General features: G+C 40.1%; 6 protein-coding genes, 1 long non-coding RNA gene and 3 other non-coding genes across 13 annotated transcripts in view; 3 read left to right on the top strand and 7 right to left on the bottom strand.

Moving 5' to 3' along the window:
• Nucleotides 1–37342: 37342 nt before the first annotated feature.
• LOC139696298 (coiled-coil domain-containing protein AGAP005037) lies at nucleotides 37343–243451 on the top strand. The gene is made up of 23 exons (XM_071595003.1): nucleotides 37343–37365; nucleotides 38946–39122; nucleotides 41385–41658; nucleotides 43321–43353; nucleotides 47614–47812; nucleotides 50950–51169; nucleotides 188461–188671; nucleotides 191787–192173; nucleotides 193996–194209; nucleotides 196449–196592; nucleotides 198142–198183; nucleotides 207747–207949; nucleotides 213082–213135; nucleotides 213980–214069; nucleotides 217225–217287; nucleotides 219016–219102; nucleotides 220189–220342; nucleotides 221585–221713; nucleotides 223023–223130; nucleotides 226712–226810; nucleotides 228520–228603; nucleotides 230308–230482; nucleotides 240097–243451. The coding sequence occupies exons 2-23, from the start codon at nucleotides 38961–38963 to the stop codon at nucleotides 241492–241494; spliced, it is 4530 nt and encodes a 1509-aa protein (XP_071451104.1). The 5' UTR covers nucleotides 37343–37365; nucleotides 38946–38960; the 3' UTR covers nucleotides 241495–243451.
• Nucleotides 243452–250957: 7506 nt separating this feature from the next.
• LOC139696790 (putative uncharacterized protein ENSP00000383309) lies at nucleotides 250958–258835 on the top strand. The gene is made up of 2 exons (XM_071595632.1): nucleotides 250958–251113; nucleotides 257929–258835. Exon 2 carries the CDS (start codon nucleotides 258074–258076, stop codon nucleotides 258698–258700), a length of 627 nt encoding a protein of 208 aa, XP_071451733.1. The 5' UTR covers nucleotides 250958–251113; nucleotides 257929–258073; the 3' UTR covers nucleotides 258701–258835.
• An 8796-nt stretch (nucleotides 258836–267631) lies between these two features.
• Mipp2 (Multiple inositol polyphosphate phosphatase 2) lies at nucleotides 267632–283705 on the bottom strand. 3 transcript variants are annotated; one of them, XM_071594818.1, is made up of 10 exons: nucleotides 283247–283705; nucleotides 283011–283145; nucleotides 282729–282904; nucleotides 281533–281658; nucleotides 278462–278609; nucleotides 277852–277952; nucleotides 275561–275670; nucleotides 275227–275430; nucleotides 270372–271871; nucleotides 267632–268051 (listed from the first exon to the last, which is right to left on the bottom strand). In XM_071594818.1, exons 1-9 carry the CDS (start codon nucleotides 283413–283415, stop codon nucleotides 271718–271720), a joined length of 1323 nt encoding a protein of 440 aa, XP_071450919.1. In that variant the 5' UTR covers nucleotides 283416–283705; the 3' UTR covers nucleotides 267632–268051; nucleotides 270372–271717. The 3 variants fall into 3 exon arrangements, with proteins under 3 accessions (XP_071450919.1, XP_071450920.1, XP_071450921.1); XM_071594819.1 differs by lacking the exon at nucleotides 281533–281658; XM_071594820.1 differs by lacking the exon at nucleotides 275227–275430.
• An 8246-nt stretch (nucleotides 283706–291951) lies between these two features.
• Nucleotides 291952–311269, bottom strand: LOC139696181 (polyhomeotic-like protein 2). Of its 2 annotated transcripts, none has more exons than XM_071594816.1 (16): nucleotides 311116–311269; nucleotides 310522–310647; nucleotides 310025–310118; nucleotides 309537–309679; nucleotides 308762–308989; nucleotides 306984–307200; nucleotides 306327–306490; nucleotides 305569–305811; nucleotides 303511–303683; nucleotides 302152–302948; nucleotides 301220–301510; nucleotides 298766–298963; nucleotides 297955–298099; nucleotides 296991–297147; nucleotides 293433–293738; nucleotides 291952–292451 (listed from the first exon to the last, which is right to left on the bottom strand). In XM_071594816.1, exons 1-16 carry the CDS (start codon nucleotides 311266–311268, stop codon nucleotides 292248–292250), a joined length of 3639 nt encoding a protein of 1212 aa, XP_071450917.1. In that variant the 5' UTR covers nucleotide 311269; the 3' UTR covers nucleotides 291952–292247. The 2 variants fall into 2 exon arrangements, with proteins under 2 accessions (XP_071450917.1, XP_071450916.1); XM_071594815.1 differs by having other exon boundaries at nucleotides 296991–297165.
• Nucleotides 311270–313206: 1937 nt separating this feature from the next.
• LOC139696723 (uncharacterized) lies at nucleotides 313207–750213 on the bottom strand. The gene is made up of 4 exons (XR_011702643.1): nucleotides 749631–750213; nucleotides 570988–571102; nucleotides 455224–455297; nucleotides 313207–313323 (listed from the first exon to the last, which is right to left on the bottom strand). It is a non-coding gene; the product is annotated as an uncharacterized lncRNA (long non-coding RNA).
• Nucleotides 570324–570396, bottom strand: TRNAR-UCU (transfer RNA arginine (anticodon UCU)). Its single transcript has one exon. It is a non-coding gene; the product is annotated as a tRNA-Arg (tRNA).
• Nucleotides 750214–785502: 35289 nt separating the features above from the next.
• On the top strand, nucleotides 785503–785573 carry TRNAG-GCC (transfer RNA glycine (anticodon GCC)). The gene has a single exon. It is a non-coding gene; the product is annotated as a tRNA-Gly (tRNA).
• A 114226-nt stretch (nucleotides 785574–899799) lies between these two features.
• Nucleotides 899800–935374, bottom strand: LOC139696273 (uncharacterized). The gene is made up of 11 exons (XM_071594966.1): nucleotides 926776–935374; nucleotides 925077–925189; nucleotides 912565–917289; nucleotides 911291–911597; nucleotides 910124–910484; nucleotides 909647–909970; nucleotides 907370–907665; nucleotides 906517–906622; nucleotides 905226–905338; nucleotides 904821–904922; nucleotides 899800–902338 (listed from the first exon to the last, which is right to left on the bottom strand). The coding sequence occupies exons 1-11, from the start codon at nucleotides 935369–935371 to the stop codon at nucleotides 901077–901079; spliced, it is 16305 nt and encodes a 5434-aa protein (XP_071451067.1). The 5' UTR covers nucleotides 935372–935374; the 3' UTR covers nucleotides 899800–901076.
• A 28-nt stretch (nucleotides 935375–935402) lies between these two features.
• LOC139696866 (uncharacterized) overlaps nucleotides 935403–1153433 on the bottom strand; it is a 565035-nt gene continuing 347004 nt past the window's right edge. The window contains exons 4-9 of the mRNA XM_071595746.1: nucleotides 1136472–1136573; nucleotides 1072569–1072682; nucleotides 1065682–1065770; nucleotides 1061076–1063749; nucleotides 935515–936618; nucleotides 935403–935410 (exon numbers count right to left, since the gene is read on the bottom strand). Of these exons, the coding sequence (XP_071451847.1) occupies nucleotides 935403–935410; nucleotides 935515–936618; nucleotides 1061076–1063749; nucleotides 1065682–1065770; nucleotides 1072569–1072644 (3951 nt within the window). The 5' untranslated portion in view covers nucleotides 1072645–1072682; nucleotides 1136472–1136573. The remainder of the gene's footprint in view (nucleotides 935411–935514; nucleotides 936619–1061075; nucleotides 1063750–1065681; nucleotides 1065771–1072568; nucleotides 1072683–1136471; nucleotides 1136574–1153433) is intronic.
• On the bottom strand, nucleotides 1106224–1106296 carry TRNAR-UCU (transfer RNA arginine (anticodon UCU)). Its single transcript has one exon. It is a non-coding gene; the product is annotated as a tRNA-Arg (tRNA).

The raw sequence follows: 1153433 nt of genomic DNA on the forward strand, positions 1-1153433 counted from the left end.
TTCTTTCCTTCGAGTGGTTGCTGGCCCTTTTTAAATTTCCTTTAATTAGAATGATCACTACGTATTACTTACGGTCACCATGATTGGTACGACTATCCTAACTAACTCAAGTACAGATTACTAGGTTTTTCACTCGGTGGAACATTGATAGCGATGTTTTATTACTTCCTGGAACTAAATGGAAAAATTTATATTTTGTTATAACATTAATGCAGTTACTTAAATGCGTATTTCTGGGGAAAGAATTAGAGGAAAATATTTTCTCGGATATCTGTGAATATGGCGTAGCATATTAATGAATACGTTATATGATAAATAAACCTTCGTATCGTCCGCAGTCAAACGTTAAAAGATTTTAGAAATAATGTTTAAATTCAATCAAAATTGATAAAAAGAATAACTCACAAGACATTGCTTTCATCCATTAAACTACGTTTTTATATTCTAAATCCGGAATTTTTAACTAATGCAGTTCTCAATTGCGGAGATGAAGGCACAAAGCAACATAATTGTCGTGCATTACCAAAGTGTAAGATACTGCAGTGTGATTTTGAACGTGGATGTCACTCTACAGTCTTAAGTTTTAATTAATGCAATCGCATTCAATCGGCACATACTACATCAACATCTCAGGGTAATGAAATTGATAATTATAATTTGATTAATTTAAAAATATGCAGGAGTTAACAAAAATAGATTAAATAGCATGGCTAATGCAATTCTAGTCCACTGCACTCCAAAGAACACCTTAGAAATAAACTAATAATGAGCGGTACTGACTGAACGTTTATTTTTATTTAATTATTACTTATTTCCCTTGTTACTTATTAATCCGAAAGGTATTGAATAGTTACCTGTTCACTCTGTCTTTCATTTTGAAATCGTCTTATTTATTTAAATCTTTTTTTTGTTACTGTCATTGATGCTTTATCTTTCTTTGTGTCACGCCAAATTTCTGCACCACAAGCACTCGAGTTTTTACGCTTAAGATGGATCCGTGTGAATCAGATCGTTGAACGCTACGTATTCGGTCACTATTTCGATGTCAAAAGAGTATTCTCCTTCGCCCGTATCCTCTAAGGTCCACCCGAGCAGTCGAGTTCAAATAGAGCGCATATAGACGAGGATTCGATTCGCGATGAAATTTCATTTACCTTTGTGTTCCTCTCCCGTCTCTACCATGCGATTGGTCGGGAAAGAAACCACGTTAAAAGTTAAACTGGTGATAAACGGATTTGTGACAGAAAGAGAGGGAGAGAGAGAGAGAGAGAGAGCAGGCAAGCCCCTCCTTCCCCCGAGTGCCATCGCCGACCCGAGAATCGTAGATATTTCATTCAAAAGCGCTCGTTTGTGTGTTCCACCATAGGAAATTCTCCCTAAATTACGGGGCGACAGACCAGATCTGATAGGGAGACAGGGAGGAGGAGGGAAAAAGAATCCGTGGGACTTCTTCTACAACCACGGACAGAAAAAAGAAGGGGGGATTGAATTGGATTACTTCTCGCCGCGCTGTTGGTTATGTCGACTTATGAAAGCAATCCACTTGTGACGACGTCCCGTCCCTAGTGAGACACTGGGTTGGAGTGGAGAGAGAGAAAGAGACATGGAAATAAGAGAAAGGAATTTGGGAGACAGGGACTTTTGGGACGTTTCCTGCTTCGCTGAAGGGGGAATTTCTTTCAAACCGCAAATCTAACGCTGTGCCCCGAAGGAGCTAATATTTTTTGCCATTTTTTTTCATGAAAGAATGTTATTTGGATCAGTTTTTGGTGTGTTTTAAAAACAGTTCTTGTTGTTGCTTCGTCCCATATCGGGTTATGGCTAGCATTTTGGGGAATGTGTAAGATTTGGTGTTCTACCGGCGTAATTACGGTGGGTTCTTCGCGGGTTTTCCATCGGGGGACAGGGTTTTAGTTGCTCTGTTGGCACCGGAAAACCCGCGGAGAATTAGGGAATGGGCCAAACGAGTGTATGAACCTATGTTCTAATATAGGTATTGCATCTTTTTAGGTATTCACTCCAGGGGTTTGTTTTACATATTCACGCCAGAAGGTAGTTAGTATACCTTAACTTGATTCTGATTTCAGATTTCATGCAGGAAAATTCCGAAATAATGTTTGACCTCAATGCCACTGGGCTAAATTTAAAAAATATGAGAATTGAGGATCGTGTTATGTGTTTTATTGAAGTAGAGGAAGCCTCCTTTAATGTTCACCAATTTTGTTCATTCACATCTGTAAGACCACTTGGCTGCTCTTAATAATCCTGCAAAGCATTCGCCCGCGTGATAAAAATGCAAACTGTCACGCAAAACGTCATATAAGACAAATATTTGACATGTGTGAAAGGTGTTCATGAGGTAGGGCGGTATGAATAAGCTTAAAATTGCTAAAATATGACGTGACTAATTCACCCATAGTCGATATTTATATCTTAATAAAACATCATTTCTTTGAAAATATATCTTGTTTATCTCATACATTTGCTCGTACGTATCAATTAAAATGAATGGCATTTGGAAAGTATTTCGAAATAACTTGAAAGGATCAAATTGGAAAATTGATTCCCTTTATCATGCAAGTATTCCCCTAAATTGAAACCCGCACAAAGGAATCCGACTTATTTTTATGGGGTTTCTATCATGAAGAGGTTTCAAAACTACTTCAGCTGTATTGTAATTTCTTTTTTTTGTTTATCACAATTTAACACTATTGTAGGTCTTACATAATGATATTCGCTGAAAATAATTGAATTATTGTTATTTTCGTAAAATTACAATTAGAATTTGAGCTTCACTGAACCATGGAATATGTACACTTACAGGTTACATCGGTATACAGGCACCTGTCTGTACCTGTAGATCAGTTGCAGTTTGTATAATCCTATAGTGAGTTAGGTAGTTCAATGTTTGAAATCAGTAAAAATCCTAAGAATATCCAAAATATGTCCATGGCGTATTTTAAAAAGTGAAAAAAATAACATTCTGTGCGGAGAGTTTCTCATAAAGAAGAAAAACTATGAAATTTCTGTGAAATCGGCAAACGTGTGGTGCTCTTTTTTAGAGCTAAAATATTTTTTTACCTCTCTCCACCATTCGATAACTGGGATTATTGTTGCAAAGTTTATATTCTAAGAAGAATGTTTTCTTTTTGTGAGCAACTCTTGCAGTTATGTAGGAATAGTAAATAAATTGATTTCTCTTGCTGTCTGTAAAACTGGAGGTGACGTGCTTTCAATGAGTTGATGTGGAAACCAACAAATTGCACACTAACCATTTGAGTTTTTCGTATAATCTGGACAATAACATGCATATTTTGATCATTTCATGTCTTTTTTCCTCCATTAGTCATTAGCAACTCTTTAAGAGGAGGATTTTAAACTTACTCATTCCCCTCGATAATATTCTATTTTCCAAAATATCACGTAATATTTATTTTATGTGATTGATCACAAATGATACAGACTGTGTTTTGCTAATTAGCTATTCGGTGTATCACCTTGCGAAGCTTCGTTAGAATGACCCATGAAATTTATAATAATTGGAATTTTGGAAATTGAGACTATATGAGCATAGCTCTTAAAACTCGTTAGTTTACCGAGTTCGTCAAAGGCATCGGACATTATTCATCGCACCAACTCCGGGTGAATTATTTAGAAGAGCCATTGGGGCACATTCAAATCAAGACTAAAAAATTGGTAGAATTTGAGAGCAGGGTTAATGAGGTAAAAAATGAATAGCTTTTGAATCAACAAAGGATCGTTGATCGCGTTTCCACTTTAGTCGGACACAAATCCAAAGCGTAATTTTCTAAATGAATTGTAATTTCCCTTTTGAACCTCGTTCTTTTGAAGATGAAGGAAGATGATGAACAGTTTGAGGTCTGCTTTTTTCAGGGTTCGGTTGGACCCGGTACGGCAGTAGTTACCCTCCTCACATATATGTTGTTATATATATATATATATATTGGTGTGAAAAATATTACGGATTGAAAACGAATTTAAATTTAGAACCCTAAAATGAGGTGAGTAAATACCCAATTCAAATAAAAATTGAGGAATTATGTGCAAGAGCCATGATGTATGCCATTGTGGCGCAAATTTAGTGTTTAATGACCGCATTATATCGGTTCCTAGAAAATGTTTTAACCGGATGAAAAGAACTCCAATTGCTCAAAGGTAACTCCTTTTAGTCTGAAATATTGAATTATCATTTATATATATATATATATATATATATATATATATATATATATATATATATATATATATATATATATATATAAAGCAATTATGTAACCAGAAAAATGGAACATAAGAGCCAAAAAAAGAGAACTTATCAATGTAACAGCCAACGCATGATTTTAATCGGTTACCATGGCATTCCTACAACTTACGTGAACTGTGTTAATTCAAATAGGGAGGGACTGCTAACCCTGCTGATGGAATAGGACTGTGTCTGTGTGTTCATATTTTATTATTAAAATTTGGGAATCGCGCAGGGGAAAGAAGGCACGTGCCCGTTATTTTCTGTGACTCAGTGCTAGTTTGAATGCTTGCTGGCGCGTGGACACCAAATGTTGGTATGTTGAATTGAGAGAAGGCGAGAGGTGACGCCACGCGGCCCTCCACGCCCACTGCTCCCTCCCTCGTCTCCTGGAACTCCTACGCCTCACTTGTTGAAAAATAAAAAGTGGAGCAATTGAGAAATTGGGCATTTCCCGCATCTCCAGCCACCGTCTGCTTGCATTTTCGAGTGTGTTAAGAGAGAGGGCTTTTTACTCAGCGCGTTCGTCCGTGGCAGATCCATCATCAGCGGTTAAGCGTCTGCGGAGGGTGAATGTTTTTCCTACACGGATGACTCCCATTATCCTGGAATTCCCCGCTTATCATAAGTGAAATAAATTCTGTAATCGGTCCTTACTTTCGTTATTATAGGAGTTATAAAAAAAGCTAGAATAATGTTGATGTCAGTAAATGTTGGATGCGTATGAGTGATCCGGTAATTTAAGTATGACCTAATTTTCTGGAATGTAAAAATTTCATTTTAAGTGAGACTTGGATAACATTTGACATGATGCGATGAAAGGCAATTATACTTGAATTATCATGCATGGTTTGCCGTCTTCTTGCAAGGAATGACCGTATGAAATCGTATAAATTAGTTAGACCCAACCTATGTGCGTCAAATTTATGCGCAATATTAATATAAAATTGGATTTTGATGAACCTGTGGTAGCTAGAGAAAATTGAAAATTGATTATATAATGTTCTCTCTCATCTTCCTCCAATCAGGTCCAAGTTTGAGTGCGCGTCCAGTTTATTGTAACTGGAATAGTTTGATGCGATAAATTGAGAATAATTTATACAAGATAGTTCCTCTCCTTCAATTTTTTACGATAAAATGAAATTAACATAAAAACTATTTTTATGCCAGCATTTGGAATCGATAAAAAATTGAATAAAACGCTTGTCTTTAATGATAAAAACAATTTTAAGAGAGTGAATTCATATCCGAATTGCAAACCAATATGTGTTATGTATTTTTAGTCCAACACTTCGGTGCTTCTTGCTCAGAGTACGATCTTGAAACGAGAAGAATGCATACCAAAATAGGAGTTGGGACTCTTTTGTCCCGCGGACAATCCTTGATAGTCAAAGCATAAATTTACTCTCGCCTTATAAAAATTCTTGCATCCATTTCCATGACGCTTGAATTTCCTGCCGTGGAACGTTGGGTGAGTTGCGAGGTATGGATGCGGATGAAGAAAATGGAGCTCCAATTTAGGAATGAGTAGCGACCACGCTTTCAGAGAGTTTTGCTAAAAATATGCTCATTTTGTTTTCACTCGACATTTAAGTTTTCTAGCAGTGCGCAAACGGTGGACTAACATTAATAATGATGATCTACGTTTTTTGAGGTCCTTCTCCATGAGCGTGCCATTAATTACTCTTTGGGGTTTCAAAAGAGAACTTTAAAAATATATTAACCTTAATAAATCTGCAAATGGTTATGGAATAACGTGCTCTGTTGGAGCGTTATCAAAATTTCCCTGGGTGTACTCGGCAGATTCCTTTAACAATTGACACAGCAAAGTTATTTAACCAGAAAACTAATCATAATTAAAAATAAATGTCTAAAAATGTTCTCCGTAAAACAACATGTCAATATACTTAAGTTAGTTCTGTGTAGAGGAGTGTCTATTCGTGTAATATCTGTTCCTGACATTCTTAAGGAGTATTTTGTTGAATAAAGATCTGCAAAATCAAGACTATCTGACAAAAGAGTAGCCTTCTTTCCTTGAATGATAACTCTATCGTATAAAATCACCCCTAGTCATATTAAAGCCATCAACGATGGCTTCTCACGATGCTTTCTTTATTTAAAGATATCTGATACTCGTTTTTTGATATGCTGAGAATGAAACGAGGTCTCTGGTTTATTTCTTTCACTTATATTTCATTAATAAAAAATTATTTCTATTTTTTTACTATTGGTTGAGATTTTATTCTTGACCATGCGGAAATATGTCAAGGACTTAGGTTACATGCCTTGGTCGATATCGAGTAGAATAATGACATAATTCATTCCTATACATTTTCGCGGCACATTTAAAGAAATCATAAATTTCCAAAAACGATAAGTAATCCGTACAGCTCAGGAGGTACTCCACATTACTGATGTAAATTAATAGCTGGATTTTTTTTCGGTTTCTGCAGATTTATAACGTCATTCCCTTCCACCCCGCCCTCAGGCGATTCATGAAACATGTCGCCGTGGTTGACGTGTCCACTTCAGAAGCTCTCGGAGGATCAGAGAAATTGCCTCGAGGAATCGCCATCCTTTTCAAAAATATATGCATTATATATGTGTGTGTGTGTATATATATATATATATACATATACATACATATATATATACATATATATGTTTGTATATAGGTGTTCAAGCCCCGTTCAAGGAAATATTTTTGCGGTTGTAATTTGCTTAATTCCGCCTCCACCACCTCTCCTGCATTTGTCCTTTATATGTGTTCCTATCCCTTTTCCTTATATCTATTTCCATGTGAATGAATATTTATTGGCCATATGGCGGGATTTCGTGTTTTAATATATATACATACACATTATCATTTAGGCGTGAATGCAAAAGGTATACATGATGGGATTGTTAAATGACACTATTTAATGGCGACTATTTAATGACACTGTGATATGTTTTAAGAATGACTACTGTTTGTTATATCATGTCATTGCCACCCGGCTTATCGCCTAACAGCAATGTATCCCAAATAAATAAATAAATAAACATATACAATTATATGCATACAGGTGTGTGTGTATATATATATACATTTATGTGTATATGCTTTCGTAGACGTAATACGGAAGTGCCGAATAGTACAATACATAGTAACACACAATATAGAAACACAAAAAAAGAAGAACACTCACACATTATTTCTTGATATTTCGACGGAAACACTCCGCCTTCATCTGAAGATATAGAAGTAATCTTACTCTATCTCTACTTAATCTTACTTCTATATCTTCATATGAAGACGGAGTGTTTCCATCGAAATACCAAGAAATAACGTGTGAGTGTTCTTCTTTTTTGTGTTTCTATATTGTGTGTTACTGTGTATTGTACTACATTTATGTGTGTGTGTGTGTGTGTGTGTGTGTGTATATATATATATATATATATATATATATATATATATATATATATATATATATATATATGCATATATATATGCATATATTGCTGAAAAGGAACGAAACCCATTATTGTATCTGTATGTATTTGCACTTGAGATACATTGTATATGTATATATTTCTTTCTATGCAACTCACAACAGGAAAGAGCTCCCGCGCCCAAGCCATACATTACCCCGCAAGCACGGCCGTCACACATCCCTCCCGCCTCTTGTTCTCCGGAATCTCTGCTCATGGCGACACGCATAAGCCACCCAAACCATTTTCCTCCGGCTATCACGGCAACTCCCTCCCCGCAGTCCGTCCTACCCGTCCCCCCCTGCTTCCCTTCAAGGCGCCGGGTTCCCCCAAAGCACCGAGCCAAGTTCCCTCTCATTTGCAATATTTCCAGGGTTCTTGTCAAGGGAGAGATATAGAAAGGGAAGGGAAGTTGATAGAGAGTTGGAGGGAAATGGAGGGGGGGTAATATTCTTCTTTCGATTCCGTTCCCGTCAACGCCCCTATTTTCCCTTAGCGGTCGGAAGATGAAGCTCTCGGATGTGCGAAGCGCCGCCGTGCGATATAGACATCTGCCGAGGGAGTAGTGAGTGGGGGGGGGGGGGGGACGGGGTTTTGGGAGGTAAAGATTATTTTCCTTCGCGAAACAAATAAAAGTATAGGAGGAAGACAGTGTAGAATTTTGCAGAGGGATTTGGGGAGGGAGGGGTTATACATTTTTAAAAGATAGACACGCATGTATTTTATTTTGTTTTACGGACAGCCATTGCAGCCGTGCATCTAGATTTAAAATCATTGCAATGAAAGAAAGTTTCCCGTTCCGAAGGTTTTACTGAACGAAAGTATTTTTACGGGCTGGATACTGTTCATTCTTTAGCAATGGCCCTCGAGGTAACAATGGATGGGGCTTAGGACGTCTGCTGTAATGTGACGTTAGTGTATACTGGCCATTCTTGGACTCGCGTAATTCAAAAACCTCTCATTCCGGGAAAAAAATCTCTTTCGTGGAAGTTTAAAAAAAAATATTCTCGACTCAAAGCTCTATCCTGGCGATGTCAAAAATTTTCTCTTCGAAAACTATATGGGATAAAAAAATATTCCCAATGCAGTGACGGAATATCCATCGTAATTCCTTTCAACGTTCCGAAAATGGGATTTGGTGTTGAAACTCTAATGAAAGTTAAATTTCAAAAGGAGCTTAGGGGAAATAACCTGCTTAAGATATTAAAAATTCAGAATTATGTTTGGTTGAGGGCGGATTGCTGCTAAAATGTCCGCTAATATGCGTTATCAGGTTTAATGAACTGAAATTATGAGGGAGATTATTTCGATGGATTTATTTTATCTGTTGTCATTTTTCTCTCCATGGAATTTCACAATTTTTACCTAGCTTGCACCCTATTTTGTCAATGTACATATATATGTCTAATGTCCCCATAAATCGCGAGTGTCTGGGACAATTTATGGAAAATATTTAATGTTTTTTTATGAAGTGTATGTAGTCTATCAGTCAAACTACGCCATTGATGAATACAGCGACTCTGATAAACCCCAAAGAGCATGACGCTAAATATTCTGATACCTATAATTGCTATAAATCATTCTTCAGCGCTACTTGAGGAAATGATGGAATAAGATGAAATTCAAAGTATAACCGCTACATTTGACAAAATACATTTCGAGAAGAAGATGATGAATTATTTCAGAGTAACAAGATAAACTCGTCTGGTAGTTTCTCCTGCCATGAAGAGAGCAAGTCGGAATAATGATTTTAGGGAACGCTCGATTTTATTCTTAACGCTGATACATTTGTTCTCTTTAAGTAGAAAAAATAGAAAGTCTCTTTGATACAATTAAAAATACGTTTTTTCTTCATACAATTACCAATTTACGGCAAACCCGAAGTTAAGCACTACGACATTTGTAGTTGAAAGGTCTCATGGTTATAATTCTTTTCCTTTGACGAACAATACATGAAACAAATGTTTAATCCTTGGCTTTTATTCAAATTTTTAATAAATACATTACGAAAGGATGAGTTCCTAACACCCTATTCCTGAATTCTATGTGTCAGTTTATTGGGTATGTTGTGGAAGTTGAGCAAAGAATGTCGCGTAAACCACCAGTCACCTGAAACTGTCTCACTACAGTCACCTAATACTGTCTACATACGCTAATATTGTCTCATACAGGTAGAGTAATTAGTTCGTAAATATTTCCTCCAAAATCTCTTCTTAAGTTGTAATTGTAGTTGGGGAAGCTTTATTTATAAAGAATAATTACGATAAAGAAATAAAATTTTCGGAGCTGAAGAATGGTACCTTCCAATTTGCACAATAATGTGTACTATGTGTGAAGATCAGCGGCACTTCACTACTTTGCGTAAGTAGTTGATTATAACTATTATTATTATTAATAAATTATTTAAAAAGAACATATTTTTGTGCTAGCTGCAATCATTTAAAAAATCAACACTCGCTCTCTTTTGAACTGTTGCGAGGAGTGCTGTAGTTTAATGTTCTCAATGCTACTGAAAAATTGATTGTCTGCTTACCTTCTTATAACAATCGTATTAACCGAAGAAAACAAGGAAAAACATACGAATGAGCTTGCTTGTGCGGTGATATGAATTATTTTTGGTGCCGAGCCCGTATGATAGCTTGGATAATATGTAAGCCATTCCATGGATTTAATCATGACTAAGCGAATTTGCTGAAAAGGATTTTCGGCCATATTCAATGTAAAGAGCAAGAATTTGTTTTTAATTTTTCTTATTTTCGTGGAAGTTAATCAGAGAATCTAATTAAAAACCATTATTTTTGAAAAAAAGTTAATTCAAGATTAATCTTCAAATTACCATGCTGTCGTGGAGGAACCACTGTCATTACGATAGAGACAAATTCCCAATTTTCTGCCGGTTTTGACTTTCACCATCGATTTTTCCTCCAGCTTTATCACTTCCTGAACACCCTTCGCTCTCTGGAGGAGAGTTCGTGTAAAATGATCCCGTTTTCGATACCCCACATCGTCTTCCTTTTTCGCATTATAAGCAAAAGTAAGAGGCTCCCAAGTTTCGGCGCTTCAATACAACCACGTCCAATCCCATTATACCCCACTTCAATAAAATCGCCAGAGTGGAGATGTCTCCTTGTGTATTCGAAGTTTGGGGCAAGGATGGATGGGAAGAAAATGTTTTGCTCCACTAAAGCTTTCGAGTTTGGAGTCACCGAAATTGTTTCCAGAGACTGCGTACGGTGAAGTCTCCTCAACTTCTCTCTGTCGTTTAAGTGCGAATTTTCTTTTACTCTCCAGGAGGGTCTTTTCAGAACATTCGTATTTCGCTCCTTGCCATCGACGCCGTAACAGTAGGCTTGGCTATTCTCTTAATCCATTTTGCGGTACGTATCCCACCAACTCTTGTAGAGTTTTAGGTAATCATAAAATCTATTCAGTGATTTATTTTTACTATATATTTTATTTTATATAACCTGATAACAATTTTATTAAATAAACTTAAGGTCTTCAATGTAAATATTATTCTATTATTATAATTTGGATTTGAACTCTCTTAGTAAAAAGAGACGTTTCAGGCGTGATATGGCGGAAGATCATACTTAATTAAAACTTGGCAATATTTCCCCTAAATACATATTTTGTGGAAATGTAGCCAATTTTTAATTGAACTCTCCTGATTCGTATACTATCGTTCTCACTTAATTGATCTGTAAAAGTGAAATGCCTAAGGTATTTGAAGTTAATGGTGTAAAATGGGGAGAATTGATTGAAAAATTAAGTCAGTCTCAATCAAACAGTTACTCTGGATGAGGTACTTTTTTCAGATCTTCCCTCCAGGGTCCAATCTCATTTTAGTCTTTCCTCCAGGAACAACCATATCACTTCTCTATCCCGTTGGTTTTTCTTTCAGTGCCCCCGAGGGATGAACACACGTAGAGATAAGATCGCTTGAGGCACCACCTCGGGACAATTTATTTTTATGTTTCAGCCTTCCCTCGTCCGACAGGCTTTAATTTCACCGGTCCTTCATCATTAGCACTCGACCATCTCTCGACTGCGGTGGCTTAGATCACACGACGTCCATATTCACACTTCACATCCCCGCGCCCTATGCGTTCAATTCGTTTCGAATCCTTCCTTTTCGGAATAGACGGGCGACGAAACGTTGATCATGGCGTCGGGAGACATAGTATAAAGCATTAACGCCCAGGTCCTTAACGATTCCCCTTCACGGGTGCGTAGTATTTTCCACGTATCAGACTAAGAATTTCGTGAATTTAACGCGGTTTTCATTATTTCATCCCACCTCCCTCTCTCTCTCTTCTCTCTCACACGCATACACGCCAGCTCTTCAACTCATTTTCATCCGAATAACATCCCGCGCGCATTTGAATTGCGGAGAAGATCTCGGGAATGGAACGGGAGGCGTCGTTTTTAAGTGCCAGGCCGGAAAGGGAGCCGGATGCTCCCGGAATGAAAAAGTAGGGAGCTGAGGAGAGAAAGGGGGAGAGATAAGGGGCGTGAGGATGGGGTAAGTGGTGGCAACTGAAGAAGGGGCTAAAATAACGAGAATGGGATGGGTTTGCAGGTGAGGAATAAGAAGGGATTAAATCCACAGGAAGGGAATTCTGGGCCTGGGTTGCAGACCGGATTTAAAGGGGTCGACGATTTTGAGATTGGAAATCATACATGTATCTTAATTGGATCCGTACGATACGGAAGTATCGATATCCTTGAGGAGATTGATGGAGAACTATGGGCATTTCAGTATTTATATGTTTATATCGGTGTGGGGGTGGTTGCCCAAGGGGTAGAGCGTTGGGCTACTGGCCAGGTTCCGGGTCCCACTCCTGGAGTCACCTCTGGAAAGCCTAAGTTGTGTAAATTTTAAGCTCACAGACCTTTGTGGGAACCTATATGTGACACAAGGAAAGGGATTCCCTCCGTCTTCTACCCTAATGTGAATTCAATAAGAACTCGGGTTTAGAATTAGGCGAGCCTCAGCAATCAAGCCAAATTTCAGGTTTATTACGACATTTTTTTATGTTGTTTCAATAGGGGACCCTTAGGTTACTGCTCAGAAGGACTGGGTTTGATTCCAGGTAACGCCTAACCCCTCTACCGTGATATATAAAATTCACACGCCGTACCTAAAGAGTTTTAGGGCAATGTGAGCTCTACACTCATCTATCAACCAACATTCGGGACGATTAGTGGTTTTCATTCGGTATTCAGTTAATTCTATTTATCTGATGGACTCTACTAGTGTCACGTGTATCCGCTGTGGTATCCATTAGACTATTTTGGCTTGTTTTCACAGAAGCCGAACAAACAGAGGTACGTAAGAGTCTCTTAACAAAGCGGGACTTAGCGGCGGTATTCATGGTTTTTATTGAGTAATTCCGATTTTAAATTGGGAGCTACGCACGCAGGAGTTTTACCGAAGTTTTTCGTAATCTTGGCCCTTAGTTTTGGTATTTCCATTCTGTGATTATTATTTCGTTATTTATTGTTTTGTCGATTTATGTGAAAGCCATAAATCCATACACTAGCTTTAATAATGTTGGTAGTGGTTTGTACCTTCCTGCGCTTTTATACAGATTCCTGAAAATTTGAACACGTGGTCATTTTTATATAAATAGGTCTCCCAAAGTGTAGCTGCTGTCAAAACCACACTCATCAACCCAGGGGGCGGTTTTATAGGTTAGGTTGACCCCGTGCAATGACCTTTGGCGGGATACTAAGCTTTTTTTTATTGATTTCTGTTCATTTTTTCGTGGCACGGGGGATATTTCCATTTCGACCTCCCAGAACGATTTCTGATCTGATTTCAAGGAAATTACGAAACACGATAAATTTCAGTGTAGGTTTACAGAGTTGCAGAAGAATTTTTTATCTGGGATGGTCCGTCGAACAATATAACGCTTCTTTAACACTCATTGACTTACTGCGCTGCAGTATAATATAGCGGAGATTTGAATAAAAATGAACGATTTTCGATATGAGATGCTGAAGTCAAATTGACAGAATTGGTGCATGCTTTGTCGTGAAATTTACGAAAGATGAAAAGTTTGATTGCCTTTATTTAATATATTCGTGACATGGTGGCAGACGCCAAAAGCATTTAGGTTTTGGTGATCGTATATGAAAAAATTATGTTAACAATGTGATCCAATAAATTGAGTCTCTAAGGATTGTCGCAAGTGATATGTTGGACGTCATTTTGTCCAACAAAAGAGCTGGCTGTCAATTGTTAAAATGAATAGCGGGGAATATTGATCGCTCCAAGAAGGAATTTAATAAATGTCACCTCCAGTGTCTCTTCTAAAACATATAATCATCACTTTCAGGAGCAGCAATGAAACCTACTTGTGAAGGCAAATTAATTTCGCCTTCTATTTCATTCAAGTCAGGCCTTTCATGCGCGTAGCGATTTCGCGGTCGTCCCTTTGCCGCACATAAGAATAACCGATGAAGCACCCCTATGTTAATCAAGGCATGAGTAATTCTGAATCGCTGGGATATAAAGGAAATAAAAAAAAGAAAGATTTGCGGTGGGAATTAACATCTTGGGGAGAAACAATAGGGATCCCTGATGGGGTGAGATGAGATTCCTGGGCATGATACGGAGGGAGATGGGAAAATGTGGGGGGGAGGGAAGGGGTTGCCGAAGAGATGGGGAGATAGGACGGTTCGGGGATTGTTGTTGCTTCCAGCCAATCCCCTAGGAGTCCTCTCCTTCATTGTTGGGCAAGGGGCAGGCACGCGCTCGCATAAAGGGGTTAAAAGGGAACGTCGGTAGTATTTACACTGCTAAAGGGACCTCGTTTTGACGCCCTGCCTTGTCCCCTTGGTGGCAAGGCCGGGAAATGCGAGCGCTTTGACCTTTATGTTTTTCATCTCCCGTTCCAGCTCCTTCAACCCTTTCTAATCGTGGGTCCCTCGCTATGACCCTACCGAAACTTAACCCAATCCCATCCCATCTAACTTCGTCTCTGTCTTTTCTGTTCCTAGGAACTGAGTATCTCTCGTAACTTTACCCTTTCCATCTACAGAAAAAACACATTACAATAAATAAAAAGCTTTTTATTTCGAACATTGAGTCAAGAGAGTTGCAAGGCTTAACTTGTGCAACCATGGATGAATTGAACCGTTTGTACTCATCACTTACATGACTGTATTACATCGTTCGACAAACAAAACTTTGCGTATACTAAGAACTTGACTTCCTTAGTTTTGAGTCTGTCTCAGAGAGGCGCTCTTTACCGTTCGTTAATTGCGTGATCAAATTGAATTTGGTTTTGATAAGAATTTTCTTCGCCATTTTTTTTTTCAAGTTTACGCGACTGTGAAAGGAAAATACCAGTGGCCTATTTGCCTATAATTTAAGTCTCCCTTGTTACTTATTCACTCCTTTGGTCGTAACTGCCCTGTTTTTGACAATTCATTATATTTCCCTTTGTACTTCTTGATTATTAGTCAACATGCATCATTCGGTGAATTCAAAGTGCCCACATCTCATCCTTCCAGTTACCTGCCCGTGGTGAAATGTCCACTCTGTTCTATCTTTTTGGTAATATTCGCTCCAACTCATCAACTACAATGAGAGTTTCATTTCTGTATAATGAGCGCAATATAGGCGACATGTTTTTAATCCTTTATTTCGTAATTGATGATTGAAATATATTTCGAAAAAAATTTTTAACGGTATCTTGAGTTTCGTAAAAATTGCATTTTCATTCCCCACCGATATCCATCTATGTTACGAAGCTAAATCGTTTGAACACATTGATTAAACCGAGTCATATAAAAATGTCGAAGGGACGACTCACATCGAACCTTCCATCTTTTTTGATATCATTATTGATAAATTAAATATTTAGAACGGTCTCAGTTTTCCTCAATGCGCATATTGTACTTCAATATTGTACTTCGATTAAATTATATAAATAATCCTTATTTAAAAATTTTGTCTCGTTTTACGAAAGTAATTAATCGCTTGGATTACATAAAAAATAAATTTTGAGGCCGTAGTTGCGCGATTATATGATAGTCAGTTTCCATGATGGAAACCCACAAGTCTGTTCCTCTACTGTTTCGCCAAAGTTTGGCCAGAAATGAGTGCAAAATAAAAGTTTATTTATACGTAATACGGAGCGTAGCGGCTTTAAACTGAGTTAGTTTTGCGTCAAAAGGTTCCCATGGGAGCATTGGTGATAGGTGAAACAGTTTTCAATCGTTAACTACTCAAGCGAACGGCGGCTTCTTTCTTGCGTGGCGTACATGTCCCAAGGCGTATGTCTCTCCCGGACCCAGCGCACGTTAAGGGTGCTAAACCATAAACCTCCTCCTCTCCTAGCAAGTCTTTTTTTCCGGAGCCAATCCTATCCCATCGTCCTCAATCGCACACACCCGATTCCGTAAGAGCACACACATTCTTCTTGTATGTGCCCGCTACGTATGTTTTATCGCGTTCCTCCGCTAAGTGCGCCCGCGAGAGATCCTTTTTCCCCGGTCCATTCCATACAAAGAGGGCCGAAAAGGACGTGTCCGCAATGCACGATGGCCTTTGGAGAGAAGCGGGGGGGTTGGTTTCCTTATCAGGAAAAAAAATTGAATAGGTACCACTTCCCCACTTTGCTGATCGTAGTGGAGACATCTTGAAAAGTCCTATGAAAAGGCTTCAGATGGCATAAAATGAAACGCAGGCGCTGAGGCCAGGGTAAGTAGTAGCCACTTACTACAGGTAGCCTACAGGACTTCCTAGTTGCAGGTGGCGTTATTCGCAAGGCCATATACCTTTAGTTTGGCATTGAATGAAATACTCTCAGTTGAATCCAACCCTATCGCCTATCGTGCAACATTTTCTCGATTATTTTGACAAGACGAAATTTCGAGTTGCTTATGCATTTCGTACCATAAACCGTTCTCTTAATAATTGTAAGAAAATGAGTAAAAAAACTAAACTGGTAAAATACGTATTTTCCCGATTCCAACGGAGGAAACATAGTATTCTTATTTTCTGCAAAAGTACGTACATTTTCGCAATACCGATATCCATTTCATTTTTAGTCCCAATTAAATTTTTGTATGATTAATTGAAGTTAACCCTTGTTTAAATCTTACCAATCCCAAATTCGCACGCCAGTATGTATTAGTTTATGTTTATAGCCAGTCGTTCGGTACTTTCTGACGGTCATTTTGAAGTAAAACATTGAATTATATCAGTAAGAAAAAAACGTGGTTGTTCATGAATTGTACAAAATGTTCGATCGCAAAAAAGGAAGTTTACATGAAATTAGCCATTCCTTTCCCAGACGTAAATTTGTCAAAAAAATCAGACGTAATTAGCTTTGCATTTATCAAGCAATTTTGGAACCATTCAAAGTTTGGGAAAATTTAAGCACTAAGCCATTCATTTCTCGGGGTGCCTCTTAAAGCTTAACCATGGAAAAACGGGATAGTATTTCAGTTATTCTTCATTGGGAATTTCGTATATTTAAATCGTATCTACCTCGACACTATGTTAACGTTAAATCCCCCCAGTTTAAAGAAGAGAGCAGTATAGTCGCGCTCGCCGCTGCCCAGAGTACGGGTCAGAGCGTATGTTGGCCGACCGGAGGGTTTAAATCCGGTGGTGATACCTAAGGGCAGTCGAACATTATCGGTACGACCGATTTTGTGGCTACTAGAACTTCGTAGGGAAAATTATCGCAGCGCAAGTAAAGGAGCTGCCATCACCCGCTCTTAAACTTTTAGAATTTCACCCGGGTTAGTTTGGTATTATCTAATCCCAATCAATAACAACCTTCGATTTGATTACTGGGGTAAACTTAGCTAAAAAATCAATGAATTTTCAAAAAAATAGTCTCATGTATTAGGGAAATACAGTGACTTTAACATTGATAGACGTAAAATAACTCATTCAATAGTAAAGGAGTATAAAATACCTGAAAAATTAATAGACCGTGAATCTTATTACGGTCGGCAGTTGGTAAAATCTAGCCTTTTCACTGCACCAAAAAACGTTATATGCATCAACCTCGGTTATAAGGGGGATTGTTTTATTTTTATATACTATTATGCGAAGTTTATGCTAAACAAATGAGTTATTTTTAGATAGCATGGTATAGTTTTAAATGTTCACTAAAAGTGTTCCTTTTACACCCCGGTATCTCTTTTCGCTGGCCAATATCATACAGTAAAGAGAAGGTGGCATTCTGAAGTTTGCTATTGACTTTCACGCATTGCATGACCTCCCCCGACCTTCCCTCATCAATTTTGTGTGAATCTACTTGGGCATTGGATCCCCAGCTCGCAGGACCGAGCTCTATATCACCACCCTCTTCTCCCTATTCTTCCAAACAACGAAAAGAAGACTATCTTCAATCAACCTTTATATATTACACCATTGAAAAAAACACTCATAAGTACTCAGGAAATAATTAAAAACCAAGAGTAATATTTAATTGTTAGTCAGATGAATAGTATGTCGCATTTCTATAAAGTAAAGATGGAGAGAATCAGTTATTTTAGTTAACATTTGAGCTGTACTTACAATTATTTCTCACATTCATCATGTTTCCAACGTATGCAGAATATTAATTTTCGTTTAAATCAGAGTTAATTTGCCTTTTTCATTTAAATAAGACGAATGTGTCATCCGCACGAAGCAATTTAAATCAAAGCCTTTTATTTTATGCAAACAAGAATTGCCCACTGAGATGTGTATGGTGAAAATTATTTTTTATAACTATTCAAACATACCTGGTAAAATAAGCCGTCACAATTCTAATCGAATTTAAAGTTCAAATTTGTACACGTGATGGACGTGGTGTTGGTTGAGTAATCGTTATATTGTTTATTTTTTAATAAAAATCAATTTTTCCGTCTGTTATTAATAATACTAAATCTTAATGGGCTTTCTTGGACAAACGGTAATTCTATCTGTTTCTTTTTTTAAATTATGATTAAAACTGCGAAAATCTAGTTCAAAATTTCATTTCAGATAAAATGAAATTTTCCTATGCGCTAAACTAGGGTGTTATTTTACCTTTGTTTCAATGGACTTGAAAATTTTGAATTTCTCTACAGTAAATAGTAAATCCAGTTCAGTTTCTAGTAATTTTAGATTATACAATGACATACATACGTTAGGTAAAACTACCGCTTAAGAAAGGTATTGGATGGAGACAGCCACTAAATATATCTCTTGCTTCTTCTAACAAAACAAAATCCAACTTCCTACATTGCAACAAAGTCCCTCTTTATCTCCGTATACCTTTCCTCCCTTCATTCCGCCCAACATCCCTATCCTATTCCTACCCCTTCCTCGTTTACCTAACATTCTCCCCTCAATTACAGTCTTCAACATCCCATTGCCAATCAATATGCTTTTCGTACATTTTTCCTGTCTCCTTATGATTTCTCCCAACAGTCCCTTATCCTCAATCACCATGCCCAGCATTTCCTCATTTGTTTTCATTACTGTCTACTTCACATTCTCCTTCCTTCTCCACACCCACATTTCAAAAGCCTCCAATCTACTTCTGTTATGCCACTTCAGGGACCACGTTTCTACGCCGTACGTAACTACGCTCCATATCAAAGTTTTAACAAGCCTTTTCTTAACATTCTTACTCAACGTCCTTGTTATCACCTTCCTCTCCTTGTAAAAGCTTGTTTACCTAACGCAACTCTTCTCCTTACAACCCATATAATAACAAGTCGTGCATAAATATTAAGAATAAGTTCACGAGTGCACGTGGGAGACACAGTTTTCACTCATCTTTGAAATTATAAAAAGTCATGGTTGAAGTTTTGTTCAAATTGCTATCCGCAAATTCATAAGAATACCTTGCAGATTTTATTTCAGTTTTTTTATCTATTCTAATGGAAAAATGTATTGCATTTATTTAAAAGTCGTTTATATAAAATGTGTTTATATAAAAGGCAAAGTTCGCTCACGAAGGCCGTCATTATTTTTCCTTTTTTATAGGGTATCAGCCTAATTTGTTATGCGCTAATTGTATGAATTATTGGGAAAATTAATCCCCTCGTGATAGCATTTCTGATGCAAAAATATATTGCCTGAGCATTAATGTTCATTTAAAAGGGTTCATCCATAAAGGTCGTGTTTACTTATCCTTTTCTGGAAGCAGTTTGAGTGAAAGTCATTTTGTCTCTCTCACACCCTCAAATAGTTTAAATAATGCATATTCAATAATTCACTTCATCGAATAAGACGATTCCCTAAAGTATTAGGGATGTGCAATGGAAGGTATGATCGGGAGATCAGGGTCAATTCCAAAACCATGGCCTAAGATTGTTTGTTTCAACTATCAAAATCATTTCTTCTTATCCGCATAGCAAATATGACAGCAGGATATGAAAGTGCGCAGCACATCTGGCATCCATTTTCAATTCTCCTACACCCTAATAATTCGAAGTGATTGATGCCGCTCCTCCATAATCTTTTAATGCGTGAAATGTTCGCCTTTTTCTTTCGGCATCCTTCCCTGTCCCCCTTTCCTCCCGACCCTAAGGTGGCTCCTGAAGGATTATTACATTTTCCAGATTTTCGGACGTTTTTGTCATCGACGTTTCAACCCTTCTCCCGAGGAGGACTCTCTCTCTTTGTCTATATGTGCATCGCACCTTATCCCTCATTCCATCTCCTTCCCCATCCCCTTTCTCTCCTTGTCTTCTTCTCCTATCCCCACCTCCCTTTCAGGTTCAATCTTATTCCGAACGACGCATCTCCCATTTTTATTCCTTCCTCACTCCCTCTCCTCCCCCATCTCCCTCCTCCTCCTCCACCCCCTCTCCCTTCTCCTCCACCCCCTCTCCCTCCTCCCCGTCCAACCCCCTCGGAGGAGATAGGCGGGAGTGAAAACCGAATGATGAATCGCTCCCGGAAAATGGAAAAAACGAAAACTTCCCTCTTCACTTTCAGAGAACTCGAATCGGGGTGTGGTGTGCAATGGTGTGGGTAGGGGAGGAGTGATGGGGGTAGTTTCTTTTTTAGCGGGTTCGAGGGTTAAAAAAGGGAAAGGGGTGGTTTTGAAAGTTATTTTCTCGGAAACTGCGACCGCAAGGAGGAAGGCTGAGGGCCTTGATTCACGTTACCCTATGACTCAGAATGGGCGAAATTGTTTCAATTCGGCACTTAGTACACACAAAGCCTATTCTGTTAATTGATTCCCTTTAATAGTATATCACTGTTTAAATGTTTCTCTCGTGTGTTTCCACATCATAAATAGCAACTCAGACTTGCAATTTTTAGTATTAAATTGGTTATGCAGACTTTTTTAGCATCCCACTATTGTTTGCCTTCGTTCCAATATCCTCCTAGATAGTTTTATCCATTTTATTCGTATTATCACGTATTTCTTGTTTTTGTGACAATGTTCCCCGATCCTTTTCAAGTTTTTGCGCCGTTATTTTAATTTATGCTCTTACATACGAATTTATGCTCTTACATGCTCGTATTTCATTTCTTCTCGACACCAGAATATTTTCGTATTTCTCTTCTGGTTAGTTTTCTGTTTATTGAGCAAAGTGCTAATTACTGAGACTACATATATAGCATAAAATATCATAAAATTATAAAATAAAAGTGGATTCCTCATGTTAAATCCGTGCATGGCCCGCAGCGTGTGGAGGTTCTTGGGTGGAAAAGTTCCCCCAAAATCAATCCGCGAACGGCTCCCCTCTCTTCTGTACGGAACTTTTCAGACGTTTGCGGGGAAAAAGTGCAAATTGCATCGATTCCCCGCGCAATAAAATCAATAGGCACTTATTCCTTCTTGAATTCGTTTGAAAAGTTGGAAATCGATAAATCAGTAAGTTAAAAACCTCCAAGTTGGCCTTCTTCGATTTCCCAATACGATATCTTCCTTCCCGTATTGTACGAATTTGCATTGAATTCCGGATAATATTATGATTATATTTTAAAACTTTGAGACTTTGTATTTTTTTCTATTTTAATGCTGCTGAATTGTTTGACCAACGTCTAAATAATAACTAATGTGACACAGAACCGCTCAGTTTTGCAGGCTTATATTCTTTCACACATTCTCTCACTTAAAACACCGAAGTCCGAGTAGATATGTCCTTCCGTTTCATCAAAATCACCCGTACCCTCTCCTTTCACAAAAGTCGCCACTTACCCCGTCAATTCTCTGCCTTTTCCCGTCCTCATTTCTTGTTTCAGAGTCCTCCGACTCCGCTGCCCAACTCCCACCCCCCTTCCCCCCACCGCTCTTCGACACTTCCCTCGGAAATTCTCTTTTAATATCCCTCATCCACCATTCTCCGACCAACCCTTAGCCCATCGGTCTCCTTCGCATAAATCGCGGGCAAATGTCATTTTTTTTCCCTCGCGTCTTAAAAGCTCCTCAGGGGTCCTTTATACCATCACCCCAGCATCTCCTCGGTACCGCCTCCGAGAACTCTACTTAGTGGTTTTTTTCTTTCTTCCCAGATTTCTATTTGAATATCTTATGCTAGGCTCAAAAAGTTCCCCGTGTTAATTACGCCCAGCAACGTTTGACGCTCATAATTTATTATTCATGTCACCCAGTACCCACCTACTCATCAAACAAGTTCTCGGTCTTCACCACGATTTGGGCGAAAATTCAACCCCGTGGCCAAAGCCGTGTCATTACGATCTCATTGAATATTAATCCTAAAGCGTGTTGGGGATGTGGAGTGGCTTGAGTTTTAATTTTTGTTTAGTCCTAAAATTTGAATTGGGTAGTCCATAATCCCGCGCGATTTCTTTCATTTTCGTAAAAATTACGATTGAATGTTTTACGGTATGCTGAATGTTAGATATTGCATGGATTTTCTTTGAAATAGCAGTATTCCTTTTATTTGTAGGAAAGAAATTGGTTCAGTATCTTTAATAGGATAGTTATTTACCAAACGATATCCACTAGATTTAGTCGATAAATAACGGGAATTTGAGTTGTTTGGAAAGAATTTTATTTATTCGTCTATACCAATGTTATCCCCTTCTAAATAGCCCCCATTAGATAATATACCACGTTTTGAGAGATTTTTGAGGCCGATACTTTGTGGAAATCAATTTGTAAAGCACGAAGAAAGAATCAAAGACTGCGTTTCCACAGGAAAATATGCCTTCCTTATGCCAGTGCTTTTTCCAGTCCTCGAAACACTTCTGGAACTCGTTCTTCGGTACAGCTTTTAGATCTCCCTGCGATGCGTTCTTAATCTCATCTATGCTTGTAAAACGAAAGCCCTATAAGGTTTTCTTTATTTTTTGGGAAAATAATATCACTTGGGGCTATGTCTGGCGAATATTGATGCTGGGATATCATCATTACAGTGCTGTTTTTGGCCAAAAAATCACGAACAAGCAGTGAGAAGCTGCATTATCGTGGTGGTTGCAAAAGACATGGATTGTTGCAACATAAATATGGGCGTTTTTATCGGATTCCTTCAGGCAAATAGCGTTGAACTTCTAAGGAGTACTTTTATTAATCGTTTGTCCTTGTGGCAACAACTCATAGTGCGCCGGGCGTTATGCCAAATTACAATATTCCCGTAACTTTTTTCAACTCACCTCGGTATTCGATCATTTGATAATTTGATCGGTAATTTGTCGAATTTTTTATGATATTAAAATTCATCCTGTCGATAATGTATGGCACTGTAATTAACATCCAAATTATTAGTTCCTATCTAATTGTGGTGAAGTACTATATGGCCTAATAATTTATCAAAAAGCATTCAATTGAATTTGAAGTGGTAGTTGTAATGATAATTTATGTAAGGATTTTTTTCGGAAAAATATAGAATTTGTTCATTAGAGAGAGGGATAATGGTGGGTCAAAATATATTATTATAATAAGCTTATATTTTACTCGTAGCTTGATATTTAGCAAAAACCTGACGATTGCTGAAACAATTAGAGATGGTTGTTTTAAATATTGATTGCATTCCTCTCAACCTATTTAGATCAATAGGCCTGAGCCCGAAGATCACTTTGGGCCGGTAAAACTTTTATTATTTAGAGCCGTGAATAAATAAAATTGTTGCACATAATTGTCGTAATTGTAATTTTTATACATTCACGTATGAAATACAATTTTGATCAATTCAAATTCTGAATTAAAAATAACTTTGACGGGTTGGAAAATGCTTAGCACGTTAATTTCATTGTGTAAGGGGTCTATTGTTCGGTGAATCGGATTCTGATCCCACTGACCCTTTTCATTCTATGTCACGAAAATTCTTCGCCGTAAACCATTAAATCAAATAAAATTGGTTAACTTTTTTTCTGGAACCACTAATCTTTCATGTATTCCGTGCAATTCAAGTAGTTTCTCTTGTTTGAATCAGTGGTTTGATTCCTCTTTGTTGGAGGAGTGAGCTTGGCCCTCACATGTTCTTTCCTATCTTTCAAACACATTTACCCTGCTCATGCTACCAGCCGAGATTAAAAATTCATTAAAGAACCTATACTTGTCCCTCTTTTTAACCTAATAATCTCAACGCCATGCCTAAAATCCGCCAACCTGATTTTTTTCCTAAGCATAAAGCACCGTTAAATAACCCCACGGATTTCTAATTGCTCCACAAAAATCTACGCAAAATTCAGCAAATGAGCACACTCGCGAAAAATAGTTAATAGCTTCAGAAGATGCACGCGTATTTCGCAGAGATGGGGAAACCGCCAGTGCACATTCCAATTCTAAACGCAGTGAACAATAGTAGGAATTCTCTCTAGTAATTGCTATTGAACTATTTGAGCAACGCGATTCGATTTAAACTCCATTGATTCCTTTTGTGTGTGTGTTTCCTTCGTTTCCCGGAAACACTCGCACGCAACTCCCAGTACTCATTCCAACTTCCTCTCCACCAGATCCGAGCCTTTCTTATTTACCCTTTTTCCCTTGCCCTTCCCTAGATCTACTCCCCTTTTTCTGCCCCCCCCTGCCATTTCCTTCCAGCAGCCTTCCCCTGCACTCCCCCCTTTCCTTCCGCAAATACTAATCTCGTTCTCTCTCTCCCCCCATTTTTCACCTCTCTGCCCCTTTATCCCCTTTGAACTCGTGGAGGACTCACGTTGCTGACAGAAAAAAAACTGCCGATTCCCGGAGAACTAGAGGACCTGGGCGAATATCTTCTCTCCGGTACCAGGGTTCTCTCCCCCTTATTTTTTTCCTCATCTTCTCTTATCTCCTTTCATCTCCGTTTTCGGGTCCTCTTTTTGGACTCCCCTTTGGTAATTCCTAGATTGTACCGATACTTCTCCGATAGCTGTATTTTTATTTTTTTATTTCTCTCAGTCGTATTAGTTATCTGGTGAAATTTCACCCTTTTACATCATAACATTTAATATGGTAAAGTTTTTTAAGGACAATCTAACGTTTCATTTTTGCATCAGCACCTCAAGAACGTCTAAGGGATTAGGTTTGTCGTTAATGGAAGGTAGCATCACATATTGAGATTCACTCCTCTGTATTCGTTTACTAGTCTGTGTTCGTTATGTTGAGCATAACGTAGTCGAGAGAAATCACTTTATTATATCCGCATTCCAGCAAAAATAAGAACGTTATTGCAATTGACTGCAAAAGAATTATCTAGAGCAAAACTGCTATATTAGATTTAAACAGTAACATAATTTTTACCCGAAAATCTACCAAAGTGTGAAAAAAATATCGTATGTAATATAGATAACAGGTATATGTTACGGCTGAAGTGTCCTGCGGTCCAATTAAAAAAATATTAGAATATACTAAGTATGTCATCAGAAAAATCAGTCATTCTTGAGCGAGTTAACATGGTAGATATTTGCCTAGTAAACTTGTTAACTCTCCAAGACAAATTTTTCTGTCCATTTTCATCCCAATTTGGAGCTGCGGGGCAATATTGAGTTTAATTGTATCGTAGGAAGGGTCCCGGATAAAATCTGGTTGATTATGCCCACCTGCTTCTGCTTCATATAAGCTTCCATTGCCTTTCGTTATTGTTCGTATGCAGCGTTTTTCTCGTCATTCATAACGTCGGGTTCTTATTCATACTCAATGGAGTTTTGAATTATCCCCTCAACTGAGTTAATTTTTGTTCTTACGTAGTTGATAGCGTAGCTGGTTAAGATTTTTGCTGTGCAGAATTTTACCGACTTATTTAATTTTTAAACGATAATATTTTTTTTTAACCCTTGGCCCTTGATAGTATTTTTTTTTAAATTAGTTCTTTGCCGGAAAATATTTGCTAATGTTTTTCCGTGAATTATAACCGAGATGTATGAATCCTATAAGCTCTCCGAGTGAAACTTTTTTCATCGCCCTCGTGATGCACATTTTCCAGATTTTGATAAGCCGTGCTTAATCTTATGCTGCAATTTTTTCATCAAATGATAGTCCTCCGTATTAGTTTGTGCCGCCACCTTTTCTCCGTATGAAAAACTCATTTGGTTCTCATTTTGCCGTTTTAATCTGCTTTGAGAGCTGAAAGTGCAGTGAAAAAAAATTCTCAAATTCGAAGGCGGAGATCCGGAAAATTGTAGCCATCATATGAACGAATGGAGCCACGTGATAAACGTGCTTCGCATGTCAACAGACCTTTAATTTGAATGTTTATTTCTTTTCTAACTTTTACCATGTTTAAATTAAAATTAAATCGTTATAATTTCAAATCGTTGATTCAGCATGATTTTTTTTTCCTTCGTTTATACTGAAGCTGAATAAATTTAAAAAAATAAGTCTTTATTTATCTTTATTAACTATGACAATAACCACTTAATTCAATATTTTATGGCAAATGCAGAATGGTATATTCTTTTACTGTGCTTCCACGGAAATCCTTCACCTGAAACTTCATTCACGTTGTAAGTACTGAGTCCACGTTTAATCCATGCGTAATCGTTCTTCTGATCTCAGCCGCCTCTTTTATTAAATTAGGTCACGGCTGGACTCCGTTAGATCTTTTATTGCTCAAATAGAATGAATTCCGTGCTTTTTTTGAACGGCAACTATCGTTTTTTTCACTAAATTAAACGGCCAATGTTAGGATCTTGGAAACCTCAACAATTCCGAAATTCCATTTCGTCCAACACTTCCGTCTAAGCCCCCACCCACCGCCCGTGATGGACTTAATTCTTCGACCTCCACTCCCAATCTCTCTCTTCTTCTTCTCCGCGATATCCACCCTCCGGGCTTCCCACCCTCCTCCTCTTTCTCCTCCCCCACCCACTCTCCAACCAAGTCCCTTAATCTCTTCCTGCATCTCCCCACCCCACCCCACCTCCCTTTATCTCTCCGACGAGAGAGCATTTCACTCCGAAAAAGTTTGTGAGAGTGAGAGAGTGGCGGCGCATTAGCCCTTTTATCTCGCTCAGTTCCCTGCAGTTTCCAATACTTTCAGACTCTTCCGCGTCAGAAATGAGAGGTCCATGAGTCTCAGACGTCTGCCGACTTAGTAGAAGAGGAAGGAGTTGGTAATGAGTACGAGAAATATCGAGCAGGGGCCTCACTACGTTCAATTCATTTCACGTATAATTCTGCTTTCTTTTCGCAAGGATATCGTGTCATGTGCAAATGTGATTTTTTTAGAAGATGTAGTTTTTCTTTCGTCGTGTCTCGCCCGCTTTTCCGACCAAGCGGTTCGGATGAGGTGTGTATTAGATGCCTTGGTAGCTTCAAGCATTCGTCTTTCCCAGAAGGATTTTCAATTCTAGCGTCGGATAACAAATGTTGTTTCACGGAATTTTTCTCGCTTCGAGCTAGAGTAAGGCTTTGAGGTTTAGTCATTTCTCGAATAAAAAAGATGTCTCTTCGTTGAATATTTCAATCGATATGTACTTTTTTTGTCGCTTATTAGCGTAGACTTTATCTCATTTGAAATAAATTCTTGAGTCGATCAAAACTTTGATATTTAATATTTATTTTCAGAAAAATCATAATTTTATCTATTATCTTGGAAACTTTGTGCCATCAGTCTTGTGTTGTTGCTCATGGTTGTATTGGATATATTTGACCAATGAAAAACTGTTTCATTTTCGGCATCCCGTGTGCCAACGGAAGGTTTATGAGGATAAATATGGTTGTTTTCGGTAGTTGGGATTTATGGGATTTAGGTTCTTATAAGTGTTTCCCTCGTACGACTCTCGATCATATCGATTAAAGGAGATAACGTAAACATTGGCAAGGACAGTCTAAATTTATGGGCCGCTCCCATTTAGATCAAGAAATCACATAACTTAGAAATGCAGTCTTTCTGAATGTAGAAGTCTGGGACGGAGCGTTGAATTAATTTACGACGGACAAATTATTATACGGATTAGTTATTCATAAGTTATATATATATATATATATATATATATATATATATATATATATATATATATATATATATATATATGTAAACACAAACACAGTTTTTCTTTTGGATAAGGGTTAGCATTAAAGGAAATTACCGAGATTGAAAATGGTTATTTTCATTGATTTAGGAAATAAATATTGAAAAAGTAAAGATTTTGCAGTCGTATGGATTGTTCTCGAAAGCATTTACTGGTCAGTTGTTACATACGTATTCATATTTTCCTAGTTCACGGTGACTTGTTCTTTTTTTCACGTGCCATTAGTAGAATAACTTCATTGATGATTCTTTCCATTCGTTTAATCTTCATCTTAATCATTTTACAACAATCTTCCAATTTCTATTTGGGTTTGGTTTTTATTATTGTAAGGAGTTTTTCCTTTATTTTGTAACATATAATAATAAGCAAGTTTATATGCCGTAAACCTCTCTGCAAAGATGTCATTAATTTAGAATTTGCAGGTTTAACAACAATTGGTAATTATTTTGTTTTATTAGTGAAATCAGGTATTCGCAAATTTTTATTATAGTAGTGAAATCAGGTATCTTTTTGCATATGCTTGGGAAATGTCAAGCCAATTTCGTGAAGGCATCCATTAATTCAATTTTGTATCCGATTATATTCCTAAGCCAGGTTTATGTCGGATTGGCTGGGAAATCGGCACCTCCATAAGCCAGTGGGTTATTATTAATCCTAGATAATTCTTAGATGAGGGGTGAAAATTTAAAATGGAGCTGCGGGTTATGCAATTTTCCTGGAATGCAGACGCGTGGTAGACTTTTCAAAACTAAGGCGAACTAAAGTTTATTCGCAGTGTTAAGTATCAAAAGGTTATGGCATCCACTTGCGATTTCATGATGCTTAGCAACAGTATAGTGTTGAATGTAACATGCGTAAAGTGTTAAAAAGCGTTAAATTCAATTCATGCATATTTTTAATTACCTTCGATATAATTTAAAGGAGAGAGCATTAACGGCAAAGAGATTCTGACGTCAATTCAGTGGAGCCCAGCCTTTCTTTGGTCGTCGACATCGGAAAATATACGTAGACCGAAACGACAACTCTGTTTCTCGTCAAGATTTCAATGATGTATAATAAGGGAGAGATTAAATACCTATTTCATTTTTTTGGATTTCGTTACGGAGTGGCGTGCCAAGTGATTTCATTCCTCCTCATTCCCGTTTCACATTTTCGGTCTCCGTCGAAGAAAATGGTAATGCCTCCGTCGCATCCACGCCCTTCGTGGCGGATGTCGACCAACGCCCATCACTTCACCTTCGCGCGATCATTTTCCGATGGTTTCCGCCTCTCGGATTTCTCTGGGCCGGAATGCATCCGGATGTACGTACGTACAAACGCCCTTGGTGGACGGTTTGAACTTCGGGCGATCTTTTAGCGCGAAGTGTTGCGTGCGAACTGAGGGAGGTGAGGGACAAAGAGAGAGATGGGCTTAAAGACGGCCGGGAGGACGAGAGAGGGGATGAAAAGGAGCGGAACAGAGGCGTCAGGCTGATTTGGCTTCAAAGAGGGAAGGACTGCATGTTGTGGACCGAGAGGGAGGGAGGGAGGGGAAAAAGACCTCCGCGTTAATCCCCAGGGCGTTCGTTTGGATCATCCTAGCACACTCGCACGGTCGCTAATTGAATCCTCAGTCCCCTCCCCCTTCTGACGTCGTCGCCAACCGGTGCGTCCCCTCTAAATTGGAAGGATTAGCGAGTCTTCGGCATTATCGCCAAGCCGTTTCTCCCGTCCAAAATTTCCAGCATATTCCACCATCCCTTACTTCCGGCTCTCTCGATGGGATCGAAAGAGCGGGCGGGCGTGCGGGTCGCAGATTTAGAGCACGAGTGAATCGGTCCGACTCGACATGATGTGGAGGGAGCTCTTGGCCCCAAGTTCGTTAGGGGACCTCCTCGGTCGTGAAAAACCTCGTCAGGTCACTCGCGTTGAAAGGCGACTAAAGTTTAAGAGCTTCTTAAACGAAGGATACGCCACGGACACGAATCCGAAATCTATGGGAATTGAATCAGATACGCCGGTGAGGGAAGATTACTTGTTAATCATCGTATTACCTAATCCGTTAGCCAAGACCGTCATTAAGGGTTGAAATTGCGACAGTGTCGCAAATTAATCGAGGGGAAAGGGAGAAGCATTTTTGACTCTTTCATAGACCCCATTTGATGAAAAAATAGTTAAAGTGAAAATCTTCCTTTCATATCTCCGAGGAATAGTTTTTGTGACTAAAGTACTAGCAATAAATCACTTTGAAACGCAAATCATGATTTTTTAATAGCTTTTTCTCCCAAATTTAATAGGTAAGATTGAGCAATGTTTACGTGCCATCATAATTAAAATGTCATTCGCATCACACAATTGGAAACTAGGTTATTATTAACAATTCTCAACCTGTGACGCGTTCTTTCAACTAGCATTTATAAGTCATTGTATTCAACACTTAGGAAAACTTTTAATGAAAATAATTACGTCACGATACTTATCGTCTTTCCTCGTTTCACAAAGTGGAGATTATGAAGTTTTATGCTATGTTTAAGGCCTTTTGTGGTATTTTAAATTGCCTTGCACTTGAACTACGCTGACTTTCGAGATTGTATAGGTGGTTGATGACTCAGCATTTCCGTCGCATTGCAGCGTACGCACCCAAAAGGGAAGACGCTCGAGATAAGCGTCGATCCACAAAATGCTTCCCTTGCAGACACGCTCGAAATCCGAACGCAACTTAAGATCATACAAAAAGTCTTCACTTAGAGACCCCATCGACTACTCCTACGTGTAGAGGCATTAAGGAATGGTGATCCATTTTCATTTAATTTGGCCCATTTATGAAAAAACATTCATTTTAAATGTGCATTCATTCATACAATGTTGGCATCACGCTTTAAAAAAATGAAACGGACATAAACGTGTTCACTTAATCGTATGTGTATTATGGAGCTTTGAAAAAAGTCGTTTTTTATTTCCTGCACTTCCTCATTGATTTTATACTGCATTTGGCAGCTAGCCAGTATAAATTCCTTCTTTCTCAAAGCCCTGCACACTTGAAATATGATGTAAAATGTGAAAATTTAGGACTCGGAATTTCGATACTATAGTGGGGAATTCATTAGAGGGTTTTGTTTCCTGCGAAAGATAAACATTTGCCGGTGTTGTCACTTTTAACGCGTGTTACCAGTCCACTCGGTTCCAACGGTTAGCCGAATCATCAATTCGCGTTGTTTTATCGACTCAATTGCACCGAATGTTTCAGCAAAAATGTTGAGATCAGTAATTGTTACAGACCGTTCAGCGGTGTTTTGAGTGTCTAAAGGTATGTTTCTACTGGTTTGTTACTTCCATTAGTAGTCGTTGACGTAGGATTTCATGGTCGGATGGGATTACTACGTTGGTTTTGTTTTCGTTTCTGCAATTTGGTTGATTTGAAGTTAAAATAATTTGAACCCCCCGAGCGATTACCATCAGCGGTGAATGTTTAGCTTCTTATAAACCAAATAGAACTAACTATTCGTCTCTTCATTCCAGTGGAACGACAAATGCGCCTGGAAGGTTTATGTTTAGCCTGTGCGGAGCTTAATTTTATTTCTAGCGTTATTTATGTTGAAAGTAATCCTACCGTCAAAAAGAGTCGGGGAATCGGGATATGCGAGGTTAAGTCAATAAATAATTCGCAAACAACTCTTACAAACTGTTATAATAAAACATTTCATTCGGAACGCTTGGGATATCCAATGTTAAGTTTCGAATTAGATTTCAGTGATTTTTAACCGTCCGGGCTACTGAAAAAATCATTTGGGTGGCCGAAGTTTTGAAAATGATGGAGCAGAAGTCCGAGATGTTACTCGTAGCAGCGACAGTCGAACAGAATACTTCTATGCTGCCGTCTATTAAGGACTTGTAAAGAGATGGAATAGGGTTTTGATTGTAGAGGGTCAATATGCATAAAATTTAAATGAATTTCAGCAAGTTGCTTTGATGTTTATCTCCTCTATCCAGTTGTGCAATTTATTTATTGACTAACCCTCGTATATGTTGATGTTACCTGCATGGAAGAATTACGGGAAGTGGAGACATTGCAGAAAACTCGCTAAATAATGAAGCCGCGTGATATCATGAACCGTGAAACATGAACGCTATACCTTACCATGTTCTAAAATTGAGGATGAAATCCACAAAATTTAATTTGGGAATTCATAGAATAATCAGAATAAAACTATTTATAGAATAATTAAAAACCTTTAATAATTGCCCTCTGCGGCGGCCAGACAAAATTCTTTTGAGCATGAGGAGGGAGTCGTCCGTCATTTTATGTTAAGCGGAGCAAGAGAAGGTTTAAGTATTACGTCTCACTTTTTGTCTCTATCAGTGCTCAACAGTAACGGCAAATGCTTTATAAAACCTGCAGCTAAAATAACGGCTCATTTTTGTGGATACAGACAAGAAAAGGGAAAACGTTTGTACAATGAATTGGGGAATTTCACTCTTAATAATATTTTTTCCCCTGAGCAAATCGCTCAGTACTTGTCATGCATCGTTAATTGTATAGTTTATTGAAAGTATAGTAGCATAAAATTGGTGGAAATTATCGCAAAAGAAAGTCCATAAGATCATCAAAACTCATAGGATGTGGAGGTGCAGTGAGTGATTTTTGAAACATTAAATTCGCAAATGCAAGAGGATTTATGGATATTTAAATTACCTTTATTGTCATATGGTAGTACGTGAGGAATTCTTAAACTTTTGTCGCCGGACGTTGAAATACGAATTTATTACCATCGGGATATAATAATTGAACGATAAAAAAATGTTCTAATCATAGCTTTTTAAGTAGCTAAACAACCTTGCAAATTCATACGATCATGCAAAAATATTTTGATGAACAAATCTTTTCAAAATTATTTTTTTCCAACGCATAACGTTCGTATCCGAGAGCAGTCACATGATATGCAATAATTATGTTTGCCATCAATGGTAGAAATAGTGTTGTTGCAGGGTAAACACTTTATATTAATTAAAGAAGTTAACAAAATATAAAACTAGTATTTTGACGGCATAAAATGTCATATAAACTGAAGAATTTTAAAGAGTAATGAAAATCAACTTAATTAATTATTTATTTATAATTCTAACCTTTGATTAACATTTTCTCATTCAGCTCCTAATTGCGATTTAAGATGTACGCAAATTTATTCGCGAATCCTCGACAACTTTCGCACTAAAAGAGCAGGTGTCACAGCTCGAGGGAGGACTGCCTGTTGGGTCAAAGGCTGTACCTCCAGTCGAGCTCCATTATTCTTGCAGGGTCATTTGATGTTGTAAAGGAGTGCATTAATTGGAGCACCCCCGTCAAGGCTGTAATTCTAACAGCGAACATTTACGAGCTCATTACAATTAAGCTAGGGAGTTTTCACTGCTCCGGTCCATCAAAGGATTGCATCAATAATTCACCATTAACTGCTTTCGCCCTCAAAAGCACGTGAGACGGTAGTTCTAAGGCTGTTCATCCTTCGTTTGGGGATTTTCCGCCTATCCGCATGAATATGCAAATTGTGGGTGCTAAGAAAAGCTCCGTTTCCCTTTTCCTGAGGTAGGCTCAAGAGCAGTGGGGTTCTTAGACTCGAGGTGCCGTTTTAACCGAAGAAAATAGACATTTATCTGTTTCGTTTACGACGGGAAATCGAAGAAGACAGCGGGCTTGTGGATGTCAAAACGCAGAAGAGAGTTTGAGGAATCATGGTTAAGTCTACTTAAATTTGCAACCTTGGCCTTTGGTATTAGCCGTGTGATTAAATTTGATCCAAATTTTGATGTGCGTGGTAACGTTCGGGAGGCCCGTAGCCTCAATTATTGGATGCGAAAGTGAAATACCTTTTCGCTAACGTACATGCAGCGCGATTTGACACGTCTGCTTCTCCCACCGTCTCGATATAAGTGTGTCTCAATAAAAATTCTGAGGATTTAGTAATGTATATTTCCACTTGTATTTGAAGATATAATATTATTATTGTTTTTTTAGATCATATGTTCGCGTCACTTACGTCCGTGCGCCGAGCGGTCGCGTAAGTACATTCTTTGAAGGTTCGGACACGCTGTCCGCTGTCGTACGGGAGAAAAGTGTCGTCAGCGCTCCAGTTGACGTTTTGTGTCAGAGCCTCGCTTTATAAACAGTTGATCGGTGCTTCTTCTCCGAGGAAAATCGCCGAAAAGGAGGGACGGCTGAAAAGGTATAGATTTCCTCGTCGAAGGAATTGAAATTTCCAAGTCGGAGACGGGAGTTGGAGCTTTTGTGTTCACTTTTCTCTCATTGTCCTTTCATCATAAAATGCTCTGTTAATGAAGGTTAAAAGGTTTTGCGCCGCCGCTTTTAATTCGTTTATTAGTTTATTCACTTAGGGCAATTCCGTTGACTTCATTTTCATATAGCTTCGTTCCAAATCCTTTCTCTCTGCCATTGCTTCTGCCACTTCCAACGTCTTGAAACGTTTGAAATTAGATCCAAGAGGGCGCAATCTCCGCTAGGCATAAAATGAATTTTCGCTCATTTATTAGCAAAGCGAACTCCATTCCAAAAACGTATAATTTCTTTTGATACTCCTATCTGTGGATCGTAAGACGATACGAAACTAATTTCATCGGGTCCGCCAAGCCAATTCACTAAGCATCGGTCAATTATTGTTTTTTTTGGCAGCAGAATTCGCAGCTGCGCCAGTCAATTGTTGATGATGTATATCTTGTCACATCCCATACTCCATTACGTTCTGTTTGTAATGGCTTACGACAAAAAAATTTAGTGATTTTGGTACTGTGTAAATAGATTGCGCGAAAAAACTTGCGATTGGCCGCAATCAGCCACATTCTTTTATTTTTCAACCTTTCTAAGGATTTTGCAGTAATAGGTTTCAACGCGTGCTTCCTCAATTCCTTAATTCATAGAGACATCGTTCTATATCACACTTTTGAAAGTCGTTGGGTGAAATAATTAACATACACTAAATACGCTAAAAATTATTAATCTATGTGCTTGTGAGTAATCCCTGACTCTGGTATCATTGCAGTTTCCGTATAATACAAATAGTATGACTAGAAATGAGTGTATTGTGGTCGTTTATTTGCAATACTTGAATCTAAACAAAGGTTTTTGTTACATTCATCCAAAGGATAAACTTGTGACGAAGATTGCGATCGTCATTTTGTTAATGTAGACGAAAAGGCTTACTGATTTTTGGGGTGGACACTTCTATAATTTCTTAAGAATGTCTGTTAAGGTCAATGCGAGTGGCTCCATGTTGGCATTAAGGACGCTTTTGTTCTTCCTTTCCCGTCAATCGCAGGCCGCATCCCCAATAAAACACAGCGGTCGTGCTAATTAAAGCGAAAGCTCGGACAAAAACCGACCTGATGACATTACAGCAACTCCCAGGAGTGGCCAAAATCGATCATCAACACTGCGTTAGACTTCGTTAAAAATTTGTCCATAGGTCAGTTAGATGCCACGATATACGTACTACAGTATTTGTATCGCCTGAAACCGACCCCAATCGACGTTATAGATGCGCTGCGATTAAAGTTTATGAACTTTGAAGCACAGATACCTAAGAAACGAAACCGTTGCATTTTTTTATCATGTGCCGAGTCGAGAGGGCAAAAGTGGTATTTGGATGAGAATCATCAACCGAAGCATCCCTTGGAACCCCTCCCTCGTTGCGACAAATTCCCTCTTCGGGTCTCCCGTCTGTTCTTCGCAATCCGCATATCCAGCTGCGACGGAAAGATGGCCCCCGGGAGAGTGCGGGGTGTTGAAGCAGGCAGTTGGTGGGGATTAGTATTTCGGTGCGTCGGGAGTGGTGTGGGGGGCGTGGCGGGAGGCGAGTCGGAGGGGGTCTGACGGAAAATGATAATGGACGTGCGGGGGTTTGGGGTAAGGGTACTCTCCCCGCGTTCCATTTTCAATAATGGTCGTTCCCCGCCCCCGTCGTCTTCACCTCCGCCGCCGACTCCCTATCTATTTAGCGCGATGGGTGCGCCCCGGGGAGAGGTGGCTGGCTCTGTCTGCAGCACTGCAGCATTAATTATTGAGGAGGATCAAATCGCGGCGGCAGATGCGACCCAAAAGCGGTCGTACTCTGTTTGTCCAGTGCTTGTTTGTTTGCATGCCGGGGCCCGTTTGTTACCCGGACTCGGCGTCCCTAAATCCGCACCCAATCCGGGTTGTTCCACGAGTCCTGCTCTTTTTTATGGCAAGGGTGGTGGAGGAGGATTAGGTTCTTCATCCAATTTTGGAGCCCCCCTCCCCTCTGATTTCAGTTCCTTGAAGATCGTGGGGTAAAGCGTTCGAAGCTCGTTGTTAATTGGATGGGTCTCGCTGAGTAGTCATTATTGCATGTCCAATCCTCCGACAATTTATAACATTTCGCACCGTAAACATTTGAACGAGCCCAATTGAGTTGCACTGAAGCGTACTCAACTCTTAAGTGTATCTACAAATAACACACGACCTTAAGTGTGCCTTAAACACACGGGTGCCCCTAGCCATCGAACTGAAAGAATCAGCGATGGTCACATCTGTTGCTTCGGTCTCCTGTGTACTGAACTCTTGGTAATCATCCTTAACGATGATTTTTTATGAGATGCCTCTTATATTTTAAAAATTATTACCATTTTTAACCTGCGAGTTTTACCAACCTTTTTCGTAAGTGACTCAAGGACTCAAAAAGCATTGATATGTTACAGTGTTAATTTTTTAATGATGCCTGATATTTTGTGTAATTTTACAACCGGCAAATTTGCATCTAATTTTTACGCATTCATCTGAGTATATATGAACTGTTAAACGTATTGCCATTTTACCTATAAATAACCTTATATATCTTGTGTAACCTTTTTTGGTGTCATGTGTAATTTTGAATTTTTTGTGGAAACACGTTAAACAAATTTAAAAACATGCACTTTCGAGTTTTATGTAAATTGTATTTTTCGATTTAAGTAGTCTGTTGTTTCCTTAGGATTATTACCCACTTGTATAAGCGTGAAGTATTGCCATGTATATGTTGTTGTCACATGTTTTTTTTATCCTCCAAAATAACATTCCATGAACTAACTTATCTCCTTCGACTAAAATATATATTTGTGTTTCTTTGTCTTCTCCGTCTCACCTTCTCCAAACCCTAATAAACCCTCCCTAATCCATCCGCCACCCATGAAACCTGCAACGTGTGCCGTCCCTGAAATACCATTGCTGTGCTAGATGAGCTCCAAATCGCAAAGAAGAAAGGTGAGTCACAAAGGCCGAATTATACGGATTTGTATTCGGTATTGTTACTCTTTCCTCGCATTTCCTTCCTGTAGTTCAGCTGGCACGTTTCTGTTTGGTGATGGTATTCTTTTACCCTTCCTATTACCTTTCACTCTATGAATAGTATACTTTATGACTATAGCCATAAATTTTGGTCGCGTGAATCTTTCGCTCTCGGTCTACTGAGTCAATTGGTTTGAGCGACTGCAACTTGTTATGACGGTATGGATGTCCCTATGTTTCATCTTTCACCTCCATAAAATTTCATCGTAATCAAGGGGATGTTATGATAAAGTATTTTGATCTAACGTCACCGAATTCAGGTCATAAAATTACTATCTTTGTTCGGTTAGTAGTATTTAGGGGAGGCGACTGACAGCTGAGGTCATTTGCGCCATAGGGGATAGACAGGAAAGGATGAAGGGTGGAGAGAAACCCGGCGTCGGCATTAGCCTACTCTTTGCGAAAGGTGCCAAGGGGTCCGCAGTTTAACGTCCCATCCGACGGACGGCGTACTCACTCAAAGTGCCCTCCACAAAGTTCCTCAAGTAGGGATCGAGATACCTCTGAAAAATATTCAACACCGCCGGGATTTGAACTCGAGCCCTCTGATGTGGGAAGCCAGTACGATAGCCACCGCAACAATCCCGATCCCCCTATTTGTTCGGGAAGGCTTAATTGGCAAACAGGGGTCATTATACGTAATGCGGGAATTATCAATTAGGGTTTAAGGCAACGACGTTGATGGTTGAAGTTTAATTGAAGGAATAAATTTTTGTTGCGAAAAAATCAAGCGGCATCTCTGTTTTTATTGGCGTATTTTTTAAACAGCTAAACTCCATAGACTAAAATGGGAATTTTATATTTGTTAGTTTAACTGGTAACCTGCAGATGCCTTGAAGTAAACTTTCCACCAAACTGCCTTAACTAGATACCTCTTTGAAATTCGTAGTTAATTTTCAGTTAATCTGAAATTGTTATTTTTAGGAAATATGCATTTGAATTTTCTTTTAGAAATATTTGCGTGCCATCACAATCGTCATACGCTTTAGTTTTTTATTAAATTAAAGCATAAAATAGATGTTCAATTCCAACGTTGCGAGAGGCACGTAATCCTTCTGCAATAATTGCCTAACAGACAGCCCTTTTTTTATTACGAATAATTGAATGAGTATCATTCCGGTTTCACCACTTTTATCCCGCCCGTAGCGTTGCACTCATTTGTTGAATAAATCTAACTTATGGAGTAGAACTTTTCCACCATATCACATATTGAAGTGTATTCTCATAGATGCTATTATTACTGTAGTTGTAGTATAGCACCAATCAGACACACATTAGATTTAGCGAAGTACTCAATGTCAGCATGTAAATGTCTAATTAGATGTTTTTTTATTTGATAGTCTTTTTGTTGTAGTAATTTATATATTTTTTTTATCCTGAAAATCCAATGCATTTGTATTAGTTTGATTTTAAAAGTTTTCGTTCTTTTGTGTTTTTCCTTTACCCCTTATCACTTTCACACGACGCAACACATGTAACCTGACCAACGCCTTTAGCACAACAACATCAAGATGTCGGACGCCGGAGACGCATTTCTGGCGCGCATGCGCAGAAAGGTTCCCATGACTTCCACACCAATCGCATCGAGTCCTTCACCACAACTACAATACGTTCGGCATCAGCAGAGACCACCGCACCCACCGATGAATACGTCACTTCCCGGATACGGGAAGGTACGACATAAACGGAAATGTGGTGGAACTGACCCGAATTAATGGAAGAGGAGGCTGTTAACATAAAGTCGTTTCACTACTATATCGCACTAACCTGGAGCAAGGCTACTTGGGAATGCATGATTTTCGATAATACTAATACCTCCTCGTCACTCTAAATCTCCCGATTCTTAAATCCTCTCTGACGCTATTTTTTCGTGTTCCGAAGCGTCATTCTCAATAAATCACTCTTTTTGTATTATATACGCTTTGGGCAAATCTTTATGTTCATATTTGATCTTTGTGGGACACATGCCAACATTTATCGGAAACGCAGCAAACGAGTAAATTCAGACAATGAATTAATTCTCAAACGCCCTGAATAATATTTACCCAACTTTAAATTTTGTAGAGTTTTCTTATCTGTAAGAGTATCTGATTTTCAAATGACGTTGCTTTACGTCAAAATACTCTGAATAAAATGGAATGAGGGTCGCGGTAGTCCAGTGGGTAGAGCGTTGGCCTGCTTACCAGAGGGTCCCGGGTTCGATTCCCGGGCAAGGCACTCTGGGCACCTGCAGCTCCACCCAAGCTAAAGTGATTTTTCGGGCACCAGGTTTCCTGGGAAACCATAACCGGCACGGGGAAAGGAACTGGCCCCCCTACCCTGATGTGTGAATTTTCACACGCTGTATAGGGCTTAGTACTGGGTGATCTTTACCATCACCTACTAAACCGACCTTAGGGTTGATTACTGTGTTAATGGTTTTTTTAATAATTGAATGAGGGTCCTTAGGACCGATACTGACACACAGAAAACTTTCTTTATGCATGGCAAGTGTAGTAATTTCCGTAAGTAAGCATGCTCATTGTCTATGGCTGTATATATGGCAGGTGTAGTCATTTCTTTAAGAAAGCATACCCATAATCTATTGCTTATCCTTCAGTATACCGCTTTGTAGTATCTAGAATTTTCTTAATATCTTATTTGTGATACTTGCAGTCACGCTTAAAATACAACATGGTGTCTTGGGATGAAGTTGAATTCTTTGTTCGGTACAGAGTTTGGCAACGAGCCAGAATTGTGCAATATTCCTTAAATTCTGTTTCTTGAAATGTAATATTAAACAGCCTTGAGATCATTCAAATTAAATGGAAGTGTTACCGATGATCATTTCTTTCAAATTTCACTAGCATAGGATCTCTTCCATGTTTTGTCAAAAACAATTAAGTATGTACAGAATATACTTTCTATTCCACAAATCTTATAAAAATCTACATGATATTTGTTCTAACCCAAGTGGTCCCTATATTATGTATTTGTCCTGGTTGACATCATTCTATCGATTTTTGCATGCTTATCGTTGGAGTTAGAAACTAATATGTTTGATGTTTAACGTTTGATGTTTATTTGTTCACTGTCAGTTTTCAATCAATGTCCTAGTAATAGAAAAGAGTTGAAATAGCGTACATAAACGCAGGCGACACTCAGTATTTAAACATTGGTTATAATTTATTCACCCTGCCCTCAAATTTGCAAAAAAATGTTGATTTTATAATAGTAATTAAAATGTAATGTTTTCATGAAAATAGTTTCAAAAAATCTAAAATAAAGCCTGAATATTAAGTACATTTAAATTTTGATTAAGCATGTACTTTAACTAAAATGCGTGAATTGTATTTGTCTCCCAAAGTTCTGATTTCCTGTTTGAATTCATTCGTATTCAAATTTTGAATAGAGTCCCATGTCATCATTTCATAGAAATCATCCATTTCGCATAAATATATATGGGTTAAACTTTGAATAATTTAAAGCAGTCGGTGAGTCCCTTTAGCTGTTTTAATTATTTCCCCAGCGCATTGTTAAATTCTTGTTAGTATTTCATTGGGTGATGAATTAGCCTACTTAGCAAGCTGTTGCGCTGGTTCATCAACCGTGGCTCATTAACATATGAGCAACGCTATATCTACTCGGTTGACTGCATGCCCAAGTCAACCGTCACATAAAGAATTTCGTTCTTCAAAAGGAAGCCCGGACCGACTCAAAATGAACCCGGATGATGATGGTAAATGTCCGAGTGCCGCGAATTTTTAAAAAATTCGGTCACCGATGAGCCGGGCGAGAGAATTGTACGTTTTCCAAGGCCGCACCACGTAGTTCCTCTTTAAACTATAGGGAGTCATGTCGTGCCTGCTCACTGGCTCACAGCTCGTCGGGGAAGGCGACGGTACCCTATGTCATTATGTTTTCCCTTGTGTAATCCACCGAATGTTCCTCACCAGACTCCCCTGCCAAGGGGCAGCAGCGGCGGCAGCGGTAGCTATTACCCGCCCGGCATGCCCACGACGGGTGGCGGGGGTCACGGGACCCTCGACCCGCGGAGCGTGGGCCACGGAGGCATGATGATGGGCGGAGGCGGCATGCTCTACGAGGAGGATGACCCCGGCATCATGTCGGAGGTCGAGACGGCTTCCACTGGGTTCCGAAGGGGAGGCAAGCAGAGGTCTTCCCTGCCCGTCGTCAGGACGCCGTCGAAGACGCTCGAGAGGCCGCTAGGTGAGCATCACTCGGTCTCCTCATCCATTACTTCCTACTTTCTTATGGTCACTCAATTCAAAGATTCCCGTACACTTCAGCCCGTTGAAACATGATGTGAGATCAATTCACGTTTTTTTTCTTCCTTTTCCGCGTAATTCTTTCAAACCGCCGTGATTCTTCATTGTACCATCCCGGCGTAGAGTCGCAAATTCCTTTATTTTTTGTTGATCCGTCAGAGCCCAGATAAAAGAGATCAAATGATCCCACTCAATTATTTTTTAAGGAAACACAATTTGCCAAAAAAACTTCTTGCGAAATGAAGAGTTTTCGGGAAATAGACCCATTATCAAAGTTAGAGGTTTTTTCTTTAATTTTTTTGTTTAACATTTAATATTTATGCCTAATAATCCTTCTAAGTAAATTATTATTTTAATGCTGAAGAGAAAAATTATTCTTATGAGATACAATTTAATCTATACTTCTGCTATAATATTTAAGATCTCGGTTTAATTTCCATTTTAAATTTCGCTTATGTGTTCAGTATTTGGCTGCTGGTTGATATATTAATGAAAGCATACTCGGTGACAAAATGATAATACTTTGGCCTTTTATTGGCTTAAATATTAGTCATGTTAAATGGGCTGAAGTTCATATTTTGTCTGGTGTTGTTTTGTCATAATCGAGTTAGGTGTCGATAGTATATCAATGGTGTATTGTTATAATATCGATATAATGTGTGAAACCAATCGGATTTCTTTTGCCGATGTAGTTATTACATTCATTTCGGTGTATCCCGATGTAGTTCATGGATAATTATTTTTATATCTTGCTATAGACACCAACTTTTTTGTTTTAAAAATCGATTTCACAATTCAATCGAATCGAAACTCCTCAGTCGATTCTCAATATCTATGCCATCATTTTGTGCATAAAAAGTTGCAAATTTTGTATATTTGTGGCGAAAATCGTTATTTCATTCAATTTGTTTTGATAAAATATCGATATGATGTAATGTGATTTTGAGAAATCTATTAGGGGTCCGGTATGAATTTGATCACTCTCTTGGAAGCTTGAGTCATCTCCATCGATATGGAAGTCCTTAAACATTGCTAGATTCTCATATATTCGTCTTCGAGGACAGTGTTGCCATCTTAAACTCTCGTGCTCGCACAGAAAAATAATTCGTTCGCTTACGGAGACATGAAGAATACCTATTTCGTTTCGACGTATTTTCATAATTATAATAATTTTTTTTAGAACCGCGTATTGAAAAGTGCACTGAAATATTTTTTATCACATTCTCATATATACGTGTATATGCTGATTTGACGGACTTGTGTTTCAAAAAAGAAAACTGTCAAATTTTTATGATATAAATCAGAAAATTTGTTTGCGAAATTATCGGATATGCATCGGAACCATGGATAAATCCGCTAATTGGCAACACTGCGTGACTGAACCACTTATTTTCATGACGCGACCACCTTCACTCTATCGATATTTTATCGAGATGAAACCTCTCTGCTATCGATTACGTGTCATAAATCCATTTATTGTATCATATCTCCATTTCTCGATGTGTGCTCTCGAATAATCCATTTTTTTTAATCTGTATTATATCCATGTTATATCGATACTGTTGGATTGATGTATTTTTGATATCCTGTGGCTTCAATTTAGGTGAGGGACCCTATAGAGGATCAGAACCACAACGTGAGTATGCATTTGAAGATTATACATACGTAAAAAGATATAGGCGTGAAATTCGCACTCGAACGCATTTTGAGTAATTAAATCTTAAAAAAAAAAAACTGTTCACCACTTCTAGTGAGCAGCCATGTTGCAAAGAGGTTTTCAAAAAAGCTTGAAAAAAAACATAACTGCAGACAAATGTAGCGTAGAATAACAGTAATTTTTTCTATTAGATTAAAAAAAAAACTTGTTGAAAAACCCTCTTCATAAGCTGCATCCATGTTAAGTTTAAAAAAAAAACTTCTTTAGTTCTCAAAAAATATTGTTCATGTTCACCCATTTGGTTTCTGCATTCGCTGCAATGTTGTTGCTGTCTTATTTAGTTGGCAGTTTCTTTTCCGCAAATAAAGTTTCACGTGAAGTGAACGCCTTCAAACTCACTTAACTTTCTGTACTCTTGTGTTCTATCCTTGCACTTCGTGGAAAATATCGAGCTGATCAAATTCATTTAGAACAGCGGCTCCCAATCAGTAATTTCAAGTTATCGCGAGTGTAGTACAAATATTTCAAAATTATCGAAGAGAGGTGTTATGTATGGCGAGTTCCACATGTTTGTGAAGGATGTTCCATTTTCGATGTAATTTAACCCTCTTTCAATTTATCATTTAAATCAATCCTATCAATTTTAATTTAAAGTCTGTAGTTTAAAAAAAATTAAAAAAATTAAAACTTTTCGGGTAAACTTCAGCCAATGATGGTTCTATCTTCGATGGTGAAATCGATTGTTAAACTTTTCGTAATAATAGTAATAATATATTGATGAATTTTAAATGCATGATAATTAATAATGAAATTCAATCAGTGTAAATTCATCCGGTCACAGCTTTTTCAACTAAAAACAAATATTATAACTAAATCACAATTCAATCGCAGAGCTGTTAGCAATGACCTTTTGTAGCCTTTTCTCATCTCCAACTTTTTACAAGCTACGGGTACATTTGGGTTAATTTTAGTTTTGAATAATTTCGCAGCAAATCTATAGTTATAGTAGAAAAACCTTATTTTGCACGAATCTCAAATAATTTCATCATTCTTTTCTCAATGCACCAAACATTATGCACACTTTGGCTGCCAAGAGCACATAGTTTCCAGAAATCTTCTTGTATTTCTTGACCATTAACTATGGAGCACTGTCTGCAGTTTTAATATCCTGTTATCTCAGATTTTATTTGAAAATTATCAACCTGCGGGACTTAAATTCCTGTTAAATATTCATAAGGAGGTATCCATTCTAAATGTTTCTTGCTAATATATGACGCGTTGGACAAGATTCTTTGTTCCCGGTAAGGCTTTAAAACCCTCATACGGATTCATGGCACCCTGCAGTGGTCAATTTTAGCCGTCTCAAAGAAACAAAAACTTACTTTCGGTCCGCATAATATGAAATTGTAGCACGAAAGAAAAATAATTGATCAGCAGTTGCAGGTGTGGCCCTAGGAATATAGTGCTGAAATTGCGAAAACCTCACTAATGGAAAAGAATATGATTTTTGAAAATATAGAGGGACCCGTCAACACGGCAGTCTCACGACCAATACTCGGCATAGGTTTTAAATGGTATTTGAATTGTGATAACTTTGAAAATTTGAGTTCCCTGTTTCGTAATAAATCATAATCTCAATTTAATTAAGATAAAATTGTGTTTTTGTATAGGATTTTATAATAAATTAAGTACTTCCAAGTTTTATTAGACCCAAATTATCCTTTTTCGAATGAAAACCCAAGTTGTCGGCGGCTTAGAAGTTTTTGCTAAGAATTATTTTTGGTAATTTTTTTGTCTTATAAAAACCTCCCGAGTACATGCAGGTATAAATAATACGTCAGTAAATTTTCGCTGCACGTGATTGGCTAGTTATTAAGGGATTTCAAAAATTATGTTTCGTGTCATCTAGTTCCATATAATCTAGGATTTGGTAAAACTGACAGGAAAGAGGAAAATGGCATTTCCTACGTTATTCTTAAAGATGAGTGATGTTCCCACTCAATCCCGGTAGAAACTGTTGTATCTAATTCAACTGAGCTTTCATCAGAAATAGATTCATGAGCAAGTTCATCCATGTAGAGATAGTTAGTTATTCATGAGTAATTGAACATTAAACATAAACTCATTTCCTCTATTTTCGAATTGTCCATACATTTTCCAATGCTCATACCGTCTCTGGTGATATTTTTACTTATGCCCGTAAATTGTAAATTAACTCACAAATATTTAATAAAACCGGTATTTATACTTGAACAATTTCAATGTGAAAAAATGTTTTCTTGTCACCTCTCTTATTATCCTGAAATTGACCACTCTGCGCCGCCATGGTGGTGAAAGAAATCGTGAAAGATACAAGGTCTGTAAATTAAGTAATGAGACTGATATTTTAAATAATTTTTTCATTCAAATAGAATTACAATTTTACATTGTCACCCTCGAAATAATGTCCTTCTGAAGCCACACAGCGCTGGAGACGGTTCTTCCACTCCTCATAGCAGTGTTGGAACTCCGATACTGGAATAGCCTTCAGCTGGTCGGTTTCAGCCGTTCGAATGTTTTCGACTGTCCCAAATGAGTTCCCTTGAGGTGATTTTTCAACTTCGGGAAGAGCTAACAGTCACAATGACTCAATTCAGGCGAATAAGGAGGCTGAAGAGCTACAGGAATGCTTTTACTGGCCAAAAACTACTTGTCCTTTCGGTCTTGCGAAGGTTTTTTTTGGAACCTATTTTGCCCAGATTTTTCTCACCCCCAATTCATTGGTCAAAATCTGATGAACGGTAGTGTAGGTCAAATTCAACTCTTCCCTGATCATTGCTGAACGCACAAGTTCCTGGATTCTGTCGACATTTTCGTCAGTTCTTGAATATGAAAGCCTTCCGATTCGTGGTTCATCTTCAGTCGACTCTCTTCCTTCTGAAAATAGCTGACAATACACTATCTCCGCAGGTCTGCTGAAGTTTATCAAGAGTTTCCGTTGCACTGTGCCCAAGTCTGAAGCAAAACCTGATAGCACACCATTGCTCGAAATTGATGTCACTCACTTTTAGAACACAATAGAAAAAACTTTCACAAAAAAAATCGCTACGGACAACCAAATGATTCGAGGGAGCTCAAACCCGTACTGAAGGCGGTTTACATGTTCCCCTGCCGCCCCTCCAAGCCCAGCGCTTCCAGTGTTGCCAGATCGAACGCTACAATGCCAGTCCCATAACTTAAATTACAGACCTCGTATTCTTTTGTGAGCCAGACTTTTCCGAATGACTTTTTTTATAATATGAATTCAGGTTAAATATTCGTCTGGATCTTATAAAAATGTAAAAATTCGACTTCCAGTGGTAATTGTTACAATTTAGGTACTTTATCCAATTTTCATCATGACCTATTCTGTTCTTCTTGCTTCTTTTCATCATATTTAAGTATTCAGTGTATCATCGTGCTGTTTTCACACTCGATGGAATCAGGCTTGACTACCTGGAAATACGTTTTCGAATGAAAGAAGAATGCTAGGTATTTTTCACAAAACCTTTTTACTTGGTACTCGGTAACTAGTTTCAACGCATAGATGTCATCCTTAGGTCTCTGAGAATGACGCCTATGCGTTGAAAAAATGTTTTGCGGAAAATGCATGTCACTCTTATTTCATTCGTTCTGTATTCATAAGTTATCTTTATAAACAAAGTATGAATTAATTATACGCTGTGTTAAAATTTAAATATTCTCATTAAAAAAAAGCCTCCTTTAATTCAATTGTGGCAGATAAAACCCTAATTAATCATTATTGGAAATGCGTAAAACCGTAAAATCCCGATATGCATGTTCATGTAATCCTAAACTGAGAACTAAAAGTAGTAAAGCCCAATCAATCAGAGAGGAACCTCCTTACTTAGTAATAAACGAGCACTGATTATAATTTAATAGATGAATTGCTTATAATACCTCACTGAACCCTAGAATTTGTACTTAAGGGTCTCATTTTATGTCACGCGAGAATAATGCTTCAATGTAACTTTCCTATTTAAATGAGGGACTCGGATGCCTTGAATGAGTTCTTGAGCAATGTGTAAAAAATAAAAATGTGTTTGGGAGCCGCTTTTGTATAGAAAATACTTCATTTGTGTTGTGATTTTTGAAGCACTCCTTTTTATAAGCCCTTGCATGTAACGACGCCTTCCTTTTCTCTTTCCCACTCCTGTGTCTTCCTCTCACGAACCCAATCCATCCGCCTCGCCATTATAGGCCTCGTGTTCCTGCAGTACCGAAACGAAACGAAGAGGGCGTTGTTGCCCAACGAAATCACTTCCATCGACACTGTGAAAGCCCTGTTCGTGAGGTCGTTCCCGAAGCAGTTGTCCATGGAGTATCTGGACTCCCCGCTGGTTAAGATATACATCCACGACTCGTCGAAAGACATGTTCTACGAGCTGGAAGATTTGAGGTGAGTTAATTTCCTTCCACTCAGCTGTTGATGATTTTTTTCATTTCACGCGCAAACCATGTGATTGCAATGAGATTCCCTTCAAAATTTAAAATTCCCAGAAATAACACAAGGTATAATAACTATCCGGATAAGTACTCTTGTTTCAAGTCATCTGTCAAGGTTTGTTGGTTACCACGACTCTGAAAAGTCAATATTTCTGTTAACAATCCGACAAAGATCGGACGTACACAACAAAAACTAACGACGGATGGTTGGAGATCCTATTTGTGGCCAGGGCATTGCAATATTGAGTATGGGTCAATTGCTGGGCTGTATTCCGATATAAACTGAGTTTTAATCATGAGGGGAAATAATGCTAAACTAATATGGGTGAAAGTTTTGAGCACTGTTATGGTAATGGAGTTGTTTATTAAAAGACGATTGGACATAGATGCAAACACTTGTAATTGGAACCCTAATGATATAATTGAAAATTTGTTTGTCCATAATTTTTATGTAGATAGAAAGTTTTTATTGAAATTTTTGTGAGAACTTACGGAAGAAAAGTTGTGACTTCTTTTCACCAGATTATTAAATCATTCCGGTTACAGAGGTCATTTTATAATTAAACTCTTATATTTAAATTCTGTTTTACCTTGGCTGAAAGGTCCATTGGCATTTTACCCGAAAAAATTGGTTGACTTAATTAACATGGAGAGTTTCTTTGATTTGCTAATTTAAATCGCCACAAACATGAATCTAATTATATTTTTTAAGTGGTGGAATTTCATACTTTAGCGTGTTCGTTTGAATTTTAAAATAGCCACCCATGTGTGTGCATTAGGAGTCGATGTGAGTGAATGGTTTATGAACATTGCAAATAATTTTCCTAGAACATTCTAAATAATGTTTCGAGAACATTTAAATTCTAATAATTTTTGTAACAATTAGTATAATCACAATTTTTATACTTTTTATACTTACGGACTTATAATGAATAATGAAATTGTTTAAAAACTTTTATATTCACTATGGGTGTTTTTTATTTGTGTAAATGTGGTGTAATCAGTTCTTATCTGAGTAAACCTCATGGACCTAATATTGTGTGTATTTCACAAACAATAAAATATATCTATGGAATCTGGGATATATATTGGCAATTTTTAATGAATACTTAACTATTTGTTTTACTGCCTCCCTTGTATCATTCCCCATCTCTCTCAAGAATCCCCTGATATGCCCTTAGTAAATATTTTTCAACAACTTGGGGACTAATAAGTGTCATCCTTGGAGAACGTTTTCATATATATATATATATATATATATATATATATATATATATATATATATATATATATATATATATATATATATTTATTTATTTATTTATTTATTTATTTATTTATATATATACATACACACACACACACTCACCCTTTTGTAAGAAAAAGACAGTTATCGTCATTGTTTTTAGCCCAGAGAATTTGTGGTAGCTCTTGCAAGTTATTCTGTTCCCTTCCGTTATTCCATTCTCTCATAGCTCCTTGCGCTGGCATCCTCCACCGTCATATCACAGAATTCCTCCACTTAGCATCCCTCTTTTGCTGCTGTCCATAGGATTTTTTCTTCGCACGGTCTTTAAAGTATTTTCTCATATTTTACAACGAGTATATCCATTTTATTTCTACTAATTTCCTATAGCACACATTTTAGTAACTCTAATCCTTCGTAATAAATTATATCGTCCTTTTATAAATTATATCGTGTTTATCTTTTTCGTCTATTTTCTCGAGTCGTGTTCTATTTTTTCCTTGATCTCGTTATTTACCGAATCAATTTAAAAGTTAAACGGCAAGCTTTGTAATAAGAAACCCTACCTTACTCTTTCCTTTATTTTAGCTTCCTCTCATATTTCGCCGCAGGTAATCAGTGCCGCCAACTATTTTTGTAGTGTCTTTATCAGTCTCTTGTCGTACCTCATTCCAATTTATTTTTGGAGGCGTAGATTCATATTTCAACCCTCACTTTCTAACGTTTTCAATTAAGGTTGGATCTTTTTGCCTCATCCTCCATCCTCTTCTGTATCGTTTTCCCTACAATGGTATTCAAGGATACATTTCCTTTCCAGCATAAAGATTCATCAAGTATTCTTTCCATGTAATTACTTTTCCTCCATCTTCAATGAGAATATGTCCATCGCTCTTCCAAATGAAGTTAATGTGAGATTTTTTCTCTGCCCTCTTCGAAATTATGGTGCACTGTTTTTTTAATTGTGCCACCATTTTCCTAAAGAAGTTTGAGATGCATTTTTTTTCGAAAGGTTCATTCTTCTCAGGATTTTCTCGCTCTTCGGATGATTGCTTTTCTTAATATTTTGTAGCATTTTGGACCTCCGTCGGCCATTCCTTTTTCCTACTTTCTTCTCTCTTTCATTAGGTCTATTACTTCTTCCGTGATCCGTGGTTCCTTCTCATAGTTTTCCTTCAGTCTGCAGTTTTTGTTCGCAGCTTCCAGAGATCTAGTCTTCATTTGTTGTCGTATTATATATATATATATATATATATATATATATATATATATATATATATATATATATATATACATATATGCTGTTACAATTATTTTTACTTGCAAGAATTGAGAATATCTGTTAAAGTTTTCCATAAGAAATAAACCTACGACAGCCGACTATGTAAGCCCAGAATGACTTTGAAAATTATTTTATTTTCAAAAATGTTCCTGAATTTCTATTTGTTCTTCTAAATTAATGTTAGACGCCATTATGATATCATCACAATGGAGTGGCTTTAGTTCGAGTCGTCTTTGACACTTCGGAACATGGAACACACAACATGGAGCGTGGTGGAGTACACCTTCCAGTTTCATGATCTTTCGAATTCCGCTCTCCTACCCAATGGATCAACCCTTTGCTCCTTCCTCCACCTGGCCAACACCCGAGTAGGTAAACACGCTTCCTTCCTTGGAGCTTTCGCACGGGACGGAGGCGCACTTTCTGCCGCGCCTTTCACCGCTGATCCCTCTTCTTCCTTCGGGAAGGCGAGGGAACGGGAGGCGCATTTTTGACGCAATCCCCTTACCCTCTCTCTCTCTCTATCCCTCTCACCACGTCCCCGCTCCGCCCTCCTCTCCCACAGGTCTCACCTCCGAGACATCAGGGATCGCTCCGTTCTGCGTCTCTTCGAATCGGACGTGAACGGCGGCTCTGGAGGAGGGGTCATGCCAGGAGGGATGGTCGGGGTGCCGGTGCCGGGGCCATCCCCCGCTCCCGTCCCCCTTTGGGACCAAGACCAGTCCTACTTCAGCGAGCCCGAGTTCGACTCAGAGTATCACCACCAGCACATCCACAAAACGAAGGTAAGGAGGTTCTATTTCGTCGCCACCGCAGTCGCGTTATTCTCTCGCCGAATGTCGCTCACTCGAGCAACGCGGCTTCTTTCGTTTTAGTGTACGTAGCTTATTACGTCTGCATCGCCATCTAACGTTTTGATCGTTTTCCTGTATTTATTCGCGATATCAGGTCAAAGGAATGTTCTCAAAGCCTCTTTCCACACAATCAAGGGTACTCAAATCCATCAAAGTAGTCGGTTTCATTAGAGGAAGTTCACTTAGGTTTTCCTATGTCTCGTAATTCAGCTCCCATTGTTGTGCAGAATTGTGAATCACGTTTTGGAAAGGAAGGAAATGTAATTTCAAAGGTATTCTTTTGTTTTCAACCCCCCTCGCCTTTAATATTGTTTTATCAAGAGCAGGTTTTGTTGTGATTTTATTGTAAGCCCCTCGGTGTGCATTGATTTTTGGAATAAGAGTGCTAACTTAAACAGTGCATCAGATTTACAAGGAGGGATTTTTTTTTCAGGTTTAATAATGTAACGCATTTAAGTTTTCGGTGCGCATTTAACTTCCCTTACATTTTTGTTGGCAGTTCGCATAAACGAAGGACCAAACATTATTAATTTGTGTAAAGAAATTCATAATTCTGTCGTTCTACTGCTTTGTTTTGAAGTGTGTCATTATCCTTTGACTATGAATGTTTCGTCTCTACTTTTCACTGTAGTCCGAAATAAATTTTAAACCCTCAGCTCATGTAATGATGTATCCAATTTGGTAACGATGAAATCCCCTTTAAAAGGCCTGCGGTGATATCCAACATTAAGCAGATCCGTCGGTGCACGCAGTTGAAACTTCAAGGAAAATAGATTGTCATGAAAATACGAAATAAACTCGCAGCGTGAACTGAACATGATGGTGCATACGAACACCATTATTATTCAAGAACATATATTTGAAAATTGAAAAAAAAACTTCAAAAATTACAACGCTTGCCCTCCCGTTGCTTCTTATAAAGGTACTCGAATGTCATTTTCAGAGTAGGTCACACTAGCCTTGAACAGAGAATTTTCAAATTATTTTTTTTTTAATTTTAGCTTTACAGAAAGGAACACAACAGAAGTAGTAAGGATGGAAGGGGAAGAGAGATAATTGTTGGGAGAAATGTGAAGGAGGCAAGAAATGTTGGCAATACAGAGCAATTTCATTGGCGATGGTACGATATCGTATGTTGAAGATCATGATGGAGGACAGGGGAGATAGGAGTAATAAGAGGCATGTTGAATAGAATGAAGGGAAACGGAAAATATTCTCTATTGAAGAAGGGTTTAATACGGTGTTGGGTTTCACTTAGTGTTTTGTTAGCCGAGACTAAGAAATGGAGCAGTGGTTAGTGTACGTGTCCATTCAAAACATTTCTTAAACGGTAAATACCAAATAGGAAATGTAGATTCTCTCTTCATTAGCTGAGAATTTATTCTTTCCATTTTAAAATGATCAATGTTAGTATACACGTCTTGAATAAGATTGTGGTGTTTCGTATACTTTAAGAAACTGTAACGTTTGGCTCCACTTTTTAATTGAGCAGAATTTTTCTGTTCTTAAATCTTTAACATAGAGCAAGCTACATTGGTTTGTTGTACATTTATAATTCCTCGCCTCTTCTCTAATCAGAGTGGACTTAAAGATCTTTTATTTTCACGTTGGCTATCCCGAACCATCAGCAATACACAAATTCTGGGTTTCAACAGTCCTACCTGTCAGATTGACAACAAGGTTTTAGTATAATATATTATTATTATTGAAAATACACATGTGCTGATAGACAGTGTCAGGTGGCACACAAGTCCCAAATAACCACAAAAGATAATAGATAAAATCAGACTTCAAAACACAAATCTCTTTAACAAAACAAGCGAATCCCCATCTCATTTACATCCATCAATCAGTAAGAAAAAAAGATATATTAAAAAAATTAAGCTATAACATATAATACAATACACCACACATCAATCAAATTATTAAATATATACCTTACATATTTTTATAAAAGTATACACTCTGTTAGGAAAGGGCTCGAATATTTTTGCTCAAAGTCTAGTCATATTTTCAATATCGTATGCCTGCAAATGATGTTATTTTTTGGTCTTTATCTATATCTCCATATTTATATTGATGAAAAGCTCAAATATAATTTTTAATATTTTTGAAAAAATCCTGGACACCTGCATCAGTTTTTAAACACAATAATAGGCGTATTTCTGAATATAAACGATTATACGAGGTATATGTATAAATATGGCCAAAAGAAAAAATTATTATCTAACTGTACATATTATATTGTGAAGAGGGACCTGATGTAGAGTAGGTTGCTGGATTGTGGTTTGTTAGGAGTAATAGTAATTTATTTGGTGGTCGATCCATCCATAAACCTACCTTAACCGGTAGATTACCTTATAATAATAGTTATATGCGCATCAAGCATTAGTGAACGCCATTAGGTGTTATCTTTACTACACACACACACCTCTATATATATATATACTATATATATATATATATATATATATATATATATATATATATAGATATATATATATATATATAGGTGTGTGTAGTACAGATAACACCTAATGGCGTTCACTAATGCTTGATGCGCATATATATATATATATATATATATATATATATATATATATATATATATATATATATATATATATATACATATATATACATATATATATATATATACACACACACACCCTTTTCTTGGGACGATCGTTTGCTTTCATGGAGTGACCTATGACCTAAAATGACTGACTCGTTCCGTGTTATCTTAAATATTCCTTACCCTCCAGAGTCATCGACCTTGATCGGGTAAGCATCGTGCCACGGTCAATAATGAGCAACAAAAATTGGATAAATGCTGCTTCAATCCAGATTAATCTCCCTCGCCCTTCGTCCCTCCCCGGGACCCACGAGGGAATGAGCTAAACAAACGCCGCCGCGCGACCCCGTCCCAAATTGGTAGCGGCGGACCGAACCCCCGGCACCACACCGCCGCGCGGGAAAGCGCGACTCTATCGATCCTGGACCCCCTTGGTGCGATGCCAGAGATTTATGAGGTAGACGACGTGGCTCTCAGCCAAGCGTTAGAAGTTGAGAGCGGAGGGGGGGTAAAGGGGGGGGAGTGGCGGAGGGAGCCTGTGAGGGGGTCAGGGAGGGGGAGGAGGATGGAGGGAAGTGCGCGCGGTGGAGGAGGCTGAATAAGAGACCGGAGGAGGGACGGAGTGGGGCAGGGGAAGGAAGGGAGAGGTGGCTGGTTGGATATGGAGAGAAGGGTTGGGGTAGATGCAGCATCGGGGAAGTAAGCGCGGAGGGAGGAATCCGTGGGAAAGATTTCTGAAGGCGATGGGGAACAAGGAGGAGGTGGGGCGGTCGCAAACGCAAAGAGTGCGCCCCTTTGCTCTGAGGGGGCAAATCAAACTTGACAATACACCATCGTAAAGGATTCCTAACGCCACAGATATCTCTCTCGAAGTTATTTTCAGTAACGCGCTCCGTACTCCATCCCTAGGTGAAGATTCTTCCACTCTCCCCTCGTGTTAATAATTCGATTGAAGCATTATTTTTTTTTTGGACACTCGGTATACGAACATTTCGGATACTCGCATATTTGCTATGAGTAATTTATCTCCAAAACATTATTGGATAATTTCATTAAGAATGCGTTAAGGTTGTACGCCGTACGAAAAAAAGTGTGGCTGTTGGCAAATGAAGGAATATGCACGAAAGGAATCTTGGAAGCGTAAATTCATAATTACGCGTAATCACCCCTCTATATCGGAGAGAGAATAACGTATTAACCACTCAGTAACCTACTTTAATTGTTTTCACTACATATGTCACTAGTCATAAAACAGTACAATTTTTTTTCAATGCAATAAAATGCCCAGTTGTTGCATAAGTGTTTACACAATGGTTAATGTTCTTTTTTTGAGAAAAAAACAATTAGTTATAGTGAACCATTTTCGCGAAACTTATGTGCTGTTAGTTGTTATCTCGAGGGCCGAAATCAATAGCAGAGGATTACAGCCAAATTTCCCTTAAAATATGATTTACCGGGTGAAGTCAGCATATACGCACGTAGATAGTTACAATATTTTTATTGAAGCTATATTTACACACATATATATAATATAATGTAAAGTTCATTACTGAAGCATTTTTAGCTTGCATTTAGCTGCTTTAGTCTGCGGGTTTGCGTTGAAAACTTTAAAACTCCTTCGCTGACAAATTACCTCTGTCATATGATAATCTCCCATGATATAATTTTCTCACTAAGAATTATTTAGCTCCTTTTTTCACCGTACCCTTTTTAACCTTCCACAGTCATTTATTTTTTTAAGGGTTATTTGTTATTTAAACGCGACTCTTACGGAAATAAACAGGTTATTGTTCTATAAATTCCGTTCTTTACTTGGAGTCGTACTAGATTGTAATAAAAAAAGAATCTACGGTTGAAAAGCATATTAAAACTTAGATAAGGTCTTAAAAGTTGAGGGAAGGAGATAATCCAATGCAAATAGGCGGAATTAACTTATTTCGGCTTTTCAAAAGCTTTCAATTTTGTTCTATATTTGGTATCTTGTGCAAGTTCCTACAGACTTGATATTTTTCGGAAATTGTGCCAATATTCGTTCGTCGATTAGTGAGAATCATGGCGTGGACATGAATGATTTCCTCGGCAACCACGTCTGCCGGGCGTCCTGGTCGCTCCTCATCAAAAACAGATGTTCGCCCACGTTTAAATTCGTTGAATCAATATCTAACCGTGATCATAGATGGCGAAGTGTCCCCATAAACAACATCCAACTTTGCTTTTATCTCCTCGCATTTCTTCCCATCCAAAAACAAAAAGCGAATTACCGAACGATACTGCTCTTTTTCCATCTTAGCGAAAATCACGAAACACGTCTTACTCGAATGGCTGCCAAATGCAAACTAACCTTTAAATCAGTCTGAAATTTGTTTCGCCGTCGTTTGATAGATGGGAGCACACGATGATAGCATAAACTTCCCTCAGGAACGACCTTTGTCCTCAAACACGGGTACTTGTTGAACCGCCCTCGTATATGCATCGAAGTTCACTAGTTTGGAATGAGGGATAAGAAGAATTTCGATTATCCCCTAGAGGTTAATGAAATTTAAAAATTTCATAGATGTTAAGTGTGGACAAGAGGAACTCGAAGATAAATATCATTAAAAATCCTTATATGAAAGTAGAAGATGCTACAGTATACTTTTCTTCTTCTAAGGATATTGTCTTAAAACAAATCAAATAAGATCCCTTACCGAGCGATTTATTTTATAGTCCTTGTGAGTAGATATTTTTGACGTGACAATGTGAAATCTCTAAGGTGAAGCCTAAATGGATGGTGTTTTTAATTTAGAGGACTGAATTTACTTGGTTTGGACATGATTACGTAGCAGTATTAATCAGTGCTGTGCGATGGACGGTCTGCACTCTCTTTTTTGCCATAATTTTGCAGTCAAACCAGTATTAGCATAGTAAGATAATTCCTAGCATTTTTCGTTTCATGCAATTTAACATCTCTTCTCTTGAATCAATTAAATCACCTCTACTAAACAGATCATGTGTACATAAAAAATGATTGATAAATTTTGTATGCATACGTAAGAGCACTCACTGGACATTTTTTGTTAAATATTAGACATAATTTCCATAATTTTGAAAAATATGGATTGGAAATGTTCCAAATATTTTTCTGTTCATTTACGAAAATTGTGAAAACAAGTCACTGGAATTCATATAATTTCACATTTTTATTTCGCAAGATATTACATTTTTACTGTCGCTTTATTGTCTCACGTCCTAATTTGAAGTTGGCGCGTTTATTTTAGAAATTTTCCGAACAATTGGCGAAGAAGAGTTAAGAACTTCGAAGTTTTGCATGATTCCAGTGGTTAAATTGATGTGAATATTTTCGTTTCATGACCAGGGTGCATGGCGCATTCTTGTCGGGCGGCACATAGATCGGTGATTGCCATAATTTTCCTGGTGGACAATCTATGAAATTAATCCGTATTCATTTGTCAGGCAGATAGATTTTGGTCGCTTTTGGTTCAACTCATTTTTCCCCAGTACAAAATCTACTTTTATCTTGTGTTTATAAGATCCGCAAATAGTCAGTTAGTTATCCTCTTGCTTGTAGAGAAATCAGGAAATATTTTACGAGTTTAGTCGACCGCAGCGTCACAGCAGTAGTTCTCAAGGGAAAGGTGGCGTCTCCCGTCCCATTAATTTTCCTTTCCGATCGGCTCAATAAAATCGATGACTCTCTTATTAGTGGGAAAATCTCAGACATTACTTACTCCCGGAGAAAGAAACATATATATGTGTGTGTGACTTTCCAAATCATGCCCCGAGCTGCGTCGGGGGGGAGGGGGCGGGAAGTGGGGGGAAGGGGAGGGAAGCCCCCTAGGAGAGTGAAGCTGAAAGATATTGAATCAATTTTTCATGGGGCGAAAAGTATAGGTAAACCGTCATCACCACGGAGTCGCCTAGCGGCGCAAAGGAGAAACAAATACACCCGCACCCTTCCTTCCCTTCTTGATATTAGGTTTTCCCGTGATTTATGCCCGCTCTCTCTCTCTCTCCAAATGCCTTCTTTCTTATCCCAGCTTCTTTTAACCGGAGGAATATCGCAGGGCACGTCCAGGGGGGATTCACTCTTTCACGCTCTGTTTGCCACTGAAGGCATTATTGGCGACGGTAGCCTTCAATAATCCCAAAGGGTGGAGGGAAGGCAAACGGAAGGAAATCCTTCAGATAAAAAAGTATATATATATCACCGCCTCCAAGAGAGATCGAATGGGATAGCGTCGTGAGCGCCACCTATCTGGACGATCTCCGATGACGTCACGTTAATGTCTAGGGGAAGGGATTTTCGGAGAAAAAAATGCGATTGGGCGCTCCTTCATGGGCGAGGGCTCCGTGCATTTCGAACGATTAACGAGCGATGGGCATGTGACGGATTTAGGTAAGGGTCACATCGAGTGTCCGCCACTACCGTTTGAAAGATGATGGAAATACATAGGTAGGAAGGCAGTCCTCCAATGTGCTCGATTTATGCAATCGGTGTCTGAAAGACAGCTGTAGGGCATGTTTGCCAGTAGTATGAACATTATTCGCTTCAATGAATATGAATGATCTCTCCAACAAAAACCAATCGATCAGTGCTCTTAAGCGCCATTGTCTATTACCACGAAAGCAAAATATTTTCATCTACAGCTAAACTAATAATGTTTTACGTCTATACAGAGCGTGGGTCACGTTAAGTGGGTAGAAAACGTAATCTAATCTATGCAAACAGAGTTAAAATTTCTGTGTTTTCAGTATGCTAGGGATTTACATTTGTTGCTTGGTATCCATGAAATATTTCAATGTCGAAAATCTTACTACATATGTTATGAATTGATGGTTTGAAGGAAAATGAAACGATGCAAAGACATTAAACGCCTAGAAGCATAATAATGGAGGAGCAAAATGTCTTGTTTAGTAAATGTAATTTAAGTGGTTACTAAGAAAACGGTAATGAGCCAATTTACAATGTAAAATGAAACAATAACTATGGAAATATTTACGTATGATACCATTTAGAATGTCAAAAGTTTTAGTATTATTCAATGCGTCACTGTCATATAAACTGGTTATTTATCGAAGATTACTTTTTGTTCCTGTAGCATACTTTAAAATAATCAATTACATTCAATATTTTTATCCTTCTGGTTTTTCATCACCAAATTAATTCATAAATACGCCTTGTTATTTTAAATGGTCCACTTATATAAAGTTCTAAAATAATTATTTGGATTACAAGTAGACTAAGAACGGATCTCACGCATTTAAGTAAAAATAAAATCCACTGTTTTTAATCAAAATTTTTACGACATCTCTTTAACTCATATGCATCGAAGTTGTACCTGAAATTCCCTCATGATTCAAGGATGAAAGAGCAGTACACCTAACCGTGTACTGTTACAGGGTTCGTCCGGAAAATAAGTGTACTGAGCTCAGGAAAAAAAATGTATTACACTTTTACATATCTTAAGCTAATATTCACAATATTGAAGTTTCCCCTTAAAAACCAAAATGTAAAATAATCGGGTCTATTCCAACCACCTGCACATTTTAACATTTCCAATAGTGATGAATAACGGAACTTAATTCGAAGCAAACATGTTTCGATAGCCACTTATCCATTGATGAAGCATGAAGTTAGTGATATCACGATACGTATAGTAAACGACAGTAAAAATATCGAGACATCATTAAATAAGCTCCTTCCATAAATGTTAAAGATCCGTCAAAATTCACCTTTATACTGTTTTCTATATAACCCCTGGCCGCACTTTCTATCATCCCCCAAGTCTACTCGTGCTCACTTTCACTTGCTATATATAGTATATATGTATATATATATATATATATATATATATATATATATATATATATATATATATATATATATATATATATATATATATATATAACGATTGTACGGAAAAACTCACACGAGCGGCACAGTAATGGGCTGACACAATATAACACAAATAGAATAGAATAGCAACATTTAAAAGGACACTCACACGGATAATTGTTCGAGCTTTCGGCCCTCTCAAAGGCCTTCCTCAAGAGAGACTTCCCATTAAATATATATATATATATATTAAAGTGATATTAATCAACTCGAAAAGATATAGATGTGCATAATCCGATCGTTATACCTCTATTCGTTTGAAAATTCGATGTTGGTTGAGAGTTGGAAAGGACAGATGATCAATAAAAGTTTTTTGAGTAAAATATCTTTTAGCATTTTACTTTTTTTTAATTTTTTGAGTGAAACTCTATTTCTTCATCAAGTTTTTTTTCCGTCATGATTGATAAATCAATTAGTTTTGCGTTCCTGCGTGTGTTTGATAGCATCAAAGAATTTCTTTAGGCTCGAGGGGCCGTCGAATAGATCGATCCCCCGACCCTCCCCCGAGACGTGACCGCAAGACCTTATGTTTCCTTCGGTTGACTGCCAATGGATTAATTGTCGGGTCTGGCACCAGACAGTGATAGATTTTTTTTTTCAGCCCGAGGGAGAGGCGAGAGTGCCGAGCCTGCGGTGATCCATTCCCTCCCCCGCTCTCTCCCCAACCACCCCCTCGCCGCCACTACAACGGCCGTCGTGAGGGGGGTTTGTCCGTTTCCCTTATTTTTTATAACATTCTCCGGGGCTGCCGGGGGTGAGTTTACATCGTTCCGCCGCGACCTTTTGAATCTCGGCGGCAGGTTGAGGGCCACGCAGCCCACGGCATATCTCTCGATCGATATATTTCAGTGGAAATCATTTTGCTCCTTTGCTCAAAGTCTGGAATGAGACCACGACCCCAAACATTTTACTCTCTCCGATAGCAATCCGTGTGTGTGTGTGTGTCACGTCGTTTGGTGTCTCTGAAAAGTCCCACGGGACCGTTTTTGTCGTTCGGGTCTGTGTAGAAAAAAAGATCGATATTTTCATTCTGGGCTCGTTTTGATGTTTTTGCGGTAATGCTTTCGAATGTCCATAAAAAGGTCTCGACAAATCTTTGATATATATACTCTGAGATATTTTACGAAATGAGAGCTTGGTTATTTATATATATACGTTACTCGGAATTGTTTTTCCTATTTTTCTTAATCAATTTCGGGCTGCGAAGTATTACCCCTTGTCTTCCTGTTAACATTTTGTTAAAATTAACGGATAAAACTGATTTGAAAGCTCTGTTCTTGATATATGGAAGGGCACTTAACGTTTTGAATTTCTAATCAGTTTCCTTGTCATGTAATCTCTGCTTTTATTTCAATTTCTTCAACTTTCTTGATTCTCCATCATATGGCATTTGCTTAGTTCGGGTCGTTAATGAATTTTTTTTTAATAAATGCATGTTTTGTTTTGAGTGTTCATTTCAATTCTATGCATTTACGATAAGTATAGTTCTTTGTTGACGAACACCATTCCAATTCCAGGCAAATATTGCGGAGGCGCGGTAATTTCCAGAAATCGTAGTGGTATTTGGTACTGCCTGTACGTGATTCATCAGACTTTACCCCCTTAATTCAATGGTTCAATTTGATCGTGGTGAAGCATCCACCGAAAGAGAATTATTAAAAGGTTGTGCAATGGCTGGAACTAATAGGTGCCTACTTTCGCTCAGCGTAACACTTGGCTCCAAAAGGGCCTTATTTGAGGTTTGCGGGATGTAAAGCACGTAGGATAGTAGAGATCAAAGTGAATTTGTTGGTAATGCCAGTTTTACTCGAGATCGCCCGAATTGGTAGCGTTCTTGTGCATTTAGCTATTCCCCTTGTACAACTCGAGTTGTCTTTCATGATATTTGCCACATCACCAGTTATCTTGTGTTAGGGCTTGATATATCCAGTTCGATTGTTAAATCATTTCAACGAAAAGTAATTGAGCTTGAGAAGGATGATGGGAAAAATAATTGAGTACTGAGGGTTAACAGTGAAGGAGCAAACGGAGGGCTTTGTACATATATTTTGGCAGAATTCACGTTTGTAAATACCTTCGGAAAGGTCGGCTTTGGAATTTGGTGGATATGAAAACAATTAATGCTTATCTTAGGCAGTGCAGTTGGAGGAAGTGTGTGAAAGTATGTATACTCCGCCCCCACATTATTTCATGATATTTTCATCACAATTTTAAACATGGAAATTTTTAGGGTAAGCATAAATGTTTGTTGAAAAATATGGTTTTCAAAGGAATGTTTGAAGTGGAAATATGAGAGATTGTCTTAGAAACGAATTCAATGAACTAGTAATGGACATGTATGAAAGAAGTGTGCGATGCTTGTTTGACCCTGGTGCCGGCATGGATGGAAATCGAATCACTTAAAGTAGAGTAATCTGAGATATCTATTGTTAAGATATTTGTAAATAAGATACTTGGAAGAAGTGTAATCTGAGAGTGAATTGAGGAAGTCATGGGTTAATGTCGCTGAAGAGACGCCGATGACAAGGGAAATATTACGAGGCCCTAGGGTACAATACGAGGTTAGGCTGAAAACTAATGCACACATGCTTGTAGACCACAAACAAAATCACCTTTGGAAGCACTCCTGGTGGCATGTGGAAGTAACATTCCCTCTCAACACGCATGCGCATGTTTGAGGTCAATACATTTATCCAGTGTATTTTGAGAAGCCTCGTAACATGTATGCATTTTCAAAGGTGAAAGAGGGACGCAAGGATAGTACCTATATAGTATGATCTTTATGGATATTTTACGTCACGTTAGGGCTTAGGAGTTATCGCGGCCGGTGCAGGGTGTAGTAGTGTATCGTGACGGTGCCAAACAAAAGCCCACCCCAGCCTAGGTAGTTATTGCTAATAATAACAATAATCTAAAACCAGAATTTGCTTGACCAATATTTAATTTAATTAATTAACAATTCTCATCCCTCACATATGACAGACAAGACATAATAATGCATGTGAGAGACAATCCTCAGCTGATGGAAACAATAGTAACAAGTATAGAGTTCTGGATAAATAGATTATCCAATATAGTTTTATCAGTATTATATATAAATAACTGGTAATAATAATTTGAAATAGTTTTGTTTAACTCTCACGACTATCTCAGTACACTTTCAGCCTTATCTGTAATTTTTCATCTTCGCATTAGCCTGCAAGGTGAAAATGGATAAAACGCCGCAGTGCGTAAAAATTCCACTCTCTTCCTTTTGTCGATTATAAGATTTCAGAAGAGAGAGCGTAAATTTCAATATTAGCGCAAGTGTTCCAAAATCGCTTCAACTCGAGAGGAAACACATTTGACTTCAAAGATCATGTAAAATTTTTTTTTAAACGAGAGAGTGTTTGGCTAAATATTGTTAACGTGTGTTTTCTGAAGGAAATTTGCTATCGTCCAAAGTTTGGTGTGGAAGTTGAGAGAATATCGAGTTAAGCATGTGGAACAGTTTAAAAGGTTTTTGTGTACTATCCTGTGCAGTTTATTATGCTTAACTTTTTCCGTTGATTTTTTGGCATCATATTTCGTTCGCTTTGGCGTGTAATCTGTTTTTGAAATGTCTTTTTCGATGAAAATATTTTTTTACGAGAAAACTAGTCGAAATTAGTTGGAAAAACGAATGCTGTAAAAATATGCAGATTAAAGCCACGCACTTTTAAAGTAAACAAAAAATTAGTGGAAAATGATCAAATTTTCTCATGGGTTTTCAAAATGCTTCTCGTCACCTATTTCACGTTAATAACAGCATAGTTTCTACAATTTTTCCAATTTTTTTAGTAATTTTTTTAGTCTTGAAAAGGTCTAATTCTGTCGTACGGCCCTGATAGATTCCTAACCTCATATCGAATTATATGTGGAAACTATAGGAACCTGATTTTTAGCTTGCCTTATTTAGTTAATACGTATGTTGCTTTGAAAAAATTTGGCAATATTAGTGGTGGATAAAATCTGAAGATTTTGCTCGTTTGCAACAATTTTTTTCTCTAAAGAGACACTTCAGTTATCTCAAAGCAGCAAGTATATTTTTTTACAGTTGCTCATATTTGTCTTATCCTATGGTTTACGTTTTCAAATTCTCATGTAACCCCTTTTAAATATTCGTCCTTGCTAATTTCTTAATAAGGAATTTCGTGGGTCTACTTGCTCATTCATATCCTTGGGTGAGCTTAGTGGTCTTCGTCTACGGCCTTTAAAACGACCAACCCAGTTGCCCCCGATTGCCCCAACCCCGGAGGTACTCCTTTCCGTCCCTTCCTTACCCCCTCTCCGGTCACTTACCCGAGGTTGGTTCCCCATCTAAACCACCTAACAATGGGGATCTCTCTCTCTCTCTTCTCTGTATTTCTCCCCATTCAACTCCTCTCGCTGCTACCTGCATACCTCGCTTCGCCGTTTGCTCGGGAACAGGGAAGGTTGCTAGTCATTTAACGCCGACTCACGAATGTTTGCATGACCCTCCGCTCCCATAACCCCTCCGTAGCGCACCCCTAGAGCAATGCCGTCGACTCTCTCCGCCCTCCTCCCCTTCCATCCCGTCACCCCCCCCCTGCCGTCTCCTCTCCCGACCGCTAACGCCATCCCCAGTCATCCCCCTCTTGCAGATTTATCACCCCAAACTCCGCTCCCAGACCCCTTAACCCAAAACTATGAACGTGAATGCCCCGCCATTTTAATGATCGGAATTCAGGAATGCTAATCACGCTCAAATATTATTGGTTTCATTCCCTGCCAATCGAGGGCGGCGTATGAGTCTGGGAAAGAGAGAAAGTGATTCGATTCCAATCGGATTCACGCGTCAATCGAATTCCCTTACATGAGATTACCGTGGCAACGACAGCTTAATCCTTCGTCGTAACAACACCGCACATGCACATTCCGTCAAGCGCACGTCAAGTTTCGAAGTCAGCTGAGAGGCACCTGATCGTGTGAATGATTCGTTTGATATGGTATAACAAAAATCGTGTTTAAAGGCGTAATCATCTTTTCAATTAAATGTGCACTTTTTTTAAATTATATATCTCTTGGTAAATGTTTGGACTAGCTACTTACATTGTTCGTTTAATGTGCGTAAATCTGTAAAAAAAAAATGACTTGGCTTAATTTCAAATGTTTGCTTCTTTCGGGCTGTGCTGTGTATATTCAAATGCATAATTGCTCGTTTTGTGAGCAAGTATATCGTAATTTTACGGGTCGTCGTCACCGTACCGATGAATTTACCTGCTGTTTTGCTCTTGAATAGAAGAGTCGTCTTTCCTCTCGCCCGCAGTCATTCATCAACATCAAATAAGAAATTATCCACGGAAACTGTGGCGGTGAATGGAACTCGGGAACTTTTGGCTTCGACGTCTTTGTGTGTGTACGAACATATCTCGACAGATGTTGGGGATATTAGCTAGCGAAAGACGAGAGACAGGAACTCCACCTGCTGCGGCTGTCAATCCCAGCCGGGAGAAGTGTAGTATTAGCAAAATAATAATTGCCATAAGAAAGTTCCCTAAAATCCCGTGGGAGGGAAGTAGGCATTCAGCACATTCTCAAGCCGCTGTTGGAAAACACCAGAGTTTTGTTTTTCACCTCCATTCTATTTTTTTTTTAATTTACATTGCACCCTACAAGCTACCGCCAGGGTGTGTGGCAGGGGGGTGATTACTAACTAGACTTTTTTTCACACAAAATATTTTTCCCTCCTAACGCGATCGCACAAACGTTATTCTGATCCCTTATCGTTCGTGGGAAAAATGAAATCTCAAGTCTATCTTTTTCTGCATTTAATTTTATTCACATGATCTCTCCCACCGTAGTGCGATGAGGGTAATAATACATTATCAGCATCACTGCTTAAGAGACAACCTTCCAATTTATGTAAGAGATTTAATTTGTAATTTAACCTTCGCTCCGTGAGTGATTCTCAGCTTAGTTCCTCTAATATTTTGGATACGCTGCTAAGTTTATAATAACCACGTTTTATAAATCTAGAGGAAAATATTAAGGAAGTTGACCGATAACTATGGCCGTTTGCGACATCAGGGTTAGGTGGGTAATAATTTAATAGAGGCAGGCTTTTCAGGAATTGGGGAAGAATGGCTGGGGCCGGTGCCCACGTCAGTCTGCTCTTAAACGAGAGACGCCAAGGAGTCACCCAATTTAAAGTCCAACGGGCGGTGTACTTTAAGTACTCTCTACATGATATCTAATTAGGGATGGATAGAATACGTGATTTCCACATTTTTCGGGCTGCGTCCGCGTATGTCGTTTAAATGTACAACAGTTTCGCCAGCATCCTGCTGGCGTCCTCAGGTCAAGGATGAAAAGAAGCTTGTTGTCCCGTCTTATATAGGAAAAATCCGGCGCCAATACCGGGAAATTTCTTGGCCAATCAGGGAACGTCCTCATATTTGCGCGGAATTATTCGTTTCCACGCACTGTGGAGTGGATATCCATCCTCTCTGTTAAAATTTTCTGGCCTTATAACGATTTCAATGGCCTCGTTCAAATAAATTGGTTAAAAGGCCAGAAAATTTTAACAGAGAGGATGGATATCCACTCCACAGTGCGTGGAAACGAATAATTCCGCGCAAATATGAGGACGTTCCCTGATTGGCCAAGAAATTTCCCGGTATTGGCGCCGGATTTTTCCTATATAAGACGGGACAACAAGCTTCTTTTCATCCTTGACCTGAGGACGCCAGCAGGATGCTGGCGAAACTGTTGTACATTTAAACGACATACGCGGACGCAGCCCGAAAAATGTGGAAATCACCTACTCATCGCCGCGGAAACCTTCGAACGAACATGGATAGAATACATTCAACAGATTCAGGCGAGATGCAATGGCAGTTCGTAATTATGAGGAAAAACAAATTTGCATTTTGTACCTGAAGATGGTTTTGTGAACCGAAACGCGTTGTACGTTACCGATAAACTCGTGGAAAAGTGAAAATTTGTTTTATCTCATCGGGATGGTTAGATACAACTCGTCTAATAGTTTTGATACACTACTCAGTTTGTCATATCAACGTTGTCGCAACCAAAATTTTAATAGTTCACATTTATTCCATTGCCTTATTTATAGTTTTCATTGATTTTTTGATCAGCTATATTTAAGTTATCTCATGTTTACTCACCCTCTCGATGGGCTGCAACCGTGACGTGGGGGAAGGGCTCATGTATTTTGATGAGCCATAGAGAGTAATGGACATTTCATCCATTAGAATCACCTGCGGTAGGCCGAAGGGCAGGAGGTAGGCGAAAGGTAGTCCACGCAGCATCTGTTCCTCAGTGAGGCGGCTGTAAAAGAGTCTGACCCCAGATTTCGGCTATTTAAAATGATAGTATCACGTTAAATGCACGTTGAGGAAGGCATTACGACATTCCCTCAATTATTCATCCCACACTATTATGATGGCACAAACAATGGAGTGATGTGTTGGGAGGGGATAGGTCGAGAGACATTGATTAGTGCGTTGAGTCCCTCAAAAACCTACATTGATTGATATGTTGCCATTTTTAATAATATTTCCGAAATTATTTCTTAACCTCGGCTTATTTTTCATCATAAATAGTTTTTCCTCACATGAAGTTAGACTCGCTAAAAAATCATGCTTATAATATTAAGTTCGTTGATCACACGTTGACTGGCCATAAAAAACGATCTTGCGAGAAAAAGCTCGTCAGTATCGACGTGTCTTTTTTGGGTAAAACATTTACCTATCACTAACTGTGAAAAAATGGGTCGTTAACCATTTTTTTGCCCTTCCCTTTATCCTGGGGGATAATACCTTCATCTAAATTGGCATTTCGGAGGATAATTGGGTTTGCATTAACACATGTGCGCAGTAACTTTCCTCGCCTCTATTTTCGTATTTTTGTGCAAGATAGTCCGCATTTTTTTCTTAGCTTCAAATTATATGCTAAATTAAAATTAATTTCCGTCGCAGCAGCGAAATATAATTCTTATTCGAGTATTTCGTAAGAAAATTTTCTAATAATGCCATTTCAATGTTTTTCTATTGATTTATTACCAGTTTTGCTGTGAAAGTAATCGGGAAGAGACCATGAAAGTGGAAAGAAGTACGGAGATGATATTTGATTAGTATCAGGCACAATCAGTATCAGCATTGAACCACTTTTAGGAGTATCCTCCGAGAAAGTGCGACGAAGAAAAAAAAATCCTGGAGGTTGAAATGGACGAAAGAAAATCCAAGAAAATTATTGCATGTGATGACGTAGTAGAATAACGTGTGAGGTATGCAAAGGATTTCGCTTTGCTCGCAAGGGTCTAGGAGCACCAACAGCTGATTACCCAATGCTGCGATTGTTTTATTTTGTCTCCTCTGCACTCGAGTTCCAATCCAAGCCTGCAGTCGAAAAATTCGCATTTCCACTGGAAGCGGGCGCACTAGCCATCGATTCAATACTTTTCCAAGCTGACATAATTAAAACTCTTGAACATAAGAGGTGCTTGAATTTTCGTCTACGAACGTGCTTGAATTATTGACTGTTTCGTGAAACGAGGACTATTTTGAAAATGCATATCAAATACTGCAGAACAGAAAAAAAATAGTCCTTTGTTGAATTTAAAGGTGTTTTATAAGATATGCAACGTATTCCACGAATGAAGAAAGTTCGAAATTTCGCCATAAAAGAATCACACGAGTTACGGCTTTAAGCTCACGATTAGTTTGCAGTGGTTCAAGACACTTTACCCTTTTTTTATTCGTAGGAATTTACTTCTTTTTGGTGCTTATCTATTGCTTATGGTGAAATTTTTCCTGTTTATCATTTTGTGGCTCCGCCTTTCACTCGCGTTAAAGCGTACCAGGCAAATCTCAAGTTCCCAGCAAATTTTTGGCGGCTATCTAACCACCATCGACTTTCTGCAACAGTTTAAGAACAAGAATTTTTAACCTATCTACAGAAATCAGCTTTCAATTATAGTTTTTCGTACCTCGAAGTAATAAGAGATTTCGTCCACTCCATTTTAAGTTTATCTTGAAGCCAAGCTGCCGTCAATGAGTAATGAGAGGTGTAATAAAAACATTACCGTCGAAAGCAAGGCGATGCATACTCAAAACAATTGCGATGAATGTATTCCAGTTAATTAATTAATGATAAAAGAATATATTCACTCATCCGATGCACCTGTGATTAAACAATGCTTCTTTATTAATAATTAATTCCTATTTATCAAAAATTAATATTTTCATTCAAATTATGACTCGGCAATCGTGGAGAACAACAATTATTATGAGATATCAATAGAAAAAATCAAAAGTTAATAAAAAAACAAATAATTTTCTTTCAAACCTGAGAAAGTTTTTAAAGGAGCCTTAACGACTCCTGGCGTGTTCCTGCGACCACCCGACCCCGACTGGAGCCCAACAAGCTGATATGCCGCTCATGAAATTGTAATCGTGACGCCAATATTTGAATGCTATGCATACACGCTAAGTTCGACGCTCTTTGATTTCTCGTCACAATTAGCAGAAACGATCTCCCCCACCAAACCCCTCCCATTAGTCACATTTGTCAAGCACGCAGTCGGAAAACGTAGTGATTACAAATTAAAGGAAGCGTGCTATTCCTCCATAAGTGTACCCTCGTATAATGAATGCGCTACGAGTCTTTGGCTTTGGATCTGTTCGCGGAAAACATTGATTCATGGATCGAGGAAAATGTGAGAGAAACACTGCGAAGATATGAAAACTGCTATCAGAATTTATTTCGGATCTGAAATACCTCTCCATTTTTATAAATGAACAAAATTAATTTTTTTTAATTTTGCTCTGCAAAAAAAGTTGAAAATCAGTTAAATTATTAAACTAATCGCACTGCTTTAGATACCACAATGCACCCTACAGTGGATAATGTTACATTCGGGGATGAAAAAGCAAAAGGCATTCAACTGTAAAATTCCAAGAAACTGTAGGAGATGCCGCAACAGTAACTTTTAGCGGGATCATCCCCGCTAATGTGCTTGCTAATATGATTGCTTTGATATAAAACAGTAATAATTAATAATCACTCGGAATTTTAATTAAGTGAAGCACATTTTGCAATGGAGGGAGGCATGAGCCAATGAAATAGTAATCAGTTACAGATCGAAGCCCCTCCTCCCCCTGGTGGGCTTGAGATTTGTCACTAATCTGAGATCACTAAGCGTTACGTAGTTATTGGAAAATTTGAATTCGAAAAACCAGGCTTGCAGACCCTAAGGATCGATTGTACACGTAATTATCGCGGCGATTATTATTTAATTAGGGCGTCGGATGAAATTATTCATTCTAAAATCGTTAATAGAGGTCGACCATCAAAACGGGCAAGATTCAAGGAATATTCCTTCGCACAATTCGTGACCGCGGCGCAGTCAGAGGAGAGATGGAAATACGAAAAGCACACATCCTTTTCGAACATTCCATTTCTTCTTCTTTTTCACGACCGGGGGCCCTCACGCCATTCGCCGCACGCCCCTGCGACGGCTTGCAGCGTACTTCGTGTATGTAGATGATCCGCCGCCGTCCTGACCAACCTTTATAAAACAGCCTCTGCGCCTCGCCGATTCGCGTTCAAAAACTTCGCGGATTTGGGTCAAGCACGAGCTATATCTCCCGCAGTCGAATGCCGAGTCGTGCCTTCTTCCCCACTGTTGCACGTGTCCCGTGCACGACCGTAATTCTAATCTTTCAAGCGGGCCTTTTTTTTCTCATTTTTCCTTCCTACGAATATCCTCCCCCCACTGCTCCTCAATCACCCTTCCAATCTCTCTATCTCTCACTTCTTCCCACATCCGCCCACGACGGAACCCTGGGAGACGAGAACCTTTTTTTTGGCATTTCTGTTTTTTTTACGGAAGACGTAATTCAAGGGTTCTCGATATTTTTTTTGCGCTGAAGTCTTTCTCCACCGACTTATTTTATTTTCGCCGTCGCCAGGGTACACCTTTCGCCGTTGGCCGATTCATCCATTAGTTCCAGTGGAGAGTCCCCAAGTTTTCTCTAATGATCCAGAGGAGACCTCCTTGGGGAGGGACTTGACTAAACATCGTTCAACGTCATGGTAAACATGCTTCGTCAGAGGAAATTGGCGAAGGATAATGTGTGACTGTTGCGCTTCGCTCGCCGAGATATAACATACAAATATAAATTTTTCAGTTGAATCGTTCCTCGACTCAAATTTCAATCGAGAGCGTGCTCATTTATGGATGAAATTTGCAGAAAAAAAGGATATAAACTTTCACGTAACGTTACGATTGAAGTATAATTCAATTCATAATGACTGGTTTTTTTTAAACTTTCTCCTTATTTCGTATTTTTTTCCGAAATGAGTCAGTGAAAATTCACGGAAGTTACCAAATGGACTAAATTTTATCTTTTAATAATGAGCCATAACCTAATTATTTTAAAAAAATTCAACTCATCTCGTTGAATTTCCAGTTGTCTAACATAGGTTTCCTAATTTGTTCATTCATTCTTAGTATTAGTCCACCAAATTACACCTCTATTACAATTAAAGTTGAAAATAACTTGCTCAGTATTTATTCATAAAATTTTCCATTTGAAATAAATAATTTTATTATTTTTGGAAACGTGAACTTTCCTACAACCTAACGAGTTTCCACCTCCCAATACATCTTCATCTTATACATTAGATAATATAATTCGAAAGGGACTCCACCAAATGGGGATTGCGCCGTCTAAGAAAAATTACAAGAAAATGTACTATTCAAAATATCCGTTTTTCGCATTTACGTGGATATAATCGGAACAGATGAGTTTAAGACCGCGTGTTAAGTGGGATACTCGTAAAACGAAGACATTATGCCCCGTATCGATTCCCTGTTGTGTTACGAATAATAATTAGAAATGTTAATGTTTAATAATCTCTATTTTGAAATGTTTATAAATTATTCGTTGTTTTAAATGTATGAGTTATTTATAATATCTCCCCAGTTGATACCAATGTGGTAAGCTTGCCTTTTGCGCTGACGGATATCGCTAGTGTGTGACAATAACTAAAGGGAATGAACTTTTATTATCATCTGAAAACCTCCTACCTAAAAATCTCTGTTTTACAAGTCGGATGAAAGAATTTTTCCCTCGCTTTTGTCATTATTCCTTTCCATCGACCTCGTTCGTTTGTTTACTTTGGCCTTGGTGGTGGTTTTTTTTCTGGGTTTTCTTTTATTTCGATTTAATATTACTGCGCTGTATTCATCTGCGTGTACCTTGGTAAATAAAGCGTTAGGATATTTTTCGTTTTCAACCGCAGTCATCTATTGTGGGTTTTTTTTTTTTTTGACGAGCACACATTCCTCTCACTCTGTCCTCCGCATGCACAACGGTACCGTCGACCCAGAAAACAAACGGTGGATATTCCTGTGTTTTATTTTCCTTCCAAATTTTGTCATGCCCCTGTGTCCGGGCTCACAATCGGCGATATTTTATCCCGTCTCTCTTTCTCCGGCAAGCTTTCGGAAGTTTTCCAACCTCCGCATTCAAGTAAAAATCATCGTGCTCTCCCTAAAAATATTTCTGAAAGGAGAACCTGCCCCGAAACCTCACTTTCAAAAAGAAGGTCACCATTAAAATGTGTGTCTCAATAGGTAATGCGCTGCAGGAAATTTTTTAACTCAATATTATTTCACTCTTTCAAAAAATAAAAGTAGCTTTGCCTCTTTTGTTTTGCGATCAATCCTGATATTTAGATGACTTGACGGCGAAGAGAAGTGAATTTCAGAGACTTTGATCGCAGCCGATGAATAACCTTTGCTCGCTAAATTTACGGTCAGGTATGTATGTATGTATGTGCACACGAGAAAAGTAATTACGGAATTGAGGGTTTCTTCTTTTTATGAACAGCTTCAAAAGTATTGAGCCCCAAAGCGCCACTTTTCAATCAAGAGAAACGCTTCAAATATTTTTCATGATTCGTCAAAATCTTTTGACAAATTCTATGTGCCCTTTAGTTTTGGTCGATATGGGAATCCTTTTTTTTTTTAATCCTCAGAATTTAATCGGTGAGAAAAAATTCAGATTAAAGAATTCGGATTCCGGTGGTCAGTATATGCGTTCTTCTTCTACGACCGCTTTCTGCGGTTAGATTGTTTCCGGTAACTGTGTCAAATTTTAACGAACCCTCAATAAAATAAAACTTTTGCAGTGGTATTTCGATTCCATTTGCTTCATCGACCTGCACCATTAGTCCCCCTTTGTGTTTTCTTGTCATTTGTCTCTTATTCCTCCTTTGACTCTCAAACATTTTCAATTTATATTATTATTAAAGATATAACTTAAATTTTGAAATCGTAAATAATTTCTATTTATTTTCCTCAAGGTAAGCCAAGATCTGTTCCCAATAATGCATATATTTGCTTTGTATCAGGATTAAATGGAAATGGAATTTTAAATGATGGAAACTCCTTACGGAAACCGATTCCACTTTCATTTAAAATAAATTATTGGTATCATAAATCTATAATGTTTCCATGAACTGAAATATATTGTTATTTTTCTTTTTATTGTTAGTATTAATTTTTTATGCATGTATTATAGTTATGTGTACCGAATTTTTATCGAAAATTTATTCTCTGTACGCAATCTCTAAAAATGATAGCGTTTCTCATGTTTTTATGTTGTTTTATGTTATGTAGTTAGATAATATTGGCGGCTGAACACTCAATAGGAATCATTTTAACTTAATTACTTTGAACGTCATGGCAAAATATCTTGAATTCTCTGAAAAAGGATTAGCCGTTCTTTTCGACTGAATGTAGATAAATTCTGCCGCGTTGGCTGTGGGATCGCCGGTTACTACTCCATGGAATAATTTCGAATTTCCAATCCGATTACTTAGAGTTCAATCTCTTTTCTAGCAACCCACGATCACCCTACGCAAAGTACTGTGTACAAATAGGCTTCAGAATTTTTCCAAGCCCATGTCCGTGATTGCATTTTAGGAAGCGTTCCCCCCGTCAACTCCCCTTCCATGTCTCACGATTCAGATTATCAATCATCTCCCGTGTTCCTCCCGCATTCCTTGTATAGCCGTCCTCCCTCCCTCCCATTCTATCACCTGTCAACTTTAGTCTGTGTGTGTCACTCCTGCGAATTTCTCCTGGAGTGAGCGCAGTAACATTTTTTGACGAAATGAAAGCTGTGCCAAGGGATAGTCTAGTAGGAAGGACATCATGAAGATTCCATTTTTTTTTAACTTTTTCAGAAGACTCCCTCGTTACAATGATTCATAGAAAAAAAAGTTGAAGACGCAATAGCAATAGTATTCCCAGAACTTTATTTTACTCACTTTTTCTGAATAAGATATACAGTTTTGATTTGTACATATCTTTAGTATTAATTATTTATGCATCGTCGGTTGTCTCAGCCTGTAATCAACTGACTCTTTGAGTATAGTGTTTACTTGCCAATTAGTTAAAGATATGGTACTGATATCGATGCGAAACCTGGATCTATTTAAGGAGAAACACGTTTTTAATAGTTTTGTGCTCTAAAAGTGGTTAATTTCATCAGCGATATAAATGTATCCTCACCTATTAATCAAGTATATTTTCTTTTCTTGTGCTCTCTATCAACGGTTTATTCACCGATGAGAACTTTCCTCCTTTAGTTGAAACTAAATGATTATTATTTAAACTCATATCAGGTACAACACACCCTCGTTCCAAAAACCCTCATTATTTAAAAAGTAAGTTCTTCTGTATTTTTCGTATGCGTAGTGGAGTCTCTCTAAGAATTACAAAATTTTAATGAAATTAGTATGATATGTTGTTTAAAAAATATGCTAAAATCACTTAACATGAAAGGGTTTATATGTAAACCCTTTCTTCGCTTCCTCCGTTGTAACAACCCAAAAGAAAAAATAAATGTTACTGTCTCCTCCTGGATGTGCGGGTTGGCAACGTAACTGCCAAATTACGGAACTTCGATTTCGGCTACGCTTATGGATCTTAGTTGCTTCTTATTGTTTCATATGTGCACCATGATACTAAATCGCATCATCAAAGCATAAGAGAACCTTAAATATAACTCTCCTGCTTGGATTGTTTCGAAATCGGACATTTCTCCCACATCTCCGGTCGGTAGGAAATCAAGAAAACTTCAAGTGATGGGAAGCAGGTATTTTTATATCCAAGCACAAATAATTTTCAACCATTTTTTCCCTTGGAAGAAATCTGAAAATGATGTGAAATTTTATAAAAAAAGGCACGAATTTCGAAATCGCAGTGCATCCTACCCAGTATAATACAATGCTCTGGGGAAAAAAGCTATTCATAACTAGTGTCCGGAATATACTTTTATTAAGGTCAAAAATATTCCGTTAGCGTGGGCTATGGCCTCCCTCGTCGCATCCACCACTGGCTACACTGCAGTCCCAGTGGATGTGTCCCCTGAAATGCAGTCGAAGAACGCTTAAGTCCTTCTCCGTGAGGAGTTTCACTCGCTGCCGTCGTGACATTCTGATGAAAATGCACCCAAATCCATGGCGCTGTGGCAATTAGGTCCCTGGACAGTGGCAGTAGGACTGCTTGGGATATTCCCTTCCGCCCTCATTTCTTTCCATAATCAGTTTGTTCTCTCTCTTTCTCCCACTCTCTCTCTCTCTAGCTCTCGCTCTCCTCCCCCACCCCAATCCCGCCAATTAAACCGTCCCACCCCGTCCACATCCTCGGCCGTGCATCCGAAATTCTTGAGTGACACAAAAAAAAAGAAGGGGTGGAGGGGGTTGTGGGGGGAGGGGGCCATTCGATCGAAGGGGAATCCATTGTTTTAGGGCTATTTTTTTAAAAGCGTAATGGAGTTTTCTTTCGAGGCGGCCCATCAAAATTTCACGCCCATTTCTTTTCTTTCACTTCGCTCCGCTGAATTTCGCTACTCTTTTGTCCTCCCCGTCGCTTCTCCTTTTTTTTCCAGGCTTCCTCTCCTTCCCTCCCTCCCTTTCCCCTCCCCCGCCAACCCTCCCTCCTCGTCGCCCCACTTCCTCCCGCCCCACTCTCGTTTGTTCCCTCCGCTCCTTCGCCTCCCGTCTCCATCCTCGACTCCGACCGAGCGTCGCTCGATATTCACTCATCCACTCCCGCCCACCCTCCTCCCCTTTCCCCTCCCTTCCATCACCCTCCTCCCCCTCCTCTCCTCCTCTTTCGCTCTACCAAGGAATGGGCAGTATATTTATCATATTTATATTTCGGCACATGGGCATTTTTCCATTTACTTTTTTCGATAGATGGGTCTTGTAGGGCCGAGACTGCGACTGCATCTCGAACATTTTTCGGAAAAAAAAATTCCTCTGCAGGCGTGTGTGGACTGCAGCGGAAAGCGTCGAAGTTTCTGGGACCGATAAAAATTTAGAGCGCGTAGTTTGAGTGATAAATTGAGTGATTTCACCGAGTATTATTTCAAATAAGCCCGAATTCCATCCAACGGCAACCCATATGCTCGATCGTCAACCGTCAACCCCTGATGGTCAAATCGCTTACATTCCAATGAAGAAAATTGATAGTAAACCTATGGTCAACGTTTCAAAAATTAACGAAAAAGGCCAAAGACAACAACAATCGATGATTTAGAATCACTAAAAATAATGTCATTTGTTTAGTACAAATTTAAGAAAAATAACGGTTTTCAAAACGGCCTTTGGCGGAATATAAACTGCTATTCGGACCATATTTTATTCGAAATGGGCAATAAAGTTGATTCAGAGTATTTTATGAATCAGCATTAAATATATTGGCTGGAACTTTTTCCTTAAAACTATGGGAGTCGTAATTGAGGCAATGCAGGCAACACGCCCGAGTTGATGCATTTGATCCGTGTTCAAGTACTGAAGTTACTTTTTCTTGACGTTTCGCGGAATGGTTTTCATAAACCTGTTTTTGAACGTAACCTCTCCGATTAGTAAACGAGAATGGACGGATTAACTGGTCTATCTTCTTTCTTTGCGTTCGTGTAAGTCAAGTGGCTAATTAGAAACTCTTTAAATTATGTTTCTATTATGTTTGTCATAGTGCACTTCGAGTTTTGGCTACATACGAATACTCTTCAGCGGTATGCTACGTTTTCTCGCATTTGAATCCTCCTTTACCGTCCTCAACAAGACACCGCCCATTTGAACCTATGGCGTCTCTGTGAACAGTTTTATAATTCAAATGATAGCTCGTTTTTTAATTACTGGATGCGCAAATGAACTTCTTTGTGAGTACGACATCTAGACCTCGGGATCATTTGCAACATTTTGATCCCCACTTTAAGAAAATCAATAGAATAATTGTCTGATTAGTAATGCATTTTCAAATAAAAATGATGAAACCAGTAAAGTTTGGGAGATTAATGCCTAAGTAAAGGAGATGACCTTAGGATTTTAACGCTGAAATATTCAAGGTTCAGAGGCACGAAAAGTCACAGGGAATCTAAAAATGAGGTTCAAGTAAGAATTTGTCAGATTTAAATAAGCCTTAAGGATGAACAGCGAGATGGTTTGTCGTCTTATGTAATTGGAAATAAAAGTAGGATAGCAAAATGCTTTGCTTAAGAGTGTTTTTCTATTTGGATGTGAAATGTGGCCCTGGGTGCTCCTGTGGCTCATGTAACGTAAGGAAGGAAGCTCAATGCCAACATTTTGTCAGTCCTCATGGGCAGTAAGAAGCTTCCGAGCGTTCTTTCCTACGAGTGATGTGATTTGATGCACTAGGCGTGTTTCACTCAACGAACCGTAACAGAGAGACGAGTCAACCTCGAGCTCCAAAACTTCTTGTCATCACAGATGAAAATCCGTACTCTTGGCCTGCGACTGGGATGCCATTATTTTCATTTACCCGTTTTTTTTCATTTTTCATTTCATGGGTTGTACCCAAACTTACCCCACCGCACAATCACACGGCGTCTTGCGTAGTGCTGTTTATTTGTTATATTTTTTGTCACGTTCATATTTCGCGAGAAGTACCCAAGACTTGAAATAATAAATATTTAAATAATGTATTGAAGAAATGTTTGACTTTGTTATGCTTTTAGTGACTTACTTCGTGTATGAGTTCGCTATCATCGGCAGTTGAAAGAATTGTTCATTCTTCAAGACAGCATCCAATGCCAATTTTCTTATCCCCTGCAAGTTCTTCTGACTCACATCAATCTTTGTTTGTATACTCGTAGTCATCCCCTGGTTCTCTTTCCCTTTTATTGTCCATTTAACCATATTTTCCAGCACATCCAAAGTTTCTCAAAGTGTACTCATTCCGTAATACGGACTTCGTATGGATCTTCATTTCCACAGAGTCTTCCACTTGGCCTTTTCATTTGTTGGTCTGTATACAGTTCCTCGTTTCCAATTTGTCTTTGGGTTCGTGAACTTCAGCATCCGCTCTTCTCCCCACCAAACGAGGAAGTCTACCTCTCTTCAATTTTTCCAGTAGTCCATCACTCTGATCGATAGAGTGCCCTTCACCGCACTAATATTTTGCGTACTTCTTCCTTGCCTATAGCCGCATCTTCCTTGACCACTAAAGATTCCTTGATGTCACTATCGGAGAGACAAAATTTACTTAGAAAACTAACTTTGAAGACAGATCTAGTAATGATTTTGCGCGTGATTTTGTATGATAAATTTTCCTGCGAATGTGCTTTTGGGTTTAAAGAATTTTTTTCGAAAAAAATGTCGCACGGTGTTGCTCAGCGATAACGATGTCGATCTGTTTTTAGTTTTACCATCGGGTGAATTAGGGAACAGGATGGTAAGGGGGGGAGGGGGTTATTTATATTTTCAAATATTTTTTTTCTCGCCCTCTCCGAGTTTAAATCATATTTGTACTAGTCCGGCAGCAAATCAGTCGAATTTATTTCCGACCCCACCATCGCCATATTCCATTTTCTCCTTACGGGATAAGTGCTCCTCCCGAGCGACTTATTGTTACACGATATTCATTTATCTCCCGTAAATGTGCTCACAATTGGGGCGAAAGGATATCGGAAGGGAGCAGAGACACGGATTTTATTGAAAAAGCGAGCGAAAAAGGTTTTGGGCAGTTCTCTGAAGTTTGTATTTTTTTTTTGTTTCGTTTTTTGAAGATGTCGTATCTTATTAGGGGTAGTTAAAACTTGAGTCCGACCGATTGCTGAGGTGATTTGCGTAATTAGGAATGAATGGAAAATTAGAAGGTCAGGTTTTTCGGTAATAATTTATTTTTGGGGGGTTGGAGAGAGGATGGATAGGAATCCGGCGTCGGTATTAGTTTGTTCTTAACAGTTTAAGGGCAAATTCCGCAGTTTAAAAATTTACATCCGAGGTCGTAGTATTACGATTGAAATTTGAAATGTTCTCAACACATCACCCATGTTGGGATCTAAATACCACTGAAAAATGCATTACTGTCAGTGTTCGAACCCGAGAACTCGGTGTGAGAAGGCACCAATCACCGCACCAGTACAATCAGCGGGAACGAATTTAATGGGAGTGTTGGATGTGCGAATTCTGTATACAATTTTGATCCAATCGATCCCTCCATTCCCTCTCCTCAATCTCTCTCTCCATTCCCTCTCCTCAATCGCTCTCTCCATTCCCTCTCCTCAATCGCTCTCTCCATCCTCAGTCCAAATACTTGGCATGATACAGTCTTAACGGGGTGCGTTCTGAATATCAAAGGCATGCGTGAGGGCTGAAAGCTGTCGGATTCGTTTTCCGACGCACCGAAGGCAAAAACGAGCTGGCACCCCACTGAACGCTTCCAAGCATATGGTGCTTGCGTCCGTTACAAAATAACTCCCGTGTATATATATATATATATATATATATATATATATATATATATATATATATATATATATACGTGACGGCGAAAAGCTATTCTATTTGTGTTCTCTTGCGTATATAATATACATATATATATATATATATATATATATATATATATATATATATATATATTTCCTCGTTAGCTATCGTCCATTGAGCTCTCTCAAATCCTTTGTGCATTAATTTTCCAATGCTACATCGAGTTCCGTGTCAATAAGTCAGAGCGGGAAATTAAACTTGCTGTTGATGTCGGAGACGGTCACCGTTATATTTCCGGGTAATATACTTAAGGATTATAAAGAGTAAGATATAGCTTTCACTTCATGTTTTGTGACTGGTAATTGAGCTTCCAAAATCCCAAATCTAGAATTTGTTTTGCCCCTTCCTGAAATTTGGCCCTAATGGACCATTTTGCGTTCGTTTGTTCACTTCACAATGACTTCAAGTAAATGCGCATGCCTGATGATACGAGCAATGAAGTGGGTGAAAAAAAATGAAAGAAAGTGTTCACGTGAAGGAGAATGAAATTGAGATAAAATCTGGTGATGAAATAAAATTTCACTACCCATTTTTACTGTCAAACATTCTTCAGGACAATAGTAAAAGTTTTGATTAAATTCCCCAACCATAATTGTGTTGCATTAGTAACTCACTCGGGGAAATAGATCCTTTATATTTCTTCGAAATGGGGCTGAATTCATTCAATCGTTATCATTTAAAATGTTTGCGGAAGATTATATTACCATTGACTATGTATTTTAGTTTCTCGGTCTCATTAAACAAATACCGTGATACTACGTATTTACGTGTGCAATCTACTGTTTAATCCACGCGTGTGTAGCTAAAACTCCGTGCTCATTATTCATTGACCTGTACAGTCATGTCAAAGAAGACGCTAATTTTCCTATGCTGACAGATTACAGAATTTTGTTTTAGATTATTTCAAGGAAAGCTACCATTGGAAGAACGAATAATTTCTTCTGGATACGCAATAAATCTAGGTAAAAATTGGTTTTGTGATATCAAGTTAATTCGATAGCAAAAAGCGATGAAAACGGTCGTAATCACAGACATTGGATACAATTCTTGTGTAGCAGCTATTTCCATATTAATGCCATTCCATGTCTTGAGACTATTCTTCGTTCATACCCTGCATCTTGCATCATTTATCCTGATAATCTTTATTTGTTTCTTACTTCAACGACGTCTTCCAGTGTTGTGATAACCATTAGGTCAAGGAATATATTCAATCATAATTATCCCCGTTTCTTCTCATCGCCCTCTATCGTCTCTTTTCTAATGATCTTTTCATTATTTCTTGTATTCCTCATTCAATTTTCTGGTAGACTTAAGTCCGCGTTTCCTCTTTTTATGCCATCTGCGTCACTACTAGACTACTAGATGGAGGTCCGCGTAGTGTTGTAGTACAATTACAAGGCTGCACTCCCGGAAACATTCAGGTCTAGCTGACGGTCATCGGAGAGAATTGCCTCGATCCAAACTCTAACTCGGGGACGCTGTCATTACGCGGGCGGTGCCGTTAGAGTTCTCTCACCCGGAAATGGATCGAGTGCTCTTTAGGGCTTTGCCGTAATGCGATGCATCGGATACCATGTGCGATGGACATGTGATCTCAAATTTCGAGTTCAAAGCAATGGTACGTCGTAAAAAATGACGCTTGAAAAGTTTCATTCCAAACAATGACCTCAGATTAGTAACAGTGTTCTGATCTTATAAAATGCGTTTAAATATTATTAACTCCCTTATTATGAGAGAATAAATTCACTATCATATATTTTTCTGGCCACTTAAGGTTGTATTATTATTTAAAATATTTAAGTAAGATATATATATATATAGTTACTATGTATATATATATATATAGTTATATATATATAACTATATATATATATAGTTATATATATATATATATAACTATATATATATATATATATATATATATATATATATATATATATATATATAGGCTGCAAGCATTGCTTAGTGAATTGGAAATTCAGTGCGACAGGTATGGGATGAGAATCAATATTAATAAAACAAAGGTTATGCGATTTTCTAGAAAGAAAAAGGCCAAGCTTAACATTAAAATAGGAGGGCAAAAACTAGAGCAGGTAGAACAGTTTACGTATCTCGGTAGTGTTTTGGACCAACACGGTCAAAGTAGTAGGGACGTACGGAGAAGAATTGCCCTGGGCAAAGAGGCTTTCACAAGGAGGAGGGAGTTGATGACAGGGACTTTGAGTAAGGATGTTACGAAAAGACTCGTAAAAACTTTGATATGGAGCGTAGCTATGTACCGTGCGGAAACGTGGTCATTGAAGCAGGAGGATAGACGTAGATTGGAGGCTTTTGAAATGTGGGTGTGGAGAAGAATAGAGAAGGTGAAATGGACAGAGAAGAAAACAAATGAGGAAGTACTTGGTATGGCGGGCGAAGAGAGGGGTTTGTTGGGAGCAATCCTATGGAGGCAGGAAAAGTGGATGAAGGGGGTGTTGACCGGCAGTGGGATGTTGAAGACTGTGATAGAGGGTAGAATGTTAGGCAAAAGAGGAAAGGGAAGGAACAGGATAGGGATGTTGGACGGGATGAAGGGAGGAAGGAAGTACTCAGAGATGAAGAGGGACCTGATATAGAGTAGGATGATGGATTTTGTGTTTTGTTAGGAGTAATAAAATATTTGTTTGGTAGATGTGTCAATCCAAAAACCTACCTTAACCGGTAGATTACCTTAAAAAAAAATATATATATACCCATCAATGAATAAAATAATAAAAAATATTATATTAAAATAACTCATATAACCCATCATTCAACAAGTCCCGGGACTTATCGAACGGGATATATTTTTGGGATGCGCAAAGTATAATTTGCATCGACGGCCATGAAAAGGGAAAAATCTATCAATTGCGACTATTATATTGAGTTATTGGTGCTTTTGAAGGACGAAATCGTTAAAAAAAAACGACCGCACATGAAGAATAAAATAATCATATTTCATCAAGACAACGCACCGTGCCACAAGTCAATGAAAACAATGGCCAAATTGAACGAGTTGGGCTTCAATCTGCTTCCCCACCCACCATACTCTCCAGATTTAGCCCCTAGCGACTACTGGCTGTTTGCTGATCTCAAAAAGATCCTCCAGGGAAAAAGATTTTGCTCGTATCTTGAAGGTGGGTTTTATGTATGTGTGTATATATATATATATATATATATATATATATATATATATATATATATATATATATATACATGCATATGCGATATGGATTCTGCCCACTTCACATGGTTATGTGATTGAATCAACCCTTTTGCTATACTCCATTTACGCGGGTACTTAAAATCGAGCACCGACCTGCCATGGTTTCGTGAAATCAGCCGAGCTCCTTTAAGGGTTGCCGCTTCAAAGACGTCTCGCCGGTATGGAGTCGGTAAGGGTGGGGGTCATAGTCTGCCCGGGTCGTCATGGGCTGCGGGGGAATGAAGCAGAGCAAGCCGAGCGAAATGGGGAATACGGCACTCTCTTTAACTCCTCCTTCCTGCATGCAACTCAACCCTTTTACTCTACGTACTCCTGCCGACTCTCTCCGTCTTACTAATACTCGAGGCGCACCACCGACTTAGAAGGTGCACTCGTAAACCCTCCCGCAATTCCACTCCTTTCTTCGCCTCCCCATTCTCTATTGAGCAGACTCCACTTGGAATAAAAAATACTTCGATTAAGTCTCAAGTCCTTTGAAGTTGCTTTAATGAGATTTTGCTTTAATCCTATAACGACTTCATTAATTTGAGATACGATTGATTTTTTTTCACTATACGTGAACTATACTATACTCGTATTTTCAATCCGCCCTGTTCTTTCTCGCCTTTATCTAAACCCTTACCATCGTTCATTTATCCCATTTCTTTCATAATCTTCCAATCTACAGCGTTCGATTGCAAGCGCAGGGTGAATAAAATGTGCCCTTTGATTAATAAATTAATTGGTAAACGTTAAATGATGTTCCGCCTGGTTCCTCTTGGTTCACCCACACACAGAGTATTTACGGTATATCTTTATGTTTTAACAAATGTGGAACATGATACGATTCATGCTATGTATTTTTTGTAACTTAATAATGGACGTTTTAGTTATTTCATTAATGTATTCTGTTCCGTCAAGATTCTAAAATGATTCCCCTTTAGGGAAATGTAAAACACACGGCTTTGGTCCTTTCATGACAAGTTACATTGATATACGAGCGTATACCGACGATGAGCGTTCGGGGAGACCGTCTGTCATTACAGACCAACTGGTGAGCTCAGTTGACGAATTCGTGAGGAACGATCGGCGCGTCACAATTGATGACATCTGTGAGCATTTTCCCAATGTTTCTCGAACAATTGTTCATGAAATTGTTAAACACCATCTGCATTATGCAAAAATTTGTGCAAGATGGGTCCCTCGCGTATCTCAATGAGCTGGCGGCGAAGGACTATGCAGCAGGAATACAGAAACTTGTCACACGTTATGACAAATGCCTTAATTTGCTTGGAGATTATGTTGAGAAGTAGTTTAAAGTATCCTCTTTCAAATAAAATTTTTTATGTTTGTTAATATTTACTTTTGTGTCTTTATTTCACGAACGGGTACTACTTTCCGGATGACCCTCGTACATTGCTTAGGAAACATTCAGAGGTAGTTTTATTTCGTAATAATTCTCGATCTGATTTGGGTTTTACGAATTTCCGTTTTCTTATAGTAATTCAATCTACAACTTTTGTTGATCTAGAAGTGTTTCGGATAATAATAATTGTCTATATTACGATCATTATGATGATTACAGGCATGTATTTCAAAAGCCTGTATTTGACCGTTTCAGGTAGATTTTGAATGGGCACAGTCCATGCAACTGTGCAACAATACGTTAATATGTCTCTCCTAACAAAATACAACCGGATGTCCGACACTACAGTAATTCCCTCTTGAATTCCATATACAGTACTTCCTTTATTCTGTTCAATATTCCCTTCCTCTTCTTCCCATTCATCGCTCGCTTAACACTCTCCCCTCTGTCACATTCTTCAATATCCCACTGGCAACCAATATGCTCTGCTTCCATTTTGCCTGCCTCCTTTGGTTTTCCTTCCAACTGTGTCCTCTCCTAACCAACTATTCCTAGTGCTTCCTCGTTTGTTATCCTTTCTGCCCAATTCATCTTCTCCATCCTGCTCCACGCCTTCATTTCAAAAGCCTCCAATCTATGCCCATTGTCTTGCTTCAATGACCATGTTTCCGCGCCGTACATGACTACGCTCCGTATGAAAATTTTAGCGAGATTTTTCTTAAAATTCTTACTCAATGTCCCTGTCATCAATTCTCTCCTCCTTGTGGACGCTTCTTTTTCTGACGCATTTCTTCTCCTTATGTTCCTATTACCACTGCGACCATTTTAGTATAAAACACTTCCGAGTAGTAGTAGTATTTAGGGGAGGCGACCGACAGCTAAGGTCATTTGCGCCATAGGGGATGGACAGGAAAGGATGAAGGGTGGAGAGAAACCTGGCGTCGGCATTAGCCTACTCTTTACGAAAGGCGCCAAGGGGTCCGCACTTTAACGTCCCATCCGACGGACGGCGTACTCACTCAAAGTGCCCTCCACAAAGCACCTCAAGTAGGGATCGAGATACCTCTGAAAAATATTCAACACCGCCGGGATATGAACCCGCGCCCTCAGGGTGGGAAGCCAGTACGTTAGCCCCCGCACCATCTCGATCCCCAACACTTCCGAGATAGGTAAATCGTTCCATTTGCTCTATTCTATTACATACAATTTTTATTTATCAAAGCTTTCCTCTTTCTTGAAAACTGCATGAACTTCTTTTTGTTTTAAAGGAGCTTAATCGATAAACCATTGGTATATTAATTATTCCAATGTTGGGCATATCACAATAATGTTCGAAAAAACATCTTTGCAGTTTTTCGAGGATTTGCTTCAAAGTGTATAAGGGCTTACTGAATTTGAAACAGATCACCCGATGGATTTTCGTTCAGGATATTTTACATTCGTCCTCCTCTTGTACATCGCCCTTCGCCTCTACTTCCCACCCGTGTTCCTATTCCTCATATGTTCCATAATCTTTTAATCCTCTCCACCCCATGAAAAATCTCCCTCCCCCATCAATTCCTGCGGGAATTAGTGCTGGTGGATTGTCTGGGTGAAAATTTGGTCCGAGTTGAGCAGACCATTTCTAAATCCCCCCGCCCCCTGGGTCCCTCGTATTGAATTTGCCTTCCCTCTACTTCCCACCGTTCTGAATTCCAGTTCCACTCAACCGTATTATCTTCAAATTACTTCACTGCAATCGTTAATTTTTTTTGTGATATAACTAACTTTAAATCGTTCCTGCTCTCCTAACAAATCCCTCCTAATTGCCGCGCTCACTGTACATTATTCTTCGAAAGCCAGCGGTCATTAATATCATTTTTATTTATGGTCTACCATAAAACCATACGTTCGGAGTCTAAAAATACATTTGATGAATTACATTAATTCATTTCCGGTCATAATTCTTCCAACGCTCCCTTTAATGTAAATAGAGGTCCTTTTTTCAATTAATGCGCAATATTAAGTTTCGCCAATTGGAATATTTTTCGAAATGTTATGAAAAAAATTAATTCGTTGATCAAGTCAAAGAACAGTGAAGAATCAGCGTTGATGATTATAGTAGAAGTCGTCACTACTCCCCTCGCGCCCTGTGTAAAGTCATAAATATAATGAGGTAATATTTTATGCTCTCCGGTATTATTCCACAAGGTATTTAATATTCCCAAAAAAGTTTTGAAGTTGCTTTTATTCTTAGTAATAAGTGGTAATTTGTCTTGATGTTTATTTAGAAATCGTTCAAGACATTTCTGAAGAGATCAACCATCGATTCGTCTGCAATTCATTGTAATTTCATTGCTTAAACGGCTTAATACTCAGTAGTAATGATGCAGTTATCAGCTCTGGTATCGGTTTTAAGGGAATATTGTAATACTTACATAGATCAGAACAACTACTCTTCCCTAAATCGTTAGCTGTTGAGCCTTTCTCTTTGATTTTGTAGTAAGGTTTATATTTCCACTCATCTGAATGGTCTGATTTCGCGTTGCACTCACGAGAACGATTTAGTCTCCAGTGGCAATTTTTGTAATAACGATCAACTAGTTTTAACTGTCGATTGTCCAATGTATCTCCAAAATCTGCTGGTACCATTGCCTTTAAATGTTCATGGTTACGAGAATAGTAGACCTCGATTTGAAATAGGTTCAGTTTCATCAAAGTAAATCCAATTTCCACAGAATGGTGTAAATTGTGGGCATAACGTTTTTCAAGCAGTTTTAAGTAAGCTCACATTTAAATACTTGAAGTTTAATGATATTTACGATTTTAGTTGAAAACTGGATCTTGGTTCATTTTTTATCTTGATTTGATTGAACGCCCGTTGATTCTGAAACTCAATTTCGTGACTGTCCCACACCCAGCAGCGGGAGAAAATATTTAGGTGGTATTAACCAATGTATCGAAATCCGAGATGCAATATTAAAGTGTCGAGATGAAACAGATGGCAATGAAAAGTTTATTTTCCAGAGTCTTAAGTTACTTGCTTGAAATTCTTAATAGTCTGGAAACCAAACCTGTTATAGGCTTTTACGGATAGTCGTTAGAGAAACAGGTAAACATTGAGTTAGCTTTTTCTTGAATACGGAAATTGTATGTTATTTGGTAATTTAACTTACGAGAATAATCGGAGTGTTTAAATTGGGTTAGCCTTTAGCTGTTGAGACATTTTTTTTTAATTATAATCAAAGATGTTACTTCCAGTGGGCTAGGTATGCTTATTTAAAGCAAAAACATATCTGCGGAACTTTGTTGATTAACAATCCTGAAACAGAACGCCGCGGTGAGTGGTTTTAACGGCACCGGTGCGATCTTCCCAAAACTTTTTAATTCTAATTAGAAAAATCCTTAGAAAATTTTAAATAAGAAGGAATATTTTTATTTTTTTTTAGGTCGTTATTTAAAGTTAAGCACACGCATTTTATGGCGAAGTTATTCAAACTTTTTATGGAGAATTCATTCACGAGCGTGTTAAGTTGTGAAGATTTGCGGGGAATCACTCAAATGCGATTGTTTTCTACACTTTTACAGGGGAAGGGGGGGGCCTCCGTCAAGCGTAATCCGTATAATCAGCTTGTTTTTTTACAGCCTCAAATCCTTAAGCATGGTTATTATTCCGTTGCGCGACCCGTGACGGACGACGTGAAAACCGCAGGCCGCAAACACTTCACTTGCTCATTCTTTCTTGATTGATTACGTTACGCATCAATACTTTACGCAGCGTCACCCATTCCCTCGGCTCACTCCATCAGTCTCTGATTCCGAATTTCGTCCCCTTCCGCACCCTTTCCGCCCACGGTTGCTCCTTCCGTCCTGTCCCCTTATCCAAAGGGGAACTCCAATCGTCCCATTTCCTTCGTCTTATGGTTCTCCCCTCACCCGAAACACTTTTCCCGCCACGCTGACGAAACCACGTCTCGTCCTTCTCCTCCACGCCCCCTCCCCCCTCGTCTGTCCTCTCCCGGGCGTCGCCGTCAGGGTCGCCCGGGTCCGTCTTCGTGAGCCTCGTGCGCCAGGGTAAACGCCTCTAATCCCAGCGTTGAGTACGCCTTCGACCCGCTCCCGCCGCGGTGGCGAATTAGGTTACTCCCTCCATTACGCCTTGTTGCTGGAACATAATGCATTACCTCTCTCCCAAACCCTCCTCACCTTTCCTTTATCCTCTCCTTGTCCCCCCCCCTCCGATATTTTTTAAAATTCCGATCATTTGCAATAATTGTGCAGTTTGACTGGCCACAGTGATTCACCATGGTCAAACAATGTGTAATTAGAGATCCTACTCACTCTCTAAGGTTCAATCCTTTTTTATTGGTGGGGGAAGGTAGATAAGTGAAAAAATAGCAAGTTTAAAACGGTGAGTGCTGTTAACATTAATTAAATAATTTGTATGTATATCATTCCCGTCAATTCATTAAGATATTAACATTTGAGAACCTTTTCTTGCTTATTCACAGCCCTGAAATATTTTTGTGTTCATGCAATAGTTCACCTACTTCGAATGTTTTTCAAATTTAGCCTCCCGCCCACCTCTAATTGCAGGTCTAAAATAATTAAAGTTTCCTGACGAAGTGAGGATCATTTCGTGTATGAAAAAAGGTTTTTCTCTTGTCTTTCTTTCCTTCTGATAAAGTCGAAAATCATTTTAAATGTTAAATACATCGCACCACTCTCGAGACCATATCCTGCGTGGACTGCAGTAGATAATGCTGCTCGGGAACAAGAGTTACTCCAAATCATTTGTTGGGCATGTAATTAATATTACTTTTTAGTTTTATTAGATTCAAATATATTCTCGTGATACTCCAACCCCCTCCCTTAAATAACCACTGTAGCCAACGGGAAAGTTGGTCATGATGGGTAAAATGTTACCATCAATTTCCCATTAAATTGTAGCAATTAAAAAATCACGCCACATTTATTTTAGATGCAGTTGTCCAAAGGTTTTTACCGAGATTCAGAATGCTAGCCCCTCAGGTCTGCAGTAACCCCAATCTCAAGCTGTCCTTCGTAAAAGTAACTGATTCTGATTCACTTCATCAGTGCTCAATCACCGCATCGGGACTCTTAATTTAAAGAGTTCAAATTAGTCACAAATGTGCGGATTCGCAACGTCCCTAGCTAGCATCACGCTCTCCAAACTGGTATGAATTCTATCTCCTGCCCAGGAAACGTGAGAAATGATAGCGATCTAGGATCGCTTCTCCCATCCTCTTGAACCCCATTTAATCAAATGTCCATCGGTTCCTCAATTCTCCGAATTTTAGCACAAGTCAGCGCCACCTTTGAACTTAACGGTCTCTCGCTTCCTTCCTAGCTTCCCATCCTTCCGATCTCAAACCCTGGCGGAAGGAAGCAAAGCTGGTCTGCAAAAACTGCTTGGAAATCGTTATTAATCTTTTTAGTTCAACGTAAAAATACACTTCGCTTGTTCCTCTATAGTCATTGCTCTGGTATATGACTTAATCTCTCAGGTGATCCGCTATTTTCACTCATTTTTGAGTCACGGGAAATCTCGCGTTAGCTTGACCTTATCAAAAATTTTGTCATTCGATCTTTTCCCGAGTCACCGTGGCTTCTGGAGGTGGAGTGCAATTTGTTTTCCGCAGGGGGCTCCGCTTGCTTCCTTCCGCTTGAGTTCCCGAAAACGTTAGGCTCTTTTAAAGAGCACGACCCCTTTCTGACCTCGGCTTCCTCTGCACCCGTGCATGTGTTTTGAATTCGTGTGGGGAGTCTGGGATTAACAAGTTTTGAGGCTCCCGAGTGGATTAAAGGATGAAGAGTGGGTACGTACGTTTAATGAAGGTGGTAAATGATGTTTTTAAGTGGAATTCCCGTTTGCATTCCGTTAAATTCAGGTGGGAATCGTTATATTTAATCGCAATTAATGTCATTAATTTATAGTTTATTTAACTCTTCAAATTCCGTGTCTTAAAATTAATAGTATGTCGTTTGCTGTGTCAATTTCAGATTTTAAAGTATCTTTTCCTCCGTATTTTAACCCAAATCATCATAAATTCATATTTTAAATGTTCCAAGAAACTATGGAAGATAGTGGGACAGTAACTTTTAGCGGAGTTATCTGCTAAAATTTTTGAATTGTTTTTAATTTTCAAACCAGAGCGTTCCCTAAACGCTGTCGAGATTAATTCATTTATGCCCTCGGTGAATCAATTTATATTCACAATTCTCAACGTCTGGAAAGGAAATATTGCTTTAAGCTTGGTACTTTTGAAAAATGAAACTTTTTATATTATATCAATACCACTTTTTCTTAAAATTTGTTCATAGTTTCATTAAGTTTCTCCGTAAATTCTGATGAATGGAGTGAAATTGAAGTCACCACATTCTAATTATCAAGTGTAATATTGTCGGGATATTGTACTATTGTATTGGGCATTTTATTGCGATGATTGTTATAAATCACAAGAAATCCCGATTATTCCATCACCCATTAAGTAATGTTCCATTATGAATCTTTCATAACCTACCTCAAGTTGTATTAAATTCAACATGATTTAGGTATTATAAAAAATTCAAATGCCAGCCCGAGGACTAATAAACGAAATTCTGAGTATATTAATATAATTTCCGTGCTCAGACTTCTCAGGCGGGAGTAGCGGTTGGATAGTCGGAATGGGCGGTGTTAGGAAGAGGGGTTAAACAGGGGTATCAATAATCACCCTTGCTGTTCGAAGTATATGCCGAGGGAAGAGGTGCGGAAGGGTGGCTATCAATGTAAACTAAACAAATGTTATGAGGTTCTCGAGGAAGAAGAGGACCAAGTTAAATGTTTCAAGATAATATCGTTGACTAGATCAGGTGAAATAATTTGCCTATCTCGGAAATGTTTCGGGTCAAGTATGTTTTGGTCAAAGTAGTAAGAACATAAGGAGAAGAATTCCGTCAGGAAAAGAAGCTTTTACTAGAAGGAGGTAATTGATGACTGGGACATTGAGTAAGGATGTTAAGAAAAGGCTCGTTAAAACTTTGATATGGAGCGTAGCTATGTACGGCGTGAAAACATGGTCATCGAAGCAGGACGATAGGATTAGATTGGATGCTTTCGAAATGTTGATATGAAGAAGAATGGAGAAGATGAAGTGTACAGAAAAGAAAACAAATGAAGATGTGCTAGCAATTTCGGGGAAGGCCAGATAATTGCTAAAAGAAATCCAGGGAAGTCAGTTAAGGTGGATCTAAAGTATATTGATTGGTGATGGAATTCTGAAGACTGTGATAGAGAGGGAAGGGCGTTAGATTTGAAGGAACGGTTTAGTTTGCAGCGTGGAATGACAGGTTGTCTTTTGTTCGACGAAACTAAGTGCAGCCCTTTAATTTAAATCTAGTTGGGTATATCTAGTGGCTACTCACTCAACAATATTTGCGGTATTTTCGTAAATGCATCACCTCTTTAATAGGTAGCATGGCGATTCGATTAAAATCAATATTTATGGCTGCAGGAAGTCTTCCTATGAGGAACGGCGGCATCACGCTACTAACAACAAGATAATAAACGTTATGCTACCGTATTATTTTCCGTTAATTACGATTGTTCCTTTCACTATTCAAGTCGGGTTTGCCAATTTCCAATAAAACGTTTACAGAAGCTCCATGAGAAATGTCATTCAAGGAAGGGAGAGTTTACTCTCAAAAGCAATTGCTGCTATTTAACTATGCCGTAATTAAGGAAATCTTAGCTTTTCATCAGCTCTGGTCTTTCTCTCTCTCTATTTTCGGGCGTGCTTTGAGGCGGACGAGGCCAACTAAGACACGTGATGAAAGGGTTACGGGAGGAAATTTTTATGAGAGGGGTGGAGTTCTTCGAAAGTCTCCTCTTCAGATATTAACACAAAAAAAAATTGAAGTCCAAAACTTTGAACAATGAAATTTAAAGAGCAAGCAAGTTGCCGCTAAGTCATCAGTTCTTCCTCATGGGGTGGAGAGAGGGTTTAAAAGAAAAATCTTTTCGTTCTTCCCTTATTTTTCCAACGCAGCGCCGTCTTCTTTGTCGCCGCACGATGGAGTGAAGTTATATATGCGCCACCTTGTCCTTTCAGCGGTTAATCGACAGTTTCCTCTTCCGAGGGAAGGAGGGAGAGTGAGGTGGAAAGAGGGAAAAGAAAGGGGGAATTCTCATCAAAAGGTTGACAAGAAATAAACGAGGAGATCTGGAATTCCCTCGTGAAGGAAACCTGTGGGGAACTCGGTCGGAAACGAGCAATCTTATTGGCGTATAGTTCGCGGACAGTCAGAGGAGGAGAGGATGCGTTGGGGGGGGGGGGAAGAGAGGGAAGAGGGTCGGGAAGAGAAGGATGTAAGAAGTTCCCTCTTTCACTGTGGGACGGGGGTGAGGTAAGCTTGGAGAGGAAACGTGGCGGGGGAGGAGGGGGCGATGAAACCGGTGGAGCAGAAATGGACTCTTTCAAAAACTTAAAAAAAGGGGTGTAGGAATATGAAGGAACGGGAATGAAATTGAAAACAGAAATTTCGATCGCTTTGCATCGAAGGGTCGGAGAAAATGCATCGGAAGTAATTTATCGAGAAAAAGTTGAATGATCATTTGAATTCCTAGGTAATGTTTTTTTACGCGTTGAAAGTTATGTTTTTTTGACCTCCAACGAGTGTAGCCAGCGGACATTAGCGTGCTTCTACAGAAATTGCATCCCGGTCGATGCATGATACTGACGTCGGTGGGAACCTTCGGTATTTTAATGAGTTTTCCTCTGCAAGATAGCCTTTTTTTTAATAGACTAAAGTCAAAAATATTTCCGAAATATTTCATCAGCATTCTTGGACGTCAATATGGAAGATGGAGAGTATATATTTCATAAATGGACGAGGGCGCTTGCAATTTTCTTGCATACCGAGGTATTGGCACAGATGCTCTTTCTGAGTAAAGTATCCAAAGCTTTCAATGGCATCTTAGGTTAACATCGGGCTCCTTCCTAGGAAGTTTTTTCGCCACCAATTTTCATTCATCGCGTAATATTTTGGAATAATATTAGCTAAATATGAAAAATTCATTTCGTCTCGGAAAGACTATTGATTTTCATAGATTTTCTGGATGGCTTCACGTTTCTTTCGGTCAGAAACTCAGCCGTGAACATTGGAATTGACCAGCATAGTGGTGTTAAGTATTTGAATAGGATAGTCATACGAAAAAAATATGCCAGCCCTGAAAATGTATCTGCGTACAAAATTCACCTTTCTCGATCTTTCCCATGATTAGAGGGTATTCATGGAACTTGAAAGTATGTGTTTTCGATATTTTCTTGGCGGAAGACCCATTCGGTCGCGCACTTTCTCATGTTTGACTATTCCGTACCCGTCACTAAGGCTACAATCTCTTCGCTGCGAAATATGAAAAATGAAGGCTGGCAGAGTGATATGGACGGGAAGTTCGCATCGGCTGAGCTGTCACAATCTCCAACAAATCCGGGGGATGAACTGGGGGAGAAAAAATTGGAACGGAGGCAAGAGGTTCGTCCCTTGCGTGAAGATTATTTCAATCCTCTCCAACAATCCACAGCCCGTGGTACTTCTTTCACGTCGGCCATAGCATTTTGAGGCGGCTTAGCTCAGTGCACGTGACGATATTCTAATGCCCTTGGTGCTTAATTGAGAGATGCAGAGTTTGGGTGGAATGCATCATTTCCCTGATGGATGATGATGATCATGAGATGTCATCTGGCAGATCCCTGCAGTTTAATAGTCCTGAAATAAGTATTGAAGGAACCCGTAGATGTTTCACGGGTATTTTTGGGAAAGAATAGGGCATTAAATGTCTATCTTTGGCTGAAAATGTTCAATTGAATGACTTCAACGTCATTTTTTCACATTTTGGTTCGACGTCCAACGTCATTTTAATCTAAATGCAAAGGTACCCAGTAACAAGGGATTAAAAGTGCATTAAAATGCTATTTATTCTTGTCTAAAATGAATTTTATGATTAATGACTTAAACCAAAATAAATAACACACGCACGCACACACACAAACACATACGCGCGCGCGCGCACGCACGCACACACACACACACACACACACACACACACACACACACACATATATATATATATATATATATATATATATATATATATATATATATATATATATATATATATATATATATATATATATGTGCATTATTTAAATAAAATTTAATCAATTATAATCGCTGGGAAATTTGTGTTAATTATTTTTGTAACATTTTGTCGGCCCCGGTGGCGGCGGTGTAACGTCCTCGTTTTCCAACCTAAGGGTTGCGGGCTCGATTCCCACCTGGTAGGGTTTTCCTCCACCTAAGGCTTGAGTGTTTGTAGTTGTATCCATTGATATCATATAGTCCGACGTAAATGCCGAAAAGTGCTGTTTTCGGACCATTGCTAAATATATAAATGCTTAAAAGGTGTAGTAGAGCCTGCAAGCAAGTTTCATACAGAATATGGATGATGGTCGTTTGCGATTTTTCTAAGTGTAGAAGTTATATAGGTGTGTTCAGACCATTAATTATTTCCGTGACATCGTGACAATAATGCTATTTATAATTTTATTTTTGTCATTTTCCTACGTATGCTTTGCCAAAAGTGTAATCTCTTAAAATTCTAAAACTTAAAAAAATAAATATCTTCTCCTGGTTACTATTATTTCACTTCTTTCAAGTGGTATAATCACGGTTGACGGAAGCATGCTGCTTACAAAAAGACGAAATATGAAATGCTTTAGCCATGGTTAATGATTTTCTAAATCTGCGGTTCGGTGAAGATACTCATGAAGTGGATCTTTTTTGGAATGTAAATTTGAGCTCATTATTTTCCTCTCATTGCAAGAAACACGTTTGCCTTTTAACATAAAATATCTAATGCTAATCATTAAAATTTCCGATAGCGCTATGGATTTAGTTCTGTTTCTCTTTCCAACTTGGTAATTGGAGGATAGAAATTGTCATGCTATGTCAAGATTAATTTCTTTTACTTAAGAAGAGACATGTACTTGCTCTGCCAGGAGCAGACAAGTCTCGGGAAAATAATACTTGCCTTCCTCTTGGGAAAAAACGTATTTATTCCTATAGCGATAAAAGAGTAAAAAGTCTTGAAACGTGCACAATTTAGAAGAAAGTTTAATTCATCGTTCAAAATATTTCCCGAGTGGCAAGATTTTCTTCGATTGCCAAACTACATTTCTGAATCTCCATCACTAATTGCGATAATATGAAACTACTTTCAAATTGATACACTTCCTTTTACCGTCTTAGAGTACTCTTCAATGTATTCTATTCGAACCTCTCTCTTTGAATTTTCTTTCAGTTCTCGTGACCAATCAAGGAAATTCAAACGCCATGCTGAAGTCTGAACAAAATATTCATTCCCTTGTCAAGTTTCTCTCAAATCTTTCAATATTACTATGTACTATTCTGAGTTGCAATTCGTAAAATTTGATATTCTAAATTAGAACTTTCTAAATTAAGCCTTTGATTAGATAAAAAATACACATGTAATGCTGTGATATATTTTTATGACTTAAATTTAAAGTTTTTATGCATTTTCTGATTGATTAAAGTCAATCTGTGGATTTAAGGAGACTAATATCTCAACTTTGACTGCCCTTGTATTCTTTCTTTATTAAATATTACCTTAAGTGCTTTGGAAGTAGGTTAAATGAGGTTAGGGGATTTTTAGAGCCCGAAATATTTTTCACGTGATTTCTTCTCATTCTTATCCCATCTACTGAGACTAAAATACGCAAGGCTAATGGGGAAATACAAAGACAGGATCAAAGAGGTAATGCATGTATTTATGTAATCTGCAGAGCCAACATTCTAAATAAGGATAATATTTCACCCTTATTTCGGGCATCTTTGAACTTCACGACAGCTTTAATAATGAAGGTTCCCATTACTTTTAATCATCAATGCAATCCTCGATTAGCTCACAGCAGTCTTTTCGATTGCATTGGCTATTTTTCACGTCAAGGTGTGTCACATTCCCGACGTTAATGACGAGGAGAGAAGAGAGAGGAATGATTACACTAAAAATGGTTTATTTCCCACATCTGACGGCCAACATCTGAGGCCTCTTGAGTGCTTTTGGGTCGATGTGCAGATGCAAAATTCCGATTCAAACTCCAGTTTAGATATTGCCGTCAACGCTTCAAAATTCTTGTAAAATGAAACATCTTCTACATGTGTCTGATACACACAAAAACTTTTCGTTGATTTTTCCTGAAATTTCGTATTGCCATAATTGGATTCTAACTACTAGCTAGGCTTGAGCAATCTCATTGACTATTTTAACGTCGCTGAGAGATAGCACTTCTCCCTCGCCCGCGTTTTCCATAGTTATGTGCACAAACAGTAGCATCTCCCAATATCAATTCATCAGCTTTGCAATAATTGTTTCAGTATGAATTTTACAATTTTGGTAAAATATTGGCTATACCCTATCAATAGGTAGCGCTTTATTGATCCATTGTACCATTGATCTTGTACCATTAGTCTAGATGATGCTACAGTGTAGCGAAACTAGTCCACAGGAAATATTCTATTCTCTGGAAACGCAAAAAGCATTTCATTGTTCCTTGTGTGTTACAACAGTATCCTACGATATATCGGCCTCAACTTTTTCTCAAAAACTTCATTGATCCGTAAATCAGTCTTCGTTTATAAAACGATCGCCATGACGACGACCAATTATTGCTAAGATCATTACGAAAACTAGACGCTTAACTTACTTATTTCGAGTTAACGTGGATTGGACGAAAATACTACCTTGATCAAAAATTTCCCGGAATTTATTCAGAAAATTAAAAATACAAGTTTATTCATCTAAATCTATATTGTCCCCTTCAAAGTAATCCCCATCGACTGCAACACACTTATGCCAGCGCTTGATCCAATCCTCGAAACATTTTTTATATTCGGTTTTCGGTATGTCCATCAGTGCTTCCTGCGATTTTTCCATTACTTCCTCTCGGCTGCTAAAACGCGTTCCCCGTAATGGTTTTTTAACTCGATTGAACAGAAAGAAGTCACAGGGAGCCAAATCAGGTGAATTCGGTGGCTGTTGGATGGTATTTGTTGCATTTTTCGTCAAAAAATTACGAATAATGATAGCACTGTGCGACGGTGCGTTATCATGGTGCAAAATCCACGAGTTTTCTGCCCACATTTCTGGTCTCTTTCGGCGAATTGCTTCACGCAAACGTCTCATAACGCCCAAATAATACTCTTTGTTTACTGTCTGGCCTTCTGGCAAAAATTCATGATGCACTACACCGTTGTAATCCATGAAAACCGTCAGCATTGCCTTCTTTTTTGACTGAAAACGACGTGGTTTTTTTGGTCTCGGCTCATTTGGTGAACGCCATTCACTTGCCTGATGTCTGGATTGCGTGTCGTACTCATAAACCCACGTCTCGTCTCCAGTAATGATCCTTTTGATGAATGTGGGATCGGATTCAGCCTCGCAAATCATGTCTTTTGCGACGTCAACACGGTCTCTTTTTTGCATGAAATTGAGGTCTTTTGGCACCAACTTTGCTGCTACACGACGGAAACCCAAATCATTAACCACAATGTCTTGGGCGGATCCATAGGCAATGTTCAAGTCCTCCGCTATTTCTCTGATGGTTAATTTGCGGTTATTGACCAACATTTCTTTTACTTTATCAATTTTTTCACCGACTTTCGATGTCGATGGTCTGCCACTGCGTTCATCATCTTCGATTGACTCACGACCACTTCTGAACCGCTCGTGCCACTGGTAAACGACCGTTTTTTTTAGAGAATCGTTGCCGAAACACTTTTCCAACATTTCCAACGTCCGTGCGCCACTAAATCCGTTTTTTACGCAAAATTTAATACAAGTTCGTTGTTGCAAATTTAAATCCATTTCTGCAATTGTAAAAAATCGCCAACACACACAGAGATAGATGTACTCTTGGCTACGTAACTTTTGCAAATGTCAAGTTATGACACTAAGATTTAAAGGGAATATCAACAACAGATGTACCAATTTAACAAAAAAAACAGAACTCAAATCGGAACGATGGGAGCGCCACACGGTGGTTATTCCGGGAACTTTTTGATCAAGGTAGTATGTTGTGTGTCACGGATTCCCAGTGCTTTACTTTTTTAAATTGATGGAAAATATATGAAAAATTTTCCTGCACAACGAGTCTTATATATGTGGTACTCTTCGTCTTCCATGGACCCTAGAATCTCTCATGAGTCGGCGCTTTTTTATGCATTTCAATTCCTAATTTCTCCTCCAAGAAGCAACTCAACGCGCTCCATATTTACCCGCAGTGTCGTAGCTGAGAGATTAATTAATATAAACTAATTTATCCACGGATTTTGCCGCTTTCACTTAAACTACGGGAAATTATTCCAAAATGCTGTCCCGAATGAGTGTCTCCGTCAACATTTTCTCTTCCTAACCCTTCCTTTCATCTCTCTCGTGGAAGTCACATAATTCGTTAAACCCTTATTTTTGTATGTACCCATCTCAGCACGTGAAATAATCCTATCTCTAATGTAAATTTTTTAAATCGCTCTGACCGGGAGGACGACAGTGATCAGGGTCAGAATTTTCACAACAATCGTTCCGCAAAGTGAAATGAAAGATCCCGCCATTCAATCCGGGTCGCAGCCGAGAATAAATACCCACGACAAGAACGAAAAGGGTCGGCCACTCTCTCTCTCCATCTCTTCCCATCTGTTCTCGGCTTATAGAATCCCACCCTTTGAGGGCTTTCGGAGGGCCACTCCACTCTTCGACGTGCCAGTTCTCGACCTTTTTGCCAGGGATTTCATTTTCAAGACGAAGAGGCGTTCGGAGAGGCTAGGCGTTAGCCGTGTTCATTCTCTCTTTCTCCCGTCTTGGACTCGTATATTTTACCATCTCATGCAAGGCTCCGTGGCTTCTGTACTACGAGTCGTCAAAGAGATTATGCCGGAGTGGAGAGAGCGTTTGAGTGAGGCCGGGAATATGGGGTTTAGCGTTATACTTAGGAGCGTCTCGTATCTTCGAAATTGTGGGCGCACCCTCCGAAAATTGACTGCACAAGAGGTATTGCAAAGATTACAGCGTTAGAAATGAGTTGCCTTCTAGGTGGATTAATTCATATATTATATTATGCATTATCGATAAAAGTAAAAAAAATGGCAAATACTTGAATCAGGAGCCTAGGAAGGCCATTATTTGGAGAACTGAAATTATTTGCCCTGCAATGAATACAAATCCTTCATTCTTCCTTACTTTCGAAGAGCAATCGATGATTTCTTTTACCTAGTTCCACTGTGGAAGGAAGAATTTTACACGTGGAAGGAAGAATGTGTACTTGGGGAAACAAACCACTCAATTTATCAAACGAGGACTTCGTCACTCAATATAACTTATTTATAATAGGCTGCCCTCGGGCATAAACAATGATTCTACTGTGACTGCTTTTAAACTTGAACTTAAGAAGCTGTTACTTCTCCAGAGTTGGTGTAAACACAGTGTAGGTAGATCCCTGGGGGACTAATTGTGATTATTGTAATGTAATGTCCCTTGTGTAACTTGTTCTGTATGGAGATGTTTTTTCTGTATACTCTCTTCATTCTCATTTACCTGGTTCTATGTTATGTGCTTGTCCAAAGGATCAATGAAAGTCATCATTGTAAATTAAAGAGGGAAACTTAATTTTATTAAGGATTCTTAAAGAGTTTTAAAAGACCCCAAGACCTCAAAGTCGTGACTCTTACGTAATTTTGAATCAAGTCTTTCTTAGCAAAAATATTCCCTAATCTATTTTTTAATATCGCATTCCGCATTTTATACCGCATGTGTGTTTTCATCGTTTGATAAAGAGGTTGCGGTAGTAATTTAATTGCTTCAGTTAATACCGTAATCACTCTAAGGTAATTATTTTTTAGATTATGTTAATTTCGATAGAGATCACTAAGGGCATAATTTAATTTCAAATTATCTGATTCATTAATTATCCTATTCATGTAAATTTAAGTCACAGGATTTTAATTTTATATTGGATCGAATAAATGTAAGTTATTTTGCTTTGGCACTTCAGTCGGTTTCCCATATTACTTCTGATCAAATAACTAACTCTTCTCCTCTGGCCCAAGTTTGGAATTCATTGAAAAATAATTTCTCCACAACTTTCTCCGTGATGTCAGCTTGTCGCTAAATTCCCGTTTACGGGTATTGATTTCCATGAGAAAATTCGCCTAAAATTAGTGTCAAATTATTTCATGTACGTTTAAATTATTTAAAGAATTATTCGAAACTATGTTCTTTGAGAAGAGAAATGATCAATCAATTTTGCTAACACCAGTTGCATTGTTTATCTGTAGGAATTTTACTACCGTCACTCAATGTTCAATTGTTTTTATATCTTTAGTTGTTGCATGTTTAATTATGAAGTTCTCTGGCAAATTAAATAACGTCGAAATGCCAAGAGTAGTCAACAATGCGGTGTTAAGAACCGGATTCGCCCTTCGACTTGGAATTTGTGATGGTTAAATTGTTCCAATATGTGAAATAACTCCTGTATGTTCTAATTTTATTCTTTATCATAACCTTGAGTAGTAGTAGCGTAATGTATATTCCAAATCTAAGGAGATAGTTACATATGTTTGCTTGCATCTTCTACAGCTCAAATATTAACGAAATTCCTCTGGGTGACGGAATGCCTTATTATGAATTCTGGGAGTTTGTCAATCGATCGCTAAGACACCCATAAACTCCCCCTTAACTTAATAGTGGGAAGCTCCTAACCTAGAATACATTATCGTTCCTCACATTGTTCGTATTTTGTGAGACCAAAGATACGTCGTTGACTTAAGTTCCTTGGTTTCAGGACGCCCTTCCGAGTCAAGTCTGTTTGAAAAAGAATCACTCCATTATTATTACGTTATAGGCTGAGAAAAAATTTCCTAATGTATTCTTCATGAATTCTGAATAAATTCTGTAGATATTTTTGATTTCTTTTCGATAGCACAGTGCTTTAGTCATCCTCCGTATCTTCAATCCATCTTTTTTATGTTCATTAAATTCTCAGTCACCCCAAAAAATAGTTTTCAAATTTACCTTGGCTGGATTTAAAATTGAAAATGCTCAATTTATCTCTTCATTAAAGCTATGATACAATTTGAAATCTCATCTTGGAACATTTGTCTGTAGATTCATTGTTCTCTTGTTTTTTTATCAATTTTTCATAATATGCATCCGTGCATTTATTTCCTTTTTATCTTAGTTTCGCTTGATCTCGATGTCTTTGAATGACTATTAATGCGCTGGGTGCACCCTAAAAGACACTCCCACACCTTTCTATTTCAACCAGAACGATAACACTTCGTCGTACATATTTCTTCGACTTATTTTAATATATTCATGCATGACGAGTATTGTTTCATTATCAGATCCTCCCTGTCCACTCATGCATGCAGACTAACTTCTAACGCGTGGAAAGGGAGAGAGAACTTCGGGAAAGAATCACTGTTTCGCGTAAGGGAACCAGTCGAAACGTACCAACGGAAAAGAAAGCTGATTTTTAGTTGAGTGGAGTTGAAGAAAGTCTCGAATATGGTGAAGGAAGGAAGGAAGAAGGAAAAGGGAAGAAGGTAGATGGAAGGCAGAAGGAAATAGTTCGGCGAGGTTAGATTTGGGTTTAAAAGAGAAGATGCGGGTGTAAAAAAGGGCCGCACTCACAAAAGGAGTTGAGTGGCTTTCTTACCCTTTTATACTCCTTTCTCATCCCTTGAAGAACTTCCTCGAATTTTGAGGGTTGCATGGAGGGGAGTGGTTGGAGGAATCCTTCCAATAAAGGAATTCTAAGGAGAACTCACCACCATATATATTTGCCGAGTTAGGAGAAGCGACGGATGGGAGAGGGGGGGAAAAAAATAAAATTCACCATTCGCGCCGAAAAAAATAGTCATTTTTTTTTAACTTCCCCCCTTTATATCCCGTGAATAAAATTAACTGTTATTTTTTATCGGATTCTGTGGCTGTACTCAATTCTCCTCAAGAGCCTCTTCCGTTACTGATCTCGCTTTTATTGACCCAATCTGCGTTAGGTAAAGAAGAATATTCGGTTTTTGCATTTTTTTCCAAGCTCTCTAATGTGACACTAAGGTTCTGAAATATACGTGAAAGAAAAATTGCACACCTCTCTATTGATTTTGGTGACAAGAGAGTGGAGGAGGAGGACATGCTTACAAGAACCCTGTTTGAACGCATCCGCAATCCGCATATCGTTTGAATCGGTACGAGTGGGTGCCGTATTGGGATCCACTGCTTAAGCTATTTCTCAAAAAATGAGGACAGGAAAGCTTTTGGGAAGTCGACACAGGAGTAGAGATGAACAGAACAATTGGAATAAAGGTTTCAATAATTTCGTTGGAGGGAATTTGAAATTTATGTATCCCGTCTAGCTTTTACGGCCGACGCTTTGTCTCCCCTCGTTTCCTCCAAAGACTAAACGACAAGAGTTATCGAAGTCATTCGGCGCATATTCTACCATTTTACTATCTCTAAGGCTGTACAGGAATACAAAGTTTGAGAAAAATCGTCGAAAGATAGGGGAAACCTTCCGCATTATGCCATCACTGAAGACGACAGGCTTTGATTTATAATGCCATTTGATTTAGGTGTTCTTTCAGAAAACCTCCTCCTTTTTGTGACATAACGTCTATCTATTTACGTTTATTCTTTATTATTCATGGAAAAAATCATATTTAGTTCATTCAATTCCTGTTTCATGTACATTAAAGTATGAGTTAATGTAGTAGACGTAGATTTCTATACTTTTAGATATTACACACGTGCATGGATTCCTATACCTGTCTGAAATCACGGGCCCTAAAATTAACCACTTATCACCTGCGTCGTGGCATACTATATACAACCAAGATTTCAACCCATTGGTTTTTTATCTAAAATAAACTAATCATTTACGACTTTGTCGCGGATTAAAACAAAACAAAGTGTTTAGTTTTGCTCTCACGTGGAATCAAATGCATTGACAGATTCCAAAGAAACTGCGGGAGATGCCGCAACAGTATTTTTTAACGGAGTCATCCGCTAATGTGCATTTCAATGCAACAATTTCAGAGTGTAAAAATCATTCGCTGAAATCATCATTGCTGCGGCATCTACCGCAATTTCTTTGGAATTTGTCAAAGTATAAACACCATAAGTGTTTAAAGTTGGCTTTAACCTCGTGGACTGTGGCGCGTTGCGCACGAATACGAATGCCTGTGACATTGTTTGTACGGTATTTCGTCACAACATCTTGTTCCTTTAAAAGCCTCAAAATTTCATAGTTTAATAGGACGCCTCGGTAGCTCAATTGGCTAAAGCACTCGACCGGTTATTGAGGGATCTGGGTTCGAATCCCAGTCAAGGCGAATGATTTTTACACTCTGAAATTGTTGCTTTGACAGAGTTTATTTTAGTCCTGGCACTAACTTTCACGATGTATTTGAAAGCTCCCTTGAACCTGGTTAAGAGTACATAATTATGGAGGCGAGTGAAAACGCATTACTACCAAGATTAATAAATAAAAGTGAAAGTGATTGAGGTGGACAAACATTTTGCTATGACTCGCAATGCCTTGGTTAATCAAATCACGCCATAATGCTCAAAGTGTGTTTTTAAAACTGTCCAAAAATGTGCAACGCAGTGAATACGTGCTCATACTGCATGCAGTATTCTTCACCCTTGATGGAAATGTCGTACGTACCTTTCAATAAAGGAATCCTACTACTATCGTTAGGAAACTGAATGAATTAAATGCCAGGTTTAGTTTTTCTACAGGGTTTCTGTTTAATTTTGAACTCCATTGCATCTTCGCACTGAGTTTCTTTACTCGCTTTGCGTCCTTAAAGCTTCGTATCCAAATATTTCTCCTTGAGAATTTGAGATATTTCAATTAAAAACTACTGACATTAAAAATTTTAAAAACTGATTTTAAAATATCGCTAATTTTGAATTTATATCGTTTCTATTGTCGTCCCTAGTTTTGATTACCTTTAACCTTGGATTTAATTTTCCCCGGAGTCGAGCAAGTAGCACATACTACTTCTGGATCCTCCGCCGATCTCCCCTCTTGTCTGGAGTCTTCCTCGCCACGGTAAACCGCTTCCACCATCGACCTTCTCTCGCCCCAATTCCCATTGTTCCACCATTCCCATTCTTTGTTTCTTTAGTCGATGGTCCGTCTCGAAGCGCCCACTGTACTCTGTGTTTTGGAAGAAAGGTATTACTTCCAGCGGTTTTATGTCTTTCTCCCTCTTCCCTCTCTTTTCTTAAGTGCTCCTTTTCGATCCTGTTTTGGAGCTCTTGCCTACGTTTCCACTTTTTACGGCCTTGAGCGGCGTTCCGTTGTTCCCTCAGAGCGTGGAATAGTTCTTCATTCCATTGGGATCGCAGTACGGCTTCTAAGATCGTCAGTCACAGACGTAGAGAAAATAATAAAAATCTCTCGAGTCAAATTTTTTGAACATATTTTAAGAATAAAAGCTGACTTCCAAATCTTTGCGTCGATTTTCTACGTCCTTCAGGTTATTCACCACGTGGGTCGCCACGAGTATGTGTGGAGGGGGGTGTCAGTTCATTCTATTTTATATAATTGCAGGTCAACGTGTTCCGTTTATAAATAGGTTTGGAAAATGAAAGAATTTTCTATTTGAATTGTTGGGCTGCTGAGGTCTCCTGATTCGGTTTTGAACAAAAAACCATTTTCCTTGCATATTTAAGCACTAAAACAATATAAAAATGGTGGCATGCGTTTTTTTCAAAAGGAGAGTAGCATATTATGTTTTTTTTTAAGGTTGAGCGCAAATTGTTCCAGCTATTATTTGATCTCCATGCTCACACATCAGCGCCAAATTCACATGACCGGCATTTTTTGGCCAATTACTTTAAAATGCGATAAACTTGGTGTGAGCGGGTTGCCGCATTGCACCGTAGGCTAACCGTATTGATGGTCATCGAGGGAAAATTAAATTTTCAAGGGTAAGATACGTATATATTTATATCGTTTTTCTAACCTGTAGTCTTATTCGTAAATCGTAACTACAAGAGTTCTAACACCTAGTATTCGCGTATAAGTAGCTCGTAGTCCGGAAGTTAGCTATTCTTCCAACCTCTCGGTGGAAGGCTCCTCCCCTTATCTTTTTTTTACCATAAATTCAACGGAGAAAAATATTGTGTGACTTCCAAGCACGGTCATTTATCTTCCATAAGATTTTCTTGGTAAAATTTTAAAGTCATTCTATCACCTGCTTACGTAATTTTCTCCGGTCGGAATCTTAAGAATTGTATATTCTCACTTCCTGCCTCACGCACACACGTCCTCACTCCGACTTTGATTTAGTCGTGCATACTACGTAGGTTCCTCGTTTTCCTTCTCTCTTTCTTTCTTTCTTTCTTTCTTTCTTTCTTTCTTTCTCTATCCTTGCTTCACGTGTTTCCGTATTTCTTTTTTCCCGCTCTCCTCCACCCTCACCCCCTTACACAGCAGCTCCCCACCAACGCGCCCTCCGCAGTCTCCTTCCTCGGCGCGTGACCCCTCGCCTCGCACGGGACACGTTCCGTCTCATCTCTCCCGGACCCCCACCCCCCTGGCGGACCCCTCATCCGCCGGAGCGGCGTTCAGGCACACCAAGGGTCTCGTCAAGGTTGAGAAAAAAACTGACTGGCGAGGGGGACGTAAGGGGAACAGGATTGAGACGCGGCCGGGGCGAGGAGGCGAGGAGAGATGACGGCGCGTGACGGTGGAGTAGCTGGGAGGCAGGGTGGGTGGGGTTGTATAACAATTTCTTATGCTCCGGATAAGAGATCTCTGCGGATGAAAGTGATCAAAATTTAAAGAGTGGAGATTCCAAGGTGAGGAGAATGTCGAGGGAAGACGGGAGGGAAAGAATTCTTAGGGACCTTCTAAGGGAGAAAGAGAATGAAACGAGGCGGGAGAAAATAGGAGGTAGGAATAAGATATGAGGTGGTATAAAAGTATCCCCATGCTTTAAGTGTAACGGTCCTTTTTGAGACTTGATGTACGGCGGGCACTTACTCAAAGAGTCCATTTTCATGCAGTTCCCTAGCCTGAAATATCGGCCATGATATCGACCTAATGCCTTTTATAGGAGCATGCATATCCATTGCAACTACCCGGAGGATCGTTGCAAGACCCATGGGGCGTAAGCGTCACAACTTGGGGGGGTAAGGGCACAGTGGGCTCGTCCCACCCCTAGAGCAGAATCGTAAATATTAACCAGCGAGGGGGATCGAGATGGTGCGGGGGCTAACGTACTGGCTTCCCACCCTGAGGGCGCGGGTTCAAATCCCGGCGGTGTTGAATATTTTTCAGAGGTATCTCGATCCCTAACTTGAGGTGCTTTGTGGAGGGCACTTTGAGTGAGTACGTCGTCCGTCGGATGGGACGTTAAGCCGCGGACCCCTTGGCGCCTTTCGTAAAGAGTAGGCTAATGCCGACGCCGGGTTTCTCTCCACCCTTCATCCTTTCCTGTCCTTCCCCTATGGCGCAAATGACCTTAGCTGTCGGTCGCCTCCCCTCAAAACTACTACTACTATTAACCAGCGAACCGAATTCAGGCTCCAAGGCATTAAATCGCTGCTTTTTTTAATTTTTTTCACAATTTAAGGCGGATGTTAATTTAAGAACGCCCTCAGTTTGGAAAATTTTATGAACGAAACAAATAATTTATTGAACGTTCCTATTGCGTTCCTTATTCAGAACAATTGCCTCGTCCCCTAGATTCTATCATGTTTCCAAAGAAATCATCTGTCGCTATTTTTTTAACCATGTCGCAGTCACCTTCCCTGGAATGTGCCCAGTGCTTAATTGCATCGCTTTGGACCACGGTTCAAGTAGGCCCTGTCAGGATATGTCTTTATAGACTTTTTGGGGTTTGAAGTGAAAGTTATTAGGTCTTTTGGATGAAGTTTTAGACATCTTTGACTGTGGTTCTCATTTCAGTGCGAATGAACAGTGCCAAAATATTGTCAGTTGTAACTTCAAAGTGTGTGTCACAGCCTATCGGGATACTTGATCGGGAAAATTGATGATGGACGTTATTAATGCAAAATCATCATATCCGTGTGATGATTAGTTGGAAAAGCTCATTTCAATATTTACCGTAAAGGTCACAATCTTCGCATTTGATCGACAGTTGCGCTTGTTATTAAAACCACAGGTATTGCAATTTTCCACTAGATATTATATTTCAACACTACCGGTTTCGATGTTTTCACATCATCATCAGGTGTGAGCACAAGTGCGTATCTTCTCCACATATATAGTTGCATACACGGGGTGGGGGGTTTAAGGGGGGGTAAAAGGAGGGGAAAAAAAGGGGGACAGGGGAATTCCATGAGGGGAAAGGATGAAAAGAGGGGTCAAAGAGGCGGGGAGGAACAGTGGGAATTCCATGGGGTGGGGGGTTTTTTGGGGGCAATACTGAGAATTAACAATACGACCGCCGGATTGGCACAGGTAATAAAATAAAGACATTGAGCTGTAGAGGGCCCCGCAGCAATGAAGGGCCGGAACAATCTGCCGGTGGGCCTCGCGAGTGATGTCCCGTGGCGAGGGTCGTTGCTCTGCTGGCTGGATGACGTCCTTGGGACGCCTGCGATGCGTCGGGGGATCAGTGGTGTTGTCCGTCGAGTCCATCCGGGGAATCGGAGGAACGGGGAGGGGAAAGGGGTGGTCGTTGACGGGGAGGAAGTAGGGGGGGAGCAGGAGAAGAGGAAGGTTCAAATTGGGGAAAGCTATTGGGGAAATTGATGGCTAGAAGGGGGGAATGTGAAGTGACAAACACATCATTAAGGAGGGGAATTCCTTTTTTTGTGTGTTGTATTATTTCACACTGTTCGAGTGCGTCCAACTTGCGCCCTTTCGTTTGTAGATGTAGCACTTTAAATTCGAAGTTGCAGTGATGGCCTGTTTCGATTATGTGTTTCGCGAGATTAGAGTTCGTGTTATCTGCATAAATTCGTCTTCGGTGTTCCTTGATCCGATTGTCAAAACTCCTCCCTGTTTGACCAATGTAGCTGGCCTGACACTCGCACTCAAGCATATACACCCCACTCCTTTTATTCCTGTCGATCGGGTCCTTAATCTGGCTTAAACACTTGGATAGTGTTGATGGAATATAGAATGAAATTCGGAAATTGTCCTTGGGGATGGCTTTGATTATATTGTATGAAAGATGGTTCACGAACGGAATTTTGCACCATTTCCGATCTAACGTGTTCGTGTCCAGTGTGAGTGTAGTGCAGATAGAGGTGGCTTGTTTTCTTATTTTCTTCTTAAGGAGCGTATCAATGAGGTTGGCGTTATACCCGTTGTTGACAGCAATGGTTTTTATGATGTTTACTTCACGGTCCCAGTTGTCCTGGGACATCGGGATTCTAATGAGTCTATTTATCATGGAGTGGAAACTGGCTAGCTTATGGGATATAGGGTGGCACGAATCTGATGGAATTACTTGATCTGTGTAGGTGGGCTTTCTATAGATTTTGAAGGTATGTTTTTGGTTATGTAGGCCTATGGTTAGGTCGAGGTAATTGATTTCGTCTTCCACACTTTTTTCCATAGTGAAATTAATGGCTGAGTGTAAGGAGTTTAAAAACTGATGGAACTTCGTCAACTGTCTATCGGTCCCTGTCCAGCCGCATAAAACGTCATCCACATATCTGAACCAATAGAGGACATTATCTACTAATTTATCTTTGCCATTAAATATCTTTTCTTCTAAATTGTCCATGAAAATTTCTGCAAGGAGTGGTGAGAGAGGTGATCCCATAGCTAAGCCTTCTTTTTGTCTGTAGTATTTGTTATTAAAGAGGAAATAATTTTGATCTACGCACACCTGAAGTAACTTGCGTAATTCACTGATGATATCCGGGCTGATGTTGGCCTTTGAAAGTATGTCATGAGCGTATAATATCGCCTCATGCGTGGGAACGGATGTGAACAAATTACAAACATCGAATGATACTAACTTCACAGTTGTTGGCATATTGATATTTTGGAGTTGTTCCACTAGATTGACTGAATTTTTAATCCCATATTTAGGTTTGAAATTTGACATTTGGCGGAAAATTGAGTTTAACTTAAAGGCCAGCTTGTGTGTTGGCGAATTAACACTCGACACCACTGGTCTGATTGGCACGTCTTGTTTATGTAGTTTAGGTAAGCCGTACAGTCTTGGGGGTAATGGGTTCATATTCAACAGGGAAAATTTTTCTTTATCACTGAATAGAGTTTTGCATGAAGCGATAGCGTTTTTTACCAGCCTTTGATATGATGGTGTGGGGTCTTTCAGTAAATTCTCAGAATTGGTGGAGGCAATGAAGTTTTGACACTTGCTGATGTAGTTTTCCCTATCCATAATCACTGTGGAATTACCTTTGTCGGCCTTGACGACTGCGAGTTCGCCCTCCTTAATTACTTTTTTGAGCATCTTGAGTGTCAGATCTTCTCGCACTGGACGGGGGCTGTAGAAAGGAGGCTTTTTTATGTCTGCTGAGATGATGTTGGTGATGAGTTGCTTGGTTCCAATAGGTTCACGAGACAGGGCTGTATCGCAGTCAGCCGCTAGGTTTTTGTAGCCGTTGGTTGTAGTGGGAATCACTGGGGCATATTTCAGGCCTTTGTTTAATAAAACTAAATTGGAAGGGGACAAGTCACAATTGGAAAGGTTGACAACTCGTGGGGCAAACTTATGGTCACATGATCGTAATTTTGGATTGGACTGGGTATCACTGTTCCGTAGGACTCTCGAGAGAATGTAGAGCTTTTGATTCAATACTTTTCGCTTAGCATCACAGATACTTTTTGTCAGAGATCTCACTCGGTCTTCCCACACTTGAAATTCGGCGGGATGAAGTTTTGAACACAATTCCATATGAAGAATAAACAAATAATGGCATATGGCCTCTCGTTTGCTGTACCACATTTTCACTTCTTTCTGGACCCACACTTTTTTCGCTGTTGAGATGGCGTGTTGAGCTGCTGGAGACGATGAACACGACTTGATGGACACAAATTTTGGGGTAACACCACGTTTTAGACACTGGCTATTGAAGTAAATATTGAGAGAAGCTATTCGGCACTTTATGAACAATTTGAGATATAACTTTGCCTGTAATGCCATGCTAGCGTTACGAACGAATGATGAGGTCTCAGGCGTGATATGGTGGAAGCGTAACATATTAAAACCACAGGTATTGCAATTTTCCACTAGATATTATATTTCAACACTACCGGTTTCGATGTTTTCACATCATCATCAGGTGTGAGCACAAGTGCGTATCTTCTCCACATATATAGTTGCATACACGGGGTGGGGGGTTTAAGGGGGGGAAAAAGGAGGGGAAAAAAAGGGGGACAGGGGAATTCCATGAGGGGAAAGGATGAAAAGAGGGGTCAAAGAGGCGGGGAGGAACAGTGCCTTTTATTACCTGTGCCAATCCGGCGGTCGTATTGTTAATTCTCAGTATTGCCCCCAAAAAACCCCCCACCCCATGGAATTCCCACTGTTCCTCCCCGCCTCTTTGACCCCTCTTTTCATCCTTTCCCCTCATGGAATTCCCCTGTCCCCCTTTTTTCCCCTCCTTTTACCCCCCCTTAAACCCCCCACCCCGTGTATGCAACTATATATGTGGAGAAGATACGCACTTGTGCTCACACCTGATGATGATGTGAAAACATCGAAACCGGTAGTGTTGAAATATAATATCTAGTGGAAAATTGCAATACCTGTGGTTTTAATATGTTACGCTTCCACCATATCACGCCTGAGTCCTCATCATTAGTTGCGCTTGTATTTATTGGAGTTTGTTATATTGATAACTCGTGATGGGGTGGCCTTCTTCACAGCATTCCAACCGTCCCCTTTTGCTCCTCGTATTAATTGTCTCGTTATCTTTCGCAAATTTAATATTTGGTCTCACTAATGTTCAATTTTGATACTCGTTCCATTATTTTCATATAGATTCATCTTTGGAGAAACTTTTATGTATCGTTTAGTCTGAGCGCAAATCGCTGGTAAAATATCATGAAAAATGATCGGATTTCGCCGTTGTGTACGATTTTTAGGAAACACCCTCTTGTTTACATTTGCTTGAAACAACAAGTTATTATTGCAAGCATGAAAAGAGATTGGAAAATTTGAAGCAATTGATTAACAGAAAAAATTATCTACTATAGAAAAAGTAAATAGAGAAGAATATGAGCGTAGAAAGACAAAGTTTCACGAGGAAAGCCTTTAGTGAAAGATATAGACTTTTAATTGGAATAGTCTAGACGGCGCCTAGTTGAAAGATTAATATGCTCCACGAAAATTTCGCATAACTGCTAAAATTTTGCTCAATTTCTCCTCAAGTTTTATTCGATTCCGGTAAGTTAAATTTGATTTTCCACACACACCATAACTTCATCCGAACTTTAGAGCCCTTCCCTAAGATTCTGATACTTGGTTTATTGAATTAGTCGCTAATAAATTGGTAAAAGTGTATTAAAATACGTTACGAGCGTACTTTCTCTTCGGGACTAATTAACGCCAGAGGCTTGGAGAAAAAATAAATTAATTTGAAAATTTTCCTTTTTTTTCACTTAATAAACGAGATTTCACGTCTCGAATATTATTCTAAATTACGCACAAATTACAAACTCCTAGATTTTGTCGACATGGTTTCATCTTGTAAGTGATTTTCAAGGATTTTCACAAAGTTAAGAATAAATTATTCATCCAGCAGAGTGGAAGTAATTAGTTTTACATTGGAGGAATTGTGATCGTTTTTTAGTGATTCGTAAGGGAGTATTTCCACCCTTCTCCAATTCTCTTTGCTCACTCGTTTCCTGCGAGTTTGCGCGTATTCTTCAAGCATTTCTTTCATTTAGTATGTTACTGTTGGTCATCTGACCCCCCTTTAACATAAATACCAGAGGTGTGAAGGGGGGAGGATCATGGAAAATTCACGATATCACCTTTCGTGCCCCTATAGAAAACCTTAAAAAGAATTCCTTTCTCGTGCGTCAGGTCCATAGAGGGTGAAAAGGGATTTAAGGTAAGAACAAGAGTACCGGCATAGTTGGATGGATTAAAAGAATGTGAGGGCAAAAGAGGAATCGGAAAGGAAAAACCGCTCGGGATAGGCGACCTCGGAGGCCCAGGATATCCCTTGACTTGAGTATTTCCTCTCCCATCCTCAATCAGCCTCCTTTCAGATTTTCAACCTTGAAGTGAAGTCTATTGATAGGGGCTGAATCCCGGTTCAGACCCATACGTAGAACCTCTTGTGGTATCGCATAACCAAAGGTTTATTATTAGAGAGAAATGGGAGCGGAAGGCTTCCTCCGTTCCTTTTTCCAAGCCAGCCTTTCTCTAATCTTGCCTTTGTACCCGCTAGTCGTCGCTGAATCCGGCGCACTAGGGAGATCTTACCCCGCATTTCAGCTTAATCCGAGATATTTTCTCGAATCCACGCCCAACGCCACGCTCAAGTCTTCTCCGCTTCTGTTCTCTATGTCATTCAATTTAGCCTTTCAAGTGGCTCGGATATCTCTCATTTCCAAAGGTTCGACTCATTTCCTCGCTGACTCATATCCCACTGCTACGTAGTGACTGCGCGTAAGCGAATATATCATTAGTTTACAACGTTTCGAAGTGAGTCGTGGTCTTATTTCTCTGGGAAGTCTTCAGTGAAGGCAAAACAATTTATATTTTTAAGGTTTTTTATCAGTCGTCAGAATAAGAAATTACGACCTCGTTAAGTCCATTATCGCTACAAAAATATATTTTCCTCGATAATGTAGCTATTAGGTTCGTAGGAAATAGTAATGTTGTAGAATATGAGGGCAGAAACTGAAAACTTTGAAACTGTGAAAGTCTTTTATTCACATTCATTTAAGGTAATTACTCTCTCTCGTAATTGCATAGTAATAACGAAATGGTTGTTTTTATTTCTACATAGAAGAATAAATATATCGTAGCTCTTATCATTCGAGTACTGACGATAGATTCCATTCTTCATTTCTTGGCGGTGGGAACGAATTACCATTTTCTTTCAAATATTTCTGTTAATTGTCTTTCAACAGAAAAGTCAGCGCTGAATGATTCTGAAACTATTATTTATTTTAGAGCGATATTTACCGCAAACTACAATCTTTTTGTCAACTGGCACTATTTTTTCACCCCTAAGAATTACATTTTAGCGATTATTTAATAGGGAATTCGTTCTTGTGCATGCTATTTTTGCCGATCCTAAAAGCAGGTGGAAGATTAAATGAAAACGTCTTTTATTTGTAATTTAGTTCGTCATTCTATTTATTCACCATAATTTTATTCTATAAATTGCATTAATATAATCAGGAATCACTTATCTTTTCAATTTTATTACGTCTTGATCGTACTATATTTTCTATGTGACAATGAAAATTTTGTTGAAAATTCAATTTAAACTCAGAAAAACTTAGTTTTCATGAAAAGGAAGCTTTTGGCGAATAAAGTGTAAATTAGGGTTAATATCACTTTCATAAGATGGATGGATAAATTTATGAAATAAGAGCAAAAGATTCAAAAGAATGATTACGAAGACTCTCTCCCACGTCAGCGTCGCATTTACTCCTGGAACCCATGGTTTTTTCTATTTTCATTTAACCCGTCTTCCCTAAAAACCATCCATTTTTTTCTTGCCTCCTTTTCTGAAAGAACTTGATGGAAAAAATTCTGCTCGCTCCCGCACCACGAATTAACTCGCAGGATCGGACGGGGCGGGGGTAATGGCTCCCTGACTTATTATGCAACCCAGCCATGCGCACATGTACACCGAGGCCTGAGGGTAGCCTAGCCTCATTGCCTGCGCTTCCTGCGAGCATGCTCGCTCTCTCTCTCCTAATCAAAGCACGGGAGCAGTATAGTAATTCCGATTATCGTTCCTGTCCGGAAAAAATGACTAGGAGAACAATATCTTAATTCTGAGAGGTACGAGTTAAGCAAGGGGGAATTAATGTACATTTTCTTCTCGTGATCATTGACCTAGGGAGGAGGAGGAGGAATAAGCAATATGCATGAGTATACTAATATCTCAAGGGATACTCGAGGATTGGCTACGTAATAAACAAGTCTTACAGTAGTTTTTTTTTGCGAATGCAAAACTCATCAAATCGTTAAGAAAAACTTTATTCCGCCATCTTCTTTCTGTGAGTGAAAAGTGCTTCGGAGATCCATTTTTCTGGATCATAACGACATTTCAGTGCCCGTTTGAAATGTATTTTAAGCCTAAGGTTAGGCTAAGGTACAGCCTGAAAAACTATAGGTTTAGTCTTTGCCATTTTATTCCTGTGTTTTTGAGGAACCTAAGTACCTCGTATATCCCCAGACAATATAGATGCAATTTTGCTAAGTTGTACAGTTGCTTCATTTGATCAATGGTCCGATCTAAAAGCCTTGTCGTGAGTATCTCTGTTCTAGAAAAATCCAGGTCAACTATTTTCACGATTTCTCTATGTCTATTACTCCTTTTCGATTGAGTCTTTGAATTGAAATTCGGAACTAAAAATTTAGGATTAAAGTAATTGTTGTATTTGCTGATGTCCATCGGACAATTCCGATATTGCATAAAAAGGGCATCAGGATATTCACGAGCGAATCTTATATCTTAGCACTACACTGAAAGTGTTTATTTTGGAGTAAATACGTTGGTATTTTTGGCCAAGTAAGATATTTATTTCACGAAAAAGAAAAGTTAAAATTTCGCTCTGTAATGTGATATTTCCCGTACTGAATGCTTTCTCCGTCTCTGCAGTGTGGTTACTTCGAATATCAGCAGTAATTGTCATTTCTGGGCCTCTCTCATTGTAGCATTTCTGCGGCTGCACAATGCAAAAATTTTGCTATAACTGACGGGTTCAAGGAGAGAGCTTGATAACACCATGGACAAGGAAAACATATTATTTGTCACAACTCAAAAATTATTTGTCCGAAAAACAAAAATATCGCTTTTACATGTCCAATCTTGTAAATTGGTCTGACCCTGATTCATTTGTACTTTTACTTATACATTTTTATGGTTTATTCGCAGGGAAATACATGATAAAGTATCCTGGCACCCATTTTTTTGTATCGCGTATTGAAAATATTCTATATTTAATTCAGATTAGTTTTCATATGTATTTGCCTCGCTTTAGGTACCAAGTAATAACTTTGAATTAAGTATTCGACTGAAAAACATCACTTATCCCAGGAAAAATGAATAAATGTGAAAGGTTAAGGCCTAAAACCCGAAAAGCACGCCAGGGGAGACAAAAAAATCCATGGAGAATATGAAATAAGAACTGGAACTAATTCTAAAGGGAAGGAAGTACTCGAAAACTGAATGAAAACAGTCATATAAAAGAACGCGAAAACAGATTTACATGGAGAAAAGAAAAGCCGGAGAAGGATGTGTGAATGATTAATTTAAGTTCAAAAAAACTCGGTCAAAGAAAAGGTTTGAAGCAACCTGCATTCATGAATAAACCTCATCTCAGCGGGTTCTGCAATTTTAGAATGGAAGAGAAATTAAGTTCTAAAGGAGGAGCTAGGTAAATCTTGAATCTCCTGAGAATATTCTCGCTTGGCATAGTGACTAAATACAATATTTATTAGGGACTTTAAGCCAAATGAAGTCCAGCGAAAAAATGGATTCTGTGTAGCCAGAAAATGATTCCGCTAAACTATATTTGGAGGACTGTTGAGGATTCAGGTTTTATTTGTTCACGTGAAAGCATTAACAAAACAAATAAGCGCCAGTGGCGCCTCTGTCGGAATTCAGAGAATCATGGTCATTATCCATTTATACATCATGTTTATTTTACCCCCTGCAGATAAGCGGCGCATCAACCGTAAGGAAAATAGCTAACGTAATCCAAATTATAATATGCTTATAAAATTTTGATATATTTTCTACGGCTTATACTGACTATTTCATGCATCAGTTCTCTTAAATATTATTCAAAATAAAGCGGACGACATTTCGGGTCCCCAACAATCAGTGGCTACTGACTAGATTCAATCAATATCAGCCTGTTTTTGACGAGTCAATTGATAATTAGATTAATTTTCCAAAAGCGCGTTTTTTGATGAAAAGAAATCAATATTAAAGAGTGAAGAGAGATTTTTGTAGAGATTTAGGGGATTGAAATTTAGTCGGAAAATTAAGTTCAGTTTTTTGTAACATCGTTGCTTTTATTATATGAATCGGGCTGTGCTCGAATTCCGTAGTATCCACACTCGTTGTATATCGGAGTTAGTAATGTATAAAGAGTATCGAGGGGTTTATTGATAGCAGGCAATGTACGATGGCCCATAAGCGTGAGTGACCCGCATTCTTCTATTAAATGATAGAGTACCAGGAGAATGTGAGGAAGCTCTATCCATCTTTGATCTTGCATATATGCAGTCCAGCAGTCCATTATTACTAGTTATCCCCAATTTGGGTAAAATATTGCTTTCTTTCAATGTTATTTTCATTTTTCAGTATTCCTTTCTGCCTTGCATTGTTCTTTTGATGGAAAAAATTAACTCGTGATTTTTCAAATTCTCAAGTTGGCAAATAATTTTTAGCAAGTGGAAATGAAACCGTCTCGACAGTAACGTTGTTAATACATTGCAGTATGCCTAATGAATTCAACAAGAGAACATTCGATTATTTGTTCAAGTAATCTGACATATTGTCAAGTAATTCTGTTCACAGTTTAGACAAATTTTTATTATTTTTTTGTTTTGATAATGTCATCAAAACAGCCTTTAAAGGTTTTTATTCCTTTCTATTCTTCCTTCCCGTGAAAACACTGATGCGTTCGGTTGTATAAACTCCATTTTTAGATACGTCTTGTCAATCAATAATTATACTTTAATCAAAATTGGGGAATTTTCATTTCAAAATTGCAAATGAGAAATGGTGATGTAAAAGTATGGTGCCCAGTCATTGCTCTTCAATCCTTCGTTAAATAACTTGAGGGTTCCCTTCTCGTCTTCTGTTAACTCTTTCCCTTATTTGTCTTGGTTTTTAAATATTACTCGACGTACCTTTAACCCTTATATTCTTTATTATTCATTTATACTTTGTTTAGAAATCATCGGCATGAAATTAACTTCATAAATCTTTTTAGAAGTTAGTCTCATTTTGTAAACAATCACACTGAAACATTAAAATGTTTCTCGCTAATTATATACATTACCACACACAAAATATTACTAACGGATGTCGACACACGACTGAAATTCTTCATAAGTCGAAATCAAATATGAGTTTGTAGTGGAATTTTTTCACATACACCATATTCGTTGCGTGTTCACCTAAATAACATAAAACTAGGTAAAAGTAATCAGATTCGAATACTATCAGACATTCGGTCCAACGATAATGAATTAGTTGGGTTGACAATATGTTTGTAAAAACAGTACTATTAATTATGCACGAAAAATATAACGCTACTGTTTATGAACTAAGTGCTATTTAAATGGAATCATTTTTCAAATGAGTTTCATTTCCTACGCTGTTTAAGAATGTTCTCATTTATTTAAATGCCTTCCTATTTTCATTTACCTAAAAATTCATCCGAATACTTGGGAGCTGTGGTTAATTGGAATAGAGCAATTCTAATAATCGCACTGGAAATCGGGAATTGTAGGTTAAATTGAGTCCATGTGCTTTAAAATGATTCCATTGATTAGGCTTTAATCGTAACATTGTTGGTTTAAGATATTTTTACATAAAAATTAGAAAAATCAATAATGGTAAAATATTCTGTACCCAATCTACATGTATGGAATGGATGCGGAAAATATTATGCATGTTTACTTCGATGGACTTCCAATTCCCTCCGCAGATAAAGATGAGCGATATTAGCATCCACTTTGAAATCCCAATATGATCGTTTCGGCGAATAATTGCGTCGCCTTCACATTAAAATTGCATTGAAATTGGAAAAATACTTTTATCATCCAATTCGTTCGAACTGCAGACCCTTGCACCATGCAAAAACCTCCTCAAATACGGTGTCTGTTTGAAATGTCGGTGACGCTTAAGATTGGCGAAAGTGGACTTTTGTTAATCAATTCGTACATTCGTTCTGTGCTAGCGAAAAAATAATCAATTGTCCGAGTTCACGTGTGTGAGGAACATGTTGATATGAGCGTTTTAGATGGCGCAATCAAGTTGAGATTGACAGCGTTCCAGGATGCCCCTTTGCAATCAGGAAAAAAATTATAAAATCGAAAAATAAAAACAATTCTCATGTCCCGATCATAATTCCCCGCTCTGATCCTCTTGACGGGAGAACCGTCACATCAAGGTGGAGGTGACACGCCTTTTCCTCTGTCTAATATTCCATCGTCCTCTCCCATCCCCCTCCCCTACCCGAAGTCGCAGAAACATCTCTTCTGTCCGTATGTCTGTCTGTTTTTCTCTCTCTCTCTCTACTATCTATCTCTCTCTTAAAAAAAAAAAAATATATATATATATATATATATATATATATATATACACACACACACAAACACATTCAAACACGAAATCCCGCCATATGCCGAACAAATATTCATTCGCATGGAAAGAGATATAAGGAAAAGGGATAGGAACAATAGAAAGGACGATGACAGGAGAGGTGGGGAAGGCGGAATCAGGCAAATCACAAGTGTAAAAATATTTCTTTGACCGGGACTTGAACACCGGATCTTACACTAGTGATCTGCTTGACTGCGCCTTCCCCACCTCTCCTGTGTTCGTCCTTTCTGTGTGTTCCTATCCTTTTTGCTTATGTCTATTTCCATGTGAATGTAAAAAAAAAAATATATATATATATGTTAATATATAAAAACATATATATATTTTATATATATATATATATATATATATATATATATATATATATATATATATATATATATCCATCCTTTTCTTCCCCGTGCTTCACCCCTCTCTATCGCCATCGCTGACCCGGCGCGACGCGATCCCTTCCCCGGCGAGGGCGAGCACAACACGGGCGGAGGGACAGCTCATTGCGTGTGTGCACGCGTTGTCTCCCTCTCGCTTCCATTCGGCACGCCAGGCGATCGATGTCCCCCATGTCAGTCTCTCCGGCACCCCCCACCACTAACCCCTCACACCCTCCCACGGTAAAATTCACGTGGAACCGGCCCAGACGATGACGCGACGGCGATTAATGTTTTACGCTCGCGTGCGGGGGGAGGGGGGGGCGGAGAGCAGGTCTTGGGGCTCGGAGTCCCGCGCGCGAGCCGACCGGTGTCGCAAAGCGTCGTGGGGCCCCAGGAACCCTTTTCCCCCGAGCGGCAGCGCGAGGAAGCGTGTGTTGTAGTGTAGTAGTACCTCCGTCACGACCCTTCAGATCTCGTCCCTCCCTCCCCGGGAGAGAAAGGGGACGTCCACGGGGGGTGGTGTGTGGGAGGGGGGGGGAGAAGTCTCGACGGGGATGGCGGGAGTGAGGTCGGTCGTCCCCGAGAGTAGGACGTGGAGTGTTAAAAAAAAAAGAATAATGTCAACAGCATAGCTCCCAGTCGTGACCCGGACTACTTCATTCCCTCGGACGTTTTTAAAACAAAATGTGGAGCAAAAGAAACAAAATGGGTAGCAGCGTGGAATTTCGTTCCCTCGACAAGATGCTGCGCTGTAGAGATTTTACGTTTTGCGTATGGGTGCTGCCTGAAAATCTGTTAAATCTTAGTTGTGCTTACTTGTGCGGAATATTTTTGCTCGTTTTGCAAATTCCACCGAGTCAAATATCATTGTACGTATATATTCTGCTCTTTATTTCTTATCCAACCTCATTTTTAATCTATCCGTACGAAGGGTAACAGATGCATGTATTTCATTAATGGTGCGTCAACTTGGGGAAACGTTCGCAGTTATTGATTTTGATGCTACTCTCAAAGTCCTTTTGGATTACGGTAAACTGAAGAGAAAGCTTAAGATGACTCCTTATCAAATTCCTACTCTAATTCTGGTCAAAATATAATTTAGCAATTATTTTAAAATGTCCTCTTTTATTATTATTATTATTGTTATTGGTATACTACTGGTTGAGATAGGTTTTCGATGGACACAACCTACCAAACGGTACAGCGTAAATCCACTTGTCTCGCCTAATAAAAGCAACCCAACATCCTATTCTGCAAAATTCCCCTCTTCAATACCGTATACTTCCTTCCTCCATTCACTCCCACTTCTATCTCGGTTAAAAACGTAAAATACTAAAATAAAAGCGTGATGATACTGGGCTTCAAATTTAAAAAATAGAAAGAAAAATCACGAAGATTACTCCAAAAACGTAAAATTTTCCCTAAAAAGGAATTTTATGATGAACAACTATAACTTTGGTTTCCACAGAATTTTATTTGGACACTTCCTGAGTTTCGACGTTCAACGTCATCATCAAGTCAGACTTGATCATCCAAAGTCAACGTCAGACCTGATGATGATGATGATGTTGAACGTCGAAACCCAGGTAATGTCTAAATGAAATTCTGTGGAATGACGAAGTTGTGATTATCATTATAAATTGCATCAATTCCATAAATTCACGTCTCAAGCAACCAATTACCTAAAAAGGAACTTTCTAAACGAAGAGAAAGTAAGGAAAAGTGAATAATTCAATCGCCAAAGTTAACAAAACCTTCTCTAATTGAATTAATAAAAATCAATATCGTCCAGTAATAATTAATGTATACAAAAAAACCCATACCAAAGAATGAATGTACCTTATTCCGGTATTTTGGTAATTATCTATTGTATGCATAAAAATATAAAAACTAGAAATGAATTTTCCTTTCTGTCTTAATATTAGTATGCAAAACATTATTATTTAAAGTTTATTTTAAAATATTACTGCTCTTTTGTCATAAATTTTTAGAAATCAGTTATAAGAATCATGACAGTCATTAGGCCCAAAACAAACATTCTTTGGTTTAAAAAGTTCTTTGTTGAAAATGCATATAGTAGTTATAATTAAGTGAATTGATGGTAATCACGAAATGTAAATTAATTCCTTTATGCAATAGCTTTCAATGATTATGCCAAAGTATTTTTATTAATTCAGTAAGCTGACTTTTGCTCGGAAACTATCTTGTTGTCTAAATTCACCCATAATTATTGTCTAAATTCTCAATCTTTGCAGAATTTGTTAAATGGATCTATACAAGTATTTCAAGAAATTAAATTTTGTATTGAATTAAAAACTATGTTAACACTAATATTATAATAGGAGTACACAGATATTTGTTTACCAATTAAACACTGAATTCATTCATGACTAACTAACTAATTTTCTCCTGTTTTCAGGTAAGTTCCCGCTGAGCCACCAAACTTTGTGACATCAACGAAGCGAAATATGTTTCCGGTTGATCATGTAAGCTCTGAAAATAATTTTATTGTTTCATATCCAGTGTTTACCTAATATCTATAATTTAGTGGCTCTACTTTTCTAGTACTGTAGAAATATATCAATGTCAGGAATGTAGATATATCGTATGTATAAAGGTAGCAAGTAAGATAATTACAAGCAGTTGGCTTTAGAGCACGCAAAGATGATCATCCCCATAAAATAATTGGTACGATTAATTGGAAATAGTTTTCAGAATACACCACTCATCCATTTATTTGATCTGCGCATTGTATGCATCCCAATTAAATATCATATTGAAAATATCCACTTCCGTCCATTCAATTAGGGGAAAGGGTTGAACATTATCCTCCAACGACCCGTTTACGTGTATATTACTGGTCTTCTTCTCCCTGAAGTTTTCTCACTCGAAATGCAGTCCTATTAAAATCCGGAGTAGAATTCCAGTTGATAATAAAACAGAAATGATGTCGATTAACTTATTTATATTTTTATTAAAACTACTGCAGTTGACCGTAGTGTTGTGATTTCAATAAAATCACATTCTAGTTTCCGTTTCCGGCACTCAGTCACGACTGGCTAAATTAGGTACTTTCGGGGTGCATTTCATTCTCTCTTAAATATGTGCGTGACATCAACTTTTCTCGTGTGAAAGCGACCCCATTTGCAAAGTTATACATCTCTATTCCTGCAATGATACTAATTACTTCCTCATTACGGTAGCAGATGGGCAAATGAAACGGACTCAAATTTATATTAAGTTAGCTAATTAATTAAAACTAACTTATCTTTTTAAATTGAATTGAAATTATTAAACTAAATGAGAAAAAACTTATTTTAATGAAAAGCATAACGTTAGCGCCTGCAACTAAGAACCTGTTTAAAGGATATCTCTAAAAGCGTTGAGTCAAATACAGGAAGAAATGTTATCGGTATTATTTCCATTAGAAGTGGCGTGGGAACAGGTACGCGTGCGGTTTATTTTTTTATTTACATCTTATGATTTGGTGAAAAGTCATCTGGAAGAATACAGCTCGCTCAAAGAGGCATTTACCCCAAGGCACCGTGGGAAATTTTATAATCTCATATTTATTCTGGATAATAAGTAATTTGGTGTTAATGTAATTTTTTGAATGTTATCTTTTGAAATACCTACATGAGATCATAATTTCTCGCGTATCGCACGTAATCATATATGAAGAGAGAAAAATATAATGCTTAGTTTTATAGGAGAGGCGACCGACGGCTGTGGTCATTTGCTCCATTAGCGATGGGTGGGAAAGGAAGGGTGGAAAGAAACCCGGCGTCGTAACTTGTTGAAAGGCGCCAAGGGGTCCGCAGTTTAACGTCCCATCCGACGGGCGTCGTACTCACTCAAATTGTTCTCCACAAAGCACATCAAGTAGGGATCCGGATACCACTGAAAAATATTTGTTGTCTCCAGGATTTGAACTCGGTGGTAAGCCTGTTCGTTGGCCACCGCACTATCTCGATCCCCTAATATAATGCTTGTTTGTAATATTGTTCCATTATATTACTCCTTCAAGATTAACAAAAAGTGGAATGAATGTCACACACACACACCTAATTTATATTACTAAATAATATTACGCATTAGCATACAGAATCCGACATTTATTTAAAAGTCTCTTTAGTCTTTCTAGACGGAATTTATCATAATGATCAATTGCGAGTATATTGATGGTCGTTCTTAGTCTTAATTTATCAACGACAAGTAATTCATTAAAAAATATCATAGGATTAATCTCGTGGTCATTCAGAGTTTTTGAGGTTTTACGTTACCGATTCCCTAAATTTGCCTGTCTCCAAGAACTGCCCTTGCACGGTCCATTTCGTTTGGCTCTGTGTGTGTGTGTCGTTCGGGAGCTAGTAAAGTGTGGTTCTAAAGCTAGTTAGTCTGTTTGAATCGTTCTCCTGGCCTTGGGCACCATTCAAAGAGAATGTTAAAGTGCGTCAAAACAATTGCGTTTTCTGGCTAATAAAAAATTAAGTACCTCATGATGAAAATATCAGCAGTCGTTTTTTCACAGCCTTTCCCGATCAAAGTAACCTTTTATCCTCTCTCTCCCTCTCCCTCTCTCTCTCTGTCTTCCATTTTCCCTTCATCCGGCCCATCCTTTCAACTCATTCTCTCCCAATGGAACCTAATCGCAGGCCATGCACTGGCGAAATACTGCACGCTCCATGCATTATTTCGACGCGAAGTCCATCGGGTTCATTGTCGCGACCCTCTCCTTTCCTTTCTTACTTATTTACGCAACAGACTCTTGTTTTATTTTTCTCATGGGGAAAAAAACCCTGCAGGAACGAAGGGCGCAGAGCCAATATTCGGTCAGCTTCTCTCCGGCAGAATGACGTCGAAACCCTCCCTTCCCCCCCCCCGGTACCCTCCCTAATCCTTTCCCTCGACCCACGACCAAATCCTAACCCCCTCTACCCCCCTCCCCTCACCTCCCACCCCGGAACTTCCTACTTTCCTTTCTCCCCCCCCTTGCTAAACCCCGCGAACCCTCTCGCTCCCAACCCAAAATGAACTCCATAAATGGATGGCGAAATTCGTTCCTCGCTCGCCCCACCCCCCCCCCTTTCCTCCCCCCCTCCGCCCCCCCCTCCCACCTCATTTGCATCTCCGTCCTCCTCCCATCTACCTCTCTCTCAAACCATCAGTCTGGCCTCTTTTCCTTTAATATTTCAAAAACGTCACTTACGCGTTCCGTGGCGTGGAGTTTCTCTCATATCTCCTCCACCATCGCTCGAGAGAGAGAAAGATGCGCGGGAATAAAATGAGATGGTGCCGATTTTGAAATTTATATCCCGGACAAGTTCTCCGGGAAATATTATTTTATTTTTATTGTTATGTTTTATTTTGTTTCTCTCTGGTAGGCCGTTTTGGAACGCAGTGGGGTGAAAAAAACTATAATAATGCCGCTATTGTGTAAATTTTTTTGCACACAATTTTCTTCCCTCTGCTTTAATTTAGCCAACCTCAGAAAATATTTCCATAGTGTCGAATTGGGTCGAAGTATGGCTCGAGTCCTCTCTCCCTCGGATCGTAACTTTCCTGCCCGCTTGTGTTGGTGCGAGGAAGATTTGAGCGCGGGGGAAAAAATGCATTTAAAAAAAAAAAAAATATATATATATATATATATATATATATATATATATAATGAATTTGACGGCACAAACAATATAGACACACATAAAAAGATCACTCACACGTTATTTCTTGATCATTTCGACGGAATTCTGCTCCGTCTTCATCGGAAGATGGAGAATATATATTATATACTATATATACGACTCACACATACATATAAATATATGTATGCGTGTATGTATATATGTATATATATATATATAAAATATCTTCGAAATGGAACGCTCTTCGGCGACGCACAAATATTTAAAAAACAGCTTTAGATTTTTAGAATATAGAAACACAAAGAAAGGACACTCACAATTTGTTATTTGATGTTTCGACAGCACGGCTGTCGTCTTCACGTCAAATAACAAATTGTGAGTGTCCTTTCTTTGTGTTTCTATATTCTAAAAATCTAAAGCTGTTTTTTAAATATTTATATATATATATATATATATATATATATATATATATATATATATATATATATATCCTGGGAAATTCTCCGAATGAGAGAAGCCATTGAATCAACAATTGTGGTGCTTATTGGTGTATTTTTCATTAAGGAGGAGTAATACATCATTTTGCGTCACCCTCGGGGATGATAATGGTTCCATACGTTCTGATTTACATCTTTTGTTTTCATTGACGTGGAAGCCAACTCCCTTCTGCATAAATATGTATTTGAGCTCCCAGTGTCAGGAGAAACAAGAGCAGTAACCATTTAAAGGATACGCATGTGATAATGAGTAAGTAGGTCAGCTCCTCGAAAGTTTTAATCGCTTTGATGCGAATACTTTCTGAAAACCCTTAACTATCTTCTTATATCTTGATATACGTTTTTCAAACCAAGAAAATGACTACTTACTTTTGTATGTTCATTCTTCCCATTCATATTTTCTAATGCTAATATTTATAGCCGTACTATATGCTATATGAGAGCCAACATTAAAAAATAAGGCGTGTCATTGGCAAATGGGCCTGTTCTGCTGAGGATTAGACCTTATTTATGGGTGAAAAGTTTTTTGAGATAATCTTTAGCATTAATTTCACTAATTCGACATCATTTTTACGAATTCTTCTGCTGACAGAATTTTAAAAAAAGTATCAATATCTACAATGAAAGGTAACCTCTAATTCACAATCCAATGTAAATCCTTCTTTGGCCGAAAAAGGGCTTTCTACAATTTATGTTTATTTACATAAATACTCGGGTGAGAATTGAGAAAAATGAATCTTGGTGAGCATTACCCGAATTGTAAGTAAACATCAATTCTCTTCTGAGGGCAAACCATAATCCTCCTTAGAACCATAAACTGTGTATTGCCATCCATATTCACGGGTCTATTTTGACGCCACGACGGCAAATATCTCCTCTATTGTAAGTATATGCGCACTTCAAGGGGGGAGAAGTCCTCGGTTAAGATTCATAGATACTGATGTTGTGTCCTCGAAAGACATCGCGTAGGCAAGTGGAAAATGTTTATGATGCTGAGCATGTTTTTCAGGGAGCCAAGGCAAGAGAGTCGGGGAAATGAAACGAAGATGAAGAAGGAATGAAAACAGCCGCTTTTCATTTCCTCCCCATTTGTTTTTTTCTCGGGATCCCCCCGCATAAAACCATAAAGCCTTTTCCTTTGGCGTCGCCAACCGGACAATACACATCCCTCGGAAAACTCGGATATGGGAATTCAGAAATTGCAAATTATTTTGTCAATTATTCCACCGGAGATTTTACATTAATGAACCCGAAGGCCAACGTAGTACTCTCGTGTTTTTAATGCTCTGCTCCCTCTAAAGGGAAGTTCTCACTTTAAAATTTCCGGTGTTCCTTCAGAGCAGCACTGAACTCACCCAAACTGCTGTGAGTGCAGCAACATTTTCAGAGATCTCAGAGTCACCGAAAGGAAGGTAGTTCATTCCTGTACCCTGAGTTAAATAATTTCACATGACGTATATTTTACGAGTGGTTCAGTCTAACTCTTTATGTTCATAACCTATCAATATGACCTTAGAATTTGACTACTCTGATACACGCCGATAAGCAATATTTCTGAGTCTGATCAGGCATGCCAATCTACACGTGCTCTGCATAAAGTTAAAATGAACTCTGGGCCATTAATGTAAAATAATGGGTTAATTTTCCGACTGAGAAAATCGTTTAATTAAATGATCTGGCTTTGTCCTTTTTGGTCTGCATGCTTTTATCTTTTCAATGGATCAGTCGAAGTACAGGTAAGCGTTTAAATTAGTTCCACGGGTTTATGATGCTCTGTAGACGTCTTTGAAGTGGTGATCGCTTTCGTCTTTTTTTGTTTCGTCAGCGTGTTTTGGGATTCCAGAACTATTTCCATATTATCAAAATTCTTATTCAGCGTACAAAAAAAAACGTTATGAAGATTGTTTCATTGCCCGAATAGTAATCGCATTGCATGCGCATTTTTCACACTAAAACATTTTGCCGTTCGTATGAACTAATTATATCTCTGCGGGCAATGGCTTCACTCTCCGCATTTTCGTGGAATGAGCGCACGGATAATTCTTTTTTCGACCCGACCCGAGAGGCCGTCGCGTTGCACGTTTTCCTTAAAAGATCTCGCGGCGATTCGACGCCGGGTGGGACATCGGCGGGTCCATCCCCAGTTCCTTTCACCGAAAACTTTCGCCACACCCCTCCCCCCACCACCACCACCGCCACCCCGTCTCCTCCCTTCCCGCGGCCAATAACGCGAGTTCCCTCCGCAAACAATCAACGCCTTTTTAAGGTGTACTTTCGCCTTTCCCCCCCCCCTTTCGCCTCTCTCTCTCCTCTCCTCTCCCACAAACACCCTTGTCTCTCCCTCGCCTCCTTCCTCTCAAGAGGTCCTTACAAGGGAACACACTCTCTCGACACCCGAGTCCTTCGTTCGCAAACCTCATGCGGTCTCGTTTGCTTTAGGGCACGAGGAGAAGGAGGAAAAGGGTAGAGAGAGAGGGAAAAAGAGTGGCGCGGATGTGGGAGGAGGGAAAGCGGAGCAGAGAGGGACCGATGGAGGGGAATGAGGTGGGGACGGGGTGGTGTCGAGGAAAAGACGGACTCCGCACCCCTCCCTCCCCTCCCACCCAACCTCCTCCGCCCCCCCCCCACGGCCCTCCGTCTCGAGCGCCCTTGGATGGTGGCGCCTTAGTTTCGGCTGCGGCGGAAAATGGAAACGCACGTTACAAATCTCGGGGCGTGGTCCAGGGAGAGAGGAAACGAGAGAGCTGGAGGGATGAAGAGGTTGCGGAGTGAAGGGAAGGGGGTTATATGGGAAGAGAATACGAAAAAAAGGGTAATAAGGGAGATAGAGAGGCGGGTACTGTGGAAGATTTTTTGTTGTAATTGGCTGCTGTGAGGGTAGTACGTAAGACTCACTGAAGGTCGATCTGTCTGAATTTTGTCGTATTTGATTTACACTCGGATTTTCCAACTTTGTATAGCATGATGCGTTCTTACTCTGCTCATTCTCAATTCTTGGATTTCAACACTATTTACATCGTAGAATAAACTATATATTTAACTACCCGGTTTCATTTTTTTACAAGTTCCATCGACGGGCTCTTCCGGGAAATAAACGTTTTCATGAGATTAGCATGATTACTACGGGAAATCGATAATAATTTAAAGCTGCGACGTAAATCACGAAGTTTCTCTTAAACATTTGAATACTTTTTTGATGCCGAGGAGTTTTTTTTTGATTGGTGTGATTGTAATTCACCCGCATCCTGCTTCATTAATCGCTCACTTACTAAGGATACCTCTTAATTTTGAAGGTGGTTAAATTGTTGTTATCACTCAAACGATCGAATTGTTCTAAAATACATTAACTTAATTTGGGCTATCTTTGAATCTCAATCCTATCTCAAAGGCATTATTGTAAATAGTATTTGTAAGGCTTTTTTATTTGAGCGCGTGCACACATCAACTGTTGGTTTTTTTATTGATATAATTTATCCTCACTGAATTGAATTCCTTTGATAGTCTCCTCGACGTACAGTTTGGAAAAAAAATTGCTATTTTTTTTAGATTGAAATCATTCGCATTTTCCTTTATTGAAAACCGGCGCATCAAAAAAAATCTCTCTGCAACTTCATAAACAACGCGTAATCTTCATGCTCGAGCCATACATGTCCGTTTCTGCGAAATATCATGCATACCGATCAAATTCACCGGTCATGCCATTCATAATCTGCTCTGGTATAAAGATTTAGGTAAATCAATGTGATTTTGAGTTTCAAAAACGGACAGAAAGACCAGATTTAATGTTGAAATTTGCGTCGACCGTTGCCGATTCCAATTAATCTTTCGTTAGGCATAAATTTAACTTGCGAAAAATAACTCGTACTAGAGTAGTTCTTTCGCACTCTTCACCTAAGTCAATTTTAGCCAATACAAACATACGCATAATTACTTTTTTTAGCATCAATTTACCTTGTTGAAGAAATGGAACTGAATGCATCAATGTTTAATTTTTATTTCTTCCGTCAAATTTATATTTTGATAATTGAAAATGGACAACTTCTGACCAGTAGCTCACTTAGTTATCGATTTTAATTTTCAGGCATATGAGAATTATAAGATGAAGTTACTAATACATTGAATGTAATATAAATTGTGAACTCATTGCGCGACGTTTTGTTTTCAATTGTTATCTTCGAGTGCATTTGTTTCTTCCCCCTAATACTTAACAAATAATGTATTCGTGCATTAAGGTGCATATGACAGTTATACCCGTCAAAATGTTTGACTTTTACATTACCTACACCACGTGCGTGGAGCAGAACTGTGAATTCTAAGAATTTTCTGCTGTTTCTATGCCCATTTTGTCCAAATTCCGACTGAAAATTCCATTTTGGCAGGGTTGAATATTAAACGGTTTCTGACGTTTCACTGCAGGATTGGTACAACAATTAGTGCTTCCGCTTTGAGGTTATTTTTTTCTAATTGTTTTGCTGTTCACTGAGAATATTTTTAAATGATTCAAGGTGTCGTTTTTTTCTGCTGAGGCGACTATGTTCTCAATGGGAAAATGGAAACGTTTAGCCTTTTAAATATAGGCTCAATGCGCAGTAGAAATTTTAAAAAACAACTGTATTGCGATTTCTGAAAGTATTTCTTTTGTTGATCATGATATTGTTGAGCGAATCTTTTAAATATGTAAAATTCATTTGGTTGGAAAAAATCGAATATGTTGACATTTTACCTCGCACATCGGTAGAGAGCAGATGAACTTTACGTCATCCTTATGATCAGTCTTGCGCGATACACATTGTACGGATGTAGTTTTACTTACCTCTGAGTTATCTAATCATTCGAAGTGACTTGATCCCAAATATGACTTATCCGAGTTGATGATGTACCTATACCTTTCCGCAGCCTTGATGTATTTGGGCATTTTAATCTGCGTCATTATTGCTTAATTATTATTGCTCATTTCGAATATTTGAGCTTCTGCCTCTTAACTGCTTCGGTCAAAATATTTTCATTCCCTTTAATTTTCACGTTATGCCTAGATTCCCACTTGTATTATCTGCTGTAGTATCTCTATTCTGCCTCAACTGTAATTTAATCTTGTGAGCACTGTCTTGTTTATTTCAGGCTATTACATCTGTATCTCGAAACTATTATCCATATTACCATTTTTATAGCTTTGCCGATGATTTACATGCTTTAATTGGTGCATCTTGGGGCATGCTAACTGCAATCTCTTCTGTTAAGACATTTTCATCCGGATAATATTTCTGGATGAGTGATTAATATTCACAAGTTACAACAGTTTTTGTTAAAATAGTAATGCACAAACTTATGTTGAGGTGGATGGATCCCTTTAGAATTGTTGTTCGTGTTTCCTGTTGTACAGTGGACATTGAAAAGAAACAGCGTCATGCACGATGTTTGGGCGAGTGTGAGAGAGAAGCAAATGGATTTGATGAAAACAACAAAGTTTTTAGGGGCATTTCAACCCTTCGTCCCCATGATAACGACCCCTTTAATTACGACCCCCTTTTCCGGTTTCCGACTTTATAGTCACTCCGTACCCCGGAGAGTGGGTTTATCTCGCTTGTACTGGCGTCTGCAATTTGTTTCCGTCCACTCTGTGGGCGGAAAGGCTGGGAGTGGGAAGGAAGGGGGTAAGCAAAGAAATGTATGAATAGGACGAATTCTGTCAAAGAAAAAAAAAGAATTATTTTCTCTCCGTGATTAGGGGATAAATCATTCGTTTATTGCCCAAATCAGCTCTGAATGTTTAATAAAACTATGGCTATTGGCTAATTTTTTTTTAAATACTTCAGACGCGAATCAAAATCTACATGCGTTGAAGCCGAGTCTCTTCCAAACTTCCGAGGTCAGTCTGCGTTTGTTGGTGATACTTAAGGTCAGCGATGAATCGTGTGTTTTTGGTCATTTTACGTTAATTAAGGAAGGTATATGATCTTATCACACCGTTGAGGGTTCCCAGATTTTGCCTTAAATGTTATCAGTGTTTTGCATCTAAGCAAACGACACTGACTTAACAGAGCAAAAAGTTAACCTTCCATTTTGGATTATTACCTGAATTTCCCAATGGTTATCAACCTCCCAGCCTCCTTTATTTATCCTAGTTTTGCCTGGCCTTAACTGAAAAAACGCCGAAGCCATTAGCTGCTTTAGTGTCAGCATTAAGAGGGCAAATCTATACACTTCCAGTCGGTGTGTTAAAGTAGAGACTAAAAGGCTTTTTTTATATAAATGAATTAGTCAGTTGAAATAACCGACTGGTAAATGCTGGCTATTACAACATGAGACCAGTTGACTTTCCTTAATGCTCGCTTGCGATTTCAATGATGTGTGGTAATATGCGATAAACTTCACAAAACGGCAGCGTACTCCACACAGAGGTTGATATTTACGTGGAACAATGAGTGGTTTGTTAGCTCTCCATTATCACACAGTTAGGCACGCTCGCCGACTAGTTAGACCACTCAAAGGGTGCAACCGACCGTTGATAGGAATCAGGCGCGCGCCGGCAAAGCTCTCGGTCCTGCAATCTCCGAAACAATACGACGCTCTCTGGTAGCGCAGCATCCATCCACATAGCCAGAATGAGTTACTGAGGTAGCCCACGTAGCAAATGTACCCCCTCTCAGAATTGCAAGTGTTTGCATGCGTAAGGTTCGGACGTTTCATTTCGGTGTTTCTAGTGTTTCCAAACTTCAATGCTGGCCACTAAGTACCCTACCCAGTATTGAGCGTTTTTAACGCGTTAATCATATCCGAGCGATGGAATCAATTCAAAGCACAGTGCAAACCCCGTATTATAAATCACATGATTTCATTTCAAGTATACCAGCTTATGAATCTACAGTAAATTTCTATTCGTCCCTCTTGTACTTATGGTTCAAGAGGAGATCGAGATGCTGTGGTGCCTAATGTACTGGTTTCCTACCCCGGGGGCCTGAGGTTTGAATCCCGTTGGTGGTCAGATTTGTCAGCGGTATCCCGATTCCGATTTAGGGGTCCGTGTGTGTACACTTTGAGTATACCATCCGTCGGATGGGACGTTAACTTGTGGACCCCTTGGCGCCTTTCTTTAAGAGTAGGCTAACGCTGGGTTTCTAACCACACTTCCTCCATCTCCTACAAAAACATCCTAGCCCCACTAGATACCCACCTATCCCTTGTATGATACTATTACTCAGTCTCCAATGATAGGGAATGTGAATCGAGGGGTACCTACCATATCTCAGGGGGAAAACATCCCTTTAAATGTCGCATCATCTTACATTCCTCAGTTGCTTTCAAGATGAATCGAAGAGGATCGTTTTTCCCATCTAAATTCTCACTCTATGCTCCTAGAATGTCGCGCCCCACGTTGACCTGACTCAGGTAGGGATGCGGATGGCTGGGACGGAGGAAACCGTCGGGAAAGACACGAAAGATTGGAGGAGGGAGGGGGGGGACAAGACGGGGTTTCGACAGGGGTAGAGTTGCGCGTGTGGGGGGAGGGGGGTAACGCCCCCGTTCTCTTCCCTCCCTTCCCCACTTCGTCTCCCCTCCCTGAGAGGAAATCGATCCGGTGATTAGCGTGTAAGCAGAATGGGAGGCGGATGTTTTTATCAATGCACGAGAATCGATCGCTTTGCCGGCCGCCGCAGACGCCGGGCGCCTCTCCTGCGAGGGAAGGCCAGCCTCCTCGGCGGCACCGGAGAGGAAGCGGAAGATGGGGTGGAGGGGGTGGGGGAGGGGAGGAATCGGAGAATACGGTTCTAAGTGGCAGTGGTTCAAGGATAAGGGAAAGGTTGGTCGCGAAGCCAAACGCCCTGATTGGAGTAGGATGGATGGGAAATAAAACGGCAGTGGCTTGCACTCCTGACCCTTTTCGATACCTTTACGCTGTATGTAAATCATGTGAGTTTGAGGTAACACCTGGAGAGGGCTCGTATCCCTCACGGTCCAACGACGATTAGGCTGTTCTTACTTTGCGTCGTCAAGATCTGTGAAACGAATTCTCTTTTTATTTATCCGTGATTCAACATTTATGTGAACTTTATGACGCGTTCTACAGTATGAATGATCAATTGAAATAACCCCCGTAAGAATTTTGTTATTTCTGCACGCTTTAGAATTGGATTACTTTTTCGTTTTCATTCTAAATGCATATTAAGTAGAAAAACACGAGGTTGCACTGATAAAAAAGTCGCAAACGTCAGCAAGACAAACGCAGGAGCTGCTGCGAACATTTGATTGGGAACGCTAGGAACATCCACCGTCCCTAGTGATTGCCATGTGTTCGGGTCCCTAAAAAAATCATTTGCGTGGCCAATGTTTTGAAAATGATGATGGCTTAGTCTAAAAGGTCACTCGTTGGCTGTGATAGCAAATAAAAAGACTTCTTTGCTGCCTGTTATCAAGGACTGGTAAAGAAAAAAATAAGTGTCTGGATGTACAGGGTGAAGAGAGGGAAAATAAATTTCAGGAAATAACTTTGATTATTATTTCCTCTATCAATTTTTGCGAGTTATCTATCGATTTACCCTCGTATTTTCTGCTCAGCGAGCTGTCTCACTTGCTATTCATTTTTCGGTATGTATCATTTGGCATTCATATTGTATAATTTCCACAATTCCCATTTGTGAATTCTCTTTGTTTTTATGGCATAAGTTTTAACCTGGTTTCCAGTGTTGGTCACCATCCCATTCTACTCAACGCACGGTTTTAAAACCTTCTGCTGAGGAAAAGCGGAAAAGATAAATGCCTCATCCGTCGGAAGGAATCTTTGATCATTAATTTTGTTCCCATTGTTTAAGAATGGTGAATTAAAGGGTAGAATTATGCGTTGTGAAAAGGGTATCCATTTGCTTTTTCAGCATTCCATTGTTTAGTGAAGTGTTTTTTTATACGTAGTTTCGTTTCAAATTCCCTTTCTCTTTTTCTATCCTTCCATTTGTAACTAAATGTGATTTTGGACGGTGATTTGAGAAAATTAGACTTCATGCGTAAGGTTTTTTTTTACGGATTATCTGTTTTTTTAAGTCAAATAAGGACGGATATTCTTCGGATTGGGAAAAAATATAATAATATCAACGTGCTCCAATTAAGCCTGAGTCAATAATTCACCCCGTTATAAAACGACGATAAAATTAATCGTTTTTTTCGGATTCTCACCGTCTCTTTGGGTTTGTTTTGAGTTATTTCGATGCAGTTTTTCGGTTTATTTGATAGCATATGTTCTCACTCACTTTGCTGAGACAAAATATAGAACTTGTAAAGGCAAGACCTTCCGCTACCAAAACAGAAATCACGTCAAGTTCACTGCTCAACTTTTGATGAGCTAACGATTTTTGCTCATTGATTGGCTGTATTAGGGAACACTATCGACCTTTCGTAATGTTAAATATTTTATTATGGCCTGCAGCAAGACGTTTTGTATTGGAAAACATTCCATCCCGTCAGTCAATAGGAAACTGAGTAGCCTGAAAGAGGATAGTGTCGCACGCATAAAGGGCTCACCTGTTCAATCGCGGGCATATACCTTTCGGCATCGAGTGAACATATATACAATGAGGTTTACTGTCATATAAACCTAGGAATCAGTTTTAAAATCCTGAATTTACGTGAGTGATGGGAAACCATATAGGAGTTGACGTGATGATTCTTATTTTTAACATCTAATATTTCGATCACTTTACATTAGCGCCCGGCAAAAATTCGCATATGAGTTTTAGAAAAAAATTTATTTTACCTCGTAAAATTTATCGTGAGATGATTCGCAATAAAATTTCTACGTCCCAATCCCAGCTCTCTTCAAATTATTCTGATTCACTTTGGGACAGTTTTTATTAAATTTCATAATTAATATTAAATTTTATAATTGACATTCAGGTACATCAGCATAGCTGCCATGTAAATAAGGTCCTCAACTACGAAGGTTGTCATGTTACACGTGTAACTTCGAAGGGATGAACATGCCCTACCATTTTAGTTGATCATTAATACCTCTAAAATCCAAAAAAATCAATATTTAATCCAATATTTAATAAAAAAAACTAACTTAAGATGTTAAAACAATTTTCCTCAATTATTATTCAGTCATATAAATTAGGTTTAATAATTTCACACTTATCACTAATGTTGAAGGATTTGGCTTCATTCTTTTTACGACTTTATTCTTTATTTTATATTTATTGATAATATTAATAACAAAAGGAACAGTTTTTAGTATCCTTTAACAACACATAAGTCTTCTTACATTTTCTATTTTCCATTGGTCTCTGTAATTTTTTTCCCGGAATCCACTCCAGAGTTAATTCCAAAGGCAAAACGTAAATTTCACTCACACTCACCACAGATATACTATAGAGTGCTATGCTGTACAATATGAGCAGGAAAAAAAACGAGCAATTAGTATGAAGGAATAGAAACGGAAGTAATATAAGTTTAAGTATTAGTTTTCTAGGTTTATTTGAAGGTATTATGCATAAATACGTGTATAATGTCTGTTTAATTAGGCTTTTATACGTTAGCTACGAAGATTAACTGGGAGGAAGTTTTCCGTTCTCGACCAGAGTTCACTAAAAGTCGATCTAAATGGAGGCGCTTGTTATATCAGATAATTAGCATACTTAAGCTAATGGATATTAAATGCTTGTGAATATTTTGTGCAAAAAAAGATTCCTCCACTCTGAGGGAAGATTTATAAGGGCTATTATGTAGAAACGGGGCTGTAATTGTGGCTGACTTTATAAATATATTCGTTCCGGTCTCAGTTCTGATGTTTCACTTCGGCAGTAGCTTTAGATATTGTTTGGCCCGTGCATATCGACTTCACTACAGGAATGGATTTTGCACGAGTGATTAAGCATCTAGAAAATGTTTTGAATATGTTTTGAAAAAATTTACCTCCATTATCACAAAGATAAAATTCAATTTTATCGTCCATTAGTATGATATCTAATTCATCTTTCGTGGCGCACGTTCCGTCTCTTTCAAAGAGTCATCAACCATAGAGTTCGTGAAATATGAAATAACCTTTGCATTGAAAAAAGAATGTAAACAAGTAAACAGCGTAAGGAAGTCAACAAAGGCGTTAGAAACCCGAGGGAAAAACTTGCAATCTCTCCAGCGTTAGCATAGTTGATGGTATTTGTGTGTAACTGCGTTGGAAGGTATTGAATAACTTAAGCAAGTTAGCTTTTTGATATAAACGTGAGATTTTCATCGATAGTCAACATTTAAAAAAGAGTAATTTTATGGCTCGGGAGAAATTTTTTTTTCATTTTGAATGTTTTTAGAATTTTAGAATGTTTTTTTTCATCTAAACACAGTTCTTTCAAGACTGTACTTTTCAATTGATTTTCACGTAACGTTAAATTTCTTGCTGGGAATATGTGTGCCGCATTCCAATTGCCAGCAGCATTAGGAGATTATTTCCGTACCTATGCTCACGGAGAAATTCCATGTTTTTCTTTGCGAGTAGTTTTTCACAAGAGTAACAAATGTTAATACCGCAACATTCCCTATCTCAATCAATAACATGATACCGCAATTGCTAAAGTGTTCAGTACTTCACTATTTGACTGATCATTAGACATTTTCACAATGCGTATCATTGTTCTTTAGCTTCACATTATTACCAAGAAAAAGAGTTGCGATGTATAGAACAGTGTAGGTATATACAAATTACTTTATATAGTGGTTGTAAAGGGACTTGCTTTCGTAAAATTAGTGTATACCTACCAGAAAATAATCACTAAGGATATATTTAACATGTTTAATTTTATTTAAGCATTGACCAGTCCAGTATTTATTTTCAAACTTAAAAATTTATGCAGACTTCGATCGAGTGACTAATTTCTCAAATATTCTGGCTGATTAATGGCAGTTAAGGGTGAAATGGATAGGGTTGAATTTGGGATGGTAGCTGATTGAAACCGATTTGCGGATGATCAAGCATTAATCAGCCAGGCAATCAAGTGATCGGAGCTAAGTCATTTTGGACTGCATTAAAGATCAATGCGTGAAGTATTAGTCGAAGAATAATGACAGAGGAAGGATAATAATGAAATAATTAGCGAGCAGGAAGGCTGAGTTTAAACATTAAAGTAGGCGGAGAAAAATTACCTCTAGTAGATTACGCAGGAGAGGACTTTTTTAAAAGTGTTTGAAAATGTGTGGGTATTAGAAGAATTTTTCTGACAAAAGGGCATTTGAAAAGAGGAGAAATTGATGAGAGGTATGCCAATTAAAGACGCGCAGAAAGGATTGGTAAACAATTTTGAAGCGTAGAGCCGCATGCAACCGAAGCGTGATTTTAGAGACACGAGAACATTCGTAGATAATAGGTTTCATGGGTTTTCATATTCAAATATCGATCACAAAACATTTCACTCTGGTTGGCAACGTTTTATCCGCGTTCCATTTGCATTCTGCAATAGTATTACACTCACCAGAATCAAACTATTCATCAATTAAGTAAATAAGAAGCATGATATCCTCTAGGTAACATTAGTATGGTGCCAAATGAGAAACGAAGTTATCACTCAAGTACTTGACCTATATGATAATCCTGACGCAATAGCATAAATCTGTAACATTTCTCGAAAGGGCATAAGTTTGTCTAAACTGCAAAACTGCAAAAAGTATATCCTTAGCAATGATTAATCCCAATGTTCTCTTGCTACATGATCATATGTATTACACGAAAGTCATGCTAAGCATGTGTCATCTTGGTTATACCTACCTACAAGCATTACTTTCAAAATAACGTATATTTTACTGTAATAATGTTCTGATTATAAATAAATGCTTTGAGATTGACCAAATTGGGAATTGATTATTTATAAAAAGCCACTTTTGTCCCGTGTATTCAGTAGCCGAAATGTACAAACAATCATTCATGTTGTCCGTTAGACAAATCAATGAAACCAAATTGAGGATAAATACCTTTAATAATGCAATACTTTAACCCAATTTATTCATGATAATGTATTGAGGCGGACACTTGCAATGATTGTCTGCGTTACGATGAGAGTATGTTTGACGGAATTAAAAATAAAATAAAATAAAATTATGGCGTACTGAAGACTTAATTCTCGTGATTAATATGTACATTCTAAATGTCAACTGCCTTGTGAATTACTCCTCCACTAATTCGTATCCCCTTATTTTCACTTGCTCTTGGGAATGATGAATTCGGTATGTCCAGAAAAAAACCAGTCCTTTCACTTGGGAGACCTCACTTAAACTTTCTACACACTGGGTTAGCCCTCAGCCACATGGCGCCAGCGTACAGCTTCTTGGGCGTCATCCTCCAGTCTATGATGGGAGTGACTTCCATCACTGTTGGCAATTGATCCGCCGGCCTTCCAAAAACTTCTGACGACTGATACAGTCTCGCCGCTTCAGGTTTCTGTGCGACCAACTTGGACACACGATCCTTCTCGTTCCCCCCAGTCGAAATCACCTGATTTACGTTCGAAATCGATATTGGGGGGCTCGGGTTACTGGAAATACTGATGATCTCCCCATTAACCCTCGCATTCGGCTCCTGGTGACCTCCGTTCTGAGCAAGTGGTTTCACCTGACTCACCAGCTGTCGGTTCAGCTGCTCTTGCAACGCACCCTGGGGCACTCCTAATGGGCCGAAATAGTCGTTACGGAGGCCGAAATCGAAGACTGGCACGAAAGCGTGGTGGAGAATTAGTTGTTTAGGACGGTAGAGGAAACCATTCCCGGTCAGGTGGGCCGCTTGAGGGACTAACTCGAGCTCGTGTCCCAGGCTCCTGGTCGCGCGGCGTCCGCTGGGCGCGTAAAACCTCTGAACCCCTCCGTCCTCGACCGGGGTCGTCTGAAATAGTACTCGGCGTGAGGGGTCGGCCTTGAATGAAGTGAGGAAGGAAGAAGGCGAGAGGGACGGAGGTGCGTTCCCAGCGGAGTTCTCTTCCCTCACGAAATAGGACTTCCGCGCGAGGAGGACGCCGCTGGGCATGTCGGCCACCCTTATGGGTCGGTCAGGGGAGAGGGACAGGACCTCCCTCGCCTGCGACGATAGCCTAGACTCGGACGTTTTGGGATTACTCCGGATTCGGAGGGGCGAGAGGTGAGACGTCTCCCGGCACAAACCGTCGCACGAGGTCTGGTACATGCGCGCTCCCTCTGCGTCCGCGATCTTGAGCGGTCTCGAGAAAGCCCTGGGGAGTAGCTTGAACAGGGTGGCCTCTCCTTCGAAGCCGTCTTCCTCGATGAACCCTCCACCGGGCTGACCCTGAGTCTGTCCCGTCACTGCTACCCCTCCGCGCCGTATGAATCTCCCGATGGTCTGGGTAAGAGAAAGTTAACAATGGTGTTAAATTTTTATCCTGAACAGATATGACATAAATACTTTTAGTAAACTTTAGGCAATGAAATGTTCTTCCGAGGAGATTATTCTTGTTTTGGTGGCGTAGGTGTTTTTATTTTTATAGTCTTTTGGTAATGACGTGTTTAGTATGAATGTAAATAGAAATGTTCACATAGCTTCATCCTTCTTGTAAATGCCGTCATTTTGTACATCTGTTCAAATAAGTTTTAAGATTCCACGAAAGCTAATGTGGCCAATTGTCATCCAAGACCAATCGGAGACGTGGCGAAGGAAACAAACTCTTTTTTTCGCGACAGTTTTTCGTAAATATACTTTTTCAGTATTAGTCATTTGAATAAAATTTAACTTTGCCAAATTATCGAATTTTTATCGTGCAGTTACCACTGTACATATATAGACGATAGGCCATGGTAAAATAATGCAACAATTTCAGAGTGTAAAAATCATTCCCCTTGACTCGGCGAATGATTTTTACACTCTGAAATTGTTGCATTGAAATGCACATTAGCGGATGACTTTGTTAAAAGTTACTGTTGCGGCATCTCCCGCAGTTTCTTTGGAATATGGTAAAATATATTAAGAGTATCTATCGTATTTAAAAACAAAACTTAAGTATTGAATTGAGTTTCTGAATGAATGCGTATGTGTACTCATAATCTAGAGAAAACGCTTGTATTTTCAAACCGGAGATAAATTCCATTTCAGTATTTCCCTATAAGGTGTTTTGTGAGCATGACTTAAGTGCGCATGCGTCTTTCAACACTGCGAAAAGAATTACACCAGTGATTAAGCCTAGGCTGATTCAGAAAGGCACTCACACAGTACAAATGCACTTTCTCCTCAACGGGAGTAAGTAACGGAATATGGTAATTTACGAGGTCGTAAAAAAATACAGGTTAAATTCTATGCTTAAAGAGAGTTAAAAACCTGGATTTTTTTCCACACTCATTGCACATTTCCGACCGAGGCGAACTCTTTTGATTTCTCGGGTTTTGCATTCTTGGTTTTCTATCCAATGCGCTTCTCACCTGCGGGCTGTTTCCGGCTCCAATCCTCTCTCCCTCCACGTAAACTAGCCAGTTGCCCGTCTCGCCGCTCCAAGATTGGCAGGTGTGGTACCAGCGCCGCCTTCTGAAGGGATAATTGATGCTGAAGAGGTGGACGGTCTCCCCTCTGCCTTTTCCATCAGTGCCCCCCACGGCCAGGTTGAAGTAACTGGCGCGATTCGTGTTGGACAGCCAGGAGCGTATTTCATGGGGTTGACCGTCGACTGCAAGCAAAACATCCGCGAATTTTTTTTTCAAGGGATTGCGAACAAAGTCAGCTGAAATGTTTTAGCTACGTTAACGTCAATGAACTTTTCTTTAAGGTGAATATCAGTCAAGGTCATTTATTTGGAAACTTCGATTCCATTCATTTTCCCATTTTTTTAAATTTTATTTTCCCATATTTTCTCAAAGTTCATCCATGTCAATATATCTTCCTACGAATACTTTTACTTAATGTCATTATTTAGTCCTGATGACTGTCGTTAAAACGGTTTGTAAATTTATTGTCGTTGCTAAGATGTAAGGCATCAGAAAATTTCTTGAAGCGTATGTGATTGACCAAAAATATCGTCTTATTTTTTGTGCAATATGATTCTTGTGCATATCATTTTTCGCATTCAGTTAGAATAAGTTTGCTACCATACATTTTCATGATCATTAATTTTTTCATAGCTCTGCAGATTAGTTTTCCTGATTTTTTGCCCCTTAGATTACTCATCAAAGAAGTAGGATGATCAGTAACAAATGTAATTCTTGACAAATTCATATACTGCTCAGCAAATTAAGAGTTTATAACAAGGACATGCATTATCTATTATGGAATGAAAGAATATTTTGTGTCGTGAAATCCAGATAATGAAGTACAGCAGTGGTCAGTATACTCCCTATGTTCATCGGAAACCTACGCTATCCCTGAAGAGTACTGCCAATAATAATGATTTTAGTCTGCAGACCACCTTTATTTTGTCACATTATTTGTAGGCTAAAAAATTCAGTTAACATTTCCTTTGTTTTTCAGTTGTTTAATTCAGTTTTTCATTGGCTTCAATAAATAGTTAAACGTTGAACAAGGTGGCACGGAATTTTTCAAATTGCGTAACAAATTGACTCCGGAGACTGCAACTCGAGGATAGTCTTGTAGTATATTTGTAACAACCTAATTTCTAATATAAGCGTTGATTATTTCATAAAATCTTACAAACCTAGGAAAGTTACCCCTTTCAAGCATAACACATGCTTGGTAGTTCAGACTGGTTTTGGGCGGCTTAGCAGGTCTGTTGGGTGCCAGTAAACTTTGGTTGTTTGACTACTTCTGGCGCTAAAACAGCGACTCACACGGCCAGCTAAGCTCAGCCCTCTTACCGTCTCTCGGCCTATCCCCTCTCATCACCACCCCCGCCCCAAAAACAGCCGTCCGGTACCCACCGGAAGCTGGACTCTCTCTTCCTCCTTCCTGATATTTTTACTGGATATCTCGGATCACTTTCCGCTCAGCACCAACCTCTAGTCGAACTCGCTAGTTAAAATATATTGACGAGATTGTCTTCCGAAAATTATCCTAATTTAAATTTGGAATTTAATTTTCTTTTCATCACCGAAATGAGCATATAAGAACTTCCATATCAACATGCACTTTTTTCCAGCAAGCAACTACAACGGAGTGTGACAACGTGGTATTCGGTTACCTGCTATTAGAGTAGCAGATGATCGGTTAGGCGTTGGCAGGCACTGGTTTGCGTAGGATAGACTTTGGGTATCATTATTCTTCTGTCGTAGTCACGAATTCTGCGAGAGAAAAAGGATTCCTTATATCGGACTGTAAGGCAGTCAATATCTCTCCGCCAAATATTTGTTTCTTCTGTCGCCTGTCGATGTAAAGTACTGAATCCCTCTGTATCAGCTTTAAACTCAATTTTTCTTTTGTAAATTGAAAATAAACAACTTTTACCACATAGAATTTGTTTAATCAGCGACCTAGGTTTCTTTATGGTCTAACAAAATCTAGGTTATACCATTACAAAACTTAGGTCGTAAATAAAAAAATGTCTATGTGGAAAAGCAAAGTTGTTTATTTTCAATTTCAATATGAAGATTTTCCACCAAGTCACGCCAGAAACTGTTTTATTTAATCAAATATTTTGTTTTTATTTTTTTAGTTGAAGTTTTACATGTAATCTTTGTGCTTCTAGGGGCTCCCAACTAGGATATCCGATAATAATGTAATCATTTCTCTCCGTCTCGCAATTGGCTTATTTTCTCTGTAGCCTGTTTATTTCCGAAATTAGGTCCTTATGCTTAGGGTTCCAAAGTCTTCAAATATATTTAAGATTTAGGTCTAACCAACTCGAAATAACACCTCTTCTCAACTTTTTCATGCGAGTATTACCACGTTGCTCGTTCTATGAACCTTCTTTTCCTCCATGCTACTAAGAACGCATTCCTAACCTGCTTTCCCCACGTTTAAGGCCATCAATAGTGTGATTCCCAGGTGTTTGAATTTGTTCGCCAATTTAATTTTTTACCTCCCTAGTCTGGTTGGCAAAGATTTCTTTTCCCAGAGTTCCCATTTATGGACATATTTTTTTCATATTTAACTAGAAACTCCACTTCTGACACCAGGCAAGTCTGTAGACCGCAAGAAAGATCCTCTCATCTCGTTTTATAAATTATATCTCTCGAGAGATTATCATATCAGCGAATAACCTGACGATGAGGGTTTTTTTGCTATTCACATCATCAATGTAAATTAGAAAAAGGAGGGAACCGATCATGCCTCCCCACGGAACGCCAGAGGCTACTTTCACAAAATTAGAACTCTTTCATCAGTTATTACTTTGTACTTCAGCTAACAAATAGCGAACTGGGTCCACGATTTCCTCTATTCGCGGGGGAAAGGAAAATGACGAATCTAATTTGTCATTACTTCCCAACTAATCACCGTTTTATATCAACTTATAGTGTGGCACCTGATTGGACGTTTTTTCCGAAGTTTTAAGTTAAAACAAGCATATTTGATTTTTTGGCTCTCCCAATGTCTGTCTCGTATGGATGAATAACCCAAGTTGTTTTTTCCAATTACTTTCGGTTTCAATGTTTGTTTCGGATCTGTTCTTTATATGTTCGACTTCCATTACATCACGTTTGAAAATCCTCAATTTGATGAAAGTTTGGTGCATTTGCTTTCGAGGCAAAATTTAATTTAAGGTGCAAACATTTTCGTAATCGTGCTGGAATTCCTTCCGTTCTTGGGAAATCATTATCTATGATAGACTGCAGTTATCTTGTTAATTTATAGGTATTTTTGATTGGTTTTGAGTCGTTATTTCTGTAGTCGTAATTTCAGTGTCTGTTTCAGACATTTGGCTTTGACTACACTGTCTATTAAAATTTCGCCATTTCGACCCTCGAATTTTGGTTCATTTAAGGAGGATGAATCGAGATATCAATTGTATGTCATTTTGATATAAATGCCTGCATTTGTAACCCCAAATGCAGTCTATCAAATCGATTGCAAAACTGGGTATTTTGCTAGTTTTCTTTGAAATGAACATCGAACATCTAAGATTTTGTGCATACTCTTACGGCAGTAAAGGGCTAACGCCATAAAAACTATGGATTAATGGTGCATAAATACATTTCATTCTCTCCTAATACTAATATTACTTGTGTAATTACATAAAACGGTTGTAATAGCATTTGCCTAACACCACCCATCCGTCTTCTTTTGAATGATATCAATTAATTTGTCCGGAAAACAAGCCAAAGTCGCGTAGTTTCAAAATGTGACACCTCAGTACTAGTCTAAAATAAGGTTTTAAGGACGTTTCAAATATTAATGAGGACCTTAGAGTTCTTCATACTCGAAGGTCTAACTGTATATTTATTTCATATGGGCTCAAGAGCTAGGCATGAATAGGTATTGCATCAGCTTCGTCACTCGTCGTCAATTCATGAAATAAGAGACACAATTCACAAATCATGAAATGAGAAACACATTGATTCCTATAGTCAAAATCTTCCATCTTTACTGAAGCAAGAAGAAGAGCCCAACCCTGCGATTGCGATACTTTATAGTATGAGTCAAATTTATAGAGCTATAAAAGGTCTAGAGCTGAGGGTGTTAAGGTATATTTTTTAAGATAATCATTAGAGCAGCGTTGAGTTCGTTGTAGCTTCAAATTTTTCTGACTAAGTATTTCAATTGAGTTATTTCCGCACTCTTAAATGCTGTTTAATTGAATTATTCCACGGTAAAAATTGGCGGAACACAGAAAAATTGCTGAAATCATTAGCCTGGAGAATCAACCCTGGATTCTCTAGGGTATCACTTAAACTTTACTGCGTACTCCGAAACAAAGCGAATTAGGCATCGGACTCCCTCTCTCTCTCTCAGGGAAACCAAGATCGGTTCGCCCCCCGCAAGTCTCAATCCCTCCAGTCCGCTCACGGCTTTTCCCGTTAAACCAGTGCTCGTTCACTCATGCGGTCTGTCCCGACCGAGAATCTTAGAACTATCCCTTTGCTCTCTTTCCTCCCCCCTTCCTCCCCACGTAAGCCACTTGATACGAACCGCATTCCGAATCACCTACTTCACTCTTGTTGACGTTTCGGAACAAGAATCCTCGAGAAGGGATTTGGAAGTTTTTATGGTCCTCTTTGACTGTTCGGTGCAGAAGCGTAGGAAGGCTCTGAGACCAAAAAAAAAGAGGAGGATCGAGGAATTCGACCATAAGGCCCATCACCACGCCCCACCGCTCGCCACTCGTAAAGTTTCGAGTTGAGGGGTCAAACATCATTATGCAGATTCAGTGTACTCACTCACCGGCGTAGGAGAGGATCGTGTGGTCTTTCGATAGGTTTTCCGATCTCATCCATATGCACAGCGTAAACTCTTTCAGCTCCGGAATCTCGGTCTTGTAGCGTACATACTGTCAAAGGAGCAAAAGAGAATTAAACATCGTCCTTGTGAAGTTTCAATGGATATGGGGAAATCATCTTAAAAACTATGGCGCTCAAGAATTGGAATAGATGTGGATACAATGCAATGCACAATCAAGCATGTGAAGGTGCTCCTTGCTGTGATTTATTTAAACTGAAATATTTACGTGCACGAGGTTCACTTAACCCAAATTACTTGAAAAATACGTAAACCTAATGCAAATTCCTATCAAGTCAAAAGAAGTTTTGCACATGTTGTTCCCATTTCCTGAGATTAACTTTAGTTATTTTTTTAATCAAATTTAATTTTTTATTCCCTCTCGAAAGAAGTTGAAACTCTTGCCTTTAATTTGATTTTGAATTGAATGTTTTATTGATTCAGTAATTCTTGTGTTTGTTGTGTTAGTCAAGTGCGCTTGAGTTAATGTTTTGAATTACTTTTTATCAATGTGTTTGTTAAGTTTATTCGTCTATATTTTCCATCCGGAAATTTTTGTTTTGATAGCTGGAATCCATGGAGGAAACTCTTTGGAGACCACATATCGCCCAAATGTGAATACGTTTGCCTTAGATTGTACGTCTCTGAGTATTAGAAATTATTTTCCATTCATTTATATTGTAGCCATTGAATGAGAAATGAACTCTTGTATTAGATCAATTTTAAATGGCAGATCTTGTTTTTGGTCAATTTTTAATGGCAGGCCATTTATAACTTCCGCCATATTCTCTTCCGTGCAGACAGGCTACCGTAGCACGAAAGGTTATTTTTTCTATTACTTGCATGGTAAATGAATTTTTACTGCTGTCTCATGGCCCCATTATTTTAATCCCTGGTTTTTTAACAAAGCCATTTATGCATGGAATAATTTTTTATCTCTTTGCGCCATAACAGTACATAAGGGAATAAACAACTATCACATAAAATATTTTTGATCTCACCATCAATAAATAATATTACATGTCAGTAATTATGTGAAATTATCACTCCAAAGGTTTACTATAGAACACGAGTGGAAATTCTGCCCAAGATATATGAGGCCAATATCTTTTAAAATAAATCAAGAAAAATAAGAATCTTCTGATAAAAGATAAACGGCAATCCCCTGAACAACCTTCAACGCCCGTAAAGATCTTTACATGCACCGAGTATTTGCAATGATCTGCCACGGTTTCATAACAATTTCTCTTTCCGTTGAGAATCTGCAGCTTCATCTAATGACCAACTGATAAAACATTTCAGTCCTTGTTCAAACAACATGTGTATCGCAACATCCACCAAAATGCATGTAAGTGATCAGAAGAAACGACGCTCCATGTATTTTGGTCAGAAATAGGTCACTGAGTTAGGAAGTCCTTTTAAGGAACTCCATAACTTCTTACAGAATACAACAGAAAGATAGAAAGCCAACCAACCATGTGTTAGATTGTAAATGATCAATGCCCCAACATAGTAGTTGGAGTTCAGTGAAAGTGCGAGGAAGTACCAAGTGTCATGAAGTTCCCTTTGAGACTTCATCATCCTTTTCGGACGATGTTGAGCACTCTGGCTTACCGTTTCATCTGAGACCTTGCAGTATTATCAAGGTAGACGTCCTATTATTGAAAAATTTTTCCAGGGATTTTCATATTCAATTTCGACGCCTTGCGATAACTATCTGTGTAAAAGAATAATTAATGAATCGCTTGTATGTTCAATGGTCAGCGTTAATAAAGCATGCTCTTAAGTAAACCTAAATTCCTCATTCGAAGCCCGTTCAATAGTCCTAAATTAAATGTTTTGCACTCGTGTGCGTTTAAAATCAGCAAACATTCAAATCGAAAATTTCACGAATTATTGGAGCTGTCAAAAAGATATTTTGCATTTCATCCCCTTCATGGTCCCTTATTTCCGCAAATAGTTACCTTGTCTCCCATCCATTACACCATTCCGTCGCAATTGATTCGTATTGCTTGGACTAAGTAAGAAATCCCTCACCCCAACTCACTCCCATACGCCTTATAACTCTTACTTTCTTCGAAAATGGCTCGAGGCGGTCAAGCAGGTCCCTTTCTAAGTCCTCCTTCCTGCCCACTCAACGCCCTACCTCCGGTCAGACAAAAAAGCAGCAAAACAACTGCCGGCTGACTCCCGCGCCGCTGTAATGAAAATAAAGGGAAGAGCGACGATTCTTTTTTTCACGTCCGCGTCATCCACCCACGCTCTATGTGTATTTATGCGCCCCTGTCAGAAGTAATCGTTCCTGTACTTCTCTGACTGGATCATTTGCTTCCCTGCTCTGTGTTTGTGTCTCACTCAAGCGAATAGGTTGGCGAAAGAGCTGCCGTCACTTTCCCAATCCGAACGCACTTGAGCCTTGATCCATTCCTCCTTCGCCCCTCGCATCCGAATGTAGGTCGACGTAAAAACGAGTCAGAAAAACGGTCGAGAGTTATCCTCCGGAAGTATTTTCGTTGAGATGAAAAAAAAATTATCACGCGAGGAAAGGAAACAAACAGGCTTACGTGGCAACATTAAACGCGTCCACATAGGGGATCGGGTATCCAAAAAAATATATAGGATATGATGCATCGCACATGAACTACACAACGACATTTGCGAAATCAAAATGAAAACAGTAAATATGGATGAGGTGACGAAAGAGATCCGGTGTGTGTCCGTCGGCGCCGCAATAAATACGTACATACTCTGTGCACGCATTCTCACGAGTGAGTGCCTCCTCGTGCGTCCGTTTAGCGGAGAAAGGGGACTAGCAACATAGAATCTGCACGGTTCTCCTTTTATGTTCCCCAAGCGAATCATCTAACCACGCCACGCCTAACTCGTCGAAGTAAACTTATCACCTCGAAGATTGTGAAGAGCATATAAGGCAGGTGCCCTTGGTACATGTTCGAGTGTTTTTTTAGGAAAAAGCGATTTCTATCCAAGCAGTGGATGACATCGGAGGGAAGTCTTTCTCTTCCCGTCGGACTAGGATGACTATTTTTTCTTGGGTCTAGGAAATTGTTTTATTGTGATACCTATTCCCGTTGCCTCGTCCAAATACTTCTGTAGTTAGCTGATGGATGATTTTTTTGCGTTAGAAATGCATATCCAATGGAGACTTTATCTATGAACTTCGGTATTTTTCGTTAAATAGCGCGTTTTCTACAGTTGTCCAAGGCATTAGAATCAACGGCGTTTTTAAAAAATACGCTCACAGATTCCAGGCATCCTATAATGTCTAGAATCAAGGGATGTGTTTTTAGTTCACTAGTTGATACTTGACGTGATAATTTGAGGACCGTCAGAGACCACTGGGATTTAAAGTAAAATATGCATGTATAGATGATACTATGGTTTACTAATCTCTATACTTATTTAGGGGTGGCAATTAACTAACGTTAATTGAGATTTCCGGAAATTTTATGAAAAATCTGAAAGTATGAACTTTTTTCATAAGAATCTTAACGCCAAAGGGAAACATTTTGGCCAGTTCTCTTGCGATTTCAAACGTCAGCAGTTTAACTGTACTTTTATATTTATTTTAATTTTAGCAAATGAAAGCAAATAAAATGTTGTCATGGACATATGGATAATTACAGCCGCAATATACGAGGCATGACACGAAAAGGTAATTACCTTCATTAAATGAAGAACACAATATGTATCTTTCCAATGTTCTTCATTTACGTACTAATACGAAGGTATCGTACCGAAGGTACGTACTAATACGAAGGTAATCACCTCCTTTAAAATAATTTATAACCCATCATTTGAATAATTATTATAAAATTTTCAAAGGGGCAGCTAATAATTTGGATTTAACACTTATGAATTCTTTAACAGAAGTAATATATATATTTTATTAGTATTAACGTATTCGGTGAGTTCCTTGGAGAATTTATCTTCTAATATTTTGGAACCTTAGGGTATTTCGTGCAAAAATATTTGGTTATTTGAATTCACTGTCTTTAAAAATAAATCAATGAAATATGACACACCGTGAAATAACGTTAGAGAGAAGAATAAATAAAATAGGTTTTACCTGAAAATAGAGCTCCTTTTGTGTCAGCCTCGCCTTGTAAAGCGTGCACTGGTCGTCAATCTCTTCCGACGCTTCTTCCGGCTTAACCGAGGCCGTGAACAGATTGGTCAACTCTGGGTTGAAGGCGGCTGGAAAATCCTCCGGAGAGAACACATTTTGCGTGAATTTCTGCGGATTCCAGTCAGACTGCTGGTGGAAAACGGTGTACTCGTGTGCGGCGCATGTGCCGAGCGTAACGAAGAGAAGCGGCAGGCAAATGCTGAGTATCTTCCTCTCCATCCTCTGGGTTTATCTAATCCGTCGTCGGGAGTAGTCGCCGTGCCCTAGTCGAAACACGCGGCGCGCTTCTGGTTCGTTTAGGGCCGATTGAAATTTTATGGAGTCAGGTTTTGAGGATCTGGGAGAACTCGGTCGTCCGCCAGAGGTGTATCCTGCCGACGAGCCGGAAAAAAAGAACTCCGCCCGACGTAGAGCGGGGACCTCCCGTTTTTGAGTCAGCTCTCGTGTGTTCCTCCCTTTCACCCCGATACCATGGAGAGAGAGGAGAAGTAGAGGAAGTGGGTGTGTGTGTGTGTATGCTCGCGTTGAAATCTCCCATGCGAATGATTTCCTCTCTCCACTCGTGGGCAGTAGAAATGAGTCTCGCTCGAGGAGAGAAAGGTGTTTGGGAAGAGGAGGAGGAGGGATTGAGGGGAGCAGCTTCGGGGGATCGGTTCATAGGAAACTTTTTTTTTATTATCGAGCGTCTTACCTACAGGAACGACGCACCTACCGGTTAGGGTTGTGAGGGATGGTGGGTGAAACAGGTCTGTTGCTCGACTCCCGAGCTATTTATTTCTATGGTGATTCAGATATGCGGTTTTCAACCCGTGGTGTCCGTACCCACATGGGTTCTCGAAAAAAAATTGAAGTGATCGCGAGAAAATATGCATGTTTTTACCGCGAATCGTGATTTTTTTCATACAAAAAATAAATGCAGTTTTTTGTTCCGCGTAATTATTTCAATTTTCAAATTCCAATCCTGTCTTATTTACTTTCATTTGATAACCGTGTAATTTGAATTGTAGTAATTATATCAGAGTCAAACACGTTTCTAATAGCATGGGTGAGGTTCATGGGAAAGTGCTGCTAAGGGGGGTTGGGTTTGTATGTGTAAAATGTTTGGGAACCAACGATCCAGATGAACCCCTCACTGCTATATTATCGAAAGCTTTCACGAACCATTGGCGGGATTAATGAATCTATTTGAAAATAATTGCTTCTGCAGTTCGAATTTTATGCCAAATTCCTAAAATAATCTTAGTAACGCCATTAAGATGACTGTATGAATGAGCGTATGGGCAATCAATTAAATTATGAACAATTAATTCTTTGTACGTTGATTAAATGAAACTATTCTCTTAAGCTTGTTATCCCGTAGAGAAAGAAAGTAATGTATGCATGTATTCTTAATTATGCCAATATTAAGAAGATTAATCAAAAAATCCCCGGTCATTACTCCTATTGTATACGTTACCAAGGAACATAATCTTTAGTGAGTGCCTGCAACGGATCTGATTCTTATATTTCAAGATTCACTTTTTATTATTATAGGCAAGAAATTAATGATGTATTTTCTTTCGTGTAATATGAGGAGATATGTTTCGTTTAGATTTTTTTTCGCAAGAGAAAAATAATAGTTTCCACTTTCTGATGTGCACATTAACCATTACGTGGAAGGTTTGAATAAAGCAGTCTTCCACTGAGTAATTCGTTTTCTCATTCGAGTCAGTTCGTTCTTTCATTCGAAAAGAGGTGAATTAAAATTTACTACTGTGGTTTTCATCGCTTCTTGATGGAATTTCTAGAGAAAGCTGCGAGCAAGGATGACTTTCATACAAAATTACTTTTCGCCTTCAAATACTGACTCCCACCATGCACGTCTTTCTAACTTCATTAAATACTCCCTTGCGGCAAAAAAAATGAAATAGCCGTCCCTCGGAACTAACAGATGTGTCGCTCGGTCGTCAATTTGGAATACTCCCTCTGTAGGGAGTTCACGCATCTGTCATTAGGCTGTCGGTTTTTAACTTTCACCACTTACTATAACCATTGTTTTTCCCCATCCGTTGTGACAGTGACCGCGACTTTAACAAGCCGTCATGAAAAGTAAACCTCAATGAATTCTAAGAATTTTTTAGCTTTAATTGAAACAAGTGTCCACATTGCTGCGCAAAAAACATGGTTTCTAGTTATTAAAATGTAGATGTTTCCCGACGTCTAAAATCTATGCGTTGAAGCTTTAAGGCTATTCCCGGAATGTTTCAATTTTACACGTTGTGGACAGGGGTGCCTACACCCCTCTACGTCTATGAATCAGCACCCCCCCCCCACCAATCCAGAACAACCACCAGCAAAAAATTGGACGTACTCTTGTTGCATATATTATACACATAATTACGCAAAATGTAACCTGTTCACCCGTATGCGTTGATATATTTCCAACAAATTGTCCCTAATATCTACCTATTTTAAAATTTATATAAATTATATTTAACAGTATCGCGTCAGAAATATTATTACATCAGAAACTATGATAACTATAGAGAGAGTTAATGAGGGGAATGTGATGATTATTTCCATTACCCCCCTTCAGCAAATACGGAAATGTTTTTCATCAAATATTCCTTTAGTCTAAAAATATGACTTAACTTGTTACCTTGACCCCACTTAAAATTTTAATAATTCAGTTTACGTGGTGAACCCCGCCCATTTGGTATCCTTGCCGTAGCTAGCTCTTCCGATAGCCGGGATGATCTATTCTCTCGCCTAAAAAAAACAATATTCGGTTGTATATTGTGGTAATGGTGGTGATACCTTTGCCTTAGGTTTCGCCAAAATGACATGATAAATTAGTTGAAAAAAATGATTTAGAAGATATAGTTTTTAATATTTTTCTTTGTACATGACAATTCAAGCAAAAATACAATATTAAATGCTAGCACTGCTAATATATAAGTGCTTCGTTTTCGCTCTTTCTCGTTCTGTGTATATCTTTTGATTGGATTTCATAAAAAAACATAAAATTAAAATTATTTCAATCGCTCATTTCCCATTTCTCTGTCGCTTAAAAAATGCGATTAGCTCATTGATTGAGGACAGAGCTTCCTACATTTCTACATTCTACCGTCAATTTCTCAATGGAGTATGCCTCTCCAGTTCATGATATTCGTAATTCCAGGCTATGATCGGGTGATAGAAATTTAAATCATTACGATCGTGTTAATTCAATCACATTGGAAAATTAATTCCTAATCTCTCCACCGCTTTAAGATCGCCGCACGATACCGCTCTGTTTTTAACAAATTAATGAATTTGCCGTTAATAATCTTCTACCAAACTGTGGATTCAGAACGCCCAATTTTTTTCGAAAACTCACTTGCGTTAAAAAAATTCGTATTTAATTAGGAGTTATAGAAACTCTTCGGAGCGGAGAATTGTATGCGTAAAAAAATTTAAATTTCAACAGGAGTAAATGAGCTTCTTCAATTTGTCTCTACGTTTTTCAGTGAATTCAGTGTCTAACAGTTCTCCGTTTCAAGCCAGAGACTCCAAACGTAGCGGAGTCAGAGGCTTTATAAAAGGTTAAGGTGAAAACCTCGGCGAGTTTATTTGGATTTTATACGATTTGATGTATAAGTAACTTTTAACCTCCATCGGTGCTGTTGATTTCAATATTTGGTATGATTCAATGACCCTATCCATGTACCTTATGTACTTGGATTGATTTCAACAAGATTTCCATATGAGGCTGTCAGTTTGGGATAAATTTTAACAATAATTCAGTATCATATACATGCATTGTAAAAAAAATTGAATAATTTTTTCTCTTAATGTTCTCTTTCAACTCGTAAATTATCTGGCAAGTGCGTATTTTCAATTACTGTCCTTTGCATTGTTAAAACGTGGTCTAGGTACTCGTAAAAAATTTAAAATTGAATAATTTTAAATGTACTACGTAAATTCTGAAGTAACTCTATATTTAACGTAACTAAGTACAATCAGGTCCAAATTGTCTAGTTGTATTTCTAAAATCTTAAATGGTATTATTCATCCGGCGTAATAAATTCAAACATTTTCTGACTTTTCGAGTATACGTAATTAGGATGAATGTTGAAAGTAAGATTTTACTTTTCGACTTGACTATATTGGGAAAAGTTTATTATCTAATCATTCTGCCAATATTTTACTCTCAAATTGAGGAGTTTTTATTGGTTGACAAGATATATGCACCACCAAAATGAATCTCAGTGTCCACTTTAAGAAAGTTAAACGACACGGCTGAAGGTATAATAATGATATAGCGTGAGAGGGAAACGATTTGGTCTCCTTGGGTAAACATATCTCAGTCTCAGTGTTTTAGCCAATTCACTGCAAGGAGCGTAACACATTTTGATGCTCGAAGACGATGTCTCTCTCGGCAAATATTGCGTGATTTGGAAAAGATTGTCTCGGCGTGGAGAAAGGGAGGCATCCGATGTTTCCGACCGAGTCGCGAAAATTGCCCTCCGGTGTATTCGGGCCCGCAGTCACGCTCATTACTCTGACGGGCCAACCGTGGAGCGACAGCTAACGGTGGGATTTTCTTTATTTAGAGTGCAACCATTTTTCTTTCCGTAAATACATATAGTTCTTCTCGAATTTCACTAACCTTTATCTTGGCATTTTCATCTAGTGTATACGCCTGACCTTCGAATCGTTTACCTTGCGTTAAGCGTAAGAGACTGCTTGCATGCACTGTTTTCTCACTGTGCCAATTGTTTAACCATCTATTCACAACAAAGCATAATTGGTAAATGTACCTTAAATTGGCATGTCACATGAGCGAAATGTTCCTAATTAGCTCAATTACCTCTAGAGGCAGCCGCTCTTCAACCATGAATTGAATGAGGAGTAGGTTTGCTTCAATATGCATTGAGCATGTAGTGATTATCCGTAAAATTATCTCTTTTGAATTGTTGCACTTTTTTTTAGATCTTTGAAGTGCAGTTAGCTTTCAGTAAACGTTGATATTTTGGGTATACCAAGCTAATTCATATCTGCACTCCCTTCGACAACTTAATCCGAGAAGCATTTTCAGTGCGTCACCAAGAGATTCCAATTCTGGTTTGGAAATACCGTTCAAAAATGTTTATAATGAGATATTTTTTATCCATTTCTAATTGACCTTAAGAAAATTTTGTTAAACAATAAAAATGTAGTTTCATATAATCCTATCAATTTAATTCTTTTATACGATTCCGGAAGAGAGTTCATTCATCTCGTTCACTATGTTATCCTGACGTAGGTGTAGGTAAACCAAGCTCCGCGAACAGGGCCAAGAAATACTCCATCGGCTTAAAAATACGTACTTTCGAAGAACGTACTTGCCGGGAAGTACTCACTTCTCTCAAAGAATAAATTAAAGGTAGCTCGTCTGACAAGGTGAATGTCACAATAACTTCTTCTTGCCAAATTGCCATTTTTTTCCATCTTTATTAATCGTGAAAGTTGCGCATGAAACTTCTTTTGCCAAATCGTGGAAATCCCATAGTCACGCTGACTTTGGCCTTTGTATCGTGTGTCGTCGTGTCCTGCTCAAACCGCGGTTTGTCCACAGAAGAAGGTATTGCTAATTTATAATAGAGCCCTATAATTAGAGGAAGTATTTAAGAATTTTAGGAGCTCTCATATGACGCTCAACAATCAATAATAAATTCTCCTTGCCGTTTCTTTCTCTTTGGAAATTAGATTGGCATAAATAAATGACAATAGTAAATAGCATGAGCATGCTATACATTAGTAAGTAGCATGACAATAGTAAATAACTATTTACTCCGGAAGGCAAGGTGCCTTTCTGTACTCTTGCCTTATGCAAGAGGAATTTTTCTGCGACATATTATTTTTTTTTACCTGAGTTTCGTTGGATTGGTAAAATCTTCCAAGTGGCTATCGTTTGGAGTAAGTAAATTAAATTTTTCAAGTATAAAGTCCCTACATTTTAGAGAGTTAAGTGAATTGGAATCCCACACAGATATTAATTTTTGTTTTATACAGGTGTCTGAATGAAGTAAGTGAAGAAAAAAATGAGTGATACAGGTATTTGTTTTATACCTGTATCACTCATTTTTTTTAAAGTCTTCTCGTGAACATTATTTACCCCTTAATATTCTTCGTCCACACTCGGAGCCTTTGCCGAGCTCTGGACGGCCAAGAGTGAAAATTAAAAAATGTCTCTAAATAAATAAATTAAAGAATTATTCTTCATTACGATGCCATGGAGTGGAATAGAATATTTTCCTAATCCCACTTGTTTAATCGTCTTTTTTCATTGTTACATTTTCCCCTCGAATTCCCAGCCACGCCCACGTTGACGAAGTTCGATCAAAACGTCTTGCCAGAAAGAGGGAGGATATCGCGAGTGAAGGTATCTCTTACAAGAATGGATACGGGACGAGAAGCGTGGGGGTTTCCGGCTTGCGCGGTATCCAGACCGTGCGACCGCGCTGACGAAAATCAAGTTGATGGAAGTGTCTTTAATAGGGAATCGATGGAAGTTGCTCGTACTTTCGCTTGGTGAAAAAACCATCAATTAAAATAAAGCGACTTTTATAAGTGTCCGCCGCGTCTCAAGTCAGGGTCCCACTTTTTCTTTTCTTTCATTTAGCCTCATTGTCAGAGAAAGTCGATGTGTTCTTCTACGTGCAGGAAAGAACTAATCCTATCAAGAGCAAATAAATGGGCACTTGGCACTATATAATTGCTTTGTAATTAAAATGTCGTTATATTACCTTCTGACTTTGTAATTTCATGATGATGTCCATAGGCTATGCCGTGATGGTCCATGAGAAGCCAAATATTGATAGCAACATACGGTGGTGTTTCACACGAGATATCCCAAAAAGAGCTCCAAGTTTCGAAGATCGTTTTAGCCTTAACGGTTATTTATAACGATCATATGTCTAATCCTTGACGAAACATTTGTTATGTTCTACACATTGTTTTCTTATTTCTCGAGTTTTTTTGGGACAAATTTGAGGAGAGAGGTATCAATTATATCTCAATCCAGCTTTACCCTTCATTCGGGAAAGAATTTGTGTCTTCAAGTGTATTTTTCTCCTGCAGTGGTAATTAGCAATGGTGGAGGTAATGTGGGTTACTTTAATTGAAATTTTCCGTTTGTTGATTATTTAATTACCACACGAACATCATCTAAATCTTGTCAAATGTAAGTCTGCGTAAATGTTTCTAAAATGTCCTATAAAATGCAAAAGACGTTCAAATTAAATTTGCTTTTGGAAAATATTCCGAAAATATATCTTCATTCGGGAAAAAATCTTTTGAATGAAAAAATATTTGTTTTTCTATGGAATCATTTTTTTTTTATATTCTATCTTACCTGGGTTCACTTAATTCAATAACCATAAAACTATAAACACAGTAATCAACCCGAAGGTCGGTTCGGTAGTTGATGGTAGAGTTCACCCAGTACTAAGCCCGACGGCGTGTGAAATCCACACGCAGGTAGGGGGGCCAGTTCTTTCCCTGTGCCGGTTATGGTTTCCCAGGAAGATCTGGTACCCGAAAAATCACATAGCTTCTTATTTCAACATAAAATATAAATGAATATCGATGATTGATATTTGATATCATTTTACGCTCCAAGCAAACAAATAATAAAATACTCGCTGAAGACTTCAACCTTAATTTGCCTGCCCGATGCTTTTTTATTGATTGATCTCATTTGATAATTTATTATTCTCGATAAATATCTCGTCCAAATCATCGCATTATTTAATCTATATAATTCCTTTGGCTCTATCCCTCCATTCCACTTTCTGCTCGGGTCGATTTTTTCCATGGGTGCTCACGGACGTATTTCCAGTTGCCGTTGCCAATGGAACGGTTGTTGAGCTCCTTCAGGAGAGGCCACTTTCTCCCAGCGGGAGATTCTTTTTACTCGGACTCCTTTCGTCTCCACCATATGCTCTTTCTCCCCGACAGGCCAATGTAGTCATTCATTGCGTAACAAGTAGTTTGCTAGGCGATTTTATGTGAGAAGTACACACTTTTGATTGTAACCACGGAAGTTACAGGCTTTTCTTTCCGAGATTGCTTGTTAAAAGAAAATCGCCAAAATCGCTAAATACATTTACCAGTTTCGCCTAAAATGGAATTGAGACTGAGCTTTGCTTTGTGTTTATGGAGTTGTCTCTGATTGCAACTTGTTTACTTGGAAAATGTTTTTTTCTGGTTTAACGTGTTCAAAGAGACTTTTCCACCCTTTCGATTCTTAAATATTCGGAGAAAGACGGAATACTAACTAGATTAGTCAAGACAAGAATAGCTCTCGCAAATCCATATTTGAGCCAGCTGCTGCTGTCACTGTGCGGTTAAGTATCGGCCTACCTTCAATTGATTCAACGATGCATTTCAACTTAGCAATTTTTAGACAGATATTGGAAGTGACGAATGATCAAACAAAGATCGTTGTCAAAATCGAAGACTAATTAATTTTAGAATCAAATAATTGTCATTTTAAATGTTTCCAGTGACACCCCAGATGTTGAAACTTTGCTGGAATTTTTCCTCAGATTAAAAAAGCGTTGTCTGTAAAAAAAATACATATATTAAGCGAACGAAAAATCAAAATGTAATAATATCTTATGAATTGACGAGTAGAATCCACGTCAAAATCGGAGATTGTGGCGTTGTTTCTCATATTCGTAAAGAAAATACTTTGCCACTGCCTTGAATTAAGAATTTTGTTTATTAGATTAGATATTAATAATTACTATGCCATTAGGGTACCTAATTGTTCATTTCATTATATTTTTTTCTTTCCCTCTCGCTTTCCGGCCTTTCATTTGTATATTTTTAAAGAAATAAAAATGATATAAAAACTCCTGCTGAATGTCTTCAATGGTGTGACATAACATTGTTATTGATGATACCACTACGCGTTTTATATGTTACGAGTATGTGTAATACAAGAAAGCAAATGCATGTGTCTCTAATTGAAGCGGTGATGAAAGGGCCATATGCTTATTACACCGTAAGAATCGAACACAATGGTGCATTTAACCTGGGCGGATAACGGTCTTCAATGATCGGTTAAGCAATTGGGTCATGCTGTCAAGTTATTTTTCAAGGGTCTTATCGTGTATTTTCCATCATCCACGTTTATATGGAAGGGAATAACAGTACTTTTTATGGTGTTTCAGTGTCCTTTCCTTATTACGACATGTTCCAAATTATAATATTTTCAATCATATTTTCAATAATATTTTCAATATTATTTTCAATAATATTTTTACTAATATTTTCAAAAATATTTTCAATAATATTTACGATAATACTTGTCTCTGTCACAGAAATTACCATTAATTTTGCGTTTTAATTATTTTCATAGATTTGACACGTCCTTTGCATTCAAAATTATTTTTAATGTTTCCACCATTTCTTTGCAAAAAAGATGATCACTTTTATGATCCAAAATTCTATATTTTTCGAAAATCCCATCATTTGCTTTTTTGAGGTAATTTTTTAATTGAAAACAGCATCTCTTTTCTCTAATAATGAACCGCTCGACAGCTCAAGGATTCAGGCATCACTGGGTGAAAATTCACAATCCTTCCCCCGTCAGTCCAGTACTCATATCTACATTTACATCAATACCCTGCGAGCCACCAAAAAGGTGTGTGGCAGGGGGTGCAGCACCAGGAGGATAGGGTAAGGGATGAGGGGGTTAGGGTATTTCAAATGGATGGGGAAAGGTGGGGGAACCTGCAAAAAATATATAAATATACTAGTATAACCATGCGCAGTCGCTACCTTGTAGGTTAATACTTATTATGTCGAGCCGACTCCTGAGGGATTTCGATTACAAGAATTCTGGTCTCTTATTGTTCTTGGAAAAAATGACCATTTAAACCTGTCTGTCTTGCAGTCAATCTCTCTAATCTTACATTCGTGATCCCTCCGCCCGTAATACGTTGGGGTTCGTATTAATTTATTGATGTCATCGGAAAAGGACCCATCTTTAAATGTTTTATTAAGTGTAATCTATATTATAAAAGCCGCTGTGTAAGGGAATCCCAGCCTAAATTTTCTAGCAAAGTAGTTACGCTACTGCGTTGGTCATAACAATTTTTGACAATTCTAGCCCCCATCCGCTGAACTCGATCCAATTCCGAAATCAAATTTAATCATATAACCCAATACCTTCCCTATCTCCTACCTACTATTCATTCCTACTTCTCACTTCCTCCCTCTAAATATAATATTTAATGCACTCGCAATCGCCATGTCAGCTTAATGACGATACATTTTGTCCGAACTATGGTCGGTGAATTAAATTTATGTTGTGAAATTTAAGGTAGCGGTATTTTACTCGGGGACTTAATGGTATGTTGAGGTGAAAGGTTCACCTTATGATAAGCCTTTAATGTCGTGTTTAATCACATATTCAGGGTAAAAAGAGGGCTCCACGGGGTACCTATCCCACCAACTGCCTCTGGTTTCCCTGAATGATTTTGTAGTCGGTCGGTTTGGTCGGATGGTTAACGTACCCACCTGATAACCTTAGGGTCAAGTCGAGTGCCTCAGGCATGGGCGTTTTGTATTTAGCAGAGCGCTGTTTTATGATGAACCCTCGTTGTTCGACCCCTGAGGTGACTTGATGAAAAGAGAACCCTTATTGGAATCCCAGCGGAGGCAGAACCACAAGAAGTGTCCGAAAGGAAAAATTAGACTGACTGAATTTACGCAATGCCCAAAGATTCCATCTGGGTTTTAAAGCAGGACCCAAGTCCGTTTCATCCATTAGGCTACCACACCACCGACGCCCTTAGTAAAATTCGATATACCCGAATGATTGAACTCTCTTAAATTAGTGTTTTGAAAATTTTAACGCTCACACGAGTCCAGACGTCGTCTCCGAATCGTAATTCCGCAGCTCGAAATTAATGTTATTGTATAATTCAAAAGTGCATATGCATGTTAAGACTTTCAGATGAATGGATAAAGTGATTTTACTTAATGGTGGCGAAGGAAACTCAAAAATAATCAGGCGATTTCTTATGAGCTGCGATTTAATTAACTCGCCTGGAACTGTCATCGCTTTCTAATCAATGTCTAGATGTTTTGAACGCGATTATTTGTTTATGTTTGCCAATTAGTTCCAGCCGATGAGATGGCAGAAATATAGGTCATAAGAAGTAAAAATCACTATCGTTAGTGGGTTTAATTTTATTAAAATCCAGTTCTTTCTTTATCGTTCTCAGTAGTTCTTGCTTTTAATTATTAGTCCCCAATTAGAATTTTTAAATTCACGCACCTTAAGCCAGTCAATTCCTTGGAAATCAACGCTATAAAAAACTTTTCAGGACTTCAACGATTTAAAAAACTTTTCAGACTTAAACTTGTCTTAAGTTATCGCGAATATCCCTTTGCCAGGAAAAGTAAAATGACGGAATCTCCCTTGGAAGTATTTTTCTGCAATGTTTGGCAATCATTTCTATTTAAAATCTATATGAATTTTGTTTGATTTGAATTTAAATATTATTACATTTAATTTTAATGCCCTGAACACAATTTTTAGTCGTCAATCGCATTTCTCTTTCTCGAAATTAAACACTGAGCTCTTTATTCAGTCTGAGGTAATATTAGTCTGGCGTGTAATACCGACAAAACCGAGCATTATCCGTTTACTTCTTCATCTAGATAAAATCCGCAAAGCGTAAAGATTGACATCTTGTACGACTTTCTCACCTCATGAAAGGAATGTTTCTAAGTCATTTACTGCACGTTGCTTTTGAAACCAAAGGATACTTATGAAAAGCAGAATGCGTCCAAATAAATGAACAAGTGCTATTCGAGCTGTCATCCGTCGGCAAAAGGTCCGCAGTTTTACTCAACCTGGGAGGCACTTCTCCAATAAATCGCTAATACGTTGCAACTGACGTGACGATTCTTTACGGCTGAGTGTCGATTTTTTGCTGAATGGACCGAGAAATCTTGTAACCTATCGAGCTTAATGTGCACACTAAAATATGAAAAATTAGCCTTTTATATTTCTTATGATGCTTCCCAATAGAAAATATCTGATCTATAAACCACTAAAACATGAGTTTATTGACAAATTATTATTGTAACCGGCAAAGAAACTGTTCTTTATAACGCCGGGACTCACCCCAAAATGGCTCCCAGAACACCGTCATATGTAGATGGGTGCTGTAAAAGACAAAAATTCTTTTTTTTCCATTTCTACGCTGTCTAGGATATTCAGGTGATAAGTTATTAAGATGCTGAAATAGTTTTCTCATTTTGTACTATGCTGGAGTAATATTCTCAATGATCCATCGTAGAATCACGTGACAACAGTCAGATAAAATCGTGAGCATTCACCATCATCACTGCTTTGGCATATTCTCCCTGATGTGAAACGTTTCGCTTGGAACTCTTACCGTTGAAGCATGAATGTTCTTTCGAGAACAAAACGCTTTATGATTTCTTCTCGTGAGTGCACGTTTCACGTTTGGTTTGTCCGCTTGTGTAATGATTGCGCCCAGTTTTATGGCCGTGAATGATTCGCAAAGTGCACCCAAGAAGACTAAAATATTTAATGTGATATTTCAGATGAATTACATAAATCAATCAGGCAGGCATGCTAAGTGAGACGTGAGGAAGCATGAAAGCGAGTATAATACGAGGAGAACTTTCGGAATAGGGGAAGTTGAAAGAATGGGTGTTATGGAATTATGTAGAATGATATGTGTCAAAAGAATACTGTGACTGAAATTTTTACGTTGAAACTGGTCGAGATTTTTTGCCAAAGTGTGAAATAATACCGACTGGTTTATTTTTCAGTTTTTTAAACATCATGTTGTGTGACGAATTCGTAAATAACAAAAGGAAATTTCGAAGAAAAATCTCCAACGGAAAAGCCGAGTTTCAAACGCTTGAGGAAAAATTAAGAGAGATTTTTTTGTGATGCGGGTAAGCTATCAGGGATTATAGGAAGATGTACTTAGTATGAGACCAAGGGGAAATTCTCTTAGAATGGATATGGGGAAATCGTCGGGATAAGTTTATCAGAAATCGAGTTTAAAAACTTAGTGAAGATCCCCTTTCCCGTCTTAAATGATTAGAAGAGGCTATACATACTAGAAAAAGACGGAGTTTACGAGAAAGAAAGAAGGAAATGGAATGCAAAAGCTTGGTTCCGGCTGGTTTAATATGATAAAAAGGATTGATAAGAATTTTATTCGGTTTCAGTTTGGGCACCTTCAGAATAAAGGCCGCAAGCACAAATGATAGTGCGTTTTCCTGACTCCCAATCCTTCCTTGTTCGAACCATTCATTATCAATTCTTTTCAACGCTACCAGCAGCCGACATATCGCGGCTCGAATCTCGTCCGTAGTCTAAATGCATAATGAGGCCTACGGGGCTTCAAACTGTTTCAGATCCTGACGGATTTTTAATCGCCCTCCTCTTTATCTTTCGTACTATCTCGTAAAGACAAGGATCATTTTAAAATTCTTCATCAGTCTGATTTTAAGGATTCTAGTCCCGCACTTTCACCGCCAAACGCAGAAAGTCATGTGGTAAGCCTAGCCTATAAGTCATCTCGGGCTAAAATCCCATCGGCGTAGTTTTTGTAATTTCAGTAAATAAGTCATTCATTATCCCAGTGAGGAAATGAATCAAACACTTTAAGACCAAGTACCGTGACCAAAATGCTTCACCAGTAGCAGTCTACACCAATTTATTGGTATGAAAAAGAAAAAGAAATTTTCATTATTATTATTTCAATTTTTAAATGTGTAACACTTTTATTTATTATCTTACCCTACCAGTCGATTCGAAATGCATATATCCAAAGTTGGAGATGGTGTATCTACGGGGTCTTCGGTAGTGATTGTAGTCTGCATATTTCTAAAATCTGTTTTACATACCGCTTCCAACTGCATGTACGCTGTCACGTATTACTCCGGTAGTTCACTTTGCAGTCCGGTGTGTGATCACCTCCTGCCATACACCCTAACGGTGGCTTGCAGGGTGCTAAATAAAACTAAAAACTAAAATAAGAATGATATTACTCTCCCTCATTCTGGAGACAGTTTAATGTAAGACGAAATATTTGTCTCCTAGCCTCTTAGCCTCCGGTGGCTCCAGGTCAATAAAATTTTCACTTACCTGACCCATGGGATCAAATTCAGATACGCCGATATTCCAATAAGTTTCGTTCACATGGTATTCAGTATTAGGCAATCGCGTAAAACTTGCACAAGCCATTGGGTGAAAAAATTTACCGTTCCGTGGGAAGAAAACAAATTCCATTCTGTGAGGTACAAGCCCTGGACTCTCATTTTAAGTGAGGTTGTGACATATTTTTCTCTTTATAGTCGCTAATAAGGTCCCCGTTAAGAATATCACTGACTAGATTTTTTGGAAATTTATTTATTTATTTTCTTTTTTCGTTGCAATTAGGCGATTTTTCTGGTGGCAACGGTCAAGTTTGGTCAAAGATAACTCTTACAACGAAAATTACATACATACACGCACTAGAAAAACAGATAAGAGACAAAATATTCTTACATGCAATGACACTTCCACATCACATACAAAATGCCGTCCACATCACATAGAAACAATATTTTAACAACTACAATGAAGTTAATTACTCAGTGGCTGCTTTACATTTATACTTAAAACTTCTAAAATTGGATGGAAAGGGCTCAAAAAAACCTCCAGGCAGCTGGTTCCAATCAATAATAGTTCTATTTGAAAAAGATTATTTTTTCTTATTTGTTTTTTGCGTCCTTATTTTTATTTTGAAACAACATTCGTTTTTTCCCTTAAAGTTAGGCTTTTCTATCCCTTACCATAAATCTTCCCACACTTCGTCCTTTTCTATTATTATTAGAACTATTCTATATTACTAGAACTATTCTATACATCGCGCCTGACCTACTCCTTTTCCTTCTATTTTTCAAACTCTCCAATTTCAGTGTATCTAGCATTTCTGTGACACTATCTGTTCTTTTGTCCCTTCCGAGTACATATCTTGCTGCCTTTCTTTGAACTTTTTCTTGAATCTTTTTAATATAATGATTGAGAGTGAGATGAATTCCCCTAAGTGTGAATACCATCGGAAGGTTAACTCAATCCATTTTTGTCATTTCCGATTCCATACCCACTTAACATTTAAACTTTCTCCAACACATACGGTAGCTTATCTATCCACAGGAATCAAGATTGATATTGACAGATGAAGATAGAGTTCACCCAGAACTCTAGGCTTCTTAGGAAAATAATACAGATCTGGAGTTGGTTTCATTCCTTGTGCCCGAAATCGGTTTCTCACGAACTTCAACGGACCAGAAAATCTCGCAGTTTGGATTGTTTGATGATGCGGTGGTCTTAATGGGATCACCCGGCATTTTGAACCCGGAATCCACCGTTTAGTGACTCAACGCTCTACCCACTAATCGAATGCCTCGCCGCATCAACTGCAGACACAGGAAAATGGCGTCTTCCAGCAGTCCTTTGAATGTGAACTGCCCAAGTTTTGAACGTCAGTCACACCTTTATTGACAGGAATCTCGATCCCTTTCCCTCCAATCTCCGATGACTCCTGAGATGAAATCGTAGTCCTATGTCCCCTTTGCTCCCTTACTCGTCTCCCCGCCCGATCGGTTTCATTCAGTCGTTCGATTCGCCGTCCTGGCGCCGTTTCCCCCCGCCTCTCCTCCCACGTCCTCCCGCGCGTCCCCGAAGTGCAAAGCCCGCCACGCCCACACCGGTCTCCTTCACCTTAACCTTCCGACCGGTTCCCCGCGCACCCACTCACCCACTACTCCCGCTCCATTTCACTCTCGGGGACAGTTCAACCACCCGTTCGTTCCTTCTCGCACCCCCCTTCCCAGCCCCTTGCTCCACTTGGCGATCCGAAGCGGCCGGGAGGGAACGACCCCCATCCTCCCTATCCGATACTCGCCGCGAGACGTACGCCCTCCCCTCCGCTAAACCTTTCTCCTTTCACCGTTGGTCGTCCGTCTCCTTCCTTGCTCACCTATATTTTATTTTTCTCTCTCATATTCTTTTATTTAGCCTCGAGTCCGAGTGCTCGCCCCGAAATTTTCGGATGGTGTGTGGCGGGCGATATCTTTTTTCGCTCGCACGGAACCGAAAAGGCTGTGGTAATTGAGATCGGTTCGTTTCCCGCTTGCGTTTCCGTATCGGTACACATCTGTGGTGTACGGTGAACTACACCCGGTGCAACGGTGCTGGGTTATTCTTTGCGAAGGAAGTTGGGAGTTACTCGTAACTCGTTCCTCTTGTTTTAAGCTCACGCCGACGTGGGTTTTAGGTTTCCGTGACGAATGTGGTCATCGTAAATGATTCTGGGTCACATCCTCAATGCCTTAATTGGTGTTAATTTTCAGGGATCTACTATTTTTTTCGCGTCGGTTAAAATAGATGTAGTAATAATATCGGGATTACATTCCTAGAAACTTACTTTTTTATAATTAAAACTACAATTACTCATGGAATTCATTGGTTTCCTGCATCTTCTTGCTGTTTGATGAGACCTATGGCCGTTCGGCGCGGTCTTCGCGAAGCTCGATTTAAAACTGTATTGTACTAATGTATGCATATGTAAGCATGGTCAACGGAGTACCGTAACGCCATTGTCTGCCTCACAGTAGATTCCTTAAATTAGAGGTAGACCTGGCTTCTTTCTGAAATAATTACTCCGGTTCGCTATTTTTATATATTGAGATCATAAGATTGAAGATGTTATCGTTTAAACAATTTTAATAATGATCACATTCAGACCAACCATGGCGTCCGTTGGCAGTTGTACTTAATCTAGAGCTTGATCAGCTGTTAACTTCGAGTTGCGTCGCAATTACTCTGGAAGTTTTCGCCCGAGTATTAGTGTTACGTATAACGGACAAACTTCCTGTTAATGTGCACGCTGTTGCGCATGAACAAGTTCTCAATTAATAATTTAATGACGTGAATATTTCCGTAATACCTTGGCCGTTTCTTCCTGATTTTCATGCGAGCACCTATCATGTCTTGTAAGAAAATTTTAAAGTACGACATAATTCTCTATGAAATTTCTCTCTCTTTTTCACACCTGCGCATGGCATTTCGCCATCTGCTTTGAAATCTCAATTCCAGTTGATCTCGTTAACACTGGTTCACTCGTTCCTTCGCATAGCCTTGCCAAATTCTTCTTGAGGTACTGCTTGTATTCATTAGATCTCCCGGTTGACGAGGTCCTCGCTCGACTACGACAAGTTCTCTGCAGGCACCAGTCCTAACTCAATCACCAGCTACAACGAGAATTTTTCCTGCTTAGGATATCAGGAAGAAACCTCGAAGCCGTTCCGGTATTTCTCGCTTATTTTTACAAATATTTCAATTAAACTGCATTTTATATATATTCTCCTTCCTACTCAGAGACCTTAGATCGTAGGGGGTTATGGAAAATTTAAAGAACTTTCAAACGGTTCCCAGTTTGTCGAGAAAAATGAGCAGGTTTTTCTTGCTTGATTTTTATTGCACGGCCTGAATTTCTCACGGAAAGTCATTGCCGTCAAAGCATGACAGTCATCGATCTTGAGTGGTTTCAGTCTCTTCCTGCTGTCCTCAAGGGGTGAACGTGGGCGCAAAAATTCATGAAGAAATCGAGTTTCATGCCGAGCGCCAATAGCTCATAATCGTTTCGCGAGAGCGCTGTAAGAACTTAATAAAAGTCTAAATGTGGGAAATTATAATCGTAGAGTTCCTTAGCCGTTAAATGATACTGAAAAGTGGAAAGTGAAACAGAGATTCAGGTGGTGCATGTTTCTAGGAAATTTATCGACGACGGAGTGACATTCTAATTCCCTCACTCATGCGCTCTGTGCAACACTTATTTATTTACTCTCTGAATTCAAATCTGAAAACCTTTTTCAGCTCCATGGGAATATCCTCCCCTGAAGTTGGGTTTTAACTTTACCTTAGTGCACGTATGGTCAAGAGGGTGATTCATTTGTCTATATTTTAAAGTAATCTCCATTAGATAATGTGTAACCAACACATAATAAAATAACCACTCACTTGTAAAATTATCCACGCATTAACTTTTGCATTTTTTTAAAGAACTATTTTTTTGCTAGAAAGAAATGCAGTTGTACCTTGCAGTACTTTATTGTAAAATGAAGTACTACCAAGTGAGCTCAAGAGATAAATTTATATCTGAGGAAGCTTATTCTCTCGTAAAATATGTTCCCACAAGTTCCACTGTCCTCGTTAGAAACATTTTCTTTGTGTGGAACCGCTTTCAGCTTGGCAATGGATAAAATAAGTCATACCTTTTATTCAGTTGTGTAATAAGCATTGTTGCATACAAAGGAAATTCACTTTTGACATACTTCTTCATTGTCATTCAAAGTAATTTATCTATTAAATATAGGTTGTGGGCGTTCCCTAACGACTATTATCTACAGCGTATCGCGTAACCTTTCTCTTGTTTTTCCAAAATTATTTCCTTCTTGACTGCTTTTATCTATCCTCATATTGCCTAAAGCCCTAAATCGCTTCCTTTTGCTTTCCGGCTTGATTTGTCGCAAGCCTTCAACTTCCAACTCCCTCACAGCATTTTCTCCACCCACTTTGCCTGCCTTTTTCGGATTTCCCCCAACATCTTCTTCTATTCTACCGCATATTTGAAACTAATTCGTTATTCACACTCCCTGCCCGATTTATTTTCTCCGTTCTGGTGCATATCCATAGATCAAAACCCTATGCGCTCATCATCTTGCCTCAAAGACTAGGATTCGTATCCTTTCAGCGTTACGCTCCATATTAAAGTCTGTACTATTATCTCTTTTACGTTTTTGCCCTAGCGTACCTGACGTCAATTCCCAACTTCTCGCAAATGCTTCTTTTGCTATTTTATGTCTTAATGTATTTTATTCCCAATTTTACTAATTACTCTGCCCATTTACCTCGCAAGTACATGAACTGTTAGATTTTCTCTAGCCTGTTCCCTCCTATTCACGTAATGATTAGCTTAACCTTTCTACTTTTATAGAATCTCATTACTGTCATTTTATTTCATTTTAACTTCATCCCATAATTCTCGCCCTGCCCTTAATTGTTATTAATTGATTGCAGCTATTATCTTCAACAATAAATGCAATCCCTTGGCTGTCTGGTTGACTATTGCTTGGTCATCTGCAAGTCGCACGATCACATCTCCGCCCACTTTTACTTCCTAGTATCAAAATATAAATTCGAACACTGAATCTCGTCAGGAAATGACCGCGCTGCACAGCCAGTATTCCTAAAAATATCCTTTTTTTTAGTGCCATAGATATTAATTTAGTGAAACTTAGGGCGTAAGCAAACCTGTGTATGTTCACCATGCGGCGAGGGACGTCGTGGATATTCGTGCACACAATAGGATGCTGTGTGCAACTGTCTTTCTTTGTTTCCAAATATTTCTTGATTTTTTTGAACTACCTTTAATTAAGTTAAAATAAACAAACAGTTCTCGTTAACCTGTGTCATTCAACCTCCACTTAACTATGTGCAAGTACTATGTAAGTAAACTTCAGGATGGAAATCGCTGCCGGGAAAATTTAAAAAATATATTTCTAGAAATAATTTAAAAGTGCCTCTATTCGTGTGATTATTGATTATCATTGTGTATTTATCTCGCCTGGTGTAGGTATTGACCAAATTAGTGCAAATTTTTCTTGCCAATTCTACTCGGAAATGTGACTGACAAACTTTATTTCGCTTCGCTTCCTGATGAAGCATCCTTCAGTGATGTATTCCGAAAGGTAATAGGATCACTGCTAAGCCACTGATCGATAATTGTGCTTCTCAAGGACACTCAAGAAGATAATGTCTAACCGCAAAGGAAGAAACTTTCCTTGAATAGTCCTTGAAAAATCCATGGACGTTTAGAAGAGCAAATTTCTTAAGTTTCCATTCAGCTGATGGCACCAAAATATGCCATCATAACCCGGAACTCATGTTAATACAACTCATTTTAAAGTATTGGTTGCCTTTCGTCTTCTGTTAAATCTTTTTGAATACTTCTTCGAAGCGTACATTTATTCACATCGCATTAATCTAAGGTTATGAGTCAAATTTTGACATGAATGAAAAGAAACATTTATTACTATTTGGTAATCTACCGGTTAAGGTAGGTTTTTGGATGGATATAATTACTAATTCAGTAATTTGTGACCCCTAGCTAAACACAACATCCTACTCTACATCAGGTCCCTCTTCAGCTCTGAGTACTTTCTTCCTCCCTTCATCCCGTTCAACATCCCTATCCTGTTCCTTCCCTTTCCTCGTTTGCCTAACATTCTCCCCTCTATTACAGTCTTCAACATCCCACTGCCGGTCAATACCGCCTTCATTCACTATTCCTGCCTCCATAGGATTTCTCCCAACAAACCCCTCTCTTCGCCCACCATACCAAGTACTTCCTCATTTGTTTTCTTCTCTGTCCATTTCACCTTCTCCATTCTTCTCCAAACCCAAAAGAAACATTAAGGTTTCTAATATTCTTGGGTATACATTCGATTTCACTGGTAAAATTCAAACAAATAATGATAAGGAACATTTTTTATTCACTCATTCAATACAATTCACACACAAATGAAAATTATAATGTTGTCGAAGTTAACCGTTGAGATTAGCTGCGAGTGGAACGGCTGTGCCTCGAGGCTTCCGTGGATATATCAATTCATAGGTACGTTAACACCATCTCGGTGAGCCCTTTGTTACTCTAATTGTTAACGTCTGGAAGCATTGCTCCGAAAGACGCTCACCGCAACGGGACTGAGATTTTGACCCAAAACCTGCTTCGCTCCCCGCAAACAACTGCGTCAGCAAATCTCTAGGCCACTTACAACAACATTATACTGACATCATAATAGTTATACACGCATCCATTCTAATATATTAATACAATATTTACAGTCACATGTTCAATATTTGTTAGACCATTTTTATTCATAATAATAGCTAATAGTTTATTCAACTTGTGCATTTGAGTGTTCGTTTTAATTACGTGCCATTCGAGGACGATAACTATCGAATGCAGCAGTAAAAATCTAGTTTGTGTCTTTCCGCCTCTAGATTATATCGGAAATAAATTACAAGCAACTTTTAATTTTGAGTCGCTGATTTTGTGAACAATTTTGTAGAACTCCTGGTAAATAAAAACGTTTGTCCTCGTGACCTTTAAGCGTAAAATGTACACGCCATCATTCACCAATGGTAATTATTTATCTTGTCTTTTCAACTTTCCACGTCTTAGGATAATGTCAGTACCAGAAACTAACCGTCAACCCAGGGAAAATTTATAAAAATACTGTTTCCTCCCATTCTTTTTGTGGACAGATAGTTCCATAATTTATTGTCCTGGCAAAAGGGTTATAGGCAATGAAGCAAAAGTGCGTACTCGTTAATTTTTTTTGTCATACATTCATAAGTGAATTTTATTCTTGGAGCTCTAGTTGGTTAGTATTTTTATAAATAGAGGACTCTTGTAACTCTTTGGTCATAGTATATTGCATTCCCGATACGCGCTGTCTGATGCTACTGGAGAAAGTGAAAAAAAATGCAAGCGTAATTATGTAAAATGGTCGTTAAGCTGTGACCAAAAAATTGTTTTATCGTACTAATTGTCGTTTCTGAACAATGAAAGTTAATAGACATGAGTCTTACAATATTTAGGTGTTCGCAATTGTTGTATACTGGGGCATATAATGTACGTAATCCTGATTAAGAGCAGCCCTAAAGGATTTAAACAGCCTGATAGTGAATGCTCAAAAAGATTCGTAATGACCGATGTGAGGAATAGCTATAGTAGCATCTAATTTTCAGTTCCTTTACTTTCTCTCAGCATTACATCCCCACTGCAACGTTTGGTTTTGCCTTAAGCCATTTGATTGGTGCATTTTCCTCACGGCGGAGTTCTTTTTTACAGGAACGCACATTGAAAATTTCACTTTTGACCATAGACTTGATTTCAAGTTTTCTTGAATCGCGCTGATTTCGCCATTTAAGAAAACCCTTCCAACGTTAGTTTTTCTCTCTAATGCAGTCGTTCGTGGGAATAACCTGCTTTCGGAGGAAAAGTGACGCTCCATGAAAGTATTAATCACTGTCTGAATTTTCTCGTGAAAGTTCCAATTGCGTGTTCACGAAATTTTGGTGTAAAGAGATCAAATCTTCTTCCATTTAAATTCCATTAATACATTCAACCATCTAAATAAGTGCACCGTTTTTTTTTGTTAGCCATTAAACTTCTTTCCAAAGCGTCAAAGAGAAACGATCTACTGGTTCGGCTTCCTAGCACAGACACTCCGCTTTTCACCATATTTTTTTCTGTTTTCAATACAATAATATGATAAAACAAGTCAATGTTCACACTTCATTTAACTTATCGGCCAAAGTTTCAACAAAGTTTCATTATCAGTACCTCGATAACGATATTATGTTAAAACTATGGTCGATATATTTTTTAAGTGCAAAAGTTAACTGGTTTATCAATTGTTCACATTGTAAATCTAACATTTTTCACAGTACGACGCCTCGGACATTATCCTATTTTTTTTTATGCTGCAAACCCAAAACTTTTCATTTGTACTTCCACTTTCATTGGAATTTGCACTTGAATTACTCGAAAATTATCAAAACTAAATTCAAAGTCTGTAGTCGAAGTGGGGAATCTTCGAAAAAGACTTGGGGGAAAGACATCCTGGAAAAATTGGAAGATATTTGCTATTCAGAATTAGGCAGAAAGAGTAAACAAAGTAAGTAGAATAGGGATGGCGAATAAATATTTCTGTCAAAAGAAACAACTACCATCGGCAAACAGTAGCGTCTAAGACATTAGATAGTGGTATTTTGATGGGCTTCGCAGTACGTAGACATGAGTAATCGGTACTAAAAATATATACGGAATTTACTCTTCTACGACTGCGTATGACACGAGAAGGATAGATGCAACAGAAAAAAAGGTGGGATAAGCCATGAAAGTGCAATCTTACCGAAAATCGATGGAAATGAAATAGATAAGACTGATTAACTAATGAATAAGATGGAGAGAGAAACCTGTAGAGGATGCAAGAGGATGAAGCGGGATACTAATTGAACACAGTCTGAGACATAATAGTTTACCGAATCCTATAACCGAAGGAAACTACCACGGAGGAGAATGATTGCACAGACGAAAGCCAAGGATCAGTTACCAGAAACTAGTATTGGAAGATGTCTGCGCGAAAAGCTGTGAAGGAATGAAAAGTTTTACTGGTAACTGAAAAGCTTGGTGAGCTGTTATAGCGTTCAGTACTCAAGACTGATGACACGAGATGATGATGGCACCATTTCCAGATCTCTACGGTTGGCAGATATTTCAGTGAAATTAATCATATCAAATCGTCAAAGCACTCTTAAAAATTCCCGCAAATTGGCTTCGCAGGAGACACCAGGAGGCCTCCGTACGCCCTGATGGGTGTCTTCGCCCAATCCACGAGCAAGGTGCTTTTTCCATCGGTGGCTGGCGGCGAGCCTCCACCCCGCAGTGTGCAGTGACGGTAGCTCGTCTGGTAAAGGCTCTTCCCCAAGCCGTCCCAAGGTCCGGTCACGAGGTTGAATCCGTAGAGCTCGCCTTCAAATCCATCGTCCAACCCTTGGTCGAAGTCCGTCAGCTCCTGACCGACAGCCACTTCGCCCCCGGCTGGAAGAACGGCCTTCGGGTCACCTTTCTGCACGATAAAAAGAACGAATCAATTAGCGTCACAGTGGTTCAGTTCCCCTCGCGATTTTTTCTGAGGAATCACTAAGCGGCAACAACTAACGCAGAGCCGTAAGATGAATCGAGAAGCTTTGAGCATGGGGAATATTCGGAAATATTAAGATGCGTGAGATCACAGAGGATAATGAAATATCATAGATCACCAGTAATCTCTTACACTTTCAAAGATTTTTCGGACTATTTAAAATTCACATGAAAATATGCAGATCGCAAGCTTTTACTTAATATATTAATGTAACATTTTCCCTCAAATATTAATACATTGACCGTTGTCTAGTTGTGAAGGGCTTAATGAAGGAATCTTGGAAAGGAAACGGGCGAAATTCCATGGCTCTCGGGTTTTGTTAATTTGTATTTGCAACTGGCTTATTTTTGCAAAACAATATCGATCATGGATGGTCGTATTTACAAGGTAAAGAGTCGTCCAGACCAGACGAAGAAATGTTGTCATTTTTCTTTGATCTCTTAGATTTATCTTGTACATTCTTATGAACAGTATCATATCCATGGTTAACAGACATTTAATTTTGCATTAATTAGTAAATCCGTTTTTGGCCATTTCAAGAATTTTATATTTTGTGCCAATGTCACATCCTTTAAGATAAGTGACGTTTAATTAGTAAAGCGGTCGCCTTGGTGCTAGAAATAGTCGTTACTAGGCGATATAAATGACCAAAAGTTTCTCACAAGGTGTTTGTAAGTTGTTTTTATGCTTCTATCTTATTGAAGAGCTAGAAATGATAGAGTTTAAGGTTCTTACGTTTCTCAAAAGGAAATAAAATTACATTTTCGAAACGAGGAATTGACAAGGGTTGCTTGAGATTTCCGTCACGTATCATCAAAAGAGGCAGGGTAGGATAGGTAAGAAAAAGTTTCCAAGTTGCATTCCGTTATTTCGTTTGTGAATGACCCTCTGGGTCAGGAAAGAGGTAAAGGAATGCTCAATTACGCATGCGGAACGCATACAAATTATCATAGCTCAGTAAATCTTTTGAATTCCAGTAGCTATGATCCTTTAAAGAATAAAGATGTATGTATTATTTGAAAATATATAGTTGAAATTTTAGCAAACTTCTAAATGCTGTAGATCGAAAAACGTATCGTTTATCGTTTTGGTTTTCGTCTCAAGCCTTTCTCTTAACATTTTCTCAGCACGGATGTCCAAAGGTGCCGGTTAAAACATACGACCCTGTCCCACATACATAAAGAGTGTGTAAATAAATCAGTTGTCCGTACATATAAATAATGGATTTCTAATCTAATCGTGATTTTTACCATTATCATGATAGTAAGTTCGTCGAGGAACCATTGACATACATAAAATTACCTCTGCGAGCTTACGAAATTGCTCGGAATCCTTTTTATTACTTTGATCAAATGGAAACATTTTACGAGTTTTTTAAAGTAATAAAAAGGATTCCGAGCAATCAACAGATTGAACCACTGATTTCATGAACACACAATTGCTTATTTTTTTCATAAGTTAACAAATTGAGAAAGGACATTTTGTCAATCTCGTGAATTCAGCATATTTAATGCACATGGAAAGAGCCACTTCCCCCGGTGTTCATTTTCAACCAAAGTCGGGTCTCGCTTAATGATCTTGGTAAATTATTCTAATTTTTCTGAACATATTCACGATGCCCAATTCGTGAAATCGGAAGAAAATATCCCATAGTATCCTACGACCTCATTTCGCGGAGAAAGTAAGGAAAATTCACCCGGCGGTAACATCGCCTATTCAGATCCAGGACATCTGCATTCCTCGAATGCAGGAGGTATTTTACGTCGGTAAAATTTGGAAACTGGACAGGCAATTCTTCCGTTATTTTTGCCTAAGATTTGAAAGAAAACGCAAGGAACTCACCGCGGCGTAGACCGCCTTCCCCCTGAGACCCCCGTCGAAGAAGAGCATCCACATTCCTTCGGTCGTCTCCACGCCACTAGTCCAGTGCAGACAAGTGTGGTGCCATTGGTTCACCTTCATGTCGGGAATCGGCACGCTCATCAGTGGCTCTTCCCTCACCCGGAGGTTGATGTGAGGGGCGGCGGTCACCTGGTTTACGGGCCCCGTCTTGTACTCTTCTCCCTCCACCCCGTCCGGTCCGGTGCCGGGTGGAGAGATCCATGCCCTCGCGTACCTCTCCTTCTCGTCTCCTAAGAAAATGACACACGTCGTTGGTTATCAATATCAACACTCATTGCCAGGGCTTCCTGAATCCTCAATGATTAACATTCATAGGAGAAAATACGATCGATAGTAAAATCATGGACAAAATTTTGGAATTCCAATTTGTTCAGTGTCATGCTGGACTCTGCCGGAGATGGTAGTGTCACGTGTTCGTATTCTGAGGCCCCTCTGTTGTAATTTTAACCCGGATGTGTTGTACAGAGTGTGATATTTAGCTGCATAAAAGATAAGCTTCGTAGGAGAAAGAACCTGTATCATAAATGCGAGTTAAACTTCAGTGGGGCATTCAATTAGCGGAGTTGAACTTTACACCAGACGTGGAACCAGCATAATTAGTGGCTCTGCGCACTTGTATATTTCCGAAAAGCCATTTATAGCAAACCCAGTTACGAAGTCTCAGGCTACATGATTTTTTTTTTGTTTCAATGTTTAATTATATATTCAGTGAGCATGACTTTCTCATTAAAATGAAGATGATATTTATGTGTCATGAATTAATGTTCGGAATATTCCTAAGGTTATTGACTTTGTATTGAGTGCATCTCGCGAAAAGTAATATGAGTAAAAGAGCTGTTAAAGATGTCGCTTGGATTTATGGCGTAATTCCATGTATGTAGAAAGTATAATCAAGCAGTTCATTACCTTGTTCGGTTAAAACCGTAGTAATTCAATGGTCTAGAAAAAGATAAAAGTCTTATGACAGAAGAAAATAAGGAACAAAATATTCCCAATAATCATGAGGTGAAGTAGCAAACTTCGAAAAGCTACTCTAAATTCGTCGTATCATGCATCCATGTGAGATTTATTCATAATGAATGGAACACAAAAACTTGGCTACTCCACCCAAGGCTTATTTAACGCGGCATACATTTTGGTGAAAAATTTTATTATTACCATTATGTAAACTAGAACAACTTAAGGGTCGAAACCCGGGTCGTGGTTAATAAACCTTGAGTAGCATATCCGTGTTTTTATGTCTAATGCATTAATCTAATTATGATGTTAACCTAATGAGTTACTCTAATGGGTTAATTTAATGGGTTAATCTAATGCGTTACTTCTCAAGTCATTTTCATATGATGAAGCAACAGATATATTTCTTATTTTTCCACCGGCCCAGGCTGAATGTAATTGCGATATCCTGAAGGTAGGTCTGCCAAAAACTTTTGCATGACCAGACATGATTAAATTTCTGTCGGTTGGTTTTCAGATGGGCAACTGTATTGCAAATTGAAAGAGTTTATGTTTCTTTTTTTTCAAAAATGGTATAATTGCCATGTAATTTCCTTTTCATCTCTCTAAATGAAGTCTTTACCTCCACGTTGTTGTTATAATTTCGGCTTACTGTAAACGGTATACTTACTTGAATAAGAGAAAATGGGCTGGGGATTGGTCATGTTGAGCGACTTCATCCAAAGGCAGAAGGTGAACGAGGGCAGCCTCGGCGTCTCTATTAGGTACTTGATGAACTACATCATGGGAAAGAGAACATTGTTGGCATTAATCACCTAAGTGATCTTGAAAAAGAAATCACTTTGAAAACCTCTTTCAATCTCATCCGAATAGTTATAATGGACTTAACTTATTTCTTTAGTTAAATCCATGATAAATCAAACGCGACCTTAAATTGCCTAAATTTTTCATTATCTAATTCTGTTCGTAAAATTTACTCCATGACAGAGCGGAGCGTGACTTCTATTCCTTGAGAACTGTTATTGAATGCTGTCCGACCACGGGCATGTTTTATCATATTTCCTACAAAAAATGCTGAGGGTATCAATAAAAAATCCACATTTCACGGCAAAAGTTTAATAACGCACTATCACAGCATGCCTTTGCAAATCCTCGAAATTGCGAACTACTCGTAAAGACGTTTTGATGAGTAAAATTAATAGATTTGCATGCATTTATAGTATCACGGCGTTCCCTTTCGGAATCGGCACTGCTAAGAAAAGCCTCTTTTAGGAGGCTAAATTGGATATGAAATGTGTAGAGAACAGCCAACCTTTCCTTGCGTTTTTAATATTTTCTTATTGAATACAAATCAGTCACCACCCAGCAATTATAGAATACCATACACTATCAATGATACATTTTGAAAACCCCCTCCTCGATTTACCGCTGTTTCCAATCCAAATTGCATTTGTTGTGTTACTACTGAAGTCGCTTCAATTTCAAAATAGAAGTATTATTTTATAAAATAACAACATTTCAATTTAATTGCCTAATGTAAGCTCATATTAAAATAGGTCACTTGTTTAGACATTGAAGCATTGAAGCAAATCAAAAGTTCATTATTTTCCTACGAAGGCTTTCACGACCACTCTAGATGGCTGCGTTTTCGTTTGTGTTGCAGCCGTGCCTTGACAGTTTTCTGACAACGTTTCGCCATTCATACTCTTGAAATTAGCAGGTTATTATTTTCCAGGTTCAAGTTCAAATCAAGCAAGCCATCCAGGTTACGAAATTACCATAAAAATAAAGAGCGAAAGAAAAGTTACGTGCCCGAAGGGACATGGAAATGACTTCTCCGGAAAGGGAATGAAACCAGTCTAAGGAAAGCTTTGTGAATAGATAATTAAGTTATATACATTATAATCCCGAAAATGATGATAACTTACGAGAAGGCTTTGAAGATTCCGCAAAAAAGACACTGGTTTTTGAGTAATTCATTCGCAAGATTTTTTTCAATATCCTCAGATTTCCTAATTATACTGCAAAAACACCAGAATAATCATTTACGTAGAAGTGCATATTTTCCCCAATTCACTATCATGAACATTCTTACGCATAGCTTATAAGATTCATGCGAAGCCCTTTCGAATAATTTTACATTTTGAACTATTAAGAAGAAAATTCACTGTTTTATATACGTTATTGGTTAACATGAAGTTTACCTCAAAACGCCGGTTGAGAAATAATATTACAGATGTAGAGACACTGGACACGAAAAAGGAATATGTCAAGAAGAGATTTTCGATAGCCCACATGTAGTATCTACGTATGCTCACCTGTTATTCCAGGAACCCTCACCCAAAACCGCGTGTTTCAGTCTGACCAAAAAATGTCACGTTCTTCCTCACCTGTATATAGTTCTTCTGTGTCAGGGTTATCTTGTTGAGAAGATGGTCCGAACCACCACCGGCGATGTTGTTGTTCTTCTGAGGCCTGACGTTCACCACGAGTCCGTCGTTTTTCGTCACCAATAACGTCAAAGTCACGGATAGCAGCAGGATCCGAAGCGCGCATCTGACGGCCATGTCGGCGGTGGATTTTCACGCGTGCTCACGGTTCAAAACCCCGGGATAAAATGAGCCGACTTAGAGGACGTATTGCGGAGGAAGAGAACCCTCGGGTGAGCTGACCACTCACCTGTTCCGAAAGAAATCTCAAGCGGAAGCACGCGTTCTTTTTTTTCTGCTTTTCTTTTTTTTGCCGCTTCGAAATCGGCCTTTATTCGAGCCCGGTGAGATTAGAGACTGAGAGTTCGATGGGAGTGAGGGAGGGAGGGAGGGTGGGAGAGGAGAGGACGAAGGCAACTCTCTGGGCCAAGGGAAAGCTGGGTACCTACGCTGTCTCCCTCTCACCCAGTGCCTCCACTTCCCCCCCCCTGCCCCGCCGTTCCCCCTCCCTCAGCGCCCCCGGGTGAAAGGTCTCTCTCTCTCTCTCATCGGCTGCTTCTGGGTGGACTCGAATCATTCGAGCCGCTGCGGTCGAGGGCTTCGAAACACATCGTTGCTCTTCAACAGCAGTATTTTAATCCTAGGATTGGTTTACTGCAGCCCTCCATTTTACTCCATTTAATGTTAATGCCCTCAATCCTTGATACCCTCTCTGTTTTATGTCCATCTTAATTTGTCCTATGCACATGTCTATTGGTCTTCCTCGTGGAATCTTCCCTTCTATTTTTCCTTCTATTATATTCCTAATGAATCCATTGTGACTCAATGTCTGTCCAATCCATCTATTTCTTCTTTGCCGTAGATTTCTCCATATGGTTCTATCCTCTTCTGCTCTTCTTCTATATACTTCCTCGTTCCTTACTCTGTCTGTCCACTTACGTAATCTCCAGCATTCTCCTCCAGCACCATGTTTCAAACCGGTGCTCTTAAGGAAGGTGAATTCCTCCTGGCCGCGAAGGAGCGTAAAGATCCTCCCAGAATCCCCGCAGATTTGATTGTCAAGGTCTCCCCATAAGTCTTACTTTAACGATTGATGATAGCGATTCCATGAAATTTACCCCTCAGCTGTTTACGGGTCAAATTCTCCCCACCCGGAAAATCGCTCGTAACCTAATCGGATTGAAGCTTTTGCTGAATTAATGTCGATCTTTGTATTCTCGTTTTGCATCGATAGTACGTGAGGAAACGGAATCCTTCTGTGCTGCACGCTCCTCTTGACTTTTTCTTAATACTACTCATCCTCGTACTTATTGTTTGTTGTCTATCAGCCAAATGTAATTTAAATATTGATCCGGAAAACTTAAACAAAGGCGTAGTGCCTGGTAAGGAAGTTACGCAGTTCTGTACTGTTCAAGATAAAAACCAATAGCTCGGCATTATAAATTCTTCCGTTACTTCCAACTCCGTCCACATCGCCCTTATTGCCGATTGATCTCTTCCCCCTACCTCGCTAAGTCAGCATTCTTCGATCTTCTATCGCAGTTCACATCATCCCACCACCTGTCTACTTACATCTCATTAATCCACTTTTCTTCCTCTTCAAATTTCTCCCAGCAGCCTTCTCTCTTCCCTCTTGGCTAATGTAGCACTTTTTTTCTTACACCTCGTACTATTGTAAAAATTATACATGCAGTCAGGGTCGTAGTTACTTTAATTTGATTTTGATTCGAAATGGAAATGTTCCTTATCATAATCTATATAATTTTCTCATAATTGGGATATTTTAAGAGGAAAGAGGGCGAGAAACACCGTTGAGCCGAAACAGGAAACCTTAATGACGCCGGCAAAAAACAAACTGGTACTTAAAATAATGTATTCCAATTTTTTATTTGTGATCTAGAGTTCGGAAATTGAAAAATTTTCAAGGACGAAAATATTTTCAGTCGTTAAAATATACCGAACCTGCACGAACTGACGGTATTAGCGTTTCGGTCACCGAATTTTTTGTCGTCCCAATTGCATATCTATTCTTTGTGCTGATTCTCACATACGGTGGATGCATTTTTTATGTCTGTGGTATCGGCGAGTCTTTTACTCTTGCGTAGTTATGTGAGTTGACTTTTACAACTTACTTCCACCAGCCTGGTGTTTAGGCTTCCCCAAGCCCGATTTTAAGCAGTAATGCAGCGAGAAATTCCAAAACAGGGCCTTGTTCCTGCAGTTAAAATCGCGGATATAAATCGATGCACAAATTACTAGAGAATTATAATGAGTCAGTGGTGTTACTGGTTGAACACATACCCAAACAGCATTTTACAGATCCTGCTTCAGATTCAATCCAAGACAACTGGTTTTTTCATGACTCTATCCAATTATTTGTGCTCTATTCGTGTTAAATAATCGTTAATTTCAACTCACGATTATAAGGTAGTAAATATGGTGAAAGCGTGGGTGAATATGATGTGAAATGGTCTCGGTCGTGGTGGTTCCTTAATTGCAATATTATGCAACGGTTACATCAGTTACGAACGTGAATAAATTCTTATTGACGAGTAATTTCTCATAATTATGCAGTTGGAGATAAATCAGCAGCTTGGTTAAAGCTAACCCAGTATTTCGCTGCGGTAAAACCTTTCAGTTCTAAGGGATCATAATCCTATAGGCAAATTTATTTTTGTTAATCATCCTGGAGAATTAGAAAAATTGCATGCTGTGCAATAAATTAATAGCCAAATTATCGTTATTTAACCATTATGTAAATACATGCAAAGCTGGGAGTTTTCCCTTGTTTTCTCTTGTCTTAAATTCCTGATTAGATACGTGTCTTATCGTTTCTTATCCCTAAAACTGATTTGAGCCGGTATCATTTATGCTTCATTTTGGCATTTGTAAAACTATGAATGGGTTAGTGTCATCGTTGATCACCAGGGTATTATGGTTCTGAATTGGTACGGAGTTTTTATTATGTGGAATCATGATACTACAGAAAATTTTGATCCTCGTCTTAGCCAATATCTATAATGCAACACATGCATCACAGTTCTAATCGAGTCGAGTGAAATTATGAATCACTGCATAATAAACCAATGTGAACCGCATGCGAAATGTTATCAATAGTATCCCTTACTCTGGAGTATCTTCCCATCAGGGATTTCCCTAATTAAAATATGATTCCAACAGATCCTGCCTTCTATAAAATAAAAAACACTGAAATTTCTAACTAGAGTGTCTCTTTTGGAACCCTTCTCATAAGAAAGTATGTATTGCTAATTAGATCACGATGATGGATGGCTAACAAGAAAAAAACATTTAGTCTAAGTTTCCTTTCAGCATTTTAAACTCGAGACTAATTTAGATATCATGCGGATTCAACAATTTATAACTACGATCTGCCAAAAAAGAAACTGAGCAACTTGAACCTATAGATTAAAAAAATGAGGGTGGGAGCGTGGGATTGCGACTGTTATATGGTTTTTAAGTATTTTATTCTTCGTCTCATTTAGTATAATTTATCTCCTTTGATTAAATAAAATTCGATAAAAATTACTCCATTTGTGTTGAATTGCTCTAGAAATTCACTACCAAAACTCCACTTTAATCTTTCAGTCAGCTGGTAATATCTACGTGCAAAACTAACAGCTGAATTTGTGAGAGAAAATTTCTATTAAGAAATAATTTCTAATTAGCAGTCCCCGGAAGGATAAGGGAACATCGCAAAGACTTAATTTATGAAGAGAGAAAAAAATAGATGACGTACTCTGTACGATATCTATTGATTTGAATAATTGTCATATTTTCAGAGCATAGAAATGCTCCAGATTTAAATAGGCTTGGCAACTTTCCGAGAGGAAAATTTTCTTCGCATTAACCGATAAGTGTTACCGCAGAGTAAAAGTTGTTTTTTATGATCCAGAAAGTATGCTCTAATAAAAACTTTCCTTTCTTCTTTCATTGATTTCCCAATGCACTAGTCCAGCAAGTTGAAGAGCATGAAGTTCGTCTGGAAGTAAAAAGTTGGGGAATCGGAAAGTTCCCTCTCGGATTACTGACTGGCTCGTAGATATAAGGGAAAGAGATAGGAACACGTATAAAGGACGGACACAGGAGAGATGGGGAAGGCGGAATCGATCAGATCACATGTGTAAAAATATTTCCTTGACCGGAACTTAAACCACGGGCTTTCCTACTGTCCTTCCCTCTTGTGTGCCGTCTATTTCTCCTTTGGTGGGTGAAACAGCTCCGTACAATTATATAGCAAAGAGTTGATGAAATAAAAAGAGAGAAAAGACTTCCTCGTATCTCTCCAGCCCGGGGGTGGCAATGACCGTAGGCGATTTGGTTCATTGGAATGGCAAATATTCAAGCTTTAGGTGACGTAAATAATTATCTTTGACTTCGCTTGATGGAAACCTTCGAAAGAATATGCATCTGATTAGGCCGTGATATGGTCGTTCAATAAATAGTGTGTGCCATTACTATATGATCTATTCATTAATTAAGTTGTAGTTTGGGTAAGCTGGCGAGTGGATCACATTTTTTGCGGAGTACATTTACAAGAAATGTAAAAGCTAAGTTAAGCATTACTTGAGGATTAAGCTAATTAGAGTAGTTGAATTACTTGAGCATGGGGCAGTCCATGTATTAGATTTGTCAAAAATTGTTATGACCAACACAGTAGCGTAACTACTTTGCTAGAAAATTTAGGCTGGGATTCCCTGACACAGCGGCGTTTACAATATAGATTAAACTTATTAAAAACATTTAAAGATGAGTCCATTTCCGATGACATCAAGAACATAATACGAACCCCAACGTATTACTGGCGGAGGGATCATGAATATAAGATTAGAGAGATTGACTGAAAGACAGACAGGTTTAAATGGTCATTTTTTCCGAGAACAATAAGAGACCAGAATTCTTGTAATCGAAATCCTCCAGGGGATCGAGATGGTGCGGGGGCTAGCGCACTGGCTTCCCACCCAGAGGGCCCGGGTTCAAATCCCGGCGGTGTTGAATATTTTTCAGAGGTATCTCGATCCCTCCTTGAGGTGCTTTGTGGAGGGCACTTTGAGTGAGTACGCCGTCCGTCGGATGGGACGTTAAACTGCGGACCCCTTGGCGCCTTTCGTAAAGAGTAGGCTAATGCCGACGCCGGGTTTCTCTCCACCCTTCATCCTTTCCTATCCATCCCCTATGGCGCAAATGACCTCAGCTGTCGGTCGCCTCCCCTCAAAACTACTACTACTACTCGAAATCCTCCAGGAGCCGGCTCGACATAATAAGTATTAACCTACAAGGCAGCGACTGCGTAAAGTTATACGATTATATTTATATTTTTTTGCAGGTTCCCTTTACCTTTCCCCATCCATTTAAAAAACCCTAACCCCCTCATCCCTTACCCTTTCCTCCTGGTGCTGCACCCCCTGCCACACACCTTTTTGGTGGCTTGCAGGGTATTGATGTAGATGTAGATGTATAGGGGTAGTTATTGAACGGGGTTTGGGTTTATGTGTAAACACTTTAGGAGAATTACGTAATGTAAAGAAGCATTTACCAATATGAGGGTAATGATTTCCCCCTTTCGTAAAGTCGCGAAGAAAATATTAATGAAGAAATGTTTATTGGACGAAGTGTTTGGTACTTAGTCCAGAGACGTAATAACGGCTCTTCAAAATACTTGCACTGAATCGTTATCATTTTTAACGCATAGGATAACACAATCTTCTTCACCGTTCTTCAAATTTCTTCGCTAAAGAATCCAATGTGACTCCTGCATCTAACACAAGCCATTTAAGCTAGGTCGAAAGCTTCGTGATCGCGAACTGCCAAGGAGAAAAATCGCATAATGACTAGCAATTGTGTAAAATCACAAGGAAAAACACTAGGCCGTCCCCCTGATCTCTCACGAAAGAGGACGATGGTAAAGTTTTTAAGACGTGGGTTTCAAGAAAGATGTGTGTATTCACCCCCTGCCACAAACCCTAGCGTTGGCTTGCAGGGTACCAAAATATTAGATAAAATATCACGAATGGAGACAATAAACACGTCAGGAGAGTAACGAAGTCATGTCAAACATTTCAAGAGAGTGGAGGAAGTTTCTGAAGTAAATTCCATTAGGCAGAAAAAGTTAATGACATATTGAAAAGTAGCGAGACTCGAAGGTTTTGATCAGAGGGAGAGTGTTGAAAGGCCGGGTTGTCGATGCAGGAATGGAAATAACTCGGATTGAAATCTCTTTCTAATAAGATCTCTTTCTCCTCTTCCTGCCAAGCTTGTTTTGATACAGTATATTTTTATTTTTTTAAGTTTATATATGCCCTGAAAGCCAACCCCAGGGTATGCGGTAAGGGGTGAATACACACCTGAATAATTTTACCCGAATATGACCCTACCGCGGTCGAACTATGTTATTATGCTCCCCTATCGTTCGTGGAAAAATAGCATTTGAAATCAATCCGTTCTACACTTACAGGATCTGTAATCTCTATTATTTTATTTGCATGGTCTCTCCTACCGTAGTACAATGGGGGTAATAATACATTTTCAGCATCACTGCTGAAGAGACCTCCTTCCATTCATGCAAGAGCTTCAATCAGTAATTTAACCTTCGCTCCTTTAGTGATTCCCAGCCTAGCTGCTCGAATATTTTGGATACGCTACTAATTGTATCATAACAACGTTTTACAAATCTAGCTCATCTGCTCTGCACGTGATCCAATTCGACAATTAATCCAACTTAGTGAGGATCCCTACTTGCATCATGTTCTAAATGAGGCCTAACTAACGACAGACATCATTTTTATTTGATTTTTTTCATCATATTCACCAAGTACTCTTCTGATAAATCCTATTTTTTCTTAGCTTGTCTGCATATTCCCCGAATATGTTTCACCCAGGAGAGAGAGCGTGAGTGAGGGTAACGCCTCGATATTTAATTGAGTCTACACATTCCATTTCGGTGTTCTCAATGCAGTAGGCATTCGGATGGGAATTGTTTTTTTCCAAAAATTTATGACTACGCACTTTTTTAAGTTTAATTCTAATTGCCAAGTGTCGCACCAGCGTTGTATAGCATTAAGGTCATCTGGCAAAGCTGCTGTGTCCTCAGGATCATGGATATCACGGTAAACCACTACATCGTCGGTAAATAAACTTATCTTACTAGTGAATACGGAGTATAAAGAAGACAGAAGGAAACAAGATCTAAAAAGGCCTGGTGGTTTATGTTTCATTAGTTGGTTTATGAGAGCATGGTTCTGTAGGTAATCCGTCAGCCTTGCGCCTCCTTTGGCGGTAGTCAACTGGCTTTTTCGATTAGGAAACTCCCTCATTTAGCTAAGTGCCATGCTGCATAGCGCGCATAGTGTTAATTACCGTTTACAGCCCAAACAAGAGAGCCAACGTATGCATCTGGGATATGAGTCCGTCCGGTCGAGTTTAGACTTCACACCTTCCCTATAGAGCTGGCCTAATGAAGCTTCTCCAACTCACTTTCCCTCTAATGATGAACATATAGTAACACTTTTCCGCAGATATTTATTTAAACCACGGCCGGTTTCGATGTACTACATCATCTTCAGGGGTCATCCTGAAGATGAAGTACATAGACATATGTCGTTGTTTAAATCAATATCTGTGGAAAAGTGCAAATATGTATTCATTATTATGCTCAAATTCCACCACATCGCGCCAGAAACTACGCTATGTGTTCACTCTCCTTCCTTCCTGAAGGAATTTTTTTACATTGTATCCTTTCCCTCTGATAACTCTCCAAACCTGGTCGCAACTACGCACACCTACTCCCTCATCTGGATGTACGTAATTTAGGGTCCGGCGGTAGGTGAGAGATTTAAAGCGACATGATCCAGGGTAGCGTATGTATTTTGGGTCAATGGCATTCCCCACGTGGGGGCGGCGGCATCCATGCCTACAGATGCGGCGTTTAAATAAGGAAGAGGTGAAATATTATTGTACTAATTTTATCAATGCACCACGTGCTGCAAAATGAGAAAGAAAACCGTCATTTATATCACCTACCGCTAGTAGGCATTGAGTAGGTGATTAAGGCTGATGAGGTGGCTAGTGTACTGGCCTCCCACCCGACGACGCGGGTTTGAATCCCGCGATGGCAGAACGCTTCCGAGGCATCTCAATCCCCACTTTGATGTCATATAGAGAGAGCTTAAAGTACACCGCCCGGTGGACTTTAAATTGGGTGACCCCATGGCGTCTCTCGGTAAAGAGTAGGCTAACGTGGTCATCGGTCCCGGGCATTCTTCCCCAATTCCTGAAAAGTCTACCTCTATTAAATTATTACCCACCTAATCCTGATGTCGCAAACGGCTTTAGTTATCTTTAGTTAGATATATAATTGAACACTATACCAAGATGTCCTAACGCGTGGTTCCAACCAGAATGTCATGCCCCTTGTGTAACAAATTACCAACACAGTTCGATAACATGAAAGCTACTTCCCGAAGATTCAAGTTCATAATTAAAATTATGGCTTTACTTTTACGGCGTATGTAGCACCTACTAGGGATTAGGAGTAAATGGAGTTTGATTATTATTGGAAATTTAGTAAAGGCGTGAAGAAATAATCAACAAAATATTAACGATAAATTATCGTAAACTTGTTGGACCTGAGTGGTAACTGATATAACTATGAGTGAAATAACTAATATGACTAGGGAGGAACCTTGAGGCTGACTCTGTACTGGACGGAGGTATGGTCGATAAATTTCGATTTGCTGGCGGTCCATCGCGATGGAGCAAGATATCGAACGAATTTGGTACAGAAGTGTTCACTGGCGGTCTGTATGGTTGTAGTTAGGTCTTAAAACGTGAAAGAAGCCATCAACGGTTCGTCCCCCGCCTCTCCCGAGGTCGTCCCTATATCTGGTATAGTGTACAGTACATAATGGGATATGTTCAATTATTACGACTGTCTCATGGCCTTCTATTATCTTTTCCAATGTTTGTAAAACTTAGTGAGAATGGCCAATGAGAGATCCGTATATGACAAAGGAAACGAAATTTTATATATAGTTTTGTCAAATGTTGTGATACTATGGTTTATTGTGTGAAATTTCAGTTGCGATACGACAACACTTCCTTCACACCACGTGGGGCGGATACAGTGATTATGCTATTTTGAATGGTAATTTCCGTGTACCCTACAAATGTTTTATTCTTCGACATAATTAAGTTTCGCCATATCTACAATTTAATCGTCCACCTATTCCTTGTTAGACGCCCGGCTAGGTTGTGTGTGAATAATTTTGACCGGGGAACAATTATGTTATTTTTTATGAGAAACTTCAACTGAAGAATCACTAAGGCCACTTAGTATGAGATTCCGAATGATCATTGGGGGTACATACCCACCCACACCGCGTCATTCTGACCCTGAAATTTTGGTGTGTGAGAGTGCTCCCACTTTCTTCTTAGACAAATATATGAATAATCAAATGATTTTTTGTGATAAGTTTCCAATTGGTCGCACTGTGATAATATTTAAAAAGTTTCATTGAAGAGACGAAAGACTTGTGTTAATGAGTGCAAAAGTTTTCATTGTTTCATTTTTTTTTATAATTCCACAGGGTAGCAAGAGTGGTCCTGCTGCTCCTTCCCCATACTATATGACCCACTCGTATCCTCCTGGTTCACAGCCTGGTGGTCAACCGGGTGTGGTCGTCCCACCTGGGGGTGGTCCTGTCGGAGGGCCAGCCTCTTCAGCAACTCTGCCGAGGGGTCCCTTGCTCAGAGCATATTCACCGGCAACAGAGAGGATAAAACCCATGCCCCCAGCTGGTAATTATCCACAGATTTTAATAACATATTGATGTTGTTTACAATGATATGCATAGACAATGTCCTCCCAGGGTAAGGAATGGTTAATGATCTCACTATACCTGATCTTGATGAGTTTCTTTCTTTTAATCAATCCATAATTCATCAATGTGTAAGAATTCATTATTTTACTTGGAATATAAATCATGTAGGCTTCCATGGTAATATTTAGATCCTACTCAGGAAGGACAACAGTCAATTTACATGAACAAATATATTTAAAATCCTCATAGCATGGCACTCATGCTTACCTCTCATCTTTCAAGGCAGAATGCAAATTCATAATGTTACCAGTTTCTGACTACAATTCATAAATGCCATAAAATTTTTATGTTTTAATAAATAATTAATTGCCATGCTTTGGGGATGGTCCTCTCTTTGATTGATCATTGTGATCAACACAATCAATACACCAATATAAAGGGTCACACTCTTTTGGAGCAATGTCAACAGCTAACAAGTCCAAAAGCTGGAAAAAATAACAGAAATTATATATGTGCATCATATGCAGGTGGAGTGCAGCCACAGATGTGCATATACCGATTAATAGGAGCATTATGCCTGAAAGGACTGACAGGTTGTTAGTTTGAAATATATATAACAGTGTTACCATGAATTACTCCAGCCATACCAACTAAATGACATTTTTATTATAAAATCTACTTATAATTAACAAAAACTTATGATGAAATTGCATACTATCAAATAAAATTATTATTGCAGGAAATATTTTTCATTTCCCAATGAAAAGATGTTTTTTTTGGGCTCTCAAATCTATGAAAGATAAATTTCAAACCCCTGTTATCTTTTCTATGAAAAACATTTTTACAGTGCTCTATCAATTATGTTTTAAGTTTTGATTAGCTGCAAAATGCAAGTAAATTCCTGGCATTGCCTGAAACAATAATGTTTAAATATCTTACTATTCCATATTTTAAAATTATATTTGATCTTCGAAGGCATTCAATGTAAATTTAATTTTGAACTGTTTTCCTTGGTATCCTACCAATTATGAATATTACTAAGAGACTCCTCATTCATTAAAAATTTCAAAAAGAACATTTATTGAATAAACTTTATTTGATACATTTTAAATTTGAAATCCTTTTACCCCGATTAGTTTTCTGCCTTGTTCTGCCCATTAGCAAGGTTTAAAGCACTAATATAAAACCTCAGTGAAATAAAATGTCCATAGTAGTTTTCTCATGCAGAATATTGTGGAGTTTCCTAATTATTTTTTTTAGAACCACCAAAATAAGTATATTTTTTTGTAGTACAACTATCATTAATGCTGATATTGATGGAGAGTAGTTTTAGAAATCCATTGTTACAAATTTCTCAGTTTTTAGCCCTGGTGATTACGCATGTTCGCTATTAATATTTTTAACTCTGTGGATTTAGGAAGTATTTGAGCTCCCCAGAGTTCTGTTTGAGAACTGCATCTATAAAAACCTTATTCTTCATATAAATAAAGTTTTAAACACCAATGTCTTTTCAAAAAATTGATTTCTGATTTTTACAACTGAACTTATTCAATTTGTTTTTTGTTATGCTTGTGTAACAAAACATGGCATTAGACTCTCTTAGCTTGTTTTGTATAAATTCCTTTTTTAGTGTACATGTTAATTAAGGAATGATTAATTTGGTATCTCAAATGTTTTTTGCTAAAACAGCATCCTGTTGCCAGACAGCTGAGCAATCAGTCATTCAGCATGGTTAACCAATATCTTAAGTTAATGTACATTCATGTTAGAATCTCCATACCCTTGTTTCTATCAGGTTTGTATGTACATAACCATCATTTCTATGTAGGCAAATGTATCTCGTCATATGGAAAATTTTCCAATCCTTTCCCATAGCACTTAAGTTTTGTAGCATGTTAATTTTTATAACCCGTGTTCCACAATTAAAACTAACTAATATCTTATATAAATAAACTTCTGCTGGAAATCAAATATCTTCTGTATTATCTGTGGCCTAGTCTCATTAAACTGTTAGCTATGCTAACCCTTTCATGGTTGTTTAAGGTACATAAACTCCAAGAATGTAAATGAAGGTGATAGTATATTTTTGTATATTAGCCAACTCTTATTCTGCCCCATTTCAGCTTGTGTTCATTCATCAATTCAATTACATGGTCATGAAGTACACAAAGCCTCTGCAAGTAGGTTAAGGTAATGATACAAACAGCTCTATTTATGTTTACTGAATGTTTGTGTTGAACATTATCATCTTTTCAGTGATGTAGACAACTAATGTTTATACCCTTAATATTATATAGCTAATCGTACAAAATAAAATAGTAAATCCCTTTAACTCTAATCAATTAAATATTTTTGCCATCTAATATTCAGCTGATTCCTTCCCTATTGTAACTTATTCAGTTAGAATCCCTTGAAATCCATCATTTTCAATTCAATTAATGAAGAATGGTATTTTCCATTGTTAAGTTTCAGCCAATGTATAAATTTCAAAGGATTGCATTTTACAATGATTGCTTTTCTTTGATTATAAACATTCCTATTTCACATTATCTACAATTTCAGTGCAATTTTTTTTGCACTCATCACAAATTATCCTTTAGCCATTTCTTGAACTTTTCCTTTTCAAATGTGAAAGAATTAACTCCATTTACCATTAAGATGAAATCCAGGTTACATTATCAGCTAATAAAGTATCATATTAATGCTTTTGTTCCTCTTCAATTATCATGCAATTTGAAAATGTAACATCAGCAAAATATTAACTGGCCTGGCTCAGAGTAAAAATCTTGCTGTGAGAATAATTAGTGTGCTAGCTATTTAGCTGACGGAATGAAGTAGCCAAGGCTTCACTCTATTTTTATTAAGCATAACAACTTTTCTGCAAGAACTACATATGTAAGAATCCTGGTAAAATAGCTCACTATAAAAAAAGGTGAACCCTAATGTTCCAAGTATTTGTAGTCAAAAGTAAGCAAATTTTACAAAAAGTAGTAATGCAAGGTACAATAAAGCAGGGGATGTTGACACATGGAAATATCAACAATGCCCAAGGACTCAGGGATGTCGCTTCTTGGTTGCTGCTCCGTTTTTAGGTGGAGGGGGACGGCTGCAACAACTTCAGCCTCCCCCAAAACCACAGAGATCCCACCAACAACAACAGCCCACCATGCCGTGCTCCCAGCCGCCAACGCTGCTCCTGCTACCGCCATCTGCGCAGCCGTCATTGTCGCCCCCCACCCTCGCGGTCCCCAAGTCCCGCTCCCGCTCCTTCCCCCTGGCGCCCTCGCCCACCCTCTCCATCTCCCCGTCCCTCTCGCCCACGACCCCATCGGTGAGGCTCCCCGGTTCCCACCACGAGGGGGCATTTCTAAGCCCCCATGGAGGGCGTTCCCGTCCCCCCTCAGCCCCAGGTTCCTCCTCCCCATCCCCATCTTTCATGTCCCTTCCCGATCATCGGGACGGGCCATATTCTTCGCAAGGTCAGTCGATTCATCGTAATAGCCCCCCTCTCCTCCTTCAACCTCACTCTTCCCCACCCACCACTAATTCTGCCCCACACCTTCAGATGCTCTCTGCTGACCCTCTCCCCTGTTCTCTCCCCCTTCCACCAACTGTTCTACTACTGTGCATCTATCTTTTCTTCTTCTTCTTTACCCCCTGCTCCCCCCCCCCCTCTGCTCCAAAACACTCTCTTGATACCTTTGGAACACACTTATTTCACATGATGCCCTCTTTTTTGGGACTGCCTTATTTGTTATTCTAGCCCTTTCACCTCCCCCGCCCCTCCACCCTCCCCCCCCTCTAGGTATTCACTAGAGTTTCAGCCAAGATTTTTATTCCAAAAGCCACAGTTTGGATAGATATTTTTCCATACACCCCCTTAGCTTAGCATGCCGTTTTTGAAAGCATCATGAGATATGAGTAGTGGGAGAGGAATGCTCATATTTAGATAGGTAACTTTTTCCTAGTGTTCACGTAGTAGTCACATTTTGTAGTCTTTTTAATTCACTCTGTAGTGTTCTATGTAATCTGCAATAACTTTCATGCTTCACCCTGTTTCTTCGTAAGTCTTTAAATCTTTGGAAGTTCATTAAGCTGTTGTGAACAAGAGGCCTACAGACCTGTAGAACTTTGATCAAGACAAAATCTCTTTGCAAAACTCAAATGAAAGCCCAATTGGGCAATTTCTTTTCTTATAGCTGCAGCCTTTAGTCCTGACACATTTAATATCTGAACGGTGGTAGTTGGTGTAGCAAGGATTATTCTTTGTTTACTCATTCCATCATAACAATAAGTTATTCCACATAAATTGAAAGTGCTTTGAAAATGTGTAGTGTTTTAATAGTATAAACTCACATTTCATCTAGGTAGTATTGAGGTATTCATTTTTTTTTCTTCCATCATTAGAGTATTAATGGGAATATTAGAATTATGGCAGTGTAGAAAGTATTTCTAGTATCTATTTCAGTTTTATTTTCCAATAATTGGCTGCCGTAGTTTGTGTTATTTATGCTTTATATATATTGGCATGGATCAGACGCAGGGATGTCACAGGAGTGGCTTGAAGGCTGAATTGACGCCTATGGTTCTCTATGTTGAATCATTGGCAGGGAATATTTCACATGCATTACAGCACCTGCCCTAAACTCAGAAGACTTTCCTGTCTTACAGATTTCTGCTGTAACACAGGCAAAAAACTATATCTCGCAGGAATTTAATGTGGAGATCCAGCTGCAACAATACAACCTTTAAATGGCATTCCAAGTCCATGGATAGTCTTTAAGTAATTTTCTTGACTTCTTCAATGGTTGAGCAACATATAATCATTCCTGGGCTGCCATAGCATTCATTTGGAACACCAGTTAGATGAGTGTGGATTTCAGCACTCCCAGTATGTGTTAAATCATTGAGGATTTTTTCAGATTCTGCAGCTGTTAAAAATTTAATTTTTCTCTCCATTGCCGGAGTAATTCTGTCAAATTTTTTTCTTTTTGATTGACGTTGATTTCTCTACCTATAAAGCAGAGGCTTTGTTGTTATACGGAAAGGTAAGTTCAATTCAACATTATTCTGAGGGAAATTAATTGACAGAGGAGATAAAAATTGCCCATGTGTTGAATCCTTCTATCATTCTGCAGCTTCCAATAGCCAAGAACTCTTGCTTTGCAACTCACTTGTAAGATTTGTTTGGATTTCTTTTCACATGTATCTTCAATCTAGTTTGGTAAAATCGCTGTCTTTATTGTTATCGTTGAAGCCACATTTTTTTATTAAAGATTTCATTGCTTTCTTTACATGAAGATCGGATGCATGGGGAGTCAGGGTACATGTCTTCTCCGGAAAGGGGAAGGCCATACCCACCGTACCCTTCACCTTCGCCAGCTGTGCCACCAGTTGGTCCTCCGACTGGGGGAGGTCCTCCAGGTGTGGCACCCCCATATGAAGACCCATACTTCGGGCAGTATGGAGCTACGCGATCTGGTTCTATTACACCAGTCATAGATGAGGAGGCCAGGTTAGTAGGAATCCCAAACACATGCTTGGTCCGCCCACTCTGTACCATCCCTGAAAGGAAACTCTTGTCTCGAAGATCTTAAAGCAACTGACCAATATGGACCTGAAGCTCTTTTTAATTCCCCCAATATATGTATTATATTAATAATAGTATCCCCTATCATGAATTTTGTTGTGAAGTGAGATGCTATTTTAACTCATTCAGGTCATTTTCTGCTCAGAAAATACTAAGAGGTAACTATCCTATGTTTACATTCTGTGCCTAAAAGTTTATTTTTGCATTCAAAGTAAGTCAATTTTTTTTAAACCTCATATTAAAGAGTACACTATTTGTTACTATCATTTCCATGGAATATTTAAAACCTTATCATTGGGCTCTGTCTCATCATATTCAAATAAGTATGCATATATCTAAAATATGCAATGGATTTGGTAATTATTACATAAAATATAACTGAATTTTCATCACTCATTATTTGAGGGATCATTTAAAAAGAATTGGAATGTGAGATTCAGTATCATTGTTACATATATCATAATTTGAGTGCAAAATGTTACACCCATTAACATAAGTACTTGTGTGTAGATGTTTTGATTATGAGTGAATGGCTTAAATGGCACAGGCTACTTTCCAATTCTCATAGATTCTTAATGCACAGGCTTTTAAGGCCAACTTAATCTGTAGAGTATCATTGAGTTTGCACACTAACGTAAGTGCTTTCACTTTCATAGTCTTCATTCATTTCATGAGTTATCATTGGTTATAAGAAACAAAGTGCTTCCACATCATCAGTAAGTACAAAGTTTACAACTTGTGAAGAATGAGATTGAAATTGCTTTCAATTCTGAGGTTCATTTGTTGTGAGTGTGAACTAATTGGTACGTCTTCATTTATTTCTTAATTAATGTGTCAAGGTTGGACAAAATGAGCGAGCAACATTAAGTTGAAGATAATGGCAAAAAGTTCATAACGTTATGTTTACAAAATTATGATATTGTATATTGTTAAAATGATGAAACTTTTGATTTTATTTTAATTTTTAGAAAAAAATCATTTAATGTGCATTATGTTTCAATCTCATATTTTTTTGTGTAATAGATAATAGGGTTTTTTAATTGCAAAAGACAGGTCATTAGAAAAGATTGGTTGTTAAATGTGAAAAACACGTTTATCCCAAAATATTTGACAAGTCTTCACATTTTGTACAGCCTTCACATTAACACAAGCTTACCCTGCGTCCATCCATTATTGATGAATCAATCACAGGTTTTTTTTCTCATGTATCATCTACTGAACAAGAAAATTAAAGTCTAGATTGGTTTCATAAAGGGTATCAATGGTCGTTAACCCTCCCCCATGTTGCCTAATCCATTCAACACATAATATGTAATTATATTACATCACTAAACAGTATGGTATATGTGCCATTTGTTAATTGCCAATGTACACCACTGTGCCATGAGGATGATTCTATTCACCCATGAAAATTTATGGTTATGTCGTTGAAGAAAAATTTTGTGAATTAAGTCTTTTCAGAAGTGACAAAGTAGAATAAGTAGTAGGTTCTCTCTAAAAAATTTTCCATACTCTAGATTTGAATTTCATGTAGTATTTTTTATTTTATTTCACTATTTAAAAGGAGAACAAAAGTTCCTCTGTATTTTTAACTATAAATTAAGCCAATTAAATAGAGGTTTACCATTTGTGATATAACTACAGTATAGGTTTCCTGTCATGAAAACATTCATACCAGCCATTTTGATTTTATTTGGTTACATAATTTGCAGTTATCTTTATGTAAACAGTTTGGAAGTGTTTTTGCGATTGAATTTTGTAATTGCATATGGGTAATTAGCATACATGTCATCACGATTCTTCATTTTTCCATTTCCACTTGACATTCCTTCATTCATCATTGACTGTGCTAGGTTGAGTTACCTGTCCTTTCCGGGAGTGGTAAAACAAAACAACTCTCAAACAATGCCCGAATAAATATCACAGATGAAAAGAATTTTTTTTTTCAAAAAGTCTTCTTTGGGTCATTTGAACCCCCATTTGGAGCCTTACTGGCAGGAAATCCACAATATTGTAAGGAGTTCCGTAGTTTTATTTTTTTAAGTGAGATGGAATGATTGCAAAATTTTGTTCTGTGTTGTGGTAAGGGTCATGTGTGACCCTGGTTAGCATGTATCAATAAGGGGTGGGTTTCCATGATTTTGGCGACATTGGTGGGTTCCAGTGACACGGAGATGATGGACAACTCTTACAGCCTGTATGGCGGAGTCAAGATGTCTGCTGGGAGGCCCATTGCCCCCCCTCAGTCTCGGCAATTCCCACCTACGGCCACCATGCCAGCTGCCGCAGTGCCCTACGATGCAACTCGGTAGGCTCTCTTGCCCTTCCTTCAGGGCGCCAACCCTAAGCGCTCATCCAATCTCAGCAAGTTCTTTAGATGCCATGCTTGCTCACGCTTATGATTGTGCTGTCCATGTGATCGTTGAGTTTCTCCTGCATAATCCCTGCTGCTTTATATCGTGTTAAAGAAGTTCATTCAGGCTTATCTCGGTGACAAATTCAGTGCATATATGTTGAAGATTATTTGATCGACATTTTGTTTATTTAAACAACTTTTATGTATTAGCATGGGGACGCTGATAAATGTCTTCAATGTCTGGTCTTTGTTCTCTTGAATGTGGGTTGTTGAATGCATTTTGGCATGTGTTATCTATTATATGGAAGGGAATTAACTCTGTTTGATTGTACATAGAAAATGCCTTAAGTGGAGATGAATTTTGCATGCTCTCACATCTCAGAACTATATATTTACCATAAGAATTGTTTTTATTCATTTTTAAAGTGAATGCATCTTAATTACTGATGAAATTAGTGCTTACATTACAGTTAAATAGTTGTTAGTCACTTGGTAATCATTCAAATTTATTTTCATAATTTAAAGCATGGCAAGTTTAATAAATGTTTGGTAATGTTTTGAAAATTTTGTTTATCAGAAAATCTACCTTTATAAATTACTAATTCATGTAATTTTTCTTCTCTACATGTGTTACTGTCAATTGTAAAAATTGAATATTTATCACTAGGAATTAAGTTGCACCAGTTGCTTTGAATTTTTAAAATGTGCATATGCAGTGTCGTTGCATGTACTTTTATTAATTACTTTGGAAATCCAACAAAACAGTCATTAGGATTGCCAAAAGCAGAAGAATAATATATATTAAAGTCATTGTATGCGACATATTCCAGACCAATCTGAATTTTGAAAAATATTTCTGCATTTTCAATTTTGTTAAACCTTTGTACACAAACTATTAGTTGCACTAAATGGTATTGCATTGTATTAGACTGTTAGCAGTAATAGTATGTCAGTTGTGAAGAGTCGCAATTTGAAGGAAAAGTGAAGGAAAGTTAAAGTAGCTGGATGTGTACCAATCCTTCCACCATGTGCATGAATTCATTTTAAGGCTCTTGAAATGACCTTTCTTGTGAGATAAATTTTGTCCTGCACTTTGAAAAATATCTGTTTCGTGGCCTATTGAGCATCTCATACATGAATGAATTCAGTAAATTTTTACAGTAAAAATCCACCTATAATATTTTTCTATCGCCATAATTCTCAATTTATTGTCTAGTAGTAATGAAATGTTCACATTGGTAAACCATTGTAATGTAATTAAAAAGGCTGGTTGTTTAACATGGTCCTGGACCTGACTTCTCTGAGGCAATCCAATCCAGCTATGTATTCATAATGCTGCTTTTTGGTGGTAATCTTTCAGCTGATTTGACTCTAAAAACAAAAAAGGATTATGCAGCTTTAAGTATGGAATTTTATTGAATATGTTAATGTTTATGGTGAAAATGTATTACCTCAAGGATAAATGATGCACGAGTATGACACATTTTTTGTTTTCTTTCAGCAGGTTCTTCTACTCTAAGGATAATGCAATCATGCAGAGCAAGTGGGTATTAATAACTTCGTTTTGTAGTTTAATTCTATACAATAATACCAATAATGTATTTTATTATTTCAGCAGCATTAATCAGCTTAGGAACAAGAGATAATTATTAAGACAGTATCAATACTATCGGTATAAGTTGAAATTCAACTGCTCTATTACCCTGTGCCATCATCCAGTCCTTACTTAAAAGTGATGACATCTTTCTCATAGACTAATCACTCTCATGTTTTCTGCCAATATAGTGGTATGTTGTGATCTAGAATGTTTTTTTTATATCCCCTAACTCTTCTCTTTAATAATGGTTGAGGTGGAATTTAAATACCTCAAAGGCAATAGAGTGAAATTTAAGGCACTCAGAAATTACTATTTAAAATTTTTTAAATTTCCATGTTAAGCATAATGCTAGCAGGTACATCAGTTATTTCCTGAAGCAAATCTAATAATAGAAATGAGATATGTCTGGAGAATGTATAATGTATTCAACTCCCTAAACTGTTATCTTAGATATCATTCGAAGCCACTTGACTTTTCATGTGGCAAATGAGAGCTTTTCAGTGGCATGGGTTGGACCAATCATTCATGAAAAATTTTTCTGGAGAAAATCCTCCATAGGTGCCATCATATCATCTTATCTCTCTAGGCTTGCGCCTAAAAATAAAACTCATCACATACCCATCCATTTGTTATGAATGAAAATAATTTCAATCAAAATTCATGTTAGAGCAAGGTAGTGGTGATACTACTTAAAAGGATGCATCTCTCATTGGATCCTAAGCTGATCTAAAGCAATACTCCTTCACTTTGCATGATTGCATTTTCATTTGGGTGGTTGAAGCTGCTGCGAGAAAACAGGTAACTCCAGTTCATCTCTGCTGAGACAGCTGCACCAGCAGTACAGAGAGTCTATGGCTGGAGCTCACTGCCTCAGAGAAGATGGCTCGCAACTGAGCCCACTGATACGTAAAAATATTTAATGATAAGATTCAATCAGATGTCCAACTTAAAAAGTTCATCACTTAGAGAAAATTAATTGAAAATCATGGTAATGTATATCAAATTGTTACAGATGGAATTTATTGTTAAATTGCAGATTGATTTCAATGATGAGCTTTCAAATCTCTTTCTTCAGTGTGTGCGAAACAATATATATTAACCTAAATATCATACCACAAAATTTCACATCCATGTGGTGTTAATTCCTATGTACATACTGTCCTACATACTGTGTCTGGTGAGATTACCAAACCCCTTGAACTTTATTTTGGGAAACTGTGCTGTTAGGGTGGATGGTAGATTTGACTTCTATGAAATTTCGAAATCCTATCTCCTCTAGCTTTTCCTTTCACAGGAGTTAGGTGTGCCTGCAAAGTTATGGTCGGATTAAAAGATAATTAAGGTCACTCAGTGATATTAAATGCTTAAACAGGTGCCAAAAGTTTGAGAACCATTTCCAGGCATCAGCAATTCTTGTCTATGTATACAGGTCAAGGAAATCTATTTTATAATGTTTTCAAAAGGCTTCACCATAATATTTTCCCTGTCACTCATCAGCTCGCATTCCCTCTGGTACGAAGATGCCTTTCACCATCACTTAAAGCATACATCTGTGGGCCAAGAGAGCAGAACTCATTGTAAAAATATATTCACGCACAGCTGGATAAGAAAAAATCACTCAATCAGTTAAAAATTAGTGCATGATCACTAATTAAAAATGGTCTACTTCTTATAATCAGATTATATATTTGTGCAACCTCTTCATTGTGGACTAGTATTCTGAATATTTGGACCCTTTTAATTATTTATTTATCGGCCGAATCCTAGATTTTAAAAAATCACTCTGGATCGAAAGTTGGATCATAGTGAGCATGGAAGATCATTGTACATGAGTCACAATGGATGGTGCTGCTGCCCCTGGGATTTCCTGAAGAGGGTGCTCAAACCTTTAGCACTTATTTAAAAATGTTATGTTGCTGTGCAGCCTATCATTATTTTCCTCCTAGACTCTTAAAATTACAGCAAGACCTAACTCTGTTCGAGGAAAAGATTGAGGTAATAGGGTCTTGACATTTAAAAGAAGTTAAAATTTGCCATCCAACAATGTGCTGCATTATCATTGCTATTGACAAGAAAAGCATGCATAGTATTTTTTTGTGATTGAATGGAAGGCACGCCATTCAGTTTCATTGATTTTCAGACACAGACTGTATGTAAAGTTTGAAATTGGAAATCAGCTGGTAGTGTATTTGGCTGAAAGTCAATGGATTGTGGAATGAATACAGTCTCAGTCTTGTGCTGTTTTGTCTCAAATCCTTAAATTGCAAGGAATGATATTCTGCACAGTTTGAAATACAGTTGCCTCCTCTCCCATTTAAAATGAGTAATGGTAAACCACATTAGGTGCAATTTTCACTGTGCATTAAAATGGGCATTTCATCCACTATGGGGATGATTAGGTTGTAAAGTGTGAGAACAAATGTTTCAAAAATGATGTGAATATATGAAAGGCTATTCACAGTAATCCGACGTATGTTTCAGAAAGAACAGGCTAATAAATAATCCATTTTGTATGATACATGGTTTGTATAAAAAGTATCGGGAAAAGTTTCAGAAAAGTAGATTTATTTCAGATATTGCTACAATGCCTCAAAATTCTTTGAAGTACATTCCTTGAGCGTTGACACATTTTAGCCAGTGGCTTTTTGACAACTTGAAGGCTCCCTGATCAGCGAATTCCAGAAGGTCCCAAAGGGTACGCGTGCAAGCTACTTTGACGGTACTTGGGGTCCCATGGTAGTGCCCTTAGAGGGGAGATTTCACTTTTGGGAATAGGAAATAGTCCACTGGTGCCAAGTTGGGACTGTCCAAAAAGTCTGGATCTTCTTTAATGCTTACTTTGCCAAAGGTTTTTGCAAGCAGACACTCGACTCTGCTTTTGGTTGCCCTGCAAGACCTTCAGGAAGAGTTTAGTGCAGATTTTCACATCGCCAATTTTCAGTGATAATGGTGTGCACTTTCATCTTATCAATCAATGCCCATACGACCTGCAACCATGTGCATACTCAACTGATAGTCTGAATTCAGCATTTCTTGCACATGTCAGCAAAAAGTTGTCACCGATACTTATTATACAAACCTTGTACAACATATATACAATATTCCTGGGTTTAAGCTTGGTAGGCATTTCAATATTTGGCTAAGTTTAGATGTTAACAGAAAGTCATACTTCATATATGTACATACCTGCTGCAAAATGCTTATGTTTTTAATATTTTGTGCCCAAAATTAATAAGCAAATTTGTGGTTTCTTTTGCATACTCTCCAAGGAATTAGTCACTCCCCTAAAACCACTTGCCTTTTTCTCAATGATTTTGCTTGTTTGATATGCATCCCAAGAGTTGATAAGTGTGTAAATTAGATTTAGTTATCCTTGTAACCTCTGGACAATATCTCTGAGACTGGCTTGGAAAAATCAGGTATTAATGATTATCTTTAATACATGTTTAGCAATAGTAGAAAGATTGTTTTATTTATTTGAAATGTTGAGAACTAGAGTGGATCTTCTCTAGTTGGCTTTCACATAACTTATATTTCATTTGATACTTGTATTAATTTTACATAAACTGGTCTCATAATTTATGAAAGAATTTTCTTAATATGGATTTAATACTTGGACTAGTATGAAATTTGTTTACTAAAGTGATTTTTTTTACTTTGGTTTCAATAGTCTCCAGTTTTTATTAATCAGAACATAGTTTAGTCTGGCTTTCAACCTTCAAATAAAGTTTAAAGTCAATGATTTAGTTATTCCACAATAGATGTTTGTTTAGAAGAGGTCAACAGTTTTCATTGAATTCTTTTGGGCATTTTAACAGTGTTTTGGGTAAGCATCCATAAAGTCCTTCTCTAGAGTTACTCTGATACCATTATTCTCACTATCTCATTACTTAGTCAATGAATGTGACTGCATTACTTCAGTTTACGGTGATGTTATCATCACTTTGTCCATGGTTCTTTTAAGTTGGCATTATTTACCATCATTTCTTTAGTTAATTGACAGTCAATGAAAAAAGTGAACTCATCAAACAAACTCAACAACCGCCAAATTTTCATGTAATTCTATGGTATATCAAAAGGAATACCTAACAGTAACCTCTAACTAAATTTCTCACTTCAATTCAATCAGTTATTCACAGGCTACATTTTGTGGATGTTAAAGGATACCCAAGGTTGGAGATGTATGAATGAGACCATTCAAAACTGCAAATTCTTTTCATCTTCTACCTCTTTAAGTAGGTACTATCTAACCATCAACTAACAGCGCTCTTACTTTTTACTGTTTTTTTAATGAAATTTTAAGCAAAATACTAACTATCATCATTAATGAATTCAAATTGGTCAAGGTAGTTAATATCGTGGCCAGAATTGGTTTGAGAGAGAACCAATTATATACTGTAAGGTACTCTGTGCAATGGGCATGGTGGCCTAATTTGGGGTTCAGGGACCGCATTTAGGACCCTTGCTTTAAATCTGTGAGATGCATCTCAGTATCCCCAGCTAAACATGAACTTTAATTTTATGGGCAGTGCATCTCTCCTGAGAATTGCAGGTGGGAAGAGAAAGTAATTGGTCCCATATGGTGAGTGAGAGATTCTGATTTAAGAGTTTTTCATGCCACTGGGATTAGTATGTGGTGAGCTCTACATTCACATATCAAACCAACCTTTAGGTTGATTTATGTGGGTTTATCCACCACGATAGCATGATTCAAACAAGAAAATGTCATAAATGTAAACGAATTGCGGTATGAATGAACATTTTAAAGAGAAGATACTTAAGGTTTTAATTTTTATTTTGATGAACTTTTTGCCCGGCAATTCCTTAATTAAATAAATTATTCTAATATATTGATGTTGCCTGTGAATAAATGAGTGCATATACTATAGGAGAGTTAAACTCTTACCCACTCTGTGTTTTGACTTGGTTTCTATGAATCAAAATGAAATTTTACAATGAATGTCCCCTTTGCTTAACTGTGAATAGTTTTGGTAAGTTGTTTTAAGAAACTGGGGAAACCCATTTGATTCATTGCTGAAATTGTATTTTTTTGCAAAAATGATGTTTTTTGATGATTTTGCTTCCAATTTCTTGCTGTCGATGAACATAGGTTTGAAACAGTAATTATGTTAATATGTATCTGGAATTAAGAACCTGGTTTATGCTGTTTCAGTTCATTGTATCATTTAGGAATAAATGATTCATGTTAATCAAGAATTTTCTCTGCATATATTCTGGATAAGATGTCCATTGCACACCTTAACTATTGTTACTCCAGAGAGGAATGAAAACTGATCATTAACTTCTTAAGATGTGTTTCCCATTAAATGGGTCTTATCCCATTTTATTTCCCCTTTTATCGTTTTAATGATACATCCAGAAAATAAAATAGTGTGAACTTTGTGTTAATATATCTGAGTCGTTGAAATATTCGAAAAACAGAAAGGGTATTCCTTATATATGGTTGGACACGTATCATCAGTGCAGTTATTTTCAAGTTATTCACCCTAATGCCCTCCTCAAATATTTGTGTCATTGTTAAACTCATCATCATCAAAATTCATCACTGTACATGCAGCTGGTGGTGGCTCATAGGTTTGGTATGCTCCCTTTTAATTCACCACTTCTCATATATGTTAATCAAACAGTCTTTGCAAACTGAGGGCTATGGGTTCATTTAGTTTTCATTACTACTTCCCATCATATATTTCTCTAATTTCTTTTGATATTCAAAACTGTACAGCATCGAATTCCAAAGTATCAGGCTATAACATTACAAGCCCATTTTGTAAGTTTTAATCACAAGCGAATGATTTGGAGTCAACGTACTTGATGAAAAATTTTAACAATCATATTGTTTAGAGAGTTCACTGAATCACTCTTAAGTGGCATAATTTTTTCAAAAGAAAAATGTCTGGAATGAATCAACAGAAATTATTACAATTCATTTACCTTGCACGAATTGGAAATTGTAAATGCTGTAATTAAGGTTACATTATGGGAAATTGTGAACTGATTTACTAATTAGTGATATGTACTTATAAATGCAGTTGTGTTTCAAAATTACCATTGAGAAGAATCCAAGTGAGTTTTATTTCAATTTAGCTTTTAATGTCTTTATTATGTTTAGCGATAATAAAATTTGAAATTTGAATTAGCATGCAACAGTTCAGTACGCAATACAAGCTTCCCATGTTTGCAACCAAGTAAATTTTGTAATAAAAACCACTTGGTTCATATAATAAGCACTAGCAACTTTTGGATAAACACATTAGCAGCAGTTGTTTAGCAGGGAAACAATTTAATGATAGTTTAGAAGCTGAGAGTCAGCAAGTAGTCCTCATATTTCTGAAACCTAATTTTTTTGAGAATGTTGATTTTTGTTGGCAAAAAGAGACATTTTCCATGCTTTTCTACTGTTATTTTCACTTTAATGGGGGGCCCCATTCCACCAAATGTGGGATGCTTTTTTTTTATTTGATTTTTTGCTCTCTTTATTATTTTTAAGCAGTTCTTTTTCAAAAGTTAGCTTCATATCATGTATTATATTGTACTATATCAATGAAAATGTATTGCACATTTCTGTGATTTCATCATTTTCTCACTTAAATTGCATCATTGTATTTAAATTTCAGCATGATTTTGCTTTAACTATTGGTGCATTTTGTCATTTGATAGGATAAGAATGAACAATGTGTTAAAGTACTTACCAGTACTGTCCCAAGTACACTTATTTAGGACTGAGAACTTTAAAATTTTTCAGATGTGAGACTTAATAAGAGACCAGTAGTGGTTGGAAAGTTAAATATACTTGACTATGTTAGTGATACAATACCAAACCATCATCCAGGCACACCATTGCATTAATTTCTATGCTTGCATAGCATGACTTAAAATTTTAAATATTGCATATCTAGTAACTTTGATAATGGATTATTTGAATCCATTTGCAGACATGGATTTTTTATTACTCCATTGTCTTATCGTTTGTGAGCATGATTATGAGGTGTTCCTCTCATTTAATAAAATGCTAGAAGCGTTTATTAATTAAATGAGGTGGAATATGGTACCTTATATTTTTCTATTGCCTTTCGATATATTCGTATAACTTTGCTACATGTATGGCATATCACAATTCATCAAATTTTCATGTTGCATGATTAAATTTTAGTCAGGAAAACGGAGAAAAGTGGTCAATGATTAATTTTTTTCTGTAGAATTAACATTGGTTCATACTGGTCTTTTTTTAATTTAATAACTCTATGGTGCGGTAATTATTATGGTTCACTGAGAGAGAAATTGTTGTCCCCCTCTAAACCTCAAAAAAATGGGTATTTTACTTTAAGTTAATGAATAAACTCAAGCTCTGAAATACTGCTCATACTTAACTGCATCCATTAGAATTGTAAAGCATTGTATAATTTTAGCGGTGCAAGTTAAACTGAATAATCTCATGGTTGCTGTGATTACATTCTGTAATAATATGGAGTGATAATACGTTATGGTTACAGTTTCTTTATTGATTAAATTAATTTTAGCTTGCTGCTACTTTTATACACTCCCAAAAATTTCAATTACTTAATTGACAAAGTAATTTCAACCATGCTGCCATTCATGAAGACATATTAGCAAATAATTCATCCATTTATTCCAAATGGACAATTGAAAATTGCATTAAAATGGGACCAAATCAATTTAAGCCACATTCTCACCTTGGGAAATGTCACTGGTTATGCCACAAAATTTTGATTGCTATGTATGCTTTGGCAAAGAATCCTTAGAATGACTTTTTTTCAAGTACTAAAATATTTTTACTGGGAAATATGAAGAACTCATAATAGAAATAATTGATGTTTTTAAATCACGTACACCTTGGAAACTTGATATAATGATAACTTACGGAAAATCACTAAGTTCTAATTATTATCAATGGAGATTTTATGACGACTAATTAGCTAATTCCATACAACTTTCAACATGTATAATAGAGTCCTTATTCCTTTCACCCTAATCACCTTAATAGGAGGCTTATATGTGTCCTTGGCCACAAAATATAGCATTTCATTTTATGATTGCCATGGTTAGTCCTTACTATTTTATATTTTAGTCATATGGCAATAAAATTGGGCATTTCTCATTACATCAACATTGTCATTATTTGCTCTGCTCATTATATCAAGGTTCCACAGCATATAGAGAAGAAATTTATATTCAGTGCCTTTATATGACTGCCTTGCAATGCATAAGCAGTTTGTTTGACATTTTGATAAGTTCATTATTGTAAGTCCCAATATACTTTGACATTTAATTTTGAATCCTTGACTTAGTATTTTATCACTCCAGTAAAGTATCATCTTATTTCTTCAGTACCTATAAATGTGATAGTGTTCAGTTATTTACATACAAGTATCATGATATTTCATTCTACTTGTTTCAGTTCAGGTAGGAAGTCAAGTGTAGAAACTTAAGTTTCTTCTTTCTGAGGCTTGTTAGTACATTTCCAAAATAGCTGATAACCATGTCACCTACTGTGAATAGAATGGCATTGTGTTTTAGATTACTGATATGGATGGCATCTACTCATACCACAGCATTTGAATCCCACAAGCAATAAATTGTAGCATCCGTTAGAGATAGGTGTTTGGAGAAATTTCATGTGAGGAGCACCTCTGAATATGACCCTGATTACTGTTGAAATGCATATGGAAATTTAAATTTCCAAATTAAAATGACATATCTTTAAAAATGTGTTCTTATTGTAAATGGTTCAATGAAGCTGATTTTTTTGTGCGTATCATTTCTGTTATGTTGTCGTCTTAAAGTCTAAGGAAATTATTTTTCAATACCTTTACAATATTTAAGAATTCTTCCCCCTTCACAGTGACCTTATATAAATTGACATTATGGTGTTGCTTCAAGTTGTTTGCCTTATGAAGCTCTTTGCTGGGTAGTGTGATTTTCACTCTATTTTCATCTATGCTAAGGTGCTGTTGCATGTGCTTTTGCATTGAGATATGTGGGGGAGATCTATGAAAGCACTAACAATATCGATGAATAGGTATTTTATTAATAAAAATTTCAAATTTTACTTTTTAATTGCCCACTAAAAAACAGTCCTGGCAATAATGAGAAAAAATTGCAATGGAACTGGTGATGTTGGAACTTAGTCATTTCTCTTGTTTAGTTTGCTCATAATTAAATTATTCTTCATGATTTAACCAAAAAAGTTAAATTATAATCATGTATTCAATCAAAATGAATACCACATTTTTAAATGCATTTAAAGGTTTCGTTATTTAGTCATTTTCAATTGTTTGAATATTTTCAATTTTTTATAACTATGCTAGAATCATTTGGGTTTTCACATCGGTATTCGTCAAGGTCTTGTTGTTATTCTTTATTGCCTAGGATATAAAGTTCACACATTCACATTTATTCATGTTTTTATCCAATATTAATTTATTTTCTATAGAAACTAGTGTTTGAATTCCTTTCATTAATCCTTTCAGAATACGTGTGGAGCACATGGAACGTCAGCTGGCCAATTTGACGGGACTTGTACAGAAAGCTCTCACACAGGGCCGCCCTCCACCAGGGGGATCAGGATCTATACCAGGAAGTGGTGTCCCACCAGCACAATCTGGTGTTCCAGATGGCACACCACCTGGCAACTATCTTCAGGTTCCAGCATCAAGAGATGCTTACCGAAATGGTAAAAGAAATAAAAAAACTTCAGCATACTTCTGTGCTTATGAATTATATATTTTTCCCAATCAAAATTAATGAAAAATCATTTCTCTTTCAAAATTTTCTTGAATTTCTTGCTTTGTGTTTTATTCCAAATTTCTCTGTGACATAGTAATGTTTTTGAGGTATAATTTGCTTGTAACCACCTGATCATATTCATATGTAATGTCAATCAACTAAGTACGTACAGTGAGATATATCAGGTCAGTGTTGACTGAAACTCAAATAATTATTTTAAAAATGCCTTCTTTTTTGACATTTTCAGTGATGGTACACACCAGAGAATTTGAAGGAAATGATAAAATTTCTCAGTTGAATATCTCTCTTGAAATTTCTTTAGTTTTTAGTTATTTTGTTTGAAACTCACATTTATCTGTTTGCCCCAAGAATATTATAAATATCAGATATGTACGTTATGTATTCTGTTTCAATCAGCCATCTAGTCATCTTTATATTTCCATTCACAATCTGCTGTTAATGCCTTCAATATTCTATCCTTTGTATCACATGTTGATCAGGTTTATGAACATGTGTTTTTTAAATTTAATTTTCATATGCCATCAAGAAACGTCATTTAGTAGTGAAATTCGATGTAGCTAATCACCATTGGATATCTGCCAAAAATCTCAAATATTGGCCTGGCATATTTTTTATTTTGAGAAAAAATATTTCAGTGAAAAATTCAAACCTATGTGAGAAAATGTTTTCAGTATCATAACTCTTTTCAGATCTAATTTCCAATGTTAATTTCATCAAGTTAATTCTGAAATACATACTGCTAATGTTATGTATTGCACTTGTTATGGATGATTTCTAAGTTGCAAAAACATGTCAAAAGTTAATGAGTTGAAATTGCTTTCTATAATACCCTTATATTCTTATTCTCGATCAAAGCTGATTATTGCTCAATATCATATCATCAAATGTCCATTATAACACAAATATTTTGTGCATCCCCAAGTTGCTGATGGAATTAATCAATTTATTATTTCCTTATTAATTTAGGCTGGATAATTAATTTCTTCACAGTTGGAGATTTTCTTCATATTCAATGAAAGGAATAGGATTTTTTTTCTAGTTTTGCATTTATGATATGTATTTTCCTCAATATGAGACCCATAACACTCTTTCAGTAGTTTGTAAGGGTACATTTTTTTTTTTTTTAAAGTTTGACCATTGATAATTTTTAACCATTCTTTGATTATCAGCATATTTCAGCTACACATAAGGCTCATTAATTTTATATTAAAAGGACCTTGAAATTACGAAAAAGGGTTTTCCCTCATAATTAAACAGCTTTTTACCTCCAGATCCTCAAATGTACAGAAAAAGAATGTTTGTCATAGCCCGTAGATCACTCCTATATCTTATGTAGACTATATGTCAGTGTATGTAGAGGCAGTATGCATTTATGTACTTATCACTAACCACATCTAGTCTATTCTATAGCAAGATGTCTTTTTTTGTGTGGCATAGTTCTCTCTTTTGTGGACGGTCCATTGCTGAGATGTCTTGTCCGTGCAGTCTTATTTTCTTGTGCCTCATTATTCCACATCTCGTTTCTTCATCCACTTTCCCTGTGCTTTCTTTCAGCTGACAAGTATGATAAGCACTCTAGTTCAAGCTCAGCATCCCTCCCAGGTTTGTGAATAACTCCATTCTCCTTTTCTCTTCTCCTTGTCTTCTTTTTTGTGTTGTCTAATTATTTGTTGGGGGATCATATTGCTGCATTTGTGTCAACCAAAGTATTTTGGTGGTTTTGGTACTTGATACTTGACTTTCACCATCAATAATGTTGGACATTTTAAAGCAGTAGGCAGTTATTTTCTTGCATATACATAGGTACTTCCCTGCCAATTTAATTAACTAATCCAGTAACATCTTTCTTTTCCGTAGATTGTTTTTTACATTCATGTGACAATAATTTTTATAATCTAATTTAATATTTGGTGCAGTAAAACCATCTAGTACAGTTGACTAATTGACTATTTTAACATCATCAAAATAGCTCGACAGCTTTAGGTATATCTGTTCATCTACTGGACCAATTAAAATTCTTTATTCGTAGCATTGTGTCAACTTTTCTTCCTCGTTTTCATCATCCACATCTCATGCTCATTCCTACCATCTATGCTATGAACATGGGAGTATATCAAAAGGAGCAGTCTTCTCGTGAAATCCAATTGTTACAAAGGCTTCTACTCGAGGAAAAATGTCATTTATAATACTGTAGCAGGTGTTAGAGAATAGATCCATATCTTTTCATGGGATTTGTTGCTTTCGTGGATTGTTCTTTTTGAACGTTTTGGCTTTACATGTACATTTATAGCCAAAATAATTCTTTCTTTCTTCCTTTCTTAGTAATTGAGTTTCAATCAGTGTAGTGATAAGCTTATGTTAGGAATTGTTCATTTACATTCTTTATTATCAGTGGTATATAGGGTCGATCTTTACATGGTTGTTAAATCAAATATAAGTTAAAGGACAAACATGATTAATTGGCTTTTGACTATCTATGCCTTAGTCATATCGTTAGTAAGGTTCGAATCAGTACATTCCTACTCCTATTGTATTAAATTGACTAAGTAATAGCACATGGCACTTGATATTTATTAGTTTACACCATTGTAGCTTGATTCTGACTTTTCTTGTTTAAATTTTGATGTAATTCTGTATTTCATAACTGTGGCATATCACACATAATATGCTCCTAAATTAAACCACACCTAAACAGTATGCATATTGTTGAATTTGTGCCATCAAAATGCATGTGTTTGGAAACATTTTCATCATTTCAAGTAAGATAGTGTAATTACTCTGGTAATATTTTACTGCACTATCCAAATTTACAGATAAATTCATTAATTATTACTCTATTCCAAGAATTTTTGGTTCATGATAGCTTTAAAAATTAAGTTTTTGCTTTGATGAAAACATATTAAGTTCTAGTTGTTAACGAAATTACAATCCTATTGTTTTTCATGATTTCTTTTTATTTTCCTACTGATGGTAATTATTGTTCTCTCAACCAGTGCCTTGCGGTGTATTTTCCCAAATTGCTTTAGTTGTTTCATGTATACAAACTGGTCTCCATATCTTGTTCATAGTGGAAATTGTTCACATCCATAAATCCATTTATACACCACCAGAGGCACTTGCCTTCAGGTCAGCCAATCTGCCATTCCATTTGGGCTATTTAATCAAGATTTGACAGTGTGGGCATGCAAATTCTCCATTCTGTGTTAATAAAGCAAAACTCAGTGTTTCAAATGGTAATCAAGGTAATGTCGAGAGAAACCTTAAAATGGTAGTAGAAACTTAGTCTGTGTCTTGGAAATGATTGAAAATTACTGAAGAACATATCAGGGAATAATGTCCTGACCATAGCATCATGATTTCTACATTAGTAATGATGAGATTTGAGATTCAATCCCATTCTGGAATACCTCATAGGTGGCACTAAAATATTGGAATTTCCGCTGGTGTGGTAGGATCAAAGTCTTTCATCCAAAAACAGTTTTTCCTCATCCATAGGCAATGAAATAGTTAATCCAGAAATATTATTTGGGAGTATCTTACCCATAATTTCATGCTAGCTCCATGTGGAAGATCCACTCTTCCTATGCTTGGTTATATGTCTAATCTCTGCTCAGATAGTGTGGGGTTTAATGTCTTCAATGCTTTCATTACATCTCTATCATTTTTTTATTGCAACAGTAATATAACATTATGTTTTATTTAGATTTGAAATATCAATCACATTATGCACATGCTGAGTACTTACCATATGAAAGTTTATGAATCAAGTAGCCATTCGTTCTCTATATATCATGTGACCCAAGTGAATTACTGAAATGCAATGAGAAACATGTTGCTTCAACAGTTTAGTTATTTCAATGGTTATATAAAGTCACGATACGTTTAGTCTGAGATAGGAGTGTACCCCAAAAATTCCTGTCGTATCACATTGATTTTCTCTAGAAAATTTTCATTTTTTTCAAAATCTGAGCTTAAAAATGAGCTTAAAAATGAGCGGTAAAAATTTATAAGTAGCAGCTCTTGGTCTTAAAATAATATTATAATTGTAAGTTTTTACTCAGTAGTACCCAGGAAGTATTAAGGTGGTTTTACTGTTATTATATTACACAATGATTAAAAAAAAGTCAATGGAATTTTTTTAAATATTTTGAAGATTGCAGATATATTTTTGGCATTTAATAGGTTTGATTGCCATCAATCTTTTTCATTCAGCTTAGAAAGATTTAGATATAGATTCACACAACCTGACATCTTCGTGAATATATTTAACATTTTCATAAATTTCATAAAGTATTTTTGACCACCCTCTCCCTCGTTTTTATTTAAGAGAAATTAATTTTTTTTATACTTACTTCCATTACTGTCATTCTTCATTAGCTCTGTGCTCAATAGTATTTATGTACGTACGTCTAATTATTGTGTGTGTGTGTATGTGTTAGTTTTTAATGAAATAATCAACTAATTGCTTTCTTAATGCTTCCATAACATTCACAGCATGGTGTTATCCTTTAATCTCCTACTACTGCACCACAATACAAATTAATAATTTTAATAATTGTTCTTCCATGTTTCCAGCTTCATAGTCATAGGATAATTCAGTCCTAATGTGGGTTGGAAAAGGTCAATATGTATTAGCAAGGGTACCACTTTTTGCAGCCAGAATAAGCAACTCTTAACGCATAATTATGGCATAAAGTGAGTTTGTTCAGGCAAATTTTACATATGTGCTTGAATTGAAATTCCGATTGCAGTATTAATTTTATAAAAATAATCTTATTCTCAGTACATGACTAATTATGTGTGGAATGGTGTACTGTGTTGCCACATATTATCATTTTTTTCATATTCATTGCGTACTACTTCACTTTCAACAAATGTAAGCAACAATTTTTTTTTCTGTATTCCTCATTATTCAGCAAAGTATGTTGATTTTCCTCTCTCAAAGCTTTTCCTGTAGTTAATGGTAAATAGTGTATGCCTTTGAAAAGCTTCATGCTGTTGGCAAGCTACTCTTGTTACAATGCAGTGATCTGTAATTCTTAATGCTTCTCCTTGCAGATGATACATATTTACGCAGTGACACCAAACCTCCCAAGCTAGGAAAGGGTAGAGGTAATACCTAATTTTGGATAACCCAATTAACTATAGTTTCTTACTTCATCCTGTCTCATGCTCACATTATCTAAAATATTCCAAAATATTATCATCAAATTTTAGTGTCCATATAAAATAATGCTATCTGCAGTTGGACGGTATGTCTTGAAATATTTCAATTTTTCATGATTTCTATGAATCTTAATATTTTTCCATATTAAATCTTAGTTTAATTGTGTCATTTTCATGCATGTAGATTTAATGAAATGGCCAAAATCTCTGTATATCTGTTTTATAACTCAATTGTGCTTTCTATATTTGGAATATTTTAGTTTTTTAAAAATATTTCTTGTAATGTTTGAGTTTTTCCTTTTTTTGTTTTGTCATTTATTTTACATTAGTGTTGTAATGCACGAATTTATGTTGCCTGATTTATCCTTTATCAATTATTCTGGGATGGTTGTTATTTTACGAATTTTGCATGTACTTTGTGGGCTATATTTTAGTGTTGACAGTATTTTTTTTAATTCCTGCATAGTCATAGTAAGTAGCTACAAACTATGAATATTTCCATGAAGGACTCAATTTTAATATTAATCAGACTGTGGGGGAAACAATTGATTTATTTTAAATATCAATTAAATTGTTCAGATGACCAATCATATTTCTGTTGGGTAAAAATAAAACTCTAAACTGAATTTAGAGTTGGGCTTCAAGACTCTCTTGCTTGTTATCAGTTTATTTAAGCCAGCTTTGTTTCATCCTGTTAATATCAATTTTTTGGCTTTTCTCTACCTAAGTATTTTGGTGATGGCCTTTACTAAACCATTGTATCAATGTTTTGTGTGTGTATTCCTTCCAGACAAGTCGGTCTCCTTTGAAAAATCTGTATCCTTTAGCGACGAACCTCCTGATATGAGTTCACCAAAACAGCATTCCCCACAGCACGCAGGTAAAAATAATGGTTGAAGGGTTCTTTTATGCACAAAAAAAATTACTAGAATTATTCATAGGGGCATGTGGTATTATCATTTGGAATAATTGAGATGTTGATCAAAATCAAAGAATTAATTTGACCTGGTTTATTTCCCAGTCTTTTTGAAACATTTGAACAATCCCATAATCCATTTTAAAAGTTCGAGAGGGCTCTTTATAATAAGCATTTCATGTGTGTATTTTTTCAACATTTGAATTTGTGTATGATAATGGTTTTATTAATTTAGTTTTCATGTTTATTATTTGCTGTTTTATACCCTAAATAAAAATCTATTGGAAACCTTGGAATTATCAATATTAAAATACCAATTTATGAAAATATTTGGAAATTACTTTTTTTTTAGACTACGTAATAGGTTAACTACGTGTAGTTAAGTGATTTAACTAAGCATCAGTAAAGCTAATGTCTTTTAATCTGAAGAATTAGGGAAAACAAAAGTGTTTCTATATTCAGCATAAAACGCATCATCTTAATTTTTTTATATTTTGTTGATATTTTCATGTACAGTATGCCTACTAAATGCACACTAAAAGTTTATCTTATCATTTTTTTGCAACTTATTTAGAATATATTGTCAGCTGCCAGTATTTCAAATGATATTGCAGTGCATTAATGGTAATGAAGGTCCATTATAATGTAATTTAATATTGCCTGGTATGTGACATCATTGAATTAAATAGTACAATACTTTGCCACCAAAGCTGTTGGGAGCAGTATTCCATTTCACAGCCAATGGTTCCCGATGCTGAAAATTCAAGTGCCAATATTTTTAACCCTATGCCAAATATTCAAATTCAGTTATTGCAGCCAAGAGTTGCTTTCCGTTGGGACAGGGTTTCAATCTTGTGATTTTTTTACAGTTTTTCCTATGGTAAATTTTTATGTTCGGTCATTTGCTATTTTGTGAAATTATTTTATATACTTTAACGTGTAATGATACTCATGCAGCAAAAAACTGTGCTTCTGTGAGCAACATGTTCCGACCACTTTCCCTTCCTTTCACTATAATTATGTGTGTAAGTGCAGACTGAATTAAATTTGAATAATATATTGAAAGATATGTGTTTTCCTGAACATTTCATGACTTTTCAAGTTCATTGCTTTCAAATTCTATTGAGGAAATTGAACATATAACTGATGGTCATTTATTATGCCAGATTTGTTAAGGAAAGCAGCTAATTATTCTGATTTATGCGGCAGTGCTTGCCTCTTTATAACTTAAAGAGATTGACCAACATACCCCCGGGTTTTCTTCTGATTAACACTTCAGTACTTCAAAAGTTTTTCATTAGCCCTGCTTTGGTTAGGTATCATTTAAAATATAATGAACCTTCATGTATCTCAAAGACCACCTTATAATGGGTTCTCACCATAAATTAAATATTTTGCAATTCTCCATCACATGCATTGTCTTGTCATTAAATTATCTCATCTTTGTCTCAAAATATTCCCTTAGTGTGATTTTTGCCCTTATTAAATTACCACTTTCATTCTTTACTAGGCATTAAAAATACTTTGAATCTGATGTTAGAAACTACACCGAGATGAGGTCAGAAGGTTAATTCACATTTTCAGTTATGATCATGAAATATCATTTTCAAGAAAAGCATAAGGTTTTTCAATTAGTTGAATGTAATTGCTGAAAAATCTTTTTTTTTAACTTAGTAAGTTCTTCCAAGTTGGTAACAACATGTATTTGCAGGAGTCATGTTTGCCAAGTTAGAACTTGGAATACTTGCCAAAGTCTATGTCCTCTTCCCTATTTTGATGGGCTTGGGGCTTTCCAAATTTTTGGTTAATCTATATTCCTGATATTGATAGCTTATAACTGTTATGTAGTAGGTGACAGATGTGTAATTTCTGTCATATATGAAATGCCACTGTTATAATAAGTAAGTGATGTAAATCCCACATAATACTCAATGAGACAAAAAAAATTGGAATTATTTATGAGTTATCATCACAATGTTTAAATCCCAGGGAATGGTTTTGTGGAAAGGCTCTCGTTAATATTTTCAATTAACTAACTTGATTCAGCTTATGTTTTTCCATTATTTTATTCTTTTTTTACTACATGATAAAATTAAAACCACATGCCTCCTTTCAACAAATAACTTTTGGCTTGATGGTTTCCTGTGTTTACTAATTTCTTGTTTGACTGTGCTACATTTTCATCCCTCTAATCTGCAATTTTAATTAACAAAAGCATTTTTTGTGTTCCAATGGTCAATGTTAATTTTCATTGCTTGCTACTAACATTTTTAACAGGTGAAATATTTTCTCAAAAGGAACTCTCCCAATCAAAGCATTCATGAGTGTATTATTATTTCAAGGCAAATGGTTCAGTGTAAGATGTATTTTTGTCAAGATTGTCTGTTTTTACTCAGTTACTTTTTGAGCTTTTTGTCCCTTGTGCAATGCTTGGATTTCCTTTATTGGCATACTGCCTAATTTCTTGGGGGGTTAGTAGTTATCTTACATGAATTTTTTACTGATGTTATTATCCTGGGTTAGAATTTGGCTAATAATTGATACTAGTTGTGATTCCTTTGGAACAGGATTGTGAATTTTTTTAATATCATAAATACATTTCATTTAGCAATTCAGTTAAATGTACACGTTGTGTTGTCCATAGTTTGAAAAAAGTATACATTTTGTACTCCATATTTTATGGAATATATCTCTGTAAGATGTAACTTGAAGGATACTATATGAACCTTCAAAATACCTATGCCTATTCCCATAGAGTTCCCTATATGAATTTAAATTTTGGTACCCTAAAACTATTCGCTAGAAACTATTTGTAATAATTTTCAAAATTGCTGTTTTACGTCTAGTATGTAATTCACATCAAAGTTCTACCGAACTGAAGTGGAAATATAATTTGAGGAAATATTCACGCGTAGTTGCCAGTGATAGCTGTGGCATGCTTATTAAACGATAGCATGCTTGCCTCAGTTACATTTTTTGCCCCGAATAGTAATGCTATTGCTCTTTTGCTTAGACTCATGAATTTGTGCTCATTTTTTTCAAACTGAAAAGAGATTTTCCTTGTGACATGTATTTTTTTAATATAACTAACCAGTCTTCTTCTTCTACGGCATGCACAGCGGATACTAAACCTCCTAAACCAGCAATAAAATCTTCCACTCTGCCAAGAACATCTTCGCAAGGTACTCATATGTGTTTTAGTCTTATGCCTATTGTCTATTGCAAAATCTCCTAATTAGTCTCGTTCTTCTTAAGTGGATTGTATGGTTTAGCTATTAAAATTAAGAGAGGAATCATTTGTACTATCATCTCTTTAAGTAATTAAGTGTATTCAAGGTATAGTTACATTAGTTGCAAAGTGTTGTGTCAATCAGACCTTCTTTACTAATGCATATCAGTCATAATTGCAAAATACTGAAAACAGAGTAGTTGGAACAGAATCACTACTTCACTAGGAAAATTATGATGAACTTTTAATTGTAGGCAGTAGTTGGAAGTACAGATTTTGGAATAAATACATAGGAATAACTTTAGCATGCAGAATTGAGACAAATGTTGACTGTGATTATTTACCAAATGTTGTTATTTTGATATTTTAATTCTCAAAAAACTTTATTTTTTTTAGATTCAAAAAAGGTGACAATAATTTACGAGTTATTTTCTTTTTAAATCATGATTGTAAATTTAACCTTTTTTTATTGAAGTTCCATTTGTAAATAATATTCATGAATGGAATCATCATAGACAGCCATGAAACAAGGTAAATCACTCTTGAGGCCAGTTAAAAGCTTTAATTCCCATGTAACTGTATTTCAGACTTACATTGCTAAAATAAACATTGAATCTCATTCAGGCCAATTTCATGCCAATTCTGTTACCTTATTGGGTGACTCCATAAAGCTAACCAGTAGTGTAGGTACAATTTTGGATCATTTGTTGAATATGGATTTTGTGCTGAAATTTGTTGGATTTTTCATGTTTGAATTTGAGGCTAGACTTGACCTTAGCTATCAGAACCACCGTAAAAATCATACTACTATATTCTTCTGTTGTGGGTTCCATTCATTTTCTTTTTCTGTATGAAATATGATGAGGGAAACCAATTTACCTGTAGTACATCATTTTAGTTCTTAGATGCTCCATACCATCATGCAAAAGTTTTAATTGTAGTGATCTCAAAAGCCCTGATTAAAATGCTTGCTTTAATGCATGGCTCATTCCTGCTAACATCACTCCCAAGTTATTTCAATAAATGAACCAACCTATGCATCAAATGTAACCATACCAAGTGATCTAGAAAATATATGGTAGGAAGTGAAATTATACTCCATATCATTTTGATGACAGTTAGTATGTACCTAAAGTAGAATAAAATGCTGTGGCTTCATTTTCATCCCATGATAGAATAAACATTGCAGTAATAATTTGTTGTGCCTTTTAGAATACATTTATATCCTTCTGATATGATGATTTGTTTTATTATTAATCATATTGATGCATCGTCAAGTAATAGTGATGTCTTGTTAATTTTTTGTAAAGTCGGCATGTGCCAACTTCAAAAGTGTGTATCATAAATGTATTTTATTTCCTAAAATGTTGTTCAGTTTTTATTTTGTCATTCAGCTGTCCTTTTAAAAACTCATTTACAGTGGCAATGGTCCTGTAGCAAAAGCTAATGATTTCATACAGTTTTATTATCATTATGGGATGGAAAAGCAGTTCATACCTACAATGAATTGATTTAAAATCCTTCTCAAAATTACTATCATTAATGTAGTTGTTATATTACATCATCACAATGTAGCATGCCTATATTTTTTCCTCTCATTAGTATAAGAGCAAAGGTATGCTAATATATTTTTTTCTATTGGACATTCCTTGCCGCATTTGAATAAGTAAATTATTTGCAGAAAGAGATCACCGCCATAAGCCAGCACCACCACCAAAGCCAGTATCATTATCTCCTGGACAATATGAAGGTCGACATATCTACAGAGGTAAGTTAATTTTCACCTATCTTTGCATTTTTCATTCCTTTTTTTATTTCTGTAATTCAATTTTGCAATAACCCTTCCATATTTAGTTTAGAATTACAATTTTCAGGAAACTGCCTAAAGCCTGCTCAAGTAAACTTATAATTGGGTAAATAGTGAGTGTTTTTTTGTAATAATTTTGTAAGCTATGTATGAATATGTACTTTGTAATTTCATGTGTCATTAAAGCTTGCGTCATCTTTATTAATTATTAAAGTCATACTTGAATTAATTATTAATTGAAAAATTTACCCATTTTTGCCATCAAATGTTCATTATTTCATCTTTCATGATTTGTAATAATTCCAAGTTGTACCATACCAGTAACATACTTAAGTAACTAATGATACATATATATAATTTTAAGGGAAGTAAATTTATTATAATTTTCAGTCACTGAAAACACCATGACGTTATGCAGTCATTTGTTCCTAGGAATGCATTTTGTTATAGAGCTCTAAAGTACAGCATGAAGTTTTTACCATAGAATACTTATCAGCCCAGTTATTTAGCATTTCAGGAAAAAATGGCTTCACGCAATGTTTTGGATTTTTTTTTTTTTTTTAAGGCTTGATATAATTTTTTTCAGCTACCTGTCTCTTTCGTAGTTGCTGAAATCAAAAGGGTGTCCTGAAGTTATAATTTAAGCATGTAAAGACATCTTTATTTCAGGGAGCAGTAGGATTTCATCTCTTATTAGCTGTTCACACTGGGACCCATTAATATTTTTAAAACAATCACCCAAGCACAGCTGCACAGTTAACAATTTAACATTCTTTGTGCAATTAATTTTTAATGGATGTGTTAATACTTTTAGTATAGATTTCATAATATTACTGAGTGATTTGTATCTTTAATTTGTTCTGAATACTAGATTTTGGCACTTGCTGAATGCATCAGCTACATACCACCTGTATATAAGCAAACACATAATTAAAGTTGGTCTAACACACTTTTGTCCATCGCATGCCTTAAATAATGGAATATCATGTGAGTCTAGAGTAAGTATGAGAAAAGTTTAATTAAAAAATGTATATGTTTCCCTTTCAGACCTGCATCTCACCCCTGAAATGTATAATCAACTCAGAGTGCTACAGAGGAAAGCCAAAGACCTGCGGCAAGAAGTGCGGAACTTGAGGCGAATGTCCCAAGCCCAGGCTCACTCAGTCCGAGAAACCATAAGGGACACTTTCATTAAGATCAGGTGGCTATTTGAATGATGGGAATTAAAATTGAATACAGTTAAATAAGTTAGTGATATTGGAAATAGAGGGGACGTGGTAGTCAGGTTGGTTGAGCATTGGACTGATGACTAGAGGTCGTGGATTTCATTCTGCTTCAGCTTCACCTGAGTTGTGTAATTATTTGGGTACCAGATGTTCCTTGAGAAAACAGGCGGCGCTGGGAAAGTATCTGGTCCCCATAGCTTGATATGTGAATTTCTCACATTGTTGGGCCTAGTGTTAGGTGAACTCTATCGGCACCTACCAAATGGATCTTCAGGTTGATGACTGTGTTTATGGTTTTTTCATTGAAAATAGATACTTTTATTTTTCTCTTACTTTCATATAATAGCATGAATAATTAATTATTTGGAATTTTTTACTACATTCATCTGAGACAAAAGCAGATTAGAGGAGAAATGTATTAAATTACTCATTCATTGGATTTGCATTGTTCTAAGGTTAATTTAGCCTCAAGCTTGAAATGGTGATGTAATTAGTTTTTTTGCTCATGAAAAGTTACATACTGGAGTTTTATTTATGTTTTATGTATGTTTTATTTCAACTTTGTTTATGGTTAGGGCAATATGATAACTGCTAATTTGCATCATAATGTGTATGTAAGACTAAGGATGAGGAGGGATAGGATCGCTGTCATCATCAATTCATATTTTTCCTTTAGTATTAAAATTGTGCCAATGATAGATAAAACATTTTGGTACTTTTGCAAAAGTTTTTATTTGTAAGTATGAAATCATGTACGTTCAGATTTTAAAATCTTGGTATCTCAGTTATTTGCCACATTCTAGTCATTGGCAATTAAAAATTTTCCATTAATCCCATTCTGGCGCTCCCAATAAGAGGATGGTGCAAATAACAGGGCCAATAAAATCATGTGACCCCAGTTGGATACCTCACCATTAAGTTTACAGATTTGGTGAATATCCAAAAATAGAGTTGAAGTGTGCGCTACCTAGGATGTTGCATTAAAGTATTAGTAGGTACCTAACCATAGAAAGATTCACTCTAATATTTTTCTTAGATATTACAAGGCTGAGACCTTTGCTGTTATTTTCATATTAGATAAATTTGTATTTTTTAATCAATTCTTTTATTATTATTTTAAATTAATAAACCCAAAGTTTGATTTTTTGTGAAATGCATTGTATTGTTTATCATTAAGTTTTGTGTATTTCATTTCTGTTTCTCCGCTTGAACCCTAGGGCTATGCTTCTCACGGGTGGTGAATCCTGGCTTCACCAACAACAAATTGCTGATTCTGACCGAGTAAGAGTTAACCGAGAAGAAGAGCTTTACAAGCAAGAAATGCTTCGCCTAGAAAAAGACTTAACGTAAGTTGCTTCATTACACTATCCAGTTTATTAGTGAGTGAATGTGTTCTAATTCCCCATCAAAAATTGAATGAGCTTGAGTTAAAAGTCTTTCGCCACTCCTTTCCTCTTCCTGTTTCTCCCGCCCCCCCCAATCTCTGGCCTTCCTCACCCTCTCAAGTTTATTATTGCATGGTACCACCAGTTGCTGTATCATTATTATCCTGGGTAAAAAGTGGCTAGCTGGGATCACAAATTATCAGCCATTCTCCCAAGAAGACATGGCAAATTCTTGATAAGCTCCTATCTATTATAGTTAGCCCAACACAGAGTATGTAATTTGTGGCAAGTTGCATTGCTATGCCAACTGAGCATTATTCAGTTATTTAGGCTGCATGTCAATTGTTGAAATTGCTTATCATATGCCGTAAACTTACATTAGTTGCTTAATTACATTCATTTGGGCACATCTGGTCATTACTTTGTTCATCTTACTTGAAATTTTACCTGATAGTCTCTCAATATCACATTACTTACCCCTGCTTTGATATGGAACTAAAGAAGCTAAAGAAGCCTTGCATGGATTACCAGAATAGTATTTCACATATTGGTATTTATACTCTCAGTATCATGTTCCAAGCAATTCATAAATAGTTTAACCAATTGTTAATGACAGCTAACCACTTGAACTTTGATAATAAACATTTAAATTATCCATTTGACGAAACTGCATTAGCAAAATCACTTAGGGAATCAGAATGGTCAGTGGCTAGCGTACTGGTGTAACGTACCAGAGGGCCCGGGTCCGAATCCAGGTGGCAGCAGATAATTTTCAGTGGTGTTCCGATCCCTACTTGAGGTGCTCTGTGGAGGGCACTTTGAGTGAGTGTACCATCCTTCGAATGGGATGTTAAGCTGCAGACCCCTTGGCGCCTTCGCTAAGAGTAGACTAATGTCGACGCCGGGTTTCTCTCCACCCTTCCTCTTTTCCCATCCTTCCTAATGGTGCTAATAATCTCAGCTGTCGGTCACCTCCCCTAAAACTACTACTATCAAAATCACTTCCAGTAATGCTTGTTAGCATGCACATAATAAAAGCTTTTAGTGGTACCATCGAAATTCTCAGTTCATACTACTGAATTTTTGCCTCATTAATGTAATTTAATTGGATGAAAAAGAAAAATTTCCCATGGTTCCCTGCATTCTTTAGATATAATGAAAATTGTTACCTTTTGATGTGTATAAAATGCAGTTAGTGTAATTATAAATTCACAAATTTATTTATTTTTTAACTTTATGATTCTAATTATGTATTTTTTCAATTTTATAGTGAACTTGAAAGTACAGTTGAAGAACTTAGAGGAAATGTAATTAACAGGAAGACTCGTGTGAATATGTCTGATGTGGAAAATATGGCACTCATTTTAAGCAAATCTAGGTAAGAGACTTTAGAATATTTTGTCTATTTAACCCTTTTATCAGATTGTGTCTGCAAATTTTCAGGTAAAGGCTAAGAGTGGAAGTATGTTTGTTCATATCTACTTAGTGTTTTCTCTGTGAAATCCTTGTTTTGAAAAATCAGTCCCTTCTTTCAAGGAAAGAGCCAAAATGATGAGTAGCCTCAGTATTAGTAATGATTAACTAGGGATGTGCATAGTAGGATTGATTTACAATGATTAATTGACCGCATAAAATAATTGAATGTTAGCATATCACTAATTGACTGAAGAAGACTACATTTTTCCCCTGAGGCTCAGTGATACATAGTTTTGACCTAGCCTCGGAGGCGAGGCAAAATCAAAGTTTTAAGCAATCAGTTTGTCAGTGATTGATGTCAGTTTCTATTTCATTATAGTTGAATTATGACAGCCATGGTTAATTTTAAAATGGGAGATTGAGCTACAAATTAGGTCTGTTAAGAATTTACCTTAAGTCACTTATCCACTGAGTTAAATACTTTTTCCACATGTCATGAAGTTGTAACAGGTATTCTAATATATGATAGCTATTTGAAGTTTGTATATTACAGTGAGTATAAAAGAGCTATAAGGTATTACTCATCTTTATTCAATTTTGAACATTCATATTGTATTAATTATGGAACACACCTATGTTTCTTTTCTGCACAACAATATTCACGAGTATGCAAGTTTTCTAGTTTTGAGATTCAGCATTTGAGTGAACTTGTGCATTGGAAGCCTTCAGTTTGATTGATGAATCTTTGAAGACTTGATTTTATAAATTAATATTTTAATTGAATCTCTTCAAAATTGATAATAATAAAACTATGGGACTCAGGTCCCAAAGGGTGGGTGTTGGGTCTGACAATGAGGGAAGCAAGGTCTCATCACTGTCATCATCACACAAAATCCATGCTCAGTCGAATCAACAACAACGTAAAACAAGGCCACGACATTAGAATAGCAGCCTGAAATGCAATGGTGATGCTCTGAGGTGAGGGAAGTTGGTAAACATCAAACAGTAGATATATGGAGAGATTTTAGGAGTACATATTATGGATGTGCAAGTCGACATAGAAAGATAGTTGGGATCAATCGAGCAATAGCTACTGAGTAATATTTCATGGAGAGGAAGAGAGCCACCATGAAGTATTGCTAACATTAAACAGAAAGGGGAAAGAAAAATAATAGTCATAGGGTAGGTAAATGATAGAGTATCATTATTAAAGATTAAATCAGATCCAACAAAATATGCTCTCATTGAGGTGTACATGCTGAAAAGTAATCACAGGGAGCAAGAAGTACATACTGTACAAGTATATGAATAACTTCAGGAAGTGATTGTGGGTGTTCCTTAGAGCATACAAATTAATGGTGACTGTGATTTATTTTAAAGAACAGAAGAATGAATTAATACTATCTATTCTTGAAGGTAATGAGATGTATCAAACATATTATTGGTTTTTAAAAGCACAAAGTTGGCTATTTGAGTCATTGAAAGAGATACTCAAATGTCATTATGTCCCACATGATATTTAATACTTAACTTGCACTCTGCTAATTAAAACTATTCCATCTCTGCACGAGAGATCAGGCACATTGTGGGGCACAAGAGCTCAGATGCCCACCTCACATACCTGAGAGCCGAATTACTACTGTTATGTTTATGTAGTGATGAGTTAGGTGGCTTGCACTTAATTGGGTACTTATTACCCTGGTTTGGTGCTCAAACTTCATCTTAGTTCACAATGCAGTAATTTCAGATTATGCCCCTGAGCTTCTGTGCGTTTGTGTGATGGAAGAATAAAATGTTACCCATTGATTTTCTAAAATTTAGCATATTACGATTGTCCTTCTGTACAATCTGAAGTGATAACTCATCCAAAAAATAGTAGTCAAGATGCAGTGCTGGACAAAAGGTAAAACCGAGCCGGTTGACATATCCAAGGCCACCATAAGTTACCAGTTGTTTGTTGAACATTTCCTCACTCTGTCATTTGTCTTTTCCCTCTTAGTATGCCAGTAGTTCTAAACATTTGGAGGTGTGGGTCACATAATTACTTTCAATATTATTGTGATTACACACCAGGTAATGACTTAAGTGAGTCTTATTTCCTTCTAAAGAGTACTTTAATGCATCCGCCAAGTAAATATAATTATTTATGTGGCATTAATCCAAAAACAGCTTTTTTTTGGCCTTTACATTGGACTTTTAACAATGATATATACAGCAATAGACACGAATACAAACAACCAAACCCTAGGTGAAGTATTACTCATAGGAAGGGCCAGTTTCAATTTCTGGGCACACCTCTCGGGCTCCCTCTGCTCCACCCTAGCTGTTTAATTTTTTGGTAGCCAGATCTTCCTGGAAAACCATAGCTGGCACAGGGAAAGGAATTGACTCCCCTACCCTGTTGTTTGAATTTCACATACTGTTGGGTTTATAATTGGATGAATACTACCATGACCTACCAAACTGACCTTCAGGTTGATTACTGTGATTATGGTTTATGCATATGATCTACTAACGATAAAATGTCCATGCCATTGCACAGCAGTCTTTCAGAGCCCAGACAGAGAGTCCCATTGAGCCTTAGAAGACCCTTAGGATTTAAATGGATACCAATTTTCTAAGCTTTTATTAATGTAGGAATACTGAGTGATCCAACTTGATGTCCATGAGTCCATGAGTGAGAATGTTTTACCTAGTAGTATTTCTTCCACTCAAAGGAAATCGCAACTCTTGGGAGCATGTTAGGTATCATATCTTTTAACCAATCTGGGTCATGCCTGTGAAATCAGGTGTGATTCTAGGTGCCTTTTTTAAGATCATTTAGATTAACACAGACTTTTGTCCATAAAATCAGTGTGCATAATGACAGATTTAACAATACGGATAATTCATTATTATTTTTACCTGAACACTGCTGGTAGATGCTCAGTGTTCCCCTGGGGTTCCGAGAAGACACTTCACAGCTTTCCATCATATTATCTTGGGGATGAATCACTAATATTTATTTATTTATTTAACAAAGCATCCAAAAACGGAACAAAGGCTTTTAAATTGGCTGACAGGCAATGCATATAATATACATAAAGAAAAAGAAAGGGTAAGAGCAATAAACAATAATGAAAAATTAACAAAATAAATTTCAAGGACAGCTATTGGATTGCAGGAGAGCACATATGCAAGCAGAGAGGTCTAAGTAAACATGTAGCATTTAAGGGAGGAGGTGAAAGCGGTGAGTGAGGAGGAAAGGTCCAGAGAAGGATACTGAATGGTTAGGGAATTAAATGTAGCGATGGAATAGGAAATGTTGAGAGATGGAAATTTGGCATCTGCATCAGACTCAAGTTGTGTGTTGGTCGAGGGGGAACACGAATTGAGAATAGAGGAAGAAGGTCATTGGTACGGAGAGTTCTGTTGAAGATGCTATGTAAGAATTACATATCATAAAGCAATCGATGGTGGTAGAGATGGGAAATACCAATAATATTAGGTAAATATGTGTCACCCAAATAACTGTCATAAAATGCTTTAATTTCTCTCTTGCAGTAAAACAGTTGCTGACCTTAAAGTGAGATTCCCAAATCTTCAAGATGGAATGAAGAGCATCTTATCCTCAGAAATGGAGAAAGTAGTGCGAGAAGAAAAGTGAGTAATGATTTTTACTTTATTTTTACTAATTACTTGTCTTTAGAGCTTAATGGCTCCATTCCTTTTATGGCTACAACACATAATTTGATATTTCTGCTAAATATGACATTGCTTTTGGACTGTTAAATTTAATGACTTTAAAAATGATTTTTTTCTGTTCAAACAATTTTTAGTGATAAGAGCTTGTATATTAAATGAAAAATCTCCTTCCTTATATTTTTCTCCAAGATAACAAATTTTATGATATTTTTATTTTACTTGTTCAAAAAATTGGGAAAACAAAGAGTATCCAGGGGAAATGTCAACCCTTCATTATGAGCAAATTAATTTAAAGCAAGAAAATCATAACTGCTTGACTAAGAAAATTCCAAAGAAGGGACATTTTTGTAGTTAATGCTGCAGTTTTTAAATACTAATTATTTTTTTTGAGAGCTGCCATTCCCTTTGGTAGCCTTTTTTATTCAGATAGTTTACAAAGTCTCTTTGCAATGATTTATTATGTGGAATTTTTCCTGAAGCTTATTCATTTCATTTTTCAAAATTTAGTGAAAAGTACAGTAAAGTACTTCCTGTAACACAGGGAGTGAGGAGATGGAAAAATAATGACAGCTCGAGAACTTGGGATTTGGCATTTGAATTGCCTGATTGAATAATATACTTGATGATAGATAAATTGTGTTTTAAGTAAAGGTAATAAAAATTCCAAATGTGGGTGTGATCAACCTGTTTGCAACTCCTGACCATTAATGGCTGAAATTACATTCATCAAAGTTAAAAATCTAAAATTGTCTACTTACAATACCATTTTGAATTTGATTTCAATGTTTACCTAGTCTTATTCAACACAAAGGCCCTGAAATAAAATTTTGATCCTCCCTAAAAGCTTAAAAATTATGATAAATTTCCAAGTTGAGAAGAAATTTTCTGGAAGAACAACTTTGAAAATATGGTCTAGTTTGGCAATTCTACGTGGCCATAAAAATAAATCACTTTCAATTTAACCCAACATTTTAAATAATCAAAATGTACTGAAACAGGGGTGCTGCATGACTTTAGGCCACCTAGTTGCACTATGGGTAAAACATAGTTAAAGTTATTTCAAAAAATTGAAACCGCTCTCTCACTGTTTAGCAAATTTATCTTGTTTTAATATTTGGGTTTGGGTCAATAATATTTAATACATACACTGTTAAATTTATGCAGTCTATAAATCCTTCAATAGTACCTTCCTTATTTTCCTATGGTCATAAAAGAATATGGTTGCCTTTCTGAATGATGTATTTTATTGCATTATTATCCTAAGAAATATATTTCAAGTTTTTTCTCTTGACAAGGTTTTTGATTTTTTTTTTAATTTCAGTATTTGGAATTAAAATACCATAAAAGTAAAATTCAGTGACTGAATTGTCTAAAATTGGGGACTGTGAGTTTGTATAGCACATAGGTTAATCCTTGATTTATATGCCCTCATTGTTGCAGTTTTGTTACACTTTAATTGCCAACAAGATTCCTGTCTTTAAGCTCTAGCATTTTATTATTATGATCAGAAAATATTGATACCATATCATCCTTTATTTTAAATTTTATTTATTTAGCAAAAGCATTGATAATAAATGCCTCTTTTGGCATTGAGTGAAATAATAGTATGGATAAAAATTTTTTTTGTATCTTGGTCCACATCATTAAAAGTTTTATTTCATTTTCAGATTTTTAAAAGAAGAACCAGAGCGATTAGAGAGTGCACTTCGAAGATGCAAGAAGCTCACCGGAACACTCGTTACTCTGAAAAGGTAAACTATTACTCTGAAAAGGTAATGCTATGATAAATGCATTCGATTGTGGTGGATAGCTCACAAAATAGGTGATAGGTTTTTCTGGTCAATTATTTCAATGATGAATCTACAAAAATACCAAATGATTAATCAAAATAAAACCAATATTCAAACTTCATATTTGAAGCCATAATAATTCTAAATTTTTCAGACATTGTGAGAATATTTCTCCAATTGAAACCTGGATTAGTTGCCTTAGTTTGAGGGTTATTTTTCAATTTGTGATGTTCCAGTGATCAAATTCATCATTGACTTATTTCAATTGAAATCGTCCTGACATTATTTGATTCAATTATAGCCAAATATGGCAGTGCACATCAAATTGATAGATTTTTAGAGTTAACAAATTCAATTTGCGCTGAGAATAGGAAATCCAGCTCAAAATCTTAACCCTTATGTCAAAGTTGACTCAGTACTCAGTTCTAAATACTGTTCTAAGGTTATCCGAAAGGTATTAGCGGTAGAGATGAATTCATAAACATATTGCTAAGACCAGAGGGGGGCATTTAGATGAAGCCTGCATCAAAATTGATATTCTTAAAATCCTGCATATTACAAAAGGGTACTACTACAGTAAACCCTCTTTAAGTAAGATCATTTGGGGCTGGGATTTGTCCGGATTTGGCAAAATTCAGATTCTTTGGGACTTAGCATGCATTACTTGATGGAAAATTTCTCCCTCTTGTGCACCATTGATCACAGGTGACTTCTAATGACTCCATATGACAAGTTAGACACCCACAGTATGAGGAGATCCCATTTGTATATGAAATAAACTTATAAACAATTTTCTCCTAAAATTAATTCAGTAGGAAATCATAAGTATTTTAAAAGAACAATGGAAATAAGTGGGTAATTATCTCATTTATCAAATTTATTTAATTTTTCAAGATAACTAATTGATGAAGCTTTACTCAAATAAAAGAGAGATTAACTGCAACAAAATGGCAACAGTTTTCCTTTCTAATATTCACTTGTAATAACACAACACCAGTGTTCTCTACCATACTTAAGTTACCACATTTTACCATTCATTGTCCAAATATATTCTCTTGCATTATTCGTCATTGCTGCTAAAATATTTAAGGATATTACAGCTGATATTCTATGGTGCCACAACTTAATTAGATTAACAGGATTTGAATTCCATTAGATTTCGGTTGAGCCTCTATGGATGCATGATGTTATTTGAGTTACCGGTAATAATAAAAAAGCACTTTTTTGTATATTCTTTACTAATTCTCAGAACAGTGATTTACTACTATGAACAGTATTTCATTACTTAGGGAAAGGAGTGAAATTGGAAGCAGTCTGTTATGATTACTCATTTAAACTATGTATTTATTAAATACCTTTAAGGCAGAGAGGAGTCATCATTAATCTTTTTTAGAGCTCAGTGTTGTCAATATTATCCCTTAGCAGCACTCTTAAACTTGTGGTCACATTCATCATTTGTATACAGAAGTATAGACACCCTTTCATTACTGATTTTTCATCTCGGAACCTGAGATTCATTTTGTGAACCTTGTATATTTTCTCTCAAAGCTCTTCAGTACAGGCCCATTCGTGTGATTGTTGATTGATTTATTGAAATGTCATCTTCCTGCAAGATTAAAAAATTCTATAGTCTTCTGATTGAAAATCTTGAACTCCACCATTTAGGTTGGCCTCTGTCCAGGAGCAACGGCTACCACCTGGTAACAGCTCTATAGATGCCCGCCTATCACCAACCTTAAATGATAGCCCACCTGTTCCTGGAGTGGTAAATGAACGGGGTGGTTCAGTTTCATCTTCCCTGGGAAGTCCTGTTAGTGGTTCGCCAGGTCCCAACTCAAAGGTAAGACCAGATATATAGTTCTATTGAATTGATAGCAGCATTTCCCTGTAGAATTGGTCCACAATATCCATAACCAGTGGAATATCTTGCTTCAAAATCTTGTCACAGTTCATTCCAGTAGATTCTTGATCCACTTTTAAATTATGGATTTATTTGTTGTTTTGGGATAATTGATTATCATATCAAAAATCACTTATTTTCAAGTTAATTTCCAAATTCCAATATTCATCATGGTGGCCAGCACTGTTAAACGATGGAAAAGTCTCATAGGTTTCAAATAATGGTGATATATTTTAGTATCTGTCACAAGTTCGGCGCAGGGCATTGAATTTACTCAGTCTTAGTTCTCCATTCTAGGAAGAGCTTTTAAGGGACTCTTCATCAGCTTCAACAACTTCATTACTGGAAAGGTTTTTCCTGATGTTATAACTGCATTGTGTTATTGTAGTGATGTATAATTGTGACTAATTCTCAATTTGAAGATCAGCATGTTTTTCAAACGTAAACGTTGCATCAATTCTGAAAAGTTAGCGCATCTTCTGCTGAAATGCATTTTAAATGAATATTGGAATTTTTGCAATATTATAAGTAGAGTTTTTTGCAAACATAGTTTGTTGGCTATTTTTAGGTAGAAAATAAGGGGTTTCTTTCAGATTTGGTCATGAGCACTTGAAGAAACTTTGTGAAAATTATCTAGTTCAAGAGTAGTCTTGTGTGATCATGACTTTGCTGTTTGTTGAATCTCAGTAGGATTTGCTTTATGGTAAGCCTGAGCATTTTGCATTCCAAAATAAACTCTGTATAGTCTGTGTAATTTTCCACTCAAAAATTGGCAATTTCAAGATTGTAAAGGAATTCCGTGTATTATAATTTTAACTACAATATATATCTATTTACTGTTTATTGCTGAGTGACTCATTTTCTCAGAGTAAGTTATATATCTATACAATAATACTCTTTTTCACTATAAACCTGATAAAATTTGTAATATAATTATCTTACTTGTTTGTTAATTGAATTGCAAACAATGCAATATTTGGAATCTATTTGCGAGAGGCGACTTATTAGGGAACCTTGAATCTGATGAGGAGTAGCTTATTACTATACCCAGCCAACCTCACTGTCTCTCTCTCTGTCTAACTCTCTGTACTGTCCCCTCTCCCTATCCTTCCCACTATATATCAGCAGTGTATATGGGTACCTGTGTGTTTGAATCCCCTGAGAGTCAACACACACATGTATACATATGTATCCTCTTTGTTGATCTTCAAAAACACTACACAGCACTGCCCTTGCACTGATTTGATTTTTTTATTCTCTTTTTCATGTGGTTTATTGAAGGAGGAGAGAAAGGTAGTTTTAAACTTCAGCAATATAATATATATATCTATTTTTTTGCTCTTTTTTATGATAATTATCCCATTAACCTTAAAACCCTAAACCTCTCTTCCAAATTCACCATAATCACCAAGTTAGAGCCAGTTAGATGTACTCCTACTTATGTCTGAGGTTCTTTAAAACCAATTAAAGCCTCTGTTTTACTGATTAAAACCTTATATAAAAGTTTTGCACCATTAACTGTTTTTCTATCACAGTGTCAATGAAATATCTTGGGACCCTTTATATATATATATAACCCTTGTTTTTGACTGCATAATGTTTACTTTTCAACATTCCCTCTCTTGGTCACTGTATCTTTGCAAACTTTATGTGTCTGTGTATCTTTTCACCACCACTACACTTGATAGTTTGCAATGATTTCTCTATGTTTTTTATTCATTTCATCTGTCGGCTTTCTAAGTCTTCAATTATCCCTGCACACGCACAAGCCTCATGAGCATTCCTTGCAAGATTGACCCCGTCCTGGCCCCTGTATATCAATATAGTCTCCTTATTAGCCCCCCTTGTGTTTTCTCCCTCTTCTCGTGAGATTTCTGTCATCCTTTTATAGTATTAAATGACAGAGTATGCACCACTTAAATGCCTGCCACTGGATAGTCTCGACCAGTGCTAAGATCAGTGTCTTAATCAATCTTTTAAATGTGTAATGTCATGGCTGTGATGATGTGATCTCCTACTTTTCTGAAATATCAAGTGAGTATTTTCAGAGGGCACTGGTTTTGTTTTATAAAAGCAAATATTTGTGATGAAGTCTTTAATTTTGCTTGCACCTATCTTGCCCCACATGTAGCCAATAATTCTTCTAATTCACTCTCACGCTTATTTGAGAATATCTTGCAGCTGTCTGTTTTCAAGATCTGTCAATTTCCTTCTCGATACTATATATATATACATATATAGTTAAACCAAGGGGTGGCTCCTTCTGTGCCATGGTTATGTTTTTACCCAAAGATCTGTGTTGTTGTTTGTTTATGTGGATGTTACGTATTTTCAAACTTGGGGCTGCTATTTTAAGTAAATCAGTGATTATAACTTCAATCAGAAATCTTTTTTATATTTGTCTGTTTTTCCTTGTTGTTGATGTTTCTCATTTAAAAAAATCTAGTAGCTAGGGTTTGAAACATTGTTAAAAAAAACTGTACCAATGAGTTTTTACACCTGTTGTAGAAAAGTATCTATCTCTTGCTTATCTGTCTATTGTCAAGATCTTTTTTAACTCTTCCAATTGACGTGTTTGTTTTCCCACATGAGCAAAAATTTGACATGAAACCTCCTCCCGCCCTTTTCTGTTATAGTGTAACAGACACAGCTGGAAGTGGAGCACTAACTTCAAGGAAGCCATAACCATTCACGAGTAAAAGTCATTTTAAAAGTTTTTCTGCTCGCTCTATATATATTTATATATCTATATACTTTTTTATATTTGAAATATTTTCTCTTGCTCAGCTTGAGATTTCATAAAATCCCAGTTTGGTCTTGGATATATATATATATTATATATGCTTCATATTCCCCCTTCATCCTTAAAGTAAGGTAGCATCTTCATAAGGAAATAAAAATTCTGTTCCTCATGTACAATAATGTGATCGTTGGCTTACTTAATAGCCTCTTAAAATAAGAACTTCACCCTTCCATTATTGGGATACTTTGGAACTGTAGAGATTTTCCAAATAAAAAAAAGCTGGAAAAACTAAAAAATTCCTTCGCTCTAATATATCTCTGTTTCATAGTGTGGGATCATTGGTCGAGCAATTTTACTTCCCATGCTCTTTTTTGGTTTTGCCATTGCTTCAGGGTTCAGCTGAACTCTTCGTGTTCAGAATGTTGAGAGGTTTTTCATTTTGATTTGAAACATTTCGTAGCCTTACTCTTAAGGATGGAAGATGGGAGTTTTTTCGTGTTTGGCGCATGAGTCAGAGTCACACTACGTTTTTTAATTTTTGCATTCTTTATTACTCAACTTCTTGTTTTTTTTTCCTTTTTGGTCTTCTTGAGTTGCACATGATGTGGAATTTTCGTGATGCTAGAAGGAAAGAGCAGTGTTCTTAGATGATTGCCATGAAAGCTGTTGTTGTCTTCTCAGTTCATAGTTGTGTGGGGGGAGAGGGAGGTTTTTCTGTCAGCGTGGAGGGAACAGGGAGTTGAACAAGGAGGCTGGTGGTGTGGGGAAAACCTGACTTTGTCAGGGACAATAATCTTAACCATAAATATCATCCACAAGAATTAAATTAACTTCTTAAAACGTTTTTCACTGCTGTGATAGGTATTGTCATTGAATTCCATAAATTATAATGGATGAGGCATTATTTAAATCAGTATATGTGCTCATCTGCTAAACTATTTTAACGTTGGAATAAGTACTTGAGTAGTTATGTACTTATCCTTTTTTCATGTTCCTTATGTGATCAAATGTTTTAGAGGCCATAACTCCAAAATGATCATTAACATGCTCATACTGTTGATAAAACCCTGAAACTAATATGGATATTTACAAGAAAATACAGTGCTTTAGAAATGCATTTTTATTTGTTTTGTATATAATATCACAATCATGCATTGGCTTCAAAAATCACGCAACATTTAAAAGGTCCTGATGCAGATTGTAATTTTATGATTGTAGCCCAAATGAATTTTTAAAATCTCAAATTTAGCGTTTCTGTTTTAGCTCATGCATTTGCATTCATCTGAAGAATAAGACTGATCTTAAATTATGCAATGACCTTTATCATCACAATCTGTTGTCATTAACTCCCCACAGTAAAATTGCAGAACTGCTCCCCAAATCAATAAAATCTCTGAAAAATCTTATAACAATATGCTCAAAACATTACCAATATACACAAGTATCAGCAATGCCATTTCTCCCATATCATTTTATTTGATAATCATTTTTTGCTTTTTCCAGAATCAATTTTGTTTCCTGAGAGGTTGACAATTTGAAAATTTTAATTTCCATGTTTAGGTTCTAATTTGTAGTAGATGGTTTCTGCTTGATAGAAAAATCATCAGGTGAATTTTTGGAAGATGAGTGGGTAATAAAAGACAAATATAAGTATGATGGGTGATAGTCATCACTAATCATAATCGGGAGATGTGTTTAATTTTTGTGAATATTTCAAAATTGTTTCAATGACAAGTGATTTTCTTTGATAATAAAAAAAAACCTGAAGGACATTGAATGTTGTCCTGGGAAATCCAAGTGGCATCAGCTAAATGTAGCCCAATCATTCACCAAAACCATGGAACATTGCCATTTACAGAGAGGGAGCCTGCTATCATACCTCAGGTTTATCTTAGAATATTTCTATTTTTGGCTTAAAAAATGTCCCCTTTCTTTTCTGCAGGATTTCCAATTCTTTTTAAATTCAAATTGTTGGGAAGAAATTGCATGAGATTTCACAACCAGAGCATTATTTAGAATATACATTCTCTGTATTAGCCCTGTTACCTTAGATGTGTCATGAAATACTTTTGTAGACAATTACTAGTATACATGCAAAGTAAAAAGGAAGCCAAGCAAAAATGAAGTATGAAAAAATGGGGTCACTTTTTAAAAGCTGTTAAATTTAATCTAATCTTTGATGCTGCATTCCAAAATATTACATTTGCGGAATTACTTTCATGATAAGCAAGCTTGGTTTCTGTATAATTCATTCAGTTGCACTTGTTCTGTCAGAAAATAATTAGCTGTTAAATTAATAGTTTTGAAAAAAAAATTACCACCTCTCACTCATTCAAGAATGGAAACAGAAATATTATTTGTTTTCCTTGTTCCTGTCACCGCATGCATTTTTATGGAACGTACTAGTGATCCCTCTTCAGATATCACTTGTTTTTTTTCTTCAAATAAAAATTATACGAGGCATATCTATGGAATGACATGTCATATGTATTATTCTAACTTTCAAATAGCAGCATATGAGAAAGGTATGATATGAAGGCATATGATCAAATATACCTCTGATAAAAATTTGCTTAAACACACTGAAAAAGTTTCGAGTGTAAATGATGAGGCCTTTAGGTGATTAGATATTGTTTGGTCATCACAGGTTGAAGTCATGATCACATTCTTTAACTCATATCCTATGTATTTTCACAGTGTTTTAAAAGTTATCATGTCCCAACACCAGCAACCTCCTAGAGTCCCTCTTGCCCAAAGATTTTTGAAGAGAAGACTTCCCTCTCTCCAATGCACACCATTTTATGTCCTACTCATAGTTGTGAGGATGATTGTTTAAAGGAATGGTTCCAAGGAAGGGAAATGTTACTATTCTGTGCCCCCTCTTTCCTTGGCTCGTCAAAAAAAGAAAACCTATCACAAACCTCTCATTTTTACCTTCCCATTTCCTAAAACCCCGGACCAATTGTCAATAGCCTAATAACCTTCACTTATAAAAAGTGCTTGGCCAGTGTTGTGTAGATGGATGTTTCTGTTTTAAATACATTTATAAATGAATATAAATGGATCCTTTCTTCTTTTATTATCTTTTACTTCCATTTTCCAGTCAACCCTACTCTTCCCACAACAACTGAAAACCCTCTCATCATCTAACCTCGTCACCCTTTGAGCCATGGGCATGTTCTTACAGGCCGAGCCATCACTGATAGCGTATTCTTTTCAAATTATCTCTGCCACTCTGTCTGAGGCAAATGTCCTTCATGTCCTTCATCCTCTGTATCTGTGCCTGTGTTTCCATTATTGTTTCCATTTTCGGTGTTCTGCCTGGCCCAACCTAAGTTGGGCTTCTTTCCAAATGTATTTTGCTTTTAAAATGGGGCACATTAGTTTGATATATCTTAAAAACATTTGTCCGTTTCTTCATATGTTGGCCATGGAAAAAAATTGAAGATGTTTATCATTGATGTTTCTTATTTAATGCCACCATTGAAAAAATGCTACATGTCATACTTGTAAAGCTCAGCATTTTTGTTGTTGATTGGTGGTTTAAGCATACAACTTTTCTCCAGATCGAAATGTGTTGATTGATATTTTTATTTCAGTTGTTATTTTCAAGGTTTTTTCATAGTGTTCGAATATCATTATTATTATTATTATCATCCTTAGCAGTTTGACGTTTTACAGTAATTGGAATATGTTTCCTTTTTAACTGTGATACCTTTATGTGCATGCCTTGATGTTGAAATTTGATGGCTTTATATAATTTTATCGTACCTCATTTTTCCTTTTTGTAATTGATTGGCATGGTAATTTTTTCTGCATGTTAATTTCTAGTGCATCAGCTTTCACTTTTCCTTGTCTAATATTACTAGGATTTGAGTGTAAATCACTCGCATGACTGTAGCTGAAAATACTACTCTACAAAAGATACTGCCAGTAAAAGCAAAACGAAAAGAAAATTTTATGAATAAAAGTTGATTCTTCAGTTCTGAATTAAATTAGTAAGACTTAATTGCCATAAATTTTATTTTTTTAAATCAATAATGGAAGAATTTTTTTTTTAAAATTCAAGTATTGATAAAGAACTGATCTCCAAAGAAAAAGAAACCATGCATTGATCAGAGAGACCTGTCTTAAACGTTTAAAAAAAAAAAAAAATGGGGCCACACATTAGGTTCCTAATATTTTATGGACAGTGCACAAAAAAAGGGGAAGGGGAAAAAAAATCTTTTAACATCACCCAAGGATGGCCTGTCCAAAAAAAAAAGCTTCTTTCTTCCTGTTAAAAAAGATGAAGCTAGCAGCTGCTCTTTTTGTTATCACTGTAGTTTCTGAAGGTGGGAAGGGGAGCCACAAAGCCATAGTTGTGTAAATCGGATGCAGCCACTCTGGAACGACAGTGTGGAAGGCGAGACTCACAGGTCGGTGACAAGACCACTGGGCAGCCGCTTGGCAAAATGTCCTTCCATCTTATCTCTTGCCTAGGGGCAACTCCCAAACCTGCACTCTGAGGAGAACTGAGAAGTTGAATGAATAGAAAATGACAAAATGAGACAGATAGTTCTAATTGAATTGGAGGGAGATGGGAAACATCAATCAGAATCTGAGGAGGATGTGATGAAGAATGGCTTTGGTTTACTTTATTTTGAGGAAATTTGTTACTGTTCTTCATTTTTGATGTGTTGTTTTTAATACATATAGCATGGTTATTACCATTTTTTTTCACCCTTAAACCTCCACACAAGACAATAATCACATAATTAAAAAGTATATCATGGTCATGAAAGTGACAAACATTTATTTTAAAAGGCATTCACTATTAATATAGTAGAAATTTAAATCAATTAAATAATCTGTCATTGATGTTATTGTTCAGTCTAAATTAAATGCAGTCAAATATTAATAATTATTTTCTCATTTAAATTTCACAATTTTTGAAATGTCAGATTTTTATTGAAGCTACAGTTCTTGAATTTGCTTTCAATTTTAGGAACTTATTTGCTCTAACTATTTATGGATTTTCAATTCAAAGATAAGAATCTAATTTCAAATTATATGCAAGGTAAAAATTGTTCATAGTTGTCTAAGACTTGATAAGGAATGCCTGTCATTTTTACTGAGTCAAGAGCTTTATGCTGTCAATTATTGTAATGATTGAAACAGCCAATTCATGCATGTGGGAGTGCAATGCAGATTATTTGTTGTGTGTCATATCCATTTTTGGCACTTTATTATTTAAACATTTTTATCTTCCTCAAATTGAAATTTCAGTACTTTCAGCTTTCTTTGTCACATCTTTTCTGAACTGATTTTTTTTTCCTAATTTCCTCCAATTTTGTGTCAATATTGAGGAGGACTCATTATTATCAGAGCAACCAAAGGAAGAGGATATTGTGCTCTTCCTTTCATTCCTGTTTGCAGGAAGACAAATAGCTTTCAATATTTTCCATGGCATTGGAACAGTGAATGCCAAAAAATATGTACAGTAAAGACATATAAACTCTGATCTGATGTTTTGTATATTTTTTTACGTGCTTTTCTTTGAAATTTTGTTATGATTTACTAATTTGATTGTCTCATTTGTTTTCTTATTCCTCCTCAATATTTTTCTGTTTCCTATTTTCTCTTTCTTTTTTTGTCTCACTAAAGAAAACTTTTCCCTCATTTTATTTTATAGTTAATATTTTTTGATTGCCATAATTCAAATAATTAAAAGAAAAGATTGTAAATGAAACTTGGTCATTTATTTTAAGCCCTTTAAATTTATGTAACTTTTCAAGAGACTTTTGTCAGGCTTTTCAAGATCACACGTGAGTAATAGAGCCTATAAATAATTGATGTGGTAAAATATGTGACGTTATCAAGTGCAAATTGCTGCTAACTCTGCACTGGTTTTGTTTTTTCCTATGCTTACTAGCTTTTAGTTTTTGCCTTTGCTAGAGTAGTTAAGTAATTTTGTTTTTGCAGCATTAGTTTCCAATTGATAGTCTAAATTTCATATATTTTTAATTAGTTAAAGTTACTGATCATGAAAAGGAATGCACTTGCTTCTCCTATAGTTTTAATTCCTCGAGTATTGTGATGGGTGACACCATTTTACTCTTAGTTAGATCTGCTTGCTATTTCACTTTTCATATTGATTGACACACCTCACAAATAGTGAGGATCTTGGGTCCAAAGTTAACTTGTAATATATATATCCTAATTTTATGTTTAGCAGTTGTGATGAGATGTTTTTCATGATAGTGTTAAAGTAACTTAATTTATCGTTGATGTGGCATACTGAATTCCATTTCCTTTGCAGTGTGGTGATTTGTCATTGTTTCACGAGGAAATTCATGTATATAATTTAATTAGCATGCTGTAATAAAGAGTTTGGAGAATACCAACCAAACATTCACTTTTCCTTACACATATTAGCATTTAAAAAGTGTCAATAAAAATATTGATAAATAATCCGTAAATTTATTGACCTGGCACATGCTATTGGGAAATGGATTTGCTTGAGTACTAAGAGTGGATCTGCTGAAAAAATGATGGCACACTTTAACTGAGTCCTGATGGAATGGTGTGAGTGTGTTAATAAGGAGTCTTAAATTAGCTTCTGTAAACAACTAAGCCTGTTCGGGAATGCTTGTTTACACCTCTTCTTGTCTTCCTTTTATTCCCCCATGCATGTTTATTCACTGAATTGATGTAAATAGGGACATTTCTGTCATAAAATAAGTAAATGTGGAAGGCTGTGCCAAATTTCTTTTTGGGAGATGCTTAAAGGATGATCCCCTGGGGATCGTCCCATTCTTTTCACATGCAGCCTGCCACCATTTCAACGGGCGGTGTCGTGGCGGCCAAGCCGGGAGGTGGAGGAGGAGGTGGTGGGGGGAATTCGGGGACCCAGGGGGGGCAGCGTCCGGAGAGCGCACTCGACGCTCTGCTAGATGAGCTACAAACTTTCTCTCGCCCTCCATCACGCACCGGGAGCAGGAAGGGAAGCATGGATGGAGGAGGTCAAGGGGTCGCACCTGGTTCAGTTCCCAGCAACTCCAACAACGTTACCCAGAACTCTGGCCAGGGCACCCTAAGAAGGCTTCACTCCTACCCCAGCTCCGATTCTGTGGGCTCCCCGGTAAAGACGGCACCACAAACCATGGCTCGCCTGCAGGTTGGCCACGACGGCGTTCCCGTTCCAGAGGGTGGAGGCGGAACAGGAGAAGTCCAAGGTGGTGGCACAGGTGGCAAACTCTCCCCAAAGCCCCCTGTGCCAGAAAGGAGCAGTGACCTCCTGGCACGCCGTGTACCTCCTCCACCACCACCGAGGACCTCCTCAAGGTCTCCCCTTGTTTCCCCCACTAGCCCACCCAATCACCCTGCCTTGCAGCACAGACCCCAGCCACCACTCCCCTCTCAGTCGTCCACTTCCTCCTCCACATCCTCTCACTCCTCTTCATCTGCTGCCTCGTCTTCCTCCTCATCATCCGGGCCTCCCGCAACATTGCCACGTTGCATGCCAAGGCGCAGCCTCACCCCCACAAGGAACGCCATGAGGGAACCTGTGGGGAACCCAGCAGCAGCCGCTGCAGCAGCTGTTGCCGAGGAGGAAGAGGCCCTAGCCATGGAAGAGGAGGAGAGGAAACGCAGGGTCGCCCGGAGGGAGCATCTGTCGAGCAACAGCTCGAGCAGCGAGAGCGTCAACTCTCAGGAGGGCCTTCAGCAGAGGAAGGGCAGTGGAGGGAGCGGTGGAAGCGGAGGTTCCTCAAAGGCTCGCCAAGAGGCCCTGGAGCAGAGGCACAGGGAGCTGCTGCGCAAGCAGAGGCAGCTCCAGGAGCAATATGCCAGGCTCCAGCAGCTCCAGCGTGGGGGTGCCGCTGGCCCAGGATGCCCAGGGTTCACAGGCCCTCAAGTGGGTGACCTCAAAAAGACCGGCAGTGAGAGTAATCTCCTTGCCAGAATGGGTCACCTGAGCCTCAGTGCTGCTCCAGCCACATCTGGGTCGCTGACACACCTGGCTCCCCCATCATCCAACCCAATACAGCCAGGTGAAGGAGGTAACAACCCGGGCCATCGAGAGGCAGGTGCCAACATGATCATGGTGGTAGATTCTGCAGCAACAGTTTCAACAACATCAGCAACAACAACCTCTACTGTTCCCTCTGCCACCACGGCTCAAGCCACTCCAACCTCTGGCAAGATCTATGAGACAGACATCCTGTGACGGATACTTGGGCCGTGGCAGGCCCACCTCTTCTGCAGATTGTGGCCAGCAGTTACTACTCTGTCATGGACAAGCAGTGGGAAAGGCTGTGTAGGTGAGGTGGCTGCCAGAGACTGTATATGCAGCTTATATATTGTAGTGGTTAATTCTTAGTAAAAGGAAAGATTTGAAAGAATTGAAATTAAATTAATTGCTCAATCTAGAATCCTCTTGCTCATTGATTTACTGGAGAGGGAGGTTTTTTTTGAGGTTGTCAAAGGGTGAGCAATGTTTTGATCAATAATGGAAAAATATGTTTATGCTCTAATGTTGGTAATAGGAAGTGTCCCAAGGAAGAAGTTAAAAATAAAAAAAGGGAATTTTTAGGTTATGCAGATTTTTCTCTCATGAAATGTGTGGATTTTTCACTTTTAATGATTTGTGATTGATGAAAATGATAATGAGCTGCAAACAAATCAGCCTCATTAAGGTTATGTGTAAATGAGATTTTGCCGAAATTCATGTGTTGTAAATATGTGTAAATGGCTTCCCCCCCCCCACACCCACATGAAATCCCCTCATCGTAGCAACAGGATAACCAATATGCAGCACCGCATAAATATCAGATGACATTGATTAAAGGAAAAGATTCAGACACCAAAAATATTTGGGTGGTGCCCAGAAACGTGCTTGTACTGAATTCATGTTTAAAAAATGATTGCTGTGCCAGGCACCATTTATTAAGGCATATCACATTCGAGGGGAAATAAATTAGTGCTCTTGCTTTTTTATTTAATGGTTGTTATTGTGTAAACGTTTTGTACAACACCAACCTTGTCTCTCACACACAAACACTATACAATGATTCACAAAATCCATTATAGAGAGACAGATAAGAATGTGTTTTTTATAGGGATTTAGTCGATTAAGAGGAAAATGTGTGTCAGCCACAATCAACCGTTTTCCTCTTATGATCCTCCATCATCCTCCAACACCCCCTATGTCCCCAACTAATGGCCTCCTCTACCCTGGGATTCCCTAATGCCACTTCCCACTTTTCCCATTTTTTCTGAATGTTGGTGTTTCAACCTTGTTTACTGTAGGAATAGTGAAAATGTTTAAACGAAAGGCAAAACTTTTAGACAAAAAACTTAATAAGAGAATTCACTACTGTATGCAGTATATTAACATGATTGGTTGATACATGCAACATTAAGGAAAGGAGAGAAGTGAAACACAAAATGGAACTATACCCCTCATACACATCTTCCCTGGAAAGAAAAAAATCCATGTCAATTGATAATGTGTAGATAAAGAGATATAAAGGGACAGCTGTTATGCCTCCAGGTATAATATGGTGCCTAAAATTCAGCTTTGTTTTTATGTTATTTCTTAATCGTGGATGGTGGGCGATGGTGTTCATGATATTTTCTGTAAATGTTTGCCTACGACGGTGCTGCTGGACTGATTTATATGAATATAACAAATTCACTGGCTCCCATTAAAGTTGAGAAGGCGATGGTGTTTTTACTGCTCTTTATCCTAAGATGCTGAAGAAAGCAAAAGAGTTATAGGCGTAAATAATATTTATAGTGTGGAAATTAAAAACAAATGGAAAATCAGTATGATAATTATTAATGGTTTTCAATAAATGGTGTTATTAATTCAGTGTTATCTACCACAGGTTGATTTTCAGTACGCTGTAAAATTGTGCTTTCATATATAAATATATGAAATCTTTAAAACTTTTGTCATTTACTTTTGATCCTTCTTTGAGGCAAATAACAGCCACGAAATCAATTTATTTTCAATTTTGTATGTGTAACTAGGTGAGGATCAGACTTATATGCAAGACATTTTATGAGAGGCAATGAGTTCTATCCTCTTAAGAAACTAATGTCAAAAAGTGCATGTTGTTGTAGGAAATAACATTTTACCATGTGAAACCATTAATAAAGTGATATACATGATAATTTCATCAGTTTTTGTGGAGTACTGTTTTGATACCACATCAGTGTCAGTGTGTACCTATTTACAAAATATGTATGGGAATGTGTAAAGCAACATTTTTTTACTCTTTCATGAGTAACAGAATATATCCATGAGCCCTTTGGAAACTTGAAATTGCTATACGAGCTCGTACATGATATATCTTTCAACACTGACCTTAATTTGTCAATAGTGTTCATTTTACATGCGGGATGTTTACATATGAATGCCGCATAGATAGAGCCTCAAGTAAATTCTTGGAAAGTTTTCATATCAAGTTGGTGATGAGTTATGAATGTACCAGAGTACAAGCAGACAAACCTGGAGGAGCTAAAAGAGTTGATTTGTGGGATCCTCCCATTAAATATTAAAACTTCTCTTCTCACCCCTGCTAATTTGAAGGAATGACATCTTCGCCCATAATAAGGTGTGTATTCTTGGTAGGTTAAACTGCATGCATTAGATAATGAAATAATTGAAGCATCAAAAATGCACGTGGTCAATGGCTTTCTTTCATCCATCCTCCTCCTAGCAATCAAGTGAAATGACAACTCTTACTGAGAGTCATTACAAATTATTATTATGAGTTATTTCTGGTTGTTTTACATGCACAGAGTTAAACTTAATTTCATAATTTTTGCAAACGAAGTAAACTCTCAATTAGCCATGCTTGGATTATCCAAGCCATTCTCTTCTCAGAACCTCAAAATTTTAATAAAAATACATTCATATAGAAATAATAAATAAATGCTTTGAAACTTTGACATACATTTAAAAGAATACTAGTTTGAAATATCTGGGCTTTCTTAAAAATTTTTAATTTCACAAAATCGAAAGTGTCAACTCATACTTTCCATTGCTTGAAAAAATCAAATTAATCACATGAAATGAAAAGGAGTTTCCATGTATATTTGTTCATATGATGACCATATTTTCCATATATTTTGGTTATCCATGTTTTTCAATTATTAATGCTTTATTGTACATCTATTAGTATGGATAATTGAAAGTTTTACTATATATGTGTGTTTAGATTAGGTATATAGTATATTGTATGTGAAACATTTCTTAATGACCAATTCTGCTGTACCTATGTCACAAATTAGTTGAATTGATTGAAAAAGCAATCCAAACTTTTAATTGATAAAACAGAAAAGCATTCCTAAATTCTAAAAGGCTAGGTAAAGTTATTCACAGCAAACAATAGCCCAGCACCCCTATCCTATTCCTGCCCCTTCCTCATTTGCCTAACATTCTCCCCTCTATTGCAGTCTTCAACATCCCACAGCCAATCCAATTTGCTTTGCATCCATTTTTCCTGTCTCCTTATAATTTTTCCCAACAATCCCCTCTCCTCCTTCACCATATTTAACGCTTCCTCATTTGTTGTCCTTTCTTTCTCCTTCTCCACACCCACATTTAAAAAGCCTCCAATCTATGCCTATTATCCTGCATTAACAGCCATGATTCCTTCTTGTGCATAACTATGCTCCGTATCAAAGTTTTAATGAGCCTTTTCTTAGTATCCTTACTTAATGTCCCTGTAATCAATTCTCTCCTTCTTGTGAAAGCTTTTTTGCCTCATGCAATTCTTACCCTTATGTCCCTACTACTAAGACCATTTTGGTCCAAAACCCTGCTGAGATACATAACAGTTTCACATGCTCTAGTTTATACCCTCCTATTTTAATGTTTAACTTAGCCTTCCTCTTACTGGAAAACCGCATAGTCTTTATTTTATTTACATTTATTCTCATATCTCTTGCACTGAATTTCCAGTTCACTAAGAAATGCTTTCAACCCCTTGGAGATGACTGACAAACATAAGCTTGGTCATCAGCAAACCTATCTGATTTTATGAATTCCCCACCGAATTTCATTCCAGTTCCAGTTCTTCCAATGCCTCTTCAATCAGTTTCTCCACATATACGTTGAGCAGCACAGATGATACTGGACAACCCTGCCTTACACCTCTATCTAACACTGCCCACCTGGACTACCCATTTCCCACTCGCATCTGAGCAGTCTGAGATGTGTACAGGTTGCAGATTAGTCTCCTATTCCTCCAATTTACTCCTATTTTCTGCAATACATTCATTAGTTTTTCCCAATTCACTCTATCAAACACATTTTTGAAATCTATGAAACGCGAAAATACATCCTGATTGTATTCTATATTCCTCTCTCTTAGTGAGCTCATATTCACAGTGGCATCATTTGTGCCTCTCCCTTTCCGGAACCCAAACTGATCATCTCCTAAATAATCCTTTGCCCTGCTCTTCATCCTTTTGTTGATGATCCTGAGAGCCACTTTAGCAGCGTACAAAGTCAAACTTATTGCTCTGTAGTCCTCACATGATGTAGCCTTTGCCATTTTTGGAATAGGAACTAACACTGATCTCACAAAGTCGTATGGCCAAATTCCTCTCTCATAAATGCTATGAATTTGTCCATAAAAATTCTTCCTCCCATGTATTTGTAAACCTTTAGGTAGGTCTGCAGGAATGTTGTCTACCCCCACGACCTTCTTGATTTCATTTGACTTAATTCCCTTTTGATCTCGTCATCCAGTAAGCATGGACCTAAACTATCCTCATCTACATCATATTCTCTTTCTATGGCTAACCTTGCTGGCCTAAGTTCTTTGCCATACAGTTCCTCTATATATTCCTTCAATTTCTTGGGGTATTTTCTGGTTCATTTAGTATTTTTTCCAACTTACCTCATGCTGTTAACGCAGATTTTTCCCTGCTTACTGCCTGACAGTGTTTTAACCTTCTTGTATAGCGCACCACTTTCATCCTTCCTCTGCAAACTTTCCATATCCTTGCACTGTATTGCACCACACTTCTTTTGCTCTATTGTTACCCATCTCAGTTTATTATTTAGCACTTTGTACTTCCTTCTGCCTAACTCTGTTTACATCCTTCCATTTTCTTCTCTCTATCTTTCTAATCATCTCATCCATGGTTTCCTTGTCATTTTCACATTAATGGTTCCTATAGTTTCCCTTGCAGCTTTTGATATCCCTTTTTTGATGAATTCTAATATTTCCTCAATAGTACTCCGCTCCTTTCCCTCACTCATGACATTCTCTACAGCCTGATGTTACTCCTTTGTCAATTCAGTTAATGCTTCTATATTCCATGTCCTAAAGCGCCCCTGCCTTATCTTTTCGAATTGGATGCTACATTTCATAATAACTAAGTTGTGGCCTGAGTCTGCATTTGCTCCCGGGAAGCTGTGTTAATTGATCACACTTCCTAAATCTGTGCCTAACCATAATATAATCTAACAGCTACCTTTCTGGGTTACATGGCATTTTCCATGTATACCAATGCCTTTTGTGGTGTCTAAAGCAAATGTTGGTGATGACTAACCCCTGACCCCAGCATAATTCATTTCCTTTCTCCCCATGGTCATTCCCCTTACCTAAACCATGGTTCCGCCACCACATCACCATCTCTACCTTCACCTACAGTCGCATTTTATTCCCCTTTCACTATTAAATGTTTCCCTACTGGAGACGCGATGTCATCCTCTAACTGATCGTATATCCTATTGACTTCTTCCTCCCTATGATTGCATGGTGGCATGTATACTTAACAATTACCAAGTTTTTCAGTTCTGCTTTTATCTATACTCGTAATATTTTATCTGTTGCTTGCTGTATGTAAATATGCTTTCCCTTACCGAAATAGAATGAAAGCAAGGTTTGTGCCAAAACTATCCAAAAGACTGACCCGCCACTTCCTATAAGGTTTTGGAAAATTATTACTCCTGAGCTTTTCCTCATCTTTGTATCATCATCACCAAGCCGTGAAATCTGTTTCAAGAGAGTACCAGGATGAATGAAGTAAAATACACCTTTCTTTTTAGGATCTCCTCCAGCTGCCCTTGGCCTTCCAAATTTAAATATGAAATTTTACAATTTGGCATTATCGATAAAGATTCATTTAACATCTACATATGCAAAATAACCAAATGACTTATCAGCTGCACATTGCCTCTACTCTAGACAAGACATTTACCTGAAGCGATCTAGAAAATCTTTCAGAGGAGGGCATGCTTGTTTATAATTGATTTCAAACCCATAACCATCTATCCAGTAATATTCTAAATCTTCATTGTACTCCATTACATGGAAATAATAAATATTAATGTAATACACAAACATAGCCATTATAGTTAGAACAAAAGCATCCCTCTACTTATCATCATAATCTCTGTCCCATATGAATCACAAAAACATACTGAAACTAGATCTAGAAATACAAGTCTTAAAGCTAATAAATTATATAAAAATTGTACCCCTTAATTTACAATCATTTCAAATTAATATGAGTAGACTTTATAAAGTTTGGTGCATTACGCAGAAGGTTAATCTAGATCAACCATATACTAAGAGAAAATCATGAAAAATACAGTGATCTAACCTGCAATTTTCAGAAAAATGTTGCCTTAATCTGTACCTTCATGGTGGGAGAAGCAGGACTTTGGCGAAAGGTTATAGTCTTATTACCATGGACCCTCATTCACAACCCAAGGAAGCTGCTGATGCTCAAGAAGGGGAATACAAGAGGCCAAAAACAATTACAAATAATAATAAAATATGAGAGGCCAATACTGAGTATCCAATGTTTTGGTTAATACCAATAATCCAATGTTTGGAGTGTCTTCTCCCCCTCACAAATTTGCAATAAATGAATTCATATAATGTCGAATGTATGTTCAAAATGGCAACATATTTTTTGAACAAAAAAGCATGAGTAATCTGCATTATGTTATAATTTCATTGCTCCTTTGAAAATGATTTTGTATATGAGTAAGGGTTTTTAAGCTGAAGTCTATCAGCTCATTTTAGGTTTATTATAGACACTACAGTACTCCTAATCACGTAGTAAAATGACTCCTTTAATTCCATCCAAAATTCCAATTCTTTTGTTCCTTCTTCTTCTCTTTCCCTCCATTACTGTCCATCATGGAGCGAAGGTTGAAATTTAGATTAAATCCCTTGCATAAATTTGAGGGATAACTCTCAATGATGTTGAAAATATTTTATTAGCCCCATCATACTATGGTAGGAGAGATAATATAAACAAAAATTGAGAGATTAAGTTAAGAATAGATACATAGTTTGAATAAAAAGTTTCGGAAAAACAGATTCATCACAGATGTTGCTACAATGCCTCAAAGTACATCCCTTGACAGTCGAATTTCTCACGATTCGAAAGCTCCCGGGTAGGTGGATTGGTTTTCACAAGCAGACACTCGACTCTACTCTTGATCGTCCGCCAAGACTTTCGGGACGAGTTTACCGCAGATCTTTCGCATCGCCAAATTTTCAGTGATAATTGCGTGCACTGTCACCTTATCAATGCCAATACGATCTGCGATCATGCGCATACTTAACCGACTGTCTGAATGCAGCATTTCACGGACACGTCAGGCAAAAATTCTTACCAATACTTTTTCTACAAATCTTGTAGATTTAATGTAAGAAGAAATTTATCCGACGAACGATAGGGATCAAAATAGCGTTATCCGATCACGCCAAGGGGTGAAGGCTTGCGGTTGCTTTCAAAGTACCATATAATGTTTATACAGGTAGGTAAGGAAGCCTCGTGAGTATACGAACTCCGTGGATACAATTGTCTGAAGAGGAGCATCACTGGCACGGCCAATGAAATTCCAGTTCCTGACTATCATCGCGAAGAAATCCCCCGTCAAGGACCGATTTATACAAGTATTCATGAGTAACCATATTATTGTACCCAGGAAAATGAAGTGCTTCTTTGTCTCGCAATTCCCAAATCCAATGATATATATATAATTGGATATAGGTTAATCCAAGACATGTCCAATTGGACTAAATTCCCTTTGTCTTTCTGTTGGGCAAATCGAGATATTTGGAAATTCCCTGGAAAAAGTTAATTCCGTAATAATTTATTCATATTAATTTCCATTAGTCAAGGAAATTTCTTTGATCAAACCAGAATATTTTAAGCAAAAATGTGAGCAAAATCTTAATTTAAATTTCGCTCATAGGAATACATGACCTGTGGATAAATCGGTCCTTTTCAACTTACCGTATCAACTTACCATTTTTTAGTTCACCCAAATTATTATAATGGCGCAATTGGATCGAGTTTTTACGAAGGTCATCTCCTGTTTGGTGCCGCTTGCCTGCAGAAAGTAATGCAGCTTTTCTGCCAGAGTTGTCCAGTTACCATAACAATAAATGTGCCTGGATTTCCATCATCATGTAACTTTTTATCAATTTACAAATTTGACTGATGTGATAATACAAAAATATGAAGAAATAAGTCTTAAATTGATGTATTGAATAAGATTATCCTCACTGCTTTTTCGGCTAAGCGTTCGGAGCGTTGTTTTTTGGCGAGTTAAAACGCTTACATGGACGAGGGATGCAATTGGTATATGCTTGCTGCGTAGTAATACACAGCAGTTTGAATATGACAATTGGTATGTATCAAAGAGACGGAGAAGCAGAGGTCTCCTCTTTACTCTCACCCGGCAGCGGAAGATATCATCGCATCCACATTTCATCGTATGGAGAGGATCCCACTTCGGAATGCAAACAACTACGCGGCGAGGAGGCTGATGGTTCTCAGATGCTGGTCATTCCTTCTCCCGGAAGGTAACTCAATATCTGCGGTCTAATTTTATTTAGTCTTCTGGTGAATTTTCCATTCTATTGAAGTAACGGTGATCGTAATTTTAGGCCGGGGTGGCTTATATTTAGGGAATCGCGAGCGCTTACGGGATCGTATTACGTATCCGAATTATTTCATGTTCAGAATCTCAATTGAGGCAAAAATAATTTAATTTGACCATGGATGATTTCATATTCGCCCTTGTCCGCCAAATTGTTCTTTCACGCCATTCAAATGTCCGCATATTTAATTTTACATGTCGGAGAAGGTTTGCAAGCTCTGGCAGGTATTTCTTGATTCGGGTCCTAAATATTTATGAGTTTCTTTCCTTATATTTTATGAAAATTTTAGGATTGATTTTTCGTTAAATGTTAAGTTCCTGATATGTTTTAATAATTATTACGAAAGTATTCATCGCTAACCCTGTTTCATTTGTCCAAATTTTTTTCGGCATATTTGTATGTGAAATTTTGGATTGTCTCATCTTATATTACACTCGTCTTTGTACGTTAAGCGGAAATAATTAATTTCGTAAATAATGCGTAAGATTATTGTTATTGTATATTGCGTATTTTGGAATAGAGTTTAGCTAAAATTATAATATAAAAATGTTTTTGTGCATTGACGGTCGAAATTCTTTATTTTCAGGTTAACAGTATCTTGAATGAAGCAAAACTCTTATCGCAAAAGGGTTAAGAAAATTGTTACGGCAAAGGTTTGCTGCGTGACCACCTGCGAGGGAGAACAAGTGGGAATTATCAGCAATTTCAAATTCCATATTTTACATTTCTCACCAAAATTTGAATTTCGAGGAACTGGAAAACAGAAGAGAGAAGCACACCGAATTCTTCAAATCATGAAGAGGGACGTATTGGATCAACTAAACATGAGAATCCTGTGCTCTTGTCATCAGCTGATGGGAAAGGTTAATTTCAGGAAGCCCGCGCTGCTAATGACACTTCACCTTCGAAAAGGTAGTTATAATTTCAGTATTTCCTGTTACCTTATTCTCTCTCCTCTCAACTGGGTACATTCGCGCTATATTATTAACTGCTATCTTGTGTGAACCTCTTTCGCTATCAATCAAGCCTATTGCGTGAACTTAGAGATTTTTTAAAAATGTTTTTTCTCTAGTTAGAGGAAAAATTAATCATTAAGTATAAGACGTTAGTGTAGGGAAACCAGCAAAATTCGCTGCTGCTAAGTTTCCAGGTTAGTTGTAAATACTTTCATCGGGTTTTCCCTCTGTGATTTTAATGCAAATCGTTTGTGTCATCTCAAATTTAGCTCCCCTTGTACGGGGTGAAGTGTAACGTCATAAAATTGTTCAGTAAATAATGAATAAAATTGTAAATGTATTCATCAATAAAATCAGGCGTTAATGTAAACCAGAACATATCACTTCGTATATGATCTTTTGTTGAAATGGTTTTACAAATTGATATAAATTATTTTTATAATTCAATCGTTAAATTTGATTTAAAGGAATAGCATTATTTATCCTACGTTGTTAAAATGAAACTAAAATTAAATATACTCAAAATCTGGAAAAAATGTAATATTAGCTAAATCTTTGAGGGAATTAAAATAACTTCTTAAAAATACCAAAGTTCACATTTTAAAGATAGTTTTTGCAGTACAAAGCATGTAAGATAGATGTACCTGGTTGATATGGCGAATTCTATGCCCTCACTCATCGCCTCTCTCATTTCTCTTTCCTTCACTCCTTCCCCTATACTCTCGTTCCAGTCAGTGTCTCCTCAGTTCCTCTATTCTCTCATACACTTATTCCTCATTTCCCCATCGCTGTAGTCTCTTGCTGACATATGGTACACCTGAATGACTAAAATGTTTTTGCTCTGCGTACTCTACTACCTTGATACCTATTACTGTCATAGTCCACCTTGGTAGCACAAGTCTTAATATTTTTACTTAAAATAAATCCAACTCTCTTCCTCTCCCTTTTCCCCACTGTAATAACATGTAGTCACTCCACATTGTTCTTCACCACAACCTTCCCATCTCACTTCGCTTATTCCAATAATTTCAATCTTTTTTTCCTCCACATCTTCTCAGATTTACTTTATTTATGCCTTAGAAGAGTTCTTATATTATAAGCCAAATATTTTATCAAAATTATAAATATAATTCTTGTGTGAGCCACAATTCTTCAAATTATATTCCAGTTTTTGTAGTTTAAAAGTATTAAGTATTAACCAAGCCCTTTTTTTTCAGCATTGTTTGCCTACCAATAATATTTCATATCTTTACCACTGCATATAATAAAAGCAACCCCTACACTCATTTCCATCCACCCAGCAACTGGGACTCATTTCTAATTTTTTTTCCATTCTTACATAGCCTCAACATTTAGTGGATTTGATAGCTTCAAGCCAAAAACTGTGTGCCAGACAATGAACACTGCAAAATCCTCCAGGTCGCAGACCTTTAATTATTCATGGACCCATCAAAATCCTGGATTTCTCATTCTACATCACGATACAGATTTTTTTCATATCCTTGATCCTTGTCATTTCTCTAACCCTCAATCCCTGTCTATGCCATCCTTAACAGGAGGAATTTTCATAGCTCATGGTACTCTCAACCACAACCCTCTGCTGCTTTCTGGTTGTGAATGGGTTTAGTGTTGTTAACTGTAATACAATAAAAAATTTCATAGATGTTGTATTCTTTGAAGGTTCACTAATTATTATTAGGTAATCTACTGGTTATGGTAGGTTTTGGATGGATGCAACTACCAAATAAATTGTTTCTCCTAAAAAAACATAACCCAACATCCTACTATACAACTAGCCCCTCTTCATCTATATGTACTTCCTTCCTCCCTCCATTTCGTCCAACATCCATATCCTATTCCTGCCCCTTCTTCGTTTGACTCACATTCTCCCCTCTATCAGTCTTCAACATCCTAGTGCCAATCAGTACACCCTTCATCCATTTTCCCTGCTTCCATATGATTTCTCCCAATAATCCCCTCTCCTCACTCACCATATCTGCGTAGCACTTCCTCATTTGTTTTCCTTTCGGTCTATTTCACCTTCTCCATCTTCACACCCATACTACCTTGATCAAAAATTTCCCGGAATTTATTCAGAAAATTAAAAATACAAGTTTATTCATCTAAATCTATATTGTCCCCTTCAAAGTAATCCCCATCGACTGCAACACACTTATGCCAGCGCTTGATCCAATCCTCGAAACATTTTTTATATTCGGTTTTCGGTATGTCCATCAGTGCTTCCTGCGATTTTTCCATTACTTCCTCTCGGCTGCTAAAACGCGTTCCCCGTAATGGTTTTTTAACTCGATTGAACAGAAAGAAGTCACAGGGAGCCAAATCAGGTGAATTCGGTGGCTGTTGGATGGTATTTGTTGCATTTTTCGTCAAAAAATTACGAATAATGATAGCACTGTGCGACGGTGCGTTATCATGGTGCAAAATCCACGAGTTTTCTGCCCACATTTCTGGTCTCTTTCGGCGAATTGCTTCACGCAAACGTCTCATAACGCCCAAATAATACTCTTTGTTTACTGTCTGGCCTTCTGGCAAAAATTCATGATGCACTACACCGTTGTAATCCATGAAAACCGTCAGCATTGCCTTCTTTTTTGACTGAAAACGACGTGGTTTTTTTGGTCTCGGCTCATTTGGTGAACGCCATTCACTTGCCTGATGTCTGGATTGCGTGTCGTACTCATAAACCCACGTCTCGTCTCCAGTAATGATCCTTTTGATGAATGTGGGATCGGATTCAGCCTCGCAAATCATGTCTTTTGCGACGTCAACACGGTCTCTTTTTTGCATGAAATTGAGGTCTTTTGCTGCTACACGACGGAAACCCAAATCATTAACCACAATGTCTTGGGCGGATCCATAGGCAATGTTCAAGTCCTCCGCTATTTCTCTGATGGTTAATTTGCGGTTATTGACCAACATTTCTTTTACTTTATCAATTTTTTCACCGACTTTCGATGTCGATGGTCTGCCACTGCGTTCATCATCTTCGATTGACTCACGACCACTTATGAACCGCTCGTGCCACTGGTAAACGACCGTTTTTTTAGAGAATCGTTGCCGAAACACTTTTCCAACATTTCCAACGTCCGTGCGCCACTAAATCCGTTTTTTACGCAAAATTTAATACAAGTTCGTTGTTGCAAATTTAAATCCATTTCTGCAATTGTAAAAAATCGCCAACACACACAGAGATAGATGTACTCTTGGCTACGTAACTTTTGCAAATGTCAAGTTATGACACTAAGATTTAAAGGGAATATCAACAACAGATGTACCAATTTAACAAAAAAAACAGAACTAAAATCGTAACGATGGGAGCGCCACACGGTGGTTATTCCGGGAACTTTTTGATCAAGGTAGTATTTCAAAAGCCTTCATCTATGTCTATCATCCTGCTTCAGTGATCATGTTTCTGCACCGTACATAACTACACTCCAGAGGATCATGACGGTGCGGTGGCTAATGTACTGGCTTCCCCAGTAGAGGGCTCGGGTTTGAATTCCGGCGGCAGCAGATATTTTTCAGTGGTATCCTGATCCCTACTTGAGGTACTTTGTGAAGGGCACTTTGATTGAGTATGCCGTCCATTGGATGGGATGCTGTGGACCTTTTGCTGCCTTTCATCGAGAGTAGGCTCATGCTGACACTGGGTTTCTTTTCACCCTTCATCCTTTCCTGTCCATCCCTGATGGCGCAAATGACCTCAGCTGTCAGTCGATGCCCCTAAAAACTTCTTCCCACTACGCTCAATATCAAAGTTTTTAAGTCTTTTCTTAACATCCTTACTCAAAGTCCCTGTCATCAAACCCCTCCCTGTGAAAGCCTCTTTGCCTTGTGGCATTCTTCTCCTTATGTCCCTACTACTATGACCATTTTGATCTAAAATACTTCAGAGATACATAGAATGTTCCACCTGCTCTAGTTTTTGCCCTCCTATTTCAAAGTTAAGCATAGCCTTTATACCTGAACAATGACCAAGTTTTTCCATTCTGCTTTTATCTATACAAGTAATATTCTATCTGTTGCTTGCTCTATGTTGGCTACACTTGTTTCTACCTTTTTATTCAATATTATGGGAACCCCTCGTTGGCTCTTGTCCCCTCTACTGTATATTACCGTATAACTATCACTCCAGTAATCCCTGAATTTCCATCTCACCAAACATAAATTTAAAATATCTATATTTCCTCCTTCCATGTCTTGCTTTATATTCTCTAATATTCCTGTCCTCAAAATTGTCCTAACATTCCAAATTCCTATTCTAACTTATTCAGTCTTCTTCTTCTCCATCTTCTGTCCTGCTGCTGTAGGTTTTCTTTTGCAGGGGTTTCATGAGATGATGACCCTGGAAGCCATGCCTATCCCACTGCCAGGCACGACATATGGCCGATTGGGCCAAGTTCCGTGCCAGGACTCATATTCTCTATGTTGTCCATCATATTTATCTTGGGAATAATAATTGAGATGATTTCCCATTGCCTTCCTCAACAGTTTTTTTTAACGTGACAGCATCACTCAGTGGCCACCTCCTGGGGTCAGAAGCCTTTGCTGCCACCTCACTGAGGAATAGATGCTGCGTGGACTACCTTTCGTCTGGCTCCTAACCTTTGACCAATTTGGTGTGGGTGACCCAACCAGGAGTAATTATTATTTCTCCTGCCAGCATAGCTGTAGGGGGTGCAAATCCTTCCACCACATGTAGGTTGTAGTCCATGGGAGGGGGCTCACTTATGTTATTGGTTTTCTTATTTTCGTAGGTATGAGTTATACATAAGAAATTCCTATTCAAGTGACATTTGAAGCTTCTAATTGGCCCATCATTAGCAATCAAAATAAAACTTAATTTTTTTTAAATCTAGCTTAGGACAAAGAAACATCGTTTCCCCTGCCCCATTAAATTTGTTTATATTGTAGCAGTATTACCAAATGAAATTGTCCTTATTATTCTTCAAATGTCTGGTGACTGCTGCTTTTCACTATCTAAAAATGTCAAGTTGATTCTTAGAAGACTTGTGAGGTTTTTCCTTTACCAGATTACATGTTAAACCGAAGAAAGATTAATTCATTGGATGATGGTGGATTGCTGATTTTCACTCGCTACATGCAGAGCCAGTGAACCTTTGGAAAAAAATTACCCTACTGCAGTGCTGCTGAGACCTTTGAAATTGGATTCTGAATGGAAACTTCATTTTTAAGGAGAAGAGTTTACAGCAAAAGGCCACACTTGATCTTGAATTGTGGAATTAAAAATATCTCTATTAAAGGCTGCCATGCCAACTGTACACTATTTCACCTGTTAGACTAAAAATTCATATTTAACCCTACTTCGCCAACTTGATCTCATTATCTCATAATTAATGCATCTATGATGTCACTACAACATGCTAAAGGCTACCATGTTTACTTAAAATGTCTGTAATCGTCTTAGATATGTTTGTCTAGCTCCAATTGTTAAAAAGATTTTCAATGGTGTAAGCATACTGCTGCTGCTATGCCCTTTTCAGTAGTTCCTAGTATTCAATACCACAAATAAGCTTTGAGTTAATCATTAGATTGTTATAAGTTATCTGCAAACATATTAAGATGATTAGGGAGAATTCAAAGAAGGTGCATTTAGAAAGGGTTTTTAAAAAGTAAATGGGTTATGTTTTCAAAAAAGGGTGTAAGAAGATAATTCAAAAGACGTACATAAAGATTTGGAGGGTGTTTATATGATCTCAAAAAAGGTAAATGAAAAGGATCTTCATGAAGTTATAATATAGATAGATAATCTCGAAGAAGTTTTAATGAAGATAAACTCTAAGGTGAATTTGGAAGGATTTCAAAGAAGGCATGTATGAAAGAACTTTAAAGAAGGCATATGTAAACAGGATCCCAGTACCTTCTATTTGTCCACACAGCCAACATAGTCTTATACTTGGTAATAGTTCTTATATGCTGCTTATATACTTAGTACTTAAATACTTATGCATAGTACTTATTATGTATAGTACTTATATACTTATGTATAGGACTTATATACTTAGTACATATATACTTATTTGTAGTACTTATGTACTTAGTAATAATTCAAACATCTCCCACTAAATAGAATTAAAAGCAATCCTTGCAAATATTCCCATCCACCTGACAACTTGGCCTCCTCCCCCAATTGCTTTTCTTCCCCTCCCCCCTCCCTCACCTTTTCCTCCTTCAAATCCTACACGAGCTTGAACAGATGAAGGATTTAGCAATTCCAAGAAATGATTTCCATGAATGAGTGCTACATGATTTATGAAATATGACTCATTTAATTTCTTCAAGTTTGCTCTTTTCACAGGATATCATTTTGTAATTGTCCTGTGTACAATTCCTGCATGCAATTGTGCTGAATATTTCTTCCTTACACAATCTGTCCCATCTCAATGCAAATTCCTTTTCACAAATTATTACTTCTACCAATTTTCTTTCCCAAATGTTTTTTCGCATTCTGAATATCCTTAGGGTTAGGGAGCAAGACTTTTCAATGTTTCTCTTATCACATAATTTCCTCTGTTTGCCACAGTCTGAATTCTATAATAATTGTGTTTCCTTTCGCATTTTTTTATTTTCTGCTTTATTCCTAGAGATCTACCTTGAATCCTTCATCAGATATTTGTTTGACCTCTGCCTTACATAATGCTGTATTTTTTCTGTATTCGGCCTCATATTTCTGAATGTTGTTGGGTCTCTATTTGTGTTCATTTTACTCTCTTCTGTTTTATTTCCTAGCATATTATGTAGGTATTTTCCATCGAGGCAAGGTCAAGACATCATCTATAGCGATGGTTTGCTCTCAGGCAGAGAGACTTCAACTGGCATCAATGATAGGTGTCTTCTCAAGGCATATACGAAGAGGACTTCTGTGAAGGCATATATGAAGAGGACCTCTGTGAAGGCATATATGAAGAGGACCCCTGTGAAGGCATATATGAAGAGGACCTCTGTGAAGGCATATATGAAGAGGACCACTGTGAAGGCATATATGAAGAGGACCTCTGTGAAGGCATATATGAAGAGGGCTTCTGTGAAGGCATATATGAAGAGGATCCCTGTGAAGGCATATATGAAGAGGACCACTGTGAAGGCATATATGAAGAGGACCCCTGTGAAGGCATATATGAAGAGGATCCCTGTGAAGGCATATATGAAGAGGACCACTGTGAAGGCATATATAAAGAGGACCACTATGAAGGCATTTATGAAGAGGACCCCTGTGAAGGCATATATGAAGAGGACCTCTGTGAAGGCATATATGAAGAGGGCTTTTGTGAAGGCATATATGAAGAGGATCCCTGTGAAGGCATATATGAAGAGGACCACTGTGAAGGCATATATGAAGAGGATCCCTGTGAAGGCTTATATGAAGAGGACCACTGTGAAGGCATTTATGAAGAGGACCCCTGTGAAGGCATATATGAAGAGGACCTCTGTGAAGGCACTTACAAAGAGTTATATTTTTATTGAGTTTCATTATTTAATGTTCCTTTCATGGTCAAGCTAAGGAAATGCATATGATTTGAGTAAAGATTCCACAGTTTCAAATCTCAATGTTTTATGCCATTTAAATTGAGATTATAAAAAGCATTTGTTGTAAAATTAAAGTCACAAGTATTACATATCTTTTTGGGGAAACATTTTGTGTTGTTCTTTTGAATTTTTTGAACTCTAACCTTGTCCTTTGCCCATAGTAAACCATGTTCTAAATACCAAAGCCATGTGTATTGTGGCGGCTCGACCCTTGAATTATCATCGAGCGCCATTATGAACGTGCCTTCACCGGCAAGTGTTTTGGGTTCCGGCGTTCGCCGCCAGGGCGCAACCACGCCGCCAGAGCCACTCTCGGCCTCTCTCTCGCTGACTGACCCTGGACTGTCACGCGCGCCGCCATCGTGGTCAACCAAAGGATGCTGCTTCCTAGTGAACGACTCGTTTCTGGCTTCGCCGCTGCACAGGCGAATATGTACTGTTCGATCGCCTCATCAAGGCTGTAATTTGCTGTATGCAATAAACATTGTTAATTGTTAGGAGGTTTCATCATTTCCACCGCGATTCCTCCTTCATGTATTATCCAAGCATGAGCGTTGTCTTGAAAATTCCTGTAAGATCTAAAAAGTTTCATTTGTATAATAATGACTGCGCTAATTTTATCGCACATGTGTTCCTTGCTGCCTGCAAAGTTTGTTTTCATGTCACAATTTAATTACCAATGCTCTCCAACTTTATATTTGCTTTCATAAAATGTTATGGAGGTTTTCTTTCCTGGGAGGAAAGGCTTCAGTTTCATTTAATGCAAAAGGAGTCTTGGATAAAATGCTGGTAATAATTTTTTACATTTAACGTACATGTTGGGCTAATACCTTAATGGTGCTTTGTTGAAAGCCTTATTCTTTTAAGGCACAAATCCAGTGGTGTTCAATAAAAAATACTGAACCACCTTTGCACTACCTGTTAAATAAAGCTAACTCCTTACCTTTTGTATTTCGTAATTTAATAATGTTGAGGGAACTAGCTCCATTTTGCAAATACCTGTGAATTGCATGTGTTTATGGTGGAATCTCAACAAATGCTTCCTTGAATTTATCTTTTCGGCTGTATGGTTATCATATATGCTGTATCACACATGCCTTACAATATAATGTGGGAATTGATTCCTTCAGTTGTATATATATATATACATATATATATATATATATATATTAACTTATATGATACAACTTTGTAAAATAAATAGTCAATGTGTTCTTGCAACCAATCCATTAAAGTTACCGAAGTCCAAATAATTGTTTTAATGGAACAAGTACAAATAATCTTTTCAGTTGTAGTTTGAAGAATGAATACCTAAGGCAGCACCTCTTTTATAACATAATCTACATACTATAATTGAGGTAGGGCTGGTGTGAGTGGAGTCACCATAAACCCTCATTCCTAATTATTATAATTATTTTATTGAAGTATCATTTGTTATTGCTATCATGCTGGTTATTTATTGTATTGCGTGTGTCCATTGCTGCCACTTTGATATTTCCCTGAATTTTTTATTTTAAATATATAACATCATTTGGTCCATTTAAATGGGTTGTGTGCTGTATTTTGGCTAATTGAATGATTAACAACGATATACTTGTTTGGGGGCTTTTGAGGAGCACACGATTTATTTGCATTATGTGGATGGTTGTCTTCATGGATATTTTTTACATCTTATCTACATTTCAGTATGAACGTCATTTTCCTGTTTGATTTGGTTAATACTTGTTCAGTGCAGAGGTAGAATGCACTTAAGAGCATTAAAATACATTGCAGTGTCCCTCGCCTTCCCTTAATTTCCAAATTGAACATGCATTGTTTCCTCATTCTAATCCAGGTATTAAGATATGGGCATTTGAATGTCTTTTGTCTTGCAGTTAACTCTGAGCAATCCTGAAATGGCTCTTACTCCCTCTTGCATTATTCTGTTGCAAGTGGTGATTTGCAATATCTGTTAACTGAGGTTGATGACTCTCGTGATTTAAAATAAAGTTTTTCATTTAATTTTTAAGTTTTTCATATTTAATTCAATGGCTTTCTACTTTGTTGTTTAAATGCCTTAATGTGAGAAATTCACAAAAATAAATCAATAAAATTATCATGTCCCTCCTTTAGTATGGAAAACATAGATAATATATGTAACTCACTTGAAGATGCTGCACAGTAGGCAAACTTTGATTGTGTTTGAAAGATTTTCATGAACAATTATTAGCTCTACGAAGTCAACGCCATTTCCTTTGAGTCATTTAATTTTATTACTCATATTTTCCCACTGTTCTTGCTAAATTTTGATTTCAGATGAAAATTAAATTATTTAATGATTTTCATACTTGATACTATTCTTCCTTAAAAGTGTTATGGCATATGGTGTGTAAAACATCTTCTTTAATTTGAGATGATTTTTCGTATTTGGTGCAAAAGTTGTTTTGAATTAGATAAAGTGAGAAGTGATTACTGGCAGGCATGCATGCATGCAAAACATTCAATGTTTCTTTACTGAATGTTTTAATTCTTTAACTCTAAAGCCATAGGTGCTCAATGAAATTTTCCTAACTTCTATCATAATACCAGTTGAGCATAACTACTTACCTGCTGTAAAACCTAAGTCTAGTATCTTGGAGATGAATATCAATAATGAATTATGAACTACAAGGGTTAATTGTAGGTAGACACCTAAAATAAACAATGAATTTATATGTTTGACAGTATGCTTTATGCATATTATGATCTTGCTATATAGTTTAGGACTTTCATATGTAGTCAATTGTATGATAATAATCTTTTTGATAATAATAATATAAATATCAACCATTCATACTTTTAAAAAATAATAGGAAGATTGCGTAAGTTTTTCCTAGTATATAATGAGAGATAACATACGATTTTGTATGTTCGTATTCTTGTATTTCTTATACTTTTACTAAATCCTTCACAAGTACATGAGCTTCTGAACAGCACTGCATGTATCGGTTTTTCTCAAGGTAGGTCTGAAGTGATTGGAGCTGTCAGAGCACCCTCAAACTATTTTCCATAAATGGTATGCAAAGTTCATTGCAATATAATTTGTTAATTACTGGTACAAGTGCTAGCTTTGTCATATTATATCCAATTGTTACCAATTTTGGTATTTTCTTAAAATATTTATATTTTGTCATATTTACTTTCTCCGGAATTAAATCTCCATTTTAATGTAAAATTTTCACTTTCCAAATTAATACGGCTTATTATTATTCAATCCCAAAGTGAAATTAGCTTGAAGAGATGAATGCTGCATTGTCACAGGTATTGATATAATTTCTATATTGGATGAGCCATGCTCCTCTACCATTTTGCTGGTGTCAAGTATAAAAGTATTCTCAAGTATTTTGCTGTACATTTAACTCCATTACTCTGTCCCCTTAGGACTTTCTCCCATGTTTTGGTGAACAATAATTTGCTAAGACTGTAAGTCAGTTGGATGATTCTGGACATATAAGATGGAATATAGTTAAGTGGCTATCATTCACTGATCGACTTTTACCCACATATAAAGGCTTGGTATTTGATTGGTAATGGGCTAGCTGAAAAATTCAAACAAACAAAATGAGTGTGGATATCCTTTTATGTGAAAGACCTCATTTTTTTCAGGAAGAAGTATTGGTGTAAAATATACGGTCAATGAGCGATGTATACATGTGGAGGGGATATAATAAAAACAATCTGGGATATGGGTAAGAGAAGAGATCAAGACTTCTGAGAAATCAATGGGAGAAGAATGTTCCTTGGAGACTTCCCAGATGTTAAGTGTTGATGATGATTGCTCGTGTCATTCATAAGATATTTTTTTGGATTTTGGATGTTCCTATCCTTCCCTTATTGCAGAGATCCAGAGGAGTACCCTCCATGTATCCATCCATCACCTATTCATTGTGCACTTTGCCAGAAGGAAAAGTTCACTAAACTCATCTATTAACATACCTGCTTAACCTAACTTAAATATTTTCATGTGGCAAACACTTTTCTTGCTGAAGGAAATGAGCAGGAGTTTGTATCCTTGATAGTATATTTTTGAAATTTTCTGTAAGTTCCATGCCTGTGTTGACAATTGTGCTCATCACTGGACGCATCCCTAATCAATTTCCTTGTGGAAATATTTATTATTGTGTTCATATTAAAGTATAAAAGGGTTCTAAATCAAATATGTATTCATGATTGTATAAAGTATATAGATATACAGTACCTGTTATTTCCCATACACAATTTACCTCAACATACCGTGACCCCCTAACTTTTTAATATTCTTCAAATACATGTGGTATTATTCAGTAGTTTTAATGTTATGTCTCTGCATCAGTGACAGTCTTTGTGAACAAAAGAAAATCATGAAAGTTATTCCCATTCACTGCCACTAGTTTAGACAAATTTCTCCCATGAATGACTCGGAGGATTTTAAATTTTATAAAATGGCATATGGAGGTCATTCACAGATTATAAAGGGCATTTCCTTGATGATTAACTTTTGGTAAAGGGGACATTTATGCAAAGCAGGGAACTAAAATTGTTTGCTTGTTGCATAATCACATCTGTTGGCACGTCTTCAGGCTTAATTGTCTTTAGTTTTTAAATAATTTTATCCTCTATTGTATGTAGTCTAGAGTGCAATTTGTAAATTTGTGTATATATAAATTGGTACATTAAATGGTGGGGCGTAGTTGGATAATTTGGTATTTATGTCAAACATACTATTTAATAAAATTTGTTGGGCAGCATTTGGGTCGCTAAGAAATATATCAAGCAGTTACCTCCAAAGTGGAAATAGTGGCCCAATGAAGTTTTAATATATGCCAAACTATCCCTGGATTTCTTTCAGGAATGATGGTGAACATGCAACATTTGCAATTAGTATGAGGTGATATAAAATTTGCCCCAAAACATTTGCATAAATATACATATAGCTCCATGGTATGAAGAGGAGATGTGTAAGTAAAAATTAACATCCAATGTAATGCTTAAGAAACTGTTGCTTTATTTAAATGACTAGGTTTAATTACAATATGGAAAAAACGTCATTAAATTTTCTTTGTTTAATGCACCGTACATAATATCCTTTTCCTATATTTTGGGAATTCAATATTTGGCTGAAATATGTGATCCTTAATTAAAACTACTGCTTATTTGGATATTGGCCTACTTCTGCATGATTCTTCCGAAGCAAAATAATTAGCTTTACTATGCAATCCTAAGATTAATGGCAAGGCTAATTTACAGATTATATATCGTATTTGAATTGATGCCAAACGAACCAACCTGACAATCAACTTTAAGACAATAAATAGATATAGAGATCGGAAAAAAAGATTAGTTCCAAATTCATTAAATCATCTTGCAATTGAGTGGACTTATGTCGTCTTATTTAAGTATTCCTCTTTGACATAATTATTGTAAATTACAGTGGCAACGTACAATTTTCAAATGACAAGGAAGATATGTCAAGCATATTCGAGATCCATTTCAAGAGGTTTCTAAATAAACATAAGAAAATGAAACGACGGTACTCCTAAACACAGCTGCATTCATAATAAACTTTTGATTAAAACCTAAAAATTAAATGACTACCTTAGGCTAAACCAGAGCATAAAATGAAAACGTTCTCCACAATGTAAGTTTGAAATTCTTCACGGATCGAATCCACAGTTATAATAAAAACATAATCGTAGACCAAGTACAATAATTTACGTTGGGATGCAACTTTTCGTCTCCGAAAGTAACTAAAACGACGTCAAATAACAATATCGAAGCGTAAAGCTAATTCTAGAAAAATGATTATTATAACAAGGAAATCAATCATATTGTCTCATGATTGCTCGTATTCACGTATATCAATGGTTTGAAAAATACAAATGAGAACCAAACTATTATTTGCTGCCTCATAGCGCTCTGATAAGTCGCTGAAATTTTGTCACACCCAACGTAAGAAACCTTAATTAAATGGTCAACCACCAGGAGACCTGGAATCAGTTTAATTTAAAAGCCATGCCAATAAAATGAACAAATTGCATGAAAATATATCCGAGCGGGTTTGGTGTTAAGCGCCTGGGGCGGGCGGCACAAGCAAGTTTCAAGTGCCGCGGTAGAAGGAAGTCGGAAGCAACGAGCCCGAAAAGCTGGATTTCCGGTGATTCCTACCCGGCGCGCATAACATACTAGGAGGTAACTTTGTAGAAAGTCCCTCTTGACTCTGGCTCCTGGTACCGCGGGAAAGTTCCCTCCACCCACGCCTTGGAAAGTAGCCCATTGGCCGAAGAAGCCGAGGAGGAGGAGTTGAAGGCAGAAAGAAGAGTATATCAGCCAATGAGATGATACTTCCCAGTTCCCACCCCGACGACTGGGAAAAAATTATGATTGGACTGTTTCTATGAGAAGCCTCGAGGATCCGCCTACTCCACCAACGGGCCAATAGCAACCGACGACTATCAGCTAGCGACTGGTAGAGTGGTGTGAGGAAATTTCCCCGCGGTATCAGGAGTAGGAGTCAAGTGGAACCTTCTACGAGGATACCTCCTAGCATGTTATGCGCGCCGGGTAGGAATCTTAAAATCCCGATTATTAGTCGCTATTTCCGCCTCGCTGCTTTCGATTTCACTCTCCAGCATGCATTTCTGTATTTTCCTTTATATTTATCGCCGAATCAGTTTTTATTCTTATACACTACGTAATAATTTTCATTCTTTAAAATTTAATAACAGATATTACGTATTCTCCGGTTAAATATCATGTTGGACTATAGATTATTTATTAATTTAATTGTGAAATAAGCGGTTGTTACCACACACTATCGCCAGAAATTACAATAAATGTACCATTTCAGATAATTATTACTTATATAAATATTTAGTATTCACCTATATAGACGTAAAACTTTACCTCCTAAGGAGCAATATTATTTTGTAATGTTGATTACGCTTTCACGCAAGCAAATATTCAGTAGTGCGGAATGTTTTTATGTAAGCGTATGATTGGATTAATGCATCATAAATTGGTTATGTGCAATGTTAGAACTAATATTTATTTTACAATTTGCAAATTTTTAAGGAGCGTTGTTGTGATCTAGCATAAATACAATCGGTGACCAATCAACCGAGAGCATACGCTTAAAATGCAGCTATCTGGAGATTCCTACCCGGCGCGGATAACATATTAGGAGGTATCCTCGTAGAAGGTCCCTCTTGACTCTGGCTCCTGGTACCGCGGGAAAGTTCCCCCCACCCACGCCTTGGAAAGTAGCCCATTGGCCGAAGAAGCCGAGGAGGAGGAGTTGAAGACAGAAAGAAGAGTGCATTAGCCAATGAGATGATACTTCCCAGTTCCCACCCCGACGACTGGGAAAAAATTATGATTGGACTGTTTCTATGAGAAGCCTCGAGGATCCGCCTACTCCACCAACGGGCCAATAGTAACCGACGATTGTCAGCTAGCGACTGGTAGAGTGGTGTGAGGAAATTTCCCCGCGGTACCAGGAGTAGGAGTCAAGTGGAACCTTCTACGAGGATACCTCCTAGCGTATTATGCGCGCCGGGTAGGAATCTTCGAAAATCCTGATTTTCTTCAGCCTCGTTGCTTTCCGATTTCACTCTCAAGCATGCATTTTTGCATTTTTTTCATAATAATCGCCGAATCAGTTTTCTTATACACTGCGCAGTAGTTTTCATTCTTTAAATATTAATTACAGATATGACATATTATGTACTATGTTAGAACTATAGTTTTTTACACAAGATGGTTTATTGGTTATTGTAACCCTACTGACATCTGAAACTATAGCAATTTTCGATTTTAGAAAAATATTACTCATGTAAATATTTAGGTTTCATCTCTAAGCGGTTTTGAATTTGCTTCTCAAAGTACTCTGATAGATTTGGTCATCCAACATTATATGATGCCACAACCTCAGATATCATAACACTTAACTCTCCCACCTTAAAATGAATTATCCATTTCAATGCAACAATTTCAGAGTGTAAAAATCATTCGCCTTGCCTAGGAATTATTTTTACACTCTTAAATTGTTGCATTGAAATGCATATTATAGGATGACTCCATTAAAAGTTACTTTTGCGGCATCTCCTGTAGTTTCTTAGAAGTATTATCCAGTTTCAATTGTGACCAATGCATGAAAAGTGACCTATTCCCCTGATGAATACAATTTTTCCAAAAAACAATTACTGCATGTCATGCGAGTTATTTTTGCACTACCCAAAATAGGAGTCTGCTCACGAGGAATGGCAGATTTATAAAATTTTTAAAGAGAAATCTTTCTATGCTATTCATGACTTCGGGATATTTTAAGAAAGATGTCAACAATTTCACATTGTAATGTTATTCAGTTATTCACTTTCTGAGATTTCATTCATGTCAGGAATGGCAATTTGCTTTTTGTTTGCAAAATTTGAAATTATTTTAAAACTTAGTTTAATTTTTAGAACCTCAAGTGGAATTCTCAAATAACTTTGGGAAATAATTCACGCCAAAGTTTGAAAAAGTATTTAGTACTCCCATGGCCACTACTAAATTCTTTTGTGCAGTAATTTTTGGAGTGAAATATTAATTATTCATAATTCTGTGTGACTATTAAGATTTAGAATTAAAGTATATTTTAACGGTTGATTTCAAACATTTGTAAGTATTCAATGGCTAATTGCCTTTTTGAATTTCCATTACAAATTTTGAGCTTGGGTGCTAATCCAGCTATGATTACCGATACCTACCTCTTGGTAAGAATATTTTGTGTGCAGTTTCTAGCTGCCGATGATGCTGAAATTTGAAACAGTGGATTGATGCTCACGAGTAATTATAGCAAATCTTGTAAATAAAATTTGTGCAGGGTCTTGTTTAAAAATTTTATTGGACGATGAAAGGGAACAATCCCCATTTACAAATAACAATGTGAGAAAAAATGGACTTTTGAATGGAATGAAGAATTGCTGTGCGTCTCCTGCTGTTGAACATACGATGCATTTCGGACACTTTTGGCTTCCACAGCTAGCCAGCCACTAGGCAGTGGTTCAGTCCAAATGCATAGAACAGAAGATTCAAGAATAATGTCTGATAGCACCGTCTTGTAAGACTACACAAAGCCAAGTTTCAATTCCTCCTCTTCCAGAAGTGTCAGGTGACTTGTCAGCGATGCTGGTAATGTCTATCGGATTCTGCAGAATGTATGAATTCAACAACATGCACTGAGCAGATAACTGACATGCATTGCCAAATCTGCATTCAGCATGCATTGCAGGTACAAGCAACATTCCATTGAATCAGGGCCGTCTCATCTGCTACAGTAGTGCACTGAGAACTGCAAAAAGCATAAAGAGATGAGGCATAGAAACAGATAGAACATGGACATTAATAAAAAGATGACAATATGACAATAACTATTCTCCATTTCTATATTCATTTGCAAGCGTAATATTGCTCAATGTATACAGTGTTGTTGTGGGCATAGAATTATGGCTGTGATGTTGCAAAATATGAGATAATTCATTGCTTAACGCTTGCAAATAATTATGGATATTCAATCATGAAAAAAATTACTGTAATCCAGTATTAAGGAAGGATACTCAACTAGGACCAAGGTATCCATGAAACAACTCCCTTCATTAAATTAACCAGCCGTCTAATTCTATGCACTACCTAATTCTAATACTGTTCTTATTTAAATATCCACCTTCTACTTTATGTTAATCTCTATACATTTTCATCTGGGGTATTCTACTGTTTGAGAGTCGTGGTAGTCCAGTGGTAGAGCATTGGGCTACTGACTGGAGGGCCTGAGTTTGATTCGCGGGCACCTTCAGCTCCCACCATGTAGAAATTGTGGTGCACCCCTATGGAGTGTATTTCCAATTTATGATTTTTCAGGTACCAGATCTTCCTGGGAAACCATAACTGGCACAGGGAAAGGAACTGGCCCCATGCCCGGATGTGTGAATTTCACATCCTATTGGGCTTAGTACTGGGTGAACTCTACCATCACCCACTAAACTGACCTTTAGGTTGAATACCGTGTTTATGGTTTATTATACCATTTAAGGATGTTTTGGATGGACATAGACTGAACAGCAATAAATTTCTTGGCCTCTGCTAACATACTAGTCCTCATACAACAATCAGACATCCGACACTTATAATAAACTCCTCAATTCTCATTACACCAGCCCTTTCACCATGTTAAGGTTGTAGTCCATGGGAGGGGCATTGTAATGTGTCTGGTATATTTTCAAGAAGCTGATGATAAATGAAATAATTCTAATTTAAGATAATAATTTCAACTAAACTAATAATGCTCTGTAGTGAGCACTTTGAGTGAGTAGGCCATCCGTCGCATGGGGCGTCAAACTACAGACTCTTTGGTGTCTTTCATTAAGAGCAGACACCAAGTTTCTCTTCACCCTTCCTCCTTTCCCATCCATCCCTAATGGTGCAAATGACCTTGGCTGTTGGTCGCCTACCCTAAAAACTACAACAATTGTAAAGTGACACCGAATGTAAATAAATCCATCAGGATATCTTAAATTTCTATTAGGAGTGCAGGTATCTTATACGCATAATTACGATGAAGCACGCTTTAAATATGTAACGTAATTTATCCTGACAAACTTCATGTATAAAATACACCTTTTTACCATTGTATCATCCTCCAATATCGAATTCATCAAAATCCCCATCAATATCACTTGATACATCGAGTAGTCTAATAAATTCCTGTCCCAAAATTTTATTCAATGAATGTATTTGGTAGTGAATTTCGCATGTAACAAACAGAAGTCATGGGTAAGACCTCACAATAACTTACTCCTGGTTACTAGAATAGGTCCATTAACATTAATTAATTGATGTCCGGACACAATGGTTGCCTGGCACCATATGACAATACTCTCCATAGGGGTGCACCGCAATTTCTACATGGTATTAATCGTAAATGGCACCACAAACAAGATGGCGAAGTAAGCAGTGACATGGCTTAACTCAGAGAGGCAAAGAAGTGGTCACTGTTCAGCGAGGGGAGACAAGGAGGAGGGGAGCCAGCCATGGATGATGGCAAGTCCTCAAGAGAGGGAGGGGAGGGCATGGGTGGGGCTCGCCCGAAGGGGTGGCTCTTCACATTAACATTTCTTCAAACCATTAAAATTCTGTTCTTACTCTCTAAATATCTCAAAACTTGCACCTTTAATTCAAATTTTGAGATTGTCTGGAAGGAAAGAAAGTGAGTTGATGAAGGATCCCCCACAACCAACCAGATTTTCTGTACTGGTGTGTGACCACAGATGAAACTTGGGTCCACCAGAGACAAAACAGCAGTCAAAGCATTGGAAGCATGTTGATATTCACCACCACCAAAGAAAGCAAAGGCAATACGGTAAGCTGGAAAGGTGATGGCTTCAGTTTTCTGGGATGCAAAAGAGCTTTTGTCAATAAATTATCTTCCCAATGGTCAAAAATTTACTGAAAAATACTACGCTAACCTCCTGGACCAACTGCAACAAAAGATGCACCAAAAAGGTCAGGTTTGGCGAGGAAGAAAGTCATCTTTATCAAGAAGATGCATGCCCACACAAGTGTTGTTGCTATGGAAAAAATATGCAAACTTAGGTACGAATTGGAGCCATACCCACCTTTTTCACTTGATTTGGCTCCATCAGATTTCCATCTCTTCCCCAAGCTCAAAATTTTCCACAGCGGATGGAGATTCTCTTCAAAGAAAGAACTAACAGCCAAAGTAAACTGGTATTTTGCAGGCCTGTAGGAATCTAATTTTCAAAATGGGATCATGACATTGGAACATCGCTGCACCAAGTGCGTTAGTGTACTGGGAGAGTACATCGAAAAATGAAAATGATTCACAGAGGCAAGTCATTTATTTCTCTTCTATTGTGAAAACTTATCAAATTACCCTCATATCAATTTTAAAGATATCGTGATTTACATACATATTCCATTGATGCACAGAAAATCTATGAAGTGGCCAATACCAAGGCCACCCCCCTATTCTGTCTTTTTGTAGCGAGGGAAACTCTTGGATACAGTTTTCAACACACAGAGGGTTCGTTGTTGAAGTTATTCTCAAAGTACAGCACACATATTGTGCTTAATCAAATGATAGGGAAGCCCATTCTGACTTGGAGTGTTATCCTCTTCAAAAACATTTCTCATGCCCCGTGACTTAACAGCCAATACAATTGAATTTTTTCTCATATTTAAGCCAGTGGTGAGTTGATTTGAATAAAGAAATATCCATAAATAAACAATTCCCAAGTCTACCACATACTACATCAAATTTCCATGGGATACCAAGAGGCAATCAAAATTGAGACATTCTGTTTTTTTTTCACTGAAGAAAGAGAATATACAAGGAATAATTAGCTGTTCTAACCAAATTGGAGTGAACAGTGATGCATGACCCAAGTCACATCCCATTAAAATGTGGAGATATATTCCAACAATTTACTGGATGGCCTTGATTTGTAAAAGAAATGAATGTCTTTGGCATACTGAAAATAAAACTGCCAACAACCATTAACCCAGTACCCACAACTCATTCAATAATAAGTGACAAAACAATCCAAAGCTGGTTCAGAATTTCAAGCACCCATAATAGGGCGTAATGTACATAATGACACTTTGTATTCAACTTTTCCAACGTCAAACAGGACTTCAGGTCATAATTATATTGAATAATGCAAAGTGATAACTAATAAAAAACTCTCTATGCACATGATAGCTGTTATACAACTCATAACATACAGGTACAATGACTATTCATACCTGTCATTTACAGAGTAAAAACCTTGGATTTATAATTTCAGGATGAATCACAAAAGTCTTGATTGGTTTCAAGATTAAAGCTAAATATTTACTGCTAATCACTGGCATATCATTTCTTAAACTGATGCCACAAAGATCATTTATCAAAACAATGTCACCCACCGGATACCTCCTATAGTGATGGAATTCAACTCTTTTAAAGAGTACAGGTCTTATTAAATTCACATGTGAGAATAGTATCTTGATATTTGTGGAGAACTTGGTTTAGGGGACAAGGATGCTCTTCACAGCCTGGTATAATGAAAGGGCGCTCTTGATGGTAACCACCTATTTTAAAATCATCTTGACACCTAAAAATACAAGGAAAGCATTTGAGTAAATCATGAAAACCAACAATGCATAGAAACTAAACTTGCATCCATGCACACTGGTCATTACAAGCAATTACATGCCAATTATTCTTCTACCAATCAAAAATATGGAATCATACATGCTCTTTATATAATAAATGTGAAACCCCAATAGCCGTAAACAGTTTACGGCTATTGAAGTTTCACATTTATTATATATTACTAGCCGTAAGAGCTCATTTCTATCAATATACATGCTCTTAATGAGCATTTTTGTAATTTAGCCTTTGGACGTTGATACATACATGAGTTAAAATCCAACTTTCTGGTGCACTGCCCTTATTATACGGTATTCTAGCAATGGCTATAAAATTACATCTATTCTACTCTATTTTTTTTTAAGGTAATCTGCCGGTTAAGGTAGGTTTTTGGATGGACACAACTACCAAACAAATATTTTATTACTCCTAACAAAACACAAAATCCATCATCCTACTCTATATCATCTACTCTATTATGCACATGAAAATTGCACGGATGAAATGGATAGATTGATTAGCTAAAGATGTTCTGCAAACTGTGGGAAAATAAGTAAGTACAGGGAAAAATACTAAAAAAAGAGCAAAATTACTGGACACATTTCAAGACAAAAGAGCTAACTGAAAATAGTAGAGTGCACAGGAATTGGAAGGGTCATGGAAGACCCCATTTAATATAAAAAACCATAAACACAGTAATCAACCCAAAGGTTGGTTTAGTAGGTGATGGTAGAGATCACCCAGTACTAAGCCCTTTACGGTGTGTGAAAATTCACACAACGGGGTAGGGGGGCCAGTCCTTTCCCTGTGCCGGTTATGGTTTCCCAGGAAGACCTGGTACCCGAAAAATCACTTTGGCTTGGGTGGAGCTGCAGGTGCCCAGAGTGCCTTGCCCGGGAATCGAACCCGGGACCCTCCAGTCAGCAGTCCAACACTCTACCCACTGGATTACCGCAACCCATCCATTTAATATACATTATACAAATATTGGCATACATATGTCAAAGTGAAAAAATATTATGGCATAAAGATCTTGGCAAATAAGATTTTTCCGCAATTTTTTTCATTTTGATCAAATATCATTCGAGCAAATTAGCTATATTGGATCAATTCAGGGTATAAATGTAGCATATTGACATATTTACATTCTGACATTACCGGACATATTCATGATGATCATTATGTACTTTCCAATTGAACATGGCATAATCAACTAGTAAGCCACTGAAAGTAGTCCCAAATTTGATTGAGTTTCAATCATTGACGTTTTAATGAATCAATTTTAATCACAGCTTTCTAAATGTTTAGATTAACATTTACAAATATTTTGCAAGCCAATGCCCAATTTTAAAAACTCATTTTCATAGCAAAGTGAATGAATTAAGCTCTAGCATTGACTCCAAGCCATTAGTGACAACAATCAATGAGTGGGATTTAAATAGCAAATTTTGAAGCATCAACTTGTCATATTTGTGCCTCATTTACTTATTGCATTCAAGCAATTACATCAGAATTGCCAGAGATATCTACTCATTGAATTGAAATTGGACAAAATGGAAAGTGACCGAGTGAAAACAAATCACCCCACTAAGAATTAAAAGGAAACTGCTCTTTCACTAAGTAAAATGTAACTTTGGTAATGACAAAACACTATGGAAATTGCCATCACTATGATCGGGAGCAAAAACAAAATTATTTATCCCCTCTTGTAAAAGTGATATCTACAATGATGCAAAATTCTAGAATATCTTTTTTTGCCATCAATTTAGGGCATTATCACCAGACTTTAAGCTGCATTGTAAAGTTTCAGTGGAAGTGGTAGTCGTTCATCCAGACTGATCAACCAGCATACTCACTCTTAGATAAGATACATTAGACATGTAGCCAATGACACTCCTGAAATACTGATATAATATTAATATTTATCTCTTCTATTTATAGTATCCCTTGTATAGGTATAAAATATTTTCAAAACATTTATTGCAGCCTGAAGGACAAGTGATGCCACTTCATGAATACAGGTATTAACCTTAATGAAATTGAAATGCAAGACTTAAAAAACCTTTTAAAGTTTCAATGAACATCTAATTATTACTTTTCCTAAACTCAGTCATTTTTAGGTGATGCTGTGAGCACTTCGTTAAACTTCTATGGAAGATTGATAGCAAATGTGATTTTTTTGAAATTTTAACCGGAGTTTACAAAGCTATCTTAGCCAAAAATACGTTATGGTGCATTTTGTGTAGTACATGTGGAAATATTTATTTCAATTAGAAGTATCCAAGTATTGAAAACGTATCCATTCTTATGATAATCTCATCCTTTATCATGTATTTATTCTGAGCCATCAGAAAAGTTGAAATATATTGATATACTAGGGACAGTCAAATGAAAACCAAACACCCGCCACAACACAGTCACATTGAACAATACATACCATAGTTAAGATTGATACTGCCATCGTTGTGGTTGGAGAACTGAATAGTGACAACTCACAGGCAGATGCACTCGTCGGGTTATGTCCTTGTTGGTGCTCGGACTGGTCTAGTGTGTTCATCCGTTAGGTTTTCATTTGACTACCCCTCATATGTTCTCTAAAAGGCAATTTTTAAATGAGCCTTTCCAACTTTATGAGATCCCGATGGGGATATGGAAATTATTCAGTGAGAAAGAATTTAACTACACGTAGTCAGGCATCTACAGCAAAATGTGCGACCATTCTATGAAGTGGTGTTTGGAATTACCTGGCAGTGATGATTCATACCTGAATCGAAAAACTAGGTAAGATATATCCAATTCAGTCTTACCTTTCCGACTAAATCAAGTGATGATGTTTCAACAAATACCCTTTAACTTGTTAAAAGTTAAATAAGTCATAATACTCTAATAAATATTAAATATAATAAGAATGCCCCAAAAGAATATCCACCAGTTCAACTTTTGATTTTGATAGCACTAATAAAATAAGTATTTAACCAATGTTAAATGTAATCCTAATGAGAGTTTCAGAAAAATACCCGCACATTTCATTGGGGTAAATTCCGAATTCAAATAATGTACATGCCCCTCTCTAGGATAACACTCTCACGGCTAAAACGAGGGTGATAAACATTTTCCAAGCCACCATGACTACATTCAACCACAATTGTTTGTACACTATTAGAATTGAACAAGTTTGGCAGAATTTATGAAAAGGGGTCCAGACACTCACAGATGCCATACTGGACACACTTCATCCAAAACCTAGAGCCCACAGATAAAAGCAATAGAGCCAGACATATACAGCCTCAAATAAAGTAATCAAATTAAGTACTTACCGAAATAGAATGAAAGCAAGGTTTGTGCCAAAACTGTCCAAAAGACTGACCCGCCACTTTCTATAAGCTTTTGAGAAATTATTACTCCTGAGCTTTTCCTCATCCTTGTATAAACCAAGCCGTGAAATCAGTTTCAAGAGAGTACCAGAATGAGTGAAGTAAAATACACCTTTCTTTTGAGGATCTCCTCCAGCTGCCCTCGACCTTACAAATTTAAAATGTGAAATTTTACAACTTGGCATAATTTATAAAGATCCATTTGACATCCACATATACAAAATAAGAGAGTAACTTATCAGTCGCACAACGCATTTACTCTAGACAAGACATTTACCTGAAGCGATCTAGAAGATCTTTCAGAGGTGGGCATGCTTGTTTATAATTGATTTCAAACCCATAACCATCTATCCAATAATATTCTAAATCTTCATTGTACTCCATTACCTGTAAATAATAAATATTAATGTAAAACAGGTGAACAGGCATAAAATACAGGCGCAGGTATTAATGTAATACCAGTAAACAAACAGAGCCATTATAGTTAGAATAAAAGCATCTCTGGGCCGTATCAATCATAAGAACATAATGAAACTAGATCTAGAAAAACAAGTCTTGAAGCTAAATAAATTATATACAACATTTATCTTTGATTTACACTTCATATAAAATGAATATCAATAGAATTCATCAAGTTTAGTTAAGTTATGCAGAAAATTAATCAAGATCAATTATATGCTAAGAGAAAAACATGAAAAATGGAGTGATCTCACCTGCTATTTTCAGAAAATAGGTTAACTTAATCAAAATGTACCTTCATGGTGAGAGAAGTAGGACTTTGGTACAAACTTTATCTATAACTTTATTACGATGGACCCTCATCCACAACCCATGGTTCATGCAGGGGAATACATGACAAGAGGCGAACAACAAAACAAAAGAAAAACAATTACAAGAATGAAAAAAAATGGGCGCCAATTATGTGTATCCTATGTTTAGGTTAATACTGGAGTCTCCCCTCTCCCTCACAAATTTGCAATGAATTCATACAATATTAAATACAAAAAAGGGATATCAAAAGCCGCCAATGAAACTATAGGAACCGTTAATTGGAAAAGGACAAGGAAATCATGAATCATGGATGAGATGATAAGAAAGATAGATGAGAAAAGGAAATAGATGAATGTGAACACTGAGTTAGTCAGAAGGAAGTGCAAAGAGTAACATAATAAATTGAGATGGTTAACAAATAAAGCAAAAGAAGCATGGAGGAAGGCACAGTGCGAGCATTTGGAAAGTTTGCAGAGGAGGGGAGCACTGAGGAACACTGTCAGGAAGTACGAAGGGAAAAATCTGTGTTAACAGTTAGAGATAAGTTGCATAAGTTGAACCAGAAAATCTCCAAGAGAAATGGAAGGAATATTCTGGGAGTTTCGGGGACTTCACAGTTGGGTGGTCGTGGCTTTCTCAGTTAAAGGAAGAAGAGGTGGTGGTGCCTTGGTTATGACTAAGCATTGGGTTTGGTCCGGGTTTATGGGGCGGGGAAGGCCTGGGGGGGTAGGAGCCGGATGGCTATTTAGAACCATTGGATTTGTTTACCCTCGAGGAGAGGAATGACTGTGTACAGGAGAGGTGTCAGGAGGATTTTTTGGAAGTGAAATTCGGTGGTCGAGGAAATAGAAAACAAAACAGAAAAAGTGTCGTCTTGGTTATGACGTTGCATAGGGTCTGATCATGGCATAGATGCAACTGAGTATGCTGAACCATTGGGTTTGTTTACCCTTGAGGTTAATTTTTTAGAAAGGAGAGAAGGATTCCCCATAACTATCCTTCTCTAACCACGCCATCGATTCACCTAATTATTTTCCTTTCAAATTGAATGAGTATTTCTTTGTCATCTTGAGTACGACTCATTCCTCTGACCCATATGTTACAATAGGTGTTACATTTTGAATTTTTTTTCTTCATGAGAGGTTTGATTTTAGGTGAGGTACAACAGTATTATCTACCTTCATTCCAGCTTTCTTTTGGTCAATCTCATTAGAAATATTGTTTTCATATTTTAGAATGACTCATAATTAAATGAAGTTTTTGACACCCTCAGACTCATAGTTCCCAATTATTATGTTCTGTGGTGGATGCCTCTGCTATGATGCGGTGAAATTTTTACCCATACAGTCTTATCTTTATTAACAATAAGGCCCATTTCTTTACCAATTTCTTCCATGATGTTAAGCATTTCCTCAAGGCCATTCGCATTTCACACTATCAGGGCTATATCATCTGCAATTGCTAAACCCTATATCGATTTATGAAAAATAGTTTCCCCAGTTTCAATTCCTTCATTGTTTTATGTGAAACCAAGTTGAATAATGTAGTTGAGAATGGATCCCTTTGTCTCATCCCAGAAGTCATCTTGAAGGCTCTTGGTACTCCCGACAAAGAGTTTATATTAAGATTCCTTCAGGGTCATTGTAGCCAATCTACTCATTTTTTCCGAAATACTGAAACCACTCAATGCATAGATGATCTCTCTTCTATTCGCTTTGTCAAAAGCTTGACAATATACTCTTTTTTCCTTTTATCACCTCTTACCTCGGCCAAATGAAGATTAAACTTAAAACTCACTTTGAGGTCATCTTCTGAGAAGGGTGCACACCATGGCGACCTAGACTTCTTCTCCCAAGCTGTTTCAAATCCACAGGTAACATACATAAGATGCACATCATCTGAAAAGGTTACAGTTTACAAATCAATGAGAAATCAATCCAGGGCACAATGGAAAACGTATACAGTGCATATTAGGCACATATCATAAATCTAACATTATTTTCCCCAAGTTTGGCTAAACAATTGTACAGGTTGACCTTCCTTGAAGCCTTATTAAATTAATCCCACTTTTATAACAAAACATTTATGTTTGTCATTCCTCAAAATACACAACAATGACTTGTAGACATCATGGATTTAAACGGACAGTCCTGCAATTGCAGTGAATTCCTGCTACATGATTAGCTACTGAGACACAGACAAGGAGGGTGGACTTCTCACCTTGCTAGCACAGTGCAACAAAATTTCCATTTCATTGTTTCTTCACTAGCATATGATATCTAGCAGACCTTTATTTCTAAAAGATAGTAAGAAATTAACGCATTAACATTAATTTGCCATCCCAGATGTGTAAAAAAAACTTGCCCTGTACCTTGATTATACAAATAATTTTAATTCATTTACTTACGGTATGTAATCGAGTCAAATCCTAGTTTCTTGCCAACTCTTCTGCATACTCCTTGCATTTCTGGTCCATGTTGAAATGCTCTTTTTTCAGTGAGAGAAGCAGGGTTCTTATCCACATATTTCTTCCATCGAGGACATAATTTGTAGAACTAAAAGAGAAAATACATATTAATTTAGTACTTTTCAGAAGTAGGAGCGTGGAAAGCCTGGAAAATAGTCCACATCATTCCCTAACATCAAATCTGAGTGATTTCATAACAACCTAGAAAATACAGATGTATCATTGAATTCATTCTCATGCAATGAAGCTCTCAAGAACATAATTTTGATGAGCAGTATGTGCTTCCAAGGTAGCCGAACCAAGTACATCTTATGAAACTGATCAAGTACATCTTATGAAACGAAATTCATTTTATTCCTTCAAAACATTCTAAAATTAGACCGATCAAAATGAAAGCAAATGTTTCTTAGATTTCAAAAAGCATTTGACCACATAATCTGTTACTAAAACTATAATTTTTTAAATTAATCATAAAATAGTGATAGGGTAGGCATATTTTCCCTTGAATGAACATGAAAAGAAATAACTGGTAGAATTAGTTCAAGTTTTGTGAAAAGATTTTGACCAGATTGACAGCCACCTAGTATTCTTCATTTACATTAATTAAATTCAAATGTTACAACAATTCAAACAATGTAACTGTCATGCCATTTCAATTCTAATCGATTAGAGTGGAGTCACCTTCTTGAGCTTAAACAACACAAATTTTTCACCTTTTGGGGAAAAAAATTTTAAAAAAAAACCCCACCCCCTCTACTTCAAACCTAATGATGTGGACTAATAGATTTGAGGATGAAGTATAAAATGAGACTGAAGAACCAAGGGGATGTAGATGGTGCGGGGGGCTAACGTACTGGCTTCCCACCCAGAGGACCCAGGTTCAAACCCTGGCAGTGTTGAATATTTTTCAGTGGTATCTTGATCCCTACTTGAAGGGCTTTGTGGAGGGCACTTTGAGTGAGTACACCCTCCGTCGGATGGGATGTTAAGCTGCGGACCCCTAGGTGCCTTTTGTAAAGAGTAGGCTAATGTTATGTAATGGCCGGGTTTCTCTCCACCCTTCATCCTTTCCTGTCCATCCCATATGGCGCAAATGACCTCAGCTGTCGGTCGTCTCCCCTCAAAACTACTACTACTACAACTCAAGAACCAATACCAGATTGTCACTCTAACATTGAACCTAACGCAAAGAAAATATTCAAAATGTTTTAAGAGTAAATTGATTTCATTAAATAAATCATGGGAAAATATTTTAACAAAAATTTAAGAAAATTTTCGCATTAGCGATCCCATCTTAAATAAAACTTGAGCAATTAGGTCCCAGTAAAGAAAGATTAACCTAATTCTTGAATTAAACTAATTACAATGGAAAGCCATCCAATTCATTAAAAACCATTTCCAGCAAACATACATACATACTGTAAAGCAATCAATAAGTAGGACACAAAATTTACATACACAGCGCATTCTCCTGGCAAAATATCATTACCACAACTGTAATGACAGCACAAGAGGAAGAACGCATGCAATGATACAATGACAAGTTAGAGGTAGGAAGTCTTGGACTGCCATTCAAATGAAAACAGGGACACCATATTTCAACACACATGATCATGACAGTAAAAAAAAACAATAGGCACCAAAAGTCAAACTACTCTAAAATAAAACATTACCTAATTGTCAAAAATTTCATGATCAACTTGCATATTTCCTTCAACTGGCATTGACCCAAAATCAAGCCATATGTATGAACCTGTGGCAGTATGAAAGGGTAAAAGTAACATGTAGACGACAAGATAGATTTCATTCAGCATGGTTAAATAAAAATGTACATTTTAATTACTATTTCTTTCTTAATTATTATCATTTAAATCTTTTATTTCTTATTAAGTAATTTTACTACAAAATTGAACCTCTTAATCATTTTCTCTTGTTCATACGTTCACTAAAAAATAAAAATTTCTTCCAGAATGAAAGTTGGTTCAAGAGATGGTAATTATGCTCATGGATTTTACAATTTTAGTATTTTTACAATTTTTTCATACAATTTTAGTTAAACGCTGTATTAATAATCCAAAATTAATAACAGTTTAAAAACTGCTGACAGGTCTAATATTTAAAGGATGTACATACATAACACAAGTTTGATGTTTTACATACAGTGAATAAATGGCGAGCATTAGCAATTTTTGCTTAAAGAATAACTTCCGAATAGTCCCTTAACAATTTATTTTTTCTGCATTGAATTTCATTGAGGATCTTGATTGTTTCACTGATCAATGGGTAGACTTAATCAATAAATTTTGGCATGATCCTAAAACACAGACTTCCCCAAGAGGACAGAAAAAACGTATGCATGATATTTTGGTATTTATGTAAGCAAACTTAGGTCTCCTCCAGCACCAACCACTTACACTGTGGATACATCTCACAGACTTGTGTAATCACTTAAGTTTTGACTCAATGACATGGATAATTTCCTCCACAGAATAACTTAATTACAAAACACATCATCTTAAAAGAATAAGAAGGGGAAAAAAACTCCAATGGCTATTATGGCCATTGGAGTTTTTTTCCCCTTCTTATTTAACTGAGAGGCCGTAGAGCTCATTATTTCTTGCTATCTTAAAAGAAATAAGGAAATCAAGGAAATTTAACAAAGAATGTACATTCATAACACCAAAAGTCAAAGTCACATTTTTAACCAGGTAATATTTCCAATCAACATCTTTCCAAAAACTACACATCAATCCCTTCAAGCCAAAAATCATTATCCTTCACAAACTTATACCCTATCACACAGTGAAAATATTTCACATCACAAAAATTATAACCAAGCCACAAGTTTATAGACATGTAAACCATAATCGTCAAATATTAGTAACTAGTTGGAATTAAAATTACTCATGTTTTTTTACACCTTCATTGTACAAATATTTCCTTCCAAGGATCAAGATTATACATCCACGAGTGCTCATAGTCCATCATTGAAGAAGCTGTTTTAAACTCACCCTGATGAGAGGATCTTTAGCAATAGCTTCGGGGTACCACACATGCGCTGCTTTGTAACGTCCAAATAGGCCAATGGCAAAGCTCCTGGCACTTCGTGCAGTGCGCTGTGTGGCAGTGTAACGAAACTACAGAAATAAAATGCATTCACATATGAAAAAATGTTACCATTAAACAAATTTTATCCACAACTACAAGGGAATATTCATCTATATGATAGTGTGTGATGAAGAGTGTAAGCAGATAAAGAGTAGTAGCCTTCAGTTGTTGGGTGGTCAGGGCTTGGAAGCAAGAGATCACAGGGAAGCAAGAGATCCAATGAGGCGACAATTGCATTTATTCAGAATCCAGAAGAGTTGAAGCAATGAGATTGGGAGGATTTTTCATTGTTTTCGGCGATTCATAAAACAAGCAAACCCATCAGTCAAAATTTTGAGGCTGACACCACTGGAATTTTGGTTGATCTACTAAAGCACTAAAAGAAGTCTACAAAATGGGAGGCGCAAGCAGCAATCAAAAGCAATTGGGGGTAAGAACGTAAATTATTGGATTGAATTACTAGTACCCAAGATATAGTAATACTTAACAAGTCTAATTTCAGATGTCAATGGAAAGTTTGATTGCCAAAATATTTTGCTTCTGATTGCTTCTCTAATTTTTACTTTTTGCCTCAATTAACATCTGTAAAATTAGATATGCACTAATTGAGCATTTTTAGAATAAAGCCAAAGAGAAATTATTTCAACAATGTATTAAATACTCGATTATATGAAGGTTTAAACCTTGTCTGAATGCCCTGCAGATACTCTCTTGCCTTTAGGCTTTTATTTACCCCTTTTTTTAAGTTCCATAATGGTTGCAAGATATTCAACACTATTCATGCAACTATTTTCATTTGGATCGATTAAATTTATACTTTGAAATCCTTGTGATTTGTGTTCATATATTTCGATACTTATTGTCATAATGGCTAAATGAACTTTCTTCCATTCTTCATTTAATGGTGAAAGAGGACTTATTTAGACATATTTACATCAAGTTAAAATCAATCTTTCATCTAGTTACCCATAAGATTAGTCACTGATAATACCTATAGTCCCTATACATACACCTATCTAACCATTTGCCATTTACGTTTTTTTTCCCAAAATCGACCATAAAGAATGTTTATAAGAAAAAAAGCAAAATATATCCCTACCTCATAAGATGAGTTATCATAGTTCTCTGATAGTAACGTAGGAAGTCGAGTCAACCATCTTTCAGCAAGATCCTGCATTTCATCTTCCCCTTCATGAGTTAGCTGCTTCTCATTTTCTTCTTCTACATGCGTTGACCAGTTTCCAAAATTAAAGTACTCATTTCTACACAGAGCGCCTAAAAATATACATAAACATTCATTTCTATAAGTGGCGAATTTTTGTGTTTATCATTGAATACCATAAATACACGGCTGTATTTCGCCCCGAGAATTTTTCAGTACCTTTCCCTTCTTCATAATTCCTTAAAATGGAATTCTTCAATAACGGTAAACCTTCTTTCATGGATGTAATAACTTTGGCACTCGGATAACGTGTACCATGTCGCACTATTGTCCACAACTGCACAGCTTTACAATCTGATCAAACCGATGAGTGCAAAAGAAATCATTGGTGGGGAAAATGTTTTCATAGAAGCAATAAATACAAAAGCAACTAAGATTATACTTTAATTTCATACCTGGAATGACTATAGGAGACATATCAGGATTCATTCGAATCCTATACGGTGTCTTAGCACCAAGATATGGTTTTGGATCATGGTGATCACTTGTGCAAACTCCTTTAGCGTATATACAATCAACTTTCCAAAGAGCATATATAAGTAATATGATGATTGCACACTTCATCACAAAGCAGGAAAATTGTCATTTAAACCTCGAATTCAATGTTACATGAACGCTAACTAGAGGTAATTACCGAGCTAGGTGAAAAGCATTGCCTTTTTATTCGTGGTGCAAATGGTAAGAAAATTCAAGTAATAAATATGATAATAATAAGCGAGATGTGGCCCGTAATATTAATATTTGGATACGGTCTACCTTAAAATTATTTAAACGTCTAAGGCAATGGATGAGAAGCTAAAATAAACGCAAAACTGTCAATATGTGCTCCTAGACAACCCAGTGCAACTTTTGAACTTCACTTACTTTTCGTTTGTCAAATGGAAAGATGACAAATGAATAACCATATGTATATATACACGCGACAAACCGGCATAAAAGCGCTGCCATTCAAATCGATAATTCCGCACTTTCGAAGAGATTACATTGACGGCCACTAAAATTGGGTAGGACCTACTTTTATAGAAGCAGAAGTCAGAATGCAAAATACCGATCTGGGCTGTTTACCTTCCCTTAGCAATTCTACGGAATGCCATCACGCTGTGAAGTGAATTCTGCTCTATAAAACTTTCCTTTTGGGCTCAGGTTTGAATCCTCTTAAAATACTATCATATTTCAGCAAAAATTAAAATTAAAATTGACTAAATTTTTTTTCAAAATACCATATAACCCAGACGAAGAGGGATTAACGTGGAAAAGAACTGAGTCAGGTCTCTCTACCAAAGTCCGATCCACTATTTGTTCACAAATATTTTTTTAGAAAGTCATTTTTATCTTAATTATTTTATTCGATTTATTTTTTAAGTAATCTTTAAGCTTGTATCATAAACTTCATCAATTATAATGACTCCTATGATATGTGAAATTTCCCTCAAAAACATATAATTTGTATTGCCTTACAAATTATATTCATAGGCAAACATCCATATTTCCAAATATAGATTAATAAGAAGAATGTAAGCTATCTTCGGGGAAAAAATAATATATTTCATGCGTTAAATTCTTTGTATTATCAATAAGGTATCATTACTCTACATAGCAACAGGTTGTTGCGATTTACAAAATGTCCAGATTGTAGTTACTATTTAGTCATCTTCAGGAGATAAAATATAAACCAATCGACGTATATAAACATTTCACTGGGTGTGGCAGAGATGGTAATAGCACCAATGAGTGGCCTGTGGAAGGGATATAAGAGGTGAAGGAAGGGGACAGTTGTGGGAAAGAGTTAGAAGGCGGTGTTAGTCTCATCTCATCCAATCTCCCAACTGTTGATTAAACCTCCTCCTTTGAATTTATCCCAACAATCCTTTCTCCTCCTATTATGTGCAAAGTATTTCTTCATTTGTTTACTTTTCCATCCATCCTACTTTGACCGTTCTCCTCCAGTCACAAAATTTCAAAAGCCTCCAATCTATGATTCATCTATCCTCTTGTTTCAGTGATCGCAAGTTTCATAACCATATAGAACTGCATTCAAGATTCATTTACACTTCTCACCCTCATCATTGACTGCCTCTTGGTAATAACTTCTTCGTCACACACAATGTTCTTATTACTTACCCCAGTTTCATATACCACACTTTTTAGAGGCAAACTCTTCTTTGTTCTCTAGTTTATAGCCTCCAACTTTAATATTTGAATTGACCCTATCTCTGGAAACCTCATTATGCCCTTTAATTTTCTAAAACTGGCTCATATCACACAATGTACAGTGGTTCCATAATGGGATCAGAAATGACTACAGTCCTAGGGCTGACCGGCTACTGTCTGTATTAAAATGATCTATCATTGAATATTACCCAACTTTAAATCGTTTGTGTGCACATTTATATACCATATTTCCCAGTCCATTAGACACAGTGATTTTTCATACTATAATTAACGAAAAATACTTGAATACAGAAAAGATCAAAGGAATTAATACATTAAAAATCAACAGCCATATCAATGATTATTCATCCTAGAATCCCAGAAATATTTATCATCACTGCTGCTAAATCATTTCCGCAGCTTTTTTCACTAGGGTTGTCACTTTCCTCTTCCACAATGTCATTTTCAATTCCATATAACGCATTGCTAATTTCACATTCAAAAAAAGCCATTATGAAAGTCTCACTTTTAACTTTCTGCCATGAATTTTTCAATCAATCACAAACACTAGAAATCATGTAAGGTGTATTTTTCAAGGTGATTTGATAAGTAAAAATTATTGTTGTATTATATAGAAACTTAGTTTACATATAGGTATTTCTATGTGTTTCTGTTTCCAGTGAATTGCTCATTAATGAATAGCATGGACAACAATTTACCGAATATTATGGTAATAATATTGTATTATATTTGTGTTATGTACACCGTATTGACAATAATATTGATGTTACATATGCACTATGGTTTCTTGTCAAAAAGCTGCGACTTTCTGGGAGCAAATGACAGGATTCCAACCAAGTCATGGACTCGTTGGAAATGGAATGGACTGCTTTCTTTGAATCATCGCAGAGGTCAATCAATCGCTCACTGTTAACTCCCCAAGTCCTTCGATTCTCCAAGTTGTTTCCGAGTCATGGGAAGACTCTTCTTTTGAGTCAGCAAAGAAGTCAGCCGTCCTAAGCATACCCAACTGCCAAACGTTCACTAAAGACTTGTTGATCTCATTCCTAATGACTCCAGTCATCACACTCAATTGAGTGACTCATTAAAATCAGTTTTATTGAAACAGTAATCCCATGCTTCCTGTCATTTATTACCCAGTTCTTAACATATGGGTAACAATTGAAGCAAAATAAGCATGGTGGAAGACATTGTGAATACAGGTATATGGAAATTTCGCAGAGGAAGGGTGAAATTGACGTGCAATAAAAGAAGATTAAAACACTAACAGGAAATAAGATGGGAAGGTCTGTGTTAACAGTATGAGATAAGTCGGGTAAGATAAAAGTTGAAACTAAAAGATCCAAGAGAGATGGAAGGAATATACAGAAGAACTCTAAGGTAAAGAACTTAGGCTGACAAGGTTCGACATAGAAAAGGAACATGACGTAGATGAAGATAGCTTAGGTCCAGGCATACTCAACGATGAGAAAGAAAGGGCATTAAGGGAGATGAAACTAAATAAGACTGTAGGGGTGGATAACATTCCTGGGGAACTACTGAAATGTTTATGAAAATGTGGGAGGAAGACTCTATATGGACTGATTAGTAGTATCTTTGAGGAAGGAATCTGGCCGAAAGACTTCGTGAAATCTGTGTTAGTTCCTATTCCGAAAAAGGTAAAGGCTTCATCATGTGGAGATTAAAGAACAATAAATTTGATTTCCCACACAGCTAAAGTCATTCTCAGGATCATCAACAAAAGGATAGAGAGTAGGGCATTATATTACTTAGGGGATGATCAGTTTGGGTTTAGGAAGGGGAGAGACAAGGGCATGCCTTTGCAGTAATGAGACCACTAATTGAGAGCAATATATAATAAATCATGACATTATTTGCCTGTTTTGTAGATTTTGAAAAGGTGTTTGATAGGGTGGATTGGGAAAAATTAATGAGTACGTATATTGCAGAGAATACGAATAGACTGGAGATACACGAGGCTAATCCGCAACCTGTACATGTCTCAGACAGCTCGGGTGCGAGAGGGGGTGGAGTTCTGGATGGGCAGTGTTAGAAAGGCAAGGTTGTACATTATCACCGGAGCTGTTCAATGTATATGGGGAGGACATGATTCAAGAGGCATGGGAAGAACTGAAAGTCGGTGGGGAGTTTGTAAAATCAGTTAGATTTGTTAATGATCAAACTCTAGTTCGTCAGTCCACCAAGTGGTTGCAAGCATTTCTGAGTGAATTGGAAATTCAGTGCAATAGATATGGGATGAAAATCAATGGGAGATAAAAAAAAAGAGAGAGCAAAAACTAGAGCAGGTAGAACAGTTTACATATCTTGGAAGTATTTAGGACCAAAATGGTCTTAGTAGTAGGGAGTAGGGATGTAAGGAGAAGAATTGCACTCGGAAAAGAGGCTTTCACAAGGTGAGAATTGATGACAAGGACGTTGAGTAAGGATGTTAAGAAAAGGCTTGCCAAAATTTTGATGTGGAGCATAGTTATGCATGGCACAGAAACATGGTCACTGAAGCAGGAGGATAAATGTATTTTGGAGGCTTTTGAAATGTGGGTATGGAGAAGGATTGAAAAAGTGAAATGGACCAAAAGGAAAACAAATGAGGAAGTGCTGGGTATGGAGGGCAAGGAGAGGGGATTGTTGGGAGAAATCCCAAGGATGCAGGATAAACGGATGAAGGCTGTACTGATCAGCAGTGGGGTGTTTAAGACTGTGATAGAGGGAGAATGTTAGGCAAACAAAGAAAGTCTAGGAATAGGATATGGATGTTGAATGGGATGAAGGGAGGAAGGAAGTACACAGGGATGAAGAGGGGCTTGTTGTAGAGTAGGATGTTGGGGTTTGTTTTGTTGGGAGAAATTAAATATTTATTTGGTAGTTCTGTCCATCCAAAACCTACCTTAACCGGTAGATTAGTAGTAGCTAATAAAATAAAAAAATTAACAGAAGTGCCACATCTCTGTTAGTCCGACGCATTTCAGTTTTGCAGCAACACCACATGTGAGATATAACTAAACGCACTACATTGTATATATTTACAATTTGGGAACTTTTTGGACTTTCAATGAAATATTAAAACTCTATTGCAAACAGCATAGTGACTCAAAACTGTGGTGTCATCGAAAATCATTATAAGACATCTGTTTTCTATGCCTGATGCTGGAAAATGTACTTAACAGTAGGTATTTTTCCAGCCAATCATACTACGCTTATAGGTCAAAGTTACACCCACATACCTCCACAGCCCATAAGATGTAGGCTGATTTTAGAGCAAATTTCTGAGTATAAACAGTGCATCTTTTGGGCTGGAAAATATGGTAATTACCATTTCAAAGATGTCATATTTTCAATGTTACAAATATAACAAAATTGATGCTGAATGCAATACTAATAACTCTATGCATGCTGACATTGACTTCCAGATAAATGGTGAATATTAGAAAATTATCATAAATGTGAAAATTAATAGCAACTAAAATTTATCTTTTCTCTGCAGAACGAAAGTAATTTTACTCCTACAACATTACAATATGTAATTTGAGAACTTAAGTCCGTTTTACTTTGAAATAAACTATTATTTCCCAGAATGAAAGGGTCAATTTTTTTGGCCGAATAAATTAGATTTTGTTCGGCATATTCCAAAGAAACTGCGGGAGATGCCAGAAAAATCATTTCTTTTGCTATTTTCATGTCTTGGGTAGCTAAGAAACAAAACAAATGCAGAACATTTTTGCACAAGGTAATGCCAACATGAGTGTGCGAGGTCTCTTCAAAAGTTTCCCAAACATTTTGCCCCGTGCACCTCCAGTTGGTTATTTTTTAATCCTCTTGCGTCCGCAAAAATTTCCCAAATAGTCACCTTCCAACACTTTGTTGACAACTTTTTTCAATTAGTTACAGACATTTGTGCAAAGTATAAGTGGGTGTATGTGGAGTGCAGCACAAAATAGATCCATGGAAATGAGCTCTTTGAAAGAGCAGCATTGTTTTGTAAAATTCTGTGCGAAAACTCTGCAAATCCTTCATGGAACCTTTTGATTTTGTTACCAAGGCTTATGGCAAGGATATTATGAAATGTACTGCGTGTTATGAGCGGTTTACCTGGTTCATAAAGGGACGGCAATTAATGGATGATGACGAGCGTTCAGGAAGACCATCAACACTGAATGATGACCCCAACATCGAGAAAGTGAATAATCTCGTTCGAGCCAATCAACATTCGACTGTCAAAGAACTTGCAGAAGAGTGTGGCATCTTGATTGGTTCATGCTAGGAAATCCTGACTGAGAGACTAAGGATGCATAAAGTTGCTGCCAAGCTTTGCTAGATTTTGTTCTTTAACTATATATAACGTCACTTTAGGAGCAGTGATTCAAAATTAATTGGAAACAGTATTTTGTCCATTCCTTCAGTTAAAAGGAGATATAACATAACAGTAACATAGCAAAACCACAAATTTTTGGCTCTGTTCATTTAAAATTTATTTCAGATGCCAAATAAGTAGTTGTCTCAAACTGAAATATTTTACAGCAGAATTATAATTAAAAATTGGTAAATAATTATGTAAGGTCAATAGTATAATCATGTCAATTGTATAATACTTCTACTGAAATGAAGATTCATATAATCATTGGATGGAATTAAGAAATTTCAGAACAGATATTCTAAAACTTTCTCTCCCTAACCTATGCAATTGACATGTCCTGTTTAATGAGAATGGCAATTTAAGGAAAATTAGATGCATACTCACTAAATAGGACGCGGTAGTCCAGAGGCAGAGAATTGGACCACTGACCAGAGGGCCCACTCCTATTCCCAGGCATGCCCCTTTGGGTTCTCAGCTGCACCTGACCTGTGCGATATTTCCAGTACCCAATTTCCCTGGAAACCATAGCCAGCACAGGGGAAGCAACTGACTTCCCCTACCCTGATGTGTGGATTTCACACGCCGGTAAGAGTATAAGTATTGAGTATACTCTACAATCACCTATCAAACCAATGTACAGGTTGGTTATTGTACTTATGGTTGTTTACTAGACCTCGGAGACTTGAGTTTTTATTGAGACTGCCAACCTTTTTATGGCTACATATTTAATTTTTTTTAAATTCAAGTTTGTTACTTTCGGTGATCAATTTTTGGGTAACAGGTAGAAGTAATAGGTTAGCCAAAGCATAAATATGATATAATTGAAATAAGTAAGTCCTTATTCATGAAACATTTTATTTTTAAAATAAATAATGCTTTACGCATGGAAAACTGCGAGGGGGGAAAAACTGATGAAATCCAAATACGTTATTCTCTCATTTCATAAGGAAAGTAAATTCCAATTGCAGGCTCACTCCATAATCAACTATGCAACATAGAAATTACAACTGGCTGCATTAAATTCCCATTTTGAAAATTATAACAGACATGTAACTTATACATGCCACATAATTCCATCTCTTTTAGTCCTAATAGGAACAAAAACTCAAAAAAAAACTATATAATTCCCAGAAATTAAAAAAATGGCTTACAAATACATATTCATTTAAGTTTCACATTCAATGTTGGGTATTCCACAATATCACAAAAGGCATTTATGATAATATATCAATGAGATTAATAAGAACTCCTTGACTTAAGGCTATATATGTATATCCTATCAAATAACAATACATATTACCAGATAATTGAGTTCCACTTTTCCCAAGGATATCAGCAGTCAAAAATTGTTTTGGCCAATTTACGCTGAAGATTTCAATTTTTAAATGAGAGCCTTTGCATGCAGCAGTTTGATAGTGATTTATGAAGACCATTACCAATGGAATTTCTTTCATCATGAGCTGAGAGGACTTTTTTGTTAGTGGACATAAAATTCACAGAACATATAACAATTTATAGGGATAAAAACAACTAAAACTCTACACACATGATGTATAAATATAAAAATGTAGCATTCTTATAGAAAATGCTTCTTCTGTACATGTACATGGATTTCTTAGTTTCCATCATCACACAGACAAACTGACAAACAATAACTGCATCTCCAATACTATACACTCATTAGTTAATTAGATAACAAATCCTGCAATTCAGGATAATTTCTGATAAAATGTGTTTGGCAGTGAAATGAGCTGAAATTGGAAATTCCTTTCTTCAATGCAGTAAAAAACTTTAAACACAAATAAGTTCTTCGCTCTAAGGATGTGAAGCAATTTTTTTAAAAAACTAAAATGAGAGCTATATCCATCCAGAATATATATTATGACTCATCAGTTCTTTCACTCATGAAAGCATTATCCTAAAGCATAGAAAATGTTTTGAGTCTTAATCTTACACCAGTAGGATATAAGTCGCAGAACAATGTACACGTACAAAAAAACAGTAAACAATGCTGTTTTCTTGTCAAATGGATTGTAGGTCATTGATCGCCCTTCGCAATCATACAATTCATGTATCTGTCCATTTCAAGCTTTTGCAGTGCTCTAATTATGCTAAAATTGGCAGCTCTTCGAATGACACCCAAGTAAATTAAGAAATTCCAAAATAATTTTTCTTTTACCATAAATTCACGTGGTAAAAATATGGTCAAAAATTGGCAGGGCCATTTTATCATTGCAATGCCAACATGTCATTGATGGAGAATCGATCTAGCTCCATTTGACATATATTCTCATAATGTGAATGAAAAATTTCTAATTCGATTGAAAAAATCACATTTTGAAATCGTAAAAAGTACTGCCAAAAACATAACTGATATTTTCCAAAAAAAACAGACAATATTATGTCTGCATTAGAAGCATGCTTGTGAAGTTAGTTTCAGGAATGCATTCTCCATGGCATTTCCAACATTTTTACAAAAAATTCAGATCCATACAAAAAAATGATGCTTCTAAACTTTTATCTTACTCTGCAGATGTCCACGGAAGGCCATTGCATGCTTCATCAAACTGTTCACACATCACTGACAGCTCCATTCAGACAATGCCTAATTGTTTGTCTCCCATAAAAACTATGGGAATTATACCATTGCACTCAAACATATGCCACTATCACCTCTGTGGCAAACTTGCTACTTACTTACATTCACTCCCAAGCAATTAAGGAGTCTCCTAATCAAATGAATTGACAAAATGGTCAAGCCATGAGATGGGAGGAATATTGTCCTCACCAGTAGATGGTGTCCAATCTATTTACACCCCAGCCTGGCACTCAACAGATTCCACACACAAGATTCACTTTTCCTTCATGTCACCTCTCATTGTGTCAATACGAGCACAAATTTTTAGGGCTGGCCCCAATTTCATAGACATTGCTGTCATCAAGTGATCTTCTTTCAAGAGAAGAAGAGCCTGTCCATCAATTTCTTGAATTGCGAAGTCCTCCGCATAGTCTGAGCATCCTGGCAAATTCCTGATGAACTCACACACATCAGATACCTAATTAGGGATAGAAATAACAGCACCAATAAACAGAAGGTCGAACATTTTGTGATATAAAACAAGTCTTATGATGAAATCATGATTTTTTTCCTTTTCTTCCAGCTGATTTACCTACTGGGACCCCAACAGACACATTCCGCATTCTCCCTCAGGTTTCCCACATTCACCAGGGTTATATGCCACTGGCTTCAGAGATGAAACCTTTGGATTAGTGAGTCGGTAGATTTTCCACCAGATTACCCATGTATGCTGAATGTCAATTCCAATTTTTCTATGACAAAATAATGCATGCAACAACTCTAGTAAAATAGGAATTTTATCATGATATTCCTTCGACTACAGTGAAATCTTCTAAGACTGCCTTAACCTCTAGCTCTGAAATACAGTGATTCAATACACACGTTGCCACACCACATCCTTCTGCGGTTCTTGGGAAATCAACTGAATTAACTAAAAAAGCCATTGTTCAATTTAGGAAAAAAATTAATGCGTTTATACTTCGACATGATGTGACTCGTTTTGCATGAATATGAAGAATGTTTGAATGTTAGATAACTGTTTAACAGTAATCTGATCCATTATTGAATAAATAAATTCTGTATTCTCATCAAATAAAAGAGTTTGAAGAACTATACTCCAAGGGAATAATTTTCTTTGATGAAGTCACAAAATGAAATCTCTTGAATGAGCTGCTTTACTATTTACATACATAAAAAAACATTTTCATTACTTTTTAAGCTAATATTCAAATGTAATAGCACAAGCATTTGGCAATATATTCACTTCTATTCACCTATGCCACTTAAGACATAAAACCAAAAACTACACTGAGAACATTTAAATCTGCATTGAGTGATAACCCTGTCATATGGATGCTTGCTTTCCCCTTTTCTGTCACACAAATAGGCATCTGCAACGAACTGAAACAGTGACACTGGGAAATGCACACACTCATAATTATTGACCAACATGACTCACCGTCCATTTGATAGGATTCACACGGGGCTGCGGAGGAGTGCTGGGTGTTGCATTTTGCTGTGATGGCAAGGGCCCTGTTTCGGAGGTAGCATTGTCATCTGCTGGATCACCAGTTGCAAGGCCTGAAGTACGTGCAGATGAGGACTCCTGCCCTTGGCCAACTTCCGATGGTGACATGGAAGATGATTCAGCACCTGAAGAGTCATTTGTCTCATTGTCTGTGATGTGACTATTTTCCTCTTGGGTAGTAACATTGGTAGGGCATAAGCGGCTCCCATCTGATTTAACAGGTACCTGATTACCTGACTGTAAATAAAAGATGGAAATGATTATTAGATTTATAAGAAAATAAACATTAAATGTAGCAATGATGTATAAACGAAGATAAATAGTTGCCCTAATTAGGACCTATTAGTTGACACAGGAATAATGCAAAGAAAAGAACAGAGGGACTTGCAATTTTTGATGATGTCGAGGGACATAGAAGTAGCATAATAACAAATAAGAGATGAAGAGAAAAAGTATAAAAATAAGTGACAGCTGCATGAAGTGAGGAGGAAAGCATTATTGGAAAATAGTTAATAGAGTAATATGTAAAGAAGGGTATTAAGGTGAACATTTGGTATTACTGCATAGATCAGACTATTGCAAGTGACAGAATGGTATTAGTACAGACGAAAGTAGATTCCAAAGATGTTGTCAAAACTCTTAGAGAGACCAGAAGGATAAGTAAAATAAAACACAGATCTAAAAAAGGAATAATGGAGACTAGCGAGGATTTATAAGGTACATGGGAGGGGTATTATTTCATTAGGAAGATAAAAAAATAAGATCACAAACAAAAATCAGGGAGTAAGAAATGTAGGAGAAAGTGAAAAAATAGCAGTATTACTGAAAAGTAAACTAAGATATTTAATCATATTATTTACATTAGATCAATCAGGCAATTCTCCTGGCATATCTTTTAATAATTCTCTCAATTTGGAGTTCTTGGGACCACATGCTCACTTCTGTTACTGAAAATCACTTGAGTTCACTTCCAATGTCAAAAAAAGTTTCCTCCAGGGATAAAGAATTGTCACATCTTTCACAGAGGACCAGCCCTGAGACAAGCTATAAACTGCATCCAATATTGCCAATTTCTATCAAAGGTCTATTAAACTTTCAAAGGCTTCTTTCAAAATTCCACTGCTAACATAATTTTCTTGCAAGTACCTAGCAATTGTTTTCGCAAGAGCTTGTGAGTGGTCTATGATGATCGGAACTATGAAATCACAACGATGCATAGATGAGGTATTAAGATCAGAGATATGGCCAACACGACTGAAAAATCATGAGTTGGCCACATCTCATTAACTATAATATTCATTTATTTAAACTCATATTAATTCATTTTTCACATTCTTGTAGTGATTAATTACTGATATGCCTTCCATTATGATTTGAATATTGTTTATGGCATTCATTTTACTACTCTTCTGAATTGTTTTAGTCTTTCCAGAGCATCTCATTCATGCAGACATTAATTGGTGTATTTTGGTTGCTATTGATTTTGATTTGGTATTGGCATTTGTTTTATTGCCACTTGAAAAAAAATTTTAACTATTATTTACACAAATGGGAGTCTTACAAAACAATGCATATACTACCTTGATCAAAAATTTCCCGGAATTTATTCAGAAAATTAAAAATACAAGTTTATTCATCTAAATCTATATTGTCCCCTTCAAAGTAATCCCCATCGACTGCAACACACTTATGCCAGCGCTTGATCCAATCCTCGAAACATTTTTTATATTCGGTTTTCGGTATGTCCATCAGTGCTTCCTGCGATTTTTCCATTACTTCCTCTCGGCTGCTAAAACGCGTTCCCCGTAATGGTTTTTTAACTCGATTGAACAGAAAGAAGTCACAGGGAGCCAAATCAGGTGAATTCGGTGGCTGTTGGATGGTATTTGTTGCATTTTTCGTCAAAAAATTACGAATAATGATAGCACTGTGCGACGGTGCGTTATCATGGTGCAAAATCCACGAGTTTTCTGCCCACATTTCTGGTCTCTTTCGGCGAATTGCTTCACGCAAACGTCTCATAACGCCCAAATAATACTCTTTGTTTACTGTCTGGCCTTCTGGCAAAAATTCATGATGCACTACACCGTTGTAATCCATGAAAACCGTCAGCATTGCCTTCTTTTTTGACTGAAAACGACGTGGTTTTTTTGGTCTCGGCTCATTTGGTGAACGCCATTCACTTGCCTGATGTCTGGATTGCGTGTCGTACTCATAAACCCACGTCTCGTCTCCAGTAATGATCCTTTTGATGAATGTGGGATCGGATTCAGCCTCGCAAATCATGTCTTTTGCGACGTCAACACGGTCTCTTTTTTGCATGAAATTGAGGTCTTTTGGCACCAACTTTGCTGCTACACGACGGAAACCCAAATCATTAACCACAATGTCTTGGGCGGATCCATAGGCAATGTTCAAGTCCTCCGCTATTTCTCTGATGGTTAATTTGCGGTTATTGACCAACATTTCTTTTACTTTATCAATTTTTTCACCGACTTTCGATGTCGATGGTCTGCCACTGCGTTCATCATCTTCGATTGACTCACGACCACTTCTGAACCGCTCGTGCCACTGGTAAACGACCGTTTTTTTTAGAGAATCGTTGCCGAAACACTTTTCCAACATTTCCAACGTCCGTGCGCCACTAAATCCGTTTTTTACGCAAAATTTAATACAAGTTCGTTGTTGCAAATTTAAATCCATTTCTGCAATTGTAAAAAATCGCCAACACACACAGAGATAGATGTACTCTTGGCTACGTAACTTTTGCAAATGTCAAGTTATGACACTAAGATTTAAAGGGAATATCAACAACAGATGTACCAATTTAACAAAAAAAACAGAACTCAAATCGGAACGATGGGAGCGCCACACGGTGGTTATTCCGGGAACTTTTTGATCAAGGTAGTATACCTGTAGGTAAGGGATGGATATCATAACTTAAATTATATTTATGAGATCAGTAATTGAATTGATTTAATTGCTAATGTATTTATTCAATGGACTAGACACATTTGTGGGTTTATATTTCAATTGAAAATCCCTGATTAGTTCGACCACGCAGAGATCCCATGTACATATAGTCTGTTTTCTCTTTCTCCACTTGACTGAAATATGTTCCTTTTGCTTTTTCAAATATTCTCTGCTTAAAATATGCCTTCCTTTTTGTTGCAATTTTGGTTTGGATTGAATTGGCTTACATTATGTACTGCTCACATATTATGGGGTTATATCAGTCTCCTAGAAATATATTACCTCTATAACACCAGGAAAAGAGGACTAAATGGGTAGTTGAGCTATAGTTTGAATATGTTTACCCATAGAAAAGTTCCCAGGATTGTGAAATACATTGGAAAGTAATTCACACGTTAGGTGAAACATGGATGTCATGCTAGTAATTATTGTATTTCTGAGGAATAAATTCATGAAAGATTATACGTGTAACACTAATGCCACTAGTACTATTAGATACACAATAATGGCACTCACCCATTCCTGGCCTTTAGATTTCTGCCAATCTTGCTTGACTTGGAGTTCCTTGGGGGAGACAGAATTGACACCAACAGGGACAGCATTAACTGCAGACACAGTATTGGTCCCCTTTTTGGTTGGTGATTCTTCTGGCTTGTACAGTCCCGAACGTTTGCTGCAACCAACGTTGAACCTGTCATGTTATATGTTGCCACCATTTTGTTTTCAAATGATAAGATATACACTCTCTATGTAAGGGAGTGGATTTCTGAGCATTTACTTCATTAAACTAAGCTAATGCTCCCAAATCTTATTTCTGAGATCCTAATTACTGTCGAGTAGTAATGCCACATCCACATAGTAAACAATGATTGCAATTCCACTGAATTATTTTTCTTTTGTAAAAGAGGGTTTGCTATTCAGCACAAATTTTTTTGTTCCAGCTTTCATGGAAATTTGAATTAAACTATTTAGGTTACCCAGAGAACATGTCATCATCCACATTTAATTAAAGATAAAGTACAAAAACCCATTATATAGGTGCATTTAACAGATTCAAATTTCAAAAGGGTGATCAGAAATTATATTCATATAGTAATGGCCATGAGTCATGGAAATGATAACTTGATTTGGAGAAACTTGAATGTTTAAGCACATCCATATAATATTCAGTCCAGTTAGAGAATGTTGATTAACCTACACATCAATTATTTACAAAACTATTATTAACATTATTGCTTATTAATGTAAAAGTGGAATATGCCTTATAGCTCTTTAGAAATTTAAAAAGCAAATTCTAAGCAAAAATTCAAATTTGTTTAGTAAACCTCGGAGAGATTCATTTCAGAAATAATTCACAGTGGATTTAGAGCAACATTAATACGTAAATATTAAGTTGTCTAAAATATCATATCGAAATATTTATGAAATGATTTCCACACAACTGATAAACCAAAGTGTTGATTTACATGTAAGCACTCACCTTTTGGCACAAGCTAGAGTACAAAATCTCTTTGATTTCTTAAACTTAGAGCGCAGGTCCACCTTCCCACAAAATTCACATTTGGCAAGATCAGCTGGAAGTTTAGCAGGTTGTGGAACTTGAACATCTGGCATCATCTTTTTCTCTACAAGAAACAAATCACCAGCAATTACAACCCTGTGAGCAACTGAAAAATCCACTGTTATAGACAACTCCAAAAGTTCAATTGATGAAAGAGTTTAATGAATGACAAGTAGGTTGGACTGCTGTTACAGGTTCATGGGGTGACAAATGGACACCCATAAAGCACGTCAAAAACTCAGCCCCATACTTCTCTCACCCAGATACTGTCAATCTTCATAAACTAAATTTGCTCCTTTCCCTTTATAAAATTTAATGACAAATTTTGACCATTAAATTCTAATTATTTACGTATGATGGACTGATCTATGATTAGACCGATAGAAAATGAAAATTTTATTTATTTTGTATACATGGTAATTGATCATTTATGGTAACATTACACAGCCGAGTCTCACAAACTTAGAACATTGACATTAATCCAATTATTTTTTTAGAGTTCAACAATTCCATAAAAATGTTGAAAGGTTAGAAAAATGAAGACTAATACAGTATTATGTGAATCCTCAATTTAAACATCACTACTACCACCATTTTCTAATGGTTTCTTCCCCCTTACTATTATAAATTAATTATAAATCTTTTAATTAATATGCCTAAAAAAATATCTACAAAATAATTGATAGCCACCACTTGAATGAGGCATAAAAAGGTATCAAGGAAAGCTTACTTGGCGGCTCCTCAGATTCATTTGATGCTGGTGGCACGTGTACATGGTTAGGCACATGGTGATGCTGGGAATTCTCTTTTTCCTGTGAACCTGGTTGCTGAGCCGTATGATTCTGCATTATCTGATTGTTTGCTTTCAATGACGGTTGTGCCATTTCACTTAACAATGATGAACGGTTGACAGCAAATGGCTCAGAGGCTACAAGGAAATAACATTTTATTTAAAATTTGACACTGGAAACATATGATTCTATCATGAATAACTACACACTTTAAAAAAAATTGCAAAATTTAATACCAGCTTGCATAAAAAGAGGAATTATTTAGAAAATTGGTTTTCACATGTCACGGTTCCATTTTACATTTTTTTTTGTTTCGGAGAGAAAAAATTATTTTCACTGGAAAATCATTAAGTCAGAAAATTGCATCTCCATTTATTGCATGAGCAGACAACTGACAAGAAAAAGATATCCATAGGTATTTAAAAGATTTTTGAAGAATTTAATTTAGCGAGGCTATTAAACATGATGCTCAAAATGATAATTTGAAGCATTCTTCAAAGGAGAGAATAAAAATTATGATAAAATGATAGTTACTAATAATTGAGGTGTACTAGCACATGGATAATGGTGGATCAATACATGTCAACAAAGTCTTCCACAGATACATGAATAAAGGAAAGTTAGTTAAAGAGTTAGGAAAGAGGCGGGGAACCCAAATTTTATAGGCAGAAATGATCACAAATTTAAGGTAAAATGCCAGGCACAGAGAACAAATAAAAAAAAATTTTCTTTTCTAAATAGAACAATTGTTGATTGGAACACCTTCCCTGCAAAAATATTCGAGCCCTTTCCTAACAGAGTGTATACTTTTAAGAATAGATGTAAGGCATATATGTATTAATTTGATTGATGTGTGGTGTATTGTACGAGGGTTATCCGGAAAGTAGTACCCGTTCGTGCCGCATGAAGTGCTGACGACGCGAGTAGCCGCTGGACGAGGTCAGATAGCTTCAGTGGCTTGTCTGCCTTCTCTGAGCCAAGTTGTGTGACGCTAGCATTGCCTGTGTTGTTTCTGTGATTGTTTACAATGTTTAAAAAAATTGAGAACGCCGCCAGTTGTGAAGTGAGGGCAGTGATTAAATTCCTCAATGCAAGAAACGTTCGCCCATGTGATATTCATCGCCAATTAAAGGAGGTGTATGGAGACAATGTAATGGACGAGTCGTCTGTTCGGCGGTGGTGTCGCAACTTCAACATGGGGAGGGGGAACACACACGACGATGAGCGTTCGGGGAGACCGTCTGTCATTACAGACCAACTGGTGAGCTCAGTTGACGAATTCGTGAGGAACGATCGGCGCGTCACAATTGATGACATCTGTGAGCATTTTCCCAATGTTTCTCGAACAATTGTTCATGAAATTGTTAAACACCATCTGCATTATGCAAAAATTTGTGCAAGATGGGTCCCTCGCGTATCTCAATGAGCTGGCGGCGAAGGACTATGCAGCAGGAATACAGAAACTTGTCACACGTTATGACAAATGCCTTAATTTGCTTGGAGATTATGTTGAGAAGTAGTTTAAAGTATCCTCTTTCAAATAAAATTTTTTATGTTTGTTAATATTTACTTTTGTCTTTTTATTTCACGAACGGGTACTACTTTCCGGATGACCCTCGTATTATAGGTAATAGCTTAATTTTTTTTAAATATATCTTTTTTTCTTGCTGATTAATGGTAGTAAATGGGATGGGGATTCACTTGCTTTGTTAAAGAGATTTGTGTTTTGAAGTCTGGTTTTATGTATTATCTTTTGCGATTATTTGGGACTTGTGTGCCACCTGACAATGTCTATCAGCACATGTGTATTTTTAATAATAATAATAATAAAATGTTTAAGTTTTCATGCCCAGTAACATGCATTTATGTGCCCTGATATGCACTTGCCCCAGGATAAATTACATGCATATTAACAGATACTAGGAGGGGAGCCAGGCCATTAAGAAAAGGGAATTCCCCTGAGGTGTTCTTCAAGTCAAGAATATAATATTCATTCTTTCTAATTTGTTGTGAATTTTTTAAGCATACAGTCCTTCTGATAACATCCTATATATCTCAATATTAAACGATATCTATAGTTAACTATTTAAAAATATGGGATCCAAGCATTCAGAAAACTGGTGCTATATTAAATTACTGCACTTGGGTAATATCCATTATTTTAATGAAATATTTCCTGATGGATGCGTATGATGCCTAGAAGGATACATATAATTTCCTTCTATTAACTGAGTCCATGCACCACACAAAATGCTTATATTTATTCACAATTAACACTCAATGTTAAAAATCCTTTTTAAGGATTCCATCAAAGAGATGCATTAATTTCAAAACACACACAAGTGTAAAAACTATATCTGCAATTGAGAGGATGGTTAAATAATTGAATTTACCTTCTTGGATGACAAAACCCTCGATGACATGTGTCAGTACTTGAGGCTTCACCAATGCCTTGGGTGGAGGTAACTTGTGAGATTCTCTGGATGTGCCGACAACCATCCCAGTGAGGGTCCCAGTTCCGGCATTGGGGCCATTGGTTAAACTCGAGGATCCGACAGGCATACTTTCAACCTTGCCCCCACTGCCTTCCTCTCCAGTGCTTGCACTCTCCATCGAAATGGAAGCATTGCCCACAGAAGCTTCAGCTACACCATTGGTCACCTTCTCCTTCTCACCATTCACAGCTGAATAAATGAATGAGAAGAACATATCAGCAACTTTTAAGGGATGTGTCATAAGATGAAAATCATATGTTTTGCTCTAACTGAAAACCAGTTTGTAACCTAGATGTCGCCAGTTGGACGAAAACCTGCTTGAGGCCTCTTTTTTAAAAAAAATTCATCATAATTGTTATACTCTCATTTTTGTCTCGACAATGAGAAACTGCACCAACTAGAATACCTTTATTAGAAATTTTGAGGAAATGGACATGAGTTTTAAGAGTCAATAAATAAATAGTTTGATAAGTTTTATTATAGTGTAAATGAATATCTATGTAAAAGTGTGCAATAGCTTCCTGTTATAACTGTATTTGGTGATTCTGTTTGGGAACAAGGTGGTCTATATCTCATTGATGCGTCCTGTACAACTGCCATGTATTCTCAATACTGTAATCTGTGTCTGCTGGACAAATAAATTTATTTTTACTCAAAGCATATAGTCATGTAAATCCCAAAATACATAATGGAACATAAATGAGTTTTTCTATGCGGGAAATTGTCAATAGTTACACCTACAGTTTTACAGGGACTACACTGATCAAATAATTGACCATTATGGCTAATAATTGTGCATGAAAAGAGTCATCGTTTCAAATCTTATTTACCTTCTGCATTTTGCGTTGGAGCAATCCCAGTCTCAACCACTCCTTCCATTGGTGTTATTCCTGGAGCAGGGCTTGCTTCGCCATTCCTCCTTTCTTCAGCAACCACCATCACAGAATTGCCACCATCCCCAACACTCCCTACCCCCACATCCCCCTGTGGTGAGGTCCCCGTCTCCTCTTTGGCTGGCACCTGATTGTTCACCATCCCTCCAGGTGCACCAGTAACTACAGAAAGCACTGGCCCTGCCTGCACCATGTTAGTAGAGGAAGTCACCACAGACACTGGTGGCGAAGACCCTGGGACACTTTGCATGGCTTGGTTAGGAGATGGCGCAGCTGCTACCATGGCAACCATTGATGGCATCATTTGGTGTTGCATGTTGGTGACTTGGGAAGGATGGAGTTGGTGAGAGGGCGATGACGGGGGCGCTGCAAGGGACATGCTCACTGGCATGCTTGTGACAATACCACTGGGGGTGGGAGCGCCCATGGGCCTCAAAGGCGATGCCACCGACACGCTGGGGCCATTGGCGTTCCCCGACGGGGAAGGAGGGCATCCCGCCTGCCCCATGAGCTGGGCCTGCAGGGAGGGGTGAGGGAGGAGGACTGCCGTCGGATGTCCAATTGTCATTGGAAGGGTGGGGGCGGGGGAACAAGACGTGGATGTGGAAGTGGTGGTGGAAGTGGTCGAAGCTGATGAAGAAGTGAATGTCTTTACTGCCTGGAGGGTGAGCTGTTGCCCTTTGTCTGGCAGCAGAGGAGCACCATTGGTGGGGGCACTGGTGAGAATCATTCGACTGCAACAGAGGAGATTAAATTTCAGATAATGGAGGTAGCATGTCAAATCAGTAATTTATATAAGGAAACCAGTTACATTAATCTTTTTCTGGTTTTAAGTTTATTATAGAATAATTATTCCATTAGGCACACATTTTCCCTCATGTACTGCATACATTTTTGTTTAAGGCTGCTACAATGAGCACAAATTAAAAAAGGGAGGATTGATTTCAATAGTATGTAATCCTGTGATACAAGTTTCCTTAATTCTTCTAAAAATTAATTTTTTGGGTTGACACAACTGATCTTGTAACTGGACAATTCACGAGGCAACATTTTTAACATTTTCTCATGAACCTAAACAATAACTCGTTAATTAACAACATGGTCATTATAAGCTGGTCACACCTGATGGAATATTTCCATCAACTGTGCTTATTCTACAAGAATTCCTTCAAAAAAATTTAAATAATCCATCATGAAATAACATTCAAGTTCAATGGTGAAAAAATTTATATTAAAAATATGCTTCCTAAACATGAACCTGAAACTATACTCAAATGTAAAAATAGGTTCTCTTACTTGGACACAGAAACCTGTGCGGCCACAGCAGCCAACTGCTGTTGTTGTTGGGTTTGGTGTTGCATGTTAGCTGGACTAATTGGTTGAGGTTTTGTTTGGTTGGCAGCATCAGCCTTCATACTGGGAGCAGGAGATGCCCTATTCATTGTTGGCTTTATCCGCACTTTTCCCTGCTAAAAATAAAAAAGTAATTAATTCATTGCAAATACAGAAATGCTACCATCAAAACCATAAATAATAATTAATGAAATTTTTATTCTGGGACCACTGCTATTATGAATAAATTATATTGCTGAGCAAAAAAAAACTAAAAAAAGGCATAGAATTTATAACATAACAAAATTATAATTGTAATACTTTCATTGCAGATAAGTAAGGAGATCATGAGCATGAGATTAATTATTCACTCATATTGAAAATTTTATGATTACTTCCAGTGTCATTTTAAAGTCTCTAATTCAGTTACAGAATGGCAAATGTTATCAACACACAAATACTTTGTTTTAATTTCAGGAAAATAAAAAGACAGAAAAGGCTAACTGACTGAAGTAGGGCTAAACTTGCAGCAAAATGTTTTTGAAAATTTTCCAAATGAAATAGAAATTCAAACACATGCACATGCAGAGTGATTTTAAACTACAATAATTAAAATTAACACTTTGGACATAATGATAAATTAGTCAGAAATCCATTTTCGTATTAGGACACTGGTGGCTTTCAGAAACACTGGCTTCCATTATCATTGATAAACTTTAACATTAATAACGATGATATTATATGTTATGTATATAGCACATTTATACCTCATTATTATGAAAACATGAAAACCAAGAGCAATGTCAAATTAATTCTCTTTACCTTTTCATTATATAATAATACGATTTCAAAAATAACTGCAGTTGCAGATTGCCAGTACAAAGGTCTACTGCAAGGCTTATAGTGACTGAGATGAAACATAAGGTAGATATGACTGGATTAATGGCAAACAAAATTTGGTTCACAACTATGAATTGCTTATGCACCTCATTGTGACTATTAATCAGTTATAACTTTGAAATATCATGGAAGACTATTCATCAACCCCTAAAGTGGGCTTATTGCTTAGAATTAAACATTAATTATAAATTATCGCACAAGATCAAATGCTTATTACCCTAGGAAAAATACAAACCCGTCTTCTACAGCACATTTTGGGATCTAACATAGACAAAATAGACATCATTGAACAGAAAGAAGTTTATGAACTCTGATTGGATAACGGTAATGCTACATCACTTGGGTAGACCGACAGAAAATTGAACATCAGAACCAAAAAGAAAACTTAGCCATCTACACAAACAACAAATGCAATTCTCAATTCACAAGACACATATTAACACACAAACATCACAGTGTATTCCAACCCAGGATCATACATATGGGAAAAAAGGTCCAAGGTTAGATGTGCTTGAAGAATTAGTGACAACCACTGGCAAGAAGACTCTTCTGGTTAACTAGCTATTGTACCCTTCATTCTCTCCCCTTTTAAGATTCCCATTACCCCACCCATCTCTCTTGACCACTCATAAGTCAAGCCCCCTCCAGGTGTCAATAGCTAGCTGTTCCCCCCTGGTAACTATTACCCTAACATGTTACTCCTTCCACCCTTCCCATGGAATGAACCCACACCCTCTTCCCGAGACGGCACATGCTCACTGCTTTTAAATGCATATTCACCCGAAGTAATGAGTATTCAATGAAAGTATGTTCAATGAAACTGGAAACCATCGTCATTGAAAAAAATATTAACTATGGCTGTGTTTTATTTTGTCTATACAATTGAAAATTAAACAAACTTTTCTTAGGCTTAAAAAAATTAAGTTAAACAGTTTCATATTTCACGCACAACTTTGGTTTAACTGGGAGTGTCCATCAATCACATTTGAACCTTGGACCCTCAACCCTTTGGCCAAACCCTCCACTCAGTGAGCTACTAAACCACTTAATTCGGAACCAAATCATGCAAATATATTTTAAATATAAAATAACATAAAAGTGACATACATTAGGGGGCCTTACAATTCCTTTCTGCATTTGCAACTGTCCCATTCCAAGACCACCAGGTCCACCACTGGAGCCTGTTTGGGTGGAAACAGAACTCGCTGGACGCAGTATATTTGGCAATCTTGGGGGCAATACAGTATTTGCCACCGAAGTCTTTGGTTGTATGTTTGCCTGGATTGTTGTTCCAGTACCAGCGTTCCCTGTCCCACTCGCTTCCATTCCTCCTACACGCCCCGCATTGGTGCCTACAGATGCAACCTATAAATTGTAAATGGTATTATTAGCCAGATTATTAACGAAAAATTTCCAATTAAATTTACCATATCAAAAATATCCTTTTGAAGAAAATTATATTGAGCGAAAAAAATAAAGTGAGGAGTACTATAATAAAATAAATGGTTAGCATCAACACAGATTGCCACGAGATTTTTCTTGGACACAACATGGGTGAACGTCCATATTTAATACTTTCTGAATCATTCATGAATGCGAATTTCATCATTATTTATACTTATATATATAGTCATTTTTCATTGTTAATTTTTCCACAATCTGTGAAAATAAGATAATGACGGGCAAATTCAGTGTTATTTGGGATCTTCAGGGTTAAGGCTCCAAAATTTTGCATCAATAGCTTTCATTATTTCTTCGCTTTCAGCTTCCAAATTTTCCATTACACAAAAAAATTCACCATTTAAGTTGCTTTTTCTGGCAATACTAAAAAGTGCTTTCTCTGGAAAGTATATAACCCTCTGAAAGGGTAAACAGCATACCTTCATAGCCAGTTGATGGTGTTGGTGATGGATCTGATGTGTTAGCTGAGGCTGCGCTTGTTGAGCCTGATGTTGCTGGTTGTTCCCATTCCCTTGATTTTGTGTCCCCGTGCTTGCAGCATTAGAACTAGTTTGCATTCCTGTTGGAGTACCGGTGAGATTTGCTAAAGTATGGTAAAACAAATAAGTAAAATTAAACTTCGAAAATTTTCTATCAGTCACTGAAGGATGACAACAAGTTGAAAAAATATAATAAACCAAACTAATGAATCCTGCAGCAAAAATTTACACATCCTAGAAATTGAAATGGCACCCGCTATTGCTTTAAAATGGCATCCCCCACACTTAACATGAGGTATTTCAATGCCATTCATTGATATGACCACTTCATTGATGCTGATAATTAGATATGCACACTGCTCAAAACAGATTGCACAAAAAAAGGCTAAGAAATTGTTTTGGTTTCCCTCTTTGTAGAAAGCTCAAGTGATATTCTGCACAAATGTGTGGGAATGAAGCTCCATAATTAACTCTGATACATTGTAGCTGGCAGATAAAGATTAAAATACTATCTGCCACGCTTCTCATACAAAATTCAAGATGAAGAGCAGGACAAATATTAATCATAGCAAATAGAGATATTAATATCTAACTCACGATTGTGTGTAGCCACTTGCTGTGGAGGTGGGCTTTGTATAAAGACTCCTCCCTGCGTGGCAGTGGGGCCCTGGCCTCCTTGGCCACTTGGATCATGTGGCTGTGCCCCTCTGATGAATATTGGATTCTGAGTAGTCAGGAGTGCAGCTGGTGACTGCAAGCCCCCTGAAGTGGCCCACGTAATGCCTGAAGGTAACTGCCCAAACTGCCATGGAAACTAAAGTAAACACAAATCATAAGTGTATTAGTCCACAAATTACTAATCGAGCCTATTTGAAACTTATTAAGTTCGACTCTAATGAGGAAGATTGAAGACTGAGGAAGAATATGGTATGAATAGGTTAACGATGCTTAAAAATGTCCATATCCCAAACTCTTGCTAATACTCTAGCAAATGATTCATAGTTTTCCAAATATCACATCTTCAATTGTCATCGATATATATTATAATATCCAGTTCAATAAAGCCAAAGTTCAGAAAGTTATCCACAAGGAATTTTACAAATGTATGATAATTTAAATGATGCCTAGTCCAACCCAAAATGCAAAATAATAATCTACAGTACAGAGTTGTGTAGTGGTACAGCAACTGCAAACAAGTGTACAATGCTCTGTACGCCACTCTGTTTGGTCTTCATTAGCATCAATGCTATTAAAATTAATGTGAGAGAGCCGATCAAATCCAGCACACTTCATTCAAACTATATCTTAGATGAGCCATGATCATTCACCCTAGTGCCCAAGCAACATGCCAAAGATTTATTACCACGTAATATATTAGTAAGAGAGAGAACAATTAAAATATTTCCAGTGTACAGAAAATTCTATTTCATAATGTTGTAAGTACCTAAATGAATTATAATTCGAGTTCAATTTTGGGGGTAAACAAGTTTGATTCCCTTTTTCTCCAGTAAATACAGCCTTTTTTTCTTTGCTTCTTCATTTTTGTCGATTTGTTTTCATTGTTGCTCAGGCTGGAGGCTCATTCAAGTACCAAAATGAGTGAAGCAACATCTATTGGCACTAGGCAAAGGTCAGAACATCCAACAGAATCTTAGGATTAGTTATTACTATCCTCCTTGAATCTCAATCAAACAATTAGATGCGATATATTTTTACAGTGACAGATTTGGAAAAATGCTACAGGGAGACACTTTACTGAGTAATGGCCAGGGAGACTATTAGGTATCATAACCATCAATTAAACCTTCCACTAAGCTATTATTCAATTCGAAGTTTTGTTTTTCTCTATTTCATGCAAAAAATTTTGTTCCGAGATATTCTGGTTGAGGGAATTCTTCCTCTAATATCCAGTAATGCAGAGTCACTTTTGGTGATCGTTGTTAACAGTTGAAAGATAGTTTTCCACGTTAAATTCAAACACATTACTTTTTTCCATAGTCTTTACTGCACATGTATCACCTCATGTGGTAACACTGGATCACGCTACATGATAATACTTCACTTTCCCAATAAATACAACATAATTTTTGCAAATATATTGACTAAAAACTGTGAAAAGTACAACACAGCTTTAAAATTATAGTATTGTCTGAAATCAATATAAATTTATAAAAATTTCAATAAAATCATTCTAAAATGTTGTGATTAAAAATTTGCAAAAGATTACACACATTATCATTTTATTACAAGTCATTATATTCTACTCACCTTATACATTTAAAATTCATTTGGGGTTAAAGAAAGAGAAAAGGGAGGTGCACCGGAATTATGATGCAGGAAGAAGAAATGTGATAATCTGGCAAATAATCACTCACCTGAATTGGACTTATCAACTGAGCTTGGTTGCCCAGCATGGCAGCAGTCGGAGCTTGCGTGGTGATGAGCTGGGGCTGAGAAACAACGCACTGTTGCTGCTGCTGTTGTTGCTGCTGGTTGTTGCCACCCTTCACACCACCACCAGTCCCCCCAACACCACCACCAACACCACCCCCACCCATACCGTTGGATGACACTACATTGGACTTTCCTCCACCGCCCATAATCTGAAAATGTTTAGAATGCAGAATTGGTAAATTGGTAACTTAAAACAGCAGGTTGCACCATTTTTATTCAATGGCCTTTGAAATACCATCCAAATCCATGCCCACAAAAAAGCTGTCCTGCATCCAAGCCCCTCAGAAAATTTGAGAATCCAACTTTAAGACGAGGAAGCATTTTTACATGCCTCACAAAAATATTGACACCATGGCAATGGCAATAGGGATTGATATGACTCCAACTTACTAACCAGTTAAGTCACACTAGGCATCAAGGAAGTAAATTGAAACTCTTAGTAAGGGTTGGTTGAACAATAACTAGCAGCCTATATGATATACAATATTGAAGGATTAATAGGAAGTGGAAATTCTGGGATATGATTCCATCAGTACAGGCTAATAATGATTAAGTATGATGAAATTAATGTAATGCCAAAAAAATGAGGGAAATGCTGAAAATCCCCACGAATTTTCTTAAAATCTCATACTATGCAAATGAAATTGCTATCTCAATTATATACGTATCTAATGATATACTGTGATCAAAACAAACCTTTTGCATATCTCCAGGTTTCCCCCCTTGGCCATGAGCATGCGCAGGAAGGATGTTCGGTTGACTGCTGAGGACTCCTAACTGGCTGATCACCAAAGTCTGGTTACTTGTGGTGGGAATTGTGGCATAGCCCGGGAAGGATGCTGATTTCCATGCAAAAAGCAAATTTAGTTACAATTGTAAAATTTTACAGAAATCAGAAAATGGTAAAAGGAATTAAGTACACTTGTAACACTACATAAAGCTAATTTAAAAATCTAAACAGAATGCATTAATTAATGCCAAATGCAAGCAACTATGAAATGTATATTGCACAAGAGAAAGTCATTGGTACTTCTGGTTGTTGAACCAATGACATTCTAATGCTCCTGTACTGCTTTGTGCCTCAAAAATGCAAAAATAATGATGGCACAGGAAAATTAGTTTGTATGTAAATAAGCACTAGAAAATTTTATTTTTAACTTATTAAATTTCAATTAACAGCTTACCAGCCTGGCCTGCTTGGAGCACTGACTTTCCTTGAGTTGTAATCATATGCTGAGCCAGTTGATTAGGCTGGAAAGGTTTACCAGCAGCAATTACCTGCATAAATAAAATTACAAACATAAAATATAAAATTGAAATTTGATTTCCTGACCTTTCTTGAAGCCTGTCTCTTATTCCCATTCTACCCTCAGCTGGTAGATAACTACTAACTACCCTGACAATAATTTTAAGTAATTAAACCAGACTTCTATTTTGACAAAGTATACATGAAGTACAATAAAATTCACATGACTATGAAAAAAGGAACTTATCAACTTAAAAAGTAAATCTTAAAGATTATTATTCCAGATGCTCGCATAAGGTAATTGAAATTAAGAATGCAAAAATGTAACCACTTAATAAAAGTTTATTTTCAATTTTAATAGGTTAAACTACACTATTGACAACAATTCATGAGTGCAGAACTGCTCCAAGAGGTTATAAAATTGATTGAACAAACCTGTATTGCAGGATTCATGCCGGCAGGGTGCAGGGCAATATTCCCTGGCATTAACAGCTGCCCCTGGGTGTTGTAAATTTGCTGAAGGTATGTTGGATTCTGCAGGGGCTGTTGGATTACTTGCACCTGAAAGGCATTATTTTCAAGAAATAAATATTAAACTTTCTGCAAGTCTCAAATTGAATAGCGGTTAAAAGTTTTAATGAGGGCAAATACTTGCTGTACTGGCGTAAAATAACTGGAGATGCTATGAGAGGCTTCTTCCAAAACACTTATTATGAATTAGCCAATTGCAAAAACAAATACACAGAAGCGAGAGACTAGCTCAATGGCATATCTACTCGTTAATTCTATTCTTCAATCAAGTTGAAAAAGTTGGCATGATTTAAAATTACTGATAGAGCTTAATCCACAAGTAAGATGAAAAAATTGACCTTTTACAATCATGCTTGCCCATAAATATTTGTTTCAATGGTTATGAACACCAAGTTCTGGGTCAACTTGGTGAGAGCCAACCATTTTCCTGGCACGGCACACCAAGCAACCATCATGCATAACCCACACTCATCTCCGATTTAAAAATTTCAGACTAACCCTTCCATGTCCCCACTCGCTCACTTGGTGCATCGCAGAATGTGGATGGGTAAGTGTTTGAGGAGTGGGTGCTTGGGGTGGTGCCATCTGCTGCTGCTGCTGTTGCTGTTGCATCTGCGTCTGCTGGATGGCAGCCGCAGACATGGTCGCCATGTTGGCATTTTGACCACTGCCAACATTCTGCTGTTGCTGGACGCCACCAGCATTCCCTCCTCCCGTGCCCCCTCCGGCATTACCACCACCCCCTCCCCCACTTCCTTGCTGCTGCTGCTGCATCTGTTGTGACCCAAAGGAAACATGTTAGCACTTTTGTCGGAGTGGTTGAACGCCAAAATGGCTTATAATCTCTTTATTAATGGATTCAAAAGTAAAAAAGTTCAAGGATTCATTTCTCCACAATCTCATTGGACAATGGTAAATGGTTTCTTAAGGACTAGTTCATCACATGATAAATGGTAAGACATGCCATTGACTCTTGAAATTGGCACATGGGTGACCACTCTGTCGCTGACACTTTATATGCACCTCTAATTCTCAGATATGATACGAGGCATTCACAAAATTGATCACAAAGAATCAAAGTTGGGAATCAAACAGAGAAGTGACCAATGAATACATTTACAACTTGAAAACTCGTGTGCTTATATATTAAATCTACAGTTTTTTAAATGGTCAACTTGATTTTACTGGGCTCCTCTAATAAATGAATTTTCTTCTAATCAGGCCATCAAGAGATATTCTTCAGTTTCCTTTCTTCAAAAGTAAATTTTCCTTAAAAAATCTCTCAACGGAAGCAAAAATGTAGGCCGTGAAATATGTAGTTAAATAAATTTTCTTTGAGCCTAACCCCTAATCATTTAAACATATCAATATTTAAAATCAATGTTTTCTCATTACCAAGAGATTTGGTATGAGCATTGATTGATATTCGTTTCTAGCACACAATCTACATTTCTTCTGATGCATGAAAACGGCCATAACTCTAAATTTCATCCTATGATTGTTACTGCAGGGACTGATACTTTTGTAATTATTTTTGCTTACTTTATTTAATATTTCTCTCAAGCCAATCTTCCCAAATATAAATTTATGATTTTTTTCAGGTTAAGAAATAAGTTGCTTAAAAAGTTACATCACTCATATGCACCACTTTTATTCGCTTGATACACAACATTACCTTTTCTAACCATCAATTCTAAATGAGTTTAATTAATGATAACACTATTTACATGGTATGCTCATTCCAGGGATTGCACACCCCTCTGAAGAGAATGTCAATACTAAAAACCATTTCACACGATTCAGGATTCACCCTAGATAGTTAATAATTTCCTGGCAGAGTAAATGATCCTGAATTATTATTAATAATTTTTCTACAGTATATTTCTGCGGCCAACAATAATGAAAATCACACTTTTTAGACGATCAGTGAGAAAGAGCATATGGCAGAAGTTCTCAGATTTTATGGAGGAGCAATACGCCTTTACAATAATTATTTTACTTGACAAAATACATTGTACAAAAAAGCGTATCAACTTGCGTATTGATTCACGTGTCAGCGTAACAACTAGAATTTTTAAATGATATTCCACCCAAAATAATACACGATTTTCGATGTGTTTGTTATTAAAATTAATGTGAATGTTATCAGGATGGATATCTAAAAAGAGACTAATGCAAGGCAGAATTCTTCTCTGGTCTTTCTTTCACCCTCGGGTTCTCCATCTCTGGAAACGTTTCGACAACCAGCTTAGCCAACAACTACAAGGCTTCCACGGACGAAACGGACATTGAAATGAAGTCGGGGAGAAACTGACCCGGTGGAATTTACACAGAGAATTAAGTACCACTTGAGGTTTTATGAGTAATTTATTCATTTCTTATATTCTTTCATCATGATTATCATTGTAAATCAACTATCAATTATCGAGCTTTCGATGGTATGCACGGACCATTTTTTACTGAGTCAGATGCTTAAAGGTGATAGTGTATCAGGTTCAGGGGACGTAGACCGCGAACAATAAATGATATCCATTCCACCCCGCGGGATAAAGGTATTTCTCCTTTATTTTTTCTCTCACCCACCTGCACTTGCGTTGCTTGTACCTGCTGCTGGCCTTGGGGTGACTGGGGCGGCGGTGCCGGCGCAATCGAAGTGGGAGTGGTGCTCTGGGTGCCTGCACCACCTCCGCCTCCAGATAGAGTTCCCTGATGGCACATCATTCACAGGAAGTTGCCCTGAGGGCAAAATCGGGATGATATGGGGTAAAGTTCCGATCTATGGAAATCACTCATACAGTACAATACACAAAATTTAGTACACCCAATACCGTGTTCACCTAGGGAGGATTATTAAGGGGGAAATCACTAATGTTTAATTCATTTATAAATTCCCAGAGATAAACAAAAAAATCACCAAGGATAGCAGTGAATTTCACCCAAAAAACTACAAATTGAAGGGCATTTTCAACTCATTTTGTTAGACTGATGAGGTAAAAAGCAAAGGAAGTGCAGCAAAGTCAAACTTCTACCAAAGAACATATCAATCATACTTATTTTAGATCTAAATATAATCTTTTCAGCGTAGATATTTGTGTCTCACTTTATAATACGTTTCAAAGTTCTAAGCTGAATTCCCTAAACAATCTTTAGACTTCGTAAAAAGGGGTAGGAAGAAGTTTTCATTGAGCATTGACTCATACAAAATAGCATACACTGGAATCTTTAATAGAGATTGCAAATTTATGGATGCACAATATTTCACATAATTCAACTATTTACGGATTATCAAAAACAATCCTGGGCCAACCATCTATGGATTCTTCTATTTTGAACTACATCCGACACTAGCCATCGTGGTCATGTTTCCACACATGGCTACCTTGCGAAATGTGTTTAAAGAGTGCGGTGAAGTTCTTGGCAACCGCGAAATCGAGGTATCACGAAAACTCTACCAATGCGAAAATGAGATCCAGGGTACCCGAACAAGTATCCAATTCGGGCGTGACCAACTTAACAGAGAAAATTCAATATGAGCCTATACACCCTAAGCCGTTTGGTGAAAACTCATTGAGGAGCAATCACGAAGCGAGCCGCCGAGACAACTTTGAAATAAGCCAACATACCCGTAACTCTAGCTGACCAAGATTACTTATAATGTCATAGAACTATGGTACGTACGCCCTTCCTCCTCTCCTAGCGGCCACTAACATACGAGCGCTTTCGTATCCCTTTCTCGACCCTCACTAAGCAAGTACGGACACACCCGAGTTCCCACCCTGTCCTTTTACAATTTCTCTTTTAATTATCACCGAAACCGGTGGGTTAACGACAATCACGCGGATAAACCAATGACTACGTTTCTTTATTTTAACCACGAAGCCTCCATGATTCTTTTTTTCCACTTATCGTACTGTCAGAAGGCAGGGGGGGACGGAATATCAGGCGCATTTACACACGGACAGATATGTTGCGGCGCACGTGGAATATGTAATGAAATAAAAGTCCTTCCCTTTACTCAAGGATGGTAAAAGCGCATTGCGCAAATTACGATGGACTTTTGAATCGCATCCAAAACATTATAACTATAGAATGATGCATTGAAACATTTAATGTACATTAATAAGGTTTACGTGTCGTAGTAAAAGTTTACATTAATGCGCGGCAAATTTTTTATCCAATCGTAAAAATTTTAAATTTTCTCGGACGGCGATTTCGCTCGTTTCAAATTTCCACCATTTACAAAATGCGAATGTGAGAAAAATAATAGATTTTGAAGGATGGCGTTGATTTTGGCTGAGTTACACACGGGGATAGTTTTTGCTCGATCCGAAACAGATTTTTAGGGCTACTGACGTGGAAACATCCGAGTTTAAACCCCTAAACAGGAGCATAAAATCCATCATATGACGAGTATTTTTGCACTTAAATAGTACATTATTCATGTTCGCTGCTGTTTGCTAATTAGATATCAAACAGTGTAGATACATCACATCACAGAAGCAGAACGACACATTGACGAAAGATTTGACTGACATTTTTTAAATCTTTTAGTTGATATGCAGAAATTATTTTTATTTCTTCTTTTCATGAAAGTTATGGGGTTTTCAGTGAAGCAATGTACTTAGAATATTACGAAATTTTGTGGAGTTGTCAAGGCAAGGACAGTCTCTGACCTACATTGGTCCACGTGTTCGACCTGGGAATCAGAATTCGAAGAATGTGGGGTTATGTATTATGTTCGACGATAAAAATGAAACACCTCTGAAGTAAAACATCACATCCATGCTCAATTCTGAATTCTGAGTCCCATACTCCTCCCCAAGCCCCCATGCAAGCCCACCCTATAAGTTTCCCTCCTACTGGCCGCGAGTACACTGCAATTAACATAACTGCAACGGCGTATCCCCATCATTTCCGCCAAAGTCCTCTAATTTAGGAGACATGATGAATTTCAATGCATTCACATTTCGAAAAAATATTAAAATTGATTCCAAATAAGATATCGGGTGGCGGTAGTAGTTTTACGGAGGGCGACCGAGAGCTAAGGTCACTTGCGTCGTTAGGGATGGATGGGAGAGGAAGGGGTGGAGATAAATCCGGCGTCGGCATTAGCGGCCTATTCTTGTCGAAAGGCGCCAAGGGGCCCGCAGTTTAACGTCCAATCCGACGGACGTCGTACTCACTGAAAGTGCTCTCCACAAAGCACCTAAAGTAGGGATCGGGATACCACTGACAAAATGTGTTGTGTCCAGGATTAGAACCCGGGCCCTCACAGTGGGAAGCCTTTAAGTCAGACGCTGCACCATCCCGATCCCACAAAATATCGGGGGAATGATATTTCGTGAAAACGAATACTTCCACACGGTGGGTGGAAGTGAATTTTTTTACGCCAACAATTCGTTTTGCTGTAATTTGAAGCATTACTTTTCGGCGAAATTTCCAATACGCTTAAAATGATCTGCGGTGTAACGTTAATGACAATTCCAAACATTGAAATGGTCCATCGCACACCGTTAACGTTTAACACTTAGAAGCACGAAGCAGACTCAGTTTGGCTTAGCGAGGTGAGTTTAAGACAAATAAATTTGTGTCCCACAAGGTAGAGCAGTGGAATTGCCTTGGGCATAAGAATTCCACTAATTCGCCCATGCGAGAGCAGTCACTGCTGAGCATGGTGGATAATGAGAATTGATGGGAAGCAGGTTAACTGACAATGGTCTCTCTTCGAGAAAACTACAGGGGAGGGGATAGAAGCGGGGAGGATTAGGACACGAGGGAGCAAAGAAAAGCAGAGGCGCACGGGCGATACGAGTGACACGGAGGAGAAGAAAGTCGACGGAGGGAAAAGTTGACCCGAAGTATGCCGGAAGAAAGAAAACGTGCCAGCGTCGGAGAGGAACGGGATGGCGCATGCTTCCCTACCCGCAGCTATTTCCCGAAACGGAATAAATAATTTATGGCAGCTTAAAATGAGTATTTAAATAGGAGAAAGTTGTAAATTGCCGGAGCGAATCCGAAGGCGCGATTGCGTATCTACTTGCTCGAAGTTTATCCCGCATACGCATAAATTGTCCGCCGAATATTCATTCTGCAGGCGAAAATGTTGATAAATTAAAATTGTTGTCAGCATTTCATGGTTATGAAGAACGCTGGGTGGCTTTCCGAAAGTCTTTAATTGGCCACTTACGTATTGCTCGGCTGCTAATTCATTCGTTTTTAAGAACAATTACACTTTTTTCTGTTTTACCACTGTGAGCAACTTTTGGAATGCTAAGAAGTCTAAGAAACCAATTGCAGTGAAAACAAACGGTACCCGAAATTGTAAGAAATTTATGACAAATTGACTAAGAGGCAACTTGTTACTTCCAACTCTGACAAACCCTAAAAAGAGCTACCCTTGGCTTGGAGTTTAGAGCTAGGAGTGGAATTAACTCTAGGGTTTAAATTTTGGTGGTCTCAAGCAAATAAATATTCCAGGCATGCACTACTTTCAATAATTGATTACGTTAGGCTAACTATAGCCGAGTGTGGCAACTTTAAATCAGTTATATTCGCTACGGCCTCGCCAGAGGGGTTGGGCCATTTAAACGTCACGAGTTCGACACCCGATCCGGTTAACACTGGAATTTCAGCGCGTTGGACCACGCCGCCCAATCCAATAGTGATATCGGTCATCAATCAAGTGATTACATCTTGGAAACAAGAATGTGGAAGAATAAAAAATTCCCAACCGGCCTCCTCTCCGAGGTCTTTCCAGAAGAAGAGTGAGTAAGGAAAAGGAGGGATGGTCGGTATGAAAGGAAGGTGGGAGAGTCAGCCGGGGTAGTGGTTGCGGCGTTGCCATATTTAACGACAAAATTGGGGGGAAGGTGGGGGGAGGAAAGGAAGGATATCGCGCCGCAGGGATCCTAGGGCTTGGCTTTGTTACCATATACACTAACAAGGGAGTTCTTTCGGGCTGGAAGACTGGGAAAAGGGATGAAGCGAGTAGAACTGGAGAAAAAGCAAGAAGTCTAAGGTAGGCGAACATAAGACACTAGATGGCAATGGACAAAATGTGTAAGAAATACCATTACGGGTACTATTCGGAATATGAACGGGCGTCAACTTCTGGCAGACAAATTCACGCACGTGGGAAAGAAACGTGTTTCCGTACTAATTGAAAGGGAAGACATTTCTCACTTTAATTCCACAGAACTCCATGAATTCGCTCTTTTTACCATCACATTTTTTTAAATTGTGTGGATTAACACAATCTCTCCTTGGGATTGACTATGAGACAATCTCACCCAATAATCGGTGAAAAAGTAATGTCATCAGTGTAACTCTCCCACATTCTATTCTGAATTTTTTCTTTATTTGCGATGTTTTATGAATTAAATTTAAAAAATTAATACGATAACACACTACTACTGCGGAGCCAGCCATTAGCAATTGGCCCATCGTGCAGCCACCTTATCTATCCTAGGTTTTATTTTAGTTAAATGCTGCATTGTTTGCTTCTCATCAAACAGCCAATAAAGTACAAAAGCTAATTGGTTAACAGAGGGTCTCCGCCGTGGATCTTCAACATTATCACCTACAGGTATATTCTTTCCACCATTTCGTTCGAAGGACAATTGTCTCTGAATTGACTCAATTACGACCAAAAGCATAATAAATGTTAATCTCTTTGATTTTAATTATCCAGTTTCCATTTTTTAGAAACCCACCCCCAGGGTGAAGTCTCAGCTTAACCACTGGTCCACGAGCCGCGAAGAGCAAAACAATTTATTGAATGAAAAGCGATTACCAGTACAATCCTACCTTATGTCCCCTATAAGCATACAATTTTGGACGTCGTACCTGCCATCGCGGAAATGGTTTTAAAATGAGAAAACTTTCCCGACTGACGGCAACAGTGTGGGCAGGGTTTGCTGGCTGAAATAAAAAGAGACATCACAGCGGTCGATTGGGGATCACAGAGCTAAACGTATCTACGATCATGGCTTAATAAATATCCCCGCCTTCACCAAAATCCCATTGGCGAATGAGTCAACTTTTCTAGAGGAGCCATACACACACAATGAGGAAGGAATATAGTATTTCGTCCTATGAGCCTCTTCCACAATTGTAATGGGTTCTCATAAGACTGCGATGAGAAGCGGTAAGGGACGACGACGCCCTTGGCGGAACCAAGACTTGTTTTCGTTTCACCTCTTAGACGACTCGTGTGACGAGAATTCGGAATGGAGGATATGAATCAACATCATGAAAGGACTACAGAAACAGTGCGTAGCAATTAACGCACTTGCGAGCTTGATAAGCAAAGTATATCGACTTAAGCAAATACACACACGTATGCATCCCTTTCAAATAGGGCTGTTAACCAGAACTGACACAAACCGTACGGCTTCATTTCGGGCAAATTGACCGAAAATAGAGGATTCCGTTTCGCTACACTTACCGACATGAGACGTAAAAACAGTTGCACCAATAAATAGTTTCTAACGGAAACATTACCACGGCGCCCGAGAGAATGTTTCCACGTTTGTCCGAAATTACCTTACAAAGCATTAAAGCTTCCATGATGTTATCGATGCGATAAAAATGGAAGCCAATCAGTACTCAGGTTTATGACAGCTACACGTGAATCAAAATCAACAACGGTGACAATCAGGGACGACTTAACAATGAATTCTACGTGAACAAAGGTAAAAGTAGAATCCCCGGGTGTGCCAACTAGTTCTGCTTACTGGCCTTCTCCTATCTCATCAAAGATTTAAAACAATATAAGTACCCCGCTATCCACAAAAAAATGGTGCGTGGCAGGGGGTGCAAGCATTAGTTGGAAAGGGTAAGGGAGAGGAGAGGAGTGCCAGAGAAGGGTTACGAAACGGGAAAAGAAATTCACTCAAAAACCGTGATCGTAATCGAATCATGATTATGTAAACATAATTTTTCATGGAAAACTATATAGAAAAAATACTAAACCAAAACTGAGCTCAGTTCCAATTTTTATAAAGCCCAGTATTGCACAACACAAATTTTATTCACTTTACGCGACCGATACAATGGGCCCACCAGCTTTCTTCCTGGGGAGGTAAACATTCGGTTTGTTGCAACAAAGTCAGGATAGGAAACCGTTAAAATAGGCAGCAGTACCTACTCGTAAAACCATAGAGTTTTACAAATAGACAACGAGAAAACCTATGAACGAGAATTTACTAAGAACCATAAAAATAGCAACATTTATCCCCATTATGTACGGAACCTTTAACATTTGCAGTCCTAACTTATAAACCATGAGATGCGATATCCGAGGCCACCCCCAGGTATGGATGCTTCAATCTTTTTGACGATACTCTGTTGCTGATGAACTGATATTTCACTGCATTGACAACTAACGTAATAACACCTAATTAATACACTACCTCTAGGTTGGCCTAAACGCGTTGCACCGTCATACTAAGGGTGTTGGCCATTTAATTTCCATGAATACGCGTAATGGAATGACAACATTATCAATGATGAAAGAGCCGAGACGACTTCAGTAGTGGCTGGTGACGGTGATTAAAAGGAAAAAACGACATCGTCAAACCGTTCGCCGTAATAATTAGTTCCACGGAAAATATGTTAGCGGAAAAATCATAGGCCAGAATGAGCACTTCATGTACATAATTTTCGGGAAACCATGTTGTTATTTCCACAGCACAAGGTATATCCGACGTTAAATCCGCATCGAACGATTGGAAAATTCAGAAGTACTTTTTATATAGACGCCATTTGGAGCAAACAATCCCAATAGAGTGTGGGAGGGTATGAATACTAAATAGATGTATCTAAATCTGACGTGACTGTCTGATGGCAATAAGATCCTAGCATAATGGTTGTGATGATAGTACCTGCCGGATGGATCACCTTGCCGTGATGGCGAATGCTGTGAGGAAGAGCGAGTATTTACGTGCATCCGACAATCATACGAGCCAATTTCTCATGTTGTTTTATCATGGTGGTCGTGGGAATGCAGCGAGGGTACCAAAATATGCAGATCTAATAAATTCTTTGGAGTGGTAAGTAAACCAAAATGCTATTTTCCCAAAATTGCTTTACCCTAATATGCTCTCTTCCTAAATGAGGGGCTTCCATCCTAGTTTCCCCAATTCCTGGCACATTTAATGCCTTCTTGCAATGATTTTTCACAATTATATTTATATTCCGGATACTGGGGATATATACGAGGTAACCCAGAATGATATGAACCCTCGGAATTATTCTCGATTTGGGAACAAAACTGCACCCGAGCACCTGAAAGTTCCGAGCTTCAGATTTTGGTTAATATTACGAATTGATTTTACACCCTTGATTCACTACGGTTTTCTTCGGTATTTGCAACACCTAAGTACATAACTCACACTACTTGTATGAAAACTACGAGGTTAAGTCAATAAATGACTCGCAAAAAATTGGATGAACGCAATAATAATCAAAATAACTTCCTTAAATTAATTTCATTTCCCTATATGTTCACGCTGTACATTCAGACACTTGTGCCATCTCTTTAGAAGTCCCTGATAGCCGGCAGCAAAGACGTCTTCTGTTTGCTGTCGCAGTCAATGGGCAAAACTCTAAGGCCACGCATCATCGTCATTTTCCAAACATCGTTCACCCAAGCGATTTTTTAGGGGCCCGAACACAACAGATGAAAATCACTGGTGGCTGATCACGGTGGGGGAAAATCACGGTGGATGTTCCTAGCGTTCACAATGATGCTCCAGCGTTTGCCTTGGTAACGTTTGAGTCTTATTCATTGACTTGCCCTCGGGTGAGCAACATTGCATAAGCTACGCAATAGAAACAATAAACGCAACCAAAACGGATGCTGAATAACAACGGCAGATAATGATCAAATCTGAACCGTCTTTAATCATATCTCAGACATGCATTCATGAAAAGAGTTTGAGATGACATAGATTACCATCCCTAACGATGGACACCGAATAGTTACAACGAAATAATGAGGACTTCAAGCGTTTCCCAGAAAAGCGTCAGTTCGATGATGACGCATTCATATGATAACAAATGCTCATTTACTCAAATTGCCATCCTAATTTGATGCCCCATTTGCAGGACCCATTGCATCGTCGTCAGAATATCCCCCCTCCCGCAACAAACTCCGGTCGTTTTGCTTACCTCCCCGCACGTGCGCCTTGAAGCGGTTACGTTAAACACGTGAACCGGCTCCCACTTGCAATTTCCGGCCCGTGATTACCAACCCACACCCACAAAGTTGACCTCTCATTTTAATTACATTTGGTTATTATTCTGAGAAGTAATACCAGAGCTACTGAAGCTTTGACAACCTCCCCCTCCCCCCACACACACATGAATCCACCGTTTAATAGCGCCAATGCAAACGTGTTCGAATATCGTTGCAACTTGCCCTCATTCCAAAGCGCGCATACCTCGTGGATTCAACATCCACGGTAGGTAGTTTGCATTGAGACCTGCGGACGACTCTTGGGAGCAAGGCGAGTCGTGTATGGGCATAAGCGCGAACCTACGCCCTCGGGAACTCGGGGGGTATATATTTTTTTACCCCCCACCCAGTTGTCAGGTGGGGATTAAAGAAGCAATAATGAGTAAGTAATAATGAATTCAAAAAGTTAGGGGGAAGGGTAAAAGGTCATTTCCGAAGGAAGTAAGGCATGTAGGGCTTCGGGTCAGTGCTTATGCAATGCGTTATGCGACGAATAGTAATGAAGTACAATCGCGAGACAGGAAACCCTTAAAACCTCTTTTCTTCTTAGCCACGCCTACAGCAAAGGGAGAGAGAGAGCCCTATTTGGGCTGCGACGGGTGTTTTACCAGAGCGGTCATTGGTGCCAGATGAACAAATGCGGCAGTGAAAATCAAAGAATTCGCAGGAGGTAAAAAAAAAAAAACCCGGCCGACTTTCTACAAACTGGTAGTCCCAGTTGCCTTTACCACCACACACCCCGCCTTTTATTCCTCCACTCTGAATCATTAATACGTCGAGCCCTGATGATGGAAGCCCAATGTTAATTTTTGTTTGTATCATAACCATCTGATTACGATGAGGACAGCCCCAGAATAGACTAACTTGGACCGAGAAAGAAACCGAACCCCAGACCTTATGCTTTGCGAGTGAATGATTTTTACCATTAATCTGGTCCTTCCGCAAATGATTTTAATATTTCAGCACCCTGTGAACGTCCAATTTTGAAAGAAAAAAAACGGGAGTGGATGTGCATCACCAATACATGTGGTCACCTACCTCAATAAAAATGTATACTTGAAAGTGCAACTTTTCCCGCGTGTTACATTCCCATATTATTTACCGTTTCATTTCTTAGAACATAGATTTTACAACCATCCCCCAGCCATAATCCCACTTCGGAACGCAACCGTAGTCATTTGACTTTTCAGAGCTCTTACATTCTGAGTTAATCCAGATAGATCACAAAGTAACGTTGTTTTCTAACCTAATGGCACATCAACAGAGGACATCAAGTTGAGGCAACTGTTTTATGGCAGGCATTCTTGAATGGTCCATTAAAATGGTCCTCGTTCAAAATTGTCACTCGGTGTAATGTGACGCGCGATTCGGAAAAATCAAATCAGTCATCTACAATCATATTCGGGGCTCCTTTACTCCAATGTGTGCCCACCACAAGTGGAGGCGTTGAAAGACGCGTTGCGAACATGCCTCCGAATGGGAACTACTAGGTAATCGGTACGAAGAAACTCTTCCACCGACGAAGGAGTGGAGGATTTCACGCTAATTGCCTGGGCGAGTTCCGATTCTGTCCAATGGCGACATGCCTCCATGGATAAACATTTCGCCCGATCGGCATAACACTCTTTCCAACCACGGCACGGCTCTACCTCCAAGTATCGAGCGAGTCGCTTCGTACAATCACCCGTAAGAGATTTATAAAGAGACAGGCATGAGTATCGCCAGTTTCTTTAAATAGGAAAGCATCCGAAGAAGCATTACTTCGACATCGGAGTTCACTGCCTTCTCGATTTAACATCGCTTTAGGGACTCCCGTTTAGAAAAAAAAACTCTCGGTAAGTAAAACGTTGCCATTTTCAGGACAGGGCGGCGGCGGAAACGAGGAAAAACGACTCCTAAGATTGATACGGCGAGTTAACCTGTCCAGAATCGTTACCGTTGCTACGGCAATTACCGATTTTATTTATTTAGCGACATGTGTACACTTTTTTTATATAAATTCCGATTCACGCGGAGGCAGACTATTTTTCAAACCAGAAACAACGGAAACATCACATATAAAAAAATACAATAAACGCAGTTATCAACCCGAAGGTCGGTTTGATGGGTGATGGTGAAGTTCACCCAGTACTAAGGCCAACGGTGTTTGCTGCTATTCACACATCAGGGTAGGCGGGGCATTCTAGCTGGCACGACAGTTGCCGCTTTTCCTCGGCTACGTGAAGTTCTTTCGACTTAGAGATTGATTTTTAGTATTTGTAGAACCCTGCAAGCCACCGCTAGGGTGAGTGGCAAGGAGTGAATACACAACAGACTAATTTTTACCCGAACATGACCCGACCGCGGTCGGACTATGTTATTATGATACCCTACAGTTCGTGGAAAAAATTACATCTTAAATCTTTCTGTTCTACACCTAATAACTCTAATTTAATTGCCATGATCTCTCCTACATTAGCACGATTGGGGTAATAACACATTTTCAACATCACTGCCAAAAAGACGCTCTTCCAATTTATGCAAGAGCGTAATTTAACCTTTGCTCCGTTAGTGATCCCTAGCCTAGCTCCTCTAATATTTTTGATACGCTTCTGAGTTTATCAGAACAACTTTTCTACTAAACTAGCTCCTCTAGGCCGCACGCGAACCAATTCTGCAATCAACCCAAATTCATGAGGATCCCATATTCGTACTAGCAGCATTATTCTAAACGAGGCCTAACCAGCGATAAACCCAAAGACGGAGAAATTTCCTGGCTTCGACGGGGAACGAAATAGGGGTAAAGCGGCAACGTTCGGGATACATCAGGTTGCCGGAAAACGTTCTTTAAACCCTGAAAGGCATAAATTAGAGAGATACCTTTAAGAGGACCACGTGGTGGAAGATAATCACAAGGTTTTTTTAAAGTCATTCCTTTTCATCAATTGGGGGGGGGGGGGGGGGGAGAGCTGACAAAGAGCCACTTTAATTTCCGAATTATGGATTTGAATTAAATTTATTTCACCCAGTGACCTGGTGACGTGCTGCATGAGGTCATGCGGAGATTGCCCTCTCTAGTGTAACTGACATTGCCCTTAAAATAAGAGTAATTCTACTCCTCGGGCACCGACCGAGGCAAGCTATTAATCGACACGACACTCGACCGATTCGATAGAGAAATCGAAGCCGATCCCCGGGTGCACCGCGGGGAGAGGGCACATGGCGGGAGGAGGCGGAAAACATCGACGTTTCTATGCACCGCGAACCCCACCCACCCACCCACCGCCTCATCCTTCCTCTTCTCCCCCTTTTTCGCGTCCCCTCCACACCTCGCTCCCCGACTCCTCTAAAACATTTCCTGCCAGCTAACGACGTTTATTTATTCACGGGGTGCGAATGTTTGAGTGAGGTGGCGGGAGGTCCGAGGGCGAGGGGGGGGATAGGGAGTGTGGCCGGCTCGGAGTGGGGGGACGGGGAAGCGGAGGAGGGGCGTTGGTGGCGGAGGAGGGGCGTTGGTGGCGGCGGCGGGTCGGACGGGGGTGCGGCGGGGGATGAGAGGAGACCCGGCGCGCCGGACTCCACCATCGCATGCCCGCCGTGGCCCGAGGCGCGAGAGCATTTCACAGGCTTCTAGCCGAAAATAAACCCAAACTGACTTTTCCAAGCGTTTTAATACAAATGTCCGCCGATGGTAGCATGGATGCAGTTGACATCGAGCCCTGGAACACGTCGGTGGTGTCGATCAGTTTCGCTGTCGTCATACCCAAGGGCCGACACACACTTTCAGTGAGGGCAACGGTTACTAAGGCTCCTTTCGTTATGCATTTCCCAAGCTTTTACAGGTTTTCCGGCAGAAAAGTATAACTCCTACAAATAGTACTTCAAAATTCCAAGAAACTGCGGGAGATGCCGCAACAGAAACTTTTAACAGAGTGATCCGCTAATATGCATTTCAATGCAATGATTTCAGAGTATAAAATTCATTCGCCTTGGCCTGGATACCGGTCAAGGCGAATGATTTTTACACTCTGAAAGTGCTGCATTGAAATACTTCTAACATTTCAGTGGGGTGATGTCTCGAAAAGAAATTGTGAGTGGATAAACAGTACCCGCACAGTAAAGGCATATTGTCAATAAATACTGAAGTGTATTTCATCAGGCACGAGCATGATTTATGGAAGATGTTTGTTTGAATTTTGCATGGTTTTAGGTAATGACGCGAATTCCCATAGAAAATTTCGTGATTTATGTGAAGTGATGTGGTGGGGGAAGCCAGTTTACGAGAAATTACTAATAATAGATATGCCATCGTAATTGCCAAATCATCTATAACATTTTAAAAAAAGGAAAGCATGTAAAAAATAATATAAAATCATAAGAGATATGTAAAACACTTTTCAACCGTTACCAATTTATGCTGGGTAACACAAACCCCAATGTTGCTATGACAGAAATTTATTTTAAGTCTTTTTTTATTTTTTTAAACGATTACACGAAAATCAAAACAGTAAAAATCTAGGTTACCCCCGATTTGATTAACGAAAAGTAAAATGAGGTCTTTAACATTTCGACCTTACGATGTTCGTCCTTTGTCCGAAGGTCCGCTACTTTCCACTAGGGCCACTACTAGCATTTCTGCCGTCGGGTTTGACTGCCTTCTTGCGCCCTCAGCAAAAACTTCACCAATGTTAGTCAATCGGAATGTAAGTCATCCCGCAAATTCCTTAAAGCGACAATGGTAGTTGGTTAAGCCAAGTATGATAACCAAAACATGCGAAGCTTCGGCAACTGAAACGCCTTACGAAAGGCTTCTGTTAAAAATTGCATCAAGGTCCAAGTTCCTACGGGACGGATTCATCCCCATTTCGTCAGCGTTTCCTGGCAGGGGGATTCCGAATATAATAGCAAAAATAGAAAATAGTAAGTAACTACGCGGTACAGAAAGAAATTACACTTCGAAATTGTAGATCTGTTTGCTTCCCTGCTAGCCTGTACATTGCGATACCAAAACCGGCTTCGGACACCAGTTCCGCATAAACCCCGGTTGTCCGGCGCTTGAGAAATCTGATGACAAACAAAGGATAATCGGGATTCCAGCAGTAGACGGGACTCCAGATATTTTGACACGAAAAAGTAATTTCCGCCCTACGCAATACATTAATGTATTTTCTGCTATTTCACAAAATTACCAAGAGAACAATCAAATATGCAGTTGAATTATTCTACCATATGACCTCCAGCCATGAAATCAAATATAAAATCTGAAAACTAACATCAAGTAGAAATAAAGCAATACTTAATAAAAAAAAGGCCATAATGCAACGATCAATTCAATGGCAGATGACAAGCAAAACAGTGAAGTCGAACATCCCCATACGAAAAGACAATTCCCAGGCCCAAAAGAGGAGAAACTTCATCCATGACAATATCTGTGCAAAGGATTAGAAAATGGTCATGAAGCACGATCAAATTAAAGCGGTGAAAAGCTAAATCTTCAGACCTATTTGCACCCACATCTTAGAGGAAACTCTGCCGCTATCCAACGTCAAATTATGGCTTACTTTTCGCTGCCAGCATACATACATTTTAGCGTATTCAGTGCATCTAGCCTGATGGACGTAAGGCAACGCGTTAAATGTACTTATTGATACCGGAAGCATGTAGTTTTAGAATTAGAATTTTATGTACCCTGCAAGCCACCGCTGGGGTGTGTGGCAGGGGGTGATTACACAAAGAAGAGAAGCAGAAACGAAGTTATATGGGCACATATGCTGAAAAGAAGATCCTAATTGGTTGGTCATACTTAGTTTCCTTAATAGTTACAAATATATGAGATTTAGCTTTGAATAGGGATGTATAAGAGAAATAAGTCAACTGATCTTCGGAGTGAAGTGCTGGTGACTGAATGACTGCGATTATTAATTAATAGAGTTCACGAGAATGATCCAAGCAACGAAACTATTAACGTTACTACAAACGTCATTATTAAAATATTACATTATAATTTCTGGGGCCAAACATTACGAAAATAAGATGATTTCTCTGTCGTCAGAACTGGCTGAAAAAGATATGATACAACTCATTGGTAGATTAACACTGTCTCAATTCTCTCTATTCAATTTTGGAGTTCATATGAAATCAATAACGAAACATACAGGTTCGTCATATCTTAGAAATAATGCAGATAAAGTGTATGGGAAAGAAGCTGCCACGATCAGGGAATGGCATGACACGATAAAATAAATAAATAAAGCCATTAAAAGTCAAGTAATGAGAAACTGAAGACTTATGAACAACTAAGTAATAAGTACGTAGATAATTTGGCGTGCATGAAGGCCATTTATAAAAAGGGCAGTAGGAAATAAAAGCCCACCGATAGTCAAATTTAATGATAAAATTGCCACCAAACATGTCTCCATGTTGGAGGGTTGCCATGGAATTTTATGACGACGACAATCGCAGATCGAAACGACCTAATGGCGCGGGAGTAAAAAACCAAATAGGCATAGGAAATTTAACAACAAAAGGAAATTAAATCCGGAATGACGTCGCCCACAACTCCGAGAAAACTCGAGTATTGGTCAGAATTCCTAGAATTAATTCCCAATGTGCTCTAGGGGAAAGACAACTGCTCTTAGACAACTGCTGGCGCACTACTTTATCACAACCAAAAGGTCTACTTTTCCTATTCCTGGTAAACCAATGGTTCAAATTGACCTTGTTTTTTTTCGCCTTCTGCCCATCACGCCTTAGACCCACGCCATAGGCCTTATACATACAGGTTGCTGCCGTTTGCAGGCCATTCAAACAAGCACTACATACACTCTGGGAATCTTACAGCACTATCAATAATTCATTAAATACTAACACACATAAACATATTGACTCCGTGTCCCAATATTGATAAGATAACAACATAGATAGGCGTATATAAGGGAATTCATGAATTTTTAGCCTAAACTGCTTTTACCGAGGATAAAAATGACAGGCAGTAAAACCCAAGAATTTACTCTTTCTTCTTTATGTGCGGAAATTCTTTTCCTTACATAATGTGAGTGCCGTTATATCATAATAATGTCTTCATAACGATAAATGTGACGAAATACGTTTCATTTTGCTCCTCCGTTACTCGCTGGCACATTCGAGGTCATCAGATCACAAGCACTTCAAAGCATCACATGGGAAGTTGGCAAGAATTCTCGTAAAATTGCGAGCGATGGTGGAAGTTCGATATCGAACGGCCAAAATGGTTCGAGTTCAATAGGAAATGCAATTATCTCGGCTTATATCAAGTTCAACTGTCATTCGAGGAGATATGGGGAGGTAAGAATTCACTTACGATAACCCGATGGAGAAAATTGAAGCTCGAACTGAAAAATATTGATCCGCCATTAATCTTTATTTCAGCCATTTCCACACAAAAAAATCTCCACTCACGACAGAACGTTTTAATAACATCCTCCGATGGCCACGATCAATAAAAACAATCAATTTGCGCCGGCACAATTACTTCTCCTAATGACAATTTCGATGCATTTATGCCAAGTTCACATTCATGCTGCAAAAACGTTTCGATAGGTTTCACCCACCCGAGTATTCCGCTAAATCGAATTGTGTGGGAAGGTGACGGTATCGACAGGAGAAATTTTAGTGCAATCGAGGTATCTAATTTGACGCTTTTCAGTTGTTACGTTACTTTTACCGCAGTGCCAACCAGTTCATGTTCTTACGCAGTAGAGCGGATTCTATCTAGGGCGAATCAAGAAATCTCCAAGGTGGAAGAAGGGACGAGTTTATTCATATTGGCAATGAATGCTATAGACGCTAATTATTTATAAAAGTTCCTCTATAACCTTGTTTGGCAATGCATAAATAAGCTTTTATCAAATAATGACAACCATACGCTGCTTGCATGACGTCTGAAGAGTCGCCGAGACCAGTTGCTTGGTCCGAAAAGAAGGGACCCAATGATACATTACAAACCTCCCAACACCTCCGTACAAAACCCAGCTATGAACAATTTTGCAGCAATTTAAGTATGAATTTCCACTTTAATCATCAAAATAATTCGATAACCACATTTAAACGATAATAGGCTCAATGGAATGTTATCGATTGCAAAAAATGCAACACCCTGAAGTGTCGAGATGCTCGTTCCACTCGCTTTCACTGAGAATACACGAGCTGATACTCGATTGAAAAACATTACTGCCCGCCGCAATTTTCACCTAAAAATATTTCTCATCAAAGTATACTGTGAGCGTACACGTATCAAATTCATTTGTTTACTTCAGATTTATCATTCCGAAGGAAAGGAACACGAACAAGACCTATTTGACGGCTTTCGTATCTCCCCTATGTTCAAATATGAGCCAGCGAGTCACGCAGCCTGAAAATGGTAATTCGATGAACGCTTATCTCCTTGGATTGCAAGGAGTCTGCAGAAATGTAACGGCACTGACGTCATATCTGTAATCTAATGACTGATTGATATTTCGTAGACCAAAGTGAGTGCCCCACATGGCACACGTTAGCCCACGAGACATTTATGAACATACGGGCGATATTTTACCGCACGACGGTAACGAAGTATATCACGCGGCATCTAAAAGTGAATGCGAATTCTCACGACATTAAACAAATTGATATACCACCACCTGACTTTATCCATTCGTCCATCAACATGCATAAGCGTTAGTACATGCCATTGCTAAAGTGATTTCACCGCAAGATCAACTTAAATTCATTCAAGGCATGAGCTGGGTGCATTTCTACCAAAGTCCACTACCTTCCATGAGCGACGCCGAATATTGGTTATAGTTTCGATTCCGAATATATAATTACCCTTGTTTGAAATAAGGGATGTCCTGGTCATGGATATCCATCCCATAGCCGAGTTCAAAACCCCAAGTCTAGAATATGGGTAAACCTTTTATGTCCCCCATACCCAAAGAGGAAGTAACAGTCAGGCAGTTAATTAAAAATTAGGCAAGTCTGAGAGAAGGTAGGAGAGACTCACGCAGCATTGTCTTGAGAATGAGTGGACGTCCCGTGGGAAATTTACGAACAGGAAACGCATCGGTGGAACGTTAACATTTTCCCTCGTGGGGGTTAGGGGGGGGGGGGGAGAATGAGATTCACACAATGAACACTCCTGCGATTCTACGTTGCGGCCGGTCAGGGTGCCAATCACCGGGCAATATTCGGTGGACGACCGAAGTGAGGCAATGTCTCCCACTTATGGAGTTCATTGAAGACGAGGGGATAAAGATCGACGCCTTCCCAATTTACAGCAAATACCTATTCAACCATTTTCGTCACGACAGTTAAATCCTTCGTAAAACAGGATTCTGCATATTTTTTAAGTTGCCTAGCATGTAACTTACATCGGAATTGGGTTTTGACAGCTCAGGTTCAACTTGTTAATTCTCCCACGATTGAGCCCCAAGATGTTTCAACTTTCCACATCACGGAAATGTGAGACGAGATCTATCTAAAAAGACGAATGTCCACAAGACCCATCAGGAAAAATCACAAATGATTTATTTTCGCTCATTATTTTTCTTCTGGACGCCCTCGTGGCCAAAGCCACAACCCTGAGCTCCATACGAGCCACACTTTTCGGCCTGCAGTCAAATTTCTCGAGGACCGAACCACCACGACATCTACATCTACATCTACATCTACATAATACCCCGCAAGCCGCCGCAAGGGCGTGTGGCGGGGGGTGTTAGGTCACCAACCGTAAAAACGAAAAATACCACATGCAAAAAACAACACGGAAAATTACACCCCAGCAGCGCACACACTCATGCAAAACTCCCTCCATCCAATACTCATGCAAACACATACACCGCAAAACAACAAAAAAAATGCACCCCAGGATACAGCACCAAAGCCATCCTAAAACACGCAAGCCAGGACACAACAAGCAAGAATGTGAAACATCACTACCACATGAAAATGCACCACAAAACACTCAACCCCCCAAAGAGACAGTAAAAGGAAGGGAATTCGACCCAACGTTGCAGGTAGCAGGAATTTCCCCCCGCCGGGAGGGAAGAGGGACTGAAAGGGAAACTTAAAAACAGATGAACAGAACACGAATGATGTCATGCGGAAAGACATCCTACCATACGAGCTTCTGATTTAGCAGGCGGGCACGTTAGACATCATGAGAAACTGATTCGGTCAAGAAGAAGTAAAAGTTAAAAAAAAAAATCTTTTAACGTCTACTCCGCATCTTCCTCGAGATTTTCGACTCACGCTTGGAATGCTCAGTCCGCAAAGCTTAAGCGCAGGTAGAATTTGCTGAATTAATGTGAGACAAATGCACTTGGCTTTTGATTTAGAATTAACAAGAACTAGGACGCATTTGAAGTGGGTATTGGCGGCCCACACTTAGCCTTATACAAGCGGGGTTAATCATTTAGACTGAATCGAAGACGTGACGCAGCATTACGCGGAGCCAGTAAAACAATTAAATTAAATTAAATTAAATTAAATTAACAGTTAAACAATTTTTTACAGTTAAAACATATTTTTCGCAACATCACAGACGACCCACCCTCAAATATACCTCATCATTTGACCACTTTTACAACTGATAACCCTAAGCGTCGGTGAGTGGACCAAGATTACAAAAAATTCCGAACTTTTGAAATAAATTGGGAAAAAAATACAGCGTGGCAGGTGACACGTGAAATCGCTGAAAATATTGAAATATGCATAGACGCTAGATTTTAGTTTTTTTTCCTTCTTGGGGACCTAGTCTCAACTAAAATGCATTCATCCACGTTTCAGGATCCCGGTGTTTGAGAATTTCAACGAGAACCTAAGAATTTGCAAACGATCGGCCCCGTCTTTGATGTCAACGGCGGCAATTGCCGGATCCCGAAGACAACGAGATACTTAAAAGTATATCAACAATACGGAACTGATGCTTTCAAACTGGTGCATCCTCTCCGCACCGTGTCCGGCAGATGCGAGAGTCACGTGGCGTGTCTCTCGGTACCATCCCGACCGCTCGACTCGTATGTTATACGAACAAATCCCACCCACGAGAGTATTGAAGTCCTCCCAATCCGCCCGAGCCATAAATCGCGGGACCGACAGCTCGTGAAGCGGGCAAATAGACGTTTTCTGCTCTGCGCATGAACATGCGATCTCCAACACACGCACACATACACCCTCCCCCGCTCCCGGGTACCACTATCGTGGAGAGAGGAATTCGGGTGACGGGAAACGGGGGTGGGGGTACGGAGGGAAGTGGGGGGGGGGGGGAATAGACCGGGAGGAATGAGAGACGGTGGGGTGGGAAGGGGAGAGCAAAGTACCGACGGGCAGGAAGGGCGGAGAGGAAGACGAGGACCTCGCCGAGGGTGACGACACGCTCGCAGCCCGCTCCCATTGGCCCCGGCCGCTTTGCGGAAGCATTTTCGCAGTCCTCCCCGCCCGCTTTCTCCCCCGCCCGCCTGTCCCCGGTCGTCTTCAACGCCGGCCACCCTCCTCCACATCCTACACACGGTGCTACCCGCTTAAGCCCGAATCCGTCGGGTTCTCGATTCCTTTGTCTCGAAATTAAAAAGAAAAATTCGGGAGACCTGAGTTCACGAAGAGAAAAAAATGGAGATTAAAATTTGTAACACCAAATTCTTGTGCCGCAATGCTTACTGACCAAAGCACTTATTTCGTTGCTTCCTTTCAGTACTTCTAAGGCGGCAGCCGGGAATACCTGTATGATTCGCCAGCACAAGGCTCGCGCGTAATTTATCAGCATACTTCGAATAATTGAAAACTTCGGCCCATTTTAAAGAATAAGGCCCACCCATTTAAATTTGGAAATATTTTACACGGCTGGTTTGACCCAGGAGGGAGCCTTGTATTTTCTAATCCCTCGACATCCTATCGCCAATTTACGGAGAATAATAAGAGGCATAAATAGACGTCACTTACTTCGCAGAAGTGAAGAATACATCCACCAGGAACCATATCTGAAACACTTTTGCTAACATATGCCCATGTTTATTCATATTGGAACGTGTTATGGCAACCGACATGCTTAATTCAACACTCCTCGCGCCTACAAGTGACAGGATGCATGGTTCTGGATGCCTCATATCTTGTTTTCAGACGGCAATTGTTGGAGATTTGGTTTAATGAAGTGATGCCTGGAGATATTTGATGAAGAGAGACCTCAAAACAAAGTGAGAGGTAAACTTTTTTTAATTCCCAATAATTAGACGAACAGGAATATGGACCCATTCCCCATTGACTTGGATTAGGACTTGGGGTTACCGTTGCCATACAACTCTGCACTCCTAGGCACACACAACAATTTCAAGATACTAGAAAAAGTGGCAGATTGAAGAAAGAGGAATTCAATGTCTCTCTATTGAGCAACTATAACCATTGTTATTGGTCCTCCAATGGCATTTCTGACAAACTTGCCAACGGTGCAAGGGAATCCGAAACGGTCGATCCGAATAAATGAAACTCCTTCCGTTAAAAAGCACTCGAATCAGTCCAGAAACCCTTTTATTAGGGCCATAAACCAGTATAATAGTACATTAAAATGGGGACCTTGCTCTACTTCTTAATGAACGCTGCACAGCGATTAGTTGATTAATTTTTTTCGGCTGAAATGACAAGCAAAGCAATAATTGAACGCTCTCATTCGCATGACATCTTTCCGCCGAGAAAATTTTAAGTCTTCACAAATCGTACCTTCTTATTACGTGCCGGAGTAGGCACTAGTGCAGTACGACGTTTTACAATTTGAAAAACTGTGCCGTGATAATTACGGTCGGGACGGAGAGAACTACAGAACATTTTCCAGAACCCTGAAACCACATCACAAGGTTTACAAAAAAATAATTGAATACGCCAGGCGGTATTTCAGAAAAGCTACAATTGAAATTCGGGTGATTTACAACTAAACGTACGCACATTCTATACAAGACTAAATGGAGAAAGAGGCCTGGTACGTAACAAAGCACATGAAACTACTCGTGCGTGCGTTAAAACCAACATTAAACACCGTTCGAAGCGAGATATGCCTCACTTTGACCTACGACCTTTTGGCGGAGAAAATGCGCGATGAATATGCAACAATACAAACTGAAGGGAATATAATAATACATACAAAAAACAGTGCAAAATACGCAAAAACAAAAAAATATAGTTCGTGGACAAAGGTAAAAAGTTACTAGGAATTCATCTCTCTCGCGCAGACGTAGGCAAGAGAAAATCGCATGCCAAGGGAGAAGAATAAACGTGACCTCTTGTTATACGGAATAATTTATTTTTCATCTCCATTATGTAAAACTGACTACTGCTCGGTGGCAGCGACTGTCGAGGCAGGCGGAGGCAGGTATATAGGGGGCGAAATGCCATAAAAATATCATGGATTGACGTAGGCAACAACGATTCTAGAGTTCCATTCACCAACAACCAGTGTAATCAGTCTGCTTCCTTCTTGATGGGAATTCCCAGAATATAAAACGATCCATTTTTCAGAAAAACAAGTTGCATGGGGAAATTCCTCCTCTTTGAGCTGACATCCCCACAATTGCCTTACGAAAGACTGCATGGAAAATCCGCGCATTTGTAAGAAGTTATCGGCAAAATATTATTTAATTCGATTAAAATGATACAAAACAAAATGTTACAAGACGAATAATAATAGAGAAATATTTTTTGTATTTGCAACTAAATATATACAGTACGCAACTCAATGAAACCGTAGATAAATCAATATGAAGGAAATATTTGTTTCCATAGAAATTAAGAACTATGACATGAAAGAATTTAGTTAAAAACTCGCATTTAAGAGAAAGATTACTCAAGAAAGGCTACTCCAGAACGTAGAATTAAAATTAAATTATCTTCTTCTTCGTGTCTAACAAAAATAACATGTAAAGTGTTTATAATTACCTAAACCAGCGGTACATGAACAGTTGTTTACCTCCCTACTACACCTTCAATTGATTCTAGTTTCAACAATGTGCATGAAAATTGTCGGCCAAGAATATTTATCTTTATATTTACTGAAAATTTTCAGATTCGTGGGCGGAGACAATTTGCTTCGACGTGTTATTCCAAAACTTTACACGAACAATGCTTTCTTTCCACCAAGCTTGATATCCTTTCTACTAACCTCAGACGTTCATTCCGCTCCGAATGAACCATGGTCCCGAACTAAAACTCGAAAATTTAGAAAATGACGAGAACTAAAATTAATGCTACAAAAGTATGAAAGACAACTTCGAGCTTACAGATAGGTGGTGACCTAGCACCCCCCGCCACACGCCCTTGCGGCGGCTTGCGGGGTATTATGTAGATGTAGATGTAGGTACGTAGAATATGAAAAAGGATACCTATGGAAATTAAATGTAACGATATACAACAAAACTTGCACTGGAGACGTTCTACATATGAAACGAAAAAATTCTAATACATCTGAGACCCTCAGAAAAGTGCAATCCACAAACGTCACATTGGAACAACAGTGAACTAGCACACGGATGCACAGGATTACTACCTACAGCTCGCGAAAATTCTGAATGTCGTCAGAAATAACTCCGCTTCCACCGCGGAAAGAGAATATTGAAAAAAAACTACTCCAAACATACAGTGGAGAAAATGAGTACAAATTCATTCAGCCAAAACAAAGACCATGAGAAAAAATGGCTGGAATATCCCTGATCTACATCTGCATAACACCACACAAACCGCGGAAAGGGCGTGTGGAGGAGGGTGTTAGGTCACTAGATACATGCATCCCTGATACCATTTTTCTTCTGAGGGCGTGAGTGCGCGGCGAAATTGAGTAAATATATATTAAAACCGGATGAAAACTAATATGGATATATATGGATGAACGGCTGTTGCGGTAACACCCCCCGCCACACGTCCTTGCGGCGGCTTGAAGAGTTGTAATTTTAGACCACTCGCATCTAGAATAACCAACTAGTCCTTTCCAATACATCCATCAGAAGTTACCGTGAGGTCTTGTGACTGTTTAATTATAAACTATTCTACTAGTTTCTTTCGGTTAAATGCGAACCTTTGTTGGAAACCAGGTTAACCTTACACTCTGGCTCAGTGTTGGCAATCTATCAGAACATGGAGGGGACGCTCATGGTCTCCGAAATGTCATAGGATATCTCCGCATAAAACATACAGAAGCATGGAACATATTTTCCACATTATTTTTGGCTCAACTTAGCTGCACAACCAAGTGCCAGGGAATTCCCTCTTACTAGTGAAGTGTGAACCACGAGTCAGCGCCGGCCAGCCAGCTGCCAGGCGCCGAGCTGCGAGGTGCAACAAGGGAGACTCAAGTGCTAAGCCCTCTGTCCTTAGTCACTCGGAAGAAATGTATTGCCGGGACATCAAGTTTGATAAGCGCTGCCAGAAATTACGATAAGACTCGACAAGTCGGGTTTGGTGTCTTGGGTTAGGCGGCCTGATAAGTCGTGGGACCATAAATCGCAAACGTTACTCGACAATTCCCATTAATAAAAAAAGTCCTAAGTATTATACCTAGCTATAACCCCGAAACAAAAAACCTAACGCGTGCATCTGCGTTTCCAATCGCTTAATTGCTCGGGTACTCGGGGCCAAGTGGAGTTGATTTACAGTGTCGTGCAGCGTACAATCATTCACGAATTTCACTAGGAGGCACGTAACTCATTCGAATCCACAAAATTCGCCCGCTCATTGATTCCTACTCGAGTGCCCTACAACAATTTCATTTCTAATCGGAATATGGAAAAATTATTTTTCTGCGAAACTCATACTAAATCGCATGACTCGGGGAGAATGGTCGCAATTCCGGGATGAAAATTTTGAATTTTGCCACAAAAATATCGGTCGCCAGGGGGGGGGGGAGCAGGGTTGGGTGGGGTGGGATTGGGGGGGGGGCAGCCGTGGATTACGGAAATGGTACGGTAGGGAGGAGGGGACGTAGGCTTCGTGGGGCACATGCGCACAAAGGCCTTTCGCTCGGGCTTGCATCCATCCATCCCACCGCTCTTCTATTCTGGAATACCACCCAACTCATGCCCGCATATCCCCACTCGGAAAAATATCCTCATCACACTCCGATTCCCCGTCCTCGAGATAATCCCTCCCCTCATGAAATATGGCACGGTCCCCTCCCCGGGGCACATAACCCGGGCTCCCCTCTTCTCTCTCTCTCTGCCTCCACCCCCTCGCTCTTTATCAAAACCCCTCCTCCACACCCCTGCAATTCGAATAGCCCAATCTTTTGTGCTCCGGACGCGACGGGGGGTGGGGAGGAAGGACGGGGGAACACGAGAGGCTCTAGTATACGCCCCTCGCTCGAAAAAAAATTTCTCCCTTCCACCATCCCTCTCCTCGCCTCACCCTCCATACTTCTCTCTCCAATACACACACGCACGCACACACAATAAACTCTCTCCCTCTCCTCTTTCGATGTCTCCCATCCCCTTTCCCCTCCCCCCTGGTTGATATTTCCAGTCCGTTTCCCCTCACCAAACCCGACTGAACTACGGAAAAGCGGCAACGTCGCCATACGCGTGGCAACGCTGGAAATGCTACACTAGCAAGGGAGGGGACATGGCCGACGAAAAGGGTAGAAACCTGCCTGTGGCTCGGCTTCCTTCGCCGCCGGGAAAAGGGGGGGAGAGATGGAAGCGAGATAGGATGGTGGGAGGCATTGGGGTTTCAACGGAAGGGGAGCGAGAGGAGAGGGAGTTGAAGGGATGGGACCGACGAGAATTTCGAAAGGGGGCGAAGGGAGGAGGGCTCGAACCTCTGGGCGGGTGGGGGCGAAAGGGAGAGAGGATGGAAGGGAAAGAGAATAGCTGGCTCCCCTCGAATGAATGCCAAAGGAGAGGGGAGAGTGGGAGAGAGGCACGCTGAAATTCGGAAAGTGGTTGGTTTCAGACCGCCATGACACTTCGACCGCGCCGCCATCTTGAGAGAGCATTCGGCACCACCAGGCTCCTCCCCCATTCGCCCCACCGTCGCCGTTCGCCCCCGTCGCCCGCCCCACCGCCCCGCGCCAACGCCGGCCTACCAATGCGAAAAACGCCCGCCAGATGTCGGGCATGTACACATTCGCCGCGGTAAACAACAATGCAATGAGGGGTTTCGGAGGGGAGGAGGAGCATGGACGATCTTGTGCAAACGGAAAATTAAAAAAAAAGATTTGTGAAAACCTAGGAGAGAATCTCTCCATGACAATCACGTAGTCGACGGCCAAAAAAAAAGCTACAGGGAAGATAGAAAATGCATTTGTGCAAACCTTGCTGTACATCATCTCCCTCGGGCGAAACGAAAAACTCGGCAACTTTCCAGCTCGTGATGTCAAAATCCACAGGAGGTGAAGTCGGGAGAAATTTGCACCAATTCACGTCGTATCACTTTTCCCGTCTCGACTAAAAAATTTGATCACCACCTTTTTTTTCCTTGGCTCCCGCGAAATCCGTGGAAAACTTCACTTGAAAAACTTTCCTCATTCGCGCACCGTGCACCGCGGTTTCGACACCATCGCGATCATCACCGCGGCACCACCAAAGCACACACACTCATAGCCAAGCAGTATTCCACCACCGCTGCGGGCACGCACACCGTCAGACCGGAGGACCCTCCTCTCCACTCTTCCACTACACTCCTCCCTTCGGGCTTTAACGACGGCCAGTGACTGCGCTTGTGTCTGTAAATGTGTATGTGCCTGCTTCGCCAGCTCTCTCGCGCGTAGAGGGAGGGTGGGTGGGGGGCAGAGTAGAGAGAGCGAGCGAACGAGTGAGGTAGAAGCGGGGTGAAGGGGGAGTGGTGGGAGTTAAGAGCACGCCTCCCGCGGCCCTCCCTCCTTACTCATTCCCCCCCCCCCAATCCCCCCTCTCCCCCTCTTCCAGCACACAGAAAACCTTCCTTTGCCCCGCAAATACTTCTCAAGGGGAGGAGAGTTTTAATGGTATGGGGCGAGCAGGAGGATGAGGTGGGGGAGGGGGTTGGTAGGGACGGAAAAAAAAGGCAACGCCATCTTTCTTCTGTCCTTACCCGACCCTCCCCCGACGCCCCTCTCCCTCACTTTTACTCCCTCCCCCACGTACCTCACCAGCCGAGCACATTCTATTCCACCCACCCTCTTCTCCCCGTCAATGTCTAACGCTTCGCCATTTTAACCATCCATGCGAAACTGGTTTCTATTCTTCGAAGAGCATGGGTCGCTTTGAGGGAAGGGGGAAGAGGAGTGCTTCAGGATAAGGAAAGGCATCGAAGTTTCCTCGGGGGAGGAGAGTATGTGGAAAATGGTCTTATGATGCATGTATAGGCGATATTCCGGAGAGGAAAGGCGGCGGCGATAGTCAGGACAGGGAAGGGAGAAGGACGATAGGCCGATACGTGCATAGTTAGGCCAAAAAAAGATCGGGTCGGGTGGGAGGGGATTGAAGGGAAATAGGATGTTGGGAAAAATGTGAAATTGGGGGTGGGGGGAACGAACTCGCCTGGAGGGGTTTTAGTTAGTTGGAAAAAGGGGAGGGTGTGCAGAAGGGAAGGGGGGAAGTGTAGTGTTGTAAAATGAAAGGCGGGACGAAGGGGGAGGGTTGGAAGGGAGGAGAGGGGGTTAAAAAGGAGGAGGAAGCTTTTCCGGGGAAAATGGGGTCGAATGGGACTCTGACAGCAGCGCATGTGGCGGCGACGGACGGAGTGTTAGAAACCGTTGGAAAAGGAAGATGGAGGGAGTACGAGTTGGTGGTAATGGAAGTGGCGGGGAAAGGGGAGGGGGGGACACGGTTGCGAAGGGAGGGGGTAGGCAGGGACTGAAAGAGGAGGGGAGATGGAGTGAGGAGGGCTTAAAAATAGAGAAGCAAGAGCCAAAGGCTCCTCCCAATTCTCTCCCCCCTCTATTCCCTTCGTCGCCCTCTCCCACAGAGCTTCAACCTCCTCCCTACTCTGAACTCGCCCCCAGACGCTCCCTTCTCCATACTTTTCATTTTCCCTCCCTACTCGTCTCTCTCGTTTCCCTCCCTCCAGCTTCCTCACCCCCGCTTCGCCAAACGCCGAGACAACGCAGCATGGGGACAGGAGAGGCCAGCCCGGCGGGCTAGACTACTCTCCGCCTCCTCCACAGTTGCGAACGCGGGGCATCACAAACACCTTTTTCCTCCTTCCCGTCCCGCTTCTCGGGCTTCTGTCCACATCTCCCCTCCCCTCGGAAACTTCGAAAGCCAACCAACCCCGAAAAGCAACGGACGAAACTTTCCACAACCCGCCCTGGCGTTAAATCTTGAAAACCATGTATATTCCTTCAACCGAATCCGGCTTTCAATCTCCGTTCTGTAGGATCAGCGGCCTGGCACATCGAGACAGCTCCAACCGTCTCGGTCCACCAATCGAGGAACAGTTGCTGCCGCCAGTGTCTCTCACTTGAACCTTACCTAAACATGCTGGAGCGGGCCCCTGATTGGCGAGCTCTTTGGTTTTGTTCCGCCGTAGCGGAGGGGTTCACTCCCAGACTAAACGGAATTTACACAATCGCGATCTCAACTACTCTGGCAGGAAATACTCTCATCAAAAGCGCATTGCCCTCTTGTTGATTTCTCTCAATGTTTTGAGAGAATTCCTATTTGGAATTGCCACCGTAGCCGTAGAGGGGACCATTAGAGAATGGTCTTCCATCTACACAACTACCCGCATGGATTCGTGGCGTGAGTAGTTTTCAATGTTAGCGATAAAGCCCTAAAACGACACTGTATGGAAAAATAAACGCTTCCAGTTATTCCTGAAATACGAGCTCGTATCACCTCTGGCTGACCGATGACAGGACTTGCTTAGTACTGCCCATGGGGACAGCTTCAAATACGAATTTTCTGTGATCATATTATGGGAGTATAGCTTTGCTTATCATTACCACACATGGGTGGTGTTGAGATCAGAGAGACGAGGATTGGAAGAAATGAAACTGCCGAAATAATGATTAAAATCAATGAATGGATTGAGTAGTCTGATGAAGATCATTGACGAATAAAGGTATATGGTTATTAAAGAATACTAAGAAATATATTGAAAATACGAATGGATAAAATTATGGTCTGTCGATGACGATGGTGGAATACTACATGTATATAAATACTCCGCGTTCCACCAAAAAGGTGTGTGACAGGGTTTGCAAACACAAGGTGGGTAAGTCGCAAGGGAAAGGAACGGAAAAAATAATCACCTCAATTACCCGAAAAAAAAATTAATAAAAATGCTGGCCTAAAACGAATTGGTACCCTGTAAGTCAACACTAGGGTGTGCGGCAGGAGGTGCAGCCATGAAAAATTCAAAATTTACTTTCGCTTATCTGTTAATCCCCGTAAATATCGAACAAAAGTGAAAGGGTAAAATTGCAGAGGGGCATCTATGTTTAAATACATGTATGGCTAACGTATACATTTAATGCATTGTCATCACCAACAGTAAAACGTCATAGCGTTGTTGATGACTCCGCTGGGCTGTATACATTCATATACTCGTGTGTGTATATATAAATATATATATATATACATATATTATATACATATATATATATATACACACGCACACACACGTATATATATATATATGTATACATACATGTGTATATATATCAAACACATAGAAGCTAGTCGATATTCCAATCGAGGGTTCAAAAGCTGAATCAAACCAATGCTTTAACCATTGATGATGATCATGCATTTTTTTTTCACATTGGCAGTACCTATGCGATGAATAACTCCTGAAAACAGTACGTAAAAAAAATTAAAAAATTTGTTTCCTAAACTTCATGCATTTTGAAAGTAATTGGGAGGCTACGGCAAATATCTATGATAATGATAAATTCATTGGGAATGCCCAGTGTTGGTGAAATTTCCTGAAAGTGAAATCACTGTATTTCCAGGTTCACTTGACAAGAACACCTCGGTAGCTGACTTCACTTGAGTATATTGCTGTGTCAATAACCAAATCTTAGCATATTTTTTTTTTCTCATACACAGGGATACTTGCTGGTCTTGATATAAATACTACAATCACCCATCAGTTCTCGAATTTACTACAGCATCTTAGAAAGGGCATGATATGTGCCACACAAACAGCTAATTGTGTGCCAAATGGCTTATGATTTACTCTTCTAAATGATGATATCGAGTGATTTCCCCACTGGTTCCAGCAGTAATTAACTCGGCTTCAAATCTAAATTCCTCCGCAATGGCTCGATTTACGTATTTCTATTATTACTCGCCTTATTGCCCTGTTAGTCGCTACCACGAAATTAATATTTTTGCGCTGGGCTGTACGGAAGTCTATCTCAAAGAACTAGTACAGCTTTACGAGATTACCTTTTGCTGCAAGGAGCGAGTAAAGGTCACTGTTATGCTGGAGGATTTATCTTGGGAGCCTCTTGATAGGGGTAGACAAGCAGAGAACCTGAGTTTCCCAACGACACACACAGCAATTTTTACAGCAACAAATTTATTTATTTATGTAAGCTGCAAACCACCGCTAGGGTGCGTGGCAGGGGGTGAACACACACCAGAATGATTTTACCCAAACATGACCCTAACCGCGGTCGGACAATTTTATTATGATCCCTTATCGTTCGTGGAAAAAATGAAATCTTAAATCTATCTGTTCTACACTTGATCTCTCTAATTTTATTGACATGATCTCTCCTACCGTATGGCGATGGGGCTAATAATACATTTCCAACATCGCCGCTAAAGATACGCTCTTCCAACTTATGCAAGAGCTTCAATCTGTAATTTAACCTTCCCTCCGTGAGTGATTCCCTGACTAGCTGCTATAATATTTTGGATACGATCCTAAGTTTATCATGACATCGTTTTACAAATCTAGCTCCTCGACGCTGCACGCGATCCGATTCGACAATTAATCCGACTTCGTGAGGATCCCATATACTTGGACTGCGTCCCGACGAAAAATACATAACTACCAATGGGCAAGGAATAATAACTTCTACGCGTGCGTGTCCCCCTATCCACCCATTTCAAATCAGTGTTGTCTTCATTCCCGGACAAATACGTGTTATCATTTTTGAACCTCGCCATGTCTCCCCGAAGGATAGGGAAGCGCTCCCCACACGCACACACACACATCTCCCGCTTCCACTCACTCCCACTCCCCCCTCAAAAGCAGATAGATATAAATGCCCCCCCCCATTCCCTTCCACCCGAACGCTCGCTTCTCCCTCCACACATCCCCTCCCCCCCGCCAACACTCACACCCCGCCTCCTTCGCTATTATCCACAATCTCCCGCCTCGTCACTCCAGCCCTACGAGAAGACCCCCCACCCCTTTTCCTCTTCACCCTCCCCCTCCCTCAGCGCTGCGCTCTTCCGACCCTCCTATCAGGCAATGCGATGCTCCTCCTCCTCCCCAACCCGCCCTATTCGCCCTCCCGGCGGCTAGTCCTCCTCCTCCTCCCCTCCTCCCGCTCCCTCCCTCCCACATGGCCGTTACTCACCCCCTCCCCTCCTCCCAGGATTCCCCTCCCCACCTCCGACCCGCACTCCTCATCTACCCAACGCCGTCGCCGGGTGAAACGAACGAACGAACGCGCTCGAAAAATCCTCGGCGCGGAATTTTTCCCTATAAACACGGGTGTCTTTTTTTTCACTTCGTTTTTGCTTAAAATTTAAAAAGAAAAAAAAAGGTTCTTAGACCGACTGCAATGCTTGATGCCCGTGGGGGGGGGGGAAGAGGGGGTTAGGGGTTCGGATTACGCTTTTTCGAAATTAAAATCTCGGCTCCTCGACCAGCAGCGCAGCGTCGCGCCTTTCCGGCGAACGCTCGAAGAAAATATATATACATTGTGAGTCTGAGAAATTTCAGTGTCGGCACACCGGGCCGAAATGTCGATTTCATACGGCATCCCGTTTAAAGTTGGCTGCCGTGTGCGGGCCCCGCGTAGCAATTAAAATGGTGATTCAATTCCAATCAATAGAACTAAATTTGCATTTATTCAATACTGCAGTGTCGCTTCCTCTCTTGACACTTTGATTTTGCATCCCGCGACGAAATTCACGCGAAAGTGCATTACCAAGACCTTGATGTACTCTCCTTCTGACATGGGCATTTAAAAACTCTGTACTGCCGGCAGCGTTCATTACGGCGTTCAACGCTGTCCCCTGCAAACCCAAATGTTTAAACACATCATCTCTCTCTCTCGCGCCACATAAACTATTGAGGTCATCAACTATTAATACCAAATTACGATGACATGGTAAACATGCAGATTATTTGAGGTTTAAAGTGGCCAACGATGGATAATTTATTTTTTACTTATTTATTTACCCTGAAAACCACCGCTAGGGCATGTGGCAGGGGGTGAATGCACACCAGACTAATTTTTACCCGAAAATGACCCTACCACGGTCGGACAATGTTATTATGATCTCTTATCGTTCGTCGAAAAAATTACATCCATGGTATCTCTGAACAATAAAAATAAATGGGCTGCTTTTTATTTTTTTTAACTGTATGTAAAATTCTCTAAGTCTACGGAAGAAAAAGAAGGCTTAAGTTTCGCCTCGTGATCAGAAGGCGTGCCTGTGAATATATTCAAAGTGCTATCAATTAATACTGAACAAAAAGGTAACCATGAAATATTCCCATATTTGGATTTCGACTTGAACATTTTGGAATGAGAGACACGCACAATTGTACACACAGCTGATTGGTTAGGGAAAAGATGCGTCTAATCCGAAGCCTAGTTGTTAGGAAAATATACGACGTATAAAAATAGCAACTAAAGTTCCAGTGCTCAAGGGCCCAAATATTATTAAGGCTGGTTTCGTCTGCATACGTTGTCTGCACCGGTTTTGAAACGGTAGATGCCCATTGAATTCAATACGCTCTTAGTACAATTACTCTGAATTTTCACTCACCTAATACAAATAATATTGTTCATTGCTAATTATAAAAATAATATTTGTAAATATTATTTACTTAATACCTGTAAACTATTAATACATTTTTTAAATATCCATAACATTTATTAAATATAATTATGGATATTTTTAGCAATTGGATACGTAAAATGTTTCAAAATCCTCTACGCTATCTGGCCGTCAACAACCTTGGCACAAGCGAGACGAGCTGTAGGGAAGGACAGCAATAAAACATTAGCTAGATAAAATAAAATCCTAGAATAAGCTTTAGGAGCCTTGCTATTTTCACCCCATCTCCTCTAAAACATTGTAGGTTCCATCCTAATGTATTCAATAATCTATAAAAGGTGTTTTAACTTTTTCTCGACGTCGAAAGGAGAAAAACACTTTTCCTCGAGTTAACTAGGACTGAACCAAATAATCGAATTTGTAACGAAATAATGTCACATAAATCGTTAATATACAGGCCGTTAGAGTTTCGTCAGATGCTTTAATTGAGGCCCATTCAAGTCTCCATCTGAACACCGAACTGCACAACAAAAAGAAATACGACAAAGCGTAAGGCACCTAATTGCGTGAACTAAGAGGGACATTTGAATCATAATAATTATCTAACCCGGACATAAACTGTTAATTTTATGTTTCAACCTAAGCAATGATAATTAATGAGATCGTTTTACGGATGGATTCCACAGGAGTTATCGTGTTTCCTTCTCTCGCCTCCCGATGGCGTCTGTAGCCGGCAGATGAGACGCGGGCGGTGCTCAATCAATTGGTTCTGTCCACAGAGGGGACTTATAGTATTTTCAACGGGAAATCCTCACGGTCCATTTAATGACCAAACTTCGCCCAAAAGAGGTACAGAAATTAAAAGTTCTTCGCTCCATGATGAACACTCGAAGCACAAAAGTCGTTGCGAATATTACGAATGCGAATGTGCAAACTGTTTATTTGCAAATTGATGGGGAAAAAATATTATCAGCATGGATTTTGCACCGTTGTGTAAATTGGGACAATTCATGTTGGTTGCGAAGAAGAAAAGAAGGGATATTTTTATTCCCTCCTATTTCATGCATCAAAGAACAATTTTATTCGGTGAATTAACACTTGTGCTGAGATAAGTTTTCCAACGGCATGTATATTGCACGTTTTTTCGAAGTTTTTAGGCGAATGCTTTTTTTCCCTTCCTCCCCCTTATCCTGCCTTATTCCTTACCCATCTCACCAGGTACTTTCAACCCCTGCCACACTCCTTTCCGGTGGATCTCGCGAAATACTTATGCAGATGGATAACGTGATCAAAACGGAAACCCATCGAGAATAAAAACATTTGCATTATTACAGTTAATTACGCTAATTATGTTATTTCTTGAGTAACCGGGGAGGCCTCTGTTGCAATATTATTTTCCTAGTTTTTCGACGTTAGAAGAATTAAAAGATAAGAAAGCCGTAACCTTCCGAAGTATGCTTTCCTAATCACCAATACCTGTACGTCCCTCTCCTACCATTGAGTTTCACTTCCACCTTCTCTGGTCAACTTTGGATGGATTTATTTCATTTCACTATGAAAAAAACTTCGGAGGCCAAAACAGAATATAAATTTCACTACTACTACTACAACTACAGTAGCACATTGCAAATCCGTGGTAGCTAAACTGCAAGCCAGGGAGAGCATCCCTGCTCTTATTTATAGCACTGGCGGCAGCAGCAGTTATCAGCCGAGGCCGAGTGGTGAGGTCATCATCGCCATTAGGGAAGGCGAGGGAAAGGGGGGGAAGGGGGTTTGCAGATACAAATTACCGGAGCCCGAAGGTCGAGAAAGAGCACTGGCGCCCGACTATGTGCATCTATTTCTACCACAATAGCCGCCGAACCGACGCGAGGGCGTGAGGCGGCGGGTGCTAGGGTACCAACCATGCCTGCACGTAAAAATGTGAGTTTATATCTGCATATAAAGATATACATGTTACATTAATGAGTTAGCCAAACACACCCACCACTAAATGAAGTAGTACAAATGAACTATACGTATTTGTGCATATCCGAAAAAGGCATGTTTATGAATAAGATAGACATCTACATAATACCCCGAAAGCCGCCGCAAGGGCGTGTGGCGGGGGTAGACGTGGTGGTCCAGGGGTCGGAGCGTTGAACTCTAGACTGGAGGGCCCGGGTTCTATTCCCGGGCACACCGCCGGACAGCCTCAGTTTCGCCCGAGGTGTGCGATTTTTCGGGTAGCAGAACTTCCTATGAAACCATAGGTGTCACAAGGAAAGGATCTGACCGCCCCCCCCCCTCCAAGCCTGACGTGTGAATTTCACACGTCGTTGGTCTTAGAATGAGGTGAGCCCTACCCTTACCTATTAACCGACCTTCGGATTGATTACTGTGGTTGAGTAACACATAATCTAACATTTACGATTTAATGGGGCTCGTGCCCCAGCATCCCCCACCAAAGGCCCCTTTAGGGTCACTTGCAGGTTTTAGCGCAGATTTAGGTGAAGACGAAATCAGGAGAATGAGTGAGGAGGAAGGGTGACATCTTTAGTCTACTTGTCACTTTGTTTTTACCTCCCCCCTTTAAAAAACCTAGAGCCAATCAAGTTTACGGTCTCGGCCATCTCGTTTTCCATCTTTTGCCTCATCTATTTTTTTTTAATATGCCAAGGCGCGAACGGGTTACGTAGATGTTGTAATAATCATTTCCATTACTTGAACTATTTCGCATATTTAATGGTAACCGGTAATGCTTAATTTTGACGTTGCATTCCGGGTGTGGGATCAACCCCTGCCACACACCCTCGCGGTTGATGGGTGACATGAAAAGTTCAAGTTCCAATTCAAACGATGGACTAGGTAGTCCTTTAATAGCTGCACCCCTAGTGTGGATCGAAATGACATTGATAAATCCACCAGTTGTAAAACCCCAGCCCAATTCATTGTCGTGTTTGGTTAGCCAAAGCTAAACCAAAACTCATTTATAAGATCAAGGTGTTAGAATGCTAGAGGATTGATATTAGGTTTTTCAAATTGTAACAGCTGATTGAGCTGGGTCACGTTGAAAGAATACGCATTTTTAATGACAATATAAGTTCAACAGAATGCATTAAACTAATAAATACTTTGCCACTAGCTTTTGTACCACGAGGAACAACCACTAAACCCGGTTTGCCCAGATGCGATGCTCGCCTTTTGTGTACAATGGTTCCACTTTCTCCTCCCAGAACTTAGAAGGCGTGCTTTCTCCTGCCGAAAACAGCTATTGAACAAAGCGCGACCTAAAACCGGATCGTCTTCAGTGGTACCCTAGAAATTTTCACCATACTGTTTGTCAGATGAAAACTTGCGATCATTCCATGATTTTTAATTTATTCTCATAATATCCCCTCCCCAACTTTCTTTAAGTCGGTTGAAATTAAATCGCTTTGTTTTTAAAAATAGCATTGGAAATTCTAATAATTTTGATCGAACCAAATTCCTTTAACCTTTCGGCTAAAGTCTGCCAATTACTTGGACACTGGTACTAATATATCATCTAACTGGCAGTTGGATAATAGCCAAAGGAAGAATTATTACATGATTGAATTTATTTCGTTGCTGGTTCCAGGCGGGTGAGTCCAAAAAAGACGAATAATAAGAGGAAAAAATGTACATGCAATGAAATTAAAACTTTCACGACCGAAAGCAAAAGCATTGCAGATATTTCAATTAGAAATATTTTTACTTTTAAACAAATAAATTCCACTTTTTTTTGTCTAATTCCAATTATTTCCATGAGCGCGGACTGAAATAATCGGATTAAAAATTGCGAATTTTTGGCGAATGGTTGGCCTTGTTACAATATTTTCCATAGCCCAACGTCTCTTATTAGCGAAGAGCGTAACCTTCGCTCACAATAATAAAAGGGCTCCATTTCTTAAAACTACAAATCGATTCACAGGAAGTTTTATTTTGTTCATTCAGAGCCACCTTATGACGTAAGCTCTCTATGGGCTCCTTATCACGTCTGCATTTTACAGTATAAATATCCGGTTTTGGTTGCGTACCTAATTAATTAGAGAGTGGTTTTATATGACTTTTAGCGTGAAGAAACGGGTCACAAGTGCCGATGAGCCGTACGTAATTGCAATTAATTTACACAAAATCAGCAACATCCTCGGTCCTTCGTGAAATTTCCTGCGTGCTCATTGGTCAATTAAAAACGTACGTGGCCTGGGTTAGCCCAATTCCGAGGATCACACGTTCGAGTCCCCAAACACCTTTCGGGAGCCAAATGGACGACGGCGAGTAGCTCGCGCCGTCTGCTCGAATTTATGGCACACGCCCCGGAACCGAAACAGCATCCGCACACCGCAGGCGATGAGAGAGAGAGAGCGCATTTTATGTTTCATCTCGGAGGTAGGGGAAGGAATATAATAGGGAGGGGAAGGAGGCTTTGGCACAATGCCGATGGTGCTCTCGGGGTATCGTGACACGATGTCGAAGCACGTAGCATAAGATGCACTCGTGCACACCGATGAAATAACTTCAAGGTGCGTTGCGCTATACTTTTAAAATAGATAGCGCTCGAAATGAATCTAAACCTTACTCCGCAAGCCGCTACGAGAGCGTGTGGCAGGGGGTGTTAGGTCACCAGACCTTAAAAGTAATTAATGATTGATGTGTCATATCAATTATAATTAGTTCCGCTGCGGTCTAAAATTACGCAAGAGAAAAATGATACATCATAACAGTTACAACCGAGTTTTTTAAGCCAAAAGTCATATTCACACGAATACCTACCTCCTTGGGTAGAGATCAGAATTCACACGTAGTAGAAACCCTCGAAACGCTCACGTGTAAATAAAATGCGATTATAATATTATTATTTTTAAGGAAGCACTATTATTATTTTTTATCTTATTTATGTACCCTGCAAGCCACCGTTAGGGTGAGTGGCAGGAGGTGACGTCGATATCAAAGACTTAGGACTTTTAGAAAAATACAGGACGCCTGAGTTTTCATGGATTTATTATCGCACCAAGCTATATTAATAGATTCGACCACCGGTATAATATAAAGAGAGCGCCACAGACAGATTCTAATACACACCCTTCCCTCGCTAGACACGCAATCATAACGAAATCGAATCCGAGGACCCATTTGCTTTCTTTGTTGAACTTTTTTTTCCACATTCGATTCAATTTAGTTCAGAAGTTCTTTTTGTACGTGAGCTAATTTATTTTCAAATGCACGAATGCACCAATAGTAGTAATGCATGTCTGACGGGTGCCTTACCATACTTTCCACCCCCCCCCACACCGTCTTCATCTACACAATACACTGAAAGCCACGGGGAAGGTGTGTGGCAGGGGGTGTGTCCACACCAGGCATGCACAGCACACGAACAAATAAAGTCATGCGCAGTGCATATGCACGTAATATTATATGTTTTAATCCAAATGTGATGCCAACCATTGGCATCGTACCGTACGGCGATTCTCATATTCGACAGTCTCCCTGATCCTTTGGGGAGGAAAGAGATCGATTGGCGCCGCACGTGAGTTCAGGGTGGCGTGGAGAGCACGCTTTGATCCCGCGGGGAATCGTCACGCCGACCACTTCCTCCTCATCCCTCCGGGTTGGGGTGGAGCGACCGACGCGGCGGTGGCGCTCGCCCTGCTGGTTGCCCCTACTTGCTTGTACCAGGAGGGGGGGAGGGTAAAAATATCGTTTTACTTCGATCTTCCGCCTCCCTGGAAATTGGTACACTGTCTCCCACGGAGGACGCCGCGAACCGGAACACCGGTGACGTAGGAGTTAATTGCGCAAAACACGAACATCGGGTGGCTAGGTATATCGCCATGCCACTGGGGTCCCGGGTCGTAAATTGGTTTTGCGTGGTCGGAAGGGGACGGAGAGGCGGCGGGGATGAATGGGACGCAGAGTCTGACGGCCCAGGCGCGAGCGAATAAACCCACACGCTGAACACGGCGAGCACGGTCATTTCCCGAAAATAAAAAAATAACGATCTTCGTAGCGGGTACAAGTTTAACAAAATTACGAAGATTCATAATCAAATGTGACCCATATCCCTCCGAGTGCTTTCATTTTGCTTCCTTAACCCCTTTCAATTAAGCTTTTTCATTTAACTCCGATTTCAACCAAAGCTTTTTGTCGGAATATGACAAAAAAATTATTTTGTAAACCCTTTTAACGGGGTACACGGGTATCAAGAATATTAAACTAAACAAGATCATATAAGCATTCCGAAGCGTATCTTTTGTGGTCCTGAGGATTGATCGGAGTTTTTTTACTTTATCAAAATAATGCCCGAGGTCATACGATGCCCATACGTGGATTGAGGGAGAAAACAAAACAAAAACTCAACGCACCGATTTCGAGGATTATTCACGTGCAAAATGTACGCTCTAAATATAATAATAGTACGTTCAAATTGAGATGACGACATTTCTTCATGTACTCACAAGCCCTGTTATAATCTAAATGATAGCCTATAAACCATCGGCATGGTGTGTGGCAGGGGTTGCATTCCTGCCAGTCATGAACAATACGCGAAGAGTTACAGTCACCTAACGCACACGAAAGACATTTATCGTGCACATAATTCTAAACATTCCAACGCGAACCGCCGCAAGGCCGTGTAATTGGGTGCTCGTAGTTACAAATTAATACTATTATACATTCTTATCCTATGTACATTCAAATTTCAAAATACTAACTTATATTCAAATGCAGATAAGAACTAATAATTGCGCATGTGTGACTGGTGGTGTACACCCGCCCTTGCGACAGGGATATTGTGAGATGCACATAAACTTTAAATGTTGTGCAAAGAAAAAAAATTAAATCCGTCGAATTCGTCGAGGAAGGGTCATCAATACGAGAGGAGAGATGGCAAACAAAGAAAACACCATGCTATCCCTAAAAACATGATTTATATCATATAAAATACTGATAAAAAGAATAAAACCAACATACATGGGCGGGAAAAAATAAGACCGGCACCTTTTAAAACAGGTAACAAAGTGTGGTGGTGCAATTTCGAGAATCGCAGACTAAGTGCCGGGAAAAATTGAACATGGTGTGAACGTGGGAGAAAATTAAATGTGAAAGGGTTAATCCCTGGGTCAAAAAAGCGATTGAAAAATCAGAACTTTGCCACTGCTTTCTCATTGGACGAAGAAAGTACTTCTCCCTCAGAAAAAGCATCGGAAACACCCCAGTAACATCTAATGCGAAGGTTTCAAAAAGAGGAAAAAATCCGAAGAACAACACTTGCATGAAAAAAAATATGAATGGGATTAAGTGGGATCCGGAAAATGGGTTTTTGCTTAACAGATTAGAGATTTATATGGACGGGCTTCCCGGGATTTAAGCCAATAACTAAGCAGATGAGAATCGTATGAACATTTTTTAAGATGACCACTTCTCAACAGACCGGAAAATATATTTGTTTACTTTGAAAATGTCATCAAAACGGCCAGTTGAAAGTATTCACTTGAGCCTATGAGGATGTTCGTTGATACACGAGCCAAACCAGGCAATCACGAAGGCCATAATTTCTAGGGCCTGGGCTCCTAAGTGATATAGAAGGAAGAATGTCGCAATGAAATTGAACAAAGAAGTCGCCAACTACAGCAGTAAAAACGCCACAGGGAAGTTGTGTTTCGCCGATAAGGTTAAAATCATTCAGTCGCCGACCGGACCTTAAACAATAAACAAGTGACAAATACTTCCTGGAATATGAGATTTCTCCATAAGCGACAGTGCTATGCGACGCATCAATACTTTCTTACCGGCTGACGTCGAATGCCCTGGCCTTATTACCTAGAAAAACATTCAACATAAATATTTCCATCAAAATGCGCTTACAACAGCAATACAGCACATGACTACTTCATCCATGACTAAGCAACCGGAAACGTGAGAAAAACACCAGGCCGGCAGGCTAATCTATTGGCGGAAAGACGTGATTGGTGGATTTCTGAAAATAATTGCAACGGTTGTCGTACTATTTTTTTAAACGATCATCCAGGACCTGTCGACGACCTCAGAGATAAAGGTCAAAGAGAGCATACAGTGAAGAACTGTGCTGCGTAATTATTTCTAAAACACAAATCAAAACAGCCTTCGAAACCTGGTGCTGGAGGAGGATGCTTAAGATCAAATGGACGGATATAATAAGAAATGAAGAAGTATACAGAAGAATAGACGAAGAGCGGACCTTATGGAACACCATTGGGAAAAGAAGAACCAGATGGATTAGCCACGCCCTAAGTTTCACTGGATTCGTGATGAATATAACAGAAGGGAAAATAGAGGGTAAAGTCCCAAGAGGAAGGGCAAGGGATTAATACATGGGACAAATAAAGTGGAAAGTATATTGCAAAAAATACCAGGAAGTAAGCCAATTAGCATCAGACAGGGTAGGGTGGAGGGCTGCAGTCAACCAATCTTAGAATTGAACGACCAATGATGAAATATCGAGTGAAGGTGGGGGAGGTAAGGAATCGGCCTGACTTTGTGGAGTACGCGAACTGTACATAAATAGCGCATGACAGCGTGCTACGAATGCACTACCACGTGCGCAACCATTGCGTCTTGCAGGCCATCGGAGAGTCGATGCTGCCGAGTTACTCCGCCTTCCTCCTTTTGAGCGCAAATGGAAGACGCCGAGCGGTCAGTCACTCGGAGGGTGAGGGCTTTCTTTGGGAGAAGGCACGGAGGTGAGGGCGGGGGGAAGGGAGGGTGTAAGGAGGACGGAAAAGGCCAAATACGGACGACCCTTTGACGGACGCGCATCCATCGAGTGCAGGGCAAACAACCCATACGGAGCACCGAGCCCTTTTCGCCCGCCGGGACCTCCCTCCCGTTTGCCCGTCCTACCCCGCAGCTGAAAACACACCCTTCGGAAGACGGCTGCCGTCCCAAATGGTGAAGCGTTTTCTTCTGCAAGGGACGGGGAGAGTTTCCAGTTTTACCGCCGACTACATCTTCGCAAAAAGTATCTCAAATTTGTGTCGTGGGTTCGAAGCACGGCAACGGACAACTGCTCATAAGCACAATAGATACATTAGAAATACTATGCCTGACCATAAACAATGAATGGATCATTTCACTTCAGTGAAGGAGTTTAAAAATTTAAAAAAATGTATGATTTATTGCTTTTTTTTAAATATATTCTTCAACATCTACGAATCAAAGACGTTGAAAATGTATTATTACCCCCATCGTACTACGGTAGGACAGATCATGCCAAAAAAATCAGATGAAGTTTAGAACAGATAGATTTAAGATGACATTTTTTTCCACGCACGATAAGGATCAGAATAACATTGTCAGACCGCGGTAGGGTCAAATTCGGGTCAAAATTAGTATGGTGTGTATTCACCCCCTGCCACACACCCCAGCGGTGGCTTGCAGGGCACTAAAACATCTAATATCTACGAAAAAAATGTATTTCCATACATAGTACCCAGAATGCACGTGTGGCAGGGGCTGTTAGGTCATCAGCCAGACTACATCTAATCCAATACTTATACGAACACATGGTGCCCCGTGATTCACTTTAAGGGCACCAGGGAGTGGGCGGCCGGACATCATTCACGAAACAAAGATATTAGCTAAAAACTCTATTGCATCATTAAAGAAACCGCGGCCCGTTTAGGGTCTCGAAATGTGAGCATTAAAACCGAAAGTGCATTCCAGTTTTTGCATCCCAGAACATGGCCGTTTGAGATAAAGACACCAAAAGACCCCCTTCCAGGTGGCATTGAATGCATTCAAAAGTAAGATTTTTTCACCAACCAATTTTCTCTTGTGTAACTCCAATTAATGGCGAAAATAAGTATCCGATCATCTGTCAAAAACTTGGGACTAATTCACAAGTAAGTAATGGCATTCATACAAAATCCACAGGAAAGAGCATGCTACTATTTGGTCACTTACCAATTAATGTATCGGTCGCTAATATTACGTCTTGCTGAATTCCAATTCTCAATATGTGAATATGGTTACAGTATAGTCACTCAACAACGTAGTTTAATATGGAATAATGAAAATTATTTCAATTAGTTTGAATGCTCTCTCATAAACCATAATTTCATGAACATTAAAGCTTTTACGAGCTTCAAACCAAATTCGGTTATTGTTATTTTTCATATTTTTGCTATTATATCCGTTCGAATCTAGGACAAAAAATATATTTTTTTTAACTGGATGCCATGTGCATGACAAGGGCACTAAACGTACCGGAAGGTTTAATTCGAGGCCATTAAAGGGAAGACATAATTAAAAGGTCAAGGCAACTCGAAGAGCGAAAACGAAATTTAATATCGGGACAAAAGGTAAGCATTGCTATGTCCGTAACTTGGTATTCCATTGATTTTTGAGTATATTAACAACTTTATTTAAAGGACCTACACTTCTAAAGTGAGCAGAAGGAAATACCATAACCTGCATAAACAAATCTCTGTCTTCTATTCCACAAGTCGTCACTGGACAATACTTAACATCAATACTTAACATCCTGGAATGGTAAATAACAAGTTCGATCATTACGGTTTGCACGCAGATTTTCCGCTACCCCGTCGACACCGGTCCGTGACCACCTACGCCGGAGCAGCCACGCCCCAGGCTCCCATGCGAACGTCATTGGTCATTGCCTGTGTGGTCCATCCCCTGGCGACAAAAAGCGAGCGAAAAACCCAAGCTCAAAACGTGGACGCATGCAAAGGGAGATACCGGCATCCTTTCCCCTCCAGCGCCAACGCACACCCCTCCTTCCCCCCTCCCCCTCTCCAGAATCCCCTCTCCCCTCAGTCCAGAACAGCTGACTGCGGGGTGCAGCTCGTATCTCTCGTGGCCTTGGCACGGAGAGGGAGAGAAGGAGGGGGAGAGAGCGAGAAAGAGGGAGGGTGGAAGAGAGAGAGATGGGGCGACGACGCCGGCTTGGAGGGGGGAAGTGCGAGAGTCGGGAGGGGAAGGGACCGGGAGGGGAGGGCGGAGGGGAAGGGAGGGGAGTAAAGTATAAAGAGAGCGTGGAAATTATGCAGTGCGGGATTCCGAAGCTTTTCGCTCGGGAAATTGAGGCCCGTGGCTGATAAAAAATATCGCCCGAACCGGTCGAAGCTTAACGTTGGGGCCAGCGAGAGGGAAGAGACATGGTTTGCACCGAGGGAGCTGTGAAAAAAAAAGAATTGGGCGTCAGTTGTGTCACAAGAGAATTTCAGCTTTGGGGACCCCATTACTTTGAAGACCAAGGAATACTCTCCGAAGCCAAAAGGAGAAGGAGCCAGAAGTAAAATATTAATATGAAATGGACGGAAGCGATGAGTTATTCGAATTTGTTTCTACGGATGACGCGGGAAGAAACGTTGATGCGGCCACGATATGAAATACCACGGGATGAAATCGCGAGGGAAATTGAAAGGGAAGACAGAATGGGAAAAGCGATAATTTGGGGAGAAAATTATCAAAAATTGATTAAAGCTGGACCTCCGAAACTATTTGAGCCCGTTCGTTATTGGGTGGAATTTTTCCGTCGTACAGGCAAATGAAAACAATGCAATTCCACGAACATGCTTTCAACACTGTGCGGTATAGCCATATCCCGATGCTGCCACACAGTGGTGGAACCATGGTCGTGAAAGTGGAAATTATAAATGAATTTGTGGAGTCGCAGCGTTTTCCTTCGTCTGCACCGTTCCAGATGGGATAAAATGTGTCCTTCGACGACTATATCTGCATTATTTCCTTCCACCAGCCACGAGTGAAATCACACACGCGAATGCTATACGTTGAACCCTTCCTCCACCCTCACTCGATCCTTCGCGACCCTTGGCAATCACAAATATTACGAACAAAAGGGATTAAGGGCTCAATCACTCAATATAACTCACATCAAGCGGAAGTTGAACCTTAAAAAACACTGAGCGTGCAAAATGATGAAACCAATTTGACAAAGAGTCTTACATGAGGAAGATGTATACATGCATGTATATATGAGCTTGTGTTCGTATGGCTGATCCCCGAACATCCCCCGCCATACACCTTTTCGGAAGTTTGCGGGGGGTTAAGCATATACGCAGATGTTTTTCACAATAAGAAATTTTCAGGATCATATAAAATAACTATTGTAACGAAATTTAAAGTATGAAAGTAAAACAATATCAAAATAATTGCATTAATTAAAAGCACAGTTCGACTAACCTCAAGCAGTGAGCCTCCGCTAATCCGATATTAGTTGGTGGTCACCATTTATAGACATGTTACATGGGAGTGTGTATTAAAAATATCTGTCGGTCCTTCAGACGAATTGATGTACAGCAAATAGAATAATTAATCACCTTGATTCAACCGCATATTATTTTTTTCGTGTTTTTCGCCAACTCGATTCGCGAACTCTTGAAAGCGCCTTTCGTTTTCAAGGGAATTAATGTCGCGAAGTCGTCAAGACGTGAAAGTCCAAGCTTTTCTTCGCACACTTTCGAACACGCGATACCGATGAAACCCAGTGAAAGTTTTACCAGCTCCACGGATGATTGCAAGGAAGCCGGGATGTCAATGGTTAATGAGAGGAGATTCGATATACTCGCGTAAAAATGGGGAAGCGATTAATCGTATGACACCGCAATTTTCTTCTGCCAGACAAAAAAATATGTCTTCAACGTCACCTCCCATAGCAAAAAAGCTGTTTGAAGCCCGACGGCGAGTCGAAGGAAGGCCAGGCGGTAAAAGCGCCGCTCATTAGCACACTTCAAAATACAAGACAAGGGCCCTCCCCGACTGTAGAAATATTCACGTCGATAGGAGATTCATATAAGGGGCATAACCGACCCAACTTCAGATTCGGAGTAGTCTACATGTGCACGTACATACTTTTACATTTATACTTACATTTGATGAATAATCCTCGTACGATTAGAGATCAAAATGCTTGTAGATACAGATACAGGCATGTACTTACGATCGCGGGCGCGAAGGGAATGATTATTACCGGTAAAGTACACATTCTTTCGATATTCCGAATGCATTTCAAATATTCCCATCTTTTTGATACTCCGCCCGCATCATGTGAATGCATCCAGTTATTGAATATTCTTTCATTTAAGTACCTTCCTTCGTGCGACTAACTTTCTTCTAGTGGACTAATGTTAAATAATACTTTCTTAAGCCGTAAAGGGTTGTTTTACACCACTGTAAAAGGAGAGGAATATTCAGAATGGGCACCCCCTTCCTGTGTAAATGCGAGCGTCTAAATATTTTGAATGTGTCCGATCACTGGCGAGGGATTAACTTTCCACGTAAATTACCAAACCAATCTCAATTTCCCCCCCCCCTTTCTTCTCTTTACAGTGGTGTAAATAACCTTTTATGGCTTAAAGAAATATCATTTAATATAATCAAGTCTAAAAAGATGCCGCAAAAAGCTCAATTTATCCTTCCAATTTACTCTAGTGCATGTTCAAACTGATATTTGTGTAGAGGTACCATGGTTGGGATTGAGCAAGCATGGCCGGTGACCTAACAACCCCCGCCACCCACCCTTGCGCCGGCTTGCGGGGGGTATTATGTAGATAAATGTAGATAAATATGCACGAAAAATTAACCCACATGCATCTTTCACTTCAGGGAACACCTACCCTAAACATACGCACTTTGCGTTAGAAACTTTAGGGTTTCCGACCATATCACATTCTAAGGTACATTTGTTGGTAATTTGACATTAAATACAAATTTGCATGCGTGTAAGTTGAAAGGGTTTTTTGGCATGAACGTATACGTCACTGCGGAAGTACGTTTGCATGAATGTGTTGATTTTCCATGCGGTTTTGTTATCTTTTGACGGGTGGTGACCTAACATCCCCCGCCACACGCCCTTGCGGCAGCTTGCGGGGTAACGTGTAGATGTAGAAATATTCCCCTCCAACATTTACGCAAGCTTAATACACTGAAACTTGAGAAACTCGTCACAGCTGTCCCTTCCAACACATTATTGTTTATTCCTCTTTGCGTCAGCATGTCCTCCGATGATATCGCTGGCATAATCACCGCGGAGTGCATCAAAGTCTCTTTCGGTGACACACGGATATGGGTGCCGCATGTTTTAGCGTCCGAGTCTCCAGCCAGAAATTTATGAGCGAAGTCTTGCTGAGATCGCAGTGGACGAGAGAGCACAGAACGTATACACTCCCGCGTTTTCTTCGCTCAGGGCTGACCGACTATCCACGAGGAACAATGGCGGAGTTGATAGGATAATATGAAATTTATGTCCGACGGGTGGAATCGTGTGCGCGAGCCAGAGATCACTCGAAATTATTAATTCCACACGTTTTCGTTTTTTTTAATGATCTGACGCTTAAATAAGGATTGAATGTGAGGAGGAGAGTGTTTTCAGTGCCCTTGGCTTTTCACCATCACGTCCCCAACAAACATCAAACTTTTGCTGAGTCAGCGTCACGTTTGCGTAAACTTCTGAATTTAGATTATGCCAGAATATTGGCATCAATCTCATTTAGGGTAATTGATAGGGTGGATCCACGCCCTGTCTATGTTAATGAAATTCCCAACTGAAAACAAACACATGAACAATCTATGAAGAGAAATGTAAGGAAAGGATATTGATAACACAACCGCGGAAATAAAGGTTTAAAAATTGTCCATGAATATGCATCCCTACAATTGAAGAGTAAATACACATTTACGGTGCAGTGAATGGAAATTTCAAAACAGGACTTGGAAAAAGAGATTTGAAAAAAAATTTCGATGAAATTTTAACGATGCAAGCGTAAAGAAATAAATAAAATAAATAAGAACAAACAAATAAGAAATGAAAACAAATAAGAAAAAATACTCTTTTTTAAAGAGAACTATTATTGATTGGGAACCAGCTGCCTGGAGGAATGTTTGAGCCCTTTCCATCCAATTTTAGAAGTTTGAAGTATAAATGTAAAGCAACCACTGGGTAATAAACTTCATTGTAGATATGAAAATACTGTTTGTATGTGATGTGGACGGCATTTTGTATGTGATGTGGAAGTTTGTTTGTATGTGTTGTGGAAGTGTCATTGTATGTAAGAATATTTTGCCCATCTGTTTTTCTAGTGCGTGTATGTATGTAATTTTCGTTGTAAGAGTTATCTTTGACCAAACTTGACCGTTGCCACCAGGAAAATCGCCTAATTGCAACGTAATGCTAAAATAATAATAATGAGGTATAGAAGGGACGTAAGAGTAGATGACTGCGTAAATGTATTTTTTGAACGATAAACTTTAAAATGTGTGATTGCGGGCAAATGTGAAATGCTCGTACAATATAATATTCCATACACATTCATCTAAAATTGTTACAATGAGAATGAGACGAGTGGCACCGGCCTTTTAGAAGAAATAGGCTGGGAGCCGCTTGAGATTCGAGGAGAAGAAACGAGACTTAAAAACTTTAAGCAAGGTTCAGAACGCAAGAGTTTAACTATGAAAAAAACGGAATAAATATGGCCCCAAACCATTTGGGTAGGTTAGACCACAAAGATAAGATAAGGGATGACTCCAGTACAGATAGGTACACACATTCGTTCTTTCCTCGAACAATAGAAGGACCGAATTTATGGTAAAAAAATCGAATTACCAGAGAGGACAAGACTAAATGCAGCGCAGACATCTGGTACATTCGTAGGTGTATGTGCTTGGGCATATTAGTCGCTAGTGCATGTATTTGCATGTGCGTTAGTTAAAATGGGTTTTGCATGAATATATACGTCTGGGTGGGGGTGAATTGGCACAACTTTGCTTCAATGCAACAATTTCAGAGGGTAAAATTCATTCACTTTGACTGGGATTGTTGCATTTGAAATTTAACTGTTGCATTTAAATGAACATTATAGGATGACTCCGTTAAACATTACTGTCGCGGCATCTCCCCCAGTTTCTTGAAATACTCGTGGTTTTATCGTTTAACGGGTGGTGACTTAACACCCCCCGCCACACGCTCTTGCGGCGGCTTGCTGGTTATTGTGCAGGGGTAAATAAATGCATGCGTCGGATAACCGAAAGAACTTTCCAATAATTTTTGAAGGTGGAACGCCGAAAAAATCGAAAGTGACCAAAAACACATGCCGAGGCGAGGCGAAATTTCGACTCAAGCATACAAACAAAAACCGTCTTAATTCCTCGGCGCTTGAATGCGATCGTGGTCTATTCCATCTCTAGCACAATCCTGGTCGGCTAAAGGAAATTTCTTTCAACTCTTATTGGAGCTGCAAAACTTAAAATCGCCCTCCTCTTCCACGACCACGCACTAACGTCGCCATGGGTCGCCCCGTCGCACCGCAAGAATGACACATTGCGTGAGAGAGCAGCAACACACGACACCGATGTCGTAATGGAGCTCTCTCCCAAGGCAGCGGCTTCGTTCGTGGCCAACTAAGCTACCCGCCAGGCGCTCGTGCTTCAAGTGGCCGAGATAAGGGAGCGTAGGGAGGGGAGACGAGGGGGACATAACGCCGAGGCGGAGAGGGGGGACAGAGAAAGGGGTAAGGATGTTGATAGAGTGGGAGAGGAGGGGAGGGACGGGAGGGAGAGAGAGGTTGTGGCTGGGGGGGTGGGGGACGTGCAATTCATCGGGGGTGTTACTGAGGGAGGGGGGAGAGAGGAGTGGGAGGAGACGGGAGAAGTGAAAGAGTGGAAATGGGGGGTTTAGGGTGGGGTGGGACCTGCTGGGGGCATTTAAAACGGGGGCAGTGACCTTGCGAAAGGCTAAGAGGAGGAGGATGAGTACGCAAGGGAAGTGGGGTGTGTTTGTACTGGAAGTGAGAGGGAGGGAGGGAGGAGGACTGGACGGCTGAGGAACTTTCGTTGGTTTATTTGTGCCCGTCATCGGGTTGGACGTCACGTGCTTCCAGAGGACGGAACCATAATAACACGGCGCGAACATTATCATCAGTCTCCTCCCACCATCCCTCCCCCCCCCTAAGAGCATGCGAGCAAGTGTGCATTGCTCTTCTTTAGACCCCGACGTTTTGACGTCCGCCCCTCCCCGTATGATACGCGCCCCCCACCACTCCACCCGGCGACGTACAAATTAATTACGACCGAACACATAATTTTCATCGAAGCCGGCCGGCAATTTCCAATTTTTATGTTTGCGCAGGAAGAATTATCGGTTATCGACATGGGAAGCCGATGCAATTACAAGCATGCAGTTAATTATCCGGCGAAAGGAATTGTAGGTTTGCGCAAGAAAAACATATCGTTGGGACTGGTCGAACATGAAACACATTCTTTGACTGCGGAATTTTTCTCGCCCCGAACGGAAACAAAGAGGGATTAAGCGAACTCGATAGAGATGCATGGTATGCGAATCGTTCAAATATTAACCAAGGTAGGAAGTCGGACGCCGAAATTAGGATTTTAATGCAATAATTAGCTGGCGGGGTGCACGCGAATTGCGAGAACCACCACAATTACAGAGATGAAGAACATGGTTGATTTTCAACACCATCCACGCCGGTCCCATAGCAATTTGAATTCATAATAATTTCTATATACCGCCTTCTCCATGTGTGATTGTGACAACGAGTGGTGATGTTAACCAACCGATTAAAAAACAACCAACCGCAGGACGTTTCGCCGAGTTACGATTGGTCATTCAGTTGTTTCTGGACGTCCCGCCGGATTTTCGATCGACATCACTAACGGGGGAGTACTTGGGACCTTTTTCGTTTCGAAAAACTTGGCATGTCAGGTCACCTGAACAGGACGTCCTCCCTCACACTCTGTCCACCTCGACAGGTGGACACCCCTTGGATACATGGAACGTCCATTAAAATACGAGCAGACTGCCCGCACCACTGTAGGCCCTCACATTTCCAGCCCGCTGCGCCCTGAGATGACGTGAGGCGCCAGGCCAATCTCGACGGCGCGTGCTCTCCATACGCATGGGTCATTAAACTACCGTGTTCCGGGATCAAGAAAGAGCCGCCCTCGATCCGAGGAGGGGCGGGGATGACCTGCGACTCCGCCCGACCTGGAATGTGGAATGGGGCTAGGGGACGGAAGGTGCAAGGAAAATACTGGTAAGGGGGAGAGGGGGATGAGGGGGACGTGCGTCCGTTTTCAATTACCCTAAACTTTTCTCCAGTTTCTCGGTAAATGTTCTGCGGAGAAATCACGAGATGATCCAAAAAGCTTACAAGACGAGACTGCGGACGAAATGGGAAGGGTATTTTTCAATATTGTAACTGATATTTCGTCAAAAAGAGCGCTTGGCATAAATTAATATTATTACAAATTTACATCTATGCATGGAAAATATAATGGAGGGGAAAATAAGAGGGGAAGAAAGGAAGAGGAAGGCCAAGAAAGAAATTTATATGTAATATAAAAAGTACTGTGAAAGTAACAGCCTACAATGAGCTGAAAAGAACGGCAATGGAGAGAGACCAATGGCTGCAACGACAAACCTCCGCCTATAGAATATAATGACGATGACATCTACATCTACATAGAATCCCGAAAGCCGCCGCAAGGGCTTGTGGCGGGGGGTGTTAGGTCACCGCTCGTAAAAGAGAATAAAATCGCATGCAAAACCCACAAATTCATGCCAATCTACCCACAAAGTCGTATATATACATGTCATGAAAAAACCTTTATAACTTACACGCATGAAAATACATAGACTATCAACTACCATAAACATGCACCAACTAATATACCTTTTGTCTATGCAACGTTTAATCCTATCCTGACTTGTAAATTAAAAGTCTTTAATTTTTCTAATTGAATTTGGTTTCTTACTATTATGGTTCCTAATTTTTCGAAGAAAGGACGAGTATTTGCATCCACCTATACTGGAATCTATCTCCCCTATCTTATCTTTGCGAACTGATATACCTAAATAGTGTGGGGCCATGATAATTCCTTATTAATTAATTATCAAGTTATAACTGCGCATACATAAGGTAAATTCGTAGTCGCATGTGCATGTTAGTTGCTAGTGTATGCAATTTGTATGGTGTGTAGGTTAAAGATTTGGGTTGGCAAGCATTGCCGTGGAGTGTTCCACACACGCATTTGGATGATCGTCAGGTTTCTGGGTACGACTACGCTTAAAGGAATGAAAGACACATTTCTTACCTGTTTTAATAATACGCATAATTTATCGTATTTTAGCAAACTCATTGAAGCATCACGCCGCATTTTTTTTAGTGTGCAGTACTCGTATATCCCAAATAAATGTGTCACGGCGATCAAATTTATAAATATATATATATATATATATATATATATATATATATATATATATATATATATATAATGTATAACACTTAGCACTAGTGGACACAGACAAAAACACAGAAACACACAAAAAAAGAGACTCACTATTTTTCGAATTTTCGGTGGTCGTTGCCACCTTTATCAAGGAGGAGAGGGAGTTCTGTCCCTCTCCTCCTTGATAAAGGTGGCAACGACCACCGAAAATTCGAAAAATAGTGAGTCTCTTTTTTTGTGTGTTTCTGTGTTTTTGTCTGTGTCCACTAGTGCTAAGTGTTATACATTATTATTCACGTCCGTTCGATTCCGCCTTCCCCACCTCTATTGTGTTCGTCCTTTATACGTGTTCCTATACCTTTTCCTTATATATGTTTCTGTATATATGAGTATATATATATATATATATATATATATATATATATATATATATATATATATATATATATATACATGTGTGTGAAAACATTTTACGTGTATGATTTTTGATTGTCTTACATTTTTTAAAAAGATATATATATATTTAAAATGTAAGACAATCAAAAATCATACACGTAAAATGTTTTCATAACATATTCCGACGAGTTATGTCATTCTTTCCAAGGAAGGGACGAGGGCGTAGTCAGCTTTGAATTCCCACATAGGGCTGCACCATAGTTGAATTTTATCTGGTCAACGGCTCGCCGGGAAAATTTCATTTCATCCTCTTCAAGTTACGACTTTCGAACACAATTGTATCATGCGTATTCATCAGTCTACCTATCTACCACAGTTCACAATGCAATAGGCCAAAAATTGCCTCCTTAGCTGACAGCACGGTATTCCCGGTCAATCATGGCCTTTGATTACTATAAGTTCAACAGATTCAGACTTGAGGTCGTGGAAGTTCATCATAATGAAATAAGGACACTTTGCACTTTTCCACAGTTTATTTAACGTACGACGCGTTTCAACTCACAGAGTCATCATCAGGTACAAGACAAACTAAATGGTAAGGAGTCCTTATTGTCTTGTACCTGATGATGACTCTGTGAGTTGAAACGCGTCGTACGTTAAATAAACTGTGGAAAAGTGCAAAGTGTCCATATTTCATTTGATTACTATGGTAATACCTACCCTCCGCCCTAGTGCAAGGAAAAATCCCCGATAAAATACGCATCAAGTCACATCTGTCTATGCCAAGCATTTTGAGAGGAATAGTCCTAAAAGAAACTTCCCGACAAATAATAAAATTATAAAGTATATCGTTAATGGGTAAACTTTTCGTTGTTAGCTGATCTGAAGGCGGATAAATAGTATCAGACAAATGCAATAATAAGAGATACTATTGAGAAATGGAGAAAAGATGGAAAGCAAAAATGGTCACGGACTTGATCGTACAACTTTTTGTCACAAGTAACGATGCATTGAAACGAAGGAGTTCCGTGCAGGCCCCTTGAAATTGTATTGGGGCGGCTCAATAGAGCGAATCTATAACACTAAAAGCAGCAAACGTGCACTTATGAGGACTGCGTCGAAGACGCACGGCAACATCACGATGAAGGAGAGAGAATGGAATATGGCAGCCTGGTGGAGGCGGATACGGGATAGGGGGAATGCTTACTTGTGGGTGGTAAGGCGGGGAGGAGAGGAAGGGAGTTACTGAGATATAAAAGAGAGCGGTCTACCCCAAGTGTTACGACAGTATGAGCGGATGCGGTCAAGGGTCAGGTGATACTGATCATAAAGGAGAAGAACGGACGGACGCATGAGCAACCGCTGGAATCGGAAGATAAGGCCGATGAAACAGAAGCTATTGTCGGAGATAAGGAGATTCAAAGACAATGAAAGAAAGGAAGCACTCGGATGACCAGACCGGTATACAGGTTAAGATGAAATGGTACGAGAACTATTTCAGATACGGAAATAACATTGACCATTCGTGCATAATCCTTTACTATATATATTGCCTACATACATTGCGTACATAATCCTATTACTATATATCTATATACTTTATATATATATCCTTTTTACTGCCTCCTTTTTCGTATACCGAAGAACTATTTTACTGCGTGAATTTAGCATTTAATTTGAACTAAATTTTCCGCCAGCATGTATATAAATTTTCAAGATTTTTCGAGTTTTTCAATGAATGTTTTCCCCTTCCTCTCCCTTATCCATTATCCTTTCCACGTGGTGCTTGCACCCCCTGCCACACCTTTTTGGTGAATCGCGGGGTATTTATGTGGATGTAGGCAGTGAATAATCATAATGATACCCCAATGAGAAGCCGAAAGGCATGTTTAAAAGCCATTCTCAAACAGTAGATTAGCTGCTAATTCCATAGCTACTTATCGATTCGGAAAGAACTGTTATCCATGATATCCTAAACAAAGTCGACAGGGATTTTTGCACTGAAGTTCTGCCATTTCAGTATAATTTTTGCGATACCCTATCCCAGAAAATACGGAGTCAGTTTAGGAGAAAGAATTTGCTAGGTTTGTAACTTAATTTTGATTCACAAATTTTGCAATTTTACCTTGACCCACACTATCTTTCCCTGAGGGCTTTGGGTGCACCTTTTACAGGCAAGCATTATAATCGTATGGGTGAACAATAAATCTAAATTTATTCCGAGTTGAAATGAAATAAGGGATGTGTTGATAGCGGATGCAGGTGGTAGGTGCAGTAATTACGCCTGTCAGGTGCTGTCACGGACGACCACTGAGCGCGTTAAAACCTGTTCCTTAAAAGCAATGCTTATGCATCAAACCACAACCCGTCTTAACACCCGGGTGTGCGAAAAACCTCTATGGATGAACCTCACGACTACTCCACCAAAACTTCCCAGGAAGAACAAGTTGATGTACTCCACCTGAGTAGTCGCGCAAAAATATAAAAAGGTTAAATCAGTGAAGAAATTTCAGAGAATTTCATCTCTGTCCTCGGAAGGAGACATTTCACGATACCTATTTATAGAAGTAATGATCGCATGAAGCTGCTAAACGAGGAGTCGTTTTCCGCATTCGTAGGAGACGTGAGTACCCGCGTAGCTTTATGATACAAACGTTTTATTCCTTCCTATTCGCAATTTTCTTTAATATTCCAAGGTGGGCAATTTACTGTCGCCACCTCTTACCAGCGGGGAGTAAGTTTGTGTAGCGTTTGCTTGCAAGTAATTTTATTGGAATATGTCAAGTCCGTGATTTTTCAGGGCTTTAAAATAGCCAAATGTATTATGACTGATCTATTTCTTCAATGCTTCAATCCTTTCTCTCTACCAAATCTATTTCAAGTTTAAACAATAGCAATGTATTTGGTTGTTTCAAGCTTTACAACCGCTCGAGCTTAACATTATACACTAAAACCACACATTCACTATGTCCCCTTCCAACCCTCTCCTTTCCACTTCCTGCATTTCCATCCTAGGGTCATGTCATTCTCACCCACTCGTTGAAGAAGTTGGCTGAGTATTACACATTATTATGAATATTCCCATCTTTTTTGTGGGCCGGTTTTTATTGTGCCATACCAAGCACTTAAAATACATACATGTAATACTCATGGATCGTCTAAATATTCATTGAATTTCATAGCATTTCCCATAAAATATAACTTAAAACCAACATCTTATCCTACTTCGAACGCGAATTTCAAAATATTTACAGTTAATTAATTATTTTAAGTCACCGACTAAAATCTTCAACAATCTTCTAAGAAAATTCAAACATCAACCAGTTTTTAAAGCTGTCCCGGGAAGGGATCCATCTCCAAATGGACGAATCTTAACAACCCCAGGCCTTAAAAAAAGAACCGGACGGAAACATCCGAGAGTATGACGAGCACTCGGCGTATCTTTTTGCTGCACCGTAGGCATGAATATAAAAGGTTCTGTCCGCTGATCTAGAAGAGTCGAGAGGACGAATGGGAACAGTGATTGGATGGAAGAGGGTCTGGCATTGATTAGGTTGAAAGGGGATAAAATGGGGAGGGGACAGGGTCTGGGGGGCAGAGCGGGGATGAGAGAAGAACAAATAAGAGGGTAGTGAGGGGGGCGGAGGACCGTTTGCGGACACCAGAGTGGACGGGGTGAAGGAGGTGGGAGGAACGGGACGGAGGCAAACAAAAGGAATGAAACGCAAGGGTCCGTGGAACCTTATCCTAACAATTCAAATCCGAATCCGGGGAAACGAACAGATTCGACGATACAGTGGTCACTTAAAACTGATTGGATGTTTTATCGCTGCATCAATACGAGAATGGGACATTGAAAAAAAGAAAAAAAAACGTTCCGATAAGAGCAGGCAGAATGAACTCATCGCAATATTTTGGCATAATGACGAGACAAATTCATCCACTTTTCATGTCTTATAAAATATTAAGACCACAGTAGACCAATGTAAATATATATCAAGTGATCTATTCTGAAGAGCAAATGATTGGTTCCCGAGGCAAATCTAGAACCGTCGAATAAAACTAAAAACTCATTTAAAAATTCCCACGCAAACAAATTTGATGGATTAAAATAACAATATAACTGATCACAAGAGTTAATTTTATGACACATTATTTCAAATTAATATTTAATTTGGAGCAACAAAAATTACAATCACGTAGAGAATTCGAAGGAATAATAAGGAAAAAAAGGCATCGACTACTAGAAAGTCACACTTATGCCGCCACTTTATAGGCATCCATTGCAAGATCCATTCTCATTTCATTAATACATTGTAAGCTGAAAAAATAACCTTGTGAATCGTATAAAAATCAAAGTATTATTCCTTTCATTCACTGTCGATAATCTAATCGAAAAATTCTACTTATATAATAATTTCACGGTGAAAAACTAAGTAACATAGTGGCCTCCTTGATTCAACGGTGCATAATTAATTTAACTCACAATTTCCATTCCTAAATTTCCTTCAAGACAAATTATTTGCGAAGTGAGATTAAAATCCGCAATCTTCATATTACCCAGCGAACAAATTTGACCTACCCCACCTCATTTAATTAGAAATTAATGCAGCTTCAATAAGTGGATAACTTCGGTATATTTTATTAAGCAGCGCATCGAAAATTATATTTATTTAGGTTGAATGCCCATACATATATATATTATTATTAGGTAATCTACCGGTTAAGGTAGGTTTTTGGATGGACACAGCTACTAAATAAATACTTTGTGATTCCTAACGAAATACAAAATCCAGCACCCTACTCTATATCAGGTCCCTCTTCATCTCTGAGTACTTTCTTCCTCCCTTCATCCCGTCCAACATCCCTATCCTGTTCCTTCCCTTTCCTCGTTTGCCTAACATTCTCCCCTCAATTACAGTCTTCAACATCCCACTGCCGGTCAATACCCCTATAATTATTAGTAATATAATTACTAATTAAATTATTTGTGACCCCTGGCAAAATCCATCATCCTAATCTATATCAGGTCCCTCTTCATCTCTGAGTACTTTCTTCCTCCCTTCATCCCGTCCAACATCCCTATCCTGTTCCTTCCCTTTCCTCGTTTGCCTAACATTCTCCCCTCAATTACAGTCTTCAACATCCCACTGCCGGTCAATACCCCCTTCATTCACTTTTCCTGCCTCCATAGGATTGCCCCCAACAAACCCCTCTTTTCGCCCACCATACCAAGTACTTCCTCATTAGTTTTCTTCTCGGTCCATTTCACCTCATCCATTCTTCTCCACACCAACATTTCAAAAGAGATATATATAATGGTTTTCATTCAATTCCGTCCAAATCAAATAAAAATTTCAACTTAGAATCATTTCGGAAAATAATTAAGCCCTATTACTTTGGTGCGCCAACCGCGGTTTCGTGGGGGACACGGGAGGCGAGTCACAATCATTAGCACACCGCCGGACTGAGGGGAGTCACCCGGAATCACGCAGCCTTTGAACCGTCATCTCCTTGACATGAGGCACTAGCACGCGTACGCGGACGCAAAGTGTCCCTGGCTGATTATTTACACGCACGGGGGAAGTGTGGGAACCTTAACAAGCAAAGAGAGTTATTCAATATGCAGGAGTCTCGATTCGACGGGATCGCGAGGGAATGAGAAAGGGGGGGAAGTCGTGGCAGGCATTTCGTTAAAAGGGAAACATTTTAAGCGGCGAGGAGGAAGAAATTGAGACAGATGATGGTGGGAAAAGATAGTAGTACTTCGAGAGAAGATGGACGGGAGATAAGGTCAGAGCAAACAAGAAGAAGAGCCGATGGCAAAGAAAGAAGGGGGCAGAGAGAGGAAGAGAGGGAGAGAGGTGAAGTGAGGCGGAGGAGGAAGGACTTGGGGAAGTAAGCCGTAGGAGGGTTGCGAAAATTAAGAGAGAGAGAAAGATGAATGTTTACTTAAGAAAGGGAATGGAAACATGAAAAGAGATTCCCCGGTCTTGTCCATCTCGGGTACCCTTTACCCTTAAGGCTACCCCATCAATGCATGGGCACATTCCCCACGAGGCGGTAGGGAGACTCTTGGTTTGCAAATGTTCTAACCTGGAGAACTTTGACTCGTGGCACAGATCCATCCACAGCCGACATCACAAGCGTCTTTCGTGATTAAATTACAATTCTTGACAAGTCGTTTCTTCAACGGACCTCCGCAACCAGGGTGGCCCCTACTGTCGAGGCCAGAACCGTGTCTCTTGTTCGCACAAAATTCTACCTAGGCTTGAGCGCCGACAATTAAATTTTTTCTGACCAATCCGTAATTCAATTGATCGCGCTAATCACTTTACGGCAGGGTAGGAGAGAAAGATAGTCGTTAGGAGAACTCCAGAAGAAGGAAGGAATGTGGAGGCACAGGGTTTTTGGGGAAAAAAAGGGAATGTTGAACGGATCAAAAGCAGGTTGACGTGGCATTGTAGAAGGGTTTATTGTAGCGAACTAAATGTTTGGTAGTCTATTTAGGTGAAACTTAGAAATATAGCGGTTGCTCGTTTGCGTCCAGCCAACACTTATCTTAAATAGTAGACTGCCAAAAAATCTCGGAACATAAACATATAAGCGAAAATACAGGCTAACTAATTTTTTCCTTCTTTTCTGGTGCTAACTTCCAGGAGCCCTCTTTGTAACTTTGGCACCCACCGCCATACCGGTGAGACCATCTGTGCGTGCGCCTCCATCTGCTCGTACATGTACCCAACGATGATCGACAAGAGGTTCGATGCAAACGAAACATTTTAAGGAATTACAATAGGGGAGAAGCAGATATTCCCCAATGCCCAAAGCAAAACCATTTGGTTCCCATACATTACATTACATAGATTAGTTTGACGGGGAACCTGCGATTTTTTCCTCCACCTTCACTTCCTTCCCACTGTCGATTGCCCTTGACGATTAGCACCTACGAACACCGCGGATTCATTTCGTCATCACCCTGTGAGAACAACCGAAGTACCGCGGAGACAGAAAAGGTACGAAGTCCGCTACGGTTAAAATGTTACATTCGCGATTTGACAACAAATTTTTATCCTCCACAATCCGAGGCTTACCTTAAAAATTTAAGCACACTTCCAAAATCCGCAGGAACTTGCATTTGATTCTTACCTGAAAAGAAAAAAAAATATATACGGTTAAAATACGACGAAACTGCTTTGGTCAAAATAATAATTTCTTGGCCCAATTAAAGGTATAATAAGAGCTACAACTATAATTAGAGCTACTAAAAATTAATGGTCACAGCAAGTAAGGAACGACCACAGAAGAAACAACGCAGGAGAGAATGCAAAACATAAAACTGTGGGAGATATTCATAAAAAAATAATATAATAAGAAATGAAAACCGAAAGAACGACACCAGGCTACTACGACATGATAATTTTCGACTGCATATCATCTCAACTGATTCAAACGAGTGAAATCAAAAGAAAATTCAACCAACCTCATGAGCATCTCAAAGTTGCGCCCAAAAAATGTCTCTGCGTGATTGATCCGCAACAGTCCATCAAATGTCAACTTGTAGCGCGTGTAGAGACATCACCAGTATTTTTATTTTTAAACAAAAAAGTCTCGTTTAAATACGAAACTCTCGGAACCAGAGAAATCCCATGAAGGTACAACGGAGAATTTTCGGCGAACACGAACACGCCCAAGGGTGTATCATGAACGAAAGGATGTCAAGGCGGAGGGAGAAGCCGAAGTGCCGTCGTGGCAGAGAAGAGAAAGCAAAGAATGATCTCGGTTCTTTCTTCTCGAACAACCCTCGAGATATGGACTCTCCTTTTGTGCAAGTGTTTCTATACTTTCGCGAACAAGGCAAGAGATCGAAATTAATAAGAAATTAACTCCTTAATTAAAGTGTGGAAAATAAAAGGAGTCTGCTCGGACTGGTGGAGGTAGGGCGAGGCAGAGAGAGAGAGATACACCTTTGGGAAATAAGACTAATGACCGACGGAGTGAAGGGAGGCGAAATAGAAGCAGGGTGGAAGGAGGAGAGCGGGGGGAGAAGGGGATGAGGGGGTGGGGGATGGCGGAGGATCCGAGAGGAATGGGCGTCTTATTTGAAAGAACCTTTTCGGAGAGAGGGTGCGGAGGGGTTGGATAGAGAAGAAGAAAATTGCAAACGGATCAAGGAAGTCAAGACACGACCGGGAAAGGAATCGAGGGTGCGTGAGGGGTGAGGGTTGGGGGGGTAGGCCGAAGAGCGAGAACTGGGAATTGGAGTAGGGATCAAAGAGGAAAGATTTATTGCTCTCATCGAAAATGGATTATTGAAAGTTGTTGCGTTTAGCATGCCTACGCGACAAGTGAGCGAGGAGGGAGATAAGGGGACGGGGAAAGAATACAGAAAAATAGGAAAGACAATATTAAGGACGACACGATTGAGACAAATGACACTTTTCGGGCAGAGTTCAAAAAATTCTCGTCGAATGTTTAGCTCATTCTGAACACAGAATGCTATATATACAGACGTGCACAAAAAAGGACAGATTTACTTTCCTTAGCTGTACCGGGATAAAATGAGATTTTTATTCCCATAGAAAAAATGCACATAAATCCATCGGCGATTAGATCATTTTCACCTGCATTAATATCCTCATTTTGTCTCTCATAGTAACAGAAACACTAACATTTATATGCAGAACCGACACTAAGGTAAAGGTTAAATGAGCAAACTCCTACGAGACTAACTAGCAAGGAGCGCCTCAACTTCAAGGTAACTTGGCCTCATGAAACGGGTTATACTATATGTATATGTACTCAAAGATAAGAGGTGTTATTCCTATTACTTACGCCACATTTGGCATTTGCGGGATTTTCCTGTGACTCCACGAGGAAAGAATTAAGTAAGAAGTTAGATAAAGTCAATCGAAGGTATGCTAGAGATGTGAAAAACACTTGCGAGACGAAAGGGGATTAGAATGGAGGAAACTAAGACGGGAAGACAACCGGTACACAAAAAACATGGCTGAAATAAGACTGAATGATGGTACGCGACTCACGAGTCACTTCTAACAGCAAGGGAATAATTAAAAGCTCGTCATAAATCGGCAGATAATACCAACAGGATAAAATAAGATTCTAGCAGTTATGGATTTGAATGTTTACACGCTAGTTCTTTCCTGTGGGCCTTTGCGAATGAAACAAAACCAAGGTCTAAACATCTCTAGGTAGGTAATCGTAAAACCTGCTGCTGTCTTGGCGTTTAAATTTATTATGCGTACCCAACATTTAACAACTAAAGGTCGGTTAGCTATCAACCCCTGCCACGTATCCTCGGGTAAGTTCGTCAAGGAACAAGGATGTTGAGTGGACCACTACCTAGAGCGCATACAATGGGGCGGGGGGAAAGGCGCCCTAGTAGGCCCTGGAAGAATAAAGCAAAAATTTTTAGTTTAGCTCGGACAGTAAAATATGTCATCTCCTCTGGATGGGGTGGAAGACGAACGAAAGTTTATTCCTAAAGAAAACAAAATCTATGACCCTCTTGATTGAATGAAGTGTTTCATGAGGAATCACACTTCTTTTTCTTTAGAGGCGTTCCGAGGGAACGAAGAACCGTTCGTGAGGACGTTTAAGGTGTGGTCCCTTCGTTTCGTTCGGTACGGTATGATGCAAGAGTGCGGTAGTGTTTTCCTTCTTCCTAATGGGCATTTTCCCCGAGATCTGATAGTTGTGCGGATGAAATAGTCTGCGAAGGGCCTCCACGAGTGTAAATTCAAAAAAAATATAAGACACACGAAATTCAAATGGTAATGTGTACTTAAGTGTCTATTAAGTATAATAATAATAATTTGCCCCACCCCACTCGATTAGAATCAGGCAATTTATTGTTTCAATTTTTTGGGGTACCTTATTTTTAAACCCCCAATACAATTTCGTTAATTTTTACAAAATACAAAATATGAGTTACATTCCCTTCCTTTCCGTCGTTCTCCCCGTTCCATCTTTTGTTGATGAATCTATCCAATATTTTCCTAATCGGTTCCTCGTGTAGATATCCCAATTTGTTGGACTTTATGCAAATATCCAAGGATATAGCTTCCAGTTCGCGTCTTTCCTCGACATACTAAATTGAGCAATAAAGAACTCTGTGTATTACCGTGTCCTTCTCCATCATGCATTCACACGTCCCCTCCTTTTTTCGCTATTTTAATGAGGTATGATCTAAACTCCCCGTGTCCTGTTAAAATTTGCGTAATTTCTTTGTAAGTTTTAAAGTTGATCTTCATTCTTCCCTTCACGCAAGGTAGTAATTGTCCGGTTGTTTTCCCCTTTTCTAATGTTTCCCATTCCCATTTCTCCAGGAAATGCGCTCTTATAACCTACCTGTTCCAGCCCCATTTCTCAGTTGGAGACAAAGTTACATCTCCTAGTCCATAAAGTATATTTATTTTTTAAATAATTTTTTGGACCCATTTGACCAATGGTTTCCTGGATCCACTTTTTATTTTTCTCCACAGTAAGTTAGGGATTCCTTTGAATCTTAGTTCCTCTTTTTTGCAAGAAAACTAGTTAACTAATAAAGACTTTTACATGCACAGTAAGTACAGTATGCTTTAGATTTTAAGTATAGGGAGATAATTAACCCCATTTTTGCAACGCCTTGAATTTCCTATCACCATGGGCGTGGGACAAGATGGGTAGGGTAAGCTGCCTCCTCAGAATTACGTGAGGTCATACAGTGAGAGTGAACGAAAAAAGATCATACGAGTCACCTTCGTTTTACATGCCAAACCAAACCTTTGCCACCTCTCGTTATTCACGGAAAGTGGAAGAAAAGCTGGAAAATACGCATAAACGTCGACTACGGGCGGTGCTTAAGGGGTAACTGAGTACTGTTTGCGGTAACAATAGCAAAGATAGCATTGGGAATGAGTAGGTCACGAAATAATATGAACTAGGCCCACCGATCATTGACAAGTGTTAGAGAAATATGCTTCGCTCGTTTGGCCATCTACAAGGAAAGGATAATTAAATTCGGAATCACCAAACAGATAAGTGAAATATGAGTGGATAGTTTGAGAAAAAGGGGAGCGCCTAGAAAATCAGGGGAGACTGCCGTTGAAGAGATCGCCAGGACAAGGAATTAGTGTTATAGGCCAAAAGAATGTCTGAAACAATGCACGAATGTCATCGAGACGAAACGAGTATGGAAGAATCAGATCTGTGTAATATTTAAAGGGAAAAGCAAGGGCGAAACTGATTGATATTAAAAATCATTTTGCAGGCACTCAGAACTTCCAAAATGGAGTGGTCAATCTTGTTTATGTATTAATCCAAATATTGGTGACGCAGCAATTAACGCGGGATGACTTTGAATGCCAATTAACTAGAGCTGAAATCTGATGAATGAATTGTAAAATCCCGAAAATAAATCTTTTTTGATTGATGATCAAAATAAGAGAAACTACAAGTTAGAGAAAGGGCAAGTTTAGACTTGTTTTCCCCGCACGCAATTCGCGACACAACATAAGCAAGGTCAGACATCCCAATTCATTCGACCGACTATGCAGATTTCGCCAATACAAAAACACTTGTGATGCTAGCCTTCGGAGATGGACATCTGACGAAACAAATTCATTTCGAATTGTATTAAATCCTAGGCTTGACGCAGTTCTCCATACAATTCTCCAAACGAGTAACTTTATTCATAGAGAACTTATTTTTCACATCTGTCAGTACTTGTTCCTCGACAGAATTCTTCCTCTTTACTTTCTCCCGTTCAGTCGACGATTGTGTCATCAGATCATCGAATCTCGTAATGCGTACAAAAATGTTATCCCTCCCTCTGTTAAGAACTTTCTTTCCACTTCTTTCTTTTGGACTTTTCGCAGAACCTCTGATTAGTTTTTATGGGACAGGCGACCGATAGCTAAGGTCATTTGCGTCATTAGGGATGGATGGGAAAGGTAAGGTGGAAGGAAACCCGGCGTCGGCATTAGGGAAGGCGCCAAGGGGTCCGCAGTTTAACTTCCCATCTGACGGACGTCGTACTCACTCTAAGTGCCCTCTACAAAGCACCTCAAGTAGGAATCGGTATACCACTCAAAAATATTTTTTTTGTTCAGAATTTTAAACCGGGCCCTCTCGGTGGGAGGCCAGTACGATAGCCACCGCACCATCTTGATCCCACCAAACTCTTCATTAATTATTGGATCCAGTCATCTGATCATTATCATTTCCCCCGTATCTTCATATTTCCGTAGCTTTCAATCTTTTCTCTACTGCTGCCATTGTCGTCCCTCCATGCCTCAATGAAATATAAAATCCCGCTCCGTATACACCTTTTAATGATGCGTTTCCTTATTTCCAGGCATGAGGAGCTAGCTGGTTCATGGAAGAGTATTCTTCTTATAGGAGACCTTCTTTGGCTGGGCTATTCTGCTCTTTCTTGCCTCTACCATCGCTAATGATTCTTCCAAAATAGCAAGATGTTTCTGATTTCTCTATCTATCCATTTCTCAATTTCATAACTGCCTTGTCCCCTGCTATTTTTCTCTCCAAGGTCATAATAAATACTAACGCTCCCATGGTAACATAGTTTTCGGCTGGTGTCCTGTGACCTTCCACCGCCAGCATTGTGACAGTCCTTTTGAGTATGACACTACAAGACCCATAGATTTAGAAAGAGAGTGACTGTAAGATGTAAGAAGGAAAACATCACTTTTGGTAGGTCCCGATCAAAAAATCATGAAAAATAAAATTAGATGGTAAAAGGTTCAGGTGAATTATGATAAATCTATATCATTATTTAAAGTCAGCTGATTCGCCGGAGGATTAGAGAGCAATTACGAAGGACTCTGGTTTCTTACTGTACCTATAATTCATATACTCATTGATATTGTGAATATGGATGCATGACTGGTGACCTAACACCCCCCGCCATCTGCCCCTGTGGCGGTTTGAGGGGTATTGTATAGATGTAGATATTTAAAAAGCTCAACCAACTATTGAGACCAACTACTAAGAGGATCCCAAGTCCGGCTTGATATGCAAGTACTGCATCTTCAACATGATACCCCGCAAACCGCCGCAAGGGCGTGTGGCGGGGGGTGTTAGGTTACCACCCGTAAAAGGGAACAACGTAGCACCTGTAAGTGATGGATTATTTACCTCATTTCAAGGGAAACAGCCCGTTATTTTAATTTCTGGGAGAGGTTTGTGGTAGATACTGGAGACAAGACCCCATTGGAGACCAAACTTTCAATAGTTGGGCAAATATCCCCAATAACCAAAAGTTGGGCAAATATCCCCAAGTAGCAAAAAGGCTCTGGGAAGATCTCCCGAATTGCACTCAAAAAGAACTCCTGTTCGGCGACAGATTCATTACCGCAGCAGATAGATGAATGTGTTAAATAAATACTATATACATGACACACTAAACATTAAAATGGGAGGGCAAAAACTAGAGCAGTTAGAACAGTTTCGTACGTACCTCGGAAGTGTTTTGGACCAACACGGTCAAAGTAGTTGGGACGTATGGAGAAGAATTGCGCTAGGCAAAGAGGCTTTCACAAGGAGGAGGGAGTTGATGACAGGGACGTTGAGTAAGGATGTTATGAAAAGACTCGTAAAAACTTTGATATGGAGCGTAGCTCTGTACGGTACGGAAACGAGGTCATTGAAACAGGAGGATAGACGTAGATTAGAGGCTTTTGAAATGTGGGTGTGGAGAAGAATGGAGAAGGTGAAATGGACAGAGAAGAAAACAAATGAGGAAGTACTTGGTATGGTGGGCGAAAAGAGGGGTTTGTTGGGAGAAATCCTATGGAGACAGGAAAAGTGGATGAAGGGGGTGTTCACCGGCAGTGGGATGTTGAAGACTGTAATTGAGGGGAGAATGTTGGGCAAACGATGAAAGGGAGGGACCAGGGAAGGGATGTTGGACGGGAAGAAGGGAGGAAGAAAGTAATCGGAGATGAAGAGGGACCTGATGTAGAGTAGGATGCTGGATTTTGTGTTTTATTAGGAGTCACAAAATGTTTTATTTATTAGCTGTGTCCATCCAAACACCTACCTTAACCAGTAGATTACCTAATAATAATAATACATGATACAATGTTCGATGAAGTTAAATGCACTAGAGAGGTAAAATATATGTTGTACAAGGCGAAAATTAAATATCTGCTCTTTCACGTAAAAGACGTGCCACGGCAAGGAAGAAAGGTTTCATCACAAGGGTTGGAAAATTCACGGATTCAACACAAAAATATGCATTGATTAAATTGCCATAAATCCCATCCGACTATATATGCCAATCGGATTCTAAGGAAATATCGATTTCAAGACGAAAATTCAAAGGAATTAAAAGGGTTGGCGTCGGAGGTGGGATTGGGAAATATTCCACGTACGTGAAAGTCGAAAAAATATTTCCTTCGTGTATGTTTTTGGGGCGACCTGGGATAGTCGAATGGAGGAGAGCCGACACATTCTCATTCGGCGGAGAGGAGAATGACGCCTCCATCATGATGAGAGAGGCCGCATGAATGAATACCCCCGGGGGAGAGAAGAAACCTTGTTACGTCCGATGTCAATAAAACGTAAACGAAGGAATGGGACGGGGGAGGGAAGGAAAAGGCGGCGGAGGAAAAGGGAAGGGAACATCTCTTTCTGCGTGGGGGGTGAAGGGGGAGAGATAGAAGAAGAAGGGGGGGGAGAGACAGGGAATGGGAAGGAGTGGGATGGAAAGCTGTATGGAGCGGAGTCGAGAAGCTCGGGAGACAGGATGGATATGAATGGGAGAAGAGAATATTTAATGTCTCGCGTGCGGGAAAATGCGGACGATGCTGTGAAAATGCTTGCGTGCCCTCCATGGGGATAGAGGCTAACGGTGGTGGTGGCTACTGGTAGCTCGAGATTTCCGCTAACTTCTGACTGCAATTTTTCCCCGACTGTTCCAGGCTATACAGAGAAAAAACATTTTAATTACGGGAATTTTCTTTAAATTTAACTTTAAAGCGCAATGAATGAATTGGTTCCAAGAATTATCTCCTCAAAATAATCTAAAAATATCTTACGCATATTTTTCCCATTTGCTGCATAAAAATCATAAGATTATTTGACCAAATTGGCTGAAGTGATTTTGGCAAAAAATCATTAACAACTGGAAATAACTGGATCACAGTCTTTCACGATTGGTCGCTTCCCTGTGTTTGCGATTTAGACAGATGGCCTAAATTTTTGTCTTACTGCTCGTAAATGCTTAGTGGTACGCTTATTTTGTCAATTGGCAGTAGGTAATAATGGTCTTATTGCAGGTGCTCATTGTTTAACATTAAATTATTATTTTTGATGTTCTACCGGTTAAGGTAGGTTTTGGGAGGACAAAGCCTATGCAATAGAGCAACAATATATTTACTTAACTCTTCTCTCAAGAGTGCAACGTGACATTCGACATTGAAATTAGCCTCTCTTCATCTCCGATTACTTCCTCCCTCCCTTCATTCCGTCCAACATCCCTATCCTATTCCGACCCCATCCTCGCGTGCCGAAATTTCGACTTTTCCCAACAATCCCCTCTCCTCCCCCACCATACCTAACACTTTCCCGTTAGTTTTCCTTTCGATCCATTTCACCTTTTCGATCCTAAAAGTGCAATATTTGACGAAAAAGAATGAAATACTTCTTTTCAGGGAATTAAAACTCTATCACAGTCTTGAATATCCAATTCTCGATCAAAATGCTCTGTATCCATCTTTCTTGCCTCCCATTTCTCCCACTAAGTACTACTTAAGCTACGCGAGAAGTCAAACTTTTTATTCCACAGTCCTCACAAATGGATGCCTTTCCTTTTTTTTGGAATAAGACATAACACTTATCTAATGAAAACTTTCAGCAAAATGATTGCTACGAATTATTCCAATAAAACTTTTACCACCAGGTTTTCCTAAACCCTTAAGTAGTGTAGTGGGACTATCATCTACCCCTACGCTCTTCTTTGATCTCATTTCCCATTTCCATTCCCCTTTCTCATTTATCCCCATCCTCCTACTATCTCGCCTTCAAATATGCCGCGATATAAGCTATCCTCATATGCGTCATACTCTCTCCCTGCGTCTAAGCTTGTTGGCCAAAAGCCTTTACCACATCGTTCTTCCATATACAGTATTACTTTACGCTCCTCCATTTCTTTCTCTCGTCTATCTTTCCAATCACCCCGTGTATAATCCATTGTTTTTATGTCCTTTCCGATTTACTTTTCCCATGGATCCGTTTAGGGCTTCCGATATTACCTTTAGGATATTTTTCTGCTATTTTACCGAGCTCCCTTTTCTCTAAACCCTTATACTCCTTTCTTATCATTCCGGTTGGTGCTTTAACATTCCATTTCCTCAACCGTCTACTATATAGGTATTCCTGTATTTTATTCTTTCGCATCTGACATTACACTTTCATTTACCTGGTCATTTCTTACCCCAAAACCGTAGTCCCCAACCTAAATACCATATTTTCTTTCACCTACCGTCATGTTCCGATTCCACATCACTATCAAATGTTCCCTTGCAGGAATACCAGCAATAATTTACTCTAGTTGTCCGCACACCCTGTCAATGAGCTTACTGAAGAAAAACGAGCATCCCACACCTGCCGAAGGAACGTCACGATAACTGTACGTAAAAACACCACTTGTCCATCTAGCGCATCTTGCTTCTCTTCCGAAGCAGATACACTTACCCGAAAGAAACTCCTGAAAGGGGGAAATTCACTTTTTTCCAGGGCCAAACTCATGTTTATTGTTGATGACGCCCATCAATTCAGAGTTCCGTTTCTCGGAAAGAAACCAACGTAAAAAAATGAACCGGTAAATCTTTTGCTGTTTGAACAAAAGTACCACAAAAACAAAAGAAACTCAATATTTTTCATTTTAAAGGAAAATTTAATGATTCTAACCGAACACGCCCATTATGGCACATGTTTTGATAGGCACTTGTAATAAACGTGTGCTTGTTTTATACGCAAATATAGATTCATATTTATACAGACACATTCATTTTTTATGCGTGAGTACTTGGTGCCCTAGCAAACTCCGCCTTACACACTTACGGAGGCTTGCGGTGTATTGTGTATGTTCCTGTGTAGTGGGCTTAACTTTTGAGTGAAACGATTACCGGAAATACTCTGTCTGCAGCAGCGGAATGGAACTTTGAACCTACATATCATACGTGCTACAAAGACCATGAAGTAGAAATCTTTTTTTGAAAATTCAGTCAATCAACAGTAAGACGTACGTGAAAATTAGATTATGACCAAGTAAAACATTTGTTCTCATGCTTTCAAACCAGATCCTTTCTCTTCTTCTGCTGAATCAGAGCCCAACATGGCCAGCCCATTTTGGATATGCGAATGAGTTTGTTCGGTGTTCATTTTCGGAGAAGTCGGAATATGTATGTATGTATGTATGTATATATATATATATATACATATATATATATATATATATATATATATATATATATATATATATATATATATATATACATATATATATATATATATATATATATATATATATGGCGCCACCACAAAACCGATGAAACCGTGGTTACTTCGCCAGCTATAATGCATCCCTCTTACAGCAGGGAACCATAGTTTTCAAAGCCAGCCAGCCATCTGCAACGCCCTTCCGCCTTCATGAGAAGCAGTAGGGAGGATAAGGAAGATGAGATTTCTTTTATGGCAGACAGGGAGGGAAAACGTGAGTGAATTCGAAATGCTGCATCCAGGGAAAAGGCAGGGCGGAGACGACTGAAGGGGGAGAGCTTGGAGATAGCATCCGTAAGGAGGAAGTGGGGGTGGAAAGTACGAGGGAGAGTGGGGAAGGAGGAGGGGGTTCCCGCAAGAGGATTGGGAGGGGGAAGCGTGGAAAGGGGTCGAGTTGCGGTGGGGTAGCCGAGTGGCGCCCTTTTGCTCCTTTTGGGGACAACAGAAGTGGGGCAGGATGGAAGATATATTACGTGACAGAAGTTCTTCGAATTATAACGGATTGCGCGTATGGTTTTTGCTGCTTAACTAGATACCACAGTGAAAATTTCGAGTACCTGCGCACAATAGATGGGGATGTAGGGATATTAGCCGTATTCAGCAGATTATATCTGAATTTCATGGTACAATTACATTGATTTCAAGATCAACTATTTGATTTTAAAATTTCCTGAACGAAAAATGGCAGGACCCTTGGCGCTAGTCGGCGAAAATAACGCGACACCTACACTAGGTTATCAGCACACTGACCAGCCTCTCTTTTTTTTCAATTGAAATACATAGAAAATTTTCAAAACTAAAGGTATGAAATAAAAAAAAGAAAATATCAAAACATAACTTTGAAACTTTGCAGTGTTTCCGTCAGTTACAAAAAAAATACATTTCGCGAAGACAATACACCAAAAACACCATTAACTTATTTTTTACCTCATCGATAAATTTAATTAACCTATAATTATTGAACTTCAAGGGGCTCAAATTTTCTCCCTAATTTTGTAAAACATACATCTAAAATACCTACGAGGTCATTAACATAAGTACTACAGAGTTCATGGAAGGGTAAAAAGGTACCGCGCGTATTGATCCATTTTTCAAAACCTTTACGGGACCAATCCGGTGAGACATAGAGACGCGGGAGCGATAGGGAATGTGTGGAAGATAGGAGAGGAACAGGGGTATTAAAAGTATTAATTGCAATTGGTAGAGGCGGGGTTTCAAAAGAATTACTTCGGGTAGAGTGCTGGACCACGCTGTTGTTGCTGCTGGACCACGCAAAAAACGATGTCAATTTATACTTCGCAAGGTAGATAACATCAACACTGACGAAATACAAAAAAGGCATACCAACTGTAAACTGGGGCGTCCAAGTCAAGATTTTGAAGAAAAAATGACAGTGATGTGAAACATTGGGAAATTGTATTTTAAATTCAATTAGTAGCATGCAACGAAGGTTTGTGCGACGATGTATGATGCTGATCTTCAGTTCCTAAGATTCTGATTGCGACGCCAGCTAAGACATTGTCCGACCAAATGGATTAACACAGGAGCAGCCTTAACGTCATCAGTTACCTCTAAATCGACAGTAATACTTATCCTATGCTACCCACTTAAATGGTGTATGGCAGGGGATGCAAGCACCAGGTGGGACGAGCAAGGGACAAAAGAGAGGAAGTTTGTTTAAAGGGTTAGGAAAAGGGGAAAAAAACGCTGACTTAAAATCCATGAAAAGGTGTGCAAATCCATGAACATAATAGCAGAAAACGTAGTTCCAAACAGTGTTAATTTCACTAATTTCAAAAGTTCTCGGGTATATGAAAAAGGAAGACAAGCAAATTAGCGGTAAGCCGACAGAACAAGGGTTCATTATGGAATATAACGAGTTTAAAATAATTTAAAGAAAGTAAAAGATCCCTTAATGCTCTACAGGAGGAATAACGGAATTAAGAACTCTACAAGACATGTCTTCTTGTTACCAACGGCTCTCCTCTTATGCGTAGGGAAGCGAACTCAGTAGTTTAATTAGGATGGCTTCATCTAGGTCCCATTGACATCATCTCCTGAGAATACACAATTATGGGACACATATAGATCCTCTAAAATTGAAACCAAAAAACAATTACGTAGCGCCTTACTGGAATTTAAACGCAAAGTACTTTGCGAGCACTTGGACACTGACCCCAAAGCTTTCTGGTCATATGTTAGGGAAGTAAATGGGAGTAAACAAACCGTGGCTTGCTTAAGGGATTGTAGCAATGTAATTCATACAGACAGCGAGGTTAAAGCTAACATCTTAAATTCATTCTTCCAAAGCGTTTTCTCGAATGATGTTGCCACCGCATATCTCCAAGAAACAATACATACTCCACCCATGGAAAAAATAACAGTGGACCAACAAGGAATTCTAAAATTACTTAATGAGATTAAACCCAACAAATCCCCGGGTCCCGAAAATATACCAGCTAGGGTGATAAAACATTTAGCTCCAAACATTGCCCCGTACCTTGAATTTATATTTAACAAATCCCTCACAGAGTGCAAAGTACCTAAGATTTGGAAAACCGCGCAAATAACGCCTATTTTTAAAAGTGGTGACAGGGAGGATCCCAGTAATTACAGACCTATATCTCTCACTTCTATCTGTTGTAAAATATTAGAGCACATAATTGTCAGTTCAATAATGAGACACCTTGACAACATTAACTTTTTAAGTGACAATCAACACGGATTCAGGAAAACCCGCTCCTGCGAAACCCAATTAGGATTATTTACACATGATTTACTTGTATCTGGTGAGAGAGGTAGGCAAGTGGATGCCATCTTCTTAGATTTTCAAAAGGCATTTGATAAGGTCCCACATGGTAAACTCATTCATAAATTAAAGGTCGCGGGTATAAACAAGGGCGCTATAAGTTGGGTTAAAGATTTTCTTTCAGAGCGGGAACAGAGGGTAGTCCTTGATGGCGCTAGTTCCGACAGCGTTCGAGTCACGTCGGGGGTACCTCAGGGAAGTGTGATCGGGCCGTTAATTTTCTTGATTTTTGTTAACGATTTGAACCGCGAAGTGAAAAGTAACATTAGGATGTTTGCGGATGACACGGTGATCTATCGGGAGATATCTGGGGATGAGGATCGTTTTATTCTAGCGCAGGATTTAGATTGCATTACTAAATGGTGTTCTAACTGGGGATTGACTCTAAATTATAATAAATGTTCAGTGGTAAATTTCTTTAAAAGATCAACGGGATTTGCTTACAAATTAGCTGGAGGTGACCTAGCAGTAGTTGATACGGTAAAATACCTAGGTGTCACATTCACTAAAGACTTAACTTGGGGGACTCACATACGTAAAGTCTGCGGTCAAGCAAATAAAAAATTGGGATTCATTAGACGCATTGTCGGCAAAAGTGACTCAAAGGTCAAGGAACGTTGTTACCACGCTCTTGTAAGGCCTCATTTAGAATACGCATGCAGCGTGTGGGACCCGAGTGAAAAAGGTCTCATTCGGGAAATTGAGAAGGTTCAACGCCGGGCAGCCCGTTTTGTAAAAAATTCCTACGATAAAACGCAAAGCGTTACCGAAATGCTCATGGATTTGGGGTGGGAATCATTAGAAGAGAGACGATTCAATGCAAGACTGAAATTATTAAATAAATTCAGATCCGCATGTTTCAGCACCGAGGTCTCGCAGATTATTCGTACTCCTACATACATTGGTCGCTTGGATCATGCATATAAAATTCGGGAAATAGATGCCAGGACTAGCCGACTCAAGGACTCCTTCTTCCCACGGACAATACGGGATAGCAACTGTAGGATTATAGATAGTAAAATTTCCACTTGCCACCCTCAGTGTCTAAAAAATAATTAGTTCTACTTAAATGCATGCTCCTCCACTAACCTTATGTGTTTTGTTATAATAACCCATTCTTTCCGCATGATATCATTCGTGTTCTGTTCATCTGTTTTTAAGTTTCCCTTTCAGTCCCTCTTCCCTCCCGGCGGGGGGAAATTCCTGCTACCTGCAACGTTGGGTCGAATTCCCTTCCTTTTACTGTCTCTTTGGGGGGTTGAGTGTTTTGTGGTGCATTTTCATGTGGTAGTGATGTTTCACATTCTTGCTTGTTGTGTCCTGGCTTGCGTGTTTTAGGATGGCTTTCGTGCTGTATCCTGGGGTGCAGTTTTTTGTTGTTTTGCGGTGTATGTGTTTGCATGAGTATTGGATGGAGGGAGTTTTGCATGAGTGTGTGCGCTGCTGGGGTGTAATTTTCTGTGTTGTTTTTTGCATGTGGTATTTTTCGTTTTTACGGTTGGTGACCTAACACCCCCCGCCACACGCCCTTGCGGCGGCTTGCGGGGTATTATGTAGATGTAGATGTAGATGTAGAATCACACTTACGACCCCGCAGCATAAGTACCTGTAGTTATCACCACGCACTTTCACCGTAATATTGTACAAATTCATTGTAACTAAACAATAAGAAAGCATTAATTATTGCTGTCGAATGTCCGGTGTTGAATCATCCATCCTCTGCCACACTCCTCGACGGTGGCTTGCAGAGTGCCACGTAGATGTAGACGTCTCTAATCAGAAGAAAATTTGACTCGTCCAAATGAATAAATAATTTTCCAAATTTAAGTCCAGAGTCGGAGTAAAATGGAAAGTAGGGCTGTTAATCAGTGGTGATGACGTAGGAGAAGATGGAGAAAAGGCATTACGTCCTCCCCGGGCATAAAATGTTGACGAAAACGTCTCCATAGGTAGCTTGATTGATTAAATTTGGAGGGGGGAATTGCGGACATTAGAATCACTCTCGACGAAGGCGTGAGAGGGGGGGGAGATGTGTTAGGGAAGCCTTTGTATGGAGAGCGGGAGTATAGAACAGGAGTAGTGTCGGGCGAGACGATTGGTTGTTGATCGGCTAGACGGGAGCATTGGGGAAGACGGGGCTGAGGGCGGGGGGGGGGGCGGAGTGGAGGAAAGGGTGCTGGGAGCGTGAAGGGTGGGGGAGGAGAAGAGGGTGAAGAGGGGATTCGAGAACAAGAGGGGGAGAGAGCTCCCTCCGCACAGACCGTCTTCAGAAACGCTCTCTCGAAGGAATTTGATGAAAGGGGTTCCTGAGATGGAAAATGGCTTAAAGGAGCGGAAAAGGAAGGTGTGGGTGGGGGGAGAGGAAGAGGGGAGGAATGAGGAGCGAGAAGAAAAGGCGATTGGATGGGAGGGGGGGTGAGGAGGGATTGGGGAGAAGTGTGGAATGAGGGTGGGAGGGGGAGGAGAGAGAGAGGGACGCGGACGGGAGGAGGCAAATGGGTGGGGAAGAACTGCCGGAAGGCTACTCCAACAATCTGCTCCGAGCTTCTTTTCCGCATTAAAAATATTTTAAAAAATGTCTTTGTCCCATCCCTGACGTTCGCTCCGCGGTAGCTCGGGTGGAAGTTATTTGTCTAGACGTTTAGGGTTTCCCTAGATACGGTGAGTCGATGAGCTAACGACTGTTTTAGGAGGACAATGGAAACGAGCGATGCATGGACCGTTTGGAAAGAATTTCAACAGTGGATCGGCTCTAAGAGCATCGGAAGGGTAAGGCGGGCATCGAATTTTAATTCCGCCGAAAACCTTTTTCAAGGAGTTTCGTCGTGGATTGAAAACAGTGGAAAAAAACGCTATGTGTTTCAAAAATATAATACACTTGATGGATGGAATTTTACAAATATTTGAAGAAAAGAGATAACTCTACGGACAATGTTTGCAAGAACTTGACTAGAGCATTGACGGATCAATAATCAATGAGGAAGTAACAACTTACATGAATGAATTGTTTATAAAATGAGCAATCTTAAAAATAAAACATAGACTATATCTACATGACATAAGATCATTCCAGCAAGCATCCTAAGGTACCATTATTTGTTAGATAATAGCATACGTATTTGCATGCGAATCGAATGAAAGGATTTTTGCATAAATGTATATACCACTGTGGGTATAATTTTGCATGTATGTGTTGATTTTGCATGTGGTTGTGTTCCTTTTTACGGGTGGCGACCTAACACCCCCTGCCATACGCCGGCCTCGGTGGCGGTGGGGTAACGTCCTTGCCTACCAACCCAAAGGACGCGGGTTCGATTCCCGCCTAGGTGGATTTCCCTCCATCTAGGGCTTTGTTGTATGTGTTTGCCTGCAATATTATGTCTGTAATGTAGGGTTAGGTGGAAGAAGGGACTATTAGTCTCAACTTCGCCCAATTAAATCGATAAATAAATAAATAAAATACGCCCTTGCGGCGGCATGCGGGGTATTATGTAGATGTAGATCGAGCGCATTTCAATACACTTTCCTCGCGCGAGGATTTTCAGGAAAACCTTTAAACACTGGTTGTACCCTAAGCGCTAAAATTACTACGGTCAAAGTTTTTATTTTGGAAGTTGTTGATGATTCATTATTTATCTATGATAGATATGTAAGTACAGGTAGATCACCACGGAAACTGTCATAGTGGAGTTTTCGGGATTCAGGATTGTTAACATTAGGTAATAACGAAACAGAAATATGTAAAGGATAAACCTGCATCTAAAAGTTGAATGCCAGTTAACTCTAACTATAAAATAAGTTAGAAAAATGTATCCAATATTTGATCCCAACCCATTATCTCGCAACAGAATTGAATTTTCGGGTATTGTACGGGAAAAAACCACGTGCTTCCGAGGTGTAATTAAACCAAAATGTTCCATGCGTACACATGAGATCCGAGCGCATAGAATTCGGACGTACGATAACCTCCACAGTAAAGATTCAAGTTCCCTAGCACGAGAATCAAAAACAACAAAACGAAAGAAAATCATCTCCGGGGATGAGCAGCAATGGAATCAATAGAGAATTTATCTTCAAACCAGTTGTATTTTTAAACCATCTACGAAACAGCTTTTATTTTACCCTTCAAGGTTTGAAAAGACTCGAGAATTGAGACCTTCGGCGGTAGGATACGAATGCTTCGGGCTGGAGTCACTCATAAAAAAGTTCTTTCGGCCAAGGTGTTTTGCTCAAACAGTTCCTGCAAGCGGAAAACTCTTAAGAACGAATGGATGGGAGTGAAATTGGCTCTTCATAAAGGCGTGGGGAAATGAGAAGGGTTCTCAAAGGGGGTTTAGGGGCACCTACCTGATGGCAGAAAGCAGCGAGGCGGAAGGGAGAAAAGGAGAGGTAAGCGTCCGAGAGGAGTCAATTGTCAACGGGCTCTACGGGGTGCGAAAGGGGCTCTCGTCCCAATCGGAGACCTTTCTCTTAGTTTTCCAGCTTTGCTATTCCTCAGGTCTTCACTTTCACCGGCGAAAAGGAGAAATTCGCAAGCCGAAGAAACCGTTAAAAATGAGTCAAGAAAGAGATTTACACGTTCACCTATACGCCCTGCGAATAGCTTTAACAATGTAATCCGCCACTACTCACCCTTGTCATTTTTGGCACTTGGCACTTGACTTTTGGCACCGTCTTTTGACGGAAGAGCGGAAGTGAAGTACAATAATCTTTACGTGCAATTGCGGAATCAGAGCGTGGGTTCAGTTCAGAACATGCGAGGTTCGGGGAGACCATTGGGTGTGTGTGCGAAATGACATTTTTTTCCCTTTGAAAAACACCAAGGTTCGTTGAGGTAGGCTCAGGACGTCGGGTTGACTCGCGCGGGTCGGTCGTGTGGTATCTGATACACTTCCTTTGAAATCGCAACGCAAAAAACACTCATCCCGAAACGTCCTCACCCCGTTTATCTTAAGAAAAGAAGTACGCACCCTTGGGCACTAGTTTCTGTAGGCTAGAAGAACATGTCGATAACCGGCACCCCCGGTAATTGGAACACAGTACAGTAATTGAAATCCGGGAAACGGCAATTTTAAAATTTCAGTGGGCAATTTGACAGGAAAAATTTATTTCTCCAAGATTCGCAATATACACACCTCTATGCTCTTGTATCCTCACAAATAAATGTTGCCTTTATTTATGATGAAACTGTTTCATGTCTTCAATTACTTTAAAAGATTTAGCCCAAGTAAATCGGGGATCGAGATAATACGGTGACGAGCGTACTGACTTACCTAGCCTACGCAGAGGGCCCGGGATCGACTCCTGGAGACGGTATATTTTTTTCAGTGGTGTCCGGACCCTTACTTGAGGCGCTTTTTGGACAGTACTTTAAGTGAGTACGCTGTCCGTCGGATGGGACGCTAAGCTCAGGACCCCTTGGCGCTTTTCGTTAAGAGTAGGCTATTACCGACGCTGGGTTTCTCTCCACCCTTCCTCCTTTCCTATCCTGTCATGCTACGGAGGTCTGTCGTGTAAATCATTTTGGTTCATTTTCATTCCCTTTTTTCGCATAAAAAATAACTACTTTATTTAGTGAATAAACCCTTGTTTTGAACTAAATCTTCCTCCAGCAAGTATGAAAATCTGCACGCTATTTGATAGTTTTTTACTGAATATTTTTCCCTTTTCCATTCCTCTCCCATTTCCTCCCTTATCACTTATCCTTCCCACCCGGTGCTTGCACCCCCTGCCACACACCTTCTTGGTGGATCGCGAGGTATTTATTTCGATCAATCCCTAATAACCTCAGCTGTCGGTCGCTTCCCCCTAAAACTATTACTACTACTCGAAGGAAATTGATAAACAACCTGGCCCTAGATGGAAGAGGAACATTCACCCAAGAGGGCATCGAACCCACAACCTCTAGATTGGCAGGTGGAAATATCTCTCCGCCACGGGTATAGACGAGGTCTTACAAACATTTAAGCCCTTTGACAATTTTCTCATTAGGAAAATGGTAGTCCTTATGTAAGGGCCAAGGGTTTTTCTATCAAGGGAGGACGGAATTCAAATGACGTCGGGAGTAACCTTATTGGGGGATGGCGGCTCCGTGTGTAATTTTCACGGTTCACCAAGCAAAAGAGGCGAGTCATAAGGGACAGGAGCGATCATGCTCGCGAGATAAAGCCCAAGTTCTCGTGTCCTTAGGGGAGCTTCTTTCTCCAGAGGGTCAACCCCCCCACACGGTATTTTCCTTCTTCCCTCCCACACCGGATCCCACCAACACCGCCCACGCACAAACACCATTCCACAAACACCATCCCAACGACCCTCCTCCACTGTTCCCACCCGCCAACCCCAACCATCTTCCCCCCCCTCCCCCAACACCCCCACTCTCCCGGTACCGTCTGCCCTTAGCCGACCACCCTCACGCTCAAGGTCCCCTGCTTCCTTACCGCCCGGCCCACTCGTCCGAGGGGCCTTCCCACCACCCTCGGCTACCCCTCTCGGAAGGGCGGAGGGATGGTCCTGATAAACGCACTCCGAGGAGCCAGCGGACTCTGATGCACGACGGCGGCGGCCCAATATCCATCTGCCGGGCGGCCTCTTCCTCCCAACTTCTTTCGCCCCGAGAGGGGTTAAGGTGTGCGATGGCGTGGGGCGATGGGCCGTGGCACGTGATCTACGGCCTTAATGCCCTCGGTGATGCGACACACACACACACACACACACTTCAACGGAGAGCGAGAGCAGCCAAAGAAAGTTCTTTTCACGTTTCTCTCTGCGACTTGAACCTGATGGTTGATCAAACGAGTTATGTACTTCATTGTTGGTACAAATACGCCACACGGCGGTGATCACAACACATGTAATCTCACATCGTCGGGAAGTATGGAGCGTTAACTCAAACAAATTAAAAGTTAAAAAAAATGTCATTGATAAAAATATTATAAATTTTTAACTCAACTGTCACGCTAACTTTCACGAGAGGATTAAATTGATGCTAGACCACTTTTCAGTCAATACGTACCATAAAAGAATTTAAACTTCCGCACAAAATATCATCATTTGATTTTTCTTAAGAAACGAATGACTACCATTCAACCGTAACAAGAGACTGTTTCTGAGGGTTAGATGATATATCCGCCCAAGGGAAGCTAATTATATTAGTATCGCCATAAAGTCTTGATTTTAAACCGAAACCTTAAGAATATGAACTTACGTTACACGTGATATACGCAGCATATTCCGATTGCTGGAAACTTCATGACGCATGTAGGTTTCAAATAATTTTATTTCTGTATGAGAGTATCTGTAATGGATTCTGTTTCATTCTGTCTTCTTGTATTCACTCCATCTCCTTCACCATGGGAAACATAAATTTGTATACAAGCCTTCTGCGCAAACATGATCTCGTACGCTGATACCTAATCGTCATGGACTATTAGTCATAATAAGTTGATTTAATTAACAAATCGAAGCAGACACAAGGTTACAGATTAAACATCGAGATGAACATCAAATTTCGGATTTGATCTCTTGCATAGATTGTTAGCAGATCTCTTTAGCTTTGCTGTTAAAATATATTATCTAGGAGATCACGGAAGTAAGATTTGAGAGATCAATTTTTTAACCTACAGATTAAAAACATCACTTTTCCCTTGAACTATAAGGAATTTGGAATACACCAAAAAACCGCGCTAGAAGGAAAAGTATTTTTATTTTTCATTTCCAATTGGTCTCGTGCCCAGTCATTGCTTCATTTAACCTTGAATTTGCTGTCCTTCTTGCTCCTAGCAGTTCATCTCGCATAGGTAGATTCACACTTGAATACCGTAGCGCATTAAAGCATGGTTAGTATTGTCTCAATCATTTGAATTATTCTACATATTTGCTGGTGAGTAGCACTTTAGAAAAACATTATTTCCGATAAAGTACGAAAAAGAATCGAATACTTCACGTTTCAACTATCTCTCAAATAATTCCCGATGTTGCATATCTGTTGCTGAGTCGCTCCCTGCCACATACCCCAGCCGTGGGTGGCATGCAGGACACCTTGCAGATGTAGAAAACGCTGAAAGGGTGAACTGATTGTGTCTACGGAGCGAATTGACGGCTAAGGAACGCCTTTACCCTGACCTCGCACTGTCAGTCAGTACAATAGAATTTGTGCTAACGGGGCTGGATAACTTTCAACGGTTGGCCTTGGTTCAGGCATTAGCCGCCAACGCCAATGGTGGAACGGGGAGACCCTAAGTGGTGGGTATATAGAACAGATAATGCCGGGTGGGACGGGGATGCAGATAAAGCGCAGATGGTGACCTCAGGTTTCGCACCAGCTTGTGCCTCCGCTTGTACCTAAGCCTTGTGCCTCCCCGCATGGTCCTCAGGAGAAGTGAAGACGCCCTTACCATTCAAGGAGACAGTTTGCATTCTAATTAACATCATGCCCTGACGCCCATTTATAGGAGGTTGCTATGAGCTGAAGAAATGTTAGGAGATCCAAAGAAGTGAGAGATGAACCTCCTCTCCTGATAACGCGTCCTGTTTATTGAGATGATGCACGCTTCAGAAATTTGTATGAAGATGCAAATCTAAGGCGAAACCGGCCGCATTTATCAAAATAAATAGCATGGGAAAAGTACCATGCCTTTCACTTTTTTGATTACGCAACGACGAAAAATTTAAGACTGATAATACAAAGTTTAAATGCAAGGAAGTTTGAACAAATATAATTTAACATATATAAATGAAATATTCGACACATAAGTATATAAGCATAACTGTACAATGCATACTTGTAAGCATACTTAAAAATTTGATCATAAAGGATTTCCACCATGCTACGCCTGAAACTCATTTTTTATTCCCTCCTTTTTCGTATAACGAAGAACTATTTTACTGGGTGAAATTAACACTTGTTTTGAATTAAGTCTTCCTCCAGCATGCATATAAATGTGCACTTTATTTGAGATTATTTATTGAACATTTTATCTCTATTCCCTTTCTCTCCCATATCATCCCTTATCCCTTAACCATCCCACCTTATGCTTGCACCCCCTGCCATTTACCTTTTGGTGAATCGTATGGTATTTATACAGATGTAATCTATCAAAAGTTTAAGTATTGGCTGAGTTGGAAGGAAAAAACGTGGTAAAGGTACTTGGGAAAAATATAACGGGAAATATAAAACAAAAGATATTAAAAAAAGTTTTTAAATTGTAAGTGATGCACCTGTTACGCCAAGTTAAGGCGCCAAAAAACATGATCCTGCTGAAATTTTCTTCCGATAAGTGTTTTCCCTCTCATGCATATAGGAAAGATTCGGAGAATCCTCTTCTCCAGTCTCCACGTGCATCACAACACCGCTCCAATTTCATATTCTGCTGAGGCAGATAGCCGCACGCAGGTCTGCCCTCTTATCTTTGGGTCTGCTTAGGCCAGCCACCCCTAAGGGGGTGCTTATTTCTTTCGCCCGAGGAGAGAGAGGAAGGAGAGGTTTGGGGGACACAGTTAACGGGAGTGGGGGGAGACCCAGAACGAAAGATTATTCGGGCGAGGAAAAAAAGAAGAGAAACAGGGTCTGAAATTACCCATAATGCGAAGTTAATGCACACACCCTGGTCAATGATAAATGGTTCTGCGCGAACGTGGAATGATTTGATCTAGAGGTTAAATGAGAGTACTTCTAAATTACGATTTCCATACCTCAAGAAAAACGGAAGGCTAAGAAAAGTTGTACCTTTTCCCATTTTATAAGAATTTTAATAAGAAATTCAAAAAAGTGCCGCACACAATCGTAACATTTTGCTCCAAATGACATCGAAAACAAATCAGCTTTGCGTAACGAGGGAAATTCATCATTTGGTAAAATGAAAGCGTAGAGAAGTACATGTATTTTGCAATGTACAAAGCGAACGGTAACTACGACCGTAGTTACCGTTCGCTTGTTACCGGCCGATCATTTTTCATTTATTTAAATTTTTAATTTGATTTCACTACGTGTGATTGGTGGACCCCTGACGCAGAGGGAAACCTCTCGTAAGCAGATAGAGTGGGAGCGCATGCGACTAGCAAGGATCAATGCTGCATAGTACATCCAAGCTAGAGAGTGCGTGATTAATTTTCATTATTATTTTTCTCATTTTTACTTTATTACGTGCGTTTGAGTGCTTGAGACTAGCAAGGATCAATGCTGTATAGTATATCCAAGCTAGAGAGTACGTGATTCATTTGCAGTCTTCCATTTCATTGTTCTAACCGTTTGCGGTATCTAATTATTTCAGTTATTCTTAGTTTTCTATCATATTTATTATTGGTTTTATTTTCAGTTATTTATTTATTTTCATATTTTTTATTGATTTACTGCTTATATCTTCTCTAATTTCCCTCACCCATCCTTTGCCCATTTATAAGAGTACGGCTGGGGTTGACACTTCCCATTATATGTATTTTGCACTTATACCGTAGTGCATGTAGCTGAAGTTCGTACTACCTCCGACATTTTGCTTTTTTATTGGTAACTTAAACTTAAGCAAAACTTAATTTTAACGTTGCCAGGCGTGGAAACACCCCCTACCACATACCCTAGAATTTGCTGGCATGGTTCGATGTAGATACAGGTCTAACGTATTCCCATCTCCAAACAATCAAAAGAGTGATACCATTCCACAGCTTATGGATTATCCATGCTGAATATATGACATATTTTCAGATTCCGCAGGACATGGACAAATTTAAAATTGTAACTTGGCGAGAGAGTAGAAGTGAGTAGTGTGGGTTGATACGGGGGACGGCGGAGATTCGATAAGGGAGAATTACGAAACGATATTCCAGTAATATACACTGAGGGAAAAGTATCGCTATCGTGTGGCAAAGGAGGAGGAGGAGTATATAGCGAGGAGGACGAGCAGTGGACATCTTTTACGAAAGGTCTCCTCGACCGCGACCCACCCCAGTCCGCCTGCCGTCCGACCGACGACCAATCCCTCCCCTCCCGAGGGCGCCGGCCGATTGATGGACCGCTTTCCACTCACAAAGGGAGGCCGAAATGTCTTCCCTTTGGACTTGTCGGCGTGACGGGCGGAGAGGGAGTGGGGGTGGGGGTTGGGGAGGAGAAAGCAGTCAGGGGGCAAGAAGGCGTGCAGGGGGAGGGGGCGAGCGGGGAAAGGAAAAAGATGAGGGAGGGAAGAGGGTAGTGTGGGTGAGTGTATTGGCAGCGGGGAACGGAATGAGAAGAGTGGGGTCGGTGAAGAGACGCGAACGGGGGGAACGGGGGCGGAGGGAGAAAGAGGATAGGAAAACAAGAGGGCGGCAGTGACTCGTGGCCATACTACCTTGATCAAAAATTTCCCGGAATTTATTCAGAAAATTAAAAATACAAGTTTATTCATCTAAATCTATATTGTCCCCTTCAAAGTAATCCCCATCGACTGCAACACACTTATGCCAGCGCTTGATCCAATCCTCGAAACATTTTTTATATTCGGTTTTCGGTATGTCCATCAGTGCTTCCTGCGATTTTTCCATTACTTCCTCTCGGCTGCTAAAACGCGTTCCCCGTAATGGTTTTTTAACTCGATTGAACAGAAAGAAGTCACAGGGAGCCAAATCAGGTGAATTCGGTGGCTGTTGGATGGTATTTGTTGCATTTTTCGTCAAAAAATTACGAATAATGATAGCACTGTGCGACGGTGCGTTATCATGGTGCAAAATCCACGAGTTTTCTGCCCACATTTCTGGTCTCTTTCGGCGAATTGCTTCACGCAAACGTCTCATAACGCCCAAATAATACTCTTTGTTTACTGTCTGGCCTTCTGGCAAAAATTCATGATGCACTACACCGTTGTAATCCATGAAAACCGTCAGCATTGCCTTCTTTTTTGACTGAAAACGACGTGGTTTTTTTGGTCTCGGCTCATTTGATGAACGCCAATCACTTGCCTGATGTCTGGATTGCGTGTCGTACTCATAAACCCACGTCTCGTCTCCAGTAATGATCCTTTTGATGAATGTGGGATCGGATTCAGCCTCGCAAATCATGTCTTTTGCGACGTCAACACGGTCTCTTTTTTGCATGAAATTGAGGTCTTTTGGCATGCTACACGACGGAAACCCAAATCATTAACCACAGTGTCTTGGGCGGATCCATAGGCAATGTTCAAGTCCTCCGCTATTTCTCTGATGGTTAATTTGCGGTTATTGACCAACATTTCTTTTACTTTATCAATTTTTTCACCGACTTTCGATGTCGATGGTCTGCCACTGCGTTCATCATCTTCGATTGACTCACGACCACTTCTGAACCGCTCGTGCCACTGGTAAACGACCGTTTTTTTTAGAGAATCGTTGCCGAAACACTTTTCCAACATTTCCAACGTCCGTGCGCCACTAAATCCGTTTTTTACGCAAAATTTAATACAAGTTCGTTGTTGCAAATTTAAATCCATTTCTGAAATTGTAAAAAATCGCCAACACACACAGAGATAGATGTACTCTTGGCTACGTAACTTTTGCAAATGTCAAGTTATGACACTAAGATTTAAAGGGAATATCAACAACAGATGTACCAATTTAACAAAAAAACAGAACTCAAATCGGAACGATGGGAGCGCCACACGGTGGTTATTCCGGGAACTTTTTGATCAAGGTAGTATATGCGTGGGAGAAAAGCGGCAACTCCTACGGTGAGCGCGCAAAATCAAACTTGTCGCGCTGAGACACGCGCGGTGACGTGTTAATATCGAACCCCAGGTACTCTATACGGTGGTCTTCGTTAGATCCTCGATAATCAGCGGATGCGAATTCCGTATTAAAATTAAACAAAAAACAATTTTTATTACTCAGTCCATTTTTGTGGAAAACGAACATTTTCCGAATACATAAATATTTTTTCACCTCAAACATCACCGTGGAGATTTGCACAGCTTATGATATATCTCCAGTGAAAAGGATGTTGGAAAGTAAAGAGCATGTTTATTCGGTTCTTTTAAAATTTTTCAAAAGCGGTTATCGCCTTTCATTTGATTCAAGGAAGATAATTGTGCGAAATTGCTTTTCTTTTAAAATATCTAAGAAAAATAACGCACTACATTTTCGATACAACTAACTTATTCAAAATAAAGAAGCATATCTTTCTTATCCGTACGAAACAACTGTTATCCTAAAATAACTTACCCCTTTAGGTTTTTTTAAATATCTTTTCTCAGGTTAACCATGCCGCCTAGTTGATGAGGTTATACCGCACGGAATTTCTTTGCAATCTGAAGCATCATACTAGTCATAATTATATCCACTTTCAATCATTTCAGTGGAGAACAAAATGGATCCGATCACAGTTCAACTAGAAGAAAGTGTCTGACAGTACCCTCTTGACTTCGATGTAGATATAAACATATCGTCTTCCCTCAGACAACCAGGAAACATAATAGAAAGAACCGAAGTCAGAGAAAAAATAGTGAAAAAGTCTAAATAAAAGCGGAGACAAGATTATATACACTACGCAGACATCTGGTGCAATCCCAGGTGCATACACTTGTGTATATTAGTTGCTTGTACATGTATTTGCATGTGTGTAATTTAAAATAAGTTTTGCATGAATTTTTTGTCTATTTTGCATGAAGTAGTATTGTTGTTTTCGGGTGGTATCCAAGCACCCTCTGCCACACTTCCTTGCAGCGTCTTGCGGAGTAATGTGTAGCCGTAGATTACATTGAGCACCTATGTAACTGCTATTTCGCAATGTAAAAGGGAATTACCAGGCATTGTTTGCTCTTGAAATTCAGTGAAAACGATTTTTTTTAATTTAACGACGATGTATTTTTTAATATTTTTTCCAAAGTCAACAGCCTCGAATATTAGCAATAAAGGAAGTGACTTGCGAAAAGACAGGTCATGGGGTTGCAGCCGACACATGCACTGCAAAGGGTGCCTAGAACCTTTGTCCTATGAAAGAAAGAAGAGAAATTCCGTAATCCCTATCAAGCAAGCAATTCAGCCCGTGGTGGAAGAGCATGATGTCCCCGCATGAAATAAAAAAACGCCAAATGGGAGGGTTTGTGGGGAAGGTTAGGGTGGGAACGGCATCGCCAGGTATTCTTCCCTCGTTTCGCCATGTACCTCTTCACTTTTTCCTCATTCCCCACACGGATATTCTCGAATGATCTGTTGGGTTGCTTTCGCAAGGGTGAGCTTCGCTAAGCGCAAAGAAGTTCCCCAGAATCCTTAACGAAAGTGGTGACCGAGATTAAAAATTATGACGACCAAATCAAATTTACTTTTTTTTATTTCAATCGTAGGAAGTGTTATTTTATTCGAAATGATTAAATGAATATTTTTAACAAATAAATACGAATATGTATCCCGGATTAAAGGTGTATATTAAGGTTGGATAATCCCTAAAACAATATACGAAAATAAATAATCATAAGTAGAGAATTATTTTTAACCAAACGAAATTAACAAGAGTGGAGAAAATTAAATGACGGATAATAAAATTAAAACAACAGTAATTATTATATACAAAGGGAGAGTGTATCTTGAAAACGTTTTCACCCACTTCTTTTCAAATCCTATTGACTTCATCCGCAAAAATTTTCAATTTCCTTGCCCTGTCACAGTGCAGTGAGCGTTTTTAAAAGAGCTGCAAGGCCTACCTGCTCACGCACGACCTTCCTTTCGAAAAACTACGGATACATATTTAACTGAACATTAATTTCAGCAGCTCCAGCTTTTCAGGCAGTACGTATATCATAGGCCATGGTGAAAAAAGGGAAGACGAGGATCCAAGTTAGGAATTGTGGGTCCTTAGTCAAATACATACCGAAGTTGCTATGGTACTTAACCGAAAATGTGGAAAGAAAAAGTTTACAGAATACAGAGAAGAATATTTTACAGAAACTCAGAGCGAAATATAGAAAGAATCAATTGCGATTAATAAAGGGAATAAATGGAACAAGGAGTAGAATAACAGAAATCGAAGTGAAAATTCCCTACCAAAAATGGAAGACGCCCAATTTCCACAACGATTGACGGAAATGCCAATCAGAAAACTGAGGCGCATAGATAACCGATCTAAGGAATTGTAGGTCGATATTAATTCAAGGAAAAAAATGTTGAATAATTAAACCTTAAACAAACATTTCTAACATCATTACCTCTTAAAAATACGATTAATAAAAACTAATTGTAGTAATAACCGGAAATGTCTTCTATTTTTCCAAGGGTGAATATTGGAACTGGAATAGTAGAATAAGAAATAATTCTACCTCTTACGTATTTCAGGGAAAGCAAACATTCTTTTCAACAACATCATCCCATTCTACTATATTTAAATGGAAGGCTGCATATTCCAGGGAGAATAATGTGTTTGTCTTCCACATCTCAGTACTGCGGCCGATACCATGAACTTCACCATCGCCTGCAGCTGTGACAGCTGATGCTGGGCCGACCCACTCGGTCTGCGATACCAGTGCCGTATGGTGAAACTGCTGCCTTCCACCATGGGTTCAGGGAAGCTTTTTAGAGGGAGTTTTTACTTATCTCATTTCGAAATACTATTCTTGTGGTTTTCCTGTTATTGTGTGGTTGCCTCGTTCCAAAAATAACGTCAAAAAATTTTTTCTAAGCCGAAAAATGTCCTCCGGTCACGTGACTCCACAGGCAGACACGTTACCTCTGGTAAGGGTTAGACCAGAATTTTAGACGAGAATTTTCTGTATGGTGTTCAATCAGGTCCGTTCTTCGTCTATTCTTCTATATTATTCTTAATTTCTTATTTTATCCGTCCATTTGATCCTAAGCATCCTCCTCCAGCACCAGGTTTCGGAGGCTTCCAATCTTTTCTGGTCTACTTTTCCGATGGTCCATGCTTCTGATCCATAGAATGCCACGCTTCATACCAATGTTTTCATGTATTGTTTCCTCGTTTGTAGTTCTATCTTCTTTCAACACAGCGGTTGTCTTTTCATCGTGAATGATCTTTTAGCTTGAGCTATTCTTCACTTGATGCCTGAAGTACTTCTTCCGTCCCATGTGATGGTACTTCCGAGATAGGTGAAGGAATCCACTGCTTCTAATTTTTCTTGTCCTTTCAGCGTGATTACTGAATTCCACCTTTCTCTTCCACATACTAGGATTTTATTCTTCGTCTTGTTTATGTTCATGTTGTATCTTTGTAGAACTTGACCCTATATTTTTAGGGACCTTAGAAGATCCTCCTGGTTTTCTGCTATCATTGCAATATCGTCGGTGAAGCGTGGCATGTTTATCTCTTCTCCATGGATCCTAATTCCGTTTAATCCGATGCCTTGTGCTTCTCTTATTGCCTCCTCCAGATACATGTTAAACAATGCAGGTGAGAGGTTGCATTCTTGTCTAACTCCTTAGTTAATTTTAGCCTCTATATGGCTGGACATATAGCACGATATGGAATGGACATTAAGGAAAACAAAAAAAGAAGTGATAGGCATGGTGTGGGAGGAGAGAGGATTGTAGGCAGAATCCCAAAGGAGGCAGGACATACTACCTTGATCAAAAAGTTCCCGGAATAACCACCGTGTGGCGCTCCCATCGTTCCGATTTGAGTTCTGTTTTTTTGTTAAATTGGTACATCTGTTGTTGATATTCCCTTTAAATCTTAGTGTCATAACTTGACATTTGCAAAAGTTACGTAGCCAAGAGTACATCTATCTCTGTGTGTGTTGGCGATTTTTTACAATTTCAGAAATGGATTTAAATTTGCAACAACGAACTTGTATTAAATTTTGCGTAAAAAACGGATTTAGTGGCGCACGGACGTTGGAAATGTTGGAAAAGTGTTTCGGCAACGATTCTCTAAAAAAAACGGTCGTTTACCAGTGGCACGAGCGGTTCAGAAGTGGTCGTGAGTCAATCGAAGATGATGAACGCAGTGGCAGACCATCGACATCGAAAGTCGGTGAAAAAATTGATAAAGTAAAAGAAATGTTGGTCAATAACCGCAAATTAACCATCAGAGAAATAGCGGAGGACTTGAACATTGCCTATGGATCCGCCCAAGACATTGTGGTTAATGATTTGGGTTTCCGTCGTGTAGCATGCCAAAAGACCTCAATTTCATGCAAAAAAGAGACCGTGTTGACGTCGCAAAAGACATGATTTGCGAGGCTGAATCCGATCCCACATTCATCAAAAGGATCATTACTGGAGACGAGACGTGGGTTTATGAGTACGACACGCAATCCAGACATCAGGCAAGTGATTGGCGTTCATCAAATGAGCCGAGACCAAAAAAACCACGTCGTTTTCAGTCAAAAAAGAAGGCAATGCTGACGGTTTTCATGGATTACAACGGTGTAGTGCATCATGAATTTTTGCCAGAAGGCCAGACAGTAAACAAAGAGTATTATTTGGGCGTTATGAGACGTTTGCGTGAAGCAATTCGCCGAAAGAGACCAGAAATGTGGGCAGAAAACTCGTGGATTTTGCACCATGATAACGCACCGTCGCACAGTGCTATCATTATTCGTAATTTTTTGACGAAAAATGCAACAAATACCATCCAACAGCCACCGAATTCACCTGATTTGGCTCCCTGTGACTTCTTTCTGTTCAATCGAGTTAAAAAACCATTACGGGGAACGCGTTTTAGCAGCCGAGAGGAAGTAATGGAAAAATCGCAGGAAGCACTGATGGACATACCGAAAACCGAATATAAAAAATGTTTCGAGGATTGGATCAAGCGCTGGCATAAGTGTGTTGCAGTCGATGGGGATTACTTTGAAGGGGACAATATAGATTTAGATGAATAAACTTGTATTTTTAATTTTCTGAATAAATTCCGGGAAATTTTTGATCAAGGTAGTATCGATGCTGAGCATTTAAATTGGCGATATGTTATTGAAGACTGTGATTAAGTTGTGAACGCTAGGCAAGCGAGGAAGGGGCAAAAATAGGATAAGGATGTTCAATGGAATGCCGGGAGGTGGAATGTATGCAAAATAAAAGAATACCTTATAGCAGTGCATGGTTTCAAATTTCGTCTCGTAAGGCGAGGCAATAAATGTATTGTTGTCAGTCTGTGCCCATACAAAACCTCCCTTGAACGGCGGAAAATCAATAAAATTCCTATGGCGCCTACGAATCTAACTACGGTTTTCTCCATTATCCACAGAAACCAAATGACATGCCACATTTTTTTCAACCGCACAATAATCTCCGAGATTTCAAATTCCGCGATTAACATCGCTTTCAAGCCGGCGAAAATTTCGAAACGAATCTGCGTGAAGCCCTAAAACCATCCAGATTACCTAAGGGGAAAACAAAGGGCAGGGAGTGGAGGAGACGGGGGGGGACAAATCGGTCCACGCGAATTTCCCATTGCGGATGCTTCAATCTCGCGGCGTGAGATTGCCCCGCTGATTCAATTGCGCGCGAATAATGACACGGGTGAGGGAGTCGAACACTCGAGGGAATGAAAAAAAAATAACCCTTGCACACGAGGAAAAGCGTTGGCTTCCGGGTCGCCAGCGGTCGTATTATTTTTTCTCTCTCTCCTCTCCCCCACCGAACCCTCCGCCCACGCACTTTCGGGGGGTTGCGCGTGCGTCTGCACCGAAGGGACGGGGAGTTTATGGGTCGGAGAAGAGAGAGATGGAGAGAGAGAGGTGAGTGGGTGAGTGGTTGTGTGGTCACTGGGGAAATGGAGAAGGGAGTAGGAGGAGGGCGCTGTTGCGATTGCAAAAGGCACAGAGAGCACAAGTCGAGCAGACGCTGGCAGTCATTCGAAAGATCTCTCCCTCTCCCTCCCTCTCATTCCGAACTCATACACCACCACTCCCACAACCAATCCCCTATCTACCCCATCTCCACCCCCCCCCCGCAACTTAGCCACTCCCCGGCGTTCATTTCAAGGGTTTCCACGGACCGATAATTGCCTTGAATTCAAATAACCAGTTAACGAGCGGACTCTCTCTCCCTTCCTCCCAGTGCCATGGGTGAGGGAGATTTTCAAAGAGCTCTATATCGCCGACGCCGCTTGCAAAGCGGCAATTCCACTTCCCTTCCTTCTCCCGCACCCCACCCTGCCGCCACCTTCCTACCCCCCCACCCTCTGGCACCAACCATGCTCCCTATCCACCTCTCCGCTTGACGTTTTAAGGAGCGAAATGGAGAGAGAGAGGTAGGGGGGGGGGTATTGAGGTGAAGGGAAGGAAGAAGAGAGAGGCGAGGGAGAGAGAGAGAGTGAGGGAGGGAGGCAATCTCACTAACGGTGGGGATTAAAATCCAAGGGATCTTGGAAACATAAGCGGAGTTGGTTGATGGGTGGAGATGTGGGGGGAGTGCGCATTGTGGAACAAAATATGGGGTGGATGGGAGGGTCGTAGACGGTGGGCAAAAGATGAAGGGAGGGAGAGGGACGTCCTTAAACATAAACGTACACACACAAGCCAAGGGAATGATGAACTACTAGATGAACCTGCATCAAAGACACAGCTCAGAAACATCTGGATGGATTTTCCCCGAGGGAATGGGACTGAAACTCCTCAATAACGCCCGATCTAAATCGCATGCAAATAAATCGCACCTCCCACGGAGCATCGTGACTTGAAAAATATCATCAAAAAATGACGCGTTGCTTATCAGTTTAGCTACGATGTGGCTAATGCCATTAAATTAAATGGTTTCAGGTCCCTATCATTTTCTTAAATTTTGATTCCAAATGAAAATTTTATCCCAGTGATTCACCGATGCTATTGAACCTGTATTTTTTAACTTTCTGATTTTTTTAAAAAAAAGAAGAAATGATGTTTTCCCTTGGGAGTTGGAAAATGATAAGCGACCACCCCTGCAAAGTATGTAGTGGGAATAAATATTAAGTGTTGCACACAAAAATAAAAAATAATATACCGCCGTGATTTAACGTGACATTTAACGTGAATAGAATCACCTTTAAACGTAACAAATCCAGAAACCCAATGAAAAACTTGATTTTACAACGATTTTTGTGATTCGTTTCGACGCCGGTAGAACCCCAGTCATTACAACAATTGGCAGAGTTAACATTCGTAACCTGCTAATACAGATTCGGAGATCAAGAGATCGCCTTTCTTTGAAGATGTTCGCGATTTTGAAACTACTATCATTGAGACTATATAGCATTTTACCCAAATAATAATAATATTCGTGTCTCTTATTGACTGCCTAATGTAATCGGAAACGGTGCATATTCCCACTTGTAGTTCACGTACATGAGAGAATAAAGTAACAACAAAATTATGTGCACATTTTCGTAATTCGTTGCCCAAGAACCTATGATCCCCTACAAATCTAGACGGGATTACTCTATATTAAATATCTAATTAGTTTAATGCGAATCGACCCAAAAGCACTTATTTAGAAGGTGGATGAAAGGAGCAAGGAGAATATTAGCAGCATAAAGGCTTACTTAAAAGCGTGTAGAGAAACTGAATCAGCCTCGCGAGGGAAGGGTGAAATAATTCCGCACAGCGAACAAGCTACCCGCGAAAAAAATGGGAGTTGGAAATTATCTCTTTATTATCATGAATTGAGAATCATGAACCAGCAGAGGTAACAAATGAGGCGAAGGAGGGAGTGGCATGAGAAAATGAAAATAATGGATGGAAGAGGGAGTAGATGACGAGGGAAAGATAAAAGGACGTCAAAGAGGGAAGGGGTTGGAGATGGATTTGGTTTCGTTTACCATTTCGATTTACTGTTTCCACGGAAACGATTTTATAATTGCGGCGGCAGTTCCGCCGCCGTAGCTAACACCAAATCTCTTTGAAAAGACGTTTTTAATTCCATTAATGAAGAAGAGCGAGGGAGTGATGGCTTTCTTACGCTTGAAGCGTTGAGAATTACGCAAGAGTCTCTTGAAAATGAGCCAGGGAACATGCGAGCATCTCTCTTCAAGTGGGAAATCTTCCATTCACGGAAGACAACAGGGTACGCGCCACATAAGAATAAATGCTTCCTCGGCGCTCTTCTCTTTTGGGGAAATAAGAATGCGAACTTGAGTTTTAGAAGAACTCATCATTCACTCGCCCCCGAGCTAATTTTGAATCTTAACTTTTATAATTCCTTACTTTTCCCAAATTAGAGTGACATGGGGAGAGGAAAGATGTGCATTCAGTACACCTTTTCTTATTGCATCCTAAGATGATATTATTTGTTAATGATAGTACATGTATTTGCATGCGTGTGGAATGAAAGGATTTTTGCATGAATGTATGAACCACTGTGAGTGTTGTTTTGCATGTATGTGTTGATTTTGCATGTGGTTTTGTTACTTTTTACGGGTGGTGACCTAAAACCCCCCGCCACACGCCCTTACGGTGACTTACGGGGTATAATGTAGATGCAGATGTAGATACACCCTTATCCATAAAAATGTCGTGAACTTTGGTGAAACAATCCATAGCGTAATGAATTCACAGTTACAACATTTACAGCAACTTTCTGGTTTTTAATGCCATTAGAATTTCCAGAACATCAGGGTCAATAAAATTACGTATATATCTCTTCATTTGAAATCTTTAAACAAAAAAGTTAAAATTACTATCCTTGTTACGGCCATTCTGAGAAGAAAAGTGCTGTTTCGCTTTAAGTAGGCCCCATTTGGAATAAACCGCAGGTATTTGGGATGCTTGGGAGAAATCGTTGATTAAAAAATTAAATGAAAGTCGGAGAAAAACCGCTCGAATCGTCATATAATTGTTACGATTAGCAGACGAGTGTGACCTTTTTAGGGGAATAAGGCTAGGAGCCACTTGAGAGGCGAAGAGAACAAGCGAGATTTGCGACCTTTAGAAGGTCCAGAACAAAGGAGTATGACACAAAGGGAATTATTATGTCCCAGCACTATTTGGGTAGGCTAGACCATAAAGATAAGATAATGGAGATGGACTTAAGTACAGAGAGATACAAATATTCGTTCTTATAATAGGAAGAAATCGAAGTCATTGTAATCATAGTAGAACACTTTTCGTCTGTGGGGGAGTGAATTAACGTGTTTTTGCTTGTTTTGCATGTAGTTCCAGTCTATTTAATGGGTGGTGTCCTAACACCTTCCACCACACGCCCTTGCGGCGGCTAGTGTGGTATTTTTGTAGATGTATTCTAAAAGCAGGTGGAATGGTATTTAGAGGAATAGTCTCAGCCATGCAAATTATTTAGCGCAAAAAAGTAAAAATGAACGAATAAAATGCTTCAAATTGCAATGGTGAAAGATGTCCCATGAAGGGCATTAATTACTAATTAGGTGAGGTTAGCCAAAATATATTTTTTAATTTTTTTCTATGAAAGTACGTTCATTCGTGGTGCCATCGAGAGATATTTATATACCTTGTATACCAAGGAGACCGCAAGTTTTCGTGATCCTGAGCTCTCTCGACGCAACAACTGGCGATTTACCTCATTTCATGGCCCAATACAGGTGTATTTCTTTTGAGGGCGTATCTTCTATTTCTTCTGTTCATTCATAAAGTCACGACGTCATACCCGATAGCCGCTGCTATATTATACTCAAGATAAATTTATCAGGAAAAAATCAATCCTGTTTTAACGTACATAGCATTGTAACGCATACCCAAACAAAGCATACTCAAAATAAGTAAGGAGATGAAAATATCGGAAAAGATATGGCAAGCTTAGAAATCAACTACGTCAGGCAAAAATCATGGTAGCAAATAAACTTAGTATTCTTTTCACACGACATTTTTTGCGTGAAAAAATACTTAGGTGTATTTATTCATTGATTATGAATCATCACAAAGAAGAGCCTCAAACCATCAAAATCATGGTAGCAGATTTTAAAAGCTCGATGAGAACACCCACTCTTAGGTGGGGAAGGCGTAGAGCTAATCCTTACCGAAGCAATTCGACGAAAGAAGACACGTCTGTTTTATTCTAGCGACAGACTGCAATTACATTACATTCCTTTCAACTTTTACAATAGGACAAGAGATATATCACTTTTCAACAACATATTCGGGACGCCGTTCTTTCCCCTCGTTTTAATATTCGTAATGTTTCGTTAATTCATAGAACGAAATGCAAAATTCTTCAATTAAACTCCAAACCCTCAAAATATATGTTTGGTTGAAAAGATGAAACGTGGTCAATTAGACATAGCTGGTCATATTTTCCACAGAATCGAAAACATTCCAATGATAAAATAAACTTCAACGGACGGCACTAGCAAGGGACTGTAACGTACTTCATCCCCTCCCCCGACCTTTAAATTGCACTGCAGAGTCTAATGAAATAAGGCTTACGGTACGCAAAGGTCGACCATCTCTTCATTTCACAAACGAGGTCCAATTCCTCCAAGGAGAGCAGGAAATTCAAAAGAGAATATTTTGACTTCGCAAAGGGAATCGAATTCGGTGCGCACGAAATCAATTCGTAACAGGCACAAGGGTTACCAAAAACATTACAGATCGAATTTCTCAGCACACGGATCATAGAGAGACGATTGACGTGATGAGACCCGTGTTTGCTCTTCTTTTCATTAAACCGAACCCAAAAATGATGTTTGTCAAATTATTTTCAAATTGGAAAGCGTACCTTCCTCCGACTGACATAATGAAGTATCAGGGAATCCAGGTAAGAGCGGCGAGGTAACGTTATTATTACGCTGGGATGGATACTCCTGCGAACCTAACCTGCGTTGGTTATGTTCCCAGGGACCCGGGAAAAGGAAGGATACTAATCGAACCCAAAAATGGGTAACGAAGGAAAATTTGACGATCGAGGGGTTGCGCCCTTCGATTTCCTCCGAGCAAGAGCAACTTGGGGAGTGAGCGGGGACTGGGGAGACAGAGATTATGAGGTAGGAAGAATTATGGTGGGGGCGGATCTAGAAAGAGTTTGAGGCTACGAGCGTATTCAGGCAATCTTGGGCCACTGACGGAGAAAATTCCGGGGTCCCGACGCCAAAAAAAAAAAGTTCCGGCAATAAAAAACAAGCCAACTTTCGTTACGGTGCTCATTTTGAACATCGTCAACATGATGGGAAGGGCCTTTCGCGTCCGCCGGCATGTGAAGTGATGGAACAGGAAAACCCACTTTGCCTCACGTACCCTGTTTACATGCCCCGGGTCTCCTGGCTCGCTCGTGCTTCCTAAACGATTACGTGAACACATGATGTATCATCGGAATGATGAGGTAGCGGGCGCAATAGCTTTCCCCGCTGAGGGACCCGGTCGTATCCCTGCCGACGACAACGGTAAGAGAACATTTCTCCCCAGTAGAAGCCAATCACACGATTGGAGCGTGTAACATCAAAATCATCAACCTGTCACGTTCCATTCACCCGCCCGCAGGCCGAATCGGCATCTACGGGCCCCGGGAATTTTTTTTATGCGCCAATATCTCGCCCTCATCACTTTATACGTGGAATTACTATTATCAAAGCACATTATTAGTGTTTACCCTTTTAAGGAAAATGAGGGGGCGGGCATCCAATTAGGGAGCTAACTCGAAATTAACAGTTTGGATATTACTCGATCCTCTATCCCATTCGGTGGGACTGCGGCGGACGGGACGACTGACGGGAGTCGGTGGGGAGGGGGGAACGATGCACGGCTTAGGGAAGGGGGTTCGGGGTGAGGTAAAGGAAGGGAGGGCGTGAAGGCGAGGGAATAGACAGCGCGGGTCGGAGAAAAGTGCGGGGAAGGTAACGAGAAAATAAACGAAATTCGAGGAGGATGGGGAAGGATGGAGGAGGGGTGGGAGGATTCTACTTCTTGGACTGAATTGTTGGCAAGGACCTGGGAGAGGGGCGACGTAAAATGAAGGAGAGGGGGTGAGAGATGAAAAGGGGAGAAGGACGGAAAGAGGCACTCCAAATTTCAAAGGGGGCGGGAGGGGGGGCTGTGGGAAAATGGGTGAGGGATGTGAAGGCTGGAAGACGGAAGGGGGATTTGAATACAAATTGTTCGCCATTGAAGAAACCATTTCGTGGACGCAGTGATTGCTATTCCGTTTTTCGCCAAAAAATTGGCACCTGATGCTTCGATTCCAAATATAATGGCCAATGATTCGACATTCTTTCCGCTGGCGCTACAATGAAAGGAATTCACTGTCAAGTGTAAGTAATATAATCTGCTTCTAGCAGTCAAATGTGTCACGCTTATGGGGTATATATTACGGCAATTATCGCACTAAACTCTAGAATGAATTTCGGAGATCGTCCACTTCTTAATATTAGTCCTTAAATCAAATATTTCGAAATATATAAAGTAATTTGAGCCTCAATCTAAATGATATCTGCACAGCAATAGTATTAAAAGTAATTTAGCAACCCAGGAGATATTCGGTAGTTTAACAAATTTCAAAGACTTAAATGGCTAAAGCTCAAGGGTCTGACGATCTTACTATTTATGGAACATCCATGTTAATGCCACAGGATTTTGCGGACAGGAAATTGCTTGAAATTCAAAGTTAAGCATCCACGTTTCTTATGCTTTAATCATAACCCTGAGAGAGAAAATATGACGCGATCACTCATTCATTATGCTAATAAATTATGCAGAAACATCAAGGTTGGAATGGCAACATCCGGAAACGCACGCATTCAAATCACCTCGAAAGTATATATTTAAAATCTGCATTATCGATATTATTCACGTGAAAACACTTGGGGAAATAACATCTTCCCATTACGCATCATGGGTTGTATTTTTTAATGACTAAACCCTTTGCTAAAACGTTATCAAGTCAGGGCGCTCTCAAAGCACAAATACCAAGAGGTATGCATTGACATTAATGAACTTATATCCCCGGTAGCCCACCTCTTCCGGTAGAAACTATTCGACCTGATCGTAGGCTACGACGTAGGCTAAAATACTAGAATCACGGGACTCCACTGATGTCCGCGGAGACACAGCTAACCGGCTCTGGTTAAGCCGAAAACACTTGCCGAGTTCCTGCACCTGCTTCATCCCTGGCGCAGGGAGGAGGGGGGTGAGGGAGAAGGAGGCTAAGGCGAGTGGAATAATAGGATCATGTCCGTCTGGAGGGCCCTAGTAGACAGATGGGAGGGCGGGGGGAGTATAGTGGCGGACGATTCCTCGGCCTCCTTAACGGCCGAGACTAGAAGAAGGGTGAATAAAGTGCGCGGGAAGGTGTGAGAGGGAGGAGATGGGTAGGCGACGAGGTCGGGTCACGCGGAGAGGATTGAAAGAGGGAGGAGCCGGATGGTAGAGTGGCGATGGGCAAAGGAGGGGCGAGCAGTGGCGATGAGGAAGGAAGGAGCGATTGAATGGCAGAGGGAAGGGACAAGGAGGAGGATAGGGATGCGGATGAGACGAGGGCCAATCGACGGTGCTCATGACGCATGACTGTTTGAGTGTTAATATCCGGTTGTGTGAAGCTTTGCCTCCCCATACCGCTCATACCGAAGTTCCCCCGACACATTTTCACCCACGGCAGAGGATGCTGAAGTACTGAAATCACCTTTGATAGCAAATTTTTACTGGCTTCACATTCAAATTTCTGCGAGAATGGCATTGATAAAATTCTTTGAGTTTCGAGGATGAACTCTTGCAATGTAAACTAAGCAGGAGGTTTTGGAGAAGTTGATTTTGCACGTGGTTGTGTTCCTTTCTACGCGTGGTGACCTAACACCCCCCGCCACACGCCCTTGCGGGGTATTATGTATATGTAGATGAATCTTGCCAACCGAGGTACCGTCCGGACACCACTTTTCGACTCCCACTTTCAAGAGTCATTCAATTTGACGGAAGATCTCCCTCGCGAACCGATACTCAAACCGTCGAGAACTACACAAAAACTTAAAATTTACACGTGGCTATTTTTAAGGAAAACTATTTACACCATTTCTTCCAATTTAAGCAAAATGACTGGACGCCAAAGCTCATCATTAACCTACATGATAATTAAAAATTAAATACGATGAGAAACCGGAGGGGAGCCTACTTAGCGAGGGCAAGTTGTTTTCGTTATTATGGAGATTTGGTGCTATTTCCACGAGAAGTTAAAATGGGAAACAACGATACCTGTAACCTACAGGTATAAGGACTTACAGTATTTTAAAAATAGCTTTAAATGATATTCTTCGGAAAATTAATAGTGAATATGGCGCCATTCTGCTTCTCGAAGATCTTTCCCATCCGATCACCAGAAAATGTTCGGAAATGCTGATCAATTAATAGATCGATCATGGTCCAAAATTGTGAATCCCTCTCTTGGATACCCCCGAGAACAACCCTCTCTCTCTCGCCCCGCCCCGCCCGGCGATCGCCTTCGCTCTCACGCTCCGCACTCTCTCACGACCTCCTCCCTCCCTCCCTCCTCCTCCCTCGCCCCTGTCCCTCCTTGCCTCACCCTCCCCCTGGGGATTAAAACTTATTCCCTCTCCGCCCTCCCTACGTCTCAGTCCTCCCCCCCTTATTTAATATACCTTCCGACTCCCAACCTCCCGTCTTTCGCACACGTACGGTCGCATACGCGCCTACGCCCACCCTTATACTCCCTCCAATTCGATTCGACTTCGTGTTATTTTGGTCCAATTTCCTTCAACTCGTGACTCGTTTCCCTCTTTCCCTGGCACGTCATCCTGCACTTATATAATCATACTCTATATTTCCTTTCCACCGCGGCCCTCTGTGTTTCCCTGCTAACAGAAATATGCAAATGAACACGCTGAGTAATTTGGCACTTGTGATGTTTATTCGCTGACGTTCTCTTCCCGAAATGGATTTTACGAGCCATTTGGCTCCTTTTTATGATTTCCTAAAGAGATGAATTTATATTCTACCGACTGAGAATTCCCAAAATTTAAAATTTATTTCCGGAGCGTTTAACCACTTCAATGCCTAGTTTGACGTAGATAAGGATGCAGGTGTGCTTATTTATTTGAAAATATATATTTATATTTTGTGCATCAGGGAATATTTCATGTTAGTCAGAGCTCAGAGTTTACGAGTATAGCAGTTTGTAGTGTCACAGTCCAACAAAAATTAACCCCACTCGGGTAGACTACTACCAATAAAAAGATATGAAATATGATGTATATATGAAAGGCTGGTGTCCTAACACCACCTCCCACTCGTCACCGCGGTGGCTTGCCATGTATCGCGTAGATGCAGATGTCGTTCTAGAGTAAATATAGAGCCGGCCACATTTGAATGACGAAGTTCGACCGGAAAGACGTTCACCCTTGTCATCCAATGTGGCGTCTATTCAAATCCTTAGTAGCTTATGCTTGTTTAATTTGACAACCATCGGCTAACATTGGATGCGCACCCAAATATATCCCTGATTAGGTAGCCCCGGGTATACCGGGGTACAGCTCGCCCCGAAAGAAGCTCACTGGAGCGTAAAATCACGCATCAAGGGTATGATGGACAGTTCCTTTCCTTCTTCCGCCCATTGTTTCCAGTCACATCGTCTCGTACTCTGGCTAAAAATCACTACACCCGAGTTTGTCTGATAGCGACTGACAGAAACGCTGCCTGCCGGTGCTCTCCGGTGAGCAGATTTGAATGTCATACGCACGAGTCACCACAACAAAATATCGTCAGAATTAAGCCATGATATATGGAAAATAGTATTTATCCTTTCTGATTCTGCAACATTATATTTTGAGGTCCCCTTTTTCGCGGAGTTCATTGCACTGTATGCAGGGTAAATTTCATTGTATATTTTTGCGCGATACATTTCCACCGCCCTCCCCATAGACAACAACCTTGACGCGGTAAAATTCCATTATGCACTCTGATGACCCCTAGAGGGTGGGAGGGAGCCATGATTAATTGCTCCTGGTAGGGTCACCCATTCCAGGTAGGTCGAAGGGTAGAAGCCAGACGGAAGGAAGTCACAATTTTAATTATTTTACCTAGATACATACCCTAACTATAAATTTAGAAAAATATTATTTTTTATTTTGCATTCCTGATGTTGTATCATCCCTGGCACACATCCCGACGGTGGCTCGCAGGTCACCATGAAGAAATAGAAATTGTCCACGCAGCATTTGTTCCGAAGTGAGGTGGCTGCAAAGACGTCTGAACCCATTGGGGCGGCCATTTGAGGGATGGTGTCACATTAAAGCCACTATTGAGGAAGGCACCAGGAAAACACCTTTATTGAATATCCCAAGATAACATGTTGGACATACGAGTAGATCTCCGCACCGTTCCTGACAACTACGGTACTCGTCCCAATCAACCGTTCCCGGCGGCGGGGGATGCAAGGCTTCATCATCACGAAATCCTTGCACGCGGGAGCGACATCAGAATCACAGAAGAGTAGCGAACTACCTAAAAGAGGGACTTGAAATGTTAGGACGATGTCGAGAAAAGGAAAATCTGAAACTATAAAACGGAGGATCCGCATCCTGAGCATGTCTCAAACAGCTCAATTGGGAGTTGTGGACGGGGAGTCGGGATGAGCAGTGTAAGGGAAAGAGGTGAGACAGGGGTGTCCAATATCACTCTGGATGAAGTGGTGAAAAAGGCATAGTAAAAACTGGAGATGGGGAGAAAAGTCGTGAGGAATTTATAAAATTAGGTTTTCAGATGATCAGGCTTTAGTTTGGTAGTCAGCTAAAGGGTTGTAAGCATTGCTGAGCTCATCAAAAGGTCAGTGCGGTAACAATGGAATGAGAATAAATGTCAGCCAAGCAAAGGTAATGCGGATATCGCGAAAGAAAAAAAGCTACGTTAAATATTAAAATTGGAAGTCATAAAATAAAGCAGCTGGGATAGCTTACCAATCTCGAATGTGTTTGGACTAGAAATGATCATAGTAGAGGGCCACAAGAGTAAAAATTCCTTTAGGCAAAGAAGCTTCTAGAAGTAGGAGGGAATATATGACAGGGTTTCTTAACATTCTTAGTAATCGATTACTAAGAATGTTAAGAAACGACTCTGATATTGAGCGTAGTTTTGGGTGGCGGGGAAACATAGTCGTTGAAGCAAGGTGATAGGCGGATGGATACTCGAGCCTTTTGGAATGTAGGTGTGGAGAAGGATGGGAAAGGTGAAATAGACAAAGAGGAGAACACACGAGATAATGGTGGCGGGCATGGTGGGGGAGGAGAGATGATTTTTGGAGAAATCCAAAGGAGGCAGGAAAGATGGATGCAGAGGATTTTGATTGGCGATGGGATGTAGAAGAGTGTGATAGAGGGGAAAATGTTGGGCAAACAAGGAAGGGGTGGACTTGGATAGACATGTTAGACGGAAGGAAGGAAGTACACAGAATTGAAGAGGGGCTTATTTCAGAATCGGATATCAGGTTGTGTTTCATAACGAGAGGCAAAGAAAATAATTGTTATACGGTTTTACAGTAAGTGTTCATTTAAAACCTACTTTAAACGGCGGAATGCCAATAATAATAATACTCGACTGAGTAAAACGATTATTAAATATATAAAATTGGCGGTCTATTACAGTTGAGACTAAGAATACAAAAACAAAATGTACAAGACGTGCCTGTCGATGGATTTACCTTATTAGGTTTTGTGTCCATCACTCAACTAAGCGATTTCAATACGTTTCGGTCTGTAGGTTAGTGACATTTTGGTCACCTCTCACATGGATAACTTAACAATAACAATCAACACGGTTTACATTAACAGACAGTAGTTTCCTCCATCAAGATCCGACACAACGTAAGAAAACGAAGCTCGACGTAACGTATATAATGTAATGTAAAACGTATTTGGATCTAGGATTATGAAAATATTTTTCTAAGAGATAAGTACTTACTACGAAGTAATAAGTTTTCCTTAAGAAGCAGATTTTTGACTGATAACTAAAAATGATTTGTATCGTACTGGAGTCCAACTAAATGACACAGTTTCAATCGTAACATGGTGGGAATCCTTCATGATGAAAGAAGACACTGCTTTTCCACGTAAATTTTTTTTTATGTAAAGATGTTACGCAGTAACGAAACCTAGGTCGAAACAAAAAAATTCTACGCGGAAAAGCAAAGCGTCTTCTTTCTTCTGGAGCCCTACATCTGGAGTCATACAGCGGGAAAAGAAAAAAAGATAATAACTTGGGATAAATCCATCTCCAATGTCATAAACGGTGCGAGAACTTCGTTCGGCGTAAAGAAAGAGAGCGAAGATACTCACTCACACCGGGCGCACAGGTGGCATGATAACCGTTATGTTGCATTAAAGGAGAAAGAAATGCAATATCAAACCGCACATAAAAGAAGACGAACACAAGTATAGGGAGAGGATGGGGGAATTACAGAGGGGGGGGCAGTGAGAGAGGTTGGGGGTGGGGAAGGCGGGAAAGGCTGGGGTTTGGGGGAGGATTAATAATGGAGACGGAGGAGGAAAGACGAGGAAATAAGGGGGTAGGGAGGAGAATGAGTATGGGGTGTGTAGCGGAGAGGGGGGAGGCAGCGATGCGGAGTGGAGGGGGGGGGGAAGATGCAGGGATGAGGGAAGGGTCGAAGAGAAAAAAAGAGGGAGAGGTGGGTCTCCCTCCCCTCCCCCTTTACCAGACCAATTCCAGCTTCCCACCCCAGCGACCCAGTCTCCCTCCCCCCCCGCTCGCCCTCCCTTTAACACGTCATGACCAATCCCTTCGCAGCCCTCATTCCAAAACGTCTCCCAACCTTCCCAGTCCCCCCCTATTCTCCCCAGTATAATACATTCCCCCTCCCAACGTTCCTCGACCACCCCCCCCAAAAACCCATCCTCTCCCCCAATCTCCCACCCCAACCACGCCTCCTTCTCCCATCAATCTTTCCTCTCTCTCCTTCCCTCCCCCCCTCAATGTTCCTCCGCCCCCTTTTACGCCCTCCTCACACTTCCACCACCATTCGGTCCTTTTCCCTCCCCCCCGTCCCAAGAATCCTTCCTCTCCCTTTCCTTCCCGCCTCCCACGCTCCCACCCTTCCAGAGTGCCTGCCCTCAGGGCCTCCTCCCAGTCGCCCCTCATTGTTACACCCCTCCCACCCAGCCAACCCACCCACCTTCGTCCCCCTCTCGATCCCGCTCCATCGGCCCTCCCGCGCCGCCGAAAGGCGAGGCCGAAGGGAGTGGCCAAGTACGGGGAGGAAGAGGGGGAGGGGTCGTTCCCAAGAGGCAGTTGAGGGGGAGGAGAAGAGAGCACCTAAAGGAGTGGGGGGTTTGCGGTGTTACGGGCTGAGTTCAAGGGTGGGGGGGGGGGGAGTGTCGGGCAAGGAAGAGAGAGAGAGGTGGGATGTAGTTATACTTTGGGATGGGAGAGGATTTCGGGAACAGAACGAGTTATGCAAAGGGAGTGAGGGGATAGGGGGAGCCAAAGGGGGCGGGCGAGATGTAAATGGGCGGTCAGGAGATAGCGGGCGGAGGGAGGGCGGGGAAGGGGGAGGGAGAGGGAGGGGGGGAGTCTTCATGTGTGGGAGGGCAGGCCGATGGCCTGTCGGGAGTGGAAGGAGCCACGGAGCGAGCCGGTATAGGTATACACCAACACTTATACCGGCGGGTGTGAGGAGAGGGAAAGAGGGGCAGCCGGAAGGGGGTTGGGGAAAGGACGAGAGAGCAGAGCAGGAGAAGGCTGCAATGGGCGAGGCAGAGGAGAGGGAGGGGAGAGAAAGGAGCAGCGGGGTTCCCGCGAGTCTTTGAAAAGACCTGTGGATGCTTATATATAGGTTCCGAGAAAGATAGCACACGTGAGCCTTACTGAGAATGATGCACGGGGTATTGGTATGATCACTTTTTTAAGTTTCTGGTGTGAAACACTAATATTTCATTAAATTTCTATGCGTCAAATTTAATTCATACACACACGTTTCCATGCATAAATAAGTGCACACGCACCGGTTGAAAAATTACCTTATATTACGACAAATATTTCTACTCATGGTAATAATTAATGTACACAATCATTCCCGACGATAAGGAATTGACAGTAGTTACTTAATGTTTTCAGTATTTTTTTCCGAAGAATAGGGTCTTTGATGGGGCAGCTTAGTCCAGTGGGTAAAACACTGGGCCCCGGTTTTATTCCGGGTGACGCCTCTGGGCATCCTAAACATCACTAAAGCTTGGAACATTTTCTGGTATCAGATCTTACTGGGGAACCACATTCGGCACGGAGGGAAAGGACCCAGCCCCCTTGAGCCAGAAGTGTGAATTTCACACGCCGTTGGGTTTAGTATTATGCGAGCTCTACCCTCACCTATCAAACCAACCCTCGGGTAGCTTGCTGTGGACGTAGCGTCTATGGGGAAATTCGATTTATGATGAAATAATTTGCATACAACCAATAATTCTCAAGGCTTTCACTCCCTTACATAATTCCTATGGTAAAGAGCGGAAGTCATGAAACTCCCATCCAGTCAAACTTGGAATATCGGGCATGTATAGGTACTAACTGTAGACGCATGGAAATGTTTCCCTTCTCAAGCCAGCCAATGAGAAGCAGCTGAAAGTGCAGGATGTCTATGGCAGAAAAAGTGAAGAGTACTGCGTATACGATATGTCTTATGTCTTTAGGACTACAATACCGATCAAGGTAAGTTTTTAATGTATCGAGGGACACTGACGCACTTTTGAACTCTAACTAACGCGGCACGATTATTACAACCACTCAATACAATTCAACATACAATTTAAATCTACTTAATTTCAAACCTCCTTCCATTCAATCCTACATGCCTAATCTTTTCTCCCATCTGCCTCGCTTCCCCTCTACCAGTCTTTACATTTTTTTATGCCACTCAATATGCGCTGCATCCACTTGCCCACCGCCTTCTTCACCCGAATTTCACCCAAAAAACCTTCTCCCATCCCTGCCCAGCACTTCTTCGATTTTTGTCCCTTCTCCTCATTTTATTTGTCCATCCTTTTCCGCATCCAAATCTCGAAAAAACCTCCAATTTACTTTTCATCCTCTTGCCCCAACGAACGAGTTCTGGAGCCACACGAAACTACGCTCCATATAAAAGAGTACGTCTAATAGGCAAAGTGGAAACTGGTAATTGATTGGCCGGAGATAAAACGCCACCAAATGATTTCCTACTTTGGGCGCAGCAAGTAGATGATGACCATGCGATGCGGGGAAAGTAGACGCGGAGGAGAGGAGGGAGAGAAGCGTGTCTCGGGGATGATGGGGTACGGTTGCTTCGTTGGGATACGCGGCGAGGGAGAAGGAGTAGCACGGTCGAAAGAAACGACCACTATTATTATGGTTTTTAGGAGGAGTCAAAAGAAGGGGATTGAGGAAAATGCAGACCGAGGCGATATAATTTCTACAAAGACGAGTTCCTTCTTTTTCCTCGAGCTTCCGCTGGCGCGGCAATTTGCGATTCAAATTTTAACCTGCGCGGTCCGATTATCTTGCTCCGTATTGCAACTTTCAAAATGAATAAAAGGGAGGTCATCATTTGCGAGGGGAGCAAAGGAAACTTACACCCGTTTATTCGCCCAAAAAATGTATTTACAAAAAAAATACATGTCAGCAGAAAATGTAGATACCTATTTCACGGTTCAAAATACGTACATACAGTATCCGAAAACGCATGTCTCATTTGGCGAAACTAGGAGCTATGACGATATCTTGTTTCAAAAGTCTCCCAACGGGGCTGTATTATCCTTGTCAAACAATATTGCTGGACTCTACTTGCTCTTAATTATTTTGCCATAAATGCAAAATATTAATACAGTAAATTCAGCTAAGATTCTCCTCCGGAATCTTCCCAAAAGGATCGGGGTTCACCCCGGTCATAGTGTCCGGAGACTCGGGCACGGAGAAGCAGACGGGGCCGAAGCAGAGATATCTGTCCCCATGCAATACGTTTGAGGACGCAAAGTGCGCGCCAGAGGACTCAGGGTGTAAGTGATTCCATCCGCTTTCTCACTACAGGCGGGGATGCACACATCTGATGTCTGAGAGACTTCAGCACCATCGAACACGCTAACGGAGACGAAATGATACGATAACAGAATACCCAAGGCTACTTCATTTCGAACAATTATTATTCGTATTCCATCTACCATGCAAGGTAGGTTTTTTGATGGACACAGACTGAACAACGGTAAATTTCTTTTCCTCATCCGAACAAAACACAACCTGACATCTGAAACTACAATAAACCCTTCTTCAGTTCCACAGACTTCCTCCGTCCCTTCAATCCGCCCAACATAATCATCTTTTTTCTACCCCTCCCTCGCCTGCCTGCATCCTCCCCTCTATCACCGTCTTCAGCATTCCATCGCAAATCAAAATACTCAGCATCCAACTTTTCCTCTCTCCTTTGAACCTCTCTCAACAACCCTCTACCCTCCACATGCATGTCTAGCATCTCTTCGTATATTTTCCTTTCCGTTCATTTCACCTTTTCCATCCTCCAAACCCACATTTCAAAAGCCTTCAATCTACGCCTATAATCTTGCTTCAACACACCGCATCTTAATATTTGGTCCGATTCTCTGATAAATCCACGTTCATTTCAAGCAGAGATGAAAATTTCGCGTCAAACATGGCACCAGCATGGTGGCATCTAACGAGGAACTCGAGCGACGATAGAGGAGAGTGATATTGGGCTTCGCCGCGCACCGCTGCCTGCTGATGGAAATGATATAGTCCCACAAGAGCTATCGCCCTCCACGATGGAATCACTACATACATCACTTTGATCATGTGTGTCACATCGATGCCATTATAAGGTCATGGACATTACCGAGACACAAATAGCCGCGTTGTGCTGGTTCGCGTAACAACACTCTTGATAACTAAATGTTAAAGGCAACCTATACATCCCGTTGGCGCCGACACGCTCTCACCGCGTGCCTTGTCATCCGCTCCGAATATAAGGCGACAGTACACGGGGAGTGTAACACCTTCATGACCCTCGAGGGGAGAAAATCTTAAGTTATTAAGAAAATCTTACGGTATTCGGAACACCGAGAACAGAAATAATGGAAATATTCAACCGTTTCATAACCCTGTTCTTTACCCTGTTTTGTCAGAAAACTATATCCATGGCGTTATCGAACGCACGGTATAATTCTCGGTTTTATTTACATCCACATCTATTGAATATCCCGCAAGCCACCCCGAGGGCGTCGGATGTTATGGCACCAACCATGCATGCACAAATATTTCGAAGTTAAGGATGTACTCGTATGCCTAATGACTCTAGATGGGATGCGAGGCTTTCTTGCCACACTGAAATTCAGCCAAATCCGACGTTTAACCACATCGTTGCCAAGGATACAAACTATCCTCAGCCTCGCGCGGGCTTCACGAAATGCAACGAGGGGTTCTGTAGGTTTTTTTCCGCACCTTAAGTCCAAATCACTCTAACACAGAGACCCTCCAAGCCCACCAGTCCACCACTACACTTCGCGGGATACGGGCGCATCCCACGCATGATTCCGACTGGAGACCTTTTAAAACAACCATAAATATTCCGTCGAAGTTTTGGACATCACCGAAGTTCCCATTTCATGCAGCCGGAACTGTAAGGCAAAGGCACAGCGAATATGTTCGTGATTAGAATCTTGTTCTGTCGCGACGGCTCAGAACTCCATATGCGTCCCGAAGTCTTAACTGTATTTGGTGGAAAGCCTCTTTCGCCGCTTTCACTTCCTGCACTCGTGGTTCGGGATCGCCAAGATATTAATACTTTGACACAAACATCGAGATGACAAACGACATGTCCATCAACGCACGAGCTTCACGTCGTCCTAAGTGACCGTAAATCTTCATTTCCTGCAGGTGGATGGATGGTCAGTCGCACGTTTGTCGCACAACGCCTGATAGCCATCGATCAATTCAAGACACGATGCCGGAGTGCACCTTCGTGTACTTCAACATGGCGATAAGTAAATCGTGAAAAATTGTGTAGTCCGCCTCAAGGCAGTCCCACTCATACCACTGATAGGTTACGCTCGCGAGTACTGGATGTGGTCTTGGCAAGCACAAATATCAGTCAGCAGGTTGTTTTTTCGCCGTGCACCACCTCGCTTTGAGTACTTCTGCATGTATCTTCCCCCTGAACAGCTGCAGTCGTTGGATAATGAGGTGATCGCTATTATTTTTGCTACGCATAATAAATGTTTTTTTTTACCAACAAACTAACCCAATTCTACATCTGCATAATAACCAGAAAGGACCTGTGGTTTCTGTGTTAGGTCACCACCCCTAAAACAGAATAAAATCGCATGCAAAACTACATCTATACGTACATAATAACCCGCAAGCCGTCACAAGGGCGTGTGGCGGGGGGTGTTAGGTCACCACCCGTAAAAGGGGACAAAAACACGAGCAAAATCAACAAATCCAAGCAAACCTATACCCACAGTGGCGTATACATTCATGCAAAAATCCTTTAAGCTTACACGCATGCAAATACATATACTATTACTAACAAATAATTGCACCTTAAGATGCAGTAAAAAATTTATCCAATAACGTACAAGCTAGAATTTGAAAAGTAAGAAAGCGAAATTCCACAACCACATGGACATGCAAAATAGAACGGTCTCAAGGACACAGATTCATGTCAATTCCCACGCACATATGAGCATAAACCATTGTAACTTAACATCGAAGACATCCGGAAAAACAAAACGACAGCAGCTCACATCTCGAGTTTGCCTTTTTATACACACAGTATTTCATTTTGATTCGATTTGCGATATGGTATCAGACATACGACTGCCATTTTTTATACTCAACTTTATTTGTGAATTGTGCATCCTGCATGAGTGGAATGCTACCTGATAGTCAGCGACTGCGTCACAATTAAGCCGGCCCTTTTTAATGGGATTCCTTGTTTTCTTAGAGTAGTCAGTGGGATGTTTACTAGCAAAATAGTATTGTTAAAGTATTTTACGGATATTACATTAATGGTGTCCGGTCGTCACCGTCCTAGTGTCCTCTAAGCGGATCACGGGGCGCAATGTGTTCGTGGAAATATTGGATTAGACGTAGTATGGAGTGGTGACCTACTCCCTGCGAAGGCTCACGGGGTGGTGTGTAGATGCAGATGCATAGTAGGAATTCAGTATTCTGTATAAAATACATTCTTGCCATTTGGCTGCAGGCTCCCCGATACAATTCGCTTTTACTCTGGGGTCCAAGAAAGCCACCCCTCCCGATTGGAAATACTAATCCTGCAACCCCACGCAATCAATAACACATCCAAGGAATTAGTTCTGGGTAAGCCGAAGGGGGCGCCGTTTGAAAAAGGAGGGCCAAGACGAGATGAATGGTTGGCATAGAAATAAATGAAGAGTGGATATCCTGGGAGTGAGGCCAAACAAATTTGGAAGGGCAGGATAATATGTCGTTGGGTATGGGGGGGATGACGTAAAAATCCTCGAAGGATAAAATAGGTTCTATAACTTGTACAGCCACTGGTGATCATGCGAGGGAAGTAAGCTGGCTTTTCCGGAACTAAGACCAGGGAAGAAATGGGAGGGGGGTGGAGGCTGTGGGAGGAATGAAGGGTGATTCACGAGGACGTACCACCTGAGTCAGGATGCGAAGAAAGTAGTTGGGAACAGGAATATTAAATTATGAATATAGTAAGAACGGATGTCACTGGATAAAAATGGAACCGAATCTTAATGATTGAGGAGAGAGAAACGGACGTATAGTTTTATACCAATGCCATAAAATCTGTCACGCCTTCAGTCAGCCACTTATTTTTACTACCGGGCATTACTCGCATTACGACTTTGTGGGGGTAAATAGAGACCCGCAATTACGAAGATGGAGCACTTAAAGCCTCGCTAATATTAATATTTGATGTCGCATGCCAGTTGTTGAATCAACCCCTGCCACACACCCTTGCAGGGGCTTACATGGTACTAAGTAGATGTACAAACCAGAGGCAAATAAAGGACAGCCGACGGACTTAAGATGCGAGAAAATTAACTCTGTCAAAAAATAAACTCATTATTAAACAAATTGAAGATCAGGAGTTCACTAATTTCAATCTATAATATCTTTCTAATGATTTTCAAAAGTGCGAAAAGATTATATTGGACCACAAACAACCTGCTGCTTATGAAAAACATTGGAGAAAGTACAGCTGAATTTGCGAAAGCAAAAATTATAGTTAAAGAATACGTTCTCCTCTTTCATTGAATTTAATTCGGAGAATAACATTATTAACTAAGTTATTGGTTAATACCAACTATGATCATGTGACTCAATTCAAATGCAACCGACTACAAGTGATATAGTATTGCATACTATGAAAACTATATGAGTACTTTATAACGGTAGCAAATTACGCAATTAATCATAATTTCAATAATCGATTCACCTAATTCATTGTAGCCAACCTTTCAATGTATCAACAGAAAACTTAGATTCGACAGTAGGTAATTCACCAAAAATAAAAACAACGCCATCAGACACTGTAATGCAGACATCAAGTCTTAAGTACCAATGAGAATTATGAAAAGGCTGCGAGAGCTAGTGGTAGCAATATTTCCAGCTTACAGATTCCACTAATGTTTATCAAACCTACCACTGTGCTTGTCACATTATACGCCAAACAATAGGTGGAGCTGAAAAGGGTATTTTGTTCAAAGCGTACAAGAACCTGGAACTGAGGAGGGAGGCGTGGCGGCCGGCGGGTGCAGGAGAAAGGGAATTAATGAGGCGGGAGAGAAAATCGACTAGAGGCAGGTGTCTTCTGGGTTTAAAAAAAATACGCCCTGGCAGGGTGCTTTAATGGTTTTCTCGGTAGATTTGTCTTGAGAGATATTGTCAAGCGGCGTCGTCGTATAGCTGTGTTTTAAAAACGATATCATTAAGTTGGTGATGTTATCAAGTAGCGAGAAGCCGCTCATGCCATGTACCCTGGCAATCGGCTAACATGGAGCGGCGTCTTCGAAGTGCCCGTCGATAGAGGCATTTTTTATCGTAAAGACGAGACAAAACTGTAACAGGTGATTTCCGAAAATAATAATTGGGCTTGCAGGCTCACTAGAAAGTACTTGATGAAACAATTGACCAAATTTAAGGGCAAATTTCATGTACTACCGATGAGTACCTACACCAATCAAAATTACATGAAAAATATTCAAAAATGAAACTGCAGTCATATTCGCCTTTGGGAAAATATTCATCAATTTTTCAGTAAATATAAAAATTGCAAGCGATTTCCCAAAATAGGCAGAGTGCCTTGGATGATGGAAAAATGCCTATGAATTTATTCTAAGACTTTCAAAATACAACTTGGAATTACGTTCGCATTCCATTCTTCTGGTTAAAATAATGGAAAACACACTAATAACTACGCACACGTTGATTGCTCAACCGGAGACCCACCTAAAAATAAATAGTTTTCAGTAGGTACCTTGTGCAAGTTTAGTACCTGAGTAGGAACTGTAGGCACGTGCAAAAAAAACCCGTCCTTCCAACACGTCTCTCGCCGCACGAAGGCTCACAGTGGACATACTCACGAGAGTAAGGGTGCCAGGACTTATTTATTTGATTCTCATCTCGGCCTAATCTATTCGAATCTCATTCCGAACGAATGGGATTGATGAAAGAGGAAGAATTGAAAAACAGCTCTTCAACACTCCCCATACCCTCAGCTCGGGGAAAAAATTAAATGCTCACGCACCGTTTGAAGAAAAGCTTCATTCGCTGGCGTCCCTTAATTAGCGAACGATAACGAAGAGTGTGTTATCTCACGCCCGGATTCGTCCCGAGCAAGATAAAACGGTATTTTAAGTCAAAGGAAAAGGGATGATAAAAGATATGGACGAGGGAATATTTTCCCCATGGGAGGAATACCCTCTGGGAAAAGGATCGTTCAAAGGACGATCTTTTCCTTACGTTAGGGTGGACGGGTAAGGGTTAACAGATAAAAAGGTCAAAGAAATATGAATGGGCAAATATATGTCTGGGTAATAAGGCAAACTGCAATATTACGATACATTACGATATTAGGGAACCCGTGTGGAAAAATTAGACCTTGGTATTTTTCAAATTTAATGCCACAATTTGACTTTGATTAAACAAGTCCTCTCAGTTCACCTGTAATTTTGCGAAACCAATGAAATTACACAGATTGAGTGAACCAGAATTTTAGTATTAGTATTTTTCAGCACACCGCAAGCAACCGCTAGGGTGTGTGGCAGGGGGTGAATGCACACCAGATTACGTTACTTGAAAAAAATATTCTCATAGTAAGAGCAGATGCAACGGAAACTTTCCAAAGCAACAAAATATATAAAAAAATGAAATAATAGTGGGACACACTGAAAAGGGATTCGGGTATGAAAAAGGCAGTTATTTTTTTGGAAAATACTCATAGGATACTCATGGAAATGGAATATATATATATATATATATATATATATATATAATGTATAAAAAATAGTGGGTCGCGGTAGTCCAGGGGTAGAGCGTTGGACAACTGACCGGAGGACCCGGGTTTGACTCCCGGGCAAGCCTCTCGGGGCACCCTGTAGCTTCACCCAAGCTATGTGATTTTTCGGATACCAGATCTTCCTGGGAAACCATAACCGGCACAGGGAAAGGAACTGCCCCCCCCCCTGATGCCATCAGCCTGACACGCCATCAGCCTTAGTACTGGGTGAACTATAAAATCTCCTACCAAACCAAACTTCGGGTTGATTACTGTGTTTATGGTTTATATACATACATATATATATTTATACACACACACACACATATATATATATACATACATATATATATATACATATATACACACACACACACATATATATATATATATATATATATATATATATATATATATATATATATATATATATATATATATATTTATATATATATATATATATATATATATATATATATATATATATAAGATCCGGTGTTCGAGTCCCGGTCAAGGAAATATTTTTACTCTTGTGATCCGTTCGATTCCGCCTTCCCCACCTCTATTGTGTTCGTCCTTTATGTGTGTTCCTATTCCTTTTCCTTATATCTGTTTCTATATAAATGAGTATTTATTCGCCGTTTGGCGAGATTTCGTGTTTGAATGTGTGTATATATATATATATATATATTTTAAATATATATATATGTATATATTTTATATATATATATATATATATATATATATATATATATATATATATTTTAAATGTATATATATATATATATATATATACTCGTATATATATTTCATTAATGGAGACAGACGGTGAGCTTACTCCCATGAGTTTTCAAAGGCACCGAACAAATTAATGTTCCTCTAAATAAGGCATTGTTAACCTACGGGGCAGCTCCTCAGGGAAGGTGCAGTGGACGACGGTTGAACTCTCTACACGCGGACATTTTTGTTATTAATGCCTCAATTTTTATAGTGAATTAATTTTTGGGGTAGGTTGATATAGGGGCCTCGAGGGAGGTGTGAGGGACAAAAAGTTAAACAACCCTTAGCCTACCAAGTTCCATTCGGGTCAAATCGAAACTGAGCACAGTGGAAAACGAGTTCAACATCATGGGAAGGAGAAATAAAATTTTTACTTCTCCATGAATACATGTATTTGAGGAGAATTCGGGAAATGATTGGAAGTCCTGGTTTCAAACAGTCGTCCACAATGAATGGATATATCAAATATTTCTTGGGCACTCATGAAAGATTCTTAGTGAATTCTCGGTGTTATTAACCCCGACAAATTTTACGCCGGCGTTTCAACTTTCGCTCCACTTGTCTCTAACTGCCAAATCATGGTAAATCGGTTTACAGCCGATATATTAGTTAATGAGGCCTGGATGAAGAAAATATGAGAACGGGCACCAAATGGGCAACGGAAAGAAAACACTGCAACTTTATTAATTCCACTTAATAAAAAAATTAAGTGGAATCAACAAAATTGCAACTCTTTCTTTCCAAAAAGGATAAGTTCCACTAAGTCAAGCCTCAAATTACCGATTTTATACCAAATGCGTACATCGATTTTATTGCAAACGGTCTAGCAATGAGCGTGCGAACGAAAATGAGGATTTGGAAAACGAAACGATTGGGAATTACGCATGGATTTTCCGAAAGGGGCTTTCAATGGGAGAAACTCTCACTTCACTTGATTCTAATCTTGACAGCGAAAGTAAAACTCATGTAATCGGGAGGTTCAAGACGGCCTAAGGAACGGGGTTTCTCGGGTATCCTCAGGACGTAGAGAAAGTAACTCAATAGAAGCCACAAAGCCGTGTGGATAGGTTAGGAATACGAGGAACGCTTTCAGAGGGTCTGAAGGCTCTCCTTGGGGAGCAACACGGGATCGAGACGGCTTGTGCCGCGCCGCGCTGGCATGGTATGTATTTTAGGGGCCGCCGGAATTGTGTGCGGTCCGAAAAGGGCGGAGAGGTGGAGTAGGTAAGGGGGCAGCCGGACCGGTTTTTTGAGACCCACTCCCGACCTCCCTCCTGCCCATTTTCACCCCTCTTCTTTACCTGCAGCCCTTTGAGGCCGGGCCCATCTTCGGGGCGGAGGGCGAAGGAAGAATACGGTGGGCGAGGAGGGAAGAAGAGGCACACACGGAAGAGGGGACGACCAAATACCACTCGGGAGCCGGGCGACTCGGCCGGCAGAGGGAAGAGAGGTGGTGGCTTCTGACATATGGTGGCGACATCTTCATTTCGGTTCCCCACTCACACACACACATATCAGCCGACTCCGTCACGATTCTTACTCGTGTGGATCCGTTCTTGTTTGAGCATTGGTTGACGGACGTCCCTGGGACTTGACCAAAAAAGGAGATGGCGAGGAACTACTTGCCAATCTAACCTTGTGACACACATCCTCCGTTTATCGTTTACACTTCATGCAGATTTTAAGTAGGACATATCCCTGTTCAGGCAACACACGTAAATTTTTGTCTAACAAAGAAAGAATCTCACGAAATTTTCGCCCAAAATGACATTCAGATCATTTTTGTGGCAAATCCCATGTTAATGATAATAAATGAACTTAATGCGACAATTTGTTTGCCAAATCATTTTTGACAGTCACAGTCAAGTTAATGATGACGCCTTACGTTATATCCTTGAAATATAGTATATTATTGTTATCCTACCGATATGGTCATTAAAGGCTACTAAATACCTTTACAAAATGGTATCTTCAAATTTTCGCCATGGTATCTACTTTCTTTGGCCATGAAGTGCATTTCACCTCAGTTCTACAAGTAATCTGGTATTACCAATACATTTCGTTTTACAATACTGTGTGGAATGAGACAACGCATACGATAATTAGTGTCGTGGCAGAAATAATTAACTATGACGTAAATATTAAACAAATCCGCATTAATTTACATAATTTAATTGTCTTGCTACCTGACACATATTTATTGTGCTAATTAAATAATTTTTCCACGGAAATATATAAGAATTAATCTAGTCTCACATACACATACTGACACCAGATTCAACATATTGAAAATATGTTCTTGAATTATGGAAGAAGGAGAATGCCGCGGAATCGAATGGGAAACGAATGAATGGCACTGCAGGTGGATTTGGATTCCGTTTGCTTGACTACTCCGGAAGTCCAGCAATCTCCTTCAGGATTTGCGATGACACCCATTCGCATATCCCACTGAGACATGAGAAAGAGCGTAATTCTTTTTGGAATCCATAGTCTCTCATTTACAGTGTGACAGGTCTCTAAGGGGATTTAGGCTGGGAACCACTTGAAATACGAAAAGAACAAGCGAGATTTAGACTTTTAGAAAGATTCAGAACAAACGAGTTTAACGATGACACTAAAGGAATTATTATGGCCTCACACTAATTTGGTAGATCAGACCACAAAGATAAAATGAAGGAGATAGTTTCCAGGACAGATAGATTCAAATACTCATTCTTTCCCAGAAGAATCAGAAATCACAATAGTAAAAAAAAACAGTCAGTTTAGAAATACTAAAAATTTTTAATTTACAAGTCGGAACAAAATTAAGCATTGCAAAGATATCAGGTACATTTGTAGGTGCATGTGTAGTATGTTAGTTGGTAGTTTGTGAGTTTACATGTATGTGGGGTGCAAGTGTTCTTGCAAGAATGTATATTAGTTTTGTTTGTGACTGAATAAATTTGTGGCTTTTGCATGCGGCTTTTTTTCTTTCTCAATTACGGGTGGTGTCCTAACACCCCCCGCCACACGCCCTTGCGGCGGCTTGCGGGGTATTATGTAGATGTAGATTTACTATATCAAACATTGCAGGGATATTAAAATGAATTCTTAGGTGCCACAGGTCGGTGCACAAGCCAACGAAGCCACGATTCAATGTCAGTATGATGTAATGGAACGAATAATTGAACAAATGTAAAATACTAACTTCGTCTTGAAAGCCTCAAAGCTATGAAAGTAATAATCTCTTATATAGCGGCAGATGTGATTCAGGACGTGTGCATAACATCGGCGCTAGACTTCAGAGGCAAAACCAGAGAGCATTTTCCACATTAGTGAGAAAAGCACCTGAATCGACCTCGTGTATGAATTAAAAACCCCGGGAAAGGGTCGTTGCAAAAAAAATCATTTGTGTATACCCCACGGTTCTTGCTCCGATCGAAACATTGTGTATAGTGTATGGGAACTTAATATTCTGTTCACGGCAGAAATGCATAGAGCGGTTCGATGAAAGTATTCCGAACTCACTTGATACTAAATCACACGATGGGACTTCAAACCACCTAAAAAAACCTAATAGCCAGAAGAGGAATACAAGGCCCGAGAGCAAAGTGGAGAGACATCGATGCCCACATCGACATAAAGTCGAGCTGCTAGACGCACAACAGCATGAAGAATTGAGGAAAGAAGAGAGATTTCTTTCCTCTTGAACCATCATCATCTCCACGCTAATTTCCTCTTATCGCCGCGGTGTAGGCGTTATAGGAAGGGGCGAAAGAATTGGAGGAGGCGGGGAGGAGGGGCGAGAGGGTTGGGTTGGCGTTTCGTCCGTCGCATTGGGATGAGAAGAGAGAGAGAGGGGGGGTAAAAGATGGGAGGGAATAAAAAAGGGCATAAACAAAAAAATGAAAAAAAAACAAGGGAAGGCATATAGGCGCAGGTGGAGTAACGGCGGGGGGCGAGAGAAGGGTGGGGGGGGTAGATGTGAAGGCTGGTTGGACGGGAGAGTGGAAACGGGGGGAGGGGGAGGAAAGAGAGAGAGAGGGGGGGGGTGACGGCGGGGGACTTGCGGAGGGGATGGGAGGGGTGAGAGCGAGGGGCGGGAGAGGGTTGGCAGCCCTGACAAGATTAGTGGCGGCGGCCAGTGAGAGAGGGGACGCCGTACGAATACCGCTCGCTGGAGATGACGATCCCGATGATCGCGCGCTGTGCACGGAGGGGGTTGGGGAGCGGAGAATGACGCGAAGGTTTCGGAGTGGCAAGTGCGTCGCGCGGGGAGGGTGGGAATGGGTGTGCGGGCGAGCCGGGGAAGAGGGGGGGAAGTGGGAGCGAGAGAGAGAGAGAGAGAGAAAGGCAGCGCACGCGCATGCGCCGTCTGAGGTGCACCAACCCAGCCGTACGAGAGATTCGGGTTACGCTTCTTTTATTTTCAAAACCATCCAGTCGACACCGCCCACATCGAATTTACCCCCTCCCACATTTCATCCCTCCCCATTCTTCCCACACACACACACGCACACACGAACACAAACCCCCCCTACCCTTTTCCCCTCGGGGACCCCCCCCCTGCCAAAACCCGGAGGACAAACCCCCTTCCCCTACTTCCCCCACCCTCCTCCCATCCCTCCCTCCACCCGCGCAATATAAAAAAAACATCCCACGGAGTGCAACGGCTCACCACCACTCATTCCCGCTCTCCCTCCGGCGCGTGACAGGGGAGTGGAGCGTGATGTGGGGGTGACGGTGGGGGAGGGATATCCGAGGGGGTGAAGAGGTTCTCCGAGAAGGGGGAGGAATGAATCAAGGGTTTGAGAGAAGGGTACAATGGGGCACACGGACGGAGAGAAGAGGAGACTGATTTTTTTTTCATTTCTCTCACCTCACCCTCGCAATTCATATTTCCCTCCACATTATAGGAGCGCGCGATTCTCAATAAACCCCCTCCCGTACACCCTTTTCGTGTGCGCAGGGGACGGAGGAGCGGTAGGGCAGCGGCCGGGAAGTTGGTTTTCCTATGAGGGGGGGGGGAGTTTTCCTGTAAATTTTTTTGTCCTCAAGATTAAATGAATTAAAAAAAAAACGCCAAACAAATAGCCCATGCTGAAAGTGAATATTCTCGCACCCGATTGACAACCTGAAGTTTATAAAATTATTTAAAGCTGAGGGTTTACGTATTCCATTTGCTCCCTCAATCCTGGAAACAAACCTTTAATTCGGAACGTCATGGTAAAGGTTACACCAGCAATTTAACAAAGTTTGCCTGTTATTTCTTGACTATTATTAATTACCTATTTCTGCGCATCTCTCGTGCTAGAAATACCTAGATATATTAGTTATTTACTAAGCGTCGCAGGAGTAATAGAACAGTGAAGTAGGTTTGAAATAATGTGCACAAATTCATCCGAGGTATCCTGCAAAGAAGTTTATCTATCTATCTACCCGCTAAAGTCCATTAATTACTATTCCTAAAAAAGCTACAGCATATTTTAACGCCTTACAGTCAATTATCTATTTTGAGGAACGCCAAGCTATGGCTCTTTAAACACTCTTCCATCACATTTAAGTTCCCGAAGCATCGCCATCAAGCTTAGGACAACTACATCTAAGTCCACTTCAATTGCTCGCTTGTATGATCTTACATGATCACGTTAAGATAAAAATCATCATGGCCTCTATTTTTTACTTAGGAGCCATTTAAATTCTGTGACTACTGATTGGAGGGCCCGGGTTCGATTCCCGGGGACATTTCTAAGGGCACCCTCAGTTCCACCCAAGCTGTGTGATTTTCCGGGTGGCAGATCTTCCTGGGAAACCATAGCGAGCACAGGGAAAGAATCTGCCCCCCTGCCTAGATGTGTGGAATTTACACGTCGTTGGGCTCAGTACTAGGCGAGATCTAACCCTCACATATCATACCTATCCTTGGGTTGATAACTGGTGGATCTGGAACCGACTGTTACCATCGCTGCCAATATTTGGTTCTCCGAGCGAAGCCAGCGAGAAAGAAAATCATATCAAGCAGTCTCGTTTGTCATTTAACAAGGAGTAATCGTGCATACATTGAACGGGGAAGGGTGCGGCAGGGGGGACAGTAGAGAGAACATGGGCGACAAATGAAAATGAGATCCAAATTTTCCATGGATTCCGTCGCGGTAAATATGAAAGAATACGGCGGGGAAGATTATCCAGAGTCAGTGAGCGTCTAGCAACGGGCGTCTTTCTGTTCTCTTTCCAAAGCAAACGTACGTTCGCTTTGGAATGTTGTCAACACAACGAGCCTCAACACCATTAATTTTCATCGCATTCCATTAAAGATGGATCCACTGCGAGAGATTCGTCACTTATCCCAACCGAAATGGGGGAACCCCTAAAGATTTCGTGGAAAGAAATAACAGCGAAACCACCTCCCACGAATATAAGCGGGAAAATATTTATTCCTCTCTCTCTCTCACTCTGCGAAAAAGTCTACTAATCAAAAAGAATATGACTTTGCTTACCATTTTGTCATCTTTCCGTGAGAATCCCAACAACGATGAAATGAAAACAACATTTACACTGGGGAATGAACAGTTTACCTAATAGTCGTGTGGATCATTGGCAATACGGATGAATTCATTTTCACTGCCTTCTAGAAATGATAAGGCCCCTATAAAAGGCATATGTACCACAGGAGCCGACCCGCAAATGACGTATTATTGAGTGAATGAATTATTTACCGAAAGGGTTCGCAATCATTCCAAAATTATGCCCACAAAATGATGGGTCAAACTATCGCATCGAAAATATCTTATAATTTGCTCACAGGGTGCGTAGATTAATAGTAACATGGTAAAAGATGAGTTAATATCCGCAAAATACTGCTTTAAAATAGGAAAAAATACTCAAAAGAACTGCAGTTAACTGCAAACAATTTCTAAAATATTTCAAGAGGATTTTTTCATTATTGATTCAACAGGAATTTTGAAATTATTACGAGAGGAGTGAAAAATACGTTTAGCTAATTTACGTGGTGAAAAGGATAGCCTCATTGAAGGATCAAGGTGGGAGACAGGGATGAATAAAGGGAATGTAGAAGGTTTTTTAGCACATAGATAATTAAAAACATCATTGACGCAAACGCACTCAACTACCGATTTCCACACAAATGGGTGGAAATTTACTTCATTTTCTATTCATCATTTAATGATAGCATAAATTCTCCCAAACATATTCTCCATGCGGTGAGAAAATTTCACATATCACTTTCCACGAGACCATGAGAGGAAATGAGCTTCGTTGGCTTTTTTAAGGGATCCGATGAAACGGAAAGACTTACGTGGATGCGAAAAGGTTCCATCGGAACGAGGTAAAACCCGAAACCACCGATGAAAAAAAAAACAAGTCTTCACGAGTAAAGCCTCGCCAAAGCCCAAGGAAAAAAGAAAACGTTTATATATATTAAGCCAACATACCAACCGGAGATTAACGCTCTCGTCGTTCCAAAACAGCGACATCCCAAATCTTTGTAAAATCCCCCGGAGCACACGTAGGCACGCGGATGACTGGTAGGCTTCCCTTACCTCCGGGACGGAATCTCGAGAGGGAAGGTTGCGGAATGAAGGTGGGAGGGTGGGAGGGAGGAAGGAAAGGGGTAAAGCGATGAGGGTCGTATGCGTACAAGGGAACTTTTTACCCAGCCCCCATCCCTTCCTTCCCCACACTGCCGTGACGACGTCGAGAGGGGACAGAAAAGGGATGGCAGGACGGGGTGGGCATTAGGAGTACGGGGAAAAAAACATTGAGAAAAAATGACACGATAGTGAAAACAAAAGCCATCCCTGGGACGATGGAAATTAAAAAAAAAGGAGCAAACGAGATCCCATTTCTCGTAGACACAATGCTGTGACCAAATGAGATAAACATAAGCAGAAGTGTCACCCCAATTTATTAACCTCTTCATCATTACCATTGACGCCAGGCGATTTGGTTAATGCATCTGTCAATTAATTTGACTTATGGTATTAATTATGGTAAGGAAGGACTGAGACAAACGCGGCTTTTTATTTCTGTAGAGTTGCCCAACCGATACTTACAAATTTTTCGACGGAACAGGTATAGTACCTCTTTGACTACTCTGTCTCTAGGCCACAGTAAACAAAAATGCAACGCTAACCGCTGTGGAAATCGAGCATCTTCACGAAATTCAGTTCTCCATAACACTGGGAGGTAATCTATGTGCGACCGCTGGTTTCTGAGAACATCCTTCCATTCCCCAGATGGGGCTTCAATGAAATTATTAAAATTGTTATTACCCAAAGCGAACACACACAAATGGACTAAGATAAAATTATAAACAAAGAACCTGGTATCATCGAAACAATGTGTAAATCAAGTTTCAAAATAAAAAACAAAGAACACGAAATTTAAACTGCCAAAGGTAACTTTTCACTCAGTCCCATTCACCTCCACAGGCTCCACTGCCCCGCCACCTCTTTCAATTCTTCCAAATGGGAAAGTGCTTGACGACGGTCAGAGAGACTGAAGCAGCTCTCCTTCCGTACCAAAAGCATTATGCATTTTTTTCTTCTCCACGATTTCCACCCTGCTGAATGAAATATCCTGAAATAGCTTTCTTTTGCATTGATTTACTGACCAATGGAAATACTCATCTCATGGCCACAGATTGATAGTGCGTATACGACATAAGTTCTAGTTTTACACTTTGCATGAAATTGTTGGTTTGCGTGACTTTGCTGGTTTTGCATGTGGTTTTATTCTCTTTTACGGATGGTGACTAGAAAATCGGCACCACACGCCATTGCGGAGGCTTGCGGGGTATTGTGTATATGTAAATGTACGTACATATAGCAGGGGTGACGAACCTATGCCCCAAATGGCACGCAGAACTGGGATGGTGCAACCGTTAATGGCACGGTGATCACTCAATGGATTGGAAAACAAATATTCATCCACATAGAAAACGATATAAGGAAAAGGGATAGGGGGAAAAATAAAAGACGAACACAGGAGAGGTGGGGAAGGCGGGATCGAGCTTATCACAAGTGCAAACATATTTCCTTGACCGGGACTTGAACCACAAATCTTTCTACTGGCCCTCCCCCGCAAATTTCAGTGTACATTACGTTTCCTCGATAGCTCAAGTGACGAGAGCATCGGCCCGGCAAGTACTTCCTTCCTCCCTTCATCCCATCCAAAATCTCTATCCCATTCCTGCCCTTTCCTCGTTTGCCTAACATTCTCCCATCTATCACAGTCTTCAACATCCCACTGCCGATCAATACGCCCTTCATCCAACTTTCCTGCCTCCTTATGATTTCTCCCAACAAACCCCCTTCTCCTCGCCCACCATACCTAGCACTTCCTCATTTGTTTTCCTTTCGGTCCATTTCTGGGAGTGGAATAAAATTCTGAGGAGTGCAATTCGGCCGCCAATTACTTCGCACACAAATTCAGGCTGGCACGCTAAGGAATGAGGCTCGACTGACACATTGTCAGTGGAAAACGAGGGTCTAGGAGAATTGTCGGAAAAGACTGAAAAATGCATTAAAAGTCCTTTGGCATCGTGTCGGGGTGAGGTATGGGATGAGGCCGAGACGCAGGAGAATATATAAAATCCCTGGTGATTTATCTGGGAAGCAAAGGCATCCCTTGGCAGCATACACACGCGCGGGCTTTGAGAATTCATTACGTCCCCGAGTTTTCGAGTCACAGCAGGACGGCTGGCTGGAGAAAAGCAGGTGGCGATATGGAAGGAGAGCGTTGAGGGACGATATCGAGGAGGCAATGGTACCGGGGAGAGGATCGGGGAGGAAAAGGCCGGAAATAGTCACGCAATACAAAGGAGGGATTTTGTGGAGCTTCCCCACCCAATTTTATTCCAACCATTTTCGTGGCGCCACACTTATCGTTTCGCCTTTGGCTAACTTATTATACTGCTAACTCAGACCAAATTCAACGAGCCCTTATAAAAGGCCTAAAAATATCACCATGGATACGAAATTTAAGAATCAGCAAACAGGCACTGCCGATTCTTCGGAATAAAAAGGGAATGGGGAGAAATCCTTTGGAGGAAATTCAGGGGACAGCCTTTAAAACGGTTTTGAGTGAATAAATTTACTGTAATTATTGAGTAATAGCTGAAGGATTTTCTAGGATACAGCTGGCAAGTAAAAAGATCAGAAAAAAATAATAACATCCACTAGAATCTTCTCATGAAATAGAACACCTACTTAAAAGCAAATGTATTTCGATAATGGAAACCATTTATTTTTGGGGTGAACGATACCGTATAAATCAACTGTATGTTCTATATAGTCATATTGGAACACAAATCTCAGTATTATAAATAACCATAAATGGAAACAAACATCACTTCAAGATTTCCATAACTTTGTCCTACACCCTCGAATATTTCACCGCAATATCATGACGTAAACCGCAAAATTCGATTTCTAAACATTAAGGCACCCATGCATTCCTTACCTCTATAGATAGATATATTATCATAACTGTGACATACATTGTCACTCAATTAGAAAACTATTTAACCAAAATTTAAAAAGAATGACTATTCTACGGAGAATCCCAACTAACATTGTCTGCCAATGCCAAATTTCTGCTTAATTTACGTGAAATAAGCGAACATGTATCACAAAAAGGTTACTGACGAGTTTTATTCGTACTAAGAGATGAGGAACACTCCATAGCTGCATAAAAATAAACTGCAAGTTTTACAAATTCACATAAATGATGCTGTACATAAATTTAATAATAAATCATAAGGGGATGGAGAAATTGTTGATAGTGACCCCTATATCCGCCATGACGAAGCCGATCAGTTTAAATCTCTTAATATCAACTATCTTCTTGTTTAAGTCCTCGTTTCTCATAAGGAAATTTAATCAAATATTAAAAGGAGACAATGAAGAATTATCATCAACGCGCAGTAACAACAGAAGCATTTATTTCTCATTCATTTAAATTTTTAAAAATCAACCACTCATGAGATTTCAATTTAATTATGAATTATTTTGCAACAATGCTCCAACAAACTCGAGTCTCCAAACAAAGTAATTTCTTTGCTTGGTAAAAAAATCCACTGTTAACATTCAGGTACGAAAGGTGGGACAGCATTTGATACGAGTACCTTAATAAAACCAACTACTACGAGCGAAGCATTATCAATTTTTTCACTGAACATAATAAACCCTAATTCAACAAAGGTTTAAATTTTTTTTTGACAAAAGAGTCGATTTCAATGCAACAAAAAAAATTGACAAAAACATTACCGCGTATGGCTTCTCTCTCTCTCTCTCTCTATTCTTTGGAAAAGAGTCGATGATAATTTCACAACTCCAGGAGATGCACAAAAAGAAAAAAGTATAAATAGTACAAGACTCAATTTTAAATCCTTTAGTCATAAACCGACCAAGGAAAACGACTCCGTGACGGCTAATAACGATAAGTCAAGGGAGAGCGAGCAGAGACAAAATCCGGAACCCTTTGAGTCCGGTCCCTTTTTACGACAAAATAAACTATTCAGATGTGACAAAATTTATTATGGTTCCCCATTCAAACACCCCTCGATTCCTCCGTGGACCATCATCCTCCTAGCCGCCCCCCCGCCCCCCATACCCATCCCCTTCTTCTTCCCCCACCCGCGAGTGGCACCCCCACCTCAACCATCTCTCGTCTTCGGGATTCCTCTTTCCTTTTCATCTCGTGCCGACAATAGACCCGCCAACCCGCTCCGCCCTCACCCCTCCCCATTCCACGGCGGCCCCTCTCGACAACACCCTCTCATCCACATACTATCCCACCCCTTCTCCTATCTTACTCTCCTATGAGGGGGGCAGCATCTGGAGGGGTGGGCGGGTAGCGGGAGGTGGAACTGATCGGGGGAATATGAGGGGAAGAGAGGGGAGGGTGAAAGGGCTTCCTCCTTACCGCAACCTCAACCAAAATAAAGACAACTTTTCACCCCACTCCGCTTCCTTTATTATCTTTCCGATTTCTTCCTTTCAGCAGCCCCCTTCCCCAATCTCCCCCCCCCCCCGGACGACCTTTCCCTTCCTCGCCCGCTCTCGTCCACGAAATGCATCACTCCCTCGGCGGTATCCCCCAAGTCCTCGGAGAGAGAGAGAGAGATCGCGAGCATCTTCTTACAGTGAGTCTGAGACTGAAAGCAGTTGGACGGGCACTTGGTTTGGAAATAAACGATGAAGTATGTACGACGAAACCTTCCAAAACTTAAACAAAGACAACGACCTCATACCTCTAATTACCGAATAACTATGGTCAATGGTTCAAAAGTGTTTCGGGCAACAGCTAAGAGCAGTCGATGAGGGGGGCAATACTCCTTGGGTCATGGGACATTAAAAGGGTTCACATCTTGTTCCACGACGATGAATAATATCCTATCACGACGGATGTGATAGTGTTTGTGTTGTACTTCTTAATGAATAACTATTTTTTTTTCACCATTTAATCTTATAAGTAAACCAATAAGTCAAGCATGAAAGTAGGACGTAGTTTAAATACAAAGTCATCGTTTTTGTCAGCATTCCTAAGCATCTAAATGTTTTGAGCCATTATAATGAAGCAAAATGTGTATGATTATTTATGTTAAAGAAAAAATTAAGTGAGGATCAATGAAGAAACGATTAATGGCCATGAAAAAAACAAACTGCGTGATCAAAATTGGCTGCGCACTCAACTCCGTGACACCTGCCAAATTAGTCCATCCATTTCATTCCGTTGTTTTGCTGGGTAAAAATTATTATAATTAAGAACATTTCAGCGAGTGGAATTCACTGTGACATAAAGTTGGAAAAAGAAAACAGAGCCAACGTGAAAGTGTTGTGAGATACCCAACAATCTTCTGGATTGAACATGAAATCGAGTGGAATGCGTGCTTAGCCTTTAACTATGGGAAATTAAGTTCATTTAATTACATCAACGCCGTTTACTTCGACTGATAAATAATTTTGCAACTAAGGTGGACTTTAAGGAATGTTAAGGTGATAACAAGCGGTTTAATGAGAACGATAAAAATGGTATGACAATTCACTTGCCATGCGGAATGAGCGATATCAGATTTTCTCGAGCGCACATTTTCATGTTTGTGATAGAAAAGAAAAGAATATTTAAACTGAACAGGGTAGATTTTTTAAAATAAGAAAGCAAACTGAATACGTGAGCGATTTGATGGAAGTGTTCATTCAGATTACTTCAGATATTTATAAGTCAGCGTTGCTCAGATAAAAAGAGAAGTTAAATTCCCCGGGAAGGTCAGGCGAGTTCCAATTAAAATGACTTCACAGGAACGAAAACACTTGACAAGTTCTTGCTGAGCACGTAGAAAGTCTCACGCTCTTGTGGTGGGTTGCGGGGGGTATTGAGTCGATGTAGAATGTCGGATTGTCGATTTGATTTGAAATTTGAGTGTTTACAACTTTACACAGTATGGGCATTACTTAGGAGATTATCCGCGCGGCGATTGAAAAAGATCCTCGAAATCTGAATTTGAAAATCGTGTTTTTTTCATTCCAGCGATCGGATTATTTTTCTTGTCTAAGCAAATATTTAATCAAGATGTTATACTTTCCACACCAATTTTATATTTTTCTACTGGTTTATTTCTCCCACCACACTTCAAATTTAATATTTTTTGATCGACTTTATTGATTGCTGTTACGTGGCATCTCGACGAGAAGGAAAATTTCAGGGTTCTGGCAGTGCACGTTCATTTTCGTACTGTTTATAAATAATTGTTGCTACCATAACCATAAACAAATTTATCAACCTGAAGGTTTGTTTGAACGGTGATGGTAGAGTTCATCCACTACCAAGCTCAATGGTGCACCCTAAATTGTGAAATTCACACGCCAGGGTAGGGGGGCCGGATCCTCTCCCTGTGCCACCTAAGGTTTCCCAGGAAGTTCTGGTACACTGAGAAAATTCACCCAGCTTGGGTGATGCTGAGGGTGCCCAGGATTCAAACCCATGCCCTAGGGTCAGTAGTCTGACGCTCTAACCCTGGACTAGTTACATTATATTTAATAAAAATAATTTCTTATACATGAAAAATTAATTTACAACATTTTACATTTTGCAAGTATACTGCATTATTCATAAAGTTCGATACAATACGGACATGCTTACGAGGAGCTATATCAGTCAGCGTATAACTATTCTATTTTATCTCTAACCTTTCCCTTTTCCCACTTTACGTAATGTATTTCACAATCTCCCCATTGCTGAAAGTGTACTAGGCACTACTGCTAGCGAAACGTGTACATCTTTTCTCTAATAATAAAATAATTACGCGTGTAGGGCAGTAAAAAAAATGAAGGCAAGTCAGTCCCCGCTTTCCTCTCCTCACCAGTATTTCGATGCCTAGCCATTCCTCTTTCCCCCACTTCTCCCTCATTTCATTCTTCCCTTTGTTTGCTCACCGTTTTTCACCGCGTTCCTTTTCCTCCTCCCTGCTTATCTCCCCCCTTTCTCTCCGCTTTCCAGCGAGCTACGGCCAAAATAAAAATAGTACCCTGTTCCGAGGTCCCTCAAAATTCGGGCAACCTTTCCACCCCCTTCTCGCCCCCGTCCCACCCGCGAGCGGTTGCGCTGGAATAAGGGAGAAAGAAAAGGCGGCGATGGTGGTGGTGGCGGGTCGGGAAGGAGGGCGAGGGCTGGGGAGAGAAGGGGGAGTTGGAGAGCTGGAGGAGGCGGAGGGAGTTTGGGGGAGGGAGGGAGGGAGAGAGGGGGAGGGGGATACGGGGGAAAGCAAAAGGGCCCCCCGGGGAGGGAGGGGATCGCCCGAGGACGGCGAAACGTGCGTGCCTCGGCTCGTATGTGCGTACGCGAGCGTGTGTACACACACGCACGAGCTGAGAGGGAAGACGAGGGGGAGGTCAGGGGGGAGGCGAGTGGTCGGTGAGAATGGAGTAGGGAAGAGGAGAAAAGGCGTTGTGTGAGCAGCGCGGCGTAAGCAATGAGGAGAGGAGTACACGCAAGAATGATAAAGCGAAAGGGGGCATTTGGCATTCGATTTGAAAATAAAACATAATACCGGATATCCTGCTTATAAAAACGGAAATGTGGTCTTCGGGATAAAATAAAACATATAATAATTAAGAGCCACCGTTATTTTTAAAAACCACGTACTTAAGCAACCTGGAAGATATGTATTGCATTTGCGCTGTTGACCACGTATTGCATGCTGTTAGGCAATTCCTCTATTCTGTTATCATACATCTACATTTGGATAAATCTGGTAAATCAAATAATACCAAATAACACAATTGAAACGTCACCAGCTACAACCTGATAATTAAGAACGAATAACATGCACTTCCCTCAGAAGGACAGAAAAAATATAATGGTTAATATGTCCACATGGAAAGTAAATAATAAAAAGATTTATTACTTCAGATAAATTGAAATATTTAAATCGTTCCTCGCAATTAGTGGTAAAGGAATAAGTTAGTAAAGCCATCAAAGAAAAAGGAGTAGAATCGATTTTCTCTGTGAGGCAATTGCTTAGGATACTCTATATCTAACTAACGTATAGGTTATGAGGATATTCGTAAAATGGCCATGATTTTTGTCAATCGGAGGGAGGCAGGACCAGTTTGGTCAATCAGAGAATATTTTGGGGTATCTAAGATCATAATACACTAGATACAACGGTAAACAACATTAAATACTGTTTTCATACTTGGTAAAAATTAACAAATTGAGAAGCTTCAGGCGTGACGTGGTGGAAGTCGAACATAATGATAACTGATCGTACCACTTTTCCACTTGATAAAATTTATTTTACGACCGGGTTTCAATATAGTACATCATTATCGGGTGATGATGATGTAATACATAGAAACCCGGTCGTAAAATAAATTGTATCAAGTGGAAAAGTGCTACGATCAGTTATAAATTATGGTAAAAATTATTTATAGTAAAATTCGCTCGAGATAACTAAGAATCAACACGAGTAAATTTAAAAAAATCCATTAAAATTTGCCATGAACGACATTTTTTGCTTATTTTTCCGTCCAGTAATGTGGAGGGATCGCATCCGGTCCAAACTATTTCGAACGCAATCAATAGTAGGACGGAGATACAGATGGTGACTTTATGTTGAGAAATTAAATCAACGAGAAATGGACAATGGCTCCATGGGGTAGGTATATAGCTTTTGAAGAGCGAGGAGAGGGAGCTCGGTAAGATAGCGGAAAAGGGAGAAGTTGGTAATATGGGAAGGGAAGAGAAAGAACACGATACAACAAGTTAAGAGTCAACAAGTAAGTTTGGAGGGCAGTGTTCTCGACAAGCCCCGAAGCAATATAGCACCGGAGAGGAGAGATAGAGGGAGGGAGAGGATGGGGACCAGGATGGAGTGGACAGAATGATGAAAAGGGGAAAGGAAGGGAAACGGGGAACGAACAATGGCTGGACGGAATATTCGGGCTTTTCCCTCCATGGCAAGGTGGTGAGAGGTGCTTTCTAGAACTGCAATTAAAGCGGCTGAATGAAATAAATTCCGATTTCAGATTTAAAAAATTCTATTGAATAAAATCATATCGACGAAGAGTAAGACTCCAAATAATTGAGAAAAGAGAGTAGGACATTATTTACTCCTTCCTAAAGCCATTAAATTTAAAAAAAATAGCCTATCGATGTGATTCTTTGACAAAATTTCCGCCATCTATACTTGTCTTTGTGTTCACTACGAAAGAGTGAAGTGTCAAAAAAACCACCAGCATCTTCGAAAGTGTGTAGAATGAGATCGAGAGATTATAAACATTAGAATATTGCAATCAATAACACTGCAGACTACCACACAACCTAGAGTGGTTTCATGGCCTTCGAAATAGTCAACTTATTCAGTTTTACTGCCTCCAAAGGGGAATACTTTGAAGGATATCTGACACTTCGGACCGTTCACTTTTCTCAATAGCCATAGAAATTAAAAATACGCAAAATAAAAAAACTTTGTAATTTGACCGAGGCAACAAGTTAATTGAATTACGTGGAGGATGGATGAAGGATGGGGGACAGAGTATTAAGGTGGTTAAAGAAACTAGTCGACTAGATATTTACCGGAATGACTTTTCTACGCGTAAAACGAAGAAGACATTTTTCGAAAATAAATACATAAAAACGACATTCCGAATGTAAGGTGGGAGATCGTAATAGTGCGGTGGCTGATGTATTCCACTGCATTCTCATGCGGAAAAATTCTATAAATATGCATATAAAATGTTACATTCCATGTAAACTAATTTATACCTACATTTATAAAAAATAATAATATTAAACATTATATTAATGAAAAATGTGAGGCGTAAATAACTTTATTCTATGTTTCTGCATCGGAGACAAGATGAGTAAGTCAAGCTATTCAAATATTTAGAAATGGAAATTCAGCTTCATTATTAAGTTTCTCATATCGTTACAATCCTCAATTAGTCATTCTCATTCAAGAGGGCGAACGACTCATTTCAAGAAATCGCTTGATGGCCTGCTGCATTAAAAAAAGAAAGATCCCTTTGGTTCGAAAAACAAGATAAACCAAAGGATAACCCTTTCGCATTGGCTTAAAAATTTTAATTCTAATTACAATCAGAAATACCGCAGAGACAGATCTCGACGAACCTTGTGTGATTGAAAGTGATACATAGTCGTAAATAGTCAGGAACGAGTGTGAAGCCGGGGGGGGGGGGGGGGGAGAGAAGTTGTACAGTGAGAAAAGGCACGGCACGATTTTAAGGACGAGGGGAGACGCGTGACCTGGTAGAGAATGGGAAACAATCCAAAAGGGGAGGGAGGGAAGGGATGATGACATCACCCCAAGTCCCCCAGCTCTCACGACCGGGCAGGCAGGGGGTTGGAAGGAGGAGTTGATGCGATGGAGGGCGTAGGAAGGGGGCGAGGCTAGGGAACTACTTAAGGAACCACTTAAAGAGATTTGGGCGAGGTAAATGTAATAAGGTGCTGGGGGATGGGAGTTGAGAGGGTTGAGGCGGTAAAATAAATCGATCGTCTGGATCGATAAAATGTTATGAACTAACATAAATCTAACAAAATGTCTAGTCTAACATAAAATGTTAGGTTAGACAACCCTTTGTGTAAACACTGTGGAAGGAGAGGCACGTCCTCATGCTTAAATAGGACAAAAATAAACGTTAATTCACATCAATACCTACTGAAGAGGGTAAAAAATAACAGAAACTTTACACTTCCGCACACTTTTAATGTCCTACGACCATGGCTTCGATGTTGCGCATCATCGAAACCATGGTCGTGAAATATTAAATCCTTTTGATGGAAATGTTAAGTTTCTGTTATTTTTTACCCTCATCATGAATGAATTCCACAAAGTAAAGCTTGAAACTGTTAACTTTATCAATACCTACTGACGAGATTTCACAGGCCAGAAAGGATGGTGGAGGAATGGATACAATTATGCAGCAAACGCAATGGTTTTGCTGACTGCTTTTATAGCCTTGGTATATAAAGTGGAAGCAAGTGTTGTACTGGCTGTATACGTACAAGAGCTCAATTTTGAAGAGAATAAACTGATGAAATGCAATGGTGTTGAGGGACCACTGTACGTACGTATGTATGTATGTGGGCCTGGGCCCTGTAAGAATTCATATCGTATAAAGAAACAAAATTTACATTCTCGACTAATATTTCCAGAAAATAAATCAACTAGCCTGTTAAAATATGAGCTCATTTTTGGGCTCATAAATTAATTTAAAAACAAATTGATTCTCGATAATAAAACTAAATAGAAATCGAAATAATACTTCAAAAAAAACATGAAATGCATAACACGGAAATAAATTAATGCGCTATTATCGGCTCTTTTCTCCCTCAGCGCAAGAAAAGAGCAAATAACTTTATTTCATATTTGAAAAAAAATCAGCTATGTGAAATATGATTAGAATCTTGTTCGCTTTTAATTAGTGGTCTTAGTCTTCGAAAAAAAACAGAGCCAGCAGATTCCACGAGTAATCGAGTGCTAATGGATATCACGGATCCGCAAACTTTGCGTTTTGAATCACGTATCCAGCGAGGGAAACAGCGTGTTTGCGGAAACCACAAAATAGAGAATGCTGATGCAAGAAATGTAGTCACCAATATTTTTCTCATTCATTTGAATGGTTTACATACATACATTTACAGATTTGAATGGGATACATATTATGTAAATATATCCACTTGCAAGTTTCCTGAATCAGTGTAACACGCTCAAGAAATGAAGGAGGGGGGGGGGGTGAACAAGGGATTGAAATGGATGACACGGGTGATTTGGGAGAGTGTTGAAGGAGAGGGATGACAGCAGAAAGGGTAGGGGAAGGGATTACCGGGAGGACGGGGTGGTTTTGCGTGAAGGGGGGCGAGCAATGACGGTCGAAAGGAAGGGGGGGTTGACCCAGTGGAGCGGGAAATCATCAGAGGTCTCTAATTAATTAGGGAATTCCTTCGACGGAATCGCCGTGATGCGTGCCGTGTTTGCATTCCTGAATGTGAAGGAGGAAGGGGGAATGCAAATCTCGGGCCCGTGGCATTTACGGAAGGTTGACGATATCATGGAATGCCCGCAAACCTCAAATTTACGTAACGCATCTGCTCACTGCATCTCCCCTATGCTTTAAGCCATTTGCCCATACATGTATGAAGGTATTTTTGATTGCGTCCTCATTTTTTCCTAGTACATTGACAGTCATCCGTTCAGTGTTATACTCACTCCTAGATTTAAAATAGAGGGCAAGGCATGACTATGATAGAGAAAATTACAGTATGCCAACGTTCCCTAAAAGTAGGACTTGAAGGTTAGCGGAGGAGTTCTGATTTACGATTAATACCGAATCACTGAATTTCATACATTATTGAAAGGAAAATATTAAAAAAAACTATTGGAAACGAATCGCGAAGTTAATGCCGAATACTAACCACTTCCGCAAAATGATGGTATAACTTGGATTAATATAATCTGCTATCAGCCAAGTTACTTTTGCCGCTCAGTCATGAAGCTGTAAATTTAAATGCCTAGAGATGAATCAATTTCACCGTGGAACATATTCGTCTTTCAACAGAGAGAAATGAAATCATAATTGGAAGATAATACTGAAAGAAAAAGAGTACAATTTTGGCTTTGACTGATCCAATCATTTACACCATCGCCATAAACATTTAGCAATGCGGCCTTTGGCAAATTGGAGGAACAAAAAAATATTCGAATCGAGATTTTATCCAACATTCAGATATAAGTACATGCATGTACTCTCGAGTGCAACACTACATGGACCATATCATGTAATTTAAGGGCTGTTTTCACGTAAGATATACGAAACAAAAGCCAATTTAATACAGCTGAAATATTAGGAACTTCCCCCGGAAAACCAAAACTTCGAAACCAACAAAAAATACTGACGGAAGTCATCTAGTCGAGCACTGCAACTGTATTCGAGCAGGCAAAGTGAGCGTGTTATATATAGAACAAATTCGTAAAATGAATAGATACGTAAAAGCTGTTTATTGGACTCCAGAATCGGAGAAGGCAAGCTGAACAGATATGACCCACCAAAACTCTTGATTTAACTCGTTCCGCAAAACATCACTCCTCTAGCCATTAGGGTCAAATAAATTAGTTTCACGGCAGCACTTCGCCACCGACGCGATCATAAACATCGAATACGAACATCTCAATCTGCATTACGTGGAGACAAATACATCATACTTAAATTAAATGGCACGAAACGGCCACCCTTAAGCCATTGATGGATCCTAGCGGCAAAAACATAGATCTTGCCGCCTTACCCGCCCGCCCACTGCCTTCTCAATTAATGCCCACCCACACCGTCCCTCCGCCACACTCCCGAATGGCGCGCGTCCGCTCCCACAGATGCAGCGAATGGAGAGCGCGCGAGCCCTGGATGCCGTCCGAGCCAATTAGTGAGTGGCGTGAGGCCATAATTACCGCGCAAAGAATCGGGAATTGGGAGAGGGAGGAAAAGTGAGTGACGGGCGATAGGGGGGGGGGGGGAGAGCGAGAGATGGGGTGCGAGGTGGGAGGGTGGTGGATCGAGCGGGACCACGGCCGTCGGAAGTTTCGAAACTACCCCACGCTCACCGCCGGGTTGGACCAAAGCGAGACGGAAACATTAAATTTTATATATATTGCATAAAAGCTACATCCACGGGCTACGTCAGTTACAGAGTGTTTATTGGAGATCACTCTTAGTTACCCCTCCGTTGGATGGGACGTTTAACTGTTGGACTCCTTGGCGCCATTAGTTATGAGTAAGGCTATTGCCGAAGCCGGGTTTCTTTCCACCCCTACTCCTTTTCCTTAAACACCCTATCCCTACCAATCCTATCCACATCTATCCCTAACGATATTAAGGACCTCAGCAGTCAGGCACCTTCTCTTAAGGACTACTCACATTACCACTAAAAGAGTGGATAACTGATCATAGCACTTTTCCACTTGATAGTAATATAATTAATAGTAATTCCACTTGATAGTATAGCAAGTGGAAAAGAGCTAGGGTCAGTTATTCTTTATTTTGGACTTCCATCACATCACATCTGAAGCTACTCAATTTTTACTACTACAAGAGCTTCACTACAGAAAACTTTCGTATATTTTCCTTACCTGACAGCTAATCGACTACAAAAAAGGACTATTTAAATATCAAAATGTGAAATACACTGGTAAGAACCACACACAACGTTCATACAATAATCTCGATTCGTTTAGATAAAAAAAATACCCCAATATTTCTAAACCTCTAAAAACTGGGTTTGCCATTTTATTTTCTATGAATGTAATTCATTTCCGATGCTTTCGTTTCGCCATTTTCGGATTGTATTTAACTTTACATTGCCTGTCACAAAAATAACGGGGGAACATTTATCATGAAATGAACGATGAAAATACACGATGGCATACACTGAGATACCACTGATCACGTTTTACCAAACGAGGATTTGAATAAACATTGATGATAGGTGGAGTGACAATCATCAATATAACCCGGCGCAAGAAAACTTTCATCGGCTGAGTTTTAAAATTTCACCGAAGCATATTTCCTCCAAAGAATATTTTCACTTATAACATTTCCCCGACACTGAAAAAACACAAAATATTTTCCAATTCCGAATGATGTCTGACCCCCTCAAAAATTCACCTGCTATCGAAAAGCGTCAAATGAAAATGAATTTCTTACTGCGCTCATTTTATAAAGTGATACCCCGAGAGGTTTGAGAACAGGAACATGTGAACAAATAAAGAAGGGAGATATAAAAGCGTTAATTAACTCCGGAAGAGTGTGCAATTAAATTAATTCAAATAGTGCTCGCGGAGATTTTGGGAGATATTTTTCGCGCACAATAATAACGGGAAAGCTGGCTCGACTAATAACGCAGGCCTAACGGAGAGGCAGGGAATTTATAGCCTTCATTGGGACAGGATAAACAGTAGTAGGCATGTGTGGCGATAGCTAAAGCTCGTGAAGTTTTTCTCAGGCTCAGGAGCACGGCATTCGTACGATGTGCCATAAATGAAAATGTTTCCCCGGAGGATATCTCGTGAGAGATTTAACCCGATGGGGAAAGAATAAGATCACCTGAGGGACTCAAAAATTGAGATTGCGCGAGAGTTGTTCGACCAACCCAGCGACTCGACAAAAGAGGGAAAGAGAGAGGAATATGGGGGAGGACAGGGGAAGGAGGAGGTTTGAATGGGACCGGGCCCAATTCCATTTTCCCATAGGCTGCGCGACGACGGCGGGTGGCCCAATTACAGTGAAGGGGGCTCGGCGGCCCCCACCGCGGGCCACCAGCCAGCCTCGCGTGTCCGCGACACACGCAAACGAAGCATGGTCGCTGAGGATAAGGGGAGTGGGGGAGGAGGAGAGGGGAAAAGAGGGAGTGCCTGCGCGCGGGGGAGTGAACGACACGAGCACGCGAGGGTAACGATGGGCGACAATGTGATTGAAACCCATCCCTCGCCCACCCCTCCCCCCTTCCACTCCGCCCGACCGTATCACTTTGATCCGGCGATACCCTAAAAAAAACCCTGTTGCCCCTGCCGTCTCGCTGACTGGAGTGACCCCCACCCTCCTACCACCGTTTCCAAAAGCTCTGGACCCAACCGAATCATTCGGACGAAATTGAAAAAAAATAAATAAATGAATAAAAAGGAGCGGGACGGACCGCAGAATGAACACTTGCGGTAAACCGCGCGGGGTTGGAATGGTGGAGGGTATAAAACGGGGGCATCACGGGGGAGGGAGCGATAGATTTGTTCGTAGGAGAATGAAACCCTATCCCTATGGAGCACACGAACCAGGGGAGAGGAAAAATGTCAAACTGAGGAGTCAATCGAAGAAAATGGGGTTGAATCCGCGATTTATTCTTCCTCTTCCCTCGCAAATTCCATTCCGACACTTCACCGTAGCGACGTGAACCTTCGCGTGACATGGGTGAAAACCAAAGTTGTCGATCCGAACGAAGGTGGAAGAAGAGGTTAACAGTTCCTTTCCCTGCGCCGCCTATGGGTTCCCACGAAGATTTGGTACCCGAAAAAAAAATACAGTTTGGGTGAATCTGTGGGTGGCCAAGGAGTCCCCAGGAATAAAACCCAAGGGTCCCTCCGGTCAGTGGTCCAAAGCTCTGAAACTGAACTACCACGCTTCCTAATGAGTAAGTCAGAATGAAAATATTTTGGCACATTGATCATAGCTCTACCCATTTCTCCTCTCCAGGGGGTAAAAAATGAACAACTTTAACTGGAGTAAAATTAGAGAAGAATGGACCTTATAGAATAGTCATTACACTATGGATGGAGAATGAATACGATAAAATGTAACAAGCTCTAAGGCACTCAAATTAAGGTTGACAAATCTTATTTAAAAGCAAAAGCTAAAGCAACGCTTCACCTCTTCTGTGATTGTTTCCTGAGGTTTTTTCCCCGATAGGTTGCTATGATGTACTATTAATAAACATCGCAGGAATGACATGATGCGACATTACGTCGTGGGAGAGGAAATGGCTAAAAATCAAAGACATTCATTTGCTAATCAACACAAAACAATAGCATAGTAGAAATTGTTAAAATTCAACTTTTGTGATACTATTATGAACCGAAATCAGAACGACACAGTTTCAGGCGTAACATGGTGGAAATCCTTCATGACGAAAGAAGACACTTTGCTTTTCCACAGAGAATTTTTCTATCTCGACCTAGATTTCATTAGAGCGTACACACGCTGAAGATATGCGCTGTAACGAAACCTAGGTCGTCATAAAAAATTTCTCTGTGGAAAACCAAAGTGTCATCTTTCGACCGAAATTAGAACGGAAACTGAAGAACGGAAGAACGTGCGAACGAGCGTAAATAATTACCTACATTTTAATATGGCAAATGTATTCGAAAAAGCATCATGATGGGAAAGTGGTCGACAAGAAATAGCGAGCGAAAAACAGAATTCTCATGAAAAAAACATTAAGACCCTTAAAAAAAAAAAAATTGTTAGACCAGGTCTTTATATCACTCGAGGAAAATTCGCTTTATGGGATTTTATCCCCAAATCCTTCTTTTATTGCCCGGCTTCACCCTCGAGTTGAAGCAGTCCCACCACGTTTTATAAATCTGGAAAGAGACTTGAGACCTATGAGACGCAAACGCTATTCCTACAAAAATTATAGGGGGCAAGGGAGGAGGGCACGAGGGGGTTGACGAGAAATCAGGAGGAGGAGAGGGAGAGATAGGGATAATGGAGGAAGGGCGGAAAATAAGGAATCTTTTGCTGCGTTACGACCACGGGGAGCCAGCTCCCTTAACACGCCCCTTGGGATAATGGAAACGCACGCCACGAGATCATTACTCTCTCTCTCTTCTGTTCTCCACCGTCCCTCCCTCTTCCTCCTCGCCCATGTAAAGAGGAGACCACAGCCACAACGCCCTCGCCGTCCTCCCAATGACGAAAACTCCTCTCACCCCCGTGCCACGCCCCTTCTGGGCTGGCCCCCGCAGGGGAACACGGAGCCATACCAACTCCGACTCACTCACTCCCTCTTTATCCCACCTCTCCCCCCCATCTCTTATCCCTCCTCGCCCCGTCGGTTCTGACACCTTCCCTAACCAACGCATAATCCATCATTGGGTCCTTCATTACCGTCTGCAATCTTTCCACTCTTTCCGTGCGTACGTGTTTGTGTGCATGTATATACACACACACTCACACATACATACTATATACAAGCAAAATTGCGTCCATGTGTATATATTTATACAAAAACAAAAGCCGGACTGCCGGACAAGCCTGGACCGACTCCAAAGAGATGCCTGGGACAGGAGAGAGAGTTTATTGTGGTTGACAGGTAGTTTAGGACTGGTAAAAGGGGATAAAAAGAAATTCTAATGCACCGTGCGTCTCTCGTCGATATTATGGTGTGGTCGCAAAAACGTATCTAAGCATGTGTGCATTTTTGTCCATTTCTTGATGCACCGGTGCAAGCATCAGTGCAACCGGTTAAGGTCCGTTAATCTCCTGTCGACCACTGATAGACGGGAAGGGGGTGGAGGTACAGGCAGAGTCTGAAGAAACTCATTAATGCTCTCTCGGAGAAATGGGAAACGTCCCCCGACGGCGAAAAAGATTCAGCCAGACGTAGGCAGATGCGGTCTACACTGAGATGAATATCATCAGAAAAATGTTCATCTTATATACAAATCCTGTGAATCGGTCAAGTTTTCCATCCCTTCCCTTATGAAGTCCCGTATTAGCACCTTTTAATCTATTTTATTCAGGAATAGTTAATTTATTTTGAAAAGACATAATACGCCACCAAAACATTTATTTAAACACGTGCGACCGATTGCACCTTACTAAGGCATCAAATGGCCTTGGATTAATTAACTCTGGAGAAGAAATTGGAGGTTCGTCTATGAGAACTGGACAGAAACTAAAATAGTGATTTGATAAAAATTCTTCTCTGATCACCTTTGGCGGTGAAAGAAAATGGATACATTTTGAGACTCTACATTGAGAGTTCGAGTAATTGTTTAGAATGAAAATTTTCTCAATAAAGGGTAGGAGGACAGTTCCAAAAAACTATTATGTACAACGTAACGCGTAAATTTTCAATCATTTACACTCTCTGCACGTTTTCATACTCTGATCTTCTTTTCCGCTTACCTAACGTTCTCCCATCAATTTCGAGGTAGCAGTGTAAAATATAGTAGTCACTTGCATACAGTTTTTATCCAGGAAATAATTTATTTCTTTTTTATTTCGCCGGCCTCGGTGGCGGCGGGGTAACGTCGCCGTCTGCCAACCCAGAGGTCACGGGTTCGACTCTTGCCAAGGTGGTCTTTCCTTCACCAATGGCTTGGGAAGGTAATTGCTAAATTGTTCTAACAATGTTCAAAGTCCAATGTAAAGATCAAAGTGCTGTTTTCGGACCAATGAAAAATAAAGAAATAATGCCCACATTGACCTCTTCATCTCTCACACCACAATGAAAACTTAGCAGTCTCCCTGTCCAACTTATCTCCTCAATTCTTCACTATTCACACATCTCAAAAGACTCTTATTTACGATCACATGCCTGCCCAATACGTTATGATAAGAGCATATCGATTAGAAATTTACTATCGAAAACATGGCCACTAACTCATCACTACACTACGATCCACAATTTAAAACTTCGATTACAGAGACTCAGAAAAAAAAACAAAAAGATGAAGAGGTTGATAAGCAATGATACATCAGTTTTTATCGCTACTACAACGCAAACTAGTTAGTTGAGCCATATTGATTGGCGAAGGAAAATCACTGATAAACAAAACCCGGGTCCGATTAGGAATATATACCAATTAAAAAAACTTAAACGGAGTTCAAGCTACTAAATTCAACCCGTACCTTCAAAATTGTGTACCTATGAATATATATTAATGCTCTAAATTGAAGAATTCAGTATATATAAAATATATGGTTGGGATATTTATCCATTCTGTTCATGCATTACGTGACTTTCTTTGGGATTAAGAAAAAGCAGACGGCAATTCACTCTGTGTTTCAATAACCAAATTATTTGCATAAACGTAAGCCAAATACATGCATGGCCTGTGCTCTTATCATAACTTCAGTGTTTTCAAAAGATTTCCTGGAAACGTCACCTTGGAGTACGAAAAGAACATGAACAGATATGTTAGTGATACGAGAAACAAGTTATTTACGTTATACGATACATATGACGCATATTATCGTAATACACATCGGCCTTCTAAAGAAACTAATCTTCGCTGGCATGTTGACCATAATTAATACGCGAAGACAAGGCATAAGATACGAAATTCAAAATGTACAAACCTGTTAACTTTTCTTTCGACCTGCAGTCCGCAGGATATAGCCGTTCGACGAAATGGGGTCAATCGACGTTCACCCTGGAAGAAAAATAGAACTTGGTTAATAACTACATCGACTTTCACCTTGAGAAAAATACTTAAATGTTATAAATGTTGAAAATTAGAAAAAAATCCAACTTAACTGTACAACTAATATAACCTACGACCAAATTTAGACCAAAATGTTTAATTTGTGAAAAAAAAGACTTGAAATTTCAATGTATCCAAAGATTTGACGCTAAAAATAATCAAGTTATTTGGGCATGCATCAAAAAACTTGTTCACAAATACTGTCATATTTTATAGATATCAATAAAAAACACCAGTGTGCCGGCATAAACATTAAAAATTAATATTTCCTGGATTAAAACTGAGACGAAAAACAAAGTGACCATATTTTACACTGCTACCTGATGAGAAGGAAATTTTCGAACGTCCTGAAAGCATACTCCCCTCATACTTTTTATCAAGGATTGCAATACATAGGGATGAAACAAGAGAGGAAAGAAAGGGAACTTATTAGAAGGATAAACACTCTCTGGATGTGTGGAAGGATGAGAGCTCTCAGAAAAAAATATCCCCACCAAAATGATTTGACGCACACTTCGGGGATACATTACTTGTCTAGGAATCTCGCCTCGACACCCACTGGGAATCAGTCCCACCCATAAGATTAATCCTTATCAGCAGCCATTATGCTCTCACTAACAGCCCCTGATAAACGTGGGCCCGCGCCAATTACAAAAAAAAACCCGCAGATCGTAATTTTCGCCCCTCTTCCTCTCCTTCCCAAACCCCCCTTCGCCCAGACGACCACCCGCCCAGTGGTCCATCACCAGCACACGCAAAATCCAATAGCTCGCATTGTAACTTCCGAATCCGTTGATTGCTTCGGCCCGGTCGCCGCAGCCGCCGCGCTAATTGATTTACGCTCCTTAAAGCAGAAATTGAGTTTTCCTCCGCACTGTTTGTTTTTCGTTAGCGGCCAAATGATAAAAGATCGTTGCCAATTAAAAATTCCTTCGGCGTCTATGGCCGGTCGGTCGCTTTTGCCACGCTATCGATTTCCATTGGCACCTGAACGGGGAGGGAGAGGTGGGTGGGTGGCGGTTGGATGGGTTGGGGCGGTTGGGGACACACGGGGAGGGGATGGATGCGAAGAGAGGAGAGAGGGAGTGGGGGGGGGGAGGGATGGAAATTGTATTATTCCGAGCAGGAGCGGTTGTTTTCGGTTGCCAACGACTGCTCCTTGAATAGGGCTTTGCATCTTCATTAAAACCCTTACATTTTTTTTTATTGTCCGACCCAAAACGACCAATTTAGACAGATGAAATTACGCCTATCATTGCTGTTCAATTTTTATCTAGTCTAAAGATAAAGTTTAGTCCAAATAAAAAAAATCGAAAAACTTTCCGATCGGAATAATTTTATCTACCCTTAGAAATTAAAGTTGTGGAAGCCTATAGGGTAGAGAGTTCAGCTCAGTACGCGAGCACGAACGTGACCGTGAAAACGTGAAATGGTCCCGCTCTGAATACCTGAATTTAACACGCCAAAGGCTTTGCAAAAGGTGAGCCCTACTTCGCCTATCCAAGTAGAGATGACTTCTACAGCAAAACATTGCCCGCTTCTATAAAGTCGGGTTAATTATTTTAGTGAAGTTAATTTTATCGTTCTCAATTGAATTCAAGAGCTTTTATATTTGAAGTAATTTACAAAATAATTAAAAACGATGATGACCAAATATACACCCTTATAGGATTCATCCACTAAGTGTATTAATTATGAGACACCTGAAAATCGTTAATTGGAAAATTCTGCCTGGCTATTTGCTTTGTATTCCGGATGGTAAAAATGAAAAACAATTCAATAAAAAAATACTTAAGAGAGGCGGTAACCGGAAGGCTATCATATTTTCGTAACCTTTGGCTACCTCATTACATGATCTGAATTTCAATTACAAATTAAATTATAAATACAAATTATATTCCCTCCACTGAATGAACTACGAAAACACTCCTTGACAACGCCGTGCGTTCAAAGACTCGCTAATTTACAGTCCCCCGTATCAAAGCAACACGTTGGATTCTGGCTCTGAACGTTAGAAAGAAATCTTAATGCCAGTAAGCCGAAGAATTCACGTGTTTTACAAAATCAATTTGTAACCAAACTGGGAAAAATAAAATTTCCTTCAGGAATTTATTAAATCTAATACTAAAAAATAGGCCACACCAAAACCACAACGAACCGAACAATTTCAGTTTCTACTTTTTCATACCTGGTGACGACAAAATTTGTCGAAATGTGCGTTGTGAATACGGAATAAAATTTCTTAAGGGAAATGTCTCTTCTTTTGACCCTATATAAATACATGTATAATTTGTTTGATCATACACGGTAACGTACTTGTATCTACAGAAGCGAGAGAAAAATTCACTTTACACCTAAACGAATCACTCAAATCGCTCTAAACCTGATGGTATAAACACGCCGATGAGATCTACTAATACTACTCTGCTCAAAATCTGGCACAAGATTTCATAGGTGAACTAATCGGAAAAAATGAGACGAGCGTTAAAACATCTACTTTGTGTATTCATCAATAAGATTCGCCCAGCGTATGACGGGGGGGGGGGGGGGCTGCTTCCTTGCGAGAAGAGAACGCCAAAATAAAAAACATTTTATCTTTGATTACACAATTAGGAGAAGTGATTTACACTACTGGAAAATATTTCGCCAGGAACAAGATGGGATCGCAAAAACGGGGGAAAAAAGGCTGAGGTCGAGAAAAACAGAAACGAGCCTTATCTTCGAAGCGCAGGGAGGGTAAGGACTAGGGATATCGAGACATGGGCGAGAGATACGATAGGGTATGAGAGAAAGGGTGAGCGGATAGAGAGGATAGGAATGAAAAATATAAACAAAAGAGGAAGATATCGGGGAGTGGAATAAGCCAACACAACCGAGAGAAGCCAGGATGACAATGAGACCGTCCCTCAGGCTTCAACTAGAAGAAACACAATAAGACCTTCACCTATCTCCTACAACATTGCCGGCCCCGGTGGCGGCGGGGTAACGTCCTCGTCTGCCATTCCAAGGGTCGCGGGTTCGATTCCCGCCTGGGTGAGTTTCGCTCCATCTAGGGCTTGGGTGTTTGTAAATGTGACCATTGTTAACGTTGTTAATAGTTCGATGTAAAGGCCAAAATGTGCTGTTTTCGGACTTATACTGAATAAATAAATAAAATAAATAACACCTGATCACAATTTAAGTGGCATATTTACATAATCGAACCCACTCTTCTACGACAGTAAAGATTGAGATATTCGAAATTTACTGGGATTATTACTGCTGATACGATCTTCGATCTATGGAGGATTTTTAAGCCGGGAGAGCAACTACTACATATACTCTGAAAGGGCAAATCAAGTAACTTGTTAATTTGCTTCTATAACACGAAAAGGATTTCGCGATTCAACGGGCGCAATTGTAAAAAAATGAGAAAAACAAGATGTCAGTACTCTTGGAAAGAGTGATATTTTTATCACACGTACTGAAAAATAGTAAAAATATATGGAGAATAAACTAAAGGGGTTTTGGATTGGCTTCCCAGGCCGAGGGTTGGGGGTTGGAATCCGGAAGGTGGCAGGATATTTCAGTCGTAGTCTCTTACTTGTACCCAATGTGGAGAGCACTTCAAGCAGGGTACCCGTCCGTCGGATTGGACGTTAAACTGTGAACACTGGATGGATGCCTTCGTTGAGGGTACGCCAATGCTATCGCGGGGTTCCCCTCCACCCTTACGCATTTTCCAAAAAACCCTGCCTCTTGCAAATTACCCATCTATCCCTAAAGACACAAATCACCTCCTCGCCTGTCGGTCGCTTACCCCAATGACTATTACTTCTACTCTGTGCTGAAAGACAGAAATAATTGCTAAGATTAAGAAAATGATTTATTATGAACTAAGAGCGTTTTTCAATAAAAATAAAATTGAAAATAACGAGTTGAATCAAAAAGGGGTTTTTTACTTAATTGTGAGAAATCACTCGCAATATAATTCAGAACAGTGGAATTGACTGATAAGTATAATCTAGGAATATTATATTAAAAAAGGAATATTAAAGACAATTAAAAATGTTATGGCGGTGCTATGCTCACGAAAAGAGCAGTTTACCTGAAGTGATAGTGACATAAGAGACGAATTAACCATGCCGATGCCAGTTGAATGACTCGTATTTGTAAAACATAGAAACTTCATTTCTTCTTTGTAGTTTCACAAAGGCAATTTAGAATCTTAATGGACCACGAACGCATACAGAAAAAAACTACGTCCTTGCTAGGAACCCACCAGGGTCGGAGCGTACAGCTCGGCAGTTACACACTCTTCATCAGCAATTATTTCCCTTCTTTATGGGAAGGGAAATTGAGGAACGATGAGGGGCTTGTGGGGAACGAAGAAGAATTTTCCGAATGGCATTAAAGCTGCCGGGAATGGGAAATGAGACAAAGAAACGCCAATGCCGTCACGAGAATTGATAAAAAAATAACAAAACGTTCATTTTCAATTAACGGCACGAAGTTGGATTCGGAAACCAGGTAGTTAAACAAGGGTAAGGAAGGAGCGAGCGGAATCGAACTCGGGGAAAGTGAGAAGAATAAAAACGTCGAATGGGGCAGTGGTGAATAGACACCACTGGGGTAAATAAGGTAGTTGTTTCTCGGACAATGGGCAAGGAGAGAGGTTCGGGGGTGGACATGGAAAGAGAAGGTGGTGTGTGAGGGAGGGGGCGGCTTGGGATTTTGCCGAGGCAGAAGTGATAAGCGGGGTGGAGGGGAGAGGTTCTGAGAAATGCGGGGGAGGGGGGCCGGAATGGGGTGTAATGTAGGGGGATGCCCACCCCCTTGTCCCATCGCAGGATTACCGCGCAGGAGATTAGGGCGAGGGAGGGGGGTTCGAGGGGTCGCACGGCCGACGGTGGGCGAGTTTGAAATTCGATCGAAAGTGAGTTTGGTGTTATTTATTTATTTTATTTTTTAAGCGCTCCTTTTTTACACCCCCCTTCACCCCGCCCGCCCCCCTTCCCCATAACAGACACACACACGCACCCTCCCCGCGTAACCACTATCACCCCATCCCACCCCCACGGTTCGTTTACCCTTTCTCTTTACACCGGCCACACACACGCACGCACCCACGCGCGCAAAAAAATAAAACGGGATTCACGAGCCTTTGAAGTCAAACCGTTTCGCCGCTGGTTCGCAGGGAGAATTGGAGAGTGGACGCGGACCGAATTTAGTTTGTTAGCGACGGCCGGAAATCGGACATGCATCGATACGCCATTCCATACGATGTTCCCCCCGCGATGGAGTGGGGTGGGTGTTCTTTATCTTCCGACGGAATTTGCACCGTAACTGTTCCGAAATTTCCCCCACCCATTATTTTATACTTTTCTTATCTAAATATATTTTGAACGAAACACCCCTCGCTTTATCATCCACGTTTCGCTCCACTCTCGTCTTTTCTTTCATCGCACCATAAATATCTTCATTTAATCGGGGAAAAATCTAGTTTAGATCTTCGTTAAACCGATATAATTGCCATATGCCTATCATGAACAATTATAAACAACAATCAATTGATCTAACTCCAATCATTTAAAACAGATTAGAACAAAAACCTTTGATCAAATCGATTTAGTTCAATACGACTCTCTCCAGGAAAAAAATCTACGCTGACAGCGTTAATCTTGAAGATTAATGTATTACAAATAAATCATTTAATACAAATAATACATGATCATGTTCCAAATAATTACACTGGAATTAGCAAATATAATCTGAAAGCTTATTACAACTTAACTATGCATTATACCCATTCATTTACGATTTCAGCATAAATTAAAATTAAACACATAAAACGAAAGTTTAAATGACGCCAGGAAATTATTTCTCCAAATGACGTAAAAGCTGGAAGAAAAACTAACAGCATGTACTACTTGAATGCATGTTTCATCGGAGCGGGACAAGTACCTCACCGATGACAAATATTGGCAGGATCGAAACTGTAACCTAGGATTATTATTTCATGGTCGTTCCCGGGATCGATTGCCAGTGGGATGTTTCACAAAGGAGCAATCTCCTCGCCTCTTTCGTCACAATTTGGCGGTAAATACTGTTTTTTTAACGCATGTAATACAACGGTAATTCATTTTACTGACGAATTGAGTTGACACAACGAACAACGTACCTAATATACATACGGACAGGAACTAACGCACTAAGCGCTATTACCATTCAAGAGTCGTTTCCAATGGAGAAGAAGATTCTTCAGAAAGAAAAGAGTACTCATTCCGGGAGCAATGTTAAGAGAAAAACCAGGAGAAAGAGTAAATAATTTAGCAGAGGAAGGAGGTGTGGAATTTACTCCGAGGCTCGGTGGAAGTAAATAAACAAGCGAGCAGACAAACAAACAAAACGAAAGACCATGCATACTGCGTGGGATATGAATGGATACGTACTGAAAACAGAAAAGATGAAGGATCACGTCTCTTTAACACGGAATGTCAATCTTTCCAACCAAATAAATTTGGTTTTATTTTACCGTCTAAGACAATTTAAAGGTTACAATAAATAAAATGGACCGAAAGTTACGTAAAAGGCCGGTCCACGATTTAATTAAATGCAAGTGATAATTGGATAACTACCAAAAGTTTAGAAACCTCGTATCAGAGGATACACTTATACGACACTTACGATATCTAACCTATACAACTTACACAAACAAATAAATCTATGAGCAACTAAGGAAAAACTTGACGCATAAAAATATTACTTTTACGAAGCAGGCACCTTTAATCCGAAGCACGCTTAATACTTTGCTTGCCTATGCCGCTTTGATCGCTAAAAAATATATTTATCCCGATAAAACCCTTCTCGAACGGACATTCTAACGGAAAGACTCGGGAAAGTAAAGGGGTATCAAGAACGCGACACACTTGGAAAACAAACGAAAGCGAAAATAGCCCGAGCGATTACAACGGAATGAAGGGAGAGGCTCACGTCACAGCGACCTTTCCAAGGAAACGATAAATTGGGAAAACCGCATCAGGTGTCAGCCAATAAGTCATCAAATTAATCGGTAATGACGCCCGGCGTTCATTTGACGCACACAAAAGCAATCGGATCTAGGGGGGGGGGGTGCCGGGAGGTTTTGAAAGGAATGGCGGTGGTTTAGGGGGGGGCGGTGGCTCAATGAGCGACTCGCCGTCACGTGACGTCGAGTGCAGGTGGGAGCCGAGATGCTTCTGACGGCTGATACGAGGAAATTGGCGGGAGCAATCAAAGGATGGCGGGGGGTGGGGAGGACATTAGCAGTGGGAGGTCGGGGAGTGGAGTGGGCGGGGCGGGAGGGTTGAGGCAATTTATATGGGGCGGGGGGGGGGGGGGGGAGAGGAGGAGTGAGGAGGGAATTTCGGGGATAGATTTGGCGGCAGCGATCCGAGCGAGAGGAGAGATCTTGGCGGGGGAAAAAAATCCCGAGGCCATCATTTAGCTCCATTTATTGAGAGCTCATGCGAGAGAGGATTTGGTTTTCGGCGTAATCGCTCGAAAACATAAACTCTCCTGTGATCACCGCCTGTAAAACCCACAATCACCCCCGGCCGATTCAAAGTGTCGATCACAAAACGACGAAATTTTCTCTCGTGTTGAAACAAACCAAGACGATTCAAGCCGAAAGGTAGAAAGGACGCGGAATTGTTCGCGGGATCAAAAGCCATCTCTGCTTTCATTTAGTTCTATTAAATTTTCGCAAAACTCATACATAAAATCGTAAATAAACTCACACTTACTTCAGCCAATAGAATTTCTATTAAAAAGGCGAATCAACGGAGATTATGGGTAGAAATATATTAACAATTTAAAAGTATTTTTAACATGAAAATTCTTTGAGTTATGATATACTGAATATATGATTGTGATGGTAGATACATGGAAATGCAGAAGTTTATCTAATGTTTACAGTACCGAGTCCGTGCACACATTTGTACGTTTGAGGACATTGGTCTTTATTAGCTCTCATTTTTCATTGTGCTATCCACTTTTCTGCAACTCTTTCGACTGAGTTACTTATGAATGATGATGCACACATGAAAATCCAACAAATCTGTTTTCGTAAGTGATTCATTTGCGCTTTATTGTCTCACCTTTTAAACGAGAACCCATCATTTACTCCTTTTCTTACCTGAAGTGATTTTAAGCACGTAGTATAAACAGACCGTTGTTATCCCATTTTTACGCTCGGTAAAAATCTCCAAATGAACATCTTCACATCTTGTAGAATACGTATTTTTTATAATATTTTTACGCCTACTTTGAATGGAATTTTAACGAAATTCCCATAGCTAACATGTCTTTAACCCTATTAGAATTGCACCTCTGGTATATGAAACGCACATAAAGAGTACTGAGAATTATATCGCCAAGTACCACACTCCAAATGATTTCCAAAATGTTAGTTATTTTTAGGTAAATGATTAATAACGGCGATGATATCATGAGACCCCGGAAAACATAATATCACAAAAACCAATAACCCTTCGCTTGCTATGGTGGATGGCTTAACTTTGTGGAATTCCTTCACGATGCATAGTAAAGGAAAACACTCGGTTAATCCACAGAAATACCCTAATTACTACAATCAGTTTCGATATAGCGTGTCATCATCTGGTCAGTATCGAAACTGGTCGCAGTAAATTTATATTTTGGAGGAATACGACAGTGTTTGTCTTTCCTGCGCATCAAACCTCGCTTAAAATCTGCGAAATTTTTGATGGGATAAGATTAGGATTATTCCTTAAATTATTAATAATCTTACAAATTTAGAATATAAAGAAAATTATTAATATTTTGGTCAACTCTTCGCCTTTAAACAAATAAAATGGCTCAAGCTTCGGGTAATTTTTCTTTGGAGCGTAACTCAGTAGAGCGACTGCATCTTGGGAGATGTAGCCTCTTGTCAGAGAGCGACGGGGGATCGCATTGGAACCGAAGGATAGGCATATACAACCTGTAGCACTTTCCCTTCTTTCCAAATGTGAGGAATTAGCTATACAGAAAATCTTACGAAATGATTATTTTCCCTCGAAATGAAAGTTTTTGAAAGCTATCAATCGTATTTCGAAAAAAAACTGACGAAGCGTTAAATATTGCATTAGCCACAATGGAAAGCCTCGAAGATCAAATTGGGACCATGATAAATGACACCAAAACGAAAAAAAATGCAATCATAATTCTGAGCGTTGATAATTATGGCGTTGATCTTTGAAAAAAATAGGCTCACTCCCAAGGAAGTACAACAAGGCCAACTGATTGATGCGGCAAAAAAACATAGGACAAACTTTGTAGATCACGTAGGATTTGATAGAAAGGTACGGAAAAATCGGTTAAACTACTTGGGCACATGATATTGGATAGCGAATATTGCACTCATTCTCTCATCGGATATCTTTGTGAGTAAGTCACCATTGGACGGCTTCTTGTCGAGAAAAGATTCATTTTCGACACCAAGGACACCCAGCAGCAGGAAGATCTAAGAGGTTAAAAATTAAAACTATAAAATGGAAAAGGAAACTAGGCTTCCAGATCTGAGTTTGGAAACGAGAAAAGAAGATTCAACTTTTGTCTAAAATTAGCGAAGAAATTAGATCGGATCGAACCACTTTTGAGATTAAATTATGCGTCATCATTATCAATGATCATAAAAGCTAATATTAGTCTCTCTACTCAATTCTCTTCATTTCATTTCAATTTTTTCTCGCTGAAGTCACATGCATCCCACGTGGAGCAGCGGGACTTATTTATCAATGTTCCCTCGGCAAATATACTAGAAATACTATTGGGCCCTAAAATGAATAATCTCTTTTTCTTTTCAATGGACTTCACAACGCCTGTACCGTCCATTTCATATCCCTCTTCTCCTAAGGTACACGTTTCCATGGCTCAGTAATCCGCACCCCGATTTGCAATTGCCCAATCTAACACAAACATAATACCCGATATGAAGATGTTAAAGAACTTAAACCACAAAATCCTTTTATCCACGATTAATGCGTCACCATGCACCAGTATCTCACTCCCCATTGATTGGTGCCTAGGGTCTAGTCCTACCAACTGGGATGGGTTGCGGTTTATTCATGTATCCTTGGTTTTGAAAACAGTAACTCCAGAATTATGAAGCCAATAATGGCCAAGTAAAATTTATTTCCATAGTTAAACATTTAGTGGGCGTGTTAGTAAAGTGATTACAGTGTTAGGCTACGGACCAGAAGGCCCGTGTTCGATTCCCGCGGTCGCACTATGAATTTCACCCAAGCTGTGTGGTTTATCGGGTATCGGATATTCCCGGGAAACCAGTGGGAACTGCCAACCGTCCCCCCTCCCTTATAACCCTCATGTGTGAACTACACACACCGTTTGGGCATAGTACTTCGGTGAGCTCTACCCTCGTCTATCAAACTGACCTTCGGGGTTGATAACAGTGGTTTTTGTTCCACATTAAATTGACGAATAATGCTATCGCGAGCCAAGTGCCATCGACTGACCTCTTCCAACTCATTTCAGCCAAATGGACTCCGGCAAAAGTAGTTCGCTATATGATTACTTCCTCTCCCACAACCCCAAGAAGGCGCCTTCCTTTCTCCATACCCCCACCTTCCCCCCCCAACCTCCTGACGCCCGAGATAGGCGAGCGTTTCCCTCCCTCGCCGAGACTCATTTGGCGAACCGCGACGATCTCACAGGTGGCACCGCAGAAGGCGAGGGAAACAAGCCGGGAAGGAGAATTTCCCGAGTGCCATAATTACGAAAGCCAAGCCCGTTCCAAAGGGCCGATGGTCGTCACCCATAAAACACCCCCCTGGAGGCGGAAAGCATTCGTTCCAAGCACTTACGTAGCACTCAGTTTCCTTACATCCACAAGCATTATTTCGCGCGCCTCAATGAACTCGCGAATGCGAAATTTTAATAGCGATCGAATGGACTTCATTACGCTCACTCTGGGCGTCATTACATTCCAGCCGGTGCACTGCCATGGTTGGCTGACGCCATCAAGCAATTATATCTCATAGCGCCGATTATTAATGAATACGGACAACTTTATTCCCGATAAAGGAAATCGAATTGCGAAGGACCCTACCACTTATATTCTACGTAGAATATAAACTCTTGACTGTTCGAAGACATAACAGGATCGGAAACATGAGATACACGTTAAATACTTTATCATAAGCATTTAGCAGGAACAGTGGGTGGTCAAAGCTCTATATGTCTTAGAAGAGAAGAAATGAATTTCGTGTGTGTATCTCCTATCGCCCGAAGCTACTCAATTTCGAAATACCTAATGTATTCCCTACGACCTATTATCTAGGGTTGAGAAGAAGTTCAAATTATAATTTACAATCCACTTCTCACCAGAGGAAACTTAAAGCACCTTTCAACTTTCAGCATTTAAACATAACAGTTTCAGGTTTAACTTTGTGGATTTCCTTCATTATGAGGGTAAAAAGAAACAACACTTCCACAATAAATTTATTGCGGAAGTGTTAAGTTTCTTTTTACCCTCATAATTTCAGTATTTAGTTTTCAGAATTTCATCCAAGTCGAATCATATTAATGTACGGGGAGTCCTCATCGGAGATATTTTTCCTTCTTAATGCTAATGGAAAAAATAATTACTAATTTCGACAAATTATTCTTTTGCTGGTGATGGAATGTCAAACTCTTGCGATAAAAGGGAGGAGAAAAATATGAATATGAGGGAGGGGGAAGGAAAAGGATAGAGCCAGTAGGACGGAATGAAGGAAAGCAGAAATTATACGGAATTGAAGAAGTAATTATTGCAGTGCGGAGGGTCAGGTTGTGTCTTGTTAGATGAGGCTAAGATATGTAGCGGTGTCCATAGAAAACCTACCTTAAAATAACAGACGACCGAATAAAAATACTGATGCATAAGAAGGCGTTAAAAAGTTGGTTTACGTATTCAAGAATATTAAGACGGTTTGAGGAACGTAATAAATTGTAGCATTGGTTCAGAAAAGCTGGACCATTTGATGAAGTTTGGAACTTCAAATCAGGAAACTATGGTCTTACGACAATCACCATTACATTTCCCTAACAATAGCAGATAACTGGGTACATTATTACAACATAAAAAGACTAAGTTGAGTTTCATACAGTGAAATAATCGGTGATTTAATGTTGAGTGGATTTACCGATGATAGATAATTCGCATTCGCGGAAAGTGGGAATAGCTTAATTGCCAAGCGACGCGCTAGATTTAAAATTAATTATCGCGGTCGATATTTTCTTATATAGATTTAAATTCACGTCATGAATTAATAAACTCGTGATAATCAACACTATGATACAGAAACGAGAGTTAATTGCTAAAAACTTTAGTTACTGGCCTTCCCGGCAACTCCAAGGAGACGTAAAGAAAACGGAGGTAAGGTTTCCGGTTTAAGGCTTAATCGCTTTGATTCGGGAATCAAGGCAATTATCTGAGCCGTGGACCCGTTAGTTAATTCTTTCATGCAGCGTGGAATTAGCTTCCTCATTCCCCCATTGCCCACCATTCCACTATACCACCCACTCCACCGACCTTTCCCTCTAAATGTGTAAGTAACCTGCCCATCCCTCGTCTCGCACGCCCATGCAACTCACTCACTTCTGACGTCTCAGACCTCATCCGGTCCACAATCACTGGCGAGTACAAGCGGAGGAGTTCGCCGCCTTCCTAATAATCACCGGGTTCGTAACCTTTGGAGCAAAACAGAACTCAGTGAAGCATGCACGTACCAATCTCGTGGGAAAGCATGAATGACATGGCACGGAAGTGAGCGGTATTGTGTGGGAGACTGACTGCGAGCAATGAGCGAGGTGCGGCGAATAGTTTGCAGAAAAAAAGTCAACTTAATGGGACACTATTGTGGCAGATAATCAAAGGAAAAAGTAACTGGTTAAGTTAAGATTTCTAAAGTAGAAAATCACGATTCCTGGGAAAATAATTTGTCCAGTTTAAAACACGTTTTTACACCCTTATCGGAGTGAAATACATGTGTACCTCGGCCCCATTCACCAGAAATATTCTCCAAAAATAATTAAAAAATGGAATCTCGTATCGTCTAGAGAAATAAAAAAATACATTAACACGCCAAAATTATTTTATAAGTCATACAGTGAAGATAATTATTACGACCACAATGTCAAATGAAGAAATAATGCCGTATTAATTAATATCTCCCGATCAAAAAAAATCTTCCTCTCCTATTTCATGAGTGACTTCATAACACAGTTAACTTGGGCCCGAAAGGCAACCCATCCGATCCAATTTTATAAAAAAAACATTCGATTCTTCAAATAATGTTATGGCTAAAAGGCAAAGATCGGAAGTGCAGTTGGCGCTCATACAAATGAGGACCTATCATTCAATGGTTAATATCATGAAGACCAAAAGGACAAACTGGATACCATTTCAGACTATTCTACTGCAAAAGGGAAGTAGAGTTTATCCAGCATATTTCTGGAATTAAATCGTGAAGTTCACGTTTATGGATCATTATTCATTAAAGAGTGCGATACATCAGTTCCGTGTCTGAAATTCAGCACGACATTGAGAGAAGAGTGTGTACCAAAAATGAGCAAAGATTTCATAATTAGGCAGACACTGATCTCTGAGCATTTACATACCCATCCCACACTCACATTTCGAACGCAAAATCTTTGAAGACGGCAGCATGCGTTGTTTATCGACTCCAGGATCACCTCATAAAGACACAGTTTTAATGGCTACGCATTATGCACGTAATTCCTGCATTGCCAAGTTTCATAGGAACTCATGGAGCTAGCAATTCCATTTAAACATACGAAAATCGAAAGACCATATACTGCGATTAAAAAATAAAACGCCTGCAAATAAACTATTACTTCTGTCACTTTATTAAATAACTACAGATACTCTCTCCCAAAACTCTTCGACCATGTAATAAGTTACATGGCGTTCGAACGAGCTATAATTATAATTATATATATATATATATATATATACTCATATATACAGAAACAGATATAAGGAAAAGGGATAGGAACACATATAAAGGACGAACACAATAGAGGTGGGGAAGGCGGAATCGAACGGATCACAAGAGTAAAAATATTTCCTCAACCGGGACTCGAACACCGGATCTTTCCACTTGCCGGGCGGATGCTCTTAACCACTTGAGCTATCGAGGATAGTCAATTTACCCTGAGATCCGTGGGTCTAATATGTCGCCAAGCGCCCCGATTCTTTCAGCCAAGAGATGGCGTCAGGGGGCAGTTTCACCCACCAAAGGAAGGCTCTTGGCTGAAAGAATCGGGGCGCTTGGCGACATATTAGACCCACGGATCTCAGGGTAAATTGACTATCCTCGATAGCTCAAGTGGTTAAGAGCATCCGCCCGGCAAGTGGAAAGATCCGGTGTTCGAGTCCCGGTTGAGGAAATATTTTTACTCTTGTGATCCGTTCGATTCCGCCTTCCCCACCTCTATTGTGTTCGTCCTTTATATGTGTTCCTATCCCTTTTCCTTATATCTGTTTCTGTATATATGAGTATTTATTCGCCGTTTGGCGGGATTTGGTGTTTGAATGTGTATTCGGCCAATGTGGCTCATCTCTTTCTTCTGGCTATGCGTGCCACGAAACGCACTGTTCCTTTCCTGTATGATGTTGTATGAATTCTAACCCACGATCCTTTCCTTTCCTTGTGTATTGTCTATTTCTCCTTTGGTGGGTGAAACTGCCCCCTGACGCCATCTCTTGGCTGAAAGAATCGGGGCGCTTGGCGACATATTAGACCCACGGATCTCAGGGTAAATTGACTATCCTCGATAGCTCAAGTGGTTAAGAGCATCCGCCCGGCAAGTGGAAAGATCCGGTGTTCGAGTCCCGGTTGAGGAAATATTTTTACTCTTGTGATCCGTTCGATTCCGCCTTCCCCACCTCTATTGTGTTCGTCCTTTATATGTGTTCCTATCCCTTTTCCTTATATCTGTTTCTGTATATATGAGTATTTATTCGCCGTTTGGCGGGATTTGGTGTTGTGTGTGTGTGTGTATATATATACGGTTTATATATATATATGGTTTATATATATATATATATATATATATATATATATATATGTATATATGTATATATATATGGTTTATATATATATATATATATATATATATATATAAACCATAAAACCATAAACACAGTAATCAACCCGAAGGTCGGTTTGGTAGGTGATGGTAGAGTTCACCTAGTACTAAGTCCAACGGACTGTGAAATCCACACATCAGGGTAGGGGGGGCCAGTTACTTTCCCTGTGCCGGTTATGGTTTCCCAGGAAGACCTGGTACCCGAAAAATCACTTAAGCTTGGGTGGGGCTGCAGGTGCCCAGAGTGCCTTGCTCGAACCCGGGACCCTCCAGTCAGCAGTCCAACGCTCTACCCGCTGGACTACCGCGACCTATATATACATCGGTAGAGCGTTGGACTACTGACCGGAGGGCCCCGGGTTCGATTCACGGGCAGGTCTCTGGGCACCTGCAGCTCCACCCAAGCTCTCTGATTTTTCGGGTACCAGATCTTCCTGGGAAACCATAACCGGCACAGGGAAAGGAACTGGCCCCCCTACCCTGATGTGTGGATTTCACAAGCCGTTGGACTTCGTACTGGGTGAACTCCACCATCACCTACCAAACCGACCTTCGGGTTGATTACTATCGGGGGGGTTTCGGAGAAACCGTTAAACGCAAAAATAAAAAATCCACCCTATGTGATTGATAGACGAAGAATGCAGCGCACTTCACGGAACGCTTGCTCGCGGACTCTATGTGCCACATTCAAAACCCAAAAATTCCGAAACCCCATGAGGAACACACATGCTGGAACATGAAAAGTGCAGACCCGACGTTTTTCCACTCCCATCGAGGGGTCGCAAATCCATGTCAAAGATTCAGCACGAGGAAAGAGTGAAAGAGAGAGAGAGATAGAGTAACAACAAGAGCGGTATGTATTCCGGAGGAGTGGAGATCCGTTTCCGAGTGCCCACTTCGTGAGTGCCACGAGCGCGAGTGGGGGTGGGGGGAGGGGGGAAGAGAGGCACGTCGGGTCTGGCGGTTTGAGGGCTCGCCCGGATGCTCTTTCGCGACGTGTTCGACATCGCTCCCAATTGCCAAAAATGACCCTTCGAGTTGAACGAGACAGAATTCTAAACTAACTGAACAGCACGACGTGTATCATTTAAAGTAAGTCTCCATTTCTTTACGCGCGAACGGCACAGGAAAAAATATATCAAACGATTCTACACGATGTGGAGAGCGTTCAAGAGGCGAAGACCCTTCAGTTTTCAAACGTTTCAATAGCATGAATCATGTTTTTAGCAGCATACTTTCAATCTCAAAAACTCAAAAATAGATTAACGTCCACGTCACCAGCACTCAAGGATCAATTATTTATGATGCCTACCTACAACTGACGTTTTATCATTAAGAGCTTAAGTGTTCTCGAATTAAGATCGCTACTGATTACTAGAGTCGTACATAAATTTGTTAGCAACGGAGTAATGAGATGAATGACGGATGAGATGAGCGTTAAAAATTTGATAAAATTTCAAAAATCTCGAAAAGCCGGCAACATTTTGCACGGTGTATACGTGTCTACGGTCTACGCGTCACCTATAATGAGATGAAATCGTCACATACGTAGAGAATTCTTACAAAAAAAAAGGATTAAGAATACTTGGAAAGCGCAAGAAGTTGCACCTTAATATGGATTACAATACAAATCTTCGGAGGCATACATTATATGAAAACTGTGGCTACTAAAATCAAGGCTAGTTTACATACATTTACATTCACAAAAATTCACGAATATCCAAGGACACTTAGTTTTATCCTTTATACAATGTAATCGGAAACTTTTTACTAGAACAACGACTACCATCCTGTAAATAGAGAAACTCTTCGAAACAATAATGATGAAAGCATGCGTCTTCATCACTTAAAACATGAATACGATAAGCATTCATTATGATTCACCCAATCATATTCTAACTTTCACTCATTCTCGCAATTCCTTCACATTCCCTTCGCAGCACGGAGTACTGGCGAATATATCTGACCGTTTGAACTAGCTCTTCGAAATCGCACTTTTCACAAGTGGAGGCTTCCATCAAGTCGGGGAATCACTCTCAATGGCCTCCTGGTGATCGGCAAAACACCGCTGGCCACTTCATGCAAGGACTTATGAAAAAAGTCTCATTTCCCGACGACGCGACCGCGCGCTACAATCGGCCTCCTTTCTCGAGAGAGACACCTCTCCCATTGACGCCGCGCGGGAATTACCTAAAATTGGCGACAGATCTAGCAGTCTCATCCCGATACGGGGGAAAAACGCGGGGTGGAGAATAATTCGGACGTGCCCGGGATCAACGGTGGTGAGGTGGACGCGGAAGGGGCGAGGGAAGTCCAGGAGAGGACAATTACACGCCGGAGGTCAATGAGGGGAGCGGGACACGAGAGGATATTGAGATAAGCAACTTAATGTTTCGTTACGTCCGAGATTTCCCTCGAGATTGATTCGTGAAACCGATTACTTTCAGAGAGTTCCATATGCATCGAGATGTTGGATTCAAATTCTTCCATAGGGATTCGAAGCCAATACTTTTATCAGGAATATATAAACGACCGAACAGCAATAACATCTTCACGCGTGAATAACACGAATCTGTTTGCATTATAATGACTCTTGAATCGCAACTATCGCCATAATGATCACAAATGCCGCCCGCCATTCACGACGTAGCTCAGTTGACTCGACAAAGAATACTCCAAGAGAGCTCAAAATGAATTTCAATGACATCGGAAGCTTATTGTTTAGGTACTCGGTTCATCCAAAAGTTTTATGATCGTATTTTTAAGTAATCTACCGGTTAAGGTAGGTTTTTGGACTGACACAACTACCAAACAAATATTTTATTACTCCTAACAAAACACAAAATCAATCATCCTACTCTATATCAGGTCCCTCTTCATCTCTGAGTACTTCCTTCCTCCCTTCATCCCGTCCAACAACCCTATCCTTTAAACCCTTCTTTAAATATGGCCTATAGCTACGAATATCTTTCACCCATACACTGTTCGAAATTGTAGGTGCTAACGTGACGTTTTAATTTAGAATTCTAGCATTCTACTCGGGTGAAATAACAAAAGATAGACTTACCATTACATGCAATATTATACATATATATATATATATATATATATATATATATATATATATATATATATATATATATATATATATTTTTTTTTAAGGTAATCTACCGGTTAAGGTAGGTTTTTCGATGGACACAACTACCAAACAAATATTTTGTGACTACTAACAAAACACAACCCTAAATTCTACTCTACACCAGGTCCCTCTTCATCTCTGAGTACTTTCTTCCGCCCTTCATCCCGTCCAACATCCCTATCCTGTTCCTTCCCTTTCCTCTTTTGCCCAACATTCTACCCTCTATCACAGTCTTCAACATCCCACTACCGGTCAACACCCCCTTCATCCACTTTTTTCTGCCTCCATAGGATTGCTCCCAACAAACCCCTCTCTTCACCCACCATCCTTCCTCATTTGTTTTCTTCTCGGTCCATTTCACCTTCTCCATTCTTCTCCACACCCACATTTCAAAAGCCTCCAGTCTACGTCTATCCTCCTGCTTCAATGACCACGTTTCCGCGCCGTACATAGCTACGCTCCATATCAAAGTTTCTACGAGTCTTTTCTTAACATCCTTACTCAAAGTCCCCGTCATCAACTCCCTCCTCCTCGTGAAAGCCTCTTTGCCTAGCGCAATTCTTCTCCTTACGTCCCTACTACTTTGACCGTGTTGGTCCAAAACACTACCGAGATACGTAAACTGTTCTACCTGCTCTAGTTTTTGCCCTCCTATTTTAATGTTAAGCTTGGCCTTTTTCTTTCTAGAAAATCGCATAACCTTTGTTTTATTAATGTTGATTCTCATCCCATACCTGTCGCACTGAATTTCCAATTCACTCAGCAATGCTTGCAGCCCCTTGGCTGACTGACAAACTAAAGCTTGGTCATCAGCAAACCTAACTGATTTTACGAATTCCCCGCCCACTTTCATTCCTACCTCTAGTTCTTCCCATGCCTCTTTGATCATTTCCTCTGCATACAGGTTGAACAGCAACGGTGATAATGGGCAACCCTGCCTTACACCCCTTCCTAACACTGCCCATCCTGACTCCCCGTTTCCCACCCTCACCTGGGCAGTCTGAGACATGTACAGATTGCGGATTAGCCTCCTTTCCCTCCAATCTATTCCTATTTTCTGCAATATACTCATTAGTTTTTCCCAATTTACTCTATCAAACGCTTTTTCGAAATCTACGAAACAGGCAAATACCTCCTGGTTGTGTTCTATATTCCTCTCGATTAATAATCTCATTACTGCAATGGCATCACGCGTACCTCTCCCCTTCCTAAACCCAAACTGATCATCCCCTAAGTAATCATTTGCCCTACTCTCTATCCTTTTGTTTATGATCCTGAGAACAACCTTGGCTGCGTGGGATATCAAACTAATTGTCCTATAGTCCTCACATGACGTGGCCTTTACCTTTTTCGGAATAGGAACTAAAACTGATCTCACAAAGTCTTCCGGCCAGATTCCCTCCTCATAAATACTACGGATCAGCCCATATAGCCTCTTCCTCCCACATTTTCCCAAGCATTTCAAAAGTTCCACGGGAATGTTATCTACCCCCACGGCCTTATTTAGTTTCATCTCCCTTAATGCCCTTTCTATCTCATTGTCTAGTATGCCTGGACCTAAGCTATCTTCCTCTACGTCATGTTCCTTTTCAATGTCTAACTTTGTTGGTCTAAGCTCTTTACTATACAGGTCTTCTACATATTCCTTCCATCTCTCTTGGATCTTTCCTGCGTCAACTATTACCTTACCGGCCTTATCTCTAACTGCTATCGTTGATCTCCCTTTCTTACTTCCCGATAAAGATTTAACTATGCTGTAAAGCGCACCGATTTCCCCCTTCCTCTGCAGACTTTCCATATTCTCGCACTGCGTCTTCCACCATGCTTCCTTTGCTTTATTTGTTGCCCGCCTCAATTTATTGTTCAATTCTTTGTACTTCATTTTGCCTAATTCTGTATTTATATTCTTCCATTTTCGCCGCTCATCCATTTTTGTAATCATCTCATCCGTGATCCATGGTTTACGAGTCCTTTTAGCGTTAACGGTTCCAATAGTGTCTTTTGCCGCTTTAGACAACCCTTTTTTGATACATTCCCATTTTTCTTCAATAGTACTTAGCTCTTTACCGTCCTCCATGATTTTCTCTACCGCCTGTTTGTATTCCTTTCTTTTCAACCCATTTAATGCTTCTACATTCCATTTTCTAACTCGCCGCCCCTGCCTTATCTTTTTAAAACGTACGCTACATTTCATAACAACTAAATTGTGGTCTGAGTCCGCATCCGCTCCCGGGAAGCTGTGGGAATTTATCACACTGTTCCTAAACCTGTGTCTAACCAGGATATAATCTAGCTGATATCTTCCCGAGTCACCTGGCATTTTCCATGTATACCTGCGTCTTTTGTGGTGTCTGAACCAAGTGTTGGTGATAACTAACCCCTGTCTCCTGCAGAACTCAACTGCTTTCTTCCCGCGGTCATTCCTCGTGCCTAAACCGTAGTCCCCCACCTCATCACCATCTCTTCCTTCGCCTACTGTCGCATTCCAATCCCCCATCACTATCAAATGTTTCCCTGCAGGAACACATGCAATCATGTCCTCTAACTGATCGTATATCCTATCGACCTCTTCTTCCTTATGGTTGCTCGGTGGCATGTATACCTGGATAATAACTAAGTTCGTCAGTTCTGCTTTTATCTCCACTAGTAGTATTCTATCCGTTACCTGCTCTATGTTGACTACGCTTCTTCCTACCTCTTCATTTAATACTATGGCGACCCCTCGTTGGCTCTCGTCCCCACCGCTGTATATTATTATGATCGTATAACTTAACGTAAATATGATAAATAACAGTACCAACCAACAGCGGTTAACACGTGGGAATCTGACCATAATACCGGGCTATAAGAGGTGCTAAAATGCTGCTGATGCCAATGATAAAGAATAAAATCACAGCACAATACGCACGTAAGATTTGATCCACCATACAATGGGTTAACAGGCGAGCGGCTGTCTAAAAGACTGGTTTAGTCTAAAGGTGTAGTGGATACAAAAAGGGATTGCCTATTCTGTACCCATAAGTCCCAAATGTAATACTCACCTATTAGGCATATATCGAACTATGGAGCATTTTTAACTTGATTAATGAAGTTACTTCCGTATATAATCGATGTCCTTCGAAGAATAAATTCTCAATTTCGATATGAAAATGACAAAATCGACCATTCTCGGCTCATTCATTCTCCATGGAGGAAAACGGAGGATGGCACATGTGGGTCTGCCCGTGTTTTTCTGATCGGGGTTTTTGGCGTGGACTTTTAGAGGGGGAGCCGGGCGAGGGGGTGAGTAAGAGGGGATCGGACCATCATCCCTCTCTCTACCAGTACCGGTCCCAGAGGGATCGGTGGTAGCGAAGCGCATGCACGGGGGGAAAGAGAAAATTCGTTATTCTTTTATTCGGCACTCCCGAGCGAGTCTCGTATTTGCGGGAGAGATTGACTCGTGTACGTCAGGGAGGTGGTTCCGAGAAGTGAGGGCGAGGCACGATTTTGCATTACGCGAAATAAAATTGCGGCATGGTTTATTTATTTATTTTTATCATCCCCGAACCCTTATTTACTCGCCTCGTGTGGCAAGAGTAATTACAGGAAGAGATCGCATAGATGAATTACGCATATCGACGCGGTGCCAGGAAAATAAATAAAAAACACAAGTCTCAACTCCGTGAGGAACGGAATTATAATTATGTCATGCCGTTGGTAAGCGAAGTAACAGCACACGCACATAGGGGGGAATTCATATAGTGGGCAAATGGAAGCGACATAAATTTACTTAACGAACAGCGCTCAGGATATACGCTGTGATGAAAAGGAAATATTTCTATCGTGCATAAATGTACCAATTTGCATGATTTCATCAGTACCATAAGAGACTACATACGGGTCATCGTTATATCGGGCATCGTCACGGGTTATCGCTACTGTTATGCAAGTGAAACGAACTAAGAAACATAATGAGAAGTCACTGAAAAAAGTAGCACAAATAACTATTATCCTTTCCCCAGATAGCACAAAAATATGACAGGTGTGATAAAAAATAAATGCCAAGTCTGAAAGCAAAGTTTTTTACAAAAAGGACCATAATCTCACGCGAATTCTTTTAATGAATTTCATTCCTGAGAGAGCGAACATTCACCAGCACGATAAAAACATCCAATCATTGCCCATTATCATTTTCAATACTTCCCATTCTTCGACTATCTCAAATTTATGCTAAATCGAAGAAAAAATAGGCATGACCTCCATCAAATGAATACATATAAAAACGTAACGATACCTCATTATAAATAAAACTGTGTAGCCAAAAAAATTATTTTAATTTTTTATTATTTTTCAGGTATCACCCTACGGCATGAACTTCCATAAAATGTAATATCAATTCAGAGAACATTGCAGATGGAATATTCATATATTTCCATCAATATTCGAATTTGGGAGAACATGTGACTTCCGATCGATGCCAAGGCTATTAACAGAGTGTTATTCCTTCGGGATATGAAACGGACATGAAATTTTTATCATGGTGGAATGGGGGAATAAAAAGCTAGATTGAGTGGCTTATATTTAAGTCCCTACCGGAGGAGAGAAAACAAAGAATGGGCTTCAGGTACTAGATCATAGCAATATCTAGGTTTCTAAAACTTGTTCAAAGATAATCAGAACATAATTTTTCATTTTTTTACTCTCGGGGACTTCATTTATAAAGCACGTATAGCAGAGCATATAAAAAATTGCCCACCGTCCTATCTTAAGCGCAGAATTGCTCTATTCCTTTCTCATTTCTTCCATTTTCCCATCACGACGTCCTTTTCCTCACTTTCTCGGGGTACCTTTTCTTCATAATCTCACAAAACTTCAATCTCCCAATCCAATTTTCCCTGCCTGCGAACCAAACAACTTGCATTCCTTTTCTACCATATCCTTCAATCCTGTCATTCGGAATCAGGTAACAAACATTTTGTAAACCCACATTTTATTAGATTACAATTCTTCCAACAGCTATAGTATTTACACACCAGGCTGTAGAGGGAGGGGGATAAATTGAGATCGCCCTCACCAAATTTCCCTGTTTACATTAAACTTAGGCACGCTTAGAATGCATATTCTATACATCCCCTCTTCACTTCTAAATATTATTTTTTCGCGGATTCCGAACCGGAAAAATTCCAATGAGTTGATTCCGGTATTCCATGACTTTTTCATTTTTCTTGATCTACGTAATCCTACCTTATTTCTTTCATATTTTTCCACATCAATAACTCAAATTCCTAAAAATCCACAGCCATTCACCACCCTCAAGGAACAAGATTCAAATTTAGATAAGCCAATTGGGTCACGCACACGTAAATAACTGAACGGAGGGTAACAATTCCTCCACTCGTGAATATTAATCATGATAATAAATAGAACAGTCGACCGCGGCGGCGGTGAAATAATCCGACTGCCTATTAACAGAGAAGTCGAGGGTTCGAATCCCACCTAAGGTTTTTTGGGTATTGGTGATTGTACCTCTCCTTATTTCATGTTTATAGTGCGATTTAAAAGGCCACTCGTTTAATTCATTCGTTAGTGTTAAAAAAATAAATACAAATCAGAGATCAAGACACCTCGGGACACGCAACGGATAAAGATAGTAGGAGACCGAGGGGCAAGGGGGCGGAGGGGTAAGAAGAGAACGGTGAACACTTGGGGAGGCAGGGTATGGAGATCTCGGAGGGGAAACGGGGGGAAGTGAAGGGGTATGGGGCGTGTCGCAAGGAACGGTCAAGCTAAAACCCTTCCACTCTCGGAGGAGTCCTCCCCCCTAGCGAAGGGTGTAGGTCAGGGAGAGGAGGGGGAGATGTGTGTGGACGCGGGGAGGGGGAGGCGGGAGGGTTGCTGCCGCGGTGGTGGCGGGAGAGAAAAGGGGGCCGGAAGGAAGGATCCCACTCGCAACACTCTACAGGGGCACACGCCGCCGCTCGCGCATCCCCTACGCCTCCAATAAGAGGGCTCAAGACATCCTCCGCACCCCTCCCTCCCCACCACCGCCGACGTCGACACCACCACCACCTCCGCCAGCCTCTCTTCCACCGCCGACGCCGCGCGGGGTGGGGGCGGGGGGAAATGACTGTGTGCACGGGCGGAAGGGGAGAGGAAGGGGTCGGAAGGTGGGTAGGAGGAGGAGGCTGCTCGGGAAAGAACGTTGGCGAGGGACGGGGGGGGCGAGCGTGGGTGGGGGCCGCGCAGGTCCTCTCCCGCCGCCAATCCAGCCACTTCTCTCCCCCACTCAATTCCCCCGGCTCGACCCCCACCTCGCCCCAACCTTTCCCCCCCTCATCCCGGACCGCCCTTCCCCACGTGCGCGTTTTCCTTTCTCTAGGAACTCCGGTCTTCCGATCGCGGGGAGAGGGAGAGCTCTCCCGTTCGGCGGCGGGGGCGGAGGGGTGGAGGACCGGAGAAAGAGGGGGAGACGGAGGCGGCAAGAGGGAAGGACGCACCGGGGGAAGGAAGACGGCGAACTGCGGTGGTGGGATTGGAATCGAGTGAGGGAAAGAGAGAGAGAGAGGGCACCCTTTCTCTTCCATCTCCCCCACCCCAATGTCCATCCCCCCTCGTTTCCATGGCAACGGGGAGACGCCGCTCCCGACCGCCCCCCACCCTCCCCGCCGCCTCCTTTTGTCTCCGGCCGGCTCTTTTTAACAATCGGGTGCGGGAGAACGGAGCGGCACCCCAGGGAGAGAGAGAGAGGGTGAGCGAGTGGATACGGAGCGAACGGGAGACTTGGAGCGGCCGGGGATGTCTGTGGGAAAAAGGGAACGGGACAGGGTATGAAAGGGGTTGGGCACAAAAAAATGGGCACCTACCCTTCGGGACTTTGGGCAGTCGAGGTTTGCAGTGACGTAACCGAATAGGACGTGGGAACCTATTGTCGCAACGTCGCCGTCATGGGACAATTACAATTTAATTCCATTTCTTTTTAAAAATCTCCAAGTAACTTCCGCCTTTATCTCGGCGACGTCATCACCTTCTTTATCCCCAACGGTTTTCATTTCTAGTATTCGTTATGGAAGTTCTCTCAATCGGTTCTCCTGTGTGGTCAAATTAACTCAAAAGTCTCACGTGATTTTCTCAACGCCCTAATTGGTCCTACATGGTACCTGGTCCCCCGTCTTTGTCACCCGTAAACCTTTCCCCTTTTGGTTACCAATATGTTGACTGGTTTGCGGTTACTGCGTTTTCCATTGAGTCCTATTTTCTGCAAGTCTCTTCATCTCCACGCATGAGCCACAACACACAACTTCCAAGATCTCAGCTTGATACAAATATTTCGCCGCCTTCCTCAACTATCTTTCCCATTTATTTTTCCCGTAAACTCCGCTGTGTTATAATTCACCAAAGATTCATTTTCCCTCTTTCATCACGCGCTTCTCACGAAAGATTTTTTTACGATTTCATCCATCCCTTTAAGGGAGTACATCTATTTATACTGTATCCTCCGCAAATTGATCCAGTGATTTACGGAATTGGGTATTTCAACGATATTTTTTAAATACAGATATAATCACGTTTGAACTGGCTCAAGGTTACGGCAACTCCCCTGGACATAGCTTAAAAACTAAAAAAATTGCCTACACCGTGATTATGCCGTAATTGGTTTCGAAACATGTACCTGTAGCCACCTTGAGTCTCGTACAATGGTGCCAAACGAAACCTCTTGGATTTTGCTGGCGCTCCCCAGGAGACACGTTGAGATTGTAGTGGAGAAAGGAGGTGCCCGGTATCAGTAAATTGCTAATGTTAATGACTAAATTGGAAGCCTAATTAATTTTTGGTGGGGTTAGAGCTCTTAAGATTAATCACTCTCACAGGAGGTGTGAATGTAAAAAAAGGAGTCCATCTTAATTCGACGAAAGTAGAGGAAGCGTTGAGGTTTAATTAGTGCCACTTAAACCCCGTTGATCGCACATCTGCAGGCGTTGTACACCGGAATCCTCAAGGAAAGCTGGTGATAAATACCGCGATAAGGTTTTCTTATGCTCTACGCACGTAGACTACTCGTGCCATCCGAGCATTTTGGCTTTGCACGATCGTACGTTTTTGACTAAAAAATTTAATTACCCGTAACGTGTACCTATTTTCGCTTGAACATGAAAAGAAGAAAAACAACAGGAAGGCTCCCAGCTGCATAGCAGTTGCTCCAAATGGGCCTTGAAGAAAAATGAAAACCACATGAAGGAAACGGAAAATTATTATTTTAATCCCAACAGAAAAAGTCCGCCAAAAATGAATGTAGTCGTGTTCGATAATAGCAATAAGAAGAAAGACTGAAAAGGGTGTAAAATTCAGATTAAAATGAACAAGAGGATGATGATATCGTAGAAATGGGCGGCATGTTTGCAAAAGAGGCGAGACAGATGAAATGATTCGAAGGCGTGTGCGATCACAGATGGGTAAGTACATAAAAAAATATTTGCTTCCGGGAGATCCCTCCTCAATTTGTGGGGATATAAAATGCGGGCATGCCAAGACAAGCTAACATTTAGACCACAAGCGGCGGGCATGTGAAAACTGAGAAGTAATTTGGATTGAAAATAACATACATGAGGTGAGGTATGACTGACTCGTGAATAGATGTGGATCAGTTCCCCAATAATAGACAAGTATGAAAGAAGTGAGATACGCTACGCTGGTCCATTGGTTATGTTTATATTCGAATCTCCAGGAAGATTTATGAGAGAAGAGTAAATGGTTTGAGAGGGGCATTGGTAGTCCGAGTAAAGTCATAAGGAAAAGTAATGTGCGTAATTTTATTTCTGACTTTTCATTTCATCAAGTTTAAATGGTTACTTTTTTATCTCCGAACTGAATTAATATCCAATTTCCCAGTGGTTACTAAACAAGTCAAGTCCGACTTGGCTAGGCTCTTTTCCCAAGCTGAAAGTGTCATCAAAGATTCCCTCCGACTCATCACTACGCATGAAGCTGGAAGCTCCCCCGTTCGTGTTATCGCTGCAGTTATCTCGTCCGAGTGTTTGGACCTGAGCTGAGGAAACCTGCTCAAGGACCAAATCGTCGTGGGTGTCCCGCATTGGTGCTGTGAAGGTTAAAGGCTGTTGACGGATGCTCCGAGGGTCCAATCCTGGCTCCAGGAGAGCCATTACTGTATACAGAAGAGGCTCTTATGAAGCCTTCGAGTGACTCCAGAAAACTCCTGGACGCCGCTGCATCTCGGACTTACGTAGTTATGAAAGGAAGTTTGAAGCAGAGAAAGGAAAATTTTATGGTCCAACAAGCATGAATAGATAGGGAACCCGTTTCCTCGACCATACAAATCAAATTATCTACTTTTCATTGCAGTTTTATTATACTGAGTGAGGATTCCAGTAATTAAAACCACATCATATCTCCCATAAACCACAGATCCATTTATAGCGATATTCTACGTCGCATAGTCGACTGATCTAAGAATACGAAAAAAGAACTCGTAGGCTTGAAAATGGGCGCTGAAAGTCGTGTCAAATTTATTGAATTACACGCACGAGTATTATAAGAGGCAAACCACCGGGACGAGTTGTACAAGAGTGTTGAAAACTACGATATATACATCCCTATGGTCTTCAGAAACACTTTTTTTCACATTACAAACATTATATTACCTCAATTATTTCCTTCTTCAGCTCCTCGAATATTTTTCCCTCTCGTTCCGCCCAAAATGCTTCGTCTCTTCCTTCCTCATCTCCGCATGCCTCAGATTCCCCCACCAGACCTCAAAAACAACCTCCTACCTTTCAAAAATCTCCTCCGTCCGCATTTTCCACCTTCCTTGAATTCCCACAAATTCCCTCGCCTTCCATCACCCCATCACACTCTACCCTACGTCTCCCTCTTCCCCAGTTTATTCTTTTCCCTTTCCTCCACGCAAATCTAAAAAAAACCAAAATCTCCACAAAACGCATGCATGCGTGGATATTGCATTCCATGCATGCAATGCGTCCAGTTTAACAGTTTTTACGGTTTGTTGTGTGGACGATATAGTATGATGAACATGTGAGCTCGAGAAAAAGACGGAAATATATACCATATTCTGAAATCGAGAAGAGTTTAAACGCTTCCAAACGAGAGATTACTCACTACGAAATATACTACACACTCCTTGAAAGTATCCGAGAAAACGAACTACGATATATTATTATATCGCACGCCATTTCTCTCCGCAGTCCTCGCTGGGGAGTAATTGGGACTCGGAAATGGGAGCACTCACTTGCACATTTGCACTCTAGTCCAATAAAAAACGAAGTTCCTAGAGTGTATCCTACAATATATCATTTCTCCTCCACGGAAAAAAAGACGACTGAAAACCAGCAACCTTCCAAGCGGCCTCGCCCTTTATCATATCGTCAGGTTGCCAACATAGTGGCTGGAAAATCCTCGAGCTCAGACCTCGCATAAATAAAACAAGAAATCCGAGGCTTCCGGTGCTGGAACATAATATCCCTTCGCTTCCATTTACAGTGCCACTCTATGAAAAGTTGACGTGGAAATGGGAGGGAACCAGGGGGGCGGTTTCACTGCGTGGTGGGATTGACGCTGGCGGGATGGAGTGGGTGTCGCGTAGGCTGAAAGTCGAGATGGGATTGCGCGTATTATATTTTAGGCTTTGGCGGGGGGATGAAGGGAAGTATACGCTTGGGAAGATGGAAGGGAGGGACGTTGAGAGAGGTATAATGGGGGAGGGATTGCAGCAGGAGGGGCCTAGGTGGAAGAGGCGTGAATTCTAAGGGTACAATGCAGAAGATGACGGATGGGATCATTGCTTATTTGCTATATTGCAGAAGAAATAACCCACTTTAATTGGGATATTAAACCTTAAATTCGTACTCCATTCATGCAGTTGTTCACGGATAGGGTCAACGCGTGTATTCATCGCGAAAAAATGTCGTATTTCTATGTACATGAAAACCGCTAACTTGTTGAGGTAAAATAGATTAAGCAAATAATTTTTTACATCAACGCTACGTCACAACATAAAAGGCGTAAAGCAAATTAATAAAATATAAACATTTTTCAGATCGTTTCAAAAAATTTTATCTATTATTATCTAGAGTGAATAAACTTTATTTCGCTGGAAAATCGTTCTAGAATATCAACAATCAGTATTCGGGTCCAAGTGTTCACGATATTCTTAGAAAGGTAGTTCAATGCTCAAGCAAGTAAGTAGAGCGACAAAAATCATTGAAACAGGAAATGAAACGAACCATAATCCACTATAACGATTCCATCAGTATTCCGCAGTTGGGTTTTACCTACCAGTAGAAATATTCATCATGTAACTCACTAAGTATAGTATATATATATATATATATATATATATATATATATACATACACGTATATATATATATGTGTGTGTATATATATATATATATATGTGTGTGTATATATATATATATATATATATACATATATATATATATATATATATATATACATATATATATATATATATATATATATATATATATATATATATATATATATATATATATATATATATATATATACACACACATTCAAACACGAAATACCGCCAAACGGCGAATAATTACTCATATATACAGAAACAGATATAAGGAAAAGGGATAGGAACATATATAAAGGACGAACACAATAATATATATATATATATATATATATATATATATATATATATACTTATATATATATATATTAGACTTACTTGAGTTGGAAGATGAATATTTCTACTGGTATATATATATATACATTTTTTTTAAGGTAATCTACCGGTTAAGGTAGGTTTTTGGATGGACCCAACTAACTACCAAACAAATATTTTATTACTCCTAACGAAACACAAAATCCATCACTCTATATCAGGTCCCTCTTCATCTCTGAGTACTTTCTTCCTCCCTTCATCCCGTCCAACATCCCTATCCTGTTCCTTCCCTTTCCTCTTTTGCCCAACATTCTACCCAATATATATATATATATATATATATATATATATATATATATATATATATATATATATATTTATATATGTATGTATATTTATATATATAAGCGTATATATACTGCTATAAAAATATATTTATTTATTTATTTGACTTGAAGGAAAGTCAAGTGAAAAAAAAATTAGCTCGGCATAAATATTTCACGGGCAAGTTTGGCATCCGCTTAACCTTGAGGAATTGTCTGGGACATAAAGGGAGGAAATTAGTGCAATAAATGGCATAAAAACGTCGCATAACTTTTACAACGGCAGGCGTAACGAAGAAAGTTTTGATTTGACGCGAACAAAGTCCGATTTTCAGCTGGCACAAACGGACAAAAGTTCAACGAATGGAGAAAGTTGGAAGGACCGCCGGCGGGGTGAGGGGGGGAAGGGGGAGCGTTGGCGCAAGGGCGTGGGGTGACAAGGAATGGAGCAGGCGGAGAATCCCCGTGTGAGCTCGAGAAGCCAAAAAACCTACAAAATTTGATAAAAAAAGTTTTATGGCGAATATTGCCATTTTTGTCCCTCTTTCAAGGATGAAAACTCACGTACAAACGAAGTGAAGTAATAAAAAAGTTGCACGATGCAACGTGGAAATCTAAACATAAAATATTATGACGGCAGGCGAAGGAAGTGAAGGGTGACGGGAGCGAGTTGTTTGCCATATCAACGACGGGGAGATGCGAGCCATGTGGGGTGAAGCAAAATAAAGGACGGATCCGATTTCATGAATATTTTGCAAGATAAGGTAATGAATTGTTATCAAAAAAATGACATTGAGATCATACGCTGTCATATACGTGTTTACGTAAAATTATTTACCTTGAGATCACTTATCTAACTCCTTACTATAGAATACTTCACTATTATATCCGAAATAAAAAAATCAATGGAACTACACCTTCACACGAAAAGGCTATGGAAACCACTTAAGTTTAAAATGCCAAGGCACAATTATTATTCTTACTATAGGTAATCTAGCAGTAAAGGTACGTTTTGCATGGACCCAAATAATTTCTCTTGTCCAAACCAAAAATATTTTCAACCAAATCATTCTCTTGTATCTCCAAGCAAAACACAATCCAACATCCTGCTCTACAACAATCCCCTCTTTATCTCTGTATACTTCCTTCCTCCCTTCTTCCCATCCAACATTCCTATTCTATTCCAACCCCTTCCTCGTTTGCCTAATATTCTCCCCTCTATCACACAACATCCCACTGCCAATTAATATTCTTTACATCCATTTTTCCTGTCTCCTTATGGATTCTCCCACCAATACCTAACACTTCCTCGTTTGTTTTCCTTTCTGTTCACTTCACCTTCTCAACACCAAAATTTCAAAAAACTCTAACCTACGCGTAATCTACATCCATAATAATGCTGATAAAAAAATAGGAATCTATAAAAAGGGGGTGAAGCAAAAAATTAGAAAATTGCGCCCAAGGAGTTTAGCAAACAATGCAACAGAGGATATAAATACTTCCTCAAATTTACCTCATTGATAAGTTAAAAAATAAAAATACCTATGGTACCGCAATCCTCTGTCAAATAAAATATAAATAAAATACAGAAATATTTATAACATTTTCACAGTTATTAAATATATGAACGTCCGATAAAAATTATACTACCAAAGGAATTAGTCAACTGACAGGCACTAACCAGTACGCATGTCAAAACTATTACAGTAGAATTTTAATGTCAGTTCAAATTTAAAGTTTTGAATGTAGTACGAGTAGGTTCAAGGACAACTGTTACGGAAGCAACATGGAAAAAACAGCTGTTTGCCGATTAAAACCTTATTCCGATGAATATTCCGGTGAATGAGAAGGGATTTACGTAACATACCTGAGCTCGGTCGTGAGTCCTTTCTTTGAAATGCTTACAAGAGAAAATTTGTTTAATTTTAATGAAAAATGTGCTCATTTTTTTTAAATGCCCTACGGACAGTGAAACCTAAAACTTATTAAACCGACTGGTATTTTGAAAAAAATTAAGGGAGTAAAGTGGGGCTCGAAAGAACGACAGCGAACGTGTGCGGAGCCCAACAAGTCGTTTATAATGTTTTGGGCTGCATGGGAGAGGGGGAGGGAGAGAGAGGGAGAGGGGTGGAGGGGAGACAAAGATGGTAATGGATCCACGCACGTAGAGGGATGAACGCAGCACCTGATCCCGGTGGGCACACAGGTTTCGGGAGGGGGGACAGGGGGCAGGGGGAGTGCGGCCCCCACCGCTTCTTCCTTGCATGGGGAACACTCTCCTTGTTCGAAAAGATTGGTGGGAGGGGGGGAGGAGAGTGCTGCAAGTGGATGGCTTCCGCTTTGGTGGGGCGACGACGGGAGTGGAAGCGACGAGAGGGGGTAGTCATTGTACATCCGGTTCCTTTTCGGTGGGTGGAAGGGGTTTTTGGGATCACGGGGGACAACGCAGCAGAAATGGTCTTGGCGATGAGATTTGAAACGAATACACACGTGCCCAGGAGAACCTACAGCCATACAATCACAATCTCGGCGGGCGATGTAATATTTAGTACTCTCGATGCAAACCAAAATTCGAATTAACGAAATCAAACGAAACGAAAGCTCTCAGCGAAACTCTCAACGATGGGAATTCAGGCAACGAACTTGGCCAGAACCAGACTCCATATAAAAGTCACTCCACTCCTACTCCTTTTCAACAAATTACAATGAATTCTATTAATACCATGTTGTACGATGGTTAATTGAACTATTCTTCGTCTTGTTTGATTAATCTCACTATTTCGTTCGCGCGTAAAGTTTCCACTACTTCAAAATATTCCTGTGGAACTACTTTCCATACGCTGTTTCTCATAACTTCCTAATCGACTCTGTAGAACCTTGATGCATTACTTAAAAAACGATTAACCGTTTACTCTGTGGATTGCACGAGAAATTCGTGATTGCCGTTTGTTCTCCCGTATCGGAATAATATAATATTTATGCATTCCTAAATAAAACTTTTTTTAAACTCAATTCAATCCCATTACAAACCCTTTCGATGGATTTCTGCCCAGCACGTATATTTTTGAGGGGATAACAAGAGAGAGAGTGAATTTAACGGCTGATTAATTTAATATGTATATTAATGTAAAATAATGATAATATTGTAATATATTGTATATATTACTCTGTTCAATAAATGCGTGAGCTGGGGCCATAGAAATTTCATTTTGCAAAACTTAGCCTACATCGATTTTGTCCCCTTCTAAGTACTCTCCATTCGTTGCTATGCACTTATTCCAGCTTCTTTTCCACTGTTTAAAGCACCCTTGAAAGTCCTCGGCAGTAAGGCTTTTTAGTTTTCTCGTCGTTACCTGCTTTATTGCAACCACATCTTCCCAGTGACATCCCCTCATCCCATTTTTGCATTTTGGGAATAGGAAAAAGTCGCTAGGGGCGAGATCTGGCGAATAAGGAGGATGATCAAGAATGGTGATTGAATTTTTCATAAAATATTTGACAACAAATAAACATTCAAATTAAAATAAAAACTGATCAATGTGATGAGAAATTAAGGAAATGAATCAAAATATTTAAGAGAAAACAAACATAAACAATTGATCATTCACGACTACCTTCATCCAATCTCCAAAGTCATCAACATGAGAATAAGAATGAAACATCAAAACGGTTAACTACCTGAACATTTACCCTTGGAAAGCGAAAAACCAACAGAAGAATGAGGCCTAAAACGACACTGTCTCAGCACCCAGCCCATTCCAGAAGCCCGTCGAAAATCTGATGCTTTCAGTGAGTTTCTGCCTTTCAGGGATTCTAGTAGCTCCTCATTCTCCCTGGGGAGGTGATTGTTCTCTCAACAGAAGAAGGCGCTTTGCAAAATTTCCCTGAAGAGGGAGGAGAGTAATGGAAGTGATGGAAGAAGGGAGGCTCCGGGTGCAGGGGGAGGGAAGGGTGGCGGCGAATAGCGCACGGGGAAAGCGTCGAAACAAAGATAAGGCCATCCATCGATTCGGAGCCGAGAGATGGAGAGAGCGAGAAAGAAAGAGCGAGATGGTGATGGGCATTGTGTCGAAACGACGGAGACGCGTAAAGGTAGGGGAGGATTTTTAAGCAAGAGGATGATGCAGATGATGTGCCTTGGGAATACGAGAATATTATCTAGTTGGAAAATACCCTTTTCCTTTACCACAATGACCGTATTCTTTGGCAATGCAATTAAACCGTAAGAATGTGAGGGTTGTCAACTAGATGAAAAAAACAAGTCCTCTTTTCACCTTAGGCAGGAATCGGTGTTTCAATTTTTACCACAAATATGACATTGTATCACTCCGGAACATTTGCTTCAGGACAGATGTAAACCAAAACAATTCGAGACACTTGAATTTTATGAATACAATTTATTTGTAAGGGCGGAGGAGTATATTTTACTGGAATTCTCAATCCACAAGATTAGAAAAAAATGAACTCTTCCATCTCACGTAAAATTATTTTATTAAAATTAAAAATTATCATCAGTAGTAGTTTAGTAACATACTGTAGAGTTTTATTATTAGTATTTTAGTATTTATATTCAGTATTTATATTTAGTAGTATTTTTTGTAGTATTTTATTGGGGAATACTTATTTCCAGAGCTTCGAATTGATTAGGCACATATTTGCTCTTAAAGAAAAGAGGGTGAGCTTATATAGTCGATCTAAAATATAGCAAACGATGGAATGGAAAGGATACTGGTTGTATCAGAAGACTAGCAAGTAAGGAGAAAGTCAGATGCAAGGCAAGAGTGCGAGCACATTCGATGAAGAGGGGAAAAAAGTGAAAAAGAGAGATAGTGGGGGTATCATGATGACAAAAGCGGTGATTTGGTAAACATGAGTGCGAATAGGCATTTTGACTTTGAAATATGGTAAAAATTTGGAGGACTTGTGTACATCGCTCATCTGACACTCGGAATATCATAAGGATGCGAAGAAATTTCCAGGGACTCTGCAAAATATCTCTCCCCAACGTAGATTAGTACGTAATATAGATCTACATATTAATAACAAATGCCTAATTTAATAAAATTCACAGATAACTTATTAACAGTATCCATTATTAATGCAAATATTAACACTCGGATAGGTAAGGCAAAAAAAACTTACAAATTGAGTGGGAAAAATGATACGGATTCGAATTCAAAGTTACACCGTCTAAACCGAACGCACTTTCAAGCAAATGACGGACATAAGAGAAGATATCAGAAGGAAGATTGGGAAAGTAAAAAATTCGCTAGGAGCCATCTCCTTAATTGGGAAGCGATCGGGTCGTTGCTTGTAGCTACGGCGCCCCTAGTGTCCGACGAAGGAGTCGAGATGGGAGATGGTATTAGGGTCTTATCAGAGAAGCCTTCTCCTCTTACGTGATTTCCGGTACCTACTCGATAAAAAAAAACTCGGACGAGATAAGATAAGCAGGAGCCACCAGCACCACACACGGTCGAGGGCCGTCTGGCCAGGCGACTGAAAGGGAGAGCACGCGATTTCAAATCGATCCGACGACGGGTTAACGACGAGTCTGCGAAAGGAACGGGCATGCGCACTCCGCACTCCTACGACCCTCGATCACCGTGACATCTCTCGGAGGAATGGAATTGAGCTTATTTTTTTCATCGATACTTCCCTTCCAAAAGCCATCCATTCGCACGTGCGTACGCGTCGTACTTTTTCTTTTTTTTACGCGCCAGAGCAAACAAGCGCTCTTTCCCGATTGTTCGCCGTGGCCCTTGGGATGAGGAGCGCTCGCTGCGGGAGCATCTCCTAACGCCCGCGAGTGAGATAAGGGGTTTTGAGGAGGGCGGGCGTGGTTGCGGAAACTGGCGGCGGACTGAGATTGCAAAGACTTGAAGGGATTGAGGCGTTAGGAGAGGGTTGGGACGGAGTGGGGTGCAAGTGATTATTTATTGTGAACGTCATGGCGCTACCCCCTCCCCCCACACACACACGATAAGGATTCCACATCCGACAGCGCAGAGGTCGGAAGAGGGATCGAGTCACCAGGGACTTTTAGAAGGGTACAGAACTCTCGAGTTTGCTTGCCCCACCGAGGGTATTCTTATGGCCCCATATTATATTGGTAGATTTGGTCACCGGGTTAAAATAAGAGAGGGCCCGTCTCTGACAGGTTCACCTAATCGTTCTTCCCTCCCACAATACGCTATCACAACAAAATCTAACTCGAGAACCCGGATGGATGTTCGTCACGTAAATAGCAAAATGTAATAATTTAATCAAACTAACTTAGTATTGCATCATGCATGTAGCTATGTATTTGAGTACGTTTATGTGTTTATGAGAAATGTATTATTCATGCATGAGAAAATGTACGTAATATTCATGCATGAATCATTTTTTCATTGATTAGCTGGAACCCTAAGCACCCCCCGCGATACGCCCTCGCGCCGACAATACAAGGGTACGTACTGCGTAAATGTACCTGACCAAATGGCTCTCCCAAGAATCCCCTCCTTTGACCATCTAGGATTACTACTCAGGATCGTTCGTAGAATATTTTCGTTCCGTTTCGTTTTGTCAAATACTTCGAGGAGGGGTCCGATATTCGAGACGTAATGAGTCTAGCAGTATCGTGCCATCGTTTTAATACGCGCAAAAGCCGTCGGGAAAAATCGATAGTCTCACGGGGCAGTCACGAACGGTGTACTCCAAGATGAAATTTCGATCTAGGGTGAAGAGGAAGCTATGCCACGAAGGTTTTTTTCCAATTGGAACGTCGAGGAAATTGAGGCACGGAAACGAAAAAGTGAGACGTTAGCGTAATCTCATCCATACGAGTTGTCTTTTTTTTTAAGTGATAGGCCAATCGAAAAGAGAGGACACGCGGACAAAGATTAACTACTTATCGTTGAACCAATGGTCAAAGGCATTACCAATAGATCTTGCGAAATTCAGGACCCTAAATTTCTTAAATAAAGACGCAATGGGTTTTTCATTTTGGGAAGAATAATTTTTTTTGCACAAAGGAGGCAAGGCGATGACCGACTACGCTAACCACATTAATTTATAGACCGGACTACCAGAATCAATAATTAAGAGTGGATTCGCAGAAAAATACATCTTACTTGAAGTTTCAGTTTTTCGGAAATGTTTCTCAAACATTTATTTATCCGGAGTAATATTTTGTAAGACATAAACAATGGACAATGCAGAATCTGGTGCAGCCATTTCATACTTCTTTCAGAGGATAACACTGTACTTGATCTGACATAAATACTTGAATTAAATAAACTTTGAATAGAAGAGTCCCATAGTGAATATTTCCGTTAGAAGTACTTACTGCATGCAAGGGTAACGTACGTACAACTTCATTGGACGGTTTGATGAATAAAGAAATAAGAAACTAGCATTCTCCACACGAAATTAAGTTAAAAATGACGGCGAACAGAGCTACCACGATATCCGTTGATGTTTTTATCCGGACAAAGCGCAATACAAACACTGGCGAGTTAAATTCATGCTTGGACTATGGCCTTAAGACTAAGCGGGGGAATCTGACTGAGTTACCGTACATCCTCGGACAACATTGGTGTTGTGCTTAGTTTTAAACAGGAAGATCAGTCTTAAAAAGGGGTAAAAAATTAGCCAAGACCTCGATTATTCCATAAAACCACACTTTTACTCCCTCGCCTATACAATTTATTTCATCCCCCTGAATCAATTCATTGGTGACACTTTGGACTTTATCTACACTCTCTTTCCCAGAGCAATCAGAAATCATAATAGTAAAAACCGAAGTCCCTTTAGAAATGCTAAAAACCTTACATTTGCAAGTCGGAACAAAATCAAACATTACGAAGACATCTGATATATTTGTAAGGGCATGTATAGGTTAGTTGGTAGTTTGTTTGTTTGCATGTGTGTGGGGCGTAAGTGTTCTTGCATGAATGTATGCCATGATTTTTGTGAATGTATGAATCTATGGCTTCTGCATGCGGTTTTTTTATCTTTTCTAAATTACAGGTGGTGTCCTAACACCCCGCCACACGCCCTTGCGGCGGCTTGCGGGGTATTAAGTAGATGTAGATGTACACTGCCCCCCTCCTCGTGCCGTGATCTACAGTTATTTTAAAAACATCAACGGCGATAAGCGCAACTTCAATTATGGACATTAATCACCAGAGCACACTAGGATTATAAACGAATACCCCTTTCGCAGCAAATATAGCACATATTTACATCCCACGGTTTCTGCTTCAAAATAATCCCATGCGAATCTTGCTTAGAGCCATCCAGCCGGATTTCCGTACAGACTACAGTTTCTCTTCAAAGCCAAATTACTCTCCCATTTTATCGATGGATGATTCACGAAAATGCAGGAATGCGCAATGTTATCTCGTTGCTTAAAACCATACAAAACGAAGCAATGGGGGTCAAATTAATGAGATGCAGACGTTCGGACGAAAAAAAAATGGGAGGATGTGTACGCGAAATGAAAAGGATCTCCACGGAAAACCGTCGGCAGTAACGAGCCGTTACGTATTCAAATTACCCGATCCTTTGGTTTTTCGCAACGCGCAATCCGCAACACACGTGAAGGCCCCCCTCCCCTTCTCCGCAAAACCCTCTCGCTCGCCACCGGACAGAGAAAGAAAGACGAAGTGGGAGTCTTCATTAAAATCCTCACCTCCCTCATCGCGCTTCAGAGGCTGGGGGGAATTGGGGGGGGGGGGAGAGGGGGGGGGGGACATTTCCAGGTCCGCTTCTCCAGGCTGCACATACCTACGTTCTTAACACACATTTCCCGGCGTTCCGATTCCTGGGCCCGAGCTTTTCGAATCGGACTCCCAGGCGAGTGAAATTAAATCAGGAAAGAGAAGGCGCTAGGGTTTTGGTGGCGGTGGGAAAAAATACAAACACGGCGAGGACCGAAACAGCTTTTAAGGCGCAACGAAAGGTTTCACCGCGAGAAGGGATTGAGAAGTATAGGGAGGGAGAACTCGAATGAAACAATACCCTCCCGGTCCAGGCAAGAGAAAAAAAATAACCAACGTTTTTCTTCCGCGTACCCTCCTCGCTCTGGATTTGTTTTTGGGAAATGGCACGACCCAAGAGAGACTGGTATATGCGTGTATAACGCACGCGAAAAAAATCTCATTAGCGAGAAACGACGACAAACTTTCACCCACCATCCACCCTCGGGCAACCCCCCTCCTCTCTCCTTGTACCTGCGATAATGCCCCCCCTTCCCCCTCTCACCCCCTCCCCGCGCCCACGCATCGCGTCTTCCCCTCTTTCTTCCTCCCACTCCTCTCTTCTCACATCCCACACCATCTCCGCAGGGGAGTGGGATGGACGAAAAACAGTAATTGTTCATTATCGTTCAAAACTTAATAGGTTGAAACATGTTGACGCGATGGAAACACCTTTTCCTCCCAGGACTACGGGCAAGGGATGGGGATTTATTTAGAAATATATTTTAACTCATAAAATTATCGTTAAGTTATTTACGCATTTCTATGCTACGACAAAAATCTTTTTATTTTTCAAAGACAGGTGACTTTTCATTATTTTTTTATTCAGAATTGCATGTCCTGCTGCGTATATTGCATTTATATGTATTTTAAAATTAAATTCGGATGGTATGTATATCATCGACAGTGGCTGATAAATATATGGATGATTTGTTTTCATACCATATGTATTACTTCGTGAATATGTAGATCAAAAATGCACCGGGGCACGGCGTTGAAGACCTCCCCTATAAAAAAATGATTCCTTCTAGAATACTCGGAAATTGCCCACAACGCGCTATTAATAACAATCTCTACCTACCTACCTACCTATATATATATATATATATATATATATATATATATATATATACACACACACATATATATATATATATATATATATATATATATATACATATACATACATACATACATACATACTATATATATATACATACATACATACATACATACTATATATATATATATATATATATATATATATATACACACATATTGGTAGGGGCGTATATAACTTCAGGATGACATCCATTAATAATAAAAAATGCTCTTTTTAATAGAATTAACTGTCAATCACGTTTCCATTTTACTGTGCTTTCGTTTCAACATAACTGGATGCCATTAATTATTCCTGGTAAAATTTTTTAAAGTTTATTTTTATGACCAAAAGAACATGACAACAATTCTCTTCACCGCCAAGATGCTGCATAGACGAAACAACACCACTTATTGGCTCTATACACCGTCTTCACTTCACCCCAGAATGCTCACGATTCTAGCGGATAACATCATATAATTGCGAACTCAAGCGTAGCAATTGAATCACGTTATATGTTACAACTGAGATACCAGTGCTACACTTATTGGCACGTTATACATTTAATTTTCTCAGTTAACCATAATACGTATTTACGCATTCATAGTAATTAGTACTATTACATAAATCGCATGCCCATAAACACGTCTTGAAATTTGATGGAAATTTATTTGTTATTGAATGGACATATTCAAGACACCGTGGATGTTATGAAATACTTTTATTTGTGATACCCAAGAGGACAAATACAAAAATTAAAGAAATGGCGAGCACTTGTTTGTGCATGACATTCGCAAAAACTACTTATGGGAATAGCGAACTCGGTGAAAGAACGTCCACTCCGAAGCCACATCCCATCGCGGAGATTCACCCTTCAGAGCCCTCATCACCAGCAAGCCCTCCCCCTTGTGAGAGCGATGCATGGTTTCAAAAGAGATGGCTCGCACTCGCGGCCGTCCATCTGCATCCCCCCCTTTCCCCACCCCCCTAACACCACCCTTCCGTCCACCGTCCCCGACCACCCCTATCATTGTCCCCAAGCCGCTTGAAAAGGCGTTTTATTTTCTCCCACCAAAACACACCGCGCACACAATGCATCCGTCCCCCCTCCCCCCCGTTGTGATTCCAGACGCTGAAGCCATAATGTATGTGTTTGTGTGTGGGCAAATTTCATATTTTTAATTACTCCTATTCTCAACGATTTAAGTGCCTAATAGCTCTTTCCTACTGTAATTTTCACCCCGTAATTAGTGGGGAATAATTACGGGGACCGGAGGAGGTTTAGGGGCGGGAGGGTGGGTGGGTAGGGACTGGCGGAGTGTGAGTGGGGGGCGGCGGGGTTTGTGGAGTGTGGGTGGGGGTGGGGGGCGATGCGCAAGAGGGAACAGCTGCTCCGGTGCACACAAAAAAGGCGGAGCGTTTAAAAATGGAGGAGGAGGGGGGCGAGTGGAAGGAGGGCTCTCGAAGAGGTGGGAGACGCATAGCCGCCGGCGCGGGGAGGTGATGGGACGTTTAGATTCACGAAAGGAGAAGGATGCGTGCGGGGAAGGGGGTTGGGAGATTGCGTTGGCGTCGACCGCGCGCGACGTATGCACATTATCCAATTTCGCTTTCTTATCACACGAGCTGTGGCCTAGCGGTCGGGGCGCACGGCTGTGGACGCGGAGAGGTCCCCCGAGTTCAACTCGGGACGATGGCGCCGAACCCATTTGACTTTCTGAGCACCGGGAACTTGACAGGAAGCCACGGGAGAGACGGAGAAAAGATCCGATCGCTCTTAACCTGATTGTGCCAATTTTACACTCCCCTGCTCGAGTCTGGGTATCGATAACAACTCATCAAATCGAGAAAACGCTCGCGTTGGTTTGATTTTCGCGGGGGAGAAGGGAATCGAAAAAATATCGAAGGGAATACGACTTAAATCTTTTAAATATACCTACCGATTCGATCACGGAGTTTGAGAAAGTACGTTACACTGAAAAACATGAGCGCATGACAATTTCATGCAAAAAGTACTCATGGAAATTCGATATAATAAGTAAAAAAATACGGAAGGGCAAATAACCATGCAAAAAGGGTATAAGCAGTACAAATGTCATTGACTTCAGTTTTTGTTTTCCAATCGTGCAATCGAAGAATAATAAAAATAAAATCGAAACACAAGAGTAACAAATGAAGTAGTAATTCGAAGGGTGGGAGAGGAGAAGCTTTTGGAGGACATTTATGAGAAGAAAAGGGAAACTAATTGGACACATCCTGACTCATGATAGGTTGCAGAGGCCCGTAATGGACGGAAACATCGAGGGGAAGAATTACAGTGGACGGCCCAGGATGAATTATGAGACGCAGGTGATGGGAATGTCCGTGCAATGATCTAAGGGTAATGAAGAGATTGTCAGGTAACTGGATAGTTTGGAGATACCTTCTACAATGCAATTGCACGAATTGATAACCCGTGATGATGATTTGAACTACTTCTTCTTGGAGGAAAATGAATCAATTCATTGGCCATGAAAAATGCAGAATATGCTCGGAAAAAAACATCAGCCATAATTACAGGATGCCCTCATCTTTCAAAATTCCAAGCATGCAAAATGTTTTTTTCTTCCATTAATATTGATTTTGAAATTAATAATGCAATCATTATTACCGGCAGAAATTCTTCAAATTAACTTGCCGAAGGAGAGACTTCATCGAAAATATCGAGTACGAGAAGGAACGCAGACAAATAACCGACCGCACACGATTATCAAACCGAAATATTTTCAATTTTATCGATATTCGGCAAATGCATCCCGAGGAATTTCTCCCGGAATGTACAAAAACTCAAATTTTCCTAAAATTATTTCTTTTTTATTTCTCAATCGATAGCCTCTAGAATCAGCTCTGGACGTAACTTTGATCTATGCATGTTTCTGGGAATCTGAGGGTCTAAAGGGAAATTTGGTCGAGTACAAGCTTTATGGCAAGGCCGGGGAAACGTCAAGGGCTCATCCCGGCAAAATTAATTCACTTCCCTTAATGGAAAACTCAACTTATTGACATTGGGTTTAGACAAGTCGGCGTGTATTCCTAATGCACGGAGCTCGAGCTTCACTCCTCCCTTCACATCTCGAGGCGAAGAGAGAGAGGGAGGGATGGGTGGTCGCGGCTGGCAACCGCTCGACTCCGATGGCGCGCGCGCTGCGAGGAGACGACGAATCGAACGCGGGAGGACCACGCACACTCGCCCAACCGTTGCTATACACCACTCATCTCCCCGGCCCATCATTTCGGGAGCTGAATTAAAGACCCGGGTCACATTCGAGACGGCAATTTGCGTAATTGTCCCGTAAGGCCTCCTGTCCTCCCCCCCCCCCTCACGTTCGAATCTCCTCCGCTCCCCTTGCCCACGCCTCGAACCCCTCCCCTTCCTCCCTCCTCCGACAGGCTCTGAGGAACATGGTGCCTAAACAGACGGGTAAGACATCGTCGCATCAATGCCTCAAGTACACCCATTTCTATGCGCCGAGAAAAAAATTCACCAACTTCGATAAAACCACGAGCACATACTAGAAGTACGCTACATGAACAGTTTTCTCTGTGCAAAAAAAATTACACAATTCGGCTTAGATGCATTGCGAAAAAATTTTATTTGGAAAAGAAAAACATCGGACTCGTTTCATGACTGCAGTGACGCTCATGTTTTCTAACCCATCGTTGAAATATTCCTCTAAAAGGACGAATTAGTCCAGGCAGTCCGTAACTAGAAGGCTGTTGACCGCAGGCTCCTGGTTTCAAATCGGGTTTTGCCTTTGGTCATCCCCAGTTGAACTCAATCAATGTACAATTCTGGGTACCAGAACTAGAAACTCGTCTGGGCCATACGAGAAAAAAAACTGGCACATTGAATGCTTCACTTTCACGCCGTCGGGCATGAGTTGAGGCACACACCTATTGTCGTAAATACACAACAAAAACAATAAACGGGTTGATTAGCTTGATTGAGAGATTACAGTTGCTGACATGTGCTAACTTAAATTGAGAGACTTCCCAGACTTGGAGAGTAGTAGCCTATCTTTGAAGATGAACTGCCTTCGTCCTCTCCACTTAAATCACGGTCTCGAATTTCATGCACACCGAGATTTTAAACCACAACATAAAATAAAGGCACTCCGTCATCCATTATCACCTCGTCTAATTTAACTTCACGTATTTCATCTTTCTTGATAAAAACTAATACCCTGCGTGTACTTGTCTTTATTCGCAATATTGTGTGTCACGCCACTTCGGAGAAATGGCAAGCGACTGCCATTGAAATTGAAAAGTAACAAACTTGGCTTTTCCACATCAAATTCTAAGTGGAAAAGCCAAGTTAGTATTTTTCAATTTCGATATTAAGATTTTCCACCAACTCACACCATAAACAGTTTTATTTAAGCCACTGCCATGCGCATATTATGTTAACAATTTTCTGAAAGAATCAAGTGCCTACACTTCCGAAAAGAAATCCTCAGTTGGACTAACCTCACGACTTGTACGCACCCGCTTCGGATGATGAATTCTGTTTCTGGTTGAGTAGATATTATTCCCCTTAAGCATTAATCTTGGAGGTATTCGTTTCCCTTCGTGCGGTGGCAGCTGCATAATAACTTAAAGAGGTAGAGAGATTCCTGCGCTGATAACTGTCATTGCATTCAATTCGCTCTGCATCAACTAGGTCTCAATTCACATTCACGCACTCCACCCCACATCCTAATCCGCGGATTTGAAAAGTTGTTTCTGTACGACAAACGCGGAGAACACTGTAAAATATATGAACTATATAAATTCAGCGTAATTCATTCATCACCATCTTATTGAAACTACTACGAGATACAGAAGAAAAATATTTTCCTCTAACATGAAAATTAAAAATAATGCTAATTATTTTTCAGCATCCCTTTCGTCGTATTAATTCATTATTACTATTGCCCATTACGGTAAAATGAATTGGTACAAAAAGCAGAAATAAAGTGAAATTAGCCAACAAATATTCAATTGGGCGAGTTGATTCCCTTATAAATGGAAGCAAATAGAAATAATTGATGAAAGCAGTTCCAGTTATTTTCGAACTTCTCCGATTTCCCAGAGGTCTATTATTCTCTTTCCCCATGCATATAGTTATTCCAACATTCAAGGAAAATTCGACTAGTTACCAAAGAGATGGCCATTAACCGTGATTAAACTTAACGAAGAGGACTTTATAGCTATCCTAACAATAGCTACTATGCTTGCTTCGTAAATAAAAAGAGTATGAACTCTGTTTAGATTTTAAATAAATTCAAACCGATGCAATTCCGTAGATATTCCAAAACAATTTTTCACCTCCAGAATCAGGGTAGTAAACCTTGCAGACAAAACAGCAAGACTTATTACAGTCAATTACCGTAGAACACGGCATGAATAAAATACTAGAAATGCTCGTGCAGGTTTATTAAAAAAAACTTGAAACGAATATTGGCTCAATTCACTGATAAAATGTAAAAAAATGTATCATTTCGCATTGGCTGATTACACCTCGAGTATTGAGGTCCATTGTATGTAGATAAATGTAACGAGTGAGCATAAACGGAACGCTAATTGTTAAGTTGTTGTTTTCATGGGAGGCGACCGACATTCTGGCAATCATTTGCGCCATAAGGGATGGATGGGAAAGGATGAAGACTGGAGAGAAAACCGGCGTTGGCATTAGCCTACTCTCAACGAAAGGTGCCAAGGGGTCCGCAGTTTAACGTCCCATCCGACGAACGTCGTACTCACTCAAAGTGCTCTCCACAAAGACCTCAAGTAGGGATCGGGATACCACTTTAAAATATTTGTTGTCTTGCAGGATTTGAATCCGGCCCTCTCGGTGGTAAGCCTGTACGTTAGCCACTGCAACCATCTCGATCCCCGCTAATTGTTAGCATTTGCTAAGAAATAATTAAAATAAAGGGACGCATGACTTTTAGAGAGTACCGACCTAAGATGGAAGCTGCCCGATGTGCAAGATAGCCTACCATACAAATCTCCATCGTGAGTGCGCCATTCCGACACCGAAGGAATAATTAAGCCTTTAGTTTAAATTTGAGATGAGGACAAAATGAGTGAGGTTGAAAGAAATGGATTATTGGGTCAAACGATAAAGGTTGATACCTTTTATTCGACTAAAATTCGCGACCAAATATTGACGCAAGTAGTACAAATACTCGAAAGCAATATCAAATTCCTTCCAATGCTATATTACACGATCAAGCCAACTCTTTCCCTCAATGATAGGTATTGAAATTCCCTTGACCCAAGTCTTTGTAAGATTACGAAGTACTTGAAGAATATTCGCGCTTTCATCCGGTATTTATTACCTTCAACACTAACTTTATTGCGGATATGCGTATCCGCAGGGCTTTACCGATGGGTCTTGGAAGTCACTGGCTTCAGAAACCTACGCGAGGTACCATTTATTGCCTTGCCAACAAATACTATCTAGCAAGTTGCACGTGAAGGGATGGTTAGTACAAAATTGAAGATTTTACCTCCGGGGGTTTATGCAGGTGCTTACTCGTACGTCAAAGGAGGAGAGGCGCGGTTGGAAGTTGGGCGGTCGGGGGTAGGAGAAGGGTGAATGGTACGAATGGATGTCATGCACGGCCACTCCACCACTAATCCACTTAAAGAGGGGAGGTTTCGCAAAAGGGTGGGGTTGAAGAGGCGTGGTTTAGTCTTGTATTTAAGTATTTAAGTTGCGTCTGCACGCGTATTAGGAATGCGCCTGGGTCGGGAGGCAAGAGGAATCAACGCCAGATGAGGGCAACTCGGGGGAGAGTGGGAGGACTTTGCGCGGGGAGGATTGGGGAGGGGGAAGGAACGCGACGCTTTCAGGCGAGGAGAGGTGGCTGCGGTCACGTGATTAAATTTTCCCGTGCGGCGGAGACTTACGGAATAGGGTGTGAGGCCGGGGGGGGAGGAGGAGTCTAGAGGGGCCGGGGGAGCGTGCTATTAAGCGGGGGGGGGGAGACGTGAAAGGGGATGGGGGTGGGATTAGGTGAGTGGAGGGGAAAGACGAAAGGCGCGAGAATTCGCGGAGAAGCTCTCCGGGAAGGAAGTGAGTTGGGTAGGGTGATCGTCTCGTTTCGGTAACATCCATCACGTGATTCAGTCAACTTTTTCGTCCCCCTCAGCCACGTGTTAGCTTGATTTCTGCCAATAAGGCGTTTAGCAGTTGAGTGGATAGTTATTTAGATATTATTTCAAATAAAAATGACAAAATCTATGAAACTTTAGCAATAAAAAAATGGTATCACGAATAAATGAGATAAGCTTCCAAATTTTTTGGTTGTCCTTTAGAGGCACCAGGGAAGTAATGATAATAAAGTATTGTAACTAAGTGCGTCAAAACAGGCTGTATGCCATCATAATATGAAACTATGTTTATGACAAATATAAAATACCTGATTTAAATTAAAATGAAATGCCATTCAGGGACAATATTAAGTAAATAATAAAACACTTTATGCAAATCAAGGAAGAAGAAAATTGGAGGTTACTGTGCCTCTAAGTTTTAATGAAATACCTAAAGATTTAAGAATATAACAGTCAGTAAAGGCAGTGAAAGGGAGAATAAAAGACTGGCTATGAGACAGAATGGATTAGGGCTTGGAAAAAAACGTGACAAAATATATGTACATTTATAATCTGCATACACTTTAAGCTCTCATTTTTGTTTACGTGGCACCTGCTGTCAAGACAAAACTGACTGGCTTAGCAGGACCAGATTGAGTATTCCATTTATACATTTTAATATACACTACCATTGTATATTATGAAGATCATAGGAATATTATGATATATGATAAAGATTGTCTGTAATTTTACCTTGTATTGATTGACTTAATTCTTTGTACATCATATATGATGAAGATTATTCTACATATGTAAATTAAATTTAAATAATTAAAATATTCAAAATATAAAAAAATAATATGTACAATTATCAATGAGAATGATTCGTGACACTGGATAAAATGTATGCATTATCCTCGACTTCAATGAGTCCCCGGAATGCAAAATTAAGCTCGTCTTTTCGGCAAAATTATCAGAAGCAGCAAGTTATCCAGGCTTCTTGAGATAATTCCCTGGGATGCTCCTCTTGCATCCCTATCCGAATCTCTGCAGCCTTCAACCCAAAGGTCAGCTTGATGTGTTGGGGCAGAGATTGTGGTGAACTAAGCTATTACTAGCATTCACGTGATATTCAAATATTCATGGCAGTGGGGAGTGGCGGTTTCTATTTCTGTGCCCCCTGCACTTTCACAGAAAAATCTAAGCCTAAATGCTCAAATCATACAACTTCAGTTCGGCTGAATGTGTTCAGAGGTATCACTTTGTTTTAAACCCGGGACCATACCGTTGATAGCCCAAAGTTCTACTCACCAGATACTAAGTCGTTAATCCCTAGTACGTAATATGTGGTTGCTAAGTAATCAGTGATGATCGAGTTTTTCTAAATTTTTAGATTAAAACTTTCATGTATTCTAAGACACGTCACGTATATGATGTAAATAAACGCTACAATAAATGTGGGTCAACGTGAAGATTAGCATAGCGGCACCAACCTTCCTTGCCGAGGAAATGATTTTTTCCCGGAATCCAATGTCTCAGGTACGATTTCGGACTTAGTGCTAACCAACGCCTTCGAGAAAATAAAATGCAATTTCAAATTGCTCCCTCACCCGAAAAGTAGCCAATCTCCTCGAAACAAATTTCCCCTTAGCTGTAAACTCCCTTAAACCTCTCACTGTCTCCTCCCACCTCCCCACATCTCTCCCCATCACATTACGGCTGCGTTCCACGACTCCCCTCTTCTTAAAGATGTAAATATTAAACTCCCATTTCGGTAGTCTCTCGGCTCAGCGGCAACTCCCTCTCCAGCCTTTACTGCCTGAAAACCTTCGCTCACCCGCGCTGCTCAGAAAAGACTTCCTCCCTCTGTTCTATATCCACCGTCCTCGGGAAAGAGGGATAGTATGAGGGAGGATTACCGGAATTGCCTGCCAAGCGCACTTTTCTCGCCCTTTCACTCCCAAGGAGTGTTCCGAAAAGCTTCAGGACCGCTGGGAAGGAACGAGAGTAGGAGGAAGGGTTTTCGGAGAGAGGGTTGGTCGCAAAAGTGGAAATAATAAGGAGGGGAAAAAGAGGGAAGGGAGTAAACGAGAGTGGGGGAGATGGTCTGACGTACCCCAACGTCTCCGGAAAGCAAGGGAACTTCTCTTCTAATAGTTATACCCCCCACAACTTGGAAAACTTTCGAGAATGAAACATGTAAAAAATAACTTGCCATTTTTTTTCCTCCAAAACTCTATTAAGTTTTTGCGGTGGGGAGGGCAAAGTCAATTAAAAGTGTAGCGAAGAAGCTCTCAGGAATGGTTAATTACTTGGGCACACCTGTTAGGTAGGTAACGTGGCAGCTTTCCATCTCGGATTTGCCTCCGGGGAAGATAGTATGTACTAAAAATTGAACTATTAACGAGGATTTGGTCTGCTGGCCTCACATTTTCATCTTTAACCACGGTTAAAAAGTAAACATACGATTACTGCCAAGAAAAAATATCTCGTCAAAAACCGGGTAACACAAAAACCATTTTAGGAAACATTAATCTATAAGCTCGTGGATGGATACTAGGATAGGTGAAATCGTTGAAAAAGAAAAAGCTCCACATGGATTAATCTAATGCGAAGTTACATGGAGCATCCGAGGGATGAAAGGCGAAAATACTTAAAACGCTATCGTTTAAAATAATGGAGAGAAAGCGAATTCCGCAAAATAAATAAAACAGTGTGACAACTTAGCAGAATGTATGGATGAATCACTATGGCATAAAATGAAGGCATATTTTGCAGTAACTGGGATTAAAATCCCATCATGCTCAAGATTCACGAAATAGAAAGTAGTTGAATGTTTAAAGACGCGAACTGGAAGCTATCCTTGGATATTTGCATAACGTCCAACAAATTGGGCAATACCTACATGAGGAACCGATTAGGAAAATATTGGAAAGATTTATCAACAAAAGATAAAGTAAGAACGGGGAGAGTAACGGAAAGGAATGGCATGTAACTCATATTTTGTATTTTGTAAAATTAACGAAATTGTATTGGGGGTTTAAACATAAGGCACCCCAAAAAAAACAAACTGAAATTGAAACAATAAATTGCCCGATCCTGCTCGAACGGGCCCAATTATTATTATTATTATTAAATAAACGACCTAAGGACTTATAAAAACCAAATTTCATTTGTGTAACGCCTAAAATTTAAGCCTCATAAGCCGCCATCAATGCCTTTGAATAAACACGCTTATTTTTTATTAGATTTTTAAAAAAAGGAAGGCATGACTGCTCGAGAATTGTTCGTTTCATCAGTACATATCACTAAGATCATATGATGTAAACTATTGTTTCATAGATAAAACAGTTTTTCGCGTCACTTGGTGGAAAATCTTCATATTACAATTTGAAACATGACTTTTCATGGAATTTTTTATTTACGACCTAGGTTTCGATATGGGATAACATCGTCAGGGAAAAATACTATTTATTTACGTCAGTTAAAATACAAGATATTTTTAGCTGACGATGTTATATCATAACGAAACCTAGGTCGTAAATAATAACATTTCTATGTGGAAAAACCAAGTTGTTTATTTTTCAATTTCAATATTGTTTCATAGGTGCATCCTCGGTTGTGCCAAGTCCAACGCCCAACAACTAATTTCCATTTCTTGTCCCCCTGGAGACTAAATCAGGAAGATGGGGGTTGAAATTAAAGCGAATGATGAAGATGGACAAGGGGGAGAGAGAAGGATTAGAGGGGTGTTGGGGGGCGAGGGTGAGGAATGAAATGGAACATTAAGGGTTGGGGGGGGGGGATATTGTCTAACACACTTGTATCGCCACGAAAGCGGTTTAATATTGATTGGAAGCGTCCTCGCAAGGGTAAAAATTGAAGAACATCCAATGGGAATTTTCCTCACCGATCACGAGGAGAGGAAATAAGGGACGCTGAAAATAGAATGATTCTGGAATCCTTTCAGATAATCCAGAATTCGTAATGGGGTACAGTGTTCACTCAAGCCTAAGAACGCATAGCGATTGCAACACGGCTGAATAATGAAAAAAGAGTGAAAGGACTAGGTTCGAGAAATTATTGCTCACTCATATCGCAGAAGTGTTAACCTCTTTAATCGATCTTAATACTCGTAGCAACATACAGGGGGATTATTATTATAAGTGTGATTTTCCTCCAACGGCTATTTCGAATGATGCAATAAAATAGCGCGATTTCAAAACTGAGAGGAAAAACATAAATAAAGGAAAGGTTTCTGCCAACTCTGTTCTAAAACCATGAAAATAAAGACGACAGTATTAACGGAGTCTTATGGAATATTTTCATATAATCACGTTTAAGATCAGAAAGTTTCTACCAACCAATAAAACTGTGAGAATCAGACGATTTGTACACCATTGAATAAATTAACCATAAAATTTCTAGCACCTATCCCCTGGATAATGGATCTATCTCTTACATATTAAATTTAATTAATAACCCCATAGTAATACGGTAGGAGAGATCACGTCAATAGAATTAGAGATATTCACTTCAGAGAAGAGAAATTTAAGATGGAATTTCTCCCACGAAAGATGAGAGATTAGAATAACAGTATACGACCGCGCAATTTTTCTTTTTTCATTCTAAATAGCCTGGATTGTTTTCATCACATCATCTACCTTTAGTTTCTTGTTCTTCTTTTTACTAATAACTCGCCTCGTAAGCGTAAACGAGTATCTCTCTCAAACACCGTAGTGCATGTACCTTTAGCTATTATAATTTACATTATTTGAATTAGTTTATGTGTATAAATATTGTAACTAAAAAATACGAGAAACATAATTTTTGATGCCGCATACCTGGTGTGTAATAACCCTCTGCCACACGCCCTTCAAGGGTATCATGTGAAGAAGTAGAAGAATGAGTTAGAAATCTTTCGAATATCTTAACATTAGGTAAACTTGAATCACGCGGTGCAATTTTACGAAGTGTCCGAGGGTTTTTTTCATTTCGGCAGTGGAATTCTAATCTTTGCGCCATTGAGACTCTGATTCATAATTTAATATTTTACGAAGAGATATTACCTCGCTCATTCTGTACACTATCCAGATTCATAATGCTAATCAATTTTAAACGCCCTAAGGTGTTTTGGACCAACACGGTCAAAGCAGTAGGGACGTAAGGAGAAGAATTGCGCTAGGCAAAGGGAGTTGATGGCAGGGAGTTGAGTAAGGGTGTTAAGAAAAGACTCGTAAAAACTTTGATATGGAGCGTAGCTATGTACGGCGCGGAAACGTGGTCATTGAACAGGAGGATGGACGTAGACTGGAGGCTTTTGAAATGTGGGTGTGGAGAAGAATGGAGAAGGTGATATGGACAGAGAAGAAAACAAATGAGGAAGTACTTGGTATGGTGGGCGAGGATAGGGGTTTGTAGGGAGAAATCCTATGGAGGCAGGAAAAGTGGATGAAGGGGGTATTGACCGGCAGTGGGATGTTGAAGACTGTAATTGAGGGGAGAATGTTAGGCAAACAAGGAAAGGGAAGAAACAGGATAGGGATGTTGGTCTGGATGAAGGGAGGAAGAAAGTACTCAGAGCTGAAGAGGGACCTGATGTAGAGTAGGATGTTGTGTTTTGATAGGGGTCACAAAATATTTAATTAGTAGCTGTGTCCATCAAAAAACCTACCTTAACCGGTAGATTACCTAATAATACATACTATGGTGTTATCTAATCCCTTTGAAATAGATATTTCTATACTGCAGCCTCCACAGACAGGCTTGGATACACTGATAACGGGCGCTATAAGAGAGTTAAAGATATTCTGCATAAACGTGGAAAGAGCTTTCCCTGATTTCGATAAAGAGCAGGGTTGAAACTATATTTCGGTCTCATTACGTCAAATCTGGCCATAAACTACGCGTATAATGGTGGTTAAATGTGACAAGCTTTAAAAATGGTCCTCATAAATAATGATTAACCAATTATTAAGTTCCTCATTTGAAAATAGCGGATATCAATCGTTATGCTTGGGAGCTTGTTATGAGATAACTTTCAAAACATGAGTCAGTGCCCTCGGAAGATTTGAACAGAATGAAAAGCACAGCATTCATTAAATTAAATGTCCCCGCCGAAAATCTGACGAGGAAAAAGCGCAGTAGAAACTTTCAGAATGAATGGGAAGATGTGTAATACAGTAATTGCGAGATCCGCCCTGGTGACACCGTCCTCGATGGCCTTTCAAGTCCTCTCACCTAAAGCATGGTTTATTTTTTAAAACTCTTACTTAGTGCTTTAGACTGGCTGAAAGACTTCCAGTCAGGAGAACGAATGGAAAATGAAACAAGAACAAGATAAACCTGACACTTAAAAGAGTAAAAGTTAATCATTCCGCTTATCGCAGTTTCCGATCGAAGTACTTGTCAAAGTGCCAAGCATTCCTTCTTTCTCTCTTGCTATAACTCACATATAACGGAATAATTTGCCAATTTTCTCCTGTTCAGAATAAACAAATATCATTAGCATACGCCGTTTTATGCAAAGAACTTCAGCTAATGCATTATAGGCATGGGAGTAATTTGTTTGATTTTATAAAACATTCTGAAATATAAATCTTCCGTATAATACAGATAACACTTAACGTTTTAATCGAATGGGAAATTACTTAAATTCTTCCACCAACCCAAACAACTCCGCATATAAATAAAATATTTCAAACTATAATAGTGGATAATAAACATTCATTTCACCATTAATCACCACCACCTACGCGCAAACAGTGTTAGTACCTTGGAATTTTTGAACGCGGATGTTAAGCCTCACCAATGGATAGGAAAGGGGAAGAATGATTATTATACTTAACGAATGATTAATGATATCAATAAGTTCTTGCACAACTTATTTGACACTACTAAATCCTCACATTCACATTGAATATATCATTATTCAAACCTATCGTTTCATGACATGACTTATGCTATTAACATTATAAATAGAAAATGAAATACCTGCGATCCGTTTCTCAAAGCTTACAAGTCAATTACGGGCATCTAGAAAATAGTAAACACAACGTGAATATTTCCACACCACTTCCTGTGAAATATAGACGTGTGATAACAAGTTTTTTTGGACAAATTTATCGCCACTTGAATTACCTGAATGAGCAGCCTGTAGGAGCTCGTTAAATTATCAAAACTTGGAAAAAATAGGTCTTTTAAAATCCCGAGTTCCAGAGAGTTAACGAATTTTTGAAAAAACTGCTCATCAAACACTTTACATGATTGATACCTAAGCAAACACAGTTACACGCGAAAAAAGCGAGCATTGCAAAAATTAGGACGGGTTCGACAGGGTGAGAGTGTTCGACCCTTTGAACATGTGACCGTTTCCATGAGAGAGAGAGAGAGAGAGAGGGGGCGAGAAAAAAAAATTCAACGCAACGTCCCGGTAAAACACAAAATTAAATCAACTCGCTAATTAAGAGGGCACTCAACGAAGTCGCAGGCACCCAGCCAAATACAAGACTCGCACATGAACGTACGAACGCTCATCACGGGTCCTGGCGGAATTAGGGGCGCCGACGGCGGGGTTCTTGTTAATCCCGGGGCGCACTAATGATTACGCGGGGGAGCTGGCAACATAAAAGCCACACGGGGATATTGTAGCAGCGCCTACGGAGCACAAAAGACGAGGTGGAGGTACCTCTCCTTGCTCCTCCCCCGACTGCCGCACAACAACGCCCCTCACCCCCTAACCCGCAACCGACTACAGACGAGCGACGCAACAAATTCGAGGGCTTGTTCGCAGCCCCGACCCTTCCAACCCCCCACCCCCCCTCGTCTATTCCCCTACCCGCACCCTAACACCCAAGGAAACCGCATCCCTCCAGAAAACCCAACACCTCAACGGTTCAACCGAGGAAGCGTAACTCCGGTGAGGGAAGGGATGTTGGGGCCAAAAAGAAAATCACTCGAGGAACAGGGGGGAGGGTTCTGGGAGGGGAGAAGGAAGAAGTTTAGAGAAATCAAAGTATTTCACGAGAGTGAGTGCACGACACGAATTTGCTCTTCTTCCCCAACCTCCTCCTCGACTGCGATTCCGTCAACTCTGCTTGCGACTCGCTTCAGACTCACCTCGTCGCGTTAAGGTGAGTGCTTCAGCTCACCGCGAATTTCCGACCGGGAAATCAGACCACAATCGCAAGTTCGGCCCGAGTTGTGACGAAGCCTGAGCTCACCAAAGAAAAGTGAAATGTTTTCTTCCGCGTCACATTGCCCGCGTTCTTCATCTACATCTACACAATAGATGTAGAATACCCCGCAAGGCGCCTTAAGGGTGTGCGGCGGGGAGTGTTAGATCACCACCCGTACACTAGATTAAAAACACATGCAAACAAAATCAAATCAGGTTACCTCTACTCAAATATTAGTTGGTTCATGAGCTCGACAAAACTTATTCAGACGAAGGAAAGTACTTAAATACAACAATATTTAATGACAAAATACGCACATTCAAATCATGCAGTAGAACTGTTAAAAAGATGGGTCTATTAAATAAAAGAATAACTTGCAGGAAGAAACATGCAAGATAACGACATATATATATATATATATATATATATATATATATATATATATATATATACATACACTAACAATTCTAATTATCTCCAACGAGATTGCTTTCATGTCTATTATGATCTCTAATTGTTTGAGGAAAAAACGACATTTTAAATCTATCCGTTATATAATAAATCTCCCTGATTTTACGTTGGTGATCTAATATAACATAGTAAGTGGGGGCCTGTAATATGTCCTTAACATCCTCAGATAAGTAACCCGCCTCAAATTTACGCAGTAAACATAACCTGTATTTAAGCCTACGGACAAGGTGGCTCCCATCCTAATTCTTTCAATAGTTTCGTGACACTGCTCCCTTGTTCATAACAATTTTTGACAAACCTAGCTGCTCCACGTTACACTCCATCTAGTTCCAAAATTAAGCTTACATAATGAGGATCCCATACACTTGAAGCATACTATACTTGGGGTCTAACTCACGTGAAATAACAAAACTCCTTGACTATTCCATTACAATACTCAAGTATTCTTTTTGTGAATCCTAACTTTTTCGTAATGTTGGTTCCCTGTACAGTGTAAGTTTTTTCTGGTGAGATAATTTTCCTCCAAAAATTTATCGAAACACATTTATTTAAATTTAATTCAAGCTCCCATGTCTCGCACTACTTCTGAGCATAAGTTGGCGACTGGCGGCTGATAATGCATTTCCAAAGGGATTTCAGCATTGCGAAATTTTCCGAAACACATCATTCATCAAATGCACCCTACAGTCTCAGTTTGGATTTGGTGCTGTCCCACATGGGTGATGGGCTACGGAAAAAAAGTCAAGTTGGTGAGTAAGACTTGAGGCGATGCTATTTTAACTTAATGATTTAAAAAACAAAGACGACCTAAATATTTTTGGCGTGCTTCCTCGACAGGTTTCAAGAGTAGGTACCTTTACGGGTATGTTGCTTAAAAATTCATCATCAATATTCGAGTCTTCGAATACTACTGACGCCCTGTAGTGGAAGCTAAAACTATGAAAGGAATAATTAAACTATAATCAAAATCTAGTGATTAAAAACTTCCCTAGAAGCAACCAAGTAATCGATAAAAAATTAAACCTGCCTCAATTCTACCCACCTCGTAAAGTTTCGGCAACATCAGCCAGATATTATTTCAAAAGTGCGAAGAAGATGTATCATAAATAACAACAAAAACGAAACGAAGATTTCCTAAACAGATAACATCCAGTTTCTCTCATTTTTTTCCTCTAGACACGCTTGCAGGTGAGGTGGCCTGGTAATGCCAGCAGGCCCCCGCCAACTCGAAAGGGTTGCGGATTGGAATCCTAACCACGGCAAGGACGTTGCCGCGCTCTCCGACGTGGTTATTTAAGCACGATGAAATTTACGGCATGGGCTGTCACAGAAACTAAAACAACACCAGACGCTGCTCCAGAGAAATTACCCGAGTTACGCAAACCGCTCGCGGGAGCTTTTATCTTCTGCTTGGATCGGAAGATATACCAGCACCCGTAACGACTGCGCGGCACTCCCGACGCCTACCCACTCCCCAAGCGTCGGGAAAAGAAATTCACCTCAGGACAACGGTACTTCCGATGTCCATGACCAAGTCTCCCCGGAAGCTGGATGGGGGAGGAGGAAGAACGAGTGGGGTGAAACGATTCCGGTCGGAGAGAGGGTGGGGGGAATGCGAATGAAGGGAGACGCGGAGTGACGTCCCTATGAAGGGTGCCGGGAGCTGTCTGAAAGAGAGACAATGCGGAGGGGGGGAGAGGGGAGATTTGTTCCGAGGTGGAGGTGCCGGGCGAATAAGAGGTGGGGCGGGGAGGGGGGAGGAGAGGGTGGGGCGGATGGCCAAGAACCCCGCTTGGTCTAGTGGAAGCGTGGGAGGGCAAGAGGTAATGAAAGAGGACGGAGGGAAGGGGGAAAAATTCGATGACGAGAAGAATGGAACTCCGAGATGGGCAGACAATCTCATTACAGAACGGAACGGAGACCACCCGTGTCTTCCCCATCGCATTTACTCAGCCCTGACTTGGGCATTCCTTATTTATCGACAAACGACATCGTTTCCAGGATATGAAGGCGGACCGTCCTCCACCACCTCTTCCTTCATCATTTTCCACCACCTAGCGAAGCAAATGATACCAAACAAAATTTACGAACTCAGAGCGTAAGACAAAACTCGAATATTAGGGGGTTCCCATTAATTGACATCCGAAGGGGAGGAAATAATGGATTTCCTATTATGTACTTCGTAATCTTGCTTCTGGAAAGTCAGGAAAATAAAGCCGACAGTTATTCGATCAAGTTAATTAGCTCAGTCGTGCCGATATCAACTAAATGCTGCAACTGCCTAGAGTCGCAAGCCATCGGTGTTGGAAGAGGCAGGTTGGACTATTTGATTTTTCATACAATACTACTGTGCCTGGGCATGAGCATAAAAATGTTGCATTCACCAGTTGAGAGAGCCATTCACGGGCGAGAAGTAAGGGACACGGTGGGCTTTATAAATGTATGTGTGTGTGTGTGCGTGTGTACAGGTCGGTTTGGTAGAGTTCACCCAGTACTAAGCCCTACACGACCTGTGAAATTCACACATCAGGTTGGGGGGGCTAGTTCCTTTCCCTGTACCGGTTATGGTTTCCCAGGAAGACCTGGTACCCGAAAAATCACAAAGCTTGGGTGGAGATGCAGGCGCCCAGAGTGCCCGGGAATCGAACCCGAGACCTTCCGGTCAGTAGTCCAACGCTCTACCCCATGGCCTACCGCGACCCATGTATATATGTATATATTTTTTACTACCATTACTTCTCCATCTTATATATCTATATATGTACCATTATTTCTCTATCTTCCGATAAAGACGGAGTAGAATTCCGTCGAAATTATCAAGAAATAACGTGTGAGTGTTCCTTTTTTAGGGTTTCTATATTGTTTGTTACTGCGTAATGCACTATTCGGCACTTCCGTGTTACGTCTACGAAATTATATATATATATATATATATATATATATATATATATATATATATATATATATATATATATATATATATATATAATCCGTCTTCCTCTGAAGATATAGAAGTAATGGTAGAGTAAATGGTAAAGTCATTACTTCTATATCTTCAGAGGAAGACGGATTGTTTCCGTCGAAATATCAAGAAAATGCGTGTGAGTGTTCTCTTTTTTTGTGTTTCTATATTATGTGTTACTGTGTATTGTACTATTCGGCACTTCCGTGTTACGTCTATGAAAGCATATATATATATATATATATATATATATATATATATATATATATATATATATATATATATATATATATATATATATATATATATATATATATACTTTTTATATACTTTTTATACATATACTTTATATTTCTATATATATATATACACCCACACACATATATATATACTCGGGTATATTATGTATACACATACGCCTGGGTCTGCGAGGGGAGATGTAAGGAGGGGAGCCGGTTGCTAGGAACCGTTGCTATGAGATTGTGGGGAGCAATGGATTTGGAGTTTGGGGAAGGTCATGGTGGGTTGCTGGAGAGAGAAGAGGGGTTGGCGAGTGGGGGGAGTGTGGAGGGAGAAAGGTGTGAGGGGGCTGGCGTAGGAGTCCAGGGAAGGGAGAGGGAGGGGGGAGCGCTGAGATGCTATCGGGGAGAGGGACGAAGGGAGTGATGAACGACTGGGACGGAGGCCCTTCGAAGGAATAAAACTTATCGGGAATGGCGCAAGAAGAGCCAGTTCCTTCGGTGACTGAAGGTCTACGCGATCGTCTCTTTCCACTACATTACTCCTATTTCGAGGAATCGTACACGAGGCACAGGAAAATGGCAAAAAAAGAGAGATGAATAATAAATGTAACGGAAAGGGCTGAAACCGTACGTTTAAATGCTCAACGTCAAAGGCATTCATAATCATTTTACGTAATTTTAAACAACGTTGCCGATCACTGCTAGTCAGCAGACCTCTCTCAATAAAAGTATAAGATTGGCTAATAGGGTCCAGATTCATCTACATATACAACGTAGGCCAAAAGCCCCCGCTAGGGTGTATGGCAAAGAGGGGGGTTCCACACCAGGGAACAACATCAAAATAAAATACTTGGGTACACAACAGTGATGGTATAATGTGCTTTTTCAGAAATTCCGTACGTTGCTGCATTGGTATGCAATATTTTGCTGACTATTCTGATACCGCGTGCGCGTTGTTGGATGGATTTCATGTTGCATCCTGCGGTGCAATTGTATGCTGGTTTATGGTGTATGTGTTTGCATGCGTGTGGGATGAAGGGATTTTGGCACGAGTGTGTGCGCCACTTTGGGTATAGAAGTGCATGCATGTGTTGTTTTTGCATGTGGTTTCGCTCCTTTTTACGGGTCGTGACCTAACACCCCCCGCCACACGCCTTTGCGGCGGCTTGCGGGGTATTATGTAGATGTACCTGCATCAGGCAAGAAACCCTGGGATTCCTACCGAATTAATCCGTTAGACCAGTCGGCGAACGCATGCATACTAGACATAACAGTTTCGGGTTTAACTTCGTGGAATTCCTTCATGATTTAGGGAAAAAAGAAATTTTACACTTCCATAATAAATTTTCTTGTGAGAGTGTAAAGTTTCTTTCATACCCTCAGCATGCATACCAATTCAGTAACACACTGCATTCCCGAAAAAAATTCTTAGTTTAAATAATGGAAAACATGAATGGAAAACTGTGAAAAATGAAACTCAAGATTGATATAATTTTTACAACACTACGGTACCTAAGTTTGAAAAGGTAATGGGAAAAATAAAAAAAAAGATTTTTTGCCCCCCAAAATTAGACTAAAAAACCTTTTTCTTAGTGTCGCCGTCGTCAGATATTCCCATCTCTACGCAATTGCAGGGAAATTCGATTTACATATGTCCATTATACAATTAATTTTTCTAATCTTATTTCCGTGATCTCTGCCACCACAGTGAAACATGAAACGTCCACGTCCACGAGAATGGTAGATGAAAAATAAATATATAAGACATTCCCTAATAGAAGTGCTGATTTAAATAAAGTTTTTAAAATTATATAATACTGTAAATTTAATTAATACTGTCATTCATAATGAACACGTCATTTTACAGAAGTCCAGCTAAAGATATCAGTTGATGTTTCTGCTTAACTCTTAAGTAAAATTTCTCCTAATGAACCTCTTATCTTCTATATAGGGTTTAGTTCCACACTTTGAAACTACTTAAGCGTCTACAACAGGTTTGTCAGAAATCGTTCCCGAGTTAAAGATACCGACCGATTAGATCCCGCTAAAATCACCTTTTGAGATAACTACGTTCCACGACGCAATCGAACGTTTAATTCTTATACGTTTCAGAATCGCATTTAATCCGTTGCCTAACTGCTTTTCAGAGTACGACGTAGTTTCCAGCGTTAATTTTTTGATACGATCCATGGCTTCAAAGAATACATTTTGCATACTCCACACTTCGAGGCTTCACTTCGTGGAATTGCTTGCTGTCCGTATTAAATGAGTTTGTAATTTTCCACAGACTTCAGAAGTCTGTGGAAAACTACAAACTCATTTAATATGCATAATACATTTTGTATTTATTTCCACATAAATATTTATCGAGCCATTCACAATGTTTCAATGCGTAACGTCATTATCTGAAGATGAAGCTACGCGACACTTGCGTAACGTATTTATAATAACAAACTCAAACCTAGGTTGTTATAATAAATATTTACGTGGAAATCAATATAACGTGTATTATTTGAAGTTATTTCTTTTTGGAGGACCAACCACCAGTATATAAGGCAATATTCTTATGAAGAACGAATTTCAAATGCTCGGCTATTAAGAAGGACAACGGCTGGATTACTTCGAAATTAATAATCATTCCTTCGCAAAAAAACATGATTCATAATCACGATATGAACGGCTAGCAAGAACACATTAACCACGGCCTTAGTAAGTTCTGAGCGATTGGGATAAAAGGTGTAACCTGTAGAATACTGCTTTTGAGTTCTCTGCAATTTAGTCCCGAGGAGAAAATACGAAAGAAACTGTCTGAAATGAATTTTCATAAAACTAAGGAAACGCAGATTTCTCATCCTTTATGAACTGGAAACATGAAGGTCTCCATACGAAGGATGTGACACTTTTTTTTTAAATAAACATTTGGCACACTAAAAGAAGCTCCTTCGCGAGGGACTGGAAATACGAAGGAGACTCCTCTCTGCGAAGAGATGAGCAAGTTTTGTTTTATGAATTTTGCTATTTCACGGAAAGGAAGCTTCTTCAAATGACAAGAGGAGGAAATTTTCGAGGAGGACACCACAGAACTCCAGAGGTGGAAGAATGCAAGAGTGAGCGGGCAGGAGGGAAGCGAGGAATGAAGGATATTGAGCCCCTGGTGGGAGGAGCGAATGAAGGATGGGACCAGAGGAGAGTGGCTGCTCCGACGAAGATAAAAACGCAAACAAGCGACGCGCGCGGGGCGGGGAGAGGGAGAGGTTGTGGAAGGAGTGGGAGGAGGAGATTATACGGGAGGGTCGGGGGGAAAGAGAGCGAGGGAGGTAGGGAGAGAAAAGGGGGATGAAGGGCGGGTGTGCGGTTGGGGGATAGACGCAGTGGCAGAGGCGTATGAGGGGCGGCCGACGAGGGAGGGAGAGAGAGAGAGATGGTCTCTCTTTTTTTTCACGTTATATGGGCGGGGAAGGTTGGGGGGATGGGGAAGAGGTGGGGAAAGTCGACTGTCCCTCCTCGGCATTATTTTCTCTCGAAAAAATACCGGAAACAAAATAAATTGCGGTCCTGGATGGAATCCTTAGGACGCCCTCTTTTGAGGGGCGGGAGCGCAAAGGTTTCGCGGGGAGGGGACGCGAGGAAACGGTTTGCTTTCGTGGGAGGCGGAGGTGGACCGGGAGGTCAGGACCCTTCCCTCCGCCCCAACCACTCCTCCCCCCACCTCCTGCCCGCCAGCCGTCTCCGGAATTGACGGCAAAAGGGAAGGAAGAAGAGGAATGGTCGCCGCACTAAGACGCCAGGGGAGACGAGGAAGGATCAAGGGTAGACTGATGCGCCCGGCTTGGGGATACATATTTTGACCAATGTGCCACCGGTGAGTGACACCGGGTATGAGTAAAGAGCACGCTGACACCCACGGGGGGATGCGAACTATCCCCTTCCGATATTAAAACTCTTGGGTCAAAGGTCAACGGGAACGTACTCTCAACATTCATCTAACAATTTTCTACGCGACTGTCGCTCAAGATGATCACGAATAACGTAGAAGTCAAGAGATTTCAAAACCGCACCTAAATGAATTCTTTAGCAATGGATAAATTTGCTTACACTTCATCGCAGTTATTTCCTAATCGATTTAAAACGCAGAAATAGTATTGAAGAAGTTATGCCACTTGATTAATTCCAAGGAATGAATTTGTAAATAATGAGAAACAATTAACCTCTTAGGAATCTCTTAACTTAATTGCTGTAACGCTAAGATATGCTAAAAGTTCTTGCTTCTCAAATTTTGGAAATACATTTAAGAAATTACCAATAAATTGTAAAAAAATCAAGTGAACTTGTTAAATACCCGTCAAAATTAAAATTGAAAAATAAGTAAAAACACTTCCAAAGAAACTGCGGGAGATGCCGCAACAGTAACGTTTAACGGTGTCATCCGCTAATGTAAACATTTCAATGCAACAATTGTTGCTTTGAAGTAAAATCACGTTTACTTTCTTTATAGAAATTAAATTCTGTGTCTCCTTTGGGGAACATAAATTTGTATTGAGGATTTTCCTTTGGCACAGCAGGTGTTTCTGCCCATTTAGTATAGCGTTCGGCTATAGGTCACAAGGTCTCGAGTTCAAATCCCGAGTTACACCTCATGACCCCCCATTTAATATCCAAGACATCTACGATTGTCCAGTTAAACTTCTTGGAACATTGACTGGGGGAAAGGAATTTCACTATCTCCCCTGAATGTGTAAATTACACAAACCCTAGTTGACGGTGAGCTCTACACTGGTTTAGCTAGACCGACCCCCGGATTGACTACTAGCTAGGCTAGTTTTCTCTTTATTTAAAATTTTTAATATTAATGGAAAACTATTATTTGCTAATTTACGTCATGACCAGTTTACATTCACATGTATTAGAGGCTATAAAGACCGGTTTCTCGTTAAAATTATAAGCACATGAGTAAAATCGATCTGGATCTTTATGTAGACATTTTACCAGATATGAATGAATACTTGTGAATATTATCTAATTCTTAAGTTCAACGCAAGACGCGATTGGCTCTCACGTGAAACATTTGTCTTGCTTAAGATCTTGGGAAAGCACCATTATCGCATTTCCCACTCTATTACAGGAGATGCATTTATGTTTCATTATTCGCCTGAGGCGTCCAAATGTATGAACGGAGACGAGATAAGATTGTTCTTCGATTTAAACTAGATTTTATGGGACCCTGAGCCACCATCACACTTGGGAAAAATTTGACGTAGGTAAATGGAGAAAAAAAGGCATTTGTTTTTGAGAAAGGACTTTTTTGTACTTCACCTATTCTTGCAGGATTAAGATGGGATTACTAAGGAATCGAAAACAAAATTCCCATTTGGTATGAATTTAACAATCAGACGACCAATATTGGAACTTCACCTTCATATCCATATGGAACAGAAAACAATTCGAGTCTCGCGTATAAAAAATTAAAATTGGATTGCGAAGCATAAGATAAAATTTTAAATATCGAGTTTCCCTACCAAATTCCCAAAACAAGACGTTTTTTCATCTCTCTCAACGGGGATAAAACGGCTGAAAAATACCATTCAAATGCAAATGGAAATTGAGCTCGAAATAAGTAATTAGCAATATGGGGATTGGATGATGGATAATTACAATTGCAGATGATGAATACCGCTAATGTTAATTTTTTAAATCGCACAGCAGTTCAAAACTTTCCCTCCAACGAAATTTTTTATAAACCATAATTGAGTGCTCTCAGTTTTGATTAATTGAATTTTCATCGCATTGTTAACAAACCAACACAAGTTGGGAAATGGAAATTACAAAATCTTGCCTAATAATAATAATGTGAACATTTACGAAATCTTGTTTCGAATAAAAGTGAGAGTTGATAAAAAATATTTCCACGACCTCACATGCATGGATGGCGTGGGCGATCAACTTGAGCTCAAACATTTTAAAGGCTACGCTTTGCACCTTCAATTTAAATAGTTTACCGAGGATATTTTGATTGCGTGAAGTAAAAACTGGTACTATTATTATTCTAAAAATTTTTCGATACAATGAAAATTTTCAATATTTTTTCGCAAAGCAGGATCAAACAGCAGCAACAGACAAAAACCTCATCTCGGCTTTCAAATTAAAGAGAAAACCCATTGAATAAATTTTGACAGAGGACATCCGAAAGAATATCGTAAGAACAATAATTGAAATTATTTAAATCCATGCCAACGAATTAAAAATACCCTAAATTCTCTCGACACCCAGCACTCTGAGCTAACCTCTTTGAGCAGTTTATAACACAAAAAATCCATAATACTAAATTTATATTGACCGACTATATTTTTTCCACAATTCAGTTCCATTGTTGATTCTTTGAAAGACAATCAAAGTCGACTCTCCGAGAGAAAAAAATACCAATGGAATGGCATTTATTCATTAAAACTTCGACAGCGAAGACGCGAAATAAATGGAGAATATACGACGGGCGGGTCGTGCTGGCATATTTTACGTAGCACACCAGGACAGAGACGTAGAAAGGATGGAAAATGATGGGTGTGTGAGTGGTGGTGGTGGGAGACGGAGAGAGAAGAGGAAAGATTAAAGAGTGGGATGAAAGCCAGCTCGCCCACGGACGAGAGAGGAAGGAGAGCACACGAGCGAAGATGGATGACGGAGGGGGAGAGGGGACGACGACGTGGGAATACGCGATGAGAGGAGGACGGCCCCCCTTCCGAGGACGGACCGGCTGCTTTGGGGGACGGGGAGGGGAGGGACTAAGGGAGGAGGAAGAGAAGACACTGCACACGTGAAGGGGGAGGAGAGGCACTCGGATGCACACACCCGCGAAACACAAACAGTCAGTCATCCCCTCCCCCTCCCCTGCCTCGGTCCTCCTTATCCATCTTCGCCACTCTTCGTCGTCCCTCCGCAGACGCGACGTCTCAACTCTCGTATTGTATTACTAAAGGACTGCTAAGTAGTCATCCATAAACCAAGTGACGCGAATTTAGGTCGCTACCCCCTTCCTCTTAACCCTCCGTCCTTCCAAACTGAACCACTGCAGGAGGACTCTGGCTCGCACCCCTTCGCTCTTTTTCCGCGTGACTCGCATTTATTTTTTACGATTCTCGGTAACTATACAGGGTGCGTTCCAAAAGTAATACAATTGAATTTCCCGCGCCCATCCTATAGGTCGTATTGGGACCGAACCACTTAAGTAGGTTGGGAGGACGCTAAGCTTTGCCGCGAAACCGGTCTCAGTGCTCTCCAATCTGTGGAAGCGGCAGGATGTCAGTTATTGGAAACCTCTGCGCGCCGAACGTGTCACGATAAATATGAAATCGACGATCAAGCAACGTCACGCGATTAATTGTTGCGCCAAACTGGATTTATCTCTTGAGGAGACGAACAAAATGATTCGTGAGGCTTACGGGGACTCTGCTCATTCCTACTCACAAGTTTCGAGGTGGTTAAAGGCCATAAAAGAAGGCCGGGATGAGGTTCACGACGAACAACACTCTGGGCGGCCGTCAATCAGCAAAACCGACAACAATGTGGCTCGTGCTCGACAGTTGTTGGACTCTGACCGTCGATTGATTATCAAGATGGTTGCCAATGAACTGAACTCATCGTTTACTGTTGTGTTTCGCATTGGAACTGGTTAAAAGGGTCATCAGGACGAGAAAAGACATCTCCGCTACCTGGCAACTCCATCACGAAAACGCGACTTGCCACAACGCGCTACGAGTCCGCGAGTTCCTAGCCAAATACCAGGTGCCAACGCTGCCCCAGCCTCCCTATAGTCCAGACGTCGCCCAAGCAGACTTCTTTTCGTTCCCTCGGATTAAGGCAGCCATGAAAGGAACCCGTTTTCCGTCCTTAGTAGAGATCCAATCAGCCGCGACGAAGACCTTACGAGAGGCCCCCGAAGACGCCTTCCAGGGTGCGTACCAGTCATGCCAGAGTCGCTGGAAAAAATGTGAAGCGCCCCAAGGACAGTACTTTGAAGAATTTTAAGTGTTTGTGCAAACCTGTTCAATAAATTACTTTCAAAAAATTATTGAATTACCATCGGAACGCACCCTGTAGCTTGGGAATCGAAGATTGGAAGCGTTAAATCATCATGAATCCGACGAGAACGTGTGTCCATCGTTACTCCTGCTGCATCAGACCCTTCAAGAATCATTAATAGCTCCAGTCATGCAATTTCTTTAATTTATTTTTAATTAAATATCAATGTCACATAATACATTTATAAATGAATATTTCCACAAGAAACTATTAGCCTTACTGTAAAATAAAGCTTCAAAATAAAAATTTAAAAATAATTAGTGTCCAAATTCTTTGGTTAAAATCTAAAAATTTCTTTTGCAAAAAATGTGTACCAACTAAGTATATCACTGTAAAATAAAATGCATCTTTTATTTGTAACCTGGATACTGACGGTTACTAACTGACGACCCTACCCTTTGAGAAAGCATCCAGCACAACGTTCCTTAAAGAAGCTGACACGTGGCTTCTGGATGCCCTGAGGTACCTCTATCAAATGAAGTGCGTTTTACCATCTTCATTTCTTGCTCTGCCAGGAACTCGAACTTGCGGTTCTCTTTTTACATCTCGATAAGTCACATTACGGGGGATAAGCCGACATGTATGCCCCTCGTATTCAAGAGCTGGGATTCGATGGGCCTTTGAGTTAGCAGCCGTTCGCGTTACCTACCAGATTAACCTGCATTACATGACTGGGGTAAAAACATGCAGCATAGCGATGCCTTCATTATGCTGTAAGTGGTCATTTATAAATGGTAAAATAAATGTTTTGATTTTATCATCATGCAATACCTCGAGGAAGCCGGAGAAGAATTAAAACGGTAAGAACGCAGCTAAGAGCAATGCGACCGGTTATTGCTCACGTCAATTTAATTTTCGCACCGACGGACGTTCAACTCGACGGAGACAACTTAATGGCATTCAAACACGCTAAATACTGGGTGCCCTTGTTTTTTGCAAAATTTCTCCATAGGTGAAATGTTTTGAATAACATTTTCATCTACTCCTCATCTTAGTCTGACCCCTAACACTGTCCAGCTCAGGCCATAAAGAAGTGTTTTATTATTTTCGACATAATAAGGTCCTCCTAGATTGGTTATATAGTATATGATAACTGAAATTTATTATGTTTTTAAATTTCACTTTCATTACTCCTTGACTTTATGGTGTCTCACACAGTAATTATACTCTTATTGCGGCAATGAAGCTATATACTGCCTTCACATTGCACATTCTTTGTCACGCGATTTAATTTCACTGTAATTTACCAGATATCATTTTTCAGTACAAGGAAAAGTATGAATTTATTCCCCCATTAAAACGCTAAAAAGTACAGAAAAATGAGACGTGCATGAAATGGCCCATGCCTTCAAGAAAAGTAATCTATTTATCCGGCAAAATCATGCGATTGTGCCCGTGCCGAAACGGAAAGAATTGTGGGAGTTCTCAGTAAAATGCTTTTCTATCCTGTAATTCACACGTACATCTTATGGGTCACAAATCTCATACCCTTCTAGCGTGTTGTTGCGAAACAACAAAAAGATATGACTACGCATCATATCAATGAGGGAAAGCCAATAGTATTCACTGAAAGTAACGTTTCACAGTTTTTTTCTAATATAGATCACATAATGTTGTTACGCAAAATGCGATTGCATGCTGCCTTTTATCTCTGCCCACGGGTGGACCACTGAGGAAAGAAATACAACTAGGTCTTTCCAAGAGTAGTAGGAATGAGTCGATTGAAAAACTTTATTACCAGAATTGATACATTCACTCTAAAATTTTCGAAGTACGATTAGCACCTTTGTGCGTCCACACACAGCTGCCCGTGGGTATTTAACGCCTCGTACGCCTTCTGGAAGACGGCGCCTGGAATGCTGCTGGCATCCCTCGTCACGACCTAAAGTAACACTTCCACCGAGCCGTGGTGACGGCCTTTCAGCACGCATTTGTGGCCGTGGAAAAGGAAGAAGTCTGGTGGGGCAACGCCAGGGCTGTAGGGTGGCTGACGTATGGTCGAGAACCTCTTGGCTGATCCGCGAGCGAGTTTCCTTTTGCTTGTCCGAGAGCACTTGCGGCACCAACTTCTCACACACCTTTCTCATGCCCATGTTCCCCCTCACAAGTCGATGCACATCACTTTTAGGGATACCAAGTTCATCAGAAACCATGCGAGCACTTAATCTACGATTCTTGTCCAACAAAGCCTCCACTCTTCTAAGATTTTCGTCACTCTTTGAGGTCGAAGGGCGTCCTGAACGTTCGGTGTCGTCAACATCTTCTCTACCCTCCCGAAACAACTTGTGCCACTAAAAAACACCCGACCTATCCATTATGCTATCACCATTAGCTAGCTGCCTTGAGTATGCCATGAATCTCTTTCCCGGTTTTAACCGGTTTCACGCAAAATCTGATGGCGTAGCGCTGTTCCAATAAACGATTCATGACGGAGCGTAACGTGGTCACGTTATTGAGGTTTCACAAACGACCGATCCTCACTCCGCTAAGGCTAGGAGCCCGACTGCCACCGGCCTCCAGCCTTTTCCGAGACTCCCCTCTCTCGAACCCAAGCAGAGAAACCGCCGCCCGTCCATCCGTTAATTCGGAAAAAAGTCACACTACTTTTGGGACAGACCTTATATTTCACCAAATAGCTTTTTAGCTAGGGTCACCTGCAGCCCAATGACAGCTGCCCAATTCACCTACGTAAATACAAGATGACGGTTACGTTTAATAAGCCCGCGAACACGACTTTTTTTAATACCCACATTATGAAATATTTAGGCAAGGGAAATTACTCTCCAGTCTTTCCGTCTCGGTTGATCCTCGCCTCTTTCAGCCTTCCCCTTCCGTTCAACATTCCTCCTCCTCCGCCTCTTTCTCCCATCTCTTCACCCTTCCCCGCACACCCCCTTCCTGCACTTCGCACGGACACTGAGGGGGCAGGGGCAGGAAGCGCGCCAGCGAATGGAAATGGGGGAGGTGAAAAAATAAATATTTCGCATTTCAACTCCAAGGGCGAGTTATGAAAAATGGAAGAGTTTAGCATTCGACCCACCCACTTCAGATCTCGGTGGGCCCCCAGTTTAAACGGACGCCGGACGGAGAACGCAAAATAGTGGAAGTACATAGATGGTGGGATAGAAAACACGAGAGGATGGTGACAAATATTCAGCGTACATAGAAAAACATGAGGGGGGTTACCTCAAGATGACGTGGTTACTCAATCGATATACGAAGGATAATTCGACTATCTAGGCACAAATAACCGTCAGTGGTCTCAGTTCTATCAACAGTTAACAGCGTTAGTGGGCGATAGAACTTACTCCGTTAAAAATAAAGTTGGGCTAAAAATATGGTGACAAAAAGCAGAAATGTTATTAATAGGTACTCTACCGTTTAAGTTAGGTATTAGATGGACACAGATTGCACACTCCTATATTCCTTAGCCTCGACAAAGAAGACGCAACAAACCACGCTCCATTGAACTGTTTTCAATTCCGCCTACATTCTACCTTCCTCATTCCGTCCAACACGCCCATCCTTTTCCTACCCCTACCTTGATTGCCTAACGTTCTCCCCTCTATCACAGTCTTCAGCATTCCATCGCCAATTAAAATGCTCTGCATTCACCTTTCCTGCCTTCTTTGGATTTCTCCCAACAACCATCTCTCTTCCCCACTAGTGACTAGTACTTCTTTGGTTTTCCTTACCGTCCATTTCACCACATTTTCCATCGTTATCCACACCAGCATCTCAAAAGTCTCTACGCCTATCTTCCTACTTCAGTGATCAGGATTTCGAGCCATACAAAACAGGGCGCCATAATAATTATTTCGGAGTCTTTTCTTGATCTCCTTACCCTCAACGCCCCTGTCATAATTCCCTACTCTTCGTGAAAGATTCTTTGCCTTTGGAAATTCTTATTTATTTATTCAGTATAAGTCCGAAAACAGCACATTTTGGCCTTTACATCGAACTATTAACAACGATAATAATGTCACATTTACAAACACCCAAGCCCTAGATAGAGGGAAACTCACCCAGGCGGGAATCGAACCCGCGACCCTTGGAATTGCAGACGAGGACGTTACCCCGCCGCCACCGGGATCGGCAATATTATTCTTATTCTTATATTCCTATTACTTTGGAAATTGAGGTCCGAAAAAATTCTGAGATACGTAAACTGTATCACCTGCACTAGCTTCAGCTAGACTAGACCTACTTCAACTAGAGCTAGCCCTCCTATTTTAACATTTCACTGTTTTCCTCTTTCTCGAACAACTTTCACCTTTGCTTTGTTCACACTGATGCTCATCTCATATCCATCACGATGATTTTCTAATGCGCTCAGCAATGATTGTAATCCCTTAACTAACTGGCTAGCTTAACAAAGAAACTGCGTGAGATGCCGCAACAGTAACTTTTAACGGAGTCATCCGCTAATGTGCATTTCAATGCAACAATTTCAGAGTAACAAAATCATTCGCCTTGACTGGGATTCGAACCCAGATCCCTCAATTTCCGTCGAGTGCTTTGGCCAGTTAAGCTATTGAGGCGTCCTCTTAAAATTCAGAGTTAAAGAGGACGATAGCTTAACTGGCTAAATCACTCGACCGGATATTGAGGGATCTGGGTTCGAATCCCAGTCAAGGCGAATAATTTTTACACTCTGAAATTGTTGCATTGACATGGTTAACTTAAGTTTGACCATCCGAAAACCTAACTGACTTTATGGAGATTTGTCGTAGAACGGATAGATTCAAAATGTCGTATTTTCCTCGAACCATTAGAGATCATAATAGACATGAAAGCAATCGACTAGGAGATAATTAGAATTGGTAGCGTTTATATTTGTCGTTATCTTGCATGTTTCTTCCCCAGTTCCTCCCATGGCAATTTTACCATTTCATCCACAGATGCGTCGAAAAGCATGGTTTGAGTGCGGCAATATTAAAAAAGCATTGAAAAAAACAATAACGATGGGCGATCATGACAAGCTTTTCAATTAAGGATAAATTATTGCGCGACTCTGCGAATGTGATCTCTTTTCATTTTCCACGACGCTGAAGTTCCTTTCATCTAACAGATATCTCTAAGATGGATTTACGATTGTATAAATATCTTTCAAGTAAACTAGACAGTTGAATTAGCGGGGAAACACGATGAATCCTGGGAAATTATAATAACGGCGGGTTGAGAGGAATGTTTGTAAACGCGGGAACAAGTGATGCCCACGTACACGCATCCTACAAGGGTAGGGGGTGGAGAGATGTAATGAGCGAGAGAACAGAAAAGGAGATGCCAGGCTGGGAGACATAAAATTGTGAGTTACCCCAGTCGGAAAATAACACGACAGCGAGGATACAACAGGGCGACTGATGAGCAAATGAAGACCTACGGGCGCCATGTTCATGCGTACAAGGGATGTGTGCTCGTCTGCATGTTTTCATACGCGCCCCTGGCAATCGCGCTGCAGCCTGCAAACAAAATACGTTCGATTTCATGAATTCGAAATTCCAAGTCTCCCAAAAATTTGGTTATGCATTCACGTGATTAAATGACTTCCTCGAATTATATGAAGCGGGTGTTTACCCAAACAGCGTCATGCGTTCGCTCCTACTGTGGGGACCTATCCAAATATCTAGGTATTGTGTCAAACCTCAAATAGTAGAAAAGCTTGACGAATTAAGACGTGGGGGATGTAGAATTTTGATGCAGTGTGTCTGAACAAGGAAAACTTCTAAATTTGACAAAAAAACAGGATAGACACATAGGAAAATTACTTATTCTCGTTCTCCTGAATCTGAATTATCTTATGTTCAACTTTAAAGTTGAGACTTCGAAATTTAAACCATTGCTGGGGATTGAGTCAAAAGCAAGGGTTTGACATAATATTATGGAGGTTGGACATACGTGACAAAGTTTGAAATGGATGAGGATTGTAAGGCAAAAAATCGTGAAGTTATATTGGACATCTCAGGAAAAAAACCGTGGCACTATTTTTAATTAAACGTGAAAAGCGTTAGTAATTTCAAATATCTGATATGCTGAGCTTAAATGATGAATATATAGCCGGATATATAGTACAAATCCAGGAATACTTCATTCATCACAACCAATATTTATTGCTGAAATATTTTATGCGAAATATTTCATCAGCCGTCCTCGGAGAAGTAGTGTACAAACGTAGACCGTCGGTCGACCTGGAATGTTCGTAGGTTAACTAGCCATCAAACTCGGTTAAAGGGCATAGGGACGTATCTCGTCCCAGGAATGTACGGCGAATGTACTCGTACGTCCTGTAGTGATGTACAGCCTTGCCCAGAGTATGTTTCGTAATTGATTACTCGGTGCGATATGACTTCAGTCAGTGGAGCACATTAAAAACTCAATTACTACTATAAACTAAGATAATCATCGCACTTCATCCAGTGAATCTAATCATCTAGCTAGGAACGTCATTAAATAAATAGCGAATTTGAGTCCGCTTTCTGCAAGAATTTTGCCAAAGGCAGAACGCGACTGCGTACATAAAATACTATAACGCTCGGAACACAGCCACCGAGAGGTGGTTGTATTCCGTTTCAAGCGGTAGGATTAAAATTGTCATCTTCATTAACTAAATAACTTTTCGAGTCAATTTCACTTTTACAAGTAAATGCTATTATTGCTTTGATTTCATTTGCTTTAATTTTCAAAATATATGATGACATAAACATACAGAGGTTGGTCATAATCGGACATTTAAATGTTCGGTGTCTACGTTCGCAAATATTCCAATAGAAATTGTAATTAAAAAGAAATTCCTTCTGTGGTCACATGTGAAATTTGATATGGATTTGGCAGAAGAGAATACGGACACTGGCAATTTTAGCACGCCACCTTCGAATTGAGAATTATTTAAAAGAGCGCTGCAGGGTAGCTGAACTAAGATTCTTTAGTCAGTGCAAATGTATTTAAAAAAGTTATTGCATCTTTATGGCAAGGAGAAAGTCATGACCTTGACGTCCGCGCCATTCATAATGATTTTCATCGGTAATGTAGTAGTCCTCCATAAAATCCTCAGCTTAATCTGCATTTGCAGTCTGCATCCTCACAGATACCTGTACCGTATACCGCCGCCGTCTCGGAATAAACTCCAAAAAGCTTCCCCTTCGGTGCCACAGACCGCTGAGCCCCTGGCTCGCTTCCAAATTATTTTCAGGATTATTCTTAAAGCTTTAAAAAAAAAAATAAGGACGATGCTGCGCATAATCCGAAACCATTTATGGAATTTTAAACAATACTTTCTAAGGAATTATGAGTCATACGTCCGTGGTTTCCACATTTCTTCATGTTTCCGTCATATAAGACGTACACAGAGGCATGCCACGAGATTAAAACGGAATTTTTGCTGAGACGCAGACTAACTTTTAATCCAGCAATGCCTGTTTAGTAGTAGTTATGCAAATAACAACGCATACATATTATTACATCAGTATTTTAAGTGATTGCTAACTATTATTAATAATTTTGAGGAAGAGAGGGCGCAAATATTACGGTGCGAACAATAAACTTCAATTACGACTGGCGACATTTCGTAGCGGCCGAGTTACGGGGGAGGTGGGAACTCTTAACATCGACCTTTGCTAACTTTGCCTCCGAAGAGGTTCCCGAGGAGGGCATCGATCCCGATGGGTGAATTAATGTCCCTGCTTGAAGTGGTTGGTCCTTGCATGGAACTAATACAAGGGACTACATTCCAGAGAGACTTCCTGCGGGATACCACGAACTTATCGAACGGATCGTGTGACAAAAGCCCTGGGACCAGTCTTATAATTTAACGCTTCGCACATTGTAATTTTGAGCGAAATTCGCAAAGAGTTTCGATAGAAGACAAAAATAAAAAGAGCACTGCAAATTAATCCTAATCGAGAAAAGATAACCAGATCATTTTGGATAAACACAGTCAGAGTAGTTCTATTACTTTTAGGGACAGGTTTAAATAATTGTCACGCCATTACGAGCAACCACAATCAAAACAAAAGCTATAACTACTACTTCTTTTCATCTTGAAGTAAAGCTAACATAATTCATAAGAAGCAAGCGACGTTCCTCGGTCCCATGGAAAAAATTAGAAGATGGAGTTAACTTTTTGAATTGGTCTGACTCCAATTATAACAGGTGTTGCTTCATACTTTATGCCGTTTATTCGACTTCCATCAAAAACTAGTCTGAATTTTTAAAGTTCTTCTAAATGTTGAGAGGTAGGAGCCAGGCTTCCGAATGAAATATTAAGTAAATTTAAATTCTTACACAAGTGTTTCTCTGTGCAATAATATCGTTTGCGCATTTCATAAATCTTTACGTACATTTCCCAATAATGCAAATTGAGTCGACAATTAATTTAAGCGAATTTATGATTTTTACACTGAAACGCATTATTGTTGTTATAGAAAAAAGTATCCTGTCGTTTATGAGTATTTAAAATGTGTACGGTGAGTGTCTAAAACAATATGGAGCCGACAGGTCACGTACACGATAAGGCCTTGCTCTCTAGATCCTATGACGAGGAGCGTCTTAATATCATCAATGAAACCCGAATATCATTCGGAGATTATCCTATAGGAAAATTACGCATGTTCCTTCCAAGGGAAATGTTTCCGGAGCGGATTCCTAAGAGAGGCTCAACTTTAATCGAACGAGGGATTTTCCATTCTCCGATTTGGCAGATCCTGAGAACCTTTGAAATGAGGGCCAACGTACTTTCCTTATTGAGGAATAAGCTAATGCTGGCACAGGGTTCCCCGCATCACTCATTCAATTCTCTCATTCCAGTTGGATGGACTGCGAGAGCCTTAGGAAACCACCACAGGGCATATACTGACTGAAGAGTATGCAACGGGATCGTCTTTTTCAATTTCCTCGAAGACGGTTCTGATTTTGCGCTGAAAGCACATTTATGAAGAAATCCACTGTCGTACTTAATAAAATCCTCTCTGACCTCACGAGACTAAGAGAGCCGGATCGTCAGTCGTCACTCAAGGGTAAGTGCGCCCTTGTGGCAGATCAGAATGAACGAATCATGACCGAGTTACTCCATTTTTTTTTTCTAGACCTTTCTCCGTTCGTATCAAAACATTCATGGATGGCGTATGCCTTAATTACCCACTCACAAATGCAAGTAGGAGGGGAGCATTGGTCCTTAACTGTGAAGTATTCAGCATTAGAGCGAACTAAAAGTGAGGTCAGACGATAAGACCTTTGGAATTAATTTTTTTAATTTGGGGGGGGGGGCACATTACATCACTGCCACCAAGGAGCAATTGATGAAAACACTTTAATAAAACAGTATTTTGCCTATGAACTCAAAAAAGTTACAGATTAATTTGGTCGGGAAAACTTCTAATTCGACTCCCGGTAAAGGTACGGCGATACTCCGACGATGGGCACCTATATATATTTTTTACCGCGTTAGCTGTGCCCAAATACTCAAGACACCAAAGCACCTGAAAAAAATCTTTCGTTTCCCAAATCCCAAAAAGGTTACATTTTTCAATCCACGAAATAACGTTCCGAATCGGTAAAAATCCCGCACCGCTTCGAGCTTCCATCTTTACCGCATAATTTTTTTTTTTTAATCCCATCACCCTTCTCCCCGATCCTCCTCCTCCCTTCATCCCCTTCCGACCGACAGAACAAAAAAAACAAATTTTGCGATAAAGGAATAGAAGGGGTGCACAAGGGGGCAGTGCCTTCGTTACAGCAGTCGAATCCCGTCTGATGGCGTGACTGGAGCTCACGCTACGCCCAGGGTTAAGCTCGCCAAGGCGTGTGGACCCGTATATCGCGCCATTAATCAAAGTGGAATCACCTCCTCGCGTCACGATTACTACCTAGATTCCATTAATTGAACGGGGGAGAGGAGGAGGAGGGGAAGGCGGATCGTGGGGCTGGCGAAGAGGGGAGAAGAGCGAAATGTACACGGCGTTGTGCCCGGCGCCGCACTAAATCATTTTTCTGGTGGAAAACACTGGCCGTGTTAAAAAATTCCGCTCCCAGGTACTGGCTGAGGGTCGTTAAAGATCTTTCCGTGAAAAGCGGAGAGGAAAGAGATGGCGGGGGAGTGGGACGGGCGGGGAGGGAAGGGGGGGGGGCTGCTGCTGATGAGAAGATGGGGGAAAGGTCCTATGTCCTTCGTGTGGGAGGACTTAGAGAGAAAGGGAAGGGGAGGTGGGGGGGGGTTCAAAATGTGGCGGCAATCGAGTGGAAGGGGGGCTAACCCCGTCACACGCGGCATTGTGCGTCCTCCTGATAGGGCGGAGAGGTTTATTTTATCATTTATTTTGGGCGGGGGCATGCTACCGCGTAGCACATTAACATATTACACTGGAATTGGTCACGGACTCGAGAAGTAAAAACTGTACTGGAAACATCCGCGGAAGGAACTAGAATACTCCTCAAATGGCCTAGAAAAGTCATTAGATCAACGACATGCTCCATCACCTAACTGCCTATTGAAAGAATTTTCCCCATAAAAATGCACTTCACTCCGATATTTCTAATCTACTTTTCTTTGATGAGAGAAAGTACGGTAGTGTTAAAATTCCTCTTAAAAGCATATGGCATATCACGATTGGCCTTATTGTCGACATTTCCGAGTAAATAATCACGTGGCGGCATTATCATTCCCACGTGACGCATCACCGCGACAAAAACGTCCATTAACCCCTTATTTATCTACCGATTGGAATGCTTAACGTGCAGAACTCGAGGGCATTGTGAAAAACATGCAACAGTCATTGAATTTCCAAGTAGTACCAGCTCCTATCTTAAAGGATATTTATTTTCTGGGAATGTTGATGCAAACTTGACTCCGTTGTTATCCTTTGACATAGCACATGTACGAGTATGCTTGGGTAAGGGTAAAAACATGTAAACTAAGTGTAAATCAACAGTCAGTGCTTCAAATCCCTTTAATACGCATTGCTTCAGAATTAACGGCCTTGGATAACAACAGTTCAAAACCGTCGCATGAAAAGCGAAATATCTGTATCTTCTATCCTTATAGTCAATCTTTTTACTCACGTCATGCACTAGATTCGAGAAAATCTACATTCCTCGGCCACATGTGCAAATGGAAGTAATCGCAAAGTTAAATCTTTTATCTATCCCCATGGATACGGTCACTACTCATCACGAAAACGCCATAAAACTTTACATAATCCTAAAGATCACAAAAGGAACGCGAAACCTTCAGGCCCAACAGCCGCCATGAATAAGTATAACCTATCGCTCCCCTGTGCTGCAGGAAAAACACGCTAACCCGTAACCCAACAACAGCTCCATATACGAAATGGGCAAGAGTTTTCCTGAGCCCGTATTTTTCACGTTACTTTGCATCCCGCTTCAGTGACAACAAATGATTACGACAAACACACGCGACAGGAATGTGAAAAACATCTCGGCGTGACAATAAATCAATGGATATCCACAAAACAAATGAATGCATACGTTGCACGAGAACGGGAGGGTCACACATCAATCCGGAGATTTAGGGAGGGGGGTGAGGGGGAATGGGGATGAGAGAAAATGGGAGAGGCATGCACAGGATCGGAGGAGGGGAAGAATATCAGGAAAAGAAAGAATACAGATATTTTAGAATTGCAGAAATGGGGAGTTGAAGAATGAAAAAGAAAAGAGGCAAAAAAGATGGAATCGTGAACCGCAAGGATTATTGAAAAGATTGGATAGATCAAGGAAAACACATACTTTATTGAAATCTTGCACATATCAGAAGGAGTATTCGAGTAAATAATTGCCTAAAAATAGCAAATACTGGTTTACCTAGAAACATCAAATCAAGAACAGCTGACCAGCTAATTAAGAAACCGTGTTTGGAAGCTTTATAAAATGAAAATAGCATCAGGTTTAGAAAGCTAATTTCTTTTTTAGAAACACCCAGAATCCAGATCAGCAAGAATTATCTGAATACTTACCACATTTTTTATCTTCAGAACTTATTGCGATGTGAGATGGTTTTCGCTATAATGAAAGATAAACAAACTAAAGAATACACATACGAAGAATCACAGTTAATAACTCATAATCCAAGCGGCAACAATCAAATTTAAGCTCGAACAACCCTCGAGTCTTAAATATATATCTCCAGGCTTGATACCATCCAACCAATGACGCCTTTTCAACCCCAGATTATTAGGGGATTAACTTTGAATATGAAAACATTCTTGTAAAAAGAATGAAAATCAATTCACTTCTGTTGCATAAAAATATTTAAACTCTGCTTGCGCGGCAATCTACGTTTTTTACATGCGGAATGGTCCAATATCGCCCCTTCGATTTGCATGACTCTCCAGACATGCATTAAACAAGTGATGCAAGTAGGCATCAATTACTGGAGTTATAAATATCTGCACGCTGCAACAATTTCAGAGTGTAAAAATCATTCGCCTTGACTGGGACTCGAACCCAGATCCCTCAATATCCGGTCGACTGCTTTAGCCACTCAAGCTACCGAGGCGTCCTCTTAAACTCTGAAATTTTGGGGCTTTTAAAGGAACTAGATGTTGTGACGAAATACCGTACATGTGCATGTGACATTGTATGTACGGTATTTCGTCACAACATCTAGTTCCTTTAAAAGCCCCAAAATTTCAGAGTTTAAGAGGACGCCTCGGTAGCTTAAGTGGCTAAAGCACTCGACCCGAATGATTTTTACACTCTGAAATTGTTGCATTGAAATGCACATTAGCGGATGACTCCGTTAAAAGTTACTGTTGCGGCATCTCCCGCAGTTTCTTTGGAATCTGCACGCTGTCTCCTAATGGAATTAAGGAAGGAAATAAAAATGCTCATAGAGTGCTACACTAAATTATTCGAATTTCTTAATTAAAACAACTCCTAACTAGAGTATATGGAATTATTACGGAGAAATCTCGAAAGCTCAAGAGTAACCTCACCGACACTGGAATTGGGAACATCTGAGCATACGAAAGTCGAAATGAAAAGAATTATGGTGAGAGCAACGAGTTAATACTTCAAATGAAAATAGTGAGAGCCACAATTTAGGGTCTACTGCCAAATATAACAGTCGGCACTGGCGTCAGAAGGACCACAATATCGCTGCCACCCCAAAATGGATCACGTGCCGAACTAACGAGACGAAAGAACAGCAGCGACAGAATTAAGTCGACCGTATTTGCTGGAATCGGAGAAATATCTTACATGGGATCAAGGAATTTAGGTAAAAAAAAACTCCTGTAAAATCCTCAGTGAGAAAACTATAAAACGTGGATTAAGTATATCGAGGTGGCACCAAGGAGGTCGGTTGATTAAGGCAGGAAGAGTGGCGTGGTAGAGAGGATGAAAAGAGAACGGTGAGGTATAATGAGATAGGGGATTGTGGGGGAGAGAGACGAGAAAAGGGTAGATATGAACGGAATGGCAAAGCAGGGAAGATATTGGTGCTGGTGGGGGGGAAGCGGACGGGGATAAGTGGGCAGAGAGAGAGAGAGAGGAGGGGTAGGGGTTGGGAATGGTTGGGAACAGATTGCGATAGCGAGAGAGCCGTGGAGGAAGTGGGCGGGTGGAATGCGGAGGTGAGGGAGAGGAGGCGGGAGCTTGAGGGACGGTGGATAAAATTATAAGGGTTCCTCTAACGTACCCAACAGTTCTTCTGATCCCCACGGGAGGTCTAAGGTTAGCCTAGTCCATTTTTATAGGTTATGCTCTAGTATTCAATGATCTAATCAATTTTATATGAGCCCAAATGAGACGCACATTAGATGCATTAAGCATCATTATTTGGCACTATGTTCACTGAACGAACCAACGACGTTCATTTAGATTTTATTCGTTATTTACTTTAACTATTGGTTATTACATTACGGGGGCTGTTATTTGATAGCCCTTCATTTTACTCATCTCAATAGCGAACAAAATACCGCATTTCTATGGCGGTCAAATTAAGCTCTGACATGCGAAATGAAAAGGAAGATGATCGTTTTATCAGTGCAATCAGATGAGATATTTACATTAACTACCACCAACTATATTTCCTTCCGAAGATACAATTTTTTCGGGCATGGAATAATGCTCACGGCTAAAGATTAAAGAACTGAGACATTATTTTACATTATAAATGTACAACAGCCTACCAGATGCAGATAAAGAAATGCAAAGATGATGAACACCCTCACCAGATGTATTTAGCCTACACCGTCAATATAAATCCAGAGCGAACGAAAACTCCCATCGGAAGACAACCCTCACTACATCGCTACTTAAATTTAAGAAAAATACACCGTCCCCTTGAAATAATATAACTCGGAAAGTGTACACGATTAATGTAACATACAATAATTACATAATCGGCATAGATCCGTCTAAACTGCTGTCATTGATCCTACCGACAATCTAAGAAACACTCCGTGGAAAGAACCTCTTGCAGAATTAGAATAAGCTACAGAATCTATGACAGCTTTCTAATGTTTTCCACTACGAGTCTAGAGTAGGTTTCCAGGAGGAAAGCAATTTATTCTAGCATGCACCTCCCCCCAAGGCCTTCGTATCCTTCTCTACACGCGGATGATCGAAGAAATTGTTTTTGTACGCATTTGTATAATGGGCGGCTGTCTTACAGATCTAGAGAAGACAAGTAAGTGAGGGAGATTGAGGGGCCAATGCAAACGTCCGATTTTAGATTCAATGTTGAATAGAATTATGCACCGCGAAAAAAAAACATTTTGCCATCGCTAGAGCATGCTAGCGGCCGAGAGAACATGAGAAAAATGGCAACGTAGAACGTCAAGCGCAGAAATATCAATTCCTTGGAGAACTTTTCTTTAGAAATTAAAGATCCAAGGTGAATAAACATAAAACTCACGTTATCAAGACCATCAGAATATTTTTAATTCAGACGCTATTTGCAGTGACGCGTTCTTCTCTCGTCTCGTTCTTTTAAAAAATAAAATCCAAGAGATAGAATGCGAGAAACTCAATATTTTCGCGATTATACGCGAGAGGATTTTTTTTTATATTTCAAGGACTCCGGCGGACGCCAAGGGAGACAGACCCCTCCCCGTACACCATTAAATCCGACACGGGAGTGCGGAGGGCTAAGGGGAGGAAGGAGGGGGTGGGAGAGGGCGCGCGGAGGGGAAGATAACATTTCATCAGGACGCGGAAGCGGACCGTGTGCCCTTAACGGGGGCGGGTAGGAGAAGAAACCCTATACCCGCAACCACACGAGAAATCCCACTCTGTAAAGGAAATAGTGTTCGGAGCAAAGAGACATGGGGTTGGGAGGGAAGGGAGAGCGTTGGTGGAAGGGAGGGTAGGGTAGGAAACGGAGGAGCTGAGGCCGATACACTGACAGTGAAGCGTAACAGTGGTCCTGGGGAAGAGGTCGATATGGGAAGGAAGCGTTCGGTCGACGAGAGATTAAGGGTTGGAAGGGTGGGAGATAAGACGGTGGGTGCATCGGGGGGGTATGCCAGGGAAGGGGGGGTGTGGGGATGTGGGTAAGAGGAAACGGTAAAGTAGGGAAAGGCATGGGGAGGGGTGAAAAGGGAAGATTATGATGAAGGATGAGGATGGAGCAGGGAATGAATGAGGGAAAGAGAAACGGGGAGGACGGTGGAAGAAAGGCACGGAAGGAGAAGGAATAGACAGGAAAATGGCTTTATTCCGAGGAAATTGAGACCACCTGGATAACTTGAGGATTTCATCTGTCTATCCCTCGACTTCTCTCCGGCAACAAGGCTGAGGGTCTCCTCCCAGTTAGAATGACACCAGAATTAGCGTGGCTCTGGAGCCAAGCCATTTCGTTGAAACTATCTAGCTGAACGCAAAAGAATACTTAGGGGAATACTTAAAGAATTTTACTTAGGGGTACCGATTAATTTCCGCGGTAGTCGACTTACGTGTGGAGAGTGCAAAAACACCATAATTGTTCGCAACCAATGCATTTCCCAACTAAAATTCTATGCCACAGTATATCGAGAAATTACAATACGAAGGTAAAACGTGGACCAAACCTCTGGGTAAAGCATGTTTATATCTTATTAAATTGCAGACCAAGGCATGTGATAGAGTTTCTACAGAGTGACAGGTTGATTTAATGGATTATTCCTTATTTTTTAATTTTGGTTCCATCGCTAACTATCACTTTTTTGAATGAAATCAAGACTTTGAAAACTGATTGGCTCACTCACTGACTTTTTTGAATGAAATCAAGCCTTTGAAAACTGATTGGCTCACTCAGCCGCCAATTTCACAATCCATTTGATCAGGAACAGGGCGAATATGACAATCAGTACTTTTTAACTCACCAATTCAAACTTCCTAGACAACTGAAGACTCGAATCCGTTTTCTTTTTTTATAATTCCCAGAATGGAGATTATCTGAAGACCAAAACTGCCTCTGAAAGAAGCATGTAGTGGGAATCGCTATGCACTTTCAGCAAAAAATTGGAATTTGAAAAAAATCAGTCAAAGCATTCCTAATGAACGCAGAATCCCGTTTAAACTTTAATTTACGTAAATCACGGTTGTTCACTCAGAAAGCTATTTAATATGCCCATTCCACTCAACAATCATTTTACGACAAAAAAATTAGGCGCCCTATTTTTTATTTTAATAATTTCGTGCTAAAAGGAAGTAATTACGGGGAGCCAAGAGATTTACCCAATGGTAAATTAAACCAACTCCACATCTTATGAGAACAAATCATACCAGCTAGGGCACTATGTACATTATCGTGAATCCTTAAACATTTCAAGATTTAAAAAGCACTCATCTCATGCTCGATCGAGGCGTAATGAAATAAGCGACAGGGATAATTATGTTCCTCAAAATGCTTATAAATTCATATTTTTTTACCACCCCAGGAAAGTGTTCATTTATAACGAACGCCATAAGGAGTTTGGTTTAGAAGGATGGAGGGAGATTGCGCTGGGAAGTGACGGGTTGGACATGCGTAAGTGAAGGAAGATGAAAAGGGGGAAGAAATGGGAAGAGGGGGGGTGGGAGGAAGCGAGATGGAGGGGGTGAGGCAAGGAAACGGGACGGAGCAAAGTGATTGGGAGCCGGGGATGGAGAGCGGTAAAGGGTAGGTAGGGCGAGGGAAGGAGTGAGGATGGGTTAAAAGGAGGAGCTAAGACGGTAGAATGAGGAGAGAGGGAGGGAGAGAGAGGTGTGAAGTGGGTAGGGTGATAAACTGATCGAGGGGGAGGTGTGAAGGACCTGGGAAGGGGGTTTAGGGAGAGCTTGGAGAGGGGGGGGAAAGGAATATGACTGCCCGGGGAAGAGAGAAGGGGATAAGGAGGGAGGAGGTAAAGTCAGCGGGGTGGAAAGAGGGGATAGGCGGATCGGAGGAGTGGTGATGAGGCCCAGAGAGGAGGAGGAGCTGGTGCGGGCCTGAGGATAAAAGTGGGAGGGTGTGTTTATATGTATAGGAGGTCGGAAAGGTAGGGGGATACGAACAGTGTATATGCTAAGAAGCGGGGTGTATGGGAGGCAGAGGGGGTGGGGGGGAGGGAGGAGCGGGAGTTTCAGCAGTTGGGAGGAGGTGGATTAAGGGAGGAAGTCAATAAGAAGGAGGGGGGAAGGGAGTTGGCAGTGAAATTGCTTTCCCCTTCGATCTCCTTAAGTCCATCTCTCCCTCTTTCTGTCTCTCTCTCTCTCGAAGGCATGCGCGCATCCACGGAGGGGGGAGGAATCGAATTTCCACCCCCAGGGCCCGACCTCTCTCTCTCCCCCCACCCAACAGGGGGGGGGGAGCGGGACCCCCCCGTTCCTTTAAATCACATTTGTACGCACTTACACGGAGCGAATTCTTTAAGTCTCTCCCCCGGCTTTCGTTTTATGGGGGACTTGATACTCGGGAGGATTCGATACGCCTCCATCAACAGGGAGGGGATACACGGAAATTGTTGCAGTGCGCTGAAAGGTTTCCTTCATATATAATTCTCTGCGATCAAATTAGGTGAGATGAAAATATGCGGCGAAGACGTAGCGGTGACAATGTAGAGCTTCAAGCGCTATTCTTTCGCTAGGGAGGGAGAGAAATGTCGCAAAGTTCTTGGACGGAAACACAGCATCAAAGCTTATGGTAAACCTCTGGCAAAATATTGAGAAAACGGTGACGAGTTTCACCGAGAAAATCTTCCACGACTTCAACTTCGAATAATTTTTGCCATATTTACCTTCCAGTACTTGTATCGCCAACATGGAATTTTGAGTTTCCCGGGAAATTTCGAATTTCTGAATGCTCGAACGGAACATCCGATCACTGGAAAACGACAATCATGCAAAAGGCGTCATGCACAGGATGTTTCTGTGTACTGACGACTATTATGGTTCATCTACTTTTACACAGAATCCCGCAAGCCGCCGCAAGGGTGTGTGGCGGGGGGTGCTTGGACACCCCCGGTAAAATAGAATGCAACATTAGAAACGAACAAATGTGTACCAATTCACACCCACACAGACGAACACGTACATTCATGCAAAACCCATTTTAACTTACATGCAAATACATACACTAGCAACTAACAAACATAAGCACATTAAAAAACGAATGCCCAAGACGACCATGCAGCGCTGATCTTTTTCTCGCTTGTAATCCGACTTTTTAAATATGTTTACCATGACTTTACTATAACGATTTTGTACTATTGTGATTCCTGATGGTTTGAGGAAAGAATTAATATCTACTACCTTGATAAAAAATTTCCCGGAATTTATTCAAAGTAATCCCCATCGACTGCAACACACTTATGCCAGCGCTTGATCCAATCCTCGAAACATTTTTTATATTCGGTTTTCGGTATGTCCATCAGTGCTTCCTGCGATTTTTCCATTACTTCCTCTCGGCTGCTAAAACGCGTTCCCCGTAATGGTTTTTTAACTCGATTGAACAGAAAGAAGTCACAGGGAGCCAAATCAGGTGAATTCGGTGGCTGTTGGATGGTATTTGTTGCATTTTTCGTCAAAAAATTACGAATAATGATAGCACTGTGCGACGGTGCGTTATCATGGTGCAAAATCCACGAGTTTTCTGCCCACATTTCTGGTCTCTTTCGGCGAATTGCTTCACGCAAACGTCTCATAACGCCCAAATAATACTCTTTGTTTACTGTCTGGCCTTCTGGCAAAAATTCATGATGCACTACACCGTTGTAATCCATGAAAACCGTCAGCATTGCCTTCTTTTTTGACTGAAAACGACGTGGTTTTTTTGGTCTCGGCTCATTTGGTGAACGCCATTCACTTGCCTGATGTCTGGATTGCGTGTCGTACTCATAAACCCACGTCTCGTCTCCAGTAATGATCCTTTTGATGAATGTGGGATCGGATTCAGCCTCGCAAATCATGTCTTTTGCGACGTCAACACGGTCTCTTTTTTGCATGAAATTGAGGTCTTTTGGCATGCTACACGACGGAAACCCAAATCATTAACCACAATGTCTTGGGCGGATCCATAGGCAATGTTCAAGTCCTCCGCTATTTCTCTGATGGTTAATTTGCGGTTATTGACCAACATTTCTTTTACTTTATCAATTTTTTCACCGACTTTCGATGTCGATGGTCTGCCACTGCGTTCATCATCTTCGATTGACTCACGACCACTTCTGAACCGCTCGTGCCACTGGTAAACGACCGTTTTTTTTAGAGAATCGTTGCCGAAACACTTTTCCAACATTTCCAACGTCCGTGCGCCACTAAATCCGTTTTTTACGCAAAATTTAATACAAGTTCGTTGTTGCAAATTTAAATCCATTTCTGAAATTGTAAAAAATCGCCAACACACACAGAGATAGATGTACTCTTGGCTACGTAACTTTTGCAAATGTCAAGTTATGACACTAAGATTTAAAGGGAATATCAACAACAGATGTACCAATTTAACAAAAAAACAGAACTCAAATCGGAACGATGGGAGCGCCACACGGTGGTTATTCCGGGAAATTTTTGATCAAGGTAGTATATCTATCTGCACTAGAGTCTATCTTCCTTATCCCATCTTTGTGATCTAAACATGTTCAAATGGTGTGGGGCTATAATACGTAACACTCAAAGTACAATTTGTTAAACTCTTGCCTTCTGATCCTTGCTTAAAGTCTAAGCTTCATTCACTTGCTCTCTTCTCATCTCAGGCTGCCCTAATTCCTCGGAAAGACCCGTGAAACTCGTCCTCTCATGTAACAATTATTTTACGAATCTAGCGGATTTTCTCTGAACTTTATCTAGTTCTTTTATCAACGATTGATCCCTAGGATCCCAAGTACGTGCGGCGTATTCCAAATGAGGCATAACTAGAGTGAAATAACTCCTCAGTTTACCTGTCGCAATGCATTTCCTCGCCACCCATTTAACGAAGCAGAGTTTCTTCACGACAGGTTCGCTCGCAAAAAATGACACCTTATATCACTCGACCCTAAACTAAATCTCTCTAATCTTAATTTCATGACCTGCCGTAGTGCGATGGAGCTAGAAATACATTTTTAACATCATCGCTCAAGAGACCAGCTTTCAATTTACGTGATTTATTCGGAAAGTTAACCCTCACTCTGTTAACTATTCCCAATTAAATGAAGGAAAATAAAATTTGCAATGAGTAGCAAAAACTCTTCTCGAAAGCTCCTCGTGTTGGATTAAAAACTGATAGTTCAACACAAATATTGATGCAAGTATTTCAAAGAATAAAAATAATTCGACTTGACCAGGGTTCGAACTCGGATCCCTCGATGTCCGGTCGAGTAATTTAGCCAGTTTAAGCTATGGAGGCTCCCCAAAATTTTCAAATGAAATGAGGTTTGAATTCCGGTCAAACCATGATTTTCACACATCGTAACTCTTGCATTATAATGCGCATTAGCGAATTACTCCGTTTTAAGTAACTGTCCCTGAATCTACCCCAATTTCTTTGAACCCACATTAAAGTCTTGCATAAGGGTAGTTAGCCTGCCCACTGTAGGGTGAGTAAGTTTTCGAAAGATAATATAACGGTCCATTCCTTGATTTCACGGAAGGCGAGCCCAAGTCGGTTCAAGAGAACGAATGAGGAGGGTTTGTTCCAGGTGGGCACAAAGGGAGCAGCACAAAGCTCATATGGTGAGGGTGAGGGCTGGAAGAGACCTAGGGATGTATATCCTATTCCGCGAAATGGGCAAGTCCTCGTTTTAGGGTGCTCCTGAGGTAGACGGGATTTATAAAGAGGGGGATGCTTTTGAGCACAGGTACTGAAATTTGAATGAACGAGTCAACCACGGCCAACATTCCATACAACGGTAGAATCGGAAAATATATTTCTGGCTAAATAAACAAACCGGTGGGCTTCGAGAAAAGTTACAGGAAACATTACCACCCACTTACCCACTACCACAAAACGTGGGTAGAACGGGACGGGATAGGATTTTATCGCGTGACAGCAAAAGGTGTTCAAATTTCCAAAAGAGTTCTAATATGCTTTCCCTTCCGGAAATCAATGCAACTGATCTCGATTCGTCGTCAAATCATTCAGTTCTCTACTTAGGAAATTTTACATTAATTTAGCACCAGTTCAATTATTCTATTGAGCTTAACAAAATAACCAACAAATTCGAACGCACTACAATTATACAGAGCGGAGCGTCACTTCAGGTACAAATACCGTTTGGACTGGATGTTTCCACTTTTTAAGCTCTAGTAAAAATAAATCTCATGAATAACGATAGGTTTAAAACAATGAATTATTGAGACCGTCAGTCTTATTTCCTGCGTGCTGTTATCGAATTAACTATATTTGGTCCGGGCAGTAAAATGAATATCGATATGAATATGATTTTTGAAAGTATGTTTCATTTTTCAAATAATTTTATTAATGCGCCTTAACCATGAATTCATAATGACATGAAATGTTCAAATACAAAGATATGACGGTAAATCAGGGTAAATGTACGCAATATTTTTATTCATAGTTATTAAATTATAGTATATTTATATCATCACATTATATAATTCAAATTCTAATTCAAAATTAGGCGAGAGCGTGTTAATTTAAAAAAAAAAGTTCAAAAGGCACAAGAGAAACCTCTTCGGATTTCATTAGAAACATGCCAGGTTAAAGACAAATTATGAGAATTCGATTTTTAGTTGTTCGGCGCGGAGATTTGACCGTTGCTTGACGATAATCTTTCGAATTTTTCGCAGAGAAGACGGCCAATATTTACGAATTTTAACTCCTCCTGACTCCTGGGTAAAAGGTGCAAGTTATAGAAGTTTTTTTTTGAACCTCTAATTCTCTTAAAGTCCTCCAAAAGTCAAAAACCACTTATAGATATTACCACATTAAGGAAATTTGGGTTTAGTTTTCGTTGGACACCTTTCTGTTTAAGTACATCTAGTATGGATGCAAGAAGAATGAATGATTCTACTTGTTACTGAATGACGCTACTTGCTGGTCAGCAGATCCACGATTTTTTTTAGCCTTCCTTAATATAACTAAATATAAATAAAAAGGAAATTTGGCGCACTCAGCGGCCAACCCGGGACCTCTAGGCGAAATCGCATTAATTTTGGGAGTTCCGATACAACCAAAACATTTTCCAATAGCCACGTTATCCCATTATCTTCAGCTAATTACTCCCCAAACTTCGATTGATCAAACCGAACCGACTATTTTATTATATCGGTTAAACGGCTGAATGAAATATTTCACTCGACTGAATACACAAACTATTTTGCATCAATTACCAATTTTAACGGTTCATTCGTGAATATGCTAATGTTTAATATGGTTGTGAGCATATTAAAGGGATAGCTATGGATCAAAGCATTTCATACTTCGAATTTACTAAGATAAAATAGAACAGAAGACATTTTTCCCGTTAAATTCACTGCATTGAGGGAAAACGGAAAAAGATTAACATGCAGAGACCTTTATTCAACGGTTAGAGACCCTGAAGGTCCCTGTTTTGCGAACGGAAAGGGATGTGATATCATCACCGGCCGCCCTACAGTCCAAAAAGTGTCTTCGGACCCGAAACTCCCCGCAGAAGCTTATTATGTCCGTTTTTCTCCACCCGATTCACTTACTGATTTGTTTCCTGAAACTCATATTGGTTTGTTTTACTGCCGACTGAAGTATGATTACGTTAAAAAAAACAACTTTTGGCAAACGCTAAAATTATCACACATTTTTAATCTTAGTTACTGGCATATTTGTTTAAAAAACTCAAGTAGTCATAAAGAACAATTAAAAATGATAGATCCCGAGATCGTAATTGTAGTTGAAAACAATTCTGAGGAAATAACAGAATTAAATGCCAAGGATGAACTACTTTCTCGCCATGAATAAAACGAAGGTATATGCACGCGAAATACTTCTCACTGCAAATGCCACTGCATTAGCAATGTCCAGGAGGTCACCCTTGATTCAATACGAATATAAATTCCTCCTGCTACCCACCTCGTTCCCATAACCGTAAACAGAATGTGGGGAAAGGGGAAAGTTAAGTCCTGGAACAGGGGAGGCAACAGTTTTCTAAGTTCAAGAGGTATCATTAGACAGCGTGCGGTGGCTCTTCTGAGCTAATCGGGGGACACTTCACGATATTAATGTGTAATAACATTGCCGCGTTTTTATAGCTATAATTCCGGGAATGGTAGAGGGAGATATTCATGCATAAAGCATGAATTACCACCAGACCAAGCAGCAAACCTCATCATCTATCAGTTTTCGTTCAAGGTACGCTCCGAATATTTAACTTTCTTGCCAGAGGCTTGCGATGCTCGAAAAAAAAAGAATGAGAAAAATGAGCACAAGGAGCCAATGGGAGAGAGAGAGAGAGAAAAATACGTAAGAATGAATAGTACAAGAGCACATAAGAGAGCAAGAAATAAATGACTCGATGTCGGCCACGAAAGAGTACAGTTTTGGACTAATGGCCAAATCCTGGCGAAGGAAACATAACTTTGGCGCCTTACTTCTTATCGAGAGTGTATGCGGACTTCTATTTAAAAATAAGAGGGAATTGAGGTCCTCAACGCTTTCTCCTCTGACGTCTGGGGGGTCCGGAATTTCAAACCAGATACCTTTCCGATGGAAATTAAATTTATTAAGATAAAATACCGAACACGATGAAAGAGATCAAAAAGGAGAATCTACAAGAAAAATTCGATTCTCATGCTTCACAATTGAGTTATTGAATGAAAAGAGAAAATAAGACGGCGTACGAATAGAGCAGAGAAAAAGATATTTCGATCAGATTAATCTCTGGAGATCTCCACGAGTAGTAGTCCCGCGCGTGGATTTCTCTGTGCCAGAGGTTACTTAGCACGAACACATATTTTGAAACAAATCCGAGGGCATATTTCTTTGGGCAATTTTTTTCATGCGTATTCTCGTTTGTCACTGACTTGATTAACCCACTGCAACGTAAACCTGTAGCACGGAAGCAGGCATGTACATATAGTGATACAAGATATTAACGGCGAAGTGAAAGCCGAGGGAAGAAGTGGCGGAAGGGAGAGGAGGAGGACTTCTGGCAGCGAGGGAGAGCTAACGGCCGAGGAATGAGATAAGAAGGGGGATTCAAAGGGCTTTTTTATTCCAGAGGATCACCGGGGATGGAGGGGGGAGGGGGGAGCCGTTGCATTAAGAAGATGCTCGGGGAAAAGGGTGGTGTGCAAGCGGAAAAGGAATGCGAGGCGGAGGGGGGAGGAAGGGGGGGGAGAGGACGGGGAGCCACCCACCCCTCATCCTCTGAGGGACCATAGGCGCGGCAATATAGACCCTTAGGCCTCACTTTGTATTCATGCGCTGCATGTTTTGTATGCGAGGTACATATTATTAGATTGCCTCCCCCTTTCCTTAGACCTCCTCCCTACGCGGGGCCGCGGTGCGTGCGTGTGTGCATACGGGCGTGCGCTTTAAAGAGAGAGAGAGATGCAGGAGGCGCCTTTGTGCGGGGGGAGAGCCCTTTCAAGTCCCCGGCGGAGTCACTCGCCCGCGATGGTTTATTTGCCTTAAAGAAGCAGAGAGACTCAGGTAGGGGGAGGGAGGTACCCTCCCACGGTTTTACTCGCGGACTGCAGCGGTGGGAAATCATTTATTTATTTATTTTTCTTAGGATTGAGAAGAGTCGGAGACGCGGCGTCGCCTCGGGCCTTGGTTATTGCTTCTGTTTCCCCGCCTAACACTCATTTCACTTCAAACGATGATGATTGCTCCTTCATGCCTTCAAGTTGTTTTCTTCCAGGGAAAACGCGAGTGTTTCTCGTGGTAGACAGCGACTTGATGCAAGTCATCTCACCGAGACGATTGTCTCGTCTTGCACGGTTCGGGTGCGATCTGCTATGGAGCTGAAACGCCCGTCCTTTCGCATGCCTCTCACTTCAAGCGTGGGTTTCACTTAAAGAGGAGTCGGGAAACGAACGCCGAGCCGACGTGGAAAATGTGCGCACCCGCGCAGTTGACGAGGGATGGCGATGATTCACGGACCCGTCGGAGATTCGTCACACCCGAAATACGCAGACGAATGCGGGACCGATGGGAAGGAAGGCACGTGTGGCAGAAGGAAGGAAGCGCCACGGAATGGGTAGCACGGGGGAAAAAGGACGAGAGAGAAAGGAAATGCGTCGCAAGGAAAGTTGGATTGATTGATGTAGCGATTATTCGTATTGGCACATTGACGAAATAATGAATCCATTCAGCCTGACGGTTCAACGAACTCTTACGTAAACCACAAAACAATAGTCATGGCAATACAACAAACACAACCGGGTGTTCACAATATGAGCACGTGAGAAAGACGAGCGGTGTTTATAGAATGTGACGCTGGTGATCCCAACGGAAACGAAACAGCCGAGTCGCGTATATCTAGATTTGTGCGTCGCAGACAAAATACAATAGTAAGAGAAAAGGCATATGCTCTATGGCACGGTTGACAGAAGATAACCCCCAGATCGCCCGGTATCTATTTTAGTCATGATATTTGAAAGTTTGTTTCAAAACGGATTAGTTTAAACGTCTTGGCATGCTCAGTGGATTCTGCTTCCTCCATATAGGTGCCTTAATTTGTAGCTTCGGATTAAAATGTTAATTTATCATTTCATGAAACCGAAGTCATGAAAAATTTATGCCTTCGATGAATGGAAATGATGAAATATTTTTATACGAGAAAAGAAAAAAATGTATTCAACGATAGTGCAGAATGCAGAATTCAAGTTTAATATTGTGAGCGACGAGAGAGACATTCTTTGCCCAAGCAGATTTCTCGTATCACCTGATTTAACGAATACGTCTTCACAGCTAAATTTCCAGCAAATGCTCACGTTGGTACGCATCCACATTACTCATAATTTAACATCGTTCCAATAATAAACGTAAAAAAAATCGACAATTCGCGAATTTTTTTGATTGACAGAAAATGTATCTCATTCACAAGAATGATTAATTCCGATTACCTACATCTGATAAATCTTAATCACTCCCTGACCACCTATATTTTGGCCGGAGGTGCTTTCCATTTCTTTAAACAGAGCAAACACAGACGCTTCTATTTCTGACAGTTCTCGAAAACTAGCTGCATGTGAACTCTCCAGCGATAATGCACACCCTATTCGCGCACGACATGCACACTCGGTTCAAAACCCGCAAATATAGTTAGGGCACGTCGAAATTTAATACGAGATGGCTAACCAAAGACGAAGCATGGCATTTGTGTTTGCGGGTGGGGGGGGAGGAGAGGGAAAGAAGAGCAGGGATGAGGAGGAACCGCGTGAAGGGGGAAAGCGAAGGAGGTGGGCTCAGGTGCAAGATCCTCCTCGAAGGACGACGCGATAAGAACGTGTGGCTGCTTAAATCCGAGAGGAGGCAGTCGCACCTTAAGGCCGAAGTGACGGGGGACCGGAGAGGAGAGAAAGAGGGAGAGAGAGAGAGCGCCTCCGCTGTCAGACTGGGAGCCAATCTCACGCGGAAGGGAAAGCAAAGACGAATTCTTCCTTGGGCGGAATGCAAACACCGCAGCGCCCGAAAAAAAACACCCCACTGAGCTTTTTACTCCGGGAGTAAAACAAAATCCTTCCGCTTTGAAGGGTCTTAGAGCACGCCCGAATAACCATAATTGCTTGACGAAGCGAGCTTTCTGACACGTTTCACCTAATGCTGTGAGCAAACTTTAAACGTCATTCAACCGTAAGAAAGGCACCAAAGGAGCACATTAGGGCTCCAAATGCGTTTATCACTCCAATCTGATACATTCAGTGATGCAACACTGAAAGGAATGGAAAGTCTGCCGCGTTCTATGTTGAGTACGAAAGAGATGTCAGATACTTATCGGGCATCACTAATGTAATATAAAACTGATTTAATCTATTCAAACGACGAAAGCATTTTGGATTCACCCCTCATAAGATTCCGCATAAAATGTGTCGAGTACATTTATCGTTCCTATCAGAAAGGAAGTACAAAACACTTTCTACTAAGACGACTCAAAATTCGCAACGTCCACGTGACGTAATAATGCAAACAAAGCTAAAGGCATTGCGATCGAAAGCAGTGAATAGGTTATTTTCAGAATTTTACAAACAAACAAGCGATCGTCTCCAAGGATGAATTTCCCAGGCAAATTCCCAACCGTTAATAGGCAGCTAAACTAAATTCATATTATTTACGACACATTACTCCAACTAAAATAGGCAAAAAAATACCATGGTGATGTTTTGACCTTGAAATAGGAATGCATAATGATTCGGCCACTTGATATTAATTTAAACAAAAAAAGAAATTAGTATAGACACGCAATTAGGAACCAATGATGCTGCGATAAATTGGGCGAAGGCAACTGAGGGATGTCACCAGCGTATTGACACGAAATATCATATTTACAGCAAAAAAAAATCATTCCGTTCAATGCACGATAAATAAAATCAAAAATGATAGTTTTAGACCTGACGGAAATTGGCAGGCCTTATGTGGTTTTAGGACAACATGATATCTGAATCACTAAAATCAGTTGCACGTATTCCAAGGAAGATTCCGAAGAGTTGGAATTTAAAAATACTATCCAGATAACAGAATCCTACGGAGGTAATTTTTCTTTCGGTAGTCATCGAACAATGCTATTTGCGCCGGACACCGCGATGCTTACATCCTACCACGACGTAAGAGACATGTTTGGACTTCTTTTTGCTGAGGAATAGGAAAGGAATAAGGCGAGTGGCAAAGTGGACAGGTTGAAAGGAAATAATAGGACGGGAAAAGGACAGCGATTTCCAGGCAAAGAAAAAAACTACCAAATTCAGAAGAAAAAATGGGAAAAAGATGACAGACATAACGATAAGACTTTACGCCGGTGAGGAGACGGGCAATAAAATATAAAAGTGAGAGAGAGATAAAAAAACTAATTTCCTTCAGTAGCAGACATTCTCATGATTTTTCAAATACCAGTAGCGATACCACTTTTACTTACATTCCAAATCCGCTTATGTTTTATTTAACTATTTTATTTCTTTTATAGAGCGTTAAGCTACAGACCAGAGGGCCCAGGTTCGATTCCCGTGAACGTCTCTGGGCGCCTTCAGCTTCATCCAAGCTTCTTGAACTTTTTGGATGACAGAACGTCTTGGGAAACCATAGGCGACACAAGGAATAGAGCTGTTCCCCCTATCCTAACGCGTGAATTTCACACGCCGTTGGGCCTAGTCTTGGGTGAACTCTCACCTATCAAACCGACCTTCCGGTTAATAACCGTGTAAATTGTTTCTTATATGATTTTGGTCAGCTGCCTGAAATTAGATGTTCACTCTTAAATTTTACCAATGAAAGTACTTCCCAATCTCTTAGTTTCACTATAAATTTGGAGATGTAGAACAAGTGCACTCATTTGACAAAAATTAATTAAAAAAGGAGCTCAGAACAGTATATTATCTCTCTCTCTGCATGAGAATTACAAAGTTTTCAGTATTTTAAATTGTGTGATTCCATTCTCCGATAACTGGTAATGTCTTCGAAACGACTCCCGAGAAAGGAAGGTACACGATTGCCCAAGGGATACGGGTTTAATATTGAAGTCCTGCATTAGAATCCGACCTTATCGGAAATTTTGCGCTTAAAATTTCAGAGTCGAGGGTTACGTCATCACGAGTTACGACAAGTTTCCGACTCTTGGATAACAATCGCTCTGAGATGGAGTTTATAATTCAGGAAGACCGACATATAAGAACTATGGGAACCTATACCGCCAAAACGGACCACGCTAATCGACTTCGGAATGCCTGGAAGTAGAAAACAATGTTTTCACTACATGAACTGCGTCACATCTCCATGTTTGAGCGGATAGCCATTTCCAGAGGTTATATCCTTCAGAGATTCCCCTAGAAAATAGGAGGGAGGAACCGACGGAAAGAGAGCACGGATGTGTCAAAACGTTAGACCCACAAAGGCGCATGAATAAACAGCAACGTTCAAAAAGAAGAGGCCGAGAATGGGCTTGATTTCGGGCAGGGGAGAGGGGAAGGAGAAGTACATAGCACCTCCGTGGGCGCAACGCCGCCCAGACCCGACCACTTAACCACCTCCGTAGCGGCAATACACTGCACGGGAGGGAAAGCATTTAATGCACCGCCATAAAGAATAATAATGACATGGTGGAATGTAAAAAAAAATCCAAACGCATGAGAGTACGGAGTGCTAACTAAGCAAGGAGACGGACGCATAAAACTACCAAGGAGGGGTAACTAAAAATTCAGTTTATGGGCACAATATAGGGTACGGCGGAGTCGGTCTTCGTAGGAAAGACCATAAAGACGAAAAGCCGGAAGCTCCGCGGAGAAACAGGTAGACAAAGAAAGAAAAAGGAACGCGAGGGTGTGAGAGAGGATAGTGAGGGGGAGAAAGCCATTACTCTCGGAGAGATAAGAGGGGTCGCACAAGAAAGCCCGCGAGGAAACTGGAGAGGTGGGGGAGAGAGTAGGGGAGCAGGAGGAAGATCTCCCAGGGGAGGGCAGGGTTTCCGAGTGATGAGCAAGGGAGAAAGGAGGGGAATGGTGATGGAGACGGACGGGAAGAAATTGACCGGTCTCTCGGACGAGAGAGGGTCGAGTTCCACATGGACGTGTGTTATCAATGTGAATATGCCGGACTACAATACATCTACCCCGAAGTACCCCGCAACTCAGAGAAAATGACGTGAGGCGGGGGAGGGGGGATGATCGGGGGGGGAGGGGGGGTTCATGTAGGGCACCGGCCATGCATGCATAACCATATATACATATCACCTCATACACAAAAACACTCGCACATACTTACATACACACGTCTCTTATATACGTCATGCAATAATTTACCAAATGATCAAATGATTGCTTCTACGTAAATTTATTCGGGTGCTAGGGATCGATTTTGTTATGATTGCATATCGCGCAAGGGAAGAACGAGCACCTGACTTAGTCTTTTACGGTGCCTATACGTATATCTCTCTTATTTTATCCCTAAGGTCGAGTCCATCAATATAATATGGTGGCTATGATGATTCCCTCGGTTTTGGATGAAAACCAAGATGTCCTGTATCTTTCTAAATGCCTAAGTCTTTCCTGCTCGCTGTTGCATATCTATATCTATAATTATAAACTACCCCCCGAGACGGATTTCGATCACAAGGACGTGTGGCAAAGGGCGTTAGGTCACCAGCCACACTACACCTACACCGAGAACTGTATTCGTTTCTTCCACATTTGGTGGAGGCATATCAATCTTAATTTTAACATAATTACTTTTCGGCCATAAGAGTCATTTCGGTGGACAACAAATTTCAAAAGAAAATTTCAGCCTTGAACTGAAATTCGTCAAGAAAATAAAATTTACTCACATGGGATTCAAATTAACTAGCAAGAGCGTTAGCCAATTATGACGTGCGCGTACAACGAACGCTCTTGTGTTATTTCCCATCGGATCACCGTAAAAATCCATTTGCTAAGAGACAATAAGGATCAACAAAATGAAACGGTTAGAATAAACAAGAAGCAATTAAGTTAAACTTCCTTTCATACTTAGCAAATGAGACAGTTGGCACCGCGAAACTTTTCCCATTACGTGTATGCACTCAATGTTTGAAAGAAATTATCCTGGCATCAAATAATCCAATATTTTGCGTCACAAGGCGGTAAACAGTAAAACTCACTTCCTTACGTGTTTCGGAATAAGGAGAATAAGAGCGCCCGGAGCGTTTCCGAACCAATCAAAAGGAATTTGAAATGCAAACTACTTTTTCCTTCCGGTGAATGGAACTGTAATTAAGTTTCTTTTCAATGCATAGCATTAATTCCAAACAGAAAAATTTATATTCCTAGTGACGCAAACACGGAAAAAATACTATAAAAATGATAACATGAATCTCTTCCCTGCATATATTAGAGGTTTCCTTCAAATTAAGTGGCTACTGCGTCCGTTATTATTTTACAATAACTGAGGGACCAGGCGCTCAACTTTGGGCAATAAATCATTGCGAAGCGACCGAGAATATTGGCATTAGAACATTTTTCCGATCACGGCGGCTCGTGGGTGGACGAACCAAACATTTGAGGTCCTAATCCCGTCGGTGAGAAGCACGTTCGAACGCACACGCGTAAATATTACATAGCACAAAAGTACACAAATAATTACCAAACAAGCCCGTGCAAAAAAAATAACTAAATAAATCTGGAGGGACCAAAAAAATCAATGGACCAACACAAAAATATTACGTTTACATTTTCGATGAAAAGATTCAAGATATAACATGCAATTCGTCCGCGGATTTTGACGAAAAGAACGTCGAAAAACCCTACCGCAGCAAGGCACATAATATTATCGGCAATCTTCATCGTGGGTTTTTGGGCGATATTTTCCCGCTCATCTGGGCACGGTCAGATTTCCGAAAACCCTACCGAAAATAATCGGCCATACTTCATCCGTGGAGGACAACACGGGCAAAAAAAACTGACATCGGCCGTATATTCTGCCGATGGACGTCCTCTCTGTTCTCCTGCACCAACTACCACTGCGGAACTCGAAATGTTCTTTCTTTGGCTCACTGCAACCACCACCACGGAAGCAGCATGGCAACGAAGCGAGTAGGGATCAGAGAGGGAGGGGTGTGGCAGCGGCTCTGCTATGGGCGATCAGATCGATATTATGTGTGGTTCATCGACAGCTTACAATTTATACAGTCGCTGGCCATCGATCGTAATTACAATCATATATTTCTTTAAACTACGTTCTAGGATCCGGCGCAAGAGAAACAGATACTATGGTAATGACATGACCATTAAAATTTCACTAGAAATGGAGCAGGATTTGACATACAGGCAAAGTAGCAAAAGACTCACTCTAACAATGAAATTATCATGCAATTTGTTTAAGACTTTTATCCAGTTATGCATACGGAATTCAAGTTCCTACTGGAACGTAGTAATTCCGATCCACCCACATGCCCGATCCACACTGCATGCTTAGTTTTTACTGCACGTATACCTCCACAACTATGACCGCTTATTTTATGTCTTTAACTAAGCTATGACTCAGTCACCGAACGAAGTCATGAATCGTTTTCCCCATGTTTATCTTTGGCAAGTTATTAACTACAGTTAAACCAGTGTTTGGGAATGCGTAGAGAGGAAAATGCCGACATATTAACTCATACAAGATTCCAAAATATTCTCAAGAAGACAAACGTGACTGAATTAAAGTCATATTTAATTCATCTCCGTCGGCATTAAAGCTGCGTCATTTGCCCTCTTGATAAAAGCCGGTGTGACACAAATATTGACGACAATAATTCCATTATCGCACATAGCATAAAGTCGTTGGATGCTCAGCACAAGAGACAAAAAGCACGCGATATGATTACATGAGAGCAGCTGAAATTCCTGTTTAATACTCACTATAAAAATCACGTATACGACAACGTACGAGAGTTATTATTCATTCCTTAATAACAACGAAATGCACACGTAAAACAGGCAGTAAACATGTCTCCTAATACATACGCGAAAACCTGATATGAAAAACGCTTACAAAGAGAATTCTAAGCGATAAACGAATAACGTTCCAGTGAAACACCGGAGATCAATGAGATACACAGGCGACTCGATAAATATGGTACTGAATTTAAAAAATTAGATCCTTCGGAATAATCCTAGTAGTTTCAAGTGTACGTAACTACATGGAAGTTGTTTCTCAACGACGAGACAGATATGGTACTTTTCCACAGTTTTAATTTGAACAAATGTGACCGGTTTCACCCCTGCATGGCATCTCCTGACCTTATTAATTAGGACCTAGTTACATTTCCTCAAATAAAAACTTGGCAAAATTCCACGCCTGTCATTTCGTTGAATGCCATTTGAAAGGAAATCAAGATATTAGTTTATTGCTCAAAATTTACATCTATTTTTACTTAATCCACTAAAAAATCTCATCTCCGCCCAGGGCTACAAGATTTTCTAGTTTCACTTACTGGCAAAACTACAGGCAGCACAGGAAAAGCTAGCATTCCAGCAATACCATCTTACACCGACTATGTGATTGATTTCCTAGCAGTTCAGGACATAGGGCAAAACTCGAGCACCACCTCTGTCATACCAGCACGTGAGGCTGATGACTCTAACAAAATCGGCTAGAAACATTGCCAATGAACGACTTATTTGGTTCAAGTAATATACGATAATCTCAGAGCCCATTCCGTAACTTTTGAATAATGAATAACTGAACGTAGCACTTTTCCACTCGATACATATTTTTATTTTACGACCAGATTTCGATGTATTACATCATCATCATCAGGTCTGTATGAAACCCGGTCGTAAAATAAAAAAAAAATATCAAGTAGAAAATTACTACGATCAGTTATTCATTATGTTCGACTTCCACCACATCACGCCTGAAGCTACTCAATTTGTACGTAACTTTTGGTTAGATGCCTTCGGAAGAATAGGTGTTCACCCTTGACAATTTATTTCCATCTCATGCACTTGAATCGGTGTCTCAAATTAGCAGTGCTTAATGAGAATTGAGACGACAACGGACGACCTTCCGTCTATACTATACTAACCATAGAACCTCTATACTATAACTATAGAACAAAAATTTCCCTAATAGACACTCATGCATTCAAAGAGATGGCGTAAACGAATTTATCGGATTTCTACTCAGTATTTCCCACCATAAAACAAAGGAGTAAATTTATTGCCGATCCAAAGTCGAGCGATACGTCAAATTTCCGATACATTTAACATTCTTCCCCTTTTGTTGCGCCAAGAGCGTGCGATATTACTCCTCGTTGCGCCCTTCCACTCGCTTTGCGCGGTAATTCACCTGTTTCCCGGCTTAAGGGGGAGAATGAAGGAAGAGGAGAACGGGGAGAGAACGAGTAGATAACGGCGGCGGACGGCAAGGGAAGCCCAGGGAGGCGCTGGGGCGGCGGGTTGGGAGGGAGGGTCGGAGGGCGGAAAGGGCGGGCGGAAGTAAGAATCGCCGTTAATGGGGAGTTTGGCGGGGGAGGGATTAACGGCGCGGAGGAGGGTGAGTACTGTAACCGCAGTCTCGCTTGGTGATTCAAGCGTGAAAAGAGAATTACGCCCTCTATGAGAAGACGTAAGATGAGAAGGGATATTTTTGGGATTGTGGTTTTAACATTTAAGACGCTTTCTCTTCGCGGGAGTCTCCAGAGATGGGGAGGGAGCGGCTCCGTGCTACGTTCGAGTCGATGTGGATATAGGGAGAGGGTGAGGGAGAACGATTGGCTCGCGGAAGAGCGATGTTAAAGGAGATAAAAAGACGGGGTTGGGATGGAGGGGGGGGGGGAAGGCAGTGATGATGCCGGGACAAATGTGCCTTGCGCACCACTTAGTCCAAGAAGAGGGACAATTTATGGGGATAACAAGAGAAACAGATTAGTCTACAGTCGATTGCAATGGATTTCGCAAAACCGGCAATATCTCCTCCCGTTTAAGAATTTTAATCAGACGAATACACTACATCAGAGAAAACTCTACAACTTCAAAAAAAAACTATTAAAGAGCCGCACTTGGTTCGACCGAAAGCAATAAAAGTTTTTAATATCGAACCCAAACATTACCGAATTCTTTAAATTTCCAACTTGTGAATTAAACGAGTAGACGAGTAGGTAGATTAGGTACTAGGTAGACTAGGTTGCTGGATTCTGTTTTGTTAGGAGTCACAAAAATATTTATTTGGTAGTTGTGTGTATCCAAAAACCTACCTTAACCGGAATATTACCTAATAATCAATAATAAATTAAACGATGGGTTCCAGCCTCATTACATTTATCATTTGCGCACTTTTTACCCTTCACTTGCTTGTAATTATTTATTTTAATTGCTATACTTATCGAAATTTCAACTCAATCGACATTTAGGTTAATAGAGTGATTCAATATTTAACTTACTCCTTACCCGTTATACATATAATTATATACGTTAAATTTACCTTGGACCCTTAAGTAAAAATGTACCTTAAAGCTGACTAAACTCACTAATTCTCCTCTGCTGGAGCACAAAAGGAACGCATTCATTTATGACGACTTACTGTGGTGTGGATGCAAACAGATGTAGCATTCGAAGCCGACCGGCTCTCCCTAAGTCTATCCAGCAAAACTGTTTGCACATGGGATAACAACTTCTCCAATTATTCTAAATTTTGACATAACAATTCACCAAGCATAAAAAGCTCATAATTTAATGGCCTACGAGATACGAGTACTTTTTTAAGGACACTCCATAAAAAAGTTTTAATCAAGGACCACGCTGCATTTAATTACATACGGACGACCAATTAGGGCAACGAAAGCACCCACACACTCAACCAAACGCATGAAAAAATATTTTGCCTTAATTTGACGCCTGGGCGCCCCTTAACCAAGCGGGCATTAAAAGAACGGGCAATATTCCGACTATATGGTTGAGTAATCGGGGTAATAAAAAGAAATGATTTACGCTGAGGAGTAACCGCTCTCTTCTCGTAAACATTTCGGCGGTGGCAAAAATTCATTTCCGTTAAATAAAACGGAAATGAATTTCGCAAAACAATGATTACCATGCAGAACGAGCTGTCTTCAGCGTGCGCAATGGAATTCCATGAATGAATGAAAAGGTTTTGTCTCTCACCTCGACCGCAAAACGTAAATTCTCTTATCTCCCTCTCGGAATATTAGACTGTTCAAAAGGGGAAGACCATTGAGTGTGTATAATAATATATTGAACAAATGAGTAATTTCTTGGGGTCTATTTTATTCTAAGGGCGCTTAAAATCCAGCAAAGAAAAGGCATGGTATGATAAAACACGAGCGTCAACTATACTTTGCTCCAATTGTAATTAGGTAACCACCCCAATCATAGCCAATAGTAAGCAAAAATAATCACCCGGCAAATCTACCTTACAGAGGCATTACGACGATACTCCCACTGTCAAACGTATACGAAATATTGTAAATTATAAATTAGGTTAAAAGTAACTTAATGTTGGATCCTATTGGAAGCAAAAATTTTTCACGTAGTATTTTTCTTATTTTATTCACGTACAAATAATTGACATTATGTAAACATTGCATTATAAAACTTAGGATGTAGTCATTGGGATAATTTTGTCCATTCAAATAAAGATTATTTACACGGTTAAAAACAAAAGAGGTAATCCGATATATTTCAATTACTTTTTTAGGCCAGTATGTATTTCCACGGTGAAATATTTGTGGCATTGATTCCCATAGTGATTTTCCATTGTGAAAAATACGCAACTGATACAGGAAATGGATGCTCACATTTTGGCGTCTAATTCGCAAGGACCTATTAAATCTTGCATGCATCAAGATTTCTCGAATAAGACAACATTCTTTAACCCCAGGTCTTAATTCGAACGGTGTAAAGCTACAACCATCCATCCTTTTTGGGGAAATTTCCGGCAATGCAATAAGGAATTGGATCATAAACAAAAGGGAGTGAGAAACCCGAAGTTTTTTAATGACACATAAAGAAATTATTGCATTATGTCACTCGAAAAAAGACAGTCGAGACTAGTTGAAATTAAACATTCTTAAGTGGAAAATTGCTGGCGTGTTTCTCATCGTTATGTAACGACACCACAGCACACATCACGCCGAAACATGTGATGTGCATCGTTTACGAACGTACACCGTTGACTCACAATTCCGTTACATAAGTACATAGGAAATAGAAATGGTTCCGTACAAATACAAGTAAAACATCTGAAAGTACTGCTAAAACAAATACACTGAGATTATGTTTCGATTAGAAGCTTACCAACGGGGACCAAATTGTAACTCCAGTGGAACATTCTTCTTTCCTTCCGAAAGGCCGCTACGTAAACCAAATCCCTCAAACTTCAACGCACTGCTTTTTCCTCAGCCTCGAATTAACTGAGTCTTTATTGAAGCATCTCTCATCATGCTTTTCCCAAAAACGCGAAGATGAACATAAAACGCAATAAAAAAAACACTCATTTCCCAGGGAATTGGCCCAATCTCGAACGCTTCTGGGAGATCACTTCCCCTTCGACTCCATAATTCCTGGTTATTGAGGTAACTGTTGAAACAGGAGGGAGGCAAGCTGATCGTCAGCCTGGTAAGAGGGGATGATGACGACGGTGGTGATGAGGGGGCGTGGGAGACTGGCCAAGATTGGATGCTCGGGGCGGCGGAGGATCCTTGCCCCAGTGAAACGGAATGCGATGGGATGGGTTGCTGGGGGAAGGGGAGGCGACAGGGTGAAACTATGGTGTTAACAGCAAAGGAGAACTTAAGATAAGCCGAAAGGATACGTTCCGAGGAGGGGAAGTGGGAAGGCAAGACGTGTAAAATTTAAAACTCGAGTGCTCGCTCACGACCGCATCTTGGACTGCCACAATAAATTTTACACGAGTTTAAGTGCCTCGAAATAATTGGCGTCTGAAACTCCAGGCCCGATTGCCTACCAATTTAGTTTCGCTACGAATAGGTGACAGACTTATCAGAAACAGCATAACTCCAATATTAGTAGACAATCTGACAAATGCGGGTTTTAGATCGGCCTTAAAGAAACTACCCTCTAAAGAAGTTAACATTTCAAAGAACTGTTCAAGATAAAAAGTTACCTGAATGACATTAAATCGTTCTTTGGTATCACACATTTTCTACCTCACTTTAAGTAGTCAACAATTCTTTAGACAAATTCTTCTCCTTTCTCTGCCTCTCACGCACAACATCTTCCCCTTAATCAATCTTCAGCATCACATTGCCTTTAAATATGTCTTTCGTCCACTTTCACTGCCTTATTTGAGTTTCCCTGAACCACATTCTCTCACCACCTATCATACCCCAACAACCAAGGTTCATTCCGAAGAAACCAACGCGACTTCAAATATTCATGGTTTCTCTTTATTCTACGTATTCACTTACGAGTACGATCCCTCTCATCGACACCCACCTCTTAAGATAAATTCTTCTTTAGCTAACGCAATTGTTCTCCTAGATTCCTTACTGACATACTTATTTTAATCTTCCCAAATAAGCGCCGTATCTGCTCTGACTCATGCCTTCCTGCATTAATGTTTAACTTAGCCACGGAATTTATTGAGATTCTCATTACTTCCATTGTCTTATGATCGATTCTAACCCCATACCTCCGTACATTCTCTAATGCACTAATCAATAAATGCTGAACTAAACTATGTTAGTCTTGGTAACTGCAAATCTAAAAGACTTAATGAGATCCAAATCTACTTTCACTCTTCCCCCAGCAACGTACTCTACAGACACGTTTAAAATCACGGCCGGTAATGGATAATCATTCCTTTAACTTACTTTACGAGGCACCTCCTGGATCTTCGACAAATATACTAAGCCAAATATGGGTTTTAGATGAGTTTTCTGCTATAACAGCCCTCTAATACTTTCTGTAATACGTCCATATTCTGTACTCTGTGAAGTTCTCACTCGGATTCTCATCATTAAAATGGAGAATTAATGTTCCTGACGATGAAACAAAAATCCAGAAAACATCTTAATGTCGGTTCACGTCATTCGGAACCTAGGTGTGAAAACGTAGTGATGTGCCAACGAGCGCTTAAGATGTGATATCACACCATAAAACCAAATTTAAGTCCATCAGCAGGATCTTTCGAAGCGAAGAACAACTTTCACCTGAAGGGAAAATGTTTCATACATTTCCAACAACTCTTAACCATTTTCAATTGCCTCTTTAGTGAAATGAGAAAGAGCCAAACGAGACATACAGGGTCTGTCCCAAATAAATGTGTGTGTATGTGTATACAAAACATCGTCTTTTTCGACTTAAGGGCGGTACCCACGAAGAGTTTGGAGTTTGTGCGTCAGGGGTAGACAGTTAACAGTAAGTGTTACGTGGAAGTCCTCGAAAGACTGCTGACAAGAGTGCACCGCGTCAGGAAGATCTTTGCCAACAGGAGGCTGCACCACGACATCGTGACCGAGTCCTTGGCCAAAAACAAGGTGGCAACGCCGCCCTACAATTCCGATGTGGCACCGCCAGACTTCTTTTTCTTCCGATGAATAAAAAGGAGCTTGAAAGGCAACCATTTTGGAACGATGGATTACGTCAAAGGCCATGACGAGATGCCCGAAAGAGGTTCCCATTGTCGTCTTAAGGAATTTTACCGCGGCTGATAGAGGCGTTGGTATCGGTTTGTCGATGCGCAAGGGTGCTATTTTAAGGGTATAATTTGTACATTTATCAACAATACATTTTTTCCCAGGACTATTCTACTTATTTATACTCAGACCATGTTAGCGCCATGGATTTTACTATTTCCTACAGTATATAATCGTTGCGAAAAACCTAAAGGCAAGAGGCAGCAGTCCATGGCGAAATTAAACCTAATATTGACAAATGAATTAATAAAATTATTTTTTATGTAAATTAATTCATTAAGCAGCCGAAGATTCATTTGTTGTTCATTTGGTATTATTTGAAATTATTACCAGCATTTAACTTACTTAATACTGCAGTGAGCAGGACATAAATTGGCTAGAATTCACAAAGATGTCTGGAATGGAATTAAAATACGACTTGCACATGACGCATAAATGCTTCCTCCGATGACATCTAGCTTCATGGGATTTGGCGTGGGTTGATAGTCTATAACATGGACACATTTCCCTCGCAAAATGTGCTCGAAAGTGACTTGATACAGTTCCATGTGGCGGTAGAAAAAGGGGGAGTTTGTTGGAGCTGTCGCAGGGGGCTCGATATGTTGGGGGACGAGCGAATGGAGGAGGGTCGGAAGATTCAAGAGGGAGAGAGGGGTTGGAAAAAGTTGAGGAGAGAAAAGAAAGAATATTGGGTGTGACAGGAAAGTGCTTTTGGAGCCATTGACATGGTCGGAGGGACGGAACAAGGTTTTCTTGGAGCAAAGGAAAGGAAGGATGGTAAAAATACCCTAATAACAAACGTCTATCCCCATGGTAGGCTGTGGCTACTCAAAAGGATTTGTATCTAGACGAACAGCTAGGTATTCGTAAAGATAGTCATAGGATGTATTTTTTTCCCTGCCTGCTTTGACGATTCATAACGGCAGTAGTACAGATTTCTGAATAGTATTTATCATCGGCAACCTACCGTTCAAGACAGGTGTTATATGGAAACATACTGATCATCACTACATTTCTCAAATTCCTCAAACTAGACACACACTGACACCCCACACCACAATACACTGTTCTTCAATGCTTATCTCCCTTCATTCCACCCAACATGCATATCCGTTTGCTTCCCTTATCTCACCTGTCTAACGTTCTCTCATCTACCACAGTTTTCGAATTCCATTCTCAATTAAAATACCCTGCGTCCACCTTTCGTGCCTCCTTTTCATTTCCGATTAAAAACTTTAAAATTTTGAACATTTTGTCTTCGATGAACATCTAAATTATGTCATTATTTTATATTCGAAAACATAAAATTTCACATTCATTCCAGTGAAGACACGGGAAACTAAAGAAATAATTGCACACAATAATTTTTTTTTAATTCCGCACAGCAATTTTATTTTAGTTTTCCAACCACACGCACGAGAGTTCGAAAGGAGAAGGGCGAAAGCGTGCACTTCTTCCTGTTTAAGATTTGACTCTTATTAATTCTCTCTCCTAAATGATAGGTAGTAGCTAAGCGACTCGACTTGGGGACGCGTAGGGATTAATTTAGAAATACTTTAATCTGATTTCTCAGAAACAAACAATGCTCAGTGATAGTGCGGAGGAAAGAGCCAGCAACGAAAGAGGGGACTGACTAATCACTTCCCCCAAGTCATGTCATCCACACAAAACCGATCCCAAAGCAATAATGACGCACATAATTACAGCGTGGTCACGCAATCTTTCCTTTCCTCTTCCAAGGAATAATCGACGTTTGTAACAATGAAAAATGCATCGCAGGAGCGGCATGAAAGTTTATTTTCCCGGAAAATGAGAGAACGAACCCCTTAAAAACTTTCGTGAAATGCATTCGAACGTGCAAGCGAGTAACAACTTAGTTAAGCGCCTCAAAAAATCCCCCCTCCACACTCCCGAGTCCCCTGTCCCCCCCCCCCAAGAAACAACAAAGGGACCAAAATGAAACAACGTGACGGAGTGGAGGGAATGCGAGAAAGAAGAGGGAAAAGGGAGTGATAGGGAAAGAGAGAAAGGGAGAGAGAAGGGAGATCTTCGTGTGGAAGGACGCCGTTGGAAAAGGAGAGAAACCACCAGAAACGCCCCTTATTACTCAAGACGGCAGAATCAGTCGACTGAGCACGAGGAGCCCTGCGCAACAATGAGACGCCAAACGAGCTGTTCTATGCGGCGGGATTCCAGCGGCGTCGAATTAATGCGAAGGAAAAGACGGCGGGGGGGAGGGGAAGAAGAAGGATACAAGAGGAGAATGGGAGTGATGGGTAGGGGGGGTGGGACACACAGTAGTGGCGGGGGAGGGAAGGGTCGGGGGCGAAAAGGGAAGGAGACGAAACACGCAGGCGAAGAATTATTAAACGTCTTCAGCTCCGCCTTAGGAAGACACGAGAGACGAATGCTTTGGAGAGAGAGCAATATCGATGCGAATTTTGTCATGGGGAGTTTCCATCTCCATGGGCCCGGTCCTTCAATCACGGTAGTTGAAAGAGAGAGTTGGAGAGCAACATTGTTTTTGTGCTCGGCGCACACACAGCATCAGTGCAATTTATTCTTAATTCCGTCCAATTAAATTTTATTACTGACACTTCGTTTTGATTGTCACCAATGTTTAAAACGTAGTTGATTCTTATAATTAAGGGCAATATTAAGTATATAACAAAAACATTTCATACAAATCAAGGTAGACAAAAATTGGAGGTTACTGTAACTCTAATTTTTAATGAAATACCTATTACGGTCATTATACAGAATATTACAGCCAGTAAATGCTATGAAAGAGAGAATAAACGACTGGCTGTTAAACAGAATGGATTAGGGCTTGGAACAAAACGTGACACAATATATGTAGCTTTTAATTGCATACACTTTAAGCTTTCATTTTTGTTCATGTGGCACCTACTGTCAAGCCAGAAGTGACTGGCTTAGCAGGACCAGATTGAGTATTCTATTTATAAATTTTCAATTTATACAACCATTGCATATTGGGAAGATCATATCACTATGGTATATGACAAAGATTGTCTGTAATTTTACCTTGTATTGATTGTCTTAATTCTTTGTGCATCATATCGGATGAAGATTATACTAAAATTGTAATAAATCTTATGTTATAAAAATAAACGGAAAAAATTGTTATTTTGCCAAAGTTGGCTGAATCCCGTGGTACTCATTGGAATTGTTCCATAGTAAAATGAGCAGCGTAAGTTAGTTTCTTTCCACATGAAACACCACGTTCTAAGAGAAGATTGAGCCAAGATTTTTCATTTCTGGCTAAACCACATAGCTCTTTTAAACTGCTACAGTAGGTTCATTGTTACTGTTTTCATTCCCTTTCTTTCGAAATGCGCTTTAGATACAACCTTTTTTTTCTGTAAATGAAGAGCCAGGAGCTGGGTTCTCCTCAAAGAGGAAGAAGCTAGAGAGAGCTCTTGATTTCTCCGCGATTTTCCGGTTTTCTAACTTTTACCCATATGGATCGTCTGAATTCAAGACAATAATGGGCTCCACAGTCACAATAACGCCGGAATTAACTTGTTCGATGGCTCCTTACCACGAAAGATCTAGTAAGAATCCAGGAATTTCAAGTAAATATTTCATAGGTAATGCAACAATTCCAAAGTGTTTCCGTCTTCGAATGATTTCTACACTTCGGAATTGTTTTATTGTGTCGTAATACGCATTAGCGGATGACTCCGATAAGCGTTACTGCCGCGGCATCTACCGCAGTTTCTTTGAATTTCAGAGGTATTTTGAGGCCTATTTGCAGAGAGAACTAATAACGCTAAGAATTACTTTGAAGTGATAATGGTACTCGGGATGCATTACTCGGATCAATTGCATCTATCGGGGTGCTATTATTCAGTAATCTGTCGACCCCTGATTTCCCTATACCATTTTCACCAAGAAAACAACCCGAAGTCTAAACTAAAAGGACAGTTATCAGCAACACATGCATAAATATTTGCCATTCGGAATATTGCCATTCCTCCGATTCTTAAGAATCCGGTATCAACAAAAACTCAAGTAACCCAAGAGAGAGAAATTATCTCGGATGCAGACTAGCTCCATAAAAACTACGGCTATGAAGTAGGAACAAAAATTCAAATATAGACGTGTTATTTCTACTACAACACACGCCCACACAACGGATTGGGAAGGCATTGTGAGTAGATTAGGATGTACAGATTATTTCTGGAGCATTAAGGACACACAGCGAGCGGATTTTGAAAACATTTTCTGTCATTGATGCGCCCTCAGTTTACCCAAAAAGGATGCAAAATTCTTTCCCAATTATTCACTAATTACCATAGGATGTGTGGCAGGGTGACCCCATCCCCACCAAATCCAGAGAATTTGAAATAACGGGCAAGTTACATAATTGAAACCATTAGAGCAACTGGATTAACAACCACTTTCACAAACACTAAGGTAATCAAGTTTAAACCATTAGTACCACACTTCCGAGACCAGCTTTTCTTGTTTATTACAATGACGTACTTACACGGGAAACGACCATAAGTTAGGCCTTAACATTCTAATTACATCCATGGTGATTTCACTCCCAACTATTCTGATCACTCATCGTGCAAAAAATGACATTTCAAGCAAGTACACTGCATAAATCTACTACTCTGGTCTTATGATCGTGATCCAACTTTCCAGAGTATGATAGTGAGTCATATAATTTAAATGCTTTTAAGAAAATATAATCCCGTGACGATATAGCGAATGGATTTCACAATTAGCCAGGAGTTGCGAAATAGCAGTGCTAACAAACGGAGCAAATCTCATTGTGAGTTTTTTATCTATACTCTCATTGGCGAACCTACGCAGTTTTCTAATTTTACAAATTGACGATGTAAATGAAATGACCGATGTAGCCAGCATCAGAAGATTTATAAGAACCCGCAGGGTTGGCGGGAAAACGAATCATTATTCAAGACTCCCTCCTTTCCACTCCTCACAAAACAGCGGCATATCCTTCCTGAATCCTGCGCCACCCCGAGACGACGCGAGAAATTGTCTTCAACAGATGGTTCCGCTGGAAATCCTTCTCTCGGAATGGAATTTTCGGAAAGGGAGGATAGGGAAGGAGGGGCCGGGGTAGGGGGCGCTCCTTTACACGCGAGATTGGATGCGCTAAGCCCTTTTTCTTCTCCCACTCCGCCCTTCTTGGCTCCCTTTTCCAGAATTCATATTTTAATTTCGCCATGAAACAACTCTACCCCTCTCCACCTAAAAATGACGTCCCGCCTTACGCTTTCAGGCTCAGTTTCTCGCAACTGCTTCCATTGGGGAGGAAGAGAACGCCTCCGCTCTACGTATCTCACCGGAGAGTTCGACTCGTGATTCAATAATTGTTCATTTATTAAGGATGACGCGATCACGGAGGGGGAAATTTCTACGCACATCACCTATTTTAGGAACTATTTTGGAATTTAGAAATCACTTATATTTTGTTTAATTTTCAATCTCCCAATACCACCCCTCGTCCCTCTACGCGGGGATGATGCCTCACGCCGTCCGTTGACAACAGCGGGGTGTCACATTTTAAACCTGTGACTACGAGGGGTGGAGACCATGAGTCGCACGTCCATGAATTAATAGAACTTCCCCCTTCTTACTTTCCAGTTCTGCACGACCTGCCTCTAAATGGTCGAGGTCTATCGTATAATCGGTTGTGGTTCAATTTTATTCCCCTCCTTTCCGTATACCAAAGACCTATTTTATTGTATGAAATAAACATTTGTTTTGAACTAAGTTTTCCGCCAGCATGAATATAAATTCGCATGTTTTCTCGAGGTTTTTTAATGAATGCCTTTTCCCCTTACCTAACTGTTTAAACGCCCTTCGTCTCCCTTATCCCTTACCCATCCCACTTGGTGCTTCTACCATCTGCTACGCAGCTTTTTGGTGGATCGCGGTGGTATTTATGTAGATGTAGGAATTTTCCGGTTGAATGGAACGATGGCCTCTTCAAAGCACAAATCTATCCATCAAAAAGGCTCGCTCCTTGTTTTTTCATCCTAACCTGTGTGGACGGCTCGAGAAACGTAAGCCCTCGCACAACCTAAGCAAACTCGGAAGATCGAACGCTACTGCTGCTGCTGTAATAACGTATCTTTACATCTCGAATCACTGGCTTTGCGCATTTTAACATCTCGAATAAAAAAATAGAAAAACATACGTGACATTGAAATAATAATTAGGTGCAGAATACAAACGTATAAGATCCTGCATACCTTTTTCGCAATTCCGATTTTCAATTTTGCAACCCATAAGACCACTGCTACCTTAAATTGTTTCCGTTCGATTGATTACTATTATTATTATTATTGAAAATACACATGTGCTGATAGACAGTGTCAGGTGGCACACAAGTCCCAAGTAATCACAAAAGATAATAGATAAAATCAGTCGGTAAAACAAAAGTACACTTAAAGGAAACTTCCAAACACAATCTCTTTAACGAAACAAGAGAATCCCCATCTCATTTACATCGATCAATCAGCAAGAAAAAAAGATAAATTAAAAATATTAAGCTGTTACATATAATACAATATACTACACATCAATCAAACTATTACATATATTCCTTACATATTTTCTTAAAAGTATACACTCTGTTAGGAAAGGACTCGAATATTTTTGCAGGTAAGGTGTTCCAATCAACAATTGTTTTATTTAGAAAATAAATTTTTTTAATTCGTTCTTTGTGCCCGGCATTTTACCTTACCATTAAACGAAAATAACTGCGTTCTTTTTACATCTTCATTTACATAATACCACGCAATCCGCCGCTAGGACCTGTGTGTGGCGGGGGAGTGGTATGGCACCACGTTAAAATTCACGACCAAGAGTTCATGCGTGAAATTGAACATAGATTAACTCGTGCACAAAAACACAAATTCCTCGTGCAATAATTGACTGAATCATTTAATTCTTGTCCACAATTAGCACGTGTACACTATTCGGGTGTTTAGGTTCGATTGCTTTTATTGCGCAACTTGCGAAAGAAGAACGAATACTTAAATCTGTCGGTGACGATGTCCATCTCTTTTAGTTCACCCCAATATACGAGAATAGGCTGAAAACTAATGCACACATGCTTATAGACCACAAACCAAATGACCTTCAAGAAGCACTCCTGGTAGCATGTGGAAGAAACATTCCTCCTCAACACGCATGCGCAGGTTTAAGGTCGTTAATTTCATCCAGTGGTTTTTGAGAAGCTGAAGTAGGAAGACGTGTTCTAGTACTATGCCAGCGCGAGTTGAACAGCGTGCTGTTATCGAGTGTTTGCCTTCACCTCATCATCCGAGGTGTAATGATTACCCTTGAGGTCTCTCTTGAGTGGAGAAAAAAATAGAAATTGCAAGAAGCAAGATCGGGGGAATAAGGAGGGTTTTGTTTGTTCTCGTCTGTGAGACGGCGTGGTACCCATCGTGCACAGATTTCACGGTAATCCAATGGTTCAATAATGAAGCCGACACGTTCTTTGGATATTCCAATATGGTTTGCGATACACTTTTGAGTGATTCGCCGGTCATTTTGAATCAAACCTTCGACGAATGTGCGATGTTTATCGTCTGTGGCAGTGATGGGACGTCCGCTGCGTGTTTCATCAACAATTATGGCTTTTCAAGGCTCGCAACCACGAAATTTTACTGCCCATCGATTAGTAGTAGACCTATCAACAGTATCGCCACCATAAACAGCCTTTAAACGACGATGAATCTCAGTAGGAGTCACTTTTTCAGCAGTTAAAAATTCGATAACAGCACGCTGTTTAACTCCCGTTTGGGGTCATGATAATTTCTTTAGTATCTTAAGAATATTTCAGGTGTCCCGTACTTTTCAAAAGGCTTTAAGTTTTGCTCTCTTCGTGAGTCAAGGAGATTTCATCTAAAAAATATATACAGGAAGCTAATCCGAAACATGTAGCCCGTCAGCTAATTCGAAGGTCGTATGGTCACATCCAGTCTCAAGATCGAATGTATCTATAAGCAGATGTCTTTTACATCGCCGTGGAAAAACCTTTCCTAGTAGCCATTAAAAATTATACTCGTAACTGCAGTCGATGGTTAATGTCTCATACATAAAATAATTCACATCGTTTATGATGATTTTGACTGAATTGAGGGCAGAAAAAATTTCATCCCTTGTGGGGATCGAACCCACGACCTTTGGATTAGAAGTCCAACGCGCTATCCTCTGCGCCAAAGGGACAGCCATTTTATGAAAGATGTAAGTGCATTGTTTCTTGAGATATAAATTTTTTGAGTGCATTATCAAACTAATATGTGTGTGGAGGAAACATGACTGCGATAGTGCATGTATGGCTGGTGACACCTACTGCCGCACGCCTTTAGGAAAGCTTGTGTGCTCTTGTGTAGATGTACAATAATTCAGAACAAAAGTTTTCGCAGAGGTGAATGCCATGAGGGTCGGTTTCATGTAGCTGATGTGTATTCGCCATCAACACCGCTCGAGTTTTTCTTAACCGCTGCAGGCCAATATCACAAGAAACGATGTTTCGACGACTGCGCCTCACGATGCTCCTTGAAAAGCGTTCGAACGCCGCGAAAGAAGCAAAAGTGCGTCAATTCATCATAAGCAGCAACTAATGAAAAGCAACTGTAATTGCAATGTGCAACTTACTTGCAATTTGGAAATGCAAGGCGTGCAGGAGTACTTAAGTAACATATGCACAAGATGGGCCCAGTCCTTACACATGCTGTGCGATCAGTCTATTAAGCTTTTGAGATGAAAATGGAAGATGGAAATTCATTGCATAAAAATATCGTCAATGGCACTCACCTTGTCTTTATCCTCTTAGTAAAAGTTAAGATTTTATAAGTGAAGAAATTCCAATTTCACGCTCAACTCCATGGTCTTCAACACTGAAAAATCAGCCTTCCGATTGTCGCTGCACCTTGGAAGTAAAAAGAAAAATAAATAGTGAAACTCCTTACTCGGATCATTACAGAAATTAATAGAGTTGAATTGAATTAAAATATTTTGCAAATGCAATGATAAAGCGGGGCATTTTGGATATAATTTTTTAATAACATCCAAGGCATTATCTCCATTATTTGAATTATTTTTCGCATTTATTGGTACCTCTCAACTAAGAAAAAATCACTTTGATGCTACGTGCCTGATGCGGAATCACCCACTGCCAAACACTCTTGCTGAGTACCATTTAGATGTAGATGTATATCGAGATGGCAAAAAATATACAGCAATAAAAATGAAAGTATGGTTCATACAGTAAACCGAGAAGGAAGCTACGTTGAAATCAAACGTGAAACCTCTGTTGTTTGAACTTATTTCAATAGTTGATGATGACACAGTACGTCGAAACGGTTGACTCAACAGGCAGCTAATAAAGAAAATGAACCCTTATCTTCTACAGCGATGAGACCAAAAGGAAATTGAAGCAGTTCAGTAAAAAAGAAACAGAGAATGGCGGCCATCGTTCTCGGAATTACGGTCATTTACGGTACATACATATACTTCGTATCCAAGTTGTTAGAACTCGGTAATGCGACGGTCATTCCAGGAAAAAGGAAGGTGCCCACCACAAACAAGAAGTCCCAAACCAAAGAGGTATATAAACACAAAGGCAAACGAATCCCAACCCTGCAGAATTCTAACATTGACGCGCTAAAGAATGCAGGACTGGTTGGGATGCAATATTTCCAAGAAAGAAAGAAAACACTTAAAGAGAGGAAGTAGCACCAAGAAAAGTTAAATAAGAAATATTTTCATGTCCCGACGGTATAATCCTTCAATTTGTATAATGCAACAATAGATAATCACACACATAGAACAATCCAAACATTTATTACAGAAATCATCCATGGTAATCCAACGCTTCCTTTCGCAGCAACAACATAACATTCACTTACGTATTTTCTCAATTAATGTGATTACTACATTTACTGGCTTCCCCTAAAGCTACACCGAAGTTTATACGTATAGTAAGTCACATAAATTTTCCGGGTACCAGATCCTGGGAAACCATAACCGGCACAGGGAAAGGAACTGGCCACCCTACCTTGATGTGTGAATTTCACACGTCGTCGGGCTTAGTACTGGGTGAACTCTAACATCACCTACCGAACGGACCTTCGAGTTGATTACTGCATTTATGGTTTATACATATACATACATATATATATATATATATATATATATATATATATATATATATATATATATATATATATATATATATATATATATATATATATATATATACATATATGTATATATATATATATATATATACACACACATATATAATATGTGGGTCGCGGTAGTCCAGTGGGCGAGCGTTGGACTGCTGACCGGAGGGTCCCGGGTTCGATTCCCGACTCCGGGAATTCCGGCACTCCGGGCACCTGCAACTCTACCCAAGCTTAAGTGATTTTCGGGTACCAGGTCTTCCTGGGAAACCATTACCGGCACAGGGAAAGGAACTGGCCCCCCTACCCTGATGTGTGAATTTCACACGCCGTATGGGCTTAGTACTGGGTGATCTCTACCATCACCTACTAAACCGACCTTCCGGTTGATTACTGTGTTTATGGTTTTAATATATATATATCACAGTCTTCAACATACCACTGCCGATCAATACGCCCTTATATATATATATATATATATATATATATATATATATATATATATATATATATATATATATATATATATATATATATATAAGGGCGTATTGATATATATATATATATATATATATATATATATATAAGGGCGTATTGATCGGCAGTGGGATGTTGAAGACTGTGATAGAGGGGAGAATGCTGGGCAAACGAGGAAAGAGCAGGAACAGGATAGGGATGTTGGGCGGGATGAAGGGAGGAGGGAAGTACTCAGAGATGAAGACGGACCTGATGTAGACTAGGTTGCTGGATTTTGTTTTGTTAGGAGTCACAAAATATTTATTTGGTAGTTGTGTCCATCCAAAAACCTACATTATCCGGTAATTACCTAATAATAATTATTATATATATATATAATAATTATATATATATATTATATATATATATAATTATTATATATATATATAATTATTATATATATATATAATTATTATTAACTTGGCGCATTCGAGATTATTTCCGGCGAGAAGACTTGGAATCAGAACCACACAACACTTTTCATAAGAATATCAAAGAATCGTCTAAGCTACGAACTGCATCGAATTGGACACGTGTGTGGTGCTCAACGTTGCATCGAATGCAGAGTAAGTGAGGATTTTTAACCCTCTACTACTAGTACGTCACAGTAGACACGACCCAGGGCCAGACGGTGACGAGGGTAGTGTTCGGGAGGGCACAATGGTCATCGGGAGATGGATGAATGGCCCGCAGATGAAGGATACCGGAGTGACGATGCATCCGTGCGTGGCGCGGTGTCGGTGGAGGGCTTGGAATGAAAGGGGGATGCGGGGTGGAATGGCGTTAAGGGCGTGGGGTGGTAGGGGTCAGTCAGTTGTTACCCCACTGGTACGCAGCGTTTTTATTTGGGTGGAAGAGATGATGATGATGACGACTACGACCTGAGGGCAGGCAGGACGTCGCGCAAGTTTTGACGACGGCAGAGGGAGAGAGAGGATTGGGCGGAAAGGGAGAGACCACCGGCGGGTGTGGACGGTGAAGCGGGTGGAAATGAACAGGTGGCCAAGATTCCCAGGATCAAAACACGGCGGATGGACTCCCGACGGAGAAAAAGAGGACGGACGCTCGGGAGAGAGAGGCGAACACAACAGGGCGAAGGAAAACAGCTGGGAGGTAAAAGTGGAGGAGAAAGGTAGGAGAGGGGAAGGAGAGAATGGCGGGGGGGAGGAGGAGAAGAGGCCTCGCGAAGTCGAGGAAGGCACATAGAGGAAGGAGGGAGAGAGGGAGGGAGAGCGAGAGAGAGAGAGAGACGAGGGAGGTCGGACTCATCGCGTGAACATGACGAAGCAGGGAACGGAAACGACGAGAATCCCAAGAGGCTCTATCGTAATGGCGTTTTGATGGGTTTTGGCCTACATGACAGAAAGGTTTTACTGATTCATAGCCCATGAGTGATTGGCGGGGTCGACGGAAAACTCTAGAATGTTACGCAAGTGATCGAAAGTTTATCCTAGTGTTTTTTTGGTAACTTCAATCTTCGATAAATAGAAAAATAAAAAAAATATACGACATACAATAAAATTTAGTATAATCCAAATTAAATTAAACTCAACGGATGTTTTAGGAAAGCCAAGTTCCTTTTAAGGATTTTTCTCTCAAAAATGACATTTGGATATGTTAGCAATTATCCTTCCACGCCGCCGAAAGGGAAGAGGGTGTTGGAGCACGGACCACTTTTGCATAAAATATGTACTTATGCATAAATATGAATACATTTTTAGAAAACTACATAAACACGCGTAGGTATATTTAAAATTAACGCGTACGTGTGTTTCCTAATAAATACAGAGTAAGTAATTTCTGTAATAGAGGGGAGAATGTTAGGCAAACGAGGAAAGGGAAGGAACAGGATAGGGATGTTGGACGGGATGAAGGGAGGAAGGAAGTACTCAGAGCTGAAGAGGGACCTGATGTAGAGTAGGATGATGGATTGTGTTTTGTTAGGAGGCACATAATACTTATTTGGCTGTTGTGTCCATCAAAAAACCTACCTTAACCGGTAGATTACCTTATAATAATAATAAGTAATTTCTAAGTTTCTGTTTATCCGAAAAATACCTTCCCCCATGTACTGAATCACGCCCGACACATGAGAGTAAAATAATCATTTTCCAAAATTAGCATAAAAAATATCGAAATTCCGATTGGCAGTGATGGTAGTGTTTACGCATGACAGGAAACATATCAGCCGCACATCGGAGCAAAATAAGTCTAGAACAACAGGACTTCTCAAACCACTGTGTCAGAAGCATGGGCATTTATAATTTATCTCTCCATTGGCTTTTATCAACCGTACATTTTAAATACTGGTCATTTTGAGAAATCAACTGGAAAACAAACTTATTTTTGAATGTTCGGTTTTTTCTACCGCACCAAATTCTGGAAGATTCCACGACCCGCAACCTTCGCACCAGTCAAAATACGTTGTACTGATAACATCAGACTCGCTGCAATTGATCTGAGCACCGCATTAATCGTGGGTTACGTAGGAAGCGTATCCATGTCAAACGAAAACTGAAAAGCTCTCTACGTCGGAGTCATGCAAGGAAACGAACGAACGCTTCGCACAGACGGGGGTCGAACGGAAGAGAGAACCGGCCGACACCAATTTCCACAGGAATAGGTTCCCTGTCTGCCTGTCAGTCAATTCGCCCGCCCCTTTCCTCTCACCTCAATCCCTCCCCTGCCTACTTATCGGCCACCGGTCCCAGCGCTGCCCCCAATCACCCCCCAGTCCCTCACCTCTTTCGAGTGGGAATCCGAAATTCCGAGAAGTCAAACGCCTCCCACGCCTCAATCGACTGTGAGTTAAGGGTGAGAGCACAGCACGCCGAGGCCGAAGGAAAACAAAAACAAGTCGTCGGAGGAAAAACACGAACAGAGAGAGAGAGAACCGCGGGCGTGGTAGACAATAGAAAGTTCTACGAAATGACTCCGAAGAAGAAAGCACTTGATGCTGCAGAAAAGAATGCGAAAATTGACCGACGTCGAAATGAAAAAATTTTCACGCTACGATATCTTAGTGGCAAGGATAAATAAGAGGGAATGAAGAGGACCGAAGGAGAAACCTATTGAAAATTTTAAAATTAGTGCTATCGAAGCTAAAAATGGAATGATCATCTAGGGGTGTCCCTTACATGTGTATTGCTAGATACCCTTGGATCAGGAAAAACTCGAATTAAAATTACTTTTTTAGCGGGAAGGAAGGAGGAAGACCGAAAGAGAAACGCCTATTAAAAGTTTAAATTTTAAAATGTGACCTGTTTAAGTCGAAAATAGGGAAGATATGCCAACAATTTTGCAATCGCCAACGATGAAGATGACATCCGTTGAGATACAAATAATGTGAAAGCAAATTGCACTTTTTAGCTTAAAATGATTGGATTTGCAAAGGATTCCCAACATAATACACGGAATAAATAGAAAACAGGACATAGCTACTCCCAGTAAGGAGGCAGATATATCCTGGGTGAGATAAGAAATAATTTTATATAGCAGTACACCTTGGTTGGAACTCTTTTATCGTGAAAACCTCCTTCCTACGAAAAAACATTCTACACCAGTCATTGTGACAATAAACTGCCCTGGAAAAAATTATGCACAGAAGAATTTCGCTAGAGAATTCACCGCCCTTGATATTCATACGGAGTTTTCTTATAATTATCCTCAAGAACATAGTAAACAAACGGGATATTCAAAATTTGTCAAAATCCGGGTTGACACGAATGAATTTTTATTTGAACTAAATGAAAACCTTCATAGGTATAATATGAATGATATTTTGACTATGCGAGTCATACAGCAATGAGGCAATCCAACTCTATTCCATCGTTCTTTACTGGATATTAATTTTTTGACACTTCCGCTTTGATTTTTATAATTAAATACATTTCAAGTCATGACGAAAGTTTTCGTGTTCTGTTCATCCAACAAATTAAATCGAGGGCGCTCATGCCTATTTTCCGTTTCGAAGTGCTCATTAAAAAAATGAATAGTGTACAACTTACATAGCCACAACCATGACTATAAGAAATACCGCACTTATTTAGTACATAAAATTACGAGTTAAAATTAGTTTATACTATTAACGAAATTTCACTGATCTAATATGCGTACAATTAAGTTAAATTGAGCGCATTTTCGTATAATACATAAATTGCTTAAATTAGGGAGTTTCAAACTTCATGTGCAATAAAAAATTCTCTCTCCAAAGTATGGAAGAAGGTTAATAAGTAACCAACAAAATCTTACAAGAAGGAAGTCTTTTCAAATCCATTTAGTTCTGAGTAATGGCATATTTAATGAAAAAAACTTGAACGCGGAAGATTTATTTGGTTATTAAAGAATTTTACAAATCAAAGATATAACAGATCCCATCGATACTACGAAACGTGAAAGGAATTGGAATTTAATGCTAAAAACGAAAGAAATCCAGGGTATTATTTTTATTTTTTTTATGCGCCTCAGCCATGACACAATGTGGGAACTACGCTGAAATAAATAGCTGAAATTAAAGCTCTTCTTTCGAAGAGACTAAAATCATTACACAGGAGCATATTGTCCCAAAGGAGAATAGCGAAAATTAATACGGAGTTCGAAAATTATATCATCAAAATAATTCTGAATATCTTTCACCTCAGCCAATAATTTTTAGGTTTTCTCACTTCCATTTATTACTTCTGGCAAAAATCTATCAATTTTCGCCGTTAAGGGAAGAACACTTCTTATACCTTCGAAAAAAATCTTACTGCATCAGATTTCACGTAATTTTCCATCGCACAAATATTACGCCTCGATTAATATTCCCTTACAGAAGAATACCCATGAAGCACTTGCGAAGTTAACAACAAAATGCCTTTTAGCACATGGCTGCGAGTTGAAACGACAGAGAACACTTCCGTTGAGCTTATCCGAGAGATTACCAAGTTTTAAGATATCGTTTCCCCGTGAGCGCTTATGCAGTTTACGTCGACGTCATAAACGCAAATGTGACTTCGAGATGCCAACAAAAAACGAGGGAATAATTATGGCTAAAAATAATATTATTAAATCCGACCACCGGGATGAAATTAGAGGGAGCTATAGGCAAGTCACCGACAGGTTAAAGTACTCGATCTTCCCAAGTAGGGTACAAACTCATTACACAATCGAATCCAAGCACCCGAATATTTTAATAGCAAAACCAAAATTTAATGATTCAATCAAACATACAAAGCCTTGCATGTGTAAAGAGACAAGTTCTTGCGCATAAAAACATGACTGCATTTGAATTAAATCGAAATATGGGAAAATCGATCCATTTTCATTGAAGGTAGTTCTTATTTGTGCACGTGTGGCTGGTGGGGTATTGTTTTGTTTTACATGAATTTTTAAATGTTGATGGAATGACAAACATTTCAGTTTGTTCACAGAGACACTCTGCTTTTCAGCTTGAACTGACCTTGCGAATTAAGTACGGAGACTTCACACATCCTTTCGAGTTTATACTATCGAATCAACGTATTTACTAATTAATTAACTTCATACACTTTCGTGGATTACCGCATTTCGGATATCCAACCGCACTTTCTAAGTTTCCTTTGGATCTTTCGAGACGGGTTTACACAAAAGCTCAAAAATCTCTATATTCCCTCCACTCTCCCTCTTTTGTTTAAGTTTCAAAATTTCTTCAGTACTCCGTACACGAGGTCACAAAAACCCTTGGAAAACTTGCGCTCGTTAATGCGGGGATGACGGGCAAAGACGGGAAGGGAGAAAGAAACGGTGATAGTTATAAGAAAGAGGGGTTGAATGGGGGGAGGAGGAGGAGAAAGAGAGAGGGGGTGGAAGGAGATGGAGAGACAAAGAAAACGGCGGAAATGAGGGGATGGTGAGGTAAGACGACGTTAAGGAGGAGTAGGGGGGGGGGAGGGCAAAGGGCGGTCGGATGGGGAGAGAGACAAGAGAGGGCGGGAGGAAGGTGAGGAGGTGGCGGGCACCAGGGCCTGCGAGGCGCGGAGGCGGTTACTAGGAGACCTAGAGAGGGCGAGAGGGAGGTGAGTTGAATGGAAGGGGGACGAGTACGGAAAAGGGGGAAAGAGGGAGTTGTCAACGTAACATCCACCCCTCCACAGCACACACAGATAGACACACACACACACGCACAAGACGCGAAGGGAGGGAAGGAACTCAAACGGAGGGAAAAAAAGGAGACGTTCATTGGGATGATTGGTGGCGTGTAGGGAAAAGGGAAAGGAAAAAAAAGACGCCGGAGGGGGTGGGAGCGGGGGAATTTAAGCTGCGGGCGGCGGCGGGGGGAGAGGAAGGATGGCGGGGGAAAGGGGGTCGGAAGTGGCGAAGAGGATGTGGAAGTTGGCAAAGGCAGCGGCGATAAAGGAAGTCTTTTGAAGAAAAAAGGAAAGAGAGGATGGGGGAGAGGAGGGCGATGGAGGAGGTTTTAGCGAAGTAGGAAGGAAAGAAAACGGCGTAAATGAGGTGGCGGTGGGGGCGTGGCGGACGACGTGGGACGGGAAAGCGGATAAAAAGTGTGTGGGGAGATAAAAGGGGAGGAGGGAGAGAAACAAAAGAGGAGGTTGATGAATGGGAGGGAAGTAAGGAGAGTGTAAAGGACGGATGGACGGGAGAGAAGGTGACGACAGGAGAGAGAGAGGGCCGCTATGAGTGCTGAGGGGAGGAGACATGGATGCATGCAACGGAGTCATGAAGAATTAGGCTTGAGAGGAAGTTGAAGCGGATTCGGTGCTGGGTGCAGAGACTTAGACTCATACGCTGGCTTTGGGTGGAACCGCTTCAGAGCAATTCACAGCAGCAGTTGAGTCCTTGCCCGCGAGCCCTCGGGAAAAGTAACGCGCGACCTTTCCTCCAATAATCCAAAACCATTCTTAAAAACCGAACTAGTACACCTCTTCTACATCTACATTTACTTAATACCCCGCAAGCCGCGGAAGGGCCTGTATCTTTGAAATGCTTAATTCTGTTTCGTCTTGTAAATTCAATGTTTTTAATATTTCTAAAGTGACTTCGGTTTCTTACTATGATGATTCCTGATTGTTCGGGGAAAGAATGAGTATTTGTATCTATCTGTACTGGAATCTATCTCCCTTATTTTATCTTTGTGGTCTGATTTACCTTAGTAGTGTGGGGCTATTATAATTCCTTTAGTGTCATCGTCCAACTCGTTTGTTCTAAACCTTCCTAAAAGTCTAAGCCTAGCTCATTCATCGGCAGAACACGTCACAACTGAACGACAGATGCAAAAATAATGACATGTAAACAAATATAATGACACACTCAATGACATAAAAAAACATCCCACAGTTTCAGTTTCAAATATCAGTGAATAATATCAAGGAGTTATCAACGAGATGTCAAGTATATATCATTCTTTTGAAATATCCCGCATTTTTAGTCGCAAAAGCACACCAAATCAAATGACTATGATGAAAAAGGGTCCCAGTGCGTCCTTTTTCATGCTAGAATCGCTTAAGGCGGTGGAGACTTATCAACATAATAATCATGGATTAATGTTGCAAAAATACATATCGTTATCACAACAAACTGATATCATGTGCGCAATTATGCATGTGTTGCAATATTCTAAACCTAAGAGCACCAAACTGCCTTTGTTTCGCAGATAGTAATTAATTTGTGGGAAATACGAGATCACCCGAAATCGAATATTCTCAAAAAATTAATTTCGGCACCTCAAAACTGGTCCAAAATAAATTTAGAAAATTTTATAAAAATTGATCAAACCTCTTAAAAGTGCTTAGCAATAGAAAATCCACTTCATATCTGTTTAAGAAATATGTATCAATCGGTGTCACGTTACTTTTATGACTCGTTATTACTAAAAATAAGCTAAGGTGACACACTGATTCGTGCATTCACGATGGGAACTCCTTCAACTGGAATTTTCAAAAACAAAGAGGATATTTGCAGAGTTCCTTTCCTTCTTCCATCCTTCAACTTCTCCTTTCATAGTGTATGTTCCAACACGTCAGTCCTGACACGCTATTATTCATTAACATTTCCAGCACTCATTCGTTCAGGAAGTCAAATAATTCAAAATATCAAATATGTCATGGAATGTGCGAGGATTTATCTCTGACAAAAAATGTCACAGTTCATGTGTATATACATTCTGTACAATAACATGAAAAGAGGGCCAGAATATAATTTACGTTAAATGGTTAGTGCTTAGATGCATATTCAATACTTCTGAACTGAAGTAATCAATTAGATTTTTTAATTGGCGAGGATATCGCTGACTTCGCATTACGACGAGTAAAATGTACTGGGGGGCGCAGTCGCAGCATTCAGTGCAAGGGGGGGGGGGGGGCAGTTTAGATCCCTCCCTTAAGCCGCCTGCCGTTTCCCAGAAAGAACCATCGGCCGAAAATTCAAAGAGCTTGGATTAGGCCAGGGGTATCAGGATGCATCACCCGGATTGGAAGCTGGGACCATCCGATCGGCAGTGGAGCGGCCCTCCAATTAGTCTCCCATGTCACACCTTCCTTCTAAACATTTATGTATTGATTTTAGTTAATATTACGATACTCGCTTTGAGTAATATGCATAAAAATGAACGCACTATCACTAGCACTGACGATAACATTTTGGAAATCGGGTTGGGATCCTGGCTAAAATTACTCTTTTCCCATCACCAGCAGGAATGGATATTTTTCAATTCAGGCAGGTTAAATGACGACTTACTAGTCTCCTGTACAATTCAGTGGTATAACATAAAAATGTAGTGGTATAATATAAAAAGTGGGATACCATAAATGAATGCATTAATAAATACCTTTTCACGTTCATTTTTGCACACGGAAGTATCACACAAAAGTCAAAGCAAATTTCAACAGTGAGATTTCAAAAAGAGATATGGAAGGAAGGTCGACGAGAAAAATTTGGAAAATTTATCGGTAATTTCCTTGGCTGCTAAGCTAAAAATTACAAGTAATAAAATTGAAATTTACTGGAAATGGTGGTGGGGCATTTTTTTTTCCTACCAAGTGTTTCATTATATATTTATGTTTTCTGTTGTGAGGCTCATGCATGGTGCGTGACTTTATCTACATTGTGATTTGCATACCTGGTGTGCACCCCCTACCACACACCTTCCCGACGGCTTACAGGGTATTATGTAGACGTAGTTTAAAATTAAAGTTTACCCAATGAAAAGACGTTAGTCGGCATGCAACACTTTCCTGGGTAAAATATAACAAGATTCTCCAAGTAAGCAGAACTTTTTCAACGGAGTGGTTACAAACATATTTCCCTCAATTATGGACAAATAGAGGTTATTACATTAATTTCAATTTTAATTTTTCGAACGACCGAAGGCTTACAGGTGATATTATTTTAAACTTACCTGTAATATTAATTTAAAAAAATAAAACAAAGGGAAATGCCACAATAGAAGAAGGTAAGTTAAGTTATCGTTTCTCTCGCAAAATAAATGAATGTCCACGTGCGGGAGTAACGGGAAAAAAAATCTAGCAAATTTTCGAACGGTCGACAGACCGAAAGAAAATTTTCAAATCTTTTTCAGCGCATGTCGTCAGCAGTAAATGTCATTATAATTTCATTCAATCAACTGAACAACCCTCACACCAAAACAGCAATCCGACCAAAAGGTTACTTTTTACGGTTCAAGTCACAGCTCACCTCGGAATAACGACGAACATGACAATGAATGTAAATATAAAATGCGAACTCGCTCGGAAGAGCTTGAAAACTCAACTCCAAATGGCAGAAGAATTCCACTCCATGCCGTTAGGAAGCGGCACGAGCGCTCGGTAAAACGTAACTTTGCCTGCAAAGACTGCTTTTGCTGACAGGTAATTGCCTACACTGATCAAATTTAGGATTAAGGAAAACGCTCAAACTTCCCACCGTGGACATTTAAACCTCAAACAATTTGCGCGGCGCTAATTCGCGCGGACGCATTTGCTCCCGAAGGTCGACCAAATGGTTCTCCGGAGTAAATGCTCGGGAGGACAGGATGGCGAGAGACGCGTTGGAGAGGGAGGGATGGGGGGCGAGGAGGGGAGTTGGGAGGACTCGTGGAGGCTTTATTAACGGAGAGAGCATTACGGAGAAAGAACAAGCTGTCGCCTGGGTGTGGAAGGAGGGAGGCGGAAATTATTAAAGGAGGCGATGAGGATGAGAGAGGGAATTGGAAGCTTAAGAGGAGGAGGGGTAGGGCACAAGCACCACACCGACCGAGGGAGAAAGAGAGAGAGAGAGAGACGAGGGAGATGAGGGTAGTGTAAAGGGGGAGGGAGGGGTTTCGGATGGAAAGGGAATAAATGAGAGGAGCACAGCGGGGGTGAGCGAAACGCGGGAGGGCGAGCCGGGAGAGAGGGCGATACGATCGGAGTGACAGGAGGGGAGTGGGGTTTATAATAAAAGGGGAGGTATGGGATAGAGGGAGAGAGGAGGGAGTATTGATAGAGAAACGCGGAAAATTTGTAAAAAATGATGGCGCTTATAAGAAATGGCTGGAGCGTACAAATTAATTTCTAATATCGCTGATGAAACGGGACATCGAGCACTGAGTGCGTGCATCTTGATGGCCATCTCTGACTCCGTCGCTTCCGAAGTCCCGATCTTGAAATCGAACCGAGAGGGTGGGAAAAAATTGTAAAAAATGGCGTCGTAAAATGTATCCGAGGGAAAGAGTATTTCTTAATTGCTCGAGTCATAATTAATCGAGAGTCATTGTGCGGTGAGATTACAATACCTGAGCGGAGAGGCACACACTTTAAGTGATTTTATAAATTTCTAAAATCACATGGAAAATGATTAAGATAATGTTCCATTGGTGTCTCAATACAAAGAGTTTTGAAAGTACCATAGGAATAATTAACCCTACGACTAATGATTAGCAACCTAAAAACTCCGATGCTAATTTAAATAGCTTCCCAAACAGAAATATATCACGTGAGCATGAATGCAAAATAATACAAAAGAATCTTTTTGTACCAGCAACACAAGGACTGAGGAAAGAGTATCTTCAGGAATTATTAGGCAATCTAGCGGTTAAGGCAGGTTTTAGATGGACAAAACTATCAAATAAATATTTTCTGACTCATAGGAAAAGACAACCCAACATCCTACTCTACAAAAGGTCCCTCTTCATCTCTGTGTACTTTATCCCGCCCAACATCCCTATCCTATTCCTGCCCTTTCCTCGTTTGCCTAGCATTCTCCCCTCTTTGGGGAGATTGTTAGGCACCAATGTCTTCAACTGCCGATCAATACGCTATTCATCCATTTTTCCTGCCTCCTCAGGATTTTTCCCAACAAACCCCTCTCTTCGCCCACCATATTGTTTTCCTTTCGGTCCATTTCACCTTCTCCACACCCAGATTTCAAAAGCCTCCAATTTACTTCTATCATCCTGATTCAATGACCACGTTTCCGCACCGTAAATAACTATGCTCCATATCAAAGTTTTCACGAGTCTTTTCATAACATCCTTACCCAACGTCCCTGTCATCAACCCCCTCCTCCTTGGGAAAGCCTCTTTGCCTAGCGCAATTCTTCTCCTTACGTCCCTGCTACTTTGGCTGTGTCGGTCCAAAACACTTCCGAGATACGTAAACTCTTCTACCTGCTCTTGGTAAGCCCTCTTACTTTCCTGTTAAGCTTAGCCATTCTCTTTCTGGAAAATCGCATAACCTCGTTTTATCAATATTGATTCGAAACAATATCCAATATCTTATCCAATATCCATCGTACTGAATTTTCATCCCTGCCTTACCCATTTTCCTAACGCTGCCCAGCCGGACTCTTAGCACCTTAGCAGTCTGAGACATGAACAGGTTGCGGATTATCCTCCTATCCCTCCAATCTATTCCAATTTTCTGCAATGCATTCATTAATTCTACCCGATTCACTCCATCAAAAACCTTTTCGAAGTCTACGAAACAGCAAATACGTCCAGATTGTATTCTATATACCTCTCGATTAGTGATCTCATTACTGCAATAGCATCGAGCGTGCCTGTCCCCTCCCTAAACCCTAACCGATCATCCCCTAAGCAATCATTGCCCTACTCTCTATCCTTTTTTTGAAGATCCTGAGAACCTGAACTTATTGTTCTGTAGTCCTCGCATGATGTAGCCTTTATCTTTTTCGGAATAGGAACTAACACTGCTCTCACAAAGCCCAATGCTACGAATCAGCCCTTGTAGTCTCTTCCTCCAACAATTAATTTCCTAAGTCTTAAATAGTTCTCAGAGAATTAGTCAATGGAAAATGTTGTGCAAAGTTAGTAACATTAATTCATTTTCTAATTGCTTACAGAATAAGTTAACTTCGGATGGTTAAATTGAGGAAATAATGAGAACGTGGGTTTTGTCACAAAAATCACCGTTTTGGCTCATGCTAGAGCAGAATTATATTCCAAAAAGTATTCATTTTAAAAACCACAGGAAGCCATTATGTCATGCACCGTAAATGCTTTTGCCGGGACGAACTTAAGATATTAACGTAGCATTAATTTTCAATGTCATCAGCGTTATTAAAATTATTTGGTCCAAATCAAATTTTGCCAGACTAAGTGAAATGAACACGTTTCGCACATGCAAAAACACTGTTTCAACATGTTTAGTGGATCGCATTCTAGTCCATTAGAAATGTAAATTAATTGAACGAGATTTTCTGTGTACGTAGAAGGGGTAATCATTTTTATAGTGGACCCATTTAAATCATCCCAAAGCCCTGAGCGAAGTGCTACTGGTTGTGAAGCTTTAGATGAACAAAAGTCACATTTGCAATTCCTGCTTCACTAGTGCGTTAATTGAATAAACTCGTTTCAACAATATATATGTTGAGGATTAATTTTCATTTTCGTGTGGTTGTCGCTCACAAATACGTATAGCGACGAATGTAATTGCCACGAAATTATTTTCAATTTATATTAAAATCCCCTTGTTAGTGCCGCCGCTAAGGGTTGACTTTGGTCGTGGTTGCTCTTTATTTTTACCACTCCACCACCAATTCGTAGTGGAGTGTAGTTTATTACATTACCCTTAGTATTTTATTTCATTGTAATCAAGTGGAGATTCATATTTAAAAACATAACATTTCCCCCACAAAGACGGGTTAACAACCATTTTCTTCCAATGCATTGGATAGGCAACAACTCCTGTAGTTGCAACTAGACATGATAAGCAACCCATGATTTGCTTCTGAAGTATTGAAATCCAGTCGTATTGATTAGATGCAATAATTTCAGAGTGTAAAAATCATCCGCTTTCACCGGAAGATTTTAACACTCTGAAATTGTTGAATTGTAATGCACACTTAGCGGATGACTCCGTTAAAGGTTACTGTCGCGACATCTCCCGCAGCTTCTTGGAATTGATTACACATTAAGTTATACTTGCAAGCAAACTACCTCGTATTTCGTGATTTTTTGCAGGTAAAATTAATTTTTGGAACACATTAAAATTAAATCCACTCACGACCATCTATCGGCTACAATTTTATATTGACCGATTAGATATGTTGAGGGACAAGGGAATGTGGAAGTCCACACGGATTAAAAAAATAACAGAAAATGTCGTGATTATGATTCATGGCTGAGTACTTATGCCTCTGTGTCATCACGAAAAGAAATTTCCTTAACTACCCCCGTTCTCTTGTTCCAATTCAAAAATTTTACGAAAAAAGTTAATAAAAACTGAGTCGGGATTGTTACAGAGAACGTTTTTATAAATGTGCAAAGCACAAAAATATGAGAGCGCATGGAAAAAATGAATTTTAGGAACGCGGAGTAGGATCTGAAGTCCTTCCGGGAAGGGGTTGGCGATGGAGAAGAAATTTCGAGTGAAATGCGTGGGAGAGGAGGAGGAAAGAAGTGCGCTTATGCACGAGTGGTCACGGAGGATTCGGGCGAAAGGGTAAGGTGGCTGGGCACTCGGCTGACGACGGTTGAGTGGCGGAGTTCCCGCGTCCGGAGGCCCCGACCACAAGACGCTCCTCACCGTTAGACCAAGCAACATCCACCCTTGCACTATCACCGCACACCCCGCGTCTATGACCCACCCGGACCCCTCCCCCAACCCATGCCGCCCCCAGACCTCTCCTCCTCTCTCTATATCCCTCTCGCAAACTATCCCCAGACAGTCCCCCTCCCCCACGAAACCCCCTTCAAAAAGGGGGACCTCAAAACCCCGACGGCAAGGCCTGCAGCACGTTTCGTTCCTCCCTCCCACAATCCCTAACTCCCTCATCTCTTTCCCCACCGACCCTGAGGCCCACACACCCCTCTCACCCTCCCTTTATCCACCCCCTCCCTCCCCGTCCAAACCACTCACCCTCACCCTTTTGTTCAGGGACTGGAAAAACATTCCTACCACCACCATCCCCTCCCCCCCTCACGTGCTCAGCCACCCCGACTGCCTCCCTTCTAACATCCCCTACCCTGCCCCTCCCTCCCCCTTCCCGGTTGGAAAACCCTACCCAAAACTCTATCCCCGTCCTTGAATCCCACAGGAAGGGTGGAAGGGGGTGAGGGAGGTGTGACAGGGATCGGGGAGGATGAGGTGGAAAGGGGAGGAGGGGGAGACGTTACCCTGGTAACCCCACGCACGCCCTCATTGGCTCACCTCCCGGGTCACGTGGTACTCCATCCCTCCTCCCAACCCACTCTCCGCCATCCACCCTCCCTGCCCATACTACAGTGCGTCGAAGCAAAGGGGGATAGTTAATCTAGCGGTGGGAGGGGATCTGGGGGCGTGGGCGGGGGAGGAGAGGAGGGAAGGGTGGCAACCTAGGACGTGGGGGCGGAGGATGAGATGGGCTCAGCCGGAGCCGGGCCCCTGTGTCGCCGAGGGGGAGAAAGACTCCCGAGCATTCTCTCACCAAGAATTGGAATGCGTTTCGGTTCACGGCATGCACAAAACGAAAATGGTTTAATGTGTATATCTCGCGTCGTCATCACAAAAATGTCACGCACGCACTCAATCCTTCAGGAATCTACATGTACGCCGCGCAACCGAGAGGACGTATGGCAGGGAGTGTTGATGCACCGCTTGTATTATGGAATGGCCGATAATCGCATAGTGTTCGTAAATGTATTGGTGGATAGTAATTGAGCGATAGATCTACATGATACCAGGAGTGCGGGGTACCAGTTAGGTGTAGAATACCCCGCAAGTCGCCGAAAGGGCGTGTGGCGGGGGGTGTTCGGTCACCACCCGCAAAAAAGAATAAACTACAAACAAAATCAACATATTTATGAAACCCTAGGTCCTCGACTACGATATAACGAATTTCGACCTTCGTTTTTTTCGGACATCGCGAACTGGGCCATGGACTAAGGGTGTGTTCAAATTTATCAGATCTGGAGTCAGGAAGAAAAGTGGATATTTACGAGTACCAGCACTATTAAATTGCTACATGAACACATTTCCTAATGGATATTAAACTTGCTGCAAACCCTAAATTAAATCTAAACCGATCCCGACTTGTGCGTAAAGTTACTGCGGGACATCGGATCCAAGCAGATGGTGTTCCCCACTTTCAAGAGACGATAACGACTGTTTGCGGAACCAAAAAATCAGAATACGGATATTTTGTATTTTGCTTCGCCCATTAATCTGTCTACATCTACACAATTTCCCGCAAGCCGACGCAAGGACGTGCGGCGGGGGGGGTTTGGGCAGGGCAACTTCTGATGGATGAAGTCTTCATGAGTGATAAAATGCGTTTGCCCTTTTTAACTAAATTTTTTTTCCATATGACCAATAGTTTAGATGAAAAGCAACATTTTCAAGTCAACATTGAAAAGACTCAATTTCATGGAAACCAATCGTTGCAATAAAATATTTTGTGCGTGTTTTCTTCTCTGAGAAATTACCCCCATATATTGTATCGTATGTGGGTCGCGGTAGTCCAGGGGTAGAGCGTTGGACTATTGACCGGAGGGCCCGGGTTCGATTCCCGGGCAAGCCTCTCGGGGCACCTGCAGCTCCACCCAAGCTATGTGATTTTTCGGGCAGCAGATCTCCCTGGGAAACCCCACCATAGCTCTCCCGGCACAGGGAAAGGAACTGCCCCCGTATGTTTGGATTTCACACGCCGTCGGGCTTAGTACTGGGTGAACTCTGCCATCACCTACCGAATCGACCTTCGGGTTGATTACTGTGTTTATGGCTTATTGTATAATGCAAGCACGTAAGTGAGAGACGTCACATGTCGGCTGTCACTAGTGACCGAGCAAAAATTGATTACTTTCAAAGTTTCAAAGATTCGTAATAATCTGTAAAACATCCCTAATCCTTGAAACGAATAATGGGGAGGCAGCATTATAATGGAGAATACAAGAATGAAATACACAAAGATTTTAATAATTGACTATGTTGCAATATGTGACGCAATGAAACATTTGGACAGCCAAAAACCAATCAAGCTACAATGCTATAGATACGATTTGAGCATAAGAATTAGTATTCTGAAATGGCTAATTCCGGAGTAAGGCGCGTAATTCCACAGGGAGGCGCTGCTGAACAGAACATTGAAAAAACATTGGGTGAACGTGTGTTGTGACTAGATACCAAGGCAGAATAATAACAGAGAGCTCGAGGGGGCATACTGATAAATCCTCTCTACTTCAGTATCACCCAAACATTTTCAACAGCGTGACAACGGGGGAAATGACCACCGGTGTGGGCATATTATTACATGAAGATTAATAATCGAAGAATAATTACGTAAAGATACAAGCGAGCAACGATCTAAATCAATTAGTTTAATTGCTTTCTAGTTCTGCATGACCTGACTTAGTGTGATGACGGTCTATCGGTTTGTGGTCATCTTCTTTATCCACTCCTATTTAATATACCTGAAAACCTCTGTTAGGGGGAAAATTAAGACGTGTTCAAATATAAGTTTGACAGGTAAACATATACGTCTGCACCACTAAGCACGTCATTTTCTGGGATTTCAAGGAGATGTTTTTTTTCCATTTCGCTCCCCCTTACACACCCGGCCTCTCCCTCCTCGCGCAACCTTTTTATCGTAAGCACGTCGTTGCAAATAAATCATTACTAACACGATTGCATAATACGTATATTATTTAGTCCGTGCTGTAGGGGAGAGTGAAATCTCCCTTATAAAGGTTTTATCGTACACAAACATGTAATATATACATATATACATGGTATGTATATAATAATATATACATACATACATATGTATGGAAACTCTAGTGTACCATCCACTTTACTGCCATAAAAACCGAGAGACTTACTCATCCTCTTTTTGTGCTCTTATGTTCACTGAAATTACGGAAAATAAGTGATAGAGACCATAAAAAAATTCCCAACAATACTGATAAACAAAGAATACCTAGGCAAAACTTCAGTCAAGCTCACTTCGTGCTAGGTAGAGAAGCTTAACTTCACCGCACATGAATCTTAAGAATTCCACACACCGCAAACGACTTCCCTCGGTGAAATTACGCTAATGACTGAGCCAACAACAGGCATTTGTACTCATCGCGTTCTGTCGTAAATCAATGTCGAGAGACGCCGAGAGAAATCGTAAAATTAGCAGTATTCATCGGAAGCCTTGCAACAACTAGTACGCACGTAAATTGACATGTTTGAATATCACCTGAATTCATAAAAAAAGCTTGAGGAAAAACTGGCCAAAATGAAACTTGTAAGTCGATAAGCCTGAGCGCCAAGGGAAATTTGAGCGAGAGGAAATAAGCGTGGGAGACTTGGCCGAGGAGTCCGTGGTTCGGTCGCCAGCGGGGGAGGGGGTGCTCGGGCACCGACTGGCGGGGAAGGACGGGAGAGAATACTCCAGAGCATGCACGGTGGATGCAGGGAACCAAGAACCCAATTACACATCGATCCCTTCGTACGCTTAGTGGGGGACGCAGGGATGAAATGGGGTGGGAGAGAGGGCGGGGGAGAAGGGGGGAGTTGGATCCTTTATTTAAATGCCACTTAGGGGGGGTGGGGGTGGTAAAAGTGGGTGGATGAGAATTATCAGGGAGGAGGGATGGGGGGGAAGTACGAGGGGGTTGGAGGATTTGAGACCTGCGGGGGATGTGTCCGCTACCCTCCCTCCCTCTCTGGCGAGGTCTGGGGGGAGGAGGGAAGGGAGGGGTTGAACAGGGGTTATTGGGGATGGGAAGAAAAAAGATTAAGTAATTGGACATTGCAGACGCCATGCTGGACGGAAACTTGGAAAATGGTGCCACACAATCGGTGCCCCCCTTATTCCCCCTTCCCTCCCCCCATCTTACCCGCCAATGCACCATTGGTGCGTGGTGACCCTGCGCTACGTACGACATCGACGTGCGCTGTCCAAGTGGAGACTGGTTGGATCGGGGAAGAGGGAGGCCAGGCCGGGTTGGGGCGGGAGTTGAGGGGTTTGTGGGGAGAGTGGGGGGAGGGGACACTGGGCGGAAGGAGGGCGGAAATTAAGGACGAGTAGGGAGGAATGGTGGGGAGGGGGAGAAAGGGAAAGGGGGGAGAAATGGAATGGGAGGAGGGGGAATTTTTTTTCAAGGGTATGTCGAAGAGAAAGAGGGCGGGGGTAATGAGGATCATGGGGAGGGAAAGGGGGGGAGAACACGTAAAGAACAGGGGTGCAGCACACAGGGGCATGGTGTGCATGCAAGTGCCTACCGCCGGGGCCCAGAAGACCAGGAAACAACAAAGGACAGATTGGGGGGGGGTGGGGGGAAGAGGAATAAGGGAAGAAAGGGAAAGATAAGACCAATGAAATAACGGCGCATGAAGTAGACTCGTGGGAGGGGGGAAGGGATGGAGATTATTTATCCTAACACAATAAAAATAAATAACTACGCAAACCACGAATAAATTGTTATTTATACTATTTTGGAAACGATGAATTTCGCAACCGCCTGCGTTCGTTTTTCCACATCGGCCTTTACAATGTTCCCATTAATTAAAACGCAGAATAAGCAACTAATACTACAAATATAACTATAAATAGCACTGCTAGAGGGAATACAACAGACACTACTATCGTTATGCACACCCGACGATTCTCGCATCTCGTGCAGTTTTCCACAATTTGCTCCGCGCTCAATTATTTTCCGCTGAGCCAATTTTTAGGGAATTCGGCGATAACGAAACCCGTTTTGTCGTGAGCAATAAAACAAATAGCCCAACGGCCGTGAAAACGAGACTTAATTTCCAATAGCCTTCATCCGGAAGGGATTGGCTGACGATTAAATTTTGTTTGACAGGGGTAATCGAGCCGGGGTTTTCACCAACCCCTGCTTTTTTTACAATACCCCCACGGAAATTAATCGAAGCAAAATCGTTCATTCTCGAACAAACATTCAGCAAAATGGCCAAGATACCGAGAGTAAACCCTCAGCTCAGGATTAACAACCTTTTGAACATAAACAAAAAATGCATAAATAGCAGGGTTACTGCAGATTTTGGATTTAGGAACTTACACAACGCAAACGATTTTTCCAGGCGAAGATTTTTATTGCATAAAATTCCAGGGAAGCTACATGTCAGAATCAAATTTTGCCACTACAATTATTTTAATTAATATAACGCCATATGGCAGGCTAAAATGTAGACGTGGATTACGATGGTGGTATTCACAGCACGTAGGGCATCACACAGAATAGCCCTACAATATTTGAATATACATATTTCCAAGCAATTAACAATACAGCATACATGTTGAAGATAAAGTTGTTGATAATCATAGCTCCACAAAAATACAAGCGTGCTCTTCCGGTTAGTAATCCGTTCTAATAACAAAAAATATAGTTAAGGTAGCCTATGATATAGCAGTAATACTTATGAGTAGATGAACTTCTACTAAAAAAAGACCTGCTACTTCATCAGTAGAAAAATTAGAGACACCCTAGACAGACCACCCAGAAAATTCGCCGAAAAGTTTACGTCACGTGGTGCCCTCCCTTATTTCGTGGACAACTCCCTACCAAACGCCCCAAATATCCCCTTTAAAAAGGACATATACTTCAAAAATCAACTCCCGAATGATCTCACCAACCTGAATTTGATACGCCCAAAATTTTAATTCAGAATTAAATCTATCCTCACATTTTAAAGCCAAACATCGGGTCCATTACTGCAGTAGTCACCCCTGAATTTGAATAACTTTTTAAAATACGCAATTTTCACCGACAAAATTCCGAACTTTAAACGGAGTCATCCGCATAAACATTAAAATGCTGAAATTTCAAAGTGTTAATATCATTCGCCTTGACCAGGATTCGAACCCAGATTCCTCGATGTCCGTAGTCAGGCACCTCAGTAGCTTAACTGGTTAAAGCATTCGGCCGGGCATCGAGGGATCCGGGATCGAATCCTGGTTAAAGCGAATTTATACACTTCGAAATTTCTGCATTTTCCTACATCAAATAGAAAACCAATGTTAGACGAAACTCGATCAAACAGCGATTAATGCATGATGTACTCGTATATAGGCACGCGTCTGCACGAGTGTGTTTGCATATGAGCTAACATGTATTCAAGCGAATGTACAACAATTCTACATGTATAGATGATGCCCTACCATCCCCTGCCACACGCCCTTGCGGGTATTGTGTACAAGTAGATAATTTTTTCCCACATTCCCGACTCCCGGAAATGCACTCAAGAGGGTATTTGGCTCGAGCATCGAGGGCGGAGGGGTGGCGAGGACCCCAAACTGGCGACGGAGCTTGTCCGATATTTTTTTTGAATCACCGTGGGTCAAGGGAATCAAAGCCTGGCAGGGATTATTGGCAGCACGCGACTCTTCCAAACAATACCAAGCAAGTTCACCGAGAGAGGACGTGGATCTGGGGAGTGATGCTTCAAAGAGAATCTGCTCCTCGGGGATTCGAATCCAGGCCAGCAGAGGGGCTGCTGAACAAGCCATCCGCATTGTGAACAGAGCACAGAGTTTTAATGGACGGGGGTGGGTCAAGGAAGCATGGAGGGGAAATGGGTAAATTGGGGGAAGGAGTTGACGCAAGCCCGCTGCCAAGAGCAGAGCTGTCGGGCGGGCGTGGGGTACTACTTGGTGACTATATTCGCCTTGGCAATCCGCTTGCGGACCCTACAGGAGACTCCGTAAGTAAGACCGATTGAGGGAAAAATTGGGAATTATTACGAATAAAATAACTTATAAAAGTAAAGGATAAGGGAAGAGATGTGTAAACATACAAAAGTAATAAAAAGGATTTATCCTAAGGAATACATAACTTTAATACTGCGATCTCCCATTAAAGACCATTGCGTCTCCTTTTTATCAAATATCGTCATATACACGGAAAGAAAAACCTCGTGATATCGCCCAGGAAATGGGTTTCCAACAACTAAACTTAAACCACCTCAGCTTGATCAGGGACAGGTGGATATATACCAACTGTCCAACTAACTAATCTCAAGCGTTTGATTCAAATGATATCACACGACATCATAATTAATTATTAACCAATAAGAACTATGGAGAGGTGAATTAAATAGTCAGTACACACTCAGCTAACTATATTTTGTAACTGCGAAATGAACAATTTTTTAAATCATAGAGAACTTTCAACAATATTACCGGGGACAAAGCCGTCAAGCTTCTTTCTCACCCACGCAAGAAGAAAAACTTGGGGATGAATTCAAGAAGGGAATTCCCGGGAAAAGTTGAAGGGGTACGACACGATCAAGAGGGAGAGGGAAATGGACGAGACTGGACTGGAAGAAGGGACAGGACCACAAGTCGTACGGGGGGGGCCTTCGAATTAGGGGATAAAAAGGCGAGTAATTGGTTCAGTCTGAATGAATGCGAGGAAGACAATGGATGGGGCAAGAAATTGAGGGGAAGGTGGGATGGGATACAACAAAGACGGTTTGGATGGGGAAGGGGCAAAATGAGGAAAATAAAATAACTCCGTTTGCGAGGGAGCACAGACGACCAATTTAAACTCCACTTAATCCGAGAGTAATCGACTACTACGTGGTCAATTTAATGAGCCCCTAGAGAGTGAAATAGGCACGAACGCGATGGATACATTTGGGAAGGAAACGAAACGTAAGGAACGGGGGCTGCCGCCTTGAAGGAGCATTAAAAAGGTCGATGGAGCCTCCGGGAATGTACCTGGGGAGGGCAAAAAGAAGGGAGACGGAGACGTAATGGGGAGTGAGAAGGAGTAAGAACGAGGGTATAAAGGATAGAAAACGGTGAGGAAGGAAGGGAAGAAATGGAGAGAAGGAACGTAAATGTACGTAGGTACTATGAATCCACTTTATAAGGGCCACTTTGCGAAGAACATTACACAAGAATAAAAGACGTAGCCTCAAAAACAAATACGGCTGCGCCTTGATTAAATCTTGTTTAAAATCACAGTGAATGTAGCGAGGGAGCCAGACAACTGCGGTTTTCAAAAGTTCAAAAAATATACGACTAGAACTCGATACTTTAATTTTTTAAGTCAGATTTTAACGAGGTAAATTATGTACCGAATGTATGTCTGTAGTGATTTAATCACGAAAGGGAATTATTATCCTCTTGGCGTAGGAATTACAGGGGTGGCAGTTTTAAATTGAAATATTGTCTTCATTAAACAAAGCATGTTATATTCAAATGAATAAAAATCTCGCTCCCCTCATTTAAGATACAAAACTTGTTCCTGAAAGGAGGAGTGCACTTGTCATGCTGGAACAACTAAGCACCCAAGTTTATGCGGCCCAAAAAGGCACTTGAGCAGTACACGTATCTTGGACATGGAATCATTTTTATGAAAAAGGTTGAACAAGTCTTGAAATTTGCCCCCGCTCAGCTTCCCGAGGATCTTAAGCGTCCCGACGTGCGAGACGCGTACAACTCGTGGGAGTGCCAGGGAAAAAGAAAGATAAGAGGAAGACAATGGAGGAGAACGGTGGTAGGGAAAGAATGGGGAAAAAAGGATGAGATGAGTGCAAAACGAAACGGAAGAGGAGAGAATGTGGATGCGGGTGGAAGGAAGGAAATGAAACTTCCTGAGGATCAAGCTGGCTAGCATCGGAAGGAAACCACCGTAGAAAGTTATAACACTTGTCGAAGGAGGGAACGACTTAGGGAAAGAGGAAGAGAGACAAGGAAACAGCATTGGAGATGAGTACGCTTTTCGAGTACAGTCTGCTTGGAGGGAGTGACAGGTAGACGAACCTGTCACATCAACTATTGTTTTTCGTAATAGCTATTATGTTAAAAATGTATTTTTAACCCTAACGTAATGCGGTCGGAGAGATCCTAGCAATGAAATTGGAGAAATCAAGTGTAGAACGGATAGATTTAAGATGCAATTTTTCCCACGAAAAATAAAGGATCAGAATAACTGCATCAGACCGCGCTGGAGAATAAAAGGTATTTCCCTTTTTTCATTGTAAGTAGCCGAATATGCTTCCACTATCTTATCTAGCCTTGTCACTAACAGTCCTTTTCGTAAGCGTAGAGAAGCATATTTCACTTAGATACGGTAGTGCATGTACCTGTAGTTATCACGCTCTATATTATTTGCATTAACATTTGCGTATCAAAACTAAAATTTAAGAATGAATTAATTTTAATGTGGCATACCTGGTGTGTCATCACCTCCTGCCACACACCATAGCGGTAGCTGGCAGGGTACCCTAATGGGGACAAATAGAAAAGATCTGGACGTCTCACAGAGCGCGAAACAAAAATTTTTTTACGCAGTTGTCTGCGATGTGGAAGTAATCTGGAAAGTGATACGATTAATATATCTATCGATTCAGTAATAGTTGGATATTCACCATGATATTGCACAGATCAGCATTCATTTTTCATGTGATTTTTATATTTATTACGCGACTCAACTTCCTTTTTCCCTGAGTTAAGCACGAAAAAAATCCCACCTGATTGATTGAATCCGTTTCACCATTGGGTGTAAACAAGTTAAACATTGCGTCAAAGGCATTTCTTCCTAAGCACCAAAACCTCAGCAGTCATAAAGAAGGAAGGGATGATATTATCAAAAAAATGCAACAAAATAAACTTCCATTACTAAATAAGAGTTATGTACTTAACGATATTCCAGTCAAGTATATTTTTCTCTAGATGATGGCCAACTATTCCTTCACGGAAGGCACACAAATTACAAAAATTCCAAAATCGTATTTCAAATTCTACTCTGTCAACATCTACGTCATGCACTACAAGCCGCCAAGGAGGCGTTTGGCAGGGGATATTAGGTCACCAACTTTCATTAATCTAATAACTTACCTTGGTTATTACTTATATACAGAGCCTACATTTTTAATGATGCTTAATAAAACTAAGTAACGATTTTGATTAGAGTCCAAAACAAAACTTGATTAATGATGTCTTTTCTTTCGACGAAGCCGTGATAGCTACAACTCCGATGGACAAGATCATGAACATAATAAGATCCTTTTTAATTATGGCTTACATTTTTAATAATTTACTAATATTTTTTACCTCCTTGCCAAAGGTAACGGCTGTTTCTCTTTCATTCCCCACTTCAGTTTAATACAGGGCCTATACTTTTTGGTCACCCATAACTCGTCCTTACGCACAATCATCGTGGTGATAGCAAGTCACTATGTACATGTATCAACGATTCGCCATCACAACAAAAACGAAGATAAACTTCAAAAAACCTAGCTGCGAACCACTACCATCGAGCACATCCAATTGGTTAAATTAACCTGTTGACTTAACATCTCCTGCTACACGCCTTAGCAGCTAGCAGGGTACGGCGTAGACATAGATGTAGTTGCGGAATGATGCACACAGGGAAGAGTAACTAGCGTTGCTATTCTTATGCGTCAATGGAAAGAAAACTTAGCGCCGGGAGAAAATAACGACGGGCGAATGTAAATTCTACGACTCGCCCCTCCCCCCATCTGCCCGGGGCATGTGAGGAAACGACGCCAATCTGTCGGAATCCCAAGGGGAACTCAGGGTTAAAAGAGAAAGACAAACTGCCAGTACCATTCCCGCAGTTCGTTTTCTGATCATTCAGAGGGATAAAGTTCGCAGTCCCAGGACGTATTTCGTGGCTCTTGGTCGAGGAAAAGTCGAATGAAATTAATTCACGTCATCATATGTCGCTTCCAAGTCTCGTGGCAGCACACATAAAGATCAGAGGGGACGAAAGGGTTGGCGATGCGCGAAGAGCTAAAAGGAGGAGGGAGAGAGAGAAAGGGGAGCTGGGAAACTGACGGACGGACCGAAGGGAGGAGGAAGGAAGGATGGATAAAAGCAAAGTGGCGAGAGGGATTTGAAAACCATGAGGCGGGGGGCACTGGGGAGAATGGAGAGCGCCGCGCTAAGAGGTCGGAGAGCCGTGCGAAGCAAAACAAAAGACGAGGAGAAAGGGGGGGGTCTAAAAAGAAAGGGGAGGAGGAAAGTCAGGGTGAAGAGTTGAGTATATGCAGAGAGGGAAGGGAGGGGAGGGATTAGAAAAGAGCTGTTGTTATGTCCGTCGCTTAGCATCCATTGTCGCCGTCATCTCGCCTGCGCAAATAAAGTGGAATCCATGGCACTGCTTTGAGGAGAGAAGGGAAGGGAGGTGCTCACTCAAAGGGAGCAGGAGAGGATATAGGCAGACCCTTTAGAACAATTCATTCGTTCCTTTGGACGACTCAAATGTGTCGCCTCCGATCGCTCGGAGCTTCGCAGATACAATTTCGTTCGCTGTAATTTCAAATTCTTCGATGCCGGTTATATCCTTGCAAGGACGAGGAAAAATGTCCGAGAGAGAGAGAGTAATTCGATATACGAATGTGGGTGGGTACGCATGACAGCGAACGGAAATGGATATTTCCATTCAATGATCGATGTAAAACTATTACATACCCCAGTTAAAAAGTCGAACCCCGACCCGTGTTTCAATGAATTAGCATCACCAACACCGTCGAGTGAACTTTGTACCATGTGTGGTAAACGTTTCCCGTCCATCAATAGTTCCCACCTCCAAGTTTCGAAGGAGCAAGTATTTTTTAAATACGCGGATACATCTCCATAAATACCCCATGATCCACCAAAAAGGTGAGTGGCACGGGGGTACAAGCTCCAGGTGGGTTGGGGAGGGGATATGGGAGAATAAGGGAGAGAAAGAGAAAGGAAAGTAAAATTCACTGAGATGAGGAGGATATATTAATGCCACTGAAAAAAATCGTTTTCTTTACGTGGGATGCGAGTGGTTTTAAATTAAGACATTATACATTGTATTTAACATGACGATTTCATTTGCCCATCGAGACAAAAATAATTTTTCCGAAATAAATTTATTGTTTTAATCCATGATACGAAAACATGTGGTAACATCAAAGCAACGGGTAATTGGATGTTAACGTGAAAAGACAATATTTAAGTACATCTATGTATGCACTTTACCTCTCAGGTCGTCGCAGAAGAGTAAGGAAGGGGTGGGCAATGGGAAAAAGTAACTTCTCAACGTTTAGTAACTCGTACTCACTTTATGTGTTTCCTCCATTTCTTCGATTTATTCCCATCGAATGTGAGATACTTTTGATAAAATTAATTAAGGTGCACGTTATAGAATATTCAATACATCACTGTTCCTGATCATCCTAATTGAAGGAGAGGAAGAGACAGATACAGATGAATGCTTCTTTGAAAATTATTTAGTCTACACAACAAAATGATAAATCAAAATATACACGATAAGGTATACCTTCTTCTGTAGAAAATTCTCCTACACCGGGTAAAATGAAATAAGTTATCATGCAATTCCTCTGGAGACACATTACAACAGAAGACTCTCCAGCTAAGCTGAGTCCTGAAAATGTAGATCAGTTGAGATTGCAACGAGGAAATGAGTACTGACTAAATTTTCCTTTGATCCAGCAAGTTTTGACAACGGTTGAAATAATTACCGAATGTTCCAGCCTCTTGAATTATTCTTTATTTGAACTCTGACCTATCACCAACAAGGTAAGGAACGGCGGGAGGGGAGTCGGACATCAAATTCTCTTGAAAGCCCTCACAGCTGCTTGTTTATTTCACTCGAATAAAGAGAGGTTTATAAAAATAAGAACAAATATGTAAGAGCCATCAACACAGGGGAAAAATCGAATGAATAGGTAGGGCAGAAGAGAAGGAAGGAGCAGATATATCACAGACAAACCCAGACGTTGTTAAACGTGCCATTACGGAGGAAATTCTTGAGACGTGCTTGAGGGCGATGGGAGAGGGGAGTGGGAGAATGAGAGAGTTAGATAAAAAGATGTCGACGGTAAACTAGAAAGGGAGAGGGAGAATAAAGGGAGCACGGAATATGCTGGGGGTGCATTGTGAGAGGAGAGAGATATTGAAATTTCCAGGGTGAGGGGGAGGGAAAGGAAGGGGAGAGAACGGGAGAGTACACAGCCAGCGGTTGGAGGGAGGGAGAGGGCGGTGGGCTAAGCGCGAAGCGCAGTCCTCGTGGGCCTAAACGAGAGCGACCCTGTTATATATCTTTTGTTTACGGTTGCCAAATAGCTACCAAGGCATTTCACCCCCTTTCCTCCTTATCAACGAATATACCAGCAGGTTATGCAGAGAGAGAGAGAGAGAGAACCAGGAGGAGGAAGAGGACTGGTTAGAAGGGAGAAGAGAGGAGGTAGGAAAGGGAGGCGACGTCCTGGATGGCTTCAATGAGTAGTACCGTGGGAGGGGGCGTGGGAGAGAGTTGCGAGAGGGGGGGGAACTTTACGACCGGGGTCCAAATGGATAAGCGTCGAGGTCCTCGTCGCCGACCCTCTTCCTCTTCGCCCACCCTCTCTCCATTCTCCCTCTCCCCCCAAACACCCTCGCTCCCCCACACCCCTCTCCATCCCCAATCAGCTCTCAATTCCGAGAGGACACTCGAGAGAAATTATTACATTCTTCAATGATCCACTCACAGCGGGAGCGTGGCGTGGCAGCTCCGGAGGAGAGGAGCAATGACCCCTTGGGTCAAAAACGGGGGCAGGTGGGTTCTCTTCTGAAAAAAAAGGGGTCTCGGTGACAGCGAGGAGGGTTGCCCTCGTGATAATAAAAGTAACGACACTGCACTCGGGTACTTATTTAATCATTACGCCGAAATAAAAATACATAGGGGTACTTGGATGGGTACATTCTGATCCGGTCCGATGTATCTCAGGACATTCTTTGCGCTCGTGTGAGAGGGACTATACGGACAGAGTAATAAACCATAGCCGGATGAGGATCAAAACTCACGTCACTGCGATGGCACGAACAATGGCGTCGCTACGGGAACTTCTCGTTTCTGCGGTGACGTGAACTCAACCTCTCCATTCTTTTTCAATACTAGATTAAAGTTAAATCCGGTATTATTTTTTCCTTTCTGGATCGTAATCACACTAATCACATAGTAGAAACAATATTTTAAAGCATCACAACAATTTTTAACGAATTTTGCAGGCCTGCAGAGGCTTTTCATAACATCAGAAGTGATAATTTTCTCAACCATACCGTACTAGTAGTCTAAATGTATACAGGCCCTTTAAATGAGATTTAACGAGAAAAAGAAGGCAACATTTTCATAATATTCAATAGCTTCTTACGTATCAGCTTTCAGCATATCTTAATTTGCGATTAGCATTCACACAGTTGCTATTTGGAAGATTTGTATATTATATACTTCTTAGTTGAATGCAACACTTCCATGGACTGTTTTCGAACAAATCTACACCTTCAATAATCCGAGAACGGTAAGGGGGTGAAAAAACACCCCACAGCGGTTTGAAATCTCGCGCCAAACGAAAAGGGCTTACGTTTGCGACTCGAGACATTTACCACAATTCACGTCAATTAATGTGTCACGTGATTCCACATTAAAAAACGAAAAAAATGAGACTCCATAGGACTCTCATAGTCATAATGGGTGTGAGATACGAATTTTTGAAAATTGTCATCCCACGTTTCCAGAATAGGGCGAAAAAAAGAGCGTTAGCGTTGTAGGGCTAAATATTCAATACAGATGAATCAATGGACATATAAATGAACATAAAAATATAGAAAGGGAGTCCCTCCATGCACGAAGGAATAAAGCGAGACTGCGAACATTAGAAACATATAAGATTGTGGAGTTAACCATAAAATCAAATTCCATTTACTCAAATAACTATAATCTACATGTAAAACAATTCTTTTTGCCATCTGCAATTATTGGTATGAACGATTCACGTTTATCCAGAATTGGATAGCAAAAACGTCTGGCGTGCACACATCCCCTGGGACAGCTCCCACAGCCAGTTCCGAGGGCACGATATACATCTAGTTTCAGTTCTAATTGCCATTAATCACAGCATTTCACGATAACGGTGACAGAACCCTTTATATAAAAAGACTGCATGCGAGGTAAAATTCAGAATTAAAAGGTTTGAGTGGAAAGCCTGGAACGAAAATGCAAGAGTAGCAGGATAGTCGTCTTTACTCTTTCGACAGGAAGGGGGAGATTTAGATGCAAATGGGAAGGGCATGGGGATAGATCGGACGAACATGGGCATACAAGCATTAAGTTTCCCTCTTTCCCCGCGAGGAATTCTCCGAATACAAGTCACGTTGATCTTCATTCATCCTTGAAGGAAGAAGGGTGCAAGAGAGGAGGCGGTTAAGGAGGGAAAGAAGGGTGGTGGGCGAGGGGAGAGGGGGGAGGAGAGAGAGAGTTAGGGTTGTTGGGATACAGAGGAGCAAGAGAGGGACCGAATGGCGAGAGACCTGGGAGTTGCGAGAGAGTCAGCGGATGAAGACGGGAGTGGGTGCGGAAAGAGGATTGTGGGTGGGAGGGTGAGAAAAAAGAGAGGTTGGGGAGGAGGAAGAGAGGAACCATTCCATTCAGCAATAAAAAAAACTGCCCTCGCAAGATTCGCATCTCGGAGCGACACTTGCCGAAGTCATCTACACGTCTCCGCCTCATCCACGGGAACGCCCTCCACGACTCTTCCCCCTTCCTCCCCCCCGCAATCTCCCAACTCCTCCACATACCCTCCTTACTACTACTCATCCTACGCATCACACACAAGTCCCCGACCGACCCAAGTCCCGTTAACAACCCCGCCTCGCCCTCCCAGTCTCGACGCAATTCCGCCAAAACCCCTTTTGAGGAGCCCGCCACTACCGCCACGTCCCCCCTCCCCCTTCCAACCCCCGCCCCCGACGCACAGAATCCTTCTTCCGTCAATCCCCACCCCCTCGCCCCTCCCCCCACCACACTCTCCCCCCTGGGAATTCCACCCTCAAGTCTCTCACACGTCCGTCGGCCTTTCACGCCCAACTCACCCTTCTCCTCTTCCCGGCCCCTCTCTTTATGCGCGCATAGCTCTAGCAGCCGCTGCCACTCACCTTTCTCAGCCTCGTCAACCCCCCTTCCCGACGACGCTTTTCGCTTTTCCCTGTTCTGCAGAATTTTCTTCTTCCCTTCAAATTTCACGTCAAGTGAGGAGACGAATACGTCGGTGGGATTGTCTTTCCGACTGAGGGAATGTGTGGAGTCGAAGAAGCGCTTCCGTGTCTCTCTCTCTCTGGCCCACTCCTCCTCAGCCGAGGGAGCGAGAGGAATTTCTCCACTCGCGACCTGAAGAACTATTTCCACATTATAGAGACGTCCTATTGCCGTAAATTAAAACATGCAACAAGAGGAGTGGCCATCATACTCCAAGGGAATATTTTTAACTATTCCTACGCTACTCCAAATGTTTCAATTATTGTGGCGACACTCGGTGGTTAATCGAATTAAGCAATCTTCCTACTCGAGTCTACGACCTAGTCAAATACTGTCGCTTATAGGTCGAAAATTCAAAATGTATGATTGTAGATCAAAATACTTGACCTGCCTCCATAACATGCTCCTAAAACATGATGCTGATAGTCATTTTTCAAAGAAAAAGGTTTATTTTGAAATCGCAAAATCTCCTCGATGTCGTAGAAGCAGGGAACCAAGTATTCAAAGCCATGACGCGCAAAATGATTGCTAATCAAAAGATTTACATGGTTGGTTGGTTGGTTGAAACGAGATTCCAACTTACTTAATTCAAAATACTTCATCCAAAATTGTAATTTAAAACATGCCCTTCATTAGCGACTACATTTAATCACTGAGATAATTGATAGCTGTTGCAAATGTTCGTTTTTAAATTGCGTTTATTCAGATATTAAACATTTTCTTCAACGACGACAAAACATCCAAGCTAACACTAAAATAAAACTACACTATTTTTTTCTTTACAGCTTCAACGACACAAATACCGACAAAAATAGCAGTAGTATGGCAATCGTTCTATAATTTACCAAATTTTATGATTTTTGGATATTTTCTGATAAAGAGAAAGCGACAGCCATCTGAGGGTAGCTTTGTCATACGAAAGCATTCAAGAGTTAAGGTTCAGCAGCCTCTGACCTTATTGTAGGCAGTTCGCGAAAAATTTGAAATCAACTAATGTACGAGTGACATAAGAAATACTTCGACAAGTACTTCGTGAAATACCTCGAAAAGTATTTCGTACATAGTCAAAATTTAAATAACTTGACTAGGAACTATATTAGTTACCCTGCGAAATGTGAAGTCATGCGTAGACGAATAGCAACACTGTAATGTAAACTCGCCCCGCAATTCCCAGTGTTAAGCTTCCTTTGAGGGAATACGAAGTAAAAAAGGAGACAGACTAAAATTAATTTCAGGGAACGATCGATTTCATGGAACACTGCGCCATAGCACTTGATTTATAGAATATCCTGTACTCTCGCAATGGCAGACCGAGGATTCCTAAACAAAGCGAGTGAACTTTTATGTTTATCTACCTCACACACGCCTCCTAATGGAAGTGCACTCATTATTCCATCCGGGCACGTAACTCCCCAGGTCGCAGAATCGTTAACAACTTGATCACGTCAACAAAATTCCAGTTCCAATATTTTATCACCACAGTAAAATTTTCGAACCGGAGATGATGCATTTCATTTATCACGCGGTCGTTTTCTTCCTGCGGAATTGCGTTGTATATCTCACGTCACGTCATTGATATAGGTATATATTTACGTATATATATATATATATATATATATATGTATGAATCAAGGCATGCAACGTTTCGTGTTGCTTTTAGAATAAACCCACCGGTGCCTGCCTCCGAGGACGACGGCACGAAACGAAGACGCACTTGGCATTGCATAGACAAGGGAAAAAAGAATGTAACCATCAAGTGAATGGATTTCTCATTTCTCAAGTCATGGTACCACGTCGGAGAGGAAAATTCGAGCGAATAAATTTATGGCACTGTCGTTTTATATGCTAATGGCATTATGGGGTTGTCCACTCGGACAATTAATATTAATTTTAATCACCAATCAGGTGGACGGATGAAAATGATATTTTTCTGAGGGGAATTCATTCTAAAATCTTCGATAAAAGAGAGATTAAAGGAGAGAGGAGAGAAGAAAAGTGAAGTGAAACCTCTCTCCTTTTGTTCAAAACTCGACGACAAAATTACGACGCATCACCGTAGCGATACGACGAAATATGCATAAGACATAAGTTTGAGAGAGGAACAGGACACTGGGTATTCCTACTTGTTGGAACTTATCAAACACGACAATGCAAGGAGTCCATTAGTGCTGGATGAAAGAAAAAAACAAAACTATCATTTATTCCCATACTGGTAACAGAGGAAAACTTACGTGCATTAAAACCAGACGAAAAACCACGTATTAATATTTTTGCGCAGTTCTTAGTTTCCAAACAAATGCCCCATACGCATCGATTCCGCACGCGGCCGAGTTTTTAATCGCATGTAGCAGAACGTGACTATAACTCACTGAAAGTCAATAACAACGACCAAAGTGATTATATTTAGATTGCAAAATGTTATTTTTCTAACATTCAAAATGGCAATATTTTGGTACTGCCGGTTATGAAAAAAGAATACTTTTTTCTTCCATTTAACGTGTTTTTTAACCTTTGAGCATCTCATGCGCGGAAAAATAAGACTTGGCCTTACCTCTATAAAAATTAATATCATATAATGGGAACGCGAAACCATTTACTCAAAACCTATTGGGATTATAATACTATATTGAAAAACACATTTTTTTCCATCAGTAATCAAGTTCATCAGTATTTGATAGTTCGAGTAATGAACCATAATGAAGTGATAGCATAAAATATATTATACACACATATTGGGGAGATACTAGACATTCATTTATTTTTAGGGTACGAGAAACGGCACAAAGACTTCTTACAATAGCCGAAAGAATAACCAATAAATGAAAAATGCATAATAATTACCACAGGACGAAAAACGAGCCCCCACACGAAGAAGATAGAACCAAATTTTTATTCTCAAGTAGATGCCTCAAATTGATCAAATAAATAATGGTGTTTCACTGCCCAAAAGACGTGTTATCAATGAACCATCACATTTTTGGCACATTCGCATGATGATGTGGTCAGAAAAGACCCCATGTACTAATCTTTAATGGACATAAACTTGTGACCCAAACCATTCATTCGGAATCCATACGCACAAAGTAGATGTCAATCCACCGGAGGGGAGGCAATGAAATTTATATATATATATATATATATATATATATATATATATATATATATACATATATATATACATATATATATGTATATATCATTAGGTGATTGTATCTTTCAATTCCTACAATCGTATCTTTCAAACTCTTTTTTCAGCGCGATCGATTATGGTTTCCGGACTGACAAGCATAATGTCCTCAGCTTTCAGTATTTGAACTCAGAGCAATATCTAGAAACACTGTCCACGAGTCACATATACCGATGCACAAATATGGCTAAGGTTCAAAACAAAATTCACCTGCTACCTAACACTTAACTGAAATTATAATCCAATAGATATTTCTGTAATTATAAAAAAAAGATGATGATGTGGGCCATAAGGAATGGAAGAAGGAAAATAGAAAGAGAGCGGAGTTTGTAAACCAATCAAGATTCGAAACTGTATATCAAGAAGAAAGATATTACAACATAAGTCTTGAAAAATAATGATCCAATTATTCTTCAAGTTTTTTTCAAAAATTAACCTTTGAGGTCGATGATTGAATAACCCCCGAATATTAGAAATTCTCGACTGCAACTGAAGGCAAAAATCTTTTAACATGGAACTGATGGATGCCAGTAGGAGATAAATAAAAGCCGAGCAAAACAATGCAAGGACCTCATTCCAAAATCACTATGAAGGAGAAAATGAATGTAACATAAGAATAAATGAGCTTAATTACTGTTAAATGCTCATGCATGGTGAAAATCTCGTGAAGACTGATGTTTTGCACAAGTAATCCTGTATATCAAGTAATAATAAAAGCCAGTATCGCAATTACTACCCGTGAACTACAATCGTATATCATAATGGTATAACCTCAACAGGAAAGAATTTAACCACGTCATAAATCCTGACGAACAACCCACAACCCAGCGGGGAACATAAAAAAAATACGGATTACCGATTTGAGAGAAATGATTTTTGTGGAAAACACTCACGCAATGCCAATCAATCTTGGAAAGAGTCGTACGAATTGGAATTCAACATTTCCATTCCGAAGGGGAGGATTTCAAAAAGTTCTTGATTGATACCTCCCTCGATCGTTAAAAAAAAAAAAAAACTAGTGAGCTTGCCCCGAAACATGAAACGTTTCAGGTAACATGAAGAAATGGAGAAATTGAAACAAACATTTACGAAAATAACAGACACTTAAGAAACACAATGACGTGTGTTACTACTGAAAGAACCGTAGAAAGATAAACTGTGATAAAACATTAAATTGAAAGCTCTCCTCGTCCGAGCGCCAATCAGCCATGAAAAAATATCGTGCTAATGACATTTTTATCTCGATAAATATTATTTTCTTCATATTTCAACCCGTTCAGTTTATATTTTCCAGTTATTTCCACAACTAATTTTTATCCTAAATCGGCGCTTCCCCTGGGGTATTGGAAACGCGCAGTCCATATCAAGTGTACACGCCTTCGTAAGTTCGTCAGCGTTTCTGAAATTCACTCAAGTACTGAATTAAACATGGAATGTTTTCAAATTCCGTGGAGGGGGGGAGGCACCGCGGGAGGGGAATCCCCAGCCCCATTCGTTCCAGACAAGAGACCGCCATTCAACCGCGCAGCCGCCGCCGTACGCCCTCAACATATTGGGAGAGAGATAGAGAGGGAAAGAGAGCATGCCGTACGGGTGGTTTGAGAGCAATTGAAGCGATATCCCGGACCACGGCGGACGAGAAGTGATCTCGACGCAGATGCATAGGCGAAGGGTTGGAAGCCGTGTAACGATGGGAAGAGCCCCGGGTGAAATTCTTGATGAGGGGCGGAGGGACGTGAAAGGAAGAGGGGGTTGAGGGTGGGGAAGGGGGGGGGGGAATTTCATGCATGCATCTACCCGAACGGACTGGCAGAGGGGATTTTGTGACTGACGCGTTTGCGAACGCGATGAGAGTGAAAGACAGCAATATCGAAACGCTGAGCAATTTGATAGGCACGGCCGATCGATCAAACGGTCGGACTCCTTATTCATAATCGACGAAATAATGAGTTTTCTCCCATACGTAAAAGGAGAATAAAACAAAAATGAGGGTGGGAAAATCAACGCAAATTCCTTACGAACTTTAATAAATACGCAAAACCGAATAAATAATATCAATCGAACATCGATAAAAAATTCACTTTTAACGTTTTCATGCATTCCTAAATACATGGAATACTTTAGCATTCGTCTGGTTTATGGTATATACGAGATCATGAGGAAAGGATAATTGAATCACGAAGTCGGGTGTTAAGTTAACCATAGAGCTTCTTCAGTGTGAACGGTAGAGGCGTGGATAATAGAAGTAATTAGAAGTCAAAACAAATTAGGAACATAATTTTTTTAGCTTTAAGGCGCTTTAAACAATAGTAATGAAAATGGAAACGATGGATATATTATGATAAAAAATTATGGGATATTACGAAAGGAGTGTATTACAATCACAGGAAGTCTGCGATGAATGGGTTCATCGGCGAAATAACGACGATGAAAGAATTCTAGAAAGGGTACCAAACATTTCGACGCCCTTAAATGTGTAAAAAAGGAATACCATCGGAAATGGCAGCTGGTTGGCATTATAGCGAGTGGATACAAGATAAAAATGGAAGAGGATCATATGTGAGATTAGTTTTACTACGTGAGGTTCCTTACTAATTTTACTCTATAAATGCTAATGCAAGATAACATATCTCTTAAATGTTTTCACCCTAAATAACAATTTTACTGGATTTTAATAAATACTTACTTAATTATTTGACCATTTGGTTCATTTAATTCTCCTAAACACCTAGCGATCCACCAAAAAGGAGTGTGGCAGGGGGTGCAAACACAATGGCGAAGGCTAAGTGATAAGGGAGGATGTGGGAGAGGAGGGGAAAAAGGAAAACAATAGTCACTAAAAAATTTCAAATGACTTACAAATTTTTAAACATGCTGGAGGAACACTTAATTCAAAACAAGGGTTAATTCCTCAAATAAATTAGTCCTTCGTCATACGAAAAAATGGACTGAAGTTAAATAGTTTACATTTTAACATATTTCTTTCTTTTTATTCTTCGGCTCTTGAATTGTCTTCATTCCTTGCTCTACAGGGAGAGATTTCTCCCGGATCCTTTTTTTTAAAGTTATCTCCCATCTTGAGTGGAATCCTCCATTTCCATTTTCCTCTCTGGAATCTTCGGAGGCCATTTTGCTATTCCTAGTCCACTCAATATTCTACCCAATGCCTATAGCGCAGTTGGGTAACATCCCAATGTATAAGCCTTTACGTTCTTTCTTTCCTCTTCGGAGTCGTTGCACCGTAGTATACATATCATTATGGAGTTATCCGGATTTAGAACGCAGAAGACTCTTTCACTTTCATTTTTTCCTTATTATTTTCAAGTACATTCCACATGTCTTGTGCTTCAATTCATTTGGAAAGTTATTTTTATTCTTTCATTAAGATTTGAATGGTATTCTTTCGTCTTTTTGACTCGGGGTCGGTCCATTTCTGTTGCCATCTTTCCCATCTAATCTCATTGACGATCAACTTATTCAACTTCAATTTATCCTGGTGAAATTATCTTCACAGAAAATTCGCCTTTCCATTTCAACCAAGTCCCATATTTCGTATTTAATATACGTTACGCCCGTGATCACATTTAAGTCTTCATTTGAAACTGTTTTTATACCTTCGGGCTATGGATATTAAAGAGCTGCCTTGAATTTCGTTTCATTTTCTGCTATCATTAATTCTTTCACCTCAATTTTGCTCCCAGAAGGCAGTATGGTACTCATACTGGCTTTTTGCTGTCCTGTGGATTGTATTTAAGCTGCTAATTTTAATACTAGCACATATCACTTGAAATATCTTCAGAGAAGTTGGAGTTGTCATTATCGTTTTCGCAATAGATAGATAGAGGTCTTTATTTGGGCGAAATTGAGACCAAATGGTCCCTTCTTCCATTTCACCCACAATGTAGTGAACGCATGGGAAAAAACAAGTTTTCGTCATCAATAATACCCAATTAATTAAATTTTCTCTGCCTTTAATTATGACAGTATTAATTATCACTTTTGAGTTCTGTAATTCATATAACTATACAAAATACTTCACAAGCAGCCACAAAGGCTCGTGGAGAATAATTTTCCACTGCCTTTTCAAGTGAGACCTCTCATTTCACATTTCCGCAGAAATTTGCGACCAATACGCAGAACCAGTTGTACGAGAAAGTAACAAAAGATGTGAACTTACGAAGAGAAGAAGAGAAGGTGAGGGGAATCTGACCAATATTAACGTTGATGTGGCTACTTATTCTTGTCAGTCTTAACAAACGTTGAACATGAAACCCATATACCTTTGGGTAATTTAATCCTCAGTAAACTTTTGCAGGAAGGACGAAAGAATGAAATCGGAAAAAAATTATAGGCAATTTTATCCCATCGCAGTTCCTACACGAGAGGCGTACGGTGTGAACTTGAACTTAACGGCAAATTCTCCAAGAACGTTCTCCTCGTGAAAATCATTGGAATACGTGGAAAAGTGTGTTATGCATGGATCGATCGACCAATGCAGAACATCAATATATCACCGATAGATTATCTACTGAAGTGAAATCCAAGACGACAGATAATTAATCCTTTTATTAGCTTCGCAATTTCATGTGCCACGATTAGGCCATTTGCTTTCACATGATTTTTCCACTCTCGCAGGTACATTTTTCGTGAATACCCCTTCAACACGTGAGAAATTCGCAACTATGCTGAATTAAGCAGCACCATTAAAAGTGAAGCAAGGTTGACTCGTGGATTTTCGTATCTCCCGAGCAGAGAGCACCGAAGTACTTAATTAAATCCTGCGTCCAATTTCCGTATGAAAAGGCTGTATCATAGTGACGCTCGTACATTTCACCGCATATTCACAGGATCTCCGCACAGCGACGGAGCTTGCACATAATAAAATCAGGTGGACACGCGTGCATTGGAAGGTCCCCTACGATTTCCTCGAGGGACAATGAGGCAAAGTCAAAAATCTGACGAATAAAATTAGTGCTGAACATGAAATGTAGCTTTTTCCTCTGGTACCGCACATGGCACAGCGTGGCACTCGATGAATATTTATTGCCCATGGAGAAGGCATGAATGAAAACACAAACAAATGACGGAATGCGATTGACGAAGCGTACAGAAGCAAGCAAATATGTGAATCACTGCACTTTATGCTCGAGAGGCTAAGGATCTGAACCATCAGATATACATTCATAATATTTATTTATGCGACAATTGAACTGAATATCACGTACGAAATAACAAAAGAGTTTTAGTTAAATAGCTTTTACGTATAGATGTCCATCTCCAAATATGTTAATCGCCGAGAGAATTATACGAAAGTAGAGGTCATGAGTGGTAATACGGCGTGTGAAAACGGCAATTACCTCCTTGAGAGCTTCAGCCACTTGGAAACATTCAATGGCACAGAATGAACATACTTTCCCGAAGTGTAGAACTCATGATGGAATTAGGTATATTAAAATTTTGATTGCAGTGAAAATGCGAACCTTTCGAAGTATTTCATCAAATTATAGCTGCGAAAGAACAATTTCAGAAAGTATTTTCCAGTTGTTCATATTGCAACATGATATTCTGCATGACACAGTTAGGGTTTTCAGAAAAGAATGATTAAACACGCTACCACACAATCAGGCATGATACAGGTCAAAAATGTTACTGACAGCTCGACCATGTGTACAGAAGTATTTCACGACAAAATATCAGCGTGCACGTATCTGCAGTGATCATTATCTACATTAGATTAATTTAGTACACATTCATTGACACAAAAAATTAATAGAAACTTAATTTTTTAAGTTTAATCCCTGGTGTTGAATCACCCCATGCCATCACACACCTTAGCGGTGGATTTACAGGGTAACATGTAGTTTTAGATCGAAATTTATTTTTGCTCAATAGTTAGTTTCGAATACATATGTAAAATATTTAGACGCATGAGAAACGAACTGCTAAGAAACAAGAAGAACAGTAAAATGAGGGTTATACGTAAAAAACAATGACAGCATATCAGGAAACTTAAAATTTGAAAAATTAATAATTCCCACTTGTGCCAGAGTTTCTTCTGATCCCATACCGTTCATAGGAAAAATGACATCTGAAATCTGTCGGTTCTACGGTACGGTTCTCGTATACCCGAACTCTTATATCTTAGTTTCTTCAATCTTAGTCCACTTAAAAAATACCCAGGAAGAAAAAGCGATCATGAAGAACTACACATGTGAGGGACTCTACCCCATGACCGACCGATACATTACAAAACGGGTAATGGACATAGTACATGAAACGGAAGAAATGTGAACACATGAAGAGATTAGAGATACGGAATTCCAGTGAGGAGATGAGTCAAACCAATCCTAGGATTGATGACTGTTGATGATGATGGATCCGCGCGTGAGACGCGGACAGATTTAAAAAAAGTCCACTTCTCTCCTGAAAAAGATGAGCGTACTTGCTAAAAAAGACCCGACGAAACGGCCGCCCGCAAGAGATCAGCCCCGACTTAAGCACGGGTTCATTTATTAGTCTCAAGTTAACGTTCATTCATTACTCTCAAGTTAACAAGTACTCTCGGTAGGCTCCCAAAAAATTGAACGTGGGCCTGACTGTTCGATGCCCCCATCACCGAGCGGTAAATCACGGCAGGAGAGAGGCTTCGCAGGCATTTATTACTATTTCCCGCAGGTGTGGGTGGGCATGAGTGGGGATAAATTTTCCTCCTCCTCTCATCCCAGTTGCATGGACCCACCCGGGAGATGATTAAACTACCTTACTAACACTCAACACGTTCGATGGTCTCGAACATTTTCTCCGAATGGCCTCAAGAATGTATCTCATCATTCATCTCCGGAGGGATGGAAAACTGTTAAGGGTGAGAGAGAGAGAGACGCACTCCGTTGATGACGAAGTCTCCGCAATATCTTCTTCCATTTAAATTCCTGGAGATGGATACGCAGGAGAGAGGGAGGAAGGATGGGAGACTACGAAAAGAGAAAAATGAGGGACCAACGACGACCGCTCGCGGCCATCCGAGGGAAGACACGCGATAGTGATTCATGGGATACGAAATGCAGGAGAAGGGGAGGGGGTTGATCAACCCCCTTCGGCAGGTGGGGGAGGGGGAGGAGGAGGGAGTGCGCCAATCGAATGGAACGGCTGAAGGGCGCGAGAGAACGGTGGAAATTTTTTCGACGGGGAAAAAATTACGGAATAATCGAGGGGGGGACTGTCGATATTACGCTGACACGCATCGGCAATTCGACTTCGTTTCTAATGAATTTTAAGATAAAGCTGTCGTCCATGATTTTTCACTCATTAAGTTGACAGTTTTCGAAGAAAATGTGGAATTGCTTAAAGCTGATTTTAAAACCTTAACTTTTATCTAACATTACCTAGGTTTCCCTGAAATTGTAACGATGTTTATCTTCAATCAAACCTAAGTCTCTACATCTACACAGTACTCTCAAAAAGCTGCCCAGGAGGCGTGTGGCAGGGTCACCAGCCTTCAGTCGAGTTTTGTGAAATATGTGTTATTGATTTATGTTAACACATATATTCCACGAGATTGTTGCAATAAAAAACGAGACGTAAACTTATTTTATTGAAACTGACTGTTTATATGAAAAATAGCCTTAGTCAAGTGAATATAGTCCAATCTTTGTCTAGCCACATCGACACCTAACCCTGCATCTACAACGACGCATGGAAGGGGGTGTTACTTCACCAGCCATTAGAACAATCGGTCATTATTCACAACTGTTATGTACTCCCGGCAAGTAACAGCATGGTGGATTCAAACAACCAGATGTAAATCTAGTAGACGTATATCCATAGTAGACGTATATCCATAGTAGACGTATATACATAGTAGATGTATACCCTAACTATTCGCCAATAAGTTGTGATATTCCCACTGCCTCGCCCCTCTAGGCTACTACGCAGTCGAAGGTACGGATATCGACACAATTAGAATCATGGACAATAAAAACAGGAATTAGGAACAAACGATCGGAGGAAGAGACGACAATTAATTTCTAAATCATGAAGTAACTGAATTAAAAATCATTTCCTGTATTCCACGCACCTATCGGGATGACATTAAAAGATTAATTAATTTTAGGCGCCAGGGATGACTCATGCGGGACACTACGAATCCTTGGCCTATGCTGACGCTACTTTAGTTGGGCTACCGTAGAGCCTCCGGCTTATGGAGGGAAACGATGGCCCTCAGGGCTTCGCTTTACTCCACTGTGCGTGTGGCCATATAGCCACTGTGGATATAGTTTTGCACGACATGTGTTGTTTTTGCAAGTGGTTTTGCTCCTTTTTACGGGTGTAACCTAACACCCCCCGCCACACGCCTTTGCGGAGGCTTGCGGGGTATGATGTAGATGTAGATTCACTCTTGTAACTTCGTTCGGGGAGTCATAAAAAAACACCCGCAACGCGTAAAATTTAACAAAACAAGGGCGAACTTCGCGAAATCGAATGCCAAAATACAAATGGCACTTCGCTTGAAAAGGTGTTAGTCAGCCTACACCCTAAAAACACGAGAGAGGGAGACCGGGGCGAATGCTCGAATGAGAGGGAACGGGGGGAGGAAAAAAGATCAAAGGGATGAAGAGTGGAGTGGACGGAGGGTCCATAAATACGAGAATCATAATAGTAATAATAATGCGATACACTACGCATAAGCCGGGGAAAAGATTTGGTGAGGAGAACGAAAAGGGAGGGGCGAAGAGAGGGAAGAAGCAGAGTGAATGGGAGCGAACAACTGGGTGGAGGGGGGGTGGGAAAGACGAGAATGGGGGAAAAGTGCAGAGAAGGGAAAAGGCGGTGGGAAGAAAAGGGAGGGAGGGGGAGGGGGCTAAGACGCCAGGTGTCGCCACTTCCCACGATCTCCTTGAAGAGTGCGCCGCTTTCTTGGTTATTAATGGCCGGGGAGAGAGAGGGCTTCAGCCGAGGGGGGCTGGAGAGAGTGGGCGGGCGGTTGGCTCGAGGGGGAGGGTGGGGAGAGGCGGGATGAGGAATGGGAAGATCTGAGAAGGAGAAAGAGATGGCGGGGAGGGGGGCATGTTTCGGGGGGAGGGAGAGCTCGAAGTTCGCGAGACCCTCTCGGGTGTTGGATTCAGGGGGACGGGAGAGGGAGGGGAGGGCGCCGAGGGGAGGCTATTCGTCTCTTTGCCGACGGTACCCCGAAGGAGGGGGAGGGGGGCTGAAGAGGTTGCGTGGGTGGGTGGGTGGGCGGAGAGGGAAAGAGAGGGTTTCACGCGGGAATCGCCCCACACGTACCGGTCCCGCCGGATGCAGCGGCTGGATCCGACGACAGGCGCGGGTGGAAGTGGCACGCGCCACTCTGCAGCTAACTATACATCTTATCCAGCAAGAGTCCCCACACATGGGGGCGTGCGGCAGGGGGTGTTAGGTCACTCTCCCACCAGCCATTGCTAATTTGTGTAAATGGTGACCGACGGTGTTCCTCACAGTTTAATTCTCGGAAAGTTAAGGGGAAACTGTCGAACGTGATGATTCCCACAGTTATTGCCGCGAGTTGTGCGAGGGATTAAGGGTTCCTCAAACGAATAACAACGCAGCGCGTGACTAAAATTACACCCTCGGCGTTCAAATCACATGATTTGTGTAATCACTTGTTTTGTTCAAGTCGAGGGTGTGACATACTTACGTGCTTGCGGGGGCACCCAACCAGACCATTCAATCATGATATACGGATTTCTGTTCGTTCAAAACGATTCTCAACGAACCAAGAGACCTTTCCCTGAATTCTGCTTCAGCATCTTCACTCCTCTCTCTGCCATTTCTGTCTTCCACCATCTCTTCCTTGGCCCACCTATTAGCAGTCTTCCTCCTGGCTTATAATCCAGAATTTGTTTCGGTAGGCGAGATTCGTACATCCGTTTCACATGGCTCTCACAAATTTATTGATATTCCCATACTCCTTCATTGATGTAAATATTAAGTTCTTCTAGAATAACTTCAATTTTGATTTTATCTAATCGTGTGCATCCATTTAGTTGTCTCAAAAATCGCATCTCCTTTATAATAATCTTCTTTCATCCGTCTTTGTCATTATTACTATTACGTTTCCTTAGAACAAAGGCTGCCTTTCTTATGAAATTTACGCTCAGTTTTCTTCCTCGCTCTATTTTCCAGGATCCTTTAAGCCGTTTCACGTATAATCTGGTCATTTATGCAATTGGTTGTTAGAGTAATTTTCCTTGTTATAGCCGGATGTAATTTCCCAAAAATGCTCGGAATAATTGCTTAGTACATCGCCTGCAAAAATTAACGCGTTCAAAAAAGAAACCTTAGACAATTTTAAATCATTTCTCAACTCCTTGTTTTCATTTACTTTTTGATGCCATCAATGAATGTATATATGATATAATAAGAGAGATATATAACCATCAATGAGAGATATGTATAAAGACATGTACCAGTATGTGTACGGCTTTTATATACATGAGTAAATAAATATTTATTTGCACGTGTGTACCCATATTTGTATCCAAGTGGTACGGACTACGGGGTGTTGTGTAGATGTATATATCAGAACGTATGGGTTAAAGAAACATTGGTGGCAGGGGACATCCTGGTTCAGCTTATCAGTTCCTAATTATTTTTTTCTGAGATTGCAAAATTTATTTTGCAATTTCAGAAAATAATAGCCATAGTTTCATAATAGCTATTCAATGCTATCTTTGTATTGTTATAGGTACTTTGAATCGTCCTTCTGCAGCTGTGGGTATCCTCTTTTTATGACAGATTCGATGCAGATTGTGCAGACATAGATACACAGTCAGTAGAACCAGTCATGTCAAGGGCGTAGACTTTATCTTATGATTCTTTGTTTGGGAGCGCAATTCACGAAAGATATGAGTTGTTTTGCTCACGACAACTGTTCAATGGCGTATGCCTCCCTCTTGTGAAAACCAAAGAATGCGATCCTCCCCCCACTCTCCAAAGAATGCAATCCCAGATACGTGCCTGCGGGGAACTGCGGATAATTGCACCGCATTGTGCTCACGAGCATATAAACGATTAAAAAATTAAAATACACATGGACAAAGTAAATTAAAAGTTTCATTTTATCTTACACATTAATCTCCCTTCGTAGATTCATTTCTCGTGATTGCAATTTATATTTGTTTTCTTCTTGATTGCGAAATTATTATCCCACCGTGTTTTCCAATAAATAAGACGATGTAGGAGTTTCCTCACTAGAGTCACGTTAAGTGTAGACATTGATGAATCTATTCTGCGAAACAAACCCATTCTATCGCAAATAAAATTTCGCCGGGGAAAAATGACGCTTGCCCATGAAATGCGAGTAATAATTCAGCAAGTAATCTCCTAACCTGAAAGCACAGAACGAACGACATGACATCAACGGCAAATGGAAAAAATATGGAGAAATTGAACACGATTAGATTCTTGGGTGTACTACCTCCATTCTGAATTTACGGGCCGTGGTTTCGGATGTGGATTTTTAAACTCATTGTTTGAAACAAGGTCATAATTTAAACCTGCTGTGAAACGGCGTTCCGACGCTGACTAGTGGAAGAACTCCGGTTTTTCCACAGATTTGGGGTCCTTCCGATGCGCCTCAAAATATGGGCGGAACTGATCTGAAAGCATTTACATCAGAATGCCACTTCAAAAGAGGAAGCAGCCGCGTCCATTGAGAGTCGAGAAATTTGCTGCGGTGACGGCAGCCTGGGTTCTTTTTCTGTTGCCTACCCTCTTCCGGGGCAACCTGGAACAAGGACCTAAAGAAAACCCGTGTCCAAGGTGATAAGAGCACTAATCGCAGACAATGACATAACGGCGAACGAAGGACGTGGATGAACATGCGTAACAATGTTGTTAGTTTTTCAGTTCCATGTCCCCATAAAGGCGAACTACTCACGGGGAGTGGAACTCATGGAAAACCGTTAAGATGGGACCGAGCAAATATCCAAAGCCCCACGGCATGACTCAGCCGTCGCTCCCCGAACACCTTCTACAGCAGCTTGCGAGAAACTTAAACGAATCGCAATGAATCAAACAATGAGGATGACATAATGAGGGGAGCTACTCCAGACGCACGAAAGCAGTTGCATTACAGCACATCACGTTGATGCAAGCCTTAGGAACGTCTCTCCAAGACATACGATAATTGCGATTTCACAATCGCAATTGTTATCGCGTGCTACTTACGAAACTTCTACCAATCCCTTGGTCGGAACGGCCCTTTTTAAATTCCCAGTGTCTTTCCCGTCATCTCCATAATGAAAAGAATGGAAGCCAACCTAAAGTAGACTACCCTGCCCCGTAAATGTCTTGCTTACTGAGGTCGCCGCTTCGAAACCTGAGAGGTGTCATCATTTTCTTCGACATTGAGGACAAATAATTCGAAAATAAATTTGTAGCATGCCTATAATATATCGAGTTTGCATTGCGCCAGCCATCTTGAATCATTCCCTACCAACAACCTTAGAGGTTGCAGAGGTAGTTCTCGGGCTGGACTGCGTGAGAGACATTTTTGGCTCAACGTTTCTCTCCCGTTGCAGGGAGCCTTACAACCTTAGTGGTTGCTTATTAGGTATCATGTAGATGTATAAACTCTCAAAAAAACTAACTTTTTGTAGACTTGTTCAATTTTTCTAGCATTAGAAAAAATACGAGGATTAACAAATTACTGATCAAATTCGTGAGTTCCCTCTATGATGCCGTCCAGAGACAAATGCCGTCTACCTTTTAGGGCCTATGTTAATGCATTTCTACTGAGACGAGTGTAATTTACTCTTCATATTTTACGTGCACTTTGTGTGCCTTCATTTACTGAATTCTCATCTGTCCATCTAAAAAGTGACGCATCAAGGGAGATGGGAATATCTCCAAGTATCGAATGCCACAGACGAAATTCATGCGGACAGAACATGGATGAAATTATATTGTATGAATAAGATAGAAGACATTATGGACCGCTACACTATGGAAAACGAGAAACGGAATCTAACAGTCGACTTAACTATTAGAAAACTGACGAATTTCCGGAAAACGGGAAGATGAAGGGCATCTATCTAACCCTGAACTGTTGCCGTGGATATTAGGACGGCGGCAGCTAAATTTCGCTGAGCGAGGTATTTTTGGTTCGAACCCTATCGTTAACTTCTTTCCAAGAACATGCGCTAAAATGAACGTCCACGGATGAGGTTGTACGGCGATACGCTAACCTCTAATAATTGCCGATCTCCAAAGATACCATACTAACGAGACCCGTTCTGTAGGAAGTGTGTTCTCTCCCTCCATCTCTCTCAGCACACAGGCCCACTCTCTTTCCCCCGCATCCATCAGCAGGGAAGGCGAAGGCGTCGCTGGGTAACGCCGGGAAGATGGAAGGGAAACACAGGGAGAGAAACGGGAATGAGGGAGAGCTGTTTGGGGAGTGGGTGAGACGAGGGGAAAGAAAGTGACAAATGAAAGGAAAAACAGTCCCTCCACCCCTACCCCCTCCTCTCGAGAAGGAAGGGAGTTGGCCGAAGGCTAGGGAGAGGGCGTGGGGGTGGAGGAACTGGACAGGGCGGAAGGAGCGATGGAGGAGGTGAAGCGACGGGCAGGTTGGTTTGGGCCATGGTCAACAGTCTCCCAGATTCCAATCCTCATTCTCGACGGATTCCTAACCTTCCGAGGGAGACTCAATTAACGTGAGGGTCGTCGGGAGGGAGGAGCGGGAAGGAGCCGGGGGCTGGAGGGCCCCCATCAACTCGGGCAGTAAATTACAAAACATGGCCCTCACCTCGGAGAGCGAGAGAGAGAAGAGGAAGAGTGTAGCAGTTCGGTTACCCAGGGGGAGACGTTGAGTACGGAGGGGAGAGGTGGGAGATACGGGCGAAGGCGGTGGGACGAGCAGGAGGCGCTTGCCGAGGGAAAACGGAGGAGCCCTCTAGCGGCCTCACAATGCATTTCATTCATCCACACAACCAGCGGAGACGCTCATTTGTTAGCGGGCTGCTTTCCTTAATGGAGTGATTGTCCTCGTGGGTGATGGCAATGATGGGGGGTGGAATATTCCGGGGGTTAGAGGTCGTCCAACTGCCGGCGACCGCGAGAAAGCGGGGGGGGGGCGACAAAACTGCTTCAAAAACAACGCTTTTAATGGCATGCTTCCAGCTCCCGGTAGTTTAAACATTTGGAAATGAGTGAGGCGACGCCGGAGCGTGGCCGAAGATAAAGCCGGAGGTAGGAATGATGTAAGTTTAGCTTGGTTCTAATCGAGTGGAATGGCGCTCCAAAGAGTCTTGGGAAGACTATTACCCAGGGACGAATATTACCCACGAAGCCATCACATTAAATTATACTCCTCTGAACTGCACTGTCCCGCTAAACAGTTTGGGTTCAGATAATGCGATCTAAAATTTACATCCGCACGTATCTGAATGAAAAATCTTAATAGAACAACAAGTTTTTTTAATTCAAAGCGAAATTAACAGCAGTTTTCCGATGGGATAATTATAGCAATATCTTCGGGATCATTCAAATGTTGATTTACGTATGAGTTTAACATGGAGCTTCATTTTGTGGTATTAAAGGTAAATTATCACGTTTCTTGGCAATTAAAAACCCCCTGTGAGACAAGTCCCCCCAATTTAAACCCTCCAGCTCAGTTCCACCCCTCCGAGGCCAAAGTCACACCAAAAATTTCTCCGTGTTCCTTGAGATTGAACACCTTTCTGGAGCAATTGCACCGGCGCGCCGCTCGACAAGCAGATTCCGGCTGCCCAGCTGCATTAGCATCCAGCCATTCATTTTGAAAATTTCTAGACGACCTGCAGAAAGTAATACACCCAAAATTGAGGTGCACGGTTAATTAAAAAAAAGTAGTTTTTACAAGTTTTCATAATTTTTCATTCAATTCGACACGTAAACACGACCGGCAACCGCCAAAATCTACGGATGATTAATGAGTAGATTCAAAAGGTATCATACACATACACACATATAATTATATCTTTACATTATTTTTCATATATATTTGTGGGGGAGGTGAGTAATCAAGAAAGTGGGAGCTGATCTATTTCTTGAATCATATAAACACAATTTTTACACGTCACACACACATTTGATTGATGAATATTTCGCCGAATAGAGAAGTATGGAGGGAAAAGCCCGCGAGACCAATATACGAATATATTCTCCTTCAAGAACTCCACCCAATACCAACAACACTTTTTTGCCAAGAAAATGTTTTCTCCATTGCCTGAGAATGTCGCTCCTTAATTTTATTCCAATAGTGACATTCATTTTCATACTCTTGACAAGGCTACAATAAAATATTACACCAGATATTAAATCATTTGCAAATGAAGTACATCTACATCTACATAATACCCCGCAAGCCGCCGCAAGGGCGTGTGGCGGGGGTGTTAGGTCACCTAAGTATTGGTTTGATTCTGGATTGCTCCATTTTGTCAAGCTTGGATATCAGCCCATAAATTAACACCAATGCAATGAAATCCAGAAGGAGTGTCAGTCAGAGCAAACTTGCAGAATAACTACGATATTCTCACGTCAGATCAATTTGTTTTCATGCAATCATATTTACAAATTATCAAATACCCCAATACTTGGAACCATAAAGATAAATCTTCCTGCCAAAAATAAATTGTTTTTCCTAAATCTTAGAACTCGATGTCCTTATTATTCTTCAGCAAAAGTTGGATTCTTAAAGAGCTCGAAATAATAGGGAACACTGAGCATGGATATATGGAAAAAATGCGAAAACGAGGATGGCGGAACAGTATGTTTTTGGAGACTGAACCAGATCCATATGCCCTCGGAAGCTATAAAAATGTTAAGGTAAATTGAATTCGCATCGAAATGAAATAACCGAAAAAATTTATCCCCGCGTTCTTGGAGGGGATGGAATGAAAAAAAAGAGGCGTAGATAGAGGAGACGGCGGGGGAGACCGCTATTTTTTTAGGAGGGGGGGGAGACACGCCACTCCCTCTTCCGGCTGAATTTGAAACTGATGCAGGGTGTTGGGTTGGGGAGGGAGAGGGAAGGAAAATGCTGAGCGATCGCTCGGATATTATTCCGTCGCAGCTCATACGAGAGAAAGATGGAACGGAGGCGTAGCTGAGGGGGGAGGGTAGGGGAGGGAAGGGGGGGGGGGCGAAGGGAGAGCTTTGTCAAGTCCCCGATCGCTCACCTGCGAGAGAGAAAGAGAGGGCTCACGACGCCGATAAATGGGGTCCGACCCACCCGGCGGCGAGAGGGAGTGGGAGAGGAACGAACGCCCTCACGACTCGCAATAAGTACTCATCACCCGACAATCACCATCGATTACCCGAGGTGGGACCATCGCCGGCGCAACTTGGTATCGAAGCGTTCGCCGAAAAATCCACCCGAGTGAGCACCTAAGCGCTCAATCTGAAATATTGCTGCAATTCGGATACTCTTCTCCCGGGTTGCACTTCGAAGGAGACCTGTGCGCACAATGCGCTCATTAATTCTGATCGCGCGCTAATGACTACTTTAAGCAGCGTTTCTCGTCGGCCATGCATCATCCTAGAATACACGTCGGGTGTCCCGGACCCTTCGAAACTAAACGGGAATGAAACACACATCAGAAGAATGGCAACGTACTATGCTACTTAGATTGAAGAAAGAAAACTGCTCCTCCCCCTCCACTGGCGCCTTCGTATATAGTTTAACTGATCCCTTTTCGTTCGCGGGAAAAATGACATCTTAAATTAGTCCGCCGTACACTTGATCTCCTAATCTTGATCTAACTCGAAAGATACGTTCATATATATCATTGATGAAGTATATTTGTAACAAACTGCGTAGTTTCCGGCGTGATGCTGAGGAATTTCAACATTATAATAAACAAATGGTAGCACTTTTCCAATAGAAAAGACTACAAATCTAGTGGGAAAAGTGCAACTATGTGTTCATCATGAATAACTGATCGTAGCATTACGTTCGACGTCCACCACATCACGCCTGAATCCATCTCAATGTATTTGTTCATTATTGTGAAGATTTATCCTTCGTTCCCTGAGTGATCCCCAACTTAGTTCCTCCGATAATTAACATACGTAACTACGCTCATCATAACATTTTACAAACATAACTCCTACGCACGCGATCTAATCCGTCAAACAATCCAACTTCATGAGGATCCCATATACTGTCATCATATTCTAAATGAGGCGAAACTAGCGAAAGATAGCATTGCTCTTTAACCTTTTCGTCACATTCCCCAAATACTCTTCTAATAAATTCTAATTTTTTGTTAGCTTGCCCACAAATTCCCCATATCTGTTTTACAAAGAAAAGGCCGTGAGTGAGGGTAAATCCCAAGTATTTAATCGAGTGTACAGCTCCTATTTCGGCAGTTTTGACACAGTAGACGTTCGGGAGGGAACTCTTATTCCAGAAATTCTTCACGGCACACTTTTTTAGGTTAAAATTCAAATTGCCGTATATAGTTCCAATGCTTTATTGCATTAGAATCGCCTAGTAAAGTTCCTTCAATTTCAGGACTAAGAATATCCCCAACTGAAATGCTAGGGATATCCGTATCGTGTAATGTCATGATTTCCGCAGTGAGATAATTCCAATATTTGCACGATTTGATCTTCTTAAAAGCCATTAAAATTAAAATCGGAGTCGATTAATTTGCTCGATGTAATTAACGCATAAATGAAGTTTTCGGAATATGATTAAAACTTTTTCCTACAGCCAAAGTCACATAGTAGCGCGAACAAAGTCCACGGTTATATCATTTTGAAACCAGCAGTAGTGCTTTCCGAAATACCAGTCAATTGCGTTTGAAACTATGGGTGTCGCAATTTAGCAGTAGAGTGCGAATAGGCTTTCGCTTCGAGTGTGAAATAATCTCAGTCATTGGAAAACTTTGAGAAATATAAAATGCAAACAAAATTACTATTGCAACGCACTATTAAGGAATCGTCTATGACACTATTTCACAACACAGTATAAAAAACCTAATACGATCTTGAAGTTTATTTCATCATGAAGTTCCTGCGACTTGAATCTCGTCTCGATTGTGGTCATATCTGGAATGATAAACGTATTCGTTTATTGAATAAAAAATGTTTCATTTTATATCGCGAACATCATTGAAAATAAATGCACCAGTTACATTTTTCACTTATGTTTCCACGGAGAAAAAGTAGAGGTGGGGTGTGTGCGAATAAAAAACAATGAATGACGAATAATTTCGTCATCAGATCAAGAGTATGTAAAATTTTCGAATGAAAAACGAAAAAAAACTAGCTGAATCACGTACAGCTGTCGATAAATGAATAAACGAAATGGAATTAATGCGATAATTCCATTAACATGGAATGGCATTTTAGCTCAATCACTGAAGAATTTTTCACATCATGGTAGGGGAGTAAAAGAAAAATAAAAGCAACCATTTCAATATTATCCAGCGCTGAACTAACCGACTTGAATCTTAACAAAACGATCACAGAGAACCTAGGCATTTAACTGGCTGAGAGGGGAAACGTTAAAAAATCAACTTCATAAAGCATTACCCTGGAACAGCTTCCTTCGATTTTTTCTCGCAACATAAAAGGAAGTTGATCATGAACGAGACGATAATTCAAGAATCATAGTAGGGAAAAAAACTGGAATTGAATCATTGGAATTGGGAATTGATTTAATTTTAAATTTTCGCAGCAAAAATGGTTAGGCATTGTTTAGAATATACTGCAAGACATACGGGATCCTCATGAAGTTGAATTGATTGCCGAATTATATCACGGACAGCGTTGGGAACCTACGTTTGTAAAACGTTGCTACGATGAACTTAAATGTTTTGGAATCACACATAGAGGGAAAGTTCAATTATAAATTAATTTTCTTTAACAAATTGGAAACGTCTACTAAGGGACGACATTGAAAATGTATCGATAGCCCCATCGTACTACAGTTGGAGAGATCATGACAATAAGATTAGGGAGATCAAGCATAGAACCGACAGGTTTAAGATATAATTTTTCTCGCGAATGAGAAAGAATAACCTTAAGCGATCGCGCTGGGGGGGGGGGAGAATTTCTCGTACTTAAATGTGGGTGTGGAGAAGAATGGAGAAGGTGAAATGGACAGAGAAGAAAACAAATTAGGAAGTACTTGGTATGGTGGGCGAAGAGAGGGGGTTGTTGGGAGAAATCCTATGGAGGCAGGAAAAGTGGATGAAGGGGGTGTTGACCGGCAGTGGGATGTTGAAGACTGTAATTGAGGGGAGAATGTTAGGCAAACGAGGAAAGGGCAGGAACAGGATAGGGACGTTGGACGGGATGAAGGAAATACAAAGAGATGAAGAGGGACTCGTAGAATAGGATGATGGGTTGTTTTCTTAGGAGTAACAAAATATTTATTTGGCAGTTGTGTCCGTCCAAAACCTACCTTAACCGATAAATTACCAAATAAAAAATCCTTAAAAAAAATTAACAAGCAGTACAAGCGTCGAGAAGTACATATTTCATACTGCGATATCATAGTGCATGTATTTATAGTTACTATCTACGCTTTTTGTATTATTTCACTTATTCATTGGTAACTATCTATTTGAAAAACCTTAATCTTCCCTTTTTGAATCAACCTCTGCCACACACCCTAGCGGTGACTTGCAGGCTACCATGGAGAAGTAGTAGACACTAAAATCAGGATCTACCAATCGTGTATGACACTTGTTCGCCGTATATTTCCTGATTTGTTCATTACTTGCTTTCCACAATCGAACAGATTAAACAATCAAATATCTAATTACCTGTATTAAGATTTGCGACCAGAAAACTGCTCACTAAATGGAGACTGTTTATGATGGATCTTCATCGTTAATCATAATTAACTTGTCGACCAAAATTAAGTGGTGATTGCCGTCCTAGCTACCACTGCGGACCTGGGAAATGTTGGGGAATCGGGGCTGTACACACTCCCGAATACAACTTCGTGGTAAACAAAATTCGGCACGAAGTAGAAAAACAATCCGAAAGAAGGGATGAGAGACTGGACCCCATTTGCGAAGACCCGAGAAACAGCACGAAAGCTCAAAAGGTTCGTAAGGTTTCGCAAGTTGGGAAAACCCCAGGAAGAGCAAGGGGGGGAATGGAGAGAGAGAGAAAGAGAGTAGTAGAAGGCCCTCTGGGTGTCAAACGGCGGTCCCTGACGCGGCCTAAATCCCTGCGGATCCCATGCTCAAAGCCCTCACAATCATCCACTCGCACGCAAACACCCGGGCAACTTCCCTCTCTCCCGCAGTCCTCCTCCTACGGTCCACTGATCTCGCAAACCAACATCATCACACAAACACACAACAACCTCGCCAGTCCAGCAGTCCTTCCAGAGTGCGTCCACCTCCGAGACTACAACGTAAATTACGTCACTCGATCAAAGAGGGTCCCCTCCCTCTCCACCCAGTCGTCTTCGTCCTCAACCCCTTCGTTTGGCTGGGCGACGTTGCCAAACGTCCCACCTGTCGCCCAGACTCCTCAGCGCTATAAAATAAAGCCACCCGAGAGAAGAACAATGAAGGGAGGCTGCGAAGGGGAGGGATAAGAAGGAGAAAAGGGAGGAGGGGGAAAGAGAGTCGAGGAGGAAGGAAGGAAGACAGAGAGAGAATTCCATTCCGTGACGTTCTCTCCTCAGGCATCGGCAGACGGTATGTGATCGGATTCGGTCGACTTTATCGCTCCCAGGAAAAGTTTCGCCCCTTCCCCCTCTCGGCCCTTCCTCCCTCCCCGCTCCATCACCCATTCGAAAATCGGATCCCCACGTAACTCGATGCGGACGCGCATCGCGTAACAGGTGTTTCGGGGGAGCCGAAAGCGAAAGTTCCACGCGGATGAGACGGGTGGGGGGGGGGGGAGATGGGAAAGTCCGCGTTTCAGAAGATGCCCAGGTGATTTCCCATCGCTGGATCAAAAGTGGACGCAATCCCGTCCTTAATCCCCACAAGAAGCTCCATCGACACAATTACTCGCAAGAAATACTAGTCCATGCATATACACGCAACCTCATAAACAACTCTCGCGCACATACATCCATTTCTACATAAATACGTCGCGATCCACTGAAAATGTGTGTGGCAGGGGGTGCAGGCACCTGGATATGCAAAGCAATTGCGTAATGCACATGCCTATTTGCAATGCGCAGTTATTCCTGTGCTTGACCAATTAATCGAATTACAGTATTCTATTTAAATTAATGTTGTAGGGTTCTTGGGTTCGATTGGGTTTGTTGTATTTGCGTACCGAGCGAGGGAAGAAAGAGTAGAAGTCTGTCGGTGACAATTACCTATGTCTTATTTTATCCCGGTGGTCTAATCTACCATTATAATTTGGTGCCGTAAAAATTCCCTCGGTATTGCAAAAAAATTCAGGTGCTTCGTACTATTCTAAAAGTTAATGTCTGGCCTGCTCTATTCGTTAATCAACAAGCTCAAACTAAACCCTCCAGCATACCCGTGACGCTTATCGGAAAAATTTGTAACAAAACCTACCGGATTTTCCCAGCACCATGCCTAGCATACGCGGGTCGTATTTTCCATTGCTTTGACGAGAATACTTTCACGTGGCGTGCATTTTTATGCACGAATTTTCCTTTCGTTCCCTACACTTTAAGAAATAAGTCGCTTTTTTCAACAAGTACAATTATTCGGGTACAGAGTATCCTAGTGACCTCAGGTGGTAGAAGGAAAGGAACCATCCTTACCCTGATGCGGGTATTCCACGTTGGTCTCAGTATCAGGTGAGCTATTCCATAACCTATGTATGTAGACAAACATTCTGGTGAGACTTTTGCCGTGCGAAGTAAACTGTATATTTTGTACGGCAAATAATTTTGAAATGAATGAAAATATTTGATATTTTCGGAATTATGAAATGGCAATAAATGGCTAATGGTTAACTCAAATGCAAATGGTGAAACATCTTACTTTTTTGTTTTAATTACAAAAAAATCCCTGCTTATTACATAGCAATTGGTCGAAATGTCACAAATTTATGGAGACTCACTTAATCATATTTCCGAGCTGAAAGGAAAAAATAAGGAGTTTGTCATGCGCTCCATAATTGGAATGTTTAATGAACAATACGTATGCTGAAATAATGTCATTACTAAGGCGTCGGAATATATTTTCCAACAAGCAGAGAAGTGGCTAATGTAAGATGAAATCAGTCGTCAAAATATTTTCTTTCATCCATAAATAGAGAGCGAGAGACTGACGTCAATCAATATAGTTTCATCCACAGGCACAAACTAACCCGCAAGCCGTCGCAAGAACGCGTGGCAGGAGGTGTCAGGTCACCAGCCATTCGACTTCTACTCTACTTCCACATTCACGTGGCACCCGCGAACCACAGAAAGAGCACGTGGAAGGGGGCGGGTTTTAAGTATATTCGCTTTCATTATTTGAGAGATTATTGGCAGAGATCACTGCAATGCAGTTACTTAAAATGAGCATTGATTGGTGAGCTTTAGAATCAACAACTAGGTCACTTTGGGAAATATAATGACACTGGAAGCATATCGCTATTGAGAAGACCATAAGTGGAAGTTAAAATAAAAAAAGCACCAAGCACACTCTTTTATCCAGATCACACTAGTTTTCCTGGTGTTCAAAAAGCCACTGCCACATCTCCTCAGGGCAAAGTGCAGTATATAACGTAAATAGAGATTTGCTTTAGGTTGTTAACTATGAGATCCGACAGAACACACACAGTTACTATTGAGCATTCATGGATGATGACCAAACACGCCAACCCCTGCCACAGGTCTTGTGGGGTATTGAGTTCATGTAGATACATGTATTCTCTATCTATACACAATGCTCACCTGAATTTCTTGATAATACAGGGCAAGAAAAGCGTATGTGAGGTTTTTATTGGGATCCATGTCAACAGAATTACGGGAACAAGGAGTTTAAGTCGACTAAAGAAACTGTGGACCGCAAGAATTCACTTCTATTTTAAATGTGAGTAAGTTAAACAGGAGAGGAGACAGGGCAGCCACTGGCTCTAATTCAAATATCCATTCCCTGAATTGATTGGGCTCACCTATGGCTGGTGACCTAACACCCACCGCCACATGCGGCTTGCGGGGTGTTATGCAGATGTAGATCCTAAGATGCCCTTTGAACCCAGGCGAGAGACGCATACATTTGAATCAGGCCCCCTACGTGATGATCTAGGGAAGTCCAACCGAACACACTACACTACCGCAGAAGTGATCTCATCTCCATCCACACAATACCCCGCAAGGACGTGTGGCGAGGGGTGTTAGGATACCAAACGAAAAAAATATCATGGGCATACGATTAGAGTATTGTAGAATTAATAGGTTGAAAATAAACTTCACGCAAACGCTAACGGACAATAATGGTCACCATCGACGTCAACACGGGGAAAATGTCGTGAAACTGGCCTAGGTTTTAGCCATTATTCTGCATAATTTACTTATTGTAAGCCCTCCTGGAAGCTTGTCTCGCACGCGCAGAATACATCGGAAGGGTGACTGAGACTCGTGCTAGCTGCTACGAAAATACCCATTACATCCATCCTCCGAATTATGCATCTCAATTAGTTTATAACACTTAACTCATATATTTAAAATATACCTTGCATTCTAGGTGCGTACCCACTCTTGGCAAAACACCTTAGCGATAGATGGGAAGCAGGGTACGATGCAGACGAAATGAAGATGAAGGGATTTCTGATGATAATCTTAAACCACATGCAATTCACATTTCTGAGGGTGCCCGAGAAGGGAAGAGGGGAATAGGGAATGAGAATGACCTCGTCGAAATAAACATTACGAAACCATTAAGTTCGATAGTCCTGTAGCGATGCAATTACACTCATAAGTGAAAATATCAATGGGTATAATTACTTTTTGAAAAATACTGCGAATAGCCATTCAAAATGACGAAACTTTACTCCAAATGGTACATTAAGCAATATTTGGGTGTAGTCCTAACAACAAACGTTTCATGGAGAGCACATAGATAGAAAAGCCTAACTTTAAGGGAAAAAACGACCATAGTTTCAAAATAAAAATAAGGACGCAAAAACAAATAAGAAAAATACTCTTTTTTAAATAAAACTATTATTGATTGGAACCAGCTGCCTGGAGGTTTGTTTGAGCCTTTCCATCCACTTTTAGAAGTTTTAAGTATAAATGTAAAGCAGCCACTGGGTAATTCACTTCATTGTAGTTATTAAAATATTGTTTGTATGTGGTGTGGACGGCATTTTGTATTTGATGTGGAAGTTTGTTTGTTTGTGATGAGGAAGTGTCATTGTATGTAAGAATATTTTGTCTCTTGTCTGTTTTTCTAGTGCGTGTATGTATGTATTTTTCGTTGCAAGAGTTCGTTCGTTCGTTTTTCGTTGTATTGACCTTGACCGTTTTATTGAACTTGGCCGTTGCCACCAGGAAAATCGCCTAATTGCAACGTAATTCTTAAATAATAAAAATAATAAAATACATGGAGAATATGTGGACCCGCCTTAAAGAAACTCGGCTTCATTGAACTGGTGGAGGGGAAATTAAACGCGATAGTTATAGAGAGAGGTGTCATTTCGCTTTAGTTAGACCACATTTGGAATACGCCGCAAGTATTTGGGATTGTAGGGAGAAAGCGTTGATAAAAGTGTTATACAAAGTTCAAGGAAAATCTAATAAAATCGTCATAAATAGTTACGATAAAAAGACGAGTGTGGAAGTTCTGAGTTTAAAAATGACACAAAGGGAATTATTATGGACCCACACTATTTGGGTAGGTTAGACCACAAAGATAAGATAAGGGAGATAAGACTCCAGGACAGCTAATCTGAAATACTCTTTCTTCACCCCAGACAATGAAGAATCATAAAAGTAAGAAACCAAAGTCAAAATAGAAATTGTAAAAACATTCTAATTACAAGCTAGACAATTTTAAAGGCTGCGTAGACACCTGGTGCATTCGTATGTTATTTGCTCGCAAACGCGTGGCTATTCTGTGGCCTTGCGGTTCTCCAGGGCAGCAGAGAACTTCGAAGTTAAATGCAATACTTATTTGAGCAAGAGAGGTTTGCATTCAACTTAAGAGCTTTTAAGATTATAAGTGCATTTAACCATTTAAAAATATCGGCAGGTGATGTTTATTCTATTATATCCTGATCACGTACGACGCAATGTAATATGGAGAGTAAAGTCGACATACGTGTATTTGCATGTGTGTAAGTTAAAATGGGTTTTTGCATGAATATATACGTCTCATTGGGTGTGAATTGGCATCCTTTTATTTCCTTTGAATTTGGGTTTATTCAGGTTTACGGGTGATGTTTTAACAGCCCCCTCCACACGCCCTTTTGACGGCTTGTGGGTTATTGTGTGGATGTAGATTAAGACTGGAGTTATTAATTTTAGGAGATTTGATAACGTGAGAGAAAATGCTATGAACGAGCAGAAGGTGTCACATTGTCATTTGAAAAACCTTGTTGGCTTAAATTAGAAACGTTAAGATATTACGATAACGAGTTTAACTTTTGGAAAAGTACTAATGATTCGAGTTACACACTGACACGAAAGGAATTATCTCTTCGCCACATTTCTAGATTGGTAGGCGAATCCGTGGAGTGCGGTAGTTGGGGGAAACTTGCTGCAGAACCGATCGATATAAGGAATCATTCTTCACTCTCACAATTCGAGACCACACATAACTTACGAGAAATTGTACTTCTCGAAAGCTATTAATCAAAAACCAACAATTAATGTCTGGTGATCCAACAATCCCCTCCACACGCCCTTGCGGCGGCTTGCAGGGTATGATGTAAATGTAGATCTACTGCAGGCAATCCTTGAGGATAGATGGGCTCATTAATGTAGAAGGAAGGGTGTCCGCATGGAGACAACACATTAACGCACTACTTGACGTATAGTCCTGTACAAAAAGTGATCTGAATACGTAGATAGAACTCCGCACGGGCAGCTTAACTCTCGCGTAATATCACCTCTCTTTTTTTTACTTCGAATGGCCGTCGAACATGACATTTTCAGACTCTGTGACATATTATGCCTAGCGGCAAAAACGTATGAATGGAGTCACGTTTTCCTGGAAGATGAAATTTCGAGTTTATAGAAAAGTGCAGGGCACCTGGGATTTCTTGTGACACCGAGGGAATCATTATGTCACCAAATTATTTACATTGGTTTTTTTTTAATATTTCGACCACCTGGATAAAATAAGAGAGAAAAATACACCGTCACGGACAGATTCAAGTACTCTTTCTTCCCTCGTAAGATACGCAAACATTACAAAATTGGATCCAAAAGTCCAAAGAAATTGAATTAATTCGAACATTAGAATTTGATGAATTTATTAAATGCAACAATTGTTCCGGGAACATAGCAATTATTCTAGTAGCAATTTATGCATGCTATGTATAGGTACGGAGCTATGGAAATTTTCTAGTGAATGTTTTTTCCCTTCCTCTCGCTTCCCCATCCCAGCTGCTGATTGCACCTCCTGCCACACACCTTAATTGGTATCGCATAGTTTTTATGTAGACGTATTTGCGTGCAGTTGCATATGAGATAACATGTATTCATATATCTCCTTAAAAACACTCCCCCCGTTAGTCGTCGTAAGGACGCGTGGCAGGGGGTGATAGGCCAACAGTCACTCAGCTTCTACTCCAATAATTCAACATGCAAGTGTCACCTCACGATCCATCGAAAGGGCACGTGGAATGGGAGCCACCGGACACTATTCATGCAGCATCCGCTTAACACATTATGAATAGTACTATATACTCTCTGTAACTACGTACTCCACTCGCTGCACTCAGAGGGCATCTAGGGAAACCCATGAAAAAGGGCGGGCTCTAATTCAGTTCAGTATGTATGACCTAAATTATAATATTTCCCCTGCCACACACCTTTTTGGTGTATCGCGGGGTATTTCTATAGATGTAGAATTTTTCTGCATGTATGACTGATGCCATAACACCTTCCGCTACACGACCTTACCCCGCAGCTAGCGGGATATAGTGTGTATATATACTTACATACCCACACACACATATAAATATAAATATATATATACATACATATATATATACACACACGATATATATATATATATATATATTACTGCACATGAAAACTATGTTGTAAACCATAAGCGTTGTTCCTCACAAGGATGCTTCAAAACATGCCTGCTTGTATCGTAGCTTACTAAAAATGCCGCCACACACATTTCTTCGCCTTTTTCTGCGGCAAGCTTCAAGCACGCTTTCGATGAGAAGGCGCTCTTGAGATCACAGAACAGGTCAAGTTTGAAAAATGATTCCTTAATACACGATATTTCATTTCTCAACGCGGTGGAGGAGACAAGGGCCTGCCTCTACGACCTTACGTGGGCTACGGAACGGCCACCAGCACTCGGAGCTTTTGCCCGAGCTCTCGCCGATGCTTGGCAACAGCGCCCGTAACCCATCCCACCCTCCCCTCCCATTGAAATCCCCACCCGAAGCCCATTTCTCCTCAGGCCACCCCTCCCCAGAACCCACACCCTACCATGAGACCAACTTCACGCGGACGCCAGGGGAGATTGAGGGAGGGGCGGGTGGCGGAGGGGCGTAGGAAACAGCTGGTGGCTCCCTCGAACACACGCACGCACACACACACGTCTGAACAGACACATCCGTACCTTCTTCTACAGAGCAGGGGCCCGGTGCGGTGTATGGATATATATACATGTATATATTTAACTAACAACCTTTAAACGGAAACCATCGCATATTCATTGTCAGTTTATCATACGATTGATTTAGAGACTGGAAAAAGGTCAGGGCTGCAGGCGATTCCATGCTTCTTTTCTTGAAGCATGAGCAGTTGTTATCGTTTAGCCGCGCCAAATTTTCGACTTTCCAAGTCATATACGATGCTCTAAGAAGCTTGCGTTACAAGATAAATGAGTATTACATCCTGCGAGTCGCTTGTGCGCACACACTGGGCTTGGGGCTTACGGCGGGGAGGGGTCCTTACACCGTCCTTATAACGCATATTGAGCAGAACTTAATGCTTTCCTTACAGGGATTTCATATTACAATTATGTTAGCTTTTCCATCATTGTTTGGGGATTTAAACCTTAATCCCTTTTCCCTTCATCCTCCTTAGCCCTAACGCATCCAACCTGGTGATTGAACCCTCTGCCACACACCGTTTTGGTGGATCGAGGGGTATACGAGATGTGTAGATGTAGATGATCCGGTCGTGATTGTGGATCAAATGTACCAGAGAGGGAAAGTAGGCACGCACATGCGTACGGGTATCGTGTATCCATCCTTCATTCATAACAAGTATACTTGGGAATTGTAATGAGGTCACGGAGCTTGGTTATTTCAAGTAGGTTAGGCCCCGCCTTGAGTATGCTGCCTGTGTATGGGATCCTCGCGAGGTAGGTTTCATTTTGGAACTACTTCGAGTGCAACGTAGAGCATGTAGGTTGGTGAAAAGTTGCTATGAACAAGGTAGCAGTACTACGACACTCTTGGACGAATTAGGATGGGAGCTACCAGTTGACCGTAGATTAAAATACAGGTTAAATTTACTGCGCAAATTTGAGGCAGGTTACTTATCTGAGGATGATAAGGACATATTACAGGCCTCGACTTACTATGGTAGATCAGATCACCAATGTGAAATCAGGGAGATCGATTAAAAACGTCGTTTTTCCTCGTACCATTACAGACCAAAATAGATAGGACAGCAACCGCGTAGGAGATAATTATAATTTCTGGTGTTCGAGTTTATATTTAGTCGATATACTACATGTGGTTTCTTTAATATACCCAACTTTTTAACCAGTACTATAGCTTGATTTGAATATCCGTAATCTGTTATTGAATAATACAGCAAGTAAGGAAGGGGAGGGGTCCTGCCTCCTTTCGCCTGAGTAACTTTTTTCGAGTGCATGATCAAACTAATATTTGGGTAGAGGTGACATGATCGGGATTGCGACCTAATACCCCCCTCCCCCCAACCACACACCCTTGCGGCGGCATGCGAGGTATTATGTAGATCCGTGCCTGAGTATATTTCTCTAATTTTCAAGATATCGTTTTATTTTGATTTCCTTGCACGATAATCTTATATCTATATCGATAGATGACCGCAAATGAAATGAATATCGCGTAGAAAGAGAGAGATATAATCATCCTGGGTGAAATCGAGGGCGAAGTAAAAAACAAAGCCGTGATATTTTCAGGCAAAGGACGCAAGGACGTATGTAGGTCGAATCGCTCTATTTCATTCAACTATGCCCTTGCGCCCTTTCCTAGCTCCCCACTCGGCTTTTTCCTTTTTCCCGTTTACCGGCTTGCTTCCCGCTGCCCCACACTTCCCTTAGCATGCACGTGCCTCGGAAGCTCACCATCGACTTCCTTCGATCGTACGAGTATATAATTCTCGCATCAAGGCTTTCTTCACTCTCCATCTGCCAAATTCCCTCTGGCAGGCTTAAAACAGGATTTAAAGTTCATTGAAAATACTATTATTTACTGGGCAATTGACATCCCCGAACTGTTTTCTCTGTTATATTTTAGTACCTGCCCAAAGTACCATATCGACTTACCCGTGGCCACATCTTTCTCTACACGCTCGTTCCTATATTATTACTAACTATTAACGCTCGCTTTTCTTCTGCCTCTCTCCTCTCCTGAATTCACTTCCTGGCATAATTAGCACTGATCCTTTTTCTTTACCCTTAAAAACCTTTCCCAACAAAGATCAACCCAAATCTCTCCGGCAAGTAATTAGAACCTTCCAATACAATATTCATATGATGTGGCTATCGTTGTTCTTGTTGATGTCCGTATGCATATATATGTCTCTTACTCTACGTTTCGTTTGACGAGACTATGTTAATCGGCTTATAGCTTGTATGAGGACATACTACCTTGATCAAAAATTTCCCGGAATTTATTCAGAAAATTAAAAATACAAGTTTATTCATCTAAATCTATATTGTCCCCTTCAAAGTAATCCCCATCGACTGTAACACACTTATGCCAGCGCTTGAATCAATCCTCGAAACATTTTTTATATTCGGTTTTCGGTATGTCCATCAGTGCTTCCTGCGATTTTTCCATTACTTCCTCTCGGCTGCTAAAACGCGTTCCCCGTAATGGTTTTTTAACTCGATTGAACAGAAAGAAGTCACAGGGAGCCAAATCAGGTGAATTCGGTGGCTGTTGGATGGTATTTGTTGCATTTTTCGTCAAAAAATTACGAATAATGATAGCACTGTGCGACGGTGCGTTATCATGGTGCAAAATCCACGAGTTTTCTGCCCACATTTCTGGTCTCTTTCGGCGAATTGCTTCACGCAAATGTCTCATAACGCCCAAATAATACTCTTTGTTTACTGTCTGGCCTTCTGGCAAAAATTCATGATGCACTACACCGTTGTAATCCATGAAAACCGTCAGCATTGCCTTCTTTTTTGACTGAAAACGACGTGGTTTTTTTGGTCTCGGCTCATTTGGTGAACGCCATTCACTTGCCTGATGTCTGGATTGCGTGTCGTACTCATAAACCCACGTCTCGTCTCCAGTAATGATCCTTTTGATGAATGTGGGATCGGATTCAGCCTCGCAAATCATGTCTTTTGCGACGTCAACACGGTCTCTTTTTTGCATGAAATTGAGGTCTTTTGGCACCAACTTTGCTGCTACACGACGGAAACCCAAATCATTAACCACAATGTCTTGGGCGGATCCATAGGCAATGTTCAAGTCCTCCGCTATTTCTCTGATGGTTAATTTGCGGTTATTGACCAACATTTCTTTTACTTTATCAATTTTTTCACCGACTTTCGATGTCGATGGTCTGCCACTGCGTTCATCATCTTCGATTGACTCACGACCACTTCTGAACCGCTCGTGCCACTGGTAAACGACCGTTTTTTTTAGAGAATCGTTGCCGAAACACTTTTCCAACATTTCCAACGTCCGTGCGCCACTAAATCCGTTTTTTACGCAAAATTTAATACAAGTTCGTTGTTGCAAATTTAAATCCATTTCTGCAATTGTAAAAAATCGCCAACACACACAGAGATAGATGTACTCTTGGCTACGTAACTTTTGCAAATGTCAAGTTATGACACTAAGATTTAAAGGGAATATCAACAACAGATGTACCAATTTAACAAAAAAAACAGAACTCAAATCGGAACGATGGGAGCGCCACACGGTGGTTATTCCGGGAACTTTTTGATCAATGTAGTATAAAAAAAAATAGCATCACTGTCCATCAATGAAGCCGTGAAATATTAACGAAAGCATGCACTAGGGCATATCACACTTGATGTAAAACGGAAAAGAACTGACTTCCCCGAAATTGTCGTCAATTCAGCAAAATGGCAAGGAAAAAAGACCGGTTGATGAGGAAAATGTAACGTCTCCACTTACATCACCTGTGTCCAGGGTTCAAATGGAGGTGGAGCTATTGGAAACTCCAATCTAAATTTTAATTGACGTCATTTTCATGCAACCGAATATAACTGAAAGATGGTAATTATGAATGAGAAAGACAGTGGCTTCTACCTTGAATACAACATTTTTTCAATAAACAGGGTTTTTAATCACATGAGACTCATTCTCTCCATGTGGAAAGAAAATTACGATTTTAAGACTAGGGTTGGCAAGAAAATGTTGCGAGCCTTGGACTGATGGTATTAATTCCGTCATTCAAATAATATTTCCATAATCATATTAATTTTTAAAATTTATCTTCTGGGTGCCAAAAAATATTTCTACCTTTCTAAACACCAGGGACCACTTTTCAGCTGCACGGACATATCTTAAGCACTTGCCTATAGTCGCATTAACATTCACAAGGCATCTTCCGGCAAAATGATTGACGATGATTGATCCCCGATCGTAGAAAGAAGAAACAAAACGGGATTCCGAAATAACAAGTTGGACTGAATGTTGAATCCAAACACAATAGCACCTTACCCTCAGGTAGTTGTAAATGAGGATCAGTGGTGGGGACACGTTTTCAACTACTTCATTGTGTTCATGCATCTAATCACATGCAGGTAACATGTCGAAAAACTATAATGTTAGCGAAGAAGAATCAAGACAAATAGTTCATTTTTTTAAATTAAGGTCTGTCAACAACCAATAATAATAATACTTTTACTCATAATGGTTGCAACATGGAATCAAGCATACGTAAGTTGTAAAAAGAGACGTTTCAGGCGTGATATGGTGGAATATCATGATTAATTAAAAATAGCAATTTTCCACAAAAATAAAATTTAATGCGACCGGTTTCAATGTTATTACATCATCATCAGGTGATGATGATGTAGTAACATTGAAACCGGTCGCATTAAATTTTATTTTTGTGGAAAATAGCTATTTTTAATTAAATACGTAAGTTGTGCCATAACACCTCCCGCGACACGCCTTTGCGGGATGTTGTGCAGATGTGCATGTAAAAGAGGCAAGGAAATGCAGCCGAGACGGGGCAAGTTCATGAAAATAGCTATTAATTATTTTTTAGATCATACTATCGAAAATTTCGCATAAGGCACTGCCTCAAATTTCACTTACGCAGAAGACATTGTGAATCACGCTAATTTAAATGGTTTCTACGTAGGGACGTTGGTGTGGCTGTGGAGCAACGCGATTTATATTAAAAGTAGAGAATTGTACCTTTCCACTGAAAAAATCACTTTATTTACTGGTTTACAAGTACCTAATGCATCACCGTTAAACGATAATTTCATTATACAGATATTCCAGCAACACAAAGTATTCTTACCTCAATGTTAAATGCACAATTTCCCGCGGAGGAGCAGTCGAAACAGGGTCAATATGTTTCTGACTCCATAATTGATCGGAAAAAATGACTTTCAATGAACCAAATAGCAACAACTAACAAATAACGACAAATTAAACTATATTGCAACTTTTAAACCTTCCACCCAATATCCAAATTTATAAACTGCTACTCTTGAACATATCAACGCCTATAACTCATTCTCTTTAAAATTCCAACCGTTCGAAAATTAAAGCATGGCCTGCCTACTTGAGGTGACATTGATACACATTTCTGCATGGAAATATAAACTGAATTCAATTTAATCCATTCAATTCACGGAACAAATACATTCTTTAACAATCGGCCACGTAAATCGATGCAGGCTCATTTCGAGCCTAGCCGTTTCTTCAACACAATGAATCGGTATGTTAATGGCTAATACAGTCACTACATTAAGTCTTGAAAAACAAGCAAAAACTATTATCCCTCAACCAAATAGCTAATCAAGCTTTCTGCCCTGAAAAAAGAAATCTTCCCCAAAAGAGCGGAAATCTATCGAAATATCTCTCCCGACGTAGGGTGCAAGACTTGTAACGAAGGGACAAAAAAGGAAAAAAAGGCGATTAAAAAAAACGGGGGAAAAAACGCCATTTAAAAATAAAGAAGAGGGCAGGGCGGAAGGAAACAAAAGGAAATGGGGAAGAACTCCAAGGAATAGGGATTTAAGAATGGGGGAGACGGAGCCAGGAGTGGGTTGGCGGGGGGAATGGTGAGGGGCGGTGGGAGGGAGGAAGACGCACTGATTTAAGGGGGGGAAGGGTAGGTGGGGAGGTCGGTTACGGCGGAGGGGTGACTGTTATAAAAAGAGGGAGGGAGAGAAGACGCAAACAATGAGCGCGGAGCGGGGCCGAGGGGAAGGGAGGGGCAATCGACGGAGGAAATGGGGAGAGGAGCTTAAAGGAGATAGACAAATAGGCACGCATTTGTTATTCCGTGACCACAGACACTATCCCAGAAGAACGGGAGATAAGCCTAATTTTGTAGACCAAGGGAAAATAAACACCACGACGTGGAAGTAAATGGAAAATCGATTCCGGAATCCAGATGATCGATCATTTCATTCTTTTCCCAACTTTCTTACGCCACCATCATTAGTTCTCATCTTTGATCATCAAAGGAAGCCCGGGAAAAAATGCTTTTGATCAAATTTTGCACCATAAATATTTCAAACGCGGCCACGTTCCATTTATTTTCCATTCATAATATAGTTGTTTAACACTAAACGAATAATGATTGTAAATGAAGAAATAGGATATTGCTTTCCTTCGAAATATTCCATTTCAACATTTTTTTTGCGAATCCGAATTACTTCATTTCCATAAGTCGTGGTAAATGTCATTTGATGCTCATGAAAGCGTATATTTCAATTTCGGGCTGCACTGCAGAACAAATTACTAGAAATTTAAGGTGAAAGAAGAAACCCATTTCACTCCAAGGAAATGTATCCAATTATAAAATATTAAATGATAAAAACTTTAAATAATCACCTTATGAAAGTAGTTTATGGGTATATCTCTACTTTCCACAGTCTATGGCTAACATTTATTTTATTGCTATTAGCATATCCTATCTCGCAAACCTTACCTCTAAATTATACCATTTCAAGTGCCCACGGTTAAAAATATCGCAAACATATTGAATTTCAAGACATAAAGAACCAACGGCATGATTTTTCTTATTTAAAAACATTTCCCAATCGTAATCGTGGAAAGATATTTCAATAAATCTTATTAATCTTCGAACAGCATTTCAGCGACAACGACGTAAAAAGATTTTGAAATCAACGCGAGAGAACTTAGATTAGAAAGTGAAATTCGTATTCGAGAGAAATCTTACGCCCCGGACTCGAGAAATATTAAAACTTAAAACTGTCCCGCAATATTGCCTGATGCATGACGCGTATCAAACGAAGGGAAAATCATAATGGTTTTGAATGGGAGGAGGGTGGCCGGGAGGGGCGAGAGAGAGCCGCTGCTCTGGGAGAATATTGCGATTCGCGTCACAGAGATTTTCTGTAAGTGCTGGCTTAAATGATTGAGGCACCGGGGAGAGTATCTGAAAACTCAAAAAGGAGGCAAAAAGACGGGGCGGGGAGTGGGGAAGGGAGAGAGGAATGGTGGGAGGCGTGAGGAGGAATAGAGAGGGGGGAGAGAGGGTGCGGGCGGAAGGAGGGAGGAGACCAGACTGACTGCCAACGGGGAGGTCGGAAGCACGACGGGGTCTGGGAGTGAGAGAGAGAGAATGAGCGAGAGAGATGCGCAAACGACCCGGGGACGGAGAGAGAGAGAGAGACTTATGAGGGTCCTTGAATAAAAAGGAAGAGATCAAAGAATAATGCAAACAGGGAGAAGAATGGTTGCGAAGCAAGAGAGAGGGAGGTGGGGGGTTCGCTCAAGTCCGCTCCCATCACCGCTCCCGTCCTACTTGAAAAGAGGTGGGCGAGACTTTCCATAAACCTCGGCTTCTTCCACCCTCCCCATCTTTCTCCGCCTCTCACCCCAGGCCGCCACCCACGCCCGCCCTGACTCCCAGAGGGGCAACCGGGGTGGGCAGACGACCTGCGCGGGGGAGGCGACCACAAGAATAAGGGGGGACTGACAATAAGATGGAAGAGAGAAGAGCAAGCTAGTGGTCAGAAGCACCCATCTCAGCAGGGATATTCGCTACGTGGAGGCAAGCGGGGGCGGGGGGACACAGCGATACGATCGTGGCTGACCCGAGAGGCTTTATTTTTCGGAAAAACGTAATGCGACGAGGGAGACGCCAGATCGAAATGGTGCGATGGCGAGGGGTGGTTGGATTCCATCGGAGGCGTAAGGATTCTCCGGAAATTGTAATCCGGGTGTGCTGCACGAAGAACTCGAGTGCTAGGCATTGGCCGATCGGGTCTGATATTAGATTGTTGACCACAGCGAGAGGAAGCAAGCGCCGACGCCTAGTTCCTTCCCTAGAAAAACTACCTCTATTGTTTGTCCATATCCCATCTACTCGCCGAACTCAGTCATAGAATGGAACCGCAGAATAATGACCGCTCGATATCAGAGTCATCCGTTAAACATCACTAATAAAATCACGGATTAAAGTCATGCATTTAAAACGATTGGCAATAATGCGATATAATAGCAATTCAAGCGATAACGGCTGGTAAAATTCATCTTTGATGTTTATAACCAATAGCCCTAATCGTTCAGGAGGCCAGCAATAGGAAAAATTATCAGACATCAAACTATTCTTGGAACGATTCTATTTTACGTCGACCAGATCATTCCCGGCAGAGAATTCAACTGTTCGCTATACCCAGAGTTCGTGGGTTCGACCCAATTACATATTCTAGGTCGTGCAGTGGTTTTTTTCATTTCGGTGCACGCTGAGATGTAAACGCCAGTCAGTGACTTACAAATTTCATCATCCCTACCTATGAATACCGAAAAACTCGAAATACTGAAAAACCACAACAGTGCTACAAAGGAGAATTCACAGCTGCTTGACAGGAGAACGTAACTTCCAATTACATTGTTTAAAAAGGAAAATATTGGCACGAAAACCCTGATAATAATTTTTCGGTCATCACCGATTGCCCCCTGGTCGTAGCTAGCCGAGAATCGGTCGAATGGGGAGAAAGGGACGGAGATACGGACTGGTGCGACGGATAGAAAGTCAGGGCAGCGGAAAGTTGTCCGGATGAGGGAGGAAGGGAGGGATGGATGTGGATAAGATTGAACGAAGGGAAGAGGGAGGGAGGAGGGGGAAAGGAGTACGCCCGACGGCGGATGCGGGGTGGGAGGAGAAGGGAGTGGCGTGGAAGAAGTTAAGGGAGCGGTAGGCGTGGGGACGGGTGCCCAACAATGGGGAGACGCGACGAAGAATAATTTTCTCTCATTGTTAAGAAAATCAAGAGAGTCATTCTTCTTGCCTTTGAGGATTGCCCACGAAAAAGCATTAAGGAACTTCTTCCAGTTCTCCATCATCCCCTCCTCCCATCCCCAACTCCCCCTTTTTGGGATGAAAAGGTGATGTGAAGCACTCGCCACTAACTCATGCAAATTCACATCTAAAACATCTTTATGGTGCGCCACGTTTAAAATCTACATATCAGATCTGAAATCGTGTACATGCACACCCCTGGCTATTCATCTGCATCTATGTAATACCCTTTGAGTCGCCATGGGGGCGTATGGCATGGGGTGTTATGACTTTATTATGCGACTGCTGGCAAATGTTTATTCTCCGTATAAGTAATGGCAGATGACAACAAGGGTTTTCGATTATAAGTCTCGGGGTACTAAAAATTCCACCCGTGCTTGATTTTTGCTTTAGTTTTCTTGACAGGAAAAGGTTATAACATAGTTTAAAATTTGTTATGCATATGAAAATCATTTTGCCAATACATTAAAAGGCGCTAAATACAACAGAATTCATTGAAAAGGTATATAATAACATGTATACATCATGATCAAACGGTTTATATGTTAATTTTTCTTTCAGTATCATTTTCATGTCAGTAAGAAAAGACTCGTAAAAACTTTTATATGGAGCGTAGCTATACGGCGCGGAAACGTGGTCATTGAAGCAAGAGGATAGACGTAGACTGGAGGCTTTTGAAATGTGGGTGTGGAGAAGAATGGAGAAGGTGAAACGGACAGAGAAGAAAACAAATGAGGAATTACTCGGCATGGTGGGCGAAGAGAGGGGTTTGTTGGGAGAAATCCTATGGAGGCAGGAAAAGTGGATGAAGGGGGTATTGACTGGCAGTGGGATGTTGAAGACTGTAATTGAGGGGAGAATGTTAGGCAAACGAGGAAAGGGAAGGAAAAGAATAGGGATTTTGGACGGGATGAAGGAAGAAGGTACTCAGAGATGAAGAGGGGTCTGAGGTAGAGTAGGATACTGGATTTTGTATTATGTTAGGTATCACAAAATATTTTAACCTACCTTACCGGTAGATTACCTAATAATAAATAATAAGATGCATTAAAACCCTTGGTTCAAAACGCTTAAGGACATTTCCAGCGATTTGAACAATATTCATTATATCAACGCTATGAAGATATAAAGGTCATTAAATAGCGGACCGCTAAATGAAGAGTGATCACAATTTGCATTACTTATTTCATTTACATTGCGATCGGTATGAGATGAGAGTAAACGTAAAAAAAACTAGGTTAATGCGCTTTACGAGAAAGAGAAAGGTTAAGTGGAACATTGAAATACAGGGTTCGTCCGGAAAATAAGTGTACTGAGCTCAAGAAAAAAGATTTATTACACTTTTACATATCTAAAGCTAATATTCCTCAAAATAGGACCCTTGTGAGTCGATACACTTGTTCCAGCGGCGTTCCCATTCCTGGAACGCTCCCGCGAAGGCATCATCGGGAACCTCTCGAAGACACGTCGTCACGGCCTCTTTGACGGCGTCCAAAGTCCCGTATCGCGTTCCTTTCAAACTCCTCTTTATCTTCGGGAACAGAAAGAAGTCCGGTGGTGCCAAGTCCGGGCTGTAGGGCGGGTGCGGCAGCGTTGCCACGCCGTGCTTGGCCAAGAAGTCCGACACGACAAGCGCGGTGTGAGACGGCGCATTGTCGTGATGCAGCCGCCAGATGTTTTTGATCGCTGGCCGGACGCGGGCGACTCGTTTTCGAAGCCTATCGAGCACTTGGACGTAAAATGCAGCATTTACAGTTTGTCGTTCAGGTACAAATTCGTAGTGGACGACTCCCCTTTTGTCGAAAAAGACAATGAGCATCGCCTTGATCCGAGATTTGCTCATGCGACCTTTCTTTTGACGGGGTGATGATGGGGTGTGCCACTCCGCACTTTGTCTCTTCGACTCCGGGTCGTACTCAAAGATCCACGTCTCGTCACCCGAAACAACGTTCTCTAAAAAATGTGGATCATTTTTGCAGTGATCCGCAAGTTGTGTCGCGAATGTCACGTCGTCGACCTCTTCTCTGCCCTCCACGAACATCTTGTGCCACCGAAAGATCATGTTTCTGGACATGGCTGACTCCCCGTAAGCCTGGTTAATCATACCGACAGTTTCGGTAGACGATTTCCCAAGCTTTACCGCAAATTTGATGGAATAACGCTGCTCCAAAAACTTCGGCATCGCGTTCCGTGACGTGGGTCGAGCGTGGAGGTTCGCGTTAACAGAGCTCCTCACTACACCACAGCTCAGAGCCGACTGCCTTTTTCAGCGTCGCTTGCCAACATACCCCCCTCCAATCGAAGCCCGTCAGAGCGGTGCTGGGCGCGCCTGGAGCGGCGGGAAAAAATCAGTACTTATTTTCCGGAAGAACCCTGTAGGATGGCAAAAACTAGAGCAGGTGGGACAGTTTATCTATCTTGGACGTTTTCTGGACCACAATGCGCAAAATAGTACGTGCATAAGGAGAAGAATTGCTTTAGGCAAAGAAGCTTTCACAACGAGGGAATTGATGACAAATATGTTGAGTAAGGATGTTAAGACAAGGCTCGTTGAAACTTTGATATGGAGCATGGCTATGTGCAACGCGGAAACATGGTATTGAAGCAGGATGATCGGCGTAGATTGGAGGCTTCTGAAATATGGGAGTAGAGAAGGATAGAAAAGATTAAACGGACAGAAAGGAGAACAAACGAGGAAGTGTTGGGCAGGGTATTAGGGAGGGTAAGGGATTGTTGAGAGAAATCTAAAGGAGGTAGGAAAGGTGGATGCAGTGCGTTTTGATTGGCGATGGGATGTTGAAAACTGTGATAGAGGGGAGAATGTGGCAAGTGAGAAAGGGGTGGAAATAGGATAGGGATATTGGACGGAATGGAATAGGGAAGTAATCGGAATTGAAGAGGGGCTTACGAGGGCGGTTTAATAAGTACTCGTGTTTGACAACAAAAGGCGTTCCTGAGGGAAGTTTATGTTATCATCGTGTGCTGCCATCTATCAAACAACGGTGAAACAAATTTCTGAGTGATTTAAAGATTAGTTTGGATTTGGCAGGCATTCGAGTAAGACGTGTTTCGTGATTTCCGCAAGATGAAAAAAGAGCAGTATCGTTCGGTAATTCGGTTTTTGTTTTTGGATGGGAAGAAATGCGAGGAGATAAAAGCAAATTTGGATGCTGTTTATGGGGAGACTTCGCCATCTATGGCCACAGTTAGATATTGGTTCCACTAATTTAAACGTGGGCGAACATCTGTGTTTGATGAGGAGCGACCAGGACACCCGGCACACGTGGTTACTGAGGAAATCACTCAAAAAGTCCACGCCATGATTCTCGCTGATCGACGAACGAAAGTGCGCAAAGTAGCAGAGGCCGTGGGTGTGTCGACCGGAACGGCCATTAATATTTTACATGATAAGTTGGCAATGAAAAAACTGTCGGCCCGATGGGTGCCGCGATTGCTCACGGTGGACAACAAGCTGATCCGGCTGTCATTCGGAGTTTTCGCCGCCAACTATATGAACTACGTTATGAATTGCTGCTGCACCCTCCGTATTCACCCGATCTGGCTCCCTGCGACTTTTTCTTATTCCCTAACATGAAGAAATGGCTCGCGGGAAAAAAATTTAGCTCAAACGAGTAAGTTATCGCCGAGACAAAGGCGTATTTTGGAGAGTTCGACAAATCCTATTTTTTGGAGGGGTTAAAAAAATGGCCGGAACGTTGGGAGAAGTTTATCTTTCTAAAAGGGGACTATTTTGAAAAATGAAAAAAAGTTTTTGAAAAAATGGTTTCTTCATTTCTAACACGGGTACATATTGAACCGCCCTCGTATTGTAGTTAATAATTTAATTAATAAGTTAATAATTTAAATAACAAACATTTCGCATTTCTACTTACAACAGTTGCCGCTCACGCAATACTTGAGTAAAATCAATTAAACTTATGCCAAAAAATAACACATATTGAGATATCAGAATAAAATAAATTTAAACTTTAATATGAGGTTTTGTGAAAAAAATTTTATGATTGTTCTTTATTCAACAGCCCTCGAGGGCCTACGCTATTTCATGCCAGCCACGAGAAGGACAGGAGGAATGGAATGTTAGGAGATCAACCTATACTGGGAGACTGAAAGATCACTTGAAGTAGTATTTGAAATGTTTTTCTAGGGACAAATCGCCAAAGAAAATCATGCCACGAGTCAAGATTCAAGGAGGAACTCTGCAAGAGACGGAGTGTAATACAGAAAATGCACGCCACCAAAATTATCACGCAAACCAGAAAAGGAAGAAAAATGAAACAAAATACAAGGTAAAAGTCTTTAAATTTCCCATTCACAGAGAGAATATTTCTTTAAACTTCCCCAGTTTTGACAGCCTCGATGCCTTGAATACTTTTTTTTTAACTCTACGAAACGTGGAACAAATTTCAGGCGATCAAGCATTGTTACATATTTTTGCACGCATTTAGTACGAATGTCTCATTTAAGATCGTGAAAATCTAAATATATGTGGGAAAAAAGCTCTCAAACTCTTAAAAATTCTTTAATCAATATAATTTTTATAATTCTAAACTATTATTCGAATGGCACGACTCTCATTTCTAAAATTTCTAAATAACTTCTTCCTTTCAATAGGATTCCTTGATACACGTATTTGTATAATATTCGTAAAGATTTCAAAATTTCCAGAGTTAAAAAAATTGCGAAGTTTTCTATCTTCAGGTTTTGTCATCATCCCGCAAAAAGGGAGAGAATGGCCGGATGCTGGAGAGGATTGCTTGAGAGAAAGAGTTGAGGGAGTGTAGGCGACGCGTTATCCTCAAAATTCTCCAATTAGACAATTAATTAACCGCAGACAGGCGGGCAAAGCGCCCGGTTCCCAGTAAAAAAAAAACAGTTGGGTCGAATCTCACTACAACAAACATAATAATATTTTCGGTGTTTCGTAATCTGTAAAAAACAAAAAAATACGCTTATTGGGAAATTGCAATTGCTTCGGCGGGTAATTGGTATTACATGAAGCACTAGTAATATGAAACTTACCCTTCGAACTAACCAAAGTTCAGGTCGAGTAATTGAAAGCGAATCGGTAGAATCATAATTTGAAAACGCTAGGTAATCGTCGAAAATCATCCCGCAATACGAAGCAGGTATTATTGCTATCGCCCAGTGAAGTCGAATACTGCAATTGCAGGGGATGATCTTGATACTAATTTAATTCAGGTACTTAAATATAGAAATATTAAACAAGGTCAATCTAAAATTAACTCGATATCGAATATCATAATCAACCCGAAGGTTGGTAAGATAGGGGAGGGTAGAGCCAACCTAACACTAAGTCTGACGGCGTGTGAATTTCACAAAACAGGGCACGGGGGCCAGATCCTTTCCCGGTAACGCCAGTGGTTTCCCAGGAAGATCTGATACTCAAAATATCACCCCGCAGGTGACTTGGAGATACAATCTGAATAATTAATTAATACAAAGCGATATGTTTGAGGTTTCTTTTCAGCCCTACACTCGCTTGCTTGCCAGATGCAAGAGCAGAATAAGCCCCCGAAGCTGAAAGAAATGTGGCCTCACCAAGTTTTCAGCAATTGTAGTTACTCGAATCCCATTTCTCGCTGTCAGAAGAATGAGAAGCCTCTCAAAACCAAAGGATTTCAAATTTTCCCTCCTTTTGTAATCCACTCAAAAGGGCGAAAAATTCAGCCAAGGCGGGTTGTGACCAAAAAAGAAATGCGCACATCCCACTGAGATTTAAAATTGAAATATTCCCCGCCTCGCTCAAGTCTGATAAAATGAGTTCGCAATAAAACATATGAATTAACAAAAGAAACAGTTGGAAAGGGTTTTTTCCTATGTTGAATACGGATTCCATCCTTAACTGAGTAGGACTTGAGGTAAACACCACGCAAGAAGACTCAGAGAGCGATGAGAGGGATGTTATTTACCCTGCTATCCCGTATTCAGCTTTTTATATAAACATAAACGACGACCATTATGAACTTAAAGGGCGAATAGAAAAATATGATACCGAAATACCTTATAAGTGTATCCATTCGCCGTTAGGTGCATCAAGCTCTAAATATGGCTGTATACTCTCAAGAACATTTTGGCAAAAATTAAGTTTTTCCGTACTGCACCGTAAAACCAGAATCTTTTCTTCATTAATACATAAATGCCTTACGTGTATCTCGCTTCTTAGTCATAGAAACACGTTCATATTTATTTTCGGACTAAACAGCTTTAAACACGTCCTTTCTTCGCACAATTCGCGAAGATATCAAACTAGGGTAAATTGTTTCATGAATAAATTTTAGGCATTCTTGACACGAACATTTGAACAAGCAATGATACTCCAAAATCAAGTAATTAAAGTACTCTCTTCTAGTAACACCTGCCTCACGTCCATATGGATGTAATCATGGTAAATATTGTAAGAATTAAAAACCTCTTTGTTTTTTACAAACACAATACTATTCAAGCATGGGAAACAATTTTATTGAAAGAACTACTTCCTACCAAAAAATTAAGACGACAAAGTTGATGCACCAAAACTATTTTGTCCCGGGGCAGGTACACTTCCTTAAAACGTTGATATGGAGCGTAGCTATGCACGGCGCGGATATATGCTCATTGAAGCAGGATGATTGGCGAAGAATTTTCGCGTAGGCTTTTGAAATGCCATACGGAGAGGATTGCTGGGCTGGAAATTCTAAGGAGACGGCCAAAATAGATGTAAAGTATTTTGATCCGCAATGGGATGTTGAAGAATGTGATATGGGGGAGAATGTTAGGCAAACAAGGAAGGGAAAGGAATATGATAGGGATGTTGGATGGAATGAAGGGAGGAAGGAAGTATGCAGAGAAGAATAGGAGCTTGCTGTAGAGTAGGATGTTAAGTTGTGTTTTTTAGGAGAGACAAGCGAATTATTTGGTAGTTTGTGTCCATCGAAAACCTATTTTAACCCGTAGATTACCTAAAAAGAAGTACACTAATTAATTCTTTTAATCTGCAATTTCAAAATAACTACAGGTAAGGTATTTTAAAATCCATCCATCGAAAACCTATTTTAACCCGTAGATTACCTAAAAAGAAGTACACTAATTAATTCTTTTAATCTGCAATTTCAAAATAACTACAGGTAATGTATTTTAAAATGCATGGATAATGTACTTCAACCATACCTTCCCAATATGAACAGCTATTACGCCCTTAAGGCCGGACGGGAGTGAAAGGTTCGTTAGCAATAGCTTTAAATTAAGTTCAAGGAAGAAGACAACATTTAATATAAAATAAAATCATTGATGCTAACAAATGCACAAAAACGATTATAACTCCTCTTCACGGGCACTTAATACTTTCGTGACTCTTGCATCCTAATATTCTTTGAAACGCCACCGCTATTTATTCATTCGTCCACGAGGGAGTGAGGGAAAAAAACGGAGTTATATCCAGTTGGCGTCTATGCGTTGGACGTCCGGTGATACACATTGCTAAAGATAATTGTTAAGCGCCATCATTGAATTAAAATTCTTAGTTCGTCACCTGGTAAAATCAGCATTCGTTAACGCCACTGGCGAAGAATAAAAACGATAAAAGCTTCACCAGGGTCCACGCCTCCGCACCAATTTACTCCTCAAGGGACCCTCGAATGCCCATCCAATTTATACCCAAACTCCGCGGACTCATCTCCCCTTAATCTCCCTTAATAATCCCCACCCTACTCTCTTTGGAATCCCAATTAAAAATAGAAACTTCGGTAAGTTTTGCCGCGTTTTCCAGCATTCCGAGTGCTCCATCTCAACAACTCCAATCTCTTTAAAATGAGACGACTTGGAAGGGATGGAGAGGATGTAAAAAAAAGGTAGGGGGCTCCTCGGCCCCCATCCCTTCGGCCCACCTTCCCCGCGGCCATTCCCCGAAGCACATTCACCGCCTCTTCCTACATCACTATCGGTCCAGCCATTCCCAGGGTTCGTCCTCTTCCGCGAACCCCACATCTCCTCACCCCCTCTCTCTCCAGGGTCCCTAGCCCGAAACAAGCACCACATCCTATGCAATGCTGAAGGACAAGCATAATACCGAATACCAAAACTTACATATAAACATGTAAGACACCACACGTGATGGAATTTCAATATGTTTCCATTAGGGAAGGGGAAAATTGAAAAGATATATTCGAAGGGGGGAGGAGAAATTTGAACTATTCTTATTCGCTGAAATATTAATGAAGATTGCAATTACACGAGTACAAAGGATGCGAAAATTCGTGTCTCCACCCTCCCCAACTTTCGGCAATAACAATATTGGGGTCGAGATGGTGCGGTAGCTATCGTACTTGCTTCCCACCCAGATGGCCCGGGTTCAAATCCCGTTGGTGTTGAATATTTTTCAGTGGAATCTCGATACCTACTGCTTTCTGGAGGGGACTTTGAATGAGTAATTACTACCTCAATACTACTACTACTAGCAACAATACTCTCCTAAATACTACTACTAATAGTAACAATATATCTGCGCGCGCACATACTTACTGCGCATTAATCTATCGTAAGTATACAATTTTTCTCAAAATTGGCGTGACACGAGAATTTGAATCAGATATGAGGTTCATGGAGTTCGAACAAGGCCATGAATGCACAGCCAATCGGGCCACTGGATCGTCGTGAATGAAAGGGAGATTAAAACGCAATTTCATGCACAAAATTTATCGCTGTGGTCAATTCCGACCAAAGGACCAATGTTCCACCCACGATGCTGCAAGCGCCGAGTCTATTTTTGTGATTTATAATTATTGCTTCCGCTGGTCCTAACTGCAATGCCCAATTTGTTTCCGTGCCTTCCTGATTTGATTTAAATCTAGACGCAGGTAAACCAACGAAAAGAAAAAAAAATATCACCCCACCAAATTTTGCGTCAATTAAAAGTAATCATTGGTCCATAAAAAGCGTTCCAACAACCAATGCCACCGACCGATGAGTGCACCCGGTACTCGCACGAAGAACTTCCCCCATGCACGTCCATCTATCCGACATCACCCACGCCGTTCTCACCCTCCGTTCAATTCACGATCCCACCATCCCTCACCCTCTCCACTTCGCCTTACGCCCATCCGCCCTCGCCGTCCTTTCGGTCCCGCGCGCCTTAAAAAGGACTCCGCAATCCGCGGCGCCACCCTAAGAAACGGCGCCGGAAGACGTAGGGGAGGGGGGGAGGGAGGGGGGGTTGCGATGGGAAACGAGGTGGGAGGGAGAAAAAGGAGGAAAAAGGGCGGGAGAGAAGAAGCAATTCTGAGGCACCGAAGCGTTGAACGTCCCATGAATCACCCACCAGAGGCAGCACCGGCGGCGGGGCCGTCTTTCGGAAGCAAGGGCAGCGCACGAGTCCGGAAACGGAGGTCTTTCCTCCGCCCCCCCCTCCCCTCCTGTCACCCCGTCGTCCCATCCGTCTCTTCTTACGGTTATCACTTCCTCACGCCACTCCCACCTGAAGACGGTGGCTATTCGCGGTCCCTCCACCTAAGACCTACTCATATTTGCATTTCCAAAGTCTTGTTACGTGAACGGAGAAACTTTAGGGAGGTACTTGGATACGTACGGGTTTGTTAAGCTTTCTGGATCTGGAATATGGCTGAGTGGAGAACGTCCTGTATTTAAACAATGGTCTCTACCTTTTGACTGAAAGTTTGCCTGAATAATTCCATTATACTGTGACATAATTGAAACCTGGATTTAAAAACCCAATGGGAACGTAGTAGGGTGGCAATGAATTTTCCTCGAGAACTCTTTTATTTCGATTATTAAATTAAGGAAAAAAGTTTTTTATCTTTATTCAATGCGCCAATCGCTTCCTTTTAATCTGAAAACGCTTAACTTTGGAATTTCATCCGGATATATTCATGGAAAAAATATTCATCGCTGAACGATCCATATTATATCTCTTGGATATTTTCAACGCATTCATTGACGTCGACAGATTTCCATCACATTACACTTGGAAATCACGATTTGCAAGTCATTGAGAGTCTCACTTCACCGCGTCTGTCAATATCCCGGAGCCAACCTTTACAATTGCAACTTTGGAATTGCAGTCTAAAGTCATGAATTCCCTAGAAAACCAGATGAATGAATCACGAGAAATGTACAGGGCAGCTTTTGAGAAAGATGTTTTTATCAAGTAATAATGTACCAGATGAACATAAACGCATACAGATTTCTCTCTGTGGAGAAGTGGACTGATTTGACGTGATGCAAGAAAATATCAATCATTGATTTTCTTCCCGTTCAGAATTAATATTAAACAGAGAGAAAGCTAAGTACATGTTTAACTGAAGGGCGACATCCTTGAGGATGCGATGATTTTATTTTGTACCCTCACAAGGATATACACCCATACGTAAGTAATATAGCTACCATTCAGGAGGATTATCTTGAGCCCCCAAGTTATTTAATTGCGAAACTTCGGTTTAAAAGCTTGTCGTGAAACTGCTAAGGACAAGTGAGTCTGACAGCAGATTGGAATTTAATGAATCGCGTGACTCTGCTATTAAGTGCTGACGAAGAATGAATTTCACATAGATTCCATACCTATTGTTTTTCAGAAAACAGCATTTATATGACGTGACGAAAACTAAATTGTTGGAAATAAAATCGTGGTAAGTCGTAAATAAAATTTTCTCACTGGGTAACATTACCTTCCGCAAAATTCATCTACTTTGAACAAAGTTATTCCCTCTCACAATAGTCCATCATTACATGTTTCAACTCTTACGTCTAAGAATATTCCGAGGAGAGTTCGAGGCAATGAGAATGGTGTGATAAAAATGTACAATACTGGAATGTCATGCAAAGAATTCTTGTTATCATACTTACAAATAGAGCGGGGGGAAACACTGCAAGTCCGCGATTGTACATCGAAGTAAATTGGTTCACGGCAATCGTGAATGCGTATTTACCATTGCGGAACTCATAACTAGTAAATTTAGCAATACAAAAATCACTCATCGTTCCATTTAGTCAAAATACGTAACACTCGAAGGAACACCTAACATTTAAGTATCGATTCATTATTTTTTTACCCAAGAATAATCATAAGAATCGATTAACTGAGGGCATTTTATGGGAACTTACCACATATATCATATAAACATTCTGAATACCTGCTGCATACTACTACTTGGTTTGCTAGATATCCTTGTGCGCATATCCCACAAGCATGCTTTAATTCAATTCAGATTGGACAATAAGCACCGGTACTTTAATAAACTAATTCCGTTGCTGTCTTCGCCAGAGAAAATAGCATGGCGGTAACATCCTGTTTCCGTGACGCCCCTGAGAAACACACCGCATAAGCAATAAGAGACGGCGACGGGTTGGCCATAAAATATAAAAATTCGGCCCAAACAAAACCATTTGTTAGTTTTACCACCCTTCGCAGAGCGTTCATTTGAGATGCTTCTTCGTTCCACCTCCCCTTGGCCTTAACTTTCTTTAATCCCAGAATCCACTCCCATGAGTATCGTATATCACTCTCCCTCCTCCGCGCTAAAATAAGAACTTCCAAATAGCCATACATTAAGGGTGCAAGGGGTGGAACGGACCTTAAGGCGGTTCTACTACATACCTCCCCCTCCTTCTTTCTCTGCTCTCCTCTTTGTCGTAATCAATGAAAACTTTGACGCTCGGAGGAAGAGGAATGTTCGTAAATGCCTTCATATATTTAAGGTTTTTGGGAGAACACTAAATTGGTGGAGGGTGGGTTATTAAAATCTTAACAATAAGATGTACGTTACCACTCACCGGAATTCTTCGTCAAGGGGCGAAGCAGTTAGACAAGGGCATATCAGCATACACTCACCTAGAAGAAAAGAAAAGGGTGAGAAACAGAGCACGTACTTAACAGCCTACATGAGTACGGTCTATGTTGCAATTTTTAATTTGTGACGTAATATCGTGAAAAAACTACGAGAGGCCATTCATTATATACTCTTGACAAGCATTATCGAAATTGGTGAAAATTTGTCGACTTGAAGAAGTTCTGACCTAACTGCATACCAAACGGTTACGTGCGTATTGCCCGACTCTTAATGCCTCCCGTTTACATAATAAAGCTGTTTTTGAAAGAATTTTTCAAGCTAACAAAATCCAGAACCAAATAATTTTAAGATTACTTTCTTTCGAGAAATGTAAAGCATTAGAAATAGGTTCTACCATCATGCATTGCAAACGCACAAGAATATTTGAGATTTGATTGACTTGGAAGGGTTGAGGGATGGTGAACGCGAAAACTCTGATTCCAAATTTCTTTATTGATCAGGTAAGATTGGCATTATACATTTTGTTTATGGCATAAAATATTATTCATCACCCACCACAAGACGGAAACAACAAATTAAGCGAACACATAGAAGGTCGATACGTTATTTTCTAATATTAAAAACGAATTTACTACCTAAAGAACACAAAATAACATATGCATTAATTCAACCCTGAAATCAGATAATCACTATCCTTTATCGACGACTCACTAGAAATAATGACTGAAAAATACAAAGTCGGAAAGAATGCGACATAAATGTAATTGCAGGTGATGCTGTAATAATATTTTTTTTAATATCAAAGAATATACTGCAGTGAAAGTAATGAGTGAAGATAAAGTGAACACCCGTATGGTTACGTGTGTGATAATTTGTTAAAGAAATTCATGGTAATCAAACTGACACCAAAAGAATGAATGATTCACTTAAGTCTCCAAAATAGATTATCATAAGAAAAGATGTATAATCACCGCAGTCCACGATGCTAACATAAAGTATTATTTGGAATATTTGTTGGAGACTTAAAATTAAGCAAACATTACTTTTCGATGTTGCATACATCACCCCCTACCACGCACCCTTGCGGCGGCTTAGTGGGTACCATGTAGTGCAAAATGTAGAATATGGTGTCCGTATGCAAAATTTACTTTCGGATTTTGGAAAGCGATCTTATAGGACACTTTTCAAAATAAATTCAGAGGAAAACTTAGCCGTGTCTGGAATTCCAACCTAGTATACACCCCCCCCCCTCCCGCCGTAAGCTCAAACGAGTCAGACATCCCCTTGACGATGCTTTTCAAAATGGTTAAACGACCGTCTACAAAGCAAAATCGAACAAATAAAGTACATACATATATATATCCTCGCCCTGGCGGAAACTGCGGGACTCGCGAAAGAGAGAGATTCAAGGGAGAGGGGAGTGGGAAGGTGGGCTGGGTCGGGGGGAGGGGGGGGAGAACGTTTCCGAAACGGTTATAATCGCGCAAAGTGCACTCAGGGCCATTGTGACGCGAGCGAGACTAACGCGGCAACAATTCCCGCGGCGTGCGACGCTAAACTTTTCGGTTCGCGTCGTAAAATTGAACAGCCTTTCGCCCTTGCGTGCGACCCCAGTGGTGTGGTGTTCTGCGGTCCACCGGGGCACTCGGCCGCGCGAAAAAAGAGAAGAAAAAAAAGCTTCCCCTCGCGCAAATACGATGGTGCTCACAGACGCGAAAGAATCGGAGATTATGGCGGCCATCAGGGAGTTGTACGCTGTCCACTCAAGTGGATCACGAGTTTTCGGATCGGTACGAAACGAGAATCGCGGGATTCAAAACTGCTGCCATAACCGACCCGCCCGCCCTTTGCCCACAAAACGGTATGATGGTCACCGAGTCCCCCGAAAAATATTGATTTTTAGACACCTTTTAATCCTTAGACTCGTGTTTCAAAGGTATACTTAATACCCTGAAGTTATTTAAGACACACATAACGACCCCTATCGCGTAAAATCATAAATACCTATGCCGGTAAGGAGATGATTACTTTTATCGAAATAAAAAGTCTTTTCGATCATACGTTTTATTTCTGGTGAAAATTATGGTGATTTTTATCTAGACATGCAACTCCAAGGTCGTTTACTTCACATGCAGCGATCGCAGATGATTTTCAGAAAATGCTTTTGGGGGACGGAAAGCGTAATATTAAGGCACGGAGGCAATATAGATATACTAGATTCTTGAATGATATTTAAGGCCCTGCCGGAGCGATTACGAAACGCGTCACAGTAGCGCATACCTCTTTGAATCGTCATCTGAGCACATCAATGAGCGGACATTAACAAACCAAGTTAAATACTCAAACGAGCCCCGCTCTGAAAGCATTCAACCTACAAATATGCAACTTCTTTGAATAAATCGAAATTCCACAACAAATTACACAATATTTCCAGTGAATTAATGCTTAACTGATTGCGCAGAACGGCCAAATTGAAGGGTCATGGACCGACCGGACTTCGCTCACCCTTGAATTTATAAATAAACGCTAAACTTCATGATTTTGTTTTTTTTTCGTGCGACGTTATCCCTTGAACGGAAAAAAAATTTTTCTCGAACAACGAACGGCTTCGGTTAATGAAAAAGTCAGAAACAAGGAGACGAGAGAAGACAGATTAAGTTTTAAAATACCTAAAGCCCAAAAGAAGGAGAATAATTGGGGGAAACTGAAAATTAAGGGCAAGACAAAAGGGGATATAGGGGAGGAAGAACTAAGAGGAGAGACTAGAAAGAAATGAGACGGGAAACCTTTTTGCAGCAGCATCAGCAAAGTAAGTACGAGGGGTTTGGGATGATACCCACACTCTTAACCTCTGAAAAATATCCCGAGTCCTTTGCGAAAGGGTGGTGGCGTAGAGTGGCACTTGCAACCCCCTTCTCCCACTTCCCCTGAAGACACACCCATAAATCCCTCCACTCTTCTTTTCCCTTTTTTCTTTTCTCTTTCCCCCCCAACCCCATGATCTTTAAAAACAATCCTCATTAATCTGACTTCCAAGAATCTCCCTTTCGGGGAAAATTAAAAATATTTATCTCTTGCATCCCCCTCCCTCGCCCCAGGGGATTTTTTTTAAATTAATAAAACCGCGGCATCCTTTTCCTGCTACCGCGTTTCCGTAATAAAATGAACAAATTCAAACTGAAATCAAGAAGCGAGCAGCCCGAAACAAATAAACGATGTCTTGAAGTGAACCATCATGAATTTAAGTCTGGCACCCCTGACGAGGAATTTGACTCAAAATTTTTCACGTGGAGATATCCAGTTCAATGTGGCCGAGCAATTCTATAGTTCCATGAAGTATTTATTGATTACAACACTTATCAAAGCCACCCACAACTACAACATACGCCTACTAGGTTTAAATGATGACGTAAAGAGAACATTTAGATCTAAATCGAATGGAAACACATTAGGGAATAAACTGGATAAAATTATTATTATGGTGGACGCTATCATTCCAAGTCTTCCTTTTGTTCATTCCAAGACGATTTTCTAGTGACTACGTATATAAGACTATAGCCAAGATCTAAGGAATCGGGGGTCATTCAGGCTAGTGAAATTACCAACAATTTACAGCGCATGATGGATTCAAAACGTACTCACATTTAGTAAGGAACCTTTTGCATTTCCTTTCGAAACAGTCAAAAGCGGATTGCAACTGGGTTTTACCTTCAAATATTTTTAGCGAGATAATCTTTACCTTAGGAGTTATTTTAAATACCCTTATGATAAAGAAATTATATTAAAACGTTGCAGTTAACAAAAAGGATGGACAAATGGGCCCTTAACAGAGATATTAAACCATTACCTTCCCCCAGAAGAAACCTTTTCACACAAAATGAATGGAAAAAAATCAATTCCGAGCGCAAATAGCACGCAAACGAAAAAAAACACAGGAGCACCTAGCACACTTCTTCGGCGAAAAATAAAATAAGATGAAACTAAGGAGAACAAATCTCACGAATACCGAGAGTCCCTTCCTCTGAGAGAAATCCAAACCTCGACCCTCAAATCCCTTCCTTCCCATCGGGATTGCTCGCGATGCCTTAATTAAGGACCCCCAACACCCCCTCTCATTATTCCGCATCCGGATTTTCATCCCCAACCCGAAGACTCGACGCATTTCCACGTCTTCCAATTTCGACGACCACGTGGATGGATGGCCCCGGCCAACTCCCTCCCGTTTGATAACGCCGAATGGGGGAGATGGAAAGGGAGAGGGGTGCGATGGTATCGGGACACACATTTATCCATCCTCCCTCCACATTGGCTGTGCGTGAAAATCGTATGAGTGCGCGGAAGGAAGGAGGCCCGCGGGCCGCGATGAAACGGAAGGGACGGATTGGACGGGAAGGGGCGGGGGGGAGGGGTTGAGGAAGGAACGGAAAGGGGGTGGGTGGGAGGACGGAGTGTGGTAGTGAGGGAGCGAAAGGGTTTTGAGAAGGAACGAGGCCTGAATTTCCCCAAGGAGACGGCGGCACTCCGTCGGCTAATAAGGCCATTTGGAAGCTACATCATCCGCGATAAACCGCCCCCGTGGCTCGCTGTAAACCAGAGCACCATTCCGTCGCCCCTCTTCCCGCCCCGTGGCTTTGCCCTCCGCGCCAACTCCTCCCCATTCCTCCTCCTCCTCCCTCCGATCCATGCGATACAGAACACACCACCACATGAGGGTTGTGAAAGAGAACCTCCCACCAAGCCAGTGCGATGATGCACACCGACTTATCCGCCTATCTCAATGGGTTACGCCTTATTGACGTCCATCGTGATCTGCCATTTGCTGATGCTCTTCCTCTTCTGAGAGGACGTGGATCTTTGCGAAATTTTGTCAGGCATCCGTTTAATATCCACATTCCTTCCCAACTCTTCAGTTACACCTGCGATATGCTGGTAACGAGACTAATACAAGTTTTATATAAAATGTATCGGGAAAAGTTTCCGAAATATAATTTATTTCAGATATTGCTACAATGCCTCAAAATTTTCAAAATACATCCCTTGAGCGTGGAAGCGTTTGCCAGTGGCTTTTCCACTACTCGAAGGCCCCTTGGTGGTCGTATTCCGGAAGGTCCTTAAGCGTGTACGCGTGCAGGCTTCTTTGATGGCACTCAGGGTCCCATGGTGGTGTCCTATGAGGGAGGATTTAACTTTTGGGAAGAGGAAATAGTCTGCTGGTGCCAAGTCGGGGTCTTCTTCAACGCGTCGCAGAAGGTCTTCGCAAGCGGACACTCGCTCAACTCTGCTTTTGGTCGTCCGTCAAGACCTTCGAGCCGAGTTTAGCGCAGAACTTTCACATCGTCAAATTTTCAGTGAAATTGGTGAGCACTGTCATCTTATCAATGCCAATACGGTCATGCGCGGCACTTCACGCACCCGTTGTCGTCGGTTATTGACGTCGATAGCCGTCCAGCGCGGGGCTTGTCCTCCACGCTCTTCAAGCTTTCATACTTGAACATTAGGCAAATCATGCCCAGCGTCTTCATACCCAATTTCCCCAGTCCATTACAAAATTTGATGGCGTACTGCTGCTCAATCGTTCGCTGGATTTTGCGCTTGCACCGAGCCACTCGACAGGGATCCACTAAAAACATGATCTAGCGGGAACGAACGCTCGCAGGCGATTGGCGCGTGTTGAAACTCAGACCTCCCACCATCGACCTTGCGCAGTGCTAGCGTGCAGCGACGTACAGTCACGTCTAGAAATATTTGTTTCCGATAACTTTTATACAAATCTTTCAGTCGCAGAAGAGGTAGTAGGGAAGGAGTGTAGAGAGATCACGAGTTCCATAAACTTTTTTTTGTTGCACCGTCACTTTCTTGAAAAACTTAACCAATGGAATAATTAAATACTTTTTGATCTACGGAATCTTATATTCGATATACGTTTACTAGCATACACATCCAGTATGTTTGATCTTAACTGAAAAAGTTTCGTCACCAGTCATAGTTTAGATAGATCAAGGAAACAAATCTATGAAGAAATGTATCACCTATTACACTTAACCCAAGATTCTAGTTTTTTATGTAGAAACCAATGCAATAAAAATGTATACTGATTTTATGACATTCACTGAAGCCATAAACGTGGAGGAGGTTGTGGCGTACTTCAGGTGTTAGCGCCAACTTTGAAAACTGGTGAATATTATTTCCCTTTTCCTTTCCTCTCCCTCGGTATCATCCCACCTGGTGCTTGCACCGCCTGCCACACACCTTTTTGGTAGATCGCGGGGTATTTATGTGGATGCAGAAGACTAAGCATGGTCTCAAACCACTTGATTATATGCATGGATGAGAAATGAGGCACATTGCTCCCATGGCCAAAGCTACCATAAACCTCTTCGATATGACTACACATTGGCACGTCAAAACTCTTCTGCAAATTAATAATTCTGTCCATTCACCTTTATTCACGATCATCAATTAGTTGAGTCAATCCATTTATGGAATGGAGGGAATCTTGCATTTAATAGTGTTTTATCTTGCTCCTCATAACTAAGTTTAAAATCAACGGTTGGTATATTTTAAAAGTGGATTAAGATCGTTTGTATCTAGTAGATAAGAATAAAAGATTTAGTAATTTCGTGAAAGGTATTCCCACTCTTTTCTAAACAGAAATTATAATGGTCGAGTACTGGTGAGGGAAATTTTAAATACTGCAGAGTTAGGTTTAAATATTATTATTATAACTTTCCCAAAACATTTCGTCTTCTTATAACTATTAATGTGGATCCACAAAAATTGTAACAACCAAATGTAGAATTTCCACCCCATTCTAAATTCCGTTTTTTATAAGTAAGTGAGAAAGTTAATTCTAATTTTCCGTGTCATTCATTCAAAAACTATTACTATGTCTTTCAGTTACTATGAATGAAAATCAAAAACGGATAATGATACCCTGATTCCATTCCTCTATGAATCCTCTCGAAAAGGTTTTACCTCGACGATCTTCAAGTAATTAATTTGTTGGCAACTACACTGCAGGCTACCGAATCCAGAACATCAAATGCCTACAGTATCCAACGAGAAATTCAAGGGCCTCCAAAACCCCTTAAAACCCCTCCAGGTCCTCCGGCAGAGGCTTATCGTCATCCGGCGCGAAGCCAGCCAATCATGAAGGCCCTACAATACCTCAGGAGTTTAAAAAAACCGGGCGCAATTTTGGAGGGATGCTCGAGGGTAGAGGGGGAGTGGGAGAGGGCGACGCACACCGTAGACAGTAATGCCTTCCAATGCTATAAGGAAAACTCACCACATCTCCGCAACCCAGGAAGTCAACCCCCTAGGGTCCACCATCCTTCTCTCATCCCTTCCCCACCCTCCCTAAATACCACCCCAACCCCCAAAATTCCGACCTCCCTTTAAGCCCTTAATGCTACGGTTGGCGTCCGATGAGTCTCGTGAGATGGCGATGCCATCGCACCAGAAGCGCACTTTCTCGCAGAAAGCCGCAGGATACATACATACGAGGGATATTCATAAAGTAAGGGCCGTTTGCTTATATTTAAATATTGGCGCATCAGAACACAGTTTTACTCCTGCAACAACATCTACTGATTCATTGAGAAGCTATAGTAGTATTTATTTTTTTTTCAGAAGTCGTTTGCTTCTCTGTGCATGCGAACAACAATGTCCGCGACAGTCGTTCATCCCGCCAGCTGTTAAGTGCGTACTGTCATACGATTCTTGTATATGCAAAAGGATTGTCGGCTGCTGAAATTGATCGGGAGTTATGCCTAGTTTATGGACCTACAGTTATGAGTGAAGGAAAGGTTAGACAATGGTGCTGTGATTTTAAAAATGGACGAACAAATGTCCATGGCGAAGAGCGAAGTGGCAGGCCCAGTATTCTGACCGATGAAATTGTTTCGTAAGTGGAACAAAAACGGCGATGTGATCGTCGATTAAGGATTAATGGCCTGGCTGAACAATTTCCTAAACTAAGACGCACTCGCACATAGGTGGAGAGGGCCTCAACCATTCCCGACTACTACATCCCGTTGCGTACGCACTCGCAGGACGTCGAGCGGGTTGCCGACGGAACTGGAGGAAGCGATGGTATCAGCAGCTCAATGCATTAGATTAATAAAAATACGGACTCCCCCCGAGCCACTTCGCCGCTAAACGAGTTTATTATTCCCTCTTCTGCTGCGGTGGAATTTCCTCGCAAACTCTAGCGCCCTTGTTTGAAGCAACACGAAACAATGATTTTAATCCAAACAAAAGAACACCACAACCACACACGCATCGTATACCCAAACGGAATGCGGGACATTTGAACGAAACACGACCACTTACCATATTCTCCCACTATTCATAAACATATAAAAGCAGTTGGCATTTGGTATACTTCCAGCACGTGAATGACACATTTTCAAATGACGTACTTCGAATTAGATTCCGTGGGAAGGAGAGATAGGATAGTGAATACGCCTACTTCCGTCATTCCCTGCCGCGTTCAATGAACGTGACTGAAAAGTCGTTTAGTTCTCGCGTGAAATAACATCCAGCAGCAGATTGAAATAGAACAAAATATTCGACCCAGCTGAGATAGGTCGGTAGCCGAATAGAGCTTTTGAGTTTTCTGCACGGAAAAAAGTGTTTCCGAATACGAAAACACTTGACTCCACGAAGCCGTGGATGCGTTTGAAACTAAGGCAAAGCCAAATTGTCTTTTGAATTTCCCCTGCAACTCAAAAAGTGTGTTTGCCCTCGGTTATTAAGTCAAACCTCTTACGCTTGGCGAAAAGTGTGTGTGGGGGGGTGCCATCTCACTTTGGTCAGGGAAACACGGTGTCTCACAGTAAAACGCCGAGGGATGGGGGAGATCAAACACCATAGCCGGATCAAATTGCGGTGGTAAGCGAAGCCAGGGGTTGGAAGGTGCGGGGGGGGGAGGGGAGGGGAGAAACACGGGGAACAAAAAACGTTGGCGGTCCTCGGTAAAAAAAACCGTTATGGAAAACGATTAAACGCGTTTGAGCAACAAACTGAATACAGAAGGAAGAGGAGGAAGAAGGTGGAGGAACAGTGGGGGAGGGGGGTGAGTGACTACACGAAAAAAAATTCGCGATCCCATGATGCCACGGGGGGTTGGATGTTCGAAAAAACGAGCATAACCAGCGGCCGGAAGTTTCCGTATTTGAATATTTAAATTGGTGTGGAGTGAGGGAGAGAGAGGATCCTGAGGGGAAGCTCCGGGAGAACACTTGCCTCTTGGATGAGAACTCGAGGAAAGTATGATCAAACCCCTTCGAAGGAGGCTCCAGAGCCGAAGCGGAGGGTGGCAAGGAGACTGTGAGGGAGGGCAAGGAGGCACTTTGGGAAATTAAGCCGTAAATTTCGGTGAGGAGACTGCAGGAATGAGCGGGGAGGGGCAGCGTGGATGTAGGGTGGCCCGGCTACACCCACGCAACCCCCTCCCATCACTCCCCAAGCCCCTTCCGACGACGCCTTTCGTCGTTAGCATCGGGATCGCTTGCGGTGGGATGCTTCGAAAGGTCCTGCTCAAACGTCCGCCGCTGTTAAGGACCCCCTTACCCCCCCGAAGACAAAACTTGGCGAAACTCCGGCGGACGTCGTTAAGTCTTCTGGGCGGAATTCCTACGGAACCTCTTGGGATCCATTCTGTCAACGAACATGAGAGCCCTGGTGAGTGCATTTTGAAGAAAATTTCGACGGCGAAAGCGTCATCAATTAATAAAAATGAGCTCATTAGCGCTAGGATCCTCAAACGTAAAACGAAATATTTTTTTAAGTGTATCGACTATGAGGAAATCTATGTAGGTTTTGGTAACTCTATGAAGACATGATACATAGTCATGGGATTTTGAGGAACTTCTGTGGATACAACATTAAACTAGCACCAACAATACTTCTTCCTTCTTCCGCGCCCCATTGTTCCACACCCTCCAGAATACTTATTCTATTAGCCTCACTCCCTCGCTTGCATTATTTTATTCCTACTAAAAGCCTTCAACGTCCAAGCACTTTCCAAAATCTTACATATCCAATTTCCATGCATTATTCGAATTGAAATTGTAGACAGATTACGCTGGAGCATTTTGGCAGTCCACACTAATGGAAAAACCTTGGAATGAATGCTAGATCTCCATTATTTCAAGAGATTTATTATTTATAACACGTTCCACTAAGCTGTAGCATCGCAAGCTGTACTGCAGCCGAAAACTGTATTCTAATTCCCACAAAAACTTCCTCACTTCTCCAAAATTTTATTCGTACGTCCTCCTCTCTAACCAGCACCATTTTCTCTTTATTCCCGCACTCATCTCAGATAAAATCTACGCTAATATTTATCACTCAAACGCCAATTTTTTCAAATGCAAAGAGAAAAGTGGAAATATTGGACCCATTATGGTACATAGTAATCACTTAGCGGATAATGTCACGAGTCGACCCGAGTCTCACTCGTATTTCTCATGTCATTCAGTTGGGCACGTGCAAAACACTTCAACGACAGCTGAATGGCAAAATAAAACGGCTTACGGCGGTTTATTTTTCAATCTTTCCCCCCTATAAGACAAGAAATAAGTCTTTTCCTTGGCGTTACACGAGGCAAATAGCATCGACGATACCGGTTTTTTTGTTATTGGTGCACTTGGCTCACGGCAATAATGATAAAAGGAATTGGCTCATTTCACATATACGTTAACGGCGTGCAAATATGTGAAACGATCACATGAAAGCAATACACAGCTTTCGAATTAAACACTTTTTAATTTGTCGTACAAAAAAATTATATCTACATTTACTCCAATAATGTCAGAATATGATAATATTTCCTTCGCAATCTGGAGATCAACGCTGGCCAAGATCGCTGGTTACATATTTTCCACTTAAATTGGATCCAAGTCATCCAATTTAATCGCAAGTGTAACAGAAAATGTTTCATACCCATGAATCGGTATTTATTCAAGGTCAATGACGATAGAAAAGTACCAAGAGAAAGGTTTGAGTTGACACATTACTCGATTCATTTTCAAATGATTTAGAATAGCGATTACTTTTCAGTATTTGTCGTTAGCTTCACTTCAATCTGAGCGTTCATGTGGTAATTTGGATTATCCTGGTGCTCAGACTAATGACTGTTTTCATTACCCTCGTCATCACAGGTAATCTAACTATTAAAAGAAGGTTATGGAAGCTCCCTGCCAACTATTAGGTATTACGTATCGTGGGGGCTTACTCTTTATTACCCCATACTATTTCCATCAGTTCTCTAATACTTTCTACCTGCCTTCATGTTATTCAAGATCCTCCTCCCTTCTTTTATCTATCCCATTCACCTAACATTCTCCCTTCGAACACGTACTTCAGCAGTCTACCTCTCGACATCTCCTCCACATACTTTCTCAGTCTTCTTTGAAATTAGTTCACCCAGCAACTACCTATCTTCCGCCATCACATTTAAAACTTCTTCGGCTGCCTTCCCCTCTACCCAATTGATTTTTTTCCACTATTTTTCACGCCCATATATGTCAAAATCCTCTGAACCAGGTTCATTCTCTCGCCTGAAAGACCAAATTTCCGAGCTATACAGTGCTCTTTAAGTCTTTTCAAAACATTTCTTTACGTCTTCACTGGGCGCACCCGTCATCAATCTCATTCTTTCGAATACTGTTTTATATTTCACCCTTTCCGTTATTTTTTTCGTACATAAATACATTTTCGAGACCTAGATGCTCTTTTGATCTGAAATCTAAATACATTTTCAAAAACTAATAAAATGGAACACATCACCAACAAAATTTCCCATTGTTCGGACTCTTCGTCAGATACCATTAAAAATAGATATATCTATTGAAATATGCCGTAGACGTAATATGAATGGCGAACCCTGGGGGTTACCAGGCGAGAGTGCTGGAAACTGTGCTATTGGTGTCGGCCTATTTTTGAAAAGAGTCAAGTGAAAAGTGTCACAAAGGAATTCAACTTCGGAATCTTCTAAAATAAGAATATTCGATCCGCGGAAAAAAATCGCAGCAAGTAGCCACCCCAGTAACGTAACTTTAACTGATTATGGTCAGCTATCTTGATTATATGTTCAATTTCCTGCTATCTCAAGAACTATGGAATCATTTAAGTATTTATAACATTTATTCAAGGATTTTCGCACTGAATATGTCATGGCAACTCGGTAAAATGGGAATAAATTAGCTTAAAAGGGACTTTCTAATATTTCCTGAGCTGTTTGCCTTGGTCATTTTGCCTTTGAAAATACGTCACTCCAGAGTTAAGTCACGCTCCATTAAATAATTTCACGGACACCTAATGATGACAGATTCAAAATTAGAATCGGACAATTTCTTCCCTTGACTTCCAAAATTAATGGTGGCGATCAAAACAATGATACCCATTTGAAGTCTTTACCATACAAAAGGGCGTTAAAAAAATATTTACAAAAAAATCATGAATAGCATTTATTACTTTAGAAAATTACATGCAATCTTACTTTAGTTCGTCCATGCAGCGGACGGAAATACCTTTTCCATTCAAGTAGAAAACCGAGCTATTAATCAACGTTATTGGCATTTCATTTTAAATAGGTTTACGTATTATTTTCCATTTTCCAAGTAGTTCTCCGTATTTGAGCAATCACACAAAAAGAAAATAATTTTCGATTCTGGAGGGTCGTGACGGAAATATATAATGATGTTGCCCCTAAGTACACCATCCAAATCAAAATGAGCTCAAATTTCAAAGATCATAACCATTGTTTTTTCAGCCAATCTTCAAACGTCGCCGATTTCATTCATTCATCCGTAAGTGGGCATCAGCATGAACAAATCATAAGTAGTATTCCTCCCTTCTTTACGTCGGAAAAAATAAATGCGAAATACTCACGGAAGGGTAAAATACACGCAGAGAAGTCGGGGAATGTGCAAATTCATTCACGAAACCTGCATCTTATTTCACTCACGCAAGCGTGCGGCGTGAGGGCGTCTGCGTCAAGGCGTCGAGGTCTCTTCCACCGCACGACCCCACGCTGAAAATTCCTTATTCTGCCACCGAACTACCAAAAAGAAATTTAAAACAACACCTCCCTGCCTCTACCTCAAAAAATACTCCCCACAATCCCCACTCCTTGCGTTTAAAAAAAATAAGTCCCCTCCACGAGAAGGAAAACTTTTTCGCCCTCATAGTTACCGAATTTCGAGAAAGAGAGAGAAATATGTCTGGCCGGTGTGGAGAGGGATGGAATGGCCCACAGATGAATGGAATGGAAAAATATTTATTAAAAAATGAAAACGAAAACAAACGCTTGACCCCCTCCCCGTGTCTTTCTCCGTCGTGAATTCTTCACATATAGACATTTTGGACGCGTCGAATATGCTCCCCATCACAATGAATGTCTCCTGATTTAAAATAGCGGGAGAGGGAGGAGGGGTTTGGGGATGGAGAGTGTCGCGGAAAGACTGGGTGGGCTTATCCGAGATTGTGGCGGGTGGTGGAGAATGTGAGGAAGGGAAGAAAGGCAGAGTTGGTGTCGGCGCTCTGCCGTGCGTACGACGTCCCCCTCCCGCATGCATAATCGGCGAGGGCGGGGGAAGTCGAACTTCGGGAATTGGTTGCGGGGGCGGGTCTCACGGAGGGGAAGCGGAAGGCAGATATGGCGAAAGGACGGATTTGGAATGCGTCTGGAGAAAAAGGTGTGGTTCGACAATCTACAGAGAAGTAAGGCTGGAAAGCATTCGGATGTCAAATGAAATTCGAGTGCACCGAGACCCACTTGTCTTCCCTCGCACGGAAGAGCAGGAGATGTCACAAATGAAAATCCATTTATTTTTTAAACTAACATCGAGCTAATCTTCATCGGCTTATTGAAAATCAACTCACCAAATTCGTGAAAACCCTAGGGAAGTGGTTCGAAAAAAGGCTAATGTCTATAGAACTTCAATGTAGTATGAAAACAAAAATATTTTATGCAAAATTCGTGGTGTAAGGTAAAATGTTCAAATAAAACACGTTTAGGAATCAATCTAATGGGTAAATAATGAGAGGAGAGAATTATTTGTTGGGTTTTTAAAGCATTAAATGAATATTTTTCGTAAAAAAAATACGACCATGAGAAGTAACCAAAAGATACATCCCGACATCAAGTCATCCTTAAAATATACAGTTTTCGATTACGGTCACTTACATCGATGCATACGCAGCTTACATCGGATATTATAGTTTTTCTTTTGCTTTGCACACTTCCTTGATCATTCCGTTATCATCGTGGTTGGGAAGTTCGCATCGATTTTCTAAAACCTAGACCGTGTGAGCTAACTCATCGGAGAGTTGTAATGATGCTTTCGTCATGTGCAAACCACACCAATAAAAAATTACATGACATTTCTACAAATGTAATTACACGCTGAGGCATACACAAATAAATACCTCAGCGAGAACTGGAATGAGTGACAACTGCTATGCCTCTCGGCATATTATAAAAATAAGAGCATAGAATTATAATACTATACGAAGATAGTGAATCGTGGCGATTTTTTCCCATTCCCTCGTAGGGGTTAGAAAAATTCTTAAATTAAATATTATTAGTATTTTCCCGTTACTTCCACCTATCACATCATTTACAACAGGAATTTCCAGTTAACTAATCTCCAATATTGATTGAATTGAACTCTTACGGCTAGTTGTATTGAATACGTAAATTAAAAAAAAATCCAAAACTGTTTACGGCTGTTGGAGTTTTTTCATTTATTCAAAACAAATCTCCAGCAAACGAATTTCCAGTTAACTAATCAAATTATCGCAATTGTCTTCCCTTATTCCATTGCAATATAGGCAATTGAGCCTTCTATTTTATGCTAAAACGCTATTGACTAAAATATTTGCACTCGTACCGGCAATGCCAAATGATTGTGGACTTACCAACGCAGTTTCCTCAAACTGCTCGAAGTAGATGATAAGTAGAGATTTCATAGTGAGGATTGGGGCCTTCATAATCACCCAGCATTGCGAAACCATGAAATTAGCGGTCGGTTACTTCAAACCCAACGTTCTGGACTTCATAAACTTAGCAGACAGAAAGTTTCACACCGATCCTCTTTGAATGGGTAACACCACTTTGCGATTAATACTTATATACACGCACAAATTTGTGACAGCATATTCCATTATAATTTCTACTATCTCGACAAATAAATTTGAAGTATTTTTTGTTAGGTCAAGAGTGAACGAACAAACGTAGTTCTATGTAAAAAAACACCAACAAATCTTTCGGGTATTTTCCATGTGGTTCGCTGGCTAGTCGAGTTTGCTACTCGACAAAGTCGAACTAAAACACTCGATAAACATTGAGTAAGACCACAATAAGAAGAAAAATTAATTGTATTCTTGATTTGTCGAGCGAGATATTCAATTCGAAATACCCTCACCCAGGAGACTTCGACGGATAGGAAGTAAATTAAGCTTGGGATCGATAAGGACAATGGGAAGCGAAGAAAAGTCATCAGCAATTTCTATACTGAGCAAAACTCACAATATACTGAGCAAACTCACAATATGTTGGACCTTACCATGACGGCGGTGGTACCTAGAAGAGGGAGGGTAGGAAGCCGATATCCGATACAAGCACACAACCATGGTTTACGGACATACCACACGTATATGTGTGTTGGTGCGCATACCATACGTTTATGGTTGCATATTTATTTATATACATGTATGTAAGTTCCTGACGAGGGGCTGTGTACGGGAGGCACAGCACGCATGAAGGTTAAGAGGGGGAGGAGTTTGAATGGACGATCGTTGGATGGAGGAGGGAGGAGGATTTCGAGGGCGGCATAACAATGGAATAGCGGTTTATCTCTGAGGAGTGTGGATGTGGGGGAAGAAATAACGGCTGGGGCCCTCTACGAGGGGGATAAGGATAAAAACAAAATGCATTCAAAATGGAAGAGTCCGATATTACAGGGGGAGGGAAGGTGGCGGAAACTGCTACTCTATCACAAAGCTCGTTTACCCACGTCGCGAGTACCGGCTTCAGATCCGAACGCACTGTTTGAATGCTGACTGAAGAAATGAGCATAAACCGGTTTGAAGCACGTACAAAAAATCAAGTTTGTAGAATAATTGGATTAATTGGCGAAAAAGAATTTTCTCCCATTAATTGAGGGACATATTCTGCTGATGGAATAATTCATGGATTAATCACAACACCACACCACCATATTAACTGCGCCAACCTTGAAATAATATATATAGAATCACTGCAACTTTCGCCGATTTGCCTCTCTAACTCCACAATTTATTATCTCCTAATTATTTAATTGGAGCGGTTAAAATAAGGGCTCCTTTCAATTTCTATTTGATTTTTTTTTAATTCGAAAAAAAGCCCGAACAATATTCCACAGGAACATTTAAAAATACCTCTGGGAAACATTTCTAAAATCCATCAAAGCGAACGAAGAATACACCTCGTTAATTATCTCATTTCGTGAACATTCTCGAGGAAAGATTTAGACGACGCTCCTCTGTATCTACGTTCCGCATCTTCAGCTCAGAAGAGACATATCTTTTGCGATTGAGGATTTCACACAGCCTTAAAGCATAAACGACTGAATTCTAATTTAGAAATTTAGCAAATATTCGCGAACAAGCTCTTAACATTACCCATAGCCTCACATCGACAGTTCTTTTGGGGGATTTTGAAATGTTTCACGCCTAATTTCTGCAGAAGGACACACACATACACGTGTGTATGTACGTATGTACGAGGGTCATCCGGAAAGTAGTACCCGTTCGTGCCGCATGAAGTGCTGACGACGCGAGTAGCCGCTGGACGAGGTCAGATAGCTTCAGTGGCTTGTCTGCCTTCTCTGAGCCAAGTTGCGTGACGCTAGCATTGCCTGTGTTGTTTCTGTGATTGTTTACAATGTTTAAAAAAATTGAGAACGCCGCCAGTTGTGAAGTGAGGGCAGTGATTAAATTCCTCAATGCAAGAAACGTTCGCCCATGTGATATTCATCGCCAATTAAAGGAGGTGTATGGAGACAATGTAATGGACGAGTCGTCTGTTCGGCGGTGGTGTCGCAACTTCAACATGGGGAGGGGGAACACACACGACGATGAGCGTTCGGGGAGACCGTCTGTCATTACAGACCAACTGGTGAGCTCAGTTGACGAATTCGTGAGGAACGATCGGCGCGTCACAATTGATGACATCCGTGAGCATTTTCCCAATGTTTCTCGAACAATTGTTCATGAAATTGTTAAACACCATCTGCATTATGCAAAAATTTGTGCAAGATGGGTCCCTCGCGTATCTCAATGAGCTGGCGGCGAAGGACTATGCAGCAGGAATACAGAAACTTGTGACACGTTATGACAAATGCCTTAATTTGCTTGGAGATTATGTTGAGAAGTAGTTTAAAGTATCCTCTTTCAAATAAAATTTTTTATGTTTGTTAATATTTACTTTTGTGTCTTTATTTCACGAACGGGTACTACTTTCCCGATGACCCTCGTATATAAATATATAGTATGCAGGGAGCGGCAACATAGCTTCCTTTTTTGAAAAAAGGAAGTTATGTTGCCGAACCCTGTATATTTATGACAATATTCATATATATATATATATATATATATATATATATATATATATATATATATATATATATATATATACATATTTAAAATCTTCGAAATGGAACGCTCTTAGGCGTATATATATATATATATATATATATATATATATATACTCATTTATATAGAAACAGATATAAGGAAAAGGGATAGGAACACACACACACACACACATATATATATATATATATACACACACATATATATATATATGTGTGTATATATATATATATACACACACATATATATATATATATATATGTGTATATATATATATATAACACTTTTTGAAAGACTCACGGACGTGAATAATAATGTATAACACTTAGCACTAGTGGACACAATGCTATAGTGTATCAATCATAGCATCCCTCCCACCCTCTGATCCTCCTCTGAAACTGAAAACACTAGAGCAATCCTTCATCTGGCTTTTGGAGTCCTGGAACTGGCCAGGAATCAATATTAGGCACTAATTACCCTGTTCTAATTATATTTTCATCCCCCTTCCACCCCCATCACCTTCTACATTTTCCCCACCCTTCTAACGCTGCCCCTCCAAACCCGTCCCTTCGGAATTCCCTCCCCACCTTCCCCTTCCATCCATCGCTCCAGCCCTCGTATTCCCTTCAGTTCTGTCCCTCTCCTCCTTGATAAAGGTGGCAACGACCACCGAAAATTCGAAAAATAGTGAGTCTCTTTTTTTGTGTGTTTCTGTGTTTTTGTCTGTGTCCACTAGTGCTAAGTGTTATACATGTATATATATATATATATATATATATATATATATATATATATATATATATATGTGAAATAGAGGGGAGAGGGGAGAATATTGGGCAAACGAGGAAAGGGATGGAGCAGGATAGGGATGTTGGACGGGATGAAGAGAGGAAGAAAGTACTCGAGAGATAAAGAGGGACCTGATGTAGAGTAGGATGATGGAATTTGTGTTTTGCTAGGAGCCACAAAATATGTAGTTGGTAGCTGTGTCCATCGAAAAAACCTACCTTAACCGGTAGATTACCTAATAATAATAATATATGTGCGTGTGTCTATAAATTATTTATTTCCAAGAAAGCCTGCATTTAAAAAATTGTACACCTAACGATTGTCAAAACCGCTTAATTTTATCTTTTGAACATACTTTTTGACAGTCCACTGCAAGTTTGTTCTACCACTCTCAAGACCATTTCGGGTGTGATTGAAGAGTCGTGGAATTGATAGGAGTATGAAGCTTGAGTAGCACGGAAAATAAAACATACACAATACAACAATAAACACAAAATCCACTCTATCCTGAACTACCTCCAAAATGTGGCAAAGATTAATTCCACCACAGCTAGGCATACATAATTCATTTTAGATGTGACTAAAATACAAGAAATTAATTTTGCAGTTGATAGGTACATATAATTCAAATCATGGAGGTAACAGAGGCTGCGAACTACACTACAGTTGCGACTAGAACTCTACGCTCGGGAGATATGCTGGTAGAGTAATATACTGAAAGTAAGCACTATACTGATGCAATGCCGTAGTAAACAATAGGAGGCGAAACATTTCAAACAATTGCTATTCTTAAGTTTAAAATTATGAAGCCTAGGGCGCAGGCTATGATTCGTAATGTTCACATTCACTCCGAATGGAAATACGAAACAATGGCAAAGGGAAGGAAGGGGTGGAATGGATATGGGGCCGAATTTCGCCCTGGCAATCCCGCTGGTCATTCGGCTGGTATCCTTTAGTGTCTTCTGGAAGCCAGTTTCTAAAGGAAGGATTCTCAGCCATAAAGCACTCGAAACCCGCGGGGATTCGCCAGTGGAATTGCACGGGATTATTGCCCCGTAAGGAAAATGGGACGTAACTTCCGTTTTATTTTAACTTTTTAGGGGAAATTTCAACGACGCAACATTGCTTCAATGTAAAAGTTTCGATGGATTGATGCTGGATACTATCCGCTCCAACGATCTTGCTCCGAAATCCGCCACTAGAGAGAAATTCACCCAACTTTCGATACAAGGTATTATAAAAAAAACACGAGGGTGGACCCACCCTCCCCCTCACCCCCCCGTGAGAGACTTTTAAAAAATTCCGAAGCCCGTATGGCGCCAGGACAATGATCTTCGCTTTGTGCGTGAGTTCGGTGCAAAAAAAAAACAAGCAAGGAACGCACGAGGGGAGGAAACTGCGTAATTTTATGGAATACGTTACGGTCCAACAGCGAACGTTTTAGGGGATAAATTCCTTTCGAGAATTTTCTGCTCCGATTCGAATGAAAAACATATGAGAGCCGGTTCCATGGATAATTCACCGTAGATACCTGGAAATTCAAACAAATTCCATCGCCGTTGGAGCCAGCCAAAAATTTTACTTTTTTTGTGCTAGATGAATAATAAAATGAATATTTTTATCACTACCTACATATGGTGGTCGTTAAAGAGCATTTTTAACGTTCATCCGGAATGAGAATTACAATTTATAAACCCAAGCTATAACAACGACAAAATGAACTAAAATACTGGATCGAAAAAAAATAACTTATGAAATCAGCATTGTTTGGTTGGTTATGTCATACTTCACATTTATGCCAAGGTTAAGCATGTTTTACATCCATTCAAATCCAGTTTATCATCTCGGTCTACTATATGTAGTGAAGGAACTTCATAACCAATTTTTTACCATTGGAAATTATTTTCTGCCATGTAACACCGATTATTATCATGGCGTGATTCATTTAGTTTCTTTACATTTTACGATTTCATTAATTACGAGTATAACTTACACAGTAATAATTCTACAGCAATGGAAGAAATGGCGTCCACTGAATTGTGTGATTAAAAATTAATGTCGGACATCGCAGACGTTTAAACACACTTCACTTAATCAATAATGAGAAATCAAACGATATATACGTCTATAAAGAGTATTCTCCTGCGGAATACTTCTACCGGCACGTTTTACGATCATTTGCAAATCTGCAATAGCGTGTCATCAGCGCCCCGAAAGCGAAACGCAAATTTAAAACGCTTTGGAAAGATATTTCAGTAGGAACGGCAGTATTTTCCCACACCCTGCGGTTACGCTGAATAGGATTCAGACACATTAGGGAAAACATGAATTCAAAAACGTTTCATATTCCATCGTGGATTATATCTGCCCGGATTTAAGACAGGAATAATCAATATTTTCATTGAATTTCTATGGCAGCGTCCACCACTCTCATTGGATTTTCGTAATTACACATCGACCTTTGCCCCTAGCCATCCGCTTCTCTTATGTGCGTCATTTCTTCGGCACAATTCCTTTTTGCATACATGGGTTTTCTGCGTCGGGGCTTATATTACTACTACATTCAATTTTAGCGAATTTCCTTTCCCCGTCCCATGGTAATATTGCTTACCCAAGCCTTACATTCTCAACGTTCCATCTTTATTAACCTCCCATAAGAACCATTATTACGTCCGCTACACTTGTGGAATTTATATTAACGATCGCATAGTAATATGATCAAGAATGTGAGAAGGTTTTTCGACAAACCGGCGTATGTTGGACGTTGCTTTGTCCACGACCACCTTGCCTTCTCTCTTCCACCACCACATAATACGAACCCCAACGTATTACGGTCGGAGGGATCACGAATATAAGATTAGAGAGATTGACTGCAAGACTGACAGGTTTAAATGATCATTTTTTCCAAGAACAATAAGAGATCAGAATGCTTGTAATCGAAATCCCCCAGGAGCCGGCTCGAAATAATAAGTATTAACCTACGAGGTATGCGGCTGCGCATAGTTATACAATTATATTTATATTTTTTTTGCAGGTTCCCTTCACCTTTCCCCATCCATTTGAAAAACCCTAACCCCCTCATCTTTTACCCTTTCCTCCTGATGCTGCACCCCCTGCCACACACCTTTTTGGTGGCTCGCAAGGTATTGATGCAGATGAATAACCCCCTGTGCTTTACTGCCAGCTGTCCTAATACCGCACTGCCACCATTTTGTCCACCTCACCACTCTGCCTGCCTTTGCACACCCTATTCACTCATGAAACCCACCAGGTTTCCCTTCCTCCGGCGTCTTAAACATTTTCAACCATGGTGTCCCACATTCCTGCCCTATGATTCCCATATCCACAATTCAATATATGCTTGACTTACGTATCTCAACGTCCGCGAAAGATTTCGCACCATCCTTTCATTTTGCTTCAATAATCTCCTAAATCTCCTTTCTCTTAAAATTGATTGATCAAATCCTTTAGCGCCAATGTGCATCGCGTTAAACGCAAGGGAAACAAACGTCGACTCACAACTCAATACGCTGGTCGAATTGCACCACGGTTTTTAAACATTCACGAAATCGTTGCATCTTTGCCAAATGCAAAACAGTTGCAAAATCCTTGACTAAGATACTAATTGAAACGTTGGTATCTTACCAGCAATTTCAACACACAGGAATGAAATAAAAAAATCCAATTTTACCAACAGTTACAATTACTGAGAGAACAAAATTAATGCGATAATGACAGCTTGTCTCATGGGAGATATAAACTCCGAAGACTCAATATTTTCCAGGGAACTACGTCAAAAATGCCAAGAACCTGAGCTCAACTACGTATTTGAAACCGGTACAATAAAATCCAATTTATTTGTAAAGGAAATTATTCAAAACGTAACATTATCTCACGTGATTACAAATATAATTAATGCACGCGCTTTATCATTCATATCCTCACTGCATTTTATTTTCATCTACTATGTTGTCGCGCTCGTCAATCTTCATGCACCTAATTTAAATAAATCATCACACCGCTTCCACTGACCTCGGACTCCCCTTTCCCCATTTAATCCTTCGGGCCACACCTCCCCCCCTCCCCTGCGGGAAAGTTTCAGTGCTAAATCCATTTTATTCTGCTCAGGTATACGTGAAAATAAAAGTAAAAATGCCACGGAATACAAAAACCCCACATTTTAAGGCTACTTCAAACACTCCCGGGACCCACACACGATGTGAAAGGACTGGATTCCGAGCATGTAGGCGCTGAATATGAAATAAAATCAAACAAATTTCTGGGATAATAAAAACAAGAGAAATAATTAGCACTCGAAAAGTTTGGAGAGGTTTTCGATAATTATTTCAGGGTGTCATGCTTCGTGTGACGTGTATATTTTTCGTCGAGTGCGACGAAACAACTGTGAACGCATGGTCGACGTTTCATCGCACGCCGAGGGCGTTTGTTTTCCTTTGTGTAACCTTTGCATACTTTACCATCACGTTGCCCCTAAATACGTTAAATCATTCTCATACCTTTAAAGACCGCCTCCAATGCTTAAATTCATTTCAGTCCTTTGTACATCACCATGAGATATTCCTATCTGTGGGCTCCTGAAAAAGGACTTTTGTTTTAAGAGATTCTATCATGAAAATGAATAGTTCTGCTCATTGAGCTACGCAAAATTATCACGCTCTACTTTAAACCAGTACTCAGACGAGAAAGTTTTTCTGAGTACGATTTAACTGCGATTGGCCAGCCAAAGGGTACCTTCGCATATTTATACATTCACCTCTATCACTCGGAGACCTGACTGATGCTTCTGATCGTATTACAAGAAAGGCGTGAGGAATAAAAAATCTTGCAAACATTAAAAACATTTGCAATCGAGGGAAATAATAAATATTTTAACGACGGTATCTCACAACTACAACCCATACAACTGGTATGAAATGGACAATTAAGCTCCTTGTTCTTTGTTAAAGATTTACCCATCATCAGCTTGCAATTATCAGCATAACACCATACTCAGATACACAAACAGGATGTCATGTCACCAACATTTAGCCATGCACCGTTGTGGATAGGAAAAAGCTCAACAAAGGAATGACAGATGACAAAATAATTTTATACTACAATTATTAGGATCACCTAACCATGGTTTCGCTGAATCAAGAACTGTGCGCCGACAGTATACAAGTATACGTTGTACATACGTGTTTAAATTTACCCGCAAATTCAACATCTCTCATCTTATCCAATAGCAGTGTGAAGTTCCAGCAATCCCCACATCGTCAAGATTAAAAATGCATCCGTATTCATTTACATCAATCCAAGAGCCACCAAAATGACCTTTGGCAGGGTCACCTGAAGAAGAACTGGTACTTTTCGGCACATCCTTTTGAGGGACTCTTCTCTGAATCCCCAATCCTGCACATTTACCGAAGTGTCGAGGGATTAATATTGCTATTTACTCTCCTCGTAGTGAGGTACTGAAGGAAGCTAATGGCTAAATTTCGTATCAAAAACTGCTCACATCTCATTACAGGTATTTTCGACGAAGGTATTCTACCCGATTCTACCTTGGTTTCTTCACATCCAGCCATATACTCAATTTCTCTATTCCTAAGACTTTTGGTCTACTAGGGTTTTCTATCAACCCCTTATTCTCAACAAACATTTCAATTCACCACCAAATAATCTTTTCCTTATCTCACTCCTGACCCTTCCTAGACAAACTGGAGTCTCAATTTCCTCTCGATCCCTCCTCTCTTTCTTCCAATTTCCCAAGTTCCCCCATCCACCCTCTCCCATATCCTCCTTTCCCTCCGCAGCTTCCCCCCCCTCCTCACCTTTCCACCTCGTAGCACCCTGACCTCTCACCTCCATCCACGGCCCCTCCACATACACCCCCCCCCCTTCACCCCTCGGTCTCATTGCCAGGTTTTGGACAACTCCCAACCCGGATGTTGGTCACGCACGTAAATGGCATCTGCGGTGAATATCGACACAAATAACGCCGCCAACCAATCCTCCCAACTCCCTCCTCCGCCACTTTCAATCCCCTCCACGCCCACGGCCGGAAATCTTTCAAACCCCCTTCGTTTGTCCGAGGGGGCAGCGTTGAAATTTCCACTCGCACGGCGTTGAGGCCGGACCAAAGGGGGGTTCGGTGCGTGGTGTTCGTGCGATTCCGGCCCGAAGGGAGATGTGGGTGGGTTTTGCGGGGGGGGGTGGAGGAGGGGGAACTCTTTTCTCCCGACCGACCAACCCACGGGCATTGTTCCGCTCTCTCGGAAATGTTCGGCCATTCTGAGTGTCCGCAATTGCGTTTCGAATCTCGAGTGATTCCGGGAGGGAGGCGGGTGGGTCCATGGGGGGGCGGGGGTTTCGATACGGTTACGCTTCCCCGGAGGCTCCGACATCCCACGAGGAGGGAGAATGGATTTTTGCGGGATGGGAGGAAATAAAACGAAACGTTGATGAGTTCGAAATAAAAAAAGAGAGCTTGATTAAACAAAAAAAAATCCAAATATCGACTCTTCCTTTGTTTTTTCCCAGTTGTTAGGACCACTCGAGGAGTGATTAATTGACGGTGGAGACACGGCTAGAGTACCGACCGAGTGTCCCAATGCTCCGAAATACGATCTCCAATGGTAGTTAATTTCAACAAAGATTTTTTTGCCAATTCGCACACACAATACTTCGAACACTACGCCAAAGGGGGCACTTGATGAACACTGCAGTACTCCGCGAATACATTTACATGTCTCCAGATTATTTAGTGTGAGCAGGCGGATCCACAATCAGTCAAAGTGACGTATTCCGTAAGAGTTGCCAATTCCATGACTAGTTTACAGAAAATTTCTACAAGTTCCACACCCCAAACTAACGCTCGTATCAATCAAATAGTTAAAAATGCAAAAATGCTATTCTTTTTCGAATATGCAGAGAAATACCTGCGGGGGGGCGGGGTAGAACATTAGGAGGATTCGGCGGAGAGGAACGCACCGGGTCCAACCAAATTCTTGTTCAAACTTTGAACAATATCCATCCGCAATATAAGGGCTGCTAGTTTCCTGACTTATCCTGGCTTCATAGGAAACCGATTGGTGGCAAATGGAAAGGATACGAGCCCGCTCTATCCTGACCGTGCAGATATTAAATGCCTTAGAGCTTGGTTCGACGCGGCCTCTGCTCTCATCAATCAAAATCAACATTCGGGTTTATTTATGTGGTAGTACCGATTCTTTTGTATGCTTAGCTTAGCTTTGAACTGAGTACAAGAATTACGGGTAACACACACCTTCTAATCGGCAAGAATTTTCTGCAAGTTTTCACACACAACTGGCAGAAGCGAACGGTCTCATGGTAATCAGATAGCAGGTCGAATGCGTTGGCTAAAAAAAGTTAATTATTCAGTTAACATCACTAGATGATAACTTTCGTCTCTCAATGAAGTTTGTAATTTGGAAATCGTTTCAATTCAGTCACTAAGGCTCTTTAAGTCATCGAAAGTCATTCGTAAGTCGCCAGAACAGACCCTGAAACTCAACCCAAGACGGCTCGACATTCTTCTATATCTCGGCTCGTTGTTCTACGACCCTGAACTTCATCCTTATACCACAACCTCAAGCGTTCCTTTAACTCACTTCTTCTTTACTACCCTCAGCATCTTCCAGACCATCTTCACTAATCTTCGTTTCTTTTTTTTTTAATCACCCACTGCTACCCCCTTCTTATGCCCTCCACAAACTCCTCCGCCCTTTAAAACCACCCGCCCTCCTCGCCTGTTAATCTCCATCCTCCCCCGCATCTTTTTCTCGGGACCTTCATTTCGCATTCTACCACGGCCCTTCTAATTCCATCCCCATCTCTAAGCCCTCGCTCTATCTCTCTCTCCCTCCCTCTGTTCTCACCAACTTCGCATTCCTCTTCTCTTCCCTCTTCTCCTCCATTGTTTTCCTTTCCTCCTTCCTTCAACATCAATCCACCTCCCTCACCCACTATCTACCCTTACCACGCACGACTTACCTTCCTTCTCCCAATTCCTCCCTTCTATTATTCCCCACGTGAATTTTTGGGTCCAGTCATCTCCACTGTAACCAACGCAGGTGCGTTCGCCAATCTTTTCATTACATCACTATACTTTATGGCCGATTTTAACGATCGACTAAATAAACGATTACACACCCTCGCGTTTACCGCAGCCAAAAATAGTCTGAAAGCACGCACTCTTTTCAGGGGTCCACTTCAATCTGGGTGGACCATTATCGGCACCGCACAAATTTAACTGATATTCTTACTGACTTCCGTGTATGGGAGCTGGGTCAAAACTGATATCACTCGGAATTCCGTCCGTGATTACTTCGTAGTCCGGGCTTTCTCTTTGAAAATAATATCTTTGATGAACCCCCGTATAAATTTAACTGGGTGTCGAGGAAAGTTTGGAACAGGAACCCTTCTTCCCAACCCGTCGACGTAAATCTTGGACAAGCAGGAGTGGCGGACACGACGAGAAAAATGAGGTGGCGGCGTTCCATACTGGAGGAAAAAAAGTAAGTATACCGTCGATATCTGATCCAATGCATTAACCTGAATCGTCACTTAAATTACTTGGTCTGTAACTTCCCATTTGGGGAAAAAGAAAATTAGATTACGCTGTTCATTGTGAACATACACCAAACGTTAGAATAAGCTTGTAGCAAATAAGGTGTAATTTTAAGTTAAATCGTAAGCGTTCCATACTGCGAATGGATTCTTAACTTTTATCAACTCAGCAACTGTAAAGGCTCGTATAGTTTCCATGCACGTTGAATGCTGCCTCAGATGAGAAAGGCAAGGAAAGCCCTTTTGGGAATGTTTTCCTCACAGAGAAAGCAGTTCAACAATGATCTGAATTCATACACCTCGATCTATAGACGTAAGAGGATGCAGACGTGACTTTCTGTGGCTGCTAGAGTTTGCATGCATCTGGTCTAAAATTTTCCTTCAACATGTGCAGCCCTTGGAGGGAGGTATCGACATCTGAAAACTGCCACCATACATGGGACAGACTTTTTGGGCTTCATAAGCAGAAATGCCTTCCGTACTTTCTCCACCTTCCGCTGCAATACAATGCGATGCGGTGAGCTGCTAAGAAGGGTTGCGTTTACTGTCTTCTTTAGACGCCAATTCAAGCACATCACTTTTTGGCAAATCGGTGCCGAGCTTACGTTCCGTAAAGGGTTAAATTTGGTCAAGTACGAAAATTACTAACCCCTGAATAACACAAGAGGGGGATCGGGATGGTGGGGTGGCTAATGTGATAGATTGCCACCCGACGGTCAGGGTTTGAATCCCGGAGGTGGCACGATTTTTCAATGGTATCCCCACTTCGGTGTTATGTGGAGAGTACTTCAATGGGAGTACGCCGTCCGCCGAATGAGACGTTAATCCGTGGACCCCTTAGCACCCACCTATCGTTAATAGCAGACTAATACCGACGCCGGGTTTCTCTCCACCCTTTTTCCATTCCCTGGACATTCTACCCCTACCGAATTGCCCCCTAACCACCTAAATCTAATGACGCAAATAATCTTTGGTATATCGCCTTCGCAAAAAATAATAGTAACAACACATCAAGCAAGAAAACAGGAACAACTACTGTCTGCTGCAAGGAGAACATTTTTATAATTGACGACAGCAAGCAAATGATAACACGTACAATGCAATTGCCACTGACGGTACGGATGCAAGGGCACTTGACCTCGGGGATGCTGAAGGATAAATTGAAAACCAGCCATCGTAAATCCAATTAAAACGAAACACTGAATCTACACTCTTGGAGATACTATCGTTCACTGTACGTTTTTCTCTTGATATGTGTGCACCCCAATCTTCCATGCGTACCCAACAGATTCACCGATGACACTTGAGTCTCCAAGCGCCGAAAGTGGTACTTACGCGGCCCGCTGAGAGTATAGAAAAAACAAACAACGAGATAGAAATGTAAAATCCCGATCAATAACACCCTCCAGCGGCAAATTCACAACGCCACTCGTAGTGAATGTCCGAGAGCATAAGAGCTAAAATTCGGGTCTCATAATTGAAGGAAAAATACGCAATTTTTGTCGAAATATCACTGATGGTAATTAATACAATCTACTGTGAATTGACATATTCGCACGCATTCACTTATCATTCGTATTTCCATTTAATTACCCCTTTCCAACGACCCAGTTGAAATGGAGAGTAAAATCAAGACAGTCACTGCGTACCCAGAAGATTAAAAATTCGGGAACATACACGTCGCGGCTGTAGTTGTCTCTAGACTTCACTATTTTTCCAATATCCAGGGTCAGTATGGATCCTAGAGTCAAGTAAATCTTCTCAGGCGATTTAAGAAGTAGTTACCAAACCTATAACCAATTCTATATTCGTTTTTTTAATACTTTTTAAAGCTTTTCCTTAGTAGCATATATTTCTCGGCCATCCACTCTTCCTCTCATCCTGCGCCCCTCGTGTCCTAACCCCTTCTTCCTCATCATCTTAATTCTTTGCCACTACTTTATTTTTTTCTTTCCCTCCTTCTCAATCCTACCACGATTCTCCGTCTCGGAAAGAACCACCTCTTACCGCAACCAGTCCTTGTGTGCGTTCATCTTTATTTCATGGCCCGAAATTGTAGAAAGGCCTGCCACCTCCCACTCGGCTACCGTGGGAGAATTCCTCGGATTTTACAGAAATTTAACGCGTAACACAAGGGATTCCAGGGTCTTACGTATCAGCCAGAGAATTTGGCATAAAATCCAATAATTATAGGCAAATTAAAAATGTAAGAACGACTACCGATGATTCAATCCCTAGTTATTCCTCGTTAAAAAAGTTTGTCCCCGAGGCCCGAGAAGCAGATGACTAATTGCGTATTATTATTACGGGTTAAGGTAGGTTTTTGGATGGACACAGCTACCGAAAAATATTTTGTGACTCCTAACAACACACAATCCAAAAAACCTAGTCTACATGAGCTTCCTCTCCATCTCCGAGCACCTTCTTCCTCCCTTCATCCCGTCCAACATCCCTATCCTGTTCCTGCCCTTTCCTCGTTTGCCTAACACTCTCCCCTCTATTACAGTCTTCAACATCCCACTGCCTATCAATACGACCTTCATCCACTTTTCCTGCCTCCATAGGATTTCTCCCAACAAACCCCTCTCTTCGCCCACCATACCAAGGACTTCCTCATTTGTTTTCTTCTCTGTCCATTTCACCTTCTGCATTCTTCTCCACAGATATCGTACATTTCAAAAGCCTCCAATCTACGTTATTGCGTATATAATGTCTTATTTGATAGAATCAAATATTTTATTTTACTACGTCGTACATACATACTCGTAATGTGCTCACTAAGGTAACTTCGGAGCACCGGCATAATCAAAAAATTGTTTCAGTACACGCATTAAAACTCATATTTATTTGAAAGAACTTATGATTTTACTACAGAAAATTATCGCTGCTAACTTTGGGCTTATTTCCCATTCCAAAAATTCTATTCATGGAGATACCCACAAAAGAAATTTTTCGGGCAGGTAAAGAATAAATTTCTCGTAGCTGTAAGAGGAAACGAAAAATATTTCAACCTAAAATTGCAATGAGGCATCTTAGTATTCAGGAATATTACGATAAATTTTGCAATCCCTTACGCTCCTAGCAAATTCGCGACAAATAATATGAGAACTCGTATCGCAACATTAGAAATATGGGAACGGTACCATGCATTCGAATGGTGGATTGTCAATCCACCCATCTTAGGTTTACGGTAGCTGACTTGACAACGCAAAATTACGAGGGCGATTCAATAAGTACCCGTGTTAGAAATGAAGAAACCATTATTTCAAAAACATTTTTTTAAATTTATCATATTGTCATTTAGAAATCTAGTCAATACTTTAACTACGGTCCTGTGTAAAGGATTTCAATATATTTCATACCATGATCTAATTATTCGACAATAGTTTCACAATTTCATCTCCTTTTCGCCGCGTACGATCTGAACTAGCAAAAAACCAATTCGTAAGTATATCACTAACATCTTGAAATCTCCAGAGAGTATTCAAGATAAAGTGGAATGACAATTGAAAAATCCTAGAAAAGAGTGGGAGCCTCCTGGATGAACAAACTGAATTTATGGACTCCTAACATTAAAAAAAATACCTTCCCTTCATTTTTTAAGAGCATACGTATGGTAAATATTCCAGACACTGGTTTGTGGGTTTCCAATTTTAAAATACTTTAAAATTCTTAGACGTAAAAAATTAACACTTTCCATTACCTGCGCTAGAAGTTTCAGATATTTTCTAACATTGAAAACTATTCCTATTGTTTCAATAAAATGGAAATTAAACTTTAAAGCTTAACAATGGATATTCTTCTACACAATCTTGCTATAATTACCCAACTCTCTCACTTTCAATTTCTCACCGGGTTCCCTCTCATTTTCTCGGTTTTGCTCATTTGCCTAAAACCCCCCACCCAGAATCCTCTCGGCTAAGTTTCATCGGATTGGGGGGGGGGATGGGGGATGCGGAAAGTTTCAGCTGCAGTTACTCAGTGGGGGAGGGACGGAGATGAAAGCGACGAGTACTAATACGTGATCCATGTTCTCCCCAGTCCCTCTCCTCCCCTCCGCCCTCTCACTCCCATGAAACCCTCCACAGCCCCATATTTCTTCATCTTATTACAATTACTGCCATCGCACGTTTCAAAGGTCGAAAAAGAAAACCTCCCCCGGACGCGCTTGGGCGTGCCTTCCTTCCGAAATAGCTTTCCAAAGGCAACGCAAAGGGCTGAAAGGGCTTGGATTTCAGGTGTCGCAAAGGGTATTTCAGCAGACGGCGCCTCGACTGTCCAAAGCCTCGTTACGCGCGAGTGAAGAGGGCAAAATCTCCATGTTTTGAGCCACATATGGCAGTGAGCAGGTCCCGTTCATAAATTATGGTTAAGCCCGAACTTGAATGGAATGAGAGGAAGCCGACGATGCCATGCAAACTACGTTCGCTTGCTGAAACTTTCGGAAGAATTCAGCAAAAAAAACTATCCAGTAACCTTCTGCAAAATTACTACCTGTTTCATGATAGAGCATGTCAATGATACATAAAAAAAGTAGTACACAAATAGGGACCTAATTATCACAAAAACACAAGTCTACGAACCTTTTTGAACGGGAAAAGTTGCTATTTCTAGAGAATTGTGTTCTCTTTTAAGTATCGTACGTACAAAGATATACTCAGACATCGGTTTCTCGTCGCGCTATTGAATTCCACTCGGCTCCTTGCTCTCTCAAACTTGTTTCCAGGCTAGGTCAAGTGTAAGAAAAATATCACTATTGTTTCTTTCCGTATATATTTGCACCAAAAAGAAGAAACTGAAAATGAGGGTACAAATTGAAGCTAATTTTTTTTATAAAAAGAAATATCGCTTCAGTAACATGAGTACACCTTTAGCTAAATTTTAATTTCGTATAATCTAAAAAAAATATCATCAGCATTGGCAATGCCATCATTTTTATTGTTTACTGATAGGCACATTGCTTATTTAAGCTAAATTTGACAATGACAGTACACTTTAGCAGTAGAAAAATATCATCAAATTCGACAGCTTATTATTTTACTCGTACATATTAACTGTAATTAGCTCTGGAAGACGTTGATCAGTCTGGTATGATAAAATTTCAGTACCAAAAATCTCGGCTACTCTTACGGGGAACTCCATTTTCTTATTCATTGATTTTAATTGTAAAAGTGTTTCACTATTGACAATATATACATTAAATCACAAAAAATATCGCAATTCGTTGACTTCAATAATCTTCAACAAAGGTACCAAAGACAATTCATCTGCGGTACTCTCGTAAAAGTTACAATAAATCATTAAATTACGATGGAATACTACCAAGTTTGGAAAGAATTTGTTATAGCTAAAACTATCGTCTTGAGATTTCATTAACTCTTAATGGAATTCAGCAACCGTCTCTTGAGAGGAACTCATTTCCCATTTACCCATATAAAGACTGACAAAAGTCAACCCCTGAATGGAAGACAAAATATCGTACGGCAACGCAGATAACTGTGGGTCAATAATAATAATAATAATTTTAGGTTTCTGAAACACGGACCCAAAAGTATGCGGGACCCCATTATTTCCGCACAGGGTCATCCATCTCCCTCCTTCGAAGCGGTTTATTTTTTTCCTCCTACCTCGTCTTCATTTAATTATTCACCACCTCGGTGTAATTTCGCTGATTAAATTTTTCCCCGCCCACTTTCGGGCGCATACATTTTTCATCGGCACGCCACTCGTCTCAGCCTCCGCTGGCCGTGTCGGCGGCGAGTGGACTCCCCTCTACTTTCCCCGAGGCGCATCCAAAACAACACCACCCCCCTCCGCCCTCTCCGCCTCTATTCTTGGGGAGGATCATCCGCTAGGGATTCCTCGTCAGCTGGGACCAGGGCGCACGTCTCGCATTTTTCTCCATTTTGAGAACCGCTCTCTTCAAACAGCCACCGATGTTACTACCGCCGACTGTTCATTTCAAGCATGAAACATTTACGACACAAATACCTAATGCTTAAGTGTCAACGCTGGAGTTTAAAATAAATATTTAACTATGGCTTTATTTATTCAACCACACACACACACCATGGTCGCCCGAAATTTCATCGCCTCGCAACAGTCACACCACACGCAATCCCATTATACGTAACACTCCCGCTCACTCAATTAAAGCAATCATTCTCGAAACGATAGCTCCTAGAATCATTACAATTTGTGCTGTAAAAAAAGATGGGACACTTCCATTGGACGGGGGACCATCTACGTAAACGAATGAAACCGATTAAATAAATATAGTGGTTGAAAAAAATAGCTACTTCTGAATGACTAGTGTTGGGCTTATAACCTTACTCGGAGTACAGGACTAAAGTGACTCCATGGACCTGAATCTTAACTATTTAATTAAATACAAAAAAAAATGTTATTCCAGATTGTTATAGTGAAACAAAATAAAGAATTTAAACTAACAATTTAACTGTTTTAGGCTTAATGAGAAGACAATATCTCATAACAAAGGGAGCATCGACAAATGTAGTCACATTTAGTATATCTATTTTCAAACGCATTATTCGTGACATATAGTATATCGATTTCAGCGACGTGTCATTTTTTTAGATCAATTGCAGGAATACTGCGAATATTTCACTTATTTCGTCAAAAATTAACTAGAATCTATTGAAAACTATGGTGGGTAAAAAAAACACCAACCCGTAAGATATTAAGTACTGCATCTGCATATTATCATTAACGTGAAGGCTCGTTGTTTAAAATTCCAAAGTTATTCTGAAATCTTCCGGTTCTTCTGCCTGGAGGTGTCTTCTGGACAGGTTGGTAAAACTCGTCTGAAAAGCCAATCTACGCGACGAAATCCCGGGAGAGTTATAATGAATTATCATTCAAAATTTCAAGAGGTTCCCTAGCACCACGGGTCAAAGTCATGTCCAGTTTAAGACACTACGATCCATGTTACACTTAAGCTCAGGAAATAAATTTCAAACATAATTTCTACAAATAAATGCTAGTTAGCGACCCAAAGGCTGGTTAGTTAGACAAGAGTTTACTTACGGCACTCTTCGAAAATACACTTGCATTATACAACATTAAGTCAATAAATAACTGGCAAAAGTGAATAGAGGCAAAAATAATCACACAAACTTCCTGAAATTCATTTCACTTTTCTAGATATTCACCCTGCACATGCAAACACTTCACATCACTTTACAAGACCTTGATACCCAGCAGCAGAGAGGTCTCTTGTTTGCTGTCGCAGTCAACGAGTGACCTTTCGGACAACGGCCACCCAAACGATTTTTTCGGGGGCCCGAAGAGATGGAAATGATTGAAGGCTAAGTGGAGACTATGCGGTGGATGTTCTAAGCGTTCCCAATGAAATGTTCGTAATAGCTCCTGCACTTGTCTTGCTCACGTTTGCGACTTATTTATTGACTTCTCCTCGTACATGAAACGCGGAATCTTTTTTAATTTCAAATAACATGATAACTATGGTGTAAGTTGGCAGAACTCGAGGGAAGATCTGAATGAAATCCATGCTCCCTCCACCTTCAAACGGTGCCCATGGTAATTACACAATGATGCTCGTAATAATAAGGGCAAAAATCAAAGGAACTTGAAAATCTATCCTAGGGTATGGAATCATTAGTCTTCAAGACTTCTATGTTCCCTTATTCAAAACAAAATTCATGAATTTATCCAATGCTTTCGGCGCGAATGAAGGCTAAAGCACTGTCACCACCTGTGTAAGTAGCCGTATGCCCTAAAAGGCTTATTCGCATCCAACCAACCACCCTCTCGCGCATTTGCAAATCACTGAAACGCACTGTAAAGAGGGCTAAATTTCGTCTCCGAGTATTTATTTTATTCCTTACATTTATGCTTTATACGACTATCAACACCAATATGACTTAGATATCATTTAATGTTTGTTGTGTCATCATCATGTTATTAATTTTAAATAAGGACTGAAAGTGCTTATGGGAAAAATAGTTCTATAATGTCTCCCGATAAAATAGAATATGATTAGATGTAATACCTGCTTTGGGGACTAAAGGTTGAAAATTCAGATATTGACCAATAAAAGAGGGGAGAAATATCATTAAGCCACCTTTCAAATATTTCTTAACTATTCGTGAACTCTGAATTGGCCTTGAAGATTTGAAGTGAGAATCACGAAAGTTATCCACTGACATGAAACTTTGTTTCCCCATCTCTTTGTTCTTCAGCTGGTCAAAATTCTCCCTCTGATCAACCGTTGCACCCTCGAAATTGTTAATCCTCTAAATTTCAACCGAAACAAATGTTGTCAGTTGAGAGAACTTGACGATTAAAGCTAGGAAATGACGCATTCTTTCTGCCTTATGCTATTTCGGACATGTACCATAACGAATCATTTGAGCGTTTTCGAAAATGTTAATACAACTGTAACAGAGCTAGCAAAAACTAAGGTGGCATGTAAAATAATATATTTTTATTCTCCTTGGTTTTGTTATGAAAAAAGCGTAATTCTATTTGAAACGGCGACATACAGTCCTCCAAATATTGTCTGAAAGGAAAACATCATGTACCTCTACTAAGTTTTATACACTGCTGCGATAAAATTAACCTTTCTGAAGCATTTTGTATTTCCCATATAATTTACAGGAGATGAATATTTCTGCAAAAAAAATATAAAAAGTTCACCTCGACTCGTCAGTCTACCGAATTCTGATATAGTGCCATTATAAATCTGAGTTGGCAACGCAAGACCTAGCGTCCTTCACTCTCTCTACGTCCCACTCCCTCCCTCATAGCTCCTTAAAACCTACCCCCTTTTACCATCCCAAATCACTCGCTTCTCCCATGGATGAGTACGGTGGCAGGAGAGAGGGGGCATTAGTGCCTGGAAACATGTCGAGACGCCCTGAGAGCCCCCCCCTTCTCCCCACACCCCCCTCCGCCGTTGGCGCGCCTACGTAATGCATTTATATATCTTCCCAGGGGCGCATCTCCCTCGCTCGCTCCGAATTTCTGGATGATTAACCTCTTGAAGGGCGGCCGGCAGGATTAGCGGAGATCTGTGGGGCTAAATGAGGCGCGAAAAAGTGATGAAAAGGAATGCCGCGACGGATGCTTCCAGCAGAGCGAATACATCTTTTGAGCGCCCGGAATTGCCAAAAATCCTTCCCCGGCCCCTTTCGCTGGAGTACGCACTGACGTTGCAATTAGGATCCTCGGAAGCCAGCATTCCGGGAGGTGAATTATTCATGAGAAAACCTATTGGAACAATACATAAATCCATGCCGTGCTGATGGTTAGAGGCTGGAAAAAAAATATAATGTTATTTCACCGCACGGACAAGTCCAAGTAAATTGTCGACTGCAGTCGGGGGAGAGGGTGCGATGTTCCGCATCGTGATCATAAAATAGTCAAGACTGACTATCATTTCTCCTCTATGTTTCCTATGTACTCCTCATGTATAAATAAACATCGCCACTTTCAGGAATATTTTTTTAATCAAGTTCATTCTCAGGAGTGGATTTACATTCCAGGATGCCTATGTGAAAAACGCTAACTGATAGGATGCACTAAAATTCGAAGAATAACGGCAGTAAATCCGATCGCATAGCCATTGTTTTAGATATTTTAGTACCCTGCAAGCCACCACAAGGGTGTGTGGCTGGGGGTGAATACACACCAGCCTAATTTTGACCCGAATATGACCCCTGGCCCGGTCGGATACAATAATTCTGATCCCTTATCGTTCATGGAATATATATATATATATATATATATATATATATATTTATTTATTTATTCATTTATACTCACGAGAAGTATGTAATGTAGGTTACTCTGCATCGAGAAATAGGAAGTTACTGATAAACATCCAATATCTCAATCCAGTCGAACATACGTACTCCTCTGATACGTAATTTATTTCACACCATTTAATTAATACCTATAGACGTAGACTGGAGGCTTTTGAAATGTGGGTGTGGAGAAGAATGGAGAAGGTGAAATGGATCGAGAAGAAAAAAAACGAGGAAGTACTTGGTATGGTGGGCGAAGAGAGGGGTTTGTTGGGAGAAATCCTATGGAGGCAGGAAAAGTGGATGGACGGGGTATTGACCGGCAATGGGATGTTGAAGACTGTAACAGAGGGGAGAATGTTAGGCAAAAACCTACCTTAACCGACCTATTACCTAATAATAATAATAAATACCTGAATATCTTAGCGGTTACTATCGTATTGGAATTGATCAAACAATTCAAGGATTTTTTCTCAAATCGCATCCAAATTAAGGCCAAATCGAGTTGCATTAACTATGCTATCATTTATACTAATGACGTAATTCCTCTTCTTGAGCATGTTGCGAAACCAAGTATAGACGCCTGCCTTCTCTCCACTTTGATTTCTCAATACATGCACTCGTGCAAAATTCTTCTTCCTTGACATGTATACCTGACAACAATCTTAGCTTACAAAATAATACCTCATAATAACTTTTTAAAAAACAATGATGACAAAATTATTAAAGATTCAGTCATTTTAGTTCATTATCGCAGCAAGAAACGCAAGGATTGGTATGACACTAAGGGGTTGGCCTCGAAATAATTTATTTTTATGAATTTAATTTGAAAGGTGCATGAAATTCAATTATTAAGCCCTTCGCCATAAGCGAATGCAGAGAAGGTGGTGGTGCCTGGAAAATGGAATATTCTGGTTTTAACTTAGGCTCTCCTGTGGTATCATCCGAATTTGAACCCCGGATCCTCTAGGATCTTTAAATTTCCCATTAGGTAACCTTTGGCTGCTACCAGTGGCCACGTGATAAACGCATAAAATACGACAGTGCGATTGTTCTGAAAATTTTAGAAAAGCTCCTTGTCAGTCGAAAGCGAGTTCCACACTAATCAGGTAATAAATTAGCGTACTTGGAGTTTTCGCCTTGCTGACATTTGTGATATTTAGAATTATCCAGACTCCAAACCATATGAAATAAATATCTCCCAATTTCAGGATGGGAATTCGTGAAGGAAAACGGAAGTAAATTACAAATTTTATCTAATAAATTTAGATTGGACTCTGTGAATTCTTATAGCTGCTCGTTTTCTCTGTTAAAATAGCATTCGTGAGAGTTTAAACTCTCCAAGAGAATTAGATATCTATTCGAACTAACAAGGATTTTGCGAACACACGAAAAAGGTCTATAACGAAGACTCTTGGCAAAAAATCCATGCGTTTGACGTAAACAATCAAAAACCTTTACAAGACTAAAATGCTGTTCAAGCAGATTGTTAATTCCATCGTTTGATTCCAACTTTGAGCGAATTTACAAGGACGAGTAAAATTAATTTTATGGAGATAAAGAAGGACCTAATGTAGAGTAGGTTGCTGGATTGTGTTTTGTTGGGAGTCACAAAATATTTATTTGGTAGTTATGTCCATCCAAAACCTACCTTAACTGGTAGATTACTTAATAATAATAATTCAAGTACATCAACAGCCATTATTAGAACAACTTCACCAAACCTGAACAGAAACAGATTATTGACGATAATTTATCCGGCAGCATTGACTAAAATAAATTAGAGTCAAGCGATTCAATAATAGGAATTCAACTGCAGAGTGCATTTTTCGATTTAAAAATTACGGATCGGTAAAAAGGTAATCATGAAACAATTAACTCCGGTTTTAGATTGAGAATTCAGAGCGAATGTGTCACACTGACAAAGGCCACGGAGAGAGACCCACACAAGAGGCCTCCCACGAAAATTTCGCTTCGTCTAATTTCACGACACAAAACTCGGGTGGAAAACTTTAGCGGAGAACAAAATACATACAGACATGGAACAAAATTCATAAATAAATACCACCAACCCAAGCAAGCCAACTCACCCAAGCAAGAAAGTACGACGACCCCTTTGCCATTAACGTCGCGGTGACCGATCATTTTACCCCCGACCGCGTGAATACAGGCTTCGCCCTCCCTCAGTCCGAGGATGACGGACTCCCTGCCAACCTCCTCCCACTCGCCGCCGATTCATAGATCAATACGTACATATACACCGTACCAGTGGGCGCACTTGAAGCACTCCACTCCTTCCACCTCCCTCCTTCACAAAAAAATCCTCCCGCAGCCCTACTTCCTCTTCCTCCTGCCCCCCCCCCCTTCCATGTGTACCTACCGGCCTTCAATATCCTCCCTCTATATCCCCGCCCTTCCTCTTCGCGTACACACACACACACACACACCTTTAATGGTTGGCCCCGGGGCCAAGGGGGATGGATACGCGAGGTGAACACGAGACGGAGGCGTTGGGAAGCATTTGAAAGGAGGTGGAATGAGAGGGTAGGAGAGAGAGAGAGAGAGAGGGGGGGGGGAGAGATATTGCCACCGGATCGAACAAACGCCGCAAAACGAGGGACATAAATCATTGATAATGGCGCCATGGGGTGTATACTGGTAGCGCACTCCTCCCTTCCCTCCCTCCTCCCCGAAGCGGAAGTTTTGAGGGAAGGAGGCGGGGCCGAGAGGTGGTGGGGAGTCGGGAGGGCGACGTGAGGGACAAATGGGGTGGGGACGAAGACACGGAAAAGGACGGGGAGGAGGAGCGGACGGAAAGAAGCGGACGGACGGACGCGCAAAATGGACCTTCTTGTTGGTTGGTGGGCTGGACGGAATTGAATTCGGGGTGGAGGCGAGAGAAAAGGACCAACGTCTTGGCTTACAAGTGCGGGGGAGTTGTGGGGGGGTAGGTGGGGGATGAAGGAGTTGACCTTCCCGCGAAGAACAGCCCCCCGACCGCGTCTCGCCACGCGGCGACCCCATAACGCGGGCACCGCTGACGCTCGATCACGCCGTCCAGAAACGACGTCCGCGGATGGCGGGGGGCGAAATAAGTGGTCAAAGAAGGTCCAAAAGTTGAATTTTGATTTCACATGTCAGACAATTACATAATTTTTGTGGCTTATTTCACACAATGAACTCCGAAAAGGAACACACCAGGTTTAGCCTGAAACAGGGTTTTCATAAACAATTGTACTTATTTTAGGACGACTTTCGCACTAAATATTAAACTTTCAAAAGTGGAGGGTATTTATAAAATTGAAACTAATCCTGAGGAAGAAAAAGAACATTTCTTTTTTTTAATCTCGATCTTTTGAATTATATTGGTAGAAAGTTCATAAATATCGAACGGGAAGTGCGATTATTACGAAATTTTCTGATGGGTAATTCGACAGTACCTAAAATTTTCCTTAACTTTTCCTCGTCAACTTCTGACCGATGAATAGCCAATGCATGATAGTAAAAAGTCATCATTTCAGACGCCACAGGAGAATCCAAGTACTGCACTTGGCCGTTCTCCCCCCATAATCCATCGAATCACTGAATTATGACCCGAGCCGTCAAGTACTGTCACTAAATAGACACGGAGGGAAATTTTGAATAATTTTTCCACCAAAATTGGAAATTTTTCTCAAATTTTACGGTGCTCGAGGGGAGGGGTCTGTCAAATTTTGGGACGTCGTCCCTCTTTGAAAGGAAAGTGTGCAGGTGGGGAGAAAGCGAACCAAGTGGGGCAAGGGGTGGAAGGGGACACAAAACCCCCAAAAATCGTTCACGTTTTTCCACGGCGGTCCATACGACACATCGGGGGAGGAAGAGGATTGCTGAAAGGGGGTTGTGGGTGAAAGATGGACAGGGTGCAGCGGGATTGCGAGGATGAGGCGACGGGAAAGAGCGGAGGCGTGCTGATGCCGGGAGTCCGGGCGGGAGGTCACCTCTCTCCCAACTCGCCCCGCCCCACTCTTCTCGTGCTCCCTCTCGTGAGCTCGTGCACGTTCTGCGACATCCCGGAAAGAATGAAAGACGACGGACGTAAATGGCGAGACGTGAAGATAGACGGGATGGCGTGGGGGGGGGGCGAAAGAGAAAAGAGGGGGACAGACGTGGAAAATGTGCGCATGCGCAGACAGAGACGGCCCCGATCTTCGTTTGCCCTCCCCCTTCATCCTGAATTCTTTTTCTCCCTTCAATCCAGAAGGATGAAATGGGGAAGTACCTGTCGTAACTGCAAATGATTGACTTTCGTTACATCACGACCATTGATTCTTTCACGATTTTGCTCTCCATTTTTCATTAATCTTCAGCATGCCTTTTGGGGTGATATTCTGTAGCAATATTCTTACCTGTACTTTCTCGTAGAATATTGGATGTACAAGTACATATGAAGATATGTCAAGCATCCTTGTTTCCCATTGTAACTGTACTAATATTCACCACAGCATGTGAGTCCTCTTTTGATGAGATCTCTACAACCAACTTATGCTATTGCAAGTTAATTTTTATGTCTTTTTACTTTAAATTATCCGGAACTTTCATCTAATGGTTTTCAAATTAACTTTGCATCAACAACATTTTCTTACACTATCGTGTTCTACTCAATACCAATGAACAGCACTTTTCCACTTGTTAATTTTTTTATTGTCGACCGGGTTTCGCTGCATCGATCTACTTGAAGATGATGCGCACGAAGTACATTGAAACATTAAATTTTTTTAAACAGTAGAAAAGTATAGTTAGTAGTTTCGGGCGTAATTTTGTGGCAGGAATTTATATTTAAAGTAGAACCATGTTTGTTATCACTTTGAGTCGTGGAAAAAAGTTATTTGGCCATTAATACGTTTCAAAAGTCACCGTATCACACCTGAAACTACACACTAATTATTTGCAAAAATATAGCCAATATAAAATTTCACGATCGTGCGAACCTATAAAGGTAAAGATGAATACTTAAAACCGACAACAGTAAATCTTTTGTCCATAATAAAATATGGCACTATTAAAAAAATGAATAATATATGGATACATTTCACTATCTACTTTCTGCGAGAAAATCATTTGGGTGAAAAAGCACCTCTATAGCGCGCAATAAATTTCAGACGGCTTTGCTAACCAAAGCTGTAAATCTGTACCTAAATCTCCTTCCGTCTGCTATACGAAATGGTTACGGTAGTTTGGAGTGGCCGAGCCAATGCATTATAGACATGGAAGGTGGAGTTGCAATAGGAAGCTGGGACAATTGCGTTAGCAACGTGATCGATGGGAAAGGAAGGGAGAATTGAGGAGGGTAGCGGCAGAGGAGAAGAGGATCGGCGGGAGGGAATAAAAAGCAAAATGCTCACAGAAAAAGAAGAGATTAAGTGGATGAGAGGATGGTGGATCGACAGAGAGATTGATTGATCAACGTCTTCATCAATGTGGGCCGAGATTGAAACAACTGCACCAACCGTTCGCTTCGCCATGATTGAAGCATTTTCAGATTGAAGTCTACTCACCGGCAACTGGCAATTTCCCGTAAAACAAACTAGAACTGTCATTCATTCATCGGAGATATTTCTCGGGGTCCACATGAGTTACCAGATAAAATTCTTAGAAATAAAATAAATTAAATTACATTGAAATAAACCGGTTACTTATACAATGGAAAAAGGCTGAGTGAACATTATACGAACTTAGAAAACAAGTAAAATCGAGATTCTGGAGCAACCGAGGGTTCAAATGAGGAGTTAAAGAAAAAAAATAACAATTCAGATAAAATAATTAACGGAGGGTATGATGATAAGGGGCAAACCAATCAATAAAATGCTTTCATCCACATCTTGCCCGCAGAGCATTCAAGAGGAGTTGTGGCAGGGGGTGCTAGTTCCAGCATCCATTAGAGCAATAGATGGTTGTTAGCATTTGGTATCACATGGTCACAAATGCACATCCGAACCGTGAGAGAGAAAAATGATTCCTTAAATCGCAATGACCAACGATCAATTTTCCTGAAATCCTCGCGTTCTTGCCTGCCAATTCGGCTAAAATATTATTCACCGGGTCAGCCTCTAAGTGGAATGATTTGTATTTATCTTGTAACAGTCGTGCTTCTAAAGACCTCCAACCCGGTATATCCAATGAGAACGTGACGAGATTGTTCGTTCATAGCGATTTCTTTTCAAGATACGGAGGAAAGTTGAACCTTCCAAGAAATTGGAAACTTTTCTCTGTGTTTACATATACTACCTTGATCAAAAAGTTCCCGGAATAACCACCGTGTGGCGCTCCCATCGTTCCGATTTGAGTTCTGTTTTTTTTGTTAAATTGGTACATCTGTTGTTGATATTCCCTTTAAATCTTAGTGTCATAACTTGACATTTGCAAAAGCTACGTAGCCAAGAGTACATCTATCTCTGTGTGTGTTGGCGATTTTTTACAATTTCAGAAATGGATTTAAATTTGCAACAACGAACTTGTATTAAATTTTGCGTAAAAAACGAATTTAGTGGCGCACGGACGTTGGAAATGTTGGAAAAGTGTTTCGGCAACGATTCTCTAAAAAAAACGGTCGTTTACCAGTGGCACGAGCGGTTCAGAAGTGGTCGTGAGTCAATCGAAGATGATGAACGCAGTGGCAGACCATCGACATCGAAAGTCGGTGAAAAAATTGATAAAGTAAAAGAAATGTTGGTCAATAACCGCAAATTAACCATCAGAGAAATAGCGGAGGACTTGAACATTGCCTATGGATCCGCCCAAGACATTGTGGTTAATGATTTGGGTTTCCGTCGTGTAGCAGCCAAAAGACCTCAATTTCATGCAAAAAAGAGACCGTGTTGACGTCGCAAAAGACATGATTTGCGAGGCTGAATCCGATCCCACATTCATCAAAAGGATCATTACTGGAGACGAGACGTGGGTTTATGAGTACGACACGCAATCCAGACATCAGGCAAGTGAATGGCGTTCACCAAATGAGCCGAAACCAAAAAAACCACGTCGTTTTCAGTCAAAAAAGAAGGCAATGCTGACGGTTTTCATGGATTACAACGGTGTAGTGCATCATGAATTTTTGCCAGAAGGCCAGACAGTAAACAAAGAGTATTATTTGGGCGTTATGAGACGTTTGCGTGAAGCAAGTCGCCGAAAGAGACCAGAAATGTGGGCAGAAAACTCGTGGATTTTGCACCATGATAACGCACCGTCGCACAGTGCTATCATTATTCGTAATTTTTTGACGAAAAATGCAACAAATACCATCCAACAGCCACCGAATTCACCTGATTTGGCTCCCTGTGACTTCTTTCTGTTCAATCGAGTTAAAAAACCATTACGGGGAACGCGTTTTAGCAGCCGAGAGGACGTAATGGAAAAATCGCAGGAAGCACTGATGGACATACCGAAAACCGAATATAAAAAATGTTTCGAGGATTGGATCAAGCGCTGGCATAAGTGTGTTGCAGTCGATGGGGATTACTTTGAAGGGGACAATATAGATTTAGATGAATAAACTTGTATTTTTAATTTTCTGAATAAATTCCGGGAAATTTTTGATCAAGGTAGTATCTCCCACTCGATTCCAAAATTAGGTCCTTCTACGCAGGGTCCCTGTGTTGCATGACGATTAGTACACAAGACTCTATCTAACCAGCGTGAAATAAAACATCTCCTCAACTGTTTCCTTCGAATATTCCGTACATGTTCCTGATGGCACAGTGCCTCCCAAATACTTTTGGCATGACCCTCAATAATCATGCTGAGCCCTTGGAATCTAAAGGTGCGAGTTTGTATGGATTTCATTTTCCAGAAATGCATCACTGCCCGTTTTCTTCCGATTGGAGATCCCACTCCTGATACTAAGCACTAATATATTGCTGAGATCCCGGGAATGAACCTCATAGTTTTAAGAGCTGCAGTAATGTAATAATAGCAACAAAATGTTAATTTCGTGTCACTATCTGGCAGTCTCCCGAGATTATTCCGGATACGTCGTCTAGCTTTATTGAAAACCGAAGTTTGAAGAAATACACTTATGCAATAGATTCCTCAAAATTCTGTCTACTGGTTGGTGGGCCCTAATAGAGATGAGGAATGTATTTGAACGAACGGAAAAGTCATCTACCACTGAAGAGGCGAAAATGCATAGTGTTATAATTAGTAAGTAATTATCAATATAGTTAACTAGTTCAACATTCATTTCACATGATTTAATGATAGAATGATGATTTCGTGTTCGAAGGAAAGCTAATAATTTTGGCAGGATTGATCAATTCTTTCAGCCAAGCCAACTTCATAGAATCTAGAGAACCCTAAAATTAGTCCACGAAGTTAAAAATTTACCCAATTTTCAGGATCCCATGCACATGTCTTGTACATAGCAAGGTGTATAGAGGCATGCATATGGACTCATATACGGCCATGGGATTTTGTACATGATTTAATTTACAAGTGCATGTATAAACAAATAGTTGTGAATGCATCAATGGTGCTCCCCCACCCAAACGCCTTTGCGGCGGCTTTTGTAATAATCAAATTCATACTTCAAATTAATATACTTCTAGCTCTTGGCAGATTTCGCACTGCTCCATAAATCATGTGGATTTCATTCTACTACCTACAGTAATATTTCCATTTTAGAGAAACTCTTTTGCTCGGATTGAACTCCAGTCACGACTCACCAAAACGGCTTCAAACAATACAGTTGCAACGTTTTCTATAGGTACGCTATAATTCATCTTTTCTTCAATTATAGTCGGCAAATAAAATTACCAGTTCGAGCAAACGAATCGGTCGAGTTATTCCCGCGGGTATGACACTCGTTTCATGAAACATGCATGAGTTTCACACAATTGACATAGATGTTTTCTTTGTGATCTAGCGGGGGGGGGGGGGTTGTTTACGTCCTTCTCTTTCAATTTTTCTAGATTTTACTTATTTTTAAAGAAAAAATGGAAGTTAATAAATACAGTGAAAAACATAAGACACGCAGCTGAAATATAAACCTTCAGACAGGTAGTGGGGGTAAAAACATTCCGTGATTTGAGTCTTAAAGGAACAAATGGGCAAGAAACACACGCACGCATAGACACGGCCGTTTTGTCGAAAGGAGAAAGCATGGGAGGACGAGAGTAATATCACATTGTGAGGTGTTATCTAAACACAGATTTGTATCCGTACGAGAAGATCTTCCCCGTTAAAAAAAAGGCGAGGCCTTAGCTAGAGGAGCCTCGGAGGTGATAGAAAGAGGAGATAAGGGAAGCGATAAAAATGTGTCGGCGAGAAGGAGAATGAGTCCGGCGAGGGAAGAGGGAAAGGAAGAAAGTGCGAAGGGTTCGGGAATATGGATGCGGGGGAATAGAGGGTGGGGAGGAGAAAGAGAGAGTAAGGGCGCGTGAAAATAACCGTTTTAGCGGCGGCGAAAGAGCGGGGTCTAAAGGGGGAGGCATAGTCGTCTGGGCTGGGAGCTCCGAGGGATTGAGAGGAATGGTGGGGTCGGGACGCACACATACGATGTGACATCCTGAGGAGGTGTATGGGGGAGGAGGGGAGGCTGGTTGGCCCTGGTCGGGTCGGAGGGGGTGGGGGGGGCGAGAGAGAAAGAGAGGTTGTGTAAGTGGGGGGAGAGGGGTGGTGGTGGTGGATGGACGGTAGGCGAAAAACGACGGTGGGAGGGCTTTATCCCAGCTCCCCAGTCGTTTCCAATATCCTCCCCCATCTCTCCCGCCCTCCCCCCCCCCCGTCCCACTCTATTCGCCTCGCCGAACAACCTCCACCCCCCCCCCACCTTCCCCCAAAATGCCCCGCACCAAAAAACGAAGCCCAAAACCTTTTTAAAGGGATGGATCTCGGCATAAAACCAACACACCGTTCCGTCCCTCGCTTTTCTCAGGACCCCTCACTCTCCCCATGTCCACGTTCTCAACATTCTTTCTTCGTATGTTGACATGCCATCTGGATATGACGTATGCATCGCCAATGGGCGGTCATTTGCCTCCCCCCACCTCTCTCTCTCTCTCTCTCTCCTCCGATTGCTCCTCGTGAGGAATTTGATTTGTCACTCGGAAAAGATCACGGTCGAATGTGAATTAAACCGACAGCTCTGCCATTGGGGAAAAAATATATACCGTCGTCACCGCTGAAAGTCAATTTCTTACTTACGCAAGAATTACCAATACCAGCACTCGCATTTATCTTTCTCCTGATATTTTATTTGACATTACCCTGTTTTCGCTAATGGTGTGGACAGCTGTGTGTTCACAGGAAGACATACGGTTAGGGTAAAACAGTCGATCAAACGATAGCTTCTTAAAAATCTCCACTATTGTTACAATGTGTTAAATTTACATTACAATAAAACTAGAACGGATCCACGGTTCGGGAGTAAATCAGACGGCAACTAAACGGAGGAACCTTTCACAGATCTACGTCTACACAATACACCGCAGGCCGCCGTCAGGGTGGGGTATTGTGTAGACGTAAGGGGCCGTGGCAGGGGGCGGCAGGGCACAAGCCGCACATGAATTTGAATATATATTTTCTCATATGCAAAAACACTCGCACACACACAAATGTGTACATTCCTCACGCAATAATGAACCAAACCATCAAATGTTAGTATGTTAAGTAAATAATTCGGGTGCTTGGGTTCGATTTTATTATGATTGCGTATTGTGCGAAAGAGCGAGTTGGCCTCATATCTGTGGCAAAATTTTATTTTGGAATCGAATCCACAAATTTTATAAGGAACCATAATAAATTGCCTTGGTTTCACGAGAAAACTCAGGTGTCTTGTTCCTTCCTAAAAGATCTAAGGCCAAACACGTATAGTAACATGAATGATCCCCACAGTTCGCAGGTAGGTAATTCCTTCTTTCTTACGTATATTGATATATATCGTCCTATACGATACATAAAAATTAGAGCAAAACATCAAATCATTAATACTACTCTTAATATTTTAAACAATGTATTGTCATTCACATCGCGGTTCAATCCAGTCTAGTCAGGGCAGCTATGGATGGACAATGCTAGGCTATGCCTATTTACAGATTTACATTTTCATTAATACCCTGCGAGCCACCAAAAAGGTGTGTGGCAGGGGGTGCAGCACCAGGAGGAAAGGGTAAGGGATGAGGGGGTTAGAGTTTTTCAAATGGATGGGGAAAGGTAGGGGGAACCTTCAAAAAATATATATAAATATACTAGTATTTCTATGCGCAGTCGCTATCTTGTAGGTTAATACCTATTATGTCGAGCCGACTCCTGAGGGATTTCGATTACAAGAATTCTGGTCTCTTATTGTTCTTGGAAAAAATGACCATTTAAACCTGTCAGTCTTGCAGTCTATTTCTCTAATCTTATATTCGTGATCCCTCCGCCCGTAATACGTTGGGGTGCGTATTATGTTCTTGATGTCATCGGAAAAGGACCCATCTTTAAATGTTTTTAACAAATTTAATCTATATTGTAAACGCCGCTGTGTAAGGGAATCCCAGCCTAAATTTTCTAGCAAAGTAGTTACGCTTCTGCGTTGGTCATAACAATTTTTGACAAATCTAGCCCCCCTCCGCTGAACTAAATCTTATTCCGAAATCAAATTTAATGACAAAACAGATGACAAAACCAAGAACGTGTCACCATTAGGAGGTTATGGATTTCAGCTTGTCATTCCCCACTATTTTCTCCGCCGTAGACACATGAGAAGAGGTGCGGGTAGGGGATGCAGATAACGACACGTTCCACTTGGGAAGGGGAAAATGCTTCGGGTCCTCCGAATATTTTTGAAATATTCGAATCCGATGAAATCCTGCAGAACGTACAAGTCGATTTCCTCACACGTGACGCCATCGTTATTCTAAAATATATCGACAAGCATACCCTCTATGCCTCTCCCTCCCTTCCGTCGGAATAATCTTTATTCAGATCAAAAAACATAATGGAAATGACTCCACCCACCACCCCCCTGACTCCCCGGAAACACTCTTAGGACAAGAGGCAGGTTCGAAACGTCCACAGCTATCGCGTCGATGGTTCGCCTCACCTGGGTCGCGAAAGCTCATAGATTTAGTTCACTCGATGACGGGATAGCCGAGACGTGATCGGCGGGGCGAGGCAGATGGATGCAGGATGGCGGATGAAGAATGTAAGGGCCTGAATTGTCGAGGGTGAAGGGGGAGGATTTGGATCGCAAAGTTCCTTCTTTTTTCTTCGCTTCCGTCGGAATTTTATGATGGGAGCTGACAATCGCACCAAATTGTCTCGGCCACGCAAGGAAGATACGATCTGCCATTTCCCGGGCCCTTCCGTGCGAGCTCCACTCCTAATGGCTTATCAGGTCGTAACGTCAAGTAATAGGAATCTACGGAATTAACGCGGCTGTAGGGATTTTTGAAAATTTTACTTCGGCAATATGGCTCCACTGCCATGAAAACGACTTTTCTTTTTTTAAAAAAAGGGGCACCCATCTGCTCTTCTGATATCGTTCTCCCTTCTTTTACTGTGCTGCAGTCACTTCACACCCATTGAATGGGTGAAATTGTCATACCAATTAAATTAATTTTAAAATTAACATTACAATGTTCACCATTATTGGCTGGTTGAAATATATCAGACAATGCAATTATTCCCACAAATGATATGGGATCAGAATGTACGTCAATGTCGGTGCTAAAACAAACGTACATGCTAAGTAGCCTAGCCTGCACATTTTATTCTATTACCCCATTTTTAATCATCCCTAGCCGTACGCTTAGCGTACGTACTATCTTAAGCTTGGAAACCCTGGTTAAATTTAAGAAGGGGGAAATGCATAGGGCCCGTGCAAGCTGTTTGTAAAACTTACATCCACTTTTTAAATCATATAACTCATAAATTATAATAAACGTTTAAGAAAGAAATAATTTTAAGTTTGGATTCTCGGTGTGGAATCTGTCATACGATATAACCTACATGTACGACATTTACATGTAGATATACTCATATAACTTAGCGGTGACTTGAAGGGTGCCACGTAGATGAAATTTCTTTAGATGATTTTTTTATTTGCTTGATTTTGGATTAAATTGTTTAAGTTTTGGGAAACGAGGTAAAGTGAAACGATCACTCAGTGCACGCGTCACACATCGAAACCTAACCCAGACGGGCGAAAAATGGTATATCATAGCGGTATCGCGTATTATTAATTTTTCCCATAGTATTGAAAGAATAATACAAGAACAATAATCATTAAGGAATGATAAACTATAATAATTTACATCTGTGAGCGTACACACAAAACACATTGAAAGATAAGCTTAAACTCTTAGGGAATTGCTGGCTGGCATCAACACCGGAGAGTCTGCTTAAAGGAGATAGACTGATATGCGTACTTTGACGGAGACAAAGGAGCATTGGAAAGTTAAGGAATAGACGAGTGACCAAAACAGATGATGTCGAAGATATGGAAAGGATTGAATGTTGATTACTATCACGTCCAAAGCGTCATTCCATTCTCCATTAGGTAGAAAAAGAGAACACCCACACACTTGTTTTTCCGCTGAAGCTACAAACGATAATTTTTATGGACAAAACTGCATTATAGCGATTAACATAATAAAAATTCAACACAAATACATACGAGTCAATTAAAAGTGTTTAGTTTAACAGGATACAGTATATAATTCACGACTTTCAGCCTTAGATTATAACTACTCGTACAAACAGAAATTAGCAGTTTATAAAATATTATATTTCGTAATCGTTACTAAGGAAACATTACCTGAACGATAATCGAGAAGAATACAGATCTTCTACAGGTAAAGCATCAAGACTGGACGAATTATCACAAGGTATGGTGTCGAAGTAATGACATGGAGCGAATTTTCATTGCAATCAAGTTAAATTCAATTCCTGTTGAAGATTCTAATGAATAAATTGACTAACTTGATCGATTTTTCTTCAATTTTTTCCGTATTTCGATTTTAACAAAAGGAAAATGACAGATGAGACCCAAATACATCATCCTAATACATAATTTCATCTCCAAGATCATTGTACTTGAGCATCATAGTTTCGGGATCAAATTAAACAAGGTACGCAAATAAGTATGTGAAATGATGCAGCTGAAAATCCCCGACGAAAGCATTTCGGTCAGTTTAAATGAACTCCGTGAACGGACAGAACACTTTCCATTTGAAAGCCAATGTGCCACATTCCCACGATAGCTACGCGAAAGCATCCAGTGGGTAGCACAACTCCGAATATAATCATTTCAAATTTCGATTCACCAAGAGCAGAAGAAATTCTCCCTTCAGAACTATACATCCGTATGGCACTGACCTCCCCAGGAATGACTTTACGTAGGCCTAATAGCACAAACAGTAAGGAGCCAAGGCCTCTGGGTGAGCGATTGATGGAGATTTGAACAGCCGAGATAAGTCACCAGGAATAGCACGGCCCGAGGCAATGTCAACACGCATACGAAGTGCGTACGAAGCCATTATGGAAGCTCAAAGCGAGGACTGTTGTGGGTTCAAAGACCAACGGGGGCGATGTCTGCAAGGGGAGGCGCGGGTGGAGGTGGGAGGAGGAATGCGACGGGAAGGGCGTCGAGGAGGGAGCGGGCGGTTGCAAGGGCGGCGTGGTGGCGGCGTCCTCGCCGGTGTCTCTCCGCTGCCTGGGCTACTGCCCCATGCGCCCAGTTGGGAAGTGGAAGTGGGAGAGGAGAGGGTCGATGAACCGCCTCGCCTCCGACAGACAAAACCGCTTCCCCCCGACATAAGAGAGGGGAGACGAGGGAGTGAAGCTACGTCACTTTCCCCAGAGCCCATCACGGCCTGCGCGCCATCAATGACGGAGAAAATAGTAGAAGTCCTTCCCCCATATCTCCAGTTTTTCTTTAGCTTTTTATAGTTTCCGGAGATTTTCCAGCAGCTGAATACGGCTGTTATGTACGAGAACTGTTCAATAAAAAGTGATCATGCATTTTTTTAGTCAAAAATTTAATTCTTTGTAGCACTGATAGCTTAATGTGCAATGCATATATGTCACAAGTTTCATACGTCAGCGATAGCCGCTGCAAGTTGAAACATGCTCGGTTGGCCTACGGCAGCGATGGAGGTACCACGTGACGATGCATTGAATTTTGTTTCGCTTGAACAATTCGTCAGCTGAGGCCCATATAACAGGGTTACAGTATCTTTATGCAAGATTTCTTTTATCCCTACATTTATAAGATAGTCTATAATTTTTAAAGAGTGGACACAATCATTTGTGAAGGAAAGTGGACCCACTGAGCTCCGGTCAATTACTCATAGGGAAATAAAAACAAACACCACTGCTGCCATTGTGAGAAAAAATTATCGAACAGCGTTAAGTTATTCGGCAATCTTCTCTCACAATGTTACAATTACCACAAACAGTAACCATTAAGAGTAACCCAGAAATATGGAAATTTTCATCGGGTACCACACCATCACGTTAGTAACAGAAATATTGCACATGAAACATGCCTGTGCTCGTTAGATTCCTTGAAACCCACTGCGAAACTGTGTTTATCTCACGCAAATCAATGGGAAGTTTTCTCTTCATCCTCCCAGAAACCTAGACCTAACCTCATGTGACTTTTTCCCGCTTCCCAGCGTGAAGAAACACCTTCGTGGAAATTGTTCTTCGCCATCAGAAACGCAATCGCGGAGGCAAACATAATATCCGCAGGCAAACTGAACATGTTCCAATTTGCAACGACCACCGCTGATGCAATACTGGATTCAATGAAACTCATACCGCATATAAATTACACATCAAACTAACAATTATTACGTTTGGTATTCTACCGGTTAAGGTCGGTTTTGGATGGACACAGCCTAAAATATTGTACAAAAATACATTAAATTGCCTTTCCTAACAAAAATCACAACCTGAAATCGGTCAATTAACAAAGTTCCTCTTAAATTCCGTATACCACTTTCCTCCCTTCAAATATTGTCTTAAATTAAATGTTTAACAATATATGCGAATGAAATATTTTGCGATCGCTCTTAATTTAACAACCCTTGTGCGCTTCGGGAGAGGCAAGGTGACTACAACCCTCCCGTAAGTGACGTACGTAAATTTTTGGGGAAAAATATTCCTCAAGCCGCAAGAAGACTGCTTACTCTTCGGGAGTACCAGCAGTGCAGGGCGTTGGAAAACCCACATATGTAGGGCGTGACTCACGCTATATTAATTCTTTGAAAAAGACACACCTCAAAGAAACGAAAGGATCACTTGGTATGTTAATCGAACAAATCGCGAAGATTCATAATATGGCTTACAACACACTCCAGGTATGAATGTAATATCGAAACGCGGAAATGGCAAAATATTCGTCGTGATCAAAACTTGAACAGATTTAAATATTTTTGGTTGTATTTACATCTGCACGCGTTCGTCGTGCAAAAACTTGGTTTTAGATGTCACGGGAAAGACAGCCGTTTGATTACCTCCGAGCGGTAAAAAATACATCGTTTGTTTTAGTGCATCATCTTCGGATTAAAAAGACAAAGAGAGCCAATGAAGAGATTTCTATCAAAAGGCTCTCTTAGCTGAAAACGAGTTAAGCATTTATTTGGCACCTTACATAAAATACAATAATTAAACGTACAGGCGCATGGTATAATTTCTCATTATGAAAGTCGGTTCGTGTCAGAGAAATTGCGTGCCAATAAATATCTAAGCACAAAATAAGTTTTACCAGGAATTTTTTGCTTAATATTTTTGGTAATATCCAATAAAAAGCTCTGAAAATTCATCCTTTCCCAATATCCTTCAGTTTTGCCAATTAATATATTAAAAAAGGTAAGTATTAGAAACCGATAACCGTACGGCAGCTGTAATTAGGAATATTACAGGTAAAAATAACTTAATGGCGCAAAAATTGCACTGTACACGTGTAGCCAGCAATGCAAGTACCTAGCAAATAAAAAATGTTCGAATTTGGCAACATGAGATAATGCAAGAGAAAATCAGAAACGTGCAACGCCACCCAAATACAAGTCAACATTCAGTACATAAGATTTCTCAGACTTAAGATCAGAAAACTGATTGAGCGCCACGCTAATGCATTTGGGAACCGGAGTCTCCTAGTGATATGCGTTCCACGACTGCAAGGGTCGCGATCTTGCTGGGTACAGACAAGCGATCAATACGTGGAACTCTCATACGTGACCAACCGGTGAAGGCATCGACAGGATATTTCTTTACACACAAGCACTCAAGCTCTCACACAAAATTCCACTTGACCGTCCAAAATCCATTATTCTCATCAAAAATTTCTCAGTAATCTCTCGTGGGGAGTGAGACAGAGACAGATGTGGAGGGGGGGGGCTTTAACGATGGAATCATGAATGGCAGCCCAAGAGTGGCGAGGGAAAAGGGAATGCTAATCGATAATGGCAATACGCATGCATAAACTGAGAGGTTATTTGGACCCGGGGTCCGAGATTGGATGAGAAGGGGGAGAGGGGCGGTGTCCGGAGTCCAAGCCAGCTGATGGAAGCCGGGGGGTAGAAGAGTCCATTACTGGGAGGGTGGGCGGGACGGTATGGGAGGGAGAGGAAAAAGAGAAGGGGTTTATGGCTGAGGTGGTGGTGGGGAGGGGTGAGAGTAGGAGGAGGGCGACAATGACCTTGAATCTGGTCGAAGATGTGGACAACGTCACAATGGGAGGCCGGATAGCGCCGGAGTGGGGGAAGACGAGGAATGGGTCCGAAGTTCTCTGGAGCCTCCGATAGCAATGCCGGGAGCACACTGGCGCCACCGCTGGTCGCGCTTCCAGCCTTCCATACTTGAATAAGAACCTTAGGAGAACTCGCATAGGCCCTCTAACCAGCTCAACATCGGCCTTCCGGACTTCTTTCCATCCCTGCGTAGAAATTACACTCGCAGGGTAATATTAATAAAAAAACGAACCTCCATTTATCAACAGAGGGAATCAAACATAACACGGTTATTTTCACACGGCATATGCGGCCGTCCGTTGCGTCCACCGGGGTTCAACCAATTCACGAAACGCACAAAACCCAGAAATCAAGTCGGCCGGTTGAGGAGTGCACCACAAACTGTCGGGAATTAAAGAATGCACGCTAAGCCCAGCGATAAGGAAGTCCATTATGCGGTAATGGCTGTATTTCGTGCCTGTCTCGTCTTGAAGATTATCGGGTAGAGGGGACGAGGAAGAAGGATGGTGACGATGAACAGTGGTGCACACGAACGAAATAGCTAAGCTTGTACCGCTGTTGCCAAATTGCTTCCTTGAGTAGGATAAGCAAAGAGGGAGAGTTGAATAGACGCGACAAGACTACGCTAACCGGAGCGATGGGTTAGACACATCTCAGTTAGAGCATATTCCGGTTGCAATTTCGCACACCAGCATACACTTAATTCGCTTGAAGTAGTTATGGCACACAATTTATTCGCTAGAGGACCATGAGAATTTATTTTTTCATTTTCTCTTGACATTCTAAATGGCTGGTAATGAAACACCCCCTTCCATACATCCTATTGCAGGGTGGGTTGTACCTGCAGCAGTTTTGGAACATAACATTGAAGACGTAAACGCCTGATTTTCCGAAGACGGTGGGGGGCGCACGGCAGATGTAAGAACACCAACCTTAATTTTGTCACTCAAGAGTTAGGTTGATGTGCCAAGTTTTAATAGAAATATAATGAATCAATTGATTTCTTCGATCTCAGTTTTTGGGCTAATTACTTGCGAGAGTGTCTCACATTGCCAATGATTATTATGTCAATTGTCATTGATGGAGTCACTTCTCATTTTAGCCGGATAGACTGATCTGCCAATGCAGGGTGCGGCCCAAATAATTTTCTCAGCGTCACAAGCACTCGTAAATCGAATTTTTGTTCTCTTGGTCTTGCTCTTTCGTATTTGCATGAACTCCCACTATAGTTTCTACAGTAATCCCGATGCACGCTTTCTAACCGATGGATTTTTCCCACAAATCGTTAATTTCTAGTTTAATAGTTTTACCAAATCCTTGCTACATATTATTAACAAAGCATAGTTATGTCAAATACCACCGTGACTTTATTATTCCTTTACACTTTCCATAATCCTTCAATCAAAACTATCTTTCGTAGAGGCGCGCCATAATATGAGTATACATCTTCCGACAAGCATAACAGAATTAGTAGAAACGTATTGGAAGAAAACGTTTACCTCCTGCATTTTTACATCCGTGGTTTGAACCATGTATAATCGGCGAGTGAGATTCCTCAACATCTATTAACTATCTACGAGAGTTGTATATAGCCAACATATGATCAAGTGTATGCATTAACTAATATTTTTGCATGCATGGCTGGTGCTCTATCATCCCCCGCCACACGCCCCTGGGGTGGCTTGTGGAGTCTTGGGTAGATGTACATTTTGATGATTCTCCAGCTACGTGAAAGAAAACGAATTCAGAAATTGGAAAAGAAAAAGGAAAATTCAAATGAAATCAGCCAGAGTTTTTAAAAATTGCAACGAGAAGAGAGTTATCTTGAGGAGTATGGTGGAGGGTTTAAGGCCAGGGGTCTTCTTGATTCACGAAATAGACAGGCAAGACTTTTAGAAACGTACAGAGCACCTGATTTTTCTTAAGCAACCGAAGAAATTATAATGGTACCAAATTATATTGGTAGTATATCGGCCACCGAGATAAAATTAGATAGACAGGGGCCCAGGTTCGATTCCTGGGGACACCTCCGCACACCATCAGCTTTACCTAAGGTGAGTGATTTTTCGGGTATGAGATCTACCTGGGCGGCACAGGGAAAGGAACTAGCTCCCTCCGCCCTGGCGTTTGAACTTAACACCGAGAACTAAGCCGACTGTTCTTAGTTCTCGGTGAGCTTCACTCTCATCTATAAAACCGACCTCCAGGTATATCTATAGCTGTGGCTTGGATATATGTATTCAGGCAACTACGTATGCAAGTGCAGGAGCAACATTGAAAAAGAATGGTGGGCTAACGCAGAGCGTATATTCCTGATTCACATAATCTACACACATCAGATTCGCGTGTAAAATTTGAATTCATGAATACATATTATCATCCTATTATAAACCCTATTCGTTTAATCATTCATAGGAGAGGAAAAAACTAACATTTTACCCGGACTAAACACCCAACACATCCGGTGCCTCGCAAGATTACGTTTCATCGCGTGCGGATTTCTCGATACCGTATCCCCATTGAATTTTAAGGGTTTCCTACAAACGGCAATTTCTGCAAATTCCCAAACGGGCAACCCGGACGACGACAATATATTCTACTCCAAAGAAAAGCGCTGAATTTTCCCAAATACGGAGCAGGAATATCGATTTCTTGAGAACAAAGATCAATATTCCACTCGCTGAACTGACGCGAAGTTACTTCATGGCGTACCTAACGAAAAAAAACGGCGCTGCAAAACAATGAAAATTTGATGAAATATATGCCCCTCGCGGCAAGGACAACGCATTTCTCTTTGAATAAAGCATAAGAAATCGACGCAGGATTTCAACCGACCGATGGAAGATGCGTGGGGAACTCTCGCCGCTGTATCCCCAGTATCCCACGAATGGTTAAAATTATTCACCACGGGCACTACGGTCGTGATGAAGGCAACACGGGAGCCGTTGTGTGGCTCCCTGCGACTTTTTACGCATTCACGTCACTCCGGGTTATCTTCTGTCGGCTCGCAGATTGCCGGAAACGTGTTGCAACGAGGTAATGAATTCACATTACGTGAGATGGATGGGCCAAGACAAAAGAAGATCGTATCAAACCGAGTGGATGTTTGATTACTTCAGACGGGCAAGCAGTATGGCGTTCTGAGTGGGCCCTGACTTTCATTCAGAGGTGTCCTCCATTGAGAACTTGTATGCATATACTATTAGAAGGCAAGTCCAGTCGAGCTGTGCCATTTTTTTCGTTATCTTCCATTCACGCGAATGCTCAATTCTTCAGTTTATCTTCACTCGCTCTGGACGATTTGCTATAGAAGAATATCGTTCAGTTTCTAGTCAACTGCATCTGCACATTAGCCGGCAAGGGAGCATGGATACACTAACACTAACAAAGATACAAGACATTTTTTCTGAAATTTTCTGAAATTTACGAGGTCGGAAACTTTTCAGACCATCATCGTATGCATAGCACTTTTGTGAAAGTCTCACGGACGTGATGAATAATGAAGTTAGCACTTGTGGAAAAAGACAAAAACACAGAAAAAATGAAAATCACTAGGTTTCGAATTTTCGGTGGTCCACGCCACCTTTCTCAAGGAAGAGAAGGACCGAACTCAGTGTGCTAACTTCTATTAGCAATTATAGACAAAGCATCTCGTGCACATACATTCCCGTATAATAATTTGTGCGCTTGACTAACTCATCAACTTTTATTCGTTAACTTAATTTATTCGGGCGCTCGGGTTACACTTCAAGGTAATGATGGCTGCTGCTATGCTGTCGTAAAATGATATAAAAATGCTATTTTCATGTTATGATACTTCCATCGCCGATGGTTCATCATGATTTAAAGCAGGGAAATCAAGCAATTACGCAGCATGAACTATGCAAAGGCACGAAATGTGGTCCCTAAACGCTTGAAAAGTTAGTACACGGGTGCTGACCTTCTTAAAAAAATAATGAGAAAATACTTGAGTCCAAGTCATGATTCATGAAGGATGGAGAAATAGTGCAGCTAATCTGAACAATTCTATTGGTTATTATGGCGGACCTTCATCTTACCCTGCAAGAAGCCACGTAGAGCGCATGTCAGCGTATGTTAGACCAGGAGCGATTACAGTAATTGTTGGTCGATTTGTCAAAAATTATGATGCCTACGGTTACGATCTCGAATTGCGTGAGGGAAAAATGATTCCCTTTAGATAGGCTCGAAGTAAATGAGTTTATTCCTGAAATATAAATAACACTTTTCACCATATCAGCAGATCGAAATGTCTGCCAGATGCCTCGGTCTTACACCCTACGGATGTCTTGTAGGGTAGCACATAGATTATACCTTACGATAAACCAGTCAGGAAATTACAAAATAAAAAAAAACTCGTGTTTAAAAGCGCCAAGGATTTTTAATGAAAAACTTATTTGGATTTACCTTAAACGAACACTTCATTAAAATGTCTCACTCCTTACAATTATTCGTCAATCCACAATCAGTCTCATAGATAGTAACCCAACCACCTCCTGCCACACGCCCTCGTGGCGTCCTGCGGAATAAGGTGTATAATATGTATAAGGCGGAGTCTTAACAACTTCCGCCACAAAACCATGTAGCGATATGATACCGATAGTGACCATTAATTACCACCTTCACTGCGATGTCGGGCGATTTCCCAATCCGAGGAGTTTGAGTCGAATTAAAAACATTGGAGTGTAAAAATATTAACCACTCAGAAAGACAAACATTCGCGAAGAGAGGCTAAAATTATCGGTGGTGTTGACACATGACGTGATTAATAAACAATGTGCAAGTCTTCGAGAAATATTGAGGCTACGAGCAAAGACTCCTCGAATTGATTTCCACGGACGCACTGCACGGGCAGGGGGAGGGAGGGGAGGTGGGGGAGGGCGGAGGGTGGAGTGGAATGGCAGCGCCGGTCGCGGATAGAAGGGAGATGGCGATAGAGACGGCGACGAGGGAGAGAGAAAAAAAGCAGAAGAGAGAGAGAGAGAGAGAGGGATGGAGACAACAGACTCGAAAATACCAAGGAGGTGGAGACGCCAATGTAAATGCCGTTGTCCTAGATCAGTGCCAATGGGGCTAGAAATAAAATGGGAGGGAGAGACCGAAATTCCTTGGTTCCGCAAACCTTTTATCACCAAACAAGGTTACGGCGAGCGAGAAACGATTCAATACCGTCACGACGAGGGTCATGGCGAAGGTGAAAGTAGAAAGAAGTAGCGTATGCGTGACAGACGACCCCCGCTCTCCGACCAGAAACTTAAAACAGAAAACTAACTCGGTCCGTTTCCTATAAAAGGACTTCAAAATTGGAGCGAAGCAATAAATCAGTGTCGTGTCTCCAGAGATTATTATTTTGTGGGGATATCCCTCCTCTGAAAGTAAACCTATAACTTCTCGAAGATCGTGTAAGCAAGAGAGAGAGGCAAGCAAGCGATTCATTGCAAATTCTAACAATAAAAACCTATTTCTAGTTTTATCGGTCGACCACCTCGAACCAGTTGTTAAAATCCGAACGAAATAATTCACGAGAACAAATGTTCAAGAAACTGTAAAAGGACTAAAACACATTCTGCGGAAGAAAATAAGGTGGCGCAAGGCGGACTTCAACGGTGATCGGCGATGTCTTGCGCATGCGCACATGCGCCATCTTACAGCAACGGAAAGAAATCAACTATGCTATCGATAGTCATTGATGAATGCTTTACTTAAGCAGTAATTAATCACATTGACGTGATGCATACAATAAATATGTCCTCTTGTTAGTTAGACATTGGGACCATTTGGAGAGATAAAAAGAGAAAAAGAGTACCTAAATCACATAATTTCATGAGCATATTCATCCGCACGTGCATAGTACTTCACACGCCGCTGGCTGAAAGTGTTGCACGGATGCAGTGAAGGGTTTCTTGGAAAACATTACCATGTTTACATACGTTCAATGCGTTCTAACGAAATCAAGTACCTAGTTAGTCACCAAATTTTTTTTTTCAAACATGCAACGCGATTAATTCAAACAAAAGACTCGGTCAGGGTAATCAATGAACATGGTTTGACAAATTAGCATTGCAAATGAAAAATGCATCGTCACTTTTGATACCACTTTTTGTTTACCTCGGACGGCTGTTGATTGCCGCATGTGTACCACCAATCTCACATGCAAAACTATTATATGCTCACATGAACAGCGCAGAAAACGTGGTAAAAAACCAACGAAATGAACATCATAAGGAAGATAATGGAGAAAGAACACGAAAATACAAGATTATCCACAAATAATCGCACTCGGTACGGTCATCCTTACGGAGTTGAACAGATTCAGTAATGAGCAGTGAAGTCCCACATTGCGTTGTCTCTACCCCGTAAATAACTATGCTGGTTTCAACCTCGAGCTTACGATCAACTGAACTTCAATCAACTACGTAAATCCAATTTTTACCGCAGTAAAAGACGAAAAACAAAACCAACCCTCTCAGATATTCCCACACGTGCGTGGTGGAACCAAATATTCATTACGCGTAAAATTCAAATCATGCGTTTTAGACGTTCGATCGCGACATTTCTTGCTTTCGAGAGTGCCTCACGAGGATCGGATTCGATCAGAGGCGACATTATAATGGACGGATATTTCGAAAAAGGGTATACAGGGATAGAGGGAGAAAGAATTTCCGATGGCAAAGATCCTCGTCGAACTAACGCGTTGCAGGGCTTCGAATTCGGAAGGCGACGCTCGATAAAGCTCTGGGGAATGACTCGTCCGACTTTCTTTTTTTTTCTACCTCTCGACATCCCCTAACTCCTCCACTCCGCCCCCACTCACCCTTCTTCTCCCCGTCCTTTGGGTTACTCCTTCGTCCTATCAGCCTCCCCCCCCCCCCTACTCTTGATTTTTCAATTCAACTTTTTTATTTGAGGTTACATCGCCAGGAAGGTGGGCTGAGCGAGAGGCGTGGGATAAAACGGGCGAGGGCGGAGTGTGGGAGAAGGGGGAGGGAGGGTGAGAGAGGGAGCGGAGGAGAGTGAAAAGTTGCCTGAAAAATCGATGGCGCTAGATAGAAGCCCTGAGGTACGCTCTTCTGGTTATGAATGCGAGCCGTCGCAAACTACGAAGCATGGGTCTCGTGCAAGAGCTAAACACACTTGACGATGAGGGATGTTGAAGAAAGCGTTATTATGGGACGTCACGCATTTTCATTCCAGCAGTTTGACTCGAGGGCGGCGTCCGTGGAGTAATAAGGTACGAAGGAGAGAGATATTCGTCTTTATATAAATGAACACGAGATACATAGGCAGGGTTTAACCCCCGAATAGATGTCACTTGTATTTATTTCCGCATCGTGCCAACTTTATTCCGCAGAGCAATGAATTGGTGTCACTATGCAAAATGTGTACTTGAAATAAGAACTGGGAGAAGGATGATCACCGAAGAAAACCCGGACACCGTCTATTATGACCAAATCCTGAGACTCTACGACACACACATCACATAGAATCATCAAAAAATGCGACGAGAGCACTCATAATTCTTAACTTCCAAAAATAAAATTTTTAAACTTAACTGGTAACATACAAATTAATACGGATGTGCACAAATGAAAGTGTGCTTTTGTATGCTCAAGCATATATATCTTTATATTTACATAAGTATAAGAGAAAATTAATGCGGAAAAGGGTAGTGCACCAGCACTCTCTCACCACCAAACGGCCTCGCGGCGGCATTCGGGGAATTATATAAAAGCAGGAATGGTGTTGCTTCCCCTAAAAATTACTGGCACCAACACGTCGCCACAAATTTTCGCGCATAGCCGACCCGTGCCCCCGCCGGCCGGGTGGGTGGCGGTTGCCCGACTGCGAGGAAGACGGGGGACAAGGCGACAATGTCGGACGAGGGTGGGACCGCATTCGGGCCCTTACAAACCGACCGCGGAGGCAACACGGCACTTTTTACCGTTAGACATCCTCTCTCTCTCTCTTTTTCATCCATCCCCATGGGTGAGGGCGCACCACTATTCTTCCCACGGCACTAACTACACCACCCCGCATGCCGACGTTGCCAAACCTCCGCGGCCGCTTTCTCCCCCCGGGAAGCAAGAATTATTCTCGCAAAATCACTCGACGCCACCCTTGGGCGAGCGGCGGTTCCCTTTTCCACACACGCCTGACTAAATATAATTCATGAAAATTATGGTCCGCCTTGCATGCACATAACAAGGAAAGCAGTTAATTTCAATGACGGTCTAGAGTCGTGGTTAAATTCCACGACGAAATAACATAATGAGCGTGGGCTGGGGGAAAGTTGCGTGTCCCAGTGCTGTGAGGAGAGGCAAACAGCGAAAAGACGATTTCCATCAAAGAAAAACTTTTATATTCTAACAAAGATGAGGGGTAACCAGAACTTCACTTTATTATCCATATATTTTGTTTCATTTTTTTCAGAACAAGTTAAAATATCTTTAAAAATCAAAATTGTACCATGAAGTATTACAAACTGTCACTGATTTTTAACAATATACATGGAGCATGTTTACTGTAGAGCATTCGTTTATCAGGTTATTTGGAGGAATTAAATTTCACCAGAAATTAAAAATGAGATCCGTGTCCGAAGTTTAAACCATATCAAAGGAAAAAATGCTTTGAAGTCATGGTTCAAGTTGAATCCACATTGTATAACTAATGTATTTCCTGATGATTGAACCTTAACCGGTGAATAAAATTTTAAGATAAGAAATGAAACGATCAATGAAATAAGCAATGAAGTAGTATTAGCAGTTCAAAATATTGAAAGATTAAACAAGCCAGCGCCTGCGATAGATTCACCAACTGTAGAATAATTTAAAAATTAAGAAGTGCAACGCAGAATCTCGAAATTTCGCCACAGGATGACTCATTGATTGTATTAGTCCTTCAATGCAATTTCTCCTATACCTAGGTATCTATAATATCAATATGGAATGTCAAATGGGAACCGTGAACCATTTTTGTAAATATTTAAAATCAGAAATCTGTGTGCCCTCCAATGTTTAACTCGACCCATCACACAATACAATGCAGTTACATCATCTGATCACAATCCAAAAACAAACTCGAGTAACTAACGAGTATTTCTTGCTTTCACATTTACCAATTAAAGGTTAGGCGACAAACTGTCAACTCCTGTCCTGCATACTTTTTTTTCACATTGCGAATAGTTTGCTCGTGAGATAACCCACACTTCATTCAGACTCAGATTCCTACCACATTTCTCCGACATTATTCATTAACTTTGCCTAAAATTCAAACTAACTGCCACTCATAACAGAATTTTCAAAATCGCATTCAAAATATATAAAGGCAGCCACATCAGAAAATCGCTAAATTCAGATTGGCTATTTATACACAATTGCTATAATAACCCGTAACCGCACATTTTTTATGACACTAACACAGAAATGCGGTCTCACAGACCGAATAGCTATTATCGCTAGCATTTCACTGAATAAACACATTTCCTATTATTGCTTCATATATCCTTACAATTACTAAATGAACAGTCACATTTTATCGCGATTGGATGGAACATTTAGATGTTTGCTTGGTACATTCATTTCGAATCGCCATCGACCACGGAAGCTCAGAAGTATTTCACCAATGCTTTTCGTCCAATAAGTAGAGGATTTGACAGCGAGTGAGGATGAACTTTTCAAATACTGCAGTAATTGCACCTGCTTTTTGGACTTCTTTCTTTTGGCCCTGTCAATATAATTGTCCGATTTTAAGGCTATAAATAATGCTGTAAATCGCTTAGCACTCATTTCTGAACGAAACATATCTCTTCCAGCATCTTCCGTTTCAAAGATAAATCCTATATCCTCGTGATTAGATTCGAGTGCATTAGAGTAGAGTAAAATACCAAAAAAAATGTTTTAATCCTGTTTTGTCCATGCTATGCAAATCACTCGTTCTGACTTCATATAATTTTCTTTTTTTTTCAACAGTTGGACATAGGTCCAAATCAGGACTGGATAAAAGCTTCCGCTCGAAACCTTGCGGTGGATTTGAGACAAGGGGCTGCGATTCGACGTTCTAGCCGTTCTGCCGTAGCATTCAAAAGGAATCCAATGATAGCTGTCTTTATCATGGTTAACGCCATTGACACGATCTTTAGCCGAACGATCACCGTCCGAATCGTAACTTTCACTACACTCACTCACTAAGCCTCTGACTTCATATCAGATTGACTATCGATCACTGGGTCACTATTTTAATTTCATTCGTCGGACGAAAGAGTCTCCAATTCAAACCTTTCTCGGACCATTTTCTCCAAGCTTGGCCCATCAGCGTGGATCGCACTCATTTCCGAAGTACCAGGCAAATCGTCACCGCTCATCTGCATAGGAAAATTCTTATACCATTCAACTCGAAATATAAATATGGGCTTAAACTTTTGGAAATGAATACGGCAGCGGTGGGAAGTTATTCATTTTTTAATTTTATTTTCGTGCCTTCAACAGCATTCACACTATTGAAGCTGCTTAAATAAATATAATATAATACGCTGCGCTAAAAATCATAAAGAGCTAAACAGACTGCAAGAATTTTCGATAAAAATAAGTCCTATATTGTGTCAATAAAATAACAACTGTGAGATAAATCGCACCTTCCCTTCACTTTCGAGCTTTCCATGACGCTCACTCTGTAAGAGCCTTAGGGGTACTAAACCAAGCAGGTCACTATTGAGAACTAAGTTGGAAGGTATTTAACACTAGTGTCAGTCATATGATATTACCTATGTGATATCATTTGATACTGAATATCACTTGATATAACATATGTGACAACTGTCTTCGTCCAGCTTCGAAGCGTCTGCTACGAATAGAATATTTTTTAACAAACGAGCACCTTGGAGAGATCCAAGATTTAGAACGTTCGCTTCCAAATAACATTCGATTGATTTACATCTAGTTAAGACACGCAAATTGATTCGGCAGAATATAATACGAATGCGGCCCGAGTGTGTCCGTGTTTAAATCAAAATACTTACATAAGAAAAGAAATACGTACTGTTGGCCAAGAGGGGTCTTAAAACTGAATTATTCGGAAATCAGTCACAAAAATACTGTGATAAAGGTAATGACAGCATGAAGTAGTAGCTAATTTAGAGGTACTGAACATCGGAGGAATCCCAAGCGATGCACATATAGAAAAAAAACCTGTATAAAATGTCGTGATGGTCTGTGAGACTATATTTTTTTCATCACTGGATATTAGACAATATTCGTATTCGAAAAAACTTGTTTGTCTACCGGCCATTCCTTTCACAATTACTTCATATAAACCGACAATTACCTGATCTACAGGTTTTGTACGTATTTTTAAGACCCTAGCAACGCAGTCTAGTAGCGTAGGCCTCAAATATTTCATCTATCATTCTCTAATCCCCCAATCCAACTTCCTCCCTCCTTACCGTCACTTATAAACATATCAATTTTTTTCCGAATTGCCAACACTTTACTAGGAAACGTTAGATTTGTGACGGAACCAGTACTAACGTAAATATAATATCTGCGTGAAGTCGACATAGTTGCCGCAATTAATTACAACTGTCTGCTCGAACCGGTTCGCTTATCACCCACATGGAAGGAAAGCTGGACCCTTTTTTTTTTAAAAACTGTCGTCGAATCTTTGTTTTGTGGAAACCAGGACGCGGGGGGCAGCGAGAGAAAATTTTAGTTTCTTTTTTTCTCCCCCCCCCCCGTCGCCCTCAAGCCTTATTTTAATAATTCATTAACGGTCAGTGAGTCCCCAATTCCGCGACCGCAATCTCGTTCCCCTCACAAAACAATTGGACGAGGGAGGGAGGAAGAGGGACAGGGAACCACTCCCCCGTCTCTCACTCTCTCTATCCCATTCTCTTCGCCCTCCTTCTCCTCCCTCGATTCCCCCCAACGGTCGCATGCATAAATCGACGCGGTGTGTGAGGAATCAATGCGTGGGTATCTGGGTTAATCCCGCGGACGCGCGACAGAAAAAAAAGAGGCGGTACACAGACCCCATTTACGGGGCAATTAACTGGGGGGGGGATTGTGAAGGAGGAAGGGCCTAAAACGTACGTACGTACGTACACACACACACAAATATAATGTATTTGAAGTTAGCTCTAGCGAACAAAGACAGAAACACACAAAAAAGAAAAGAAACTCACACGTTTTCGAATTTTTGGGGGGTACAAACCACCTTTCTCAACGTAGAGAAGTGAGAGGAACAGTTCTCCGAGTTCCTTCCTTCTCTTCCTTGAGAAAGGTGGCTGGTACCACCGAAAATTCGATCGCGTGTGAGTTTCTTTTCTTTTTGTGTGTTTGAGTTTTGGTCTTTGCTCGCTAGTGCTAACATATACATCGATGATGTTGAAGCACTCGCAAGAGCAATATAACATTTGGACAGTGCAATAGAGCACAAATGAAATAGATAGCACTTAAAAGGACACTGACATTGTAGATTGTTTGAGCTTTCGGCCTTCTTCAAGGCCTTTTAAGAGCTATCTATTTTTATTGTGCCGTCCAAATGTTATATATATGTACATACATATATATTTGTGTGTGTATACTCGTATACATACAACACATATATACGTATATAAAAAGATTTCAACCTCTCCCGGGTTGAAGGACAAAGGGATGAAGGGTAGGGGTTAAAAGGGGGGAATTGAGAAGGACAATTGTTAGGCCGCGGACACGGCCGCGTCCAACAGTCTTCCCGTTTAGAAGCGAGATTTCTATTTTTACCCACACCGGGTTTCGCGCCGCAGACTGACTGGCGATTGGAGCATTTTCGTTCGGCGCACCGTCCCCTCCAGCTCAAATCCATCACCCTCCAACCAACCCAACCCCTGCGCCTCCGGGAAATTGGAAGCACACCTATCAGACCACGGATCCGATCCACGGTCGTGCGAAAAAATTCGGACGATTGGCCGATATTGCTCGATGTATCCCGTCTTCCGAGTTTTTGAATGTCCCTCAAACGATATCTCGCCGGAAAGTAATTATTTTTCGACACACAAAAGAAAAAGGTCTGACGAAAATGAGAAATCAGTCGTTATGAGAGGACCAGAGCGGTCACCGTGGAAATGAGAACGCTCGAGTTATGTCTCTCCAAAAATGTGGTGCTTACCATTTCATTGAGACACTTAAGCGATAGTTCACTTCATGAAATTTCATGCCCAAAAAAAATTCTTCCCATAATATATGTCGACAATAGCACTAAAGTGAAATATATTTGTTTAAAACTTATAAAAAATTTAAAAAAAACGATGAAATGATTACGAGAATTTGAATTTTTATTCTGGAATTTAAAAAAATACCTTGTCCTCCACTAAATGAGTACTGACCTTAATATGCAATGTTCACCCGCATTATCCCGTCCTTGTAGTCACTAGCCAATGGGGATTCCCTGGCAATCTAAAATGACTTCAATGTCTCCTGGTGGAACAAAAACAGAAAAAAATATCGGTTATTTTGGTTGCGGGCCAGTCAATTGATGTCGTGTTTTTTAATCCTGAACTCGGTAGGGCTCCAGCATAAACAAGTTCGACTTTTTTTTTGGCTTATGTTTACCTTTGAGCGTGGTTTTGACGCCTCGACTGAATGCTAATTCTCCCTTGGTTTTGTTTGGTTCATTTGGATTGGCCATAATTCGGCGAAGCTGTGCAAAGAACGGAAACAACCATGCAAAAGAAAAGCGGTGAAATGGAATTATGAAGCCAATATTTTACAAGCTGCTCACAAAGTAGGAGTAATTCATCACGAAAATATGAGTCATTAAAGGATTATCCATTTAGTTTTAGCAATTAATAAATCTGATGGAATATCCTATAAATAACAACAATGAAACAATGTTTTTTTCAAACATGAGCTATTCAAACAAATTAATAATTAATAAAAATTGGAAATTTCGCACAAAATATTTTGAGGAAAATTGCCTATTTTTATTAATTATGATATTCCACCATATCTTGCCTGAAACACTTCTTTTTATTCAGACAAAGGTAGAAATGTTTTCATATAGAGGTAAGTCTAAAGAAATTCTAACATAAAACAATAAAAGCACCCTTAGAGCGTTCATTGTGTTTTATGATATCAGCCACCAACTATGCAACGTAGTCAGATGAAATATTGAAAGAGAATTTTCATAATGAACAGTTTATAAAGGAAGAGGGCACAAAATATCACAGTTTATACTACTGGAATTAGAACTTAATTCTATGTCGTACAATATTGAATACCAATTCCCATTTCAGCAAAACAAATTGAGTGCTCTGCAGTCATGGTATGGAAACACCCCAGCGGTGGCTTCTGCTTGGTGCAATACGGACGAAACGTCACTGATTAAGGCACTCAGGCGGATGGGGAAAACGTCGCAGCGTACATTAATAAAAACAAAATGAAAATTTTGTGTTCCTGCGGAGATACTAACAATTTGTACATGATACTGAAAAATAAACTTTAATTGTCCGAATGCAAATAGTGAGCTCTTACGCAAAAAAAACTCTTCCTATTCGAACTAGTGCGCCTATCATTATGTTTTATCCACATATGACATTTTGAAATCGAATACGGAAACGCAGAAAACTCCACCGGATGGCCAATTCTATATACCATGGTACAAAATTGGTATGATATTAAGTGCATGAAAATATCAGATCACCATTTAATATGGACTTGGGCGGCACGCAAGAGTCACAGGATTATAGAGAGAGCCATAGGCCATGAAAGAAAAACGAACAAAGTGATGCCATCGGCGGGGAATAATGTACTGCTCCTAGAATTACCGACACTTATTCTTGAAAGGAAAAAAACAAAGCACGTCAGTCTCCCCGTTTTCATCTTTTTTGACAACCTGTCACGCACCGTCATCTTCAAAAGATCACATTCGACGAACCGAAAATTTTAAAGCTTCAAATTCGTAAGCTTTGTAATGGGGTGGGGGGGGGGGTGGGGGGGGAAATATTCCGAGGCTCGTATATGTCGCTTATACCAGGTCAAAGTCGTACTTCCTTTTTTCTCCCACCCGAAACTAATCCTCCCGCCGATCACATGAAAAAAAAGAATGGAGGCGCTTTTTCGATTAGGGCGCACTTTGAACCCGATCGCGGGATTACGACAAAGCGAGGACGATCCAGAGTGGGACGGGAAAGGAGCGAGGATGGCGAGGGATGCAGCAGTGAAGAGGGCGTGGGATGGATATTTGGAAGGGGAGGGAGAGGTTGAGGGGGAGATGGGTTGCAGGGGAAGAGAGGAAGTTTCGCGCATAGATTCCTCGGCTCACAAAGAGGGTTGTGCGATATTTTCCATCACTACACGTCGACGTGAAAGAAACATCGAGGTGGCGACAATTACAGCGTATTTCGAGCAATATGGTGTATGCAGTCATATCGACGATAATTATCAATCATCGAAATATCGGTCCCTTTAAATTACCCACACTATCGACCTCTTCGATCAAAAGGATAAATATCGACACGGTGTCGCCACCAGGTACAGTTATGCTAAGATTATGACTTAGGACTGACGGAAAACATATCGGACGCACTCACGGAATGCCGAAGAGGTATATTTTTCACACAATGCGTCATTCCCTCTTGAATTACTATTAAGCATACCTCGCAGTGCCATTAAATTCTGTAGCACACACCACATTAATTTCATTGCGGAAACAAGGCAAAATTCCTGCCGCGGAACAGTTAATATTATATTCTGCTTGAATAAAGAAATAGAATGGGAATACAATAAAATAAAGTTTATTCGGACAATTATGGCTAAAACTTAATCTTAAAACTAATACAACCATCACTTCCACTTTCAAGAATGAAATTATTAAAACTTTAAGAGGCGTTAATAAGGCCAACGTACAACAAGATTTGAATGCATATTGATATTTTATTTTTGTTTCACCCTCCAATTCTTACTGTTTCTGCGGATCAATTTTCATTTATTTCAATCAACTATAAACATGGAGTGTGCGTAATGGTAATGAGCAGATGAATATATTAATAACACCTCCCATTGGTTAATAACACCCCAGGCCCTCTGCCATACACTAGTGAATGTATCAATAGTTAACATTATCTTAATTATTTGAACTATTTTATGCATTTATTGGAAACGGCCGATTAAGGAAAATATGATATTTTTTATGTTCCATGTTTATTGTTGAATCGACCCCGTTGTCGACCGACCCCGGTGGTGGCGGGGTAACGTCCTCGTCTGCCATTCCAAGGGTCGCGGGTTCGATTCCCGCCTGGGTGCGTTTCCCTCCATCTAGGGCTAGGGTGTTTGTAAATGTGTCCATTGTTATCGTTGTTAATAGTTCGATGTAAAGGCCAAAATGTGCTGTTTTCGGACTTATACTGAATAAATAAATAAATAAATAAATTAAACCCTCCACGTACCACACCTGGCCTGGCTTGCAGGGTACCATGTAGATATCGATAAATGGGTGATGGAGAGGTTTCGGAGAAAATTATTACATATTGAGATGTATCGTAATATTATTGAAGAACATTTAGTGGAAGGCAAAATATTCATGAAAAGGAAATATATATATACACTCAGATTACGATCGAGAAATTATGCTTTACTTTAATTGTTATTTATCATTTACTTTTTACCTTACTTCTCCCTATCTTTTTGATACTTATTTAAAGATTTACTTTGGATAGTTCAAAGTTTTGATAGGTAAATAACACAATTGGCAAATAACACGAGTGGACGCGTACTAGGAGACTGAAATTACACGTGCTATGGAATGAATCATGAATTTACACACAAAATACAATAATTTACAGTTGGGCTCAATGATAAAAATCTATGTAAAGCGATATAAATTTGACAATAAGAAAGAAATGTTTTGCACGTGTATTTATTAATAACGTATCTTAAGCAGAACCTACTCATGAAATGGATGCGTCATAGAAAGCGCCTTCAAATAGATATCCCATAAGAAAACATTGGATCCTAGAAGATGATTCCGTGTATATTTTTTAACAGCCACTACACTACAGCATACTAATAAACTCCGCGAATCTGAAAAGACGCTATCAGTTCTTTTAGAGCTCTCATTCAATAAACCGAAACTAACATACGCCGGATATCTTAAATGCACATTATACTTGTATATTCTGCTCCTCGTATCACTATTAAAGCATTTAGTTCCACATATCGGCTGGAAACCCCCAGGCTCCATACACTAACTTAGTCCAGCCTTAAGCATGAAAATGGAATTCAACCCAATACGGGAGAAAGTTCAAATAAAACACACAGCCTGCCGAAAAATTTATTGAAATTGACAGATTTTGCACTTTCACTTCCGTCTTACACAACTGACTGAACTGCATCCCCGTTGTGAACTTTTTTTTTGGAAATCAGCAAGCGCTTTCTAGCATGCCCTGCCGCCTTACATGCGAAAGAGACACCACCGAATATAGTATAGTATTTCGCGCCCCGGAGTCCCTCCCTCCCCACGGCACTCGGCTACCCGAAGTGTACAAGGGGACAGAGCCGGAGGAAGTATTGATCGCGGCAGTCTGGAAGGGACTCGGTCCTAATGAGGGGAGGGGAAAGGGCGATCCAGTGCACATTACGTCGGCTGCCAATTACCATTTTCGGAGGGATGGATGCATGCATGCAACACTCTTGGGCGAGGGTTCGACGAAAGAAGGGGACTTGTCAGTGGTCTCCGAGGAAGTTAAGCGACGGGAATACGTATAGAGGAGGCATCCGATCACTCATCCGTATTTTAGCAGTTTAAAAGAATTCTCGGTGGATTATGAATAATATATTCGGGCAAAAGAACAAACTTTCACCTGTTTTTCAACCCATGCAGATTAACGTTGACGAACATCACTGCACTAATTAACGTTGAAGAACATCGCAGCTCTTGTTTTCCTCCACATGCGTGTTTCTTGTGAAGCAAGCATGTGCCGGAAAACAAGACATATTATCGACAGGATCTAGTACATTTTAGTTTTATAAATTCAGAAGTAAAACCTGAACATCTATTCTGAGTCACTTATCCTTGGACCAAAATACCATCCGTGACCGTGGCACGGGGGGAACATTCGACATTTAAGAGTGGGGAGGTCGATCTGCGTCACCAACACGGCATGAATGGTCCGCCGGATAAGACGATGAAATTTACTGCAACTCTTTGAGAAACAGGACTTAAGAGAAACCAATTTTTATTTTCACATCCCCTCTCACACCAAGCTCTCTTGCTGTTATGAGTGAAATCTGGCAAACTTCAAGTACATATTCTTAAAATGGCACTGCTGAGTATACGAACAGTCTCCTCTGGCAAATACGTACATGGTCAAGGATATAAGAAAATAAAATGAAGCACGTGGAGCTTATTAACATGCATTATATCGTGTACGTGCCTAGCATCAGAATACATGGAATGCAGAGGGAAGTCGCGGTACGAGTGACGTGCCAATTTCACTCATTTCCTTCCAATTACAAATACATGTGAAGAGCTTATCCAACAGCTGCTCACTGGTGATAGGAATGCGCCTCTACTAAACGTTTTAATTCCATCGCTCTTGACCCGCGATAGAACCAGCAAGGCTGAGGCCGCAGTCTGCGTGGATCGAGGGGAGAGAGAGAGGGAGACGGATACGTGTCTCTTTTAATGTGACAGCGACCGAGTGCCGTAAGTGTAAGAACTTGAAAATGCTCCACAATCTAGAACAATGATGATTGATCCTAAAATAAGTAAATTTTTAATTTTCATGAACGGATAGCATGTTTCGTGACTCAAATGGGTTTTTGACCTTGCGGTTCTAGCCATCCATTACAGCGAAACTATGCCAGTCCATTAAATCAACGTCTTCTTTTTGGACAAGAGACTAATGTCCATGTTGAATATGAACCGCTTAATTTTCAACACTTTCATTTGATGACGGCTCGACACGTTTTACTCCACTCTTATTAAGTTCTGTGCAACAAACATGCATTCGAGCAGTAAGGTGAAACGCTTCGGGCCATTGCCAAACAAAAATATGAACATTTACATTTTCGGTATGAATATCAAGATCTTCAACCAAGTCGCACCTTACTCCGTTCTAAAATACCAACGGTCTCCGATATATATATGTACCTATTAATTACGCACAAGTGATACGAGTGACGCTTTAGATTATTAAAAATTATTTATTTATTTAAAATGAAATCATTTATTTACGTCATTTTCACATGATAGAAAGGTATATATCGGATGAAAAGTGCCCTGAAATGAAAAGTCCCGGTAAGAGATTTCAAAATGTTTCCCGGAAATACTTCAACGGACCACACTTCAGATGGAGTAGTCGCTTCGAAAATCCAAAAACAAATTTTTATTCACCCTTTGGTGACATGTCCTCAGGAGAATTCATATGTTAATTGATTCCGACCGTAAAGACGTCAGAGGACCCACAAAAAATCCAACAAACTGGAAGATGGAACCTTGGACGTTGACATAGAAGGCCGGGGGCTAAACTAGTTGGGAGATCTAGCAGAAAGAAAGGAGAAAGAGGCCGATCTTACCGAGGGACAGAACGGTCATCGCGGAACAACGACGCCAAGGGTCTCTTTAGGGAGGTACGCATTACTTCTAGCCTAAAGGGAATTTTGAGCGGTAGCCGTTGGGTCTCGTTCCACGCCATTCTCCCTCGATTGACACAAATGTAAAGAGGATCCGTTGGACGTCCCTGTCACATGGTGATGGATTATGGGCACATTTAATGGGGATGGCCATAATTATCATGAAGTGCCCCTTAGGTAATCTTTTGAGCCGGACTTAAATTGACGATACTCACTCCACTGGTGCGTCCAAGAGTCGCGTTGAATTCGCAAAGCTTACGCCAAAGATGACGTTCGCGAAGAGCTTTTGAAACGAAGAATTTTTAATTAACCAACCTGAACTAAGTAACATGGTACCCCGCAGTTCACCACTAGGGCATGTTGCATGGGATGATTACACATTAGGCATACAACATAAAAAATTTAGTTTTTCTCAATATTTAGTGACAATACATTGACGTCAAGTTATTCAAATGATGTAGATGATAACAACTACAGGTACATGTACTACGGTATCAAAGTGAGATATACTTCTCTAAGCATAAGAGAGGAAATGTAAGTAACATGAAGGGAAATAAAATGAGATTATATGAAATAATGTCAAAATATTAGGCTAATTAAAATTAACAAAGAAAAAATACATTTATTCCCCCATAGAACGGTCGGATAGTGCTATTCTGATCCCTTATCGTTCGAGGGAAAATTGATATCTTAAATCTGTTCTAAACTTAAATCTCTCCAATTTTACTGACATGATCTCTCCCACCGTAGTACGGGGGAGATGGGAATACACAAAAATATGGAACGGGAGTTTGAAATCAATACTTTTTTAGTGGTCAAACGAGTCTTTCTTCCCTTTAATAAGAGGATGGGATCAGGACTGAAGAAAGAGTCGCCGTCCATGTAAACACGAGACCCCCATTTCTACAAAAAGACTGCGTTATGTTCTCCATCCAATCCTGCGCGTACGGTGAGCAGCAAAGGATCTTCGAACGCCACAAGCACACGAACGGAAAGTTTACATTAGGCTGTCTAGAATCAAAGCTCAAAGAATATTACACTGTTGCTACAGAAAACAACGTAGCGTAAACGTGCTGCTCTATGATTTCCAAAGGTAAACAAACAGACTCATATATTTCGGCTAGGTAGACTGGGGAACTAATATTACGTAAATTAATCGAACATTTCAAGGAATTGGGCCCATTTCGAATCGAAAAACCATTTCGTTTCCTTAACAATATGCAGAAACGAAAATATAGTTTTTTTTTTAAATGACTTTACAAAACAAATCAAGTCCATTCCAAATGAGTTCCATTTAGTTCGCTCAAGCTCGTCTCGTTTCCTAGTGAAGTATATCTCACGTAAAGCATGGCCCTACAGTTACCACGATATACATTTTTCTCATTATTTTATAAATATATATTGTCCCTAAAAGTTAAGAAAAAATAATTTTTTTGATAGCCTGGAGTGTAATCATCAACCCCTGCCATACAACCTATCGGTGGCTTGCAGGGAACCATGCAGATTGATAGAAGATAGAAGCTACACACATTCCTCTTCTCACTTAACTCTTATTTTAATAAGACACGGAAGACGCAGCATTATATGAAACTTACAAGAGAACACCACAAAACATGCAGACGATAAACAAAAATAAAGATGTAATTCCACAAAAAATATAAACGAGGAATCACAATTTCCCTAATACCGGTAATTTGAAACAATAGGTACATAATACTCGTTCATGGGTGAATATTTCAACACATTGTGTCACGTAATCAAATTTTGGAGCATGGATAAATTTTTTAAGATAAGTTTCGAAAGAGAAATATTTATTTTTAGTGGCCACTCGACTTGCAAATACTAATCGATGGCCAAATTCCACACCTTGGATGCCGAAGGAGACTCACTGGCATTGTCTTCGATTGAACCGCAAGATTCATGGGATTTACCGATGATAAAAAAACTCAACTAAATCTAGCAAAAATACTTTAAATCGCTCACAGGGCAAAAAAAAATATTAAGAGGAGGGAAAATTAGAAAATACCATACGTTTTTAAATGTTGGTATTGAAAATCATTTCGACACTAATAAGAACGCAGAAACAAGAGAAATAGGCAAGGGTTACAAGACAACCCTGTGCAAATTATCGAGGTAAATAAAAGATCGATGCAGATTCAAGGCTGCATCCACACAATGGCGACAACTGGGCATCTTCCTCACTTAGGTCATTCAGATCAATATCAACCTTTGCACCGTTTCACATTGCATTTGAATGCATTTTTGTCCATATTGATAAACCACTGATTCACCACTCACTAATTTCTTTTAACGTCCGGGTCAGGGATCAGTTGCTTAGAAAAAACTGATGACAATATTTCATATATTACATCTACATGGTATCCTTCAAGCAAGAGTGTGTGGTGGGGGGTGACTCCACAACAGACATGCTGCCTCTAAAATTAAATTTTTCTTGATTATTAGTCACAATATACATGATACATTATTCCAATACTGTAGATCATGGTACTTGCACTACGGTATCTAAGTGCGATACTCTTCGCATGAGAGTGGAATAATTAGTAACGAGAATGATAATTTAAGTAAAAAAAATACTTTCCCCCAAGCGTGGTCGGATACAGGTATTCTGATCTCTTATCGTTCGTGGTAAAAATGGCATTATACATCTATCTATCCCACAATTGATCTCACTTATCTTATTTTTTTACAACATCGTCAGGCGTCACCTTGTGTAACTCCTTCAAGATGTGACAGTACAAAGAAAACACTACAGATCTACAGAATAATTTCGAGACCGGTTTCAATTCATCGGTGTGGCACCTGGCACACAGACTCTTTCCAACATAATGTGTAGTAAGATCGTCACGCTTAGGAGCTACTTCACGAGCAGTTGAAATTATCGGTGGGCGAATATCCGCGAAGATTGTTTCGAGACTTTGATTGAATCGAAGCGGGGATTCTTCTGATGAGCTCCTCGCAAAGCACGACGCGCGAAATAATGAGAACGCAAAGGAGAGAGGACAGCGCACGTGGCACAGATGCGCAGGCATCGCCCAAGAAAGCGTTCGACCGCAGGGCCCTGGGATCCGCTAACAATCGAAATGTGGGGGGGGGGGGAAAAACCGCCAGCTGCTACTGACTGAACAAAGGCCAAGGGGAGGAGGGAAGGCCGCCGCCGTCTCCTGTTAGATCCCCTTTAATGGAATCGCGTCGAGTCCCCCAATTATCGAGCGGGATGTTAATTGCCGCTCGGCATCGCGCGGGGCGCCATCGCAGAGGGACGCGGAGGTACGTATTTGAGAATGGGGGAGACATGAAGGGGGTTGTGCCTTCAAATCGGGTCGAAGGGAAGATGCGATGACCTGCATTCTCAATTCTCTTTTGCATCCATTTACACCCTCAACATTCTAAAAAATCAGAACTCCTTATGATTGTTTGGCGGAATACTTTGTCACGAAAAAGAATTGGGAAATTTTAAACTTTAAAACCCGTGGACTAATCCAACTTCTTCTCTCTGTATTCGTCCAATTTAGAACATCATTTAAATTTCTAGGATGCGATGAATTGCTTCATGAACGATGCATACGTAAGTGTCCATGCATCCCTGACACGCTCCCACACACAGATTGTACATCAAAAGTAATTCCTTTTCGAGTGAGGCGTTCGCCTTAATTTTAAAATTGGCAAAGAAGTAAATTCAATTGCAACTTTCCGTTAGTGTTCACTTACCGGCGACCACGGTTTCAATTCACAAATACCACTTCCAAGTTGTTTTAATACAATATCATACTGCAAATGAGTAGATACTGAAACGACTCGCGGCTTACTCTTTTCTGAGGATGTATTGAAGCCACGTTCAATGAATTGATTTAAATTCTGTGTCATCCTTCCACAACTTAGGACCAATTGTTGAATATTAAAAAAATTATAACTAAAAGTAAATTCGAGAGAAGGCTGTGTTTCAGTGAATGTTTTATCTGTAAACTCATGCCTCAGTTATGCAGTGTAACCTATCCATAGACCGTCATTCGAGTATTTTGCAAAACAGTAATTCAGTATCAAATAATTAAATATCCGAAATGGTTAATTAATAAAGGATTTTAATGAAGTATGAAGTACTATTGGAGAAAATAGGGAACAAAACTAGTGTGTCGCTAATATTATTACATTGGATGATTTCTAACATTAACGTTTTAACACTGCATAGAATTCTTTGGATGTTAGAATCATTGGTAAGGGAAGTACCCATGTAGCCTTTTTAATTTAGATTATTAAATTTATTACGGTAGACTTCTTCACTCGTCAAACTGTTTACCCAGAGCTGATTAAACACTTAGCAAAATTAATAAGTTATAACTGTGTTAATAATGACTAGACGTATCTCTCTCTGTCTCGGCTCAGTCGACCGTTCTTCGAAAGCCAGCTGTCTCTTCTAAACACTGTATGGTCGACTACTACGAGATACATATTGATGTTGGAGGAAGCATTATAATTCAGCAACCAAGTTTTCAGCAGTGGTGAAACGATCTGAGAGTCGGAACTGTCATCGCCTATTAATTCAACGAAAGAAATGATAATACACTGAAAAATGTCAGGGCGACATACTGAACTTTCCGTTTATTTTGGTTAAGCTTTAGCGTTGGTAACCGTTTTCTTTTATACGATTTGGGTAGAATTAACCGGATGCTAAGAAAAAGTCGAACACAGGGGTCACCCAGCGACATGCCTCCATTTCTAGAAATTAATGGCACTCATCACTCTCCCTTGTTCTCGCAGGATAACACACAATGTGATCGTGAAGTGTGATAATCATGGCACTCAACATATTACCTTTTAATTCATCTTAGAGGTAATGCGACAGAATCGGAGCATTGTCAGATTAGGGGGAAATGATCGATATTTGATATTAATCATCCCTTGAGAGGTGTCAGTAATATTTCTTCGTGTACATTTAAGAGACCTGTGCGCTGAGCGTTTGTTAAATTAAGTGTATTCAACATCAAATAAGAATATTTTAAATTTTTATATATACTAAGGATTCATTCGTAGCTCGCAAACACGAGAATACATACATAAAAATAAATAAAAAACCATAAATAATATGTAAACAAAATATATGATACCCCAGAGATTTAACGCCGCGATAAATAAATGCTGTGTTGGATTTTCCTAGAACCCATTCCAAGTACGACGCTCGTATCTCCATCACATAGTAAAACCCACATCGAATAATTACGTTAACCCAACGGATATAGCTTGAAAAATCTTTTGTCATTAAAATACAGCACCCGTGCAAGTCAACACGATCCTACCATTGATTCTTGAAGAGAGCAGGCACGAAATAAAACTTTTACAAAGATTCAGGAGGCCTGAGTTATCTTGCGAAACCCAGGGTATTGTTCCAGAACAAAATTATTTTGGTGGATTTGACCACCGGGATAAAATATGAGAGAGAGAGACACCGTTACACACAGATTCAATTACTCTTCCCTCACCAGGGCAACCAAACATTTAAAAAATCGAACCCAAGAGCCCGAAAAATTTAAATTAAATAGGACACTAAAATTTTTTGAATTGCTCAAGTGCAACAATTACTGCACGTTATATATTTGCATGTATACCCCCGAGAGATGCATACAACAAATTCCAAAACATGAATGCAACGAAGTCCATGAGATACGCTTCATCGTTGCATCATCAAGGTTGAAACTTCAAGTCATGGCGCGAAGATGTTCCAAATATTTTTCAAGCTAATTTGTATCTTTGATGCATATCAGCATGCATTCCTCCTGTATAAGATAATATACCATATATTCAACAAGATGCGCGAACTATTATCCCTGCATGTATGGCTGGTGCCCTAACAACCCTGCAAAAATGCCTTTGCAGCGGCTTGCGGGGTATTATGTAGATGCATCGACGATACCATTACTAAACGCAAACAGGATTTAGTGCAAAATATAAATCATGCATAGAGAGGCCGGCTACATACAGTAAAGGGTACGAGGATTTACCCTAAGTACGAGGGCACTTGTGGCCCGGATCCAGAATATCTTGCCGACCGATAACTATAATAAAACGTCCTTATTGGGGCGAGATTGAGACTAGACAGTCTCTTCTTCCACTTAAACCCTCTAGGGAAATATGTATCAATAAATAAAAAATCATAAAAATACTATAGGAAAATACGATATAAAATATTTTTTTAAAATGATAATAAATAAACAAAATGAATGCTACAACCGGGAAAAAATTGGACAGAGCTCGAAAAGATACATACATTTGTGGGAAAAACGTAAAGATTGTGAACTGATATCTTTAACGAAAAACCCACTGTAGGTAAAAACGCCAACACAAGAAGGAGTGAAAAATCTGCGAAACTCCCGAGATATAACTAATGTACGGATACCTAATGGGAATGGATGCATGGGATAATGTATAAGTATACAACAAAAATGGATCGCAGAGGAAATAAACCTGTCAAGAGACAGGCATTGCAAGAGCAAGACAATCGAGACGCATCTGATAATTTTTTCCAAAACAATGAAAAAAAAGAAATAATAAAAAAATCTCAAAAAAAGCAATGCACCTACTCTAACATTAACCGAGAAAAAGTCGAGACTCATAACCAAGCGCCTTATTACGCTTGCCACATACCTTAATTATGAGTCCACGAAATGAATGACAGTCGTTATCTACAGGCTTCAATACGCAATACTCGATACATATTCCACAGTGATATGCTAGTTCTATAACTATTCACGCGTGCGTGCAGCTGGAAACTGAGAAAAGAATCAATGATAGGACCCCCCCCCCCCCTTGCAGTCAACAATGCAGGGAGCAAAGTGAGGCAAGCGTTGCCGATTACAATCCGCAATGCTGACATCCAAAAACCCTTTTCTCCCTCGCAGCCCTCGGGCGACAATATCCAGGGAAGAAGCAGAGGGACTTAACCCACCAAAGCAGCACCAACCCTTTTTCAAAACCCTGGAACACCTGGATGAAGATGGGGGATCCATCAGGGAAAACGATGGCCTGGAAGGCAGACCCAGGTGCCCGTGGAAGTGGGCCCAAGGGCAGGGAGGAATTGTCATAGCTCGCTGATCCCAGCGGCCTCTCTGCACTTCAAGGGATGAAATGTGAACAACGCTTTTAATGCGTAAATATCTGTATCAGAGGTCCATTGCTTTCCCTCAGCACGGCCCCGAGGAGGTTTATCGAAAGGTAGGATCCAGTCTGCATGAATACTTCCAATACTACCCCTTAATGGTGCACTGATTTTAACGATGCCTCGCGATGAATCTGCGATCCGTGTGTGAGCCAACCACATGGAACAAATCTGTGCTCTCGCTATATGCTTGCCGGAGTTCTGACATTTTCGAGATTCCGTGTTCTACAGACAATCCCGAACTTTTACAATATCGACGACATACAACGCTTGCAACCAGACGAGTGGTATCGCGTTGAACAGAAGTGAATAATCCGATAGGATAATACATATATCGATTCGATTAGGTTCCTCCGGCGTCGAAAAACCTTAGTCGGCATTTCGAGGAGTCGAATCCCATTTCTGATGTCGATTTTTTACTGGGATGACTTCCATTGATCGATTCATTGGTCCGATCTCAAACGTCGTAGACACTACAACCCTATGATGAAAATAACTAAAAACTAAGAATATAAGGGGATCGAGATGGTGCGGGTGCTAACGTACTGGCTTCCCACACAGAGGGCCCGGGTTCAAATCCCGGCGGTGTTGAATATTTTTCAGAGGTATCTCGATTCCTACTTGAGATGCTTTGTGGAGGGCACTTTGAGTGAGTACGCCGTCCGTCAGATGGGACGTTAAACTGCGGACACCTTGGCGCCTTTCGTTAAGAGTAGACTAATGCCGACGCCGGGTTTCTCTCCACCCTTCATCCTTTCCTGTCCATCCCTAATAGCGCTATTGACCTCAGCTGTCGGTCGCCTCCCCTAAATACTACAACTACTAAGAACATAAATAGGAAATCACATGTGTGATTGCAAAATCATTTATAGATTTAGAAATTTATTATGGATGATATGTACTTTTGATTGGGATTGGGGAGTGGATAGAGTGGCAAGTGCATTTCCATATCTTTTATCAAGGGTATTTTCTACCAAATAACAGATTTCAGCTACATCAACTGCATGCGACACAAAACCCATGACCTTCACGTCATTAAGCTAAACAGGGGACTAACTCAACAACTCGTCTAAAAGAAATTTTTCTGTAGCCTATATAAGTATGAGCAGTAAATCAATAATACACGGATATATATTACTGGACAGCATAAACATATATGAAGGATATAAACTACGGATTTATTTTTCAATAACACTATCGAGATAAGATTTTCAGTTGAAATATTTTCCTCACGATTCACTCGTCTTTCGAGACGAAAAAAAATAAAAACCGAACTCTCCCAAGGAGAAAGCTTATGACACAGCTCATCAGCTGTGGAAGCTGCACGAACATCGTTTCTTCAATATGCCTAATGGAAAAAAATCCATCGTTCGTACGTACACACGTACAATGAATGCCTATTCAATGCGGAGACTTGCGAGAACCGTTGTCTCATATTGGACAATGGTCGGAACCCGAACGAGAAAAAAATCTCTGGGGAAACGACCTAAATGATTTCCTCGTGAATTCTCCCGGTGTTCTCAAACGAAATCGCTGACTTGTCCGCTCTATATTACATTGAGACAAAGACAATGAGTGGGAGGGGCATAGCCAGAAGTTGTTAGAAAGAAAGTGTGGGCAAGCCAATTCGATCATATGGCCGGTATATAGGAGACCACAGCCATGCAGGTATCTCGAGGAACTAGTCTACATCTACATAAATACCCCGCGATCCACCAAAAATGTGTGTGGCAGGGGGTGCAAGCACCTGGTGGGATAGGTTAGGGATATAGGGGGTTACCTAAATCTTCTATTTGTTTTGTTCTGTTGTCCGCTGTTTGCCACTCGTCCGGAATGCAAACGGGTATTCAAGGTATGGATCGGAAGGAATATATACATAAAAAATATGAACACTAAATAAAAAATCAAATTGTTCAAAAATGAAAATGCGCGTAATAATAATGTGACCCCCTCTTAGGGTCGCCAATCTCTCTGCACGGCGCGCAAACACTCCACCATCCTCTCTCCCATTGTGCCACGGTTTCCACCCAAATTGGAATTTATTTCATAAATAAAAACGGAGTAAGTGAAGAAACTCTAGCTAGCCGTGAAGGTCCTTCTTTGTTCATTTTCACACCGACTTAAAATTGAATCTTACAAAAAGAAACAATTTTTCCTTGTTCTGTGATATTGCCATTCGTTCAGATGTCATTATTAAACGTCATTGGCATTTCCCGGTACTCAGGAATTTATTATGGAAATATGAATGCAACTGCTGACAGAAGTCTGACTCTCCTATTCTGATGAAAATAATAGCAACATAAATGAAAATCAAGGGTTCATATAAATATATATGTTTACATTTATCATCTCAGCATTTCCTGAATCCATTAAATATTCATCAGAAACGTTAAGAAAGGACTAACCAATTCAAATTTTACTTTGATGGCATGCATGGTCAACCAAAAAGCTGACAAAAAATCCAAACACCAGACCCAAATGATTACAATTAAGTTTTAGTGACCGATACTTTTACTCAAATAAATAGGTAATTTTCCCACTTCGAACGGGAGAGGGAAACCTCCAACACGACCGTACTCTTTATGAAATCTCTGTGACTTCATCCCTTCCCCTGTGGATGAATAAAATTCCAATAAACTGAATCGAAGAGGCACCAAATTGCGAGAAGTACTAACTGCCCGCGTCTGACCATATGGGTAGCAGGAAGTTAAAAGAAAATGGACTTGATGGAGATAGCTATTCACCAACGAGACCAAACAAAAAGCATTATCCTCGGCGAACCATGCCGAGTAACAATTATGCCCTTTCTAGTTAACTCCTCAACTAGTGCGTGGAATTAAATTGCACTCTCTGAGAATTAATTGCGCTGATAAGAGGGGGGGGGCGGATACACTCTTTTATTTGTGACGAGTGAATGCCGCTTTTGTGGGAATAACGGGAGTCTATCAACGGAAGTATTTGTGAAATCACTTTACTCTAACAATCACACCACTGCCGAGGGCTTCATTCCAAAAATAGATTGTACTCAGTCCCTGTGAAACCTTAATTACTCAACGACGACATCTCATACTTGACAATGATGCAGCATTAAGCAATGAGCACGACGTACGAGATGATTTTTTGTAAGCCGAGTGAGTTTACCGAATATGAATAAAGAAAGCGTTACGCACGCCTACTCCCGACTTCGATTAGCGTTCCGGGGAAATTATAAAACCTTACCTTAAAACAACAGGAATACCTATAAATTGTAATCATTTATGAAAATTTTCACAAAACCACGAGTACATAAATCACGAAGTAGGTTTTAATGAAATACCACCGTCATCAAGCAAAGCATTGAAACCCAGGTCGCGATTTATTTCTGTTGGTTTGCAATAATAATAATAAAAGTTGTTGATCAAATGCCACAAATTAAATTAACAACATTCCTCATCAGAAATTCCTATGTTATGTAGTGTCGGTTGAGGGAATCATGAAAAAACATAGTAATTGAAATACTCAACAGACAAACACGATTCGTCCATTAGCTGATCCTTTACATTGCTCAACTGAACTTGAACACGTGCCCACAAACCTTTCTTCACAACTATCAGTAAATACTTATGTAGTGCAGGCACATTTCTGAAACAATTGCGAATAACTCCATCCCCTCTCTAGGGATGAACGCGAGAGAAATATCCGAAGTACGATTGGAAAAACATAAGAAATGCTCCAACCCTCGAAACCGGAATTATCCAATAAAAGTCAAGAAGGATATGAAAAATGAGAATAATTATTAGGTTATGGCACAGGTCTAAATGCTATTCTCCACTGCGTTTTTGGCATTCCGCGTTTACTTGGCGAATTGCAGAGAGAGAGAGCAAAAGAGATGAAGGGGGAGAAAGCTGAAGATCATCGCCGACCCCGGTGGTGGCGGAGTAACGTCTGCCTGCCAACCCAGGGGTCGCCGGTTTGATTCCCGCTTACGTGGATTTCTTCCACCTTGGGCATCGTTGTTTGCAAATGTGTCTAACATCATATATGTCATCGTTAAAATTCCGATATAAGGACCAAAAAGTGCCCAACAATTCTCTTTTACTTTCGCAAGGTTACCGTATGGCGTCTCTCTAATAATACGATACACCAACTTCCCCAAATACTTACTACTACCTGGGGCTGGAAGTTGGTCACAATTTGTCCAAGAAACCACCGTGCGACTGACAAACAGAGATAAAATAAAACAATCCGTGGGAGCAGCGGTTGAATCACCTGAATTTTAAGGGAGATCGATCGAGATTAAGACAGAGGTGGGATTAAGGACGGCCAAGACGTGATTCCTTATCAGACGGTTGAGGAACCTTCAGATGCAACCGTTCAAATGCGCGAGACCTGCTCGCATCGCGATTATATTGACGCAACCACGATCGATCCAGGTCATCCTACATTTGCAAACTTCATTACCTCACGACAGATTCGTCCATAACTACAAGACGAAAGTATATTTTTACAGATATTAAAAATTACAGTTAAACCACTTGAAATTGCTCAGAATATTATTTAACTCAAACAGCGGGTAATTGGATATACTGCACAGTGTATTCCACCAAAATCACAGTTTTCAACCAGGACGTTGTGATGGGTGAGGGCAGAGGTCACCTAGCCCAACGACGGATGAAATTCAAACATCAGGAGGGGGAGCATTTTTTCCCTGGGCCATCTATGGTTTCCCAGGAAGATACATTATTCGAAAAAATCCCACAGCTTGAGTAAAGCTAAGTCTGTATAATACATAATCAATTTTACATACGACTTCTATTGCCTTTAAACTATTGACAACTATATTTGTGATTGAAATTAAAAAATCCTACCTCGAAGATGAAGTTATCCGTATCCCCGATGAAATCAATCATTTAGGTTCAAAACCTTCATTAGCAGTTCCTAAAAATCCATTATCACTAGAACGGTGTTTTGGATAACATGCATTCATGACTCAGACCCTATCGGTGGCTCGCATGAAAATATGTAGGGGAGCAATCCGATAATAATAAACTTAAAATTCGTAAGATAGATGGCCAAAGAGCACCACGGTCGTACGATGCACAAAACATCATAAAATATCGAGCGGCCTAACGACTCGCTGCCATCACTTCCGTTCCGCTGTCCGACTTCGCACACCCAACGGTCTTGGATAGACAATCGACGAGATACGTTCTGTGCTTATATTTCAAATTAAGTCCAATTTCACGAAGGCATTAAGGAGGATGGGATGACCTAAGGTACATTCATATCAGCCGCAGTATTGACAAAAAATTGTCATCGCATTCATTTGCATCATACACGGGGAGACGACAGGACGATTTTGTAAACGGACGCAGGCCAATTTTTTGGAAGAAAAGAGGACCTACAGTCGACCTATATCGACGCCTGAAACCTCCCAAACGCGTGGGGTGAAAAATGCCCATACCGTGGAACATCCAATTATTTGCGAAGTATATTAAGCACGTTCGTGACCGAAGACCCTTTCTACCTACCTCACGAGAATGACGCCAGCTTGTCAAAAGGTAGAATAATGTTAGCAGCAAGGAGTAATTTATTGGACTCATTACAGCCCGGGAAGTTACAGGAAGGAAGGAGAAAATTCCTCAATGGTAATCAATTTTACGCACTTATCTCTTCGTCGCAGCCGGAAGTCCTCAGTCATTTTCCAGGCATTGAATCGAACAGTTCCGCTGTTCCATTTTATTTCTTCCAATTATGGCTCAATAATCGGTGGGACTACCCAAAGGGGATGCAAAAATGCTTGACCTGTGCCAACCAAGAAAAGGGAAAATGCCGCTAGAGGATATGTTCTTCTTCGGATAATAATTCAACTTGACGGATTATGCTAGCATGCTTGAGTTGCGGGCATTAATTCATTACCATGACTACCTTATTTGCCGTCTTAAAAAAATAATAAAAATGTCCACCTGGGAACTGGAGTGAACTGTTTTAAGTATATGCAAGCATAACCTGTTCTTTCCTTCAAATGGATTAAAAAATTCAAGTACACGGAAGCTTAACAAAGGGAATTATATTCCCACTCGAGGAATTGATCGTGTTCATGACGACTAGCTTCTCCTAATCCAAGAACTGGGACAACAAACCACCACTCTGCAGCGAGTCGTAGTGGAAAGCATAAGACGAAAAGTTACCTATAATGACCCTTCCAAAGCAACACTACTCTTAATTTCCGAGCGCGAACATTTCAAATTTAAAAAACCGTACCGGAGTAGGCAGTTTAGGATATGAATTTTTTCTCAAGTTATGAGACTAATGTAGAACGCTATACATTCCGGGTTTAGATTTCATCGAACCCAGGGTGATACAATATGAAGGCACCCGAGTCACTGATGAGCTACCATACTTACAATTTCTCAACACCCAAGGATATTCACTACACCCTACCTTTAAGAAGCATGTCATTGAATGCATAAAAAAACAATGTATCATATTTCCATCATTTTATTAAGTACGACTAGGGTCAACGCATCGAATTTTTTTACTTCGGTGATAATGGATTTCCAAAGAGTCTGAAAACATCGAATATATATAAAATTCACCCTTCTTTTTCTCCGGTGAAATTATCTTCTTTCAACGAACTCAAACTCAAGGAAAGTTTAATCAACAACTGAAGACCAAAACGAACTTCCCTGTAAAATTGAACTGTGGTGGTAAGGGCTCTACGTCTAAAAAATCACCACGCCAAGTATATGGCATAACGGTCCGGGAATGAACAATGCTCAACGGGGTAAGTTTGGAGTTGAAAGGAAGGGGAAGGAGAGATTGGTAGGAAGAAGTGGAGGGAGCTCTTTCGAGAACTCGTGGCTAAAATCCACGGGCCCCTCAGGCTCTATAATAAAAACATACCGGGAGAAATATTTAAAAAATTTTATTTCGAAGAGAGAATATTCTACCCTCCAAAAGTCGAGTGAGGGGTACAAGGAGAGGGGGGGAGGGAAGAGGGGTCATCAATTTCATGAGGGCTGGGTGGATTCCGCATCCCCTCTTACAGAGAAGCTGACGCCGAAAAAAAAGGAGAGAAAAGAGCTGGGGGATATTTTTCGCCCTTGCATCTCGACGGCGGGCTGGCGGGCAGTACGTAACGTGGCCGGCCACCGGATTTCCGCCAGTCCACGCCCTGTCTGAAGAGTCCTCACGGCGGGTGTGGATGGATGCATTGTGCCCCAATATTCCGTTCGTCCCCCACGCGAGTGTGCGTACATGTGCGTATTATGGGGATGGGTCGGAGGAATAAAAGGGAGGGAGGGTGGGAGGGCAATGGGGGAAGAGGAGGACCGAATGTGGTGGTATTGATTCTGGGAGGGCCTCGTACGGAAACGGGAGAGAGAGAGAGGGCCGCCGAGGGAGACAGAGCGGGGCTCGCCGGCGGGAGTAGGCTTGGTGCGGCGGCGACGGGGGCGTTCACGCCGGCGCAGTGCCACCGCGGTCCCCCCTTTGCGATTGACGAAGGCCCGACGCGAAACATATAAGTTCTCGGGATGAGAAAACCGTGCGGGTTTAGACCCTTACTTCGACACCGCACTAGGGAGGTCTCCCATGGGGTGACGAAAGCTCAACCTTCGTAGAAAACATCAGAGCCACTATTCCATGAACTAACCGATGAAAATATGACCAGAAACTTGGAAGAAACTACTCGAATGGCAAGGCATAAAACCAACAAGGAAAACTCTTCATTATGCTTAAAGAACAGTTGTATACAGTTGTCAATAGCATCAACACTGATATAACCTACGATGATTCATTCAAAAACATTTCAAATATCCCATTGTTTTTTGTGGCTGATTACGGGGAGCGATCCGATGAAAAAAAACACGAGTAATTACGGACAACGCACGAGAATTAAAAGATCGCTCAACTAATGAGACCTGCCTCATGTGTGTTGACGTGATAGACGAATTAGTCCTTCGTGCATGGTATTCATAACTTATTCGAAACCATATCAAGAATAGATCTAGAAAATGGGAGGAATGCAGCATGATCAGCCTCAATGAACTGATAATACTCATAGGTAAATGCCTATTGCCACTCCAGGCAATTCCCCACATTTTAATTAACTCATTGGAGATCTCTGAGAGGGCCCGGGTTCAAATCCCGGCGGTGTTGAATATTTTGCAGTGGAATCTCGATCCCTACTTGAGGTGCTTTGCGGAGGGGACTTTCAGTGGGTACGCCGTCAGTCGGATGGGACGTTAAGCTGCGACTTTCGTTAAGAGTAGGCTAATTTCTCTCCACCCTTCATCCATTCATGTCCATCCATAATGGCGCAAATGACTATCAGCTGTCGGCCGCCTCCGATAAAAACTACTACGAAGATCTTGGATCTTCAAGCTACTGCTCAAATCCCATGAGGTACATTGTAAGTTAATAGAATAAGTTGCGTAAGATTTAATATTAAAATCATTCATTCCAATAAAATATACTGGTCGTGGGAAGTTTGGAAAACTTGGATTTCCGCACCTTACTTCCATTCAAGTAAAATTAAAACAAAAATAATTATGCCAAATCTACACAATGAAGGCCTTGTTCTGCAATTGTCTAAGCAATGGCAATGTGTCGGCAAATCAATGGACACGATTTCAGAGTCCACACAGAAATATTAATCATTTTCTAGTGGCAAGGTATAATGGGATATATCTTCTCGACTCCAATAAATAATTACAAAAACGTGTTCCTTAAAACAATCCGACAACTGATTTAGGGAAAATACAAAATTTCAACGGCAAAAAACTACTGACCCACAGCTGAATTCCATTTTATCAAACTAGTTCTAAAAGAAAAGTAATACGAACGACTTCCCTTTATTAAAACGAATTCCAGACTTGAAACCAAGGAAATTGGCCTGAATGAAAAATGCCGTACGGTCGCACAAAATGAGCAAGATTCGAACACGCAAATGCAAATTTATTAACGGCTGAAACGGTCGTTATTTTCGCCGAAGCAGCCGAAAATAATGGAAATGTACCCGCATAGACAATCATTTTTTAAGTCAGAAAGAGAGCACCTTTGAGTATACGTGTGGATCTTAAGTTTATCGTAATATCGAGAGTAGTAACGTCCGACAGAACATTCTGTAATTTTCACTAACTGAAGCCGAGTTTCTCACTGAAAGCTACCGATAGTTGGAATTCAAACTGGACGGGAATCTTGAGATCTTATTGGTGAAAACTACGCGCCGACACAACAAAAACCGGCCGGAACCAATTTTGCATCACCACAGACAGAGCACTTCCCTTATCCTCGGGAAATAGCAACAATAGAAAAGTCGCGGGAAGTAATTCCATCGGCTCGAACCATATGATGGGAATTAAATCACAGACTGCTATCACTTTCTGGATTATTTCTCATTCGAAAATTTCTATTCCTCCTAAATTATTTGGTTGGAAAATACTTTATACTCTTTGAATCAATTTAACCATATTATGCACACAACATACTGGACCTGACTGACCCGTTATGGTACCCGATCTCAAGGGGACAGAAACAAAATGCTTTGAATGCACTTCACCAAGGCATGCCCGACTGTCCAGTAGAACAACTGCGTTAAGAGAGAATGCACCCGCACTCCCTCATTCCACAAACAAAAGCTACCTCTACAGCCTCATTAGAATATAAATGGGTATTTAATGGCTGGCGGTCAAGGGTAATGGAACGGGAAAATCGAAAATTGTACGCGTTCCCGCTGCTACGTACACCGAGCAATCACCCAATGCCGTGCCTCGATCCATCAGCCGCAGTAGGGCTTATTATCTCTTTTTTGTTCAAGAATTAACACTGCACTGAAAATTTTATCTCTAACTCCACTTGGGAAACACTGCCTGCATGGTTATTATTACTTAGCCTCAATTTCTAACTCTTAAGGTTTCAGTATGCATCAACCTATGATTTTAGTATTCAAAAACCAAAAAATGTGTCCTAAACTAAAAATTGATTCATCAGATGCACTTCGTAACAAAAACGGACAAGAATTGCAGTCGGGGTTCACCAGCCTGGTCCACCACTGGAATTCTAATCTAAACTTACTCTTCTGTTTCCCTGAGATATGCTTACACATCACGCTGCACAAATAGTAATTGGAACCAGGAGAAAGGCAGTGGGGCTGATAAAATGACACGTCAAAATTTGGAGTACGGGATGAAAAAGAAACCACTAATACACGTAGAAAGAATGTTTCACTATTTAACGGTAATTTCTAACGTCCACGAAACCATGGAAGCTAATATTATAATTGACAAAACTGCATTTAGGTTATACAAACTACCATTAAACATGACGAAGATTGCCTTTTGTATTGAAATATTATATTGCCCATGATGAATGACTTGGAATTATTCATTGCCAACAAGAAGCATAATGTACATTTGAAAGAGAAATTTTAGGATTACATTGGGACGTTACCAACTGGAGTAACATGCACAATTCAAACGAAATAAATACTGATCTACGTTAATCGCAACGATAAAGGAAAAATATTTTCGTAACGGTTACCAGGAATGAATCATGGCCGCCCGCACTCGATAAATAAAAATAGCAAGCCACCAATTAGAACAAATACCTCTACATATCCTATCGCGAGAGAAATACACTTAAACATGTGGTGAAAATGGCATTCACTCTGATTATTAGCACAAGATTAACCCTAACGGATATGCAACTGGGACCCGAAAGTCTCTGCGGCGTCAAGCCTTGACCTGCCGGTGGCGGGCGATTCGTTCGCCGGCATATGATGATATCGGTCGGCCCCGAACGCCAAACCAAAGTGGGATCACTTACACACAACTCTGAGGCACCGCTATCAGAATACTATATTTCATTGCCAAATGCTGGAATATGTGCGTAACACTCACATTAAGTGCACAATATACATACAAATTATTGCACAAGAATAGCGTCCACTTATCCCATTCTTAACACTCTTAAATCTTCGTAGTTCTAAGTCTAACGTAACTTCAGAAAATTGGTGTTCGCAGAAAATTAAGTTTTCCGTTGAAATAAATACAAAGTTTTAGCACCAGAAAATCACGGCAAAAATTGAAAAAAATTTCAAGTATAGAAAGCCATCCTAGCACTTAATCTTTTAAACCACACACAAGCCCTGGTAGTGGCCTTCGGGGTATTTTACAGAAACAATGCTGAACTCATTCGTACTACGAATTGAACTCTAAAAGAGTTCCAAGTAAATAAACCACATAAACTAAATACAAGCTTCGGAAAACAAGTATTGCTTTAAACGTGTGAGGGACACTCGCGCTGGATGACATGAACCCCGGGTCATAAAACAGTTCGAAATGAAGAATACTGTTTCATTCAATTAACCCGTCCCCAGCCCAATTATATCCACCACAGAATGAGTTTCCGATTAATCCCGTGGTCATCAGAGCAACTCGATAACGTAAGCTACTAACACGGGCCCACGGAATGTTTCTCAATTCGGCGATCGCAGCTCTTACTACCGGGGGGAAACCAGCCGCGTCGGCGGCCAACAAACGTGTCCTTGGGAATTATCGTTTGAGGCCCAGTGAAAATTCAGATAACAGCTACAGATTCACTATTTGCAAGAATAATGGTAGTTCAGCAAGAAAAATCGAGATTACTCCCGTCAATGCTTGAACAAGACACATTACGGTAGAAACCGGGGGTCCGTCATTCGGACTGCAGGAAAGCATCTACACCTAACTTACGACTGCTAGTTTCCAGAAACACAGCGAAAATTCTGAGACCAAAAATTCGATGGAACCACAACACAGAAGTCCGAGAGGGGGTCCGTACTAACTTGACGGACACACTACCCACCGTTACGTTTCGACCGCGCACCATCACGCTTTCAAGAGTGGCGCAAGATAATGTGGAGACATCGGGGACACTGATCTACATCTACATAATACCCCGCAAGGGCGTGTAGCGGGGGATGACCAGTACACTCAATGAATTATGAACTTAACGAGTACCTCAGGGGAGCAAAAACAACAGAGGTGAGACAAGCCGGCCTTTCCAAACGCGGAAGTTTTTTCGTGCAAAATCCTTGAAGTTTCCTCACACGTCTAAGATCACTAAAAAAATAAGGCCTCATTCGCAGGAAGACGTAGGATAACTATTGCGACCATTCACCGGCCGCCCTCGGGCCTAATGACCCAGGTAATGCGCACTCCCGCAAGTCACCATGGAAGATTAGTGGCCCGGAGGGCTCCCAGTCGACGCGACAATGGGAGATGACGCCATTCTCTCCCTCCCCCCCCGCATCCAAAACGGAGCAAGAACTCTTCGCTGCGCGCCTTCAATGAGCACACGAACTCCCGATCAAAGGACAAGTGAGGAAAAGAACACGAGTACACATTCCAACGCGAGGCGCTCTCTTCAACCAGGCGCAGTTACGACCGGAGGAAACGGAATGACCTGGATGCGAGAGGGGGCTCAGGGCGAACAAAAGAAAACATTTGGGGAAGGAAACTTCCCCGCCGGGTCGATGGGAAGGACACACGGAGGGGAAGAGAGTTTCTAAGGGGGGGAGGGACCGGAGGGGGGGTCTCTAACGAGCCGCGGAACGTCGAAGGAATCGAAGTCGGGTCTCCGGAGAATGCGGAGGATTTTAAAGCGATGTGCCGAGACCCCCGCCTCGAGTGAGCGAGGGAAAACGCCATCATCCCGGCACATGACGGACGTCCCACCACCTGCGTCGACAACACGGGATGTAATGAATAAGCAACTGCTCGCAACATGCCCGACTCCCCCTCACAAATGGGAAGTCCGCCGACTTGGACTCGTCCGAGACAGGGATGGTTGCCCGCTTGGGGGAGTGGTGGGGGCAGCACGGATTGGGGGAGGGCGGGTTTAGGGAGGGAGGCGGCGGTATGAGGGATGTGCAGGGTCTGAGGGGTGGGGAGGGAATATGTTAGCAGGAAGCCAGAAGGGACCCCCCGACTCCCTTTCCTCCCTCCGCGCCCCTCATTCCCCCACGTCGCTAGCCCCCTCTTTCCCTCCCCCCCCAAGCAAGCCGTCCCATCTATCCACCCACCGATACATACATCGTCCTGCACCAACGCAGTGGTGGGCTATTTTCGTTCCATAAATTGCATTAAAGGAGGGGAAAAAATAAGAGATGTGCGTACTCACCTCTGTGCAAGGAATATCCGAACAGCACCTTGGCAAATGGCGATGATTTCTTCGCAAGATGTTTGAAAAAAAACCACCGGAAGGAAGGAATGAATAATACCGAAGACCTGCGATACGCGAGTTTTCAGCGGTTAGTTATCAAGCATAGGCGAATACCAAGTACTGAGCTGCCTTTGCCGATCATAACTGCGAATCGCTTAACGTTTTCAGTTCACGAACGACTCCAAACGAACAAGCCCCTTTAATACGAGGTGGGCTCACGAACCGGCGACGAGTTGGGAACGTAAAGTCGAAATGATCCCGCGCTCTTAGCAGTTCTGATCGCGATTAAAGGTCGAAGGCGTCGGACTGCTCCGAACTCTCTTGACTGAAACGACAGGAGGACTTTGACAGGTCCAAAACTGGCGTTCTCATCAGCTTGACCCCTGTCCTCGACGAAATACGTCGTGAAAACGATGATACCGACTCTTTCCTTCAATGGATTTCGCGAACCTAAAACCGATTTCCAGACACAACTCGGGAGCCTGGTACTTTAGGAAAACGAGTCTACTTCAGAGGGCGCAAAACTCTTCGGGACCCGGGATAGAAGAGGACCCCCGGTTATACCTCTACCGTATCGCAGCCTCGCAACCGACCGAGATAGAGGGAGAGAGAGAGAGAAGAGCAGTCGTAGGTGGCGTTCCCGACGGGGGGTGGGGGAAGAATGCAGGGATCGAGAGAACTGGGCGTCGCGTCGCCAGAGACCTCGAGGACACGCCCATCCACTCTCACCATTGGCCAACCGAGCCTTCCTCGCAGGCGCATCAGCTCCCACCAATCCTGTGGCCTGTCTCATGTTTCTAGACCTAGCCAACTGATGAGTGGGCGTCCCTGTGCTGAGAGGGTCTCCTTTTGTGCTCGGACGTGATAGACGGCAGAAGAGTGGCAGGAAAGAGGGTTATGCGAGGGAAGGGGGAGGGAAGGAAGGGAGGCGGAAGACCCCCGGGGTGGGGGAAGCGCCGTGGACTGATGAGAGAGGGTGTGTGCGTTGGTCGTGTGTTTGTGTGCGAGGGGTGGGGGAGGCGATATGAAAGTGGGACTTGGGGCGGAAGAGAGAGATAGGGAAAGAGAGATGGTAGGCGGCTTCCCTACCACCGCCACCAGCTACACGGGTCCCCTCCCTCTACCTCCTCCACTCCGGACGCGAAGCACTAATGGCAAAGGGGGCGGAGGTGGGGAGTGTTAACAACCACCCAGCAACGCTGGGGATTTTCCACTGCACCGCGATGATAGTTTCACCTTCCACGCGACTTGCTCGCTGGAAGGGAGAGTACGCGAATCATCGACTCTTAGAGGAGGCAATTGAAAATCGACATTCCACGAATCATAGCCATGTACACGAGCAACTCCCATTGAAAGATCGATAGAAAATCCAATAAGGACTGATCTCCCTGGAGAGACCAAATTCTCGTCGGTTGAGAAAATGTACCAAAATCGTGGACATAGCGCGTGAAGTTCTCATGTTTGCCTGGTATTGAAATTCTCAAGAGGAGGAGACCACCCTGTTTCTCAATGCAAAAAAATAAAGGTCAAAAACGTTCCGTACGGGTTACACTACGTTGTTGTTGTCGTTCATTGAAAACCACCTTTACGACATCCCTCAGCCTATTACTTTAAATACCTGCTACTTGGATCAGAGAATATAAAAATGATGTTGCCTAGTATATTTTCTACTGAGTTCGCGTTGTACTCTTATTATGATTTCATTTCACAGGGATTCCTATTGCTGAAGAGAAAGAATTTTAAGCATGAGGATACCAAAAACATTTCCCATGACAACGCCGCGTAGAAATTTTAGTGATTAGACGTTTTGAACCGACCCAGTCAGAGACATCCACCCATCATCCTCTCGCAAACATCGGCATGCCAACCATTAAAAATTCAACATCCTTCCACCTCCACAATGTTAAAACTCCACGAGAGAGAGACGCTACATGCAATGCATAAAACGAACACTTCGAGAGCACCGTATTGGCGGGGGGAAGGGGGGGAGAGAGAGTATAAAATATAGCGTCTGGCTTCGCTCGACCGGGTCCCTGTTATTATTTTTTTTCCTTCCTCCATTGGGAGCGAGGGCGTTTGAGATAGGCGTTGCTCGGATGCGGAATAGGGGACTGCCTGGCAATAGGAGAGAAGTGGGAGGGGTGTTTAAAAAAAGAGAGAGACCCGAGGCCAAGAGTGGGAGATTGGAGTGAGGCTGGCTGGCATGCGAACATGAGAGGTGGGAGGGGGAGATATGCATGGGGGGGGAGGAGGAAGTGTGGGGGAGGAGGAAGTGTGGGAGAGGAGGGTGGGTGAAACAGGGAGAGAGGTAGGCGTACAGCACGAATAAGCACAGGGTAAGGCAAGAGAGTCAGATGGATAACGGGGTACGCCAATGGAAACCCCCGCAGCCCTCCTGCTGACGAGTGAGGGAGAACAGGGGTTGGTCCACGGTCGAAAGCATTTGCAACGGTGCGCCCCATAGGCGGATCCCCGTTCCCGTCTCCACTGCAAGGGGAGGGGAGGCTCCCACGGGAGAGAGGTGGGGAGGTCGGACTGAAACAGGACGCCGTCGCTATCGAGCAGGGAAGCCGAGGAGTGGGGAGGAGTAGGGAGAGAGCTAGGGATGAAGGAGGGGTGAAGAAGGGGAGGTCTACGGAGTCGGGGGCTCTGGTACACCCCTCTTGTCCCTACCCTCCGGCAGGAACCCTCCCCTTACGTCGCTCCCACCCCCTTTCCAAGGCAAGTCCGACCGCCTACTTCATGCGCGCACGTTCACAGTCACGGCCTCGAGGAAAAAGTGACGCAATCGCTCCCGAGCGCAAATGAATTTCCTCGCCTCCGTCTCCCCTCCCACCGCCGCCAAATCCATTCCTCTCCCCCAGCCCGCCTTCCACTCTTCCCTCCCCTTTCCCCCCCAATCTCGTCCGGTGTCCATTAGCGCCCTCTTCGCCCTTCCCCCCTCGACAAACTCCCCGCCGCGTTTAATCCGTCCTCCCTCCAGTTCGCTCGATTCGATAAAATAAACAAGCTTCCTGGATTGCAGTGCGATGCGCATTTCCGAATGGCCACTTGCGCGCTGCACCGCCGGCGGCGCCCTTACGTCCACTCTCCTGCATATCTTATCACCTTCCCTCTCCACCCACGCAATTAAGCCATCCAACATACGAAAAACATGGAGCCTGTTTTATGCGGAAATTCGACGAAGGCAGCACGATGAAATGTTAACACATACACAGTCGGTCTCTCCGTGAAACCTTTAGTAATATGTGGCTTGCGATACTTGAAGAATTGATTTTGATTCTATGAGTCTTGCGTATTCGTGTATACATGATTGCTTAATGAAGCACACACAGCGCAATGAAAATCACGTAGGACCATCATCAGCCCATCACGACTCCTATTCATACTTGGAATACAATATCACGTATTTGTTCGGATTCTACTGTGAGTAATTATTTTGATAAAAATTCGACATACATTAGGTTAATTATGCCCATGAACTATCAACTCACCTCCATTTTACTACTCTCCTGTTACACTGAACGAATAAAGAGATTCTATGAAAGGATTACTAATAATTGAGGATATAATTTCTAAGAACTCAAATTGAACCTATGTATACATGGCCGGCCTATGCCAAGTGGGACCTCGAGATCCTTAATCTCCGTGATAGACCCTGAGTTGCTGACACAAAAATGATTACATATAATATAACCAGGAATAATTACTCCTTGAAGCCATGTATAAAAAAGAATAAAATATATTCCTCGCCCTCAATGCAAGAATGGCCAGTTTCGTAGATGAGCGAGGAAAGAATTCACTAGAACTCAGGCCCCCTGTTGTATTATGTGAAACTCACGCCCTGAAGTTTAGGCGTAAGGTTCCTTTTTCTGCTGCCTCCCAGAAAGTTCTCGGAATCCAGAAATCACAGTTTGAATGTAATTTGGTACCTCCAGAGCGAACGCCCGAATTTGAACGCGGAACCCCCTGGCAAGTAGCCTAGTGAACTGCCCATGCTACCACGCCAGTTGCGATGGATAGGAACTTTCCAATAGAAAGCGATGAATTTTACTTTATTTAAGGACATTGAAGGCCTAAATGACGGCAATTAAATATTAGGTGTCATGTCATGATCAGGTAGATCCCAAAAATTATGAAAAGATAAATTTTGGGGAGAAAATTTTTTCTCGATTATTCCTCATGCACAGCTAGACAAGGCGAAGTTACCATTTTTTCACATTTTTTTTAATGGATGGATTTAAAAACCAAATTTATCTCGTCTTTTTCGGAACATGTACATTAACATACGCTGTGGGCTGCGACGAGGGAGTGGGGATGGATGGGATCCTTTCTCAATAATATTCATCGACTTAAGCACCTGCCATTTAAACCCAAATGGAAGTAAGCGGGGAATAAGCTATTTGACTATTTGAACGTCCTCCCCATGATCCTTTGTCTGCCATCCAATTTCGCATCATCCACCACCATCAGACACCATCATTCGGTTAACTGAGACAGTCAGCCATTGCAGCAAGCTTCAAAGGTCAATAATACATCCGTGGACACAAAAGAAAGAATGCACTGCACGTGGTTGATACCTCAAAACAATGGCGTATTCGGGCTTATCGGGTGGAATGGAACCTCAATAGCGCGGGTTCGAGCCCTGCTTACAAGGGTGTAGTACATTATCAGCTAGTCTGGTCCCTTGGAAGTCTGGCAAGACGGGATCCTACCAGAGACTCCAGGAGAGAAGTAACGTGACGCATGGCACGATAACACAATAGTGACTTCTGGACTTATCGCCGATAACCGATTACCAAAATAGTATTTTGGATTTTGTCGATTAATTTTTAAATATATACTGGACTAATATTACTAGTAACGATAAAAGCAGAACCGACGAACTAGGTTATTATTTAGGTACACATGTCACCAAGCAATCATAAGGAGGAAGAAGTCGATAAGAAGTACGAACAGTTACAGGAGATACAGGTAATCGCGTGTGTTCCTGCAGGGAAACATTTGATAGTTGTGGGGTATTGGAACGCGACGGTAGGCGAAGGAAGAGATGGTGACGAGGTGGGGGACTACAGTTTAGGCACGAGGAATGACCGCGGGGAGAACGCAATTTGAGTTCTGCAGGAGAGGGGGTTAGCTGTCAACAATACTTGGTTTAGACACCACAAAAGGCGCAGTATACTTGGAAAATGCCAGGTGAATCAGAAAGGTATCAGCTTGATTATATTCTGTTTAGACCCAGGTACAGACAGAAACAGAGTAGAAACAGTGTGATAAATTCCCATAGCTTCCCGGGAGCGGATGCGGACTCTGACCAAAATTTAGTTGTTACGAAATTTAGCGTCCGTTTCAAAAAGATAAGGCAGGGGCGGCGGGATGGAAAATGGAATGTAGAAGCATTAAATAAATTGACAAAGAAGGAGTACCAAAAGGCGGTAGAGGAAATCATGGAGGATGTTTAAGAGCTAAGTACTATCGAAGAAAAATGGGAAAGTATCAAGAAAAGGTTATCGAAAGCCGCAAAAGACACTATTTGAACCGTTAACGCTATAAAGACAAGGAAACCATGGATCACGGATGAGATGATTACAAAGATGGATGAGCGGAGAAAATTGAAGAATGTAAACACAGGCAAAAGGAAGTACAAAAATTAGAATATTAACTTGAGACTGGTAACAAATAGAACAAAAGAACCATGGTGGAAGACGAAGTGCGAGGATACGGAAATATTACAGAGGAAAGATGGAATTCGAACGCAATAAAAGAAGGTCAAAAAACTATCAAAAAATAAGAAGGGAAGACCTATATTACCAGTTAGAGATAAGTCGGGTAAGATAATGGTTGAAACAGGAAAGATCCAAGAGACATGGAAGGCATATTTAAAAAAACTGTATGGTAAAGAACTTAGGATAACAAGGTAAGACAGAAAGAGAACATGACGCAGAGGAAGATAGCTTTGGTCCAGGCATACTCGACGATGAGATAAAAAGGGCATTAATGGAGATAAAATCAAATAAGGCCGTGGGGGTGGATAACATTCCCGTGGAACTATTGAAATGTTTAGGAAAATGTGGTAGGAGGAGACTACTATATATGGACTGATCCGTAGTATCTACAAGGAAGGAATCTGGACAGAAGACTTTCTGAGATCAGTGTTAGTTCCTATTCCGAAAAAGGTAAAGGCTACATCATGTGAGGACTACAGGACAATAAGTTTGATATCCCACGCAGCTAAAGTTGTTCTCAGGATCATAAACAAAAGGATAGTGTGTAGGGCAAATGATTACTTAGGGGATGATCAGTTTGGGTTTAGAAAGGGGAGAGGTACGCGTGATGACATTGCAGTAATGGGATTATTAATCGAGAGGAATATAGAACACAACCAGGAGGTATTTGCCTGTTTCGTAGATTTCGAAAATGCGTTTGATAGAGTGAATTGGGAAAAACTAATGAATATATTACAAAAAATAGGAATAGATTGCAGGGAAAGGAGGCTAATCCGACACCTATACATGTCTCAGACTGCTCAGGTGCGAGTGGGGAATGGGGAGTCCGGATGGGCAGTGTTAGGAAGAGGTGTAAGACAGGGTTGCCCATTATCACCGTTGCTGTTCTAAGTATATGTGGAGGGAAATGATTAAAGAGGCATGGGAAGAACTGGAGGTAGGAATGAAAGTGGGTGGGGAATTCGTAAAAATCAGTTAGGTTCAGGGTGACAGATATGTGATGAGAATCAATATTAATAAAACAAAGGTTATGCGATTTTCCAGAAAGTAAAAGGCTAAGCTAAACATTAAAATAGGAGGGCAAAAACTAGAGCAGGTAGAATAGTGTACGGCGCTGAAACGTGGTAATTGAAGCAGGAGGATAGACGTAGATTGGAGGCTTTTGAAATGTGGGTGTGGAGAAGAATGGAGAAGGTGAAATGGACAGAGAAGAAAACAAATGACGAAGTACTTGGTATGGTGGGCGAAGAGAGGGGTTTGCTGGGAAAAACCCTAAAGAGGCAGGAAAAATGGATGAAGGGCGTAATGATCGGTAATGGGATGCTGAATACTGTAATAGAGGGGAGAATGTTAGGCAGACGAGGAAATTGCAGGAACGGGATAGGGATGCTAGACGGGATAAAGGGAGGAAAGAAGTACTCAGAGATGAAGCGGGACCTGATGTAGAGTAGGTTGCTGGATTTTGTGTTTTGTTAGGAGTCACAAAATATTAATGTGGTAGTCGTGTTCATCTAAAACCTACCCTAAACGGTAGATTACTTATTAACAATAATATTGGACTAATTTTCGGTCCCTCATTCGACATCTACTAGTCAGACGTCTTTATCTTTATCTGTATCTTAGAATACACGAGTAGAAAAGCTATTCAAACAAGCCAACTAAAATGCACGTAATTTGCATCATTTTACTCGGTTTTTCGACACGAGAAATTTTTCTTCAACGGCCAGAATTCTTGTGTTGTTTCCGATTTCCATGTTGTATTTTTCACTTGATGAGTGAAATTTTCATTTGAGAATTTACCTTTTCATAAGATCATAATCATGCATGCATTAATTCTATCGGGTCGCAAAACAAGAATATTTAACGGAAATAACTATTGCAATTACTGAAGTCATCAGCGTCATTCCTACAGGACCTATTACTCGTTAATTACCCGTTTCCACATACCAAGTCTCCAGTTTGAAAGAATTTCGGTAAATGTACCCTCGTCGAGTCTGATTTAATAGGAGGCATTAGCTAACCAGAATTCACATTAAAACAATCATCTAATAGGGCAAGACATTTATTTCGAGGCCTTTTGTGGAAAAGTGTCGATCACCATCCATCAATAAGCACTAATTTGAAAGAGTGCAAAAATATGAAATTCTGAAGGACTTTGCACGGAATATTATCAATCACATTTGATGAAAACCTGGACAAAGATATAAGGTCACGCATTCATTTGAATGAATAATTCCAGAGATTCACGATTTAAATTATTTCACCAACCGTATTTAAAAAAAGGGAAGAATAATCTATACCTCATGGTAGGGGACCAATTTTAGCGACTCCTACTAACCAAATGGATGACCTAGTGCCTTGATAAGACAAGCCTATGTTGTACCAATAGAGGAGTGGGAGTGTTTTCGCGAATAACGAAAAATCCGCGACGCTTTACGTGTTCACACCATTAGGGTTCAGAGGGTGTCACCTATCGGATAATATATGCACACTTAGTGTTTAATTAACATAGCATAGCGTATAAAATGCTGAATTAAACAGCAGCAGAAACTGGTACACACAGGGTGAATTGTCTTAACACATAGTTTTACGCAAAGGTTCCAGAACAATTACTGTTCAACATAGAAAATCTGCAAAATTGTTACCTTTCACTCAAAAAATTCCGGCTTTTAGGTAAAAAAATATAGGATTAAAATTATAAAAAGTGAAGCCTAATTATCTTTTACAGGCTAGTACAGTAGACATTTCGCGTTCTTTGTCAATCACCATAATTTACGTTACTTAAGTTCAAATCTTGAATCAAAATTAGAGTAACCTAAGGTATTTTCTACCGGTCGTTAGGCAAATTGACACTGCTCCAACTCGACAATCTGTGTACTAACGAGATTTTGTACGTCGTATGTGGTCTAAGTAGCGGGCATTCATTTTTGAAAATTACACATTCCGAAGTTCAAAACAATAATGATTTACCTTAATTAGATTAACCTTAATTAGATTAACCTTAATTAGATTAACCTTAATTAGATTTACCTTAATAAATTACAATTAATTAATGCTACAATTGCCACGCAAAAAATCGCAATGTAAAATCACACTTTTTGGTGTTTCAGACTCATGTACATAACTAATCAACAGACAGGTTCGGAACTGTCTCGAAGAACATCGAAAAAATTTTTAAACTTATTATTACTTTTGTGCTTTAATAATTTTAAAAATATACATAACCATAAACACAGAAATCAATCCGAAGGTTGGTTTGGTAGGTGATGGTATAGTTCACCCAGTACTAAGCCCGACGGCGTGTGAAATCCACACATCAGGGTAGGGGGGCCAGTTCCTTTCCCTGTGCCGGTTGTGGTTTCCCAGGAAGATCTGCTTCCCTGGAGCTTTAGGTGCTCCGGGAATCGAATCCGGGCCCTCCGATCAGCATTCTAACGCTCTACCCCCTGGACTACCGCGACCCACATTTAATACAATATAAAATCGAAATATACATGAACATCTCTGCAAAAATTTACAGAAATAAAGTTAAATTGAATAACGCAGATTGATAATCAACCTTATTCTCGTATAGGGTCAAATCAAATTTAAAGCAAATTAGCATACTTATTGTATCCATCATGACCACTTACAACAATAAAGTTTTTGTTTCTAAAGTCTCGATGAGACGAAAAGGGCTGCCGAACACTAATCGAGGGGAGAATGTTGGGAAAGTGAGTTAGGAGAAGGAAAAGAACATTGGGTGGAAATAATGGAGGCAGAGAGTATTAAGAGCTAAAGTTTGAGTAATTTTAATTTTTGGCATGGGGTCTTAATATATTTTTTGTCATGGACGTTACAGCTTGCGAGTACAGTGGTGCGTAGTGCCAGGGTCCACCAAAAACCTAACCAAACCCGGACCATTACTGCTAATAATCATACCATAACATAGCAATGTGCTGGAAAATCCAAATTGCAAAACTCACAGGAATCTCTGGCATTGGAATTGGTTCTTTGAGAATTAGACTTCATTAGATAACATTGAGGTTCATCACTGAGCACATAATTAGATAGGGACTTTCTCCGTAACGAGCTATCCATTGAAATTACTATAAATTTCACTAGTATCTTTCCCGATTCATTTTCACGATAATATAAATTATGAATGAACACAATTGGTGAATTATGTAGATCGGAGACACCACAAAAATAATTTGAATTCATAAAAAACGGTGGAGATGACTGAATACTGAAATGTTAAGCAGTATCTTAGTGATTATCACACGTAAGCCTTTTGATGCAGATAATTATTACAGTACCATAACACTGGACTGGATAAAATTCTAAAAAGGCTAAAAAAGACAAAAAAAGGAGTATGTCTATTAAATAAGATTTAATAACCATGGCGGTTGGAAAAGGCCCATTTAAGCAGAGAATGAGCTAAAAATCTCTTGCCATCTTTGACTGACTCCATCCTCCGCCTGAAGATTGAAGATCACGGGGTCGTGGGAGTCCATTGGTTATTTCGCTGGGCTACCGCTTGGAGGGGCCGAGTTCGATCCCGGGTGACGTATCTGGGCACCCTCAGCTCCACTTAAGCTGTGTGATTTTTCGGATACCAAACATTCCTGGGAAACAATAGGCGGCACAGGGAAAGGGTCTGGCCCCTCCTCATTGCCCTTATGTGTGAATTTCACACTTCGTTGGGCTTAGCACTAAGTGAAGCTCTACCTCACCTATCCAACCACACCTAGGGTCGATAATTGTGGTCATGAAAAACAAAAAACCCTTCCCAAAATTATCAGCGGGCTGCCATCACTGTTATAGTCAGTTCCTTTCGCGAAAAATGAAACCTGAAACCCAAAGGAAACAATATACCTACATTTCACTGGATTTGGATTCCTCTAATTTTGTAGATAGAGGCTTGGCTGTGAGCAGTGGCAACTGACCCCATTTACGTCACCACGATTAGTAAATACTACTACGACATATACTTCAACGTAATGGTTCCCTGATGTTCAGCGAAATGCAAGTATTTAACGGTGCAAAAATCATTCACCTTGACCGGGATTCGAACCCGGATTCATCAATGTCCAGCCGAGAGCTTTAGCCAATTAAGCAACCAAGACGTCCTGTTGCGATGTGATTTTCTTTCCTCGCATAATTCTTAATTAGTAAATGGAGATGATAATGAGCGATCCCATTGGTTTGACCCCGAAGCATTGGGTTCTTAGTTTGGTGAGCGTAAGGGACCCGTGATTTCGGGGGTGATGGATTTACCAAACCGCGACTTTCCTTTGAAGTTATTCTCCCCTCCACGGACCCTATTATTCATCCAAATGTAATGGAAATCTAATGTAAATTAAATAATATTTTCCCTGAATTCAACAGTCTCCCGTAATAAGTGAGCAATACTGCGAAGATGTCAGCAAATTTAAAATTTAGCCGACATTGACTTCATTCGCTACATTAATACAAAAACTTTTCAAATAATCGTAAATGATAAGTTAGTAGCAACTCTTGCGTTGTTTGTATCGATTCCACGGAACGTTAAACTCTTGTTATGTACTACTAGAGTGGCGTTGATGGATGTTTAACAAAATATCTCTGTATTTTACCGTAATTTCACAGATGGCAATAACAAAAACAGAAAGTACTTCTGAGTTGAAATCAAGCGTTTCTTCCTTCAATAAACTTCACGAACTCTTTCTTGCTAGATGTGATGCTTTAGTGCTCCTTCTACTCGTGAAGGCCTAGCAGCTTTGGTTTACGTAAAAGAAAGTACAAAAAGTACACTAAACTGCCGACGCCAACGAACGGAGATTGGAAATTTGGAAGTTGGCATCATTCATCTTAAGTCCCTAAAATGTCGTCTATTTACTGATCTGTTCTATCAGGAATTCAAAAATTAGGTAAATCTCTACTTTTCTGGAATTCCAACAACTTAATGAGTATTTACTCATCTCCAATCTATTATTTCCCTTTCGGGAGAAAGTTTTCTTTTTCATATTATTATGATAGAAGCAAATATTTTTAATACACTTAGTTTATGTGATTTTAGAGAAGAAATTTGATTATTCATGAAAGAGAAACAGGAAAATTCTGATGAGCGATTCCCATTGATTGATAGAGAATTTGAAAAGAGAAACCAATGTCCCAAGATTCAAAACAACCCACATGCAGATCATATACATTTTTTCCGTACGGATTTCGGTGTTTTCATACCAATAGTAAATGGATTCTTTGTCAGCTAAATAAATATTTTTATCAGTTTTAATTTCATCTTCAGAAAGAAAAACAATTTCATCCCGCAAAACACTGAGTTAAGATGAATTCACGAAAGAAATCTTCAGCGGCAGATTTTTTATGTTTATTTAAAAATAAGGGCATTCCCATTAGATGTTAAAGATAAAAATAAAATTAGACTTATGACGGACCAGGCATTTCATTTAGCCACTACATGGTGAATACCATAATAGACACGACGGAAAAAGCATAAAATTTACGGCATCCTTGAGATGCAGGAGGAATTTATGGCATCTTCACCTGTAGAAAAAGAAAGCTGAAGTATTCCCCATTTTAATAACAATGGAAAAATGCATTCCGTCATTCTTTAGTATATTCATTGACTACATATTACGTACTACTAAGTGTGATGCAGTTATCATTAACTTGACGGAAAACTACACGCATTGGTCGTTTTTTCCACGAAGCCACGGTTGGAATAAATTTATTTTCCAGGAAATGAATGACCTCTTATGGAATATATTATCCTTACATCTCTCATATTTATATCTATCTATCTATACACTACATATATAGTTATTTAAATGCAAAGTGTTGAATAAGCCGTTAGTTTTATGGATTTTCTTTATCAATGTATATTTTATTTCCTCGATTAGTTTCGCTACCCAGTACACTTCATAGACACATTTCTCTTGAAGATGCTTCAGTGTAGCGATCCTATTTGAATAATAAATGTACTTTCCATGGAACGCAAACTTAATATCACCCTACTTTCCTAGAACACTGATTGATTTCAATTATCTCGGCCTCAAGTAGCCGTCAATTAATATAAGCATTTTCACAAATGAAATACGAAATTCAATTGAATGATGAGGTCAATCAAGAATATACTTGTAAGCTTTCATCTCCTTTATTTAGTAATCTCTTATCCCCTTTAAATTATTAAAATCGATTAATACGGACTTTTATAACCAGTCAAAGCACTGCAATTCCCAATCAGATTTAAGTAGTAGAAGTTGTTGTCTGAGGAGGCGCTCGATAACTAAGGCCATCTGCACATTGCAAATAGGTATTCAATTTAGAAGTACTACGATGTTCAGGGAAAAAAGGAAGGGTGTGCAGAAACCTGACGTCGACGTTAGCCTAACTTTAACGAAAGGCGCCAACGTTGAATTTCGTTCAATAGCGACGTAACAACACCGTGAATTCAGGCAGCAACTAGAGCACGGTTAGCGGCACAGTCGCCCACCGCATTGATCGATATTTTATAAATATCTTCCCACAGCATCGTTCCCCGCGCGGTCTTTTCCATGCGCACGCCGCGTGTCCCGGCATTGCTCTTACTTGAAATGGGCGCATCCGCGCATGCGCACGGCCGCCGTCTTACTTCGGGAAGTTTCCGAGCGACGGGGGACTGTGACGAGGCGTGTGATTCATCTGCAAAGCGATTGGCTGATGTCGAGTCCACGGACACGGAAAAATAAAAACCCCCTTGGGAGGGGGAGAGAAATTACAGGAATTCACGCGTCTCATCGACGCCTTGGTAAAAAGTTTTCATGACGACGAGGGCACAGGAAAAAAAAATAATTTCCAGGGAGGGCTCCCCCAAGGTCCCCCTCCCCTCCTCCCAACCCGAAACGCTGTCCGGGGCGCCCTCTCCTTCCGAACTCGCTCTCCCCCAAGCGGCGGCGCTGCATTCGCGGCGGCGGACTCGGAAGCGTGCGGGAGGTGGCTGGGCGCGAAACAGAAAGGCGGGGACTAGGAGGGGGGCGCAACATAATGGCTTCATAATGGAGGGCCGCGGGGAGTCAAAATGAGCAACGACGTCCGAAGAGCGCGCGGATTCAAGGTGTACCCACCGTGAACGACACCTCCCGCTTCACCGTAAATAGCCGATTTCTGATTACGTACCAGCTCCGGACGCGAGCCATAAGATGTGGCTTGCATCGCACTCCACCACCTGATTTTTCTCTACAGAACTTCCGTCGATGAGCTTTCTGAATTAATAATCTCCAAATCTTAATTTCTTATTTTCGTTCAACAGTCTTCTGCATCGAGTCTAAACAGAAGGAATCGCAAGGCGCAAAAAACTAATGCGGGCAGGAGTTTAAAAAGTAATTTATGGACCATCCGTCAACAGTATTCAAGTGCTCCCATTTCCTAGTCGACTGAATTGATCAAAGATCGGACAAGAAACAAAATAGAGGTATTATTAACCCGTAATAACATACATTAAATTAATACCAAAAGATTTGGCTGTCTTAAGTGACTTTTGACAATTTTATCCAATCTCATATCATATTGAATGGTGGACACAAACGTGTTTAGTTATTTATCAGCCTGCTAATATTGATACCGCCTTTCTTGTGCTTGAATTTAAGTGACTTGTATTACGCCTAAAGTGAAAAGGACGGTTTCGATGGGCGGTGGTCATTATTATTGCAGATTAACACTAGAATTTATTTAAAGAACTTGTTGAATCCAGAAGAAAAGATTAACTTGAAGCATAGAATTTGATTAGGCGAAGCGCAGCAATTATTGCATGAAGAATTAATTTGAACGAGTGGTTTTTGAGCTCATATTTACTGAAGTATATGCATGAACTAATATTTGGACATGTATGACTGTTGCCCTATCACCCCCCGCCACATGCCCTTGCGGCGGCTTGCGCTGTAATTTGTTGACTCAGATATAGGACAGGTAAACCCAGATTCCGAATATCTCTTCTTCGGTTTTCCCACGCCTGGTCTCGCTAATCTGTTTTATTTTAATTTCAACTGCACTTCAAGCTCACTCACCCACACATATCCTCCCGTTGTCTTCAAAAATATGTTATCAAGTTTTTTTTTCTTGTTTGGGTTGAGAAATTTTACGTTTGTTTCTCACATTACTCATGCGTACACTATGTTAACAATAAACTAACGCATGTTTTCAACGTCACGTACGCGATCGAGGTGATATCTCCTACATTTCTTATATATTATTAACTAAAAAATGTTCTTACAGTAATGATATTAGAATAAGATCCATTCATACATTCCCTTTTGGAAATACTTTTAGATATATATTTTTCCTGTTTACAAATTTCTTGTAATTCACAGAAAAAATTCGTCAGCCAAAATGAAAACGAGTTGTGCAGAAATACGTCTTTATGGAGAAAAATAATTAGGATTGTACAGAAAAAAGCACTTTGGACATCATTCAACTAGCATGTAAAATCACGTGTTGGTGATAAGTATAAGAACCAACTTGCCTCATATCTCTAAGCAGTAATTAGATTATAATAAACGTAAGAGAAAAAAACTTTTTTGGTATTAATAATGATGTTCAGTGGCTAAGAGGGATTGGATTAAAGAACATATTTCCATGCGACCAGTGAATAGCAGGATTGAATTTTATCAACGTATATTCTTTTCCTGTTAAAACTATTCATTCGTATTGTGATCGTTTTAAATTAAAATGGCTAATTACAGAAAAAAATTGAATATTTACACCATCACAATGCCTCATATGCCTAAAAACTATCAAAGAGTTCAATTAATTTCTTCTGGCCGGTATTCACTGTACACACGACCGCCATAAAAGCATTGAAAGAATATTAAAAAAGCAATTCTAAAAAACGATCAGGTCAATATCGGATCAATATGCTTTTATGCAGAGTCAATATTAAAATAAATAATTACACGCACACACATATGTGTATGTGTGCATATATGTGTACATGTACACACACACACACACACACACACACACACACATACATATATATATATATATATATATATATATATATATATATATATATATATATATATATATATATATATATATATATATATACACACACACACACACATACACACACGAGTATAAACCATAATCTAGGATAATAATGGACGCAGCACAGCAGAGCCCGTACCCAATGGTTAGACTCCATAATAAAATAATTTTAAAAAATATGAGAACTTCAACTTTATGAAATAGGCTAACAGCAAAAGTCCACTATTCAATCAATTACGACGTCTAATATAGAAAAACGAATTGTTAAAGAGCAAAGGTGAAAACTGGAACGTTGAAAAAGTTCGTGCTAATGAGCACGAAAATTCTATATTTCGTTCAATATAGCATTTTCCTTCAGTTAGATATATTCCATGTTGAATATACCGCAACGGTTATCAATCTGAAGGTTTTTTTTGGTACGTGAGGGTAGAGTTCACAAAATACAAATCCCAAATGCGCGTGAAATTCAGATATCAGGGTAGGGGGCCAGTTCCGGGACATTTGACCGAGACTATTTCCAGCCAATTAATCTACTTGAAATTAAGTAGAAAATAAAATAATAACGGCAATCAAAGGGTCTTGGAATCTGCGAAGAAGAGAGCAAAGATTAGAAAATGGAATTCCGAAACAAAACGAAAACGGAGCAATCATTTTAATCGATTTTTACTCCGACGATGATTAATAATATTTACCTACGAGATCTCGTATTTATTCCGCGCTTGTTATCAAAACTGATTCAGGTTCACAAGTTCAGCTTTACTTTAATTGGGTAATTATTCAACTGTCGGCTTTGGCAAGCATTCTTTATACTACGGTAAAATTTTAATGGCCAGCAAGAAACCCAATATTTCGACTTCTTGAGTTGGAAATAGGGGTAGATCGTGACGGCCGCGGAGGCTAACGGCTCATTCAAATGACTTATTTTGCACTTTATTTTACTTTATTGCACTTCTCCAACTGCAAGGAGTGATGCCAGTAAATGGATGCGAAGGACTCTGGGACAGAAAATCTCATTATATTAAAGAAAATGTAAATGAAAAAAAAAGACAAACACCGCGGCCAAGGCGTAGAAAATTCAAGTAATTTTTATCTCAACGTTAAAGATTTGAAGCTCACTCTTTCTCTAAGGCCACCACTAGCAGCTGTATATGAAAATATCTTTATAATTTTTCCACACTCTTAGTCCACTATTCAATCCCATTCTGTCACCTGGCCATGAAGGCTCTGCTAATAATGCCACATATAATGAAAAAATTCGCAAAAAGTAGTTATAGTAAAGATTTTGGACGCTATTAGTAGTTAGTTCCCAGTGGTCTGAATTAAACATTTTCTCCGCAAACCTATCCATCGTTAAATTCTTTATAACAGCATACCACATGAAGCAATTAAGAAATTGGCAGCCCCTTCACTGAACTTAGTCGAAGGTCTCCTAAACTGAGTCACTATGTGATGTGCAGAAATAATCTATAACCATATTTTATGGCCATAATAATCATCCGGTATGACTTATCTGTAAAATATAATATAATAGATGATATGTATTCACAAGTATACACTTTCAAAGAAATTATGTACGTCAACTTTATTCCCCAAATTACATTATGAGGTATGTGATCAAGATAGAATAGAATTAGCCACACCTACAGATATCCTTAAATTGTTAAATACACTCATAATCTTAAAAAACTAAATGAAACTGATTCTGGCGTGACTTGCGGGAAAACCTTCATATTGAAAATGAAAAATGAATAACTTGACTTTTCCACATGGAAATTTTTATTTACGACCTAGTTTCGTTATGGTATAACATCTTCAGGCGACTTCAACACCTGAAGATGTTACACCATAACGAAACATAGGTCGTAAATAAAATTTTCTACGTGGCAAAGCCAAGTTATTTATTTTTTATTTTCAACCTCAAAATATCTTAAGTTAAATACAAACCCCCCTTGCTCAAACAAGTATTACACTTAACTTCTAAGTTCTCTGCAGCACTGGATAACCGCATAGCCACGGAATAATAAAATTAGAGCAGTCCATAGTCCTTTATTTACATAGTCTTTCATTATGAGCTTTCTTCAAGAACATCCTCATATTATTGCTCACCGACGCCACCGACATTTTTAGAGAAATATCGAATCCAACGCGATCACTTTTTTTTAAATTACCCAGAAATCGTGAACGCCACATTAAATGGCGGATGAACCTAAATGCCAAATATTTCATAGTAAAACTCTTCTTAAAATGAACTCATGAAGAAACTGAAGCTGCAAATTTGGAGTATTCCAGTTATTCCAGTATAAGTCTAGATCAAAATAGATAACGTGTATAAAATATGACGTAGAACACTTGGGCATCGCAATGAATCCACACCAAAGTGTATAAAACGCATTTATTTGTGCAACGCAACCAATAGATTCAAGCTTCAATTTTTTCCTCGCACGATTCACAATTGAATATAATGAGTGATGCATAAACTATTGCCTTCTGCAAACTTTTCTTCATCTATATTTACAGGATTCGGCTGCTAACAACCTCTAACAAACGCACTTGCGTCTTCTCGCAAGTTAAGATGTAAATACATAAATAAAATACAAATTAATCCTTGCAAAAGGCTTTTGCCAACCATTCCAACTGCCGGAATACTTCGTATTCTAGATAACAGCACGTGTTTGTGTTCGTAAATAAATATTGCGGGCAAGGTAGACAATACATGTACCAGTATTTCAACGTAAACAATGTGAAGTATTTATTAATATGCTTCATTCATGGAATACACCATCTCAAAATTCCTGTTTACACATTGATAATTGGTAATTCGGAAAAAAAACTGAATTTACGCCGACATTCTTCCCTCACGAATATAACATTGAAAATTCGAAAAAATATTTCGCGATTGGGAAAAATATCCCGTGATTTGCAAAAAGCCAATCAAGTACGTAAGTCTAAAAAAATCCAAAGATCAGATACGAAAGATCACAGTTGAAAATTTTTATCTCTTGTTTGAAAAAAAAGCCTCTTTTAAAACCAATCTCTCATCAATGGCGTGGGTGAATCCAAAGTAACCGATGACTCATGGTTGCTCCGGGATAGTCACAAATTTAAATATGTGATCTAAAAAAATAATGTACGACTGGAAAAACTGCGAAATTGACGAATAAAAAAAACGTAACTATTCATCACATGGAATAGAATTGTCATCGGATCCTCATTGCCAAAAAATACTGTCCGGAATCAGCAATCCTAACGGGGATCAAGTCAGTGAGGTGATTCGTGCGCTGGCTTTTAACTTCGAGGTCCCGAGTACGAATCTCGACGCTGGCATATTTTGACAGTGTTTTACGATTCCTTTATTTGCTTCGATGTGAAGAACACAAATGAAGTGTGCCTTCCGTCGGATGGGACGTTAAACTGCGAAGCCCTTGGCGTCTTCCGATGAGAGTAAGCTTATGCCGACTCCCTATAACATTTCCCTATTCTCTGAATAGCCTACGTTCACAAAATAACCAATCGAAAATCATCCACCAGAAAAAAATTAACCCCCTGCCACACACCCTAGCGTTGGCATGCATGATACTAAAAAAATGCCTATCCCTAATGACGAAAATGATTCGATCTGCCGGTCGTCTACCCTAATAGTTATTAGCAAAAAAACGATAAATTAAAGAACATTTATTTCCAGAACCAAAGAAATATTCCACCCGTTTCCATGGGATGGGAATTCTGAAAAATTAGGAAGGGAAAACGTGGAGACGGACCCTCTACATATCAGAGAATATTATTCCGCCATCAAACACATCATTTTTTAACAAACGATGCCTCCTATGGATCCACTTCCTTTTCACGAGCCCGGCCCTCCACTCTTGACTAGGTGGAAAAACCACAAAGACGGAAAAAATGAGAGCTCTTCTTTTCTCTCCCCTCCCCTTCTCGATAGCGCGCTCCCAACACAGCTGTCACTCCACGCTGAAAGCGCCTCCCGCGGACACTCTCCCAACCAATTCAACGACGTGAAGTCGAGCGGGCGTTTTGCTTGCTAACACTCGGGAGACCCGTCCTCTCGATTGGCGAATCCGACGACCGAAAAAACAATGGCGCCTCGAGCCCATGTGCTCCCCGTCTCGCCTTGTTTAACTGCCGCCCCGGCGGCTGAGCCGACGTTCTCCCCACCCCACAAACAATGGAGCAACAATGGACGACGACATTGGGTATACACGGCCCCGCGCGTTGAAAATGGGGGCGAGGAAGAAGGGAGTAAAGGAGGGGGGGGATCGGGGAGGTAATGGGGAAAGGGTGTGCTTCGAGGACGACAGAGGGTTGGGAGGGGGGGGAGGGAAATCAAAAGAAACTGCGGGGGGAGATTGGAGGGTGGAACGGGAGAGGATGGCGAGGCGATAGTATAAGGGGTGGGGGTGTAGAGATGGAGTGAGTTGGCGGGAGAGGGAGAGAGAGTGGGAACGGGAATGATGGAGGGTGGCCACGCGAAAAAGACTCGGCTGAGAATCAGCAAAGGGCTCTTTTCTTCGGGTGTCAATCACGGTAAAGAATGGGAGCGATACCTAATTGAGTCGCCGCAGTGGAGAGCGCTCTTTGGAGTTAATCTGGAAGGGAGAAAAACAGGGGATGAGGGGGTTGCGACTGCCTCGATTTCACAGGAAAGCATATGCATCATTTAGTGTCGAGGGCCATTCTCGAAAAATGGAGCTGTTTTCTCAAATTCATTAGACACATTCTGAAAGAAAATCAGACAATGTCAGCATGAGGATAGCACTTAGAGAAGTACATTGCAAACCAATTGGTAAACATTTGGAAGTCGCAATCCATGACATCTTACTTCCAATTTTAACAAAGTGTTCAATTTTCACACGAGTTCAAAGAATAGTTCCCATGGGTCAACGGTAATTTTTGGGAAATTTTCAAGCTTTTCCTTCAATGGAATTAAATTAATTCGGGCAAAAAAATAATTAAAATGTAATATAATGATTATACGATAAAGCGGTCAGAAATAACTACTTATTTATGAGCTTCGTGTCTTGAGGATAACATATTCCCGCAAAGAAGTTTTTTTTGCAATTTTTTTCGCGGAAAACAGTTGTGTGCTTTGAATTATTGGCATTGCCATTAATTCCATACACAGGGTGAAGTATATGAGATATTTTTGGAATAAAATATTATCTGGTAATACAACATCACGATACGTCCCTTATTTTGTCGACGGAGCATGATTATTTGTATAATGCAATTTTGTCAATTCCATACTTAAGTGGGAAAAGAAATGAAATTAGCGATCGCTGGAATATAGTGAAATACGAGGTAAAATCTAAAACATCAAGGAATGACAAATGAATTAGTTAAGGCCATTTTAATTAATTTAAAATTGCTTAGTATAAGTAATTACCCAACACTATTTGATATATGATTATTATTTTAACAATAATTTCTGGGCTTACTACGAACACACAAAACCTATCAGCCCCTCTTAATTGTTCTGTGCATGATTAGGTGATTCCAATCATTAATGGAATACTTTATAGAAAAATTTTGTGCGAAAAATCTTTCGCCAGCTTAAAATTCATTACCTGTATTTATTAGGAATTTCCGCCGCCCAGTTATGATTCTCCGAGAGTGGCTGACTATATCCTTAAGTTTCCGAAGCAATGTGGCGCGTCGTCGACTGTCACTCATTAATTATTTTAACATGGATCATAAAATTATTTTCCCACCAGTTTGAATAACAGAGATGGAGTGAGTGTTTTGGCCAGTTTCACTTTTACAACTAAGTTTAAACACTAACCCACAAGATGCCTTAAAAGCATGTGGTGGGAGGATTAGGGTACCAGTCATACCTGCACAAATACTAGTTCATACAGGCATGCATTTATTATCACTGGCATGCCAGTACATGCATTTATTATCACTGGCATTCTCCAGATTAGGTAAGCTTTTGGCTGACCTCAAGCCATCAAACGGTACAGTGACAATTCCCTTGTCTCTCCTAACAAAATATTACCCAATATCCGACTCTACAATAAGCCCCTCTACAATTCTGAACACTTCCCCCAACATCTCTAACCTATTCCTTCCCATCCCCTGCTTGCATAACATTCACCCCTTTATCACAGTCTTCAACATCCCACCACCAATCAAAATGCTCTCCATCCATCTTTCATGCTCCTTTTTGATTTCTCCCAATAATCCTCTCTCCTCCCATACCGCGCCTAGCATTTTTTCAAATCAGGAGCGAATATCATCGATTATCACAAAATATAGATATATTTTTTAATTCTCGATTACGAAATTCAAGAATGTCATAAGTCAGAATTCATTTCATTGATCCCATTTAGATCTTCTGTTTTTATCTAACGTGCTTTTTTCAAAAAAATTTTTAAACAACCTTGAACACAAAAAATTAATGGCAGCTATATCGCTTTTGTTGTGTTTTCTTAATTTATTTCGTACTGCTATTTTTAAAGATTATTATAACCATCCTGTATTACTTATTATTATAAACACCTTGTATTAAAATTTGTATTAGGGAAACATTTTCCCGCAATAAATATATAAATTATATATGTGTAAAAAAAAAATATATATATATATATATATATATATAGCCAATTTATTATATACATATAAAAATACATACATACATACATACATATATATATATATATATATATATATATATAGTATATATATATATTCGAGCACTAGGCAGATTTTGTTATGATAGCATATCGTGCTGGGGGGAGAGGGGAGCACTTGGATCTACCCCTGCGGTGGTCTCTCTTATATTTTTTCCCAATGGTCGAAACTACCAATGTCATTTGGTGCCATAATCATTCCCTAGTGCCGCAAAAAAACTGTGGCATCCTACATCTTTCTAAAATTCATTCTCCCCGCTCTCTCCGCGAATCAAGGAGCTCCCAACATAAATACATCCAGGATACCCGCCAAAATTACTCTCTACTTGCCTTTTTTTCCAAGAAATCCATCGAATTTTCTCTGAATCTTTTCCAAATACTGAAATAATATTTTCGTTTATGGTTTGCCGTGTATTCCAAATTGTGGCTTCACTAAAGAAGACTAACAACCTCTAAATATTTTAAATCATTACTTTTTCCTATGACACGCCTAATTAAACCTAGCTGCTTTTAGACTACCCGCATATTCTTTTAATGTGTGCACCCCCATGAAATGTTCAGTGTCGATGTAACAAATGATTATTTAACCTTTTCCGAGTTGCTCTCTCAAGATGCCATCTAATTTATAATTGGTCCTGTTCAACTTTTCTGTAATACTAAAACTTCAGTGCTGTACAATATCATATATTTAATTAAAACCCAATTCTTTACCCCACTTCGATTTTCGGTCTAAATCGTTAGAGAGAAGCACGCTATCTGCTGGCATCCTTTTTACACAGTAAATCATGGCGTTGTCTGCAAATGATTTGTTGCTCCACACGTGGGAATTCAGGTCGTACATTCGGACAAAGAAAAAATGAGGTTCTATAACACTCTACTGCGACACTCCTGGAGTTATCTTACTCTATTGAACTCAACCTAACGATGACTACATTTTGTGTACAGTTGGTTAAGAGGTTCCTATTATAGTTTGTCACCATTTAATATCGCAGTTTGTGCATCAATTTCTCGTGAGGTACCTTCTCGTGTATTATTTTGAACTGTGACGCAGCATATAACTTTTCTTCGAGCCTTTTATCAACAAAAATTCTAATTGAAAAATTATCAAGAGTCACATTTCAAAAGACGATTAAAATAAATCAATTACTGCCGACGGTTCATCAGGACTTTTAACCGCGCGTTTCTCCGAGAGGCTACAGGTGGTCGCAATTGTGGATTTTGGTGCCCAGAAATATTTTAACGTTATAGCGCTCCCATATTTTGCCATTTATATGTTTTAAGTGGGTCAAGAATAGAGGACTGAATCAGGGAGAGTGTTAACAGGGGGTAAAAAAAATACTGGGCATCTGTGTTATTGTGTGCCTATCTAGGGGTGCGTTGAGGTAAGTGAAATAAAAAAAACGCTGGTTAAGGCTTGCAAAATTCGCTTTAAGGCGGTAACAAAGCAGAGTAATAAGACGAAGCGTATATTAGGCGTCAAAACATGAAAATATTTTTTACAGCAGATTGCGTCTTTAAATATCAATAAATATACATATTATATATATATATATATATATAATTCCACACTTCTGTACATATAAAACCGTCCAACAAACAACAGTACGTGCGCGTATTGTTGCACAATATAGTACTTACAGCATAACAGTTGCCACCCATACCACACCAAACGCTCTATTCCTTATTCCCTTGCCATAAGAGGACACAGAATCTGCAATCACCTCGATTACCTTGATAAATTCCTCTCAAATCTACATCATTCCCTCCTCGAACGAGGTTATCCGGAATCCCTCCTAAACGAAAGAATCCGAAGACATGCTTACACTCCAAAACCTTCCTACACCGCAAAAAGCCACCCTCTCTCAATATGCACCACATACTCCCTGCCCTAGAGTCCCTGAAATCAATTCTTAACAAACTCTACCCTAACCTCAAAAACCATAATTTCACCAACAACCTTTTTCCCACATGCTCCTCCGTTACTCTCCAACGCCCCGCCAACTTATCAGATCTCCTCAAATCAACCAATCTACTCAATAAATCCCCGCCCCGTCCCAAAGCCACTCCCATTCCCTGCAATAAACCTACATGCAAAAAATGTCCTTTTTTCAAAACCCCAACCCCATCCACCATCTCCCACCCGCCGCTTTTTAACTCTCTCCCACCAATGCCCTACTCCTCATGCACTTCCAGCAGTATAGTTTACCTTCGCAAGGGCCAACTATGGGCCTTTTATTTTGGACAAGGTACCAGACAATTTACCACACCCATAAATATTAGAATCAATAACCCCCGGGCCTCATGCAAGAATTCTTCCCTGTTGGGGATGCTCCCAATCCCAAAGCCCAACTCCGAAAAAAACTCCCTTTGATAAATGCTATATCGTAGTGTCTCAATTTTAGCATCTCTCTAACCCTCTGAGCCTCCACTAAATATCAAAACAATAGAGCTGGTGTTTATTTGGCTCCTTGATTCCTGGAATGCTCCAGGTATTAATATTAGACATTAATCACCTCAATCATCACATATTTCCATTCCCCCTCCACACCCAAAACCTTTCATTTTATTCCCAAACTTCAAAAATTACTCTCCCAACTCTTACCCCCGCAAACATTTCCCCACCTTCCCCTTCCATCCAGCGTCTCCCGCCCCTTCTGTTACAACCTTTTCCTCAGTTTCTCCCTTCTCTTCCTTGAACAAGGTGGCTTGACCACCGTATGTGTGGAGAAAATGGTCAAAGAGGCGTGGGAAGATGGAGGTAGGAATGTATACAGGAGGGGAATTTGTCAAATCAGGTAGGTTTGCTGATGACCAAGCTCTAGTTTGTCAGTCCACCAAGGGGATGCAAGCATTGCTAAGCGAATTAGAAACTCAGTGAGATAGATACGGGATGAGAATAAATATTAGCAAAACAAAGGTTATGCGATTTTATAGAAATAAAAAGGCCAAAGTTAAAATTAAAATAGAAGGGCAAAAACTACAGCAGGTAGAACAATTTACGTATCTCGGAAGTGTTTTGGAACAAAATGATCAAAGTAGTAGGGACGTAAGGAGAATAATTGCACTTAAGAAAAAGGTTTTCACAAGGAGAAAGGAGTTGATGACAGGGACGTTGAGTGAGGATGTTTAGAAAAGGCTCATGGAAACTTTGATATGGAGTGTAGTTATGTATGGCTGAGAAATATGGTCACTAAAGCGTGTGGACAAGGATGGAGAAGGTGAAATGGACGGAGATAGGTGAAATGACGGAAAGGAAAACAAATGAGGAAGTTATTGGTATGGTGGGGGAGGAGATGGGACGGTTGGGTAAAATTATAAGGGTGCAGGAAAAATGGATGAAAAGCATTTTGATCGGCAGTGGGATACTGAAGATTGTAATAGAGGGGGAATGTTAGGAAAACGAGGAATGGGTAGGAATAGGATAAGTGTTTTGGACGAAATGAAGGGAGGAAGAAAGTACACGGTGATGAAAAGAGGTTTGGGGCTTGTTCTAGAGTAGGATGTTGGGTTATGTTTTGTTAAGAGAAAAAATATTTATTTGGTAGTTGTGTCCATCCGTAATCTACCTTAACCGACTGATTACCTTTTGAAACATATATATCCAGTGGAAGTTGTTGACAAATTGTTAACAAAATCCACGATATGTTTACGAGTGAACGAGGAATCAAAGTTGTGCGATGTAAATGATGCCACAGGCATTAATAAGGCACAGGTAAATTAATTTTGAACGAAAAATTGGGTGTGAAAAAAATCTCGGCAAAATGGTTGCTGGCGCCATTGCTCTCAGTGAACAATAAACGCAATCGTGTGGTCGATTCAGAGGCTGGTTTGGTGCTTTCACGTCGCAATCCTGACGAGTTTCTGCATCCAAACATGACTGTAGATGAAAAATGGATCCACTACTATATTCCGGATACAAACGATCAGTCGAAACAGTGGATTTATAAGGGCCCTTCGGCTCCGAAGAAGGAGGAGACGGCGAAATCGGCCCCGAGCAGGTCACGGTGTTTTGGGATACACGTGGAATCCTCTGTATTGAGTACTTTCAAAAAGGACAAACTATAAATGGAGAGTATTATGCGTCGTTTTTGTACTAATTGAGCAAATAAGTGGAAAAAATTTCCTCATTTGGGAAAGAAGAAGTTATTTTCCATCTAGACAATGGATGGGCGAACAACTACGCTGTTTTGATGGCGAAAATTAAGGAATTAAATTTGTAATCATGACAAAATTCACCGTGTTCACCCGATTTAGCACCCAGTGTCTTATTTTTATTTACAAACTTGAAAAAATGGCCCGACGGAAAACACTTAACGTCGATAGAGAAGGTCATCGCGTACACAGATGCATATTTTGACAGCCTTCCGAAATCTGCACGGCTCACAAAAGACACGCTTGGAAGAGTGAATCGAGCGAATTGAAAAAATTATGTTGAATAATAAAATAATCTACCAAAATAATTTGGTTTTCTATTTTTTCTAAGGACGTATGGACCAAGGAGAGGATAGGTACAAAATGCAAAGTTCACCAAAAAAATTCCATTGATTCTTAAGCATTCAAATGTAGAAATTGTCAATTCTTCTTTGAATGAAATTAAGCTACTATACTCATTTTGGCATATTTTCATTAATTTAGCGAAATTTAGTGTATTTTTTAAAACGTCGTGAATAATTACAACCCTCTGCATCACTGATTTTTTTTCCCGAGTATAACAATTTCTTTGTAATATTATTGTTAGTTTAATTTTTTTGCAGTAGATTTGTAAAAATATATTACTGCATTTGATTCTTACGTTCCTACTACTTTTAATATTTTGATCTACAACATTTCAAAGAGATGTACCGTTCCATTTGTTTTATCTCGTCTCTCCATCCACCACCCGCACCCGAACAGTCTGAAACATGTACAGGTTGTGGATAAGTCACCTATCACATCAATGAACTCCTCATTCGCCTGTAACTCTAAGCGACTCCTATTTTCGGCAATGCGGTACATTAATTAATTCTCCCCAATCTCCTCATCCAGATGAGACAGCCAATTCCAGATTCAAATTTACGAAGAAACTCAGCGGCATGGAACAGCCCAACACGTTTTGAAAGCATGAGGATAGATTTTGTACGATTTGGAACAGATTTTCTGAAGATGACTACAGATCACAAGAAATGGATTTTCTGAAGATGATCACAGTCGCCGTAATTCAATTTTATCCTCATAATTAAATGCTAATTTAATTTCAATTTGCTTGTTTCCTTTTCTAGAGCCGCGTGTATTATTATAGCATTTTGTCATGGATAACTCTGTTGTTATTGCGGGAATATCACTTAATTAATTCTATAGTCGACAAATTACGGTGTTGTGCATGACCATACCTCACGTTCGAGTGCCTTCCAGACATTTCATGCGTACTTAATGATTGCCTCCATAACCCGTCTCCTGCAGGCAAAAATTATTCGCAAATTAAAACGATGACAATTGAAACCTCAAATAGAGGTGAATCGAAAAGCAGCGTCCCGCTAGGGAATCGAATATGAGAGCCGAAGAACAAAGGAGGTCACGTCCCCTCGTCGGGGCGTTTTCTCAGAATATGGATTGCTGAAGCAAGAAGGGTGGACGGGAAAGAGGGATCTACAAAAGGGTTTTAGGGTGAAGGCTTCACTAGGGTGGGGACCGAAGTTTTGTTTGCGGAGCGGGGATTAGCCGGATTGCACGAGCGGCCGACGTGACTTCTAATTAGGCATAATGGCCTCCGCAATGACAGAGCTTTCTACGGACCATCCACTTCTCTCTCACTCTCTGTCTCTCTCTGTCCCTCCCTCGAACCCCTCAGCTTTTGAGGTGGGAGAAGGGACTTAAGGGTGAGAAAGGAGGCTTTACGCTAGGAGTCGGTCGTGTGAGCGTCCGGACCGGAAAACAGGGGAGGGAGGAGGGGAAAGGGGGCTATGGGGGTGAGGGGAGGTGAGTCATCGGCGCAGGGTCGTGTGGGGGAGGGGGCGGAAAGGGGGGGGAGAGGCCCGGATCGGAATTGGAAGGGGTAAGGAAGGAATGGGATAAAAATGGGGGAGGGGATGGCAGATGGGACTTTCCCATTGTGGCAGCGTTCGAGCGCAGGAGATTGGTCGGAGACGCCGGTGACGTCATCCCCCGCGATTCGGAAGGAGAAAGAGAGATGCGAACTCAGAGCAGTTTCCGCGGGCGCGCAGATTTTGAAGAGTAGTATCAAATAGGTCTCGGAAGGCGGTAAATGGGAGAGAACGACGCTAGCCGATCAAGCCGAACAGGCAAACCTTGCGGGGTATTAAGCAGATGTATTCCTGTCAAAGACACGTAATTAGTGGTACATCTACAAGTACATGTACACCTTACCCAGCAAGGGCGACTCTTCTATTGCACTCAAGTGTGCCTGGACCTATGATATCCTTGTCTATGTTTTAATTTGCTACACAAATATCCCAAACATTTAAGTCCTCCAGTTAATCTTAACAAAATAAATAATTCTACCTCCATCTTTGCTATTTTGCCTTTTCCCTGCTTACTTCCTGATACGAGTATTATTTCGCCTTCCTGTACAGCGCACCCACTTCACCGTCCTCTGTAAAATCTCTTCAAACTGCGTCCTCAACAACAGTTCTTTCGCCCTATTAGTTTACTGTCTTAGTTTATAATACAACTATTTGTAAATATTACCTAATTCTGTGTTTAAATTTTTCCATTTCCTTCTCTAGTCTAACTTATGAATCATCTCAACTAAAATCCATGGTTTACTTGATATTTTCTTCCTTATCGTTTCTATAGTTTCGGTTGAGGTTTTCGATATCCCTTCTTATGAGACGTTCCCATATATCTACTTTCGTCTACTCACTCTCTCCCCTAACTTCTCTCTCGACCCAGTGGACCGAGGCCCGAAATTGCCCAAGCACATTCCTACACATGTGTGCATCATCATATCTTGGAATAAATAAGTGAGGTTGTTTCCCTTTGCTTTCCTCAATTGTGTTTTTAATGTGACACCATCACTCAATGGCCGCCCCACTGGGGTCAGACGCCTTTGCAGCCGCCTCACTGAGGAACTGACACTGTGTGGACTACCTATCCCCTGGCTCCTAACTTTCGACATATGGGTGGCCCTACTATGTGCAAATATCATTGCTCCCGCCAGCACAGCTCTAGGGGTCACCAGAACGCACACGCCCTTCCATCACCTCAAGGTTGTAATCCGTGGAGAAGGTGACTATAAAAAACGAAGGCAATATATTTTTTGTGCAATAATAATTAAAATATAATAATTAGTTGAGTTAAAACTGGCGTGCGTCTTAAATGACTGAGATTAATTGTTACGTTTATATAAAAAAATAATACGCTGTTTAATCCATGACCGAAGAGCAAATGAGGTAGTATAATAATTAAAAATTTCTCAAGTCATTAAAAAAATCAGACTTATTTTAGGCCAGTTGTAAAAAGCTCGATGGGCTTTAACAGTTGTTTTTAATAATTTCTGTTTCACTGATAGTGAAGAGAACTAGGGAATAAGAATTTCATGCATCGTTTGGTAGTGCACAATAATTCTTATTACTTTTCGCGTAATTATCCCTCTTTGATTTTAATTTGGGGGAGAAATTATGCCCTCGGAATTTTAATTAAGCTCAAATTATTTATATTTTTCTTCTAAACCCAAAGGTTTTCATGAAATGACTCATAACCCTGAGGTTTCCTCATTGGGCCCACTAATAACCTGGTGATACTGTCTTTCTTAATAGCATTTTAAAGTAATGATAAGGCTTATATTTTGTATTTTTCAAGTTTACAAAAACATTATTTTGCAAAATTACAAATTATCTTTATATTTTCATTCAAATACCGCTATTTGTTTAGACTCTGGATGGCGTATGTTATTACCCTAGGTTCATTTAACATGCTTCGAGTAATTTCAATGCTTGGAATAAATTTTATCACTAATTAATCCTTGGTTTTAACATTTGAAATGCGATGCATAAATGTATTTCAATAATTTTGCTTGAACAAAGCATGTGGGTTAATAAAATTGTAAGAAAGAAACAAAGATTCTGTCGATATTTAAAATACCACAATAAATAGAAAATCAAATAATATAATCGCAGATAATAATCATGGAGGCCAATACGAAATATGTATAATGCACATAGAAAGTTGCATTTTGCATTTCCAGAAAATTAACACATTCCTGATACCTGTGACACTGTACTCCAACATACTAAAGTATTAAAAATGATTCTAGTATAGGAGGCTTGAGCATATTTTGAAAGTTGTAACGTCTGTATAAGGAATAAGACATCACTATGGTATTATAATTCGTGAAGCGGAACCAAATACTACTCCAAGTCAATTGAAAGAGTTGTGTAATTGTGTAATTGTGTAGAACTGTGGAATTTCATTAGCAACACAAGTGATGATGCTTTTGAAAAGCTCCACAACTCAATCGTTGGATTCATTTTAATTTTAAGAAATCAAATCCCTCCCCTAAAAACTACACAATTAGCACTTTGACATTATTCATTTACTAACTACATAAAAGTTAATTAATGCAAGAAATATCGTGTCCACTAATCCAATGTTTATGCGACGTCAATAATAGACCATCAACTAATGAAGTTTCTCTCAGTACATTATATTCATTTATTTACAATAAATCAATGCTTACAACACATAATCCATTGATTTAATCTCAGGTGAACAATTCTATGTTGATGAATTTTCAGTTGAAGGGTCTAAATGGAAATGTTGGTAAAAATACAATAATTCAGGTTCCCCTTTCACCTAGCGGCCTTTCGCCTGCTCAACGAGGCGAGCAGGAAACTTGCTGAACCAATAAATAAATCACAGAGTTGATAAGTTAACTATGCCCGCCCTTCGAAATGCATGTCCAAGCGAGAGCATCGTTCGAGTCATAGCGGGAGAACGGAAGCACATCATTGGTTGCCGACCGTAAAGGGGCCACCCGATTGGCTATTCTCGCCGTTACGCGCCTCTGCTCTCCAGCGCAGTCTTTCGCCGAACACCAGCTGTCATTGCGCCAGACAAGAACCGCCCGGCTTCAGCTACGAGATAAATGGAATCAATTCCGTCACTACTTTGCTCAACCTTATGCATGAGAAGCATGCACAAATTTCTGATGAATTCACTTATAGAAATGATTTATTTCCTCACTCCTAGTCCCCAGTGATAAAATGGTAGGTCACCGCCGGACACTGTACGTTAAACGTCCAAATTGGCATTGTGGCGCTATGATGAAAAAGTGACTCAAACAAATTTTCTCTAAATTAAACTTTTGAATGTGAAACGTACGTTTCGACTCACAGAGCCACCTTCCGGTGCAAGACCAAAAATTCTCTCGTATCTGAAGATGTCTCTGTAAGTCGAAACGCGCTTCTCTAATAATAACTTTTTATTCGGTGGAAAAGTGCTATAATCATTTTTATATGATATCCATCCACCACATAGCCGTCAATTATTATAAATATAACGGTGGTCGTTTGCATTGTGTATGCGCATAGGAGGGTAATTTTTTCGTGAAAAATATTTCGCAATATCAACGGTGTAGGTTCGTTCTACTGTTTTCACCCTTTTCCTACTGTCTTTCGGTCCGCTCTTCCGGTTAATTAATGGAGATTACGTGGACAGGATAATTAAAACGTACTAGCAAAATGAAATGTAACATTTCAATTTTCAAATCAAAAGAAGTTAGTGCATTACCAACATCCACCTACGAGAGAAATGACGCTAACGTATTTTACTAGTCGTCACGATTAAAACCTCAAAACTAACAATATTATATTTAATAATTTTAAATGTTTCTTCTACAACTCCACGAAGTTTACCGCTTCAGAATTCTTTTTTTTTCAATAAAATTTTCATCAATATCTTCATTCTGCTAAACTGGAGTGTTATATTGAATGGAAAATTCACATAAAATAAAAAATTGCAACATTTCTTCTAGTAAACAATTCCCGTCATCTCAATATCTATATAATATATCGAGACCCGCTGGTTTAAAATAACACTACCCATTGTTAATTCTAAATACATTCAATATCAGCTGATGAATATTTACAAGGTTAAATATTATACAGGAATTAAGAAATTAAAATAACAAAAGATTAAAGGGGTGAGAGTCCCAAATCGCAAGTGAAAAGAAACGTTCTATAATTTTTAAGAGGAAACGAGGGTATCTTTTATTTTGTCGGTTATCATGAAAAATGAAAAAAAAAAACATTCTAAGATATTTACGACGCTAATAACCCAGCGGGAACAGATTGTACTATCGCCAGAGTAAACAATCTCAATGGTTTCATTACCACGCGACGACAAATTAAAAAAAAACCTTGCTTTCAAATTGTCGTTGTCAACGTGTTCACCAATGTCAAAGTAGTTTAAATATGTTCATGCCGACTAATAATTCATATTTAATCGTCAAACTTAAAGTTAGCTCTCAAAATACGCCAATGGAAAATGCAATATGCTGACCGTAAAATTTTAAAATTAAGCATTAACCTTGAGATTATATCAATGGGTATACACTGTCTGCACAATCTCAAGAAAACCGCAGAAGCCGTGCTTTCGATAGATCACCAATCACTTATTGCCTACTATGAGTAATTATAAAAATTGATACGTAGTTCCGCGCCCATGAAAAAAACTAAGTTCAGCACTCACGGCCTTTAACCGTCGGAGATGTCTTCAGAATCTTAAGAGTAACGTAATGAATTAAGAAAAAAACTGCCATGAAAGTTTTAATCCAACTATCACGCCCGTTTTTAAATTTTAAAAATGCTATTCATTTTTGCATAAAATATCTTCTTCGGTAATGTATGAACATTGTTGCGCGGTGAGTACCACGATTCGGATTCATTAAGCGCCAAGAGAAAGATTATGGAAACTATTGTGGTGGTGCATCTCTCTCTTGTCTCACACTAAGGGTCCCGCGTGTTAACACGGAGCCGAATTTTTCCGTGGTAATCTCCGAGTGCAAAGTTGTGAGCTATTCCTAAGGGGCCCTGCTCCCATCCAATTAAACGCTTAACTGTGCCCTCATAGAGCCTTCCGCTAAGAAAAGACTTGTCCCACCTTCAATTCACATTAAAATCTTATTCAAACCAAATATTTTCATTGTATCACACTGACTCATATATGTACACGACTATTGAGGGCCTTCCATAATAACTGTTACCCACAACACATTATGAGAAAAGGCATTAAAGGATAGTATATGTTAGTTCTCACAAAAATCAAATCTCCTTCAAACAAAATAAATGTTTGATGGAATAAGATTCGTCTCCACAGAACGCTTCACGTATCCACCAATCAAATGTAAGGTAAGGCGGCCGTTTCTCAACCTGCGTAGAGAGTTGACATGAGCACTTTTCTGAACTCATAACGCGCATGGCACATCCCCAATATTTTTGTCGTCGTACTAATAGACTCAGTTCCGGTTTTATAATTTCTCATTAAATCTGATAGTTAATTTAAACGCTATCCTTACTAGGAGATAACCGACAAAACCTATTTCATGAATAAATAAAATTGCGCATTTGTGAATATACATTTAAAACCGTAATAACATCGTCTGCCAGTTAAAGAACTGTTTAACAGTCGGCAAAACTTGGACTTTGTGTTTTTCCATCTTCAGCAGTCAGCGCAGTGAGCAATTCCATAATTTGCAAGAGCATCAGAAAAATGCGCCTACTACCTATGTCATATCCCATCTCATAATCGTGGGCTGCCAAGTTAGCAGTATGAGTAGTTATTTCTACATCTACATCTACATAATACCCCGCAAGCCGCCGCAAGGGCGTGTGGCGGGGGGTGTTAGGTCACCAACCGTAAAAAAGAAAAATTCCACATGCAAAAAAACAACACGGAAAATTACACCCACAGCAGCGCACACACTCATGCAAAAATCCCTTCATCCAATACTCATGCAAACACATATACCGCAAAACAACTAAAAAACTGCACCCCATGATGCAGCACGAAAGCCATCCTACAACACGGAAGCCAGGACACAACAAGCAAGAAATTGAAACATCACTACCACATGAAAATGCACCACGAAACACTCTACCCCCCAAGAGTCTCTAAAAGGCAGGGAATGCGACCCAACGTTGCAGGTAGCAGGAATTTGCCCCCGCGGAGAGGGACGAGGGATTGAAAGGGAAACTTAAAAACAGATGAACAGAACATGAATGAGGTCATTCGGAAAGAATGGGTTATTATAGCAAAACACATAAGGTTAGTGGAAGAGCATGCATTTAAATACAACTAATTATTTTTTAGACGCTGAGGGTGGCAAGTGGAATTTTTGCTATCTATAACCCTGCAGTTGCTATCCCGTATTGTCCGTGGGAAGAAGGAGTCCTTGAGTCGGCTAGTTCTGGCATCTATTTCCCGAATTTTATATGCATGATCCAAGCGACTAATGTATGTAGGAGTACGAATAATTTGCGAGACCTCGGTGCTGAAACATGCGGATCTAAATTTATTTAATAATTTCAATCTTGCATTGAATCGTCTCTCAGCCAATGATTCCCAACCCAAATCCATGAGCATTTCGGTGACGCTTTGCGTTTTATCGTAGGATTTTTTTACAAAACGGGCTGCCCGGCGTTGAACCTTCTCAATTTCCCGAATGAGACCTTTTTCACTCGGATCCCACACGCTGCATGCGTATTCTAAATGAGGCCTTACAAGAGCGTGGTAACAACGTTCCTTGACCTTCGAGTCACTTTTGCCGACCATGCGTCTAATGAATCCCAATTTTTTATATGCTTGACCGCAGACTTTACGTATGTGAGTCCCCCAAGTTAAGTCTTTTGTGAATGTGACACCTAGGTATTTCACCGTATCAACTACTGCTAGGTCACCTCCAGCTAATTTGTAAGCAAATCCCGTTGATCTTTTAAAGAAATTTACCACTGAACATTTATTATAATTTAGAGTCAATCCCCAGTTAGAACACCATTTAGTAATGCAATCTAAATCCTGCTCTAGAATAAAACGATCCTCATCCCCAACTATTTAAATGAGTCGGGTATCTGAAACGTTTACTGTACATTGAAAAAATCTGCATTCAATTTTTTCAAGAACTGCTCTATTCAGCGCTTTAGATAAAAAACCAAATAATTCCCTGCAAATTATTATCCTATTCCGCAACCTGCAAATTATTATGCTCTTAGTCCGCAACCGCTACCATCTTTGAAGCCTTTCCTATTCTGTTGTTTCCACCCCGAAGAAGAGTTAAATCCTAAAACGGGGTTTCCGTATTCTTGTTGTTATGTTTCAACTATATATTTTATATGCATTTATATCTTGTAAGCTTCACTTTACGGAAATAAAGACCTTTAAAAACTAAAAAAACTAAACTGCAAATTAATACGTCCGAAATGTTTTCCAAGAAGTTCAGTCTCAGGCCTTAACCTTACGTCTGCATCGGTGGTTCAGTGGTAGAATGCTCGCCTGCCACGCGGGCGGCCCGGGTTCGATTCCCGGCCGATGCAATTTTTTTTTCCGATCACGGTGGTCCGGCGGGGTAACGTTCCCACACCTAGGGTTTTAGGTGTGTATAATTGTCTTCTTAGTAATGTTTAGGTGGAAAAATACTCGTTGACTATATAGTCTCTATCTCACCACGATTGAGACGTTAAGCAAGTAAATTAAAATAGTGGGGTGGTATTATTAGTATTAGTAGTTTGTTTTGTAACTCAACTACCGCAAAGATAAAGTCGCGTCGAGATAAAGTTTCATTTGCAATCGGAAAACTAAAGTTCAAACTATCGAAAAGGATTGGATTTTAATGATCAACTGAATCACGTGTAACATGCGAACAAAATCTGAGTGACCTTAACAACTTGCTATCGCTACACAATAAAACTACTGTACCAGGGAGAATATTTTTTAATGTTGTCTAAGCGTATAACTCAAGCGTTCTTTTACTAAAAGAAACGGAAACGAATGGCTGGAAGTGTCTCACGCGAGGAAATAGAAACTTTTTCTGATCCATTTTAAACGAATACCATTTCCCTAAGGGCACAGCCAGTGCTAGGAGCTGGTGAGGTCTTTCACTTGCAAGGGTATTGCGCGATTGGCCTCCCGAGTTTTACTGCCTACGGAGTTGGAGGGAGAGGAGGGTCGAGGATCTAAGAGAGGGGGCGCCCACCCTGTCCCCCCCCCCGCCTCGACCCATTCCACTCCGTCCTCGTTTAACGGCTACCCCGCTTCCGCCCCTCAGGTGGATGGCCCGCCATTTTCTATGATTCGGTCAGTGCCACTTCGCGAAATACTAGTCTAGGACAGCAGTTAATATCGGTCTCGTAGAGCATCAACATGTCGCCCGCTCAAGTTTTTCCCAGACCCCGTATTCATCACCTTCATCAACATTTACACGATTACCCGCAGGCCGTCAGTAAGGACGTGCGGTAGGGGATGTTAGGTCACCACCCATTCACGCACAAATAGAGATACATATATATATATATATATATATATATATATATATATATACGCGCGAATACGAGTATACTCCAACAAATACGAATATAGTACATACGTAAATAAACGTAGGCCTACAAACAAGTATTCTCGCATATATGGTGTAACTTGACTATTTTGTAATGTAGCAATAGAATTTCTACCATTGAAATTTCACTTTTGAGCTCCATGTGTTTACTTATATATATATATATATATATATATATATATATATATATATATATATATATATATATATATATATATTTATATATATATATATATTTTTTTTCTGTGTAGCTATGTACGCCGCGGAAACGTGGTCATTGAAGCAGGAGGATAGACGTAGACTGGAGGCTTTTGAAATGTGGGTTTGGAGAAGAATGGAGAAGGTGAAATGGACAGAGAAGAAAACAAATGAGGAAGTACTTGGTAGGGTGGGCGAAGAGAGGGGTTTGTTGGGAGAAATCCTATGGAGGCAGGAAAAGTGGCTGAAGGGGGTATTGACCGGCAGCGGGATGTTGAAAACTGTGATAGAGGGTAGAATGTTAGGCAAACGAGGAAAGGGAAGGAACAGGATAGGGATGTTGGACGGGATGAAGAGAGGAAGAAAGTACTCAGAGCTGAAGAGGGACCTGATGTAGAGTAGGATGTTGTGTTTTGCTAGGGGTCACAAATTATTTAATTAGTAATTATGTCCATCCGAAAAAACCTACCTTAACTGGTAGATTACCTAATAATAATAATAATATATATATTTAACGAACGTCTCACGGATGTGAATAACAAATCGAACGAGGGCGCGAGATGTCGTTAGCCAGTCTTGGTATGGTTTTGAATTAAGTTTGCCACCAGCATATATATAAATTTGCACGTTTTTTCGAGGTTGTTAGTGATTCAGTTTGGTAATTTTTCCCTTCCTCTCCATTATCCCTTACCCATACCACCTGCCACACACCTTTTTGGTGAATCGCGGGGAGTTTATTTAGATGTAGCCAATACAAATATAGACCGACACATGTATGTAAAAAATGTGCACACGACGAAAAGTATGCTCACTTACAAGGACTTGTTTCACTGTAAATCACTGTGTCGTCTGCAATTTATCTAAGATTGCTGCTAAATTGGGAACTTAGGTCGCTATTTTATAATCAGAAGAATAGGGCACCTGAAACAATTCTCAGCGGTACTCCTGCTGAGTGGCTTTATATTATAGGATGCCTCCCTAGTGGATTATCCCAATGCGGTCGTTTTCGTCTAGACGAATCTACTTGTTCTGCTGATTTACCTCTCAGCTACTTTTTTAGTTTTCCCTTCTTCCTTTCATTGTTAGCGGTTTATCATTTTCTTCTTCGGTAACAGCTGTGGGTCTTTAGTGAACATCCCATTTCCTGTTGACCATGTTTTTCCCAATAATTTGAAGAAATTCTTCTTTAAGCCCTTCATGTTTTTTGGTAGAATTTAATGGAATGGTTTCTAATGCATTCGTAAATTGACGACGACGAAGATGTCTTGCCGTTTTTTAGGCGGCTTTTTTATTTCAGAGATCGCTTTATTTGGGCTTTTGCTCTGTGTCCTGTGTATTTTTTCCGTCTTTTCCTGGACTACCAATCCAGCGTCGTTTTTATTTCCCTTTTCCATTTTTTAATTGTCATTATATTCATTATTTATATATTATTTATTATTTTTTTCCTATGTGTTAGGGGTTTAACACCATGTTTGGTCTTTTGTACTTATCGTATGGACCAATTTTGTTGATTTTAGTGTATGTCATAGCTTCGTTAGAATTTCCTTTCAGTTTTTCGAAGTAATTCTTAGTTTGCCTCAGTAAAAAGTTGTGTAGTGTCTCTATGTCTATTATTTTGTATATATTTTCGTTTTTTTCCCACGGAGGGAGTCCAAGGGCCAGTCTTAGTATTTTCCTTTCAGTGGTTTTTAATTTTTCCATTTGGGATCTACTCACGAGCCCCGTCCATGCAGGTGACGCGTAGGTTAGGATTGGTCTTATAGTGGTTTTGTAGATTAATAATTTTATTTCCTGAGGGGTGGCGTTATTTCTTAGAATTTTTGCCAGTTGTGATGTTTGTATGGCCGCTTTTTGTCTTATTTCCTTAATATGGCTGTTAAAGTTTAATTTATCGTCAATGACAACTCCGAGGTATTTTATGGTGTTACTCCATTCACACGACTTGCCTTGCCGTTTTTAGGCGGCTTTGTTTATCAGAGGTCGCCTAGTTGGGCTTATGCTCTGTGTCTCAGTATATAATTCCTTTTTCTTTCTGGAGCACCACCAGCATCGTTGTTTTTGCCCTTTTTATATTTATTTAATTATTTTCCGTATTATTATTGGAGTGTGACATTATTAGGTCTCTTATATTTATCATAGGGGCCTATTTTATTTATTTTTGTGTATGTCATAGCCCTATTTGGGTTTTCTTTTAACTTATCATAGTATGTTTTACACCTTGTTAGTAAGAGATCTGAGAGTTTTTCTATGCCTGTTTTTTGGTATACATTCTCATTTTCTTCCCAGGGGGGGAGCCCAAAAGCCAGCCTCAGGGTCTTCCTTTCTGTGCTATTTAATTTGTCCATTAGGGATCTACTGAGTAGTCCCATCCACGCAGGGGCTGCGTAGGTCAATGTTGGTCTTATTATTGCCGAGTATATTAGAATTTTTATTTCCTTAGGGGTGGCGTTTTGTCGGATAATCGGTGCCAATTGCGACCTTATTGCGGCCGCTTTATCTCGTATCTGTTTGATATGTATTTTAAAGGTCAGTCTGTCATCTAAGTCCACTCCTAAATATTTGATGCTTTGACTCCATTCAATCGGTTGTTGTCCAATCCTGATACATTCACAAGATGCTTTACGTGATCCTGGGTGGACGAAAAGTATTGCTTTGGTTTTTTGGGTATTTATCTGCAATTTCCATTTTTTATACCACGATATTATCTCGTCCAATGCATCTTGTGCTCTTTCTTTTACTGAGGTCATGTTTTTCCCTTTTACCAGGATTGCGGCATCGTCAGCATAGAGGGCAGTTATACTTCGCCAGTCATTTCTGTGCTTTGGAAAGTCGGCTGTATAAATGTTGAATAGAAGAGGGCCTAGTATGGATCCTTGTGGGACACCAGCTTTGGCAGTTTTATTGTCGCTTTTTTCTTCGCCCCATTTGACTTTAAAAGTTCTTCCGTCTAGGTAAGACTTTGTCCAATTTATCATCCATTTGGGGAATTTCCAAAACTCCATCTTTTGAATTAGGCCGCCATGCCAGACCTTGTCGAAGGCCTTAGATAGGTCAAGGAAAATACCGATGGTTTTTTCTTTTTTGTTGTAAGCGTCACTTATGAAGTCTGTGACTCTGTGAATCTGTTGTTCGGTTGAATATCCCTGGCGGAATCCGAACTGTTCTTGTGGTATGACTTCCTTTAGCTCCGCGTATCTCTTGATGTGCGGTGCTACAACCCTTTCAAAGAGCTTACCCAGGCTCGAGAGGAGGGATATTGGTCTCAAGTTTTCCTCTTTTAGCGTTTTCCCCCCCTTTTTAGGGATACATTTGATCAAGGCCTCCTTCCAATCTTTCGGGTAATATCCGAGTGCGATTGACGCGTTAAAGATCCTTACCAGATACTGGGCGGCCGCTTCCGGAAGTCTTTTTATTATTTCGTTAGTGATGTTGTCCTCTCCCGGGGATTTCCCGTTTGGGAGCTTGGCTATTTCTTCAACAACATCATCCAGTGTGATAATTAGTTGCCCCTCCGGTGACCCGGCGTCGTTTTTGTTCAGTGGTTTAATTTCGGCTTTTTCGGCCCCCGGGTCGTTGGTCGTAAAAATGTTTTCATAAAATTTTGCCATATGTTTGGCCTTTTCTAGGGACGTCGTCAGGGCCTCTGTTTTTGTTTTTATACTTGGGTCACTGGTAGGGGATTTCCGTAGTTTCTTTGCTAACTTCCATACGGAGTGATTGTTTTTATTTAGTTCTGCTAGTTGCTGATTGAATTTAGCAGTCCTAGATTCCTCAATTGAAGTCCTTATTTTTTTGTTAAGATCTTTAACCCTATTTTTAAGTTCTCGGGTGCCTAGGCGATAGTATGATCTTCTAAGAGCATTTCTTTCTTTAATGAGGGTTTTTACCTCGTCGCTTAGCTTGAGGTAATCATACGGCCGTTTCTTTGCCATCGGTATTCCTTTTTTCATGCCTTCCACAATGGCATTTGTTATTTCTGCTACCATCTCGTCTATCGTCTCAGTCGTGTCTGGGCTGCGGCTCTTTTCTAGGCAGTCTACGATAGATTCCCTGAAGAGTGGCCAGTTTGCTAACCCGAGAGAGGGTCGTTTAGTCCTTTCCAGGTTTATTATCGGTTTAGTCCCAATGCTTAACAATACCGGGTAGTGGTCGCTTGTTAGGTTTTTATAATTCAAAACGTCCAAGCCATGATTCTCGCTGATCGACGAACGAAAGTGCGCGAAGTAGCAGAGGCCGTGGGTGTGTCGACCGAAACGGCAGTTAATATTTTACATGATAAGTTGGCGATGAAAAAATTGTCGGCCCGATGGGTGCCGCGATTGCTGTTTCACCACGATAACGCACCAGCACATTCATCCGGAGTTGTTGCCGCCAAACTACATGAACTACGTTATTAATTGCTGCCGCACCCCCCGTATTCACCCGACTTTTTCTCATTCCCTAACTTGAAGAAATGGCTCGCGGGAAAAAAATTCAGCTTAAACGAGGAAGTTATCGCCGAGACAGAGGCGTATTTTGGAGAGTTCGACAAATCCTATTTTTTTGAGAGGTTAAAAAATTGGCCGGAACGTTGGGAGAAGTGTATCTTTCTAAAAGGAGACTATGTTGAAAAATAAAAAAAATGTTTTTGAACAAATGGTTTCTTCATTTCTAACACGGGTACTTATTGAACCGCCCTCGTATAACATCGATTCGGGAATTCATTTCCCCGATTTCAGTGACATCAAGGAAAGAAGTCAGCTTGTGTTTCGCATGATGTGGTTTTGCTAAACCCGTGCTGGTTGCGGTGGAGTAAATTCCTCCTATCATTTAAGAATATCACGTTATTCACACGTGATCTTCTATCAAGGAGAGATAAGTTGTGAATGACAGCTTAGTAAACCTCCGCAGATACCGAAATCAGCGAAATGAGCTCTCACTCGAAGCCAAGAGTTTACACAAAATGTGTATTAAGTAGTAATTGATTGACTGTTATCGAGGACGAAGATGGCGAATCTTTAAGAAAATCTGACAAGTTCTTAAGTGAGACGATGTTAGTCAATGTGCCGAAGTCACCGTCGAAGGAATCGAATCAATTTCGTAACCCTAAACTCAACGGCCATTTTTAAATTGCAAAAACAGCATGACGATGCTTCACGAGGAATGACCGATTCATCCCGGAGGGAGGCGTGAGGGACGATATTATCTATGCATTAAGGTCAGTCCCAAATCCCATGTCCCTTCATGCCAAACATAGAAGACGACGCCATTTGGGAGTCATCTCGGAGCTTCGACAGGATGCCGTGCAGATGCTAATCGCCCACTTAACACAAAAGGCGCGCCATTCACGATAAGCACGTGCGAGGGGAGAGGGGATTGACTGCTCGCCTTGAAGGACGTCCAGCAGACAGCAGGGCCTACGCTTCCCGTGTTTGTCCAATCAAGTTACTGCATGTACTTACAAGTCGGGGTGCGGGCGGCGGTCGAGGGGGAGGGAGGGAGCGGAGGAAAGGAGAAATTTTACCTTCAGCGAGGTGGTGGAGACGGCATGAAGGGAAAGTGAAGGTGCAGGGAGACGCCTTGCCGTTTCAGGGAGATAGTCTTTGCCTAAACGGCAAAGACGATCATTTGCCGTTTAGGCAAAGACGATCATCGCTTCTCATGAGCACCAGATCGGTTATACTAATTCTACATGGTATTCTGCAATCCACCCATAGGATGGGTGGCAGGTGGTGATCAGGCACACAGTATAACAATCCAAGTTTTTCTTCGTTATTAATCACAAAAAAATATGTAAATCCACAGTTATTTACCCGAAAGTCGATTTGACAGGTGAGGGAAAGACATCGCCTAGTTCCAAAGAAACTGCGGGAGATGCCGCAACAGTAACTTTTAACGGAGTCATCCGCTAATGTGCATTTAAATGCAACAATTTCGGAGTGTAAAAATCATGATTTTTACACTCCGAAATTGTTACATCGCCTAGTATTAAGCCCGACAGCGTTTGAAATTAACACATGAGGGTACACGTCATTAACACATCACATGTGGTTTTGTTCCTTTTTACGGGTGGTGACCTAACACCCCCCGTCACACGCCCTTGCGGCGGCTTGCGGGGGTATTATGTAGATGTAGATCAGGGTAGAGGGATCAGATCCTTTCATTGTGCCGCCGGTGGTTTTCCAGGAAATTGTGGTGGCCGAAAAATCACACTGCTCGGGTGAGGCTGAGGGTGCCTTGAGAGACGTGCCCGAGAATTGAACCCGCGCCCTCCGTTTCAGCACTCCAACGCTCAATCCCTGGACTACCACACCCCTTTTACAACTACGTAATCGAGTTGTTCTATATTTTTTTTCATTCAGAGTATTTTCGCCGTTAATTTAATTTTTTCAGGCTCTTTGGTTCGATTTTGTTATGCTTGCATATTTTGCGAGGGAAGAATGAGTTCTTACGAGAACGTTGATAGACACCGTCACAAACAGAGTCAGACATACAGGTATGGCTGGTGCCCTGGCGCTCCCCGCCACATGCCCCTACGGCGGCGTGGATAGATGTAGACGTAGATAATATTACTACAAACTATGCTACCCTGCATAAAAACTTATTTCCTGAAGTATATCGTCGATGATTATTCTGATATCTTATCGTTTGTGGTAAAAAAACTACATTTAAAACCTGATATCATGTCAACACTATTACCGTGATCTCGCTAATCAAAGTACGAAGTGGAAGCGACATATTTTTAACATAATAAAAAAATCATACTGTCATTTAGATAAGAAATCTAGTCAATACTTTAACCACTGTACTGTGTAAAGGATTTCAATATATTTCATACCATGATCTAAATATTCGACAATAGTTTCACAAGTTCATCTCCTTTTCGCCGCATACGATGTGAACTAGCCAAAAAACCAATTCGTAAGTCTATCAATAACAGCTTGAAACCACCAAAGAGCAATCAAGATAAAGCTGAATGACAATTGAAAAATCCTAGAAAAGAGTGGGAGCCTCCTGGATGAACAAACGGAATTTATGGACTCCTAAAATTAAAAAAAATACCTTCCCTTCATTTTTTAAGAGCATATATATAATAAACAGTCACTTCATAAAATCATATAAAGTGTAAAGCATAATTTCCACACAGTAGTTAGGCATTATTAATAACAGCAGCGGAAAAGAGACCATCGGAATCGGTGAAAATGTGGTGTTGCCAGAGAATGATGAGCATCAAATTGACTGATGAATAGCTAAAGAAGAGAAGGTAAAGAAAGAAGTCTAATTAAAACTCTAAAAAGAAGAGGCAGCCATGTCGAATACATTTTCAAATACGATAGCCCGATGAAAGCAGTTGTCGATGGAAAAGTGAGCAAGAACTACAGATGAGGACCTCGGATGAGATACGTGGTACAGATCAATGACAGACGTCAAGGAGATTAAATAAATACCTTGACATGAATGGGTGATGATGAATGGGAAAGATGGTGAATTGATTGATTGACTACAATTTTTAAAACACAAATCGTTGACTGTCGCAATAAAAATGGAGGTAGTACCTGTACATACAATCCCAAAGCATGGCCTGTGACGCTGTCTAGTCGTCAGAATACCAGAAACATTATTAAAATGGGAAATCACATGGAACCTTATTTGAAAAAAAACATAATATTCATAAGCATCGTGACATTCATGAAGAATCTGACACTTTCCACGTCCATCTCCGTAATAATGTGGCGAGATATTCTCGTGGGTCGGTCGTGATTGGAGGGACCTGGGTTCAAATCTCGGGCGATAACTTTGTACAAAACCTTTTAAAATCTAACAACAGGCCCTGAATGTTGTACATATTAAAATAACACTCGGGGAAGATCTGTAGCCTTACTAATTAAAACCTTCGGGTAGATTACCATTATTATTAGTACAGCAATAAGACACCGGATACCTCAAGATGTACATCTCGATCGACTGGTCGATGGCCCCTTCGTTTTGGGAAACTTCATACGGGGACAATTGTAGGATATATCAAAAAATGGTAAGGATTGTAATGGATTGGGAAGTAATATTCCCTGGCCGTACTAATACTAACATTAAGTTTAAAAGGTAGAACACATATTGGAGTTCAATGTTAGATATACGGTTAATACTCTATATAAACGTCTAAATAGTACCCTGCAAGTTACCGATTGAGTGTGTGGCAGGGGGTGATTCAATAAAAGGCATGAGAAAAAATTAAGTCTTTCTTAATTTTTAGGGACAGTATTGGAAATAGGTTTTCCGCTAGCATTTACATGGATTTGTATATCTTTTTGAGATTTTTTTAACGAATACGTAACCCTTTAACCACCCTTCCTCTCCCTTAGATCTTGCCAATCCCACTTTCTGCTTGGACCCCCTACCACATACCTTTTTGGTGAATCGTGGGTTATTTATATTAATGAAAATTTATATGCATGTCAAATAATTCAAATAACGTAGAAAACGATTACTTCAGGCACATGCACTAGGGTGTCTAAGTTTGGTACGTATAACGTACTTCTCTACACATTAGAGACGAGCAATTAGTAACAAGAAGAACAATAAAATAAGTTTACCAGCAATAATGACAAAATACTAGGCTATTTACTAGAATAAACAGAAAATGCCCTATTCCCCTATTGTGATTTATCTCTACTGCCGTATTACGATGGGGCTAATACATTTTTAAGATTTGTCTGTCAATCTGTCATTTAACCTTCGCCCCGTGAATGATTCCCAGCCTAGTTCTTCCATACATTTAGATATACCAGTACATTCGTCATAAAAACATTTTACAAATCTAGATTCTCTACACTGCCCGCGATTTTATTCGCAAAACAAATGAACTTCATAAGGATCCCATATACGAGCACTATTAGCATTTATTACATGAGATCTAACTAGCGAAATATAGCAATGCAATACCTTCTCGTCACGTTTTCTCATATTTATTCTGATAAATCCTAATTTTTTCCTAGCAATCCACATGTTCCCCGAATATTTAGCCCTCGGGAGAGGTCGTGAGAAATGGTAACACCCAAGTATTTAATCGAGTTTACACTTTTCATTTCTGATGCAGCAGGGAAGTACTCCTATTCCAAAAATTCATCACAACGCACTTTTTTAAGTTTGATTAGAATTGCTGATTGTCTCACCAACGTTGCATAGCATTGAGATCATCTGTTGAAGCTATATTTTATCCTCAGGACAAGGGGAGATATCTCTATAAACCATTATGTCGTCTAAAGCATGCCTATGTTACTATGAGTTAGCCATGGAGTTTATGTCGCTAACGCAAAAAGGAATATAAGGGGTCCGACGGCACTTCCCAGGGAAGTACCCGTAATACCTTCTGCTGCATTAGAGATAACACCATCTATGACTACCCCTTCTACGCGACCAGTCAAAAAGTCTTTAATCCAGCCTAGAATATTTTAATTTATGCCACAGGTTTCTAGCTTTGTGAGTGGTTTCCTAAGAGATACTGTGTCGAAGACTTTTTTTGTCTAGAAAAACCGCTTCCTTTGGAATATTATTTCGTCCCGAACCAATCTTTCAAAAACTCCATCACACGTGATCTCATTTCGCTCGTTCCTAGAAATATCGTTCCTTGTAATTTCCATCTTGGCGTGACATGGCCATTGACGTCTTGGCGACTATCTAACTACCGCGATGTACTATCTACGTTCCGCGTTACATTTACGTGTATAAATTACCTTAAAATGAGCCTGTTGATTGCCGAGCGCGTGATGTAAAAGAAGTGCTTCCACGCATCTTCAGTATTTCGGTCTTTATTATCGTCCATGAAATTTACAAATGAACACTGTATCACGTACTTCAAGTAATTACAATCTCATTTTTAAATAAGTACAAACATTTTTCAAATAAACTTATTAAATTTAAATAAACACTTAAGAACTTAGCATTTACTGCTCTGTTTGTTCAACCAGGATTCACATTATTAGAGCGTATAAAGCGATGGAATTATCAAAGAATGGTGTAAAAAGCAGTTAGGGATAGTGGAAAAGGAAAGAATTGAGAGAGAAAACACGCGATTACATGGAAGACACGGGAAATGAATGAATAAAAACGAGCCCTTTAAATGCGATGAACCAATTTCCTTAAACAGGGTCGGTCCCAAAATTAGTAGGACTAAGTCGATTTAAATAATATTGTCGCCAGAATTGATACATCCACTCAACAGTCTCTGAAGTAGCACCGCTTGTACGTTCACAAAATGCTACCATCGGGTTCATCACGCCCCACTCCCCTTTTGGAAGGCGGCGCCCTGAATGCTGCTAATATCCCTCATCCCGGCCTGTTGCAACGCTTCCACCGATGTCCTCTTTCAGCACATATTTGAGGCAGGGCAAGATGAAGAAGGCTGAGGACGAAAATTTGGATCCTCACTCGCATGGTCGAGAAGCTCCTGGCTGATCCGCGTGCGAGTTTCCTTTTGCTCGTCAGAGAGCACTCGCGGCACCAACTTCGCACACACCTTTCTCATGCCCACGTTTCCGGTCACAAGTCAATGCATATCACTTGTAGGGATGTCAATTTCATCAGAAACCATGCGAACACTTAATCTGCGATGCCCGTCCAATAAAGTCTTCACTCTTTCAAGATTTTCGTCACTCTTGTGGTCGAGGGGCGTCCTGAACGTTCGGCGTCTTCGAAATCTTCTCTGCCTTCCCCTAACAACTTGTACCACCCAAAAACACCCGATCTACCCATGACGTTATCACCATAGGGGATTTAGGCTGGGAACCACTTGAAGTGCGGAGAGAACAAGCGAGGCTTAGACTTTTAGAAAGGTTCAGAACAAACGAGTTTAACTATGACACTGAAAGAATTATAATGGCCCCACACTACTTAGGTAGATCAGACCACAAAGATAAACTAAGGGAGATAGATTCCAGGACAGATAGGTACAAATACTCATTCTTTCCCCGAACAATCAGAAATCATAATAGTAAGAAACCGAAGTCACTTTAGAAATATTGAAAACATTGAATTTACAAGTCGGAGCAAAGTTAAACACTGCAAAGCTGTAGGTATACTTTCAGGTGCATGTGTATGTAAGATGTAGATTGAGTGTTTGCATGTGTGTGGGGGTGTAAGTGTTCATGCATGAATGTATGCCATTTTTTTTTTTGGATATATGATTTTGTGGTTATTGCATGCGGTTTTTTTTCTTTTTCTTTTCTAAATTACGGGTGGTGTCCTAACACCCCCCGCCACACGCCCTTGCGGCGGCTTGCGGGGTATTAAGTAGATGTAGATGTAGATAGGCTGCCTTGAGCATGTCATGAGTCTCTTACCCGGTTTTGCCCAATTTCAAGCAAAATTTGATGGCGTGGCGCTGTTCCAACAACCGATTCAAGACGGAGTGTGACAAGGTCACGTTGCAGAGGTTTCGCAAACGAACGATCCGCACACTGGGAGCCAACTGCCACCGGGCTACAGCCTTCCCCCAGACACCCCTCCCTTGAACCCAGTCAGAGAAACTCCGCCGGACCGTCCATCTGGGAAAAAATAAGTCCTACTATCTTTGGGACAGACCTTGTAGTTTCTATATTTAGGCCTTTTTCTGATAAGTTCGTTGCAAACAAATCAAGAATATTTTCACTCAAATTTGGTGAAGTGACAAGTTATGAATTAAATTAAACGAAATACGAGGGCAAAAGTGACTTACTAGAGTTTTTACCTTTACCATGTTTTAAAACTATTCCTATGTGCTCTAATTAATGGATAGGAGATTGAAATTATTAACTCAGGTTCATTTTATTGTAATGAGAAGCTTTTGATTTGCTTGTTACAGCTAATATTGAATTTGTTACATTCTCTTTGTGTTTGTAAAACGCGCATATATAAATTATTGTTTATTTTGGACTTATAATTAATGACTGTGTTGTTATTTATTCCTAGAGAAAAATCAACACAGTTACCACTGGATTCCAAAACTACATTATGGCTTTTCTAGCCCAATATCAGAATAACCAGGGCCTCTCTCTAAACTTTGCCCCAACCTACAGTCAAAACGATTATTTTTAACCATGGGATTGCATTTTTAGAAAAGCACCAACCATCTGGAACTCACCCTTTCCAGATACTTGAATTGGTATTTTAAGTATAAGTAAAACTCTAATAAAACATTAAAATAGTTCAACAATATCTTATTAAATAAGAGTATTTAACAAGTTTTTGAGGTTGAACTACAAGTATCAATAAAATATTAGACACTGGTAACAAATTACCGAAGGATGTTTTTGGTTTACGAGCGAAACGTAATACGACGAACTGTGTCACGTAGGTATAAACCTAACGAATTGATCAATGCAATATTCAAAGAGTAATAACATTAATTTGCTACTCGCTTTCTCTCTATTGCGCATTTTCTTGGTTAATTTTTGAATTTTGATAATATTTTTACACCAACTGAAAACGCGAAACGCTTACAAACAAAGTTCAATACGAACTTAACTCTATATAAGAAATGTATACCATTAGATGCTACATTCATTTGGAAGCGGTCCAATAAGCTTAATAAAAACGACCACGACAAATTTGCTGACTACACACGTACATGCAGAGGAAGAAAATTGGCTACAATTGGTAATAACCATAGTTGTCGTTGGAAGTAAAATTAAATCTTAAAGAAAACAACTTCAAGAGTTTTTCCGCATCGACTCGAATTCCTCTTTTACGCAGGAATCATGCAGTGAAGATATTATTTCAAGCAACTGGCTATTATACATATCATTTAAAGGACTAATTAGGTCCGCTGTTTAATTAATATGGCACCGAATGTTAATATTTAAGTTTCCCATGATCTACTAATGACCCCCTAAGGAGTCGTCTTATCCCATAGTTATTATTGGAGTAGTCGCGTTAATTTCCACAAAATCGGGAGCAATTTTCCAAAATATCTGGCATACAAAATATCTAAAACTAAATGGAAGCCAAGGATGTAGTGACTGAAATGAAATTGCTATACCGCCTACATTAACTAATTATGGCTAAATTAGGACGTGACACGCCTATTTGTCAATTTGTCACCTTCAGATTTATTCTAAGATCGAATCACCTTTGTAGAAATCTTAGATTCCCAATTTTTTTCGAATTTATATGCAATAAACTTGTCTAGTGTATAATAATACACTAGATAAGTAGATACACTTATTCATGTTCATGTGGTGGTGGAGTTTCGCATTCTTGCTTGTTGTGTCCTAGCTTGCGTGTTGTTGGATGGCTATCGTACTGCATCCTGGGGTGCAGTAGTTTGTTAGTTTATGGTATGTGTTTGCATGAGTGCTGGATGAAGGCTGTGTGGGTGTAATTTTCTATGTAGTTGTTTTCCATGTGGTATTGTTCCTTTTTACGGGTGGTGACCTAACACCCCCCGCCACACGCCCTTGCGGTGGCTTGCGGGGTATTATGTAGATGTACATGTAGTTGGGTGCCATCATGGTAGTTTCCCTTTTCTTTTCGAAAGATATAATTGTGCGTGAGGCATAATTGTTTCGCGAATTCAATTTTATGGCATCGCATTACGCGGCTATTTTTATAACCCAAGTGTATACCACACAATACCCCCCAAGCCGCCGCAGGGGCGTGTGGCTTAGGGTTTTAGGTCACCAGCCATGCATGCCCAATCCCAATCATATTACCTCTAAACAAATATTAATTTGATCATCCACCTAAAAAATATTAATCGCAAGAAAGAAAGTGCAACTCACATGCAACAATATTCAATAACAGGATACGCATATCCAAACCATGATGTAGAACTGTTAAAAAGAAGGGTCCCTTGAATAAAAAAACATGCAGGATATCGACAAATATATACTCTACTAATTCTAATTACCCCCAAACAATTGCTGTCATATCTATTTTGATCCCAATTGGTTCGAGGAAAAAACGGCATTTTAAGTCTATCCATTCTAAAATAAGTCTCCCTGATTTTACGTTGGTGATCTGATCTACCATAGTAATTCGGGATCTAAAATATGTCATAAAAACATGCAGGATATCGGCAAATATATACTCTACTAATTCTAATTACCCCCAAACAATTGCTGTCATATCTATTTTAATCCCAATTGGTTCGAGGAAAAAACGGCATTTTAAGTCTATCCATTCTAAAATAAGTCTCCCTGATTTTACGTTGGTGATCTGATCTACCATAGTAATTCGGGATCTAAAATATGTTTAACATCCTCAGAGAAGTAACCTGCCTCAAATTTACGAAGTAAATTTAACCTGTATTTAAGGTTACGTTCAACTAGTGGCTCCGCGACGATCAACGAAGTGATATAGACCGCAGCGGAAATAGATCAGGAACACTTTTAATTTCTCATACGATTCGCGATCGCATAGAAAAAGATGCCCAACAACGAAGACATCACGACCGATGAACCAAGCTGCAGACCACTAGCCTCGAACAGTATTTCATCAATTTAATGAAGGCCAATGACCCAACAACCCCTGCCACGCGCCACATGGGCCGCTTCCAGGGTACGGTGCAGAAGTTAACAAAACATTTCTACCAATCATACCGCACGAAACATTTGAAGCAAAACCTTAATAAATGCAGAAACCTTTTCCATAAGACACATAAAACATGACCACCGATATTTCGCGTCAAGTGGCGATTCTCTTGGCAACAGCGTTCCAAAAAAACCCGAACGGGTGAGCTAATGAACCACAAAAACTGAATACCTTTTCGGTATAATCTATTCTCAACGTGGTGTGATGTTTGTGCGAACATCCAAAACGAAGTGGCGGGCCAAACGAAACGAGTTGAAATTTTTACTGCACTGTACCCGGATGGCATAAATGAAGAAATTAGAAGGTCGACCTCTGCTGGGGAGGGAACAGGGCGCAACCGGCCGAGAGGAGGTATTCCGCACTAGCGCGTGAGGAGGCACGCCTGCCTCATTCGAGACGGGAGGGACTGGGATGAAGGTGGAGCTGACAAAAGGGGAAGAAGACTTATGACGAAGACCATTCCGGGGTAGGTTTTTCCCAATAGAAAAACGACGGGTTACGAGTATAGCAGGAGACGTTTTTCCCAGACGCAAACCAGTTATGGCGTGGAGGACGTTAGTGATTCCCTGATAAACACGCTAATTGGAGAATACGATAGCCTCATAGAAAGGCGACCCAATATTAATTCTGGGATACCAGTACACTTTATATTGGAGCTTCAACATATTATCGACAATTTTCGCGTTCAAAAGTGGGCAAAAGTGGACGCGTCCAAATATGCTTAGACTTATTGATACGCACGAGTATGAAAAATTACTATGACGCATAGGTTAAACTTCTTCATAGATTTCATCGTGATTTTTCATGAAAATAAGTCGTAATCGACATAAAAAGGTAAGACAAACCAATATAATATTGCGTCTGGGACACTCGCACTTATAATTATCAATACATTTTTATATTTTCTATTCCCTGAAGTCCAATGGCTTAAAACTTCAACCCGAGTCTGGCACTCGGAATTCATAACATTCACCTACTAAGTGCCCAGTATCCCATTCTCACCCAACATTTACATTCATCATTACGAAATACTTTCGAGTAAAGTAACGGTTTTTGCAATACCGAAATTCTATTTTGCGTAGATTGGTATACGTATTACATAGAAGAAATTCTCCCATCCAACCCAGAGGCATTGATAGTGTACATTTCTCGAATCGTAATCCGTCTCTATTTGAAAAAATTTTCGATACAACGAACTTAATCGCTAAATCATAAGCGCCCCATACAACGAAGTACACACATTACCGCGTATTTTGCTGCGACATTCGGTGCCTAAATAACATCAATGTGGGGGGAAAATACAGCTTCAAAATTCGCTTATATTTTAAGGATATAAATAATCACGGCTCGCCCTATCAGAAATGAACCTTAGATCGTGAATGAAGCCTAATGTGGGAGTCAGCCCGTGATATCTTTTTTTTATTTTGCAAAGATGACCGACTACCGCGCAGCAAATGAAAGGCGAACCGAGGGGGAGAAGGGGAGAGGGGGATTAGCGAACTACGGCCGGAGAAAGGAGGGGAGATGGGGTAAGGGCGGATGGGGTGAGCAGGGCGAACGGGGAGGGGGGGAGGAAAGGAGGGAAGGGGAAGCTATATGTTTGCGAGAGAGGTCGCCGTGTGGAAGTGGAAGGGGGGGGGGGGCAAGGGGGTGGGGAGAGGTTAGACAAGAAAGAGATACGGAGGGAGGGAGAGAGAGAGAGAGGCCGGCTGGCTGAAGGGAACGTGGGGGTTGAGTGCGAGTCTTTTACAGAGGGGTTTGCTGCCGCGGTTGCTGTCAGAAGGGAAGAAAGGAGAAAGAGATGGATCGACCCTTCGTAGACGTAGAACATAGGGCCGCATTGATTGATGGCTTGATTACTCCTGCCTCTTGGTCAAAGGGGAGGGTTGGTTAGTGGCTCCGCTGTGGAATGCGAAATTGTCATTTCGCTCGAAGGAAGTTTCCTCAGATTCCGTCTCTTCCTTTCCTTCGTGTTCAAAACTTCTCCTCCCAATTTTCCTATGACGAACCTGTTCAGTTCGGTGACTCACAGAACTTATTTCATTAACGCGAATCCTGCGCCAGGCGTGGAATTATTTTTAGGGCATGGCCATTGGGTCGTAGAGTTGCGCTAACAAGCAATGAGCTCGGCTCAAGATAAACAAATTCCAACGATTATTCGGACGACATAACACTTAGTTCCCGAAGTTGAGAAAGGAACTGTAGCGTAGATGCACACATGCATTTCCAATTTGCAAATGATTGTTACAGTGAATTTGAATCCCTACCAATCCACACATTTACAAATAAAACACTAATATTACATGTTGTACCACTGCGTGAAAAATGATGGCCTTTCACAATCTGGAATCAAATCAAGCAGCTTTTAATTACAAACGACCGCAAAATTGACAAAAATATTCTTAATAGTAGACTAGTATGTTGTCATTGTTTTACTTACCCTAATTTTATTGTTCTTCTTGTTGTTTACAGCTCGTCTCTAATGTACAGAGAAGTGTTGTACATTTTATTACCGGAGTGTACATAGCTTTTGTTTACATCATATGAATCATTTTACAAATTTATTGGCAACTAATAATTTCATAATATTTAACCTGGATGTTGCATGCCTGGAATGGAATCACCCTCTCCTTAGTGGTGGCTTGGCGCGTGTCAAGTGGATGTAAATTTATAATAGCGAGGAGTCTTGATGCATATTTATCTCCACCTTACACCTCAATCCGTCCAGGAGGTGTGTGGAAGGGGGAGAGTTAAGCCACTAGCCTTCAGCAACTATTTAAATGGATGTGTTCGAGGTTAGTGCTTGGCATTAGTTTTTACGTCGTTGGGCTTTGTGTTTGTTGTGATAGCGAATCGCAAGAGGAAAGAAAGAGACCCTTCACAAATTGGTGCCGCAGCCTATCTCTCTTATCTTACATCTACATCTTAACCGAATTGTCCAATTGCCGGTATAATGAGGGGCCTTAATGATTTCTTCGGTGTCATAAGTAAAATCGAGTGTCCTGTTCCTTTCTCAGAGCCTTAGTCTCGTCTTTTCCCTTCTCGTTTGGAGGGACTCACATCCTAGTTCCTCAATTAACTGCGTTACGATAGCTTTCTTATCGTAACATTTCTTCACAAACCAAGAGGTCCTCCTGAGAACCTTTTCCATCTCCTCAATCAACTCCCTTTTAGATGGGTCCCAAATGCTTAAGACGTATTCTAAGTGCAGCCCAAAGCAAGAGTTGAACTTTCATTACGGAGCTGGGCATCATAGTTTTCATGTGACACCAAAAGAATTACTATGGCAACAAATTATACTGGTAGCTTCGACCACCAGAATTAAATAAGACCGACGCCCTCAAAGACAGGTTCAAGTGTTCCTCCTTTCCTCGCAAAATAAACACTCATAACAAATTCGAACATGTTTATATTTGTACGAGTGTTTCTCCACATAAATTAATAAATACTAAAACGCACATATGAACTAAAAGTTGTGCGCATGAGACAGGTGCTCGGCCACAGGCCTCTCCGGCTGTTAGCGGTCACCGAGGAAATTATTATGAATCCAAATTAAAATGGAGCATTCTTCCGCAGAAATATAATTAGAGAGATGGACACCATCACGGACAGCAGTACTTATTCTTTCCTCACATGAAACGAACGCAAGCATACAAAATCAAATCCTAGCACTGAAATACTTTTAAGACCACAATGTAATAATAATTGTTCAATTTATTGCATAATGCACACAGGCATATATGTGTGTATTTGTATGAATATTTGTGTAAATAACACACTATATAGGGAACCAACATAACAAACGTAGAAACGGTAAAATATTTGGGTGTAACAATAACTAAAGATATGTCCTGGGGAAAAAAATTCGTGAAATTTGCGGAAAAGCAAATAAAAAATTACGATTCATAAAAATTATACTTGGTAATTGTAATGAAATGGTCCAGGAGCTTTGTTATCTAACGTTATTTAGGCCCCACCTAGAGTATGCCACTTGTATGGAATCCTCCCCAGGTAGATTTGACTTAGAAACTAGATCAAGTGCTACGTAAAACAGCTAGGTTTGTGAAAAGTTATTATGAACAAGGTAGTGTAGGCACTGTCACGACACTATTACAAGAAATAGGATGGGAGCCACTAGTTGACTGCAGGCTTAATTACGGCTTAAATTTACAGCGTAAATTTGAGGCAGGTCACTTCTCTGAGGATTTTAAAGACATATTTCCGGTCCCGACTTACTACGGTAAATCAGATCGCCAAAGTTAGATCAGGGAGATGCATAGTAGAACGGTTAGATTTAAAATTATGTTTTTCCGCGTACCATTAGAAAGCAAAATAGATATGACATCAAGTAGGAGATAATTAGAATAAGTGGAGTATTTATTTGCCGATATCCTGCATGCTATTTTTTTAAATTTAAGAGACCCATCTTTTTAAGTTTTACATAAATAATGGAGTTGTCAGAAGGTAAACCCGCAACATGCCTAGCAAACCCGAAAAAGATTAAGCGCAAAGTTTTACGTACCTTTCAAATCAAAATATTAGGCGAATATTTGGAGATACACCAAAACTATAGGAGCACAAAATGAAGTGCCCAAAACACCTGACGAGCACATGAATGACCTATATTGTCCCAGGAGGTAATAGAGAGACAGCTCCGAAATATAAAACCGAATAAGCCCCAAGTCCAGAAGAAACACCCGCTAGAATTCTGAAGGAGCATGAGGAAAACATCGCTCCTTATTTAAAAAAAACACGTAACTTCAGTAGCGCCGCATGTAAGTGTTTTAGTGCCCCCAATCTTCTTGTTATGAATTAATGACCTAAACTCCCGCGTTAGCAACAATATTAGATCATTTGCAGACGACCAGTGATGTACAGATAAATAAGGACACCAGCAGTTACGTTGCTCCTCACTGACAATTTAGACCACAGATATAGGGGTGGTGTAAAGAATGGTAGTTAGAATTAAATAACAGACAATGCAAAGCACTGAATGTTCGGAAAAAAATAAGATAAGATAAATTATATATTAGATGGACTCGAGTAAAGTCTTTCAAACCAGGTAAGTACTTGCATGTTACACGACGTAAAATTTTAATGGGGGTACACATTAGAAAATTTAATTTTAAAAATAAAAAATAAGTTAATTCACCAAATAAATTAGTTGTTTGTTTTCGAAAAGAGGGTATAAAAAAGAACCACAATCATTTATACGACAGGTCCCCACCGTAACAAGACAGGTCATGCAGAATTGAAAAGTATAAAGGGGAAATTCAACTATCACATCGACATGCGACTCATATTCTCCGCTCTTAGAGTCATAGGTAGGGAATGTGACACCCAGTGGCATACAGACACATAAGAGTGTTGTGTAGACGTAGACTTTCGAAAGACGAAAAGAGGTGTAGGGCATGAGAGCGGACATGAAACAGCATATATGACCTATTTGCCAAATCCCAAGTAACGGACATTTTAAAAGAGAGGGTATGTTGTACAAGGAAGAGCTAAGCAAGTAATCAATGGTTTCAAAGAGAAGAGAATTCAGCTCATCGCCTTTCAAAAGTGAGAGGGATATGGACTGTATATGGTCCGCGCCTATATCGGGTAGGCGCATATCTGCTTAACCTCTCATCCTTAGTCACGATCTTATTATCGGGAAGAGTCCCTGCTGTCGAACCAACTCCCCGATTAACAATTCACATTACGCTCTATCATGCAAAGAATTATGGCCATGAGAGAGTATTGGGAACTCCAGACCAATTGCGCATGAAGGGAATAATTGATCATGCCCAATCCATGGGAGGGATTCACTAATGTAACCCACGGAGAATGCATTCCCAAGCATTTTTGGTTTTATGAAAGAGTACATGCGGCTACCCCGTACGTCCAACACCAAAGGCCTGAAGCCACAGGTGTTTTCAAACTGGTGAGTGGAACGAGCGGTCTAGACCGTCGTCGCGAAGTATTAAAAAGAAATAAAGGCAATTACAAAGGTACAGACCACCCGGTTTGACTCGCGACCAATTTTTTCAGATCATTTAGGCCAAAAATAGAGATGAGTACATGAGTGACTAAGTATTTCCCCATAAGTATTACAAAAACAACTTCGAAACATAAGTAAAATTAAAAGCAAGGAAGAAATCGCCACTGGAATACAGAAAAAAACTCAATGAAGAAGACAACACCCCTCAATAACCTTTTGAAAACTCGATATATATCGTAAGGTTCACTACCTCGCGAGTGAAAACTGGCTCACATACGCCACCCTTCAAAGGTGGCGGCAAGGGAGAGTCCAAAATTACAGATCGATTTCCTTTCCCGAAAAAGATATCCTGGTTAATTTTAGCCAATGTCATTATTTGTAATGTTTTCCTCGATTAGACACATACTCTAACGCAAGCAGCACGGCTTTAGTAAAATAAGATGATATGAAACATAAGTGGGCTGGTTTATTGATGATATCTTGGAATCCGAGGGTGGAAGTACGCAGTGAGTGCTGTATTTTTAGATTTCAAGACAGCATTCGTCAAGGTTTTTTGGTCGATAATGTCATCAGCTATTTCCATGGTTGTATTATCTCCGGCGTTATTTCAGTTATTAGTTATTTCCATGGTTGTAATCTCGGGCGTATCAGTCGCAAAATTGTCCGCTATGCTGTTGCCTCATATTGGCCATTTAACTACTTCCACTTGGCTGTTAATTATTCACGAATGGTTGGTGCCCTAGCAGCCTTTGCCACGCGCATTTGTGGCAGTTTGAGGTATACACACTTGTATTTAGATGTGAGTGTATATTTGAGCACCATTATTACAAAGGAGAGTCAAGTCAAATGAAATGTAATGAAAAAGTTAAAGAGCGGTGTTATTTTGCTCTAGTTAGACCTCATTTGGAATATGCCGCAAGTATTTGGGATCCGTGGGAGAAAATTTGGCAAAAAGAATTAGATAAAGTCCAGAGAAAATCCGCTAGATTCGTTAAAAATTGTTATGATAAGAACACAAGTGTGACAGGTCTCTTAGGGGATTTAGGCTGGGAACCACTTGAAGTGCGGAGAGAACAAGCGAGGCTTAGACTTTTAGAAAGGTTCAGAACAAACGAGTTTAACTATGACACTGAAAGAATTATAATGGCCCCACACTACTTAGGTAGATCAGACCACAAAGATAAACTAAGGGAGATAGATTCCAGGACAGATAGGTACAAATACTCATTCTTTCCCCGAACAATCAGAAATCATAATAGTAAGAAACCGAAGTCACTTTAGAAATATTAAAAACGTTGAATTTACAAGTGGGAACAAAATTAAACACTATAGAGATGTAAGGTATGCTTTCAGGTGCATGTGTATGTAAGGTGTAGATTGAGTGTTTGCATGTGTGTGGGGTGTAAGTGTTCATGCATGAATTTATGCAAATTTTTTTTTTATATATGATTTTGTGGTTATTGCATGCGGTTTTTTTTTCTCTTTTTTTTCTAAATTACGGGTGGTGTCCTAACACCCCCCACCACACGCCCTTGCGGCGGCTTGCGGGGTATTAAGTAGATGTAGATGTAGAAGCCACCGCTGAATCATTATTCTCCCCTCTACTATAGTCTTAAACATCCTACTGCTGATCAATATGCTTTTCATCCATTTTTGCTGCATCCTTATGATTTCACCCAACCCTCCCATCACCTCTACCACCATGCATAGAACTTCTTCATTTGTTTTCCTTTCAGTCCATTCCACCTTCCCCATCCTTCTCCACACCCATACTTCATAAGCTTCCAATCTATGCCGATCATCCTGCTTTAGTGACCATATTTCCCAGCCGTGCATAACTACACTCCACATCAAAGTTTTTACGAGTCTTTTCTTAACATCCTTACCCAACGTCCCTGTCATCAACTCCCTCCTCCTTGTGAAAGCCTCTTTGCCCAGCGCAATTCTTCTCCTTACGTCCCTACTACTTTGAACGTAGTGATCCAAAACACTTCCGTGATACGTTAACTGTTCCACCTTGTTAATTTTTTACTCTCCAATTTTAATGGTAAGCTTCAGCCTCTCTACGAGGCTAAGCTTTATCCTCTCTCTCTCTCTCTCTCGTATTTCTAGAAAACCGGATATACGAGTCGTATATCCGGTTTACGAGTCGGATATAATCGTACATATATGTATACTCAAGTTTAAGTGTTTTCTTTTCAATAATTCGCATCCTGGTGAAATGACAGAAAAGCTTAGAAACAATCGTCAATCCTCTACATCTACATCCACGTAATACCCCGCGAGCCTTCGCAAGGGCGGTTGGCAGGGAGTGGTAGAGCATTAGCCATTAATTTAAAAATATTAGTCCATGCATACACATGAAAAATGTTAGCTCATATACGACCCTCATGCACATAAATGTCTACGATACACACATTTTCATTAAATGTTGCGCTATATGAATACATCAAAACTTAAATATTCAGGTTATTAAATTTTTTCGAGCTCTTGGTTTCGATTATTTGTCTCCAGTGTGTATGAATGATGGAGGATGAGAATAGTAGCTTCAACTCTTACAGGAAATCCTGAGAAGCTTAGTTCCGCTCACGTATTGCGCTCGTTTCAAGGCATAGCGGAAGCAGGCGTGACAAATGAAGAAGGGAGCGTTCATCACACACCGAGTTTCTAACATCTCACAAATTCAATGCCAAAAACTTAGCCATCGGGAAGTAAGTCAGAGGCCTTTTGACGAAATCGACGCATAAACTAATCTGAAAACTTAAGATGCACATCTATCCACATCTACGTGGTAGATAAATGCAACTGCCCTCAACTAATCTCCCTGATAAGGAATGTAGCAGGAATTGATCCCCCCCACCCACAATGAATGCGCTATCTGCTAAAAGTTTGCAGATAATTGCGATTTTATGTAATTTAAGCGATGGAAAGATTTCTTCGCATGCACTGCAATAATTTAATTTCAATTAGTTGTATTCACGGATCTATGGACACAAAATTAGTTTCCAGGACGTGGGTATGATGCAATGAAAGTAACAAATTCACTTTTCCACAGACACCGAACGCAGAATTGAGATTTTACTAAAGTCTACCAATTTCAGTTTATTCTGTTTTTTAGCACCCTAATATCTCGTGTATTGGGGTTTCTCTTTATAATAATAAAACGCAGTAATCAACCCGAAGGTTGGTTTGGTAGATGATGGCAGAGTTCACCCAGTACTAAGCCCAACGGCGTGTGAAATTCACACATCGGGGAAGGGGGGCCAATTCCTTTCCCTGTGCCGGTTATGGTTTCCCAGGAAGACCTGGTACTATCCGAATAATAATCACATATAGCTTGGGTGGAGCTGCAGGTGCCCAGAGTGCCTTTCCCGGGAATCGAACCTGGGCCCCTCCGGTCAGCAGTCCAACGCTCTACCCCCTGGACTACCGCGACCTACACATTTATAGTTATATTCTATTAATTTTAAGTTTGTTGTAAGAAAGTGTATTTTAGTTTAATGGAATGTGAGCAGGAGTTGGCCCGAAGTTAAATCACATTTCATCAAGAAAACACTCGTACCAGAAGTAACGAAAGGAGAAAATGACAATCGAAGATAATAAAGTACTTTTCCCGCCAGGATCGACCGTAACATTACGTTGCTGACTTGAAAAGTTATTTTTTATACCATACATTTTTTTGATTGATTGGCATACTCTTTTCCCATGTGCTGTACATATTAGATTTACATCAAAATCATGACCCAAGAGCCGTATTCAGTTAAAAGTACATATAATTTTGAATTTGATCATATTATAATTAGCACATAAATATCTCCTGCACTTACACTCATAGATGCTTATCCACATCATACAATATTGGGTACGTTCGAGTCAAGTTTAAAATTTTGCTTTTTGAACAAAGAAAATAGGAGTGGCTACGTCTGTTTTGTTGCGATTATGCATTGTGCCAGGGATTATTGGGTAGTGATATCTTTCTCACATATTTCATTCTGGTAGTCCAACCTGCCAATGTAAAACGGGGCTATAATGATTCCCAGGCGAGCGTAATGTTTTAAATACTTGATCACCGGTGTCACTCCGCCAGCAAAGGGATAAAAGTTTAAAAATAGGAAGAAACACCTAAAAATTAAGGAATACGTTTAATATGTGCAGGAAGAAGGGAATCGAAATCCACAGAGGTTCTCAGGGATTACTTATAATCTGAACCTCATGGGACGGGCATGGGAGACATCGAGAGAGAGCGATACGAGTTCAGAGAGGAAAATGAGATGTAGATGGGAGACGTAGAGGGTGACGTAGAGGGTGGACCAAGAGGAAGAGAGTGAGAGTAAGGAGAGGCACCAGACCTTTATCATAGCCTTCTTGGCCGCGAAGAGGGTGAGTGACTCACACGCTGCGGCGAAGGGGGAATAGGCTCGCCGTGCAACCACCACAGGGCAAGCGTCGAGCGAGTCTAAGGTTTTCGAAACCACTTGGCCGGCGAGGCATCGCCTCCCGCCTCCTTACATCTTCGTCAGCCCCCCCTCTGCCTTTTTCCCCATTCCGTCCTTCTCCCCTCCGTTCCCCTCACCCCCCGGCCATCTCCCGACACCACAAAGAGGAGACGGCCTTGCGTGCCTCCCTCGCAAGAGGGCACTCCCCTTAACACCCACCCCTCTTCTCTCATCCCCCCCAGAAGATCTCCTCGACCTATTCCCTCGAAGAGAGAAATCTCTCTCCCACCACGCAAGCTTGCATGAACTCCGTTGGCTCATATAACTTTTTTATTCCCCTCGCACGAGTCTATACATGCATACCTCCATCTCTCTCACTCTCTCCCTCTCACACACTCCTTACACGTCACATTCCGCGCGTCCTTACGAAGACTGCTACCCACTGCGCAACCCCCCTTACTTCCCTCCCACCAACCGCCCCCCACAAATCCGGTCTCCGAAATCAAGTGGGGGGGGGAAGAGGCTTTTTTTAACTCATCCCCCTCAGCCCCGCGAGAGATTCTCTCCTCCTGGACGCAAGTAAACAAGTATGGCTGATGCATTTTCACTTCCTTACCTCCTTCTCCCGAGTAGGTGGGAGTGGTTGACTCCGAGCGCATGAGATTGGTGAGGGGAGGAGGGGTAGGCAGGTAGGCGGGGGGGGGCTGGGTGGGAATGTGTGTTGGTAACAATGCGCAGGCACTCCGGATGGGGGTTGGGAGGAGGAGGAAAGGAGAAAGGCAGCGGGATTCTTTTTCTTCTCCGCCACCTCCATCCCCACCCAGCCCCTCCTCCGCTCCGGTCTCCTTTCGCAAGATGTGGCGAGGGAGGGGGAGAAGGTAATGGTTGGGAGAGGTCGCCTCCCAGGCAGTTGGTCGATGGGCGGGGGTAATTGTATTCTCTGCATGGATAACGCCCACTTTGCAAAGTCGCCGCGGCTCTTTGCCCCTTACCACCTCCCCTTCCTCCCATTTCTCCACCTCCTTCGGCCCACACCGCTGCGCATCTCCTGCCTCCGCTGTGCTTTCCCCCCCACACCAAGAACACACTCCTCCGCAACTGCCGCTCTTTACGCCCTGCTGAGATCACCAGAACTGTTGCCACAGGCTTTACACGCTCCTCATGGATGCGTTATTAAGTTGGCATCGGACAGCGGCATAAAATGAATCAGAGCGTCAATCTGCTATTCAATTCCCATATCGTTCTTCCGATTCCATAATCTTACACGTCTTGCAATAAAAACGTTTTATTTACAAAAACCATCCGTCACGAAATTGGTGCGAGGGGATAGACCTGGTAGTCAAAACGTTAAATTGCGTGCTTGGTTGTTCCGGCCGGCTTCTCTTTCCTAATCCAAGCATTAGGCACTCGTGTAGCAATTGATTAAATCAACATTTTGAAAAGTTTAGAAGTCTCTGGAAAAATAAAGACCTTAGGTTATTCAGGGAATAGTTGATAGTTAAATACAGACGTGGAAGCACTCAGAAACGTGCCCACTAACGGCTACCGGAACCTATGAATTTTTTAATAAATGCATACATTTTATTAAATAATAACATTAGCTCAAAATAATTACGTCCATGAGAAAATACAAGGTAGCTACCGATTAAATTAAATTTTTCTACGCGATGAACCCAGATTATAAAAGTCCAATGGCATAAAGTAAGCGATCAATTAAACCAACATTTTTGTGGCTTAATTTATTACTTACTGTTGACAACATCGGAAGTACTTGAAAACATTTTTTTTATTTTCTCTCCTGTTCAAAGATATGGAATGTCATACATGACAAGGACCTTATGGAACACCATAGAGAAAAGAAGAACCAGATGGATTGGCCACACCCTGAGGCACAATGGATTCGTGAAGAATAGTATAATAGAAGGAAAAATAGAGGGGAAAGCCCCAAGAGGAAAAAAGTCAAGGGATAAAGACATGGGGCTAATAAAAAGAAAGTACATGGGAAATCATACCAGGAAGTAAGCCAATTAGCATCAGATAGGGTAGGATGGAGGGCTGCAGTCAACCAGTCTTAGGATTGAACGACCAATGATGACGACACGACAAGGCTCCAGATATTACGTATAGAATAATATGGCATATTACTGCACGTAATATTATGCATAGTAAGACGATAGACGTTACTCCAGAGTGATGTAAAGTCAATCAAAGATGCTGACGTTTTTAACATGCTTTTGAGAATGATATTAGTCTTCATTCCTTTAAAAACCGAGGTATCTTAAGTTTTCCAGTGGGGTAGTTCTGATTTTCCCTTGCTTGCATCCACATCATGATTTTTTCAATTGAAATCATTCCCGCTAATCTCTAAGGATACAATATTAGTTTCTGGTATTTTTTTACCAGTAGCTGAAAAATTGTTGCGATGAGATTTGAAGGGGAAATTAAGCACCATCTGCATCTATAAAATAAGTACTTCGCACATCATTACTACAATGTGAACATACTAGGATTGTTAAGATGATTCAATCTTTTAATGGCTTTTCAGAAAAGAAATCTTCATTGAATTCAGGTAAGAGATCAATTTTAATTGACTTTTAACCTTGATGCATAAGTGATTTCCACCTCCTTCCTAGTAAAGATCAAGTCACAAAAATTAAGCTTTCATTACGTTATATCTTTTAACAAGTAGTCTCCTTCGACTTATTAATTCCGATTTTGGAATTGATACTACCTCCAAAAGATGTCAAACACTATCTGCTTATTTTTACATCTAAGAATGAGTCTAGGTGAGGTGTAATCAGTGAAAGAAAGAAGCAATAGTCATTTACCTTACACGGATATGATAAGAGAGAAGTAGTAGCCGATTGAAATTTTGTTCCCTCCCACAATCATCAAAACAAAGCCAAGTATTACGACAATTATAATTAATGTGATGGGCTGCTTAGTTGTGATATCGAGTTAATAGTTAAGCAGTCTTCTTCAGCGATAATGTTGAATATCATTAGAATTATCATAGCATGGCAGTAGAGAGCATGGAACTGAGATCAGGAATACGATGTAGAATCGGAATTTTTAAGATATCATTTTCCCACGAACGACGAATGAAGGATCAATAAGACAGTGAACTGTTTGGAAAGCGATATTTGTTAAAATAAATTACAATAACCAGAGCAGTGAGACAAAATGTTGAATCTCCAGGGTATATTTCGGATGAAACACTTTTCTGAAGATGGAAAGCACACTGAAAATTCAATCATATCACGGAGCACAGGACCATGCCTTCAAAACCGAAGAGATAGATTGCAAAACGGTAAAGTTTTAATGCACCGTTTTCCCGAGACCAATAAGAGACACAAACCCGCGACCCAAGTCAAGTAGGAAATAAGTATTACGATTAAGGAGGATATCCTTCAGCTATCTTTTTAATTTGACCAGCGATTGGGTTGGTGCGGTGGTTAACGTACTGGCTTCCCATCGAGACGGTCCGGGTTCAAATCCTGGAGACAACAAATATTCTTAGGGGTATCCCGATCCCTACTTGAGGTGCTTCGTGGAGAGCAGTTTGAGTGAGTACGACTTCCGTCGGAAGGGACGTTAAACTGCTGACCCCTTGGCGCCTTTCGACAAGAATAGGCTAATGCCGAAGCCGGCTCCATCCTTCCTTCCCCATCAATCCTTAATGGTGCAAATAACCTTAGCTGTCGGTCGCCTCCCATAAAACTACTACTACTACGAACGAGGGTTTACCCGTATAAAGCTACCTATTAACAACCTATCGCCTGTTCTACCAGGTGTCGACATTTCTTTTTTTCTAACATCGATGATATTGATCTCATTCTTGCTTCTAGAACGGCATTATATGCTTCAAGACACCAATAGGGTGTATGCTGGGGGGTGGTCCAACACCAGCCATACAACATAAAAATTAAGTTTCTATTAGTTCTTAGTTACAATAAATAGTTGAAATAGTTATAATAATGTAGATGATGAAGCTACAGGAACATAAACTATGGTATCAATGTCGGAAATACTTTTCTACAAATGCAAGACGAGCTACATGTACTAGTAACAAGAAGGACAATAAAATAAGGTTAGATGAAATAATGTCAACATATTAGACTACGAGGAATGAAAAATGTTTTCCACTTGTGCGGTCGTTTACAGTTACTCTGATCCCTTATCGTTCTTGGGAAAAATGACATCTTAAATCTGTCCGTTCTACACCCAAGCTATTTAATCTTAGTTTCATGATCTCTCATAGCGTACCACGACAGGGATTATAATGCATTTTCAACATACACGCTACAGAGCCCTCCTTCCAATTTATAAAAGAGATTTAATCTGTAATTCAACCTTCGCCCCGTGAATTATTCCCGACCTACTTTCCCTAATAATCTTGATTCGTTATTCAGTTTATCGTAACAACATTTTACAGATTTAGCTCCTCTACGCTGCACGCGATCCAATTCAGCAATCAATCTAACTCCATGAGGATCACATATACCAGAAGCATATTCTAAATTAGGCCTAACCAACGATAGATAAAATTGATCTTTAATGTTCTCATCACAATTTCCCGTGTTTCTAATTAACCCTTATTTTTTGGTTAATTTATTCATATATTCCCAGTGAATTGTTCACACAGGCCATGAGTAAGGGTATTGCCTAGGTATTTAATCGAGTCTAGACCCTCCATTTCGGTGTTTTTGAATCATTAGACGTTCTGGATAGCACTAATAAACTGATTTTTTACTGCAAATATGTTTTAGGGACAGCGTGCTTTTTTATTTGCATGATGTACAAGGGTACACATGTAACCGTGACGGGTACGCCGGAGGAAATATGCTGGGAGCCTTTTGATTCAAGAAGATAGCAGGAAAGACTTACGACTTTTGGAGAAGTACAGGATACTTGGGTTTACTCGCTACACCGTGTAAATTACTATCTTACCAAATAATATTGGCAGATTCGATCACCCATATCAAATAAGAGAGTTAAGGCCGTTACCCACAGGTTCAGATGTTCTTTCTTCCCTCGCACAACCCGCAATCATAACAAAATCAAACCCAAACCCTCGCATGTATTTACTTAGAAACATTTAATTATATACTTACTTCATAACACCATGATATATACATGAATGTACCTGTGTATGCGTACGAGTGCTTTTGTATATGAGCTAATATATATTCAAATGTATATATGAACAAACAGCTGTGTACTTATGACTGTTGCCATAACACACACCGTCACGGCGACTTATAGTGTATAATATTGCAGCAGATGATCTCTTTACTAATGGTGAGTGTCCCTTATCCACAAATTTGACACATGCACTCATTTTCATTACGCATATGACAAGTTTTTGCAACTGCCAGTTTTTCACGCATAGCACATGATCGCAACAATTCGTGAACCATGCATGCCTTTTTTCGATGCACTCCCTGCCACAAGTCACGCCAGTTGCTTTCAGGGTATTTTCTAAATCTACTTAATACCCCGCAAGCCGCCGCAAGGGCGTGTGACGGGGGGTGTTAGGGCACCACCAGTAATAAGAAAAAATATCGCATGCAAAAGTCACAAATTTATACAATCCACAAGCAAAACATGGCATGCATTCATGCAAAAACCCTTACTACCCACACACATGCAAACAGACAAACTACCAACTAACGTACACATGGACCTAAAAATATACATGATAGTTTTTTGTAGATGAATATTTACTAACAACGGTGCTAGGAAAGAGAAAATTTTACATCAAGTAGTTACATCGTGTATGTTCATTGTTTTGATTGGCTCGTTTCGTTCTGTTAACACACTAGCATTGATTACATTTATGTGTAAATGGAAGAGAAGGAAACGAAGTCACTCCCTTGGGAAACACTCGTCTACGACATTGGATCGTTTGACGGTGATTGAAGCGAACGGAATCTAAAGCCAACCTTTCGACGCAATCGCTTAAGAATTGTATTATTTGGCTGGAATGCCATTCCGAATAACTGACCATGTGACATTTTACAGTAAGTCTTTGAAATTCAGAAATACCGCGTCAACCTGGATATTATTTTTATCCGCAGGAAAAATATAGGATTTACTCCGGTTTTTCTTGACAAATATCGGCAACTGAGACATTCCATTATCGAACTGAGAATTCTTCCAAAGATCTTACATAAAATTAATGCCCCGGTCACCGTTTTTAAATATAATAATCTACACATATAGCATTTCAAATAGACATCTATTACAGCAAGGGCGGCGTGGCAAAGGTGATCCCGCACCAAGCACGCAAAATAAAAATTAATTTTTTATCTTTTTGATTTACCAATGGAAATGTATAATACGTCAAGTAATGGAACACAATCAATCACATCAATCACATTCAATGTTACCAAAGTTCAAAATACTTCTTTACGCATGCGAGACGAACCTCTAGCAAGAAGAACAAAAAATTAAGGCTTAGTTATGTACTAGAGATAGATAATGATCCAGGACTGAGATAATTAAATGGTATATTGAGTCCTAAGAAGAGAAGGGCATGTGATAGAAAATTCATAAACATTACAGAGATGAAAAAAGTGTAGAAGAACAGGGCAGTATGAATGACAGTGGACTTATTAGCAAAATGAAGTGAGCAACCTGCATTAACCTACAACGACATTTATTTTCTTTCAACGCTCCTAAAAGGCGATTCGACCCTCCCAAAATAACATTACTTCCGTCCACGGCAATTCAACTCCCACCGAGTAGAATTTACGCGTCAAAAATGTGCACATGTGTACACCCCCCCTGCCACACACTCTAGTGGTGGCTTACAGGTTACTAAAATATCTTTAAAAAATATCACAGTTTAGGATAAAAAGTTAAACCTAAAGTTATGAACGGGCGATATAGATAGCTATTCATTATGGGTTCCGTTTCATTTACATCTGCATGGCACCCTGCCAGGCAAGACGAGGGGCGATTCCACACCAGGGAGACAACCATTGCAGCAAAAGGTTTCCATCGAACCCAGATGCAATTGAAAAGATAACAGAGTTAATGAACAGTTACCAGAGTTTACGTATTTTTACAACTACACATTCATACGGTGGCTCGCAGGGTATCACGTAGATGTAGGCAGGAAGAGGAAGGGGAAGAGGGAATCTTGAGGGGAGTGCATTTCCGTGGAGCAACAACAGAGAAAAGCACTTGCGGTCGCCAATAAGACGGACGGATGGACTCTATGGATCTTACCCGATCCGTGGGAGAAAATTTGGCAAAAAGAATTAGATAAAGTCCAGAGAAAATCCGCTAGATTTGTTAAAAATTGTTATGATAAAAACACAAGTGTGACAGGTCTCTTAGGGGATTTAGGCTGGGAACCACTTGAAGTGCGGAGAGAACAAGCGAGGCTTAGACTTTTACAAAGGTTCAGAACAAACGAGTTTAAATATGACACTGAAGGAATTATAATGGCCCCACACTACTTAGGTAGATCAGACCACAAAGATAAACTAAGGGAGATAGATTCCAAGACAGATAGGTACAAATACTCATTCTTTCCCCGAACAATCAGTAATCATAATAGCAAGAAACCGAAGTCACTTTAGAAATATTAAAAACGTAGAATTTACAAGTCGGAACAAAATTAAACACTATAGAGATGTTAGGTATACTTTCAGGTGCATGTGTATGTTAGTTGGTAGTTTGAGTGTTTGCATGTGTGTGGGGTGTAAGTGTTCATGCATGAATGTATGCCATGTTTTTTTTTATATATGATTTTGTCGTTATTGCATGCGATTTTTTTTTATTATTTTTCTTTTCTAAATTATGGGTGGTGTCCTAGCACCCCCCGCCACACGCCCTTGCGGCGGCTTGCGGGGTATTGAGTAGATGTAGATGTAGATGTACCCTGCAAGACAGCTCGTGGGGTAGGAGGTGTTAGGTGAACAACCATTAGAGCAAATTTTGTCTGATGAATGGCATGAACGAGTGGAAATCAGGAGGCTCAGTTCGCTATCAGATGTCTCCTTCAGTAGTGGTAGAGAATTTTGCGAGGGAAAAATGATTCCTACGAGTGGTTTTGCTCGAGTGTGAGAAAACGCGGTACCCATCTTGCACACAGCTTTCTCATGTCCAAATTCGTAGTTAATATGCGCTGTACCGCACTTTTTTAAATGCCTACTATGTCTGCTAGCTCGCGCACTTTCAGTCGACGATCAACAAGGATCACCACTTTGTGGATTTCCTTCGCCGTTTCTGGAGGCCTCGTTTAAACTCTCACCCATTATTTTACTGCTGTAAACGAAGGAGCAGACTCACCCAGAGTAGAATCCAGTTCAGCTTTTATATTGGTTGGGCTGAGGCCTTTCAAATAAAAGTGTTGTATCACATAACGATGACCAATTTTCTCCATTTTCACAAATTCACTGAAAGCGTTCGCTATTGATGGCTGCCAAACAAATATTAAACATTATGGAGTCTTCAAACTTGAAAAATATGCTTTATAGATTGCGTACTTTCCATTGCAGTGATATTTTTCAAACAACTACCGCCATCTCTAGGTCAGGCCAGGTACATATGGGACCACCCTCGTATAATCGCTAGGTTTGGTGGTTAATATCCCTTCTTTTCTCACTGAGGCCTCGCCTAAAAACGGCTAGAGCTAGGATAATACCTTCTGAATCCTCATCTATACAATCCATCGTTAGTCGCCGCAGGGCCTTGCACCGGTGGTGACAGGACATCAGCTCTTTATGCATAACTTGCACATGAACATGAAAAAATATTAGCACACATAGATAAACACACGGACACTTACACACATACATGCTCCTCGGCATCATACAATATTGGGGGTGTTCGACTTAAGCTTTAAAATTAGATTTTTACATTAAAAGTATCCAGGTGATTAGGTTGTGGCGAGTCGTCGACTTTCAAAGTGGATCAAAAATAAATTTTCCCACCACCTATGCATAAAACGGAGATGAGAGAAGTGGATCGAGTCTTTGGATGAGTTTTCATCCACACCTACACAAATACCCCGCGATCCATCAAAAAGGAATGTGGCAGGGGGTGCAAGCCGGTTGGGATGGATAAGGGAGAGGAACAGAAAGGGGAAAAAAATATTCACTAAAAACAGAAAAAAAACGTGCCAATTTATCTACATCCTTTACATACTCCGTTTTCTTTCTATATCTACGTCAATGGGAGTTTTAATGGACCAACCATGAATGTACAAATATTAGTTCAAACATGGACAAAAATTCGTTTGTATTCACACATTCATGTAAACACCTATTCATCTCGCATCTGACTGGCGAGTTAGACTAAATCATCAATTTTTTTTATTCTTAAGTATATTCAAGTGCTTGAGTCGATTTTGTTAAGATATTTTCATTTTACGAGGGAAGAAAGAACCGTTGTACCCGCCAGTTCTATCCCTGTTATCTAATTTCGGTGGTGGTCGATCTACTAATATACTTAATTTTGAGCCATAATGATTTCCCTCTGGGTCAGTCTCATTGAAACTCGAATGATTTGCACTTTACTTTGCCTAAGAATTAATTAAAAATAGCAATTTTCCACAAAAATAAAATTTTATGCGACCGGTTTCAATGTTACTACATCATCATCAGGTCCTGATGATGATGTAGTAACATTGAAACCGGTCGCATTAAATTTTGTTTTTGTGGAAAATTGCTATTTTTAATTAATCATGATATTCCACCATATCACGCCTGAAACGTCTCTTTTTATTTGCCTAAGACGTTGTGTAAGTATAATTCTCGCACTTCCAGTCTCCCGACCGAAGGGCTTCCCTTATAATAATTAAGTGACTGACGCTCTCCGCGAGTTCACGACTCCTCGCGAAACGGGCGGCTTCCCCGAATGGGACGGATGGGAGCCTTGCATACCCGCCCCGCTCCCTCCTCGCTGTCCCGCCAATCCGACCACGCATGAGGCATCGCTACTCCTCCTTCCCTCTCCCCAGTCGTTGTCGAGACCTCACACACGCACACCACTCCGCCTCACAATCAGGAATCACACGCACGCACGCACCGGGGTCCAACCTCCATCCACACTCCTCGGCGCGGCACGTGGCGTCGTGAGCACCCGGGAACCATCCGGCGCACTTCACGACTGCGCAGGAGAAAGGGTTAGAGGGGAGGGGGTTGAGGAGGGGGTGGAGAGAGAGAGAGAGGGTGTCAATCAGAATGATCCCACCTCCATCCTCTCCCCCATCCTAACCTTCACCAAACCCCAAGACGACCTCGGATCGTGGACTACCCCTCTTTTCCGACAAAAAAATAAACATCACGTCACAGCGGAGCGAAGGGTGTGGGGGGTATAGCGGGAAGAAGACCGGATTTCTTACAGCCCCGTAAGTACTTAAACCACACATCGCCGAAAGAAAAAAAGAAACCTCGTTCAGAACTGTTTGTTAATAAACGATGGGATTCTTCGGAAGATCCAAAGATTATTTTTTTATGTAGCCACAAGTACTAGTAACACACACATTATCATGAATGAAAAAAACCTCATTTCGTACAGTAAAATTATACGACAGAATTATTGGAATAACTTTTTCCTACTAATTTTCCTGAACCAATGGTCATCATGAATGTGGTTCAAATATTTTCCAAATGCTTAGTGGTGCAATTTTTTCGTTGTTCACACTCAACATATCGGTAGGCATGCAGATCTCTCGTTTTGGTGGAGTTGAGAGGGCAGGAGCATAAAAAAAGCGGGACGCTAAAGACGATAAATGCAAATGCTTCGAAGCCTAACCCATGTTTGTCGATTCCCTAGCACAAAACTAGCAAAGCGTCGTCAAAATAGTTCAAGCTTGGCTCCATCAAGAGCCAGGCGCAGTAGGCATTTCAGCATTTCCATCTGGAAAAGGCCTTGGGGGTATCGTATGAGACCTTGAAAAGTGACCCTGTTCTTCAATACACCTCCCCATCATATATATATCCGCCCCAGTTGATTTTCATGCTTAATTATAAGATTAATTCGCAATAATGAGCATTTGTAGAATGTGACTTAATTTTGGCTAATGAAATTTCATGCATTAACTTGGTCGACGCAAACAGCTTTCATATTCTTGTTCAGTCATGAATTAAATAAATTAACATTACAAATTACAATTAAATAAACCAAAAGCGTACACATTCCGCGTGTTTTAAGGTAAATTTTGAAGTTTTGCGAGTGGAACATGAAAATATTTGACGAAAAATTTAATAAGAACAGAATTTTTTATATTTCTGTTGAAAACACGATTCGAAAATCAAGGCTGTTTTCCGAATATTACTGATTAAATAGATCAAATTTTATGCTGAATAGGAATCGATTCTGCAAATTTAATTGTCATAAGTTTAATACAAAGTAATTTTGCACAGGAAAAATAAATGCCAATTTCATCCATTTCATCCGTGTACCCTTGCCGATTTTCTACTACCTTTCTATTGAGGAATTCCATTTAAAAGTTTTATTAACAGATTTCAACACACTTTATTAGAAATCAGTTTTCGAAGATTATTTATATTTTATGTTTTTGAGTCTGAAATCCTTAAATTATGTTAATTGTTTTGGTACAAAATTCGAAAACTGTTTATAAATTAGAAAATCTTAAATGAATTGCGATATTAACGTTCGCTCTATTTAAATAACATTTTCGAAACTCCTACATTTTGGTAAGAACATATCTGACTTGAAAAAGGCTTCTATAATCCTTCTAATAACCTAACAAAGGATATAAATATCATTGCACAATAAAACAAGTTCAAACGCCGTGCCTCGTCTGGGAAGGAGTCGTGTTCGGTTTTTAGATTGAAATTAAAAAGATTGGCATAGGATAAGTATTGAATTTATATACAAATTATCACAAAGCCATAACCGACACACCCAATGAAAAAATAAATCCAAAACAATCTATTCTCTGAGATATTAGGATAAAAATCCAATAACTAAAAAGATAGTAAAAATAAATATACAGCATTAGGACAGAACACTTAGTCGAGCATGCTTAGTAATAAACGCGAAGGAAATTATCCAAGCTTATCTTAAAATAATACATCTTTTGAAAAATCATGAAACCTACACTGCAGATTATCTTCACATCCGATTCTTCTGGTACCACCGATGAAGATGCGTAATTACGACACTGAAGGTCCGCCAGTATACTGGCAAAATCCTAGCAATGGGTCCGTGCTTGGAGATAATCCACATCTATCTATCGTATATGGTTTACCCGTACATCCACCACCTGAGAGTGAAACAGAATTTGATGGACCATGCATCCATTTTACAGCATTCGAGATAGTTTAGAGGCTACTAGATAAGTTGTACAAATCAAGTGATCAGAATAAATGTCACAAACAGTTTTCATGTATCACATTGTCTACGGGGCAATTACTCCAAGCATCTAACATGCTATAATGCAAAGAAAATTTGATGAAATAATGGCTAAAAACATGGCTAAATTGTCAAATGAATTATAATAAAGACTCCAATGTCATCCATAACAGCCTTTTACCGTCTGCGGAAACACGGCTTACTAAAACTATCCGCTATTAAATTATCTCCTGACACTCCCCGCCATTACGAGACGAGGTGGGCAACACGTTGTTGATATTTCAAAAGAAGATAGAATGAGAGTGGAGTTTATTTGGGGGTGACATGCTAATATGAAGTCTTTTCTACCATCAAACTCTGAAAAAAAAATTGCAGCGGCCGGGAATCGAACCCGTGCCGCCCGCGTGGCAGGCGAGCTTTCTACCACTGAACCACCGATACTTACAGCCTTTAGGCAATTTAATATAGACCACTACGACTTCAGTTCCCATATATCACGATTCGAAAGCTGCATGATTTTTCGAGATCCAGATCTTCCTGGAAAATCATACATGGCACAGGAAATCATGTGCTGGCCCCCCTACCATGATGCGCGAATTTCACACGCCTTAGGGCTTAGTATTGTGTAGTGGGTGAGCTCTTCTCTCATCTATCAAATTAACCTTCGCGTCGATAATTGTTGTTGGCTGGAAAAATATGTCAATCTCATGATGAGTAGGCGAGTAAGAACATTAATTGAAAAGGTTGATAAACATGGAATCAATCGTAAGGGGAATAATCAAAGGTACCAGCCAACAGGAGACAATCATGAGAGAGAGGTAAGTGAATGAAATGGATGAAATACAGAAGACCGTGAATAGAATGCATAAAGCAAATAATGATGCATGTATGACCAATGAAGAAACCAAGTCTCATGGCGAGGTGGGTGGAAGAGATTTAGCGAGCCAACTCTTGGAATGATGACTGCTGATGATGAATACGCCAACGCTAGAAAGGCAGCACACAACTGAAACTTGGGAACTTTCAAGATTTTGTCAATGGTTGAAGGTGACGAATTTCATATTTAAAGCACGACTATGAATAATTTAAAATGTCGTGACCGACCATTGAAATTTATTACTGAAGAATTGGTTTATTTTATGAATCGAGAAAGAAGCCTCGGATTTTAGCAAACTACTTGGACGGGATGAAGGGAGGAATAAAAGTACTCAGAGATGAAGAGGGACCTGATGTAGAGTAGGATACTGGATTTTGTGTTTCGTTAGGAGCCACAAAATATTTATTTGGTAGCTGTGTCCATCCAAAAACCTACCTTAAACGGTAGATTACCTAATAATAATAATACATGATCACTGGTACTTTTATCACATAATCAGAAGTCCCAAGGATGCGGTAATATGGACCCAATTATTCGTCATTTACATCGCGGTTCTCAACGGACAACCGCATGGAATATTTGGAGCCGAAGTCTCACAGTGTTTAACTAAAACATGATATCCTAACATCGAACTCTACATTACATCCTCGTCATATCTCAAGAATCACCATGATGGTGTCTGGTAACGAGTCCACAGTCACCATCTTTTTTAGGGCATGGAGAAATAATTTAAAAATCCGTAGCGGAACTAAGATGACAATACTCAGGATTTAGCCTCAACCGAGACAATTATTTAATGAAATCAAAGCAGATACCATTCCCAATCTCAATTTGCAAATAAAATATATTAATTACATTTTTAGCATGAGATTACAAGTACAGCGACAGGAGATACATTGATAAAAATATACAGCAATTGTAATAATCTCCAAGAAGAAGCATGTGTGAAGACTCACGGTCATATTTTTTAATTTTAATTTGATAAAGTTGCTTTCCACATGCATTATTAAGGATGGGGAATGTAAGCGAACCTCTTCTACCAATGATTTGAATTTTATTTTACCCCAAAATCTTTGAGTGGCACCTGATGCTGCAGCTGAAGCTTGAAACTACGATTTTGATTTTTACGCCAGCGAGTTGCGACAAAGAGGGTTACGCATACAAGCTACCGCTAACGCAGACAGACATTCTCCTTGAATTCAATTCAATTCAATGGTTGGGAGTTGGGCAGTAATTTATTAAAAATGTGTATCTTAATCATGTTTATCCATGGAAGTGAAACATAAGCAATAAGAACAGAATAAAGAATTTGGAGACGATCGAAAAGAAGAACTGCAGGAGAATGATGCATATGATATGGACAGATCCAGTGACTTACGAGGAGGCTCTAAGAATGGTATGAGAGGAATAAAGTTTAATGAAAAATATGAAAAGCAAAAAATAATCCTAATCAGATTCATATTGAGACACGATGGCCTGTTGAAGAGAATCAATTAAGGAAAAGTGTGCTTGGGGAAGTATGCATGAAGACTCCAGAGATGAGATAATTCACATGGAACAAGTAATGACAGAAATCAAGCGAAGCAATGCGCATAAGAAGTTAATTGACTGGAGGACTGAGCAAGGAGCTATGAAAAATCAACCATAGGATGTAGTCAGTGATAGGGACTCCAATTTGGCGTCCAATTCACTGGGCACGTGTGTGAATTCCCAGATGAATTAACAGGAATAGGAGGAAGAACTTTCAATCTTAGCTTCCTAGTGAACTAATTATTTTTTACAGAGTTTGAACTTCACCCCTGCTAAAAATCTCTGAGTTGCATACAAGATTTTACTAAACATAAAACGTGGCTAATTCGATTTTTAATTTAATTTGGCACATACTTTTAAAAATAGTGTATTTAAAAGTATTGACTATACGAGTATTAATATCATCCAATCAGTGATTTAAACGCTCCAAATGAGGCGACCTAGAGAGACATTAGGAGCAGATAAGGAGATTTTTACGTCATATGAAAGAAAATCAATGATCAATGCGCACAGGGGGGATATGGCTTGGATAAAAAAACTGGCTTGAATGGATAATATAATGTCATTCTTCTTTAAAATTGGTTTTCATGAGTGAGATATTTAAAGCTTTACAGGATCATAAACATTTATATATGAGTAGTCTTACGTGGAGATATCTAGGCTTCGGATTTAATTTGTTGGGAACATAGCTTCTGATATTTATTTCCGAGTATCCAAAGAATGCAAAATAATGACCAAAACACAGTTTACACCGCTGATGAAACCTGGCGATGTTTACACCGCCGATGAAACGCTGGTGACCATCGAGCCGAAGAACCATAATACACACTAGACGTCTATACCACAATAGCGGAACTGTCCCCATGGTCGGCACTCGACAATGCATCGAATTGAATGACTGTTGCCAAATAGCTGGGAAAGGTGCACGTCAGAAACTGTAGGAGTGAAGACCATGTAGATCGCATGTTGCAGCCAAATTACGTACTCAAGGACTAGAGGAGGTGGGAACCTTAGATGTTTTTCCTGATCCGCATACGTTTCACGGGTTTTTACTCTGGCACCCTGAAATCACCCCATCTGAGGGTGTACAAGGACACCACCTGATGTAAAACCGGGATCTTCAGCATCCAAGTGGTTGCAAGGCCACCACGCCAATAAAGATGCACGCGTCTAAATAAGAGAGAGCTAAAACGCTTACGCGTTGTATGCATATGGTATTAGCCCTTCTTCAGGCATTATCGTATGCTTTAACTGCACAGTACCCATATGAAAGATGTCGGGCACAATTTATTTTAACAATAAACAATAATTCTTGATAATTACTGTAATATGAACTAAAATAAGGTACCCATGATTTTCGATCAATTTTCAAGAAAAATATTGTGAATATTGGATAATAAGAAGCAAATTTAACCACGAAAACTGATTTAAAAAATTGAAAACTGTGAAAAATACATTCCTCCGTGCAATCGTGATGCATCCGTCCTGAATAAGCTACAATTTCTAATGAGAGAGTCACTCTTCTTGAAGGCTTTCCGCTCACCAGTCCCAGGGAAGCCCGAAGACGACTCGGTAGAAAGGGAAGGGAGAGCCATCTGTTGAATCACGCAAAAATCACGTCCTTTCCGGACCTTGAAGCAAATTTCGAGTCCGCTTAGCAAACAGGCACACACACGATGATGCTTGCTCACAAAGGGGTGGACAAACGCCGGAACGCTTTGTCGAGATGCCTCCTAAGACCCCCGATATCCCGAAAGGAATTTGGAAGTCTTAATCGATCATCACGGAGGAGGGGGAGAGGAAACCCTTAACGGACAAGATTAAGGGCGAGAGAGGGGGGAGTGAAAGGAGGTGGGGTGGAAGGGCATCGAAAGGAGGGAAATGAGAGAAGCGAGAGGAAGGGAAGGGAGGATGGACGGAGGACAGAAGGAGCAATCAATGTGCCGAATGGCTGGTACATTCATGGGAGGGAGGGAGAAAGAAAAAAAAGGATGTAGAGGGAGAGAGAGAGATAGATAGATTTGGGGAGGGAAATACTACGTGCCCGGGGGGATAAATGAGACGAGAAAGGGGGAGGCATAATACTAACCCTATTGAATTGATTGGGATGCTGCATCTTCCACCCCTCGCTTAACAGCCCAGAGAGAGAGAGAGAGGTGTGGCAAGGGATCACAACGACTTTCGGAGAGAAATAGAGCACGGAAATTACGTCTCTCTCTCTCAACCTCCCTCCATCACACTTGAACTATTGCTAAAATAGTGAAGGGTTTGGAAATTATGCCTCAAAATTTGGTCCCCAGGAACGGGAACTTATATGGTTTTCATGTACATGCTCGTCCTCCGCAAAAAAAGAGCTGTTTTCATTTAGACATTCTTTAGTTCAAGAAAGACGAGTTTCAACACCTAAAACCACTGATAAAACCATGTATTTTCAGCGGAAAATTGACAGAGTTTACCATAAAATCTAAAAATGCCCACGGCGTACACGTATACTGTTAATTTTAACAGGAGCCACGGCGAGAGTCAGCAAATATACCCTCGATGAATCCTTACATGTGTGACGTCGTCCGAAAATCAATCAACAGTTACGCATATAGCTGGTGGCATGACAACCCGTATCACACGCCCTCGTGGTAGCTTAGAGGGTATGATTTATAAATTGAACACCTTTCCAAGAGTAGTCAACTTATTCAAGAGAAATCCATACATAATAGAGATATGAGCGACTTATTTCCTCGGCCACGTTCCGCATATTAAAAATATTATTTAATGTTCACAAATAAACAATGGTAGGCGTTAGAACATTGATAATTGAGAAATTATGATAACAGCATGACAGAAAATTCAGTTTTCTTAGTGCATCAGTAAACAATTATCATTGCTCTTTGAAAAACATTTATGAACAAATTTCATAGCGAATATCGTGATACACATTTTTCAAATTTTTTTTAGTTTTTTTTAAGGTGGTCATGTACAACTCTGGAGACAGAGAACATGGCTGGTCTGTAGCAGGGCGAGAAGCATGGGAAGCAAGAGACAAAACGCCTATTATACAAGAATCATTGTTACCAAGCTCACTTTTAAAAGAGCCTCATTCACCCAGCTTATTACGATCTCGTATTTTCCCCAAAATTTTGGTTTCTCCATTCGAAAACTAATATTTAGTAACAATGGGCAACAAAATACCTAACACACGAACATCCTACATTACCTCGCAAAAAGCAAGAACCATGAATAAAGAATATCGTTTGCTTTATGCTCCGGCCGGCAGTAGTCGTAAAACAAGCATCATTAATCGGATTATATGTAAATGAAAAAACTGAGCTCATTTTAGTCATTAATTATAATCCTAAGTACTCGCAGATATATCATATTGTGTTTCAGAAAAATAAATGCATGATAAAATAATTGTTTAATAAAATAATAAATAGTAGTTAAACAACAAATCAATCTGATGGTGTCGACTGTTCGACGAAACCAGGCGTTTTAAATTCCGTGTAACATACCAAGTTTTTTAAATTTTCACTAAAAGTCAATGCCATAGTATTTAATTGGATATTGTTATCTTCTCGCTTAGGACAACCAGATCGCCAAATAGTCATCGCTTCCCACTTAGCATGCTGTGTCGACGTGGTGGACCACATTTATCAGACCTCATTATATCTACGAGGGTCATCCGGAAAGTAGTACCCGTTCGTGCCGCATGAAGTGCTGACGACGCGAGTAGCCGCTGGACGAGGTCAGATAGCTTCAGTGGCTTGTCTGCCTTCTCTGAGCCAAGTTGCGTGACGCTAGCATTGCCTGTGTTGTTTCTGTGATTGTTTACAATGTTTAAAAAAATTGAGAACGCCGCCAGTTGTGAAGTGAGGGCAGTGATTAAATTCCTCAATGCAAGAAACGTTCGCCCATGTGATATTCATCGCCAATTAAAGGAGGTGTATGGAGACAATGTAATGGACGAGTCGTCTGTTCGGCGGTGGTGTCGCAACTTCAACATGGGGAGGGGGAACACACACGACGATGAGCGTTCGGAGAGACCGTCTGTCATTACAGACCAACTGGTGAGCTCAGTTGACGAATTCGTGAGGAACGATCGGCGCGTCACAATTGATGACATCTGTGAGCATTTTCCCAATGTTTCTCGAACAATTGTTCATGAAATTGTTAAACACCATCTGCATTATGCAAAAATTTGTGCAAGATGGGTCCCTCGCGTATCTCAATGAGCTGGCGGCGAAGGACTATGCAGCAGGAATACAGAAACTTGTCACACGTTATGACAAATGCCTTAATTTGCTTGGAGATTATGTTGAGAAGTAGTTTAAAGTATCCTCTTTCAAATAAAATTTTTTATGTTTGTTAATATTTACTTTTGTGTCTTTATTTCACGAACGGGTACTACTTTCCGGATGACCCTCGTACATAATACCATTTAAGTAACCAAAATGGTGTGTGGCAATGGGTTCTCCTTTCTCCACCTGTAAATGGTTGACTTGCAACGTACCACGTAGAAGAAGGTGTGCATCTACACGAGGCATACTAAGTAAGCGAAAGGTACATGAAAGACTAGTCATATAAGGTGAAAGAAAAAAATACGTGCGCCCAATTGGTGGAGAAATGACCATCATCATCAGTGGAGAGATCATGATGAAATAACAAGGAGAGCTGGGCCTCTGACCTGAGGGCCCAGTTTCGATTCTGGACGTCAACTCTGGGTACTCCAGCTTCGCCCAAGCAATTTTTTCGGGTACCAGATCTTCCGGACTAAACACAGAGGATTAGTAACTCCCCCTTTTCTAGATGTGTGAATGCCGCAATTCGTGTAGGGATTAATATAATATGAGCTCTAACCTTGTCTAACGACCCAAGTTAAGAGATGACTGTGTTTTACAACAATGGAACACTTCAAAGCTCTCCAGCCACCGCAATAAAATAATAATATCTTAGCATCAAGAATGCACCCGGTGAAGATATACATGTATAAGAGAAACTTTGACGCATCATGCGGAGATAAAAAGAAAGTGATCATGAGTACTCACGACATTTAATCAGATAAATAATAACACCCAGGTACACCCACTCGTAATTCTGCGACAAAAGACGAGATAAGTAACTTCCAGTGCATACATTTCCAAAGTGACTTGCACAAAAATAAACATTTTCACTTTAAGTTATGCCTTTCCGTTTAGAATTCCACGATTAGCTAATCTATTAATGAAATAAATGGATATCCGAAATGAAAAGGATTTGAAATATGGTAATTATTAGAGAAAATATGAAAACGTTCAATAAAACTGATATAAAAATGAAGTGAGATGCAAACTTGGGCAAAAATATTTAGCAATGCATTTCTGTTTCCTGCCATAATCTGAGTAACCACACTCGGATTGAGTGAATTTTATTGGATATTATAGTCGCAATGTGTTACTAAAACGAAATTAAACACAAATACAGTTTATAAAAGAATAAACATGTAAAAAACGAGCGTTTTTAAAACGGTCAAATGTAACTGGCACCATAACTTTGACAAACCCTCCCTAAGGGACGAAAACAGCACATTAATCTGGAAATATAGTATATTCTCCCGCGAGGTTTACTGATCTCAATGATGAAAGTAAAGAATCTGATCATCCATTAAGATCTCCACTTCAAATACGAGCAACAAAACAGAAAACGAGGATATAGCAGTCAAAACTAAATGGTGATTTAGCACATAGCCAGTCAAGCTTATTTAGCTGTACATTTCGCCACCACAGAATTTTCATATATTCCAGCTTACGAGCTTCAGGGACTAAACCGAATCACTTACGTAAATGAGGATGTTTCTAATGGCCTCAATTCTTATTAACGGAAGCAATAACTTTCTGGCACCACGGGTAGTCCTCTTTAACTATTGGGCCTGACTAGGCGAACAGGACTGTTTTTAACTAGGTCCGAGGAGGGAGAGAGAGAGAGAAATCTAGGAGGCGGGGGACCCTATTAACGGGAATAGGAAGAGACTGGAGAAAGATATTTTTTCGGTTGAGGAGTAAGAGGCGAAACGAGTTTGAATTTTTTTTCACTGCCACGTTCATGAACCCGGAACGTCAAGGAATAATGTTTCATTGTGGACAATCAGGGTTATTCTTATGGATGAAAGGAAGGAATATTCCAATTAATATTTTTACACAGCAAAAAACCGTTAATTTATGGTAAAAGTTTACGCTTTTCTATTTCGTTAAGTGACCTGTATCTAAACTTCAACGAAAAACTTCCACACACCAGCACAACTTGATAGCAGTAGTATTTAGGGCAGGCGACCGACATCTGAGGTCATTTGCGCCATAGGGTATGGACGGGAAAGGATGAAGGGTGGAAAGAAACCCGGCGTCGGCATTAGCCTACTCTTTACGAAAGACGCCAAGGGGTCCGCAGCTTAACGTCCCATCCGACGGACGGCGTACTCACTCAAAGTGCCCTCCACAAAGCACTTCGAGTAGGGATCAAGATACCACTGAAAAACATTCAACACTGCCGGGATTTGAACCCGGGCCCTCTGGGTGGCACAACTTGAATTGCCACTCTGAGTAATAACGAAGAAATAGCGTTATTTTATCATATGATGCTTTTCAGGCGTTGTATTTACATTTCCTAACCCCGACGTGATATTCTTAATAGCACGGACGCCTACTCTCACGGGAGGTGGGACCAGAGTGAAATTTTCAGGGAACAATAATTGAGAGCTCAGCGCAAAAGTTTCACGTTGTAGCCACCGTTGAAAACGAAATAGAAGTCGAAATCACAAGGAAAACCAAGAGCAAACAATAACGCAATCATTAAATTCTCATCTATTTTAATTTTACGAAATTAAAATATTCAAATTTTTCACTTTTTCTTATTTCATGCTAGCATACGATTCAAAGTCATTATCCCTAGTAAAATCTGTTGCTTTTTATCAGTTCGATAATTTTCACTGTTCAATTATACGCCCGAGTATATCCGGCCAAGAAGTAGATTAAGAAATCTTTCAGGTTTTAAATCGTATGGGAACAATAAACACTTGACAATATAAGTTTGCACACCTGAATGAAAGCAGTGAAATCGCTAATATTTTCAAACATAAATTAAAAGCATTCCGCTAAAAATAGCCTTCCTTAATCATTTCGTGAAAAAGGGTAACAATCATCATCCCGAACAGACGCGGAGTCTAACACAAGTGAACGAAAAAACAAGGAGCTGCCGGCGTGGAAGATGAAAAAACATTCCTGGAGGTCCGAATGATGGAAAAGAGACGTGATTCACTAGAAGACCCATTTCCTAGATCGGGCGTTTTTGAGTGACACAAGTTATTTCGGGAAGGTAGAGACGATGCTGAAGACGCCGAACGTTCAGGGTGCCCTTCAACCTCAAAAAGTGACGAAAATCTTGCAAGAGTGAAGGCTTTATTGGACAGGGATCGCATGTTAAGTGTTCGCATGGTTTTTGATGAACTAAAAGTGACATGCATCGAGTTGTGACCGAAAACGTGGGCGTGAGAAAGGTGTGTGCGATTTTGGTGCCGCGAGTGCTCTCTGACGAACAAAAGGAAACTCGCACGCGGATCAGCCAAGAGCTTCTCGACCAAGCGAGTGAGGATCCAAATTTTCGTCCTCAGCCTTCTTCCTCTTGTCCTGCCTCAAATACGTGCTGAAAAGGCGTCACCACGGTTCGGTGGAAGCGTTACAACTGGCCGTGACGAGGGAGCTTAGCAGCATTCCGGGCGCCTCCTTCCAGAAGGCGTTAGAGGCGTGGAAAACCCGTTGGCAGCGATGTGTGGACGCACAAGTGCTGTTACTTCGAAGACTTTTGAGTGAATGTATCAATTCTGGCACCAAAGGTTTTTAATAGTCAGTCCTACTACTTTTGGGAACGATCTTGTATTCCGAAAAGTTCGGTGGCACAACCGCCTTCTTCCGAGGAACTCCTGACAGCTCCCCTTCTTTTTTCCGTGCATCTGAGGACTTAGATAAGGCAGTGGCATGTCCCTCATCCTTTTTGAAATATATGTACAGAATGTGTTAGAGCAATGAAATAGATTCTGTTGAGTTATGGGCGTCCCCTTGAGGCATGGAACAAAAGTGTTAGGCTCCTTTATTCACTAACCCGCAAGGTGTACGTGTGATGTAGAATAATCATAACTTAAGGCGCGTGGAACAATTAAAATGTTAAATAGGGTTCTATGGAACAGAGTATCCAAGGAAATAATGACGGTAATCCTGCAAACAACAGCAGAGAACGTATTGACATATGAGGCAGAGAGTTGGGCTTGAGAGTGAATGCCAGAAAACGAAAATACAAGCTGTGGAAACGAAGGGTTTAAGAGAAGAGCCAAGACAACCAAATTAGGAAGGAAACATTCCAAATGCTGGAAAAGTATTGGGCATGAAATTATCAGTGGCACAAAGAATCCAGATCAGCCTTCCAGCGGTAAGGCCATGTTCAAATAATAGATCATGAAAGAAGGCCAAGAACTGTTAGAATGGTCACCAACGGGAAAAAGGAAACGTGGAAGGTCAAGATAAATATGGAAAGCGGAAATAGTCTTTCTGATTAAGGAATGAGGCTTTGAAAAGGGAGATTTGCAACGACCGAGAAGACTGGAAGATGGGAATAGAGGGAAAGAAATGGAAATGGGAAAGGCCCTTAAGATGCACAAAGAAGTAATGGGTTTTAAATTAAATATTTTTGTTACAATTACATTAATAATTTATTTCAAGAGCGCTAACTTCATCACATTATAAACTGAGCTACTTTGAAGGTGAGCTTTCTGTTATCTTGACATGCGCGGATATTTTAAATTTTAAATCACTCCGAAAACGAATCAGTATGTAGTACGCCATACATTAGACAATAAACCAGCGAAATACTGCTGGAGTTTGCGATAAATTTTAAGTATCTCCAAAAGATAGATCTCGTCCACAGCATGCAAATTATTCACGCTACATATTTATCTGGTTATTCTAACTGGTTACAACCCTATTAAACAAGCGCAAGATTAATTATTATTACAGCACAACCACTTTCTATAAGTCAAGCTGCCGTTTCACTTTGCCGTTTGATGGCCTCGATTGAGTTCAGATATCAAGTCTACCACATCTATGTACTTTATATCTCAGTAAAACGTCGAAATATTTTCTCCAGACTCTATATATATGTGCAACAATAAATTATCTTTTAAATAGTATATTAACCCTTTAACATATTACGATTATGTGTTAGCTTATCTTCTCTGCACAGCTAATGCTTCTTAAATATAAACCTTGAATGGTAATTACACATATGTAATTGATTATACACTTACTGCTTCGGTTTGTTCCTGGTCCTGCAGGAATTTTGAGTAGATCTTTTACCTTAGAAGTTTATAATTACTCAGATAATCAAAAGTCCATGAATTCACCAATGAAGTCACTAAGGCGGAATGGTAAGATTTTATCAAACGTGATTATGAAAGCGAAATCGCAAAACAAAAGAGTAATGGCGGATGACCCGCGTTACAATCACTCGTAAGAAATTCCCTGCGTCCTTCGGGACATCTAATGGGCCTTCAACGGGTTCTCACCATATCGCCATTATAATAAATACAATTGATATCAATTTCAATGCTAAAAGAAGTGTAAAAATTTCAGTGACAGTTAAAATAAAAATAAGGAGGCAAACCAAAGGCAAAATACTTCCACGCGATTTACAGAGCATCCGGAAATGTGCACTGAATGGAGTCCAGATTTAAGCCTAAAAAAATATTTGTTAAAGTATACCTTAAAAAAATAAGAGGCGAACCAACTTTTACTTGCGCGTTTGGAGATGTTACGATGGCAATGAGTGTTGCCGATCATATACGTAGCATCATTGGGTATCAACTTCACATCGGGGATAACTATGGGAAAACAAATATATAGCACACCCTCTAGACTAAATTATAGTATTATTTGTTGGAAAGAGAAAACATAAGAATCCTTAAACCTTTGCTACAATACTGCAGGAGAGGGGATTTACTTTGGACCACAATGGCATTAAACGGCATAAGTATTCAAATCTTTAATCAGTACTGCGGCATTGGGAAAATATCTTAATTAGGTGAAAACGATAACTAGAACTCATCAGGGAAAATAATCTGACAGGATTATAACATAAATTATTATTATTAAGTAATCTACCGGTTAAAGTAGGTTTTGGATGGACACAACTACCAAATAAATATTTTGACTCCTAAAAAAACACAATCCAGCAACATCAGGTCCCTCGTCATCTCTGAGTACCCTCTTCCTCCCTTCATCCCGTCCTACATCCCTATCCTGTTCCTTCCCTTTCCTCGTTTGCCTAACATTCTCCCCTCAATTACAGTCTTCAACATCCCGCTGCCGGTCAATACCCCCTTCAGCCACTTTTCCTACCTCCATAGGATTTCTCCCAACAAACCCCTCTCTTCGCCCACCATACCAAGTACTTCCTCATTTGTTTTCTTCTCTGTCCATTTCACCTTCTCCATTCTTCTCCACACCCACATTTCAAAAGCCTCCAGTCTACGTCTATCCTCCTGCTTCAATGACCACGTTTCCGCGTCGTACATAGCTACGCTCCATATCAAAGTTTTTACGAGTCTTTTCTTAACATCCTTACTCAATGTCCCTGTCATTAACTCCCTCCTCCTTGTGAAAGCCTCTTTGCCTAGCGCAATTCTTCTCCTTACGTCCCTACTACTTTGACCGTGTTGGTCCAAAACACTACCGAGATACGTAAACTGTTCTACCTGCTCTAGTTTTTGCCCTCTTATTTTAATGTTTAGCTTAGCCTTTTTCTTTCTGGAAAATCGCGTAACTTTTGTTTTATTAATATTGATTCTCATATGGGATAAGAATCAATAGTATAAATAATAGCATATAACGTATTATATTGCCTACCAGTTGCAATAATAAAATACCTCGAAATTGATTAAGGAAATTCACCAACGAAGTAGAAAAACGCTCAAGTCGCGAAAATAAATCATTATAAATATTATATCGTGTTCAATACCATTCGTCGAGTCCAGTAATTATTTTCACCCAGGCAAAGAAAATTTTAATACTAGCTCGAATTCAATGTTATCATTTTCATTGCTGAAATGAGTGGAATTGATTCTGACATCTATCTTAAGATTTTGGCTTAGCTGGAATAAATAATGTGTCAGTCTTTTAAGCCAAAAAATCTAAGCGGGTTAGCTTTTGCTACATATATATAAATCCTATTGCCCTTCTAAACTTATTGATTTCATTAAACCTCAATAATACTGGCCTAAAATGCTTTATAAATGCAGATTCATTTGACTTCGCCTTAAATTCAAGGTGCGTACACGAGATTACACATGTCTCTACATAAGAGTTGTTAGAGGACCGTCCGACGCCTACCTCTAGTAGGTATAATACCTTTGGCTATGATGATTGAGTACAGTTAAATATTAGTATAACTACATTTTTTTACAACATGATTTACAAGGAACATAAATGCAAGATATGACGTTATATTACAAGGGCTTTCGGTTACCTAAAGAGCCATTTCAGCAGTTGAAATACTTCTTCGCCCTCGCCAAGTAAAAGCTTTCGAATCAAATGTAATCTAAGTCTGTATAGAAGGGGATGAGATAAAACAATATTCCCTGTCAACCAATTGCCCGCGTCCTCGAACTTTCTCTTGGAGAACAATAGAATGATAAGCCCGTCCTTTAGAGCTATAGTCAACAACATTCGTAAACTTAACGGTTTCAGGCTTTACTTCGTGGAAGTTGTACATATCCAGAACATTGGAAGAAAGGACGTACTTTTCCATAGAATTTTTTATTGATAAGACGTACTCCTTCGCCCTAATAAGATATCATCGGGTACCTGAAATCAATCACCATTAAACATTCTGCGGAAAAGTGTGTTGTTTCTTCAGAATTTATTGATATCAATATTCTCGCGTCATCAGAAATAACAACGATAATGTATAGCCTCCGTGTATCTTGATTGCTAGATCATTCTTTTTAAAATAGAAATAAAACGCCAGTACTTACAGATGAAGAACTTAAAAATGACGTTGTTTATGTAGTTTTCAGTGAACCTATTATTACTCAACCATCCATCTTTCTAGTTTTACACGCTTTATTCATTCACATTCTCATTTTTAAGCCCTGCACAGAACACACGAAGACGCTATGATGCAATAAAACATGCTAATTTTAGATGTCATTTTTCCAACAAACGAGTAGGGATCAGAATAACGTTATCCGAGCGCGCAAGGGAGGAAAATTATTTTGAGTCAAGATTAGGCCGGGGTGTAATCACCCCCTGCCACACACCATAGCGGTGACCTGCAAGGTAACACGTATAGTATAGTGATATATCTCTTTATGCAATGGAAGGATCAAATCTTTACACCTAAGTTCTTCCATCACCATTGGACTTCTAGTCTCGATCTCAACTACGATCTACAGTTTAGAATGGAACCATAGTATTCCTCCTCACAAACTCGGTAAGATTATTAATAACCTGATCATCGTGTTATACCGAAGAGAATATAAATGAACCAACTTTTAAGGACACAAATATATTCATCAATAGCATCATTTCTTTTTCTTCAAAGAAGCAAAAATAGAAGTGCAAAGAAGTGTACCGACACCTATTCAGTTCAATCACTGTGGGAGGTTACTTAGTTTTTCCAGGGTAAGCGTAAGAGCAGACAAAATGCAGTGCTGAGTGTGTATGGCCAGCTAAAGAGGGACGAAGGATGAGAAATATGTGGGCAGCAAAAGAATGTGAACAGATTGCTCCGACATTAAACGTGATATAATTATGTATACTATATTGGTCTAATAATTGTGAGGGAACGAGTGGGACTGGAATCGTCAAAGTTACTTAAGAGACGAGGGAATGGACAAGGGAAAGAAAGACCTAGTATGCTATGCGTCTATTGTGCGAAAAGGATTCTCAAAGCGAGAAATATGGAACATGATACTCTAAGAACGGAGGAATACATATGAAATAAAACAATTGCGAATAAGACGATATACTTGAAATGGCAAGGGAGTTAATAAAGGAGTACGAATTTATCAGATAAAAGTGTCCTGAAAGTACATCAAATCAGGTATATGCCCTTACATGCATGTTCATGTGGTAGTGGAGTTTCGCCTTCTTACTTCTCATGTTCTGTCTTACGCGTTGTTGGATGGATTTCATCCTGCATCCTGGGGTGAATTATTTTGTTGGATGATGGTGTATGTGTTTGCATGCGTGTGGGATGAAGGGATTTTTGCATGAGCACGCCGCTGTGGGTGTAGTTTTGCACGTGGTTTTGTTCCTTTTAACGGGTGGTGTCCCAACACCCCCAGCCACACGCCCTTGCGGCGGCTTGCGGGTTAATATGCAGATTTATATGTACATACCACAAGAGAGATAGGCATGAAGGGTATAAGAGTACGTAATTTTGTCGTTTTGATCAAATGTTATCTTTAGCATTCCAAAATTACATTTGCGTCGATGGAAAAACATCGAACCGTTGACATTCGGAGTAAAGAAAAGAATTGCACGAATTTGAATAAGAACGTGCATGTATAACTTTCCTTAATTCATTTAAGCGAGAAGAGGATAGTTTAAGTATCTAATATTGGCCAATATACTACAACCAATGTAAATTCTTCTCGGGTCTTCCACCGGGTCAATGGCTCCAAAGCTGCCGACGTTTCGATTCCCGACTCGGTCATCGTCATCAGGGCTGATTGCCGTTCCGCCAAAAAGTTTCACCTGAGACTGGCACAGCTGGAAAAATCGGCCATCACCGAACACATCGTCGGCCGAGATCACGCCATCAACTGGGACGAGGCGAAATTACTTAGCCGCGCGCGTGGCTACTGGGATCGTCTGGCAAAGGAGGCCATCGAGATCCGCCTTCAAAAGAAAAATTTCAATAGGGATTCAGGTTTTCATTTGAGCAATACCTCGAAACCTATTCTGAAATGCATCAGGGAAACTAGGCAGAACGCTCGGCCAATCACGAGGCGCCCCGACAATGGTGGGTCTGGGGACCAATCAGATGACACCTGAGCCGTGGAGACGGGTAAATAAATAAATATGTTTGAAACTTTTCGGCGGAACGGCAATCAGCCCTGATGACGATGACCGAGTCGGGAATCGAAACGTCGGCAGCTATGGAGCCATTGACCCGGTGGAAGACCCGAGAAGAATTCACCCAACTAATACGCCGGGAAAGCACCAGATCTTTCATTAACCAATGTAAACATTATAGCAATGAGCTGATAAAGGTTTCAATGCTCCAAACGTTTTGTAAATCAGACAAAAAATACAAATTAATCATCGCTGGACCCCACCATGACACTTCGTGTTCAGCACAGCACAATGAATAGAGCCAGTGCTTGACAAAACACAATGCGGATAATTTGACGCTCTCCAAAGACATTAAGGACATAGGTTCTCAATTCAACTGCGTCCATCCTCATGTGAGAACGCCACATAGCAAAACTTATGCAGTGTATCATAACTTTCCCCACCTGTGTCTTTGCGGAAGAGACCGTCTAATTTTGCATGTCCATATGCAATGGTGGAATTTCGCCTTCCTACTTTTCAAATTGCAAGCATTAGCATGCTCTTCCTTAATTAACAATTAATTAATTAATTTACTCATCGCTAGAAGCACGCAAAGAATTAAAACTGCACGAGTATACTGATCCGATACAATAGATTTCTTCCGAATCACCTATCTCGGATGACGACCACAAAGGCGCTTACTCAATTCAGTTATCCACTTCGGTCGTGGTCAACATGAGTGAGTATGACACTCTTCTTAAAAGTCGACACCTTCCAAGTGAATTCCTCCATGAATCATCTTCTCAGTATAAACAAATGCCATTGTGCTTAATTAACCGCATAATTGACATTGACCAAAAATAAGTATCTATTTACCGTAAATAATGTAATAATATCTTATGTGACCGGTTCTTTAAAAGAGTTCCTTCATTGCCAGGTGGTTCCCCCCTATACGACTTGATACTACATGGATAAATCTAAAAAATAAATACTCTAGGGACTCGAAGACCGAATTCTAATCGATTCCCCGCAGAAAATGAAAATCGTCGACGCAGGGTCTTAGGGACTAATCTGATAAAATTTAAATTGCATAATGTTATAAATTTGTCTCACTTTTACGCCATAGTTGACTGAAATATACAAAGGAGTGTACTTAGAAGAACAGAGAAACTTTAGGTCTATGATCTTACATGTTCTTTGTTCCGCGGTGATGACCTCACCGAGTTCAGCTTTATAATATTTCATATATATGTATATATATATATTATTAACAGTGTGGATGCTATGGAATGACTGATATCAAGGAGTAAACAATGTAATTAGGATGCATTAATGAAGACATTGGAGAACAAGGAAGTAGACTGTAGCTGGAGAGGGGTGGACTATTTTCGCCTATGCGTTTCAGCGTACATACATAAGGAAATAGTAACAGGGGCGTGCGAGGAGCTGGGAGTAGTAATGAAAGTAAGTGGGGAACTCATCAGGACAGATCATTGCAGATTATCTACTTTAGTTAGCCAATCAGCCAAGGAGTTGCACAAATTACTGAGTGCGTTTTTGAATTAGTATCATAGTTATGGGATGAGAATACATGAAAGTAGAACGAAAGTAATGATGTTCTCAAGAAGTAAGAAGTCTAACTTAAACATTCAAGTAGCAGGTCATCAAGTAGAGGGGGTAGAGCAGTTCGTATTTTTAGGAAATGTTTTAGACGATATTGGGCAAATTTTAATCCGAAATTAAATAACCCCAGTTCCAATATTGAAGCATCACAATCAGCAGAATTATAAATCATAGAAAATAACTCTCTGATAGAATGAAGTGAAAAAGAGGCAACATTTGAAGGGGCAGGATGCAAACATTCATTTGAAAGGGTAATGTCAGGGTCATGAAGCTTTTATTATTAAATTATTTTTTATTATATTTAAACGCAAGTTATTCTATTGTGTAAGTTCAAGTTAGTTATTACAATTTTCTCGTAGCACCTTGTGCACAACGGGCAAGTTAGTGGCTCTACCGCTGAAGTAGCACGCACATCAAAAGAAGAATTTACGTAGGTAAAAAAATAGTTCGGGACCTTTAGAGTGGAGGGAAAATAAGAAAATGGCCTTAGAAGTATTATAATGTGTTTTGGACGAGGATGGTCAAAGTAGTAGGGACATAAGACGTGTTAGAATGTAAATAAACGATAAATACAAACTTTGGTATGGAATGTTGCTCTTTACACCTCGAAAACTTCGTCGTTGCGGTAGGGGAAGGAGGGTAGATCGGAGATCTTTGAGGTGTGGGCGTGGAGGAAAATGGAAAAGGGAACTGAATAAACGGAAAACAAACGAGTAAGTTCTGAACATGAAAGGGAAAGTGAGAAGGTTGGCGAAAGAAATTCGAAGGAGGCAGGAAAAATGGAACGAGGCAATAGAGGCAATGTACTCTGATAGAAGGGACAATATTAGGTTAGGGAGGTAGAGATGAAAAATGATTAGGAAATTTTAATGAATGAACTGAAGAAAAAAGTATGTGGAAATAAGAAATATCTCTTTTCAACGTTATCAATGTCGTCCCCTACAGATTAAATTTCTGGTGTGAACGTAAGATTTGCAGAAATTCCAAAATAAAGGCTCTCGACCCAAAATCTGTTAGCTCTACCAATCCAAGTGTACCGATAGCAAGATAAAATAACAAAATTAATTCAAATCTATACAGATTAAAACATCAGAAAAATCATTCTTGACCTCGTTTTGCCTTCAGCTATTTTAAAATTTCGGCTCGATGAGTGAAGTTTTTAATGGTGACTGAATAACAAACTATTTAGCTGTAGGATAAATTTTTTTCATTAAAAAAGTCGCAGACATTGAGGAGCATAAATTGTGGGATACATATTTTCAGTCCGTTTATTGCCAATTACGAAACTGGCACAACAGTAATATTTACACAACAGATTCCAAATGAAATGAGTTCTTACTTAAAGAGTTCTAGATTCAAATCGAATTTCACGGAAAAACTTTCCAGCACAACTTTTGCCTGGAAATGATTTTTTTATCATCATTGCACCAAAAATATTAATAACTAATAAAAAAAACCAATACGAATTATCGCGACTTAATGCGAATGGCACCTGGTTAGTGCTTACGGAATCCGATATGATATCAAGAAAAACCAGATGATTTAAAAATGTCGTCAATTCCCATAACCTTAAGGGTCAGCCTGGGACGAAGACGAAAGGAATTTTTCTCCAAAAACTGTAATACTCGTAATTAGAGCCAAATCGACTTACAGAACAATGAGTGCTATTATTAAATTACGAGTAGGTATGTCATAAGTGCTATTGTGGGTTTCGTCGATGGAAAAAACAGAATTCATTGAAGTAGGAGCAAAGGCATTAAACATTAAAATATCTAAAGACACGCCCAAAAGACCGAATCATTCCATTAACATAAACTTTGGATCACAAGGAAAAAATCCACTACAAATGAATGCAGAAAGGTTTTGTGAAAAACTTAGGCCAAAAAATTCTTCATCGTGGTGATTCCAAAATACAAAATATGGCTATCAAATTAAAATATTACATTATTATATTCAAAGCTTGCTAACCACGAGTGCACCGGTTTATCGACAAAATATAAGTTTATTTGAAAAATGTCCTAAATAATCTCCCTGCTTCTTTAAACAAGCGTACACTTATTATGAACCCAAACATATACTTACTTTGAATATTCTTCTGAAATGTCAATTGGAGCACGCGCTATTATGAGATCAGTACAATTCGCTACTGAGAATCGTAAATTAAGTTGGCCATTGGGCAAACATTATATGCAATATTCCAATTCTTTGCTCTGTTCTTGCACTTGGCAATAAGACACTCGTCATCCTACGCAATCTTCCATGACGGATACCACGATTCGTTCGATAAAATTGTACGTGAAAATTTCTGAATGGTAAACGGATAAGATAGGAATATCTTTAAAAAGAGATAACAAAAAATAGAGGGGGATCTATACGATAGAGGGTTACGAAAAACGAAGTTGCGGATGACAAGATAGGCAATTGGGCCCGAAGAAGGGAGATGGAAATGGAAAGAAATGGGAGTTGGAGAGAAAAATATGTCAGAGAATAAAATAATTCACCGAGATGAGATACTAATTATGCGAAGGAAACGAGGTGATGAGAGTAATGCGATGATATGGACAAATTCCAGAGTCAAAGAGAAATGGGCTTACCATGTACACAAAAAGATGAAAGAACTCAACAGAAGTAAAAGAAAAAAAAAGATACTTACCCACTATATGAGAAAAAAATGGTATATTATTATTGGACCAGAAAAGTTTAAGCAAGGTGGAGGGAATGGATAAAGGAATGGTGCACTACAGAATTAGAATATCATGCCTAGCTACGGAAAAACAGTGAATTTAGAAGATGACTTGGTTCCAGGAAAATATACAGCGGGTTAGAAGGGGAAAACGGCACTCACAATGTACATACAGGTATATTAACCCCACGAAACTAGATGAGGCATTAAGAAAAAAAAAAGAGTTTTTACGGAGTCTTATGGGTTTTTATGGGCTAAATATGAGTTAACATGAGAAAAATAGGAGTTTTAATGGGCTCATTGGAGGTATTTATTAATTGTGTGAAATTGGTCAACAATGTCATCAATAGAGTATAATAAGCAATGCGTAAGATAGATAGCATATTAAGTTTAATTTGGCTAGCGGCATATATTCTAGAGGGTTGGAAGGCCAACAATAGTTTGGAGAATAAGAAAAATTACTACCGGTATATCAGTTCAGGATGCAGGAAGGAGCGCATGTAACAAAACCATAACAGTTGAGAACCTCAATAAAAAGGGTACGTAGAATATAATAGGGATTCATTGGTCTACTCCGTAGGTTTTGAAGAAATGTTCAACAGTGTATAGTGGGAGAGGTAGAGACATATTTTAAGAGTATTTCAAGAGATTTTTATAGGAGTGGACTAGAGGGATTGACGTCTAATTGAAAAATCTTAACAGTAAGCAGATCAGACCTACGTGGCAGACGGATAGGTTTAGACGGAGGAGTAAGGTATGGTTGCCCTTGACTTATAAAAACATCCTCGAAATTTATTTTATTATTTTAAATCGCCACACCAAGAAATTGTGTATTGAGAAAAAAACTCGTTTTGTTAGAGAAAAATATCACTTCAAAAAATTTAACTGGTCAACTTTCAATCGCTGGTCCTCAACCCTATTCGTAAACAATTTAACATTTAAAATATTTTCCTAAACAGTGTCCTTTTTAACTACCTGCAAGATTAGTGACCTATTTTCGCAATTTTATCTACGACTTCATTCAGAGAAAAATACCGCAATTATCAACCTGAAGGTCGGTTTGGTAGATGGTGGTAGAGTTCACCCAGTACTATGTCCAACGGTGTGTGTTATTCACACACCAGGGTAGGCCTGGGGGCCAGTTTCTTTGGATGTGCCGCCTACGGTCTCCCATGAAGATCTGGTATTCGTAAAAGCGCACAACATGGGTGAGGATGAGGGTGCCACCAGAGGTGTCACTAGGAATTGAATCCGAAACCTCCGATCAATAGACCAATTCGCTACACGCTGGACATTCATAGTAAAAATAAAATTTTCTTCAAGTATTTACTATTCAATCCTAGCAATCCTAGCTAGCTGGTTAGGATGATGAACATAATATCCTAGTCGTACTATGAAGCAAATTTTTAACTCAACAGTGTAAGTTTCATGTTTATTTTCCAATATTTTTCACTCTGAAGAAAATTTTTTTTTCATGATCACAAATAGTTTAAAAAATGGATATGTATGACATTTTTCCTTTCCCATAAAATGTGCCAGTTTGTTTGGAAACCACGACACTGAAGCCCGAAAAACGTGCTAAGATTCACATGAGGCAGAAGGATAACGTAGGCATGTCAGTCACAAGGTTAGTCTATTGGGTAAACAGTCAACCGAAATGACCGTGGGTTTAAATCCCACAGAGGCATTGAAATTCGCAGGATCTTGAGAGGGGGGGGGTGTAATTGCTATTTCCCAAAATGGAACGCGGAAATTCATGAATTATGAACTAACTACCAAATGAATGTATGATATAGAATAAGAATAAATGGCCTTGGGAAAATAAGTTGGACAGAGAAGAAGATAAACACTGAAGTTTAAAATAAATTTTGCGAGGAAAGGAAGTTACAGGTAGAAATGCAATAAAGACAGAGATTGTGAGGGGATGAAACATTGAAAGGTAGCGGTGGTAGTTATGCTTAAAGGCCGTGATAGATGGGAGAACGTTTTGTAAGTGGGGTATAGAATTGAAAAAAGTAGGATTTCTAGGCAGCATGAAACCATGTAGACGTTTCCAAGAAATAAAGTAGGATATAATGTGCGGAAAAGAAAGAGGAAGTTCTCGCGACACGCAGAAAATAGTAGACGCTAAAGGGACCATCCAAAAATCTATCTTACTAGGTAGAACACCTCAAATGAAGGAATGAATATGGTACAAACCCTAGTATCAAAGAAGAATATAAAAACTAATCTAACTCATCCATTGGATGTATTCACAATTCACTTCGTTTAATGTCGTACGTACGAGGTACGGTGTATGACAAATGCAACGCTTGTGTATGCTAATTAAAACGCGTATTTGGAAAATGTCACGTCGAAAAAGGTGAATGGAACGTGCTCTTTCTTGATAGAGAAATAAGATCCCAATTCAAATATTTTGCCAGCATTTAGGATCATATCAATATTCCTGCACTGGAGTATTGATCAAAATATGAAGCAAAGTTGCCAAGTTCGCAGGAAATGCCGTTATAAGGATAAAGAGTTAAAAAAAATTACCAGAATTAAATAAAGGATGCGAGACTCTGCAAACTCTCAGACAAAAACCAAAAGTAAAACCTTTTAAAACACGTAGCATATCACTGCAACAAAATGTCGACATTAAATTACATAAGATTACGTAAGACGCCGTGAGAGAGTACGGCGAGGGAGGAAAGATGGAGTCAAGGCGTTTTGATTGGCGATGGGATGTTGACGACTGTCATTTAGTGGAGAACTTTGGGCAAGCGAGGGCGGGGCAGGAATAGCGTAGGCATGTTGGACGGAATGACGGGAGGAAAGAAGAGGGTTTGCCAGTAGTAGTTTTCGGGGAGGCGACCGACTGCTGAGGTCATTTGCACCATTAGAGATGGACATGAATGGGTGAAGGATGGAGAGAAACCCGGTGTCGGCATCAGCCTACACCTAACGAAATGCGCCAAGGGGTCCGCAGCTTAACGTCCCATCCGACGGACGGCGCACTCACTCAAGTGCCCGCCACAAAAAACCTCAAGTAGGGATCGGGGCACCACTGAAAAATATCTTCCACCTCCGGGAATCGAACTCGGGCCCTCTGGGTGGGAAGTCAGTACGTTAGCCATCGCACCATCCGATCTCCAGGGGTTTACCGTAGTGCCTGATTTCAGGTTGTGCCTTTTGTTAAAAGAGGAAAGTAAATAAATGTATTTTTGTACAATTGTTTAGGCTGTGTCCATCCAAAACCTACAGTAACCGGTAGAATAACAATTATTATAATCTAAGAGAAACGTTGACAGAGGAAGAATGACATGTTAATATTCTGCAGGAAGAGACGATGTTGAGGAAGCCGAGAAGAAAAAAGATAGGAAAAAACATTTTGAACAAAAGTAGGAGGAAGAAAGAAAATATTGAGAGATGAGGAAATAACGCAGAGGCGTTGAGATTAGATTGAAGTACTCAGACCTATCAAATTATCTCAATTTTTTGCACTACTGTTGATGATATGGAACAAGTCCACTGTCTTGCATGGCATTTAATATCATTCCAGTTCAATTGCTCTCGCCTGGAGTCAAATCATCCTGCACTCCGAAGTGGCTCTTCCTCTTAAAGTTGTCCGAAACGGAAAAAAAAACTTTTATTACTTATACGCCTCCCGAAAAATATATTCCATGACTTACATTTCGGCCGTAAGCAACGTTTTATGCACTCTAGTGCCATGAAGTCTCCCTAAGTTTGTCCCAAGACTAGTTATTGAGGAGGACACGCACATTCAACTATAGCTCATCTGGCAAACTCTGCCACGAGGGTGGGCGGCAGGGGATGTTAGTTCTCCAGCTATTGAAGCAATTTTTGATTGAATTGTTGTTAATTATGCTTACTACTCTTGAAGCCTCGTATTGTGCGAGGGAAAAATGAAATATCGATTGGTTATGCAATTCATTTTCCTTAACTTCTCACCGAGATCTCGCCCACCAAAAGCTTGGGCATACATTGGTCAAACATAGATATCCACGCAGAGATAAGACCGACCAAAAATCGATAATAGCAGGCATTGTAGAGATGTGATCCGGTGGATGACGAAGCTCAAAATCCGCTGTTAATGTGGAGTAGTGAGCAAATATTTACAAAACGGGTAGTCTCAAAACTAATCTAGCCTCTATATCTAGATATAACTCTACACAATACGCGGCAAGCCGCTGCAAGGGCGTGTGGCGGGGGTTGTCAGGGCACCAGCCTCACATACAGACCATCCCAGAGGCCAAGAAAATCAGATTACTGAGCTGTGAGAGAAAATTACGTGTACTTTCTTTCAAGTAATTCTGCTTCCCTGTTCTACTCTCAAGTTTTCGCTAGAAAAATTTCAATCTGGATTACCCCACTAGTTCACTGAGATGAATTACTCTAATTCAAATTAAGGGGGGCATACATATTTTTATCATCGTGGATAATAGGCGACGTTGAGGTATCAATAAAAATCAAATGGGCGAATCAACGCCGATCTTCATAACTAAAACCTGCAAGCGTCAATACTCATCTGTTTTGTACGTGCAAGTCTGGTAACAGCTACATAGTATACGAGGTATTCGTATATCTGAGGTATTATTTCTTTTAACAAAACGAATGTTTATCAATAATGCTATCGTTTCTCATTCTGACATTCTGGCGTAGATATCATAAATGGCATCATTATTACAATTGGTATGGTACAATCCTACTTGTACAGTTTTAGGTAGGTTTTGGAGGGACACATACTACACAACGGCTCATTAATAAATTTATTTGCCTCTTCTAACAAAAGAGAAACTGATACGAGACAATAAAAAAACCCTCTTTGATTCCGTATATTTCTTTCCTCCCTTCTGTCCAACATTCCCATCCCATTCCAATCATTCCCTCGCTTGCCTAACATCGCATTACCAGTCAAAACGTTCTGAATCCACATTTCCTACCTCCTTTCGATCTCTCTCAACATACAACCCCCTCGCCTCCCCCGCCGTGCTAACATAATACCTCTTCGTTTCTTTTTCTATTAGTCTATTTCTCTCTTTTTTATACTTCTCCACACTCGGCGCGTTTCCGAGCCGAAAAATACCACGCTCCATATAAAAGCCGTTTTTTATCATCCTTACGCCTGTCATTACTTCAACGAAAACAGCATTAATCTTGATTTGTTTTTTTAGATATTTGATTTCACTGTAAGCCACCGCTAGGGTGTGAGGCAGGGGGTGAATACAAATCAGACAAATTTTGACCCGCATATGACCCCTACCGCGGTCGGACAATATTATCCTGATCCCTTATCGTTCGCGGAAAAAATAACATTATATCAATCAGTTCCGCAATTTATCCCTCTAACTTTTTTGACACGATCTCTCCTACGATGTAGGTACGTAGAACGATGGAGGTAATGATTCATTTTCAACATCACTGCATCCCACTTGGAGGCGATCCCATTTACTATTAGCATATTCTAAATGAGGCCTCACCAGCGAAAGATAACATTTCTCTAAACTTTTCATCGCATTTTCCCAGTACTCTTTTAATAAATCCAAATTTTTTGTTAACTTGCCCACATATTCCTCGTGTATGTTTCATCCAGTAGAGGTTGACTGGAGGTAACGCCTTAGTATTTAATCGAGTCTACAGGTACACATTCCATTTCGGCGTTCCCGATGCAGTATGCTTTCGGGAGGGAAATGCTCTTTTTCCAAAAATTCATCACTTCACAATTTTTTAAGATAAATTCTAATTGCCAAGTGTCACACCAGCGTTTTATAGCATTAAGGTCATCTGACAAAGCTGCTGTTAACTCAGGATTACAGATATTACGGTAAACCGCTGCACAGGTAGATTTTCATCTCATACTTATTACACCGACTTTTCAATCTCTCAGAAACGCTGGCAACCCATTGCTCGATCATTCGTATACCTGATTTTATCCATTTCCCGCAGACTTTCATTCCCATCTCCAGTTCTTCCCAAGACTATTTAATCATTTCTGCCACATATACGTTGAACAGCACAGGTGATAATGGACAAACCCTGCCTTACTCCTCTTCCTAACACTACCCGTCCGACACTCTTCATCCGCCAATGGCACCAGACGAGTCTGAGACATGAACAGACTGCGGATAATTCGCCCACCTTCACCTACACCTAAATTAATCATTTGCACAGTTATCCATCCTCCTACTTATGACCCAGATAACCACTTAAAGCAGGGTGGAAATAGAATTTATTGTTCTATAGTCCTATAACTGCCTTTCCCTTTTTTTGGGATGGGATCACACGCCTATTCGAAGAAACCTTCCGGCCAAAATTTTCCTTCATAGTTTCTACGAATTAATTTATAAAAAATCTATCTTAGACATTCTCCTAAATCATGAAGCAGTTTCGTGTGAATGTCATCTAACCCCACAGCTTTATTTTATTTCAATTCCTATAATCCTCTAACTCAAATCCTACCCTAAGCAATTTCATAAGCTATCCTAAGCTATCTTCATATTCTCTTTCTATGTGTATTACTGTTTGAATTCCCTCCATCTCACGTATTGTAAACGAAAGACTGGTCGTTACAAAAAACTATGGCACACACAAGACATCAGTTTGACTTCCATTACATTATTATTATTATTATTATTAGGTAATCTACCGGTTAAGGTAGGTTTTTGGATGGACGTAATTACTAATTAAATAATTTGTGGCCCCTAGCAAAGCACAACATCCCACTCTACATCAGGTCCCTCTTCAGCTCTGAGTACTTTCTTCCTCCCTTCATCCCGTCCAACATCCCTATCCTGTTCCTTCCCTTTCCTCGTTTGCCTAACATTCTCCCCTCAATTACAGTCTTCAACATCCCACTGCCGGTCAATACCCCCTTCAGCCACTTTTCCTGCCTCCATAGGATTTCTCCCAACAAACCCCTCTCTTCGCCCACCATACCAAGTACTTCCTCGTTTGTTTTCTTCTCTGTCCATTTCACCTTCTCCATTCTTCTCCACACCCACATTTCGAAAGCCTCCAGTCTACGTCTATCCTCCTGCTTCAATGACCACGTTTCCGCGCCGTACATAGCTACGCTCCATATCAAAGTTTTTACGAGTCTTTTCTTAACATCCTTACTCAACGTCCCCGTCATCAACTCCCTCCTCCTTGTGAAAACCTCTTTGCCTAGCGCAATTCTTCTCCTTACGTCCTTACTATTTTGACCATGTTGGTCCAAAACACTACCGATATACGTAAACTATGCAAAGAAAAATGATGAGTGTCAAATTCGAGGAGACCATCACCACTTACAGTGACTGGTTGGCTAAAATACAATTAGTGTTTAAAATATGTTCCAAAATAGATACCTAAAAAATAAATATACTCTTTTTCTGGTCAACCTAGATTACACTTCTTCTAATCCCTTCTTTAAGTGGAAATTATGATATTTTAACCAGAAAATTCCAAAAGTTTAACGTTCTAATGTAATTATCATGCTTTCGAATACCGTAGAAGGGGTTAGCAAAGAATGTTTAACGCAATTGAAAACTATGGCATTGAAATGAGTGCATTTTATGGGAGAGATCTAGTTCATAATGTAGCATTCGATTAGAATTTGATTCCCAATTTCCTTTCTGTAATAATCCTCTCATGTTACCATAAACCATGCTTCTGCTTTCTCCCTTCATATTTTTATTTGTTGAGGAAATGAAGTTGGCGCATGGCCATAATGAAGTGCCGCGGATTAAAAAATAATCACGGGGATTTCTGCAATCTTGGACAAAGAGAGTTATGGACATACAATTCACCTCCGAGACCGCGGGTTGGCGGACAGGGGGGACGTACCAAGTCTCTGGCATTCAATCCTCCCAAGGATATAGGGGCGGGTGCGCGCTGCTGGAAGGGAGGTCGTCTTGCGCCCCACGGGATGATGCTTCGCGAGGGGCGCACGAGAAGTGGGGGAGAGCGGTGGATCAGCGGGGGAGTCCAGGGGCGTCAAAGAGGGATAGACGGAGTGGTGGTGGTGGGTGACGAGATCCGGGGGTGGGTGGAGGTGGAACGATCTCAAGAGTGCTTCGTTCCTTCTCTCTCTCTTTCTCCTCGCCTTTAAGCCATAGGAGGGAGGGGGCACCACTCAAGAACACTGCTTTTGAGCACGCCCCCTTCCCATAAGCCCACTCTCCTGACAACGCCACCTACGAGACTTACTCCCCCCCTACGGTCGCGGGGTCCTCCTCCCCACGGCTCCCTTTTCATAGCTCCCCCTAACCACCCCCCCCCCGCCCCCTATCCAGCACCCGCCGTTCCGTCCATGCGCCTGGACCCAGTCAACCCCTTTCGGCAGCCGCGAGGTCACGTGACCGCACAGCTTCTCCATCCCTCTCTCCCTGCCCTGCTTCTCCATCCCTCGTCATGTGCCCCTTCCCACACACGCCCCATCCCCCCTACACCCACTCGCCCTCTGACTGACTACCACCCCCGCAGGGGGGAGTCCCTTTTTTTTCGATTATGTACACCACCCTCTCTCTCTCTCTCTCCCTCCAACACACACACATCTCCCCTTTCACATCCTCCCCCCGATTCTGCTCGCCATTTCGTTCAACCAGGAATTCCAATTACGGAATTCCTCCAGGTTGGAGGAGGAGGCGGAGGGATGGATGTTCACAACGAGGAAAGACTCGAGTGTGTGTATGTGTGTATGTGTGTGTGCGTGTGTGCTGTGTGCGTAAGGGGAGGGGGGAGATGGAGAAAGAAGGGTGAGGGTGTGCGAGAATGGGATTTTACGTCTAACCCGTGCGCAAGATTCATTGCACTGTAAAACATAAATAACTTTACCCCACTTTTACTCTTTCTCTCTCGAAACCATTTTTCACCCGGCTGAATGCTGATTCCGAGAAAGAGAAGTTGAGCAGGGAGACACCACGGTGCACGGGTCGTTAAAAGCGCAGGCCTGGCAACCGACAACGTAAACAAACCATACAAACAGCACTATATAAACCAAGATCGCGTGTTCGAATCCCGCATTGAGCAAGAATGTCACGTTCACCCGTAGATCCGCTATGTGTGTAATTTCAGATTAAGCTATATAACCTACTGCTTGCGACATGAGCATCTCAATTGAATCCATTACGGACAAAATGTTCCTGCTGTGTTATGAGTAAATGAGTAATGTGAGATAGCATATACTGAAACGCGAAAAAACGTAATCCTTTTAATATTTCCTCATACGTCAGTAATGCCACAACTTGATGCTATGAGACGACACAAAACGGAGGCATGCGCGCCCTCTCTTAGAGAAAACGACGAAGTACCTGAACGAAACGAGGATTTCGAGGGGGGAGAACCCCTTCTAGCGTTAAGGATTTGGTTTATTTATTCAAAAAGCAACGCTAAAAGAAGATTCTAGCCCTGGAGACAAACTGCGCGAAAAACACATTTCACCATGAAATATAAAACTTAATGCAATTGAAATTTACTTAACAATTGACTCAATCGGCAACGGCGTAGTTAGCAAACCTTATAAAACCTCCACTCCGAAATTTTTGAGTTTCAGAATGGACTGAACTGATGTCTATTGAAAAGCATTCTAGCCCTAAACATTTCTGTTAATGGCATTAATCACATTTATTACTTTACATAAAATTATTCATACAGTTACGGATATAAATTTCAGTTTCTGAAAGCATTATCAGTTTAAATAGTTTTTAAACTAAGCTAAAGAACGACCTACGCTACCGACTGGAGAAGAAAAATGTGAATATGGACTGAGGGTGGACTAGGTCGCGGACGTGCCAAAATAACAGGGGATTGGTCCAAAGAAAGGGGGTTAATGATAAAGGCATCTTTTATTTGGGGGTGTCGTTTTTTTTCTTTTTAATCAATTTTTTTCGTTCGGCGCGAGAGAAAGAGTGAGGAGAAAAAAATAAATCCGCCTCCTCCCCTTCTACTCCCCTCTTTTCATCCCCTCCCAATTCCTCTCCTCATTTCCCATACAAACACCTCCCAGCAAACTTCGTTGAGTTTCACTCCCCTGCGCGCGCATGTGCTAAGGAAGCAGAAAGGAAGGAATACAGAAAAGGGGAGAGGCAGGAAAGGTAAAGACCGAGGAAGAAGAGAAAAGGAGCATCAGGAAAATGGGGGGAGGGAGGAAAGGATGTAGGAAGGAGGGGGAGAGAAAATGGACTAAAAGAGGGGCGAGGCACGAAAAGAGAGGAGGGTGAGGTTCCCTCTCCCCTCCCAACGTCAGGCACGGTCGGCCGTTACGTAAGGTTCCATTTCCCCCGCTGCCGGCCGGCTGTTTGTGTCGACGGGTGAAGTGACTCCAGACCCATCGCCAAACCAAGGGGGGTGAAGACGAGGGGCGACGGGAGGGGAGGAGGATATGATGAAGTGGGCACGGATGTAGGATTCATCGGCGATTTGGATAGGGAGAGGGGGAGGTTTACTAAAACTAGTCCGAAACCCATTACGAAAATCGCCCATCCTACTTTTTTGCGAATCGAGGGGCGACGGAGAAATTGGAGCAATGAAATTCTGCATTAAGTCGCTCATTGAGACTCCCAAAATAAAAAAAACCTATATCCGCAAGAGGAATGCTGTAAAATACTGTTTTTGATGAAATTCTTAATATGCGGGAAGGGTAAGTTGGACAATAATATATTGATTGGGAGGGGGACAAGTAAGAGTAGTTTTTTCTCTTCGTGTACTAGGCCATAACGTCGGACGATCACGGGCAAGATTAGTAAGAAAATAAGGACAGGAAGTACGTTTGCGAAAGAAGTATTAATAAGAAATAGAAAAACGAAGAAGATGATGTCGATTGAACTACGTAAAGCCGTGACCGAAGATTGGTATACGTAGAATGAAACGGAGCTCGGCGTTGTTGAGTTTTGATACGTAGTATTCTAGGAAGGAGAAGGAAAATAGGGGAATTTAGGGATGTGCTTTTAGAAAGGAGGAAATAAATTTGGGAGCTGGACAGCGAGGAAGATAAACGAGGGCGTGTTAGACCAGACAAGTGAAGAATGGAAGTTATTGGGCTGCGAATGGAAGAGGGCAGGGAGAAGTGGATGACAGAGATATCGAGGGGTTGTTTAAGACTGGCACGAATGTTAGATAAGTGAATTTAGAAAGAGGGAAGAACAACCATTTAGGAAAGTGCGAGGAACGCAGGAAACGCACAGAAAAGAAAAATACATGGAAAAGTGAATTCATGTTTCGAGGAAGTACCTCAGAAGTTCAACAACAGGTATGTATACTACATTCAATACATAAATATTTTACAACAGGTTCGTATGTTCCTTAACATTAGCTATCTGACGACGTCCTGGGGTTGGCTAGCGACGGGCAGATGTGTCACGAGAAGGTGTAGAGGTTACACCATAATAATGTTAAAACATTTTTAGTTTTGTGACAAAATAAAAACTTTCCTGGTTTTTCTTCAATTTACCAACCAAGTTTTACTATCAACTTTTATTTTGTACCCATATTAGAACTAACCTAATAATGAAACGAAGAAAGTAAAGAGAAGAAGAAAGATACGAAAGTGAAGAGAAGAAAGTAAACGTAAGAATGTATAATAGGAGGCGTCATTTTCAGATTTACTCATCATGTCAAGGGCTGCATTTCAGTTCACATTCTTCAACGGAAGGGAAATGCGCAAAATCTGGGTAATAAAAAATCCCTTGGCCTTTCTCGTGGCAAATACTTGCTTCGAGTTTTGCAAGAAAAATTGCGGTCTTTTGCAAGAGTTTCGAGTTTATAGTTGGGTGTGCCAACTAAAATATTATCTAAGTACGCTTTACTGAACCATAATCTTTTCCATTTACAATCTAAAATCATAATTGTGAGTAAAATGAATAAAATTAAAATTTGTATTACAACTTCCTAGAGGGGTTGCCACAAGAAAAATTAACGACCGTTCCGCAATATGAAAATCAACCCTTAAATAACGAAAAAAATGCTTCATGAACGTTCGTCCACGGTAGAGCGTGGATTTGAGAAGCCGCGGGGTTTAAAAACGAGGGCAGATATACAAGTCTATTGTGCATTTCAAAGGGGAAAAAATTAGATCGATTATAATGCATCAATTCCCTATGAAGAAGTTTTAAAGACATCTAGAATAACTCCTAAGCTAAGAAGGTGTTTCGTTCAGGATGTTAACATGCTGGACAATTCACGTGTTTGCCAGGTGTTTTAATATCCATACTACAGAAAGAAATATTCTTACTGAAGGCCTCTCTAACTAACTCAAGCTAACAGGTAATCAGGGTTTATTAAATGAGGGAAAAATGACTAGAATTTACTATAAGAGGAGTGCTCTTCTTCACTAATTAGGTCTCGCCTAGAATATGCTCAGTCATATTAAGCGGTCACGTTGATTGCATAATAAAAGCGTGTATAGCGAGGAGGGGCTAATTTTGTAAAACGATGTCATGATGAACTTAGTATCGAGAATGAATCATCAAAAGACTTATTTGGAGTGTCACTCACAGACTAAGGGGTAAATTATAGATTAAATCTCTTGCATACATTAGAAATAGGTAGGTCTCTTTTAAGATGGTGTTATCGTGTATTTGACCCAGTCCTAATGCAATAGGTGAGATGTTTCAGTAGTATTGGAGAAATAAACTGATTAATAACCGGACTTGAAATATCATGAAAGATAAGGGAATGGGATAACTGTTGACTAAGTCTAAAAGGTAATAACGTTTTGCATGAGGTGAGCATTATTCCATCTACCTCATTGTATTTTAGCAGCCAACCTGGTCTGCTTAGGGTAGCATATTAAATGGAATATGCACATGTAAACAGCTTTTGGTAAAACTTCATTCAATCGCTTGACCTCATATTTCTTCTCCGTCACCCAATAATAATTATTACGAGCATATCGTTATCATATTGTACGTCTGCTATGAAACGAATTAGTCACACCATTTCAGTGGGTTTAAAATATACATAGATGATGGAGAGGGAACTATAAACAGCAGTGTAACACGTAAGTGCTGCAGCACGTGAAAGCATTATTTTAGATCAGAGATATGGACCACTGGAAGAAGGGAGCTTCAAAACTTGCTTTTCCAAGGTGTTTCTGGGTATCTCACGAACGGGTGAAATGAGAAACAAAGAATCAAGTAAGTCAGGCAGACCGTGTGCCACAGCTTATACGACTGGGATATATAAGATAGGAAATAGAAAGAAGGCTCTAGGAGGAAAGGAAAAAATAAAAATTAAATCTGCATAAGCCATTATCGGTTTTTTTCACCGTTCTCCCACTTTGTGAGGATCCGTAATATATGAGCTCCTCCTCCCCGATCTCAAGTTCATCGGCGCCATTAAAAAAGAAACTTCTTTCTAGAAAGAAGAAAAATTCGCTTCTCGGTTGAACGAGAGCGTTCCTCTCTACGATAACCTATTCATCATTTCCTTTGCGTATTTAAATAAAAAAACTACATTAACATGAATTATAGCTATTTTTATTGGTATCAGAAAACAAATCCCAATAGGTCGTCAGAATGTAGCCAGACGCGTACCGCTAAGGTATCCGTGAGTTGCGAGTTGACTACTACCTTGATCAAAAATTTCCCGGAATTTATTCAGAAAATTAAAAATACAAGTTTATTCATCTAAATCTATATTGTCCCCTTCAAAGTAATCCCCATCGACTGCAACACACTTATGCCAGCGCTTGATCCAATCCTCGAAACATTTTTTATATTCGGTTTTCGGTATGTCCATCAGTGCTTCCTGCGATTTTTCCATTACTTCCTCTCGGCTGCTAAAACGCGTTCCCCGTAATGGTTTTTTAACTCGATTGAACAGAAAGAAGTCACAGGGAGCCAAATCAGGTGAATTCGGTGGCTGTTGGATGGTATTTGTTGCATTTTTCGTCAAAAAATTACGAATAATGATAGCACTGTGCGACGGTGCGTTATCATGGTGCAAAATCCACGAGTTTTCTGCCCACATTTCTGGTCTCTTTCGGCGAATTGCTTCACGCAAACGTCTCATAACGCCCAAATAATACTCTTTGTTTACTGTCTGGCCTTCTGGCAAAAATTCATGATGCACTACACCGTTGTAATCCATGAAAACCGTCAGCATTGCCTTCTTTTTTGACTGAAAACGACGTGGTTTTTTTGGTCTCGGCTCATTTGGTGAACGCCATTCACTTGCCTGATGTCTGGATTGCGTGTCGTACTCATAAACCCACGTCTCGTCTCCAGTAATGATCCTTTTGATGAATGTGGGATCGGATTCAGCCTCGCAAATCATGTCTTTTGCGACGTCAACACGGTCTCTTTTTTGCATGAAATTGAGGTCTTTTGGCACCAACTTTGCTGCTACACGACGGAAACCCAAATCATTAACCACAATGTCTTGGGCGGATCCATAGGCAATGTTCAAGTCCTCCGCTATTTCTCTGATGGTTAATTTGCGGTTATTGACCAACATTTCTTTTACTTTATCAATTTTTTCACCGACTTTCGATGTCGATGGTCTGCCACTGCGTTCATCATCTTCGATTGACTCACGACCACTTCTGAACCGCTCGTGCCACTGGTAAACGACCGTTTTTTTTAGAGAATCGTTGCCGAAACACTTTTCCAACATTTCCAACGTCCGTGCGCCACTAAATCCGTTTTTTACGCAAAATTTAATACAAGTTCGTTGTTGCAAATTTAAATCCATTTCTGAAATTGTAAAAAATCGCCAACACACACAGAGATAGATGTACTCTTGGCTACGTAACTTTTGCAAATGTCAAGTTATGACACTAAGATTTAAAGGGAATATCAACAACAGATGTACCAATTTAACAAAAAAAACAGAACTCAAATCGGAACGATGGGAGCGGCACACGGTGGTTATTCCGGGAACTTTTTGATCATGGTAGTATATCCACCAAACGAGATTGACGAGATTTTTTTTCTTTTACGAGATCCTCGTATTACAGAGAGCTCTTCATTCATTAAATGCGAGACTTTGTGAGAAGAGAGTAAGTTCCTTTCCGAAAGAGATAAAGGGTACATCATGTGAGGACAACAGGACAATAACTTTGATATCCCACGCAGCTAAAGTTGTTCTCAGGATCATCAAAAAAGGATAGAGAGTAGGGCAAATGATTGATTACTTAGGGCATGATCAGTTTGGGTTTAGGAAGGGGAGAGGAACACGTGATGCCTCTGCAGTAATGAGATTATTTAACGACTTCATTGGGGCTAGATTGAGACTTTATTGTCCCTTCTTCCACCTAATCCCTACATATTATATCAAAGACAATTACAAACACACAAGCCCTAGGTGGAGGAAAACCACCCTGGGCGGGAATAGAACCCGCGACCTCTTGAGTTGGCTGGCGAGCACGTCACCCCATAGCCACCGCATTATTAATCGAGAGGAATATAGAATACCACCAGGAGGTATTTGCCTGTTTCGTAGATTTCGAAAAAGCGTTTGATAGAGTGAATTGGGAAAAACTAATGAGTATTCTGCGGAAAATAGGAATAGATTGGAGGGAAAGGAGGCTAATCCGCAACCTGTACATGTCTCAGACTGCTCAGGTGCGGGTGGGAAACGGGGAGTCAGGATGGGCAGTGTTAGGAAGGGGTGTAAGGCAGGGTTGCCCATTATTACCGTTGCTGTTCAACCTGTATGCAGAGGAAATGATCAAAGAGGCATGGGAAGAACTGGAGGTAAGAAGGAAGGTGGGCGGGGAATTCGTAAAATCAGTTAGGTTTGCTGATGACCAAGCTTTAATTTGTCAGTCAGCCAAGGGGCTGCAAGCATTGCTGAGTGAATTGGAAATTCAGTGCGACAGGTATGGGATGAGAATCAATATTAATAAAACAAAGGTTATGCGATTTTCTAGAAAGAAAAAGGCCAAGCTTAACATTAAAATAGGAGGGCAAAAACTAGAGCAGGTAGAACAGTTTACGTATCTCGGTAGTGTTTTGGACCAACACGGTCAAAGTAGTAGGGACGTAAGGAGAAGAATTGCGCTAGGCAAAGAGGCTTTCACAAGGAGGAGGGAGTTAATGACAGGGACATTGAGTAAGGATGTTAAGAAAAGACTCGTAAAAACTTTGATATGGAGCGTAGCTATGTACGGCGCGGAAACGTGGTCATTGAAGCAGGAGGATGGACGTAGATTGGAGGCTTTTGAAATATGGGTGTGGAGAAGAATGGAGAAGGTGAAAAGGACAGAGAAGAAAACAAATGAGGAAGAACTTGGTATGGTGGGCGAGGACAGGGGTTTGTTGGGAGAAATCCTATGGAGGCAGGAAAAGTGGATGAAGGGGGTTTTGACCGGCAGCGGGATGTTGAAGACTGTAATTGAGGGGAGAATGTTAGGAAAACGATGAAAAGGGAAGGAACAGGATAGGGATGTTGGACGGGATGAAGGGAGGAAGGAAGTACTCAGAGCTGAAGAGGGACCTGATGTAAAGTAGCATGTTGTGTTTTGCTAGGTGTCACAAATTATTTAATTAGTAATTATGTCCATCCAAAAACCTACCTTAACCGGTAGATTACCTAATAATATATATATATATATATATATATATATATATATATATATTTATAGATAATATTCATTCTCCAACGAAAGACTGAAATATGAGCAGCAAAATGGCGAGACGCACAGATAATTACAGATAGTACTTCCCTCCTCTCTGCTGACATTGCGAAATTTGGACAGGAAGAGTGGGAAGACAGGACAGTCTGATCCCACAAAGCCTTTATTGCAATCACATGGCAATCTTCTAACTATAAAACTAAAAATATCCATTCCTACCCTTCGCTTAACTCACCTACCAGCCAATTGCGATTCAAGTCGTGGAGGGCTTAACATAAGACCTAAAAGGGTACTTAACACAAGATTTCTCCAAGAGCTCTTATATCCTTAGCTTAGCGCGCTGAACGAGAACGGGCTGTAACGAAAGAGCCTGCGTGGAATTTTCGGAACTGAGGATTATAATGAATCTTGCAACAACCCCGGAAGTAGCGGTTGCGAACGGAGAATTGGATCCGGGCAAGGGAAGAAAAGGAGTGCGAAGATAGCAGGGAGACGAGAATTGGGGGGAGCAAACGGCTGGGTGGGAATTAAGAAGTTCTCGAGGGGCGAATGGGTTGGCGCTCCATCGGCACCGGATGACCGCGGAGAAGCTGCGCCAAATTTCATTGTAAGAGAAAAAAATTTTCCAACGTTGATGTTAGACTTTTTACTTGAAATTAGTTACATGTCTAATGGTGGACTTTATTGGTGAAGTTTATTTGTTCTAATAGATCGGTATTTTTGGGGCTTTTCCACCGTTAAATGAGCCAATTATGCATGACAATTTGAACTTGCGTTAATGATTCCTGATTCCATCATTTTACGAGTGGTACTTTTACTAAATAACGGAGGGAAAATTCTCTGTGCTTAACATTTCACAACGGAGTTTCCCGAGGCAACGTATTTAAGTAGGCAAAGATGAAAAAATGACGTTTTTATATGGATCTCATGTAGAGGTATTTCCTGTTCCATTAGGAGGATAACTAATGACAATGTCTTAGGGTTCTCTGGGGTTTCTAAACATGCTCTCAACCTCTTCTGCAACCGTATACGAGTACTTTCAGATGGTCTACCGCAGATGTCACAGACCTCTTGCGCATGTGCGCCAATCCTAGGAAAACAAATTGTGATGCTATCTTCCAGATCGCTCAATTTCGTACATAGCGACTTCACAGCTATGATACAGATTGGGGCAGCAGACAATTACACGAGATATTTGTAAAACTAGTTTTCATTTTATCCATGTCACTCTTCAATAAGATATCAGTAAAATTGATACTGGAATGCAAGTTTAGTTAAAATCAGATTCATTTCGTTTATTGTTCTTCGTGATTTTAAACAATCAATTGGGAAAGAATAAAATTGAAGGCATATCTGGGGGGGGGGTTCTCTCACCCAATATTCGCCAATGAGGAAAGAAAAGAATTCAAGTAAAGCGGATAAAAGAGTCTATACACCTGTTGGCACTGTATCATGGACTCAATTGGACCAGATAATAGAGGCAAGACCTTGGAAGTTATGGATATCCATAATTAAAACAATTCTGAAATTTCCACACGTTTAAAGATCCCGAACACAGCACAAGCGCTATGCTACCCTTTGGCATAAACATGAGCAATAATACACTTAGCGACGTCGGCAGGTTTAAATGGACATCGGGAAGGAAAGGTAGGGAGAAGGAGAATGGTGATATGCGAGGGGATGGGATGGTGGTAGCAGGTAAGGGGAGCCGGACTTGGTTCCCTCATTGCAACAGAATGTTACAGGAAGGAGTACGGGAGAGACAGAGGGAATGTTCTTGGGGAGGGGGGGGACTGCTAACGAGGAGGAGGTAAAGAGGCCGGAGGGTAGACTGTCCTGCCCGCCTCCTTCTTTCCTCGGATTGCTAGTGTCGAAAGTTTCACAAACACAAACCCGCCCTCCTATTCCGGTGAATTTCGAAATTCAACTTCACTTACTGACTTAACAGTAGGATTTACTGGCGCATCGCATGCACAATAACCAATATCACTTGTCCTTTCAATAGCGTATAATTTGTTACCACTTTTCTTACGCATCTACAACACAACATTTTTGTTAAGAATGTTTTAGGGATAAATGGACTTCAGAATTTTTCATCATTACCCACAGGTCAAACGTATGCCATGACTTAGTTGGTAAGACTACGTCAGTAAAAAGAATCCATACGCGAATTAATTAATCAAAATCGCTCACTTATCAGCTAATTGTAATAACTCTCGAGCTAGTTGGTTCTCTACCGATTGCTTCATGTCTTCTTGAATTGTTTTCATTTGTAACTTCTATTACTTGTTTTCCATCATTCGTCCTGGGTCTCCCTCTAGAATCGCTGCCGTCAATGGTTCCTTCCAGTATGGTATGCATAGTACATAATATCACAAAAAATGAAGGATTAGAATTTTTATATTTTTTCCAAGCATTTCAATTAAATTTCCCTTAATCTTAACGATCGAATGTTCCGTCAAATTCTTTCCCTGTGCAATAATTTATTATTCTTCTTCTGCATCGTGCATTGCCATAGATTTCGTCACTTAATTTTATTACTCCCCTAATCTACTTCTTTTTTTACATCTTACATCTTTCCATTACATCATATCAATCTTCTTCATGGCAAAAAAAACTTCTTCCTGTTTCTATCATCTCAGACTCTCCATTGCAAAAAAACACTCCATACATAAAATTTCATGAATTGTTTTCTTGAATCTAGGGAATTGATATTTATGGTTATTACTTGTTTACTTAATTATAATTCTTCCTTATCCAAATAAAGACCTCTATCTATCTATCTATCTGGCATTGCTCCCTTCATGTTCCCTCCCTTGCTCCTTTTAGCACTGATCATTTTATTTCCCAATGAGCTAGGGACCGTTTCAATATTTTCACGGCATGTGGCATTGGCTTTTACAGATTATGATGTTGGCCAAAGCGTAGGTCAAATAATGGACCTCTCTATTGGATAAATTATTTGGCAATCAGGGGTGTGTGGCAGGGGGTGAATGCACACCAGACTAATTTTGACTAGAATATTGTAGACTACAACATCCTAAAAATTAAAATTAAAATTGAAAAATTACATTAGGCTCGTTATTCATGACAAATATAAAAGAAGTAGTACCCGTAGAATAATACATTTCGCGCAGCTGTTGAGCGAAAAGATTCGGATAGGGCGAGAATGCAGTCGAAGCCTGGGCAGGTAAGAAGCACTACAATTGAGATTTGAAAAACACCAGGGCATTAAGAAGCGGCGAAGAGTCTCGTCACAAAGAAGGGAAAGACCGACCCTTCATTCAACCTACTCCCCAGGCTGTAAACTCATGCTGATTGCAAAGTTTTCCGAGATACTTGCGAAACTCACAGGTGATTTACAGATATATTTTTCACAAAGGATCGAAACTGAAAATTTAATAACTTTTTAAGCAACTACGAACATGCAATAAGCACAGGGCGAACAAGACTCCGGTTTACATCACAATTATTAAGTTTTAGGGATAAAGGTTTACTGCAGTAATACTTGTATTCAAGTGATTAATCTGGCGTGGCTAAATGAAAAATCAAAGACGCAGCTAGAATTCAGTCGAAATGTGGTGGAAAGCCAGAGATAGCCAGTTCAATTTAACACAATTTAACTTACAACTCCTGGAAGCTCTTTGGAATCCGCCGTATTAGCTCATTGTGCACATAAAATTTTATGTATAAAGAAAATTTCAACAAAAAATAACGTACCTTAAGGGAGATTATGAAAATCTTAAACATACCTGTATAATTAATTTTTTGCATGGAACTATCGTAAAAAGAGTAATACCACAATATTTGTAAGTAAACTATTAAATAAAAAGCAATTGATTATAAATTCAACAAATCTTTTAAACCATTTCTTCTGTTTGAAAATTTTCTGGCATCTGTTTGCCATCATAAGATTACAATGCAATTCAGCTGTTGTATTTTTTTTAGTAGTTCGTAATCGCGAGTTTTGCAGAGATCAGCTGATCAATGTCACGGAAACCTATGTACAATGCAGCTATAGCGCATATTTCGCCAAATATTTCGGATAATAGCTAAAGCTTATCGTACAAAAATTTACAACATCCTTTTGCTCGACCGATTTCCCTCTCCTCATACAGGAGGATCCTGTATCTATCGTCAGTAGGGCGGATTCAGAGAGCTAAAGATAAATCCAAAATAATTGAAATTGTTACAAAAAAGAAATAACGTAAACAAGAAAATATTTTTTTACTTAGAGAATGTTGAAAAATATATTTGGAAAAATTTCATGCTAATTGTATTTTTGTTTCCGGTGATTGAGGGCTTCCGGTGCTTCAACCGCGTTGGTAGTCCAAAAAAAACTACCCAAGCGTTGGGGTACCGAGAACCTTTTATCGACACATCATGAAGCACCACGGAAGTCTACGTCAGAGCCTGTATTTTTCTATTTTCTCATCTATTTTATTTTCCTTAATTTACCTACGGAATATAATCTGTTTCTAATAAAAACTATTGGAGGAAGAATGAGGTCAAAAGTTTGTTTAGTTTCCCACTCATTCAACTGAAAAAGGCGTTCTAAACGGAGATACTTAAATAGTCAAATCTCGACAGATGACAGGAATACGAACCTCCTTTCCCAGCAATGCTTCTAAACGTCTCAATTCTACGTCAGAAACATCAAACAGATTCATTTCGTGAGAGCTTACTGCGCAAGTTTAAATTAAATCTTATTGCTTCGGCCGCAACAAGCAATGGTCCGCAATTATTTCGATAAAAGAGAAACGCGAGATAAAAAAACTGCATCCATGATTTAGTTCAGTTTGTGGAGTGATAACTATAACAATATGATAATAATATATTCTTCAGCCCTTTGCTGTCCAAAAGACCAGTTTGTATGAATTCAATAAGTTGACAATGAAATTCTGAGTTTCTCTCCTAATCAACAGCATTCATGAGTATATTCCGAAAACCTAATTCCGAAATGCAAGAATCTATGGTAATGAAAGTAATATTATTTTGGTTTTACTGGGTAACATTTTACGAGTAACATTGATGATTATTGTCTATTCAAAACTGAATACATGAATTATTTTCTCTTTTAGAAACCTTGAGTGCTTTAGGGACCAAACAAGCCAACCAAAAAAGAAACTATGAGTAGAGAGCACAGAGAGGTAGAAAGTACACGGCTTCTCAATCTAAGGAAGTCATTTCTATTAAGGAGGATGTCTGTTCTCATTTCACGTGCACCGCATTCTGAATTGTATTTTCCCGAATTTATCCCAGAGAACTGCCCATCATTACTTTTTGTTTTTATTATTCCATTAATGAAAACATTTCGATACATAGTTTGTTAGTTTGTCGTTATAAAAGAGCAGCTGAAGTTAAATATTGAGAGGAATTTTTCTATAAGTTTTCGAATTGCATAAATTCACATGGACTGTCGGTCTATAGAATTGTGCACAAATTAACCCCAAAAATTGAATACACTTGTCTATTCTTAAAACAATTATTAATTTGAGTTTTCCAAGCGTACAACATCAAAGATAATTGCCTAAAAATTCAACTATGAAACCGACTTTCTGGTTGATTACTGTGTTTACGGCTTTGTGTCCATATTTGTTCTATGACTCTCCTCTCCCAAGAAGACTTCCTCGCTTCTTAAATTAAGAAAACATAATATAACAAATAATACGTTGTACATTAAAATTTTCACATCAGACTCATACATATTATGATACCACAGCAAATTTTAAGAACTTAGTTTTATTACAGAGATAATTATATATTGCTTGTCAAAAATAACAACACCGATAAAGTTTTTCGACCTAATTTGATACAAAATCATAATAGACTCCACATAGGGCGAACGGTGAGCTATTAGTTCTCATGCAACATATACCAATCATATTGAGTTGATTTCGAGCGTAATTTGCAAGCTTTAACATTATTCCCCTTCTTAATTTCACTACGAGTTTAAAAATGGAAGTGGATTCGAACGTTTCCAAGGTCACTGTCAGTTATAGAACACCATGATGATGACGACATGGTTAGCTATTGTCAGCGGCTCTATGCCGATGCATTGGGTGCATTGGGTACAACCGAGTTGGGCGGCCAATAAAAAGGTGAGCGTTGTTTCTGAAGCGGCTGAATGGGGAGCTCGGCTGGCTCCGTAGGGGAGCTTTGAATCCAGAAACAATGAACAGCGGCAAGCGGAGTTATCCAGCAGATTATTCCGAGGGCGCCCAGCTCGGTCGAATGCACCCAATTTTTTACCATACTCCTGGCTGTTGTTACCCTCGCTGGACTAAACCTGCAGATCCTTGAACCGAAGCAGGCGAAGGTGACGACGAAAACAGCTCTACGAAAGGTACCACAACTGTTTAAGTGCAAAAATTCCATATTCAACTGCATATAACTAAATTTCTAAGCACATTATTTCAGGTTTGTTTATTGAATGCAGTATCAAGCAAGTTATCACCACTACTACTTAATTAAAAATTGGCAATATTTCCACAAAATAAAATTTATTAATGCGACCGGTTTCAATGTAACTACATCACCATCAGGTCGGTTTTCATATTTAATTAATTATGATATTCCACCATATCACGCCTAAAACGTCTATTTTTATCATTACTGCTGTTATCTACCCGAAGCTTGAAGTTTGATAGTTGAGAGTAGAGCTTCACCCAGTACAGTCTAACGCCGTGTGAAATTCACCCACAAGGGTAGTGGGGACAGACACTTCCTTTCTCAGTGCTTACCCTTGGTTTCCCGAGAATATCTGGTACCCGAAAAATCACTGCTTGGGTGGAGCTGAGGATGCCAGAGAGGCGTGCCCGGGATGAACCTGGGCCCTCAAGACAGTAGTAGTCCAACATTCTATCCCTGGACTATCGTGACTGGCCCCTCTACTCTGCTTTGTTGAATTTCACACACCATTGGGCTTAGTATTCGGTGAGCTATGCCTTCACCTATCAAACCGACCTTCGGGTTGATAACTGTCATACGTATTATTTTTTATTATTGGTAATCTGCCGGTTAAGGTAGGTTTTGGATGGGCAAAAGCTTTTAAATGGTACACCGACAATCCCATTTTCACTCCTAACAAACACAAGCCAACATCCTATTCTACAAAAAGCCCCTTTTCAGCTCCGTATATGGACTTCCTCCCTTCATTCATCTCACTCTCCCTTCACTCCCTCCCCGTCCAAAATCACTTTCCTACCTCTGCGCCTTCCTCGCTTGCCTAACGTTCTCCCCTATATCAGTCTCGAACATCTAATTACCAGTCAATACGCTCGGTATCCATCTTTCCTGCTTATTTTGGAATGCTCCCAACCATCCCCTCTCCTCCTTCACCATAACTAGCACTTCCTCGTTTATTTTCTCTTCTGCCCACTTCACCTTCTCCATAATCATATTTCAAAAGACTTCAATCTACGCCTACCATTTTGCTACGATGACCGGGTTACCGCACCGTACAAACCAAAACCAGACATTTTAAAGAAATATCTTTCACTAAACATTAAGAAATACTGAAACTTTGATGTCGCATACATTGTGAGTAATCAACCCTGCCACTAAGCCTAGTGGTGGCGGGCAGTTACCGTGCAGACAGAATCCGAGGGTGCCGAGCGGGAACCGAACCCAGGCCATCCATTCAGAAATTCATAGGTCTATCCACGCAGCTACTGCTCCCTAGAATTTAGAAATTACTTCGAAAATAATTACTGCATGTGTGTCTTAATAGCACTGAAAATTTTATCCAAAAGTTTTCTCTCCAGGACATGGGATCGTAGCCACCAACATAAAAATGTGAACTCAATGGATTGATGTGTAAATAAATTATAAGTGTTTAAAACGAACTCGAACATTATCTCGTTGGTCTTTAAACCTCATTGTAAGAAAATAAAACTTCATTCTAGAAGCATTTTACACCAATGTATTATTATTATTATTTATTATTAGGTAATCTACCGGTTAAGGTAGGTTTTTGGATGGACAAAGCTACTAAATAAAATATTTTGTGACTCCTAACAAAACAAAAAATCCAGTATCCTACTCTATATCAGGTCCCTCTTCATCTCTGAGTACTTTCTTCCTCCCTTCATCCCGTCCAACATCCATATCCTGTTCCTTCCCTTTCCTCTTTTGCCCAACATTCTCCCCTCTATAACCAATGCATTATATTAAAGTTTTTAAAATGTTTGGAACAATTCATACAATTCTAATCTTTCATCTTTTCATGCATCTCTTTTTAATTTGAATTGATCAGATCTAAAGTTAAACTTATGAAGTTTAAACGCTTCATAGTTCACTATCTCAGTGATGGACATCGAAAAAACCTCTATTGAATGCACAATGAATTCCTGATATCTGAATTTGTAAAAATATATCCTTTACCTCGTTGCTGCTATTTATATTATTTAATATAATTTTTTTGTAGTCGGGGACATTTTCGTCGGACTCAATCTTCAAATCTCCTGGGGGGCGAACATGAAAACGGGTATCACGCTGTTCTCGGGAATAAGATTTGCCTTCACTCCGGTCTTAACCCATCACCTACACGAAATTGAAACTGCCACCTTTTTTGTGAGCATTCACCCGAATTTCTCAGCAGGGGTTCCAGAGATGCATGCCCTCAGGCACCCCAATCAACAGGCGAATCGATGGCCTTTGAATCGCGCCAAGGGCAGCTGCTGTTTCCAATAATCTTCAAAGAGAACGCCTCAGGGAGTTTTTCATAAAGGATTGACAGAATGGGACCGAGAGAAAGGCAAAGGTCCACAAAAAGAGACAAGAGCATGCAGAGATCAAACATTTTAGTCATTTGAGAATATGACTGCTGTTTTTTCAGAGAAAAATACATAATGTGAGAGATGCGAAAAAAGGGGGTTATAGAAACTTTTGCTCCCACACTATCACCACTAATTTTTAGAAATTAATACGGACATAACTGCTTTGCATTTGAAAATAAACTACCCCTACTTGCTTTAAAAAACTAGTGCGGAATGTGTGGAAATCCCATTCAATAAAGTACAAAGATTGTCATTGAAACATCTATTTGAGATGCGCGAACAGCCGCTTGATTTTTAAAATTACAAGTTTATTGCTAGGAAATGAAAGTTTCCATGCAAATTGAAACATTGAATAGCCCTGTTGACAAATAACAGGATATCAAGGGTATGATTTTGGCATCCATTCATCATTGCTTCATTATTTTCAAGAAATCATTGCTTTCCTTGACTCGGAATCTGTAATTCTCCCAAATATATCTAAACATCCTTAGCAAAAGGCAATTAATAGGAGTACAGTTGTATGGGTGTGTTCAGAACTCTCCTAGCACAAAAGTGAACAGCTTAAAAAATCATACATTCAGTGTCGCCAGTTCTTTATCACGTCTGCACTTACGGTTTTTCAGCAAGCTCGGCTACTCATAAAATCAAGAAGTTTGGGCTTCGATGAAAGCCAAGCGGCATCACGCGGGATCTCAACCCGAAACCCTCTGGTCTTTAAGCCAAACGTTTTACCCTACCCGAAAGTTTTACCTATATCACCACAATAAACCCCATATATTTTTAGAGAATTAACGCAATTTCATTCTATAGGCATTAATGAATATTGTAGACGTACCTTACTGTTTTAGTGCTTCCTTTTGCGCAAATATTCTACAAATTACTGCTCCCCTGATAAATGGGAGATATTGTGTTAGAGATTAACGACCTGCCGGGTCGGCAATTTCCCTTTTGGAAAATAAAACGTAATCTTCAATCCCCGTTGTTGAGGAAATTCTCGATCATTTACAACTGAAGTAATATTTCTAGACGTTAAAGTCCAATATCTTTCCTCGCCTTTCAAGAGAACTTCGTAGTAAAACCGTGGGACGACCCACACGGTGTGTACTTTGGTTCGTTCAGATTTGGGAAAGTATAACTAAATGGTAACTAAAAGGTAAAAGTTTCGCGAAGCAGTTGGAAAAACCTTGGATTTGATACTAACAACACAAGCAAAGAAAAAAGGGTTCGGGTGTGTTGGTTCACCAAGAGAGGAAGGTGCATTCATATTTGTCAAGCATTTTAGCATCCCTCTCGACGGTGAATTTACTTAAGTAAAGGTATTTTACACGCACTTGCTAAATAAGTATCGCAATGCCTTTACACATGTAAGGGTTCTTAAGTTTGGTTTTATATTTACCTAAAAATACGAAATTGAACAATCTTCAGTTTTTATTTTTTACATCGTCAAATGCCTAAAGCTGATAACACTTTTTTTAGTGAATGCCTAGCATAACATAACACTTTTCCATCATTTACAGCACACACATTTACGATCTGTAGCAGCTTCGTCTAATTTAAAGAACAAAAAATTTTTACCGAAACAATTCGTTCGATATTGTAATTTCATGTACAAATACAAAGTTTGGCCGGATGGCATTGCGTTATAAAAATATGATCCCATAAACTCATGTATAATTATTATCAAAACAGACAAAATAAATTACATTTTCAACAAACATGTCAATATTTCGTGCAAAGAATTGTCTTACTCTGCATGGGATGTACTTATCCAAAGAATCGAGTTTTCTTACAAATTAATTTTTATGACTACTAATCCTAGAAAAGGAACTTCGTCGTGTCATTATTATGCGTTACACTATCTCCAGTATCATATCGGCAGAAGTACCTTAGTAGAAAAACGCGCGCATCAAACATGCCACTCTACGAAACAGAGAGGTGGAACATTGGAAAAGTGAACCAGTATCGAATATAAACCATTGAATCGTGGTGCTAGAGGAGGATGCTGAAGATTAAATGGACAGAAAATATGAGGAACGAAGAAATACGAGAATACCGCGAGGAACACTAAAAGACAAGGATGGAGGACAAATAAAGGACGCATAACAGAGAAGCTTATCGGGGGGGGGGGGGTGATGTAATTAACATTTAATGGATTGGAATGAAGGGCTGCATGAAACATCTCCTAGGATTGAAATATGAATAATGACGATGACTTCCCGATACTTTAATAGGTGATAATACACCAAAATATCAGCTGAATAAACAGGAAGCCAAAATTGTAAGCGAACGCCAAAGCATTTCCCGTTAGGCGCTCTTTTTTTTAAGCGCGCGGTAGATTCAAGACGAGACAAGAAAATTATCAAAAGCATAATGCTAACATGAGTACGCTCATGTTTCAACGCTCGTCTCACAAACTTGAAGTGATCAATCCCAAGCATAAGCAGAAGCGAGAGAAAAAATGATATAAAGAAAATGATGAAAACATGAGTGGGCTGGGTGGTGCAAGGCGAGGATGAGAGGGAGAGAGAAACGGTCAAGGAAGAGGGAGGATCGAGGGAGAAGGCGGTAAACAGAGGAAATGAAAAGACGCCTGGCAGGTGGTCGAGGGGTCGATTACTGGGGGAGTGGTGGAGGAATGGTGTTCGGAGACCCCTTCTCGCCCCGGACCTCTTCCGATGACTCCCTCTAGCGCTCCCTCGCATAATCCATCAATTGTCTGGCAATGAATTTCAATAATGAAGCGATAAAAGGATATGCAGCACCTAATTCAATGGTTCAAAATTGCTCCTTCCGCCCCTCAACGGATTTCCCTTGCGGCGTTTCTCGAGCTTCACTGTCAGAGAAATTATTTTTTTTGCGCAGTTTATTCAAAAGTGCTCAGCCACGTTTCTCATCGCAGGTGAAACAACTTTTGAAAATACCATCCCAGGATCCTCTTAAAATTAAGCATTACTATCCCTGCATTCTCGTATTTTTTTCGTTGTTCCGGTATCATGTTATTGAACGGTTTTAATAATGTATTACACTCATGCGATATTACTATTTTACAAGAAGCATTCGATCTAGATTTGCACCTAAGGTATTTTTATGTAAATCACAGACCTCTACGCAAAGATATCTCTCAATTGCGTATTAGTAGCCCAGCATTCAGCTGAAAGGGACCAGGAAATTCTGAGCCGCAGCTTCCCTGAAAATGCTGGAACCTAGAAATTCACCCAGCTTGAGTAGACTTGGAGGTTTTCAGATGGGTGACCCAAATTTTAACTGATGTCCCAAACATAGTAGGTTCATATAATATGAGAATATGTAATTATATATATATATATATATATATATATATATATATATATATATATATATATATATATATATATATATATGAATTTAGCACTATCGGACAAAGACAAAAACACCGAAACACACAAAAAAGAAACTCACTAGTTTTCGAAATTTCGGTGGTCCAAGCCACCTTTCCCAAGGAAGAGAAGGAACGAACTCCTTCCTTCTCTTCCTTGGTTTCCGATCAGAATCTGACACTGACGGCCGTACCGTCAAAGCGTCAAAACTACATATGCGAGTGTCATTTCTTTGTGTTTCTATGTTTTGTCTATATTATTTATTTATTTATGTATTTAAACATACCGAAGGGCGTAAAGTGCTTGACAGTTTTAAAGGAATGGTTTTGTCATTATGTGCGCCATCTTCATCAATATCATCTGTCGAAAGAAGAGCACGTACAAAATTCCATAAAGGATAAATTCAAGGGAAATTAATCGAAGGAAAGTTCCTCTTTGATGAATGACCAATACATTTTCTATCTAAAGTTATTAATTGAAAATACCATTACTTCCACAAAACTGTACAGTAAAGGCCATATAATTCAAAGAGAAATGGGAGCGAATGTAAGAATTCGAATAAGCGAATACGTAACGTGTTTAACATAGTATATTTTTCCAAAATAGTTTGAAGTTTAACGAATCATTAAAAATATGATAGCTGTAATCGCCGAAGGCACGTATTTTTCAACTAATAGAAACATAAAATACTTCGCCTGATAGTCAAATGCTCTATATTATTATACATTCCATCTAGGAAACACCAACTAAGATATTATCACGCGCCTCGTCAAGCTATTATTTCCGAAGATTTAAGTTCCATAAAAGACTTTATCCTCCTCAACATTCAATAAAATGAAATAACCTTGCGCCGAAAATTTAAATTATCATACAGCTTGAAAACCTTTTAATGGTCTCGTAAGTAACCGTCAGTTCATAACCCGAGGATATAGAGTGGTGGTGCTATCAACCCGGGGAACTTCCATCACGTTAATAAGGTTTCAGCTCGATCGACAGCAGGCGATGATTGAATCGTAATGGCTGACGACGGATTTCCCACAGCGAAATGGAGATGATTGCCTGGAGGCGGAGTAAAGACGAGAGGGAAGGGTGCAGCGGGCTAAACTGGATGAAAGGAAAGTCATCCAGTTTCCACTCATGAGTGGAAGGGGAGTGAAGACAGTGGCACTGATGATGAATGATTTTCAGGAGCCATTGTATCCGATAAAAACAAGAAAGAAAAATTGACATATTTCTTCGGCTAAATTATAGAGAAACTGATTTTTTTTAGCTTTCAAAGAAAAGAATGCTTAAAATCTCCAACATGAGATATTCGGAATCAATTCCTTTAGATATCATTTGAAAGGATATCTGCCCAGGATTAAATAAAAAGAATTAACATATTTTGAAAGAAATGTGAATTAGAGGTGGGTGGGGATAGTTTTTCAGGGGAGGATAATGAAGGCATGTATGGGGCCAGAGGAAGAGTTAGGGATAAGGTGATACGTGAAAAAGAAAAGGGCACGAGGTTGCCATCTCTTCTTTCACTAATTTACCTCACACCTCAACTCCAACTGAAAACTGTTCATTATTGTGAGGAAATAATAACGCAACTCGTAATTAAATGAATTTAGTTAATAATCTCGTATGAGGTGAAGTGCGTATCTGAAGTATGTATGTAATCCGGTTTGACATTGATAAAGCTATCAAAATGAAATATTTTCGGCCTACCCCACGAACCAAAAGAACACCAAAGATATTATTATTATTAGGTAATCTACCGGTTAAGGTAGGTTTTTGGATGGACGTAATTACTAATTAAATAATTTGTGGCCCCTAGCAAAACACAACATCCTACTCTACATCAGGTCCCTCTTCAACTCTGAGTACTTCCTTCCTCCCTTCATCCCGTCCAACATCCCTATCCTGTTCCTTCCCTTTCCTCGCTTGCCTAACATTCTCCCCTCAATCACAGTCTTCAACATCCCACTGCCGGTTAATACACCCTTCATCCACTTTTCCTGCCTCCAGAGGATTTCTCCCAACAAACCCCTCTCTTTGCCCACCCTACCAAGTACTTCCTCATTTGTTTTCTTCTCTGTCCATTTCACCTTCTCCATTCTTCTCCAAACCCACATTTCAAAAGCCTCCAGTCTACGTCTATCCTCCTGCTTCAATGACCACGTTTCCGCGCCGTACATAGCTACGCTCCATATTAAAGTTTTTAAGAGTCTTTTCTTAACATCCTTACTCAAAGTCCCTGTCATCAACTCCCTCCTCCTTGTGAAAGCCCCTTTGCCTAGCGCAATTCTTCTCCTTACGTCCCGACTACTTTTACCGTGTTGGTCCAAAACACTACCGAGATACGTAAACTGTTCTACCTGCTCTAGTTTTTGCCCTCCTATTTTAATGTTTAGCTTAGCCTTTTTCTTTCTAGAAAATCGCATAACCTTTGTTTAATTAATATTGATTCTCATCCCATACCTGTCGCACCGAATTTCCAATTCACTGAGCAATTCTCGCAACCCCTTGGCTGACTGACAAACTAAAGCTTGGTCATCAGCGAACCTAACTGATTTTACGAATTCCCCGCCGACTTTCACTCATACCTCCAGTTCTTCCCATGCCTCTTTGATTATTTCCTCTGCATACAGGTTGAACAGCAACGGTGATAATGGGCAACCCTTCCTTACACCTCTTCCTAACACTGCCCAACCGGACTCCCCGTTCCCCACCCGCACCTGAGCAGTCTGAGACATGTACAGGTTGCGGATTAGCCTCCTTTCCCTCCAATCTATTCCTATTTTCCGCAGAATACTCATTAGTTTTTCCCAATTAACTCTATCAAACGCTTTTATGAAATCTACGAAACAGGCTAATAGCTCCTGGTTGTATTCTGTATTCCTCTCGATTAACAATCTCATTACTGCAATGGCATCAGGCGTACCTCTCCCCTTCCTAAACCCAAACTGATCATCCCCTAAGTAATCATTTGCCCTACTCTCTATCCTTTTGTTTATGATCCTAAGAACAACTTTAGCCGCGTGGGATATCATATGAGAATAAACATAATTATATATGAGTTATACGGCCTACATTTATTGGCATCAATTGACAATATCTATACACAATAAATAATAGAATACGTCATTTATAGCTCCTACGAAGAATTTAGGCCAAAGAAACATCAGGCATCTATCTATCAAGATAATCAGGCAAGACCTGTGCCCTGAGGTTTGGAGAAGATTTCTTTTTCCTTATATCATAACGAGAAGATGGTATAAAATATTTAAGCAGGGGAGATTATCTATTTCAAAGGAAGATGGACCCGAACGTTCAGCGACTGCTCTCACGAACGTGAATGTTCACGCTGCTGTTTCCATTGTGAGCAAAGATCGTCCAATGACGTAGGTAGCAAGTGAAAAAAATGAAAATTTGATTGGATGCCACTTACATGCTGGCAGCAGAAATATTACTTATGAGAAATATCTGTGCGCGGTGCGTCCCGATTGTGCTTGGCTTGTCTGTGTGTACGCGGGTTTTGGTTGGACACAGGACTATACAACAGCACAACGATATCTTTCCTTGCCTATCCGAACAAAACGAAACCTGATATTCTGCATTACAAATAGCTCCTCTTCAATTCCGGGTACTTCCTCCTTCCCTCCATTCCGTCCAGCATGGCTATCCTTTTCCTTCCTCACCCTCATTTGTCTAACGTTCTCTTCTCCATCAGTCTTCAACATCTCATTGCCAATCAATATGCTCTGCATCCATCTTTCCTGCCTCCTTCGGAATTCTCCCAACCATCCCCTCTCCTCCCCGACCTTACATAGCACTTTCTATTTTGTTTTCCTTTCCGTCAATTTCGTATCTTAGTACATTCTTCTCCACACCCATACTTCAAAAGCCTCTTCTTCAATGATCATTTCATTTTTTAAGATCGAAAGAAAAATATTCCGCACCAAAAGATTTGTCCAGGACTTTACATGGAAAAAAAACTCTGAATTCTAATACGGGCCCCTTATCAAAGGATAATGACAAAGAAGTCACCAGGGATCGACGATAAACCCTTGGGACAAATAAAACAAGATCCTGGCACAGCTATACAACTTAAAATATGACATGGATATGAGAAGAGAAACTTAAAGAATAATGGAATCGCATATCCCAAATCCCAAAAAGAAAGACATATGTAAAACATTTCATGTCGTTATAGCGGCATGATATAATTATTAATAATAACTGGAACATTGTATTTTATTTACAAATTCTCACGTAGCAAGTGACAAGTTTGATAGTTCAGGGTTGGGACCACCTTCACCTAAAAAGAAACCAACATTCCAGTTAGAATATTCCATTTTCATGACTTTGTTAAGAAGATGACCGATCAGTTTATAAATCATTTGTATGCCCTTCGATTATGTATAATTTAATTACAAGTCTGTTAACTTTATGGCTTGGTTGGTTTCAATGCTGACTTTTATGAATAATTTTTTTTCGGAGGAGTGCACACACCAAAGGTCACTCGCGCACCTCAAATAAAAAAAACTTTAAAAAAATTACATCAGGCGTCACTGCCAAGCGATTTTAATTCTTCGTAATGAATTGGAAAAACTTGACCAAGAAAATAGCAATGAAAGAATCCAAGGGTCCCATTAAATCTTGAGAAATTCCGTGTAGTTTAAAAGGGTTTCATAAACTTCCTCAATTTTCGGTCGATTAAACGGGCGTTTGTTTGGCCATTCAATGAGAAGTATCAAGGCGCCTCTGGCCTCAAAAGGGGAATTTTAATGAGCTCAGTGAATAGCGAAAGGGTATTTTAATTCATATTCTTCTCTCAATCAGAGTGGAAATAATTAGTTTCGACGACGAGGGGAAGAAATTAACGATCGAAGAGTTTATTTTAAGTTCTGAAGTCCGGAGTTCGGCCAAAATAATTATAAGTCACATTGAAGAGCCAAAATTAATTTGGCAAAGGAGATATCATGATTGATTGGTTTTGGATTTGAGGCCTCTATTCTTGCCATTACATTATCCTCCCCACCCCCCCTTACTGATAATGGTCATAAGCACGATTAACCCTTAGTGGCTGAAATTAAGCTTGGCGTGGGCTGAAAAATAATATCGTAAAAACGACCATCACCACGTTTTTTAATATTCCGGAAATCCTCAACTTTTTTATTACAGTCTGCATTTTTAAATTATGTGCAGTAATGACTTGGAGATTGCATGATCACTTTTAAAAATACGCGATTATTTAGAACTTCTCAGGGTAAAGTGATCCTCGTGAAAATTATTAACCCTATTTTAGCGTTAAACTTCGCTATGAACAAAAGAATAAATTCACGCGATAACTAAAATAAAATAACTGGGACGGGAACATCAGGAAAACGAAAAACGCACAAAAAATTTAACCTTTGCACTTAAAAAATATTCATAATGCGAGATGATAAGACAAAGCAATGTAAACAGAAGAGAAAATCGCAATGACTATCTACTTCTCGCGACTATTGTAACAGTAGAAACTTTAAAATATGAAAATGATTACTGCTTCGGCGAATAGTAGCAGTATTTAGGGGAGGCGACCGACAGCTGAGGTAATTTTCGCCATAGGGGATGGACAGGAAAGGATTAAGGGTGGAGGGAAAACCCGGCGTCGGCATTTGCCTACTCTTTACGAAAGGTGCCAAGGGGTCCACAGCTTAACGTCCCATCCGACGGACGGCGTACTCACTCAAAGTGCCCTTCAAGTAGGGATCGAGATAACATTGAAAAATATTCAACACCGCCGGGATATGAACCCGGGCCCTCAGGGTGGGAGGCCAGTACGTTAGCCCACGCACCATCTCGATCCCTTTCGGCGAATAATATACATACGCAGCTACTATGATATCCTCTCTCAGTTTGCTTCCTATGTTATAAAGGGCACATACAAGATTGGACCTAGTTACTTGAAAATACCGATTGGTAGTGTTTCAATCTTAAACATGCCATTTCTCGGCCACAACGCTGCTAATTCTGTCATGCTTATTTTTTTGACACGAGCACGCTAAAACTCACTGCCAAACATCCTGTAAAAATTCCAGCTGTTGATAAAATTTAGCAATGATACAATCCATATAAAAACTAATAGTTTAAACAAATAAAAATTAATAAATGGAAAACTCAATAATCGTTAAATTAAATTACGTGGACTTGAATCCGATCACAGAAGCTTGTAATCCTCTTGCAAATGACTCCACTGTCGAACGACACTGAGTTAGTAATTGATAAGTATGCCTTGGTCATAATAGACCAACATGCGCAAGACATTAGCCTTTGAGCAAGAAAATGCGTGTCGAAGTTTCTTTCACAGTCAGCCAATTTCTCTTGAATACATTTGAAATTGTTATAGAGTAGAGAAAAAAAATCCCGGGATGACTTCCTCAAACTGACCAACGCTTTCTTCATGTCTACAAACGCGATATTTTATGGCTTGTGCAAACGTGATGTTTATGAAATATTTTTTTGCCAAATCTGTTGAATCAGGAGTTTACAACTAAAAAGAAACAAATAAGTTAATGGGTTTATTAAATTCAACATTTATGGCAAGGAAAAAGTTAAAAAATTAAAATTATTTTAGTAGTTTGCGTCCCATAGAATATTTTTTCAAATCTTTTCAAACTTTTTTGACTGTAATGTTGGGATTCCGTGAAGTATCGGCCTCAACCATCTCCAATCAGAGGAAAGCTACTGAAGCCCCATTAGACCCTTTATACCTGTATATATTTTTCGGAAGTAATAAATTTTTGAATTGAATTGCTATTGCACACTTGGATATCGATGCGACATTAGAAGATTAACACAAATTCTGCTGACGACATTAGATAAAGTGTAGAAGCTAAATATGTGGGTCTTCGAAAGTAGAGCTGAACACTTGGTCCGTCTTAAAATGGTTTCCTTGAGTTCGATATTCGTTCGAGCATATTTTTCCTCTTTCTTCCACGCAAATCCATATCCTACAGTCCACGTCCAAGGTTAACTTCGCCTTGTGATCTAATGGATAAGCCACGTGGTTTCAAAAGTAAATTTCTTGCCTTGGCAGTTATTACTATATTTCTAAGACAACATTTCTCATTTCTATCACAAACTACAAGATTCCTCGGCTTTTCAATTAATTCTTCACCCAATTTCCCTGCCTTCTTTGAACTTCTCCAAACAACCGCTTCTCTTCGCCTCGACTTTTATGTTTCATTGTCTGTTTCCTTCCCCACATCCATATCTCAATCGCCTAAAATCTACCCCCTGAATACCCTCTCTCCTCAGCAAACCATAATTCGCAACCAATTAACACTACCCTCCATTTCAAAATTTCACCTATGTATCATTTCTTTACAGCTTTAATTAACATATCCAGTGAATAATTATCTCCTCTTTGCAAACGATTCTCTATCCAAAGCAGTTATTTTTGCGACGTCCTTAAACACTGGGACATCAGCACCAACTCGTAATCCTCCACCGACAAATTTTAAATTTTCTTCTGAGAAGTTTCTTTAGAAGAAATTTAAAAATTAGTATTATTGATAAATTACAAATCTAAGTTAGAGAATCTATATGAATGGGAAACCAAATGTATGACGACCGGTATCTTTTAGGTAAACACAATACAGGAAAACGCCAGCACAGGAAGAGAAGTTCGGGAAACGCGTTAAACTTACTGACAAAGGGCTGATATGTTAAGGTTAGACAACTATATCGGTGGGAGGTAATGTTCCACGCATTAAAAAATGCGATACGTCATTTAAAAATACGGCTCGTGTGTGCTGGCAACCAAAGTGTTATTTCGGTGGAGACAGCGCGTCGCAACAGGCGGGAAGGTAGTAGACGCGGCCGAAGCAACGTTCGAGTTCCTTTTCCCGATGCTAGGAAACTGGAAGGAAGCCTGAGGGAGAAAGGAGGAGGGTAGCGATGTGGAGGTGAGCTTTCATATTTTCACTGGTTAGCTCAATCGCCGATTTTCGTGAATCGTCCCTCCCCCCCCACTGTAAGGGTCCCCTCCCCCTCACGTTCTCGAAATCCTCAGGGTTCCACCCCCTCCACATAGTCTCCCTATTCCCCTCTCACACAAGTAGCGCACCCCCACCCGCTTCGCTTTTACCCTACCCCGCCGCAAATCGATTCCCCCCTTTCTCGCCCTGCCAAAGTTCCAGCCCCACTGCCGCGTCTTCCCTCTCCCGCAACGCCCTGCCCTCCCCTTCCCTTGCCTCCCCCTGCTCTCTACCCTCTTGCATCCACCCTTAGTCTCGACCAGACCCCCTCTACCTCTCAACCATAACTCCCCCTAGGCCCTCCCAAAACATCGAAGTAATCACTGATGAGTCATCATTGAAACGGTTAAATGCCGAAGTGGGCGTTCCTGTGGCATCTATTCATTGTCCATTACCGTTTACTGCATGCATAATCGACTCTTCATAATTGGTCTCCCTCATATCAGGCACCACCTGTGCAGGGGAGGCACTTCTAGGGTCTCATTAACGCCGTGATCGTGAGAACTGACAACGGAAAACAGCTCTCCGTTCTGTCTGTACTTAATTTCAATATGGGTGCGTAGCATTAGCTAATTAACGGTTTTAATCGCACCCGTGTAATGACCTGTCTTCGAACACGATGATATTAGTTATCGGAACTCGCACTGACTAAAGAATGTGTTTTCTTATTAGATATAAAATAACTGTCTCCATATTTCTACCGTTGATAATTTCAACTCTCTTGATTTCTTCTACTCCTCCGTCATAGTAACTTCACCACAAAGCTGATCACCAACGTGGGTTATGAATTTGAAGTTAACTTGTCATTTGCCAATCACATCTTTCCTTCTCAGCGCATAGATATGACGTCATACGTCGTGGTTTTTGTGAATTCACTCTGGGCCTTCCTCTATTATTCTTACGAACAGGGTTCCTCCGATTAAGATCTTCAGTAAACTATCACATCAAAAAAGGTCCAATTGTTTTTCCCCTTTCTTGCTGCGTTTTTTTAAGGTTCTATAGTTAACGTTCCATCGAAGTATGTACTTATACATTTATTATTAAAAATGTCCATTTTCTTCTTATCGCTTCACTGATATGAGCTCACGCGATTCCAATCATTAATGAGTACGATTTGAAAGAATAAAGATGTTGGCGACACTAATAGATTCCTATTTCTTTCGGCCAATGTTCGAAGGGAAACGATTGGTGGAATAACGTTACAAGATACTGAAGAGCATTTGGTATGATCATATAAGGAGAAGGTATGGGTTCCTAGTATCCTTCAGTAAGCTAGCATATAACAACTATAAACCATAAACACAGTAATCAACCCGAAGGTCGGTTTGGTAGGTGATGGCAGAGTTCACCCAGTACTAAGCCCTATACGGCGTGTGAAATTCACACATCAGGGAAGGGGGGCCATTTCCTTTCCCTGTGCCGGTTATGGTTTCCCAGGAAGATCTGGTACCCGAAAAATCACATGGTGGAGCTTGGGTGGAGCTGCAGGTGCCCTGAGTGCCTTGCCCGGGAATCGAATCCGGGACCCTCCGGTCAGCAGTCCAACGCTCCACCCACTGGGCTACCGCGACCCTTATCTTATGTATATATATATATATATTTATTTATCTTAATATATATCTAATATATATATATATAGTTATTTATTTATTTATTCATTCATGGGTGTATTTTTAAAACAAAAGTTTTGCGTTAAAATGCACAACCTTTGAACGGAGAAGGCCTTCAGCATCGTGAAAAGTATAGGAAAATAGGCAAATTCCATTGACACACGTCATGCGGATGTCTTTATTGTATTTCGTAGGAAATGAATTAACGATATGCAAATTCACAAGAGGGAAATGATAAAATTTTGCTCATATAGGCTCAGGAACATTTTTATGAAAGTAAGTAGTGGTCCCTCTCCAGTGTATTTCCTGTGATAACAAATAAGCCAAGAGAAGATTCTAATCTCTTAGCAAGCTATTAGAAAATACATTTGATAACATTTAGAAATACACGTTGGAATTGCACGTCAGCACTTTTTTATCTTATGCAAACTGGATTTAAACTCGATGCATTCTATCATCTTCGTAACTTACTTATCATTAATCATCTATTGAAATAAACATCCTTCCCACATTTTTATTCAAAACATGGTAGACCCGGTGTCATCCTAATAAGGAATTCACATCTCAATCAAAAATTAATATTTTCGTCTAATTAACTCTCATATTTGCACATGCATGAGGGGGAAGATAAAGGCGAAACATTTTTCTTTAGGGGAACCATTAGAGGATGGAACATTTACGTATCATTTACGTGTAATGGTTCCGCAGCAAAAACTCGCGCAGTGATTAACCCAGGGCTGTGTATGAAATCGATCTAAATAACATTTTTTTTTAACTTAAAGAGTGACGCCTGACCAGTTGATAAAAGAAATTACCGCGATCGGTTCAAACCCACACAAACTTCCCGTTAATAACTTAAACATGGTTACCATATAGGAATTATTTAGATGTTTCAAGCATAAAACTAAGGGGGTTAATAAATTACACGCCGGCTTATCATTAAATTCTCGAACAAGGTTCCTGTCTGGATCGAGTACCACGGTCGGCTAACATGATTTTTTTGTGTTGAACATTTTGCATTCGTGAACTCTGATTCGTTTAGATTCGTAAAAACACTTTTTATAAATGGTTTCCGAAGAGCACTTTTGTTAAATCCTGAATAATATTATTTATTGCTTTGCCATTGCTATGGCGAATTTATCGTCTCAGAAGGGTTGTAACAATTTCAAACTTGCCCTTACAATGCGAATTAATTTGCGCGTAATTTACTCCAATGATGCTCTATAAATGCTATAAAACGCTGAATAATAATGGCATTATTACGACAATTGATGTAATGACAAGAAAATTACAACAATTTACAGATATTACGTATACATATAGGTTATATATTATGTTTCGTAAACTCTAAAGAAAAGCTCTCATTCTTTCTTTTGTACTTTGAAAAACATAATTAGAATATATTCATAGATATTTGTTGCAAATTTAACAACAAATTTCAATTTGGCTGTATGTTGCGCCGAAAGTTAGCGCTCTGCTATTAGACAGTGATTGGCTGGTAAATTATTTGGGCGAAGCCTTGGATGAGTACCAAGAATAATATTTCGGGGTTAGCATTTGTGTAATTAATTTCTTTCCTTCATGTATCATGCAATGAAGTATTTACTAGGTGTGCATATTCCGAATTATTCTAAATGGATATAGTCCATAATTACGAGTATAGATGATTTCAAATTCACCTGCTTTTCAATTTCTACTGATTCTTTCATCTTTTTCTCTTGGCTTTACGTGTTTTAATTATGTAAACTCATTGAAAATTCCCATTTGTATTCCTTGAAAGTAATATACTTATCGACTAGCGCGTGTGAATTGAACAAGAGATTTTCCCAATTGTAAAATGGTGACACACACCGTTATTTTCTGAGGTTTATCATATATTATCTTTTCCGATTCTCTACGCAGTCATTTCAACTGAAATTTAACATTGTTTTCGGAAAACGCCGTCAACAAACTCTCACGTCAAGTTGGGGAGAAAAGGTTTTCAGGGTGACGATTCGGTCATCAACTTCCAAATTTATGTATAGCCATTCCTATCTTAACGGAAGTACTGAGCACAAACTGCGTGAAATTATAAGTTAATGATTTATTTTGAGAAAACTAATTTTGTTTCAAGGTAGGCAGGCAAACTCTTTTAAGATGCCAGTTCGTACATCGAATTTTCTGCCTCGAGACAATCTGTTACGTTCCTCATGATGATTTTTGAAGCTTAATTGTGATCCGTTACTAAAATTCCATGTCATCCTGCCTTCTATTTGAGGCAAAAGAATATTTTTAATCGTATATGTTCGATCAAACGGTTAGTTTTGAAGCACATATTTTAAACAGATAAACTTAAGTACATGCTCTGGTAGTGATGAAATGTCAAGTCTTGGGGAAAGATTTCGTAAATTTCGATATTTTGACGATAAACGGGACGAGATCATGGTTCCGAATATCATTGAAGACTGCCTTATATTTAACTTCGCAATTACTTCATTTACACATTTGCCGTTAGCACTCCTACCACTCGGTATATCCTCCCGCTTGTTAATTTCGATATGCCTATTGCAAGTGCACTATACGCAGTCATCATTCTAAATGTTCCCTATTGGGGATAATGAACATTGGGAACGGAATCGAGGTAAATATCGGGGATAATAACCCGTCACGACCAGATGAATATCGCCACTATTAATTTGTTTTTAATCCGCCAAGGTCGAACGATATATCCACCTGGGAATGAGATCCATCAAGTTCCCCGTCCGCACGAAATTATTTCACCCCAGTCTACACCCAATGATTTCATCCGTCACCTCGCCTATCAAAGCAAGGCTTTGGTAGCATGTCTGGCGGTCAGGGCCTCCTGCGATTTACAGTCCGATACCGCTGCGCTCAGCGTCCAGTTCGCTGGGTCACAGGGTTGTCACATCGCTTGGGAAGCAGAGCAGTTGGATTGGGACAATTGCAGGAACCTGGTTGCCCCTGGAGGTCGTACATTTTTTTGGCGAGTAGCTGTGCTATGGATATTACACGATTTATCCAAGAGAAGACAAATTGCAAAGAGTTTAATCTTTCTTGGTTAGTACACATACAAACATTCATAAATGTAAGATTTTTTCAATGGTTATTTTTTGAAAATTTTAGCATAATTGATTTATGTGTGATTTTTCCGATGTCAATCATCAGTGAGTATGTGAAAGAACTGAAGCTGATACGCTAGACGCTTGTTTATAGGTAACTTCTGTCTCCATGAATTCGGCGGAAATTATATGCGACATTCATTTATTTACAGATCAGGTCACTTAGGAATTTTTTAAAAATTGTCTGTTATCTCCTTGTTCAAATTCGACTGACGAAAGATTTTATACTCATTAATTATGATTCTGGTGACAGCAAAATTAAATTTCATAAACGGATAAGGTTCACTTTACTAACTTGCCTAATTTCCCAGTTATTTAACCAGATGTTTCATTGAGGCAGATTAGTTACATAATTATTATTAGCGGTTTTTTTACGGGTTAGGCTTGTTTTTTTATGCATCCTAGCACTACTCTGGAATAACTCACGGAGCGAAGATTAAATTACAGACTCAATCTCTTGCATAAATTAAAAGGATGTGTCTTGAGCAGTGATGTTGAACATGTGTTATTACCCTTATCGTACTGATCTCTGAGGTGGGAGAGATCATTTCAATAAAATTAGAGAGACAGCGTAAAACAGATAAATTTTCCCTGTAGGTACACACGTGATTGTCCTCTAACTGATCGTATATCCTATCGACCTCCTCCTTTTGATTGCTTGGACAAGTATACCTGACGAGTATACCTGACGAGTATACCTGAACAATGACCAAATTCGTCGGTTCTGGCTATATTTATACTAGTAATATTCTTTCCGTTGCTTCTTCTATGTTAATTACGCTTCTTCTTACCTCTTTATTCAATATTATGGCAACCCCTCGTTGGCTCTCGTCCTCACCAGTGTATCTTATGCTATAATTATCACTCCCGTAATCCCCGCCATCCTTCCATCTCACCTCGAATTGACCTAAAATATTTATATTTCCCCTTTCCATCTCTCGCTTAACATTCTCCAATTTCCCTGTCCTCATCATTGTCCAAACATTCCACATTCCTATTCTAAATAATTTGGTATTTTCTCCTGCGTCTTCTGTCCTGCTGCTGCCGGTTTTCCCTTGCAATGGCTTCGTGGGATGACGACCACAGAAGCCTCGACTCCCCCGCTGCCGGGCACGACAAACGGCCGATTGGGCCGAGCCCCGTGGTTGCCAGGAATCAAAATCTCTGTATTGTCCATCATTTAAATCTTGGGAATGATAATTGAGGTGGTTTCCCGTTGCCTTCCTCAATAGTGTTTTTAACGTGACACCATCACTTACTGGCCGCCCCACTGGGGTCAGACGCCATTGCAGCCGCCTCACTGAGGAACAGACGCTGCGTGGACTACCTTTCGTCTGGCTCCTAATCTTCGACCTATCAGGCATGGGTGACCCTACCAGAAGCAATTATCATTGCTTCCGCCAGCACAACTCTAGGGGTCATCGGAACGCACAAGCCCTTCCAACACGTGAATGTTGTAGTCCAGGGGAGGGTTCTAATACAATGCGGTGCTTGAAATATCTCTTCCATCTGTGTGGCTGTTGTACACCTATGATCAATTTACGCATATTCGTGCTACTATCTGGTTCCCACCTCTGGATATACCATACGCTTCCCTTTAATTCCTTTTTATTTTTTTTAATGAAGCGAACAGCTTTCTTATGCATTGCTCTGCACGTGGTACCAACTTCCCAAAGTGTATTCAAGGCAATCAAAGCCAAGCAACATCTCTCTCCGTAACTTGATCATTAAGGTCTACCAGCAATGTGAAGCGAGAATGAATCTTATCGTCTTGAACCTTCCATTCCTGTTTTTTTGTAAATTAATGGATTTTCGATGTCATGGTTGATTCAAATATCACTGTTCATATTCCTTAGCATAATGAAATTTGATGACGCAGCTGGCAGTAAACAAAATTTCAGAACACCTGATCGAAATTTGATGCTCCCATCGCAATCTCTTGCGACATCAGTCAGTCTGTGATATGAGTATAACCCTTCCGAGTATTATACATGCACGATAAACAAGCTTCAGTCGCATTCTTTGGTGGGGAAGCTTTGCTTTCGTAATACTTACGGCATATATTATCCAACCCTTCATTAGAAGAATTGCTTTAGTCCAACGGAAAATGAAGCTTATCATCTACATATATGTTGGTTGCACGTCTATTATAGACCATAGACGCTAAGAAAACGATCCTGTAGCGAAAATATACTCTTGACCATCCTGCATCATTGCGTAATCATATCGATGGCTTACTATTGATATGTACAGTGATATATGGTATGCCGGAACCAACATAATAGGGAGAAACATACCAGCGTGAGGTCCGACCCCACATTTAGTCGTCTGCTCGTTTCTTTGATTGATAGGCCAAAACAACCTGCAATGGAAAAGCCATATCCCTCCGCAAGACGCGTGGCGTGCTCAAGTGTTCCGATTTTCCATTCGCATGAGTACGACCGCCTTCCTACCTTTCGCGTATCCTTGGAAAGCTAGATACTTATCAATTTCCTGCCCAGTAAGGATTCATAGTGAATTCTGAGTGGTACTTGAAATGGCGTTTTCGAAAATTCCAATCGCATGGTTTAGAACTCGTATCTCCGAAGTCCCTTGCGTAGGTTATTTTCAGCTTTTTTTACCCCTTAAACACCCTTTAAGGATCGGTCCCTTTTTAAGAACCCCCCCCACCAACATACCTAATTATAGGCGAAATAATTAATGCACCTAACATGCACCTTAAAAAGAATATACATAAGTTTGGCCAAAACGTTTTTCACAACGATTATCCACTGGTTACATTGCAATGTACTTGTTCCGAAAAAATTACAGTCATGAATAACTTGTTTTTCATTTCATTAGTATTAGAGAACATACTACAATACATAATTCTAAACTCATTTTCCAGGTTGATAAATGTATAAATAATTCTGAAGCGAGTTTCACTAGTAAGAATTCGCAAAATATTTTCTTTGGTGATCATGAATAATCAAAATTTCATTCCGTAAAAATCGCTGAAATTAATTTATTGAATCTTATGTAAGATTCTTCCAGGACCCGCACCCACAGTAAACATAATTAAATAGCCCTCCTCCCTCTCCCAAAAAGCGAACAATCCCTAACTATGCCTCCTTTAAACCTTTCACGGAACACACAATAGAAGAAAATGCGGGTCAGCGTATGACGGATAGCAGGAAAATATAATGTAAAGGTAAGAAAAAGGCGTTACTTTAATAAGGCCACATTATAAATGCGCCGCCATAATTTGGGATCCATAGGAGTGACGGGAAACGTTAAAAAAATAGGAAGATTCGGAGAAATTCAACCCGATTTGTAAAAAAATACACGAGAAGAGAGATGACAGGGATGTCGGATTGGAAACTCCTTGATTCACCAGGGGAGATAGAAAGACTAGGAAAGACCCAGGACATCCGAGTTTTTTTGCGTTCATGTGATCAAAAGGTCAAAGACACACGTTATCTGTCGTTGGCTAGGCTTTATTTAGAATATGTTGCCATTACATGGGATCCTCACGAAGGTGGATAAATTACCGAATTGGATCGCGCGCAGCGTAGAGGAGCTAGATTTATAAATCGTTTTTCTGATAAACTTAGTAGTGTATCCAAATTATTAGAGGGGCTAGGCTGGGAATCACTCAAAGAGTGAAGCTTAAATTAGAGATTGAAACTCTTTCATACATTGGAAGGAGGTCTCTTTAGCAATGATGTTGAAAATGTATTATTACCCCCATCGCACTACGGTAGGAGAGATCATGTTAATAAAATTAAAGAGATTAAGTGTAGAACAGATTTATTTAAGGAGTCATTTTTCCATGAACGATAGGGGATCATAATAACATTAGTCGACCGCAGTAGGATCATGTTCGGGTAAAATTATTCTGGTGTGAATTCACCCCTGCCACACACTGGCGGTGGTTTAAATCCTTATATATAATGCATCCTTACATAAAATGTATCCTTTCATATAATGTATTAAATTTAGCACTAGTGGACACAGACAAAAACACAGAAACACACAAAAAAGAGACTCACATTTCCGGTGGTCGCAGCCACTTTCCTCAAGGAAGAGAGGGACAGAACTGCAGGGAACACCAGGGCTGGAACGATGGATGGAAGGGGAACGTGGGAAGAGATTTTGGAAGGGAAGGGTTAGCGAAGCTATAGAAAGGGAAGGGGAAGCGATAGAAAGGGGATTTTTAGAAGGGTGGGAAAAAATGTGGAAGGTGATGGGGGGTAGAGGGGGGATGAAAATATGTTTGGATCAGGGTAATTAATGCCTAATATTAATTCCAGGTCAATTCCAGGATTCCAAGAGTCAGATGAAGGATTACTCTAATGTTTTGAGTTTCGGTGGAGGATCAGAGGGTGGGAGGGATGCTAAGATAGATACACTATAGTATTTATCAAAGGGAGTATTGTGTTCGGAGGCGTGTTTGGGGATAGGGAGCATATGAAATCCTCTTTAATCATTTCCTCTATATACAGGTTGAACAGCAACGGTGATAATGGGCAACCCTGCCTAACACATCTTCCTAACATTTCCCTTCCCGACTCCCCGTTCCCCACTCGCACCTGAGCAATATGAGACATGTACAGGTCGCGGATTAGCCTCCGGTCCCTCCAATCTATTTCTATTCTCTTCAAAATACTTTCTCCAATCTACTTCTTCTTCATGCTTGTTTTGCTTTATTTGTTGCCCGCCTCAATTTATTATTTAACTCTTTATACTTCATTTTGCTTAACTCTGTATTTAAATTCTTCCATTTTCTCCTCTCATCCATCTTCGCAATCATCTCATCCGTGATCAAAGGTTTCCTAATTCTTTTCGCGTTAACGGTTCCAATAGTGTCTTTTGCAGCTTTAGATAACCCTTTCTTGATACATTCCCATTTTTCTTCGATAGTACTTAGCTCTTTACCATCTTTCATGATTTCCTCTACAGCCTGTTGGTACTAGTATGTCTAAACCAAGTGTTGGTGATAACTAACCCCTTTCTCCTGCAGAACTCAACTGCTTTCTCCCCGCGGTCATTCCGCGTGCCTAAACCGTAGTCCCCCACCTCATCACCATCTCTTCCTTCGCCTACCGTCGCATTCCAATTCCCCATCACTATCAAATGTTTTCCTGCAGCAACACACTCGATTATGTCCTCTAACTGTTCGTTTATCCTATCGATCTCTTCTTCCATATGATTGCTCGGTGGCATGCATACAGGGTTCGTCCGGAAAATAGGTGTACTGACTCCTGGGCTGGGCGCGCCGTTCCAGGCGCGCCCAGCACCGCTCTGACGGGCTGCGATTGGAGGGGGGTATGTTGGCAAGCGACGCTGAAAAAGGTAGTCGGCTCTGAGCTGTGGTGTAGTGAGGAGCTCTGTTAACGCGAACCTCCACGCTCGACCCACGTCACGGAACGCGATGCCGAAGCAGCGTTATTCCATCAAATTTGAGGTAAAGCTTGGGAAATCGTCTACCGAAACTGTCGGTATAATTAACCAGGCTTACGGGGAGTCAGCCATGTCCAGAAACATGATCTTTCGGTGGCACAAGATGTTCGTGGAGGGCAGAGAAGAGGTCGACGACGAGTCTTCGAGAGGTTCCCGATGATGCCTTCGCGGGAGCGTTCCAGGAATGGGAACGCCGCTGGAACAAGTGTATCGACTCACAAGGGTCCTATTTTGAGGAATATTAGCTTAAGATATGTAAAAGTGTAATAAATTTTTTTTCCTGAGCTCAGTACACTTATTTTCCGGACGAACCCTGTACTTGAACAATGACCAAGGTCGTCGGTTCTGCTTTTATCTCTACTAGTAATATTCTATCCGTTGCCTGTTCCATGTTGACTACGCTTCTTCTTACCTCTTCATTTAATACTATGGCAACCCCTCGTTGGCTCTCATCCCCGCCGCTGTATATTATTCTATACTTATCACTCCAGTAATAGCCGCTATCCTTCCATCTCACCTCGCATAGACCTAAAATATTTATTTTGTTTATTCAAGGAAGGCAGCAGGCGCACTCCCGGAACGGGGTGTTAGTGACGAAAAATAAGGATATGTAGGCATAAGGAAAAGGAACAAATAAAAGACGAACACAGGAGAGGTGGGGAAGGCGGAATCGAGCAGATGACAAGCGCAAAAATATTTCCGTGACCGAGACTTGAACGCCAAATCTTTCGACTTGCCGGGCCGATACTCTTGAGCTCAATCGTAGGCGAACCAAATTCCGGAAAGTTTTGATAAGACAGTAAAATATGCAAAAATATTAAATCTTCATAGTATCATTCTTTATGTATTTTTCATCTTTCGCAAGAGAATTTAATTTGGCTTGAGTTTACTTTTTTCCCACAGTGCCGCAAAATTAATGGCAGATAAGCTTCTTTTAATAGTAAAGGTCCGCTAAAACTCCATGGAAATGGACGTTTGCTGATATTATTTTGCACAATCTCACACAAAGGGTATAAAAAAATAATATCCCTATCATTTCAACGTGCTGCCACATCAGCCAACTCATACAATTCTAAGATTCGAATCTTTCCGTCTCCTCACCACCCACAATACATTCCGCCCTCTCCTGCTTTGTTACTCAAAGGGTGAAGGCGTGCGTCCCAAAACCCCGGAGGGAGATGCAAATATCGGACAGCGGATTATTCCACTCCAATACGCCTCCATGCATTTCCAATGAGGCTATGGAAGGCGAGGGGAGAATCTGGAAGGGGATCGGCGGCCTGGAAGAAAATAGATGGAGAAACAGGAAGAAAAACGGTTCACGGTCGGATATCGATGCATAGCCTTGCACGCCTTAATAATCTATGATAATTCTGCATAACCACCAAAACTCATAAAACCGCAGTTTAAATTGAGGGCAGTTCAGTTCCAACAACTAGAATTAAACCTGGGTTCCTCAGGTCTGCAACCGAAAAATCTAACCATTATGCTAAAAGCCTTGTAAAATATTTGGACGCATGATAAATGCTACAACATTTTTATGAATGACAAACAGGTCATCTTATCTATCTTGATTGTTATATACAGGGTGCGTTTCGACAAACTAGCGCAGTAATTTTTGGGTAATTTATTGTACAGATTTGCACACCCACTTTAAATTCTTCAAAGTACTGTCCTTGGGCCTCTACACATTTTTTCCAGCGACTCGGCCATGATCGGTACGCGCCCTGGAAGGCGTCTTCTGGGACCTCTCGCAAGGTCTTCTTCAAGGCTAATTGGATCTCTTCTATGGATGAAAAACGAGTTCCTTTCAGGACTGCATAAATCCGAGGGAACAAAAATAAATCTGCTGGGGCGATGTCAGGGACTATAGGGGTGGGGCAACGTTGGCACCTGGGGTTTTACCCGGAACTCGCGGACTCGTAGCGCATTGTGGCAAACAACTTGGGCACGAGCTTTGCGCACACTTTACTCATCGCTAAATCTTCAGTAACAATGCGAAACACAACAGTAAACGACAAGTTCAGTTCATTGGCAACCATCTTGATACTCAATCGACGCTCAGAGTGCAGCAATAGTCGAACACGAGCCACATTGCTGTCGGTTATGCTGGTTGAGGGCCGCTCAGAGAGTTTGTTTGGCATGAACCTCTTCCCGGCCCTCCTTTAAGGCCTTAAACACCTCGAAACTTGTGAATAGGACAGAGCAGAGTCCCCGTAAGCCTCACCAATCATTTATTTAGTCTCCTCCAGAGAATTTTTTGTCTATCAAAAAAATTAGCAATCGCGTAATGTTGTTCGATCGTCACCTCCATTTTTTTCGTGACACGGTCGGCGCGCAGAGCTTTACAATAACTGACCTCACTTCCACAGCTTGGAAAGCACTGAGGCCGGTTTTGCAGCAAAGTTTAGGGTCCTCCCACCTACTTTAAGTGGTTCGATTTCACTCAGACAAACAGGAGCGGCGCGGGTAATTCAATTGTATTACTTTTGGAACGCACCTTGTATGTTGCTATTGTTAAAGCGAAAACGACTGGGAGAAACTGCAGCCATATCATTAACTGTTTTCTCAATGCAGAAAACAGCTCAGATACCATCAAGGAAACAAGAAAACAATCGAATTTTCGGAAGAAGCTTTGGATTGGAAACAATTTTATTCTATTTTATATATTATATTCTATTCGATGAGGACTAAAGGACAATAAGTTTGATATCCCACACAGCTAAAGTTGTTCTCAGGATCATAAACAAAAGGATAGAGAGTAGGACAAATGATTACTTAGAGGATGATCAGTTTGGGTTTAGGAAGGGGAGAGGTACGCGTGATGCCATTGCAGTAATGAGATTATTAATCGAGAGGAATATAGTATAGAACACTACCAGGAGGTATTGGCCTGTTTCGTAGATTTCGAAAAAGCGTTTGATAGAGTGAATTGGGAAAAAACTAATTAGTTATTGCAAAAAATAGGAATAGATTGGAGGGAAAGGAGGCTAATCCGCAACCTGTACATGTCTCAGCCTGCTCAGGTGTGGGTGGGAAACGGGAAGTCCGAATGGGCAGTGTTAGGAAGAGGTGTAAGGCAGGGATGCCCATTATCACCGTTGCTGTTCAACCTGTATGCAGAAGAAATGATTAAAGAGACATGGGAAGAACTCGAGGTAGGAATGAAAGTGGGCGGGGAATTCGTAAAATCAGTTAGGTTTGCTGATGACCAAGCTTTAGTTTGTCAGTCAGCCAAGGGGCTGCAAGCATTGCTTAGTGAATTGGAAATTCAGTGCGACAGGTATGGGATGAGAATCAATATTAATAAAACAAAGGTTATGCGATTTTCTAGAAAGAAAAAGGCTAAGCTAAACATTAAAATAGGAGGGCAAAAACTAGAGGAGGCATAACAGTTTACGTATCTCGGAAGTGTTTTGGGCCAACACGGTCAAAGTAGTAGGGACGTAAGGAGAAGAATTGCGCTAGGCAAAGAGGCTTTCACAAGGAGGGAGTTGATGACAGGGACGTTGAGAAAGGATATTAAGAAAAGACTCGTAAAAACTTTGATATGGAGCGTAGCTATGTACGGAGCGGAAACGTGGTCATTGAAGCAGGAGGATAGACGTAGATTGGAGGCTTTTGAAATGTGGGTGTGGAGAAGAATGGAGAAGGTGAAATGGACAGAGAAGAAAACAAACGAGGAAGTACTTGTTATGGTGGGCGAAGAGAGGGGTGTGTTGGGAGAAATCCTATGGAGGCAGGAAAAGTGGATGAAGGGGATATTGACCGGCAGTGGGATGTTGAAGAAGCTAATAGAGGGGAGAATGCTCGGCAAACGAGGAAAGGGAAGGAACAGGATAGGCATGTTGGACGAGATGAAGGGAGGATGGAAGTACTCAGAGATGAAGTAGAGTAGGATACTGGATTTTGTATTTTGTCAGGAGTCACAAAATATTTATTTAGAACCTGGATCCATCCAAAAACCTACCTTAACCGGTAGAATACCTGATAAATAAATTCTATGAAACATGAACTTATCAAATATCCTTAAAGACGTTCGTTCATATAATTGATTATTTTTAATTAAATATTTAATTACCATGATTATTAATTAATTGGTTTTATAATTTCAAAATGAGTGGCCACCCTGATAGCCTTCGGGACCCTTTTCGCTGAACAATTTAGGAAGCCTTAAGACGACGTGCACGAGTCTGGGATCAAGTCAATCGCGGTCATGTTCAAATTCGTGTTGCAAGAATCATGAAGACTTAGGTGAGGAAATGCTTTGGGGTTTGGGACCAGACATTTCTCCGCTGGAGACATTCATTCGGAGTGATCTGGGTGGGCCGACTTTTTCGCCTCAAGTCGAGGTGGGGGGGGGGGACAAAATTTGATATCCCTGATGACGAACCCAACCCGAAGTTGTCGTTGCCATTCCCGGGGATGCCTTTGGGCAAGGTTTGTAATTTATCGGGTAGCGGCTCTCCTAGGTAAACTGTCAACCTCGTGAATATTTCCTTTTCAGACTCTTTCCTTACTGTCATTCATATTTCGAGCGAAAGAGATAAATTATCTGCATACGTAAATCCTTGTTTCGATTTATGAACAATAGTTCCCCCATTTCCAATATTTACATTGCTTTATGTAAAACCAAGTTGAATAATTTAACTGAGAGTGCATCATTATCCCAGAAGTCATCTTGAAGACACTACTCTACTCCCACAATAAAATTTACATTAGGAATCCTTAAGTTTCATTTAAAACAATCTAATCAGTTTTTATGAACTGAATATACTGAAACCTCTCAATGCATGAAATAGTTCTATTCTAATCACATCAGCACAGATATTTGTTCATTTCAGTAAAATAAGGGCGAGAATTTAATATGTTACATTGAATAACGTGATGCCCTACTTACTTTTACGGCAATTTTTCACATTTCTTAAATATTGTGCGAGTAAAATCTTTTCCCTGTTCTTTTCATATTTCCAAATACTAAAAACTAGTATGTTTAACTATCAACTTAGGACTTAGCATAGATTTGTTATCAGTTCCACTGTAATTTCATCTTCCCCTGCTGCTATCTCTTTTCTTTGCTTTTCCACGCTTTTATTCACCTACCTGAAGATGGAACGAGCACTCCTGATCTAGTGTTTTTATAAGTAATAACAGTGACAGAATTTGACGGAAAATCATCTCATTGAAAAATACATCCCCCAAGTTGTCCATGGAAAAATCATACGAATAAATTAATAATGCATTTGCAGAATCCGATGTGTGCTTCGAATAGTAAACCCTTAATAAAATACGTTGACTTATGGAAACAAAGTGAGAAATATATTCGATCATCGATATAATAAAATACATACATACCCCTCTCACTGAATGATCGATGAAACCGTTCCCGGCACTTCCGGCAGGCGACTCCGTCACCGAGGTAATTCGTCAACGGTTCACGGAATATGCTATTGGTGAGCATATGGAACACAACCTAAGGCGTTGGAAATATAACCATTGGAATTGCACGACACATATTAAAACTTCAGAACTGTTTGTGAACCCGAGTAGCTTCCGTCAAATGTTTTCCTTCGGAGACAAACACTTACTTGAACTTCGCTTTTACACAAACTGCTGTTTGACAGCAATAGCACTAAATACCTGATAATCTTGAAGTAATTAGCGAATAATCAAAGAGTTGGATAATCACCACAAGCTTATTGATTTAAAAAATGCATTAAAAGCACCAAATAATAAGCAAAAAGAAACGTGCGAGTTGGAGCAGTCCATTCCAACATCCAAGTAACCGCCGAAGACTGAAGTCATGTGACATGACATGACCTTGTTAAATTTCAAAATTACTTGTTAACATTTAAAGCAATTAATAATTGGTTTTATTAATCAAATAATCAATTAATAACTTTAGATCATAAATTCTTTGCATGATTTTTGAAAAATATTTTGTATATTAAATTTATTATCGCCGTCGAGTTCAAAGTGAGTTACGAAAATCAAACTTTCTGCTATTAACATGGCTGATTATGATTGAGTTTACGCGGTGTCATTAGGACCCAACAACTTCATGCTCCCAACCAAAGTTAATCCTTGGTACAAATTATTATCCACGACCGAGCGATAATTCCAACTCCTGAGACTTTTTAAGATTATTTCGACTGTGGTAAGACAGCTCATAAATATCGTAGGTGAGAATCAATGCTGCCCTTTCCAAGTAGATCGCATATTTCTCTGAGCACGCAAGGCCTAACATCTGAGGTTGACTTCATTCTGTACCTACACCAGGGGGGTGGAAATTTACAAAATTTGAACCCCCCTCTAAGTTTGCCGTCCAAACGCAATCGTAAAAATCGTAGAGCACCATACCCCGGTGAACTGTCTATAAGTGAAAAAATATTGTCCCAAATGTATCAGACTGCTCAGTACAAGGGAAATCAAGTACTTTCAAAATGTAAAATTGCACAAGAGGTGCCTGGTGGGACAGGTAAACCATGAACCTTTTCAATGAACTCTATTTGTATTTAAAAGAATAATTAAAATATACTCTTGTGTACCATTTGTGGAAAATATTTCTACATGTTAAAAACAGTCTTTAGTATTAGCCAAGGTAAAAAATAATTTAATAGGAGCAAATTTGTTACTGCAATTAATGCTCTTCAGGTGTCTTACATTTGAAGTCTCCATACGAGTAATGTGACTGATGTTTAATACAATCCCTATAGAAAGATTTTCTTACAGAACTGTTCCTGAGAGAACATCCCGGTTCTCCTGTACCTTCCCATAGGAGATTGAATAAAACGGGTAAATGTTAAAAATGAATGAAAAGAATTATTAAAAAAGCTCATCACAACAAGCACTGTTCATCCTTAAATATTTGGAGTCAAGATTTTAAAAAAATCCAATGATGCCATGCCCTCGCACTTTTGATGAGCATCGGGACTAGTTAATATAAAAAAATGCTATTTAATTTGACACAAATTATTAATACATAGAAAGATTCAAATAGGTTTATCAATTATGCCAAATGTAATGTATATATTACCTCAAATACAACCACAGTTCATAGATGCCAAATAAATTGCGCTGTAAATATTGCAAAAAGTGTGTGACTTGAGCAGAAAGCAAAAAGATTCAACTCACTCAGGTTATGTCTGGATAATTATTTCATGAAAAAAGGAGTATTATGATCTCAGATATGCCTACACCAGTTTCACAACCATACAGGCTGAAAGGAGAAGCAATGCATTATGCATCTGCTGCAGTATGAGGTGTAATCATGGTAGTGATCAAGCAGAAGGGAGAAGTCCGATGTTGGATAGATGGATACAGTTCCAAATTGTGCAACCATCCAGCATTGGTTTTTTTACACAAAACACTCAACTGCGGAGGTCCCATGATATACCTAATAGGGTTTCTCAAGCATGAATTGGTAACAACTAATGTGATCATTAGCAAAAGATGCAAAATGCATGAAGATATCAGAACATTTCAAATTTAGAATTTCACTTGGATAAAATTTCTCAAGTTCTGGTGAAGTTGACTCTCATCGGTTGATTATGGTTGAAGGACATAATCCGAACCAATATGAGCTTCTAATTCTAGCAATTTCACAGATCTTTACATAACATTGCACTGAAATTAATTTAAATCTTACAAAATCTTGATTGTTTCTTCTATGTTTGAATAAACCATTTTCTAACTTCCTCACATGCCTTTGATTCCACCAGTGGAAGGCTTAGCTAATGCATCCATCAGAGACTGAGGTATTAGTGCTTGAATCCCATTCATGTGATATTTCGATGATGTATTTACATGCATTGTGTATTAAGTTATGAAAGGGCTTGTATCCACCAACCATAATATGTTGAATTTACTTCCTTCATTATTATGTATGTTGGACATTTCCAGTGAAAAATTGAATGAAATTGTTCCACTCACAATGTACAGCGAGTAAACAAATTCTAATATGCGAAGCGTCATTTAACTTAAAGACTATGTAATTAGGCATTTATTATGGACTGGAGGTAAATAATTATAAAATAATATTTTAGAAATACTTTGCAATGTGTATTCATGTTTACATTACATAAATGCTTGTAGTCAAGATGAAAAATACAATCAACTGTTATAATCATAGTGACCACTCTATGGATTAACTAAACTACTCCCCTATTCAAACATATCATACACATAATATGGACATTATACACACAATAGGAATATTAAAACAGTCTTCGAGTATTCAATTTTTTTTTTTACAGGTGGAGAACCAAAAATTTTTTCTATAAAATACCTTTCATTGGAAACTTAAGGAGAATTAACAAAGAATTCACTCAATGAAAGATTCAAAACGTTAACTCAAGTTTTGATTCATTTTTGTCAAAAACATACCAGCAACATATTGAATGAATCACTCCTCTTTGTGTTTTAGCGAACCCAAGACATAATGATCAGAAAGAATTCCCGCCAGTGTCATCAAGCTGGACGGCTCATGGGGATAATTCTGCTCAGACTAGCACTCAACTACATATTATATATAATATATATTTATATAAACTACTTATCATCATTTAAGATAAGATTACTTCTTTGCTGATATATTCCCAATATGGGAGCATCAATCAGATATTTTTTTGGTCAGTTTTTATTCTTTACACAAAGGCACATGTTGGCAGTAATCAAAGAATGACAAACCTGGTTAAAAAAAATCCTGTTTCATCACTTGACTAAAAAATAACCTAAGGAAAGAACCCAAGCGCAAAAGTGTTGCGTGCCCAAAGGAGGAGACAACACTTCTCACTCGGCTTTATCACTTTTGCATCCCTAAATAATCCAAACTCTTGTGTGACTCAACAGAAAACTTGGGGAGTGTTCTAATGTCCATACACACATCCTCATCGTAAGGAGACTGTTAAAGCATTCGCCCCTTCATACAAGAATATATGTGTTGCGAAAAAGTAAGCAAAGGAAAACAAACACGGGAGTGTGGATCTTTACTTTCCATTCTTTGCTAAAATATACAAGATTCCACACCCCTTTTCAGAGTTTCTCTCGGCAATTCACACAGTATTTACACCACTCACTCCAAATAATAAGTCAAAGAGACGTTTAAGGGACGCTGAGGTAACATGACATGTCCTCTTGCCCAGAGAAGCAATTCATGAGGCACATCTAGTGCGCAAGGGTCCAACTGCTTCCCGTGGAGGTAGGGAAAAGGGGACAATTGTGCACATACACTCACACAGACACACCTTCTTCACTGGCAGCCCTGTCCTACCAGTAATGGTCCCACACACAGATTGATGACTTGATGGGGTCAAAACCCCCTCAATGGTCATCAACTGGACCCACCCCCACGGAGAGCATCAAAGGCAGCCTCGGATGCTCCGAGCGACCTCCTGCTCCCTCCCGCACTCTCACCATCATCTCCACCTCCACCGCCTCGACCCCTACGCTCCTCGGCATGCTGCTTAGCTGACCTCTTTCCCCCATATGTCCTGACCGTTTCCCCTCCCGGGAAGAGTGACTTCTTCTCCTCCTCTGCACTGCCGCCCTTCCTCTTTCCCTTTCCCCCACGGCCACCTCCTTTGTCCCCCCTCTTTGGTGCGGCTTCTGATACTGCCTCGGAAGAGTGCAGAGTCTCAGTGGATCCCTCAGTACCCCCAATGTCCGACGCCCCCGAAGTCGATCCCCGGAGCCTGCGGAGAACCCTTACGGTTCCCCCAACTTCACTCTCCACATCTGAGGAGACGGCATCCTCGTCTTCCTTCACACCGCCCCCCTTGCGACTTCCCGAGGCTTTGCGTACCGATGGGCCACTGCTACCTTCTTGGCTGCCACGCTCCCCACTCCTCCCCGGGCTGCTGCCCCCACCCACACAAGCCCCACGAACTCCTTTGGTATGCTTCCAGAATGCTGTCAGCGACTTGTAGCCTTTGCCACATGCATTGCAAGAGTACTTGGCATCTGAGGATGAGGAATCAACAGAGCCTCTCTTTCCCCGTATGGAAGCAGCACTGCCAATGACACTCTTCCCATCATCCTCGGCAGCATCCTCATCTTCATCATCATCCCCACATTCACTGCCCACACGTGATGACCCATCCGCACTGCCGACCCTCGATGGTGTCTCCTCCAGATCATCGTCGTCATCCTCAAACTCATAGACATCGAAGAGGCTCTTTTCCACATCCGAAGACATACCACCTCGGCTACCACCCCTCTTCCCACGACCTCTCCTGCCGCTGCCTCGACCTCTCCCTGAGCCTTTGGAAGTGGTTGCAACTGATGGGTCATTGCTGTCTGATGTCGACGAGGTTGACTTCTTTGATAGACCTGATTTGGAGGTCATCATTCCCTTGGTGGTAGTCACCGCACCCAGCTTCAATTTCTGGGAGAGGTTGAGTTCCCTCAGCGCAGCCTCTGCTTTGGCCTTGATGTCACTTCCCAGGCCACCCCCAGAGCGGCTGCGGTACTCTTTGGTGGCATGCCTTGGGAATATCTTCTGCATGGGAAGGGCTCCCTCTAGGTGGTTTGAATTGTGCTCAAGGTTCAGGTGACGGATGACACCTTGTGGCGACTTGAAGTTGACGCCACATACTGTGTGGGAGAGTGAAAGTATGACTTGATTAGTGAACCTCACCGTAAATTAGGAAACTACTTCATCAACATTCAGTAGTTTCAGGTGTAACAATGCAGAAGTAATGTATAATCAATGAAGTGACAAAATGGCACTTTTCCATAGTTTTTTAATGGAACTAACCCAAATGGTTCCATCTTAATAAGGTATCTTCACACTTCACATATGTTCAATTAAACACCGCATATAAGTGCGATGGTTGCCACTTCTTTGAATCCTTGTAAACAATATTATTAATTAATTTCAATGCACATATATCCAATCTGTAATCAACTTGAAGAATTTTTGAGACACAAAAATAAGGATTTTCATAACTAACTAAAATATTTCCTAACTGGTCCAGGTTTCCTCATCAGACATTTCATTCTGTCCAGGATGACTGGGCAGGAAGGAAATTCAGTATTAAAAAGCTCTTTAATAGTATGTACATGTTATGTCACCAGAACTAACACTAAATTGCAAGCGCACGTGCACTGGTCCATTCTCCCTTCCTGGCATACATGTAGCTGAATACCCAATGACATGTTTGCACAGCCCTAAAGCTAACATACTTAAGTCAAAACGTGCTACGCATTGGAAAGAAAGTAAAGCGGAAAAGTACAACCTAAGTGATTTATTTCAAATCAATTTCCAAAAATTATTTTCTTACACAGAACCCAAGACTTGCACTACTACTTTCCATTTGATGTTTTTTTTAATTATTCAACCAATCAGCATTTAAAATTAATACATTTTCCTATCGAATTATAGCAAGACTTTTTTTGGGTTGAGTCATCCTATCTTCTCAATCTCCAATTAATAAACAACCTACACAACACGGCTCACTCCAAATAACCCAGAGGTTTCCAGACACTCTCCAGCTTTTCATAAGCAATACATTAGCTGTTAAAACTCAAACTGTTAATCATCACGGAGCACTGGTGATCCATTTATTTTACCCTTGTTTTTCTATCATAACAATCTTAAGGCCAAGCAAATGCTTCAAAAGAATTATAAAAAGATATGTCATGACCATTTCTTATCCCTTTTAAAACATGTAGTATTGCAAACCAATCAATGCATACCTGACATGATATTCTCAATTTATGAAATTTTACACCTTAAAACGGAAAATTTAGATCTTTCGAAATTATAACTTGAGCTCACTACCATTCTTCTGTTACTCCACATTGCACCCATCATATTAAAACAATGTATTTTTGTTGCTCATCAAAAACTATATACTGATTGAATGTATTCAAACTACCAAATTTTAATATGTTGCCCAGAAAGGCAAAGGACAGTTAGAATGACCAGGCTAAAAGAGGTTCTTCACTCTCTATTCATTCTATTCATTTCTTAACCCTAATGACTATTTTTTAACAAATTCTGGCTTTAAATTCACACTACTTGTGTCAACTATTGATGAAGACTTCTGCTAATGAAATCAGCATGTGAATATTTTTACCAATTTACCAGTTAATCAAGGCTTCTGAGATGTATATCTGATGAAGGTTCCATGCTGCTTCCAGGAATTACTGTCTCGTAGGTATCTTCAGGTCAAAGTGATCTTTTATGCAATTTGGCCACTATATATAGGAGATACTGGCTGGCCTGGAGCACTCTGATTGGCTGTTTCTTGGTGATAAGGTACAATTACCCCTTTCCATAGGGAAGTTAGGGTGTAGCCATCCTTATAGTTGAATTTCTTAGGATTTTTCAATATTACTACCACTTCTCTGATAAGCCTCTGGAAATAGTTTTTTTTCCCCTTGCCATTACTTTTGTTTGGTCAAACCTAATTAGGCATCCTGGTTCCCAAGAGCACCAAAAGGTCACGGAAAGGAAACAGTTCCAACTCTCAGCAATTGCTGCACATGTGTAGTCAGAACCAGGATATACAATTGAGTTCGACCAAACAAAAGTGCTGGCAAGGGAAAAATGCAATTTCCTGAGACTCATAAAAGAAGTGGTGGAAATAATGATGAAAAATCCAAAGAATTTCAACCATGAGTACGGCTAAACCCTGATTTTGATGTGGAAAAGGGTAATTCCACCTCACTGCCAAGAAAGAGCTAATCAGAGCGCTCCAGGTCAGCAAACGTCTCCTACATAGTGGTCAAATTGCAATGAAGATCACTTTGACCTGAAGATGCCTCCAAAGACTGGGGGGCAAAACTGTTGTCCAACAAGCCAACCTTTACGATGGTAATTCTTAGAAGTAGCATGAAACCTTATTTACAACTTAGATTTTTCAAAAAATGACCTTATAATTTTAGAATTATGTTTCAAGGACCACATTTTCACTCAAATAAAGCTAATAAATTTGTTGAAACAGAAAACAAAATGCATATTATCTAATAAATTAATTCAATTGTATAATAAAAAATACTTAATAGAGATGAAAAGTAACTCGGTAAGTAAAAATTCTCAAAAGATGTTTAAAAAGTTCTCATGGCATACCTGAGCAAAGGTAATTGCCTTTGGGATCTGGGTCCATGTATGACTCCTCTTCGCTTGACCTTGATGAAGGTGTTGGACTAGCCATTCTCAACACTGGAAAAGCTGAGAAAGGAAGTTAAACAATTAATTCAAAGTTAATGGCAAACATATCCTGGACGACCAAATTTTAATTTACACCAGAATAAAATGACTCATGGAGTATATATTAAATCCTCCGTTTAAAAACACAAATTGGAATAAATATTCATAAAATTTTATGTCCACATCCACCTCGCACACATTTCAAATGATTGAAATTATCACTTGAACATCTTGTGTCAACAAATGCATAATTGCTGATGAGCAAAAATTTGTATTTGAAATTGGAAGTATTTATGTTCTGGTAGCTAGTAGGATCTTACTAACCTTTCATTTTAACCAAAAACTTCTTCCTTATAACCATAGATTCTTCTGGTGACTCTTTTCTTAAAATAAGATGGTGATGCATTTCCGTAGTAAAGCAGTTGATACTCCATTCCCTAAAGAGACAAAAATTCATTGAAAATTATAATCTTATCCTAAAAAAATTTAAGGAATTAAGCGTTAATTCACCAAAAAGGTTTTCTGGAGCTTAGAATATTATGATGTTGACATCGTGATGGAATTGGGTAATAGAGTTTTCTATGGTATTCTCCCACAGAATAAACAAATGGCTCAGACAATTATTTCATAGGATAATTATAGAAATAAAAAAATGCATAAGCTCACGCTTCAAATGATGAAATGGTAACTATTATTTTTATAAAATTCAGTAATAAATTATTTCTTGGACTAAAACCAATCAACTTTTGGTTGGTTATCAAAACAACTACACTAAAATCCAAAATCCTTTATTTCAGCTCAAATGCAGTCCATTTAGTTAATTTCAACAGCTGAAGTTTTTCCCTTCAGCACTTCATCAAATCATAGGCAATTAAACTAATAATAACTTTGTATGGTGGCATTGTTTTCAAAATGCACTGTGGAAATATGCAATATAACCACAGGGTACATTAAATGCCAACATTAAAACATGATAATGATCACTTCTTTCATAGTTGTCAGCTATTTCATGAGGTTTTAACAGTAGAAGATGGAGTAATTGCATAAAAATTCAAAGATTTAAGCAAAAATAAAGACTAATTCATTTCATAGATAGCATGGAATATAAACAATTCCCAATTGTCCACATATTTAAAGGTAACCCAATTATGGTTTTGTTTAGTAGAGTTTTTCAGCAACATACCCCTAAGATTGACAAGCGAGATCTATAACCGAAAATTTAAAAAAAATCCTATTATTATGCCATATCCAGACTTTCTAATCTAGCAAGACTCATAACATGTACAAGATGCTGAAAATGTATTTTGCACTTTTAACTTATTTGCAATTTAAGAATTAATATCTAATGAGTAATAATTTTTATATGCAGCAATTGAATTAGGTATTTTAATAATGGCATCAATCATTTATTAATCCATTTTAACTTTCCTATTGTTACAAATCTTACACACAACCATTTACCATTTTCTTGTTGACATTAGTATTATCATAAAAAACTTGATTGTTATGAATTTCTCCACCTTACTGGGTAACGCAGAGGAAATTACGCAAGCTAATTAGAGAAAATACAGTCAAAATGAACAACACACAGTTTATCCCATAAAAAGTGACTGACCTGTGCTTTGTCTTGACATGCTTGCACAACTTCAGGAAGTTATTCATGCTCTCTCGGCATATAGGGCATTCCATCATTGAGTCAGAGTTATCGGGCAATGGTGAATCTATAAGAATCAAAGATATGCATTAAATAATAAGATAAAAACACCTGGAAGTGCTTTCTTTAAAACAAGACGCATATTAATATACGTACTGACCCAGAATTTTCAAGAAAAAACAAATGTATTCAAAAAATTTTCTATTTAATTTGTATTGATTGACCTTATAATGACAGTATAATGATTTTTATTTTCACTTATAGTCCAACTAGAACTACTGATCTTGAAGATTACTTCAAATACCAAGGAAGTCTGAGATGGAAAATGATTCAAACCACATTATTTAATGGCCATAAATATAATACTTTGAACAGTGCTAATGTCCAACAATCATAATTTACAATTACGAAAAAAACACTAAAAATATAATCTTATCATGAGGACTCCATTGATCTTGTTATATCACACACCAACACTACATTGGAATGTACTGTTATAGGCCTTTATTTTTTTTAGAACTCTCCACCCTCTTGCTTTCAAACTAAAAATAGTTCTTAATTACTGCCTAAAATTTTCATCCAACTAATGGAGCCAGTCTCCCTCGTCATTCAATTAAGGCCATTGTCTATTTTGTAGGACATAGATGCAAGTTATTCACATGGAATAAATAGGTCAATGATTCAGTGATTAAATATAATTAATCATTACGTGCCATTACTGGCTCCACGCCTATACGAAAATAGGATTTAAGATATGAAAAGACTACTTCATAGTGAATACCAAAGAACGACATGTGCCAGTGTGCTTCCTCACCTATGCCATTGTGGGCCCGTTTCAGGTGAGCTTCCAACTGAGAGTGGCGAAGGAATGTGAGTTGGCATGCAGGGCACGGATGGTGACTGTGGCGCCGTCCTGTCTCCTGAGACTCTTCTGAATCCTCCTTGACAATGGAGCCCCCATCTCCCCCCTCTTCCCTCCTACCGCGCCCCAGAAGTTCATCAAAATCAGAGCTCTCATGGGAACAACTCCTAGGTACCCTCATGTCCATGCAAGTCATGTCACGGTGAGCCCATGTTATGTGCCTGTTTCTGCTGCTTACCCTCTGGAACCTAGAAGAATAAGAAGTTGTGTGAGGAGGGGAAACATATTAATTAATAAATCTAGAGAGGAATCAGAGCTTTAATGAAAGAAAAACACACACCATTCAATTCATAGGACAGAACTATTTCAAAAGTAGGATTGCCAAATACCACTAACTCTTGTTCTTGGACATTCCAAAGCAAAAATTGGAAATATTTTACTCTTTAGTGCCATCAAGGAAAACTTGAGCATTAATTCGGTGAAGTTAATATATCAAGTTAGCATCAACAATAAATGAGTCTCCCACGACTCCATACATTTTTTATGCATGTGATGGAGACCTTGAACCATTCATTAAAGGGTTTAAGTCTTTCAAAAGTTTGAAAATTTTTCAGTAGAAAGTTGGGCATTCTGGTGTATTACCATCAACACGGTGTTTGTACAAAAATTTAAAATGCATAGTTTACTTTTAAACTTACTTGCAAATGACATTGTCTCATCCATGCAATTCATCATATCATTGTATGGAGTAGTATTATTTATTGGAAAAATATCCCAGAAGTCACCAGTTCAACAACTTTCCACAACATTTATAATACCTGAAACACTACTTAATATCCAATTTTAAAGGTAAGCTCCCTTATTTTCAGGAGTAAGATAACCTCCCATTTCTGGAGTTAATTATAGTAACAGACTTTGGTATCATAAACAAAGGTAGGCATACTGCAAAGGACTGTCTGTAAGACTATAATAATGTATCTTTGTACTTGGGAGTAACTAATGTTCATTTAGGTGCACAAACTAGTTTGGTATATGCTCCATTTTTATTTGGCCAAGGACCATAGGCCCTAGACTAAAGAAGAAGCATACATTGTATTATTTACATCACATTATAAAGAAACAAAAGATTACTTTTTTGGATCAATGTGTATGTTGTGTACCTGTTTTTTCTATAAGACCATTGAATATCTAATAGTAATTTTCTATTTTCTAGATTAAGTATTAGATGACTTGAAAGAATTGTCCAAACTTTGAAGACAATTTTGAAAGCCAGGAAATTTACCATATTCATTTATGTCATTTTTATCAACCTTTGTAAATTAGAATTTCTAAATATATCTTTGCCACTTATGGGAAGAGACCATATTTAAATACCAATGTACCACATACAGAAGTGGTAAGTCAATGGGGTCACTTTATTGGTACAGCAGGGAGTCAGATATCTCATCTATTTTACATGAAGAATTCTTTCATCCTTTTCTTTTGCCTAATTTTGCTTTTACAGCTCTCTATTTTGGATTTGCTAAATAGATGCTAAGTTTTATCTATAGAAATATTAATATCATAGTCATTGCAAATCTTCTATCTTTTGACCAGTAATCTATGCATATATTCTCTTTAATGATATCAAATTAGCTCAGAAATTGCTGACATTGCATATTTATGACAAAGGGATTATTTTACAAATTTTGTGACAGAATGACCAAATTATTAATAACGTATTTTGTCCTTAAATTCTTATCTACTGAAACTTTTTACCGATAAACTTTATGATAACCATTTCTGTGCTCGTGATTTTAGCACAGAGCCTCCTATATAATAATAGTTCAATATTTGAAGTTGGGAAGATTTCTAAATGGGCGAATCTTCAGATTCTAAGAATTTTTTTTTACTTTTATCACTATCCCATTTGCTTCTTAAGTTACTCTGATACACTTCTGACTGGTTTTGTTTTCAGCTTACCATCTTATTCCAGATAATCAACTGAGAATGCAATAATACTTCTATAAATCAATATAAAAATTGATTCAACTAAATACTCCCTTAGAAGATTTGCAAATTTATTTTGAAATACTAAATTCCTCCTATCATTCAACCCTCCACTCCACCCTTTTGCCTACAAATGTTGGACGAAATTTTCTGTCGGTCCACACAAACCTGTTAGTGGCTCTGGCACACAGGCTGTCTTCGGCAGTTTATTCAATCTTAGTTTATAGAAAATCAACTCACCTGTCTCCACAGAATGGGCAGATGTGATGGAAACTAGGCATTTCGCCTTCATCCAGCTGCCCCTCTGCTTCCTGGCCCTTGGCAGAATCCTCTCCATCAGAAGACCATTCAGAAGGATCTAAACCATCTTCCCTTCGGAACAGAGCCACCTCAGGAGAGTCAGAAGATGCAGCTGCACGGCTGTAACCTTCACTTGTCCCTTCACTGCTTGATGGTCCCCCGAAGGACTTCCTGTTGGAGCTATCTCCAGTGGACGACATCTTATTTATCGCATCCAATGACTTGCTCAAGAGGTTTAACTTGGGAAAGGTACTAAATAATGGACTGGAAATAAAAAAGATGACATTAAAAACAGCAGAAAGAACCTCCAGTCATTGGATGACTAGCAGACCATTTAAACAAAAGAACTTCAAACTAGATTCTAAGAATGTTAACGAGAAAACAACTCAGAAAGTTCACTTATGATCTAATTCTAACCTTTTGTTGGCAATAGCAGGCAACCCTGGCTTTTGAAGTGACAAGCTGGCATCAGACCTGCTGCGCATGTTTGCAAGAGCCTTGCCAAGGAGGCCTCCAAGTGCCGAGGTCATCTGGCTCTTCAAGTTCCCGTCCATCTCTGGAACGGCACCACCCTCTCCGGGCCTCCGGCGCAAATGTTGCTGAGCTATGTGATGATTGAGTGAGATGACATCTGAATACAGTTCTTTGCACACAAAGCAGGGAAGACGTCGGGAAGGAGTAGGACTGGAGGTCACACCAGCCCCAACTACCACACCTCCCACTCCTCTACCTGCTACCAGTTCTCGAAGGGTGTTGCTTGCAGCTGGGTTTGGTTTTTCTGCAGACACATTGGGGAACAATCAATTAATGAACATGCAAATTATAATATGTGTCAACAAATAAGCCTGAAAACACTTCAACCTTAAAGTTGCCCAAATATGGAATATTGTGAAGGTGAGTAAATTGTATAATAAATTTAAGACTAAATTAATAAAATAAGTGAAAATCTAGCTTAATGGAACTATAATTCAATACTTAGAAACAGAAAATAATGTCAATTTTTGCACATGATATTTTTTGTTTTTCTATCGATTTCAAACATTCACCCAAACCAAATCGAATAACCAACAGCTTGAAACACTGCCAACACCTAGCTAACATATGATTGGAAAAGTTGATTGGGTGAAGTTGCTCACCTTACTCTAATGCTATGCACTTAAATTTTTACTTCATTATTGGCTGTTGTATATAAGAAACATACATACAAAGAATTTGAAAAAGCATACAATGCAGCAAAAGAAAAAAAAACTTTCCATGGACCTGTCTTATCAAAATAAATTGGTTATAACCTTCCTAATAGGAGTTAGTTCATGAAGAACTATTTTGAGTAAACAGTGAAAAATTCTCCTGAAACAATCAAAGGACTATTGGAGATGCTTATGCTTATAGGAGATGTTTACAACGCATTATCTATTCATTAAACTCCAGACTTTTCAAAACCATTGAACCAATTTTCTCAAATTTTTTGCCTTAATTTCTGAAGAAGACTCGCATTACCATACTTTTTCACATTTCTATTTGATTTAGCACCCATTCTTTTATGAATCCATAAATTAAGACAGTTGAATAAAGTAATAGACTCACTTCCAGATGGTTGGCCATCTGTAGCTCCCTCCAAAATGTGCTGCTTGGCATCTTTCACTTTGTGCACCCACGCAACATGAGTCTCGAGGGCAGCCAGACCCAAGAAGTGCCTGTTGCACATGGGGCACACCATCTCTTTCTTCTCATACTGGGATATGAGTAAGTGGGCTGAAGCAAGGCTGGCTTGTGTTGGCAGGAGCCTCCTCCCTCCTCGCCATCCACGGTTGCTCTCACGAGGTGGTGGCACAATCTTTTTGCACTTGCTTGGTGGTGGTCCACAACGTCTCCTCTTGCCACCACGGCCATCCTGATACATGGGCGAATACAGGAAATGAAAGGAAGATTTTACAAATTAATGACAGTCTTGCCAATAGCAAATGCCTCTATTAACCAAGTTTCCAGAAATTTAAGAATTAATAGCAATCAAGGAAAGCCACGGTGTCAATAATTTTTACTCTATTCAGAAATTTTTTTTTATTCATTAAAATACCTGCATTTAATTTTTAATTGCCATTAACTTTTGGAGTGAAATCATTTTGATAAAAACAACTCATGAGTTTTATCTTTATGGACTCAAATTTATATTTAATGAAAATTTTAAGCTTTAAAAGTCATGATTCACTAAATTTGATGGCTGTTTTAAAATACCATAAATTCATGACTACCATAAATACAAGAATAAACCGTTGCATGTAATTGAAATGCATGTGGTATTCACGCTAAGAACATTAATACACAATGAAGAAGAATTTTGCAACTACCAACAGATGAAAATCAAAGAAAAGTTGAAAATTATTTTTTAGTTATCTAAAAAAAACATCTGAACCTCTCATTGAATTGGCCTGTTATTGCTGTCATCAGTTTCACAGATACTTTATTCATTCTTTATTATAATAACGTACAGATATAATATATTAATATAATTTAATACATTTTAATTACATAGTAACTTCATGAAGTTATAAAAATTCATATGCATAACACGAAGAGTTTACATATTTTCCCCATTAAATAGAACGCTTTTTAAATCAATGGTACATTATATTCAGGCCGTAGACTATATCTAACTATATCCTAATACACGAAAAATTATCTCACTTAATACTGTAGCCAGTGTAGACAGAAAAGTAACAAATTCACATAAATCACATTATGGCTGGCAAAGTGTATCAACACACCATTAAGTATACATATTAAAACCTAACTGAAGAAAAATAACCTTAGCAAATTATTGTTAGTAGAGTATGAGTGATAAATGTGAAGGAAATATTTACCGTAAAGTAACTCGCAGAATCTGCCGCAACTGGAGGCAGAGAAGCGGTCTCAGCTTCTTCAATGAGTCCATCTGCTGCAATGGTTACAGCTGCTGACTGGTTATCAAGATCAACTAGTTCTGGATTAGGAAGGGGTCCGGTCTGATCATTAGACTCAGCTGCATTGTAGGCAACATTGGCAGGAATGGCATTGTTATCATACACAAAGTCTAATGGTCCAGTCCCAAGCTGCTGGAGCATCGCCATTTCCTCATCTGTGGCTCCCATGGCAAGCTGTAGTTCTGCCAGACCTTCCCCATAGAGACCCACCCCTCCATATTCCTCTTCCGGAGCAGTGGCCCCTGGTTGAATCCGGGATGAATCAAACCCTGGGACATCTTCTCCCAGGATCCTGTTCACAGAATCCAGGATGGAACCAAGGCTGGGGTTGGGTGGGGAAGGATTGGGGGTGGAGGGGTGGGTGACGGGGGGAGGGTCCTCATAGGATGGTACACGGGGTATAGGGGAAAGGGAATGTTGCGGTTCCGTCCAGGGAATCGGATTTGGAGGCTGATAGCGCCACAGGCCTGGGGAAGGGGGTGGGTTGGGATCTACAATTGGTGCCTCCCACCCTCCGTAGGAGCCCCAGCTGTCCTGCTGCACTGGATGCATGTGTGTGTTGATGCTGGGCTGCTGTGGTGGCAACTGAGGAGGTGGAGGTGGGGGTGGTGGTGCTTGCTGCACTGGTGCCTGCTGGACCATCCCCACATTCCACTCGTACAACATGCTGTAGGTTGTGGGAGGGGGCGCAGGGGGTTGGACAAACTCCTGGGAGGGAGTTGCCGCAGGAGCGTCGGGCCAAATCCCACACTGAAGATCCTCATTGGCGTTTTTTGTGCCCTCGATAACCGTCGCGGATTCGGGCGCCGCCGCGACGGTGGCTTCCGGGGACACTTTGGTGATGCTCCCCTCAGCTTCTTGTGCTGGTGCTGGCTGGTTGTCGCCCTGTCCAGAACTTCCCCGCTCATTTGCCGTTTGACCAATGAGTGAGCCATCAGTAACGTCCTTGGTTGGAGGCTTTTTTGGTCCCTCTTGGTGGCTGGCCTCGTCTGGGGCAGCAGGCAAATTTGCACTAGTGCACTCTTCTGCAGCTGCTGGTGGTGTTGGCTGCTCCTTTACCGCAACCTCCTTTAAGGGACTCTGAGAATCCTCTTTTGGAGCAATTATGATTTCTTTACTTTTGGTTGTCAAAGATCCAGATAATTTGTCATCACTGCTCAAGTTTTCTTCCTCAGAATCATTTTCATTGATGTCAACATCTTGAGGCTTCTTTTCTGGTGACTTTTTTTCTTGGGATTTCTTGTCTGGGGACTTTTTTTCCTGAGACTTCTTTTCTGAAGTCTTTTTTTCTGGTAACTTTTTTTCCTGAGCTTTCTTCTCTGATGCCTTTTTTTCTTGCAAGTTTTTTTCCTGCAGGTTTTTTTCCTGCAGGTTTTTCTCCTGCAAGTTTTTTTCCTGCAAGTTTTTCTCCTGCAAGTTTTTTTCCTGCAAATTTTTCTCCAGCAAGTTTTTTTCCTGCCCGTTTTTTTCCGGCAGGTTTTTTTCCTGCAAGTTTTTTTCCTGCAAGTTTTTTTCCTGCAGGTTTTTCTCTTGCAAGTTTTTTTCTGGTGACTTTTTTTCTGGAAGTTTTTTCTCAGGTGACTTCTTTTCCAGCAATTTCTTCTCTGGCTTTTTTTCTTGTGATTTCTTTTCTGGCGACCTTTTTTCTGGCACCTTTTCCTTAGCACTGGTCTCATTTGTGATACTTTCATCCTCTGAAATCACTTTTTTTCCCTTCTTGTCCTGGACAGTATTTTGCTCGCCTCCTCCCGCCTCATCAATCCCTGTCTCTTCACTTTCTTCCCCACTCTTTCCTTTGGATGACACCATTTCTTTGTCATTGGATACATCGGCAATGCCACTCTTGTCCTTGGCTTCTCCATCACTCCTTTTCTTTGTACTCTTACCATCTGCCTCAACTTTTTTATCATTATCCCCTTTCCCACTTTCACTGGACTTAAGGGAACTTGCCTTCTCTGAATCTTTCCCCTCGCCAGATGCTTTGTCACTTTCCTTTCCCTCACTGATGACACCTTTCTTTCCTGAATCATGTACTTTCACTTCATTGGACCCTTCCTCCTCATTATCCCCTTTCTTATCTTCACATTTCTCACCTTCCTTAGACCCTTTTGCTGCAGCAGCATCTGCCTTTTCCTTAGCTAATTTCTGGTTCCACTTGTGCTTTTGACTCTGACCATGCTTGACAAGATTGAATGCTGAGGAATAACCCATTTCACACACATTACACCAAAAGTTTTCAACCTCCCTCTTCAGTTCCTGTTTTTTCTTCTTTTTGTGGCTCTTTTTGGTTACTTTTCCTTTGGACCCTTTGGTTCCTCTAAGTTTGCTGTCTTTTTCATCCTTTTCTTTGCCATCATCATCTTCCTCTTCTTCTTCACTGTCTTCTATTTTGGTTCCACTTTCTTTAGGCTCTGGCTCGACTTCACTTGAATCTTTCACCTTATTATCCTCAACTTCCTTTGTGACAATTGAAGGCCCTTCTGTTTTTTCCACATCCATTGATTTTTCCTCTTTGCTTGATACAGTGACTTCTTCCTCCTCTTTCTTCTTAGAAGCAGACAGTCGTCCTTTATCTTCCTTCGAAATATCTTTCTCTTTGGAATGTGAAACCTTACTCTGAGCAATAGCAGAGCCTCGCGTGACTTTTGGCTCTATCTCAGGCACAACCGCAGCTGATGTTTCTTCCACCTTAGGACTGCTTGGTCTTTCCAGAGAAGCACCCCTCCTTTTCCCCTGTCTTGGAGTCACTGGAGTTGAATCAACCTTGTCTGTAGTAGCCTTCGAGACTACTTCACTGGTGGATGCTGATGTTTTAGCAGAGTATTTCCCTCTCCTTCCTCTTTTTCCCCTGCTTTCACTCATAGAGGGATCCTCCTTCTCAGCATCATCTTCCTTGTCAATGGTAAAACCTTCTGGTTCATCAGTGGCTTTTGGTACTTCCTTTCCCTTTTTCTGATCAGCTTCCTTATCTATCTGCACAGCAATGTCTTCTTCTTCTGCCTTAACCTGTACTTCTTCCTCATCTTCCACTTCTTCCACCTTTGCTTCCTCCTTGACTGCATCCTCTTTTTCTTTCTTGTCCTCTCCTTCACTGGTCATCTCATCTTCTCCTTTGGTCCCACGAGTATTCCTCAAGCCTTTTGGAGATTTCCCTCTGGCACTCAAAGGCATACTTTTCTTTCCTCCTTTTTTCTTTGGCGTATCTACTTCACCTGCAGGCTCCTCAGTTTCCTCTTCCACCTTGCTCTTTTTGGTGACCTGTCCACTAGACGAAGTTCCTCGTGTCCTCTTCCCAGTTGTACGTAGTGTTGCATCCTCTGACTCTGGGCTCTCTTCCCTTTCCTCCATTTCTGTTGTGACTTCTTCAGCTAGTGCCTCATTAGGAGTCTCTTCAACGGGAACTTCTGGGGCTATCTGTTCAGGCTCAAGGGGAGTCACAATGTTCTCCTCGGCAGGAGCCTCTTCAACCAGTTCCACCACTTCTTCTTTCACTTCCATGACTGGTTCATCAAGAGGTTTTATGTCACTTTCCTCTTCTTTGGCACTGGCTTTGACCTCACTTTCATCAGCAACAGCAACATCTACTTCACTTGGAATGGACACTTCAATCTCTGGCTCATCTGGGAGGTTGCCCTCCTTAACTTCCTGGGCAATGACCTCCTCAACATTTTCGATGGCTTCTTCTTCTTCGGGCTCTACAGGTGTGAGGACAGGAATATCATCATCTTTGGTTGGTGGGCTTGCAACTGGTTCCTCCTTCTGAAGTTGAGGCATATCTGGTTCCTGAGGTGGTTCAGATGGTGGAGATTCAGCAGCCTCCTCAGAAGGCAGGAGAGATTCTTCTTGAGTTTCAGAATCCTTCTTCCCCTCATCCTCTTCGTCAGCCTTTGGGGGTCTTCCTAACACACTAGGGGCAGTGGCCCTTCTCACGTGAACTGGAGGGCCTCTAGGAATGCTGCTGCTGCCACATACCCTAACATGCTTTTCCATGGGTGTGGCATAAGTGAAATTCTTACCACAGTGAGGACAGGCATGCACTGGCCGTACACTACCAGATGGAGTAGGCTTAAGGCCTTCTCCCACTGGCATTATGGGCATCTGCAGACGGAATACACACTTCTTCCCATGACGCTCACAGGAGGATGCATTGTCAAACACAGCTCCACATCCTTTACAATCATAGGGTTCACCAGGTACGCTGGGTGTTGTTGAGCCAACTGGGTGCTGATTGACTGGGGAAGCACCAGGTCTCGCTCTCTTGCTCATTGCATATCTATCTCCTTCTGGACTATAGCCTTCCCCCATTGATTCACCAAACCTCCGCTTCAATGCAAAATCTGAATTGGTTGCAGAATTCCTGCTCTTTGACCCTGGTGGACGTCCACGGCCCTTCTTCACAATGCCTTGAGGACTTACGCCCCCAGCTGCGGCACTGGCTTGTGGTATGCCCATTGGAGGCATGGCCATTGATGTTGATGGAATTGCCATTCCTTCTATATTCAGGGGAGTGGGCGGCAGTGGGTTCTTCGGCGGTCTCCCTCTTTTGGCCGCAGTTGGTGGAGTGCCTTTGACTCCAAGAGGGGCCTTATATCCACTGACTCTTACAAAGTTTCCAGGGAATGACACCTAAAAGTAAATATAAAAGGGTGCACAATTAAATACAGGAAAGTGATAAAAACTTCTGGTTCATCCTTCCTGGATCTCAGGTTCTATATTTCATCCTTGTCTTCAAAATTTAATATTCATCCATTCCCAAATCCAAAACTTTTACTTTTGGCTTAAATAAAAAAAAATATATTTTTAGAAAATATATCTTAAATGATTTTTGTATTTACATGACACATAATAAATACCTATAAATAGTGAACAATACACGAAAAATAGTTGGCATATTTTATTTATCCACGTAACTATAAGAGTATAAATGAAATAAATTCAACTAATGTAAACCTTAAAACTTCACTAACAATATTTCTAATGCAGCAAAAATAAAAAGCAGTAGATTTCTGTAGAGGAATTTAACTTATTGTACTATTTAACTATTCACACAATTACTATTTCTCACTTATGCAACCATTTCCATTGTATTGTTTTCGATAAGATTCAAGGCCTTTTGAGCCATAGTCTTCAATATTTTAACTTTATTTGATCAAGCAATAAGAAATTAGATGCAATTTATTTTTCAACATGAGTCTTTAAATAACACAGAAGTATGGGAAAATTCAGAGAGTCACAAGAATTCTGGAGATATATATATATATATATATATATATATATATATATATATATATATATATATATATATACATATTTTTTTTTTTAAGTAATCTACCGGTTAAGGTAGGTTTTTGGACTGACACAACTACCAAACAAATATTTTATTACTCCTAACAAAACACAAAATCAATCATCCTACTCTATATCAGGTCCCTCTTCATCTCTGAGTACTTCCTTCCTCCCTTCATCCCGTCCAACAACCCTATCCTGTTCCTTCCCTTTCCTCTTTTGCCCAACATTCTACCCTCTATCACAGTCTTCAACATCCCACTGCCGGTCAACACCCCCTTCATCCACTTTTCCTGCCTCCATAGGATTGCTCCCAACAAACCCCTCTCTTCGCCCACCATACCAAGTACTTCCTCATTTGTTTTCTTCTCTGTCCATTTCACCTTCTCCATTCTTCTCCACACCCACATTTCAAAAGCCTCCAATCTACGTCTATCCTCCTGCTTCAATGACCACGTTTCCGCTCCGTACATAGCTACGCTCCATATCAAAGTTTTTACGAGTCTTTTCTTAACATCCTTACTCAAAGTCCCTGTCATCAACTCCCTCCTCCTTGTGAAAGCCTCTTTGCCTAGCGCAATTCTTCTCCTTACGTCCCTACTACTTTGACCGTGTTGGTCCAAAACACTACCGAGATACGTAAACTGTTCTACCTGCTCTAGCTTTTGCCCTCCTATTTTAATGTTAAGCTTGGCCTTTTTCTTTCTAGAAAATCGCATAACCTTTGTTTTATTAATATTGATTCTCATCCCATACCTGTCGCACTGAATTTCCAATTCACTAAGCAATGCTTGCAGCCCCTTGGCTGACTGACAAACTAAAGCTTGGTCATCAGCAAACCTAACTGATTTTACGACTTCCCCGCCCACTTTCATTCCTACCTCGAGTTCTTCCCATGCCTCTTTGATCATTTCTTCTGCGTACAGGTTGAACAGCAACGGTGATAATGGGCAACCCTGCCTTACACCCCTTCCTAACACTGCCCATCCTGACTCCCCGTTTCCCACCCTCACCTGGGCAGTCTGAGACATGTATATATACATATATACATATATATATATATATACATATATACATATATACATATATATATATATATATATATATATATATATATATACACATATACATACATATACACACACACACATATATATATATATATATATATATATATATATATATATATATATATATATATATATATATATATATATATATATATATATATATATACACATATACATACATATACACACACACACATATATATATATATATATATATATATATATATATATATATAGAAAAGGGATAGGAACACATATAAAGGACGAACACAATAGAGGTGGGGAAGGCGGAATCGAACGGATCACAAGAGTAAAAAAATTTCCTCAACCGGGACTCGAACACCGGATCTTTCCACTTGCCGGGCGGATGCTCTTAACCACTTGAGCTATCGAGGATAGTCAATTTACCCTGAGATCCGTGGGTCTAATATGTCGCCAAGCGCCCCGATTCTTTCAGCCAAGAGATGGCGTCAGGGGGCCGTTTCACCCACCAAAGGAGAAATAGACAATACACAAGTGGAAAGGACAGTGGGTTAGAATTCATACAACATCATACAGGAAAGGAACAGTGCGTTTCGTGGCACGCATAGCCAGAATATTTTTACTCTTGTGATCCGTTCGATTCCGCCTTCCCCACCTCTATTGTGTTCGTCCTTTATATGTGTTCCTATCCCTTTTCCTTATATCTGTTTCTGTTTATATGAGTATTCATTCGCCGTTTGGCGGGATTTCGTGTTTGAATGTATATATATATATATATATATATATATATATATATATATATATATATATATATATATATATATATATATTTACACATGTAAACTAATTAAATGTCCATGCAAAATGTGTAATATAGAAGTAGTACAACTACTTAAGAGTTTTTACTGAGATACATAAGAGAAATTACAATAGGATCACCACTAAGATGTACATTTAGCTAAAATATATTGTTTAGCGTACATATAAAAATATTACAAATAATACTATGGATGCACTGAACAAGCTCTCACTGCATTTAAGAATGTATACATGTGCCTAACAAAATATGAATGCAGGGAAAAATAACTTTGTTGAATATATAACTGCCTGATGAAGAAAATATGTATACAGCAAAATATCTAGGAGTTGGCTATAAGATCTATTAGCTAAACTGACAATAATAAGGACATAGAGTTACAGGTCCATAGTGCAATTAATTTTAGCACGAGTATTCTGGCATGATTAGTTGTTTGCCAGTCTTATAAGTTGAATTTATTTTATACTAATAATAATTTTATACATATTCCTTGAAGAGCTATCTGATTATAAGTTTCTTTAGATTTACACAACCACAAATAAGAAACGGCAATACACAGAACACTTTGAACTTAAATTCATTTACAAGGCAGTAAAATGATAGATCATTAATAGCTCTCAACTCTTCAAGGTCTATTATTCATCAATGTCCAGTACTCTTTAGTAAAAATATAGCAGAGTGGGTTGAAGCTATATCATGTGAGCAACACACAGTTCCTTTGAGTCCCACTTGCAGTGCTAGGGAATAAAAAGCTACCATTTTAAAATGATAAAAAATCCTGAATTTTAATGGCATTTTTAGCTATAACTTCTAGTCTTAAACATGATCATGTATGCTTAATGAAATATCCTACGACTTAAAGCAGTGATAACTCCAGCTCCAACTTTATGATTATCTAATCAAAGAAAAAACAGTAATGATTCACCACCGATAAACTGAACCAGAGAGAAAATTGTCTGAATATAAAATACACCCATTTTCACAGGCAAAATGTGAAAATGCTCTTATACCCTTAATTTTCTCTTTTATGCGATCTCACCATTCCCATTATCCTCATTTGATGTTCCTAGTGAAGGGTAACTCCCCTTCCTCAAGTCCATACCAATGTCTGCACATATTTTGCAAGCTCAAAGTTGGATCTCTACATTGTATGTGGAAAGACATTTTAAAAACTTATATGATTACTAACATTCACACTGACCTAACCTATGAGCTACTTCTGGGTCACATTTCAATGACCAATATTGACTGTAGCATACTGTCATTTTCATCCTCTTATTTTCTCCTGCTCTCAATTAACAAGTTCAAATGGCACTATAAATTTATTAATAAAAAATGTGGGCCTACTAGGGAGGTAAAAGCTGCAGCTAGCATCATGCAGCCATTGGGAAATGATTGGGTGATGTGAGAGGGCTCAATTCACCACTTCTCTTTCCCAACTATCAGGATACCCTGAATGAGCTCTTAAAACATTGACCACACTTGCAGTCATCTGATAAGACTACCTATTTGTTGGCTGTTTTTGGTACACGTCATTGAGAAGAACATGGGATGGTGACACAAGTCAATTCACTGAGTTCCTTGGACTATTATAATCCTTCAAATGTTCTCCTTTGCCTGTGGAGGACTGCATCTATCTATCTGCATATACATGTATAATTATTTCCTCAAAACTCTTTTCTTTTACCATCCAAGAACCTACTTTGAATTTAATCACTAAAATGCACAAATCCTGCTGCCATATAAGTTTGGTTTGAAGATAAAAATTAGCAGAGGGTGTGTCCTAGCATAATAAAAATAGCTATGAAAACAATTAAGGAATATCTTTGGTTTTGAACAAGTGCTTCTATTTCTGTCTCATCTAGACCATCATGATGAGAACAGGTGAATTGCATAAATCTTTAATAATATTGGCAGGGCATAAAATATTTCAAATACTAAATCAATATCTTGAATTATTTCAATGCAAACAATATGATGGGTCACAAGACCAAATCATGTGACAAATCTTATGGCTTAGAACTTCATTTTAGATATATTTCAACTAATCCATAACTAAAGAAACATGCAATGTCCTCTAACTATGGCCAGGTAGTGTTTAATTGATAATGGTATTCTTCCTGAGTAAACCGGATTGAAATAATGGAAGGTTTTGGCCTATTAATCATAAATTTATCACTTCATTTTGAAAATATTTCTATTCTTAATGCATCACGTATCAACTGACTATATATAAAAATATCTGACAATACACTATGAAAAAACAAAGCACATTTGTCACAATACATTTAAAATGCACCTTAACTCTGAGAAAATATTTCCCAGAAATAATTCACTATAGGAAAAATGATTGCATCAGTCAACTATTCATGAAATTGATACTCCTCATCCGCAGTTCAAAAGATTTAAAGACACATTAATAAATATTCCTGCACACTATCATACAGAAAATTTTGACATGTCCAAATGAATAAATATGCAAGCACTAGCAAGATGCTTGTGCAGAAGACTCTTACTACAAATTTACTCTCTACATCCCTTTCCCGAGTTGGACATGACAAAAAATTATAAAATTCTGTCTGGTTGAATTTCACTAAATTGTTTTTCATAATATTCATTTAAATATATAACTGTAGCTCATTACTCAACAATGCAAAGAATTAACATCTCATACATTATTCGCTAATTTTTGTAACATAAGCCTTAATTTTCTGATTTCATTATTTTTCTCTCTTTTGGGTAATTATTAATTAGGTATTGCCTTTTTAACCTAGATTAAAATACTACCTATGGAGCAGTGTATGATTTCTTTCCAAGATGATAAAACATTAATTAAGATGCATCACCAAAAAAGCCGTCCTTACACAAGAATACCTTAATTGGCATTGGTAGGCCTACTCTGACCAAGTTAGGATGAAACTGTCATGTTTAAAAATGTATGAGCTGGGAATATGCTCCAATGTAAAATTGCAGAATAAAATGTACTAACAAAGCATGGGAACATTTTTATCTTCCTTCTGGCACCTTACATGAGTTAATTGGCCTAAATGCTATCAGAACTTATTTTAAAGCTGAAAATGGGTAACTTCTTAGGTAACTCCTCAGGAAGCTTCAGCACATAGAACATAATAATAAAATATGCACACATAATACAAAAAGATTACCTATTTAGAACAGAAATTATTCTAAAATAATGAAGGATACTATATATTATAATAAATTAGCAAAAATTAAGGCAAGAAAATCAAAAGATGAAATTTAAAACACATGCATTACCAAGCATCAATTTATATGTGAATAAAAAACAAAAAAAGCAACACTTTTCATACTAAGAAGATGAAAATACTTCAAAGTCATCATCAAAATACTACCTTGAATCTTTTCCTTAAGAGGTGGTTCTGCGAAAAAGGAAAGACATTTTGCATGAAGAGTTTTCCATTTTTAATAAGAAATAGGAAATACCTATGTTAGACTCATGAACAGGAATTTTTTTTTAAATGAAGCCATTTCGTTCCATTGTATATCCCCTTTACATACATATATAAGAGCATTCTGTTGGAATCAGAGGCAATGGCAAAGTTAACTACTTCAAAGCATGATTAAATACAATGACTTAATACTACATTTACACATTACATTGAAATTTGATTAAAGAAAAAGGTAACAGTTGAAGTGTTCACACAGCTGTGCACATGAAAGGAGCAGTCGCAAGTGACGTTTTTTACAAAAATAAAATTATAACTGCATTCAAACTTTGGTAGAATTTGTTTATATATTGTTCTCCCACTCAAGTTTAATTATTACACGAACTTTTATACTTTCATAGCCTTGAAGCCAGGCTTTCTCAACTGAATGTAAGTACATACTTTCAAATTTCTCTTAATATTTGTAAAAGAATGTTCCCAGGTGTTGGAAATTTCTCAAATTCATGCTGAATTTGAGAAAACAAGGCAACATTTTTACTTGGTAAGTCCTTATTTGGACTGATTCAATTAATTTTGACACTTCTCAAACTTACCCTTCATGCTATGCTACCTATGTATTAATGTAGAAAGCTACATATACAAAATAATAGTTTTCAGGATAGTTGACATTAAGGTATCAATAGGCTTGTGCCTAAAAAATATATTTACGGGTGGGTATTTGAAATGAGCAGATAAACATATTTTATAGAATAGCGACTTAAGTTATTTTACCCCCCCATTTGGTTTTTAATTCAAACAAAATCTCAAGTGCACAACTGTTATTCATCAGGCCAAATTCTCTTTATTAAGTTCCTCCATGCATCTTGCAAGAAAATATCAGTGATGAATGATTTTACATCAAAACCAATACAATTTTATATTTATTTTGACCAACAAGTTGAACTTAAAATTAACATCTTTCATCAGAAAAATATTAAGTTAAATATTTCCCACATTAAGATCTACCTAATTCACATGATTAAAACAAAATGCAGTAAAACAAAATTTTATTCTCAGCTCCTTGCACACAAGTGCTTAAAAATCTTTTGCATATCAATTGAAAGCAATTTTTTAAGCTGTGTACACGTGGATAAGTTTTTAAACAATTATTCACAATTACTATAATGTTGGATCATACAGTTAGCAGTTCGGAAAAATAATTATTTCAAAACATATGCATTATCATCAACCTAGTTCAATACCCAAATTATTATTGTTATCAATATAAAATGTCCAAAACCTCAAATGGCATTATTATGCAGTACAACCAAGGCATTGAGATTAAGGTACTTGATATGATTTTATTCACGGCAGGTTTAACAGAGACAACAGCAGTAAATGAAAGAAGAAAGAAATCTGAGAAGTAAATTTATAATAAGAAACTTTTATGGGGGAAAAAGTCTTTGTGTAACCTGAGAACAATTGCTTAAAAAATTATTCTTCTTTTCAATCTCATTGTAGATTTTTTCAGAACTACGTTCTGGAAATGGTTAACTTGAATTTTCTTAACTGAGTTTCATCAATGACAGATTCAAATGCTAAATGACAGCATTAGCTACTCTTAACGTGTTAGAAAAACACTTTAGAGCTCTTTATCGTAGAAAAATTAAGAATAAAGCATATAAAGTCAAATGAGCAGTGTGATTTAGTGGCATGCAGTTGAGATGTTAATGTCATTATTAAAAAAAAAGATTTGATACAGAAGGGGTTAACTTTAAGAGAGGTATGCTTTCATTTCAAATATTCAGAGTATCTACCTACAAATATTTTCACTTGCAATGACAAGGAACTTACACTGTGGATGGTAGCTTGGCTTCTTGTCTTGATCTCATCTTCATTAAACTGTATCACTCTTCGTGTTGCTCTTTTGGCTGGAAGATTTGCAATCATGCGCTGAATGCTATCGCCTACAATAAATTTAAAGAACAAAAATAATTATAAAGGTAAAACTTGAGCACCCTTTTATTTCCAACTTATTGACACCTAATGTCTACGACCTTCAAGTCAGTACTTGGAATGAACTTCTTTAATAGCCTCTTTTCTTTTTCAGCATGTTTCCAAATCCAGTTTATTTGGTGGTCATCAATTAAAATATGGAATTTCAAAGAATGAAAACAGGTCGGGAAAGAATCTTTCATTTTCGAACAGTTAACGGTTTGCATAGAACTATAATAGCTAATGAGTTAAAAATCCAACAAAAAATTTATGAGTTAATATTTATATTTTTGCATGTATGCCATTGGTAATTTAAATGATGGTTCAAGCAAAATGTGTACTTTCCAAATAATTATTAGTATCGTTTTTCTTCCAGGCATGTCTGCAGATAAATAAAAAAATCTTTACAAACGGAAGGCATTTTGCTTTCATTTATACACATTTCAAGGACTTTTGATTGATGGAACCTGAAACTATTAGATTTAATTGAATTAAAAGAAGTTAAAACAGTGTATGTAGAGGATTTTTAGAATTCAATATCTACTACTACTGATTTTATATTGCAATAGAAAGGTTTCACCCTCTCCGATACGATGCTGCTAAATTAATTGTGGACAAAATTCAATCAAGCTACCAAACATTCAGCAATATGCATATCTTTTTGACAGTTACATTACACTATTAGAGGGCATTAATGAAATATATCAATAATGATGCTTTATTATTACTTTAAATGGAAAACAGTATTCAAAAATAATTTATTGCTGGAATATTAGAATCTCAATTTATTGGCCATTGGGCAATTGGGTTTGAAAATCACTTGTAATGTAAGTGAAATCGCAACGAGGTGAATCAAAGAGAGTCTTCACATCACACACTCACTCATGGCACCTCATGAGTGGCTCACATTACCGCATAATGAAAGGTTTGATTAATATTTTTTTCAACAGAATATAACATCTGATTTTAGTTCACCATTTGCTCCCACTGAAAATCAGGCATTATAGAGTGAATGCAAATCAAAATAAAAAAATATCCTTGATCAAGAAACTGATTAAATAATTAGTGTTTAACCTAGATTTGCTTTTTCATAAATTTTCATAGATATGGCATACTACATACAATTTCTATGATAAGTTACTGCACACAAACTCCTGGATTATGAAACTTAATTTAACTAAATGAAATAAGATTAGGAATAACACTGTTTGAGTAAAAAAAACAACCATCACAAAAAAGTCTAATTCTATCAATTCAGGGCTTAATGGAGTTATAATAAAATCTTTACAAAGTGACAAACTAAAATGAATGATGCAGAGTTTGTGAAAATAATCCATATTTTAATAGTTTCAAGATATTATAGAAGAAGGGTTCACACAAGGTCAAAGAAAAAAGTTTATTTCTGAATACTTGGTACTCAATGAATTTTAATTTTTCAAATAGAGGGGAAAAAACACTTGCAACAGCTCTTCGGTAAATTGACTGCAATGAAATTGAAATAACTAATGATTTACATCCAAACAAAAAGGAGTATCTCATCCTCGAAAAATGTACTTACTGTCAGTTCCACGGTGCCGTGCTCTGTGCATTTTCACTGGGCTGCTTGGTATGTTTCTCTTCATGCCTCTACGGCCTCGCTGTCTCCTACGACGGCTCCCGAAGGGCCTCCATTTACGTGAGTTGCGCCTTGAGGAAGCAGCAGGGGAGCTTCCTCCAGCCCAGGCCGCCCATGCTATATCTCCACCACACTCCAGCATGTGACTGTGCAAGTCAGGTAGCGATGGGCATACACGGGAGCACTTTGTGCACCGTGCTGATGGTGACTCCATGCCATTGTTGAGAGTCGGAGGGACAGATGGTGCTGACAAAAGAGCTCCTCTTGGCCCCAGGGGTCTTCTGCAGAGCAGATCACCAAGGAAAGATACAGCAACGTTGGCTGAACCAGGGGACAGCTTTGGTGATCCTGGTAGCACGACAGCACCATCTTCAACTTCTAAGTGGGTGCACCATACATTTGGGTGTCTAGCCAGTTTGTGGTCTTCCAATGCCCAAAGGTCACAAAATCTAGATGCACAAGCGCAGCATATGTAACTTCTCGGTCTGACCCATTCCCCACTGAGACCTGACCATTCCCCTTCCACTACCTCTTCCTCCAACTTGCTCTTCAACACCACTTCCTCTTTGTTGGCCTGGTCTCCCGATTTGTTCGTTTCCACCAGTGCCAATGTCTCAGGAAATGCTGGTCTGTGCTCTGGATCGGGCTCCACACTTGGAGCATTACTCACTTTCTTCAAGTTGTTCCTAACCACAAGCTGGGTAGATATATCCCAGTATGACATCTGCTGGAAGTCTTTTGGGAAATTGTACTTCTCCCAAGTGGGTTCCAACTTCACCTCTTCATCACCTTCATTTTCATAGCCAGCACCTTTTGTTTCATCTTTTGACTGCTTGTCAGAACTGTTCAGCTTGTTCAGTTTTCCATCAAGGTAATTAAGAAGATTTTCTCTAATATTTCCTGCAAGTCGTGTGTAAAATATAGTCTCTGGGTCATTTGCTGCTGCAGCTGCCGATGGATATGGACAAGGTGAAGGGACTGATGATGAAGAAGAGGATGGTTCTCCATCCAAAAGATCCCTGTGCCCTCTTTCTGAAGCCTGAGAGACAACTACAGGACTCTGGCTTCGACTGCTACTCTCACTGTCTCTACCACCGGCTTGACCCTTTCCTGCTGATGATGCTCCGACCTTCCGACCTACAGCTTTAGCCTGGGTTGCTCCATGTGCAAGTCTTCGATGCCTACACATATTGACAAAATTAGTAAACATTTTCTGGCATACTCCACAGGTGTATCGGAATTCTTCCTCATCTCCCTGCGATGGAGCCACTGCCTGGCTTCCTTCAGACTGCCTTGGGCTCTCAGTTGGTGCTACTGCAGCTACAGCAGCTCTGACTAACTCCGCATCTTCTTCCTCCTCTTCTTCGTCTGACTGTTCTGTGGCTTGACGACGTGACCTATGCTCTTCAGCATGCTCTTCAAGGGCCAAGAGAGTGGGAAGCCTTTCACCACACAGTGCACATGAGTGGTATAATTCTTTATGAATTGACGCCATGTGAGATCGTAAATCTTCAAGATGAGCAAATGATGGAGTCTCACCTAAGGGCATTTCTGGGGTGTCCTCTGCCGTTTCACAAAGGTAACAGGGATGAGGACCAGGTGAAGACTCATGAAGCTTACGATGTCGCCTCCTAACTGCAGCTGATGAGAACCTCTTATCACAGTAGGCACAAAGATAAACTGTAGGTGTAGGAGAAGATGGATGAGGTCTAGGTGTGGGTGTGGGTCTTGGGGCTACAGTAGGAGGCAGCACATGATGTGTTGCAGCATGCTGACGAAGAAGGCTGGGCCTGTTTGATCCACACTGATGCTCCATTAGATGAGCCTTCAACCTCCTCTTCTCATCAAAACAAACACCACAGGTGTGACAACGAAACAAGTCTCTTAAAAGCGTTCTTCTTCCACTCACTCTTTCAGGCTCACCTTCAGGAGATTTACTTGCACTCCTTGGTAATGTGGTATGCACATATGGGCGTCTCCCACTTCCTCCAGAATGGACTGCCATCCTGTCACCAACAACAATTCCACAGTTGGAAAGGTCCCTTTCTGACAGATGACAATAGTTGATGTGAGCACGGAGGTAGTGACGCTTAAGACTGAAAGCTCTTCGATACACGCCAGAGCATATATCACATGCAAACAGTTTTCCTCCAGCTCCGCCATGACCACCACCAGACATAACTACATGCGCCTCTTCAATACGAAAGTTATATTTATCAGGTGGAGGAGTTTCTGCACGACCTCCCCTTCTTCCTGGTCCAGTCCTCTGTGGAGGAGCAGGAGGTGGAGTGGATGATGGTGGAATGGGAGTGGTTGATATGGAGGGTATAGGAGTAGGCATTCTGGTATTCACCTGCTTGGATGTTGATTCATCTGGATGGTGCTGTGACATGGCAGAAGCACTTCTTGGAGGTAGATCAAGCCTTCCCCCATCAGCACCCTGGGGAATCCACTGCTCTTCCCCTGGCCGAAACCCATTTGCCCCATATAAGTTTGGAATAACAACACCCCCAGGGAGCAAGTTTGCTTCAGTAACAGTACTTCGGGACACACCAGAGGTGGGAACCTGCTCTAATGAGCTCATTGCTGAAGATGGTCTTGGAACTGGAAAACTTTGGATTGACTGATTTGTTTGGCAAGCCGCAGATGTCCGTGGAGGCATAGCGGTTGGGACAAATCCAGACATAATTGGACTTTCTCTTGGTCGCCTCTCAGTCATATGGTCCCGCGGTGGCTCACTACTGCATCTCACCACCTGTCCTACAGCTGAGTCCCTGGTGTCCCGGCTTTCCTCAGCACTACAGTGTGATATTCTACCACTGGGCGGAGTGCTCGGAGAGCCCACAGCATAATCTCTTCCAAAAATCAATGGCAGGTTAGGCACAATTATGCCACCTGGAAGGACAGCACCCCTTCCATCTGGTAAAGTTGATTGAGCCTGCTGTGCCGGTGCTTTTGGTGATGATGACCTTGACTTCACTAAATTAACGGGAAAACTTTGACGGGGTGACTGCTGAACACTGGGAGAGGAAATCACTGGAGGAGGGGTAGGTGTTGATGGTGGTTGCCTGCACATTGTCAGGTTCATTGCAGTATCACTTGGCACAGTGGTAGTAGTTGTAGGTTTAGCCAAATTCAAGGCATTATTATTATTTTTTGGCATGGTATATGACATAACACTGACATTACTAAAACTGGGAGTGCCAGGAAAACTGGTAGCTGGGTGGACAAATTGGGGTCTAAAAGAGTGAGGGGACTCCCTGCGTCCCCTGGGCAGGGGTGGACTGCTCAGGTCTTCTGGCATATGTTCGCCACTTCTTCGGTCTCTTCCAGAATGGGAAGGAGGAGACACAGACCTACTACATCGAGGTTCCACTGGCCCCCTTGGTCTTAAAGGAGGGCCAAAACCTGAATAGCCAGGAGGCCACATATGAACTGGGGGAAGCGACCTCCAGTCACTTGGTGACCAAGTTCCCAATGAGTGTCCATCCACTTTGACAGAAAGCATGTCCGCTTCCCGACTACTCCATCTTGGAGGAGGAGCATTCCTAGCTTTGCTTGACCCTTTTTTCCTTTTATCACTATCAGATTCTGGTCCTTGATCTCCTACTGGGGTTTTCCTTCCACTCAAGAAAGTATCCATTCCAGTTGCCTTACCACTTACCCTAAAATGGGCATCAGTGGGCTGTGTCCAGTGAGGTAAGCTGCTGTTTCCCACCTGCATTGCCATAGAAGACACTTGGGCCCTTGGATCCATGGTGCTGCCATCTCCTGGCCGGTTGCCAATTCCTACAAGGACCTCAAGAGAATGATTTCTGAGATTTTGTGGAGTCATAAATGCTTGCTCTAATGTGTTCGGAGGAGTGGCAGAATAGTCAGGTGTCTTTGATGGCGGTGGCATGGATGATGGTCGGCCTGGTTTTCTAGGACCAGAATCTGTTTTTTCTCTCATTGGTTTCTTTATTGCTGGTTCCATTGTGATTGTCACAGGTGGTGGAGTAGGCTTCGGTGTCGCTCGAGGAGATTCCCTCAGAAGCTCCACCTCGCCTACTTTAGCTACAAATTCCCAGCTTTCTGTGTTTCCTGATGGGAATTTACACATGAGAGAGGACACATCTGTTTGCATACACTCTGCTGTGCTCTTCATCTCCTGAGGAATTGAATCTTTCCTTTGTACTTCTGCAGACAAACTGATACTTGAAAACATTGGTGAACTATTTGGAGGCTTTCTCATTAATGATAATGGAGCAGTGTTTGATCCAACGGGCTCTCTCATTACTTCAACATCATTAACTTTAACTATATCCTTCCCTTTTTCCTCAGCCACCCTTATCACCTCTAGAAGTTTAGAAGAACTACCTGGAGCATTGATAGCCCTAATGGAAAGAGCTTCTTCAGCATAATCTACTCTCTTATTTTCAGCATCTAATTGCTTACTAAAAGGCTCTGTACTCACTTCCATACTTTTTCGCTTTACCTCAATATCAACAGTTTTTTCATTGCCCTTCGTAAACCCTTTTACAGTTTTCGGATAAGTCTTTTCTTTTGACTCTTCTACCTTGGCTATGGATTTAACTGGTGAAGACGAAGGTGGCTTAAAATTTGCACGCGTTCGAGTGGTTGGGCCCGCTGCTGATGGGGGAACTACTTGAACAGTGGATTTTTCTTTTCCAGAGTTTCTTTTCACTCTGGGAAACTTGAAACTACCACCATCTTTCTGATCTTCGAAGGATCCCCTATCAATCTCAAAATATTCTTTGTTATCCCGTTCTTTAGCAAAAGCTGCCTCTGTCCCATGTTTTTCCACAGTGGAAGGTGATGGTCTATCAACTAAATTTATTAGGCCATCACTTACCTTTCCTGCAAATTGGCTCTCTTTAGGGGAGTCAATACTTTTGGAGCTGAGGTCTATGACAGTAAAAGAATCTAAACCAACACCATCCTTTTTTGATGGCATAGTTTTTTCAGTCACAGATAATTCAGCAGCAATAATAACTTCAGGCTGTAGATTAGGTACATTTCTAGCCATTTCATTAAGAGATTGCCCCATACCAAGAGTGATATCTGACTTCCCTAGCGTAATTTCCATTCCTTGCCTATTAGATGGCTGAATTAGGTCTTTACTTGTTCCAGCATCACTACTATCTTGGATGGAGATAACTTTTGTCTTCTTATACATTCTTTGGTCATCTTTCACAATAAGATTCTTCCTTCGTGAAGCTTTGGCAACTCCCATCTCAATTAACCCCGGCATTTTCTTTGGAGATGATGATTCCTTCAAGGCTGATTCTAAAGCACCTTGCTTCTGCTGCCTCATCTGATTGGCTACGGCCAATTTTTCAGTGATACCTAAGATTGACTTTTCTCTAGAATGTTTTAGATCACCTCGTTTCTTTAACTTGCTGCTTTCTGTCACCTCAACATCATTTGATAATGTAGCTGGATATTCTGGCTTTGGTTCTCCTGTAATAGGTGAGTTAACTGTATGTAGTGAAACACCAACAATCTTCATTTTTGAGTCATGGTTAGGTTGTAAGATGCTATTATTTTCCGGTTCCTCATCCAAGGATTTTTTGTCAAATAAAGATTTATCAGGAGATTCTGTTGGATCCAACTGATCCACTTTATCTTTCACTGTTAATTTTGCCTCTTTCATTCCTTGAACTGCATTATCTTTTGCCACATTTTTTTCTGAGGATATAGTTGATACCTCATCAACTTTCTGCGATGCCAACTTTACCACTTCTACTTCCCTTACTAGAACTTTATCATCAGTGCTCAGAGCTTCTACAGTGTTAACCTTATGACCCATTTCTAACTGGTCATTAGAATTTTTGGTTGCCAAGGATTGTTGTTGAGCAACATTCAAAAGATCTGGAATAGGTTTAGTGATGGGATCATCTTTCTTTAAGCAAGATAAAGCATTTTCCGGTGACACTGATAAAGCTTTCAGCTCAATTCCATCCAATACATTTTGTTGCTCAACAATATGATCTTCAGACTTTTCTTTTATTTTTGTGTCAGTTGCACTATCAGCAGAAGAATTTGCAAGGGTAAATTTACTTGTGCTAGGTTCATCCTTCAATGAGGTATCTTTAGAATATTCTTGAGTTTTGGTTTCTTTGCGGATGGGTTCTGCTTCATTAGTAACTGGAATAACTTTATCTTTCTCTTCCACCTTGGTTGCAGTATCCTTATTTACAACGGTACTTGTTTTATTAGAAGCATCAGCATCCTCTTTTAATTTCAAGATTGAAGAATCAGGATTTATTGATTCACTTTCTTTCGTAACTTTTGATGTTTCTATCAATGGTAGTAGATCAGCTGATTCCAAGGGCAAAGAACTTTTTTCTGGGTTTCCTTTTTCCTCTTGCTTTCTCTCAGTAGATGGTGCAACTTCACATAATACTGTTTCCACAAAAGATTTTTCATTTTGTTTTGAACTCGCATCTTCCAGACTGGTTTCATTAACAGGCTTTGAAGTTTCAGTTTTTTCAGAGAAGTTCATACGAGAAAGATCCTCATTCAGTTTTTCTTGGGTGCTCGCAGTTTTATTGTCCACTTCACCAACATTTACAGATGAAGCAGGAGGCATATTATTGAGTCCACTTACTTTTACTTCAGGGCCAACTTCAACCTTTTCTCGTTGAGGCACTGAATCACTTTTTGACAGAATAACCTCCATGGAATGGGATTTTTCAATGATTTTGGTTTCAATTCCCTTAGGAGTTTCTTTGTCACCTCCACCGCTAGGTGAGCTTACTACCTCTAATTTCTCAACTTCGATTTTTGAAACACATGGAATGTCTTTTGCATCTATCTTTTCAGTTTCAGTCAATTTTTTTGCATTCTCATCAATCAAGGTGGAAGATGATACCTGACAGGTTTTTGGAAGAGAATCTGATTTTAATGGCTCAGATATTAAATCAGGTTTATCTTCTTTCACCACTGTGGTAACAAGAGGTTTGCTTTTTGTCACAGTACTGCTTTCATTTTCTGCCAATTTCTCTGAGATCTCCTTGACGTCAGGTACAGAATTGATGCTAACAACATCACTAGTACAGCCTAAGGATGATTTTTCAACTACCAATTTACTATCTGGACATTCCTTGGAAGTATCCTGAACAACACTGGTTGGCATTGTAGTAGGATGGTTATGCTTTTCTCCACCTTTTCCTTGCTCCAGCTTCAATGTACTTACATCTTTTAATTTGTACCCTTCATCTTTTGCCTGAATTGGAACTATCTGTGCAGGTACCTTTACTTTATTGTCTGCTGAAACATATATTACTTTGTCATCAGACTTGGACACATCAATACTTGGATTCACCTTGTCCAGCTTAATTGTTGCTTCACTTTTAGTAGTACTGCATTTAGCAACAATTGTATCCTGAACAACGTTAACCTTTAATGATACTTTCAAAATTTCTTTATCGGTATCATTCATGACCATTTTAGTTTCTTCACTACATTTGGTTTCTAAAGCTACATGGAATACCTGAGTTGGTTGATTAAGTGGAGTATTATCACCAGTTGGCATTACTTCTTTTACATCCTTTGCATCGCTGGTTTGCATTGATGATCCATCTGCAACATCAATTTTCCTATCATCTCGGCCAGCACCTTCAAAAGCACCAGTGTTCTTCATGGAAGGCTCCAATTTCTTCACTTCCGTTGAAGCAGATGGCAGTCTCATACTCTCATCCTTTACTGGATTCAAAAGTGGATTACCCTGAAATACTGGTCCACCAATCTCAACAACCTCACCAAACAACTCTTCTTTTTGCATTGCAGGTACACTGTCACAAGTTTTGAAATTTTTATTGGAATGCACATTACCTAAGGTAGTACTATTGTCTACTCCCCCTTCCAAGTTTTTTCTTATGGTCACTTTATTTGAGTCGACACTTTTGCTCGGAATTTCCTCTTTATTGACTGAGTCAACAGATTTTTTAGTAGTTTTCTCTAGGACACTTTTGACCATGGATGAACTGCTTGTTGAACTAACTGGCTTACTCTCCATCACAGTAGCTACCTTATCAACTTGAGTTAAAATTTTGAGATCATTACGGTCTTTGATACACACTGAATCTAAGTTGCCTCCACTACATACTGAAGAATCAGGTTCATTTTCCCTTTCAGATTTTTCCTTTACAACTTTGCCATCGGGAAGAGAAAATATTTCATTATTGTCTAAATTTTCATGCTTTGAACCCTCATCTACAATTTTTGACTTCTCATCACTAATTTGTACCTGAGATGGGGAGTTAGTTCTGTTGATGCTATTACCAGAAATAACCAAATCATTTTTATCACTTTTGGAAAGAGTTTCAAGTTCAGGCTCACAGCCTACGATTGGGCTAAAGGACTTATTCTTGCCATCAGTTTTCACAGATAAGCTTTGATTTTCTGCATCTGCTATTGATGAGGAGACTATTGGCACTGATTCAAGATTAGTCTGTTGAGATCGTTTACTTTCTTTTGTTAAATCTGGTTCCCTACTACTGTTAGTTAAAGACACATTTTCAGGCTTTTTCATTGGTTCTTTAGCAACTACCTTCTCTTCCACTTTAACAACCTGATCACCAGTGATTTCAGCTTGTACTCTATTATCCTTGTGCTTATCATTTATTTTATTCTCTTCCGAGACAGATAAGTCATTTTTATCACTCACAAGAATACCACTGTTGGATGGCTTGGTATCTTCTTTAGTTAAAATGGCAGGAGTCTCAAATGCTTTTAATTTTCCCTCACTATGACAAAGACCCTTACTTGTGGGCATACAGCTTTTAGTCACTGATTTCTGTTCTACACAGGCACTTTTCTGTACAGCTTTATCACCAGTTGCCTGAATAGCAATTTTCTCACTTTCTGCATCTTTTTTTAGTATGATGTGACTATGGCAATCAACCACTAATTTTTTTGGTTCTGCTTGCTGAACTGATTTATCATGACTTATAGAGTCTAGAGTCTTTCTTGTTTCACCTACAACAGATTCCTTATTATCCTTGCTTAACAGTTCCTTATCATTACCTTTGCAAATTACTTCTTTTACTTTATGAGAATTGAGATCAGCTTTGTGGTCAATTTCCTTCAAAACCCCTGACGAGTCTCTGCAGGATACCGTCTTTAATTGCACACTATCTTTTTCATTTTTACTAACTTTTGGGTCCATACTTTCTGATGTAACTAATGCTTTGTCAGAAGATTTCCCTACAAGAGAAACAGATATGTCCAAAGAACTCTTTTTGCTACTGTTGCTTGATTTATCTATGTTTTTCACAACTGGCAGTGGAAGGCTCACACTTTCTTGGCTGGCTTCAGATTGCAGTATGGCAATCTTCTTGCCCACTTTGTCTGAGCCGAGAGCATCACAGTCTTTTGCAGGCACTATCCCACCTTCACAAGCAGGACTAGCCTCAGAGGATGGGGCAGCACTTTCATCTTTGGGGGGCTTGGGACTAATGTTATCTAGCAGTTTTGTCACCAGTTTGTCCTCATCACTTGTCACAGGCTTATCACATTCTGCACGACTCTTAACAGTCTTTGAGCCACTGCCATTGGTACTGGTCAATACTTCTTTCACCTGCTTCTCTTCCTCCTTGGCCACTACTTCTTTACCCTCCTTCTGAGGCTGATCCCCTTCTCTGCCCTTCGCTTCATCTCCCATGACTAGGACCTTGGGCAGACTGGCAGATGGTGGAGGGATCATCAGGGAAGAATTGTTCTCCTCCCCAATGAGGGAGTCCTTTTCTGCCTCTGCCTTCTCTACAGTCATTCTCTCTCCTGAAATGAGGCAAAACAAACAATATTAATTTAAATCCTTTTAATAAATACTATTAAAATTTGCCTTTAATTTTTACAATTTCTTTCAGCAATAATCTGTAAATCAACTACTTGGACACTGATTGTATAAATGCGGCATTCCACTTTAATATCTTATGTGATAAACCCCTATGTGAAAGGCAGCATATGCTACTTGGTTATTGTACGTGCAGAATTTTTACCAGCAATGAAGAAAATGAAGTGATTGTTGTCAAGGAGGCAGTCAGTAACAGAGACTTTTTAGAGCAAGATTGTAACACCTTAAACTGAATGAATTGTTGTTGACTAACTGAATTAGAATAATATTCACAAATCACAGCACTGTACTCAGCAGCAATGGATAGCAGTCAGGGGAAAACCTTGCTAGTACGCTAGATGCCAACTGGTAGAAATTAAATCTAATAAGTAAACCAAACGTAAGCTAGGTTTCTCAATTGTATACTCAAAGGATGCAATGGGTGATGACTATTGACAAGGCCTCACTTTTGGGAACAAAATGTTCGATTGGAAACAACTGGGATTAAAAAACTGGAGTACAATCGCGGCATAAATGTTTACGTTGATTTTAAACATATTAAGCACATTGATAGCATTAAGCCAATCAAGCATTTGGCTAGAGTCTCAAGGGTGGAGACAAATTATTCTTGTTGAAATTTGCAATAACTTCATGATAAATACTGAAAAAAATGCTGCCATCTCCAGGATTTGAACCATGGCCTTTTGGGTGGGAAGCAAGTCACACAGTGACAGGATGTCACCACATCATCACAATCCCTGTAGACCATAACATGCTGCCATTTGTGAGTCTAGCATTGAGGTTGCTTGCTCACAATTTTTAATGATAAGCTAAAGCCTTCTCTTATTCAGAAACAAGATCTGCCGGTAATATTCATTTGGATCACAAATGATTAGCAGCTATAATAAGTAACCCATAAAATTAAGTCCATAAAATTTCTTCAGGTGCATTGAAAAAAAAATCACCTCAAATTTTTAAATATGGTTAGCAAGTTAAGCCTGGTAAACAAATAAGTGCATTTTTAATGTCATCTCTTCATGGCTTCATTTCAGAAGACGCATCTATGTTAAAATATAGAGTATCCATGTTGTCTTACGAACAGCATATTTCTGAAAATGTGAATCTTATTGAATCCATAATGCTAAAATGAAATTGACGGAATTTCAGACCTTAAACGGTAATAGTTACCAGAGATGGCCCCAATTAATTAATTTCTCCCAGTTTTGATCACATTTTTATGCACCTAGTATCTATACTTTAATTCATTAAAAAATTTTAGGTCCACTCAAAGATTTTATATACATGTTGTCCCACACTCATATCTCATCCGGCTACGAAGGGCTGAACCGGACGATAGGCATTTTGTTTGAAGTACACCATTTTCTTAAATGATACATACATGCATAAATATATACTATACTATACTAGTATATATATATATATATATACATATATACACATACACATATATATGTATGTGTGTGTGTATATATATATATGTGTGTGTATATATATATATATATATATATATATATATATATATATATATATATATATATATATATATATATATATATATATATATGTGTGTATGTATGTATGTATATATTTGATATGCCCGAAAACGGATTTTAAATCCTAACTCGACAATTAAATTTAAGTGTTTCAACCGAGTAAGATAAGATGAAAAAAATGTATGCGAAGGAAAACCTTATTACGATATGACAAGTCAAAGAGAGTTTCTCAAGTTCAGCTACGAAACTGCTATAAGATCATCCGGGATCCATCCGGGTTCCCCGGCATCCATAGGCTGCAAAACTGAATAGCCAACTAGAATAAAATCGCAGAAATAGCTCGTCATATGTTTTAACATCCGAAATTGAAGCGTGATACGGAAGGTCCTAAGGAGAAGAATGGCTATGTAGAATACCACGTGCGTTGATAACGTGTATCCACGGAAGGTAGGCAACCCGCAGTACGCGCTGACAGGCGGAGCTGAGGTACTGCTAAGGCGCTATGCACTTCCACAAATTCCCTTCCTAAATCACAAATTCACACATGTGGACACAAATACAGGAGTGACATAAGGAATTGTCAAAATGGTTCCCTTATCCTTATTCTGAGGAGGGACTTCGAAGCCCTTATCCGTCCATGAAGATTCAGAATCTGAACGTTGACGTCTCCTAGCAGAAGCAAGCGGAATGATGTGATGATCACTAGAACGTGAACAGGTCTTCTGAAAGTGTTGTAGAACAGCAAATACTTGGTTCCTGAGCGGTTACCCTCCAAAATCCGATCGGTGCAATTTTCTGTTCTCAGAACTTTGTTTGCGGGACAACGCAGGGAACTATGGGAAAGAACCAGAGCTGCTAAGCTGAATACGTTAATTACTTACGCCTCAGGGCTTAAACCGTGTTGGAATGCGCACCGCTCTAGCCTACAATGAACAACCCTCCGCTTCATTACAATCTTATTTTTTTTTATTCGAGTGGCTAAGCAACAGCGGTTAGTCATAGAGATTAAAGATATAACCCGAATTTTTACGACATTACTTCAAAATAACATTCTTTTGAAGGTGAATATCTTTACTGATCTATACGCTGATGCAATTATAAAACGTACGAGTTTGTACAGCAGAGAGCTATCAAAATTTATACAGAAATCCACTTAGAGTAGTGATTAATTTATAATTTTCTCTGCCGCTACTGCATTATTTCATCATATTATAAGAAAAATGAACACAGGCATACATTTCCTGTTAGAAACACAGGTGTCATACTGAAATTTTACAGGCATAGGGTATCTGAATTTGTAAGTTCAAGTATTTTCATTTTCCTTCAGTGGGTGTAAGGCTAGGGAGATTATCTACAAGATTTTTTTAAGGAAAAATAGACAGAAAGACCATTTGAAAATGATAAAGACGCATTTATGAATTCATTTGGTATTAAATCGGCTAAGTAATTTTCTGAAGGCATAAATTGAATGATTCTTTTACTTTAAGGGACAAGAATAATGATCATTATTAGGCGTTCGGATGGAAAAATAATTCCAATATTGTGTTTGCAGAAGAGGTTAAGCGATGCTATGCCACAAGAATAGGGACCGGAGGGTTAAGGAGCAGTGGGGGGGGGAGACAAAAGGTGAATTTTCGATTACCGCCTTGTACACGATAAAAAAGACGGCAGTACCACAAGCTCAAAAGAGGTCTAGGAGACGCCCGAATCAACAGGTCGCACGGCAGAGGTGGAGTGAGTGGGGAGGGTAGGGGACGGCGAGGAGTGGGGGAGGGAGGGGCAAGCTAGAGGTGTTGGAGGGGCACTGGATCGTGGAACAGAACCGAGGTATGGCAGGGAAACTTGATCACACTTAAGGGGTGACGAGGAACGTTCGAAAAATGAAGGGTCGAGAATGGAAATTGTAGAAAAAAATCATCTCTCTAAAAAGAAATGTCTTTGCGTGCGAGAGGCAAGATTCGACAGTGAAGCAAGGAAAGTGTCGGCGACTGGAGCATGCCTGCCTTCGACGCAACGCCTGTGACCAGCGGTGAAAATCGTACATCATTCATTTAAGGGAAAGGTGCAATGGACAATGGGGATTTCCTCAACCAGGAAAGAATGGGGATATATACTAAAGATACTGGATGCCAAACAAGTGAGAAACTACACAACACGTAGCAAATGTGATAACATTTTTCACATACCAAAATCAGTTTTACACCGCAAAATTATTTCTCCCGTGTTCGCCATAAGTCATTCAGTCTAGCTGTAGCTTCCGAAATTTCCCCGACCATAAATTTACCCTTATCTCGGCTCCTCTACATTTCCCGTCATGTTCTCCTTCACGAATTTCTCGTCCGGTGGTGCACTTTTTCTTTTCCCACTAGAGTTTCATTACGTCCTATCCACAATCATTTATTGGCGTACCTACATATGTTGACCGCCCATTCAATTTTAGCTCAGTAATTTCAAAAATCTTCAAATTCTACCAAGTTAGTTTCTCCAATTGCTCCCTTTTTTAATTCATCTAATAAATACCCATTGACAATGGCCGATTAAACGGAAATTAATTCTTCTGGTCGTGAGTAAGAAGTTCCTGGAACTCACCATGCGACAATTTAACGATGACCTTTCCAGAAGTGTAGTTGTGAAAAGCATAGAAATGTTTTGAATAACGTTTCATCGGACAAACTAGCCAACCCAAGTTTAAAAGACCAAGACTTGCTACTACTTACGAATACTTTCAGGACATTAAAACTCAATCTTCTTGTGGTTTGTAGCATGACAAGCAGTAAATAGTTATGAGAAAAAACACGATGGTGTTACAGTATTTTATCGAACGTCAACTCTCCTTCGGGAAAGTCATTTATATCATGTTAAGCAGTCGGACGAAACATCTTTCGACGCCTCCAAAGTACCAAATATTTCTCTCATAGATTAATCAAATTATTTAAAAGCTTTCCGATATACCAACACTATTATCTGAATCGATTTTTTACAAGCACTGGGGATTCCTGGTAGACTTATTTAGAAATAAAGTACGACTCCCTGTACACAAAACCTGGTTCCAGTAAAGAGAGACCGATCCAGGTATCAGCAATCGTTAAAGCCGAGAAAAATAGGAGATTATGAGCTGTTCATGATGGCAATGTCTCCATTGTAGTAAATTGACTCGAATTATATTCCTTATTTTACACGAGATAAGCAATAGAGCAAATACTTCCTAAAGCGACGGTTACGTATGCTTGGAAAACAGGAAAGTAAGACTCGATGATCGAACGAGACCATCCGCACCAGGCTTGGCACTGATATTTGCCTCCATTGGTCATTAAAAGCAGTAACACAAGGATCCTACAGAAAATCATATTACCCGAATCTTGCATAATAGGAATCGCGAGTGAGTAGGAACCAACACTCGTTCGAATTTTCAGAACATTTCATTGAGATAACGTAACATTTCAAGTGACGGGATAGGTAATAATGGCGCTTCTAGATTATCTCTCCCCGAAAAGTATTGCATTTATACATAACCCAATCCGAGAGTCTAGTAATCCGACATGTAGGAACAGGAACGTCTAATGCACGCTCGAAGTTGACCCAACGAGTGCTGGATTTGAAATCTTTCATTCAGTTAACACAAAAATGTCACGAAATCTAGCGTTAGCATTAGATATTCAAGAGTCTACGAAGGGATTAAATTCTCCAAAAAAACATGCTCGCGTCAGATTTAGATTCTAGGAAGGGGATTAGTTCTCCCAAAAAAACAATGACCCCCGTGGCATCAGTGGCGTCCTTGAATCGGCATTAATTCCCAAGCGATAAAGGCTCGACCATGGGTGACAAAAAGGCAAGCGGACGTATCGATGCATTGCCGATTTTACCGATCATACCCCGGCATCAACGAGCGCATTCGTGAGTGGCACGCCGGCGGCGCAAGTCTGCTCTCCACTCCTCTTCCCGCTAATGGCGTTAACGGGGCGTCAGGTAGAGGAGGAGTTGGGGAGGCCTCATCCTCCCACTTCCCCGAGCCCGACTCTTCACAACCACCCTCCCCTTCCTCCTCCCCACCCGACAGGCACGACCGAAGCTCTAGCCTCTCCCCAGGGAGAGGAGAAAGCGCCTCCTCCTCCTTCCTTCTCTTGCCCGCCCGCCCGGGTTAGTTGGTTGGAAGGTAGGTAGGTGTCTCTCCCTTCCCCACGCCTAATTCCACCTCCCCGACCGCTGCACGCCTTGCACGATAAGGAGGCCAATGGAGTCGTGACGTCACTGGAGGCGAGAAACTAAGGAGAGCGGATGAACGGTGGGGCTCCTCCTCATGAGAGCGAACGACGCGTCCGTGCACAAAAAAAGGGCCGTTCTTTCCCATTCAAACAACCCAGCGCGGCCCGCGCGGCTGCTGACGTCCAAACGCTGAGGTTTAAGTGACCGAAGAGCCGAAACCCAAAAAAACACAATGGGAACGGCAAGGGTGGTGGGGGACGATTATCTTCAATTTCCCGGTGAAGATTAAGTTTACGAAATCCACTTCAATTTCCTCCGATACATATGATTCAGAGATGGTCATCTCATTCACGACAAGCAACGATTTCACTGCTCTTTCGTATGCACGAAAGCTATCAGTTGTGACATCATCTTAAGTCAAATTCCTCTTGCTCAAAATTGGGCAGATGCAAATCGATTGGCATTTATAATGAGAACACAATGACCAAAATAAATGCAGAGAAATCAGCAAATTCATTAACTGAGCAGCAGTTAAAAGTGTTGGCTTTAACCAAATGTAGTTCAGCAAGGTCGCACTGACTACACATCGCAAGCAAGGAAGTTGGATTTTCATTTACAAGATATGGCAATGCAGAGGATGGGAAATTATACCAGTGACACGACATCTAAAGCCGTCATAAAAAATCATCAAAATATTGAACTTATCTACGCGGTTCCGTACGTTTCTCTTATTCCATAACGATCCACCCCTTTTCAGAAAATACGACATACGCGAGGATTGAGTTTAATAACAGGGAAAAAGTATACACGGGTGAAACGCACACAGGGCTACACTTCAATTTTCTAAGAGTGTTACCACATTTTCCACGTTTGAATGAGAAAAACCCTGATAGAGGTTTTATTTAAAGTTAAGTTTCTATTTTCTAGTTAAATAAGCAACAATACAACCGCGATATTTTATATTCCATGGGCAAACAAAACGAAGAAAGCACGAATATTAATAATAAAAACACAACTGAATACTAAAAATCGACGTAATAAGGGAACTGGACACTTAGGTTGTCGAGAATACTTATTAAGTAGATTACAGTAAGATTAATTACCGCTCCTTTGATTGAGAAATGTACCAGTTTTAACGAGGAATACATATATAATTAAAAGAAAAAAATTAGCATATTTACAGAAACAAATCTGAAAGCATCTCGACATTAGTATGCCTAATTCAGCAACCTCTGCAGAGAAAATTAAACCTATTCGAAGAAAATATCTCCGAATTCCCAATTGTCCGTCGCGACGCTACGATAGAATTCCTCAAAATTAGATTCGTACCTAAAATTCCCTTATGAACCGATTCATGAACTTTGTCAACGCTAGTTACGCTCTAAACTCTCTTAAGCCGCACATAAGTCAGTTTATAATCAAATAGGTGACGACAGCCAATAATAATCGCGATTCCATTCACCATTTCCACAGACATGAAAGTTTTGGTGGCATAAATATTATCCCAATATATTGTGGAAACAAAAAAGTAAAATATCGTATTTATTTAGTTAATAAGGCTAGTCACCCAACACCCCCTGCCACACACTGCCTGGGCGGCTTGCGGCGTTGATTTAGTTGTAAAAATAAAGATGTAAACGACACTAAGTCAATTTTCGAGTAGATAGTGTTACCCTGAGTGATACAGCAACATAACTACCAAAACATTAATTCTTATGATACTAACATTACTTTATCTTTTGGTGACACCGTAGCTTCTGTGTATGGGATAAATCTTGAAAACTTTTATTACCAAAATAAACAACTAAGATGATAAGAAATGGCAGAAAATTCTTGAAAAACGTTACAGGCATTCAGAGTTGAATGTTGCTGAAGTCACGGGAGATATAAGCCTATCGGGAGAATGCTTGTTCCTATTTATGTGAGTAATGGCATCTTTGTTGTCCATGAGTTCCGAGTTTGTAATGATGCCGGCAGGTACATGAGCATTCCTTTAGCATGGACGGTCAAGGGAGGAGTGGAATGTCTCCATTGACACACGTCCACGTTTATAACTTCAGCAAGGGGTAGTGGACACGGAAGACCTTTTCACAATCCCTACCTGCGTCCTTGGGGTCGGAGACAATGAGTTGCATGTCGAGGTGGTTGTGTAATTTCCCCAATTTACTTTTCAATTCTAATTTTCACATCGTTGGATAAATTTTACTGCATTATTAAGTGCATAAGAATGTTAGTTGATAGTCTATGTATTTGCATGCGTATAAGTTAAAATGTTTTTGCATGAATACATGCGCCTACTTAGGTTTGCATAAATATGTTGTTTTCGCAGGTGATTTAGTTCTCTTTTTCGGGTGGTGACCTAACACCCCCCGCCACACGCCCTAGCGGCAGCTTGCGGGGTGTTATTTATATGCAGATAGAAGACACCGAAATGAAGTCTGGGGTTGGTATGAAAATTCTACTTAACTTAGAAATATCAGCTAATTAATATTAATCAATGTAAGAATATCAGGTTCTAAAATGAGTCAAAACTGATTGGATCAAAGACTTCTTCACAGCATAAGCTTCATTTCTTTCAAAGAGAGATCCAACAGGTACCGGTATGAACGACGAAAAGCTTTCTTTCTCAAAACAATAATTATTATGTGCGAATAAATCACTATAAATTGCATATGGAATAGTGATCTCATCCTATTCATTTCAATGTTATCCGTTATACACTCACCATTTTAAAGGACGAATTTGTAACTTTGCACAATGAATATAATATCTGATGCGGGTACCAGATATTATTTTCATCGTGCAAAGTTACTTATTCATGAAATTAAAAATATAATTGGTTTTATGTCAGCCACGCGTTCAATTAATGGTCAACTATTATAAAGTAAGTACCCGGTTATTTTTTCTTTAAAACCCCGTGATCGCGGAAGCTTCTTAAACAACGTTATTTGCCTGAAGAAAGTAGCAACATTTTTCCTAGTAGTATTTTTACAATGAGAATTTTAATCTAAAAAAAGACGGGAGGAGTGGGCATGCAGCAGGACAGGAATTTAAAAGGCCAATGCCTCTTATTTTTAAGGAGAAATAAATGAAAAATTGATTACCAGAAAATCACTTTATTTCCTATGCATGGCAGGGCGTAATAATTTCCCAGTTTTATTTTTGTTTTAAATAATTGTCCTCAAACACTATCCAGTGAGCCCAAAGGATGGCCTTTTTATAATAACGCAGACTTCCCTAAGCAAAACTCCACCCCGAAAAGCAACGGGTAGTCAGGGAGTCCCAATCATCGAGTTAAAATTTAAATACATAAAATAAGCGCTGTGGCCGAATTTTTCCTTAACCGCAAGTCGCCACGTGTCAAACCGAGACCACAACTCCTCCACGGCAAGCGACACACGACTTTGTGGCACACCGGCTCAAAAGGCGGGAAAAATCCGAGGGTGTTTGTCGATGGAGGGGATGAAAGTGCGTCAGTCTCTCATTGTCCCCGCGTGTGGGGAGGAGGGGAAGACTGGGGAAGGAAGAGGTAGGGAGAGTAAGGCGAGAGAGAGGGGGGAGAGTGGTGGAGGCTGAGGGGAATGTCTCTAAAATAGCACGCACCCCACTGGGTAGTCCCGTCGAGAAGACTATATCTAGATGCGAGCCTGAGGGACGGGGGGAGGCGGGGCGCGGTAGAGGTGACTGGATCGCAGCGGCGTCGACACGGGAGGACTATGGGAGGTACGGGGTTGAGGCATTTGGGTCGCAAATTGAGCGTCTGCCTCCGTAATCGCTCCCCTAAGGGGATGAGGAGTGGTTGACCAAGGTGTCCTCGCGAAATAACGTCAAACCCGTCAACGGCGTTCCGGTCGGCGGGCAGAACTTGTTGATTGAAACAAGGAATTTACACCGTTGAGTGAGTCGGGAATTGCGTAGTTTCAGGCGTGAAGCGGTGGAATTGGAACATAATGAACTCATTACAGTACTTTTCTACTACTTAAACATTTATGACCACCCAGGTTTTGATGTACTACCTTCTCTTTCAGGTCTTTTTCGCTAGAACTGAAGATTTTATAGACTTGCCTGACCATGAAAATTTCGGCCAGAAACGGGGAAAGCGGTGAGCCCGTGACTAGTCTTTCCTTTTGCTTGTAACACACTCCGTTGAATAAAAAAGGGTTTTGGTCGGCACAAAGTTGGAAAACACACATCTCAAGAGGCGATGCGGCAGTTTAGATTTGAATTGGACAGGACTTTTTAGCACATGATTAATATCTCCGGTTTCGGAATGGAGGAAAAATGTTTTGAAAATCAACTTGACAAAAATTTGGCGTTCCGCCGTTGAGTAACCATGATGATCTGAAGGCAATTCAAATCATAAAAATACTAGTAGTACATCGAAACCTGGTCGGTAATACATTTTTATCTAGAGAAAAAGCGCTACTGTTTAGTAACTGAATTAGGAATTACCTCGATCTGCGGTAATGTTTACAATCATTGCCGGCTGGCTGATAAAGGCTAGTGCCCGAAAACCCCCGGTCAAACGCCCTTGCATGCTATTGCGTGGACGTAGATGTAAATAAAAAAGGCAATGGCCCGAATCATCGCCATAAGGACAACATGCATGTTGAGGTGAATAAAATGGCCTCGTGCGGCCCTTATGGAAATATTACAAGGAATCTCCAAGCAAACTGACAGACGACTGATATCTTATCGTAGCTTTCTATCGCGAAAAAGATATAAAAAAATAAGAATCATTGAATAGGGGAGGATAAGAACTGTCATTTCGGCTTAACCGAAGATTATCCTAATTATTACATTTAACTAAGGCTGAAAAATATTGTAACAAAAAAACTTTTTCTTATAAAATATGCATAATGCAACAAATCTTGGCAAAACCTCAAACAAAAGTAAAATTTTTCGTCTAGGGATATACCATGTATGTATGTAACAAAACAGGTGTCACCTACGTCTCTAGAGAGAGGCAAAACATCATATTTTAGCAATTAAAAATGAATGTCCTTCAACAACTAAAAGAAAAAGCCTGCTCTTCTCTAACTAAGAAGTCATAGCCACAACATCGCTTTTGATTGAAATCACTAAAATGATATTAGGCTATTGTTTTTCAAAATCAATCTTCTCTACATACGGATGAATTCGAGATACAAAACAACTCTTGAAATTCCTTTATTAATCATCCCACAAACTAGTTGAACAATTTTGATGACTAACGATTGTATGTGCGCCGTATTTTACGAGTTAAATGACGGTGACAAAAGTCTTGCAAACTTAACTCCACATATTGGGTAAGGCATGGTGCACAAAAACAACTTCAACTAAAATAATCATTAAGAAAAAAACCCGGGCGAATTAAAGAACGTTGCGGAACAGCTCTTGATAAGCAAAGTGATTTCCAACGTTCTTGAAAGGGGAAGATCCGACTGGTCGAACTCGCTTTCTGCCCCTGACCTCGATGTGTGCGCAATCTCTCAACTCGTAAGCGCTGTAGTTGCCAACATTCCCTACGCAGCAAATGCCCTTCCACGCGCAATTATTTTTTTCTCACCAGCATTTAAACGCCCGCCACTAGATTCATTCTGCGGCGGGAAACATTTTCTTCGAACGCAAGTCTGAAAAATAACTAGTGAGGTGGTATTTATTCGCCCAGCAATATATACTCAAATAATACAATATTCCCCTTCAGAATTACGAAGATAAAATTCAATAAATAACACTCCCTTGTACTTAAATCGGCGATTCCAAGTCGCTCATTTAAGAACGGTGGATACAAAAACCTAGCTCGGGTTCCTACCACTTTTCAAGCAGCAATTTGGAAGTCGTTTGGGGAGCTTGAAATTTTCAAGCAAACAGAAACCCAAACAAATATTACCAAATGGCAACATAAATAAAAGCTCGCGTGATTCCATTAAAACATACGATGTTCAGGTTTAGGATCGGAGCGCCATGACAGGCCCTCGAAAACTAACTTTCTTTAGAATATCTCCAACTTGGTGACCAGCAACCCTGACTCTTCTGAACTACTGAGGAAAAGAGGGCTCCCGATCGACAAAAATAAGCGCTCCCTCTCGCCTCACGCGAGCCAAGTTAAGGTTGGAATTAATTCATCGTGGTGATAATATAAAAGTTTCGCTGAAACGGAGAAAAATATTCCCTCTCCCCCCACCACCCGCCGTTATGGAGTCGGGTGAAAGCCGGCGAGCTACCGCGCGCGCCAGAGAAAAGAGAGAGATGTCGAGAGGAGAGTAGAACATGAGAGGAGGAGACGCATGCGCGCAACAGGTTAAGATGAGTCGAGAAACACGCAAAGCCACGCCCATCGCCGGGAGTTGGTAGGCGGGGTGAGGGAATGCTGGGCGGAGGAGGGTAGGGATGATGGGGTGGGTGGGGGGGCACGCTATCGGCGAGGGGGGGAGGGGTTTGAGAGGGCGCAGGGTGATCGGAAGGCTCTCTTCTCCGACTGAATGTAGGAGGGGACGCGGGGGAGGTTTTGGGGTTCGTCCGACGCAGAAGGGGGGTGGGGGTGGAGCCGACGGTCCGGTGACGAGAGGGGACATCGACAGCAGGACCATCAATCGCTTAGCACGCGTTTTTGAGCGCGGGCGCGCGCGCGTGTAGGTCCTGGACGTTGCGCCAAAGTCCACTCCAAATATAAATCACAGAAGAATTAGACGAACAGAATGCACAGCTATCATAATTCATTCATGGTATTCTACCTATTTAAGGTAGGTTTTGGACGGTCCCAATCGACTATTTACTTCTACGTACCACAACCACTTCCTCTTCCTTTGCCCTACACTATTCCTTTCTCAATTTCTTCCTAACATCTTCCCGCAATTCTCTTACACCCTCTACCCTTCCTACCAAACGTTCACCCTTAATTCTACTATAAATATACTGCAAAAAAACTTAAGACCTCTAAATACCATTGCGACATTTATTGACGTGATGAAAACACACACGGGTATCATTTTATCGTAATTACTGCTTACGGAAATGAAATAATTTGCTATTACTATTAAAAAATAGGAAGAACTATAAGGAAAACCTACATTTCTTATTTCTGAGTCATTTTACTAGATTGGGGATAAAAAAAATCACAGATTCGTGGACCAACTGGTGTGGCTAACGAAATTAACCAAGAAACCGCCATATTAAAAAAAATCGGGACTCAAACACCAACTTATCTGTAAATCGCGTATACTTATCTCAAATCATTCGGATTGATTGGCTCCTTTCACCGCGCATGAATCTTGAAGAGACGATAGGAAGAAATACTTTAATTTTCAGTTAGGTACGCGTTACCTGTATTGCAAATCGCTGTCTTGGAAAATGTCACATGTGTTAATTAATAAGAACTTAAGAAGGGTTAAAATTGCTCAGAATCCGATACAATTTACTCCATACCTAACTGAAAAGAACAACTATATTCGCTAACTAATTTGTCGCCGGCTGAGAGGGCATCGCATAGGTATTGGCACCTTGAGCAATTACCTGTCCACCAAGGGCCCATCATCATCAAATTCCTATGAAATTATTTATTCAGTAGAAGGATGCAAACTTGGATACGTGGTTGACTCATTTCTTTTCACGGAAGTTCACGTAAGAGATTGGAATATGATAACAGACTCCAAGGACTTAGGAACCGGCTTATCTCATAGCACACATCTCTTCAATCAACATCTGCGGATCAGAGCAGTGGCAAGAATGATTAGAAATGAACTGTAATTCAAGCGAAGTTATAACACTAAGCTATCAGTCAACAAATTTCGAAATCCATGCGAAAGTTATGCAATGCAAACGAAATGAAGGGTGAAGAATGAGCAAACTATAGCTTGCTAATTACCTCATATTTCGCGGGCTTAACCGCGGCTATTCGCCGTCGGATTTCGACGAAAACGTGAATGAATCTCCCCACAACCGTCCTGATCACGACTCATTACCGAGAGAACAAATGGACCAACGACAAGGATCCCAAAATTAGGGGATAACAAGAATTGCAACGGGAGACGCCGTGAATGTAGGCAGCCCGCCCGACAATATGCGCTGCGGGTTGCGTCGCCGGGGCGTCCAAGGCGCCGGGGACCGCATGCAGCTGAGCCAGGCGGGAGATGGAGGGCACGTCGCCGGTACGTCCGGAGGTTGCCGCCTCGGCGGGCGGAGGTAAGCCGCCAGAGAATGGAAGGGGGAGAGGGAGGGGGAGGGAGCGGGATAACGGTGAACGACGGCGGACTCCCCGCGGGAGGGTGGGCGGACGACGGACTTGTGACTCGGGGGTCGCGGAATGGATTTGAGGTCCTTCCGCCACGTATGTACGTACGGCGGCGTGTTCGGGCAATGTAATCGACATTGCCTGCAGCCGATTCGTATCCGCGCGCCGAAAGATTCCGTCGCCAACGCCACGCTCTTAAGGATTTCTTGCTTCAAATTCTGCTGGGTACAGTCGCGACTTCGCCACGCGTCGTTGAAAGTTCGACCCTTCGCGTGGATCTATATCATCCTAACTGAAATATAGTCAAAGCATAAACTCTACAGATCCTACGCTTCTAATCTTATCGCGTCTGAAAACAGTAATTTCCTGAGCTCCTGGCGGAGAAAACGTACTGAGACGAAGAAAGAGTACGAGGCTTGCCGTTTCCTGAGTAGTCGACTGGTGGGGGGGGGGGGGGTCAATCCACACTCACCCCAGCTTCCGCAAGCGAACCGAAAAAAACAATACCCCATTAAATATTCAACACAAAGACCTTCCCACAGTCCACGAGACTTCTTTTAAACGGGACTCCTGGGTATTTTGAAGTTTATTAATGTAATAATTCCATTAAAACGTGTTATAACTCGCTCTCTCATTGAAAATGAGACATGGAACGTAAAAATCGAAACGTACATTTATTATTAACTCGCAAAATCAGATCGTACACATTTCTATGCTCTTAGAACTCATAAACACCTTACACCTCTTTCGCGTCGACGAGTCCATTCAAATTTACCAAAGTGGTGCCCAGCATATTTGGGGCAGCCTGAGCCATACTGTTCAAAGTTAACGTAACGTAAGTCTACGCAGTACACATACTGATGTTTTAAGAGAAATTTCCTGAAAGGATAGCCTTAGGGTACTTCATGCACGGTACGTAAACGCGTGAGGTTCACTTTCGTGTGCGCGCGAGCTCATCACAAAAATGGTGAGCAAAATGTCGCCATGGCCACTCAATGCTTTATTACCGCAAAAGCCTGTTGAAAGGTTGGGTGAATTCCGTCGTTCAATGGAACTTAAGAGATCATTTGACAAGTTTTATGAGAGTATAAACCCTTGAATGATCTCGTTCCATTCATTACCATCTTCACGCTTTAGCGTGACATGAGAAACGATTGACACTCCTCCGACAAACGACAAATCCTCCAAATTTGAGGTTAATTCTTCATACAACGGCATACTACATACACGAGATTTACTCCCACACCCAATCGAAGAGAACGGATCCTATAATAAAACAATCACCAGTACACTTCCACACAACATCATAAAAACACGTAACATGGCTTAAGATATAAGCAACGCCGGAACACTGACTTACAATTGGATTGAAAACTTCTAACAAATGGGAGCAACGACTCCTTTGTGCAAGAATGAAACGTTTTTACCTGCTTGGGACGCGGCCACTGGGAGGTATTTTAGAATATAATATGGCGGTAGTTCTTCGTTTCCGAAATTGCACTGAGGCGTTGCGAGTGCTTTTATACATGCATTCCAGCGAGATTTATTTTTTAAAGCGGTTATTCGCAAGCCAATGGTGCTACATCAATCTATTTTCAAAATAATACAATTGTATTACTATTTACTCTGTCAACTGATATTCGCAGTATCATTATTATCTATGTGTTATTCAGCAACAAATCGCAGCTTCTTTCACTACTGTCATATCAGGTATTCAAGTATTGGGGTACGTATTTCTGTTACAACCATACCTATTGTTCTTTTTACTATGCAAAAGCACGTTAACGGTGTTATTTTATATTAGGGAAGTCACAGAAGCCAACCCATTTAATCGAAAGTATTCTCATTGCAAATCAATGATGAAATATCGTACATTCCATGTCCCAAATATTCTATCGTTCCACCAGCAAGTATTTGAGCAGTATCCTTCTGATAAGGGTTGTTTGCAATTTGCATTTATGGTCACCGCTGCAATTTCCCTTCAGAAATGAGAAGGAAATATTCTTTAGCGCGATTGCGCATGAGAAAGTAATTTCGCATTCAATTAAATTTAAGCTATCAGTAATACATCAAAATAAAAGCTGTTTAGAGTTTTGCGGAGCAAGAAAAAGTCAGCCATGAGCTTCTATAGAGACTCTATTATTCATACTAGTTACCTAGTGTCAAATCATTTCCGAGATAAAACATAATTTTTTGGAATTTTCCCCGATTTCAGAAATACCTTTCTAAACGAAAACAAGACCCAAATGGCATCCTTCTGAGACACGCCACAGATGTAAAAGCTTGGCTGCGAAAGTAACCTCGGTTTTTTTTACCACCGCCTCAGGGTTCTGGAGAATTTGAATAGAATGCTTGTTTAGAATTAAATTTTGAACAAATTGCCCTAATATAACAAAGTTTAAAAGGAATTATTGATCAGGCCAAAAATGTATTCTGGAAAATAAAGAACATGATGTATATGAACGTCTCTTATCTCTTTTAAATCATTCTAGGGTCACTGCAGCTAGTACTTAAAAAAAATGTTAGTTTGATAAATAAGGGTAAAATATATTCCTTAATTATCCGCAAAAGTGGAATTGTAAAAGGCTCATTATTCCGCTGAGCCGTACTTAAAATTTACACAGCCAAAAAACATGCGTTAAAACATGTCCGTTATCGTATAATCTTGTCCAAAAGGAAAATGAAAGCCTTCTTTATTGGCTCTACCATGACGCTGGGAGCTATAAATAGAATTAAAATTTGTTCGTTGAAGCTTGTTACGACGTATTTTGTTTCCATATTCATCCAAAAACATATCAATTGAACGAAAGGCAATAAATGGGCTGTTAAATATACTTTTACATGTATCTCGTGTTAAACTAGATACAATATTTTCCTCGTCGGAGTTTATTTAATCCCGTACAAAGACCTAAGGAATACACAGGGTGGCTATTAACCTCCTCTTCGTCCTATGTAATTAGGAACATTTTGATCAGAATGCCTACACCGCTTCTTTCTTCAAGTACACGGGATGTTTCCGAATACCGCTGAAATTTATAAAACCTTATTCTTTTTTATCAAATTATTTTCAAACTTAGAAAACTTAAAGTTTTATAAAAAACGAATAATATGACCGCGTACCCGCAAACATAAAGAGTTGAATGAACTATTACGAAAGTTGGAATGTAAATTCTTGCTGAAAATTCCTAAACGGATGAATCGTATCGAACACCTTTTCGTATGGATTTATTTCGTGACAGCCGTTACCCGAACTTCATTGAAGCGTAAGGAGTTAAACACTCCTGATGGCACCGCTATACTGATGTGAATGATTACTAGGCCACCTGAATTCAAACTTTTTCTCGCCAAAAGGGTACCGATAGTTGCCCTCAACCGTAATCATGAATCCCCGTTTGAATGCTCAATTTCTATCACCCATCCCCTCCCCAATGCCTCGGAGTACGTTTATGTTTGAATGGCTGTTTTGTTTGGGCAGTGATTGCGTAATCGAAAAAATACATTTTTTGCAGAAAAATGTCAGTAAACAAATGTTTAATTTTTTTTAAACCCTATAATTTAAGAAACATTGATATATAGAGCCAACTTCTTGCACATGCATGGCGACAATTTTGGCACACAAATGAAAATTATTTATTAAACACCATAAGATAACGGTGATACGGATAACGATAAGAGTGAATGTATCAAGTATGAAAGAGAATCATCTCGAGTGATGAGCTGTAGCTGTATCGGGAAAATTGGTTAGATTTCCCATTCACATTCGTAAAGATACTTAAAATCGTACTTCTTAACCGTATTAGTAATCATTTATTTAACCATTTCAATTAAATTAGGTTAAATAATAACATATCTTAACACTGCAAAAATAACGCTGAAGTTTGCACATGAATTCTCAGCTGCATGCGGTTAGTTGATTTACTTATACAAATGTTAAGCGTTTCGGCAGTTTATTCCTCAATTTGAAGAAATTCGCTATCCATATAATTAAATTACTAGCGTTAGAGAAATTAAACATGTTACGTACGCATACAATTTATAGGACCTCATATTCAACATTACTGTTGTAATTAAGTGATAAATTTAGCACATAAGTTGGTATTAATATAATAATGGGATGGCAGTAGATAATAATATTTATTTCAGCATACAAGAGAACTTGTTGCTAAACAGAAACTCTAATTCAATCCCAACTACATTATTACTACAGCGGATAAGGGTTCCTGCGTTGCGGTCAAGAACACAGAAGACAAAAACTGAGAAACCTTCCATCAACTGAGTGATGTTCCCTTTTATCAAGCCTCCCCGAAATATTCTTTCTTACAACTCGAAAATATCGTTCTGATTCAACGAACGCTCAATGGTCGAATTGAAGGCATGGACATGGAAATCCATTCTTTTCCCTACCTCCACTCTCCCCGATTTAACTTTCTCCCCAACTATCACTAAACAAATGACAGAGGATGGCCAACGACGGCTGAAATTAATTTGCCGGATGATATTTCCACTCATATTGATTTCCATTTTAAATTCGTTTGTCTCCTCATTTCCCTACACCCGTGACGCATATATATTTTTAAAAGAGAGACTCCGTCTAATCAAATGGATCATTCCACAAATGGTGTAACGCCATAGGAGGAGACGGGAAAGTGTGGCCCACCCCGAAGTACGGTGACGAGGAAGGAATATGGCTATTCGTAGGCGAGACTTAACTATGCATAGTTAATGGCGCTGTCTAGTTATATAAACTGGCAATGACATTAAAATTATATTATGTTACATTCATGACCATCATCAATGTAATTCAGACAGATGCAAACTTGTTTCCATTCTCTTAGATTAAGTTTCGATGGAGTCTTTGTTTTATTTGACTGGGCTTCTACGACCCGGCGATAAAAAAAACATCTTGAAGACTGCCCGAATATCAATAATTTCGCTGCGGCAAGAATTGATCACAAAATTACTAAGAAGGCGGAGGCTTGTGGGAGAAACGATCATTTTCGGACTCCCTTTTATGCGAACCTCTTATGGACAGTCCTTCAAGACGAATCTACCTCCTCACAGATGCTAAAACCATTGTTGGAGTCTGTTTCATGGTGTCTTTCTTAAATGTGTATCACCCCACACGCGAAATTCTATAACGACACACTGTAAAACCTCTATAACACCTTGAGTGGCGTTACCCTTACGAGTCAAATGAGTACTCAAAAGGCGGCCAACCCAAAGAGACGGTTCCGATTCTTTGCACTTTCTCCCTCACACAACCGGCTTTCCTCTATATACGAGCAGCTAATCCTTACCTATGTCCCAACGGCCCTGTTCCTTCAAATCTTGGTTTCCTACTCCCACAAGCGACCAAGAATTAGTTATAGTTAACATTACCTCAAGTGCTAGCAGTAGTGGTTAAATTAGGGTGCGCCGACAGCTAAGGCCATTTTACATTACTGTCATAGGGTTTGAAAATCATAAAAGCTTTAAATACATGAATACTGAACTCCATTAGACTAATAAATACTCCCGCTATATTCTACTCAACACGCCAGTTCCCTTCAGAAAGGTTAATGATTCGGGGTCGTCTCCTAAGATGAATCCCGGGTCTCCCCTTACGCTCAGCCTATCGTGTGCCCTCAAGTAGGCGTCACACTCCCTAAAGACGTGATTCACCAACAGGGAAAGGTCACATTCAGCTCAGCGGTGCTGTTGTTTCTGTTCCGTGAAGAGGTATGATTGGGTCAGAGCGCAATTCCCTATCCTCGAGCACGTGGTTGCGAACTCTTCCCTCAGACTATTCTAGACACTTCCTCCATCATTTGAAATAGTTAGCATATTTAAATGGCAACTAACACACGAGCAAAATTCAATTTCAACGCTGCATTCCTGGAGTAAAATCCCCCCCCGCCACACACCCTAGTGGTTGTCTGCAGGATACCTTGTAGATGTAATCATATCCTTTCATTCGCAACAGTTTCAAACCCCAACAGCCTGATTACATTTTTCATTTCATCTAACACCTTCCCTCTACTTAGGCAGAGCTCTCCCCTTACTCCCGGGAAACCCTAGAAACATTCAACCCTGCCGCCCATTCGCATGAACAAGCAAGGAACATATTGGAAAATTTTCTCGTGCCGAAACATTCCTAGACTCATATTCCACCAGAATAAATTCCACTCGGGTTCTTAACCAGGTCAAGGTGACTCCATTCTGGTCGACTTGGATACCGTCTCTTGGGTGGACAACTGTAATCTAGCATTCGAATTCCTTGCACATCCTCGCGGAGCACGACGGCAACTTCAGAAAACAAACATTTTAATTATTTGGTTTTGGCATGCACGAAAATGTCCTCCGGCCTAAGATAAACATTTTCTGTTCAGAAATTAAACGACATACATTTCGCCTCGATCCTAAACTTTCCAACCGAATTGTCACTATCTCATTCTCACCCGAGATGGGTTTTATATTTTCACTCCTTTGTGCAACCACTCCTCTCTCCTCATCTACCACATTAGTTTATCACCACAACGTAAACGTTATCTAAAAATCAGACACGAGTTAGCTTCTAATCCATTTATAAATTCATGAGAGCGTGAGTACACTAGCACGCCACCATGCATACTCAATCACATTACGATTGGGACCCTTAAAAGGCGCCATTTTGAGTAAAAAAATGTCAACATCCATTTACTCAACTTCAGCCATCCACTTCTCATAATTACCTTGTATCGCTACTTTTTTTCGCTTCCATTTCCACGATTCACGCGGCAACGTGAAACCTGGAAAACATTCTGCAAACGCATGGAGAAATTTTGAGTGCATTTACTGTAGGAAATTCGATCTAAATCAAATTAGTCTTTTCGCGTGATTGAACTAAAGGAATAAAATCTCAATTAAACAAGTTTATTCGTTTTAACCCTCCCAAAGCCTGCCCCCTGCAACTGACAGGGCAGAGATGTCATCAAGAGAACGTAGAATAAAGGGGACCAGTTGGTGACACTGACGAGCGACAGCATCTGTCGAAAACATCACGATAAATTAAGTTGCCTAACGACCTTCGTTGTCACAATAAAATTATCTCTACCAAAAAACAAGGAATTAAAATTATGAATAAATAACTATTCACGAGGGTCCATTATAGAAAAACATGTCAACTACCAAAATATTTTCGCGAGATTCATAAATATGCATTACGACTTGCATAAGACGGTGTTGGCCGAAACAGAACAACATTTATGGGTGATGATGCAATCATTTTCTAGTCTAATTGCACCAGTTTTTCCGGTTATCGTCTGATAACGTTATTGCCCTTAGGTCAAGATCCGCTGGCAGCCATTCTTCTTTTTTCCAAACATCATTTAATTCAAATTATGCGAGGACATCCAAGACAAAAATACCCAAGATCAGCCTAAGTTTCTAATTAACAATCCTATGTATTTTACACGCATTATGGTCTTAAATTTAAAGTTCAATTTTTGAATATTCCCTCCCGAAAGGATTTCCGGTATGATACCGCTTATAAAAGTCGTCTTTGCGCGAAGATAACAGTTACAAAAACATTACTTCTCTCCAGAAGGAATTCATTCACCGAAGCCACATTCGAAGGTCAACATTAAATTAGGCCGACAATGTTTGGATACACGCAATTGGTGGCGAGATAAGAACGAAACGCGAGTGAGTATTGTTTTTGAGGTAGTTCATCGGCTTAATTAATCGGCTACGATATACACTCAAAATGTGAGATTGGCGCTGGGAATTCGGTGTGAATACAAGACCATCCACACCTTACAGCTTCCAAACCGAATATTCTACTTTCAATCGTGATTTTAATTATACAGAATATTTCCTTTTGCATATAGCATACTACAATCCTCTAGCATTATCACGCCTTTCACTTCATTTCTTGGAGCCCGTTCAACCGTCAGTTGATCTAATACAAATCAGCATGCGTGGAGACAAATATATAAAGATAATTTCTGAGAAATCCTGAAATTATTTGTTTTTAAAACTTAGCCCGACACGATTTCCTGGCCGACATCCCTGGTAGAGCGAATGAAATTCATTACGGTGGGTACATCAGCTACAAAAGGCACGGAAAAATATACCCTTGGGTTTTATGCGTTTCATCATTATTCAAAAAAAATGTGGCTGGTCATTTCGTCGAGGAATGTAATACAATGAGAAAAATAAAGAGATGTGTCATTTCACCCCAATTAGACCATATTTGGAACACAGCAGGTGCTCGGCACCCTTGGAGATATTGCTGCTTTAATAATTACATAAAGCAGGAGAAAATTCACCAAATTGGCCAAAAAGTTACAATAGGAAGACGAGTGTGACAGGCCTTACAGAGGAGGCCGGCAGCCCCTAGATGCGAAGAGAACAAGCCAGACAGACTTTTAGCAAAGTTCAGAACAAACGATTTTAACAATGACAAAAAAGGAATTATTATGGATCCACACTATTTAGGTAGGTCAGACCACAAAGATAAGGGAGATAAGACTCCAGTACAGATTGATGCACATACACGTTCTTTCCCCGAACAATCAGGAATCATAATAGCAAGAAATCAAAGTCATTATAGAAATGGTAAATTAATTCGATTTACAATTGATGACAATATTAAACGCTGCGAACACACATGATATATTCGTAGGTGCATGCGCACGGGTATGTTAGTTTCTAGTAAATATATTTGCATGTGTGTAAGATAAAATGGTTTTTGTATGAATATATACGCCTCTGTGAGTGTGAATTGGCATGCTTTTGTTAGTTTTTCTGGTGGTTTTACTCTATTTTACGGGTGGTAACCTGACACCCCCAGCCACACGCCCTTGCGGCGACTTTCGGGGTATTGTGCAGGAGTAGATGTAGGCTACTCAGAAGGAAAATAGAAAAATACTTTTTCCCACTAGCACGGTCACTTACAGTTGATCTGATTCTTTATAGTTCGTGGGTTAAATGACAATAAATATTATTCTATAATCTTCTACACACACATGATATCTCGAGTCTTACCTCTCATGACATCTCCTACCGTAGACCGATGGGACTAAGAATACATTTTCAGCACCATCGTTGGAGAGACCAGCCACAATTTATGCAGGAGATTTTATCAGTAATTTAACCTTCGCCACGTGAGCTATTCCCGGCCTAGTTTCTAATAATCTAGATACGCTACCGCATTTATCATAACAACACTTGACAAATCTAGCACGCAATCTAATTCGGAAATCAATTCAACTTCACGAGGATCCCATATGCTATCAGTTATTCAATTAAATGAATATTTTTGTATATTAAATAATTTAAAATCAAAATATTACTTGCATCACACTGCAGATATAAGGAACTTATAAAATCGAAGATTAATGAAACTTAGAGGTGTCCTTAAATTATCTACGAGTTTGTATAAGGGAGACTACTCAGTTGCAGGCATTCCGCTGCAAAAAGCAATGTTCAGATTTAACCCAATGGGGAAGGAAAATCTGGCTCTTCGGAAAAGGGATACTTACAATGACGATGTCAGCCTGACACATACCTTGAAAGAACGCGGGCACTTCGTGGGCAATTCAACCAGAAGGAAAAATTTTGATTCTTCGTAACACTACTCTTCGACGCCTATTAGAACCCCTTTGTCAAAGCAAAGAGTAAGTGGCGCAAACAACTGTTAGGAAGAAACATATTTCCTGGTAGAACGCTTTTGTTTGAACGACCCTCACTTGCGATAAGATTGAAGTTTTGCGGAGAACACTCACACACACGTCATTCCAAGCTTAAGACCTTCTCAGCAGCACAGAGGGTGACTCATTCAAAACCCGTCCTTTCCAAATTTCGACACGTGGCATCTTCCCTGATGACTCACCCAGCCTTTGTGGACGCCTAAGGGTTCATAAGCTATTCCTTGCCTTCGCGGATACTAAAACAACTCCGAAGAACCAAAAAAATCAACATCCCTATGCTTTAACAGGCTATATGGCTGTTTATCTAACCTTAACTGTTAAATCCGTAACTTTTAACAAGCACTTCACGTACCTACTCATAAACTGCATTCCTACCTTCTTTCCGAGTTTCAAATTTGGGTTTTCAACCTACATCTGCAAAACACACGCTAAGGCGCAGCGTGGGCGTGTGGCAGGAGATGATAGGACAAAAGCCATTAATACCGAGATCTCATACATACATATGTATACACATTGCTCATTAAAACAAAAATACACGCCCTACAAACATCATATACCTATGAAAAATATTCAGGTGCATGTTTTGGTCATGGACATGATTGCGTAGATATCGTGCGAGGCAAGACCGAGTACTTGAAGTTGACGGTGGTGATGTATGCCGCTTTTATATTATCGCCGTGCTCTAATCTACCAATGCATTTGAAGTCACAACTCCTAAATCTACATAAGTAACCCGCAATCCAGCAAAAGGATGTGTGGCAGGGGGTGTCAAAAGTGAAGCCAGGTTTTCTATACCTAACAGCTCCTCTCTGATGCTTAGAGAAATATATATCTCTATAATACCTCCACATAATACCCCGCAAGGGCGTGTGGTGGGGGTGGTTAGGACACCGCCCAAAAGTATATCTCAATAAGACACCGTAATGCATGTACCTTTAGTTATCGTTATTATTAATTAAAATTAAGAAAAACTTAATTTTGATGTCGCACGTCCGGTGTTGAATCGCCCCCTGCCACACACCCTAACGGTGCCTTGCACGGTACAATGTAAAAAGTACCTTTCCAAATGTCTTAGTTTTCAATTTTTTTTGCCTGATCTATTAAGTAATTACGATAAAAACCTTGTCGACAAAAATGTACCAATCATATACTACCTTGATCAAAAATTTCCCGGAATTTATTCAGAAAATTAAAAATACAAGTTTATTCATCTAAATCTATATTGTCCCCTTCAAAGTAATCCCCATCGACTGCAACACACTTATGCCAGCGCTTGATCCAATCCTCGAAACATTTTTTATATTCGGTTTTCGGTATGTCCATCAGTGCTTCCTGCGATTTTTCCATTACTTCCTCTCGGCTGCTAAAACGCGTTCCCCGTAATGGTTTTTTAACTCGATTGAACAGAAAGAAGTCACAGGGAGCCAAATCAGGTGAATTCGGTGGCTGTTGGATGGTATTTGTTGCATTTTTCGTCAAAAAATTACGAATAATGATAGCACTGTGCGACGGTGCGTTATCATGGTGCAAAATCCACGAGTTTTCTGCCCACATTTCTGGTCTCTTTCGGCGAATTGCTTCACGCAAACGTCTCATAACGCCCAAATAATACTCTTTGTTTACTGTCTAGCCTTCTGGCAAAAATTCATGATGCACTACACCGTTGTAATCCATGAAAACCGTCAGCATTGCCTTCTTTTTTGACTGAAAACGACGTGGTTTTTTTGGTCTCGGCTCATTTGGTGAACGCCAATCACTTGCCTGATGTCTGGATTGCGTGTCGTACTCATAAACCCACGTCTCGTCTCCAGTAATGATCCTTTTGATGAATGTGGGATCGGATTCAGCCTCGCAAATCATGTCTTTTGCGACGTCAACACGGTCTCTTTTTTGCATGAAATTGAGGTCTTTTGGCACCAACTTTGCTGCTACACGACGGAAACCCAAATCATTAACCACAATGTCTTGGGCGGATCCATAGGCAATGTTCAAGTCCTCCGCTATTTCTCTGATGGTTAATTTGCGGTTATTGACCAACATTTCTTTTACTTTATCAATTTTTTCACCGACTTTCGATGTCGATGGTCTGCCACTGCGTTCATCATCTTCGATTGACTCACGACCACTTCTGAACCGCTCGTGCCACTGGTAAACGACCGTTTTTTTAGAGAATCGTTGCCGAAACACTTTTCCAACATTTCCAACGTCTGTGCGCCACTAAATCCGTTTTTTACGCAAAATTTAATACAAGTTCGTTGTTGCAAATTTAAATCCATTTCTGAAATTGTAAAAAATCGCCAACACACACAGAGATAGATGTACTCTTGGCTACGTAACTTTTGCAAATGTCAAGTTATGACACTAAGATTTAAAGGGAATATCAACAACAGATGTACCAATTTAACAAAAAAACAGAACTCAAATCGGAACGATGGGAGCGCCACACGGTGGTTATTCCGGGAACTTTTTGATCAAGGTAGTATGTTTACTGGATCGCGTATATTTTTATTACGAGCCTTCTTTTACCCTCTGCCCTACTTCAGATCAATCATTATCGAAATTATAATACGTATTTTTGATCAAAAAGCCTTCGAACGGCTATCTGATTAGTCTGCAGACAGGTCATACCTTGACAGTCACCACAAGGGCATACGACGGGGGGTTTTTTTAACCGCCGAAATCTTTATACTTGACCAAAGGTTCATATACGTCTAAATAATACCCCGCAAGCCGCCGCAGGGGCGTGTGGCGGGGGGTGTTAGGTCACCACCCGTTAAACAGTGGTTATAGAATAACGTGAAGTGTCCGTAAAATGAATGACAGATGGCAATGAGGTTTACAGAACGCATTCTGTGGGGTGCTTGACTCTACGAGAAAGTATGAGACACTGCGGATAAAATGAAAATTTAGTAATTATTCGGTAATTATTATTGTTAAGACATCTTTCGATTGATGATTATGAATGGTTCCTTCATTACCAGAGTTACATATATTGCGGGTCATCATTTTTTTAACCGGATTAAAGCCCAAATTAACGTTAACTGACAAGTAATATTTCCAGGTTATTTATCATAATTTTGAATACGCCAATGGAAGACCCAGGCAAGCATTAATATCTCCATGCGTAATGTGAAGTGCAACATACTATTGGGTGATAATAACAATTGTTTTGAACTAAGTTTTCCACACCTTTTTGTAGGATCGCGGGGTATTTTTGTAGATGTAGACGATATTTTACTCATTTAAGTTTCCTATGTCATTTGACTAAAATATATTGCTGCCATCTGCAGTAAACCAATCCTAGGATTAGTTTACTGCAGGACTCAGTTCCTCTCTATAATTCCCTCAACCCCTGATAGCTCATATGTATTTTACGTCCTTCTTCATTTATCCCAAGTACTCGTTAGTCCCCTTAATTAACAATTAAAATATTCACTTCTACCGTAGAAAGTAATTTGAATATACCATCGAGGATTGGATAGCACTAGATTAAGATTTTCTACGGATTTCTACGGAGAATGCATGCTGCTGATAAACTATTTCAATTTCCCGTTCTCGTTCAAAAATCCTCTCCCCTCTTCCAACTGGAACTCCTAGTACGTCCAGGGCTAGAAGCATATTATCTCCCAATCGACCTTAACTCTTCTCATAAAACTGACATTTTCTTTGAAATAATTAGGGAGGTTTGTTTTAGTTAGAATTAAAACAGCAAGAAGACCATTTGGATTAGAGAAATATTAGAGTTACCAACACTTACGAATTTAGCTAATTATCTTAAGCCTTTTACCAGATGTTTATTTCAGTACTGAAATCCGGATAGTTAAGTAGCCATATTCGATAAATGAATTTAATCATATTTGCAGCACTCCGTACGGCCTCTTATTTTCGATCCTCCGATCCTTGAATCCAACTAGCAAACATATGAGCAAGGGCGCTTCAAGAGCTTTACCATATGTGGCCCTGGAATCTATATTATTTTTTCAGGGATCCATTTTTCTTGACTTAACGGGAAAATTTAAAATACATAATAAACGGACGAGAGAGGAAAATTAATTACGGTAGATCAGAGATGGGATTATCTTAATAAAACGATAGAGTAATTTATGTTACTGCCAATATCTTCATTCGGCAGATCATTGCGTAAGCAACGAAAAACCTCCAGTACCATTCCTTAACCTTCATCAACTGAACTTCCCCCTTCTTACTTTCCAGTTCTGCATGACCGTCTAAGCATGGTGGAAATGTATCGTAATTGTGGTTTATTTTTATTCCCTCCTTTTTCGTGCACCAAAGATTTATCAGATGAAATTAACACTTCTTTTGAACTAAGTTTTCCCACCAGCAAGCATTACCGTATTAGCACGTTATTTCGATGTTTTCAGTAAATATTTTCCCCTTCCTTTCCCTCATCTATCCTGCATGGTACTTGCATCCCCAGCCACATTTCTTTTTTGGTGGATCACGGGGTACACTACAGATATAAAACCTTCTCTTTAGAACCCTATTCTTCGCTCAGATTTATCTTTTTTTGTTTCCTGGATTATACATATTTTGGCAATTAACACTTTATCCTAACACGACAGCCGTTCCCTTAACAGAACCATGGACGGAATCTAACATGAAGACTACTAAAAACGCTTATTTGAATTTAAGCGTAAACAATGTCGCCAACGAAAACAAAACGAAGCTTCTGCGTAAAAGTCAAAAGGAATGAAAAATAGAGTTGTATCGCTTAAAAGGGTCCATCCGAGACCTAACGCCAAGTTCGCATCCAATAATGAACATCCTGATTTCAGCGACTGAAGTTAGCATCGTGTAAAACGGCTCGCATTCTAAATTACCGGGTGACGCATCAATTTGAAAAAACAACATCGACTCAACACAAAGCGTTTACGTCAACTCGCTCCTACGGGCCTTCGTTCGGAAAATCCATCACATATGCGCCGTCATATTGTCAGCTGATTCTTACGTCGCGAGGGGTTAATATGCGATCCCTGTCTTTTAAGAATTAATAACTGATGATAGCCATCCTAGCAAGTAAATGCCATTTCTAATAAAGTTCACAAAACTCTTTACACAATGAAGCATTTCAGACACTTAATCCCTATAACATTACGCCAGAAGCTTGTTCAAACGTTAGCATTACCACATCTCGACTATTGCTCAGTTGTCTACGCTGACGTGAACAAGGAGCTAAGTACAAAATTACAAAGGCTCCAAAATTCTTGCCAGCGATTCATCTTTAATATGCGTTTTAATGAACGTGTAACTCCTTACTATAAAATGTTGAATTGGTTAAAACTCGAACAGAGGAGAATGCTTCAAAAGGCCTCACAATTATTTTTAGTTCTGAATTCTAAAACCCCTTCATATTTATATGAAAATTTTATATTCAATTCACTTACGACAAAGAGATCAACCCGCATTACAAAAACATTTCATCTTCCCAAATACCGCACGGCTATATATGAAAAGTCATTCAGTATTTCATCCTGTAAACTATGGAACTGCTTGCCTAATAAAGTAAAATTATCCAGGAACACATCCTAATTCAACAGGAAAATGTTTGAATATCTGTCTACCACGCTACCAAAATGACCTATTACTGTTCTATCAGGCTAAATATTTAACTATTGTTCTTTGTATTTGTATGTATGTATTGCACTATATGTTTCGTTCAAATGATGTTAAATTGTGTTTTGTGACTGGTTTAATTACCTTATTCTATGCATTATGTAAACCTGTTTCACTCCATAGTTTTCAAAACCTCATGTAACATGTATTCTGCTCCAAGGGACTTTGCTCCCAGAGCAATAAAAATTGTTTATTATTATTATTATCCTAGGAACGAAGGACTGGCCGCTAGAGGGTGGATACAATTATAATTCCAAGAGTCACACTCAATATTCAGAGCACGAACCTGTTTAAAGACACTACTACCACTAACACGAGGGTGACAATGAAACAACGCTGAGGGAAGCTGTACACAAAAACATTCCCAAAGCAAGCAATAATAACGTTCGCCCCTAGAATCCACATATTTTTCCACTTCTTGGGTTCCACGTCCACGGCTAATCCAGTCCGAGATAAAGAGACCGTCACGGGTGGGGGGGGGGACAGGAGAGGAATGGGAAGATGGAGAGGCATAGGGAGGGAGCCAAGCGCTCGCTCTCGCGAACTCCGCGCGCTAGTGTTTCGCCACACGCTGCGAATGAGGCCGAGGGAGGATGGCCTTGCGCAGCTTGGGAGATGGGCCGCCGCGCGGCGCTGGTGAGCCCAGGCTGGTGACGGGGAAACCTCTTGCTTGCTCGCCCGCTCGCTCTCTCCCTCCCTCCCCCCCCGCTTCACCTTCCTCCCCCTGACGCCACAGGAAAACACCAAGGCAAAAATGAACCGATGAAAGCGTTTCCATGCGAGGAAGAACCCACGGAGGTGATCGACGAAAATAAGGGGTACTTCTCCCCGATATACGATCCTCCTCTGGACGTTGGCACTTACTTGTTTCGCCCTTTCAAGACGCCGGGAGCATTGGGGAAAATATAGGCACTCGGCCCAAAAGTTTGAGGGATGAGAAGTTAGCCATCCAGGAAGGCTGACGGAATTAATTCCACTCTATGCTGGCGCTGACCCTACTTAAGATCTATGATGGACTGATGTTAGTTAGATGGCGTGACGAAGGAAACGACGTGAAGTGCGAGAAAGCTATTTGCCAGGAGCAAGTGAGGGCGGGAAGTTACGGGTCTAAAGATAGAAAACAAGATGGCACCGTGGGTGAAGGACTAAATAGGAATGAATGGTCCAAGTTGCAAATATAAGCGAGAAACTGGCTTAATTGTGCGAGATTTACGCTCGGGGAACGCGAGCCGCGCAGGGTCCGGGGGTCGTGATTTCGAGGCATGGGGGAATTTCATGCAAATGGCAGACCGAGTGGTGAAATCCTCATCAGCTAATTGAGTCGAAAGACGACTTAAATGAGGGAAAGGACGTGGTCGCTGAGGGTGGAGAGGGGGACAGGCGGATAAGAGGGGAGGGGACGAGGAAGCCGCTCTGAATGGAGCGCATATTCCCATGGATGGGGGCGGAAAAGAACTGGAGGCTTAACCCGGCGGCCATTGCGAGAGAACGAGCCCCTGCGTGTTAGGCCATGCCTAAACCTTCCGCAGCAGGAGAGCTCTTAACAAGCCTGCTGCTCAGGGAACACAAGAAAGAACATCCGCACGGAAGTTCAAGAACGCTGAGCGGCTAATTTTGCTGGGGGAGAAATGACCACCAGCACCTTATTCGCACAGGCATAGTTTAGCACAAAAGGGGCACCAAGCCTTTGTTTTAACGCCCGCAGAATGTGCACACCAATGACAGCAATTAAAATAACACCCATCAAGTTTCCTCGCTAACACATCCATTTCTTTCTAGTCCCTCTCGATATAGGAGATAGCATAAAAATCGGATGCAAATAGAGAGTAATCGTAGATGGATCCCACTAGTTGGCCCATTATTTAACCGCCAATTCGTGCTTCCAGAAAATAAAATTGTACGCACAACTAATAATCACCAATCCATCTAAACACTGGTGATCTGAAATCCCCTGCCACACGCCCTCACGGCAGCTTGCAGACTAAAATATAAATGTGAATACATAAATGCAGACGGAAGCAGTGAAAATCAAAGAACTGATTAACTGAGTTAAGAGGGAGCCAGCCGGTGCATTATGCATTATTACCTGCGACGCTCGAAATCACTCTTTCAAAGCAGGTGGATCGGAATATTTTGGTGAACCAAGCAGGTATTCCCCGGGAAAATGTGCGTAGTGTGAACACTCACCCTGCGTTAGACTATCGAGAATTAGTTTAAGTCGATCCTCGATTTTAGGGCCATATTAAATTCCATCAAGGGCACTTATTCACAAGAATGCCGAAGAGCACCCGCCGCGAAACAATGCAATGGACAGGTTAAGGGATAGGAAGGGAAATGAAGACTAAAAGAAAACATACAAATTTATAGCCATATTTCAATGTCTGAGTAAATTCGTAACACTTCGTCTGGGGCGATCTTCAAAACTACATAAAAAAATTTCAAGTAATAAGAGCATTATCTCCGAGAGTCATAAAATCAGTTCTTTTTACATTCTTGTTAAATCTTCGAAAGGTACGTAGAATTTTTCGAACAAGTTCAGTAGAGATTGAACCAACATAATAAATGTCCATTAAGACTTGATGCCAAATGGCTGGAGTAATCGATGACCTGATATCACTACACAGTTTCGTTATCATATTGGAAAGATAGAATAAATCCAAATCAGCAAACCCATTCGGTAAAATAAATCGGAAGAGCTGCATTATGCTAAAACGCCATTACCCAACGCCGTATGGCCAAAACATTATTGTACTGAGAGATACAACTAAGTCTAAGGAGTTCAAGTCACATCGCACCGTAAAGAAGGTATAAAACATTATGAGGGAACAAATAAAAACTTTCCTTTGGACAGTCGTCAGTAAATACAACGATTATAAAGTGACAAGAATGAATGAAAAATTTAAGCGCGTCTTTTTTCATGTCGCAATGGCTATATAAGGATAATAGCACACGTTGTTGTGTGTTACAAGCCGATAATTTCTTGAGAATAAAATAAAAAGACATCCAATTACCGACACTTAGTACATTAAAATGAAGCGTTCAAATGAGTAATACCACGTTCAAAATTGAATACTGAACTGTGAGTAGCTCTGCGTCACAAATATCAACAACAAAAAACGTCAAATATTTTATCTTCTCATATCCACAAGGGCATTACTATTTTTCATCATCGTCGAGCAAACTTGGCTTTGTACTTGTACCAACCAATTTCATTAATTAGAATATCGCCGTAACTACAGTGAAAAGAACAACTGTACAGTTCTCGTTAAGCTCTTGTGTTAACCAAACTAGCTATCATATTGAAATCAATGGAGTAAACATTTCGGAAAAATTCTCTTCCAACAAATAAACTATGAATTAGTTTGCTCGAAACATTCATAAAAATGTGGAAGAGAAATAGGATTAGAGAAAAACTTCGAGTATTAAAAAATGAAAAAAAAACTTGTAGTACTAAATGAAAATGGAACCTCTAGTGTATTGCGAGTTCTGGAACCACTTCGAAAAGCACCTCGAAGCAAAAACCGTTAATTTTTTCACCGAGTACTACGAGTAAGCTCGGATAACCAGAAAATGTTCATACAATTCATACGGAATTCGTTCTGTCGAGGAGGGACTGACTCACAGAACCATAATGCCAATTGCGCTATATCTAAGTTGTACTCCCTAGTTGTCGTTCCAGTAGCGTTCAAATTAGCATAGAGAGTACGAAATTCGGTCTTATCCGAGCAACTAAAAAATCCAGCAAACGCAGTGTTACCAGAAAACAAAGGCGGAGTGATTATTGTCTGCTTTAACGTATGCCTCAGTCATAATACATGGGTATGGGTAAATAATGAATAATAAATACATAAGCATGTATCATCAAAGTCCCTGTCGTCTTGAGGCCATTATATATTATAAAATACAACCAAAAAAGTTAAAAAGGAATAATAAAAAGGCACTAATTGCTTTAGATAAGGGTGCACTAGCACAAATAAATTTTTGCACAGAGTTAGATTTGCAACTCGAAGTAAAAAATCGGCTACAAGGTGCAGTCCAGTACTTATCAACTTCACCACCAAAACAATTTCACTTAATTCATACATTTAAGATGATGCTGTGATTTTCCCCGCAAACGACATGGAATCACAACAACTGACTGAAAACGAGCGCACTAGAGGGAAAATATTTTTTTAATTCTATGTAGTCCACAAAGTTGCCACTGTTTTGACTAATCCTTATTTTACTGTTCTTCTTTTGACTTTCAACTAGTCTCGCATGCGTAGAGAAGTATTTTGTACCTAGACACCATAGTGCACGTAGCTGTTATTAACCTCATAATTAAAAAAAGGAGTTTACATTTTTATTGGCAAATGGCATCGAAGCAAAACTAAATTTTGATGCTGCATGCCTAAAAAAGGAATCATTCCCTGCCGCCCAAACTATTGGTAGCTTGCATGGTACCATGTCAGTGTACTTAACATTAACTATCAAGGAATCCTCTAACAACAAATGCCATTTGTGTCTGGTGGGCAACATAGTATTCAGAGGAAGACAATGAGGACATTCTTTACAGATCACCAACCGGGGAGAGCCTGGGAAATGACAATAACAAACACTCCAACTCAAGAGAATGGAAATCGAACCCTAGGCACAGGGACAGAGCACGTCAGTCACCATACTTGTCCAACCCCCATTTCGATCGTCCCCACCCCCTTCCCATATTCCCAAAAGCCCCTGGGAGCGAGCTATCATACGTTTCTGTACTTTTAATCGGGAGTTCGAATTATTGACTGCCAAACAAAAATACGGGGAAGCAGCAGCACAAGGGGAGGGCACCGGCGTCATATAGGTGAGGAAACCAACCCGTAGAGTAGGCGGGAAGGGCGGGGGAGGACTGCTGGGAATGGAAGTGGGAAGGGTGTGCGAGTGCGGAGGCCGGAAAAGGCTGTGTGAGGGAGGGCGGGAGGGGAAGGGGGGTAGGGTCGCTGGGAGAGGGGTTTGGAAGGCGGGGAGTGGCAAAGGCGGCGGAAGTGGAGATGGCGTCAAAGGGGAAGGGCGACGCGAAGGCAGGGAGGGGAGGGTGACGGGAGGGGGAGGGACAGAATTGGGAGGGGAGGGCCGGCCTGAACCAAAGATAAGGAAAAAAGCAAGGGGAGGAGAGGGGGCACGGGGTGCGACCGTGAAATTTCGATGGGGGCCCACAATCATTTCAAAATGCCCGAGCTCGCCAACGTCTCGTGAAACAATTTTAAGGGATTCGATGCCGAACTCTCCAGCAAGGTAAGCGTTTTCCCTTCGTTTCACTTCCTACTTTCGTCGTTTATGCTAATACAGCAACCGAGGCCCAAGTAAACCCTCAAAGGCACTTATTTCGAGTAGTGGGGAATTTATTTTTCTTCAAATAAATCAAATCTGAAAAAAGACCCACATTGAGGAAGGGAATTAAATCGATACCCGAAATGTACAATTTTCTCTTTTCGTTAACGACAGTTTTGTACATAATTTACTAATAGTAGATTAAGATTAATTCAGAGGTGTTAGCAATACAAAATCACTGTTCAATTGTAATTCACCACTTTGAACTAATTTAAAGACAAACTTGAGACCTAATTTTCTAACTTTAAATACCTCTAACAGATCTCTAAATGGATAAAAATTGCAATTGTACCATATAAGTATGGCCGAAACACCAGAGTATAATCAAATACAGGATTACGTTGATATGTTGGCAAACGAAAGTACGTGTTAAATAGGAAAGGCCACCTGAACTTTTGTGGAGAAAGTGTACACAGCAACTGCTTTCGGTACGAATTGACGCACCACTTGTCACATGTTCATTTATGCGTGACGTTTCAAAGGTAACACACAACTTCCAAGTTACACTCCGAAAGGCAGACAGCATCAAAAGTATCGAGTGATTTACGAAGCAATAACCTCGAGAATGTTTCCTTTATTTCCGCGATAATTAACAAAATGGTTCCGATAACTTAGTTCGCTATAATAAATCGGGGCCATGATATCACTCTTTTTGAAAGAGGTATGTTTGTCGAGGACGGTAAATCATTGTAATAAAAAACGGGATATACTATAGCTATTCCACTTATATACATCTGAAAAGTACAATTTCAAAATTACCATGATTCCTATTTTTTTAATTTTAAAAATAATTAGGTATTATCAATCCTCAAAAAAAACTCGTCGAAATCCACATTCATCCGTGGCAATTCAAGAAATGCTTTTCAGCATGACCTTTCAGCCATGATCGCAAGCTGTTGCTTATCTTAAGGGCCTTGGGAGAAATAGCAGAAGGGCCAGAAGCGCAACGAAATTGGCGCTCAGATCGATGGCCTCTCGAATTGGGCGACAAAAGAAATGTAATCCGAAATTTCACGAAAATGCTATAGCGACAATTGAATCGTGAACACAAAATTATTCAAATTTACATAAAAATAACAAGGAGGAAGGTATGAGTAATGCCGCATGCTCTCGTGTGACATGGTACATCCATTCCAAGCATGCATATTATGCGAAGAATTGCGGTAACCTATCGCGAATGAACGACTGGAAATTATATAAAACTTCTGTCACGCTACTCAAAGAAACTAATTACGTTGTGAAATTTGTAGAGAATGACCATCGCTGCTAGTATGGAGACATAGCAAACAAAGAAAAAACGCAAATAACTTTTTAAAAACTCTACTATTACTATTGATATACTACCATTTACGCAAAGTTTTGAATGGATACAATCATAAAACGATACATTTCTTTGCCCCCAGTAACAAAATCAACCTGACATCCAACACTGCAATAAACCCTTCTTTGAATCCGGATATTTTTTCTTCCCTCTCTTCCGTCCAACATGCATTTCCATCCCTTCCTCACCTGCCCAACATTCTACACTCTATGATAGCCTTCAGCAGTACTAAGCAAGCTTTCTACTATATTAAGCATAAATAAATCCAAAATAAACTACGCAAGGAAAAAGAGAAAAATACCTACTTTCAAAAACAGTCAATAGGTGTTAGTATAGTTGATTCTCAAAGCTAAACAAATAAAAAAAACAGAGTAAGGAAATTTATGAAGGCCTAGCTAATAACTGTATTTTAATAACAGCAATACTGTGCTTGCACAAGGCAAACTCAGTCAGGTGTCAGACACAAGGCAGACTCAAGTCTCCTGATTAAATTTGTGGGAGAAACTCTCTTTTTGTCTCCCTATAATTATTCTCTCTACCAACTATGTTTGCATTGAAGTGGTCTAAATTTTTGACAGGATGAAAGGGAGTGAGAGTAGCTGGCACATTAAAAATCTATAATTCGGTAAACACCGCGTTGTCATCAAAACACGAAAGCCATCCAATACCAACCGAACAATGCGAGACCTTACGAGTAAAACGAAACTGGTACACCCGAGAGAAAACCCAGCTCAAAACAAGAGTACGTGTTGAGAAAAAAAAGCACAATGCATCAATCATTCAACCCTTTTGCGAGTGACGAGACGGGACACTGAGGGCGAGGAGAAGATAGAAGTGAGGACGCATCGGGAGGGAGAGGCGACCCAAGCTGAGAATGCCATCGCGGAAAAAGGGCACCCCCTTCGATACGTTCGCATGGCAGATGCCCGCCTTCGCCCTTACTTCCTCTTTCCCCTCTCCCTTAAAGTCCTCCCCGTAAACTCGAAAAACCAAGCCCAAGAAGAGTACGAAAGAAAGAGAGAGGGAATAAGGGGGGGGGGAAGGGAAGAAAGGAGTAACTATCACGGCCAACCCAGCGAACGCATGGAACGAGGGTTGTTTGGCTGCTGCATGGTCGGGGCGGGAAGGGTTCGATAGATAACCGGTCGGTGCAAGACCGCCATCCCCTCCTCTGCACACGAACACAATTGGGGAAGGGGAGGCAGGAGAGAGACCCACCGTGGAAGAGGGCTGAGAGCCAGGGGCAGCCGAGGTGAAAAAAGGGAGAGGGGGCGCGGAGGAAGAAACGGGGGCGGGAAAAGAGCAGATGTGCAAGCACGGATGGAGCAAGGGCCGAATCCGAAGGGAGGCAAGGGCCCGGGCAAACTCCTCTCCTCAGGGAGGGGATGTTTCCAATGCACCGGCATTTGACGGCAAAAGGGAAGGCGCAGGGGCCCGATAAGATTTTTAACGCCCAACACACACTTGCGGAGATCAGGCAACCAAAACCGCCATTTGACGCAAACGTCGGAATTATTCCAAGGACTTCTCTGAGAATGAACGAAGGGAATTAGAATAATAAATAGACTGTGGCGCCGAAAATGGTTCCAATCATGTGTAAAATAATCCGGTCGGTTCACAATGAGTAAAATACTTTACTGTACCGCAGGAGGAATGGCAGAAAGAGACTCACGAAAAGGCATCGAGTTACAAAGAGAAAGGGATAGTCAAGTGTAGTCAAATGCAGACCTTGGAATGAGACGCAATTAAAAGGAACAGATCACTCGAGAATGAACTTTCCAGATGCTAAAATTCTTGGAAAGGTAATAAATAAACCCCAAGGCTCAAAAGATATGACAACAACATCGACCATCAGGATATTTAATCTCTCCAGTATTATACTAAATGACAAGTCTGTAACCATAAGTCCCATAAGTACAAGTGGACCGTCTTTTAGGCGTCAGGTGATGAGCTTCTATTTTTTGAATTTACGAGAAATACCTGCCTACTGGTTCCATCCCGTATTTTCAAGCTAACGATAAAAGACACCGTAAAAATATAGCGTTCAAAAGGGGCCGAACGACCGAAACGTGACAAATCAAAATTATAAAACGACACATTCATTTTTGTTAAACAAATATTCATCAAGAAGAGTTTTCTATCACGTGCCGTCTAAATTTCCTTCCCATGACAAATATTTCCCTCGTCGGTGATAAATGGAATCAAAAGTTAGCACTTTTACAATACACGAAATGAGAAGTTAACATACACTTTATTTAATGTAATAACATGTCATTATAAGTCCATGGGTACTTGGTAAATAATACCCTGAAGGAATTCGTGACTTTTTATTGATATTTATTACTATCAGGAAGAAGCAACAAAAAGCGTCACCACTGAAAGAGCTCAGAAGGACCACGAGTTCAAGGTCTACCACCGACCATAAAAACACAAAACGGTGCAATAATCTTCGAAGAACACTTCCTGTGACGGTCCTGTCATTACAGCACTTAAACATCGGCCATGAGGGATACATAAACTAAGGATTACCTTAAACCGATGTTCCTTACTATTCCTGGACGAGGCTGACTCATAAATACTTATGCATGTCATGAAAGTATTGAAAAGAAAAGCAGACTGAATGCTGTTAAAGATTTCGTACATATCCGATTCCAGTAACATCATTCGAACAGCGCTGGTGCTCAAGAAATAGACGCAAGAGTATGAAGAGAATAAATACAGAATGAATCAAAGTAACCATATATCCAATTGATGAGTGTTAGGCATGACATTTGTCGGGCGGTGGGTAACGCGCCAACATGCACACCCACAATCGCGGTTCGAGTCCCATCTCGGGATCGGAAGAGGCATCGACTTAGGGGGGTTTGGCTCTCAAAAAAACTTCTGACCCACCAAAGCAGGCCTACGGAGGAACATATTGGGTAAACAGACTTAAAAAAATGGGCCAACAGGAAAAAATAGCCCTTTGCTCGCGCACAGAGATATCGAACTTCTAATACGCAAGCTTCGCTGCTACTTTTGTGATAATTACCTTAATTCAATCGGAAACATCAAGTTGGAACCTATAATACATGGATTAAGTACAACGAAATCACCACAATTGGTCAGAAAAGCGATCATGTCGCTATCGCATTCAATGAGGCAATGGAAGAAGAGACCCTTCGAAAATTAAATTGAAAAAGCTACGCGAGAATAAAGGTCTAGACAAGGACTATCAATCCTTTTAGATAACAAGACCGATGCCACACATTAAGAGAGACAATCTAAATAAACCGTCACCTGACTGATTCTCGGCGTTCATCATTTCATGTGAAAATCCTTCCAACACCTGCTTCCGTTGGGAACAAAAAGCATGGCTCCGAGCATTGCATTAAAATACTCAGTTGCATCCAAAATTAAAGGCGGAACGTGCCGATATTCTTGGCATCCACTGATACTCACGCGTAATCTCACACCTGCCGCCACCAAACTTTAATCAACTACAGTACACCAATCAACGGATCACCAAAAAATATTCCAATGAAATTACTTAGTTACAAGAGATCGCTTAATATCCCAAGAGACATGAAAACCGGTTTTATGATGCCATTCTAAAAACGCAAAAAATGGGTGATACATCTCGCAAAATGTGCACATATACTCGTATGTATATTCATGTGAAGGGGTCTCATACTTAAGCGATTTCAATGAGACCAACATTCCAGTTAGATATAAATAAGCCGACAAATCGAGTAAACCTATTACCTGAAGATAAGAGAAAATACGACAACGAGAGGTGCACCTCCTCATCGTAACAATGTAACACCTGCAACTTTTTTTATCAAATGCGGAACTTTATATAACCATGTGTTCTGCCACCGAACCGCACACTTGGTATCACCATAAACCCGTCCGGTGAACACCGGTCAAAATTAAAGTTATTCCAATAAACTGGTTGTATTTTTACCCATCAAAACCTGAAATCAAGTGGTATCTTTTTAACGTTCTAGTAACAAAATACATAATTTTAAGCATCAGACTGTCCTGCGTGGAGCCGTGGTCAAGCGATTTGTTGAAATTTATCAAAATATGGAGAAATGTGACCACAATACTAGAAGAACTATGTTGGAAAACATAGAAGACATGATCTTACGATAGAGTGAAATTGGCACAGCATAGGGCATATAGATTCCCTTCATTAGATAAATCAATCCTTCGAGGCCAAAGTTGTAATACGACAACAAATTCAAAAATACAGGTACTAAATCATATTTTTAAAACTTTATCACAGTGTCTCAGAATCTAACCAATCCATTAAAACAATTCCAAGTCTTCCCAGTGGTGCTTGCATCTCCAGCCATGCGCGCCTTTGATGGGTTTTTCAGAGAATACCGGTAGCCGAAAATATCAGCCTTCGGACATACCATAATTAATTACAGATCTTTGTGATTTAACAAGAGCCCTTATTTACAGATATCATTACGTATTTTAAAAAGCTTAATTAAACATTACCTTACACAGCAGTTGTAGGGTGGCCAAATTTCTTGTCGTCAATGGACTAAGTAACACTTCCAGGCACAAAGAAATTTCAAAAGAACATTGGGCGATAAGTGAAAGATTTTCAGATTAGGCCTTAATTCATTAGATGCCATTTTTTCGCGGAATTCGTCCTAAATACACCAACAACTGACTGCTAAGCATTACCAGAGGCTTACATTTATATGGAAATTATCTGCCGACAACTGGATTTAAAAGATCATAAGTTAATGATCCCAAAACCAAAGTATGAGAGGCACATTATGGAGGAAGAAAATCCAATTTCACTAAAATTTGACGTTTTGGATCACACAAGGCACATGAGGATAAGTGTAACCTCTTTTTCGTAAAGTCACAACTCCCGCTAACAACGATATCGAGAAAAAACTACCAACACACCGTCAGATGTGAAATCAAAAAAATTATTTTTTTTCCACCTTGTCACATACTCTTAAAAGGAATTGTAAAAGGGGGGGGGGCTTTTATCGACTTGCATTGACGACGAAATTAAATCATTCCTCGAAAATCGAATTCTCTCTCTTTCAAAATTAAATGATCTCGCTACGAGAGCATAGAGGAAAATTGCGAGGGAAAGAAATCAAATCTGAGCAAAACGTTTTGGCCCACAAACGTGTGTTAACTACTTAACGCGGTGTTTAACCACCTTAACCAAACTACTTTATTCACGAATTTAGTGGAAACACACGCCCCGTTTGGCAAATTCCGAAAGGAAACAATGATGCTGCTACCTTCAGGTGAGAGGAAGAGAAAATTATAATGCAAAACTGTAACTCTTTCCCTTTTGATGCTACTAAAACCAAAAGAGATGGGCGGAAAGGAGGTGGGCAATGACCTCCGGGGTGAAAGGGGAAGGAGGGTCAGAAAATGAGGAGAGACACCTAGTAGGAATCTTAATAAGCGCCACCTAGCGTGAGAGGGATGCAGCGAGGGAAAGAAGGGCGACGCCAAATAGGCTACGAACTGACGGGAGAGAGGTGCTCGGGCAGCGAGAGAGATAGAGGCGAGGAGGGAGAGCCAGAAGGGAACTCGGTTCAGACGGTCGGGTGGACATAACGCGAGGTAAGGGTGGAGATGGGAGAATGGATGTGGAGAGGGGGAGGGAGTACGGCGGAGGGCGGCCGGGGGGAGGAAGGGTGGGGAGCTATGAGAGTAGAATGGACGTGGGAGGGGAGGAGGAAAGAGGCGGGGAGGGAGGGTGGGGGAAGGGCTCTCAACTCCCCGGCACCGAACGGAAGAGGTGCGTGGACCAACCCAACGGGATGGCGAGGGAGAAGGGTGGGAGAACCGGCAACGCCGGGTGGGGGAGCGCAGGCAGGAGGCGGATGAGAGGGGTGAGGCGGGGTTGCCACTTTTCCACGGCAAGAGACGGGAATAGGAGGGGCGGCCCCGGTGAAAGAGGGAGAGACGGTAGGTGAGAGAGCGGGGCGGCGGATGGGGGAACGAAGCGGAGAGAGAGGAACTAGCTCTCTCACTCTCGGCCGTCTGTACGGGGATGAAAATGGTAAAAGGGGGTTCTTCTCTCCATTCCTTTTCACCCCACCCCACTCTCCCTCTACCCCAGCTTACAAATCCAACTATCCTCTTGGGCTACGCGAGACGGGGACGAAGGAAGGATACCTTCTCTCCTTTCCTCCCCACACCCGATCGCGGGGCTCCTTCCTCCCGAAGGCATCCTCCATTGGGCGAGAGAAGAGCGAGGCGGGGGTGCCGTCAAACAAAAACTCCTTCCTTTCAAGCACACTCCGCCGGAAAGAGAAAACGGGCGGATGGGGGGGGAAGAAGTGGAGTACGAGATTTTTCCGCCGATCAAATTATTATGAGGAATCGTTTACCGGCGCAGAGAGGAAGCAAGATCGGTCACTTGGAAAGGATGAGGAAAGGAAATGGATGCAGACGACGGGCACTGGGGGGGGGGGGGGGGGTTAGGCCATCCCCCAACACCACGCGACCAAACCATCCAAGAGGCGTAAGGAGCACGACAGGTGAGATCAGCGGGGGGAATCAAAACAAAACAAATAGAATGAAGCCGATTCCTATTTCATTAGTTAAATAACTTCGTAGGGATCAGCTTTGTAGTGCGTGTAGTGCACTGGCTTCCTTCACCGAAGGCCCGGATTCGAATCCCGACGGAGGCTGAATTTTGTAGCGGCATCCCTATCCATCCTTGGGGTGCCATGTGCACTTCAAGTGGAACAATATATCAACTAGATGGAATGTTTAACTGTGGACTCCGTGGTGCTTTTCGTTAGCAGTAGATTAAACCGACGACGGCTTTCTCTCCACCCTTTCTACTTTCCCTGAAAACCGTATCTCTACCAAATCACCTACCTATCCTAAATGGCGAATATGTCCACGGCTGTCAGTCGCCGCCCCTAATAATAACTACTACTCTTCATACGCCTGATAGCAAACCATGATTAATATCTTGCGCCCTCTTTAAATTAATACGCGGGATCGGAAATGAATCGGCCACCATACCCTGGAGCGGAAGGTTATTTATCTTCACCTATCAAAAAACCCTTAAAGTTGATTACTGTGGTCTTTAATGCTCGGAAAGAAGCAAAAAAAAAAGTTTCTACGCTTCTGTACACTCAAATTTGTTAATGATACTGCTCAGTGAGGAGCAATCACAACTTGACAACACAGGAAATATTCACCAAATATTGGAAGAAATCACAAAATCGAACAGTGCGATTGCTGGGGTTTTCCATGGATTGGTTGTAATCAAACTCGTTCGTTTAAGAGTAACTAAAGTCTAAATGTTACCCGTTGCAAAGTATCAACGAAATACTGCGTATCCACGCAGTTTCTTTGGAATTGTTGTCTTTGAAAAGTTTCAATTTCATAATAAAATAGAACTATCATAAACGAAAACGATATTTTTCCTTCATTTTGTGCCTCTCCTCTGAATACCACCTTCGTAATTTTTTTAGCAAAGAGACACTAAGAGATTCAATGGCCTCCTAATGCAAAATTTAATAATAGTTTTCATGCGGGAGAACTATTAAGCAGAACCTTGGGAGAATACCATCGACAGGAAAACATGGGAGTCTTACCATTCGCATTACTCATCTACCAGATGCATTACTAAGCGTAAAAATCAAAGGTGAACTGCCAGATCATAAACGCACGAATTCCATTTGATACACATATGATTAAAATTTTTCTAATTAACATTTTATGTTTACCTGTTAGCGACGACAATATACATCAGCAAAACCATGACTACCTACGTTTAAATAGACGCCCCCACACCTTTTAATAATTCCGAATCTACAGGAAGACTCTGCCATGAATACGGCAGGCAATAGGTAATATAACAACCCGTCGCCCTCTCCTCCTCATCTTATTCTGATTAAATCTTTTACCTTAAACTTTCGTGGAATTCAACAACCCACTCCATAACTAGGGACAAGAATGAAAAAACCTTCTGAACAGGGTTATGTCACTATAAATGATATGCAAGATGCAACTAGATTTCTTCGAGGTCAAAGGAACCACAGATAACCCACCACGTTGTTGCAAACCAAAAAATCCGTATTCTTTGATTCGAATTTTCAACTCTTTAATTTACTACTTTTCGGCGAAAAGGGAGGGCACACGGAGGAAAATATACGGGGATATTTCAGTTAATTCTTCAATATTTCGTTAATCTTACTCGTATAACGTTCGGCGTTCATATTGATAGATAATTTATACCAATTGCCAAGACCAAACGGCATTGTACAACCCAATCTAATACTAAAACGCGTAAGGAATGATAACTGTTGGTGTTCAAACCAATAATTTTTACGGCAATTTGACGCAAAGGGATAATATTAAAAAATACAAAGGGCAATCAGGGCAACTAAGGGAAAACAAATTATATTCATTCGTGTGTAAGAGAATAAAAGCTTATGAAACACTCTTCCGAACAGCAACACTGGTGGATTAAAAAAAAGAAAGTCGCGAACGAACTAAATGAAAGTGAGAATCAACTGTCTAACCCCATTTTATTCGAAAACCAGAAATACCGTTCTTCATGATTCACAACCAACTTAATGCTTGAAAGATAAAAATGATTCCAGCATAAGCTGCTTTTAAAAAGTTAAAAAAATATATATTTTTTTTCAAGAACCAGTCTATCCTATATGTATATATTTCCCATCTATTAAGGTGTCAACATTAGTCTTCCAATTCGACGGGGGTCTACGGTATGAATGTTCCTGAACGAAGTACCTTCTGATATCATCTCCCATGACTAAACGTTATCTATAATGAAATAGAAGACACACTGAAATGGAGTGAATTCCGAGTCGTAAGGAAAATTGTAGACACCTAAACTACTGAAATGCTGAAGCGATGAAGATGCCGATGATGGCTAGCCGTGGATCACGGGCTCCATTTCACTGATCTTGAAAGTCAGATCTACCCATGTAGCTCAACTTGTAGGCAGAAATCCTAGTACCTCTGTGACAACGTTAAGGAAAGGAAATTTTCCTTTCCTTAACGTAGTTCTCAGGGATGTTTCAATATCATCGTTACTAGTAGTCATTCGCTGTAGGAAGAATCATCGAAATCAGTCTCGAGAGGTCGTAAATAAGTGATATGGCAAAAACATGCAGGTGGCAGGAAGGGCCATAGGCCTACCGACCCAGCCTGATGGAGCATGGCGGAGGGCTGCTGTCTGGAAGAATCAGTCGACAAAGACTGGGAGGGAGAGGGGAGTGGGTGAGTTTGATTGAAGGAGGGAGTGGAGGGCGGTGGTAGCTCGTGATGGAAAGGGAGGGGATTGCGAGGGAAGGGCCGGGTGGCGACGTCTCTCCGAGGCGGGGGAGAGAAAATGGTTGCGGGGCGGGCAGACGAAGAAGGAAGGAGAGGTTTCCCAAAAGGTCTTCGTGACGATGCAGCATCAACAACTGCAACATCTTCTCATATCCTGATGAGTAATATTTCTTATTAAAAAATTAAATTCACTCGTAATTGTTAACAATGCACCTTGGAACAAAGCTCAACAGGGCCAGGGAGTGGAGGAGGAGTTTCCGGCTGATGGGGCCTTAAAAAAAAAAGAATCGCTAAACACTTAGCTGTTGCGACTTTCCAAACCCACCCCTATCTAATGCTTCTTTATTTTACGATACGGTAGAATCGCTATCATAGAGTATTTTCTAATACCCTTCAAAGGGAGCAAAAACTTTAAATATCAGAACTGACCGAAATGCGGACATCGAGTTACTTTTGTCATCCGGCATCACTCTACCTCAACTATAAGTCCCCAGTAAAAAAATAGTAATGAAGACATGCGTCAGATGGTTACTTTCACTTCTAGTAATCGATGAAAGAACGCGAACCTCAAGCGATATGTGCATAAATCAATAGTCATTGGAAAAATTCGTATATCTACCGAAGTGCATGATAGAGTGGAATATAAGCGGGAATTGGCTACTCGGGTTTTTTCTTGTGTTTAAATCGAGTGGCAGCAGAATTTAAGCAGTACCGAAATACCGAATTCTGATGATCATAAAGATCATATCGGGTTTTCCATCAATGAGTATCCCAATTTTCCCGAGATTGATACGGCCATTCATGATAAAAGAATAGATGCACTTAAAGCAGAATTTGAAGAAGAGATACCCAAACAACGTAGGATCTTAATTTATGAGAACAAAGCGACCCCATTTTTTACAAAACAACTTTGACAAATTTTAACATTAGAAAGCCATTTGTCATATGCCAAGCTTCCTGTTCTATCGAAAATCACGAAGTATCGATTTCCTAACGCATGTCTACGGAACTCAGTATTACGATAAGGTAGGGTAAAAATTACAAGATATTCATTTAAATAGATGAGAAACTATTAAAACTACGACAAGCTAAAACTTAAGAAAGTTGTTTTCGAACTAGGACGATTTAAAGAAACTTCTTGAGTAGACACCTCTCGTCTCTCGTTTGTATCCCCACGGGGAGAGAAAACCAAATGGATGAGGCAATGCGACTGGGTTTACCAACATCATCATCTCTCATCCCTATAGCGGGGCGCACTGGAGAGCCGTGAGTAATCTCAATGTGGACGGGACGGAATGATCGAGGTTGGGCGAGGGTGCTAGCGGACACGCTCTGCCGCCATGTTTCGCCCGCATTGCCCGACGAGGCTCCGGGAATGGACCACGGATTAGACATGCTCCGAGTAATTGCGGGAGGGATGCAGGCGACTATAAAGTTTCAACAGCGAAACCCCATTTTCGACGGTCAAAATCCACATTTTGTACTCACATTTCCCTCTTTCAAGAAGGGGAACTAATAAAACTCGCTAATCACTCTATTATTTCTTTCCTTCAAGGTGCTAAAGGGACACACATATATAATATTTCAAAGATAACATCTGAAAGTGATTAATCAATATCATGAAACGAATAAAAAAGTGGATGAAATGAAAAACTGTGCTTAGGACAACTATCTTATAAAAAAGGACGTTCACGAAGGCTGAGAATATTTACTGATTAAAAAATACCAAAACCATCAAAAACGGGCCCATTATTAATTAATAACAAAACAACTTCCCACAAGCGATGCTCCCTAAATTTACACTGGTATCACTAAAAAGCATTACCTATAATACAAATATTAATACAGCAGTTTCTCATAGCCAAGTATTTAATTTTTAATAACAGAACACAAAAAAACAAATGGTTATAATTTTCTAATTATAGAAGCGGTAACATTATGAATTAAAATAATGATCATACGAGCAGAAAAATAAATGAAAACGGGAGTAAAATAATAATGAAAATTCACGTGTCCTAGCACCGCTGCCCATAAATCATTATACCAATGACTTAACGTAGATCTGGCGAAGAGATTCTTCGTGGTTAAAAAAATATCAAATGGTAAAATAATTCATAACATATTATAGGGCGGTGTTTACCTGCGATATGCGATTCATCTCTAAGAAATGTTCTCTCCATTCTATTAATTTTGGTATTTTGTCATTCTATACATGAGTAACTGTCAAATTCAGCCACGTGGAATGAACAATTAAACCCGCTGATTCACTTTCTGCATCGGATTTAACTTTTAAGAGTAGATTTAAAAATAAATATGCATAATTTTTAGCTGCACCATCTTCTATGAAGTTCGCTACCAATCACGAAGAGCATGAAATGAAAAACACGAAAGGTACTTCTCACTGCGCGGACTGAAAGCTGACGAGAGCCCCGAAGAGCCAATGGGACAGCGAACAATCAAAAAACTTTCGAGGGCTTAATCCTGCGGACAAAAGTGAAGCCTTTTCTTTTTACTCCCGCTAGGACGTGGGGGAATGATATTCACCCTTCCAACGACAGACGGCCCGACCAAGTTTCTACGTACGCGCCATGGGGGTGGGGAGAAGTGGGAGAGAGGACCAGGTCAGCCACGCGTGGGTGGCACGAGGGCGGATGCCGATCGGGATGGTGGGGCAAGTTTCCCCCCCCCCTCTCACACTCCCGACCCCGCTTCCTGCTCGCCCTGGCGCAGGGGAAGGGCACGCCCTGGTGGATACGCAGACGCTCTTCCCTCCCGAGTACCCGCAGGGTGTTGAAGGGGCGGGGGTGGGTGGGGGAGTGGGTATGAATGACTGGTGAGGGGAGGGCACTATGAGGAGAGGGGGCGGGAGGGAAACGGTAGGTGTGTGAGAGTGGGGAGTGGTTGGGGGTTTGGCGAGAATTGCGAATCACATTAAGCAGTGAGCGGAGCAATCCGTGGACGAAATGCTCCCCACGAGCATCAAGTCGCCAATGACAAGGGAGACAGGTGGGCCGGAACAACTTCGTCAAGCCTCGGGAGGCGAAGACGATCCCCGGACGTGGCCGTCATCAGTGCAGAAATTGGACACCTTGTTGCGCATTAATGCTATGATCACGAGGGCCAATGTGCCAGACGACAAAATACTATTATCAAGATGACAGGAAACACCCCTTAGCGATTTACTGATCTCCCACTCGTCAACTTCAATCCTCATGATCCCCAACATTCAAACTCAACAATTTCCATGTAAAATATTCTTCATCTCTTCTCCATCCAAAAAATATATCCTCTCTCTTTCACGGTATACGACGGATTATATTGGATTTGTTGGGCCACAGCCTGGCCCAACTTGGTATCCGAAACACGTGCCTCCGTGAGCATCTTCGGTTCACTTCTGTTTTACGTAACGAAGTGCCATGGTCGGTTTCCTGCGGAGACTCGCGTGTGGAGTAATTGTTCCTTCCTTGAGCGGGAGTTTAGCTCACTTTATAGAAGACCATATACCTTCGCAGGAGAACTAGTGAGTACGTTGGTTTGGTGCATAGTTAGGCTTGGCTGTGAGCGTTTTTGTTTCATGACACGATATGAATGGCGAAATGGTTCCCGAATGAGTGAAGGACATGCATTTCTCAAGGTTGCCACAATGACGGACCTCGGTTGCCTAACACAGAAATTTTCCACCACAGGGTGTTGTTTTCACCGAAATACAGTCACGACTCCTTAATGATTATGCACATGTTATAATCCGGAGCAGATCCAATTTTAATTAAAAACTTTGCAACAATTTAGGATGGAATAATTACTTCAAGGCACTGGCACAAATCTAAAATGTGATTGCTTACAAAAAAAGGCACATTGCGCTTTTCAGTCGAAAATTAAAAACGCAGAGATGCGCATCTGAGTCACGACCGCTACTTATTCAAGTTATCTCAATAAAGTCGCGATATACGAAAAATATTGCCCAAAATATTCAAATTGTGCATTTATGTCACATTTATTGGTTGCAAACACTCATTAAACCAAGTTATTCACAAATGATGCTAATAACAAAAGAGAATCTTAGTTTTCAAATGATTTACGAGGGGAAGTACTTACCAATAATAAAATCCGCAGAGGAAACTACCTCAAGTCGGTTCCATCGTAAAACGCACCCGCATTCGATACACGCATTACGTACGGTACATAGGCTTTTTTTTAAAGATTTTCAACTATTCCTTCACAATGCGTTCGAAATTAAGGTTTTCAAGGAAAATAGAAGTCTCAGCCCATCACGGAATGACCGTCGACAGCAAGAACGTTAAATGACATTTTACGACCACAATTAATGTAAGCTATATATTCATTTTGATGACATTAGTGGGTGGAGATTTAAAGGGCGGCGAAATACGGCATCACGCTGACGGTCACAGCCATGCCGAGTTCAAGATACGTAACGAAAAAACAAGAGCATTGAAGTACTAGAAATGAAATCGATGACAAGAAATGGAGAACGTACACCTAACCACCCGAAGAACATTACGGAGTGTGAAAGAATTCCAAGGTGAACAATATACGGATAGAGAAAAAGGAACATGGATAATATAATCATTGTGAAAATAATTTTTCCATCCATGGGGGTGCACTCACAGCATATGACGAAGTAAGTACATGACCTACACTACGCCCTATCAAACAATATACTATGCAAACCAAATGATGCTATGTTTCGTTTTCAAAGCATTTTTCAATCTAGTTTCAAGTTCAGATAAGGCAATTCTATGATTTTTTTAAATGATAACGATAATCTGGAAAAATTTCAAGGAAGTACCTCATACAAAGCTTAGAGGAGCCTATGGTCTATGGCAATAGATTCAGTCACGTAAGGAGACTACTTTTATCGCGCAGATATCTTTCTCTCCATAACACCGTTCCATGTAATTACTTTTGTAATGACTCCTAACTGAACGCTGTAAAAATAAGGAATCGTCAGGAAAAATCAAAAATGTTCGATAACAATTTTCCTGTCTTCCGAATCCGTGGGTAGAGGTTCGAATTACTTAGGATGCAGCAGTTGTAGTGGCATTTTGAATATTTACTCACGCGTCACGTATATGACACTTCATTCGCTGTAAATCGTTTAAGGAGGGTACATTTTCGTCATCCCACTTTCCAATAAGAGCGGAATACTGCCGACGCTGGATTTTCTTCCTCTCTGTGACTTCTGCCATGCTCTTATCTACGCTTGACGGCTCAAAGATCGCAGCAATCGCACTTCTGGCAGGCACAATGAATATGAGACCAATTTAAAAGAGAAATAGGTGCTCACTGAGCGCGAATCTACGAAAAGTATTACGATATTGAAAAACAATTTAAAAAAACTTATTCGACTACGTAAATATCCCTAAACAAACGTGATTCAGAGCGTGGAAAGACAAGCCGTAAATATATTAACAGCATTGAAGAAACAGAACTACATGGAAGCAGTGCACAATCATTCTCACGAAGGAAACACAAAAATGTCGTGATTCCCTGAAAGAACAAGTTTACATACCTAAACTTTCACAGGAAACGTTTATATGAGATATTTGAAGCCGAGAGGAATTCCATCCAACGAGTATGATGTTAGGAAAGTAACACAATATAGAAACTGTGCGATCATAAAATAATATAAGATATACCAGTACTCCTCAAGATGTCATTGAGTAGTGAAACCGATCGAAGAAAGAATACATATTGTGTGGAAGCCAAAGCAAAGGTATACTCCATAACTTTCCAATCATCACACTAATTCTTTCCGAACCCTAGCCCACATTACAGTTCGCGGACTAGATATTTTTCAGTAGTTGGGTACATCTATCTGGGGGCGATCCAGCGGCGGGCTGGGAAAGTCCCACACAGTAAGAAATTAACGCTTACCGCGGCCTTTTAACTCTTCTATCTTGGATCGAATGCCCGCACGCATAAACATTTCTTATCCCCGCAACCACAGTCGTTGCAAGGGCGCTAATCTCCCAACGGGAGGAGGAAAACGCAGCGAAGGAATAAACAACATGAGGGGGCGGGCACGGAGGGGTTGGACGGAGAGGAAGGGGAAGGATGGGAGGGAGAGAGATGAATGAACTTTGTAGAGGAATGGCGGGGTGAGGAATGGAGAAGCGTATAAAGGTCCACCACGGAAGGAACGGAGAAGAGAGACGGCGTTCAAAATGTATATTTTTACGTTTTAAATTCTTCCGTCCCATATCCCGACCGACGTGAGCAAAGAAATATATCGAGAAAACATCCACCGAAAAACGTTTTCACCCAAAAGTCGTTCAGTATCACCAGGGAATTTCAGTGGGTCTAGTTATTGACATCTAAAATACACACAATTGGAGTTTACCTCTATAAGCACATTAGATTGTGCCTACAGCACTAAAATTACACTGGAAAAAATGTAAATTAGGCATTAAGATATAAAGAAAATACAGATAGACGAATAGAAAGACGATTTAAAGTATTACGAAGAGAGGATATAATGAAACCGCTAAGTTAAGAAGGGACCATCCAATTTTACACATTCTTTTAAGACATTGCTGTAAAACGTGTCTAAGGAAAACTGAAATGAAAGAAGTACAGAAGACCACCTTGGATGAGATACAAATGATGCTACACGTGAAAGTAATAAAAGCGTGTATACCGAGAGGTTAGTCAATTAAAGAATAAGTGAAAATGTGGGTCAAACCAATCCTGGGATTAATAATTGCTAAAGAGAATGAAACATAAAACTTAATCACCAAAAACTGGTACTTTCTTCACCGCACTTTATCCACTTCTTTGGGATTAATACAATTTAAAAGCTTATTTGAAGGGAATGGGGAGAGTTTTAAGCTCCTTTTATGCACGTTGAGTACGGTCCATGTTTTTGTCAAACGCTATTAATGCTGCAAAAAGCAATCTAGCTATCGACCACAATTATACCAAGGGACGGATATAAAAGGGTACCACAAAAACAAGAAGGATTGCGACTATTAGTTCTGGGACGTGAAAAAAGGCGCGAGGTTTCACGTGGGAATGGGAGATCAAAAGGGAGTAGAGAACAAAATATGGCGAATGTGAAACGTGGAGTGAAGCACTGGGAAGGGAGAAGGAGAGGAAAGAGAAAATGCCGTTCACTCGTTTGCCTTGATAAACGCGATGGTGGGATGGGCTGAGGGATAGGCAACCAGAGGACGGGAGCGAGTGGATGCCAAATGGAAATGCTGGCGTGAGGGTATAGATCTCCGGGGACCGTGCGGCAAACTGTGTGCAATTTCAGTGGTCGGAAGACTGTGAGGTAAAAAGACGATCCGGGCCAGAAACTGGGGAAATGCACGATTTCCGATATGACACTGATAACCCAGCGGTATTGGTGAGAAAAAAAAATACATGAACAGATCTAGGGAAGCACAATATGCAAAATCGGTAGTCTCAACGGATCCAAAACTCATCCATGAATTAAGTTTACATCACTTCTAGCCCAAGTTCAAATTTGAAATTCCATAAAACCGAAACAATATTCAGCAGCCTGACAGATACTTAACCATCACATTGACATGGACTGATCTCTAAGCTACACATTCAGCTAAGCTGTACGTGTTCAGGGCAAGCAGGTACAATACCTCCACCATAACGCCCATTGTTTCAAGAGTTAAATCCGATACGTAGAGGGCTCTATGTTAAGCCCGTGTGTGCCTCCTTGTAATTGCAGCCACTACTCCGACAGGAATCCGGTCGGCAACCACGTGCTGTATCGTGAGCACTCACAAGACAATGGCGCGTTTAATTATAACACGACGGCATTGTATTTCCCAACGGAGAACTACTTAACTCAATAAGCACGGAGCTTATAAGTCATGAATGCCCAGCATCACTGAGCGCTCGTTGAAAATAAAAATCATTATTTAAAATTATCTAAATGCAAACATCACAAAGTATCCAAATGTGTGCTAAAGAATTAGGTAAGGTGATAAAACCGTACGTGGCAGGCTTTGAGTACAGAGGAATGGCAAAAATAAAAAAGGTGGATAGGAATACAAATTATGACCTTTTGGGAATGGTAAGAGAAAAGAGACGGCTGTCGAGAGAAATACGAAAAATGATGGGTAAGTGGATACTGAGAGGCAATATGATGCTGAAAGCTGTGACAAAGGGGAGAATGTTGGTAAGCGAGGAAGAGGGAGGCAAAGAATTTCAAATGAAAGGGGAAGCAAAACGCAAGCAGAACAAAAGAACGAGTTATTGTAATGCCTGGCATGGATTTTCAGAATATTTTGTGCCATTCTAGTCACGTTTTAGAAACAGTAGTATACAGTGGTCCAGGTTTTATCGAAAATCTACCTTAACCTACCGGTGTACTACTGCCAATAATAATGCTTATTAAAAAACTGAAAGCTGCATCGCGAAAATCGATGACGAATGAGAAGTAGGAGAGAAAATGGGGAATGAAGGTTGAGAATCTAATCCGAACAGAAGGCCAGTCTCCACCGACAACGAGTCCCTCTAAGAAGTCGTCACTGGCACGCTTGGCATATATCCAAAGATGAAAAGAAAGAGCAGAATACGGTGAAATCTCTCGCCCAAGCATTCACGTGAAACCGATCACATTCTTCGCGGCGTACGTATATTTCAACCCCTATCTACCACACACACTCTGAGGCTTGGGGGGAGGCCTTAAAAAAAAAAAATCCGAAAGCAACACTGCTCTGGCCGATTGTCGCAATATAAAACCAAGGAATAAATCACGGCAATAGCTAAAAGAACTGCCCTGTAATGGCTTCCCAACAAAAATTTCGCCGATTACAGATTTTTCAAGCTGGAAAAAAACCAATAGCCGGAAAAATGCCAACTGGCTTATAGAGCTAGAACGGATTTTATAGAACTAAGTTTTTCACAGTGGTATTGAAGGGCTATTTGGCTCCAAATAACCGAAGAGAGCCAGTTGTTCGGAGAACAAAACCAAAAAAAATTACACCATTTTAATATAAATAATGACAAGTTCAGCAAAAGAAATAGAAAATAGCGTTCTTTAAATGGGCAAAGACAAACGATAACATTTCTCGGTAGACAATGCAACTGAAATATTACTTCTTGACTCCAAAAAACGAAATTTCTATAAAAAAACGCCCAGGTGAAAATCATCCTATTTTTCTGAACTCTCAAGGATTACTATTCCCTAGTTCTTGATTCAAATTTTCGGTTAGGAGTAGCAAGTAATATAATATCAAAGATCTAATTTACAACCTTCGTCACTTTATGACAAGCATTTATGCCATCTCAGTATAAAACAGTATGGATGAAGTCCAGATATAAAAAAATCCCCTAGGAATAATCAAGAATACAATCTGTCAAAATGAGCAGCATTCTAAGACTATGAGCTTAGACAATATTGCGTGACATACAATTAGAATTACATCTCTGCATCGATCGAATGTAACATAGATTATAACAAGGATTAATCCAAGATCAAGCATTAAACAAGGCTTTCAACGAAATCTTTACAGGTATGAATATAATAGGTGTAGTGCAGGGAGGTATTTTAAAAATGAAGCGCCAACTATGTGGAGAATTTTAGACATAAATGAGGATGATTTTCGAAGTTGAGGAAAAAATGTACATGACAGTTACAAATTTTTCCAATTCAAATAACAAATATTTTTAATTGTTTTCATTTCATCTGGGTAAGCGAGTTGATCAATAACAACAGAAAATACATAATGGAGACCAATTACCCGTAAAAATTATCAAACAAAAAAAATTAAATTGAAATGGAGGAATAGGCCAAAAAATAGTGGTGAGTTAATTTTATTATTCTAACAGGTTAAACAAATTGAAAAGGGTAAGATCTAATGTAAATTAATATCTGAACCCCAATAATTTTAAAGTATCTTTGGTTAGCCCTGTAAATACTGCACTCGTTGGAAAACCAGGAAGTCCTGATTGGACTCGGATATTGTTTTGTAGAATTATTGAATCTGTAAATTTGGCATGTTTATTTAGAAGCCGGAGAAAAATCTCGAAAATAAAATTACTATCGCTATAATTTAACCGATTTCCACGGAAAAATTTTGAATTCTAAGATATTACATGGTTCAATGAATTCCACTACTTCTTCAGGATTGTATTATTTTCTAGGCATACAGAAGCCCACTGTAGAAAATAAGGCGATAGGGATAAAATGCACGAACGAGAAAACTGAAGACGTACGACACGGACGGAGAATAACTCAAAGAGTGGGGTTGCATAAATGCTAAAAGCGAAAGAGGGGAGTGGAGAGAGAGGTAGAGAGGAGGGGGGGAAGGCGAAGCGGGAAGGGTGGTTCGAGGATCGGAGAAGGCCGCTAGGGGAGGAGAAATCGAGGAAGGGGGGCTTAATTGCTTGAGCGCCCGCGGACATAAAACGGACGATTGCCTTCCGAAGAAGTTACAGGAAAAAATACGCTTTCCGTTGTAAAGTACAGCTACAACCAAACTATCCTCGGAAACTGAGGCGATTATCATCATTATACCTTCATTCTGGTCTCTCGCAAAATAAAAAGAAAAAAGCAAACATCCTTTTAACTTAGCCCAAAAACATCCGCTTGCTAAATAACAGGTCAAATGAAAAACTAATTTAAGCAAAACTACCAAGGCCTACAGATTTTTTACGGGTAATGACGGAAACAAAACATAAAATACAAATGGTTGGGTAAGGTCCGAAGAAATCCTTTGTATTTGCTTTCAGAGAGTATGAGGGTGGCATGTTGAATCTCGTCACCAATGACAAATACATATTTAGAATTGTATGTGTTGCCTTAAAGGATCAAAATCACATACTATCGAATTATAAGTACCGATTACACATTAGTCGGATGATGCATTTCACCATTTAAACGAGGACTAACTTACCTACTTAAAAGATATTAAAAGAGGATCCTCTTTGAAGCGATAACAATATTTTCTTATGTTATTACCTTCAAACACCTTTATGAGTAGAAACGAATTCAGGATTCATATTTTCTTACGGCGAATAACCCTCTAAGAGAAATGACAAAAGAATCTTCCAAATGGCTAATAAAATCAGTGGTAGTACTAAGAAAAGACCTAGGGAAGCATAACCCTCCAATATCCCTGGAACCTTGGAATCCACAGCCATTACAACTTTATCAGGTTTTGAGATACACATAATTTATTCACTTTTCACGGGAATAGCAGATCCGAACCAGGGACTTTGACCACAAAAGCGCAATCAACTAATAGAAAAAGCCCTCGAAAATGATCAGGATCGAACAGAAGAGAAAGGGGTATTACATTACAATATGGAGTTCCAAATGGCCGCCGCTCGCTATGCGGGGAGGGGAAGGCTTAGAGAACGGCGAAGGGAGATGTACGGTAGCTAGCTGGTAGGGTAGGTGAGAACGGAGGGCTGCTGAGGGTGAGAAGGGGGGGATGACGGAGTAGGGAGGTTATTAGGGAAGGGAGCGACGACAATGAGGCCATTCAACGCACGGTGTGAGGGGCGACGTTCGCCCGCGAATTTTCGCAACCAGAATAAGGGCGAGTGGTTGCGTGAAGACCGACTCTCCACTCCAATTTACGAGCGAGGGGGGGGGGATGTGTGTGGACTGGAGACGCCAAAACTAGGGACACCTTGCTTCGCACCTCTAACACGTGCTGCTGAAAATGCGATCGGAAACTGTGCGAGAAAAAAAAAGACGAAAATGTCTACTCATATCGTTTATTCACATAAAAAAATCAAGGGCATGATTATCCAATGATATCACCTGCCCCAGTTAGAAGAGTTCTTTTACATTTTGCAAGAAAAAGAAAACGGGTAGATATAATTATTGATAAGACGCTAATCGAACCCGATCGGGAGTCTTAAATACTCGATTGATAGCCGGTCCGTACACTTTCCATCGAGGAGTCGATTACGATCAATAATGAATCGTATTTTTTTTCTTTCATACACAAAACGCACGAGGTTATCGATACGTACAACAACATACCAGCTTCATTTTACGAGGGATGAACAACACAGATTTAGCCCTCCGGCTTTAATTGGGATGGCTACAGCTACCACTTGCCCGGCGAGCGATGGAATAATACCCTTCGACAACAATAGGTTCGTTACGCCCATCAGCTCGTAAAGCGATTTTTCAAAGGCTTGCCACGAGAAGCGAAAAAGTACCATCAATGGATTTTCCCCTCGACCGGTAGAATCACAAGATTTCGCGTTCACACATGACTCCGAACTTAATAAGTCTGGGAACCGTGACCTCTTCACAGATGAAATTTACATAAAAATCACGATTTTTCGAGATTAATTAATTCCCGTCAAAACCCTTAAACAACCACATTATTGCCCAGCAATTAAATGCAACAAGAACTCTCGATTCCCCAAACTTGGGCACTTGTATTCCACTCCTAATGTGAGGCAAGCGGGTCGTATTTGAACTCTGATCGAATATATGTACTTCATTTGGCAGCTTTAGTAAAATACTCTCCAAAAACGGAATACAAATATGACTACAAATTATATGTACAAGATGCTCTGGTACCGAGGTTCCTGCGATTTAAGACGAACCGCCGAGCACGCTGCTTAATGCCTCAGTACTTAACTAAAAAAAACCAACATGAAAACTAAAACCTTTTTCCAACACCGGAAAGAAAGTCGATCTGGCAAAAACAAAAGCGTAAAAAAGTGAAATCGAATATCTTCAACATAGTTGAATGCGCTTGCTCGTAATTCGGAATTTAACCTAATTTTCTTTACTGGGAAAATGATATTCAAATATCCTAATCAGTTCTGTATTCAATAGAAATCATGACGCATAAGAGAATTTCATCTTTCAAGGAATGAACTTTGAAAAGCTTGCAAAGAGATAAATTTACACCATACAAAATCGAATGCGAAAGTAACAGGAAATAGAACTTGTATCGGCATGGCAATTTTCAAAAAATTGGATGGTAACTCTTCATCAAAAATCTATCAACATTAGTTGAGAGATATCCAATTCAACCGAGACTTGTTACTTCGCTAATGTCAAAAGGGATAAATACGAAGATTTGTGATGGGTTATCAAAATACTATATATTCTTAGCAAAACACAATGAACAATCATCCATAAGGTTGGTTTAATAGATGAGCTCAATTAACCCTAGGTTCAACAGCGTGTGAAATCCACACACCTGGGTGGGGTAGGGAGGGATTCCTTTCGCTGTGCCGCCCGTGGTTTCCCAGGGAGCTAAGATCCCTGAAAAATTACACAGCTTGGGTGAGTCATCCAGTGGCCCAGGACGTCTCTCGGAATCGAACCCAGTCCCCCACTTAAAACAAAATGATTATTAATCCACAATATTGCACGATTGATGGAAGTGAACTGCAGCCCGAAGGGAACACAAAAAATATTACGGAGTACCACACCACGCAAAAGAAACCACTACATTCACCAGGCCTCATACCTGGGCATAAGTTGATAAGTTACATTGGGGAAATAAACAGTGGGGTGCAAATCAGGTCCCCCTACCACTTCCCCGCGGCAGGAGGCCTCTCAACACTGCCTCCTTCGGATCTGGGGCCCGCCTCTTAGTCGGTGAGGGGGATGTTAGGAGGATTTGGGTGGGGGAGTCGGGAGAACGGTGGGGTGGCCAAAGGAAAAGAGGAAATCGATGGGCTGGTGGGGCTGGGGACTGGAGGCGGGGGAGTTCAGAGGTCGAGGAGGGGACTGGGGAGGAGTTGGAAGAGGGCGAGGAGGTGCCGCACAGCGGGAGAGTTCTCGGAATGGAAGAATGCGTTTAGTTTCCCACATTGACGCAAAAATGCAACCTTTACAATTAGATGCCGATGAAGGCAATGCGGTGGGGTGGTTGAGGAGGAGCGAAAGGGAGGCGAATGAATATCACCAAAAGGACCTCGATTCGGCCCACCCCCCGGGAACAACGGAATTGGGGATTTGGGTGAATGAATGAGTAGGTTCTCCAATGCGATGAGAATCGATATCCTTTGTATTTCGTAATTCAATTCTCAATGTTAAGTGGTTCGGAGAATATCGCCATTTGACTGAAAATACTGCGGCACGCGAATGGAGGGAGGGGAACATTATATCCTCGCCTTTACTTAGGGATGGATGCGCGGTTCATTTTGATGGCTAATCATGTTGATCAATACCCTCTGTCTGCGATACTCTTCGATTAATTACTACCAGAATGCAATTAAGAATGTCCATTTACATTTTTAAAACTGCATTTAAATTTTATCTGGCTGCAGTAGACATTTAATTATAATTGAAAATCGATGGAAAGACCACCTAGATGACAAAAACTGAATTGATATTAGCTTACAACTAGGACTGATGAAGTTTCCCGATTATTATGCCATTATATTTGATTACGATTTCGGGACAATAGGTGGGACGACTTTAATAAACATTGGGATCAAAAACGCAAAGCCTCAATCATGTTCAGCGAAGGATCTTGCATGAATCAAGTCAAATATTTTATCCCAATACAAAAATAGCGGTAAGAAAATAAGGAGAAGACACCTTAGATTTCAATATTTCCTAATTTCTATGATCAATAGTCAACCTAACCGGAAAAGAATGTCCCACTAACTAGTAAGGAATGTTAACCTGTAAGGAAAGAAGGCTCCATTAATTCCTAAGGATTGAATTTACGATTTCAGCTGTGAGAATGGCACAGTGAAATGTTAACTGCAAGCAATTTCCTAACCACGAGAAATATTTTCCATACATGTGACCTCAATATTAAAAGCAAGAAGACGGCAACACATTGCAGAAAACTATCAATCTGAAATGAGGGCACTTTTTCGATTGACTAATTCCAATGTTTAATACCGCAACATTTCATAGAAGATACTTCAAAAATACATTTTTTTTTTAAATTAGCGAACGAGTTTCAGGACCGTGGAATCAAAAGTTATTTGTTGCTTCAAACATAGATGACGAAAATAGAACAAAAGATCTGGGGTTCACCGAGAATATTTTGCACTTTTTTCTCCAGTTTAAACAGTCTATCTGCAAAAGTCTACTTCTGTCCATACTCCAGCTAATAACTACCGATCTGTGTTCTTACACGCAGTGAAATACATATTAAACATGTGTGTTAGGGTCGTATACAGGAGGGGATGCGACTTATATCTTTTGAAAATATCCTTACTTCCCTCAAGTTCTTCACCACCACGTCAGAGTCGCTGATAACCAGTGGAACCACAACAAAAATGACTGATGTAAAATAATCTCACGACAAAAACACTAATCCGCCCACAAGAAATTAGTCAATGGAAGATCAGACAGATGGATTTCTCGACTTCGAAGTTCTTGGCCCCTATTAATGAATGAAAACTATTGCTTAACCTAGGTGTGTGGCGGGTTGCATGCGTGCAAGGGGGAAAGCCAAAGGAAATTTCTCATTGTCCTGCTCAATTATTAACCCAACACTTTACGAAAAATTGATTACAATTTGGAGGTGAACATGCCGATAAAGAGGAGAACGTTTCAGGAGAACTACTGGATTAAGTGTTCGCATGTAAAAAAACAACATTAAGTTTACAAATTTCGCAGCATGCTTAAAAAGGATTTTTCACAAGTCTTACCGATTCGTACTGCCAAATTTCCGTGCATTCTCTCTAAACAAATAGTCCATTCCAGAGAAAAGTATAGCAATAATTTGAAGGTTTCACCCGTACAAAAAAGGATTCTATCCGCGTGCATGAATGGTTCCTAAAGAAAGTGGTTCGCCACGCCCGAATTCTAATTGTCGTAAAAAAAACCTTTACTTTCCGAAAGGCATCGAAATCCATGGATTGCCACTCGAATCGTCACTTTATGTAGCAAATAAAACTCCATCTCCATGACTAATGTCTCGTGAGTTTATAAAGAGACCTTCCGCAAATATATCTGATATTTTTTACGCATAAATAAAATTAAAGCGGAGTCAATTGGCACTTTAAATGCAATACTCTGTTCATTCTGAAGTTCCAGGTTAGTCTTTAGTTTTACAGAGAATTTATTCGGTAGCACGCAACATAAGCACAAGAGCCAAAAGACTTGCAATATCTTTCCTCTAACCAAAACAACAGCGGATTTTAATTATCTAATAATTCGTAATTATTTGCAAATAATAAGAATCTGGTATCATACAGAAATGCAAGCTGAAACGCATAATAGCGGCGAATCGTTCATTATTTCGCTTTTAAAAGAAAGCGATCTGATAAATAAATTAATGTAACTAACCACAACGAGACCTAGAATGGTGTACATGTTATTCAGTGAATCAATAGTCCACCTTTTCGATATTTCAGGGAAATTCTGACGATTAAAGTATCTTCCTCGAGGCGGCAAGATACGATTGTTCCCACGACACACATACGTATTTCGATGAATGCCGGAGGAGCATGTAGGTTGAGATGCGAATGAGAACAAAGTTTTTCACGCGGGAGGACGTGAGAATTGAATGGCGCTCATTAGGCGGGAGCGAGGAATGGGACAAATGGAACGGGAGTGAGGATGAAGGGGCTCACACAAGAGAGAGACGCAAGCACACGCGCGAATTTAGCATTGACGACACGGAATCCCTATTTGAATATCACACCCTATCTCAAAGTGACCGCTCATTTTCGAGATTTTCATTCGTGTTTTTTTTTCCTGGCCAAAACACCAGTTTTCCAGATTTTTCTTCAAAGTATTTGGAATCCAATTAGGCACTTTTTGCGAATCAATTATCATTCCTGCTCGTGCCATTGACATATTCTCAGTTCTTCCTGCTCACATTTTTCCTAATTCCCAGGGTCTGCAGGCGCGAGGGCCTATACCTAACATGGGACTAATGGGGACATCGGTATCAACGGGAATACCTGACTTTTAATTTGCTATTTCCGTTTCCACAATTACTCTCGAATTTTCAAAGAAATTGTGAGATTCCCCAATGAATGGCCACCAATTATCCGCAATTATACCAACAAAAAACTATCTTTACATAAGCAATCAGACGAAAAAAGAATACAGCGTGCCCAGGTGGAATTTATCCTGTCACCTGAGAGAAAAAGTCCTATCGCTGAAAATTACCGAATCGTTCTCTACGACAGGTATAATATGCTATCGATGGAGTAGGAAGGAATTCAACTCCTGAAGTGTATAAGCTTGCTCCTGTAAGTTAAGGGTATCGAATCACCTACTGAGATGTCGCCTCGGGTCTAGTCTACTGAGATATCAAGTTTAGGTAGTATGTCAAGAGTGCACGAAGTATCGCCAAAAATCGAAGGTAACGCTTAACGGTTAACAAGAGGGGATAAAATGGCTTGCACAGTTTAGCAATGAGAAAAGGCATGATGTTAAAAAAAATCAATTTTTACGTGGCAGAGAACATGCAAAATAAAAGGTTTTCTGCGACCGCAGGTAAGGGAATCTCGTCCAGTTATCGGATTCAGGTTATTCAGTATATCTCAATTCTGACTATTCACAAAACAACCTGCTCCCCTTCCTTCGTTTGACTTGGGAAGTAAAAAACAGAATGCGAAAAAACCCAGGCAATTGTCTGTTAAGCCGAGTAACTTGAAGATATGACCACATTATTTAACCACGGACAAGATACTCTATATAAAACATTAACAAACACTGTACGCTCGATTTGTTTTGTGTACGCATACTGCTGTCTTACGAGCTAATAATTAATTACGCCCAGAGCTTTTGGAAAAACTGAAACAGAATATTAGAAACCGCAATGAGACGAACTCACGCCCTAAGTATGAAGATGAACTAGACCAATAGGAAAAATTAAACCAATGTAACAGAAACTGCGGGATATGCAGCCTGAGGGAAAATGGAAGTTGAAAGAATTAAAAAGAGATGTCAATGAGCGCTAGGTAGGATGACGTGATAGTCAGCGGAGTAAGGATGACCAGGGGACGTGCTATGAGGAGGAAGATATAAAAATAGCGACAGGATAAGGCAGAAGAGCAGAGGAGGAGATTGAGATAAGGGTGACAAGGAGATGAGTGCAAATGCCGACAGCATTAGATAAGAAGAGTACTCAACTTCTCGGTGAGGAAATGCATGAGAATGGTGAGGATTAGAGCAGCCGAGGTGTACAACACGCGAGAGGTGGATGTGGAAACAACACGAATAATACTTAAGTAGTAACAGGCGATATAGAAGGAATATGAGATAGGAGAAGAGGTAGTAGATAAGGGAGTTACGACAAATGTTAAATGATACTAAAAACCATGTACACTCCAAATATATTATTCTCGAAGACGAATTAATACCAGGAAAAACAAAAGATTGGTTGGTATTTATTACACAGCCCACATCACTTGAATCTAGAAGGTCACAGTAGTAGTTAGAATAGGAGTCAATAATCAAGAGGGAAATGCAAAATTCATTATTTCTCTAACACTTTTCACTTCTCATCAAAACGGGGGACATGGTGCACCGTTCCAGGTTTAAAAAAAGAACTAGCACATGAACCAATATTATCTTTATCTGAATTCCAATTGCAGTAATAAATATTCGACATTTGTAAATCATCGTCTTCGTGGAAAAAAAACAGACTGATGACAATAATTTCGGAAATTCAGGAAAAAATTCCTCATCAATAGATCTAAACTTCTCATTCAAGGGAAATTATAAGAGGACGATGCGGGCTTTGAATTCAAAGTTGCACTCGATATAGTGCTTACACATTCGGAAAATAAACAATACCAGACAAGTCCAACACGGAAAGGGTTGCATACAGCATTAAGTACAGTGCTGGGTAATTATTATTACTGAAAATAAGAGAGTCGTCAATTAAAGGAATTTTTCAGACACTTGCTGTTAATCGTTGCCATACTTGTCTTCTCAAAAATCACGAATTCGCAACTCTTCGATAAAAAAATGAACACTTACGAGGGAGTAATTTTCAAAAAGACGAGGAAAATTACCAATTTCATGCCGAATACAATAGGCGGTGGTGAAAATAACTCCCGTTTCACGTGGTCAACCCCAACGCTCCGCCCCAGTTTCCGCCAGAAAGATTAAAGAAATACTTTTATTCAGTCGCCACCAGCTTTCGCCAACCACTGAGGCTATGGAACACAGAAATGTTTCGAAATGCACATATTTAATCTCGAAGGCAATCGGACTCGGTGAAGGAACGAGAAGATATGATAAAAATTCCGTCCCGATGAGGATATCGGGAGGGGAGATATCGGTTGGGCGACGACACAGAATAAAACTCTTTGTCTGTTCCCAATTGCGAATACCAACATATTTCAACGTGTCCCTTTCTTCGGTTTATCAACAGAATTAAGGGCACCGGCCCACGAGGCTAACTTATAGCTGCTACAAAATGAATTCTACCGACATTTATTCTTAGCTGACGTCCCCATTTAAACTCCTTATTGATACGTACATAAATAACCAAGAACCAAAAACGGGGAATACATGCTCACCACTCTTAAACGAATCTGCACTGAAATACTGAGGAAAATAACTGTAATTATAGAACGGAAACAATTTCACGATAAGAGTCATCAATTTCAACAACTTAACTGACAAATAGCATACATACTATCATTCATAAACATTACCAGATAAAATTTCACCACCAAATACCACAGTTATCAACTCAAAGGTGGGTGTGAGGTTATTTAAGGCCGAACAGTTCGTGAAATCAACACATTAGGGTAATTAATGGTGGGGGGTGGGGGGGCAGATCCTTTCCCTGTGCCGACTATAGTTTCCCAGGAAGACCTGGTATATGAAACATCACACAGCTTGGGTTAAGCTGAGGATACCCAGAGGCGTCCAACGGAATCGAACTCGGGCCTCTTGATCATGAACACCCAGCGCTATAGACGAAACATCACACAGCTTGGACACACATCAGAGACACTGGTAGACGCTATAGACACAGGTACTGGAGCTGCATTAGACCAGTGTCTAATATAGGTATAGTACCAATACCTGCACGCTGTTGAGTTTAGTATTGGGTGATATCTACCCTCGCCTATCAAACCAACCTTCGGGGTGATAACTGTGGAGGTAAAAGGTATAAAACCAGCTTAATCAAAACGAATACAAAAATTTATTTATTGAGATTGGATGAAATTTTGATGAGAGGAAAACTTGTCCATTCACCGTCTAAGAATCGATCAGCATGCTAGTAGGAGCTCATGTTTCCTTTGTAAAATACGCATTCCTTTAGAAAAGAAAAATACGAACGATGCACACAGATGTGACATAACCGAAAGAACACGACTATTTTATTCGATAAGCAAAAATTAATAATTAAGTCAAACGCTAATAATGGCATTTTGGATAAAGGCGCGATTGTTTATATTTTTACATTTGTTCGTATATATGAACAAGTGTATGATGTAGACGTAAAACACTTTCGACATTTAAAAACCTAAACATGCGTGCGGCAGGGAAAAAACATGGCATTCTGCCAGGAGTGTTTAAAGTATTAATCACGATGATCCGACGAGACACTTGAGTGCTAGAAATCACTCACTTTCATGGCCATCAAAGGATTTCGTTTGCGATTTCTACATAATCAGTCCAGCTTCAACTTCTCCGGAATTTCTTTCTCTGGGGTGATCAGAAGAGCGGGCTTCGAACCCCGATATCCCTCAGCGCTCATCCGCACCACCTATCAACGCTGAACATAATCCTCTCTCTCGCTCTTTGGGCCTCAAAAGGTCGCCCTTCGGACGAGAGATGAGTTCGGGATGCGGGAAATTAAGGGCATCGTAGGCGGATGCGTAGGACGGGGGCGCATAGAGAGCTCGCTGGGAGGGGTTTGTTGTTGAGGGGAGAAATTGACGCCGGTCCCCCTCCCCCCACCACCACCCTCGCGCACTCCACTTTTCCTGCATGGTGCTACTCAGGGGGGAGGGAAGGGAGCGGGGAGGTTGGGGGAAGGGTTGTTGGGGAAGGAGCGGAGGATTCGGGGACGGTGTGGTGGGATGGAGGAAACTGCGAGGGGTCGTGGGCGACCCCCGTGTTGTGTACGTGTGCGCGGAGAAAGAGGTTGGGGGGGAGGGGGGAGGAAAGTTGAAGGGGGCGAGGAGCGCGGCACGAGGCCCCTCCCCTCCTTCGCGGCACATTCGGGGGTACGCGCATGCGCGGGAGGGGAAATTTTGGAAGCGGGCGGGGCGAGGGGGAGACACCCTCCGGATATCCGGATATAGCCAGGGCCCCGAACTCGGGAGTGTGCGTAGGGGGTGGAGCGGAGGGCCCTGCACGGAGGCGAGGGAAGGGGTGAGGAGGAAAGGAGGGCGAGAGATTTTTTGGAGAGAAGGAAAGGGCGGGGGGATTTACTGGGGGGGGAGGGAGTGAGAAAGACGTGGAGAGCGGATGGGGTGGAGGGGTTGAATCGGGAGCGATAGCAGGGATGCAGGCGGAGGCGTGGCTGAAGACGAAAGAGGCGCTAACTTAAGTTTTTCGAAGAAAAAAATGAATGGAAAGGGGCAATAACCAAGCAGACATCCCATCCGATGACAGTTTAGAACTTCATTACAAAACACACCATGAATAACCTCCACTTTTTCACACACTAACTTTGCATTTGTATTAAGCTTGATTATATTTTACCGAAAAGAAATTAAAGGGGGGCCAAAATTCCGGAGGGGAAGAAAAGTGAATGCAAACGTATTGCTTTCTCCAAAGTCAATACTTTAATCACATTTTCAGGCTCCCATAGGTGAGTATTAGGCCCAAGGGCCAACCGACAGCATATTCTTAGCAAAGCGGACCAAATTCAATTCGGAAATGCAGCTCAAAAGGACATAAAAAAGTAAATTTTCGAACGCTGGACCATTTTGAGACAGCTTATTGGCTCAAACTTAAGTGCTATTATCCGGTCCGAACCTTTAACACTGACAGTAAAACGTTACGATCGCGAGTCGGAAACCAAAATAGTCTGTAAAATTAATTACACTAGAAGCTAGTAATCGAATCGAAAGAGCTCAATAACCCCTAGGAAACGCGATAAAAATGTAACTACGGAGCCTAAGCATTTACGTTATCCATATATTCCGCCTTGGAAACTACTACAGCCGTAATTCTCAGCCTCTTTAATTAAAATATCATCAGGAAGCAAATGAGCGTAATTGAGGGGAACACACTCATGAAAAATTCCAAGAAATCTCCGGAAAGTGAAAATCATCCGAAGATTACTTTTGTGGGGAGCCAACATGCAAAGTAAAAACCGAGACTCAATGAGATGAAGTCATTGCCTGAAGTTAACAGTGAAAAAACTCTATGAACTGCGGGTAGAATAAGTAATTATTCCATGAATTTTCTACGCCAGGACTCTAATAGGGGTTTGCGTTTGTAGCTGGGGAAGTGGGGAGGGAGGTAATCTAACGATCACGTTTGGGCATGGATCATTGAGTGATATCCATGGACGTTGAATCAGGAAAATGCAGATAAAAGTTTTGGTTTTTATATCTGAAGCTGAGGAAAATATGAAAAAAACACAGAAGGATAAAAAATTAACAATTAAAATGGCCTTTCATCCCTTTACAAGTCCACGTCTATACTATATAGTTTGTCTGATACCTGTTTATTAATGAATACATTATTTACTGAAAAGATTATACCGGCATTAAAATAAAATATACAGGATAACTAAGAATAGAACTTTTAAGTGTTTCTTTTCTATTCGCACGATCCTCAGTGAATGTGCGAGGACAATTCTGGCAGCATTAGGAAATCAAAATAATGTTAGGTTCTTCTATTTTCATCTACACAAAAATTAGTTCTCAGTATATTTATTTTACAAAATCAGAAAAGAAAGTGACAAACAGACGTCGGGGACCGCTATTTATTAACACCAGCTCGCAGATGGACACTAGTTTGCATGTGCGAGAGTCTGAACGAGGGGGTTGGCTTGCGGCATCGTTTGCTTCCGAGAGCATTCGTCGCAGGAAGGAAGTGCTCAAGTGTTGGTGACGAAACCTTCCGCTTTCCGAGTATCCGACGAGGAAAGAAGAAACGGCAGGGACCGCACGAAAATTTTCGTTTCTCAAGCGATAGTCCTGGGAAAACAAAATTAAACGCCTCTCCGTTAAAATTTACTTCTTAGGAGACTGGATTATCACGTTTTCTGAACACTAAATCGCCAAAGCTAAGACAAAACAAGGAAAACCAATAATTCATAACCATAATTGAAGAGGTAAATCACACTCCGTCTACTGTGCACATAATCTCGGACATGATCGGCTGCCTGGAGCGCGAGGGGCATGGAGAAACATTTTCGTGAAGCCTCAAGTTTGGTTAAATATGATAACAATTCAAGGGCCCATGACTGACATACTAATTAGCACAGATAATTTTAAGTATTACCTAATGAAAGTTGCTTGCGCATTCGTAAGTTGTTCAATTAGTGCCTTCTTTAATTTGTACCCTAACATTTACTCTAGTGCCCTTCTCGTTACTAGAACCTTCTCTCGCTAACTTAAAGTAGCATTGACAACTTCGATCCCGTGAAGAATGTACCTGTTAGTTAAATTTAAAATTACATATCTCCATTATTTGAATTCTTTTACACATTTATTAACAATTTGCAATTAAGAAAAACTTAATTTTCCATGTTGCATGCTTCAGTCACACAATGCGACACAACCTAGTAGTAACTTTCATGCATTCATACATTCCGAGCATCTTTGCGGGGGTAAAACACAGGAGTTCCTTATCTCTCCCTTTGCCTAAGCAATCCCAAATTGTAAAATCGTCCTTACTGCGAGTTTTATGCCACAGGAGATTCATAAGGTGCGGGTAAGACTTGTCTCTTTAGGGAGGTGTGCATCTTGGAGATTTACTTTCATTGATCATGAAATTTGCCAGGCACATGTTACGTATCCTCGGTCAAAACAAATAGTCACCGAGCCACGAACTCGACCGTAGAAATTCCCTCTTCACCTGCGTGACTTGAGTTCGGTGCATTCCCAAAGAACCAACCACACACCTACACAACACAACGATCGGCCGTCGCGTCTCTTAATCCTGAACTAGATAACTCCCCTAGCCTGGCTTTCACTCCCTCCGCACACAAGTGGGAATACGCGGTTTCATACGATTGAATTGTTCCCCGCGGCAGATATTACTTCGCCGCCACCAGCTCCACATCGAGATGAAAGGAGGGTGAGGTGGCTTCTATATCCGCGGCCTTGACACAAAAGATAGCGAACGAGTCACGAAGGGAGCGAGGTCGGGGAGAAAGATGAAAAATAATGAGGGAGAGGCAACGTGAAAAGGCGAAAGGAATCGAAAGGGGACCAGCGTACGAGGACACCCCTAAACTGCTCCCCACCAGTAACAACTAAAGCCGAAAGTGAAGGTTCGACTGGGGCTGCTTTTTTGCTTCGCCATTTTTATCGGCATTTATTTCAATGCATCTATATCCTTTGCCTTTATTTTTTCAAATGAAAGACAATCCTCACAAAGCCATTTTTTATTTCTGTGAAGATGAACACATTATTATTTGAACTTGAACACATCCAACATTGTAGTGCGAAAAGTTGCTTATTTAAACTTTGCAAATAAATCCTCACCTCAACACACGTGACCAGAAAAAAAACAGATTCCTTAAGAAATAACGCAGTTGACGACCGTGACTCCTAAAATGCACGAGAAATAATGCCTAACGAGTTTGCATACTAATAATTCTCGTACTTTCCGAACTCGCCAAGTATGGCTGGTGCTCTAACATCACCCGCCACACGCCCTTGCGGCGGTTTTCACACTATTGTGTGTACGAATACAAACATGGCGTAGCAATGATGCCACCTCTGCGACTCAGTGGAGCCATTCACTCACAAGCTACATGAAAATACATTTAAAAGACACACTTTAAGGAGAACACATCCAAACTTTCATATCACCATTGATTTCCTTCAACCATATACATTGATAGAGCGATCGTATGCGTAAAGAATATTTACACAACCTGTGAAGGAACGTAATTACTTCAGACGCACGTATAAATTTCGCATGGAAATCGAGGCAGACATGAGGCGGGAGCGTACGGGGCGAAGAGAATAAATGGCATGGCTGCGGGAGATGGCGCGGAACTAAACGAGTTCGACGATCAAAAACACGACAGCGAGTCGCGAGCAGGTAAACTGCCTCCGGCGATTCCATAGCTTCCATTTTCTCTCTCCACTCGGGGCGTTAACTTCCACTAAGAATTTTTCCACTTTTCTGCCATCACCCTTCGACTGTGTACCTAAGGCATGATGTATGTACGATTCGCCTTCATACACTTCGGAGGGCAGGAAAAAACATGCATCTAAGTGTCCACGATGTGAGCAGTACGACCTCAGCGCGGCACCTTAATTTCATCCGATTCCGGGGGAAAGTTTGCTTCAACGCTAAACCGACAGAAACATAAGTTTTAGGGAGAATAATGTCCGCAAGAACGAAGGACTACAAGTATACCACATTATTTTTCTTTCGGTCACTCTTTTAATTTTGAATAACTAAACGCATCCGATCACAATTATGATACGTTGCAATCGAGTTCAAATGTCTCCAGGACGGAGATAAAAATAAATCCTTTTCATCTATGATGACTCAAGAGGTCTCTTAATCTTAAGCATTAACCGCTGATAATTCAGGAGACAAAGAACAATCAACCCCGCGTATGAATTAATAATACCGTAGCTGGCAAAATGTGAGTCTCAACGTGCCAGCGCTTCGTCATCGTCGTTAGGGAAGGCACGTGATTGGTTGGAAGCCCTTGGTTGACTTTAATCACTACCGCATGCCCTTTGTAGAATGCCAGCTAGTATGAGAATGTAGATGATCTTCTGGTGTGCCTGAGCACGCCATCCATCTAGGGTTGACTCCGAAGAAGTTAAAAGCACCGTATTAATCCGAATGGAAAAATATGCAGGGCTTGGACGAGAAATATTATTCTATAACCGCCCCATTGATGAAAATAAAGAAGCGCTAGTTTTACTGCATTACAGTTAGAAAATCACATAAATTATCGGCTGAATTATCATCACATAAAAATAACTACACGATTCCAATGGCTCTCAAAAAATTACTTAATTCGACAACGTCATGTAATGATTAGTGCATTCAAAAACATGCCATAAACAGAAAACAAATCACGGAATACCGAGAATTATGTCTAATATTAAAAAGGCAATAGCATTGCAATACTCATTGTTCAATTTTTTAAATACTAGTTACGATATAGGTACTGCATCTCGTATATCTTATCATTCCTGTCACTTCTTTTTCACTACGCGGTATCAATATGTATAACGCCTGATGCTATACAATGCATTTATCCTCTATATACTTCGTTTTCTTACCAATCTTGTCCCTATACGTTAGTAGGGAATACAGCAACCGATGGCTAACAACGCGGTACCCATAACTAGCATGGTGACAGACGCCTGCTAATTTGGATGCCTGATTTTTTTGCTTTAGCCGCAGAATTTAAACATAGAAATAGCGGCACATTTTGTTGGAGACTATCCATCTTCCAAATTAGACAAGTTAGAATTTAAAACCATTGCAATTGCAACCCAAGCCCTACGCTGGGGTAGCGATTCAAAGGGTTTTAAATTCATAATTGATAATTCATCATGTGTGTATATCAAAATATGTATTTAGAGCAAAAGATAATTGTTTGCTTGTTCGTTTGGAAGGGATGCGCTCGGCATTAATTTAATGACCCCTCCGGGAGATTCGAAATCCCAGGGAAAATCGATTAGAAAAACTACAAATTTAATCATTCAAGCGCTGATCGATAAATTCTAAAATCAAAATCAACTACATATCCCCATGCAACACATCATCCAGGGATCCTCTGAAAGAAGTAACATTTCACATAATTAAGGGATATACACTAAAAATAAGAGCTGGCTCGAGATTGGCGTGACAAAATGGATTTTTGAGGAATGTAACAAAATATATGAAACGCCCAAAAAGTATAATTGAAGGGTAAATAAATATGAAGGACAAATAAAAAATGATGCTAGTAAGAATAACAACACACGTCTTACGAAATTTAGATCTGAATTGGGAAGAAAGTCAACGGATATTCAGGAAGAAAAAATGTATGTAGAATCAATGATTAAATATTTCGAGGGATATCCGGGTAAACCAAGGAAATCTGAACTATACTTATGGGACCAAGGGTAGCGGTAGTCCGGGGGGTAGAGCGTTAGACTACTGATCGGAGGGCCCGGGTTCGATTCCTGAGCAAGCCTCTCTGCGCATCTGCAGCTCCACCCAAGCTACGTGATTTTTCGAGTACCAAACCTTCTCGGGAAACCATAACCGGCACCCTACCCTGATGTGTAAATTTCACACGCCGTCGGGCTTAGTACTGTGTGAACTCTATCATCATCTACCAAACCGACCTAAGGGTTGATTACTGTGTTTTTTTACATACATATATACCACATTGACTGCTTATTAACCCTAAGACCGGCTTGATAGGTTAGGTCTCACCTAAAACTAAGCCACACATCAGGGTATGTGGACCAGTTCCTTTCTATGTGCTACTCGTGGTTTCTCAATGAGATCTAGTACCCGGAAAATCACGCAGCTTGGGTGAAGCTGAGGGTGTCCGTAGGAGTCAACCGTAATCGAACCCCGGCCATTCGACCAGTTTCCCAGCTGTTTACCCAATGGGCTACCGGAAGGACTTCGCAATTACTGTTCCATTGGAAAATTCTATTAAATGTTCGCCACAGTCGAAAGCGAAAAACTTAAAGAGCAGCAATCTCAGCGGAAGTCGTGGGAAGGCGGTCGACAATTACACACCCTAAAATCATTCCCCTCACGCAAACCAAGAAACCCCCGTTCTTCACGGCCAAGCTATTTTCCTAAAGCGATCCCATTATCTCACCGCCCAACGTCTCCCGCGGACCCTTCCAACATGACGATGTACGAGTTTCAATAAGGAGCGAAGAACTTGCGCCACATTCCCCGTGCCGTCACCAACCATTCTTTCGCGTCGGGGGTATATCTCACTCGGCGACCGGGGCCCCGGGTTGGGGCCACGGCTCTGCGATACAGACCAGCCCTCCCACTCCTCCCCCTCCGACCTCCCACTTCCTCCCTCCCTCCACTCCTCTTTTCTCTTTTTCCACTCCCCCTCCACCGTCCCAACGCCCGCCCCCCCCCCCCGCCAAGGGGTTCAATGAACCTGTTCCAGACTGATGGCTCGGCAGTGGGAAGCCACTCCTGCTTGAGCGATGCCCACGGGGATTATTTTAAAATAAAAGAAGTTTCTACTGTCTCCCCATCTCCCTCCCCCCCCCCCCACCAAGTAGAATGGAATTGACCATGGGACGGATTTAAGGCACGCACAGCTATGTCCGCACGCTCATTTACAATTCGTAAACAATACGAACGTGTTTCCCCTGACGTCGAGAAAGAAGACAGGCAGTAAAAGAGGTAAGGGGGAGAGGAGAGAGGCTGTGTGCACGGCCATAACCTCTGGAGGATCTGGGAGTAGCGAATGAAGAGACATCATGTACCTCAGCAACAAGGATCAATTGTGCACTTGCGAGATAGAAAAAATAACAATAACATAATCAGCCAGATAGCGAGGAGAACATTTGGTGATGCACGTAGACCTAGTAACTGCTTTCACCTTTGATTTTTACGCTTCCAACATCTTCTACTCTCATCTCAGGTTCAAATCATGAAACAGTATCACTCCAAAGATAAAAATGTCAAAGGTTTAACGTAAGTGCGGCTTTTATGAAAAATGATGGTTGGAGAAACAAAGCCTCCATTCAACAGGGAGTTCCGCGTTTGTCTCGGCTACATTTAAAAAAAAAACGAGAAACCTCATCTAGCTTTCCATCTCCTTACGGCGAGTCTTAGGCCGAGGGTCTACGGTACATCTACACAACACTCCACAAACCGCCGCGCGGTCATGTGACGTGGAGTGCCGGAGCCATTCATGCACAAATACAAGTTCACGCATGCCTACGAGAACACAGTCGCTTATATAGTACACAAACACACTCGAGTCGCGTGTGTAAGGTCTCCTTTGTTGGCTGCGATTCACGGAAAACATACGCAAAGATGAACTTTGATACGCTACTCTCGGTAGCGGCCTGAAATCTCTCTCCGAATTTACAAAAATATGCGAACACCATACGGCAAAGTCTCAATAGTGAATTGGTACGAAATTTAAGGAATTTATTACGAAGGATGATTTCTCCAAAAATGAAAATATACTGTTCCATTCCTCGAGTCTTGTAGAGCATTTTAGACCGCATGGGCACTTCCGAATGCCAACAGAGTTTGGATTACAATCCACATATTCCCAAACCAGAGCAAATATAACGTTCGAAATAAGTCATTACATTGGAAGACGTAAAAATGTATTACGAGTCACGCTTTCTGCGGTGAAAACAAATATTTCGATGAGTTATAGTAATATCAAATCGCGTTCAAAACATGTCTCAAAAAGGAGTCACGGGTTATCATGCTTTATAGAGACCGTTCTAAAACATTTCAGAAACCTATACATACAAGTGGACAGAAATTATAATAATCAATAAAACCATTACTCTAAAAAACTTGTCCAAAGGATTGTCGATAATTTTCTGACGATAAAAAACTGGCTCCCGTAAACGACGGGTAAAAACTAAAGAGAACTTTTCACGGCCGGAATTTTTTGTGCTATCAATTAGCAAAAAACAAAAATTGTTAAGGAGCGATAAGCCAAAAAAGCTACAGAGGTCACGCTATGAAAATGAGAATTGCATTCACTACTGCAGAAATACTTGGAGAAAAAAAAGCCCCTTCGTCAGTTCGGTCTCAAGGATTTTCTTTCTGAAGATACTAGTAGGACCAAAGCGTTATCTGGCATCATAAACTCAAGCAATTAGACACTTATTTTTAACAATTACCTATAATATTCATTTCCTGATGGCATTATCCTAGTCAAAAGCTTTCATAAGCGTATTTTTCCGCAACGTACACAGTTAAGGGAAGACTTTCATTACTTTAGGATTTCAATTACCGAATTGCATTACATTTATGTGACAAACCTGTGATTTTGATACGCACACGGAGCATTTTAACATCAGAAATTACCAAAATAACACCTAGCAGCACTCGCACTACGAAAAGTATTTTTTCTCCTTAATTCAGTTCAATCGTTAATATTCTATTAAATGTTCGATTAATTCCTCGACAAAGGTTATTCCAATTAAATAACACAGACAAAATGAAAAGTCATTTTAATGAAGCCACCCACTCATGCTTCATCATATTTTTTGGATACACCTATGTTTCCTAATTTCTGGTAACAAATGCAGACTAACACAACGCTTGGCTTTTAAGGGATGGAAACCATTCACTCCCGCCTGAACTTAGGCTCCCCATCTCGCGTCATATTACGGGGTTTAAATCCGGCGAAGACCACGGTCACGCAAGGAAGCCATTTGTCACGCTGAAAGACGTTCCGTGAGTCTCCATCAGCAGACCAAAACTTTCCACGTTTCCTTCGGCATTTAGCACGAATATGGTCGTATGATTTTTCAATCACTCTTTAAAATTTTCGGTGCGACATATTCAGCTGCAGAACAAGATGCATCGATTGACCCAACTCCGGCAATCACCTCTTCGAAGTTCGGAAGTTCTCCGTCCATATTTTGTCCGGCGGGCTGATGTCACACGCAAGAGATTAACCTAATGAACTACATCAACAGATACGTCTGAGGGAGATTACTTCAGTTTACAAGCGATTTCCTGTCATTTACAATGTTAGTAAAACAATCTACCACATCATGATGGTATACCACAATTTTCATTATGTTGAGATAATTTCAATTGTTCTAATGTTATTAAATGGAAATAATTTATGATAGTGGACATGGAAACTCCTCAGCATTTTCCGTGATTCCTCCAACTAAAAATAATATGTTACTTTTAAGTTTCGCAAATGTTTAATGACAAATTTTTGCTAGGTTTTGATTAACAACAATTTGAGAAATAATTATTTTATAAAAGGATAAACGGGAATTTCTTCAAGTATGGAGTGTAAGCAAAGAAAAACTGGAAAGCTCAATACGTCTGTAATGGACAAGGCCCATTACACACGGTAAACCTTTTCCCCAAATTTCGTTAAAACGATATTGAATTTATGTAGCATCATATTCTTGTTTAAAATTTAATAACATTTTACGATGGCTAGGTTTCATATCCTACAGATGATCAACACCATAGCAGCGCTACCTATTCTCCATTTTCATAATATTTTGCAAGCCTGCAAACCACCACTAGGGTGCGTGGCAGGGGTTAATTCGACACAAGGTATTTAACATCAAATATTTGGTTTTTCTTAATTGTTAGTTACCAACAAGTACATAAAATAACTCAAATATGAGACGAAATAATTCCAATATAAATAATAAACATTAGATTAAATAATCACAACATACTCGACTACTTAGAATGAAACGAAAAATAACACCCCTCCACATGCTCAGTCGTTTTCAGCTATTTTGTTCCCACGTCGTTCGTGAGAACATTGACTTCATAAATCTGCCGGTTCTACACTTGATCTCCATAATCGAGATCTCTCCTACAGTAGTACGATGATACGAATGAAAAATTTCCAGCATTATTCCCAAAGACATCCGCAACCAATTTATTAATACTTCCGTAACCAATGCTTTTGGCTTTAGATTGCCTATAATTATCAATGGATGTCTTCTCTGAATACTAGGACTCCTCAACAGTAAAAGACTTGGTTTGAAATCGTATCTTTTTTAACGGTATTTTTAAGAATAGCAATATTTTCTCATCCAAATTTTAAAAATCTCGAAATCTCAGTTTATACGTCATAAGCTGGGTCGCCTGTTACCTATGCTTCAATTCGTGATGTCTTGGTTTAATGTTATCGTGACAATTTAAATGTAAGGTGAGAAGAAAGATTCCTCAACAGTAATAAGATTCATGGTTCAAGGTTAAGATGGCAGGCCTCCAGTTTTCGCATATTCCTGTATATGAAGCAATCCAGAAACTATAAATGCCTTGAGACTTAATCGTAATAATCCACAAAGATTCTCGTCTATCGTAGGAGAGATGAAATCATGAAATAGGAATTAAGAAGAATACAAAATGTGTGCTGCGATAGGAGTTTATTTTCACGATAAATACAAGTGTTCTGACATTTTACTCCACGAAATGAACTAATGAAAGACCAAATATATAAAATGACGGAAAAATAGACAAACGATTTCCTATTGGTGGTTACCGTGAAATGTTGTACGTTTTCACTGAAGATGCTTTTGTCATTTAAAGGTATAGGTTTTTAGCAGTTCCACCGTAAATGGAATTATCCATATCCATCGATTTGCACACAAACACTTCAAAAGCCTTATGGATTACTTCCGGTCAAAGAGCAATTTCCATGTACGATTGATTGATTTATTTTTTTTCCAGGCGCTCTAAAATGCCGAGCTTTTAGCGTACACTGAAGTCTGGCTGCAGTTGATACACAAGGGTTCTTACAAACTCACGCAGCACTTCAGATGAGGGGAATATTAAAATATATCAAAGGAAATATTATTTAAACCCATCAGAATTGCAGGAATTTTGCCAAATGAGTGACATAGAGCAAAAGTTTACCCTTAAGATTAAATTTGGAGTTTAAAAAATAGAAATCACATAAAAAGGTTTGGAGGGAGACCAAATCTAACGCACTCTGGATAACGTACACAAAGAAAGTAGGCATACCAACAATTAAGAACTGATTGAATGCTCTTTTACATTTTATGCGAATAATTACATTCATAATTACGCGATTCTGATGGCACTTGAGCATTTAATCGACAAGTAATAACTAAAAACGAAGAACCCGAAACATGAAAATCATTTAGGAAAATACACGTAAATTGATTTAAAATGAAACTGGAAATCATCAAATACATTTGAAATTCAAATCTATGAGAACACGCCCAAATAAATTAACAAAATTAAAGCTGGCAAACCTGTAATCGAAAATTTACTTGAAAATGGTTATTTTCTGCGAATAGATGAAGAAAATGAGCGCTTAACTGAGATGCTATAACTTAAAAGAACAATTCACACGCGAAAATTATTTAAGCAAATTCCGCCAAGTATTTCATTTTCAAAATTAAGCTTTAAAATAAATTACAAATCAAAACGCTCCCGCTGTCCGTAACCGGGACCAGATTTATTGTGACCACTGTAGTCTACGTATTTGTATTAACTACTGACCGCCGCGTGCTAGCTTTGATGTCAACCAGGGTCAAATCCTTCGACTGTTTCAGGTTGATGGGGGGGGGGGGAGGTTGCATGTCATCAAACGGTTATGGGGTGGGTAATTCACTTGAGAATTTCATTCTTTCTTTCGTGAGATTTACAACATATACCGGAGTATTTTCGCAGAAGAGACGTAACATTGAAACCTGTCGCCTCTAACTAACATTCAATCACGATAACCGTTTGGTTTGGTACTGCGAAATGATTGCAACGTATAGCAAACATTAAATCAGATACCTTTCGATAAATGTTGCGTCCAACACACGGTTGCACTCCGCATAAGATACTCACGGTGGAAATAAATAACTCATCAATCATATCAAATGGGGTACACTCGGCATCTTCCACTGCGCCGTCCGCGAACCGACTACCCCCTCGACGAACACCACCCAACGAGGCTACGCCGGCCGTGGATTCATCATCCTCCGAGTGTAAATATGAGGATAATGCCAGCGCGCAAGGGGATGGAGAGACAGGAAAAACTTAGAGCCTCTCCCCCCTCCAGTAACGAGCAGAAGAGAAGCGACGACGTCGGAAGACGTCGATAACACACCCTCTCTCTCTCTCCCTTCCACCCGTCTCCCTCCAAACCCTCGCAACACGCTGACTCCCCCTCCTACCCGAAACTGCGAGAGAAGGACGAGCGTGGAGGGGGAGTCGGAGGTGGTGGGGGAGGGAGGGGGAGAGAACGGGTCCTGGCCAATGGACCGCAGCTGTTAGTAAAGGAGCGAGTGATATTATGAAGGGGAAATCAGGAGGCAGGGAGGACGGGGGAGCGGAATTCTGACGCGAGAGGAGGGGGTGGAGGGTGCCGGCGCACTCCCGGGCCCTAACCTGACGCAATGTTATGCGGACGAGGGAGGTCCCCGCAAAATTCCCACCTCCCTCGGAAAGTGCTCGGGTGATGATGTGAGGGAGGCCGGGTGTGGGGGGGGGGTGTTTGGCGGGCTCACGGACGGACGACACCAGGACAACACGCGCACAGGTTACAGGCGGGGGTTCCCCCAACTCCCTATAGGCCGTGACCCATGACACCCAATGTCGACGGAAGCGAGGTCTTGGGAGAGGAGGAGAAGGGGGAATTGGAGGAGGAGGAGGAGTTGGCGTGCCGGGTGGGGGGACGTGGAGAAAACCATGGGAAAGACAATTGGACACAAGCGAAAAGACACGCGAGGTCGGATAATCGACACGCCGATCTGAGGAAATCGGACAGCCAGGGTGGGCATTATTTCCTACCGCAATGCCTCGCGACACCCTGACGCGTTGACTATGTGATTAAGAATCTACTCCCTCATGCGGAAATGGGCGGGTCAAAAAGAAGAGGGGATCCGCACTCACGAGCGAACCCTCTCTTCTTTTTGACCCGCCGACTTAGGGTGTCCTCTTAAAAAAATGCCTGAAAGTTCCGAATCAATCCGCTGAGAATAATCCGCGAATTCCTGGCAATAAAAAAACACCCTTTCGACCTAGGATTCAAGGTTTTCAATGACATTAGGGTTATTGTAAAAATTGTTTTCTTCCACATGATACAGCCACCGCTACGGCGTGTGGCAGGGGGTGATTTAACCTAGCATGTAATATCAAAAATTAAGTTTGTCTTAATTTTTATCTACAATATATACACGTAAAATATTCAAATGAGGTATATAATGATAACTACAGGTACATGCACTACGGTATCTGAGGGAGATAAAAATAGATGTATTACAAAATAAGATTTACTGCTTCACATATCTACAGAAGACTAAACGCTTCGTTTTTTAAACTAACAACATCGGCAGAAACGAAATGAAGGGCTTGTTTTATCGTATTTGTCATCCCTTGGGTTTCGCTGAGACGGTCGTTGACCAAATCCAGTTTTTTTTAAACGTCAAACGGTTCTTCATATGTAAAATGAGAGCTCATAGCAAACATCTTAATTATTTAATATTTTCTTCCTCACAATTTATCACAAAACTCAAGTAATGATGTACAACGGATGTCAACATTTAAACGACTCAAAAAACTCAAACTAAGGTCGAGAATATACTATATACATTTAAAAAGATTTCATCTCGCCGAATATCGAAACCTCAGATCATTTTAAAGGAAATCAAAGTAAATGACGTATATTGATAATGCTAAAGTTAAATTGTTATACCTGATACGCATGAAAATTTTGCACTCCATATCAAAGGTAAAGCCACACAATCAAGAAACATGGCCGAGTCTTCCCTTCTTTTCCTGATAGCACACAGGCTTTCATTCCTTTCTGTTATCGTTCGGGTGTTTCTGAGCACTGATAATGAAAATACGGCATTCCCGCGGCCTTTCCACAGCTAACCGAGCGACACCATTTTGGGAACACAAAAAAATATTATTTACCAATTCAGTCTGTCAATCCTTGCCTTACTTTCGGGCCCGAAATCCATAACTGACACAAGAACTTAAAAGCTTCCCGGCCATCCAAAAGCTTGAGGATGCGGATTACGTTTATATAAGACGAATCTTGGGAGGGTAGGAAGGCTGCCTTTCTGAACGAAGTCCACTCCTTAAGAATACGCATCGGTAATTCCAAAGAATTCAATCTAAAAAGAAACAACCGGTGAAAGCTGAATTTTTTACGAGTGCTGCGGCAACTGAACCACCAATATTAGCCAATCATATGTTTCGTAGCATTATCAAAATACAATGTCGTCATAAGGCTTACTGCGATTCGTCACAAAAAAGTTTTGATTGTTCTTTTCTCAAGCTAACGTGCTGTTTCACAAATACCGCCTGTATTGTAGACTTCTTAGGCGGAGAGGTGTAAATGCATAACTGCACTTAAAAGATAAGTACTGACAGCTTTCGCGTATTGAGGCATGAATTATTTGATTTGGTGTTTAAAAAAATACGTTACTATAGGAAGGCATAGTGTCCGCAATTAAGAAAAAGTTATTGCGATCACGGCTCTCATACAGCTGATCAAAGACAATGACAAGCAAACGAAAAGAACTACCATCATATAGAAAGAAGATATAATGACTATTCGAAAGCTCAAATAAAGAAACTTTGCACTCAAACCCAAACAAAATTTAAAAGATATACAATATTTATTAATAATACGCCGAAATAAAATATTCGAAGATCAGATTACTTTCACACAAATGCCAACACAATGTTCATTCTAAATCCTTTGCATTAAGAAAATAGCCGATGAGGTATATTAAGCTAAACGCAGTGTGCAACTGCAAGGTTTAAATGGTTACACTTCATACGTCTACACGCCTTTTTGTAAATTCATTCCTCGCTAACCAAAAGCAACATCAAATAATGCTAAATAACTGCCGGCAACCTACTGCTGCGGAGTAGACTCTCTACTTTTGCCGTGTTGGTTCGTTGTACCATCCTTCGAAGAAGATAAATAGTGCTCGACTAGGTATTGAATGGCATGTAGCAATATCCTGTGGTCTCGAATGAGGCCCGTCGCGACCTAGATTCGACCAACACGTCGGAATTTAACGGCCACTTCCGTAAGTGTAGGCCCTGAAATTAAAAGCTTACGGACGAAAAAGTGAACTTCAGTATTTCCTCCTTCGCGATCTCCACCCACTAAGTGAAATGCTAAACGAAGTCGAGTCAACCTTGTCGATTTCATGACCCACCATGAAACTCGGGGCATCGTGGATGGAGAGTATTCACACAGCATGCATGGCCTACTGATATAAACACGTTATCACATCTAGACGTCACCAGATAAATATTTGTAAAAAACACACAAAATGTTTATGCAACCAAAAACTCAAATGTCTCCGCCGTAAACATCAGAAATGGACACAAAGAATGCAAGCAGGCAATTTCCTTCTGCTTAATAGAGTAATATCGTCACCAAAGAAACGTCACAGCCGAGAGACTTTTAGCACGCAACCAACAAAAAATAAACCACAATCCATATATAAAATATTCGTACACGCAATGCCCTTGCGTGCACAGCATCAAGATACTCCCTCGAGAATGAGAAAGGCTGGCGGATGGCACGTCAAAAACAATCTCCGTGGCATAGGAGAAGGAAATACGCCCCGTGATGACCGAAAGAACAACATGGCCCAGGAAGCCAAAGGGATCTGCAGCCAACAACTATTTGGAGGTTCGGAACGTCGCAGTCGAGTGGAGAAATATGAAATTTTCCTCAAAATTAATAGCCGCCCAATTTGTCCGGAAGAAAGTGGTCCTCAATCGCAGAAATTCTAACGGATCCAACGATAAAAAATTGTCAAAATAGGTTACTGGAAAGCATCACACAGTCACAAAAAAACGCAAAGAGACGAACTGCATGAACGGGTCGACACTTTTCTAAGACTAGAAACTCATCTGGGGAAGTAACCGTTGTTTCAGTAAACAACCCTCGCGAGAACGGGGATTTCATTTTAAATTTTCTTCTCCCGCGCGACAGCCGAAGGAGACTTATCCCGCAACAAGGACCACAGGGGAAGCTGCTTAATCCGCTAGCGAGCGGTCTATTATTCCGGGCACAACTTTCTCTTTTCCGCCTATCCTGGGCGCACATTCATAAATATATACATGTAGACGGATGAATCGCACGCACATATTGATTATACGCGCACATCTTCATCCATGCTCAGGCCGAATTTCGCTTGCGCCCGGTCATTCAAACAGAGATGCATGCACAAAAAAATCCGTGGCGTGCTGATAGACAGTGAGAAGGGGGGAAGGGGTGATTGGCTAGGGGGCTACGTCGTTTCCTTGCGGTCGTGACCGCGTTGGGGGCTGCTCGCGAGGTCACGTGACTCACGGCAGCCAGCGGGTTGTATGCTACCCCGGGTTCACCCACTCGGAAAGTTACCCGCCGGCCTCCCACGCATTCCAACGTGGTGGTTCCCAGCAACCGCTAACCTCAAACGAGTAATTCACTCAATGAAAGCTGCTGCGACTCCCAGATGCCTCCCGCATTTCATTCGGTGGAGTATCCGATTTCAATAAACCCAGTGCGAGGACACTCCATTTACAACTACGAAATCCACTGACGATTGTCATGAAAAACATGGAAGGGGTTCATTCCTCTTGGGTGGGATGTGCCATGCGAAACACACAAGTTTCGCCAATTCTTTTGAAAAACGGCCCTCGCTATATGAGAGTGACGGATGAACGGCTGGGCGGCTTATGCATCATCAACCCTCCTAATAACGAAGAACTTCGTGAGAAAGCCGTACTGCCAAGCACGAATACATGCTTAAGTATCTAATGATATTTAAAATATAAGATTCCAATTTTATCATTCCTCCTCTACCACACGGTTTTCGGTCCCAAATTTCGGTAAGTTCTTCAGAGATCACTGAAAAATGTAGCAGGTAGAGTTAGTTAACCGTTTCAGATCAGATTATTTATTCAATTTGTGACACCTGCAATTTCTTCACAAAGTACGCCTGCCCTATTGATTCAATGCCAGATCCACTAAATATTCATTACACTAAGGACATATAAAATTTTGAATTACGTTGTTAAAACTAGGATACACACATCCATAAGTTATGTAAACCGACATAAATTGTCGGAAAATGTTATCGTATACACCCTTTCGTAGAGAGTAGCATGAAAAATAAAGATAACTTCAATGAAGATGAGTCACCACGTAGTGGGGTGTTTTCTGAAGTCTGATATGATAAATCCTTGATGTGTTTCAAATATGATGAACTAAAAATGACTTAAATAACCACTGGTTTCAAGTATGATGATTTAAAATTGGTTTAGTTCTATCGTTATTATGTATTATCACTAAGCTACCCCGTACGATACAAAATGGGAATGATTCTAGACGCAAACATCATTCGCCCATAATCGTAAGCAGCCATTCGAAACCACTTAGGCCAACCAGTCGAACACTGGCCTGTATTATTACATTCTTATTGGGCAATGGAAAGCATAATTGTACAATGATAAGCTATTATTTTTTTTGCAAAACAGAGGCTACTCAAACGATGTAATCTCAGACGCCAGAGTATCAAAAAACCAAAAATGATAACATTCGACGTGCTAAATAAATGTTTTTTTCACTTCTCAGAGAAAAGCGACATTTTTTTAAATTAAGCATCCGAAAATATTCCATGCAAAATAATTTATGTATTTGAATCCGTATCAGTGGGGCTGTAGAAGGACCGTAGCACAACTACAGTGGCTATCTCCGGCAAACTACTTGAAACAACATTCGTCGTCTCCACCAATTGTACTGGGTTTTACGAGCGATAGATACTCTCCCCGCTGGATACGAAGGCGATAAACGGTTCAAATTTAACCGTTTCGGCTCAATAAAATCCGACCGAATGAGGGAAAAGATTTAATCAGCGAGTAAAAACTGGACCAGTCAAACGGAGATGTGTTTTATTGCTCTCGGACTTGAAACTCTCTTAAAGCCTGAACAACACTACGATTAGGTTGAAGCGGAACAAAGGAAGCGTATCCTTCGTGACGCCAAAATGAACTTGGCGCGGGGCGGGAAAAAAATCCGTACTGGCCCGCAACTCTTTCATTTTCCGTTTTATTCTCCGGTCCAAGTTAGTCATCGCGCCCGAATTTTCAAGGAATGAAGAATGAGGAATGGCCTCGTAAACAGCGAAATCTATTGCCCGGGCACACATTTAATCTTACCCACGACTCGCGCGAACCCAGCTCAAGATTCGAAAAATCCAACCACTCCCCCCCTGGGCCCTACACGCTGGAGATCCGCGGACGGGAGAAGGAAAAGAGAAAGGGGATCGGAGGCCCTGCCACGTCCCCAGCCTTCTCCACCCCACCCCGCGCCCACTCCCGCTCTCTTCCTCCGCCATTGCGAGCCACACCAAGTACACGCGCGCCGCCAAAGAGAGGGAGGGAAGGAGGGCTGGCTGCCTGCGCGCGGCTGAGTATGCAGTGAGCGGGGTACGCGATTGCTTCCGTGGGGCGGTGGAATCGAAATCCAGGGAGTGGAGGGGTTGCGCCGGGGAGGAAGGGTGGTCGTGTGTGTGTGTGCGAAAGGGTGGGGTGACTATTGAGTTGAGGGGGTTGTGGGGAGGAGTGAGGGCGGCAAAAGAGTAGAGAAGATCCTACTCACATGCTATCGTTCCCTAACTCACGTGAGTGGGGTGCGTGGGAATTCACTGTTTCCCGGCATTCGCCCTTCCATTAAAACCCTTACCCGCGAGAATGATGATACCGGGAACACAAAATGCCATGAAGCGAACTCATGCGGTAGTTTTCCGAGGGACACATGAACGTGCCGTGGCATGCATTCAAATAAAATGTGGACGCTCGATAAATTTATGTGAATAATTGTACGAATTCCACATTTGCTAATTCACCATGCGAGTAGTTATGTTTTGAGAAGATTATGGTATCCAAAAAACGAAAAAGAACAATGACAAAAACATAAAGCATTAGCCACCGGCTACTTCAGACAAGTGACTTGACCGGAGCCACAGAATCATTTACTCTGTGCTGATATCACAGGTGTTCTTATTTAGCTTTAAAGTCGATATCGGTATGGAATCTTGTCATTATGTGATTATGTTTTCAGTGCACACAATTTAGATGCATTCTTAGGTCATGCAACGCTGATTCCTAGACCTAAATTACAAATAGACAAATGGCGCTCACGTACATTTCCAAGGTCAGGAGGTCCCAAGGTTTCGAGTCATCAAGTACGCACTTTAGATAGATCGACTGGTACTATTTTCCCATGTATTCACAAGTACTACCAGCTAATACCACAATCAATGACAAAAAAAAAGAATTTCCCAAAACTCAAACGCACTACCGGCTAATACTAAAATCTATGACGAGAAAAAAAAGAACTTTGCCTAAAGTTTCAAGCATAACAATTGTTACTCTACATTAAGGCATTAGGGCCTCTTTATGTGGAGCTGTTCAAGAAGCAACATTTTACGAAGAAACTAAATTAAAAAGGGCAAAGGAATTGGTCATCGAAGAAGGAAAGTACCTATTCTCCATTGGAAGTACCTATTAAGAATATTCTTTGCCAATGATGATGGCTAGAAGAAGCGCCCATAACCCGTACAGATTGATTCTTTCTTTTATCAAATTCCCGAGATGTATACTGAGGTCATTCCTCCTAGGTTCCCCTGTAAGTAAAATAAATATCATCTAAACACCTTTTATTGCGTTCCCCTCACCCAATGGATTGCAAGGCAGGGACGCCGTATAGATCCAAAACTCAAGCCCCCAGGCTTTCGGAATGCCACCACGACACATTTCCGGCCCGCAAGCAAAATCAACGCAAACACGCCCGATGCCTCAATTCCTCCGCCTCACTTGTATCAAAGTCCAAGTTCTTACATTAAATGTCTCCGCACCGAGTGAGGAGAGCTGCTTCGTCAGCACTTTCACTATTCTACTCTAAATGAAAGATTATAGCAGTGGGGAAAAATAAAATTTGCGAGTCACACTCCTCCGATACATTCCCTAGGTTCCGCAATATCGGCTGCAGTACTGCGATGTAGAAGGCAACGGGAAACCACCACTTTATTCTCCCTCGAATATGCAGCCTTGCCTTGAATTCAAACACTGTAGAATAGAAAGGCATGCGCTGCAGTAAACCAATCCTAGGATTGAAATACTGATGATAATGATGATATTTTGTAAAAAGACAGTTAAAAATAAAGAGGAGTGCTCCAATATGGTAATATTGTAACGAAGATGAAGATTTCGTAACCCGGGAATTAATGCGAAGCAACGACATATAGTATTGAAGCCATGTACTAGCCACATAACCACACAATAAAAAATCAAGATATCGATGAAGAACCATGATAAACATACATATCTATACTAAATATTTGAAGCCACGGACTTAGGGCGTTGGCTGACCTTACTATAGAATAATCTAGTCACAGATTTGAGGAAACGTGGCAATTTCATCTTAGGTGAGATTATGGAAGCAACTTTATTCCAGATAGCGATTTCGCTCCCGAAATACGAGCGCACCAACTCACTCCTCCGCAGTTGCGGCCGCAAAAGTGATGATGATACCATTTCTAAGTCGTCGTCTTCCCCTTGTTCTCCAGATACGGCTACATCGGACTACTACCTGTCCTCCATTATGAAGGAATTATTTTTGTTTTGTGGCTGGTGGGAATGACGTTTTTATTCAAAAGAGTAGGTGACTGCGGAAACAAATGCCTGTCTTGCAGAGTTGGGATAATCACATCATTTGCAATGTATCGAAAAAAATGGAGCAGCTTTGGACGAAATGTTTAAACCAAAAAGGAGACTTGGAATAAGTTGAAAACGAAAAATTGTCCATCACGAAAAATTAGGTAGTTCTCATTTTACCCGGCATTCTCAAATCTCCCTCGTAAGGTGCGAAAAAAACTGTTGACGGACTTTCTGCGAAAATACCCTTTTGACAAAACCATGACCTACGGGACCTTCAAAAAATACAGCGACTTGGAACACCCTAGGAAAGATACGACCACTAGGGCCTGCTCTATCAGGGCAAATGCTGCGGGCTTGCATGAAAACATGCTGGTGAGAAACCGATGCCGTTCGTTTTTCCCTTCCGCGGTGGAGAGAATGAGGTCATCTTCAGCCAGATAGGGGAGGAAATCGGTTGGAAGAGAGGGGGGCAGGGAGGGAGTCAGGCACACATATCGAGGGTGGGAGGAGAAGGAGCGAAGAGAAGTAGGCGCCATTTTTTCACCAAATTCCCTCCCCACAAAACGAACGGCCATCTTCTTGACTCGAATCATTCACCATTTCCGACGACCAGCGGCCTTCAAAGGAACGCCTCCGCCGGGAAGAGGGGAAGATAGCAAGTTCAGACGAACGGCGCCTATGGGCACCGAGAATTTGTTTTCGATCCTCGACATTAAGATGCTGGCGTAGTATTATTCCTGCAATATATTTCTGGCCTTCTGACGATCAAATGGAACAGGATTGCGGATCGCCAGAAGAGGGTACAGCTTTCTTTCTTACCATCCCTCAAGGAAAGTACGGACGAGGTTCGGGGTCCTCGATAGATAGTGACGGTCGCTAGGACGGCTTAGATCATGCAGAGATGTCGCAATCGTAGGTACATGGAGCAACCTACCCTTGATAATTTAAATGAAAATATTCTCCAAGCAGTCCTAAATGGGTGCTAAGAGCACGGAGGACAACTGATGGAATACACAACCTGGGGTTTAACGGACTAAATTTCAACTTTCTTGAGCAGGGTGAGAGGAAAACAAACTTAGAGAGAACTTCTTTCAGACATACCCAACACAATGGACTATTTCTCTTTCGCGGAAATTCGTCATTCACGAAGAACTTAAATCTTATTGCGACTCAGAAAAGCAAAAGTATAGGGTTTCACACTCGCCCCTCATTTTTCGGCGGTCCGTTTCGTCTGAAGTGCATACCCACAATGCTACAGTCCGGGTGGAGGATTCAGTCGCGGGCCTTGATGCGACCGTCGCATCGGGCTCTTTTCTGGGCTTCCGTCCTCCTCTCCCACTCCCGGATCCGAAGCACCTAGCCATAAAATTTCGTAAACAGAGCATTTCAGCGGCGCTCGCATAACGGAACTCCGCCGAGGAGGGCAGAGAGAGAGGGAGGGCGGGAGGGAGAGAAAGAGACTGTTGGGAAATGGTTGGAGAGCCGAGGAACCGAGTACGCGAGCTCGGCGAATGGAGGCCAACGCATTCCAAGTGGCAAACCAAGGCAGAAAGAGAGACTCGCGAGTCTTTACCTCAATCTTATTCTGAGGAGAGGGCGAGGGTATATATTTTGACCACAATCGTTGCTAAAAAAATCTAGGTTTTCGTGTTCAACTCGCAAAACTGCTCAAATTACGATTGGACCGTATTAGAAGCAATTATCGCAATGGAGATAGGCGGAACGCGAAAAGTAATTCGATGCATTGACGCCCCATAGAAAGTTTAATTTCAAACGGCAGAATTAACGAGAAATACGTCCAGTGGATAAAAAAAACATTTGAATCACCCAATTCTAAACGAAGTGCCGGTAACTACTGGGCATACAACCCCAATACTTTCACTGATTAGTGTACAGCGAAGGCTACCTAGAGGGGAGAGCTTATGACTAATGATCAGATGTACCAACGTTCAAATAAAGGTGAAGCCTCTGAGGGGAAAAACCGCCACCTAAAATCCAAGCAATGTGATTTTCCAGATACCACAACTCAGCCGGCAAACCACAGGTTGCAAAGGAAAAGGGAGCAGGCACGATGTGAGACCCAATGAAGAATAGTTATGAATGAACAGAAAGCGGTAAAACATTATCGAATAGCCTGGGAATGAAGACATTGGAAGCACGACGATTACACACACGACTGAAACGTTTATATAAATACAAATCATTCGAAATTCACACTTCCCACAGACGGCATAATTTTATGCTCCATATTACACAGGTAACTAAGACAAAAGCTGGAAGATGCTGGTAATTGACTGGCCAAGCGATGTGTTTGTGTATATACAGATATAAAAATCATTTTTTTCTCCCACAATTCATGACCGCAACAGTGGGAAACAAATTATGAACACTTTAACTTTCAAGAATGCCAGTAATGTACAATTATCCTGACAGGGGACCTAAAACACCCTTTCTGACAGGTCCCTCTCTAGGTGATCTCTCTCACAACTAAGGAAAAATCACCTAAATCTAACAATAACAACAGAACGAATTTAAGTAGAGTAACAGGTCTTTTCACAGATTAAATCTGACAATGAAATTCATCCACCATTGGAACAACGAAATAATGTGACTGAAATATCTTAAGGTACACTGCGCAGAGCGCTATCATTAAGATTCTCAGGTCTTTTCAGCTATCATCGTGATATTCTTAGAAGCTCTTTTGACATCCTTAAAATGCTCCAAAATTGTACGAGCGTGGAAAACGTTTTTTTTTCACGTTAAAATACCGTGCGCGATAAAATTCGAACAAGTAGAGCAATAGCCAAAAAAAAACGGGTGTCCGCCACCACGACACGTGGGACGAGGAAATGCAGTAACTCCTTATCGTCCGTTTGAGAGATTCCTAATCCCCGGGCAACGGCCAGCGAGCGGATGACTGCTTTTGAATGCTCCACGTAAGATAAGGAGAGTCAACCAAGAGAAACCACCCGCAGAAATGGCAGCAAGGCGAATAAACCAACGCCTGTGGCACGTAGCATTGACGGGCAGGCTGGCTGGCGAGTCGTGAGGGATTGCCTAACCCCGCAGGATACGCCAAACGCGAGAGTAACTACGGGATGCGGCCAAAGGGGAAGGAATTCTCTTAATCGAGGGGCAGGCAACCTGTGGAACGCGGGTGGACTTTTGGTCGAGTCCCTGTCACCACGATATTTGGCATGGTTGACGTCGTAACACATTTAATACTGTCTAATCTGACCGGCATGGATTCCTCATACTTCACAGCAATGAGAGAGGAGACCGCAAGTCGGCACTTGCGACCACGAATTTCGGATTGTACTCATTAGCCCGAACAAATTTTAATTCCTGTCCACCTAATTTTACTATCGAGTTCATTTTAAAATTTACGCTCAATGAATTTTACCCATCTCGAAATAGGGGTATAAGGATAAAATATCTTAACCTCATGGTCATCTCTTTTAAGTTGTAAATGCGTTCCTTGAACCGCAGTTAACAGTTACCCAACTCTGAATTACATCTCCCCTTTGAGGAACCATAAATACTAGCGTCAAGAGTAGTCTCAAATGAATGAAACGAACAAAAATACCAATCTAAGGCACTGTCCAAAGGCTTAGGCCAATGGATTCCTAAAACCTACAAATGGCTCTCGTTCGTGAATTTCCGTAATTATTTAGGAGAAAGAGCAGTTTATTCAAAGCAATGACTTCTTTTTAAGTGTATTCGAACACACCTTTGACTTTTTCCAAAGACTGCGCATAGAGAACGACATTCAAATTATCACATGAATACCAACTTGTTACTTGCATTACAACATTGTTAAAATATATCTGTAGCCAATATAGTTCCTCGCCATATATACTAATATACTCCCAACACCACCCAAAGATGCGCAGACTCGACTCAAAATTCCTTTAACTTTTACGGCGGAACACCTTAAAATAAAAGAACAATTATTGTCACTCTAATTACGTCTCTATGCGGAATTAGCTAAAACAATCTCACCCATCATCACTCACTGGTCACCACTAGGAGGTAATCAGTAAAAACTCTGAATCGGAGAGACTTCGTTTTCTTATTAATAACGAGTTGAAACTGAAATGAGGGCGCGAATATTTTATTATGCAGTCCATATTAGGGATCAAAACGAAAACATTATTAATATACTGTTTAGTCTGACCAAATTCATCAATTGATATAATTCAGATGCTGAACGAAAACAGCAGGATGGATCACGATTCATAATTTGAGATTTTTAGAGCAATATATTAAAAGTTAACTCGAATTAAATCCTCTTATGGACATGGTTTAGAACTAAATCGTTACCCGAACAGTTTTGGATGAAACAGAAGCTTTCTAAATAATAAATATCACTGCAACAATTTCAGAGCGTAAAAATCATTCGCCTTGACTGGGACTCGAACCCAGATCCCTCAATATCCGGTCGAGTGCTTTAGCCACTTAAGCTACCGAGGCGTCCTCTTAAACTCTTCTCCATTGACATAGTCAGTTAAACATTAGACTAAGCGTCTTCCGTTCCGGATAGCCAGCTTCAACAACTGTGTATCCTATAATCCGCCGCTATTGTGTTTGGCGAAGCAACGATCTTAGAATTAGCTCGATTATGCTCCCGCCATCACCCTTAATGTCGGCAAATACCCTGAGATTCTTTTGGAGGAACCCAAAGGCGTACATCAAGACCAAACAGGAGTGCATATGCCCCACATTTTCTTTTGTATGTACCAAATTCTTGCGACTCAATTCAAGTGGCCTCTAGAATCTCTCTCTCCCTTTCCACAGGGACGCCCAAGGACAACCCATCTTTTCTCTTAAGGCACTTTGTCACCTAGAATACCACGCTAAACAAAGATGCATAAGGGTGTCAGGGGCTACTGTGGAAAATGTACCCGCGGCTGCTCAGAAGGGGCAAAGCAACACACCGTAATGGAATCACCACTACCCGTCAACCTGCAAGGCCTCCAGGAAAGGGACCGACGAGGGGTATAACAGCGACTCCACTGCCACGCATCGACCCCCGGGAGGTTGCCCACGACTCACCCCACACCGCTCCCATCGGTTCGCCCCCTTTCCCTTCCAAGCCGAGGAGAAACATTCGAAGGCCACGGTGCAAACGCGGATGCATTTCGCAATAGAACGAGTCGGGTGGGAAAGAGGGTCGTATGGCGAGGGGTTGGCGGGGAAGAGTGTAATGGGGGAGGGAGAGGAGGAGAAGGGGATGGAGGGACGGAGGGCAGCCGAGCGATAAGTGCGTTCCTGCGAGGAGGAGGACATCGAAAAAGGAAAATGGCGGCGGAGTGGATCCTTCGCCTAGGACCTGGGAGGGTGGCGGGGAAAGCGGGGGATGGGCGGGGAGAGGATTATGAATACGGAGAGCCCTTCCACCGAAACATTTGGGACCCGTCCACCCTTCGACCAACGCCCGCTAACCGCGTGGGTTCGGCTCAATTCCTCCAGCAACATTTTAACCACAAACTATGCTCGTACACACCCTCGTTCACGGTGCATTCGGATACGGTGAAAGTGTAAATTCTTCGGCAACGCAAGAGCTGCAAAGATTCAAAAAATATATATATTTCCAAACAGAAGTCCACTGTCGAGAATGCTGAAACTATTACCTTCCCCTTGAATGCCATTGAGGTTGTAAAATACTAATTAATAAATTGAAGTCCACTCACAGCCAACGTTTCACGAAAGGAAACAAATTCGAATTCAGTTCACTATTTAATTTACTCGCGTCGCTTACAAGGTGTAATCGAATGTCATGCCTACTGAGAATATATAACCTAAGCTTACGCCACAACTCCCACATGATGAAAGACAAGCTTGGAATATTATGTTAAGAACAATAACCAGTAATAGTGGGCTTGTTTCATCGTTAATATTTTGCCTGTAAAGGTCGCATAGAAATTGCCATGGTTACTTAACTTCCTGTGGCTAGGTATTTGATCGAAATCATAAAGATTTCTGGATTAATAAAGGCTCAAAACACATGAATTCTTCGTGAAACTGTCCACAACAAATCACTGAAAACCACCACTGAAATAATTGCGAGAGATAAACGTATCCAGATTTTTCCCTCTCTCTCTCTGAATCGTCAGAAAGATAAAATGGATCACTGGTTGGCGAACAGCAGTAACTCAGTTATATAAAGTAAAAAATTTTATCGCTTAGACCAAAAAAGATGCTAAGAAACAAACTCAAAACTCCTCAAATAAACATTTTCAATACCATACAAATATATATATATATATATATATATATATATATATATATATATATATATATATATATATATATATATAAATATTATATGTACTAACAAGAAAACACAGCTTACGAAACCTTAAATGTCAACAGTCCATTTAACCTTCTCTTTGTCAAATCAACGCTCACTCTACCCTTTTGCGATACACTTTAAATGCGTCAACGATGTTTCGTAATGATCCCATAAGTACATGCTCTTACGTAACCAGCAACGCTTAGAGGAAACTGAAAGATTTATTCTCTAAAACAATATCGTCTGCTTACAATTATCAAAACATAAAAAATCCAGCGAGTAATTACGAGGCTAAAACAAATATCATGAAGAGGCGAGCTGCAATAAAACGGTAAAGAAAACAGCGAAGGGATGAGGGTGGAGGTGAAAGAAAAACAGGAAATAACCCCTCCAATGAGTGGTGCGTTTGTTTGCCGAGACCTCCTCGATTAGTTGGCAACAAAAATGCGGAGAGATGAACCTCGGATTGGCCAAGGGAAGAAGAGATGACACCTGCTCCGGAACCATACGCTATAGGAGTTAGGATGGAAATGGGGAGGATCAGACACGCCCTATGATCAAACGTTTACCTCCCGGTTCTTTCAACCATTCATTGAGCAACGATCATTTGATTGGAAATAATTTCATGCCGGCAAAACCTATCATTCGTACCCACAAATACTTTTTTTAGGATCCTCATCGAACTGCGTCAATAAAAATGAACATTCAATTCAGGAGAAAAACAGGTATCATACGTGATAGGAAAATCCGCGCTAAGTCAGAGAGATGGACACGACTGGTGTCTATCGAAGTTATTTCCAGTAAGCAGCATCTCTTACAGGACCACATACCAATTTTCAGCAAGATCGGTCAATTGCCCTGTTTTCAGCATCTGAATCGAACAAATCGAGTGATTTCCAAAAAAATAGACGAGAATCAACCAGATCGCCACCTCTCCCCTCCAACTTTCTCCCGAGCAACTTCCCTGGAACGACTGTATTATTTGAACGCTCAATCCTAGATTCAAGTGCTGACTGTGTAAAAGTCTCTCATAAGTTTATTGATGCCTATAATTAGACGATACTATCAATGAGAACGGTTATGGTTCAAAAGAAAACAAATAACTATATCACATATTTCATCATCTATGATACATATCCTTTACTCATGGTAGAAAATACTTTAAAAATAAGGTAAGATGTAAGCTGATGGGTCATGTATCATCCCACTTCATATGAAACTTGATGAGAAAACAAAATTTTAGATTAAACAGAATTTTCTTTCACAAGACCGATTCCATCGACCGAAAAAAGTCGACCATTAGATGAAACAGGTCGTGTGATGTCAAATTTTGTAAAAATCCACAAAGCATTTTCCTCATTATCATATCAAGGTTTTACAAGTTAAAGAGTCTGTTACCTTGGAACTCATAAGAAACGGTTCCGATGGCATTTTATGTCATTAGCTACCCAGATCGTTATTCGATCGATAAAACAATCTTTGACTGTTTTCACAAGTGAATGTTGAAGACTAAATTAATAAAGATTAGCTATATTTATTAATTTTGACGCGCATCCAATTATTAATTAACTTGTTCATTGTAAAATTGCGAAAACATTCAAATTTTACATTGTGCTTCATCAAAATACCATCGGTACTAAGTGATAGCGCCAGAATCAAGTCTCAGTTTAACTATTAAAAGTGACTGATTAACAAATACTACCCACCCTTACGAGCCATGAGTGACATATTAACGACAACAATGTCGAAGGACGACGACCCCCCCAATTAACGATTGTGATACCCTCGAAGATCATTCCAATGAATGAAGGTGAAGTGTATGGCTTCAAAGTGGCAATTTTAATCTCCTTCGCGAGCGCACGTGATAATGCACGAGCACAAAATGTGGGGCAAATGGGAAGCGAGCGTGCAAGCATGCATGTGGGGGACCGTTACCTATTGGAGGAGACGCCGACCGCCCCTCGGAGGTCATCCGCAGTGACCTCCTCCTCCTCCCCCATCAGCTTCCTCCCCAAACATAATATGTATATCCACTCTCCCGCGGATCCTCCTCCTCAAGGCAGCGACGGAGGAGGCGACGGACGCGCGGACGGGGCGCTATGCGCGGCCGACATCACATCCCTCCTCGCGCAGTGAAACAAAAAAATCACCGACTCACAACAAACACACACGTCGAAAATGCACTCACATCCACAAACGAACGGGAAAATAACACTCTTACTTCCTCTTAGTATGTATCACACACACACGCGCGCGTACCACACGGCGAAGGAGGGAACACACGAAAAAATCGAGGGCCCGGGATAGGGGGGGGGGGAGATGTTTGCGCGTGGAGCAAACTATTTCGCACTCTCCGAGAGAGGGGTGGTCTTTCTCACCCCCATCGTGGCAGGAGGGTGGGTGGGGCGAGTCGAATTGGGGTGGGTGGCCGTGAGGGAGGATTGAAAGAGGAAACAAAAATGTTAAGGAATCCTTCCGGGTAGGGCAGGAGGAAATTCTCCTTTATCCCTTCCCCTCTCAAACCTCCCGAAAACTCTCGAACTCAATATCCTTCTCTCTCACACACACTCCCTCCCACTACTCCTTTCCCCCCACATCAGACTCCGCGAACGAAAAATAAACCCCTCTCTCACTCCCCGCGTTACCCACTCCCTCTTCCGCCAAAGCCGCTGTCCGCCCTCCCCGACTCCCGCACAGACTCCACAACCACAGACACAGAAGCGAACTGGAACGCGGCGGGGAGAAGACTAACCCGAACGCCACCCAGGCGGTGGGCGACCGAAGTGCCCCAGCGCGGTGCCGGAGACATCTAGCGGCCGGGGAGTCGAACCGCCACAACCGGCGCACCAGTCCACGGAAAGGGAGGGTGGGATGGGGGAGGGAGAAGCGGTAGAGGGAAGCAAGCGGTGGGGGTTGGAGGGCCAGTTAGGGAGGGAGGTAGAAGGGGATGGGAGATGAGTCGGGAGGGATGCGTGGAAAGGGTGGATGAAGTCGTGCCGATGAGGCACTGTGAGATGGTGGGAAGGGTGGAGTAACCTACACCGCCTCCTTAATGCCCGCACTCTTCCCTCTAGATTCACCCTTCCACCCGAACTCCACCCTAGGCGCCAAACCTTAGGGACTTACTATTTCTACTTCAATTAATATGCCCGGCGATTGAGGGAATCATCATCAACGAAGACCGAAATGTACCTTCCTCCACCCGGCCTGATCCAAGGTGGATCGAGGCGCCTCCGTTTTGATAGCTCAGGGACCCACCTCCCGCGGGGGTGAAGAGAAAACAAAAAACGGGGGGCTATGGTGCCTCTCACGGAGAATGGGAAAAGGCTGGGAGGCGGTTAAGACAGGTGGCGCGGGATAAACGGAAAGGGGTCGTTTCAACTATAGTCAAAATGGAACAGTTTCCCCAGCACGCGGGGTTTTAAACTTTTCATGGAGATTTCGAACCTTATAAAATAATTTAAACAAACACTTCGATGGGAAATTGCAAATCAACAAGCACGAAGGGGTCGTCACAAAACCCTTGACGGCAGGGATTATTGGATTTATTACCTATAGCCCCTAAAATCCAAGAAACGACCAAGCTGAGTGGCCTGGGTGAAGTGGGTTTTTTTTGGTCCCGATTGACGAGACGAAATACGATGCGCTGACTACTGCCAAGTGTTTTCGCTCAATGCATAGGCATAAGCACATATAGTATGGCAACAACAGTAAGGAGTGTATGAACTATTTAGGAAAAAAAGGTCAGGATGAGGACCCATTATTCCCATTAACGATTTCCGATTTTTATTTTCAAAATGCCTACCATTTTACTCCTCAGCGACCGATATCAAGACCTACACCACTAAATAACGGTTTGCATGGCTCACTATACAATGAGAGGCCAAAATGCAGAACTTCAATCAATACTGGTGGATGGTCCTTACTACTGATTTCTCGCATTGAAGAGGTTCCGGGGAAACGGCGGAATTTCTCCATGGATATTGGTTGAAAAAATAACGGCGAATTTTTTCGTAGCTGGAAAAAAAGTAAGGCCTACAGGAAACACGCACTGAATATGCAAAGAGAAAACTTTGCCGAAGGAAACTCGTCACAAATTAAATTGATAAAAATGGGTTCTGATATCGTTTCGGAGAAATAATAAAATCATTCCAGTGATCAACGTTCGTATCACTCTCGAGCAACGGAAACAAGATCTGATGCATTTCGCCAGGGGAGGAACACGATACTCCACTTTCAAAGGGACAGGAAATAATATATTCCCGACGAATACATAAAATGTCACCCACAAAAGGAAAACTTCGCTAATAATTTGGACCCCCGACCCCCCTCTGATTTCCTTCCGCGCCGAGGGCCATGAAGCACTGACATCTCATCTCTGAGGTCCCCAAGTCACCGGAGTGAAGAGCGTGGCTGAGGGCCAAAGAAAGGTCTTTCCCTATACACCCACCTTTACCGTCTTTCACTCGCATTTGGCCGTGAAAACTCCAAAGGAGAGAGAGAGAGAGATAGGGAGGGAGGGAGAGAGAGAGAAGCGGGGGTCTACCCAAATCGATCGGGGGAAAAAGGGGCGAAATGGTGTGGGAGGCTCAGAGGGGAACTGCGATGGAAGGGTAGGAGGGTTAACACGAGGCAGGGATGAATAGGGGCGAGAGGAGGACGGGACAGGGTAAAGAGACTGCGAGTGAGGGGGGAAGGAGGGGTTGGGATGTGAGCATTTGCGTCTGCCGTTGCGGGAGGCACCCGACGACAGGGCCGGCAGCGGTACTTTTCCCTACATTGCAGGGAGCTCACTAGACTTCCCAGTCTCACAGGACTGAAATCGTAAAGAGACTAAAAAAAAAACACGCCAAATAAGTGAATAATATTCTAGGACCGTGAAATTTCGATATTACGCCACACAAAATTAAATGGACCATTAGGTGTGGTCTTTGATTTTCTATGCAGAACTTCAGAAAGGGCTCAGGGACTTCATTTTTCCATCCTTTCAAGATTTAAATGTATTTCAATTCCGTGCATGTCACTAATGAAGTCCCGGTCCTACTGGTGCCGAATCTTGACATCTGTGCGTCCAATATGTAATGGTTATGACCGAGAGAAGAATTTCTCAGGCACCTATGCGAGAACTTTGATTCACCATTCCTAGAAAAAAATTGAATTGTATTCCTCGCAATCTTTTCATCAATAAAATGCTTTAATATTTAGTTACAATAATTACAGGCGATGCGAATTTCCTCCAAAAGACATTTCATGTGATGGCGACTGTTTAGTCACAAGAAAAGTTCAATGTTGAGCTAAATATCATCTTTAACAATACTATTTATTAGGTGCTGATGAAAAGGAACATGGTCAGGCAGAGTCACTGCAATAGAGTGAAGAGGTAGAAAACTGACTGGAAATACGATAAACCGCAATGCATATTTTCCCATCCCTCAAGGAGAGAATGTTTTAACTGAATGATAGTTAAAAATTCAAAATATTAAAAAAGGCACTTTTATACGTCACTCGTTAAAAAACCTGTTTCGTGGAATGAATAATCTTTTTTGCAAAAAGGTATACAATTTGAATCCAAGTCCAATTTGGCATCACCAAAATTTTCCATCAGCTTGTCAGAGCGTTGGACTACCGGGTTCGATTCCCGGACACGCCTCTCTGGGCACCCTCAGCTCCGACCAACCTCTGTGATTTTTCGTGTACCAGTAATTTCTGTGAGACCATAGCCGGCACAGGAAAATGATCTGCCCCCGCACTGATGTGTGAGTCGCACACACTGCAAAGTGCTTAGTACGAGCATTACACAGTGCATCACTTCTACCCTCGAATTAGGTAATCTACCATCACCTACCAAACCGACTTTCGGGTTGATTACGATGTTTTTGGTTTGTATACACGTATATGTATGCATGTGTGTGTGTGTGTGTATATATATATATATATATATATATTTCCACTACTGTGTGTGTATGTGTATATATATATATATATATATATATATATATATATATATATATATATTTCCACTACTGTGTGTATAAATACATACATATATATACACACACACACATATATAAATACATACATATATAAAGCGTGTGTATGTATATATGCATGTATATGTAGAGTTACTCCTCGTATTCTGATGAAGGTGGACGGAAACCCCGAAATATACATCTAAGTCTTAAGTGAGTTATCTTCGCATCTTTTTAATACATTTGTTTCCACTACTGTTTCTAAATATGCGAGTGCGTTTAATGTGTGCGCATAATATACAGCATGCATTAAAATTAATAACCAATGGAATTGGAGCACTACTTATAAACTGAGTTCCAGAAATAATTTCTGCATCCACAACATCGGTAACAAAATATTAAGATACAACAGATCAAGAGACGAAATGACCACGCGGATGATTTCTGTCAGATGAAGGCTCATTTGGACAGCTCAAAACCCCGTTCGGTGACACTGATTGATATTAGCGCCTACCATAGCAATACGCCTGACATAGAAATGCCGCGACTTGTAACCATGCCAATTAAATCAGGAGATGCGAGGGCAAATAAAACAGATCCAAGATGAACATACAGCATTATAAATTTATGAAGAAACACATGATTTTATCATTCAAAGACCTCGACCAATGGCAACTAAAATCTTTCGCCATTGATCACGGATCGCCGCGAGGAAGTCATCGTTTCACAGGAAGGAGAAGCAATTAGTGGAACTATTTCACATCCATGATTTCAAAAAACGCAGTCAGTTATTTGAAAACAAATCGCCGGCTGGAAAATGACCCTCTATATAATGGGAAAGATATATTGAAACGCTTACAGGGATAATAACCCGCTCCATTCACTCTTCATTCAAAACGTTTCAACTAGCCTCGGATCCACATTCATGACTCTCTCCTCTTTGTTGTCGACACGGGATGTTGGAAAAGGGCATTCTTACAATATCTCCCCTATGCAACGTGTAACAATGTAATACTTTGATAAATTTCTATTGATTAACGATTCAAGAAAACATCCCGAAAACGCCTGTCCTTTTAATTACGCCTGCGAATACGTTTCCGAAAACAATTCCGGAGAATTTACATAAATTAACCAGACTCCAAAGACGAACGCCAGTTAAAAAATTCTTAGTGACTAACTAGTAGTGTCCCGTGGATTCAGAAAGACATATAGACGGTGGGACTACAAAAAATGGTTTCCTCAACTTCAAAATACTGAAGCCATACTCTTGCGTCAATACAACCCTGTCTACATAAAAAATGAGTGAATAAGGGAAGCCTTAAACAAGCTAATTAGACGGTTCTTCAAACCATCGATCAGAATCCTTCTCTTCTTGGAACATCTGTCAGGTAATCATTATATCAAAGGTCGATAAACTTACGACCTGAAGCGTTTTACTTTAAGGAACATACCTAAGTTATAAATAAATGCACCTCTTGTGTATTTTTCCACATCATTTCTATAACCGACCACGGTTACTACAGATTCCGGTATTTTTCAAGGTCATAAATGACTGTCACTCATTAAAACCACGATCGGTGCCAATAAATACTTTGGAGTGCCACATGGAGATAATTTCAATTATTACGAAACGTTTACACAGGAGTGAATTCGGAGTTCTCTACAGTGGTGAGTACGCAGTAATTCTACGAAGATAATGCGGTATAGGGCATGAATTGGTTCTTCTCCAATACATGCGAATACAATACATATCAAAACAAACTATCAGCCATTAAATGTCGACCACCTTGATGGAGCAAGGAAACACAAGAACAACCGCATCCATACAAAACATATCTCCATAAAGGATTTAGAGTACAGATTGTAGAGTATTGATTGATAAAAGATAGCATCTCAATGGATTTCTGCGGTAGAGATGAGCGCAGGGGTATGGAAAAAGAACTGCATCTTGGTGGCTAATGTAACAAACGTTTTTCATTAAAAATCCAACGATGATAATGATGAGGGAAGCGTCGTAATGGAACTTGCATGACAAGTCGAAAGGAATTAGCACGGGCATAAAAGAATTCAATTATTACGAGCATATATGCCTAAACGTCCCAACGCGTAGGAATGTTGAGACAACTTCCTCGAGTGGATACTAATCTCATGCCCGCAAGTTATAGGTTCACTCGGGGGATGTTGAGTGAGAAAGTTAACGGAGTTTCGAAAGGCCCGCCCATAGATACGCTTCATTTGTAATTTCAATAGTATTTTGCATTATATTATAAAACCCGACACTTCCTGAAATATTACTTCTTCAATTTCCATCGAGGAAAGAACTAATAAATTTAAATATTCATTATCTTGGGCCATAATAAAATTTATGGCATTCAGTGGACTATTTGTCCAACAACAGGCTAGCTTAGTGGTTTCTCGATGGAAGCTGCAAGGATAAAATGCTGTTCAAAAGCAGTTTTAAAATTGAGCAGAGATAATGCTTAAACATCTTCAAAATGTAGCGGATGTAGCATAGTACCAAATCCATTGCAACACTTCAACAGCATTTGATTCACAACAGGCGATGAAAATCATTACTTAATAGACGTATATAGTCTCAAACAATAACACACAAAATCTATGATTTTGTATTTTATGCCGGGAAATGATCAATTTTTTTATTTTATTTCTCTTTGCTGTAGTTACGTTGCGTTCTATACAGTTGGTATTCCAAAAAAACCATATCATAACGAAAAAAATGACAGCAGGTACTCCTCTCTTTCAGAAAGTCTCATCCAAAATATTATTCACACATATCCTCCTGTTAAGAAATATAATGCAGTACTTTGTACTGTTTGTAACAGCATCCGTACAAGTTGAGCCGGGGCTGGATAAAAAGAATCTTATAAAGAAACACTACGGGAAATATTTTCAAAAAATATTACGGTGAAGTGAACTAACCGCCATGTTATGTTTTTCACGCATAGATATATAAGCATATAAAAACCTCTCGGAGATGTGATGCATGATTTTTGCCTCCTCCTCCAATCTCGAGGAGAGTCATTTTTCCGCCTAAGGATGCAACAACAATCGCGAGATGAAACATCCCTCTCCTTCCTGCGTGGGAGGAATTCCTTGCAAGCTCAATCACCGAAGGCTCTTCGCCATTAGGTCACGCTAATGTCTTGTGCAAACCGAGCGCCCTCGCGGCAAGAACACCTCGGTCCCGACTCAAATCTCCCCTCCGCAATCCACAGCTCGCCCCTCCCCACTTCGTGCGGACGGGGAGCTGGGAAAGGACTTCCGTGCCCTCTCTCGAATGAAACGAGAGTCAATTCCCACCTAGTTTTCGCAAAACGGCATGCCATTATCTCCACAAAACTCCGGCTGAAAGGAGATAGGAAAGAACTAGCAATCACGAACTTAATTCTTTCGCTTATGCTCTCTTCGGAAGGACGGACGAAATAGAAGACTTCACGCCGGCATGAATGAACCTTAAAAGGTTGAGCCATTTGGTATTCGAATTTATGTGCATTGACTGCAGCGACCGCTGTCTGACCGGCGTAATAGGAATGACTTGTAAATTTTTATTGGGCTTGGTACGACCCGAGTAAAAAGTACCTCGCAAACCGAATTCTTCACCGCATAACGGTTGGGAAGCAGAGTGGTTCGGTCAGTGAAAAAATATATTGAAATGAAAAACATTTTTAAACCTAAACTCCGTAGCTCCGATCTAGAATGGGATAGAACCCGAAATTTTCGAATCCGTCTGGTTAAATCAGGATCAAAGTCATTTGAGAACTGCTTTGTTCCTTGATCTGGTAGGCTACCACGATTGGCATTAAAGGCGTATTTACTATAAAACCGCACTATTCGTTTATTCGTATCTTATTTACGACGATTGTTTTCGCTAGTTTATCATACGCGGCAAACACTGAAATACGCATGTAATGTTGAGGGCTAGTACGGATTTAATGTTAAGGGTTCGATTTCATCACAAGGAAAGATGAATAACAGTGGGCCTTATACAAGAAACATGTTTAACGAGTACAAACAATTTAAATAAGATATTTACTTTAGCGTTAGGGGCGTGGTAGTGGTAAAACGCTGCGATACTGCATGGAGACCCCGAGTTCAAACCCGTGTGGTACATCTGGCCATCCTCAAGTTCACCCTAATGTGGCGATTTTTCAATTCGCAGTTCTTCCTAGGAAACGCTTGCTTGTGAATACCGCCCGCCGCTTACCTGGTGCGAAAGGAACTCTACCCCCATCTAACAAAACATTTGGGTCGAGTATTGTGGATTTCACCCTATACTCCTAATTAGATACAACTACGGTAATTTAGATGATCGAAAATGGACAACAAGGCTTAACAAGTTACTGTCATTGCCATTGTGCATTGCGGAAATATAACATTACTGCAAGACGCGTGATCATACAAATTGATTGGCATCACACAAACACCTAATGACCGATATCTTATGGTCCGTTCAATCCTACTTCCCCAATAGGAATTACAGGTGTCCTTGCGAAACTAGCCATGCGACTAATAAGAGTGACTCCCCTCGGCCTGTATAGTAACTTTCACTGTGACAAATGGACCGTGCACCTATGTACCATATTACCTAAATCGCGCTTTTTTCCGAGAACATAACTCACTTCACAAAGGGACGAGTCTGCGCGCTTTGAGTTAAAATTTACGTGGACGATTAAATGAGTAGTGGTAGTGGGATGATAAGAGCATTTCAAAACGAGTACTACGGTGAAACACGATCTTTTAAATGTCAAGAAAAACAATGGGAATAAATATGGCCCCTCGACGAAAATAAATTTTAATTTTTTCCACACGAATGTTACACTTTTATAAAAAAAATACAATATTGTTGAAATATTTTCACCACTACGATCCTCTGATTCAACTCAAATTCAAGGCAACCCTAAGTCACGATGAAGACGCATTTCCTGCGATCCTGAACTCCAGAAAACGAACTATTTAAGCACGGAGTAGTAGCGGACTAGGAATACTAGAGTGGCCAATAAATACAACGGCAGTCACGCGTGGGGAGATATTTACATCCCACGCCGACAAGGAGTAAAGAGATGAAAGGAGATTCCCTAATTGCTCGCGGCGCAATTACGAAAGCAGTTGACGAGAAAATTACGCCTTTCCGACCGCAAAAACACCACCTGGCTGCGCACGCCATATTCGGAAGATTCCATTCAAAAAAGGCGTCGCGATCGACGTCTAGAATTGCGACTTCCGAGAACGCACTGCGTCGCGACGCCCTCTTATCTCGTACGGGGGCGACTTCGACTATCAGTCGGTAATAGAGATGCATCACGGCCACCGACGCGCGGAGAGGAAGGATGAGACGGGGAGGAAGGAGACGGCGGGGAGTGACAACGTATTTGCTGGGAGGGAGAGATGGAGAGAGAAGAAGGGGACGCGCATGTTAATTAAAATTCGAACGGTTCTCCACGGCGCGGCGTTCGCTCGAGATCCCCACATCGAACAGAGAGCAGCATCGCATCGCCGAACGCTCGACTGGTTTAAGAGGACGGCGGAGAAATGGTCCGGAAAAAAAGCTGGGCTCTATCGCCCTACGCCATCTGCTGAAAGACGCTCAACCTTCCACCACGCGCCCGCTAAACCGCTCTCGCGGATCGGTGGGGAACGGTGTTCGTGAGAGGAATCGAAACTCCCCAACCCCCTAATACTGGACCTCCGGGTCTTTGGCTCGACGTTACCAGAAGTAAGGACGTCGGGCGCGGCCAATGGAGAGAGAGAACCCTTGACGACTGCCCAACTGAGTTCACTGACTAATTTTTTGCCCAATATTCACTTTACCTTTGCAAAACTTAATGCCAAGGTTTTCGAGTCCGAACTATGGTAACTAGACTCACTCCATCTTACCGCATTTGCTAAATTAAATTCGTAAAATTTTACTTTCTTGGAAATTCTGAATTGGTGGGCGAAAAATACCTTTTTTCAAGGTTTTGGGTTTAATTAGAATTATTTTATCAGTGTTCTGTACTTAGTGGATATATCCTGAATACTGTTTTAAATGTGAGTAGGGTGGCAATTTGGACCCAATATCTCAACAACGCCATGGCAACAAACTGAAGTTTAACATGCACATTTATTAGGAAGCTTTGACAAAGTTTCGAAACTCTCGAGTGAAAATACACATTTTCGTGAGTTGAAATGAGAGTTGATGGAATGTAATGATTTTATACGTAATTACACTACTCCAATTATAAATATGAAAGAAAATAACAAAAACGCACCAATGGAAATAAATTCGAAGGAATAAGTAAGTGCATTAAGAGAAGAGGAGACGATTTCCGGAAACATCAACATGTACACTCGAAAAAGTGTTTTTTAAATGATGAGTATCAAAATATAATCAAACTACAATAAGTGGCACATTTTCATCTTTATTTGAAGTTATTTATTCATTCAAAGTACTAATATTAATATCGATTAGGCATAAGGAGAGTACCTACGTCCTTTTACAGTCGTTCATTAAGTACATTAACAAAATATAATTTTAAAATAACACAGATATTTGGATAAAATTTTAAGAACTTATACGATGCACCTAATATTAAAAATAAGAATTTTGCTTCTGCTTTTCCTCGCTCAGATGTAATGGGTGTGCGAGTAATTAGCTTAACGTTCATCTTTTAGCTATGAGGAGGAACATATAAAACCTAAAAGCAGGAGAATGACTGATGAAAACCAATTGCAATATGTAATCGATAGAGTATTTCGCATTTTATTGAATAAATGGAAAATTCCTCATAGAAAGTTCGTCCGGATGAAAACTACTGCCGGATAAATACTGCTATTTTAATAAAAGTCATCAGATGCAAAGAATTTACATAGTCAATAATTATCCAAAATCTATCATGACAATAATATTTGCAAAAGTTTCCGTGGCTGTACATAACAGTCATAATATAATATTTTGAAATGTGGTTTAAAGACTTGCTATCATTGGGACTAAATTTGCCAAAATTTGAAAATCTCTCTTCCGTACACTAGCGTGCCATGAAAAACTACAACCACAAAAAACGAATTATTCTCATAAAAACAGTTTCTTCTTTATATCTCATAGTGTGATTAACCCAAAGCCCAAGAATGACTACCCCAAAATCAACATTTTTTTCAAATCTGGTAACCCAAGTACGTACCAATAATACGTACTTTCCTTTTCGAGCATCTCAATTTTAAATCTTACTTTGAACGGATAACAGACAAAATGAGTCACCTTAGAGGACATATAACAATATGGACTTTATTTTGGTATGGCTGGCTGAGATGGAGGTTTTAAACTTAACAAACGAAAGCTAGTAACATTATAACTTGAATACACCTCGAATTTTATTTCCTTAGAGTAATTCGGTGTTAAACAATTTCTTTTGGGACTGGAATAAAATGTTGATCGACTATCAGGAGGATAATGGAAATGTTTGCACATACTGCCATTAATTATCGATTGGCAATGATGTACCTCATAGTAGTTTTGCACACATCTTGGTTTGAAAATGCCATCGGGATGGAAGATGAACCGGTAACGCAGTCAGCTAAAGACAAAAATAAATGGAAATTTTCCTCCTTAATAAGAAACCCTCCTGAAATTTAAGACTTGGATAGACATAGGTTTAAGACTTACATGTGGCTATTTACATTGGTCATTAAAATACTTGAGAGTGATCGTACACCCATGAACTTTACCCAAGGGATAAGAATATGGAGAAAATTTAATTGAAACGTGCCATGATAATGAAATAATTACAGATAACTGACAACAAATATTTTTATTATTAAAACAACAGGGGATGGAGAATCTACTGTGCGTGCCTGTACCACAACATCCATTTAGAACCAACAGGATGAGGAAGGACACGTCTTCGTATCTAGGTTAACACCCCCCCCTTCCCAATGATAACACGTACTAAAAAATACAATGAGGAAAAAATGCGAAAACACCGTGCGTTTGATAAAGGTACGATGAGGCGATTTCCCAATAATTTATTTTACCAACCGTAAGCATCAAAAGCGCATTCAATTACTGCAATTAGGGATCAATACCATGCTGATTTACACCGACAACGGGTACACAAACCTAAGTACAGAAATCATCGAAGGCATTTGGAGCGAGATTATTCGACGCTAGGACTATATATCACAAGATCGTTTATGGATAAACTGTCCCCAATAACTGCAACTAAAATTTACACATCAGGTACTCTCTTCCCTTACTTGTTCTCTTCTTCTGTACCCTAGAATACTGCTCTCCCATTCGGTCCACAGCCTGGTCCACGATATTGAAACTCCTCAAAAGTCCCGTAAGTTTCTTGCTTGTTGTTGTCCGTCACCGTGATTCTTCCCTCTGAAATTAATCCCGAGAACAAGCATATTCCACTCTTGGAAATCGTGACCTACATCATCGCTGCATGATAGCCGACTTGAAGTCATTACGTAATATTTTCAATGGTTCTTTTCGAAATAATGACCTTGTATCATTCTTTTTGAATCCGCCTTTCCTCTCGTTTCACCCGCAAAACCAACCCTGCACACATTCCGTAATTCCGCCTCTCTCTCCCCCCTCTAACGTTACCTCTTCCACAAAATCCTCGCCGTATTTAATTTCCTCGCAGCAAATAATCCCTTGCTTAACCTTTCTCCTCAAATCCCACCTTCAACAACGTTTTTTGTAAACTGTTTTGTGATGTATTTGTTTCAATTTGTTGTTTGTTACTTCTTGTAGTTATTTGTGTATTAAATCAGCCCGTACCGTTGCCTTGGTGATGTTGTTTGTGTCATAATAAATATCGAATCTGAAACCCCTCAAAGGGATACGGCCTATCGACTGGATCATCAGTTTCAAATTGCATATTTATCTTACTCAACGTTCATGTGTGTTGGAAAAACCCTAAAGAAAATAAAACATCCCTAAATTTTTTGGGGAAGAATGACTTCGTATTCATTCCCACTAATACCTTTTGATTGCATAACCAGGTTTTAACTAAACATGATATATCCAGGGTCGTAATCAATTTCTTTTTCCAGAGGGGGTGAGGGGAGGTTCAACTTTCCTTTAGGTTAGAATTATCTTATTGTATACGTTTATCTAGATGGAAAATTAAATGAACTGAAGCTATTTATTTCCTTTTTTGAAATATTCCTTAACTTTGCGCCGTACCATTTTTAAAATTTGAAAATAATTGACATACTTCTACTCTTTATGTGTAACTAACAGACATGCATTTTACGTTGTGTATTAACATTCACGGCGCATATTCACGTACTTTACCCCCAGAGCAGGTGTGCAATGAGAAACTATTTTTTTTATTCGGGATTAAAAAAAAATTAATCATTCAAAATTCCGCATTTTCATTTCAAAATAGGGTTCTCCAAAAAAATCTCCTAAATTCGACATCCTCGGGACCATGAACGAGCAGGTTTTTCCAAAATCCCACTCGTTCATTGTCCCGAGGATGGCGGATTCATGAGATTCCAGGTTATTTTGAAATGATAATGCGGATAACTTGTGAAAACTGAGAATCAGCCTTCCGCTTGATAGAATCGGTATAAGTGTGATTGTGACACACTTGTGACCGGTTTCGCCGATAAACTTCCGCTCAGTCTCAGGTTCATCAATAACGTTTTACTGTTGATCCCTTTATATTGTGTACATGATGAACTAACCTTGTCGAAAACAATAAGATCTTTCTGAGGTATCAAAAACATGGGAGTAGTAGAGATGGGAGACAATTGGGGTTTTACCCACTACTTATTCGTCAACGTGGTTAATTTCAAAATAAGAATACTTTTTGGGACTGTGAGGAATTCCACCCCTCGACCCTTCTCCCATCTACGTCCCTGGATATAACTATGTTTAGGATGAGAGAGCCTCCGCTAGGGGACACACTTTGAACATAATGCTAAGGCTTAAAGGAATGGAATTTCCCAACACTTGCATAAAGAATAAAGCAATACGAATGCTTCTACCAAAAATTACATGAATATGTTTCAGCCTCTTCACTCCTCCCCCCCCTGTCGCCAAGTCACAACGCGACTATATTCTTGAATTTATACGAAACCATTACGCTAACATCCCAAACGAAATCTAAATAGTGCTAAGATGGAATCGTTACTTTTGACTGAATCCCTATTAAGACCTTTACAGCACAATGATCGCGAACATTAGACGAAGACACTACATTCTACGTAGCATCTAAAAGCTAAGCAGTCACGAGGCTGGGAGGCTAAATCATTTGACCCTTCTGTGGGGATCAAGCAATCGATGACACTATTGACTCCCTCCACCCATTTTTTTCCCACAATTCTGCGCCACACACCCTTAATAGGCTAAACGAACTACGTCATTGAGCTCCGCCAACTAATAAAAAATTGGAAGAATGGAAATGAAAAAAGGGCACTTCAGGTAATGAGGGAGGACTAAGGGCGTGAAATAATATGGAGAGCAATGACGTGAGTGAATATACGTAAACACGGAGTTAGAGCAATTTGAGCACCACAGAGATTATGTCTTAAGGGCTTAGAGGGGAGGCGATTAAGTATAGTTCTCACGGAAAAAGTCCATTTTTATCGTGGACTTCAATGGGTTGGTCTTAAAAACCCAAACTTTTCCTAACAAAAAGTACAGGTGAGAGTGCGATACTGAACCACGACAACTCTTTGGGTTCCAAAATGTCATCACTGAAAGCCTTAACTTTCTCCATTGACAGCATTTAGGTCGGGAATTAACAGAAATTAAATATACCCAGTCAATTGATCGGCATTCATGGCACGAAAGGATGAGGCATAATTCAAGGATTTCCGAGGAGGAGGGTGGCCTAATTCGCCTCCAGGATTTTAATTTAAATACTTGGTGAATCCGTGGCAAATATTTGTACACCAAACTGCGCACTCTCTGCCACAAAATGTTCTGCGAAGATTAATTGCAATAACGAGGAGCTCACGGTTAGATGCCCGCTCGGCACGAACAGCAAAAGTTACCCCCTCCCCCAAGTCCGAGATGAGTCTTACGTTGAGTCCGGAATTTTCCGTCAAGGGATATATATTTGGCATAGTGCATACCTAGGGTCCCTTTCTGTACAAAATGTTGTCCTTTTTTTCCAACATTCCCATTACCTTTGCCCTACATCTGGTAGTAACACGAGGTATGATCGAAAATTTACTTCAACAGCGACGGAAAAAGGGGCAGACAATGGCATATCGTAAAATAATATGTAATTTGTGAAAGAGAACACTAAAAAGGAGCATACCTCATTTTAATACAATTGCACATTACAGTATATCAACTCCTATCAAACGTGTTAATAAAATAAAAGAAATTGAGTCCTACGGCCACGTAAATTAATAAAATAAAATCTTCTATAACCGTAGTAAGTGTGAAATGGTCCGAGAGATCCTTCTATGTGGTCAATTAGGTCCTCCATGAGGCTTGTATTCGACTGTATACTAAGGTTTAAACCAAAGTTATGTAATTTCAACTCTTGATAAGTGAAATATTCAACGGACAAATATTCAATTTATTCAAAAAGAAAATATATATTTTTTTAATCAAATTTTTCCTTTATTGAAAAAAGTGATGTCACTGATGCTTGTAATTTGTCCGATGAAAATTTCACTCCTCAAGAATTAAAATTACACAACTTTCGTTTAAACTTTAGTACACAACCAAATTTACGACTCATGGACGACCTAATTGCCCACATAATAGGATCTGTCAGATCATTTGATACTTATTACGGCTATAGGAATTTTTATTTTATTGCATCAATACATGTTAATGCTATAAAGGACGTATTGACTAGGGCCAAAAGGGATATATTTTTGAAGAAATAAATGTTTTCGGAGATATATTTCAGGAGAGATTTAAATGGCAAATGATAATAACCTCGGCCTACGAGATACCCCAAAAAATATATACTACCATGTTTACACTGCTAGCCCTTACGCCTCATTTACGAGGCGTAAGGGCTAGCATCTCGTATCATTAAAATAATGAAGGAAATAAAATCGTTAAGGATGTCATAATATGCGACCTTGTTAGCAGTAAACTATCCGAATAGCATAACAATACTGAAATCGTGGATCTTAGGCTTTGAATAAATAGATCATCAACTGTTAATCACGCAGTTTAACCACACAATCACAACGATGCCAGTTTCGATAGCAAATACTTCGCGGCGGCAGAGCCATTTTGTATCTGTTTGCGAAGGTACACTCGCATATTAGACTTTAAACAACTCAAAAATGTATACACGCTTACTTTCACCGATGCACCTAATTGCATCCGCGTGATTTTCCCAACCATTACAAACCCTACCGTCGCCTCATTCTGCGTGCATATTTATCACGAGGCCAAAGCACGGCAGTGTGAAAACACAAACACTTGATCGCATCTGTGCGAACGACGCAAGGGTGCAAACGCGACGAAACGAGAATTGGCAATGAGAATACATATGCAGGGAGAATGCTGACTATCGGCGGAACGGGAAGAGTCGGTCGGAGGAGGAAAAAGAGAAAGGGGGAGGGGAGCATGGCAGAGAGGGGGGATTGATAAGTAGAAGAGGAGGCCGGGTGGAGGGGGAAGGATATGAGGGGGGGGGGGAATAGGGAGTGTGGCGAAGAGAACCGGTATCCCGGGTGCTACCGTTAAGCCCTGCAACCTTTCCCATCTCCCCCACGCCACACGCGCGGGCGTAGTCCTGTACACAGGCGAGAGCCCGCTAGCTAGATCGCCTTCCCAACGCACGGGGGCGCGAATTCGGGGGAACGCAGCCGCGATTCTAGAAATTATCTCCTCGGGGTTAAGAACGGGGAGGGGAAGAACGGAGGGTGGTTCGAATCCTAAGGAGAAAAGCTTAGGAAAATAAAACCACAGTAACCAACCCAAAGACGGGCATGATAAGAATGGGTAGAGTTAACCCAATACATCTTGTGTGCAATTTGAACTTTTACAGTAAGCGGAGATGGGTGCAAGTTTCTTTCCTTGTGCCGCATGTGATATCCCAGGAAGGACTGGTAGCAGAAAAATTATACTACTTGGGTTAAGCTGAGGGTGGCCAGAGGCGTCATCCGGTATCAAACCCGGGCACATCTGGTCAGAAGTCCAATGATCTACTCACTGGACTACCACGAAGGAAAGCTTAAAGAGACCCACAAACCGAGTGCTTTTTCTGCACTAATGTGTGTCCATGGAGAACAAGGAGAAACCTTAAGTAATCGAGGACACAACTCGAGAACTCAATTGGTGCATATCGTACTGTTTTCCTGACTGAATCCATCACGTGCAAAAAAATCCGATTTGTTTTTCTGATTAAAATAATAAAATGTTAATCAAACCTGTTTCGGGCGGTGTCGATCGCCAACATTTCGAATTTTTTTTCCGAATGACGTGTGGGACTGCGAGATCGGAAGGCACAACACGAGTAGGGATAGGAGTAGAGTAAAAAAAAAGATTTTCCCATTAAAATCGTCACCTCTGAAGGGCCCTTAAAGGGTGTCAATGTGGAGGCGATACCGGGTAAAACGTGCGGCGATACTCCCCGAAGATACGAGGGAGGAATCAAGAGGTGGGGACGGGAGAGTCGCCATTCCGGTTTTGATCGTCAAACTTTTCCACTTTTTTCCCAAAAAGGAAATGAGAACAGGGGGTTGGACGACCGGTGACGTGGCTTCTAGTCAACAAGAGCAAAACAAAAAAAACACAAACAATCCGAGGTAACGTAAACAAACAAAGAGCACAATACCAATCGCGATGTCGAAAACTGTCGCGGAAATTTGCGGAACACGAAATAAATCTTTGACAAAGTGGGAGTGGGGGAGGGGTAAGGAAATTAGAGCACGTATAGTCAATTGAATTCATTTTACAGCATGAATGAGTCAAGCGAAAATCCGAAACATACACTCAAATGATCCACTGCGAGCAGAATATGGAGCATGGACAACAGGTAAAAGTTAGTTTTGATCCCTCAATACGAGGCTTCCAACTTAGTTTAAAGGGATATTGCAGATCAACTCTAAAATGAAAATTGAAGTACATGGATTTACATGCAAACATGGACACTACAAAGTACAACTAACCAAACCCAATATCTGATGCAAGCAGGCAGATGTAAAAATATAATCGTGGAGCACTTACTAAGATTAAAACAACGACTCGTCCACATTTGTCTCCACTGCCATGCTTCATAATATTCACCAGCTGTGAGGGGAAAAATGTTCGAACCAAAAGTTGCTAATACCGTCTCCAGTTTATATTAAGATTAAAATAATTGGAAATCATAACAACCTAACCGAAGATTATTCACATTAGATATACATAGCAGCTATCATGCTATCTATGGATATTTGACACCTTAGGCACTTTTTCTCCAAGGTAAAATGTGCCTTCTTACAGTTTCAATAAAAGCCAACATTATAAGGTTCAATTATTTGTAACTGAAGACCTCTACCAGGGAAAAACGGCTTGAATCTTGATATCATATTCAAATTTTATCACTAAATTTTTTAGTCAGAGAACAGATTGATAAGCTCCATGGATTCCCACCGTGAGGGCGCGGGTTCAAATCCCGGCGGTGTTGAATATTTTTCAGAGGTATTTCGATCCCTACTTGAGGTGCTTTGTGGAGGGCACTTTGAGTGAGTACGCCGTCCGTCGGATGGGACGTTAAACTGCGGACCCCTTGGCGCCTTTCGTAAAGAGTAGGCTAATGCCGACGCCGGGTTTCTCTCCACCCTTCATCCTTTCCTGTCCATCTCCTATGGCGCAAATGACCTTAGCTGTCGGTCGCCTCCCCTCAAAACTACTACTACGAAATAGCCATGCTTCCAAACACAGGAGCCGAGATTGCCAAGGATAATATAAATATTAAAAGTAGTACCTGGGATAGAAATAAGAACCCATTTCCAACTATGCACCTTGAAACATTCTCTTAAATCGTAATTATCAGCTAAAATTAAATAATGTGCAGACACACCGATGATTAGAGGTTTATAAAGGCGTGTATGATTTTTATTAAGGTGTATAAACTTCCCTTCCGGAGACTGATTCCACAATAAACGAGATAGAACGAAACGAACCAAAAATTCCAGGTTTTTCAGTTTACCAATGTTTTTCATAAATCCCAATATCTCCAAAAAAAAGTTAAAAACTTCCTTTCGAAACGCCTCCTTCGAAAGAACATGCGGTGGAATAACCAAAGGAGAAAAACTGTAAGCGCAGTGAGGCGACATCATTGGAATCGAGATGAGTTTCACCTACACATGAAATACCGCAGTTCAAGTTTCAATTGTGAGCAGAGTCATTTTACTCTCGAGTTTCGTGTCACGATTTAAAAAAAAAGAGCGTTAAACACACTAAATCGATTCGTCTTTTATTGACATTTGGCCATACTCTGCATCTATCGGTGCAATTATTTGATTAAAGTCGTCCATTTGGCTATTAATGGTAAGCAAACGAGCAAACAGCAGGAGTGAAGAACGTCGATTCATGACCAGAACCTATTCATGAAGTCCTGGTTTTCGCTGACCGTAATGAGAATTTTTTTTACATCAACTCATGCTCCGGATTGTGTCACTGAATAAATTAACGCAGGCGCCATCCGAAGCCTCACGTGGGCGCCGAGAATGAGACGAAATAAGGGCGGATGACACAAAGGATATACAAATAATAGTATAAGAGAAGGGGAAAAAGTTGCATTCTAAAGTTCACTGCTAAGTTTCTCTGCCGATGAAAAATACAGGAGTAACAATGTTGAAAAAAAGTTTTGGGGGTTGCAACCTCAAATATAAAATGAAAAGCAACAATTTCTAATCACAATACAATGATTGCGACGCTATAATCGGTAGAGATTTCATTGTCCAATCTATTGACTGGAGCACATCTAGTTTTAAACAGGGGGGTAAAGACAAAGATACCTGCGACTCGCTATTGAATTCTTTTACTTAAAACTCCTTGCATCAACTTGTCACTTCACCAACTAGTGGCTATAATATTCTTGCTTTGTTAGAAACGAAAATACCCGAAAAAGTCTTAACTTAAGAAAATTATAAGCTATCAGTGACCACAGAGAGGGCAGTAAATATTAAGTTTTCTCTACATGAGGTCAGAAATAAGAAGCCTAAAAATAAACTTTACTTGTTTAAAGAAGGGAACTACAATGGCCTAAAATGTGTGATACTTAGTAAATTTGAAAATTTTACGAAAGATAGTGATCACCGAAATACTGAGGATACGTGGGATCACTGGACCCCATCAAATACCCGCTCGTATATTTAGAATCTAGCTTCGGAAATTGCACCGTATCTAGAAATCACATTTAAAAAGTCGCCAGTAGAGTACAAGGTTGCCAGAGAATGGAAAACGGCTAACGTAACACTAATATTTAAAAATGGAGACATGGAGGAACTGGGCAAGAACAAATCTATTTCCCTCACATCCATTTCATGCAATGCTATGGAACACATATGGTAGCTAGTTCGATCATTAGGCACCACGATAGTAAAGAGTTATAAATGAAATATCAGCATTGTTTTCGAAAAAGTAGATCCTGCGAGAGACAATTTTCGCTTTTTGGTTCATGATATTTTTATTTCGGAAGAGAGCAATGTTCCGGTGGACACGATGTTTCCAGATTTTAAGAAAGCCTTCCACTAAGTACCTCATAGTAAACTACTCACAAAGCTAGAAGCATATGGCATAGATTAAAATGTCCTGAGTTGGATTAAAGACTTTTTGAATGGTCGGGTACAAAGAGTGAGGAGAACTGTCTGCCTCAAATTTGCTTAATTTATCAGATAGGTGCAATATTGCGATGCTTTCACTCAATATTGTAAATATTCCCTTGCTATCTAAATGTATATTCTTTTGAATGCGTTCAAATATACTGCAAGTATATGGAATCCTCACAAAGTTGGATTTATTGCCGAAGAATTGGATCGCGTCCAGCGTAGAGGAGCTAGATTTGTAAAACGTTGTTATGATAAACTTAGAAGCGTATCCAAAATATTAGAGCATCTAGGCTGGTAATCAATCTCGGAGCGAAGTTAAAATTACAGACTGAAATTCTACCAAAATTGGAAGGGAGTCTCTTAAGCAGTGATGTTGAAAATGTATTATTACCCCCATCGTACAACGGTAGGAGATAATGTCAATAAAATATGAAAGAATAAGTGTAGAACGGATAGATTTAATTTCATTTTTTCCAAGAAGGTGAAGGGATCATAATAACATTGTCCGACCGCGGTAGGGTCATATTTGGGTCAAAACTAGTCCGATGTGTATTCACGCCCTGCCACACACCCTAGCGGTGGCTTGCAGAGTACTGAAATGACAAACTTAAGTAAAAATAACTAATATTTCATTAAATTCAAAGAACGATAAGGGATCAGAATAAATTTTTCGACCACGGTAGGAGTAAAAAAATTCGGGTCAAAACTAGTCTGGTGTGTGTTCACACCCAGCCACAAACCCTAGCGGTGACTTGCAGGGTACTACAGGTAAAATAACTATCTAATGTAATAGACAATGAACATACACGGATGGACTCAAAACACTTAAATTGAAGAATGCAAACGACATTGCCATCTAGGTGTTACGCTGAACAATTTGCCATCTGCCCAATAACAATTGCCATTCCAAGACCGAGAAAAGTAAGCGACTCTTGGAGATAAAGAGGAACGGTATCTGTGGGGCCTTCATCTTTGGGCGGTCGAGGGGAGATAAGGGATTCAAGGCGTCCTGCATATAAATAAGCATACATTCCACAAAAATAAGCGATAAACCTCCTCGTTAGCCGGTTGCGTCGTCGTCGAGCCAACAAGGTCACGATGGAAAGTCCCACGGGGGTCAAAGGGCACCTGCGAATTTGAAACTACTACATGGGGGAGTGATCCCCGAATGTCTCCGTGACTTCCAAACAGGGGACCCGATGGGAGAGAACGGCCCGGAAATGAGTTTACATTCCAGTCATCCCGGACGGACATGTATCTCCATGTTGAATTTTACAGTAGTTTACGTATCCATGACCGCTTTGGGCATTTACATTTGGTAGACTCCTAAGACTCAAATCGACTAGAGGTCATTTCAATATGAAAAATGCTAACTGGCGCGTGGGAGTGAATTGCTTCGTTTTCTCTTCGTCTAAAAATGAATTAACGCTAATGACTCAATTGGTAACACGTGAATACGAGGATATCGCACCCAATCCGGCCGCGAGAAATGAAAATTACAACAAAGTAATAATATGTGACGGAGAGTCAGGTAAAGGAAAATGGACGGAATTAGAAGTATACTAAACTAAATTGTTGCACTGACGACATGAAACGTGGCACAGTGCCCGTTGAACCATCTATCCATAGCTGTCATTTACATCCAGTGTAAAACATATTTATACTTACGTAAAGTTTAACTGACTGCGAAATATGCCCTAGGCATGCTTCTCTACGGGGTCGTCCAGCTAATCGCAAGTGTGGCAACCTAAACGATTGCAAGCGGAGGTGTGAACAGACGTCAGAGCCTCACATGCTGGAGGAAGTATCGTAAATCCGTAATCTCTGGGAGAGGTCACATTACTGCCTTGGAGTATGACCACCTCGGCATCCAAATGGCGTCAAAATGGTGGCAAACAATACTTGCACGGATACTCATAATTGAGAAGTGTCACTACAAGGCTTTGTACGGCTTTGCCCGTCTATGTCAGTTATGACCCAATACTTTTCCTTCCCAAAATGCCTTAGCAAATGTACGCAACATGGAAATGAGTGATTTTTCTAGATTTTAAGAAAGCCTTCGAAAAAATACCTTACAGTAAATTAATCACAAAGATAGCATATGGAATAGATAAAAATATCCAGGGTTGGATTAATTTGGTTTACAGTAATATACTTGATCCTGAGGACAAAGCAGCTTTATCAGATGACCTTAATGCTATAATTAATGCTATGCTTAATAATGCTCGTGCGACACTTGGCAACTAGAAGAACTTAAAAAAGTGCGTAGTCATAAATTTTTGGAAAAAGAGCAATTCCCTCCCGAACGCCTACTGAATTGGGAACACCGAAATGGAATGTGTAGACTCAATTAAATACCTAGGCGTTATACTCACTCACGATCTCTCCTGAGTGAAACACATACGTGGACAAGCTAACAAAAAATTAGTTTATTAGAAGAGTACTTGGTAAATGTGATGAAAAGGTTAAAGAAAAATTATACGTTTAGCTGTTTAGGCCTCATTTAGAATATGCTGCAAGTTAATGGGATCCTCAGAAATTTGGATTAATTGCCGAATTGGATCGCGTGCAGCATAGAGGAGCTAGATTTGTAAAAAGTGGTTATGATAAACTTAGAAACGTATACAAAATATTAGAGAAGCTAGGCTGGGAATCACTCGCGGAGCGAAGTTTAAATTATAAATTGAAGCTCTTGCAAAATTGCAAATTGCCACTCAAACATTTTGGCCTAAGTTCGAGAAACCGGTAGATTACCTAATCTAATTTCATCACCTACCCCATAGAATGAACCACGGTTTCTCTCCCTTTTTTCCAGGGGTTCTATCTCATTGAGAATAACGTTGTCCGAACGAACTAGGAGGAGATAGTATTTTGGGTAAAAAGTAGTCTGGTGTGTACTCACCATTCTACCACGTACCCTAGAGGTGGATTGCAGAGACCCTTGTAATACTGTCTCATGTCAGCACTGCTACGAAATCACAATAGCTAGCGAGGATCGAATACATCAAACACTGGGATGTGGCCCTCCCCGACGCCGGCAAACATAAATTATTTATTTGAGAGGTAGTTGATCCCGATACTTTGTGGAAATTCATTTTCAAAGGCAGGAAGAAAGAATTAAAGACTTTGCGTTTCCACAAGAAAGAATTAATTGTTGCCGACTAGTTTCGCTACAATGTAGCAGGACTGATGATTCAACAGAGTGGTGAAACTGGTCTGCAACGATAAATTCTTTCCTGGGGAAACGCAAAATCTTCGATTCTCTCTTCGTGCTTTAATTTCATTTAAATTTATGAAAAGTTCTTTTCTCCTGCGAAACTGGAAAAAAATGAGAGGAATGTTATCGTTTGATTGGCACGGCCATGTACTTCATGAATTCTTGTGGCTGAGAATCTGCCCACATGCAAAGTATATATTAATATGAGAAAAATAATTTGAAGTCGTATTCATCGTTCTAAGAAAAACACGAAAGCTTGTATAGTTATTACTAAGGGTTAGTATAGGACATTTAGTCGAACTTTAAGCAAAAGGAATATATTCTTCCTAATTGGCCCGTTTTCTACTTATTTTATTGCCCTGCAAGCCACCGCTAGGGTGTGCGGCAGGGCGTGAATACACACCATATTAATTTTTAACCTCATATGACCCTACCGCGGTCGGACAATGTTATTCTGATCCCAAATGGTTCGTGGAAAAAAATGGCATCTTAAATTATCTGTTGCTCATTTAAATCTCTCTAATTTTATTGACATGATCTCTCTTTTTTCCAAAGAAACTGCGGGAGATTCCGCGACAGTAACTTTTAACGGAGTCATCCGCTAATGTGCATTTTCAATGCAACCATGCAATTCAATGCAACAACTCTTACTCTAGTACGATGGGGGTAATAATACATTTTTCAACATCACTGCTAAAGAGACGCCACCTAACAGTGCTCAGAATGCGCGCTAAAATAGGTCATTTTTAGTATCGTCGAAGAAAGGGCAGAAGATATTTCGAAATAATAAAGTGACCAAAATGCAGGCCATTAAAAAAATCAAAAGTTTGGAAAATAACACTCGGGCGTAAATAATTTGAAAGGCAAGTAAGGTCGATGATGCTTCATCAAAATTAGGGATGACAATATTATATCTGACCAACAGAGCACCTCTCACTAACCTTAATCTAAGAGGACTGAAAGAAAAAAAACAAGTACCGAATTAATTCCCATTAATTAAATATCATGGCGCAAAACGTTTACAAATTATCAGAATTAATCACCCAAGTCCGACGGGACTTGCGTCACGAGTTATACGTTGCAGCATTACGGAGGAAAGTAATCGGAAAGAAACAAAACGATAATAAACGCGCACGTCCAAAGGAAAGATAAAACTTCGGCAATGAACCGACCGCGTGAGCTCTCCCAAGTTGCCAGCTCGGGACGCCGCCATCTTGAATCAGCTCTCCGTGAAACGACGACCGTGGCAGAGCGCGGTGTGGGGAGGAAGCGAAGGAACCATGGGAGAGAGAGAGGGGGGGGGGGGAGTAGGAGAAAAAAGAATCCCTCCGCTCTCGGACGAAGGAGAGAAAAGGGAAGTAATCCGAGATCACAATTATTACCCTGCAAAGTAAAAAGCATCGGACTTAGGGGGAGGGGGGGTTGTCCCCCGCACCGAAGGCGAGGAAGGTGGAAATCGGAGAAGGGTAGGGGTTCCTCTTCCCTCCGCGGGACGGTGATGGAAGGAAGTTTAGGTCGGAACTCGAGAAAAGAGTAGGCCTCAAAAGGAGGATGGAGCGGGGAGCGAGCGCTAAGGGCAAGAGAGAAAGCAGCAAGAACCGATCCGACGAGGGAGGAGGAGAGAGGGGGCGGGAGGGGAGGGTGGGGGAGCTAGGCGAGCGAGTGGGAACGGAGAGAGGGCGGAGAAGTGTGCGAGAAGGGGGGAACGGGAAATGGGTAAGAGAGAGAGAGAGACACTGCGGGAATGACTCAGCTGCCAGAGAGGAGAGGACGAGTGAGGGAGGGAGGGAATGTGACGATCGTGCAACAGGATGTATGGAGGAATATGGGGGTGGTTCGTGGGTGGAGGCGCATTTATTAATTCTTCTTTTTATTTCCCCGGATCCCTTGGAGGGAGACCAACGGGGGTGCACGAGAATACACCCTCATGCTCTCCTCTCCAGTCCTCCACCGCGCCATCTCGCGTCCGCAAGGGGGTTAATTCCGAGAGGCAACTCCAACCCCCCCCCCCCAATGTGCTCCTCGTGGAGAAATCGAAATATAGGGAGAACGCCATCCGCTTATAGGTGTGCTCTCTCTCTCTCTCCCACGGCATCCCGCCCCATGGTTCCTCTTGCTCGGGGGAGGTGGGCGACGAGGAGCAGTCGAAAGTATGGACGGGGGTGGGGGGAGAGAGAGGGAGAAGCTTTTTGAAGGGAGGAGGACGGTGTAGGGAAAAGGTGGGGGAACGCACATTTTGAGGCCGGAAGTCGGGAATTCGTGGAGCGATGGCTCGAAAACAAAACACGCACGCGACGTGGATTACTGTCCACGCCGCCCGGCCGTTCCTTCGCGGAAAAGGGGGAGACGCAATGCGTGGGAAGAGGAAGAGGATGGATCGGGAAGGAAAAACACGGAAGATAACGAATCGGATTGTGCATACGCACCGAACAGACGCTCTGTGAAGGTGGCTGCAGGGAGCTCTCGAACTACGTGGGCGCATGCACTTCGATATTCCTCCACTCCGCTTCCTTTTACGAAATACGTCAGGTGGTGATGATGTCATTGACCGCGGAATGGGGCTGGCTCGGCGTTTTCACACGCCTCTATGAATGACGGGCAAAACGGAGTTGGGGGAACGAAACCGCCGCTGAAAGTTACCGCGGACCCTAGAGGTGTAGTAGGGTGCACACCCTCGATAAAAAAAATCCCCCGCTTGCGACGATTTACCTATCAAAATTTTCTTCGCCGGGATAAGAGCGTGGAGAAATAAGAGCAACCAAACTCCTCGATCAAATACGAGACTGGAATTAGGACAAAATGAAATAAAATTACTTGCATCACCAAAAGGAATTTCGCAATCCCAACGGGATTTAGCTTCAACAAGACGATTTCAAGAAGAAATTGGCTGAATGCAAATTAGCATAATGAGGCAACGAAGCTGGACGGGATCACATGAGTGGAATATAGTAGGTGAAAATATCGTATTGCTCTGAGCCTAACCTTAACCTCCTACCGGTTTAAAAATTAAAATATCCACGGAATCCCAATTGAAGTCGGCCATTTGAATTTATACTACCGTCACATCTTCTCCAGAGATACAATATAATAATTATTAATGATTCTGGACAGTGAATAATGTGGACAGAATGCACCAAAGTAATACTAAATACAAGTATTTGTGGAGGATATAGGTAATGGTTGAAGTAAGCACTCGTTCTATCTAATGTATAAAATACACAAAAATCATGACTATCAATCAATGCTACTTAATAATCAAGCAAGCAAAACGCAAAGCAATGCATTGTCCAAAGAGAGCGAGAGACCAACAATTGACTATGGATACAGTACATTTTGAAATGCAGTGACAGGTTATTCCATGTTACACAAGAAGTCTATAATTCATTTTAAAAATTATTATCAACATAATAACTCACAAGATCCTTTGAAAAAAATACATAATTTGATATGAAATTTAAAAAGCACAAAACTATAGCTCAGAAAATGCGATAAGGTCAACAAAAGTAATGAGCTGAAAAATTCAACTTTGCTACATTGATGCACACCCAAAGCAGATATTAGACAATATACCAACTTTGTAGAGCAACACTAAATGCTATAGTTCTCTTGGATTTCTTCTCTTAGATAAGTAATTTTCTCTTGCAATGAATGGTATATCAATTCTAATGGATCCCCCAAATTTTACCAGAACAATATTTTCAAAAGTTCCTCAAACTTTTGTGGAAACGAAAATTAATCTGATGCAATTTAGTGGCAGAAACTATAGCCTTAAAAATTCAATCGAATCTCCACTATTTAGAGCCTAACTGAACTTGTTAAAACATTCTCATCGGCCATATAAATAATTAACAATTTTACATGGAATATGAAATGGAGATATCGTATTAATTTTAAAGGAGATTCACTTGAAAATGGGCTAATTCACATGACGAAAAACTATTTTTAACGGAGAAAAACCTCAAGATAAAAACCAAGAATTATAAAATTCATGGTCCTTTACTCATATTTTTCGCAATTACTATCCCAAAGAAAAGAAAGAGTTGATTTCTATTCATAAAATACATTCTTCATAAAAAGTCAAAATTTTGCTTCCTATATGCCACCAAATTAGTCTTAATAATGATTTACCTATGAAGGTTATACTATTTATTTTTGCTAGTACTTGGCAATTCTCAGTTCTTCCTTAAAAAGAAAGGACTAATTAGTATTTGTTAATTTTGCCCACAAGGCAATATCAGTTAACTTTTCAATCAAGTTACACTAACTGGAGGAGTTACTTACAGAGGTAATCTTAGACCTCTGATTTTATTTTTTATAATTACATCAACTGTGAGTAATGATATAATGGAAATATGCCTACAACTCAGACATTTTTTATTGAGTCTCTATACCATAAAAAGGAGATTAAAATATTACCCAGGATTCAAGCTGCATTTTTAAAAAACTTTTCAAAAAATTATTCCTTAACCCTTAAAATATAGGCTCCCACAATCTTATATGAACTAATAACGGAACCAAACATAGTAAGATTAAAGAGATGGAATTAGAAAAAGTCAACTGACCTTTTGAAGAACTGGAAGGTTGTTCTGGTGGCTTATTTGATGGAGTTGCAATCAAACACTTGTCTGACACCCCACTGCTATCAGAGGACTGCTGTGCAGCAGCCTTCTCCAAAGGCAACGAACTCTTGGAGATGGGACTGGATTCAACCCGTGTCCTTTCTTTTAAAATCTCTGCATCACAACTGGCACTCTCTGAGGTGGAGCTTGCAGCAGAATCAGACTTAACACTTTTGACACCCTTGTCAGAACCACCCTCCTTTGGGTCAGAAATGGTCTTCTCTTCACTGCGCACACCTTTTTCAAGTCGTTCGCCATCCCCTTTTGGTTTCTCACTTTCAGCGGGAGTCTCTTCCTTCTTCTGAGTTGAGCTTGCTTCACTCCCTGAGGCCTGCACCCCACTGGATTCATTTTCACCATCAATGCTATCTTTTGGTGAAGATCCAGCCTTATGAGCACTCATTTTCAAGTTACTTGAATCACCCGAACTGTTTTCCTTGACAGCACCATCAACATTAACTACTGCTTCACCTATATTTTCCCCACATGAAGAGACAGCCCTTAACTCCTCATTTGCACTCTGATTGCCTTCCCCCTGAGAGGTCTGGTTTTCATTGCTCCTTGGCTCCTCATTTCTTCCCGTTGGGGCAGAAGCCATGGGTTCAACATCAGCTGCCTGTGGCTGATGATGCTCCACAATAGCCACATCATTAGTCCTTGGCTGAGGATTTCCACCAGCAGCAGCAGGCTTCAGAAGGTCTAAATCAGCCTCTGCAGAGGAGGGTAAAATGGGCCGTGTTGGGGCCACTGAAGTTTCCCCTCCCCTGCGGCACAAATCTGGTATGTGTGGTGGAGGAATGCCTGGCCCAAAAGGAGTGGGTCGGAGCATTCTCTCCAAATGCCTGTCTTCTTCCTCCGAACCAGTACGCAGTACATCTGGAACCAGGGATGCAGAAGGAGTAGCAGGATTAGGACCGGCTGGACAATCACGGCGAACATCTGGCACACTGAAGTCTGTCGCAGGCTGTGCAGGAGTTCTTTCATCCTCTCTCCTCAGGGAAGGTGTGGCCTGGGGCTCGCTTGCCCGACTGGTTGACGAAGGCCTCGATGGCTCTTGGGGAGATTGCTGGGAAGATGACTGCCTTGCCGGGAGAGCAGGAGATCGAGATGGCAGTGAATTGCCTGCCGATGAAGACATAGATTGGGAAGAAGAGGTTGACCTATGGGCCCCAGGTGTTGAATGGACTGGCTGGGAAGGTGTCCTTGGAGATCCAATGGGAGCCCGGTGAGGTGACGATGATAGCACAGCTCTGGGCGATGTTGTGGTCACACTTGTTTGGGAACTTGTCACCACAGGAGAAGAGACCATGTGTGCGGCCCTGCTGCCACTCGAAAAGGGCGAATGGGAAGAATACTGCAGCGATGTCCGGGATGATGTGAAAGAAGAGGGACATGCTACCTTAATTGACATCAAGGGGCGGATGTTGGGGGAAAGAGAAGGCCTACCGGTGGTCTGTGTACTGGGTTTAGGTGCTAATGGGACAGGCGACTTAGGCACATTGGAAGTAGATGCAGCTGAAGTCGATGCCTGGGTAGTAGAAGGTTTTTGCATTGAGGAACTGGAAACAAGAGAGGAAAACTTTGGTGGATTAATCTTGGGTTTCACTGATGGCATCACAGGTGGAATTTTAGGTATGGGTTTGAAGGGAGGTCCATGTGATTGGGAAGTTTTAGAGGGCATGGATGAGGAAGAAGTGGTGGAACAGGAGGTAGAAGAAGGTACATTTCTACTGGAATGGGTTACTGTTGGGAGTACAGAAGGAGCTGGAGACTTGGTAACAATGGTGGATGCAACTGCAGGCTTGCTTGAGGTAGAGGACGAAACCACTGGAGAGGATACTGTAGGTGATCTGGAAAGGATGGGTTTGGAAGAGGATGATGGCAATGTAGTTGCAGGTTGACTGACATGAATTTTAGGGGCTGTCTGGACCAGAGATGACGTCTTCGAAATAGCCTCAGTCTTTCCTGTGCTCTTTTCACATAAGCCACTGTTATTAGCCGCGGATACAGTTGTCGAAGCCCCAGCAGGTTTCAAATGTGAACTACTAGGCAAAACTTTAGTAGGCAATTTATCACCAGCAGGTTTTGATGTAACAGCAGGCGTAACAACAGATTCAGTGGATAAGCTATGGCAAGGAGGATTCTTGGAGCTTGACTGAGCATCTGATGACCTGCATTCAACTGTCCTCCCTGGCAATGCAGGTACATTCCCAGAAGTGGATGATGACACATTGGAAATCGAGGTTTTGGTGGCATCCTTGGCTAGAGAAGGACAAGTAGTGGCAGGTTTTGATGGAACCTCACTGCTGGGTCCAGGCAAATTGGCAGGCACTGAAGAGGATGGTATAGTAATCTTTGTTGATGGCAACACAAATGATGAGGAAACTTTGTCAGGCAACGTGAGAGATTTTGCAGGCTCAGGAGCTCGTGCCAAAGTCTCCAGCTGACTAGTTCTGCCAATTGTTGCAGACAACTTTTTCCCGTCAGAAGAATCTATCTGTGCCGTGGTCTTTGAATGACAAGGGTCTGTTTTCTTAATTTGACTAACATCTTGACATTCAATGGGTTTGGCAGTACTTTGTACTACAACAGTTGAGTGCTTTGCAGGCTCTGTCAACTGCAAAAACGAGAAATAATAATAAAAAATAAAATTCAAGAAAAATGAAATAAACGATTATATGTTATAATATATTGCAGCTTAATCCGGTAAAAAAACTAATACTTATGAGACTTAATGGTCTAAAAATTAAGCTAAAAAACTGAACTTTGGAAAATAAATAAAACTACACCTTAAGTTCAGGGTTAAATATATGCCTTAAAATTAGACTATTTATAAAAACATTTTTCATTGACATTGCCAGTTCATACATAATTTTTACATAGAGAACTAACTAATCAGAACTGATAATTTAGGGTAAGCCTTTCCATACACTTCCGATGCTTTATTTTGAAAATTTATTAAAAAAATACCATCAAAGAAAACATTAATTTTGCATAATTGTAAAAAGATAATTATAGGGCCTTCAAATTAATTTGCAGGGATATAAAACATTGGCAGTATATCATATGAGATAACTTCAACAGAAAAACATTAAATTAATCATATTTTACACGTTTTGAGGTGGTCATGAAATAGGTTGTTCTTACTTATGTATTTAAATGACAGGAGCTAGGAGATTATAAGCAAAGCCGTTCATCAATGTTATTTGTGCTTATTAACTTTCTGCATATTCAATGTCACCACATTATCAACAAATAGAGTACTAGATGCACAGCAGCTTAAAACTTAGGCGCTGAATGGAGTGATATTTTATAATTTTCTGAGCTCATTATTCAAACAAATACTGCTATACAAACTTCACAACATGATAATATCAAGCATTTAAAATTTTAATAACACTCATCCATTAAATAAGGTTCATGCATAAAAAGTATACCTTGTAATGAATAATATTACATGGAGATTAGAAGAGAAAAGATATGGTAAGTATGTATAAAAAATATAGTGGATTGTCTAAGAAATGAACTAATTAATTTTACCTTAAAGCAGATTTTGGATGAAGTTTTACCAGTTAAAAATTCGATTGAGATTGATAAAACAGCTCAATGCATTGAATATAATTATTCCAAAATGGAAGTAAATATTTCCAACATAAGTGAAAGCAAAATAAAAAACACTGAATTATGCTATATATAGATAAGAATGATGGAAACTGGCAAAAAACCATTCAGTATTAATTAAAAATATCATCTACGATTGAAATAAATTGCTATACTTGGTTCCATTTAAAAATTTCCTCCTATTTCATCAATCCAAATCATTATAAGGTTAATGCATTTCCTTAATCGATTAATCTAATGCAGGGCTACTTACTATGATTAGAATTGTTTTTGTAAATGTGATTAACCACTGTTTGATGAAATAATCTAGATACTTTATCACACAAGCCTGACCTAGCATCATTAAATACTCGTATACAATATTTGGCCATTGAATAACACACATGATTCTAGTAACATAAAATTTTAAGTAAGATCTACTACTTTCCTGGTGCGTTTGCTTCATGACGTTTTCTCGGGTCTTCCACGGGGTCTGGGGTTCCATATTGGACAATATGGAACCCCTGACCCAATGGAAGACCCAAGAAAACTTCATTAAATAAAATTTAATATCTTCACCCTTATCACCGTCCAAGTTTATTAAGATAATGATTCATCCAACAAGAAAATTAACAGCTCTCACCTTTTAAAGTGGAATAACATGCAGATACCATATAAAATCGATCATAAATCACACGGAATAGCTTTAAAATACACACAAACAGTTGAAAATTCCTGAAACTACCATGAAGAATTTGATGAATACTTGAATAAGTGAATGGATCAATACTTGGAGAAATCAAATAACATTTTTACAAATTGAAACAATAACAATCACAGATGCAAACAAAAACATAAGGTGCAGAGGGGAAAGCATAGAATGTGATCTCAATACCAAAACCACTCCTAATATATCATTTTATATTTTTAGATAAAAAACTTTACTAACCTTTGTATTACCTCCTGCATCTGATTTTCCAAGAGTTGGTGGTTCACGGCTGCTTCCACCTCCCTGTTTCTGATCCATTTCACCTTTAGCTTTGAGAGAGAAGTTATACAATGAGAACCTGCAGCATTTCGCATGTGTTAATATTTGTTTAACACAGCATGATTCTTGCTAACCTGAGTAAATTTCACACATCCAAATTAATTATACAGGGCAATGGACAATAACTGATCAATTAAAAATTACTGATATTATTTTTCATTTACATTTCTGACTGCAACTGTTACGTGATGAAACTTTCACCACTCAACACAGTTTTTCACACTGAACATTTACATGGAAATGATTGCTTGGCTCCACGAATGTACAGTTGTAACATACACTTTAGAAGAAGTTTGATGTTCAATCCCTTAATCCTTTTGCTTTCCTTTTTCTTACAAAATAATACAATGAATCTAATTAAAAGCACCAAAGTTGACACAAATACCTGTGGTGTTTGCATTAATGTCACTTTTACGTAATATTTCTCTTTGCACTAAATTGTGCACAGAGAACAAAACGGGAAATACTCAATAATGCAAATTACTGTTACCAAAAAATTAAATTTGGCAGAAGCACTACTGTCTTGAAAGATAATATTTTCAAAGGAAAAAAGAGGAAAAAAAGGGGTAGATGAAAAGGAGCTTTGATCTTTTCCATTAATACTGAAACTTCCTACATCAAATAAATTCCATCATAATTCCACCCAAAAAGCATTTAAAGCAAATTAAAAAATTATTCAAAAAAAACCCTTCACCTTAAAAATAATTTATAGCATAATTATCACCTTATGGAGTCAATAATCTTGGTTTTAAGGATGTGGGTCTGTGTTTGAAACCAAAGTGTTTAAATTTTGATGAAATTAAGAGACAATCAGAACAGTACAGGAACTTAAACATTACATGGGACCAAGGATGGCTTCATTATGATTAAAAATGTCTAATTAGTAAAAAAAAAAACTTTTTAAAAAGTTAATAAACTTTTTAATGGTTTCTAGGACAGTAAAGGATTGAATTTTATGCTACATTCTTATTGGATTTTTTCTTAATAACATGATTTACATCAATAGCATATTTGGGCACTCAGTTCTTTCCCCTGACTCACAGTAATAATACCTTTCATGGCTTTTAGTGCCTAATTAACCCTATCATGTGACTTTGACTTAATGTATGAGGTGCAAATGATGTCTATTCCATTCCTGTAGAGAAGATTGCATTTTAAACCATTAGCAAGAGAAATAAGGGCCATATCCAAATGCTTTGGAATGCTGTTATGACTCAAAAGCATCTACTTGTTTCCTACCAACCAAAAAAAAAATGGATGTTCCATATGAGAAAGGTGCCAACCACTTATGATGGTATATTACCTGTATTTCTTTATTTTACATGAAACAGTGAATTGCCACTAATAGTGTTCTTTAGCAAGAAAACAAGCATAACTATATGCTGAATGATACCATGGACACTCAACACCCTAAGAGTAACTATAGACAGGAGCTCAAATTGAACCCTGTTTCCATTAATTGCAGTCAATGCTCAGAGATCACCAGAAATGAGAAAAATTACAGTGGAATGCCAAAGGTTTCACTTTTAAATCAAAACAAATATAAAATTTTGGAAAAGGCCACAGAACAAACATTCAAAACAAGGTGAGGTTTTGAACATATTGCAAGATTTCTTTTCATATTGTACAGAAACATCTGTACCCAAAAACATTATCATTTACGACAGCTTTGAAACTGGAACACATCAAGAAAAACTTCCCAGCATTAAGTAATTAACATAAAAACTTGACCTGTCATGGGAGTCAAGTATTCTTGAAAAGGTCGAAAGCTCACAAAAAATCTTTTGGGATACCATTTGGGAAACAAGAGAAGTGAATTAAAAAGTATGCAAATGGTATGAAAAGGCTTCAAGGAAATACCAGCATTGAACCTGTGAATTCCTTAAATGACATAAATCAAAAGTTAAAAATTAACGATAGATTGTCCAAGCTATTATTTTGTTGAATTAAATAACTCGGATGTACCAATACCAATTGTACAATACTGTTCAGCCTAACCCCATGGTTCAAATTTACAGTAACATGGATGAACAACTTTTTCAGCATTTTCCAATGAAATAATGGTCGTCCCTAATGTCTCGCAGTTCTAGTTTGTCTATCCATGTGTGTATGTTGTTCATAGTTATGATATCTGCATGAGGGATAACAAAAAATAAACTAAAGACAAGAAAATAAAAAAAAATGAAAAGCCTACACCATAGAACCCAAAAATTATTTACTATATTCTACCACATATTAGTGAGTTTTCCAAGATCCCTGACAATCAAAGAATACACTTCAAAACTTATGATGAACTTTAACTTAAATGCCTAACTTCTTCAACTTAACATAATTTAATTTAATAACATTCTTTTCAAATAATCTAGTTATATTATTTTCTCCTTTTCCACACTCCTGTAAAAATTTCCCTTCTTTCATATAGTTTACTATTCCACTACACCTCAACATCTCCAACACTCAATTCAAAAATGTATATAGCTAACATTAACCTTTGAGCCACGGAGGAATATTTGTTGTCAAATTAGTACTACAAAAAGAAATAGGAAAATGTACTCAGTAAACTGTGTTACTTATCAACATGCCAAGTAATTATATTTCAAGCATCCTAAAATTTGCTTTGAGTGAAAAAATGTTATGATTTGTCATAAGATTTTTTGAAAAAAATGTTATGATGTTACTACAACTTCCCAGAAGAATTTCAACATTTTCTTGATAGTATCAATATTTGGAGTGACTTTCAAGAGTAATAAAACTACAGATGAAATCTAAATTATTTAAGAAAAAGGCCTCTAGGTAGTAGCCTTCAAGCTACTCAGAATGTACACTTATTTTACACAATGGGAAATTCACATAAAAATAGAACACTGCAAAAGAACTTAAACCTAGAAACTTTGAATTAGCCTGTGCCTAGTGCCCCATGAAATTGGTTATCAGCTGAGATAAAAATATAAATTTATAATCCTATAAATATTTGTATATATATATATATATATATATATATATATATATATATATATATATATATATATATATATATATATATATATATATATATAGTTCTTTCATTAATTATATAATAAAAAAATTTAATTCATACTATTACCTAATTCATTTTTTACTAAATGGAGGTCACTGAAGTGTATTTTAAATTACATAACTATCTCATTCTCAGCTATCACAGTAGTTTACTCTTTTTTATTTTTTAACATGAGTGTCTAAGTTGAACTCTGTTTTTCTTGGAGCTCTATCTAAATTATTTTTACTCTCCATTTAAATCATGTTTCTGATCAGATTGATGACAACAGCTTTATATACTGCAATAACATTTATTGATTAACAGTTATACTTATGTTCACACCATTTGAGCAGAATGAGCTAGTCTAAAACCTAAATTTGGTCAGTGAATTAATAAAATAATAGATGAAAATAATTTTAATTAATTAAATTAATGAGTATAATGATAACAATAATGTTATCGTTAATAATGGGATGGGCAGATACTTATAAATGCAAATGGGCAAACACTTATATGAAACTGAAATTTACCCTCGAAAAAAAATGTTCGGACTACTGTACTGGCTTGAATTTCAAGAGCAAGGATCACACTATGCAAAAATTAATAACTAATAGCTAAATTTCCTATAGCAGAATTATTGTACAATTTTGATGTATCTATGAGCACTGGAAAGGTTCAGGAGGCAAGGAACACCACTTTAAAAGATAGACCCAGGATTCCATGAAATATACAAACATTTTTAGCAATGCTTATTCTACAAAAAAGCAACACAAATTCTGAGATTCTACTGAAGATATTAGTGACATTCTTGAGCATTTCCAAAAAAAATGTCAAAAACGTTGAGATGAAAACTATTTGGTATCACTGATAAACTACCTATTCGATGAATTTTTGTTAACCTTCCAAAGGAAAAGCTCAAATATGGAAAAAAAGCAAAGCCTGACTAGAAATTTGAAAATAATGTCATACATGACAGCTAATGTCTTTAAAGTTTGGCTGCGTGTGCAAACTTTAGATTGGGGCCCACAACTAATTCATTCATTACCAAATTATAAGGAAAATAATGAATATCTCCTTATATAAAGGTTTGCTACTGTCATTAATAAGAAATAAAACCTACCTCCTTTTAACCTCCAAGTAATCACAGTAGTGTATGTCCCATGAAAACCTATTGCATTTTATGATACAAAATAAGCATAATTTATTTCAAAGGAAAATCTATGATACCAGATATCACCCACCTATTGACTTTCACCAACAAGAGTTAAGTCTGGCACATAAGTTAACAACTCAACTAATCAAAATTTATATGAAATGTTATTCAACACAAATATTAACTGAGATATAATTGCCCAATGCAACACAGAGCATAAATATGAAGCATTTTCAATAATACATCCCATAAACACGATAATTGACCTCAAAGTTGGATGTGATAGGTGACCAATGAGGCCCTAAAGTTAGAGAAATTCACATCAGGATTGGGCCTTGGGGGGCTGGTTCCTATCCCTGTAACACATCTGGTTATCCAGGAAGATATGATACTTAAAAATTTACTCATTTTTGGTGAAGCTGGGGATGTGGAAAATCATTGGAAACCAAACCCAGCCCCACCATTCAGGAGGCCCAACTCCCTAACCATGTGGCTACCTTTCTCCTGCATATCTATATTACTATAAAATGTGAACCTCTCTACAAAAACAACATAGAAACTGCTAATAGATTAAACAGAAAAAGAATTACTGCAAGTAATTAAAGGTAAAAAAAGTTTTTTATAGAAACTGCTAATAGATGAAACAGAAAAAGAATTACTGCAAGCAATTAAAAGTTTAAAAAGTTTTTTATTTATGATATGACAGTAGTGTTCTACTTATAATTTCACACCATTAACGAATTCTCATTGGGAATTAAAATAGAGTACATGTCATATCAAATGTTGTAGCCTTAACTGACATTAAATGGGATTACAGTCAGAAATACCAAGAGAAAATGTTAGAGTCAGAACAAACTGTAGAGAGATGCTTACATGAAAAAGAAATAAAAGTTGGAGCAATGCAAAAAAGGAAATTAAAATTTATAACAGATTAAAATATAATATCAATACATTTGGGAGACATAAGAGTTCACTCTTTTTTCTTAAGACCAAATAAAATAATGACCCGCAGGCAAAAGGAGCCAATTGTAATCTGCCGCTAATTGTTTTTTTTAATTATTAAATCTGCATGTTTCAAAGTCAGGCACTTTTTTTTATTATTCAGTATAATTATCATCATTAAATGACACCCTGTTGTGATTGAAATAACTTTTATCTTTTCACTGAATGACATTTCCAGAGACTCAAGGAATGAACACGCATAATTTAACATTATAACATATTTTAACATGCAAACCTCATAAAAATTTGAATGTATCTTTCAATGGATGCAGGAGAAACAGTAAAGCAGTAATTCATAATGGGATGATTGGAATTCCAGGAGAAAATTTGTGAACTACAGTCATAATGGTAATTGATAACATCTCAAGAGAAAGTGAAATGGAAGAGACATGGATAATTTTCCCAACTTCTGTTCTTCGTGAGGATTATTGCTATTTCCTCTTAACTTCCAAATGAATTCCATCAAAAATTGTTACCATGATATGGAACTTGTAAAATTAGCAGAACAGCCTCCTTACCAATCCCATACCCTTAGCCAGAAAAGCAATTAAGGGAACAGAGAACTCCACTTATTTCAGTATAAAAAAAATCATAACTGGTCCGCTTATAGACATCACAAAGCCCAAGGAATATACTTATTAAATATTATGCAATCTAACCATTTTGTAGAAATATAAATTTCATGAAACTTTGGGAGAATAATTCTAATCCAATTCTTTTCATCATTCTTTAGAGTTATATGACATTAAAATTAAGGAATAACCCATCTCAAATATTGACATTTTTCCAAATTCGAAACCCTTGTCACAAATGGAACATTTGGATGAAAACATGAAACAAACCCAAAAACTCGCTGTTTAAAGAAAAATGCATAAAATTCCCAGTAAAATAATTCTATCCATTAAGGCCAGATTATGAAAATTATTACTTCATAATACTTAAGCAGTCATTAATTAAAACTGAATGAACTATGGGGGAGAACATTGCAATTATTACCAATTTAATGCATATGACCAAATAATTTGTCAATTTTTGACAGGAGAAGGGTAAATGTGTATAATGTCCAGGGCAAACTGATATTTAGAAGAGAAAATTAGCTCTTCATCTTTCATTAATTTATTCATATTTTCAGATGCCATCCAACTAAATTTGCAGGATATAACCTAATAATAAATTACTTCCAGTCAATTCAAGACTTACTCCAGAGTGTGTCAAAAATCCAAGGAGGAGGAAATGTTAACACAATTGAATTAATAGAATGTTTAGTATATCACACTACAAATCGACTACTGCAAGAAACCTTGCCAAAAAGGCTAACTCTCTTCTCTTCGTTTTCAGTCCATAAAAACAAAAAATACTAAGAAAGTAATTCAGTATATATAACAGCTGTACCCAACTAACCTAAGCTAGAAACTTATCTTATTAAGTGATATTTATCAGCGTATGCATAAAAAGGAAATCAGATGATCCATTAATGGAAAATACACAATAACAATTAACCTATATAGATAGAATAATTTATGGAAGGGAAAATGGAAACAAATTTCAGCCCCCCTTAAGAGAAATGGATTATCACCCCTCAAGGTGCATGGCAGTATTGACCATTTCCTCACAAACCTGGTCTTCTGGCACATTGTCCATCTTCTTCTTCGTTTGAAGTGGTAGCTGCTGCTCCGGCTTCCATCTCCATCATTCATTGCATTGTGTAATTGATTGTCTTAGTGCCAGCACCTGAAGTAAAATGAGCATGAAATAAATCATTCCGAATCTCAATTTTAATAACATTTGAGTTTGAATAGACAATGGTTCCCTGAACTAACACCTCTTCCTTTAAATTCTGAATAAACATTAAAAAAATAAACTTTTAGTTCCATAATTATATTAGCACTGCCAAAAGTAACTTTATAGAAAATTAATGACTTATAAATGTATAATATTAAAGAAACTAAATCGGTTGATCGCATGAAAATTGACAAAACGGAATGTTAACCAATAACACACAAATTAATGTTTTCCTATCTGAACATGATTTCCCAGCTGGTGTATTTTTTTCCTGAAACAGGTGAGAACAAGAAAAAGGCTCGAATGTAAATCTTTAAATGCCATGGATGGACTTTTTTTCTATAAGTCAATATTATAATAGCCAATGGAAATTCCACGAGAAGTGGTCACAAGACATAAAGATTAACGTAATTTACATATAGAAGCCCTAAATGTCAAGATGTTACCAAAAACAATGCTCATAGCTGTAACTTCAAGACATTTATTGATTTCATAACTGTAAAACAAATGAGAAAATTATTATACATTGGGTGCACTGGAACGGAATTAATATTCACTTTTTGCTCGAAGAAATATTGGGGTGAATGCAAATGAAATTTCACTGGATAATACTGATTTAAACCACGAACTGCGATGGGAGTAAAACAACTTCGGAAACTAATGTACTGTGGGTACGCTATCAAAAGAAAAAAAGGCAACCAAAGTATTTCCTATACGTAAAATATCGACATTGTTACGGATTGTAAAGTTTCAATACCCCAAAAGAGTTCCCAGTTTTTTTATTCATTCCCTAAACAGCCGTCCAATGCCACAAGCAGTTATTTTCCTTCGTGAAAATATGAAAACTTGTATCATGTAAACGGCAAGTTTTTCGAGTTCTACACTGTTGAGAGCACTAATTAAGATTAGAGTACACATGCAATTAACGTACGCAAAACTTGCTCTTTGAATAGTTCGTTGGAAAAATTGTACGAAAAAAATCTCTAACGGATAAAAATTCATAAAATAGATCATATACCAAATTCTGATGGATATATCAAGAGAGGATTGCGCAATACTAAAATGAAGTGGAGTGAATTAGAAGGAAAGAAATTACTTACGATAGAAAAAGGCTCTTTGAAAACTTTTCGCACTTAACTGGAACATATATTTAGTCTTCATTCGATGTAATGACGTCAGATAACACGATTAAGAAAGTTTGATAATGCACTAAGGGATGAACGTGACGACAAAAATTTGTGTCCGCGAGAAAATTTTCAAGAGCAAACCATTTGGGCCGAACATAATGTTTCACCATAAATATAGCGAAAGGGTGTATATGCGAGGAGCTGGGGGTTCACCAATACAAAGCGTGGGCATAGAGGGAGAGAAAGAACCCACCCTCAGCCAGTTGGGAAAGGGAGAGAGGGGAGAGAAAGAAGATAGAGGCAAGGCACTCACAGCCACCCACCCACTCCCAAGTCCACACGGCCGGCCTCGCGTCTCCGGGTTCAACACGACAACGGTTTCCCGAAAAATTCCTTCTTCATCGGGAAGCGAATAATCCGACTCACCTCCGCTTCCCAAACCACTTACTCTTCTTCCACAATATAAAAATCACCAGAATTGAAACAATTCCGCCACGAAATAACCCACACACCTTCCAACAACACGCAACGAATCTCTAGCAATAGGAAACAACATCTACACGAGTCTCTCTCGTACAGCAGAGACCCCTCACGCCACTATCGCGAGGCTCGGGGCGGAGGGGAAGGGAAATGGAGAACAGTTGGAGGGGAAGCGGGCAAGGAGGTGGGGATCCTCGTGCTCCGAGAGCTTGAAGGGGGCGGGGGGGAAGTGGGAGGCGACGGCGGAGGGGGACAGGCTTCGGAGGGGAGGGGGCAGTGGAAGCTCCTCTGGTGGCAGGGTGGGGAGACTTTTCCACGGCCCCCTACCCCCCTTCCCCAGGCCGTTCGTTCTCCGTGCTGCTGCCTGCCTCTCTCTCTCTCTCAAACCCCCACGCCACGTACTCTCCTCTTTGTGTGGTTTCCATTCCTTCTCCACAGCGTCCTCCTTTTCCACTACTTCTTTTCGCATTGGCTGTGGAATAGACGAAGATGCCTACAATGCCAAATCCACTGCATTTTTTTTCTTACGCTACGGATTAATATCATACGTGATAAGAAGGAATAGCAGAATGAGCTGATGTCTATGAAGGAAAATTTTTAAAATCCAAATGGCGCCGTACTCAATAAGTCTTGATTTCCGCATATTCACTCCTGAGTGGAGGAAAAATACACGCGAATCCTCGTCGTGAGTGTGTTTCTATGGCGATTGAAGCTCTAGTTGAAGGTTTAAAACAGGAAAGTTATAAGGTCACGGCATAATTTCGAGATTTACCCTGTTTTGAAGCAACTGCAGGAAAAATCACGGTTGACTTCCCGTGAATATAGTGATGACCGTAGATCCAATGCGAACTGTAAGATGAGATATAAAAGACGGTGGATATGATATACTGTACGGTAACGAACGATTGGAGCTCCTGAGCTAGGCCTGCTGTTTCGCCGTGGAAATAAAAAAAACTCAAGTGAATGTGTGTCCCACTGAAAAGAAGAATCAAATTGCCCCGAAAGCAAATGTAGAGCTGATGGAAGAAATCTATCCTTTTCGGCAATAAAGCAACACTAAGTTGAGCTATTAGATATAGGGCTTGAGAAATGCTATGGCAAACTTACGACTATTTCATCCTTGAATCCTTATGTCGAACATGTCTTATTGATTTTTTTGGCTGAGAAAAAGTATGAATGAAGTCTTCGAAACTTCTTTCCTACATCTTCTGTGAAAAAATATCGAAACTGCTCTATTACAATTCACCAAATTTGACGAACTGTTAATGAATGACTAATTTTAATACAAGCAAGAGCGTCTGCCTAGGTCAAACTTTTATGGACGCTAAATATTTGGGATGAAGTCGATAGCAAAATGAAACAACATAAAAATTTCGCTGAGAATGAATGAGAAATTCATGGATTGATTCATTTTCTACAACTTCTTAAGGTGACGAGTCAGAAAAGTAATACAAAGTAGGCAAACCGAAATTAAGAGCGGGAAACAAATGTACGATTCTCAACTATGATATACACTTCGGCTAGCAAAACATCCGAAAATGAATTACCAAAATGTAGCTCGCGTGAAGTCGGTGAAAACCATACAAATTATTTGTAGTTATAATTTGCCGATAAGGCACAATTCCACTGTCCAAAGTACCAATAACAATGAGTACAAACAGGAAGAAAAATTCCACTGAAAAGTATGAAATGACCTTAGTTATTTCGACTTTAGTTTAAAAAAATTGGCAGTTTTAATAACTAAGTAAGGGGCATGCCAAAAACTCGCAGCATTTGCTTCAAGCTGTATACTAAATTACTTTGAGACAATTTATTTATGTGCCCTGCAAGCCACCACTAGGGTATGTGGTAGAGGGTGAATACACACCAGACTAATTTTTACCCAAATATGACCCTACCGCGGTCGGACAATGTTATTATGATCCCTTCACCTTCTTGGAAAAAATGAAATTAAATCTATCCGTTCTACACTTATTCTTTCATATTTTATTGACATTATCTCCTACCGTTGTACGATGGGGGTAATAATACATTTTCAACATCACTGCTTAAGAGACTCCCTTCCAATTTTGGCAGAACTTTAGTCTGTAATTTAACCTTCGCTCCATGAGTGATTCCCAGCCTAACTGCTCTAATATTTTGGATATGCTTCCAAGTTTAATATAACTACGTTTTACAAATCTAGCTCCTCTACGCTTCACCTGATCCAATTCTTCGGCGTTAAATCCAACTTTGTGAGGATTCCATATACTTGCAGTATATTTGAACGGATTCAAAAGAATATACATTTAGATAGCAAGGGAATCTTTACAATATTGAGTGAAAGCATCGCAATATAGCACCTATTTGATAAATTTAAGCATCAGTCAGAGTCAGAGAGTTTTTAAAAAAATAAGGCCGAAGGTTAGACCCATCCTCTCGTGAAATGAAGGTGAATTTATTCATCGGGCAGTCTGAGGATATTATTTTCTGGTTGATGTTTACTTAAGATTCGTTTCTTTAAGTGAAATTCAAATCAGAACGGTTGCGACGCCAAAATGTATATGCTACTGAGAAGAAGACACTATCACTTCACTATTATTAGCGGCAGTGTATTGACTTCGGGTTTTTGATGGACCCTCGAACTATACAGCCTACCATAAGCCCTAACTAGCATGACACAAAATATCCCTAAACCCCATACTGCAGGCATGTATGACTCATTCTTCGACTCTGCATATAAAAATTTATGAGCACATCCAAAACAAAGTTTCATTCACTTTCTTTGGTGATTTTGCGCTTACTTTCGATATTCGCTAACCACCGGTACTGGCATTTGATCCCCATTACGAGGACAGCGTGTCCGTAGACTCATCAATTCGAATCTCTTGTCTTGAACTGGGTCTTCAATAATAAAGACCTAAAAATGAATTCTGATCCGGATTTTTCTCGAGTACATAGATACATCATCATCAAGAGTTGTCAATTTACACGACGGAGACGCGGATGCTACCGGGAAAAAAATTCCGACTTAAAAATCTTCAAAATTGTCTGGAAAAGTTCTCCAATCTGACAAAACCATCCATATTTACGAATAGTTAGGACCACTTGAATTTTCACTCCAACCTACACTCACTGGATACAGAACAATGGAGAACGCGTAAATTTCTCGAGCCTGAAGGACTGCAGTTCCGTCTCAAACTCACCAGACGGGGGCCCATCATGCTATTCCTGATCATCATATTCCTGATCCTGACACTTTAAAGAGAGCGAGGGTGGATGCAAGGGCTTTTTGGAAAGGAAGAGAGTTCGGGGGAGGAGAATTTTCAATCGAAGGGGCGCGTGCACGTTACGTACGTTTGGGAGCCCCCAACGTTGAGCCCAACTCCGCACGATAAAGCTCCCGAGGAAGAGATAAGAGATTATGGGGAAGAGCGGATATAGATATAAAACTCTTGGGACGGTAAGGATTTCCAGCCGCACTTACGCTCGGTCGAGCTATGTAGTCGGGAAAAAGGAGTAAATTCGCCACCGCCTGTGCAGGGCGATTGGTTTAAAAGATTACGGGCGAGGGTTAAACGACGAGCCTTCATCTTACACTAAAGACCTCCGAATATAAAGGTCTTTATAACTTAGACATGGAAAATCCGGTTAACCCGACCTAGGTAATCAGATGTTTGATCTGGCTCACTGAAACCAAACTGTGGATGGAGATCCGAATTTCTTGGTCGCATATGTTTTTCGTATTCCCGACAAAAACTTCGTTCATATTACAATTGAATACAAAAATTACCAATTAAATCGGTAGAATAGTTGAAATATGATTACATATTTTAATTAGAGCTGGATATGGATCCAAAAAAATTAAAAACAAGGGCGATTTCGACTTTTTGACGATTCTGCTTTTTTAAGATAATTACAAAGAAAGAACTATAAAACTATCAACAAACCACGTAGTCGAGTTCTATGGAGTGTGTATATTTAAGTTTTTTTCCGAACAGGAAAAATATCAGTGTTCGGAAAAAAATTCTATTTTCTACTTTCTGTAGGAAAAAAAGATTTTTTTTGAGGCCCGATGTGTATACACCTGCCCCTAGCAGTGCGCATGAATATTTTTTCTTGCAGGCATGTTTATTGCAAAAAACAGAAGGAATAATTTGCCTCCTATTATACACGCACTTGCATTTGTAACATTGTAACACTTCGTAACTAAAGATATGACGAATTTCTACTTTGTGCTCCATTTCCAATGAGAACGTAGGTACCTTTAGTTTTTCATATCATCGGAGTTGTTTCTGGATAGTTTTTTCTTGTCTTATATTAATTTATTTCACTAAGTGAATCTAGATTATTCTTTTCGTTATTGAAAACTACCCAACTATAACCGATCATTGATCTAAAAAAACAGTTTATTTTATGAGATATCTAAAACATACCTTATGATAGAAAACGTTAGAAAAGTTTTAAAACACACCATTGTAGCATTTCCTGCTCAACACAATAATACATTTAAATTCAGTAATAATGAGAGTGGTTTACAACCATTTCCATCTACATCCTACACCACTTGAGGATGACATCTTATCGGTTGAGTTAATAAGCTATTATAAAATTGTTAACTATTCAATTTTAAAACGACGGCAACAAATATTGAGTAAAGAAGCACAGCAGACAACGTGAAAATGTCAAAATGAACGGAAGGACTGTTTAAAAAGTTTTAAGCTAGGGCTGTTAGGACAATATATGAAATAATGTGCTAAAAAAATGTCATGGTACATATTTTTACGAACCATTACTTCGAAAGGCGAAGAGATTAAATTCCGTGCATGAGTAGTTATTTTAGGAGCACACCAAATGAGCCTAATATTCCACATGCGCAGCTAATGCGGCCAAAAATAAAAAAAATGCGGCCACTGAACTATTCCTCTTGCAAAGAATATCATGGCATGAGGTGCATACTGAGCGTGGAGCGTCCTTCGCACATATTTGACGCAATCGACCCCAAAGAAGCTTGCTCCAGAATTAATCTATCACCTACATAGTCCACTTTGAAGGAAAGCCTACCATGATACCCACTGCGTATGCAACAATGTTTTCATCCCTGGGGAGGGGGGTTGGAAGAAATATTGTTCCGATTACTTATAAGGTGCCTACAGAATCTTCTCCTGTTGGTGCAAAACTTATGACATCACTTTCGGAAGATTTATTTATTTTTTTTATTTATCTATACCCTGCAAGCCACGGCTAGGGTGGGTGGCAGGGGGTGAATACACACCAGTATATTTTACCCGAGCATGACCCTACTGCGTACAATGTTAATATGATCCCCTATCGTTCGTGGAAAAAATGGCATCTCAAATCTATCCGCTCGAAGGATAGATTTAGGGTTAATTAATTTAGAAACTACCAATTACACTTTGTGTCAGCGGAATAAATGCAATATATATAGCCAACTGTTACCCTAGAGTAGCGTGACAATGATTTCCATGCACACGCCTTCCTGGTACCATGTATACATATCACGATGCCAATGAGACCCATTCACTTGCAAGCGGATGGAATTGGTGAGGTTGCAATTATAATAACTTTCCACACTGATGGTCTGAATTCAAGTCCCGGCGGTGGTCGATTTTACATTGACATTCCGACCCCTACTTTGGCGTCACGTGGAGGGCACTTCAAGTGCAGTACTAGGTTCGTCGAATGGGACTTGAAACAGTACACCATTTGGCATGTTTCGTTAATAGTGAGATAATGTTAACACCGGGTTTCTCCTCCCTTCCTCGACTCCCTAAAAATCCATCAATTCTCAAATTTATCGCTTGCACCTGATGGCGAAAATGGTCTCACCTGTCGACCGTCTCCCTCGGTTAACTTCCACACAATTAACGTACCCTTGTGAAATGATTTTTTTACAATTATAGATGGAGAAGTACACAGTAAAACTGGCACAAATTCAATAACTCGATTACATTCGTTGAGTAGCAATTACCTTGGAATTTAACTGTACGTTTTTCCCACGCCAATGAAAAAACGAGAGCCCATTTACTCGACATTTAAAAGTGTGATTGAAAGGAAGATATTCTCAATTCCGATTCTTTATTTTACCTAAGGATGTAAAATAGTTTCCTCATAATCTAAACGGCACGAATGATTGCATATTAAAGATAACTATTTATTTAAGATCTAATTTACAAATGATAAGAGACTCAACTTGGATCATTTAAATGGTGTTTTGACCCTTTTGATAATGCATGCATCTGAAAATGAAAGCACACTTTCTGAACCATGTGGGTGCGACAAAAACTGGGAATTAGGATATTTATCCATTTTTCATATTCCGTATAACTTTGAAATAATATGGGAACCATGAAAACCCCTTATATCCTCCTACTTATTTTAGGTACAACGAAATATTTATGATCAATACTCAAAAAGTACGTAGATACTGTGAGATATTATGGTCATTCAGCCTATGAGGGCAAAGCATATATTAACTAAATGACATCTATATAGACCCATTTATTGGCCTCCCTAGTACGTGTAAATCGCAAAAATAATCATCTAATGATGAAAACAGGACCTCCTACTCTTCCCATATCATACATAAGGAGTTAAACAAATACTACTAATAAGCTCAGTTTCAAGGATGCTTACTAAGGATCCTTAAGCTATCAAACAGGCCAACTCCTACCCAAAATCCATCTGGCGTAGTTGTGCGAAAATCCAACTATTTATTGAACAGTTTCATAACTTAACCCGGTGACAGTTGCGGCATACACCTTCATACGAATGATAACGGGACAAGGCAGGCGCGCGCCTTTATGGCACGACCAAAAGAACTTCCACCCTCATTTTCTGACTAAGCAAATTGAAATAGAATATTGGATGAATAGCGGTGAATAAGTCCTAGTAATCTGAAAGCGCACGCTCTAGTCGTCTTGCCATGATTCCATCTGGTTCGTGGCATCGACTTCAACCAAACTTTTCATAAGTGAATTCAAAATCATTGACTTGATATAAAGTGTATTAAATCAACTGGAGGAATATGCCAACGGCTTTGGGCACAAACGAATATAAAAGCCAAGACCAATGTGGCTTAAAATGACACAATGACACAATCGAAAGAAAGTGGCGTTCTTCATTATTTTTTTACCCTCGCAACTTGCCTCTCAAGGGTACCCTTCGAGTAGTTAGATATAAATCACATACATTCTTAACAAAACTCATTTCAGGTCTAATGAGCAATTAAATATAACCCTCTCTTCAGCAGAAGTCATATGTATTAAGCGATTAGGATACATTTGATAGCAATAAGATGATGTCCAAGCAAACTTTGAAAGGAAGACAAATTCACAGGATCTGTGGTTATATTTCAACAAAATACTCCACACATTCATGAATCATGCTTTGTTTTCTCTTTGGTCGCTACAACGTAACCTGATGCAGTTATTTTGAACCAAGAACGATGTGAAGGGGGAAAAACTTCGTAAAATCGATCCCGTTTAGAGCTTACACTGCCGATTTTGAGCATCATCCAAAACATTAATGTCGCAGAGCAGAAAAATTGTCCCGTCAATCCATCCCTTTTCTTACCAATTCCACGATGCCTACATTCGTGTATACCGATCACGTCGTCCCTTCTCAGAGTAGGGTTTGCAAGAAAAGCCTTATATTAAGTTACGAGAAGAAAACCGAGTTACTCTCTCCCTCTTACTAATTTCCGAATAAATTTGCATGCTTCTTTCGCCTCTAACACATCCATACATTGCTTCACTCGTGCTCTTGCGCTCCTGACCCTCCGAATATTTTCCGTCTATAGCGTTTCTCCAACCAGAACACATTCTTATTTTCTCTGTGATACGCAAGAGGCCATGTTCTAAGTTTTCATGTCTACTAGATTTCTAGATTATTAAATGTGATCCCTTTTATTACTCCAGCGAAAATTTTCAGTTCGGTGGGGCAGACATAAACCTACTCTTAAAATGAGGCTTGTGCCCATGACTCAACGTTCCATTCAAAGGAGGGCAACCTGAAATTGGAAATGCTCTCCACCTGTCGTTCAAGTGGAGAATATCACCAAAAAAATCGTCACCTCTGAGAATCGAACCCTAGTCTCGGGAGTACAATTATTTCTAGAATAGACGATTCTCAGCCTAATTCCTCCAGCGATGCCTTCAGATCGCGAAGTAAGGGAACATTCATCCCAGTCGGTATCCTCCGCAGAAACGACTTTTTTTATGAAATGAAAATTTGAAAAAAAATATTCCACGTTGCGCTATCTCGACTTTCCTAGTAATTGTTTTACAAACCTGACGCATTTCCAAACCCTTAATTAACGCTTTCTCTGATGGATTTCAAATAATTACTGCGTAGTTCAAATTTGACTGAACTGAAGCGGAGTAACACCTCTCTCAATTTTTCATTACATTTTTCTACTTTCTCGTACAACCCGTCCGATGAAACCTAACTTCTTTAAGACCAACTCGGATATTCTTCTAATGTGTGTAACCCATGAAAGGTTTGACGTCGGTGTAACATTAAAGTATTTGACCTGTTCCGGAATTATAAACTCGATCCCATCAATTTTATAATTTACGTCTTGTATGAAAGTAGTCTGATGCGTAATCATCCCCTACCACACACCCTAGCGGTAGATTGCAGGGTATCATGTATGCACATACGTAACTCTTTATCCAAAAACTTCTTTGCAGGATCCACGGGTGTGAGGTTGATGAAACATTTCTTGCATTAGCAGCGGTCTCACCGGCCTCCACAGTGTTTAACGACTAATTACGTTAAGGATGTAGGGTCCGTCAAAGTAAGTTCCAAACCAAAGGAGCCTCGTTTGTGTTCCCCCGTCCAATGATAATATATTCTGAGAGAAAATAACAAACTTACTTTAAGAGAATCCTCAGGCTTGGTCGTTCCTTTTTTCCCCTAACTTAGCTGCATATTATCAACTATTCCATGCATGGGATTGTCGATAAGATGCAGCAGTTTAAATTTTTACACAACTGGCGAGGGTTTAAATGCTGATACTATTTAAGAAGTAGCTGGAATTTTTGCAAAGGAAAAAGTTTCGATTTATATTTTTGGCTTAACCACGTTTACACATTTTATTCGTTTTGCTGCAGAACACTTTCTTTCCAAGGATATTCAGTTCATAACGGATACGATGAAATATCTCACAGATCCTGACCGAACACCTAATTCGAATTTCTTCTATATGTAATCCTTTGTATTAATGGAAAAGGTATATGTACGTAGTCACATACCCAACTCTGTTTTCGCAGTTATATGCTTTTAAATATTCCCATAGTGAGCAAGACGGAGTAAATATTTTATCACATATTACATAACACTACACACGTCAAAATGTAACATAAATATGACATTCACGGTCTAATACAGCCATATATTGTTTTTTGTAGCATGCGTAAAGGGTCATAAAATATAGAGGGCCAATTTGGATAAAAGATCAAGCATTGGAGTAAAAATAGTGTCAAAATTATAAAAACACATCGATTATAAACTTCTTTCACTGTTTCCTGGTCAAGGAGCCGACTTGAAACTGAAATAGTATTTCAATAGCTTTTTTATATTACAACAACTACATGCCTACATGGTCCATCCTGCATTTCTATGTCGAATATTTGCAAGGGGATATTCAGAAACTATAAATAATTCTTCGAATTGGCCATCGGAGACGGGAACTTAGCTTCTGATCTTAAAGGCGCCGGCAGTGTGGTCACGAGCGGACTTCCTGAGGCAAGCGAGAGGTCAAATTTACCTCAGTCGACTTCAAACTCTATTTATAATTCATTTTCATTAGCATTTACCAACTTACATAGAATGGAAATGAGTTATAAATGCATTTGAACCAAAAGAAAACATACATAGATTAGAGACATTACAGCACAAGGGTTACTATATTTTAGGGTAAAAAAACAAGATACGCCCGAAAACAGGTCTCCGAAGAAATATATTTTGAGGAACGCAGAGGAAAAATGCGATAACACAGTAACAAGTATTGGGCATAGCAAAGAAAGTGCAATGAAATTAAGAATTTAGGGAGTTTAAGTGATGCACTACAGGAAAATCAATGGCATGGTCAGGACAGCTAAGCGAAAATGTTTCACTAAGATAATAATCCAATATAAGATTATATATATATATATATATATATATATATATATATATATATATATATATATATATATATATATATATATATTCACACACACGTGCATATACTGACAACACAAACAACGGTAGTAAAATCCTGAAATTTCATCTGCGCGTGACGAAAATGTAGCTTCTCATTCAGCGATCCAAAAGTTTTGGTTATTGCATGTACGCTATAAAACTAATCAACCGATAATTATCTTGTAGTAGTTCTCCAAGCTATAATTTTCCTTCCAATTTCTTAATTATCTCACTGATCCATGCAACGACATTTTCCCACACGATCAACCAGTTAGAGCAAAATAAGCATATCCGAAATCCACCAAAAGATATTTTTTAAACATCCTTGCCATTTCAATAATAATCAATTCCTGCATTTTAATGAAAATATAAAACATACGAAATTACTTTAATTATTTTCCAGGAAGAAAATAAATTAGGGTGACCTAAACAAAAAGGAATTACTCATTCTTACGGAAACATCACAAATGCTCTAGTCATCAATTATTTGAACTGTATGACTGACTAATGAGAAGTGTTGCCACCGAGACATTTCGTGAAAATGCGTACATGCCTTCAAAAAAAATACGAGTAGATTTTCGAGTGCCATCGTGAACGTAACTCTCCAACATTGACCTCCATTTCAAAGGACGCAACAGTCGAAGCGAGGCCTTCGGCATGGAAAGAAATATCTTCGGCTCCATTATTCGTGGGCTGAGTGAGTATACGGTATTTCGGAAGCAATCGCCTTGTCTTTCCGCGGTCCGATAGCATCACACGAACCACAGGCAGTCCAAGGATCACACGTTGGGAAACACACAGAAGGAAGATAAAATGAGATAATCGGCCTCGGGATAATTCTTAGTAAAATGATACCGCTCTTAGAAAATTCTCTGGAGGGTTGCTCATGTAATGAAGGCTTGAGCATGAAATTAAAATCGAATCTTCTTTCTTTGACTGACTTCACGATTGCCAATCCCCAGGAGTCTTTCCAACTCTTGATCTCAAGAAATTTCGAACGCTGCGCCAGTGAATTCTGACTCTTTTTTATGAACTCCGCGAGAAATGTTATCAAAGGAACATGCTGAACACCACTATCTCCTAAGATTTTACCACAGCTGCAAGGTAAAACTACAATGATAGCTGCATACCTCGATTTCCAAAAACCACCATTCTTAAAAGTGTTCTAATAGTAAGTAATATTTGAGGAAGGGTACTCGGAGTTGCATTTCGTAACCGCTTAAAATTTAGAAATACTTACAATAAGTAGTGTATCGATACCAGCACGAAGCACTAAGGTAAGAGGGAAAATAGGTTATTATGACCAAATATCTCTATAGAAAATGTGGAACAGCGCCTCCAGGGATAAGAGTACCTGACTCGGGAATGAATCTAATTTTTCACGTAAAATCAATAGCTGAGGCCTTGACTTGGAGAAGAGGTGATAGCGGACGTAGTAGTAAACCATGGCAAGGAATTTATTACGGCCAACAAGGTAGCCAAAGGATACTCTTTAGTTGTCTTCCCTTATTCCTATCCCTTTTAAATCAATAACCTGATATCTTCAAGACAAATATGATCTAAACTATGCGACACTTTGGATCCCAAACATTCTCAATCATATTCGATTATGGTTCAACACATGAAGACTTCACTCTTTAGATAGCAGTAATCAATAATTTGGTCATAAGAATTCAACCTGATGGTCATAACCTCGATCTTAAGCTCGTATATCAGCTTTAGTATGGTCACCCTGCTGTTTTTTTGTTCATTGGAATACGTATTAAAAATAAAGGCTGGTTGGTCAAGCGACTACAGAATAAGGCTGTTGACCCGAGAGTCAAGGGTTCGAAGGACAAAGCTTGTTAACCTGTGCCAAATACGAATTATGGGGTAATGTTGGTCATCAGGAAAATCGTAGAGAGCACAAGAGAAGGCAATGCTTGGTTCTAAAGTAAGTTTTCACGCCATGGTGAATTGAACACGAGGAAAAGAATAACCTTCCCTGAAAACGGAGCTTCAGTGTGAATATTATAATAAAGCATCCGATTCTAGTTGTAGCCGAAGAACTTGCTCAACCCGTAACAACAAAACAGACATCGGCATAGCAAAGAAACTGCAATGAAGTTAAGAGTTTGGGGGTGTTTATCATTATCATGGGTTATCAATCCGAGAATTGGTTTGGAGAAGCTCTCCAAATCTATGCTGTTCCCTGCCAATCTCTTCGTTACCCCATAGCTCCTTGCATGGACATTCCCATCGCTTCCTCACGCATTTCATCCTTGGTCTTCCTCATTAATAATTCTCTTTACTATGTTACTATGCAATGGGATGCTGAAGACTGTTATACGAGGGGAGAATGTTAGGCAAACGAGGAAAGGGCAGAAATAGGATAGGGATGTTGGACGGAATGAAGGGAGGAAGGAGGTATACGGAGATGACTAGGGACTTCGTTGTAGAGTAGGATGTTGAGTTGTATTTTGTTAGGAGGGACATGAGAAACAGTAGGTTCCTTCCAAACCTGCATTAACCGGTAGTTTACCTATACTAACGTTAACTTCAATCATTGTCGATTTTATTTGTGTATTTACCTGTATTTATCGATTTAACTGGAGGAGGATGAGACTTATAGTCCCATCTTTCCACCTAACCCTTACATTACAGACATTACATTGAAGACAATTACATACTACCAAGCCGCAGATGGAGGAAAATCCACCTAGGTGGGAATCGAACCAGCGACCTCTATGTTGGTAGGCGAAGACGTTACTCCGTCGCCATCTGCATCTGCATGATGTTTCATGCATCTGTATGGCCTACATTGTTAATCCAAGAACAACCGTCTTAATTTTTTATAAATTCAAAGACTGAAAGAAAGAGAAAAGTATGGAATTGTAACGCTTTGGTGAATGGAATACCCTAAATTCAAGTACTTTTTTTCCACCAAACAGAATAATTTTAAGTAAGTCAAATATTACGCAATTTATATTTATTAGCTGTTTTATTTATGTTTCGTGCTAGTGAGTAATCACCCCCTGCCCAAAACTCCCGGCGGTAACTTTCAGGGTATCATTTACATGAATGTATGTACTCTGTATAGTAACATTATTTCACGAAAACGAGAAGTATCGCCTATCATGCACGTTTTAGATATCGACGCGCTTTATTCCGATCTTATTTTAAGTAATTCGCTTTTGCTACGATAATGTATCATAAATAAATAAAAAATTAGATCCAAATGTATGATAAATAAAATAAAAAATATCAAATAGATAAACCGAGAGTTCTACTCCTTCTTCCATGACACCATTTGCTCTCCATCGCACTTCCTCGAAGAATTTCATTTCTTAAGCACGCGGTGACGACGCACACATTTTTCTTTCCTATTTCATATTAAGGATGCCAGCACTCTATTTAAAACAGAATAGGATTAATTATTTGTTTAACCGTATTCTCTAGGAGAGGTAAAAGCATAGAAATCGTCAAGAGGCGTAAAACAGGAATTAACAGCGGTGAACATTTCAATGGGTATTATTTCAACTTCCCATCTTTATCACTGGGACGTGGTTAGAGCATTGGAAAACTAACCGGAGGACGCTGGTTCGATTCCTGCGCACGCCTCTCTGGACACCCTCAGCTTCAACCGAGCTGTATAATTTTCCGGGTACCAGATCTTCCTGGAATACCATAGACGTCACAGGGAGAGGAATTGGCTCCCCTACGCTGATGTGTGAATTTCACACGCCTTTGGACTTGGTATTGGGTGAGGTCTACTATCTACTATCAAATCGACCTTAGGGTTGATAACTGTGTTTATATTTTTGTGAAACATTATCATTATCTAATCATAATGTACACTGGGAGTAAATGGCATGAAAATGCAATGGAAATGAAATTTACAACCACCGTAGGCATGCCAATATAATCGTGGGTAATTTAATCCTTAAGCTAACTAATCGGTCGCTTGCTGATGAAAAATTTATATGAATCTCCACGTACTTATGCACGAACATCGTAATTCCTTGAACACAACCTTCAAACACTAATCCAACGTGTGTCTATTCTTATTTTCAGTGAAAATTCACTTGCTCAATCACCATTTCGTGCCCTGCTCACCTCCACGAGTTCGAGATAAATGGTTTCCTTGGGTGCCATATCCTCATACAAACCGATGTGTTTTGGGTATCCCAACGTGTAAACCACTTAAAACAACTTTCTGACGGCATACTTCGCCTAAAGATCCTTAATCCCTTCTTATGATACCATAAGGAACAGCCATGCAGGGAGGTCACCCATTCTGTCGTATTATCACGCATCACCCTAAAGACGTGACTAAATGAAAAACGTTCATTTAATTAAGATGCTGCTTTATCAACCTTTTATTTTATACAATAAATGTCTAAAAAATTCCAACATAACATAATATATTAAAATGAAAGCATGAAACCACAAGTCACTGACTAAAAAACACGTTGAAGGTTATTTTCGTTCACAATTCAGTCTCCTGCAAGTTTATAAAAACCTAAAAAATCACGAGATGCAATCAAATGGTAAATTATGCCAATAAAAATCAAATTTATTTATACTTAGAACAACCAATCAAACTTTCAATCTCGTCACTGACCGTATGCAGCAACTTGAAATGAAATTTCCTAATTTTTAAGTAGAAAATTCCAAAGCCGACATCTCTACTTGAAAAGGAACGAAGGTTCACATTTCTTTGAAGTCACAAAAATACCGCCTTCCCGAATTTTCTGTAACCAGAAACTAACAACTTGGACGTAAATACACTGCACAAAAGTCACTATGCCGCCTCTAATCCAAAAATTACCTCCGATGATATCAACGCATTCAACAAACATCCAAATAACAATAATTAATAATCAATAATTAAAACCTCTCGATTTTCAACAAAGATGAAGGGTGTAATTTAGAAGTCGTAAATTTAGGATGTTACACCATTGTTGGCAACGCTATCATGATTCGGAGGGGCGCGTCTGGAGTTGATGTTGTACCCCCGCCTTATAATGATTCACGATCCGACCTTGACCTTTCATGTTTGCCTGTGAATCTTCAAAGCTTCAAAAGCTAATCGTCCCCGCAGACGAAAACCACTCCGCTGCAAGTTTGCAAGAGCTTGAACTGAGATCCAGACGCCTAAAATGTCTTATATTTTTGAGGATTGGTTACCGATAAAATGGCCGTTACCTGTTTTCTCTTTAATCCAATAGAACCTTTAAAGAGTTTAAAGGAAGGTCTACGCGTTTACTTGATTCCTATGAACCTCCATCGGCCTCTTTATTCTCAAGCCACCCAAAAATTGGTAAATTGGCATATTCTACAGTGTCACATATACATGCTGTTAAAAATGGTATTCATTTTGCGGTTTTCCTCAATGATTCGGCTAAATGACAAAAATATTTGATTCTTAATCAACATTTTTGTCTAAAATCCCATCCAATGATTTTTGTCTTGAGATTGGAACATGACTTCCCAATCTAAAACATTATATACTTAAATCATAACAGCCGCATGTTCTGCTTTTTTTAACATCGTAAAAAATATTTACATAAAAGCATAATCATATCCTTCCCATTCCGCAATGAACGACTGCTTGGCTACATTGTTTTTTTTTTACAACTAACACTACTTACTATTGCTAACAAAAATTATTTCAGTACTTTTATCAAAAGAGGCATCATTTTTCCTGGCGGTATAACATTAAAAACATTCAAACATTCAGTACGACCGCCCTGAACAATTCAATTATCCAGGCTACAGAATGTTTAATCTGTTCTCATTGAACAACGTATAACGATCCGTAACCATGACGAAACATGAATAAATCTTAGTAAGACGCTGAAAAAATGCCGCAGTAAGAATGACGATGCCATCATGAGAACGGCATTGGTTGGCATCCATTCCACGAGTGTTACCGTGTCCATCGAAGGTATGGTAAGGTAATCAATTTGTGAGCCACGGTGCGTAGGTATCATCGATTGGGTACATGGGCATAGTTTCACTGTGTTCCAGCGTATGAAGCCCAAAATTATGCATATTCTCCCGCTACACTATTTTAATATTTCAACGCTGGGTACACTAAAGCGATATAACACACACACTAAAGCTATCTCAATGGAAGCGTTTATAGTTAATTCAAAACTTTTGGAAAATGATAAAAGACTTCACGAATAAAAGGTTTCACCATGGAAATTACACGAGAGAATGTTAACAATAAAGGAATAAATAGGTAATTTGTGTAATGACTGCTAGATTTTAAATATGCTGTGGCCACAAATGACGTTCACGATTATTAAACCGCCACTGAAGTACCAAACAATTTAAGGCCGATTCGCAAAGAATGAAATTCCGTAACGAATTAAAATCACTGCCTTATTTAGGAAGTATACCACTAATTTTCTCTATTGCCTTGTTTACATACCTCTTCGCTGTCGGTTCAAAAAAGTACGTATCACAAAACTTGTCGTTCGTTTTGTTATGAATGAAATTTTTCTGACCCTGGAAATTCATAGAAAATAAGCATCGAAAGTTACATATTCATTGATTGACTCAATAGAGACCACTGTTATATTCCAATATCATTGTTGTTGGAACTGTTATTTCTATGTCAAGTGTTCAAAATTTAAATAGCTTAAACCCAACATAGAGGTAGTTAATGAAAGACAAACTGCTCTCTAAAAATAATACTTTTAAACGTTGTTCTTAATCCTCTTCTCTGAGTTATCTATTTTATTTTTCAAGAAATATTAAATTCGCAGATTAGGCAAGCACTTAATTCAATGTCAACATCGGCTCACAACTTGCTAGATTGGATTGCATGAGAAGTGATGAAGCGCCCAAGAGTCGTACCTGCAGAACTGAAATTACGATGCATGAAGAAGTTTTCTCGGGTCATCCACCGGGTCAAGGCTTCCATATTGGCCGACGTTTCGATGCTCGACTCGTGCATCGTCCTCAGGGTAGATTCGTGCATTCGACCCGGTGGAAGACCCGAGAAAACTTTATCAAAAAAATACGCCGGGAAAGCATCTTAATTGAAATTAGTGAAATCTTTCTCTATTACCTCTATCAAAACAATTACAGCTCATAGCAATATGTAAAATAACGAGTACTACAAACGAGGAGGCCTGAAAACCCTGGGAAAAATATTATATTCAAATAACATTTTAATTAAGTTCATCGTAATGAAACGCTTTACAATTACAAGATACAATTTTATAGTCGATTCCACACAAACTTTTTATTTTTTTTAGATTTTGTACATGTTTACGTGTGTGAATACACACATATATTGTAGAACCCTGAAAGCCACCCCTAGGGTAGGTATATAATATTTACCAACATGACTTTTCATAACATTCGGTGATGATTCCTTTCCAATAGCAAGTAATTTAAATTACTTCCTGAATGTTTCCTTTTCAATTTTTTTTACACAGTACCCTGCAAACCACTGCTAGATTGCAAAGTAGGGGGTGAATACACACCAGACCATTCATATTGAAATTGCCCAAATCATAAAAGTCGCAGTGGATGGTTGAGGTCGATAATTAGTGTAAACCCATGTGAATGAAATAACGGAAGAAAGACGACTTTAACTTTCAAAAGGATAAAGAAATATCTCACAGAATTCCCCTCTACTGTAGCACCTTCAGATTTACTGATACATTAAAACGTAGTTTTAGTTTTATTTGGTAACCTGCGAGCCACCACTAAGGTGTTTGGCAGGGGGTGATTACACACCAGACTACCCTCGGCCCAAAACACCTAGCGCGGTCAGACAAATCTTATTTTATTCTGATCCACTATCGTTGGTGGGAAAAATTACATCTTCAATCTATCTGATCTACACTGAATCTCTCTAATTTTATTGGCATGATGTCTCCTACCGCAATACGATGGGGCTAATAAAACCTTTTCAACATAATTACTAATGAGACATCCTTCAAATGTATGCAAGAGATTTAATCTGCAATTAGGCCAGAATTTAATGTAATGGAACGTGTTGTAAATAAAATATGTCTTCATACAGTTGGATGCTAAAATATTTTCTTCCTGGATTCTTCCATCAAGTCATAGGCATACTTATTACCACGTTATCATTTAAACAGCTGGGATAAATATATTCACGACTTACGCTGTGAAATAAATGGTGAATACTGTAACATATGACAAAGCTAAGATCGGAAGAAAGTATGAAGAAACCAAGAGAATGGCTCAGGACAGACAGGCATGGAAGCCAACCATGAGTGAACCTGCCATCCGGCAGAAAAACCCAAGCTGTTGATTACTGTAACATAATTCATAGCGTTTGGCCACATCAGCATACCTGTATTAACTAAATGACAAACATAGGCCAGTGTGACAAACTGCGCATGATAAACAATGTGATTACTTTGCCAACTTTGGTATACCATCACAATAGAGGATATCAACCCTTACTGACAGAGTCGTATCCATGAGGAAAGACACCTAATTATGCTACCGGGATCGGCTAATTTAAGAGAAATATCGTTCTTCAGTGGAGGTATCAAAAATAAAATTTCAAAAAGAAAGAAACCGCTTGCACCTCATAACACGTCAAATCTGACCCGGCTTAATGACTGATAGCGTTCAATTTATCTCCATCAACATTGGTTATCAATCTGAGGATTGATTCGTGGCTACCCTCCAGGCTATTGTGTTGCCTGTCAATCTTTTTGTTTCATCATATTTCCTTCCAATGCCATCTTCCTCCACCTACTTCTCGAGATTCATCCACGGCATTCCTCTTTAATTTCCCCCTTCCTATGATTCCTTCAATTAAAATAATCATTTGCACCCATTCGTAAAGCTAAATCAGAAACCTCTCCAAAAAGACAATTCGCCATTTCACATTTCAAAATCAAAGAACATATATTTACGTAATTTAATTTTAGCCCCGTTGAATAGCTGATAACTTCATCATTCTCTTGTAATCGCCGTACGAACGAGTGCTAATTACCTAGTGCTCATCATTTCGCAGATTACAGCTCAATCGTTGGCTTACATTGAACTGCACGGGATAATTATGAACATGTGTAACAGCCTTGTGCTTGTAATCTCAAATGTAATTTCTACGTTACTAGAAAACTCAGGATAACAGTTGATGCATTCACTGGATCTTTTTGCCTACGTTTTCAGTATTGTCGCTTAATTTTATTTTTCTTAGAATTTCTAAAGAAAAATCTCCAGTCGCATCCATGGGATATTCCATCCCGTCTTAGAAAGACCAGTAAAGTACTTAAGTAGTAAAGGACCAGTACAGTGAAATCCTTATTTTTAATCTCACGAAGTTTGTTGGGAAAAAGATATTTTCAAAAAGGGTTGGATTAAAAAAAGTTTGCGTATCCAACATATATGACAGGGAAAAACGATCACGTCATAAAGATATTCATTGCGAAATATGTGATTAAGGGTAATGTTGACGTTTCAAATATTAGCCCCATCGCACTACTGAAGGAGAGATCACAATGTCAATGAAATAAGAGAAATTACCTGTAGAACAGATAGATTTAAGATGTCATTTTTTCCACGAACAATATGGGATCAGAAAAACGTTGCCTGACCGCGCTAAGAGGGAAAAGTATTTTAGATCAAAAGTGTCCGGGTGTGTAATCACTCCCTGCCACACACCATAGCAGTTGCTTGCGGAGTACAACGTGAGTTCAAAAATAATGTAAAAAAGAAAAGGCTAAATTAAGTTCAACTCTTGAGATTCATAAGTTTCTCTATTTGCTATACATTTACACAATATTTTTATAGCAAATGTGTTTCCCCATTTATTAAGAAGGTCCCCTTAAATAACAGTTCTTACATGTATTAACACAAAAGACTTATTCCAACGCACACGTGATCGGTACCCCAAACGTCCTAAAGAAACATAATTCTAATAACTTCATGATAGCGAAGAAGTATCATTCCAATATTTGGTATTTTTAAGTACCCTATAAGCCACGGCTGCGGTGTGTGGCAGTGGGTGAATGCACACCAGACTAATTTTGACTCGAATATTCGTATAGACTATCGTAGAGATTTTTAAGACCCACTAGTGGCCGTTAAAAGATTTATTACAGCGCTAACCAAGGAATGAAATATTTTGATGTGATGCTTGATATTGTAAGTAGTGGCAATAGAATTATTACAGCGTATATCTGGAGGCTTTTATATGAGGATATGTAGATTAATGGTAGGGAAAGATTGGGGAGGTTGTTAATAGAAATCAGTTTAGGTTGGGGATGCATTCAGAGAATCTCATCAATAGTAGTCTACCATTAAAGTTAGGCTATTAAAGGACAGGCTATTCACTTCTCAAGATATGTCTAAGCTCCGCGTAACAAAAGAACCAAACACCCTACACTTCGTGTCCGTGTACTCTGTCTCACTTCATTCCGTCCTGCATGTCCATCCTTTTCCTCCCCCTAGGTCACTTGCCTAAGCTTTTCCCTTCCATGACAGTCTCCAAAATTCGATTTAAAACAAAACTCCAAACTGCATCCGCCTTTCTTGTTTCCTTTGGATTTATCCCAACAACCGTCTATTCTCCCTAACTACGTCAACTACATTTCATTTTATGTACTTTCCGTCCGTTTTATTTTTTCCATCCTTCTTTGCATCCAAAGCTCAAAAGCATCCAATCTACGTCTGTCATCATGCCTCTACGACCAAGTTTCCACACCATACAAAACTAGGCTCATATCAAAACGGCTACGTGCGCAAAGAAAGTAAGGTCTGCCATCAAGCATGCAAAATATACTCCACTGGATAAACATTTTGTCTAATTTACCACAAACAAACGAGTACATTTCTTTGTAAAGCATGTTTGGAAGATCCAGGGATGCTCAAATTCTAAAAACCATGACAAAGAATGTATTAAGAATACGATATTGTTAAATTAAAATGTCAGAAAATGCGATTAGAACCACCTAGGAATCCGCACGAATTCTCATAGTTTGTCTGTTGGTCAATATCAGGTTAAAAAACTGAAATGTAAAACACACGATTAGGTCAATTCAGTAGACTTGCACTCACGTAACACCTGCAATTAAAGATCCAAAAAATGCTTCTCTATATAAAAAGGATTTTTCCATAAATGAATATTTTAACACGAATGTAATAATTTAAAATTAAAGAAAGGGAAGACCTGGTTTTGTAAAACATATTTTGCAGCTACAAGAACGTTCATTTTCAACGAAATTTTCCCGATAATTTATTACGAATTCGACCCCTTTAAAACCACATTCCAGCAAACGCGATGAATATCAGCTTACAATCCGATAACATATATCGCAGGCACTGTTTGTTTTCAGTCGAAATCAGGTAAACAAACTGACATGTAGAATGCATGGTCAAGTCAATACAGCTGACTACAAATCATCGTTCGGACGAACTACATTCTGGTCTCCCAATTGTCAGCGTCGGAGCAGTTGCCAAGCTGGTCTAGTCAGCAACCAGCCTGCCAAAGATATTCTCGTTACGTTGTCCATTACGCTGTGAACATAAAGAAAAAAATAAGTGGAACTACTACGAGTGTAATGGCTAAATAGATTTAATGGATCTGGATTCGTCCATTCTCCTAATTTTAGGAGTAATTAACACAACAGAGTACTAACCAATTAATCGGTTACTCTACGGCAATATTCTAAATTCCCACAGTCCGGATAATGTCCTAGTCATGTAGACTCGCGAGTCTCACAATTAAAATCTTTATGAGCTGCATCCTTGTTAGGGTTAGTAAAATATTAGGTCCGAAGGTAATTCATTATGAATCTTAAATTAACGAGAATTTACATTTTAAAATATTACGTATCCATAGTGTACATCCTTCGATTGAAATCATTTTGCAATTAGCATGAATAGATGTCGTCGACTCCACAAGAAATCTGCAGAGTATATTTTACTAAATAGATATTAGGGTGGTTAGGTATTACAAAAAATACACCGGTGAATATTAACCCTGGAAAAAATGTATTCAAAAAATGGAGAGAAAGACTGAAAAACAAAACGTAAGTCACTTAAGAAGAGGAATGAGGTGATACATTGATTTTTTGACTTTGTTGAAAGACGATATCGATAAATATGGCGAGAAGCAAAGGAAATATATAACCAAAACAGAGAATTTCGGAGAAATGGCTTTAACACACATTCAAATCCGCAGAAAAAATTTGTGATGGCATCAATACTAGATCCCTAGACCTTTGATCTCCGAAATCAAACATGTGCTTTCACAGTCGAATTTACGCTAATGCGAGTTCAAAACGTGATCGCTTCATATGAATTAAATTTGATTTAATTTCATTGAAATCTATCTGCCTGTAATTACAACCTTTTCCGTCAATTCATACAACATTATACACTGAGAGGATGAAAACAATTTAAACCTAACAACGGGCAAAATTTCTTGGAGCAAATTTCCCTGGCTACTTAAATTAATTTGATAATTCATCAAAATACAACTAATGAGACATTTACTCGTTATGACCGCCACTTCTTTAATCTAATCAGATTTTCAGTCAGAAATGCAATTTACACTGCTCAAAAATATGCAATATCCAAGATCGGGAGCGATTTTCTCGACGTCCTGGGAAATATCCAGAACTCAAGCATGAAAGTGGACAAGTTACGGTAAACGACGGTTTATTTATTTGCATTCTATTGCGGTTTTCGCTCAAAACTTTCCCGGTGAGAGCGCTCTCTTCGTGGGAGCATTTCTATGAAAACGGTGATCTTCCAAATGAAATACGAGGAGTAATTATTTCAACCTTTAATGGACAAAATAAATGCATATTTTACCCATGGAAGCATCAAAGTTTTTTTTAACACTCAGCTTACGCATAATTTTTAAAAAATAATCACCAAGAGGTAACATCAAAGCACTGTTGGGTACGCATTCCGTAAATGAATGTGAATTAGAAAATTTATCATAATTTTTCAAGCTCCAAAAACGAGAGATTAAAATTTCTCTGACAGTTGAAAAACATCACCTTTTCGTATTTTCAAACAGATATATCACGCGATCCGAAAAGAGGGTTTTCTCATTACTTCCCACGATAAAAGTCAGGCTATAAGAAAGGAAAACAGTTTGACGAGCTGAACAAATTGCAAATTCGGAAACGTATCGATTTCCTACTCGAGCTTCTTTATTACGACATAAATGCATACGTTTTAAGAGGATCCATGGAGAAAGTGAATCTGGTTTACCAACATTTAAAAATATTTTTTTACAAAGCCGATAAACGATTCAATTTGAATAGTAAATTTCCTTTTGAAAACTTTAAAACTCAAGATGTTTAACATGTCAATATCCCTCATTTGAATCATATATTAGTAATTAAAAAATTCTTGCCATATGAGTAAACTGATGTTAACCTGATGTACTGTGACTGATTTAATTAACAAACAACCTTGTATTCAAGGAACAAAATTTACCCCAAACACTGGAATAACACGGGAGATGAAATCATCAATGAAAGGATAACATCTTCTCAAAGACCAGCTGAAATTACACAGCCAGAGATCTTCTTGCATAATACCGAACTAAGGTTGACTAACTACACGGAACACATGAACCATGAAGTCAGGAACCAACCTGAAAGAAAACAAGGCAAAGGAACCACTGAAGATATGAAATTAAACAAATCATGACCAAAATGTCCCGAAAAAGAAAAAGGAGAATCACTAACATCGAAAAGCACACCGGACTAATCGTCATTCGATAGTAGGGATTACTTTAAACCTCATCCAGCTTCAGTTGCACTGAAATAATATCCGACATATCCTTTCAAACATTCAAGTATTCATAGGAAGAATTAATTTAAAGGTAAGTACGACGAAAGCTTGAGTCATGCTCTAGTTCATTAAACATTCATTTCTATATATTCACGTAATGGGCTAGTAGCAATAAGAAATGAGCATCACCGCTCTTTCATAACAGAAAGTTACACTTAAAAGTAACAGGCGAAAAGACTCACAGCGGCCGTTATGTAATACTTACTGGAAATGCGCAGATGATGGGGAAACATTGGACTCCTATAGTAACTATTTCACTTGGAGGAAGAATTCCGAAGTGCATCATTGATGATTTCGAAAGGCATCTTTAACCCTATGATCCATAAAAACCTCAGCGATACCGCCATTTTATGTAGGTATACGCATAAAGTCGAGCACACTACCCACACGCTGCCTCTCTTGATGAGCTTACTCCAGGCTCATGCTTTCTTAGACCTCAATTTCCATGGCTACACAGTTTATGCGTGTATTTCTCACTTGCATGCTGCCAGGAATGTTAATTCGCTGGACAGTGCGGGCAACCTTTTGGAATCCTCACGGTGAGGAGCCACGGTTTAGGATCAGGATATCAGTCGCCTATAATTTGTTATTGCTTATAATATGATACAATATGATATAATTCGATACCATACCATACGAAATATACGATATGACATCATATAATGTAATGTGTTACGACATAAATTGATTCGGTATAATACAATATAAACTGATTGCTCCAGTTAAAATTCAATTATTAACACAGGTGTGCAGCTAATTAATAGTTGATGCAATTCTTACATTTTAGGCTTTCGTGGGGATTATTGATTAGTCAAAATTATATCTCGGGTGATTTAGCGTGGAAATCGCGTTTAGCGTATTTACATCAACTACGTTTCTATGACTGCTGTCATCATCGTATCTTGATTAGCAGTTACACTTAGCAGACTTATGACCTGAAAACGCAGGGAACATGGCCGGAGAAAAGATGTTGATATAATTATTTTTTCACTCGATTTTACCCGAGAGATCATTGTCACTAATTTTGCAGTTGTTTACCATTCAAGTTTTGCTATAGTGGTGATTTGATGGATGGGCACTAGAGACTGCTTTATGGGTAAGCATGAAAAATTTGCCATGCAAGCGATCTCTGAGCCACTATGAACTGCGCACCTCGCACCGAACAACCCAGGACCTCCGCAATACTAAAACAGATATTGCCGCATTGATTTAGCAGTAATTCTTTAATAATGGAAATGCCTAGAAGTCAAACTTTTATAGGGGGATAGTTTGGTAAAATCGCAGTCAAAACCAATAATATGTGCTAGTCATCAACATTTCCGAGATGAACTTTGTTTAAACTCAGCATCCACGTCCTTATCGAATGAGTTCCACTTCTTTTCCATTTTTCTACCTGGTACTCTGAAATACACCGTTAGGGTGAGTGGCAGGGTATGATGAGACAGCAACATCAAAAATTATGTTTTTCTCAATTTTTATTGACGATATATTTTTGTGAAATAATTCAAGCAATGAAGATCTACATGATAACTACAGGTACACGCACTGCGGTATCTAAGTGAGATACACTTCTCTAGGCATTCGATAAGGCTGTAAGTAACGAGGGCAATAACTGAAGCTAGATGAGATAAAGATTACACAAATATTGGCTGACTAGCATGTGATGGCACATCGATGGATTAGTACTTTAAATAGCATTCAAAGCAAGCAAAAATGTTCTATAAAAATTCCATCCAATCATAGTAATTAACCCAAAGACTGGATTTTGAACTGGAACCCTCCGGTAGCCGAGTCTGAGGCATCTACCACGCGCTCCCTATCAACAATATGTATCAAAGTAAATGAAGTTTTCTCGGGTCTTCCACCGGGTCTGGGGTTCCATACCAGTTTACTCGGTGGAAGACCCGAGAAAACTTCATCAAGCTACTACGCGGGGAAAGCACCAGATCTTACGCCTAAATACGTCTATCCACACCACATCATCACTCCCAAATATTTGAACTACTGCCCCATCCTTCAAACAATTTTATTCATAAATTTATTTACCACTCATTTCCAATAATTAGTGAACATATAACTTTTCGATATTACTAACAGAAAGGAGCATAGATAAAAGAATATCTGAGTTAAGTCCACGTTCAAGTTTCAATCTTACCTTGGAAAGCGGATATCAATAGTTTTTCCAAGTTACGCAGGTTTTTGCAACACAGAAAAAAGGTTTATAAATCAGACTTTCGGAATTTTGGAATTTTTAATCGTACATTTTTTTATTTCCAAGCAGAAAATACGTAAATATAAATTTATTCATGATAGAAGAAGTGTTGAAATGCATATTTACGTATGTTAATGCTGCCCAATGACATTGACTCCACTGTTAGAGGGAATAATTGGTAAGGAGGAAAGGCTTCATAAATGTCAGCGCATAACTCCGAGAATTTTATTTATCCGGCCAAAAATATAGTACTCACCGATGAAACAGAAGTATAGACTCGAGCGAAACCGGATGCATCTAAATTCAGACTATCTACGTAATTAAGCATGCCCACATGAATTAGCACAAATTATGCGCGTTTCGAATAACCGTTCCATTTATGAAGTGGGCATGAGGAAGGAGAGGAAACATTCCTCCAGACTTCGTTTCGCTTCCCGGTAATGTTTTTGAGATAGTTCGGGAGAGAAGTCAACTCGGCTTAAGCTCTCTGGATCAGGTATAGGATACAGCATAAAGCAGCCACCTTAAACTACCCGTATCTTTTGGAACCGAATTTTACTCTTTTCGGCGTCGAAATAAGTTGTCACGGTCATGAACTGCTCTCCGGGGATTTTTCAGGAGGAGGATAACCGCATTTTAACGACTTCGAGACGGACGGACAAACAAAATGTCGCGCGCGGGAACCGAAAACTACCCGACTACGAAACGTGCGCGCGAATGAGAAAATGGCTCACCCGAGGCGGTGAAAGGGACTCCTTCCCTCTCTCTCTCTCTTTCCCTCTCCCTTCCAACGAGGCCGCGGCCGAAGTGGCTCGTGAGGGAAGATGGAGGAGGGAGGGGGTTGATGGAAAACCTGAGCGGGTAATTCACTCCTCACCCGACAAGGGGTTCGCAAGAGGGCGTTGCCGCTGCTAGGTCCAGGGGTGATCAACTGCAATTCTTGCACAAGGGAGGAGGGATACCATTCGGTCGCCGGATTAATAGCTTCGTGCCCACAGTCAACAATTTGTTACAGTCCAACGGGTGCCCCACTCGCAATCGAATGGCTTTAGCGATCACCCACTGCCGAAAATATTATCTTCCGAGTGTCTCTATTCTAACTTTCGCCCGAAATATATTATTCGGTCTCTAAATTAAGGGCTTACATAACAAGAAACGAACTCGCTATTTCCAAATTAATATTACTATTATGAAAAATAGTTTCGACGTCTTATATCATTTTTGTACTATCGAGTAGGAAAAGTATGATAATGCAAAGCATCGGAAGTTGCCGCAATGAAAACCCCGGTGGAAAAACAGAAATACCGTTTATTGTCATTGACAGAGGACTTAAGATTGTTCACCGTACGATTCCGGAACGAACTCTGTCATTTACGAGAACAGAAAAGCCATAAACATATACCGCGGAATGCTTTCAGTTAGTTTAAAATGCATTCACGAATGTTCACTGAATGGGATCTACAACTGAATGCCTGAATGCTAACATATATGTACACTGTAATAACCTTCACCAAGAGAAGAACTGAGGTACGTAATCACCCTCGGAAACGTCCTAAATTACTCGGGCATCACGGTAACATTGAACCTAACTTGTAGTATATGCGGTGTCGAGTTTGTGCCATGCACATATGGGAACACGAAACAGTGAAGAAAACATGGTATTTCTCGTCAATGAAACCCTACATCGAATAAACTGCGAACATTTGGGATGCGATGACCGTCCGAATTACTGTGCAAACACTGAATGAAGGGCTGGACAAAACACAAAAAAATTCTGTCCGATTCACGAAAAAGACTATCACGAAAGATGAAAAAGCGTCATGAAATTAAAACCTACTTTAGAAGAGAGGCTTCTTGAGACTCAACAGCAGATTAAACTTATTACAAAGGTTTCATTCCGTAGCTTTTTCACACTGCATCTCAGACTGCATTGGTAGCTCGAAAAATACTGCCAATATTTGAAAAATAAACTGTTGAAAAGAGACTCAAAAGTTCACTTTCCCCCTCACTTTGTGCCGCTCACGACTATAGCACCAAAGGTACGATGCTTTGATAAATTAATAAAAATGATTTTTGATAAATTGATTAATTTGATAAATTAATATACGTGATTCCCAGCCTATCTGCTCTAATATTTTGGATACGTTTTAAGTTTATCATGAAAAAGTTTTACAAATCTAGCTCCTCTGCCCTGCACGCGATCCAATTCGGCAATCAATCCGACCTCGTGAGATCCCATATACTTACAGCATACGAAAATGAGGTTTGACCATAAACTAAGGCTGCCCGGAGTCCGATCCTTCGATGGAGGAGAGGTGCCATCCCGGAAACCGGAGGATTGGAAGGTTGTCTAGCGCAGTAGCGGGGGAAAGTTAACGCCGCGGCGAGGGAGGTGAGATGCGACGGTAAACCTCATCCCCGTCTCCAACAGGTATCAGGTGCTATCGGAGGATAACCCAGCGGTATCCACGGCCCCTACCTCCGCTCCTGAGAGAACATCACCCAGAAGGAACCGTTAGCGTGGGAAAGGGGGGATTCTAGTGATAGGCAGCAGTAACGCCAGACGTGTGATGGTCCCATGGCAGGAGAGGGCAGATCATGAGGGTGTGAGCCAGCGCCTGACAGCATGATGCATTCCTCGTGGCAGCGTTCCCCAGGTGAAGAAGGCGGTTGGAGCGGAGGCTGCGGGAACGAAGTGTTCCAGGCTGCGGGCCGCGGCGTCAACGATGCCGTCGACCGTGGATCTGAAGAGATTCTGAATTCCTTCAGGGAATTTAACTCGCAAGTGAAGCGGGTGGGTGGTGTCTAGGGGGTTGATGTGAAGTTCTCGATCTGCAGCCTTGTCCCGAGGATTGATCGTGGACCTCTGGTTTGGAGTCGAGTGGATGGCATCAATCAGAGGTTAGGTGCTTTCTTTGCAGGGATATCGGCGCGTCCTTCGTCGATCTTCAGCCGGCAATCCAATCGTGTAGGAACCCCCTTGACCATTTTGGTGTTCACTACACGCCTGAGGCCGCCAGGTGTGTAGCAGGTAGAATATTCGAGCACTTCAGGGCTTTTTTAGATTAGGTGTAATTGCGTGATTAGGATATAAGTGTTGGTCAGCGTGCATGTCAATTAAAGGGTCTCTAATATCTTCTTTGTCAAATTATGTAGCTTTAAATGAAGCGATTGTGGAGGGCACTTTGAGTGAGTACGCCGTCCGTCGGATGGGACGTTAAACTGCGGACCCCTTGGCGCCTTTCGTAAAGAGTAGGCTAATGCCGACGCCGGGTTTCTCTCCACCCTTCATCCTTTCCTATCCATCCCCTATGGCGCAAATGACCTTAGCTGTCGGTCGCCTCCCCTCAAAACTACTACTACTTAAATGAAGCGATTTTCTGTGGTAGGAATAGTTCATTTAACACGAATCAGTTAGCATCGGACGGATAATTTTAATAAGGATTCAATATTAATTAGAATACGAGCCTCGTTAAAAATTCAACACAACATAATATCAAGGAAACATTATATATATATTGGTATTTTATTGCCAAAGTTTAAAAAACAAATTCGCGGAATATCATCACTTTATTCAAAGCACAGGCGCAGATATAATTATAGGAACGAAAAGCTGGTTAATCACTGATCTTTCTGACTGTGATATTTTCCAAAAATCCTTTTCCAGTTAGAGAAATGACAGAACAAATAGAATTGGATCTTTACTGAAGTTAAAAATTCTTATGACTGCTTTTGACCAAGCACTATCTGCAACTACCCTTTGTACCCGACCCTTTAAAAAGGCTTTATAATCCAACCCATGATATTTTTATAAATGCCATAGTTTTTTTTCTTTTTGATTAGTTTAGCATGAGATACATCGCCAAAGGTTTTTTTATAAATGAGTAAAACCGAGTCCACTGGATTATTAATCTCAACTGAACTAGGAATACCGTGAACAAAAAGCGCAAGTTATGCCTCGCGGGATTGACTCTTTCGGAAACTATGAGGTGGTTTTCATCAAAAACTCCAAACAACTGATAACAATAATAGGCTTGAAGAACTGTTAATCTACCTCCTTATGGTCGACAGGACTGGATATCGATACGTGAGGGCTGTGGACTATGGCGGAGAGAAGATTTGTACCATCACAAATGGACTCGGGTGGAGAGAAGGTTGGTTTCGAGTACTAACCGGAATTCGGGACCTAGATAATGCGAGGTGAGCGGGAGGAAACACTCAGTCAAATTGTACCGTTTTCTCGAACGGGCATCAGACTCCAACCAAGTAGAGTACAAGGCGAAAGACATGATAGCGTCAACACCCTCCGTTGGGTTTGGAGGGAGACTTTGCCGCAGAGTGGGACGGTAGCCTCTAAGATGACAACGCACGTTTTAGGCAGTCAAAAAGGAGACCATTACAAATATGGACTATACTACGCCATGCAACGAAGCAAACCTCCAATATCCCTTTTGACTACTTTTTAGCGGTAAGGGAATGAGAGAGACGGAAAACAAAACAAAATCTCAAACGAACGTACACATTCGGCGTTTTACGGGGAATAACTCCTGCGCCAGCAAACCCCTCAGGCGCATGAAGAATTAAAGAAATTGGAGAAAAAAAATAAAGACGCTCCCATTTGGGTTAACAGTGGCCGTCATGAGTCACACATATACTACATTAAGTTTCTCAATAGCTTCTCCCCCAGCAATGACTTTAAATTATGTAGCTTTAAAAGAAGTGAGGTTCAGTGCTAGCAATATTTCCTTCGTGTTAACAGTTATGATGCTGAAAATGTATAATTATTACCCCCATCGTACTACGGTAGGAGAGATAAGGTTAATAAAATTAGAGAGATTAGGTCTAGAACGGATAGATTTAAGATGCCATTTTTCCAATAGCGATAAGGGATCATAATAACATTTTTCGACCGCGGTAGGGTCATATTAGGGTAAAATGATTCTGGTGTGTATTCACCCTCTACCACACACCCTAGCGGTGGCTTGCAGGTTATATATAAATGAACAAATTAATAAATGACTGTACAAACGAACTGAAAAATATCAATTGTATTTGCTTTAGACGATCTTAAATGAACGAAAAAAGAACGGAATAATCAAATAATTGAACAAATGCTTTTCCAAACAAGGACGCAACAGGTCTCTTGACTTTCAATCACTCTCGCGTTTACTCCTACAAAAATTAATCATTTTTGTTTAAGTTAAATTAATCATATGTATCGTCAATCACAGAAATGAAATAAATATGTTATATTTGCGAAGAGAGTATAGTACCCTCCCCCCCCCCCTCCTCATTTCCTCCAGCAACATGCCCTCGCGGTGGCTTGGAAGTAACTAAAAAAACTAAGAAACTAAAGCGTACGAAACTTGACACCAGGTGTTCCGCCTGCCAGGCAGCAACATTCAAAGAAGGGGAAGCCATGTCAAATTTACCGCGAAATTCGAAGGCCATCTCTGTAAATCACCGCATCGTTGGCACATTAACGCATCTTGCCATTGACCAAATAATTAACATGAATAAGGAATAAAAAAGGTCCGATTGCACCCCCCGGGGTAACTACTGAATTGACTTCCAGCGCGTTAGAATTAAGACCAACCGTAAGCACTCTTTTTACCATTCAGAATATCTTTCAATTGACCATATTGTTTATATTTGACTGAATTGAGAGCAGAAAAAATTTTATCCCTTGTGGGGATCGAACCCACGACCTTTGGATTAGAAGTCCAACGCGCTATCCTCTGCGCCAAAGGGACACATATTACGTACAACATTCAGCTAATATTTTCTTTTGAAATTCGCTTAACGCTGTCGAAATTCCTGCGCATTCACCCTAGATGCACGGGATCCTCAGGGAGTTGGAATTATTGCAGTTGTATCGCGGGCAACGTAGAGGAGCTAGATTTGTAAAACGATCAACAGCCCAAAACAATGATCATTACTTTAAAATTGGAAATTTCAATGTCCCATCGATTGATTGGAGCACATTTAGTTTTCAAAAGGCGGGGAAAAACAAAGTTATCTGCGAGTCGCTATTTCATTCCTATATGTTGAACTCCGCTGTCATTTCACCCACTGGGGGCGATAACTAATATTCTTGAGTTATTATAAACGAAGATACATAAAAAACGTGTAACTAGAGAAAATATTAGATGAATTGGTGACCACGGAGCAGTAAATGCTAAGTTTTCCCTAAATGGCATCCGAACTAAAAGACTAAAAAGAATTACTGATTTCAAGAAGGAGACTATTATGGTTTAAAGTGCGTGCCACAGAGTTCATTTGAAAATTATAAAACAGATAGTAAACACCGAAATACTGAGGACACCTGGAATCAATTCCTAGACATCACGCGCTCAGCAGACAACAGGTTTATTTATTTATTTATTTATCTGTTCTGCAAGCCACCAGCAGAGTGTGTGAATACACACCAGAATAATTTCGTCCGACCGCGGTAGGGTCATATTCGGGTAAAAATTTGTCTGGTGTGTATCACCCCACGCCACACACCCTAGCGGTGGCTTTCATGGTACATAAATAGCTAAATTAAAGCAAAACAAGCTGTCAAAAGAATTAAATATAAAAGATCGATAATTATAGCGCCAAAAAGGAATGATATCACTTAAAGGTGTCTAGGGGGAATACAATTTATTACAATTTAGACAGCCCATAACATTGAATAAAGAAGTAGGAAGAAGCGTAGTCAACATAGAACAGGTAACGGATAGAATATTACCAGTAGAGATAAAAGCAGAACCGACGATCTTCGTCATTGTTCAAGTATACATACCACCAAGCAACCATTAGGAGGAAATCGATAGGATACGCGTGTGTTCCTGCAGGGAAACATTTGATAGTGATGGGCGATTGGAATGCGACGATAGACAAAGGAAGACATAGCGATGAGGTGGGGGACTACGGTTTGGGTGAGAGGAATAACCGGAAGGAGAAATCAATTGAGTTCTTAAGGAGACAAGCGTTAGTCATCAGCAACACTTGGTCTAGGCACCACAAAAGGCGTAGGTATACATGGAAAATGCCAGGTGACTCAGAAAGGTATCAGTTGGATTATGTTATGCTTAGACACAGATTCAGGAACAGTGTGATCAATCCGCACAGCTTCCCGGGAGCTGATGCGGATGCTGACCACAATTTAGTTGTTGTGAAGTGTAGCGTCCGTTTCAAAAAGATAAGGCAGGGGCGGCGAGTTAGAAAATGGAATGTGGAAGCATCAAATGGATTGAGAGGGAAGGAGTATCGGCAGGCTGAAGAGAAAATCATGGAGGACGGTAAAGAGCTCAGTACTATCGAAGAAAAATGGGAATGCACTAAGAAAGGGATATCGACGGCCGCAAAAGAAAGTATAGGAACCATTAATTGGAAAAGAACAAGTAAACCATGGATCATGGATAAAATGATTAGAAAGATAGATAAGAGAAGAAAATGGAATAATGTAAACACAGAGCTAGGCAGAAGGAAGTACAAAGCGTTAAATAATACATTGAGATGTACCAAATAAAGCGAAAGAAGCTTTGTGGAAGACGCAGTGCGAGGATATGGAAAGTTTGCAGAGGAAGGGTGAAATTGATGCGCTATACAGCAAAGTTAAATTACTATCGGGAAGAAAGAAGGGAAGATCTGTGCCAACAATTAGAGATAAGTCGGGTAAGATAGTAGTTGACAGAGAAAAGATCCAAGAGAGAAGGAAGGAATATATAGATGAACTGTAAAGTAAAGAACTTAGACCAGCAAAGTTAGAAATAGAAAAGGAACATGACGTAGAGGAAGATATCTTAGGTCCAGGCATACTCGACAATGAGATAGAAAGAGTATTAAGGGAAATGAAATCAAATAAGGCCGTGGAAAGGAATAGAAAATAAAGAAAATGTGGGAGGAAGAGGCTATATGGACTGATTCCTAGTATCTATGAGGAAGGAAGTTGGCCGGAAGACTTTGTAAGATCAGTTTTAGTTCCTACTCCGAAAAATATTAAGGCTACGTCATGTGAAGACTACAGAACAAGTAAATCAAGTAATGAGATCACTAATCTAGAGGCATATAGAAAACAATCAGGACGTATTTGCCTGTTTCGTGGATTTCGAAAAGGCGTTCGATAGAGTGAATTGGGAAAACTAACGAGTATTTGTTTATTTGTTAATTTTTTGTTTTATTTTTTTGGAGTATGTTTGTCGGCCCCGATGGCGGCGGGGTAACGTCTTTGTCTGCCAACCCAAGGGTCGTGGGTACGATTCCCGCCTGGGTGCTCGTCATCATCTTCCTAAAATTAACAATGATACATTTTTGAACAAGTTATCATTTTGATCAAATATCTGCTTTGCGGAGGAGTTTGGAAGCATTATCTATCCGCAGATGGTCGTTAAATGACACTCGGACTTATTCCATAGATAATTTGCAATGGTCCTGTAGCTAGAAACACGTGCCAGTCTACGACGAGATACCTGAGAGTCAGACGGGATTGGCAATCCAAACATCCTGGCGGATCCTTCGCATGAGTGAATAGGGTAAGTTTTCCACGAACGATATGGGATCAGAATTAAAGAACGTTTGTCCAACCGTACTAGAGGGGAAAGGTGTTTTGGGTCAAGGGTAGTCTGGTGTGTAAATCCCCCCCAGCCATACGCCCTACCTAGCTTGCAGTGTATTAAATAAAACTAATGAGCCATGGCGCTGTGGACTATCCTCAATCGCGTGACTACAACTTCCTCTCTTCGGGTATTTCCAATCGAGGCCTTCCATGGTAATTCATTCAATCGCCTTTTATGTAACGAAATTTATTATGGGATATATCTTGCCATGGCGCATGCCAAATTTTGAGAAATATGGATAAATAAATGCTTTAAGGGTGATTTATGAAAATATTAAGAGAACCGTAGGGGTGAATGGAGCTTTGAGTGACTAGTTAATATCTTGGCTAAGGCCCAACAGATATACAGGAAGCCCTGGAGAGCATCAGCGTAACAACAAAAAGAAATACGAGGGTAATCCCAGAAGTAACCGACCCAGCAAGGAAAACACAATTTTGGAAAAAAATGTATTTATTTTTAAAATCATCTCATTTCAGCTCTATGCACTTTTCCCAACGATGTTCAATTTGGTCGATACCCTTTTTTTTTAATAAGAACTGTCTTGTTCCTTCAAAATAACCATTATCTGCCGACATCACTTCTTCACCGGTTGGAAAATCTTTGACCATCGAGGCCTTTTTTTAAGTTTACGAAGAGAAAATAATCCGAGGGGGCTAAATCTGGCGAATTGGGATAACATGTAATACCAATAAAGGCAAGCACGAGTTAACTCCTCGTAAGTTGAAGGAATTGTGATTCATGAAGCAAATAGGAATTACGTAATGTGTGCAAACGATGAAAGAATTGAAAACAAGAGGACGAGTTTATATTCCTTGGCAAACTGTTTGTGAGGAGATCACCTTTTATGTACCGAAGTTATGATTATTGCTATTGTAAATATTATTGGTATTCTACGGTTTAAGGGAGGTTTTGGAGGGACAAAACCTATAAAACGGTACATTTCTTCTTTGCCACTCCTAACGAAACACAACCTGACGTCCGACACTACAAAAAATATTTTCCAATTCCACATACTTTCTTTTTTCATTCATTCCGTCCAGTATGCCTATCCTATTTCTTCGACTTCGTTGTTTGCTTAACATTCTACCCTCTATCACAGTCTTCAACATTCCATCGCCAATCAAAATGGTCTTCATCCACCTTTACCGCCTGCTTTGGATTTTTACCAAAATTACCTCTCCTTTCCCATCATATCGGCTCCAATGGCGATGGAGAAACGTCCTCGCCTTCTCAACCCAGAGGTCCGTCCCAGGTTCGACCCCAAACTAAGGAGGATTATCCTCCACCTAGTAATTGCCTTTCAAGTAATATGTAGGGGTTAGGTGGAAGAAGGGACTGTAAAGTCTCAATCTCGCTCCAATAAAGTGGAGAAATAAATAAACAAATAAAAGTACCTAGCACTTCCTTGTTTTGTTTTCCTTTCTGCCAATTTTATCTTTCCCATCCTTCTCCAAACTCACATTTCTAAAGCCTCCAATCCAAGCATATCATCCTGTGTCAATGACCATTATTCCACGCTGTACACAACTACGCTCCATATAAAATTTATTGCGAGTCTTTTCTTAATATCCTTACTCAACTTCCCTGTCATCAATTCTTTCCACCTTGTGAAAGCTTATTCGAATAAAACAATATTTTTCCTAAAGCCCCTACCACTTTACTATTTTGGTCCAAAATACTTCCGTGTTGGATAAATGAATACATGAAGTCCTATTTTTTGTTTAAGTTCGCTTTCCTCCTCCTCAAAAACTGCATAACTTTTGTTTCGTGTTCATTGATTTTCATTCAGTACAGATTTTTGAGTAAATATGTAAATAAATGAGTGTCTAAAGCAGAAAAAATGAGGGCATCACAATGTTTTACTCCACACATTATTGAGCGGAAGGGAAACTTGTTTCTGCCAAAATAAACGAAATCATCAACTCAATTCGGTGGGCATGGGGTACTTCAGGAGTCCATTAGTTAAGCATTAGCAGATCCGGTAAATAATGCGAGGGTCATGAAATCATGTGGATTGATAGAATCGGTAATGGATAAGTTAAGTGCGTGATAGAAGTGTGTCTGTTTAGAAGTGTGATTCGCTGGTTTAATCCTACTGAGCGGATGGATGAGAGAAGAATCATCAAACAGATATATGACTGAGTAAGGACGATGTTTTGAGTTAGGTCATCTAGAAAAGGTTCGTCAAAACTTTGATATGGAGAGTAGTTTCGTACGGCGCGGAAACATGGCCATTGAAGCAAGATGATAGGTGTGGATTGGAGGCTTCAGAAATGTGAGTTTGGAGAATGATGAGAAAGAAAGATTTAAGATGTAATTTTTTCCCACGAACGATAAGCGATCAGAATAACGTTGTCCACACGCGCTACGAGGGAAAAATATTTTGAGTCAAGGGTAGTCTGGCGTGTAAACACTCCCTGCCACACACCATAGCGGTGGCTAGCAGGGTATAATGCAAATAAAAACAAATAAAAGATATGAGAAAAGCAAAGGTTTGAGAGGACAGGGTATCCTGAAGAAGTTGTAAATGAGATTGAAAGGACTGCCAATGGTAGGAATATTTACAATTTTCAGGAATAGAAGAGCATGCGTGAATTTCTCAATGCACCAGCGGCGAAAGAAGGGTATACATGGATAGAGGAATATGGAAGAAATTAATCATAATTATTAATGAGGCTAAGTTTCCTTTCGTAACTTAACACAATAAACTTATTGACAGAACTTATCTCTAAGGAGAAATGCGTGTGTGTATGAAAATAAAAATATCAGGCCTAATGTGTAAACTGAATGATTAAACTTTATATTTTTCACAAAAACTTTGTTACACTACTATCGGTTTCGACGTGTAGGCGACATCATCAGGTATGACCAATACCAACTTTAATCATGAATTTCCACAAAGTAAAGCCTAAAACCATCGAATTCACTAATAAAGTAGACTAACACGGAACGAGGGGGAAAGGTATATTTAATATAGTAGAGGCTATGCCCGGCTTCGCCGAAATAATTTATCTGCACAGCTGCAACTGGATTCAATTCTCTTTATGTGCGTGGGAAATTTCTTCAACACCGTGTCATCTGTGGGCACGAAAGTTTGCAGATGCTTTGGACAAATGAGATTTGATTTCTCCAGGCGTAATGAACATTGCATTCGAAAAAAACGAACTGGTACACTTTAAAAGTTAACCCTTAAAGAAAAAGTTCGAGACCATCGAAATTCACAGTGGCAGTCAACCGAAAAAATGATTCACTTTGAAAGTTAACTTTGGAAGAAATATTCCGAGGTAGTCGAATTTTGCAGCACCTGTTTACAATGTACGAAGCGTCGGTTCAGTTGTCGGCATAAACAATAGTATGCGCTTCTAAACGATAGAGCCAGATTAATAATGCGAGTTTAATTTTCGCATCTCAACGAAGTGAATCAATTGAAATGTTTATTCTGAACATTTGGTGCATCGTGTATCTGAGCGTGAAAAAAGGTTTTTTTTTCAACAATAGATTTTTAAGATCTAAAAAATATTCAGCGACATATATATTTTTAAGTCGGACCTAGCCTATGTTAATTTAAGTATTTTTATCCAATTTATGCAAACAATAAGGAACCCTTTCTTCGTACCGACTGGGCGTGATGTGACCCCAAAGAAACAAACAAGCAAATTAATTCTCAGATTCATACGATGCATTAATCATCGTCATCGGTTGTACTGCCTTGTGGTGGGTTCTTCTCATGGTTGACCTCCATGTCTTCCTCTCCTGATTCTCTTCTCTTGGTTGTAGCTGTAGTTTTTTTATGGGAGGCGACCGATAGCTAGGGTCATTTGCGCCTTTATGGATGGATGGGAAAGGAAGCGTGGAGAGAAACCCGGCGTCGGCATTACCCTACTCTTGTCGAAAGGCGCCAAGGGGTTCGCAGTTTAACGTCCCATCCGACGGACGTCGTACTCACTCAAAGTGCTCTCCGCTAAGCACCTCATGTAGGGATCGGGATACTACTAAAATATTTTTATCCTCCAGGATTTGAACCCGGGCCCTCTTGGTGGCCAGCCTGTACGTTAGCCATCGCACCATCCCAATTCCCTCTTCTCTTAGGTTCTTCTTAGGTTCTTCATACTTTCCCCCAATCTTAACCATATCAAACAACATATACCTCTTCCTCCCTCGTCCTCTCTTCCCCTCTATTATACCCTCTAACATAGTATTCAACAAGCACTCCTTTCTCACACGTACATACAATGCCCTAACCAACAAACCTTCCCTTCCTTAAGTATCTTTACCAATTCTTTCTCCTCTCCAATCCTTCGTAGCATGTCCTCATCCTTTACTCTATTCTCCCATCTAATTCCTTCCATCCTCCTCTAAATCCAAATTTCGAAGGCCTCCATTCTTTTTACTTCATATTTCCCCAAAGTCCATGTCTCTGCTCCGTGTCACATCACACTCCAGATGCAACATCTTGCAAATCTCTTTCTCAGTTCCTTTTTCAAAGGTCCGCACAGTAGTTACTTCTTCTCCATACATTCGTAAGATAAAATATTCGTTTTCTCTCACTAGGTACACTGCCATAATAAACACTAAATATAGCTTGCGAATTCTGCTCGCTGATGAATGCAGAAGGTAAATCGGTCCTATCCCTTTAAGATGTTCCAAAAATGACTACTTCAACATACCTTTGACACGTAAACTGCTGACACCACCGATTGATGACCTAAATAGCTCAAATTCCTGTGGGCATGTTACGCTGCAAATGCGGGAGCTTGAAAACTTTACATAATTTACAGCGAAAATGGATCGCCTTTCTGGTTTTCATAATAATAGAGTACCATAAAAAACATTCTGAAACGTTAAACCTGCGACGAAACATTTCAAGAGCATTTTCTTAGTCTCTTCCACTGGAAAAAAAGCCCACTCGTTAGTTAAATAACACATGAAAGACAAACGTAAGATGAATGAATAAAGTAAACATTTGAATGGATTGATTTCAGACCTCAAATGAGTAAAACCTTTGAAATATTACACGCACATAAATTTCTGCACTGAGGTGTCAAAGTCTAAACTTCGTTTTCCAGGAAAAAAATAACTTTTCTCAATCAACTGTACACTGAAAATGAACTTTAATTGGCTGGGCAAATAATGTGTTTTTATTCATTTAAACTATTGATATACTGCCCGAAATCAACAAACCATTGCCAAATGCGTACATTTATGAACGATCAAATTCAAAGTTTTATTGCCATGGAGCCATAGTTTTATTGCCATATCCTGAATGAGATCCTGCGGATAAATTGCAGGCAAATTTATGCCTCCTAAGTTAGTGATTGCCATAACATGCTCTTTCCTAGAATAAAATTCGTGATGCGGATCACTAAAAATACGAAAAGCACGATACGAGAATATAAAATCGATTACGATTCCGCCAAACAAATGCCTTGTGCTAAGGAAAAAATAGGGCTCTGTCTAGTTCCTTACCCTTCAGTTAGTAAATCACTGATACAATTTAAAAAGGCACATTACTGATAAGCGGAGTAAACGATGTAGAAGTTCCTCTTAGAGGATATATAATTCGAAAAAAGTTTTTTATTTTTCAACAACGTTTAATGGCTCTTTAGCAGTTACCCCATCATGACTAAAGGCTTATTCGAGAAAAAAATACTAGTCTTAAAACATTTTCCGCACAACGATGGACATTCAAAATTATATGCACGAAAGAATTATGTTACGGCCTTTCTCGAGCTGAGTTTTCATTCCAGAGTGTCTAACAGTTGCTTTCATTCGAGAAACATCGCCGAGTATCAGGGAAAGTGATAAAATTAAATGTCTCAAGGATATAATATGGCTGTATTAACAAATCTTATATTTATTGATTCTCATAATCACGATGGAAAATAGTGTGTAGAAACTACACAAACATTCCCCTGTTAAAGCATTTTTAAAGAAAAAAATCCGGCAAATATCAGATGAAAGTAATGACGTGATCGTCATTGCAAGTAGACATTAATCGGTTCCTTCGTAATGAAAACTTCGTTGCAATTTTCCACAGTTAAAACTTTATTGCCGACCATGGTTTCGATACACTGTATCATCATCAGGTCATCAGATACAGTGTATCGAAACCATGGTCGGCAATAAAGTTTTAACTGTGGAAAATTGCAACGAAGTTTTCATTATGTCTCGATTCCACAACATCACGCCTGACTCTTCACTTTTCGGTTCCTTCGTGATTCGCTTCGAACTTTGGAAATGAATAAACTAGTCTGATGTGCAATCACCTCTTCCATACACCCTAGTGGTGGCTTGCGGGTTACTATGTAATGCAGTGTAATGTATAAATAAGGATTGGACTACGTAACAGTCTTTAACTGGCTATAGGGGGAAAAGCGTTTCCATTGTTCATTCCTAGTAGGCTAATGTGCTGTACATATCTCATCTAGATTTAGTTATTGCCCTTCTAGTTACCTACAGCTCCTCTCGTATGCGGGGAGAATTGAATCTAACTTATATCGTGCATATATATCTGTAGTATCATTTGCAGGATACCTTGCAGAATAAAATTGAATAGAATATACATCAATAGGTCTAATCATATCGATATAATAATTAATGGTAGTCCACCTCCTCCATTATTTTTCATTTCATTTCAGTTTTTCCTATCTTCTCCATGCCCAGAGAATTTCTTGCCGCCCTCGGTGGCGACGGGGCTACGTTCTCGTCTGCTAACCCAGAGTTCGCAGGCTCGATTCCCACCTTATGCATGGGTGTTTTCAATTGCCTTCAATGTTATGCTTAGAGCTTAGGTGGAAGAAGGGACTATGAAGCGTCATTTTCGCCTCAATAGAGGACGATAAGCAAATAAATAGATACCCATATTTCAAGGGCCTACAAACTACACCTCTTGCATCAACAACCGAATTTCCGCGTAGCACAAAACTACGCTCCATATCAAAGTTTTCACCCAACCTTTCCATTGCATCCTCCATCAAGGTCCCTGGTACTCCCTCGCTTATAAAAGCTCCGTTTTTGTATTTTTTTAGCACCATGAAAGCCACCACTGGGGTGTGTGGCAGGGATTGAATAAATACCGGACTACTTTTGACCCGAATATTTTTACCCTTACCGCGGTCTGAAAATGTTATTTTGATCCCTTATTGCTCGTGGAAAAAATGACATCTTAAATCTATCTGTTCTACACTTAATCTCTCTATTTTTATTTACGTGATCTCTCCTACTCTAGGACAATCGGAGTAATAATACATTTTCAACATCACTGCTAAAGATATCTATCAATTAATGCAAGAGATTTAATCTAAAATTTAACCTCAGCTCCGTGAGTGATTCCCAGCTTAGCTGCTCTAATATTTTTGATACGCTACCAAGTTTATCATAACAACGTTTTACAAATCTAGCTCCTCTACGCTGCGCGAACCAGTTCCGTAATCGATTCAACTTGGTGAGGATCCCCTATAATAGATATTCTAGCATATTCTAAATGGGGCCTAATGAGATAACATTTCTCTTTTACTTTTCCATCACAACATTTACCAAGTACCTTTTTAATAAATCCCACTTTTTTGTTAGTATGTCCACATATTCCCTCTTTATGTTTCATCAAGGAGAGGTCGTGAGTGAGGGTAACGCCTAAGTATTTAATCAAGTCCTTTTGACAAACGCATATCCTACTCGTGTCCCTATTATTGTTTTGGTCCAACACACTCCCTAGATAGGTGAACCTGTCCACCTACTCAAGTTTATGCCTTCTGATTTTAATGTTTGACAAGGTCTTCCTCAAGAACCTTCGTTTTATTTGAATTGCTTCTAATCCGAGATTGGGTAGTTGACATCGTCCCTCGGCCAGACGGGTCGTTTTAGTAGGATGGCGTCACTGGGAGCTTAACGGCAGGGAAATGCGGGCAAACGACTCCTCCGAGGTTACAGTTGAGCGTATGGGCACGATGAGCGGTCCGTCATACTACTGACCTACAAACCATTCGGCTAAAATACAGCTTTCAACAACTTATTTTGTAAACTATGGTGAACATCGCTCTGCCAGATGCCAGAAACTTTTGCACTTCTTAACTAAAGTAAAATTTAAGAATTTGGCAATCAATTTTACAATCTTCGGTCAACCCTTCCAAGCCCTCCCTTCTTACATCCAGCCACACCCTCCCCCTTATGCCCACTTTCTTTTCTCCAAGGTAAAGTGTATATTATAAGGCATCACGGAGCGGAGCGGATTGAAGCACTCGAGAGAGTGCCCTCTTAACTCTTTAAGTCCTCTTTAAGTATGTACATGTATAAAGAATCAGAAAGGAATATCAGCAGACTGAGGAGATAATCATGAGCGAAGGAAGGGAGCAGGGCACAACAGAAGAAAAATGGGAACAAATCAGAAATTTAATAGGGAAAGCCGCAATGGAAACTTGTGTGTTGTGACATAGAGTGCAGTTTTGTACGGCGCGGCAACACGTTTTTGAATCAAGACGATAGGCGTAGGTTCTCATTTGAAATGTTGGTGTGGAGAAGGATGGGATATGCGAAATGGACAGAAAGGAAAACAAACCAGAAAGTGCTCGGTATGATGGGGTAGGCGAGGGGAGTATTGGGAGAAAGAGAAAGAAGGTATAAAAGATGCATGCGGAGCATTTTGATTGGTGATTATGGGGGTTAGAAGACTGTGATCGAAGGGTGAACGTTAGCAAGCGAGGTAGGTGTGGAAATAGAAGAGGCATTTTGAACGGAATGAAGTGAGGAAAGATGTTTTCGGAATAGAGGAGGGAATCACCTTAGCGCCGGATGTCAGGTGTTGTTTGGTTAGGAGATGCAACTAAATTTATAGTTTTACAGTTGTACGAGCTGGTAGAGGCTGCACATATTCAAAACCTACCTTAACCAGTAGAATATCACATATGAAGACACTGACATGAGTGCATTTAAAAGGTTCGATGGCACAATTAAAAATATCCAGGGCTAGATTAAAGACTTTTTGATTGACAAAGAGTCATGAATGGTGTTAGCTCTAATACAGTAGAATTCGCTTCAGGTGTTCTCCCCAGGGAAGTGTTATCAGACCTCTTTTATTCGTTCTTCACGTTATTGACATTATCCCCGGGGCCAATTGTACGAGACCACAGGTTTAATTGGCCTCGTAACATATGTTTATTGGCCGACGATGCAGTGGTTTACGAAGATATGTGCGGTTCTGAGGATAAAGCAGTTTTAAAAGATTACCTTAAAGTTATAAAGCAATATTACGACACTTGGCAATCAAAATTATTCGTTGTGACAAACTGAGGAGCGTATCAAAATTATTAGAGGCTAGGTTGGGGATCACTCACGAACGGAAGATTAAATTACAGATAAAACCTCTCGCATAACTTGGGTGTCTCTTTAGTGATGACGTTGAAAATATTTTATTAGACCCAACACAATTAAGTAGGAGAAATCATGTAAATAAAATTAGAGAGATTAAGTTTAAAACAGATAGATTTCCAATATCATTTTTCCGACGGATGAATGGGGATCAGAATAACGTTATTCGAACGACCCTAGTGGAAGAGTATTTTGGGTCAAAAATAGTCTGGTGTGTAATCACCACCTGCTATATATCTTCGTATCGGCTTGCAGGGTATCATGTATGTGTTTATGTATGCAGGATTCAACTGGGCACTCCACGGAATCAACGGATTATGGCTTCCTCCAGGATTTAACCCCTCGGATGTAGGCAATGCCTATGCAGTTGCATACATCGCAGGGAGTCCGCTCAAAGGAAATACAATTGCCGAAGAATAATGTCATCCCAACGAGAAAATACGCAACGACATCAACAAATTTTACATCGTAAGAGCGACTAATATAGTACAAAAATTCTTAACTCATATTGTTTCACTATTCAAATATCCAACATCGTCTTTTCGCGTAAACTTCAACTAGCACGTACAGTATTTTACGTAAGAGGAGTTTTAGATCCTCTTGATGTAAATAGCACTTAAATTCCTAACAATTCAAATTATTTTCAAAATTATTTTAAAGTTAAATTGATTCCTGGAAAAAAAAACTTGCTCCCTCCGGCGTAGGGAAACTATGCGTTTGTTGGCATAAATTCACGAGCCTTAACTGCTCTGGCCTGATTAGAAATCAAAGCGACTCCCTGGCTCCTTCCGTTTCTTAGCTACTAAGAATCTCAACTGCCTACAATATATCTAGATACGACTGCTAAGCTGGTAACCTAAAACGGATTGAGCGAGAGGCTGAGGAATTAACGTTTGATGACAAATAAATACGTGTTTAAATTATTATCATCATATTAATGGTATTTAAAACGTCTCAGGTGATTTCGTCAAGTATTTATATGCTATAAGTCCGTATATAATTATTTATTTTAAATAAAACATAGTTAAAATCGGAATCCAAGATCTTTCGCAGCTTATAAAGAAAGCTGTCTTTGAAAAGAATACTGTATGGCCCCATCTGTGGAGGTACCTCTTCAAAACACGATTTCTAAATAAAATTGATGTAAACTCACATCAGTAATTTTTAGCCTCGAACTAGCCGAAAACCATCATTCACTAACGCGTGCGTGAATCAATCCAGCCTATAAGAGATCGATCAGGCCCTAAAATATCTTAGGAATCAGGATTTTATTAAGAGGCTGCCGATTCAAGAGTTATTCGTGGCCAAGGAACACATATGGAAAGAATTCATTTGTGGTATGAAGGCATACGCAGTTAATTTTTCATGTAACGATTCACCCCTACCTTCACGGTTGAGCCATAGCCCGAAAAAACCGTTTCACGTAGCCTGCGTGATAGGACACGCAGAAATTCAAATGTCATCGGTACCATTTTATTGCCCTGGAAAGCAAATGATGAAGAACTACCCTTCAAAAATTCATACATCTCTCTCCGTGTAGCAGTAGTCCAAAGGCGCACCGAGCGACAGCGGGAAGGATTCTCGGGTCTCGCACGCACCCACGCGAGGACCGGAGAGCGGACACGAATTCCAGAAAGATTTCGGGCGAAGTGTATTAGAGCAGATTATACTCCCCCCGCCCGCAGCAGTTTTATAAGTAGCGCTCCCCTCGTACGCACCGAGGGAAATCCATTCCCCTGGCGAATGAAATGGCGGACAATGAGTCCGGAAGCCGAGGGAGATGGGAGTGGGGAGGGAAGCAGAACACGAAGGAAGGGGAACTAGAAGTAGTGACTGGCCGTCCGAGGAAAAAGTATCGCTTTGCCTGCCGGGAGAAACTCACTTGCTCGTCTCGTTTCCCATTCCGGCGGACGACATAGGGGGGGAAAGCGGGTGTGGAGAGAAGGGGGGGTGTTAGGGGAAGACAGGGGGAGAGGGGAGGAGCGGGAAGGGTTGGTCAAAGGTCGCAGGCATTTGTTTGATCGGAAGTCCTCCTCCTACCCCCCTCTCCCCTCCACCATCCGCTCGCAGACGCCGCCAACCCCCTCGCCCTTTTTTTTCCTTCATTGCTACCCCCCAGCCCCTCCCCAATCCTGCTCACCATTGCTGAACCCCCTCCTCCCCCCCCCAACACGCACGTGAGGAGTGCGCGGGGAGCGTGGAGGGAGGGTCGAGCGCGAGTGGGAGGGGAGAGCGGATTCCGCGAGTGGTGCCACCTCTCTGTCACCCGGTGAAACTCCGCCTCCGTAGATGAAACTCCTTCGGAGTAAAAATTTGACGGCGACGGCACGAAGAATTTCGGAAACCACGTTCATTTTTGCTGAAAGTTTTCTCCGAGTCCTCGTTCATGGAGCGTCGGCGTAGCATATCTGGGGATTTATTTGATTTGAGTGGAGATATCCACAGAATTATAATGATAAGCAGGCATGTGTAAGCAACATTCGATCATAGGAAAGAAACTGATGTTGACATCCGACAATTTTAATTAAGTGTGGTTCCTGATCTTTACCACTCCTTGAATAATGTGTTGCCAAGAATGTAGAATCGGTAAGACGCGATTAAAAATCTGAGTGAATACAATTAATAATATGAAAGTTCGTAATGGAGGGAGTGGTGGAAGGGATTCAAAGTGAAGAATCGAACAGAAGAATAAAGAAAAAGAGGAAACAAAGTGGGGATTAAGGGTAAATTAATTGATATCTTCCGTTGCACGAGCCTTAGCTGGTACACTGATGCATACTTGTTAAAAGTATCTCAGCAGGCAAACAGGAAGGCGAAGAAAAAATTTCGCAACTCTCAGTTTTGCTCCGAGTGAACTAAGTGATGCGTCTCGAATTAATCCGCATGTGTAAGCAGAGATAGAGGAAAGTAGATTCCGGGCTCTCTTTCCTTTTCAAATCCTCCAAAAATGTTACGCCAACACAAATTTCATTTACCGCGCAACGAAACTTGGGTTTAACTCTCATCCCGGAGAAACGAGGTTTCCCCGCAAAGAAATGTGCTCGAAGAAAGTCTAGAGGTCGTTAAAAATACTAAGAGTTAACATCAGAACCGATAAGTTAGCACGTGCCAGATCTATGCTTATTACGGAAAAATTATTCCAAGTGCTCAGTAAATGTAACCGCAAACAAATCCAATTCCAATGAAGAACATTGCAATTCAAAATTTTGAGGCGCTTAAGTTGAATCAAGGACCTCCATATTAAATAAAATCTCAAAGTCTATTATGAAAACAAGAAAAAAGTACCTCGACATGAAATTTGGTTTCATAAACAACTTTGAAGGGTATGATTAAGGGGCTGGAGGCGGAAAGTAAACGGAAGGATAGGAGAGGATATCAGAATAGGTAAGAAGATAGAGAGAGGTGTGTGCAGAAATGTATGGAGAGAGAAAGGGAAAATTAAATTATTAAAAAAATGAACACTAACCTTGCGATGTTACGCATTACTATTGTATTAGTTGTTGCCCCAATACGTACATCCGTGCAGAGATGCTATGATAAAATGCAACAAAAAAGGCACTTTTAACGGAAAGATATGCAAAAATGTGAAAATGTATGAGAAAAGGTGAAATAAGGGAGCATACTTAGGGGTGCGAGCGTCCGATACTCCATCTGAATTAATTAGCCAACTAAGGCATCTACTCTAAAACTGTAATTTTTAAAATACTCTCAAAACCTTAAATTGAATAAGGTTGAATAAGCAACCTTAAAATTTAAACAAGACCCTATTTTTGAAAAATCTATCGTAAAAATCATTCATAGTAGTTACGATAAAATATCAATGAAAGGGTAGGCGAGAAAAGCTAGAGGTGAAAAAATACAGAGACTCGTGATTATCATGGCGGTATAGTCTACAAAACTATGCAAAACTATGAAGTACTGCATAAAAAACATACATATAGTATTAAAAAGATATAAAAGAATTACTTGAATGAGGGCGAAGGAAGGGAAGAGGAGAACAGAACGAACTAAGTGTAAGACGAGGTGGGAAAAAGTCGCGTATGGATAAGAGTGGAAAAGAGCAAAGAAATCGGACGAGAGGAGAGGGCGGACAGCATCAATTTTGGCAATCAAACATTTAACCATGCGGCGAAAGATTTCATTTCAAATCAGCCAATGGTTAGGAGAGAAGGGAAACCTGAGTGTCAGCCAATGATCCTTATGCTGGTAAAATCAAGGACACCACTCAATTACGCAATATGTTAACCTCTAGATGTCTTTGAATTTCTCCTTTTACCACCTTTCATTATCTGTGTTATGAATTCCCTTTACGGGCGTCCTCTACACTTCCCGTCCAGTCTCCCTTCCATTGTGTGCGGAAAGACTCCAAATTTGATAAGTATTTGAGTTTATCCCTCCTCCGCAAAATCCCCTTTGTCCTCAGCTACTCTTCGTAGAACTCTTCCATTCAACCGATAAGATATTTTGATCTCTGCACCACTTTCCAGTACGCTTTCCGACCTTTCCTTTGTGCATGATTTTAATACCGCCCCCTTATTTCAACCCGTGGATATTTTTTGTAGCAGAAATCTTCCTATGCTTGTGGTATTCCGATCGATACCACATACATTGCTTCTTTAAAATAATCTCGCTGGTGGTGATCCAGCTTTAATGACAACAAAGTTCTTCTACCCTCTCCCCTCCCTTATAGTTTTCGCTTGCCTATTCTTATATTTGGGGTGACTTCCTCGCTGGTGGCGATCCAGCTTTACTGAGAACGAAGTTCTCCTACGAAGTCCTCCCCCCATATAGTTTCTGCTTGCCTATTTTTATATTTGCGGTGACTTCCTTCCTCCTGCCGTTAAACCTTATCTTAGTTTGTATTGACTTTCAAAAGAGCACGTTTACATGCTATCAAGACTTCGTGGAAGATCAACAAATGCACATAACCACGTAAGACTACAAAATTCAAACGGACGGAGGTAGAATTTACTGAATCCTATTGTACGCTTATTTCAACTGAGATTCAGATAATGAGAATGCGATGGGAAGCAATAGACCGATTTCTTAAGGTTCTGAAGGAATACTTCAGTTTTTAACGGTTTCATATGGAAAAATACCAGGTTTCTCTCTGTTAACTTCCCTAAGGGGAAAGTAGTACGCAGAATAACGATAATTATTCTGTAGAATTTACGCCAATTGAAGTTTTTGTACTCACGTGGAGATTTGTTGAATGGCATGTGCGACGTCAATACAAGATAACATCTTTGACTACGATACATGAAGGAAGAATTTGATACGCGGCTTGGATAACGTGAAACTCCTCTCGTTTTCCTAACTTGCTCACCGCAATACGCACCACGCTCTCGACGCTCTTCGCTTTCACCGTGGAAATAAAATTGTAAACCAAGACGTTTCCCTCCTCTCTGGAAGACTCGGGCAACTATCCCCCTTTGCGACGCTTAGGGCAGGTCTAAAGATACCAATCAGTTCCGAAGATTTCATCAGGGTCTTGGACCCGCCTGCCCTTTTCTCTCCGCGTACTCCTGGATGGAGAAGAAAACATTTAAGGAAGGGTTGGATTCGGTGAGGGAGTGGATAACGCAGACAGGAAAAATAGTATGCGATAAGAAGAGAAGAGTGAAGACTCATTCCGAGGTTAAGGGCAGTGAAGGAGAGAGAATGTTAAGGGAGATGGAGGAAGGTATACGCCTACGTTTACCATGCTGCGTTCCACATTTCGGAGACAATATGGACTCTTAATGTTCATTCGACTCCCATATAACGTTAATTCAGGAATTGGAAAAGGCTCGGAGAAAATCTAGATTCAATAAAAATTGCTGCGAGGAGAGAGGAAGCGTAACGGTATGCCGGAGGAATTAGATTGGGTCTATTGATTCGAGAAGAGAGCAGGCAAGACTTAGAATTTTAGAAAGGCACATGAACCCTAAGGTTGGTTGCAACACTGAGAAAATTATCATGGCACCAAATTCCATTGGTACATTAGACCGACGTAATGAAATAAGTGAGATAGACACCGTCAGAGACAGATTCAAGTACTCCTTCCCTCGTACGATACACGCAATCATAACAAAATCGAGCTCAGACAATGTAATCTTCCAAGAAGCGAGTCTCAACGGACGAAATTATGGCTCTAAAAATGAAAAAAATCTATACAAAATTCACGTGAAGATTGAATGATTGTTTCACACTGGTTTAATGTTTTTTGAGCCACATCTTTTGCCAAAGTTACTCATTATTTCAGTAAAACTTATGTGCTTGATAAATATTAAACACTTTCCCTTCTGATTGAAAACATAGACTGACACACATCTGTGGCACCTAACTGCTGGATAAACCCAATGCCGATTTCGATTTAATTGAGGCGCAAATGAAGAAATAATATTTTGTCAACTATTAATATTACCTTGCATTATTTGAACCATACTTCTTGAGTGCAACTGTTCCGGAACAGATATCAGCTGGAAGCTTTCCCATGTCCTGTTAGTCACCTCTTTTGATGCTACGTGTCTTCTAGACCTTTCCCTCCCCTCAGCATTTCAATATTTTTCTTCCTCTTTTCCCTTCAGTTTTCCCTTCGATTATACACGTACTATCCATATTACTAGACGGCATCAGGACGAGGTATACCCAATTAGATTTCCTCTCCGCTATCGTTTTCATCAAAGATATTTCATAAGATAAACTGTACTCTTAGTCATGTGCTGTCTAATATGATTCAAAATTTTCACACCGTAATAAGTCGTATTTTCATATAAATCGTCAAGAAGGGTTCGAATTATTTCATTTAATTTCGAACCGTGTGGTTCGAGAATGAAAACTCGATTTACCCTAGACTCCTTTTCACCATATTGCCTCCATTTTTTCATTTTCGGCTGTCTGTTTTCCATACATTTGTCTGGTGAAGTATAACAGCAATGATACTTATGATTCTTCCGTGTTCAGTAACCTTCTTCATTGAAAGCGGTGCGTTTTTTTCTTCATGCGAGTAGTTCGCATTTAATGTTTTTTGACACCTATCAGGGACGTTGCGTATGAATGTTAAGAAAATATTAGTGAAAACTTTGAGGTGGTGTTTGGTTTTGTACGGTGCGGAAACATGGGTCGTTTGAGCAAGATGATAGGCGTAGATTTGGAGGCTTTTGAGACGGCGTGGAGATGGATAGAGACAGTTAAACGGACGGAAGTGGAAACAAACGAAGAGGTACCATGTACGCATGGTAGGGGAGAGGAGAGGATTATTGAGAGAAATCCAAAATAGGCAGGAATGGTGGATGAAGAGCGTTTTGAGAGGCGATGGAATGCTGTAGGTCGAGATAGAGGGAGAACGTTACGCAAGCGAGGAAGAGGGAGGAAAAGGATTGGTATGTTGGACGGAATGAGGAGATGTAGACTATAATCGGAATAGGAGGAGGGTTTATTGTGGTGTTGGGTCAAGCAGTCTATTGAACAAAGATAAGAAATGAAGGGATGTTAAGTTAGTGCCCTTCCAAAACCTATCTTATACGGTAGACTACCATATAGAAATAAATAATTAATCTTAATAAAAATATGAGTCGTATACATTTTCATTGGAATTATTATCAATATTCTGTTTTTCCCGACCATGGTTTCGTCACAAAGGTGCACGATGATGCTACCTTGCAACCTGATGATGTTGCCTTCGATGAAACCGTGGTCGTGAAAAAAATAATCTAGTGGAATCTGCCACGCTAGTCTTCCTTCATTTACGCCCAACAATAACCCGGGATCGAACGATGTTGACCTTTCATATTAGTGATCCCATTTTCGCAGCATTTCTTTGGAAAAAACGACCGAATTTTTGAAACGTGGGTCAATTGTGTTTTGGTAATCCTCAAAATGCACGCCTAGAAATGTTTACTGCGATGACTTGAAACCACGGCGACTGTTGCCCGGGGAAAAAGTCACCTTGTCAACCTGGACACGAACCATGGGCCGGCCACCCCGGCGAATGCTCAGAACCAACGAGAAAACTTGGCTCCTTTATTTGGATGCAAACCGTTTGCTGAAAATCTGAACGCACCATGATGACACCGTGAGAAACCCGGCGTGTCATAGATACATATTTGGACTATAAACTGTTTCAAATGTGCGGGAGAGAAAAAAAAACGGAGAAGGGGTCGTCGACGCCCCAGAATCCAACCGTGATACCACGGCAAATTCGCATAAACCGCTTCGAAATGACGAAGGGAGGGGGGCTAATACAATTACTCCGGCCACCGCTAACCTTCCCTCCTCACACCCCTCAAACCTCCCGGGCCCCGCCTCTCCAGAATGTCTCCGGCCCACTTCCCCTCAGCTGACTCCGGGAGTCGGGAGGAGGGGAAGCGGGCTTCCTCACCCCTCCCTCCCTCCCTCACGGCCGCCATTTCCCGGCAGCCACCGAAGTTACAGCTGATAAGTAACGCCCTCAAGGACAAATACAACCAATGCCAAGGGCCAGAAATATTTCACTTTTTAACGTCCTCCCGTCGGGGTTGCTGACTTAGATTCCGAAGGGGAACGGTGTTAAGTTTTCTGACTCGATACGTTTGACTACTGAGAAGGAGGAGGGAAGAAAAAAAAGAGTGCTGGCGTTGATTATTTTTAGAAATGAGTTCATCCATCGCGGAAGAGACCGGCGAGGGAACGGTGTGTGCGCGTGATGTGAGATCGGAGGGCAATACGGCTCGTGGTTGCGCGCCTCCCGTCCGTGTGGGGTGGAAATGCGATTTGAGATGCGAGCTGAGAGGTACGGAATGATCGGGTTAGTAGGGAAGAGATGTAGGAGGAGGCAGGCAAGGAGGATTCAGAAAAAAAGGGGAGAAAAGGTGTGTGAACACGTCTGCCGCGGCCTCGTTTTATCAATTGGCTCGAGAGCGACTTCGGAGGCGACGGAATAATGCATGCATCCGCTTTCCGTCGTCGATGGCGAAGAAAAAAACGAAACGAGAATAAACATAAACGGAGAGGCAGAAAAAAAGAATTATCTCTCACCTTCTCCCGCACGTGTAAGGTCTTGAAATGTTTCATAAACCTGTGCTTCAGATCGCGGGGGGGGGGGGGGGGGGGGGGGAGATTCATGATGTTTATGGGAAAAGCGTCCTGGGAACTCTTATTCCGTTTGTTTTCCTGTTTCGCAATCTTTTTCGCATCCGCGTGAAGAATCCCCTTCGAGAAGAAATATCGAGATGGTGATAATAGTGGAGGGAATTCTTTTTAATGCAGGGTGAAGCAGTTATACATATATGATCAGCGGGTTGCAGAAGCACGCTCATGTTCCCTTCATGAGAGAACTCCTATCACTCGGTTCTCGGATTAAACGCTACCACATGAAAGGATAAAAATGAACCGCCTCCCATTTAGACTGTCACTGTTTTCAAATATTCCACTAGAATATGATCAATACTTCTGTCGTAAAGTCTTTCTACGAATGATAAAGGAAAGTAACATATGTATATATGCCTGGCGGGCTGCATATGTATACTTTTACCATTTAGATCACCTTCTTAAATGACTGAAAACCCGGATCACAGTTAATATTACTCGTCTTCAAAAGCCACTACATAAACCAGGTCAATTTACTTTAACGTGCACTAAATCTGCGGCAGTGATTACGCTAACCGTTGGCATGTCAAAACGAATAGGGAAATTAGTCATGTGCTCAGACCACTTGAATGTAATAAGTAACTAGGTATCTAGCGGAAAATTATTACTATATTTTCTCATTACGTTCGAATTCCACCACATCACGCCTGACCCTACTCAACATACACCTGAATGTAATATTTTTTACGAAAACAACAGTCCACCTTAACGAAATATTAAAATAGATGCCTCATATTTAAAAACCTTAATCAGCTACTATTAACCAAAATTGTTCCTCGACTCAATACCAGAAAAAAGAACTGTTCATCAATTCAAACAGGAACCCGTTCATCAACTACTTGAAGAAAGCACGAGAAAGAATTTAAAACTTCGCGTTTCAGGAAAGAATTTAGTGTTGTCTCCCTGTGGTGTCTTTGGTGTCTTTCCTGTGGAAACGCTGTCTTTGATTCTTTTCTCGTGCTTTACAAATGGATTTCCTCAAGGTATCGGTATCAACCATCTCTCAAATACTTCAATGAATTTACACGGGTACATCAATGATTTGTGTTAGTTGTTGTCTCCGGCGTAACTTTATGGAATTTAAATAACATATTGAAATTAAAATGAAATTATTGACTTTGTAATTCCACACACTTTATTTAAAACAAGACCCAGGTATCGACGTTGAAAGTCATCATCAACCTGATGATGACTTTCCACGTCGAAACCTTGGTCGTGTTTTATAAAAAGCGCGTGGAATTACAAAGTCAATAATTTCATTTCAATATATGAGTTATTGTTTGGAAATCTACCGTTTAAGGTAGGTTTTTGATGGACAACAACAACAGCAAATCGCTAAATTCCTAAGCTTTGTACAACTAGAAAAAACCTGACACTCCCACACTACTCTACAACTGTTCTGCAAATCCGCATATATTCTATCTTCCTTCATTTCATCCAACACGCCCATTATTTTTCTCCCTCTTCCTCGTTTGCCTAACTCCCTCTACGCCTACCGCAGTCTTCCACATTCCATTGCCTTTCAAAATTCTCTACATCCAACCTTCCTGCCTCCTTTGGATGGCTCCCAACAGTCCTCTTCCCTTCCCACCCTGCCTAGTACTTCTCCCCTTGTTTTCTTTTCCGTCCATTTTACTTTTCCCATCCTTCTCTACACTTGCATCTCAAAAGCCTCCAATATAGCCCATCGTATCTTTCTTTCTTAATTGACCATGTTTCTGTGACGTACGAACCACGCTCCATAGCAAATTTTTCACTAATCTTTTCCTAACATACTTACTCAACGTCCAACTCAACAGCTCCTTCCTCCTCGTCAAAGCTTCTTTGCTTAACACGATTATACTTCAGATGCCTCCACTCCTTTGATCATCTTCTTCCAAAACATTTCCAAGATACTTGTACGTAGGTAAATTTTTCGGCCAGGTATAATTTATGTTTTCTTATTTTCAAGTTCAACTGAGCCTCCCTTCTTCTCGAAAGCCTCATAACATTTGTTGCGTTCAAATAAATCCTCATCCCACATCTATTGCAATGATTTTTTCTTGCACCCATCAATGATTCTAACCCTTTGGCTGACTAGCTAACTTAAGGCTTGATCATTCGCAAATCAAACTGATTGTTAGGATTCCCCACCTACTTTCACTCCAGCCTCCGGCCCTTCCCATGCCTCTCTTGCCATAACCTTCGCATATATAAAAGAACAGGTGGGTGGGTATCCCCGTCCTACGCCTCTGCCTAGAACTACCCATCCCGACTCTCCATTCACCACACGAACAAGAGATATGTACAGGTTACGGATAAGTTGTACTATACACATATTTCGTGTGTTAAGCAGCGCATTAACTTCATTTTAGAGCTTACCGTCAACCATCAATTGAAAATTAAATTAATATTTGAAGAGGAAACAAAATCAAACCAAAAGGTTGAGTAAGGTTATTGAATATTAAAAATGATTGGAAAGTTACTCTTTAATTGTGACAACTGTATTTCAATAATACATATATGTATATCATTCCCTAGCAGATTTCTCAATTTAATAACAATATTAAAGATGGCTTTTTAAAACTTTTGCAAATATTTTGGCACAATATAAATAAAGGGGAGTAAGAACAGTAAAGACTGTGGGAGCATTTCGTAAAAAAGAAAATTATTGGGCTGTAACAACGACATCGATCGGAGAGAAAGAGAGGAGGTAAAGTGGTAATCATATGTCTGTGAAACATGAAGCCTCCTTAAGAAAGACGGGGACGTTTTGCAAGCTTTGGAAATTTGGGAAGGTGAATATCCAACATCAGATGAATGATTAAAGTAAAGAAAAATGAGAAGGCACTGATGAGAGCAAACGAGGAGAGAAAACTCATCTGATGAATTAACAAAGGAGCAAAGAAATAGATACACCAATCACTAGCAGCAAGAAGAAACTGCTTAATGAATGCCATGATATAAGGTACAAAAAAAGGAAAGAGACGAGAGGAAAGAAAGGGCGAAAGTAATAGAGAGCTTGAAGAATGAGGACGAGCACGGAATGATGAAGGGAAGGGCAAAGGATATATACGAAACTGCAGGAGCAACGACACATAGGACATCATATTAGTTTGCTTATACTCAAGACCTAAAATTTTTATGATTTTTCGCATTCAAGTTAGGGGTGCAGAACATTATGGAAAGCAAAAAAGATGGATTCACGGGATTGAGTTTCATAGTAGAGCACTACTAAGGAGGAACTCAGAGCTGAGAAGAGCAATAGGAACGTCATCACAACGCAATAGAAACTCAAGAAACGAGAAAAAAATTAGTCTAGTGTATGTTCCCCCGTGCCACACGCCCAATGGATGGCTTGCAGGGTACTATAAAATAATAAAAAAATAGAAACACGGGAGTAAACCACAGATGAGCCAAGCGCAAGCCATTTTGTCGGGAAAGATTAGAACGTGGTTCCAGAATGGGTGAGAGTCATCGCTAAGAATTGCTCTCTCATTCCACCAAAAATATTCCTTGCAAGGGGACATAGGTAGGGAAACCTCATGAGACATCTAATGTAAAAAGACAAAAGGACTACTATTTAGTTTGAGAGATAGTTGAGAGCGATGCTTCGTGGAATTCCATGGTAATGCACAAGGAATAATCAAATACTTCGCGTTTCCACGGAATTGAATGTTTACTGCCGACTCGTTTCGTCGCACTGTAGCATGGGCACTGAATCCAGATGATGCTACAGTCTAACAAAACTTGTCTACAGTAAAAATTCTATACTGAGGTGACGCAAAGTAATTTGACTTTTCTTTGTACATTACTAATATTAAGGACAAATTAATTAGAGTTTACGGTTATGAAGCTATGAGGCAATAATGCGTTTGTCACGTAACCAGAAATATTGCAGGACTTAAATTAATATTACTCGTAATATTATTAGTAACTTGGACACACACCTCGTAAATTAGGATGTTATTAAAATCGATACACAGAAAATATTCGGAAGAATATATATGTGTATCAACTTCTGAGACCTAGGTCGACGATTTATCTTCCAGTAAAATAAGATTCATCGAACACGAGTTTATTCCACCACAGTTATCGGATTTGGATGACGGTAAGGTAATAGAATTTCCTTGATTTTCATTATCAATACGAGGAAGCATTCAAAAGGTTATACACGAATGAACTGAAAACAATGGCATGGGGTGGAATGGAGTGGAATCGGGTTGGGGCGAAATAAAAAAGAAGAAACAAGGGAGTCATGGGTAGGGGTAAGTTACAACTGAGGGCAGCGGAGGGATGAGAGAGGAGGAGGGGGAGGGGTGGGGGAAGGGTGAGCGCATGGCCAGTTGGCTGTTTCAAGGACAGGAAGTAAATGAGGGTTTCACTTTTATTTAAATACTATTAGAAGTGTTTCTCGTGAGGGAAGGATCAAGTTGGTGTCCTCAATGTAGAAAGTGAAGATGACGAATTTTTTCTTTCATCGACTTAGTACTCACCGATTCAGGCTGGTGTGGCGGTTAGTATTTTTTAACCTGGTGGTTATTTAGCTTTCAATTCAGGAGGCCCAGGCTCGGCAACTGAAGGGTGATGATTTCTCGAGCCAAAACGGAGTGACGAGTTAGAATTAGGAGTTTATATTTGGGTGAAGGACATATGCCGTAGATCGGATGTCGTTAATATGAATTTGAAAGAAAGACGAGAAAGAATAGAAGCCTTAGAAACCTGCTAAAAGAAGAGAACGCTGAAGATAAAATGGGCTGATAAAGTGAAAAAGGGGAGTCTGCAAGAAATAGAAAAGACTATTTGGAACACAAACCAGGAAAGAATAACAGAGACGTTGGGCGCACCTTGAAACACGACGGATTTGTTAAGGACAAACTAGATGGAGTAGCAATAGGGACAGGATTCTGGGGGAAAAAGGGACGATTTATGACAAGTAAAGAGAGATGTAAGGCATTAAAGCATTCAAGGAATTGGATAGGGAAAAATGAAAGGCAACAATAAATAAATCTTAGGAGTGAATAAAATTATGATTATGTTAAATTATGTGGGATACCCCTATATTTTATGTATTATGTTGTTAAGCAGTAGCACAGAAAGATTAATAGGAAGACCCGATCGTTCCAACAAAGTTTTATCACATTGATATTCATATAATATGAGTCTGCAATACAATGTGTGTAAGTCAGCAAAACGACAGTACGAGGATTACAGCAAAAAAGTGCAACTGAAACAAAGGGCAAGTTACCAGGGGAAAACGCAACATAGTCGCAGAGTTGATAGCTAAAAATTTAAAAACTTAAAATTTTTAATACAAAATACTTTTCTTCGTCACAGTTAATTAGATTCACATGTAAGCTCATCATAAAGAACAAATACATGTACACAATACATTGTAAGCCATCGCAAGGACGAGTGTTGGTGGGGGGGTTGTAGGGTGCCAGCCATTCATGCACAACTATTAGTTCGTACATGCATTTGAAAGTACACATTTGTACATATAAAACAAAATTTGCACACAAACACATGTATGTATACATGCCAATACACGTCGTGAAGTAATTGAATAAATTATTAAAAATTGCTAATTATGTAAATATAATAGAATATTTTCATATTTAGGTTCGATTTTGTAATGATTCCATATTGTGCGAGGGAAGAAAGAGTACTTAAATTTGTCTGTGACGGCGTCTATCTCTTGTATTTCATCCTATCGGGCGAATGTAGCGATGTAATGTTGGGTCATAATAATTTTCCTAGGGTTGCAAGAAACCTCAGGTGCCACGTGCCTTTCTAAAATTCTGCCTAGCCTGCCTTCTTCGTAAATCAAGGAGCTCCCAACCTATTTTTCTCTAGCATACTCTTAACTGCAGCAATCGTAGCAATTTTTAACATATCTGGTGGATTTTCTCTGAATAGTTTCCAATGTCTGGATTAACGTACTCTCCCTTGGATCCCAAACACAAAACTAAAATACTTTTCCCGTCGCATGCCCTTGCGGGATATTATGTACACGTAAGAATACTATCCGTGTATTCCAAATTTGGTCTAAGTGAAGGTGAGTAACACCTCTCTCTTATCATTTCATTACAACAACCCTGCGACCCTGCTCCAGGTTCTTTAAGGCCGACCCACACATTCTTCTATTGGTTTGATTCCCTGGATGGTTTGATGTCAAAGTGAAGGTCAAGCAAATAAATGATCTTGTCTTAATGCGTGATTCGGTCTCATCTATTTTATAAATTACGTCTTGTTTAATATGAATCACAAAACAGTTGAGCAGTTTTTATACTCACGAACGGAGTAACGATTAGACGGCGGTGGTAGCGGTATCACACACTCTTGCTAACGCTAACTAGGGTGGTTTCAGTCCTAACTCGGGGACAGATGTGATACAATATTCTGACAATTTTGCCCTTTGGACACAATGCTAAGTTTGCTTAGGGTCGAGAATGAAACCAAACTGTCAATCCCTTCGCATCTTTTGCAAAAGAGAAGACAAATTCTAGGTTCTTCACATACATCTCATTTCCGTTATCGCTATACACATGAAATTGCTAACCTAACCTTGCAGTGGCAAGTGATTTCAAATTTTCACCCATGGTTAATCGTTCGAAAGAATTACTTCAAACTAAACTTACGTTTCTCTGGATTAAACAATACTTTTGGAAGACAAAGAGCATCAAGGCAGGGCGAAAATGGAAGAGCGCAAGTATAATTCTGTAATTAATTCATTAAATCTGTAAATTTATCGGCATTTCCACCAAGTTAACCTAGGTCCTTTTATAAATAGCAGCATTATCATATAATTTTTTAAATTCAGGAGGAGATATGAAAGCAAAGCTCATTAAAAAAATGTAGTTTTGGGAGAAATTGTTCATCCGGATAATCACTGTTACACTCCGGATAATACCTTGTTGGCTCGGCTCGAAGAATCAAGCCCTCCCTCGAAATAGCTCACGTGACCAGAAACAACCCACTCACCGTTCCCATGACAACTTCGGGTCACTTCCGGTCTTCATTCCCGACTCCTCGAAACTTGTTTTTGAATTCTCTACGCATGCGTGGCCGTGAGCTCTTTACCGGGCGCCAGATATCAAGAGTGCCTAATGGGCGAAGCTTATAATCGGATTATCGCGCCATATCGCGCGTGTTACTCAGCGTGCATAACGACGTCACTGCACTCGCAGGAAGAACACAATAAGTGCTAAGTGCTGGCCATTACAACCAGAGCGTAATGACAGAAATACTGTGGTTTTAACAAAAGCTATACATATATTCAATTTGCGAATGTGAAGTCCCACGATTGGGTTTAAAAAGCCCAGTGACATTCTAATTGCCACACACATATATATTAGTTTAGAATTAAATTGCAATTCTCAAACGAACGATTAAAAGTTTTACGGATCAGAAAGTTATTCAGAAAAAAAATACACTGCCATATTCAATTAATGTTTTTTTTATTTTTAAATATTTTTTTCTTTTTATACATGCATCTCACCCAGCGGCAAAACTTTATGCACCTATTTTTTTACAGAACGGACGGCAATTGTATTATCTACATTAAATCAAAGAAAAGAGGTCGTTTGAATTTCCGAAGAAATTATTAAAATACGATATTCCACTACGTAGCAATTTGGGACGCCTCTCGATTGAGAGAAAAGTCCATCTTGCTTCTAAGAATCCCGAATCCCGGAGGGCGCGTCTCTCGAGGGAAATGCTTCCCAATAAAGCTGATGCTAATTGTGCATCTCATTGAAGTGCCCACGATGGACGTTTCGGTTACAGAGCATTCAATCACGCGATGTGCTGAAATACTTTGAATTTATTTGTCACTGCCTGTGCAACACCGATAACCGCCCCTGGTAACTACTTTGGGGAACGGCACTGTATTAAATAAGGCAGAGGTTATCAATGACAGCTCATGGTTTCACTTCGGAATGACTGCATCTTCTGGCTAACCGATGGGTCATTCCCACGAAAATTAAGCCAAGCCCGCTTCTTTGTGATAAAAGTGATCGAAGAAAGTACTCATTATCTAAATTTATGATGAGGAACGCTGCATTATCCTGACGGAAAATAAATCATCGGAGGAGAGGATTTAAAGCATGCGGGTGTGGATAACGAGTTTAGAGGAGAATTGATAAGACAGAAAACATGACGTGGCAGAGAAGTCTCATTTTCTTGGAAAAATAATTTACAGCATTATTCAAAGTCAGTTTTTTTCCCGCCAACTTCTATTAAAATCCTCGAGTATACCATACTCATTGGTGAAATGGGACGGACGATATGCATAAATAAAATTCGCTTCGATGAGAGTAAACGGTCGAGATCAATACTCCTCAGAATAGAGCTTTAGTGGATTCCACACATTTCTTGGAGGACAGCCCCAGGCAATTTGAGATTTAATTGGCTTACGCGAAATGCATAAAATAGATTCAGAGCCTGTCGACAGCGTTTGACATCAATAGTGGCATTAATGTACTCTGTTTATGTATGATATTCGTCCAAGTCCCTCATATCGGAATGGATCTTAAAGGTGTTCATGACTTTTTCGAGAACTGTTTCCAACGGGAAATACCTGAGAGGGAAAACAGTTACATAATCCGTATTTTTCGTGGTGAAAAATGCCGCACTACCCGCACTTTCTCAAAAGCTCACGATTTTTATGAAATTTCTTGGCATTAGATTTTGGTAATTATTTGGAAATTTAGTAATTCCCTCGGCCGCACTATACACAAATAATACGCAAGCAGTTCCCTGAATAAGAAAACAAGTATGTCTCCCACAAAAAGGAAACGTATCCATTACCGTCTATTCAGCTGGCTATCAAATGGATTTGATCGTAGTCTAAACATTTTCTTTATTTACTTACCTAGCATCATAATATGCTAAAGCAGCCAAGGAATGGATCCCGCCTCGCGTAGGATACGTGGGCACCCGCGGAGAATGTCAGAGGTCACAGCCAGATGGGTCACTGCGAAAAAAAAACAAAATAACCACAGTAAATACCACTGTTTTGAAACATATTTCATTATTATGCTAAAAGTCACCCATTGGAAATTAGCCATATGTTGAATATTAGGAAGAGATTGAAGACTTAAGTGTCTCGAAATATTATTAAGCTTAAGTCACATTCTGATAGGACAGAACTTCTTAATTGAACAACGATTCAGCAGCCCTAATCTAAACAGTAACTGTGTCAGTAGGATACAGATAGTCATCAGTTGAAAAGTGTCAAATTATATAGCGTCTTGATAATTCTAACCGAGATGATAATACAGACATAATAAGATAAAAAATATTACCAATAGTTGAATAAGCCAATTACCGCATGTAATAAACTATTTCAAAGTGGCTGATTAGCATAATTTACGTTGCAGCTCACGAAGAAAACTTATGCAAGTCAAAATTTTCACCTGGGTTCTAAGTATGTTCGGCAATGATGTTAAACAAAATTTCATTGATAATTCTTCCGTCGACGCAGTTCACCGATTCTTAAGCGCTTAGTAAACAAATTTTTCCAATTTCTGCGTAGAAATAATTCAATTGATGAGTCGACCACACATTAAACTTTCACTCCGACTTATCTTCATAAGTATTACAAAGTCAGGACATCAATTCCTTTGCAAAGACGATGGTGTTATCGTTCCTAGGACGCATTTTGGTAAAAATACGGAGGTAGTTCCAAACCTTGCGTCTCTCAAGAGGATTCACCGGTCTCGGATTGTATTTCAATCCGGATTTTTCAACTGAGTGCTAGTTGTAAGCCACCAATCGGGAGGTGGCTATCCGCACTTCCACAGAGTGAAACCGGGGCAGCGTACAGGGGTTGAAAATTACGAGTTTTAAAAACTCGTTGCCGATCCCAATTGATTTTTATAAAGTGTCTCACCAACTATTCGCTTACGATTTGCGCATACACACCCGACTCCGAACTGATTTCGGGACCTTGACTACAGCTAGTTCTATTTCCTATCAAAGGAGCTGAAAAGAGACGGGGCTACACAATTATTAAAAAAAAAAGATAAAAGTGTTTGGCGCGACCTTACGTCATTTCTTCATCAAGGAACCAATAGCAGAAATTTTTAAAAATTCAACATAAATATTATTTCACTTCGTGATCGTAAGTGAGGGGCTGACAATCGAAAGACTATCTCAAAGTTGTTGATATCTTCACCTATTCACATATTGGCGACATAAGAGAATTTCTAAAGTAGATATTTCCTCGTATTATCATTAACAGATCTTTTTTCGTTTTTTTGAATGGATTAAAAAGTTACCTCTGCCTGAAAAGAAGAAAGAAGTTATCAATTTAAATGACTCTTGAGTCCACCACACGCGCGTGAAACGTCGCGAATCTGTCTCTCCCTGAGATACAATGCCTGGCAAACCTCTCCCATCAACGCGGAACCAGAGGTGGGGGTGGGAAGAAGGGAGTGAGTACATCAGCATGAAATAATATACAAATAACAAAGATGGTTTCCCTCACGATGAAACTTCATCCCACGCAAACGTCCCGGTCTAGTTGCTCGGGAAACGTAGTTAAGGATTCCCCGTTTGCAGCACGCATGGATACCTACAAATATGACCAAGAGGCGCCTTCTGGAATGAGATAAAGAGGAGTGCGCGGTTGGGGGGGGGGGAGGGGGTGTGGCCGGGGAAGATAGTGAAACAGGGAGGATGGAGGGAGATAAGATGGAAGAAGGAATTAGAGACGAGGGAAATTCCCGGGCATGCGCAAGAAGCGATGGGACGGCAAGAAGTCGCGACGTGTCCTCAGCCTTCAGTCTCTCCTTTTCCACCATGCCTCACTCCCCGCGTCCCTCTTCCACACCCCTCGGACCATCCCCTCATCTCCTCCTCCCCGCGGGCCCCTCCCCCTTCCGCGGCAATCGCACCCTTCGTTCCGTACCCTCGCGGCTGAACTCGGTAAACAGTGTGACGCAAACAAGTTGCACGAACGCAAACAGAGACTTGGACCAAGTTGGCGCGAGGCAGAGGGAGGCGTACCTTGGCGCTCCGGGGGCACGGGATGATAATGTACGGGTAAAGTGAAAATAATAAATACTTATCATCGCGAAATTAAAAATAAACTCTCATCTCATCACTCGAAACACAAGGGACGCTGAGGTTACGTTAATTGAATTCCACTCGCACCATGGCAGCATCAGCAAAACCCTCCGTGACCAACACGGGCATGAACCGAAACGGTGTGTGTTACCGTGTGCATACTCGTATTTGCTGGTTTTCTTTCCTTATAATGATTAAAATTTTAGTTCCCTGCTTATTTTAAAAGCTGACGTCTAAAAAGTTTCAACCTAAAAAAAACTTTCTCCCGCGAAAAAACATGAAAGCCAATGCATCTAACCCCATTTGTTTTACGTTTAATGTTCTGGCACATGCCTAATGACACCATTAATGAAGTCACTTTTTCGTTTGATCCTGCCGAATTGGGGGGCAAATAGTGCAAAGAGAATGGCAAAAAGGTAATTTAAACATAATGACTGTACTTGACGGTATGTAAGATGCACTTATTTCCCAAAATATTACCTCACAAATCACTCCCGGGTCTTATAATCGAAGGCGAGGCTTTCCGCAGACTGAAGACATCACCGACGAACACAACTGTAGGCTAATTTTACACCAGATGTTACCATAATACCTAGCCCTACTCCTAAATATTATTAACTAAACCGATGCCGCCGCTGTTATTATAAACACCCTTGGATACACTGAGCAGCAAATGAAGAGGTACGTCATTACCGAAGTGTTACGCTTTCACGTTGACTCTGAAGACCTTGTTCCTAGAATCTGCGCTACTGAAACAGCGATGCGTCTTACACGCTCGTGCATCATAGAAGCCGTCAAATACGACCACTGAAAACAACCAATAATGGGAAAATGACTTTCACGAACTCGAAAAAATGAACTTAACATGGACATGGAAACCTCAAGAAATACAGGTATCATCAGAATCGGTGGAGAAAATCCGATCTCCTTCACATTTGAAGATTGTGGATTCAAAACAAAAATTGTTTCCCAATTTCCGTCGAGTAGTGAAATAAAGAAAAGAAGGGTAGTACAGGACTGAATACGGTGCCTGCGGTTGCCTTATGTTTACTCAAAAACGAATTCAGTTAAACCGGACACGCCGACGTAGATAACAGTAAAGAGAGACCACCCCTCAGACTTCTTAATTTCATTCGCGCTCAACGTGCAGGAGAATGACGCCACAGTAAACAGGTCCTCTTTTTATTTATCCTTAAAATCAGCTGGGAAAATTATCGCTAAACTAGAATGGCTTTCATTTTTGGCTCAAGCGATTGGCATACCCACAGCATCTCGTTAAAAATTCCTTTACACTGCACGTAATATGTCCGTAATATTTGCCACCAATAAAATAATAAAAGCAAACTATTACAAAATACGACATGGAAAAAGTGTTATCGCAACAAGTCAGGGGGTGGGTTAAAATTAAAACTAGCCGAATAAAATTTGTGATAGCAATAAGAGTTGTATGATAATGAAACTCAAGCGAAATGACCTAATGAATGTAAATAGAGTGGACTTTCGTGCATCACTCATATTGACTGTTGGTATCACTGTCCCAGTTTGAGGTAAATATCTGAGTTACATGATCCGGGTGGTATAGAGACGTATGGTGACTATTGCTTTAAAATTGGAACTTTATACTTGAACGTCCGATGTATTATTTTAGATTTTTTAAAATTTAAGTTATTCAGATATATTTATGGTGTAGGCATTTAAAATAAACAAGTTTCGTAGCGATCTCAGGGGCAATCATAATTTTCCGCCCTCAAAAGCCCTAAAATTACAATAAAATATGCACTTAAGATTGAAATTATCAATTCATTTGCATTACAAAGAATCTAGATAAGGCACTCAAAAGAGCATATAAATTTTATTAAAAAAAGTAAAAAAGGCTAAGTAACAGAGGGGAATATTCCTTGAGTCACTAAATGTAGTATAGAATACTATAGATTTTCTACAACATATATATATTTCGGGTCGCGGTAGTCCAGGGGTAGAGCTTGGACTACTGACCGGAGGGCCCGGGTTCGATTCCCGGCGAAGGCACTCTGGGCACCTGTAGCTCCACCCAAGCTAGGGGATTTTTCGGGTTCCAGATCTTCCTGGGAAACCATAACCGACACAGGGAAAGGAACTGGTCCCCCTTCCCTGATGTGTGAATTTCACACGCCGTCGGGCTTAGTACTGGGCGAATTCTATCATCACCTATCAAACCGGCCTTCGGGTCGATTACTGTGTTTATGGTTTTATATGTATTACAGTCAACCTGGTGGCAATCGGGGAAATGAAAGAATGGAGACCACGGGAAGAGGTGAGCGCGGTGCTGTTATTATGTACTATTCGATATTCCTATTTCTGAGATTTTTTCTCTTTTATACCACCCCCATTTGCCTCAGCACAATACATTGCGATTGATAATCAATAAATCACATGTCAATTTTATGAATAAAAGTATTATCTATAGCTTTTTAATTAGTGTATGCACTTAAATTAATTCGTATTAGTATTATTACGGATTATGTTATTTTTAAAATATCTCTAAAATTTGTATTTCAAAGGCATGCGTTGAAAAATTCATGTCCTTCGAATGACCCCAGCCCTCCACACAATTTATGATAAATTGATGCAAGTTACCATTCACGATATTATGTCCATGTGTAAAATTCATAGAACTGCGGGAGACGCCACGGCAATATATTCTAACGGAGTCATCCCCTAATATGCATTAAAATGCAACAGTTTCAAAGCGCAAAAAAAACCGCTTTGATTCGCCAATTCCGGTCAAGGCGAATGGTTTTTACACTTTGAAATTCTTGCATCCAAATTTCACATTAAAAAAGCCAAAGGCAAATTATAATGATTAGAGAGCTTGTTGCAAATTAAATTAAGAGATGGGATATCATTGACTCTTCTTCGCGGCACTCCATAAAACATTTTCAATTGATGACACCAATTTGAAGCAAAGTATTATACATTTCAATACGCGAAAGCACTAAACAAGTCTAAACAATAGCGATCTCTGGTATGGAAATGGGATAGGAAGATAGGGTAAATATGAATGAGTCGAAAAAGAATCCACGGCAGCATTGCGAGGTAGGGAAAAGTAAAACTGAAAAAAAGCTGTTGAAGGACTGATTAAATAACTTGCACCAAGAGAAACAAGGTGGGCCCGGAGGCACTGCTTGATAACAATGGTAGAGAAAAAGGGACTTTTACTAAATGTTCTCCTGAGGCGGAATTCAGCACCGAGCGAGTCAGAAGAGAAAAATGTGTAAGGGGAAAAACAATTAGAAGGAAGAGATCAAAGCAGTAGAGAGAAATCGAAGAGATTTCGATGAAAAGCTCACACTTCTCACAAAGGAATTCGAACAAAGAACACCAATCAATTACGCTTCAAGCTTTTTCCTTGATTAACGGCGCCTCGAATTCGCCGCACTTTATCGGAACAGCAGCCACCTGAGAAAACCGAAGTGTTGAAAAAATCTCCCGATGGAAATACTATTAACCAGTGCGACAAGGACCAAATATGTTTTTAAGAGGCACTTTAAAACATGGTTATTTCAGAGAAGAATGACAATACCAAAATCCTTTTGCAAATACCCAATTAGATCAAAGGAAATAGAGGAATTGCGATCTACGTAGCTTAGGTAGCAGTGTAGGTTGTCTAATACCTCTCTAAATTAAACATATTCATATACACGAATACTTTATGTATTCATTCCGTGAGTTTACGATCAAGTAACCAATTATTGTTGAATACTTGAATTGAACGCATCAAGAAAGATAAATTGTTAAAATATCCCTAATCAGCATAACCGGAAAATACGTTCTCTTGAGACAAAAATTACCATCGGAAGAAGCTGAAAGTGTAGGAAAGAAAAAAACAAAAGTATAATTGTAACTCGGAGTAATTTATCAATTTTGGTGATTTCGACTTCATGAGAACGGCAGTGGCAGATTTTTTAAAATAAATCACTTCTTTATTCATGGACTCAGTCCTCGAAATAGTATGTTTATTCAAACGCCGAAGGAATTTTTTATTTTCCTATCATTTCGAAGCAGTCATGTCGCCATGCCACACACTGTCAAACAAACTAAGGGTACGCCCAATAATTGCCGACATCCTGGCATTGTGCCATGCGAAGGGTAAAATCCGTTCGGTATCGGACCCGCGGACGTTCGAGCGAGGCCAGAGAGAGGGACACATATACTATATGCATGAACCCTGACCCATAGATTTCGATCGATTGCGTTCGGGAGACTGAAAAGCACCAATAAACGCACTTAAACGCACACGTCCATCACCTCGATCCGTCGAGCCGACAGAGCGATATGCGGGCGGGCGTGAGATAGCAGTCGCCGGCGAATGAAATTTATTTCCCTCGGGCCCAGGAACGGGACTTCGATGCGAGTATCGATTCCGCGCGATCGCCTGTTGCACTGCTAGGATGCTGAAAGTTTGAGGAGAGGGATGGGAGGAAGGGTTGAAGGAAGAGGGTAAGCCTGGTCGTGGGAATCTTTGCTTTGCTCCATCGCGCCAATACGATTCCAGCAGTGGAGTTATTAAAGGAGGTGAACCATAGTCGAGGCTATTTGCGTCCATAGGAAAAAGATTAGTAAAATGAAGATTCTAAGGACTGGATGGTGAAGCGAGGAGAGAAACTCGCCGTCGGAATTATCCTATAATTTACGAAAAGTGTCTAAAGATAATTTAAGTCTCATACGACGGAGCAACCATTAGGCACTACAGCATTAGATGCATACTTTGAAGTTCTCACAGCATGGAATCCACGTACGGAAAGGAATACCAAAATAAATCTATCGTCTCCAGAACTCAAATGCAAGCCGACTAACTGAGCTAATATACTAATGACCAATATAATTCATTAATGCAACAATTTCAGAGCGTAAAAATCATTCGCCTTGACTGGGACTCGAACCCAGATCCCTCAATATCCGGTCGAGTGCTTTAGCCACTTAAGCTACCGAGGCGTCCTCTTAAACTCTGAAATTTTGGGGCTTTTAAAGGAACTAGATGTTATGACGAAATACCGTACATACAATGTCACATGTATTCGTAGTCGTGCGCGAGGCGCCACTGTCCACGAGGTTAAAGCCAACTTTTAAACACGTATGGTGTTTTCCCTTTGACAAATTCCAAAGAAACTGCGGGAGATGCCGCAACAGTAACTTTTAACGGAGTCATCCGCTAATGTGCATTTCAATGCAACAATTTCAGAGCGTAAAAATCATTCGCCTTGACTGGGACTCGAACCCAGATCCCTCAATATCCGGTCGAGTGCTTTAGCCACTTAAGCTACCGAGGCGTCCTCTTAAACTCTGAAATTTTGGGGCTTTTAAAGGAACTAGATGTTATGACGAAATACCGTACATACAATGTCACATGTATTCGTAGTCGTGCGCGAGGCGCCACTGTCCACGAGGTTAAAGCCAACTTTTAAACACGTATGGTGTTTTCCCTTTGACAAATTCCAAAGAAACTGCGGGAGATGCCGCAACAGTAACTTTTAACGGAGTCATCCGCTAATGTGCATTTCAATGCAACAATTTCAGAGCGTAAAAATCATTCGCCTTGACTGGGACTCGAACCCAGATCCCTCAATATCCGGTCGAGTGCTTTAGCCACTTAAGCTACCGAGGCGTCCTCTTATAATTCATTAAGTAAAAAAACAGTTAGCTTTTTCGGTGGGATGACATGCAGGTGACGCAAGGTATAAGGGACATATGTTGATTCAAATTATTGTAAATCACTCTTGATATGGGGTGTGCCTCGTCGTAATCAGGGACTCCTTGCAAAAGATGGCAAAGCGTGCATAGAACAGAATGGTACGATTAGACATTTTATGAGAGCAAATGATACTGTCACCTTAACTACTATATAATCGATTAATTTAATGTTCAACACAATAACTCGACGACCAATGCTTATTTGTTCAAATATAAAAAGTAACAACTCTATCGACTTCAACACTGTGAGCTGTCTACTAGCGGAGGCCGATAGGAATCCAGGAGAAGACGTGAGTCACCATTGATGCTAGCAGGAAATAATAGAAATAACTTAGTAGCCAACTAACTCAGTCGATATTTATACTCTATATATACCTTAATGCATACGAGGGAGACACTTCTGAAAATTTTGCCCTGGCAATTCGAATCTAATTATTTCCTTTGTCAAATGTGCTGATGTGAAATACTTGGGCATGCCTATAGCACGTATCGTAAAAGATAAAAGGGGAGACGTACTTTGCATTTATTCTCTGGCAATTTCCTTCTTCTGCAACAAAATTTTGTGCTCCAGGGCATGTTTTTCAAAAAGATACAACACAAATTCTTCTACGATGAATAGAAAGTCATTTTGCAACGAAAAAGTATCCATAACGTATTCAATTCCAGCTTCCATTGCCTATATTAAAAGAGTATGTAATCTTCCACAGATTTTATTTCACAGTACAACGGATACCGCAAGTCGGTGAAACACGTTGTACTGTGAAATAAAGTCTGTGGAAAATTATCTTTTAATATGAACATAAAAAAATTCCACGAAGTGAAGCCTGAAAGTGTAAAGTATATTCTATTGCCTAGATTGTAAAACATTTATATTTCGTTTTTGAAATCGATAACAATTAAGTCTGTCGCTGGGAGAAAGAGAAAATACTTGAAAATTGTTTATAATACCAATATTTCTATTGGTCTCGATTTCATGCAACATACATGTTATTTGTTTTCTTAAAAAGGATCATCATCTTAAAAAATAAACACCTTCCGAATGAAACTAACAATTGAATTCTCGAATTGAAACTTATGAAATGGGAGATGGATTAATTTCGTGAAAATATTCCGTGCTTTGAAAGAAAACCTTTTACATCCTATCAATACAGTCATAATTTCATCTCTTATTTAACCGTTTGGAAAGTAGTAAAGAAAATACTTCCATTGGGTAAGAATGAAAATGTACAAAATTTTATCCAAGATGTGAATGAAAAAAAGAATACATACAGAAGAATAGAATAAAACATTTATAATATTATATTTATTGGAGGTATTCCTACCAGAAAAGCATATTAATTGTTCATATCACGAGAGCATTAAACTTTTAGTTGGACAATTTTTCACATGAAGGCATATTGAAGATCACGCCAAGGACGTAAAATCTTCCAAATTAGGTAAGAAATTTCATATTCTCACAAAAAAGACGATGGATGAACGTAGAAAAATGCGATGTAGTATTGCACAGATAGCACAGTTTTCGAAAATATAAGATATTACAGGTAGAATCTTAACAACAGTTGAGTGGAAAAATGCAAAATTTTTCATCCCACAAATTAATCAACAAATAGTGAAAGATTATAAGTAAATGAACTCACACGCTGTACGTCAATTGAAGACAAAAATTAATTGTAATTTGTTTGCATGGTTTATTACGATACATTTTCCTATTTATCTCCAGTTATTTTCTATGGAATGCGTTTAATTGATCATTAAATACACTTCATTGTTACTAATTAGTCCGAGTCACGTCAATCCCGAATCACGGCCAATGTCATTAAGTTGCAGCAATATTTTCTTATCTTTTTCTTACGATAGTTTGATCTTTGACCTTTACCTTATTGCTGCGCATTGTTTTTTTTCGCCCACTCATTACGCCTGATGTAGGCTATATTATTTACTCTGCAGTTTTCGTGAGTAATTTCTCTTTTTTATCCTACCTTTTTCTAAATCTTTTAATTTTTCACTTCCATCGACCAACAAAATTCATCAGTCAACTTTCACTGCTGTGGGTATTACGCGGTTCGCTTTCTTCCCAGGCTTTCAACACGTAACGTGAATTTGAGATGAAGACTACCTTGAATCTTCCCACCAAAATTGACCATACAGAAGAGACAAGGCAGAAATGTGGAAGTGGAAGAACAATAAAGGCGTAAAACATTGGCTCACTAAAACAAACCCCATTATGTTCAACGACAATTACACTGAAAAGGATTATTTGAGGATGACACACACATCTGCTCGCTTCTTAAAGCATACATAATATGCTGCTTACACACACAAAATGCTCGATATCTACGAGATCTTTCATCCCAGGGACACATACCATTTACTAATACTGCCTTAAACAGGTCTACGGCGAAACTACAGATTTAATGTGTGCCAATTCAACAAACACAACAGAGTAATTCATAACGTATCCATCTAGCGGGTGTCTAAAACTGAACTAGGTATAAAAAGCTTGCTCACGTAAAATTCCGTACTCTCAGTAGCTGTGAATCAAACCCCAATTTAAAGGATATTAAATATTTTTTAACTAATCAGTTAAATAACATTTTGTACAGCGAGTTCCAACAGTCTTAACCGTGCGAAGGCACTGTTTCGTTATGGTTGAAATAAACGTATTTCCAGATTTACAATGTAAATTACATGCTGGGTGCCCAATTCCCCGAAAGATTTAATTTCACTATAATACCATGATTTTTGGCATGTGAAATAAACTCCCTGTCATTTTCAAGAATGTCGCCACATTCAATATATTTTCTTGACTCTTTGACTCATAGGGTCTCGTGAAATCAACTGGTTCACGCAATGGAAACTTTGAATATTCCCATTTCAATGTAATTATTCCAACAGATTGTCTACTAATTATTTGTAATGCTGCATAAAAATACTAATTAAAACATTTTTTTGTAAATATTTTTGAATGAGAGAAACTTTACATTCGACAATATGCTTATGTTAGGGTTTACTAGAGCCACTATTGCTTTAGAATCAGTTAGCATGGAAATATTTTAGAATATAGATATTATTAAAATAAGTACTTTTCCGAAGATTAGTATTTCTGTGGTTGTGTCATTTATTATGAGTTCAACATTCTCATGCTTGTAAGTCAACAGATCCTGTGGCTATAGTTTCGTCTTAACCCGAGTACTTATGTTTTCAGTACGGAGCATATTTCTTAGGTTTATTTCACCCGATTGCTGGACTGATTATCCTTTTCTAGGGTAGTGCAGTGTATGTGCGATCATAGACGACGAGAGACCGAAGAACCCAGTCCCTTTCTCCATCTATAAAGGTGGGGGGGAGTAACAGCTAGCAGACCTTCCAAGATGTAACGCACACACCGGATAGAAGGGCGCCAAAGGAACCAACTCTCGCCATCAGGAACCCTCCCCCTTTCTCGTCCGATTCCTGACGGTACGGGGGTGAAAGGGATCAGAAATGGAGAAGAGAGGAGGGAAGGGAACGCCACGCGCCCTCCCCCGACGATCAAAAGGGCTTTCCTGGAACGGAGGGAGAGCAAGGAGGGATTGGATGGTGGAGAGGAGGAAGGGGATAGGAAGGAGGCCTGCAATTGGGGCGATCGATTCAAAGAACTCGGCGAACTGACATCGCGCGGCTATGTGGATCGCTCGCACACCAAAGAGGGGAAATCGCTCCGCGGCATCCCTCCGCCCTGCGGACTCCAACCCTCTTCCCAACTAAACTAGCACCGACCACAAGTACTAGAAATATGCCGCATGAAGACTCCATACTGAGCGACAATGGAGGGTCGTAGTCCACCATGCGCAAATATTTTTGGTATGGGAATCGAATTAATGCATTCGGAGAAATGTTAAATGTAGTCTCGATCGAATGAAATCCGAATTTAATTTTCGAAAACGTACATATTTTCAAGACGACTCGAGATAGACGCACCTACGATTGCTGAATTTATCTTATTCATTTTGCTACAATTATTCTTCTTTTTGGCTTGCGTTGGAGAAAACAATTAAGTAAATTTGGCTCTCTCTATATTACAGATTCATTTGAGACAATGAAAAGTAAAGAATGACAATAAACGTCAGAGCCAAGAATTTTTTTCCTTTGTAATGGATGGCCTAAAATGAATATAAGCTTAGCGCTACAAGCGGTAGCCATTTTGTCGTTATGCCTCAAGAAATAATAGCACAAAATTACAATCATACTATTATCGAGTTTTTCCTACAGATTTTAAATAACTAGAATTAGCATTTCTAATTTTGAGATATGCATCTATGGTCTCGTAAAAATCAGGTAGGGGAATGTTTCTCTGCCTGTTGAGTTCTTATTACGAATGGCTGATAGAAGAAATGCTTTCACAATACGTATAGAAACGTCCGCCATTAATTACAAAAGATGTTCATTTTCAAAAAATCTATCAGGCAACATTTCAACGAGCCAAATACCTATATATACTTACGTATACTGTCCTAGGTACTTTATCACATGTAACGATAAATAAAATACTTATGTTCCAAAAACGAGTATTAAGTGTTTCCTGTACGGCAATCTAATTAGACGAGTTCATCGTGCAACAAAAGTATAGAATTTAGATAAATGCTAAGTCAGTGAAATTGAGTCCAATATCTAGTCAGCAGTAAATAAAAAAAACTATTCGTAAAGTTCCTAAAAATTTAAAAATCGATAATTTTTTCGATAAAAATCATTCATTGCCAAAGCACAATCTAAGGCATAGTTTGATTAAAAAACATAAGATTACTTTTATGGATCTTAATCAATGTTCAACTGCACAGATTTTATGCTTTCGAAAGCAGCTTGAATGTTCCTTGAAGCTACCCCAATAGGAAAGAAGAACTTCTTTCGTCTTATTATTTCTAATTATCTTAGTGAATCCGTCTGCAATGCAACTGTTTCATTCTATACTCATCTGAGATGCGTAATGCAAGCTACAAAATTTTCTGATACTACTGCTACTAGTAGAAGACCTATAAGTACTATTATATATCCATTAGATCAGAGTTATTCATACTTCAGCGGCGGCTAACTAATCACATGTAATAGCTGAAATTTGCTAACAGCATTAATGTATGCGAAATTAAACTCTAAGTTATCGAATCTCATTTCAATGGGGCAACAGATACCATAGATAAGATCAGTATGAAAAAAAAATTCCTTTCAGTCTTGAACTCTAAACTCAGCATCTTCGTGTGCCTCAGTGAAATAATTAATTTTTGTTTGTCTTTCGAGGGTACAACAGAGCAGCGTTTTCTCTCTCTCTACTGTACCGTTGAATGGTACAACAGCATTTAATTAATTTATGAAAGCACAAGAAGATGCTAACTCTGCGTAAGTAAAAATAAAGGACAAAAGTAACTCCAATTCGATGGCTTCTGATTGACCTTTAATTAAAGACGTATCTTCACTCAAAGTCAATAATGGCCAACAGATCGCCAAGGCAAATGAAAAGTGAATGAAGGGAGATAGAATGCATGCGGAATTGAAGAACAGTTTATTATGGTGTGGGGCACCAAATTTTTTTTGGTAAGCGAGGCTAAGAAAGGTAGGCATGTGCAGTCTTTATCCACCCGATTAACTTATCTCAAACGGTACACTACCAAAATAAATCAATGAAAATTGGAGATGCCTACATATTCAGGTTTTCAAAATGAATCAATCCAGTAATGCTAAGAGTGATCAACTGATCACGGTAAATATCCATCAATTGCATTGCAACTTTCCTTACTTCTTGATCGCATCCAGCGTTTTTTATCAATCACAATTCAGTATATTTTCTCTTCCTGTAGCATTAGCCCATGCTACTACCACAGGAACTACAATGCCTAACTGCGTGGTATTCTACACACCTAATAGTTTTAGTCATAAGGAATTTTCAACAAGGCGTGCAAGGCTAATTAGCTGAGCAAAAGTTATACGTGATCATTTATTAAACATTTTTGTTACCCCATTACCTCAAGTATTTATATCTGTTTTACCAAATATAGTTTATTCTAGACCGCGGAGCTGTAATCATTTCATTGTTTGAGTAATAATGCCGATTATGAAAAAATATTTGCGTGATCCTATGATCATGCTAGGTGGATGCCTTAAGAAAGGGAATAACGCGTGTCACACAGTACTCCAATCGTATTTACAGTTGAATATAATGTGGCCATTTTCAGGGGATAACCATATGACACACAATGTTACAATTGTTCTTTATGCCTGTGTTAAGTTTTTTATTTTAATTTATAATGTCTCCATACTCTTTTCTGCCTATATCCTCAATTGAAATTTACCGAAGACAGATATTATCATATAGTATGTTTATACAAAAATCACTCGTGACGTTTTAACTTCACCTGTTTCAATTCGATCACTGGCCCACAATTCCTATGCATACGGCATTAGGGGAACATTTTATTCCTTCTACTCATGTAGAAAATGTGAATGCGAGACTCGAACAGCCATTATGTTTCGTGACAGCATTCAGCTATACAAAAAGCGGAGTTATCGATTTTGTGTTCTGTGAGCTTTGATGCAGTAACCTTCAAAATTTCATTACAAATAAAGAAGCATTTATAAGGAAAATATTTTTTCTACTCAAGAACTCGGATAGCTTCGCCAGCATAACAAGTTATTTACATAATACCATTTACATACATTAAATAGCTTTTGGTGCATATGTAGACTTAAGCAATGGACAAAACATTTACAGGCTAATTATTATTATTTGGAATTAAAAATAAATATAATTACATGGGGGGATCTTTGTCAAAATATTACCTTTTTTGAACATGCTGTAACAATAAATTAAATTATATCCTTCGCCAAGGTCACTACATTATTAATTTGTAAGTTTGAATGTGATCAAGGTAATGGTATATTTTACACTGGCTGAGAGTATTTCAAGATATGGTATAACTGTCGGGTAGACTAGTATGGGGATCCATTAGTGCCATAAAAAGTAATATACTAAAAATAAACAGAGAAAAACTCTAGTGAAAATGTTAGAGACTAAATCAAAGAATACAAATATTCTAGATGGAAGAAATATCTTTCTACAATTGGGACTTCTACCTGTTGACATGCTGCATAGATATGTCATTACAATATAAAACTATTGTAATGGAAAATTTAAAATACGCGAAGCACAAAACAATAATTACTATTGAGAGACAACATGAAGCACAGGTATGTGAGAAAAAAATATCTTACAAATCTAGGTAAAAGAAAATTGGAGGTAATTTTACCTTTAATTTAATGAAATACCTAAGGATTTCAGACAATTGGAGTCAATAAATCACGAGAAAAGGAAAATGAAAGACTGGTTACATGGAAGAGACTAGTGCTTTGGTACAAAACCTGATGCAATATAGTTGTGTAATTTGCAACATTCTGTGATGTCTTCTGTTTAAGTGGCACCTACTGCCAAACCAGAGCTGACTCACTTAGGAGGATCAGAAAGAGTGTAGTCAATATGTACTCCTCTCAATTTTTACTTCAATTGTACAAGATGAAGATTGACTGCCAAAAGTCTTCGGTATTTAAATGTTTTTTGTAAATGATAAATAAAGGTGTTACTGAATTCTATCTATTAGAGTTTTTGTTGGATGGACACATACTAAAGAAGCTTTATCTCATAACCTCGCCTAACGAAGACAAAACCTGACACCCCAAACCACTATTAACTTTTCTTTAATTCTGCATACATTCTAACCCTCCTCCATTTCATTACAACATGCCCATCCATTTACTCCCCCTAATTCACTTCCCTAACTTTCTCCCCTCTATCACAGTCTTTAACATTCCCTCGTCCAATATTGCTCCACATCGACCTTTTCTGCCGGTAAAAAAAAATAATTTTATTCTTCAAAGAAACGAATACTCGCAAAAAGCTCAATGCCTATATTTCCGAGACGAGAGTCACCTAATGGAAACATACCTCCCTTGTTCCAGAAAAAAAATCAACGAGAAAAGCAGGGTAACACTAGACCGGCCGGCTATCGTCTGTTTACCAGCTCTCTGCTGCCGCACACCACTCGGACTTCACAGAGGCCTTTGTCATGACTAAGCACTAATTCGCCCAGACCGCTAAAAAAAAGCAAACCAGCACGACTGTATATGTCGCAATTCCAGTCTGGAGACTGTAAGAGTCTGACCCTCAACCTCAAAAATTCCCTCTTTACCAACCAGGACAGCAAATTGGCAACGTTATGGTCAGTTATGAAACTGACACAACTTTGGAACCCATATAGGAACATGATCATGGCCACTAAAAGAATATTGTTTTTATTGAACGTCTCCCATAAATTGGTAATACTTAGGTTGAAAGGCACAGAAAATGGGTGTACATGATATTGGTCGCTCGATATCATAGGAAGGGGAATAAAAAATATACGTAGAAGTGTGAGGATACGCGCGTTGGGCAGCATGAGACGGGAGAGAAATTGTGGGAAGCCGAAAAAGTCGATCGTGTAAGGAAAAGGTTGTTTGTTTTCAAATTAAAAGATTTTGTACTTTTTCACACTTTATTTTAAGACATAACGCGTGTCATATACTATGGTTGGGGAGGGGTGAGGGAGGGTGGGATGTTGAAGGTACGGGGGGGGGGGAAGATCGAGGTTATCTGGGTAAGGCAAGAGGCCGCAAGTCGGTGAAACGCGTTGTATCTTGAAATATCCTGACGAGTACAAAATATTTTAATAAGAATATCAAAAACTTTCACGAAGTGAAGTCAAAAACCGTAGATTAAACTTTTTTGTACTGTTTAGGAGTGCCTAAAAAGTCATTCATTCATTTTTTTGCAGTTCCTTTTGTATGTGTATAGAAGTGAATCTCACTTAGATACCGTAGTGCATGTACCTGTAGTTTTTATGATATTCCTTATTTGAACTATTTTACAAGAATTTATCGCCATTAAAAATTAAGAAAACTCATTTGTGATGTTGAATGCCTGGTTCGTAACAACCCCCTGCCACACACCCTAGCGGAGGCTTTCAGAACACATATA

The sequence above is a fragment of the Hetaerina americana genome, unplaced genomic scaffold, assembly GCF_022747635.1.
Source record: "Hetaerina americana unplaced genomic scaffold, ioHetAmer1.1.p SCAF_7, whole genome shotgun sequence".
Classification (NCBI taxonomy): Eukaryota; Metazoa; Arthropoda; class Insecta; order Odonata; family Calopterygidae; genus Hetaerina; species Hetaerina americana.

Bases quoted from the DNA above. Each gene is read 5' to 3' on its own strand.
- Mipp2 (XM_071594818.1), bottom strand. From the start codon at position 283,415: ATGAAGTGTGCAATCATCATATTACTTATATATGCTCTTTGGAAAGTT. The intron at 281,659-282,728 runs GTAGGGATATAT...TTATTTCTGTAG, and splicing joins ATGATAACTCATCTTATGAG to TTTCGTTACACTGCCACACA. The intron at 271,872-275,226 runs GTAAGTACTTAA...TTGTATTTTTAG, and splicing joins CTTGCTTTCATTCTATTTCG to GTGTCAAGATGATTTTAAAA.
- LOC139696298 (XM_071595003.1), top strand. From the start codon at position 38,961: ATGTCGGACGCCGGAGACGCATTTCTGGCGCGCATGCGCAGAAAGGTT. The intron at 41,659-43,320 runs GTGAGCATCACT...GCTTCAATTTAG, and splicing joins GACGCTCGAGAGGCCGCTAG to GTGAGGGACCCTATAGAGGA. The intron at 194,210-196,448 runs GTTAGTAGGAAT...GGTGGGTTCCAG, and splicing joins GTCATAGATGAGGAGGCCAG to TGACACGGAGATGATGGACA.
- LOC139696181 (XM_071594815.1), bottom strand. From the start codon at position 311,268: ATGGCGACCATGTCTGCGGCTGCCATCCAGCAGACGCAGATGCAACAG. The intron at 301,511-302,151 runs GTAAATAAGATT...TCATTTATTCAG, and splicing joins TCCAACGCAAAATGCAGAAG to CTGTGAATGGTGAGAAGGAG. The intron at 293,739-296,990 runs GTGAGTGCCATT...TTTTATTTACAG, and splicing joins AATCTAAAGGCCAGGAATGG to TCAGGTAATCAGGTACCTGT.
- LOC139696273 (XM_071594966.1), bottom strand. From the start codon at position 935,371: ATGAAAAAGCCTGAAAATGTGTCTTTAACTAACAGTAGTAGGGAACCA. The intron at 911,598-912,564 runs GTAAATATTTCC...CCCATGTATCAG, and splicing joins ATTCTGCGAGTTACTTTACG to GATGGCCGTGGTGGCAAGAG. The intron at 906,623-907,369 runs GTGAGGAAGCAC...TGATTCTTATAG, and splicing joins ACGGGCCCACAATGGCATAG to ATTCACCATTGCCCGATAAC.
- LOC139696790 (XM_071595632.1), top strand. From the start codon at position 258,074: ATGAAGAGGACCTCTGTGAAGGCATATATGAAGAGGACCCCTGTGAAG.